This window comes from Wyeomyia smithii, chromosome 3, assembly GCF_029784165.1.
Source record: "Wyeomyia smithii strain HCP4-BCI-WySm-NY-G18 chromosome 3, ASM2978416v1, whole genome shotgun sequence".
Taxonomy (NCBI): domain Eukaryota; kingdom Metazoa; phylum Arthropoda; class Insecta; order Diptera; family Culicidae; genus Wyeomyia; species Wyeomyia smithii.
Window position 1 is genome coordinate 227249636 of NC_073696.1, and position 1153433 is coordinate 228403068.

At 38.3% G+C, this 1153433-nt stretch overlaps 8 protein-coding genes across 21 annotated transcripts; 3 read left to right on the forward strand and 5 right to left on the reverse strand.

Annotated features, from left to right (window-relative positions):
- Window positions 1-21437: 21437 nt before the first annotated feature.
- On the reverse strand, window positions 21438-67309 carry LOC129727250 (transcription factor E2f1). 11 transcript variants are annotated; one of them, XM_055684860.1, is made up of 9 exons: window positions 41043-41180; window positions 40702-40865; window positions 39542-39773; window positions 25669-26450; window positions 25454-25605; window positions 24959-25388; window positions 24639-24894; window positions 24050-24583; window positions 21438-23486 (listed from the first exon to the last, which is right to left on the reverse strand). In XM_055684860.1, exons 4-9 carry the CDS (start codon window positions 26278-26280, stop codon window positions 23386-23388), a joined length of 2085 nt encoding a protein of 694 aa, XP_055540835.1. In that variant the 5' UTR covers window positions 26281-26450; window positions 39542-39773; window positions 40702-40865; window positions 41043-41180; the 3' UTR covers window positions 21438-23385. The 11 variants fall into 11 exon arrangements, with proteins under 11 accessions (XP_055540835.1, XP_055540837.1, XP_055540836.1 ...); XM_055684862.1 differs by having other exon boundaries at window positions 40702-40854; window positions 40929-41051; XM_055684861.1 differs by lacking the exon at window positions 41043-41180 and adding an exon at window positions 40929-41030.
- Window positions 67310-71926: 4617 nt separating this feature from the next.
- On the reverse strand, window positions 71927-72806 carry LOC129730062 (protein archease-like). Its single transcript, XM_055689082.1, has 3 exons — window positions 72552-72806; window positions 72462-72486; window positions 71927-72396 (listed from the first exon to the last, which is right to left on the reverse strand). Exons 1-3 carry the CDS (start codon window positions 72604-72606, stop codon window positions 72003-72005), a joined length of 474 nt encoding a protein of 157 aa, XP_055545057.1. The 5' UTR covers window positions 72607-72806; the 3' UTR covers window positions 71927-72002.
- A 23281-nt stretch (window positions 72807-96087) lies between these two features.
- LOC129727767 (protein SYS1 homolog) lies at window positions 96088-97032 on the forward strand. Its single transcript, XM_055685911.1, has 2 exons — window positions 96088-96392; window positions 96457-97032. The coding sequence occupies exons 1-2, from the start codon at window positions 96222-96224 to the stop codon at window positions 96772-96774; spliced, it is 489 nt and encodes a 162-aa protein (XP_055541886.1). The 5' UTR covers window positions 96088-96221; the 3' UTR covers window positions 96775-97032.
- A 35-nt stretch (window positions 97033-97067) lies between these two features.
- Window positions 97068-98491, reverse strand: LOC129727769 (V-type proton ATPase subunit G-like). Its single transcript, XM_055685912.1, has 3 exons — window positions 98234-98491; window positions 97974-98074; window positions 97068-97474 (listed from the first exon to the last, which is right to left on the reverse strand). Exons 1-3 carry the CDS (start codon window positions 98313-98315, stop codon window positions 97307-97309), a joined length of 351 nt encoding a protein of 116 aa, XP_055541887.1. The 5' UTR covers window positions 98316-98491; the 3' UTR covers window positions 97068-97306.
- A 3194-nt stretch (window positions 98492-101685) lies between these two features.
- LOC129730057 (uncharacterized) lies at window positions 101686-102988 on the reverse strand. The gene is made up of 2 exons (XM_055689076.1): window positions 102657-102988; window positions 101686-102564 (listed from the first exon to the last, which is right to left on the reverse strand). The coding sequence occupies exon 2, from the start codon at window positions 102526-102528 to the stop codon at window positions 101707-101709; it is 822 nt and encodes a 273-aa protein (XP_055545051.1). The 5' UTR covers window positions 102529-102564; window positions 102657-102988; the 3' UTR covers window positions 101686-101706.
- A 2164-nt stretch (window positions 102989-105152) lies between these two features.
- On the forward strand, window positions 105153-111927 carry LOC129732408 (uncharacterized). 3 transcript variants are annotated; one of them, XR_008729251.1, is made up of 4 exons: window positions 105153-105975; window positions 106065-106295; window positions 106417-106699; window positions 106987-111927. XR_008729251.1 is itself a non-coding variant. In XM_055693273.1 (3 exons), exons 1-3 carry the CDS (start codon window positions 106366-106368, stop codon window positions 109195-109197), a joined length of 639 nt encoding a protein of 212 aa, XP_055549248.1. In that variant the 5' UTR covers window positions 105153-106365; the 3' UTR covers window positions 109198-111927. The 3 variants fall into 3 exon arrangements, 1 of the variants encoding a protein (XP_055549248.1); XR_008729250.1 differs by having other exon boundaries at window positions 105153-106295; XM_055693273.1 differs by having other exon boundaries at window positions 105153-106721; window positions 106987-107239; window positions 109168-111927.
- A 6403-nt stretch (window positions 111928-118330) lies between these two features.
- LOC129731141 (synaptogenesis protein syg-2) lies at window positions 118331-946234 on the reverse strand. Of its 2 annotated transcripts, none has more exons than XM_055690922.1 (17): window positions 945099-946234; window positions 873933-875058; window positions 599845-599974; window positions 562123-562252; window positions 556900-556984; window positions 545604-545714; window positions 514887-515090; window positions 514662-514813; window positions 489206-489350; window positions 433658-433788; window positions 361052-361211; window positions 307352-307560; window positions 264177-264339; window positions 228022-228243; window positions 180681-180950; window positions 173718-173845; window positions 118331-129340 (listed from the first exon to the last, which is right to left on the reverse strand). In XM_055690922.1, the coding sequence occupies exons 2-17, from the start codon at window positions 874030-874032 to the stop codon at window positions 128813-128815; spliced, it is 2868 nt and encodes a 955-aa protein (XP_055546897.1). In that variant the 5' UTR covers window positions 874033-875058; window positions 945099-946234; the 3' UTR covers window positions 118331-128812. The 2 variants fall into 2 exon arrangements, with proteins under 2 accessions (XP_055546897.1, XP_055546896.1); XM_055690921.1 differs by having other exon boundaries at window positions 118331-129343.
- A 123915-nt stretch (window positions 946235-1070149) lies between these two features.
- LOC129730902 (elongation of very long chain fatty acids protein AAEL008004-like) lies at window positions 1070150-1071702 on the forward strand. Its single transcript, XM_055690507.1, has 4 exons — window positions 1070150-1070459; window positions 1070517-1070707; window positions 1070778-1070915; window positions 1070972-1071702. Exons 1-4 carry the CDS (start codon window positions 1070399-1070401, stop codon window positions 1071383-1071385), a joined length of 804 nt encoding a protein of 267 aa, XP_055546482.1. The 5' UTR covers window positions 1070150-1070398; the 3' UTR covers window positions 1071386-1071702.
- The last annotated feature ends 81731 nt before the right edge of the window (window positions 1071703-1153433 follow it).

Sequence of the window (1153433 nt, forward strand, 5' to 3'; positions counted from 1 at the left end):
CGCCGGAAAAATCGACTCGACGATCTTATTCAGCCGCTGACTCTGCGTCATTGCCTGCAGTTCCGAGACCAATAGACTAGAATTTTTTTTCTCGCTGTTTGGCGCAGAACGTTCGGTCCATATCAGTCTGAAGTTCATGTTCACCAGGTACTTTTCCACTGTTTGGCCGGTTGCACCGACCTCCAGATCAAGCATACACAGCGATGTAGCCACTTTTCCCTCGGTTTTCCTCTTCAGCATTCTTTGGAGTTTCTTGTCGCTTGTAGTCCAACAGTGCCAAGATTTTGTAGATACCGGAACAAGCATAACCATTGTCCCTTTTCCGTACGATATCCGTTTTCGACGCGGCGGGTTCTTTGACCGCGTACACTTCTCAACGGATTAGTTTCACTGTTTTCACCATTCCTGTTAGAGCTCGAGTCAATTATTTTCTGCTAGCTCATGGGTTTATTATGATTGATGCTGCATGGGTAGTTTCGTCAGTGCGTGTTAAGGTAAACCCATGAAAAATCGGCATTTTTGGAGTATGTTTTTTATGCAAACGTTAGGGTCCAACAATTTTGTCTTCTCGAAAAAAGTCTCTACATCCCGAAGTCCGATTGAGCTCAAATTTGGCATGGGAAATTTTTACGAGAAAACATTGTTAATCTTAAGAACTCTATCGTAAATGAAATTTAGAACTCTATCGTATATAAAATTCTCTATCGTAAGTAAAAAAATTGAAAAAATAAGCCTTTTCCCTGAGGAACTTCACAACTGTACATAAATATGTAGATTAATAACCTCTCGCTCAAAAATATCCATCGAAAAATCTGTTGCTCGCAACATCACTTTTTTGTAGTTTTGTCCGATAGTTCCGTGTGGGTAAGTACCCACATTGATATTTTCCGAGTGGGTACTACTACCCATACTACCCACATGAAACGCCGGCCCTGTATTTGGTGGTATCAGGTCCGTATTATAAATGTTTGAAATAAAACGAAATCATTACTGTGATATCGATATCGGTATCCTCTTCAATTGATGCAGTTTTGTCGAGCACTGCGCCAAAATACGGGCAGGGACACGGGAAAGTAATTCTACTGCATGACAACACTCGGCCTCATACCGCCAAAATCGTTAAAGCTTACATAGAAACGCTCTAATGGGAAGTTCTACCTGAAATGAATTGCTCAGTGAACGACAGAGAATTGCATTACTGTTCTCATCGTTTTCGGGTGCGACGTAAAGTCGCACGTTCTGCAGAACATTTCTACGTCTGAATTTTGTTCTATACAGGGTGGCGACTCAATTTCCAAAAATAAATTCCCTGATATTTCTTGATTTTTCCTGATGTTCCAAATTTTTTCCCTGACCATTCAAATTTATTTTTTTTTTAAACTGATTCAAGTTACGATTATCATAGGTTTTTCCACCTAAATCTCAAAACTAAAAAGGATCAGACTGAAACTAGTTTCTGCTAAAATTCTCACCAGTAATTGAAACAGTTAAGATTTGCTTTTGCTAACTTGAAGCTTTAACAAAAATATATTTTTGTTGAGAAACACGGCCAGTTTGATAAAATTGAAAATAAAAATCACACTGGTCGACAAAAGTGGAAAAAAGTTGTCCTTAAGCTCAAATAAGTACCCTAGAAATATTACAGCTTTTTAACCTGTTTATTTTGGTGCCCCTGGTAAATGCAGAAGCGCGTCAAAAGGCCGCAGAGTAATTGTTCGCCGTATTCGTCGTTTTTCCGTTTGCCTACGTGAAAATTTTATTGAAGTCTTTGAAGACTTGCGACATTTCCGAAACGTCTGGGTTCAATAAAATTCACAGGAACAGTGTTATCAAATAACTATTTTGAGACACACATGCTTTGAAAAAAAATCAATCAGATTTGAAATTCTGATCGAATAATTGTTTTAAAATCTTGACTGTAAAAAGTAGAGAATTAGAAATTAACAATTTCGCAATCAAACCCTTATGCTAAACACTATCGAATGCTTTTTCTATATATAGAAGAGCAGCTCCAGTTGAAAAACCTTCAGATTCATTAGCTCGTATCATCATAAATTGATTGGTAGACAACTTGAAATCTCACCTGGTTTCTTATCCGGATTAAAAATTCGAGTATTTTTGGCGTTTTTCATTAATTTTGAAACAATTTCTGAGAATTTCTCAAGAACTTTAATTAAAATGTTTGAAATCCCATCGTCACGAGGTGCTTTTATACTTTTGAAAATTTTAATGATAGCTTTAATCACATTTAAGTTAGTTTCAATAGAATTCTGCTGGTAAAAATTTCGGGGTAGAAATTTGATAACATTAACGTGTGACTTCGTCTTTAATTGGACTCACTATATTTCGAGTTATGAACACACTCAAACTACTAAGCAAGTCTTTGAGTCTTCTGTTAATTGGTTGCAAGAAAGTAATCACCCTTTTTGATTACTGGAATATGACAATGGCGATAGTGAAGCTTGCTCAGGTGATGTTAGAAGGTGCGTCAATAGTTTGGAAGCAATTGCAAGAAACCGATGAAAAAAATCTCGTCTAACCACTGTTTTTTTTTTTTTAAAGCGTAATAATTAGCATAAAATGCGCACACTACTTGATGACTTGTTAAGTTAGTACCTATTTGGATTCTTTTCAGAAAATGTAGTCACTATTTCTTGATATTTTGGTCAAGGTACAAGGTTTCATCAGTTCCCTGCAATTCATTCTCAGAAAGTTTTACTGTACAACAAAAAGTTCCTGTGCTACAATGCTCTAATCCATTACCGCGGGAATTCAACTGAAATTTAAGCTTTAATTGCGGTTTCACAAATATACTTGAAATTTTTAACGATGGAACTATTTAAAACGGTTGGAGAACAGATCAATCTTTAATTTACAATATAGTTTCTGCAAATTGTACATGTGGTTGCTGAGTAAGAAGAGTTTGAAGGTCATTTATCGAGGAAAACCCTGTCACTCCGCGGGGATAAGGTTAAATAAAGTCTGGGCTAAAATGGATACGATCTTCTAGAAAATTACTTTTCAGCAAAATTTTTCTACCTGGAGCAAATACTTAGTTTGCTGCGTCAAGTACGAGTGCATAGTTCCAGTCAATTTGAAAATGATCGATTATTTTACGCATTTTTGAAGTAGAATACTTCTCTCAGGAAGTTCGGCTACATAGGGATGTGAAATGAAAATCTAAAACCGAAAAAAGTGAAAAATATGTCCAATTTCAAATGCTAATAAATCGGTTAGTATTCGATGGATTTCCTTCGTTCTTGCAGCAATAGATTGGAAAATCTTCTAAGATTCTTCCCAAAATAAGATAATTGTAATTTTATTATTCACACTATTGTATTATTGAAAATAGTCAAGCCTTGTCAAAACGAAAAATTCGACTTCTGATTGGTCGTTATATGCTTGCTTCCCAAGCACGGTCGACAGGATCATATACCTTGCAATTGAAAACATGCTATTTGGCCTATATAAGAGCCTGTTTCAGCCGGAGCCGCTCATAATAGTTCTAGACAGCGACAACAGCAGTCGTCCTTCCTTAGCAGCAGCACTAGCCCTGTGGTTGGTCACCACGTTTCAGGAGCAGCGCGGTTTTTCTCAGCGTGTGTCGCCAGTCAGCCATTATTCCCCCCGTGATGGGGCAGCATGAAGATTGCCATCAGGAAATCCAATTTCGGAAATCAAAATGCTTTTTTCAAGGCAAATAAACAAGTCATTGAAAGTTAATAATTTTTTTCAACGCAAACAAGCATTCTGTTTTGCATCCTAGCAATTTAAATTTGTCGCACCCGTCTAATTTACTGAATGTGAAATAGCTTCCACAGTGCATGTTGTCCGTGTATCTTATTTCCCCCCATGTTAGGGCAGCTTAAAGGTTGTAATTAGCAACCGATTTTGAACCACAACATGCTTTTTTCAAGGCAAATAAAAAAATAATTGAAGGTTAATAATTTTCTGGCATCAACACAAGCAGACATTCTGTGCTGCATGCAATCAAATTCTGTTGTAGTTGTCTAATTTTCACTTTATTTAGTAAACCCCCCACTGTAGGGGCAGCGCAAAGGCTGCGATCAGCATAACCGACATTGAATAATAAACTGCCCTGTTAGAACGCATTCACAAAAGCAGTTAGTTCGACTATGCAGAGCTAATATGAAGTCGATTCAATCAATCAGCATAAACAGAATTTCGTCGTCTCCCAACTGCCAAGTTGCAACATGATGCAACACGCAACAGCGAGCAAACGAAATCGCTTGATGTTACAAACCGCAATAAGATACGGGTTAAAACCGTTGCGTGTGTGAGAGCACCATCGGTGTTTATTCGCTGGATACACTATCTACTGTCTACTGAACGCAATAATCTGCTTACATGCGACACGGGGACGGGAACATTTTCTTCAACCAAGCTGCACAACACGACACAAAACATGTTATTTTGTTGCTTCAATGAGAGTGCTATCGGTCCGGCTCGACAGAATGTTCACAAGAAATCATTTTTGTGCATCCGTGCTAAGAAACTGAGGAAAAACTTTAGAAACTGAAAAAAGAGGTGGAGCTTATCAAATGATCGCTCTGAGCCAGAATGAAGTCACACATATTTTTCAAGTTATATCATTCCACCACGTACTTAAAATAATTCATTCCTATTTTCATCCCTATATAAGAGCCTGTTTTAGTCGAAGCCGCTCATAATAGTTCTGAACAGCGACAACAGCAGTCCTACCTTAGCAGCAGCGGGAGCAGTGCAGTGGGTACCATCGATAGCGGATAGCGGCCACAACTGTGGCATGGCTGCGGATAGCGTTGCAGTTGCTAAGCAGTTGGGCCAGCGTATAGCGGCCACAACTGTGGCATGGCTATGCATAGCATAACTGTTGCAGCGGGTATATCAGCATCGATAGTAGCAGGGTAAGCTGATGCAACGACACTCCCTTCACTAAAATGCTGTTTGAGTGTGGTAGCGGGAAGCATCAGCAGCAGGCTTGCATGAAGTGAATACATCAGCAAGCAACTTTCTCTAAGGCCTCTGCCATAGTAGACGCGAAAAGCGGCGCGAAACGATTCGCTCGGCCGTAGGTTAATGTACAGCTCTACTGATGGCTGTACATTAACCTACAGCCGAGCGAATCGGTTCGCGTCGCTTTTCGCGTCTATTATGGCAGAGGCCTAATGGAAAAGTTGAATCATTTTGTTCAGAAGAATATTATTGTCGGTAATATTACAGAGATGCGATTGCGTAAATCCGATTTTGAATTGAACAATTGTTCTTTTGAGAACAAATAAAACACTTATTTGAAGAGTCAATAGCTTTTGGTACCAATAGCAGTATAGTGACAGCCTCAGCGGTAGATGCAGATGCAGCCACCGATGGAAAAAAATCGCTTCTAGCGACTAATGAATACGTATAAACCAAACCTATGATGCGTTGACATCGTCGTCAGTGTGCGAGTTATTCTTATTCTTCGCACATTTGCAAACAGACCTCCATGGTAGGTGAATAAAAAAATCGTTACTGGTGCACTCTCTCCGCCTTCCTTCTTGCGATGTACTTTTCATCGTGGGAGCACGCAATATATGTTATTCTCTATGTGCACAGCTGAGAATATAAAGTTAGTCGCGTTATGAACAAGTAATGAATAAGAGAAATTGGATCGTAAATATTTACTCAATGATGGGGATTTTTTTTTTTCAAGAAAGAGAGTTCGTGTTTTCCTACTCTCACTCAACTCAACAGGGTTTTTTTTTTTGTGGTAGCTGGTAGGTGCAAGCGCAAGTGCAAATTGCTAGTTGGTTAGAAGCTTTTGTCGGTATAAGGCGTCAAGATGGACAAAGGGCTAAGAAAAAATAATGTATCCGAAAAAGTTCGGCAAATGTTTGTGGCGGAGAATGGCAATTTCCGATGCACGGCGGTGGAAAATTGTAGCTATCGGCCAAAAGTCATTAACGTTACGAACTGCCACCGTAACTTTTTCTCTCTCAGTTTGCCATGATCAGACAACAAATATTTAGCTAACCGTTTATAGTGTTTTCATAACAAAAAATGAGATTTCGGAAATATTAACTTAAACAACTTTTTTAACAATTTTAAATTTTGTGTATTGATAATGTAAAGCAATGCCTTGGTGCTACATTCCGTCTTGAAATTTGAACTTCTGTTTATTATACACAGACTTCGCAGCCAACTGTTGAGTGTACAGGACAATTGCGGGGCTAGAGCTACGATCCTTTTGACACTATTAGTTTTCCCCGAGCTGGAGAGAGAGAGAAAGACTTTTTTATTTCAAATAAAGTTGTTCCTTGATCATTGACAAAATTGATTTTTTTGACGTAGAATACGTCTTACAGCAACATATATAGGGGTTCAACTTCGATACAGGGATCCAATTTCGAAAACCGAAAACATGGAGAGCGTCACGAAAATTGTCCAATTTCAAACGTTCTAAACTCAGTCAGTTTTCAACCGATTTCCGTCATTTTTGCAGCAATCGATTGGAAAATCATTTAAGCAACCGTCCAAATGCAGAAAATTGTAATCTGACTGTTCGAACTATTGTACTTTTGAAAATTGTTGAACCTTGTCGAAACGTAAATGTAGACCTTTGATTGGTTGCTTGCTGCCTTTCTCTAAAAAGGACGACAGAATGGAGTACCTAGTTAGCCAGGAATGCACTCGTTGGGCTATATAAGAGACTGCTTCTCCTCAAGCAATCTCAGTTTACTAGCAGCAGGTAGCAGCGGCGGACAGTAGCAGCGATGGCAGTGGGCAAACGCGGCGTGGAGCAGCAGCGGGCAACAGCGGCGGCGGTAGTGGTTAGCTGCAGAACCTAACTTTTTCAGTTCGGCTCCCTTTTGATCTGAGTTGGACCCCACCAGTGGTAATTCAATTCAGATATCGTTGGGTGAATACAGCCAGAAATTAAATGAGACTCGCACCGCCAGGTGGTTTGAGAAGCCACCATCTTCCAGGGTGTATATATAGGGTGTGTGCACATATATAACGTGTGTGAATATTTATAGCGTGTGTCGCTAGCGTGCGTGGCTAGCTATATAGCGCGTGCATGTCTATAGCGTGCGTGGCTTGCGTGTGCATGGTTATATAGTTTCTGTGCTTGTCTATAGCGTGTCTGTGCATGTCTATAGCATGTCTGTGCATGTTTATAGCGTGCGTGGCTAGCTATATAGCGTGTGTGCATATCTACAGCGTGCGTGGCTAGCTATATAGCGTGCGTGACTAGCAGTATAGCGATAAAAATTATCATATATAGTTTCAAATAAATCATCTCATGTTGATTTTACACAGTAAATCATTCAGAACTAAATCAAAAATTTGCCATGTCAAAAAACAATATTCAGTTGTCAATAAATGGCATTGGCAAACATTATTAACCTCTTTTGACTTCAGCTAAGCCTCAAAGTTTACTGAGTGTATTTTAACATTTATTTGAAGAATGTTTGCGCCAGTGAACTTGAATCACATAATTTTTCGCTCAAGTCCTACTATTTGCAGCGATCAGTTTTAAATTTATCTACGCTACTGCAAACTGCAGAAAATTGTATGTTCGTATTAAACCTAGGTTACCGGGAATGCACTATTGGTCCTCATCGTAGCCACTGCCTAAATTAAGCTTTCTCAGTGCAACTTGATACAAAAGACAGCCACAAAACAATACAATTCCATTCTTGTTTTGGATATGGCGTCAAGTGAAACTGCTTAGCTGCACATAGCTTCTGCTCTTGTTCTTTGTCGTTACCGTTGCCGTCTGTAGAGGTAAACGTCATCTGGAACAGAGAGACCATTAAATTGATTAACCCCATTGAGTGTATTCCCAAACCTATTGCAAGAAATACATTGACTTAAGACAGGCTGTCGTATTCTAGGTTAACTCTGCGGTCGTGTCTAATAAACAACCTCTTCAACTTTTTCACGATGGGTAATTCCTTACATATAATTAGTTGGTGTTAAGTCAGATTAACATTTTAATATAAACAAATTCTAGATTTACTACTCTTTGAATTTCGGAGTTTTCAAGCTTTTGTGCAATTTTGATGTTACGGGCCCGTTTGATTTATCACTAACAGCATGTTTCTCCTACTTGACCCATTATGGCCAAACAACATCTGTCGTTACAAACCCAACCAACTTTTCAGAAACAAACCCCCTGTGGTCAATGAAAGCAAATAAATATGTTACCAAAATCGAACCATCGAACCACACTGTGTCAACAGGGTGTGTTACAACTGATTCAATTGTGACGTACGGAGAACTTACAAAACAAATTTCTTCTAAATATGTATTAAGAATTTTTTCCTTACTGTTACAAGTGTATACAAATTTTAATAACAGTTCGAATATTTACAAAACAAATAAAAACAAAGGTTCAAACTGTAACTGTTTTCAGTACAGAGCATATAGCTCTGAAACTAACCTTATAATCGTTGTGGCTATGCTTTTCGGTCGGAGGGTTGTGGAATGAGCGCGAAGCCTTTTAAGACCACTATTGTTGGCCCTAACTAGTGTTTCTTGAACTGGTATTCGAACTAATTGCGAACATTCGACTAATTGAAATCAGACCAATCAGGAAAAAAGCTTCGATGAGCTTTTTATCATACCAATTGTTTCTCCTCTATGTTTTTCGAACTGTTGTGAAAAATAGAAAAAGTTTTAATGATTTGCAAAATATTGCAGATTTTATCAGGTATTAATCAGGCATAAGACGTAAAAAACACTTGCCATATTTTGTTTGGATTTAAGTTGCATAACATTTTTACTAGGGTAAATATGTTTGTTAAATTAGCCGTTACAAATTTGATCTGTAAATGGTTTATGTCATTTGTACTCAGAAATATAGAAAATTGAAAAGGAAGGGAAAAAAAGATCTGAGTTGTTATGCTTATATTCCAAGTTCCTTGCTGAATTTAGTATGAATAAACAAGTCCAGTGATAATAAAAATGTCGTTGCCAGCATATGTTTAATAAGAATGATAATTCTACAAACCTCTACAAATTTTTGCTAAAGATTTTGCTAAAGAAGCCTTATTTTACCTCTCGGTGTTATTTCTGTACTTCTGTACAAATATATTCGGTTCAACACAATTGGCATACAGCACTAAAACCTGAAAATCGCAGCACTGAAACGTGAAAATGCAGTATCAAAATCTGCAATAATGCATCCAAAACCAGTTCAAAAGCAAGTCAAGCATTATTCAAAGATTTTCAAAACTCCATCCCCTCTCACTCTTCCATAACGTTACTACCCAAATTAGTATGAGGAAAATATTCCATTCACTAATCATAACAAAAACAAGTGAGTAATGTCATTGACGAAATCGCAACGCAATACAACAAACGTATGATTTCTCGGTAACAAACATAGCACATTTTGGTATCTATTTGGCTGCTATAGAAAACCTGCTGAAAAAAATACCTTCCGAACTCCTAACTACTTACCATCATCACCGCACCGCATCATCGCTGCTGCGTCACTGCGATGCCAGATGCAATCCAACCAACATTTATGGGACTCTCAATTATTATTTTGCTTGTTGCTATCGTTTTTTTCCTACGATGCGCCACGTACGAAGAGAGAATTACAACGGAGCAACGCGCATCACTCTATTCTCAGAGTTGTATGTAGTCAACTGTTGTATTTGTCATCTCCGAGTGACCAAGGCACCAACATTTTATTACGTATTGAGAGGATACAATTTTAGTCATGAACTGTGCACTTCATGATGTGCACAACTCAAGATGAAAAAACAATCAGCTCAAAATCATTTCATTTCCTTCACTGGATGCAGCCGGTATTTCCCTGAGGCCGATGTAAAGGTAAATGGGAGCAGCACGGCAAAACAGTTCGGATTATGCTTAGATCCGCGTCATTTTTCGTTGTTGATATTCCCCACATGAAACGACGCGCTTTCGTATGATAGCGGTGGTATTAGCGGTAGATGCATTTGCCAACACTTTCTCCAGTAAAGCCGTGTCTAGTTTTCAATGTGAAAACACCTTTCTTATTGTGTTTGACCGTGCGCCTTAGTCCTCACTGTCAAGGTAACACAGAGATGTAAGATAAACACTACATCCTGAGCGGGGGCCTAGTGTGGTTGGTAACGTCTCCGCCAACCACGCTCGACGCCTGGGTTCGAGTCCCACCGCCGACATAGGTGTCGATGGTTGTGAGGTGGCGTGATCCACTCACAACCAACCCAACTGGTCTAGATTCAATCCTAGCCGACACCGGGAGATTTTCTGAGGCGAAAAATCTCTGGGATCACGCCTTCCATCGCATGAGGAAGTAAAGCCGTTGGCGCCGGTCCATTAATAAACGGGTCGTGAGTTAGGGTCCTGGGTGTGGAGTCGCCTCCCTGGGCGTCGGTAATTGGCCACAACAGTGGCGGAACTAGACCGACGGAAAATAAGCGAGAATAAAAAAAAAAAAACACTACATCCTATAATAAATTGAACAATTGTCCTTATAAGGACAACAAATGAATTAATGAAGATTTAATTTTGAATTAGAATACTTCTCTCAGGAAGTTCGGCTATATAGGGATGTGAAATGAAAATCTGAAACTGAAAAAAGTGAGAAAAATTTCAAATGCTAATAGATCGGTTAGTTTTCGATGGATTTCCTTCGTTTTTGCAGCAATCGATTAGAAAATATTCTAAGATTCCTACCAAATGCATGAAATTGCAATTTTATCATTCGAACTATTGTACTATTGAAAACTCTTAAGCCTTGTCAAAACACAAAATTCGACATCTGATTGGTCGTTATACCGCGCTTTCCCAAGCACGGTCGGCAGAGTTATGGACCTAGTAAATTGGGAATGCATCATTTGGCCTATATAAGAGCTTCATCAGATAATAAACAAACATTTCATCGGATATTAAATTGAAAAACTGAAATTTGAAGAACACAAATTGAAGAGTTAATTTTTTCTCGTTTTGCGCTATAATCCAAAGTTGATTAGCTTCATCTACATGCATACTCTGACAATTATTACGTGTTTGCGTCGCTTAGTGTTTGGCTACGGTCATGCAGAACGCAAATAACGGCGCGATGCGATTCGGCAAGACGAAATCTGTTGAAATGTATAGTTCTACTTCGCCTTAACAAGAGCTGTACATTTCACCACGGTAAGGCGAATCGCATCGCGCCGGCATTCGCGTTCTGCATAACCGTAGCCTTTGTTCCGTTCCCGTTTATTGATGTCGTATTAAATGTGCATATTACAATTCGGCAGCACTTCAACTTCTCATTTGCACAAAATTTAAAAATATTCAATGAACTTCATTCAAAATATCAGACAAAAAGAAATTACAATACTGCCAATGAACGGTCAACGTTTATTTACTAGAAAAAATGACTGACACGCAAGCAGCCGGGTTATCTTTCTTGTAAAAGTATTCTACTTCAACCTTGCGGTCGTGGCTTTGCATACAACCTTCTTGTGATTTTTTAAATATTTATGCACGTAAAAAAACTGCATAAATGTCGGAGTTCAGTAAGAAAAAACCGCGTGAATTCCGAAATCCGCGTAGAAAAAAACTTCATTTGCTAAAGGTTTTAAAAAAAAAATTTAAAAAACAACTTTTCTGCGGAATCCACGAAAGAAAAACCGCGTTAATCCCAAAGTTCGCGTAAAAAAAGACTTCAGTGTGCACATTTTGTACAAGTACACGTGTACACGTCAAATCCCATAAAAATCCAAAACACTTGTAAACAGTAAACATGTCAAATATGCGATTGCTGTTACATGCCAGCCTTGTTGTTTGTTTGTTGTTTTCAACTGGTAGAGCAATGTTATTAGATAAACCGATATAAACATCATTTAATTTTTCACATCCCCGAAGGGGTAATCAGTGTTAATCAAGGGGATAACCAACACAACAAGGTAGGCGTTGTTTGACATTCCCATTTGTTAAGTGGCAAGAATATATACTCTTTCAAATATATATAGCGTTATTGATTTCCTAAACATTTTTGAAGGGAATTTTCCCATGACTCAGATGGTGTTACATTTATGTCTTTTCGGGAATCTATGAGTAGTAAGGAAATGAACTACATTGATATATTTATAGTTTTTCTCTTTGACGAAAATCAATGAACAATTATTCTACGTGAATCCCTGGAAACTGATGACGGTTTTTGCTATAAACTAATTATGAGCGCAAAATCTCCTCGCTCAGTTTATTCTCAGGGTCTGTTTAAACTACTTAAACTGTATAGATTGAGAGATAAAAAAACATCAATTTTAGGAACATATTCCAAGTGCCAATATCAATAACGAATATGATGAACAATTCTATCAAGATCAGTAGAACAGAAACAAAAAAAAGAGCTGGTAACAGGAGTCACCTCTAAACATGATGTCAGGCGTGTAGCGCAAGCATCATTAACGACGCAAATCGGCAGCTATCGCGAAACAACAACAAAAATAGATTTTGTAGTATAAACAAGTCAGTTTAGCAACTGAAATGGTACACGATTTGCTCCACTGCCACAGATTGCGGGTAAGCGTGATAAAATGATCATTTCTCACCGGCGGCTGTCCGAATTGGTGACAGTGCCAGTGCACACAATATAGGCATTAGTTGGACTAAACGTGATAAAAAGCGTCAGAAAACAACACACAGGTCTCGCGCCGGTGGAAACTGAACCAGCAGTGTTCAAAACACCGCAGAGTTGCGTTTCCTAAGGAATCAATAGCCAACGCAAAAATGTTCGGGGTCAACGTTATACCTCGCTGCGATGCGTGGACTGCGGCCGGATGCTGCGCACGATTGGAGTAATTCTACATACTAATAGGTCCTTGAGAGGCGCATAGAGTAAATTGACCAATCGTGGACTTCCCAAGCGTTGAATTTGTCATCATAACCACGCAAAGCAAAGCGTCTGATAGTTACAGTTTACAGTTAATGATGGGTTCACTATTCCTATTTAGTGGACTAATGTTTTGAGCAATGCAGGGAAAATAGATATGACCTACAGAAATTCTCTAAAACCTATGACTCTGCTCTCACAGTCTCTCGTTTAACCGAAAGTCAATTTGTTTCCATTGAGATGAATGAAAAAAGCGATGTATTTGCTATGCAAGCATTATGTAAGAAACCGTGGAATGCTTGAAATCACTGAAAAATGTTTAATTCGATGTAATTTGTTGAAGGATGTTTTTCTAATAAAATTTCAAATTCATTCACAATTATCGAACGGGTGACCAAAATTGAACAAAGGAACAAAAAATCTTTAAAGGATCTTTATTAAAAAGGGGTCCACCATGAGACATTGGGGCTTATCACGGGAGTCACTTCACGGTGAAGTGACAACCGTAATAGGCATGGTGAAAGTGATTCCCATTTGATTTGCACGCGTCTTTTTTCACCGTGAGATTTTTTCACTTCGTTCTCACCGTGAAGTGACTCCCGTAATAAGCCCCATTATACCCTACTATCGACAGAAGTTGACGCAGATTGCATTGTGCGAGTATGCAGTAATGATTGCGTATACCAATTAAATGATGGAATTAGACACGTAAGTAATCCTGCTCATTTGAGTTTCATTATATTTTTATGTATAAAGTCTTCTACAATGTAAAGCATAAGATTTAATTATTAAAACATGTTTGTTCTGCCGATGAGTGCATTTCGAGGTTTGGCCAGTATTTAATCCGTAGGTTGACGAATAGTAATCAATTCGCAAAACACAGTTTTCTACGATGGAGTAATGTCAATACTACTCCCATGTTTGAAGCCAGTAAAGGTTTCTAGTTCTCAGTCAGCTAAGCTGAATGGATTTTCTACAACTCGTATCGACTACCCAGAGATATACGTTCTAACAAATCTAAAAGGCGTTACTTGATCGAGCATCTCCATCCGATAGAGCATGTACACCTCAAATTTCAATCTCTACCCGATCAGAAGAACATAACTAAAAAGTTACAAAATTCTATCAACACGAGATACAAATAACAAATTTTGATACGATTCTGTATTTTACCATATGCTTTTGATAACGAAATTAAATTTGAATGAGTTATTATAACAAAACCTGGAATGAAGCTGCCCTGAAACAAATCTAACAAATTTGTCGTCTCTATCAAAGGTTGTCATTGCTGTTCTGTATGCTATCTGATTTTGTTAGAAAGCCGATACGTTAGTAACAAAGTTTAAAATGGGTTTGATACTAGTAAAATCATTTTTGCTATAATTTCTCTTATTTTAACACCTAACAGGATCTAATTGAATACACAACCTGAAAGGTTTTTTTCTATAATAAACTAATAGCACAGACTAACAGACATAACACTTTGAACAAATTTCCAACAAAATCATCGTTTGAATGATTGCAGTACTTTACGCAAGTAACACTAGCACCATCTGCTGCCGTGTTCGCGCTGCGACTTGTTTTTCGACATCAGCGCCAGCGTACGTGCAGGTGTCAATTTGTGAACTATGAAATATGTATGAGATAGCATGGCAGCGCCTTAAACGGCGTTATCGCGCGATGACTGTTTTTCGATTATAAATTTGAAATGATCGTTTTTTTGCGACGATGGAGCTGGGTTCCAGTGTTACGTCTGGTAGTCTGTGCTAATAGCTTCTGTTAAATTTTTGTCTTGTCTCTCTGATCGGGTACTTCTCCCTATTCTTGTTTTGCGTTGGGTACCAAATTTTTCGGCTGGTAAATGTTGGTGATAGCCTCTGCCCAACTACTCCTATCTTAAGCTCCAAACTAAAGAAGTTTGTGAGTCAGCTACAGGCGGGCTTTTAGAGAGCTTGAGGTACCACGTATCGAACATGTCTTTCTGACAGATTCTACAAAAATCTTATAAAAATACGTCCCCACTTCATTCGATCTTGGATTAGTCTTCTGCAATCGCCTCTAAAACCTGCCGATCGGATCCTTTCCTCCACATCACACATCCAGTGAGTACGAGGTCCACTACGGAGTCCGGCTTTCTACACTGATTATTTTCTGCATTAGTTGCTCCTCAGACATTCTTGTCAGTGTAGCCCACTCTCTGGGATGTCGGTATACTTGGTTAACCTCGTGGTCCATGCGCCTGTGCCACACTTCATTCTCCAATTTTCCGGCAAATATTATCTATCACAATCTCTGTATCAAGACTCGATGAGCTTTTACGCTCTCTACCTGCCACCAAGAACTTCGTTTTGGCAGAATTGAAGATCAGGCTTATTTCCCTTGAAAAACGAATGCATCCTCCACTACCCTATCGTCCCCAAAACAAAGGAGGATATGAAGCTTCTAGATAATGCAACCGCTCCTTTGCTTGCCTGCTCTCCCAACTATATCTTCCAAAGCATTGTTTTCACAGTAGGCGGGTAGAAGAGTCCGACACCTTACTTCAAACCATCCAACACCACGAACGGGTCCTCAATTATGCCCGCAAATCTGACACATGATTTAAAACCGTTCAAGGGTGTCACGAAACAGCTTAATCGTTTTCTTTGGTGTTCAAGCGGAAAATGGAAACTCGTTACCTGGAACTGCAAGTCGGCAAATTTTGTTGGTAGACACAGAGTGCTGCTTGAGCAGTAAGAGCTCCGCAAGTTCGGCATCGTGGCTCTGCAGGAGATCTGTCGCTAAGAAGGTTGAGGAGAGTCTGTGGTGGCAACAGAGCGGTTGAGCAACCAACAAGCTGGGAACGGGTTTTTGTGGGGCAGAATAAAGGATCGCGTGATCAACTGGACGACGATCAACGAGAGAATTTATTTCTTGAGAATTAAAGGTCTTTTCTTCAACTACAGCACCATCACCCCGCGAAGGTAGGCCTGACGACGAGAATAAAATTATTCTACGCGCAGTTGGAGACAACATACGATAGCTGCAAGCCACGGGACACACCGACACGAACGACAATGACCAACCATGCATCAACTTCGCCGCTTTCCGAGGTTTGGTGATGAGAGGCACCTCGGGGATCACCTGATCACCGAACAAGAAATGAAACTGACCACGTTCTTATTAATGGTCGGTTTTTCTCGAACATCACAAACATACCAGAAAATGCCGAACTAGAAAATGAGCCCAAATTAGGCTCAGGATGGCCGAAAACCCCATCCAAGGCCAGAAAAAGCCAAAACAGGAAATGATCACAAATTGAGCTTAGAATGGCCGAAAACCCCTTTTAAAGGCCACAAAAAGCCAAAATTGAAAATTATCCAAAATTAAAACGGCTAAATAGATAATGATCTCAAATTTAGCTCAGAATGGACGTAAACGGTTGTGTCACATTTCCCCGAAGGTCATTTTCCCGAAACACAACTTCCCGAATGATATTTTCCCGAATGTTGTATCCCCGAATGTACTGTTTCCCACTTCCCCGAAATTCATGTCCCCGAATGTATCATTTCCCCGAATTCTGATTCCCCGAATGTACCGTTTCCCCGAGTTTCGATCTCCCGAATGTACCGTTTCCCAGAAATTTGATTCTCCGAGTGTGATATTTTCTCGAAATTTATTCCCTGTAAGCGCGTTCTAAGCAATACTAGGATTTTCCCCCCAAAAAATGCGGTTCATTGTTTCACGATGCAGGTGCGAAATGATGTGTAACTAATCAATCACGCTTTCTTGTAGGTCATAAAATTTTCGTAATACACTAAGGTCGCTTTTCACGCAGGTTTTTTTACGCGGCTATTTTTACGCGTATTCCGGATTTTGTGCGGTTTTTCACGTATTTTTCACGCGGGCTCTTTTGGCGCGGCACATATTCCCCGCGTAAAAAGCGACTTTGGTATATGAGACATTTGCGCGATTCTATCGATGCGAGAGCACCGCGTGACCTTCTACCCAACCAAAACCATACAACATATGTTAACGAATTAATTCATGACGAAACCGCGCAGCGAAGGTCGCGCGTCCCCAGAGTTAATTTATGAGTATGAGAGTATGAGAGACATACAAATGATAATGATGAGTATATGTATCGCGATTTTATCGATGCGAGAGCAACGCGTCCAATCATGAGAAAGCAAATTATTTTGGACCAAGCGAAGTGGTGGGTGGGGTGGTGAGGAGCTGAAATATTAGAAAGTCATCTATTTTACAAAAGCTCAAGGCAAAAATTCATGTATGTATTTACTTGAAATTTTTAAGCGTTTTGTATGCTCAAAAGAATTTGAATTTTTTAACTACAAAAAAAAACGAAAGTTCATCTTGTGTTTTTTAATAAAATTATCCAAAGATTAACAAAAAATAAACCAGAGCGAAAATTGGTGTTCGATTTACTTAAGACTCTTCAGCGCTTTGTTTATTTTGTTGACAGTTTGAGATAAATCATCGAACTATTGTCAAGATTCAACTAGGCAATTTACCGTTTCGTATGTCCCTATTCATAGGTATGCTCGTACCCATAGGTGTATACCTGATGCGGCTCTGCCGCATAATGGAGGGCAAGGGACTGTGGCGGCCCCCAAGGCCGGCACTGCTCCCGCAGCCCGAGCCGGCCGCCGACCCGCCGTCGGAAGCGGCGGCCACTTAAACAACTGATCTGTTGGATTTCCTAGGTCTATTCCAAACATAGGGGTGATCCCCTAGTTTACGTCCAAACGAGCGGTAGCGAGTGAGGACAGCATTCACTCCGGACAATCGAGTTGGCCAAAGGCCACGAGTGTGTTGCATCATATGTAGTTTCTACTGTAAACTTATTTAAATGCAGAAATTGAGCTATTGAAAGTTCTCATAGACCGGAGGATGAAAATACGGTCAGAATTCGTGAAACGGATCACTAAAAATCGCGATGTCTCATTTTTTCAAATGAGTATCAGAAACTTCAAGACTTTCGCTCGGGAAGTTGATTTTTCAATTTTTACTGGATTTGAGTAAGTTTTAAAGTTGTTATTGTCTTTGAAATTTAGGCCAACATGTTTTTAAATAAACATATTTTTAAGAATATTGCATCGATTTTAATGAAATTTTCACAGCAGATGCATCCTAAGTTGCAGTTTCTAAACCCATCTTTCTTCAGTTTTCGTATCAAAATATGCAGCATATTTACCAAAAGCAGTAGTATGGGCGCTCTTAATCCGCTGGTGCGTTTTGTACGGTAGTCCTTTAACTAAATTTTGTATTGTTTTTTAGTAAAGTGTGTAGATAGACTTGCGAGTTGTTTGGGCCATAAAGTTTATTGTCTTCGTCTTTAAAACGGGTAACAGACTAAGCATATTTTGACCGTTCTGCGGCTTGAAATCATTTCCATCAAACTTAGTTTACAAACCTTACAGAAGGAATACATAAATTACAGTAGAACGTTTCTGTTGTGGTTTCCGGAAAAATAGTACATAGGCGTCGTACACAAACTACGTAACGCTATAAATCTAGATTTCAGACCCCCTTCTCCCCCTATGTAACGATAGGTAACGTTCGACATGACTCCCCCGATCTAAAATTACGTAGCGCTGGTCAGGCTAACCCCCCTCTGAAATTTTGAATTTCGAACAAACATTACAATTACGTAACTATTTTTACTACCCCCCTCCCCCCTACGTAACAATGAGTAACGCAGACTCAACCCATCTCCCCCCCTTCATGCGTTACGTAATTTGTGTACGACGTCATACATACTTAGATTTTATTGCCGAGAACTCAACAGCTGATAAACTCAGCGAAATGTTCTACAAGTTCTCGACAGAATTTTTAAGAACTTCGGCAAACGAAACGTCAATACTTGCTGGTTTACGTAAATCGATATATTTGTTGCATGTTCTTCGAAACATATTGCTGACATTCGTTAAAAACTTCGCCGAGCTCAATCAGCGGTTGGGAAGTTTGCCGAAATAAATTAAGAGTGTATGAAAAACATCCTCTGGGAAAATGATACATTCGGATAATGATACATTATTATTACATTCGGGGAATCGTTTTTCGGGGAAGAGTTACATTCGGGGAAATATTTTGCGGGGAAGTGTTACATTCGGGAAAATAATTTTCGGGGAATTTGTACATTCGGGAAAAAATCTTTCGGGGAAATGATCTTCGGGGAAATATCTTTCGGGATAGTGGGTTTCGGGATAATGGTTTTCGGGGAATTGTTATACAATCGACGTAAACCCCTTCTGAAGCCAGAAAAGACCGAAGCAGAAAATGATCTCAAATTAAGCTCAGAATGGCCGAAAGCCCCTTCCGAAGGCCAGGAAAAGCCAACAAAATTGAAAATGATCCCAAAATAAGCTCAGAATGGTCGAAACCCCCTTTTCTAAAGGCCAAAAAAAGCATGAGGACAGAGATCATGAAGAGCCGAAGCAACCACTTCGGAGTAATAACACGCGCAACTTTTACGAGAAGGTCAACCAATGCCGGGCTACACATTAAATCCAGTTATAAATAGGGAAGCGGAAGGGAAGTTATCATCGGAAAGCCTACAAACGATAAGTGTTTCAGCATCCCGAAGAACAAACGGGAAATTGGGTCACTAGAGAACAAACGAGCCGTAAGTAGGGACAGACTCCCGGTAAAGCTCTATAAAAACGGTAAAGAGGCCCTAACAACGGCACTCTACTGTGTAGTTTCCAGGATTTGGGAGGAAGAGAGACTACCGAACGAACAGATCCCAATCTATAATTAGGGCGATCGGCTTACGTTGATCAACGAAGCCTACAAAGTCCTCTCCCGCTTCTGCTCCGCCGTCTTTCTCCTTCATCAAAAGGATTCGTAGGCCAGAACCAAGTGGGCTTCACGCAAGCACGCGCTACTACGGATAAAATCTTCACAGATCCTGCAAAAATGCCTGGAGTACCACAAACCCGTCTTGGTGGAAGCAATTTACGCCATACTAAAAGTGGAGGATAGGAGAGCTGAGCTAGATATTAATGCGTCCAAACCAAGTGTATGAGAGGAAGAGGCTCGAGATGCACCAACATTCGCCTATCACGGACGGTGATAATGGACGGCGATGACCTCGAGGTGATAGAAGAGTTCGCATACTTGGGATCTCTGGTAACCGCCGACAATAACACAAGGAGATCCACCAACGTATTTAAGTTCGAAATCGGGCCTACTTTGGCCTTTGCAGGACAGCTGTACAGCTGTAGTTCTCTATGGACTTGAAAACGTGGCGTAGTTTACGGAGGACATACGCGCACTGGCCGTAATTCAACAAAAACTGTTGCGGACAATATTTGGTGGAGTACAAACCGAAAGAGGAGAGCGGCGCAGGCGTATGAATCACGGGCTGCAGGCACTTCTTGGAGAGATTCGCATTGTGCAGCTGACGGGCTGCAGGCACTTCTTGGAGAGATTCGCATTGTGCAGCTGACGATGGTCGGGAGGCTGCGATGGGCCGGACATGTTGCGAGGATGCCGGACGACAGTGTGGTAAAATCGGTTCTCTTCAAGGACCCCATTGGCACCAGAAACGGATCTGCGAGTGTCGAGACGAGAATCCCAGGACCGAGGAGAGTGGAGGAACACTCTTGATACGACACGAGCCCCCATGGCTTTAGGCTGCTGAAGTAAGTAAGTGGAGTTCAAGTATATTTTGCCACGACTATTTACGCTTAACTAAACCGTACGCCGTCTTATAGCCTATATTACCACAACCGCATTGGTAATCTCTAACAAAGGCTTCCTGCAACGGCCTCAATTTATGAAACAGAATGCGGGAGATTTTGTACGCAGAACTACGCAGCGTCAACTCAACGTCCCAACACTCTTCCTTCACATCTTCGGGTTTGTCGTTTGTCGCACGTTGATTAGGCTGTAATTGAAGAATCTGCCCTCGGTTCTCAACACTTGCTGCTAAATGACTGCGACTTCCTCCTCCACTTTTCGCAGCTTCCTGGCTAAGGTGCCCAAGCGCGCTGATTTGAATACAGTTCATACGTTTGAAGTACCGAGTTTTCAATCATTGACATCATTTGTTCGCTCAGGTCACAACCGATATAGTACTCCGATTTCAATTTATATTTAATTGTTCGTATTAGGGTACGTTCGGCATCTTACTATACTAGCTCAGTTGTCAGCTTCGGATCAGACGCTGTTAAATGCCGCCCGAAATGGAAAAAGAGATGCGTACAGAAACTTCTCTCAGTTATCGAACGATCAGAGCCCCAACCGGGGTTAGAACCTGATCTTCCCTAAAGTTCTCGTAACAGTAGAAACCACGGAGAGGTTGAGATAACGATGTTCTTGGTATACAGATGAAAGGTCGCAATGGTTCCTGGAATTTCACTAGGATGCTTACACCAGCTGAAAGCTGAAAGAATCGGGCTGCGCGTTGGAAACGCATCGCTAGCGAGAACATTTACCTGTTATCTCGGTTTATCGTAGACGGCGATGGGACTACTAGCGTCTGCCGACAACAACACTGACATAGATTTTTTCTAAATTGGCAACTCGACTTCGAGAATTTTTCAGCAATTCAAGCTAAACCAAAATGATTTCTTTCACAGATTAAAAACTACCTACGACTGTCAACTATGTTTCCGTTGATCTCTATTTGCATTTCATTCATATTTCGTTTGTTATATTGTTATAAGTGGAAATACACTTAACAGAAATTCTACTTTTAGTCGGCCCATTGGTGTTGTTTGTTCGTGTTCTATGTGTGGAAAGAAAGTATGTGGTAATTGTGGTAATTATTTTCAGTATTTTTTTTCTTTTCCTTCCTCACAACATAGTATTTTCACACTTTAGTACTTTATTATCGCACACCCACTGATATTTACAAACCCCACCAGTGTTGCGGCATGATATACGAACAGAGTAACAAAAATTTGAACGACACTTGCGTAAATTTAAACAAGAGAAATCTTTTGCACTGTTCGTACATAAATTGCTTGGCTGCAAGCAAAGACGAATAAAAATAATAGCACGAAATATTTCTGTTCACTTCTTACTTGGTATTGATTAAAACTAGTTTTAACAGAAAACGAATGCGCTCTAATTCCAGATGGCATATTCTTTAGATTACCAAATAGAGACGTAAACAACGTTTTTTTTTTTTGAACAATTTCTGAATCAATATTCTTGTAGAATATATACAGAAATACCCTTTTTTGTTTCGTTGCAATACGTTTGATATATTAGATTTGTGTATGGTCTCTATCTCTCTCTGTACCTTTCCACTCCACAGTAAATAATCAATTGGCAACGGGGGGGAAACTAACAAGCGTATTACAGTTCTCTTAGAATATGTGAAACGATCATCGCATAAAAAAGTAATAAATAAATCAAAACTGAATCATCGAATTGGCTTCTTTCTTTTGCACACCTTTTCCTTCCACTACAAAAGGCTAATTTCGCTCGGGGATCCCCGTTTGCTTTCAATCTTTACACTCGCCTTGTGTCAGTGTATTTATTGTTTAATGTACCCTATTAAAAATATAAGTATAAATTAGGAATTTCTGCTTAAAATCTAGAGAATTGTTTGCATTTCTCTGACGTAACATTTCTTCATATTGTGTGCAGTTAGTACGACAGTACTTGTGTTGTAAGATTGTTTTACTGTTGTTTATTGGATTTCGTTTTTTGTTTTGTTTGTTTTGTTTTGCTAAATATATTACATCGTTTTTTAGTGTTTTTTTTTTTGTTCCACGGTGCAAATTGGAGGGTTCTGATACGCTCTAGCAACTCCAAATTACTTCACGCGTACGTTGATGGCATACAAAAAGTGAGGAATAAAATGACGCATAGTAAGTAGACCTCTTTTGCAATCAAGATTATTTCTAGTATGATTGGAAATTATCTTTTTTTTTCTCTTTCATCATAAGCGCTTTAGGTTTTGTTCCACATGAAGGATCAGTTGCTGATTTCTGAGAAGCAGTTGTCAGGTCGCTTTAGAATCTTCTCTCAAAATGAATTCGGCGGCATTCTCAAATTTTTGCTTTCTGTTTTCTATTTTCCGTTCCTTTGTTTAATAATTTACATATTATTATGTACAAAAAAATACCACTAAATATCAATAGATAGAAATATTAAAACAATCCTAAATTAGCATTTTTCTTGACTTTTCCCTCTAAAAGAATATTCTACTAAACATTGAGATGCTTTCCATGGGCATTTTACCTTCCGTTCGGTTGTTCCCTGTCGAACCTCGCTACACAAAAATAATATTACCTCTGCGAAGGGGGAAGAAGCTTTCAAAATAGCAAAAGACTGTAACTCAAAAAGGGTAGTTACACAAAACTTTCAATTGCTGGTGCCTCCCTAAACTAATCGACGATTTGTTAATGTCTTAGATTGCTGAAAAACTGTTCTAAATAGACGGAAAACAATGTACACTAGGCTGGTTTCCTGGCCCCACCCTGTCGCTGTCGACAGCTTGGTGGGATAGCCGAAGTTTTCGCTAGTACTAGTAGCAATATTAATAGAAAATAAAAGCGTATATATACGGCATTACGTGTACATACCCACATTAATTTGAACTAAAAATTAAAATCGAACAAATCAAACACACCTTCCGTATGTTCCAGGCAGAAGTTATAATCATTTTCGAGTGGCTCCAGCTGTTGAAACACGTCCAGTACTGCAACGAAATTCCAATGAAAAAGGAAAAAAACAGGTAAGAATGTTGCTTGGGTGTTACGAAAAATATCACAATTTTACTTCGCGGAAAAAAATGTATGGTACAAAGTATACCGTGCAATACAGTGTTAGATAAATAAAAAGTCGGTGCGTATAAATCATGTGAACCAAGACTAACACCAGAGCTGAATCTCATGGTGCTACAGGATGAACAAAACTGCAGATCCACGAGAGTTCAGTTCCTGTATTAATCAAACAACTGCCACCTATAAGATAGTATACAACCGTACACCAACCAAGTGAAATAGACCATTGTATTGTACACTGTTAGTAGTAGCACACTTACAGGCTGCCGATTAATCCGTCGTTTCGCAAACGACCAAGCAAGAACTCAGACTGTGATGTGACTTGTAAAATATTACACAGGTCACAGTTTGAAGTTCTTGCGTGGTCGAATTTGCACGTTCTGGTGTGCCGCACGTACTGGTAATTTGATCAAGCTCTCATATCTAATGGTTAAAATTGCACCCATAGAGTCTAACAAGTTATTTTTGCTGAGCTTACCTTCAGGTAGATCAAACGGACTGTAGTTGCCAAATCCATCGATCATGACATTTTTCTCGCGCGTATTACTTGGAGTAGATTTGGCACTGAGACCCTCTTTCGTATCGCTTGAGTCTGACGGCGGCTGAGGAAGTAGCGTCTCTGGACTCAGTTTACTGTCATTTAAAGAAGCATTCCTATTCGTAATTTCCGCCGGAAGTTCTTTTGGGTCCAGTAGCAGGCTATCACTGTTATAATCTATATAATCAGAATCTAAACGTTCCTTTTTAACTACACTAGTACTAAAGCACAGGTTGTCAGTTGTTGTTGCTGGAGTTCTTAGGCTGGCATCACTTCCACTCAGCAAATTCAAATCTTTTTGCACGAGAATCGGTTGCCTGGAAATAGGAATGGGTTCGCTGCTAGTTGTCTGTCCTGTCGACATTGAATTTAGTACGGCTGATCCAGGCTCCACTTTAACTTCCACAGGGAGATTGCTGAAAAACGCCCTGTTGAGGTTCCGTTGCGCTGAACCAAAAGGTTTCGTGAAACATCCTGTGGAAAAAGGACGTTAATACCGTTTACCCTTCAGAGAATTTTTATCACTCACTCAGTTTATTTTTGGGGCTGAACAACTTTTCACTGTATGGCGATATCAGCGGGTCGATGTCTTCAAGTAAAGGATCAGGCCCAGACCTGCTGCTGCCGTAGCCTCCCCCAGTTGTACTGCTTCCCCCATTGAAGCTTTCACTACTGCTGCCAGCCCCACCGAATCCTCCGTTTGGTGAGCCGGGGCATACAAAGACATCGATTTCGCCCTTTTCGGATTTGATAAAGATTTCCCACGGCTGTTGCACGTCGGGTAGCTGAAGAAATTATTTTAAAAATTATCGAGTATTCAACCGAAATCAAACGGCGCAGACTACTTACCACAATCTTCGCCTCCGGCGGTGTCTTCATCACCAGCAGCGTTTGCTCTTTGAGTGTGTCGATTGACTTCAGATCTTGACAGGTAACGTACGCATATCTAGGCGTTTGCATGTTATCCGCCGTAGTTTGGCGCATTTCAACGATCATCCGGTCCAGCATGTTTTCCTTCTGCTCCAGCAGATACCGTTCGCGCTGTATCCGATTGTTTTTCTCGATATTGCACAGCGAGTTGCCACACTTCCACTGGATGTTGTTTTTCGACTTTTTCTCGAGAATACCGATTCCCTCCAGCACGTTGGTGATGTCGTAGATTCGCCGCTTTTGCACGTTTAGCTTCGTGGAGGCAATGTTCAAGTCGACCACACCGTCGCGAGAATCCTTCAACAGATCGATAAACTTTTTCGTCAGCAAGCCAAGAGAGGTGTCGTACCTGATGAAGAAATTAACCATGTTATGAAGAAATTAGAATGTATCAGAGGCTTGTTTGCTACCCACCTGGTTCCTTCCGAGTACCGTTTTTTCGACGACGAAGACGACACGGATGACGTTGGCGTTGAGCATGTAGAACTCGGTGTTTTACTGCTGGACTGCTTGGCAATTTTGCTCGGGGGTGGCGACAGGCTGCCTTGCGGCCGACGTTTTACCGCCTACGATTACAGCTAGTAAGAAAACCAGAGAGCAGTGGAATGGCTAATTATTTGTACTCTCACCTTGAAGTAGTTGGTAATTTGCGGATCACCGCTCGCACTTTTGTGCGACTGCTGAAGTCCCGTCCGGCTGGGTGTCGTTGGCTTGGCATGTTGATAATGCACAGTGCTAGATGCCGATGACCCAGAGGTAGACGCTGTAGGACTGTGATGATAGTGATAACCACTATGATGTTGACTACTATTATGATTATTGCTACTAGTACTACTGCTACTGCTATGAAGGTGATGATGGCTCTGTTGCTGCTGTTGTGGTTGTGGGTGATATTGCGGCGTTACGCCATATCCATACCCATGGTCCAGGAGGTGCGAGCTGACTTTGATATCCGGCTTCACCTCTTCATAATCTTCGCTAGATTGGTCACTACCACTACCAATCGAAGCTTTCCTGCTACCAGCAACGCTGCTGCCATAAGCCATCGATCTATTTGTACTTCCGCTTCCGCCGCTGCTAGTGCTGCTGCTACTGCTGCCGCCGCCGACGCCGCTCAGTCCATATGAATCGCCAGTCTTTTTGTTGTTTGTTTCCATATTAGTTATCCTAACTCTGCTCCCACTAGACGCTACATAGTACTGCTGATTTTGCGCTTTTTGCTTGGACTGCACCGTGTACATACTTTCAGCGAGAAAGTATGGAATCTTCGGTTAATTTTGCGTTGTAAGCCCCCGGCTGTTTTGATAAGACTTAGCACTGCTTTTTAGAGGGCAATTGATTTTCATCTGCACCGTTGGTTTATTGAAGTGAACCAAAACAGTACTTTGCACGGTGTCGACTCAGAGCAGGTCTGAAACAATGTAAGATAGAGCAGAATGAAAAAAAAAAACGATTAGTTATTATTAGAAACGTCGTACACAAGCTACGCGGCTACATGATGCGACATATTTGCACAAGCCCAACAACAGCGTAGGCAGGATGTTGAATTTTTATATATGTGAACGGATGGAACACCGCAATAAATTAGCACACTTTAATTCAACAAATTTAAGTACGTTTCTTACGCCCTCATGGGATAGATTTTTGAATAAAACTTATGCTAACGCATTGTGTTTTTGAATCGGGGTTATTGATACAACAATTATGATAAGCTTTACTATTGTGACAAGAGGAAATCGGAACACACCTTTCGTTAGATATTTGAGAACGTGACACAACTTTTCTAAGACGCGATTATTGAGAAATCATCCACACTTGTTCAAGTGACCGATAAATGAGATAGCAGCATGTATTATCAACCCTTCATATCAGCCATAATTGGGGAGTTCCATAACGCCACGTGTTGACTCAGATGTTGACATCATGAAAAAGGTAAATTACTTGGGTATAATTTTCAACATCCAGTTTCGACCCATCAAATGAATGTTCAGCCATATTGTTTCATTAGTGTTTACTGCCGTAATATAAATTGGGCAGTATACTTGCACCGTAATTCAAGTTGAAACCCTTGTAATCCCAGGTGGACCTTAGGTTGGGGAAAGTAAAAAGAAATTCTAGATAGGGTAAGGAACATATTCTAAGCAGCTTTAGGAACCGCCTGTGTATTCAGACGAAATACTCAAAATGTGTTGGGTGAAACTCAAACAGTAGTATGTATATTAATCTGTTCTCTATCGTTTTCTCTGTCAGAATTTGTTTTCGGAATGTAAAACTAAGTTAGCAAACTTTGACAATCATCAATCAAAGTTACCAATCGAGAGACACTATTCCATTCACCCCGAACCTATTTTAAGCAGTTTCCATCTGTTTTGCAGGCGTTTTATTTCAGCACCCGAAGTGGCTCCTGAATGGCTGCGATATAGGTCGATTTGTTTCAATTGCAATTGTTCACAGATTTCTTTGTGATTAACGGTATTTCTTATATTCGTAGGACAGCTAGACAATCAAAGTTTTCGTTTCCATTATTGAAATTGTCGATATTGATCAAAATGCAGGAATTTGAGGCCTGTTTTCTTCGACTGATTAAAATAGGCGCTACTGCTTAAGTTGTACCCTACCCTATATATCGCCTCAGCAATACGAAATCATACGATAACTCGGCAATTTTATTACATAGCTACACTATAAAGGTTCTTGTTCTATCCTTCTAAACCTTGGTGCTACACAGGCTTCAGCTGCTAGTGTACAGGACAATTGCAGGACTAACGCTACGATCCTACTGACACTAACAGTCTCTCCCAAGCCGAGATTCGATCATACGACAGCAGGCTTGTTAGGCTAGGCTCGTACTTCGAAACCAGCTGGGAGGCCAGCAATCCACAACAATCAACCCTAATTTGTATGGACTTTCCATTGTAGATTATGTAGTGCTTTCCACAACAGAAAACTGAAAAAAATCGAGCTCTCGAGTTAGTGGCACAAGTTTTGAAGTATAGAAAAGGGGATAGTAGTATAAATCGAAAGGTTCCTCTGGCCCTTATTTACAAGGACCGACAATTGGACTGCTACATTACTCCAACACTCGTTGCACACAAAACAACATTGAGAGACCCCTCGTTGCTTTATTTACATTATGGGTATTTATATCGAGCTCGGATACAAATACCCAGCCGTAAAAATACTCACTTCCTCTGACGTGTAATGGACAATAAATAGACGTGAAGACCCCTGTTGTGAGGAAATGCTTCCCCAACCTGAGCGTCTGTTCACCAAGATGGTGCGGCTCAAAACAGCGTCTGTTCTCCATGCTGGGGGCGGCTGATCGACGTCTTGGTTTCAGCGTGGGACTCTGAACAGTGCTGACACGATGGTCCTCCGGCGAGACAGGGGGTTGGTGCGGGCCTTACAAGCCAGCCGTAAAAATCATCAGTACAGGAAGCAAACAATGTGAAGTCGGACCGGAACATTCGGCATAGACCCAGGCAACGAAAACGGACTAACGAATGGAAACTCGGATCATGGAACTGCAACTCCCTTAATTTTTTGGGAAGTACCCGCATTCTTTCCGACTTATTGAGGGTCAACATGTTCGACATTGTAGTGCTGCAAGAGGTATTCTGGAAGGGAGTATCGGTACATACGTACTAAGATACCATCTACTAGAGCTGCGGCAACACACACGAGCTGGGCACAGCTTTTATTATGATTGGTGAAATACAGAAGCTCATGATTGGGTGGTACCCAATCGACAACAGAATGTTCAAGTTGGGGATTAGAGGCCGTTTCTTCAACGTGAGCATAATCAACGTGCACAGCCCTCACCCAGGAAGTAACGATGACGATAGGTACGCCTTTTCGCGCAGCTGGAGCGTGCATACAATAGCTGCCCAAAATATTACGACAAAATCGTTACCGGAGATCTTAACACTCAGGTGGGCCAGGAGGAGGAACAGCATAATCTTCCATATCGGTACACCTGGAGAACACTACAACAGACCGAATCACAAATCGATCACGTTTTGATTGGTGGAAGGCACATCTCGGATATCATCGATGTCCGAACCTACCATGGCGCAAACGTCGTTTCTGACCACTATCTTCTGATGCGCCAAAGACTTTCGATTGTCAACAACATCCGCTACCGTCGCCCGCCACGGTATGACCTGGAACGACTCAAATTTCCCGAAGTCGTTACTGAATACGTGCAAAGTCTTGAGGCAACACTGCCGAAAAAGGGTGAACTCATCGAAGCCCCTCTAGAGTACTGCTGGAGTAATGTAAAAGCAGCCATTAACAGCGCAGTGGAAGGTGCCATAGGGTTCGTCAAGAGGCTGGTTCGACGATTCTAGACGAGAATAATGCAGCGCGGTTATTGATGCTGCAGCAAGGGACCCGTCAAAACGTGATGCGATATAAACTGAAGCGAAGACAGCAGACCCATCTGTTCCGGGACAAAAAGCGCCACCTGGAAGAGATGGACTGTGAGGAAATAGAGCAGCTCGTTCTCAAGAAACACGTAAGTTTTACAAGAAACTGAACGCATCCCGCGCCGGCTTTGTGCCGCGAGCCGAAATGTGTCGGGATAAGGATGGAGGAATCGTGAGGTGATCGGCAGGTGGAAGCAGCACTACAACACCTGAAAGGCGCAGAGGCAGAGGACCAAGACGGCAGGAGGAACGACTTCGTCAGCACAGCGGATGAGGGGGACATTCCGACCCCTACGATAGGTGAAGTTAAAGATGCCATTAAGCAGCTCAAGAACAACAAATCAGCTGGAAAAGATGGCATCGCAGCGGAGCTTATCCAACTGGGTTCGGATAGGTTGGCTTCCTGTCTGCACCAGCTGGTAGTCAGGATCTGGAATACAGAAAAGCTACCGGAGGAGTAAAAGGATGGAGCCCAATATACAAGAAGGGCGACAAGTTGGAATGTGAGAACTATCGAATGATCACGATTCTCAACGCAGCCTACAAAAAGCTCTCCCAGATCGTTTTTCGCCGTCTCTCGCCGCTAGCAGAGAGGTTTGTTGGAAGTTATCAAGCCGGTTTTGTGGGTGGGCGAGCGACAACGGACCAAATCTTCACGCTGCGGCAAAGTTTCGGCAAAGTGGCGACCAAGAGTGTCGCGAATACCAAGCTCCCACGCACCACCTATTAATGGATTTCAAGGCCGTCTACGATACTATCGACCGTGTAGAGCTATGGAAAATCAAGGACGAAAATGGTTTCCCTGCGAAACTAACAAGACTGATCAAGGACACGATGGATGGTGTACAGTGCTGTGTGGAGATTTCGGGTGCGTTATCAAGCCCGTTTGAAACACGCAAGGGACTTCAGCAAGGAGACGGTCTTTCCTGCTTTCTGTTCAATATTGCGCTTGAAAGTGTGAGGAAACGTGCGGCCTTTAACATGCGGAACACGATTATCAATAAATCCAGCCAGTTCATCTGCTTCGCTGACGACGTGGACTTTGTCGAAAGGACGTTTCAGGCGGTTGCTGAACAGTACCCTTACTAACACGCAGAGAATCCTGAGTTAGAATGCCCAGGATACCTTTAACTCGGTGACGGAATCGTGAAAGGAATCGCAAACACGATTCGGAGGATTCCCACTCAGAATTCTTATTCAAGAATCCTAGAACCATATACAGGGCATTCCTGAGGATTCTTTTTTCAGGAATCCTTTTCAAGGACGCTCACGAATCCAATGTGAGGAATCCTAGAGAATCTATGCGAATCGTATGTGTTCGTCTTTGGTAACGTCAGACAACAACTGCAGCAGAGAAATCCGTAGACGTATTCTGCCGCTCCAAGCATAACTGTCCCATATTCTGTGCAAACCTTATGGACGCTGGGACAGCTATGCTTGGAGCGGCAGTATTGTAGCTGGAAGTGGTGCCTACTACGGACTCCACAAGACGTTGAGGTCTGGTAAACTTCGCCCTCGTACCAAGTGCACCATGTTCAAGACGCTTGTATAACCAGTAGTCCTCTACGGGTACCAGACATGGACAATACTCGAGGAGAGCTTGCAAGCACTGGCCGTTTTCGAACGAGGAGTGCTTAGGACTATCTTCGGCGGAGTATGTGAGGAGGGCGTATGGAGGCGAAGCATGAACCCCGAGTTGGCGCAACTCTGCGGCGAACCCAGTATCCAAGAAATCGCAAAAGCTGGAAGGGCACAATAGGCAGAAGATATTGTAAGAATGCCGGACAACAATCCCGCAAAAATGGTGGTATACTCGAATCCGGCCGGTACAAGACGTAGAGGTGCACAACGAGCTAAATGGTTAGATCAAGTGGAGCAAGATCTTGGAAGTATGGGACTGAAGACAAGAAACTGAAGACAAGCTGCTATGGACCGAGGACGTTAGCGCAACATTGTGACGCATCCTGAGGAATGTTTCACCAGGAAAGTGAGTACCCCGCAAAAAGGGATCTCGAATAGAAACGTAGTGCTGTGGTTGCCTTGTTCCGAGATGGAAAACGACAGAAGAACATAGTCATAGGCAGATCGAAGTCTCGGTCGGATCTTGAAAGATAAATTCCAGGCCAAGCTATATATGATCCAGCAGGTTCAAGACAATTGAGTGGGAAAAAAACAAGAGCGAGTAAAAAGAGTGGAGGCATTGGTAGAGAGGGCCGCGGAAATTTGGAGAATATCGTGGTTATTTACGAGAAACTCTTAACTGTATAACAGTTCGTAAAAAAGCAGCACGACAGAGTTTGGTTGCCAGAAAGATCATGAACCTATGCCGATATGCTGTCGGCCACCAGACGATAGAAACCAGCATCGAACCGCACGCACGTCCTCTCTTGGTACCAGGGATTGGAGTTTCCAACAGGAATCAGTACCGGCTCACAAATCGTAAAAACCTAGCTCTGGATTACGAAATATTTCACAGGATTAAATGAAGAGCTCGGAATGACAGGCTAGTTAACCGGACCTGAACCCTATGGACTTCATCATCTCTGGCATGTTGGAAACCGAAGTCTGCTTTAAAAACAAAAAGGTGTGGAAGTCCTAAAGTGACATCTGGCGGCAGCATGGAATAAAAAAAACACAAAAGCACCAGTGGAACTTGTGCGATGCGTTGCTCAATTGTAGTTAAACTCAAGGGTGAACAAATTAAACTTTACCAGTGAGTTTCGAAACACGACAAGTGCAACTGAAAGAATTTGAATTAAAAGGTTTTCGTTTTAATTAATTGATCTGTTTGTTTCATGTAGCACTTCAATCGCCGGACCCTGTAAACTTGTACTTAACGTAGACGACTTCCATTCCAGGTTTTAACATCAGATATAATTATTATTATTTTCAGTGAGGAAAAACTCAATAACTCATTGAAGCATTTGAAGGATTATACCATGAAAACGAGCTCCATTTGATGAAGAAAAAGAGTTGAAAAAACAAAGGACAGAAAAATCGTTCAAGTGATGATCGACCAACAACAAACGCATTCAATAATTTTATAAAAATACCAGGTTAAAACTCACCACTTACGATTGCATGTATTCATTCATTTTGTGTCGCATATTAGATTTTTTTTTAACATGTATGTATCTGTGCAACACTCTTACACTAAATAGGTAGCTGACTTTTCTTTTCGAAAGAAAGCATAAAAATTCGAGATAAAATTTCAAATTGTGTGATTTTTTTACATTCTTGGTCAAGGCCATTCCGGTAAAACATCCATTGCGCTCTATGAAATGTAGTATCAAAAGATTTTTATGACAGACTTAGCCCTATCGGATAATTTTCTGTTCCCAAGCTTTAGAAAATATCGACCAAATCGACATACCATTATTGCTCTTCAAGCTGCAAAAAATTGGTTTGGTATTTTTGTGTTGGCTCCAGTAATATCTAACTAATCTCGTAAGCAAATAGTACGCTTTCAAAAGATACTTTCAAAACCCAATGCAGTTACCCTTTGAAGTGCCCCAGGGTTCGCATTTAGGTCCACTTCTTTTCATTTTGTATGTACACAAAATTTTCTTCATGAAAATCAGGGTGGCGAAAAAGTTTTCAACAATCGAATTCCTTGATTTTTCCTGATATTCCCTGATATATAACATTAAATTCCCTGATATTTTCCAGCGTTCAGCACAACAAAGTGAATGTAGATGAACGCAGCTCTGAAATCCCAGTGAAAAAAGTGTTCAATCGGTCATGAAACCGAACCGTAGAGGTTCCCGAATCAGCCTTTATATGATAAAAAAAATCTGTTTTTGCATTAAAAAGTCGTTTAAAATAGAATCGCGTCTCGGTTAAAAAATTTTCGCTGAATATTTTTCTGTTTTCCCTGTACATTCTTTGATTTTCCAGGTTTTCGTCACCCTGGAACGTTGTATCCCGGAATCGGGAAAATCAATTACCGAAAAATTGTCACGCTACAATACTGAATGTTTCAGGAAAATCAGGACAAATGCTAAAATATGAAAATTAAATCAGGACATATCCTGATAAATCTGGTCGAATGGTAAGCCCACCAACGCTGTTTGTATTAAAAAATGTCTTTTTGGTGATTCATGATGGAAAATCCTGAAGATAGAGGTGTCACACGCTTTATTTCTATGCAAAAACGTTAATGACTACAGGATCCTCTGGGCACTTCCGGATGAAAAATAGCCATTTCTAGCGGAGTTCTTGGCCGATTTTTGATCTTGATGAACCATTCGCTTTAGAAATCAAATTTTATCATCTATGCCAATGATGCAAATAAGCATTTTCATAAGGTAACCCATAACTAGATCCATCCAAAAATAAGCAGGTTTGACATGCCTACTGGAACTCAGGAATATTTCCTTCATCCGGAGACCTAGGCCACATTTGTGAAATGCAACTTTAAAAGTTTTGCAGTTGAATGGTGTTCGAATTATTAAAATCGAACAATATTTGGCAAAGCATTTCAAAGTTGATCAAAATTTTACCTATCGTACTTATTTTGACTGTCTCCTGTAGGCGAAAAACCAACTTTGAGAGAACGAATTAGAACAAATTTTTAATTCTGTGTGGACTCATCACTGCGATTTTTGTGATGCCCATGTGAATGTGGTGATATGAAATGTGAAAATAGGTGATATGAAATATTATAAATCGTGCTTGTGTGTATGCCTTTCCATTTTAAGCTTACTATTCGGAGCCTCACTGCCTCCGGCCAATGTTATCGCCAATAACAATTCCCTGGAGAGGTCCAACTGAATGGCCCTCTGACCGGTTTTAGGGCATCTTCAGGCCCAAATCGTTGTTTTGTTCTATTTTTTTTGGAACAAACTCAAATTCACTGCTGCACCGGTGGTGTAAATTTTGTTTTATACCAGATCTAACTTGAAAAAAATTGAAACTGGTATACGTTTTGGTCTATTTTTGTCACTTTTTGGAACAAGAAATAGATCGTTCTAAAACCCTTTGTACGCTGCCAATAGGTGGGTGATGTGTCATATTTTTATTGAATACCTCATTTTTAGCTATTTCCATATAAGCGTTTTGCTAGTGTTGGGGAATAAACAAAACAAAGATTTTTTATGACAATTCACAATTCATTTTTGTGGCTTTTCTGAAGAAGAATATGAACAGGTTTGTCGTTTTTGGATTCAAGGAAACCGACCAGCAAAAGAGGGAATTCTGAAAGACCATAACCGTAGGTTCAACTACTTGGTTTGCAACCATCAGCCACCAGGATGACAAATATGTTGGCTATTTGTTAGTCGCCTTAATTATAGTGGGACTAGAGGAGACCTTGAGAGGCCAGAGAAATGTTCCTCGAAGACACTGATTTGAAAACGTTCAAAATGCTGGGATGACATTGCGCATTTTGTTTCGAGCAACTCGAACAAACTAAATGATCGCTGGGGGCGTTATGTTTCGTTTTTCGTATTTTTTCGACTTTGCGGGTTAGATGAGCTGCAGGACAAATGACAATGACAGCTCCTTTTAAACTTGAAGCATATCTGGCAGTATGTGACCTACTCGAAAATAGCGAAAATCGTTCGAATCGAGCTGCGCAATGCCACCCAATATCCTCAAAACCCAACCCAAGTTTGAAGAACTGCAAAATTTTGAAAGATTGATGAGACGAAAACGAAAGATGAACATCTACGCGATCAAATATTTTTCGCTATCCTCCGAAGCCCTACTTGTAGCAGAACAGCAGTTTTCGATCATACCAATCCATCCTGAGAAATGTCACTGACGCTCGGGTCAAACCGTCAAATCCATAAAGTCTTGTGGATATAAAGTGTCTTGCCAAAGCAATCGTTTAATGTGCGGAAAAATTAGCGAATTTCCGTTTGTTAAATATTAAGTGCTTTTTATTATAACAAGTTTCATTAATTGATAGCATGGGGTATTGAATTGTTGACAGTGTGACTGGTTAAAACCTCGTTAATTTAATAAATAATAATAAATAATAATAATACAGTGTGACAGATGTCAGCGGTTTAAAACAACAAGATATACAACACCGGTGCGGATAACGAAAAGTTGGTCTATATTAGCTGGTTTTATTCAGGTTTCGCTGGTGTAAATCTAGTATAAAGTTGTTTCAAAAATAGACCACCGCTGAAGATGCCCTTATTGTGAGGAATTTTATTTTGACAAGAGGTCTTTGTGAGGAGACTGAGAATAAACGTCTGCCTGAGAGTCCGTTGACATTGCAGGGCCCTGGTTCTACTAAGATTCGAACCCACGGCCACCCACTTGTCGAAGTGGACTCTTGAACCTTGCGGCTACGAGGCTCCCCCTTTAACAGATTTGCTCGAGAATGAAATTGAACGCACAAAACATGGCGAAATATCGAATTCTCGGCAGGGTGGCGAAACTGGACCTAAAATCTTCTACCTTTTTACCAATTGCGGCAGGCTCGGAGCTTCAACTGGATTGATAAAATCGCTCAATTGTTATCTACGCAACCGATTGATTGCTGTTAAGTTGAGAACGTCGCAATCCGCCCGCTTTAGCAACAATTCTGGTGTTCCTAAAGGCAGTATTCTTAGGCCGCTGCTCATTTGTATGGTAAGGTGGGAAAGTGATTATTATTTGTTTTCAGTAAATCACGTGTTTTTTCGCTTAGTACCTTAGGCGATTCACACTGTCGACAAACCGTGGTCTCTCGTCGTAGAGTATATAATTTGAAATGAACTTTAATTGCAGAACCAGTTTTGGTCATGATATACATACTACATATGGTTTCAGCATAAATAAATGTAATATTCACATAAATAAAACAATCTTGCAGTGAATTATTCATTGGGGCAGGTTGGGTCACCAAAGATGTTTTATTGTTCACGTTTGAGTTTTATGGTTAGACTCAAAAAGATTTGCGTGAAGGATTCCTTTAACATCATCCGAGATTGGCACTCCGCATTCCGGAAAGAACTTCCATTGCTTAATAAGCCAACATTAAAAAAGTTCTTAAAAATGCTGCTAAAGAGGTATTATTACCATGAAGCAATGATCCCTTATTTACTATCCTTACAAAGTATACTGAGATTCAAACATGGTTTTGTGCTGCGTCAGTTGATCTCAAGGTACGATGCTGGCCTAATAAGCCAGTCGTCGTAGGTTTAAGCTCAACTTATGAGAAACTGTTAGTGCCAGTAGGGTTGTAAAGGTTGCTCTGCAAGCGTCCTGTACACCAAAAAGTTAGTTGGCTGCGAAGTCTGGTAATAATAAACAGAAGGTCAAGTTCCAAATCAGACTGTATCACCAAGGCATTGCTATGCTTTCAATGATTGTGATAGGCTTTCAACGATACTCTTCATCCATAAGGTTATCAATGATTATTGCTGACGAACGCGAATTTTGTCCTGATTGTTTTTCGGTTTTCCCTTAAATTCCCTGATTTTCCAGGTTTTCGACAATATTTTTTTAAGAGTATCAATTTGTTTTCTTTTCGACAATCGTAAATGAAGAATTACCAGGCTATATTTCTTGGGTAATGGAGTCAAATCTTCTAAGCATATCACAATCGATCGCTATAAACTGCTATATGAATATATAGTAAATCTTTTGAATAAGATCGAAAAAAACTAAAAATAAATTTAAAGAAAAATATTTAATAATCGAATGCATAAAAAGCGAAATTAAATCCTCAAGACAACAGCAAGAATACCCTGATTGTTTTTAAAATTTCCCTCACTTCACAGAGTATTTCCAGATTGAAATGAAGATTCCCTAATAATTCCAGGTTTTCGAGATGTTTCCATGCACTAGAAACCCTGGTTGGTGTACTGAGAATTTTGGAGTTTTATTACTACCCCTCGAGCCTTACGGAGGTATGCAATGATGTTATGTACTATGACTCCATGACTATCACCAAATGACTTGAGATCGCCTTGTTAGGCGACAGAGCTGGGATTCGAAAATTTTCAAACTTTCCATCAACTAGCAGCATTATGGCTAATAAAATAATCTTATACTCACTTGGCTATGAGTGAATGGCTATGCTTATAGTGATAAAATAGGATCTTTCACCAGTGCAGTCACCGCGCAGTGCAGTCTCGGTTTTCAAGTTACCAACAACTAACTTTATAGAAATGAATATTCTGTAAAATTAGTGGCGTGAACCATATGAGAAAAAATAGGTTTGCTGTGGTACCGCCGTGAAAAACTACATTACAGCTCGACTTATGTGAGACCCGATATCGGCGAAAGTCGTGTCAGAATTTCCTAATCGAATTAATCCTCGCCCTGTACGTGGATTATACCATGGTGCCATTCCACTACTACGAAAACAAACTAAATTTTCCTATCTGGACGTCGAAGTGTTAATGATATTGATGACTTTCGCAGACCATTGGATTCCCAGTTATGGCAACTCATATAAATATTTCCAATGCTCAAAATGTTCTTTGGTAAGAACTCGAAACAGACCCCACTGGCTTTTTTCCGTTCTCAGTTTTTTTGGTAATCTAACAAGCAAATTTCGTTAATGTACCCTGAGCATTATTTGCTCAAAATCGTTGCCTCAATTAGTTAAATTTATTTCAAATCAGCACATTACTGTAGCAGCATCAAAAAGCACACGAGGCGCGATAAATTCCACGTCAAATATTCGGCACCTACCGAACATGTCTCTGTTTGTGTCAGCGCGCATACACAATTTTCGACCATTTAAACTTTGCAGCTTGCACTTTTTCCATTTTGCTCCTGCCGAGTTTCAATCATAATGTTACACTCATTGAACACATATACACACATTGCCGCTAAAATGACCTCTCCCGTGGTGGTTCGGTTGGCGCTCCCTCTTCCAACCAAGGCTGTTCAAACGCCGCCAGAACAGTTCACTGTCACATACTTCACAAAATCGATAAACCATCGACAAATTTCGGTACACCGCGTACATCCGCACTTCCCCAGAAGGCTTCAGTGCGCATACGAATCGTATTGCTGCTGCACGCACCAACACTTTTGATTACGTTATCCACTGATTTCGCCCCATCGGCCGTAAATTTATCCACTTTCTGAGTATTTTCAGAAAGGCAGACTCACCATTGCTAGCAAATATTGTTTCCGTTCTGTCACGTACCAACATAGCCGCTAGCTGGCGGCTGATTGTCTGTGTGCGTAAAACTGGATAGTCCAATTTAAGTCTTCCAATCAACACACACATCGCAACTTACGCCAGTGTCGCGTTTTTGTTGTTGTTTGCACTGCTTTCTGGCTTTACCTGAAGCGAACAGGCTTCTTATTTTTTCTGATACACGTTCCACTCTTTTCTCGCCTCGGTGACGTTTATTCTTACATTCTACCACTTTTTATTTGTGGAATGCAAGTAATAAAACAAGTGCTGTAATCAAATGGTTTCCCTGAGGTTTCATTAAACCAATATTTAACGGACCTATCCCCATTATGAGCATGAATCGTCAGTTACCAGCTTACAAATTAATATTTTTCTAAGCCATTATTCCAGTTTTAGCTCTCCACGCAGGTCCTTTTTCCGCCTGTTTAGATATCTCTCTTTCACCGGTAGCATCTGCAATACATGATGACTCCCCATTGACTAATTTGCATCCATATTGTTGTTCTTATTCATACACATTTTTCAAACGCGTAATTTTTTTCTCTTTTGCTTTCGCTTGCCGTTCGAACCCCGCAGCTTCTGGTAATTATGGTTTACTTTTTTCACCCCTCTCAAGGATGCCATCTTTAGACCTGCAGCTCGATACTTTGCAGGAGGTCGAAGGCGCATCTGTGAATTTAGCAGCATGTTTTCTGCAGCCGGTTCCATACCAGAAAATAGCGGATAGCTATTACTTCCACAGCATACTAAACACATCCGCGCGCGATTTTCATCTGTTACCGATTTGCCACACAAATGACAGTTATCAGCCATTTGCCGGATAGTCTCCATCTTTTTTCGATACTGCCGTCCCGTCCCGATGAGACAGAAAGCTGAAAAGTGCGAACGCTGATGATGAGACGCAGTTCGCAATTGCTCCGCTCCAAGGCTGGAAAAAATAAACTTTCGGAGAAATATTTACACTCCACCATGCGATCTTACCATCGAAAACATTCTCACGGTGCGTTGAGGTCCATTATCCAACTTCCTAGACCGGCAATGATTATACGGTATGAATTAGGCTTTTAGACACACAAAAAATGTAGCCTCCGTCTAACTACTGCCGATGTTCTTGTTCACTTTCGTAAAACTGATGCAGCTAGGAGTGTGCGTGAGAATGTGTCCGATTATCGCGCCGATGCTATGAATTTACGGAGGAACGTTGCAGCGATTCCTAGCAGTAGAGAGCATGAGAGGGAGAGAAAGAAAAAACAAGGAAAGAGTGTAGCGTAATCCCACCGGTCTCGTCAGTGTTGCCACTCAGTTTATGCACGTTATTGAATTATAACGAGAATTGTTTGAGAACAAACTGCTATTCAAGTGATAACAAATTGTTACTCAACTTGCAACAAACTAGCAACAAAATCATAGTGAAGCAACATTATAAAACTCGTTCAAGAACCTCGGACTAAGACTGATCGGATGTCTGAATTCAGCTTAGAACTAGAGCTAAGGGCCGCTCTGGCAACCCAGCACTACACACGCACGCAAGCAAACACACGGCAGAGATCGAATAAAAACAAATGTTGATGTTCCGTCTCGGTCCGACAAGAACCGCAAACTAAGCCAAAGAACTCTTTCGATGCCATACACGATGGTGCTCTTGCTAACACGGATACATACACGAGATAAAAATAGGGTGGTGCAGATACGGAAACAGAATAACTATATGTTTACTAGACGTTGTACTAGCTGATGTAGCAATCTTTTTTGACAGCTACTGTCATAGTGTTCTTCTGAGGTAACGTTTTTTTTGCGTAAAATCGATAAGTCGAAGAACGCCGCCTAACGTACAGCCGGCTGGTGAAAATATCCTTCACCGCCCTGGCTTTTTCCTCAAATTAAATGTACACCGTCGTCTACGAGGGGGATTAGTAGAGGGAAGCCTTTTGAAAAAAATACGGCGCATAAGAATTACTTGAACAAGAAGAAATTAAAAATATAAAGGGGAGAGAAGCAAATTGTTCGGCTGAAATGCACCGGGGGAGAAGGAAACCTTTTGGAACTGCACGGCAATGCACACGGGGTTAACGCGGGCATTGCCAGACAAAACCAGGAAATTGACTAACGCTGGAACTAGCGACAGAACAACAAGTTCATACCCACGTTATTGATTTTCCTCATTGGTGAAACACGATTCCAATTATCGCCTATCCGTTTGCTGCTGCTGCTGTGGTGGCGGAAATCTTCTCGGTCATCTTTTTTTTCGCTGTCCAATCGTCGACCGTGGCGCTCCTTTTTCCTACTGCAACAGCCTGAGCGCAAACTAGAGAGAAAGTCATCACTATTCGATTCCAGCCCATTAAACTCGATGTAACTGATAAATCACCCAACAGGGAATCCTCTAAGCCCATTTTTTGAGCAAACAACCGCGTAAAAACTACATTTTTTCGCACTTTGATATTAACAACGCAAAAATGTCCGCCGCAAAGTGAGGTCTTACCTTCAATTTGAGCCTGCTCCGCGTTTCTGTGGTGTCTGTATCTCACGAACTCGATTCTGTGTGCTTCTTCTTTGGACGGCACATCACTTCTGGCGAGCTCTGGGGCCCCTTTTTGCGCAATAGTATTGGTGCCACCGGCTAGGCGTTCGAAAAAGACATCTCCGTTGTACGCGTCCAGTTGTGCATTACGGATACGACGATGGCTTGGTTTGACACATGAATGAGAGGATGTGCGTTCCACACCACGAATAGCGCACACGGTGGGATCTTTCAAAGTAGCTTCCACTGACAGTTGTTGTTTTTGGAACAACAACAATGTAAGGCGAAGCGTTTGGTTTTACACGTTCCGTGACTATCAATCGCAGAGGAAAACGAAAAACGCACCGGAGGGCAGTAATCCATACGATCGAGGGCTCCGCTCCGCTGTGAGTGCAGAGGGAACCCAACGTTCGAGGATGTAATTGAATCTACGTGTGCATAAAATTGCTCAAGGGAAGTTGAGATGCATTTTTTGAAGCACGAAGTAGAGCACCCTTACTTTATTACGGTTTTCTAGAGTATTGAGAATATGTCCACGCAAAACAGACTTTTGGTTGCACAATATAATCTATACCATTGTTATGTTATAGAGCTTATTGAAATTACATTACATTATCAATAAAACAATATTACGAAATTTGTATGTTTGCAAAAAAAAACTAACCAGCCAAACAGCACATGTGAAAAATATGTAATTATGTAAATAAGTCCAGAACAGCATCTTGGATTCTGGAGATGATACTTGTCAGTAATTGTTTTTAGGTTTAGTCGAACATGGAAAGCGTAAGGTTTCACATTCCCTGTTAATTTTTGGTTGATTCACAGTTCACAGTGAATTTTTGGGGCTCTTCCGAAGAAGAAAAAGAAGTTTCGTTATTTTAGGTTGACAACAACTAAAGACTCCATCAAAAGAACCAACCACCAAAAAAGATAATTCTAGAAGGCCGCAAAACATCACGCCCAGGTTCAACTATCGTCCTTTGCAAATTGACCGACGGATGGTAACGGTTTGCAACAATCAACCATCATCCATCAAGTAGTCGAATACGTTGGCTATCTAGCCTTCATTAACTACTTCAATTGTAGTGGAGCCAGTGGCGTTTCTCCCGTGGAAAACCAGGTGTCTAGTACCAGCACTTTATCCTGGCGAAGGTATAGAATGTCATGACTATACCTCTGGGCATGCTTGGTTTCGCTCTTTGAATGCTCATTAGGCTGTATTTTGTCAAGTCGGCAGAATTCGAACAAGTTATGTATGAAGCACTATTGTCCAAACATGGACACTGTGGAAATTATTTGATAATTTTTCCTTTCGTGTTCACATATTACTCACTTGAAATAATGACAAGGGCGTGAAAAACCTAGCATGTTTACTTCCAGTTTCCAATTTACCACTAAAGATTACACTGAGGTCTTTTTTACGCGGGGGATGCGTTCCAATTTAGTATGGGCCCGCGTAAAAAAGACTGTTTTGAGTTGCAAATATACCCAAGAAAATCCAAATGCAATATTTTAAATTTTGAATAAATGTTTGTAAATTTTAAGCATTTACACCAAAAATTGTGATTTTTTTTAGCTAATATAAGATCACTCGTGGCCTAAAACGGGAAACGTGATTGAAATGAGGTCGATGTCTTGTACCGTTTTTGAGTAATGGAGGAAAGCAAACCGCGTAATAAAAGACCTCACTGTACTTGCGCATGTGGCAAATGACATTCACCTTGAACCCTAACTTTCAATTAAAATATGTAGTCTTTTGTCTCTGTCTTTAAAACTGACACTCGTGATTCAATGACATTCAGAGGAAAGATAGTCTCTAAGAAATGTCTTTTCAGAACGAAAAGTCTCAGAAGTCTCTATTTTCACCTAAACTGGTGTCTATTTCACCTGAAAGTCTCTTTTTCCATTTGTCATTCAAATTTTCGTTTGAAATTTATGATGCAATTTGATAAATTAAACATTCAAATAATTTGGGAATACCAGGGTGGCCACTCATTTTACATGTTCGAGTTCCCGCATTTTTCCCGACTTTTCCCGCATGATTGCAAGAAATTCCCGATTGTCAAAAACGGTAACTAGGGTATATTGAACGTCAATATTTGAACCTGGAAGTAATAGCGTATATCACTTCTACCGAATTTGATTAGTTACATAAAATGCAACTTTGGCCTCTCCATGGTAAACAGGTTAAATATAATTTTTGCGATTTTCTCAAATTTGCAAATCTCCATTAAGCAGTCAATAATCGTGTTAGCTATTTTGTGCATTCATTATGTTTGTCTATCTGTCTTCTTAAAATATGATATAAGCACCGTTTTCATTCAACGCATAACAACCTATTAGGGGAACAACAACAAACAAAACAGCACTTTGCGTACAAATTTTTGTCCGTTGTTAAAATCGTCGGAAAAGTCATGGGAAGTTAAGGGTGAACATAAAACTACTTACCCTAAGAGTAAAAAATATTTTGATTGAATTGATTATTTAGGGAACAAAACTTGTGACATGGATTTGCGTTTTTTTTTCTTGCGAATTAAAGATAATGTTATTTTTCGTTCAGGAAAAATACTGAGATTTAACTGTATTTCGTTTATCACGCGTTACATAGATTCAAAACTTTTCAGAAGTGAATTCACAACTTTTTCAGCACTTTGATTCACTAGTCAATTAAAGTTGCATCTCTCTGGTCATCTGCCAACATCTTCAACTTGTTTGCATCCAGCGCTCAAAATGGTCAAGCTGATAAAAAAATGGTATTGGAGACTAACATTTCGGAATAAGTGATTTCAAAACTTAAAAAAATAACCTGGAAATCAGAAAAAAGATCTTGAATTTTTTCAAAAATCAGCACCTTGAAACGTTTAATTTAGAATATTTTTAATACTCAACAACTGCCAACAACTTTGCCGAAAACATCGCACCAATCAAACAAATCGTTCTGGTTTCGAAAAAAAAAAATCTTTAGAAATTTTAACTTCTTCCGTGTTCAAATAATCAACGTTGAAACATTTGGCAACTTAGAATTTAAAAAATAAGCTTTTTGAGATATTCAATCAATTTTTCAAATAGAACTACCATCTACAGCTTTGCCGGAAATATCACACCAATCAAGCTAATTATAATTAAAATTAAATAATAAATAATAAAATAATATATAATAATTAAATAATAATTTTTGCTTTTAGAATATTCAAAGTGTTTTTGTTTATTAGCTACAGATTTAGCAGCCAACTGTTTAGTGCACGGGGCGATTGCAGGGCTAGCGCTACGATCCTGCAGACACTAACAGTCTCTCTCGAGCCGAGACACGAACCTACGACGACTGACTAGTTAGGCCAGCATCGTACTTGCAAAACAAAAAGCATGTAAAAAGTTGTATGCAGCAACAAATGAAATAAATATAATGTTTTCTTGAAAAACCTCGCAAACGATTATGCTGTTTTCTAAGAACATTTTTGATTGTGTTTACATCAAAAATAGTTTTTTTACAATCAAATTTTGTAATTTACAGAAAAAATATGAATTTGAAATATGTACAAAAATTAGTTTTTCAAAAAATTCCAAAATAATGTTTGCTCTATTTTGTGGCAAGTTTGTAATGTTTTTTCAATTAACTGCTTCGCATAGCAAGTTCGTCCCAAACCCAAAATTTCACCAGCATTGAGTTTCTAAGCGGAAATGGTAGCTAGTTTCGCTAGAGTTCACCAAATATTTTTTCAAAAAGACTAGCTGAAATAAAAAATCTATTTGAAATACTTGAGAATCAGAACTGTGTGCCACTTATTTCATCCTCAATTTGTTTATTCAAATAACTACTAATAACTCGTAATGTTAGTAAGATTGTACAGTGGAACTTATTTTGCATTGCTCTTAGAAAATGAAACAGTTTCTATTGTACATATGAGAATTTATGATTGATTCTCTCACTAAAACGTTTTCTCGATAAACTGGCAACTTCTATTCCCAGAATCCGGACCGGTTTTTGACCCCGGTTTCAATTCGCTTTACCATCTTGAGAAGTCCTACAGAGTTCATTCAATTTTTGTAGATAACACCAGATTTCGACGTTTTATGCTATTCTAAAACATTTGGTGTCAAAATTTATTTCATTTGAAAAGCTGGACCGATAAAAGTAGTCAGCTGGTCAGCGGGTCAAAAAAAGTAAGTTCAGTGACTTTTTGGTTAAAAAATTGACTACTGAAGAAAAATGGGATCAACTTGCACTTTCAACTTCTTCATCATTTGTAATTGCATCATACACAAAACTTTGAAAAAATCTTGGTAACAAAATCCCGATTAAATAAAAAAAATTCCCGACTTTTTCCCGCATTTTTCCCGATGTAATCCATTTCCCGACTTTTTCCCGCATTTCCCGATTTCCCGATTGAGTAGCCACCCTGGAATACAGTAGTAATCATGCAACAAAAGTTATACCACAGACGCAACACTGGAACCTAGTTCCATCGCACCAAAAAAACGATTCATTTTAAATTTCAAGTTCGGTTTTTCAGAAACCGGAAGTCGCCATCATGGATTTCGAAGAGGGAATTGGGAAAAAAGTTAAAGGGTATGTGCTTGAGTGCACAAACAAAGGCTTGACGTGGGACTATTGTGGGTGTAAAGATTTAATTCTGCCATAGCCATAGTATATAATACACACCAAATGTACAAATACCATACACAACAATCCATGAACAAAAAAAAACACATACACCTGTCATAAACCATAGCATACAAACTAATAGGAAAAATAATTAACTTGTTGCCTATAAAAGTATTCTGTCATAAATAAATTTACCTCGGATGAATGCATTTCTGCATTATACGTTATACACACATACATGTTTTACACACACACTTCTCACAAGCACACGCTCCTCAGACACACCCACGCTACTTACACACAAACACATACACACACCCACACACCACTTACATACAGTCGCCACTTACACACATACACGCACACACGCCGCTCACACATACACACACGTTACTCACACACACGTCACTCACACACACACATTAACACACACACATATTGACACACACACATTGACACACACACATTAACACACACACACACAAACGCGCGCTGCTCACACACACGCTACTCACACACACACTACTCTCACACACACACACTACTCTCACACACACACGTGCTACTCACACACACATACGCTACTCACACACACACACACGCTACTCTCACACACACACGCTACTCACACACACACGCTACTCACACACACCCACACACCACTTACATACACTCGCCACTTACACACACACGCCGCTCACACATACACACACGTTACTCACACACACGTCACACACACACATTAACACACACACACACACATTAACACACACACACTCACACACACACACACACACATTAACACACACACACTCACACACACACACACACTCACACACACACTCACACACACACTCACACACACACTCACACACACACTCACACACACACACTCACACACACTCACACACACACACTCACACACACACACACACTCACACACACACACGCTACTCACACACACACACACACACGCTACTCACACACACACACACACGCTACTCACACACACACACACGCTACTCACACACACACACACACACGCTACTCACACACACACACACACGCTACTCACACACACACACACACGCTACTCACACACACACACACACACACGCTACTCACACACACACACACACGCTACTCACACACACACACACGCTACTCACACACACACACACACACGCTACTCACACACACACACACACGCTACTCACACACACACACACACACGCTACTCACACACACACACACACGCTACTCACACACACACACACACGCTACTCACACACACACACACACGCTACTCACACACACACACACACACACACACACACACACACACACACACGCTACTCACACACACACACACACACACGCTACTCACACACACACACACACGCTACTCACACACACACACACACGCTACTCACACACACACACACGCTACTCACACACACACACACGCTACTCACACACACACACACGCTACTCACACACACACGCTACTCACACACACACACGCTACTCACACACACACACACACACACACACACACACACACACAGGCTACTCACACACACGCTACTCACACACACACACACACACACACGCAACTCACACACACACACGCTACTTACACACACACGCTACTTACACACACACACATACACACGCTACTTACACACACACATACACACGCTACTTACACACACACATACACACGCTACTCACACACACACATACACAAGCTACACACACATACACACGCCACTCACACAAACACACGCTACTCACACACACATACACACGCTTGGTATACGACACACTATACCTACACAAATTACTATCAGCAGCATCCAAACGGCTTCCAAGTTTTCAATGGTCCCTTCCAGGGTTGCCAATGTTCCAGTTTAAACTGGATTCCTCCAGTTTTTTTCAAGTGATCCAGTCAAACAGTTTAATCCCAAAATCTTCCAGTTTTTTCAGATAATCGCCAGTTTTATCCAGTTTTTTATTCACTGAAGCTGCGATTGATTTTCGGAAATATTTTTAAAACGTAATTTTTGCAGATTGATGAGTTATTTTGACAATTCTTAACACCATTTTCAGTATTCTATCTTTCCGCACGAAACACGGTCAAATTAAAGACTGCATGACATGGTTGAGATAAAACCAAACCAATAGAATTTACCAGGCCATGAAAAAAAATTCTATTTAAGTAGCAGTTGAAAAATTGTTAGAAGAATTAGATACCAAAAGATAGCGAAGTCAGAAATAATTGAAATTTAAACTCACATCCCTGTCACGAACGTCATCCCCATACATTTTGCTAGAAGCCGTTTTTCTCTGGCTCTCTGGCTCGATTATACGTCAAAAGGCTGTCAATACTTGCAAAATAGCCGAATAAGCTCTGTCCATGCTAGATCAACTCTTGTTGCAAGTGGTGTGTGAAAATGCAAAAAGCGAAGAACGACTGTTTCGTTTTGAACGTTTTATGGATTTTGTGTAGGACATAAATGGTCACGTTCAAACATGTTTTAACACGTTCTGGAGAGCCCTACATTCAATATACTTAGAAGCACGCAAATATCAGGAATTCAGGAAATAGTTGTCATGACATCGGTCTGTTTAAAGTTCACTGATGTAACGGTTCAGTCCATAATTTAGCCAAAATGTAAGCCCGAAACAAAACAGTTCTGATTAAAATGAGTAATTTTTTGCGAAGAGTTATCTCTTTAGTTGCTGTATAAAAAACTGACACTGGATTCAGTCCCCATAACAGAAAAGCATTCTCACAAAAATTTTTTTGCTTTTTTCAAAACAAAGATTTGCGATCGCTGAGCGGATGGTTGAAATTCAAACAGCTAAAATTGAATACCAACAAAACAAAATTCATGATTATTTCGCGAAACCGTGTAAATGAAAATGTCTCAGTTGAAATTGATGGTGAGACAATCGATCGCGTGAGTTAGATCAAATATCTTGGAGTGATTATTGATGACAAGCTAAAGTTCAATGTTCACATTGATAATGTCATCAAGAAAATTGCCAAGAAATATGGAATCCTCTGTCGTTTGAAAAAGGAGTTGAATACTTTCAGCAAGATTCATCTCTATAAATCAATCATCTCTCCTCATTTAGACTTTTGCACTTCCATTTTATTTTTGGCAAATGAAACACAAATATCGAGATTGCAGCGTTTGCAAAATAAAATAATGCGGTTGATTTTGAGATGCAATAGATACACTTCCTCGTCCTTGATGCTTGACGCTTTGCAATGGCTATCGGTGAAGCAACGAATTGTTTTTCTGACAATGGTGTTCATTTTTAAAGTAGCTAATGGATTGCTGCCCCGATATTTGTGTGATCGAATTGTTAGAGGAAGTGACATCCATAGATATAACACAAGAAATGCGGGAGAAATTAGAACACCACATTTTTTAACTAGTGCTTCACAAAATTCATTGTTCTTTAAAGGAATAAATTTATACAATTCGATGCCTAGACACATCAGACGTACGGCGACGCTATCAGAATTCAAGAGACTATGCATTTCACACGTCAAAGCTGAATTTTAAGCAGTTATTTAATTTTTTTTAATTTAGCTAAACTGTAATTGACGAAGTTCTTGTAACGGATGATCTCTGTGGACTCTGCTTATATAGCTTTTTAAAGGAATATGGTAGCACTGAAAAACTATTATGTTCGTCACGAGGGTGATGATGGATTTTGTAATTATTGATGTAGTATAAAATAAAAAAGAGTAGTCTACGAAGGTTTGAAAATCGCGCGCGATGATCAGATATGAAGGACTGAATTTAGAAATTTAATCATTTGAGATGGAGAATACCTTTATTATTTTATTTTGACATTATCAAGATACTCGTCAGAGTAATCGGAACGATTTTAGTTCTGTTGGTTGTCATTGGACATTGGTTTCCTAGCCGGTCTAGGATATTTTCGAGTTGGAAATATTTTCGACTTCCCTAGGTGGGGGCTCTCTTATAAATCACATCGAAGTTGACAGCTGGACTTGTGCTTTGCTTGCTGATCACGGCAGGAATGGCCTCGTCGGGATTGTATCGACTTTGTGGATGATTACACTGGATGTTGGCTTAACTCAGATGCAATTAATGTCTTTTGGCTGACAGTTGCAAATAAATTGATACCGACAACGCTTTGTCGATGAATTACTTGATTTTTGACGAATATTTTCTCTATTTGAATCGCTGCAAAGCATTGGATCAATTGTGAAGAAATTTATATCTGTGATGAAAACCAGTTCGTTTTGTTTGCTTATCTGGTTTAATTGTTTTATAATAATTATCTTGTAGATAAATCGTCTTTCTCAAACCTTTGTAGGGGTAAGAGGTGGGACCATCATCATCATCATCATCAATTTATTTGGAATCCAGTTTTTTCTTCAGCCTTTTTCCAGTTAAATCGAAAATTTCATTGGCAACTCTGGTCCCTTCTAACGGCTTCCAATGGTCCCCAGTGCCGATCACGTCCAGTTTCGGGCTGTATTCCAACAACGATATCTGAATTAGATTACCACTGGTGGGGTCCAGCTCAGATCGAAGGGAAGCCGAACTGTTCGCTTTGACGGTCGACCAGGGAATGAGCTTCTCTCAACACGGAATGTCCTTTTATAGCGTCACTCAGTGTGAGGAACTTGGGTGATTGGTGGAAGAACCAATCACGTGGAAGCATTTTCGCTTTCTTTCTTCGTCGCTTACGTTGGGTGATGAAAGCGATGCCAATTGGCTGGCATTGCTAGCCAATGACTGAATGCGTGAAATCATTTCGTCTATGTTTTTGAAGTCTGCGTTAGGGAAATATACCAATCGTATGAAAAATGTATGTGGATATTCGACCTTCAAACTTTCCCGCAATTTTCACGGAGTAATAAGAAAATGGTATCTAAAATTATCATGTTGTACAAATCTTGTATGTTTTAGCTTTCCAACGGTATATTAACTATTGAAATCGGAACAGTTGTTTGAGCGCTATTAGCATCTAAAATCTTCCTTTCCGCCAACCAAAAACGTTACATGTTCAATCCAGTTTTCCCAGAATGTACCTTAGTATAGTGAAGAAAGACGTAGTCCCATGTCAAAATTCTAACCTCTGATCGTCATTCTTGTTTAAGAAACATTTATATTGGGTTGTATTTCGTAATTTTCGGCTGTTTTCCAGAAACCAGAAAGTTGCCATCTTACAATTCGAAATGTTGTCTGAGGTCGATTTGTGGCTTCAGTGGATCATTACGATCCCGAAAATACCCATATTGGGTGGTATCTGGTCACTTTTCGTTGTTTATCAGAAGCCGGAAGTTGCCATCTTGGATTTCAAAACGGCATTTGGAGACATTTTCTGGCCTCTAGGCGTCATTCTGTTGCCCGGAAACACCTGTATTAGAAACCGAAAGTTTCCATATTAAATTTAAAAAATGGCTCCTGTGCATCATCCCGATCATTTTAGGCTGTTTTTCGGAAAAACTGGTTGAAATATCTCTACCCTTCCAAAGTTCGAACCCCATTTTGCTCCCAAAAACCTCCACATGTCAGATTTTGTTCCATTTACATGATCTGTTCTTGAGTTATTGAGAAACTGGTATTTCATTTGTATGAGGCCTCTCTTCCAAAAGAGGGACTGCTCCCAGATACCTTACCATATAAAATTTGGTTCCATTTACTTATTTCTCGAAAAGTGCAGAAATTTGTGTTTCATTTGTTTGGTTCCCTTCCAGAAGAGGGAGGGGTGCCGAACCAGTATAGACTTGTTTGTTACCCCTAAAACATCCACATGCCTAATTTGGTTGTATTTGCTCGATTGGTTCTCTAGTTGTGCAAAATTCGTGTTTCATTTGGGACCCTTACAGTAGAGGGAGGAGTGTCGAAACATTTTGGTCATTTGGTTTACTCTTAAAAACATTCACCTGCAAAATTTGGTTCTTTTTACTTGGTTATTTCTCAAGATGTGCAGAAATTTGTGTTTTATTTGTATAGAACCCCTCCTTTCCAGAAGAGGGAGGGATATTGAACCATTATGAACACATTTGTTACCTCTAAAATCCTCATTTGTATGGGACCCCTCTTTCCAGAAGTGAGAGGGATCTCAAACCATCATAGAAACCTTTACCGGTCCAAAAAATCCCTACATACAAATTTTCGCGTTTATCGATTCAGTAGTTTCCATGTCTATATGAATCAGACAGACAGGACTACATTTTTATTTGTTTGGATTTGCTCAAAGTGTTATGTCTGTTAAACCTTCCAGCTGGTCTTGAGGTACGATGCTGCCCTAACAAGCCAGTCGTCGTAGGCTCGAGTTCCGGCTCGGGAGAGACTGTTAATGTCAGTAGGATCGTAGCGCTAGCCCCGCAATTGTCCTGTACACTAACACAATTGGCTGCGATTTCATTTGTAAATAAAACAAAAGGTACGAATTCTGAATCGGAATGTAGCACCAAGACTTTGCTTTGTTATGTCTGTTTTTCTGTGGTTACACATTTATACTATTTTTTTATACAATCCTCTCATGTCCCGAGTTTACAAGCCTTTTTACAAATCAATAATTTTTGTTCACTTCTTAGTCTGAATTCCCCCATAAATTTTCTTTATGACCTATTTATGGTTCCTTTTTCCGAGATCTACTATATAAAAATGGAATTCCGTAACGCTTGGTCTTATTGATATTATTCCCTCAGTCTCTGAGGTGTACAGTAATCATCATAATTTTGAATCGTTCTAAACCAAAAATCATAAGCGGTGACATGTAGGTTTTTTAACATGAAAATGTTCGCTGATGTTCAGGAAAGACATTTAAGAAAAATAATAGGTATCTAATTACTAAAACTTGAGATATTATTCACAAAACTACGTAAAACATGTAAAATTTGGACTTTCTGTGCTGAATTTGCCTCTAAATCAAAATTCAAAGCGATGACATATGGTTCTTTTTTGAATAAAATGTTTGTTAATGTTCAGGAAAGACATTTGAGGAAAAATAATTAGTATCTGATCACTAAAACTTGATATATGATTCACAAAACTACGTAAAACATGCTAAATTATGACTTTTTATACTTAATTCGTCTCCAAATCAAAATTCAAAGCGATGACATGTGATTCTTTTTTCATTAAAATGTTCGTTGATGTTTAAAAAAGACATTTGAGAAAAAATAACAGGTATCTGATTACTAAAACTCAGATATTAATCACAAAACTACGTGAAACATGCAAAATCATGACTTTTACGCTGAATTTGCCTCTAAATCAAAACTCGAAGCAGTGATCTGTGATTTTTACTATAATAAAATGTCCGTTGTGTTTAGGAAAGATATTTGAGGGAAAAATAACAGGTTCTGATTATTTTAAATTTAAATATTTTCCACAAAACCACATGAAAAATGCAAAACCATATTTTTTACGCTCAATTTGGCTCTAAATCAGAATTCAAAGCGATGACACGTGATTTTTTTTTCAATAAAATGTTCGTTGATATTTAGGAATGACATTCGAGAAGAAATAATAGTTATTTGATAGCTGAAAATTGAGATATTATTCACAACACTACGTTAAACAAGCAAAATCATGAATATTTGAACTCAATTTGCCTCTAAATCGAAATTCAAAGCTATGATATGTAATTGTTCTTCATTAAACTGTGTGTTAATGTTCAGGAAAGACATTTGAGGAAAAATAATAAGTATCTTATTGCTAAAAGTTGAGATATTACTTTAAAAACTACGTATGTTTGAAGATGATTTATTGCATACAGAAAAACACATTAAAATACTCTTTTTTAAATTTATATATATTATAAATATAATACATGCAAAATTTTGACTTTTTGAGCATGAGCTCAATTCGCCTGTAAATTAAATGTTTTTTTCAATAAAATGTTCGTTGTTCCTTCAACATCTGCAAATATTTTCTTGCAGAAGAATTTATGTTTTAATTTGGTGCGAGTCGAATAGTTTTGTGAATAGTAACACATTACGGGATTCGAAATACTTTTTTAATTTTACCAAAACTAGATCTTGGGACATTTGGCTGGAGGAAAGGCCGCATTTCATTGGTTTAATCTTTTTTTTTGCAATTTCTAGGTAGTTATGTGGATTAAAACGTTAACTTCTTCTCAGACGTGTTCCTTGGTCACCAACAAACATTTTCGTTATAAAAATTCACATGTTATCTCTTTAGATATGATTATAGAGGTGAACTAAGCATGAATGGTCACGCTAAATTCTTCTTTCTTTGATTTCTTTCTTCTAAAAGTTACAAAAAGTTCTAGAAGGTTTTACTGTGAACGATTGACGAATATCCGGTTATCACCCGAGTGTGGTATATTCGGAACTGGGATGACCCCACATAACATTTTCCAAAATAACGACTTCTGGTTTCAGGAAAATAATCTAAAGTGGTGTTTGGTCAACCATTTTAATACTTCCGAAACTTCTGAACTCCATACGTCATTTTGAAATCCGAAATGGCGACTTCCAGTTTCTATAAAACATCCCCAAATCACAAAATGCAATCCAATATGGGTATTTCCGTTCTGTGCGATCTCAGAATGTTAAAGTACTTAACCCTTTATAAGGCAGTGGCAACTATATTGCCACCAATAACAATATCGCACGCTAGCCTGGGGGCTAATGCGGTCTCGATCAACTAGATTAGTTGAGAGAATTAGTTATCGATATTGTTTTCGGCACATTTTGTATGTTGTAGGATAAGTACAACGATACACCGTGCCCCAGTGCTGAGTCGAGAAAATTTCCAGCTCGAAAAGTTCCTCGACCTGATCGGGAATCGAGCCCGATATCACAACAGTGTGGGAGAGCTAGCCAACCGACATCGCTAACCACAGAACCACGGGGACCACTATATTGCCACCAACAAAATTTATTTTTTTCGCTGCACTTAGAATATTGTTTTCAAATTTGACTTGACCAAAGACTTCTACAGGTGTCTTAGAACACTTCAGTATTTTTCTAGGACTGCTAGAAGTGTACAATATTGATTTTGGGATCATTTTTATATTAATACGTTTGGAGCCTTTGTCTGTCCGTAGAGACACGGCCAGGGCGTTGTTTATCACAGACCTTTTGCAAGGCCGCATCGACTGCCCCGCTCTTTTGTAACAAGTTAATATAAACGTGCAACCTCGTGCTCTGCGAAACAACTCGATGCTGCGATTACCTGCTCAACGAACTAACTACAGCATTTTTGACGCAATAGTTGGTCTCCAAAGATTATTTAACAAAGTATCCGCTCTATTCGCCTTTAATTTATCTCGAACGCTTCTTCGTCGGCGATATCGTTTATATTTTTTAAGATCTGACTAGTTGTAATGTCATATTGTTGTATTCCCGTTTCGTTACATGTATTGACTCTTTAAAGATATTTTTTTATTGTTAGCTTTAAGTTACACCATTGGGGCACTTGCTTGCCTGTTGGTGAATAGACCAAATAAACAAATGCGTTTCTCTGGCAAATAAATACTTTTGAAGTGAGTTGTGCTAATATTGCAATGAGTTATAAAGAATGATTCCGAATTTTGAAACTTTTGATCCCGAGCATCGCCGGGAACGTTCAACTAGTCGTTAATAATTATCAAGAATAGCAAGGGGGGGCATGTTGCTCCCTTGAGGGACACCAATATCAATCCGTCGTAAATTGCTTTTAACATCATTAATAATAATTAATGGTTACTGATCAGGCAAATAACTTTTTATTAAATCGTTGACAATACCTCTTTTTATTCATAGTCTAAGGCGTCAATTTTTTTTGGTTCGATAAATAAACCTCAATTTCTAAGATCAGCTCATCGATAAGCTCGGTAATAGCAGTTGTAGTCCCAAAGCCTGCCCTAAACCCATATTATATAAAACATTATTAGCGCTCAAGAAATGTGCTAGTCGACTGGTCAGAAGCTTTTCAGAACATTCTGATAACATCCAGTTTGAATAGTTTTACAGAGAAAAAATGAACATAAAAAGTGGGCCTACACTAGCTTTCATTAGATCTGCTGGAAAATTATCTTGTCCATTGCTTTTTTAACGTCAAGCTTAATTCTCTGTTCACTTTCAGATATTAGAATAAAACGAGCTAACCTAAAAAACTTGTAAGTTGCTGATTCCCAGCACTATGAGAAAAAAAATTCCGTGCATTGAGGTGTCTTATTTCTCGCATCGGAAAAATCCAGGTTAAACGTATTTATGCCACAGTATATTCTATTTCTAAAAAATCTATTGTTAAACACAAGATTGTTCCCAAAAGGTATTTTGGAACGTTGTTATTAAACAAATTTCCGCTAGTACAATTAGGTGTGAATGTGTGTAAATGAGTGTGAATGATGTCTCTTTGTCCGTTAAACGATTCAAATCTTGTCCACGTTAAATAGTTTCCTAATTCGTTCGCCCTTGAAACAGATCAATAAGTGGGTCGAAATGTAGAAAAAATATGAGATGTCCAAATTGTATGCAAGAATCTCTCACAGGATGGCGAAAAAGTTTGCAAAATCGAATTCCCTGATTTTCCCTGAAATATAACATTAAATTCCCGATATTTTTCAGTATTAGGCACAAAAAAGTGCAACGTAGATGAACGCAGCTCTGAAACCCCAGTGGAAAAAGTATTCCATCGGATATAAAACCGAAGAGATAGAGGTCCGGAATTAGACTTTTATACTGAAAAGTAGGAGGGTGGTATTCAAGACACGACCGCATGACGTTGGACTACGGTATTCTTATATTCCATTAAAACAAATAATAGAGAGAATTGCAACTCTAGTATTTGCTGCAATTTTATCTAACAGTGCATTTCTAGATGCTGAGACGTTAAAACGTTATAAATAATAATATATACTAAAGAATGGATATCTTTTATTTAATCGCTGTCATTTCATACATATTCGAATCAACCCTTTGTTTGCTGCACTACCAAGACAATCATTTAATTGAGCGAATTGGTAAAATTTTCCTATCTAAGCAAAAAGCAAACTTTACGAAACTATCTGAAATTGGAGCCCAGAACCGAAAATTTTAAATTTGAAAATTGTTTGACATTTAATCGATAAAACTCATGCTAGGTTAGTTCCAGCCCAGCATATAACTTCATGTATTTGAAAAAAAAAAACGTTTGGTTCAATAACTCAATATAGCAAGAGCTCAATCTCACGTTTTTCGGTAGTTGTTATCAAGGTTTGGGCGAGACAGGAAAATATCTTAACGATCGTAACTTCTTCAGTTGTGATTTAGAGCATTTCTAATTGTTTTTTTATTTTTCACGATAGCGACAAGTTTGTTTCTTTCTCTGTGTGCGAGAAACAAAATCAAAACCGCGCACCGAGAAACAAAAACGAAAATTTAATGAATGCTGGAGAAAACTTGCAACTCTTTTTACCAATAATTTATGATACTCAAAAGAACCCGTTTTGATCTAAATCAAATTTCTAGTAAATAAGTGTTGATCATTCATAGGTAGTAATTTTTCCTCGATGAATAAAGACTGGCTGAAGAAGTTAAAATCGATGCTGTAAAATCAAATTCACAACTGTGTTCGTTAAGACGTTTTAATCTTTTCAATGACAATAACAATCTTCGATAAACTCCCGCTATAGTTATTCACACACATGCTATAACTATCTAAACACGCGTTAAAACTATTCATACACACGCTGTAGCTATAGCTATCCATACACACGCTATTCCTTTCCATACATTCGATACAACTATCTATACACACGCATAAGCTATCCAACCATGTGCTATTACTATCCATACATACGCTATGACTAATCATTACACACGCAGCAGCTATCCACACACAAGCTATAACTATCCGTACACACGCTGAAGATATACACGCAATAGCCATAATATGCTACACATGCTAGAGTCTTACACATGCTATAGCTAGCCATACACACGCAACAGCGCCATCCCTATCATCGCAAATGTCATAGCAATACAGATGCACATACGCTATATGTGCACACTGCACACACACTAAATGGCGGTAGCTTTCCTAGTGGCGGTGCTGGCTCGTGCAGTTTCTGGCTGTTTTCACCAACGATATCTGAATTGGATTACCGCTGGTGGGGTCCAACTCAGATCGAAGGTGAACCGAACTGAATGAAGAAATGCAGCTTCCCACTACCTCCGCCGCTGCTGCCTGATACCACCGCTCTGGTTCTGCTGCAGCTCAGTTTGGCCGCTGGAATCAGCCACCGCTGCTGATTATACAAGACCGGCCTGGTGGCCTTTCACTTGTTAACTGATGACTGCTATGAGACGACACAGGCTATTATATAGCCCAAAGCAAAAATCCATCCGCGAGCAAACAAGAAGCGAGCTTGTGATTGGTTGAATGTGCACGACTTTTAACACAACTTTTAACTAGTTTAGTATCGAAAACATATTTAAATTATTATATGTCAGTCTTGCGCAATATTTCCCCTATCAATCAAGCCATTGGTGTTTAGAATCTGTTCAGTGGTAATGATAAAAGAAGCATTTTAAAACGGTGTTGAAATACCTGTTGCAGCTACCGAAAGCGAGCTCGTTATTGGTTGAAAGCTGTGAGACTGTTTACAAAGTCAGATCGGTTGTATCCGTTAGTGTCGACTGTGCTTGTGAAGAGAGGTGGTGATTGGTTGCTCGGTATGATTTAGACAATCGATGTGATTTATCAATTTTTCAATAGTGTATCTCGAACAATAGGTTATTTTTGTTACATAAATTCAACCGTAAAAGAATTTCTGATCGGTTGATGCCAAAACCTCGAAATTCTGAAAGAAATGACTGATGTATAAGCGCTCAAAACCTGACCACTTTTCCCTGGTTTTCCCCGGTTGAATTACTAGATTTTCAAATTCAGGTGCCTAACTTCGATATAGACGTTAGTCCAACGTCAAAAAATCAGTTTTTGCGCTTAAGAGTCGTCTAAAGAAAGAATCGTGTCTCGGTTAAAACATTTTCCCTGAATATTTTTTTGTTTCCCCTGATATTCCCTGATTTCCCTGAGCGAAAAATGAATTCCCTGATTTTCCAGGTTTTCGACACCCTGCAGACGAGAGATAAGTGCAAATATTGTAAAATGACTTCACGCTCCGCTGGAAGGTGTTTTCCTATCTGTCATGCCTTCGAGTGTTGGTCGCATGTCTGGTCTAGGGCTACGAGGGCTCGGTGCATTTGCTCCCGTTATCCCCCTCCCCTAAAAACCTCCTCAAATCCGGGACTGGTCTTGCTCATTTGATTGACGTGGTTAGTGTGCATACTTTAGGGTGTCATTTTTAAAATTATTTATTTCAAATACATATTTACAATTTCAGCTGGATTACTGTTTATTCTGTCTAAAATCCTTTATGAAACAGTTAAAAACTTGACGTTCTTCCAATTTTTTTTTCGATTCTATTTGAGATTCCAAACAATCCCAAACTTACCAAAAGTCGATTGGCGCATAGCATATTTAATTCATATGATAATTAGTATGGGCGACCTTCTTACGTGCATTTTCTTTTCAAGAGAGCTAGCTTCACCCTATATTTCATGGCGTCAAAATGTAGGTGCTTTATGCCTACTTTACCGAAGACCAGGGTTGCAAACCTTCAGTCAGATTTTCAGTGGAAATTGAAAACTAGGAATTTTCAACGAGTAAACTGAAAAAGAAAATGGTTCACAGCTCCTATCGGTTGATAGTGATTCTAGGCTAGCATTCGCACACGCTGTGTTGCTTTAGTGATGTTTATGCGGTTCATAATGTGAATGCTTATCTCATAAGTTAAGTGTACAGGACAATTGCGGGCTGGCCCCGCTACGATCCTACTGACACTAACTGTCTCTCCCGAGCCGGGACTCGAACATACGACGACTGGCTTATTAGGCAAGCATCGTACCTCGAGACCAGCTGGGAGGTTCAGTACAATCTTCTATTGCCATAGTTTAAGCATACATATATTTTTTCCCGTGATGATTCTACTACGATGTTATACGAACTATAGCGCAACAGTGTGTAACATGTATTGCGAATAAATTTTGCATTATATGGGTCATTTTTTTTTTGACAAACAAATCATTTTTCATGTTTTGGAAAAACATCATATCTCAGAGACCGTAAGAGCTACAGACAATATTAGACACTCTTTTTAAAGGTTATTAAATTTACACTTGAATGGCATCATCAGATTTTGCAAACAGTGTTACCAATATTGATATTCTTAAGTTTAAAAACAAAAACTTCGTTTAACTCGAAACACCAATTTTTTTTTCAAATCTGATGTCACCAATGTGTTCAGCGAAAATTTTACATACGAATTACCTATCCACAAAATGTAATATGCGCTGTTGCGGAGATATTCAACTTTCAAGATAACGAGTTCGTGAATTCAAACAACACGCCTACAAATGTGATGAGCCTTATTCAATCGCATCCCAAACTATATCACCGCTTCGAATCTCAAAAACTGGTTTCTCATATTCTTTTTGATGGTACCTGAATTAACAGCCATTAAAGTACAACGTGCGTTTCATAAATTACATCTATTTAACAAGTTTGTTAGAAATTAACGTTTGATTTTAGTACGTGACGAAATTCGTTTAACTTTTGGAGTTAAATTGAAATAGGTACCCGATTTAGAGCTTGACAATGTCTTCATCAAAATGGTAGCGTCAGCTTGAGGTGTCGCCGAATGCATTCATCGGATCCCTGGAACAGATTTAACTGAACCGAACCTGGCTTCTAGAGTCCTTTTTATCTTCGTACATTCTTCAGCGGTTACAAATTGAACATTCAATTTGCTACAAGTGCAACGCGCCCAAGCGAAGAGATCTCTAGGGTTTTGAATTGTGGCACTCTGCAAACTGGATCGCGTTGCCAACCGCTTGAGAGTACCACCCAATCCATCACTTGGACCCTTACCGTGGGTCGTAGCGAAGAATTGCCATTCAGCAGGAATTTGAAAATCGTTCTAGTGGTACTGTGAATTCATCATATTGAACCGATTTTTATATTGCGAAACTGCACCATCGGAGAAGTAGATAATCTTAACCAACTTTGAGAGTTGATGTTTTAAGAAATCAATAAACCTTTACCGAAAAGCGTGGAAAGTTGTCGTATTATGGTCATGGCAATCGGAAATTAAAACACAGTACAATGGAACGGCCTTGCCATTTTCCACAATATAGGCGGCAAAAGGATGAACGGTTGCTTGTAGGTTGTTGTAATGAACTCCCTGTACACTGTCTTGGTAAACAAAAGAATAATTTTTCGAGAAGTCAACCACAGCCAGGACTTCTCCTTCTGTCTTGTGTTAATGTGAAAAATTCAGCTTGTTTTGCTGCAACGAAATCATGTTTGCGCACATTTGGGATGGTTTCTAGAAACTGCTCAATGAATGTTTCCGCGTAACGTACCACCGTTTGCAAGCTTCAGCGTTCTTACTGAGTCCATTGCTTGCACGTAATCTCATCAACTGAATTATTTTCAAAATAAGAACAAAACATAGCTCTTATGGAATCCATGTTGCCACATACTGCGTCCGCACATTTGTTCAGGAAACACATCTCCGTGAGTGGATCGCACAGGTTTCGCTTCAAAACGTCTCGATACGAATTAAACATATTTACACTTCTCCTAATTTAATTTGGTTCAGCTTTGCACCCGAAAAATTTAATTTGAAGTTCTGGTGAATCGAACAAACACACACTCTGTGGGTTCCAGCAGCTCCTGCCACGCACATTCAGGTGGCCATAGTTCCACAAACTTTGAAAACCGACTTTGATTTCGGGAAACTTTTCCTTGAAGAACCTGTGATTAATATTTTTACTTTTATTATTAACTAGTTTGGAGTTCGTTTCAGACAAAAAAAAACCTGTAATTTTTTTTAAGATTGCATTGATGCGGAGTTTCCAATTCTTCGGCTAAATGTTCCAACTCACCAGTATCTATAACAAGGAAATAATGAATGTTGACTATAATGCTTGTAACATTACTTGTGCTGAGGTATACTATTTTTACCGATTGCTACACGAGTTTCCTGATCAATCATTCTATCTTGCGAAGTAATCCTTACAACCTCCGCTCTCAGTGCTGCGTCACATTGAATGCATATCTTTCGACCTTCTACTATTTTCTGATTGTACTCATGAAACCTGTCATGAAAACGTGACGAAATGATTTTTAAATTTTTTTTACGAGCACCATGGCAATTCAGCGGATTGCAGCATTGTTTCTGTCTAGCTGCGAAATATTGGCCAAACTGTTTATAATGGCTTCCGCATATAGTTTGCAAACGTTGAACACCAGGCCGCAGTTTGAACAAAATCCATTCTCGCGATGTGAAGTGCGATCGATTGTGATTTTCAGCTGTACATATACTTTTTAAACTCAAAACACATCATATTTTTCACTGTCGTAAAGACTCAAATCAAACCAAACTTGAGATGTGAAATAGTGCTTTTGTATCGGGTGCGTTACAACATTTGGTCACATTTGTTGTATAAATTTAACGAACTTGTTATCATAAAAGTTGAATATCTTCACAACGGCGCATATTGCCTTTTGTGGATAGGTGATTTTTGCTGAGTACATTGGTGAAATCAGATTTTTAAAAAAATGGGGGTGTTTCGAGATAAACGAAGTTTAAGTTTCTAAACGTAAAAATATCAATATTGGTTACGCTGTTTGCGAAATCTGATTATGCCATTTGATTGTAAATTCAATAACCTTTAAAAAGAGTGTCTAATATTGTCTGTAGCTCTTACGGTCGAGATATGATGTTTTTCCAAAACATGGAAAATGATTTTTTGTCAAAAGACAAAAAATGGACGGCCCCGCAATTGGAGGGGGGTTGTCCGATTGACCCAAAACTCTGGATGTTTCAGTTTCGAGCGAATCGGGGAGGGTGGTTGCATTTGCCTGATCACTTGACATGGAATGACCCATATACAACCTACTGTTTCCAAAAAATAAAGAAGATAAAATTGAGTAGCAACAATATCATTTAAATTTTTTTAATAAGAAGTCTGTGTATCATTTACTTAATACAGTCCTTGGTACGTATTAACTATTGGTTGGATGCGGCATTTTCCTTTATTATGTTTTACAAAGCTTTGTTCAGCCTCGAACCCCCAACGTTCCGATCACTACTCCTATTCTCTATCCTCAGAGTCATTTTACGATGCTGCGTGTCAACGAATTTTATCTAGTACACTGGGGTCTTTTTTTACGCGGATTGTTTTCATGCGTTTTTTCAAACGCGATTAATTTACTATAACGCGGATTATTTTTACACGATTTAAAGAATTATTTGCAGGCGGTGTCAAATAAATTTAATATCAGTAAATTTGATCTAATCTAATCTAATCTAATCGGTACAACCAACCGCGTAAAAAACGACCCCAGGGAACTGTTGAACGCTTAAAATCGTATGAACCTGTAAATCGTATATAATTATACTTATTGTCTTCAATGTTGACCCAAATCTATCTATAGACACTGGTGCTTATTACGGGAGTCACTTCACGGTGAAATATATTCCACTATCACGCTCACTTCACTTTTTTAGACCTATTCCCGATTCCACCTCAAGTGAAGTGACAAAAATCACCTCCGTGGAGTGAGATTGACAGTGAAGTGAAATTGAGAATAGGACAAGTGAAATAAGATTGTTTCCCAGCTCAAAAATGTCTAAGTCCCAGACAGTCGTTTTTTCCCGTTTTTCTAGATAACACCAGATCTCGACGTGTTCTGCATTTCTAAGACATTCGACATAAAAAAAAGTGTTTTTTCGGTATCGAAAATTTCCTGAACTAGTTTGCATTTTTTTCATTGGGCAAAAAAATGAAAAATTTACCGCTTCAAGGCACGGATCAAACTTTGATCCGCTTCGTTACTGAAGAATAAATCCAATATTTACCATTAGATCACAAATCAATCAACTTTAAGACTTATGGCATCTTCGTGGAATCATTTCACCGTTCGAAATGGTCGTGAAATAATTTCACGCGAAACGTCGCTTTTTCCGTTCTCACTTCACTGATATGACACTCATAATAACCCAGGTTCCACGCCAGATGTCACTTCGCGACGTTTTTCTCACTTACGTGAGTCCCGTAATAGGATTTTGTTAACGTGACTCCCGTAATAAGCACCACTGATGTAAATATGTAACTCAATATTACCTCATATACGAAGGAATAATAACATGCGATCTGCATTGATCTTCTTTTCAACTATTAAGCGATTTAAGCAACTGCAATCAACAAATATCATAATCTTTCAAGGCGTTGTCCGTGTTTTCGTAAAAGCAGTCTGTATGTGCCACTTTTTTCCGATGAGCAATTTCACAAAAAATGTCCCAGTTTTAATATTTTTTTAAACTTATCATTTTTGATTTGGCTAAAACTTTGCATAGACGTTTCTATAGGCAAAAGATATCATTTTGTGCTATTGGTTTAATTTTTTGGAACACGACTCTTTTTTAAGAAGCTATTGAAAAATGCTATTTTGGTAAGGTATTGATGATTACGAATATTTTTAGGGCCAAACGGTTTGTATGACCGGTGTGACGTCTTCGACAAAGTTGTAGATTTCATCTTAGTAGAGTGTACTTTTCTGTGCATTTATACGAGGAACAATATGCAGTCTAATATCACGGCCTATACGACCAATATATGATAAAAAATAACTTGAACAGGTTATAACATGAACTTTATACAATTTCAATTAAAACTGGATGTTCATACGGTTTTATATTGCCATTTTTATACGATTTCTACATATAATTTGAGTTCGTCTTGATTGAAATGGTACATATAGAGGTCTTTCCGTGACAAGAAATCCCACCCAAACCAGGAGTGTTCGCCTCCAAAGTTCCGGTTCAGTTTAACCTCGGGTTCTACTCAAATCATGCGAGTAGTAGTATTTTTGCTGCAATTACACATGCTTTGCTAGTTTTCCTCGATATTACTCCAGTAGTTCGTAGTATGTTGCGTCTAGTAAACTTTTCAAGCTAAAACAAACAGTTAGTGTGTAGTTAAAACTAGAAATACTCAAGGCCCAAACACAATTGATACGCTGCGGCTGCGTTTATGGCAATTTGACAGTTAGACCATACATTTTCTGTCAAATTAACATCAACGCAATGCAAACGTATCCATTGCGCTTTGCCCTCAGAGAGAAAGATAGGCGACGAAAAATATCGCCACTTTGGCAACTGGGTTTCACGTGTCAGAGGTGCCAGATGTCTTCTCAAAGCACAATTTTGACTAACTTTTTCATTCGACTCGTATAATCGGTGGTGACGATGAAAGCTCCGGAGAATAATAAAGTCCTACATCGCGAAAACCGCGAAGGTGTTAAATTGTATGTTTATGTTTAATTTTATGCTTTTCCAAAACAGTTGATCACTATTTTGTTAACCATCCAAAATGTTAGTGAACCTCCGTTTGAAAATCACTGATAATGCACTTTTTGAGCAGTCTTCGTTCATTGTTTAGTAAAAGAACAAGAAAACCGTATAAAAATAAACACGTCCTTTGGTGCCTGATTGCAATACCTTTCTTGTTCGTTTGGCTCACAACATTCTGTTCGCCTGTCTCTGAATATTGCTAGTTTAAACTATAATGAAAAAAAAAACTTTCAACTCAAAGCAAAACAACCGCAAAATCACAATAGAAAGCAGTTTGTATGTGTGATGTTTGTGCAAGAATGCTTACATGTTGAGAACAAGTAGAAAACCAACACACGTTATAATTCTTTTTAGTTACGCTGGGATCGATTTTACGTGTCTCGTAAAAGTCGCAAAAATCATGAAATCCGTCTCCCGAATACTTCCGAATCAAGATAAAAATCGAGAAAACAAAATCTGTACAAGACAACGTAAATCCCAAAACATGCGTGAATTCAAAATAAAAACTGTTAATTTTAAAATCCGTATATAAATCGCTTTAAAATCAGTGGAAAGCAACTTGAGTGTTAAAATACAAAATAAAGAGTACCAACATACCACAAATAGAATGGGTAGTTTATTTTCTAAAATACTGACAACTAAATTCATTCCAATGTTATCAAGAACAACCTATTCGATAAAACTTTTGTTAATATGAATTGTTAACACAACTTTATAATCGTTGTTTCACCGAAACGATAGTGCTTTTTGAACACTTCCTCAATGCAAACCGTCATTTGTAAGAGGGTTAAAAAGTTCTCAAAATTATTAACCAACACATGCATATTCCTCGCTTTCGCCATTGCGCGACTGAACCTTGGACGGGGTTAACTTTTGAGTGCGGCGTGTATTAAAAAAAATATATATATCGCTTTTTATCTTACTTGTCCGACAAGGCAACAATTCAATATTATTGAATGATAATTTGGCATGAGTTAAACTATTTTTTAAATTTATACCGAGCAATGGGAGCAGGAATTACACGCGGCACTTCCTTTGCCCACACCAGAATTTTTCGACGTTGCAAGCAAAACCGCCTGTTTACATCAGGGCGCTTACGTCTTTATAAGAACAATGTCCGAGAAACTTTCATACATGTGTTGATGTGTTTGCGTGAAAACAAGAAAGCATAGGAGAGTGAAAAGGACGCACCAGCTGTTGTATCAAACCTGGCAGTGCTTCCATCAGGAATCGGTATATCCAAAACGTGTATATTGTAGAGTTAAATATAAGGAGTTAATTAGTTTTAAAAATGCAACTAACGACAAATACAATCAGTTTTCAACCATGATCAATTTATCCAAAGTAAACATAACTTCGAATAGGTAAACCGTTATTGATTGTACATTTTTCACAATCCTTAGCAATCGAATTATACGTTTGTTTATTAAAATGTGCATTATTTTTTGATTACTTAAAGATGAAACAAAATTAAATGATAAAGATTTTCTTTTCGCTCGACCAAAAAGCTACCTTGTCATCCCACTGGGAATAACAGCTGATTAGCACAAAAAACAGCAGTTGTATGGGCAACACTGCTCAAAATGTACATATGCACGATACTACCACACAGCTGCTGCTCAATTTTCTTCACCAGTAGAGGTGTCAGTGAATAAAACCAAAACGGGGCGGAAGCGTAATAACTGAAAAGCAGCAGAGACGGAGCAGTAGCAGGTAACTGAAGGAATGAAAGAGGGGCGCATCGAGGTTTTCGCTCACCTTTTGTGGGGTCCGTTTTCCCGGTTCTGTTGGAGCACCGGCACAAGAAAAAAATGTCACTTCCACTACTCACACGAAACCGCCGGACATTTTCGAGCGAATTCTTTCGTATCTAATTTAACGATAGAAAAGAAAACTACTGTGCCTATTGCCGCATTTTACCTACCCCACAATATTCGATTTTCTGTAACTTGGCACTTTGTTGGCCATACAGCGCCATGCCAATGTCTTTTTTGTTAACCTAGCAGTCTATTACAATTAATTTTCGAACTTGTTTTTCCTCGGCACGATTCATTTGTGTCTAGTTGCGCTATCCACTGTTTGACAAAATAGGTATCACTATTTTCAATTTTGTACAAAATGGACAATCTTTGCCCCTCAGCTCTAGAAAGGAAAACCGACTCTTCTTTTCGGCGGTAGTTCGCGCTTTGAAAGCTTCATTTTTCTACACTAAAGAAAAAAAACCGTATCTCACGACGACTTCGACAAACAACCGACTTTACCCACACCAGCTTAGCCGTGACCTTAGCGCGATGATGCAAAATTTTATGCTGCAACCAACCGCAGCATAACTTTTGGCACTGTGCACTACACCACAGAACGTTTGAATGAACGACGTTTTCGAGTAACAGGGCGTCCATCAACATTTATCGTTTAAAGCTGAAGTTTAATATCCAGATTGCTGCAGAATAGAATAACTGTTAAATATCCAAATTTTGAACACAGTATTCAAGAGATATCAACAAAATGAGAATATAAATTATATATAAATTATAAAATCAAGCAAAAGTTCACTTCATTTTTTTAAAAATAACTCAAGTTTTACTTATAATACCTCTGGGTGATCATGTCAAATTTTCTCGGAAACACTAAGTAATTCTAAAAACAAAATGTTCTCTAATGCTCAGAAAAGCAATTAAACATCAAAAAGATATTGATTCATAGATAAATCGTACACTGTTTCTTAAAAATACAGTAACTTGAGTTTCGCCCATAATACTTCGGAGTGATAAATGTTTTCCGTGTAAAATTTTCTCACACATACGATAAGATTGTCAAAAGTAAAATCAAAATGTACTCTTTTGCTAAATAATACAATTTAATTTTTAAAATATGCTTAAAAACATATTTGGTAACACTGTCGCTCAGAATTGATGTATTTTTGGATTAATTTACTAAATTTCTTGAACAATAATGAATCAACTGAACCGGAACTGGAAGCCATTCGTTCACATGGTATACAAGTAGTATTACCTATAAGACATTGCGTCTATGGACGGTTCAAGTAGAACTGTCACATACTGATGAGTCGAAAACGAAACGTATCGGATAATCAATAATGAATCAGTTTGTTTCGTTACATTACGCTTAAATACATAAATAAAAGAAAATGACGGTTTTTGACAAAAAATGGCACTTTTGTCAAAAGGGGGGAATGTCTCAGGGGAATGTGAACGTCAAAAGTTTGCCTACAAATCATTAATTCATCATGGGGTAAAAATTTCTTTAACCCTGAAAAGATAATCACATTTCGATGTGCGTAAAAAGATGATCATGAATCAAATTGACTCCTGACTTTCAAATGATTGAAAATGTAACATTTTCTTTAAATAATCAAAGAATGGTCATTACGGTGTTAACACATCGATAAATAACAAAATCCAGAATTGGGTTGTTTAGCTATATCGGTTTTTATATCATTTGAAAGAGCTGCGTTTTCTAGGCAAACGTGATTTTCAAAAAAATTCTATATATTCAAAAAAATTCTATCGAAATCGCTACAACGACAATTCGCCCAACTGTCATTGTAGCGATTTAAAGCGATTTTTTAATCTTCATTTAAAAATCGAAGCACAATGATATAAAATTTGCAAAAAATCACGTTTTGTTCAGAAAATTACATTCTTTTAGCTGATATATAAAAATAAGAAATCTGTGGATAGCTAAACAACCCAATTGAGGTTCAAATATTTCTTTATAGATCATTGCACACGAAAAATAACCTCACTTTTCTGACACTTCTCACGGGTTTGTTTACAAGGTGTTCTATTCACTTTTTATGTGATCGGAGTGAAAATGAATGAGACGAGTACGATAAAGATGAGAAACTTCCTCGCCTATGCGAATTCGTTACTGTGATTTTTTTTGTTTATTCTTGGAAACGTTATTTTTAACAAGAAACTTCCGCTTTTTCATTCGAGCCGAAATTTTTTCTATATAAACAAACCCGCGACAAATGTCAAATCTATTTCTTCTTCTTGTTTTGTGACGTCTTCGTGCAATGATCTATTGATTAAAAAAAACGAGAGAAAACTGACGCACTGTAAGAAGAAAAGGTTGCAATATTGCTGAAATCATGTAGTGAAATTGACACAGACTATCTTTCCGATCTTTCCAGGGTTATAAATACTTGTATATGGCAATTATGGAACGTGAACTCTATATTTTAGGGGCGCATTTCGTTTCGAGTAACTCGAACAAAAATAAATGATCGCTGATGGGCGTTATCCCAACAAACAATTTTGTTAGATAACGGCTTGTTAAGCTAAAGTTCAGCCAAAATCCACTGAATAATAGCTTAATAAGCTGTAAATCAACAAAATTGTTTGTTGGGATGTTTCGTTTTTCATATTTTTTTCCGACATTGCGGGTTAGATGAGCACATCCCTGTCACGAATGTCATTCCCATACATTTTGCTTGAAGCCGTTTTTCTCTGGTTCTCTGGCCCGATTATACGTCAAAAGGCTGTCAGTGCTCGCGAAACAGCCGGTTAAGCTCCGTCCATGCGAGATCCACTGTTGCTGCAAGTGGTGTGTAGAAATGCGAAGCGCGAAGAGCGTTTGTTTTGTTTCGAAAGTTTTATGGATTTTGTGCAGGACATAAATGGTCACGTTCAAACATGTTCTAACACGTTCCGGATTACCCTACATTCAATATACTTAGAAGCATTAAAAAAATCCGCGTGTTACTGATGTGGCACAATGAACGGATCTTAAGACCATATTTTCAACACTAGCGCCATCATCATCAGCGGCGGCTTCAGGAAGCAGTTGCCATGACATAGATATGTAGATGAGCCGAAGGACAAATGACAGTGACAGCTCCTTTTGGGGTTAAAGCAAATTTGGGAGTATGTGACGTACTCGAAAATAGCGAAAATCGCTCGAATCGAGCTGCGCAATGCCACCCCAGTTGTTTTAGGGCCTAAGGGCGAACCTAAAAGAAAAGTGGCCAAGATGATACCCCGGTTTTCTCCAGGTTTTTTGCTCCAAACGTGATTGGCTGATTATGACAGCACGCGTGTGTGACAATCGTGACAATATTCAAAAACGGTTCAGCTTGCCGTGTTGCTAAACAGCTGGTGTTTGAGTAAGTGAAAGTGAAATATTGTGGACACAATTTTGTTTCGGTTACGGCAAACAAAAGCAAAAAAGAATTTGAATGAAAAGCCAAGCGTTTGGTTGTAAAAACTACTGTGGTTCCGGTCTGAGTATTGAATTTTATCGATTTCCCAAGGATACAGAAACTTATCGACAGTGGCTAAAAATATGCGAGAAATTTGAAAAAGATATTCCAAATTTGAAAACCTCACGCAACAGTGGAATATGCAGTGTAGGTATTTCTTTTTATTATCATGTTGTTTATTTAGTTGTTCGTTGTAACGTGAAATCAAGGTTTCCTTCAGTGTTTTGCCGAGTATTTTTCATTGTGTTCTTTTATTTTGTTTCGATTGAAGTCCGGGGAAGTGAGGAAAACAAGAAAAAAAAGTTTGACAGTAGAAGTATGATGATATAAATGTAGAGGAAATTTGGTTGTATTGTTTTATATGTTGTTTGTAATATAATTTTCATTGTTGTTTTAATAAAAAATAAAAATAATAATAAACACATAATTTTTTCTGGTTGCACTGGATTCTGCGTAGGGCAGACGAAAATAATGTTCAACCGTTGTTTCATAGCAAAGAAGAAGAGAAAGAAGCCACTTGGCCACTTTATAGACCATTTTACGAGACGTTCCTGAACATAATTCATGAATGAAATTTTGACAGAAACCTCGGAACCGCTGACATAACGCACGTAAAAGCAGTATCAATATCTGCAGGATCCGTGACACCTGTCAGTTCGTAAAATGGTCTCTTCTCTAAGGGGCAAACCACGGGATCGCTGTCAGCTACCATACATTTGACGCGTTATACCAACATCACTGGCACTGGCACCCGAAAAATGGGCAGTTTACCCTTATCTTATGTTGATTCGGGCAAACCGGCTAAATGTTGACTGCAATTATTAATAGCATATCAGACAGTTTTGAGCAATTTCTTAAGGTTTCCACATGGTATGCGATATTCTAAGTGATATTTAGTACATAAATAGTGTCCCAAAGCAAAGTGAAGCAAACTGTGACAGCAGAAAAAGTAGCTTTGGGACAAACGGTACAGAAATAGAGGCTACCATACCACTACCTTGGGGCAAACCAACCGAAAAGTGGTTGCCAGAATCGATGAGAAATGTAAGCAGTTTAAGAGCCAGGGGGGATTTACTGCTGTCAAATTTCATATATGTGTGCGTTATCGCAGATCAACTCTGGTCCATGAAGCTTGTTGGTGACGTTTGATAAATAACCTGTGTGTCGATTAAACTTCATCACTTTTCACCAAATACAGGTTGCTACCACAAAATTTCACATTCATTCATGAAAATTTTTCGCGATTTCTCGAGTTCTGCCAAAAAAAACGTTCCAATTACATTAAATTTTAGTTCGACCAAAACAAACAGACGGCTTGTTGCCTTATAAGTTGGTCACGGTTACACGATATTTGACAGATAGACTCCCCTTGTTAAGAGCCACACTAGTTTACTGAAAAGTCTCACCGTTCGATGTGACATTCACCATAACGGTGTGCGCTCTGTCGTCTCTCTATCATGCAATCTCTCTATATTTGACGCGTTGCCAACATCGCTGGTACCAGCACCAATTTATATTGACGATTGAGGAGTTCGATTTGATTTGTATATAATTTCTTCATGTTTAGAAAAATCAACAATCACATCAAGGATCTATTATGTTATGTAAAAATCATTTATCTTTTATAGTTATATAAGTCAATTATTTTTTACAAACAATTCAATAGTTCTTAAATGTCTATGATAACAAACACTTCACTTCTGTTCGGCTCAATGTTCTGATAAATCTTCATAGCCGAGTAGGTGATCGCTTTCACTTCCGTCCCCTGAGGATGTTTACTGAGGTCGAATTCCTCCCCGTAGCAGCGGCATTCGATGTAGAAATTTTCCGTGTCAAACTTGGTGATCTCTAATTTTTTACAAATCAGAAATGGTTCTGCCGAAAATAGAAACAGCAACTCGTCCAGAAAGCGAAATAGTAGATTTTCTAAATCATCTGTAGGCTCGGTTTTGATTTCGTAGCATGTTTTAATGTCCACCGTCGGTAGTTCCGTCATGTAGCCAAACATGGCCATCCCGCATTGCTCGAAAGCTTCTTTCAGTGTTTCGCCCCATGCGTGTAATCTGGTGGGTTGCAACATGAATTGAATTTTAAATGGAAAACAAAGTTCGAAGGATTTAGTACTTACTGAACATCTGCGGTGTGATCCAAATCTGTAATGTATATAAGGATCAAAGTAAGACTTAGTTAACTGCACGGAAATATGACACAAACTTACATTCATACTTGATTTCAGGAATTTCTTGTTCTTGCGAGTCCAAAGGCACTTCCATGGCAGTTTAGATCCAGAAATTAAATAATTAATGAGTTGAAGATGTTTTTTCTACACCGGCTCGCAATGGAAATAATTACTTTTACTTATATTTTATTTCAAAATATTTTTGATCACCTAAACTTAACGTTTTCATCAGTAACACGCCGAATATAGTTAAATCAAAACAAAAAAGTGACTCACTTCTTCTGTCATGTGTGCTCTTGTAACAAAATATACGCGATTGAGGTGTTCAAATTTTAGATCTCGATTCTTTCGATATTACGAATCGAAGTTATCGATACTGTAAAACAACGGTACATAACAGGGGAGTGCTACCGTCAAAATTTTGCCTACCAATCATAAATTCATCATGGCATAAAAATTTTACACTGTTCGTTCGCTAACTGGGCTTTGGGCACAGAACAGAAGGTCAACTTCAGGTATATGATCGAACAGAAAGTGCACACAAAAAGAACTGAAAAATGACAATTGAATTTTCTGTGCTCTCGGGCAATATATATTTGTCGTGTACGTTTATGCCGCTTTGCCAGTGGTATAATGTGGCATAATTTATTCGATGTTTTGAATTGACGGTTATTTCAACAGTTTAACCCGTTTAATACAATCTATTACGTTCGATGCAAAAACGTTATGGGAAAAATTCGAAATTATTCACATTTGTGGAGTTTCATATTACAATAGTTTAACGAAGGTCTTGTAATCGACAAATGTTGATCTGAAACACGAACAACAATCAATGTTATTGAAAAATCGTGCGTTTCGAACCGTTAATGTTGCAATTCTTCCATTTACAATTGTACCATGTATTATCGACGGTTATTTTTGAAAATTGTTAACATATAAAATGCAGCTCGTGAGTTCTACAATTATCTATGCCGGTATCTGAGTCAGCTGTTTTGAAGGATGCTAGGGGCAAGACACTGCGTAACCCAATAGGTGATTAGTAATCCTAACAAAAGAAACAACCGGTGTCATCTTGCAACCTGGATAGCTCAATCCAACGAGTGAAAGTCTTTCACTAGTTGGGCTACGAATTTAGTGCAACGAGCAAAATTTTATTGTATTCATTGTTACTAAGTGTTTATCGTTGCATTTTCAGACACTCCTCTAGTTACATCAAAACTCTTTGGAGTCATATTATCGTCGTTGTGATGTTGGTGTATAGAAACATAGTAAAACGGTATGTCAAAAGTAACCTGCTATATTGAAAAAAAATGCCAAAAACTAAAGTTGTTTATTAAAATAACCGATGACCAAAATTCATCGCATCTTATAATATACTATTTCGATGCATTCAAATTATAAATCCGGTAAAGCTACATACCTTGCTACTGATATTCATTCATTTTAGAAGCAATTCACAACTTGAAACATATGAATTTGCGATTTTCATTTGCTTAGTTAGTAAGAATCTATTAACAAGTAGAAAAAGTTATTTGCTGTCGCTCCAATCGTACAAAACAAAAAAACGCTTCCCCGCTCGTGCCTACTTGTTGATCAAACCGTTTCACCATGTCCAAACGCTATGGTTGGGAAGTTAATGTGATAAATAAATGATAGATATTAATATATATATATATATATATATATATATATATATATATATATATATATATATATATATATATATATATATATATATATATATATATATATACATATATATACATATATATATATATATATATATATATATATATATATATATATATATATATATATATATGTATATATATATATATATATATATATATATATATATATATATATATATATATATATATATATATATATATATATATATATATATATATATATATATATATATATATATATATATATACTTATTCATTTTCTGTCATTTTTCATGATTTATGTGACAAACATAACACCTACGTGAAAATCACATGCATACTATGTTTTATCACGTAGTATCTACGTGAACTTAGCAACGTCAAACAGAATGAACTCTCCGTGCGAAAATATACAAGAATCAAAATGGCGAAGCTGTTGTGTATATATATATATATATATATATATATATATATATATATATATATATATATATATATATATATATATATATATATATATATATATATATATATATATATATATATATATATATATATATATATCAACCAGTATCGTGTAATATTACCGAAATATTTCGGTTGTCAAGCCCCTAGAAATAATGTGTTTTCCTTCTTACAGATGCTTAGCAGGGTTAACCTGTAGTGTTTTCGCCGACAGATTCATACCATTGTGTTTTATTGATTTCGATAAAAGTAGTATAAATTCTGTTTGTTTTCCGTGTAAAAAGCGTTCTTTCTACCCCTAGGGAGCGCTGCAAAATTCACTGAGCACTTAGCAGTTTTCGTATCACAGATGACCTTCCGTTCTGTGCTTTGGGCCTAGCCCAGCAGGGGCCTATAAACGTCAACATTTTGCCTACACTCAAAATAATTTTCACGTTATGATTACCGGAAAAGTTATGTGAATATTTTCCACTGTCATTTTCCCGTCGATTTTACGTGATTGTCATTTGAGTTCATCATGATCTGTTGAGATGATTTATCCTGTGAATATTATTCAGTACACATATGCGTTTCATGTGATTTTCACGTAGAATTTAACTACCGGTAAAGTGAAAAGCATAACGGATAGCTACTACGTTTTACAAAACGTATAAATTTCGATTGTAAATTCTTAAGAGAGAAATTAGATTTCAGAATTTTTTGAAATATGTTGCTAGATAAATCGCACGGGCATGCAAAATTTCCAATTGGATTGACAAATATAAAGACATTCACCGTCGATAATTACTGTTAGCTGCTACTGTTTATGTTCAGGTAACTCATGGATCTTTGAACTAAATCTGTGCAAAATCTGTAAGCTAAAGATTCCATGTCGAATTCTTATGGTTTTTCTAAATCTCACTCATTGGCAAGCCATCCATGAAATCAATTTGAATCAGACCGAATTACACAACAGCTTCGCCATTTTGATTCTTGTATATTTTCGCACGGAGAGTTCATTCTGTTTGACGTTGCTAAGTTCACGTAGATACTACGTGATAAAACATAGTATGCATGTGATTTTCACGTAGATGTTATGTTTGTCACATAAATCATGAAAAATGACAGAAAATGAATAAGTACAGGAAATTTCACGTAACAATAACGTGAAAAATATTTTGAGTGTACCAATCATATATTCATCACGGCGGTGATATTTCATTTCAAATACTTACAAAACTTATCTTATTCATTGAAAGTGCACATTTTACTGAAAACAAATGTCGAGCTCTTGTTTTTTCCATCTAAAACGACATTTACTCGAGAATAAGTCTACCGAAAATATGGGACGTTTACTCTATTTCACTTGTTTTAGGGTAAACCAACCAAAAATTGGGTACCAGAAACGCTGGTACCAGAATCAATGAGTGGTAGATGGAAAATGTATGGAGTTTGACAGCCACAAGAGCCCCCTGTAGCCCAGTTAACGAATGTCGTTCGCTAACTGGGCTGACATTTCAAATGTCGTCAAAAATCGAGGGGGATTTCGATGCAATGGCGCTAGGCAAAACTCTCAGCGAAAATTGGAAGATGTTTTAAACAAATACACTAAAAATCCTGATTGATGAACGTATAATGAGAAAAAAAATTGTTAGCCTAGCGTGTGCTTTATTTGCACTAACCGTTGCCTGGAAACATGTTATTTTCATAAAACATTTATTTCACCTGGAAACGAATAGATGAATATCTAGTGGATCGCATGTGTGATGACAACCAAAATCCATTGAACTGAAAAAATCAAGCTCAATTTACTATTCATGTGCCCCTATCTCGTTTTGACAGCAACATGCCAAACGCTGATTTTTGACGTTCATCTGCTTTTTAACTGGGCGTTTGCTAACTGGGCTGTAGCCCAGTTAGCGAACAGTTACTGTATTATTTTTTTTACAATATCTTATTCATTAAAAGTTTTGTACTGAAAACGAACGTTAAGTTTTGGTTTTTTTTTTTTTTTTTTTTTTTTTTTTTTTTTTAATTTATAAACATGAGTAATCGAAAATAAGTCAATGGCAATTAATTTCAATAATGAGCTTGATTTGCAAAACGAAGTGAATATTGATTCCGCTTTGGAAGCATTAAAATGTGCAATTGTTGATGCCAGGAATTATTCTGTTCCAAAGGCTCAAGTGAAATTTGATTCACCAATAATTGACGAAAATCTTCAACTTCTAATTCGTTTGAAAAATGTCCGCAGACGTCAATATCAACGTTCTCGTGACCCTGTTTTTAAAACTATTTATAAAGATTTACAGAAAGAGATTAAACATAGATTTACTCTTCTGAGAAATCAAAATTTTGAGACTAAAGTTGAAAAATTGAAACCATATTCAAAACCATTTTGGAAGCTGTCGAAGATTCTTAAGAAACCTTCAAAGCCTGTTCCGGTTTTAAAAGATGGTGAACGTTTTCTTATATCCAATGAACAAAAGGCTCAAAGACTTGCTCAGCAGTTTGAGAGTGTTCATAACTCAAATTTGAATTTTGTGAGTCCAATTGAAAATGAAGTCACACGTCAATTTGATTTAATTTCTTCCCAGAATTTTTTACCTGCAGAAATAATTGAAACTAACTTGAATGAGATTAAATCAATTATTAAAAATTTCAAAAATATGAAAGCACCTGGTGACGATGGAATCTTTAATATACTAATCAAACATCTCCCTGAGAGCACAATGGATTTTTTGGTGAAAATTTTCAATTGCTGCTTCAAAATTGCATATTTTCCCAAATTATGGAAAAATGCAAAAATTACTCCCATTTTAAAACCGGATAAGAACCCAGCTGAAGTTTCAAGTTATCGACCAATCAGTTTGCTTTCTTCAATAAGTAAACTGTTTGAGAGAGTTATTCTTAACAGAATGATGTCACACATCAACGAAAATTCAATTTTTGCAAATGAACAGTTTGGATTTCGCCATGGGCATTCCACAACTCATCAATTGCTCAGAGTTACTAATATGATACGAGCTAACAAATCTGAAGGTTATTCCACTGGAGCTGCTCTTTTAGACATAGAAAAAGCATTCGACAGTGTTTGGCATAAAGGTTTGATTGCGAAATTGCAAACTTTTAATTTTCCAATTTTCCTAATCAAAATTTTAAAAAATTATCTTACTGATCGAACTCTGCAGGTTGTCTATCAGAATTCAAAATCTGATAGATTTCCTGTCAGAGCAGGTGTGCCTCAAGGTTCAGTCTTGGGTCCAGTCCTGTACAACATATTCACTTCAGATCTTCCTGATTTGCCTCCAGGATGCACAAAGTCATTGTTCTGCGATGACACAAGCATTTCCGTAAAAGGAAAAAGTCTTCGTGTCATATGCAGTCGATTGCAGAAAAGTTTAGATATTTTTTCTTCCTACTTGCAAAAGTGGAAAATCTCTCCCAATGCTTCTAAAACTCAAATGATAATTTTTCCGCATAAGCCTAGGGCTTCTTTCCTCAAGCCAAACAATAATCACGTTGTCAAGATGAATGGGGTTATTTTAAGTTGGTCCGACAAGGTTAAGTACTTGGGACTTATTTATGATAAAAAACTTATTTTCAAAGAGCACATTGAGAGTATACAAGCCAAGTGCATCAAATATACGAGATGTTTATATCCTCTCATTAACAGGAATTCTAAACTTTGTTTAAAGAACAAACTTTTGATTTACAAACAAATTTTTAGACCAGCAATGCTTTATGCTGTACCGATCTGGTCAAGTTGCTGTTCAACAAGGAAGAAAACGCTCCAAAGGATTCAGAATAAAATTCTGAAAATGATTTTGAAGCGTCCTCCTTGGTTTGGTTCACTCGAATTACATAGACTTACTGGTGTTGAACCATTAGAAACTATGTCAAATAAAATTATTAACAATTTTCGACAAAAATCGTTGCAATCCTCAATTGCTACGATAAGCTCTCTTTATAGCCAATAAGTTAGCAATTAAGTTAGTTGTAAGTTTACTTCCCCTTTTCTGACAAGTAGGTTTAAATCCCTACGAATGATAAGTCCTAATTGCGAAAGCAAACAAATCCTAACAATTAAAATTACAAATTTCTAACAGTGTTGAGAAGTCACCATTTGTGATTGGACACACATACTCATTATTTACTGATATTTATCATAAATACTTAAGCTACTAACAAATCCCCCCTTAAAAAAAAAAAAAAAAAAAAAGTCAATGGCAATTATGGGATATTCACTCTATTTCAGTTGTTTAGGGAAAAACCTAGCAATACTCAGAGTATCTTTAGGCAAACCAGCCGAAAAATGGGTACCAGAATTAATGAGGGGTAGATGGAAAATGTAAGCAGTTTGACAACCATGTTATTGTAGATTACAATGCTGATAAAAAAATATTTTCACTTTCGAAAATCTTGAAATCCTTGTAACGAGCTGTCATACTCTTAAGAAATATTTCCGTGCATCGTTCACGGTCACGTACCAAAACAAAATGCGAAATTGTCCAAAAACGACCTTTGCAAAGCCTGTTTTGTTCGGAGAAGTATTTTTCCCATCCATGACTAGTCGTGCAATACCACTGTACAGTACACAAACTAAATTTATAAAATCAAAGTTCACACAACTAAACATGAAACAAATTTCCAGAAAATATGAAACGGTGAATCTAACGTTTATGGCGAGTTTATGCTGGCTTTCTTCCACTTCCATGCGAAAGGGCTGACAATTATTTATTACCCCACGGTAGAATCCAAGTGAGATTTTTTTGGTTAACCAATCCTAAAAACTTGAGTAAAAATTGCCGCTGTTTTATTTACGTGTTACGGATCTCTCGAGTAAAAAATACTTTAGTGTATTGCCCATTTTTTTCTTTTTCATACAACGCAAAAAGAGTTTGAAAATAATAGCGTAGCGTAGCGTACACGTAGCGAGCACGGATTTTGTAGATTGCAGACTGTTGACTAAAGGCTGTATTCCACTCTTAGACCAAGCGCCAAATATTTTTCAGTTTTTGACAGATAAAAATTTGGTCAAAGTCACTCTCCAATTGTTTAATGTGGCAAACAACAATCATGATGTCAAATAAATATTTGACCATTGGTCAAGGAGTGTAATACAGGCTAAACGCTTCCACTCAGATTATATGAGTACGGGTTTGGGAGTAACATTTAAGCCAATCTGAGATGAAGTAGGCCATCATTGCTGGCCACGCCCATCTTTACCGTAGCTTGGGGATATCAGAAAGGATATTGATGGTGTAATACTTGCTTAAATACGACTCAGTGACACTCCCGTAAGTTCTACAGAGTTGGATTGAGGGGGTTAGACAGGAACATGTTGACGCAAAAACTATCTATTAAAATTGAAAAACTGGCAAAATTTCATGCATCCAAAGCTTAAAAAAATCATAAAAATGCAAACACGCACCTGAGCCTAAACGCTTTCCTAAATTCGATCTCAAACCACCAAACTTATCGTATACAGTTGTCGTGAATTCATGTCATGCTGCCACAAAGTTGATTCATAATTATTTAAACTATTTAGCTGCAACATTTAAACAAAAGCTTGAAAATTCGAAACACAAAAGCTCAAAGAAATTATAGTGTTTATTTGATTTTATTGATATTTTCTGTGAGTATATATAGTATTTATCCAGCTTTTTACGCACCATAATGGCGGGTGCTATAACGCGCGTTCGTAATTTGTGAACCTCTTTGCTTACGTCAGATTCGTGATTTCTGCAGTTTTGGCAACATTGATGTTTCCAGATTTATTGGTTTTCGTGCTAAATACCAGAGTGAATAGATAGAGTGACGCAGAGTCTGAAACCAGAAAAACCAAACGAACCGTCAAACGCTGTACCTAACGAGCAAAGTAAACAAACATTGCTATTCGCTAGATTCGTTGGAAAAATTATTGTAATCATTAAAAAAAAGTTTTTCATTAATTGAATTTTTTTTCATTTTGTTTATTTGATTGAATCGTTACCTGGTAACATTTAGACAAAAGTACGAAAAAAATAACAGTTTATTTGCCTTGAAATTGAGGCAAATAAACTGTTATTTTTTTCGTACAAGTAACAAATCGTTCAATTAATTTTCTCTGGATGTCGTGGCAACTTTCAAAAATGTTTAAACTGAGAGTTTTCATCATATCACCCAATTTAGCTTCGATTTTTTCATTGGATGATATGGCTTGTGGTACATGGTCACGGAATATTCTTTCTAACGCAACGAAGAACATGTATACAGACAACAAAAATCCATCCACTGTTTCCTCACAATCGGATTCTTCGGGAACCGAAAAAAACTCACATTCCTTACTGTTTTTTGTTTTTGTGTAATACAAAACGCACTTCATTTTATCTATCTCTATCAAACTTTATCAAACGAACTTGTTTTAAATTTAAATACGATAACTATCTATTCACTCTGACAATAAAAACACACCGTTGAAGTCAACTGAAACTTGCGCAAAAAGGGGCTGCCAGAAAAATATTTTGTTGGATACATAAAAAACCGTGTTGCTGTTTTGACTGAATTTCTCTCTGCGCCACTCTATCTATTCACTCTGCTAAATACTAGAGAACCTCAGAGGGAGAGATAAGCAATGAAAAAAACCGCTGAATTGGCAACTAGGTTTCACATATCAGAGGTGCCAGATCTCTTCTCAAAGCGCAATGTTCACTAACTTTTTTATTCGGCTTGTTAACTGCTGGTGACGGTGGAAGTCCTGGGGAATAATAAAGTGCATCACAAAAACCGTGAAGGTGTTAAATTTTATGTTTATGTTTAATTTTTATACTTTCATCTTTATTCTGTAGACCATACAAAGGGTTTGTGAACCACCAGTTAAAAATCACTGTGATGGAGTAACTTTGGAGCATTCTCAATTCATGTTTAAGCAATAAAACATGAGAAACGTGTAAAAATAGATATATTCTTTATTGAACCTTATTGTAATACCTTTCAATGCAATGTGTTACCTTTCTTGTTCGTTTGGCTCGAATTTTGACATGTTCGTTTGGCTCACAACACTCTCTTCGCATATCTCTTCCTCTGAGTATTGCTACTAAATACATGAAGAGTCAAACCACAGAACGGAAGGTCATCTGTGATACGAAAACTGCTAAGTGCTCAGTGAATTTTGCAGCGCTCCCTAGGGGTAGAAAGAACGCTTTTTACACGGAAAACAAACAGAATTTATACTACTTTTATCGAAATCAATAAAACACAATGGTATGAATCTGTCGGCGAAAACACTACAGGTTAACCCTGCTAAGCATCTGTAAGAAGGAAAACACATTATTTCTAGGGGCTTGACAACCGAAATATTTCGGTAATATTACACGATACTGGTTGATATATATATATATATATATATATATATATATATATATATATATATATATATATATATATATATATATATATATATATATATACACAACAGCTTCGCCATTTTGATTCTTGTATATTTTCGCACGGAGAGTTCATTCTGTTTGACGTTGCTAAGTTCACGTAGATACTACGTGATAAAACATAGTATGCATGTGATTTTCACGTAGATGTTATGTTTGTCACATAAATCATGAAAAATGACAGAAAATGAATAAGTATATATATATATATATATATATATATATATATATATATATATATATATATATATATATATATATATATATATATATATATATATATATATATATATATATATATATATATATATATATATATATATATATATATATATATATATACATATATATATATATATATATATATATATATATATATATATATATATATATATATATATATGTATAATATATATATATATATATATATATATATATATATATATATATATATATATATATATATATATATATATATATATATATATATATATATATATATATATATATATATTAATATCTATCATTTAATTATCACATTAACTTCCCAACCATAGCGTTTGGACATGGTGAAACGGTTTGATCAACAAGTAGGCACGAGCGGGGAAGCGTTTTTTTGTTTTGTACGATTGGAGCGACAGCAAATAACTTTTTCTACTTGTTAATAGATTCTTACTAACTAAGCAAATGAAAATCGCAAATTCATATGTTTCAAGTTGTGAATTGCTTCTAAATAAATGAATATCAGTAGCAAGGTATGTAGCTTTACCGGATTTATAATTTGAATGCATCGAAATAGTATATTATAAGATGCGATGAATTTTGGTCATCGGTTATTTTAATAAACAACTTTAGTTTTTGGCATTTTTTTTCAATATAGCAGGTTACTTTTGACATACCGTTTTACTATGTTTCTATACACCAACATCACAACGACGATAATATGACTCCAAAGAGTTTTGATGTAACTAGAGGAGTGTCTGAAAATGCAACGATAAACACTTAGTAACAATGAATACAATAAAATTTTGCTCGTTGCACTAAATTCGTAGCCAAACTAGTGAAAGACTTTCACTCGTTGGATTGAGCTATCCAGGTTGCAAGATGACACCGGTTGTTTCTTTTGTTAGGATTACTAATCACCTATTGGGTTACGCAGTGTCTTGCCCCTAGCATCCTTCAAAACAGCTGACTCAGATACCGGCATAGATAATTGTAGAACTCACGAGCTGCATTTTATATGTTAACAATTTTCAAAAATAACCGTCGATAACACATGGTACAATTGTAAATGGAAGAATTGCAACATTAACGGTTTGAAACGCACGATTTTTCAATAACATTGATTGTTGTTCGTGTTTCAGATCAACATTTGTCGATTACAAGACCTTCGTTAAACTATTGTAATATGACAAACTCCACAAATGTGAATAATTTCGAATTTTTCCCATAACGTTTTTGCATCGAACGTAATAGATTGTATTAAACGGGTTAAACTGTTGAAATAACCGTCAATTCAAAACATCGAATAAATTATGCCACATTATACCACTGGCAAAGCGGCATAAACGTACACGACAAATATATATTGCCCGAGAGCACAGAAAATTCAATTGTCATTTTTCAGTTCTTTTTGTGTGCACTTTCTGTTCGATCATATACCTGAAGTTGACCTTCTGTTCTGTGGTCAAACTGAAGTAAGCAGAGTTGTCAAAAGGGTAGGTAACATATTACGAATTTTTCATTATAGCGTCCGCCATTAAGGTGCGTAAAAAGCTGGATATATCAATATTAAAAAAATTGACTTACTCCTCGTAAAACTCTCAAAGTTTTAGTTTAGAATTCTTCACTGAAGAAAATAAAACACTAAACCGTTAAAAATAGCAACTACGAGAGAGATGCAAAAAGTGCTTGAAAATAATAGGATAAAATTTGAACAAACGATATCAAAGACCAGACACCTACACTTAAATGTGTTGGTGTCTGGTCCTTGATATCGTTTGTCATATGTAGCTCTTCCGGTAGCACGGAACAAGTTTGAAGTGAAGTAAAACTTGAATTGAACATTATTTACAGGTAAGGTCGAACTAAAAGATAAGCAGGCTGAGAAGTTTCTGAAGCCCAATATTGATCTGGACAAGGTATATTCCATTACTTGGGATAATGGCACAAACATGAGCGGTAAAAGAACTGCGTCGCGAAACACAAAAGTTGGAAGAATGCTAAACATCATTAGATAAAGACGATGCTGACGACAGCATTCTGCACAACATCATGCACGAGTTAAAAGTTTTTGTGAAGCTGATCAGATGCGCTGTTCATACGCTACAGTTTGCTGTTAACGATGTAATAAAGCGCTATGACAAAATCCGCATGGGCACAACGGTGACAGAAAAAAACGCTGAAAATTTAACTCCAAAGGATACAAGAACAACCTAAAACATTTTTGCCTTTGTATGCAAAAACGTGTTAGGTTGGAACATTCTGAATGATGACACATTTCAAAAGAAGTGAGAAGTATTATACAACTTTGGGTGCGAAACATGGTTGACGAACAAAAAAATGATTTTGAATTTGAATGAAAAAAACAGGATCTGATTTTTTCTACAGATTTTAACGATAGGAGAGAATTTATTGACAGTTTCGTACAAAATTTAAAATTAGTTCAAGATTGTATCATTTCAATGCAGCACAAACACATAGATTGTAGATGACTTTTACATTGCTTGATCCTCGCTTTAACATCAATAACTCCACTGTTTACTCCAGATGAAAATACGAGTATGTATCATTTAATTTGCCTGCCTTTAGTGACCGGGCTCTGTCCGATCACCGAATTTCACTCGACGAAAGAACCCTCGAAGATCTGCTTATTTTTAAGTTCAATTTAATAGTGCTTAAGCCAGTGAACAGTAACTCATTAAACTAATTTAAAATAATCTACTCGATTTAGCTGATCTCTAATTTTTCTGCAAATGTGAAAACCAAAAAGCATTAAATAGAGTGAAAAAGATGGATTTTGCGAGGAAGACGCAAGGGTACATCGTATCCTAAAAAACTAATGTTTTTTAAGTTGCGCTACTATTAAATAGCAAAACTTTTACGAAAAGTACACCAACATAGTTTTCATATGAAGATTGTTGAAAAGTCCGTGGCTGCGTTGGTCAAATAAACTTCTAAATGTAACAAGTATGTTCCAAATTGGCTTCGAACCACGGTGTTGGAGGTTATTGCGAAATTTTACAAGGTATACAGCCCTAGAGTTGTATGAAATGGTGACATGTGGCTAAACACTGCAATTACTGTAATTACAGATAGAATTAATTCGTTTGTTCAGTGATTTACGTATTTTAATTCACAGCCTCCCCTTCATTTTTTCAGAAATATGTTTAATAATGCTCGAAAGAACTTTATTCACACTTGGTGATATTGTGCCTGTTATGTTTATTTGGTGTGCGAACAACATTTAACAATTACAACGATGTTAAAATTTTGCTTCACAAGTTTGTTTCATTTGCCAACAATTACATTCACTGTATTACGAAGACAGATAATATAAGTATAAAATATTATTATTTTTAGAGTTAAAAATAAAAGAATATCATCTAACAATGTTGAAATGTAAAAAAAAGATTCTGAACGAATCTTAGTAAATGGACAAAAAATTCATAAGCATCCGCCGGCTTCTACTCTTCTATAATTTAGTATTTTTAGGAACTTACTCGTTCGATTTTGTATTGGTCACGTTTATTTAGTGAATATCGAAGATAAAAAATAAATAAAAATAACTTATAACCGTTGCAAAAATGTTTTTGAGTAATTTATGGTTTTTATGGTAATCATTCATTCTCCCCAGATGGTCTCGAGATACGATGCTGGCCTAACAAGCCAGTTGTCGTAGGTTCGAGTCTCGAGTCTTGTCCTGTATACTCAACAGTTGGCTGCGAAGTCTGTGTATAGTAAAACAGAAGGTCAAGTTCCGAATCGGAATGTAGCACCAAGGCTTTGCTTTGCTTTTTATGGTAATCATATTCATGAGATAAACTTTTAATCACCATCAGTAGCAGCATTGCAGCTTTGATTGCATGCGAATAGAAGTCGTGCCCGCTGCAATGATAGACGACCAGAAACTAGCTGCGTTTTTACTCCACATATACTCTATCTACGGTACTGTTGCTTTTACCAGTATATTTTCTTTCAAGACATCAGTTTTTATTACGCTCTTACAGCAGGTAAATTTGCTTTGTTCAAGAAAAGGGTTGTTTCAAGCTTTTCGAAGAATCTTTAGCTTCGAGACATCAAATTAGTCTAGGTTCACAGAAGTAAACATAAATTGACCTATTGGGACGGGGAGACTGTCATTTTTTTTGATATTTATACAAAGAATATCACAGGGAATGGTTGGTGTCTATTCATGTCGTCTGTGCTAGGAATGCTCGCATGTGATTGGTTCATTGTTCGCGTAAATTTGTCCTTGACACTTTTTATCGATTTTCACCGCTTTGCAATGAAAAAATAATGATGACTAGCGTATTACAAAATTGTTAAACATTTTATCTATCCAATAACATATTGGGCATTGTAATCCATCATGTGGTTTTGCTGTATTTATCGTCTGAAATCTGACGCAACATTTGCCAGTTTCATTTCCAATTTTACAGAATGCATACCAGTATAGAAAACAAAGACGTAGTCCCACGTTAAAATGTTTGGTTTTCAATTTAGATTATAATGCTGCAGACAACTGAGTTAAAATTTAAAATTTTATTCAAATAATGTTTTTTATTCAAGTTTAGCGATAATGTCAAAAAAAAAATCAAACCACACCAAATGATTCGCTGTTTAACTTAGCAAATAAAACATTTGATAAGTTCTTCTCGCTTGGGCGTGAACGTTGATTGGGTAATATTATTCCTTATGCGCAGAATGAACGTTCGGCAGAGACTTGAGTGCACTGTACAGCCAGGGCGACATGAGCCAGAAATCTAGCTTTCATCTAGCTCTATCATACAGTTCAACCATATCAAATAAAAATCTCCCATGTTTCGTTTTGTAAACGAACTGTTGCATAATATACCGGTGGAATGTTCGTACGAATTTGAGCACGAATTGCCAGTCTTTCGATTGTTGAACAATTTTTAGGTTACGGTGTTGAAATTTTTATGGTAATCGACCTTCAAAGATCATCAAAAACTCAATAAATGTTTAGTCGTAACAGTTCCGATATGGGAAAATTTCGGAGAATATCAGAAAAAATTAACCTTTTTTGAGAGTGAATATAATAAAATCATTATTTTTTTTTTTTTTTTCTTCACATAACATTTATTTGACACGGCACAAATACAATTTAATGTTTAACGGCGCCAATTATATCTGATGACTTAAAAACTAAAGCAAATTTTTTATCCTCGCTGCCGACTACGAGCTGAAATTAAGTCTAACTTAAAACTAGCATGGGATTTCCAATCAGTGTTTTGTTGTTCAATGGTCGTCTGATAATCGTCGAATGGCATGTATGGATTCGTTCTGCTGAGCCACGATGTCGTGAGTTGGGACAGAGGCTCGTAGTCCTTGGGTCCTGGTTCTGTTGTGCGGGGTCTGGTTGCTGGTTTTGTGCTTAAGGTTCAAACGTGTTCTTGTCGTTTTGTTGGGTGTAGACGGAGGGGAACGGGACTAGACTGGGGCGTGGATGGATTTCAGGAAAACGTATATAAGGGACATGTAGGATAGGTCACGGCTCGCCAAGACATCACGAACAGGAACAGCCGGCTGTCTACCCTCGGCCTGCAGGGAAGCTATTAATTTAGACCTGGCGTCACGGTGTACAGGGCATGACCAAACCACATGCTCTATGTCGTGATAACCTTCACCACAGGCACAGATACCACTTTCCCCGAGCCCAACACGACGGAGGAGCGCGTCAAATCTATAGTGATTGGACATAAGCCGGGACATCACGCAAATGAAATCCCGACCTACATCCAACCCCTTGAACCACGGGTTCGTCGATACTTTGGGGATTATGGAATGTAACCACCTTCCCAATTCCCCTCTGGTCCAAGCATTTTGCCAACTGATGATCGTATTCTGACGTACAAGTGCGAAAAATTCATTAAAGGCAATTGGTCTTTCATAAATATCACCGTTTGTTGCGCCCACCTTAGCCAAAGAGTCCGCTTTCTCATTACCCGGTATCGAGCAGTGAGAAGGGACCCACGCTAAGGTAATCTGAGTAGATTTTTCGGATAAAGCACTCAGATGTTCCCGTATTTTCCCCAGGAAATACGGAGAGTGCTTAACATCTTTCATCGATCGGAGAGCCTCAATGGAACTGAGACTGTCCGTAAAGATGAAATAATGGTCCGTGGGCATTTTTTCGATAATCCCTAGGGTGTACTGAATTGCAGCTAATTCTGCGACGTAAACAGAAGCAGGATTCTCGAGCTTATGGGAGACGGTTAAATTGTTATTGAAGATACCGAAGCCAGTGGACCCATCAAGAAGTGATCCGTCAGTGTAGTACATATTGTCGCAGTTGATGTTTCGATATTTATTGGAAAAAATTTTAGGGATCTGCTGCACGCGTAAATGATCCGGGATTCCACGAGTTTCTTCTATCATGGATGTATCGAAAAACACAGTAGAATCAGAAGTATTTGATAAGTCGACACGATTTGGAATATTCGAAGAAGGGTTAATATTTTGGGACATGTGATTGAAATACAATGTCACAAAACGGGTTTAAGAATTAAGTTCGATTAACCTTTCAAAATTTTCAATCACGGGACGGTTCAAGACCTCACATTTGATAAGAATACGAGAAGACAGGCTCCAGAAGCGGTTTTTCAATGGTAGTACTCCAGCTAAGACCTCCAAACTCATCGTATGGGTCGACTGCATGCAACCTAAGGCGATACGCAAACAACGATATTGTATTCGCTCCAGTTTGATCAAATGTGTGTTTGCTGCGGAGCGGAAGCAGAAACACCCGTATTCAATAACAGACAATATCGTTATTTGGTAAAGCCTTATAAGGTCTCCTGGATGGGCTCCCCACCATTGTCCGGTTATTGTACGAAGAAAATTCACTCTTTGTTGACATTTTTTCATCAGATACCTCACGTGACAACCCCAGGTGCCTTTAGAGTCGAACCAGACACCAAGATATTTGTGTACCAAAACCTGAGAAATCGTTTTACCCATTAATTGTGTTTGAAGCTGAGCAGGTTCATGCTTCCTAGAAAAAACTACTATCTCAGTCTTCTCCGGAGAGAATTCGATACCTAGCTGTAAAGCCCAAGCAGACAAATTGTCCAAGGTATCTTGCAATGGTCCTTGCAAATCGGCAGCTTTGGCTCCTGTAACAGAGATTACACTGTCGTCTGCAAGTTGTCTTATCGTGCATGAATTTGCCAGACATTCGTCGATGTCATTTACATAAAAGTTGTAAAGAAGGGGGCTTAAACATGAGCCCTGGGGAAGACCCATGTAGCTAATGCGAAAAGTTGCCAAATCGCCATGCGTAAAATGCATGTGCTTTTCGGACAACAAATTGTGCAAAAAATTGTTCAAAATTGGAGAAAATCCTTGTCGGTGAAGTTTACCCGAAAGAATGTCAATAGAAACGGAATCAAAAGCCCCCTTAATGTCCAAGAACGCAGACGCCATTTGTTCTTTACGAGCATACGCCAGCTGAATATCTGTTGAAAGCAACGCAAGACAATCATTCGTCCCTTTGGCACGGCGGAAGCCAAATTGAGTTTCTGATAGTAGACCATTTGATTCGACCCAGTGGTCTAAACGACGGAGTATCATTTTTTCCATCAATTTCCGGATACAGGATAGCATTGCAATCGGCCTATAAGAGTTGTGATTAGAAGCTGGTTTCCCTGGTTTTTGGATGGCGATCACCTTCACTTGCCTCCAATCCTGCGGTACAATGTTTTGCTCCAGGAACTTATTGAACAAGTTCAACAAGCGCCTCTTGGCATTGCCGGGTAGATTCTTCAACAAGTTGAATTTGATTCTATCTAATCCAGGCGCGTTATTGTTACAGGACAGGAGGGCAACTGAAAGTTCTGCCATCGTAAAAGGTGATTCTATCGCGTCGTGGCCCGGAGACGCATCGCGAACAATATTTTGCTCAGGAACAGAGTCCGGACATACTTTCCTGGCAAAATCAAATATCCACCTACTTGAAGACTCCTCGCTTTCGTTGACCGTTACGCGATTCCGCATTCTTCGGGCTGTGTTCCAAAGAGTGCTCATCGATGTCTCCCTCGACGTCTCGTTCACGAACCGACGCCAATATCCACGTTTCTTTGCTTTAGCCAAGCTTTTAAGCTTGGTATCAAGCTCCGAATACCGTAAATAGTCGCCAGGTATACCTCCCGTCTGGTAGGCCTTAAACGCGTCGGATCTTTGCGTGTAGACATCGGAGCACTCTTGGTCCCACCACGGAGTGGGAGGCCGTTCTTTGATCGTTACGCCGGGATATTTCTTCGTTTGGGCTTGCAACGCGGCGTCGAGAATCAAGCCCGCGAGGAGGTTGTATTCTTCAAGTGGTGAATGATGTTGAATCGACTCGACCGCTTTTGAAATCATTTCCTCGTATGACTTCCAATCGACATTTCGTGTGAGGTCATACGGAATGTCAATTGGTCGCATGCGAGTTGACCCGTTAGTAATTGAAATAAGAATAGGCAGATGGTCGCTACCGTGAGGATCGAGGATTACCTTCCATGTGCAATCCAACCGTAGCGACGTCGAACATAAGGATAGATCCAAAGCGCTTGGGCGCGCTGGAGGTTTCGGGATACGTGTCATTTCACCGTTGTTTAAAATAGTCATGTCGAAGTCATCGCAAAGGTTATAGATTAAAGAGGAGCGGTTATCATTGTATGGGGAACCCCAAGCCACGCCATGAGAGTTGAAGTCTCCCAAAATCAAACGTGGCGAGGAAAGAAGTTCTATTAAATCAAAGAGCAGCCGTTGCCCAACCTGTGCTCTGGGAGGAATATATATTGAGGCAATACAAAGCTCTTTACCTTGTATTGTCATTTGACATGCGACAACTTCGATGCCTGGAATCGAGGGGAGGTTAATACGATAGAAAGAATAGCACTTTTTAATCCCTAAAAGTACTCCTCCATATGGGGTGTCTCGATCAAGGCGAATAATATTAAAATCATGGAAGTTGAGATCAATATTTGAAGTAAGCCAAGTTTCACAAAGGGAAAATGCATCGCATTTGTTTTTATTTATCAAAACTTTAAACGAATCAATTTTTGGTAAAATACTTCTACAATTCCACTGTAAGACAGAGATAGAATCCTTCATATACGCAGTTGAATTAGGCATCGAAGGATACAATCGCTGCAAGGAGAGGCCATTGGGCAGTCAACTGCTTCAAAAATGATCTAACTGTTGGGAGGAATGCTGTAAGAAAAATTTTAATTGGATCGGGTACATTGAAAGTTTCAAAAATCCAGTCCACAATGTCAGAAAATTTCACTAATCCAGAGTTTGTTTCATCAACTGGGAGTGTAAAAGGAGCAACTGGGGTTTTAGATGTTCCTGGCAGTGCTGGGAACTCCTTCTGGGACTTTAAATTTGCCAGCCCAGGAGGAGTTTGCTTCGGTTTTTCCGCAGCACTGTTTGGTTTGTTTGTATCTTTCATTTCACTTTGAGAAATCTTAGGACCTTTTCTGGGAAGTTTAGGAGAGGAAATATTTTTCCTCTTTCTAGACTCCCCAGGATTGGCGTAAGATGCTCCCGCTGGTGAATCGTCAGAATCGGTTTCCTCAGAGGGCAACAGATCGAAGGGGTTCGAAGTAACGGGAGAAGTGGTAACGGTCTTCTTCAGCATGTCAGCGTAGGAACGCTTTGAACGCTCTTTGAGAGACCGTTTTATTTTATCCCTGCGCTGCATGTACACCGCACATGTCGAGAGCTCATGCAGATTTTCTCCGCAGTGAATACACTTTTCAGCGTTAACACTGCAAGAATCTTCCGCATGAGACTCCCCACACTTGCCACAACGTGCCTTATTGCAGCAGTAGGCGGCTGTATGGCCTAACTGCTTGCAATTCAGGCAGTTCATGACGCGGGGCACGTAGAGCCTCACAGGGAGACGAACCCGGTGGATCGAGACGTGGCTTGGTAGTGCAGACCCGGCGAACGTAACTCGAAACGAGTCTGACGGAGTGTATACTGTTTTGCCACCGATGATCGATGCTGACCGCAATTGCTTGCAGTCGAGCACCTTTACTTCGGGACACGTTTTGTTCTTAAAGCACCCTTTGGCACTTTGCAGTATACACTCGACGGACAGACTCGAATCGGTTATGACACCGTCGATCTCCACGTCTCGTGCGGGTATGTAAACGCGATACTCGCGTGTGAAGAGCTCAGAGCAAGCTATATCGTTGGCCTCTTTCAGGTTACCGACCACGACACGGAGCTTGTTAGGCCGGACCTTGGAAATTTCGGTCACGCCCTTGTACTCCTTCGTCAGGTCTTTAGAAATCTGCAAGAGGTTCAACTGTTTCGATTTCGGTCCCGCCTTTGGCCGAAAATAGACAGTATAGCTGCCCTGGGCTCCGTCTGGGTAAAGCCTGGGGCGAGGGGGGACTGAAGAATGAACAGGGGAGGGGGTAACAGAAGGGTCAGGGTCAGAGGGGTTCGGGGATGGTGGCGCGGGAGGCGAGGGATCTACATCCATCGCGCTATGTTTAGCGCACTAGCGCTGACAAGAACACGTACCTTTTTATTTCTCCCTTCCAGTAAGGTTGGTTGTCCGATCGTTCGAAGTAGCAGCCGTTACAGCCAGCAGCACCAATACAGCAGCACCAAACAGCCACCAGCAGCGAGCCAGGTGTGAGATCACTCCACACAGCGATACGACTCGCTGACACTGATGGCTTCTTCTTTTTCCTCGTTTGTGTCTCGTCCACTGCTGTAGCACAATCCAGCCAGCAGCCAAATAGGCTTACGCACCAGCTGGCAGTCACGATGCGAAACAGTTGCACAAAGGAACGACCTTGAACCCGGATTTATTTCACTCGACCAGGCAAACAATGCCAACACTTGTTCACACGTCTTTTGTTTTATACTCTATCGGACCGATCACCAAACACGTCCAGTACTGATGCGTGTTCGGCACAGAATGTATAAAATCATTATCTAAAAAAAAAAAAATTCGGTTACAATACTTTGTAATGCACCGCTGCACTTCGCGGGAAAACTGGACCGCATATTTCCATCTTGGAAGCTGAAACTTTCTCTTCAAAATCAGCCGGAATAGTCTTTCGGGTGATGCTGGGTGCCTTTTCTTGCCTTAGGAAGTCTACCAAGGAGATCGGCTAGCCCCGGTTGACCAAGTGCGTTGAATGAAAGACCGCCTATTGTTACCATTTTTACACTGCACTCGGTCAGCATTTCATGGTCAATTGGGACAGACACCTGGAATTTTTCCTCGTCGGACCGCTTCAGTTCACCCGTTATTGGCAATCCTTCTCTTCTATGTGTCGGCGTGGCTTTTAGGTGTCTTTTCAAATTATAAAATTTATCCACCTTAGATGCTCTTCTGCCAAAGGAACATTTAGATGATCCATTCTCTCTCACAAAAGCATCAGCGAATATCTTCGCCGCTAGGGCATCAAATCAGCCCGTGCTAGGACAAGCAAGCGAGCGTGTTGTCGAGGTGCTCTTTCGAAGTTGAAACTCTCGGCTTTGATGCCTTTACTCCAACACCCAGTGGCAGTTGCGATACACACCGTGTCGTGTTTCATTGGAAAATCGGCAACCGGGCAACACAGTTCGGTGTTTCGACCATGGCTGGTAGCAGCGTTAGCGGTAGCCACACCGAAATTTCCCTTAGTGAATAACAGAAAGGCTGAGTGCAAAGCCACGTCCGCAAGTTGACGTGAAATTACATAAGGCTGTTTGTTACATTATTTGCATTGTTGCATTTTATAATGATCAATAACAATAACTTTTATCCAACACTAATGAAATAACTCTGGAAATGATGAGATGAAACTGATATGAGTACTTTTGGAACCGGGAGGATGCCTAGAAGTCGGAACTTGACTCCAGATACCATTTTTAAAACCTAAAGAGGCAGCTATAAATAATTTTCGGATTCGGGATGCATTGATAGGCCGTAGGTCGAGCCTAGTTGCCGTTTTGAAACATTTTAGGGTCACAATATTATTTTCAGAGAGTCATTATCTAAAAAAAAAATTCGATTACAATACTCATTGAATGAAGTGTTCTAAAAAATAAATTTGCTTCGAACTTATCACTTGCGGTCGCTTTCGAATGCAAGAATGCAAGTATTGTAACAAATGGTTGTATGTAATTCTACGTCATCTCTACGGTCATGGCTTTGCACATACTTCTTGTGATTTTTTGATTTTTATTGTGAAAAAGTTGTCTGCTTAATGAACTTGAGTGTTCTGCCAATTGTATGGTTAGTAAAATACAGTGACTTTAGACGCCATCAGTTCCGTGTGCTCCAAAGCAAATTAACACTAGTGATGTTTTTTTCTGTATATTTGTTAGAAACACAATTGTCCCTTGTTTGGCATACGTTGTCGTTTAGCAAAAGTAATCGAAACATTTGGGCAGTGCGTACAATTTGAAATCTAAACCTGATTACAATGGTGCTCATTACGGGAGTCACTTCACGGTGAAATCAGAGTGAAGTGAATAAAGTCCTATTACGGGACTCACGTAACTGAGAAAAACGTCGCTAAGTGACATCTGCCGCGGAATCTGGGTTATTATGAGTGTCATATCAGTGAAGTGAGAACGGAATTAGCGACGATTCGCGTGGAATTATTTCACGACCATTTTGAACGGTGAAATGGTTCCACGAAGATGCCATAAGTCTTAAAGTTGATTGATTTGTGATCTAATGGTGAATATTGGATTTGTTCTTCAGTAACGAAACGAATCAGAATTTGATCCGTGCCTCAAAGCGGTCAAATTTTCATTTTTTTTTGTCCGATAAAAAATGCAAACTAGTTCAGGAAATTTTCGATACCGAAAAAAACATTTTTTTTATGCCGAATGTTTTAGAAATGCAGAACACGTCAAGATCTGGTGTTATCTAAAAAAAACGGGAAAAAACGACTTTCTGGAACTTAGACATTTTTGAGCTGGGAAACAATCTCATTTCACTTGTCCTATTCTCAATTTCACTTCACTGTCAATCTCACTCCACGGAGGTGATTTTTGTCACCTCACTTGAGGTGGAATCGGGAATAGGTCTAAAAAAGTGAAGTGAGCGTGAGAGTGAAATATATTTCACCGCGAAGTGACTCCCGTAATAGGCACCAATATCTATTTGATTTATAACGTGATATCTTTGTGTATGAATTGAATACACAAACAGCAATATTATATTTTGAAATTCAAATATCAAAAAATGATTTTATATGGCATGAACTCTAATTAATAAAGGATACGTCGCATTTTGAAAAAATGCGAGAAAAAAAATGAGTGAAAAAAGATGTACCCTTCTATTCTGGCAACAAAAACACCATCAACATGCTATGACACAGAAAATCCTGTTTTTTTTCGGTGCTAAATTTTGTTCTGGTATTTATCCCTTAGCTTTTAATTGTAAGTGTTCAAATTGCATGCGTTATTTGCCTCCGCTAGTGCGATGGAACTGGGGTTATTTGGAGGCGATCAAATGTATATTTCAAAATTGCATTATCTCAGTGATTTGTAGCCGGAGGATCACAAATCTTTTGTATGGTTATCAAAATAATGATCACTTGTGGTGAAAGTGTATGTTTATTTTATGTTTATGTTTAACATAAACATAAAGTTTAACACCTCCGCGGTTTTCGCGATGCACTTTTTTATCTCCAGAACATCTATCGTCATCACCGATTTCACGTTCGAATGAAAAAAAAAATTGGTTCGTTACGTAGTTAGTGAATGTCGCAACTGACAAAAGAATCGATATGAATAAATTAATATCATATCGACAAAGCAACATGAACGTCCCAATCAAAATGACAGTTTGGCTGAACGTAAAAGTGAAATCAAAACATTTTATGTTCCAATGATGTGATGAAATTGTGTTGTTTTGTTAAATATTATCGTAGAAAATGCAGTAAGCTTTAATTCACCAGTGGACCGTCAGCAAGATGAAAAAGTTAACCGGAACCTTTCGAAATACTCAGTGGGATCCGTATTTGCTGATCGCACAGATCATTGCAATGCAGGCCCTCCTGTACGCTAGTCTTGGCTTGATAATGATCGCAATGGACATTCTGGCGGAAGCGAATCACACACTGGACCATCTGTTCGAGTATCACGTACGTGTTTTCTCCCATATCTTTTAGTAAACGCTAATAGGCTAACACACTGCTTATCCTACAGGAAATCCACGTCACTGATCTCGGTGGACGGTTGGTGATTTTCGCGTTCGTCATCAACTCTCTCGTGGGTTCGGGGCTGCTTTGGTTTGTGGTGCGGCGTACAAAGCTTTGCCTGGATTTCAGTGTCACTTTCCACTTCATTCATTTGGTGGTTTGCTGGTGGTACAACAGTGCCTTCCCGGCGACCATCAGCTGGTGGCTGCTGAATGCCGTCTGTACTGCGCTCATGTGCGTAGGTGGTGAGTTTCTTTGTCTCAAGACGGAGCTGCGGGAAATTCCGGTCGGCTATTCCGCTTTGAACAACAAAGTTGATCTGTAGAACTGTAGCGACCGAATGAGTGCGAAACGAGAAGTGAGTGAACTGTTAAGGATACGTTCTAAGGTGCGGTGTGCTTATGTGTTGCTTGTAAATATAATTCAGTACTCTAGAAACCATTTTTCGTTCAGTGTGATTGTGAATACAGTGTTAGCAATATCTTCTTTATCTTACCATCCATAGGCAACTTCCTTATTATTTTAATTATTGAAAACATTGCTTTGATGAAAACATTCATTCATTAAAATAATTAAAGAAAAATCCTGCAGTCTTTATATGTATAAAAAAGAAAAAAGTGTTGTTTCTTACGTTTATTGTTAACCTACAGCGTTTCCTTTTAACATGTTCTTATTTACAATAAAACTAAGAGAAATGATCGATTTTCTGATCATTTAAAATTCTCAGCAATTCTCGAAAAGTATAAGTAACAAACAAAATTATTTGATTACCGCATAGTACAACGGGATATGCAGAAAACGAAACAGAGAAATGTAGACTTCAGGCAGATGCGAACGGACAAATAAACCCCCGAAGATTACTGGCGGAAGTTCTTGTGCAGATCCAGCTGGATGGCGTACACGTGCTCCAGCACGTTGACAATGACGGTCTCCTTGTGTGTAGTAAGGGCTCGGTTCATTTCTTCGATGCGAACTCGAGTGTCGGCGTCGATCTTGTTGGAGACACCCTCGCGAGATCCGATGTGCTAAAATATAAGGAAAAGCAAATTTCAAATATTAATAGACACACTAAATGTACACATTTCTACTCTTGAATTATTTTTGGTCACTTTCTGTTGGTGCAAAGTGATTCAATTTACTTTTTGCGTAACAACGTGGAAAAGTATTTCGCACCTTTATATTTCATATCTATTTTGGCTGTGTCTAGATAAGATAACCCTAACGCTAGTATACTTTTTTTGCGAACACAAAGTTTAGTTTACGGAAAACTAGAAATTAATTTGTGAAACGAAACTTTAGGCTTTTACAGCATTTGCTTCATTATATCTGATGCTTCAACCGGTAACGGGAATATGAACATCCACCTAGCGACGCAAGTTTCAGTTTGAAAATATGTAGTTCAAAAACTATGCTATTTAATTATCACGATATCACGTGCCAGAATATTCACGGTGGAATTTTCACATTTAGACTAGCTTTCGAACGGGAAATTTAAACCAATCCGGATCGGCTCGTGGTGCATACCTTAATTTCCTCATCCTTGAATTGCTTCTCGCGCTCGGCACGGTATTTCTCGATTTCCTCGGTAGCTTCATCTTTGGCTTGCTTCAGACGGCGTGCCTTGCCTGAAAAACAAATTTAAACTTTTGAATCACCCCCAAAACTTGGTTGTTGTAACGCAAAATTTCATTTTTATCAAAATTATTATTCCATCACCAGATGAGCATAGGTCATGTGACTACCGTGTTGCGTTTTCAGCTCATATTTGCTTAATCGCTACTTACGCTTGCGGGCATCTCCAACCTTTTCGGCGGCCTTCTTCTCGGCAGCCAGCAGCTGCTGGATTCCCTGGGTATTGCTGGCCATCGCGGAAACCAAAAATACGAATGTGAAAATCAAAGGAACACACCGAACTGAAAATCAAACTGCCCTGGGTGCTGCTGACTGCTGCCTGAGGGACCTGAGGAGAGAACCGTTCGAACTGAAGTCACGAGTTGATTTGTCGTAGAATAGATGTAATACGTTTATGAGAGAATTGTCAGACCTGATATCTTCTTGAATTGATCTGGTAGTGGTATCCGCGTTTGTACTAGTGACTTAACTAGTAATATCATATGACTGACACTTGTTGGGTGGCGAAAGCTTCGTCGGTGGTACACGATATGAAGCGAGCCATGTAGCAAGCCTTTGAGCTTTAAATATGACTGCTGAAGCTTTTCTGATAGACAATGGGCCCAAGCAAATATGGTTTATAAATAATCTGAAAAACATACAAATAGCAATTTCTGCCTTCATCAAGTGAAACAAATTATTTAAAGCATTGTGAACCTTAGCTCCAAATGGTGAAGTGAAGTTTTTGAAGTGACAAAAAAAAAACGACACCAATTATCTTCATAACGAATGAATATTGTACAAACAGAAGCATTTTGCGGTGTGACATTGTTAATAAGTCCGCCATTTTCATAGTTTTTTTTATTAATTTTTTTTACATACAATACACTAAGGTCGCTTTTTACGCGGATTTCGGAATTTACGCGTTTTTTTTACGTGGATTCCGGAATTTACGCGGTTTTTTTTTACGCGGATCCCGGAATTTACGCGGTTTTTTTTACGCGTATTCCGGAATTTACGCGGTATTTTTTTGCCCGGATTTCGGTTTCCCTTCACTCGGAATGCAGAATTAACGATGTTTTTTTTACGCGGATTCCGGAATTTACGCGGTTTTTTACGCGGATTCCGGAATTTACGCGTTTTTTTACGCGGTTTCCGGAATTTACGCGGTTTTTTTTACGCGGCACGTATCCCACGCGTAAAAAGCGACTTTAGTGTATTTACATTTACATACATACAAATGCAATAAATTATTTCTTTGTGTCACTTTTTCGATCTAGAGGAAAAAAATGCGAAAAACATCTCCGACTGATGAGGAAACCACTTTAAATTACACCCTTTTCTGAAAAGACCAACAAAGATTGAATAAATCCCGAACAAAACTTAAAATCATCGCGAACGTTCTGGTAACGATCCCGAATTCGACTTTAAATCTGATTTGGGTTGAGTTAGTTTTTCAAAATATGTCGAAAAAGATTAAAATATTATAACATTTGCTCAATATTATTGTAAAATGCTTTTAAAAGCCAAGTTAAAATCGAAACAATCCTGATACAAAGTTAGAAAAGGCCATATATTATGACAAGGTTAGTCTGTAAAAGCTGAAAAGCGTTGAAAAATCTTTTCGGTACATTAAATAGGGGCCCTGGGTGAAATCGCCTTCCCGGGTGTCGATGATTGGCACAATAGTGATGGTATTAAGCCGACGAAAAGTAAACGAAAGAAGTAAAAAACGAATAGGTAAATTAAACTTTACCTACATTCGCTTAAAATCCCTTCGAAAGGTCAGCAAAAATTAAAAAAGAAAACAATTTTATATTATTAAACTTTTCGAAATCGATCGAACCAAAAAAAGCGGAAAAATAACTAAAAACCACTTAATTAGGTTGAGGTGGGTGGTGAAGGCAAATGAATTTCGAAAAAAAAAAGATTTATCTGATTCCAGCAATATATTGCTCCTCGTTTGGCTCCCCCTCTGAGTATTGCTACTCTTGGGCTACTATGATTGATGTTACATGGGTAGTTTCGTCAGAGCGTGGCAATGTAAACCCATGAAAAATCGGCAATTGTTGTCCACGTTTTTAATGCAAACGTTATCTCCAAGACCCTGAAGTCTTTTATAATTCCGGTTGTTAAAGATAGCGGAAAAATGCGACTATGTGTTGACATGTGCTGTGCCAATATAGAGGTCGTTAGAGAATCGCACCAGTTGCCTATAACTAAGGAGCTCTAGGGGGAATGAATATAGCCGTGAGTTTCTCAAAGTTGGACTTAACTGAGCTGTTTTATCATATCTAATGTCATAAGCCTGTCGTCGTATGTTCGAGTTCCTACTCGGGAGAGATTGTTAGTGTCAGTAGGATCGTAGCGCCAGCCCCGCAATTGTCTTGTACACTCAACAATCGGCTGCGAAGTCTGTGTATAGTAAAACAGGAGGTCGAATTCCGATACGGAATATAGCACCAAGGTGTTGCTTTGTTATTTATCAAAATGTGAAAATCACAAAAGTTCATTATCTCAGAAACTACACAACCGATTTTAACAAAATGGATTTTAAATGAACGAGCTACCTAAAAAACCCTTAACTTTTGAATTTTATAAGTTTGGACATGTGGTTCAAAAGTAATGGAAAGAAACGTGTTATGGAGGCTATTTAATCTCACTCATGTTTCTCAAAAATGGCTGGACCGATTTTCATGAAAGCTGTACATAAGACCTTAGGGGCCGTTCCTAAATCACGTGGTCATGTGATCTCCTTTTATTCCCCCCGTACCCCCCGTGGTCTTTCGTTGTCTTTTGGTCAACCCCTCCTCCCTTGCGATTTTAACCACGTGGTCTTTCATTTGTCAAGTGCCAAAAATTCACTTAAGTTTTTGATATATTATCGACTGATTTATAATCAAGTCTATATTTAATTTTATTAGGTCTATATATAATAAAGTCCAACCTAAATATGAGTACAGTGACGTCGCGTCATATAATTGAAACATATTTATTTCATGTTATTTGCATTGCTTAATAAAAATGCTCGTTTTGAAAGAGTCTCTCCAGCGATTTTTTGTTACGCAACTCACCAACCCCCCTCCTTTGTATAACCAATAGTAACGCTCAAGGATAAACCCCCTTCCCCCTATGAGCGTTACGTAATTTATGGATGCCGCCTAATGTATGTTCATTAGGCTGGGTCGATTTAAAAATCGCTTAGGCACATATGATTTTCGGATTTTAGGGATCAAAATAAGATACTTTTCTCAAGAAACCATACCTCTAAAATGAATTCTGATGTCCCTTGTACTAACGTGTAGGTACCCAAAAGGTCAAATTTCAAAAAATCCTGTTTTGACCCATTTAGAGTGACCCAATCGAGTCCAAATGTATGACCGACCCCCACTAACTTTGGAGGGCTGACCCACCCATGCTAGTGTTACCCCTCTGGGACCCCCCTAGGGGGTCTCCCATACAAAAATATAAAAAAATATCAAAAAATCACCACTTTTGGCACTTTATATGACAAAAATCAGTGAAATGGCTATTATTTTTCCGCACAAATGAAGTTTCTAGGAAAAAAATGTTTTTTTTTGTTTTTGGATTTTTGTTTTCTCTTTAAAAATTTATTCGATCGGAACATAGGAAAGAAACTAAAAAATTATTGTTTGAAGTCTTTTTTGGTTTCAACACTGGGCAATTTCGCACGGCTCTCTAATGTCGCCCCCATAACAGCCTCTACATTTTCCGATATTACTCGTTTGGAAACGCTAGCTAGCAGTTGAACGTGTTGTTCCGTTCCTTGTATATGTAATGGAATATGCGGATCAGTAAATGGTGAATCATCTTCATTTAAATATGCTATCAATGTTTCATACGGAATGATTCGCGTGAATGGTGGTTCAAATACGTTATTTTTATCAGTCAAATCGATCATTTTCGTGTAATTGAAGCAATGGAAGTTTATATCTGGTTTTTTATATTCTCTAAGTTCCGATGGGTCTTCAACATTGTCTCGATATCGTAAAATTTTCTTGATAGCAGAGTCGCGCACCTCTTTCCTATCATCAAACAACATTGATAGCAAGATATTTTCCGAATGTGCAAAATATGGATTATTTTTAATTACATGATTGACAACAGTGCGTAAGTTTGGCTCCAGAAATTGTGCCCAAGTAATGTACTTGAAAAATAATACACTACCGTACACGACAGAGCTGTAATACTTGATATTAAAATACATTGGCACATAAACCTTAATTATAAATTCAACCAGAATTCTTAAATTTTTAGGTGGTTTTTTCATTGTCACATATAATCGCAATAATCTAGCGGCCTTGGTGAGCCAGCGAGAATGTACAATTTTCCCTGGTTTTATGTTAGCCAGATCCACAGAAACCACGCCACTAGAAATTGCATGTGCCATGTCGTATAAGTACTGCGAATCGGTGGAATATTCGTGCTGTTCTGCAACAGGAGGCATATTTTCCAACGCAATTCTCTGAAAGTCGCTCACCACCTAACAATATATAATAATTAAATAAATTCATTATGATTTCACTATTCAAAATGTTAGAAAATTATAATAAATGAGTGATAGCAATGACTTACCGGAAGAGCTTCAGAATTTTCAATTTGCTTGCTTAGTTTCCCGGTTGTTGATGTTGGTCCAGTGGTGGATGATTTATCCAAAACCCCAAACAAATGTCGAAACGGAAGTTCGTTGAAGTGTAGAAGGCAATCAAACCAATGCAATGGTCTTTTTAGCAGCAATTCGAATCTTCGTATAATTCCAGTGTGCCAGTGTTTGTTGGCTCACCGTCAGTGCATATGCCAATCAATGCATCCAGAGATATGTTTTTATCGTTGAAAAATTCATTCAATTTTGTTGTTTTGTATTCAGCACTTTCCTCTACCAGTCTTGCGTAACCAATCAATCGAGAATTCGGTTTTCTCAAAATAAGAAGGTGAGGTTCTTTTACCATCCTACTATGATACTTACCATCAATTTTTTCTCTCGTATAAGTATCATCTTTTCTGCCGTCGAATGAAAACGCTATTAAACTGGAATCATCAAACCTTTTGCGGAGCACTATTCGTCTGCATTTCTCTCTTTCTCTACGAACTTTCGATTTATCCATGATGAGAGGTTCGCCATGCTGATCTTTCATTTCAAAATCTTTGAAAAGACTGGTTGCCAATGCTGACGCTACTCTATCAGACACACCAAATCTGTCACACATCAAGGCAAAGTTAAAACAATCGTATCTTTCTGTGTATTGTGAACTTGTGCTTCTATTCATAACATCTTCATCAACCGTCATCGGTACGTCTACGTATGTTGTATCATCGGGATCTTCGTATGTTGGCATTGATGACGATGTCCCTTGCTCTTCAATTTCCATCAGAAATGCATCAATTGTTAGTCTTCTCTGTTTATGTTGATCGTGCATAAACTCTTTGAGGCGTTCTGGAACCAAACCGCAGTTACATTGAGCTGCCGTCAAATCGCATTTACATGCTCCAATATAAAAAATTTCGTTCAGAGTACCGGTAAACACTAAAAGCCTCTATTCGTCTTCTCAATTTCGGCTTGGTATTTGTCAACCAATCTATTCAATTTAACAGCAACATATTTTTTTGAAATTATTCCCATACCAAGTTTTTCCCAAATTCCAACCAACCTATCTGTTACGTGATTAGAGAATTGTTTATAAGAAAACTTTTTTTGTTCTGTTTTTGCACGTTCGCTTAAGTAAAAATAATATCTCAAGATATCCAGATCGGTTGGTAAATTAATATCATTCAAATCAGAAGACACACCAAAAACAGCAACATCATGCTTGGGTATATGACTCATTGGGTTTTCGATAGCTGATGATGTTGATGCTATTTCATCTTGCGGGTTCATTGTAAACTAAAAAAAATATATTTTGACTTTAACAATTTTCACTTTCACTTTCAGGTTTTTATTTTAGGTGTTGACTCTTTGACGGACGATGTAGAATGATTTATGTTGACGTTTCTATCCTATACGAAACCTACACTAGTTCTACACAGAGTGAATAGATAGAGTGACGCAGAGAGAAATTCAGTCAAAACAGCAACACGGTTTTTTTATGTATCCACCAAAATATTTTTCTGGCAGCCCCTTTTTGCTCAAGTTCCAGTTGACTCAACGGAGTGTTGTTATTGTCAGAGTGAAAAGATAGTTATTGTATTTAAATTTAAAACAAGTTCGTTTGATAAAGTTTGATAGAGATATATAAAATGAAGTGCGTTTTGTGTAATAACAAAAAACAGTAAGGAATGTGAGTTTTTTTCGGTTCCCGAAGAATCCGATTGTGAGAAAACAGTGGATGGATTTTTGTTGCCTCCCAGCAGACTATTTCATTGACGAAAACACCCGACTTTGCAGTGTTCGTTTGGTTTTTCTGGTTTCAGACTCTGCGTCACTCTATTTATTCACTCTGGTTCTACAGTGTGCGTGGGAACAGTGGAAACGGAGCGTCCGTGCGTGGTAGCCGTTGTGGTAGCATACCAGCGGTGCTCGCCTGACTGGTCGAAATAAAAATATTACATATGATGTAACAGAGTGATATACGATTTTATGTTCAAAAGGACGCCAACTGCAAACGCCATCTGCAATGAGAATGGCTCAGAAATATGTGGAATTGTGTATGTATGCGCTGAAGACTCAGGACCGAATCCCATGCGAAGCAGGAGAAAACAAAAATCCAAAAACAAAAAAAAAACATTTTTTTCCTAGAAACTTCATTTGTGCGGAAAAATAATAGCCATTTCACTGATTTTTTGATATTTTTGTATGGGAGATCCCCTAGGGGGGTCCCAGGGGGGTGACACTAGCATGGGTGGGTCGGCCCTCCAAAGTTAGTGGGGGTCGGTCATACATTTGGACTCGATTGGGTCACTCTAAATGGGTCAAAACAGGATTTTTTGAAATTTGACCTTTTGGGTACCTACACGTTAGTACAAGGGACATCAGAATTCATTTTAGAGGTATGGTTTTTTGAGCAAAGTATCTTATTTTGATCCCTAGAATCCGAAAATCATATGTGCCTAAGCGATTTTTTGATCCCCTACAAATCGAACCGCCCTAATGTTCATATATGTTTGAATGTTATTTTTAAAATTTTTGGTATAGTTTCAGTAAACGTCGATTGTAAACTTCGATTGTAAACGATCGAAGCCATATGCCTGAATAAAACACTGAGTATTATTCAGAAAGTCCCTCGCTCGACTCGCGTTCGCGTAATACTGCCGTTTTCGAAGTCTGCTTTTGAGAGGAGTTAGGCTGGTGATTCTATTAGGGATGGGAAACCTATCGATAATTATCGATTATTTCGATAGTTGCCCGCTATCGATAGAATCGTTAAGCTTTTAGCGTTACCGATAGTTATCGATAATCATCTCGCATGCACCCTACGGACCCATCCGCAGCGATGCCAAAACAGCTAAGCAAATTAACCTTACCAGCGCTGAAAACGATTCTGATGCCTGTTCGCAATTACACGTAATCCCCTTCAAAACTGCACGAATATTTCAATTTTACTTTATCTCACGCAAAACCCAAACAAATATCAACAACGATGACAGGACAATTCGGGACTACGAAGCTGCTGATATTTGTTTGGTTTTTCGCATAAGAGAGTAAAGGAAAGAAATATTTTTGCTTTTGTCAACACGCATACTCTGACAATCTATACGAGAGTTTACGGGAGTGTGAGCAGTCTCTAAAATCTTTTTGAGTCTAGTCGCGAATTGTTTGAAAATTAAGAAATATTCATGTTCGCTCACTTTAACTCGTAATTTCGCGGTGATTCTAATCTTCTTAAAGTTGGCAGCAGTACGACAAAGTTGTTGTATGTAACGAAAGCAACTTTTTTCTTTGAAAAATGTCGCAGAATACGTAAGTTTTATAATTAAATGTTTTATTAAATTGAATTAATATTATAGTAAATACCACAACGTTATGATGGTGAATATTTTTTTTCGCAGAGCCCAAAAAAGAACGAAGAGGTCATTTGTATGGGGCTTCTTCGAAAAAATTAACAAAGGTAATAGTAATGTATTTCGTTGCAAAGTTGCTGGATGTAAAACAGAGCTCTCATGTAGTGGAAACACTACTAACCGACGATATCATTTGCAATCGCATCACCCGGTTGAATTACGTGAAGCACAATCTGGAAATCGAATGTCATCTGATTCAAGTTTTAACGATGATGAGGGGTAAGTAATCGTTACTTGTAGTATTTTTATCACTTGTTTTTATTTCAGTTCATAAAAGCTTATAGATCTCATGTTTGGTAGAAGTCTTAAGAGTGAAATTATCAACTCCATTCATTTTCAGAGACAATGCGGAAGGAATGCATCACCAAAAACAAACATCGATGACAAAATAAATCAAGCAAAGCGGCATTTCGTACAATCCAGCTTCTCAAAAAAAAAAAATGAATTGGACAAAGCATTAGTTCGCTTTATAGTGAAAGATATACAACCGTTGGCCGTAGTTGATGACGACGGGTTCGCCGAGTTCGTTCATGCTCTCGATCCGCGGTGTTGTTTACCGAGCAGGAGACATCTACGAGACGTTTTGTTAGAGCAAGCGTATCAGAAAACTGTACAACATATAGGTGAGATCTTAAAACCTATCAAGTAAGTTTTTTTTTGATTCGCTTAGTTTCACATTATTTGTTGGAAGTAAATCAGGAACAATTTTCTTGTTTCTACTTCCAATGATAAAATATATGTGTTAAATACCACACACATTTATTTTTGCGGAAAACCAGAAAAATTTCGCTGGATTTTGCCAAGCTGTAAGACCAGCAATTCAGCCAGCGAAATAAATTTTGATGTTTATCCAGCAAAGCAATGTTTCCCTCGCATGCATTTCATTTTTTCTGTATTATGTTTATTGCAGATTTATTGCCCTAACATACGATGGCTGGACTAGCCGTACAACACAAGGATACTTGGTGGTAACTGGACATTTTATTTTCGAGGAAAAGCTTTCAACTGCGACATTAGGTGTGATACCAATACCTTCGCGTTCGACGAGTAAAAATTTGAAGGAATTGATTTTCTCAGTGCTCAAGCGGTTTCCGAGTGTAAGCGTCGTATGCGCCGTAACAGACAGCGGCAGTAACATGATTTCCGCATGTGATTTAATGAAGGTAAAAAATTTTTTTGACAAAAATACAAATCTGAATTAGTTGATGTTAAGGGCGAATCGTTGTCTTGCTTTTCTATCTAGTTTCGCCCTAATAACGAAGTAATCCGGAATTGTTTAGTTCATGTTTTGAGGAAATTCGAGGTAAAAATGTTTCGTCAGAGCTGGGAACGTGCCGTCACTCATACTAGCACTGAAGTATTATTTAACAATATTAGCATTACACACTAGTATACTATTTTATTCTGAGTTCTAATTTTCACCTCGGTATTAGTAATGAATTCTTATTTTGAATTGCAATTTAGTTTAATTGGTGTTATATTGCTTTTATTTATTAGTATTAGTATTTTTGTTTTTATTAGCGGCGAGCTCCGAGATAAATACTCTTCAGAATCGCTCTCAACCCGGACCGTAACAGATATTTTTGAATGTCATATATTCAGATGTTGAAATCACAGTTGGTTGGTATTTTGTAATTTCACAATGTAAGGCTACGGCCACAGTGAGGTTTGACAAATCACGTAATGCCGCGTTACCAACCTCCGTACATTTGAGCAAACTCAGTATGCCCCAGTAAACGCGATCATCCCTGTCACGTTTACTGTGGTATGCTTGGTTACTGTAGTATACTTAGGTTACCCCGAGGACGAGACCGTTTCTGAAATATCTCTCGAATCTGACTTGCTTTAAGTTTTTCCGACACAAGTTCACTGGAGAGAAAGAGATTCCGATAGGGCCCACTTCCGCGGGAAAACGCGGTATTCAGAATGGGTCCAGGATAAATGAATTTACCACATGGACCTCCAATGAACTTTTTCAAATAATCTTGAAGTTGGACACGTCGCAACCGAGGTTTTGAAAACCAAAGATAAGTATCCGCTTTCCCGGAAAATTATTCACCAGCCAAGTTTCACTCGCGTTTTCTAATACAACATTTTGCTCGCCTTGTCTTCTGTAATAGAGGCTATTATAGTTGTTATTGAAATAGTGACTCTACTTTTTATTGACTACATGAACAATTCCAGATGAGACACATGCCTTGTGCCGCCCACAAAATTCAGAGAATTGTAATGGTTGGAATATCGAAAACAGAACGATCCTTTTCTTCAAAAGAAACTGAGGATTTTGTTGAAAATTTTTTCTGCGATGATAACGATAATGTTCAAAACTGCGATGTCTCCGTTTATAATGTTATTGTCAAATGCAAGCGAATCGCAACATTTTTCCATCATAACTCCTCAGCAAACCGAAGCCTTTAGCAAGAATTGCATAACGCCAAGCGTCAGCTAGCCAAAATTAGTCAGCCGAACAACACACGTTGGAATTCCGTATACTATATGCTTGAGAGCATATGGAAAATCGGAGAAGCACTATTTGCCGTTCTATCGAAATGTGGCAAGTGGGAGTTGGACCTTACACCTGCCGAAAAACACCTTATACCACAAACTCTAGCCATATTAAAACCATTCGTCAAGGCCACCACCAAGTTAAGCGGTGATTCTTATCCTACTGTAAACCTTATTATAACCACAACCAAACAAATTCTTATGGAACTGAACAGTTTACTAAGTTTGTCAGACAATGAGGTAGTAGAAGGAGAAACGACAGTATTTGAAGTATCAGAGAACAACGAAGACGCTAAGATAGTCATCGACAGCCAGGAGGCAATTTGTTTTCTAAAGCAACTGGTTAGTTCAACGAGAGAAAAAATGCTGGAGTATGAAACTCGAACAGCATCAGAGTAAGTTTGCGAGGTTTTGGTAACGTTTTAGGTCACGTAGGCAAACTAATTATTAATTAAATCATTTAATTAGTTCTTAATTAGGTTAAGTTGTTTTATGTTATTTATTTTTTAAGTGTTGAGTATTTGTAATAATTGTTTTTGAATGTTTAATCAATATGCCAATCCTATTTTTTTTTCTTTTTACACAGATTAAGTACAAGACTAGATCCGCGCTTTAAAAAACATGGATTTATATCTGAATCTAACTACCGCATGATGGCTGAGAAATTAAAAGAAGAACTAAAAACAGTAATGGCTACACAAAATAGAACACACATTGAATGTTCATCATCAATTGAACCCGTGCCGTGTGTCTCAAAAAGAGGCAAAAACTTGTTACGTACAGACTAAGTGTTATTTCAATGTTTTACTTGTTCATAGCAGAGTACACTTTTTTGAATAACATTACGTTCACAAGACAAGATCGCTCGATCCACTCAATAGCACAGGCAATCGTTCATTTAAATAAATACCTGGAAGATCCCATAACAAATGAAACCACCGATGTGCTCTCCTTTTGGACCAATTATACACCCAACGCAAACGGGGAATATTTTATAACTTTTGGGCAATTTTTTATTACTTTTTGTGTCTTATGACTGCGCATTATACACAAAAAGTAACAAACAAAAAGTAATAAAAATTATGACGGCCACACGCTTGTATGTGTTTCTGCAGGAGAACATACAGCCAAGCACCGCAATGCATGTGTTGGCAAGACTTCACTCGCTGCATTTGTATTGATGCAACGATCTGGTTCATTTTTGTCTCCCTTCATCCACACATAATCAGAATCTCAACCGTCAACCTCAAATGTCCAATTAGAAACACTTTCGTTTCGTCCCCCAGTGTTTACTTGAAATGGAAATATGTAATACCGTCTGACCAGAGTTGCCGAAGTTGCGAATATTGTTCTGGATGGGCACGAGTTTTGTATATTCAAACAGGTCCAAATGAGTTTCCATGAACCAATGATTATGTGCTGTAAATAGCTGGCAAGAAAGCGAATGTTTTTATTTTTCTCTAACGCAGTTTACAGATCGTGATGTCATTTTAAGGCGCATTTCAAGTCTTTGAAATCATCAACGTTTGCATACTCTATGACGGGAAAAATGTTGCTTGGCAGCTCTTGTCATATTTTTCCGCTACTCCGTATGCATACAACAAGCGAACTAATACACGCCCACCGGATGAATTGGAGATTGAAAAAACTTGTAACATGTGCAACTTATGCGACGGTGTGTGATTTTTTTTTTGACTTGAGGTGGAAAGGGAGCATTTTTCGACAGAAAAAACGTTGCATGTGGTTGAAACGACCATTATAAGATAGTCGTACTCTCATAAAAAGCAAAGCCTTGGTGCTACATTCCGATTCGGAACTTGACCTTCTGTTTACTATACACAGACTTCGCAGCCAACCGTTAAGTGTACAGGACAATTGCGGGGCTAGCGCTACGATCCTACTGACACTAACAGTCTCTCCCGAGTCAAGACTCGAACCTGCGATGACTGGCTTGTTAGGCCAGCATCGTACCTCGAGACCAGCTGGGGAGACAGTCGTACTCTCATAACACGTGCTAAATATATGACAGTATGTGTTGTTACTTGACTGGGGAAGAATTTTGTTGCTTTTTAAGTAATGGATTTGTTACCTAAAAGGTAATTTTGCGCTATTGCTTCTAAAGTAATAAGGAAAAGTTTTGCGTGTACAGCTTGCGAAGCACTGCAATTGCTCTACGTTTCATGATAATACCCGCATTGTCCGTTCCCTCCGAGAGGGTAAATTCGACCGCAGGTAACACAATTACTGATAAAAGAGCGAGATTGACTCCAACTCTTGCAGAACAGCTAGTTTTTCTTAATGAAAACTTCAAATTTTTGCAAATGTAGTGCACTGTAATAAGAAATTTTATAAATAACACACTCACACTGACACATACATACACACGCATACATACATACACGCCTACACACTGACACACACCGACATTTCTGACACACACACACACACACCGACACTTCTGACACACTCACACACACCGACACTTCTGACACACTCACACACACCGACACTTCTGACACACTCACACACACCGACACACACACGAGAAATTGAATACATCATATGTAATGTAATTTAGTACATTATATGTAGTTAGAGGGAGAGTTGTTTTATAACTGTTTTAATGAATAGATTACTTATTAATCTTACTTACTTATTACTTATTAATCTCACTTATGTCTTATAATTATGAGTTAAAAAGTTGTACTTGTGTACGTTGAGACGAATCCCAAACTACGAAATATACATGTTAAACTGTTATTCAAAGTATTCTCTTAATATTTGATTACATTAACTTCTCAATACTTTAGGTTCACGCTTTAAACTCCAGTTTTATACAAGACAGTGACAAATCCATTCACCAAGTTGAAAAAAGCTATTAAAACACAAATCGCAATGAAACAAATGGAACGTTCTGCGTATCGGATTACTGTTGAGAATTTTTTATCCAATAAACTTTGAAATCGTCTCCTCTTGCTTTGGAAGTCATCATTGTTGCCACAATCTTTGTTTATCCAGTTGAAATTATTTGCGATGCCACTAAAAGCATTGTCCTGTTGCTGTGGTCCACCGCCGCTTTCTATTTGTTGGATGATCTGTTGTTGTGCCTCGGCGACTCTAATCCTAATGCATTCCGCCCAAATTGTTTTTCCTCCACCATTGTCATTTCACGTTCTACAATATTCTGCTTGTAAAGTCCATGCATCGAGGCATACTTTGGCCATTTTACGCTTAAAAGAACCAATTTCTGCAAGACGTAAACCTTTTTCGGTTTCTGAAAGACCAGCGTACACATATTATGTTTATACTGAACGTTTGTTTTTTTTTCTGCAACTGTTTCTAGCTGTCAAACTATCGATATTTATCGATAATTATCGATTGCGGTCGCAAAATTATCGATAACTATCGATAGGCAATTTTTTCGATATTTCCCATCCCTGTTCTATTCGGGTTATTCGCGTTGAAAGAGATTTTGAAGGCTGTTCGCACCTACGTGAACACTCATATGTAATTGTCAAAATGTGCGTGATGACAAAAGCAAAAATATTTCCTTCCTTGTTTTTCGCATGCAAAAACCAAACAAATATCAGCAACACCGTCAACGCGAATAGACACTAAGGACATAATAGTTTGAAAAAAATAACAGGAGGGTTGTGTGCAAAGCTACGACCGCAAAGTTGCAGCAGAATACTTTTACAAGAAAGATAACCCGGTTGCTTGCGTGTCAGTCATTTTTTCTAGTAAATAAACGTTGCCTAATCAGATCAATCGAATTTTGCGCTTCAACAAGGATTGACCATTTCCAATAATATACTTATAATATAAGTTGCTTGTCATGGTTGGGGCTGGACAATTTTTAAACTTTGAGATGAAATTTTTTCGGTGCTCATGACTGAAGGAAAAGACAATTCAGTACGTTTTGAGACACGGAGATGAGGAAAAATTATTAACTTTTACACATTTTAAAATGTGGAATAACTCACTAGAAAATATTAACTCTTCAATCAAGTTTTTATTTCATCATGAAAAGGACAATTTGTTGTTCATTTTAGTATCGGATTAGATGCCGATCACATCTTTGCGTTATTACTGACAGGGCGAATAAAGTATTCCTTGTGATAAAGTAAACAATGAAATGCTGATATAACACTCAAAACTAGACGGCTCACGTGTTGTCAAAATGAGTCAACTTTTCATTGAATACATTTACTAGTGCCCACTATCGCACAGAGGCTGCATTTCACTAAAGTGCCTCACTGCATCAGCCGCTATCGTTGCTGGAATCCGCTGCAACTAGTGCGCTATCAATTGCTACGCAACAGTTGTGTCCGCTTTCTGCCATCACTGGTATCCACTGCACTGCTAGTGCTGCTGCTAAGGGAGGACGACTGCTGTTGTCGCTGTCTAGAGCTATTATGAGCGGCTTCGGCTGAAACAGGCTCTTATATAGGCCAAATAGCATATTTTAAATTGCAAGGTATATGATTCTGTCGACCGTGCTTGGGAAGCAATCATATAACGACCAATCAGAGGTCGAAATTTTCGTTTTGACAAGGCTCGACTATTTTCAATAGTACAATAGTATGAATAATAAAATTACAATTATCTTCTTTTGGGAAGAATCTTAGAAGATTTTCCAATCTATTGCTGCAAGAACGAAGGGAATCCATCGAATACTAACCGATTTATTAGCATTTGAAATTGGACATATTTTTCACTTTTTTCGGTATTAGATTTTCATTTCACATCCCCATGTAGCCGAACTTCCTGAGAGAAGTATTCTACTTCAAAACCCATGAATCCCATCAGGGAATGGTAGCCATGAATGGGAGACTTCGTCAAAAGGTGTGGTCCTCTAACCCTCTAGAACTTCTGAACCGCACCAAAATTCTGGAAAAAGCCTCGGCCGATCTCGCAATTGATTTTGTAGGACCGACATCATCAATCTTGGTGTTCGATAGGAAAATTAAGGAAAGCCACCAGGCTTATTAACAAAGGAAACTCAAGTATTGGATGAGATCTGTGACCGAAACTATGTACAGAAGACAAAAGGAGCGGTATACGCTGATAACCGGCGTAGGGCTAAACATAGGTGAGTTATTTCAAGACGATGCCGTTGTCACAAGGAGCAAACAAAAATAAAACAAACTATTAAAGACATTCGAGTTGAACTGACGAACCCGGCGAGCAATTACTAAGCGAACTCTCACGTAAGTTGACGCATTTTAGTAATGGCTAGCTAGGGGCACCAAAATTCACAGGAATGAGTAAAAAGCTATAATCTTACTAAGGCAGCTTCACGCTTCAGGGCAGCATTTTTCGTCGACCAGTGTAACTAATTTTAATTTTTTAAAACTTTTTTTCCTAGAAAACTTTTTTTTGAGAGTGTATGTCTGTATATTCCAGAAAGACAAAATATTATCTACAACTTTGTCGAAATTTCTTCTACATAGCATTTTTACATAGGTAGCTTCTCAAAAACGAGTCGTGATTCGAAAAAAATAGCCAATAGTACAAAATTGCATCTCTAGCCCATAGAAACATCTATGCAAAGATTCAGTTAAATGTCATTCGAAATATAATATTAGAACTGGGACGTTTTTCGCTTGTTAGTGTTCCTACGGTCAGAACTCGCAATTAGACGGGTAATAGCTCAGTGCTTTGAGATGCGAAACTTTACAACGAACTGCTGTACTATTAATGTTTATATTGCTAAAAATTTGACGTTCCACACAATTCGACTCGTCGGTCTAACTGTTACTGTAACCATCAATATAAAATTTGAGAGAAAAATCCTCGTCCTAATAGAATGTAATTGAATATCAAAAGGTTTCCGAAAAAATCTGTTATTTTATTTAAAAGTGATTGCAATGACAGTCGGGCCGACAAACCAGGATCGCTATTTCAGGATGGCGTAAAGTAGTAAGCAAGAAGATATATATATTGTATGCAATGTTTCATGCTCAGCAAAGCTTTTGACATGATATTATTACCTATTTACAAAGCTAGATAAATTTAAGATAAAGTTTCTTATAAGGATTTTGAATCCGTTTTTCCAATTCCAGGAAATTTTTATTTTTCGCGACATTCTACCTGATTTGGTTAACAAGGATTTATATCAAATGTGAACTTCGAATTAAAGGTCGAATACACCTTTTACACAGTTCGACGTAGACCAGCTTATTAACCCTATCCCCGCGGAGAGAAATCAGTTTTTACATTGAAAAATGACATTCAAACTCTTATTACTCAGCAACCGCATGCATAATTAGCTCAAACTACATTGCATGTTGAAGATCAATCTGTTTTCTAATTGCTTAGAATATTTTCATCGTTAGAAGTTTCGAGTATAGTTGTTAAACTGATTTCAAAGTTGATATGTCAGGTGATGCCATATGGCACCACCCGCGGGGAATGGGTTAATATCAATTCAATTATAATCAATTGTTCAACAAAAGTTTTTATATGTATCCTTTTACCCAACCGCTAGATGACTTAGTTTCTTTGGCAATTTTATTAAGATGGATAAGAAAAACAGAAGTTTATGGAAAAAAACTGATTTATTCTTAAGAAAGCATCAAAATGTACTTATGATTAGTTACATATTGATTGATATTTTTGTGCTTTGTATTCGGCAGATATTGCTGCGAACATTGAATAGTCGATAGTTTGTGCAAATTTTTGTTGTTGCAAACATTAAAAGGCCAATAATATGCTGGTTTAATCAGTCATAGTATTAGTTATTAGGCATAAATAAATGCCACCTTAAATTCGCCATACAGAAAACAGTTCAGCTATTGGAAACATTTTGAGCTCAGAAAAATCTCGGAGTTTAGAAAATGCTTGAACTGCTACAACACAGGTTTTGCCGTAGAGCTCAAGCTGGAAAAATGGAAGATTATAGCTTGATGACCATTTCTATGAATTTTGGTGCCCCTAGAAGAGATAACTTTTTCAGAGACTTAAATGAGTTCTACCGTGAGACGACGTAAAAACGACGAACTTGACGGGCAATTACTCTGCGTCAGACTTCTTAAGAAACCTTCAAAGCCTATTCCAGTTTTAAAAGATGGTGAACGTTTTCTTGTATCCAATGAACAAAAGGCTTTTAATTTTCCAATTTTCCTAATCAAAATTTTAAAAAATTATCTTACTGATCGAACTCTGCAGGTTGTCTATCAGAATTCAAAATCTGATAGATTTCCTGTCAGAGCAGGTGTACCTCAAGGTTCAGTCTTGGGTCCAGTCCTGTACAACATATTCACTTCAGATCTTCCTGATTTGCCTCAAGGATGCACAAAGTCATTGTTCTGCGATGACACAAGCATTTCCGTAAAAGGAAAAAGTCTTCGTGTCATATGCAGTCGATTGCAGAAAAGTTTAGATATTTTTTCTTCCTACTTGCAAAAGTGGAAAATCTCTCCCAATGCTTCTAAAACTCAAATGATAATTTTTCCGCATAAGCCTAGGGCTTCTTTCCTCAAGCCAAACAATAATCACGTTGTCAAGATGAATGGGGTTATTTTAAGTTGGTCTGACAAGGTTAAGTACTTGGGACTAATTTATGATAATAAACTTATTTTCAAAGAGCACATTGAGAGTATACAAGCCAAGTGCATCAAATATACGAGATGTTTATATCCTCTCATTAACAGGAATTCTAAACTTAGTTTAAAGAACAAACTTTTGATTTACAAACAAATTTTTAGACCAGCAATGCTTTATGCTGTACCGATCTGGTCAAGTTGCTGTTCAACAAGGAAGAAAACGCTCCAAAGGATTCAGAATAAAATTCTGAAAATGATTTTGAAGCGTCCTCCTTGGTTTGGTACAATCGAATTACATAGACTTACTGGTGTTGAACCTTTAGAAGCTATGTCAAATAAAATTATTAACAATTTTCGACAAAAATCGTTGCAATCCTCAATTGCTTCGATAAGCTCTCTTTATAGCCAATAAGTTAGCAATTAAGTTAGTTGTAAGTTTGCTTCCCCTTTTTTGACAAGTAGGTTTAAATCCCTACGAATGATAAGTCCTAATTGCGAAAGCAAACGAATCCTAACAATTGAAATTACAAATTTCTAACAGTGTTGAGAAGTCACCATTTGTGATTGGACACACATACTCATTATTTACTAATATTTATCATAAATACTTAAGCTACTAACAAATCCCCCCTTAAAAAAAAAAAAAAAAAAAAAAAAAAACTCTGCGTCAGACAAAAGCACTTTTAACCAAGCCGAAATTCACAGAAATGGTTAAAAAGCTATAATCTTTCTAGGGCAACCTAGTTGACATGCGGAATGAAAATTGCCAACGATGAAAAATCATTCTGCATTCTCATAAAAATCATTTAGAGTAATCTTTTTTTTTTATTACTTTATTAAGGTGGCTTTCAGCCACAGGCTGGTTCGCCACCATATTTAGAGTAATCAACACAAACGATCAGCAACGGGAAAGTAATTTAATATCAGTGAAACTTATATTTAAATAAGTTTTATGTATTCAACTTCAGCGTTCCACTTGTTGTTCACAGAGTAATCAGCTATAATGTTAAATAGTAGTGAATGGGCTAATCTTTTTGTAGTCTGCTAGTGTATTTCTATGACAATATCAATTAATTTCTGATCGACAAATGTATGTTTTCCAGGGGGTTAAAATAAATCGAACATTATTTAATTTTTATCGTGTCCGGAATCATCGCATTACCTGGAAAAATTTCCTGTAATCTCCGTCGACCGGGGGATAATCCATTTACGAGCTGGTGGTGTGCTACCATCGAGTCCACCCTCCGACACACTCGCAGGACAGAAAAGAGTAAATATTTTATTTAGTTAAGCCTTTCGTAAATAAAACTTTCCAGGAAAAAAACTGCTCCTGTGCTCCTCCGGTGCAACACATGATTTGTTTCGCAAGTTCAAACGGTGGGCTTTAATGTTTAAGGTTATGATTACGATAATGATGATAATGAAAACGAAAACTGAAAAATGGCTGATGAATATCTACTTTTTTTCTATGTAGGTGTGTGGATTGTTTGTGTGCTCGCATCATAACCATAACCATTGCACCATTACAGCAGTAATAATTACCGTCTGGCATTTTATACACCGTTAATTGCAGTGGTTTTAATTTAGCTTCAAGTTCGAACGTGAAAAGCAAACGAGCTTCAATTACTTTACGAACTAATTTCATTTTTGTCTTATGACTGCATTTCTAGTGTCTCTGGAATGGTATTTTGGCCAATTAAAAAAAGAAAAGAGTAATACAATTGAGGAACTTTCTCAGAGTCTCTTTCTAGAAAATCAATTAATTTTATTAGAGAATATATTTTTTGGTTACATGCAGAAATATTCATTTGTCAAAATTATTCCATTTAAACATTTGAATATTTTTTTCAATGTCATTTAACCATGAACATTTTCTATTTTATGTATTTTAATATGATGAAAACTTGTTACTAAATAAGTAAAATGTCTAACAACTCCTGCTGCAGCAATAGTAAGAATAATGAAAATAACGTGGTTCGCTTTTAACCCATCCATGATTTTTGTGGTCTTTTGGTAAGCATCTTCGTCCTTCTTCAAGTGACCACGTGGCTTGAGAAAGGCCTCTTAGTAAACTGACTAAATGTTATTTAGGATATACTTACCTAATTTGAAGAAATGTAATCAGACGAATTATTGTTGAAACATAAATAGGTAGGCAGGCTTTCTTTTTCCTGAAAAACCACGATGAAAACGACGGTAAAATATAGAAAAAATTTCGCTTTTATTGAAACTGATTAAAACTAATTCAGTAACATCTTTACTTGCTATGTAGATTCCTTTGTTTTTTTTACTTCTTTATCTGTCGTAGAAAATTAAATTCTTTATAAAATGATAACTAGTAAAACGTTTGCGCTCCCGCTCGCATCCTGAACTTCGTCTCTGAATACAATCGATATAAAAATCGTCCGTAATCCTGTTTTCCCTAGAATAGTTAATGATTAACTTACCACAAGTAGCTGTGATGCCGTTGTATGTACAGAATCGTGTCGTTGATTTTATTCCTTATAATCATTTAATATAAATTACGGAAACAAACGGGAAAGAACTTTTTTCTCTTCTCATAGATTCTTTTTCATTACAATAATAAACAATGTACTTTTTTTTCTTAATTTGATTTGTATTACCATGAGACAGCGCGATCTTTGCTGTTGGATTCACAAAGTTGTAGTCTTAGAACCGATTCGAGCTATCCTAAATTCTATGGAGTTTCACAGATTTGTGTATTGTGTGTGTGTTGTTTTTTCTTATTACATGTTCGACTTCTCTCTACTTATTGACTAGGTTGATCAATGCCACCGGTTACAGTACACATCATCATCGTGGAAACAACTTCAGTTTGGGGAAAGAGTCACCAGATTTTCCTCTGAAGGTGCTGCTAGTGGATGATTTCAAAGTTGTGATTTTTCATATGTACAGAATTTCCCTAAACTAACTAACCTATAAAACTGTCAATTACTGGCTTCTTTGCTTGCTTGTTTCCGTCCCTCTTCTAGGTGTTTTTGTTTGTTTGCTGTACAACGCGAGAGGATTCAGGTATGTTTTGGTTCATTTGTTTGTCGTTGATGGCAAGTGCTTCAAATTATGTTTTTTTTCAGATAGAATTGTTAGCGAATTGAATAATTCGTGGACTTGAAATACACACACATATGTCGAAAAATTACTACACATGAATCTGGCTTTGAATGGTTTCAATATGTGGAATTCATTTCCGTTAGCTATACGAACAAATAGAGCGAGTGCTTTTTTCCGGAGTGACGTAAAATGAAACAAAAAGTTCCGAAGAATAAACTATATTTATATGGTCGAAGACTGCGTTTTGCTTCACTGTGTTAGTGTTCGTTTCGATTAAACCATGAAGTGGCATTTAATTATTGGTTTACATTTCACTTTGTTAGTGTCTCCGCCTCTGTCAATTTCCATTATTTCTGTTTTTCTTGAGTGTTTTTCAATCAATTCGGTTTTGTTTGCATTTTTTATGTTTATCTAAAAGTTGTTTTTTTTTTACAATCGTAGAAGGGAAACGTTTCGCTGAACTTTCGTTGCATTGAGCGAGGATGTAGGAACCAGTTGAAAGTCAGTTAGGAATACTCTTTCACGCTTAGAATTTATGAATTGGAATCACCAAGTATTTTGAATAAAGAGGTTGCAAATTGCAGCATTAGTTGCAAATAAAACCATAGTAGAAATGCACGAGTTTTTTTGACTCCGATTTTTGACACCATCTTCCCTTGTTTCAGTTTCTGTCCTAGAGAATGTAAGCTCAGCAAAACAGAGCTTTTCCGTCCAACGCATTCGGTGGGGGTTCGCCACCAACTGAGCGTCTCGAGTGTTCCCAAGCCGTGGATATAGTGAGTTGCTATGTGAAGCATGTAAAGAGACATAATCTCTCAGTTACAAAAATAACTCTCTCAAGATAGTGTGTGTGGTTGATTGTGACATGCTAGGAACGGGACACAATAGTAGAGGGTGATTGGATATAGGTCTTTGGTAAAATAACCTTCCCAGTAATTTAATTGATGGAAACCTCACGCCAGAGAGCTTGATTTCGAAAACTGACCAGAATGACAAGGTACACTCAATGCTCATCTAATGTTTTGAATGTGTCTTAAAGCATTTTTTCTCAGCTTTCCAATGGTGATCTCAAATTTAAAATCGGTGGTTGCAAACTTGCTCAAAAACAAGTTTTTCTGATGAAATCCAAGATGGCGGCCAATTATTTTCTATTTCAAATGAAAGCTCTATCATTCCTCTTTAAATCGATGTGTTGGTTGCGGGGGTTTCAATGACAAATTCAAGAGAAATAAATCAATAAAAAGATCAAGAACTGCTCAAAAATCAATTTTTCTAAAAACCGTTTAACCGATTTGTGCCCGAGGAGTCCATCAATATGAACTAACCAAAGTGGTTTGCTCATTTTTTCACTACTTTCAATCATTTAGACACAAAAACATCCTTTTTTTAAAGACCTCATGTCACCAGTGGGACGGTTTCAGCGAGAGTTGCTCAGCTGCTTAATGAACTGTAAATCAACAAAATTGTTTTTTGGAAGTCAAACGAATTGTTTTTTTGGCTAATGCGTGAGCATGAGAGTTAATTCTATTACACTGGGGTCGCTTTTTACGCGGGTTGTTTTTATGCGTTTTTTTAAACGGGATATTTTTACAATAAACCGGATTATTTTCACTCGATTCGGAAGATTATTTGTACGCGGTATCAAATAAGTTTAATATAGGTATATCTAATCTAATCTTTTAAATGCGGTACAACCAACCGCGTAAAAAGCGACCCCAGTGTACGCCAGAAAATTGTTACTGTTTTTTTATCCTGAAAAAAAGCTAAACTAAATGGGTTGAATACCCCTATAGTTTTGTAAATTTGAAAATTCTCATCGTTCGCTCTTCAGATGTACACAGGCTTTCATTTTATTCGCTTCGTTAGTGTGCGCCGCAGTAGGCTTTCGCTCGTAAATGTAGAACGACCGTCGACTCTCGCACATAGACAAAAAAATGGTCGAATGACACTCCTGCATCGAAGAGACTGTCATTCGTTTTGCGATGTTAATTTATAGCGAATTTCTTTATTCCACTGTGTGCGGGCAAAACTACCGAGGAATAATGAAACGTCATCGCCATTTAAGACACAAGTAAGAAAGAGATGCCAGATAATTGTTTACGAACTTAGCACGTGCGGTGGTGGGTTGAAGCTGTCAAATTTTACAGTGCGCTTCGGGCAGCACGCCAGGTCAAAACTCGGTCAATATCGAGCGAATAAAGAAGGGTTTTGACAGCAGTTAGTGCGCTTTCAGGTCAAAACGAGGTGAGCTGGTGGAATAAAGAAATTCGCTATTAGTTTATATCTGTCTACCTCATTCCATTTCTGTTGAGAAATATTATTACTAAAATAATGATATAAGTAATTTACAAAATATACGCACTCAACGTGCGTAATTCTCATTTCTAGAAAAAAAGTCAAAATACGTTTAAAGAACAATGCGTCGTGGTGGCCTTGCCACCGTCAGAAGCAAAAGAAGACGATTATCGCAGTGAAAAGTTGTTCAACCGTGGCCATTTACAAGCTTGGATGAACTTGAAATTTTCCTTCCCTTGAAAAATGTTGTCCACCGGTAACACGTAAAATAGTTGAAGAGGCTGTATAGGAGACAAGACCGCAAGTTAACGTAGAATTACCCCAGCCTCTCTTATGGCAAGTGTTTATTTGCAATTGGTTTGAAAAACACACTCGACTGAGCTTAATCAATTTGATAACGTGAATGGTAAATTTCAGTACACTAAGGTCTGATTTTACGCGGTTTATTTTTCACCATTACTCGAAAACGGTACAAAATATCGGCCTCATTTCAATTACGTCTTCCGCTTTAGACCAAAATTAATCATATATCCGTTTCAAAAAATCACAATTTTTCGTGTAAATACTGAAAATTTAGAACCACTGACCACTATTATAGTCAAACAATGTTCAATAATTAAGGAAGGTTTTCTTCGTTTTATTTTCACCTAAGTCTATTTTTACGTCCTTATAAATTTGAAATGCTTTCCCGCGTGAAAAGGCCGTAATTCTCTTTCAGCTCTCTTTTTTAAATTATTGGTAACATCGAAGAGGATCGTTGTTTCATTGACTTGAAGACATTCGAAAATTTTGTTGAAGGTTGCTGGAACATGGTTGAAGGTAGAACATCACTTCACCATAAAAAAGAGCCGTAAACTGAAGTCGATTTGGATACCTTCCAAATTTTGGAAAACATGTTATTAAAAGCAATCCGCAAACTGAAAACCTCATTCTCGTTTGGGCCAGGTGATATTCCACCTATTTTCATGAAAAGGTGCATGCCATTGAAGCCCCTTTTTTGAAGACTCTGAACCTGTCGATGCAGCAAGCTCAGTTTCCTTCTGAATTGAAAAAAAAAATCGATAATGTTACCGGTGTTCAGGCAGCAGTTAGTGGAAAACTATGGAGGAATAACGTCCCTTTGTGCTATGCTGTGCTCGACCTGATAGTTAGCGATTCCTTCATGTTTAATTGTCGTAGATACATTTCAACACAGCAACATCGATTTATTTATGTGTTTTGGCGAAATATCCCGGGTTTACCAGGTTTATGTAACTTATACCGGTCTAAAGGCTGCTTTTGATCGTATCGACAACCACATAGCTTTCAAAAAGTTCAAACAGCTTGGATTCTCTGCTCGCCTCTGTGGTTGGCTGGAATCTTACGTAAAACAGAGAACATTGCAAGTCAAAATTGGCACATATTTGTCCCAGGAATTTACTAACTAATCCGGTATGCCTCAGGGATGCAATCTCTGGCCAATCATGTCTATTTCATTCTTAAACGATGCTACGAACTGGTTCTACGGAAGTTGCATGCTCGTATGTCCCAATAATTTCAAAATGTATTCCGAAGTGACAAGTTTGGCTGATTGCGACATTCTACAGTATCGTCTGACCCAATTTGTTACGTGGTGTGATGTCAACCGAATGACCCTTAGTGTTGAGTAGTGCATACTAGAGATGGTCGAAACCTGACTATATATATATATAAAAAAAAAAAATGTTGTCTATTTCACGCAACAGTAAAAATCACTAACATTCCAATACCATTCGAAGCTTTAAGCTTCATGGCAGCCTCAAATTGGTACAAAAAATCAACCCCCGAAAAAATCTCGGGTTCGGGTTTTAGAGTTTCGGGTTCGGGTTCCTCACAAATAAAATTTTCGGGTTCGGGTTTGATCGAAGAAAAAGTTTCGGGTTCGGGTCGGGCTCGGGTTCCAACCGAAAGAAAAATTCGGGTACGGGTCGGGTACGGGTTTGAAAAAAGCCAAACCCGACCATCTCTAGTGCATACCCATCTTGTTTCACCATAAATCTAGCCGCGAAGCGTTTATTGGCGTTTATCTTGACTTTGAACTATCTTTCCGGCAGCATCAGCAATTTGTAATGTGTGTTGTTGTTTTACGACGTTGGAAAAAAACGGAAAAATTCGAAAGCTGTATTTGTTGCTAAACTCCATTTATCTGAGACTGACTGTAGTTCACTGTTGGAGCAGCTTAACGTTAGTGCCCAAGCCAGGCTTTCGAGATCTAAAGCCGATGTTCTCCGTCGTTCGTAAGCTAGAACTGAGCATCTTCCAAATTTATCTCTACATTCAACCAGTATTTTCATTTCTTTGAATTTGGAGAGCGAGCTGAACTACTCATACTTATTTATTTATAATTTATTTTACATTTAAACCTTGACTGCTTCATAAGTTTTGGTTAAGAATTAAGACTGTCACTGACTGTAATAAGATTTGTTATGTGTTAGTACTAAGTTTTGAATGTCTTATGTTTAAGAAGTAAGGTTGTCAAAAAGATATGGGGTTTTTATGCGTAATTGTTGGCTTTTTAACCGTCAAGTAGACTTCAAACTCAGATGGTTCCAGTGTTGCGTCTGTTAGTCTGTGACGATAGTTTCATACTTTATCAGGAAAACTAGCAAACGGAGTTGTAGCAATTTATTATTTCTACAATCTCGGGGTGAATACTAAATACAAACATGTTTATTGAATAAATGGATAAAATTATTAGGTATTAGGTTCCTATTAATACTAGCGCTACAACTTGGTAAATATTCGATTTGCCGTTCTCGACAGCCGTATTAGCGTGATCAAAAAATAGTGGACGAAGTTGTTTGTAAGACAGGATCGCAAGGTTAACGTAGAATTACGACAGTCCGGTTCAGGTCAATGAAGTTTTAGCAGCGTTGGAAATACACTTGATTTGAGTTGATTAATTTAATGGTGTGAAGCGTTAGCTTTCAGTTGTAATTATACTTCAATTCTCTTTATTCATTATTTGATTGGTAACCATGAATCAGCTGCTGCTCTGTCGGTTGCGAATTAAGCCAGTTTCCACTATAAGTGAAGCGACTTCTTACTGTAGTAATCGGTTATACAATGAAGACTAAATTTCTGTATTAGTATGCTTTTATGTATGAAACAGAGAATAAAACTTCCGATAATCGAGTCTTTGTGAATTATAGCGAGAAAAACTCAGCTGTACTGAGGAAGAAGGTCTTGTTTCAGCCCTGATTGTACCCCAAATATTTGTTGCCTTAAGACGTGATTCTACGTCAAAATAAACTCTAAGAAGAAAACTGAGAATACAACAATACGTTAGTGACAAAAAATACTAACTACTTTACAATCAAAAGAGAAAATGAAAAAATATGCTTACGTAATTATTAAACCAGGCTTGCGCGAAAAAGTCACAGTGGAGGAGTGGCTTCGTAGACAGGAGAATGACATTTTTATAGCGCTGTTTTTGATGTATTGGCTTTAAACTTTAAAAAAATCAGGATTGTTACTAGGGCCGTGATTGGTTGGTTTAGACTGAGAATGAGAGCAGCGCCTGATATTTGGCCTCGCTCTCAGCTCTGACTGGTTAAAACATGCATTTAGCAAGGCAAGTTTTTCAATAGTACCTAGCTATTGTACTATTGAAAAGCTTGCCTTGTTAAATGCATGTTTTGACCAGTCAGAGCTGAAAGTGAGGCCAAATATCAGGCGTTGTTTTTCATCACAAAATCAATTTTTTACGCATTTTTGTGGACGCAAATCTAATTTTTCAATCGATTGCTGCAAGAAATAAGGAAATCATTTTTCAGTTTGCACCCCCTGTGTTGTTGCCGTAAGACGGAATTCTACGTCAAATGAGATTTCCAGCTAGATGACGTTTGCATTGGAAAAAATGGACAAAAATTGCCTATTTTTCATGGGTTTACCTTCACACGCACTGACGAAACTACCCATGCAGCATCAATCAAAGTAACCCATGGGTGTGCAGAAAAATCGACAGCTTTATCTGTCGAACTCTAACCGTGATGGTGAGAACAGTGAAGCTATTCCGTACAGAAGAGAGCGCGTTCAAATAACGGTACCCCGCAATATCAGAGCATCGAAAGAAAGCCCGGTTCCGGACGGCTGACGACCCAGAGCGACAAGAAGCCTAAGCCTAAGGATGCTAAATTGGAAGATCGAGGGAAAAATGGCTACATCGCTGCGTGCGTGTGCGAGGTCGGTGCAACCGAGCAAACAGTGAGAAAGTACCTGCCGGACATGAACGCAGCGTGCAGAAAATGACGAATCGTGACGTGGCGGTGATGATGAACGACGAGACCTAACTCACCATGAATGGCAACGACTGGTAGGGCTCTTCGTATTTTACTTCCCCATGAAAGAAGTGAGCTTCGAGGTGAAGTTTATTTCACACACGAAGTTCCTCAAGAAGGTACTACTGTGGCTGACAATCGGGGATGTCAAAACCGCTCTTCTTTCGCTCCGGACTGGCCGTGAACGGGAAAATTTATGGTACGAAGTGCCTGCCGGAAGTTGCGTCGTTCATCAAGAAATACCATAAGGGTGAAGACGCGGTGTCCGTTCGAGGAGTCGAAGCTGCTGAACCCGCCCAACGGCCTCCTGCGGCGTCTCATCGAGAATTTCTGGGCAAACCTGAAGCGTAAGATCTACTCCAACAATTTTGTCGCAAAAACTGAGAAGAAATTGATAAATGAAACGAAGAAAGAACTCAAAAACATGGCTTCACGAATGTTTTCGTCCGCTAGCTTGACTACCTTCCATGGGAAATTTATCAAACTCAATTACTTGTCTCAGTATTTTTTATCATCCGAAAAAGTCATTTTTTTTGCAAACGTTAGAAATCTTAAGGAATATAAACATTTCGCGTCAAATTAACAGTGTCTCGCCCACAGCTATCGCCCATTATTTCAAATTATAATGGTCATGAATATAATCCACCAAGTATTCAAAAGTAAAGGCAAATAACTGTACATAAACTGGTTAAAATCGCATCAGAGCCAACTGCCTAGCACTAGCTTATCGCGTTAATGCCAAATCGATATCGAGCTGTCAAATGATGAATGTTTTTCGATATTCATCGTTCGTTATCGTTGTTCTCGCTCCTTGCACAAATTCAGCTCCGAAGAGTTTCAATGAGAAGGTTCACCCAAAGCTGCATCAACTGAATATTGTGAAATATTGTCTAAATTCTTGGTACGTATCTATATACTTTTTTTCATCTCCCGGTGACACTGAAGTAAGTGTCGACGCAACGGAAATGTTGCGTTCGTGTAAAATGAAAACAATATTTCGTCATTGAAATAATATTAGAAGTAACATTACGAACAATTTTATATTACTTTGCATGCGTTAGAAAATTGTGATAACAGAATGTAACTACGAAAGTTTTATGCCCTCTCGCCTATTGAGAATCCCCAATTCTGCAGTATTTTTTCGACCGTTAAGCAGTTGGGCAATGGTTAATTGACTCTGCGTGGAATTGCTCTGTATTTTTATTGTCCCATGTGAACATATTTATTAAGCAATGCTTTACAATTCTCTACGACTGGCTGTGCGATAAAATAAAATTCACTTTCGTAGCTTTTGGCATTTTTTAATTTACCCGAAACTTTCGCAAGGATTTGACCGTTTTTTCGTTGCTCCTCTGTTTTTATCAACCTATCATCGAAAGGGTCATCGGTAAAGTCTAGTTGCACTGATGATGTTATTTCCTCGTATCATGATCATTACTTCGTCGAACGTGCCGGGTGTAGGGGTTCGTTCGGCGCATCATTTGACACCCCAGATGAGCTTTTGCGGTGTCATAAAACCCCCCGTGCGTATTTTCGCAAAGTTATTCGCTTGAATTGTTTGGAATGAATTTGAAAACCAGATTGATTGGAAATGAAGCCTATACTTTGCGGCAACAGAAACGGCCCCAACAGATATCGCTTTTCATCGCGTGAGCGCGATAGGAATAGGGGAAAAAATATACGCGTGTTATACAGCAGCGAATGGATCGTATAAATTTCCATTTGATAGGGGATTTTCCTAAAAATATGTCAGTTGGCTGCCTTGCATAATATTTGCACCTGAAGTAGCAGAATTTACGGCAACATCGTAAACACTTGCGGAAGCGGCAAATATTCCACTTCGGGGCATACATTTAGGACATCCGCTCTGACGTTTAATAATTATCGGAGCATCAGTGAGTGGTAGGGGGGAAGGTGGCGGCAGCGTTGACAGTGCGACAATGACTCACCCAAATGGTTGATAAATTTCCCTCATATCGAGTGGCGCGGGTTGAGCACCGGAATGGGTCACTAGAACGGGTCGGCATATAGGGGAAAACTAGTTAAACATTCGCTTACCGCTTTGGCTTCGCTGGCCACGTACGGTTCATCGTGGGAGGAGAGCGTTTATTTGAGCTTCAGTAATCATTCAGCTTTTCGCTGAGCTTTCCGATTGATGTGTGCGTGTTTTTGTGTACGTTGAAAAAACAAGAGCATGTGCTATCGTGGTACATTTCCCAAATTATTGCTGTTTGATCTACCCGTTTAATTTCACTATTCTTTGCGATGACTGTTTTCTCATTCGCTTTTGATGCTGGTTGGAACCAAAATGAACGTTTGGTTTGGTATATAATAACGAACGATAGGCTGTCTGCTTGCCAAAATTATTGAAATTTGGATTTTCTTTTCTAGAGTTTTTGAATAATGCACTAAATAAAGTTTTCTAGGTGCTGGTCAAATAACAAATAATAACAAATTTTATCATGTAAATGTCTTTGTTGTCATTAAAGTGGCATTGCTTGCCACTTCGGCTGACTTTCACCTAGATTCAAAACATGTTGCGCGAGAGAGACTGATATGATTATTTGCAATAAGAACCTAATCTGACTGTAAAAGTGCCTCTACTGAGACGAAAAAACCGTACATTTTTTGTCAATTGGAATAACACTGAAAATCGATATTCGTAATCAAGCGCAAAACAAACAGAAAATAGAAGTTACTTGACGACTAACTTCACAGTCATTTTATGAAATATGTTAAATCAATTGGAAACATGTTACTAACTGTAAATCTCCCCTCTACTGCAAAGCAGCGGGAAACACTCAAATTTTCACACGATACCTAACAACACTCTCAGATGGGTCGGGTGCGGCCTCTTCGTTCTGCCGGATGTGCGTCAGCGTCAGCTAACGTTTCCCTTCGGTGCACGAGTGGTTTGTTTTTTTCAAATAACCTACATTCTGGTGCGTGTACATATACACATATACATTACATACAGGTGGTGGCCAACCGTTTCTGGTCGTTTGGAAGTAAATTTTAATTAAACACAACTCTCTTGCTGTGAGAACGCCAGTGGCGTCCGTACTGTCACTATTTCACGCAGGTATTGTTTATTATTATTAGGCAGTTGTTGTTGTTGTTGCTGCTGCTGTGGCTGCTGCTGCTGTTGTTGCTGCTGTTGGTGGTGCAACTGATGCAGTTGCTGCAACGAGGTCGGTGTAGTCTGCTGGTGATGGTTCGGCAGCGACGCCGGGGTATGTTGCTGCTGCTGCTGCTGCTGCTGTTGACTTTGATGATCCTGGTGCTGCAGCTGTAACGTTAATTGTGACTGATTTAGGACCGGCTGAGCTGGCACCTGGGACGCCGGCGATATCAGCGGAAATGCCGACGTGGATGTCGTTTTGAAGCCACTGCCGTGGTCTATCTGGGCGTAGATCGTCGGCTCGTCGAAATAGTTGTACGCCGGAGGGGGCGGTAGCTTTTTCAGATGATTGAGATGATTTTTATTGCTATTGTCATCGTGAGGTATGGCCAGTGCTAATTCAGCATAGTGAACTTCGTTAGAGGACTGCTTCGGGGCGTGCCAGCGAATCACGTTTTACGTTTTTGTGTGCCGGTGTCCACACGGGTTGATTAAGTCCGGTCAGGTTCAGCGTGGGGAATAGAGCATGGAAAAAAGAGAGAATGTCATTAGTTTAATGCGGATGATGTGGAAGAGAATTGAAGTTTTTTCCGCAGTAGTTCAGATTTTTACACAACTTATGTTTTATATTTTTTTGGTGCCATACAAAACACTGGTAGGTTTATTTTGATTCCCAAACTCGTAAAGCTTGATGGTTCTATTATATACAAGCCTTGGTTTTTAGTGATACCAATCATTTAAGAACACAAAACAAAAACTAATTACGTTTTCTGTAGCATCTGCTCAGGCTTTGTTTTGCCCATCTTCATCTTGAAGAGAAAACAGTTTTCTTCCCTCATAACAACTGTGAGCTTACATATAATGAAAATAAATAAATTGCTCGGCGATCAACTGAGCATTGCTCTGGGGTGCGCCAAAAACAGTATAAAATCGAACTTTCTGCAGAATACGCACCCATGGTGAATTGTGAATCTTCGTATAATATTAAATTCAAAAACGGTTAGGATGTGAACCTAAATGTTTTGATATTTGGCCAACTTCTCTTCTAGTGAAGGAGAAGATAACGAAAACTGCTCCCTCTTAAACTGAGAGAGCAAACAAATGTTTACCCCTAACATGCGATGATTAAGAGTGAAAAGGAACTCTGCGACTGAAATACTCTACGCCTAAATGTAAATAATTACTCACTCTGTGTGAGAGAAAGTCTAGTTCTCCAAGGGGTTTGACAGGTAGAGAGGAAAGTTTGAGCAAAAATCAAGAGAACGGAAGAAGCCTGCAATTGCTGCCAAATCAGTCATCTGAATCATTTACTCAGAGAAGTCAGGTAAACATGATTTAACCTAGTCGTGTGAATAGAAGGGCTTTCGGGGTTCGAAGCCATCCCAAAGAATAAAAAATAAGTTTATATGCTGTAGTTTTGTCTCTCTAGTTACTTAAACAGTGTGTTACGCGGATATTTGCACAGATTCTGTAAATTTCGCGGATTCAGATATTGCCTTGGTTTTACGCAAACTTTTCAGAAAGGTTGGGTTTTTCATCGTATGTTTTCAACGATTATTTTTTAATTCGTTTATTCAGAGTGTCAACAACTGGATGTTCAACAACTTATCGATAGATGTGCATCAGCCTGTCGTAGCTGGCGGCCTGGGATTGAATTACAACGTCGAGATTACCCCGAGGAAGCGTGATCTTCTTAACATTCGATTGATCAGGGCTCCAGCTTGACAGATAGCGAAATAATTTATAGTAGTTTTGATCATCTTGGTAATCGTTTTCTGTAAGTCTGAAAGTCAAAAAACTGAATGCGATGCTGGACTAAAGCAAGCAATATATTCAAAAATAACCCTACAAAAACATAAAAATATACGAAAAAATGTGGGAATCAAACGGAATTTCAAAAAGTGCAAAAAGGTAGTTTTCATACTCGGCAAAAGTCATAAAAACACCATAAATAGCATTTTTTTGAAATTTCGGGTTGAGCACCCTAATTTTTGTGACATCGATTTTTTGGGACACCCTGCTGAATTCCTTCCAATATGAGTATTAGGATGCGACAAAAAATAAATGTTAGCTCCCATGCAATTTTTTTTTTTCCTTATGGGTCCTATAACAGTTGTGTAAATTTTCAAATCGATCGGTTGAACTGTATTTTGCGCCCGATTTTCAAAGTTTCCATATAATTTGATATGGGTAAATCCGCTTTTTCAAAACTTATTCTCTAGAAATGTCCAGTTGGCTTCTAAAAATATATCGATACATGATATTTGCAGGAAATTTTCCTGGGAAAAACATTTCTTAAGGACATAAGGCGCTACGATGCTTGTAGAAAAAGTTATTCACCCCAAATTGATTGAATGTCTAACGAACGGCTCACCATTGATTTTTTCAAGCAACACTGCTACAGCATGCTGCTATTGCAAACTTGCTTGAGGATGAGAAATAATTTCGCGTGGCATTACGCATGAAAGTGTGATTTTTTCTCGCAGTATCGTCGGAGAAGCCTCCGAAATTTTACGCTATATCATTTCTTTTCTCATGGTTGAATTTGAAACAGCAGCAGCCTGCACTGCCGTGGGGTGGCGTTTTGACGTAAGCGCCAGAAACACAAAATTGCTCCAGAAGCATCGCAGCACTCCTATCTCATCGTCATTTCTATATAAAATGGCGCTAACGTCACTTCTTGTATTTGATATTTCTCAGCTATTTTTCAATATTTTTGAAAACGGCAACTAGAATTTTGAAGTGGGCTATTTGTTTGTTTATTACCAGTAGCGTAAAGGAACTCCTTTTTAAATTGCTACCTTTGATGTCGTACAGGATCACATACAATGTCAACTTATTAATATCTACTTAAACATACACATCTTATTGACTATTGATTTTTCATATAATAATAAAACTTCTAATCATTCATATACTATCATCGATTCCAAAACTCTAGGCAGCCCCTCTTAAAAACTACTTCTGAGGTTGAACGTTTGGTTGCAATAGGTAATGTATTCCAATTGACTAGACCTCGAACGAACAGTGAGTTAGAGTAACAGGTTGTGTTGTTTGGTGGAACTATTAGATTTTGAAGACGTCGTCCTTGCAGCGGCAGTAATTTCTGGAACAGTAATTGAGGAGAACGTGTTGAGAGCAGCTTGCGTAGGAACATGCATGAGCGGTAAGCGTAGAAGGTGGTCAAAGGACATCCGATCAAGCTCTTTTGCAGGTGTGTCACGTGAGCGTAGCGGTTCAGGCCATATACGAAAAGTACACAACAATTTAAGGCGATACGTAGTCTTTCCATGTCGCTGGAACGTGCGTTGATCAAAAGTGAGTCACCGAACATAAAGTGCGGCAGTATAAGAGCCTTAAAAAGCTTCAGACGTGTATCGATAGGAGCAAATGAGGCGCCGCAGTAGAGCGAGCGAAGGCTAGCGTATATTTTACCGCATTGCTGACTGATCAGGCTGTCCCATTGAAGATCAGATAGAAAAATGAAGCCGAGATTTTTGGCACTATCCACCCATTCTATTGTCTGTCTGTCCAATTTGACTGGTGGCAACGGATTAGGTGGAGCAGTTCTACGTCTTCCCTTGATTAATAGTGCCTTACTTTTGGAAGGATTGACGAACAGTTGATTGCGCTGTGACCACTCAGCAATTCTTTCAAGATCGGCGTTGATCATCCTGATAAGATCTTGTATGGGTATTCCAGAATGGCTAATATACGTCGTCGGCATACAGCTGTATCGAGCAGTACTTTAGGACGGTTGGTAAATCATTCACATGACAGCAGAATAGTAGAGGTCCAAGTACAGAGCCTTGCGGAACGCTGGAAGTAGTATTGGTTTCATCAGACTGTCGATCGACGCTGAATACAATTTGGGTTCGTTTTTCCAGATACGATTTCAGCAGGAAAACAGCAGAGTTAGCAAAATTGAATTGTGTTTTAAGTTTAGAGCAGAGCTTACGGTGGGATATGGTATCAAATGCCTTTGAGAAATCCAAGAGTAACAGTACAGCAGTGCCTTTCTTATCAATGTTTGCAGCCAAATCATCGTACACTCGAAGCGCTGCAGTTTGAATACTCTGTCCTTTGCGGAAACCGGCTTGGTATTCAGTGAGCAGGTTTTGCTCTGCAATGTAGGACAACATCTGTTGCTCGAGCAGTTTTTCGAGGGCCTTCGATAAAGCGCACAAGATACTAATTGGCCTGAGATTCGACAAAGAATTCAGATGCGGTTTTTTTCTCAGAGGCAAAACTTTGGCACGTTTCCAGCATGTGGGGAATTTTGATGTTGCTATAACTCTATTGAAAATGTGCGTTATTTGGTGTATAACGAATGGCAAAATTATTTTAATAAATTTAATCGGCAGCCCGTCCAGTCCTGTTGCATTCGATTTGATGTTCCATATAACGTTGACGACTTCCCAGCAATGTACAGGCCGGAATGAAAAACTATATGGTGATTCAGGCGATTGCCAAAAACCGCTCCGGGGTTCGCTGGGCTGGCAGCTTGAAAGAAACATGCGGTTTACGTCATCCGGGTTAAAGTCGCATGTGGCTGGTACTTTAACTTTGCCAATTCCGATATCTTTAAACCTTTTCCATAAAGTCTTTTGGGGGATTTTAATGTCTAGGAAATCATTCATATACCGCTTTCTTGCAGACGCTATCATAGAATTAGTTATGTTCCTCAATCTATTATAACGGCGTCGCGCTGTTTCTTTAACTTCTCCCGGTGCTCGGAGCCAACTGTTGTAGGCTAGATCGCGCTCAAGCATGGCTTTCCGTATTCGATTGTTGAACCGAACGTTAGATGACTTGGATTTACTTGTACGGAGTGGAATGACGCTATCATGAATCTGCTTTACATGTGTATTAAAAATAGCTCACTTTTCATCAGGATCCTGGATCGCGAAAACCTAGCCCCATGGAATAGACAGAATAGCATTCTGCAATGTGTTTGCATCAAAATTCACGTAGTCTCGGTAGGTGTCAAGTTTCGGCCTAAACGTCATGTCAAAATCGAGTGTACCAAAAATAAGATCATGGTGCAAAAGTGCGTGGAAGCTAACCTGATTAAACCGTATTACTTTGTGCCGGCAGCTAGTAATAAATAAATCTAACTGCGAACAGCCGTCACGGTGGAAAAACGTTGGTTCTTCGCCTATCGATGCCAGTGCAAAGGAACTTAGCATGGTTTTACATCTAGATCGCCTTCCACTTGGTATGGAGAAGTCAGTATTGAAATCTCCGAGCAAAACAATATTTTCGTAGCGTGATGCAAAATACGTCAATTTGTCTACCAGGAATTGTGTGCAGTCATTATTTGGAGGGCTATAGATAACAATGAGCAATAATTTTTCGTCGCCGGGTCGAATTTCCAATGCGAGACACTCGGTTTTGTTGTCCGGCTCGTGGGACAGTTCTGTGTTGTAGACTTTGGTATGGGCAATGTGATCCTTGCAGTAAATTACTATACCACCACCACGGCAATAGCCTCGATCATTTCGAATAACTGAATATCCTGGAATGGCGATGCTTTGATTGTTGTTTCGCTTTGTAAGCCAAGATTCCGTGAATCAAGCAATGTTAACTTTGGAGTTGTTAAGAAGCGACTTGACTTCATCGAGTTTCACCAAATTTCTCGCGCACAGACTCTGCGCGTTTCCGTGACAGATATTAAGCTTTCCAGAGCAGAGAACAGCGTTCATCACTGCACCAGTAATGCTCGTCGAGGTGTAGTTATTTGTTGAGGACATTATGTGTAAAAAGGAAAGCAGTTTTTAGGGGGCTGAAAACTAAGCAAAGCAAAGTTGAACATATTATAATTTCACATTTAACATTACAAAATATATAAATACAGACGACACAATAGTACAAAAATACAAAAATAAAAACATACTTCAAAAAATTCTCTCTAGTGGATAGCGTCTAGTACTCAACTAAGAATAGTGAATGAGCTGATCCTCAGTACGAATGATTTCAGGTTGTTGGTCCACCGTGCGCTTAACAAAGACGGTCCCCAGCTTAGTGTATACGGATGATAATTTTCCAGCTTTCTTCAGACGTACAGCCGCTGCCTTAATTCTTCTTGCCTCCAGAGACAGGTTTTCGTTTATATAAATTCGTCGCGTAGAATCAATCCCAAGATAACATAACTGTAAGTCGCGCAGTCGTAGATATTTACTGTAAAAGTCGTCACGGTTGTTTTTCAGGGCGAACTGAATTACAATTAAGCCATCGGATTTCGTGCTCGAATGTAAACGCCTAATGTCGACAGAAGGAGTGTTCTCTTCGTGCAAGCCAACTTGCTTCCACATAGCCTTGAAATAAGCACTTAACTTTTCGTCTTTCAAGTACGGTATTCCACTGACAATCAATTCATTGCGGTTTTCCAAACTACCGATTTCACGCGAGATTTCATTGACTTTTCCATTCAGCACAAGGGGCCATCCACATAGCACGTGGACAGCTTTGGGGGGGGGGGGGTAGTTTGGTCAATGTCCACGGTCCATACAATTTTTTTAGAATTTATATGGGCAGTTGTCCACGGAGGTGGAGGGGGGGGGGTCAAAATCGTTAAAAATCTGTCCACGTGGTATGTGGATGGCCCTTAAGCAGCTCGTCATCGTTACGTTGGAATTTCTCGGCACATTCTGATTTAAAAGAGCTTATATCTCGCGAAACAGATTCTAATTTTTCGTCAAGCTCAGCTTTCACCAAATCAATTTTCGCGCTAATGCCGTTGTTCATCTTTTCGATCCGCGCTAGTGTTTTTTCGAACTGGCAGTTCATCATTTCTATAACAGCCTCCAGCGTTATTGCAGTAGAGGTTTCATCAGCATCATAGTCCGATCGCACTCTCTTGGTGATATTTGTTTTGTTTTTGTTATTCGGAGGTGTGCGATGCAGATTCGACATTTCGATTACGAAGTATGTATAGCAAGCAATGAGTTGAACGAAGTGTGTATGCGTAAGACTGCGTACTTATCGTTTCCTATCAGCTACAAATTTATCGTTTTGCCGGTAATCGGTGTCTATTCAGATGATCACAGCATCAGTTTTCTGTTTCAAAATTCACACTGGAAAATGCTACAGATAAACTGCAAACGCGTACACGGTCGCAGGCGCTTTTTATTAATTCACTCGGATGGTTTCTCGGGAGGGCACGATCGAATTTTATCCACTATTAGGAATTTGTTTAACAACTTCTATTCGCAACACTTACTGAAGCCAGTGCGACCAGACTTTTTTGTACTATAGTATTACGTAAAAAATGAAATTTGAAAATTTGACGCTTACGTCAAAAAGCCAGCCCACGGCAGTGCAGCAGTATTGCTAGAAAAATTCAATGGTGAGCCGTTCGATAGATATTCAATCAGTTTGAGGGAAATAACTTTTTCTACAAGCATCGTAGCGCCAAAAAAAAACATCATCGCTCTTTTCCCATATAACTGTGTTCCAGTCTAATTAGTATTTCCGGAATCGGGGTGATGCCCAAAGCCCGGTAGTTCACTTTAGACTTTATTTTCAAATCCAAGATGACGATTTCAGGTTCCTTGAAAATAGCTGTATGTGTATTTAGGGAATCCGAGTGAAGTCCAGGCGCTCGAATTCGACCCAAGACACCATTTTACTATTTTAAATTCAGTGATGGCACCGTATGGTTTCTGGAAAACAGCCTAAAGTAACCAAATATCATCTAGTATGGGTATTTGTAGCATTGGATGATGCTCAGAGGCCGGAATATTTCAAAATTCACGATGACGACTTTCCCAGTCATATTTACGGCAAAACATTCTTGATCACTTCAAGACTGCCCATAAATTCAAAACCATGTGAATTTTCATCACTTTTGAGATAAACCTCAGAAACTTCTTTATATTGTGTGCTCTCAAAAAATCCCAAGAATAGCTATGTTTATTGCTAAAATGATTAAAAAAATATATAAATTCAATTCAGTCCCATGTTACAAATAAACGCAAAACAAGCTCAGAGCGGTAAATAATTAGTAGAAAATTATAATGACTTTTATTAAAAGACCAATTGAAGTGTACTAATCGAGACAATGATAACCTTTTTGCGTATAAAGGCATTTTGCAATATATATCTACCTCGGATGAAGTGATTCAACCATGCGAACGAGAATACTTCAAGGTAGATTGAAGATAAATTATGTTCAGTTCCTAAATGAAATAGAAGCAGCAAAGAGAATCAAACTGAACGAGTCGATTACACATGCGACCTGACAAGGTTATCAGCGGAAACTTGAAGCTATGATAAAAAGAATAAAGAATTGTATGGTAAAGGAATAGCTATAATCTTTATTCGCGCCTGCCGAAATGCATTTTTCGAGGGTACCTACTCAGGAAATTTAGATTATAGATAAATATTTAACAACTTGGATGCTTCCGGTGGTAAAATGCATTCGCGCGCGTCGCTCGTATAGGCCCGCGGGGTCTGATACTCATCATTCGTCTTCGCAATGAGTTAACTTCATGCGCAACACAGTCACTTACCAAGGTGACATAACCCTTCCTTTCTGTCGCAGTCGTGGAAATGTAGAGGTAAACTCGGTTTCCAACGACTGTTACATCTCCTTGCCTACCCTAACGATCGTAAGGACGTGGATGGCGCCGTTATCGATCCATACAAAGCGGCAGCTACTGAATTGTTGTACACTGAAGATGGCAAACTAATCCCAAGTAGCCATACACGTGGTTCTTTGTTCAATTTCACGGAAGAGCAACTACGAAATATGCGGTCGTCAAGTTCAAGTCCAGGATAAAGAATTGTACGGCTAATGTTTGCTTGAAAATTGAGTTCTTGAGCATGTCTTTATTACTTCCTAAACAGTTCTTGGGTATAATTTTGAATAATCGAATCTCGATTGTGTTGAATAATTCCATTTTGATTCAAATCAAAAAGCATGTTTTAAATTGTAAAGAGAGCTTAGCTTAGCTTAACTGATTGCACATATCAATCGTTGCTACTCCGTGATTGATTCAAATCAGCAATATTGCACAGTGAATCAGCTGAATGGGGCTGAGAGTGACCGATCTTTCTCATTGTATAAGTTTTAGTGACTCAATACTTTAACCACCGTTAGAACCATACGGTATTGGGGGGTATTTTTTTATATGTATTCGTTTATTTAAGGGTTTTTTGGGTATAAAACGAATGGAAATCTTCAGAAAATTACTTTCATATGTTAAGTTTTGCTGGAATTTTATGAAGAGTATTTTTCCCATTGGTCAATAAACGTAACATTTGTATTGTGGGTAAGTTTTTTAACTTATTAACTTTTTTGTGGATAAGGTTTTAAAAAATTAACAAAGAAATATTTAGTTGTGATTATGATAATATGTAAAGCCATTTTTATCTATTTTTTGACAGTTCAATTATTTTTTGTCATCTCTCTCTAAAACGCAATTGTATTCAGTACACGTTCTATTTTGACATTTTATAAAAAATCACAAGGGTTGTATGCAAAGCCACGACCGCAAGACAGCGTTTTAAAACGTTTGCTTGTTGTCAAAATACGGCAACTTTTTATCAGAAGAAGTGCCAGCTAATGTACCTACTACTGTTCCTGCCCGCCATTACACAAAGGCAGTTTTTTACTAGAGGAAGTGTCACTGCATCAGCTGGCTCTACCACTATCGTAGCTGATACCTGCTGCAACTGCTTCTAACAGGTTCTAATATAGGCAAAATAGTACATCCCGAATTACTAGGTCTATGATTCTGTCGACCATGCTTGGGAAAGCAATCATATAACGACCAATCAGAGGTCAAATTTTGCGTTTTGACAAAGCTTGACAATTTTTAATAGTTCGAATGATAAAATTACAATTTTTTGCATTTGGTAGGATTCTCAGAAGATTTTCCAATCTGTTGCTGCAAGAACGATGGAAATCCATCGAAAACTTAGCATTTGAAATTAGACATATTTTTAACTTTTTCCAGTTTTAGATTTTCATTCCCTATGTAGCCAAACTTCCTGAGAGACGTAGTTCTACGTCAAAATACACAAAATATTGAAGTAAGATAAGAAAATACGGGGAGGTGCGTAGTCGCAAGGTTACAGAGTCCGCTTTGTCAAGCGGATGGTCGTGGGTTCGAATCTAAGTAGAATCAGGCCATTCGATGTCAAATAGGACTTTAAGGTATGAGTTTATTCTCAGGCTCCCCACCACTTCCCTTCCTTTACGCTGAATTCTATAATACCTTTGCGTGACTTCCTCTTAACAAAAAAACAAGTCCCTCTTATCAATAAAACTGGCCAGAAGGACGCACGACGAAACTTCTCCAGGGAATTATAATTGGCTATATTTGGCAGGAGGAAGGAGGCTCGGTATAAAAGAACAGCAAGCGTGTAAAACGAGGGGAAGTAGGTACATTACACACAAGCACTGATCAAAAATAATAATAAGCATGCCACTTCTCAATAGCAGTATTGCTAAAAATAGAAGTGCGGGATACAGCAGACTCACATAGGGCATATCTCACAATAGATCAACGATTCTGGTCGCAGTGAGGAAGTCCATACAGGAAAAAAAAAAAGATAAGAAAATCATCAATTCAAAATTTGAGAAGCCCGCTTCTCTTGGTCCTTGAGAGGTGAAGGAGCAATAATGGCCCTGACTACGCCCTTGCGAACAGGTGGGAAGAGAGAAGGAATAATAGTATGCCTTTGCTGTTTGGAAACAGTGTGAACCGCTGCATCTCCTCAATGGTCATAGATAGGAGATTTCTGTTAGTAGGGAAGGGTACGTTGGATCAGGATTCATCTTGATCAGTGATGTGATTATACATAAAACTCCAACTCGCCTTTATTTAAGGTTCAAAATCGTTAAAAATCTCTCCACGTGGTATGTGGATGGCACCTTAGGTGTTATTATTCTTTTTGGGTGGTGACATCCTCTGACAGCCATCCAGTTGACTGTCACACACTGTTCTTCCCAGTATTAAAGTTCCATTTTTATTGTACAATTTGAGATTCCACAGAAGGGTTTCCGTCCAACAAAGTGCGAGCTTATGCTTTGTTTAGCCTTATCATTGCCTTCGACGCCAACAGAATTCATAGACACCATATAAGCAATAAAAGACGCAGTCCCAGACGATTTTGACATGCATTGGCAGGCATAGTAGCCTTTAGTACCACTTGACTATCAAAGAACAACATTCTGATCATGTTTTTGTTTCGTCTCCACGCCAACGTGCACACCGCACAGTGGTCGGGGGCTGAAAAAAACCTCGATTTTTCATGTCCATATTTTTGATGTTTTGCATTTTTCAGAAGATTCTCAAGGTGTAAATGACCTTTTCCCAAAGTTTGATGACAATCGGTTGAGATATCAATTTTATTTCGCACTTTGAATGTTGTTATATCAGGCAATTTCAATGATTTTCATGTTTGAAATCACAATTTTTTAGCTTAACTTCAAACACCTGTAGCTCCCTCAGTTTTGATCCGATTTTGATTCAACAAGTTTCATTTTGAAGAGAAATTTATGTACATTTTGGTTGATTTTCAAGACTTTCAAAAAATATAACCAATTTCTCAATCGAGGTAAAACATATTGCAGGGAAGCCAAAAAAACATGTATTTCTAATTTAATTTCTACCGTACAATCTTGTGAAACAGTTCGGAACGGTCGGATAGCCAACAATCAACGGGAAATTTATTGCACTTTTCAGTCCCGTTTGGGTCCCGTTTTGCACATCGTTGCTCATAGGGAGATATTTTGAAAATAAAACTATGGAGACGTATGGTGGTCAGTTGTAAAATATTCATTTTCGTATATTTAAACAAACCTAATTGACTGGAACTGGGTTTCCAGTAATCTCAAGCATTTTTCTATAAACTTGTAAACCGCTTTCAGTACTGCAAGATGTATAAAGAGAGAATAAATTGAATTCATGAAAAAAAATATATAGTCTTTTATATTTCCCATGACGTTAAAATAAACTACCATACGATCCCATAATTTTCCCTAAAAGACCTCTAACTTGTTGCAGCAAGATCTTGAAATGGTCAAACGGTCTAAAAGCTAAAAAATTTTCAAAATAAAATAAGTTTAATTATGACGATTCTTGCACCACCCTAATTCAAAAAGGAGTGCCCTAAGAACCAAACAAAAAAAATGCATTTCTAAAGTTTTTCGATTAAGAACAAGTGTGGGAACCACCCCATTATTCATCTTAGCACCTTTGTTCTTCCCGTCGCTTTGATTACGCTCTTAACTTTCGACTACTCGACTGAATCAAGAGGTAAAATGAAACTACTTTTACTTAAAAAAATAGTAAAATTTTACAGTAAATAGAACAAATAAGAGAAATCAGATGAATAAAGGTGTTAAGATGAATATAAATGCGATTCTCCTATCAAAATTTTGAGCAAGATTGAACCAAAAAAAATCTGATCATGAGAAAGGTCTAACGCCACTTTTCGTGCGTAAATTGCTATTTTCAACATTTTCTGACATCAGAAATGAGTTCATCGCACCAAAATTGTAATAATATGTAATTTCCAATCATATAAAAAAGACTTTTAGGTTTTTTCCGACTTTTGTATAGAGACCTGCCACTGTGCACCGAAGAGACTGATTCAGACGAACGGACATTATTACCTAGAAGAACTAAAGACCCGAGCCTTCACTATTTTTTTATATTTGGCGCTTCTTATCGATATACGATAAAACCCACCAGTTAAGTTTTCACGCAAATTGAAATGCTTCTAATCATTTTATGGGACATTAAACGTGTAGGATTCTACGATACTCGCTTTCGATGTTATTCTTGATAGAAATGATTATTACTATCAAACATACTCTGGGTTAATAGGACCAAGTTCGTGGCCAAGACGTACTACAACAAAAGCTAATATGCTCTAATGCAGAAGGGTTATTTATATAGGGTTATACAAGGCAGTAATCAGCACGCAAAATGTGGAGCGCTGGAAGTCTCAGAAGTAAAATTCAAAGCAAGCAGTTCTAAATTGTCAAGCATTTTTCTGTAGCGCTTAATAGCACCTTCTAATTTTGATCGTTTTTAGGTGAAATTTAAAGAAAGTTAGTAAAATTAATTGAAATATTCATAGGGTTATAAATTCCAAAAGTGTGAGAGTTAGAGTAACTACAGTTTTTTTTTTGTATTTTAGTCATTATGGCGCTCTGTTTTTATATGAGAAATGTGGGAAAGCTGGGTTTATATGGGAAAAAGAAGAAATTCATCATTTGAAGCAATATTTGAAAGGCAGCGGCTTTTGACATTCATTTCAGCGCTATCTTCTAACTAGCTCAGCATTTATTCGTAGATCTCACATTTGTCTTAGCTTCGCAATAGGAATGTATGAAAAATCGGATCGATGGAGATGTCACAAACTTAACAATATAACGCGTATCGTGTCATGTTGTGGCTTGGAAGGAAGACAATCAAATTGTTATCGTGTCGGATGGAAGCAGATACCAACAGTGCAACTGTTGCGTGTTGCATATTGCCGATGTGCGACTGGGGGAAAAATTTGTTCGTGCTAATGTAAGCTGGTGGCAGACGTCAAACTATAAATGTCTTTTTTACACATTCAATCCTTTTTAATGAAATGTTGCGAATTTTTGAAAATGGATTTAGCATCGTTAGCAGAACAAGTCGAACTTTCCTGTTTGAAATCGTATTAGTTTCGTATATACCGTTGGTTATGTACTATATCATCGAGATGTGGTGAACATCAGACTACTGCGAAATTGTAGCGGCTTCTAATCACAATTGCAGTTAAATAAAAAAAAAAAGTATAAAAAAAAATTCACTTCGGATAATCGAATCCCAAAAGGTTCACGCAAAAGTTGGATGGTGCGAAACCAGTACAAAATTGTGCGTTTTTAGCGCAATTGTTGATGTAATTCGGAACCAGTACAATGGTTGCGTGTTGGGCATAACGCAATTAATGCTCTAGCGTTTCTCCAATGTATTTGGCAGCTCCAAACTACTACACCTAAACAGTTTCAACTGGTATCAATCAGCATTGCAAAGCGAGCGAGAAGCAAAACCATTCTCCTCCTTTCTGCTTGAGGACGAGACATATGCTACACTTTTCAAGTCTTTTGCACACACGCTTTCGAGATACTTTTTCTTCTTCATGCATTCCTCTGAATAGCAGCAAGCACGCACCGACAGTATGAGTGAGACTAACAACACTATGGTATCAAGTATGTACAGCACGGGTGTCTCGCTCATTTCGTGAAGCAACGAAATATCGCCTTGCGCGTCGCAATCCGAACCGAAAGAGAAGCGAAAGAGCAACCTGCAAATTGTATGTGATGTGTCTAGTCTAGTCACTAATACACTCGACGTGAGAAATAAAGTGTCGGTATATGATACATATTCTGATTTCATTCTATGTGAATGTATTCGCAGTACAACTGTTGCGTCATGCGTTTCACACATTTATTGTGCGATTTCTGTGCAACATTTGTGCGAATCGGGAAGACACAATGATTGTACAAGACTTAAACTTTTGCGTGTTCATTCAAGTTTGTAATCAATTCAAATCTCAAATCACTTTTTCTTGAATGATGCAGCGGCGTAGCCAGAAATTACTTCTGTGGGAAAAGGGGATAAATTCTTGAGAAGCAAAAAAAATTAGACACTGATTGGTCTCATTTAACTTCGACATGCCTCAAGCATGCCGGAAGTGCCAACAATGGTTACAAATATGCCGAATGGGATTTGCAATTTGAAAAACCTTACTACTACTTAGACCGTCGGAAAATATTGAAATACCTGAATCTAAACTAGTATAAGTTGAGAGTATGAATAAATAGCCTCAAAAGTTTCTGTCGTCATTCTTGTAAAACCTTATGGGTTGTTAATTTAATTTCGAACCACATTAGAGAAATATTCTTTACCAAGAAAAGTAAAAAGCAACTGAGAGATAATTAGAAAAAAGGAATTCTCACCAGTTATATTGAACAAAGTTTATAAAAACTGAAGTTTATAAAAAGGTCACTAGTCATCAATACAAAACTGAATCAGTAAAAATGTGCAAAACTATTACTAAAAAAATTTAAAAATCCATTGGTCTGCAATGGTCCCAATCTGCTTTAGTTTAGTTGTCACCATGACTGATTTCACTCAGTAATTATGATGCAGCGTGAATAGACCTTTCCAGTATTAATCTGTAGTCATCGCATACTGGACTCAAGTGAACAAGCCACTTCTCAGAAAATGGTGTTAATCATGTTTGAATGGCATTGAACATGTGCAGATTACAGGCGTGCCAATCCGCGGAAATACTGACTGTACTACTACGCAATAGCAGACCTAATGTAAATCGAAAGAAGCATTGATTCCAGTAGTAGTACAAATATAGTCCGTTTTACCCAGAAGAGCTCCCCGATGCTCTCGATACAGATCAGCCTGGTTATGATGCTAATTTGCTCGTTAATCTCGACGATATCGTGCCACGTTTAGAATCCGTGCTTTTGCCCGCGAGTATGCCCGGGGCTACCGGCGGCGGCCGGGGTGTGATAACATGAATGGAATGGAAACGATTCAGCCTTCTGGAACTCGGCTGCTAAGTCACAAAATGCGCGCCGCAAACATTTCGAGCAAACTGCGAACCAGATCAAATGCATTTGTGTTGGCGAGGAAGATGATAACGATGGCGCTAATTGCAGCGGATGCATCCATAGACGGTATGCTTCGAAACGGCATCGCATTACGCTGATTTTCCGAGTTTTGGTCGATTCGGCAGCTGGTCTCTGTAGATGGGAATGGGAAGTCAAAGGAAAGTGACAATTTTGCTTTCTTTGAAATTTGTCGCTTTTTTCACGAGATCATGAGTTATAATCTCGTTTCAGTTTACCCATCCTCTCGAAATACGTTCGATTTGGTTGCTGGAACGAATCCCTCATTGTGTGATGTGTTCGCTGGAAGCTTTCAACCTGAAGAGAATCAGCTTTCACCCGTTTGCTCATTGTACATCAAGAGAATCGTAGCGCATTCCGAATTTACAGTTGATAAATGGACAGACAATGCCGTCCATTTCAAGATGGTTTGCAGTTCCGTACCACACCATTGGAAAACATCGGCAATCGAGAGGAGATGCAACAATGTCAACAAACATTGCTCGAGCACACACCGGAGCCCTCATGTCTCTCTTTTTGAGATATAGAAACGACACACGAGAATACACGCCGGCTCCGCCATCCGAACATCCGATAAGTGGTGCGCCGTTCGTTCTGGCCGTTCGGGCGGTCGGTGAGCAAATCCATTTCCAGCATGTTGACTTTCCACTCGAAAATGTGTAATATGTATGCATAGCATCCTTTACCGGCCCCCACCTAAGCACAAGTGGATACCTATTTGAACAAAGACAAACGCGCTTCCTCTGCACGGCAGGATGCCCGGTTCCGTTCCCATGGCCATATCATGTGTCCGACAAGTGCTCGGTACCTTCGTCGTGATATGGGAACAATGGCGTGCGCAGCGAGGGCCGTAATAAATCGCAAATTGAGCATCACTATCATATCTTGATCTGTGGGAAAAGCCTTTTTGTTAGACTAGTAATCTTTCGTTTACCCCTATGACGGCCTGGTGCCGCTTAATCCTTCGGGATCCTATCAGTAACTTATTTCGAGTGATCAGCATAACTTGATTGCTTGTCAGTTGTGCCTCCTTGTGGGTGAAATTAATGTTGCACTCTTCAAGAGTTTACTTCGAGTAGGTGCTTGATCCTTGCTAGGATAGTTGTAATATTGACACTGAGCATTAACAAATATTACGTGCTGTCTCGGGAATTCAACTTTGGTACTATCTGTTTCTACACTTTTTTTCAAATCGTTTTTATTTCTTTAAGTTGTTGCTTTAGAGAGTGTTTTAGTTGAACTTAGTTTTTTATGAACATTGTTGGCCCATGACGATAACTTTATTATTATTCGCTTCGACTGTGGCATTGGCGTTCTATCTAATTGAATAAATTCGCTTTTTTATCAACAGTTATCCTTATTTTTTTCTTCGTGAAATTGCTCATTCAGAAATGAATTATATTTACAAAGATAAATAGATTTTGAAGGTATTCCAGAAGTTTTAAAGGAGCTTTAGCCAGGCGTTTTTTTATAACTTATTTCACTGAAGACTGCCTAAGCTAGAAATGAATATTTTTCTTTGTAGGGCAAAACTACTTTCTACAACTATAAATACCGTTTTAACACAACCCTTCTCAAAAATTTGTCACGATTGAAAAACTTAAATATCAATGGTATCTATGTCTACAGGAATGCTTGTGCAACGTTTCAGCCAACTCAAAAACGACCTTTTATGCAAATATTCAAATGGCTACTTTTTACTTGAGATTGCTCTTAAGTATTAAGCCCAAAATTAAAGAAAAAGATTCTTGTACCTTCAATAATAATCTGAGGTATCAATTGACACTTTTTAGTAAAGATTTTCTCAACGTGAAGATCCCGAATACCTCCGCAAATTTAGCTCAGAATATGATAATTGCTTCTGAAGAGCAGATAAGGCCAACAACGGGGATTATTTCAAATTCAGCTCAGTTTGGCGAAGAAATTCTTTTGAAGGCCAAAGAAGGCAAAAAAATGACAAAACCTACAACTTGCTGCTCTGTGTTGCATTTTGCGGGTGTGGTCTACAATTTCATGTCGTGTTGGTAGCCGAGAGGTGCTAGAGCCAGTGCAGAGAACGCCCAAAAGTGCTGCTTTAGATTCTACAACAAAACCGTTTTTATTAAGACGATTTAATATTTTGATATTTAGGCCGATACTGACTATCGTGTTAAGGAAAAGAATGAAGCAGTCTTTTATATCGAGTTGAGCGTAGGTTTTTGCATTGAAGGCGTGGCCGCGCAGTTTTGAGAAAGAAAAACGAAACAAAACACCTTCGATATTACTGAGAGGTTTTTATAAGCACCAAAAGAAAGTTTGTGCTTTCCCGATGCGAAAATTACTCTGGTTCTTAGGTTAACTAATTTGCGTTATTGATATTTGACCGATAACGGTGTTTGAGTCGGCACAAAGGAACAATGGAACCGAAAAATCACTCAATTTAGCAGGGAAACTTCTTGAAATGAGGGCAGAGCCGGATTTACGATTGTGGGGGCCCGGGGCCCAGTTTACAGTGGGGGCCCTAGAATAAAACAAACCCGTGTTTTTATCGTACGAGTTAAAAACACTTATTTCTCATTGAAAAGTTACCAAAAATTTGCTAGAATTTTTTCTTACGAGTTTTTTTTTGCAGAGAACTTATTGATTGAATAATCAACATTCAGCTCCTTCAGAATATTGTACTCTCAACTTAACAATGCTAAGTTTGACAGCCTTTCACTCTTCATAGTCGTACGCAACCTATTTTCAATCAGTTTCATCTTCGATAAAGACCTTTCTCCAGTTGCGTTCGAGATCATTAGGCTCAAATAAATAAATGTATGCAACTGCTCGAAATCCGGAATTTTTTTCTTAATATCTGAAAAATAAAAACCTACCGCAATTCGAAAAAAATGCGATCCGCAAGCAAAAATTTGCACACAATTTGAGAAAGACTGCGCAAATATAAGGCTACGCTGGCAATAATCTTCAGAACCTAGGAAAAAACTAGGGGTAAGCGGGGTAAGACCGCCCCCTTAAGCAATTCTGTTTATAGAAATAAAGTTGCGGCTGCAATTTCATTTTTCTTCGCTAAGAGGTTCTTCTATTCAATACCCGCATTTGAAAAATAAGAACTGAAATATTTCTGTATATTTTCCAGTTTTTTTTAAATTTTTAAAAATTCATTGAAAATGTGCAGATCTTTTTCATGCGGGGTAAGCCCGCCCACCAGCGGGGTAAGATCGCCCATCATTTTTTGAGGATAAACAATATTTTTAGGGCCAAAACGGTTGATTTTATCGGTATAGTGTCTCTGACAAAGTTGTGGATGGTATTTTTTTTTCTTTTTAAATAAAATATACACTGCGAAAAATCAGAAAAAAAAATTTCTAAGTTTCAACTTATTTTATTTTCTGATTATTCAAGTGCAGATCAATGTTTAGGTAACTTTTTTGGTTTTCAAACTAAATAGATTTTTCAGAATTGGGGGTTTTCAAGATATTGAATTCATAATATACCTATCTACAAGCTAAAAATTAAAAATCATTAAACCTGTCTGTATGATTCTTTTGAAGACTTATTATGTATAGAAAAATACTAATAATTATTCTTTCGTTTATTTATATTTTCAATTTTCTATGTTTTTTTTTGAAGAACAAAATTATCAACGACTCTATACACCAAACAAACCGTCCAAAAAAAAAAAATTCTTCACAAAAATTTAGCTATTAATATTTCTATTACTCCATGATCCAACAACCATAAAATTTTAGCTTACCTTTTGTAGATTTTACAGGCAAAAACATATTTTTTCAAATAAATTTGAAAAAAAAAATATATTCCTAATTCTATTTTTATATCTTTTCTTTAAATTTTTTTAGAGTGTGTATTTTTTTCGGAAGTAAAAAACTACTATTTTCAATTCTGCCGGAGACGTCATACCAATCAAACAAACCATCATGGCTCTAAAATTATTTTGGTTCATTAACACCATTTTCACACAGGTTTACTTCTTTCAAAAATAAGTCTTGTTAAAAGATATTACTAGAAAAGCTTCAACCAAATCGAAAATGGTCGATTAACATCGATGTCTTATGTGGCTTGAAGTTGCTTTACTGATCCTGTAAATATTCCCTTTGTAGTGTCGAGGCATTTGGGTCTTGAAGTAAAACAACAAGCAGTTGGATACGTGGCGGTTTTACCCCTTGTATAGTGGGCGACTTTACCCCCAGTGGAACATTTTCATATTTGACCGAAAAAGTTGTCAAAATTACAAGATTACTCACGGCCTTCGATATTCCCGAAAGAAGAGAGATTCAGGCAAGCGATTAAACGTATATTCACGAACAAAACAATAGATTTTTAGACTGAAAAACCTAAAGTCCCGTTGCCGCAAAACAATAGCGCATTGACTGGTTGCCAGCTGAAAGGTTGTTTTTGATTATTTCTGCGACCGTTCGCGCACTATCAAAACAGAAAAACGTGCAAAATGTTATGTAATTATACTGTGATAGACACGTTAAAGAAATTTTTCAATTATTCTATAACTTGGTAGCAAACTACAGTGGGCGGTCTTACCCCGCAGGGCGGTCTTACCCTGTTTACCCCTACACACTTCTGCAGGTCAATAAAATCTGCACACGGACTCTGAAAATCTGCATTTTGCAACGCAAATCTAGTATCCCTGATTCGGACAGGTAAACTTATTTTCGGAATCAACAGCAATGTATTAAAAAAAACTTGTGGATTATCTTCTTTCCTGCTTGATCTCCCATGCGCGCTGGTTCGATTCGAATGGTGTGTTAATGTGTGTCATTCCAAGAGAATCGAAGGTAAAATCTTATGGGTGTGGTTGTGATATTGGCGCTCGCGAAAAAATAACACTGAAGGAAAGTTTCAGATTGAAATGGTCTGTTCAAATTTTCTTACTGTAAATTGAACTTTTGATTGAATCTCATTTTTGATAGAGAAAAGAACTTTTTCTCGTTTTGTGGGGGCCCCAAAAATGTGGGGGCCCGGGGCCCGGGCCCCCTGGGCCCCCCCTTAAATCCGGCTCTGAATGAGGGTTATATCTTGCTGCGATTAACTGTTCATAGACCTCTTCAATCGTGTATGTATTGATGCACTTTACACTATGTAAGACGGATCGGAAATGAGACAAACAAATCCCTGCATTGATTGCGAAATGTTTATTTTCTTTCGCTGGCTTGAAAGTTAATTTAATTCTACGCAGATTGTGAGATTTGCTTATGGATAGTATTTTTGTTCAACCCCGGTAGAGTGAAGCAAGAGTCAATTATGAGGCAAACAAACCGAATTTAGTGTGCGTGACTGAGCTGTCAGAAAGCTTCATAGACAACACTACCACCCTGGTGGTTATTGTAAAAATGATTATTGAGAAATACATGAATACATGAAAATTTCACACTAGTAGTAGTTGCGAAAATTCTCATAACTCTTATCTTCAAGCATTTATAGTTCTGAAAAGAACCGATTCCATAATCTTTAGCTAGAAATGTGTGCTACAGAAGGCTGATGATCGCATGACCAGCATTGAATATTTTGCTTGACCGCGCATAATAAAGTTGCTCCCTGCTCTGCCCTCTGGTAGCTGAGTCAGCAAAATGTCATGCAGTATACGATGGTGCCTGTTGCTGCTGTATGCAAAATAAAGGTAAGGTGTTCCGCAGTGCCTGGAAGTTGACTCGTATGCAGCTCTCGTTTCCTAATGTCGCGTACTTCTAACAGCTATTGTGTGACAATCTAGAATGAAGCTGAATTTTCTACACGCAGTCTTTTGAATCGAGTTGAGCGTAGATTTTTGCATTGAATGCGTGGTCACACAGTCTCGAGAAAAAGAAACGAAACAAAGCACTTTGTTGAATCAGAATATATAGACAGTGGAATTTATTCCGTCCATGGATTTGTTATCCGGGCTCGGGAAGCAAGACAATAGCGCGGAAAATATATGGGTAAGTTTGACCTTGGAACTTTTCACCTTTTTCCACCATTAAGCAGTAAAGAAACAATGTTAAACATTATATCAAACAATTGTCACACATTTTATCTATCCACCGACATATAAATGACTAAAATGCATTAAGTCGTTCGCTTGCTATAATCATTTGAAATCTGACGCAACATTTGCTAGTTCCATTTTCAATTTTACAAAATGTAATTTAGTATAGAAAACAAAGACGTTGCCCTACGTCAAAAACAATATCAGTTTTATGATGCACTAGAAATAGTTTTGATTGCTTTCCTTCAAAACCGGTCATAAATTTTTTCATTCTCCAAAACAGCATAAGATCAAGGAAGCGCCTGTTAGAAAGACTCCAAGGTTCGCCTAAAAACTTTATATTTTTATCAATATGAACTCATAAGCTTTTCCACCGTTTCTGTGAATCGGTGCTTCTAGTTGAGTCGGAAACGCGTAAAACCTAGAAAAAAAGTAGAACATAGAAGCGACGAACACGGTGAGTAATTACTCCGCGGCCTTTAGACGCACTTCCGAACTCGTTAGAGGCATCAACATTAGGGGCCATCCACATACCACGTGGACAGCTTGGGGGGGGGGGTATTCAAAATCGTTAAAAATCTGTCCACGTGGTATGTGGATGGCCCCTTAACAAAAATGGTTAAAAAGCTATATAGTATTGGCTCCGTAAAACATTAGTTTGTATTGTGCCGTGTCAAACAAATGTTGTGTGAACAAAGAAAAAACGAAAGGTATTCTTTCATTCACTCCAGTTTGCGATCTAGGGCATTTTTTTCATTCTTTGTTTAGGGTTATTTTTTGGGTAGAGGCACCGGTTTTGGCCATAGTATGTTATGTATGAGAGATATGTGTCCTGTTTCCTTCGAAAAATTAAGTAATTGAATCAGTTCAACGGGGAAATCGGATGAATTCGCTTATATTCTGCACTAACATTGAATTTTAATAATTAAACTATGTTATTTCGTTTACATATTTTTCAACTAAAAACCTTCTCTAGGCTCCTATTTTAGCCATAGCATTTCTAAATTGGCTACATCTAGATAAATTTTATCAGCAGAAAATCATCGTCATTGAGTTATGAATAATGGAATCGCATTGATATGTGGCCAAGAATGGATCAGTGAACGTTTTTGGAAGCTTTTGGTATTTTTAATATTGCAGAGAAAAATCAATACCAAAATGTATTTTTTTATCCATGTGCTGTAGTAAGTTAGCCCGGATGCTGGTAACAGAATTTGTTATAAAAATGGACAAACTCAATCAAAATAATGCTCTATGAAAAATAGCTTGATAATTACCTAAACGTTAGACTGTATAGGTAATTTGGGGATTAGTTACTATATTGAGAATAGAATACGCATATTTATTTGCTACAGTTTGTAATGATTTTGTCGAATTATATCAGCAGTTTTAACAGGAGATTTCGAAATAGGAGTAATTTGAGATACTTTTTCCCAATTATCAATTTTATTCTATCATGGCCAAAAGTGGTGCTTCTACCCTAATCGGACAAACAAGCGTATAACTGTATAAAATTTGGCTTGATTTCTGGAAAACATTTACGCAACCTGTGCACACTATTTCTAGAGCTGCGTCATCGAAATTGTTTTGACCTAAGAAAAAAATTTAGAGCTATAGTGTCTTTCGTACAGTTTTTCCACTAATTGTTCTCCATTTTATAGAAGTAAAAATTTTGTGATTAATTCACTTACCAGTAAGAAACGAAATTTACTTTTCTCATTTTCGCATATAAAAATCCACTTTGTTCGGCAAAGTATTAGTAAATTTCATATGAAACAGCTGTGCTGAAGACACAATACATCTATAAGCCTATTTCATTGAGCTTTTGTGGAGTTTTCTATAGAATGCTCCTTAAAATCGACTTTTTTAATATAACTTGCTATGATGATTTTCTACAATTGTTCAATGTTCTACAATGTTGTTTACTATAGCGAAATACACAATTCCATTAGAGTAAGTTAAGTTTTATCCCTTATATTTCTTTGATTATTTAAGATTTTAAATAAAGTATTGCACTAATGTACTTCCAAATACCTACAAAAACTGCAAATATCCACAGACAGAACAATTCTATATAAAAGTGTAATTCAAATAATATTAAATCCAGATATAGGCATTTGTTTGTGCTATATAGGTAGATAGTAGATTTGTGCATAATTTTAATAACAACAATGACTGTTGCAGTAAATCAACGTGATAACTTGTAAAAATAGAATTTTGCGACCATAACAAGGTTGATTGGGGGTGGTTTAAATCTTACAAAAACGTGTACCACCGCACCTTAATTTTCGTAGCTTGATTTCGAAAAGTGATCTGGATGACAAGGTTAATTCATTGCTCAGCCGATTTTATAAAAGTATCTTGTAGCATTTTTTCTCAGTAGGTGTGAAAAACAAGTGGTTACGCCCAAAAACATTTTTTTCTGATAAAATCCAAGATGATGGAAAATTTTTTTCTGTTTCAAATTAAAGCTTAATAGTTCCTCTTTAAAACGACGTTCTGTTTGTTGAGGGTTTAACGGAAAATTTTCGAGATATGAATCAATAGAAGGGTCAAGAATTGTTAAACTGCTATTTAAGATTGAAAAATTCGAAATACGAACTAAAACTTACAAACTAAAAATCCTAAGTTTTATTTACTTTAATATGATATTAACTGAATTGGGTACTTAACTTGTTTGGTTTTTTTTCTTTATGAACACGCTATATGTAAAGAAATGTTTCGTCTCCAAAAACAAATTTTTCAATTAGATTTATAAGAGGGAAGGGATTAATGCAAAATCTCACTAAGCCTTATGACGGGTGAATAGGGGTCGAAAATTTCAAAAAAGTCCTCACGTAATTTGCGGATGACGCCTCAACTCGTTTTTTTTCAGTACCTTCAATCGTGGATAAATTTTGAAAGACCAGTGATATCGTTTCAGCTAGAGCTGCTCAATATAAAATAATATAATACACCCGATTTCTTTTTTGCACGGGGGATGCATTTCAAATTTGGATGGACCCGTGTAAAAAAAGACTTCTTTGAGTTGCAATCAGGGGAACTGTTCCATTATTCATCTCATCAAGCCGATATTCATGAGGAATGCACGGATTAAACACCAAATTTTCACGAACTCATTGAACAAATAAACTAAATATGCTTACGTGCTCTTATGGAATCATTCAGCATTGTATATTTAGTAAAATTAGCTAGATTTATTTTGAATTTGTGTAAAACAAGCCATTTATCACATCGCTTCCATATCCATCTCAAAACTTGAATCACTGCTCAATTATTCATCTCACGACGCCCCCATATTCATCACACTGTAATCATGAATGAAACACATTATCATTATTGGCGCAGACCGTCGTAGTAGGTTACCTAGATATCCGCTGTAGTTGTTTACTTGCAAAAATGGTAACCTAGGTAACCACTGCAGTGCTGTCTGTTTATGTCAATTATGTCGGAATAATTCAACATTTTCAATATGATTTTTTCGTATTAACAGAAACTGATTTGGCAACTTTTGATTTTCTTCAACGCAGTGAAAACAGATGAGAATACATAGAGTTGAAATTTAGGAATTGTAGAAATTCATCTCATATATTTCTGTTAATTCAAGCTTGTTTTGGGAAACTTGGGGTGAACATTTGAAAGATTAAAGTATTCTTAGATTAGTGAGTAATTTTGTTTAGTGATTGAAATAAAATGTGGTCCGCTAGTAATGAATGGTTGGTTGCTGAACGAGTCCCATTGTAGCCGTATAGAACAATGCGCGGGTTTTGTTTTCTGAGGCAGGTGATTTAATTAATTGAGTTTTCGAGTGCAGATGCCCGATTATAACATCAAATTCAGAGCTTTTAAGTGAGTTTTTGGGGATTATACTTTATGAGGAATCTAAAGTGAACTAAGAAGAGTCCATTCCAAATATGCGTTTTTCCTGTTTTCAGTTGTGTTTTCATGTTGTATGAGATGAATATATGGGCTGAGATGAATAATGGAGCAGTTCCCCTATATGAAGCAAATCGTCCTAAAATGTTTGATTATGATAGTGGTCAATCTATGATTTTTTTTCAAAAACTGATATATGATCACTCGTGGTATTAAACGAAAAACGTGATTGGAATGAGGACGATATCTTGTACCGTTTTCAAGTAATGGAGGAAAGCAATCCATGTAAAAAAAGACCGTGCCAAAGAAAATCCGGTGTATGTTAAAATATATTTTAATATATAAAAACTCGGTTCTCTCTGTCTGTTCGTCTGATCCTCATAGGCTCGGAAACTACTGACTCGATCGATATGAGAATTTGTATGCAGAGATTTTTGGGGCCGGGAAAGGTGATCAGAGTATTTTGGGGCCCTTCTCACTTCTGGAAAGGAGGGCTCTCATACAGATAAAATACAAACTTATCTGAATGACTCGGGAATTCGACAAACAAATCGAGCAAATTGATCTAAATTTGGCATGTGGAGGTTTTTGAAGACAAGAAATATTTTTATGATGGTTTAACACCCTTTTCTACTCTACAAATGAAACACATATTTTAATAATTTCTTCCGGAACAATGATGTACCGAAGCTAACAAACGACACCAGACGCCATTCTTAAATCCAAGGTTGCGATTCCCGATTACAGGAAAACGGCCCTAAAAGGGCGAATACCTATGAATGATGCCAAAGGTCGGATATGGACTCCAGGCACCATTTAAAAATCCTAGATGACGACTTCCGGTTTCTGGAAAAGACCCAAAGTGACCAAATACCATCCAATATGGGTATTTTCGTAATCAGGATAATGCACAGAAACCAAATATCGACCCCACACTCAATATCGGCTTCGGAACTAGAATGATGCTCATAGGCCAGAAATTGACTCAACATGTCATTTTGGAATCTAAGATGACGACTTCCGGTTACTGGAAAACATCTGAAAATGACAGAATTTCACCCTACATAGGTATTTCCGCAATGAGGATGAGACTAAAAGTCGACTTTAGACACTATTTTGAATGCTAAGATGACGACAGCCGAGAATGACTAAATACCACACAATATGAATATTTCCAGAATCGAGATGATGCTGAGAGGGCGAAAATCAACTCCAGCTCCGCTTTGTAATCAACCTAAAAGTTCCAAATACAGGTCGGACTCAATTTCACTGGTCGACAAAGAGAAAAAAAGGGAATTTTAAAAGCTCAAACCGGAAAAAAGATAGATTATAGCTATTCAACCATTCCTATGAATTTTGGTGCCCCTAGCCATTACCAAAACGCGTCAACTTACGTGGGAGTGTCACAGTTTGCATCGAAATTTCTCTAAAACTAAAGCAGATAGAGAGTTGATGTAAAAAAAAAAAGAATTGTAGGGCGGTCAAGAACGTTCAATTTAAGCTTAAAAATAATAACGTCAACCACGTTTTTTTTGTGAGAAATCATCGATATTCATTCAAAATAGCACTACTTTTTAACAGACATCACCCTTTAATTTGTAAGCCCGAGGGTGGGCATCGACATGGGGGGCACTATTTTCACAAGGTCTGTTTAGCTGAAAGCCATAGCCGGACGGATCGGACTGCGTATAAATGCGTCGAAAACGAAACACATGCGAGCGAGAGGCTCCAAGGAAAGCACCATCAGCCCCCCAACTCAAGACTCTGTATACGGCAATGAGCTTCAGGTGGTCGACGAGTTCGTGTATTTGGGGTCACTGGTGACCGCCCCAGTTTACAAGTTTGATCTTGATTGAATGATAACACTATTTTATAATATTGATGAGCATTCAATTTGGGAAAAGGGGCAGTAAGGTTTCCACCATGGGAATTCGACTACTGATCAGTTATTCAGAGTAACTAATATGATTCAAACTAATAAATCTGGAGACTATTCCACTGGAGCTGCTTTTCTAGATGCAGAGAAGACATTCGGCAGTGTTTGGCGTGAAAGTTCATTAGCTAAAATGTCAAATTTCTCTTTCTTAGCTGACCGCACTCTTTTGGTTGACTAATAAATGATCTGAATAAATCTATTGATTGCCTGTTAGAGTTGGTGTACCTCAAGGAAGTGTCTTGGGCCCAATGTTATATAATATTTTTACCTCATATCTTTTTGATTTACCACCAGGATGTGAGAAATCTCTGTTTTGTGACGTTACAAGCATTTTCGTAGAGGTTCAGTTTCATCATGAATGGAGAAGAAATGGAAGATTTCATCTAACGCTAATTTATGGTCAGAATCTTACTTTCAAACCAAAGTGCATGTCAATACACTAAAAATATAAAAATATGAATTGTGTATTTTAATGTGCAAACTTTATACAAAGCAGGTATGAAAACGCAATGGATTCGAATAGGATCGCACTGCAAACGGACTTCAACATTTTTTGTGGTGCAATCTTTTCTAGTTGGAACAGTTGTGTCAGAACAGTTTTCGATAGCAAAATTATTACAATCCCGAAAGTGTCCTTCCAGCTGCCAACACAATTTCCTAGCGACGCTAGCGCACCCCGGAGAACATTGACTCGAAACTACAACCATCCAACGGCGCCAATCCAGAGCGAGAGCAGAGCCGTCAGTCGGCGTTGTTCCTGCGGCGAAGGACACACGTCACTTTTGTTTATGGGATGCTGAGCACGATAACGAAATACTTTCGCCAATCAGGACGAAGCTGCGATAATGCTTACTGCACCAAACTAGAAAGGTAGACAGAGCGAATTCCATGTGAACATTCCTGATGGCCCGGGAGGGACTCGTTAAACATTTCTAATTGAGCTGACCGTCATCCTTGCTGGTGCGTTGTTAGTGCCCGGACGACGGACGGCCTGATTGCGTTGACTGGACGCGAGGCAACCTGTTATCGGATTACTATTTCCGGATTGGGTGGGTCATCACCCGAATATGGGATGCCGCTGAGCCTGGCGTTCGCAATCATTCACGCGCTGCCGTTGCCGCTGATGGTGAGATGAATTACTCCTGGATGGAATTTTCACAGGGCAACCGATTGTGGTCATCACTCGATAGCGAGGCTCGAAAGCATTTGCATTAGAGTCGATCATGTTTTGAGCTCGCGCTTTGTTTAGAATTATTTTTATTATCTTTCACAAACTGACTGTACACCATGCAAATAAGAAATATTTGATAAATACACAGAAAATTTCGAGGTAAGAATTGATTTGTGAACCAATCTAATATTGGACATGGGGTTGCGTTGCAGCAGTCGCGTTGCTGATGCATCCAAACCAATATTCCGAGGTTAAGCTATGTTGTGATGATTGTGGTGGCGATTGGAGATAAACTTTAATGCAATCGATATTAGTTGCCTACCGATAAACTAAATCTAGCACGTGTGCATGTAGTTTCTGATGCATCAGGATGGTTTTTGGGTCTGTATTCTGGTTTCATAGCTGCAGGTTTTTTGCGCATTGCGCAACAACAAAGTTTGAACAGTGATTCACTGACTTTCCGTCCAGTAGCAGTTGATATCAACCAACCGGAAATTGCTTTACTAATCAAGCGCCACTTCATCACAAACGATATGTTTGTGAATAATTTGAGTTTAGTCTATCGCGAATATTTCGAAGCGTTCACCAAATTGCCTTATTTCAAGATGATATTACCATGGGCACGATAGCTGGCCCCGACGAATTCGTCAAGGCTCTTGTAATTTTCCAGTCGAAAGATCAACGCAATCGATATCGTGCAAAGCCGCGCTCGAAATACTTCCTCATGGAGAGGCAAATTTTATGCTGATTTACGATTTTTCAGTTTCGCGCATTTTACTTCATTATAGATTGCCGCCATCAATTTGTAATGAAGGTCCAAATGGAAGCCCTGAAAGTTTTGGTAAAACCGGTAGAATCTGCTGCGTAATAGTATATTAATGAAATTGAACTTTTCGAATAAAGCAAAACCTTTTTTTTTCGGTTCCCCGGAATCGAACGATAAAGCAGCTGGTATGAGAACAGGCGGTTGCGAAAATGCCATTTACCACTCTTTCCTTTTCTAGCGGCCACCAGTGGCGTCGTGGTCGTCGATGTCTACCGTCCTTGTCGTGGACGTCGAGAGAGCAACAAATTACTCAATTTAAAGGAATTTTAATTAAGCTTAATCATCCGCTATTTGCCATCACAATCTCCGGATGTAATGGAAATGATGATGATGATAGCGTGGAAATTTGTTGCCGCGGCAGAACTTCCGGATTGTCGATTCCAGCAATTTGCGTTGGACGAAGAAAGGAATCTGCCTTAAGAAATCATGTAGACTGAGGGTAGCGCAATTGTTGAAAATGATTTGATGTATGTATGCATGGAGTTTTTTTGCAAGATGTACTTTCTCTCGAATACCTAAAATTTTTAATAAATAAAACCTTAATAGAGCTACTCAAACAAACTGCTTTGGCGAAATCTTTTGATCCAACGAAAAAATAAATTCACTAGCTAACATTAACTAAGCGAAGTGATTGCCTACGTTTTGACTAACTTCTGTACGACACTAGCTGCACTTAGCACAGTTGGTGACGCCGCTAACCACCCATCTTGGGCAATTGCTTTTTTATCGCTTGCTCAAATCTTGCTTTTCTGTCGATATGAAAAGATTTCGCCATTCAGCGTAGGCAAAGATACACGAGAACCTAGCTTTTGTGCGAAAGCCGTTGGCATTCATTTCGTACGCCTTGGAGAAATTATCACTCACTCCGTACTTCGTACGTGGTTTCATTTTGTTGGTGTGTTTTTTTGTTGTTAGAATATTCAAGAACGTGGAAAGTATTTCTGTCCTTCTGTCATTACTATGAACCGATAGAGATTTGAACTAGCATTAGGAAAGATTTGATGGTAATAAATATTTTTGCATTTCTTTGAGGAATTGAATTAGTTCTTACAGATTATTTTTCAAACATCAAATTTTTCAGATTCCGAATTTCAAACTAGAACTGGAACTTAAACTGGAATTGACAACGTTGTTCAATTGCAATTCATTTGAATCATTGTTTGAGACGTAAAATTACCTGATATCGTGCCAAAAGCTTGGTAATTTTTATTTCATTTTTTTATCGCGATATGACTGTGTTATAAGACGAAGAGCAACCATGCGTCCCCTTTCAGTTTGAAATCGATGGAGACGCTTCGTTCATTACAATTGTTTGGGAAGACACGGTTCGGGCACATTTGAATTTTTCAAATTGTCGTTTCAACTGGGCCACCCGATTATTGTTCTGCCATTAGATATTTGAATATTTTTTTGTATTTTGACTGATATATAAATAATAGCAATAATTTTGTAATGTTGATGGACCAACATAGCCCACAAACGGAGACAACGGAAAGCTCCGATATGAATAAATAAAGATAAATTCACCGGAGTCCCCACACGCCACTAATGGTCAGAAAATGGTACCCCCATTCATCACCATCCATTTTAGAGCTGCTACTTCCTTGCCTTGGTGTCTTGCCTTGGTCGCACTATCGAAAGCGGTATCCGGTGTAACGGTGGTTAGAGAATTGAATGAGCAGTGATGCGAAAAGGACGCGATAAAACGTCGCAGATAGAACGGGTGGTCTTTTCTTTCTTTTCACTCGCCGTATCTGAAAAAGGGCGAAATGGAATCTCATCCGCTCGTGGGATGAAATGTGACCGAACCGAACGACGACAACGACGACGATGCTGCGAAACGGTGTACGGATTTCAAAGTACACTCTTTATGCCTTGGCTACCAACGACGGTGTTCGCAAACATACTTGCACATCACATACACGTGCGCACATCGATACACGCTGCTGATGGGAGAGAATCGTCCTTTTCGGCTTCTGCTAAGCAATCGTATATCGCTGATGACCCATTTTTTTCCCAGAGTACAGTTTCCTTCCCACGACTACTCTGCAGGGGAAATGCGTGAAACCGGAAAACACTTGCCGACGTTTTTTTATCTCTCTCTCTACTCCACCGTCTGCAACGGATTCCTATGACGTAATAGTAGTTGTATATGAAGATGAAATATGAATTACTCTAGTGTGGAAGCTGCCGGCCACTACGAAAACCACCAACTGGCACCGTGGAAATTCGACGCTAGCTTGGTGCTGTTTTGCTATGCAGAGATAGTTTTGGACTGAAATGTTATGGGCAGATGTTTATCTAAAAGATTACCTCGAGCTTAGCTGACGTGACGTGTGTTCGGGTGCGCTCTAAAACGGTGCCGAATGTGTGAATATTTTTTCAGGACGAACTTGTGTGAGGTGTAGGGTAGCAGTAATACTGAAGTAAAGTTATTTTCCCCTTTTCAATGGGTGCTCCCGCGAACTCATCCATAATAAGCATTTCATTATATGGTACACTTTTGGTGAAAGCCATGTTTAGTGACTTTTCATCGAGGGAAAGTTTGGTTTTGACTTTGGGCTGTTCTTTGAATTTTTATTTACTATTTACTTGGGAAACCTATTGATAGTTGAAATTCGGTTCGGTTCTCAAACAGAAGGGAAAAATTTTGATTATAAAAGGTGTAAATAAAGTGTTGTGCCGTGTTAAAATAATAAATTTAATGTCCCAAAATTCAGGAACAAGTTAAAAAAGACTTAGACTTGGACTTGGATTTGGACTTGGACTTGGACTTGGACTTGGACTTGGACTTGGACTTGGACTTGGACTTGGACTTGGACTTGGACTTGGACTTGGACTTGGACTTGGACTTGGACTTGGACTTGGACTTGGACTTGGACTTGGACTTGGACTTGGACTTGGACTTGGACTTGGACTTGGACTTGGACTTGGACTTGGACTTGGACTTGGACTTGGACTTGGACTTGGACTTGGACTTGGACTTGGACTTGGACTTGGACTTGGACTTGGACTTGGACTTGGACTTGGACTTGGACTTGGACTTGGACTTGGACTTGGACTTGGACTTGAACTTGAACTTGAATTTGAACTTGAATTTAAACTTAAACTTCCACTTGAATATGAACTTCAACTTCAACTTAAGAGCCAAATGATGGTTAAAAACATGTTATAGAAAAATTGGATTTTCTCACGCATCTTTACCTATAACGGCGCATTTTTAAAATATATCAAATAAAAGCGCTTGAGTGGCCCTACAAAACGTATTATTTGGATTTTTATCGTAGTTCTGTTGGCAAGGGAAAAACTGCTGTAAAAATCACCTTCATTTTTTAGAAAAAATGCGCATATCTCATCATGTATGCTCAATAGCAACTTCCAATAACCCTCATTTTGTTCCCTTCATAGAGTAGAATAAACATGCCAATTTTCATGAAAATCGATTCAGTTTACACAAAGTTATGACAATTTTATGTTTTTAGCAGTTTTCGGACATCAATTTTTGACGTGCCTTTTTACCCCACTTAACTCTGATATTATGCAAAACATTGTACAATTATATAGATAAACAAACCCTGAAAGTTTCAGTCCAATCGGAGAACCTCGAAACAAGACCTAGTTGCGGTCTTCGCGAACTGACTCTTAAGCTTCAACTTCAACTTGAACTTGAATTTTTAGATGCACTTAGACAAAATTTTGGATTTGGACCGAAATTTTCGATTTCTCTTCTTGTTTCGGATATACTCACATTCGGTGGTATAGGGCCATTTTGGGCCGAGGTGCCATCTTGTAAATCAAAATTGTATCCTTGGTCGATTTTAGACATCTCTGCATCATCCCCATTTCCCAAGTAACCGCACGGTGCTTCCACAGACCGTTATTATAAAAAAATGTACCAAAGAATCTGAGTACACCATTCGATTCGTTATGACGTCCAGAATCTCTGGTCAAAATTTCAAAATCATCGTGCGGTACATTTTTGAGTAATGCCCTTTGGAAGTACAAAAACGTGATATAAAAACGACGGAATACACAATGTAAACCATTTTTAACCACCATTTTAAGATAACTTCCAAAATAGTTTCTACACATTCCAAGAAATATATTTCAAGACATAAGCAATAGGTGAGCAGAATCATTTCAAATCGCCTGGAAATACGCGAAAATTTAATCGACCATTTTTGATTGGAATGAAACTTTGCATACGTATTTGGCTTAGCAAACTGAGCATTTTTCACAGGTGGAGAGATTTTTTACACCCATGAGTTACATTCTAAAAGGGCGTACGCCTTTTGGCATAGGTTTTATTCGAAGCATTGTGGCCCAGAAACCGTTGGTTGTATAGAAAAACTGTCCGAGAATGAGTTGTAGGGAATTAAAAATTCACCATAAAAAAAAATACACTGTACAACAAATTTTTTTTGACCAAAAAAAAAAATAAAAATAAACATTAAATTTCAATTTAAAACAAAGAGTTTTTTTTTTATTTTTTTTAAGAAACTTGACGTTAATACGCAACTTTAAAAAAAAGTCCAGGATGGAGAAATGAAAAATAACTTTTTATAGTAGATTAATTTTTTTATGAAAATTCTAATTCAAACATTTTTCAAAATATTTGTATTCTGATGATTTTAAAAGATGCAGAGAGTCATTTTTAATCAAAAAGCTCTTGGTAGTAAACATTCTAAAGCATTGGTTTTCGAGTTATTTCTAATTTAAGCTCGAACAATTACAATTATTTAGAAAATACTCGTTTTTCTTAATTTGTCCATGGTTCTCCAGCAAAAACCATACGTTCATTGGAATGTTTGATCAAAAATATACAATTCTTTCTTTGACAACAAAACGATTGGGCGAACGGTTCTCAAGAAAAGAGTTAAGTGTTCTAAGTGATATAAATATATATAAGAATCAAATACTTATTTTCGAGTTTTATTATCTTAAGAACATATTTTTTTATGACATAGATACTTTACAGAACTAGTTTCACCTTATATTTCATATACATCATAAGTAAATGATTCGTCATCTTTTAAAAACAGCTTCGTTTGTATCTTATTTTCTGAAATCGGAACAAAAGAGTAATACTTTTGTGTGGCAGCTATTATTATAGATTTTTTGAAAATATTGCTCCATTCTGGTACTCCTTGTTCATATTCTTCATATGATACCCAACTAAATGACATGTCTGATGAATTTTTATTACATCATACAATTCTTTTGCGCTTGTAATGGGATGTTCATGTTCTTTAGCTGAACTTGCATTTCCTGCCATTCGTTTTAATATGCCACCAATTGCATCGCATGGGCCTTTACCATGAGAAGTCGCAAAAAAATGCCACTCTACATCGACGTTATATTTTGTGTCGAACTTGCAAAGACTTGCAAAGTTTTTTCTATTTTTATATTGTGAGGCAGCTCCATCAGACATTATTATCGCTTTTTTCAACTCTGTTGTTGTTTTCAAAAAACTCATTAATTTGGCAATCGTATCATGATGGAGTACTTCCGATATTATGATGAAGCTGATATTCTTAAGTGTTCCAGATTCTGAATAGTAAACAAAGAAGGGATGAATAGTGGCTTGACTATCATTCCAATAACTACACGAATCACAAATTGATAAAGACGTATTAAAATGGGCTTGACCGTTCAATATTTTTAATTTTGCAATAACGTTTTCGTTTAGTTTGCGTAAGCTTGATGAGCACCGATGATCAGGAAAGGGTTTACAGCATTTGGGCTTGGTGTATACCATTTTCACTTTATTCATCTTCACAAAATGCAAACTGTTACTAACACATCTGGAGTAGTGCAATCGTATTAATAAACGAAAACAGATATTATAGGTAACCCAGTAGTTATTAGTTGCGTACTTTACAAACAGTTATTATTAGTAAACAAGTAGGTAGTGTTGCACGACAAACATATTTGTTTATAAAACATTCGGCAAGGGGGAACGTGTAGGTAGGCTAAGGTTTAGCGCTTGAGTTATTTATCCAATCGTTTTGTTGTCAAAGAGTGAATTGTATATTTTTGATCAAGCATTCCAATGAATGTATGGTTTTTGCAGGAGAACCATGGACAAATTAAAAAAACGTGTATTTTCCGAAATATTAATAATTTATTGAGCTTAAATTTAAAATAAATCGAAAACCGATGGCTTTAGAATGTTTACTATCAAGAGCTTTTTGATTTTAAATGACTTTCTGCATCTTTTAAAATCATCAGAATACAAATATTTTGAAAAATGTTTGAATTAGAATTTTCATAAAAAAAATTAATCTTCCATAAAAAAGTTATTTTTCATTTCTCCATCCTTGACTTTTCTTTAAAAGTTGCGTATTAACGCCAAGTTTCTTTAAAAAAAAAATAAAAAAAATTCAACTTTTTTTTTTAAATTGAAATTTAATGTTTATTTTCAATTTATTTTGTACAGTGTATATTTTTTTTATGGTGCATTTTTAATTCCCTACAACTCATTCTCAGACAGTTTTTCTATACAACCAACGATTTCTGGGCTACAATGCTTCGAATAAAACCTATGCCAAAAGGCATACGCCCTTTTAGAATGTAACTCATGGGTGTAAAAAATCTCTCCATCTGTGAAAAATGCTCAGTTTGCTAAGCCAAATACGTGAGCAAAGTTTCATTCAAATCAAAAATGGTCGATATTCGACCATAGGTCATTTCGCGCGATCTTGCTCAGGTGAAAAGAGTTATTTGAAAATCCCACAGTGCACACTGGTCTAAATTCGAAAAATCGTGATCGCTTTGAATTTGACTGTAAAAATTTGATTTTATATACTCAATGTCTTCAGCATAATTGTTTCATGGAATAAGGCCTCACTTTTGGCTTTTTTGGTTTTTCGATCCATCCACCTAACAGTTAGATAAAAAAAATATTTTTTTAAATTTTCAATATACCAGGTTGCTTTCTTCAGCAAAGTTGTTGAGAAGTCTAAAAGTAAAATAATTGCTGAATGCTAAGATGTCCTATCTGTGAGTTGGACACGACAAAATAGAGTTTTTTGTGGAACACCTCTTCTTAAAACCAATTTTTCATCTTTTCCGGACATCGCAGTATTCAGCAATTGATTTTCTTTTAAAATTTTCAACAACTTTGCTGAAGGAAGCAATCCGGTATATTGAAAATTAGAAAAAAAATTTTCTTATCGAAAACCAAAAACGCCAGAAGTAAGGCCTAGTTCTATGAAACAATTTTGCTGAAGACATTGAATACATAAAATCAGATTTTCATAGTCAAATCTAGAAAGATCACCGTTTTTCGAATTTAGACCATTGTGCACTGTGGGCTTTTTAAAAAAAAATTTCCACCAATTGTAAATGTCTTGAAATATAATACTTAGAATGTGTAGAAACTATTTTGAAAGTTGTTTTATAAAATTGTGGCTGAAAAACGTGCTTTACATTGAGAATTTCGTCGTTTTAATATCACTTTTTTGTACTTTACGACCTTCCAAAATGGCATTACTCAAAAATGTACCGTACGATGATTTTGAAATTTTGACCAGAAATTCTGGACGTCATAACGAATCGAATGGTGTACTCAGATCCTTTAGTGCATTTTTTTATAATAACGGTCTGTGGGAGCACCGTGGATCGTTTTGTACTGCTTTCCAGAAACCGGAAGTCGTCATATTGGATTTCAGAATGGCATCAATTTCTGACCTCGGAGTATTATTACAGTTCCAGAAATACTAATATTGAGTAGAATTCGCCCATTTTGAACTGTTTTCCAGAAGCCGGAAGTCGCCATCTTGGAGATTAAAATGGTACGCGGGGTCAATTTTTAGCTTCTGTGAATCATCCCGTTCGTTTTGGGCTGTTGTCCGGGAAAAAATAATTGAAATATGTGTTTTTGCTAGATTAGTTCTCGAATTATTCAGATATTTGTGTCTAGTGGATGGGGGGTAACAAACCATCATAAGAACCTTCTCCAGCCCCCTGAATACAAATTTTCACGTCGATCGGCTCAGTAGTTTTCAAGTCTCTATGGATCAGAAAGACAGACCTAACTTTATATGTATTTAGTTTTATCGTTTTAATTTGTACATTTCACGCTTTATATGTATGAATTTTTGCTCTATTTTTTGTTAATTTATTTCGTTCTGTTTTATTTTGTTTAAATTTCTTTAAATTTTTTGAAAAAATATTTTTTTTAATTTTCATTGTTTAAATTTACATATTTCACGCTTTGTTGCGGATTTCAACTTTGATGCACCCATTCTGGTATTTATGGTCTGAATTAATTTTTTATTCTCACTATTTTCTCTTACTCTCTTTGTGTTCTTCATTTTAATCTTCGGTTTCAAAATTGTTGTACTTGATTGTCGTTTGTTCCTGATTTCGTACTCCTTTTTCCATTTTTTTCCTGTTTGTGGTACAGGTCGGACTCGATTATCCGGAGTTTTGAAAAACATTTCGCTCCGGATAATCGAATCCTCCGAATAATCGAGCCATTTTCTATTTTTTAATTTTTAATGTCTCTCATTCAGAACAGTGAGTTTTCTATTATAGTATGTTGTACACAATACATGTGCCGACGAAATAAATTAAAAATTGTCTTTAAGCTGTTTGTCGGCGTTTGTTATAAATATATACGGAATAATAAATTATGTTATATTAATTATCTCGAAGATGTTAAAACCGAACAAAAAAAATCAAAACTACCATAAGAAAGATAGCTTTTACTTCGAGAGATTAAAGAAAATATTTTCTAGAAAAAATAATAGAATTTGATTTGATTTAGGTATTTATATGTTTTAATATCTTAAATATTAAGAAGAATTTTCGCTTGATGAGTTTTGGTTCAATAATCCAGGAGTATCTGAAACACCACCGAAACAGGCCAGCTGGGGGGCTAAGCACTGCATTGATCATGGCCATTTATATTTCTGTAATAATAGGTTCCGGCCATAAATTCGAAACCGGTTGACCAATTGTGGTTGTGCTCATCGGCAACTAAAAACCATAATGCAAGGTTTTGGAGGTTGTTTAGTAAGAATTGGTTAAAGGAACGACGAGAGAACTACTAAAAACGAACTACCTAACCAGAACGGGGCATTTTTGTTACAATTCTGAACAACGCCGAAACTCCCAATGACCCGAAAGACAAAAGTACATTATAGAAATACAGAATTAAGAAAATACTCCGGATAATCGAGCCATTTTCTCCGGATAATCGAGCCCCCGATATTCGGGCCCCGGATAATCGAGTCCGATCTGTTTGTTTTATTTCGCTATTTTTTTTTAATTCTCGATGCGTTTTTCTTACTATTTATTATCATTTAAATACTTCTTTTTGTTGTTTTCGAAAATTCTTTTTGCATTTTTTTTAAGATCTCCCTTATTTCAGTCTATTTTCCTTTACTCTCATCATTGTTTTTCAATATGTTATTTCACTGTTCTAGATTCATCGTAATTTTTACTTCTTTAATCCATTTTTCTGCGGTTCTTTTCATTTTCACTCGCTTTTGCCTCTTTATCTCATGATGAAATGATTTACTCTAATTTTTACTTCATTTCTCTTTATATTCATTTATATTCATTTATTTTCGATTTTTACATTTTTATGGATTACATTTCTTTTTAGTTTCTATGTTTAGCATGCAGTAACATTATTTTTTCAAATCTAAGTCCGTTTTTACTACATTTTTTCCATTCTTTTTGTGTTATTCATTTTAATCGCTGGTTTCAAGATTGTTTTTATTTTATTGTAGTTTGTTTCTGTTTTTGTGCTTCTTTTTCCATTTTTTTCTGTTTGTGGTGTGTAGTTTTCCTTTATGTCCGTTATGTTTTCTTATCCTTATACAATTTTTCTATGTTGTCGACACGGTTTTCTGACAGTTCATTATGTTTTTTAAAATTGTTTGTTTGCCAAATTCTTTTTGTTTAATCCATTTTGAAAATTTCTATAATCTTAGTCTAGATTTTTTTGTTCTCATCATTGGATTCGTTTACCTTTGCACTTTACTGTTTCTCTCTGCTTGATTTATCGTAATTTTGACGTTTTTAATCCATTTTTCTATGTTTTCCGTCATTTTCACTTGCTCTGTTCGTCTCATGATGTAAAGGTTTACTTTTATTTTCACTTCATTTTTCATTTGAGTCACGTATTTTTGGTTTTCACATTTTTCTAGATTTCACTTTTTATGGTCTCATCTCAGTCATTGCATTATTTTTTCTAATCTAAGTCAGGTTTTTTCTACTGTTTTTCCGTTCTCTTTGTGTAATTCATTTCAACCGCTGGTTTCATTATTGTTTTCACTTTATTGTCGTTTGTTTCTGCTTTTGTGCTTCTTTTTTTTATTTTGTTGTTCATGGTGTGTATGTTTCCTCTGTTTGCGCTTTGTTTTCTCTGTTCGTACAATTTTGTTGGTTTCTCGATGCGCTTTTCTTACTACTTATTATGTTTTTGTAAAATATTTTTTCTTTTGTTTTCGAAATTTCTCTTTTCGAATCCTTTTTGAAAATCTCTCTAATCTTAGTCTAGTTTCTTATGTTCTCGTCAAACATTTACGTTTGCACTATATTGTTCTTCTAATCTTCATTTACGAATTTTTTTCGTTTTCCACATTTTCTATTTCCCACTCTATTTTTCCAATATAATGTTTCTTGGTTCCGCTTGATTGGCTTTACTTTTTTAAGTTTTTGTAAGTGATTTTTGTGCGATATTTTCTTATATTTTTGTTAAGTTTAAATATTTTTATCACTTATGTTCTCGCACTGAACTTCTCTACTTCTTTTATTTTTGTAATCATTTCAAATTTTACTGAGATTAGAAAATCAAATCTTCGTTCTAGTTTTGTTTCTGTTCATTTTCGTTATTTATTATTTATCTCACTCTATTTTTTCCGTTCGTCATCATTTTTATTTTCTTTTGTTATCCTTTATAATGGTTGTTCTTTGCTTTGATACTACAATGTTTCTCACTGTATCTGCTTTGTTCTTTCCTTGTTATCGATATTTTTTTATGTTCTTGCTTTTTTAATTTATCCTATAGTTTTTTCTTTTGATTTTTTTTCCGCCAAGGTTTGCTTGAATCTCAATTTACCATACTATCTTATTTTTTCATTAACTTTGTTCTTGCTTTTGTTTTCTCTGTCTTCATTTCCTTAGGGGCTTAGAGCTCTAAAGCAAAGTATTCGAGAAAAACTTTCTTCTGTAAAGTTGTTACCATATGTAACAGCGCTTATTAAAAATCATCAAAAATTAGGGTAACCAAATTTGTCGATGACAACAAGTACCCAACTTTTTTTTGTGGATAAAAGAAATAGAGATTCTTCAATGTTATAGCTCCGTTTATTCTAAGCAACTTTGTAGAAAAGAGTTTTTCTTTATCTTTGAAAACAACCGCTTTAGATTTTTTTGCTCTAACTTATTTATTTCTATTTTCACATTAACCCTTAAATGCGAAATGTTGTTTTGAAACAACACTACTAAAAACGTTTTAAAGTATACGTATTTTAGTATTTTTTAAAAATATAACTCATTAGAACAGCTCTCTAGACTCTAACGAAGAAAACCTAACAGCTGGACGCACTGTATTTGAATGTTCTGTTTTCATTTTTGCTGTCAAAATCTCGGAAACAAAGAAAAACATGGCGAGATTCTCTACTGGTGTCGACTGTCTTTGAAAATAAATTTTAAAATGAAGTTAGTGGTTAGTGAAAATGTCTGAATTATTAAAAATTATACTAACAAATGGTCAATTTTAAAGTCACTGTTAACAAAAGTTATTGTTTAGACTTTACTCTGCGATAAAGTCACAGTGTTGTTTAAAAACAACATGGTAATATTTGCACATTAAAAAGTAAATTTTTCAATTTTTTTTAGCATATTGGTTAGTTTTAGAGCAGTAAACCTGTAAAACAAAGATTTAATGTTTTCAGATGATTTTTTAACGTCGTGCGCATTTAAAGGTAAAACTGTCTTTGAACGACTTTTAGGGCTTTTTGAGAGAAATAATTTGCAATGCTGATATTGTGAATAGCTTAATTCTACCTAAACTTATTATTGTTTTTCATCGAAATATGTGCCTTTTTCATTTGTTTCTAATTCTATTTAGGGGAAACACAAAAAATATCTTTTAATCTCAATATGCCCTTGAACATATTAAAAAAATTATGGAAAATATTTCAAAACATGACAAAAATTTCAATAATTCTATATATTTTAATGTAACAGGACAAAAATTTATTTTTTGGTATTTTCTTTTTACATTAAAGATCATCACCTTTAATTTGATCCTAAAAAATTGGTTCACTGGGTCAAAAGTTATTAATTTTTGAAAATAAAATACATCGAAATAAGCCGTTTTTTATAGACCCTATTTCGTAGCTGGTCGCCCCAACGCCGCAACGCAAAAATTACGGACATGATTATTTTCGGCAAAGATCCATTTCTGCTATTTTGAGCACAATTGAAGCTCTTTGCGTGACTAGTTCCGAAATTGGGTGACCATAAAAAACGGCTTTTTTCGATGTACTTTTTTCCAAAAATTCTCAACTTTTGAACTAGTTGGTCGAGTTTTGAACTGTTTGGATTAAATTAAAGGTAATTATTTAAAAAAATACCTAGAGCATAAATCATGCAAAATAAATAAAATAATTTAAAAAAAAATTACGGATCTATAACATTGTAGAACAGTTTTTTTATCTATAAAGATAAAACAGTTAGTTACTTGATTGAATGAACTTTGTAGAAGAAATTTTTCTTTAAAATATTGCTAACGGGCTCGTGACCCAAATTTCCCCCTAAATTTGGTTTCTGGACCATTGTGCAATGTATTAATTCCTATCATAGAGTTTTTTTGTTTCTTCACAGTTCTGCTTTTTTGTGCTTGTTCTGGTATCGCTTTTTTGTGTTCTCTAATCTTTCTTTTCAATTCATCATTTTGACTTATCCTGTCTTCAATGATACAAGTTTATGATTTAAAGCACCGTCAGTTACTGGAGATGGTTGTCAATGTGTAGGTTAGGCACGTGTTTTAGTTTTTATTGACTTTTCAGGCTTCAAAGCTGCCAATCAAATACATTCACCACAAGAAGTACCTGTTTTTCCATTCATCTAGACGTTTCGCATAGTAAAAATCACAATGTTTTCCACAAAAACCGGTTTGAAACAAAATTTGTTGCATTTTTGCACGTGCCAACTTCGTTAGCTATGAAGCTATTACTTCGTCATCAATAAAGTTGCCTTGTATTTTGTACTCAATTTGAAAATTGTACGTAAGTAAATAATATGGCTGATAACTTTATCAAACTGAGCTGATTAATTAATAAAAAACATGTACTTCCAAATTTTAGTTCAACGATAAAAAATAATGATTGATGTAATTACGAGTTTTAAGGTTTGCTGCAGGCGAGTTTCTTTCATTACACAAACTATCAGTGTCTTGCACATGGTAATGACTATGTATGAATGTGCTTGAAATAGTGTGCATGATGTCTCTTTGCCTCATAATAGTGCGTTAAATTATGATTTTAAAGAAATAAATTAAACCAAAAAAAATGCCTGTGTGATTGGCTTCCACACCATCATGGTGGCAGCATATTAACTGTGTAGTACACAAGATGACAAATAATTTTCGTTAAAAAAGCCGCACACAACCGTACGGGAATATTTGTACTTTAAAAATGATTTTATATTAATTTCACGGTTACGCAGCTGGAACAGATCACACTTATATTTATAGTATTTTTGCCACAAGATTTGTTTGATTGCCGCGGCAATTGGTTATTGTTACTACTGATTTTGTATCGATCGTCTCTATAAATTTATTCATCAAAGTTTAAACATTATTCTTTTTTATTAGAAAAATGTAGTAAATGTGGAAAATAAATAAGTTTTTAAGCAACATTCTAAACTTTTCCACCGTTCAACCGATTTCTATGAAATCTGTGATTTGGAACATCACCATTTTGTTCTTTTCAAAGACTCTCTTTTTTGTTCTATCAAAATATTGCGTACTAAACATAACATAAATTCAAACACAGTCCAAAATTGATTAGGCTGTAGAAGTTCAAAGTCGATAGACCAAGCTGGTATAGAAATCTCAGAAAATGGGAACCACAAAACTACCAGGATTCGCAAAAAAGAGCCCATCACTTTTTCACCGTGCCAACACGATGTGATACGGTATTCAGAGCTTTCAAACGCTTGTCGTAATTACTTTCTCTGGCATTAAATAGGCTTCCTACGCATTTTTGCACGCAGTGTGTCATATAGATCCATAACACATACTACACTAGCTTAAAAAATTTTTTTTTAAATAAATTGATTCTTTCTATTGCAACACTGTTGCTGTTCATTAGTCCGCGCTTTTTTTATTCTCAAGCAAACAACACCAAAAAGGGGAACAAGTCAGCACAGCAGCGACATTTGTGCGCATTCATATCCTGCCAGTGCTGTTACACCTGACTGAATGTCAGCAAATAGCTGTGGAATGCAATTTTGCAAATGAGCATCACATACACGTATGAAACTGGTCTGTAATGGGACGGAAAGGGGGAAACTGGCTTACGATGCACCCAAACCCAGCAATGCGTTACTGCTGAGTTCTGATGACTGACGGTAGAATGGCCGCGTCGCACTGTTTGGACAGCAAAAACTAATCACCATTGATTGACCTATTCAATCAGTGTTGCTCTTTATTAATACGTGCGTTTCCGAGTCCGAAAGGCCTGCCTGTCTGCTCAGAGCGACCCTCCGCCGGTGGTTTCGTCAAAGGGGCGCCTGTGTTTCTGTACAACAGTGCGTTACTCAAACAGGTATTTTATGATGGTTGATGAATAATGATGAGACGTGATGAATGGATTCCGGTTTCATGCCGTTTCAATCTTCAATGCAAAACCAGAGCAGACATCGCGAAACAGGAACATTTCGAGGGAAGAATGTGGCGGTCAGTCATGACAGCAATCCACGGTTGCAACAGTATGCTCGAGGGGGTTTTAACTATGGGAAAATTTAAATTCAAAAATTAAAGCTAAAAAAAGAGGTTGAATATTGAGTTTAATTTTAATTCAATCATTGGAATAAAAGAAGACCCAACAGCTATTTTCGGAAATTCAAAACGATTTTTAAATTACAAAAACCAAACAATTGATCTGTTGCTTTCGACTAAAACTGATAATCCAACAGGCTACAGGTGAGCACTATATATTACGAACGTTATTGGTCCAGCCCACAGGCCCAACCCAGCAATGTATGTACGTACATAGCAGTTGCAGTGAATCATAACGATCGAACTTTTTCTGTCTGCGTACCCCGTGAAATGATAATGATGATAATAGCAATAATGAATGGCTGTAAAAGGTACGAGTAACAAAAAATAAAATAAAAGAACCTACCCCGGTCAGATACGATTTCCGGCTATCGTCCAATATCGTGCGCCCGATAATGTCATGTTTGCTGTTGCATAATGAATTATGCAGCGCCGTCGGGGTCTGGTTGGCGGATATCAGTTTGTAATCGGGATCTGTGAAAAGGCAAAATGAATGATTAGGTTTTTGCTTTCGGGTTATTATGTAATGTTTTTTTTCTTCATCTGGTCTATCGCTTCCCGTTCCTAGTGAAACGACAATTTGATCAGTGTTCGACGAGGTTTTCGATTGCCAGTGTCTGACCCGTGTGAAATGATAGATAGTTCGAACGCTCTCGGAACGGTTGTTTGCAGATTTATTTCTAGTTTGATTCTTGCTCAACATGAATAAAAAGATTGTACATGGAGGAGAGGCAACTAGAATACTGCTGGTTCTGATTGATTTTCCATATTAACATATTCGACTGTTTTGCTTCAAGATACAAAATCTTCTTAATAATGAAAAGTTCGGTATTTGGTCCAGTACCTTCGGTGATTGATGAATAACTGGTGAATAAACGAATTCGAAAATCTTGAAACTTGTCGTTAATTCTACATCAGACTTGAAAAACAAGAAGACCATTTAAATAAATATCAATCGGATCAAAATGTATTCTTCGATAGAGCTGTTGTTCACGTAATGAATCATACAGAAATAATATTTCTTAAATCCGAAAGAACATTCTGAAGATTCAAACATTTTTGACATGACTATCATTTTGACAACTTTGACATATCAAAATTTTCGATGCCTGTCACGTTTTTGACATCATACCATTTCTTACCTGTTGACACATTTTAATATTTTCCAATTTTTTTTCTATTTTTGTAATGTGAATTTTCACGTTTTCGAAAATTGGCTATTTGTGAATTATTCGAATAATATTGACATTTTTAGGATTGCTAACATAAGAATTTCCCCATCTGGTCTCGAGGTACGATGCTGGCCTAACAAGCCGGTCGTCGTAGGTTCGAGTCTCGACTCGGGAGAGACTGTTAGTGTCAGTAGGATCGTAGCGCTAGCCCCGCAATTGTCCTGTACACTTAACGGTTGGCTGCGAAGTCTGTGTATAGTAAACAGAAGGTCAAGTTCCGAATCGGAATGTAGCACCAAGGCTTTGCTTTGCTTTTAACATAAGAATTTTAACATAATGACATTTTTAATTTTTAACATTTCTAACATTTTTAAAAATTTAAAAAATTTAAAGATTTTACATTTCTAACATTTTCCCATCTTCAACATTCCGTAATACTTTTTCAAGTTGTAACAATTTTAACATTTTCAAGTTTTTTAACATTTTTAACATTTTTAACATTTTAAACATTTTAAACATTTTTACCATTTTTAACATTTTTAGCATTTTTAACATTTTTAACATTTTTAACATTTTAAACATTTTTAACATTTTTAACATTTTTAACATTTTTAACATTTTTAACATTTTTAACATTTTAACCATTTTAACCATTTTTAACATTTTTAACATTTTTAACATTTTTAACATTTTTAACATTTTTAACATTTTTAACATTTTTAACATTTTTAACATTTTTAACATTTTTAACATTTTTAACATTTTTAACATTTTTAACATTTTTAACATTTTTAACATTTTTAACATTTTTAACATTTTTAACATTTTTAACATTTTTAACATTTTTAACATTTTTAACATTTTTAACATTTTTAACATTTTAAACATTTTTAACATTTTTAACATTTTTAACATTTTTAACATTTTTAACATTTTTAACATTTTTAACATTTTTAACATTTTTAACATTTTTAACATTTTTAACATTTTTAACATTTTTAACATTTTTAACATTTTTAACATTTTTAACATTTTTAACATTTTTAACATTTTTAACATTTTTAGCATTTTTAACATTTTTAACATTTTTAACATTTTTAACATTTTTAACATTTTCAACATTTTTAACATTTTTAACATTTTTAACATTTTCAACATTTTTAACATTTTTAACATTTTTAACATTTTTAACATTTTTAACATTTTTAACATTTTTAACATATTTAACATTTTTAACATTTTTAACATTTTTAACATTTTTAACATTTTTAACATTTTTAACATTTTTAACATTTTTAACATTTTTAACATTTTTAACATTTTTAACATTTTTAACATTTTTAACATTTTTAACATTTTTAACATTTTTAACATTTTTAACATTTTTAACATTTTTAACATTTTTAACATTTTTAACATTTTTAACATTTTTAACATTTTTAACATTTTTAACATTTTTAACATTTTTAACATTTTTAACATTTTTAACATTTTCAACATTTTTAACATTTTTAACATTTTTAACATTTTTAACATTTTTAACATTTTTAACATTTTTAACATTTTTAACATTTTTAACATTTTTAACATTTTTAACATTTTTAACATTTTTAACATTTTTAACATTTTTAACATTTTTAACATTTTTAACATTTTTAACATTTTTAACATTTTTAACATTTTTAACATTTTTAACATTTTTAACATTTTTAACATTTTTAACGTTTTTAACGTTTTTAACATTTTCAACATTTTTAACATTTTAACATTTTTAACATTTTTAACATTTTTAACATTTTTAACATTTTTAACATTTTTAACATTTTTAACATTTTTAACATTTTTAACATTTTTAACATTTTTAACATTTTTAACATTTCTAACATTTTTAACATTTTTAACATTTTTAACATTTTTAACATTTTTAACATTTTTAACATTTTTAACATTTTTAACATTTTTAACATTTTTAACATTTTTAACATTTTTAACATTTTTAACATTTTTAACATTTTTAACATTTTTAACATTTTTAACATTTTTAACATTTTTAACATTTTTAACATTTTTAACATTTTTAATATTTTTAACATTTTTAACATTTTTAACATTTTTAACATTTTTAACATTTTAAACATGTTTAGCATTTTTAACATTCTTAACCTTTTCAACATTTTTAACATTGTTGACATTTTTAAATTTTTTTTCATTTTTAACATATCTAACATTTTTAACATTTTTAACTTTTTACCATTTTTACCATTTTTAACATTTTAACCATTTTAACCATTTTCAGCATTTTTACCATTTTTAACATTTTCAACATTTTTAACATTTTTAACATTTTTAACATTTTTAACATTTTTAACATTTTTAACATTTTTAACATTTTTAACATTTTAAACATTTTTAACATTTTTAACATTTTTAACATTTTTAACATTTTCAACATTTTTAACATTTTTAACATTTTTACCATTTTTAACATTTTTAACATTTTTAACATTTTTAACATTTTTAACATTTTAACATTTTTAACATTTTTAACATTTTTAACATTTTTAACATTTTTAACATTTTTAACATTTTTAACATTTTTAACATTTTTAACATTTTTAACATTTTTAACATTTTTAACATTTTTAACATTTTTAACATTTTTAACATTTTTAACATTTTTAACATTTTTAACATTTTTAACATTTTTAACATTTTTAACATTTTTAACATTTTTAACATTTTTAACATTTTTAACATTTTTAATATTTTTAACATTTTTAACATTTTTAACATTTTTAACATTTTTAACATTTTTAACATGTTTTGCATTTTTAACATTCTTAACCTTTTCAACATTTTTAACATTGTTGACATTTTTAATTTTTTTTTCATTTTTAACATATCTAAAATTTTTAACATTTTTAACTTTTTACCATTTTTACCATTTTTAACATTTTAACCATTTTAACCATTTTCAGCATTTTTACCATTTTTAACATTTTCAACATTTTTAACATTTTTAACATTTTTAACATTTTTAACATTTTTAACATTTTTAACATTTTTAACATTTTTAACATTTTTAACATTTTTAACATTTTTAACATTTTCAACATTTTTAACATTTTAACATTTTTAACATTTTTAACATTTTTAACATTTTTAACATTTTTAACATTTTTAACATTTTAAACATTTTTAACATTTTCAACATTTTTAACATTTTTAACATTTTCAACATTTTTAACATTTTTAACATTTTTAACATTTTTAACATTTTTAACATTTTTAACATTTTTAACATTTTTAACATTTTAACATTTTTAACATTTTTAACATTTTTAACATTTTTAACATTTTTAACATTTTTAACATTTTTAACATTTTTAACATTTTTAACATTTTTAACATTTTTAACATTTTTAACATTTTTAACATTTTTAACATTTTTAACATTTTTAACATTTTTAACATTTTTAACATTTTTAACATTTTTAACATTTTTAACATTTTTAAATTTTTTAACATATCTTACATTTTTAACATTTTTACCATTTTAAACATTTTAACCATTTTAACCATTTTCAACATTTTTAACATTTTTAACATTTTTAACATTTTTCACATTTTAACATTTTTAACATATCTAACATTTTTAACATTTTTAACCTTTTTAATTTTTTTACCATTTTCACCAATTTCAAAATTTTGAACAATTTTAACATTTTTAACATTGTTAACATTTCTAACATTTTTAAAATTTTCAACGATTTCAACATTTTTAACAGTTTTAACATTTTTAACATTTTTAACATTTTAACCATATTCAAAAATTTTAACATTTCTAACATTTCCAGCGCTTTTGTTAGTTTTTACATTTTCCCGCGCCATTTCGGTAATGTTGAAGCGCGAGTCAGAGTCAAACAATCAATAGTTGACTCAAAAAGTCTACCAGTCAAAAAGCTAAAAAAGTCAGCAAATCAAAGTAAAAAAAGTCAAATATTTAAAAAAAATAAGTAACCAAAAAGTTAAAATAAAGCAAAAATTTCAAAAGAGAAAGAGTCTAAAAATTCAAGATGTCAGAAGACCACAGAATCGAGAAACCTAACAGTCAAAAAGTCAAACAATCAAAAAATCTTTAAGTCGAATTGTCAATATGTCATAAAGCAATTAAAAAATTAAATTATGGAGAGTTGAAAAGAGTCAAAAATTTAATAAAATCAGAAGTCAACAAGTCAAACATTCACAATGTCAAAAAATTAAAAGCCCAAAAGTCTAAAACTCAAAGCTTCAAAAAGTTACATTGGTCAAAAGTCCAAAAATCAATAAGTCGATAGTCGAAAAGTCAGAAATCAACAAATTGAAAAATCATAGAATCAAAAAGTCAATGATTCAATGAGTCTGAATATCAAAAAATCAAAAAGTCAAAATGTCAGAATCAAAAATTCCAAAAATCAATAAATAAAAAACTAAAAAAATAAACAGTAGGAAAGAAAAAGCATCGTTCAGTTAAAAAGTCAATGATTTGAAAAAAAAAACTATAAGTCAAAAAAACAGAAAATGGTAAAAATTCAAAAAAATAAGAAAAAAAGCAGTTGAAATGTCAAAAAATCAAAAACTCAAAAGTCCAAAACTCAGAGTTTCATAAAGTCACATTAGACAAATGTCCGAAAAATCAGAAAGTCAAAAATCAAATAAGAGAGAGTCAAAGAGCCAATGAAACGTTCAGAAGCAAAAAACTTCAAGAAGAAAAGTTCAAAATGCAAAACATAGCAAAAGCAAAACAAATTAAGAGGTCAAAATGTCAGAATAAAAAATTCAAAAAATGAGAAAGAAAATGTATCCAAAGGTTAAAAACTAAGGAATTGAAAATTCTTTGTAACAAAAAGTCAGGAAATGTTAAAATAAAAAATAAGTAAATAAGAAGTTGTAAATTGAAAAAATCAATTATATAAAACTGACAAACTTGAAAAAAGGGAATAGAAATAGTTCCTTACGAGTCATCAAGAAATCAAAAAGTCTATAAGTCAAAAACCAGAAAATTGAGAAAAATTGAAAAAATAAGAAGATAAGTAGCCAAAAGTTTGAAAAACCAATAAGAAAAAAAGTAAAAAGTATTAATTCGAAAACCAAAACAATGCATGTGTCAACAAGGTAATTTAATTAGTTTAAATAGTTCGAAAGTTAGCATAACATAGCATAGCATGTCTGATTTTAAATGATTCCAAAGTTAGAAATTCAAAAACTCAAAGTAACAGATTAATTGAAAATTCCAAAAGTCAAATGAGAAGAAATTCAAAACATCAACAATTCATAAAGTCTCAATGGCAAAGAGACTGACATTAATAAATTGAAAAGTTTATTATTGTGCAACTCAATATGAAAAAATCAGAAAATCATATGTCCGGAACGTCAAATAGGTTTTAAAAGGAAGAATCTGAATGTCGTATAAGCTCTAAACCACAAAAATTACAATAAATCAACAAGTAAGAAAAAATACGAATGTTCTGTAAACAAAAAACGAACAAAAAATTAATGCACAATTAAGACAACTTTTCCCCATGCTTATTTCGATATGTTATTATTTTACAAAGAAGAAAGTCCCATAAGTTGAATTGAATCATACAAAAATTAATTAACAATTCAATCTTTTGACAAGTGCATTTTTTTGTTCTAGAAAACATAATCAAAATTAAAGTCATAGAATCGTAAGTAACCCAATCCAGCAATAGTTTCAAGATGAACCTTCCCGATAACACCCTTATTAGGCTTAGTGCTTATTAGAAAAAACGAATCTTGCCTTTTCATAAAGAGCTTATCCCAGCGTTTCGCACCAAAATTCAATTTGCAACTGGTATGTTTCAACGGCTTAATAAACGAGATTAGTAAGCATTGTGCATTCATGGATCGAAAATGATTGTCAAGTAACGCGCAACAATGGCTTTTTCTCTTTCTATCCAACGGGTAAGTGCTATCTACTGATAGAAACTGTTTTTTTTGCTCTTTCCTCTTCCACTGGTTTACTCCATACAAAGCTGATCAATATGCAATTAGTTGGCCACAGCACCGGCGGTGCTACGATATCCTCCGAGCTTGGCGTTGTTGCGTTTCCCAGCCCAACCCCCGCTTCTACTTACCCTCGTTGGTGGGAACCACGTCCGGATTTTTCTCGTCGTACATGTCCTCCGACTGACTAAGCGGTAACGAGATTTTCTCCTTAATTGGCAGATTACCGGGCCGCTTTCCGAGTACGCCACCGCTGCCCGTGTGGTGAGCCTTGGACGCCTGACTGGTGCGGAGTTTAACGGCCGCGGCCACCGCGATTACTATGCAGATTATCGCCGTTAGAATGCCAATAAATATTGCGATCGATAGCACCGGCGACAGTTCAAACTCGGCGTGCGGACCTGGGGGAAAAGTAAAAGATGGTGATAAGATTCATAACGTCCATTATCGGGTTTAGGTACGCTGAGCTGGCTGGTTCCTTCGTGGAAAATCTCTTTGATGAAGCCATTCTGAAATGTTTGATGCGAACTTTGGTGTCGTTCTTGCGAGGTGTCATGGATATTTGCTCTAGATGTGAATATTAAAGCTATGCATCAGTAACTAAGAGTTGTTTGTTCTACAATCGGAAACATTCCAATGCTTTACACCGCAGTTTGGATCACAGTGCAAGGGGCGAATCAAATTATGCCTATGCGGAGGACAGTCCGCGTCCGTCTGCGGGTATCTGCAGCGTCCCGGCGGATGGCACTCGCAGGGAACGCCGGTAAGTCGCAATATAAATTAACTGACCGCGTCCCATTGAAAATAGGAATAATAATTGCATCACGTCGGCGTTATTTATTTGCACACTCGATTTTAATTGAATGTGTACATTCGTTCATTAAATATTTTCAATTAAATTGAACGGCGACGATAAGCTACGTTGATGGTTAATTCTTTGGTTTTATTGAACACGGCATCGCCATCGGGTTTGATGGACGGTTTTATTTCAATTCAATTGGTTGTAATAATAGCATAACAATATCATTACCGACGGGGACCTGGCGGGTTTACGTTAATCAATTGCGCGATTTTCGAATCCAAATTGCAAGACGCCCATAAGGTTATTGCATTGCTTTCCCAATCAAACCGAACGTTATCGGAAATGGTATGGAGAACTAGGTCACAGTCACTCTGCAATGCAGTGATAAATCAATCCAGCTGCCATAGATTTATCGATATTACATGATCTTAAATACATTCTGCATATGAATCTCCGCGTGTGCCGTGCCTGCTCAGCACCTGGTCCAGGACCGGGTGTTCATTCTGCCGGTCAGAAATATTTTCGCATTTGGTTGAGTTGAAGCCACTGCACAAAGGAAAGCGAAATATGAAATATAATTGCCGAATGAAAGAGCTATATTTTAAGAATGATTCTCGGTATGACATTTTTATATGCGCATCGGTTGAGGAGTTACAAGCGATGTTGAAAAAACATTCGTGAATTTAAAGACTTTTCGCTTCTGATACTAGAGATAATCCTTCCAGCTACTTTTGAGGTACAATGCTGTTGTAATAAACCAATCGTCGTATGTTCGAATCCCGGCTCAGAAAGACGATTAGTGTTAGTAGGATCGTAGCGCTAGCCACGCAATTGTCCTGTACAATAAATAGTTGGCTGCGAAGTATGTGTATAATAAACAGAAGGCCAAGATCCGAGAGCGAAATGTAAAAGGATATTTTTTTTACTAGACGAAAACCATACAAAAAGACTTAAAAATACGCACAAATAAAAAAAAGTTTTTTTATGTTGAAATATGAATTTATCCCTAAACTTTTTGTTAAAAGCTCAGGATAGAAATACGTACAACTTTTTTTGAACGCATTCTAGAAAAGACCTTCGGACCCTCACTCTGCCGGAACGAATAGAGCTAACACACTCTCATGGGATCAGTCCAACACGGCCGCACGTAACAGGCAAGACTAGAGAGATGACTCTGAAGAAGGACTTCAACCTCGACAGCGAATCCTTGCACGGAGAGTTCACCTAACGAAAAGAGGAAAATGTCTTCTCGATTCGAAGACGTAGCCGAATGACAAGGAGCGCGATTAGCAAAAAGTCTCAGCACCTGTCATCAGGGGTGTCTTATAGGGAAATGTTAAGGCTACAAGCCAGTCAATCCGGAGACCACGGTGTCTTCTCTCAAACCGTGGGAAGGAGCACAGCTTCGTGTCTTTCACGTAGAGGACCTGTCAAAGGCCCTAAAGATTACAGGGTACTTCCAGGACAGTGTGTATACCCTAAATAAGAGGATTCTTTGTCTGCTCAAAAACCATAACGACGGTTTTTCCAAACGTGCGTGGTGAGTATGCTTTCGCAACGTTACTGGAAAGCCTTCGAACTGATGATGGAGCTGGTTCAACAATTTGCTAATCTTGTAGCGGCACAGAGCTTCCTTCTGATCTATAAGTACGGTAAGGAACGTATGCGGCAGGTTGCTAGAAAGTCATCTAACATAGTCTTGAAAGAATCCAAGGCAGGAAAGGTCCTCAGACAATGCATCGCTATCACTTGTGCAGTGCAATCCAGCAATAGCGAAGAAGGTGCATGAGCTATCTTCAGAGCAGCAATCTATCGAAACGTGCGAGTCTTGCTTCAAGGCCTCCCGTCTCCTGCAATGGGCGCCTGTTGCTGGGGTGAACATGCAGTCTAATTCATCATTACCGCTGATGGTAACAATTATTCGAAACCCCACTAGACCCAACAAAGGAATCTTCATCTCACAAAAGGTGCTTCTAGTGTGCTTTGCCGGAGGTTCACCAAAGACCAGTTATTCGTCGCGCTGGTCCAAGAACTATGAGTAGTTACAGGACAACAAGATACTTGGTTTTGCCTACACAAAGGGTAAGATGATCTATAGCCACCAACAGTACTGCAAATCTATTGAATAGAAATATTGAATGTGTTCCCAATACACTACAAAATCTGCGGTAGCTCGGATGTGACCACATGAGCTGCTAGAATACCTCACTTCTAACACTTCTAACAACAAAGTTTAATTATACTTGAAAATTTGCATGATGAAGCTATTCAATATGGTTAGTGAACAGATTGATCGTTAATATGCAAAAGAGTTTGTGTCATTTATGCATATAGTTGATGAGTAATAAAATATTGAAGTAACTTTTTTGTGGTTAAAACTGATTTCTCTCCGCCGGGGTTGGGTTAACCCTTTCCGACCGGGCCCATATAATTGCGTAGGCAGAAGGCGATTTAAACAAAACTTTCTCTCTCGCGTTTTGAACGTTCCTATTCATTGTTTTATTGCTCACAACGCTAGTGTCAACATTCCTCTTTCCGGATCCTGGCCGCTCTTCGCTTAGACCAGCTTCAATCAATTTGTTGGATGGCTATTGTACAGCAGGACTCAAACAGGTCAATGAGATATTAAATAGTAACAGACGTACGCTTGATCTCTGCTTCGTTAGCGAGGAAATAGGTTCGGATTGTTCAATCTCTCGCGCTCCTGCACCTCTCGTAAAGGATTGCAGACACCATCCTCCTCTCTTAAGAACTATGCCAGTGAATTTGGAAAATTGTTTTAATGACGTGATTGATAATGTGTTGTACGATTTTGGCAAAGGTAATTTCAACGACATGAACGCGTTCCTTGCAAGTATCGATTGGGAGGAGACATTCCGTGATCTTGATGCTGATTGCGCGGCATCTACTTTGTCTAGCATCCTGTTGTATGCCATCGATCAATTTGTGCCACGTAAACATTGCCTGAAAACTGCAAAACCTGCCTGGTCTAATTCGCAATTAAGGTTGCTGAAGTGAAAGAAGAGATCCGCACTCAGATCACATAGCAAGCACCGCACGGACCAAACCAAAGCTCGTTACGTCCACGCGAACATTGAATACAGAGAGCCGAACAACCACTTGTACAATTCCCATCTTAGCCGACTTTAGCAACGCCTTAAGTCCAACCCGAAAAACTTCTGGTATCATGTTAACGAGCAAAGGAAAGAAACCGGATTGCCCTCGTATATGACCAATGGTACAGACGAAGCGGATTTAATCCCTGGTGTCGCAAACCTCTTCCGCTCTCAGTTTAGCAGCGTGTTTACTAGTGAGATCCTTAGCACCGAAGAAATCATGACCGCCGCTAGCAATGTACCTAGAACTTCTGCCCCAACATACAAATGTCAATCACTAGTGATATGGTGACTAAAGCAGGAAAACAGCTCAAATTCTCTACAGGGTGCGGCCCAGACGGAATTCCTTCGTTAGTCTTGAAACGTTGCCTTGAACCGCTCGCAATACCGCTAACAACTGTGTTCAATCTGTCTTTATCATCTGGTGTTTTTTCTACTTCTTGGAAAGATTCTTTTGTTTTTCCCGTTTACAAAAAAGGATGCAAGCGAACGGTTCCGAACTATCGCGGTATAGCTGCTTTAAGTGCTACCTCTAAGCTTTTTGAAATTATTGTTCTTGAAACGTTATTCCAAAGGTACTCGCATTGCATTTCGCCGGAACAGCATGGCTTTATGCCTAAGAGGTCAACTACGACAAATTTAGCCACCTTCACGTCGTTTATCATACGAGAGATAGAAAATGGACATCAGGTAGACGCTATATATACTGATCTCTCCGCTGCATTTGATAAGATGAACCACGAAATTGCACTGGCGAAGTTTGACCGTATGGGCATCGACAATAACTTGCTGGCCTGGCTACGATCTTACCTCATCGGCCGGAATATGTCGTTGAAGATCGGTGATTTTGTCTCATCGCCAATTGATGTCTCGTCTGGAGTCCCTCGAGGCAGCCATCTCGGTCCTTTCCTTTTCCTGCTATATATGAACGATGTTCACAGCACCATCAAATGCTTCAAGCTATCGTACGCTGACGACCTTAAGCTATACTTCGTCAAAAAGGACCACGCTGACGCTTCCTTCCTCCATCAGAAACTGGAGCTGTTTGGAACTTGGTGCTGCATCAACCGGATGTCCCTGAACGTGTCTAAATGCTCAGCAATCTCATTTGGCCGTAAGCGTGCTCTATATCATCACAACTACTCGCTTTTTGGTACTGAGTTGAAGCGTGAAACGACAGTAAAAGATCTAGGATTGCTACTTGATTCGAAGCTAAACTTTAAAGAACACGTTTCATTCATCGTTTCGAAGGCTTCTTCCCAGTTAGGGTTTATCTTAAGATTTTTTAAGAAATTCCGCGACATTTATTCCCTAAAAGCTCTATTCTGTGCTCTGGTACGCCCAATACTGGAGTATGCTGCAATAATTTGGTGTCCTTTTTATCAAAAAGACACACAGAGGATTGAAGCCGTTCAGCGGAAGGTTGTTCGCTTTGCCCTGCGTAGGCTTCCATGGCGAGACCCCCTCAACTTACCTGGGTATGCCGATCGGTGCAAACTTATCAATTTAGAGTTGCTAGAAGCGAGGCGATATGTGGCTAAAGCTTGCTTTGTAAGCGATCTGTTGTAAGGAAACATTGACTGCTATGCTCTACTAGGTCTTCTTGACATAAACACACGACGTCGCAATACTCGCTCTCATACCTTCCTTCACATCCAGCCTTCGAGAACCAATTACGGGTTAAATGAACCGATGCGTAGTATGTCTCGTGTGTTCAATCGCTGCTTTATTATGTTTGATTTTAATGTCACTCATGTTAGGAATAAGAATAGCTTTAAAAGGAATTTCTGTTAATTAATCTTTAGTAAACTTAATTTTAATCTGTCATTGGGGTAGTTATTTTATCTGTTGACATATAAATAAATAATAAGAATAATAATAATAACATTGCAGCTGCAACACAATTGTGAGGGCTCTGTCGGAAAGGTTTAAGGGAGAATATTTTAGGAATTCGAAAAAAACCACTTCAAACTGTCCGTTAACGAAACTAACAGTCTACCGTGATATGCCAAAACACCTAGCAACCTGCGCCGTGAAGCTTCGCAGGTCTAAAATCACGATAAACTGAAATACATATAGAGCGCCCCTCACTAAAGGCAACGCTTAGCTAGTCAATGCCAATAGAAGACCCAGAACTCGATTCTATGAGAGAATTTTAACTCTGCTGCAGTAACACGATTGCAGAAAGTGATGACCAAACATTTTACGAAGAGGCTAGAAAAACGATTGACCTTTTAACTGACCGAAAAGCGAATAAAAGGCGACAAAAACGAGAAACGTCGAAATCATTCAAGGAAGTCGTGGAAGACGAATACAAGGAGCAAGGGCGACGCCATTATACTCAAGACCGACGGGTCCAAGTAATGAACTCCGTAAAGAGGCGAAGAGAAAGGGAGATACCTACAAAGAGGTAGCTTATCCGTTGCAGTTGCACCACTAAAAAGCTTCCATAAATACTTTGAAAAATGTTAATAAAGATCATAGTGATTTTACCGTGGTCCGTCTGAAAAACAACTTGGGGTAAAAGTGCTAGGCAAGAGCGTGCAAGTTGGCCCTCACTTCGGAGGTAACTCTACAGCTTAAAAACCTAGATGATATCACCGAAAAGTGTGACATTGAACAAGCGTTGAAATAGGAGCGTGGAGTGGTAGTGACCACCGAGGCAGTTTGCCTTCGAAAGTGCCCGGTAGGCACCCAGATCCCTACAATTGAGATCCCGGCTGTAGATGAAAACAAAGCCCGGAAGAAAGCAGAGCTGAAGGTCGGTTAGTCGGTTTGCCTTCCTACAGCCTGACTATGCTTCAGGTGCTTTGAGAGGGGGCAGAAATCTTGGTTGCGTGAAGGGCCCGATGGGTCTAAGTCATACCAGCGTTGCGATAGTGCAGGCCACACGAGACTGCGAGGCGCTTTTCAAGTGCTTGAAATGCTTAGATTACTGCCTGCTTGAGAGGATAATCCTCAACAGACTTGTGAGATTCATAAGGGGGAAAACGGTCCGTCAAGCAAATAGTTTGGCTTCCGGAAAGATGGGTCTGCGGTGGATGCTATTCTCTCCGTCCTCAAGTCGGCGGTGGTACACCAGCGTAAAAGAAGGGGCATCCGCTATTGCGCAATCGTCACGCTAGTCGTACGAAACGCGTTTAATAGTATCACCTGCAACTCTAGAGTTAATGCGCTTCGAAGTTTCTGCGGGCCGGTGCCATTGTACAAGATTCTTGAACAATACCTTTAAAATCGAGTGCTAGTCTACAATACGCAAGAGGGTAATAAATGCGGCCCAATCACCACAGGTCTTCCATTCTGGTTCCGGTATTGTGGAATGCCATGTATAACGGGCGGTGTGTTGACAGTAAAGCGCCCTCCGGGGGCGGTGATTATTGACTTCGCAAACGACGTAACTCTAAAGGTCTACGGCGAGTCAACCAAAAAGGTCGAGCTGAAAGCCGCTTAAGGGATTGGACAGTCTCCAGCAGGCTAGAAATAGCGCATCATGGAACAGAGGTTATTGTTAGAAACAATCGCAACTCGGGCACAGGAGGCGGTGACTAGTGCTAGTTTATGCCATAAAGTGATCTTTGAAGCTTCTTGGGGTGAAGATCTACTAATAACTAATAAGCTCTGTAGAACCAGTTCTTCTGAGAGCGATAAAAAGATTTCGTTCTTTCAAAGAACTGACTCTTCTGATCAGTCTCGAGCGGATTGCCTGCATCTATATAGATTCAGAAGACCAGTGAACCAGTTCTTTCGCTCTTTTCGTTCCACTTTTTTCTTCAGTTCGTTTACGTTATACTAATATTGTATTAGTTATTAGTTATTAGTTATTAGTTATTAGTTATTAGTTATTAGTTATGAGTTTTTAGTTATTAGTTATTAGTTATTAGTTATTAGTTATTAGTTATTAGCTATTAGTTATTAGTTATTAGTTATTAGTTATTAGTTATTAGTTATTAGTTATTAGTTATTAGTTATTAGTTATTAGTTATTAGTTATTAGTAATTAGTAATTAGTTATTAGTTATTAGTTATTAGTTATTAGTTATTGGTTATTAGTTATTAGTTATTAGTTATTAGTTATTAGTTATTAGTTATTAGTTATTAGTTATTAGTTATTAGTTATTAGTTATTAGTTGTTAGTTATTAGTTATTAGTTATTAGTTATTAGTTATTAGTTATTAGTTATTAGTTATTAGTTATTAGTTATTAGTTATTAGTTATTAGTTATTAGTTATTAGTTATTAGTTATTAGTTATTAGTTATTAGTTATTAGTTATTAGTTATTAGTTATTAGTTATTAGTTATTAGTTATTAGTTATTAGTTATTAGTTATTAGTTATTAGTTATTAGTTATTAGTTATTAGTTATTAGTTATTAGTTATTAGTTATTAGTTATTAGTTATTAGTTATTAGTTATTAGTTATTAGTTATTAGTTATTAGTTATTAGTTATTAGTTATTAGTTATTAGTTATTAGTTATTAGTTATTAGTTATTAGTTATTAGTTATTAGTTATTAGCTATTAGTTATTAGTTATTAGTTATTAGTTATTAGTTATTAGTTATTAGTTATTAGTTATCAGTTATTAGTTATTAGTTATAAGTTATTAGTTATTAGTTATTAGTTATTAGTTATTAGTTATACGTTATTAGTTATTAGTTATTAGTTATTAGTAATAAGTTATTAGTTATTAGTTATTAGTTATTAGTTATTAGTTATTAGTTATTAGTTATTAGTTATTAGTCATTAGTTATTAGTTATTAGTTATTAGTTATTAGTTATTAGTTATTAGTTATTAGTTATTAGTTATTAGTTATTAGTTATTAGTTATTAGTTATTAGTTATTAGTTATTAGTTATTAGTTATTAGTTATTAGTTATTAGTTATTAGTTATTAGTTATTAGTTATTAGTTATAAGTTATTAGTTATCAGTTATTAGTTATTAGTTATTAGTTATTAGTTATTAGTTATTAGTTATTAGTTATTAGTTATTAGTTATTAGTAATAAGTTATTAATTATTAGTTATTAGTTATTAGTTATTAGTTATTAGTTATTAGTTATTAGTTATTAGTTATTAGTTATTAGTTATTAGTTATTAGTTATTAGTTATTAGTTATTAGATATTAGTTATTAGTTATTAGTTATTAGTTATTAGTTATTAGTTATTAGTTATTAGTTATTAGTTATAAGTTATTAGTTATTAGTTATTAGTTACTAGTTATTAGTTACTAGTAATTAGTTATAAGTTATTAGTTATTGATTATTAGTTATTAGTTATTAGTTATTAGTTATTAGTTATTAGTTATTAGTTATTAGTTATTAGTTATTAGTTATAAGTTATTAGTTATTGGTTATTAGTTATTAGCTATTAGTTATTATTTATTAGTTATTAGTTATTAGTTATTAGTTATTAGTTATTAGTTATTAGTTATTAGTTATTAGTTATTAAATATTAGTTATTAGTTATAAGTTATTAGTTATTAGTTATTAGTTATTAGTTATTAGTTATTAGTTATTAGTTATTAGTTATTAGTTATTAGTTATTAGTTATTAGTTATTAGTTATTAGTTATTAGTTATTAGTTATTAGTTATTAGTTATTAGTTATTAGTTATTAGTTATTAGTTATTAGTTATTAGTTATTAGTTATTAGTTATTAGTTATTAGTTATTAGTTATTAGTTATTAGTTATTAGTTATTAGTTATTAGTTATTAGTTATTAGTTATTAGTTATTAGTTATTAGTTATTAGTTATTAGTTATTAGTTATTAGTTATTAGTTATTATTAATTAGTTATTAGTTATTAGTTATTAGTTATTACTTATTAGTTATTAGTTATTAGTTATTAGTTATTAGTTATTAGTTATTAGTTATTAGTTATTAGTTATTAGTTATTAGTTATTAGTTATTAGTTATTAGTTATTAGTTATTAGTTATTAGCTATTAGTTATTAGTTATTAGTTATTTGTTATTAGTTATTAGTTATTAGTTATTAGTTATTAGTTATTAGTTATTAGTTATTAGTTATTAGTTATTAGTTATTAGTTATTAGTTATTAGTTATTAGTTATTAGTTATTAGTTATTAGTTATTAGTTATTGGTTATTAGTTATTAGTTATTAGTTATTAGTTATTAGTTATTATTTATTAGTTATTAGTTATTAGTTATTAGTTATTAGTTATTAGTTATTGATTATTAGTTATTAGTTATTAGTTATTAGTTATTAGTTATGAGTTATAAGTTATCAGTTATTAGTTATTAGTTATTAGTTATTAGTTATTAGTTATTAGTTATTAGTTATTAGTTATTAGTTATTAGTTATTAGTTATTAGTTATTAGTTATTAGTTATTAGTTATTAGTTACTAGTTATTAGTTATTAGTAATTAGTTATAAGTTATTAGTTATTGATTATTAGTTATTAGTTATTAGTTATTAGTTATTAGTTATTAGTTATAAGTTATTAGTTATTAGTTATTAGTTATTAGTTATACGTTATTAGTTATTAGCTATTAGTTATTAGTTATTAGTTATTAGTTATTAGTTATTAGTTATTAGTTATTAGTTATTAGTTATTAGTTATTAGTTATTAGTTATTAGTTATTAGTTATTAGTTATTAGTTATTAGTTATTAGTTATTAGTTATTAGTTATTAGTTATTAGTTATTAGTTATAAGTTATTAGTTATCAGTTATTAGTTATTAGTTATTAGTTATTAGTTATTAGTTATTAGTTATTAGTTATTAGTTACTAGTTATTAGTTACTAGTAATTAGTTATAAGTTATTAGTTATTGATTATTAGTTATTAGTTATTAGTTATTAGTTATTAGTTATTAGTTATTAGTTATTAGTTATTAGTTATTAGTTATTAGTTATTAGTTATTAGTTATTAGCTATTAGTTATTATTTATTAGTTATTAGTTATTAGTTATTAGTTATTAGTTATTAGTTATTAGTTATTAGTTATTAGTTATTAGTTATTAGTTATTAGTTATTAGTTATTAGTTATTAGTTATTAGTTATTAGTTATTAGTTATTAGTTATTAGTTATAAGTTATTAGTTATTAGTTATTAGTTATTAGTTATTAGTTATTAGTTATTAGTTATTAGTTAATAGTTATTAGTTATTAGTTATTAGTTATTAGTTATTAGTTATTAGTTATTAGTTATAAGTTAGTAGTTATTAGTTATCAGTTATTAGTTATTAGTTATTAGTTATTAGTTATTAGTTATTAGTTATTAGTTATTAGTTATTAGTTATAAGTTATTAGTTATTAGTTATTAGTTATCAGTTATTAGTTATTAGTAATTAGTTATTAGTTATTAGTTATTAGTTATTAGTTATTAGTTATTTGTTATTAGTTATTAGTTATTAGTTACTAGTTATTAGTTACTAGTAATTAGTTATAAGTTATTAGTTATTGATTATTAGTTATTAGTTATTAGTTATTAGTTATTAGTTATAAGTTATTAGTTATTAGTTATTAGTTATTAGTTATTAGTTATTAGTTATTAGTTATTAGCTATTAGTTATTATTTATTAGTTATTAGTTATTAGTTATTAGTTATTAGTTATTAGTTATTAGTTATTAGTTATTAGTTATTAGTTATTAGTTATTAGTTATTAGCTATTAGTTATAAGTTATTAGTTATTAGTTATTAGTTATTAGTTATTAGTTATTAGTTATTAGTTATTAGTTAATAGTTAATAGTTATAAGTTATTAGTTATCAGTTATTAGTTATTAGTTATTAGTTATTAGTTATTAGTTATTAGTTATTAGTTATTAGTTTTTAGTTATTAGTTACTAGTTATTAGTTATTAGTTATTAGTTATTAGTTATTAGTTATTAGTTATTAGTTATTAGTTATTAGTTATTAGTTATTAGTTATAAGTTATTAGTTATTAGTTATTAGTTATTAGTTATTAGTTATTAGTTATTAGTTATTAGTTATTAGTTATTAGTTATTAGTTATTAGTTATTAGTTATCAGTTATTAGTTATTAGTTATTAGTTATTAGTTATTAGTTATTAGTTATTAGTTATTAGTTATTAGTTATTAGTTATTAGTTATTAGTTATTAGTTATTAGTTATTAGTTATTAGTTATTAGTTATTAGTTATCAGCTATTAGTTATTAGTTATTGGTTATTAGTTATTAGTTATTAGTTATTAGTTATTAGTTATTAGTTATTAGTTATTAGTTATTAGTACATTCTGTGCCGAACACGCATCAGTACTGGACGTGTTTGGTGATCGGTCCGATAGAGTATAAAACAAAAGACGTGTGAACAAGTGTTGGCATTGTTTGCCTGGTCGAGTGAAATAAATCCGGGTTCAAGGTCGTTCCTTTGTGCAACTGTTTCGCATCGTGACTGCCAGCTGGTGCGTAAGCCGATTTGGCTGCTGGCTGGATTGTGCTACAGCAGTGGACGAGACACAAACGAGGAAAAAGAAGAAGCCATCAGTGTCAGCGAGTCGTATCGCTGTGTGGAGTGATCTCACACCTGGCTCGCTGCTGGTGGCTGTTTGGTGCTGCTGTATTGGTGCTGCTGGCTGTAACGGCTGCTACTTCGAACGATCGGACAACCAACCTTACTGGAAGGGAGAAATAAAAAGGTACGTGTTCTTGTCAGCGCTAGTGCGCTAAACATAGCGCGATGGATGTAGATCCCTCGCCTCCCGCGCCACCATCCCCGAACCCCTCTGACCCTGACCCTTCTGTTACCCCCTCCCCTGTTCATTCTTCAGTCCCCCCTCGCCCCAGGCTTTACCCAGACGGAGCCCAGGGCAGCTATACTGTTTATTTTCGGCCAAAGGCAGGACCGAAATCGAAAAAGTTGAACCTCTTGCAGATTTCTAAAGACCTGACGAAGGAGTACAAGGGCGTGACCGAAATTTCCAAGGTCCGGCCTAACAAGCTCCGTGTCGTGGTCGGTAACCTGAAAGAGGCCAACGATATAGCTTGCTCTGAGCTCTTCACACGCGAGTATCGCGTTTACATACCCGCACGAGACGTGGAGATCGACGGTGTCATAACCGATTCGAGTCTGTCCGTCGAGTGTATACTGCAAAGTGCCAAAGGGTGCTTTAAGAACAAAACGTGTCCCGAAGTAAAGGTGCTCGACTGCAAGCAATTGCGGTCAGCATCGATCATCGGTGGCAAAACAGTATACACTCCGTCAGACTCGTTTCGAGTTACGTTCGCCGGGTCTGCACTACCAAGCCACGTCTCGATCCACCGGGTTCGTCTCCCTGTGAGGCTCTACGTGCCCCGCGTCATGAACTGCCTGAATTGCAAGCAGTTAGGCCATACAGCCGCCTACTGCTGCAATAAGGCACGTTGTGGCAAGTGTGGGGAGTCTCATGCGGAAGATTCTTGCAGTGTTAACGCTGAAAAGTGTATTCACTGCGGAGAAAATCTGCATGAGCTCTCGACATGTGCGGTGTACATGCAGCGCAGGGATAAAATAAAACGGTCTCTCAAAGAGCGTTCAAAGCGTTCCTACGCTGACCGTTACCACTTCTCCCGTTACTTCGATTCCCTTCGATCTGTTGCCCTCTGAGGAAACCGATTCTGACGATTCACCAGCGGGAGCATCTTACGCCAATCCTGGGGAGTCTAGAAAGAGGAAAAATATTTCCTCTCCTAAACTTCCCAGAAAAGGTCCTAAGATTTCTCAAAGTGAAATGAAAGTTACAAACAAACCAAACAGTGCTGCGGAAAAACCGAAGCAAACTCCTCCTGGGCTGGCAAATTTAAAGTCCCAGAAGGAGTTCCCAGCACTGCCAGGAACATCTAAAACCCCAGTTGATCCTTTTACACTCCCAGTTGATGAAACAAACTCTGGATTAGTGAAATTTTCTGACATTGTGGACTGGATTTTTGAAACTTTCAATGTACCCGATCCAATTAAAATTTTTCTTACAGCATTCCTCCCAACAGTTAGATCATTTTTGAAGCAGTTGACTGCCCAATGGCCTCTCCTTGCAGCGATTGTATCCTTCGATGCCTAATTCAACTGCGTATATGAAGGATTCTATCTCTGTCTTACAGTGGAATTGTAGAAGTATTTTACCAACAATTGATTCGTTTAAAGTTTTGATAAATAAAAACAAATGCGATGCATTTTCCCTTTGTGAAACTTGGCTTACTTCAAATATTGATCTCAACTTCCATGATTTTAATATTATTCGCCTTGATCGAGACACCCCATATGGAGGAGTACTTTTAGGGATTAAAAAGTGCTATTCTTTCTATCGTATTAACCTCCCCTCGATTCCAGGCATCGAAGTTGTCGCATGTCAAATGACAATACAAGGTAAAGAGCTTTGTATTGCCTCAATATATATTCCCCCCAGAGCACAGGTTGGGCAACGGCTGCTCTTTGATTTAATAGAACTTCTTCCCTCGCCACGTTTGATTTTGGGAGACTTCAACTCTCATGGCGTGGCTTGGGGTTCCCCATACAATGATAACCGCTCCTCTTTAATCTATAACCTTTGCGATGACTTCGACATGACTATTTTAAACAACGGTGAAATGACACGTATCCCGAAACCTCCAGCGCGCCCAAGCGCTTTGGATCTATCCTTATGTTCGACGTCGCTACGGTTGGATTGCACATGGAAGGTAATCCTCGATCCTCACGGTAGCGACCATCTGCCTATTCTTATTTCAATTACTAACGGGTCAACTCGCATGCGACCAATTGACATTCCGTATGACCTCACACGAAATGTCGATTGGAAGTTATACGAGGAAATGATTTCAAAAGCGGTCGAGTCGATTCAACATCATTCACCACTTGAAGAATACAACCTCCTCGCGGGCTTGATTCTCGACGCCGCGTTGCAAGCCCAAACGAAGAAATATTCCGGCGTAACGATCAAAGAACGGCCTCCCACTCCGTGGTGGGACCAAGAGTGCTCCGATGTCTACACGCAAAGATCCGACGCGTTTAAGGCCTACCAGACGGGAGGTATACCTGGCGACTATTTACGGTATTCGGAGCTTGATACCAAGCTTAAAAGCTTGGCTAAAGCAAAGAAACGTGGATATTGGCGTCGGTTCGTGAACGAGACGTCGAGGGAGACATCGATGAGCACTCTTTGGAACACAGCCCGAAGAATGCGGAATCGCGTAACGGTCAACGAAAGCGAGGAGTCTTCAAGTAGGTGGATATTTGATTTTGCCAGGAAAGTATGTCCGGACTCTGTTCCTGAGCAAAATATTGTTCGCGATGCGTCTCCGGGCCACGACGCGATAGAATCACCTTTTACGATGGCAGAACTTTCAGTTGCCCTCCTGTCCTGTAACAATAACGCGCCTGGATTAGATAGAATCAAATTCAACTTGTTGAAGAATCTACCCGGCAATGCCAAGAGGCGCTTGTTGAACTTGTTCAATAAGTTCCTGGAGCAAAACATTGTACCGCAGGATTGGAGGCAAGTGAAGGTGATCGCCATCCAAAAACCAGGGAAACCAGCTTCTAATCACAACTCTTATAGGCCGATTGCAATGCTATCCTGTATCCGGAAATTGATGGAAAAAATGATACTCCGTCGTTTAGACCACTGGGTCGAATCAAATGGTCTACTATCAGAAACTCAATTTGGCTTCCGCCGTGCCAAAGGGACGAATGATTGTCTTGCGTTGCTTTCAACAGATATTCAGCTGGCGTATGCTCGTAAAGAACAAATGGCGTCTGCGTTCTTGGACATTAAGGGGGCTTTTGATTCCGTTTCTATTGACATTCTTTCGGGTAAACTTCACCGACAAGGATTTTCTCCAATTTTGAACAATTTTTTGCACAATTTGTTGTCCGAAAAGCACATGCATTTTACGCATGGCGATTTGGCAACTTTTCGCATTAGCTACATGGGTCTTCCCCAGGGCTCATGTTTAAGCCCCCTTCTTTACAACTTTTATGTAAATGACATCGACGAATGTCTGGCAAATTCATGCACGATAAGACAACTTGCAGACGACAGTGTAATCTCTGTTACAGGAGCCAAAGCTGCCGATTTGCAAGGACCATTGCAAGATACCTTGGACAATTTGTCTGCTTGGGCTTTACAGCTAGGTATCGAATTCTCTCCGGAGAAGACTGAGATAGTAGTTTTTTCTAGGAAGCATGAACCTGCTCAGCTTCAAACACAATTAATGGGTAAAACGATTTCTCAGGTTTTGGTACACAAATATCTTGGTGTCTGGTTCGACTCTAAAGGCACCTGGGGTTGTCACGTGAGGTATCTGATGAAAAAATGTCAACAAAGAGTGAATTTTCTTCGTACAATAACCGGACAATGGTGGGGAGCCCATCCAGGAGACCTTATAAGGCTTTACCAAACAACGATATTGTCTGTTATTGAATACGGGTGTTTCTGCTTCCGCTCCGCAGCAAACACACATTTGATCAAACTGGAGCGAATACAATATCGTTGTTTGCGTATCGCCTTAGGTTGCATGCAGTCGACCCATACGATGAGTTTGGAGGTTTTAGCTGGAGTTCTACCATTGAAAAACCGCTTCTGGAGCCTGTCTTCTCGTATTCTAATCAAATGTGAGGTCTTGAACCGTCCCGTGATTGAAAATTTTGAAAGGTTAATCGAACTTAATTCTCAAACCCGTTTTATGACATTGTATTTCAATCACATGTCCCAAAATATTAACCCTTCTTCGAATATTCCAAATCGTGTCGACTTATCAAATACTTCTGATTCTACTGTGTTTTTCGATACATCCATGATAGAAGAAACTCGTGGAATCCCGGATCATTTACGCGTGCAGCAGATCCCTAAAATTTTTTCCAATAAATATCGAAACATCAACTGCGACAATATGTACTACACTGACGGATCACTTCTTGATGGGTCCACTGGCTTCGGTATCTTCAATAACAATTTAACCGTCTCTCATAAGCTCGATAATCCTGCTTCTGTTTACGTCGCAGAATTAGCTGCAATTCAGTACACCCTAGGGATTATCGAAAAAATGCCCACGGACCATTATTTCATCTTTACGGACAGTCTCAGTTCCATTGAGGCTCTCCGATCGATGAAAGATGTTAAGCACTCTCCGTATTTCCTGGGGAAAATACGGGAACATCTGAGTGCTTTATCCGAAAAATCTACTCAGATTACCTTAGCGTGGGTCCCTTCTCACTGCTCGATACCGGGTAATGAGAAAGCGGACTCTTTGGCTAAGGTGGGCGCAACAAACGGTGATATTTATGAAAGACCAATTGCCTTTAATGAATTTTTCGCACTTGTACGTCAGAATACGATCATCAGTTGGCAAAATGCTTGGACCAGAGGGGAATTGGGAAGGTGGTTACATTCCATAATCCCCAAAGTATCGACGAACCCGTGGTTCAAGGGGTTGGATGTAGGTCGGGATTTCATTTGCGTGATGTCCCGGCTTATGTCCAATCACTATAGATTTGACGCGCTCCTCCGTCGTGTTGGGCTCGGGGAAAGTGGTATCTGTGCCTGTGGTGAAGGTTATCACGACATAGAGCATGTGGTTTGGTCATGCCCTGTACACCGTGACGCCAGGTCTAAATTGATAGCTTCCCTGCAGGCCGAGGGTAGACAGCCGGCTGTTCCTGTTCGTGATGTCTTGGCGAGCCGTGACCTATCCTACATGTCCCTTATATACGTTTTCCTGAAATCCATCCATGCCCCAGTCTAGTCCCGTTCCCCTCCGTCTACACCCAACAAAACGACAAGAACACGTTTGAACCTTAAGCACAAAACCAGCAACCAGACCCCGCACAATAGAACCAGGACCCAAGGACTACGAGCCTCTGTCCCAACTCACGACATCGTGGCTCAGCAGAACGAATCCATACATGCCATTCGACGATTATCAGACGACCATTGAACAACAAAACACTGATTGGAAATCCCATGCTAGTTTTAAGTTAGACTTAATTTCAGCTCGTAGTCGGCAGCGAGGATAAAAAATTTGCTTTAGTTTTTAAGTCATCAGATATAATTGGCGCCGTTAAACATTAAATTGTATTTGTGCCGTGTCAAATAAATGTTATGTGAAGAAAAAAAAAATTAGTTATTAGTTATTAGTTATTAGTTATTAGTTATTAGTTATTAGTTATTAGTTATTAGTTATTAGTTATTAGTTATTAGTTATTAGTTATTAGTTATTAGTTATTAGTTATTAGTTATTAGTTATTAGTTATTAGTTATTAGTTATTAGTTATTAGTTATTAGTTATAAGTTATTAGTTATTAGTTATTAGTTATTAGTTATTAGTTATTAGTTATTAGTTATTAGTTATTAGTTATTAGTTATTAGTTATTAGTTATTAGTTATTAGTTATTAGTTATTAGTTACTAATTATCAGTTATTGGTTAATAATGAAAGCATGTGACAAAGAGTAGAGGTCCTTAGAGCCCGCGATGGGACACGAATATCTCGGACAGTCAACTTCGTTGTTCGGAAGCTTAGCAACAAATGTTAGCTGCTGAACTTTCTGTCGTCGAGCTATGGTGTCAAGATTAATAAGTATGCATCGATCACCTTATGGAGGCAAGTTCTGTAGGTCACGCCATGGCCATTTTCGTGAAGCAGTTCGGGCAAATTGTTTCTGAGCTTTTCCGATTCGCAAATTCCAGGTCAGTTGAAGAGGAAGCCAAACTAGTGAAGCATTCTCTAAGAAGAGTTACACTAAAGAGCAACACAGCTTTCAAGCAATATGGATCATAAAGTTTTTTGACTATTTTGTTTATATACCTCCACTGACGATTAGTGATAGCGAAGACTGGCAAAGGAGAGTTTTTTTATCCAGTATCACAACCAAGTATTCATTTTTCAACCCTGTTGAGCACGACTATATCGATATGGTAGTAAAGTATAGGCTGGAAGTTTCGATGAAACGTCATTACAGAGCATTTAGAAATGTTGACAATCAGGTTATATATTTTGCCGTGCCAAATAAATGTTTTTCGATTAAAAAAATCAGGTTATGGACCCTTCTACAAATATATCCAGTAACTGCACTTTACGACGAAATATAGTTTAAGGTCATCCGCGTATTAGAGTTTATTTCCATAACCAAGCAAAGTCCTCACATCATTTAAATATATATAGTAAAAAGCGACGTCCCCAAGTTACTTTCTTGAGGTACACCATTCACGCTTTCAATTCAACACGAAGTGATCGGTCACACAGGTGTGAAGCCATGCAACTAAACTGTTAGAGGCACCAAGAAGGTTTATTTTGGATATTATTCGATTCTGTCTGATGCAATTCAGCCTGAAGGGCTTTTGCCAAAGCCCTGGCCGATCCGCTGCCCAAGCAACAAAACTGGTTATCAAAGCTTTATAGCGCTGTTTTAGCTGTATTAAGCGCTATAAAACTTTGATAAACCCAATAATGTTACTAGAGTGGGGACTGTTTTAGGTTGGATTCCCGAGGTATTGGGATTTCTCTACTACCTGTCTGCCGTCGTCGGTGACTTAAAGGTCTTCAGGGACCGCTACGGGGTCTATTTTGCAATCAAGAATTCAATTCACTGTTAACTTTAACTGTTTTTATTTTAAACAAACACTTTGCACTGCTCTGGCGGTACCACCGCACGATGATTTCCATCGATGGTCGTGTTTAGTTCGTACCTGACTTATTTTTCTTTAAGCAGCCGTCAAATTTTACTCTGTCAATAGCCTTAACTTCTAAAGCGTCTTATAATTTTAAGTCTTTATTTAACAGGTCTAAACTCGTCGCCGATCAGATTAAGAGACTGTATCCAGCTCCCAAGCGTCTCTATCATCAATCTGTATTCTTACGTCCATTGATCTCAGTTTTTTTTTAATATATTAATACAATTAATTTTAATATTTATTTTGTTTCAGTCTACTGCAGTATCCTATTTTTCTATCCATTTGATTTTTCTGTGTGCAATTATTGGGGCCAGTTACGAAAGACAACCGTTTTCTGTCACAATGACGCTTCTGCCCAATGCCCCTCAGGTATGAAACTAGTGTGGCATCACGCGATCGTTATTTTGTATTCTTTTAGTTTTGCCATTCTGTAAGATCATTAAGTACAATATTATCTAAATTGTTCGCAGCGATAAGAACCAGTAAATTCTTCTAGTCAGAAAAAAGATACAAAAAAGGTAGAAAACATTTCATTTGCCTAATATTTAAAAACCGCATCTATAATAAATGCGGTCTAAAGTACACTTATCCAAGGGTTTCCGTAAGTGCGATAATCAGCTGGATATCCGACCCCAATCAAAGCAAATTAATGCACCGAATTTTCCTGAGCTTCTTCCGGGCCCTTTGTCGGTTTCATATACCCTGAAAGTCCCTCAACAACGTACATCGTTCTAAGCTTCAATTATTCAAATGTCTCCGCTGCAAATTCAATCCGTTATATTTATCCCATTTGTATCTGTATACATTTCATGTTTATTAACATTTCAAAAGAGTAATGGAACATAATTAATGGAAATACACACATCGATGCTTTTTCGAAACGCCCCTCTCATCCTGCAACGGTACCGTAGAATGCAATTCGGGGACGCGTGACAATACGGAGCGTTGTTATGGTCCTGACCTGCGAGGCCAGGACCACTCCTGGGCCGTCAATGTTGCAATAATTATCTCCGCTGCAACAAGAGTATCGGTCACGATGTATCTATGGATGATTTTGTATGCGCTTGTAGGTGTTCAATATCGATTGCATCGAGGTTCGGTGCCACACATCGCATCGTGTACACTAATCAAACAATACCGGCTAATGATAATTGTGCAAATATTTGTAATATATTCGCTGCACACAATTGAGGTCTCGGATGAATCGGCTTGTAACTGCCTCCTCCCTCTAGCAGTGCGCTGCTGTCCCCAAATTGCTGCAGCCAGAATAGCAACCGGACAGCATTTCCGGCCGATTTGCGCTGCCACAGCAAAGCGAGCCGCTCTGGACTCGAAACACGAAACTATCAGCAAAAAGAATGAAGCATTCAAAATGAATAATTTATTATTGCCCCTCCCTATTAATTATTCATCTGGGATCACACCAGACGAAGCGGAGCCGGTGAAAATAATGGGCTCTTCCAGGGAACTTGTTATTTGCAGAGCGACAAAAAAATGAACGCACCTACATTTGTTTTGCCAATAATATTTATCTACAATGCAATCCAATCTGTTTTGTTACTGCAATGACCAGCCCCTATAGGTGGATTGTTAAATATTACGAAAAAAAAACAATCGGAAAAAAATTGCTTCCACTATTCTGCAGCTATCTAACATCCGCATGGGAACAATTTAAGCTGCAAAAACACTTCAATCGTATTTATTATAAGGTATAGAGTACAATATGTGCCATAAATTAATTGTGCCGCAACTAAATTATTGATGAAGCTAACAGGAAAACTTCCAACCTATCGCAACCCATACATAAATATAGTGGATATGCAGACAATTTCCGTATTGTCCTACACGAAAAAAGACCATGTTCCGAGATAGATAGACAGATACAGAAACCAGTGCCACTGCTGTAATAAAAAGTTACATCCACTCTCATAAATCATTAGTCCGGTAAACAGTCGAACAGTCCCGGCTCCACTCAATGCGGCAGGATTATTAGCTATGGACGGATTAAATATTAGCAGCATTAGAATGTTCGCTAATGCTGATGTTGCTGAACCGTGTTTGAAGTAAGTTTGATCATCTTTTAGGTTTGGATATGAAGTTTTTATCTTCTCTTGAATGAAATCTTGCAGTGTTTGAGTTGGTAACAATATTTACAAAATTTTAGTGATGGGAATTGTTTGGAAAGCAAGTTCAATTGTTACTTCACGAATGGTCAAAGATACCCCATTTAACACGTACGGCACTCTCGGAAGCCTGGACTCTATTCCGGGCCGACAGGCTCTTCACGAGCTAACAAAGTAGTGCATTATGCGGGTTGGTACTAAGTAATAATTCAAATTGGACGAACGTTCACGGTACTGTGAATTCGTCGGATCTGCTCCGGAAAGCTCTCCGGCACTCGCTGCAAAGTTTAATCGAAGCTTAATCACTATTATGACTGAGTAAACAGCAAGTAGCAATGTACACCGACCGACAGCAGGATGTCAGCAAACTTGGGCGGCTGCACAAAGTGCGCTTTGCAGAGTTTGCGCACACATGTGTGCCGTACCCCGGTTGAAATGGAATGTCGGAGATCCGTTGCGAATGCTACTTTTGCATACATATTTCTAAATTTATCAAGCAAATATTTGAACTTATGACTATGAGCTGCCAGGCCGACAACGCTGTCGACGCTGCTAGAACGGCAGGCACCTGCAGCCAGGCCGACCAGAATTCTTCAACAACTCTCTCTACGTTTGGCAGCTGGGGCCAGCCGGAAGTGGCAAGCTATTGAGTAGTTAAGCTCGACATGAAGTGGTCCAGTAGTCGAGACCGGTGGAGCTTTACTTGTTGCGAGTTGATTCTCTTCGATATAACATGCAGTTCTACCCGTTTATTCGAAGATTAAATTGAAATTCTAGCATAACATTGATAAATCCTCAGTGATTCGGTTTTGAGTCAGCCTAATCTCAGGGATGCTGTGCATATCAAATAAGAAGCTGTACAAATTAAAAACGGGTTTGATTTAGGCTAGTTTTGTTCTGTTTCGTAAATCTTATTCTCCAGTAATATGCATAGTTGCTGGAAATTGTTTCAAAATTATCATTATAAATGCAAAGTTCTTCAAGTATCGTTCACAATTCGAAAGGGATGAGTAAAAGTTTTGTCCTAACCATCGGTGTAAAGTGTGCTACTAATATTTTAACTGTTCTAGAAATTAAAAAAAAGATCGCTTTAGTGTTTATACAACAGACAGTTTTGAGAATATGTATCAATATTCTATGATTTGGAATCATATTACTTTTTCAACATTTGTTTATATTTTCACCTATTTATGGGGTTGGAATCAAGTGAATATTCAGAAGCTTTATTCATAGTCTGTAACTCTTTTCGAATTTAATTAAACTCAAAAAAAAAGATTTAAGTTAGACACGGAAAAACATATTAATCACACCAAAAGCTGAAGGTGTCTGCAGAAACATAATCAAATATGTAATCTTATTAAATAACTTATTAATCACCTGTGTAATCTATGACATACATTTGTAAGATACTAGGAAATGATTTCTATCATATTGAAACTTTGATTTAAATCCGTTGTAGATTCGCGTTCCCTAATAAACATTTTGCTGGCCTCGTCAGCCAATGGTTTAAATTTTGTTTCAAAAGATAATCGACTATTGATATTTTTCCAATATTACATAAGAATGTTGTACATAGATAGACCATAGAATGAAATCCGCATTTCACCAAGGTTCGAAAAGGATCTCGAACGTATAAGATTGTTCGCATACCGAGTGTGATTTGTGATCGGCGAAATAAGGTTACGATGCGTCTTCTGGTTTTGAATCGCATCATATACATATAAGCAAGACTGCAAAATTCAAAGATGATAATACAAGATACGTGACTCTTGCAGTATGCAGCGGACCCGAATGTCGCTGCGCGTGAACGAAAATCGAACTAGTGTTTACACTGTTAATATGATGATGACGCCAAAGTCATAATATGGGCGGTGTAAGGTGAAAATGAAAGTACGGTTCTGCCTTCAATTTTCAATATCCTCGTATGGTGTTGCCATCTATCTTTCATTTTCATCTGGCGGATGATGCACGATCAATCGATTTTGCCAATAATCACAGTTTGGTACGCATTTGAGTCATCAGATGGCAGCACTAACCATCATAAAAGTGTCGCGTCTGAAATTTATGAAAGAACTGGAAGTCACGTATCTTGTTCTCAAATAAAAACAACTGTCTTTGAAGTACTTTCGTATAGGTAAAATATTGTGTGATGCATTCGTATTTAGTTGTAGAGCGAGATAGAGATTATTATTTTTCTTAGTTTAGTCTTGCAAGCGTGGCTCCAAACAATATTCAAATATTGAAAAAGAGAAAGTTTACAACCATGACATGATACATAATTCCACGTAAGAATATAACTTTACCTTGGATATATTAATTATGCTCTCCCAAAGATAACGTGGAATCCGACACTAGTCCTAAATACTTAAATTTGGATACACTTTCAATGGATTCAGACCCCAATGACGAACTGATTCGCGCGATTTTCCTTGGTGAATGGAACACCATGTATTAGGTCTTTGATAAGTTCAGTGAATGTTAATTCACGGTGCTCCCACAGACCGTTATTATAAAACAAAATGCACTAACGAATCTGAGTACACCATTCTTCATCTCTGGTTGAAATTTCAAAATTACCGTACGGTACATTTTTGAGTAATGCCATTTTGAAGGTTGTGAAGTACAAAAAAGTGGTATAAAACCGACGAAATACTTATTGTAAAGTACTTTTTCCGACTACATTTTATGAAATAACTTCCAAAATAGTTTCTACATATTCCAAGGGTTATTTCTCAAGACATTAACAATTGGAGGAAAGATTTATTTGAAAATCCCACAGTGCACAGTGGTCCAAACTCGAAAAATCGTGATCGTTCTAGATTTGACTGTGAAAGATTAGTTTTATGTACTCAATGTCTTCAGCAAAATTGTTTCATAGAACAAGACCTTACTTCTGACGTTTTCGGTTTTTCGATCAATCCACCTAACAGTTAGATAAAAATTATATTTTTTTCTGATTTTCAATATGCCAGATTATTTCCTTCAGTAAAGTTGTGGAAACTTTTTGAAGAAAAACAATTGCTGAACCTTGCGATACCCTATCTATACGTTGGACACGACAAAATAGAGTTTTTTGTGAAACACCCTTCCCCAAAATCAGTTTATTGTCTATAACTTTATTTCATAAAATGGTGGTTGAAAAACGTGCTTTACAATAAGTATTTCGATTTTTTTCATATCCCTTTTTTTCTACTTTACGACTTCAAAAGAGCAATATTCAAAAATGTACCGTACGATGATTTTGAAATTTTGACCAGAGATACTGGGCGTTATAACAAATCGAATGGTGTACTCAGATTCTTTGGTGCATTTTGTTTTATAATAACGGTCTGTGGGAGCACCGTGAAATTCTTATCAAATAATTTTACCTGGATTTGCACTCGCCACTTGTTATGCTTCAGATCACAGATGGTACATCTCAATTAGGGTAATGTAGTGCTGCATCATCTGCAAATAATCTTGGTATTCCTACGAGGGTCAGATTATCTACGTCATTTATATGGAGAAGAAATAGAGGAGGTTCAATATTGCTCCCTTGGGGAACTTCTACATTTATGGAACGGAAAGTACTCCGTGCCTCCTTCATCGCCACAAACTGTTGCCTTTCTCTTAAATAGCTGTGTATTATTTTATTAGGTTATCCACGCTTTCCAAAACATTCTTTTTTTTTTTTAAGAGAATTTTATGGGTTAAGTTGTCGAGAGACTTTATTAAGTTTATAAGAAGACCACCAACGAAAAATTGCTAATTTCACAACTAATAATCTTTCAAAATTTTTGTTTAGTACCGACCATGTGGAAATCGCTCCGTAGTTCCATGGGTCAGGGCATCACCCGATTTTAATACTGGAATGACTTTTGCTACTATTGAACATTCCCCATTTCTCGGCACTTTACTGAAAATCTATGTACACTGAATTCTGTTTTGACGCGACTCTTTTCACGTGATTTTATTTTACATGATTTTTTTACGTGATTTTCTCGAAATTACGCGTTTTTTTACGCGATTTTCTTGAAATTACGTGATATGTGACACGGGAAATATTGTTTATGAGACAAAATGTAACACACACACAAACATACACACACATACACATACATACACATACATACACATACATACACATATATACACATACATACATATTCATACACACATAAACATACATACTAACATACACACACTCTTACCACATAGCGAAAGATTTTGTAACGACGCGATCTTTTTTACGCGATTTGCTCCAAATTACGCGATTTGTTCAAAATTACGCGATTTATTCAAAATTACGCGATTCTTTTTTTGTGCGCACACATCAATCGCGTAAAAAGAGAATTCAGTGTAAAAATTTTTGCTAAGCCATAAAAATGGTTTTGTATGAAACTTGCTGGAAGGTTACCGGGCCCACAACTTTTTTAAGTATTTTGATCATTACTTCCATTTGAAGGCTTAAGAAATTCGGTTTGAACCACGGCAATTACAGTGCTTTAAAGAATACTTTATCTAGATTTTTCGCCAATGCTAGAAAAGCATTCGTTGAGAATTTGACTCATTTCTAAGTTATTTGATGTTTTATTTCCATTTTTTTTAAGTTAAATATTGCGGTATTTATTCTTCCTAACCAATATTTTCTTTAGATTTTTCCATATTTTAGCGCTAAAAGTATCCTCAAACAATTTTCCAAAATATTCCTTCATACACAGTTTAATCAGAACTTTGTAATTATTGAAATACATATGTTAAAGTATAATAGAAAATATATGTTTTGAAAGCCTGATGATTTCGAACATGGGTCGAAACGTTGACGTAATAGTCGAAAAACACTCCCATTATTTCGAATATTGAGGTTACTAAATATAAAATATATTGGGCTGTTTTTCTCTCTTCCATAGAAATCTAATCTCTCCGTCCAAATGAATTTCAATAAAACCACTGTTCAGGAGTTTTTGAGCGTCTGGGTTATTTCTGTTTGTGAATTCATTATTTTTTACACAGTAGCTTGGTGAACATTGCTTTCTAACGCAGAGCTTTTGCGCCCTGATGTTTAAATTTAAGTTCGTTTACTAACAGACATACTAACATTTGTTATTGACTTTTCGTGTCCATAAGGTACTAGAAAGCAACGTGATTTTTAAATAACACTGGTAGACAAAAGCGAAAAAACTTGTTGCCCTAAAGCTCAAAATAGTTGCTCTAAAAAGATCATAGATTTTTAACCATTGCATGCTGGAGTGCGGCAGAGAAATTGCTCGCCGGGTTCGTGACTTATGGGAAAACTCAATTGAGTCTCTGAAAAAGGTATCTTCACTGTAGGGCATAAGGCAGCAATAAAAATAATAATAATAATAATAAAACTAAGCAAGTTTATTTGTGGCAACGTATCAAAGGAATCCAATGTTATATCTTCTAAGTAACATAGGGGAACTGCTCCATTATTTATCTCAGCCCATATATTCATCTCATACAACAAGAAAACACAATCGAAAACAGAAAAAAATGCAGTATTTTTCATCACTAGCGGAGCACTTTTTATTTTAATCACTAAAAAAATCACTCACTACACTAACAATACTTTAATCTTTGAAATGTTCACCTCAAATTTCTAAAAACAAGCTTGAATTAGCAGAAATATAGAAGATGAATTTCTACAATTCCCAAATTTCAACTGTATATATTTTCATCTGTTTTCACTGCGTCGAAGAAAATCAAAAGTTGCCAAATCAGTTTCTGTTCATACGAAAAAATCATACCGAAAATGTTGAATTATTCCGACATAATCGACATCAATCGACAGCACTGCAGTGGTTATCTAGGACACCAATTTTGCACGTAAACAACTACAGCTGATATCTAGGTAACCTACTACGACGGGCTGCGGCTCCGTTTATTCATGATAATGTGATTCATTTATGATTAACAGTGTGATGAGTATGGGGGCGTCGTGAGACAAATAATTGAGCAGTGATTCAAGTTTTGAGATGGATATGGAAGCGTTGTGAAAAATGGTTTGTTTTACGAAATTCCTAATAAATCAAGCTAATTTTACTAAATATACAATGCTAAACGATTCCATAAGAGCACGTAAGCATATTTAGTTTATTTGTTCAATTATTTCGTGAAAATTTGGTGTTTAATCCGTGCATTCTTCGTGAATATTGACTTAATGAGATGAACAATGGAGCAGTTTCCCTATTTCCTTAGATACTCAAGTTGCTATGTATATTTGTTAACATGAAAAATATAAAAAAATTGAAAAATATAAAATATTTGAAAATATTTGAAAAAAAAAAAATCGAATTCCGGAAAATTGGTAAATGGAAGAAAAAACAAATTGAATAAAATGGATAAGGGAAACGACATTCACTATTCAAAAACTCACAGGAATGGTTAAAAGTTATTATCTTGTATTTCTAGATTGAGCTCTAGAACAAAACCTGTGTTTACCAGTGTAATATATTCAATACACTTAGGCGAGGGATACGCAGCGAGTTTATTGAAAAATCAGCATAGAGAACCGCATTAACTCTAAAATCCACGTGAAAAAAACTTCATTTGCTAAAATTTTTTAGTCATTTCTGCTAAATACTTTCGGAAACGAATCAATATCTGTGTTATTTCCACCTATGAATCGAGTTAAAAATCAAGAAAAAAGAAAGTTAATGCTCAGTAATATGATTGAGTAAACTCATCGGACACTCTAAATAAACGATTAGAAAATGAAAAACCATTGAAAACATGCCGCGTTAAAAAGGACTTTTCTGAGAAATCCGCATGAAAAACGTGTTAAAAAGAGTTCAGGATACGTGAATTTTCAGCTTCTACTTTTAGAAGATTCAGGGTGGATTTTGCGCAAACTCAACTGACGAGCTTGTAGCATCCTCTTTGAATTCAATGAAAGTTTGTGAGTGTGCATACTCCATTTTCCAAAAATTTATTCGGATTAACATTTGAAAAGGGCTGAAGTTTTCAAGCGTTTTTCTATAAATCGATGTATCTGAAAAATGGCACGAGGGATGAAGAGAAGCTGAATTTGTATTGGAAGATATCGGAAATTATGTTTGGAATGCTTCAGAGAAAAACAATTGTTTCTAAAAACAAATTAATAACAGCCACAAAACTGCATTTGAATGAATAAAGTGTGTGTAATGAGTAATTTGAAAAATATTATTAAAAATTATTGATAAACCCAGTTCTGTATTAGCGCAAACCTAGTCTTGTTCTAGTTCCAATCTGACTGTTGTCTAAACGTTCTTTTATTCGCATGGCTTCGACCCAGTATGGCATTGGTGGCACCCCAAAACGCACACCGTAAACTTAGTTTCGGTTTACCAACGCATGGGTTTTAATTGGTAATCGATATTATTTTATTAAAAAGCCACCTTAGTGTATTGATTTTATGTACCCAGTTTCTTGAGGAAGTTAATTACATAACATTACATAACGTTTTCGATACCATGATTAATCCCCCTAACAGTTAGATATAAAAATTATTTTTTCTAATTTTCAAAATACCAGATTACTTTCTTCAGCAAAGTTGTAGAAAAATCTATAAAAAAAAATAGCTGAACACTGTAATCTTCTATCTGTACGTCTGATATGACAAAATAGAGTTTTTCGAGGAACACCCCTCAAAATTTGTTTTTTGTTTATAACTTTTTCTGTAATCGTCGAAGCGAATCGTTCTCAAACTTTTTTTAATTTCGCTAAGCCTGGCAACTTTGTAGAATATATTGCTTTAACATTTTCATTTGTTGACAAGATATTTCTAGTTTTTCGTTGAAAATAGCCATATTTTGAGTTGCAAATCAGACTATATGCAATTGTAAGTTTTTTGTAAGCACTGCGTTACTCATAAAGGTTCAACAGTTTCTAGTTGTATCCAACCGAACACTAAATGAAAAAAAAAAAACAGTAATATTCCTATGGTATTAAGTTATAAAGAGTAATTTTATCCTCAAAAAAAAAAAAAACTAACACAAAAAAACCGTTGAATTTTTTTTCGTTCTGTCTCTTAAAATACCAAAGCCGTTTATCTGATTGGTAAAGTGTCTTAGGCAAAGTTGTAGATAATAATTTTTCGTTCCCATATTTTTACTATCTAAAACTATTTGCTAGAAAACCTTTTTTTCTCATACCATAGAGACTACCATCTCTATTCAGCTGACCTTGAAGTTTTCATAAATGATGGAAAATTGGCTTTTTGAGGTATTTTTTTAACATTTTTCTTTTAATTTTTGTTTCAAATTTTTATATAGCGTATAACAGCGGAGAAATGAAATTTTGGAATTTTTTCGAAGTACTCTTTCTCAACAAGAAACTGCTTGCTTTCGCTTCTCCATGCCAGTTTTTTCTGTTTTGTTTATGCTTGCTCAGTTCTGTTCAAAACGGCGTCAAGCCGAAATGGCTCGCGCAAACGCATTGTACAGTCCTAACTGAATTGCTAAGAAATCCGGCAGAAAAATTTAGATTTCAAAACTGAAAATGTTCAGGTTTCGACTGCATATAATTCCTTGAAATGCTCAACAACAATTCGCCAGCAAGATAGTGGAAGACCGATCATAGTAATGAATAAAAAAGGTCGTTTTTATTGCCAAATTCATGGTTCAATTCCAGTAGTTTGGCTATCACTCGTCATAAATACCAGAACGAATGTTCGAAGAAAATTTTGATTCCATTGTTTTAAAAACAATATGCCATCATCATATCGCGCCAAAAAAATATAAAAGTTGCTGTTACAAAAATACGCATCCTAACGAACATGCTTAATTGTCGCCCAGTTGAGGTGTTGAGCTCTTGGTGTACAAAAAGAACTACAAAGTAGTACAAACAGTTGATTGGTAGAATCAAGAGATGCATTCGAAAAGTCGACGTGAAGGCCGTACACCACTCTTGTTCTGGCACCATGAAAAGGTTTTATCTTCATGAGAAATAAATCTTTTTTCATCAGGTAGATAACTTAGAACATTCATGACACGACGTTCAGTTCAAAATGGATCGCTCATAAAGTTTCGTATGTATTCATATTCCTATCAGACGTAGCTTAAACTTTTGTTCAGGTGCTGAACAATGATGACAACAATCAATTAAATTTTAGACTCCTTCATGGAACATGTTTATATGCATAACGAAATTTCTATACGGTATTTCCATCATTACTTCCTGTTTGTCATTCCAAAGATTTACCACTCCGCCCAAAACCTGTGATAAGTTCATACAATTCTTAGGGAAAAAAGAAAACTCACAACAATACCGGCATCATTACAGTACAATTGTGTGCGCATGAATGTGCGTGTATTAAATTTTCTTGTTCAAGTTACCGACACTGCCAAATCGAAAACGATACGATACCAGCTCAGTTCCTTTGTCTGGCGCCGTCCTGTGATTATAAACCTGCCCTCGTCTCTCCTGTTTTGTGTAGGCATTTATACAACGCGGCAAATGTTACGCGGGAAAGCTTTTGAAAACAAGCTCCCTTACATGTGCACGGTTTTCTATTGTGATGAATACATTTCGTCACCGGTACCGTATTTAGCCTAATGTACCAACCAGCCATGAAAATTGCCGGCTTTCGCGACATTGGCAGTGCTCACGCACGCACTTTAACCCGGTCCCAGGGTGAACAATACCGTGCGCACCCGTTCACGTGTTTCGCTCGGGATGAAGGTCATGGAATGGATGATCAGAATGGAAACTTTTGGCGTGCCGGGCTGTCGGCCAGGGCCAACCGGTAGGCACCTAAAGAGTTCGATCCTAGTTGTGTGTGCGTGTGTGCTAGGAGGCACTTCAACTATTTTTTCCAGCTAGGGTGATTCATTGGGACGAACAAGACCCGATGGTAATTTTTGGGGGTGGGTCTAAGTTGTATACGTGGCCATTATCGGAGGAATATATGAATGCAAAATTGTGCTGCGAACAGCATATATTTGAATTAAACTTGCGATATTTCGAAACCAGGATCGAAAGTGTGTCTATGTTACTGGCATGTTATGATTAATACACATTATGTAGCGCTTGTGAGGGCTATTCGAATGAAATGCACCTATAAGTACTGAAATGGGAGATAGGATTGAGAAATATTGTACGATGCGTCCAACGATATGAACTTTCATTTGATATTGAGATCCTTTATATAGAAGAGTGAAATACACCTGACACTAAGGTTATGCGAAATCAAAGTTGTGAGAGTCGAAACATAAGTTTTAATAATTAAACGAGAACGGAACGAAATCAGAAAATATCAAAGGAATTGTTTTGTGAGGAAACAATATTTCCGTTTGAGAGTTTAGTTTTCTCTGTTCAGTTATCTCAAAATTTAACATTTTTTCGTGCAATGATTTTTTTTCGACAGCCCTGAACATGAAAGAAACAATAAATGAACGATATAGGTAATTGTTCATTATTAAATCGATTGGAAGTTGAAATTAAGATGAAATGTCCGTATAGGGAGAAGAAGAAATAAGTGGTTTTTCACCAAGACAACGCTTTTGCTCATTTTGTTCGCGATATGCCCAATATGAAAATAAAAATTGCTACGAAAGAATTACACTGATTTACTGATCTCTCTACCCATCTCTAATTATGTTGAAAAGTCGGTTCGGTGTTGCTTATGAAAATATCCTTGTGTTTAACTGACGATAATAGCGTAGTTATCATGCTGATCAAGTTTTTATCGAAAAAGATTTTTATAAAAACTGAAAAACAACAAAACGTGCTGAAAGCGTTGATTAAAAATTTGAATAAACATGTCTCCCTCCACTTTTCAACACTGTTTCTCTGCCCTTAGCAAAATGATTGAAGCCCGCTTTTCAGCAGCCTAAGCTGGGGAACACTTCCGGTGAATTTCACTTGATGAGTGGCCGGATTGAGTGTCGGCAATGTTATCCGAAGCTCATGGGATCGGGTACATCATCTGTATTTACGCAGATGGAAGATCACACGAAACGACTACCACGGGAGTTAGCATGTTTTATTAGCCTAATGGGTGTCGCCCATGTGCGTTTGCGATACGCGAAGCTGCGACAGCTCCCCGTGTAATGCGGGGGGGGGGAAGGAAGGCGAAAGGCTGCGAGGTGCCACTGATCTTTTCGGTGATGTTTTTCGACGACTGCGACTGATTCGAATCGAATGCCACTTTTGGCGCATAAAGTACCGATGCTATAATTTCGGGGGAAGGCATTATTAGCCTTTATAGCCTCGCCAATGTGCAAATGTGTATTTTTATGATTACGAGTGGAGTAATTTATTTTTACGATCGTTTTATGCGCACCAGCGTTTCGTCCGCGTGTATCGACGGGGTGAAGAGGAGGTGTAGAATTATCAGCAGCGGTCGTGGTCGGGAAAACGGTTTGTTTTGTTTTCAACCACTTCCCCATAACAGTCCTTTGTACTTGATGATAGGATAATTGCTGCGGCACGGCGCGGTACCCGTTTGAGCGTTGTGGCATAGATGGCGTGCCATGCTCGCTTTTCGAACAATCTCATCAAATGATTTCCAGTAAGGGGTGTGTATGTGGAGAAGGGGCTATCGACAACGGTTGGTGGCAACAGAGCGGGAGAATCAGTTTTCAATTAAACGCTGTTCTATCGTGAATGGAAGGGGAGTTCGTGGGAGAGGCAATTTAGTGCGCACGTGGATGAAAAGGTGATTCGATGGAAAATTTTTTCGCACATATTGGTATAATTGTTCCGAGAAGAGATATAATATGTTGAACCTTGACTTGTTAATTGGGCTTTTTTTTTAATGAATTAGGTAATGTTTTTTTCACTTAATGAGATATGGGCCATCCACATGACACGTGGGCGCCCATATTAATTCTTAAAATTTTGTTTGAACCACGGACATTTCACAACCGCCCCCTTCCCTTTCCAAAACTGTCCACGTAGAATGTGGATGGCTCCTATCTTTTTTCTGAATTTTCATGAGAAAAATAATTTTACAACAGAATGCTTGATTTTCCACAGAAACGCATTAAAAATTCAGACGACAAAGCGAAGGTTCCACAGAAAAGGGTTGATTTTTAAAGTGAATTGAGCGATTCAACTTTCAGTTTTGCTGTCAAGGATAACATTTCCAGCACGGTGTGTCGCCCTAGTGCATGCCGGGTTCACGGGGATCACAATCGAATCAAGCGGTGACAATTGACTAAACAGGAACTGTAACCGCATTCAAATGGGTTAGAATTACAATTGCAGCGAAGCGTTTTAGTGTAGCAAAAAGCGGGGCAGTTTTTTTCCTTCGTTTCACGGTGGACCGGTTTTCTCGTTTTCCGTATCGGCGCCATTGTTGCATGCACCGGATGGTCCCGTTGGGTGTGGTATGGACAGACCACCGGGTCGCAATAGCAATAGTTTCCGTATTAACGGCGCTTGGCGCCGATATCTCATGCTATTTTTCCGACCGATGCGTATCCTAACGACGATGGCCGCCACATCATGGCACAGTCGGTGGGACTTCCTCTCATTTCCATAATGCTTGCTACCGGAATTGGTTTTACATTCTGCGCTATGGGTCAAAGTGGCGATTCCCAGTCCGCATACATTCAATTAGTGCTTACTTCATTATCGGCCATTAGATGCAATGCGGGAAGATAAACTTAAATTGAGATTATATGTTGCTGTCACGGGCTGCAAAAGCCACAACGCGGTAGCTTTACGGGTCACACTGGGCTTGGCTTTGCGCACCGGGATGGGTGGTGCGGTCCGAGCCAGGAAGTCGGGACTGATTGTACGGCGGCGATTAATAGGCAATTTTCAGAACCGGAAGATTACGGCCAATGTTGCAGTTGCCGTAGCTATCGTTTACCGGTTATTAAGACCTGTCACCGGTTAAATGTACTGGAAAGGTTATTAGTGAACTAATATAACTGTAATCAGATAGTCGGTGTGAGATGCTCACTGGGTGTATGCTTTATGTTGTTGCACTTCGATTCGCTTCGTGCGATTGACTTCTTTGATAATACGTTTGCATTGCGCATTTGGCGAAACAGTAACTGACAGCATAGAAAGAACAATTATTTTACATCCTCTATAACGCAAGTGCTAGCCAATGGTAGCTTGCGAACATGTGACATAAAGTATTTATTGAATTTTAAGTTATAAAGTAGGCAATGTGATTTTTTCGAGAATGCGAATAATGAACACGGGCTGAGGATGTGATTTAAGCTAAGAAAAAAAATCCCATACATAGCCTACTCTATAACTTAAAACGTAAGTCACAGGACAAAAAAATATAATTAGTTCATGAAGTAATTCATTGAGTTGCCATTAAAATTTCACTTGCAGTTACAGAATTTGCAAGATGAATCTGTCATTGATTTGTACGCAATTTGTCATTGGTTCTAACGTTTATGAACTCTTCACACCTAGTCAAATAATTTCCAATCATATTCGATGTAAAGGGTACCCGATCAGAAAGACAAAACAAATATGTAACAGAACCTGTTAGTTTGTTACGCGAAAATCCTTTCAGGTTGTGTTCTTATTTCAATCCCGTTAGGTGTTGAAATAACAGAAATTAAAACAAAAATGATTCTGCAAGTATCAAACTTTGTTACTAACATATCAGCTTTCTAACGAAATAAGATAGCCTATAGAACAGGTTAATAACAACCATTGTTAGGTACAATGTGCTTTGATAGAGACGAAGTTTTTATTCGATTTGGTTCAGAACATCTTCGTTTTAGAATTTGTTATACTATCTCGTTCAGATTAGTTTTTGTTATCAAAAGCATATGAGAAAATACAAAATCGAATCAAAGTATGTTATTTGTATCTCGTGTAGATAGAACTTTGAAATTCCTTCGTTATGCTCTTCTGATCGGGTATCCACTTAAAAATGAGAAACATTTACAGGAAAAAAAATTCACTCTAACATGTTCAGTCGTCTTCAAAATGTCGCCGAAACATTAGGAACTGTGCACCCGTATTGTACAATTCTTCCAAGCAAATGAAGATCGTGAAAAAAACACACTGTGAACATCTTTACGAGTGAAAAGCACCGATATCCACCGATATTATACCGTATCCTGGCTACCATGGCAGTAATGCGGAAGACCTCCGCTGTTTACAAGTATTACGACAACGTATAGACCGTTCCGATAATTATAAATACACTTACGATCAACCGTCATTTCAAATAACGTGCAGTATTTAACCAAACGTTGGCTGCGTCCTGTTGTTTACATCCAAAAGAAATAGATGCTGTCATTTTTTCTAACATTTAGTGCGAAATTTTGAAAATGCGTGGCCTTTCTCCCGAGCAAAGAAAGCGAATTGTGCACAAATGGGGCACCGTGAGTGGTCTTTCTATAAAAAAATTAGCCAGAGAAGAAGATATAAGTGTCGGAGCAGTTCAAACCGCATTGCGGAAGTATTGTGAAGAGTGCACATTTACTGATGCCCCAAGACGTGGTAGAAAACCCAGGCCTGTTGATCCCACAATGGACAAAGTGGTTAAGGAATACTACAAGCGGCATCCTTCAGTATCAGTACGAGATGGGGCGAGAAAGCTTGGAACCTCGGCGAGTAACGTTATGCGTGCCAAGGGAAGAATGGGTCTGCAGACCCGTTGGAAGCAGAAGCAGCCAAAACGAAATCCAAAACAAGCTGAATCTGTGAAACCGAGAGCTCGGAAGCTTTATGACAAACTTCTGACCAGAAAAATGGGGTGTGTTATCATGGATGACGAAACGTACATAAAACTGGACTATAAGACTCTGCCAGGACCGCAATTTTATACATCACCGAAGGGAAAGGATGTCCCTGGACCAGTGAAAGCCATTTACACCGAAAAATTCGGCAAGAAGGTAATGGTTTGGCAGGCCATTTGTGAATGTGGGAAAATATCTCGTCCATTCATTACGAATGACACAATGAATGGTAAAATTTACGTGAAAGAGTGTTTTCAGAAAAGGTTGTTACCCATGGCTAAGCAGCATAACAATCCTCCAATCTTTTGGCCCGATCTTGCTTCCTGCCATTACTCTAAGGATGCACTAGGGTAGTATAAAACAAACAAAGTCACATGTGTCCCAAAGGAGATAAATCCTCCAAACTGCCCTGAAATTCGTCCTATTGAAACTCTTTGGGCTTTGACCAAGGCAAAGCTGAGGAAATATGTCAAACCAGCGGACAATGTTGAAAAATTTAAAAAAAGATTGGCTTAAAGTGGTTAAAATGGTCGGAGAACACACTGTGCAAAGCTTATGAGTAGTGTTAAGAGAAAAGTTAGAGAACTCGCGTATCCTACGAAAAATAATCCCAACTTGAATTGAAACTGGAAAGAAAACACTTGTTATCTATATTTCAGAATAAAATGACCCGGAAAATCCTGTACTTTTTGTTTTATTCAAGAAAGAAGATGTATTTATAATTTTCGGAACAGTCTATAATTTGGCTCGACTCGCATATTAAACCTCATATTTTCAAGTGATACGGATATGAAAAATGGTGTAGCAAACGCTGCTCAAGAACAAATTGTTCCTCTTGATCGATATCACCCAGTTCTAGGTACTCCGTATGCAGTCTACCATCTCCATTATACGAAGGCAATACGAAGGAGATTACCATCACGACGCTCTTGTTTTCCGGCGAAGTGAATATGCTGCTCTAAATATCCTACTTGAGCAGGTTGAGTGTATCACTGCTCGCTTCAATCGAATTGTATCACTCAAACGGTTCCGCGCAACAGACCTCCAAGAAAATCAGTCTAATCTGGTCTAATCTCCGTCTTATTAAACGTGGTCGAAACCGCTCCAAGTTATTGAAACTTTAAACCTTCGAAAGAGTACTGTGGATACGATCGCTTTCTGTATAAACATTGTGTAATGTTAAAACATGATGATCTCCGAAATAAACCTAGGAGGTTCTGAAGTTTTGTGAACTTAAACCGCAAGGAGAGTGGCCTTCCCACAATTTCATGCATTCAGGAGAAGTATCAGCTAACACTACACGAATCAAGTGCGATCTTCTTTTGCTACATTTCAAAGATATTTCCCAAGGACGTCATCGATTCCACCATTTTCGAAATCTCAGATTTGATGGTTGAGTCTGCAATACAAAAACTCAAGTCATCATTCAAACCAGGCCCGGATATTGTACCCTCATGTGTAAGAGAAGTTGCGCCTCTCCGGCTCCGCCTCGGTCTCTAAAATTGGTGTACCAATTCTCTTCTGTTTGGAAATTTTCCTGGAATAACTTTTCCTGGAATCATTGTCAGCAGATTCAAAGTGTTTCGAATTCATTGTTCGTGCAGAAATTACATCAGTCCATCACAACACGGATTTTCCCCGAAGCGATTAATAGAAAGCAAGTTTTGCGAACTCTCATCGAATTGTATCGGAGCTACGCAGTGTACACCAATATTAGGGCTGCATTCGACGCAGTAAATTATGACATACGTTTTGCTTGCTTTTTTCGACTAGGGATGTGCAACTGGCCTTGTCCATATCTGAGCAACAGATTTCTCTGCATAAAAATTGGTTTACAAGAATCAGCTACTTTTTGTTGTTGTTCTGGCGTGCCCCAAGGAAGCAACTTAGGACTTCTGTTGTTTACATACTTTGTTTTTAACCAACATTGAATTTCTTCTGCTAGATGATGTATACTCATCTACGCTGACGATTCGAAAATATATCTTGTGGTAGAAGTTGAAGCTGACTAGAGAACTGCAGAAACTAATAGATCGTTTGAATTTTGATGCACTAAATACGCATGTTAAGGTTGTCGGGAGCAAAAAAATATTTCCGTGGTGGTTCGACACCCCTCCTTCTTTTCAAAGGAAGGGTACAAATCGAACATAAATTTCTAGGGAGGTTTGGCACTCCTCCGTACTCTGGAAAGGGGAAAGGTGTATCAGACAATTTAAACAGATATTTCAACCAGTTTTTTCGGTATACAGCCTAAAATGATCGGAATGATGCACAGGAGCCAAAAATCTACTCTAAACGCCATTTTTAAATTTAAGATGGAGCTTCCGGTTTATGAAAAACAGCTCAACATGACCGAATAGCACCCAAGTTGGGTGCTTCCGGAACCAAAATGACGCTCAGAGGCCGAAAATTGTCTACCAATGCCATTCTGAAATCCAAGGTGACGACTCCCGGTTTCTGGGAAACAGTCTAAAGTAACCGAACTCAATATGGATTGTGTTGATGCACAGAAGCCTAAAATCAACCCCAGCTACCATTTGAAAAGCTAAGATAGCGATTTCCGGTTTTTAAAAAACAGCCGAAAATTACTGAATACTATTCAATATGGATATTTCACGAATTGAGGTGATGTTCAGAATATGTTGTCATTCCGATGAAAACAATCATTTCAAACGATTTTTCTTTTGACTTTGATCGTATCCAATATTCGATTCGTCCTGCATTTGCAGATTATATACAAATTGCAATGAATTAATCAATTTGGAATGTTCAAAATTATTTTGATAAAGGAAAAAATGGGCCGGACGAAGCTTGCCGGGCTAGCTAGTCAATAATAAAAAGTGCCGAAGATTTCAACGATCCCACGTGTTTGCGAGTTTTATTTTGCTCTATAGTAAGACCAATTCTGGCTGGTTATTTTCTACGCGGCACGTATCCCCCGCGTAAAAACCGACTTTAGTGTACACAATACAAAATCAACAACAAGGATTCGGTAAGTCAGCGAAAAAACACATTTTGCGCTCTAACTTTTCTATTTAAAGTTTTATCTCAGAACTGTCTTTGAACGACTTCTAGAGCTTCTTACGAGAAACAATTTGCAATGCTGACATCGTATATATCTCAATTTTAGTCAAAGTTATTAATATTTTTCATAATAAAATATGCGTTTTTCATTTGTATGTCATTCTTTTTGGGGCAAACATAAAAAATATTTCTTTCTCTCAGTTTGCTACCTCTCTTAAAATCAGTTTTTTGTCTATAACTTTTTCTATGATTGTCAAAACAATAAATTTTATAAAGTCTTGAGAAAATCTTAGCTGAATGAACAAAATCTTAGAACATAAAATCAATTTTTCACAGTCAAATCTAGAACGATCACGATTTTTCGAGTTTAGACCCCTGTGCACTGTGGGATGTTCAAATAAATCTTTCCACCAATTGTTACTGCCTTGAAATAAAACCCTTGGAATGCGTAGAAACTATTTTGGAAGTTATTTCATAAAATGGTGGTTGAAAAACGTGCTTTACAATCAGTATGTCGTCGATTTTATATCACTGTTTTGTACTTTACGACCTTCAAAAGGGCATTACTCAAAAATGTACCGTACGATGATTTTGAAATTTTGACCAGAGATTCTGGACGTCATAACGAATCGAATGGTGTACTCAGATTCTTTGGTGCATTTTTTTTATAATAACGGTCTGTGGGAGCACCGTGAGGGTGTTTCGTAGTACCTGAAAGTTGACTCGTATGCAGCTCTCGTTTCCTAATGCCGCGTACCTCTAATAGCTTTACTTCACTCGCTACCGTGTGACGAACAAGAATGAAACTGAATTTTCTACACGCAGTCTTTTGTATCGAGTTGAGCGTAGATTTTTGCATTGAAGGCGTGGCCACGCAGTCTCGAGAAAGAGAAACGAAACAAAACACCTCCGGTACTACTGAGTGATATAGATAAGCACAAAAAGAAAGTTTGTGCTTTCCCGATGCGAGATTACATATTGCTGCGATAAACTGTTTATAGGCCACACTACCGTTTATCTTTGGTGCCCTGGTCGTTATTGTAAAAATGATTATTGATAATTACATGAACATTTCACACTAGTAGTAGTTGTGAAAATTGTCTAAACTCTTATCTTCAAGCATTCATAGTTCTGAAAAGAACTGATTCGATATTTTTCTACTAGAAATGTGTGCTACAGAACGCTGATGATCGCACCACCGGTAGTATCGAATATTTTGCTTGGCCGCACATAATAAATATGCTCTCCGCTCTATCCTCCGGTAGCTGTGCCAGCAAATAAAGGTAAGGTGTTCCGCAGTGCCTGAAAGTTGACTCGTGCGCAGCTCTCGTTTCCTAATTTCGCGTACTTCTAACAGCCATGCTCCACTCGCTACCGTGTGATGAACAAGAATGAAGCTGAAGATTCTACACGCAGTCTTTTGTATCGAGTTGAGCGTAGATTTTTGCGTTGAAATCGTGGCCACGCAGTCTCGACAAAGAAAAACGAAACAAAATACTTTGTTGAGCCAGAATATGTAGGCAGTGGAATTTATTCCGTCCATGTTTTTGTTATCCGTGCAAGGAAAGCAAGGCAATAGCGAGGGAAATGTATCTTTTCACCTATTTTCACCATTAGCCAGTAAAGCAACAATGTTAAACAATATATCTAACAATTGTCACACATTTTATCTATCCACCGACAAATAAATAACTAAGATGAATTAGGTCGTTCGCTTGGCTATAATCGATTGAAATCTGACGCAGTTCATCTGCCAGTTTCATTTTCAATTTTACTAAATGTAGTCTAGCATAGAAAACAAAGACGTAGTCCTACGTCAAAATGATGTAACGTCTCTGGAAAGACGATTATAGTTCGACGTCACAGCAGAATTTTGAACTTCTCATGTCTTTTATAAGTTAACGCTTGCACGAACAAAATTTTTCCTCAGTCGCACATCGGCAATATGCAACACGCAACAGTTACACTCTTGCCATTCAACACGAGAAAAACTTGATGGTCTTTCTTCCAAGCACACTCGGCAATCTTGTTTAATTTCTTATCGTTGCAAATTGTCACTTGCATGATTCGCGTTCCGTTGTTATCTCGGTAGCATTTCTTCTCATTTTCAGGCCAACAATCCAAGCCAATTTCAGTCGAAAAATAAATGAAAATCTTATCATATCGTCAATCAATTACCAGTCTTGGACTATACGTCGTTAAGAGCATTTTAATGCATAGATCTTAAAAATTTTGGCAAATCATCCAACTTCATAGTTTGCTATCTGTCAAATAAAACTCGTGATTTTCCTTTATTCCATGCGTTTGATCGAAACCAAAAAAATCGTATCTAGTAAAATGAACAGCATGAAAAGACATAATTGACAGTTGTTGAATCTACTCAAATCGATAGTGCCAGCTGAGTTATACAGCATATAGAATAGACTTTCTAGTCCATCATCGCACTAACGTTCAATCAGCCAATTTAAGCCCGCTATCAAAGCTGCTGGCAGCCTCACAGCTAGTTTGCCTTTTGCGAGTAGCTTTCGAACACATAAACCCCTCTGTGGCGTACACTGTTAACTAATCAAACTTTTGACTATAAATTAATGCAGTTCATTGAATTTGCTGCCATTAGGCGCGCTCATATCTCAGCATCCAAGCCCGAAAGTCACACTGACACTATTCGTCACATACAGTCGCATACACAAAGCGCATATTATACCAGGGTTGGAACATACACCAGATAATACGTACCTATTCACATGCAACGAAGGCCCTACCAAGCCGACAACCGAGCGAACCAAGTTTCAAATCTAATTATCCTAAGCGGCACAGATGTCATCTCGAATTCTCTCCATTACGATACCATCGGAGGCTGCTTCAGGTCCGCACGTATACGCTGCGCACAAGCCGGGACGATGCGGAAATCTACAGCTACACTCCATGTCCATGTCATTTTGTCTCAAACGTCGTCATCTTGGTGATGGGAAGTAACTCGACCCAATGTCCTCGTTACTGTAGCTGTAAGTGTGTGTGTATGCGTTGCTTTGCACCAAATTATGTTCGAGGCGATTATCAAACTGCAATTCTTTTGAATTCATTTTATGAAGTAATGGAAAATTGCTTGTTACAGACTTTTGCAAATTAGTTTTTTTTAATTAATTCTATTCACCAAATGTACTTCACAAAATGCGTGGATTCTGTTTTCGAAATTATATAATTGGAAAAACTGACCAACATTGCCTATTTTAGAATGTCCGGCTGGGCCAAGCGAGTACCGTGACGACACTATAGTGCAGATGAGACTTGCTGGCCCTCGCTAAGCTCCGAACGTGCTGGGTAAAAAGCTGTATAATCTTAATTAATACCATTATACTGTATTAGATTTAATCCGTGGTAGGATTCAAAAGGTATAAATTTCTGAACACTCAGTGGGAACCCGATGCGAAGCCGGACGGACGGTGTTACTGCTAATGCCCAGCGCGCCATTGTGACCAGTTTATCGATTTGAAAGCCATTGAAAAAAAAAACTGATTCGTTTAATAATTTGCCGAGTTACAAGATCGATGTGGTTGAATCAATTAAAGGGAGGCCAAATAGTTGAATCCTTTGGAAGGCGAACTAAAAGCATAAAGTATTTCGGTCTTAATGTACAACACTGCTGCTTTTAATAAGCTCAGGGTGGAAGCTGTGGTTTGCAGTAGGCAAACTTAATCACAGCACCAGTGGGTTGCGGCAATCCAAACAGTTTCATCCCAAAGCAGGAATGTTGGGATTGGATTAGGTCGAAGACAGCGGTAAATAGTTTTACTGCCTATCCGGATACTGTAGGGGCGCTTTTCAAATGCAAAACGAAAATAGTGGACAGAGCAATAATAAAGTATTAGACTAAGCTTTAGAAGGCCTTGAACTGGGATTGGATTACAACTCCGAAACTCATTTAACGAAACATTCTAAAGGACCTTTTCACTTCAGGAAATGTCCTTCGGTTTGAACGCTAAACAAAAAGTGATAGGTTATACTTGAAATAGAAAGCTTTTTGGTTTGAGCTTGCAAGGCATCGTTACTCTCAAGATAATTCAAAATAATTTTTTATGCACTTCTTGTTTCGAACACAAACAATGTAATTGAATAAACAAAATCGTTTGTGGATTTAAACCTAAGAGTTTTTAATGCAATTTGTTATTGGACGAGTAGATGGTTATTCAAATTTTGATACGAATTAGAGAAATTACAAATAGTTATAATAACGATCCACAATCTAATTCGATAGCCAGAACAAATCGTTTTTTAAATTCTCAGCACGAATTCTAAGACCAAGTTCACAAACGAAGTTCTCAGTGATGGCTCTTAAACTGAAGTTTCCAAAACCTTATTTCTAGACTATGGAGCCTGATCAAGTTCTGAGACGAAGAACGCGAACGAATATCCCAGGCCAAGTGCTCAAAACTTGTTCTTAGACCACGTTCAGAGATTAAGCTCTCAGACTATGCTCTCAGTCTAAGTTCTTAGCCCGAGTTTGCTCTCAGAACAAGTTTTTCGGACCAAGTTCTCAAAGCAACTTCTCAGACTAAGTTCTCGAACCATGTTTCAAGCCAAGTTTCGGATGATGTTCTCAGACACAAAGACGCAAACACTCAGTTCTTCTAGTTGTCGGACCAAGTTATCGGTCTAAGTTATCGGACCAAGTTTTCATACTAAGTTATCGGACCAAGTTATTAAATCAGGTTATCGGATCAAGTTGTCGGACCAAGTTACCGGAACGAGTTATCGGACCAAGTTATCAGATCAAGCTGTTCGACAAAGTGTTCAGACCATGTTGCCGGACAAAGTTGCCGCTCCAAGTAATCGGACCAAATTATTAAGCTAAGTTAACAGACCAAGTAATCGGACCAAGATATCGGACCAAGTTATCGGACCAAGTTATCGGACCAAGTTATCGGACCAAGTTATCGTTACGTTCAAGTTACGGACGAAGTTATCAGACCAAGTTATCGGACCAAGTTATCGGACCAAGTTATCGGACCAAGTTATCGGACCAAGTTATCGGACCAAGTTATCGGACCAAGTTATCGGACCAAATTATCGGACCAAGTTATCGGACCAAATTATCGGACCAAGTTATCGGACCAAGTTATCGGACCAAGTTATCGGACCAAGTTATCGGACCAAGTTATCGGACCAAGTTATCGGACCAAGTTATCGGACCAAGTTATCGGACCAAGTTATCGGACCAAGTTATCGGACCAAGTTATAGGACCAAGCTATCGGACCAAGTTATCGGACCAAGTTATCGGACCAAGTCAACGGACCAAGTTATCGGACCAAGTTATCGGACCAAGTTATCGGACCAAGTTAACGGACCAAGTTATCGTTACGTTCAAGTTACGGACGAAGTTATCAGACCATGTTATTGGACCAAGTTATCGGACCAAGTTATCGGACCAAGTTATCGGACCAAGTTATCGGACCAAGTTATAGGACCAAGTTATCGGACCAAGTTATCGGACCAAGTTATCGGACCAAGTCAACGGACCAAGTTATCGGACCAAGTTATCGGACCAAGTTATCGGACCAAGTTAACGAACCAAGTTATCGAACCAAGTATTCGGACCAAGTTATCGGACCAAGTTATCGAATCAAGTATTCGGACCAAATTACCGGGCTAAGTCATCGGTTCAACTTATTGGGTGAAGTTATCGGACCAAGTTGTCAAAGCAAGATGTCAAACCATGTTCAGGGCAAGGGACCATGCTCATAGACCAAATTGTTAAACTAACTTATTTACATATTCAAGGCCAATATCTGAGACCACGTTCACAGACTAAACTCTCAGACCAAGTTCTCAGATTAGGTTTTTAGGATAAGTTCTGTGGCCAAATTTTCAGTCCAGGTTCTCAGACCACGTTCTTAGGTGAAGCTTTCAGACTAAGTTCTCAGACAGTTTCTCAAAAAAACGTGCTTAGACCATGCTCTCAATTCGAATTTCTAGGCATAGTTCTCAGACTAAGTAACCAGAGGAAGTTTTCGGACCAAATTTTCAAGCTCATTTCTCAGACTAATATTACAAACCTAGTTTCGGACCGAGATCTAAGACAACTTTCTCAGACCTCTCACTCTCAGATCAAGTTCTCAGACTAAGTTCTCAAACCGAGTTCAGACACAGTTTTTAGACCAGGTTCTTAGTTTAAGTTTTTAGTCCAAGCTCTCAGATTAAGATCGCAGATCAAGTTTATAGACCAAGTTCTCAAATTAGCTTATCAGATCAACTTCTCAACTTGAGTTCTCAAAGCAAGTTCTCAGATCATATTCTCAGGCCAAGATCTGAGACCATGTTCTCAGACCAAACTCTAGTCCAAGTCCAAGTCCAACCCAAGTAACAATCAAAATGCTTCAAGAATTTATTCTGGTTTTGTTTTTGTTTCAAGTTAGCTTGCATTGAAGCCTTCGATTGTAAGTAGATTTTATTTGATAGTCATGAAATATGTTCTGCAAATGGGCTTTACAACCCTTAATATGTCTTTCGTAACACAACTTAGCTTCACAGTTTTAAAATGGTCATAAATTTGTTTTATATTGAGTTTTATAACAACTAAATAAAACCAGAAATATAAAACCCGTGAAGTTGTATATAAGTCCCTCTTAAAGCTAAGATAAATTTCTAAGCTGTAATTTCATTTCGAACAGCATTTGTTATGGCAACCCCGCCATGTAGGTTATAATTGTGGCTTGTATAAAACTTGATGATCGGAACATAACCAGACGAATGCTATGATAGGTTTACTTGAATTATGATATGCTATGTTCTGATCAAATTATGAGAATTAGCTATGACGAAGATTTTGAATACGTCCGAGGTTTTATTCTAAATTAACATGTCGTATTGAGTGGAAAAATTGCAAACTTTTGTAATTAAATTTGAAATCAGCATTTTTTTACGAGAATAACGAAACCACACCAAAAATCTAATGATAGATAGCGGCATACATTTAACAAAATACTCCAAATCAGGGCATTTATTTAATCATCACCTTAGTTCAGAGGAATTAAATTTTAATTTTATATTGATTTCCTGCAGAATTCCTGCGGCTCGTATAATTTGCGATAAAATTCGTGGCCGGTTTCACCATAAATATTTCATGGCATGTGTTTTCACATGCACGAAAACAATTCAAAGGCAATAATATATTTATTAATCAATCAAGATGGAAATAAAAATTTACACAATTTTGTTTTCACGACACTGTTGGAAAAAACCGCTGTCATAGAGAAACAAACTCAAAATAAAATTTTACGATTTCAATTATTACGATGCCTCAAATGCGACACTAATAGGCATTTTAATTCTACATTGATGTTAATCCGGGGCAAACAAGCGAGCTATATCATCGAATTCCTCATGCAAACGCAAACATGAACCACTAAATCGAAACCATTGTTTTTAAAATGGCAAATTGGTTTGTCATTTATTTCATTTGCTAAATAATTCACCAATTGACTCAAGCAGATGAATGCCAGCTTTGTCTGGCAATCATTGCGTATTCTGTGTGCCACAACAAAGACCGCTTGTTACCTCTCTGCTAGTTGACAAAATTTAACTCCCCCCTCTCGCCGCAGCGCTCCACCATTAAGTTGAGAATTTTCCCCGGAGAGGCAAGCCTGCTCGGGGTTCGTCGTCATTCAATTACCGGTCCGAAATGAAAGTGCGCTTTGGTGCATAATTAATTACCTCGCCCGCCATGCATTCCCTCCCTTTCCAGAGTGTTGCTGTTTCTCGTTTGTGGTGCGCCCGGGTCTGTCGGGTTCGGGGGTTCTAAATTAAGTGTACTCTGTTCCCGCATGCGTTTCCCCTCCCGCTGCGGACATTGTAATTAAAAGTTTTCAAGTCCAGCACAAATTTATATTCTGCTTCGCATATGTTTCAACCGGAACAATTGTGTCAGTTGTTACCCGCAGATCGATTTCTATTGCGGGTGACTGCACTTTGGCTAACCCGCGGATAACACCCAGGCTCTGGCACTTGCATGTGGTCAAATCCTGAGCCAGGGCCCGCGTATCCTGGTTGGAATCAATTTCAAACGATTTCAAAATGGCTTTTGAGTTAGGAAGATGCGCAGCCAGCAATTCGGCCCCACCCGCGGTTTCGTCCCTCAACAGATCTTCCTTACCTGTTTGCTTTTCCGCCGGCTTCAACGTGTAGGCATGCATCAGGATCGGCTCACTGCGGCCACGCATATTGGTTGCATAAATGACGATTTTCAGCAACCGGCCCGAATCCAGCCCACCGACGGTAAACGTCGGTATCCGGGATGACACGTTGGCCAGCAGCATGTGCGACTGCTGGTCATAGATCTCCATCACGAACCACTGCCGCTGACCTCCGTCGAAACCTGTAAAGGTAGAAAGATAGAAAATTATTACATTGCTGTGAGTAGTGCATCGGTGCGCTTTCCGAATTCCGAGTACGGTTTAAACATGTAGCCAGAACGATGACCAAAATCTGTTATTTTCTATGAACTGTTGATGTAAGCGGGAAATTTGGCGAATTCAACCAAAGATGATGTTGAATAGTTAATCTTCCCGCACCCACTGTGCGATGCATGAGCGAAACCGAAAAAAAACTGGAATTTCACAAATTCGGTCTACGGGTCGTAAATTGGGATTTGGTTTATGCGGTATGCAATAAACATAGCAAACTAACCAACGAGGCACTTGTCTGTGCGTGAATTGAGGGTTGGCTGGTTTCCGTACCGTACGGTGGTAATTCAATGGAACAATTACTTTCTGATTTGCAGGCAATGGTTTTGTCTAATTCGCAAAACACATTTCCATCAATTGCTACCCTCGAGGGCGAAACGATTATTGGCGATCCATAATTAGCTGCGGGATGATGTATCAATTGGTTTCGATTGTATTTTTCGAATTTCGAGCCCATTAACGGGCAACATTCGATTTACAATTGCGTAATCATTTCCGATCAGGTAACCTTTTTTTTGACCGCCTAAAAATTATTGTTGATTTACAGCGGTTGGAGATAATTTAGCAATGAAATTAGAGTTCGAGGGAAAACCATGAATAAAATAAATTAACTGTTGAGCAATATGTTCTGATGCAATTAACATTTGGAACATAAATTTCATTAGGAAAGGGGATTAGGGGCATGATGAGTACCCTAGTTTGGCATTAATTTTAGAACATTGCTCGTATACTATATACAATTTAAATGCAATGAATACATTACTTATTTTTAATGAATAAAAACAATTTCTACAGTTATGTCCAGTTAACTCATGACAATATATCGGTATATGATAATTGCAGGAGCTACGATGCTTGTAGAATAAGTTATATCAGTCAATGTTGAGTCTGTCGTCAGATATTCAATCAATTTGAGATAAGAAACTCGTTCTCAAAGCATCGCTGCGCCCCACGGTCTTTAGAATATGTATTGACATATTTTTAAGAGTCGGATGGATATCTCTGGAGAATAAGTCTTAAAAAGTAATTTTCTCATATGAAATCGTATGAAAACATAAAAAATTAATAAATTCTCGCAGTTGATAGGATCCATAAAAAACACGAAAGGTGCATTGGAGCTGACATTTATTTTTTGTTCCACCCTAATATCTCCTTCTAGTTTCTAGATTTCAAAATGGTTTCTGAAATATCGATATTGAAGGGTTTTAAACAGTTTCCTCAATTTTAACAAGCTTCCTCTTGCTTTTTGTCATCCGAATTCCGAAAATACCCACTTTTCGTTGGTTTTCAGACCCCGAAAGTTGTCATCTTGGTTTCGGAAATACCAATAATGGGGATGAACGTTTTCCACAGTTTCAATCAGCTCACAGAAAAACGGAAGTCACCATTTGGGATTTAACAATGGTGTCTAATATCATTTTTCATTCTCATGACATCAGCTTTCGGCCTCCAGTTATGGCAAAAGCGAAGCAAAGCCTTGGTGCAACATTCAGATTCGGAACTTGACCTTCTGTTTATTTATACACAGACTTCGCAGCCGACTGTTTAGTGTAAAGGACAATTGTGGGGCTAGTGCTACGAGCCTTCTGACACTAACAGTCTCTCCCGAGCCGAGATTCGAACCTACGTCGATTGGCTTGCTAGGCCAGCATCATACCTCGGGACCATCTGGGGGATCCAGTTATGGCAGAAGCCCTCAAATTCGTCGAATTCATCCAAACAGTTTCCATCATGCTTGAAAAATCTCGACGTTATTTTTAATTAAGATACTTTTCTTCCTCATGGTTTGTACCTCCCTATTTTCAGTTTTTTATGACAATGAAATAACACATGTTTGTTCAATGAAAGAATACGTATGCCAGGTTTGGTAAAAATTGATGATACGATTAGGCCGTAAATCAACCCCAGTTGCCGGTTTCAGGCCCTTTTCAGGGTCATCATATCATTTCCAGAGATTAACATATTTATTAGTAGTGTTGGATAAAATCTTTTAACATTTATATAAGATAAGCACTGGCCAATGCACATGCTGATGCTGCCGCTACCGCACCAAGGCTGCTTTTAAATAAAGGAAGGAAGGCTGTCGCTAATGCAGCTACCTGTTGCTGCCTAGTTAGGACCGTTCTAGTCGCCATCCACTAATAAAACAGATGGTTTGAGCAGAAACCGTCTCTTATATAGCTTGAATATTACATTTCTGGTTAACTAGGAATGTAATTTTGTCGACCATGTTAGAGGAGACAATCATTGAGCGACCAATCAAATCAATCGAAATCTGCGTTCCAACAAGGCTGGAAATTTGACCGCCCACAGGTTTGGTAAAAATTGCCAGCATCTTTTTCATTGGAGAAAGTGCAGTCGCCGTAAAATAATTGGTTTGAGCAAAGAGGGCTCTTATATAGCCCCTAAAGTGCATGCTTAATAGTTCGAATAATCAAATTACACTTTTTCTGCATTTGACGGATGCATAGATGATTTAACACTCGATTGCCGCTAGAATGAAGGCAATCCATTGAAAAATAACTGACTTATTAACATTTGAAATGGACATATTTTTCCATTTTCCGTTTTTAGATTTACATTTTACATCCCTATGTAGCCGAACTACCCGAGAGACGTAGTTCTACGTCAAACAAATTCTCAGTGAAAATTATTTTGCGAACGAGGTATGGAAATAATAATAACATTAGTAAAACTTGCATTTTTAGCGTTTCTGTGTAAGTCGAAATAACTTCAGCAGTATGAAGTCGAGCGTTGTCATGCAGTAATATCACTTTTTCGTACCTCTGCTCGTATTGTGGCCATTTTCAGAAGAGTGCTTGGCTTATACGCATCAATTGAAGACGATACCGTTCACCTGGTTTTGTGCGATTTCAACAGTTCATAATATGACTCACTCGTCAGAGGACCGTTGCTGGTGATAATTTTGTTCAACCTAGAGATGTAGGAAATGACGCGACCTGCTCTGCTCTGGTAAACACTTCTGTTAATAATGACTCTCATTCTTTAGCTTCTACACCCGAACACCCCACCACTACCGAGATCTCTGTATATTGCCAAAATTTTAACCGCATGCGAGGCGCTCACAAAATTAACGAAATTAAAAAAATGTACTATCCTGTTCATTTTCTGTTATTTTAGCAACCGAAACCAGCTGGGATGAGGGTGTTCGCAGCGAAGAAGTCTTCGGTTGCCGATATAATGTCTATAGAAATGACCGTAACTCTGATCAATTATCTGAAATGAAATCCGGTGGTGGTGTTTTGATTGCGGTGTCAGTAGACTTTAATTCAGCGCTTATCGACACTATTCAGTTTAAAGAGTTCGAACATGTTTGGGTGAAAGCAGAACTAGCAGGAGAAACACACGTATTTGTCTCTGTCTATTTCCCTCCAAATAATGCGCGGAAAGAAATCTTTGAAAAGTTTTTTTATGTTGTTGAAAATATTGCATCTGAGCTGTTACCTGAAGTAAAATTCCACATATACGGTGATTTCAACCAACGCAACATTGATTTTATTCCGGACATCGATAACCATAGCATTTTACTTCCAATTATTGGCGAAAATGAAACGCGGCAGCTTCTTTTTGATAAAACCTCTAGTCTTGGCCTTAATCAAATAAATCATGTGAAAAATGGACAAAATTGTTATCTAGATCTGTTAATGTGCAACATTAGTGAAGACTTTTTTGTGACGAATTCATTACAACCATTATGGAAAAACGAAGTTTATCATACAGCAATAGAGTTTTCTTTATTTGTGCATGTGAATAAAAGACCTGACGAATATGAATTCGAAGATGTTTCCGACTTTCAGTCAGCAAACTATGAGGAATTAAAACATAAACTAAATAGTATCAACTGGCAAGATGTATTGTTTGAAGACGGAAACGTCGATTCGGCTATAGAAAATTTTTATAAAATATTATCTGATTTATTTATTAGCGAAATACCATTGAAAAGAAGAAGACGTCATGGCAATTCCAAATACCCAGTCTGGTACAATAGACAAATTAAAAATTAAAAAATCGCAAACAAAAAGCATACAAAAAATACAAAACTCATAATAATCGTGATGCTTTAACAACTTATCTTAACATTTGTGGCGAATTAAACGATGCCATTAGTAACGCGTTTGAAGAGTTCACACTAAAAACTGAGCTTGAAATTAAATCCTGTCCAAAAAATTTTTTCAAATATGTTAAATCAAAATTCAAATCTGAAAATTTTCCTTCAAAAATACAACTGCATGACAAAGTTGAAGAGAACCCGGCATACATCTCTGATCTATTTGCTGATTTTTTCAACAAAATTATACAACTTTCTCAGAATCTGATCGTGACTATACATTCTTCACCAACTTTCCTGAGTTTCCCAACTATTTCAATATTGAACATGTCAGCGCACGCGAAATTGAAGATACTTTAAAAGCTCTGGATGCGTCTAAAGGTCCGGGACCAGACGGAATACCGCCAGCATTCATGAAACATTTAGCTAAAGAGCTAACTTCCCCAGTGCTCTTGATTTTAAATATGTCGCTGGAATCCGGTTGCTTCCCGAAATTCTGGAAAAACTCATATCTAGTGCCTGTGTTCAAATCTGGTAAAAAATCCGACATTGGCAACTATCGAGGCATAGCCATTCTTTCCTGTATACCAAAGCTTTTTGAAGCAATAATAAACAAAAAGTTATTCCACCAAAAAATAGAATTACCCCAACGCAACACGATTTTTTCAAAGGGCGCTCAACAACAACTAACTTACTCGAGTTTATCAACTTCTCTTTGAACGCAATGGATAAAGGTAATTATGTTGAAACCTTATATACTGACTTCAGTAAAGCTTTTGATCGCATTGACATACCCCTGCTTCTCTTCAAGTTACGAAAAATTGGAATTCATCCACAATTACTCAAGTGGATTGAATCTTATTTGACAGATCGTAAGCAAACAGTCAAATTTAAAGGTAGACTATCGAAACCTATTCAGGTAACCTCAGGAGTTCCTCAAGGCTCTCACTTGGGCCCTCTACTATTTATATTATTTGTAAACGACATTTCCTTTATTCTAAAACATGTAAAAACTCTTATTTATGCCGACGATATAAAACTTTTCATTAAAATTAAAAACGCTGATGATGTGAACATTTTTCGTAACGAGATAAAATATTTTTACATTTGGCGTAAAAAAAGCCTTCTTCAGCTAAACGTAAAAAAATGTAGTTCGATGGCTTTTGGTAGAAAAAGAAACATGCCAAGCAATATTATTTCCTTAGGAGATCAGGTAGTAGAGAAATGTGAACGAGTTAGGGACTTAGGAGTCATACTCGACTCAAAATTAACATTCTCTGATCACTACAATACAATTATTAATAAGGCTAGTAACATGCTTAGTTTTATAAAACGTTTCTGCTATAATTTCCAAGATCCATACACAATAAAAACACTTTATAATTTCTATGTCAGGTCACTTTTAGAATACTGTAGCATTGTATGGTCTCCGTTTTGTGCAACACATGTAAACAGAATAGAATCAGTGCAAAAACAATTTCTATTATATGCACTTCGTAATCTACGACGGACGTCATTTCCCCTACCATCATATGACGAACGCTGCAGACTTATTGACATCCAATCATTAAAAGCACGTCGTGAATTCGCAATGGTTTCATTTGTTAACGATATCGTATCTCAACGTGTCGATTCACCCGAAATATTATCAAAACTCAATTTTTATGTACCTTCTAGAAATTTGCGAACTCGGACTTTGTTTTCTTTAAATCATCAACGAAACAATTATGCTTAATACGGACCTATTAATCAAATGATGTTAGTGTATAACCAACTCTGTGAAGCAAATGACTTTTCTATGTCGAGAACTCAATTAAAACAATATTTCAATTCAACGCGCAATTTAAATCGATAGAAAACATTCATTGTAATAATCCGTCAAGTAGAGAAATTATTATTCAATTATGTATAAACTCTTTTTTTGCTTCCACTAGTATAAATAGCATATAGCATGTAAGTTAGTTTAAAACATATGTAGTCTACTTTTGTTTGACGAAAATAAATAAATAAATAAATAGAATCGACCTGATCCCACGAAATACGCAGCATTACATTTGCAGCGATGTGATCTGACATCGATAATGTCCGAGAAGTGCCGACCATCTATCAAAACGTGGTCGATTTGTGTTTCTGTTCTATTCGGTGATCTCCAGGTGAGTCTATGGTGGAGGCTATGCTGAAAGAAGGTGCTACGTATGGCCATGTTCTTGGAGGTGGCGAAGTCGATTAGTCTGAGGCCATTTTCATTCGTCAGCTGGTGTGCACTGAATCGTCCAATCACCGGTCTGTACTCCTCCTCCTGGCCAACCTTGTAATCACCGCGTTGTAATCACCGATGATGATCTTGACATCATGTTTTGGGCAGCGGTCATATTCACTCTCCAACTGCGCGTAGAATTCGTCCTTGTCGTCATCGGTACTTCCGAGGTGTGGGCTATGCACGTTGATAATACTAATGTTGAAGAAACGGCCTTTGATCCTCAACCCGCACATTCTAGGGCTGATTGGCCACCACCCGATCACCCACTTCTGCATCTCTCCCATCACTATAAAAGCTGTTCCCAGCTCATGTGTGCTTCCACAACTCTGGTAGATGGCCCTGGAAGATATGCCAAAAACTATCCGTTGTGAATAACATACGGTACCGTCGCCCGCCACGGTATAATCTCGTGCGACTGAAGCAACACGACATCGCAACACAGTACGCGTCATCGCTCGAAGCTGCACTGCCAGAAGAGGGAGAGCTTGAAGAAGCCCCTCTAGGGGATCGCTGGAATGCCGTGAAAACAGCTATCAGCAGTGCTGCGGAGGAAGTCCTGGGACACGTGCAACCGAATCGACGTAATGAGTGGTTTGACGAAGAATGTCGGCAGATTTTGGACGAGAAGAACGCAGCGCGGGCAACAATGCTGCGTAGAGCCACCCGTCAGAATGTGGAGCGATATAGACTGAAACGGAGGCAGCAAGTCCAACTCTTCAAGGAAAAAAAGCGTCGCCAGGAAGAGGAGAAATGTGAAGAACTCGAGCAGCTGCACCGCACACACGAAACACGAAAGTTCTACCAAAAACTCAACGGATCCCGCAGAGGCTTCGTCCCACGAGCCGAAATGTGTAGGGATAAGAATTGAGGCATTTTGACGGATGAACGTGGGGTGATCGAAAGGTGGAAGCAGCACTACGATGAACACCTGAATGGCGTGCAAGCAGGAGACCACAACAGGAGCGGAGAAGACGTGGTCGGTGCAACGAACGACGAAGATGTGCCACCCCCCACAATAAGCGAAGTTAAGGATGCGATCCGGCAGCTCAAGAACAACAAAGCGGCCGGAAAAGACGGCATCGGAGCTGAGCTTATTAAGACGGGCCCCTACAAACTGGCTAGCTCGCTGCATCGGCTGATCGTCGAGATCTGGGAAACAGAACAGCTACCGGAGGAGTGGAAAGAAGGGGTTATCTGCCCCATATACAAAAAGGGCGACCAACTAGACTGCGAGAACTATCGAGCGATCACAGTCCTGAATGCCGCCTACAAAGTGTTTTCCCAGGTCATTTTCCAACGCCTGTCACCATTAGCCAGCAGGTTTGTAGGAAGCTATCAGGCCGGATTCTTGGAAGGACGGTCTACAACTGACCAAATCTTTACACTGCGGCAGATCCTCCAAAAGTGCCGTGAGTTTAGAGTCCCTACACATCATCTTTTCGTCAATTTTAAAGCCGCATACGATTCAATAAACCGACAAGAGCTATGGAAAATTCTAGACGAAAACGGCTTCCCGGGGAAGCTGACAAGACTGATTAAGGCTACGATGGAGGATGTGAAGTGTTGTGTGAGAATTTCGGGTGGAACGTCGGACCCATTCGAGTCTCACAGGGGGCTCCGACAAGGTGATGGTCTCTCCTGCTTATTGTTTAACGTCGCGCTAGAGGGTGTTATGAGACGAGCGGGGTTTGACATGCGGGGCACGATTTTCAACAGATCGGGTCAATTTATTTGCTTTGCGGATGACGTGGATATTGTCGGCAGAAAATTTGAGACGGTGGCAGACCAGTATACCCGACTGAAACGTGAAGCAGATAGGATCGGACTGAAGATTAATACGTCAAAAACTAAGTATATGCTTGCAGGTGGGTCCGAGGACGACAGGGCACGCCTAGGTAATACGGTAACAATAGACGGGGATGAGTTCGAGGTGGTCGACGAGTTTGTGTACCTCGGCTCTCTGGTAACTGAGAATAACGATACCAGCCGGGAGATAAGGAGACGTATTGTCAGTGAAAGCCGTGCCTACTATGGGCTCCATAAAAAACTACGGTCGCATAATCTGAGTCTTCGCATCAAGTGTATCCTGTACAAAACGCTAATAAGACCGGTCGTTCTCTGCGGGCATGAGACGTGGACAATTCTCGAGGAGGACTTGCGAGCACTCGGAGTTTTTGAACGTCGGGTGCTAAGAACCATCTTTGGTGGTGTGCAGAAGAACGGAGTGTGGAGGCGTAGGATGAACCACGAGCTTGCGCGCCTCTACGGTGAACCCAGTATTAAGAAAGTGGCTAAAGCTGGAAGGATACGCTGGGCAGGGCATGTAGCTAGAATGCCGGATAGCTACCCTGCAAAATTGGTGTTCGCTTCAAATCCGGCGGGAACGAGAAGGCGAGGGGCGCAACTAGCGAGATGGGTGGACCAGATGGAGCACGATCTGCAAAGTACCGGGTGCCCGCGGAACTGGAGGCAGGCAGCCATGGACCGAGTGAATTGGCGGAACCACGTTATGCAGACCATGTCTTAGGACGTACGGCCATCTAAGTAAGTAAGTAAGTACATTTGCAGCATGTACATTCGGTCGGAGCCGATGACGTGCTTAACTGGCGGTTCCATTACATTTTACTTATTTGGATTGCTGCCCTTCTTGACGCAGCAAGAAAACCTTTTCCATTTTGCCGCTGTTTAATGAGTTTTTCATTAATCTGCTCATAGGTGAAAAAACTTTCAAAGTTCCTTGTTTTTGAACCATTTACAAAGTATGCAACCTCTCGGAAATGGCTTGGCAGGCAACCTCTAATACCGACGCAAGCTGTTCCTGCGTTTGGCATTGATCGTAAACATTTTTCAGCCACCGTTCTTTTAATGAAATGAGGAAAGTGACACTTCCTGCACTTTCTTCCTGACCTTTTCCTATTTAAATATCAAATCATGTTTCTTTGTTAATTTAAATTCATACAGAATGAAGGAAAAATATTGAATCAAACTTCGTTTTCAGCAAATGCGAATTGGCGACCTTTCTTATGACTCCTTCCGTCAAGTTTTGTACGGCCTTCTTGGTCACTTTGTTTGCCGCAAAAACGCCAGTTAGCCTTGAACTGCATCTTGTTGACAACGGTTTTTCGTGTCTACTTGAGATTCCGCTTGACGTTATCCCAGAATTTTTCTACAGGGTGAAGTGTTGGGAGGGTTCATGTCCTTTGGCACCATAGTCTTTTTTTCTGTAACGGCGAGATGCCAGATCCGGCACACTAAAGAGCAAATCAACGCTCATGCTATAAGAGAGCGACAAACGATTTTTATCTGTTGAGCTACCTGAACGCACTGCGGTGAAATCTGATATCTCTCTCTTGCGAGACAATGAACTATGGTGTACTTTCTCACACGTGTGGACATCACGCACAATAATTACACTGCAGAGCTTTCTGCGGTGCGTTTCACAGTTGGTTTCTTGAGCATGGCAGAAGAGGAAAAGAGATTGGGAGAAAAAAAAAAAGACTGCGTTGCTCGTGTTGCTCGTGCCGGTCGAATTTACTCTGGTGGAATACTTTTTCGCAGTGTAGCTACACGAGGACTATACTTTCGCCCGGTAGGTTTTTTTTTCACCTTCCGGACTACTCGCCAGTGGACACTGTTGTGTACTTCTGCGATTTCTCTGTAGAGTGATTCTCCCCTCTTGTTTCTATCAGATGTGGGGTGAGCTGGAAGTGTGTTTGTCTCTCTGTAAGTTGGTCGAGACACTTCGGAGTGGAGGAAGAAGCAGTGTGGTGAAAGCATTTGCTACACGCAGGCACATACTGGAAGGGTACGCGCGGTGAATTTTTTCTCCTCTCCTTTCACATACTAAGGAGAATGACAAGCATGTAGAACGGAACAACTGTGTTTCTTGAGAAAAGGCCTGACGTGTTTTTGAGCACCCCTGCACATAAATTTCCCGGTTGACGGAGCCTTCGCAAAGAAAAAGTTGCTCTTCAACACGAGATATTTTTTGCTAACTTCGACAGCTTAATGTGTTTGAAAATATCTGCCACCTTTCCTTCTTCAGTTTCCGTATAATATTCATGTCCAGGAAGCTGTTTAAAGTCTGCCTTGGCGTAAGTTTCATCATCCTGTACCACGCATTCAAACGTCGTCAGCAGCTTCACGTACAGCTTTCGAGATGGTTGTCTGGCCGACTTGTCATGATGTAGAAATCGACAGTCCGGTTCGTTTTTTGACTCGATCCACAGTTGTAGACGACACTCCCAATTGCTTGCGACATCTCGAATGGAAAGGTTGAAACTGCTGGCTACTCTTTTAGTAATTTTTGCAGCCTTCGGATTTCGGCTGGCTCCAGATCATGTCTTTTTCTTGCTAGTCGATAAACGTTCCCAAGCACTTTCAATACGTTGGTCTTGATTTGGCCACATTCAACAATTTTGTCAACTTAGTATGCGAGTAGTTTGGATTTCCGCGATGTGCGAGCAAAGTTTATAAAACATAAGACATGATAATCTACACACACACATCATAAAAATGAGGGGTGTTTAGGTTTACGTTCACGTTGAAAATATTACGCCAATTTAACGTTGGCCACTTTTAGATCAGTTTTTATGCTTTGAATTGTCATCCTGCATTGGTGAGTGGTCGAATTTCATTTATAAAATAATCTATAAATAAGCTATTTCTCATTCTTTCTCGCTGTCTTTCTTGCTCGTATTCGCGAGATCATATGCACACACACACACACGCAGGGTCGGATTTAGGCGCTGGGGGCCCTGGGCAAATTTGTTTATGAGGCCTTCTTTTTTTAAAACATTTAGAGGCAACGTTCTGGAATGTGACGAGCAAAAAAAAGGTCGTTCCAGGACTAGGTGTGCCCCTTGAATCGGAAGGCCCTGGGCATTTGCTCCCTTTGCCCCCCTCAAATCCGGGCCTGTCACACTCACAACTCTTTTACTCGCGTATTCTCGCGAGCACAACCAATCGAGTACAACAGTTTCAAGATGCATTACAATAGTTGCGGATGGGCAAAAAAAATATATCAAATAGGGTAACGGACTACTTCGGTAGCGGTTTGCTTCGGCTGGTTTTGCATTAGACTGCTATAAAAAACTTACCAAAGCAGTCCGATACTCTACATGTTCCAGTATGCGATACTTTACAGATTTCTCTCCCACGTTCGGCTGTCGGTTCACGAAGCAAAACTGGGTAGATGAAGAAAGTATATTCGTTTTCGAGCTCAGTTTTTAGAGCAATGTTAGTCGAGTACTCCTACTCGCTAGCAGGAACTCGCGTACTTTTTTTCAGTCGCTAAGTAGCAATGCAAAAAAGTTTTTGCGTGTCGGTGCGTGCTTGCTGCTACTCAGGGGAATGCATCAAGAAGAAGAAAGACTATCTCGAAAGCGTGCGTGCAAAAGACTCGAGAAGCGTAGCATGTGTCTCGTTCTCAAGCAGGTGAAAGGTCAATAGATTAGTGCATTATTTTTATTAAAAATCTTCAATAACTAAATAAATATATGAGATGAAAATAAACTGTTTTTGGTGAAATTTCGTGCTTTATAAAAGCGAACAACGTTGTAAAACACTGAAATTCAGCAAACTTGTTTTTCATGAAATGTGCCACAACTTTACCAAACAGAGTGAATTTTTATATGTACAAATGGGAAAAGTTTATTTCTTTTCTTATTGTCAGGTAGATTAAACAAAATATTGCAATTCCTATACAATGAAAAATAATAAGGGAAACAGCTTCGCTGAATACACTGCGGCTTAAAAATAATTTTTTTCTAGTCAAAATAATGTCGATCGCGGTTTTGTAGCTTTGGTGTGCGCTGTTCAAACTATGAGTGAAGTCCTGACGGCATTGGCTCTGCATGCTCCACGACAAATTAATACTAATTTCGTTTTTGTAGGTGTGTAAGATGCGTGTTTGTACACATGGTCAAAGTTGATAGCCAGATTTGATATTCAAACTTCCAGATTTTTCATAAGTAAACCCAAATTTTATTTTTCTGTCTCGCAAAGAGGTCATAACTCCAAATTTTATACAAAATATTGCAAATTTGTTACCTCAAATGTTGCGTATTTCAAGAATTTTATCAGAAAAAGACCCTTTGTCTCACGAAATGAGTGCCAGATTTTTTCCACATTTTTTGATCTGCCTAGTTATCGTTTGATCTGATTTGACAACGCTGTACATGATGACATTGATCAACTCGGGTGCAACCCTCCTGTGAATTTTGGTGCCCCTAGCCATTTCAAAAATACATCAGAAGCTCCCACTAACTCTAACGCGAACGATAACCGTGCGCCTCCTTCCACTGTTAAATCGGTGGAGACCCTAGGGCAATCGTTCGACTGCGTTCGGAAGAACGAGTTTAGGGGGAAATTTGGATCTAGGGCTCAATTTTAGAGAATTCTAGAGAAAAACTTTTTTCTACAAAATTGCATAATATGATGGAGCTCACATTCTCTTGTAACCACAAATTAAGGTAGCCCAAATTTTCGATGAAACCCAACATCTAACATTCTTATCTTTGCAGATAGAGTTAAACGATATTCTACGAGATTGTAGTTCCCTCTTAAACTTGCTTCTACAAAGCTGCGCAAAATTGTAACTTTGTAGAAGAAAGGTCTTTGTCTATCTTTCTAAATAACTGATTTAGAGCTATTGTACTAAATCACAAAACGAAAACTATAGGTGTAGCTTCAATGCTCAAACTGGAAAAAATTACATATTATAGCTATTTACCCGTTGATGTGAATGCCCTTAACCGTTTCAAAAACGCGTCAAAAGTTCATACCCACTTCAATGCGAATGTTGACCGTGCGCCTCCTTCCACTGTTAAATCGATGGAGACGCTAGGTTAACCATTCGTCGACGTTCTAGGGAACGAACTTAGAGGAAATTTTGATCTAGAGCTCGATAGCAAAATTCTAGAAAACTTTCTTCTGCAAAGCTGTTACATATGATGAGGGGTTTTTTATGTTATGACAAATTAGGATCACCAAAATTTTCTACACAGTAAAAAATATTTACATTACTTTAAATGCACATAAATGGAGCATTGGAAACCATGTAATATTCCGTGTGGTATTAAATTCACATGCAATGTAAATGAATATATTGTGAATTTGCATACAAATTTATATTCGAAGCTTTAAGTTTATATCAATTAACGTACAAATTTACATGGCGTAAAACGATTCTGTATTGTGCATTATCACCGGTGTGAAATTGTATATGTTTTTCACTTTATGTTATGTGCTTTCATTTGTATTAGTTGTAAATTTCATTTTTTGGTGCAGTGTATGAAATCGGTTGTCTAACTTTCGTTGATTTGTAGATATAATTGAAGATTGTTAAAAAAGTTTTTTCTATCTTTCAATACAGCCGATTTGGAGTTATATTATAATTCAAAGATCAAAATAAAGAGACAATGAAACAATTTTTCTGTTATTAGTTTTAAGTACGGAGATGTCATTGTTTTATTAAAAAAAACATTCTTGTGTTACTATCTATTTTGTTCTACGTTTTTTGAAAAACTTATACAAAACAAGATTCATAGAATGTGCGTTTCGATCTTCACAAGTATGCAGCTTGCGAGTTTGTATGAAGTTATGTTCATTATGCTCATATCTTGCGTCCCATGTGATGGAACTTGGTCACTTTTGAAAGAAATGATGAATGAATGATAGACCGACCATCTGTCTACAGTAGCTGTGAGCAAGGTATGTTCACATTTTTAATTTTTCTTCTGGCCGTTTGATAGTTGGTTTTGAGGTATCTGTTACTTAACATCTTGTATCCTTATATTGATAAAATCAAAAAATGTCCTATTTTGTTTAATTTTGAATTTTGAATTTTCTATGCCGAATTATTTCTGCACCTTTTGATTTATTCAGGAAAATCCACATAGCGTGCCAACAAAGTTTACCAATTAATTATGCTATGTTAACTGAAGTTTTGATTATATTCTTTTTCTCATCGCTGCGTGCTATGACCATACCTGTTACAAATAATAAACTTTTTAACTAATTTTACTTCCTATTGAAAATTCACAGCTGTTCTGGAAACCTAAACAGTAACCAATTAAAATAGTTTCAGCGCTGTTTTCACATTACACAATGCCCCCTACTAACAATTGCTAATCAGACGCGGTGACCGTCATAAAATATAACCCCTACTTCTGTGTGCGGTGAACTACGCGTCCATCGGAACGCAATCAGCGTGGCCGTAATTGAACGAAACTGACCGCAATGAATTAGATTGGAAACTTTGTCCTTTCGTAGTTATTCTCTTTTGTTCTATCGCTACAGCTGCGGAGTGGCGTTTCGAGTGTTTCAGTGGACCCCTCGATGGGTGCAGTTAGAATGCCTCGAGACGTTAAACGGAATAAAAAACTTTTGCGTCTGATCCCTTGGCTCTAGATTTTAGTGGCACTCTCGGACCCGGAATTAGATAGTAAATATATGAAGCCAGCAAGTTATCACTACAGTTTAGGCAGTAAATTAAACTTTACAAATACGAACAGACGGCGCCGGTGCTTGCTTTATCTCGTCAGGGAACAGCTTGGACGAAAACTTCCTACCGCATGCGATTCAGTCTTCGGTCGGGGTGCTATCTCCTTCTTGCAGCGGTAAACATAAAATATATGAGTCCAATTGGCACCGGGGTCCTCGAGCACACCGATCTGCTCTACTCGATGCAGTTGCAGCCGGGCGCGAACATCGCCGTTTCGGGAGGCGACACTTGAGACAACGCCCTACGAATAACGTGCGAATGCGGAGGGAAAACCTGAAACGGGCACCTCGAGTAAATTATGGCGGCACATCATTAAAGTGGTAAAGTTCTTGGCACTTCTCTTCGCTCGGATCGGCGCCGGTGGGTGCTATTATTTGTTTTAATGCGAACCACCTTGTCGGGCTGGAAGACGGGCTCAGCCCACATTCCCCCCGGGGACATGGCTGCACGCGCGTTCTGCTGTTTGTGTTTCGTGGGTAGGGCCCTGCTAATGTCAGCACACTGCAGTCCGGACTGTTTGCGCAAATCGGGCTCTGTGCACAGGGTTGATAAAGGAGAACTAAATTTTGTGAGTGGTGCCTTCCGAGAACTGACCAGAACTAGTTTCTATTGCAACAGATTGTGGTGTATGGAAGCGAACAACAAATGTAATTAACTACTCTACTGAAACGTGGAAACACGTTTAAAGTATTTGACGTTAAATGTGCAGACAATGAAAAACATTTCATTCAAAATAAGTTTTGATGTCCACTGTAAATTTAATAGTCAACATTAGGTTAATGTTTCCATGTTTGTAGTATAGCAGATGGCATCAAATGAATTGCTTTTAGCAAAATAAAATGCCGCTAGTTTTAGTGCTCAAATTTTTCACCATGGTTTTAATTTTGAGCAGAACTCGAAATTGAATAATTCGCTTTTAATAATATAAAACCCGAAGACAAAATATGCCGCACGTTTCAATGGCTTCTCTGTGCTCATCAGCGAAACGTCTGACAGAAACCCTGCGTGTGCTGGTAATAGATAACTTGAGGCAGTTTAATTTTCCGCGTGTGGGAAAAACTTTCCGCTGTTTTTATTTCTTCGGCTTGATGCGCGCAAATGCTGAATAAAAGAAAAACAATAACAACTTCTTTTGTGGGTAAAATGATGAATATACTTTGCTTCGCTATGCTCAAGGATTGCCTCATACTAGTGTAAAGTTATCACCGCTCGAGTAGCAGCGGTGTTGGGTTTAGTGAGGCTGTTTTTCACCATTGGAGTCACGAGTTTCGCACAACAGCAATCGTTTTGTTTTCTAAGGCCATTCAATGTAATGTTAACCGGTGCAAGCGGGAAATACAATAGCAAGCATCTTGTTAGAGTATCGAACAAAAGAATTATTGTTCTCGTTTTTTTCTGCTGCCGAATAGATTATATCGCATGCTCATTACGTCAGAGAGAGTTAAAAAGATGTACTGCTTGGCGTCTATTTCCGTCTATTATGTTGGCTAGACTTTTCCAAATTTGGCAAGAATGTCTTGTAATAGTATTTTGTTGTCAAATAAAAATCATTCTCGACTACTCCTATATCCTAACTGTTAATAATATCAATTAAATTCGAAAATGTCAGCCAATAGGTAAATATAATTGGAATAAGGTTTAGTCTTAGGTTTACCTCATCGTCTAGGCGGCTGAAAAGTTTTATTCCAATCAGTGATGGCTTTTCTATGTAGAACAAGTAAATTACTAAGCACTTCCATTATTCCGTTAGATGGAAACGCCTAGTTATTTGTTTCTCTTGAAACAATAAACAAATTACATTCTGTTTAAAGCCAAATAAAAGTAGGGGAACTGCTCCATTATTCATCTCAGCCCATATATTCATCTCATACAACATGAAAACACAATTGAAAACAGGAAAAAAAAACATATTTTCCAACAATACCAATCTGCTAATCCATGGAATGGATTCTTCTTAGTTCACTTCAGATTTCTCATGAAGTAGAATCCTCAAAATCTCACTTAAAAGCTCTAAATTTGATATAATATTCAGGCATCTGCACTCGAAAACTCATTTAATTCAATTACCTACCTCAGAAAACAAAATCCGCGCATCGTTCTATACGGCTACAACGGGACTCTTTCAGCAGCCAACCTAAGTTTTTTCCTCACTAGCGGACCACTTTTTATTTTAATCACTAAACAAAATCACTCACTACACTAAGAATATTTTAATCTTTGAAATGTTCACCTCAAATTTCTAAAAACAAACTTGAATTAGCAGAAATATATGAGATGAATTTCTACAATTCCTAAATTTCAACTGTATGTATTTTCATTTGTTTTGACTGCGTTGAAGAAAATCAAGAGTTGCCAAATCAGTTTCTGTTAATACGAAAAAATCATACTGAAAATGTTGAATTATTCCGACATAATTGACATAAATCGATAGCACTGCAGTGGTTGCCTAGGTTACCAACTTGCACGTAAACAACTACAGTGGATATCTAGCTAACCTACTACGACAGGCTGCGGCCACGTTCATTCATGAAAATGTGATTTATTTATGATTAACAGTGTGATGAGTATGGGGGCGTCGTGAGAAGAATAATTGAGCAGTGATTCAAGTTTTGAGATGGATATGAAGGGTTGTGAAAAATGGTTTGTTTTACAAAATACAGGATAAATCTAGCTAAGTTTACTGAATATACAATGCTGAACGATTCCATAAGAGCACGTAAGCGTATTTTGTTAATTTGTTCAATGATTTCGTGAAAATTTGGTGTTTAATCCGTGCATTCTTCGTGAATATCGGCTTAATGAGATGAATAATGGAGCAGTTCCCCTATGTTTTGTCAAAACAGGGATTGCATTTTTGCCGAAAACAATGCATTTCTTCAACCGCAAAATCGATCGCTCATGTTGTTAGTTTTCATCTTTAGCAGACAACATAATTACAGTGTAAATACCTGTTACCTCATCCGAACCAGGCCATCCTCACGGCGTATCGCGTTTGTATCACAAGTTCAGCCCTGACCTCTCGCTAAATCGAGTACACACGGAGCGTAGATGAAGAAAAGAAAACGAGAAAAAAAGAACGGCACATTGCGCCTGGGTTTGACTCGGCATATCTCGTGACATTTTTAATTTACTGTAAAGTCGCTGAAGTATGTACTTCCTCTCGTCAGCCGGCGGAGCAAGCAGCCGACCGGCGGACCGCTTGCCGGTGCATTCCTTTTGCAACCGCAACGGATTCACAGGAAGCCTAGGCTGGGTTGGACTCGTAAGCAGCCTCGCCATGGTGGTACAGCAATATGAGCATTCCCATAATGTGTGCGGTAATGGTAAATAACATTAGTCGATTTTTTCCTCGTTATAAGGCAACCTTAAGCGGCAACAGTGTGCAGTGGAATCAGGTCTGGGTCCCGGGTGCCATTCGTCTGCAATTGCATCAGTCGCTCGGTCGGGTCGGGTTGAGTTATTCAGCTCAGCTCTGCTGCCGCCTTCTGTTGAGCTGCTGCTTCCGGTGCTGTTGCTGTTGCCGTGGTAAGTGGGATTTTTAGCTGCAGGATTTTTCCCCCACCGTTACGTTGTCCCGTGTTGCACTTTGGGAATTATTTCCACGCTTAGGTCTCATTTAATGCTGTGTCGGTTTGCCGATCGAGAGAGGACGAAGATGCAGAAGAATCTAGAATGGCATTCGCTGGCCGAAGGAAGGAAAGATTTGCTACATTTCCTTCCCGAGTGTTGAATCCGAGCCATAAAGTTCCAGCTTTATGGGCTCTTTAAGAGCATCGCTGGGCTCGACCCCGAAATGGGAATGTTCTGCAACACGGTGGCTACTGTTTGTTAAACGGGCAAATTGTGTTTAAAAGGCTATTTCATGTTGTGGTAAGTGGGATTGATGCGTTAATAAAATAGATTTTTTCCGGCTGGCAAACAAGTTGTAAAATAATAAGTGGTTCATAAACCGGGTTTTGGGACTTTTTTTATAACAGAGTGATTAGTTGTTTGGCGGGTTTGATTTTTGGCTCCACCAAATCAGGGTTAATCCAATTAGGATGCCACAGCTTGCGAAGTACTTTCCAGCAAAGTGTGCATGTTATAAAATTTAGCTATTTGAAGTACATAATTTTTAATGGAAAGAGGTTTAATATTCGGTGTTCTAGAGCGCACCTTTACTCGAATTTTTTATTGAGTAACTTTTTAAGTGCAATTTTAAGTATCTGGTCGCCTACGGCCTATCTACGTTGCATCTCACCGCGTTTTATTTTTACTTCAATCGAGAAGTTCACTTCACTGTTTGATAATTTCAACCATTGTTTCCACTTGTGGGCGTAAAAACTAGGAAATCACATCAAAATACACAAATACATATATATTTGATCATGCATTTATTCCACAGCCTTAGGAACGTGGGTGATTTTTGGAGATCAAGCTCATCCTCAGAAACGGAAATAAATCTTTTCGTTGAGAGAGTGTATATGCCAATGTCATGGAGTGTGTCAATAGGACAGTACAGTAAGGTTTTTTTTTACACGAGGGATGCGTTCCTAATTTGTATGGGATCGCGTAAAAGCAGAATTTTTCGTGTTGCGAATATAACGAAGAATAGCATTTTAAAATGTTCGAAACTTTGAATATTATAGTGGTCAATCTAGAGACCATAATTCAATATTTTCAATTTTCAGTATTTACACGAAAAATTGTGAATTTTTTTGAAAACTGATATATGGTACCTCGTGGCATGAAACGACAAACGTGATTGAAATGATATCTTATCTTATACCGTTTTTGAGTAAAAAACCGTAAAAAAACGTGTAAAAAAGACCTTACGGTATTGCAAAACTGTATCTGCATGTCTGATACTTTTAAACACGCTTTAAATCTAAATTAAGTTTCATTCCATTTTAAACCATGAGTCATCTAGAAATCACGGATCTTTGAATAATTACAAAAAAAAAACATGAAGATAGCCTATGAGCAGTTCTCGCTAAAGCCGTCTCAGATGACGGCCAATTTTTTTCAACTTCATATGGAAACTCTATCATTCCCATGACCCGCATAATCGCAAATTGTGAAAACTTATGAGAAGCTAACTATGATAAAAATAAAACAAAAAATCTTTTTTGTTCTAAGAGATAGAGGAATAGTTTATCCAGAATAGTTGTAGGAGGTTCAAAAATACGAAACTTTGTTGAACAAATGAAAATCCTTTCTTTATTGGGTACAGAGTTACAGAGTATTTTATATAAAAGTTACTTGAAAGTTAGTTTTTTGTACATAACTTTTGTTAGTTGCATTTAACACGAAAATGTTTGGAGGAATTGTTAATACGCACAAAATACATATTTTTGCCAAAGACTATACATCCCCAGGACTTTTCTTTACAATGTTATATCATATTTTAGCTCATTTTTTCAAAATATTCAATAACGTATAGGTTTAAAAGGGGCAAGTGTAATTATGAAGTCAATACTTTTCCTTGAAGTAAGGCTGAAGTAAAATAAGCTCTTGTAGGTTCCATTTGTCACGATCCACCCATATTAGAGTACGGCGAGCATATGTTACCGTAGTTTTTCATATATTAGGAATACTTTTTTGTGTAAAGAGGTGCAGGAATAGTTTACTTGACAAGGTTTTAGCACGTGCAAGTATATAAAAGATTTTTAGAAGTTAGTTTTTTGTTTTTAACTATAGTTAGTTACATTTCACAAAAAAAAAGTTGTTCTAAACAAGCATTTGGGCATACAAAACACACGTTTTTGTTGAAGACCACGTATCTCCTGGACTTCTCCTTACAAAGTTATAGCGTATTTTAGCTTATTTTTTTTTTCTCTGGATAACATCCCGGTTCCGGAAATACTCATACTAAATGGTATTCGGTCATGTTGGACTGTTTTCCAGAAAACGAAAATCACCTCCTTAGATATTGAAATGGCATCTGAGGTCTATTTCTGGCCTCTAAACTAATTTTCAGCTCAGATTGATCAATATCTGCGTAAAAAACAAGGCTCTAAAAATTTTCAACACTACAAAAGTTGGTGTCGTAACACCACGATTTTTTGCATTGTAGTAGACGCCTAGCTAATTTTTCAATCGGTTGCTGCATGAATGAAGGAATTCCGTGCGAAACTGACTGAGTTATTAGCTTTTGAAATTAGACTATTTTTGCCGTAAAACGTTATTCCACGTTAAAAAATATTGTGGATGGTAATTCAGGACAAGCAGTACAATTAAGCACAGAAAAGTCATGACGGTTATCAGTCATGAATTCAAAAGCGGTAATAAAAAGCTTGAGCTCTGTTGAATAGTTATAATAAAATCAAAAATAATAAAAATAATAACAGTCGAAAACAGAATAAGATTAGGATGCTAAAATTAGTACCTATATTCATCTCATCACGCCTTTTTGATCAATTTATCGTCAAATTTTACCATATTTTCAACGTAAAACTTTCAACCACTTGACAAAATCGAGAAGAGAATAGATTTACTTTAAAAAGTTTGTAGGATTTTGACGGTAAATTGGACAAATGAGAGAAATAAGATGAATAAAGGTGCACCTGGCTGTTGAGATGAATAATGGAGCGATTACCCAATTTATATTGTGGAGTGTTCAAATATCTTCATCAGCTTTTCGCAGTTTTTCAGGAACCGAAAACCGCCACCTTAGAGTTCAAAACAACATTACACTTCTAGAAACATGAATTTTTCTGGATATTAGAACCCTTCTTTCACTTTAACACAGCTTTGCTGGAACCGGAAGTCGTGATTTGGATTTCAAAAGGGCGTTAGACATCAAATTACTGTTGCTCGTCGTTATATCCGGAAATACAAACATTGGAAGTGTTTGAACATTTTCATCAATTTTACTTAGTTTTTTTAAGGAAACGGCAGACGCCATCTTGAACTAAAAAATGACCCCATTTTATTGATTTTTGATCTCCGAAAAGACCAATATCGAATCATCCTCTACTATTTCGTCGCGTTACTAACACACCTCGATCAACTACATACCTGGCCTTGGGAGTTATTTTTGTAACTGGGAGAGTGTGTCTCTACCACGTTGTAGAGAAACTGCTCCATTATTCATCTCATTAAGCCGATATTCATGAAGAATGCGCGGATTAAACACAAAGCTTTCACGAAACCATTGAACAAATAAACAGAATACGCTTACGTGCTCTTATGGAATCGTTCAGCATTGTATATTAAGTAAACTTAGCTAGATTCATCCTGAATTTTGTAAAACAAACCATTTTTCACAACGCTCCCATATTCATCTCAAAACTTAAATCACTGCTCAATTATTATTAATCTCTATTATTATTAATCTCTATTATTTTTCTCACGACGCCCCCATATTCATCACACTGTTAATTAGAGATGCACCGAAGAGCACCATTGGCCTTCGGCCGAATACCGAATAACCTTTTTTCCATTATTCGGTTGAACACAACGTTGATCGTATGATAACAAAATAACCAAATGGTCATTGTTTGAAGTTCAAATTGTTTCTTTCGCTTTCCAATTGTTCAATTGTTCAAACGATTGAAAACTGTCCGAACTATTGCACAAGAAATATTTAATTTTGCGCCTATGGGATAAGGCACGCTAATCCGTGGCGCACCTACTTTTGTTCTGATTTGAGTTGTCGTTTAAAAATAATGTTTTTGACGATTATGGTTAACACAATTTAAAAGTTTGTGTTACGACTTCATTTTGAGTGTTTTTGAAAAAAAAAATCAATAAAATGCGAGAACTGACGATGTGACTTTGACTCAGAAAAAATATACCTCATGAAGACAAGACATGAAACATTGTGTGGAGATTGCGGTTCGTGTTCCGTTTTAATGAGATATATTCCTCTCTAAGCCCAAGTTACATCTTCAGTTTTCGTTTTCCCCCGTTCATAAAACTTTGCACTATACTTTTATATTATTTTCTGATAATCATTGGCCACTATTCGGCTTATTCGGCATATTCGGCCGAATAATAAACTTGCTATTCGGCGAGCCGAATATTCGGCAAAATCCAATTTTTGCTGATATTCGGCCCGAATATTCGGCGACCGAATATTCGGTGCATCTCTACTGTTAATCATGAATTAATCGGATTATCATGAATGAACGTAGCCGCAGCTCGTCGTAGTAGGTTACCTAGATATCCGCTGTAGTTGTTTACGTTCAAAATTGGTAACCTAGGCAACCACTGCAGTGCTATCGATTTATGTCAATTATGTCGGAATAATTCAACATTTTCAGTATGATTTTTTTCTATTAACAGAAACTGATTTGGCAACTTTTGATTTTTTTCAACGCAGTGAAAACAGATGAAAATACATACAGTTGAAATTTAGGAATTGTAGGAATTCATCTCACATATTTCTGCTAATTTAAGCTTGTTTTTGGAAATTTGAGGTGAACATGTCAAAGATTAAAGTATTCTTAGTGAAGTGACTAATTTTGTTAAGTGATTAAAATAAAAAGTGGTCCGCTAGTGATGGAAAAAACTTTAGTTGGCTTCATTAGAGAGACTGTTAGTGTCAGTAGGATCGTAGCGCTAGCTCCGCAATTATTCTGAACACTAAACAGTCGGCTGCGAAGCCTGTGTATAAATAAACAGAAGGTCGAGTTCCGAATCGAAATATAGCACAAAGGTTTTGCTTTTTTACACATATTGTTTACGGCCTTCTCGATTGCTGACATGAATTATGGTGAACATCGAAAAAATTTTTTTTTCCACTTTTTTCTGCTCCCGACTATGATCCATCTTGTTTCAATTACATGTATAATCTCTTAGATACCATCGATGAGTTGCAAAAGCTGCGGCGCAATGCGCCATAATAAAAACAAACAGTTTAGCAGACTTGAATTAAAATCCAATTTGCGTGTTCTTAACCCATTTTGAATGATTTGTGCTCAAGTGAGGTGCTTTCGATCGATACTACCACGTTGCACATCGATAGCGATTCCATTATTGCGTTAGCACGTGTGTGACATCTTTAGCAGCTGCGAAAAGCTTTGTGTGTGCCGAGTTGAGCATATTTCATTCGACCACCCGTTTGCAATCACAGCAGCGGGCAAAGACTTTGGCTAGGTGTGGCTTGACTTCACTAGCGGACATGTTTATTTCATGAGATCCATTGACTTGACCGTAATTCCTGGTTTTCTCTTCCGTCCGTCGACATAATAATGGCTAGCGTATCGAGTGAAGGTTTCTTGAGCCAGCAGCCAAAACGTGTTAGGATCAGTTGCGTGCTTGAAAGGTTCTTAAAAAGGTAGTACGTGAAAATTATGTTTTCATAGAGTTTTTTTTACTATTTCAAACTTCTTTCGAAGCGATTCGACTGTTATATACCGTACTGACCCTGTTTATTACTTTACCTTGAAAAGTCAATTTCACTATTTTTTGCCAGTGATGTGCAGTTGCTTATACCGCTCATGCTTGCGTGTTCCTATAGTTGCACACAGCCTCTAACCGATATCACCGGTGGCAACGGCGATCGAAACCATCGGAGGCTACGAAAGTACTCCACTATTTCCTCATAACAACAACGATGATTTATTACCTAGGAATCACGAGAATCGTAGGAGCATCGCTCGTATGAGAAACAGCCCCGAGAAAGAAATGTGCCGCGAGCGTAGGGCTCGTAAATTTAATAAGCGGTAGCGTTGTATTGCACTGCTCTGGCACGGTTGGGTCCGTCGGGTGGACCGATGTTTCGTGTGTTTTCTCGTAACTGCGCACGTACCGGTAATACCATTGCGTTCGATATCGATGTGCCGAGTGATAAATGGCAATCACGGCTGTAATCGAATGTGTTGGTGTGTTGGCCCCGGCAGGTTCTGGTTCCGTTGGGCGATCGGCCGGACGCTGGCCGTAAGGTATGAAACTAATTTTATGCTGCCACTCCACAAAGCCGTGGTTTTGTGATCGAAAAGTCAATAGATTTTGAAGCATGGCGCGTTCCGCTGATTTGTGCCGCATAAAAGAGGCTTTGTGGGGCTGAACTATCCTGATTGCCCTGCCTTTCATATTGTTCGGATGCAATTCTGGGGAAATAGCAGATTATTTCGTCACTTCGTGACGAGCTCAACTGGGTGAAAAAAAGGACATAATAATGTGATGTTTGGCTTTCTTCCATTGTTTATTGTGGTTGCAAAGTTAATAGCACATCAGAATACTGTAAATTTATACTTTTTACTGCTATACTACTGTTATTATACTGTTACTACGGTGGATTTTCTTTTCAGAGCAGAGTCCATTTCCTGTCGCTTTAAATAGTACAAACAAACTTTGTCTCGATTTTCTACCGTCCTCATCTAACTCCCCCCAGGCGTTTCAGACATGCTTGCGGCTTTAATGGAGACGCATGATGATTGCCATTTCATTTGACAGCCCAAATTCGTAACTCGTTATCGCTCGCTCGCGCTGGCACTTTCAAGTGACGGGTCATGCAATGGCAGTACCGACACGGTACTTCAACTGTCGTGCGAACGACTTTCACGTGCGACGGAAAATATTGCTTGCAGGGTAATTTTCCTCGGTGACCTTGCGTGTGTGCTGGGGTGGCAGGTGAGTTTGTTTTTAGTACCCCTGCTGCCGTTGTTCAGTAGGTACCAAAGAAAAGTGGTTAATGGCTCTTTGGGGCTGTGACGTTCGGTTTAGGTTTGAAATAAAAAGCGTCACTTGAAGCAAGAGCGATGTATGAGGCGATTTTTGCCATGGTAGCAAAGAACAGTTGAATGTGATTTTTGGATTCAATTTTTTCACCACTGGTTTTCAAAATCACCTTGAGAAACAATACCCAAACGTTTTTGCCTATACATAGCTAGATATGAGCTTGAACTCCTATTTAAAAAGACACTCATTAAAAAAATATGCTACATTGAAGCAGTTCCCTGATATGGGATACCACAGCACAAAACAATATTAGTGGTTGGAGTTTCAGAAAATATTATTCTTTTTGACTGACTGCGATATGAAAGAAGCTTTTTTGAAATGTTGGATTGCACATCTTTTTCACAAAAAAACAATTGTTCGCCTTGAAAGAGAAATTACAAAATTCGCTTGGTAGGTTTGACAATCACAAAAAAAGTCATAGACATAAAAACTAATTTTAAGGAGGGGTGTTCCACAAAAAACTCTATTTTGTCTTGTCCAACGTGAAGATAGGATATCGCAGTATTCAGCAATTGATTTTCTTTTAAATTTTTCCACAACTTTGCTGAAGGGAGACTGTAGTGTTGTGGGTAATATTTTTTTTTTGAGTATTGTTTATTTAGAGATCGCACACACCGAACACGGAAAATCACCGCCGACAAATTAGCCTGCAGCGGTGGCCTCTAGCGATTAAACGAGTAAGGTACCTAATAGAATTTTTCCTGAGAAGATACGGCTTCAACGTGGTATGTGATTAATTTAACGAATATTGCGTACGTGTTTGATGATTGATATCACGCACGCGTGAAGGATTTATACGGAGGATCGCCTTCAGTTGCGGAAGACGAAGAACGAAGATGAGGAAATAAGCTTTCACCAATTGTTTTTCAGCTGTACTTCACACTCCAAATTATCATTTTTTTCTGGTTTATTGTACTATCTCAAATCTTATCTTGTTATAAAACATGATGTATTTTATGAAACTTTCTTGCAGTTAATAATCATGGAGAGGAACGGCTACATCTAAGCAAACGCTGTCATGCTGTTTCTCATAAAACTGATATTACAAGAGCAGAAGCTTTAAATAGTAGTTCAATAGCAGAAAAAGTCTAAAATGGAGAAACACAAGATGAACGTTTTGAAGCAAAATTACCTTTTTGAAAAAATGAACCCAAACATTTCTAATTGAGAAGCTTATAATAATTAACATCTATTTTTAAATTATTTCGAATTCAAGTTGAGAAAGTTAGAAATTTAACGCTAAATTATTATTTTTCAATTATGAAATGGGTTGAAGTTTCCTTGAAAGTTAATTTTCGTTGAAAATTGATATTATTTTAAAACCTTTAGTGAATGTTTGGGATTGAGGAATGTAAGACGAATTTCCATAAAAATATAACGTTTTAAAGAATTTTACAATTTTAAATTTGATAAAAATAATCAAATGCTAATAATATGATTTCAAATCATAAAGCTCTTGGTGACTGACTTTCGAAATGCATTCGTGTCAGAGATATTTCAAAATTAGTTTTGGAAAATTTTAGTTTAGCATGAAAATACGCCTTCTCGTCGTTCGTAGTTCTCCATAAAACAAACATTGATTCACTGAAAACTACGAGCAATAAAACACAATTCGTTCCCTGACAGCAAAGTGATTGGATCGCCTGGCAAGAGTCGTTCGAAGCACCCAAAAAAGCAATAATCAGGCAGTAAAGTATTGGTTGGTATTTTTTATTCACACGACATAATATTCATTGACTATTTTGAACATGTTAAAACAATTAAAAATAAATATTATTGTACATTTTTAGATCGATTTATCATTAAAATCATAGCAAAGTTGAAATCATAGCAAAATTACCGCAAATAGAGAAAAAAATTCTCTTTCACCAAGTCAACGCTCCCGCTCATTCTCATGATGATAAATTGAAGGAATCGTGCTACGAACTAAATCCACATCCTCCGTTTTCACAAGATTGAGCCCCGAACGACTGTTTCCTGTAGCTTTTAATTGAAAAAGTTGCTCTCTGGCAAGCAATTACATTATTGAATTTTTACAAACAATTCCACTATTGAAAACTGTCTCATGCTGAAAACTTGAAATCACCAAAAGGCTTACTAATCAAAAAGGTCTGGTCCTGACGGTATTGATTCCGTGTTCTAGAAAAATATTTCTGAAGGATTTACAGTAACTTTAGATGGCCTTTCCCAATTTTCTCTGGGAAAAATTAATATTTTCTATTGGAACTTGAAATATTATATTTGGAAATATTGTTAATTGTTGCCTATTTTTAAATCAGGTGCAAAATCTGACATCCGCAACTATCGTGGAATTGTCGTTATCTCTTGAATTCCAAAACTTTTTGAATTGCTTGAAATTGATGAAAATTTTTAACAAATAAAATACTATATCATTAGCGATCAGCTTGGATTTTTGAAGATCGCTCAACATCTTTGATTCTCTTTTGAACCTTTTGACATATATTCTTAACGCAATGGATAATAGTAGCCACGTAAAAGCCCTGTACACTGACTTCAGTGAAGCATTTGACCGACTATCAATACCAAGCATACCAATATTACACTTTAATCTGCAAAAAAATGGATTAGCGTCTCAACTTCCGTGTTGATTCCAGTCATATCGAATAAATCGCAAACAGTCACTTCTGGGGTGCCCCAGGGTTCGCATTTGAGTCCGATTCCTTTTTATTTTGTGACTGAAAATTTCGGTGATTTGTCTGCTAGCACAGCTTCTTCTAAATGCGAATTGTTTGCTGAGCATTTTAAAGCCGCTTTTCCGTCTTCAGTTGCTATGTCAGATCCGATTGACGCTGCAATACGCAGGAGAGTTTCGATTGTGGAGTTTTCCAAGTGACAGAAGCGCACGTTTTGAGTGCAATTCGAAAGCTGAAAAATTCCACTTGTCCTCGGCCAGACGGGATCCCGCCATCTTTGTTGAAAAACTGCTCGAACGAGCTGGGGGCGCCTCTTGCTGTTTATTCTTTCTCTGCAACAAGGATTGTGTCCTATTAGTTGGAAAAATTCATTGCTCACACCGATACACAAAAAAAGGGGACAAGTGCAACATAGCGTATTACCGAGGAATTACATCATTATGTGCTTGTTCCAAAGTTTTCGAAATAGTCGTCAGGACAGTGCTGTTTTCATCGTGCAACAACTATATTTCTAGTGACCAACATGGTTCGTTGTGTTCTCGTTCAATGGACGCAGGAATGCAAGTGGATGCTGTGTACACGGACATCAAAGCTGCGTTCGATCGTGTTAATCACGACATCCTTCTACGAAAGTTGTATGTGTCAGTCTTGGGTCGTCACATTCCGAGCCATTTACAACGTCTTCTGGAGTGCCGCAAGGAAGCAATCTGGGTCCACTTGTATTCTCACTGTTTATTAACGACGTTGCTACAATTTCTTCGGATTATAGCCTGCCTTGGAGACTGTTTGGAACTACAAAAATTGCTTGATGCTTTCAGTGATTGGAGCAACCGTAATCTTCTTACCCTGTGTGTAGATGTCATGTGCTTACCTTCAGCAGAAAGTTTCAATCAATTAGCTTTCCATACAGCTTGTCTGGGCAAGCTCTTCAGCGGGTAAGCCAAGTTAAAGATCTTGGCGTAATTATGGATAGTCAGCTTACATTCCGGGCACACTACAAAGATGTCATTTCAAGAGCTAACAAGCAACTAGGATTTATTTTTAGAATTGCCGATGGATTCCGCGATCCACTGTGCATGAAAGCTTTATACTGCGCCCTGGTACGATCAATGCTCGAATCAGCGGTTGTCGCTTGGTGTCCGTTGAACAAGGTCTGGATTGATCGCATGGAAGCTTGGCTTCCTTGGCATGACGCTACGAGGCTGCCCCTCTATGAGCACCGCTGCATGTTATTGGGGATTGAGACCAGCGTCGCAAGAACTATTTCGTTAAAATCCGTTCTACGAATTTCTACGGATTTCCCCTGATTTCCCCTCTTTTCTACGGATTTCCCATATAAATGTTTTTCCGTAGAAGTGAACAAATCCGTAGATCTACGGATAACTCCATAGATCTGGCGAGCCTGATTGAGACGTTGGAGAGAAGAAGATCTAACGCACAAATTATCTTTGTTGCGAAGGTCCTGAAAAATGAAATTGATTCACCCGCTATTCTCGCATAATTGAATCTCTACACTCCAGAAAGGAATCTGTGGAGACGTCAGCTTTTGAACTTGGATGCAAGGTATAGTCGATACGGCCAGTATGATGCGATTAGGTTTATGTCTACGAGGTTCAACGAGGTTGCTGAACTGTTCGACTCCAACGAACCCATCAACACTTTTTAACGTCGCCTGTGGATTAGCTTATAATTTATTATTAATCATCTCTAGTTGTTAATTTTATTCGTTAAGACAAAAATTATCAGATGTAATTTTCAAACATAACATAACATAGCATAACATAACAAAATAATGTTTGGTCCTTAAGAAAAAACAATCTAATCTTTTGAGTAATCTTTTGAGTGAAAATTGCAAAGAAATATTAATTTATACTCTACATTTGCTCAACGAACTAAACAAACAAATAAATAGATAAATGAATGAGTAAATAAATAAATAAATAAATAAATAAATAAATAAATAAATAACTAAATAACTAAATAAATAATTAAATAATTGAATAAATAAATAAATAAATAAATAAATAAATAAATAAATAAATAAATAAATAAATAAATAAATAAATAAATCAATAAATAAATGAATGAATGAATGAATATATATAAATAAATAAATAGGTATACAGCCCTAGGGTTGTATGGAATGGTGACGTAGAAAAAAACACTGTAATTAGAGGGGTTTTTGTTACAAAAGTTACAGATCCCGCAGACAGAATCAATTCGTGTGCTCAGTGACTCTCGTATTTTTATTCTCAGCCTCTGCCTAAAATCTATCTTAAAAAACATATCTAACAACACTCTAAAGAATTTCGTTTACATTAGGCAATGTTGTGCCTGTAGTATTTTGTTGTGCAAACAATATTTTTTTTACAAGGCACAAGCATATCATTGTTGTTACTTCTTTACCAAGAATTTCTCGTAATGTGTCAAAACGAGAATTAACCCTATTTCCTCAAAAGCCAAATCCGTTATCATAATGAACGTTATCAAATGAATAATTTTGTCTTATTTGCAAAAATGTACAATTCTAGTTGGGTAATTTATGGTAATCATATTCATGATACAAGCTTTTAATCACCATCAGCAGCAGTAATGCAGTTTTTCCACGATTGCACACGTAAAAAAATTGTACGAATAGAACTGTACTGCTGCAACACGAATAGTACCGCAGCAGTACGAAGAGAAGTGTATCGCTGAAATGTACGAATAGAAGTGTACCGCTGCAATCATATAGCGAATTTCTTTATTCAACTGTGTCAGGGCAAATCTGCCGAGCAATAAAAAAACGCCATCGCCAAGTAAAAAGCAAGTAAAAAAGAGATGCCAGATAATTGTTTACGAACTATGCACGTGCGGTGGTGGGTCGAAGCTGACAAATTTTACAGTGCGCTTCGGGCAGCACGCCAGGTCAAAACTGGGTCAAAATCGAGCGAATAAAGAAGGGTTTTGACAGCAATTAGTGCGCTTCCAGGTCAAAACGAGGTGGAATAAAGGAATTCGCTAATAGACGACGAGAAACCTGCGGCTCTCTGCTACACATACACTACACTACGGTACTGTTGCTTTTGTCATGTTGCATGTTTTCTTTCAAAACATCAGTTTTTATTATGTTATAACAGCAGAGTTAGAAATTGTTCAAGAAAAAAAGGTGGTTTCAAACCTTTCAAAAAATCTTTACCTTCAAGACATCAAATTAGTCTTTGCTCATGAAGACAAACATAAATTGACCTATTGGGACGGGGAGACTCTGTAAATTTTTGTTTTGATATTGATAAGGGGATCAGAGGTAATGGTTGGTGTCCATTCATATTGTCTGTGCTAGGAACGCTCGCATGTGATTGGCTCTTGTTTGCCTAAATTTGTTCTTGAATATTTTTATCAATTTCCAGCGCTGTGCAATGATATAATAGGAATAACTAGCGTATTACAAAATAGTCCAACATTTTATCTATCCAACAACATGGTCGTTGTTATCCTTCATGTGATAAAGCTGTTATTATCATTTGAAATCTGACGCAACATTTGCCAGTTTCATATCTTTTTTACAGAATAGAAGTATAGAAAACAAAGACGTAGTACCACGTCAAAATAAATAAATAGATAAATAGATAAATACATGAATAAATGAACAAATAAATAAATTTGGTTAAAAAAAAAACTTTTAGTAATGATTGCAATGTGCAGGTTATTTACTTTGTCCCCTTTTCATGACTGCCCAGTAATCCTGTATGTCTCAATAGGGCGGAACTGGAGGCAATTGTGTGAGTTAAGGTCTTTCGCAACAAACTGCACTCCTTTCTCTGCATACCATTCATGAACGACTTTGCTGTAATGACAGCTCACTAAATCTGGCCAGAACATCACGGGATGATTTTTTTTAAGGGGGGGATTTGTTAGTAGCTTAAGTATTCATGATAAATATTAGTAAGTGATGAGTATGTGTGTCCAATCACAAATGGTGACTTCTCAACACTGTTAAAAATTTGTAATTTTATTTGTTAGGATTTGTTTGCTTTCGCAATTAGGACTTATCGTTCGTAGGGATTTAACCTACTTGTCAGAAAAGGGGAAGTAAACTTACAACTAACTTAATTGCTAACTTATTGGTAGAGACAGTGGTAATTCGCGGCAAAAAAGTTGAAAATTCGCGGGTGGCAAAATAGAAAATATTCAAAATTCACGGTTTTTTCACGGCAACCTTTTCTTTAGAAAAGACCAAATAAAGTGCTCTTGGTAATATAATAAAAAAACTGTTTTATTTAATTCAATGTAGGTGCTGTAATTTAACCGTACGGTTCATGATTTCTTTGCAATGAGGACTACTGTGTTGAATTGTCTTCAATCATATTTTGGTGTCGGCAGGCACGTATTATTCAAGTTATTCTGACAAACGTTGCATTTCGCATCTACTGAGTTTCCGGGAATCGATAATTTTTTCTGCAAACCGGAAAACTGCAAGAATATATACCAACATTATAATATCAATCTCACTGTTGCGTATTTAAAAAAAATGCTTAGGGGCCATCCACCCACCACGTGGACAGATTTTCTCCGATTTTGACCCCTCCCTCCCCCTCCGTGGACAACTGCCCATATAAATTCTAAAAAAATTGTATAGACCGTGGACATTAGCCAACCCCCCCCCCCCAAACCTGTCCACGTGGTATGTGGATGGCCCCTTACTACTTGAACTACGTTGGTACATCTTGCAACTTCGATTTTGCGCACTCTGGGCTATCATGCAGGGCCCCAATCACCAAAATCTTTGCTCGAAGAGGATCTAGTAACTGAGCCGGCCGAAAACAATTCAACCCAGGCTGACAAAATCTCGTTGGAAGAAAGCAGTAGTACTATTCCATCAAATTGGTTGGGTAAAAAATAGCCTCCCGTTGTCATCGAGGTGCCCATTAATCTTTAGATTTGTCCGTGTTGCTGGTTTTCGCGGCATTTCGCGTTTTTTTGTTAATTTCGCGGCCGATGCTGGATTTCGCGGAATTCGCGGCTTCCGCGAAATCGCGATCTACCACTGTCCCTACTTATTTGCTATAAAGAAAGCTTATCGTAGCAATTGAGGATTGCAACGATTTTTGTCGAAAATTGTTAATAATTTTATTTGACATAGCTTCTAATGGTTCAACACCAGTAAGTCTATGTAATTCGAGTGTACCAAACCAAGGAGGACGCTTCAAAATCATTTTCAGAATTTTATTCTGAATCCTTTGGAGCGTTTCCTTCCTTGTTGAACAGCAACTTGACCAGATCGGTACAGCATAAAGCATTGCTGGTCTAAAAATTTGTTTGTAAATCAAAAGTTTGTTCTTTAAACAAAGTTTAGAATTCCTGTTAATGAGAGGATATAAACATCTCGTATATTTGATGCACTTGGCTTGTATACTCTCAATGTGCTCTTTGAAAATAAGTTTATTATCATAAATTAGTCCCAAGTACTTAACCTTGTCAGACCAACTTAAAATAACCCCATTCATCTTGACAACGTGATTACTGTTTGCCTTGAGGAAAAAAGCATTGGGAGAGATTTTCCACTTTTGCAAGTAGGAAGAAAAAATATCTAAACTTTTCTGCAATCGACTGCATATGAAACGAAGACTTTTTCCTTTTACGGAAATGCTTGTGTCATCACAGAACAATGACTTTGTGCATCCTGAAGGCAAATAAGAAAGATCTGAAGTGAATATGTTGTACAGGACTGGGCCCAAGACTGAACCTTGAGGTACACCTGCTCTGACAGGAAATCTATCAGATTTTGAATTCTGATAGACAACCTGCAGAGTTCGATCAGTAAGATAATTCTTTAAAATTTTGATTAGGAAAATTGGAAAATTTAAAGTTTGCAATTTCGCAATCAAACCTTTATGCCAAACACTGTCGAATGCTTTTTCTATGTCTAAAAGAGCAGCTCCAGTGGAATAACCTTCAGATTTGTTAGCTCGTATCATATTAGTAACTCTGAGCAATTGATGAGTTGTGGAATGCCCATGGCGAAATCCAAACTGTTCATCTGCAAAAATTGAATTTTCGTTGATGTGTGACATCATTCTGTTAAGAATAATTCTCTCAAACAGTTTACTTATTGAAGAAAGCAAACTGATTGGTCGATAACTTGAAACTTCAGCTGGATTCTTATCCGGTTTTAAAATTGGAGTAATTTTTGCATTATCCCATAATTTGGGAAACTATGCAATTTTGAAGCAGCAATTGAAAATTTTCACTAAAAATTCCATTGTGCTTCAGGGAGATGTTTGATTAGTATATTAAAGATTCCATCGTCACCAGGTGCTTTCAAATTTTTGAAATTTTTATTAATTGATTTAATCTCATTCAAGTTAGTTACATCACGGGATGATTATTTTCCGTCGACATTGTCTTATTTGTAACGAAAACTTTCGTTTTTTCTGTTATAGCAGCAAATGCCCTGCTAAATCATAAATTTTCGTGCAAATTTGTAGGCAAACCAAGTAGTAGCTGCCAAGTAAAATTTTCGACCTGAAATTTGCCCGGAGTCAGCCTCGACATAGGTTTTATCGTCCAGCAGAAGAAAATCCGTCAAACTTGGTCAGCACCTAGTCGTATAGCTTCCGAGCATGAATTCCACACTATTCTGATTTATGGTCCGGTTTGGCCGGTCGAATTCTTCTTACGGTACTATGGGCAGCACCAAGTTTTCTGACCAAATCGCGGTTCGACGGATTGGGATTTCTCTTGATGGTCGTCAAAATTTTACCACGCAGTTTCCGGTCGACAGTTTTCTCCGATGATTGGTTTGAGGTTTCCGAATTGTCGTCAGTGTTGCCTCATACCGTTTGATAACGTGCCATACGGCATTTCTAACCAATTTCAGCTATCTAGCTGAAATAGCCTAGACCACGATGAGTTTTACAAAGAGTTGTGTTCAATTTTTTCCCTTCTTTCGGTTTTCATGTTGATTGTTAACAAAATACAGTCGTTCTGAGAAATGTTAAAAATACATAGGTGAAGCTTACAAAATTCCCGACATGTGGGCGCCAAGAACTTGCAAATCCGTCCACCAGAAGCACCACAATATCAGCAAAAGTTTGATCCAATTCTAAATGAAGCAAGCTTAAGCAATACTGTCTGAGTTTACTACAGTTTTTTTAGGAATTACGCCAGCGTGCTTGAATAGAACAAAAACTTTGAAAGATCTCTTTTAAAAATATTACAGAAACTTTCTCTTTTTTTTAAGTATTCCATTTTTATCCGTTTTATTATGATTGATAAATTCACTATCTCCAGCTCCAGCAAAAGCACAATCAAAATATCGAATGGATTTCCACTGCAAACACTAGAATTGTCCTCCTTTGACAAACTCAAAATCGAAAGAAAAACTTTCATGATCATCCCCTGAAAGTTGAGCAATCCATAACAAAGTTGACCTACTTCGTGTTCTACGACCGATCTCTCCTCTATTAGTCTTCATTTAACGCCCTCCCCGAATGAGTCCAAATCCCTGAACACACATCATAATTGACAAACTGCACCGTATTCGAATTATTCGGAATAAGCTCTTGAAACATCCAGGCTCTTGTGTTCGAGCACACCCGTTCCCGCAGTTATCCCAATTCAACGGGCCATAACTAATCTTCGATCGTGTTCACACTTTGGTATATTTTGATACCCACCCCCGGGAAGATAAATGACCATCTAATTACCTTCGGTGCAGTCCACCTCCAGCGATTCGGACGTCTGGTTGACTAGCGAACAGTTGTACGGCATCTCTGGCTTTCCGGCGGCAATCAAATGGAATACGCACGGCTCCCGCTGCTGTCCGACGGCGTTGTCCGCCCAGCACATGATGGTACCATAGTCCAGCTCCTGGTTGCGGAAAAGGGAGAAAGAGAGAGATAGACAGCATTAGGAAGACATTTGAGAAAGTGGGGTTAGGCCTCCTCAATGGGGAGCAATCAGCTTGACATGTCGTTTCTCCACGCAGCGGGGTGCATGTGTGGGGGGAGCGACATTGTGACAAAGGGATGGTTGTTTTGTTCTATGATTTGGTTTGGTGATGATGGGTGGCAGGAAGATGATGATTCGGTAACTAGGGTCAAAGTGTGAATGGCACGATTAGCTGACAGATAATGAAATAATGAATATCTGATTAACGTTTGCACTATTGTCATCTAATAAGTACGCAGTAGACGGAATGAGATGGATTTATTGTAGTGGAAAAGAGCAATTTCCTCATCGTGTGATTTCGAGATGTTTGTTCTTTTGTTTAACTGTAGTTACCCAATCGGATCATTATTGGTAGACAACAGTTAAACCGACCAGAAAATTGACCTCATCATCATAATCATATCAGCTTGAAGGAAGATGAGTAGATATAATAAGTGATGTTGTAATAGTTTATTGGGTTAAAATAATGAACAAAAGTAGAAATGATGACTCATTTCGTAGAAATTTACAAATTGTAACCGTGTAAAACGTGTTACGGATAATGATACTACAGCCCAGATCAATTTACTAGGTGGTGATGATCCTGAGGGAAATATGCTTGTGCATGTATTAGAATGTGTAATTTTTTTCCTTCCTCTACATTTTACACGCATTATGCAGCTAGCGGGTTTTCTGTGCAATATGCTGCAAGTGCGCTCTAAATAATCCTCACGAGAGGACTGTTGCGTGATAGAACCGAGCGTACGCACCGGCTGGGTTACGAACGTGACTGCAGCTTAACGGGCATCCGCTTCTCTTGCGGTACTGCTGCGAAGCGGTATTAAGTTGATAACATTAATAATTTTATATTATATTTACAATATTATGAATAGCACATAATAAATTGATGATGCCTAGCCTGGGGAGAAAGCACGCTACGTGTGGTGGCCATTCGAACGTTTCCAAATCGAATAAAATAAATTCTGCACCTCTTTCCCCCTTCCATAATTCGCATCTCATCCCGTTCAACAGCGGTTCGAGGGAAAGATGAATACAATAAATAACAGTATTTATTGTGTTAACAAACTGTGCACCGGATTGGTGAATTGGATTATATAGTAGGATTAAGCGGAGGAAAATATGTTATGACGATGGAAAATTTATGAGCTTGTTCGGCTTCAAATTTCCCAACACGCTCGAGCAGAGCCGGTGGTGGACGTGCCAAACCGATAGCGTGCAGTGTGCCACCGGGATTCCTCCACCTCTGGCCGGCGATGCTGGATTGGCTTAGCCAATTATTTCGAAACATTCCCGAACCGGACGTACGTGGACGAGGCTGCTCTCGAACCGCTGCACTTCGCAGCGCAACGGGAAATCCATCAATCTGAGCGGGTATTAATCAGCTTAAAAAGTGTGCGAATTAACGTGTTCCATAATCTGCGGATTCAGCGCTTTTATCGGACACCTGACAGTAGTCGTCGTACTGCAGCCTGCAGTTGTTAAAAATGTTTCAGATCTGATAAAAAACAATGTTAATGACACTCCGTTTCCTTCCAGGGTCAGATCTGTAAATCCCCGCTCGAGCAAATGAGTCGGACATCGGCTATTGCGAGTTTGAATTCAATTTAAATTTGTTCAATATTAACCATGCTAAAGTTACATTTTCTTTCATACATCTATTGAAAATATTTTTAGATTTTTTTAGAAATACATTTTGCAGTTTTTAGCGATTGATTTTTTGGTATGGAAACAATACATTTTAATCGCAAATAACGATACCTCAACAAATGTATGCCAGAAATGCTTTCAGATTACACATCTCTGAGTGCAACTGTTTTCGAGATATGCTTAGAGCACATTTATTTTTTCAGTTTTTCTGTGTTGTGCCAAGTTCAAAGTTTCATAAATTGAATTGATTTCTCTACAGCCTGAACGAATCCATCTTAATGATTCTGAATAGTTTAGCTTGACTGATTCACATATCAATGGTTTGATCAATAATTGATCAGAATCAGTGAAATTGCACAGTGAATCAAAGGAATGAGGTTAAAAGTGACCCATCGTTTTATTTGTACAAGTTTTAGTGACTCAATACTTCAAGGATCAATAACGGCACTGGCCCACTTCTCACTATTAGAAGTAAAAGGAAGTTATTGTTACCTTTGCTGTTTGTAGATCGTGTTGCATCTCCACAAAGGTCACAGGAACGAGAGTGTTGCTTATAGGGAAGAGTACGTTAGGTAAGGCTTCACCACGATAAGTAATGCGATCATACGTATAATTTATGCCCGTCTAAATTTTCGATTTACACTCTGTTCAACCGACTGAGATGCATAATAAGCTGAATTATCTTTGGTATCGCTTTAGGTCAAAAGATTGTAAGCATTCTGTTGGAGCCTCGCACAAGTTTGTGTGGTTTATTTCAATGGGGCAAAAAATTGTTCAAATTCCCGATTCCGATCATTGGGGCCACATATAGGAGCATCTCAAAGAATACTTCACGATGTGGGTCCAATTCAAATCAATACCCATAAGGAGGCTGTTGGGGTCATGCACAAATATGTGTGGTTTGATGGCGAGAAATACACAAGTTATTATATTCCCATTTTTAGAACCGCGTTAAACCAACAAACAATAATATTTTTTTAGATCACACGCAAAAACCCACAGTGTTCAATATGAAACACCATTTCAACAATTTCGGTAAGGCTCTCTTGTCCTACTTGTCTTTACCACCCTTCTTCCTTAACTTTTTTGGTCTTTGTACAAAGTTTTAAAAAGGATACACAAGACTGTAAACTGAATGTCATTATATAACACATGAAATAGTAAAAAACAAGAAGCTGAGAGCATATCAGCACTTCCACGAGAAACTGCAGGAATATTGGAGAATGTTATGGGTTGATATATATTTCATGATGGCACCGCCGATGGTGAAAGCAACAAAACAACCCAATTTTTTTAAAAACAGTTCCTAAATTTTTCGATTCTAGCTATAATAGGAAATATGACGAAACATTATATATATCAGGTTTGGATTAAGGTAAAACTGTGTTGAAGCTAAAAATGGCCGACTTCGAGCCACAACTTCGAACTTTCAAAAGCGCATGAACCGACTCGGAAACAGTTTTTATTTTATTTTTCATTTTTATTTTATTCACAATAATTTATCTGACAGTAGTCCTAATAAATAGTGTAAAGAGTCAACTTATTTAGAAACTTCCGGGGGCTATTTTTGCAAAAAATCCAAGTTGTCGAGTCACTTTTGATATTAGGCTGGCATTATGTAGGTGGAAGGTGAGCTTAGTGTCAAGTAGAATATCAAGGTCATAAACACAGTCAACTCTTCCTCAAGGCACCAATCGACGGAAACATTCGACATATCTTGTTCTTCCCGGTACTGGTATAGCGAGGGTGCCTTTTCATGATAATCGTACAGTACCACCCGCATACGTGCAACGGTTTTTATGTAGATATATTTTTAATGAATTTCATTGGTGCCCAAGTTGAAAACTGAATAACTTGACTAACGACAATCATTTTTTTACATTGTACCTAATGTCGTAAGCAGTGCTGTGTATAGCGCGTCTGATATGCATTACTTGCAATGTTAGGTATAAAGGTTAGGTACGAAAAAAAAATATTGTCGTTGGTCGAGAATTTTAGTTTCCAAGTCCAACGAAAATATTGAAGTAAATCAACTAAAAGGTTAAATAAGTTTCAACAGTCGCGAGGTGTACGATCCAAGAAAATTCATTAAACAATGTTTGAATGGTTGAAAGGTTTTTAGTTTAATTTGGTCTATTGACGTTGATTGTGAATTGTTACTGAATTTCCGCTTCAAAAATCTCTTGAATGCGGTCCTGTCTTAACTTGATTTTGATAGATTCAACTATTCAAGATTACCATTTTGCCTGGTCGTTGAAGCAAAAAATAATAATTTTTTGGTGCATGTTCAAACTATTGGAGCGAACTGTTCGAACGATGCACTGTAAAATCAATGTAGGATGGAACAGCCAAAAATGAATACGAAAACTTGGGCATCGATTAGCTGCAGAGTTATGTTCGAAGTTGCATATCTGTTCTGTGATAGTAGTATTGAAGAATAGCGTGAAAAGTAAAGGCCCCATATTACTACTCTGCGGAACTCCAGATTCACATGTGGATTACGATTAATCACAAGAACGAAGCTTCACATGTAATATATTTCCACATGAATACGACCTCAACCAATCAACCAACGGATGGAATGTACCTAGATGTGAAATTTAACGCAATAATAGGTCATGGTTAATTCGATCGAAAGCTGCCTTCGAATCGGTGTAGATAACGTCAATTTGCGCTTTTTATTCGATATGTGAAATGTATACAACGCATTGAATTGAAGTAAGTTAGTACAAACTGAGCGGTTCGGCATAAATTCATGCTGCACGGTGTAAATGTGGTTCTTAGTGGAATGAAGCATAACGTCATCAACTATAATCTCGAATATTTTCAAATCTAGCAGAAAGATTTGTGATGCCCCGATGATTCCTGACATTTTGTCGATCGCCAAACTTTAGCACCGCAAACATAATAGATTATAGCAGAGATGCCGTCGGGCCCCGGAGTGTTAGATGGTTTAAGTTTCTTTGCGGCATCCAGTATCAAGCTTATCAAATCAGCCGGAACGTCAGCAGCTGCTATATCCGCATTAACATGGGAGGCTCTACCAGCGAACACAGATATGAAATTTGTTGCGGAAAGCTGGTTTCGCTTCAGGATTCGAATCTAAATCATTTAGGCAAAACTCGCTGGCACTCATGAACATTTTCTTTTGGTATTAACGTTTTCTTTCTCCTCCGGTCGGTTTTTTATGTTCAGTTTAGGCAACATCAGTTCTGTTCAAAACGGCGTCGAAACAAGGAGTCTTGTGCAAGCGCATTTTACGGTTCTAGCAGAAATGAACACAAATTTTGACAATAAACACGGCAAACCATTTTAAAAGCGAAACTCTTCTGGTCTATACTGTGTATACTTTCCTGCTAACCTCAACAACAATTTGTCAATAAGGTTTTGGAAGACCGGCCAAAGTAATGGACAAAACATCAAATTTGATTCCATTCTATTACAAACACCCTACCGATGGAAATTATGCATCTTAGCCAGATAAAGCGTCGTCACATTACGGCAAAAACCCAAATTAATCCACCTAGCGGTGAGACCCAGCCTTTCTCATTCGAACTTATTATTTGTTAAAATAGATTTACACGAACACTTCAATTTTTAGAAAAAAAAATACACCTTGAAAATTTCGCTGGATTTATTTTCCACTTTAAATAATGAATTTCTGGTAGCCAACAGCACAACTATACCGAATATTTAAAACATAAAATTTACACATATATGAGCATACATACATACACATGCAAGTACCTTAAAAGAAATATGTTTCAAATACATCACGCGGAAAATCCAGATGACTACTCTTGGTTACCGTAATAAATCCTAAAATGGCCTAATTTTGACTATTTTGGGAATTTCGATGGCGAAGATGCCGACTTTTAGTTTCTGGAAAACATTTTAAAGTGACCAAATATCATCCATTATGTGTATTGCGGACGCTTTATACCCAGAGGCCAGAAATCAATTTAGGACACAATTTTAAATTTCTAGATAGTAGCTTCCGATTTATGGAAAACAACCTAAAAGCGACAAATATTACCCAATGTTTTTCAGGAACCGGGATAATGCTCGGAAGCCGAGGTGAACTTCATACTTCACTTTGAAACCCAATTTTGCAGCTTCCGGTTTCTAGAAAACTTCCTAAAATTGTCAAATACAATCCAATGAAGGAATATCCACTCTTTGAGTTCTGGAAGATTGATGTTATATATAAAGTAATACTTTAAGTATGTTTGAGACTAATGTTGTGAAAATCGGTTCAACCATTCTGAAAAAACTGAGTGAGCTTGAGCAGTCTTTGGAATATGTTTCTCATCAAAAGGTGATTTCTTTCTTCTATGCATAACGGACAAAGTTATATTCCAGTTACAAGTATAATTCAATAGGTCCTTGTGGGGTAACTAGAGTGAGTTTCAAAGCCTCCGGAACACGTTTTTTTAAAAACTTTCGAACCACATGTTTAATCATTAGTGAGGGATTTTCAAGACAGCTCGTTCATTTGACACCACTCTTGTTTAAATTGGTTGTGTAGTTTCAGAGATAATGGAGTTTCGTGATATTTACATTTTAAAACACGGTGACTAAACTAAAAATCCGATCACAATGAAATTCAATAAGGCCACTAAGCCTTCCATTCGCAACTGAATTCGTGAAATTAAGTCTAACCATCGCTGAGGAAAGTGAGCGAGTTTAAGCAGGCTTTGGTATAAGCTTTGCTTTTATAACGTGATTTCACATTTTTATAAATAACGGACAAAGTTACCAACCGATTACAATGAAATTCAATAGCAACCTATGGAACAACTAGACCTTTTGTCCTAGACTAATTTTGTGAAAATCGGTCCAGCCATCTCTGAGAAAAATGAGTGAGTTTAAACAGCCTCTGGAAAACATTTCTTTACATAACTTTTGAACCATATGTTTAATCATTACGAAATTTATACGTTAAGAGTTTTGAAGATAGCCCTTTCATTTGACACCAATTTAATTGAAATCGGTTCAGTGGTTTCTGAGATATTGATGTTTCGTGATTTTCACATTTTGAAACATAACCTCTAAACTAAACATCCGATAACAATGAAATTCAATGGCAACCTATGGGGCAACTAGACCTTTCATTTGCAATTAATTTCATGGGAATCGGTCCAGCCATCTCTGAGAAAAGTGAGTGAGAAAAAAAAGTTGCACATACACACACATACACACATACACACATACATACATACGTACAGAAAATGCTCAGCTCGTCAAACTGAGTCGAGTGATATACGACATTTGGCCCTCCAGAGCACTTTCATACCTTTAGTTTTTGCAGTGATTGCTATACCTTTCTAGGAGAAAGACAAAACATAAACATTCCTGAATAACTCTATTGATCAGACATTGAGAAAGCTGCTGGGGCAACGCACAAGTGTGCGTGGGTTAGTGCTATGGGGCACACAATTGTGTAACTTCCTGATTTGTGGATTGATGTTGTATGTGGTATATCTCAGTGTACACTACACGATGCGAATCCGATTGAAATCAGCATACCATAAGGGAGCATACTTACGTTTTTTTGCAGAAAAAAGCCTTTTTATTTGTGGCATTCAGCAATCTTCTTAAAGCTCTTGCAGCACATAAATAATCGGTTGCATTCTCAACGCATGCCATTTAATACTGGAAATTACAAGATACTCGTTTGTTTTCAAAGCTGCTAAGTGCAGCAATTGATGTTAAGCACTCTCCGTATTTCCTGGGGAAAATACGGGAACATCTGAGTGCTTTATCCGAAAAATCGTTTCAGATTACCTTAGCGTGGGTCCCTTCTCACTGCTCGATACCGGGCAATGAGAAAGCGAACTCTTTGGCTAAGGTGGGCGCAACAAACGGTGATATTTATGAAAAACCAATTGCCTTTAATGAATTTTTCGCACTTGTACGTCAGAATACGATCATCAGTTGGCAAAATTCTTGGACCAGAGGGGAACTGGGAAGGTGGTTACATTCCATAATCCCCAAGGTGTCGACGAACCCGTGGTTCAAGGGGTTGGATGTAGGTCGGGATTTCATTCGCGTGATGTCCCGGCTTATGTCCAATCACTATAGATTTGACGCGCATCTCCGTCGTGTTGGGCTCGGGGGGAGTGGTATCTGTGCCTGTGGTGAGGGTTATCACGACATAGAGCATGTGGTTTGGTCATGCTCTGTACACCGTGACGCCAGGTCTAAATTAATAGCTTCCCTGCAGGCCGAAGGTAGGCAGCCGGCTGTTCCTGTTCGTGATGTCTTGGCGAGCCGTGACCTATCCTACATGTCCCTTATATACGTTTTCCTGAAATCCAACAACGCCCCAGTTTAATCCTATTCCCTTCCGCTTACATCCAACCAAACGACATGAACACGTTAAGACCCCGGATCCGGAAACAGCAACTAGACCCGCACGATACTCTCAGGTCCCGAGGGAGACAACCCAATATGCCAGTCCGTAATATCTTGGCCCAGCAGCGGAACAAATTTAATATGCTGCTGACCTATGGCGATGGAAAACCATCAAACAACAAATCAGTGCTTTTAATGCAAAACATTCTAGCTTTAAGTTAGATTTAGTTTCAGCTCGTAGTCGGCAGCGAGGATAAAAAATTTGCTTTTAGTTATTAAGATACTTCAGAAAGTAAGCTACCAGATATAATTGGCGCCGTTAAACATCAAATTGTATTTGTGACGTGTCAAATAAATTATAGATGAAGAAAAAAAAAAGTGCAGCAATTAATTTTTTCGCGAATTCGTGAATATTTTCTGTGTTTTCTACAGACATGGACCGTATGAAGTTGTATAAAAAACTTTCCTCCTCATACCAAAAGACAAATTCTGCAAAGCAGAAGACAATTATGTAGAGCTCAGTCAACATCTCAATAAAATCTTGTCTCAAATGTATGAGATATACATGGATTGAATTTGACACGGTATTTTTTTTTTTCAAATAATTTTTTTCTCTAAATGTTACAGCTTGGTTTTTCGTACATTTTTCTTAAAACGGGAGGATGGCGGGGGAGAAGGGTAGTAATCTAATGCTACTTTTTTAAGGTGGGAGGTTCTGACCAAATGCTACAGGGGGGAGGATGGGCGGTTGTGAAAATCATGAAAAAAATCCTACGTTATTCAAGTATGTTCCTAAGAAGACTGTTGGGGCCACGCATAAATAGTTATGTTTAAAGCACAGCCTTGGTGCTACATTCTGTATCGAAATTCGACCTTCTGTTTATTATACACAGACTTCGCAGCCAACTGTTAGGTGTACAGGACAATTGCGGGGCTAGCGCTACGATCCTGCTGACACTAACAGTATTCTCCCGAGGCCAGCATCGTACCTCGAGACCAGCTGGGAGATAGTTATGTTTATTCAAGATAAATCGAAAAGTTATCATATTTAAATTTTTGGGGCCGAGTTAAACGAACAAACAATAAAAATTTGCTTGGACTACGCATAGGTGTATGTGTGGTTTGTCTACTAAATATTTCAACACTGTATCTAAATTTTACGAACTGAAACAGGTTTGAACCAACAGTAAAGATTCTGTGTGGGTGAGGCACTCGTATGCGTGGTTAGTACTAGGCAGCCTGACAGGTACCTTAAAAATGAAGCACGGAGACATTTTTTTAAGCCAAAGTCGATTTTTTTAACATTCTCTCTTTTTAGGTCGATACAGCGAGTCCAACGATTTTCTAACTTTTTGATACTGTACGAAAAGTACTCGATCGAAAGGTCTCCAAAATACGCCTCAGTGTCAGCCATGAGCTCCTCCTTTACCGGTAAGTCATCTCTTCAGGTTAGGTAACAAGTAATAGTCGCTAGGTTTTCAAACGGTCCAATAATGGTGAATAGAAGATTTTACCATTTTCAAGATAGTCCACGAATATTATGCCATGTGCATCCCAAAATACGGAAGCCACAACCTTTCCGGCCCATTGGTGCGTTTTTGGACGCTTCGGAGAACTTTGGCCCGGTAAAACCCACTGTTTTGCTTTGACGCGTTGACTGAGGACTGTAGTAATGGTTCCAGGTTTCATCTGTGAATATGAATCGGCGCAAAAACTCGGTCTGTTCTCGCGAATATAATGCCAAATTCTGCTGGGAAGTCGTCACACGAATTGGTCCATCGCGCGCAGAACTTTTTTATGCCCAAAAATGAATGCACGATATTGCTCACGCGTTCTAATAATATGCTTACAGCATTAACTACCATTCAATTTCACTTTGGGATCATTCAACGACGTTTTTTGACGTTTTCAGGTGTAGTGACCTATTTTCAGCATCAACTGTGCTCGTACGGCCAGAACGATACTCGTTAAACCACTTATGAATCGTTCCAATCGACGGTGCAGAGTCCTGGTAATACTTATCCAACTTGATCTGGTCTCGGATATCGTTTTCTTGCGTTGATAGTTGTGTTTGATCAAAACTTGAAACTCGGATTTTTCCATTAAAAAAAGACTCGGAGGTTAATGCTGTAACTTGGTAATGCGTGAACATAAATGGCTGAAAATTTGACAGACGTCATTTGAAGGATAGTGCTCGACAAAAATAGATTAATGCCATCTCTTTGAATTTACTTAGGTACTTATAAGACTGCCTAGTATCATAAGATTCCTCTTGTATTTTTCCCCCTATTTGAAAGTCTTAGACAATTCATGCAAACGGTGGAAAGAATGCAGAAGACTGTGAACCTACTATAACACATTAATAATGAAAAGAAGAAACCGAGAGCATCTCTGTACTTCAATGAGAAATCACTGGAACGTAGAAGAAAGCGTTAGGTTGTTATGACAACAACAGTCACATTTTTTATTGAAAAACTAAGCCGTGGAAAACGGAACGGAGGTGGTAAACAAAAACGGAGTAGATTCAAACTCATTTTATTTATTTTTAAGAAATATCCTCCTTCAAATAAAACGAAAAGATAATGTTTCATTTGCTCCATTGGAGATACAATCTCACCGAAAATACAACATTTTTCCGCAGCCAAAAATTTTATTTATATTGATTCGGTGATTTTGAGATCACTCTAATTTTCACTTCAATTTAAATGTAGACCTACTAATAGGAAGTAATTTCTCCATAGAAAGTTTGATCTGAAATCTCAAAAAAAAAAAAAAAATCGATAACTCCGTTTCCACCTTAATTGAAGGACAAACGTTCTATTTTAATAATTTGTTGAAATGGAATTGTAATTATATGACACCGAATTCTGATATCTATTCTTTTATATAAACCAAGAAAAATCCCTTTCAAACAACATAATAATACCTACTTAGTTTTTCCTGATATCTGTTTCCAACATCAAATTGATATTAGGAAGCTCGTTGCCTCAAGGTTACAGAATCCACTTTGACAAGCGATTGGTTATGAGTGAAAATCTGAGTAGAATTTGACTGTTCGTTGTCAGAGGGACTTTTGCACATGGGTTTATTCTCATTCCCCCCATCTCCTTACTTTGACTTTTCCTGCACACTGAATTCCAGAAGAAAAAAGAATGTCACTACACAGACCACAGCCATAGTGAAACACCTGCAAGCCGATTTTCCGCACCAAAAAATTACACAAAAACCTATTAAAACAGTATCTAACATAGTCAAAACCATGAAAGATCCCATCGAACCGCTGCTGCAACCAAATGTTGTTTATAGTTTGCCCTGCAATGACTGCCATATGCGATATATAGCCATGACACGCAACCAACTGAAAACCCGACTGTACGGACATAAATCCAACATCAACCAATACAAACGGTTGATAGAGGATGGTGCTAACAGTCGTGATAATTCGATGGTTAACCTCGGGGGCAAAACAGCCATGATGGAACACATCATCAAACACCAACACATGTTCGACCTCACCAAGGTAGAAATAATAGACAGAAGCAGGCACACATGGGCACTACCAATGCTAGAAATGTGTCATATCGCCAATACAGACAACACAGTTAACCATCGAACTGATATCGATGGCATCAACACTGCTTACGCTGGAATCCTACACACGATCAAAAACTACACCCGCCGCAAAAGAAATACTCAACACCAACAAACCACCCCTAGTAGCTCACCGTAACGATCAATACCCGCCCAATCTGAGCACCATTTCAAATCAAACGTTAATGCACTATACAGCCAATTTTCAAGTGACCAAAGTTCGCAGTTACCCGATGAATAAAACTAGAAAAAGTTCATCGCAACCGAAGCAAAGACTAAACTACCGCAATACAAGACTTCCGACCGTTGGAAACCAACGTTTAAGACTAATACGACAGAACTAAAGTGAGTGATTATTCATGTTTCAAACTCTATTATTAACTTTTAACGTTAAATACAGTTTCCCTTGAAAAAGGCCACCAAAACGGCCGAAACGTCGGGCAATTTTGCTAAATTGTCGTGTTTTTCCTCCATAAAGACTGAGAAAGCCAAAAGACAGACCAACCTTTGCATTACCAGTACCAGTCGTTAACATAAAAATAAATTTTCACTACACATAATTATGTAATTGCCGATCCTTGGCAGTACTAATAACGAGGCTCGGTAAAGAAACCAGTGGTGATTCCATTACTATGAGGGGGAAGGGTAAAAGTTTAAAAATCCGTCCCTTACCACGGTGATGAAGTTTTCTTCCTTTTCCGTAACAGTCGTCAGAGATGCACCAATTTTACATTCTCCGGCCACAACGATTGTAATACTTCCAACTTTCTTTTTCTAACCGACCGTAAGAACGTAGCCGGTGCAGTTATCGATCTATACAGAACGAAAACTGCTGAATTGCTGTACATTGAAAATGGTGAATTAAACCCAAATTAGCCATCTCAAGATGTTAACATTTGTACAACTTCGCTAAGCTCTGATCCATCACGGTCACGTGTCTCGAAAATGCATCAACACTTCAGAAAAGTGTTAACATTACCATGTAAAGTAAATCAATACAATAACTAATATGTTCGCGAAAATATCAATAGGCAGTAAAAATAGAAACTTGGTACTACACTCTGATGCTATTCTAGTTGGCCAAGACTATTGTCTTAATCTTTGATATAGTATGGGTTATGAGCTTCAAATTCTTAAATTGAGCTATGGATTTACTTTCCTAGTTTTGTCGAGAAATGGGACAACCTGATGTTTAAAATAATTCTGTTTAGGCGACATCCATAAATTACGTAACGTAAAAAAACTATTTTTGGATCCCCACCCCCATATGTGACGAAACGTAATGCCAACACCTATCCCCCATAAAAATTACGTTACGCTGTAGAAGAATTTGCTAAACAAAAACGCTCGATTTTGGAGAGTCTTTTCAGAGATTTTTTGTCACGTTACGCTGATCTCACCTTTCCCCTCTCCTATGTGACAAATCGTAACGCTCAAGGATACCCCCTCCTCCCTATGAGCGTTACGTAATTTATTACTAAATTCGCTACATTTTTCAAATGAATTTTCCGTTTAATTGGCCCTTCGAATGATAAAAAAATAATGGCATATTTATCTTATCAAATTCTGAACCACAATACGTAGCCCTGCATTCACTAGCTAGGAAACAAAGGGCGAAAATTATTTCCCAACAAATTTTCAACGCAACCACGGCGAGTGAACCAAGCGATCAAAGGTGGGATTAATTTTCCAGTGAAAATTCACCTACCTACTCGATTGGGCGTTATTATCGACCGTTGTTCAACCGGACAGCAGGTCAAGTGCTTATCGGCTGGCAATCGAACGATAAGCCGCTGCAGTTTGAGGCTGCAGGAAGTGAACTGAACTGCGCCGTGCGAGCTTGAGATGATTCATTCATTGTCGCTGAACGGCAATTAATCCGCACTCGTGCTGTTGTTATGAATTCATATCGCACATCGAGACCGTGTGTAGGTTATAACCTACCAGGGAATTCTTCTACTAAATATCCCTGTACGCGCCTTTGGCGCGGAATTAATACACAAGATAACGGTGTACTAACTGACTTTATTTTCGTACATCACTACTTAAATATACCCTACCGGTAACTCAGAGAGAGAGACTTTCTCCACTCTCTGTTTACCTTACTAATCTCTTAACCTAATCTAGTACTGCTAAAGTACAGGCGGCGTTTTGTTTATAACACAAAACTTGTTTATTTTGGTCGAGTTTGTTTGCCGGTGGCACAGCAGAAGGCTGCGCGAAGTTCTTTGCCACCTATGGCATAATCTGTTGATACATAGAGTGTTGACAGAGCCGTTCGCGGTCCTCTGTCAAGGGAACCAAATGTCTCGCCTGACTAAAGCATAGCAGAAGGCTATGCCCTCCTAGGAACAAAATTAAACTTTAATTATAAGGCTCGTGACGGAGCATTGGGTTCTTCGCAGGGTGTGACGTCACATCTGCCACCCCGCCTAGTTGGCCATTATCTAGAAGAGACAATGGTCACACGGTCCGTCCTGACGGCCGATAGGTGTGTTTTTCTTTTTTTTATTACAATTATTCTCGCGTTTTTATGCAACTATATACACCGTTGTTTTTTTATAATATGTTTTTTTTTTTCTCTGGCAAATGAAATTCTGTTATTCAAAACTGTAGCACCGTTTTGAGTTTACATTATCATACATGACATTTTCCTTATTTAAAATTAACAATTGCTTGCTCGCCTGATGCGCAGCGTCGTGAAGATACCTGCTGTTTAGCTGTCGTGTTCAAGCGCCGGGTTACAGGGGGTTTGAAACGGAAGGGTGCGTCTGGCAGTAGAGGTTCTAATCGGTTGTTTGTGATGTCATCCTCGCGAACTCATCTTTAAGTCTTCATCGGGTTATTTGCAATGGTTCAATGGTTATCATTGCACTTTAATTTAAGGCTGCAGTTCAGCTGGTTGTTTTCCGATTGTTCAGAGTGTGTTGTTGAACTTCAATGTTGGGTTAGCCGTGCCCCTTTGGCATAGATCGGCCGTATTTTTGTTTGGCTTATAGTATTGTTATGCGCCGTGTGGCGAAAAGATTTGCGATTGCCACTGGCTCTGCGGTCACTTGGTTTATCATCTTTAACTGTCTGCGCGGGGTGTCCAATTACCCGCTAGCATGTGTGCACATTTTCAAAGCGTAGTGCGTAAAGACCATAGTTGATTAAACACGAGCAAAATTTTATAGCGTCATTTTGCTTGTTTGGCTTTGACCTCGAATCCTCATTTGTGGAAGTCAATAACTCTCAATGAGTAATATATATTTGGAGCAAATTATTACTCCCTTCTTTGCATAGTTTGATGTATTCGTCTTCGCGCTGAAGTCTCGATTCAGGTTCGACCATGAGCCGCTTTGATTGAATTCTGTTGCACATCTGGCCTCTTCAAAAACTGGATACTGCTCGTCTCCTCTTGGTAATATCGTTTGGCTTTACCTCCATCTCGACCATAGACACCCGCCGTTCAACTCCCCTCGCAACCGTCTGCTTTCCTTTTCGCGCTGTACTGGGCATTATGGTATGCCCCCATCTCAGTATCCGTTGTAATCACCTCGGTCGTCTTCGAGGATCGGGAACTCGTCTCATTGTCAATTCTTAGATGCTAGCTGCCCTACTTAGCAAGTGGTGCATATATTTTTTTGCCATTCTTTCATCAATTTTTTTTTTTCGTTAATTTTTTCCACTTGCTGTTTAAAATTAATTTCACACGCGTACGGGCTCTTATGTTCTATTATATCTTCTAATCTTCTACTTAAACACTATGCCCGTTTTTCTTTTTCTTCGGTTAACATAATTTTTCTTTTCCTACTAAATTGTACATCATTTGTATTAGATTTGATTTAGTATTTCAGTATTTGATTCATCTGATTTTACAAATATAACATTCAATTGTGCATTGATTACTTCTTTTCCATTATGCACTCTCTAACTTTGTTATTTGATGTTTTTTTTTTTTACATTTGAAATCATTTCGACACATAATTATCCATTTATCTGTATTAGGCTTTTACTTTCCGCTTTAAAATATCAGTTTAACTTGTCTTGTGGCCCATTATTAACGCTTTTGTTTTTCATCAAAAAGAGTTCAAATAACTTTCTTCAATTTAAAAAAAAATAGCATCAATTCGTTGCTTTGGTTACATATTTTCTTCATTTTGCGTTCTTTCCAAATATTTTCCTCCTTCTTCTTATAACAGTTTTCAATAAAATAAATCTGTTTCCGCACAATGTATTATTTTTTCATTTCTCTATTTTTGTTTCATCATGTTTTCATCGAACAAACCGCATTGGTTCAATCTTTTCTTTTCCTTTGTCAAGTATTTCCTGTCTGATTCATAAATAACTCTTTTCATTGTACAAACCGCGTTGATTAAATATTTAGCGTTTTCTTCTGTCTTCGTTTACAATGTTCATCTAATAACTGGCGTGTTCTTAACACCTCATATCATCTTCTATTTGCACCTAAAATGACCCGTCACTTTCTCATCTGCTTTATTCTTTAATTTTTTTTGCATCTCTTTATGAATCTGTAATTATTTAATTTTCGATTTGTCTCTTGCTACTGTCATACTTACACTACTTACACTTCTCCTGGTATGCAGTAGTCTGCATATTTCCTCTCCCCCTTCCGTCCGAAGGTGCGACCGCCCGCTTTAGAGATTCCTGAAAGATAAGAAGGTTAGGAAATAAACGAAAACTCGCACACTCAATCATCCTGGGCCGGTTATTCCCTTGTTTTTCTTTCACCCAATTTGCACTCCCGCCAATCATTCTGGGTAACCACCCCGTTGTCTACATTCGCTCGTCCTTAACTAAAATTAGAATAGTCTGAATCTCCTAAAGTCAGCAGTCTCCTTGTTCGGTAGGTTTTGCCTTCTTGTCCAAAGTCTCTCCTAGTTCTATTGTTTTCCGTCATTTAAGTTATCTCCATCACACAAAATTTCCCAATACATCATCAATCGATTTTCTTCTTCTATTTCTTATTGGGCCATTAGCTATTTTAAATTAATCAAACCTCGTTTTCATGAGGTCTTTGTTCACTATATAATTTTCCCATGTTTACATTTGCATTTTACAAAAAACAAACAAATGCTGTTTCAATTTCTATTAACTCTTTAATTTTCCATCACCACATTCCAGGTCATTCTAGTCATTCAAATTCCCCAAGTTTTCTATTTATTTAACTGTTATCGGCTGGGTTACTCGTCCCTCACGCCTCCATTCGTATTTTAATTTTTTCAATTGTGTTATGCCATTTGACCGGTATCCTCAAAGGCTGTATATCTCTATCGGCGACTTTTCGTATTTTTTCACGTCATTTCCTTTTTTAAACCTTGTTACGCCTTTTGATTCCTGTCATTGAAAGGCTCTTGATATTTTCGGCGACTTTTTCTATTTCTTCACGCCTTAACTTCAGTATATTTTTTTCGTTTGGTTCTGCTTCTTCAATAAAATCATTCATCTTTCTCGGCGACTTTTCGTATTTTTTCACGCCTATATTTTACTTCCACCTTACTTTTTCATACAGTTTTAGGTGCTTGCTATTATAACTCATGCCCTCCAATATCGTATTTCATTAAATATATTCTGTCCGTTAACCTTGAAAGCATAGTTTAAGTTCATATATTCAGTCATAATAACGCTTAAGCCGGTTATTATGAACTTTTTCTAAACGATTTCCGTTTCTAATTACTGTGGTCATTTCGCTTGGAATGTCCACTACTTCATATGGTCCTCTCCATATGTTCTGAAGCTTTTGACCTGATCCTGTCGGGACTGATTTCACTAAAACTAAATCGCCATACATGGGCTGCCATTCATTTGCCTTTCTGTCATAAACTTGCTTGCGCTTTTCTTTTGAATCCTTTAGGTTGGCCTTCGCGTTCGCGTGGAGGTCAAAAAATATTTTTTTCATCTCTTGTGTATATGTTTCATATGTCAAATTGTCCACTCCATTCCGCTTGTAAATGGAGGTGGGAATGCGTGCTGTACGTCCATACAACAATTCGAAAGGGGTGTACCCCGTTGATGAGTTTACTGAAGTATTATACTGAAACGTAAAAAATGGGAGTAAGTTATCCCACGTGTGCGGTTTTCCGCCAATAAATTGCCTTAGGTAAGTTTTTAACTCCCGATTAGATCTTTCCACCAAATTTGCTTGTGGGTGGTACGGACTCGTCGTTATTTTCTTAATTTTCAAAATTTTGCACACATCTTTCATGAGTGTGCTTACAAAATTCGCACCGTTATCTGTAACTAACTCCAACGGTACGCCAAATTTGCAAATATAATTCTCTACAAAAGTCCTCGCTACCGTCTGGCTTTCTTGGTTTTCCATAGGTGCGACAGTTAAATATCTAGTTAGGTCGTCTTGCATGACCAGACCATAACGATTTCCTAAGTCGGATTCGGGTAACACTACTATATCCATGTATAATTTCTCGAATGGCTCCGATGCGGTTGTGGTGATCTGCATCGGTATCTTGTTTGATCTTCCAATTTTGTTCTTTTGGCAGGAATCACACTGCCGAACGTAGTTCTCGATATCCCGTTTCATCGTAGCCCACGTAAAAAGTGTGCCAAGTCTTTGGCGCATTCGTCGCGCTCCTACGTGCCCTCCTAAGGGTGCATCGTGAAATTCCTTTAAAATTGTTTCCACTTGATCTGGCGCAATTACTGTACGCTCGCTATTAGCATTATATAATACTATTTGTTTTTCTAGCTTACCCGCTAGGAACTGAATCATCTGCAGAACTTCCTGTTGCTTGATTTTTCTGAATGATATTAGGTGAATGACCCCGGCTGCCTTTACTGCCGTGGGGCTCTTATTGAAGCTATCTAAAAATTGTGAAAAAAATTTTCGGCAATCGATTAATGAACTTTCGCTGCCGTCTACTATGAAACCGCCCACCTTCTTGTCTTTAAATTTGAGTACACCATCCTCTACGTAGTCTTTCAATCCTTGTGACAGCTGATACAGTGTCTGAAGTTCTCTGTACGCCGTCCGACTGTTCAAAATGACAAGACGAGCTTCGATATTCCTCTCGTCCAATATTCTCTTCGAGACTTCCACCGTCTCACTTGGTATCAGGTCATTTGATAATGCCTGTGAAAAGTCATCATATGAAATGTTGACGAGTTGTTGCTCATCCTCGTCCTCAGCGATGTCCGCAATGTCTATGGCACTCAAATCTTGTATTGTGCCGTTCAAATCATCCGAAGCGTTCTTCTGCTGCTCTAGCAGGCGTTTCTGCTGGCGCGTAATCATGGCTATCTGCCTGTGGGGTGAACTTTCCTGCCCCTGACACGTCCCATCTGATAAACGTGACAAAAAATCGGCGACTATATTTTCGCTACCCTGTTTATACCTGATGCTGCATTCCAAACCCTGCAACTTTAGTCTCAATCTTGTCAGCGTTGGAGATGTCTCTTTGAGCCTCCAAATCGCTATAAGTGGTCTGTGGTCTGTGTAAACGATAAACCTTTGACCAAAAATGTAATGTTTGAAATATTCTATGGCCCATACAATCGCCAATAGTTCCTTTTCTATGATATGATATCTGGTCTCTGCACCTACAAGTGCACGACTCGCGAACGCGATCGGCCGGTGCATGGATTTTTCATTCGACAGGACGGCTCCAATAGCATAATTGCTAGCGTCTGTCGTAATAACAAAAGTGTCTTGATAATCTGGCCGGACTAAAACTGGCTCTGTAATCAGCGCGTTTCTAAGGAATTCGAACGCTTCCTGACATTCTTTTCCCCACACAAATTTAGCGTCTTTCTTCAACAAATGATTCAGCGGCTTGCGCTTTTCCGCGATGTTGGGGATAAACTTCCCGTAAAAATTTACTGTTCCCAGAAATGACCTTATACCTTTTACGTTTGTGGGTGGCTTAAGGCTTTGAATGGCCTTAATATTTGCATTGGTAGGTTTTATGCCTTCTTCATTAACGACATGACCCAAATACTCCAGTTCCTTTTTCAAAAACTGACACTTAGATGGTTCTATTTTTAAGTTATGTTTGCGCAAAGCTTGTAATACTTTTCGCAAGTTATCATTATGGTCGGTGATAGTGTCACCGAAAACTATAATGTCATCGAGGTAGACAAAAGCTTTCACGTCCCCTATCTCAAAGAGAACAGTATTCATAAGTTTTTGGAATGTTGAGGGGCTGTTCTTTAGCCCCATCGGCATCCGTGTAAATTCGAAGTGGCCTTTGGGAGTGGAAAACGCCGTCTTAGCCGCATCTCGGCGGTCTATCGGGACTTGATAGAACCCCGATTTTAAATCAATTGAGGAGAAATATTTTGCTCCTCCAACATTATCCAATATCTCATTTATAAGAGGTATTGGGTATACAAACGGCTTGGTAACTTCGTTCAATGATCTAAAGTCTACCACAATTCTGTATCTTTTATTACCGTCAGCATCCGGTTTCTTTGGTACACATAACACCGGTGCATTCCAGGGACTAGTGCTGGGTCTAATAATACCCTGCGCCCTCATTTCATCGATTTCCTTATTAATGTGCCGTTTCGTGGCCTCCGGAAATCTATATTGCCGCTTATTGATAGGCACCTCCAATGAAGTTTCTATCGTGTGTACGGCGGCGTCAGTAATAGTTAACTTGTCGCCCTCGAAAAAGAAAATATCTGCATAGCTTTCAACTATATTCTTCACTGTCCTGAATTCTCTATCAGGCAAGTGCGCCAAATTCAGCACTTGCCGTAGTTTTTCAATTCTTGCATTTCCTTTTGACTCTGGTGTTAGTTTATGTTCTAATAGGTCATAATCTAGCCTAGAGTTAAGATCTAACTCGGTCATTATAGTATTCTTCGAGTCAAGAAAATTGTTCTTCGGCTCTTCATTTCGATATGTTTGGTGCTCTCTATTTATTTCGTTTTTGTCTACGTCAGCCTCATTGCGGGCTGTGTTGCTAGTATCTCGCAACTCGTTCTGCACCATAACTCTATTTCTGGCTGCCACATAAACATGTCGACTGAGGACTTCGTCTTTGGGCATACTCCACGGACTCAAGTCGTCCGGACTTCTGTTTCCGTGTTTTTTGAACACTATGTAATCAAAATTATTTCCTATTTGAAGCGTATGCTTCTTTAAGAATTCTGCTCCGATTAATCCGTCGCTTGGCAAATTTTCTAATATATGAAATTGCGTCGGGATCAAAAAGTCTCCGACTATTAAATCCAACATAATTGTACCTGAGGTTCGCACAATGTCTTGGCCGATACCTCCAAAAGTGGTTACATCCTGTGTATTTACCGGTACATTCAAAAGATTCATAATGCGTGCATTAATTATATTCGCACATGCACCTGTATCTAAGATCAGGTTCAACGTAAATTTGACATTCTGCTTAGCCAGTAGGGTTAACATTAAGTGCCCTCTGACATCGTAATATACTCGCTTAGCCACACAAGCACTGTTGTCTCTTATGTGATTGCATGCGGTCCTCCAATCGGCTATTTCTATATTGCTGGGCTCATCGGTACATCTCCGCCAGTCAACATCTTCGCAAATTTCTGCTAAATCCTCGTTAAAATATTCCTGTGCAACAGGATCCAAAATACCTTCTTTTTGCGAATTATTACTTCTTTCATTAATGTTGGCTACCATAAGCATTTTCTGAGGCATCCGGGTATACGAATTCCTGTACCTCCTATCAGTTGGTCCATTTTGACCATAATAATTATATTTCCAACCATGGGCGTAGTTCCCTTGGCTCCGTCGGTATGATCGCGCTGTGCGATAATTGTATTTGGATCGATTACCGTCGCTAGATCCACATATATTGTTAAAATTGTTTTGTCTGTAAATTATTCTATCTCTATTTTTGTAATTATAATATTCATTTCTTCCAAGACGGCTGTTGCTATAATCAGCGTCTTTGTGATTTATTGTAAAAATATTTCTGCTACTATTAAATTGTCTAAGCGCATCGCGCTGTCTTTCGACCAATTCTAGGCCCTGTATTCTATGTTCTATTTCCAGAATGTGATTACGCTCATGGTAGTAATCCTCCAAGTCGTCTAGCAGCTCTTCTAACTTCAATGTTCGTTTACCTTGAGCAGCTTCTTTCAATGCGGTGTCACACAAACCCGCCATAAAGTGTAATCGAAGACTAACTATCATGCATGACTTCGTACAATTAGTTTCGTAGGAGTCGATTTGCTTCTTAATTTTCAATATCCTCTTTTTATAATCAGGAAAGGTCTCATTCGCTTCCTGTTTCAATGTTTCTACTTGATTTATAACTGCCTCGATGCGTATAATATCCCCAAATTCCTTTACTAAATTCTGCTTAACCTGTGGCCAAGCATTTGCGTTAATTCTATGTATTGCGGCAGCAGCTCTGCCTTTTAGTTTTAATAGAATGATATAAACCAGTGGAGCGTGTGATACTCCTTCTGGTATCTCCCGAGCAAAATGGTCGATATGATAAACGAACGCTTCTAGTTCGTCTAGCGATCCATCAAATTCTGGGATGCACTGCATGGCATCTGCTTTTGGGAACGTGTACTCCATTATAAATATAAAATTTTATATATATTTCATAAAAACAATAAAAGGTACTGCGGACTAAATACTATAAGACTATATAAGGCTTATGTAGCCTTCTTCTTTTTTTTTTCTAGGTATCACTAACGATTCTGTTGACCAGATGTGATAACGTAGCGTGACCGACTCTAATTTCTTCGTCGCGCCATCAAAAAATCTGAACACCAAGTTTCGAACCATTTAGTGTCAACGGTTCAACGTTTATCTTCATTAATTAAATAAATAACTTTAGGTTTTCATAGTAATTAAATGATTTTTTAAAAAAAATCATTTCTATTTAGTGTAATTAAATTAATCAAAGATTGTTAATGGTTACATTAGATGGCGTAAGGTGCCATTCCTTATTCATGAAATAATATTTTAACGTAAACTTCCAACATTATATATCTCTGCCGTCGGTTACTATTTACTCTTCCGGTGGATATGTCACCATCGCTGCGCGCGTTGCGCTTATAGATGTATCAATTTTTTTTTACCCTCTTAGCAATTCACCGCTACTGGTAAGCCATGTATGGTAGCAAAACGTTCTTACCATTGGCCATCAAAATTGATGCTTACAAAATACGACCTTGGCCGTGGCTGGCACAGCTGATCGCAATAACACTGCAAAATTCATAAACAGAGACAGCGTACCCGACAATTAGTACAACTGACTAACTTTTGTATGCAACGTGTGAGCGCGCAATTCGTAGTTACCGCTCTCACGCTCTTTATTGGGCATTAATGAAATGCGACTTTGCCCCTTTATATTTGCTAACGATGACGTAGCCACCCGTGTGCTAAAACTCTCTCTTAGAATAATTAAGGTGAGTCCCATGTGCGCAACTTCTGCGAGTATCTGTTTGCGTTCTTAAATTCGATTTGCTAGCGCCCGTTTGCTTCCCGCTCTGCCACTTTAATTATTTTGTTGGGCAAATGAACGAAAATCGCTTGCGTGCACTTGTCGTGCCGAGAGTTTTATTGCTAGCCGTTTGAGAAATAAAATCACCCGCGCAGCAGCGGCGCGAATTGATTGTTTATACAAATTGGCCTCTCGACCCAAGTAGATGTGATAATCGTTATAATTACGAACCACTGAAGAATTGTTACGATTGTAGTTCGCCTAATGTAGTCTCCAAGGTCATTTATGTCTCCTAATGTGTATCTCTCCGTCGTTCTCTTCTATCGTCAATAGCTCCTGAATGGTTTTATATTTGGTAATTTTTTGTTCTATCAGTTTTAAAAAAAAGATTCAATAGATGTTAATTCACTGTGTGCTTCTCACCCCTTGATTCCTGAGTTTCTACAAGGGTCGATGAAAACGGGGATCTTCAAAAATCACCGATCGCTCTAAGTTCGCCAACTGATCTTCTGCAAGATCTGATGTCTCAAACTCAAGACAATTTTCTGATAATCTTCTATTTCTGTTTGGCTCAGGAACAATCGCCGAGTTATTTAAGATTTTCAATGCCAGACACACTTTCGATTGAACAAGTGTGTACTGATCTGTTAATCTATTCCAATGTTCTGGCGTTAAATTCGAATTTTCATACTCTTTTAAAATTTCCGAAAAGTCGTTTAAAGCGTCGCTTAATAATTTTCTTCTATTAGCGACTGCCGCCCGCATTCTCGGCCTGTTTATGTTATTGCTCAGATTATGGTACTCCTGGTAGACATAATCCTTAAGCTCTTTTAATCTTGACTTTTATGGTCATAACCGTCTAACACCTATTCTGTTTTTGCAATATGCCGCATAATAAAAAAGGAAATGACTCACTCACCCGAGTATCCTTGACACAGGGCCGGTCATCGTTGTTGACTTCAATTTCCACTACGTAACTTCGGCACCTTCTTAATACGACAATTCACTATATCGAATATCTGCCAACGTCGAAACTGACACTTACATGAAAAAAAACGATCGCACTTTACAAGTCGTCTTCAGCAGCAAAACACAGCACCTTTTCCCCGCATACGAATGTCACTCGCTTGGGTTTGCCACCAACTCAGTTCACTTCCATGCCAAAAAGCGAGAAAAGAGAACACTTTTTGTCAACGTCTTTTCTCGATTTTCGTTTCTCTATTTTTTTTTTCTCTTTCACTAGCAGCACTACTTTCCAAGCTGCTGACCTCGATAAATCGTTAAGTACTTTTTCTTCAGTTCTCTTTTTTTTCCTCTTTAAATAACACACTCTTTTTCCTCCGCGAGCACTACTTGGATTAAAACTCCGAAAAACTATTTCATTTTTCACTGAACCACAGATATTTAAACCACTACTTTTTCTTTTTGCTCCCTTAGCGTGATTACTACGACCGAGTTTACGACCGCGTCTGACTTCCGAGATACGTCCGATTACAGAAAAGATTCAATGGCGCGGAAAAGACCACGCGCTGTCACTAGATGTGTAGGTTATAACCTACCAGGGAATTCTTCTACTAAATATCCCTGTACGCGCCTTTGGCGCGGAATTAATACACAAGATAACGGTGTACTAACTGACTTTATTTTCGTACATCACTACTTAAATATACCCTACCGGTAACTCAGAGAGAGAGACTTTCTCCACTCTCTGTTTACCTTACTAATCTCTTAACCTAATCTAGTACTGCTAAAGTACAGGCGGCGTTTTGTTTATAACACAAAACTTGTTTATTTTGGTCGAGTTTGTTTGCCGGTGGCACAGCAGAAGGCTGCGCGAAGTTCTTTGCCACCTATGGCATAATCTGTTGATACATAGAGTGTTGACAGAGCCGTTCGCGGTCCTCTGTCAAGGGAACCAAATGTCTCGCCTGACTAAAGCATAGCAGAAGGCTATGCCCTCCTAGGAACAAAATTAAACTTTAATTATAAGGCTCGTGACGGAGCATTGGGTTCTTCGCAGGGTGTGACGTCACAACCGCACAAATGACGACAAGCATTTTCATCAACGCGCCCGTACCGCTTCGCTCCGCCCCACCCTTGTAGGACAGTTGAAAATCAATTGGCTCCACAATGGTATTCGAATGAGGGTGGAATGGGTGGAATTATTGGCTGTAAAACATGCGCGGCAATTTCTCACCGGTTGTTCGCCACTTTTTTTTCATGCTACAACAACGGTACGACAAGCAGTCTATTGCCAGGATATTATCAACCATGGATCCGCATAACATCTGGAGTGTATCTCAGACCAAATTAGCTGAACGCATGGATAATATCGTTTATCAGAGCACTGGACAGAGTACATTAATAATTCAGATCATAAATGCTGCATTGATGCTGCACGGCAGCACACGGTACTGGATCTTCATGCGTCATCATGATTGCAAGATCGGTGATTTACCGTTTGTTGGTTTGGTTGGGCACCACGTCACATTCCCGGGGGCCATGGTGCAATACATAACAGCGCCGTTCGTGACGCTCTGCGAAAGCAACCGGATACTAATAATAGTCGTTTCGATCATTATGTAAATTATTTCAAATGTGTGGTTTTACCAGTTCAGCTCACATTCAGTGATAGAAGTGTACTGAACCGTGAGTCACATTGACCGTTTACATCCTCTGGGTGGAATCCCGGTTGGGCTCGAGCGAAGTGCGATTGTTGATGGCATGTAGCCTCTGGCATGTACACCCGCGAAGGGCGGCGGCTGCTGCAGTGATGCTGGATTTTTTTTGCACAATAATGAAGCAAAATTGCCTTCCATGGAGCGCACAAGGACGTCCGCGAATCCGCTCTGCAAATTATGAAATTCCATAATTTCATTTAAATATCGACCCATCGTCGATCCTCTACGGTGTGATTTCAACCGGTGACTGTAGATTTGCATTTAATGGAAGTGAATTTTTTTTCTGGTGGACCGAATCCCATTTGGCATTTGAAATGATTTGCGTATTTTTTTATCGCTGCATCGTTTGTTCTTATTTCCGACTGGGGCCCGAATTTTTTATGCAGAAAATTCGTTGAAAAATATTTCGTTTACCGGAGGCAAACACGTGAACGTCAGATTACTCCGAAATCGTAACAGCCACGATGGTGAAGGATTATATGCTCTCTGTGATGTTGAGTATCGTTGATATCATTTAATGGATAGGCTATAACGATTGAAAATCACTTAACTTGCTGTAAAATTAACATGCTGCTATTGATTAGGGTTAGGTGCAAAATCTGCTTCGAGCAGCTAGCCATCAATCGTGAACTGTTTTGAATTGAGTGCTTGTAGCGAGCGTTGGATCATTATTACCAATTATTTCTCGTGTTTGCAACAGGTAATTACCGGTACTATCATTACTAAAGTGGATCTAAACTCAAAGTTGATACTCCTCAACTGTATGGTGGATAATCAATTCTCACGGAAATGGTTTACAAACAAACCTATGCATGTGGTAACCGTGGCGGCAAGGCTCAATAGTTTCTATTGATTCTAGTAATCTTGATTAAGTGGATTTTGAATGTTACCGTTAGTTGATTAAATTTCTTAAAATTCTTTTTTTTAGAAGGCCGTTGACATTATACATAACTTAGGGGGGTAAATGAAAGTCCACGCCTGTCCGCAAAACGATAGTTATTTTCTTAAAAAATGGAAATCTGCCAAAAACTAACACATGATTTTATAACAAAACTTCTAGTTAAGAAAGTCGTTGTCAAGTTTTTAAGGTTAATGAGAGAAACATTTTGGATAGTAACCCGATCAAACGATTATAACAAACGGGTATCACAAATATATCTGAACTTGATAGAAATAACAAAGCCTGCAATATTCTTGATATGCCAGAATGATAAAAAGTACAGAATTATATCAAATTCTGTTATCATACACTCGAATGTTCAAAAGTGTGTTTTTCTGAAGCATACTTATAACAGAATTTATTATTCATTTAACGGAATGTTGTACATTCTAACTAGTTCTGATCTTTTTCTGCCAAAAACCTTACAAAACTTGCTATAATTTGTTATGATCAGTAAGTTATTTTGATAGAAATTTTGATATTTTAACCATTTACGAGACCAAGTTTAGAACACAACTTGATGCAAAAAGTACGTAACAATATATCAAGATTTGTTATAATCCTGATATTTTTGACTGATCGGGTAACTTTCGGTCTTTTTCTGACACCCAATTTCTTGGATGTAAGAGAACTCTTGAGAACTTATTGAACTCTAATTGAAATAATAGTTCGAGTTCAATTTGGTGTATTTGTTTTTTTTTTTATTTCTCTAAATTGTAGACAAGTTTTTATCTTTTCATCTTCTACAGAAGCTTTCAGCCATATTGAACTAACTGTTGAACTTTTTTTGCTTTTGCTCTCTTATTTGATTTCTTCGAGCGGTTTACAACTTCAATAAAAATCAATTTTTGCTTTCATGGTTCGAGCTTGGTTTTGATTTTTTTCTGATTGGCCTCCAATTTTGTTTGCATAACTTGTAATTACATTTCTCCCAGTTCACTCTAGACTTTAAATTGGTTCGCATGTATTTGGATATCTTTGCTGCTTTGAAGAGTAGTAATTGATTTTTATGAAACAACCAATAAGCCTTCAACATTTTAGCTCTTTTTTGAAAGAAAATTTCAAAATTATTTTTGTTATCACTGTCTTTTCTAACTTCAATTTAGAAATTTACAATCAATTTTGATTTTCCCTTTGCTGATCATTTGGTACGTTCCTCAGCCCTCTCAAGCTGAATTTTGATAGGGACAAAATAGCAAATCCTTTGGAGGCTACTCATCCCGATTAAGAATACAGTCAAAAACTTGCTTCCTAAATTTCTTGTAAGAAAAAGCTTGCCTTTAAATCTTGTAATACGAATCTCTAAATGGGTCATTCCATACGAAGTGACTACGGAAAAGCACAAACTTGGCATCGACCATCATGAATTTGGCTCAAAGTTAGGAGAATTATTCATTTAGGTTATCTTTGAAAAAATCCCAATTTTGGTGTCGATTGAAATACCCCTCGCTCTGTGGGAATTTATAAATAATTTATTTTTGACCGAAAGTGTTGTCAGATAGATAATTTGTATTTTGGAACTATAGTTACACTTTTCTGCATAGGCAGCCGTTTTCATGTTAAATTTGATAATTTTATCGTGTTTCATGGACAATTTCACGTGAGAAACAACTATCACCCTGAGGTAATATGAGTTAAGCTCGTTAATCACCATTTTTACGAAATAAGTTCCTAATTTCCCTATTTTATATTAAACAATAATATTCATTGGAGAATATCTTTTAAGTTTTTAACTCAACGAACAACCCAACAAGTGATTTTTAGGATTTTTCAACTTATCAAAGAATCCAAATATACCTGTCTGTTTTTCGCAGGAGTGTTGCCACTTTTTTTCTCTCAATTATTTCCCAACGTTTTAATTTTTCAATAAAAGTTATGAGTTTATATCTTTTTCTTTTTATCTTTTCCTTTTTCTCTCTTCATTGCATATTCGTCGCTATTTTGTTTTATATTGTTTTATACTAAGCTAATTTGAATTAGAAATAATGTTATTTCAATTTTCTCGTCATAATGAGATGAACAAATATGAAAAAAAAGAAAACAACATAGGTAGGGTAACCGCTCCTATATTCATCTCGATCGCGCCTTTTTGATCATTTTATCGTCAAATTTTATCATATTTACAACGTAAAACTTTCAGCCACTTGAGAAAAAAGAGAAGCAAAGAGATTTACTTTCAAAAATTTGTAGAAGTTTGACGGTAAATTGGACAAATGAAAGAAATAAGATGAATATAGATGCACCAAGTTGTTGAGATGAATAATGGAGCGATTACCCTACATAACATCAATTTGCTTACTTTTGAGCAGATCCACAAAAAAGGTCCCAGTTTTATTATTTTTTTTTCGCCATTTTTTATTTGGCTGAAAATTTGCATAGATGTTTCTATAGGCAAAATATGTCATATTGTGCTATTGGTTTATTTTTTGGAACACGACTCATTTTTGAAAAGCTATTGAAAAATGCTATTTTGGGTGTTTTTAACACCAAGGCTTTGCTTGTTTGCAAGGCTTAAAAATCATTGATTGAATAAAGGCAGACACCTGGAAATACTGCTGCAAAAAAACTATTTTGGATTCCCTAATAACCATAAAAATCTTAAAAATCATTTAGATTGTTGTTCCAAAAAATATGATTAAACATGATATGGAGAAAATCAAAACTGGTTATCTCGAGATTGACCCATATTAGGCGTCGAACACAAATAACGTAACGCTAAAATCCAGATTTTAGACCCCCTTCTCCCCTATGTAACGATAAGTAACGTTCAATGAGACTCCCCCCCTTAAATTACGTAACGCTAAGCCCCCCGAAATTTTCGAATTTGTATAGGAATATCTAATGCATGAAAAATTACTACAAGGTATACAGCCCTAGGGTTGTATAAAATGGTGACGTGGGACTAAACACTGTGATTGGGGGATTTTTTGTTACAAAATAAACAGAGTCCGCAGACAGAATGAGTTTGTTTGCTCAGTGATCTAAGTATTTTTTCAGCCTTTCCTGGAAATCTATTCTTAGAAATATATTTAACAACACTCGAAAGAATATCGTTTATAATTGGCGATAATATGCCTGTAGTATTGCAAACAACATGTATTTGACAAGGCACAAACATATCGTTCTTGTTGAAGATGCACCTTGTAATGCGTCAAAATCAGAATTAAATCAATATCTCTAAAAACCAAAACTAATAATACTTACGTTATCGTAATGAATGGTTTTGTCTTATTTAGTTCTAATTAAATCAAACTTATAATATGGATCTTACTTTCAATATAATATGGAAGCCCTTACATAGCATCATTAATTGGCAAACATAGGAATATATGTTAAACAATTACTAACAATTCCAACAAAAAATCGTAGCAATCACCAATTCTATTTTTGTTTTTTGCTTGACAATTTTTTTCATTTGACTACAATTTAATTCGCTGTATTACGAAGACAGCTTGTATACCTAATAATATGGTAAAGTTTAAAGAAATAATATATCATCTGACAATTTTGAAATGCGAAAAAAGGATTCCTAATAAATCTTAGTAAATGGACCAAAAATTCACAAGCATTCAACGGCTCTTACTCTTCTATAAATTTGTATATTTGGGAGTTCACTCTTTCGAAACTATCCGAATATCGAAGATGAAATTTAATAAATAATACTCATAACCGTTGCAGGAATGTACAATTCTTGTTGAGTAATTTATGGCAATCCTATTTATGAGATTAACTTTCGATCAGCATCAGCAGCAGCATTGCAGTTTTTCTTCGTTTGCACACGAATAGAAATGTACGACTCGAAGTGTACCACTGCAATACGAATAGTACCGCTGCAGTACCAACAGTACCGCTGCAGTACGAATAGCAGTGTACCGCTGAAATGTACGAATAGAAGTGTACCTCTGCAATCATAGACGACGAGAGGCCTGCGGCTCTCTACTCCACTAGAACTGTTCCTTCTACCAGCATGTTTTCTTTCGAGACATCAGTTTTTTTTACGTTCTAACCGCTGGTTTAGGAATTGTTCAAGAATGGGGATTGTTTCAAACTTTTCGAAAAGCTTTTACCTTCGAGACATAAAATTAGTCTAAGCTCATGAAAGAGAAAACAAATTGACCTATAAGGACGGAGAGACTCTGTCAATTTTTTTTAATATTGATACAGAGAATATCACAGGAAACGGTTGGTGTCCATTTACGTCATCTATGCTAGGAATGCTCGCATGTGATTGGTTCATTGTTCGGGTAAATTGGTTATTGAAATTTATTATCTATTTTACCGCTTAGCAATGAAATTAGCTTATCACAAAATTGTTCAACATTTTATCTATCCAACAACATATTGGTTATTGTTATCCATCATGTGGTTATGCTGTTATTAACGTTTAAAATCTGACGGAACTTTTGCCAGTTTCATTTCCAATTTTACAGAATGCATCTCAGTATAGTAAACAAAGACGTAGTCCCACGTCAAAAAATATTTTGCCCAATTTTAATAATATTGTGAAGTAGAAAGTCGTTGTCATAACCATTACAGGCAAACTTCGATATAAGGTACATTTCGATTTTCAAGTTGTACTTTATATCAAATTGTACCTTATATCGAATCATGAAACATTTTCAACATTAGGGCTTAAAATACTCCATTTTCTTGTCATTTGTCTACGTATAGTTTATTTTGGAAATAGAATCCAACTATAAGTGTGAACCAACTTGTTTCAAGTACAATTTGAAACACATAATTTTTTTGGCTCTCTAATAAAGACCTTTAGCCGCGTGTGATAGTTTGTTTCCAAAACGTTTGTCACCCAGAAAAAAAGAAAAAATCGAGCCGTTTCGTTATTATCACTAATTTTTTTCAACATTTATTTACATTCATACAGTCTTTTTATTAAAACTGCTTCATATTCCTTCTCGTTGTTATATATTTTTTGGTCCGATGTATAAAAACCAAGAATATCTGCTCACTCGTTGACAACTTTTTCAATAATTTCCTCGTCCTTCAGGATTTCAGAATCTGCATTTTCTTCATTGCATTTAAATATGACCGTTTGAACTAACTTATTTTACACATAAGGGTAGCCTAAAGTTGCACTTTGCACACTGGTTTAAAAGGTGAAAAACGTGATCGTCAACCATTTGACAGTGAAAATGCTTTTGAAATGCTATAGTGTATTCGACAAAGTTTTTGTTTATTTTAAGGGAAAACTTTTAATGCAAATAGATTTTTGATCAATATGCCTAAAAGTGAAATGAAATTTTTTTTAAATTACTTATCAAATCAAAGTGAAGTTTTTAGCAAAGTTGTAGGTAATTTTATGCAGAAAAACTTTGCTGAAGACGCTTCGGTTCTATCTCATGAATATTGACCACTTACAGGTAGTTTCATAGACACATTAAAAATTAAAAAAATACCAATCAACTTTTTTGGGTGTGATTTCAGAGGCCTACTATATTGTGAACGTTTTTTCATATTTGAGAAATACACCATTTTGCCGAACATACGTTAAGGCGTCGTACACAAATTACGTAACACTAAAAATCTTGATTTTAGACACGCTCCCTCCCCCCTATGTAACGATAGGTAACGTTCGGCATGACTCCTCCTGTAAAATAACGTAACGCTAATCAGCTTGACCCCCCTCCGAAATTTTCAATTTCGAGCAAACATCACAGTTACGTAACTGTCTCTACTACCCCCCCCTCCCCCCTACGTAACAATAAGTAACGCAAATTCAACCCCCCTACCCCCCTTTTATGCGTTACGTAATTTGTGTACGACGCCTAAGCATATTTCCAACTTTTTCATGGGTTTTATAATGTTTTTGATGAAAAAATGCACTTTTTTAAACATTTCTAGCAATTCGAGTTTTAATAAAATTTTGTCTTTCAAAATTTCAAACAAATCTTTAGGGATCAAATTTTAAGTTAATTTTTTTATCAGCTCCTCCATTCCTATCCATGTTAAACCACGCTATAACATGTTTTTTGGGCAACAATAATTTTTTCGGACGGATTTTCAAGCTTCCGCTGAGGGTGGAGTATTTTATGGACACTCCCCAAATGATCAATAGTAAACAGAGACGTTGACAAGATAACCAATATATTATTTATAGAAGTTTCCATACCAATTTCGGAGTTATTTGTAACATAATAAAAATTTGTACCTTATATCGAGGTAAAATGTACCTTATATCGAGTGACGCTATATCGAAGGTACTTTATTAATTAATTTGAGATTGAAACTGCGATGAAGGTTAGAACAAGGATTTGCAATGAAATAAGAATTGTGCCGAAAATAGGAATAGAAACTGAAATTTTAATGAATAATAGGATTTGAATCCGAATTAGCATTGGAATTGGTATTGACATTGGAACTGGATTTGGAATCGAAATTGAGTTTGGAATCAGCATTGGGATTGGCATTAGAATTGGGATTGAAATTGGAAATAAGACTAGCATTCGCTCCTACAGCTCAACACAATCTCGTAGGCCATGTATAATTTTGAATATTTTTGCATCACCCGCACAAAATAGTCGACATTCGGGTGGCAGCAAAAGAGAAGCGAAGATAGCGAAGAGTTGCGGGCTTAAGTTACTACCTTGAGGAACTCCTGACAGGTTTGAAAAGAGTCTTGAAACAACTGAACCATTTTTCACACATACACTTCAACTAGTCAAGTAAAATTCAAACCAGCGTACGGATGCTGAACCGAGACGTTCCTGTTGACTAAGTAGTATTTCGTGATCTATCCGATCAAACGCTGCTTTCAGATCCAGCTAAATTGCATCGGTTTGTAAGTTAGAATTCATATTTTGCAAACATCGGGAAACAAACTGCATGAGATCAGTGGCTACAGTTGAGGGAAAACCCCCTGCTGCTCGGTGGATCAAGATCAGGATTAGGATTGGGATCGTGATCGGGATTCGGCATTGATTTTGAGTGTGATTGACATTAGGATGGGAGTCCGAATTAGGGTTGGGATAGAGATTGATTGATTTATAGTGACATTGAGATTAACGGATGACGACTAAAATTTTGGAAATTTTTGACTGCTGCCAACAAAACAATAACATTAGATGTAGATGTACTTAAAGGAAAACTAATCTATTTTCTTGAAGATACATTTATAATGAACGAAAAAAAATTAATAAATACTTGAGAAAGGCCCGTAAGCGGCCTTCCCTCGATGCTTCATTATGATGCCGGAACAAAGGGATGCATCTGTTGATTCTACCAATCAACTGTTTGCAGTTCGTTGATCTCCAGTTATTTTTGCACCAAAGGAACCTAAAATCCCGAAGAAAATTTTGGTTCAACGACACTGAAGAAGATTCGTTGGATTGCGGATTTAGGGTACAAATAGAGTCGAGTTGTTCAGGAACGTTTGAGTTTTTCTACGTAATGTGAAGCTGTTTCAATAGAACTGGCAGCACAGTTAACTAGTAAAATGTGTTCTGAAACCTCTCCGCTGGAGTTATTGATTTTTATGTGAATTTTAGAGCTAAATATGTTGTAAAGTGTAAAGATGTGTCGTGTGATGCTATATTTAAGTGAGAAAAGTGAAGATTCAGTGTTTTGGTGAACAAAAGTGAAAAATTTATCATGGTTTTGAAACCACAAAACCGCAAGGCCAGCAAAATGGTGTATGTGTTAGTGTAAACTCTGTGCGTCGCGCAAGCGTGCCGTGTGTCAGGCGAATATGCATGGTGATGTGAGCGAAAAAATGGCGAGACAATACTTGAAGAGATGTGCTGTGATGTGTCGCTTGGTGCTGGTCGGCGTCTGTTTTGTCGGATTCACCCAAATGGTTCAGATGAGTACTAGTTTTCTTTTTGCCAAACATTTGATATGTGATGTGTGCCCCATAAAGTAACAGCAGAGGCGAATGCTCATGACGAATTCGTTTTCACGAGTTTTTGCAACGATGCTACATCGTCCCGTACTACACTTTGCAGCTTAAAAACAAACAGCCAAACGAAATGTCATTTTTTTTCGTACGGCATTTGATAGCATTTGTTTTTGTTGTTGATGTTTTCAGACTACACCCTGTTGCTCCCGGGTGTGATTCAGGACAGGAAAGTTGTAGTTTGGTGTAGTGAAACGGGAAAAGCAAAGATAATTTTTGTTCAGGGTACAATGGCCAGTAGTACATATTTGGTTGACAGTATTTGCTTGTCTGAAGGCCTTGCTTTTTTATCGATACGACACAAAACAGCATATGTCATGCTATGATAATAAAAGTTGTACATAAAATTTAATGATTTTACTAGCTTTTGGAGAAGTATTGCTATACATGGGCTTTTTTAATAGAGCATTCTGGAGTCTGGTTGGTCAACTTGAGATGAGTCCTTGACGACTTTATTCCGATTTTGGCATTTTGTTAATAAACTTGGGGCTTTTTTTTGTTTCATATTCATTTTTGGTATTTTAATTTTTAAAGCTTTGAATGCATGGAACTTTGCCAATTTTTATATTACGTAGGTAGCTCTCTCAGCTTAATCATAATATTAGATAATTCATTTAGGCGTATTTTAGTTTACTCAAGGCATTTTACCAGATATTTCGCGCGCGCTATTGTATTTAGACCTAGGTTAATCATTTCAAAAACATTGATATTGCGTGGCCGCGAAAAAAAATGTATATCTCATCATACAAACCACGCACACGTGTGCCTAGCCTAACAACATCTTTCAATGTTGGTTTTAACCGGATTTGAATCACAAAACACAATGCAATTCTGATGTCTACTAGACTAACTACGCTAAGATGTAATGTTTGTTAGTTCAGCTCGATTGTAAAAATGAATATATGATAACTTCTATCTCTCTCAAATAAACTCCACAAATTTATGAATAACCCCAACAAACTTCCTATGGTATGTCGGTAAAAATAAGATTCACTTTGTGTAGTATAGCATTTTACAGTTCGCTGAAATATACCACTTACCGTCGTTTGTGATTTAAGTTAGTCTCAAATCAGTAAACTGAACAATTTTTTGCTCTATAGAAATAAATAAATTTAAAGCTATTAAATAAAAATAAGTTGGTGTCTGTATAACGGCGTTTCACTCCAAATAGAATCAACGGATTTGAGTGATTCTTTTTGTGTTTGTTTGGTCTTAATCTTCGACGTGTTAATAAGCCATAAAAATAACAATAATCAACTGATCAAATTAAAAAAAAAACTGAAATTCATTTTCGTTTTTTCCCGCCTTTTACTCCAAAAACAACGTCATTAGATTACTATGATTGCAGGCTATGAGCGGTGGACAAGCTGTTGTAGCGTCGTTATTGAGGCGTCGTCGTAAACAAGCACCTGTTAATGATTCACATATAAATTGATATTCGTTTTCGCTGCCTACTACACCTTTTCTATGCAAAAGCGCTATAGCGTGGTAGCAGCAAACTCGACATGCATGTGGATACTCTCAACGTGGTTTTGATTTTATTCAAGGGCATATACTTGATAATGTAAATTAAATTTCTGGCTTATTTGAGCAAAGTTGCATATAATCGTTTTATTTATCTGATAAATAAAAAGAAAGAACAAGAATAACACTGCATGTGCGATGATTTAATTTACCGTTGCTCGGATCTAATCAATTTTATCAATTTTCTCTAAAATGCACACTGACTTAGATCATTGACATTTGCCCATGCTGCAATGATTCTGTTAGCTGGTAAAAGAAACGTGTAGATTTTGCTTCTGAAAAAATATTGATTTCTGTTCATGTTTCGTAAAATAGGCACTATTGAATTCCTACAAATCTCTGGATTTATAATTAATTGTTGAATGTTGAATTGAAAACTATAATGTTGCGAAGTGTCAATTGCACTGTGCCTCAAATAGCTGATGAAATATTAATGTCATTGAAGCGAAAATTTCGAAGCTCCGTGTACCTACCAATTTACCATTTAATTTCAAACGTCTGTATGTACCTTCGCGCTCCGCAGTTGGGTGATATTCGATAATGCCCAAAGCCCTAATAACTGATGGCATCAAACCTAAAACATGCATATTCTCGCATAAACTGCTTTAAGTCACATGGTCACGTGAAAAACAATTGGTATCATGTATGTTTGAAAAAAAAAAAAGATACCCGAAAAATGGTTGGCCATTAGGTTTTGCGAGAATTTTTGTTCAGGACAAAACCATATTGTCACTATGCCATGGCAATAACGAAAATCAACTGGAAAAGTTATAAAACATTAAAAACCAACCCTTGATATTTCCCGCCCTTCTGAGATTCTGAGAGGTTTTCTGTGAGTTTTAGTGGGTAACGATTTATTGTTGCCTTTGATCGGAAAAATTCGAAACATGTTTTCATCACCGGAGCGTACTTAAACGATAGCCTTCATTTTTTTTAATATTTCATGGAATAGTTCTATGCGACTTTCATATTGGTTTCTGTTGATGCCACTTAAATTCAACGTCGGTTTCTGTTAATTTGTGCTGTGACTGTTTTTCAAGAAAGAAGAAGACACTGTCGGTACGTATTAAACATAATAGATTAAAAACAATAATGTGTTTTTGCAAGAATTATAAGGAGTGTTCATACTGGTTTCAGTTGGTTTCGATTAATTTTCTTCGACATGTAGTAGGAATGCTTCCTAACGAAGATGCCGCTAAGGGTATTTTATAAAAGGAATGTTCTCTAACCTACATGATCAAACTGATTCTTGCATATCTTCCAGTTGACTTTGACAAATTTCTGCTGTGGTCGAAGTGTTTTTTGTTCAGATGAAGTTGTTGTAAGTGGAATGTTCAAATACTTAACATGCCGTTGAATTAAAATTGAATTCGTTGTTTTTGTTCCAGTTTCGCGAGTTAAGACACGAGTAGTAGCAGGTCAATAAAAGTGTCAGGCTTCGCAACACTGATGATAGAATATTAGAAAGTTGATCGGTTAAGAACAAGACGAGCTCGTAATGCACGACGTTCGACACCCCATATATCTCAAAATCGTCAGTTACACACTTAGTTTTCATAGTCTTCAAACGAGTCTTGAACAAAAGAAAAATAAAGTATAGTAACTTAAACACTCAATTGAGAGAAAAATGCTAATCAAATATTTTCAAAAACAACTACTTTATAGATTCAAGGTCAAATTTACCACCGAACAGATGCATTGCTGCCACTACCCGATGGCAAATGTCCTTGAGCGACAATTCTAACAGGAAACTACAAAGGAGAAGTCGTAATAATCCCGCGAATCTCGATTACTCCTACACGTCTGCAATTTCCCGTGCGTCGCCCATTCGCGATGACTATTGATAAAACCCAAGGCAGTCACTGAAAATTTGTGGCATAAACTCCGAGTATTCATGCTTCTCACATGGACAGCTCTATGTCGCATATTCACGTGACCCTGACCCCGACATTGTGGAATATATAGAATTTAGTAGCTAGGATCGCCTTGACCACTTACACATGTTTCGTATATTCCGAATTTTAAGCTTGAATTATTTAGAATTCTGAAGTTTTTTATAAAATCTGTTCCAGTGAGAATGGCCAGGCAGAAGTATAATACTATATTTGCATGAAACCAAGCTTTTGATTAATTGAAAAAATAATGTAATAATTTCCTTCAGAATATTTAAAAAAATAACTGTTTATTTTCAGAAATGTATTGAAATGGTTTGATTATGGTTGAAAGGTGCTTCATAATGTTCAATGAAATAAAAACGTAGAATTTTACGAGCGCAGGATAGAAAAAAAATTAAAAACAAATCAGAGCCGAAACATATTGTAGGTATGTTTTTTATCAGCAGTTAGATATTTTAGTTTTTGCAATACAACAGTCAATGAAACTCAAGGCGGCGGTACGAAGTTTGCCGGGTCAGCTAGTTTATATAATAATTAATGCGTGGTCCCTACAGCATTATTGATGTCTGCTTGTTTAAACAGTACCAAATATAAATAAACTGAGCGCGCCTCTCTAATCAGCCAATCGAACGAAAAAAAGCTTAATAGAGTCGGGTATAAAATATATGTATGATCACATCACTTAACAAAAACCTCCTTCCTGTGACCTTTGTGAAGATGCAGAGGTAAACACGGTCTTCAAATAGCAAGGGTCACACTAACATTTCTCCCCTCTTCCTACCTGATTGCAAGGACGTGGCCGGCGTCGTTATTGACTCTTCAAAGTATTGAGTCACTAAAACTTGTACAATGGGAATGGTCGGTTACTCCCAGCCCCATTCAGTCGATTCACTGTGCAATTTTACTGATTCGGATCAATCACGGTGTGCAACCATTGATATGTGCAGTCAGTCAAGCTAAGCTAAGCTAAGCAAAGTAATGTGAAGCTGTTTCAATAGGCCAAAACACATACCTTTCATCGGTATGGTGTTTTCATTCTGGTATAAATCTTGATGGATAGTCAGACCACTAGGCTTGCACCATGATTATTAGATAAGAAGGAAAAAGTCAGGCTGGTCTTCTATGTATTACCTTCCTGGCGGATTAATGTTGGAGTTTCCAGAAAATGGAATGCTCTTGATGGATAGTCAGACTACTGGGCTTGCACCATGATTTAGACAAGAAGGAAAAAGTTAGGCTCGTCTTCTATGTATTACCTTCCTGGCGGATCAATGTTGGAGTTTCCAGAAAATTATTCACAGGTGAAACCGGAAGCTTTGTGCCTTCAAAAAGGTTTACCTTGAACTTTTTGCCAAAATGTTCGTGCAGTTTAATTGGAACTGTACAATGCACTTGCGGAAAGCTTTCTGTTTGGACGCCATTTTGAACAGAACAGTTTCGGCATAAATAGGAGAGAGAGCTTACTTATTATACATATTCTCATTTCTCTTTAAGCCTGTTTGTTGTGGAGTGAGAATGCCTCAAAAAAATTTCAAAATTTTAGTTGACACCTGTTGAAATCGGGACTGAAACTGGGAATAGGGTTAGCATTGGAATTGGGATTGGGATCATGATTAGGATTAGCACTGGGATTGGGATTTTGTTTGAGGCTGGTATTGGTTTTAGTATTTAGATTGGGCTTTAATTTTGATTGAGATTGAAAACAGGAATGGAATCCGAATTAGGATTGGGATTGATATTTACACTGAATTTGGAATAGTTATTGAAATTTAGTTGGGAATTAAAAATGGCATTAATAATGGGATTGAAATTTGTAATTGCATTAAGATTAAAACTGGGATTGAGATTGGGATTAGGATTAGGATTGGTATTAGAAAGGGATTGAGATTAGGTTTAAATTTTGATTGAGATAGAAATCAGGATTGGAATCTAAGTAAGGAAGGATTTCAATAAAGACAGATATTTGAACTCAATTTAGAATCGGTGTTGTAATTGGGTTTGGAAATAAATTTGGGATTGGTAAAAAATGGGATTAGAATGATTTGGGGTTAGGAATAGGGCTGGAATCGGGATTAGGTTCGGGTTTGGGGATTGGAATTAGGGTTTGGTTTGGGATTTGGACTGTGATTGAGGTTGGGATTGGGATTTGGCTTAGATTTTGATTGTGATTGAAATTGGGATAGGAATCCGAATTCGGGATTCGGATTGAAATTGAGATTTAAACTGGATTTGGAACTGGTTTCACCTCTGGTTTGGGTTTGGAAATTAAATTAGCATCGGGATTCAAATTAGGAATAAGATAGGATTAGGGTTTGAATTGAGAATGAGATTGGTATTGAGATTAAGATTGGGGTTGGCATTGAGATTGGGGTAAGATTAAGATTACACGGTGTCTCTGATGGATGAACTTATACCAAAAAACTAACATCCCTTTAACCCATTCCCGGTAGAGAGATTTTACCCATTTACCCTGAAAAATGACTATCAAACTCGTATTACTTAGCTACTACATGCACAATCGACACTAACTTTATTGCATATTGTAGATCGATCTTTTCTCTAACCGTATTAAATAGTTTCGCTGTTCAAAGCTGCTAGTATAATTGTTAAGTAACAATTAGAGCTTAGATGTTAGGTGATGTCATACGGCATCACCCACCGGAAATGGGTTAATATTCGTTATTCGAAGGCTCAAGGCTTTAAATGAAAATGTATCTCTCATATCTGAAACAGCGTATTTTTGAATACGTTCACTTTCGTCGCTTTTTTCATAATATAACCTCGCAGCAACTTTCAATGGCCGATTAATTATTCTTTTTATAGGATTGAATTACCATGTTGATTTTCAGAGAAATCGACCAAAAAAGTTATAATAGCAAATTTGAGGCGTTTTTTTTCATTTTCATCTGATTCTGGACTCGAAATTTTCGAGGGTCTTTTCAACCCACTCAACCCTTTTGAAAAAATCTGAGAACACTGAAAGTTTCAGTACGGTCGGAGATTATCGATAACTTTTCATAGTTTATCAATGACAAAACATGTATGAAAAAAATTGCGTTAGGCCCACCGATAGAACATTTCATTTTGGTAGCATGTTAAAGAGATTACCCTAAGCTGTAGAATGAGTATTAGAGTGATACTTTTTTTGACGTATATATCTTCTACCAGAGACACCGTGATTAAGATAGAGGTTGACACTGAGATTAGGATTTGGATTAGGATTAAGATTTGGACTTGGACTTGCACATAGATCTGGAATTGGAGTGGGAATTGAAATGAAATCAAGTCTAAAACCGAAGGAAATGAAAAAAAAATAAAAAAAACAATCATATAAAATACGGATCAAGGTTGGGATTATGATTTGAGTTAGAATTTGATAATTTGTAAATGAGAAGTTGCAGAACTTGTTTATTTTTCTGGTTGCGTGTTGCAGTGTTCTAGTTCAGTGTTCTTTGGTAAATAACAACAAGCAAAAGTATAAAAAGTCTTTTTCATATGAACTTTTGTTGACGTTTCGAAAGAATGAATAAAATTGTTTTAAATATTCAAGAACATGCATAAACAAGACATTTTGACATTATTTTCTTATTCAAGACTCTAATTCTAATTGATTTTAATGCGAATCAATGAGTAACACATTTTAACACCAGATACCGTTCAGTAAGAGATTCGTAAAACTCGTGAACAAAATGCTAGATTTTCATAATTTACGAACCATCACCACTCGGGCGGATCCGATCCGATTTCATTCTAGCGCTCTGGAGCGCGAATCCATCGCTTCATCCTGGGGCTTTGACTAGTGCTAAATATTATATCCTGCCGTGCCGTGCCTTGAGCTCCGAGCAAGTATCACCGAAATAACCGGTGAGTAACGCGCGAACCCGCGCTCGGACAAAAGCTTTCGAACGGGGGCCTTTTTTCTGCGTTTGCTACCCCGTTCGTGGAGTTCGCCCGATTTTATAGGTCAAATGATTTAAATATTTAATTAAAAGTTGAATGAATTTTGCAGTGTGCTTCTAGCTGGGTCGTTGCCGTGGGATGGAATACTTGATGTTGTTTGGTGGTGGCATTTATCAGAGCACGGAAGATTGAATGCCATGTGGCAATGTGCAGCCGTGCGATTGACCGGACCGCACAGTGCTGCCGCCACTATGATGGACATCACTGCGGTATGTACCGTTTTGACTCAAACTTAGAACAGTCTCAAACTTCGAACACTTCGGAATAAAAGTTACATTATTATAGCTAGAGTAACCAAAGATATGATTATTATATACCATGTCGTTCCTCGGAATGTCCTTTACCCAGTGATGTATAGCTCTTCACTGTAGGACCACTACCAGGGAACCAGCAGGCGTTGAAAAAAGTGACAGTCAGTGTTGAGATGGTTTGCCTATCTATCTCTTAGTATTTACATTGAAGTGTTCGGAATTTGAATCAAAGCCGAGTTCTAAATTCTCGTTAATTTAATTAACAAAACATGTTTGAATTTATATAAATAGCACCTGATTGCAACACAAATAAAATAACCAACATGTTAAACCTTTAAGATCGACGAGAAAATTCATTTTTAGTTGTTTTTCTAGTGCAAGAAGATACATCATTGCTTAAGTGTTCGAAATTTGATGCAGTACGGTACATTATGGCAGATGGAGCAGAAAACATGATCGACTAAACCCTGATGTGGAATTGCTTCTCCCCATAGTCATGGAGAAATGATTCTCTTTCTGATGTAAAAGTCGTGATGGAATACCGTCGGGATGATTTGCCTCCGGTATCTAGGACGGCAATAATTTCGAACGGTATTTCGAATATGTCCGTGAGGGTACTGATAAATTATTATTGCAAGCTGCTTTTCACTTCAGTAAACTCGAGCTATGAATCTGAATTCTGTGAAGCACTTGTGAAACAACGACTCACAATGTTATTGAGGGGATTTTTTTTCGGGTTGATATGAGATTTTCATTCACTGAACTTACCTTCACCGGTGTGTACGTTAGAGAGGAGGCCTGTTCGGTATGTACCCGGTATCCACTTTGCGGCATGTCGATGGTTTCTGCCGTGTTATTGAAGGACCACTTGAACGATTCCGGAGGCGGATATGCATCGACATGGCAGAGAATTTCCGCTGCCTCGTTGCGTGCCACACCGTAGATTTTCTTTTGATCCGGCAGGCAGATGGGTTTGTCTAGAAAAGTAAAGAAAGAGTGATATTAGTGAAGGGAAGTTAATATCGTTAGAATACAGAAAATTGGCAATAAAATATGTACTAGTTATAATAATATGCAATCAAACCACAATCAATTGAAATTATGTGCAGCCATAGGAATTGTGTTCCGCACCGAATTTCGTTCCGCAGAAACCGCAACCACATTTCTTTCCCCTGTCACGCTTTTCGATATTTCAGATCGATACGCAGTTCGAAAGTCATAAACTACAATTGAATCACATTTCTCTGATTTATGGTTTTCCCCATTTTGTCTGCAGTAGTTTTCGGTTGCTGGTGCGAAGAGATTCATGTGGTCGTGACTTTCTGCCGCTAGGAGTACAGTATCGGCAGAAGCAGTAGCACAGTAGTCGTACTGATGAAAAGACGACGGGAGTCCCTGTTATTGGGCTGCACAGTGCTGTGGTGCTGAATCGGAAATGGTGAACCGTCAGTCTGGTGCTTCTGATTATTGAATCTGCACTGGCACTCGTAGATATGTAAAATACTTCCCACCAGTCAGTGTAGTGCACAACAAGCGAGGATGGCAATAAATTTGAATTATCAGTGAGTAATTTTTTCAGATGCTATGGATTGTTGATTTAAGCGATTTGCTCAGATTTATAAAGCAGCTAACATTGTCATTTGGTTTTTGCATTTTGAAGACTCAACAAATTTTTAAAATTAAACATCCTCAAGACCTGATATGCTGATATTGAAGATAATACAGAGTTAAGAGATTTCAAAGATTTGCCAGATAAATAGGTATAGTAATACTTAATTCATTTGACATAAGATGAACTCGCACCAACTCGACCAGATGTTGGCACCCCGCTCTTAGAACTCAGCCAATTTCTACTTAGATATGCTAAATTTGACGCAGTATTCTGCGCTATAGGCTGCGTAGTTAACTCAAATCATCAAAAGGGGATGCACAGTGAAGCACTTCAAACCTGATCAAAATTATTTTAATGGATTTTTTGACTGGAAACGTATCATAGATCGAAATTATAGTATAATAAGTAGTTGTGACTGAAATTTTCATGGAATAACCCAATTTTTAATAATTTGTTACTTTTCTGATGATGTAGCTCAGATTCAATGGTAGTTTCTGTTCCACAATAAATGGCTGAGCCTTTATGAATGAAACATAACTATTAATTCAGATCAATGAGGTTCAGGGTTAACACTGTTTTCTTTAATAATCAATCCGAGCACTCAGAATAATCTGAAGAGTAACTAGTATTATCATCATTGTCCGCGTACGAACATTTCCCTCGCAATATTACTTCCGACGAAAAAGTTTGAACTTTTTATGCATTTTGGCCTAGGGGTCGTAGTCAAAGGATCCGAATTCAATAGCAACCTGTTGAGAATATCTCAGAAGCTCATCCATTATATGACAGAGGTATGTTCTTGGAACTAAGACAACAACTCTACCATAGAAGCTGAAATTTTTCGATGATTTCCACAATGATGTAACTCATGAGTTCGGGTTGGTTCGGATTATCTAATACCACCAGTTTGACCAGAAACATAAGGTTTTCATTTGCAGTTGACTGTTTTCGTTGAAACTCATTGATGCTTAACTTACTTCATATAATATGACATTAAAAAAATCACATTCAAAGCTTTTTTGTGTTTTTTAAAAAGTTCCCTGGCAATATCGAGACTTTTTAAAGGTCTTCTAAGTTCACAGATTGATTAAATGAACCTTCTTTGACAATCTTCATAGTTGGTTTGATGATAAATCACTACGTTACAAAAACAGTGAACGGTACGGTAGCATCGATTGCACCATCAGAAAGCTGAAATTTTATCGATTTCAACCAGCACAAAGGTTAACAATACTTCTTGACGCCCATAAGCTGTCAAAAGATTCAGTAGGCATCGCGCTTCAAAATGAGACTATGCAGAACATGGTTTATAAACTTTTAAATTTTCTATATTTGGAAAATATCGTCATACAGTAGCTAGATATTTTTAACTTCTTATGTTGGTATATTTACCGAGTACAATATTTTTTATCCAACAAAGAGCCTGTGAAAAAATATCCCGTTAAAAGTAAGTTTTTAAGTGTAAATTGTTTGTAATTGATCATTTATAGTATACTAGCTGACCCGGCAAACTTCGTCCCGCCTATTTTTGTGTTGAATTTAATAATTTTCAACATTCAAAATTCATTGGTTTCTTGCGATTTGTTTATATCGTTTGAATTTATTGGTTTTATCGGAATGACAACATCCTCGTCTTTGGCCTTTAGTACATCACCTCTATTCCGGATATACTCATTAGAGATGAGTATATGAGTATTTTTACCTGAAACCCGTACCCGACCCATACCCGACGGGTTCGGGTCGGGTTTCGGGTAACGCCAAAAAATATTCTACGGGTTCGGGTCGGGTACGGGTAATTAAAAAACCAAGGCTTCGGGTTCGGGTCGGGTACGGGTTTGAAAAATTCTCAATTGGTCGGGTACGGGTCGGGTACGGGTAATTCAATTTTCGTGCATTGTGAGAATTTAATTTTTATCATTTCAAGCCTGGGTGTTTTCTTGATGTCGATAATCGGTAAGATCGGAGAGAAAATCGCCCATCATCACTCAACGAGAGATCGCCCAATACCTAATCTGACAGTTGTCGGCAGTCTTTGCACCAAGGGAATGACATCATGCTATCGCTTTCTAATGTTAGATTGAATAGTTCTTCCTGCAACGGTTTTGATTTAAATGGAATTTTTGTCGGGCTTTTTTCATAACTGTCAGGAAAATCGCGGAGCATTGCACAGTGGGGCGACTTAATACAAATGCTTGCCAGGTAAAAAAAAAAGTGTCGATAAATACGACAAAAATATGGTACATACTTAATTTTGGGGTGCTGAACACGAATGGCCATTCCACTTTTTATTTGGAGACGTTCATAAAGCACGTGACTTAATTTTTCATGATTTTTTAGCACTTCTCCCCTCACTTTTTTATAAAACAGAATTATATGATCTTTAACCACAAGCAACGCCACAGGGCGTCCTCTTTACAAAAACAGCTTACGTAGTTTTTGCACAACTCCACAAATCAACCAAATTTCGCAAAAAAAATTGTTTTTATAAAAATTAAAACAATATTATATATAATTTTTTTTTTCTAAGGGTTGTTAGTAGCTTAAGTATTCATGATAAATATTAGTAAATAATGAGTATGTGTGTCCAATCACAAATGGTGACTTCTCAACACTGCTAGAAATTTGTAATTTTAATTGCTAGGATTTGTTTGCTTTCGCAATTTGGACTTATCATTCGTAGGGATTTAAACCTACTTGTCAGAAAAGGGGAAGTAAACTTACAACTAACTTAATTGCTAACATGTTGGCTATACAGAGAGCTTATCGTAGCAATTGAGGATTGCAACGATTTTGTCGAAAATTGTTAATAATTTTATTTGACATAGCTTCTAATGGTTCAACACCAGTAAGTCTATGTAATTCGAGTGTACCAAACCAAGGAGGACGCATCAAAATCATTTTCAGAATTTTATTCTGAATCCTTTGGAGCGTTTTCTTCCTTGTTGAACAGCAACTTGACCAGATCGGTACAGCATAAAGCATTGCTGGTCTAAAAATTTGTTTGTAAATCAAAAGTTTGTTCTTTAAACAAAGTTTAGAATTCCTGTTAATGAGAGGATATAAACATCTCGTATATTTGATGCACTTGGCTTGTATACTCTCAATGTGCTCTTTGAAAATAAGTTTTTTATCATAAATTAGTCCCAAGTACTTAACCATGTCAGACCAACTTAAAATAACCCCATTCATCTTGACAACGTGATTATTGTTTGGCTTGAAGAAAGAAGCCCTAGGCTGATGCGGAAAAATTATCATGTGAGTTTTTGAAGCATTGGGAGAGATTTTCCACTTTTGCAAGTAGGAAGAAAAAATATCTAAACTTTTCTGCAATCGACTGCATATGACACGAAGACTTTTTCCTTTTACGGAAATGCTTGTGTCATCGCAGAACAATGACTTTGTGCATCCGGGAGGCAAATCAGGAAGATCTGAAGTGAATATGTTGTACAGGACTGGACCCAAGACTGAACCTTGAGGTACACCTGCTCTGACAGGAAATCTATCAGCTTTTAAATTCTGATAGACAACCTGCAGAGTTCGATCAGTAAGATATTTTTTTAAAATTTTGATTAGGAAAATTGGAAATTTAAAAGTTTGCAATTTCTCAATCAAACCTTTATGCCAAACACTGTCGAATGTATTTTCTATGTCTAACAGAGCAGCTCCAGTGGAATAACCTTCAGATTTGTTAGCTCGTATCATATTAGTAACTCTGAGCGATTGATGAGTTGTGGAATGCCCATGGTGAAATCCAAACTGTTCATTTGCAAAAATTGAATTTTCGTTGATGTGTGACATCATTCTGTTAAGAATAATTCTCTCAAACAGTTTACTTATTGAAGAAAGCAAACTGATTGGTCGATAACTTGAAACTTCAGCTGGGTTCTTATCCGGTTTTAAAATTGGAGTAATTTCATTTTTCCATAATTTGGGAAAATATGCAACTTTGAAGCAGCAAATGAAAATTTTCACTTAAAATTCCATTGTGCTCTCAGGGAGATGTTTGGTTAGTATATTAAAGATTCCATCGTCACCAGGTGCATTCATATTTTTGAAATTTTTAATAATTGATTTAATCTCATTCAAGTTAGTTTCAATTATTTCTGCAGGTAAAAAATTCTGGGAAGAAATTGAATCAAATTGACGAGTGACTTCATTTTCAATTGGACTCACAAAATTCAAATTTGAGTTATGGACACTCTCAAACTGCTGAGCAAGTCTTTGAGCCTTTTGTTCATTGGATACAAGAAAACGTTCACCATCTTTTAAAACTGGAATAGGCTTTGAAGGTTTCTTAAGAATCTTCGACAGCTTCCAAAAAGGTTTTAAATATGGTTTCAATTTTTCAACTTTAGTCTCAAAATTTTGATTTCTCAGAAGAGTAAATCTATGTTTGATCTCTTTCTGTAAATCTTTATAAATAGTTTTAAAAACAGGGTCACGAGAACGTTGATATTGACGTCTGCGGACATTTTTCAAACGAATTAGAAGTTGGAGATTCTCGTCAATTATTGGTGAATCAAATTTCACTTGAGCCTTTGGAACAGAATAATTTCTGGCATCAGCAATTTTAAAGCTTCCAAAGCGGAATCAATATTCACTTCGTTTTGCAAATCAAGCTCATTATCGAAATTTCTCTCAATATGAGTTTTGTATCTTTCCCAATTAGCCTTGTTACAATTAAAAACAGAGTTCATAGGGTTCAAAACTGATTCATGTGATAAAGAAAAAGTTATTGGAAGATGGTCAGAATCAAAGTCAGCATGTGTGATCAAATCACTACACACATGACTTTGATCTGTTAGCTTATAATAGGTAATAAAAACTACAGGTAATAAAAACAACTTTTTCTTCGAGGCCAAAACAAAAATCAAGCTATCATTGAAGCTGCAGAGCGTTTCAATGTAATGATATATTTTTTTTAAATATGTCAAAAACGTCAGTATGCCGAGTTTTGAAAACCCAAATTTTGGACTTAAGCACTTAAATGTTTATTTATTTATTTTTTTATTTATTTAATATCTGTTTTTTACAGATTTTTAGAATTTATCAATGACACCGAATCTATACTCAAAATTACAGGTTTTTGGCAAATGCAGTGAATTATCAAATTTTTCTCAAGTTATAAACTATATTAATTTTGACCTTTTAAAATTCGTTTGACCCTTTAATGTTTTTATAAAACTCGTCGTTTATTTTAAACTTTACCAGACATGCACTTTTCATAGTGGACCGATTCCTCATAGTTCTAGCCTGGCTCCGGCCATCAGTGCATAAAATGTACGAGGTACCCGGGCATGTTGAAATAAAAAATTAAAAAAAAAACCAGGACGGGTCGGGTACCGGCAATTTCGGCGTTTTTTTCTATCGGGTACGGGTCGGGTACGGGGAGTTAGAATAGATATTTTTCGGGTTCAGGTCGGGTATGGGTATTTTAAACAAACCAGACTTCGGGTTCGGGTCGGGTACGGGTTTGAAAATTTTCGATGAGTCGGGTACGGGTAAAAAATTTCCCATACCCGACCATCTCTAATACTCATATTGGGTGGAATTCAATTATTTTCGTTGTTTTTCAGAAACTTAAAGTGGTCATCTTCGAATTCAAGATGGTGTCCAGGGTCAATGCTTGGCTTCTAAACATTATTTCGATCACGGAAATATCCATATGTAGTAGTATTCGGCTGTTTCCCAGAAGTTGCCATCTAACAATTCAAAATGGTGTCTGAGGTCAATTTTTAGCTTCATGCATCATTCTGGGTCAAGAAACACCCATAATAGGTGTTATTTAGTCATTTTCGGCTGTTTTCCAGAAACCGGAAGTCACCATCTTAGAATTAAAAAAGTAGGAGGTTGTATCCAAGACACGACCGCATAAATGACGTAGAACTACGTACACTATTAACAAATGCATTGAGTGTTTCATTGCCCTAGTAACACAACTGGGTTTATCAAAGATTTATAGCGCTATAAAACTTTGATAAAACCGATATTTTTACTTGGGTAATGAGTTACAATGTCTAATAATGAAGGGTTGTGAATTTCGTGAACCGGATTCAGCAGTTAGCAGAACGTGCCGAGTTAAGGTGGTAGTGTGTAGAAGCCACCACGTGGTCAACAACGAATTTTCAGCTTAACTAGACTCGGGAATAGTTAATGCGTTATCTATGTAAACACTATCATATGTTTTTATCACCATAACAAACATGATGATATGTTTTTACAAGTGATGCAATAACTATTACCCAGTTGGTGAGCATTTGAAAATTCGAAGTTGACCACGTGGTGTCTTAAAGTCGGCCATTTATGGCTTCGACGCACTTCCACCTTAAAAACCATACACACACACATCATACCATATCATACAGACACATACACATCATACCATATCATACAGACACACACACACACATCATACCATATCATACAGACACACGCACTCACACACACATATCATATCATACACACACACATCATACCATATCATCATACAATGCACACATCAGACCATATCATACACACACAGCAAGCAAGCGACCAATCAGAGGACGTTATTTTTATTTCAACAAGGCTTGACAATTTTCAATAGTGCAATAGTATTTTATTTCTGTTGAATTAAGCCGTGATGAATCCAACGAAACATATCAATAAGCAATAGTTCGTAGAATCAAACAACATTTTTCTGCATTTGGGCAGATGCGTGTATGATTTTCCAATCGATTGCTGCAAGAATGAAGAAAATCGGTTGAAGACCAACCGACCTATAACCATTTTGCTGTTCAAAATCGGTTGCTGATCGCAACCTTTGTGCTGCCCCAACAGTGGAGGAGTTAAGATACACGGACAACATGCACTGTGGAAGCTATTTCACCTTCTGTAAATTAGACGGCCGCGACAGATGTATGAAGCTAGAATCCGCACAGAATGCTTGCTTACGTTGTCAAAAATTATTAGCTTTCAATGACTTGTTTATTTGCCTTGAAAAAAGGCATTTTGCTGTTCAAAATTGGATTTGGTGATGACGATCTTTAAGCTGCCCCAACAGTGGGGAAATGATGGCAGTCTGGCGAGGCACGCTGAGAAGAACCGCGCTGCTACTGAGACATGGTGACCAACCACAGCGCAAGAGATTTATTTAATTTGAAGGCAGCCACAGGCGCAACCCGCTGTTACTTCTGAGTGCTGCATCTGCTTATACTGCTGTCAACGTTGTGGACGGTCCATCCAGCTCACCTTCCGACTAATGAATGTAGCTAGTTTTCCCAGAAACACGCTTTTATAGCCGGATTTCGATTGCTCGTTGTTGCGTGTTGCATCATGTTGCAACTTGGCAGCTGGGAGACGACGAAATTCTGTTAATGCTGATTGATTGAATCGACTTCATATTAGCTCTGCATATTCGAATTAACTGCCTTTGTGAATGCGTTCTAACAGAGCAGTTTGTTATTCAAAATCGGTTATGTTGATCGCAGCCTTTGTGCTGTCCCAACAGTGGGGGTATCAACTAAATAAACTACAACAGAATTTGATTGCTAGGATCCCGCGAAGAATGTTTGTTTGTGTTGATGCTAGGAAATTTTCACCCTTCAATTACTTGTTTATTTGCCTTGAAAAAAGGCATTTTGCTGTTCAAAATTGGGTTTGGTGATGACGATCTTCAAGCTGCCCTAACACGGGGGAATAATGGCAGTCTGGCGACACACGCTGAGAAGAACCGCGCTGCTCCTGAGACGTGGTGACCAACCACAGGGCTAGTGCTACTGCTAAGGAAGGACGACTGCTGTTGACAACTTGTCGCTGTCCAGAACTATTATGAGCGGCTTCGGCTGAAACAGGCTCTTATATAGGCAATCAATTGCAAATTCAGTTGCAAGGTATATGATTCTGTCGACCGTGCTTGGGAAGCAATCATATAACGACCAATCAGAGGACGTAATTTTCGTTTAAACAAGGCTTGACAATTATCAATAGTACAATAGTTTGCATAATCAATCAGCAATTTTCTACATTTGGGTGGATGCGTGTGTAATTTTCCAAACAATTCCTGCAAAAATGAAGGAAATCGGTTGAAAACAAACCGATTTCTAAGCATTTAAAAAGGGACATATTTCGTCCCCTTTTCGTTAATAGTTTTCCTATTTACATCCCTATGTGGTAGGCTAAAGAAAAACGTAGTTCTACGTTTAAATGGTGTCTGTGGTCGATTCTAGCTTCTGTGTATCATTCTGGTATCGGAGCATCTCATATTGGATGGAAATCGGCCGTTTTTGGCTTTTTCAAAAAGCGTTAAGTTTTAAAAAAAAGCGGAAGTCGCCATCTTGGATTTCAAAATGGTATTTGGAGTCGATTTCTGGCCTCTGAGCGTCATTCTGGTTGAAGAAACACCCATATTGGGTGGTATTTGGTCATTTTCGGCAGTTTCCCATTCACCGGAAGTCGTCATCTTACAATTCATAATGTTGTCTGAGGTCGATTTGTGGTTTCAATGCATCATCATGATTTCGGAAATACCCATATTCATATACCGCTGTTTTCCAGAAACCGAAAGTCGCCATCTTGGATTTTGAAATGATATTTGAAGACATTTTCCGGATAGAAACCGGAAGTTTCCATCTTAAATTTAACAATGGCGTCTGGAGTCGAAAATTTTTCTTGCTCTCAGAAACCTCAACATATCAAATTTGGTTCCATTTGCTTGATTATTTCTCTAGATGTGCAGAAATTTGTGTGGAACCCCTCCTTTCAGAAGAAGAAGGGGTGTCGAAACATTATAGACATCTTTGTTACCCCTTAAAATATTCACTTGCCGAATTTGGTTCCATTTATTTGGTTAGTTCTCGAGAAGTGCAGAAATTTGTGTTTCATTTGCTTGGTTAGTTTTTGAGATGTGCATGAATTTGTGTTTCATTTGTATAGGATCCCTCCCTTCCAGAAGAGGGAGGGGTGTCAAACCATTATGGATGATTTTGTTACCCCTAGAAACATCCACCTGTCAAATTTGGTTCCATTTGCTTGGTTAGTTTTCGAGATGTGCATGAGTTTGTGTTTAATTTGTATGAGACCCCTCCCTTCCAGAAGAGGGAAGGGTGGCAAACTACTATGGATATTTTTGTTACCCTTAAAAATATCCACCTGTCAAATTTGGTTCCATTTGCTTGGTTAATTTTCGTGATGTGCATGAATTTGTGTTTCATTTTAAGGGATTCCTCCCTTCCAGAAGAGGGAGGGGTCTCAAACTATCTTAGTCACCCTTCTCGGCCCCTGATACGAAATTTCACGCCGATCGGTTCAGTAGTTTCCAAGCCTGAACAACAGACAGAAAGACAGACAGAGCTGCATTTTTATATGTATAGATTTAGTTAGGCATTTAGTGTTCAATAACTTGAAAATATCTGAATCGGTAATTTTTGTGATTTTCAATGTGAATTGTTGGTTTGTTATTGAAATATCAAGCTATGCTATGTCTTGGAGAAACAATATTTTGGTATTATTTTATGTTATTTTACCAACTTTGTAAACCATATTAAGATTAAAAGGAGGTGTGTTTCCATTATCCCGTTGCTATATCAAAATGATATTTTTTTTATGCTCGGCAGGCGATCATTTTATGTTTGTATGGTTTTTGCAACACGCGCTTATTTGATTGCAGCATTCCGTAGCGGACAGCGCTTGGTTTTTCGGGAACCAAAATTATTCAATTGAAGTACATAGTTACTGGTTTTTTCTGCTTTTTTCTTAGTGTTCATTTTTCGACCGCATACGGTAAAAGCAACGATCGAAAAAGTTTTAATTTCCCATTTCTATCTTTATACTGTATCATTTTTATACTATGACACACCAAAGGTCAATTTTTAAACTTATTTATCATATGATTTTTCCGAGTTGTTTAATTTGTATCACACATACTGAACAGCTCAATAGCAACAACAAACAAATTTCAAACATAATTGAAACTGGAAAATTTAGAATTGTAAATTTCATAATTTGTAAGGTAAAAAATTCAGCATTGCTTCAAGAACGTGTTAGTGGCCTTGAGAAAGCCCAATTGTAAGAGAAACGAAACAATCAACTTTGGGTTAGTGAATCTCGTAATAGCTTCGAATCCAGCGTACTCGGTTAGCTTTCCTGGTAACAGCAAAAGTACAGAAGGCTAAACTTGGCTTGATCTACCGCTTGTGTCCTCGGTGCCATCTTGATGACGATTTTGTTGACGGTTCGCGCGCAACGTTAGTCTTTACTTCAAACCTAAAAACTAACGCCATGCAGACTAACCTTTTTCCAATTTCTACCGTAATACCGTGTGCGTGGCCCCGCACACTTGTCACGTTAGTTCTTAGCGTTGTTATTCAAGACACCTGATTACAAGCGAGCTGGTTTCCCAGCCGGTTTCGAGACACGATGCTGGCCTAACAAGCCAGTCGTCGTAGGTTTAAGTCTCGGCTCGGGAGAGACTGTTACTGTTAGTAGGATCGTAGCCCCGCAATTGTGTTGTACACTCAAAAGTATATAATAAACAGAAGGTCGAGTTCCGAATCGGAATGTAGCACCAAGGCTTTGCTTTGCTTTGATCACAAGCAAGCGTGAGATGGTCGACAGGTGGAAGCTTTTTTTTTAAAGGGAGGAATTTGTTAGTAGCTTAAGTATTTATGATAAATATTAGTAAATAATGAGTATGTGTGTCCAATCACAAATGGTGACTTCTCAACACTGTTAAGAATTTGTAATTTTAATAGTTAGGATTTGTTTGCTTTCTCAATTAGGACTTATCGTTCGTAAAGATTTAAACCTACTTGTCAGAAAAGGGGAAGTAAACTTATAACTAAATTAATTGCTAACTTATTGGCTATAAAAAGAGCTTGTCGTAGCAATTGAGGATTGCAACGATTTTTGTCGAAAGTTGTTAATAATTTAATTTGACATAGCTTCTAATGGTTCAACACCAGTAAGTCTATGTAATTCGAGTGTACCGAACCAAGAAGGACGCCTCAAAATCATTTTCAGAATTTTTTTCTGAATCCTTTGGAGCGTTTTCTTCCTTGTTGAACAGCAACTTGACCAGATCGGTACAGCATAAAGCAATGCTGGTCTAAAAGTTTGTTTGTAAATCAAAAGTTTGTTCTTTAAACAAAGTTTAGGATTCCTGTTAATGAGAGGATATGAACAACTCGTATATTTCATGCACTTGACTTGTATACCCGCAATGTGCTCTTTAAAAATAAATTTTGACAGGTGGAAGCAGTTTTTCGATAAGCACCTCAATAGCGGAGCAATGGAATGAGGAAAGAGGTAGGAGGGCTCCGTAGCTGCAAGGTTACAGAGTCCGCTTTGGCAAGCCGGTAGATGTGGGTTCGTATCTTGGTTGAATTCAGGCCATTCGATGTCAACGGACTTTAAGCATGGGTTTGTTCTCAGGTTCCCCACTTACCCTTTCTTTACTTTAAACTCTGCAAAGCCTCAACAAATACCTCTTGACAAAAATATATCCCTATTACAATTAAACTGGCCAGAAGGGTATTTAATTGAAACCTTTCCAGGGAATTGTAGTTGACGATAGTATTGTCCAGAGGCAGCGAAGCTCGGAGTAGTAAGCGAAGAAAAAGCCGGGTGTTAAAAACCACACAAATGCACGAATTATGATAATCATGTCACTTGCGCACTTGTGTGCGAATGCTAATAATAACGGGTGTTAAATAAAAAATGAGAATTTTTTCAATCACATAGAAAAAAATTTTTTTTTTCATCGATTTCAGTATTTTTTATTAATAACATAATGTATTTTCTTCAAAAATATATCAGTAAATGTTTGAGTAAGGGCCGTGGTCTGCTGTTCGACGCAACTTTGTTGCGATGCTCTCACAAGAACGTTGTACGGCACTTACGTCCATTTTCCGGATACAATTCCGGATTCTTGTAGTCAGTTGCTCCGTATCCTTGGCCCTCCAATTGTTTTTATATACTAGGGCACTGAGTGAGCCAAAGAAATCCTCTATTGGGCGGCACTGGGGCACGTTTGTTGGGTTACGATCTTTCGGCACGAACGGTATCTTTTTCTCCTCAAGATACGCCAGCGTCTTCTTGGCGTAATGGGAAGACGCCTTGTCTGGCCAGAAGACGTACTTCCCATCCGCGTGATGCTTGTTCAGGAACGGCAGCAGGATTTTATCGAGGCATTCTTCTTGATAGATTTGTTGGTTGATTGCCAGACCGCTCGGCTTAAACCAAGGCTTTGAAATGCCCCGGTCGGAAATGGCGATGTACAACATAACCTTTTTTTTCAAACTTGTGCTTGAACTTGTATTTCACTTCAGGCGGTGTGGATGACTTGTCGCTGGAGTAGTAATTATTATTTCCTGGAATATGCGTTTTGGACAGCGGAAAATAGCTTTCGTCATCCAGAACGAAAAACGTCCCGCGGTATTTTTTGGTCATCCACCGACACTGTGTTTTAACCGTCACAATCTGCTCCTCCGTGTACTCCGGCGACCTCGTTTTCTTCCTGCAGACGATTCCTTCCATCTTGAGGGTCCGATGGACCAATACGTGGGAGCAGCCATATTTCCGACCGGCGTCACGCAGGCTGGTTGCGCCCTTGTTGTCAAACAGCTTCTTTAACGATGTCTTCCTCTGCTTCGTCATTATCGTCACCGGACGACCACGTCCGACCTTCCGCTCTACGTTCAAGGATACGATATACCGTACTGACAGGTACATTTTCTTCCTTAAAATGTGTCACCGTGAACTTTTTTCCTTGCTGGAAATGCGTTTCGTAGAACCGTACAATGCGTTCGCGGAGCACGTGCTGTTTCGACGCCATCTTTGCTTTGACTAAATTCAAACTAGCAAAACCAAACACGCCTACTGTTTCTAGGGAGCCCAAAGAGCAGTTTTCTTGGAGAAAGAAAATTTTACGCTCTGTATTTGAGTTACTGAAAGGTATTGAAAAAATTCTCATTTTTTATTTAACACCCGTTAGAAGTTTAGAATACAGAAAACACCCGGGCTATATCACAACAGATCAGAAGTTTCTGGTCGCAGACTACCGGTGGGGCTCTTTAAACATGGCAAAGAGGTTCTAGCAACGGCATTCCACTGTATAATTTTCAGGATTTGGGAGGAATTGATGGAAGCAGTTGTATGCGTCATCTATAAAAAGGGCGATCGGCTGCAGCAACAACCGTGGCATAACGTTGTTCAACGCTGCCTACACATTTCTTGAATTCTGCTCCACCTTCTTTCTTCTCCAGCAAACTGATTTTTAGGGCAGTACCAGCGGGCTATGGATCAAATCTTAACTCTCCGGTAGATCCTTAAGAAGTGCCGGGAGTACAACGTGTTCGCATATCACGTCTTCGCAGACTTCAAAGCAGCGTATGATACAGTCGATCGAGACCTACTATGATAAATGATTGTCGACTACGGTTTTCCGGATAAACTGATACGATTTTTTCAAATGAGCTATGTGTGCGTACCGGGGACACTCTTTAATCCTTTTGAAGCGCGCAGAGGGTTTCGACAACATTGCTCTTGATGGTGTAATCCGATGAGTCGGCATCGAAACGAGAGACATGATTCAAAGGCAAAGCTAGTCAACTAATAAGCTTCGCAGACGACCTTGACTTTATTACGAGAAACTTTGCGATGGCGGAGGCAATCTACACCAGACTAAAAGTGGAGGCTATGAGAGTTGGGCAAGAATTAATGCCTCAAAAACAAGTGCAAGAAAGGAAAATGCTCGAGAGAAACAAACATTCGCCTCCCACGGACGGTGATCATGGGCGGCAATGAACTAAAAGTGGTAGATGAGTTCGTATACTTGCGATCTCTGGTAACCGCCGACAATAATTCAAGCCTTCTTTGGCCTTTGCAAAAAGCTTTGATCCAGGAACATACGGCACCGTACGAAACTGAACATACAAACACGTGCAAACTTCTAATTAGGCCAGTAATTCTCTATAAGCTGTTCACAGAACAAATTGAACAAAAAGTGTTGCGGATAATATTTGGTGGAGTACAAACCGAAAGTGAAGAATAGCGCAGGCGTATTTACCGCATGTTGCACTACTTAGAAAGATTTCCTTTGTGCACCACGAGAGGCTGCGATGGGCCGGATATGTCGCGAGGATGCCGGACGACAGAGTGGTAAAATCGGTTCTCTTCAAGTACCACACCGACCTCAAAAACAAATGGGCACAGCATGCTAAGTGGCTCGACCAGTTTGGAGCAGACCTTCGAGTGTCGAGACGCCTAGGAAATTGGCGACAAGTAGCCCAGGCCCAGAAGTAAGTATGGGTAGACCCAGTCTTACTATTCTTTTCATGTATAAAAACAGAATAAGACCGTTGTCAACGTTTACTATAAATTTGGTTCCCGTAGCACTGGTTAAGGCAGAAGGCAACCGATGTATGATGGAAGTGAGGAAGGGTAGTGATATCTCATGTACTGGCATACTATGCTTTTCAGGACAAGAAGTAAGTGAACTAGCCTTATCACACCAAAATATACCAAAGCCTGTAATTAACAGGAACCTGTTGATTATGTTACCGAAAAATGTTCACGGGGATTTTTTTCTTGTAACATATGGCTGTAATAGCATTCACGATCTAAAGTATTTTTAATATAACTACAACTACAACTTCACTTATTTTATATCAAGGGAGATGACTGTCACCTATGTTTCTGATTTCATTTGCTTTGATGGTATTTAAGAGTCAGCATTGAAACAGAAAATTTATCAATATCATATCGCTGCTGTCCTTTTCATCATGATTAAGACATCTGACTTTACCTACCAAATCTTGTTAACTGAATCATTTCAATAAATCTTATGGCGTTTTGATTAAAGCATTTTCCATTATAAAAAAATAAAAGTTATTGAAACGCTCTCTACTGCAAGGAAAAAACAAATGGGGAGCTGAATCAAATCTCCCTAGCGCAATTGACAAGCCCTTTCAAGCACCAGTACATGCAAAACAGACCATTCATAGCTTGGCAGGAGGGAGGCCAACCTTCACCCCGCCTGGCTGCGGAGAAAGATACTTTATCGCAAATATATTTATCGTATTTGACTTTGATATGAATATGTTAACACTCTATGCAGACGTAATAAAACTAAGCACTTTGCCAGCTCAAGAACACATGTCAAGTTGAGAGCATCACATGTGTACATCCGTGCCCTGGTGACGGGTGAAAGTATCTCTCCTTTCTTGGCACCGAGCGTGAAGCTGTACCGAGTGAAACAGAGGGGATTTGCCGGAGCTTGCTACGAGAGTCTGACATTTTGTGGGTTTCCGTTCCTGCTTCGGTGCCAACCGAGCCACACCGGTGGTGGTGGTATCACATGGCAGGCCTTGCGGTTGGTATGTGCGTGGTCCAGACAGAACTTTTATTGTTTCACCGCAGATATCCAGTGGACAAGGCAGGCAAACCTTACCGACCAGGGGATAAACACCGCTCCAAACCAACATGGTTTGACTTATCGATTAAAGTGTGCATGCCGGTGAATTCATTCGCAGTATTTGTCGACATCGGGCTGGAGGGATAATTGAATAGAAAGCTTTCGTTTTCGTTACTGAGTTTGATAGCATTTGCGCAAGACACGCCTTGTGAAGTAAAAATATCGCTCTAAATTCGAACATCATCCGACGCAAACGATGAACGTTGAGCATCTACTTGGCAGCGCAAATTTGTAAATTTGTTTCGTTACCAACTTTTTCCTACAACAGCACACCAAACCAGGTCCAAGTTTGCCTTCGGGAAGCTCCATCAGTGACCGTCGTCGTCGTCGTCGTCGTCGTCGCAGTCGTCAAGCTTCATCTTTATTCACAGCATGCAGTTTCAGCTGGACAAACTCGACTGGAATAGCAAAATTAACTATTTACAAGTTTTCGTTTCAAGCTGCGCTGTACCTAGGTTTCTGCCATTCCCTGCTAAGTGCCACCCCTTTTGTGGGTGGGATTCTTCTCAATGGTGTAATCTTGTAAACTTTGACTCGCCTGCATCACGCGCTGTGTCTAGGTAAAATAAAGTTTGAAGTTGATCGATCAAGCGCGCCAAAATTGATTGTGGATTGATACCAAGAGTTACGTCTTTGAACCGTTCAAACTGCTGGAAAGTGTACCTAGTGGAATGATTGGTTTCACTGGTACTGGGGGTACTGGGGGTAAGCCCGGCCCCCTAAGGAAAATGATTCTTTAGTAGCACTTGATGGCGAATATTGTTATATTTCTTTCCCAGAATCATTGCCCAGATGGTTTTCTACAAGATATGAAGGTTTTCAGTACTTTCGAACTGTTATTTTACAAGAAATAGTGAAGTTTTGAAACTAAGATAAAAACGACGTTTAGCAATCAGTGCGGGTGAAACCGACACCCCTTGGGGGTAACACCGGCACCTAAGTTTGTTCATGAATTAACTCGAATTAACTGAACCAATTTGAATTCGGAAACCGCCGAATGAGAGATCTTGCATTTCTGTATGTTACTGTTGAATTTGGTTGTTGTCGGTTAGCTGGTTCTGGGCAGATTGCCGGAACAAGTTCCGGTGAACATTATGTATAAACAATGAAAGAATTTGATACTCGGCAAGCCTATCATGTGGCACGTTAAATCATATTATTAACTAGTTTCATTGAAGCCAGGAACACATTGACCACACCGGAACATATTTCAAATACCACCAGAAAAACCGTCAGTTTTGTGACTTGATTCAGTACATTTGACAGCTCTAATAACTCTTGGAATCATTCATAAATCACAGAAGGGCTTGAGAGCATGGTTCTAAGTCGATTAATTAATTTATTTATCAGCGAGACATCGGTAATAGATGAGAAATATGCGTCAGTAACATCCAACTAGCCTCAGCCCATGTCGGGCTTACCCCACTCACTGGGTGTTACCCCGACAGCACACATTTTTTTAAAAAGAGTAAACAATTTATCGCTTCAATTTACCTCAGATCGAATTCCTGTGATTGCTAACAATACAGGCAATAAACTGTAGAACAACGAAAAATTATTTTAGTCTTTTCAAATGAATAAAAGCTTTAGTTCCACTCACGAAAAATTACATCTGTTTACGCATCAGCTGCAGTAGCGTATGTTTTGTCTATTATTTTGACGTTTGACGTTTCAAGGTGGCTTCAAGGTGGTTTCAAGGTGTCTTAAAATGTTTAAAATATTAAATACCAACACTTCACATATTCCAAAACACAGTTAATTAGCGTTTTCTAGTAAAATCCTAGGGGTGACGGTCTTACCCTCAGTGCCGGACCCCCAGTACACCTACTACAAAAAAGTTAGTGGAAATAAAGAATATTTTTCTAGGTTAAAGTTGCCTCGATCAACTGCGTATCCTTTCTACTTGTGTGAAAGTGTTAGAACCAAATTTTCTTTAACTCACAGTGGCGACTTTTCAAGCTCCCCTCAAGCAGCCGCTATAGTTTCGTGTAGATCAAACAATAGAAATACCTTCTCCAGATTAAACAACTTGATTCCAACAAGGCTACCGGTTAACTGGTTATGTACCACTGTGCTGAATCAGAGTGGAATTTGTAAACTTTTCAACCCTGTAGCACACCACAAACCGCTAACGGTACCATCACCCACACTACCACCCCTCTCGGACCGTGCACTATACAAAGTATAATATACGACTATCAGTGGCGATATAGTACAGACAACAGAAAACAACAACTAAAAATTCCCCGGAGAAAGCTCATTAGTCAAAAAAGTTTTCTGCACTTGCAAAAATATTTTCGTTTACTTTACTATTTTGTTGCTCGCGACTGCCACACCCACACCATCTTTATCTCCTCTTCCTCCTTCAACATCGCAATAACTTGGCCCTTCATTTTGCCGGTTACTGGCTCGGTCCATCGGACCACTTTCAAGGAAGCAAAGGGGCTAGAGAATGGTATCTTCGGCTTGCAGTTCTTTCTGTGCTTTTTACTTTTTTTCCCTCTAGCCCAAACCGACCCGGGGCCAATTTCAGGGAAGCGGCCCTCCCAAGATATTACAACACAATACGAAAGTTCGCAGCAAAGAGGCGAAACCTTCAGATCCATCCAGCGGAGAGTTCGAGCTTGTGTCAAATTTCAAACACCGAAATTTGGCTTTTGTTAAAAGTTATCATAAACTGACCTACTCGTGAGTGCTTACGACGAGATCTGCCACTCGAAACTACCCAGGGCTCAGGAGGACGCCAACCCATTGCAGGAAACTTCCACCACGCGAATAGTAAACTTTACAAAACGACTGAAAAAAACGAGCTCCGCGCAAATTCGGTGTGCACTATTTCGACAGAAACGCAAATATAATTTGGAATGTAAATTATTTTGTTTTGCTTAAAATTCGAACTCGTTGCTGTAGCTTTCCGTTCGCGTTTTCCGCCCACAGGGGCCAAACGGATGGGTTTCTTGTCAGTTGCGATGGATTGCGCTTATTGAAGAAGTTTTACGGCAACATCGACTTGGTGGGCCCAAAATGGGGTTGAAGTCACGAATGTACAGAGCTTTTCAATAGAGGGGGGAGTGTAGCTGTCGGTTATGCAAGTCAAACTACAGTATATAGAAAAGTTTCTGTATGCCTCTAGCTGTTGTGGAGAGGGTATAAATTACATACTAGTGTCAACACTGTATTAAATAAAAAATGTTCGAACATTACTCGATAATTAACATGATATTGACTAACGTCGATTACGTTAAAAAAGATTTTTTGAGGGACAGTGAGCAACCCCTTTTATTATTCGGATTCATAAATCCGAACGGTAACAACTGTATAATTGGAACATTCAATTTTTTTTAAATTCGTCATCCAGTTCGTTTTCTTCTCTTTCGTCATCCTTCACTGAATTGTTTCCTAGAATCATTCTCACAATGTCATATCAGACAGGGGCAGGGATCAGACATGATTTTGAGGTCTATTGTTATGCGCATGATAATTGTTTTGTTTCTTCCCCTGTTTCTCTTATCTTGCATTGTAATTATTTGAATTGATTTCGTTTTTAGCGTATTTCTTAAATATTTGAACATTTTATTTTAAAAACAATTTAATTGATTGCATTGATCTATATTTCAATAATAATAACAGTGAAAACTTTCGTGTTTTTAGGATTGCATAATTATTTTGTACTTTATGCTATGATGATTTTTTTTCTTTGCTCAAGTTTTTATATCTTTTTTCCACCTCTAAATAGTTTCCGATTTATCGTCCATTTCTTTTTCATAATCCACATTTTTTACTGTTTCGTTTATTTTTTTTTACATTCTCTGCCGAAATTCGCTGTAATTTTTCATTCACTTTTGTGTGTGTTTACTCACGACGATAATTTGTTTGGTTTTAACCTCCGTTTAATTCCCGTTTTAAATAGTGAAATCTTTATCGTTTCTATGTGAATTCAATTACCAGTTATTTGTCTCATTTTGGACTACTACAGAACATAAAAGTTTGTGCAAATTAGAAGTGTGATAGCTCTTTTGTAGCGATTTTTATTTTACTGTCATACGTTACCGCCGGTTGTGTTGAACTCATCTAGGAGACAATAGACAATAGCAGTGATGGATACGAAGCAGTGTGGTGCATGTCAGCTGTCGGTTAACGATTTAGAGCCAGTCCGCTGCGGGTTTTGTGAAACTTATTTCCATATCAGTCAAAAGTGCTGTGGATTTAATAATCGCTCGCATAAGGAGCTGTTTGCTACTGGGCAAGCTATGTTTTTGTGTTTAACATGCATCTTCCATGTTTCTGGGTGATTGCGTTGCTAACAATGAGCGCGAGAAATGTGATCTATTTGCCGAGCAGTTTCAGCAGATTTTCAATGATTTCGTTGCCTCTCCTGGACAAGTCAACAATGCCAGCAATGCAGCTCCCCGGGATGTTTTCTCATTTAGACTACCGCTCATAACGCCAGATATTGTTACCGCTGGACTTAGTAAGCTTAAAGCTTCCTATATCGTTGGACCAGATGGTATTCCTTCCGCGGTTCTTAAGCAATGTGGAGAAGTCCTCTGCTCGCCAATCGCTAAGCTTTTCAATTTATCTGTGCAACAATGTAAATTCCCTGACCACTGGAATTCTCGTATCTTTTTCCTGTTCACAAAAAAGGTGATAAGCGCAACGTTACCAACTATCGAGTGATCACATCCTTGTGTGCTTGCTCCAAGCTGTTTGAAATAATTGTGAACGACGCTTTGTTTGCTAGCTGTAAACATTATATTGACACCGAGCAGCACGGGTTTTTTCCAAAAAGATCAGTAACCAAAAATTTAATGCAGTTCGTCTCACGATGTGTGCAGACCATGGACTGTGGCTTCCAAACCGATGCCATTTACTTAGACCTGAAAGCTGCGTTCGATAGAGTGGACCATGGGATACTGCTAGATAAAATGCAAAGGCTTGGTATGACTTCAGAACCGTAAGCTGGTTCAAATCATACTTGACTGATCGTAAAGTTTGTGTAAAAGTAGGATCAGCCGTCTCGGACTGCTTTTCCAATATGTCAGGTGTTCCACAAGGCAGCAATTTGGGCCCGCTACTTTTCACAATCTTCATCAACGATGCTGCTCTACAGTTGCCTCCTAACTGTCGGCTGTTCTATGCTGATGATACCAAACTGTTCAAAGTAATAAAATGTTAACGCAATTGCATGGAGCTTCAGGAACATTTGGATACGTTTGCGAATTGATGCGAAACGAACTGCTTAACGTTAAGTATAGAAAAGTGCAACTCAATTTCTTTTAGTAAAAAACGTTCGCAAATCGTGCATGAATATACCATAGCAAACCACCGTCTTCTCCGTGTAGGATGTATAAAAGATCTAGGTGTCATTTTGGATAATGAATTGACCTTCAAGATTCATTACGACAGCATTATTGCTAATGCTAATCGGCAGTTAGGATTTATATTCAAGATTGCCGATGAATTTCGTGATCCGTTATGCCTCAAATCACTTTACTGTTCCTTCGTGAGATCGATTCTAGAGGGCAGTTCTATAGTATGGAGTCCTTTCCACGCAAATTGGGCACACAGAATAGAAACGGTACAGAAGAAATTCATCCGCTATGCGCTTCGCTTTCTCCCATGGCGGGATCTACTGAGCTTACCACCGTATGAAAATCGTTGCCGACTTCTTGGCATCCAGCCATTGGAACATCGACGAAAAACCGCTCAGGCCGTCTTTATAGCGAAGTTACTGACTGGCCACATCGATTGCCCAAGTATTCTGGCGAAAGACCACTACGTCAAAGAAATTTTATTCATTTGGCACCACGCAGGCGACTTTATGGTTCTAACGACCCGATTCGTGCCGTATGCCACCGCTTCAATGAATTCTACCAACTTTTCGACTTCAATTTGCCGATCAACGCCTTTCGTCAGCGAATTTTAGATGTTACCACCAGATGTTGTACTTTAATTTAATTTAATTATTCATTAAGATTAATCATTGTCAGATGAATGTTGAGTGTTAAATAAATAAATAATTTATTTCAACTTTAATTTTACCTTAGTCCACTTTTTCCAATATTTTTTCAATGTTTTTCGTCATTCATGAGATTTTCTTCTCACATTAACTTCGCCAAAGTTTTACAGTTTTTGAGACTTCATATCGAATGCTCTAACTACATCCGCATTTTCCTTATAATTTTTTTTTTTTTACCGAACGAAATTTTCTTTTTTGACACTTGTCGTTGAAAGCGAAATAAAAATTGCCACAAGGCTCAAAACAATTGCCATAGAAAGATTACGCTGGTGCGGTTCTATAGCTCGAACGGGGAAAAATTCAAGCTTATAGCTATTTAACCATTCCTGTGAATTTTGGAGCCTTGGAAAACGCGTCAAAAGCTCTCACCCACTTCAACGCGAACGTTAACCATGCGCCTCCTCTCATTGTTAAATCAGTGGTGACGCTAGGTTATTCATTCGAAAGCGTTCTAGAGAACTACTCCAGGAGGAAATTTGGATCTAGAGCTCGATATTAATATTCAAGCGAAAAACTTTCTTCTACAAAATTATGAAATATAATTAGGCGCATATTTTCCAGTAATCATAAATTAGGGTGACCCAAATTTTAGATGAAATACAGCACCTCACTATTGCCTTTCTCCTAAAAAAGGAAAGCTATAGCAATCACTGGTAAAACCGAAGGTATAAAAGTGCTCCAAAGGGCCGAATGGCATATATCACTCGACTCAGTTTGACGAGCTGAGCATTTACTGTATGTGTGTGTGTGTATGTGCAACTTTTCAAGCTCACTCAATTTTCTCAGAGATGGCTGGACCGTTATTCATAAAATTATTCCCAAATGAAAGGTCTAGTTGCCCCATGAAACACTATCAAGTTTTATTGTATTCGGATTTTTAGTTTGTATGTTATTTATGAAAGTGTGAAAATCACGAAAGTTCTTCATCTCGAAAAATACACAACCGCTTTGAACAAAATTGATTTTAAGTTAACGGGCTAGCTGAAAAACCTTCAAATTTTTAATTTTATAAAGATTGGACATGTGGTTCAAAAGTTATGGAGAGAAACGTGTTATAGAGACTACCTTAACTCACTCATGTTTCTCAGAGATGGCTTAACCGATTTCCACAAAATTAGTGTCAAATGGAAGGTCTAGTTGTCTAGTAAGGTATATTGAATTTTACTGTAATCGGACTGTAACTTCGTCTGTAATGTATCAAAATGTGAAAATCACGAAACTTCATCATCTCAGAAACTACACAACCGATTTGAACAATACTGATATGAGATAAACGGTAGTTAAGGGTCAACTAATGAATTTTATAATGATTGAACACGTGGTTCAAAAGTTGTATAAAGAAAGTCATATGTGAAATAGAAAAAAAATCCTACTCTGAATAATCGAGTCTAAATTGATATTTAATCGAATGAAGTTTAATCGAGCCCAACCTAAATATGAGTACATTGACGTTTCGATTATATCACGATTAAAAAAAATCGTGTCATGTAATTTAAACATATTTATTTCATGTTATTTGCATGTGTTAATGTATGTTCTGATGTGTTTGAATGTTATGTCTTAAATGTTCGGTATAATTTCACTGTTGGCTGCTAAAAATTTTTTGTTCAGAGTGTAAAACAAATCCAGCAAATATTATCAGGGTGTTTTCCTGAAAATTAAAGTGTTCGTATAAATCTATTTAAGCAAATAATAATTCCGAATGAGAAAGGCTGGGTCTCACTGCTAGGTGGTTTAATTTGGGTTTTTAACTTTGCATAAATGGTTTGAGCAATTTTGGCAGGCTTGTCGTTTCTCCTCGAAGAATTACTAGCGTGTAGGAGAACATCTTTCACTGCGAAAACAGCTGCTCTCACACTGGTGGGCAGAGCGATGCACTTGCTTGGAGAGGGCCGTGAATCGTGTACATATGAGGAGCATGCAAAAAAACACCGGGGTAGATTTTCAAATTTCTGTCCAGAGAGATAATAAATTGGTGTGAGCTTTCTCATACGAAAGGACATTACACTCAATAACTACACAACAGATGTCACTGCAGTCCTTTTACTGTCTGTCTCTAAGCATGTATCAAATAAGGAGGACATCTAGATTCGAAAGTAGATTGCATTGTTTGCTTTGCATCTCGGAACTGAAAACAAAAAGATTCACCACTCTTGTTTCGCTCAGCTGTGCTTTAACGTGTTATTTTTCTGCGAGCAACAGAAACACAACACGAAGCAGAAGCAAAATTCGTGGTGCGAAATTGCCACAGGCTGCGCAATAGGTGAGCGGTGAATGTTCACTTTACTCTTTCCAAAAATTGAGGAAAATATGAATTCTGATTGCAGGGCTTCCATTCAGATTTTTCTAAATTAATCATATATTTTTAGTTTTCCTCAATTAATTATTTTTGCATTGCTTTGTTGTTGTAAACTTTAATTTTTTTTTAAATTTTTTTTACAACATTAAATTTGGTATTCAAAGTTCGTTAGAATAGCATCAATAAATTGATTAATAAAATGATTACGGAGTTATTTTCGGTAAAAAGGAACAATTTACAATACTGTTTGTTCTACGAGAGCTTACATTTTTGGTGTTGATAGCAATGTACAAATCATTCCATATCCGTAAAAACTTCTACCTGACCCACTTTTATGATTTTACCCTACTAAATATTGGAACTAAAAATAATTAAGGTCTTTGAGGAATAGTTAAAAACAAGGCGATTGAAGTGATGAATAATAAATTTTGGCACATGAAAAGAACAGTCGTATGAAAATAATTGACAGGGTGTATGTTGAAAAAAGTAGGCCAAAATGTGTACGGGTAGGGGAACTGCTCCATTATTCATCTCATTAAGCCGATATTCACGAAGAATGCACGGATTAAACACCAAATATCCACGAAATCATTGAACAAATAAACTAAATATGCTTACGTGCTCTTACAGATTCGTTTAGCATTGTATATTTAGTAAAATTTGCTAGATTTATCCTGAATTTTGTGAAACAAACCATTTTTCACAACGCTTCCATATCCATCTCAAGACTTAAATCACTGCTCAATTAATCATCTCACGACCCCCTCTTATATTCATCACACTGTTATTCATAAATAAATCACATTATCATGAATGAACGTAGCCGCAGCCCGTCGTAGTAGGATACCTAGATATCCGCTGTAGTTGTTTACGTTCAAAATTAGTAACATAGGCAACCACTGCAGTACTACCATATTATGTCAATTATGTCGAAACAATTTAACAATTACAGTATGATTTTTTCCTATTAACAGAAATTGATTTGGCAACTTTTGATTTTCTTCAACGCAGTGAAAACAGATGAAAATACATACAGTTGAGATTTAGGAATTGTAAAAATTCGTTTCATATATTTCTACTTATTCAAGCTTGTTTTTGGAAATTTGAGGTGAACATTTCAAAGAATCAAGTATTCTTAGTGTAGTGAGTGATTTTGTTCAGTGATTTAAATAAAAAGTGGTCCGCTAGTGACAAAAAAAACATTGGTTGGCTGCTGAACGAGTCCCGTTGTAGCCGTATAGAACAATGCGCGGATTTAAATTGAACTAAGAAGAATCCATTCCATGGATCAGCAGCTGTTTTAAATTGTGTTTTCATATTTTATGAGATAAAATATGGGCTGAGATGAATAATGGAGCAGTTCCCTTAATTGTACTTTTGATGTTTAATATTATCAAAAATCGTAAGGTCGCTAATATTAAAAGTAGTGTAAGGTAGTATCTAATACCAGAGCCTGACAAAGTCATTTTCAATTGACAATTATCAGGTTTAGTGACGCTTTGACCCGCCGCTTTCAATTGAAAAGCTTTTGTATCATTTTCGAGCACTTCGTGAGTCACATGACACCCAGTCGAAAGCTCTTGCTGTGATTCTGACAACTGAAGGGCATGAAATTGATACAAACGCTTTTCAATTGAAAGCGGAGATTATCACCATCACTCTCACACGACGATTCTCAATTGAAAATGACAATGAGCGCTGACGGAGACAGAAGGCTACAGTACTTCACGCATATATATGGAGGATCGGAACTTGCATAAAGTATTTATTGGACCGTTTAACTACGGCTTGCGGTATCAGAAAAATTCCATCAAACGATGCGATGCGGTGCTAATTTCAATTGAAACGCTGAAGGAAAGGAAAGAGTCTCGCTCTCCGTCACTCTCTCCGTCGATTGAAATAGTCATTAGTTTCATTTGAAACGATCCGATGAACAACAGACGGAAAAGTGACAAACAAGTGATTCGTTGACAGTAGCCGAAAGAAATCAAGTGAAAATGAAACTGTTCGAATCGAAATGACAGCGCAAGTATATCAATTCAATTGTTTTGTTTCGAAAATGTAGAGCCCTGTCTAATACACGACTGCTTGATTGACGTAGGATTACGTAAATTACACTGGTCGACAAAGTAAAATGCATTCCAAAAGCTCAAACCAGTGAGAAAATGAAAAATTATAGCTATTCAACCATTCCTTTGATTTTTGGTGCCCCTAGCCATTATCACAACGCGTCAACTTACGTGAGAGTATCGTGAAGAAATTTCTCGTCGGGTTGCCGGTAATGGCTAGGGACACCAAAATTTACAGGAACGGTTGAAAAAGCCATAATCTTTGATTTTTTTCCGGTTTGAGCTTTTGGAGTGCACCTGTGTTGACCAGTGTTATCATCAAACTGTGTTTCTTTTTGCGTGGCTGAGAGTTCTATCGGTTTGTTTCTGTTTAGTTACATAGAAAGAGATTTTTTGTTCGTACATTCGTATTACATACAAAAAAAAAATCGCTTTGCGTTTTGTGAAACAAGGAAAATGACATAACTTGCAAAAAGAAGGAGGGCGGAGACACTTACAACCTGGATCTAGAACTAACATCTTGAACAGAAAGTGAGCTCGTGATTGGTTAGTTGCTGCTTTTCTTATCGATTTTAATAAATTTAAAAACTAGTTCGTGATTGAAAAGATGTATTAGTTATTATACCTAAAGTTTGAGAAAAACTTCACTTATAGTTTAGGACATTAGTGTTAAACTTTTGTTTAGTGAAAGTCACAAAGCGGCACATGGCACGTAAATTCTACACCTTAATTATTCAAGTGAGTTGAATGCTGTGTAACTAAACCAAAAATAATTAATTTTCGACTCCACTCTTCAAATGAGTCCACTGTTACAGTATAAGACTAGGGACCAATTCTAAGTAACGTAGACGAAGCTTTTTTAAAGACCATGTTTGATCTGGTTGAAACTTTGCACAGATGTCTTTATTGGCTAGAAATGTCATTTTGTGCTAAGAGTTTTTCGAATCACAACTCGTTTTTGAAAATGACCTATGTAAAAAGCTGTCGAGGATTACACATATTTTTAGAGACAGAACGGTTGGTTTGATCGGTGTGACGTCTTGGGCAAAGTTGTAGACAATTATTTTTATTTTGGGGAAGCAAACTGCACCGTGTAATTTAGAAAAAATCATAATTTTAGAAAGTGAGGTTTTTGAGATAACTGTTTGAAATTATTTTAGAGCCATTTATGTTGCAAGAAGAATTTTTTTTCTTGCAGTGTATACTTTTCTGGAACGGCAAAAATACTACCTACAACTTTAGTGAAGACATCATATATATCAAACAATCCATTCTGGATCAGATAAACAAATTAGTTATTTTGAAACCTATACCTTATTTTTTCATATCTTCTTGATTGAACAACCATCAATAATTGGCTAACTTTTTGTAGTTTTCCAAAAAAAAGGATTATTAATGAATATTTTTTGTGATAACTCTATTTTTTATTTACCAAAACAATTAAATTTTCCTCAAAAAAAAAAAAAAAATTCGCAGTATATATATTTTTGGAGAGACAAAATTGTTATCTACAACTTTGCCGAAAACATCACACCGAACAAACCGTTCTGGCTCTAAGAATAATTGGGGTCTTTGATACCTTTTTCACGTAAGCATTTTTCAAAAAGGTAAAAATTGCTCAAAACGACATCTCTATTTCATTGGAAAAATAATGCAAAGTATCAGCCAGTCAAATATGACATTTAAAAAAAATTATAAAATTGCCCTATGTCGCATGGAGTTGCGCTCGAGTAACTTTCACTTTTCGATCAAGACATCAGTGCAATTCTACAAAAATGACCCAGTTTCAATATTTATTTTAAATTGTCATTTTTGATTTGGCTGAAACTTTGCATAGTCGTTTCTATAGGCAAAAGATGGCATTTTGTGCTATTGGTTTAATTTTTTGGAACACGACTCATTTTTGATGGTTGCAAATATTTTTAGGGCCAAAGTGGTTTGTTTGATCGGTGTGACGACTTCGGCAAATTTGTAGCAAATAGTTTTGTCTTTGCGAAAAAAATATACACTCTGATAAAAAATCATTTATTTTTTGAAAAGAAGTTGAAAACCTAAAAATTAATTATCTAAAAAAGCTCATTTTTCGAAAATCTATTTTTTTTTTCATAAGAACTACAAAAGATTACCCAAACGATGCAATCGTGCGATCATGGTGAAATCAGGAAAAAAAGATATGATTTTTTGAAAAAAAAAATTTTATTTTTTCATATGATACATTTTTGTTGCAGGACAAAATTATTAACTCTACAATTTTGCCAAAGTTGTTATGCCAATCAAACAAACTGTTTTCACTGTAAAAATAGTTTTAATTTCCCATAGAGTGCTCTAATTAACAATATTTCTACAGCCAAAACGGGTTGAATGATTAGCATAGTGTTTTCGGCAAAGTTGTAGATAACAACTTTGTACTTACAAAAAAATATGCCCCAGGAAAAAAAAATATTATTTTTTTTAAGTCAAAATTACATTCTGCAATTTTGCTGGAGCGCATGTGTGTAGTTACGATAACTACCAGAAAATTTAAATTAAAAAAATTAAAAACAACTACCATTAAATTAAAAATTGATCGTTAAATATCAATCAATGTTCTACGGAGCCAATTATATCTTATACCTCATTGTCTGAGGAATCTTATAAACTACGGCCACATTTTTTGTCCTCGCTGTAGACTATGATGTAAAACTAGATATAAAACTAAAACTAACATATCGGTGGTTCTAATTGATGAGGCTCTAAAATGGGCACTCTGATGCTTTCCAAATGGTTATAAATCTGCACGGCATAATATGGAACTGGTCCAGAATATCACGAGCCAAAATAGCACCAACCAGAATATAGGGTTGTATCCCTCGGACCCTGAGTTATCCAAAGGTAGGTATAAGTCACGGAATCATAAACCAGAAAGCAGATTTCGACAGTTACCACGTTACTGAAGTCACCAAATCTTTTTTTAATAATCTCAAACTCATGGTTTGAGTACCGTAGAACTTTCATTCATGCGAGAAGTTTTGACTCAAAACCATCAATTGGATCAAAAATTTAGTTAAGGGGTTAATGAATAGGCAGTTGGGAAGCTTAAATTTTTTGGTAATTCGGAAGTTTATTCATTTTTCTTTTAATTTGTAACGTTTATTTAGCCCCAATTGGCATTTACCATCACAGAGCCGTGTATCATGTTACAAAAATCGCAGTTCGATCTCATCGTTCGTTGAGTGCGGTTCGATTTTATCTTGTCTCTACGAGCGAACATTCTCTTCGATTTGATTAGATCAATACAAAAAGCCCAGTGCCCTATTGTTCTCTAATATCAGGTCATTGCACCTAAGTAGGCTCAGCGTTCGTGGTTTCTTATCCAGCAGTGTTTTTCAAAGTGAACTGTGCTATTAAAATTAAAATTGTTTTTGGTGCGTGGGGGGTTTACAGTCAGCGGTCCGTTGAGCTTGCTCCGGACCGTCAGTGAATAGTTTGGGTAGTCGCTGAACTTGATTGGAATTGGATTTTAACTGACAGCAAAAAGTGAGGTTTTCACGAAACAGCTGTTGGTGAATAGTGGAAACAGAGTTTGGTACCACATGCTTTAATTCATGCAATCCGCACAAATTGCTTCGGAAGCATCAAGCAACGTCCACCATCTTTGAACGAAGCTTTTGTCTGTAAATGCTCAGCTTTACAAGCCCAATTCGTTGTGAGTACTATCGATTCGCTGGTGAGTGACTCATCGCTTATTTATATTCTCTCAGCCGATAAGGTGAGTAGCATTCTCCTCATTAATTATCACTAAACTACCAACCTACAAGCTACTCAACCTTTTCCCTCATTACGTGGTCGGCCTTCACCGATCATGGCTTCCGGGTCGCAAAACTTCCACGACCCCGGTGGGGGAATTGAAACTATGATCGACAACTCGTTTACGGGTCGAACCATTCCTAGTTAGATGGACCCAAAAAACATAAACGGAGCTCTCACAGTTCTTCGTCTTGAACCTGAGAGCAGCTCACTGCCACAGAATCCATTTTTGATAAGAGCTTCGGTTGAACAAGCTATCAGTGGCAAAATTGTTGGTGCATTTATAGAGAATCGTGGGGCATCTTACGCTCTCAAGGTTCGAAACACATGCCAAATCGAACGTCTCCTCGAACTTAGGTCTCTCTTAGATGGAAAGAAAATCAAAATCAGCCGCCATCCTAATCTTAACCGAGTAAGATGCGTTGTTAACTGTCGCGAAGTCTCTGATCTTACAGAAAACGAACTTGCGGAATATCTTAAACCCTATGGTGTCCAAGAAGTTAGAAAGATAACTCGAAAAAGTAGCAACGGAATCGAACCTACTAACACAATGATTTTAACGATTGAAGGGACAGTCGTTCCGGAATATATTGAATTTGGTTGGGTTCGGTGTAAAACCAGGCCCTATTATCCCTCGCCAATGGTTTGTTACAAATGTTGGTCGTTCGGCCACACCCGTCTTCGCTGCCAACAGGCTGACTCCATATGTGGAAATTGCTCTGAAAAACATACTATAAGTCCTGAAAATACGTGCATCGCCCCAGCCTTCTGTTCTCGATGCAAATCGGCGTCCCATTCGTTGTCGAGTAAGAAATGTCCTTGCTATGTCAAAGAAAATGAAATACAACACCTCAGAATAGATTCTGGCATCTCTTACCCGGCAGCAAGAAAGCTCTACGAAAGCCGTTACTCCTCTCGTTCTTTCGCTAGTGTCACAAACTTTGGTAAAGATGAAGAAATCCGCGGCCTTATCTCTGAACTGGAAAAAATGCGAAATGAGTTGGCTGACAAAGACCTTCGAATCAGACAACTCGAATCTGCCTCTATCCGAACAAGGCTGGGTACCGTCCAAAAGCACGGTACCATTGAAGACCTTGTAGCGGAAGTCAGATCGCTAAAAGACGCCTCTGCAGTCAAGGATAAGGAAATTGCAATCCTGCGAAAAATTCTCTCGAGCAATACTGAAACTTCCAAACAAACAAACACCCAAGATCAACCCCTTAGTCTTTCCAAAAGTAACTCAACGGCTCCAGAACAGCAAAGAAAGTCAAAAAAATCCGAAGCTCCAATCCACAATACCCCCAATACTCGAAGCCAAAAGCCTGACAGAACATCAAAGAACGAGTTTCCGCAGAATTCCTCAAATCTTGAACAATACAAAAATAAAAGAATCGCTGACACCGACACCAAGCCAAACAAAATGAAAATATCCCGCCCGTTGAGTGGATCTTTTTCACCCGACATCTTCTCCGATACATCAGAAGACAATTCAAAACAACGAAAATGAGCCCATGGAAGATATATCTGATTAATCTTTGGTCGATTCATCCTCACGTGGAAGATTTTTATTACATTTCTGAGTCACAACATCAAAATCCCTCCCCATCTTATCTTCAATGGATATAACACCTTTCAAACCTCCCTGTTCTTCAAACGCAGAAGCTTCCACTTCTTCCCATCCCCGTCGAAATAACAGAGAACAACCAACACTGTTACGCAGGTCCATTACCCTCTCTGCCCGCTGAGAGGTCTTCACCAAGCCTGTCCACGGGTGGAGCTCTGGTGGGCTCTGCAACAAGCCAATCATCGATTATGAACTCTGAAGACCCATCAACCTTATACTTATTTCCAAATAGACATGACATTGCAGGCAATAGACACTTAATTTCGACAAACCACTCGAAGACTCTCTCCGATGACTCCCTTAGCAACATATTTATTGACGATCAAATTTTTGCTTTACAATGGAATATAAACGGTTTGACCAACCAATGGAACGATTTGCAGTTCCTAACGGCAAACATCCCTACTGTACTTGCTATTCAGGAAACACATCTTAAAAGAAATCAGGACCCAACAATTTGGGCTGGCAGCCGATATAAATGGTTGCACAAATTTGGTCAAAACTGCTACCAATCAGTGGCATTGGCCATTCATAATGACGAACCACATGACGTTATCACGATAGACAGCACACTGTTGGCTGTTGCAGCTCGACTTAAAGGCTCTTTTACTGTTACCGTTGTAAGTATCTACCTACCCAATAGAGGTATCAATAATCTTCAAAGGCAACTAACCGATCTGATTAAACAGCTTCCCAAACCGTATGTGATTCTCGGTGACTTTAACGCACACCATAGTATTTGGGGTTCTAACAGGGACAATGGGAGAGGAATCATAATTAAAGAGTTCGTTGAGGACAACGGTTGCGTCATTCTTAATGATGGATCCAATACTTTTCTCAGGGGGTCGATAAGGTCCGCCATTGACCTATCGATTTCATCCGCTGAAATTATATCAAAAATCACCTGGGAATCTAACAATGACACTTACGGTAGTGACCATTTTCCCATAATCTTGAAACTCAAAAGTCCCCCTCCCACAACAACGCGCCGTCAACGATGGAGGTATGAAAATGCTGATTGGGATAATTTTGCCATCAGCATTGACAATGTCATCACACCAGGCGAAGTATTATCTCATGAAAAGTTAACGGCAATAATATTGCAAGCTGCCAACGAACACATACCCCGTACCTCGAAAATACCAGGTAAAAAAGCTGTTCATTGGTGGAACCCTCAGGTAGAAAAAGCTATTCGAAACAGAAGGAAAAAATTACGCAAACTCAAGAAAACCCCCTCCAATCATCCACTTTTGACTGAGAGAGTAACAGCATTCAAAAATGCTCGTAATGAGTGTAGATCTGTAATTAAAAATGCCAAAATCACAAGCTGGGAAAATTTTCTCGATGGCATCGACACAAGTGTTTCAATTTCTGACACTTGGCGTCATATTAACTCGCTAGCTGGTAAAAGGCGACAGAAGGGATGTCCCTTACTAGAGAAGATGGATCTTTCACTAGTTCGCCAGTTGAAGTTGCCGATATCTTAGCGAATTATTTCGACGATAATTATTCCCTTAACTTTTTAAGGAAAAAAGCTTCCACAGAAACTCATATAATTGATTTCAATGAGAATGATAACAATGATAGAGATTACACACAGTTGTATGTGAAAAAAGCGTTGGTGTATTTTTTTTGCTCCTATGCACTTTTCGTGTTCCTTATGAGACCTGTAACAACTGTGTAACTTTTCAGATCGATCGGTGGAACCCCTGATTTGCGCCCGATTTTTAAAGTTTCCACTTTTTCAAAACTTATCCTCTAGAAATTTCCAGTTGGCTCCTAAAAATATACCAATACATGATATTTGTAGAAAATTTTCCTGGGGATAATTCTTCTGGAAACTGTAAGGCGCAACAAAATTTGTAAAAAAAGTTATTCACCTTAAACTGATCGAATGTCTGACGAACGGCTCAACATTAAATTTTTCCAGCAACACTGCTGCAGCATGCTGCTGTTGCAAACTCAACAACGTGATAAGAAACAGTTTCGCGTAGAATTAAGCTTGAAAGCGTGATTTTTTGCTCATAGTCTTCGGAGAAAATGCTGAGAATATCAATCCCTATATTTTGATAGTATTCGTTGTGTGATTTATGCCCCTAAAAGTGAGAAATCAGCTTTCTAAACACCCCTACGTAGTGAAAAACATTTTCGTGTAGGGTTAAGCTTGAAGGTTTGATATTTTGCTCACGTTATCTTCATTACCGGAGAGCTTGCTTAAAATATTAACTATCAAGTTTTAATGTAGATTGATTACTCCCCCTAAAAGAGGGAAATAAGCTTTCTAAACACCCACGTCGGATGACAATTTGGGTTCTGGTGCCAATTTATTAGATACTATGATCAAAAAATTCACGCTTTCAAGCTTAATTCTACGCGATACTGTTTCTCATCACGTTGTTGAGTTTGCAACAGCAGTATGCTGCAGCAGTGTTGCTGGAAAATTCAATGTTGAGCCGTTCGTCAGACTTTCTATCAGTTTTGTAGCGCCTTACAGTCTTCAGAAGAATTATTCCCAGGAAACTTTCCTACAAATATCATGTATTGGTATATTTTTAGGAGTCAACTGGAAATTTCTAGAGGATAAGTTTGAAAAAGTGGATTTTCCCATATAAAATCGTATGGAAACTTTAAAAATCGGGCGCAGATCAGGGGTTCCACCGATCGATCTGAAAAGTTACACAGTTGTTACAGGACCCGAAAGGAACACGAAAAGTGCATGGGAGCTAATATTTATTTTTTGTCCCACCCTAGTATCCATTCATGACTATGTGATCCTTTCTTACCATCGGAGACAAAAGTGTTACGTAGTCTCTTCGCGAGAGTCCACAATGTTTTCAAAGTGGTGTTTTTGTCGGAAGCACCAACTAGGTTCCTCCAATACTCTCTTATTTTGTGTTTGAAGAGTTTTTTTAATTGGGTTTCAAGTTTCTTGTACCCTAAATAATTTTCCTTTGTGCCTTTTTCTTTGTACAAAACATATTCCTCAGATCGTTCTTTTTTTATTTTTGAACAATCGGCATCCCACCATAGTGTAGGTGCCCTTCTACGACTGGGTGAGTGAAGTGATTTTGTTTGTGAGCCAACAGCAGATTGTTTAATGTTTAATACAAGACGATCGTACTGTTCCAACCATCCCATTGTTTGGTCAAAGTCTCTCATTTTAGTATCCATTGCAGATGAAAAGCTATTCCAATCAATATTCCTACAAAGATCAGCAGGCATATTTACAAACTCAATGTTATTAGATCGATAAGTCAGTTTGAAAGCAGTCTCAGCTAAAAACAAGTACAGAACACAGTGAGGACATGCTTTTAAATATTTTGAACAAATTTTTCTTTCAGTAGAACCTTATACATAATTATGAAGTACGTAGCATACATAGTACTATTGATTCCCTTCGTTTCTGACGTGTATTCGAATGTAGAATGACCAAATACCGTAGAAACAACCCCAGATACATTTCGTAAATCCAAAAGAGCGGCCTTCGGCTTCTAGGAAACAGTCTAAAGTAACCAAATATCATCAAATCCAAAACAGCTACCAAATATCATCAATGCCAAAACAGCCAACCATAGCCGAATACCAAATCGATCCCAGATGTCTTTTTAAATTCCAAGACGGCGACTTCCGTTTTTTTGAAGATTCCATACCCACGTTGTGAATAGCCCCGCCTTTTTTCAAGTTAGGGTTAGGAACGGCTCAATCAGTGGTGCCTACTTTAATCAGTCGGAGAAAACAGGCCTCATTATCTTTAATTATGATCAATATTGACAATTCTATGACAGGAACGAAAACTCTGATTATCTAGCTGTCTTACGAATATGAAAAATACTGTTCATCATTTTTTTTTTGTAAGATTTGGACCACTGCGACCATTATTTTGATCTTTTGTGGTATACCTCTTCTTTAGTCTAGGTACTCGTGGCAGACATATCACTATTGATGGAAGTGATCGTCGTTGTCCTATCGCACCCTTTCTCCCGATTAGGCACTGTATTTCGTATGAAATGTATTACCTCATTAGGATTCGCAGACCAGACCTCAAAAGGCTCCAAAGTTCCTTTTCCAAAGGCTCTTATTCTGCGCTGTATTAGTGCACTGCAGTGGCAGAGCAAATGTTCTGCGGTTTCACATTCGAACCCGCAGAGACGACAAATTTCGTCATCTGACTGACCAATTTGTTTCAGGTGATGCTTACTTGGACAGTGTCCTGTAAACAGTCCGGTAATTGTCCTTAGTCCCTTTTTATTTAAACTAAGCAATTGCTGGCTTTTCTTAACGCTTGGTTTTATAAAGCGTTTAGACTGGCGTAGCCCTACTGAGCATCTACAGTTCTTTTGTATTGTCCTATGTTCCCAGGTTTTCAATTCTGCTTTCAAGGCGCTTGATGACACCCCACAGAACGGTTCTGGGCCAATGAAATCGGTACATGACCCCTGTCTAGCTAACGTATCGGCTTTTTCATTGCCTTCCACTCCGCAGTGACCAGGAACCCAGTATAAACATACTTGGTTCCTTTCTGCCAGTTGTTTCAGTGAAAGGATGCACTCCCATACTAGCTTAGAGGTACATGTGAAGGCTTTTAGTGCTTTAAGTGCTGCTTGGCTATCAGAAAAAATGCATATGTTAGTATGCCTGTATTTCCTAGCCAAACAGACTTGTGCACATTCATAAATTGCAAATATTTCGGCCTGGAACACTGTTAGTCTCAATGCACTTTTTTCCGCCTCTAGTTGTACTACCTGGTGGAGTGGTAATAGATGCAGAATTGCATCTAAGGCTTTCGACGGAGCACTTTCCATTACTCCTGTAATTGCATTACAAATTAGCCTTTGCAACTTGCCAAGCTTGTTCTGCGTTGACCTTTCTTTTGTTTTAGGCCACCACACTAGCGAGGCATACGTTATTCTTGGTCTTATTATTGCCTGGTACAACCAATAGATCATACTTGGCCTTAGACCCCATGTTCTGCCAATAGCTTTGCTACATGCCCAGAGGGCACTCGTAGCTTTACCGATGACATATTCAATATGTGCATTTCAGCTGAGTTTCTGATCTAAAACTACTCCAAGATGTTTAGTCTCAGTGGAAAGCTGCAGTGTAGTCTCGCCCAGCTTCAGGCTCTCCAAGTTGTACCTTCTTTTCCGGGTGAAGGGAATAATGGTTGTTTTAGAGGGGTTAATGGTCAGCCCCTCCTGTCTGCACCATTCTAAAGTATATACTGTTCATCATAGCCAAAAAACCAAAATTGTAAAACCAAAACAGATACAACCTGTTTAAATAAGGTTCGAGGTGATTGAAATAGTATCCCTCGATTGGGAACTTCAAGTTTATTGATAAAGTTTACTATATAAGTTTTATAGGCCCCTATTACCGAAGACGAGGCAAGCGGTGAGTTACTCGTCTGACCAATTCTAGTATTACTGATGGCGAGTCGGCTGGATTTTTGATGAGTAGTTCGTCTGTCACTCAGCTGTCACCAATCAAGTTTCACTCGCGTTCCCTAATAGAACACTTTGCTCGCCAAGTCAGTGACTGCGGACGGGGCGAGTTGCTCATCTTTTGTACTGATAAGATGATGTACTTTAGTACCTTGGAACGGGGTGAAATTGATCAATTTTTATAACAATTTCCAATTAACTAGCTTCGTGTACATTCTTCCCGAAATAGTATAAATTTAAAACAAGGACTGGTATGTGCTCCTGTAAACCTCTATGGCTATTGGTGAAATTTCTATCGTCTACTTCATGAAATAAATTCAATAATTTTATAAGGTACTATGAGGTAAATTGGGGTGAAATTGATCACTATTTTTTTTTTATTCTCGCTTATTTTCCGTCGGTCTAGTTCCGCCACTGTTGTGGCCAATCACCGACGCCCAGGGAGGCGACTCCTCACCCAGGACCCTAACTCACGACCCGTTTTTATTAACGGACCGGCGCCAACGGCTTTACTTCCTCATGCGATGGAAGGCGTGATCCCAGAGATTTTTCGCCTCAGAAAATCTCCCGGTGTCGGCTAGGATTGAATCTAGACCAGTTGGGTTGGTTGTGAGTGGATACGCCACCTCACAACCATCGACACCTATGTCGGCGGTGGGATTCGAGCCCAGGCGTCGAGCGTGGTTGGCGGAGACGTTACCAACCACACTAAGCCCCCGCTCTAAATTGATCACTATTGAAATCCATACATTCTTTTGGCAATGTGCTTTTTCGAAATGCTCAAGATAAATGATGATTTCTGTACTGAAAAATATCATTTACAGCTAGTTTGGAAACGAAAATAACGATATTTCAGATTAAAATTTGTTTATTTTGGTTCACGAGCTGCTTGTTGCTAAATTTGCTCTTATTTGATCGTCATTGGACCGATTTAATTCGGTTTGTTGCAAAAGCTCAAGAACTAGCTCTTAAATTAAAATCTTTATGGTTTCCTGAGAATCCATCAGTATTTCTTCAATGGTATGAAATGATCATTTTTGAAAATTACATTTTTTTAGCTTTTATCAAACTTTACTAACTTCTCCAAATTTAACGTAATTAACCCTCAACTAAGATTACTTTAAGTAAATTCAATACTTTTTTTTGTTAATTGAAAACATGTTTGATCAAATTTGATTGAGTTTTGACTGAGCTAGAAGAATTTTTCGAAAATATGAAAAATTGCACCGAGCATGCAAGGGTTAACTTTGACAGGTATGTGAATCATGCAAAAGTTGCGTTTAAGGACACGTCAACATTGCCTAGTGTTGTAAGAGCAATAACTTTTGATTAGTATTTTTTATCACGAATTTTCAGGTGATCAATTTCACCCCATTCCACGGTATATGCCGATTCAAAATTAATAAGTTTAGATTTTTTTTTAAAGAACCTGAATTAAATTTCGATGAAATCATTTCAAAAGCTTCCGTTCGAGAAGTTAACTAATCCTAGTTTCACTGCATTACGAGGATATCGAGACACATTTTCATTCACGTTTTTGTGAACAATTAAAACCATCCAGCGTAAACCACTCTTCAGCACGGAATTCGCTCGAACCTTCAGTAAGACACACAGCGAATGTAGCCGCTTAAACTGTGCTTCCGTGACGACGAGCAAATCTTCGATTGTTCAAACAGCGCTTCGTACGTTTCTGCGATTCACCTGCCACATGACCTACATACCGTTTCACTATCGTCGAAGCAGCCAGCCAGTCTGAATGCGGTTGCACATCTCTCGTCACAATTTCATATCGTTTTGGGAATTTCAAATCATTTCCATCGCAGTCGAAACAAACGGACGGGAGCCCGTTTGCACAGCAGAGCGTAGCGCTAGATATGGCGCACTTGTTCTCGCGCTAGATAAGAACGAAAGTTTTCCCGTGAAAACATCAGTGCCGGGAATATGTTGGCAATTTAAACATTCATCTAATAAAATTTATGCGTCCCGAGCAAAAAGTGAACAAGTTGCCCTTCTGCGCTTTCCAATTCTGAACGAGGAGCACACTTGTAGGGTGGCCACCGTTCAACCCAGCTAGTTATAAAGTTACCGACTGTACCGTACTGTGGACCGCCTAGGCAAAGGCGACATATCCTACAGTCAGGTGCTTTCCGTATGAAGTAAAATTCGTTCAAATATTGCACTTTCCGGAGGGTAAATATATTTCCCCAGATCAGTAACTCTCTCACCAAATACCACACCTATGCATGAAAGCCCAAGGCAGTCCAGATATGTAGCAGACTGGCAGAGGGTATTGCTTTTTTCTACACTATCGCATACGGCTGGGGACCAGGACCACCCTGTGTGGACGAGTACCAGCATAAATTTCTCCTCAATCTATGTGTGTCCAGCAGTGGCAGCAGCAGCAGCAGCAGGGAGTAAGCAGCTAGCGCAGTGACACATATTGCGGAGATTGTTTATTCTGGACCCCCAACCGGGGTATGTAAGTGCGCAATGAGGATGAGATCCTAACGGGTGGTTGGCCCTTTGCTTATTTTCTCCTTCTCGTTGCTCTCACTCCTAGGTATGCACAGATAGAGTAACGGCAGAACGGTATAGTATGTCACATTGTTTCATGATATGTCCTTGTGCCAGTTTTCGTCTGCTGTTTTTAGATTAAACAATATCGCCCAACTTCGTACGCTGAGTAGTTGTAATATGTGTTCGAATTATGCAGACCAATTTTCGAGCGCTTGAGAAAAGGTACACGGTGGGAGATGGTGCGATAGTTTGCTTGGAGTTGCAGTGCAGGCAAGTTAAACGCAAATATTGAGGTGTTTAACCGAGGAAGATATTGTTGGCGTTATCATTGGATGGTTTTTACCTAATTCAATAGTTGTCGAAAAAACTAGTTTAAGTTCACATTGAGACTAGTTTGGATTCTACTTTGACACACAACGTTCAGAGTATGTGGTCGAAACTATGGCAAAGTTTCAGCCAGATTAACAATAGTTGTTAAATACTTGCCCAAATTTTGTGGGATTGCACTATAAAAGAAATCATCCATGAATCACCATGCGTCTGCATTGGCCATCCTCAATGCTTGATGTTACTACAATTTTTTGCTACTCTTTTACAGTACGCTACCCTTCTAAAGTAAGACCAATTTCTAATGGAAAAGTGTTTATTTTTTACTATATAAAATAAGTATTTAAAAGATCTCTTTCTTTTAGATACTATTAAAACACATGAAATTTAGTATTCTATTTCATTGCCACTTGATTCTCTTCACTGGTCAGATATTAGTAAAAAATCGTGTTTGGGTAAGACACCTTTTTATTGAGCTTACAAAATCATAACATGAAAACCACATATTCTTCAAACCGGATTGCATTCGATTGGATTAGCATCATTTACCGCATGCTGTTAGATGTGAAATCACGCCTAATCCCAATTTGCCCGGCAAACAACAGGGCGGCAAGCCAAATACCAGTGCCGGTACAAACCGCTAGCCTAATTGTGCAACGTGCCTTCGAGTGGGTTGTCAGGACTAAAGAAATTGGAAACAGGTCCTTGGAGAAACATATTTCAACAATCTCATCACACTGTGGTGTGATTTCGCGCCGGTTAGGAGGGCTGGTGGAAGAGGCAAGCCCGCCGGTGTTTTTCTTTCTCACCTTGAACTTCCACAGCAAAAGGTCGAATTTGCTCCGGATGGGCGGAAAGAAGACGACCGGAGATCGCACTAGGTACTTTGGGTGCCGTTCAAACAAACCGTTTCGCGTCCCTCTTCCTCTCTCTGCTTCACCCAGCACCAGAACCGGTAAGACATGGGAAGACGCTTCGCAGCACCGGCACCTGATTTACTGGTATCGATTGTTATCAACCGCCGGCCCCAGGAACAATCGGTTTTCTTTTCCTGTGCGGTCGGTGATGTTTCTTTTGTCGGTCGGATGTGCTTTGAGCTTGATTCGATTGTGTATAAATAGTCCCCAGGGAAAGAAACTGGCTGGATTTGTGGTATTTGATGGAAGTGCTCCACAGGCGAGGGCGGTATTTTAGCAGCAGTTTGATTTGAGGTAAATTGTGATCTATATTAAATTAAGCAAAATCGATTGTGGTGGGAAGGAATTTTCACGAGCAGATGCTGAATGGCTCCCTGAACATTTTATCATTGCGTTGGCACTGATAAATGATTAATGGCAATATTACTGAGTTTCAGTATGATTTGCGTTTCTCCAATCACAGCTAGTCTGAAGTGCCATTCAAAATATGAGGCGGAATGTGAGTTTACGGAGCATAAAATAAAACAAATCAGTCAAAAGCTTTTTTTCTCAACCTTTTGCAGCCGAATCTTTAAGAAACGGCACCAGCGAATCATAATATCGTCCGTTCCATTGGCGTCAGTCTGTTACAGTTACCGACACGCTACCAAGGCAGGAAGCGGATTTGCGTCTGTCAAGTGTGAGAGACAGCAATCGCCTGGTAAAACATAAAAAATACGTTGTAATCCATTTCACAAATTGCTACTATTACAATCATCGTCAGCATCTTCAGTCAGTGCCAGATGGGCCGTTCTTATTGCTCGTTGACAGTGTTCCGCCGCCGTTCGGGTTCCCAAAGTCGTTGTCAGCAGCAGCAGCAGCAGTCGTTTTCCTAGCGTTTGTCCGCTTTAATATTTTTCTCCTTCTCTCGATTTTTTTTTCTCATTCTCTATGCCATATGACCTCTGCATCTCACCCGGATCCCGACACTGCATACTGATTCGTAACAAATAGTATCATCTGAATCTCTACAAATTCTACCATACGATCTGGCATTCTCACTGTGAACTCGTGTGTTTGTATTCCCCAGGAGCTGGGGGCCTTCAACTGCCACTTCTACCGCACAGCGGCTGAAGTGAGCGAAACATAAGCAAATTCATATTTCCCTCCCATGTATTTTTTTTCCTACTTCTCTGCTACAGGTCGACACCGTAGTTGTAGAGAGCTACAAAGTCGACACTTTGCCTCAACTGTTCGGAGGCCTCAAGCCAGAAATGGCAACGCGATGTGACAAAACCGCACGGAACAACGACGAACAGCTTCTTTTTTCTTGCTTTCTGCTGTACGTCTTACACTTTTGCGCTGGATGTTGGCTGGAAGAGGGCTTGCTCCTTGTCTCGATGCTGCCGTCAGCGAAAAGTGTCGCACTATTGCTTTCCACTTTATGGAAATGAAGAGACGCTGCCGTGCCGAATGTGGATGTAAATGGAGACTGCATGTGTGTAACACACTGGGAATTGGAAGGTGGTAAAAATAGTCTCAAATTGTTCTTGAATGGTAGCTATTTTCATACAATAATTCAAACCAGTAAATGTAGTAATGGGGATTGAAAATGAGTTAACTGGAAGAAATAGTATTGATTTCGTGAATTTTCGTGCATAGGAGAATTTCTTGAAAAACATAGGTATTTTCAGGCTTTCGGCCATGCCTGGAGATAATTTTCAATCCCAACTTGGTGATTTTAAGTTTATATGAAGCTGTATAAATTGTGAGAAAAATTAAAACCTTCCACCTCTGGTAACCTTGGAATTAGGATGAAGCAAAGAAATTGAAAATTAGAAATCGGCTATGTAAAACTAAGAAACATGTTTAACCATATCCCACATTATCATTTACAGTTTAGAGACTGCTCAGAAATTATTCGGCGGAACTAAATGAATCTTGCCAATTTTGTATCCATGATGCCGACATCTGGGATTTTGAAAGCTGTGAAAATATCTCGAAAAACTGCTTCTGAAAAATTTGATTTGTTTGTATAAAATACACACTGTGGATTTTTTTTTTTGAAAGTTTTACGTACTTTTCAATTTACTTAACCATTTTCGCAGAAAAAGAAAAAAAATTGAAACGAGAGGGTTTTGAAATATTTATAATAATATATTTATATTTTGTTTCATGAAAAAGTTTTTGTTCTTCCAACAGTTTTTCTCTTCTGAGGCAAAATTACTGCCTACGACATTGCCGAAGACATTACATCGGTCAAACAAACTATTCTGGTTTCAAATTTATTTATTTATTTCAGAGAATTTCAGCCATCCAAGTCAACCATCAATGTTTAGCTAGTATTTTGTAGTTTTCATAAAAATCATAAAAATATCTGTAAAAATGTCGCGGTCAGTCCGGAATGCAACAATGCAGGTATAGCAACGACCAGCTTATATGGTTCTTTGTCAACTTTGCGGTCGTGGCTTTGCGTAAAGCTTCTCTGTTATTTCAGTTTCCATTGCTCAAGAACAAAGGAGATTTCTTGATAAATAACTGACTTCGAAGCATTTGAAATTTGACATATTTCTTTCGAGACTGAATGCAGCGTGAACAAGTTTAACAAAAAAAAAAAAACAATACAACAATAAAACGTTCTGAAAAGGACCATTTAAATTTGAATAGGATTTACTGATCATATTTCTGTGTTGTACTGAAAAAACACAATAGTAAACTAGTTTCAAAATAAAAATTCAACAGCTGACAGATTTTCACTGGAGAGACTGTCCATCCCATCATTAGAAAAGAAAATGAATTGAGTCGAAAGCCGACTCGGAGAGTCTGTCACTGCCATTACCGCTACCGCTGCGGATGCCACTACTGTTAAAATAAATTCCACGGTGAAACCACCCGATGGTAAAATGATTGGTTTGAGCAGAAGCAGGCATTCTCGGTTAACTAGGTATAAAATTCTGTTAACCGTGCTAGGAGAAGCACTCATCAGTGGTCATAATCTGGGTTTTATCAAGGCTTGACAATTTTTAGAACAGGTCGGACTCGATTATCCAGATAATCGAATCACAGAAAACTTATTTGAATTTGTGATTTACGAACATAAAATAAATATCCCTTTTTGTTATTTTTCTTGTATAATGCAGTGGCGTAACCAGAAATTATTTCTGAGGCGAAAAGGGGTGAAATCTTGAGAAGCAAAAAAAAATTGGACCTTGATTATTTTCACTTAATTCAAACATGTCCAAAATATGCCGGAAGTGACATAGATGGTAACAAATATGCCAAAATGAATAGTAAAGGTAAGAATTAGGAATAAAACTTAAAACAAACATCGAAAAAATGAAATTTCGGATAATCGGGTCTAACATTCCGGATAATCGAATCCCGGATAATTGAGTCTCCGGATAATCGAGTTTTCGGATTGTCGAGTCCGACCAGTTCGAATTACGATTTTCTAGATTCTCTGGATTAGTAGATAACACTGGTCGACAAAAAGTAGCCCTGAAGTTTAAAACAGTTGCCCCAAAAAGATTATAGCTTTTTGCCATTACTGTAAATTTTGGTGCCCTTAGCCAGCTCTGAAGTGCGTTAAAAGTAATTGCTCGCCAGGTTTGTCGCATCTGAGTTTGCTTAGAGAAATTCCGTTCAAATCACTGAAAAAAATGTCTTTGTTAGTGGCACCAACATTCACAAGAAAGGTCAGGCGTCTATAATCGTTTATTTTCTCTCGAGAAAAAACTTTGATTTTCCAATCGCGACTGCTGCAAAAACGAAAGAAATCCGTTGTAAAATGACCGACTTATAACCTCTTAAAAAGGGGCAAATTTCGTTCCCATTTCTAGATTTTCATTTTATAGATTTTCATTTTACACCGTTATGTAGCCGTACTTCCCAAGAGACGTAGTTCTACGTCGAAACGAAATTCTTTATGAAAAAAATAAGCGAAAAAGTAATTACAAATAAAATATCTCGAGAAACTCACTTTGTAAAAAAGAATTTTTTTTTACGAAAACTACACATTTTCTGTTACATATTATTATTCTTCTTACTTAAAAAATAATTTTTTTTGATTTTTAAGGAAAAACAATTTTTTATGCAGGTGAGCATTAGCATGACCATGGTCATTGACGACAGCACACATCACGCTCTTTTTTCAATTCTCTTACAGCGAATATTTTTTTTGGAAGATCAAAACTATTGTCTACAACTTTGCTGAAGACATTACATAAATCAAGCAAAGCATTTTAGCTCAGATAATACTTTTTTTTAAATTTTGATGTTTTCCACATTTCTCAATAATTAAACAACCTTTAATTTTTGGCCAGCCTTGTGTAGTTTTCATTAGAACAGTAAGATTTTTGAAAAAATGACTCTTGAAGACAAACAATTTAAACTTTTTGACGTATAGCTGCGTCTTTCTGTAGTGTACTATAAAGGGGTGTAAAATGAAAATCTATTAAAGGAAATTTGTCCCATTTTGAATGCTTTTAACGACGATCTGTTTTCAGCCGATTCCCTTCACTGCAGCAGTAATGTATTAAAAAACTATTCATGCATCCGCCAAAATACAGAAAACTGTTGTTTGATTACGCGAACGATTGTGCTATTGAAAATTGTCGAGTCTTGTTGAAACGAAAATTACTTTTTCAGATTGGTCGTTTGCTTGACTTCCGTGTACCTAGTTAGCCGGGAATGCATTTTCTGGGCTATAAAAGAGCCAGTTGCAATATAATTACATTCTTGTGGTAGATGGTGGAACAATCGGACGGTCCTATATTAGCAGTAGTGTAGCGAGTTGCGCCTGTATCAGCTGGCTTTCCGAATTTGCTTTCGGCTTAAACAAATCACTTGCCGGTTGGTCACATATCTCAGCAGCAGTGTGGTACCAGCAAAAGTTTCGATTTAACCGTTAAGGACTTCGGCCTTTTTTTCTCCGCGATGAAGCTCTGCTTTATTTTGGCAACAACACAAACTATGTTGGATTATTCCATTAAAAATCCGCTCTGTCGGACTAATTTTCAAAAAGTGTAGACAGCTTTTTTGAAGTGTGCTGCCAGAGTGTCTTATTCACACACTGTCTGGGCAGCACGAATTCCATAAATTACGCTCATAGAGAGGAGGGGGGGGGGTATTCTTGAGCGTTACGTTTTGTTACATGGGGGAGGGTGAGGTAAGATCAGCGTTACGTAACAAAAGTCTCTGGAACTCTCCAAAAACGAGCATTTTTTTTAAGCAAATTCATCTACAGCGTAACGTAATTTTTATGGAGGGTAGGTGTGGGCGTTACGTTTCATTACATATGGGGGGTGGGAGTCCAAAAATTGGGTTTTTTGCGTAACGTAATATATGGATGTCATCTGATTAAAGAACGTTCATTTTTTCGAAAGGTCTCAAACGCTAGACTTCGGAAGTAAATGCTTAGGCATAATAATCGGACTGGGCCCAAGACTTAACCTTGAGGCACACATGCCCTGGCAGGAATACTATCAGATTTTGAATTTTGGTAGACAACCTACAAAGTTCGATCGGTTAGATAATTTTTTAAATTTTAAAATGATTATAAAAATTGGAAAATTTAAAGTTAACAATTTTGCTATAAAACCTTTATGCCAAACACTGCCAAATGTTTTTCTATGTCTAAAAGAGCAGCTCCAGTAGAAAAACCTGTAGATTTGTTAGCTCGTATCATATTGGAAACTCTGAGTAATTGATAAGTAGTGGAATGCCCATGGCGGAATCCAAACTATTCATCTGCCAAAATTGGATTTTCAATGATGTGGGATATCATTCTGTTAAGAATAATTCTCTCAAACAGTTTACTTATCAAAGAAAGCAAACTGATTGGACGATAACTTGAAACCTCAGCTAGATTCTTATCCGGCTTTAAAATTGGAGTAATGTTTACATTTTTCCATGATTATTGAAAATATGTAATTTTGAAACTGCAGTTGAAAATATTTACGTAAAGTTCCATTGTGCACTCAGTAAGATGTTTTCTTAATTTGTTAAAGATCCCATCGTCACCATGTGCTTTCATATATTTGAAATTTTTAATAATTTATTTAATGTCATTCAAGTTAGTTTCAATTATTTCTTCAGGTGTAAAATCCTAGGAAGAAATTAAATCAAATCGACGTGTGAATTCATACTTAATTGGACTCACAAAATTAAAATATGAATTTTGATCACTCCCAAACTGCTGAGTAAGTTGTTGAACCTTTTGTTCATTGGATACATTATTGGATGTTCATCCGTTGTTATTTTCATTGATGTTCAGCTGGCAACATTTAGTACAGCAGTAACTAGAAACTCAGTTACTCAATTACGAAAGCTGATATTGATTCCCAAGTAAGATCGGGTACTCAGCTAGTACAATTATATTCGACTAAATATTTATTCTGCAATTCCGTCTGAAATTATGGATTCGTGAACGAAGTGCGTAAATCGTGTAAATCGTGTGTATCTGAGTAGCTTGCAAAAACCACCGTGGTGGAATCGGAAATATCTCTCATGTGAGATAGTAAACTGGTGCGAGCTTTCTCACACGAACGGACATTACGCCAAATAACTACACAACAGAGCTCACTGCAGTGCTTTTATTGTTTGTCTCTTAAGCAACGGTAGCATCTAGGTAAAAAAGTAGATTGCGTTGTTTGTTTTAAATCTCGAAACTAAAAAAAAATCCAGCCGCCCGCCACAGATGTTTGCTCTTCGAATGCTAGCGAATCTATCTCAGCAGTACGAACCGCAGTGTACTTCTGTGTATTCTCACTAGAGTGATTCACCACTCTTGTTTTGCTCAGCTATGGTGTAAGCAGTAAGTGTGTTAATTTTTCTGCGAGCGGCAGAAACACAGCAAAAGCAAAATAAAGACTATTGGTGCAAAAAATTGCTACACGCGCTGTAGCTCATATGTAATTGTGATTTTTTTTTTGACTACGTTGTCTTCCTTCGAGTTTATGAAAGATTTTATCATCAAAACTTAAAGTTGAAGTCGTTTTGACTAAAATGGTTAAAAACCATAAAAAGTATTACAATAATCAATCAATTGCCCTCGAGCCGATTTGACTCAATCATACTCAATTAAAAAATTTAACAGCCTAAAATAAAAATGTTTCTGAAAAATTTCATTTCAGTTTATTTTCATAAAAGTATGTCTATTTTATTTGTTAGAATTTTTATTGATATTAATGATATTTGATTATAGAAGTTCATATAAATAAACACCGAAAAGCGTTAGTTTTCGGAATATTGTAAATTTAATTTCAGCATAAGGAACATCGAATGATCAGAGAAATTGCACCCTGGTATGATATAACACATTCTCTAAAACAGTTCCACAAAAAATGTCCCAGTTTCAATTTTCTTAATTGTCATTTTTGATGTGGCTTTTAATAGACGTTTTTATGGGCAAAGGATGCTATTTCCCAATCCGCACGAGACTCATAAATGAAAAAGTGCTTTTTTGTTACAATTGTCACCTGGATGTTTTTTAAAATAATATGGAAACAGTTTTTGTAATCGAGTAACCATTACTTTCTATAGAAAAAAGTTTTGCGAATTTTCTCATGAAAGACACGAATGCAATGATTTAAAAACAAAATTTCATTTTTATTGTCTCTGTGATAATTGAACTAAAATATATTTATTTTTTCCTGAAGAGTCACAGACGAAATTATTTTTCTTTGGAAACAAAAGTGTTCTCCCCACTAAGTAGTCACGGTGATAATTCAAAGTACGAGTGGCATTTTGTCTCAGAATAGTCACCAAGTCATTAAGAGGTACGGGTAAATTTTTCTGGTAAATTCATGGTGACTTTTCATAGCAATAGTTTCCTTAATTAGGCACTGTGACTCTCATAAGAAAAATATATATCAGAAGTTTTGTTAAAAAGAATATGCGACCTTTTTAGAAAAAAGTTATTAACATTGTCACAGTGATTTTGGTAGTCGTTTTTTCTGATTTAAAGAAATATCAGTAAAAGTAAACATCGAGCTTTGTCGGACGAATGTTACAATTTAGTCACAGTGAATTTTTTAAGGAAATATATGTCAAATGTTGTTAGAAAAGAATATGTGATGTTTTTAAAAATTTCGGCGGGGTTTGAGTAATCATCTCTTTTCGATCCAGTAGCAAAGAAAGGATTACACAGTCACATATGTATTAAACACATATGTATTAAACTAACGTTCGATTGAATTTTCTCACTAGAGACCTCATAGGAATTGATTTTTTGACGAATCCAGATAGGATCTACAATCGTTATCAAAAAGAATGCATGTTTTTTCACGGAAGTCACCAAGAATAATTGGTGACGAACACCTAGAACTCGTTGGTTCACTTAAATGGAGACGATGATTGCTAAAATCAAAAAAAGTATATATTATAAAATTAAACCGTAATATGATTAGGACGTTTTCATCGAAAATGTTCATATATTTTCTAGCTAGAATCTAACAAGACACACATATGAACAGACATTTGCGCAAAAAAAGCAACAAATGTAATTTTTCGTGTTTCTAATATATTTAAAATTTTACGAATGCTATCTAAAACCTTATTTTTCTGAGGGCGCATGAAAATTTTAAGGGGTAGGCGATTTACTTTCACAACGGAAATGGGATTGCGTGTGAGAATATCTCTTGGCATTTATCACAATTTCAACTTGTTTTGTGTTATTGTTTATATCTACACAGGTAATTATTTCATCGGCGAAATAAAAATAAATACAATTGCAATGTTCGGGAGTAAGTCACGAATGAATAATTTTATTTTGGAGCTTCGTCACGGAAAATATTTATGAATGTATTGATGAAAATACCACTCGCGGTGACAATTTAGAAAAATAGAAACGTTTCTAGTTTCTCCTATAAATATCACCAAGTTGAAAACATTTAAATGTAGAATATATCTGACAAACCACTTAGTGACAATTGCCAAAAGTTTGTATAAGGCTCTAAGCCCCGCCTTTCCGACGCTTTTTCAGCATTCCTGACCATTTACAGAACATATTCTTCATACAAAAAAGAATCTTCTCTTAAAGGTCACCAACATGTCATTTGTGCGGACTGGGTTTGTGCTATTTAATTTTCTGAAACACGACTAATTTTTGAAAAGTTATTTAAAAATGCTATTTTGGAAAGCATGATTACAAAAATATTTTTAGAATCAGAACGGTTTGTTTGATCGGTGCGACGCCTTCATACATTCATACAAAATATACATTAAAAAAGATTTTTTTTTTGAAAAAGAGATAAAACTAAAATATAATTGATTATTTCAAATATACTCATCATTTCGTATAACGTTTTCGACGCGTAAAAATGTCTGAATTTTTGTCGTCCTCCGCATTCGGTATGATAACACTGGTCGACAGAAGAGAGAAGAAGATGCGGCCCTAAAGCTCAAACTTACGTGACAAAAGCTCCCACTCCCACTCTAATGCGAACGTTAACCGTGCGCCTCCCTTCACTGTTGAATCGGTGGAGACGCCAAGCTAATTGTTCGATAGCATTCTTGAGAACGAGCTAAGGGCGAAATTTCTAGAACTCGTTAGTAATATTCTAGAGAAAAACCTTCTTCTACAAAATTGTTATATATGATGGAGCGCTCATTTTCCTGTAATCATAAATAAGAACGATCCAAATTTTCGAAGAAATCCAGCATCTAACTTTTTATCTTTACGGATAGAGTTAAGGGGTTATATACCTTTTTGTTCGAGAAAAATGAGGGAAGTTTGAATCTATTTTTAAGTGCATAGCACCATTTTCATTGCGTCAAAGGGGTATTTTTCTGAAAGTACAGTTTATCAACAACAAAAAAATATGTTTGGTTTTGAGATATACCAATTATTACTGGAGTAATGGCCGATCCTGATAGAGACTCAGCGGGTCAACCGAAATCAAAGAACTCATATTGTTTTATTAGTTTAGAAGTGTGCCGGGTCCTTGAACGATCGCTTTTATGAGTATTTTGTTTCAGTGCAAACGGGAACGTTTTTTCCCAAAAAAATGCACGTTTTGAGCGCTAAAAATTGCATTAAAATTTTTTTTGCGGCAAAATGTAACTGTATGTTTCAAAAAGCGATCGTTCAAGGACCGGCGAATTTAATAAGGAAAATTTAAAAAAAAGATGAATGAAATCGGTTCAGTACACTACACTATTCCGAGATAATCGCGTGTAAAGCTCCCACTTCCTCCAACGCGAACGTTAATCATGCGCCTCCTTTATTGTTGAATCGATGGAGACGCCAAGAACATCGTTCTAGGAAACGAGGTTAGGGGGAAATTTGGATCAGGAGTTCGTTAGTGATATTTTAGAGAAAAACTTCCTTCTACAAAATTGTTGCATATGATGATGCGGGTATCTTTATGGTATCATAAATTAGAGTGACCAAAATTGTCTATCAAATCAGAAGTCTAACTTCCGTATCTTTGTAGATGAAATTGAAAATCATTCTACAATGTTGCTGTTCCGTTAATTTAAGGGTACCCTGTATTTTTTTCCTATCTCTCAAAACAACCGACTTAGAGATACTTTATAATTCATCAATCATGGTAAGGTGACGATGAAACAATTTATACCATTATTTAAAGTACGAAAACGACATTGTTAAATTTAAAAAGGAATAATCTATTTCTTCTATCTATTTTTTTCACGTTTCTAGAAATACTTGTTTAAATAAAATTTGTAGATAGATCAAGTTAGAACCTACAATTTAACTAAAGAATGTGTGGATGTTCGTTTCGCACTTCACAAGCGCAGCTCATCATGTTTAAATATCGCGTCCCATGTGATGGAACTTGGTCACTTTTCTGATAGAAGATAGACTGACTATTATTCTTTTTTCTAATTTTCTCACATTCGTCGAATTCAAATCGTTCGAATATTCGGGCAATCGTGGCACACAGCTTCTGAAGAAAAATAGTCAGTCTGTCTTCCATCGAAAAATTAACCAAGTTCTGATGAGAGATAGACTGACCATTTTTCTTCTGTAAGTTCTTCCGATGTCAATTATACCACGTTGTATACGTTGAGTCGACTGCACGAATGTTCTAGGCAATGGTGGCACACAGCTTCTGATGCTTCAAATTCCCCCCTAACCTCATTGCCTAGAACGATGTACTTGGCGTCTCCATCGGTTTCACTGTGACAGGAGGCGCACGGTTACGTTCGCGTTGAAGTAGGTGGGAGCTCTTCTCGCGTAACTGAAATGGCTAGAGGTATCAAAATTCACAGAAGTGGATAAATAGCTATAATTTTTCATTTTCCAGTTTGAGCTTTAGGGCATAACCTGAGTTGACCAGTGTAATAATTTCTTGTGCTCCAACAAATCTTGCTATACTTTATATTCCAAGTAAGTATGCACTTTTAAATACTTTTAAGACAGATTTCTTAGTTTTAACTAGAGTGGATCACTATGGATAGTTTTAACTAGAGTGGATCACTAAACAATAAACATATAATGGTTGTTTTGATAACCATTATATCTGATTTTTAGTTTTATTTTAACGTGTGTTTAATGAGTGTAAAAAAACAAAGCTCATTATCAAATTTTAAAACTCTCCTTCTGAGTATGACATTTCAACCTAAATCAGGAAATATGAGAACGGCAAAAGAATGATTTCAATGTACATCGCTTCGTGAAGGTACTAACCTTTTTATAAACAGACTATATTTCTAGAAGCTTACTCAGTACATTTAAAATATTAAAACCAGCATGACGCGTGTAGGAAACAGTACAGAAATATCAAATTTTTTCGATTCTCCCACTCCTCCTAACCCAGTGTGAATTGGTCCCGCTTTACATCACGCGGTAAGTGCGGTACCGAATGGGCCGGGGATTGGAATTCGTACATCTTATCGAGCATGCATACGAGCTTGTTGAAAGTCAATTTGCAGTCATCGAGCAATGTGCTTGATGATGCTGTGTGTATACATTTTTAATATGAAATAACAGAATACCTCCCGGGATCAAGCAAGCCGAAGCGCGCTGGGTGGAAAAGGGAAACCCAAATAGCACACGACTTTCTGTCGCATCGTCTCCGGCGGAGGAAGTAAAACTCCCACCCTTCCCCGCCGGCAGTGAGTGGATTCGTTGTTTGGCTCCTCCCCACTCCAACCCCGTCGCTCCCATGGGTTGTCTGGATTCGTTCGGCAGAGGACCCAGATACACAGCAGGTAAGTTGGAAAATAAGATGTCAATTTGTATACCCGTTCAAAGAAAGCGAACGGTAATCAGATTGAGCGTTTTCGTAACAATAGTGCATAATAACGGTTTATGGCTTACACGAGGGGCTGGGGCTTGTATGCGCACTGTCACATGGAGCCATGGAGGAACGGTTCATGATTGCCTCATCATGGCTGCCATTGAAAAGGAAGCTTTCGCTTGTAGGTATCTGCATGCCAGCAACGAAGCAACGATACTTACACATAACTTTCAGATCCACGGTGTTACTTTCGCCGTCACCTTCGACGTTGGACGCAATACAGGTGTAGTTGCCGGCCTGGTGCCTGGTGACGGCCTGCAGCGCCAGGGCCGTGCTGCTCATTATCACACCGGTCTTGGAGTTGTGCTGCACCACTTGGTCCTGCCGGGGAAAAACAATGGGAATTCATTAGTTTTCAGTGATTCGCTTTGGGAGGGCGATACTCGAGAGTGGCCGACGTGGAACGCGATGTTAGGCAGTACATTTGGGTTGATTTTATTATTAAAGCTATATTAAATCGATACAAATCATGTTGAATTTAGATTTAAGCGCTTGGTGATTACTCAGTGCTACAAATTTAATTGGAAATTCTGTTTGATTGAAAACATTTTTGAGTAAATGAGTGAGAACACTTCAGTCTGTGAGGTGTTTGGAAATCCAACTTTTGTCGTATTTTGTCATCTAATTTGCTGTATTCCAATTCATTTTTCATCAATCAATGTTTAAATACACGTCAATATCTACCGGAGACAATGCGTCTCCACTCGTTCAGTCCAACAAATAGGCAACTCCATTCAAATATTTTTTTCACAACCGTCCCGGCTCAAATTTAATGAGATCCACCACCATCGATATCAGGTTGCAGTTTCTGAAAAACGCCTACGGCGCCCGGCTTCCCAATAACACCAGATAAATTCAACTTTCATTCCAACCAGTGTGCCCCAAAGCGTTACGAACAAATGTCTCCCTGCGAATTCCGAGTTGACAGGTAGTATCGCTAACGTGTTGTTGTCTGCAGTACGTAAATACGATCCTGCCATACGGGCTGCAGAGAGATTGCGAGCGGAACAGAAAGCGGTCAGTCAGCAGTAAGCAGTGTGCAGGGTGAAAAGAATGAGCGCTCCATCCCAACCCAATCCCCTCGGTTGGTTGGTGGCGAAGGACGAACGCACCATTTTTCACCATTTAATTCACCAAACAGGCCGGTTCCCGCGAGGCACATACACGCATTGTCAAAAGACCTATAAAAGTGGCATCGTTATTTTTTCCCTCTGATGACGCTTTGTTTGTCTCCCCAAAATGTCGCAGTAGCTAAATTCCCGAGCACAATCGGAGCTCAAACGAACGACGGAATTTAATTTACTGTCAACATAGTTTGAAATAGATGAAAGGCGATTTTTTTAGTATCTGATAATTGATAGGTTTAACTCTCAGAATTCAAAACCCAACAGATTGAGAGTGAGATTCGCGTTTTTATTCGCGATCGGGTCAACTGCGTCGAAAAAAATTAAACGGAGCGTGAGGGTTTGTTTGGAAAAAGCTGAAAACAAAAAAAAAAAAAAAACGAGCTCCCCAGCTTCACCGAATGAACACATTTTCTGGTAGAATTTAATTTTCTTTTATTACTTTATTGTTTTTGTAATCATCGCTGTTGTCGCTTATCAAAGCAAGCAAAGCAAGGCCTCGCTCCGGTAGCCGGGGGGTAGTACCAACAGTAGATGTCCCGCTTGGGGTGGGTGGCAGGGACCATCGGATCGCTTTTTGTGTTACCGCTTGTGGAATATTGAAAGCGAAGTGGTGTTCAGAATGTTTAGTTATTATACGTTCGTTAAAGTTGTTTTTTTTTATACCGAAAGAGAGAAACCCGCTTGGGAAATTGAATGGCTGTTGGTTGCCAATAAACGGTTTAAAATAAATAATATTAAAATTTGTTTTGTCTGTTGTTGATGGATTCAAAATTGAGCAGTGCCTTTTTTTATAGAAACACCAGAATAATTGCGAGGCTAATTGAGATTGTAAATATATATGCCTAGAAATAAGTCGAAACAGCATAATATATTAGTTTTTTTTACTCAAAGAAAGAGAGAGAAATGAAAAAACAATTCGAGAAATTTGTTGAGAGGAACTCTGAATCAATTTCTACTGCTAGAAATATTTACAGGTTTCGAATGAGGTAATAAGTTAATTAAATAAAAGAAATGTAAAATAATGCTAGACGCTAAAGAGTAATGTCATAAACTATGTCCGACTTTTGATATTTTTTAGAGTCAGGACAGTTTGATTGATAGATAATTTTGTCTTCCGAAAAAAATATCGCAATGTGAGAAAAAAATATTTTTCATCAGCTCAGAAAATACTCCTTAAGGGGTAACACCCACAAAAAAAATGCTTAAATCATGCTATCCTAGAATCAAAAGCTGCTTAGCCCTCTGATCTAAACTTAAAACTCTTTTAAATCAATTTTTACTGAACAACTTTTATACTACAAAATAATATTTTTAGTTTATTTTGACGGTGCACTTTTTGAAAGTAAAAAGTAGTATGCATTAAGGGTAAAAATTCATAGCTTAGTTAAGAAGAATGAAAAAAAAAGGCAAAACAATTCAGAGATATAAAAATAAACAAAACAGAAAATAAATTGGTAAGGTGAAACGCTTAAAGAGGTAAAGAATTGACATACATAGATAAAGAGACAACAAATTAATATACAAAAAAGGGGAATGTCAAAAGACAAGAAAATATATCAATGAATATATCAGAAAAAATACAAAACGGTGAAAGGGTCACAAAGAAATAAAGTAAAAAGATGAAAATGCAGAAAAGTAAATGGTAAAAAGAGATAAAAAAGGTTAAGAGGTGAAAATATAAAAAAAATGAAATAGTAGGAAGGTAAAGAGTTAAAAGGTTCAAATGATTTTTTTTTCGCTTGTAGAAGACTGAACCACTGCGACCATTGTTTGATCTATTGTGGTAAAGGTTCAAATGATAAACGAATGACTGGTAAGTTAAAAAGATATAAAAAAAGTAAAAAGGTAAATAGGGTAAAAGGAAGCGAGGGTAGAACGGTAATAAGGTAAAGAGATGAAAAGATAAAGAGGAAAAAAGGTGTGGGGGTAAAACGGTAAATGGGCAACAAGAAAAGATTAAAAAGGTGTGAACGGTAAACGAAAAATGAGTAAACTAAGAAGATATAAGTAAAAAGATGAAGAGTTGAAAGAAAAACGGCTAAATGTAGAAAGATAAAGAGGTAAAATGCTAAAAAATTGGAAAGGTAAAAAAGTTAAAAGGTAAAAAGTAAAAAGGTATATAGGTGTGAAAAAGGAAAGAGGTAAAATGGTAGAAAAGTTTAAAGATAACAAGTGTTTAAAGTTAAGAAGGTAGAAAGAAACAAAGCTGAGGGCAAAAATATAAAAAATTTAAAACGATAAAATAAGAATAAGGTGAAAAGGTTAATAGACAAATAAGGAAAAAGTTTGATAAATAATAAGATGAAATGAAGGAGAGGTAAATAAGTAAAATAGTAAAAATAGTGAAGAGTCAAAAAATAGTGAAGTGAAGCAAAGTTAGAAGACAAGGAGAGGTAAAGAGGTGAAAAGGTAAAAAGTTAAAAGTTGAAAAGGTAGAAAGAAGGTTTACCTTGAACGGGTGGAAGGAATTAATGCAAAAAAAATTAAATAGGTGAAAAGATAAAAGTTGGGATAGCAACAAAATAAAAATGGACGGAGACAAAAAGAAGCAAAATTAAGAGAGGAAAGGGTAAAACGCGTAATCGCTACTAAAATATAAAATATAGAGGAAGATAAACAGTTAAGAGATACAAAACGTAAGAAAATAGAAAAGTAAATTTGAAAAAGATAGGATGGTAAAACGGTTAAAGAGCAAGAAAATAAAAATTAAGAAAAGGTTAAAAGAGATGAATGAAAAAGATGAAAAGGTTAAAAAAGATGAATGAATGAATAACACTGAATATATAAACAAATGCAAAATAATAAGCAAAAAGAGAGGAAAGCAAATTAAAAAGTAAAAGAGGAAAAAAGCGCAAACGTTAAAGATGAAAAAGTTTACAAAAGAAGAGGTTAAAAGTGAGGAGGTAAAAATGTTAAAAAGTAAAAAGGTGAAAAGGTAAAAAGGTCAAAAGGTAAAAAGGTGAAAAGGTAAAAAGGTAAAAAAGTAAAAAGGTAAAAAGGTAAAAAGGTAAAAAGTTAAAAAGGTAAAAAGGCAAAAAGTTAAAAAGGTAAAAAGGTAAAAAGGTAAAAAGGTAAAAAGGTAGAAAGGTAAAAAGGTAAAAAGGTAAAAAGGTAAAAAGGTAAAAAGGTAAAAAGGTGAAAAGGTAAAAAGGTAAAAAGGTGAAAAGGTAAAAAGGTAAAAAGGTAAAAAGGTAAAAAGGTAAAAAGGTAAAAAGGTAAAAAGGTAAAAAGGTAAAAAGGTAAAAAGGTAAAAAGGTAAAAAGGTAAAAAGGTAAAAAGGTAAAATGGTAAGAAGTAAAAAGGTATAAAGGTAAAAAGGTAAAAAGGTAAAAAGGTAAAAAGGTAAAAAGGTAAAAAGGTAAAAAGGTAAAAAGGTAAAAAGGTAAAAAGGTAAAAAGGTAAAAAGGTAAAAAGGTAAAAAGGTGAAAAGGTAAAAAGGTAAAAAGGTAAAAAGGTAAAAAGGTAAAAAGGTAAAAAGGTAAAAAGGTAAAAAGGTAAAAAGGTAAAAAGGTAAAAAGGTAAAAAGGTAAAAAGGTAAAAAGGTAAAAAGGTAAAAAGGTAAAAAGGTGAAAAGGTAAAAAGGTAAAAAGGTGAAAAGGTAAAAAGGTAAAAAGGTAAAAAGGTAAAAAGGTAAAAAGGTAAAAAGGTAAAAAGGTAAAAAGGTAAAAAGGTAAAAAGGTAAAAAGGTAAAAAGGTAAAAAGGTAAAAAGGTAAAAAGGTAAAAAGGTAAAAAGGTAAAAAGGTAAAAAGGTAAAAAGGTAAAAAGGTAAAAAGGTAAAAAGGTAAAAAGGTAAAAAGGTAAAAAAGTAAAAAGGTAAAAGGTAAAAGGTAACAGGTAAAAGGTAAAAGGTAAAAAGGTAAAAAGGTAAAAAGGTAAAAAGGTAAAAAGGTAAAAAGGTAAAAAGGTAAAAAGGTAAAAAGGTAAAAAGGTAAAAAGGTAAAAAGGTAAAAAGGTAAAAAGGTAAAAAGTAAAAAGGTAAAAAGGTAAAAAGGTAAAAAGGTAAAAGGTAAAAGGTAAAAGGTAAAAGGTAAAAGGTAAAAGGTAAAAGGTAAAAGGTAAAAGGTAAAAGGTAAAAGGTAAAAGGTAAAAGGTAAAAGGTAAAAGGTAAAAGGTAAAAGGTAAAAGGTAAAAGGTAAAAGGTAAAAGGTAAAAGGTAAAAGGTAAAAGGTAAAAGGTAAAAGGTAAAAGGTAAAAGGTAAAAGGTAAAAGGTAAAAGGTAAAAGGTAAAAGGTAAAAGGTAAAAGGTAAAAGGTAAAAGGTAAAAGGTGAAAGGTAAAAGGTAAAAGGTAAAACGTAAAAGGTAAAAGGTAAAAGGTAAAAGGTAAAAGGTAAAAGGTAAAAGGTAAAAGGTAAAAGGTGAAAGGTAAAAGGTAAAAGGTAAAAGGTAAAAGGTAAAAGGTAAAAGGTAAAAGGTAAAAGGTAAAAGGTAAAAGGTAAAAGGTAAAAGGTAAAAGGTAAAAGGTAAAAGGTAAAAGGTAAAAGGTAAAAGGTAAAAGGTAAAAGGTAAAAGGTAAAAGGTAAAAGGTAAAAGGTAAAAGGTAAAAGGTAAAAGGTAAAAGGTAAAAGGTAAAATGTAAAAGGTAAAAGGTAAAAGGTAAAAGGTAAAAGGTAAAAGGTAAATGGTAAAAGGTAAAAGGTAAAAGGTAAAAGGTAAAAGGTAAAAGGTAAAAGGTAATAGGTAAAAGGTAAAAGGTAAAAGGTATAAGGTAAAAGGTAAAAGGTAAAAGGTAAAAGGTAAAAGGTAAAAGGTAAAAGGTAAAAGGTAAAAGGTAAAAGGTAAAAGGTAAAAGGTAAAAGGTAAAAGGTAAAAGGTAAAAGGTAAAAGGTAAAAGGTAAAAGGTGAAAGGTAAAAGGTAAAAGGTAAAAGGTAAAAGGTAAAAGGTAAAAGGTAAGAGGTAAAAGGTAAAAGGTAAAAGGTAAAAGGTAAAAGGTAAAAGGTAAAAGGTAAAAGGTAAAAGGTAAAAGGTAAAAGGTAAAAGGTAAAAGGTAAAAGGTAAAATGTAAAAGGTAAAAGGTAAAAGGTAAAAGGTAAAAGGTAAAAGGTAAAAGGTAAAAGGTAAATGGTAAAAGGTAAAAGGTAAAAGGTAAAAGGTAAAAGGTAAGAGGTAAAAGGTAAAAGGTAAAAGGTGAAAGGAAAAAGGTAAAAGGTAAAAGGTAAAAGGTAAAAGGTAAAAGGTGAAAGGTAAAAGGTAAAAGGTAAAAGGTAAAAAGTAAAAGGTAAAAGGTAAAAGGTAAAAGGTAAAAGGTAAAAGGTAAAAGGTAAAAGGTAAAAGGTAAAAGGTAAAAGGTAAAAGGTAAAATGTAAAAGGTAAAAGGTAAAAGGTAAAAGGTAAAAGGTAAATGGTAAAAGGTAAAAGGTAAAAGGTAAAAGGTAAAAGGTAAAAGGTAAAAGGTAAAAGGTAAAAGGTAAAAGGTAAATGGTAAAAGGTAAAAGGTAAAAGGTAAAAGGTAAAAGGTAAGAGGTAAAAGGTAAAAGGTAAAAGGTGAAAGGAAAAAGGTAAAAGGTAAAAGGTAAAAGGTAAAAGGTAAAAGGTGAAAGGTAAAAGGTAAAAGGTAAAAGGTAAAAAGTAAAAGGTAAAAGGTAAAAGGTAAAAGGTAAAAGGTAAAAGGTAAAAGGTAAAAGGTAAAAGGTAAAAGGTAAAAGGTAAAAGGTAAAAGGTAAAAGGTAAAAGGTAAAAGGTTAAAGGTTAAAGGTAAAAGGTAAAAGGTAAAAGGTAAAAGGTAAAAGGTAAAAGGTAAAAGGTAAAAGGTAAAAGGTAAAAGGTAAAAGGTAAAAGGTAAAAGGTAAAAGGTAAAAGGTAAAAGGTAAAATGTAAAAGGTAAAAGGTAAAAGGTAAAAGGTAAAAGGTAAATGGTAAAAGGTAAAAGGTAAAAGGTAAAAGGTAAAAGGTGAAAGGAAAAAGGTAAAAGGTAAAAGGTAAAAGGTAAAAGGTAAAAGGTAAAAGGTAAAAAGTAAAAGGTAAAAGGTAAAAGGTAAAAGGTAAAAGGTAAAAGGTAAAAGGTAAAAGGTAAAAGGCAAAAGATAAAAGGTAAAAGGTAAAAGGTAAAAGGTAAAAGGTAAATGGTAAAAGGTAAAAGGTAAATGGCAAAGTCAAAGTGTTAACAAAGGTGAAGTTGAAAAGATCAAAAGTTAAACAAAAAAATAAAGAGATAAAAAGGCTGTTAATAAAGTGAAAATGTGAAATATTCACATGTCATCGCTTTGAACTTTGATTCTAGGACAATTTCATAAGAAAGAATTTTGCATGTTTTACGCAGTTTTGAGAATACATATTACCTAAATTTTTAGTAATCAGTTACTTATTATTTTCCTTGGATGTCTCTCGTGAAAATCAACGAGCTTTTTCATGTGAAAAACCTACATGACACCGCTAACATTTTTGATTCAGCATGATTAAATATGATAGTGGCTTTTGTACAGCTCAGAAACGGTGGGAATAATATCAATAAGATCTGCGTTACGGAAAAATGAGAAGTGGGTAATTGAAATACTAATACAAAACAAACATGATTCATTATAAATCCAATTTTAAGTCAATATACATCAACAATTAATTTAACAACTTGAATTTTATTATTCCAGCCATATGGAATTTTCGTTCGTTATACAATCATTTTTTAATTTGAATTATGAATTCTTAGATTCTCATAATTTTTGTTCTCAGCTTCGAATTTTTATTTATTTATTTATTTATTTTATTAAACTTTATACTGGCCTAAACAAAATATGTTATGTAATTTTCTTTGGTACTATCCTATGTTTTTATTTCTTCAATCACTAACAGCAAACACTTTAAGTTTTGGTACTTCTAATTCGAATTTTCAGTTTCATGATCATCTTCTTGGTTCAGCCATAGTGCACATATTCAAATTTAAAAACGACTGTAACATGAAGTTCCAAGAGAAATCCGGCTTTTTTCAGTCTTAACGGTGGTTCAACAGGCTACTATGTTTCCGACGTTTCGATCTTTGGACTCGGGCTTCTTCAGGGGATATACAGTTTTACCATTTTTCGTTCAGTGTACAAAGCAATACGAAAAGTTGTAATAGCTATCAATAGGTTCTTCTTTAAAGTATCACATCAAAAAGCACGATTACAGGGTACAGAACTTAATGTCGTTTAAACTATTGATTCATTAAAGCGACGAATTCGAAATATTCGAATTGCAAGTAATAATTGAAAGTGAATGAAATTTTGCAAAATAGAGAAATAATATATCAGAATGTTGAAAAGTACTAGGGTAGGTCCAGATTTATTGTACTATGTAAGTATGTAAACTAACAAACTTTGAAATGCTCAGAACTGGAATCCAAGGTTCAACGTAATTGTTTTTACCCATCAGGTGGAAAAAATCTAATTTTGTTACGCGACAAATTCGTTAAAGGGAGAGAAAAAAAGTGGACAACCAGTATCTTTCCGTTGTCATACCACATCGTTTGCGCTCGTTAAACTACTCGCTCAAGTGATTTGCATTTGAATTATGATTATCTAAATTTAAATTTCATTTCCCGAGATGCGCAACACACTAGCCGGCTAATCGCACAAACGGTGAGCAAAGGATTTCGCTCCTCACTTTTCATTATGCGCGCTGTGAAAAAATGACCACAGTTTGCTCTTGGCTATCTAGCGGCGTCCTCGCTTTTCTAGGAAAGCTACCGTACTACACGGCCAGCGTTGGAAAATTCAAGCGAATAGAAAATTTAATTCTTGTCCATCAGCATAATACCGCCGACATCAACATCTTCATGCGCTGCCATCCCACGAAGATACCCAAAGGCCATTGATTTTTTTCCTGTCTCTCTCTCTCTCTGCGTGGAACTCACAGCTAGTTTTTAGTAGCTAGATGCGCTACTGGGAAAAGTTCCTCCCACTGAGCGGGTCAGACGGAAAGTTTTAACCCATTCAATATATGCTCTGGCGCTGAGCTGGCTGCCGTTTTCATCAAAACTTTTCCTGCTGAACTCCGCTCAGGCGAACGTTCGCCGGTTGTTAACGCTTGTTAGCGAGCGTAATTTATAATTATGAATTCTGCCCGGTCTCCAACTAGCGCGCACCAGTGGGATTCGTTGTACGGGTCATTGTGTCCTGATACGATACTCGGAACCCGAAATGTGCGTTGCCAGATGAACGACGGTCGAGTTCAACTTTGGGTGGGGTGGCTTTGTGACGAGCAGCAGTTGATTAAGCCGTTCATCCGTTATGCCTGAAGCAGCTCGAGTCGGGAGTTGCTGTGCACTGCTCTGCTCGGAAGTGGATGTAAACAACTTTCCGCTATTAAATGATCTTTACGAGTGCCATTGTTTCTGTCCGGCTGTCTCGTTAGGTTGGACAAAATACGGAGTTCTTCTTTTTAACATAATCGATTTAAGAGTTGCTGCAAGTTGAAATTATTTTCGAAATGTAGGCAAAATTATTGCAATGTTTGGAATGGAATAAAATTGAAATTTCTTCCGCATAACCATTTGTCAAGTGCTGGCAGATAAGACATTTTACGACGGTCCGAATGTCCTGATCTAAGGATTTTGATGCGCCACTTGACAACAAATCCTTGGATTGTAAATGTTACGATCCAGCAGCGCTGCGGCAGCAGTCAAATCAAATACATTTTGTTGTCCTGATTGATCCTTAACAGCTATCAAAGCTCCATTTTATGTCGTACGCTACAAGACAAATTCTGCCAGCCAAGCAGCGGTTCTATAAAACAAAAAAGAAATAGCGCAATAAAATTTTCCCCCCAAAATCACTAAGCCATGAATTGTTTCTCGTCCGAAATTAGCCTTTGCCTTTATGACCTCGTCTACGAAGGGACAGATTCACAGCTTCCGCTGAAAACAGAAAAAATAACGTCGCTTTTACGAGTGTACTGGACAGACCACATACCACTTTGTGTTGTCGAAAAAAAAAGCGAGTGAATAGTGAAAGTGTGGGTGGGTGTGGGTCGAATGTCAGAAGCATATAGTCGTTTCGGCCGTAGTTCCTAATGTAAGGCATGCTCCGCAATGTGTCTAACAGGGAAAACATCTTTAACCTACATGAAAATTCTCGTATTGCGCGAATAGCTTTGCACCGGATGGCAAAGACGGGCATCGTTGCGGGCTAGGATCGCAGATATTGCTCTGATGTGCCATTGGTAGAGAGCGCAACACCCCCGAGAGGGAACGACGATGGCCGACAGCAAGAGGCCGGATCCGATTGAAGCTTTAATAACATTCAGACTCACGCCGCGTTCGTTGGTTTGACTCCGAGTTGGTTTGCTGGACGGAAGCCAAAAGTTACCATATTGTGTCACCACTCCCTAGTACCAGCAATTGCTAGCAAAATCCCATAGCAGATCTCCAGTTTTGGTACCCGATCTCCAGTTGTGATTCCGTCTAGATGCCTCCCACATTGATCGGGTGCACCGACTAACGAGTGGCGAATTTTAAAGGACAGCTCGTATCTAGCCGTCACCGGTTTTATTACGCTGTTGGGGAATGCTCGAAACTGTGGTACACGTACACTATTGAGTGGGAATGGCACTTGCAGATAGTCATGATTTGTACCGAATGCGTTACGGTTGGGGGGGGGGGGGGGGGTAACTCGAGATTTAATCGATTGAACGTTGGATAAATAGCTAAACATAAACGGTGTTTCAAGGTGACAATGAAACTTTATCAAATACTGTTCTTGTTTTTATCTTATTTTTTTAATTTTTTTATAACATTAAATCGAAACATTAAATCGAAACATCGAATTATCCTATTAATCCATGATTACGAAGAGCGCGTGATAGAACGTTCACAACCAAAGCACTCGGCTTAGACCAAAACAAAAACGTGCCGGAATTTTGAAACAATCGCACTTTTTACCACGAAACAAAATGCTTTTATTCTCTCACTCATTAAAACAATCCCACTGGCAAGCCTCCACACAGCATCCACGTTGCGGTTAGTTTTGAACTAAATTTCCCAGTGGATTGACGTGTTCGATGATTCGACAATAACCGAAATGAGCACAGTGGTAATGTAAAATAAACGTATGGCTCGTATGCATCAAATGCAAATATAAATTATTGTCAAAGCCAACGATTTTAATTGGCAGTTTGGCCTGTTAAAATCGTTTCGAATGTGTGTGCCTACGATATTACGACATCGTTTAGTAATCAGTTGGAAAATTCCTATCAATTATTGGAATAATATCTAGTGGAAAACATAGGTTTAATTTTGCCGATAAATAAACGTGATGGACGTACTTGCCAAAACCAAAGTTGTAACGCATGGAAACTGAAAAAACACGTTTCATTTCTATCAAATATGTATGGATTTCTTTTGACTGAAATTGACTGTAATGATTGAGAGGTTAATGGTTTAAATCGAGAGGTTCGATCAATCTATGCTTTTCATGTCTCGAACACCATCTTCTAAAACTTTTAATTCAAATTTATCAACACTTATTTATATCCATTAAATTTGTTTAATTTTCAATATTATCCCATTGGTTTAAGCAGAAAAACAATAAGTAGGTAACATTTAAAAGCTCAAACAAAAAAAAAAAAACAGTGAAACATATTAGGCGGTTCAAGAAGAGCTCAAATACCTAATCGTAGAAATACTAACCTACATTGAAGAGTAATGGAAGATACATAGTTTACGGCTGGGTATTTATATACGAGCTCTACATGCAGGATAGTATTCTACCAATGAGTATTAAAGAGAGGTGAGGAGGAAACTCACTAACACTTGCACGCGCCCCTCTGCTCGCCCTCCTCTGTCCAGATTTGATGCGAAATAGTAACGTAGCTATTTGGGTTTACCATTGAGTTCGTCTAGCTGTTTACATTTGAAGCATTTACTAATACTAGAAAAATGCACTCTCCTCCTCACCTCTCTTTTATGCTCATTGGTATTCTACAACGATGATTTTTGGTGACTCGTTAGTAACATATGTCAAAAACTGTACTGAAGGTTTTTTCTACAATTGAAAACCTTGTGCATGTAAAAACTTCACATGAAAATCTACAGCAAGAATTATAGCTATTTATTTTTGGTTGGATATTCTACCGGAGGTATTCGACGTCGAAAACCTGACAAAAACTATAAGAAATTTGCGATATGAAATAATATGCAAAAGCCCATGGTACTAAATTCAAGCAAGATTGATCCGTTAGACTCCACTAGAAATTTAGGAAATAAATATTGAATTCAGCCCGTGCAAATACGTATTTCGACTGCGACATATAGTCATCATCAGTGCTTATGTGGACTGGTACAGTCATCATCAGTGCTTATGAACCAGTCTAAATGATGATGACTGTATGCCGCAATACGTATTTACACGGACTAAATTCAATATTTATTTCCCAAATTACTAGTAGAGTCTAACTGAAAACTTATAATTCTTTTTTCTGATTTCTTAAATCACTCTACTAAGACGCTCAATATAGATTTTTCAAAGATTGATCCATTCTTTGTCAGAATTGGAATTCTCTAATTTCTACGACTAGTCTGATTTTTTCATTTTTCTTGCTTTTTGATCATTCACAATATTATTTTCTCTGCTAACCTAAACGTTTTCTGCTTATATTTTGACATAACAATTTCATAGACTAAGAAGTCTTTTTAAACTCCTTGAACTTGACTCCTTGAACTTTGAAATTTTTTTTTTCAGAATTGAATTTCTTTTTTCAGAACTGTTGCTTTTTTTCTAAATTATTTTGAATTTTTTGTACTCTCTCGTTTTTTTAACTTTTTGTACTCTTTAGTTTTTTTCTTTTTTCTAACACATTTTATAATCTGAGCTTTTCAACAAGTTTTTTTATTTGAAATTTCTTGTCTTCAATTACTTTTGTGACACTTTTGACTTAATTATATATCATTTCATACTTTCGAATCTATTTTTCAAAATGAATATTTCTTTATTTTTTTTTAAATTCAACTTTTCAAATTCTTGCGAATATTTTGGAATATATCAATTCGTGACTTCTTCTTTGGTATTTTTTTAACCAAAAAAAAAAAAACAACACTGGTCTTTCAGCTCTTGGGGTTTTTAACTTGTTGACTTTTTGGTTTCAACTTGTCTTCCAATATTATATTCACCGATTTACTCTTTTAAGTTTATGGATTTTTCAGCTTTTTTATAACTTTATATACTTATAGAAATCATATAACTACTGTAATTTTTTTTGGAATTCTTAGATTTAATTGACAATTTTTATAAATTATTTGACTTCCTTATCTGACATTTTTGCGCTTAGATCTATTTTGATGTATACGAATTTCTTGTCTTATTTGATTCTCATTTCATTTGTCATTTGTCTTTTTAACTAGTTTTTAAATGTTTTGACTATTACAGGTCGGACTCGATTATCCGGAGACTCGATTATCCGGGGGCCCGAGTATCCGGGGCTCGATTATCCGGAGAAAACGGCTCGATTATCCGGAGTATTTTTTTTCTTCTGTATTTCTATAATGTACTTTTGTCTTCGGGGGGTCATTGGGAGTTTCGGGGTTGTTCAAAATTGTAACAATAATGCCCCAGAACTGTTCAGGTAGTTCGTTTCCAGCCGTTTTCTCGTCGTTCCTTCAACCAATTCTTACTCAACAACCTCCAAAAGCAAGGTATTATGGTTTTTAGTTGCCGATGAGGACAAACACTATTAGTCAACCGGTTTCGAATTTATGGCCGGAACATATTTCTGTAATATAATGGCCATGATCAATGCAATACTTAGAACCACAAGCTAGCCTGTTTCTTTTGTGTTCCGGATTCTCCTGGATTGTTGAACCAAAACTCATCAAGCGAAATCAGTAACGATTTGAAATCCGCAAAGTAGCCCATTAGTGGTCATATCGAGCGTCTAGGTCGTTATAGGTCACTTAGGAACTAGGCAAAAAAAAAATCATGAGTGTTGTCAAAATTGAACAGGGTCTGTCTAATTCTTCTTAATATTTAAGATAATAAAACAGATAAATACCTAAATCAAATCAAATTCTATCATATTTTCTGAAAAATATTTCCTTTAATCTCACGAAGCAAAAGCTGTCATTCTAATTTTTTTTCTTCCCAAATCATTTATTTGACACGGCACAAATACAATTCAATGTTTAACGGCGCCAATTATATCGGATGACTTAAAATCTATAAGCAAATTTTTTATCCTCGCTGCCGACTACGAGCTGAAATTAAGTCTATCTTAAAACTAGCATGTATTATTCAATCAGTGTTTTGTAGTTGAATGGTCGTCTGATGATCATCGAATGAATATGCAGCATGTATGGATTTGTTCTGCTAAGCCACGATGTCATGAGCTGGGACAGGGGCTTGTAATCCTCGGGTTCTGAGGGTATTGTGCGGGGTCTAGTTGCTGGTTTTGGTTCGTTGTTGTTGTTCGCTGGTGTTCAAGTTGCCATATGGTGTGTGCCGCTGAGCCAAGATATAAAGAAAGGCCTCGGGTTTTCCTGGCGAGTTCGTGTGGGGTTCTATTGCTGGTTCCAAAATCGAGGTCTACGACGTGTTCTTGCCGTTTTGTTGAATGTGGGTGGAAAGGAATGGGACTAAACTTGGGCATGGATGGATTTCAGGAAAATGTATATAAGGGACATGTAGGGTAGGTCGCGACTCGCCAAAACATCACGAACAGGGACAGCTGGTTCTCTACCCTCGGCCCGGAGGGAAGTTATTAATTTTGACCTGGCGTCACGGTGTACAGGGCATGACCAAACAACGTGCTCTATGCCGTGATAACCTTCACCACAGGCACAGATACCACTCTCCCCGAGCCCAATACGACGGAGATGCGCATCAAATCTATAGTGATTGGACATAAGCCGGGACATCACGCAAATGAAATCCCGACCTACATCCAACCCCTTGAACCACGGATTCGTCGATACCTTGGGTATAATGGAATGTAACCACCTTCCCAGTTCCCCTCTGGTCCAAGAATTTTGCCAACTGATGATCGTATTCTGACGTACAAATGCGAAAAATTCATTAAAAGCAACTGGTCTTTTATAAATTTCACCGTTTGATGCGCCCACCTTAGCCAAAAAGTCCGCTTTCTCATTGCCCGGTATCGAGCAGTGAGAAGGGACCCACGCTAAGGTAATCTGAAACGATTTTTCGGACAAAGCACTCAGATGTTCCCGTATTTTCCCCAGGAAATACGGAGAGTGCTTAACATCTTTCATCGATCGGAGAGCCTCAATGGAACTGAGACTGTCCGTAAAGATGAAATAATGGTCCGTGGGCATTTTTTCGATAATCCCTAGGGTGTACTGAATAGCAGCTTATTCTGCGACGTAAACAGAAGCAGGATTATCGAGCTTATGGGAGACGGTTAAATTGTTATTGAAGACACCGAAGCCAGTGGACCCATCGAGAAGTGATCCGTCAGTGTAGAACATATTGTTGCAGTTGATGTTTCGATATTTATTGGAAAAAAATTTAGGGATCTGCTGCACGCGTAAATGATCCGGGATTCCACGAGTTCCATCTATCATGGATGTATCAAAAAACACAGTAGAATCAGAAGTATTTGATAAGTTGACACGATTTGGAATATCCAAAGAAGGGTTAATATTTTGGGCCATGTGATTGAAATACAATGTCATAAAACGGGTTTGAGAATTGAGTTCGATTAACCTTTCAAAATTTTCAATCACAGGACGGTTCAAGACCTCACATTTGATAAGAATACGAGAAGACAGGCTCTAGAAGCGGTTTTTCAACGGTAGAACTCCGGCTAAGACCTCCAAACTCATCGTATGGGTCGATTGCATGCAACCTAAGGCGATACGCAAACAACGATATTGTATTCGCTCCAGTTTGATCAAATGTGTGTTTGCTGCGGAGCGGAAGCAGAAACACCCGTACTCAATTACAGACAATATCGTTGTTTGGTAAAGCCTTATAAGGTCTCCTGGGTGGGCTCTCCAACATGATCCCGTTATTGTACGAAGAAAATTTACTCTTTGCTGACTTTTCTTCATCAGATACCTCACATGGCAACCCCAGGTGCCCTGAGAGTCGAACCAGACACCAAGATACTTATGCACCAAAACCTGAGAGATCGTTTTACCCATTAATTGTGCTTGGAGCTGAGCAGGTTCATGCTTCCTAGAAAAAACTACTATCTCAGTCTTCTCCGGAGAGAATTCGATACCTAGCTGTAGAGCCCAAGCAGACAAATTGTCCAAGGTATCTTGCAAATCGGCAGCTTTGGCTCCTGTAACAGAGACCACGCTGTCGTCGGCAAGTTGTCTTATCGTGCATGAATTTGCCAGACATTCGTCGATGTCATTTACATAAAAATTGTAAAGAAGGGGGCTTAAACATGAGCCCTGGGGAAGACCCATGTAGCTAATTCGAAAAGTTGTCGAATCACCATGCGTAAAATGCATGTGCTTTTCGGACAACGAATTGTGCAAAAAATTGTTCAAAATTGGAGAAAATCCTTGTCGGTGAAGTTTACCCGAAAGAATGTCAATAGAAACGGAATCAAAAGCCCCCTTGAAGTTCAAGAACGCAGACGCCATTTGTTCTTTACGAGCATACGCCAGCTGAATATCTGTTGAAAGCAACGCAAGACAATCATTCGTCCCTTTGGCACGGCGGAAGCCAAATTGAGTATCTGATAGTAGAACCATTTAATTCGACCCAGTGGTCTAAACGACGGAGTATCATTTTTTCCATCAATTTCCGGATACAGGATAGCATTGCAATCGGCCTATAAGAGTTGTGATCAGAAGCTGGTTTCCCTGGTTTTTGGATGGCGATCACTTTCACTTGCCTTCAATCCTGCGGTACAATGTTTTGCTCCAGGAGCTTATTGAACAAATTTAACAAGCGCCTCTTGGCATTGCCGTGTAGATTCTTCAACAAGTTGAATTTGATTCTATCTAACCCAGGCGCGTTATTGTTACAGGACAGGAGGGCAACTGAAAATTCTGCCATCGTAAAAGGTGATTCTATCGCGTCGTGGCCCGGAGACGTATCGCGAACAAGGTTTTGCGCAGGAACAGAGTCCGGACATACTTTCCTGGCAAAATCAAATATCCACCTACTTGAAGACTCCTCGCTTTCGTTGACCGTTACGCGATTCCGTATTCTTCGGGCTGTGTTCCAAAGAGTGCTCATTGATGTCTCCCTCGACGTCTCGTTTACGAACCGACGCCAATATCCGCGTTTCTTTGCCTTAGTCAAGCTTTTAAACTTGGTATCAAGCTCCGAATAACGTTTAAAGTCGTCGGCATCGTATGTATCCCGGAAGGTCAGATACGCGTCAGATCTTTGCGTGTAGGCATCGGAGCACTATTTGTCCCACCACGGAGCGGGAGGCGGTTCTTTGATCGTTACGCCAGGGTATTTCTTCGTTTGGGCTTGCAACGCGGCGTCGAGAATCAAGCCCGCGAGGAGGTTGTATTCTTCAAGCGGTGGATGATGTTGAATCGAATCGACCGTTTTTGAAATCATTTCCTCGTATAACTTCCAATCGACATTCCGTGTGAGGTCATACGGAATATCAATTGGTCGCATGCGAGTTGAACCGTTAGTAACTGAAATAAGAATAGACAAATGGTCGCTACCGTGAGGATCGAGGATTACCTTCCATGTGCAATCCAACCGTAGCGACGTCGAACATAAGGATAGATCCAAAGCGCTTGGGCGCGCTGGAGGTTTCGGGATACGTGTCATTTCACCGTTGTTCAAAATAGTCATGTCGAAGTCATCGCAAAGGTTATAGATCAAAGAGGAGCGGTTATCATTGTAAGGGGAACCCCAAGCCACACCATGAGAGTTGAAGTCTTCCAAAATCAAACGTGGCGAGGGAAGAAGTTCTATTAAATCAAAGAGCAGCCGTTGCCCAACCTGTGCTATGGGAGGAATATATATTGAGGCAATACAAAGCTCTTTACCTTGTATTGTCATTTGACATGCGACAACTTTGATGCCTGGAATCGAGGGGAGGTTAATACGATAGAAAGAATAGCACTTTTTAATCCCTAGAAGTACTCCTCCATATGGGGTGTCTCGATCAAGGCGAATAATATTAAAATCATGGAAGTTAAGATCAATATTTGAAGTAAGCCAAGTTTCACAAAGGGAAAATGCATCGCATTGGTTTTTATTTATCAAAACTTTAGGTGAATCAATTTTTGGTAAAATACTTCTACAATTCCACTGTAAGACAGAGATAGGATCCTTCATATTCGCAGATGAATTAGGCATCGAAGGATACAATCGCTGCAAGGAGGGGCCATTGGGCAGTCAACTGCTTCAAAAATGTTGTAACTGTTGGGAGAAGTACTGTGAGGAAATTTTCAATTGGATCAGGTATATTGAAGTTTTCAAAAATCCAGTCCACGATGTTAGAAAAATTCACCAATCCAGAGTTTATTTGATTATCTGGGTGTGCAAAAGGAACAACTGGGGTTTTAGATGTTCCAGGAAGTGCTGGGAACTCCTTCTGGGACTTTAAATTTGCAAGCCCAGGAGGAGTTTGCTTCGGCTGTTCCGCAGAACTTTTAGATTTGTTCGTATTATTCATTCCATCTTGAGAAACCTTAGGTCCTTTCCTGGGAAGCTTAGGAGAGGAAAGATTTTTCCTCTTTCTAGTCTCCCCAAGACAGGCAAAAGAAGTTCCCTCTAATGGTTCGTCAGAGTCGGTTTCATCTGAAGACAACAGATCAAAGGGGTTCGATGTTATGGTAGAAGTGGTCACGGTCTTCTTAAGAATCTCAGCGTAAGAACGCTTTGAGCGCTCCTTAAGAGCCCGTTTAATTTTATCTGCGTTGCATGTACACCGGGCATGCGGAAAGCTCATGCAGATTTTCCCCGCAGTGAATACACTTTTCAGCGTTTACACTGCAAGAATCTTCCGCATGAGTCTCCCCACACTTGCCACACCGTGCCTTATTGCAGCAGTAGGCAGCTGTATGGCCTAACTGCTTGCAATTGGTGCAATTCATAACACGGGGCACATACAAACGCACAGGCAGACGAACCTGGTTGATAGAAACGTGGCTAGGGAGTGCAGATCCGGCAAACGTAACGCGAAACGAGTCTGACGGAGTGTATACTTTTTTACCGGAGACGAGCGACATGGACCGTAAATGCTTAACATCCAATACTTTCGCCTCGCCGACGCCGCTTCCCAGAATTCACTCAACAGTCAGACTCGAATCGGTTATTACACCGTCGATCTCCACGTCTCGTGCACACGCGATACTCGCGTGTGAAGAGCTCAGAACGAGCTATATCGTTGGCCTGATCCAGATCATTGACCACGACACGGAGCTTGTTTGGTCTGACTTTTGCGATTTAGGTCACGGCCTTGTATCATGACGTCAGATCTTTCGCGATTTGTAACGTGTTCAGTGATTTTCCTCCTGGTTTGGGCCTCATGTAGAGAACCAGTGGACCCGTTGATCCGTCTGGGTAGAGCCTGGGACGAGGATTGACTAAAGCAGGGACAGAGGGGGGGTGAACAGGAGGGACAGGGTCGGGTGGGTTTGGAGACGGGGGATCGGGGGCTAAGGGATCCACATCCATTGCGCTCAAACTAGCGCAACAGTACAGTGGCAAAGAATCACGTACCTCTTTTTTGTTGTCTTCAATAGCACAATCACCGAGTCTTTCGGTGCTGGAACGGGCAGCTTCGCAGCGGCACAGCTATAGCACAATAGCAGGATGACCTTCGAATTATCAGTTTGTCTTTACACCGCACTTCGCACTCTATGAAACACGACCGAGTAAGCAATGCTTCTTTTCTTCTTCACACAGTAGCGACTTTATAGCGAGACAATCACTTCATGCGTCCGTTTTCGTCGAGCGTTCGGGACGGAATGATGTCATTCTAATAGTAGTTTTGATTTATTTCATTTGGTTTTTACATCTTCGAGATAATCAATATAACATAATTTATTACACGTATATATGTATAACAAACGCCGACAACCAATCTAAAGACAATTTTTACTTTATCTCATCGGCACATGTATTGTGTACAACATACTAAAATAGAAAACTCACTGTTTTAAATGAGAGATATTAAAAATTAAAAAATTAAAAAAGGCTCGATTATCCGGAGCGAAATGTTTTCAAAACTCCGGATAATCGAGTCCGACCTGTATAACAGTTTTTCGAACTTCCGGATATTTTTTTTTGAGTTTTCTAACCATTTTGACTCGTTTTCTTAACGATGTCACTTTTTGACCGTTTCCGACTTTTTACAGCTCTTTGACTTTTAATATTTCCAACTTTTTTGTTTCTTCAGCCCAATTAATTTTTTGAATGGTTGAAAATTTTCAAAACAATATCATGTTAAATAACTCTGTTGTCATTTATTTTTGAAACTCTTTTGACTCTCTTCAATTTTTTCAACTTTTCGGACTTTTTTAACTATTTTTTTATTTCTTTGATGTTTAAAACTCCTTTGTCAGTTTTTAACATTTTCAAATTTTCAAATTTATTAACTTTATTCAATAAACTTATTAATTATTTCGAATGATTTGATATTCGTTCACCCTTTTCGACTGTATCGATTATCTTTTATTTTTCATACTGTCGGAACTTTTTCCTAAAGTTTTCTTATGTTTTCTAAGAATTTTTCCTCAGCTTGGTTTGTTTTTGACTTTTTGTCATTTATGCTTTAGATTTCTTTCATCTATGATGACATTTTCAACATTTTGGTTGGTTCAACACATTCACTTTTTTCTCGATTTCATTTATCTTTTTTCCCAATTGTTTCATCTTTATTCAATTCTAGAATTTTTACCTTCCAAACTTTTTTGATTGCTTTTCTCAACTTTTATAATTTTTTACTATTCAACGTTTTTGAATTTTTTATGCGTTTTTGGCATTTTACGTATCCGCAATTCACAGTTTGATTATTTTTGCTATCGAAAAAATCGCCTTAGTTTCTTCTTCAACTATTTTTTTTCAGGTTTCGACTATTTCGAACCTTTTCAACTCTGCTACTTCATTTCAACTTTTTTTACCCTCTCTAATTTTTTTAAAACTTTTCTTTAAACAGTTAAAAATTCCTGGAATTAATTAACATTGATGGCTGTTCATGAGTTGTTTCTTTTAAATGATTTTAGATTTTGAAAATATGAGCTTTTCAAGACATCTCTCAGCAGCTTGAGATACGATGTTGGCCCAGCAAGCCAGTTGTTATCTGTTCGAGTCCCAGCTCGGGAGAGATTGTTAGTGTTAGTAGCGCTTGCCCCGTAATTATTATGTACAGTAAACAGTTAACTTCGAAGTCTGTGCATAAAAATAGAAGGTCATGTTCCGAATCGAAATGTAGCAACATGGCTTTGCTTTCCTTTGTTCTTCTAGATAATTGATTTTGAATTTTTTTCAACTTTTTTTCTTAAATTTTTCAATGTTAAGAATGTCAAAAATGTCAAAAATGTCAAAAATGTCAAAAATGTCAAAAATGTCAAAAATGTCAAAAATGTCAAAAATGTCAGAAATGTCAAAAAAGTCAAAAATGTCAAAAATGTCAAAAATGTTAAAAATGTCAAAAATGTCAAAAATGTCAAAAATGTCAAAAATGTCAAAAATGTCAAAAATGTCAAAAATGTCAAAAATGTCAAAAATGTCAAAAATGTCAAAAATGTCAAAAATGTCAAAAATGTCAAAAATGTCAAAAATGTCAAAAATGTCAAAAATGTCAAAAATGTCAAAAATGTCAAAAATGTCAAAAATGTCAAAAATGTCAAAAATGTCAAAAATGTCAAAAATGTCAAAAATGTCAAAAATGTCAAAAATGTCAAAAATGTCAAAAATGTCAAAAATGTCAAAAATGTCAAAAATGTCAAATATGTCAAAAATGTCAAAAATGTCAAAAATGTCGAAAATGTCAAAAACGTCAAATATGTCAAAAATGTCAAAAATGTCAAAAATGTCAAAAATGTCAAAAATGACAAAAATGTCAAAAATGACAAAAATGTCAAAAATGACAAAAATGACAAAAATGACAAACATGTCAAAAATGTCAAATACAGGTCGAACTCGATTATCCGGAACAGCAAAAAAAAATTCATTCCGGAAAAAATACTGAAATTTGAAGCCAAAGCCAAAAAATGAAGCCTGAAGCCAAAAAATAAACAAAATATCATAAGAGCCATAAATTAACAAAATTGCAAGTATTTCAAAAATGTTGAAAATGTAAAAAAATGTCAAAAATGTTAGAAGTGTCAAAATGTGAAAAATGACAAAAATTAACAATATGTCAAAAATGTTAAATATGTTAAAAATGTCAAAAATATCAAAGATGTCATAAATGTCGGATATGTCAAGAATGTCAGAGATGTCAAAGATGTCAAAGAAACAACAGAAAATTTATAGTCAATGGCATACATTATGCACGCTTTAACTGGGAAATGAGAGCCACACTTTTTAACATAAAGCTATAGTTACAACGTGTAATATATACCATTTTAATAGACGTTTCGGGATTTAATTCATGAATTAAATTTGGTAGCCAGCAATTGACGCACGTAAAAGCAACATTATTATCCGTAAGTACTTAATAAGTTCGTTAAACTGTCCATAGCAAACAAAAATCAGAATACAAGAGGGCGACATAAAGCAAAGAAACGCAAACAAACAATGACATAAAACCAGAGACCAGAAAAATGTTCAAAAATTCATATTTTACTGATAAATCTTAATATGTGTCATCCCTGCCATGAAAGAGATATTCGCTGGGTGGTGCTGTTCTCGATACGTTGCGTGCCTAGCCGAAGACGAGCATCAAGCATCGAGTGCGTGTTAGGTAGGCGGAAAAAGCTGCGTGTTGGGCTTTGCCAAATTTGCTATTGCCTGTACCAGGATGTTTTCCTTCAAGACAACAGTTTTTTAAATCATTCTCACAGCAGATCATTAAATTGTTTGGTAAGTGTCTATTGTTGGCATCGGTGCTAGGCGCACTATTGTTAATCTCGTTCATAAAAAAGCATGCAACACCTCAAGTGAGGTTCTCGTTGTTACAGATATTACACACTGGATTATTCTCTATTCAAGCTGTTTCTCGTTCATTCCCGCTATGGGGATTTGCCCATTCGCTCCCAAAATCATATGCACTTACTCGCGTCTACTCTTAAGCAATCCCACAAAAACGGGCAACCAATTTAATCGACCATTTTTGATGCAGCTGAAACACTGAATAGATGTTTCTATGAGCCATTTGTGCTATTGGTTTGATTTTTTGGAACACGACTCACTTCTGAGAAGCAATTTAGAAATGCTATTTTGGGAAGGTATTGATGATTACAAATGTTTTTAGAGCCAAAACGTTTTGTTAGATCAGTGTGACGTCTTCAGCAAAGCTGTAAATAACAAGTTTGTCTTTCAATTATTGAAACAATTATTAAAAATAATTGTTTAAAAAAGCTCATTTTTTTAAAATCTGATTTTTCCAAAACTACAAAAGATTACCTAAACAATGAAAGCAGTCCGATCGTGGAGAAAATAAAAAAAAGAGTTATGATATTTTGAAAAAAAAAAAAAAATTTATTTTTTTTGGAAGGTCAAAATTGTTATTTACAACTTTGCTGAAAACACTATGCCAAACGAAAAAAATCGTTTTGGCTGTAGAAATATTTTTAATATGTAACAGAACACTCTATGGGGTTTTAAAAATATTTTTACAGTCAAAACGATTTGTTCGATTGCCATAGCGTCTTCGGAAAAGTTGTTGATAGTAAATTTGTCCTTCCATAAAAAGTGTCCTGCAAAAAAAATTGGAACGGTTTTATTGTTTAGGAAACCTTCAAAAATGAAGTTTTAGATATATTTCTAATTTTTCTTTTAATTTTTTTCCAAAAACAAAATTTCTTGAGTTCTTATTTCTTTCCGAAAGACAAAATTATTATCTACAACTTTGCCGAAGACGTCACAGCGATCCAACGAACCGTTTTGGCTCTAAAAATATTTGTTATCACCAATACCTTTCCAAAATAGCTTTTCTAAATATATGCTCGTAAATGAGTCGTGTTCCAAAAAATTGAAGCAATAGCACAAAATTAAATCTTTTGCCTATCCCCAGTAACAATATTCGTTTTATCAAAGTTTTATAGTACTTAATACAGCCAAAACAGCACTGTAAAACTTTGATAATACCAGTTTTGTTTCTTGGGTATAGAAACGTATACGCAAAGTTTCAGGCAAATCAAAAATGAAAATAAAAAAAAAAATAAAACTGGGACATTTTTCGTGAAACTGCTCTCTTCTACTCGCGTCTACTCGCGAGCACGATCATCCGGAGACAATGAGCGATTATTGTTCAACATTCATTGTGATGATTCCGGAGGGACAATAAAATACTTCAAATAGGGTATCGGACTATTCTGGCTGCTGTTTTGTTCGGCTGATTTTGCATTAGACTGCTATAGAAAACTTGCCAAAGCTGTACGATACCGTACACGTTTCATTTTGCGCTACTTTACAGATTCTCCACGCCACTCTCGGCTGACGGTATACAAAGTAAAACCGGGTAGATGAAGAGAGCATTTTCGTTTCCGAGCACATATTTTCAAGCACTCCTGGTCAAGCAATTTTAGTCGAACACTCCTACTCGCAAGCAGGAACTCGCGCACCTTTTTACAGTCACAGAGTAGGAAGACAAAAAAGTTTTTGCGTGCCGGTGTTAGTTAGCTGCTGCTCCGGCGAGTGTGTGAAGCATGAAGAGTACAGGTTTGATTCGATTATATATAGTCTCCGATTTTTTTCACTATTTATAATCGAATATACATAATTTTTGTTCTGAAGTCCACGTAAACTAACTTTATTCGTAATCAGTGTTTGATCAAATCAATGCTAAATACTTGTGAATAGACTGAAAAGCATATTTAAACACGTGTAAATAATCATCAATTTAATCAATGGAAATACATGTTATAGTGCCTGAAACTGACGCTTCTAAGAAATTCATTTAAAAAACGGCTTTTAAAAATCTAAAAAACTTAGAAATGTGAGGACAATTGAAAATGTCGATAATGAAAAAAAAAACATCAAAACTCTCTTCGAATATTTTTTTGCACTATGTACAATGTTTTCGAACATAATTTAAGTTTTCTCTTGAAAAAATGATCTATATTCGAAACTACTGATTGATGATTTTTATCCTGATTCTGCTAAGCGTTCTACAACTATCTCTCTTTAGAGTTATATTGAGCGAACTGAGAGAGTTCCTTTGGAACATGAAATTTTGAAATCAACCCGGAACCAGAAAGAAACTAAACCTGGACATTTGATAAATATTTAAATCTCCTTTCCAAGTGACTATTCAATGATATTTATTAAAAATAATTGCTGTAAGAATGGCTGAGCTACCAAAAACATTTGGAAGAGTGGTTAGTAGGTAGGAAATAAGCTGAAACGGTGGTGTTGAGACATTTACTAGAATTGAGTACGTTGGTTGTGCAAGATTTTATCTAGGAGTCTGTCTGTTAGTCTGCAACTATATAAACTACTGTATTTGCAACCGCAAAAACATTTTGTGAACAAACTAACAGAACAATTTTGTTCTGTCGATTCTCCTTCGCAGGTACCTATTTATTAATTTGAGCTTGAGTTGACTGAGATCAGTCGTAAATCCACCATGAAAATTTTATCCTATTTTTATTCTAGCATAAACGACGAAATTACTACTGCTCAACTCAGTACATAAAAGCTAGATATCAATTGCAGCTAGCAGCCAGCCAGTTTGTCTGTGTGTGTGCGCGCGCGCTCATTTCGCAAACAACAGACTCATAAAACTCTAGCACTCGCATTCTTCGCTCATCAATTGCTCTCCAATGCTACTTTCCATACCGACAGAGCGGCAGGGCGAAAACAATAACACTCCAACAGGGTGGCACAACAATGGCGGCCCGCAACATGAGTTCTGTAGACACCGTCGTCGTCGTCGTCGTCATCGGCTCATAATAGCCGCGAGTGAGGAATTTTCCTTTTGTTCGATATCTGTCAAGCATATACACGCACGTACGCAGATTGTATGCAAGAAACTGCCACCAGCCGTGGAAAACATCGGGATGGATGCCGACAATGCTTTTTGTAACGACTTTGTAGAGCTTTGGCTTGTAAATGTCCTCCTTGTTTGATGCTGTCAGAGTAGCTCCCCTCCTGGTGACGAAGTCGTCGCGTCAGTTCGTCATCCACCAACGACTGTCATCCGTGGATGGAAGCCCAGGAGCACGAAAAACAAAAAAAGCCGAACAAAAGTGCTCCATTAAAAACGATAGCGGAGCGGTAATTGAAAGAAAATCATCTTTTTTCTTGTTTCGCTATCGGAAAAAAGATGGTCGCTCCTCGCAGCTGTCTAGGGGTGGATTGGTTGTTAGTAATTTTTTATCGCCTCTTGAGTCTTGGATTGACATAAAATTTGTTCGGTAGCGTGGGAAAGGTGGAGCATAACGCCATAAAGTACGGATTATAAGAGCGAAGGTTGGTGAATATCCTTCTCAGAAAACTGCTTGTAATTTATTTTTGACCAACATGCTGGAGGGTCCAATGTTCATTATCCATCTATTTAAACTTGAGTTACTTATTACGCGGGGATGCGTGCAGCTTAAAAAAAATGTTGGTGTAGAACAATCGAGAAAGAAATCGTATACAAACCATATCAATTCAGAATGTCTGCACATTTGTTGCTGACGATAAATCATAAATTAAAGGTCTTTCTGCTCGAAATGCTTAGGTTTACGACCAAATTGGTTAGATTATGTGTCTGATTTCTGCGGTTAGGAATGAGAATTCCTGGTGCTTCGAGCCGAGAAGTTCTCCTCAAGCCGGAACGGCAACAACGCATCCGACCATAATGCACATTCCTTTTCGAATGCATTCCGTTTCGGCGTTTACTCCTCCGTCTACACGAGACACATATCTAGAGAGTAAATCTCACCAAGTGGCATCACTTTTACGGGTTATCGTTTCAAAAGGTCGTCCCTTGTTCCACGGGAGAGTTTTCATAGCGCTTAGCTCAAACCTTCAAGGGTCGTAAAAGTTCACAGATCTCCGGAAGTGCTGGTGCAAAACGTGGAATGCAAGCACAAAGAGATTCCTTCGCTATCAGAAATTAATCCGCTTAGTTTCGGACTATCATCGGTTGCCATCTTTCAAAGCTTTGATTACAGGAACCGTAAAGGGGGGAGAAGCAAAAAAAAAACTATTTTCACCACTGCCCAGATTGCCACAAAATATTATCGATAAATCGCTCGCACGGTTAGGCGAACGGGATTGAACGGAGGACGGTTGAAGCGCACCGTGGACGTAAAAAATCGATCAATTAAAAAACTATCGTCTAACAGTTTGATTGGAAAAGTTTTACGCCATCGATTGTCGAGTAGTTTTTCAATTAAATTTAATTTAGCGCCCCTGGAAAGTCTTCCGAGTGTAAGACAGCCCTTAGGTTGTATTGGCTGAAGCGTTTCCCAGTTCACCAGTGGCGGCTACATCAGCAAAGGCTGACGGTTTGGAGGTAAGACAAAAACCATTGTTTGCCAGAGATTGCACCATCTTTGGCGCTAGGTTGCGCCAACAACAAGTGCTATTTACTTTTTGCCCCATTGCCAGTTAGCTGGTAGTAGAACACTGCGACGGATTCCAATGAGCGCCCGGTCGGCCGGGGTCCGATGTTGCTTGCTCGGTTTTCCCGGACAAATCTTGAAAGTCATCATCGGGAAATTAAAACTGCAAAGTCATTATTTTAATGGAACAAAGCCTGGCCGCTGTTGCTGTTTGGCTTGCTCTTGACTCCCGCAGCTAGTCATCACTGCGGGAAAGTTGCTGAAAGTGGGTTTTTAGTTGCCTGATTTATATCGTGCGGAAATGTAGATCCACTCGGTGTGCACATGTGTTGTTTGGTTATGAGCTTAATTACAATTAGCGGAAAAAGTGGGAGAAAGCATAATGACCGGTTACTATTTTTATTCAGAGGTTTCTAGTGCAAGTCAGTGTAGAGGTGGCAAAAATCTAACAGATTTTGAAACACAACAAAGTTTAATCAAGAAAGAAGCAAGGCTCTCAAGAGGAGCCGTAAAAGATCGGAATAAATCCGAATGCACTAAAATGGGCCTAATTAAGTTGAATAGCAGCAGAATGCCGGGCGCTGGCAAACTTATGGCCGACCGCCGCCGCTGGTGAAGTGGATTCCTTTGACGTTAGGTAGAAAAAGGCAGAAATATCCTCGGGGAAAATTTATATAAAGCGAATACCAGCAGGAAAAATGTTCGTTTAATGGCGCGGGTACGGGGAAGAATGGCATCGCTGCTAAAATGGCGCCAATTACACGGAGCGCATAACTTGTTTCCGGTCGGATAGAGAATCACGGTTTCCGTGTTTGACGTGGTCGTTACCGGCAGTCGGAGGTTACGTTTTCAAATGAATCGTGTTTTCACGCAGGTTGAGTTTTTTTTACTACTAAATTTAATTACGACGAAGAGCAACTACTTTTATCGTGCGTACTAAAAGTGAGCTTTAATCCGGCGAATCACCGCGGTGTTAACAACTTTCTTCAACTAATTATTGATTTATAAACTTTGTGAACTTATTTCATTTTTTGTCTCACGACTACATTTTAGGTTAAAGTATATAGTTTTACGGGAATGCGAAAAATTAACTAGAACTGAAAGAATGACTTTGGCTTAGGAAATATTATCATCATCCCGACGGGATTCGAACTCGCAATCTCCGATGTCTCCGTGTTTTATCTAATTAAAGTGCTTCGTCTACTACGACCAATATCCTGTCACCCTCTACTATTGTGTCTCGTTCTAAGCACACCTCGATGAACTACACATTGCGAAAGTAAATTTTTTGGCAGAGAGAGAGAGAGAGATTGTCACCTCACATGTAGAGAACATTTAGATTGGGCTAATTTGGGGATAACTTAAGCTTTTTTTCAAGTCTGAGCTTGTAAAATGTCCACGGTCTATACATGTTTTTCAGAATTTATAAGGTCGGTTATCCACGGACGGGGAGGAAGGGAGAATCAAAATTGTCATAAATTGTTCAACGTGGAATGTGATGTGCACGGTCTCTTACTGAATTTGAATTAATAATCTTTCTAAAATAGAGTAAATCGATCATAATCCATTTTACTGGCCTTAATTTCAAATAATTATGAATTATTTTGTTTCGAGTTTTCCTGTCTTAGTTATCAGAAAAACCTTCGCACGATTATAAACTAAAAATCTGGGTTATTCTGGCTAACCGAAGGTATGTGATCTCTACTGATCCTTAGCTAAGGTTTAATCACATTCTTGCATAAATTTTTGAGTTATGGTCATATTGCTATAATATTCAAACAGCTAATTAGGTTGTTTCATAATTTTGAGTTGATTGTATCGCAGCGATATTGTGTTAAATATTTCTTTCTGTAGATTTTCACTGTTCTTTAAACTATTTTTACGGCCTTTAAGCTTCATTAAGGATTATATTTATGACGCAGGACTACATCTTAGTTTCGTAAGGGGCATGCTGTAGAAAGTGTAACGAAGATGTGTCCTTTTAATATCAGTGTGTTAGTCTCATTCATAAACAGCATGCAACACCTCAAGTGAGGTTCTCGTTGCTGCCGATATCACACACTGGAGTATTCTCCATTCAAGCTATTGCTCGTGGGCGATGTTGAACAGTAAGTTAGAGAGCGCATCCCCCTGCTTTAGTCCATCTAACGTTACGAACGCGGCTGATGTCTCGCCAGCTATCCGCACGCATGATTTCGATCCCTCCAGCGTCATACGAATCAGCCTACATAGTTTCGTCGGGAAACAGTGTTCCAGCATTATCTGCCACAGCTCGTTTCTTTTTACTGAATCGTATGTCGCCTTGAAATCAACAAACAGATGGTGAGTATGTACGTTGTACTCCCGGAACTAATCGAGAATCTGTCGCAGGGTGAAAATTTGATCCGTCGTGGAACGCCCCTGACGACAACCATCCTGGTATTCGCCAACAAAGGATTCCATTAACGGTTTGAATCTGAAGAACAGGATACGTGAGAGCACTTTATATGAGAAGTTGAGCAACGTAATGCGGTTTTGTTTTAGAATGCTATAAAAAAGTTTGCCAAAGCAGTCCAGTACTTTACACGTTCCAGTATGAAATACTTTACAGATTCTTCCCCCGCGTTCGGCCGTCGGTGCACGAAGCAAAACTGGGTAGATGAAGAAATCATTTTCGTTTAAGAGCACGATTTTTCAAGCGGTCCGTCTAGTTGAGCAATTTTAGTCGAGTCGAGCTAGCAGGAACTCGCGTACTTTTCTACAGTCCCTGAGTAGCAATAAGAAGAGTTTTTGCGTGTCGGGGGAGTTTGCTGCTACTCAAGGGGATGCATGTAGAAGAAAGAGTATCTCGAAAGGGTGTGTGCAAAAGACTTAAGAAGCGCAGCATATGTCTCGTTCTCAAGCAGAAAGGAGGAGAAAGGTTTTTCTTTGCAACGCTGTTTAATAATTATTTAAATAAAATTAAATAAACTTTTGGTGTAACATTGCATAGTATATCTTTTTAATAGTAAATTATTGAAAAGTTGAATTGAAAACCAATCGGTTTTAATTTAGATTTACAGCATTCAACCAATCAGCAGCTTGCTCCTAGGACAGAATATTATAGAGTAGAATCTCACATGTCAATTGCCGTTTTGTATATATACATTTTACCTTCACTAAACAGATCTTGAACATTAAGGTTTAATCGATAGATGTAGTTTTCCCTAATTATTTCAATTACAAACCAGTAAAAATGGATTAACAGTCAATATGGGATCGCAGTCTGTTCATAATGTTTATCTTAGATTCCCTGTAGTGAGTGGCTCCACCTTATTTCAAGTTTTGTCATTTTCCCCTGCTTCGCATGACCCTGATTCTAGTGCTCTCAGTCACGCTACAAAATAACTCGTTGTAACTCGTCGGATGGCAGCAATTAGCCAGAGTGCAGCACTATGAGCCACGCAACAGATAATTACGCTGTTGCGTGTCGCGTATTTCAGCTGTGCGGCTGGGAAACATTAAAATTCTTTACGTGCTGACGTTGAATGATGGCAGACATGAAAATGACGTTCAGAATGCTGGTGTGAAGTCCAATTAACCGCCTTTTTCACGACATTCTCACATTTCGAATAAAGTGTAATGAATATTCTGACCCGATTTTCAGCATTTTGAGTAGAACACGCAAACTTTTGATTTAAATTTCATATTTTTTGCATACCGTTTTTTTAGTATTTTCGAGTTTGGTGAGCGTCAAACTACTGCATAACTGTAGCTGATTTTGATCACAGTTGCTATTCGATTAATATTGTTCACTAGCGACTTCCAAATATGTTTAATATGAAGTTGAGTTGGCTAGCATGACTTAAAATCGCTAGTTATGAGAAAATGTGTTCGAAATGCAGTGTGGAAAATTTCTTTCTCCATTTTCAGGAAAACCTTAAGCTCAAAATTTATCTTTCCGTTCTCATTGAACTCATTTGAATCGATTATATGCATATTGTGAGCAAGTTGTACTAGGTGAAATCTCGTATTTTCGTCTTTTTAGGATATTATGAATTCAAATTACGAAGGCATATCTACCTAAAATTTTGTTTTTTTTTTATTGTGAATTTTGGAACGGGTTTTTGAGCGATGAAACTTTATAGTGATTAGCATTATTTTCCATTTGAAACTCGAAACTGCAAGTATTCGAGACCCATGAACAGTGTTTTATTTTGCTGCTTTTTGTTTTTATTTATTTATTTATTTATGTCGTCAAACATATATGTAGACTGGTAACATTAATTTCTTAACTGTACATAAATAAAAAACAAATTAATTTTGTGTCCTCAGCTTCAAGGACTTGAAATACTGTTTCAGTTTATACCGGGACATCGTAAAGTCAATGGCTTCGCAGTGTTGATTATAAGAATTCATCATACTATTTATAGGTCAATTTTTTGCGTATTCTATACGATAATGGTTAAGAGCAAATAAACTACGGTGTCGAAGTTGTCGAATGGGTGCATAAAAGTTCAATTTAGAAAGTAGTACTGCTGAGTCAACGTTCTGAGAAACGATATCGTTTACAAATGAAGCCATCGCGTAATCTCGCCGTTCTTTTAATGTTTGCATGTCAATCAACATGCAACGTGTTTCATATGACGGAAAACGATGTGCGGTCCAACCTAGCTTACGAAGAGCATATAGTAGAAATTGCTTTTGTACTAATTCTATTCTTTCTTCATGTACGCCAGGACGAGGAGACCACACAATGCTACAGTATTCCAGTATTGACCTCACATAGGCAATATACAAAGTTTTGATAGTGTACGGGTCTTGAAAAATGTAGCAGAAGCGTTTGATAAACCCTAACATATTATTTGCCTTGTGTATGATAGTGTTATAGTGGTCGATGAAATTAAGTTTAGAATCTAAGATTATTCCTAAATCCCTTATTTTATCACATTTCTCTATATTCTGATTCCCTAATGCAATTACAATTTTGGGCGTTGTAAATTTTATGCTAAAGGATTTTACATTGTATTTTTTCAAGTAGGCTTCTCTTACACCAAAATGTGTGGATTTCATTCTGAAATACATTGAAGTCTTCTTGATTTTTTATGGCCAAAAACAGTTTCATGTCGTCGGCATTTATGAGAACGTTAATATTTTTGTGGATGAAGGAAAAGTCGTTTACGTACAAAATAAAAGAAGTGGTCCTAAGTGGGCACCTTGGGGAACAGAGTTGGAGCCTTGGGGAACTTATCGACTGTCCTAGAAAAATAAATTCGTTTTAGTACTTCTAGGTGGATTAATCACTGAATCGTCTGTATGAGCCTCCCAACTGGTCTCGAGGTACGATGCTGGCCTAACAAGCCAGTCGTCGTAGTTCGAGCCTCGACTCGGGAGAGACTATTATTGTCAGTAGGACCGTACACTTAACGGTTGGCTGCGAAGTCTGTGTATAACAAACAAAAGGCCTTCATCGTCATTTTTCAGGTTGTGAATAATACCGAGCTCGTTGCGGAGGGTTGAACACTCTTGGCATTTTTAGCGTAACCGTATTGCTATTAAGGTGCAGGGATGTTACGGATGTGATTTTTTAGACATCTGCAGATGCGGATGTGGATGCAGATGCGGATAAGTGATTGTGGATGCAGATGTAGTTGCGGATGTCCATTTTCATGCGGATGTTCCGCATTTACGGATGCGGATGCGGATATCCGTAGCATCCTTTGTGTTTCATTTTGCCTATTTCGCATGACCATGTCACTCCCCAGTGCAAAAGTTATTTAAGCGAGCAGCAAATACACCAAGGAAAATTTTTCTACAAAACTTCATGAAGCTATATTTTTTCTCAACATCCGCATGGTATGATGCGGATGCGGATGCGAATGCGGATGTCGATTTTCATGCGGATGTTCCGCATGTGCGGATGCGGATATCCGTAACATCCCTATTAAGGTGTATTCGAGCTGAGAAGGTTCGACTATCAGTCCGTCCTGCTAATACATTGGTGAAATAGACAATGTCAGCAATCAAATTTTATCCTTGTGTACCGAGTTTCAGTGATTGTTGGAAAACATATGGAAAGATTTAAGTTTTCTGACTTATGGCATAATTTTCGATTGATATTATTTTAAATTAAATGTTTAGGCCCTTTGGAGAAGATTCACTGCGATTCAGAGTTACGAGCTAAAGCTTAGCTAAATTAAATATATTTTCGCTCTCAATTCTTAGCTTGATTTGCTGTCAGATACTTTTTTTGCTTAATCCGGACAATTAGAAGTTGAGCAGTCGGAATTGTTTTCTTCTTTGATCTGGGTTTTTGAGTTAAATTGAAAAATGCCGGAGGTGAAACTGTTTTAAAGTAGAAACTCTCGAAAACAGCAAAAAATCAGCATTATCGAACATTCAAAATCTTTGAAAATTATTTTCAACGAAAATTTGCAGAAAAACAATTTTAAGTTTAGTTAAGAAAAATCACGGTGAAACGGTTAAGAAACCACAAATGGTCGATTTCGAGCCACCACTTTGAATTATTCAAAGGCACAAGACTCGGTAATAACGGGTGACAACAAAAAATTTGGAATTTTGCTCTACTGCTGTCGAGAAATGGTGGATGAACTTAAAGAAAAACTGATTTATTACCCATGGAGATATATTTCTAATGAATGAAAAAAAAAATTGTTTTGACCATAGGTCCGTTCCCGGCCTTCCGACCAAACTTTCTTATGATGCAGGAGCATGAGCGTTGTACGGTCTTCACGTCGACTTTTTGAATGCATCTCTTGATTTTATCAATCAACTCCTTGCAATTCGTTGATCTCCTATAGTTTTTGTACTGAAGGAACTTAAAATACCACAGATTGGACGACACAGAGGTACGTTCGGTTGCGTATTTGGGGTACAAATGGAGTCGAGGGAGTGTTCAGGAACGTTTGTGTTTTTTTGACGTAATGTGATGATCTTTCATTTAGCTAAAATACATATTCATCTTTCATTGAAAATCAGAATCAAAATATTGTTCAATCATTCGTTCTGGTATACTTATTGATTGATAGCTTAACCATTAGGCTTGAACCACGATTTCGACAAGAAAAAAACCTCTTTTTTGGCCATTATTCTGGTCGGTTTTCCACTACATTCCTGACGGATTGTTGTTGAACTTTGTAGAAAATTATACACAGTCGAAACCGAAAAAAAATCATTTAAAAATGGAATATGTACCTCGAACTTTTTGTCAAAATTATTGTGCAGTTCATAGCGAATTGTATAATACGCGTACGGAATGCTCCTTGTTTCGACACCGTTTTCAACAATATTAGACATGCATAGACAAAACAAAAAATACTGGTATAAAGAGGAGAGAGCTTACATTATATTTGTTGTGGAGTAAGAGAGCCTTATAAAAATATAAATTCGTCACCCGTTAGTTAATACGTCACCTATAAAAACGCTATTGTATGCTGGCTGTGGCGAAGCAATTATTCAAAAGCGTTTTCACAGGAAACGCAATAACTGTTACTGAGCCTTGTCAAATAAATTTCTTTTTGAGCATCTTAGTAGAATGGAATTGAATATTGAGAATAGGTTATGTTTACATTTAATTCTACTACAAAAAATCGAATACCCTTTAATCGAATACCGTCCGCAGATGCGTATTTCGGTTGCTATATGCAACTATCATCAGTGCTTATGTGGACTGTTGAAGAGCATAATTGAGTAGCCCCCTTTTTATATGCGTGTAGGTAGAAGTAGGTAGACGAACAATTCCTAAATTGAAGTAAGGTAGTCATATGTTGTGGTTCTTTTTGTCCTGTACTGGATCTAGGGTTTGTAGGTAGGATTTTGAAAGGCCATGAAAAATGATTACCTACGTCTTTATTGAGTAGTGTGGTTGGATGTTGTTTGTAGATTTCTAAACTTTCAGATACGTCCAATTTCCATAAATTATTAACGGGGCGAAGCAGGTGAATGTTATTCGAAGTTAGTGAATGTCCCTCATTAAAGACATGTTCAGCCACTTTTGATTTGAAAAGGTGTGGTGGATCATTTTTGGAAACTTTGCATGCTTTGGTGACTTCTGCCATATGCTCTTTAAAACGGATTCCCAAGTTTCTTTTGGTTTGCCCAATATAAACCTTGTTGCAGTGGCAACAAGGTACTGTATAAACCCCTGCTTTCTTTAATTCATCAATTGAGTCCTTTGTGGAGTCCATTATTGTTTTGAGTTGGGTATTCCTACTAGTGTAGACGATATCCTTGCCAAATCTTTTAAATTTTGAGTGAAGTTGACGTGTTAAGGCCCCATTATTATTCCACAGCTATTATTTTCAGGACTCCTGTAATTGGGGTGAGTGTTATAAAAGATTCTCTAAATTGAATTCGCTTCTTTTTGTTTATAGCGGCTTGAATGGTGCTCTTATTATTATAACCATTTACTCTTGTAACTTCGAAAATGTATTCCAATTCCTTTTTCCTGGCTATTCTACTGAGTGGAAGGGTTTTTGTGTTCGTGGACTTCCTAAAAATCTCAATTTCTAAGTCCTTAGACTTTCTAACAACAACAACGTCTAGAAAGGGAAGACTATTGTTTTGTTCCTTTTCAATCGTAAATTTTATATCTCTGTGAATATTATTAAGGGATGTGAAAAAACGTTTCAAGTTCCGTCTCTTTCAAAATACAAAAAATATCATCCACATATCTCCACCACCGGATTGGTAAAAGGTTATTGGTTTCTAATTTGTATTCTATTTTTGCCATGAATAGCTCATATAAGAAGGGAGAAAGAGGATTTCCCATTGGAGCTCCTTTTGTTTGTTTGTAAAATTTACTTCGAAGAGTGAAATAATTTTCTTTTATACAAAGGCGGGTTAGTTTCATGAAACTCGCGACTTTCTTTTCCCAAGTGCTATCAGTATATTGGGGAATTAGCCAATCCTCAAGAAGATTCAATATTTCATTCACTGGAACACTCGGAAACAAAGCCGTCACGTCAAACGAAACCATTATCTCATCCGCTTCAATGTTACCCGAAGATTTCAAATTATCAACGAAAGCTTCCGTACTCTTAACCGATCGACTTGGGAATTTACTGGGCATAGCTTGACACTCTTTTACTAACCACTTTGATATTTTTTCTGTTGGAACCCCTACAGCTGAAATAATTTCCCTCATTTCGTTTCCTGGATTATGGATTTTTGGTAGGCCTATTATTCTTGGAAGAACTGGATTTGAAACTCGAAAATGTTGTAATGTATCGCCCAAAGTAGGTTTGCAGTCTTTAATTGTGTTCTCAACTCGTTTCACTATCTCAGCCTGAGCCTTTGAAAAATCGATGAGGTGGCTCGAAATCGACAATTTGTGGTTTCTTAACCGTTTCACCGTAATTTATCTTAACAAAACTTAAAATTGTTTTTCCGCAAATTTTCGTTGAAAATAATTTTCAAAGATTTTGAATGTTCGATAATTATGATTTTTGCTGTTTTGAAGAGTTTCTACTTTTATGAGCTCAATTTAGGATTGTAATTTTGACGAATTGGCTGCCCTTCAGAATTTAATTTAGTATTTGTGGTCAGTGTTGTTAGTCTCGCTCGTAAGCAGCATACAACACCTCATGTGAGGTTCTCGGTGTCGTCGCTTTCACACAGTAGAGAATTCTCCATTCAAGCTATTTCTCGTTCTTTCCTGCTTTCTTTCTTACTCCCGAGATCATATGCACACACTCCCGTCTACTCTTCTCGTGTGTACTCGTGTATACCTACTCCCCAACTCGCGAGAACGACCTGCCGAAGACAGTTGATTCAAGATGCTTTACGATGGTTGCAGAGGGAAAAAAATGATAGGGTATCGCACTATGTCGGCAGCGGTTCGCTTCGGCTGGTTTTGCATTAGACTGCTGTAAAAAACTTACCGAAGCAGTCCGATACCCTAACGTTGCCCCACTGTCGGCTGTCGATGCATGTCGGGAAGAAAGCATTTTCGTTTTCGAGCACAGTTTTTCAAGCACTCCTCCTAGTCAAGCAATTTTAGTCGAGTACTCCTACTCACTAGCAGGAACTCGCGTACTCTTTTACGGTAGCTGAGAAGCAATACGAAAGAGTTTGTTCGTGTCGGTGCGTGCTTGCTGCCACTCAGGGGAATGCATGAAGAAGAAAGCGTATCTCCAAAGCGTGTGTGCAAAAGACTTGAGAAGCGTAGCATATGTCTCGTTCTCAAGCAGAAAGGAGAAAAAAGGTTTTGCTTCTCGCTCGATTTGCAACGCTGTTTGTGGTTTCGATGGATTTCGAATTTTAAATTCAGAGTATTATTTTTTTGTCAATTCAGAGTAAATTTGTGGATTTTCCTGTGTACACATTTCTTAAACAATTTTTTATTGATGACTCTGGTCGACAAAAGCGAAAAAAAAATTGTCCTAGAGCTAAAACTAGAAGCGAGTAATTGTTTATTTACAGAAAAACTTCATTTATGTCTCTGAAGGCTCTGAAGACGCACTTCCGAATTAGTTGGTTGGTGCCAATACACAGAAATGGTTTGGAAGGTATAATCTATATCCGACTGCTCCTAGTTTTTAGATAGATCGATTCTTGGACCGTTCAATTGAATCAATCCTGAAGACCGATTTTTTCCTCAAGATCGCCCATCCCGCCCATTCAGCTTGACTCGTAATATTCGGCTGCTCTGAATACCAATAAATGAGCTCCCTCTATCTATTGCATTATATTTTACTAAATTATTGCTGGTGATAAAACGTAAAACATAAATATTCACTAGGATGTCATTGCAGCAAGATTAATTTGTAGATTTAATTATTTACATCCCAATATGTACAAATAATTGAAGTAACGCTATAGCTATTTTGATAAACTAAACAGTCACGTTTTGCAAACAAAACTCGCTAAAACCAGTTGACTGTTGTTGATTACAACCAACATAAATAGTTTATACTGAGTTGGTTTATCAATGCAGTTTTAGAACGAAACTTCAACTTTTCCCGTGCAGAAAAAGCAAAAGCAAAACGATTTACATTCAAATCCTCGCAACTATCAAGAGTATAAATGAGATTTTCAGCACTCCACTGTTATAACACGCTTTCGTTCCTTCGAGAAATGTACAGAAATGAACAAACGACCACTATTGGCGAGCATTCGTGTGTCTGTGGGGCTGTCCGCCACAGAGCCAGTGCGCTACCAGCACCAGTGTTAATTGTTGACATACCTTTTTCGCTAGTAGCTCACTTTAACACTTTGCCAAGCGGAAAATTGAATGCAATCGTGGCAATGCAGCCGGCGAAGGTATCTTCCTTTCCCGGCTGCTTCGGGGTATTTGCTGATGGAGAAATTACACAAAAAAAATCCATTAGCGATGTAGTCTCCAGTGCGGTAAAGTGCAAAAAAGAAATGTACTGGCAGCTTACTTGCTCTTGTCCAGTGCTGCGCTCGCTTACAAGAAAGCTGTATCTGACGGTTGAGAGGTGCAGAAACATTTTAAAGATTTACAATTACCAGCTCGGAAGCAGTTTTCTTTTCAGATCATCACCGAGCAAAACTTGTTTGTGAATCAAACAAATAACATATTTCAGATTACACAATTCAGCATGCCGTGATTGTCAAATCGATGCAATTTAAGAGCAACAGCAAACTTTAAAGCTTACAATCGGTGCTATGTTATATTCAATAGCAGTGACACCAAATTGTCCAATTTTACAGTCCCATTTGTCTGCCAGAGCGTTCCAATCGCGGAAGTGAGTGCAAGGGGTTCAGTAGGAGAAAAAAAACGGGCTCAACCCGGAAGGAAGTCCGGAATGCTATCGTAACTCGAATGTTTGGAGAAGTTGCACAGCAATTGCTTCGAAAGCTTCGAAATTCTACTGCTGCTAGTGAAAGCTGGTGTAAAATTTTATTACTGCCATCTTTATTCGGTACGGTATTTGCCCGGCTAAAATTGAAGCGGACGATCGAGTCGTTCGCCTAAACGTAGTGAAACGACCGCCCCTACCACCTTTCTCCACATTTGCTGCAACTGAAGGATAATAGGACGGATGGCTTCGGAAACACGCTATAACGGGGTGGGTATTTTGGCGTTCGCCACTCTTGGAGAGAGGCAAGAAAGGCATTCGCGTTACAAACGTTTAAAGTTGCCATATTAAATTTAATTTTTCACGAAAACAAATTACCAGCGGGAATGCGGAAAGCATAAAACTATATTTAAGAACTGCATTTTCCATCTCATTTTGGTGGCTCAAAGCTTGTAAGGGTAAGTACCCAACCGGTAGTTTGCGTTCGATGGTTAGCAAAAGTGGCTTACTGATGGAACATAAATATAGTTTTAACATCGTTAGTAGAAATGCGATATCCTTTGCATGGATCAAAGTTAGATATAGTTTTTTTTTTCTGGGTGGCTCTATGAGTGCAACTTTCAGTTATTACACCGCAAGAATGAAAAGCATCTTATACAAAACTGCGACGTAATTTTTTCCAAAATTTTAATATATCGTATCTAGTTCAACTAATGCATAAAGCAGTCATGAATTATAACTTTGTAAGCTCAATAATTTGCCAAATATAGTTTTCTTAGAAGAAATCAATCCGATTTTGTTCAATAATCTTGTAACGAAACATTAAAATTGAATTAATTGTTTTGCGTTCCAGTTATGGTTTAATCATGAATTGTTTTACCACAAAAAGAAACTTAAAACTACGACCATCAGAGAAAAAAAAATTTCTACAATTTTATATGATCACAGAAAGCTTGATACGAAACCGATAAGAATCGACGACCCGAGCTGTAAATTATCGTTTTTCCTTTACTTTATTATCAGAACGTTTGGAAAATTTATCAAAAAAAAAAAAAAATCTTCCATGCGCATTCCAGAAAACCGATTTCATGATATTACCTATTATTTCGAGCAATTACATCGCCCGAGTGTAAAGTAGTTGAATTTAGTTTTGCCCATGGTTCCAATTCGATGCAACAGTTCGACCATTTTGCTAGCTCCAATTTATTATTTTGAATATTTGAACATATTTTGGACCAAATCTGTATATTTTGAGTAGAGCCCACATCATAAACGCAATTCAACAGGGTATTTTTAGCAGACATCAAACCGTGACAGGTGACATAAAGCAGTTCTTCGATTCAAATAGCACATATAAATGCACCGGCGCCAACACCCACACAAATCGAGTGGTGAACATGTGAACGCCGATAGCAACCAACATAAACGCTCTTTGCTCCCCAATGTCAAACCATCAATCGCTACTGGATTGGAAAATGTGTTCTCAGTTGAAATTGTACGGATGATTACTTATCAGTTCAGTGATTCCGAAAATTGTGTCTTACAAATTCAGGCTACACAGAACTCTTCCATCTTGGATCCCCCTGGAAACGTAGTAAAACGGCGAATTGGAGCATTTTTACCGACGGCTGCACATATCGTTCCGGTTTTATATAAATATTCGATCGCCATGCGCCATTTGAAAGATAAAGTTGCAAATGTATATATAAAAATGATCAATATAACGACAAATCGTTTAGCGATTAAAACCGCCTAGGAAGGGATGCAAACTCAATAGTTATTATTGCAAGCATCGTATAACACAGTTGCGGTAACCTCTTCAGTCTACTTTATGATCTACTAACAGCCCCATAAAACAAAATCCGTTCGGATTTTTAAATAAAATGTACTCTTTTGTAGTGTCTAGTAGTGCCGGTTGATTACACAGCACTGACAAATTTCATTGCACTCGCAACAAATGTTCAGTCATTCCCGGGTTTCTCTCTCGCTCTAAGTGCCGGCCATTACGTGTGCAGCAATCTGACCGAAGTACATTTGAACAGGCAAACGCAGAGCAATCAATAAAATTACACCAAATCAATACGACCCGGCGGCACCAACCTACATACTGATGCACGGTCTCGTGTGGCAATAAAACTCGAATAAACGAGTGTCGCATATGTTCCATAAAATGAAAAATGGAACTCGGGCTGGCGAAAATGTAGCGACTTGCAAAAAAAAAAAAATGTATCGCAAGCCAAAGCGCACAGCAGAATCCCCCCGAAATCTTCCATCCAACTCTGCAAGCGCCCCGAAAAGGGTTGGTCGATGGGCGAGGGCAAAGATGGGTGCCATAACGATCGACGTAATTCTTTTCTTTTTTTATTTCCGCATCTGACAAGAATTTTGAAATGTTCTATGCCCATTCAACATCCGCATGGTAGCAGACTCGTAATCTAGTCATGCACGAGGAAAAATAAACAAGCAAATTACATTTTTGTTGCTGCTAGCAGGTTGGGTTACGGATGAAATATATTTGAATAGAATTTTCAGTCGTGGTTAAGCATGATAATGTAAGCTTGTACTAATGAAAGCTTTACGAGAGATTTTTTTCCGTTCGAAGCGTCCTTCCGTGTATAGTGTAAAGTTAAAACGTGTCTTTTGAAGTCATCCATTTAGACCACTCGCTTCCAGCCTGCTACTGAGGGGGAGGCTCACCCTCGAAGCTGAATTCGGATGCCACACTAGCCTGCAGTGGCGCTGCTTGCGCCAAAGCGATGGGTGTATGTGCAAATTTATGCATTTATTATTATCCCACTTTTTATGATCGTTCCACATTTTACTGTAGGCTCTGCAGCAGTGGAACGTCTGAATAATACATGTTTCGATACTATGGAAGCGTCCATCCGGTGAGGAATAAAAAATCACCATCAACAACAGTGGTAGTGTACAGACGAAACGGTCAATACACAGGCATACTCGCGCTGAGCCTCGCCCGTCTGTGCGGCGAAAAGTGGTGCTGCTCTTTTTTTTGAGAAAAATTGGCCTAAACTCGTTCATCCGGTTGAGTTCAGTCGTTCTCGTCATTCGTCGTCAGTATCGCTTGCGCGCCGGCTGCTGCTGGCATAAGTTTGTTGCGGTATGGCGGAAATAAAAAATTTACATAACATTTACGAGCTTCTTTCCGGTTGCCCCGGTCCGGGCGACTGTCTTCTCCCAAGTTCTCGGAGAGGGACAAGCGGGAGGCAAAGAGGAAGAAATCGGTTTATATTCAGATGAATTGCGGGCAAGAGTTGTCAGTTCGTATGAATTTAATTGGATGAATGTAATATTGTGTAAACTGGATTTTGATCCCATTGGTTTCGGCCTTGTTGATATTCTGAATTTTTTTAAAAATGGTGGATTGTATTAGGTATACAAATTGAAAACCGCGATTTTTTCCAATTAGAGACTTTATTGCGGAAAAAAATAATCACATTTATATTTATGGAAATATTATCCATCGCTACACACATCTTTCCCCAATCTCTCTGGCGGCATATGAATCCTCTGTTGGAACAACTGCCCGTTTTCGACGCTATTTTTAAATACACCCAATTATCGGTCCCTGAAAGAACAGTAAGTCAGATAGGCCACGTTTGAACAAAATAATTGGAAGAGTTGCTGATCGGAAAGGTAGGATGTCCCATTTCAGTCTTTCCCAAATACATATTGGAAATGTTAGCAATATGTGGTCAAGCAATGTCGTGAAAAAAAAAAATCACTTTGTCATGTCTTTTCTAGTAACGTTTTGCCTTTCTCCTAGAAAGGTATAGCAATCACTTACAAAACCGAGAGTATAAAAGTGCTCCAAAGGGCCGAATGGCATATATCACTTGACTCAGCTCGACGAGCTGAGCATTTTCTGTATGTATGTGTGTGTGTATGTGTGTGTATGTGCAGATTTTTATTCTCACTTACTTTTCTCAGAGATGGCTGGACCGATTTTCATGAAATTAATTGCAAATGAAAGGCCTCGTTGTCTCATAAGACCCTATTAAATTTCATTGTAATCGGATTTTTAGTTTAGAGGTTATGGTTCAAAATGTAAAAATCATGAAACATCATTATCTCGAAAACTACACAACCGATTTGAACAAAATTGATTTTAAATGAACGGGCTACCTGAAAAACCCTTAACTTTTGAATTTCATAATAATTGAACTTGTGATTCAAAAGTTATAACAAGAAACGTGTTTTGAAGACTACTTAATCTCACTCATGTTTCTCAGAGATGGCTGAACCGATTTCATAAAATCAGTGTCAAATGGAAGGTCTAATTACCCCATAAGACCCTATTGATTTGTTTTGCAATCAGATTATTACTTTTCCTGTTATGTTTAAAAATGTGAAATCCAGCATTGAAAAGGAACATATTTCGAAGACTACTTGAACTCACTCACTTTTCTCCGTGATGGCTGATCCAATTTCTACAAAATAAGTGTCAACTAATAAGTCTAGCTGCCTCGTAACACCCTATTGAATTTTGTTGTAATCAAACTGTAACTTCGTCTGTAATGTATCGAAATGTGAAAATCACGAAACTTCATTATCTTAGAAACTACAAAACCGATTTGAACAATATTGATATCAGATGAACGGGCTAGTTAAGGGTTAACTGATGAATTATGATTGAACACGTGGTTTCAAAGTTTGGCTGGCCTATACGTTTTTTTCATTTAATTGTAATCAAACTTAAGCAACCGTTATGTTTTAATTTGTAAATCAACGAAAGTCAATTATCTCAAGTATTACACGACTTTTTTTAACATAACTAGTGTCATACAAACGAGTCATCTAACAAACTTACAAATAACAAACTTCATAACAATTTGATATGCTGTTCAAAAGTTTTGAAAAGAAAAGAAATTCAAAAACTATTCGACCTATACCTGCTTTGATATATATGGCCTCAACATGATTAGCCTCCCCAGCTGGTCTCGAGATACGATGCTGGCCTAACAAGCCAGTCGTCGTAGGTTCGAGTCTTGACTCGGGAGAGGCTGTTAGTGTCAGTAGGATCGTAGCGCTAGCACCGCAATTGTCCTGTACACTTAACAGTTGGCTGCGAAGTCTGTGTATAGTAAACAGAAGGTCAAGTTCCGAATCGGAATGTAGCACCAAGGCTTTGCTTGCTCTTCTTAACATGATTTAAATGTGGTATCGTACTATTCGTACTATCGCTCGTGATTAAATTGTTCGAGTCATTTCTTTTATTTCGCTATTTCTTAAGCACTAACATTACGTGGAATTTCATATTCTATTTTTTAATTACAACATCAATATTTTAGAATCCAAATAGTGAATATACCTTTATTGGATTTAAGCATTCATGTAAATCTATTTTTACAAATAATAAGTTTGAATGAGAAAGGCTGAGTCTGACCGCTAGGTGGATTAATTTAGGTTTTCAAATTTGATTTCATACTATACCCAGATTAGGTAGAATTTGGCCATTTCAGGATGTATTCCGGCAACCAGTGAAGTAGTCAGGGAGGCTGTGGGTTCAAGTCCCGTCTGGACGCGGTATATTTTTCCAAATCTGTATCTTATTTTAGTTCGCTTATTTTTCGCTTCCCCGGCTGTACACACTGTCTGCCTTTAATTAACCTGAATGTTAACGGGTAAAAGCCGTTGTTAAAGATAGAAATTAGTTCGAAAAAATTAGGCCCCACGAAGAACCTTCCGTTGTTTTGTCGCACTCGCAGGCATGACTCAGACTGGCTTTGGTCTCGATCACACATGTCTATAAGAATTATCGGCGTCAGCTGACTCTCCTGTGTGTTATGAGACATTTCTTTCAGTCGCATAAACAACGCCTGCACAGCAGTGTGTGTGTAGTGGATTTTTCGCGTGATGTATTTGAAACATATTAATTTCATGGTATTTGCATGTGTAAGTGTTAATGTATGCTCATATGTGTGTGAATGCTAGGTTTTGAATGTTCGTTACAGTTGTGCTGTTGGCTACCAGAAATTCGTTATTTAAAGTGGAGAATAAATCCAGCAGAAATTTTCAAGGTGTATTTTTTTTTTAAATTTGAGTGTTGTGTAAGTCTGTTATAACAAATGATAAGTTCGAATGAGAGCAAAAATTACTCCAATTTTAAAACCGGATAAGAACCCAGCTGAAGTTTCAAGTTATCGACCAATCAGTTTGCTTTCTTCAATAAGTAAACTGTTTGAGAGAATTATTCTTAACAGAATGATGTCACACATCAACGAAAATTCAATTTTTGCAAATGAACAGTTTGGATTTCGCCATGGGCATTCCACAACTCATCAATTGCTCAGAGTTACTAATATGATACGAGCTAACAAATCTGAAGGTTATTCCACTGGAGCTGCTCTTTTAGACATAGAAAAAGCATTCGACAGTGTTTGGCATAAATGTTTGATTGCGAAATTGCAAACATTTAATTTTCCAATTTTCCTGATCAAAATTTTAAAAAATTATCTTACTGATCGAACTCTGCAGGTTGTCTATCAGAATTCAAAATCTGATAGATTTCCTGTCAGAGCAGGTGTGCCTCAAGGTTCAGTCTTGGGTCCAGTCCTGTACAACATATTCACTTCAGATCTTCCTGATTTGCCTCCAGGATGCACAAAGTCATTATTCTGCGGTGACACAAGCATTTCCGTAAAAGGAAAAAGTCTTCGTGTCATATGCAGTCGATTGCAGAAAAGTTTAGATATTTTTTCTTCCTACTTGCAAAAGTGGAAAATCTCTCCCAATGCTTCTAAAACTCAAATGATAATTTTTCCGCATAAGCCTAGGGCTTCTTTCCTCAAGCCAAACAATAATCACGTTGTCAAGATGAATGGGGTAATTTTAAGTTGGTCTGACAACGTTAAGTACTTGGGACTAATTTATGATAATAAACTTATTTTCAAAGAGCACATTGAGAGTATACAAGCCAAGTGCATCAAATATACGAGATGTTTATATCCTCTCATTAACAGGAATTCTAAACTTTGTTTAAAGAACAAACTTTTGATTCACAAACAAATTTCTAGACCAGCAATGCTTTATGCTGTACCGATCTGGTCAAGTTGTTGTTTAACAAGGAAGAAAACGCTCCAAAGGATTCAAAATAAAATTCTGAAAATGATTTTGAAGCATCCTCCTTGGTTTGGTACACTCGAATTACATAGACTTACTGGTGTTGAACCATTAGAGGCTATGTCAAATAAAATTATTAACAATTTTCGACAAAAATTGTTGCAATCCTCAATTGTTTCGATAAGCTCTCTTTATAGCCAATAAGTTAGCAATTAAGTTAGTTGTAAGTTTGCTTCCCCTTTTCTGACAAGTAGGTTTAAATCCCTACGAATGATAAGTCCTAATTGCGAAAGCAAACAAATCCTAACAATTGAAATTACAAATTCTAAATCTAACAGTGTTGAGAAGTCACCATTTGTGATTGGACACACATACTCATTATTTACTAATATTTATCATAAATACTTAAGCTACTAACAAATCCCCCCCTTAAAAAAAAGTTCGATTAGGAAAGGCTTGGTCTCACCGCTAGGTGGATTAATTGGGGTTTTTCATAGCTCCAGGACGTTCCATGTCTTCTACGTCAAAACCATAGCATTAAAACCATTCACGACAAGCTCTTTTACTTAAGCAGTCTTTACCATAAGTTTCAATAAGTCTTCCCGTAAATGACGCTTACGCGGTTTGAATTCCTACATTTTCACACAACAAAACAAAAAAAAAGCTAATCGAAATTTGACAAGTGCGATGACTGGTAGTTGTTGCCTCAGCTTTCAATTAGACGTTTCTGATATGACATTTTTATCGAGTGTCAATGCTGGCACCAACGACGGAAAACGACGGTTTACAATTTGTACACTAGGGTGGGACAAAAAATAAATATTAGCTCCCATGCACTTTTCGTGATCCTTATGGGTCCCATAACAACCTTGCGGTCTTCAGAAGAGTTGTTTCCAGGAAAATTTTCTATAAATATCATGTATAGCTATTTTTTTAGGAGCCAACTGGACATCTCTATAGAAAAAGTTTTGAAAGTGGTTTTTCCCAGATAAAACTGTATTGAAGCTTTAAAAATCGGGCGCAAATCGGGCGTTTCACCGATCGATCTGAAAAGTTACACAGTTGTTATAGGACCCATAAGGAACACGAAAAGTGCATGGGAGCGAAAAAACAACACCATCGCTTTTTTCCCATATAACCGTGTCCCAGTCTACTGTACACCTGTTGTCATAAAACTCAACTTTGAATTAAGGTTAAATATGGCTGCATTCACAGTTTACTAATTTAATGTTCAGTATTTGAACATAATAACGAACGACTCGCAGTCTACTTATTCAAACAATTAAAAAATATCCATAGAACACTAACAGACTGTTTCAAAAAGGCATCACGGTCTTAGAATCTTATTTAACAAGTAAATTGAAAATTTGAAAAAAGTTATACAGACGAAGCGAAGTAATATAAGTTACATCATCCAAGAGGTAGTCAGGTCATATTCATAAAGTGTTATTCAAGAACAAAGCCTCTGCGTGACCTTTTTAGGAGACGAGGCTTTTTCGATGATATTTATATAAAAAAATAAGCAGACTTGAAATTATGTTTACCAAGCATGCTTTTTGAGTAATTTCCAGCTTTCAAGTAAAGTATTATCAACTTTTCAACTTGAAGAACGCCAGTATTATCTGAAAATGCGAAAAATTCAATTAAAGATTTTTGATTTGTATGGAACTTGGCACGTAGATGTGGTCAAACAAGAAGAGTATTTTTTTCAACTACTCCTCAGTTTTCAGGACAAAATTGTTGGAATAGATCTTATGATTCGGGTTTGCCCAGAAATTTTCGATGGAATGCAGCTGGGGGATGTTGGGGTACCACTTCGATATTCAGCCGCTCCATCTCCTCCAGCGATCGTTTCGAGTAGTAGGCCGACGTCAGATCAGGCCAGAACACCGCGTCTTCGCCCTTATAGTATTTCTTGATGAACGACGCAACTTCCGGCAGGCACTTCGTACTATGTATAAATTTCCCCGTTCACGGCCAGTCCGGAGCGAAAGAAAAGCAGCTTTAACATGCCATTCTCGCTGATTGTCAGCCACAGCAGCACTTTCTTGGGGAGCTTTTTTTGTGAAATAAACTTCACCGCGGAGCTCACTTTTTTCGTGGGGGAAGTAAAATACGAAGTGCCCTGTCAGTCGTTGTCATCCGGTATGCTCACGTTCGCTATGTAATTTTCGTCACCAGAAAACCGAGTTCCTTTTCAGTATCCTTTGGAGTTGTCTCGTCGGCTGTTCAGAACCGGTCTTTCGACCCAGTCAACATTTTTATACGTATGTTTTGATTCCAATATCCGCACTCATATATATCATAAAAACTCACATTTGATGCACAAAAACAGCATATACGTACTATTTTGGAGGCGATATACGTACTGAGGAATAATGGTATGCAATTCATTGATATACGTATTAATATACGATTATATTCGATAGAAAGTGATTTGTTTCACACTTTCTTACAACTCTAAGCCTACAATCGTAAATCGGTAAGACTCCACCATGATATACAATTAAAGATGAATTTCTGCGCATGATAAAAAGCGTGTTATACGATTTCGACTTCGTCGAGATTTATTTGCGATAATTTTCATACATTGATATACGATTTGTGGTTGACTGGGGACGCTCTGAATGTTGTCCAAAATGTTGCAGTTGCCGGAACGGGCGTACCCGGCGTCCACAAAGTGCCGTACGGTGTCCGTTTTCGAAGCGGCGGGGTACCTTTCTTTGAGCGCGCACATTTCTGAACGGAGTAGCTTCACTGTTTTCGCCATCACAGTTAGCGTTCGACTGATATAGCTGTCATTTTTTTTCTGTTGACTCATGGGTTACTATCATTGATGCTGCAAGAGTAGTTTCGTCAGTGCATAGGAAGGTAAACCCATGATAAATCAACAATTTTTTTGTGAAGTGTCACCGAGTGCGATAAAAGCAAAATTAAAAAATCGATTATCGAAGATAAATGGGTTGTCATAGGTAAGCAGATTACAATGAGAAGAGTTATGCGCTAATAAACTCCATGTGAAGTGCGTTGCTCAACTTGGATAAATGTGCAATCTAGCAAGGACATCGACTCTATCAATAGTGATAAGTCTGCCACGAGTACCTATTCTAAAGAAGAGGTATACCGCAAAAAAATCAAAACAATGGTTACAGTGGACCAAATGTTACGAATGAAAGGACATCAAATAATGGTCGAATAATGGTCGCAAAAAAAAGTTTCCATCCATGAGCATGACTTGGTCGATTTTTGAGAAAAATGCTGGAGAAAGTGGAAAAATGTAACAAAAAATGTATAACTTCTAGGTTTGTTATCATGCATTGATATTTGCTAGATATGAAACATTTCGGAAAATAGAAATTTAGAAAAACTCCGCGTTCATCACGCTGACCTAGAGTTTAAACTGGAAAAAATGAGAGATTATGGCTTTTTTAGCGTTCCTGTGAATTGTGGTGCTTTCAACCAGCTCAAAAGTGCGTAAAATCATTGGAGATTTAAATGAAGTTTTGTCGTAGACAAATATAAATGCGAAGAGCCTGGCGGGCAATTACTGAGATTTTTTTTTCTCTTTTTAGGAGATTCTTATTTCTGCCAGGGGCACCAAAATTCACAGGAATGGTTAAAAAGCTGTAATCTTTCCAGTGTAATTCTTTGTCAGAGTTAAGAAAATAATTGAACAAAATACTCTATTCTAATTCATAAAAAAAGGAAGGCTCGGTGCTACATCCCGATTCCGAATTTGACCTTCTGTTTTTTTATACACAGACTTCGCAGCCGACTGTTTAGTGGACCGGACAATTGCGGTGCTAGCGCTACGATCCTAATGACACTAACAGTCTCTCCCAGACTGAGACTCGTACCTACGACGACTGGCTTTTTAGGCCAGCATCGTTCCTTGACACCATCTGGGAGATCAATTCATTCTAATTCATGTTTTTCATAATTTTGTGAAGATTTTTGTAATCCAGTGCTGTTTTTTTCTCGAAATTAAATCATCGTCTACGACAAACTAAAGTTTCATTGGAAAAAACCCTATTTAAGTATTTATTGAAAAATTGAATTTGAATTAAACTGTCTATTTCACGAAAAAACTAAGGTAAGACAGAAGGATTTTTCTTTGTCAGAGAATTAGATGGACAAAAAAATAAGCTGTTCATATTTTTTTTAGCGTAATCGTTCAATAAATTGTGCTATTGATAAATCAAAAGAGATAAAAAATATATTCCCTGAAAACAAGTTCATATTTTGCTACAAAAAGAACTCTAATGAAGAAGGAAGATTTTGAGATAATCCTATTTTTTTTTAAATTTTAGTGTTGCTTTTCTATTTTTCTACATAATTTTAATGTTGCTGGCCTTAAAATTTTGAGTATGAAAAAATTGAAAATCTTTCTTCTACACATAGAAACATATTATCGTTATGTTAGAAAGTTGAATAAAAAATGTCAGATAGCCAAGCAAAGCCTTGGGTGCTACATTCCGATTCGGAACTTGACCTTCTGTTTGTTATTTTACAGACTTCGCAGCCAACTGTTTAAGTGTACAGGACAATTGCGAGGCTAGCGCTACGATCCTATTGACACTAACAGCCTCTACCGAGCCGAGACACAAACCTACGACGACTGGCTTGCTAGGCCAGCATCGTACCTCGAGACCAGCTGGGAGGGAAATATCCATGGGAATACGTAACTTAAAAGAAACAAGAATGTCAGTTGTTTGTTATATGCACATAATTTTTCTGATGTTTTTTCGACCGTAGTTTGAGAGTAACTTTTACGTGGACGTTATTTTCATTATCGAAAAGTTATTCCCAACAATCAATTGAACACAATTTTTACGAAAATATACTTCATCCTGTTCAATAAAAAATACTACTTAGCATTCCAGCAAAATTTCATTTCAAAAGGGTCGTGTCTGACAACCCGTAACAAACAGAAAAATTTAGAAGTCAAATACCGAACTCCGTGCTAGTCACGACTTTTATTGAAGTTCAATTTTCGTCATTTTCGTCTTGACATTTTGATAGTTTTACTTATAGTTTCGACAAGTACATGAAAGAGAAACGTTTCATGTTTAGCATGAAAAAAAGACGTGGAAACATTATAAGTAACAACTGTAACACTGTGCTACAGCGATTTAGAACTTCTGAAGTGATCTAGTGTAGGTTGTAGGTCTTGTTGCGTATAACATTCGCTCATACTAGAAATTTTCCAAACATCCCCGAAATCTGAAGTTATGGTCAAAATACGGTTTTTTGAACCTTAGCGCATATAATATTTTTTAACTCAGTCATTTATCAACCGATTTTCAATATTTTAGCAGTTTTGGAAATAAGACAAATAAAGCTTTCAAAATATATTCATCACAATTAGGTAAATTTTTTAGACATATTTATATGTTTCAAATGCTCTATTTTTTGCCTTTCCAAAACAGCCAAAATATGAAAAATCGGTTTAAAAACAACCGAATTAAACATAAAAATGTGAGCTAAGGTAAAAAACAGGGTTTTGAACATAACTTATAATTTTCAGGGTATTTGAAAAACTTCAAGTAAACGCGCAAGTAACACTTTACTAATGTTACAACCCACACTAAGTCACATCAAGAGTTCTTGCCTTTTTGACGTGGGACTACGTCTTTGTTTACTATACTGGGATGCATTTTGTAAAATTGGAAATGAAACTGGCAAATGTTGCGTCAGATTTCAAACGTTAATAACAGCATAACCACATGATGGATAACAATAACCAATATGTTGTTGGATAGATAAAATGTATAACAATTTTGTAAGCTAGTTATCAGGTTATCACGCTAATTTCATTGCTAAGCGGTAAACTGATAAAAAGTTTCAATGACAAATTTACGCGAATAATGAACCAATTACATACAAGCATTCCTAGCACAGACGACATGAATAGACACCATCCGTTTCCTGCGATATTCTCTGTATCAATGTCGAAATAAAAATTGACAGAGTGTCCCCGTCCCAATAGGTCAATTTATTTTTACTTTCATGAGCTTAGACTAATATGATGTCTCGAAGGTAAAAGTATTTCGAAAAGTTTGAAACAATCCCCATTCTTGAACAACTTCTAAACCTGCTTTCAGAACCTAATAAAAACTGATGTCTTGAAAGAAAACATGCCGGTGAAAGCAACAGTACCAGTGGAATAAAGAACCGCAGGTCTCTCACCGTCTATGATTGCAGCGGTACTCTTCTATTCGTACATTTCAGCGGTACACTTCTATTCGTACTGCAGCGGTACTATTTATATTGCAGTGGTACACTTTCGTTGGTACATTTCTATTCGTGTGCAATCGAGGAAAAACTGCAATGCTGCTGTTGATGGTGATTGATAGTTTATCTTATTGGTAGTTTGTCAGTTATTTATTTAATTTTATCTTCGATATTCACTAAATAATCGTCACCGGGTAGTATCGAAAGAGTAAATTTCCAAATATGTATACACATTTATAAAAGAGTAAGAGCCTGCGAATGCTTGTGAATTTTTGGTTTATTTACTATGATTCATTCAGAATCCCTTTTTACATTAGATTCTTCAGATTCATTAGATTCACAATTCTTAGATGATATGTTATTATTCTAAGCTTTACCATAATAAAAGTATATTAACTGTCTTCGTAATACAGCGAGTGTAGTTGTAGGTAAATGAAAAACATTGTCAAGCAAAAAACAAAAATGGAATTGTTGATTGCTACGTTTTTTTGTTGGAACTTGTTAATAATTTTGTTTAACATATCTTCTTATGTTTGCCAATTTTTGAACCTCTGTAAGGGCTTCCATATTATTTTGAAACTAAGATTATAGATTTGATTTAATCAGAGTTAAATAAGACAAAACTATTCATTATAACGTAAGTATTATTGGATTTGGTTTTTGAGGATATAGAGTTATTTCTGACTTTGACGCATTACGAGAAATTCTTGGTGCTTCTTCAACACGCACGATATGCTTGTGCCTTGTCAAATACATGTTGTTTGAATAAAAAAGTACTACAGGCAGAATTTCACCAAATATAAACGATCTTCTTTCGAGCGTTGTTGAATATATTTCAAAAATTGATTTCCAGGGGAGGCTGAAAATAAAAATACGTACAGTCGCTAAGCAAACACATTGATTCTGTCAGCAGACTCTGTATATTTTGTAACAAAAAATCCCCAAATTACAGTGTTTAGTCCCACGTCACCATGTCATACAACCCTGGGGCTGTATACCTTGTAGTATTTCATCATTTGTAGCCCCGTGAAATAATTGTACGATAGAAGCCAAAAATTCTGGTTTTCTTAAAAAATATATAACTTAGCCAAATATCAACCGATTTTCACAAAATTACTTTCATTTGATTCGGAATTGAATATATTTTCAAAATTATAGTATATTTGTGGTATGTTTCTCACAACAATAGACGGCAAATTTAAAATTAAATTGAAAAATTTCGTGAGAAAGTCTAAAAAATTAGATTTAAACTCAAATAACTTAACATGTTTTATTGGTATTAGTAAAAACCTGTATCATTTTTTTAAATATACAATACAATAAGGAATCAGGATGTCTTGACTGCTGATCATCGTATTAACGAACGTAGACATACTTTTGCAACAACGTCCTTATCCATTTGATTACTTCTACATTTTATCAGCTATTGCGGCTAAATCAGCAGAAACAAAAGCGATCAGAATGTTTCTTAATCGTGGTTACTACAAATAACATAAATTTAGATGAGCAATGCAAACCTTATTTGTTAACTTAAGATCGACTGCATTTCAATAATAATATACCTCACATTTCCGTAGAAATTTAACAACGCATTTTCACACATTTGTTGTAGATAAAACGAGCTTGTCTTCGCAGGGAATAAATTTAAAAAACTATCCATTATTTTTCTGACCAAAGAGGACAGCTTACTTTGTGAGTTTTTCTTGATGTGTTCGGCATCGACAGCAGTTTATAATCCTCCCCTTCCGTTTGGTTACTGTTTGCTAAACATTGGCCGAGGCTAGTCGTAAAGAAATAAACATCAAACCCGTCTCCGTTTTGGCCCCACTGCCATAAGTCACCAACCACACTTGCGGACAGAGGGGATAAAAAACCAAATGTCCCTCGGCAGCAGAAGTGACAGCTGACGGGCACGCTCCTAGCACTAGGACCGGCTCGGTTTCTGCCCCTTTTTCGCTATAGTCGTCATTGTTCGGTTCACCACCAGATTGCAAAATTTAACGACCTGGATCATGTCAAATTAATGCCGATGAACCGGCTCCGGACTGTGAGGGGGATGGGGGGAGAGGTAAGCAGCCGGTTGGAAGGGCCGATACGTACTCGTAAGTGGGCCACGTCATGACCTTTATACACATTAAAAGACCATCATCATCAAAAGCCGATTTTGGCTCTTTACACGGGAGTGCGGTAAATCTTTGTGATGCTGCCCGGTGCTCAAATTTATGAGCTACAGGGAAGCAGATCTTGCAGTTGAAAGAGGTTGGTTGGGGGGATCGAGGTGGGCATCGGATTCGAGGTATTATTTTTTGCAATATTTAGTACCGTGACTTACAGGGAAATGGTCCTACGATGGAGGCTGAAGTCAATATTGACTTCCTTTTGGGTCGTTGCTCTTGGTTGATTACACAAGTACTGAAAATCCCTAATCCTAAAACGGCCCCTTTTCAAGCATCCTTAGAGAGTAGCAGAAATTTTACAAGGTTCGGTAAACTTGTGTGCAGTGAACATTTCCGATTATTCCTTTGATTATTTTCTCACAGAACTGCTTTTATGTGCTTTTAACAGTCTCTTTTCGTACACTTTCTGTGTGCGTATGTGTCTGATAGTGAGATGATCTCAATTTTGTTTACTATCTGAATAACAAATTAAATTCATCGTTGATAACATGGTACAAATATTCTTCATTGGTAGAGTGGTACAGACTATTTTAGAGTTATCATTGAGTCTACCAAGGTATTACTGAATTAGGATTAGTGAGTTCCAATTATTTGTACATAATAGTTTCCTCCAAAAAGCGGGAGCGAATGTTTTCCCTTCTTTCATAGTAATTTTCAGTGATTTGTAACATTATTCTGTTAAGAATAATTCTTCCAAACATTTTGCTAATCGAAGAAAGTGAACTTTCAAACGTGTGGGGGTAAAAAATGTCACTTAACATGTAGGTTAAAACTTCAAAATATGATTTGTCATAATTGCGAACTCAAACAAATCGTTAAAATAAAACAGCCCTCCTATCTGAAGCCGTGATCGGCAACACAGTTGATATTAATTAGAAATACAAACAATTCCCCACTGTCTCCCATAATAAAACAAAATCCTATCGTGATGGCCACGCTCGTTCTCATCAGCGCAAAGCAAAGCAAAGTGAACGCGTGGTTGGTCCCGTTCGGTAGGTTATACTGTGTCTATCACTAACGACCTATTACGTGTTTATAATTGCTCTAATTGTTCTTGGTACAGCTTCCTTCCAGCCGGGAGCGCTGCCAGGGCGGCCATTACCGGGTTACCAAAACGATTTGTTTGCAGTTCACCGATTTCCTGACAGGGTGTGTGCAGCTGACGCAAAACATTTGTTCTTGCTCCGGTGTTAACGTTAACACCCCCGTGGGGTTGTTTGAAAAAGTGTTCATTTTGATACTGAGGTGTGTTTCACACACACGCGCACATACACATACACACGTGTAGGTACACTTGGCTAAAGGGCTAAATGCTCCGCACGTTTTATGGGCTCCCTCACCCAAACCCGAGCAACCTTGGGGGAGGGCGGAATACTTTATCATAAATATGCTCACTCAGCCCGTGCTCGCTGCTGGCGTCGGCGGGATGCTGGACACGGTACCGGTGCGATGATTTGACGAGGGTTAATTTAATCTTGTAAGAACTCATTCATTTTTCAATTAGTATTCCTAATGAGTCGGCATTTTCCGTAGGTTCGGAACCGTTGATTTGGCTTCTCGCTAGAAGAAACTCAAAGTTACAGCGTAATGTTTGCTCATTTCTACCGAAATGACGGTGATTGAACATGTAATGCATAAATTTCATCTGCTGGATATTCTTTCAGCTCGCAGCAGAACCCTGGTTCCATATTAGATTGCGCTGGAATCTTTTTCAGTTTCTCTTGCAAGAGTGTGAAGTAATGTTATCGAAGAAGGAGGAACACTTTTGAAAAGACATATGTAAATAAGATATCAACGGGAATGAAAACCGCAGCGAACTGACGGCGGAAAAGTGGAAAACTATTCGGGTTGAAAGAAAATTAAAGTTCGGAGAAAAAAGTGCATCCCCTCCGTACCTTTGGCTTACTTGGTCGATGCGGCGCTGAAGTGCAGCAGAGGAGAGAAATGTGTCATTCGCTAGCAAAATCGGACGTTCTCCTATTGAATCTTGTGCATTTTTCTTTCTAACGGTTCTTCGCTCCAGTGCAACCGCATTCCAAGGAACAGCGGTAAAGTAGCTTCTTACGAGAATCGGAACTGATATCTACATTGAACGGACGCGGTGAAACGGTAAGCTTCAGCAGCATGTAGCAAGGAGGGGTGGTTGGAGCAGAAGGGTATGTGGCACAGCAAAGGATTGGAGAGGATCAGATTTCCGCTAGGGAAGACACCATGGAAGTCGAGGCGAATACTTTGAGATTTTTTCCTGTGACAGAACCGCCACTACGCTTATCGCTAATGCATATATCCATGCTGCAGAGCAGGGAGAAGCTTTTTGAAATTTTCATTTCGTTCCGGTGACAGTCTTTGGATCCACAAATTCGTTATGCTGTAAAGTTGCAGTGCTTACGTGGGAGGAAATGTAGTACGACATAAAGTGCAACCAGGGAAAAAAGACAAAGAACAAATAGAAAAGCTCTAGTGACCTTCATACGGTGCTGCTAGTGGAGTATATTGGTTGTTTTCTTGAATTGGCTGTTCTCATATGGGAACGTATGGATTGGTTATATTATTTGGTTCATATGTTGTTTTGTATTTACTACTGTTGTTCGTATACTGACTACAACAAAAGAGAATCAAAATTAATAAGATAATTCGCAGTATGCTTATGCATGTGTTTTGGCTTGAAGAAGGAATATACTTCACGGTTTGCCTTTTATTTTGACTTTAGAATCCCTTTTTTCGTTTAAATCTGATTTTACCAAATCAAACCGATATAATAAAGTTTTTTTTTGTATTTATAAGCGAATCTATGCCAAATAAACTATTGTCAAATTTCGACTGACTACCGAATAAAACACCATGCTAGTTTTAAACTAGATTCGATTGTAGCTCGTAGTCAGTATCGAGGATAAAATTTGTTCAAAGTACCTATACTTTATGAAGTACGAAAACAAAATTCGAAAGAAAAATTCTACATTGGTTGCCTCCCAATTAGCCAAATATATCCGGAGAGTAACAATACCAAGATTATTTTTGTTAGGTTTATGACGGAAAAAGAATAGGCTTATTAGAATATTTCTTTCAAATTTTGATATTAATATGCTATAACATTATTGTTACTTTTGCTTAAATCTTTTATTCAAAATTATTTCTTACTTTTGCATCAAAAGACATTCGTGTGTCTAAACAAACTTTTCCCAAAATGCATAAAGCTTATTTCTACTTTATAACAAATTATCCAGATATATCCAGAATATTCACGATGCACGTGGACACAAAAATCGTCATTTTGGATCCCCCTAGTGGATATTGACTAAACTCTACAAAAAATACAAAAATACTAAACAAAATACAAATAAACGCACCAGAAAAAAAAAAACCTAAACACACTTTAACATGACTTCTAGCAAAACAAAACTGGAGGAACTTTCCAAAACTTAGCTCAAAATTCCTGAAAAGAGTACCTGAAAATACATAGATGGCCGAAACAAACATTGATTTCTAAGATAGTTGTAAGCCGCTCGAAGAAACCAAAAAAGAGATCAAAATAAAAAGGATTCTAAAGTTAGTTCAATATGCCTGAAAGTTTTTGTAGAGACAGAAGAGATTTAATCTAATCTACAAGTCAAGTTTATATAAATCTACAAGAAAAGATATAAACAAACACGCCAAGTTTAAACTAAAATATATGAAAACGTTCCGAGCAGCAAACTGACTGAAAACAATTTGAACATAGAGTAAAAAAAAAGTCATTTCAATTTACCAAGTTCTTAAGAAAAAAAAATTTAAATTACTCTCAAAAAATGTGAAATATATCTAAAGACTAGGAAGAAAGCATATAAAAGTTTTTTTTTGCAGAAATACATCCCTAAATGCTAAAAAAAAGACAAAAAGACCAGGAAATTATGTGATCAAAATTCAGTCAAAAGGCCTGATAGATGTAGAACACCGAAACAGAAAGAAATTCCAAATCGAAAAAACGCTTCGACCAGAAAAAAAATCTCAAATTAGAATTTGAACACTTTTTACAGACAACTAGAAGTCAGAAAAAATACCAAACTAGCGAAATATCTATATCGAGTTAAATATTAAATACATAATAACATTCGAACATCTGAAAACACTTAGTAAGGCTTGGAAGAATAAAGAAGGATAAACTCTGGAAAAAGTCTCCAATGAAAATAATGGATTAAGACGCTTTAATAAGACAGAAAATGTCAAAATAAAATATAATATGATTACCTAGAAAGGGCTGAAAAACGGTTCTTAGGTACAGAAGAAAATTGAAATTGATTCAAAATTATACAAAAAGAATCTCTGAAGAAAGTTTGCTTTAGACTTTTTGGCATTTCTAGGAAAAATACTACAAGGTATACAGCCCTAGGGTTGTATGAAATGGTGACGTGGGACTAAACACTGGGTTTACTGTAATTACAGACACAATAAATTCGTTTTACGTATTTTAATTCTCAGCCCCCCCATTCATTTTTTCAAAACTATATTTAATTACACTTGAAAGAACTTCATTTACACATGGTGATGTTGTGCCTGTAGTGTTTTTTTTGTGCAAACAACATTTAACAATCACAACGAAATTAAACAACGAAATTAAAATTTAAAAAGATACATTTTTGTTTTTTGCCTTACAAGTTTGTTTCATTTGCCAACAATTACAATCACTGTACTACGAAGACAGCTAATATAAGTATATTATTTTATTTGTAAAGGTTAAAAATAAAAAAATATCTTTCAATGTTGAAAAGAGATTCTGAATAGGTAAATGGACAAAAAAATTCACAAGCACTCACCGGCTCTTACTGTTCTATAAATTAGTATTTTTAGAAACTTACTTACTAAAACTTACTAAAACTTTAGAAACTTTCGAAACTTATCGAAGATAAAAAATAAATAAAAATAACTTATCACCGTTGCAAAAATGTTAAATTCTTGTTGAAAACTTTATGGTTTTTATGGTAGTCATATTCATGAGATAAACTTTCAATCACCATCAGTAGCAGCATTGCAGTTTTGATTGAACGCGAACAGAAGTCGTGTCCACTGCAATGAAACTAGCGGGGCTCTTCTCCACATATGCTTTGTTCAAAAAGAGGGGTTGTTTCATACTTTTTGAAAAACCTTTACCTTCGAGACATCAAATTAGTCTAAGTTCAGGGAAGCAAACATAAATTGACCTATTGGAACGGGGAGACTCTGTCAGTTTTTTTTGAATATTGATACAGATGTACAGGTATACAGCCCTAGGGTTGTATGAAATGGTGACGTGGGACTAAACACTGGGTTTACTGTAATTACAGACACAATAAATTCGTTTTACGTATTTTAATTCTCAGCCCCCCCATTCATTTTTTCAAAATTATATTTAATTACACTTGAAAGAACTTCATTTACACATGGTGATGTTGTGCCTGTAGTGTTTTTTTTGTGCAAACAACATTTAACAATCACAACGAAATTAAACAACGAAATTAAAATTTAAAAAGATACATTTTTGTTTTTTGCCTTACAAGTTTGTTTCATTTGCCAACAATTACAATCACTGTACTACGAAGACAGCTAATATAAGTATATTATTTTATTTGTAAAGGTTAAAAATAAAAAAATATCTTTCAATGTTGAAAAGAGATTCTGAATAGGTAAATGGACAAAAAAATTCACAAGCACTCACCGGCTCTTACTGTTCTATAAATTAGTATTTTTAGAAACTTACTTACTAAAACTTACTAAAACTTTAGAAACTTTCGAAACTTATCGAAGATAAAAAATAAATAAAAATAACTTATCACCGTTGCAAAAATGTTAAATTCTTGTTGAAAACTTTATGGTTTTTATGGTAGTCATATTCATGAGATAAACTTTCAATCACCATCAGTAGCAGCATTGCAGTTTTGATTGAACGCGAACAGAAGTCGTGTCCACTGCAATGAAACTAGCGGGGCTCTTCTCCACATATGCTTTGTTCAAAAAGAGGGGTTGTTTCATACTTTTTGAAAAACCTTTACCTTCGAGACATCAAATTAGTCTAAGTTCAGGGAAGCAAACATAAATTGACCTATTGGAACGGGGAGACTCTGTCAGTTTTTTTTAAATATTGATACAGAGCGTATCACAGGGAATGGTTGGTGTGTATTCATGTCGTCTGTGCTAGGAATTCTTGCATGAGATTGCGTCATTGTTCGCGTAAATTTGTCCTTGACGCTTTTTATCAATTTTACCGCTTTGCAATAAAAAATGATGATATCTAGCGTAATACAATGTTATTCATCATGTGGTTATGCTGTTATTACCGTTTGAAATCTGACGCAACATTCGCCAGTTTCATTGCCAATTTTACAGAACGCATACTAGTATAGAAAATGAAGACGTAGTCCTACGTCAAAAAACAAAAATAAAGAAAGTGATCTTAAATTTTGTTAAAAGAATAAAATAATTCTAATGAGAGGAAAAGTCCGAACGATAATAATTCAAATTCAGTTCAATGTTTGAATAATAAAAGCGTTCTTGGATGAGAAGGGCAAAGTGAAATCTGATTCCAAATTTAGCTAAAAATGGTTCCTCAGATGGATGTGACTGAAAACAATCCAAATTGAGCTCACACATATTAGTTGTAAGTGCCATATAGAGTTAACACAAGGTTTATGAGAAATGATTTCGAGTTAGCCTTTAAAACTCATAAGTACATCTGCTCACGAGATAGAAAAAAGAGTTGTCTTATTATATCTGACATTTTTGAAAGATTCTCAACCTCTGCTTAATATGCTTAAAGAACCTTTCCAAAAAAAAAAAAAAAACCAAAAGGCCAAACCAAAAATGATTCCAAATTGGGGAACCAAAATGAATGGGGAATCGTTATATGGAAAAAACGAAACTTGATAGCAGAAAGCCAAAACCAAGTTTTTTTTGTTCTATTCGGGGCCCCAAACAATCCTAAATTTATTGGAAGTCGGTTGGTTTTTTCTCCTTTCTAAAGGGCTCAAAATGGCTCAAACCATAGGTTTCATGACTTCAAATGGTATGTTTTTTTACAACTTGACCGAAGACACTAAAGAGCTAGGGTGTCCCAGTAAAATACTAGAGCTGTTCAAAGTTGAGTATGTCGAAATTTATTTCGCAAATCATTTTTTCTGTCAACACTGCCAGTGTACCGACGTCAGTCAGATTTCCATCAAGGTAACCTCCGAAACACGTTGTAGATTCTACGTACGCCTAGAATATTGACCTCAATTTGTTTGCTTGGTCCAGCTGTGTGTATAAACTCGTTACGACAGGTTACTTCTGATGGGAAATCTACTGACGCCGGTACATTGGTAATGTTGGCCGAAAACAAGATTTGCTGCATTTAAATCGACATACTCAACTTTGAACAGCTATAACTTTTCTTAGGGACATTCTAGCTCTTTATTGTCTTCTGCAAAGATGTTCGACTTTTAAAATACTATACTTCAACATAATGTAGTGCATTATTAAGCTCTCTCGAAAGGTAAATACAAAAAAGTAGGTTTTCTTTTATAAATTTTCGTACAAATTTGAAATGCAATGCGCCAAGCGGAGATAAAACCAATCGACTTCAGGTAGGTTAAGGGTTGTTTGGGGCTCCAAAATAACCAAATAAACTTGGTTCTGGAAAACCAATCACTTTACCCCACCATAATGGGTATAGTAGAGCAGTGAGCTTGAAACAGAAGGGCTAAACTACAGAATACGTGAAAAGTGTATAACTCACTTCAATAGTGATACTGTCAATGATATGAATAGCGGAGTACAGAAAGCACCTGGGCAATATATCAATAGATCAAAAATGTCTCTGGTCGCAGTGATGTGTCCACACTCGAATATTGCTGCCATCGACCTTATAACCGGAACAACTGAAGATTTTTTGCTATAGGACAATACAGTTTTTTTGGGAGTGTTAGTACAAAAGATCATGAAAAATATAAAAATGGTAAGAGCGGGGGCCTAGTGTGGTTGGTAACGTCTCCGCCAACCACGCTCGACGCCTGGGTTCGAATCCCACCGCCAATATAGGTGTCGATGGTTGTGAGGTGGCGTGATCCACTCACAACCAACCCAAACTGGTCTAGATTCAATCCTAGCCGACACCGGGAGATTTTCTGAGGCGAAAAATCTCTGGGATCACGCTTTCCATCGCATGAGGAAGTAAAGCCGTTGGCACCGGTCCGTTAATAAACGGGTCGTGAGTTAGGGTCCTGGGTGTGGAGTCGCCTCCCTGGGCGTCGGTGATTGGCCACAACAGTGGCGGAACTAGACCGACGGAAAATAAGCAGGAATAAAAAAAAAAAAAAATGGTAAATAAGCTTTCATATCAAAAGCTTTTCAAATTCCGATTCACAATTTAGTAATAGGGGAACTGCTCCATTATTCATCTCATCCCGTATATTCATCTCATTCAACATGTAAACACAATTGGAAACAGGAAAAAACGCATAATTTCTTCTTAAACCAATCTGCTAATCCATGGAATGGATTCTTCTTAGTTCACTTTAGATTCCATATAAAGTATAATCCCCAAAAACACTTAAAAGCACTAAATTTGATATTTTAGTCGGGCATCTGCACTCGAAAACTCATTTAATTCAATCACCTACCTCAGAAAACAATATCCGCGCATTGTTCTATACGGCTACAACGGGACTCGTTCAGCAGCCAACCAAAGTTTTTTCATCACTAGCGGACCACTTTTTATTTCAATCACTAAACAAAATCACTCACTACACTAGGAATACTTAAATCTTTGAAATGTTCACCTCAAATTTCCTAAAACAAGCTTGAATTAGCAGAAATATATGAGATGAATTTCTACAATTCCTGAATTTCAACTGTATGCATTTTTATCTGTTTTCACTGCGTTGAAGAAAATCAAGAGTTGCCAAATCAGTTCTTGTTAATACGAAAAAATCATTCTGAAAATATTGAATTATTCCGACATAATTGATATAAATTTACAGCACTGTAGTGGTTACCTAGGTTACCAGTTTTGCACGTTAACAACTGCAGCGGATATCTAGGTAACTACTACGATGGGCGGTGGCTACGTTAATTCATGATAATGTGTTTCATTCATGGTTAACAGTGTGATGAATATGGGGGCGTCGTGAGATGAATAATTGAGCAGTGATTCAAGTTTTGAGATGGATTCGAAGCGTTGTGAAAAATGGTTTTGTTTTACAAAATTCAGGAGAAATCTAGCTAATTTTACTAAATATACAGTGCTAAACGATTCCATAAGAGTACGTAAGCATATTTAGTTTATTTGTTCAAAGATTCCGTGAAAATTTGGTGTTTAATCCGTGCATTTTTCGTGAATATCGGCTTAATGAGATGAATAATGGAGCAGTTTCCCTAATTTGAATTGGAAAAATTTAAAATTTTCATTTTTGAATTTTGGATTCTTATTTTCAACATCATGAAAGCTTAGGTGTTTTTGCTGAATTTCCGAGAATATTTAGGGGCAACTGCCCTTTTTATATTATTTTTGCTTTGGTTTATTTACAGCTCGTCTCAATAGGCGGAATAAGCGAAGTAAAACACCAGAGATGTTTATTCGCTTCCGCTGTAGAATATTCATATCCGCATCTGCAGATGTCCAAAAACATCACATACGTTATATCACTAAGTACAAATTTTTCCAAGGGAGGTGCGCTTTTTCCAGATTAATTTTCATGAGGTTAATTTTTTTTTAATTTGTGCCTTTAGGATGATGTCGATTCTGACCACTACCTCCTGATGATCAAAATGCGATAGAGACTTTCGGTTGGCTTTGTGTCGGGATAAAGATGGAGTAATCTTGACGGATGAACGTGAGGTGATTGACAGGTGGAATCATCACTATAATTAACACCTGAAGGAAGATGACCAAGACACTAGAAAGAACGACTTCGTCAGCACAGCGGATGAAGGGGACTTACCGCCCCCCACGATAGGAGACCTTATCTCAAAAATGTAGAGCTTAAATTTTGAAGAACGATTTTGTTATTTGAATTTTTATAAAAAAAACGTAGTTTTGTGCTTTTGTACTGAAATATATTAGAAACTCCAAAATTCACACTTACATACCATATTTCATATACCTGACATGATTTGATACATGGAGCAACCTGTTTGAAAAGTTAGAAAAAAAAAAACACAGATATATTTGCGTCTCACGAAAACGGGGAGGAGTCCAGAGGGGTGGCACCTTTACCAAAACTTAGAGCAACTATTCCCCTTGGATAGAATTACAAGTTTTTCCAAATCAGCCGTTCCAGTGCTGAGAACGAGCATTTTCAAAACACAAGTTCCGTCCTGGGTCTTTACGGGTTAAGGACGCTATCAAGCAACTCCAGAACAGCAAATCAACTGGAAAAGGTGGCATCGCAGCGGAGCTTATCAAGATGGGCCCGGATAGGTTGGCTTCCTGTCTGCACCAGCTGATAGTGAGGATCTGGAATACAGAACAGCTACCGGAGAAGTGGAAGGAGGGAGTAATATGCCAATATACAAGAAGGGTACTAAGTTGGAATGTGGGAACCGAGTGATCACGATTCTCAAATCAGACTACAAAGTGTCCTCCAGATCATCGTTTACCGTCTTTCGCCGCTAGCTGGAGGGTTTTTAGGAGGTTATTAAACCGGTTTTGAGGATGGGTGATCGGCAACGGTGTCGCGAATACCAAATCTTCCAAAAGTGTCGCGAACCTATTCATCCATTTTAAAGCCGCTTACGACATTATGACCGTGTAGAGCTTTGGAAAGTTATGGACGAAAATGGCTTATTTACGAAACTAACAAGACTGATTAAGGCCACAATGGATGATGTACAGTGCCGTGCGAAGATCTCGTGCGGTATCAAGTTCGTTTGAAACACGCAAGGGATGTTTGAAACATGCAAGGGGCAATGGTCTTTTCTGCCTTCTGTTCAACATTGCACTTGAATGTGTTATGAAACGTGCGGACTTTAACATGCGGGGCACGATCATCAATAAGTCCAGCCAGTTCGACTGCTTCGCGGACGACGCAGACCCTGTCGGAAGGGCGTTAAAGCGGCTGCTGAGCAGTAAACCAAGCTGAAACGTGAATAAGTCGAAGACCAAGTATCTGCTAGCACGAGGAACCGAGCGCGACAGGGCTTGCATAGGCAGTAGCGTAGTTGTCGACGGAGATGAGTTCGAGGTGGTTGACGAATGTAAATCGGATCATTAGTAACGTCAGGCTTCAACTGCAGTAGAGAAATCTGCAGTTGTACTGTAGCTGGAAGTCGTGGCCTACTCTGGACTCCGCAAGACCAAGCATGTAGCGCCTTTACTCGCTTCAACTGCTACGGTTGGAACTTGAGTACTAACTCTAGTCCTAGCATTTTTAGCTTATGGTTATAGCGCCATAACTCGCTCTTTCAAAGGAATATGGATTAGTAAATAATAATAAAGGTAATATTTCTTGTTATTGAAAAAGGTAAAACTGTCACACCAACATTCAAAGTGCTGCTAAATCGAAAAGGATGTTAGGAGTGTAAGAAATTTCGGATCGTCAAGAAATGACATAAAAATTTCAAGTTTTTCCAGCCTCCAGCTGAGCGCCTAGACTAGGGTGGGGAATCGTTATATGGAAATGCAAAAAAGTAGGTTTTCCCATATAAATTTTCATACAAATTTGAAATGCAATGCGCCAAGCGGAGACAAAACCAATCGACTTCCGGTAAGTTTAGGGTTGTTTGGGGCCCCAAAAGGAACCAAAAAACTTGGTTCTGGAAAATCGATTACTTTTCCCCACCCTAGCCTAAACATTTCATACACAGTTCCCCTACTTGTTGACGCAAAAACTATATGCAAATGACGCAAAAACTAATAGTATATGCGAGAACAAAAACTTAAAACTAACTTTACCCTCTCGAACATCAATCCGAAACCTTTTTTCCGCAATCTTATTCCCTCCACATGGTCAGAGCGGTCAAAATTTTCCTGGCTCATTTTCACAACAAAATTGGATTTCTCTGATATAAATTCACATTTGGTACTCACCATATAATTGACTAAATAAATAATCTATACATTGTCGATATTTAGTCGCTTTGTCTGCCAGAACTTATTTTTTTCTTTAAAAACGCGAACGGAAAACAAAAAGACAAGTTCGTTTGAACGAAAAACAAAATCCTAAATTTGGTTCTACTAAATGTTAATGAAGTTATTGTAGCGAGAGAAAAAGGCCAAAAAGAAAAATCTAATAAAATATACAAGGAAAGCTCTCACCTATGTCATCCGGTTGAGGACATGTTCAGACTGTTGCATGCAGGCTAGATACCTACCCAAGCAACCAGAAGTTCGAATTTCACTTAACACACGAACTTAGAAGTTCACATAAGGTTCAGATTTAGTTCCGTGGAACTTTCTTGCTGAACAACAGGACACATTACTCACAAACCGAAATTCATTCTAAATAAAGTACCGTCAACACCTGAAAGCAACTTGAAAGTTCATGAGAAGCTGCTCGTTCCCCTTTATTGGAACCTTAAAGTTCACATAAAGTTCACACGTGAACTTCAAAACCTTCGGAAATTAAAGTTCGGTTAGCATTTTATCCGTACTTTTAATCAGCACGAAAGTTCAGGAGAAGTCTATGTCGTACTTTATTTCCACTTTAAAGTTTATGATAAGTTCCACCTCGGCTTTGGCGAAAGTGAAGTTTGCTCCAGGATTAGTGATGAAAAATGAGTTTTTCAAAAACAATAAAGAAAGGTGGTTTGTTTATTATCATCGGGTTTTTTTTATCTAAATAAACGGCAGAAGGAAAACAAAGCTACAATTCCAATAGGTAATATTAGGGTGTTTAAAGGCTTTCTCTATCTAAACACTTTCTTTTGTTACCTAATAGGAAAACAACTATGAATTCTGATTCGCACGAATGTGCAGATCAAAAGAAAAAATAAACCTAGTGTTAGCTGTGAATTCCCGTTAGACACTCGTTTGCGCGTGATGCTTTTATCCCTGAGCAATTTGTCGAAATCTTGAGTGTTTTTTACGTTCAGCCACAGCATGGTTGACGGTTGCCGGTTCTGGAGGTCCGAATCCATTTCTCGGACGCCACCGAGAGTTTTCTATGTCACCAACGTCTCGTTTCGACTACGGCAAACAGCATATCTATCAATCTAAAAAGTTTTTAACGATTTTGATCATTTATCATATTTTGTATATAGGTATTGTTTACCAGAATAAATTTTCAATAAACGTTTAAAAGGAAAATATTGCGTACATAACCTTTTACAATTACATTACCAAAACACCAGTAGAATCAAAACAAACCAGAGAACTTTCAGACTTAAAGTTCAAATTAAAGTTCAGAATAAAGTTCCGCGTCAGCCTTTTCTGAACTTCCTAGTTCGCATGAGGTTCCGCCTGTACTCTATCTGAATCTTCAAGCTGAAAGAAAGACCCGGTATGTTTCTAGCTATGAACGTGTAGGTAATGAAGAGAAATCAGCACATCGAGTAAAATCGATGCTGATCTCATATAGCGGAAACGGAGCCCCCCCCCCCTCCCTAAATGTTGACATAGGTGCAAAATTTTGTTTTCAATAACTCTAATAACACTAAACGACATCTTTAGCCCATAGAAACATCTGTGTAAACTATCAGCCAGATCAAAAATAATTGATTGAAATGCTTGCGCTATGTTGCGTGTAATTGCACAGGTTTTTCAGTTGACTCACCAAGGATATTGCAGCGGCAAAAGTACCGGGCAAATCCACCTGCATCAACTGGCTTGGAGTATTGGAACCGAGCTGTGACAATTCCTTACCTTGATTCTATTGTAACCTCACTGGAAACAAGGTTCGATGAAGATAGTGCACCTGCCTACGCGTTGCCCTTGCCGCATCCCGCTAACGTAATACGCATGTAGTTGGAAGAGTTCAAGCGCAAAACTGAAAACTTCTTAATTTTTTAAGAAGTTGAAAATTTTGTTGGAGAGGTGGAAGCTTTGTATTAACATTGCAGCAGTATGAGAGCAGACCGTAAGAATTTGGAAGAGTTGGATCTTATAGATCTGCTAGCTAAAACCCGTTCTTTCTTCCCTGCGACTGAGAAAGCAGTTAAAATTGCACTTACTCTACCATGGAAACATGCACGATTGAACGCTCGTTCAGCACATTACGTCGGGTGAAAACCTGGCTGAGGTCAACAATATTTGAACAGCGGTTGAGTGGTCTCTGCTTGCTGAGTGTTCATCGGCAGATGGGCAACAACAATCTTGAAAAGACACATGAACGGCTTCCGGGACGTTTGTCGTTCGATGCCCGAAGATTTTATTAAGAATCTTGACTGTGTATTCAATTTTCACGTCCTTGGGAAACTTTGACAGGATGTAGTTGAGATAGCGGCTGTGCGAATGGGTGTCCAGCTTCCGGAGAAGTAAACGTACCTTCGCCGCATTATTCAGCTGGCCTGCATCGTCCTCGAAGAGGTCCTGGTAGCGGTTAAACAACAACGTCCGAACGTAACTCCGTTTTCTTCGTCGAAGACAAACTCGATAATGTTTGAAAAGAGGGACTCCAAAATCTGCTCCGGGGTTTGATACTGACGCTGCTGCTGCTGGACCGCTATCCGCTGTAGAATTTGGGTCATCTTGTGAATCTTGAATTCCCGGTTGCAGCTGTTGATCAATTCTATCTTCTGCCATGTTCGTGGATTCTTGAGATCCTCGTCGCCAAAATAATATGTCCGAAGGTTTGAATGAACTTAAGAGTTTTTGTAAAGAACATCTATTTATATTCACGGTTGGACAAAGAATAATCAAATTTTCCACTCTGATGTCAAGGACAACTGGTTGCCTTGATGTAACAATCACTAAAGACTAGTATTTGTTTCTATTTTTCAAAACACACTACAGTCGCTTTTACGCGGGGGATACGTGCCGCGTAAAAAACGCGTAAGTTACAGAATCCGCGTAGTAAATTTCGAAATCCGCGTAAAAACCGCGTAAATTCCAAAATCCACGCAAAAAAGCCGCGTAAAAAGCGACCTTAGGGTACCATTTTTTTACTTCTGAAATTTTGAAGAGCTTGCCCCCCCCTTTTTTTAATTTTGGCTACGCCCATGGTAGCGATTATTTTAGTGTCTGCCTGCTAGCGCGTACAGTAGTGTACGGGTTTCGTAGCGAATATAGCTATTGAAGAGTTGATTAGCTTGCACGAAAGCCGGTATAACATCGGTAATACCATCCCGGGTATGGTATCGAACACCTTCGTATTACGCAAATCTCTATGTCTGGTATAAAGTCCGGGAAGAATAGATGGTCTAAAGTCCGGGAAGAAATGTGCTATTTCGCGAATAAAAACAAAGTCTTGAACGAATAATAGGAAACGTCGGCATATATTACAGCAATTGACTTATTTTCACTATTACTTTTTCATTGTGGACTTTTTTCATCTCGACTATTGCATGGAATATTCATTCATTCTTAGTACAATTCTCTGGTACTTTCATTCATTTTTTTGCTTTGTGGAATTTTAATAAATTTTTGTTTTAGCGTATATTTAGTTCCGAATTGTAGAGAATCTTTCCCTGCAAAATAGATGCAAACTGCTTAAAGTACGTTCCGGAGTATTGAATTAGTCTCCCTCGATTGAGAACTTTAATTGATTATTGGTAAAGTCTACTAAATTAGTTTTACAAGCTGAAGGCAAGTGCTGACGAAGGAAAAGACAGTGCACAAATTGATATACTTATGTTTGTATTTCACCTCGCACGTTTAGAGTATTTCGTTTCAAGGCATAGGAGGCTGCATAAGCTACACAATATTGGTTTCTTACTCGTCTGCCCATAAAAGCATAAGAGTCCCATATGACTTTTTGGCAAATTTTAGTTTTTGCTGTCAATGTGTCTAATTTTGTTCGAATTTTCGTATGCCTTGATGAAATTTTAAAGTTTGTTCTGAAAAATACTGAAAAAATACCAAACCTTGTCTGTCCCATATTGAAAATAAAGGCATACGAGTCCCATCCTTAGTATATATTCGGTTGTGCTTAAAAAAACATTTCACATTTGTTATCAATTAAAAGAAAAGTGTTCACATAAAAACATCATTGACTTAAATAAATTAAAACACAGTTTGCAAAGTACAATTGAAAATGAGCTAGAGATATGAAACCTCATTAAAACTAATGTGTGTTTTAAAAAAAAATCGAAAGTTATTATGAAGTTTTTCCAACTGTTTCCGGAAATCCTTCTTATCATGTGGGATGAGTGAAATTCAAGTGTTCAGTATTGTGGCCTTACCGTCTGCCTCGATTCCTCGTGGACTCTAGAAAAAAATCATTGTAGACTCTTTGTCGAACGAACTTTCATCTATTAGCTTAAGTTGCTTTTTGGTGAAAAACATGCCCCGGTTCTTGTTGCAATCCATTGAAACTGAATCGCTGTATTGCAATTCGTATGATCCTAAAACGTTGGACTGAAATAAACTTTGCACATGACAGATACAATAAGGAATGATAATAAATGCCTTGGCTGTCTTAGAATGCGTGGAGACTGATATGCGTTCATTCTTTGTACACAGAGAAAAAATAAAGGCAAACGAGTCTCATCATTTATTTCCAACCTGGAATTCATACAAAAGTTCTTAGAATTCATGGAAATATATAATGTTCCACCTCATGAACATACAGATGAGTAAAACATACTTTCAGTTAAGTCAAAGTTATTTGTCTTCAATCCAAGGTTGGAGCTTCATTCGCAATTTTCTCTATTGTGAGAATTTCCATATGGGATGCTTATGCTTTTATGGGCAGTCATATACTACTTTATTGTCGATATTTTTTTATAAATGTCATTCAGATTATATTTGACAGAAAATTTATGAATAGTTCTTAATCACGCGCTGTATAATACAAATAAGTCATATTGTTTTGAGGTGGCTGACGTCTAACCTCAAAATATTGCAATGAATGTCACCTAAAAATGTGCACAGCAGCGCAACTGTTACACTGCCAACCAAATTGATTCATTTTGGGACGCAAAATTAAATTCTGATATCGATTTTAAATTAAAAAGTGAAATATTACTTCGACATGCAACTGCATATGAAGGCCCAAACAGGACAGACAACCAAAGTTTAGATTGTACAATTGAGAACGCCCACGCCCACACTCTTCGTTGGGTGGAAAGCAGGCCTTCCTTGTGAGGCATAGAGGGAAAAATATGCATTTTGGTCACGTAACAAGACATCACAACTCGACAAACGAACAGAAAAGACAGTCAAATCAGCAGCATCGGCAACAGCCCGGTTGCATATACGGTGTATGCATGTACGGGGCACAGGAAATGTTGAATTCGTTCGACATGGGCGACGTGCATTTCGCATTGCATGCATAGATAGATTTTCGTGTTGTAAACAGATGTTACCAGCGGCAATGTGTTTACATATCGGTGTCACTAATTGTTTACTCCGTTGAATGTCTCGTGTTGATTTGATTTTTTTTTTTCGTGTTGATATAGGTACTTTCCCACCAGTTTATGAGAGCTAGACATGCTTCGTTTACTTCACTTGTTGCTTCATACAGGCGACTTTTCTAACTCAATTGCTACTGAAAATTTCTAATTCTCGAAATGTAATGAACAAAATAAAAAGCGATTCATTTAAACGTGGCATTTTAAATCGCGCTACAAATCTCTCGAAGTAGGACATAATTGCATCCCCTGGAGTTGGCTCAAGCCTGGCAAAGCAATCTACACCTTTTGCCCGCTGAAGTGATGCGTTGCCATTCTGGGAGCACTTGAAAAAAAAACCCTAGCACTATATCGCCTTCCAAATCCAAATCCCTCTCCCTATAGTCGGCACTCGAGAAAAGCAGAAGGGTCGAACATTCTGCCAAAGGTATCGTTTTGCAATGGTACTCACATTATGCTTCCACACCACTTTGTATGCAGACGGATTTGCATTCACTTTACATTCAAAGTACACGTCATCTCCTTCCTCGATGTCTTCCGGGTTCATATTCGTCCCCAGTTCCAGTTTGAGCGTGGGCAGATCTGCAATGAAACACAAGAAAAAAACAGCAACGAAGTTAGTCTACAAGGAGCAATATGGAAAGTGCAAGTGAAAAACAATCGGTTGCCTGGCAGCGCCTGGCTGCAGCACGAAAGCCCGGAAAAAGGTAAACCGAAACCGGAAAATATCCATATCATTTTCATGGGATAATGCGAATCTTGAATCCGGTGGGAAAACTGTTCTGACGAGGACCGCTCGGTTAGTGGCGTTTTTTCCGGTACGGATCGCAAGCGAAAAACTTATTCGCATTAAAATTAAATGCTAAAAGGAATCTTCCGGTTTCTTCTCCCGGTGCTGCTGCAATCCAGCGGATCTGTCCGGGGGAAAGGCTATACTATCTTTCGTTCGAAAGTATTTCGTTTTAGGTGTTCTGATGTTTTTTTTCTCGCTCCTACACGGAATGGCACTTTGAAAAGCGCATCGGGTCTAGCGGCGCGGAAAATGGATTTTTTCGATACTGTTATCCTGATGTTCCGATCCACTTTTTTCGCCAGGCTCAATTGCTTGTTCCACCTGTTTTCTTCAAAAGGTTTGGGAAAAGAAAAAGACGGTTACTCGGTGGTATATTTTCGATTTCCTTAATTTTGAAGATCTTTATTCACTCGAACGAATGCGAGTTTCTAGCTTGTGCACGACGTTCCAAGACCATTAAGATTTTTTTTTTCGAGTTTATCGGTGTATTTATGAGTAGCATACTTAAGAGCTATACTTTTTCCGCTCCACATAACCACAAACGGCTGTCTGTTCGTTTGCTATATTCTCAGCTGTTTATTTTCTCGGAGCTTGCACCAGATTTAGCGCAGGTAGAGTCCGGCAACCGTAAAGCAATTCCAATGAATAGATCGACCGTCTGACCGACCAAGCACTGGCATTGGTCTGCGCTTCTCGGGTTGGAATTGGACTCATTTTTCCTAGCCCCAGACTCGAGCGGTAATAAATTTAAATATTTATATTTCCACGATGCATGCAATTGATGTTTTAGATTGCGTCGGTATTTTCCGACTCGGACGGCGCAATTCAGCATCCGTGCCTTGAAAGGCGAACTAATGACAGAAAGTTTTGCTTGGAAACTTTTTCCTAATGTTGACGGTTAAATTTGTGGTGCTTTTCAATCTTTTTTGGGTGTGATTCTCCAACTATCTTTATTTTTAGCGTTAATTCAAGATCACTTTTTCGTGATACTAAATATAAGAATTGCCCAAAGCTTTTGTGAAAAGGTCCATATAGAATTTTTTTTTGATCTGCATAGTTTGTGTACGCCTGTATTCAATCAATACCCGATGTAATTTAAATTCACAAACAAGCATGGAATTTCTACGTGCTCTACAAAAGCTAACACTGTATCTTATGCCTTTCCAAACGCACACATGATGTTACATGATTGGCTCTGCTCTGCTAGGAGGCAACATACACTGACTATAACTGCTTTTGGACTGAACTGGAGTTGAATATAAACATAAGGAATATTTGCCGTCAGCTACTTCTCATAGTTCTATTCTATAGGATTTACAATAAATAGAGAATCAAAAGTTTCACTTATAATCGGCTTACTAGCCAAGAAAAACCTTGTTTCTACATTCGGGTTTGTGTTCATAATTTGGATTGCTAAACCAAAATTTAAAGTTCATATTTTGTGGATAATTCTCTTACTTATTGTATATGCCATGATTTTCTGCCGAAATAATAAAATCTGAAACATTTTTAATTCCATTAAAAATTTTACATTCACAGAAAGAAGTTGCTTTTGAAAGTAACTTTTGATGTAGAAAGAAGTATGCAAGCAATATCAAGCTATAAGAATCTTCTTATATATAAAATAATCTTATATATAAAATAAAGTTACATATATGTGCGACCGCTCATAACTTTACAACGGAGCGTCTGATTTGAGCTGGCTTTGTTTTGTTGTGTTCGTCTTGTCCAAGGCAAAATTTTACGTCGAGATGACTAGGAAAATTCAAAGGAAAATGGTAAAAATCACGAAAATAGAATTTCCATACAATGAAGATATGAGATCGCAGAAGGCGCAATGAACAACAATAATATGACAGCAATTAAAAACAGGTGACTCTCGGCAATTATTTTGAAATTTTCGTTTAAAAGCTGCAACCGAAAATTTAATGCAAATATAAGTGCGCTCGATTGGTCGCTACCGTCACGGTAATCGGTTGAACTATCAAGTGATAAAACATCAGTGATTGCAGTGTGTATTGATAAAACTAAGAGAGGTAAACTGCCCTGCCCCTAATCAGGAGATCGAACATAGGTTCACGCAGTCGAAACGCAAGAAGATTGACGATCCGCCGCGAAAATCAAACACCTAAGCAACGCTCCGAAGCGAATGAACAACTACGAGAACGAATGTCGCAAATTCGGGCAGAACGATATCAGCAGGAACGAGATATACATGCAGCAGGAAAACGGCTTAAAGAGCAGCATAACCACGGTATGCATCGTCGAACTTCATCAAACTCCAACCGTAGAGCTAGAAGAAATGCCATAAATATACGATTGAAACGTGAAGCTTTCAAATACGACTGCACGATTGACTACAGCGAATTATCATGTGTTACGATAGGACCAATGGATGTGGTATGCCAGTATTGCAAAGCACAAAAATTTAAACAGGAACTGGACTGTGTTGTGCAGGTGGCAAGGTCAAGTTACCACCGTTGATCCAAACACCAGCGCGTTCTTTGCTTTACGGAGATTTACCAGAATCAAGAAATTTTCTAACGAATGCCAAAAAATACAACTGTTGCTTCCAAATGGCGTCATTCGATGGGTTAGGTTTAAGGTAAATAGTTTTTTTAGTTTTAAAGTTGTTTATTTTCTAGCTCATCTGCGGTAGCTTAACGGAGCAGTGTTTACAATCAATTTTGCTTTAAAAAAAGAACAAACTTTGTTAGTGAGAGTGATAGTTACGCCCGATTTACTGGGGTTAGTATGTATACAATTTTTCTGGTGAGGGATATTTGGGTTGGAAGTTGAGTTTGTTTATAACTTAATTATTGTTATCGACTGATATCTTATTGCTAGTAACTATTATTTCTTTTAATATTATTGCTACTAGTATTGCTAGCTAGTAAACTATTATTTCTTTTATTATTATTGCACTGCGTATTCCGTTTGTTTGAATCTGGAAATTTTTCCTCTACGGGTACCGCTAAAGTCGAATCAGGTTGTCGTTTTTGTGTCTTCAGTATAAGGTATGGCCATAAATTTTCGTGTAGTGGGATGATAAATCTAACAATTAGATAAAAGAGTTTAAATTTTGATGTCGGCGTTTTTCAGAAAGCTGTAAAGCTCTGACATATACTGGAAATCTCCGCTTGCCAGGATGTCTCTAACGGGAACGTTTAGCTGTCTTCCTCGGGCCCGAAGGGAATCTGTTAGCTTGGACCTAACATCACAGAATTCGGGACACGACCAAACAACATGCTCAATGTCGTGGTAGCCATCACCACAAACACAGTGATTACTGTCTACAAGCCCTATACGAAAGAGATGCGTGTTTAACGTATGATTGGACATAAGTCTGGACATCACGCGAATGAAGTCGCGACCTACATCCAACCCCTTGAACCATGCTTTCGTCGATACCTTAGGAAAAATGGAATGTAGCCACCGTCCCAGTTCATCTGAGTTCCATAATGATTGCCAGCTATTGAGTGTTCTCTGACGCAAATTGCTGTAAAATTCATCGTAAGCAATTGGTCTTTCATAAATATCGCCATCAATAGCACCCACCTTAGCTAAAGAGTCAGCCTTCTCATTGCCCGGAATGGAACAATGAGAAGGGACCCACGCTAAGGTAACCCGGTAATTTTTATCTGTTAAAGCACTTAAGAACCGTCGTGTTTTCCCCAGGAAATACGGGGTGTGCTTCACAGTCTTCATCGATCGCAGAGCCTCTATGGCACTGAGACTGTCTGTGAAAATGAAGTAGTGGTCTATGGGTAGGGTTTCGATGATCCCAAGGGAGTACTGAATAGCAGCAAGTTCTGCGGTGTACACGGAAGCAGGAGCATCGAGTTTGTAGGAGGCGGTAAAATTTTCGTGGAAAACACCGAAGCCAGTGGACTCATCTAGATTAGATCTGTCAGTGAAAAACCTTTTATCACAACTAACATGTTTGAACTTATTGGAAAAAATCTTAGGGATCTCTTGCGGTCGTAATTGATCCGGGATACCAATAATGTCTTCTTTCATGGTGGAGTCGAAGAATATAGCATTATTTGAAGTATTTAAAGGTGCGACATTAGAGGAATCGTATGAAGAAGGATTAATATTTTGAGCCATATAGTCAAAATATAAAGTCATAAATCTGGATTGAGATTGAAGGTCGACCAACCTCTCGAAATTTTCAATTACTAATGGGTTCATGATCGTGCATCGAATAAGTAACCGGTAAGAGAGATTTCAAAAGCGATGTTTCAACGGAAGAATACCCGCTAGCACTTCAAGACTCATCGTATGGGTCGACTGCATGCAGCCCAAGGCAATACGCAAACAACGATATTGTATTCTTTCTAGTTTTATAATGTGTGTTTTCGCAGCGGAGCGAAAGCAGAAACAACCGTATTCAAGAACTGACAGTATCGTTGTTTGGTATAACCTTAGAAGGTCTCCTGGGTGGGCACCCCACCAGGTTCCGGTAATCGTACGAAGAAAATTAATCCTCTGTTGGCATTTTTGTGTCAGATACCTAATATGACAAGCCCAGGTGCATTTAGAGTCGAACCAGACCCCGAGATATTTAGCGACTAAAACCTGAGAGATCGTTTTACCCGTTAGTAGGAGCTGCAGCTGAGCTGGGTTATGCTTCCTAGAAAAAACGACCAGCTCAGTTTTCTCCGGAGAAAATTCGATACCCAGCTTGAGAGCCCATTCAGACAAATTGTCTAAGGTATCTTGCAATGGTCCTTGCAGATCGCTAGCCTCGCTACCAGTAATGGATACAACGCTATCGTCCGCAAGTTGCCGTAGCGTGCATGAATTGGCAATACATTCATCGATGTCATTAACGTAAAAATTATATAAGAGAGGGCTTAAACATGAGCCCTGGGGAAGACCCATGTAACTAATTCGGGAAGTTGTCGAATCACCATGTGAGAAATACATATGCTTTTCTGACAACAAATTGAGCAAAAAATTATTTAAATTTGGTGAAAGTCCCTGCGAATGAAGTTTCTCGGTTAAAACTTCTACAGAGACAGAGTCAAAAGCCCCCTTAATGTCCAAGAATGCAGAAGCCATTTGCTCTTTTCGAGCAAAGGCGAGTTGAATTTCAGTAGAAAGCAACGCTAGGCAATCATTCGTTCCTTTGCCCCGGCAAAAGCCAAATTGAGTATCTGAAAGTGAACCGTTTGTTTCGACCCATTTGTCTAACCGTAAGAGGATCATTTTCTCCATTAATTTCCGGAGGCAAGAGAGCATAGCAATCGGCCTATAAGAATTGTGATCAGAGGCAGGTTTTCCGGGTTTTTGAATAGCAATGACTTTTATCTCCCTCCAGTCGTGCGGAACAATGTTTAGCTCAAGAAACTTGTTGAACAAGTTCAACAAGCGTCTTTTTGCAGAATCGGGTAGATTCTTCAACAAGTTGAATTTTATTCTATCCAACCCTGGAGCTTTATTGTTGCACGAAAGGAGAGCCATCGAAAATTCCAACATCGAAAATGGGGGCTCTTCCGTAGTTACTGAAAACGCGTCGCGAAAAATCTTCTGTTCCGGAACAGAGTCCGGGCAGACCTTTTTGGCAAAATCGAGTATCCAGCGATCTGAATACTCCTCGCTCTCATTCGAAACGTTACGATTCCGCATGCGCCTGGCGGTATCCCAAAGAGTGCTCATCGCTGTTTCCCTCGATAACGCGTTTACGAACCGCCGCCAGTATCCGCGTTTTTTCGCTTTCATTAAGCTCTTCATCTGCCTGTCCAGTATCTCGTACCTTCGAAGCAGCTTGACCGAGCCATACTTTCGGTAGTCCTTATATGCCGAGGACCTTCGCGCGTACAGTTCAGAGCACTCTTTGTCCCACCACTTGGTAGGAGGACGCCGTCTAATTGTTATCCCGGGTATTGGTTTCGTCTGAGCTTGAGTCGCGGCGTCGATGATCAAGCCAGAAAGGAACGCGTATTCTTCCTCCGGGTGAAGTTCCTCGTGAGACTCGAGATTTTCCGCTATGAAAGTCTCATAACGCTTCCAATCAATGTTACGTGTGAGGTCGTATGACATATTGATTGGATTCGCGGGAGTTGAACCATTAGCAATTGAAATAACGATTGGAAGATGATCACTACCGTGAGGATCATTGATTACTTTCCACTGGCAATCTAACGCTAGTGATGTCGAGCAAAGGGATAGGTCTAGCACGCTTTCACGTGCTGGAGGATTAGGTACACGTGTCGCTTCCCCAGTATTTAAAAGTGTCATATTGAAGTCGTCGATCAAGTTACAAATTAAAGAAGATCGGGCGTCGTCGTATTGCGATCCCCATTGCAGACAATGGGAGTTAAAATCTCCCAAAATCAAAAAAGGTGCGGGAAGCAATTCTGCTATGTCAGAAAGTTGCCTCTGTTCAATCCGCACGGATGGAGGAATATATATCGAAGCAATGCAAAGGTCTTTTCCATTCATATTTGTTTGAATGGCAACGACTTCAATGTTCGAGATCCGAGGGAGGTTGATTCTAAAAAAGGAGTAGCACTTTCTGATCCCTAAAAGTACCCCTCCACCATGTGAGTCTCGGTCTCGACGGATTATGTTAAAATCGTGGAAATTGGGTTGATTATTTGAATTTAGGAAAGTTTCACAAAGCGCAAAAGCGTCACAATTATAAGTGTTTAATAAATGAGAAAATAAATCGAGTTTGGGGATGATACTTCTGCAATTCCACTGTAATACAGTGATAAAACTTCTAACCTCTTTCGCCGTCTTAGTCATCGAAAGATATGATAGCTGAAATGAGGGGCCAAGTTGCTGCTAGTTGTTTCAAAAATGTTTTCACTGTAGGGAGAAGGGCAAGAAGAATGTTTCTAAGGGGATCTGTTATGTTGAATGTTTTGAGTATCCAGTCCACAATATCAGAGAAATTTATAAACCCTGTTTCTTTTTTATCCTCTGATCGAGAAATGGGTGCACGAGGGGTTTTTGGTGTCCCAGGAAGCGGTGGGTACTCCTGGTTAGATTTGAAATTAAAACCGGGAGGTACTTGCTTCGGTTTTTCTTCACCGCTTCTTTTTTGCGTAGGTATATTGGTCATTCCGCTAGGGGTTATCTTACGACCTTTGCGAGAAAGATTAGGAGAGTTTACTATTCTCCTCTTCCTAGATCCTTCTGGCATGGCATAAGAACACCCTTCGACGGGATCGTCAGATGTACCCTCATCGGTTGGCAAAAAGGAAAAGATGTTTCCTGTCGAGGGTGGCTCAGCCCTCTTAAGCATTTTTGCAAAAGAGCGCTTTGATCGTTCCTTAAGGGAACGCTTTATTTTCTCCTCGCGCTGTTTGTACGCGGGACATGCCGAAAGGTCATGCCGAGTTCCCTCGCAGTAAAGACACTTTTCAGTATCCTCACTGCAAGTGGTCTCAGCATGATTGCCTCCGCACTTGCTGCAGCGTGCCTTGTTGCAACAGTAGGTGGCTGTGTGACCTAACTGCTTGCAGTTATGGCAGTGCATGACCCGCGGTACAAACAGGCGTACAGGTAGACGAACCTTATGCAAAAGGATGTAGTTCGGCAGTGCAGATCCGGCAAATGTTACCCGAAAGGAATCCGAAGGAAAGAATTTCTTCTTTCCTTCATCGATGGACACTGAATGCAATTGCTTGACATCCAATATCTTTACATCTTGCATCATTGGGTTCTTGAAACAGCCAACCCCATGACGCAAAATGTCATCGACAGTGAGATTCCCTTCGGTCACAACACCGTCGATCTCTACATCCTTGGCAGGGATGTACACGCGATACTCTCTCGTGAAGAGCTCGCAGCAAGCAATTGCGTTTGCTTGCTTCAAGCTATTCACGACAACTCGCAGTTTGTTCGGCCTCACCTTGGTGATTTCGGTTACGTCCGAAAACCATTCTGTCAGGTCCTTGCCAATGCGCAAAACATTCAATGGTTTCTTTATGGGCCGGAAGTAGACAGCGTACGGGCCCTTAAATTCATCCGGGTAAGCTTTTATACGAACGTTAGCTAACACGTTCGGATTTGGTGGACTAGGTGCAGGGGATGGCAGTGGAGATGGAAGCAGGGAGCTGCGGGGTGATATTTCAATCACATCTCCATTCGTTTCAACTTCTAGGAACAATTCCACCTGCATGTTGTCCATATCGTTCATGTTTGCGGGAGCAATATGCTCTACCGCTCACTAACGGTAAACAACCGTGTATAAATGGGGTACCAAGTTGAAGTGATTAAATGAAAAAACAATTTGTCCAAGTAAGATGAATTAAAATTTAAAAAAAGTCACTCGTATAAATGGGCAAAGAATAAATGAATAAAAATAATAAAAACAGAATACTTCACCGAATATCCAGGTCGGTTTTATTTTTCAGCTGCCGTGTCCTACACGCAACCTTGTGGATGTCAGAGGATGATCACTATCCAGTAGCTGATCCGTACTGCTAGCGGGGTATCCAGATCCCGGCGGTGAGGAGAGGGGATTTGCTTCTGCTGCTATCGGTGTCAGCAGCTGCTTCTCGGTGCTGGTATCGGGGTATCCAGCACCCGCCGCTGCGGGGAAGTTGAACTGCTTCTAATGTGCAGGCTATTGTCACCACAGCACAAAACGAACCGAAAAAAAGCACCGTACAGTATTTCGTGTGGTTTATTGTTAAGTGCGAGTCGTAGCTGACTGGAAAAACAACGTCTATTCGCCACGAAAGCAGAAACGGCACTGTTTAAGGTAAATAAATCTAAACATATAAAAATGCAGCTTTGTCTGTCTGTCTGTCAGATCCATATAGGCTTGGAAACTACTAAACCAATCGGCGTGAAACTTTGTATATAGAGGTATTAGGAGCCGAGAAAAGTGACTAAAATAGTTCGAGACCCCTCTCTCTTCTGGAAGGGAGGGGTATCATACAAATGAAATACAAATTGCTGCACATCTCGAAAACTAACCAAGTAACTGGAACCAGATTTGGCAGGTGAATATTTTTTAGGGTAACAAATAAGGTAATAATGGCCTATTAGGGAGGGGTCCCATGCAAATGAAACACAAATTTCTGCACAGCTCGAGAACCAATCAAGTGAATACAACCAAATGTTCATAATGGTTCGACAACCCTCCCTCTTCTGGAAGGAGGGGTTCCATACAAACGAAACACAAATTTCTGCACATCTCACAAACTAATCAAGTAAATGGAACTAAATTTGGCAAGTGAATGTTTTTAGGGGTAAAAAATATGTCTATAATAGTTTGACATCCGTCTCTCTTCTGAAAGAGGGCCCAACCAAATTTGATATGTTGAGGTTTTTGAGAGCATTTTCTTGCTTTCAGGATGAGAGAGGCCAGAAATTTTCTCCAAATGCTATCCTAAAATCCAAGATGGCGACTTTCGGTTTCTGAAAAACAGCTGAAAGTGACCAAATACCAAAAAAATGGGTATTTCCGGAATCGTAATGATGCACTGGAGCCACAAATCGACCTCCGACACCATTTTGAATTGTAAGATAGCAACTTCCGGTTCCTGGAAAACAACCTAAAATGGCCGACTTCTATTGAATATGAGTATCTCGCGAACCAGAATGATGCACAGAAGCTAAAAATTTATCACAGAAGCCATTTTGAATTTAAAGATGGCGACTTCCGGTGTCTGGCAAACAGCCGAAAATGACCAAATACCATTCAATATGAAATTTCCGGAACCAGAATGACGCCCAGAGGACAGAAATTAATTTCACATGCCATTTTGAAGTTCAAGTTGACGACTTTCGGTTTCTTGAAAACAGCCTAAAGTGACCAAATACCACCCAAAATAAGTATCTCCGGAACCATAATGATGCAAGGAGCTGAAAATTGACCTCAGACACCATTAGGAATTGTTAGATGGTAACTTCTGAGAACCAGCCGAAAATGACCGAATAATACTCAATATGGATATTTCCATGATCGAAATGATGCATAGAAATCAAACATTGACCCTGGACACCATTTTGAATTCAAAGATGACCACTCTCAGTTGAGCTTGAGCTTGAGCTTGAACGACCGTACATTTCGTAGTTGCTCCTCCGTGATGGATCTGAGCTAGTGAAGTTGCACAGGGAACCACGTTCATGGCAACTTGGGATTAGTTTACCATCTTCAATGTACAACAATTCAGTAGCTTCCGCTTTGATTAGATCCATAACGGCGCCGGCCACGTCCTAACGATCGGGTAAGAAACGATGTTGTAAGGAAGGAATTGTAGCAGTCGTTGTTGTCGGAGACCGAGTTTACCTCTGTACCTCCACGACTGCGACGGAGAGGAAGGGTTGCATTACCGTGGTAAGTGACGAAATCGAACGATGTGGCGCGCGGAGTTAACTCACTACGAAGGCGAACGAAGTATCTTTAATGTCAAATACCGCGGAAATATACAAGCGGCGCGCGCGTAAATTATCCGCTACCCGAAGAATCCAAATGTTTAAACATTTGTTCATGTTAAATTTCGAATGCTCTAGAGAAAGCAAACACACTTCGGAAACCGCGATTCTTTGATAAGTATACATTGCATAGTTATTAGATCAATCACGATATTTATCAACCGAACTCGATATGCGAGTTAGGAGAGAAAAGTTTGTGTTATTATGTCTCCGTGGGAAGTGATGGAATCGAATGATGATGCGCACGGACTCGCATATTACGAATACGAACGATATGTATCTTTTTAGTCAACCCCGCAATCCTATGCCAATGACGCGCGCGAAATCATTAACTATACAAAGCATCTGCGTATTCGAATAAATGTTTATTACCAAACCCGAATTCCTGTAAAACAGCAAACGCACTTCAGTAAATGCGGTTCTTGAAAAGATATACGTCGCGTATAATCCTGATGTTTATTGTGAATAATTACGATGATATGTCGCGATTAATTACGTTTTATGTCGCGGGTTTTCAATTTATTATGATATTTATCGAACGAACGAAACCTACTCCGAATCCCAACTTGCTGGAATAGAACCAACGGGCGGGTAGTCTTCGAATAAATGATTTGGTACACGACGGAAGTTCCAACACACCGAAAATTCTGAGATGAGTAAAGCTCACTCGGTCGAAGAGCATTATGCACGACCGCTCTATTTCCTTTACCGACGCATACGCACAGGGACACGGTGTTTCGCGCTGGGTAGTTCTTACTTCTGCCATTCAAACAGAAAAAATAAATGAATGCAAACTATCCTCAATACTAGTAGGTACTTATCTTTTGCTGCGTCTCGTCTCTTCTCAGAACTTTGGTGTTAGTGCGAAAAACGTCGCATGGGTGACCTGCACACGCTCTTCTTGCACACGCTCTCCTTGCTACTTAAGTTCACCTTGCGCACACTAACACAAACTCATGGCAAGCGTTTGCGAGAAACGCGTTCCGCCACCGAAAAAAGGAGGATTTTAGCATTGGTATCACTTTCACCAGCTCTACGAAACTGCCTTATTTCGTAGAACTTTTTCTCCACCCTTTGCACTTATTAGGGCATCTTCAGCGGTGGTCTATTTTTGAAACAACTTTATACTAGATTTACACCAGCGAAACCTGAATAGAACCAGCTAATATAGACCAACTTTTCATTCTCCGCACCGGTGTTGTATATCTTGTTGTTTTGAACCGCTGACATCTGTCACACTGTTAACAATTTAATACCCCATGCTATCAGTTAATGAGACTCGTTATAATAAAAAACACTCAATATTTAATAAACGGAAATTCAATAATTTTTACGCACATTAAACGATTACTTTGGCAAGACACTTTATATCCACAAGACTTTATGGATTAGACGGTTTGACCCGAGCGTCAATGATATTTCTCAGGATGGATTGGTATGCTCTAAAATTTTTGCTCCGAAACCCTACTTGGTTTCGGAGGATAGCGAAAAATATTTGATCGCGTAGATGTTCATTTTCCGTTTTCGTCTCATCAATCTTTTAAAATCTTGCAGCTCTTCAAACTTGGTTTGGGTTTTGAGGATATTGGGTGGCATTGCGCAGCTCGATTCGAACGATTTTAGCTATTTTCGAGTAGGTCACACACTGCCAGTTATGCTTCAAGCTTAAAAGGAGCAGTCATTGTCATTTGTCCTGCGGCTCAACTAACCCGCAAAGTCGAAAAATACGAAAAACGAAACATAACGCCCCCCAGCGATCATTTAGTTTTGTTCGAGTTGCTCGAAACGAAATGCAAAATTTCACCCCAGTATTTTGAACGTTTTCAGTTCAGTGTCTTCAAGGACCATTTTTCTGGCCTCTTAAGTTCTCCTCTAGTCACAATACAATTAAGGCGACAGTTAGGGCATCTTCAGCGGTGGTCCAAATCGTTGTTTTGTTCTCTATTTTTGGAACAAACTCAAATTTACTGCTGCACCGGTGGTGTAAATTTAGTTTTCTACCAGATCTAACTTGAAAAAAATTGAAACTGGTATACATTTTGGTCTATTTTTGTCACTTTTTGGAACAAGAAATAGATCGTTCTAAAACCCTTTGTACGCTGCCAATAGGTGGGTGGAATGTCATATTTTTATTGAATACCTCATTTTTAGCTATTTCCATATAAGCGTTTTGCTAGTGTTGGGAAATAAACAAAACAAAGATTTTTTATGACAATTCACAATTCATTTTTGTGGCTTTTCTGAAGAAGAATATGAACAGGTTTGTCGTTTTTGGCTTCAAGGAAACCGACCAGCAAAAGGGGGAATTCTGAAAGACCATAACCGTAGGTTCAACTACTTGGTTTGCAACCATCAGCCACCAGGATGACAAATATGTTGGCTATTTGTTAGTCGCCTTAATTATAGTGAGACTAGAGGAGACCTTGAGAGACCAGAGAAATGTTCCTCGAAGACACTGAACTGAAAACGTTCAAAATGCTGGGATGACATTGCGCATTTTGTTTCGAGCAACTCGAACAAACTAAATGATCGCTGGGGGGCGTTATGTTTCGTTTTTCTTTTTTTTTTCGACTTTGCGGGTTAGATGAGCTGCAGGACAAATAACAATGACAGCTCCTTTTAAGCTTGAAGCATATCTGGCAGTATGTGACCTACTCGAAAATAGTGAAAATCATTCGAATCGAGCTGCGCAATGCCACCCAATATCCTCAAAACCCAACCCAAGTTTGAGAACTGCAAGACTTTTAAGGATTGATGAGACGAAAACGGAAGATGAACATCTACGCGATCAAATATTTTTCGCTATCCTCCGAAGCCCTACTTGTAGCAGAAATTTTTCGATCATACCAATCCATCCTGAGAAATGTCTCTGACGCTCGGGTCAAACCGTCAAATCCATAAAGTCTTGCCAAAGTAATCGTTTAATGTGCGGAAAAATTAGCGAATTTCCGTTTGTTAAATATTAAGTGCTTTTTATTATAACAAGCCTCATTAAATGATAGCATGGGGTATTGAATTGTTGACAGTGTGACAGATGTCAGCGGTTTAAAACAACAAGATATACAACACCGGTGCGGAGAACGAAAAGTTGGTCTATATTAGCTGGTTTTATTCAGGTTTCGCTGGTGTAAATCTAGTATAAAGTTGTTTCAAAAATAGACCACTGCTGAAGATGCCCTTATTATTCAATTATGTATAAACTTATAAACTATGTACAGTCGTCGTTCGCTAACTGCAACATGTTTACATTGCAGCTATCGAATGCCGTTCGATAACTGCAACACTTGCACATGCCAAAATTTAGAGGGGGGTCCGTCACTAACATTTTTGTTTTCAATGCTGTCGAAATGTATTTTTTTTAATGAAGTACATAGTAGCAAAAAATAGCAGAAAATTAAAATAGGTAAGTTTTTTGATTAATCAATTTGATAGTCATATTTCCGTATCATAATATATCGCGTTTTAGTAGCTACTTTACATAACCAATATGTAGGCGAAGATAAAGTTCATCACTACAGAAGACCATTTTACGAGACGTTTCTGAACTCAATTCATGAATGAAATTTTGACAGAAGGCTCGGAACCGCTGACGTAACGCAAGTAAAAGCAACATCAATGTCAGCAGGATCCGTGACGTGAAAGCTAGCCAAACAATGCACAAGGAATTTTTTTTCTCTTATAATAATTACGGAAAGTGAACCACATAACATGGTGATTTGGCTTCATTGATTAATAGTGGAGATCTATAATCTCCCATCTAGAATGAAGAGACAACAAGAAAACGGAATCGAAAAAAATCGAGAAAAATGAAAAGTCCTTTTGAAATGTTTCTAGAGATTCAACAATTTTTTATTTTCGAATGCATTTAGAATCCCCCCGCGAGATTTGTCACTTCAATTGCAAATATGACTTTGACTTCAGATATGACGGATTGCGGTCCGATAACTGCAAAGTTGTTGCAGTTATCGGTCTTGCAGTTAAAAAGCGTTGCAGTTAAAAGACTTGCAGTTATCGAACGGCGACTGTATTATGTATAAACTTTATAAATAGCATATAGCATGTAAGTTAGTTTTAAACATATGTAGTCTACTTTTGTTTGACGAAATAAATAAATAAATAAATAAATAGATACCCTTCGTTGGTGACGATAAATAACATTTAATGCGACTGCACTGCCGCGCACAGCAAGTCAATCTGGTCTTTCAGAATTCCCCTTTTTGCTGGTCGGTTTCCTTGATGCCAAAAACGACAAACCTGTTCATATTCTGCTTCAGAAAAGCCACAAAAATGAATTGTGAGTTGTCATAAAAAATCTTTGTTTTGTTTATTCCCCAACACTCGCAAAACGCTTATATGGAAATAGCCAAAAATGAGGCATTCAATTGCAATATGACATTTTACCTACCTATTGGGTTTTAGAACGATCTATTTCTTGTTCCAAAAAGTGACAAAAATAGACCAAAACGTATACCAGTTTCAAATTTTTTCAAGTTAGATCTGGTATAAAACAAAATTTACACCACCGGTGCAGCAGTGAATTTCAGTTTGTTCCAAAAAAATAGAACAAAACAACGGTTTGGACCACCGCTGAAGATGCCCTTAAAATTGTAACTACACCACAGGAACACTAACGGAAATGCGGTTATGGCACTTTCACTATTTTGCTGGGCGCTGTAGAGCAATCAAGAACTTAATTAATTAATCGGCGTGGAGCAATCGGAAAAACGAACAAAAAGTAATAAAAATTATGACGGTCACACGCTTGTATGTGTTTCTGCAGGAGAACATACAGCCATGCACCGCAATGCATGTGTTAGCAAGACTTCACTCGCTGCATTTGTATTGATGCAACGATCTGGTTCATTTTTGTCCCCTCCATCCACACATATTCAGAATCTAAAACGTCAACCTCAAATGTCTAATTAGAAACACTTTCGTTTCGTCCCCCAGTGTTAACTTGAAATGGAAATATATAATACTGTCTGACCAGAGTTGCCGAAGTTGCGAATATTGTTCTGAATGGGCACAAGTTTTGTATTTTCAAACAGGTCCAAATGAGTTTCCATGAACCAATGATTATGTGCTGTAAATAGCTTACAAGAAAGCGAATGTTTTTATTTTTCTCTGACGCAGTTTACAGATCGTGATGTCATTTTAAGGCGCATTTCAAGTCTTTGAAATCATCAACGTTTGCATACTCTATGACGGGGAAAATGTTGCTTGGCAGCTCTTGTCATATTTTTTCGCTACTCCGTATGCATACAACGAGCGAACTAATACACGCCCACCGGATGAATTGAAGATTGAAAAAACTTGTAACATGTGCAACTTATGCGACGGTGTGTGATTTTTTTTTGACTTGAGGTGGAAAGTGAGCATTTTTCGGCAGAAAAAACGTTGCATGTGGTTGAAACGACCATTATTTATCTAATAATGTGTCGTACTCTCATAACACGTGCTAAATATATGACAGTATGTGTTGTTACTTGACTGGGGAAGAATTTTATTGCTTTTTTAGTAATGGAATTGTTACCTAAAAGGTAATTTTGCGCTATTGCTTCTAAAGTAATAAGGAAAAGTTTTGCGTGTACCAATAAGAGACGTTGTAATTTTAGTTTTCTTAGTTCTCTTGCTCACTGTGTCGTTGCGCTACGTCAATAATGCGGTTGTGTGTCAGATTTGACCTTCTACTTTTTATTTCAATTATCACATCAAAACTTTCTTCGAACGAATTTTGGTGCTATTAGAAACGAATGTTTTACAATACTGAAGTCATAAATAACTCAATTTTATTCAAAATTATATATTTTGTATTTGGGTCATTCCATACGAAGTGTACACTTGGACACGACCATCACAGATTTTGTTCAAAGTTGGGGGAAATATTCATCTACCGTCTCTTTGGAAAAATTCCAATTTTGGTGTTGATTGGAATACCCCCCGCTCTCCAGGATCCCCATCTTTATTGCAAAGTCGCGTAATTTTTGTCAAAAATCTCTTTTTTCTTATTCTTACAATTCATAGACGTAAGATGTCCGAAAAATACTGATAGATGATTTTTAAAGAAAATAAACCAAGGAATCCAGAAAAAATATAAGTTTTGACCGGAAGTGTTGCCAGATAAACTATTTTTGTATTTGAAAACTAAATTGACATTTTTCGGAAAATACAACCATTAATATTGTATATTTGATAATTTCATTGTGTTCCTTGAAAAATTTCACATAAGACACAAATCCCTCATCCCGAGTTAATATGAGTCAATCTCGAGATATAACATTTTTACGAAAAAAATTGTAAATTTCGTAATTATTTTATTTTACAATTTATAGACGTAAGACACCCGAAAAATAGTGATAGGTGAATTTTGAGGAAAATAAACCAAGGAATCCAGAAAAAATATTGTTTTTGCCCGAAAGTGTTACCAGATAGATTATTTTTGTATTTTAAAATTAAATTTGCATTTTTCGGCCAATGCAGCTAATTTGATTTTTAATTTGATGGTTTCATCGTGTTTCTCAGAAAATTTCACGCAAGAAGCATTTACCACTCCGTGGTAATATGAACAATACTTGAGATATAACATTTTTCCAAAAAATTGATTACGAAATTCAGAACTTTGGCTCATATTACCTCGGGATGATAGTTGTTTCTTATGTGAAATTTTCCAAGAAACACGATGAAATTATCAAATGTAAAATAAAAATGGCTGCATTTTTTATCTGGCAACTCTTCCGCTCTAAACTTATATTTTTTCTGAATTCCTTGGTTTATTTTCTTCAAAAATCATCTATCAGTATTTTTCGGACTTCTTACGTCTATGAATTGTTAGAAAAAGAAAAAAGAGATTTTGAACAAAATATGCGTGACTTTGCAATAAACAAGGGGGTCCCACAGAGCGGGAAATATTCCAATCGACATCAAATTTGGTATTTTTCCAAAGTGACAGTAGATGAATAATTCTCCCAACTTTGAGTGAAATATGTGATGATCGTGTCCAAGTTTACTATTTTTTTTTACTAAGTTTGCAACCTTAAATTATTTTTTACTACTATCTCTAAGCATCATTCCGAAAACGAAGATACTCATACTACATATATGGGCTTCTATGTTGACAACTCTAATAGATCAATATCAAAAATATCAATTAGGATAGCGAACGGCTTCGGCCGAAGAAGCAGGTTTTCTGCAGCCATCTTCTCCAGAAACCTACCGAAGAAAACCACTGCCGAGGCCGTTCGCTACCCTACGTTACGAAATTCCACATTTCCGTTTGACAGTAACCGCAGGTCGCCGATTTGGATTTTAATACAACATCTGAAGCTCAATCCCGACTTCGTAAAGTGTTAACCCAAATCCTGGAATACTGTGATTACGTTAGGCTGCTTTCCAAAAACCAAAAATTCAAAGATGGCGATCTTAAATTTAAAAAAAACTCATTGAGTTGATGAGGGACCATCTGCATACTACGTGGACAGAATTTTAACGATTTTGACCCCCCCCCCCCTTGGACAAATGTTCATATAAATTTTTTTTTTTGGCCCCTTATTGGTGTTTAGGCATTATCGTGATTCATAGTAGTCCTCGTGTAGCTACACCGCGAAAACGAATTCGAACAGAGTAAACTCGGCCGGCACGAGCAACGCAGTCCATTTTTTTTCTCCCAATCTCTTTTCCTCTTCTGCCATGCTTAACAAAAAAGCTGTAAAACGCACCGCAGATAGCTCTGCTATGTAATTATTGTGCGTGATGTCCATACGTGTGAGAAAGTACACCATAGTTTATTGTCTCTTAAGAGAGAGATTTTAGATTTTACCGCGGTGCTTTCAGAAAGCTCACCAGATAAAAATCGTCCGTCGTTCTTTCTAGCATGTGCGTTGATTTGCTCTTTAGTGTGAGAGCAGTTGTTTTCGCAGTGCAAGATGTTCTCCTACACTCTAGCGGTTTTCTGAGAAGAAAAGACAAGCATCTTGGGTTTGGGTTGGATTCTGACCCTCAGGTATAATTTAATGAATGGTATTTGGACATTCTACAGTCCCTCAGAAACGAAGGAAAAAGATTGCTGAGGATCGAAATTTAGAATATCCGTGAAAATTAGAGAATACTGACAATTTAATCACAAACCAACTTTTTGCTCACACCGATATCTGCTTTAAAAACGAAAAAGTTTGATTATAGCGCTATAAATCACATAGAAAAGCAGTTGTCATTAACACAGTGCACGTCAAACTCACACTGTATATCAACCAGTTCCTTTGAAATTATCATGCAACCAACCATTATTTATTCGCTCTAATTTTGCGCTTGTATGATATTCTACGAGCAAATCGCCAGTTCTTAACCGTCTTCACTATCTGCCCCTTAAAAACCACCCACTGTTTCCAGTAAAAAAAAAAAACAAACAAGCAAAATGAAATAAAACCGAGACCATCAATCAGTCCCGCAGCAATAATGCTCCGGCATTCTCCGGAAACAGTGAAATAATTACACTCAGCGGACCGTCGACGTCAAAATGGGGAAGCAATCCAACGGAAAATGAAGAGAAAACCAACAGCAACCCTTTGTCGATGAGTTCAAAGAAAAACTTTCAGGTCGGCTGTCGGATGTAAGAAATGAGATTCCGAGCCAAGATAGTTCGGAACCGGGAAAAGTTTCCTTTCGGTGTTATAATACCATTGTGGCTATTTGGCTTTCTACCATTCGCAGCAACCCGGCAACTGCCCGGCAAATCAACTTTTACCCACTTGAAAGTTCAATTTCAAGCCACCGCTCTGGCGGCAAGCAGCGAGGGGGTGGGAAGAGGAAACCCACGTTTTAAAAAAATATTTCCTCAAACAACAAACACATGCCACGGTGGAAGATGATCCGACAAAGTGCAGTATATTCCGGTGAAGCTTAGATTGCAAAAAGGAAACGTCACTGATGGAATACTTCGTTCTTGTGCCAGATAGAGTGCCTCAGGCTGTTGTGGATTCTGTTTAGAAATAATACTTTTCTTGATAAAAATATTTAAAAAATGAGACCTCCTAATACCCATCCCTGCAGAAGAAAGCAAATTAGATTTGGGATATATCGAACAATCCATAGCGAACACTTGACAATCAGTGCAGCGGAGATAACCTGAGCAGGATTTTACGAGAAGCATACAGAACAAGCATGTAAGCAGTCACTCGAAGAATGTACCAGTCAATGAAATCCGTGTAATGTTGGTTATTCCAGATTCCCATACGTTTTATCCATCACTACGAGTACGAATATGTGGTCTCCGGAGGATTCCCATTGCTTCAGTTAGCTTGTGATTATATGATCACAACTCAGGCATCGATTGAAAATAAAAAGAGAAAGGAATCTCGTTTTCAACTTTTTGTTTCTCTTCAGAAAATCTAATCTACGTTTATCCTTACTATTTCAGCAGCATTCTCGGCTCCATTGGAAGAGTATTTAGCAGATGTAAAAAGTGTCACTCAATTGGAAGTTTTTAGCTTTTCAATAATCGTTTTTATTTTGTTATTTTGATGACAAAATACTGTAGGTTTGACATCCTGGTTTATGACATTAAACGGTATAGGTCGTGCTCGATAATCTGAAATTATGAAAACCATTCTACTTCAGAGAACTCTCCGGATAATCGAAATAAATTTTTTTTATTTAATTCTATTCTAATATGTCACGATTTTCAACTTTTCTACACATGTTCGATAACAACTTTTCATTATCAAGCTTTGTATATTATAATAAAAAAAATCAGTGAGACTTTTTGGTGCGTTGAACCATTTGGTTCACGCTCTGGCTTGAAAATCAGGAGTCATTATGAGATAAACTGGAATAAATTGTTTGCACAGGGGCGCTAAAACAGTTGTCATTACTTTACCTGACAGTTATGAAACCAAAATACGGCGAATTTAGCTCAAACATTATTTGACAAAAAAACTTTTTCACGGCCCGTATCACCCTAACGTGTTTCCAAGTACGGCAGCGAACTTGAAGGGCCATAAAAATGTAGGATTATTATATCGTGCTTTTTTTTGTCCTCCATTCCGTTCGCTTCACCAACCCAAAATGTAGTAAACAGAGCCCTGCATAGCGCAAGATTACGACGACGCTTTCGGTCTCGCCCCGACCGACGGCTGATTTAATTGCGGACTCATCGAAGTGATTGTTCGTTTGCTTTGCAGCGTCGTTCGGCCATGTGAAACACTTTCCCCCCGAGCGGACACAGTCGGGGAAAATTGAATAACGAAATAGGATAGAAAGAAAGCAACGGATGGAATTTGCTTTTCGCATTAGAAGAGACACAACAAGAAGGGACACTCGCGAGGGATACACTCGAACGCAAATCCCGACCAGACGCAACCCGGCCGCCGGAGTGACGAAATTCGGTGGAAAATCTTTCAAACTAACTGACATTCCAATTACATTAGGATGATTGGCATCAATTAGGGGATCACTGCAATGGAACCGAAAAGCCATATCGCCACTGAAGCGGATACGATCATCGGATTCGACTTTGATTAGGGACTGACACTGTCGATTGGAGGGTGGTGGCACTGTGCATGATTGGACGTTTTCGCTTGTTGAAAAAGTTTGTGTTTAGATTTCCACTTCATTAGGAACGCGCTGTCGGTCGGACGTATGTACGTACAAACTATCATCTGTCTGCTCCGAGTTGATCGGGTTTTGTCCATGTCTGTGAGCACTGTTGCGCTGCAGACACTGTTTGTTGAGCGTAATTGCATTCATGTTCTAATTTATCGGAATTGGATAACTGATTGTTGGTTTTGTTTTAATGTAACACAGCGCAAGCGAAACAATTTCAAACAATTTCGGAGAAACAATCAATTTGATTGCACAAGTATGGAATATTTTCTCATTAATCTCAAATATTGAGCGATGATTTGATTGCCGCATTCATCTAATGATTATTTGATACTTTACACATATAAACTAAACGCGTTCAGGTGTTAGGTATAGTTTCATATGCTTGTGTTTCAGGTATTTTAATTTCACGTTTCATAATTGCCGTGAAAAATTCCATCATGTCAAAGGGCCATCCACATCCCACGTGGACAGGAAAAAATCGTCATTTTAAACCCCCTATCCGTCCTCTTCCATCCCCCTCCGTGGACAACCTTGGACATTGACTCTTTCCTCCCCCTTTTGGACATTTTCCACAAAGAACAAAAAATAACAATAATAATTTCAGATTCAGCCAAAACCACCTAGACCAAAAAAAAACCTCAAAGGGAAAGAATCCCGTCAAAATACAGCCCAAAAGGCTTAAGAAACGCCCAAAGGATCAGGGATGGATAAATCAGAAATCGATTGGAAGAGATTTGAAACAAAAATGATTAAAAATATTGCTAAATATTTTTGTTAAAAAGAGCTGCAATGTTGATATCATACTGGTTGTCGTAAAAAATTCTGCAGTTTCTCTTAAAACTAGCGAAGAAATCCTAATACTTACAAACGCCTTCATAGTCCAGAAAAAATCGATAGATCACAAATTATGCTTTTAATTTTGAACAAGACGGTTAGAATACACTAGAATTCGCAAATGTTGTTTGGTGTCCTCACGAGACAATGTGGTCAAACAGAATTGAAAGTGTTCAACGTAAATTCGTCCGTTATGCGCTAAGGCAGCTTCCTTGGAGAGAGCAACAGTTTTTAACACCGTATGAAGATCGCTGTCGGTTACTGGGCATAGATACGCTTGACAAACGGAGGCATGTGTCCCAGGTCAGTTTTATCTCCAAATTACTGACTGGCGAGTACGATGCACCAGATCTACTGTCACAGATTGGTTTTTATGCTCCCACGCGAGCTTTGCGACCGAGAATGATGTTGCAGGAAGGAAATTATTCGACACAATATGCTGCCAACTCGCCTTTAGCTTCGATGGTTCGCCAGTTTAACCGACATGCAAATTTATTTAGTTTTAACGAGCCGTCCTATTTGTTCCGACAACGTGTAACTGCATCTGCCAACCAAATTATGTTTAGTTAATTAATTTTAAGCATTCATTCAGACACATTCAGTCCGATGAATAAATAAATAAACAAACAAACAATACATTCTAAATTACCATAAATATATTGCTAAATGAAAAAATTAACCAAAGCAGATATGAACTAAATTTAGTTGAAAATTGTTTTTCAATTAGTTTCAAAAAAATATCAAAAGAAAAACACTCTATATAATAAACCAAAAAAACATGAAAATTTAACTAAAGCCCCCACAAAAGCTACAAAACCCTGAAATAACACGAAGTACTTTAAAAGCTTAAGAATAACACTCCTGACGCTGCTTGAAAATCATGAAAATATAATAATCTAAAACATATCTCCAATTTTTAGAAGACAGAACGACCAGACAATTACCTGTTCAAACTTTAGCCAGATTTGTGAGAACGAAAAAAATATCAACTTAAATGACTGAAACTCGTAAAATAGCGAAAAGGCGATAAAAGAAATTAAAAACATTGAAAAAAAAAACCGTTCGAAGAAGAAGAGAAACATCCCTAAAACCAGGAAAAAAAGGCGCTGAAAAATTTATCAGTATCTAATAACTTCAGTATCAAAGGTTATCAAATTTGTCGAAAATGCAAAATAGATGAAAAAACCAGAGGACCGAGTGTTATACGCAAGGACTTGATCAAAGAAATGTTTGACGTAGAATATTTATATTTTGTGAACATTAATGGAGCCAATAAGGAGGAAATATCTCCCTTTATTTTTCCTTTTCTCTCTCTTTCCACTTTTCTATCTCTCTCTTTTTTTCTTTTTTTCTTTCTCTTTCTCTTTTTCTTTCTCTTTCTTTTTAATTATCTCTTTTTTTTCTCTCTTTTTCTTTTACTCTCTTTTTCACTTTCTTTCTCTTTCTCTCTCTCTCTTTTTTTCTCTCTCCCTCTTTTTCACCATTTCGCTTTTTTATATCTATTCTTTTATTCTTCTTTGTGTCTTTCTCATTCCGTCTATTTATTTTCCTCTCTCTCTTCTCGTCCATCTTTTTAATTTGAATTTTTCTCTTTCTTTTTCACCTTTGCTTTCTTTTCTTTTATTTTCTTTCCCTTTTTATTGTTTTTTTTATTCGTTATAGTTGTGATATGTAAGCTAGGGTGCCAATCATCGTATGGAAAAAAGTGACCAGAAAATTTCAAAAAGAAACCCTTCACAACATGTTCACCTGCTCGGAAAAACTCCTATGCAAAATTTCAGCCCAATCGGACTTAAAATGGGGTGGCGCAAAGCGATTGAAGATTGGCCTTTTTGAAAACCGAAAAATCACCCAAATGAAATTTCGGGTTTTGAAATTATTTTTTGATGCCAAATGACTTAAAAACGCATGTAACGTCGAGAAGTGGTGTCATCTGAATTTTTTTTTTTTTTGCAAAAATCGACTCTCTGGGACTTAGTCGTTTTTTCAATTGTGTAAGGCGGAGTTCAAAACATTTAGAATTTATTTAATTAAATTGATCGCTAGTCTCTCGAAATAGCCTGTATAATGATATACACTATAACTAGCATCGAATACACTATGTTTGATTAGGGTGGTTCATTTATTTGACATAGGGTGGTTCATAATATTGTGAAAAGTCGGGAGCGAACAGCTGTATCGGGCCATCCATCGGATCATGCTGAGAGGGTGGTCTGATGAAGAATTGCCCTCGGACTGGTTGGAGGGTCTCATATGCCCGATCTACAAAAAAGGTCATCGCCTGGACGGTAGCAATTATCGGAGCACAGCTCTTCTCAATACCGTGTACGAAATTCTCTCCCGCATCCTGCTCCACAGACTGAGGCCGTTGCAGGAGACCTTTGTTGGCGAGTACCAATGCGGTTTTCGAGGGGGACGCTTCACGACGGACCAAATGTTAACCTTGCGACAAATCCTCGATAAATTTCGAGAATTCAACTTGCAGACGCACCATCTGTTCATAGACTTCAGGGCATTGTACGATTCAGTTAAGAGAAATGAGTTATGGCAGATTATGATCGAACATGGCTTCCCAACAAAGCTGATTAGGCTGATACGTGCCACCCTTGAAGGTTCTACATCAAGCGTCAGGATAGCCGGTGAGATATCGGACTCGTTCGTGACGTTAGATGGTTTGAAGCAGGGTGACTTATTGTTCAACATCGTATTGGAAGGTGCTATACGGAGGGCTGGTGTGCAGAGAAGCGGCACCATCATTACGAAGTCGCACATGCTTCTCGGTTTTGCGGACGATATCGACATCATTGGTATCAACCGTAGAGCTGTGGAAGAGGCCTTCGGACCTCTCAGGAGGGAAGCTGCGAGATTAGGGCTCGTCATAAACTCTGCCAAAACGAAATACATGGTGGCTGGCAGAGTGCGTGGTAGTCCGTCGGAGGTTGGTGCTGCGGTGGTGCTAGATGGGGAAACATTTGAAGTAGTCGACGAATTTATTTACCTGGGAACATTAGTGACATGTGACAACGAGGTTAGCCGTGAGATAAAGAGGCGGATAGCAGCCGCAAACAGGGCCTTTTACGAACTACGTAACCAGCTAAGGTCCCGCAGTCTGCAAATCCGTACTAAAATTGCACTCTACAAAATACTGATTCTTCCGGTGGCTCTCTACGGCCATGAATCATGGACGCTGAAAAAGGCTGATCGGCGAGCTCTTGGTCTTTTTGAGCGTAGGATTTTGCGCTCAATCCTTGGAGGCAAACTAGAAAATGGTGTTTGGCGCAGACGCATGAACCATGAAGTGTACCAGGCATACAAATCGGCGGATATAGTCAAGCGAATAAAACACGGTAGGCTTCAGTGGGCTGGGCATGTAGCGAGAATGCCGGATGAGCGTCAAGCGAAGGCTATATTTAGCAGGAATCGCGATAGAGATCGTCGACTTTGGGGTAGACCCCGCACTTGTTGCATGTGTGCTGTCGAGGAGGATGCACGCGAAATAGGTGTAAGGGGCGATTCAAGGATAATAGCCCAAGACCGAGGGACATGGCGACTTATTCTGGATTCGGCACTGGATCGATAATCGGTCTGTCGCCTTAAAAGTAAAGTATGTAATCAATTCAGAACAAACTGATATTTTGATTTTGAGAAATAGATGTTCGATTTAAAAATTTTAATTGCTCATAAATTATCAAAAGATTCTCTGGTCGACAAAATGAAAAAAGTGCACTCCAAAAGCTTAAATCGGAAAAAGTCGAAAGATTACAGCTTTTCAATCATTACTATGAATTTTGGTGCTCCTTGTCATGGCCGAAACGCGTTCACTTACGTGAGAGTTCGCATATCAATTAATCGCTGGATTCGTCGCTTCAACGTTATTTATTTATAATAAATCTAGTCGCCCTAACGACTCAATGAAAAAATAAGGGTTTGATTAATTTTTACAAAGATCAATCCCTGCAATTTTGAGCACAGTTGCAGCACTTTGCGTAAACAATTCCGAAAAAGGGTGACCACAAAAATAGCTCTATTTGATGTATTTTATTTTCAAAATTTCATAACTTTTGAACCAGTTGATCGATATTTTTTTTTTGGATCAAATTAAAAGGCAATTACTTCTAGTTTTAGAAAATAATTCCTAAAATTTAATCTGTGTACTAAAACATACATATTATATAAAATTTTTGAAATTTTTAACATGTTTTTTGATTTCATCGAAAATTTGCATCACCCCAATTTGATAAATTTTCAATAAGCGCTTAAATGACAATTTTATAGAAGAATGTTTTTCTCTAAAATATTGCTTTAGAGCTCTAGACGCAAATTTTTCACATTCGCACCATTAATCACATGAAACATTCAACTTGCCTTTTCTTTCAATCGCTCTTTTTCTTCCTATCACTTTGTAATGATATCATTGTCTTACCCTCCTAAACCTTTTTTATCTCTCGTTTTCCTTTTTCCCCTGTCTCATTTTATCTCCTCATTTTCTCTCTTCACTTATCTATCACTTGCTCCCCCTTTCACTAACTCTCTGTTTTAGTATCTTCATTCAATCTCTTTTTATGTTACTCTTTACAACCAATCCAATCTGAATCATAATGATGTCATTTATATATTTATTATGTTATATATTTCAGAAGTTCACTATTGAATTGTCGTTATTGGTAGTTTTCTTCATGAGAAAAAAATCGTTTGCGGTAGAAAAATGGACAAAAATTGCCGATTTTTCATGGGTTTACCTCTAATCGCACTGACGAAACTACTCATGCACCCTCAATCATAGTAATCCATGTGTTAGCAAATAAAAATTTGACAGCTCTATCAGTCACACTCTAACTGTAATGGCGAAAACAGTGAAGCTCCTTCGTTCAGAAGTGTGCGCGGTCAAAAAACGGTACCCCGCCGCGTTAAAATCGGACATCGTGCGGCACTTTGTGGACGCCGAGTATGCCCGTTCAGGCATCTACAACATCTTGACACTATTGGACAACGATCAGAGCATCGAAAGAAAGCCCGGTTCCGGACGGCCAACGACCCAGAGCGACAAGAAGCTTCAAAGGATGCTGAAGAGGAAGACCGAGGGAAAAGTGGCTAAATCGCTGCGTTGGTGCATACGGTAAAACAGTGAAAAAAGTATCTGGAGAACATGGACATACATGTCAGGAAGCGGCAGTTCCGTCCACATGTCTCGGAGCTGCAGGCAATGATGCAGCGACAGCGGTTGAATAAGATGGTCAAGTCGATTTTCCCGGCGAATCGCGACGTGGCAGTGGAGATGGACGACGAGACCTATCTCACCCCGGATGACAACGACTGGCAGGGTACTTCGTATTTCACTTTCCCTACGAAGGAAGTGAGCTCCGAGGTGAAGTATATTTCACAGACCAAGCTCTCCAAGAAGGTGCGGCTGTGGCTGACAATCAGCGAGAAAGGGGTGTCGAAGTTGCTCTTCTTTCGCTCCGGGCTGGCCATGAACGAGGAAACTTATAGTACGAAGTGTCTGCCAGAAGTTGCGTCGTTCATCAAGAAATACCATAAGGGCGAAGACACGGTGTTCTGGACAGGTTTGGTGTCGGCCCACTACTCGAATCGGTAGCTCGATCGGTGGAGGAGATGGAGCAACTGAATATCGATGTGGTACCGAAGTCGGCGAATCCGCCCAACGTCCTCCAGCTGCGTCCCATTGAAAATTTCTGGGCAAACTTGAAGCGCAAGATCGATGAAGCGATGACCCGATCAGAAAGAAAAAACAAAAATGTAGCAGGAGCTGTTAGTTTGTTACGGTAAAAACCTTACAGGCTGTGTTTTCAATTTAATCCCGTTAGGTGTTAAAATAACAGAAATTATAACAGAAATGATTCTACTACTATCAAACACATATCAAAATTTATTATTTATGTATCAGCTTTTTAACAAAATAAGATAGTATATATAAGATAGTATATATATATATATATATATATATATATATATATATATATATATATATATATATATATATATATATATATATATATATATATATATTTATATATATATATATATATATATATATATATATATATATATATATATATATATATATATATATATATATATATATATATATATATATATATATATATATATATATATATATATATATATATATATATATATATATATATATATATATATATATAGAACAATATAATAACAAACATTGTTAGAAACAACAGGTTTTGATAAAAACGAAAAATTAGTTCGATTTGTTTCAGAACTACTTTATTTCAGGTTTTGTTATTATAACTCATTCAGATTCAATTTTGTTATCAAAATTATATGGAAAAATACAAAATTGTATCAAAATATGTTATTTATATTTCGCGTTGATGGAATTTTGTAATTTTTTAGTTATGCTCTTCTGATCGGGGAGTGTGTGTTTTCACCATGTCTTGCTTCCGCTAGCTAGAAAGGAAACGCTTGTGTTTTTCTCAAACGTAGTTTTCAAATCGTGCTTTGATTGTAGGACGCAAATAAAGTCTTTGGGATTATCAACGTTTCCTAACTATATGACGGAGAAAAAAAATGTCATCTGGCAGCTCTCGTCATATTTTTTCTCTACTCCGTGTGCGTATGACGAGTGCAAATGTGCAATAGTATGTGTTTTTTGTTGACTGGCGGTGAATGTTATTACCTTTTTCAGTAATAAATTAAATAGAAATAGGAGAATGTTTCGTTGTTGCTTACGAAGAAACAAGTGACAATTTGGTTGCGTGTGGTTGTAACGGCCATACTCATGATCTTGTACCATGTGCAAAACACATGACAATGTGCGTTGTTAATTGACGGGAGAAGTATGTTATTACTTTTCAAGTAACAAATCTATTACAAAACGGAGAAGTTTTGATAATTGCTTTTAAAGTAACAAGGAAAAACTCTGGGTGTGGTGTTTCTTATTAGACATTTGAGGTTGACGGGTGAGATGCTTATTATGTGTGAATATAAGGGGACAGAAATGAACCTGATCGTTACATCAATACAAATGCAACAAGTGAAGTTTTGCTAACACATGCATTGCGGCTCTTGGCTGTATGTTCTCCTGCAAAAACACATACAAGCGTGTGGCCGTCATAATTTTTGTTACTTTTTGGTTATTACTCTTTGTGTATAATGCGCGGTATATACACAATAAGTAAAAAAAAGTTGCACCAAAGTAACAAAATGTTCCCCGTTTGTGTTGGGTGTACGCGCATGCTTTCATCCGCCATGGTGAATGTTCTGGTTAACTGCCGGTAGGCTGCTCGGAAGGGCGTAGAATGTTTTTGCAAATAAGATAATATATTTACCATTAATGGGAAATATATCCAACTCAGTTATCTGTCCTAATTTTTTTTTCATCACCATCTGAAAAAAAGTCCATTTTTTACCGCAAACGTTATTATCATGTGTGATATTAAATTATTCCACTTATTTGAATACTACTAGGGGAATCGCTTCTACAATAGACTCAATAGACTTGAAATCAGCAGAATAAAACACTGTGGTCTGTCAGCATCAACAAAATTTCGTTAACCTCCAGCCGCATAACTGCAATATGCAACACGCGACAGCGTAAACAAACTGTTGCATTACTGAGAGCGCGCTGCATCTTCTGCTATTTGGAAAAGGAAAGAAATTACAGATGGGCTGTCTGCAAAGCCACGACCGTAAAGTTGACGTAGAACTATATTATTTCTAGAGAGCTATTTTATCATTGTTTGACAAAAGTTATATTTGTTCATCACTTTCAACTACAACAATGCAAGTAATGTAACAAGCAGTCTAACGTAGTTCTACGTCAACTTTACGGTCGTGGCTTTGCACACTTTGCACCCTTCTGTTATTATCTGAGACGCAGGCTTTTGGTTCTACATCAATTGAATGACGTTTTGGTTAGCATTTGTCCTCCCACTCTATGAGAAAAAAATGGGATGGAATCCAGCGGTGCAATCGTTAAAGAGTATTTCTTTTATAGGAATTATTACATTGGACAACATTCCAACATGCAGGATTTGGACTGTTTGAATAGAAAGTTGAAGAATATATCCGTTTTCGCTTTTAAGCAGCATTCCAGTATAAGAAAGCATTCCAATATAAGAAATTGGCAGTACTATTTTCAACCGTCTCCGATGGGATACGCAGAACAACTGTAATAAATTTTCTAAATTCCGTTCGAATACCTACCGTTGTCTTCGTTGGACAATTTAAAGAATTTGATTTATGTTATCTCTTTCGCAGAACAAGCTTTAAAATCAGTAACGGTAACCACGGTCTTCATAACAGCGTTATGCTCTCCTAAGGAGGAAAGAATATCAAATTTATTACTGGAAATTTTCATTTCACTGAGAGGAGAAGCCATCTGTTCTTTTGAAGACGCTTCAAAGCGTGCGTCCTAGCGACACACTTTACTTTCATTTCACTGCAAATTTCACAAAAAAATAAATAAAACAGATTCGCAAACTTTTACAAAGACTGATTTGTTACTTTGATATTCCGTTAATTTTCGATTTCTTTAGGTAGCCTCGACCGTACAGTAGAAAAGTTCGACTCGTACTAGTTTACATACACTCTCATAAAAATAGGCACTAAGCACAATAAAATCCAGCCCAACATTTCTCACGGTAGCTTGTGCTGGCAATTATCACGACTCGAGCATTCAATCGCTCAAACCATTTGACCCTGACGTAGGACGATGACGATGACGACGACGGCGACGACGCCGTTCGCGTCGCGTCGCACCAGTCGGTGGGCAATTTATAATCAGTAGTGCGTTAGGCCACCATATCGCAGCACTCCCATCAACACATATCATTAATTTTGAATCACGGCTCCTCGGTGACACATCGGATAAGCGGTGTGACAAAAAGTGCCAACCGTAGTGAAAAAAGGGTACATTTTTATATTTCGTTTCAACATATGTGACTGGGCGGTACCGCCCTTCCTTCGCTGACCCGTCGCGTCGTCCCGTACGCTGCTTGCACCTTTTCCCGCACGTTTGAACCACAGAACAGTATTTACGTGGCGACGGTACAGCAACACAACAAACGCAGGAAGGACGCCGACGAAATGCCGAGAATACCGAGGAAGGGCCGGAATCATATCGTCGTCGTTGTCGTGCGGACAGCCGGGCGGAAACAAGATTAATTTCAATTTCACGCCCCACAAACCCAAACGAATCGTGACATAATTCGAGTTTTCTCCGTGTGTTGCCCGGTGAAATATTCCCGGCCGGAGTGCCATCTTGTCCCGACAACGATGTGTGGGCCGCAGAGCGCGACAGTGATACGAGTAAGTGTAGTGTGTGGGGTTGACTGTCTGACTACGATTTCGTGCCGGTTAGGGTTAGTTCAATTATAAGGGAATTTTTTTGGGTAATCCTTTGGGTGTGTCATGGCGGAAATACAACTAGACCGAATGCACTTGGAGCAATACGGTGGTCATTCGTTTTTTTTTTATTGGACACGGAAGTCCTAGCACTTGGAATAGAGCTTGATTTCCGAGTTGATGATCCGAGTTACTTATTCGTACAAGCTTCCGAATACAAAAAGACACAAAAAATCTTCAAATTCAGAGAATTCATGTGTGTGAATGGCTAAATCCTCATCTATAAAACTGATTGCGAGAATAAATTTGCGTAGGTAAGCGCATTAACAATAAACTCGCATATCATAACGAACATTTAAATCTATCAGCAGCAACCAGTTCACATGGTAAAATAGACGCGCTGGAAAAGAAAGATCAACATTCATTGGTTGTCGAAAATATATTACCCATAGGATAATGAGAGTGGGTGTCATTTTCGTTAAGCAGACATAATGAGATTCATAATGCAAAAAACATGTTTTCCTCCTCCTTTATCTTATATAACTTCTTTATTATTCTGTTTCTGTCTGTATCACTTAATGCTCAATGTTAACCAGTGTAATCGAGACAAACCAGTTTGTTGTTGGGGCTGGCAATGTGCTATACAGGCACAAAGGATTTCCGGCAACCGGAAAGGGTTCAAACATGACGATTTGAAAGTGAAGCTTGTAACATTTCTTCACACCTTTCAACCCATCCAATAACATAATTGTCTTTGTAATGAAATGTAGAACAAATAACCGCGTAGATTTGTAGCTTTTACTGCTAATGAAGAAAGTTACTATATTTTCGGGTAATAAAACTACATCTCGAATGTGAAACCATTTTCCTTGAATAGTTTTCTTTTTCGCACATAAACCTGGCTAGCAGTACCTATCGACTTAAGATACAGAACACTCAGTGGCACCTCGTACGTAGCTGCCAACAAGTGTGAAACAAAGGTGCACTTTGCACTGCTGCATCAATAGAGCTTGCCTGCTCTTTCGTGAAATTCATTCGCGTACGTACGCTTATCATTGTAGGTGCTTTGCTTTCGGAGGAACAAAACACCGGACGGAAACCCGCATGGTTGTTTCGAGCAATGAAAGAGGTATTTCTCAAGCGAAAAGTACCACCCCTACCCACCGACATTCTCTTCTGCTGCTGCTGCTTTTGACAAGGGGTAACAGGGAAATTCATTCGTGAGGTATTTTTCCGCTCAAAGTTTTAGGTGTACCGCTTCCGGGCTCGCCTGCGCCAGTTCAAGAGATTTTTCTTCCCCGGCTGGTAACGCGGAACTTCCCTCCTCTTCGTAACTGGAGTAGAGCGGAGTAAATAGTATCACACCCCGAAAATAAACGGAACAACTTAGGTTTCACACAGTTACGCAACCGTAATATTTTTTTTCCACGGATTACCGGTGTGCTGCTGATTCTCTTTTCAACCCACTTGAACAGCAAAGTGCATTTGTACCCCGTTTTTATTCCATCCGTCCGGTACACCTGCACTACAATGGGGTGCAGCATTCTGTTTAGTCTATATTCGGTGTTAAATGGAAAACCCGGTCGGGATTCGCGCGACGGTAAAACTGTGCACTGTGTATGTGCTGCCGTGGCATCGCTTTCCATTGCCAACATGGCGTTCGCTTTTTTTTGTCGAAGCTGTAGTATAAAATAACTTTTGAATCGCTGTGATCACTCAACAATGGTAAAAAAACACTTGAAATTGTTTGGCACTGTGTTTTCTTTACCTACATATATGCTGCAGCGGGTGTTTTTATTTCTGTACTGCCAATTCCGGAAGGAATATGGTATGCCGTTACCTGCCGGTACTATGCAAAGAGTTTTCCGGAAGCCACTTGTTCGTTCGGTGGAGCGCCTCATGGGTGAAAAGATGGCCCGGACCATGAAAGTGCTCTGTAACTACAGATACACGCTAAGCTGCGAAAAAACAAAAGTGGGATCATGAACTGCCACAATGAGCAGATTGTTGAAAAGGATTGCTTGAGAGTGATGGTATCGGATTATTTTGTGTACCTTCGAACTTCGAAGAAATAATTTTCTGTTGTAAGCTAACCAGCGGGTGTTTTATGATGGTGAAATACCCTTGAAATGGTGGAGGCTTGGTAGGTAAGAATGTCTGTAAGAAATTTTGAAGAATATTCTTCAAAATTTGGTGCTTAAAAGGGTGCCGGTGTTTTGAATTTTATCCAAAGCTGTTCGCTAAATCAAGAGTCTGATCAGAGTAAAGTGGACGCTGATAATTCTGTAAATAAAATATCTGTGGTTTTAAAATATGCTTATAGAGAGCAATTACCAATTTTCATGATAAATTGATACAGGCGTTGAGAGTAGCCTAAAACAAGGTTTTAGTGAACGTTCGCTACCAATAATCCTTCTCTGATGGAGTACTAACATTAATACTGTAACATACAAATTAACCTATAACCTTTGACGACTACCTTAAATTGCATTTTTTAAATTGTTATCATAAGAATTAAAATAACATCTTCACAAATTAATCGGCACCGGCGTGTCTCAAAAAAAATCTTGTTTTGATTCTTTGATTGTTATCAGATAAACATGAACCAGAGCTTGTCAAAATAAAATATTTTAAAGTTATTTAGTTAATAACGACTTGTATAAAGTCTTAACAGGGTGGACCATAAATACCTATGAAAAATTCTGGAAAATCAAAACTTTCCTCTAGTTTCTAGAATTTGTTGTTGAATCTTGAATTGTTTTAAATTACTCGATCGATGCACCAATGCCATTTAAAAATAGCAGTGTTTTTATTATTTTCGACCTTTGATTGAAAATTTTTGAATGCTATTACAAATAAGCTAGGATTAAAAGAAACTATGAAAAATCTGGATTCATGCCTCACAATCAAATGTAGGTAGGACCACAGCTAACAAAAGAAAGAGAAGATTACTTACAAATTTTGGAAAAGGAGTTCAGTACTCACAGTAAAAACGAACCATAATTCAAATATCACAGTAAGTTTAAACCTGTACAAGTTTAAACCTGATCAGTTGAAACAAATTAAATTTTATTATTCTTTATTACGTCCACATGGTCAACTGACATGATATTCCTCTGTAGAGGAAAACACCCTATTTTCATACGGATATTGCTGAGTATGTTTTAAGAGCACACACTTCCAGTTATCAATTATCCGAAAAATGGTTTTTGTGTTAGGTACGCAACTTAGTTCTCGCTATTTATCTGTCACTAGATGGCACCAACAGTAAGTGGTAAACGATTTCTACTTATCAGAAACGGGATTAACCATGCTGAGACAAACAAACCGCTTTGACACATAAGTGACGTTATTGTGGCGTCATATACCTGCTTTCAGTTTTGTGAAGATAATCGTCATTTGCGGTAAGTGTTACTTTTATCATTTCACTAGCTCACCCGGCAAACTTCGTCCCGCCTATTTTAGTGTTTAATTTAATAATTTTTAACATTTCAAATTCATTGATTCCTTGCGATTTGTTCATATCGTTTGAAATGATTGGTTTTATCGGAATGACAACATCCTCGAATTTTGGCTTTTGTACATCACCTCTATTCCGGAAATATATTGGGTGCATTTCAGTTATTTTCGTTGTTTTCCAGAAACTGAAAGTGGTCATCTTCGAATTCAAAATGGTGTCCAGGGTCAATGCTTGGCTTCTTTACATCATTTCGATAACGGACATATCCACATGCAGTAGTATTCGGTTATTTTCGGCCATTTTACAATTCAAACTGGTGTCAAAGATCAATTTTTAGCTCCTTGCATTGTTCTGGATCCGGTGATACTCATATTGGGTGGTATTTGGTAACTTCAGGCTATTTTTCAGAAACCGTAATTCGCCATCGTGAATTTTAAAATGGCATTTGAAGACAATTTCTGGCCCCTGAGCGTCATTCTGGTTTAAGAAACACCCGTATTGGGTGTTATTTGGTCCTTTTTGGCAGATTTTCAGAAACCGGATGTCACCATCTTCGAATTCAAAATGTTGTCTGTGGTCGATTCTAGCTCCTGTGTATCATTCTATTTCCGAAGATACTCATATTGTATGGAAATCGGCCATTTTTGGCCGTTTTTTAGAAACCGGAAGTTGCCATCATACAATTCATAATGGTGTCTGAGGTAAATTTTTTTGGTTTTTTTTTAAATTTGAAGTATAGAGGTAGCTGCATCAAGTTTCGACCGTTGCAGCGTCTCCACAGCACGTGATTACCCACAATTTCCCTTTGTTTAGTTTATCAGCCGTTCTCGTTGTGCACGTTCTTTGTTTCAGTTTTGTTATGCTTTTAAACTGTGAATTATATTCGAAAGTTCTTAGATATGAGTGACAAGTTTAAGTTTTGCGTGGGTCGGACGTCAACCGCGCCAAAGTCGCTTAGCATCGCATGTCTGATATCGCGAAAGAGGCTAGGCAGAGTCTTACATCTGATAACAAAAAAGAAGAAGAAGAAAATGAAGCCCAGGAAGAACAACTTTAAGGCGCAGGGATAGCTGACTGAAGGCAAAACAATTATTAGGGGCTTTATTATTGCGATTCTTCAGATTTATAGCATTTTGAAACTTGAAACGCGTTTCCTCAAAAGCATGTTTTCAAAATCGGCGAGCAGTAGAACTGGAAACGTTTACATCCGATCGACTTGAAATTTTAACTGTAGCTTCTTCATTGGATAATAAAAGATTAAGAAATATTAAATTAATTTCTTAAAATTCCCAAAACAGTTAGTCAATAGAGGCAAAACAAAAGTAAAATTATACCTACTTTACTAATAGATTATGAGAAAGTTGTGGATAGAAGAAAGACAAAGTGGAGCCTAACCTAACAGGCCTAACAGGCCTAACAAAAAAAAAAAAAAACAAACAGAAAACAGAAAACAGAGGAGAAAGGGAAAAGGAATCCGGAAAAAGTGAACAATGAGATAAAATGAAGGTAAAAAAACAGCGAAAGATAAAAGGAAAAAGGGAAAAGAAAAAACTAAATAGGAGAAAGTCTCTTTTTTATTAATTGACTGGTAGCTTTTATTTATTTATTTATTATTAGACTAGTCGGCAGAGCCGCTTGCCACCGCGGGGCAACGTGTGGCGATCGTCGAGGGCACACAATACAGGTGTGACCACTGGCAGCAGCTAACAGTCCCGGACCAGCAGCGGGAGGTCACCTAGTGATGGTGAACTGGTCGAACCAGGGACAGTCGACTCCTCACAAAAGGCACAAGTATCCGGAAGCACCTATGACGGAGCGAATAGAGCCGATCCCATCACCCAAAAGCACTAACCCGCCCATTGGTCCCAATTATGGCAACTGGTAGCGCAGTGAACGGATATGAGTTGAAATTTGTAATGGTACCGTGTCCTCGGGCTGGCACCTGCACCGAGCTCCCTTAGTGCAGTCGTGTGACAACGGCTTGAAATGGCGAGGTGGTACCCGGTCCAGGGGTCTCCGTCCCATAAAACCTGGCAGGTCTTCCAGTACGTTCCGCGTCCATTGCCTGGTGGGAATCAGGCAGGAGTAGGATCAGATGGTCGTTCCTGACTTGCGCCGGTCGGTGGAGTCATAGTTGCCCATAAGGCGCTATGACTGCTTACCCTAGCCAGGACCTCACTGCTTCGGCATAGAACACCCTGAGACCGCCACATAGGCGACTACACCACCATGGACAAGGATAGTGGCTGGAAGGGGGGCCCAATAAAATCAAGATGAACTTAGGAAAAACAAAAAAGGTAGGTGCGGAGGGAGTACCAAATTCCTTCGCACGAGGTGGCATCCAGCGATTTCCGGAGAAGAAGGCGGAGACGGATGTAGCGAAGCCTGGAGGTGAAAAAATGGCGAATCCGTCCGTGTCCACACCAGACATCTCTGTAGACGGTCCGTTGCTAGTCAAGGCCGTCGAAAGGTGTAGGACACGCGCCCTAGAGTGGCGGCGTTGTCCAAACAAGTCGACGCCATAATCGAGTTCTTGGTGAACAGGCGGAATATCGCGCGTTGGCGACCTGAAGCAGAGCCTCCTCCTGCCTCGGAGCACCATTGGTGAAGCCAGGAAAGAGTACGAAGAATTCGTAGCCGAGAAAGCGCCCAGGACCTGAAGGGCGACTGCATCCAAAGAGGTGCAAACAGACGCCCCCTCGTTCGCGGCGGTTTGCTCTACGGGGCAGGTCGCTAAGCGAACGAGGCAGTCCCCGCCAAACACTTCATGGAAGACCCCAGGTGCCCAGCCGGTAAGCCGGTTGCGAAACCACGGGCGTAAGGGTGACGCAACTGAACCTGAACCATTGCTTCGCGGCTCAGCAGCTACTACACCGAGCAGCCACTGAGTCGTTGTCGGACATCGCCATCATTCCGGACCCCTACCGCATCCAGTATGGCGGCCATATGTACGACGAGCAAGTTCCCGGTTCATGAGGTTGTCTCAACCTAAGAAAAAGAATAAGTAGTTGCCAAGGTGCAGGGTCAGATCTTGTTGGAGGCTTCGGCAAAGCTCAACCTAGATCTGGCCAACGTTGGGAACAGAAGTACATACAGCATAAATGGTGCTGAGTCGACCATTGATGTAACGTTCTCCAGCCCAGGACTGATCAAGAACTTGAGGGTAGCCTATGGCTACACTAATAGCGACCACCAGTCGGTCTGCTATAGTGTAGACAACAACAAGACGCGGCAAGCGACTGGTAGAGCCAACACCGTTCGGGGGTGGAAGACATCGCACTTCGATGCCGAGGAATTCGACGAGGCAATGAGAAGAGAGCGCGAGGGGGGCAGTTGGCTCCGCTCGACTGCTGACCAACTAGTTGCATTGCTATCGCGGGCGTGTGACGCCACCACGCCTAGGACTCGCCAACCTAGGAATGGAAGGCCACCGGTTTACTGTTGGACGGACGCGATAGTCGATAGTTATTTTTCCCAGTGTGCGAGGTTTGATGTCGGTGAACAAAACTGTCGAACACGTAACTAGTCAAGCAAAGCAAGTTTGTAGCACAGGAGCGCTTGTGAAGAAATCAGTGTTGATCGTCCGAAATAGCGCTTTGACAATGTGAAAAAAGCCTTGAAGAGAAGCTTTGATTTTGGATTGCCATTTGCTGATGACACGGGATGATTCTGTTTCTTCTGCTATTCTCCGTTTCGCACACACTGAAAGCAGGCAAATGAGATATAACGATCATACACACACGTTACCGGCATATTCACAGCCATTAGCAGAGGCCAAATGGCTGAAAGTGAACGCGACGTGACAGATCCAGACAAAATTATTAACGTATCCGGACATGATCAGCAATGCTGTGCAGTGCAGCGGTCCGCCAGTTGGTCCGTTTGCTGTGGAATACTGCTGTAGAATGAGTCGCCTGCTCAGCCTTTCTGTGCTAAAATCAGCTGCCGCTCTGTCGGCTGCGGGTCAAGTCAGTTTTCAATAAGAATCGACCGGCCTCTTACTGCAATAATCGGTTATGCAATGAAGACTGAATTTCTGCATGCTAGCTATTACACGTGACTATTGAGATTTAAACTTCCATTTGGCATGTCGTTGTGGACTAGAGCGAATAAAACAACAACAAATCGGTTATAAAGTCACATATTTCTCTGGTTATTGACGATTTTTACTTAATAATGCACTAATTTACACTAGTTACTTTTCACTCAAAAAAAAAATTATTTTGGAGTCTTCAGCAAAGTTAATTTGTTTATTATTCTTAATTTTATAAAAGTTAGAGTTTTTTGATTCATCCAGAGAGGCGAATTTCCTTTTTTCTCATTTTTGCATATAAAAATCCACTTTTTTGAGTAAAGCTGAAGCACATTTTATAAGCAACAACTTTGTCGAAGATTGTTTTTTATTGCCTTTCTCCTAGTTAACTATAATAAAACAGAAAAATTCACCAAAGAAAGTTTATTTTTATCTTTTATATTTATTCAGTTATTGAAGATTCATTTCAAAATAATGCACTAATTTACTTACAGATATCTACACAGGAGACAGCGAGAGACAAATGCCTATATGTGAATTGAATGATGTTCTATTTATACTTCAACATAGAAAAGGTTAAGTTTGCAGATATTTGGAGGTTTTGAAGATATCTGTTAATAAATTAGTACATTGTTCTAATAAAAATTCTCAATAATAAGATGAAAATTAACTTTCTCTGATGATATTGTTTTTTTTTCATTCTAGCAATTGTAGAACATTGAAAAATTGTAAAAATCACTACGAAATGTTATATTGAAAATCATTTACAGTGGCCATCTGTAGAAAACTCTACAAAAGTCCAATAAAATATGCAGGTAGAAGTATGGTGCGTTTGACGAAGTTGTTTATTATAAAATGTGCTACTGCTATGCCGAACAAACTGAATTTTTATTTGCAAAAATAAAAAAAGGGAAAATTCGTTTCTCACTGTTTAGTGGATTTATTAACAAATTGTAACCTCTATAAGATGGGAAATAAATTATGGATCGACTTTGCTGAAGGCACTTAGGCTCTAAAATAAATTTCGTTGGGTCAAGACAATTTCCATCACATTTTTTCAACTTTGGAAACAGTGTGCATTGATCGAAAACAACAACGTGTTGATGATTCGGAGCAGTGTTTAAAGCTGTGTAAAGTTCAGTTTTTAGCGTCAATATGTGACAATGGATGAAACATAGCTCCATTACAGCGCAAGTAACGAGCAGAATCCAAAGCGTGAAAAGACACACCAGTCGCCTGACAAGGTTAAAGCCTCTGTATTTTGGGATGCCCATGGAATAATTTTCATTATTCGAATAGCTTCCGCATTCACCGTACTCTCCAGATTTGGCCCTCAACGACTGTTTTCTGTTCGCAGACCTGAAGAGAATGCTCGTTGGCAAGATATTCAAGACCCATGATGAATTTGATAGTCTCTTCAATTATAAATTTTTAAAAAATGTGAAATAATTTTTCAAATTTAACTCCAACTCCAACTTTTCCCAGTCCAGTTGACCGCAAAAATATTCATCCCTAATCAAAAGTTGCCAGCAATATTAATTGCAAGCTTTGTTCCCACCGGTGCCGGTCCTGAACAATCAAACCAGTTACTATCTCGGCCTGTGACTGTATTAAAACTCTTTGAAAAGTTGCTGCTGACGCTGAAAATACTTTAGCCTCGCTGCGCAGCTCGTCCTCATAACTTTTTTTGCCCCAACCTAACCAACTCCACAACCGCTCTGCATAGTTCATAAAACATAGCTGATGCTGTAACTTCATACCCGAGCAACTCTTCCGGATGGTGTGCTCTATCCCCGTTCGACTGACTGCTGACAATTTCATCCCCGCTTTCCCTCCTGCGTTCACTACGAGCAGCGCGAAACGCGACTAAACATGGATCAACTTGTGTTGCGAACACAATAGAGTGCTCGTACGCGGTTGATGGTGAATTCTTTATGTTAGCATGTAAATCATAATAAATTTTTTTGAAAGAATCTCATATTTGTGAGGAACGTGAAAGGCGACCGTATGAATGCATGTGTGGGTGGGAGTAACTGGCATCCACGTCCGCCAAATATCAAAAAATATATAATATCAAAAAATATGTGAGCAGCCCGTTTGAAGCGGAATGCGTAGGAGAAGGGCGGACGGGGGTAGGAGAATCACCTCTCGCGGGTTTTCTGCAGAACAAGGAAAATGTTTCAACGGGAATGACGAAAAACATTAAGTGGCTTTTGCAAAGTGGTGCTCGCAAATAGAGTACGCGATTGCATGTAAGGCTGAGAGAGGTGGATAGGTAAACCGGGAGACGAAGAACGGTGCGAGCGCATCCTTTTGTTGTTGTTTGCGTTCCACATGCACACGCACGTTCGCTATCACCATATGTACACTCTCACACAATCAGAAAATGTTCCGCGCCGGTCTGCCTTCGCTCGTCATTGTTTTCGGGAAATTGAAGGAAAAGTTTCACAGGCGGAATTGTGATTTCGTTGTTTCGTTGGCAAGCATTCTGTGAAACGTAATTCTAACCATTTCTTTTCCCTACAGAGCGCGACAGAATCGCGATAAGGATGACAGATTGGTTTTACGACGTTGCTAGGCGTAAATGAAAGTTCGCAGTCAATCCCACTAGTAGCAACTAGTTTATGGCAGAATTACGAGGCGCATACTGGCTGCCAGATCAGCACCTGGATTATGTTTCACGCTGTTCGTAACTATAGCCCGAAAAGCTGATTGATTTTTGTAGCATTCGATGGAAATCTTTTCTGATAATGTTTTGTGAAACCATTTGACGTTAAGGCTAGATATTGGTACCCTAAAATTTCATTCCACTTCGATGATGAGAAACCGTGCGCAAAGATACGCTTAAAATATACTTTACATATCACGTACATAGTTGTACAAAATACAATCAGACCCATTCCACTGTCTTTCCGAACGACAGCGACAAACGTTTGGATTCCCGCAAATTTGCTCCCATTTATCATGGGCAGAGTTTATACGTACCCTGTGTAGACTTTAGCCTCGCAGCAGGGGTAGGAAAGCGAAGCCCAAAATTCACGCAAAGTCAGAGGGCAAAAATATTCAACGCATATGTTAGCTTGCTTTCTCTTCTGCCTCCCACTCCAACCCCGGCTGAGAAGCGCCAGGGCATCGGACGTGGCAACGATTCGAAGTCGCATCGCGCGCCGTCTTGAGGAAAGACAAATTTATGGTTTGTACTTAACATCAGCCGGAGCACACCCGCAGTATGCGATTTATTACCGTTTGTTTCTAATAATAACGCATATATTTTGACTCTTGCCTGCGACACCGACCGGATGGGAAGAGACATGATTATCCCATCCCGGGTTCGGTGAAACGACGAGGCACGACTCCGCCTACGACCATGGATACGATGAGTTCTTTATTTGCAGGCAATCAAATTAGAAAAATGTCAGAGTTAATGAATATGAAGTGTGCTGTGTGTAGGCCAATGTTGTTTGCTGGGAAATTCGAAAAGCTACCAAGCGAAGCCGAGTAAGCTCACTTTGCTATACGAAGCATCTGTTTATTTTCCTATAATAATAATAATTTATTTGATATGGCTTAAACGCAACCGCAAGGCGTCACCTCTGTAGCTTGAGTTGCGTTATTTTACTGAAAAGGTTAGAGTGAATTATAATAATTCGAGCATGTGAAGTATTCACTCAGAAGTAATTTGAAAATTACCACACAATAAAATATCAAGTTACTACCAGACAGCGTCTCAATGACTTTGCTTTTTTGGATTGCTGTCCTATTTCAACTCAAGAGTATTTTTTTAAATATTTCAATTTAGCAAAAAGCTTGGTGATACACTGGGGTCTTTTGTTACGCGGTTGATTGTGCCGCGTTTGAAAGATTAGATTAGATTTATTTATACTAAATTTATTTGATACCGCGTGTACATAATCTTCCAAATCGCGTAGAAATAATCCGCGTTGTTGTAAAAATAATCGCGTTAGAAAAATGCATAAAATAACCCGCGTAAAAAAAGGCCCCAGTGTAATTGGTTGACATCTTAGTTTGATTGCAAGTCGATTTCTTTGATATGGGACTACACCTTACTTTGGGAATGTTGTGGAAAAAGTAACAAAAATGTATCCTCATGCGAAAGGTGAAGGTTGCCCCATACTTGTGGTCTAATACAGGTCACCTCTTTTCAATAGTAGATCGAGTTGACAATCAATTTTGGTTTAGTTTCAACAAATCATCAGCTTGCTTTTATAGTTGAGAACAGGATGGTATGGCGTACAATTGTCAGGTTTCTTCCGTTCTCTTGATTTTTGCCCAAATTTCCTTTTCTACCTGCCAAATCCCTTGGAGAACTAAACTTTCTCTCACACAGAGTGAGTAATTATCCACATTTAGGCGTAGAGTATTTCAGTCGCAGAGTTCCTTTTCACTCTTTATCATCATGTGTTAGGGATAAACATTTGCTCTCTCAGTTTAAGAGGGAGTAGTTGTCGTTAGCTTCTCCTTTACTAAAAGAGAAGTTGGCCAAATATCAAAACATTTAGGTTCACATTGAAGCCAAATCCCAACCGTTTTCGAATTAAATATTATAGGAAGATTCACAACTCACCATGGGTGCGTATTCTGCAGAAAGTTCGATTTAATACTGTTTTTGCCGCACCCCAGAGCGATGAGAACGGTAACGCAATGCTCAGTTGGTCGCCGAGCAATTTATTTCATTTTTGTTGCGAGCGCGGAAGAGCAATTTACAAGAGTTTCACTGGATTTTTGCTCTGTCGAATTAGGAGCGTTTTTTTCGTCAGAGAAACTATTACTCTGCGCTCTCTCTACAGCAGATGGTGGGATGCACATTGAATGTAAGCTCGCAGTTGTTAAGAGGGAAGAAAACTCTTTCTCTTTAAGATGAAGATGAGGAAAACAAAGCCTGACAATTGTACACTTGCGTTTTGAATGCATGTAGGTGCAATGTAACTATTACTAAACAGATCTTGAACACAAATGTCTTAATCGATTGGTGAAGTTTTCCCTAAACTTTTTGTATAATAATTGTCGGAATATTTTTCGAATTGCGAACCAGTGACCAAATTAGATTAAAAATCAATTGAAAAGGCAGCGATTGTCTAATCACGTGCTGGTTTTCGGTTCCTTATGTTTATTTTGGAGCTATCTTCTAATTAGTACCGCCTTTATTTTGAATTCTAGCAGTTTGTCCCAGTTTCGCAATACGAATGTTCGGAAAATGAATCTCATTTCGTCTTGGCATCCAGGAGATCACCCGCAACAATATAACACGTATCGTGTCGTGTTACGTTTTGTAACGAAGACAATGTCGGAAGAAAGCAGATAGCAGACCAAGATTGCAACTGCTGTGTGTTGCATATTGCCGATGGGCGACTGGGGGAAAATTATGTTCGTGCTGACGTTAACAGGTAGCCAGGCTTGAATTTCAGAAGAGGAGGACAACGGTGGAATACGCCCCGGGTCTCCCTTGTCCTAGGCTGGACATGCAACCACCACTAGAAGGCATGATAGATTGGTAGACAAAATAAAGACCTTTTTTTGCTCGAAATCTTTCTGCGGAGCATCACGTCATTTCACAATTGACAATTATCTTACATTTTAAATATTCTGAAGAAAGTTTCACAAGGTTTCACGAAAATATTTGCCACGATCGATATCGAGATTGATATTGTATCGATATATTTTTAGCAGCCAACTAGACATCTATGGAGAATAAGTTTTAAAAAAGTGTATTTTCCCATATAACCTTGTATGGAACTTTGAAAAAACCGTGCGCGAAAATATAGTTCCACCGGTCGATTTGAAAAATTACACAGTTGTTGTAAGACCTATAAGAAACACGAAAAATGCATGGGAGCAAACATCCATTTTTTGTCCTGCCCCAATAACAAATATAAGCGAAGAGTTTACTAAAAAATAATTTACGTAGTCTACAACCACCGTGTCGTGTCTTAGATACCATCTTCTTACTATTTTCGATAGAACCCTTGTTTTAATTTGAACTCAGTCCTATTGAAACTTTTATGAATTGAGTTGAAAGAGGAGACTTTCCTGGCCAACACATCGAAGCGAAATGAGAAACGCAATGCGACTCGAGTCAGTGTGCAAACTTTTCGTACTCATTCCAGTGTTGATGATGGAAATATCGGAACCATTTCTTTCCGCAGACTGCAATGTGTAGCTATGTCAATTCGGTGTAGTATAGAGTATTCTCTTCACTCTCAGCATGTACGCGCGTGTGTGAAATTTCACGCAAAGAAAAGAAAATAGCAAACTCTGCATAACACACGCTCACACAACTACTCATGCCTCATGCCTCAGCTGCGCTCAACACTCATCGAGTGCTTTGAACATTGAATGTTGTCTGCGTTTTCGCTGGGTTAATGTGTAATTGTCATCGTGAGACTATATTTTTTGTCCAATTGTAAGAATGAACCCATTTTTTAGTGACTATAGTTTATCCAAACTCGAAAAAATGTGATGTCTTGGAAAAAAAATAGATGTTAAGAAAAATTGGTCAGATGAAACTGAACGAATAATGAAACATGAATCAACAACACGTTATTTAACATTTCCAGTTCGATTATTTTTCGCTCTCTTTACTTTACATACTGACTGCCAGTGCTGAGAATATTCACTGTCATGATATTCAAAAGCAGCGATTTTCAGCCGTCTTTATATTGATATTTATACTACCCATGCGACCGTTGATATTCATGATACCAAACAACCGATGAACACCGACAAGATAAACTTTAACACTCGTGTTGATATTTTGATCGTCAAAAATGAAAATCATATCAAAATAGTGAAAATCAAAATTAACCTTATTCGATTATTTATACTGTACTGGGCAGTGTACAGCGTCTGAACAGATTTGCACTACTTGGATTGATAATCTCCAAAGCTTCTTTGAATATCATTACGAGGCCTTTGATATTCATTCCACTGTTCTGTCATTGAATATGAGAAACGATATTCATGTATCGTGGCAATGAACATAGGTTACTGAGTTGCATCAGAGAGTAAATGTACTGACACTGAGATTAATTCAATTCATCTTCTCATTAATAAACATTGATATTCTATGGCACTGCTGTCTGCTTAATGAACTTGCGTGTTAACGGGAATAAGCCGTTGTTAAAAATATAAATTTAGCTCGAAAAATTAAGCCGTACGGATTGTATTTTTCTCTATAAATATTAAAGTACGAGACTTGCTCTTCCGAATGACAGCAGAAGATTGTTACAGTTCAAATACTTTGCCCTATTAACATTGCTAAGAGCGTGCAGAGCCGAAGCAGAGAGATTACGGCATACTAGAGATCGTGATGAATCACCATGAGATACGTGCTATAATTCAGGGGAAGGTGAATTATTAAAAGAATTCCCCCCCCCCCCCCCCTCACACCGGAGTAAACGATTCACCACAATGAATATAGAATTGAAGATATAAATAATAATTTAGAAATTAATAAGTTAGTAGATTTAGGAGAACAGATTACAATAGGATTAAGAGGATGATTGGCGGCTAACGGTCAAATTGAAAATTGTACCAACATAACACTTAGAATCAGGGTTCACACAAAACACTCACACCGTATAGATCTGCCGGAAAAAGGGGATAAAGAATACGGGAGGACAAAATGTAAAGAGAAATAAGGGAAGTTGGCTTGAGAGGAGGGCTGGAGCGACTAAAAGGAGAGAAGGCTCGATCACTCCATTCTAATCCAGCAAGTGGACGAGTATAGTAAAGTTAAAGCCTGTGAATATAACCTGTGCATTGGTAAAAAAATAAAAAAAAGTACAGCGCATCTTGCGCTTACCAGCGGCAGTCAGGTAAATCTTGCTTCCTATTAGAAAACTGCCAGATCGAGCCTTGCGGAAGAATTTTGAGCCCAGCCATTTCCCTCCCCTCACCTAGACCCATTCAGTATTGGCTCGAAAGAAGCGGATAGCACGCGGTGCCTGATATAGAACGGCAGACTCACGTTAACTGTCCGGAATTCCCACGGGGACCAGCAACCACCCACACGTGGGCAGCATCATCGAAGGACGAAGGAACCACATGGTAGTGCACGAGTAACATCTACCGTTACCTTCCCGAAAACAGCATATCCCGTGAACGACAGCCACCGTAGCCTACCCCGAAAGCAGCAGCCGTTCCACCCCCGAGAGTACCGCCAAGCAACACAGTAGCTGTGCGGCGAGAGCAAACGAGTGAACTTCACCCACCGTTCACCCGATAGATTCAGCCCATCCAGTCACCCGAGTCACCCGAAGTAGATCACCCGTCAGAAAAAGCATCCCGTGTCATCATCCGAGGCAGATTCAGCAGCCGGCCGGCCCCCTACACACCCACACATTGTAAGATAGTAAGTAATAAAAACTTAGAGTGGTTTTTATAGAGCCGTCTGCATCCCTGATCGGTGTCACAAAGCCGCCCTCGAGAAGGAGAGTTTCTCCCTCGAGATCGAGCTAGCCTTGGCAAAAGAGGTCGTGAGAGCCCACCCCGCTAGTCCCCAGAGAAACGACCAGGGACTTGGGGAAATTAGACGTGACCCTTCCGGTAACGTACCACAGTAACAAGATATATTTTTCACTTACCCTATTCAAAGATATCAACATTTAAAAAGGGTGTTTTTAAAAAATTGAAAACTTTTTACTCGCAAAATTTAGATTATTATCAAATTTTCATGTACCTCTGATTTTTTTTCGCAAAAATGTTGCCAACTAGATAAGAATCAAGGATCGGGAAGTTAAGAAATATTTCATCGGCGATTTTTTGAAAAACTTGGATTTTAATTTTTTTAGCGCAAATCTTCAAAAAAATTCCCACTAACTTCACTAATGTCAGTCATATTAATATAGAGAGCAACCAGTGCATTTGAGAGTAGTGCAGTGTCATTTAATTTCAAAAATTTAACAATTAGTTCAGTCAGTTTACCACAGACAAACAGACGTACCACTCCATACAAAATTCTAAAAAAAATGTGGTTCCGATTAATTTGTGTGACACGTACTGGACATATTCCGCAAATGATAAACTTTCAGCCTTTCTGCTGTTTCTGGCAGCACGGCACGCGACTGTCTACTGAGTTCAAAGGTAAAAGGGCTGATGTGCACCACCGCTGAGGCGGGAATATTCCGCGAAATTGAAACTCTCTTGAATTGACCGTTATTTTGATCCATGAATATAAATTTCAAGGTACCTCTGTTTGTCTGTGATTTAATCATAGGAAATCACAGCAACCAATGCATTTGAGGATAGTGCAATCACTTCATTTCGAAAATTTTACGAATAAACCTTGAAGCTAGACCACGAGAAGTGTAGAAATTTGGTTTGCGCCTCGTGCTCCAAAAAAAAAAAAAAAACAAATCTACGAAGGGAATAGGCGAGCAGTAGAAGAAAATGCTCTTTTCTCACTCACTGTATAACGAAAATGATAAAAAGTATCCTAGAGTTTTGTGCGGAACGTCTTTTAAATAAATAAATAAATTCAGTTTTTCAAAAAAATCCCCGATGAAATATTTTTAAACTTTCCGGTCCTTGATTCTTATCCAGTTGGCAAAAAAATTAGAGGTACATGAAAATTCGATAATAATCGAAACTTTGACACCGTGACCCGTAGAAGATATTTTGAAAGTTTAAACACCAAAACTCGCGTCTTTTAAAGTTATGGAAGTCATCTGAACGTAACTTTACCTAGAAATTTCAATTTAATAAAATTGAGCAAAAACTTCCTAATGTCCCTGATATCCTTATAGACCCTGATATCCCTTATGTCCCTAATGTCTCTAATGTTCCTAACATCACTAAAGTTCCTACTGTCTCGAAAGTCCCTAATATCATCAATCTCCATAATGTCTTTGATCTCCCTAATGTCCCTAATGTCCCTAACGTGCCTAATGTTCCTAATGTTCCTAATTTCCCTAATACCCCTAATGTCCTTTATGTCCCTAATGTCCCTAATGTATTTAATGTCCCTAATGCCCCTAATGTCCCTAATGTCTCTAATGTCCCTGATGTCCCTAATGTCCCTAATATCCCTGATGCCCCTAATGCACCTAATGACTCTAATGTGCCTAATGTTCCCAATGTCCCTAATTTTCCTAATGCCCCTAATGTCCCTAATGTCCCTAATGTCCCTAATGTCCCTGATGTCCCTAATGTTCAAATGTCCCTAATGTGCCTAATGTTCCTAATGTCCCTGATTTCCCTAATACCCCTAATGTCCTTAATGTCCTTAATGTCGTTGATGTCCCTGATGTATTTTATGTCCCTAATGTCCCTAATATCCCTAGTGTCCCAAGGGTCGCTAATGCCCCTGAGGTCCCTAGTGTCCTTAATATCTCTAATGTCTCTAGTGTTCCTAATGTTCCTAGTGTCCCTAATGTCGCTAATGTCCCTGATGTCTCTAATGTCCTTAATGTCCTTAATGTCGCTAATGTCCCTGATGTCCCTAATGTCCTTTATGTCCCTAGCGTCCCTAATGTACCTAATGTTCCCAACGTTTGTTATACCTATGGTCCCTAAAATCCCTTCAAAATGTCAAAGTGTCAAGAAATCTTAACATTCGAACGTTAAAATATAAAAATTTCAATTATATATTAAAAAGTCGAAAATTCGCAAAGTTGAGAAGCTCAAATGGTAATAAGCAGAATAGTAGAAATACTAAACAGACTACTATGGTGACAGCGGTGGGATCTATACCCACGCCAGACAGTAAGTAAAATAAATCATTAGGTCAAGAAGTTAGAATTAGGAAATCAAAACATAGAAAGCTAGAAAGTTGAATAAAATATTAGAGTCAAAAATCAGAAAAATACTTGTTGAAAAATGTCAAACAAGAAAATATTCAGAAAGTCAACAAACCAGAAACTAAATAAGGTAAACCGTGAAAATGATGATAAATTAGAAAGACAAAAAATCGAACAGTAAACAGTAAAAAAAATCACAAACTCTCTAAAATTTAAAACCACAAAAAAAATGATAATGTTACAAGATGAAAAAATCAAGAGTTGATAAGTCAAAATATTAAAGTGTTAACAAATAAAAATTCAAATCGTCGATCGATAGTGCCGACCACGTCCTTACTTTCGTTATGATAAGGAAGGGTGTTGTAAGGAAGGAGGTGTGATAGCCGTTGACCGAGTTTACCTCTGCATCTCCACTACTGCGGCGGATTGGAAAGGTCGTATCGTCGTGGTAAGTGACGGAATCGAACAATGTTGCGCGCGAAGTTAGCTGATTACGAAGGCGAACGGCCAGGACGCGGACGATAAATTTCTATTTCAATTCCATCTATAGCCAGCCAGCGTGTTCAAAGGTTCAAAACATCCCATCTTTTTCGGGCAATTCAGTCCATTCGAGTATGGACTTTAGCAAATGGAACGACGCCACAAAACCACCCTATAGCAAATCTTCATATACTGTAAGTGATGCACCCAGATATACATTTACCAAAACAAAAAATAGGCCAATTGATTTCGAAACGGATAAACGACAATGCAGGCAGGGTGTATAAAGTATTCCTACTGAAGTCAGTCTATTGCGCACACGAGAAAACTCGATGCAACGCATGAAAAATAAACATTAAACATTAACCCTCTAGTGCCCAAGTTAATTTGTAGACGGGCTTCGATAAAATCACTATGAATCATTATAAACACTTTTGAAGTATTTACTGAAGATTTTAGAGGTTTGACTGAAGCCCGCCAAAAGGCGGCATTGGGCACTAGAGGGTTAAACAGATAAACAAGTCCGAGCGCCTAACACACTGCTAGCGATTGCGCGAGAGAACTTCAAAATCGGCCTATTTGAAGCTGCAAAAAGAACAAAACTCTCTCTAGTTTGACCACCGCCGTTCAAATTGAACGAAAAAAGGATGTGTGTGTTAACATACGATTGCAAATAGAAAGAAAAACGAAGACAAAAGAAATCACATACTCGCGACAATCTGACAGGTGTAAGCGCACGCTGAGAAACACGTTCCGCCTACGAAAAAAATGGGAATTTGAAAGTTGGCGTCACCTTCACCGGTACTTCGAAACCACCCAATTTCGTATCACCTTTTCTCCACCTCTTGCATATGAGAAAAAATGTAATTACGCCACGGGAAGACTAAGTAAAATGCGATATTTTTGTGTGGCCTTATTTTCTTATAATATGTAGAGGTAAGTAAATTTCGAATTGTGAAAAGACTCCACGCTCCGCTGGAAGGTGACGAGCAAAAAAGAGGTCTTCACTCTGTAATGTCTGGCTTAGGACTAGTGGAGGAGAGTCGGGGGACCGGGGCAGTTACCCCGTTACTCCTCCTCTGCCGGTACCCGGATAACTGTCCCATAATGAAAAACAACATGTTGAGAAAACGGCGATTTTATATTATCCGTAAATTTTCTGATTTGCAGCTATTACATCCAAAACCAATGACCAGAACAGTTTCATGGCACCACAAGTTTAACTTTGAGAACAAAAAACCATGAGTGGAATTGGCTTTACGTTATATAACCTGAAAAAAAAAAACAATATGGGACAAAATATGCGGGTACATTTCAAAAGTACTCGCATATTTGTCTCATCCCATATAAATTCAACCAGCAACCAGCAGTATCACCGGCAACGTAGATTGTACTACAAAAAAAAACAACATTAGTCTAGTTAATTAAATGATACTTCTATATGTCTAAAGTTATCCGATATACACTAATCTAGAACAAGATTATATGTTCTCAGTGTGTATCACTATGCAGTGGGACTGTAATGCGGGTACTTTCAATATGGGACAAACACAACTTGGTATTTTTCCCTTGTTTTTCCATACAAAAGTATCAGCTTTAGATTTTTTTCGGAAAATATTATAACAATTAAGTCGATCCTCGATGATAACTCAAAAGTGACAAAAATCAGTATGGAACAGTCATGCGGGTACCGGCAGTGACCTCCCCTTTTTAAATCATGGTTGTAAATTTATCATTGTGTTGCATAACACTCATTAAAAAGTGTTTTATGTACTTCAAAAAGACATAGAAATCGCCATTATATGTATCATTTAAAAACAATAAAGCGTTCCATAGTACAGAAACAGAAATTTCCACAGTTTTACTATTCAATATTGCCTAGCCTTATTCAATAAACACTTAAGATTTTTTTCGATCCACCATCCACCAAAATTCAGCAGTAGAGCCAAAGTAAGCTGAATTGTAACATGGAATACAAATTTATTCGTCACCGTTTCGCAATTTCACATGCTACAGTTGACTCCGATTGTCGGCCTGGAACGGTAGAACAAAACCTTGCAGAAACGATGTCAAGCCCACATCACTCAACGCAAGACAGACAGCTGTACTCCGAAAACTTTCCGGAAAGCTTTTTTTTCTGTTGTCGTTCGTATTACCTTTAATGTGTGTGCCGTAGTGTGGCATCTTGGCCACAATATGTAGCGGAAACTTTTACATCCAATTAAATGTTTTCCCAGTTTTGTCATCCTAATCTGTCGACTGGAATTTGTGGGAAGCAGAAGCGGAATCGCCTGACTTAGCCGGCTCGTGACCGTTGTCGTTGTACGCCAGCACCACTCAAACTAATCGAAATGGCATTATTTATCAACTATTCATTCCAAAAATAAAAGATAGGAAACAAGGAAGAAGGAAAACGTGGAACAATCTGGGTAATTTATCGGTTTAAAAATGGAACGATTGTTCGGTAAAGCTTGGATGAGACAGGAATGTGAAAGAAAATAGAAAAAAGAACTTGTATCTCCCTCTAATACGGTTGACATGGCAAGGTACAAAGAGAAGGTTGAGCTTCACCTCTTTCTACTTTTAACAAGCGCGCAGACACTGTCCGACCGTCCTCGCAACAGCCGTCAGGAGTGGCATTCAGGCCCGATTCCGCTCCAGCATTCCATGCCCTTATCTTGCCATACCTTCGCTGTTGTTGATTCACTCGACTGCGGCAACTTGCCATCCTTTGATTTGCTCCCTTGTGAGCAAAAAGTGTGCACCAAAATCCCATCTGCAGTTCATAGTGCAGCAAGCAGTACGGTACACCACCACCGTTTGTCCGGGTCCTCTAGGATAAAACTCCTCCGGCAACAATTCAGCAACATGATCACCTTAGTGGCTTCTCCGCCAGTTGCGTTCTGAGCTTTCAGAGCTGCTATCAGGATGTCAGACGGCACATGAGCCCTTTGATGATGTTCACCCCTTCCGGCAGGAGACAGGAAACAGAATGTCATTTCTAGCGGTTCCTACGCGGGCGTCTTTCTTTACTTTCTTCTCCGGCAAAAGCACTACACAACAACATAACTCTTTATGTGAAACAGTTCCGTCAACCCGCACACAGACACATCCGTTTACGAACCAGCGACTTACTTTGAGTCGCTTTATTTTTTTTCACTTGTTTACTCGTGCCGAGGAACAAATGCAGATGTGCAACGAAGGCCAAGGCAATTTTCGTTTCGTTTAGAAGCGAACTATTTCAGCGTAGCTCACGGAATGATTTATACATTTAATGTGAAAAGACAAATGCGATTAGTTAGTCTTCATACAGCCACTCTACTCGTAAAATCTTGTTCTGTGTTGTAATTTGGTTTGCATTGCAGTTTATCACAGCATGGCACAGTACTAGCTTCAACGATTTACGTCGAAAGTTAATCCGGCAACACAAATTTTATTGTACTACCGATTTTTTGTTTAATTTTAATGGTAACATTCGCAAAAATATTTTTTTTTTCAAATGCTTCAAGTAGTATGAATCTATTTATCACCTGTCAACCTTATTAAGTTTTCTCGAAGTTTATTATGAAAAAGGAAACGAGAAGGACGTTTGAAACTTCGAATACTGTCAACCCCGTAACCTGTTGACGATGCTAATCGTTGGGTGTATGAAGACGAAACCCAGCTCAGTTCCAAGTTAACATGGATTACGTCTGAGTCAAGAGGCTGAACAGTGGGAGGCGTGTCTGCAGGCGGTCCCAGTCAAAGGTCGTGTCGAAAAATTGTAACTCGTTCCCCAGATATTAACTTTTGACAGTGTCAATCACACGAAGTTAATCTTTCCTGTCCTCTGTCTAGCTGGGAACCAGACTCTAGGGAGAGGATTTTAACTCCGTCGACTGAGAGGAAAACTTTGTCATTTGTGTACAGAGGAGGCGTTCGGTTATTTATTGATGTGCGGTTGTGACAGCAGTCCTGTGAACGAACGTATAACACTCAGTTGCTTACTGGGAAGCAGCTGGGCGTTTAGATTGGTTATGCAAATTTTGCCAAAGAGGCACAATGGGACCGGTCAACACACATTCCGAAAGGTAGAAAAATTGAATTGGTCATCGTCAATTTGCGTTACGGTGGAACGCCCGACTAAACACCAAAGTGGAGCCTGAAATGGGGCTTGTTCACCTTTTTTGCATGCCGCTGGCGATTGACTGACGAGGTCAGTTTGGAGGGGGGTGCGTTCCTGTTTCTTTTTCCGGATGTAGAAAAAAAATCGAGCAAAACAATCAGTTGTGTGTTTTATTCAATTTGCCAGTACCCTTTTTAAACTTGGTTGATTGGCTACGGGAGAGTTACCTACAAGTGGCACTTATGGTTGGCCTTTTGATAGCGTATAGTGTGGAAAACGGAAAATTCCCATTAACTGGAACGGGATAGGATACTAAACCTCTTATTGAGTGAATGACGGATGCTAAGTGGCTGTAAATGGTCAAAAGATATTCGAATCATCCGTATAGGGTGTTGTGAGGAAAATTCGACCTGTACTAATTTTTTGTTTGTTTTCCACCAAAAGCTGGCGAATCGTAAAAAAATCATTGGGACCTTTTGAAGTCAGCAAATCTTGAAATATATTTCTTATAGCCACCAGCCCAGTTCTTCCCGCAGTGTGACTTCCCATTGATTGTATCCAAACATTACATCAACCGGAAGGTAAAATGCAAATTCACCCCGCTTTTCACCGGAAAACGACAACAAATGGCCCATCGACAGCAAAACGATGACCGGCGACAACTGTTGTTGTTGTTGTTGGATGGCGGACCGAGTGAAATGTTCGATTGGTGAAAAGGCACCGGAAGAAAGGGCAATAAAAATTCGCTCCATCTGGTGCACCGTTTGCTAACAAACGCTAGCCTTGCTGGAGGTGAAAGAGGGGAGGGGCAGATGAACAAGCAATAAAATTCAGTCATCACATTCCGGCGGAACGAAACTAAAGGGCAGTTTTTGATAAAAAAAGATAACGCATAAAATTAAACGATTCATTTACATTTGAAAGCGTACCTTTTTCAGGCAAAATGGCCCGTAACCGCTTTTTCTTTTCTGGTTTCGGTGCTTCGATTGATGGTGGTAAAGCTATTCATATAAAGGGAAATAACTTTTCTCGAGAGGCCCCTCAAGTGTTATGTTGAGAAAAATTGTTCTCATGTATAAGCAAGATTTATTCATGGCTTACGGGGCAAATATATCGAATTCTTTTACCACCAAGCACGAAAATCACGTTATTAACCTTGACAATACTGGTAGTAAATATAGGTACTCACAGAAAACGTTCAGCTTGGTGGAGGCTTCCTTCGTCCCCCGTTTGACGAGTTCATTGGTGGCCCGACAGATGAGAGCCTTCCCGTGGTCGTCGCGTGTTGGCGTGAAACTTAAGGACGACAGGGTGATGTTTCCATCGTCGGACGTCTGAAAGTAGAAAAATGCCAATAGTTGTTAGTTGGATGCAATTAATGGGTAAAATGTTTGTTATTTTAATATTGAGCGTTTAATTTGGCAATTATTCATGTGAGATTGTGAAGAGAATGCTCTTCTCTAAAACTATGGAAGTTAAATCCTTGATGCAACAGTTTTATGACTCAGAAAAAATAATCCTGGATCAGTTAACATCTGAAGAAAGGCTTTTTTCAATCTAAAACTTTCTCGAAGATACTATTGCTCGGAAATGTAACGTTCGTGAGAAAACGACTTTAGACCACCTTCGTAGGGGTACTGGGGGTAAGCCCGACCCCCTAAGGAAAATGATTCTTTAGTAGCACGTGGGGGTAACACCGGTACCTAAGTTTGTTCATGAATTAACTCGAATTAACTGAACCAATTTGAATTCGGAAACCGCCGAATGAGAGATCTTACATTTCTGTATGTTACTGTTGAATTTGGTTGTTGTCGGTTAGCTGGTTCTGGGCAGATCAACGGGCAACTAGTTTTATTATCGATGACGAAAATGAATCTCTTTTGATACCAATCATAGGTGACAACGAAACGCTTCATTCCCTGTTTGACAAAAGTGCGGTGATAGGACTTAATCAAGTAAATCCTGTTAGAAATCATAACAATTGTTATCTAGATTTGCTATTTACAAACATGACTGATGATTTCTGCGTTACTGAGGCACCAGCTCCCCTTTGGAAAAATGAAGCGTTTCACACTGCCATTGAATATTCCATATTTATACATAATAACACCACACTGCTAGACAGCGAAATGTCGGAATCATACTTTGACTTCAAACAAGCCAACTATGAGCTTATCAAAAGCAAACTGAACTGTATTGATTGGCAAACCAAGATTTATAATTTGAATATAGAACAAGCAGTGGATAAGTTTTACGAAATTATATACGACACATTAGAAAAGACAGTCCCAAAGCGAAAACGAAAACATACAAGCACATCAAAAAACCCAGTGTGGTTCAACAGAAAAATAATCAATATCAAAAACAGAAAACAAAAAGCCCATAAAGTTTACAAAAGTGATATTAACCTTTCATCCTATCTCTCAGTATGTGACGAATTGAACATGGAAATCAAAAGTGCCTATGATGGTTACAACACTAAGCTAGAAAACAATATAAAGTCAGATCCTAAGCCATTTTTTAATTTTGCCAGAGATAAACAAAAGTCGAGCAACTTTCCATCCAAAATGCGTCTAGAAAATAAGAATGGTCAAACTAATAGTGAAATCAGTAATTTATTTGTTGAGTTTTTCCAGGATGTTTACACCACTCATGACGACTAGGATCGTGATTATCAGTTTATCTCATACCTACCAGAGCCATTGAGAGATGTCACAGTTGATTATATAGCTCTTGACGAAGTTTTAGCTTCCTTAAATATGCTGGATGTATCAAAAGGTGCGGGACCAGATGGGCTACCGCCAGTATTTTTAAAATCAGTTTCGAAGGAACTTGCACAGCCTCTGTTGTGGTTGTTCAATTCTTCCTTAAGCGCAGCACAATACCACCAATTTGGAAAGAGCCATTTTTAATCCCAATTTTCAAAAGCGGCAAGAAATCAAATGTTAAAAACTATCGTGGAGTTGCTATAATATCGTGCATTCCTAAACTATTTGAATCAATCATCAATCAACTCATTTTTGCACAAGTTAAAAATTTGATTTCTAGCAAACAACACGGTTTCATCAAAGGCCGTTCAACGGCCACAAACTTGTTGAATCCTGTAACTTTCACTATAAACGCAATGGATAAAGGAAATCAAGTTGAAACATTATATACTGACTTCAGTAAGGCATTCGATAGAGTTGACATCCCTCTACTGCTTTTCAGATTATCTAAAATAGGGTTTGATCCGAGACTTTTGAAATGGATTCAGTCACACTTGACCGACAGAATACAAAAAGTAAGGTTTAAAAGCAGCTTATCATCAGTGGTGAATGTGACATCCGGTGTGCCACAAGGTTCTCATCTAGGTCCGCTACTATTTATCTTATTTGTAAACGATGTAGAACATGTCTTGAAGGTGCTGAACGTTTTGATATACGCAGATGACATGAAACTTTTTCTTGAAATACGTGAAGATTCTGATCTCGAACTATTTCAACGTGAAGTTGATAGTTTTCACACATGGTGCATGAAAAGCCTGTTGAAACTTAACGTGAAAAAATGTAATTCCATTTCGTTTACCAGGAAACATTGCATAAGACAAAGAACAATTACTATAGACATGAAAACAGTTGAAAGGAGCAGTCTTGTAAGAGATATAGGAATCACGCTCGACTCCAAATTAATCTTGTTGACCATTATAATAACATCACATATAAGGCAAGTAATATGCTCGGATTTATTAAAAGATTCCGTTTGCACTTCAAAGATCCATACACCATCAAAACATTGTATGTTGCACACGTCAGGCCCCTGCTGGAATATTGTAGCATAGTCTGGTAGCCATATCATGATATACATATGAACCGTATAGAATCAGTACAAAGGCAATTTTTGTTGTATGCTCTACGAAAGCTAGGTTGGACCACTTTACCTATACCCTCCTATGAGTCGCGTTGTATGTTAATAAATCTTGATGGACTTAAAAAGCGACGAGAGTTCGCAATGGTAGCTTCTATAAACGATGTAATTACACAAAGAATAAACAGCCCAGAAATCTTGGCGAATTTGAACTTATATGCTCCTACTCGTTCTCTAAGAAATAGAAACTTGTTTTATATCAGTAATCAACGAACAAACTATGGAAAAAACGAACCTCTTAATAGAATGATGTCATGTTATAACCAATATTGTGAATCAATCGATGTAACAATGAATAAAACTACACTTAAGAAAATATTTTTTTTGAGGTTAGTAAGATAAGAGTGAAATGTAATTAATAAGGTCTACTTATGATTGACGACAAATAAATAAATAAATAGATTGCCGGGACAAGTTCCGGTGAACACTATGTATAAACAATGAAAGAATTTGATACTCGGCAAGCCTATCATGTGGCACTTTAAATCATATTATCAACTAGTTTCATTGAAGCCAGGATCACATTGACCACAACGGAGCATATTTCAAATACCACCGGGAAAGCCGTCAGTTTTGTGACTTGATTCAGTACATTTGACACCTCTAATAACCCTTGGAATCATTAATAAATCACAGAAGAGCTTGAGTGCATGGTTCTAAGTCGATTAATTAATTAATTTATCAGCGAGACACCGGTAATAGATGAGAAATATGTGTCAGTAAAATCCAACTAGCCTCAGACCATGTCTGGCTTGGGGACGGGACACGAGGCATATGGACGCTAGGCATATGGATGTTAGGCATAGTATGCTAGGCATACAGACGCGAGGCATAATGGATGTGAGGCATAATGGATACGAGGCATATTGCCACAAGGCATAACGGACGCGAGGCCGAATGGACACAAGGCCGAATGGACGCGAGGCCGAATGGACGCGAGGCCGAATGGACGCGAGGCCGAATGGACGCGAGGCCGAATGGACGCGAGGCCGAATGGACCAAAGGCCGAATGAACGCGAGGCCGAATGCGATGTTGTACGATCGCATGAGATCCAATTATGTAGTTCAGGTGTAAATATATTCCTAAAGAGTTTAAGTTGGGTATAATACTTTTCTTGAAATCATGCGGCGAAGACGCATAATCAAGGGCAAGGAAACAAGGCGGCACTAAGCCGCCGTGGTTTCCGCAGTCCGAGCCGGCCGCCGACCCGCCGTCGGAAGCGGCGGCCTCTCGCACCCAAACGACTGATCTACTGGTTTGCTAGGTCTACTCAAACAGAGTTTTCTTCCCTTAGTTAAGTCCGAACGAGCGGTAGCGAGTAAGGACAGCATTCGCTCGAACAGCGAGTCGGCCGAAGGCCGCGAGTGTATTGCTTTCCAAATGTCACTTTAAAACGAAATACATGTTATTGAAGGTCTGTGATGATGATGACGATAATAAAATATTTCGCATGTCTTCCCCTTAGCCTTGTGTCCATTCGGCCTTGTATCCATTCGGCCATGTATCCATTCGGCCTCGCATCCATTCGGCCTCGCGTCCATTCGGCCTCGCGTCCATTCGGCCTCGCGTCCATTCGGCCTCGCGTCCATTCGGCCTCGCGTCCATTCGGCCTCGCGTCCATTCGGCCTCGCGTCCATTCGGCCTCGCATCCATTCGGCCTCGCGTCCATATGCCTCGTGTCCGTATGCCTGCCGTCCATTATGCCTAGGGTACTATGCCTCGCGTCCGTATGCCTCGTGTCTGTATGCTTAACGGGGTGTCATCGTCTGGCTTACCCCACTCACTGGGTGACGGTGTTACCCCGACAGCACACATTTTTTTTAAAAAGAGTATTTCTACAAATTTATAGCTTCAATTTACCTCAGATCGAATTCCTGTGATTGCTTACAATACAGGCAATAAATTGTAGAGCAACGAAAAATTATTTCAGACTTTTCAAATGAATAAAAGCTTAAGTTCAACTCACGAAAAATTACATCCGTTTGCGCATCAGCTGCAGTAGGGTATATTATGTCTATTATTTTGACGTTTGACGTTTCACGGTGGCTTCGATGTGTCTTAAATGTCTAAAATATCAAATACAAACACTTCACATATTCCAAAACACAGTTAATTAGCGTTTTCTAGAAAAATCCTAGGGGTGACGGTCTTAGTAGTGTGAGAGAATATAGTAAAATATCAAGTGTTTTCCTGGTATCATTAGCGATACCGCTAACCGTGCAACATACATAATGTCTAAATCACCCGAGTTTAGGGAAAAAATTAGATCTAGAGCTCGATAGCAATATTCTGAAGAACAATTTTCTTCTACAAAATTGGTCTAAATGGATAACGCGCTTATTTAAAAATAATAAAAATTTACGATTAAACCAAGTATCTGACTTTTTTTTACCTTTGCCAATAGAAAAAAAAGTCCGTAATCTCGGATGCAGGTTATGAATATAAACAAAAATACAATATGAGTATCAAATAACATCTTCAATTCTATTTAATTCAGAGAGTGTCCGAAACATTTGTACTGTTCGTCATAATACACTTAAGTCGCTTTTTACGCGGGGGATACGTGCCGCGTAAAAAAACGCGTAACAAAACCGCGTAAATTCCGGAATCCGCGTAAAAAAACCTGCATAATTCTGCAATCCGATTGAAGAGAATCTGAATTCGGCGCAAAAAAATACCGCGTAAATTCCGGAATCCGTGTAAAAAAACGCGTAAAAAGCGACCTTAGTGTATATGACAAATATGATAACAGTTCATTTTTTGTAATATTTCAATATCCTAATAATGTATTTTGACGAAAAAAAAAAACTCCTGTATGCTCTGAGTTTAGTTGTTCAATAAAACGTTGATTTCCTTCAGGGAAATAAACGGAGAAGACGGGAAACATTTCTTTGATAACTTTGTTCTTTAACGACTGAAGAATTTGTGAGAAACTGGAATAGATTTGAAGATTCCGAATTGTGATTAAAATATTTTTTAGAAGCTAGAAAAGTCAAAATGAATTTCAAATTGAGAAAAAACCGTAAAGCAAAAAGAGAAGTAAAAACATTTCCAAGCAGACCTAACATATATGAGGAGTAGCGTAGCCGCAAGGTTACAGAGTACGCTTTGTCAAGCGCATGGTCGTGGGTTTTAATCTTAGTAGAATCAGGCCTTTCAATGTCAAAAAGGACTGAAGCATGGGTTCATTCTCAGGCTCCTCACACACGGGCATATCACACAATAGACCAACGATTCTGGCCGCAGTGAGGACGTCCATACAAAAAAAACCTAACATATTCGTAGAGACCATTTGAAAGACGAGGTGAGGTAAAATATATAATTATATCAAAGATTATAACAAAGCAAAACCTTGGTGCTACATTCCGATTTGGAATTTGACCTTCTGTTTGTTATACACAGACTTCGCAGCCAACTGTTTAGTGTACAGGACAATTGCGGGGCTAGCGCTACGATCCTACTGACACTAACAGTCTCTCCCGAGCCGAGACTCGAACCTACGCCGACTGTTAGCCCAGCATCGTAACTCTAGATCATCTGGGAGATGCAATGATTATAACACGGGTCAAAAAAAGCGAAAAAAAGGGTGCCATAATGCTCGAATACGTTACCCTAAAAATGTTATTTTTAGAGTCAATTTTAGAGCCCCTAGTACATGCAGAGGTGCGTCATAATACCGCACAGTAAGGGCTCGCCGGGTTCGTCGCTTCTACGTGAGGTTACGGGAAAACTCAATTAGGTCTCTAGAAAAGTTAGCTTTGTTAGGAGCACGAAAGTTTAGTTTGATCTCTAGGGCAAAAATCTATGTTTACCAGCGTAATCATTTGGAATTGAAGGCAAAAGTAGCTATATCTAGTAATACCCCGAAAGACTATTTGAAAGACGACAAACTGCAAACAAATAATTTCAACGCAGCCCACTACGACTGAACCCAATTTTAAAACTGAAAATATTCCAAATTATGCTTCAAATTTGCTATCTCCTAAACATATAAAAATGCAGCTCTGTCTGTCTGTCTGATTCATATAGCCTTGGAAACTACTGAACCGATCGGCGTGAAATTTTGTATATGGGGGTTTTAAGGGGCCAAGAAAGGTGACTAAGATAGTTCAAGATCCCTCCCTCTTCTGGAAGGGAGGGGTCCCATACAAATGAAACACAAATTCTGCACATCTCGAGAACCAACCAAGTAAATGGAGCCAAATTTGGCAGGTGGATGTTTTTAGGGGCAACAAACATATTCCTAACGGTTTGACATCCCTCCCTCTTTTATAAAGGAGGGGTCCCATACAAATGAAACACAAATTTCGCACAGCTCGAGAACCAATCAACCAAATACAACCAAATTGAGCATGTGAATGTTTTTAAAGGTAACAAATATGTCCATAATGGTTCGACATCCCTCTCTCTTCTGTGAGGGAGGGGTTCCAAACAAATGAAACAAAAATTTCTGCATATCTCGAAAACTAACCAAATAAATCGAATCAAATTTGGCAGATGAATATTTTTAGGGGTTTTATTGTGGTCCCCGTGGTTCTGTGGTTAGCGCAGTCGGTCGGCTAGCTCTCTCACACGGTTGTGGTATCGGGTTCGATTCTCGATCAAGTCGAGGATCTTTTTGAGGTGGGAATTTTCTCGACTCAGCACTGGGGTACGGTGTATCGTTGTACTTATCCTACAATGATGGTTTGCCACTCCCCCGGAAAGGGAGGTAACAGAGGCTGTTTTTCGGGGAACCTGGTTGAAATAGATATTTCAACCAGGTTTCCCGAAAAACAATCTAAAATGATCGGCTCGATGCACAGAAGCCAAAACTCGACTCCAGACGCCATTGTTATATTTAAGATGAAAACTTGCGGTTTCTATCCGGAAAATGTCTCCAAATACCATTTTGCAATCCAAGATGGCGACTTTCGGTGTCTGGGAAACAGCCGAAAATGACCAAATACCACCCAATATGAGTGTTTCTTTAACCAGAATGACGCTCAGAGGTCTTCCAATGTCACTTTTAAATCCAAGATTGCGACTTCCGGTTTCTGAAAAACAGCGGAAAGTGACCAAATACCTCCCAATGTATTTTCGGTATTTTAGGAATCGTAATGATGCACTGAAGCCACAAGTCGATCTCAGACAACATTTTGAATTGTAAGATGGCAATTTCCGGTTTCTAGAGAACAGCCGAAAATGGCTGATTCCCACCCAACATGATTATAACGGAACCAAAATGATACACAGGAGCTAAAATCGACAACAGACACCATTTTGAATGTTAAGATGACGACTTCCGGTTTCTGGTAAACAGCCGAAAGAGACCAACTAACACTCAATATGGATGTTTCCGGCACCAGAATGACGCTCAGGGGCCAGAAATTGTCTTCTAATGCCCTTTTGACATCCAAGATGGAGACTTCCGGTTTCTGAAAAACAGTGGAAAATGATCAAATACCAACCAATATGGGTATTTTCAGAATCGTAAAGATGCGCTGAATTGTAAGATGGCAACTTCCGGTTTCTGTAAAACAGCCAAAAATGGCCGATTTCCATCCAATATTCCGGAACCGGAATGATGCACACAAGCTGAAAATCGGTGTCTGGAAACAGCCGACACCGAACCAGAATGACGCCCAGAGGTCAGAAATTTATTTCACGGGTCTCCTACGAAAGGCAGGAAATCAAAAGGCAGAATCACGAAAAGCAGAATTACGAAAGGCAGAATATTTTATAAGGCAGAATAACAAATGGCAGAATCAAAAAATACTCCATTTTCTTTTTGACAATACACACTCGCGGTCTTTGGCTGACTCTATTGTCCAAGTGTATGCTGTCCTTACTCGCTACCGCTCGTTCGGACTTAACTAAGGGAAAGAAAACCTGTTTGAGAAATCCTAAAAAACCAGTAGATCAGTCGTTTGTATGCGAGAGGTCGCCGCTTCTGATGGCGGGTCGGCGGCCGGCTCGGACCACGGAAACCACGGCGGCTTTGTGCCGCCTTGGTTCCTTGCCTTCGATTATGCGTCTTCGCCGCATGAATTGTTTTATATTAATTATAACCAACTAGACTAGTGTAAGTTATACCTAACATCGAAAAATTATTCTCCGCGATGCCATGAGAGTCTTGAGGACCTGAGCCAAACCAGTTTGCGCGTTTCAGATCTAATAATTAGGCCTGATCCCATTGTTTTGATGGGTCATTGCTTGCGACCAGTTATAATGTCTGGTCACCAAATAATATTTGTTATATTGTTATATTGTAATTATTAAATAATAAATGTGGAGTAGCAGCTTTGATACCGTGACCAGGATTCGCACCAATTTACCATCACGCACTTGGCTATCGTGAGTCAGGTTTTGCTACCAGTGATTCTGCCTTTCGTGCTCTTCGAAATTCTGCCTTTTGAAATATTCTGCCTTGTGTGTACGGTCATAGTGTTCTGCCTTTCATGATTCTGCCTTTCGTGCTTCTGCCTTTTGTGATTCTGCCTTCTGTGGCGAACCCGGTTTCACATGTCATTTTGAAGTCCAAGATAACTACTTTCGGTTTCTGGAAAACACCCTAAGGTGACCAAATACCACCAATGAGTATCCCTGAAACCAGAATGATATGATGCAAGGAATTAAAAATTGACCTCAAACACCATTTTGAATTGTAACTTCTTGGAAGCAGCCCGACCCTAGACAACATTTTGAATTCAAAGACTGAATACCACTCAATACGGGTATGTACAGAATCCGAAAGTCGAGGATGTAGTCATTCCGATAAAACCAATCTTTTTAAATGATCTGGCCTTCCACTTTGATCATATTCTATAACCGATTCGTCGTGCATTTGCAGACTATAAGCAAATCGCAAGGATACAATGAATTTGGAATGTTTAAAATTATTTAATTAAACACAAAAACAGGCGGGACGAAGTTTGCCGGGTCAGCCACTAATATAATAAAACCTCAACAAAGGGCATGAAAAGAATTAAATACTCATAATTTTTATCTGGAGTTGATTTTCGTCCCCTGAGCATCATTCAGGTTTCGTCCATTAAATAATGATTTCGATGACAATTTAATTTAACCAAGAAAACCTAGACACTACAAAAACTTGAAACAATTTTTATTTCTGCTTCTGCAACTTCCTACAAGAAATATTGAATGCCTTGTATATAAAACACTTGGACAATTCAATTGGTGATAATGTTGCCGTGGTATGTAATGAGGAACAGCAGAAAATCTAGAAACTCAATTTTCATAAAATCAAGCCTGCTGTAACATATACAAAATAAAGGCATAATATTGTTCTAAGAGCTCAGTGAAAATATCAACCTCTTAAAAAAAAAAAAAAAAAATAATTGGAAATAATAAATAGCTCATTATTATTACGGATTAGGTAGGTACTTAGTGTTTCCTGGCATATGAAAAAAGGCTTGACAAAGTAATTTTATAAAAAAAATTTTCATCACCAATATTTAGTGGTTAATTTGTGAGTTCGAAATCCAATTTGTGGTAATTTGTGGTTAAGTGCTTTCCGAAAAAATTTACAGAAAACTGAGTCAAGCCATCTTGATACATGATTTTTCTTCTAATAAATCGGACAACGATGATATATACAGCAATCGAAAGCTCTTAATTTGTGGTTCACGAAAATGTAATTTTTAAAGTCAGCCATATACTTGAGTGTGACATCACATTTCAACTGAAAAAAAATAAATAAAAAAGTCACATACCTAAACACAGAGATCGACTCAGAATTATTTATAATATTTTCATTATTCATTTATAGTTCTACGATCCCTTTTTTGCTTAAGATTTGCTTTAGATAAAATAAATGACAATTTTTTCTCGCTAAAAAAGCATAATGTTCCTTAATTCTGTTTTACCGTGCATGTTCATTTATGAATGACGGCGCAATTTCATTAATTTTTAGTGTCTCTCAGTCCAATCGATACAAAACTGTGACAAAATGTAAATAAAAATGCTTGGTTATTGTAACATGTGAAGAAGATTTGGATTGCGAATTGATTGAAGAAGAGGAATTAAATATTGATGGTTTTTCAAAAATCAGCAATGATGCTGCAATTAATGTCTCGGCTTTCTATGTCGTCGATATGCGACTCCATCAGCAGCATTTTTGGACTAAGAACTAAACGCCTTTTCTAGTTATCTTCTATAATCTTCTTTTTCTTTTAGTTTCAGTTTTTATTTCAGTAAAATCGTTCTTATTGAGAAAAAATACATTCCTAACAAATTTCTCGATTTTCAATCAATAATCACTAAAGAAGGGGGAGGGGGATATAAAAACGTGACGTAATTAAGGGGGGGGGGGTCAAGGAAGTTGTGAGAACTTGTGACAAGGGGGAGGGGGGGGGGAGTTAATTTTTTCCAAATTTTGCGTGACATCATTAATGGATCGTCCCTTACAGGTAGCCCAACAGGCGCAGAATGGATGTGTAAATTTGTTGTCAAAAGGATATCGGTAACGAAAATGTACTCTCAAAGGAATGCAATCCAAATTCGACTGAATATTTTTCAGAACCTATAAATGGTTCGATTCCCAAAAAAATGCTTGAAAATTTGTCAATGTTTACAGCGCTCCCAGCATATGATAATACCGTTCAACGTTAATCGAGTGATGGTATTTTGTGAAGCATTTATTTAAGCTGCAGAAAAAAATATTGCGGCACCAAAAAGAGACAAAAAACTTTTTTCTTATTTTAGTCAGATTTTGGTTCTAGGTACTCCTCTGTGCGACGATGCCACTAGTAGCTTAACAGACCCGCGGACAGCAGACATCTTCTTTATTACTTTGCTCATAAGTTAGCACATATGCATGGAAAAATAACAGAAGAGCACAATTAAGTTTGATCCCGGCAGCTTATTTGAGCATTTGTTTCCGAAAGGCGACATCCATGATTTACGTAAAGCAAAAACTCGATCTTCAGACCCCCACCCCCCATATGTAACAAAACGTAACGCCAACACCTCCCCCCATAAAAATTACGTAACGCTGCAGAAGGATTACCTTGTTTAAAATGCTTGTTTTTGGAGAATCTCTCCAGAGATTTTTGGTTACGTAACGTTTAACTCACCTACCCCTCCCCCGTGTAACAAATCGTAACGCTCAAGGATACCCCCTCTCCCATATGAGCGTTATGTAATTTATGTATGCCGCTAAACATTTCTCAGAATCTAGGTGATGAAAAAGTGATAATTATTGTATGCAATACTTACTGGTTCTGGAAAATAATCCGTCGAATTTGGATTGCTTTCCTTTAAAAGTACATTTTCGTTACCGGTCAGAGATGCCAGATGTTTTCGAAAAATGTCTGTAACTGCTCGAAAAACCGGGAAAATTTGCTCGAAATCTGAGAAAAATCTATCCGTGATTTGAAAAAATTTCGCTTGCGCAGGCAAAAGTCTACAAAAATCTGCTCACATTTTAAGAAAATCTGCGCAAATATAAGAAAACTCGAACAAAAATCTGCAGAAACAAAAGGAAAACTGCAAATATCTGCGAATCAATAAAAATCTGCACTCGGACTATAAAAATCTGCGTTTTGCAGACAAATCTGCACATTTGGTACCCCTGTTACCGGTTTCCTTTTGACAACAAATTTTCACATACACATTTGGTTTCCTTTTTGACAACCAATTTACACATCCATTCTGCGCCTGTTGGGCTACCTGTAATCCAAGTATGATGACAGTTCTACAAGGTATGCTACATTTTTGTCTATCCACGCACGCACTCGTTATGAAAAATTTCGCGTTTTGTATGGAATTCAGAACTTTTTTGGAAATTTCGCGTTTTATGTTGTTTTATATCTGATTTTTGTGGTTGGAGAGTGAATCTCCAGTTGAAACACAGTAGAAATTGATATTAATTTAGATTTAGTGTGAAAAATTGCGACAATATGTCGAAATAAAATATATAAAAATGCTATATTTCTAATAACTGGAGCATAATCTTAGTCATTGTCATAGCTCATGACTTTTGTTACTGTATGAAACATAAGCGACTCTATTTAGAAGCGCTATTAGAGTACAAGAAAAAAACGAAAAGTGCAAAAAGGTTACCGGCAAATTGATGGAAAACAGCATGTTTTACCTAAACCGCAGCATGTTTATGTATTCCCCACAAATAAAACATGTTTCAACATCATTTCTATAACTTTTCAGGAAAGTAAGTTTTATAAGTTTAGTTTAAAATGCAGAATCATTTCAAATTTCATACAAAATTGGAAAAAGTTCATAACGATCACTAATACTAATGCATCGACGTGAATAGCATACCTTTTAGAACTGTCATCTATACTTGGACCTGTAATAGCCTAAGAGAAGAGTGGCCAAGATGATACCTCGGTTTGCTCCAGGTTTTTTGCTCCAAACATGATTGGTTGATTTTGACAGCACGCGTGTGTGACAATATTCAAAAGGGGTTCAGCTTGCCGTGTTGCTAAACAGTTGGTGTTCGACCCAATCATTGAGTAAGTAAAAGTGAAATATTGTGGACAAAATTTTGTTTTCGTTGCGACGAAAAAAGCAAAAAAGAATTTGAATGAAGTGCCAAGAGTTTGGTCGTAATTTTTTTTTGATTTCCCGAGAATGCAGAACCTGGCTAAAAATATGCGAAAAATCTGAAAAAGATATTCCAAATTTTAAAATCTTACGCAATAGTCGAAAATGCAGTGAAGGTATTTCTTTTTATTATTATGTTGTTTATTTAGTTGTTCGTGGTAACGTGAAATCAAGCTTTTCTTGAAAACAAGCAATTTTTCCCTTGCTTTTGCAAGAGGAAATAAGTGTTTCGCCAAATATTTGTCATTCTGCTCTCTATAAAAAGTCCGGAGAAGTCAGAATAAAAAAAAAAAGTTTGGCAGTGGTAGTATGATGATATAAATATGGACGAAGTTTTGTTGTTTTGTTTTATATGTTGTTTGTAATCCAATTTTCATTGTTGTGTTTTTTGTTAAATAAAAATATCAAATAAATAAATTTTTCTGGTTGCACTGGATTTTGCGTAAGGCAGACGAAAATACCGTTCAACCGAGGATATATTTCATAGCAAAGAAAAAGAGAAAGAAGCTCTTAGGTAATAGCATGGACTAAAGCATAGACTAAAGAGACATAGATATCCAAGTTGGGCTTCGCTGCATATAATCTCAAGGCAACACTATGAACTTGCCATCTGTAGGCCGTTGGGTGAACTAAAGCATATCCACTCGGAAAAATATCTTCGCACTCCTTATCATTTCAGTGGTGAGCTTGACCAGACACTCACACCCAGAAAAATATCATGTTACTTTCAATCAGATTTGTACGGCGGTTTTCAATCGACTTTACAATATATTCTTGATGATTTGCAATTTCAATTTATTACAATGCAATGAACTGCAATGAAACCTCGCGTAATTTTACAAATTAGCATGAGCCACACAATGTAAACATCTCATAGATACTCTCATCGAATTGTCGAAGGTGACGAAAAGAAAAAAACAGCTTCATATTCACTTAAATTATTTTAACGTTGTTTATGTTGGTGTTAACGTTGGTGAATTTTGACGAAATAAGTTATGCTAGGCTCTACTACTCCTTGTAAGTGAATTAAGAGGATATTAAGAGACGTATATAAAAACGATTTTCACACAGTAATGTAAAACCTTAGTTAAAAATAGCGTTTAGCGGTATTCACCAAAATAAATATTGCATCGTTTTTAAATAGAACTTAAAAGGATGAGTGAAAATTTACAAATTTGATTTTCTCCGTTCTTTTTTTTTTTTTTTTTTCACATAACATTTATTTGACACGGCACAAATACAATTCAATGTTTAACGGCGCCAATTATATCTGATGACTTAAAAACTAAAGCAAATTTTTTATCCTCGCTGCCGACTACGAGCTGAAATTAAGTCTAACTTAAAACTAGCATGGGATTTCCAATCAGTGTTTTGTTGTTCAATGGTCGTCTGATAATCGTCGAATGGCATGTATGGATTCGTTCTGCTGAGCCACGATGTCGTGAGTTGGGACAGAGGCTCGTAGTCCTTGGGTCCTGGTTCTATTGTGCGGGGTCTGGTTGCTGGTTTTGTGCTTAAGGTTCAAACGTGTTCTTGTCGTTTTGTTGGGTGTAGACGGAGGGGAACGGGACTAGACTGGGGCGTGGATGGATTTCAGGAAAACGTATATAAGGGACATGTAGGATAGGTCACGGCTCGCCAAGACATCACGAACAGGAACAGCCGGCTGTCTACCCTCGGCCTGCAGGGAAGCTATTAAGTTAGACCTGGCGTCACGGTGTACAGGGCATGACCAAACCACATGCTCTATGTCGTGATAACCTTCACCACAGGCACAGATACCACTTTCCCCGAGCCCAACACGACGGAGGAGCGCGTCAAATCTATAGTGATTGGACATAAGCCGGGACATCACGCAAATGAAATCCCGACCTACATCCAACCCCTTGAACCACGGGTTCGTCGATACTTTGGGGATTATGGAATGTAACCACCTTCCCAATTCCCCTCTGGTCCAAGCATTTTGCCAACTGATGATCGTATTCTGACGTACAAGTGCGAAAAATTCATTAAAGGCAATTGGTCTTTTATAAATATCACCGTTTGTTGCGCCCACCTTAGCCAAAGAGTCCGCTTTCTCATTACCCGGTATCGAGCAGTGAGAAGGGACCCACGCTAAGGTAATCTGAGTAGATTTTTCGGATAAAGCACTCAGATGTTCCCGTATTTTCCCCAGGAAATACGGAGAGTGCTTAACATCTTTCATCGATCGGAGAGCCTCAATGGAACTGAGACTGTCCGTAAAGATGAAATAATGGTCCGTGGGCATTTTTTCGATAATCCCTAGGGTGTACTGAATTGCAGCTAATTCTGCGACGTAAACAGAAGCAGGATTATCGAGCTTATGGGAGACGGTTAAATTGTTATTGAAGATACCGAAGCCAGTGGACCCATCAAGAAGTGATCCGTCAGTGTAGTACATATTGTCGCAGTTGATGTTTCGATATTTATTGGAAAAAATTTTAGGGATCTGCTGCACGCGTAAATGATCCGGGATTCCACGAGTTTCTTCTATCATGGATGTATCGAAAAACACAGTAGAATCAGAAGTATTTGATAAGTCGACACGATTTGGAATATTCGAAGAAGGGTTAATATTTTGGGACATGTGATTGAAATACAATGTCATAAAACGGGTTTGAGAATTAAGTTCGATTAACCTTTCAAAATTTTCAATCACGGGACGGTTCAAGACCTCACATTTGATTAGAATACGAGAAGACAGGCTCCAGAAGCGGTTTTTCAATGGTAGTACTCCAGCTAAAACCTCCAAACTCATCGTATGGGTCGACTGCATGCAACCTAAGGCGATACGCAAACAACGATATTGTATTCGCTCCAGTTTGATCAAATGTGTGTTTGCTGCGGAGCGGAAGCAGAAACACCCGTATTCAATAACAGACAATATCGTTGTTTGGTAAAGCCTTATAAGGTCTCCTGGATGGGCTCCCCACCATTGTCCGGTTATTGTACGAAGAAAATTCACTCTTTGTTGACATTTTTTCATCAGATACCTCACGTGACAACCCCAGGTGCCTTTAGAGTCGAACCAGACACCAAGATATTTGTGTACCAAAACCTGAGAAATCGTTTTACCCATTAATTGTGTTTGAAGCTGAGCAGGTTCATGCTTCCTAGAAAAAACTACTATCTCAGTCTTCTCCGGAGAGAATTCGATACCTAGCTGTAAAGCCCAAGCAGACAAATTGTCCAAGGTATCTTGCAATGGTCCTTGCAAATCGGCAGCTTTGGCTCCTGTAACAGAGATTACACTGTCGTCTGCAAGTTGTCTTATCGTGCATGAATTTGCCAGACATTCGTCGATGTCATTTACATAAAAGTTGTAAAGAAGGGGGCTTAAACATGAGCCCTGGGGAAGACCCATGTAGCTAATGCGAAAAGTTGCCAAATCGCCATGCGTAAAATGCATGTGCTTTTCGGACAACAAATTGTGCAAAAAATTGTTCAAAATTGGAGAAAATCCTTGTCGGTGAAGTTTACCCGAAAGAATGTCAATAGAAACGGAATCAAAAGCCCCCTTAATGTCCAAGAACGCAGACGCCATTTGTTCTTTACGAGCATACGCCAGCTGAATATCTGTTGAAAGCAACGCAAGACAATCATTCGTCCCTTTGGCACGGCGGAAGCCAAATTGAGTTTCTGATAGTAGACCATTTGATTCGACCCAGTGGTCTAAACGACGGAGTATCATTTTTTCCATCAATTTCCGGATACAGGATAGCATTGCAATCGGCCTATAAGAGTTGTGATTAGAAGCTGGTTTCCCTGGTTTTTGGATGGCGATCACCTTCACTTGCCTCCAATCCTGCGGTACAATGTTTTGCTCCAGGAACTTATTGAACAAGTTCAACAAGCGCCTCTTGGCATTGCCGGGTAGATTCTTCAACAAGTTGAATTTGATTCTATCTAATCCAGGCGCGTTATTGTTTTCTCCGTTCTTTGCAAATATTAATAAACCGATTTAAACATTCAACCAAGGAATATCGAAATTGATAATGAATGAGATCACAAACAATAATCTGCAACGGAAGCTACAAACCGAATAGAAGAACATTCTACAGCATTATTTGACGGCTGAGGCAGAATTATTAACCCAACCAGTTCCGCAAAGGGATTAAAGCTGTATAGTGGTTCGCAATCGACTATTAAAATTGGTACAAACAACAAACGAGTTATGCTAATGATGACTAGAGCAAGATATCTGACTTCATACATTTTGCTCGCAACACCTTTATAACGGTGCCATCTGATAACCTTAAAACTGTGATTGTTAGCAAAATCGATTTATCATGCTCAATCCGCTAGATGAAAACGAAAACAAGATGGCAATACTGTATGAGGATATTGAAAATTAATGACAGGACCATATAATGATATTGAAAAACATGCTTCACCATTCACCACCTTGTCGTCGTCACCAAATTAACAGTATACAAATTAGTTCAAATTTCGTTCACGCGCAGCAAAAATCGTGTCCGCTGCATACTGCAAGAGTGACGTATTGTGTACTAGTCATCTTTGGTTATGCTTAAAAACATGTTGTTGAAACGGCTATGAACGATTAGTCATACTATCATCGAAATAAATAATTCATATCATGGTCATCTCAGACATTGACATTTATTTTCCTCCTGTTGTAATAAATTATTATTATTATCTAGACCATATAGATTAGTTTGTTAAAAACACCGCACAAATCTGACCCAGCCTAAAAAGATAGCAATTACCTTAATATTTTTCTGTGTGTGCTCATTAAATGTAGTTCACCCAACCGCCATCATACTCGGAGGGGCGCCATATTTTTGTTGCCCGTATTGTTGGTTGAGTTGGATATCTATGTTTCAATAATCTAAGGTAATAGCAAGTGTGTTGGCTAAGTTCCCCGAATCTTGATATTTACCATATTCCCCACAAGCACGCTCAGTATAGCAGTGACAAACACCGCAAACAGCCAACGCCACTAGCGGCCAGTAGCATCATCAATCAATAAACAAAAAGTAAAACTACGTGAACAATGAAACACAACTTTCTGTACACACATTGTAGTAATTATGAATGTAGTAATTATGACTTAAAAAATTACATTTTCGTGAACCACAAATTAAGAGCTTTCGATTTCGATATATCATCGTTGTCCGAGAAAAATCATCAAGATGGCTTGACTCAGTTTTTTTAAAATTTCTCGGAAACCACTTAACCACAAATTACCACAAATTGGATTTCGAACTCACAAATTAACCACTAAATATTGGTGATAAAAGAATTAAAAAAATTACTTTGTCAAGTCATCTTGATTTATGCAAAAATGAAGTATTTTCCTGCTATCATCAGTGATTCTGCTTACCGAATAACGTACATGCTGTTCGAATCAGCCGTCGCAAAGTGTAGTCAATGGTCAATTCGAGAACAACTTTCGAATTGCTGTTTATCACATGACAGAAACAGGGGTAGGGTGTCAATGAAATTCGTTTAGCGGTAGGGTTCAAAAATTTCATCTTCTCGAAAAAAGTCCCCATGCAAACCTTCTGTTGCATTTTTAGAAATAGTGTATAGTTACAAAAGAAGAATGAAAACTACAGAAAAAAAAATACAATATTTTTCTCTCCAGGTTTTTAGTAGGTTAGGTTTCACTAGAATTTGTTTAATGAAATCACTCTAGCAACAGACCTGGATCCAGGCGGCCGTTTTTTCAGTAGGGAGATCAGAGGGGGGATTCAGAGTTTATATTGTGTGCTCTGCCACAAACGGTGACATATCAACACTATTACATATATTTTAAATTATATTTTATCAAAAGATTGTAGTTGCTCCCGCAGTTATGTGAATATAATTGTAGAAAAATTGTAAACCTTCTTGTCAGACAAAAAAAATGAATTTAAAATTAAAACCTTAATCTTATCTTACACCTATCTTACTGACTATAAAGTAAGCTAAACGTTGTAATTGAGGATTGCAACGATTTCAACGGGACTTATTGGTAATTTGGTTCAACATATTTTCTAATACTTCCACATTAGTAAGCCTGTGTAGTTCATTCGTACAAAACCAGCGAGGACCCTTCAATATCATTTTCAAAAGTTTATTTTGAACCATTCTTCTTTCTGGTTGTACAACAACATGTCTAAATAAGGACTGCATATAACATTGCTGGTCTTAATATTTGTTTGTAAATTAACAGTTTATTCTTAAGACAAAGTACAATGGAAATTTCTACAAGTAGTGTCCCAGCTCGTGATTCATACGCATGCGCAACTCTCTGCTTTCGGTTTGTACTCCACCCAAAATTGCTGCCCAAAATTTTCAATTCAAATACGGCCGGTGCGCATATGTCCTCCATAAGCAGCGTCACGTTTTCGAAATTATAGAGAATTACTGGTATAACTCCACAAAGAACTACTGGTCTAATTATGGTTTTGTGCTTCCTTAGTTTCGTGTGGCGCCGTATACTCCTGGATCAAAGCGTCCTGCGAAGGCCAAAGAAGGCCCGAGTTTTCAGCTGGAATACGTCGGTGGATCTCCTTACTTGTGTTATTGTCGGTGGTTACCAGAGATCCCAAATATACAAACTCATCTATCACTTCGATTTCATCGCCGTCCATTGTCACCATTCGTGCGAGGCGATTTTTGTTTTTTTTTATTTTCACGCATTGATTGCTAGCACAAGCCTCCTAGCCTCCACTTCTGGTCTGGCGTAGATTTCTTCCGCCGTCGCAAAGTGTTTCGTAATAACGTCGAAGCCTATGAGTTGACTACCTTTGCTGAAAACCGTGCCTTTCGTTTTGATGGCCGCTCGTCGAATTATATCCTCTGCGAGCTTTGAAGAGATTCGGGAGTGTCCCCGATAAGCACACATAACACATTACTCGATACACGGTAGCTTTAATAAGTTGTGTCAGAGTATCTGGAAAACCGTAGTCGTGCATTATTTGCCATAGCTGGTCTCGATCGACTGTGTTATACGCTGCCTTGAAGTCCAAAAAGACGTAATGTTTAGGCATATCGTACTCCCGGCTTTTTTGAAGGATCTGCCGGTGAGTGAGGATTTAATCCGTGGTAGCGCGTCTTATTTGTGTGAAGTCCGCTTAATTCTGCCCTAAGAATCGTTTTTCTAGAGGCGAAAGAGGCGGAGTGGAATTTGGAAGAGGACTTTATAGGTGGCGTTGATCAACGTTATGCCACGGTACTTTCTGCATTGTGGCCGTTTGCTTTAATTATACATGGGGCATACAACTCCTTCCATCCATTCCTCCGGTAGTCTCTCTTCCTTCAAAGTCTCGGAAATTACATAGTAGAGTTTCGTTGCTAGTGCCTCTTGGCCGTGTTTATAGGGCTCTGCCAGTAGTCTGTCTTTACCTGCGGCTTGATTGTTACTTAGTGACCCAATTTCACGTTTGATCTTCAATATATCGCGAACTTGGACACTGTTATCGTTTGTAGGCACTTGAAGTTTAACCTCCCTCACGCCTTCTTCCATGCTATTGATCTTAAGCAGACTTGTTCAAAAGCTCAAGGGCTCCTGGATGATGAGCAGTGTAGTACGGAATTCCACCGCTACGTGGCGCCAATGAGCACACAGTTCTTCTTATTGAGATCTTCCCTTAACTAGTGATTCCGACTTCCTAGAAAGTTGTGGTTTTCAGCAAACTTTAAGCTTCTGCTTGATGAATAGCTTAGTTCAGGATTCTGCCGTTGTGAGGCGCTATTTTAACCTAAACTTTTCTCACGATCCCGACCTACAAGAAAGATGCGAACTTCGGCAAAGCTTAAGGGTTTTTGGATGGTGGACGAGTTAGTGTAAAATTCTACCTATACGTGGCACTTGTGTGCACGCTATTTCTCACGTTTTGACCTTGACTTACGCAGCAATTCTTTTAAAAATTTGTCGTCTTCGGCAATGCCAGCAGAACATTTCATTCAAGAATTTGTATCGCACATCTACCGCAACTGTTTTCATACCGTGGAGTTCAAGTTTTCCCTATTCCTATCTAATAAATTATGCAAAGAATGCTTTAATTTCTTTTAAGAAATTGTGTTGAAAGAGTTGCTGAATAATTTAATTTTCTAAGTTTTTGATTTATCGAGATAAATTCATTTTGATTTTTATAAAACTAAACGTATACTATAGCTAGTTAGTGGACTCTTAAATTCTATTGTCTACTCCATTGTGTCGTTTTTCCGGCGTTTCAATTGAATCATTCAAAACATAATTTTTGATTATATTTCTTTTGGTTTCGTAAGAACTTTTCTGTTCTTGTGGTGAGTTTCTCAGCACGCTAAGGTTGAATTCTTTTCATTTATGGCTTTCTGGATTAGGTGTTTATGGGTTGATTTAATTATTAAATAAACCACAGAAATAAACATTTTTTAATTTTTCCTTGTAAAAAAATGTTCACGTGGTCAAGAACAGGGAGGGGGGAAGGTGGTTTGGTCAATGTTTACACTTGTCCAGGAGAGGGGACGGTGGAGTCTAAAATGACGAGTTTTGAATCCACGTGGAAAGTGGACGGCTCCATATCAAACTGTCACTCATGCCATTGAAGTTCAATAATGAGCTAAATACGGAACACTTCTGATTCGGTTAATTGTACCAGATTTGTCTTTCAAATTAAAGATAATTTAAATCTATTTAGAACCCACATTTTACTTTTGATTTCGTCATAATTTATTATCAAAATACTCACTGACACCGATCACATGTAGCTACTCCAAACTCTCAACTTCAACTCTTTTGGACAATGTCGAAAAAGTTTTCATTAGAAACATGTAAAACTTTTTAGTTTTGTACTTAGTTTGACACTCAAACGGAAAGCTCAGACAGCTTGAAAACCCCTTGTTAGTCTGTTGTCTTCCTTCGGCGTTGGCGGAAGCGCATTGTACGCCCACTTTAACCAGCTGAGACAGTTCGAGAGTCTGATTTATTGGCTACAAATGTGTCCCTTGATCGCACCCAACCCGGCAGTAAGACACCCGCAATATAAGCCTTCACAGCAGGACGTCACTGGCGCTAAAGAGGCGACAGTCCGAAGAAGTTTCCACCGGGAGTAATTATAATTCTTCGAACGGATAAAGAAGTTACGACGTTCCAAATTGGATTGCCGACGCAGGACAGCAACGGAACCCGGGGCTTGGTATATTTGAATTCAAAGTTTGTCGCAGAATCACTCCCAGGATGGCGTTTGGCCTGGCCAATGACCGAAAGAAGCCATCTTGAACCGACAGGGGTGACCTTTTTCTGCTAAATTTGAAATGGGATAATTTTAGTCTAAAAGAACAATTAATTGCACCTTTCAGCGGATTCGGGCCGACCTTTCTTTGGAAGGGATGACAGTGGATGGATCGTTCTCGTCCACTTTACGACAATTAATCCACTGCAGGGATGATTAAAAAATGGCACTTTCAGGGTAGGGTACTAAATTAGCTTCTATTACCGAACGAAAGCACATCTTGATGTGCTGCACTGTACTCCGACGAAGGTTTTCAAGCGAACAGGTGTTAGTTACGAATTCAAGGTAATTAAGCGCTACGTGATAATGTGACATACGTAATCGTTTTGTGTAGATAATACAGTGTTTTAAAATAAAAATTTCAAGGAAATGGCTGTGTCAGTAAACAGCATAAGCGATTTAAAAATTTCCCTTCATTTGCATATATCCATGTGTGACCTACATACTCTGGATCCCCACGGTGCCAAGGATTACACAAGAAAAAAAATCACCCTCTCTGGGAAGCGTTGACCACAAATACCCTCTAGCTATTCGTGGCTGCCGCTTCCCACCGCTAATGATTCCGAGCGAATTTACGGCACGAAAATACCCTGTTCCATTAGCATAAACATCTATTAAATATTTCCCATTATGAGCCAGCGTAAAGTAAAAGTTTTTTCTCGCACTCGCATGTTCTGTGTGCTGGGCAGAGCACAATTGGCTTACATACACAAATACATACGCAGTTCGTTCGTATGAACAAAGCCAAACTGGTACGTTTTATGTCCCGTGGGGAACGGACACAAAGCTCGCGCATTTCGCAGAATCGCAACACCGACCGTTGGCGGCTACTTTCAACGTTGATAACCGGACGCGTGTTAGGATAGGAGAGATTGCATGAGAAGCGAGAAGGGATTCATATATCCAGAGAAAAAGTATAATGACGAGAAGGAATTGCGCTTCTAGTCGATTTGGTTCGGTGTGGAGGACCACTAAAGTGTAGTAGTAAATATGGATTGCTGTTGGTTTTCCCTGGAAATAATTATGTAGGGAATTAATGCTAGGTGGGGTTTTTTCCAATCGCCACTTTGGTTAGTTTCTATGTTCTATTACAGCCGCTTTGAGTATTACAATCTTATTTGCATGTACTAACAAACAACTTTTCGCTATAAGCTTCACGAACTTTTTCTAAAGAGTTAAACTCGTCATTAAAAAATTACGCATATGATTTATTTAGGTGTCAACTTTTTAAGTCGATTTTAAAGTTTACTTGATTTCAATGATTATAAAAAAATCCCTGGAAGTTGGATCCGTTATTCAATGAGTTATTTAACTTGTTAATTAAGGAGAACATTTTTCTTGTCGAAATTAAAACCTCAGCTTTATTTCTTATCTCTCAACGACTTTTAAAAAGATATCTTAGTACAAGTTGTATTCTACAGAAAATTTCATTCCCACCACGGTTGCTTATATTTCCAAGAACGTTTTTTATAACTCAATATAACTGAACATTCTTTCCCAACGGACTATCCTTCTAACAGCGATTTATTCGCTCGGAGGAAAATCATTTCTATCCCATTATTCCTGGGCGGTAATCTGCGGAGATAACATGTGCCTCCGAGCGGCAATGATCGTTAGGCTGTTGTTACGGGCTTTGAAGTTGGAAATTTGTTTGTCGCGCACATCAGCAAACCCTGCCTGCCCGGTAGGCGCGTCTCGGAGCCCAGGCCGAGCAGCATTTTCAATTCTATTATTCGCAATTTCCATGTAATAACAAATCTCTCCTACCGGTAACGACATTTTACAATCAACAAGATCAATAAAAGCCTACCGGCGAAAAGATGTGTCATCACTACCGAGCCAAGCCAAACCAGGCAGTCAGGAGGTTCGTGTCAGGTTGTTCCTCCGTATCAGCAACAATAACAATAATATTTTCCTCCCCGAGTGGCGGGCGGCGTCTGACACTTAACCTGGCCGATAGAATAGTGCGCTGTTGTGTAGCAAGCAAAAGGGTGCAAAAGGTTAAGAAATGTTGCCAGTGTCAATATCTTGCGAGCCTGCCGGATAACTTCGAAGTGATGGAAAAGTCGTCGTCGTTATCAACGCCTCTACAGGAACCGACACCCTCGCGATCAATTGTTGGAAACTGTCGGAAAAAGGTTTCCCCTAATAGCTGCTATCTAGGGGTGGCATGTTAAACGGTACGTAGGCCGGGACATTATTATGTTCTCTAATGACATAAGTCTATTCAAATACGGGCCTGAAAAGGCTCGAATATCCCCTTTTCCTAATTCCTTGAAATTCTCACCAATTTGCTGCACACTCCCGATGAGTTTTCCTGTCGTCACTGGGATGGGACAAATGCCCGGACTATTTCGCAAAAGGCAACACCAGAAAGGCTCGGAGCCAGTGGATGATTGTCATTTCGATGCGGAGATATTAACTATTCAACATAACGTCTAATACTCGTTTCTGTAAGTCTTGAAGATTATGTATGTGTGTGTATGTATGTTTGTGTTCATTTTCGGTCTAAGCGTTGCTGAGTTTGGCTGTACTGTTTTTATGTGTCGCATCCTTTCCGATAGGACAATCTCTAATCGTCTTCGAGCAGCTCACAGTTTTGAACCATTTAATGAAGGAAAATCAATTAGTACAACCCCAGCATGGTTCCACTTGGGGAATAGGTTGTACGATAGGACAGTATGATGCGTCAGAGGAAATTGGAATGAATTTAACCCAAGGACCGAAAATTTCTGGTGTTTATAACCGTGATAAAAGTTTACGGCCACCAACTGTGCTGTCGAGCGGGAAAAAGGAATCGCCTCAAGATTGTAGCAGAAGAAAGTGCCCAAAATTAAACTTTCGATGTTGTTATAAAACCTCCTCCGTTTCGAGAGGACGTACAAAGAGAGATTTTAGCTTCGATGATAAAGAAATTCAATACTTACCGTTTGGTTTGTCGCAGTCAGCTGCTCCCCTTCCTTCCACCAGGTAATTTTAGCCGGTGGTCTCGAACCACTAGATTGGCACTGGATAATGTACCGACGGTCTGACGATAGAGGCGTGCTGCCGTTGATGATTTCCACCGCCAGGGGACGCACTGCGTTCAAAAGAACAAAAAAAAAACGTTTTTAAACCATCTTCCTAAACTGATACTTAAGTAAACAACTTACATCGCAGCTCAATCGTAACGTTGCTGGTGACGTTACGTTTGAAGAAGTTGCTCGCCTGACAGCTGTACACACTGTGCTGATGATCGCGCGATAAGTTCCGCACTACCAGCTTGCTGCTAAGCGTCGCCTCGTGCCCGTGTTCCATCATCGTGCTGGGCAAGATTTTGCCGTTACTCGACCAGACGATCTTGGGTGTTGGGATTCCTGTGAGAAGAAGGGATAAGATTCGTTACCAACCTTGGTGTTTTTGAAATCAAGAAGGAGTATTACTTTTTGAATTAAAAAAAAACTTAGTTCGATTTCGAGGTTTAAATTTTGAACTTATGTCGTTAGTATCGTGATTCATAGCTTCAGAGTTGAACTAAGGGCTAATTTCTGATATTTGACATCACGTTTTGGTCATATAGGATCATTTTTGAAATATTCCCATCAGTTTTTATGTTTTATGATTTTAATTTTTGATTTTAGATTTCGGATTGAATTCTTAAATTAAACTTTCATAGTTCTTATTTCAATTTCGGTACTCAGAATCAATTTTAGTGTTCTAATTTTGGATTCGAGGTTGAGAATTTTGAATTTTGAATATTAAGGAGTGTTGAATTTTGGAGTGTTTGGGACCTGAAATTCCGTCTTAACTTGCAATTCGATACTACGATTTCAAATTTAAATATTAAATTCAAAAATTCTAGGCTGCAGAAACTCGATTTTTAGATGTCCGACTTTGGGTAGTGCATTGTAACATCAGGTTTTAACTAAAATTTTCTGAAAAGCTTTCTAAATTTTTCTGCTTGAATCCAGTTTGAATCTCGGATTTCGCTGTCGCTGTTTCTTTTTAGGATTTCTGAGTTCGGATTGAAAAATTTAGTTTAAAAGCTTGAAATTTGAATTTCGTGATTGAAATTCTGGACAAAAAGTTTTAGTGCTCCGTAGTTCGGGGTCAGATATTGTATTTGTCAGAATTGTAATATTCTGACTTTTTGAATATTGGCTTCAAGGTTCAGAATCCTAAAAGATCTTTATTTCGTTTTCTTCAATTTCAACTTCCAGATTCCGTTTTTTTCTAAATCAAACATCATAATTTATTTCATATTCGTTATTCGTACCTCAGTATTTTTTTTATTTTCAAAATAAGTTCATTCCAATTTTATTTTTTTTTATTCTCGCTTATTTTCCGTCGGTCTAGTTCCGCCACTGTTGTGGCCAATCACCGACGCCCAGGGAGGCGACTCCACACCCAGGACCCTAACTCACGACCCGTTTATTTACGGACCGGCGCCAACGGCTTTACTTCCTCATGCGATGGAAGGCGTGATCCCAGAGATTTTTCGCCTCAGAAAATCTCCCGGTGTCGGCTAAGATTGAATCTAGCCCAGTTGGGTTGGTTGGCGGAGACGTTACCAACCACACTAGGCCCCCGCTCTATTCCAATTTTAGTTCACTTAAACTTTTGATAATGAGATTCTTAGCAAAACACATCCTCTACACTTGTCACTACTTTTTTCCTTAAAAAAATATGGCAAAGGCTCTTTGAATACTCACTAGTAATAAATGGTATGGAAGATATTCACTGTTTCAAATTTTCTGATTTTTTTTCTCTAAGTTTCATTGTGTGAACTGTTCTGTACAGTAGCGTTATGCGACTAGTTATGGATAAGAAAAATACTGCTTCAAAAGAAATTTTAGGGTGTCATCATGATAACGACAGCAAGCGTCTCGTTGATAACGTCATTTTCGCTTTACCTAGTGGACCTGTATACCGTGCTGGATCGAAACCCGTACAGTATCGAAATCCGTACACCTTGATGTTTTTCTTCAGTTTTAAGCATTATACAATTGAAAATTCATATGATAGTTACATGTACATATACGATGAGTTGTTGGCCTTCTGTTAAATTAAACTATGCGCCAGTAGGCCATGAAATAAAAATATTAAAAATGAAAAATCAATCGTGTATCGGTTTCAGTTGTCATTTCGTTGTATCGTTAGAGAATTTACTAAGGAAACGTTCTTCAGATAAAAACGATTTTCAAGTGGGATATAAGTGTTTTACTCTGTGAATCTTTTTAAAATTGATGGAAAAGGTAAGTCTTAGTCATTTTCGAGCTGTATATTGTCTAATAAATAGTGTAAGTTGTATTTATTCAACAAAAACTGTGCCGTACGGATTTTGATTCTTTTTATTTGCTTGAAGCAAAATCCGTACAGCGTGTGTATCATGCATATATTGTTGAACTTTCTTCTTGTTTTCAGCATATAATGGAAGAAAACAAGGGTAAATATACGGCAAACAATTTTAAACGAGCTGTGACTGAGGTGCGCAAGGGAAAGTCGTACCGGGAAGCTTCGAGAGGTTCCGGCGTTCCGGTTACTACGAAACGCTATGAAAATTGCACTATTTCAGCTGATATCAAAAATTAGAAAACCGTGTGAAATTTTAGGAGCCAGTTGATCCTCAAAATATACTTATTCGGTAATTTAAAGATAAATTAAAAATAAAAGATGTTCATTTTTGTACTTCTTCATCTATACGGAGTTTGATTTATTGTTGTATGGACTTTGATCCAGTCTATATCGCGTGTGTGCGGATTCCGATTCAGAAGTGTATGGGTTATGATTCAGACAAAAAACTGTGTACGGATTTTGATTCAAAACATGTTCTATTTAAACATGATTTTTTCGAGTTTCGGAGTGATTACAATCATTTTGCTGGAAAATAGTGATAAAATATAAGTAGACCTATAACTAAACATGTCAGTTTAAAGCAATATGTGATTTCTTGATTTTACATTGACCGTCGAAGATTATCATGTGCTTAGGTGTACGGATTTCGATCCAGCACGGTATTAGAGAAATGACAAGGCACTCACTGTTAGGGCAAATGTCACACCCAATTTTGACGTTGACAGTTGCCTTAATGGTGAGTGCCTTGTCATTTCTCTAATATACAGGTTCACTAACTTTACCAAAGGAACGGTGAGTATCATTTAGTTGGTTTTTCAGAAGATTTTATTTCGTGACCGTGAACGATGAGCATGAATTATTTCACCGGAATATGATAGCTCGTTTCAAGGATAAAATTCTAGGATTATATTCTTTCGGAATAAACCCGAAATTGCCTTGCCGCAAATCCGCTAAAGTTGCATTAGCATAGTGTGACAATGCAAGGTCTGGCCAAAACACTACTTTGTCATTTTGATGGTACTTATATTCTAAGTTTTAAACCCATTTTATGCAGATACTTATTCACCGTTTTTGGATCAATCTGATATTTATTGCCTAGCTCACGATATGATTTCGCCGACCGACCAAGCGTTTCCGTCCTCAATTTCGCTGGAACTATGCTCTCTTGAAAAGTGTGTTTTCGTCTGGAACCAGATTTTCTTTTGAAGGTATTTCCATTCTCGAAGAATTTAACAATAATGTATATAGATGTTTTTTTTTTTATATTCAAGATCTTTGGTGAAACACTTCACTTTTAGATTTTTCTTTATTTCGCTCACAAAAACTAAAAAGTAAATTACGACGGTCATCTTCCGAAAACGCCTTTTTCTGGAAAGTGGAAAAGGATTTTTCGATTTGGGCAGCACTTCGAGATCGTAGACCAATTTTAAAGTTGATCGAATTTTTTTTCCTCACAAGTTACAAATCGGAACAATCGGCATGGACCTTGGTAATGAAATGAGGACTACGGGACATGGCACTGCAAATCACTCCACTTTTCAGGACGCGACAGGATAGTCTACGACGAGCAACTTCAAAGTCGTAGCGCTGCAGGAGCTTTGTTGGACTGGACAGAATGTATGGAAAAGCGTACTACTTTCTACCAGAGCTGTGGAACTACCGCCATGTGCACTGCCCACATGGAGCTTTAGCAGGTCTACGATAGCTGCTCGCGATGAGACGTGGATTACGGCATTAGTGACATGAATGCTCAGATAGGACGGGAGGTAATGTACCGGCATGCCGTGTCTAATGATAACAGCCATCGATGCGTAAACTTTGCGGCCTCCCGTGGTATGGTAGTCCGTAGTACCTTCTTCCCAATAAGGAGTGGCAGATACGATTTCAATATGCGATCAGAGGTGGCGAGTAAAAAGTTGTGACGTCACAACAATCGTTTACGTTCGGCATTCAGTGTGGATATTCGACAAATTGTTCTTTTTTAGAGTTTTTAACGTTCTACGGTTACCAAAAAAACGCGAATGCCATCGTGTTCAGTTAAACTTGGTGGTGTTTCGGTTTCGGGAGCCAAATAATCCCGATGATAAGAAACGCTGGCGTTTGTTCTGTTGGGTACCGAATCTTCCTGCAAACTTTTATGTTTGCTCACAACATTTCCGCGCGGAGGATTTTGAACATAGATTCCAGGCTGATTCCCGGCGCATTTTAGCATCGGAAGGTAATGTATCAGAAGGTAATGTATCAATCTGTCCAAAAGTAATTATTTACGTTTCAGTCGTTCCAACAATTTTTACATTTCCGATCGGTGAATCTATCATCACGGACGGTGTAAGCCAGATTCGCGTTGTTAGCAGGCAACACGGAACAAATGCACCAGCTGAAGAATGCGCTCCTTCGGTCGAGCAGGTCAAAGCACCGGCGAGAACGTTTTTTCGACTGGGGCCGGCGGTGGCTTGCTGGATGAAGAGAGTCAACCAATGACTGAGCGCTCTACTTACGACGATATTCAACCACATATCAATTGTCAAAAAGAAACTTAAAAACTCAAAGACCTACGATCCATCGTTGATTGCAAGAGGTTGAAAATACGAAATATTCAGGCATAGACATTAAAAGTTATTTACAAGAGAATACGTTATCGTTTACGTCGGTCAATTTTAAAAGATTTCGTAATCTGTGACAATATCTGGGAGACACATGTTGTTTCTGATATTATCATAGAACAAAAATGTAATGCATTCCATACGATTTACGATCCATATTTCAAACAAAATTCATACATGTCAGGACGCGAAAAATGTTACTATCTAACACTTGCAACCACGCTCATCCGCCGCTCCTTCGTATATACCTTATTGCCTTCTTCCCCCGCAAAGATAACTACAAATCCACCTGAAGATCACCCGACCAACAGACAGAGAATCAAATCGACTACGTTCTAATCGACGGCAGGTTCTTCTCCGACATTATCAAAGTTCGCACTTACCGCAGTGCGAATATAAATTTGGACCAATACCTGGTAGCTATGTGCATGCGCTCAAAACTATCGACGGTGTATAACACCCGCCGAAGTCGAACGCCGCGACCAAATATCGAGCAACTGTGGGATGCAGCTACTCTTGAAAATGGCTGGGGAGCATCCGAACCGCACTACTAGGTACCAGGGCTCCGAATTAGAAAAAAGGCTGGTTTGACGGCGAAGAGTCGTTAGTCGAGGAGAAGAACGCAGTACAGGCGAAACTGCTGCAACACCGTACGAGAGTGAACGGACACGGAACAGCAAACACTCAGTCCTTTGAAGGAAAAAGCGCCAGCAAGAGGACCGAGATCGCGTAGCGATGGAAGAGCTGTACCAAGGTAACAGCACTCGGGAGTTCTACGAAAAGCTGAATAGCTCCTGTAACGGCTACGTGCCGCAAGCCGATATGTGTACGGTAACCTTCTTACGGCGGGTGTGAGGTGATTGAAACATGGAAGTAAAGGGTGTCCACGATGAAATTGCCACACCATGAAATTGCTCTAGCTTTTTAACTATTGGGTAGAATTTAATGAAAATCTGGGTGGATTTAGTTCATGGTGCATTATTTACATCCAGCAAGTTTTGAAGTCCTATGATCAAAACTCGCGGGAATAGAGTCGAAAGAACAGCTCGTGCGTGATAAAATCTCGTGCCTTCATCACGAGAACAAGGATCTCTCGCATCGTTCCATCGCTAAAACGTTGGGAATCGCCACGGTGTCGTGAGTGATTAAGCGGTTCGAGGAACGATTGACCACCGATTGGAAGCCCAGAAGTGAAGGAAAAAGTATTTCGTACAATACTAAAACTCACAACCGCGTAGTTAAAGCCTTCAACCGAAACCCGAACGCCTCCGTTCGGGATGTGGCTGAGAAGCTGCACCTAAGCCGAAGTTTTGTCCAGAAGGCCAAAACTAATGCTGGGCTTCGAACGTTCAAGGTACAACAGGCCCCTAATCGCGACGAGAAGCAGAACAAGTCCGCCAAAACCCGTGCCAGGAAGTTGTGCCTCAACATGCTGACGAAAGTTGAATGCTGCATCATCGACGACGAAACATATGTGAAGGCCGACTTCAAACAGATTCCAAACCTGTTTTTCACGGCTAAGGATAAGTTCAGCGTTCCCGAGCATGTCCGCACTCAGAAGATGTCCAAATTTGCGAAGAAATTCTTGGTTTGGCAAGCCATCTGCAGGTGCGGGAAGCGGAGTGCACCTTTCGTGACCCAGGACACGATGAACGGACAGGTGTACACTACTCCAAGGACGTGCTGAAGTGGTATGCGGACAATAAGGTCAATTTCGTGGATTGGATTTTATTTATTTTATTTTGTTATTTTGTCATTTTCAGTAAATTGGCAAATTTTTCGTACAGTAGCACAAACGCGACAAAAAGACAATGGCGATAATGACCAAAACAAAAGTGACAGCTAACTCTGGTATTACGCACACCATTGCAACTGCTCAGAAAGTGTTTTTTTTTAGCTGCAAATTGTAGTCCGGGACGGTATAATCCTGCCGTAAAAACGAATTCGACATTAGAAAAAATCGGAAGTCCCCAGTTTTTTTGGACTACAGTTATGTTAATGACAAATCAAACAGAGTCTGATATGCATGTTAGAATCAGATCGATGAAGTGAGAGGAATGCAAAACAAGTTTTGTTGTAAAATTTTACTAGACTACTTAAAAACGGTTTTTTAGGGTAAGTGCCCCAAAACTCCGGCAGCGGTTTCTCCGTCAGGTTGTTTACAGCATTGTAATGCAAAACCTGCCAAAAAGCGACCGCTATCGATGTAGTGCGATTCCTTACCAGATAGAAAATCGCATCACCTCGGCAGCGGTGACAATATTCGCATTAGCATGCTATAGGAAACCTGACTGAGAAACCGCAGCCGGAATAGCTCCCTCCACACAGTACCGAAAAATGAAATTTATAACTAATACAAATGCAGGGGACTATTACAAAAACAGTTTCTAGCACATAGAGTGAAAAACATATGGGTCATTCCGAAGTGTACATGCCACTTGGACACGACCATCACAGATTTTGCTCAAAGTTGAGGGAATTATTCATCTACTGTCTCTTTGGAAAAATCCCAATTTTGGTATCGATTGGAACACCCCCCGCTCTGTGAGACCCCCCTCTTTGTTGCAAAGTCACGCATTTTTTGTTCAAAATCTCTTTTTTCTTTTTCTTACAATTCATAGACGTAAAATGTCCGAAAAATACTGATAGATGATTTTTGAAGAAAATAAACCAAGGAATCAGATCTCCCAGATGGTCTCGAGGTACGATGCTGGTCTAACAAGCCAGTCGTCGTAGGTTCGAGTCTCGGTTCGGGAGAGACTGTTAGTGTCAGTAGGATCGTAGCGTTAGCCCCGCAATTGTCCTGTACACTAAACAGTCGGCTGCGAAGTCTGTGTATAAAAATCAGAAGGTCAAGTTCCGAATCGGGATGTAGTACCAAGGCTTTGCTTTTAAACCAAGGAATCCAGAAAAAATATAAGTTTTGAACGGAAGTGTTGCCAGAAAAATTATTTTTGTATTTGAAAACTAAATTTACATTTTTCGTCAAATGCAGCCATTTTTATTTTAAATTTGATAATTTCAACGTATTCCTTGGAAAATTTCACATAAGAAACAACTACCATCCCGAGGTAATCAATATTATTATATTACACCCAAAATTTGGCATTATACGTCATTTTCAAGCATTTAGAAAAAAAAAATAGGTTTTCCCAACTTTTGTTCAGAAACCCGCCACTCTGCGGGGCATTGAAAACACTTTTTGTACAGATAAATCATCCCAGATTGCCTGCAACACTTTTTACAGTTCATTGTTTGTACACCGCCGTCTATCCGTTCGTTTTTATATGCCCGCGGCATCAGTCCGACAAAAGAATTTACTTCAAACTCGCCTGACCATTTCACCCCAAAAAACTGTCCAATTTACCCCAAACAGGACGCCTTTCTAAAAACTCAATTCCTTTCACTATTTTCGATCAAACTTATCGCAATCTTTTATTAAAATGTACTCTTTTACTAGACAAACACAGCTGCAAAGCTCATTAGACTGAAAACATCGAAGAAGTTCTCAAAAAACCTTAAATACACAAGCTTAATCAGCTTTTGATGTTTCCTTTGTTTACATTGGCTCTGCGGTGCACCTGTCACAGCAAACCATGAAATTTTTAGATTAGTTAGGGTTGAGTAGTTCAAGGAAAGATGAAGTAGTACATGGAACCCAAAAATGTAATACTTTCCAAGATAAAACACCTGTCCATTTCACCCCAGGGGTCCAAATTACCCCAAACTACCCTACTATTAAGTTCTATCCCTCCAAATTCGTCGGAGTGCGAGACGGCCGGAGTGGCTGCTATGATGCTCCACGCGCGCGCGGAGCATAAGAAAATGAAATCCAGCGTGTGCATGGGTTGCTTGGAGTAAGCTCCACTGTGTGTTTAGCTGATAATACGCACTCAGGAGGGCCCGCCAAGCAGCTGGAGCGAGTGTGCTTTGCAACACTGGATATCATCGGTATCAACCGTAAGGAGGCCTTCGTACCTTTCAAGAGGGAAGCAGCGAGATTGGGACTTGTCATTAACTCTGCCAAAACGAAGCACATGGTAGCTGGCAGAGAGCGTGGGAGTTCCGTGGCGTTGGTGCTGAGGTGGAGATAGATGGGGAACGAGTTGAAGTGGTTGGGGAATTCGTTTATCTTGGTACGCTTGTGACATGTGACAACGATATGAGCCATGAAGTGAAACGACGAGTTGCAGCTGCGAACAGGGCCTTCTACGGACTACGTTACCAGCTAAGGTCCCGTAGTTTGCAAACTCGCACAAAACTAGCGCTGTATAGGACGCTGACACCCCCGGTGGCCCTGAAGCATGGACGCTGAAGAAAGCTGATCGACGTGCGCTCGGAGTTTTTGAGCGTAAAGTTCTGCGATCGATACTTGGCGGTAAACTGGAAGATGGAGTGTGGCGCAGACGCATGAATCACGAGTTGTACCAGGTACACAAACATGCTGATATAGTGAAGGTAATGCAGCATGGCAGGCTTCAGTGGGCTGGACAGGTAGCCAGAATGCCTGACGAGAGAGCCGCCAAAACTATCTTCAGTAGAGAACCAGGAAGAGGCCGTCGACTCCGTGGTAGGCCTCGCACGCGGTGGATGTGCGCGATGGAAGAAGATGCACGATCTGCTGGTGTACGAGGAGACTGGAGAACGGCTGCCCAAGACAGAAGAAGCTGGACATCTCTAATTCGTTTGGCCCTAGACCGGTGAACGGTTAGCCAACAAGCTAAAGTAAAGTAAAGTTTCTTTGAGAACTTGGTTAAAAAAATTGGACGTAAGCCGTGATTTCATTCGTGTAATGTCTCAGCTTATGTCCAATCATTATTGGTTTAATGCTCACCTTCGTCGTATAGGGCTCACAGAGGATAACCTCTGCGCCTGTGGTGAGGGTTACTATGATATTGAACATGTTGTTTGGTCATGATCCTTTCGTTTTTTTATTTCAGATTCTACTCATATATCTACTCAAATATATATTTTGACGAACTTATCTTGGACTATCGAAGCTGCACAAATTATCAAGAATTCTTCGGGATCAATATTCTTTCCTAGTTTTGAATATTTTGATTAGTAATTCATCTATTATTGTATTTATTAGTATGAAAAGATGACAGGGTTTTTATGCCTATTTGAGGAGGAATAACTATATTTATTCTACTCAAGTAGGCTTTTCCCTACTCCAAAAGAATCTTCGGCCCGTTATGCTATTATTATTATCAATATTATCAAGAATAAAAAAATACTAACCAGCAATGAGCTAACTTATATCGATGGATTTTACGTTGCAGTATTCTAAGGTACAAAAGAATCTTCCCAAATAAAAATTTACAATAGAAATATTCACTCAGTCAACATTGTGAAATACATAATAATGGTAATTATTAATAATGAACATAAACATGATTGAACATACCAATGGCTCAAAATTTCCTACATTCGAATTTCCTATGATTTGAATTTAGCGTTTTGAAAAAGCGTGAGAATCGGAATGATCACCGCGTTAAAATCGAGTATAGATTTGGCGAGTAATGAGATGAATTAATAAATTTGATCACTAATAATTTATTTAAACACTAAATTTATTATTTTATTCATTGTTGTCAGTTGTCGTTTCCCTAATTTTTATTATATTTGTCAATTTTGGCTCTTTTGTTACTTATGCCATTTAGATCATTTTGGTAAATGTTTCAATTTTGTCATTTGTACTTATGTCATTATTGTCATTTCTATTATTTTGATCGTTCTTTATATTTTTTTTATCAATTTTGCTATTATTATTATTGTGTCATTTCTGTCATTATTGTCATTGCTGTCTATTTTAGTCCCTCAGGAAACATCATTTATCGGAAGTCATATCATGACAGCAGAATGTAAAACGGTATTGCATAAACTGCATCCCATTGATCCGTCGTTGATCTCGTAGACTTTTCGGATCAGCTTTCAGGAATGCAATTGTTATCTTCGGGACTACCCCAAGATCACCGGTTGACCTATAATGGATTCAATTTTAAATCCCAACGTCTCCTGCAACAATTCTTCGCTCGACAAATGAACGTTGACATTGGCCAGATAGGTAAGGAGATACGGCACGGACACACTCGACAGGCAGGTCTATCTTTGTTACCTTCATTGTCCGCCTAGGAACATCCGGCATTCATCGGCAGTAAAGCGACTGAAATTGATAGTAGGTATGCCATCTGTGGTCGACTGTGAGGTGAGAAGCGGTCCGAGGACGGATGTTCTCCCAGCTGGGGACCTTTTGCATTTTGTAGCGTTGTGGCTGATAAATGAGATGATTTGCCGATACGAGTGGCAGCGTACATATATCTGTATGGATTGAATGCATACGAAACTGGAGGTGATCTTCAAAGGCCATGAGAGAAAAAGGGCTCTGCGGTTACAGGACACACACACGTGGATCGAGAGGAGAAAAGTGAATGGAAGGAGTGAATAATTGATTGAGGTTTTCCGAGCGAGCGGTACTGAATGGGGTGTGAAGTTTTCGGTTTTAGAAAGTTCTATTTCTCTGTGGACATCATCGGTTAGATAGAGCTCTGTTCCATGTTTTGGTGACCAACGGATGCCAGGAATCAGCATTATAGTTTTATTTTTTAAGCCACTTTATTACTGTCGCCATTGTGGATCCGTTCAAAATATCATAAATATTCTTCTCTAAAGTGCAAAATTTCTCATTTACAGTCTAAAAATGGAAGCTCTTGGTTTAATTTTTAATTCTGCCCCATTCAATATAAATTTTGAAACAAACTGCAATAACAATACACTTTACAAGTCAGAAAAATCCCTGCTCAATCCATCAACGCCAAAACACTGCACATGTCTACTGTCTCGAATGTCTCTTAGCTCCCAGAACTTTAGAACAAGTTCCATAATAGCGAGCATATTCTGCCTCCGAATGCTGCTGGCATCAGCCCCATCCATAACCGTACTCGACGATAATGTGAACGTTCGATGCGCCACACGACTCCTTCGCATGAATATTGTAACGAGAAAACTTCCAAGGCCTGATGGAATATCCAGCGGCATGACCCGTGCTGCTGCTGCAGGAAACAATCGGGCAGAAGGAAAACCCATACATTTTTAAACGCGCCTGCTAAAAGTTTGACACCGCCCGAATCCGGTTCGGTTGTAAGTCAACCGTTCGATACGACGACGACGATGCCTGCTGAAGGCGTTTCGAAGCGAACAAGTCCTTCACAAACGAGAAATCAGAATTTCTCCACAAAGCGGGGTCGTGTCGTGGGCTGGGGAACTTTCTAGAGCTGTTGATGAAGTGCTCGCTGTTGGTAAGTTCGGCATGCCGCTGTTTTTTCGCTGTCATCGACAGCAGCCATCTCAAATGGAAACAGGTACTGCTGGTGTGGTGCTGATGGTTGCTGCACACGTGTGAATCATTTTGCCATATTGGTTGCCAATCGATGTTGTACGACTGGGTGGCGGGGACGCCTTTTACTAGCTGTCGGGTAAGCAAACCTTGTTGTAAGGTGCGGTGCATTGTTGAAAATATTTTCTGCTAACAAAAAACTTCAAAATGAATTTTGAAACATTCCGATCTCATTAAAAAGTAATTCAATAACCAGTTCAAACAATTCGAGCTTAAGTGCTCAACCGACTGATGTTTGACGATTTGTGGAACCTGCTCGGATGTTCAACCCACCGTACGGTGCGGGGCGGCGTGCCAGAAAGAAAATGTGTTATGCTTGCGTGGAGCTTCTTTAGTGCCGAGCTTATTTACGACATAATTGCGAATACGTGCTCGGTTTGCAGCACTTGTTGAAAGGATGTGCGAATTTCGATCATCAGTTTAATGGCTTCATCTGATGGTTTGGTAATATCGAAAATGAGAGCGGTAATGGTTAGCGGTTTATATACGCTCCTGTTTTGACGGCAAGGGCGGAACAGAAAACGATATACACATTTATGCGCACCACGAAGGATTCCAGCGCTAACCTCATCACATAAAGTGATGCTTGTGTCTTTTTTTTTGTTGTGTCGTCGTTCTGGAAGTATATATACTAGACCTGTGCGCCGACCATATCTTCGGCGGCGGCGGCGTAGAAATCATTTTATCTCGGCAGCGATCGGCGCGCCGGCGTGACGCCGTTGGTATTTGTCAGCGGCGGCGGCGGCGGCGGCGGCGGCGTTTACCGGCGTGAAACTAATTACCACTTCTAAAATATTGCGTAGAATGAGTTCTTATGTTCGGTTTTTTATTTCAACATAAATAAATAAAAATATGTTCATCCGAGTTGACAGGATGTTAAAAAAAGAAATAAGAATGGTTAGAAATCAAGTAGACAAACAATTTAGCAAACAGCAAAGAAATGAATATCGGCGCGATGAAAATTTCTTCAGCGGCGCGCCGACTCAAAATCATCGGCGGCGGCGGCGTATGTGAAAGTGTCGGCGGCGGCGGCGCGGCGTGGCGGCGCACAGGACTAATATATACGCAGAGTTTATTACTATATCATCAAATGTCTGCACATTTTGAAAGGCACAACATTCTCCATGCCTAACAGCTTAGGAAAAATTTACTCCAGAAGATTAACTTATTTCATTGTGCCGAATACTTGTGTTCAAACAGAGGAGACTCAGCTATTAAATTCAGTAAAACTGAAATTTCCTACCAGTTACAGCAAATGCACAAATATTAGCAATGGGTATTCCATAGTGGAGACATTTTGACGTAAAACTTTGTCTTCAAGGAAAATCAATAGGGGTGTAAAATAGAAATCTGAAATCGGAACCTATAATAAAATTTATCCAATTCCAAAAATTAAAAAAACTTTAAAAACGGTTAGTTTTTAGCAGTCTTTCTTCGTTGTTTTAGTAATCGATTGGAAAATTAGCTGCGCGTCCAGCGTTTAGAATGCTAAAGTAATTGTAAATAACTTTTGTTAAGGTAATGGAACTCACAAACTGCAGTTGTAAGGATACTATTAGCATTCGAAATTATCTGTTTTTAACATTGAATGCTCATTTCAGTCACTGAATGAAAATCAGTGCAGAACTTTTACTTTGTGCCAGTTCTTAGATTCAGCAACACTTTTAGTACACGAATCAAATTTGATTTACTTTCAAGGATTAGAGGTTATTGGGATTATTTGTTCGACTGCTGTCTTAAAGTAAAAGCAGATAAAAAATAATAATACTAGAAATACTGTGTTAATGAGACTAGCAACTTGTCGACTGTCACAATTTTCAAAGTACAATCTATTACGCTATCTACGCGTGCACCACAAGGCGGTCCCGCTTGATTGAAGAAGCCAAATAATCGGGTAGCGAAACATCATCGTTCGCAACCATTAGCGGTCGCTAATTTCAGTGATTGTCTTCGGAATGCGATTTACAAGTTAAATCATTAACCAAAATGGTTGCGGCTTTGTACCGGTCACCACTGCCGTACACGATCACTAATGAGACCATTAATTTGTACGTTTCAATAATCAGTCTTGGCCGGGCAACGAGCGCGTTTCTGCGTTGCTCTGCGAAGTTCAAATATCTCCGTAATTGTACCCATTAATTCAATTAGCAACCGCAGCGACACAGCGGAATTTTGTCCGCTGCGACACGAGTCTAGCCTAGTCTAGTACAACACCCCGAAAACCAACGAGCCGTTCGTTTTCGTCAACTCGAACGGCAACATTAATTCGAGCAATTTGTGAATGAAACGAAAATTATATCGTAAAAGGCAAATTTATTGGATTATCTTGTCGCTTTGAACGCCACCGTACCACTGCAAGCTAGCTACCGCAACGCGTGCCATGGGTTAACCGGAGGCCGGAACAGTATTCCTAAACAAGCGGAGGAACGAATTCATGTTTCCCATCAAAAGCCGATTTTGACCGAATTGTACCACTATTCACCTCGATGTGATAAAATAAACAGAAGACAGCGTAACCATCGAAGGATCTAATCGTGATTAGAGAGGGACGATGTTAACCGGTAGCCGGCAATATCAAAAGTGATTGGAACAGTTCAGCGAAGATAGAAAGGGACTGCGGGCTCTGGTTGTCGCAATAATCAAACCTGAAGCGAGATGCTCTCTCTCTCTCTCTCTCTTAGTTGCCGGACAGCCGTGGCAGGTAAAGCGCTATATTTGCTGTTGCTGATTTAGACTAATTCTGAACACTGCTGTTAATGGTGTTGCCGGCTTGTTTTGGTTTCCAGGTGCTGATTGCAGCGCAATTGGCGTGAAATCAGCACCGATCAAAGGTCTCAGCCAACAACAACAATTTCAAGTTAAACTTGATTTAGTGTGTTTCCCCAGAAGGCAGTGATAATTTCAAATCAATTAGAGTGAAGGAAAATTTTACCCTTGATTTGATTTTGAAAAATAATAATTCCACCAATGTAAGCCTTGAAAATAACCACATTGTTTTTGCCACCATACCCGGTGTGACAAAGCCATAGGTAAGCCGCACACGTTCGGGGTCATTTTTCACACATAGGGTAGATGATCCAATAGTTGTGGTAGCACCAATAGTTGCGGCATCGCTTTTAAATTCATCGTTTAAACTAATTAGAACCGAATTGCCTATGCTACATGTTGAAGAAATAATAGATTAAACATAAGTACATATGTTACTACAACAATATATACTGAAAATATCCAAATTACTGAAGAATACTGTATTTTTCAGAAACTTACCCGGAAGGCACCACTCACTACCCATTTTCTTATTTTGTCCACGATTGTTTTAAGATATGTGTGTGGTTTTAGTACGATTTTTACTCATATAATTATTTTCCCAGATAACAGTTTATTATGGAAACTGTTGCACAGGTGAAGTTCGTTTATAGATGATCATATTATTTATAAATTACTTCCTCCACTATTGGATCACAGGATACACTATGCTCTTATAGTTGCGGTATGTTCCGCAATTCTGTTTTACGTTTATCAGAACATATGTATGTGGGACTACTTGTGTATATTGGGGACAAGCAGGTACTAGGGGACATACCTAAATGATGTAACTTATTACTATTCAATTTTTGAACCCCACCTTCCCCTTCCACCGTGTGTTTACCGATACTTCATACATGATCGGCCACAAAAGCTATCGCTCTCACTCCTAAAATGCTGTATTATGCATCTATGACCTCTTAATCGATGCTTACCCACTGCTTTTGGTCTTGTAATTCTTTTAACGAGCCTTTCACAGCTTCAGTCGCTCTTTTAGTAAACACTATCGTCAAAAATGTAAGTGCAAACATGGTACGAAGCAGAGGTAATAGACTCTAACTTCCAGTGTTCCAGTGTCACCATTTGTGAAAAAAATAATTCTTCTGAATATTTCAAAATGAGCGCCATTGGTCTTTCTCTTCAGCCAATTTCAGCCCTTTTCAAATGTTAGTCTAAAGACATTTTATAAAAAGTATGCAAATTTTGTTTTATTTTAATAAAACCTACATACCCTCACTGAATTTTGCCAACATCTGACCAAATTGGCGCAAAATCCGTCTCTTAGTTAACTTCGTGCATTTTTGTATTTACTTACAAACCGACTTGTCAACCTATTGAAAACAATATGATAAATAGTAAAACAATCAAAAACCACTTCAAGCGAGGCAAATACCTTCATTTAACCAAGCAAACACGAATGTTTCATATACCGCAACTACAGGAACACCCATTCACAACTATAGGAACTCTACCGCAACTATTGGAACAAAAGCGTGCAACTTATTTTAGGTAATTTGAACCCTCAAAGCGGGTTCAAAGTCAATTTTAAGGTGCAAAATTATCAAATAGAACCCATTTCAACAGAAAATAGTGAAACGGACCAGCTAGATTCGTTTTCTTAGCCAAAACATGGCTAAACATGCATAACTCGTGCTTAGCTCCTCCACTATTGGGTCATTTACCCTACTCAGCCTTGCTGGCGGAAAAAACTCGACTCGGCTGCAAGGTTACATTTCAGTAACATTTGCCAAAGGCTCTGGCAGCCGAAGGACCACGTCGCTACGACAAGCGATATCAGAAAATGTGCACAGAGGGTAGGTTTGTGTGCGAGTCAACCACCGGAAAATATATGTTCGGCTAGGGTCTACTGTGGGGGATGGAGGTTGCTGCTGGCGAATCTTTGGAAACTAATGGCGCGTTCATATGCCTGTTGATATACACATTAGCTGGTTAGGATTCCTGGAAACACCAAAGTCGTTTGCTTTCAATTTGCAGCTTAGAATAATGGGTTGGAGGTATGAAAAAAGTTATTCGCCTACATGGAGTCGTTCACTGTCGATAAATTGGCAAGACTGAGCTTGAGTTCGCAGCATATATTATACATCAATTTCTTTAATCAGAATTAAAATTACAAATCAGATGCAGCAGCGTATTTATTTTTACAGACCCAGATAAAAATAATGATTTTTCCAAACAAAAAAGCTGAGGCTTACCTATCAATCTAGGTAACAAACATTTCATGAAATAATGAATTAAATGCTAATGGGTCATTCCATGCGATGTGACCAGCACAAAGCACAATTTTGGAATCGGCCATTACGGATTTGCCTCAAAGCTGTAGGAATTATTTATCTAGGTTCACTTTGATAAAATTCCAATTTCGGTGTCGATTGGATTACCCCCCGCGCTGCCAAATAACGCATTTTTTGGTTGAAACCTCTTTGTTCTCTTTTTTACATTTTATAAAGGTAAGACGGCCGAAAAATACTGATGAGTGGTTTTTAAAGGAAATAAACTAAAGAATCATGATAAAAATATTATTTTCGACAGGACGTGTTGCAAGATAGATTATTTTCATATTTGAGAAATAAGTTTGCCATTTTCGACAAATATAGTCACTTCCATTTTCAATTTGATAATTTCATCCTATTTCTCGGAAAATTTTACCTAAGAAACACTTATCATCCCGAGGCAATATAAGCCAATCTAGAGTGATAACATTTTTTACGAAAAAAAACCCAATGAATCAAAAAAATTTTTTTTTAACCGGAAGTGTTGTCAGATAGATTGTTTTTGTATTTAAAAACTAAATTTGTAATTTCTGGCAAATTTAGATAATTTAATTTTGAATTTGATAGTTTCGTCCTGTTCTTCGAAAAATTTAACGTGAGAAACACATCACCCCGAAAAAATGTGATATAAAGCCACCTTGAAACGTCAAACGTCAAAATAATAGACAAAACACACGCTACTGCAGCTGATGCGTAAACGGATGTAATTTTTCGTAAGTGGAACTAAAGCTTTTATTCATTTGAAAACACTAAAATAATTTTTTGTTGCTCTACAATTTATTGCCTGTATTGTTAGCAATCAGAGGAATTCGATCTGAGGTAAATTGAAGCGATAAATTAGTAGAAATACTCTTTTTAAAAAAGTAGGAGGGTGGTATTCAAGACACGACCGCATGACGTTGACTACCGTATTCTTAAAAAAAGAAATATTCCATTGAAGCAAATAGTAGAGGGAATTGCAACGCTTCTTTTACAAAACTTCTGTAACAAAATTTCGAGGCTCCAAAAGGTACCAGTTTCCGATTATTCTCGTCCAGAATTCCAGCCATTTTAGTATTTTGCAGTAGCCATTTATAACTAACAGCCACCAGCATAACGGGTGAAACCGGCACGAGATGACCGGTACTATTTTGTCTTTCCTCCTTTCAGCTGCTAACACCTAGCGCTGTCGTGAAATTAACATCAACATAAACATGCATTTTTGCAAGGTTTTTTTCCGCTAGCAACAGCAGTTGTAAAACATAAAATTCAACTAACCGCTTCTATTATAAAACTGCGAGGCACCAAAAGGTGCCAGTTGCCGATTTCTTGTTTACTGGTTTCCGTCCAGAATTCCAGCCATTTTAGTATTTTGCAGTAGCCACTAGCATCACGGGTCAAACCGGCACGAGATGACCGGTACTATTTTGTTTTTCCTCCTTTTAGCTGCTAACACCGAGCGTCCGTATGTACCCGGTACGGTTTAATAATGAAACTGATGGGGTGAAATGTTCGATCGATACGTTTTATACCAAGGCTTCGTCAGATAATTAGAAAGAGGGAGGGGCTACATAGGTGATGGAATGGTAGAGACAAATGTTTCTTGAAAGCTGCGCCGGCCGCTGTCATAATTTTAACACCAACACAAACATGCATTTTTGCAAGGTTTTTTCCGCTAGCAGCAGCATTTGGTAAAACAGAAAATTCAATTTGCCGCTTCTGTAACAAAATTTATAGTCACCAAAAGGTGCCAGTTGCCGATTACAATGTTGTTTTCTGGTTAATCTACTAAAAGCCACCAGCATAACGGGTGAAACCGGCACGAGATGACCGGTACTATTTTGTCTTTCCTCCTTTCAGCTGCTAACACCTAGCGCTGTCGTGAAATTAACATCAACATAAACATGCATTTTTGCAAGGTTTTTTTCCGCTAGCAACAGCAATTGTAAAACATAAAATTCAACTAACCGCTTCTATTATAAAACTGCGAGGCACCAAAAGGTGCCAGTTGCCGATTTCTTGTTTACTGGTTTCCGTCCAGGATTCCAGCCATTTTAGTACTTTGCAGTAGCCACCAGCATCACGGGTCAAACCGGCACGAGATGACCGGTACTATTTTGTTTTTCCTCCTTTTAGCGGCTAACACCGAGCGTCCGTATGTATCCGGTACGGTTTAATAATGAAACTGATGGGGTGAAATGTTCGAACGATACGTTTTATACCAAGGCTTCGTCAGATAAATAGAAAGAGGGATGGGCTACATAGATGATGGAATGGTAGAGACAAATGTTTCTTGAAAGCTGCGCCGGCCGCTGTTATAATATTAACACCAACACAAACATGCATTTTTGCAAGGTTTTTTCCGCTAGCAGCAGCATTTGGTAAAACAGAAAATTCAATTAGCCGCTTCTGTACCAAAATTTCGAGGCACCAAAAGGTGCCAGTTGCCGATTATAGTTTCCTGGTTAGTCCGTCCAGAATTCCAGCCATTTAAGTGTTTTGCAGTAGCCATTTACTACTAAAGCCACCAGCATTACGGGTGAAACCGGCACGAGATGACCGGTACTATTTTGTATTTCCTCCTTTCAGCTGCTATCACCTAGCGTCCGCATGTCACTGGTGCGGTTTTGGAATCAGAATGATGGGGCGCCGGCCGCTGTCGTAAAATTAACACCAACAAAAAGATGCATATTTGCAAGGTTTTTTTCCGCTAGCAGCAGCATAAGCATCGGAAACAGAAAGTGACAACAACAATAACAACAAAGTCAGATCGATTGTATCCGTTAGTGTCGACTGTGCTTGGGAAGAGAGGTAGTGATTGGCTGCGCGGTATGATTTAGACAATCGATATTAATTACCAATTTTTCAATAGTGTATCTCAAACAATAGTTTGTTTTTGTTACATAAATTTAACCGTTAAAGAATTTCTGATCGATTGATGCCAAAACCTCGAAAACCTGATTATAGATGACTGCAAAATAAGCGCTCAAAACCTGACCACTTTTCTCTGGTTTTCCCTGGTTGAATTACTAGATTTTTAAATTCAGGGGCCTAACTTCGATATAGACGTTAGTCAACGTCAAAAATGTGTGCTATCGGGGTAACACCGTCACCCAGTGAGTGGGGTAAGCCCGGTAAGCCCGACATGGTCTGAGGTTAGTGAGATGTTACTGACATATATTTCTCATCTATTACCGATGTCTCGCAGCTAAATAAATTAATTAATCGACTTAGAACCATGCACTCAAGCTCTTCTGTGATTTATGAATGATTCCAAGGGTTATTAGAGGTGTCAAATGTACTGAATTAGGGCACAAAACTGACCGCTTTCCCGATGGTATTCGGAATATGCTCCGTTGGGGTCAAGGTGATCCTGGCTTCTATGAAACTAGTTATTTAAAGTGTCACGTGATAGGCTTGCCGAGTATTGAATTGTTTCATTGTTTATACATAATGTTCACCGGAACTTGTTCCGGCAATCTCCCCAGAACCAGCTAACCGACAATAACCAAATTCAACAATAACATACAGAAACGCAAGATCTCTCATTCGGTGGTTTCCGAATTCAAATTGGTTCAGCTAATTCGAGTAAATTCATGAACAAACTTAGGTGTCTGTGTTACCCCCAAGGGGTGCCGGTTTCACCCGCACTGGTTGCTAAACGTCATTTTTATCCTAGTTTCAAAACTTCACTATTCCTTGTAGAATAACAGTTTGAAAGTACGGAAGTCTTCATATCTTGTTGAAAACAATCTGTGCAATGATTCTGTGAAATAAATATAACAATATTTGCCATCAAGTCCAACTAAAGAATAATTTTCCTTAGGGGGCCGGGCTTACCCCCGGACCCCTACCTCTGATTTTTTTTTCGCAAAAATGTTGCCAACTGGATAACAATCAAGGATCGGGAAGTTAAAAAATATTTCATCGGCGATTTTTTGATAAATTTGAATTTTATTTTTTTTAGCGCAAATCTACAAAAAGAAATTCCCTCTAACTTTTCTAATGTCATTCATATTAACATAGTCATTTGAGGGTAGTGCAGTGTCATTTAATTTCAAAAATTTAACAATTAAGTCAGTCATTTTACCACAGCCAAACAGACGTACCACTCCATACAAAGTTCTAAAAAACTGTGGTTCCGATTATTTTGTGCGACACGTACTGGACATATTCCGCAAATGACAAACTTTCAGCCTTTCTGCTGTTTCTGGCAGCACGGTACGCGACTGTCTACTGAGTTCAAAGGTAAAAGGGCTGATGTGCACCACCGCTGCGGCGGGAATATTCCGCGTAATTGAAACTCATTTGAATTGACCGTTATTTTGATCCATGAATATGAATTTCAAGGTACCTCTGTTTGTCTGTGATTTAACCATAGGAAATCACAGCAACCAATGCATTTGAGGATAGTGCAATGTCACTTCATTTCGAAAATTTTACGTAAGCTAGACCACGAGAAATGTAGAAATTTGGTTTGCGGCTTGTGCTTCAAAAAAACTAAATCTACGAAAAGAATAGGCGAGCAGTGGAAGAAAATGCTCTTTTCTCACTTTCTGCATATGTATAACGAAAATGATAAAAAGTATCCTAAAGTTTTGTGCGGAAGTTGTTATCTGGGGGTGTACTGAAAGTCCAAAGTTAAGTCGAATGTGATCTAATTATTGTCAAATTACTTATTGCTGACGCACCTTTTCGAACAAGGTCTGAAGCATCGAGATATGCATGTCCACAACTCTAATAAAGATATTTAAATATAAATAACTTTGAATTTTTCAAAGAAAAAAGGTTTTTAAAGAATTTGTTTACCTAATCCGACAAAGATTGAACATTAAATTTTCTCTACAAAAACATAAAGACAAACTGGTTTGCTTGATTCCCGTACGTTTTTCCTGCATCCCACAAAAATTGTTACATCTTAATTTTTTGCGCTGAACGTCTTTTAAAAAAATATATTTAATTTTTCAAAAAAATCGCCGATGAAATAGGGAAGGGAACGACTTAAGCAGTAGCGCCTGTTTTAATCAGTCGAAGAAAACAGGCCTCAAACTCCTTCATTTTGATCAATATCAATATCAATTTCAATGATGAAAACGAAAACTTTGATTGTCTAGCTGTCTTTTATTTGTAAGATTTGGACCACTGCGACCATTATTTTGATCTTTTGTGGTATACCTCTTTTTTTGTCTAGGCACTCGTGGCAGACTTATCACTATTGATGGAAGTGATCGTCGTTGTCATATCGCACCCTTTCTCCCAATTAGGCACTGAATTTCGTATGAAATGTATAACCTCATTAGGATTCGCAGACCAGACCTCAAAAGGCTCCAAAGTTCCTTTTCCAAAGGCTCTTATTCTGCGCTGTATTAGTGCACTGCAGTGTCAGAGCAAATGTTCTGCGGTGTCACATTCGAACCCACAGAGGCGACAAATTTCGTCATCTGACTGACCAATTTGTTTCAGGTGATGCTTACCTGGACATCTAGCTGTCTTACGAATATAAGAAATACCGTTAATCACAAAGAAATCTGTGAACAATTGCAATTGAAACAAATCGATCTAAATTGCAGTCATTCAGGAGCCACTTCGGGTGCTGAAAAAAAAAACTCTTGCAAAACAGATGGAAACTGCTTAAAATAGGTTTGGAATAGTGTCCCTCGATTGGTGACTTTGATTGATGATTGTTAAAGTTTGCTAACTTAGTTTTACAATCCGAAAACAAGTTCTGACAGAGAAAACGATAGAGAATAGATTGATATACTACTGTTTGAGTTTTACCCAACACATTTCGAGTATTTCGTCTGAATACACAGGCGGTTCCTAAAGCTGCTTAGAATATGTTCCCTACCCTATTTTTTAACTTTCCGATCCTTGATTCTTATCCAGTTGGCAACATTTCTGCGAAAAAAAATAGAGGTACATGAAAATTCGTTAACAATCAAAATTCTGACACCGTGAGGTACCTTGAAATTCATATTCATGGATCAAAATAACAGTCAATTCAAATGAGTTTCAATTACGCGGAATATTGCCGCCGCCGCGGTGGTGCACATCAGCCCTTTTACCTTTGAGCTCAGTAGACAGTCGCATGCCGTGCTGCCAGAAACAGCAGAAAGGCTGAAAGTTTATCATTTGCGGAATATGTCAAGTACTTGTCGCACACAATAATCGGAACCACAGTTTTTTAGAATTTTGTATGGAGTGGTACGTCTGTTTGGCTGTGGTAAAATGACTGACTTAATTGTTAAATATTTTAAATGACACTGCACTATCCTCAAATGACTATGTTAATATGACTGACATTAGTGAAGTTACAGGGTATTTTTGTAGATTTGCGCTAAAAAAATTAAAATCCAAATTTTTCAAAAAACCGCCGATGAAATATTTTTCAACTTCCCGATCCTTGATTCTTAATCAGTTGGCAACATTTTTGCGAAAAAAAATCAGAGGTACATGAAAATTCGATAATAATCGAAATTTTGACACCGTGCAACATTTCCAGTCAAAACTTGTATTTTTTATTGGATTCCCTAGATTATTTTCATTAAAAATCATCCGTCATTGTTTTTCGGACATCTTACGAGTACGAATTTTATGAAAACAGAAAAAGTAGATTTTGAACAGAAAATAAGTGACTTTGCTACAAGGCGGAGGGTCAGACAGAGCGGGGGGTATTTCGATCGATTGGTTTTGTCTTCGATATTATTATGCATCTCAATTTTGTCCTTTTCATAATTTTTAGACTAACACGTTTGTGTTTACCTCTTATGTGTTTACTACATATTTTATTCCTTACTTTTTACTCTTTTCATTTTAATTTTTACTTTCCACTTTTTCATAATCTACTTTTCACTTTTTACCTTTTACTTTTTACTTGTTACTCCATACATTTTACCTCTTACTTATTACCTTCTACTTTTTATCTTCAACTTTTCACTTTTCAATTTTTACTTTTTACTTTATACTTTTACGTTTTACATTTAGCTTTTGACATCAGATTTTAGACTTTGAACTTTAAACTTTAGACTTGAGACTTCAGATTTTGGACTTTGAACTTTAGACTTTAAACTTTAGACTTTAGATTTCAGACTTTAGAATACTTTAGACTTGAGACTTTGAACTTTAAACTTTAGACTTGAGGCTTTAGATTTTGAACTTTGAACTTAAGACTTTAGACTGTAGACTTTAGATTCGAGGCTTTAGACTTTAGACTTTAGACTTTGAACTGTAGACTTAAGACTTTAGACTTTTGACTTTAGAATTTAGACTTCAGACTTTAGACTTAGGACTTTAGATTTTAGACTTTAGACTTAAGACTTTAAATTTTGTACTTTAGACTTAAGACTGAAGACTTTATACTTTAGACTTTATACTTCAGACTTAAGACTTTGAACTTGAGACTTTAGACTTTAGAGTTTAGACTTGAGACTTAAGACTTTAGATTGTAGACTTAAGATTTTAGAATTAGGTTTTTGGACTTTAGACTTTGAAATTTAGATTTATGACTTTAGATTTAAGACTTTAGACTTTAGACATCAAACTTTAGACTTTGAACTTTAGACTTTAGACTTTAGACTTAAGACTTAAGACTTAAGCCTTAAGACTTTAGACTTAAGACTTAAGACTTAAGTCTTTAGACTTTAGACTTCAGTATTTAGACTTAAGACTTAAGACTTTAGACTTGAGACTTAAGACATAAGACTTTAAACTTTAGAGTTTAGATTTTAAACTTTAGACTTAGGACATAAGACTTTAGACTTTAAATTTTGAACTTTAGACTTTAGACTTAAGACTAAAGACTTTAGACTTTTGACTTTAGAATTTAGACTTCAGACTTTAGACTTAGGACTTTAGATTTTAGACTTTAGACTTAAGACTTTAAATTTTGTACTTTAGACTTAAGACTGAAGACTTTATACTTAAGACTTTATACTTTAGCCTTAAGACTTTGACCTTGAGACTTTAGACTTTAGAGTTTAGACTTGAGACTCAAGACTTTAGATTGTAGACTTAAGATTTTAGAATTAGGTTTTTGGACTTTAGACTTTGAACTTTAGATTTTAGACCTTAGACTCTAAACTTTCGACTTTAGACTTTAGACTTTGAACTTCAGATTTTAGACTCTAAACTTTAAACTTTAGACTTTAGACTTTGAGCTTTTGAACTTAGACTTGTAACTTGTGACTTTTGATTTTAACTTTTTACTTTTTACTTTTTACTTTTTACTTTTTACTTTTTACTTTTTACTCTTAACTTTTTACTTTTTACTTTTTACTTTTTACTTTTTACTTTTTACTTTTTACTTTTTACTTTTTACTTTTTACTTTTTACTTTTTACTTTTTACTTTTTACTTTTTACTTTTTACTTTTTACTTTTTACTTTTTACTTTTTACTTTTTACTTTTTACTTTTTACTTTTTACTTTTTACTTTTTACTTTTTACTTTTTACTTTTTACTTTTTACTTTTTACTTTTTACTTTTTACTTTTTACTTTTTACTTTTTACTTTTTACTTTTTACTTTTTGCTTTTTGCTTTTTACTTTTTACTTTTTACTTTTTACTTTTTACTTTTTACTTTTTACTTTTTACTTTTTACTTTTTACTTTTTACTTTTTACTTTTTACTTTTTACTTTTGACTTTTGACTTTTTACTTTTTACTTTTTACTTTTTACTTTTTACTTTTTACTTTTTACTTTTTACTTTTTACTTTTTACTTTTTACTTTTTACTTTTTACTTTTTACTTTTTACTTTTTACTTTTTACTTTTTACTTTTTACTTTTTACTTTTTACTTTTTACTTTTTACTTTTTACTTTTTACTTTTTACTTTTTACTTTTTACTTTTTACTTTTTACTTTTTACTTTTTACTTTTTACTTTTTACTTTTTGCTTTTTACTTTTTACTTTTTACTTTTTACTTTTTACTTTTTACTTTTTACTTTTTACTTTTTACTTTTTACTTTTTACTTTTTAATTTTTACTTTTTACTTTTTACTTTTTACTTTTTACTTTTTACTTTTACTTTTTACTTTTTACTTTTAACTTTTAACTTTTTACTTTTTACTTTTTACTTTTTACTTTTTACTTTTTACTTTTTACTTTTTACTTTTTACTTTTTACTTTTTACTTTTTACTTTTTACTTTTTACTTTTTACTTTTTACTTTTTACTTTTTACTTTTTACTTTTTACTTTTTACTTTTTACTTTTTACTTTTTACTTTTTACTTTTTACTTTTTACTTTTTACTTTTTACTTTTTACTTTTTACCTTTTACTTTTTACTTTTTACTTTTTACTTTTTACTTTTTACTTTTTACTTTTTACTTTTTACTTTTTACTTTTTACTTTTTACTTTTTACTTTTTACTTTTTACTTTTTACTCTTTACTTTTTACTCTTTACTATTAACTTTTTACTTTTTACTTTTTACTTTTTACTTTTTACTTTTTACTTTTTACTTTTTACTTTTTACTTTTTACTTTTTCCTTTTTCCTTTTTACTTTTTACTTGTTACTTTTTACTTTTTACTTTTTACTTTTTACTTTTTACTTTTTACTTTTTACTTTTTACTCTTTACTTTTTACTTTTTACTTTTTACTTTTTACTTTTTACTTTTTACTTTTCACTAATTACTTTTTACTTTTTTACTTTTTACTTTTTACTTTTTACTTTTTACTTTTTACTTTTTACTTTTTACTTTTTACTTCTTACTTTTTTCTTTTTACTCTTTACTTTTTACTTTTTACTTTTTACTTTTTATTTTTACTTTTTACTTTTTACTTTTTACTTTTTACTTTTTATTTTTTACTTTTTACTTTTTTCTTTTTACTTTTTACTTTTTACTTTTTACATTTTACTTTTTACTTTTTACTTTTTACTTTTTACTTTTACTTTTTACTTTTTACTTTTTACTTTTTACTTTTTACTTTTTACTTTTTACTTTTTACTTTTTACTTTTTACTTTTTACTTTTTACTTTTTACTTTTTACTTTTTACTTTTTACTTTTTACTTTTTACTTTTTACTTTTTACTTTTTACTTTTTACTTTTTACTTTTTACTTTTTACTTTTTACTTTTTACTTTTTACTTTTTACTTTTTACTTTTTACTTTTTACATTTTACTTTTTACTTTTTACTCTACTTTTTACTTTTTACTTTTTACTTTTTACTTTTTACTTTTTACTTTTTACTTTTTACTTTTTACTTTTTACTTATTACTTTTTACTTTTTATTTTTTACTATTTAGTTTTTATTTTTTATTTCTTATTTTGTGTTTTTTGTTTTTAACTCTTATTAAATTCGTGTTTTGACTTTTGAATGTTGATGTTAGAGTTTTGTTTTGGGATAGATTCAACTTGTACTTCTTGTCAGGTTGTTTTTTCGTCTTTTCAAGTTTTTGATTTTTGTAATTTTTTATCTTTGACTCATTAGTTATTCAAATACTGGTCGGACTCGATTATCCGGAAACTCGATTATCCGGAATTTTATATATTTGTTGCCCGTTTTGAATTTTTATTCCGAAATTTTGTCTTTACCATCCCTTCTGGCATATTTCTTATCATTTAAGTCACTTCCAGCATGTTTGGGACATGTTCGGATTAAGTGACAATAATCAATGTCTTATTTTTTTTTTGCTTCTCAAGATTTTACCACTTTTCGCCTCAGAATTAACTTCTGGTTACGCCACTGCATCATACAAGTAAATAAAGAAAAGAAATATTTATTTCATGTTCGTTAATCGCAAAATTTCAGTATTTTTTGTGTGATTCGATTATCCGGAAAACTCGATTATCCGGAATGAAAAATTGTTTTGCTGTTACAGATAATCGAGTCCAACCTGTATTGGGATTTTTTAGTTTTTTGGTATTATGACTGATTCGACATTCTACTTTTGTCTTAAAAGTATGTCTCTCATACTTGTACTTATTGTTTTCGATTCAACTTTGACTTTTTGCCTTGTACGTATTTTTTATATGTATAGATTTATTGACCTATTGTCATAATTCAATAGGTCAATAAATCTTTTGTTGACTTTTTATGACTTCAAACATGAAGTTTGTTTGAACGATTTTTGAAATTATTTTATCATTCTTAAATTTAAATGCCTTAATTTGAAGCAGTTTGGCTGTTTGAATTTCCTAAATTTTTATTCTCATAAATTAGTACAGATTGACGCAATAACATATTGGCATATTGACACCTGAATTATTCAATAGTTTAACGCTTTATAAAACACTTCGTTACAAACTCATCACAATATCCCATGTTGTCACATTACATTGTTGCATATGCAGTGATTATTCATTATAGAAAATCCACTCGTAATCGATCGAAGTTAACTTCCTGCTTAGCGTTTGCACCACTTTCAAGTGCTCACCAGTAACAACTTTTCTCTCAAACAGCCAAGTAATGGCGACTGCTCCCGTACTGCCGGAAAAGGGTTCGACTGATTCGGCTCGTAAATTGTAGCGCACATTGACAAGCTCGGGGCAAAATTGACGTTCCAGGAACGGACGTAGATCCCTCTGGCAGCGAGTGTGCCAATTTCCTTCGAATAAACAACGCCTCCGAATCCAACCGACCTCCCTCGGGTTGCAACCCAATAAAAAGTGTGACAAGGGTAGCAGAACCATCGAGACATTAGCGCTACCCGATTGAAAGCCAGTTGTGTCCGGTCCGCTTCGCAGTTACTGTAGGTTCACGGGAAATGAAGATGGCATAAATTTTGACTATTACTTTAAGGGCGGACGTCGGTTTATATTTCGATATAAATTAAGTAACTGAACTAAGAAAAATTTTTGCTCATTTTTGATCAACCGATACATTTACTGTTTATTAGCTTTCGGTTTAAAATAGATTTTGTCACCCATATGACAAAACGAACCTTTCGATTAGACTTAATTGAACCCTACAGTACAAATTGACTTTTTCCAGCAAAAACGAGAACGAAAGCGATTGAACTTCAAAAAGTATCAACCATCCAACAAACTGCTGTCAATCTGCTGTAATTGAGTGAATGAAGAGACATCGTATGTGCTCGAAGCAAATGGTCCCTCCTTTTTTGTGATATGTTTCTTCATACGTTTGGAAGAACGAACAGACGGAAGCAATCGCACTCTTAGTGGTCAATAAAACCGAGAGTAGAATGTTTAATGTGCTGGACAAAAAGTCATCTGCGTCAACAACGGCCCAAATAGTTCCATTACCGACGAATAATTAGTCCTGTCGTCGTCCGTATTGCTGCCCAGCTGTGTCGGTCACCACAGAACGGCCCGAATAGTTAATCTTTAGTCAAACAACAATCGTAAAAGTGTCATGCTCTGTTGTCATGATGAACCGCCCCGTTCAAGGTTCGTCCCAGATTGCGGTTAATCTTTTTGTATTAGCTTTGTAGGGAAGAACTGAAACAAGTTAAGTTCAATTATTTTTACTCTAATATATTGAGGTTCTGAAATAAATTGACAAACATTTTCTTGAATTGTATTAGAATATATTCAAACAAATAATCAGTTCGACTCGATATAACCCTACAAATCCGACTAATTGATGCTATAAATAACTTGTACATTTATTCTATGATGTTGTCTAGTTCTAGCTCCGAGGGAATTACATAAGCAGTACAAAACAAGTATGAGAATTTATTTTCCGCTTTAGTAAGAAAAAATTCACAACAGACAGAGGTCTGATGCGTTTGGAGATTAGACCACTGTTCCACTGTTGTGTGTACGTTTATGATAAAAGTTTCGTTTTTGCTCCTCCCGTTGGAAATTCGTCTGTATTTACAATTCAAGGCTGGTTTAGATCCAGTGAGTCTCGGTGCCAGCAAGCCAGCAGTCGTTGCAAATGTGTCCGGAGTGTTTCAAGTTAAATATGCATTCATCATTTAAAAGAATATGCCTGAATGGCAACACAGAGACCGCCCCCCCTAGCGCCCTACCCAAAGCAGACAACGTTTTATTGGGGTGCAAAGCCCAAGTGACATGGCTATAAAATCGCTCTGCATGCATGTCCAAAACGTGGTCATTTCATCTCCGCACTGTTCCACCCCTCAGCAAAATGGTCCCCCTTGGCGCCGCGGACGGAGCAACTAAATATTGGCCATATTCGGCGCAGGCAGGCAGACAGGCAGCCCCAATTTATTTATTTTTCCTTATCGCATCCTTGGGGAGTTTATGGAAAAACAAATTTCGGAACGAAAATAAAACATTTGGCTGTGGAACAAACAAACAAACCCCGGTCGGTGCTTTGGCGCTGCAGTGACACATTTTAGTAACTGGATATAACATTCACTCTCTCTCTCGCATACAGACACATACATAAGCATTAAACACAACACTTCGGGGAGTTTTGCAGACGAATTGACACTTCACTGCGGCAAATTTCGGTTGTTCACATTGTTACCCGTCCGAAAATTCTAGTCGGCTAATCATCGTTAACATGTTCTATATATGGTGACACTTACCTCCCGTCACGATGCAGGTAAGCTCCAGGATGCCTCCTTCTTCATACGGGCCGGCGTGAGCGGACAGCTCAAATCCGTTAGAGTCGTGGATTTTTGGCACCTCCGGAGGCACTGTGGGTAAAAGGATGCAAAGTTTTATTAATCGGTTTGGTGATTGGTCGCAAATATTGGTTTTTATTTTCAAAACTATTCAAAATTAGAATGGAATATTTGAATGATCTAAACAATATTTCAATGCATCAATTAGGGTTCGTAATATAACACAGTGCAACAATTTTTTTGCCTTTGCCTCTATATATGATTTTTTGATGAAGTTTGATGCGAAAATAAATTTCCCCGAGTTTTAACATATTTCAACTTAAGGGGCAACAACAGCGCCATTTTGAAGTTTTAGGAAATAGGAGATTTTCTATGTTTTTTCGAAGCCATTTTGTTTTAAGGCCAAATATATAAAAATTATCGTGCCAAATATATAAAAATTAGGATCGGACAAAAACTGAGCTCAAAACGGTGATACTACGAAACCGGTTTTGGCATGGTTTTAGTATATTTCACAGAGCAAAATAATATCGAGTATGTATGAGCATTAATGGTAATGCGCAAATATCTAAAAGTGGTAGTCAAACTAATTCTTATATTGAGTAAAAAAGTCTCAGAAATCGATTGGTAGGTGTCTGATCTACTTAGAATGTCTGCAACATGTCGATTTTGCCCCAATTCCCCTACAATACTTAGATAGGTTTATCTCGACATTAAATTAATTTATTTAAAAACTGTTTAATGTAATATCAAGAATGCAAGCGATACTCAAAGATACAATAACAATTCGTCTTCATATGATCCTCCCCCTTTTTTTTAAAGATGGGTAAGAAGATACTTATATGTGGACAAACTCAAAGAATTTTGATATTTAGTCTTAAAATAAAATAGCGTCTAAAAACATCAAAAATTTTCGATTGCTCAAAAATTCAAAATGGCGCTGTTGTTGCCCCTTATGTTGAAATATGTTTAAACTCGGGAAAATTTGGTTTTGCATCAAAATTTAAAAAAATCATATATAGAAACCAAGGCAGAAAAAAGTCAATTTTTGGTGCACTGTGTAATTATAAAACTCAATCTTGTGCAGGCTTCGGAAATGTACTGCGGTGCGATACTATACGTTGACTGAGCTCTCTTTTCACTGTTACAGTCTCATGAATAAGCTATGCATGAGAGCTTATATACAACTAAAGCTACCACACAGGTAACGAAGCTGTCTTGTGTTGCACACGATAGCTCATTCTTACGCATCTAATTTGTTCGTTCGGACATGACAGCCTGGTTAGTTATTTTGAGGATGTCCTGTTGGTTTGGCCTGTGCTGTTGAGAGTCTGCTTATCAACTGCGGCTGCCATCGATTTCATTGAACTCGCACTTTGAAAGACTTTACTTTCCAGAAGGCTGATATTTTTGGACTATAGATTTAAACTATTTTAGGTCAAAGTGGATACTCTGATTTTATTTTGGTTACCACAATTTGATTCATTTTTATCAAATTTATTCTACATTTAAAATAATTTTCTTATATGTTTAGCTTATGAACATTTTATTTCTCTCTCTTTCTGATTTTCGATGCTCTATTGAATTCTCTTCGTTATGTTGCTTTCATAATGGTTCGTTAATTCCTTAATGCACATATCCTGTCAATTTTTTTTGAAGTAGAATACTTCTCTCAGGAAGTTCGGCTACATAGGGATGTGAAATGAAAATCTAAAACCGAAAAAAGTGAAAAATATGTCCAATTTCAAATGCTAATAAATCGGTTAGTATTCAATGGATTTCCTTCGTTCTTGCAGCAATAGATTGGAAAATCTTCTAAGATTCTTCCCAAAATAAGATAATTGTGATTTTATTATTCACGCTATTGTACTATTGAAAATAGTCAAGCCTTGTCAAAACGAAAAATTCAACCCCTGATTGGTCGTTATATGCTTGCTTCCCAAGCACGGTCGACAGAATCATATACCTTGCAATTGAAAACATGCTATTTGGCCTATATAAGTGCCTGTTTCAGCCGGAGCCGCTCATAATAGTTCTGAACAGCGACGACAGCAGTCCTCCCTTAGCAGCAGCGGGAGCCAGCAGTGGGTACCATCGATAGCGGAAAGCGGCCACAACTGTGGCATGGCTGTGGATAGGCGTAGCAGTTCCAGCGGATCTCAGCATCGATAGCAGCAAGGCCAGCAGATGCAGGTACAGTGGATACCAATGGCGGCCACAACTGTGGCATGGCTACGGATAGTGTTGCAGTTGCTCAGCAGTTAGGCCAGCGTATAGCGGCCACAACTGTGGCATGGCTATGCATAGCGTAGCATCAGACAGCGACAACAGCAGTCGTCCTTCCTCAGCAGCAGCACTAGCCCTGTGGTTGGTCACCACGTCTCAGGAGCAGCGCGGTTTTTCTCAGCGTGTGTCGCCAGACAGTCATTATTCCCCCCGTGTTGAGGCAGCATGAAGATTGCCATCAGGAAATCCAATTTTGGAAATCAAAATGCCTTTTTGAAGGCAAATAAACAAGTCTTTGAAAGTTAATAATTTTTGTCAACGCAAGCAAGCATTCTGTGTTGCATCCTAGCAATTCAAATTTGTCGCAACCGTCTAATTTACTGAATGTGAAATAGCTTCCACAGTGCATGTTGTCCGTGTATCTTAATTCCCCCAATGTTAGGGCAGCTCAAAGGTTGTAATTAGCAACCGATTTTGAACAGCAAAATGCTTTTTTGAAGGCAAATAAAAAATAATTGAAGGTTAATTATTTTCTGGCATCAACACAAGCAGACATTCTGTGCGGGATGCAATCAAATTCTATTGTAGTTGTCTAATTTTTACTTTATTTAGTAAACTCCCCACTGTAGGGGCAGCGCAAACGCTGCGATCAGCATAACCGACATTAAATAATAAATTGCCCTGTTAGTACGCATTCACAAAAGCAGTCAGTTCGACTATGCAGAGCTAATATGAAGACGATTCAATCAATCAGCGTAAACAGAATTTCGTCGTCTCCCAGCTGCCAAGTTGCAACATGATGCAACACGCAACAGCGAGCAAACGAAATCGCTTGATGTTACAAACCGCAATAAGATACGGGTTAAAACCGTTGCGTGTGTGAGAGCACCATCGGTGTTTATTCGCTGGATACACTATCTACTGAGCGCAATAATCTGCTTACATGCGACACGGGGACGGGAACATTTTCTTCAACCAAGCTGCACAACACGACACAAAACATGTTATTTTGTTGCTGTAATGAGAGTGCTATCGGTCCGGCTCGACAGAATGTTCACAAGAAATCATTTTTGTGCATCCGTGCTACGAAACTGAGGAAAAACTTTAGAAACTGAAAAAAGAGGTGGAGCTTATCAAATGATCGCTCTGAGCCATGAGCTATATCATTCCACCACGTACGTAAAATAATTCATTCCCATTTTCATCCCTATATAAGAGCCTGTTTTAGTCGAAGCCGCTCATAATAGTTCTGAACAGCGACAACAGCAGTCTTCCCTTAGCAGCAGCGGGAGCAGAGCAATGGGTACCATCGATAGCGGATAGCGGCCACAACTGTGGCATGGCTGTGGATAAGCGTAGCAGTTTCTGCGGATCTCAGCATCGCATCGATAGCAGCTGGGCCAGCAAAAGCAGGTACAGCGGAAACCAATGGCAGCGTTTAGCGGCCACAACTGTGGCGTGGCTACGGATAGCGTTGCAGTTGCTCAGCAGTTGGGCCAGCGTATAGCGGCCACAACTGTGCCATGGCTATGCATAGCGTAGCTGTTACAGCGGGTATATCAGCATCGATAATAGCAGGGTCAGCTGATGCAACGACACTCCCTTCACTAAAATGCTGTTTCAATGTGATAGCGGGAAGCATCAGCAGCAGGCTTGCATGAAGTGAATACATCAGCCAGCAACTGTCTCTAAGGCCTCTGCCATAATAGACGCGAAAAGCGGTGCGAACCGATTCGCTCGGCCGTAGGTTAATGTACAGCTCTACTGATGGCTGTACATTAACCTACAGCCGAGCGAATCGGTTCGCGTCGCTTTTCGCGTCTATTATGGCAGAGGCCTAATGGGAAAGTTGTATCATTTTGTTCAGAAGAATATTATTATCGGTTATATTACAGAGATGCGATTGCGTAAATCCGATTTTGAATTAAAAAATTGTTCTTTTGAGAACAAATAAAACACTTATTTGAAGAGTTAATAGCTTTTGGTACCAATAGCAGTATAGTGACAGCCTCAACGGTAGATGCAGATGCAGCCGGTACTTCCCTGAGGCCGATGTAAAGGTAAATGGGAGCAGCACGGCGAAACAGTTCGGGTTATGCTTAGACGCGCGTCATTTTTCGTTGTTGATATTCTCCACATGAAACGACGCGCTTTCGTATGATAGCGGTGGTATTAGCGGTAGATGCATTTGCCAACACTTCCTCCAGTAAAGCCGTGTCTAGTTTTCAATGTGAAAACACCTTTCTCATTGTGTTGACCGTGCGCCTTAGTCCTCACTATCAAGGTAACACAGAGATGTAAGATAAACACTACATCCTATGATAAATTGAACAATTGTCCTTATAAGGACAACAAATGAATTAATGAAGATTTAATTTTGAATTAGAATACTTCTCTCAGGAAGTTCGGCTACATAGGGATGTGAAATGAAAATCTAAAACTGAAAAAAGTGAGAAAAATTTCAAATGCTAATAAATCGGTTAGTTTCCGATGGATTTCCTTCGTTTTTGCAGCAATCGATTAGAAAATCTTCCAAGATTCCTACCAAATGCATGAAATTGCAATTTTATCATTCGAACTATTGTACTATTGAAAACTCTTAAGCCTTGTCAAAACACAAAATTCGACCTCTGATTGGTCGTTTACCGCGCATTCCCAAGCACGGTCGGCAGAGTTATGGACCTAGTAAATTGGGAATGCATCATTCGGCCATATAGGAGCTTCATCAGATAATGAACAAACATTTCATCGGATATTAAATTGAACAACTGAAATTTGAAGAACACAAATGATTATTTGAAGAGTTAATATTTTCTCGTTTTGCGCTATAATTCAAAGTTAATTATCTTCCTCTACATGCATACTCTGATTATTATTACGTGTTTGCGTCGCTTAGTGTTTGGCTACGGTCATGCAGAACGCAAATAACGGCGCGATGCGATTCGGCAAGACGAAATCTGTTGAAATGTATAGCTCTACTTCGCTTAAAAAAGAGCTGTAAATTTCACCACGGTAAGGCGAATCGCATCGCGCCGGCATTCGCGTTCTGCATAACCGTAGCCTTTGTTCCGTTCCCGTTTAATGATGTCGTATTAAATGTGCATATTACAATTCGGCAGCACTTCAACGTCTCATTTGCACAAAATTTAAAAATATTCAATGAACTTCATTCAAAATATCAGACAAAAAGAAATTACTATACTGCCAATTAACCGTCAACGTTTATTTACTAGAAAAAATGACTGACACGCAAGCAGCCGGGTTATCTTTCTTGTAAAAGTATTCTACTTCAACCTTGCGGTCGTGGCTTTGCATACAACCTTCTTGTGATTTTTTCATCAAGGTTTCATTAAATAACATTTAGAAATCTGCCATATGCCATGTCAATTGCTACTTCTAATTTCATTACTCCACTCTTATTTTCTTCTTATTTATCTATACTTCTTTTTCTTCTTCTATTACATTTTGCAACTTAATTTAAATTTAAAATTCTGTTTTCTGTTTTGCTTCACTACGCAGTCTCTTTTTAATTTTTGTGTTGTTTCCAGAATTCACGTTTCACGTAGGTACATTTTTCTTCCTCATTTTTGTGAAGAGGTTTATCTTTTCAAACCGCATTTATATTTTCCATTGTCGAACAAATTTTCTTCCATTGTTTTCTACTATATTTTTTCACCTTCTATCCCATTTTGTTTGCTATTTCTCTCTTTCTCTCTTAAATTTATATCTCACACATGTAATTTTTCTGTTTTTTTTCTTATCGGTGTTCATCCTTCCTTTAGACGATTTGTTTTATATTTCCTTTCTTAACATTCCCATTCTCATTAAATCTAACATTTTTCCTCCTTCTTCCTTCTGCAAACAATTCCCTCATTCTTTTTTCCTATTCCACTTTTAACATATTTTCACATTTACCATTTTCCTCTTTTATTTTCTCGTTTTTCTTTTTTAATAGTTTTGTTTTTCTTATTTTTCTTTATCATTTCATTTTCATGTTTCATTTTCGATTTGTCATTCCTTTTTCATATTTGTTTTTTCTTCTTATTTCTATGGCACTTATTCACCATCCTTCTTCTTTATTTATTTTCTGCTATTTCTTCATTTTGGGTTTTCATTCGTCCTTTTTGTTCCACATATAAGTTTTAATTTTTTCTTCTACATTTCGCTTTTTCAAATCTCTATTATACTCCTTTTAATATTTGCCCATTCCATTTTGATTCCATGATTTATTTGTTAGCAATATGCTATCAGATTGATTTTTTTTTAATTTTTTCTAACCATGATATTTTAGTTTTGAAATGTCATGGACTTGGACTTGGACTTGGACTTGGACTTGGACTTGGACTTGGACTTGGACTTGGACTTGGAATTGGACTTGGACTTGGACTTGGACTTGGACTTGGACTTGGACTTGGACTTGGACTTGGACTTGGACTTGGACTTGGACTTGGACTTGGACTTGGACTTGGACTTGGACTTGGACTTGGACTTGGACTTGGACTTGGACTTGGACTTGGACTTGGACTTGGACTTGGACTTGGACTTGGACTTGGACTTGGACTTGGACTTGGACTTGGACTTGGACTTGGACTTGGACTTGGACTTGGACTTGGACTTGGACTTGGACTTGGACTTGGACTTGGACTTGGACTTGGACTTGGACTTGGACTTGGACTTGGACTTGGACTTGGACTTGGACTTGGACTTGGACTTGGACTTGGACTTGGACTTGGACTTGGACTTGGACTTGGACTTGGACTTGGACTTGGACTTGGACTTGGACTTGGACTTGGACTTGGACTTGGACTTGGACTTGGACTTGGACTTGGACTTGGACTTGGACTTGGACTTGGACTTGGACTTGGACTTGGACTTGGACTTGGACTTGGACTTGGACTTGGACTTGGACTTGGACTTGGACTTGGACTTGGACTTGGACTTGGACTTGGACTTGGACTTGGACTTGGACTTGGACTTGGACTTGGACTTGGACTTGGACTTGGACTTGGACTTGGACTTGGACTTGGACTTGGACTTGGACTTGAACTTGGACTTGGACTTGGACTTGGACTTGGACTTGGACTTGGACTTGGACTTGGACTTGGACTTGGACTTGGACTTGGACTTGGACTTGGACTTGGACTTGGACTTGGACTTGGACTTGGACTTGGACTTGGACTTGGACTTGGACTTGGACTTGGACTTGGACTTGGACTTGGACTTGGACTTGGACTTGGACTTGTACTTGGACTTGGACTTAAATTCTTAGACTTTTGAACTAGTGTACTCCTCGACTCACGGACTATTGGACTTCTGGACTTGTAATCTTGAACTCTCGGACTCTTGGTCTCTTAGACTCTTGGATTCTCGGACTTTTGGTATCTAATGTTAGGCTCAGAGAATCTTAAGCACTTGGGATCTTGGTCTCTTGGTCTCTTGGAATCTTGGGCTACTGAATTCTTGGAATCTCGAATTCTTGGACTCTCGCAATGATGGACTTTCGCATTGCTGAACTCAAGAATTTTTCATCTCCTGAATTTTTGGATTCCCCAATTATTGCACTTTAGAAGTCTCAAATTCTTGAGCTCTCGAATTCTTGAATTTTGGAATTCTTGGAATCTCAAATGCTTGAACTCTAATATTATTGGATTCTCGAGTTGTTGGACTCTTGGACTTTCGAGTTTTTGTATGCTCAGTTTCTTGGACACACGAATTCCTGGATTCTTCAGTTCTTGATTTCTCGAATTTTCGTACCCTCAAATTTTTGAATTCTCGAATTCGAAGACCCTAGGACTTTGAACTCTTGGACTTTAGAATTCTTAGACTCTCGAAATCTTGGACTCCCGTATACTTAGACTCCCGAATTCTTGAACTCTTGAATCCTTGGACTTACGAATTCTTGATGTCTCAGATTTGTAGACTTTAAAATCTTTAAACTCACGAATTCTTTGACTTTCAAATTTTTGCACTTTCGAATTCTTGGACACTCGAATTTATTGCCTACCAAATTTTTGGACTCGAACTCTTGGATTGTTGGATTCTTACTTTTGAATTTTTGGATTGGACACTTGGACTCTCGAATTTATGGACTCCCGGATTCTTAGACACCCAAATTTTCGAGCTCCCGAATCCCTGGACTCACGAGTTCCCGGACACTCAAATTACTGGAATCTCAGGTTCTTAGACACTCAAATTCTTGGGCTCTCAAATTCTTGGACTTTTGAGTTTTTGGACCAATCTTTGAATTCTCGAATTCTTGGATTCTCGAATTCTTGGACGCTAGAATTTTTGGACACTCGAGCTCTCGGACACTCAAATGTATACCGAATTCCTGGACTCTCGAATTTCCGCATTCCCAAATTTTTTGGCTTACGAATTCTCAGTTTTCCGAGTTCTTGATGTCCCAAATTCTTGAACTCTCGAATTTTTGGAATCTAGAATTTTAGGACTCTTGAAATCTTGATTTCTCAAACTCTCGAGCTCTTGGACTCCTGAATTCTTGGATTCTCGAATTCTTATACACCCAGATTTAGATTCCCGAACTTTTGAACTCCCGAAACCTTGGACTCTCGAATTACTGTAGTCTCAGATTCTTAGAAACTCAAATTCTTGGGCTAACGAATTCTTGGACTTTCGAATTTTCGAACCAATCCTTGAACGCTCGCATTCTTGGATTCTCGAATGTTGGACACTCAAATTCATTGACTGCCTTTTGCTTGGACTCTCGAATTTTTGAATTCTATGTTTGTTGGAATCTCAAATTGTTGGACTCCCGAATTCCTGAGCGCCCGAATTCTTGAACTCCCAATTTTTTTGATTGATAATTTTTCGGACTCTAGAATTCTTGAAGTCTCAAGTTCTTGAAGACTCGAATTTTTGGAATCTCGAATTTTCGGACTCTTGGATTTTTGATTTTTTAGACTCTCGAGTTCTTGGGTTCCCGGATTCTTTAACTCACGAATTCTTGGAGTCTCGAATTTTTGTACTCCCGAATTTTTAAACTCTCGAATCCTTGGACTCACGAGCTCTTGGACTCTCAAATTACTGGAGTCTCAGATTCTTAGACACTTAAATTCTTGGGCTCATGAACTCTTGAACTTTCGAAGTTTTGGAATCTCAAATTCTTAGACTCTTGGACTTTTTTTTATAGACTGTTGAGTTTTTCAACTCCTGGATTCTTGGATTCTCGAATTCTTGTACTTTAGGATTTAGATTCTCGAATTTTTGAACTCCCGAATCCTTGGACTCACGAATTTTTGGACTGTCAAATTACTGGAGTCTTGCATTGATGGACTCTCGTATTGTTGAACCCAAAAGTTTTTTATCTCTCCAATTCTTGGATTCTCAAATTATTGCACTTTTGGAGTCTCAAATTCTTGGACTCTCGAATTCTTTGAGTCTCGAATTCTTGTACTACCGGATTCTTAGACTACCGAATTTTTAAACTCCCGAATCCTTGGACTCCCGAATTCTTGAACTGCCAATTTTTTTTAACTGATGATTTCTCGGACTCTAGAAGTCTTGAAGTCTCAAGTTCTTGAACTCTCGAATTCTCGAATTTTTGGACTCTTGGACTTTTGATTTTTCAGACTCTCGAGTTCTTGGATTCCCGGATTCTTGATTTTCGAGTTCTTGGAGTCTCGAATTCTTGTACTCCCGGATTCTTAGACTCCCGATTTTTTTAACTAACGAATCCTTGGACTCGCGAGTTCTTGGACTCTCGAATTACTGTAGTCTCAGATTCTTAGACACTCAAATTCTTGGGCTCACGAATTCTTTGACTTTCGAATTTTTGAACCAATCCTTGAACTCTCGGATTCTTGGATTCTCGAATCCTTGGACAATCAAATTCATTTACAGCCGAAATCTTGAACTCTCGATATTTTGTGCACTAGAATCCTTGGAATCTCAAATTCTTGAACTAACGAATTCTTGAACTCTCGATTTTCTGTAATCTCAACCTTTGAACTTTTGAAATTTCAGGCTCTCGAGCTCTTAGATTCCCGAATTTTTGAACTCTCGAATTCTTGGCCTCTCGAATTATTGAATTCTTGGACTCTTGAATTCCTGCAGTCTCAGATTCCAGGTTTCTCGAATTCTTGAAGTTTAAGTTCTTAAACTCTCGAATCCTTGGAGTCTCATATTGTTGGACTCCCGAATTCTTGGATTCCAGGATTCCTGGAGTCTTAGATTCTTGGAGTCCAGAATTATTATATTCTCGAATTCTTGGAATCTCAAGTTTTTGGACTCACGGATTTCTAAATTTTTTTAATTTTTATACTGTCGAATTCATGGACAGTCGAATTCTTGAACTCTCAATTTCCGTGATTCTCGAGTTTTTGGACTTTCGAATGTATGGACCATCGAGTTTTTTGATCTTGGTCTTGGTCTTGGTCATTTTTAATCGCTTGAAAAAAGTTCTAAAGTATAATCATTTGAAGCGTATTTTTAAATAAAATAGAATAGACCAGAATAGAATGGAATTCATTCTCCAGTAGAAAAAATTCATAAAGCAGAGCTAAAACCATGTAATGGCGAGATGTTCACCAAAGAATGAGGCAAGATATTTGCATCTGTCTGCTCAAACCACTTTCTTCCGGTTGACAAATGCACCTCCACTAGAGTTTGAGTACGTAATCGTCTTTCCGGCGATTCCGTTCTTCCATTGTTTGCTTCCGTTGCCGTTTTGTGTTCATTTCTTAGACGATTCGTTTAAAAAGAAGTACACAAGTAAACTATTACGTTTTTTCTTACTTTAGGCAGAACAGTGCACCAGAGTTAACGGTGTGCACAAATTTCTCAGAACTCTAGATATCATATACAAAAGGAAGTTTGCTATACTTTTTCTACTGGTTGTTCCGCTTCGAAAGATTTTGTATGTGCACACTTCAAGTTGAAGTTGTCCGATTCTGGAGTGCACACTTCCGAATGCTCGTATAAAATTGTTTCTCTCATAACTGTGATGTTGCAGACGATGACGAATATGATGATGAAAAATGTTCGAAAAGGTCAGTTAATTTTCAATACTTACCCACTATTTCTAGGTTAACATTGCTATTTTTTGTTGGTGATAGTAAAAAATCTACTCTACATCGGAACACTCCGGCGTCTTTTTTCTGAAATACGAGATGAAAAAAACTGTATTAGAAATATACACCTAACCATCTTTTCAGTTTTAATCAACACAAATTTAGAGAGTTTACAGGCTAGTTATAAACAGTATTCAAGCTCAGCTTAAAACTATATACATACACGAAAAAAAATCGAATCCCAAACAAAGCAAACCACCCCGACCAGCGGCAAAAGTAATTCAAATCGTGCAATAAATTAGTTTTACATTCGATTTACGACCGGCCGCCATGTTGGGAACCCAATCATTATGATGGCGAGCCGTTTTTTTATTTTGTTTTTCTAAATTCCCGGAACCCATTTTGCAGCAGCTTCTGCCAAGCCAAACAGAGAGAGAAAAAAATTCGTGGGGTGAAACGAAAAATTTTCAGCCCTCGTTTCCACCCCGGACAGTTGCAAAACAAAACCCCTCCATAAAGTTGGTCACGAGCATTCTGGTGCTGGTGCCGCTGATTAAGTGGATCCGGCAAAGCTGCTGCGGATGTTTGAGCGAAAGCTTTCACACGGATCGAAAATAAGGAATCTAATTTGTGTGAAAGTATTTTCCGGAAGTTTCCTTCGATCCGCGCTCGGTTGTTGGGCCTTCTCCCAAAGCGTCCTGCGATTTGAATGTTCGCTGTGTGTTTTTGACGTAGAACTACGTTTTTCTTTAGCCTACCACATAGGGATGTAAATAGGAAAACTATTAACGAGAAGGGGACGAAATATAATAATTGGTTTGTTTCCAACCGATTTCCTTCATTCATGCAGTAATTGTTTGGAAAATTATACACGCATCCACCCAAATGTAGAAAATTGTTGATTGATTAAGCAAACTATTGTACTATTGATAATTTTCAAGCCTTGTTAGAACGAAAATTACGTCCTCTAATTGGTCGTTATATGATTGCTTCCCAAGGACGGTCGACAGAATCATATACCTTGCAATTGAAAACATGCTGTTTGGCCTATATAAGAGCCTGCTTCAGCCGAAGCCGCTCATAATAGTTCTGGACAGCGACAAGTTGTCAACAGCAGTCGTCCTTTCTTAGCAGCAGCACTAGCCCTGTGGTTGGTCACCACGTCTCAGGAGCAGCGCGGTTCTTCTCAGCGTGTGTCGCTAGACTGCCATTATTCTCCCGTGTTAGGGCAGCATGAAGATCGTCATCACCAAATCCAATTTTGAACAGCAAAATGCCTTTTTTCAAGGCAAATAAACAAGTAATTGAAGGGTGAAAATTTCCTAGCATCAACACAAGCAAACATTCTTCGCGGGATCCTAGCAATCAAATTCTGTTGTAGTTTATTTAGTTTAAGTTTACCCCCACTGTTGGGACAACACAAAGGCTGCGATCAACATAACCGATTTTGAATAACAAACTGCCCTGTTAGAACGCATTCACAAAGGCAGTTAATTCGAATATGCAGTACTGATATAAAGTCGATTCTATCAATCAGCATTAACAGAATTTCGTCGTCTCCCAGCTGCCAAGTTGCAACATGATGCAACACGCAACAACGAGCAAACGAAATCGCTTGATGTTACAAACCGCAATAAAATACGGGTTAAAACCGTTGCGTGTGTGAGAGCACCATCGGTGTTTATTCGCTGGAAACAAATATCGAATGCGAATTGTGGAATAATTCGTCTAAAGAATATTAGAGAATTAAACAACTGAAAAGAAGGGCGTGGTCTATTACGTAGCACCCTTTGGCTATAAAAGCGTGTTTCTGGGAAAACTAGCTACATTCATTAGTCAGAAGGTGAGCTGGATGGACCGGACCGTCGACAACGTTGACAGCAGTAGAAGCAGATACAGCACTCAGAAGTAACAGCGGGTTACGCCTGTGGCTGCCTTCAAATTAAATAAACCACTTGCGCTGTGGTTGGTCACCATGTCTCAGTTGCAGCGCGGTTCTTCTCAGCGTGCCTCGCCAGACTGCCATCATTCCCCCACTGTAGGGGCAGCATAAAGATCGTCATCACCAAATCCAATTTTGAACAGCAAAATGCCTTTTTTTCAAGGCAAATAAACAAGTCATTGAGAGTTAATAATTTTTGACAACGTAAGCAAGCATTCTGTGCGGATTCTAGCAGTTACATCTGTCGCGGCCGTCTAATTTACAGAAGGTGAAACAGCTTCCACAGTGCATGTTGTCCGTGTATCTTAACTTCCCCACTGTTGGGGCAGCACAAAGGTTGCGATCAGCAACCGATTTTGAACAGTAAAATGCTTTTTTCAAGGCAAAAAAAAAAAAACAAAAAATATTGTGAATACTATGGGGATTTATGCCGTGGTGACGATTTATGATATTGCTTAGTTGAAATGATGGGATAATAGATAAATGGGTTGATGGATTTGGGATTTCCCATAACCACGTGAAGGTTCCCGACCACAGACATAAGTTTCGTACTCAGCACGGCACAAAATGTGAAAATTGTCTTTTACTCCAAGTAGTGCAGTATTACTTTGTAGTGTTGTATTATTCTCGTACGATAGACTCCCAGCCTTTATTGAGAAATCAATCGAAAGTTTAGTACTGAAGTAAGATGTCAAAGTATACGAACACCAAAAACAAGCGTGATGCTCGGAAACGCGCGAAGAACCTGCAAGGGGGAAGTGCGTCGAAGAAACCAAGAACCAGTACTGAGCGTTCTCGGTCCCTGCGAGCCAGAGTGGCAGCAGACGGCGGTGAAGCGAGTTCAACCACTGGTTGGCACGCCGGTGAAGGGCCTTCTACTCGAGGTAGGAGGAATTTAACAATTTTTATAAAGCATCAACTTTTATCGAATACTTTTGTGTACTTATACTTGGAAGAACCAAAAAAAAAAAATATCGAATCTGAAAAATCACTTCATTTCCGCATCTTTGTTAAAGTAAAAAATGGTGACGTTTAATATCAGTGGGAGAGAGTAGTGTTAGCTTTTTGTAATCTACGAATGGCATACCATAAATTAATGTCAGGCTTGGCACATTGATTTGATTGCGTTCAACTGTGTTAACCTTAATAATATCAATAACCTTAAACAAAAAGGCACATTGTGGTTTGGATTTAAGTCGTATAATATACATACAAAAAAATATATGGAATATATTTTTTGGAATATATGTAATGCAATCGTATGGTTCTGAAGAAATATGGACCTACAGAATTTTTCAATTTTCAATAAACAATAAATATACTGTTTCAATATATTTATGAATGAAGAGATCTTGGCGTACACATTAGGGCTGATCTTGCAGTATCATCTTCAATATTGGATTGAGGGAGTAACTTTAAATGTTAACAAAACTAGTGGGAGTTTGTTCTGCTGCACTAGTTTAGTAAATGATAATTCTAACAGTGTTTGTTAACTTTTGCAGTTAAGCTCTTTTATGATTATCATATTGAAATTTTTAAGTAAACAAAAGTGGAATTAAATAAATATTTATAATAATAATTATAATAATAAATATTGATAATGATGAAATAACGGAATATTATTTTTGACGTAGAACTACGTTTTACTTTAGCATACCGGGATGCAAACTGATAAACTGGGACGAAATTTGTCCCTTTTCAAATGCTTATAGGTCGGTTGGTTTTCAACCGATTTTTTTCATTCTTGCCGCAATCGATTGGAAAATTATACATGCACCTGCCCAAATTCAGAAAAATATTTGAATCTACGAACTATTGCACTATTGAAAATTGTCAAGCCACGTTGAAATAAAAATAACGTCCTCTGATTGGTCGCTTGCTTGCTGTGTGTATGATATGGTATGATGTGTGTATGGTATGATGATATAGTATGATGTGTGTGTGTGTGTATGATATGATATGATGTGTGTGTGTGTGTCTCTATGATATGATATGATGTGTATGCGTCTGTATGATATGGTATGATGTGTGTGTGTGTGTGTGTCTATGATATGGTATGATTTGTGTGTGTGTGTGTGTGTGTAACAGCAACAATATCGCACGCTTAGCCTGGGAGCTAATAGCTGTCTCGATCAACTCGATTTTAGTTGAGAGAATTCGTTATCGATATTGTTTTCGGCACATTTTGTATGTGTAGGATGAGTACAACGATACACCGTGCCCCAGTGCTGAGTCGAGAAAATTTCCAGCTCGAAAAGATCCTCGACTTGATCGGGAATCGAACCCGATATCACAACCGTGTTGAAGAGCTAGCCGACCGACATCGCTAACCACAGAGCCACGGGGACCACACTGTATGTGCTGTGTATGGTTTTTAACTCGGCACGTTCTGCTAACTTCTGAATCCGGTTCACGAAATTCACAACCCTTCATTAGTAGACATTATAACTCATTACCCAAGTAAAAATATAGGTTTTATCAAAGTTTTATAGCGCTCAATACAGCCAAAAAAGCGCTATTAAACTTTGATAAAACCAGTTGTGTTACTAGGGTAATGAAACACTCAATGCATTTGTTAATAGTGTACGTAGTTCTACGTCATTTATGCGGTCGTGTCTTGGATACAACCTCCTACTTTTTTATTTTCTTTTTTTTCTTACTTTCTGCTGGCATGGGCAACATCCGATTTGCACTTTGCGCCGTGGATCGGCGCTGGGGAAAAAGGAACAATTTATTACGAATGGGAAAGTAATAATCTCCTTGGATTTGCTTGTTTGACTTCGGTAGATCAAAAAAGCCTTCCATTTTTTTCGCGCCTTTTACGTGCTTCGTTACGAGCGCCCGTCTCGTTTGAGAAAATCAATTCCGAACCAGCTCATCACTGGTGAGTTGTTATCTGTGCAGTTAGTTAATTGATTCAAGTTTATTTGGAGGTAGTATTTCCATTACTAATACAGGTTTTAAGGTGGTTGTTTTGAAGTATTGTCATGAAGTATTTGAAAGTATTTTAACCAAAAAAAAAAAAAAACTGAAAGCTACAGACCCATTGTTAATTGTAGCATAAACAACAGTAAAATGAGTATAAAAATTCAAAAATGTAATATTAAAAGTTTCATAATTGTCCAAAATGTGAAAATTACCAGAAATGCGCATCTAAGACATAATTTTATCCAGTTTTACATCGATTTTTACTAGAGCTGTACCTTTTAGTTCAGTTTTGCTTTGTTTTCGATTCTACTGTTAAATAAAATCACTCCATTACACTATTAATGCAAATACTCACCAGCACCGGACTGATGACCAACTCCGCCCGACTCTTGTCCCGCAACGGTTTGAAGTTGGCACGATCCTCCAGTATGGAGCCGTCCCTCCAGTGTGACGGTAGTTCGCTTTTTTTTACTCGCGTATCGTAACTGAAAGTAGAGTAGCGAAAAACACGCAAAATAGCGCCGTTAGTAAACAATTTCCACCAACGAATATCTAGTTTATTTATTCCTCATCCTACGCGCACTTGAACTTGGCAGTCAATGATACAGAAGTGGAGCAGCACACCCCTTGCTACGAATGAGGTCATATAAATGTGTTTATAAATAACATACATGCGATGTGAATATGTTTTTCTTACCGAGCGGTAAAAAAGATGGAAAATTCAATATTTCAGTGCTTTTCTTTGCACAATTCATTATGCCCAAATATATATCGTCTCACTTTTGAAATGTTGCCGAATTTTATCAGCCACCCTTGGCCACCCCCCGAGACACGTGGGCAGCCCGACCGGACTCCGTTATGGTTTCGTGAAACGGTGTCGTTCAAAGAGCCACAAACATTTAACAAAAAGCCGTATAATTTTATTTCCAGTTCTCTCCAGCCTACGGCCGAGACGGCTGCCGATTCGAGAAACGTTCCTCCCGAAACAGCACGTTTCGCCCGTCCCTCATCGTGTCAGGGAATTTTATTTAATTTGCTGACATGACATGGCTTCTTCCGACGAAGGAAATTTCCAGCCGTTGTGGGCTAGTGCGGGGGCGCTCGTGTGTTTGTGTGTGTGGGGTGGGATTGCAGATTTTGATATGGGCCACCGGAGCCAGAGGCGGCACATCTGAATGAAGAACTGATGGTTCCCCATTTATGTTTACATTTTGCCGAACTACGAGATTTTCTTTTTTATTTTATTCCTGTTTATACAAAAGTGAAAAATAAAACTCACATATTCGGAGTTTCGCAGTAGACTGGAGGGGTAAATCTGTTTCACCATGACCGAGCTTAAATATTCAGCCTGTTGAATGATAACAAATCAGGTTTGAGGATTGTACACGGACCGAGTGCGGTACGGGGGCTTGGGAATGGGTTGAAGATTTTGGACTGATTTAGGATGCGGACAGTTCCAGTTTCTTTAATTAATGTCTATCGTAAAGAGGGTATAAAACGATGAAGTTTTTTGTTAAATGTTAAATTAATCAGTAGATCACAAAAATACCAAACGGAGCTCAATTTTTCGTTTTTAAAAAATCATCCTTTTTATGAAAACGTATGAAACTGTAGTGCGAAATAATAAAAGTCTTATATTGCAAATTTTCCAAATTAGTAAAACACAGCCTTGCGCACGAGAAAAATTTTTGGAAGAAAAATCCTCATCAGACCGGGAGAAAAATCTCTTTTTGATGAGATAGTTTTGAATAATCGAAATAAAGCCGGTGGTTGACGTGGATAGTATGCTCGGAAAATATCTCTGTAGGTTATGTAAAAATTATCGAACAAAACCTAAATTCTAATATCTCCCCTCTTCTTTCTTCTATTTCTCATGCACATTGCGAGCTGAGATGCCAGACTTATATGAAAAAAAATCCATAGATTTGTGCATTAAATCCGAGCTCTGATCGCGACGTATGTGAACAAAAGCGAATCAGTTGCCACATTTGACAAGTTGCAGAAACATAATAACTTAAATAATTTCGGGCCGCTTAAAAGTGCCATGTGCCGTCACAATAGTGACATCGACAAGTTTGTTTAATTTATTGTCATTGCAGATTTGCATTTGTCAATTCCACGAGATGATCCTAGCACTCATAATATTTCTTCACACTGCAAGCAACTAAAAAACACATATTACAAATAATACACGCTACCCGCATACGCGCAACTAACTATTACCAATGGCCAAACGGCTGAAAGCAAACGCGCCAGATCCGGATAGAATCACAAACATTTTCTGTAGTGTTATATACATACTTGTATGGCGGTGCTTTCCACACAAACGAGAGATCCAAAATCTAGCGCTATGGAAGGTGATATCTAACCACCAGTGCAGTTCGTCCGCTATAGAAGGCTAACGGCGAACGAGCAAGTATTGCAGGGACTGGGCATTATCTCAGCGAATCCTCTTGCTACAGTGATAGGTTTAACAATGAAAACTAAATTTCTGCATACTAGCTTTTATATGGGTCATTCCATGTCAAGTGTCCGAGGAAATGCATCAACCATCTCCGATTTCGACCAAAATTTCTGGGTCGATGTATTTTGGGCCGGAACTTATAAGTTCAAAGTGTTGTACCGATTGGTGGACCCCTCGGCCAATGGGACTGCCTCCATTTTTTGCGAATTTAGCAAAACACCTTTTTTGTTTTGTGAATATCTCGGGACTCTGGAGAGCTACAGGTGATATTAACATTTCGATAACACAAACGCCTGCTAGGATACCATTAAGATAGCAGCCATTTATGTAGAAGCGCTTACGTGCGCAGACAAATTCCAAAATCTTGCAATTTTGAAAATGCTGTATCTCTGGAACGCTACATTTTTTTTTTTGCTGATAAGTGATTCCTATGTAAAATCGTCTGCTAAACACATTGGCGTAGTCAAAATTAAAATCGAAGAGGGGTATTTCAAAGAAATTGCAAATTAAGTTTTGAATCAAAAAAAAAATGTAATGTTGTCAACACTGCAGAAAAAACTGACAACGCAGTTCGATTCTACGTCTCAAACCTTTCAAAATGATATGTCAATATCACCTGTTGCCTTCAGGGTTCCGAGATATTCACAAAAAAGTTGTTTTGCTAAATTCGCAAAAAGTGAAAGCAGTCCCATTGGCCGAGGGGGCCACCAATCGGTACAACACTTTTTACTTATAAGTTCCGACCCAAAATACATCGACTCACAAATTTTGGTCGAAATCGGAGATGGTCGATGCATTTTCTCGGACATTTGAAATGGAATGACCCATATGTGACTACTGAGAGTTATTCATCATTGTGCACTTGAGCGAGCAGAACAACAACTACAACAAATCGCTTAGAAATTCAAATCGTTTATATACTTTGAAGTCGGCTGTGCTGGGGAAAAAAGTAATAATAAGTTGTTTAGTTTGACTTAGACAGGGGGGTAAGAGTTTTGTCTGGCCTGAGTTTCGCCGGCACTTCAATCAACTCTAATAGATAACAGAATGTTATCATGGGCACGTAAAAATAAAAACCGTAAAATCGAAACCTCGAACACTCGCCTGGGTGTTTACGGTAAAAAACCTGAACGATTATTATTCATCAAAATAAATTACGGTTTAAATTGTTATGTTATATCCAACTTAATCAACAGGGCTTTAATCGCCACTGCAAATAAATGTTCACACTGAATTTTCTTTGTAATCTAATGTAACAGTGTACATTTAATAAGTTTTGGCTATAGTAATCCAATGATTGAAAATACTACAAGGTATACATCCCCAGGGGTTGTATGAAATGGTGACGTAGGACTAAATGTAAACTGTAAACTAAACTGTAAACTAAACGCTAAACTGTTCATAGGCAACACTACCGCTTATTTTTGATGGTCGTTATTGTAAAACTAACGATGGATGAATACATGAAAATTTTATACTAGTAGTAGTTGCGAAAATTCTCATAACTCTTATCTTCAAGCATCTATAGTTCTGAAAAGAACCGATTGGTAATGGTGACGTAGGACTTAATGTAAACTGTAAACTAAACTGTAAACTAAACGCTAAACTGTTCATAGGCAACACTACCGCTTATTTTTGATGGTCGTTATTGTAAAACTAACGATGGATGAATACATGAAAATTTTATACTAGTAGTAGTTGCGAAAATTCTCATAACTCTTATCTTCAAGCATCTATAGTTCTGAAAAGAACCGATTCCATAATCTTCAGTTAGAAATTCGTGCTACTGAACGCTGATAATCGCACCACCACCGGTAGCACTGAATATTTTGCTTGACCGCGCATAATAAAGTTCGCTCTCCACTGTGCCCTCCGGTAGCTGTGCCAGCAAAGTATTCTGCAGCGTACGATGGTAACTGTTGCTGCCGTATGCAAAATAAAGGTAACATGCGCCGCAGTGCCTGGAAGTTGACTCGTATGCAGCTCTCATTTTTCAATGTCGCGTACCTTTCACAGCTGCACTGCACTCGCTATTGTGTAACGAACTAAACTGAAGCTGAATTTTCTACACGCAGTCTTTTGTATTGGGTTCAGCGTAGATTTTTGCCATTAGGGCGTGAACACGCAGCTTGGAGAAAGACAAACAAACCAAAAAACTTCCGATACTACTGAATGATTTTCATAAGCATCAAAAGAAAGTTTTTGCTTTCTGCGGTTTTGCGACTTTGGTTCTTGGATTAACTAATTTTCGTTTCTAATATTTGACTGATAACGGTGTTCGAGTGGGCACATACAAACAATTAAACTGGAAAATTACTCAATTTAGCAGTGAAAATTCTTGAAATGAGGGTTATATCTTGTTGTGATAAAGTGTTCATAGGCAACACTACCGTGTATCTTTGGTGCGCCCTGGTTGTTATTTTAAAAATGATTATTTCAACAAAATCAAACATTCTGCCGATGCCGCTTTTCTTCAGGAACAACTCAACATATTCGCTTCCTGGTGCGAGATTAATCGTATGGTACTAAACCCGTCCAAATGCTCCGTTATAACATTTACGAGAAAACACAGGCCGCTGCAAGTTGATTACTTCCTAAACGGTTCTCCAGTACAGCGAGTCGTCTTCATTAAGGATCTCGGAGTACTTCTGGACGAGAAACTCACCTTCAGGCAACACTTATCTTTCATCGTGGCGAAGGCTTCTAGACAACTAGGACTCATTTTCCGAATGACACGTGATCTCAAAAACATCCACTGCCTTGTCACGCTTTACTGTTCGCTTGTTCGGTCTTCATTGGAGTACTGTTCTACAGTCTGGGTGCCTCATTATAATAATGCTATCTACCGAATCGAAAATATCCAGCGCCGGTTTGTACGTTATGCCCTTCGAATGCTTCCCTGGCAACAGCCCATGCCTAATACCAGGTATGAGGACCGATGCCAGCTGCTCCAGATCGATACTCTTCAACTACGTCGGGAAACAGCACGCGCTATGCTCGTCTCCGATATTCTAACATCACGGGTCGACTGTCCTGCCATTCTGCGGCAAATCAACCTGCATGCTCCAACTAGAACCCTGCGAAGCATGCCAGCTTTGCACTTGCCCTTTCGCCGAACCAACTATAGCTCAAACAGTGCTATCACAGGTATTCAACGCGTTTTCAACAGAGTGTCGCTAGTTTTCGACTTCCATTTATCATACCGAGTTATACATTCTAAATTTTTGTCAATGTTCCGGAGATTTTTGTATTAGTATTAGTAGCCATTAGGACAATTTATTTTATGTCTGTAAATAAATAAATAAATAAATAAATATTGAGAAATAGATGAACATTTCACACTAGTAGTAGCTGTGAAAATTCTTATAACTCTTATCTTCAAGTATTTATAGTTCTGAAAAGAACCGATTCCATAATCCTCAGCTCGAAGTGTGTGGTACAGAATGCTGACGATCGCATCACCACCGGTAGCATTGAATATTTTGTTGGCCGTGCATGAAATTTGCTCTCCGCTGTTCCCCTCAAAATATCATGCAGTGTACGATGGTGCCTGTTGCTGCCATTTGTAAAATAAAACCGATCCGACTGCACTCGCTATTGTGTAACAAACTAAACTGAAGCTGAATTTTCTACACGCAGTCTTTTGTATCGAGTTCAGAGAAGATTTTTACCATAAGGGCGTGGCCACGCAGCTTAGAGAAAGACAAACAAACCAAAACACTTTGTTGAGACAAAATATGTAGGCAGTGGAATTTATTTCGTCCATGTTATTGTTATCTGTGCTGGGGAAGCAAGCCAATAACGAGGGAAATATATTGGAACTTTTCACCTTTTTCCACCATTAAGCAGTGAAGCAACAATGTTGAACATTATATCAAACAATTGTTACACATTTTATCTATCCACCGACATATAAATGACTAAGATGCATTAAGTCGTTCGCTTGCAACATTTGCCAGTTTTATTTTCAATTTCACAAAGTGTAATCTAGTATAGAAAACAAAGACGTAGTTCTGCGTCAAAAAATCATTCACCTCTCACGGTGTATTTTGTTTATTATAAGCAGGCTCCGTGCTCTTGACTTTTATTCAAATATTCTCCTCTACCTGTCAAACGCCTTGGAGAAGTAGACTAGTATTGGATAGTGTTGAATCGGGTTGTCCGAGATCGCGCCATCTTTGGTGGTTCCACGGATGAAGTGCTTCGGTAATAGAGCTTCTTCGTCGGGTGACTCCTGTGGAATGTAAGTCAACGGTCGGATATTGATCAAATTCTCAGCTTCTGCCAAGGCAGTGACGAGGATCTTATCTGTATACCTCCACCTATCGTCCAGGACCCGCATAGCCTATTTGATGCACCGAACCATCTACTCCCAGACACCGTGCATGAGTGGGATACTAAGAGAGTTGAAATGCCACGCTGTGAAGGATTAGGTGACCCTTTCCGCACACTCTCTTTAGATGGAAATACCTACCATTGTCCGAAAAAAAGCCTCGGAGAACTGTTTGATGACCAACAGGCAGGATTGTATTTTTTCCGTTCTCGGAGCTATGGCTAACTTTACTGGTTGCAAATAGTAACGGTGTACGGGTAACGGTGCTATCATGGGAGCAGCTGGGATACATCGATTCACCTTGCACCACACATATGTCTCGGTCGCTCTTCGTCTCGCTGTTCGGGCGATCTGGATCCAAAACTTCTGACGAAGCTTGTTGAACACCGTCTCACGGTTAGCATGGCCAAACTTCTCGTGGTAATGCAGGATCAGTTACGGTGTTGTCTCGTGTCTTCAACAACAAACCTTCAGTATCCAATATTGGAGAACGTTCCCCTTCGATTCTTTTCGGTGGTTGACGGCGACTACTTCCAAAGAATGATCTCTGCCTGTCTAAGCTCTTCTTGTTGAAGTGTTTGCTGAGCCGTCGAAAGCGTTGTCTTGATTAGTGGACGATTAGTGGTCCTTAGCCTGGGAAGTTACGACAGGTTTGCCGATTTTTTTACGGCGACAATTGACGACATAGCGGACCATTGTTGCGGGCACTCGTACCACCACATCATGAAACATCACTAGACCTCTTGCCTCCTCTCTGGTTTCTTTGATCGGGTCAATTACCGGCCTTTGGTTGTTCGGTTGATACAGCATCGTCGGAATTTTTATCATTTAATCATCATGTTCTGTTGAATATTCGGCAATCCGTTCGGCCTAATATTCGGCTGAACAGACGGCCGAATACTCAACGAAACATAATGATAAGATGAGAAAAATTAAAAACTAAATTCTTCTTGACTCGATGAGACTTACCCTAGACAAGCTCAAGTTAAAACCATTATTCTGTAAACTGAAAATTCCACAAAAAAAAAACTTTTTCCAGTCCTATTGTTCGGTGCAACGCTAGTTCATTCGACATCTAGTGAAATGGTTTCCAGAAAAGTTTGGCTCATTCGAGCACTGAGGACGACAGCTATCAGTTCCAGTCTAGGAATCGACTAAAGCTTAAGCGGCACTACCTTTGCACAACCAGCCTGTAGTTCACTTCTCCATCAACGATCGACCGTAGATATGCCACGCAACCATAAGGGTGTTTGCTCACGCCCGAAAAGGCACATATGTAGCTCGAGAGCTTTACCGACGAAAATTAAGCTCCACTCAGATAACATCATGGAATTTGCAATACCTCAACTTCCGGAAGCCATTCAATCCACTGCTGTTATAGGTTCCAGCAACAATCGTCGATTTCTTGGCCCCACATGCAACCGCTCCGCGAGAGATGTTGAACGCGCGTTTTCCCACGGATCGTAAAAGGGGACAGTAGCCCCTAAGGGCATCTTCAGCGGTGGTCTATTTTTGAAACAACTTTATATTAGATTTACACCAGCGAAATCTGAACAAAACCAGCTTATATAGACCAACTTTTCGTTCACCGCACCTGTGTTGCATATCTTCTTGTTTTAAACCGCTGACATATGTCACACTGACAACAATTTAATACCCCATGCTATCAGTTTATGAGACTTGTTATAATGAAAAGCATTTAATACACTAAAGTCGCTTATTACGCGGGGGATACATGCCGCGTAAAAAAAAAAACCGAGTAAATTCCGGAATCCGCGTAAAAAAACGCGTAAATTCTGGAATCCGCGTGAAAAAACGCGTAAAAAGCGACCTTAGTGTATTTAACAAACGGAATTTCGATAAGTTTCACGCACATTTAACGATTACTTTGGCAATACACTTTAAATCCACAAGATTTTATAAATTTGACGGTTTGACCCGAGCGTCAGTGACATTTTTCAGGATGGATTGGTATGATCTAAAAATTTCTGCTACAAGCAGGGCTTCGGAGGATAGCGAAAAATGTTTGATCGCGTAGATGTTCATCTTCCGTTTTCATCAATCTTTCAGAATCTTGCAGTTCTTTAAACTTGGGTTCGGTGTTGAGGATACACAAGCCTGGGGTGACATTGCGCATTTAGTTTCGAGTAACTCGAACAAAACTAAATGATCGCTGGTGGGTGTTATGTTTCGTTTTCCGTATTTTTTTTCGACTTTGCGGGTTAGATGAGTTGAATAACAAATGACATTGACAGCTCCTTTCGAGCTTAGAGCAAAACTGGCAGTATGTGACGTGCTCGAAAATAGCGATCGATTCGAGCTGCACAATGCCACTCCTGCATTTTGAACGTTTTCAGTTCAGTGTCTTCGAAGAACATTTTTCTTGCCTTTTGAGGCCTCCTCTAGTCCCACTACAATTAGGGCGATTAACGAATAGCCAACATATTTGGCTTCCTGGTGGCTGATGGTTGCAAACCAAGTAGTTGAACCTACGGTTATGGTCTTCCAGAATTCTCCCTTTTGTTAGTCAGTTTCCTTGAAGTCAATAACGACAAACATGTTCATTTTCTTCTTCAGAAAAACCACAAAAATGAATTGTGAATAATCATGAAAAATCTTTGTTTTATTCATCCCCAACTCAGGCAAAATGCTTATATGTAAATAGCTGAAAATGAGGTATTCAATTAATATATGACATTTTACCCACCTATTGGTAGCGTACAAAGGGTTTTGGAACGATCTATTTCTTGTTCCAAAAAGTGACAAAAATAGATCATAACGTATACCAGTTTCAATTTTTTTCAATTTAGATCTGGTATAAAACAAAATTTACATCACCGGTGCAGCAATGAATTTGAGTTTGTTCCAAAATAATAGAACAAAACAACGATTTGGACCACCGCTGAAGATGCCCTAAGGGTAAAATAACCATAACGCAGCTAAGGATGCTTCGTAGGCCACTTTTCACCTCTAAAATACCTTGGATTTTCGGCCGGGAGTCGAGTACCCGTTCGTTATAATATTGCTTATATTGGATGAGAACGAGGGGTTCTTCAGGTTTGGCGTTCTCCAACGCAGTCAGGACTTCTGGTGAATTCGACACCCAGTTTCTAATGTCAAGCCCGGCTTTCCCCTTGTATAAGCTTCACCTGTTTCGCTCGTTCTACCACTTCTTCAACCGTGTCGGCAGTGTCGAAGTAGTCATCGAAATAATGCCGTTTAATGATGGCCGCTTCTGCTTCCGAAAACTACCCGACTTGCTCCAGTACTTTACGTATGGATGAGATGAGTTAGATTTTTTCCGGTTTCTTCGGGTTCAGGACCATATTTAGCAAGAGAAACTTCGTCTTCTTAGGGTACGCAGTGCACAGGTGGTTTTTACTGGCGTATCCTTTAGCTTGGTATTCCTAGAACTGGTTCCGAACGATTCAATACAACTTTGGCGACGTTTCCAGCTTTCTCTCCAACTGCTGAAGCCGCTTCAGCGCCTTAGGGTTCGCTGTTCGGGAACCTTACGTCGTCCTTGGTCCAGATGAGTCCCGTCTCGAAATGATTCCCTACGCGTTTCGTGGTTTGCTTCAGTATCGACCGAGCCCTTTTGTCCTACAGATTCTTGAGTGCGTAATGGTTTTGCTCATGATAGCTTAGATAATTGCCTTGCGACTCAGAAGATGTTCAGCCGAGTTGGCACCGTAATGCCAATCTTCGCTTCCAGAGGAGCAAAGGCATGAATGTTGCTAAGTCCTTTCAGAATTCCTGTTCGACCTTCATACGAACTGATCGGCAAACCACACAGTCTTGGGAAGCTCGGATGTGAACACACTAGGTGAGTACCTGCTTGAATACCTTACTTCTAACAACGTTAATGTATGCAATATAGGTAACGAACTAACTTTTAGTAATGCCATCAGACAAGAGGTCTTAGATCTCACTCTGTGTAGCGCCCTAATAACGGAGAAGCACAAAAACTGGCATGTCTTTGATGAACCTAGTTTATCAGACCATAGACATATCAGATTTGACTCCTCTTAGAGAAACTCTTAGCAACCTTCGTCGGGAAGCTAGACGCCTGTTCAACAGGGCCAAAATCACATCTAATTGGGATGCCTTTAAAGCATTCCTTACAAAATTTAACGTCGAGCTACGCAAAGCCAAAAGGAGATCCAAAGTCCAATTCTGTGAGGACATTCAGACTCTGCCTGAGGCTACGCGACTGCAAAAAGCGATGTCCAAAGATCCCTCTAATGGTCTTGGGTGATTAAAAGGGGAGACGGAAGTATGACTTTCCCTACCGAAGAAACGTTGGATGTTCTTATGAACACACACTTTTCTGGCTCGACAGTGACCACCGGGTTGAGCATAGAGAAGCAACAAAGCCTCGGATCGAGACGCATGATGTCACGTAACTGCGCAGTGCTTGTTCGTCGACTTTTATCAATCGGGCACTAAGCTTTTTTTAACCTATGAAGTCACCGGGACCGGATGGCATGCTACCAATCTTCACGCAAAAATCGGACGAAATCATCTCGTCCGAACTCATCAACCTTTTTCGAGCCAGCTGTACTCTGGGACACATGCCGGTCAGCTGGTGGAACATTAAGGTAGTGTTTATTCCAAAGCTGGGCAAAAACGATATAACATTACCAAAGGCTTTCAGACTTATACGTCAACGCTTCTACAGTTGATGGAGAAAATTATGGATAACCGAATCCACAGCGAGTTTCTGAAGGATCACGTCCTTTGCATCAATTTACACGGCTCTATAAAATAAAGGAGTCTATAATACTACGATTAGCTGGATTCAAGCAAAGCTTTCGAGCAGGAAGATCATAGCTGCATTGGGAGATACGTCTATCACAGTTGAGACAGTTGAAGGGTGTCCCCAGGGAGGAGTACTCTCTCCACTGCTATGGTAACTGGTGGTAGACGCTCTTCTCACTTAGTTATCGCAGCTAGGCTACGAAATTATTGGGTATGCTGATGGCGTAGTCCATATTGTTAGGGAAAAATGAGATGTAACTTTTTCTAGTCGAATACAAACGGTTTATAACACCACCTCCCAAAACAGTCATTTTACCCTTTACCAAGCGAAGGGTGAATTCAATCACTCCTTCACTATTGCATGAGGTAAGACCGAGCTCAGCAATGAGACCTTGGAATCATTCTGGATAAAAAGCTGCATTGGACTGCACAACTAGATTACGCTTTCAAGAAGGTGACTTCCGCGATCAGGGTTTGCAGTACATTGTTCGGCAAAACCTGGGGCCAAGACCACAATTAGCACTCAGGTTTTACATCACCATTGCTCGGCCACGTAGAACCCACGCAGCCCTAGTATGGTAGCCCAAGGTAAATGAAACGACAGCCCAGGCAAAACTTAACAAAGTTTCAACGACTGGCCTGTCTTTTAGTTACCAGTGCCCCGCGCACAACGCCGATTACAGCCATGAGAGCCATGCTCTGCCTACTGCCTCTACATCTGCATGTGAAGAAGGAGGCAGAGCTTGGTGCCCTTAGGCTACGAAGAAACACAATGATGCTCGAAGGACCTAACGGGTTACCTAGGAATCCTTGAAGAGTTCAAGCTAACACCTTTAGTAACAACAGTCGCAGGCTGGATAAAGGTTAACCCAACATGGACGTCCCGTATAGGGTGATTGACACATACCGTTCGGTGTGGAACAATGGAGGGCCGAGTCTTCCATCGGGCTTCATCCGATTCTACACGGATGGCTCAAAAATCAGGTTCCAGGCTGGATCAGGGATCTACGGACCAGGTATAAAGTCTACCTATTATGAACTACCTATTTTGGAAAGTAGCCAACCGTCTTTCAAGTATGTGTTTCATGTGTTCACAGACTAGCCTAGGTGTGTATTGCAACATTCAAGGATCTTTACCGCCTCAACAAAGTTATGCTACTCTGGGTACCCGGACAATGTGGAATCGAGGAAAATGAACATGCCAACAGCCTAGCAAGACAAGGATCTACTCAGCAATTCATTGGACCGCAACTGTTTCTGGGTACCTCCATATCCGCCATTAAAGGCTAACTGAGTACATGGGAAAAGCTAGAAATTGTATCTCATTGGAAACGTGCTCAGGGTTATAGACAAGCTAAGCAGTTTATCTACCCCAACCTTGCGGTTACCGAAAGGTTACTTAGTTTAACTCGTAGTGAACTACGCAACTACGTTAAAAGAAAATCGGCAAAGTCCCAACCGACAATCGCCGCTTCTGCAACGCTGAACCTGAGAACTCAGCGCATTTGCTCTGCTTTTGCGGAGCTTTTGCTTCATCGAGGTTCAACTTCTTCGGAAGTTACCTCTTTACTTCATACCAGGCATGGAGCACCAATCCCAAAACAGTTACTGGTTTCATCAACCATATTGTTCTGAATTGGGGCACAGGCTTACAACCAACTAGCTCAACTCCATCAATGAGTTCGAGCATCCTGTAATATGTGTAAAGCAATCGAGACCAGTCACAAAAGACAATCATTCCTGTTGCAGTGGAACTTCTGCCCAATGCCTTTCAGGCATACAAAAAAATATGTACACACCGCGATTGGTGCGTACGTTGGTAATTTTTAAGAAAAACCAGCCGTCGATGAAAAAATTGATCCACTTGATTTGATACATTGGTACATTGGTTAAATCATTTCCAAGTGGTTTTAAAAAATGAAGGTATTTCGGACTACCAGAACTCGGTTAGCTACAAAGTTAACGCATCGCTAGTGAACACTTGTTTGTACATTTTTTCCATTCTGATCTGAGCGTTCATATCCCCGATGACAATCTTTATGTTTCGACGAAAGCAGCCGTCGCTCTGGTGGTGCTGGTACTAATAACTCAAGCCGAACAAGTAATAATATTTAAAATTTATTACAAAATAAAGCAGAAACGTATTAATAACCGAAAGCAGAAAAGAGCATCAACAGACTACAGCATCTATTTTGCATACGTTACGATTTGGACGCGATTTGTATAGACGCATTCAATTGAATTCAATGAACCTGTCACTCATCGGCATAAGCCGATACTTTCTCTAACGACTAAAGCTTCTTAGGTTTTTTTTCTCTTTCTTCAAAAGAAATTTAAATATCGTTGTGCACAACAAACACAACCAACAGTTCTGTCGTAGCAGCGGTAGCCGAACAATCAACCATAGAGTCAAACGTTTGTATTTCTTCTTCAAATCGTACGCCAAGCGGTATTGGAATTTATTATTGAAGCAACGGGGGAATTGTAGATTGTGAGCCAAACATCTTATTTCTTCATCGTGTCATTCCTGGAAATTTAAACGTGGGCTATTTCGTCATCTTCCTCTCATCATCTCAATTCGGTTGCTTTGCCACACCATCCGTTGGTTAGTCGTTTGATGGTTTTCATCTGAGAGTTTTTATTATTATTTTTATCAGCTCAAAATACCAAAATACCAAATATGGATACGGGAACAAACAGTACTAAAATTCATTTCTCCTCTGAGGTGGTGACTCTTTTCAAATCGATAAAGCCCAAGCAGGTGAATCTGTGTCTCGCTTTTGCGAATATCGCACCCAATGTTAAATACAACCGTACACTACGAATCGAATTACGATTTCGAACGGTGATTTGATTCAATTAAGGTTTATGCCTTGTGTTCTATCTCTCCAGCATTGAATGGATAAGGGAAGAAAGGTCATCTCCGGCAGTTTTCTATCCCGTTTCCACTAACGTACCGGAGGTTCACCGATTGTCCACACCGCATCGCCTCGATACCAGCAAGCAAACGGAAAACTGCTCGGGAAGCGCTGCGGTGGGTGTTTTCTGCATTGCAGCAAACACGTAATACCCACAACCCACCCACCGAGACTGTGAGCATCATCATTTTTCCCCGAACCAAAACCCAACCGACGACGGAGAAAGTCTGAAGCGGTGAGGCCAAAGGTAGCTTTTTGTTTGAGTACCACTCGTGCGGATTTTGATGTTTCATCGTTCGAATGCAAAGCTAACAGGAGGGGACTTTGTTTTAGTCCCACTCGGTCGAGTGTAGCCTGACGGACAGACGGAGGGCGCCACGGTGAGTGACATCCGGTGAGGAGCGACGGAGCCGGGCGAAGAATGCGAAAGAGTAAAGGCTGCTTTCCAAGAACAAGATATTTTATTCACCGTTTCTTCTGCTGCACTTGCCGGTGCAGACGGTTTCGGGGATACAGTGTCGTAGTCAGGGGCGGATCCGAAGGAATGCAGGGGGTGTTATCTTGCGGTTAAGCGCGGCAATCACTTTGATATTTACTAAAGTGAAAAGCCAGTGTATTTCTTCGGGTACGAAATAGTAAACCTTTTTTTTTCTAGGGGAATAGAGTTATGTTGTTCAACGGTTTGAACTTTTGTAATAGGTTCTTGTTTATTATATGTGCCCCCTTGCAAAATATAATGATCATGATCACTATATTGGAGTGATCAGGCACCTACATCGACACGCTGCTAGTCAGATAAGATATGGTTGAAAAGGCCAATCACCTTTCCAAACCAAATACCAAATCCATTTGGACTGTAAACATCCACTGTCAGGAAAACCTTAGTCTCTTCTTAGAATTTATTAACCTTTAGCTTTGTCATTTACATTTCACGGTACCTATTCATATTAATTAGATGTAATAATGTCATCATAAATTTACGACCTTAGGGGAATAGGTACGCAGAGGCAAAGGCGGCATTCGTGAATTACGTAATGCACCTTGAAGGAGTGGGGGTACGAAAGAAGACAATTACTACAAGTTAACTGAAGCGAAGCGCTTTTTGATCCACCAATAATTTTTTAAATTGTTTTTGTGAACGGAAGTCTGAAAGTGATGGTCACTCACTGTAAAAAACGCTGGCTTCGTCTAGAAAAATTCATTACACTTCATACAAAATTTTTGAAAGTTTTAAATAAGACAGTTATTGTTTCGCAGCATTTCGTACTCAGAACAGAATTTTGTTATCTTTTCGCCGCAGACACAATGCCCAACAGCGTATATGCTGTTGAGTGGCTGAAAGTGCTGTACACTTGGTAGACTGCGATGTGACACTATACTGAAAACTGTTCTTTCTTTTTACTCTAACAGCCTCATGAATAAGCTTTTCATGAAAGCTCACATACAGCAAAATTTAGCTTTTATTTAGTGAAGCTGTCTTGTGTTGCACAGCCCATTCTTGTGGATGTACTTCGTTTGTTCATACATCACGACAGCTCAGTTCAAGCCATTTTTAGAATGTCCTCTGTCTATAAAAGCATAAGATCCATAAAAGCATCCCATATGGAAATGCTCACAATTGAGAAAATTGCAAATGACGTTCTAATCTTGAATTGAAGACAAATAACCATAATTTAATTTAAAGTATGGTTTATTCGACTGAATGCTCATGAGGTGGAACACAATATATTTCCATGGTTCCTAAGGGCTCTTGCTTGAATTTTGAGCTTGGAAATAAATGATGAGACTCGTTTGCCTTCATTTTTTCTTGACATACAAAAAACTCAAAGCAGTCTCCACGCATTATAAGACGGCCAAGGCATTTATTATCAGTCCTAATTGTGTCTGCCATGTGATCAGTTTATTCAATCCAACTTTTTTTGAAATGACTGCATTGGATCATACGAATTGCCATATAGCGATACGGTTACGGATTGCAACATGGACTGGCGCATGTTGTTTATCAAAAAAAAAGCAACTAGAGCTGACATACGAAAGCTCGTTCGACATAGAGATTACAAGTAATTCCTAAAGAGTTCACGAGGATTCTATGCAGACCGTAAGGCCAGACTCTTGAACACTTTAGTTCCAGTTATCCCAGATGCTTAAAAAGATATACCTAGGATGGGACTCGTATGCCTTCATTTTCAATATGGGACAGACAAAGCTTGGTATTTTTCCAGTATTTTTTAGAACAAACTTTCAAATTATTGAGGGATACGAAGTTTCAAACAAAATTAGATACATCGCCAGCATGTATATACATGAATTTGCCTAAAAGTCATATGGGATTCTTCCCAGGTGGTCTCGAGGTACGATGCTGGCCTAACAAGCCAGTTGTCGTAGGTTCGAGTCTCGGCTCGGGAGAGACTGTTAGTGTTAGTAGGATCGTAGCGCTGGCCCCGCAATTGTCCTGTACACTTAACAGTTGGCTGCGAAGTTTGTGTATAATAAACAGAAGGTTGAGTTCCGAATCGGAATGTAGCACCAAGGCTTTGCTTTGCTTTTGCATATGGGATTCTTATGCTTTTATGGGATGACGTATGGATTTAGCAATAATGTTCAAGCAACTCAAATTGAAAAAGAGTTTCGAAACTTATAAAACTGCAAGTTCGTTGATATGATCTACTGTCTCAAGTTCCTAAGCATCGATGTGATGGTCAAAGACTATTGGATTTAACTTACGATAAAAAGTTATAACGCGGCATTTGGAAATATTCAGAAACCAATAATTTTCACGGCACCAGCCTACAAGTATGTGCAAGAGCTTTTGCAAACGGCGACAATCATCAACAGTACGAATTTCAACATACATCAGTTTTACACTGCCACCTAACAGTAAGGTCACATTATTGGAAATCAATGTAAATAATAGAGGGCCCATATTGCTTCCCTGTGGGACACCACGGGTTTACCGTGTAGATAGGAGCTCCATCATATAGTAAATTTTTGAGAGGCTCTGAGTCACGAAATTGTCTTCAGCAGTCAATGGTCAAACACAACCTTCAGGTCCGAGTATATTGTATGAAGTTGAGATTTTCGTTCTGTGTTGGAAATGCTTGTCGATATAAAATTAAAAATATTGGTGTTAACGTAACGCCCGGGCAGAAATCCATGCTGGTCATGGTTTTCAACACGAGACAAAATTTAAACGTACTCACGATCAGGCATTCCACACTGGGAAAAAATGAATCCAATTTCCTACTAATTAGAAGCCGCTGGGCTGGCAACCTGAAATATAGCATTTCTTATGTAAAATTGGTCAATAAATCGATTGGTGATAGTTTCACCCTGTGCAGGGCATGGGAGAAGGTCTATACTTCCAAAAATACATAAAAATAGGGTAAAAAGGGGCAAAATAGATCATTTCCCGTGCCCTGCTCAAAATGAAACCATCACCAATCGATTTCTTGACCCGTTTTACATACGAAATGCTATATTTCAAGTTGCCAGTCTAGCGGCGATTATTTAGTGAAAAACCCGGAGTCCACTTTTCCCACGTTTTCGTATCTTCGATGTTATACTCTGTCAAATGTACAGCGAGGGATAGGAAAAGGCATTCCCTCGGATGGATGTCGTGTGACGGCTGTTAAAAAGAAGTGTAAGAAGTAAAATACAGATTGCTCGGCACATTACCGACAGTCTTCGTGCAAAAAAACCATCTCGGAAATAGAGCGGCTGCCTACTGAAGAATTAAAAAATTGTCATCGCTTAGTACAATTGATTCCCCTGTGCAGGATACTTTGGTACCTTTTAAGAAATCACTCCAGAAATTGAATTTCGTTCATTTTGAGTCAAGACAACTCATCGTCCTTGACATGACCATTCCGGAGCAGATTTCCGGTTCCGGGGATCCAGATCTACGGACACGATATGGGGACCATCGGGTTTCTAGGTTCGGTATACTAAAATAAGCAAATTTTACAATCTTTTGATGGGTCAGCATTTCATTTTGGTGGGTACTTGGATACCCTGCCGACAGTTACGGGTGGTAAAATTATCGAGTATATAACGGTTGAGAAGCATCGATGGCTCTGAGGAACGTCGAATTCGAGCTTTTGATTTATAATTTAATAATACGTTAGGTTTTCAAGTTTTTGAGAATAAAAAAAAGTTCATTAAACAGACAATGTGTGCAGCAGGGTAAGCGAAAAATAAGCGAACTGGAAATAAGATACGGATTTGGAAAAATATACCGCATTCCGACGGGACTTGAACTCGCAATCTCTCTGTCTCCGGCATGGCGTTTTGATCAATTAAACTACTGGGACGGTGGTACTGTTCCACAATCTATATGCGTATCACCTCCCACTACCGATTTATTCTATTGCTCATCCCTAACTACACACACTGTTGTGGAATGTTTCATCACACACAGAAGAGTCAGCTGATGCTGATAACTCTAATAGACCTGTGTGATCGAGACCAAAGCCAGACTTGCGAGTGCGACACAACAACGGAAGGTGCTCCTTCCTAGGGCTAAATTTTTTCAAACTAAATTACATTCAAGTTCATTGAGCAGACAATGCACAGTGGTCCAAGTATGCAATCTAGCGGAACAAAATTATTAACTCCGGATCGTGTTGGTTTTTTTAACAATGTTCATGAGAATCATCAAGGAATATTTTTGTATCAAAATATTTGTACTAAACGTGTACTAAACTAGTACTAAATTTTTTCTTCTTAATTTTTTCAATTTAGAAGGATGGTTTCTTCTACAAAGTTGTTCATTAGCCAATAATATGAAACTCTTCCAAAGTCACAACTATTGAAGTAGCCATAGTGTATGAGATATTGGTTTTTTTTTTGGACAAAATGGACAAAAAACATTAATTTTTATTTTTTTTTAATTTTTTGAGTGTACTAACGAACTCTATGAGTTTCTAATTGTAAATCTTTTGAACTTTGAACTTTTTCGCAGAAATAGGATGGCTATGACCTTGTAGTTTTTGAGATATTTAAAAAAAAAGAAAATTTCGATGATTTTTTTCAAATGTCATATCTTCATTAGTGCACAAAAGTGCAACCTGAAACTCTCAGGGCTAAAAGAATATTAAACTAAGTGTATGTAGACAAAATTTCAGCCCGGAACTCCTTGGAGCTTTTATTCTGTGAGTAATTTCGTAAAATCATAAAAAATTAGAAATAAACGTGCTATTTTTTAACCAATATTATGCCAAATGTCTACGGAGATGTTAAAGAGAATGAAACATGAACTCTTTTAGTCTAAAAATATTTAGTTCAATATTTACAATGAACTATGAAAGTCTTATGAAATGCATTTTTTCAAATAGGATACTTTTTGAGATGCTAATCAATAACGCATAATTGAGTTGTATTCTTTTTACCAGTTTTCACCAACAATTCACAGATCATTAATGTACGGTCCATCAATCATCCGGCATTGTATTATGCCAATTGATATGATGTCAGAAGAAGTTCAAGAGGCACGGAATAAATCCGTCAAAAATTATCGAGATATTCACTCAAGAAAATTCAACCGCCTATGTAGTACGAAAACTACCAATTTTTGAGTTCGCCTAAGTGAACTGCGATTTAGAGTAACTTTGATTAAGTGAAATTATTGGGGAGCTCCGTAGCCGCAAGGTTACAAAGTCCGCTTTGGTAAGCGGGTGGTCGTGGGTTCGAATCTTAGTAGAATCAGGCCATTTGGTTGTCAAAGGACTTTAAGCATTGGTTTATTCTCAGGCTCCCCACCACGTACCCTTCCTTCAATCTGGATTCTACAGTACCCCTGTTGACTCTCCTCCTAACAAAAATAAGTCCCTATTATAATAAAACTGGTGTGAGTAACATATGAAAGTTCTCTCCAGGGAATTGTAACTAGGCGATATTGTTAGGATGGACAGAGGCTTGGTGTAGTAGAGCAGTAAGCATGAAACGGAAAGGTAATTATACACAAGCACTGATATGCATGATAAGCGTATCACTTACTTCAATAGTGTTACTACTAATAATATGAAGTGCGGAGTACAGAAAACACCTGGGCAATATCACAATAGATCTAAGCTCTGGTCGCAGTGATGAGTCCACACAAAAAAAAAGTGAAATTGTTAGAAAAATCTCATATGATGGATCAATACAGCATACCTTTTTTAATGAAATGTTTTAGGTTGTATTTAATATGTAATTGTTAGTTTCCTTCGATCCCTTCCATCAAGAATTTTCGCTGCTCGAAAAGTTTTGATAAGCAACTATCGGGTGTTGAAGGGAAAATAAACAATGTTATAAATATTATCTTTAGTGTTTTGAGTTGTATTTGTATTGAAAAACCAAAATTTTCAATTTTTGCTGCAGGAATTCTCAATGCTTAATTTGAATAGTTTGAGCATAATTTTGGGTAGTTTTATCGATCGTTGAGTAATTTTTACCCAATTTGTATTTCATACCGGATTACCTACTTTTGGGTACCTAATACTATCGAATTGAGTAAAAAGAACTTCATTTTGGGTTGAAATTACTTATTTTTGTAGAAATATATCATTAGGAGCTACTTAGTTTTGGGTGAAGTTAACTCACTGATATGTTAAAACTACCCACTTTTCATTACCAATGATCTGTAAAACAAACTAGTTGTGGGTTGAATTGACGAACTTAATCGTTGAAACTACCAATTTTGTTGATAATCATGAAATTAAACATCCCAATATGCGTTAAAACAAGTTATTTTTGTATCTATGTTACCAATTTTTAGGTATATTTCGTTATTAAAGGTATGATCACACAACTCAAAAGTAGGTACAACCTCTCTACTCAAATTTTGAGTTTGTGCGCTTTAAGGGGATTTTGAGTGATTTCTACTTATGTATAGGTTTTTCATGGGAAGCGTGGATGTCAAAGGGACTTTCATCTTCGACTTGATACTTCCCTCGCGCTAATTTCCAGAAAAAAAGTCACACAGTTGAAAGTAATTACGGAAATCTTGCAGGGTAATTACAGAATGGCCAAAGAAGAACAGTGAAGTCGTGTATAAATAAGTGTGCTGAGGGAAGTGTAAAAGTTGGGACAGGACGTGACAAATGGGGACTGTAACATAGAACCAATACCGACCAGGCTGCTGATTGGCTGAATGTCACATGGCGACCGTTACGTAGAAAATACAACGAGGTTACTTTTTTGCTGCAACGCAGTGTTGATGGAGACTCAAAATTTATATAAAATAAATGATATGCAGGAGTATTTAAGACACATACCTAAAGGTTGGTTTCGTGTGTTCGGCAAAGTTTTCTCCGTGAGTTTAGCGCACGGTCAGGTTTTTTTCACGCGGATTTTCTAATTAACGCGGTTTTCTACGCGTTATCGCGCTAATTTAAAATAATCGTAAATTTTCGAATCAACGCGGGTTGGCAACCGAAAACGTTTAATTGCTCATGGAGTGAAAGAATTGAAAGAATTAGAGGACAGTTTCTAATACTGTTCGCAAAACATCTCGGGTTTTTTCTAAAGCTTTACTTGGTTTACTTGGCAAATTTTTAATTAACGCGATTTCTTTTCACGCGGATTTTCGAATTAACGCGACTTTTTCTACGGGGTATGTATCACCCACGTAAAAAAAACATGACTGTATTAATATTTTTAGCTTGACAATGAATTTAATTTCAAATCCGTTATTTTTTCCTTGATTGTTGCAAGTTGTTAAAAACAATTAAACTGGCAATAACGCACTGGAACGTTTCAAACAATTTCGACAGAAATGGTAACCTTTACAGAAAGAAAAATAAGAAGCCAGTTGTCGCGTACCTATTGTCTTAGAGTAAAAATGTAAAAATCCGTAACTGACCACGGTGATAAAATAACCTTCCTTGGCATTATAGTCGTTAGAGATGCAGAGGTAAACTCGGTCTCTAGCAATGGGGCGTCCTACACAAATTACGTAATGTATGAAGACGGGAGGAAGAGCACGGTTGAGTTTGCGTTACTCATTCTTACATGTGGAGGAGGGTGGGTAGTTGAGAGAGTTACGTAGCTGTTTCTGTCACTGTCCGGGATATTCTGCGAAGAGTAGGCCCGCAATCTGTCATTTTGGACATTGTGAGACTGTTGCACAACAAATAATTTTTCATCTGAGAAGATGAATTCTTTTCCGGCGTGCCGCGATAATAGGAGAGTAGTTCTTTCGTACCTTTTTGTCTTCGAAGCTGCTGATACTCCGTGTACTTTACGTTTCTTGAAAGCTTGGCATCTCAGGTCTTGTTTCAGCACGTTGTGTATGGTTGGTTTGGACACATTAAGATCAGCGGCCATTTTACGTACAGAGCGGTGCGATTTTCGTCGAATTCGTTCTCTTGCGATCTTAACCACTCGCTTAGTCCTAGCTGAACGTGGCCGACCGGATCTCTTCCGGTCGGCCAGTGAGGGAGTGTCACGGTACCTTCTAATGGTCCGATAGACATAATCACGCTTTACTCCCAGGTTTTTCAAGCTTTTGAAAATATGGCCTGGGCGCTCACCTTCCAAAAACCATTTTATCACTTCGGCACGAAATTGTTTCATCGTCGATAAACAATGGATACTTAATGAAAGGGAACAAACTGCATCCTGAATAGTCTGTGTGAACATGGTACAAAATTACACCAATTTGTGCATATGTGCTACCAATTTATCACAACAATGATATAAAAAAATGTATGAGAATATATTGGACACGGTGTACAGTCAATGTTTTTCCAGACGAGTAATATAGCTTAAGTCTAAAGTTTTAAATATTTTGGCATTCTGTGTTTAGGTTTTTAACTGTTGTCAAGATCAGACCTCAACATTTTCGAAACAAAACAATGAAACTGATTATTCCGCGCTGTCACTTCGATTCGAACAGTTTCATTTTCACTTGATTCCTTCCGGCTGCTGTCATCGAATCACTTCTCTCTCTCTTTCCCGTCTGTTCACTAAAAACATTTTTCACGTTATTGTTACGTGAAATTTCCTGTACTTATTCATTTTCTATCATTTTGCATGATTTATGTGACAAACATAACATCTACGTGAAAATCATATGCATACTATGTTTTATCACGTAGCATCTACGTCAACTTGGCAACGTCAAACAGAATGAAGTATCGCGTGAACTCTCCGTGAAAAAATACAAAGAAATCAAAATGGCGAAGCTGTTGTCTGATTCAGTCTTTGAACATGAAAGGAATTCCTCGATGACTTCCAAATAAGTGAGCTTTAGAAAAACCATAAGAATCCGGCATCGAGATTTCATACAGATTCAGTTCAAATTGCGAGGATTTTCCTGAACATAAACAGTTGCAGCTAACAGTGATGCTCGCTAGCGAATGTCTCAATATCATTTTGCCATTTTGTATGTCGTTTACGAATTGGCGATTTTGCGTGCCCGTGCGACTTATCAAGCAACCTACTTGGATAATTTCTAAAAACTATCCCTAGTCTCTCAAAAATTTGGGAAACCACAATTGAAAATTATACGTTGTATAAACGTAGAAATGCATATGTCTACTGAATAAGATTCACAGAATAAATCAACTCACCAGTTCATGATGAACTCAAATGACAATCACGTAAAATCTACATGAAAATGACAGTGGAAAATATTCACATAACTTTTCCGATAATTATAACGTGAAAAATATTTAGAGTGTTATTCATCGGATCGTTTTTAAATGAAACTGATGACTATTTCAGTTGACGGAGAGAGAGACTCTTTCCTTTCCTTCAGTGTCTCAATTGAAACTAGCACAGCATCCAAATATAGATGACAGTTCTTAAAGGTATGCTATTCACGTCGATGCATTAGTATTAGGGAGCGTTATGATCTTTTTCCAATTTTGTATGAAATTTAAAATGATTATGCATTTTAAACTAAACTTATAAAATATACTCTCCTGAAAAGTTTATATTTATATTTATTGAATTAATTTCATGAATTAAATATTTATATTTATTGAAATATTTATATTTATTGAATTAATTTCAACCAACTCAAGGTCTAAATGATATATTAAAGCTATGTGCTATGTTATAGAAATGATGTTGAAACATGTTTTATTTGTGAGAAATACATGAACATGCTGGGGTTTAGGTAAAATATGCCTTTTTTTTCATCATTTTGCCGGTAACCTTTTTGCACTTTTCGTTTTTTTCTTGTACTCTAATAGCGCTTCTAAATAGGGTCGCTACATACAGTAACAAAAGTCATGAGCTATGACAATGACTAAGATTATGCTCCAACTATTAGATATATAGCATTTTTATATATTTTATTTCGACATATTTTCGCAATTTTTCACACTAAATCTAAATTAATATCAATTTCTAGTGTGTTTCAACTGGAGATTCACTCTCCAACCAAGAAAATCAAATATATAACAACATAAAACGAGAAATTTCCAAAAATGTTCCGAATTCCATATAAAACGCGAAAATGATCATAACTAGATTTGTTTGTGTGCGTGGATAGACAAAAATGTAGCATACCTTGTAGAACTGTCATCTATAGTTGGGCAACGCATCGCGTCGTTTGATGATATAGTTTTCTAATACAACAAGCCGGAGTTAAAACGACAATGGCATCCAAAAAATACGTCACGCAAATTCCGATCGAAATTTTGGAATTTTTTTCGCTGTTGATCACTGGCGCTGCGTAACCACTTCGGATTGTGAAAATGGTTTTGGTGTTCTCCGTTTCATATCGTCACGGTTTTCTTTTCTCCCTCGTCCATATATTTGTGCGAAGTACTGTGTGGAAGCCCCCTGTCTCCGTTAGCGTTCATTGTCAATTTCGATTGAGAATCGTCATGTGAGAGTGACGGTGATAATATTTTCTTTCAATTGAAACGCATTTGTTTCAGTTTCTAGCCCTTCAGTTGTCAAACTCAAAGCAAGAGCTTCGGAGTAGTTTTCATGTGACTCACGTAGAACTTGAGAATGATACAATAGCTTTTCAATTGAAAGCGACGGGTCAAAGCGTCACTATAACCTGATAACTGAATCGACTGAATCGAGAGGCATAGTTGAAATTACTTTTATTTTGAAAAGTTGTAAATTTGACGGTAAGTTGAACAAATAGAAGAATATAGGTGTTGAGGTGAATATAGGAGTGGCTCTCCTATAATAATAAAATTGTGTTTTACATTCTATTCACTTGGCAATCCACATGAATGGTGATTTCCTCACTCCAATTTCGGTAATTTGCTTTCTCTGTAATCAGTTCTTTCAATCAACAACCAAACTTCTCGGAAATCTGGCCACCTCGCCACTCTTAACTCTACACTTTATTTGGTGGAATATGAAACTGACCTTTTAAATTTCTTTTCCTTCGAATTCAGTTCCGTTTGTCTAAGGTATTAAAATAAACAACACATCCTGGCTACAGCCCCGTGCACACTACCGGTACTTTACTTTCTCTCTTTCTCTTTGGCGCACTTGGAGCCGAGACCGGGCTTGTTTACAGCGTTGAGTCAAGTGTTGGAGAAAACTTTCTGCCGTTGCTGTGTGCACCGTTTTGTAGGTACCGAACCTCCAGCCTGCCAAAAAGGCTCAAGATGAGCTGTTTTGTCGATAACAGTTTCACATCAACACCGAATGGGAAGGCAGCTAAAAGAATGTGCATACACAGTTGGATCGGGTTCCAGGTCCGGTAAGGAAGCAAATTGAAGCTTGTCAAGGATCAGGCCCCACCACCTCCTTCCCCAACTGTGGTGCGGCTACAGAGTGGTGGAAACCTGTATCGGCTTGCTTGACCCTGTTTGTATGAAATACGTTTCAAGTTTGCAGTCGAGCACCCACATCGGAACAGATTGGAATAGAGTTTCTAGTGGTTTGCAATTTGATCTGGCTGATAGATTCGTGTGATAGGGGTTTGCACTGTGCATGTGGGATTTATTTTTCAAAGGTTGTTGGCATTGAAGAATTTGGGTACTTTCTGAAATAATTCGTTTGCTTTACACATAAAGATTTTTCGATAGTATAGAACTGAGTCCTCCCGGAAGAGAATATTTCATTCGAATATGTATCGTGCTTTGTTTTTCTAACAAATTTTTCCTGCCAATATGGGTTGCATGATTTATCCCAACAAAAAGATGTAGAATCGTTCAATATAAAGTACATAACCGTAAATCTGTCGTTTTGCACAGATGAATGTGTGTCCATAAAACATTAAGTTCCACTTCATAAACGATAAACACACAAAAAAAAACACTTTATTCGCACAAAATCTCATTATACTAACGAATCTCAGCGGGCGGCTCGAGGGAAAAATATATGACACGTCAAACGTAAAATATTCAAAGCATCAATCTTCGGACTTTTTGCACCATTTCAACACCCATTCAGCTTTGCTCGAGTATATCCATGCAAAGCATCCGGGAAAGGGCAAAAATAATTTACATATCGATAACTTCATCGCTGAATATTTTGCACCCGAACCGGAAGGGATCAGATTCGAGGGTGGCGAGAGGGAGCAAAAAAAAAACGGAAGCCGTGATGAAGAAATAACGGAAGTGTACTAGAATATATACTGTTGTTGGGATGCTCTTTTGCACCTTCCTACTGTCAGTGATTCTCGACGATTCTTTCTTCTGAATCTCATGCGATAACTCAACTACTTTCGAAAATTGAGATCTTCTCCGATAATTTTAATTCAATTCTGCATCGAACAATACAGAATTTGTCCGACCGCCTCCTTCTTGTGGAACAGTGGAGATATGTGTTGCACGGTTTGTAGTTTTTGTGGGTCCTCTTGGATCCACTTCGGAAGTACTTCGTCTCTGTTTTCTGCACCGCATTGACAGTCCCGAATACAAAGCATCACTCTGGTAGCGCAGGGACAAGAGTGTGGAAAAAAATTGATTTCACGGCAGCCGCGAAACCGACGGACGAGTTACGAACCAATTATGGCTTATTCAACAACGGTTGTGTGTCAGACTGAAATTGATTTTTCCAGCGCAAAATTTACCAACATTGTTGACGACTTGTGTGTGGGTATGTGTGTGCTTAACTTTCATTTTGCGCTTGTTTATGATTGAGTTAAACGATACATGCTGTGCTCCTGGGAAGCAGCTATACATCATGAGATTTTATCGTAGAACGCTTTCATCTGAGGAGTTCCCTGGATGGCGTCTGCTGGTATGCGCATAATTTACATGTTCGACGGGTACCATATTCTTCTTTAACATATCGTCTACTTTTCATTTGGAATGATATCCGATAAATATATCAGGTTAGAAGGAATCATCCACACGTTCCTTAGGGGTTTACTGTTGCTGTTGCTGCTACACGTAGCTGCGAATTGATGACATAGCGCACCGACACAGTATCGATTCGAAATTTTCGTGAAAGGTGACAGGTTCTTCAAAAAGATTTTTTGAAGATGTTTCACTTTACGCGAACAATAGATAGACATTCAAAATAAGTTGACGCTTCGGGCGTTTGATGTATGCTTATATTAAAATCAGCCAACCAAGCGCACAGAGCGAGCATAATTATTTTTAACCTTTTGGCCTTATTTTACGATAGCGTCACACAAAAATAATAGATCTAATAACTTAGGCATTGACAAGTTCATTTCAATTTTTTTAACGCAATTTTTTTTAAAAAGCATTTAGCAATCATGTACTCATGTCTTCGTAATCATCATTCTTCAAATTTTCTAACTGACTTACTTCATAAATAACTATATTGTGTCGAGCGTTCTAGTACATAATTCGACATTTCGAATATCCGGTGGTCGTTTTTTGATTTTCCATCCTACTATAAAATCCAATTTTTGAAAATGAAAATTAAATATTGAGAATAGGTTATGTTTCCATTTAGCTCTACTACCATTATTAGTAGTGGTAGCAGAATTCGATTCCATTCTACTTGAACGCCCAATTTTTTTGTTGAAATGTACGTTGAAATGTAACTTGAAAAAACTTTTTTCACTTCTACAATTGAAAAAAAGACGTTGTAGTAAAGGTAACTGAAAATTGCTTTTGATGGAAAATAGTGAAGTTTTGCTAATAATTTCCAAAAGATTGGGACCCCGTTTTGAACAACTTTATTAAAAATACTTAAACGAGCGTTTTTTTCTCTGTCAGAGTCTCGAACATTTGCGAAGTCCCATGAAACCAATCAATCAATCAAAAAAATTGAAACATCAACCGCTCTGAGGCTCTATTTTTAATTTTCCATTGTAAGTTACAGTTTTGCATGAGGATTTGTTCCAGAAGACGAAATTTTTTAGCTCTGCCGCTGAAAAATTTTTGAGGTAAATTTTTTTTTACATTTTATAGCCATTTCTTAGAACAAAAGCAAACTTCGAAATCCCGGGAAATTTGGGAAAAAGCTGGCCGGAATATTCGCCAAGGCTCAAAAATGAATAGTTAATTCAGGCAGGTTTAAACCGGAGCAGGTATAAAAGGTAACTGCATGCTAACATATGCATTTTTCTGATGGCTAAGCAGCACTTAAAGCACTGAAAGCCTTTACATGTACCTATAAGCTAGTATGGAAGTGTATCATTTACTGAGACAACTGGCAAAAAGAAACCAAGTTCGGTTATACTGGGTTCCTGGTCAATGCGGAGTGGAAGGTAATGAAAAAGCCGATACATTAGCCAGACAAGGATCATGTACCGATTTTATTGTCTTAGAGCCGTTTTGTGGGGATTCATTAAGCGCCCTGAAAGTCGAATGGAAAACCTGGGAATATCGGACAATACAAGAGAACTGGATATGCTCAGTAAAGCTACACCAGTCGAGACGCCTCATAAAACCAAATTTTAGTTTAAACAAAAAGAAACTAAGGAAAATTGCAGGACTGTTAACAGGACATTGTCCATGCAAGCCTCACCTGAAATAAATTAGTCAGTCGCGAAACGAAATTTGTCGCATCAGCGGGTTCGAATGTGTAACCACAGAACATTTACAAATTACAGTGAATAGCGAACTGTCGCTTTTCAAATGATTCACATATTCTGAAAAATATATTTTTTAAACGTTTTTTATGGTGTTTCTTTCCATAACGAGGAACAATTTTTGAAGAAGAATCGGCTCCTAATTGATAAGAAAGTTAAAAATTTCCGTTATTAGAGACCAGAACATAATATTCGACGCCATTTTTCATTCCAGGATATCTGGAAACTAGTGCTATAATATACGTTGCAAAATGGGTTAGGAATCGGGATGACGTCCAGAGAACAAAAGGCAATATTTAAACCCAAAATGATGATTTCTGGTTTCAGAAAAGATCGAAGACTTTAGGGAATGTTTTCAGAATTTTTGAATATTAGAATCTCCAACTTTGCTGAAGGAAACAATCTGGTATATTGAAAATCAGAGAAAATGTATCTTATACAGTGACATGGTTCGTTCAGACGCACCATGTTTTTCATAGATTTTTCTTTCAAAACTATTTGAGTTTTGAATGTCATCACTTATTTTTATTTGTTATCATGAACTCAAACAAACAGCATCATTTCTTTAGAAAAAGTGCACTTGATAGAATTAAAACAGCGAAAAATTAAAATAAGCCGATGCATTCGTTTAGACGCACCTTAAGTAAACGTAGTAAAAGCTTAAATTTTCTGAGTCAATCAATTGGCTAATAGTTTGTAGCTCCTCCCTTATTCCTAATAACTTCAAATACTATTCTGGGCATTGAATTGACAAGGTTATGCAGAGTATTTACAGAGATTTATTGCCAGCATGTACGTGAGCATGATTTAAGGTCGTTTACTGTGTTGAGCTGGCATCCATTGGCGTAAACTCTTGCAGCCAATATACCCCAGAGGTTCTCGATCGGGTTGCAATCCGAATTACATGTTGAACAAACAAGAACGGTCATGTCTTTTTCAGAAAACTAGGCCTTGGTTTGTAGGGAAACATGAACAGAAGCGTTGTCTTGCTGAAATACAACAGGTATTTTCATATGATCTCCTAGTATGGAACCAAAACGTCTTTCAGAAGCTCGCAGTAGTTGCTGGAATGCATTTTGGTGGTGATCCAGCAGATAGGAATCTCTTCGTCATAAGAAAATCCTCCCCATGCCATAACCGTTCCTCCCCCAAAATTTCGCTCGGATCGAGTGACATTAAAATCCACCAAATCGTGCCAGTATTGACTGTAAGAGTCAGGGCCATCTTTTTTCTGATGAGAAATGGCCTATTACTTTTTGTTTTAGTTCATGATAACAAATAAAAATAAGTGATGACATTCAAAATCCAAATACTTTTGAAAGAAAAATCTATGAAAAATATGGTGCGTCTAAACGAACGCATGTCACTGTATATAACTGTTAGGGGGGTTGATCGAAAAACCGAAAACGTCAAAAGTAAGCTCTGTTTTATAAAACAAACAAGCGTAAGACACTGAATACAAAAAAGTCAAATCGAGCACGATTTTCGAGCTTATACCTCTGCGTGCCTTCTAGATTTTCAGATAAATCTTTCCATTAATTGTAATAAAATATAACACTTGGGATGTGTAGAATACATTCTGAAAGTTATTTCATGGAATGGTGGTTGAAAACCTACTTTACAATGACAACAATCGTCGTTATTATATCGATTTTTGTACTTATGACCTTCAAAAGGGCCTTATTGATAAATGTATCGTGACACACATTCGAAACTTTGATCTGGGATGGAATATGACCCAACGAATCAAATGGTGTACTCAGATGTTTTGGTGCATTTTTCTTCATAATATCGGCTCACTATGCAGGGATATCGAGTATCGGGATTATCTCCTGCGACGTCTAATGATGATAGAATATATTTTAATGTTTAAGCGGTTTGTTTTATTGGTGTGACGTTTTCGGCAAAGTTGTAGGTAGTAATTTTGTCCTTAAAAAAATTATATGCACTGTACACCCAACACAAACAGGGATGATTTTGTTACTTTTGAGTAACAGTTTATTACTTGTTGTGTCTTATGACCGCGCATTATACACAAAGAGTAATAACCAAAAAGTAACAAAATATACGACGGCCACACGCTTGTATGTGTTTCTGCAGGAGAACAACCGCCATGCATGTGTTAGCAAGACTTCATTTGCTGCATTTGTATTGATGCAACGATCAGATTCATTTCTGTCCCCTTCATTCACACATAATCAGAATCACACCCGTCAACTCCAAATGTCTAATTAGAAACATCACTGTTTCGTTCCCCAGTGTTCACTTGAAATGGAAATATGTAATACCGTGTGACCAGAGTTGTCGGAGTTGCGAATATTGTTTAGATGGACACGAGATTTGTATCTACAAACAGGTCCAAAGGAGTTTCCACGAAGCGATGAGTGTGTATATAAGATAGCTTGAAAGAAAGCAAATGTTAGTGTTTTTCTCTAACCTAGTTCACAGATCGTGATGTGATTTCAAGACGCATTTGAAGTCTTTGAAATTATCAACGTTTGTATACTGTATGACGGTGCTCCTGTCATATTATTTTTCTACTCCGTATGCGTACAACAAACTAATACACGCACACTGAATGAACTGGATATGAAAGGAACTAGTTAGACCGAGCACATACTAGCGCGACTTGCGTTGCGATGACAGTTCGCCTTTGCGTGTACAGATAGACCATATTGCTATATGGGTCATTCCATACGAAGTGTCTACGAAAAAGCACAAACTTGGCATCGATCATTACGATTTTGCCCCAAAGTTGGGGGAATAATTCATCTAGATTCAATTTGGAATGATCCCAATTTTGGTGTCAATTGGATTACCCCCCACTCTGTGGGATTCACACAATTACAATTAAATACATAAACAGTTTTGTCGTGTGAATAAAATTGTGCTCCTAACCCTTGAGTTGCTGTCTGGAACCTATTTCTGACAATAGACTCCAACTGCCGACGTTTCAGTTTGTTTTTGAACACCTGTACTGATATAGTGTAATCGAATAGCACGTGGACTACGTTGAATTGACGACATATCGAAATTATCGGTTCATTTCTTCCGTATTCGGTTCTCCGGAACTCCAACTTCAGCGGGTCTCTCCGGCGTAGGGGAATTGATGGCACATACAAATTTAATTGGTCCAGTATTATAGAAGCGTCAACAACACCTAGTAACAGTTTTGCCACAAATATTGCTCTGATGAAGTGACGCCTGCTGTAAAGTGTTTCCATTCCAAGAAGCTTGCACCGGATGTCGTAATGCGTTATGCTGGCTGCATTGTTCCACGGAAGCAGTCTGAGAGCAAACCTCGTGAATTTCTTCTGGACAGCTTCGAAGCGGGCGATCCAAAGATCCGTGTAAGGACTCTATACTACACATGCAGTCTCGAGGGATGATCGTACAAGTGAATAGTACAGTGATCGTAAACTGTATGGGTCGGTAAAATCTTTCGTAGTCCGCATGATAAATCCCAGATTGCGGTTTGCTTTTGCAATTACGTTTGCATAATGATCGCGAAAAGTGAGACTTGTGTCCAGGATGACCTTCAGATCCTTTACTGAATCTACACGCTCAAGTTGAGTGCCACAGATTTGGTAATTACATATGATTGGTGCAGTTTTACGGGTAAACTATATAATACAACATTTTTGGGCGTTGATAGTCATGCGGTTTCTCAGGCACCAGTCTTAAAAGAGATCGATCATCCGCTGAAGTTCCTTGCAGTCTTCAATGTTCCGTATTATTAGATATATTTTCAAGTCGTCAGCATACACTAAACTAGCTCCATGTGGAAGCAAGCGGGATATGTCGTTGAAAAATAACAAGAATAATAATGGACCAAGGTTGCTACCTTGGGGAACGCCAGAGCTGTTTGTGAAATACTCGGATTTCGCCGCAGCAAGCTTTACGCAATGGCGACGATTAACCAGGTATGATTCTAGCCAACGTGTGAGAAATGATGGGGCTCCTAAACGGTTCAATTTTTCAATCAGTATCCGATGGTCAACACGGTCAAAAGCGGCCTTTAAATCAGTATATACTGTGTCTATTTGATAACCATTTTCAATGTTCTTCAGGATATATGCAGAAGCAGAAAATATAATGTTTCCTACCAGAATCTCTAGGAGTTTGGAACCTGCGCAAAGCGATGTAATTCCGCAGTAATTAGCCACATTACCTTTGTCTCCTTTTTCGTGGACAGGAAACATGAACGACTCTTTCCACAGTGCACTTCATAAGCACTGTTAAAAAATTTGAAAAATAAATTACTTTATTTAAGGAATTTTAGATATTTTCAGCTTTGATTTTACCAATTTTGATCAAGCATCATTTGTTAGCTAATAGTGTGTAGTTTTTGTAAGAAAATTTCAGATCATTAAAAAGTGATTGAAATAATTATTAATTATTTTTCTTTTGTTTTCAAGCATAAATTTTTCTCCATAAGATGAATATTTTTTCTGGAACAACAAAAATGCTATCTAAAACTTTGCTGAAGACATCGCATAATTGAGTTTCTCCTGAAGGCGGTAAATCTCTCGTCTCAAGGTTATTGCAAAATCGAATCGAATTCATTGGTGATAATGGTAAGTTTATTGAAATTGACTTAGTGGCTGCTTCAAAAAAGAGTTGTTAATCCTCTGCGTAATAATTTGTAATGCTCGAAGGTGTTCCCACATATGAGCGTTATGTAATTTGTGGACTATCAACTTTCGAATTTCTTTCAGTTGGTGAATCTACTCGAAACAAGTGGCAACGATGACAGCAGGTTTAGGAGACTCTGACCATTTTGGCCAAAATGTAATTTTTCTTTCTTCTGAAGATTGTAACCTTTTTTAACATTTCGACATGATAAAACAACCAATAAAGTGTAGCTAACATTTTGTAGTTTTGATGAAAATAAGAATTATAATTCGAAAAAATAATAAACTTCTTAATAAAAAACGATTTTAATTTGTTTTTTTTTTCAAAAATAGTATGTCTTTTTCGCGTTCTTTTAGCTGAAGAAATTATTATGTACAACTTTACCGAGGACGTCACACCGATTAAGCAAATCGACCTGTTTTTAAAATATTCGTGATCATCAATATTTTTTTTACACGAACTCTTATTAAAAATGAATCGTTATTTAGAAAAAAATATTTATAGCACAAACGACATTTAAGTCCTATAGTAATATCTGAAAATATTTCAGTCAAATAAAATATGACATTAAAAAACGGAGAGGAAGGCTTTTTTTACGTAACGTTGATCTTATCTCCTACCACTCCCTGTGTTACGTTCGAGGGTACTCCCGCTCTCACCTATGAGCGTTACGTAATTTATGGATACCGCCTAATAACATTCGAATTTCTTACAATTAAACTACACACATTTGTGCGTGGCCCCAGCAGCTTTTTTTAACATTCTAGTTTGAATCAATTCAAATCGTGTAGTACAGTAACTTGCAGTGCACCGAAATATACCAAATACACACCATTCTTATTGTCTGTGGGCTTAAATCTGTCTCAAATCAGGAAGTTAACGCATAAGTCCGTAGACAAGTTATACACGACCTACATGTGTACTTTCCCGGGCCGTCAGACAGGTGAATAGTGCGATCCAGCGTTTTATCTGGCTACGCCCAATCTGAATACCACCGGACTAAAATAATCCATCCCGCGTACGTGAAAGAGCAGATGAGTGGTTACAATCTTTTTTCGGAATGGGATGCCATGAGCGGTGCTGCAGCTCCGATACGGTTCCGTATCCGTTCATACATGTACGGCCAGGTTTTATTGATGGAATTGGACTTCGATACAGTAGGATTTTTGGGGTTCCTCGAGTCGACTTCAGTATATTTCGCTAGTCTGGAAACGCTTTTTCTTGCGCCATCCTCCATAACAGGCTTTATGCCATTTTTAACTCGACTTGGAAAAGCACTTTTGCACGAACTTGTTGCTCCACGTTCCTTTCCCGACAAATGTGAATGAAGCGTATTAAGTAAGTCGTTGTTCGCTGCAACTACCTCCAAAGGCTAAATCTCGAGTAATCTTTAGTCTTCAGAGTTGCCACTTTGCACTTTGTTTCAACCAAAATCAATTGAGTACTCTCTGTACTGAGCGGAGTATCCGAAAACGGGGAGAAGTAGCAGCGTTGAATCATTAGCCGGTCCAGATTCGAAAAAAAAAACGATCAATTGACACTATTTCTGATGGAGCTTCTCGTTAAAAGGTTTGTTTTATTCTGTTCCTTACGCCTAGGTTCCTGGGTTTATCACTTTTCTGTGCACGAGAAGCGGAAGATGACCCCCAGAGGGTCAAAGACACTCATGACGATCCATAACATTTTTCCATTTGTCAGTAGGTGCGCTGCCATCGACGATTATTCGGAGATCTTTCCGTAGGTTTACCGTGTAGGTTAGGTAGCCCTTCTCAGGAAGCCTTCGTACCTTTAGGTCGTGCGCTGGAGTTTCACCAGTTTTCCGCAGAAGTAGAATTGGAGCAAAACATGCAGATTACGAATCCTCCTTTTGCGTGGACCAATATCACTTCTTTGAAAGCTTCAACCGTCTCTTCAACGGTCATAAGGCTGCCCAAATAATCAGTAGTTTCTCACTATAGCTGTTGTTGCCCGTGAACTCAGTTTGACGAACTCCTGCGTCTTAATATTTTTAACGTATTGTACAAAAGCTGATGAACTGATGGCGCCGGAGAGGGCTTCGTCCATGATGAAGACCTGAATCGGATCGAAATGACATCTCGTCACATGAAGCACTGTGCCAGTCGAACACATGAATGAGCTAGAGAAAATGAATACTTACAACTTTACTGAGGACGTCACACCGATCAAGCTAACCTTTCTTTCTTCAAAAATATCTGTGATCATCAATATTTTTTCACATAGGCTCTTTTTGAAAATGAGTCATGATTTAAAAAATAAAAAAAATATACATGGCACAGAATTATATTTTAAGCCCATAGAAACATCAGCGAAATTTTCGTCCAAAATAAAAATGACAGTTAAAATGACTATAACGTAAAATTTTTCTTTAGGGGTAAACGAATTTTAAGGTCTTATGAATATGTAAATCAAAACGCTGCTATGTTTTACGTACGTCGTTTCGGCTATTGGACTTGGCTTTCTTCAGGGGATCTACAAATTCATTAAAACATTTTTTTGTTTAAATATAAAAAACATTTTAAACTCAAACATCCCATGAGAAAGGCTTAGTCCAAAGATCTAAACGTCGGACATTGAACAGTGTTGCGTTTCGATCGATCGTTATGACTAAAAACCCTTATCACCCTAGCGAGAAACTCAAAACAGTAAAATAAAATGGGTCATTTTTCATGGAATTGTTCTTTTATTCAAAAAAAGTGAAAGTTGTGAAAGTGTATGTTGTGTTGTGAGACTTCGATTATTTGAAGTGATTATTGAGGTAAATATATGACGTGAAATGCGACGTGATATTTGACAGGTGAGTTGTGCTAAACAAACAATAATATATGAGAGTCATTCTATATCAAGTGAAGAATCAAATGCAGCGACCTTCTTCGATTGGCTTTAAAATGAGTGAAATGACTATACTAAATAGTACATGTTGCGATTGGAACTCCAAGAAAAAAATATATTGCTCAATTTTCCCCAAACACAAGCCTGATGACTCTGTTCATCAAGACTTTAATTAAGCAATCATAATTGCGTCTCAGTCAATGGATGTGCGCATGAATGAAAATTTTCGCGTGATGTATGTACTAAAAAAAATCCCTAAATATATCACTATATCATCGAAGCCCGGCTGAAACCCATCCCCGTAACCAAATTGGATTGCCGGTGACGGAGGATCAAGGAGATAGATGAAATTCATATGATACTTTCACCCCGGCGGTGACATCAACCCACCCACCGAATGCCTGGCGTCATCAAAGGCAAACCGTCGCATCATCTTCGGCGATTGGACCCCTCCGGTGGGGGCGGCTCACGAAGGATACTCGTGAATTCATAAGTACTTCGTCGCAGCCGCTACTACCTTCGTCACGGACTTCACCGCACGGCAGGAACCGATGCGGGCGGGTTGGAGAGGTAAAGGTTGGCTAGAATTTCCCACAGAGTTCCCTGGGTGCTGCCCGCTGGCGTACAAACGCTAACGCGCGAGAGACTGGTGCGAAATGCGCGTCTTGGTGGGAGACAGTTTACATACTGCGCCACTGGCTGATGGTTGTTATTTATGCACAGCGCATACTTAGCATAAAAATACAAGACATTTTCTTCGTTGCTCGTGGGCAACCATTTATCCCCGGTGGAGCTCGGGCAAATGGAGGGGCCAGATGAGGGATTGATGTGGATATAGGTTTGAACTTTGGAAAAAATACGTGGAGCGGGACGTGCCGAGAAAGGCGATTTGGCGGAAAGTCTTTGAAGTTAAAGCCATCGCGATAAGGGGAGATGCTGTTTTTTTGCTCATATCCATGTAAGGAAATTGCCCCATTAGTCTAGCTTAACTTAAACCGGGATCCGTTGGAAATCCTGCAGCGAATAAGTTACCGCTCCAGGGTATGTTTCGGACGCTTCCGGATCGGTGGGAATATGATGAAAAAAAAAAAAAAACCATTACCGCTCGGGTCTGTGAACAGGCCGGCATTGATGTGGTTAAGATACATCGAACTTCAGGAAACAGCTTCCGTTAATGATAACCCTATACTGTTACTCACCTGTAGATGGGCACGTTGTCCTTGTACCACACGACCAGGAGTATTCGGTCGTTTGGCAGATTGGACGATACGTCACACTTGATTTGGGCGGTATCATTCACCAGCACTTTCTCCACGTGCACTGGAACATCTGGAATTGCAACAGACAAAGACGATAATCAGTATCGTAATCGGAAAAAAATTGAATTTCTAAATAAAATATAAGAGAAAACATCAAAACCAACAACGCAATTGATTAGTATTTAATTTGCAATTGGTTAGTTATCATATTCTATTCACAATCTATTTGAAAGCAAATTTTTTCGGCGGGAATCACTCAAACGGGAAACCGCAACCCGGCACCGGCCGGAAACCAAAAGGGAAACGTGTTAAAGTAGCGCACACACACGCAACAGGAATATTAATTTGTGTTTTCCATTAAAGTGGAATAATAATGCATCATAAATATTTTGATTATCAATTCGAGCTTGGATGCTAAGTGGTATCCTTTCTGTGCGCGTACGGCCAAAACTACAACCCCGATTACGATTGCGGGGGGCGCGCTTATTTCTACAGGTTTTGTGTGATAGTGATTTTGTTTTTTTTTTCCTTTCTTTGTTATTTATTATTCATGCTCAGCTGCTCCGGCAAAATATGTTGTCATGCGGGGGCTTCGAACAAATTTCAATTTATTTTCCGCGCCCAATTGAGCATTGGCTTTTTTATCGTTATTTTTATGCTCGCAACGTTGAATAATCAACAGCGAGAAACCGAAAGGACAAATTATGGAGCAAGTGGAAACCAGAACTCAACTAGGTTGAAATTTAGCGTAAATGCACTGCTGATTGACACAGGTGAAATAGTGTGCAGTTTAAAGTTCAGACTTTAGGCTGGAAGGGGAATATGTTCCGATTCGCTAGTGTTTAAACTAACAGGTGGCAAAACAAAGAGCATATTCCTGTAGGTTCTGCTTGTGTTTGTATGTGCTTCATAAAGTTAGATTTTAAAAGACTTGTTTTATTTTCATGATTGTTGCACGCATGAGTCAACAATTTAGGTAATTTATGAAGCTATTAAACTGCATTGGATAATATTCCTGCCCTGCCAGTCTGTTCCTAGCGATAGCTTTGCTAACTTGTTTGTCTAAAAGGGTGACATGAAATTGCTTCGATAGTTCTGCAACCAACATACGTGTGAACTCACTGTCCTCCGAGTTCTCAAATGCGACAGCGGTAAATCGCTCCGACTGACGAACGATGAATTAGAATGTTTGATCCTGGAGCTAGGATGATGAGCCGGAGGATTTACGGAAAACATGCAATTTATCATCTTGTACGGAAATATAGGTTAGTGAACGAATTGCGCAAGGGTAATTGCGGCCGATGATGGGTGGCTGCTGATGGAAATCTTTCGTTAGAGCTTTTAATCTTCATGTTCATCTGGGCGAACTTTGTCGGTGACGAAGGAGAACGAACGTGAAAGACAGCACCTTTTCTTAGCCCTCTCCGGGACTGCCTCGGCCGGGGAGGTTGAACTTGGGCCGTCGGTTCGTCTTGTCAAACCACAAAGCGTACGAGATGGCGAGAGGGGAGGAACGCAAGCGGTGGAACTTTTTGTGAGGTTTATTGTGGTGAAACTGATGTGCGACGATAACGTTCGGCAAATAGTACGTCTAGAATCAGGCTCCTCACCAGCGAGACGGTGCGAGACGACCTTTCATCACTCCGTTCGAAGACACGCTCCGCTTTGGATGCTGTTGACATTTAATTTATTTGCTACGATTTATCTTATTATCATGGGCGACTTTCTTTCCTGGCAATGAGTCGCATCGATGCGAACACAAGATGATGACAGCGAGCTTCATAGCTGGTGCGAATGATTACGACCGGAGCTATTTTGCTGTGAAATAGTTGTGATTTAGAAAAATATTTGCCATCCATTTAGCCGGTGTTTACCTGCTGCTTCGAACTGGTTGAACTAATTAATTAGCATTCCTAAAGCTTACAAATATTGCGTGAGCGCTTGATGTACAGTTCAAGCAAAATCGAATATTTCTGGCATAAATTGTTTATGATAATACATTCAGGGTAAAACATGTTTCTGTTATTGATTAAAAAATGAAAACACGAAAAAAGATTGAGAATAATGAATAAAAGATAATTAAAATCGAAATTTGAAGAAAAAACATTGGTCAAATGCAACTCATTTGCGGATAGTGAAGCAAGCCAGGAATCAAGTTCAAGTTTCATTTGATAGCAGACTGGCGAACTGGTGCAAAACGGGAAGACTTCCCCCACTGCTGGTGGTGGCAGCAAAGCAGCAACACCAATGCATGCAACATAAAGTCCGATCAATTCCACATTCAATTAATTTTGCTCAACGATGTGTTAAATAATGTACTTTCCTCCGGCGTAAATGTAAAGCTTGGAGCCGCCCAGGCATCCGAAGCGAGCTGGCAAATTAAAGGCGCCACGCCGCACATTCCGGCTCGGTTCGGCTGGCTTAATGATGCCCCGTGGGTTAAATGGGTTCCCATGCCAATAAACATTCGATCTGGGCTGCTGGGCGGAAGCGAACTGGAAAAACAGTTGCTGCTGGCGGTATTAATTGCATCATATTTCAACATTTTGAGGATATCGAAGTGCCCCCGGAAGCTGGGTTGTTTGCCTGCAAGCGCTCTAGCTTTACGACGGCGAAGGTGAATCGAACGGTCAGTAATCTCTCACTGATTATGTCTCACTCCAACCCACCCGGATTACGGTCACCTGATGTTTTTCTGTTTTGTTCAAATTATTGCCCCGAGAAGCTTACCTAACTGGCGTGTGTTTTATCATAGCCGACCTTAGGATAATCTTATTGTAGCCACGTTTCTTGAAAATGAGCTACAACTAAAATTTTGGAATTTTTTGAGGAACTCTTACTGCTCAGAAAGAGATGAGAATGTTTATGCATTTTTTTTGTTTTGTTTATGCATGCTCAGATCTGTTCATAATGGCGTTGAAACAAGAAGCACTGTGCGAACGCATTTAGCTGGAAGTGGCAGGTAGTTTAGCTTGTAATGAATAAAACAGGATTTCCTTCTTCTTGTTTAGATCAATGTTCAATCTTCAAGTGGTTTTGCTAGAATTCAAGACGTGTACCCAGAACACGCAACCAAAATTCACAGAAATGGATAGAAAGCTATATTTTTTTTCGCTTTTGTGTACCACTCTATACCATAGTCAACGCCTCTATAGCATAGTTAAGAGAGTCTAATGCTTGTTTGTTTTTTTATTGCGAGAAGAGGTAAAAATGTCTGTTGATAAAATCTAAACAGTACTGTATCATCTTTTTCAAAAGAATCTATGAAAAGAGCTATGATCCGGATATTTTTTAATTTACATCATACAAAAATAGTAAAATCTTTTATGAAACACTTTTCCCAATATATAAGATTTTATAATTCGAAATCAAAATCGAAATCAAGACAAAACTTATTTTTACCAGTGTCATTTCTGAAGCATTCCCATAAAAGTACTAGTTTAAAATATATTTTTGATGAAACAATAGTATCCAGAGTAGCACCTCTTATCAAAAGAAGTCCCGCACAACGGTATATTTCATACTAAATAATCAAACAGTTGAGACGCTCGAAGTATTTTTAACATACACTCACATTAAGTGGTGCTTAACAATTTAAAGCTGTTTTATAAACATCGGAAGTGCATTTTTCTGGAAAACTATCCTGGATTCCTAGTATTGCCTAAAATCTTGACGTGACCAATGGACACCGGAAATGTTCCGGGTTTTGGGTGTATGTATCAAAATGTGCATTTTCGCAACGCGTAGAGCTTTACCTGCCCAAGTAACACTCAAAACATGTAAGAAAAGAATTAGCAATGACAGTAGTCATATAAAAGTACTATAAGCGCAATTGAAAACTTGTGTTGTTATATTCTTGTTCTCGAGATGTTCTTTTATAGCATAATTTTGTCTCATAGGTTATTGAAAATTAACTGCCGCTGCTTGTCCGTAACTTGTGTTTATGATGTTATCAAAACTGCACATAAAACAACTTGTTTTTCATCAGTGATTCAACCACATTTCAAAAAGGAGCTCGTTTTTTCCTGGTTTTGGAGTTGTTTTTCAATAGCATGGGTTAAACGAACAATAACTATTACATGAATGGCACTTGTTTTAAAGTTGTCTTCCAGATGTTTGCACCATTAGCAAAACTGTGTATGAAATGCCCAGCCGGGGCAGCCGCACCTGTTCAATATTACACCTAATAACAATACTACGTACAAAGTGCTTTTCTTATGGTTGGTCGTAGTATTCAGCAGCCAACGCTAAATTACTTGATCAAATAGTTATTAAAATTATTTGAACGATTCCAAAAATACTATTCGAGGTGGGTCAAAATATGCCATGGAAAGATAAACAAACCCTTTTGTTTAATTAAATTTTTTGTTACCGTAGATTTAAGACTGTTTCCTAGCTTTGTTATATTTTAAGTCTAGATAACGTTGAAACTATGCGAAAACAAATTTAAATATTCAAGCTACAGAAACAATCCATTTTGAAAGGTTGTACATTGCTTTTTTTAATCAATTTATAATTAATTGAAAGTGCCATTGACGAGACGATTGTCGATCTAGTTGCACTGCACATAACAACACATTTGCGCATGCGCTGGCTAAATGTTGTCATAGCAACGCATTTGCGCATGCGCTTTGTTGTGGTGAATTCTGACCCACGAATGCGTGAATTTCTTTATTCTACTGGGTAAGTGCAGATCTACCCAAGAAAAAAGAAACGACATTGCGCTTTACTACGCATGCAAGAAAGAGATGCCATATAGTTGTTTACGAACTAAGCCCATGCGGTGGTGGTAAAATAAATCAGCGAACATTCTGTAATGCATAATCTATTTTCCACTGATTGACAAATAGAAAACGGTATCCAATAGTGGCGCATGCTTTTTTCAGAAGTAAAACACAATGTTTCACCATTAAATTTGACGCGCACCTAGAACTTTGTATTACAAGCATCGAAAGTTTGATCTAATATTGTTACTTATTTTTCGGTGATTATTCGCAACGCTATACAGTGCGTTGAATGTAGGGTAAGACGGGACAAAAATCAAAACTACACGATTTCGTCGATAAAACATGTAGATGTAACAAGGAAAGTTGTTCGTTACCTCCAGAGCTACTTAATGCATATAGGTCTTATGTGATTCACTAAATCACAAAACTGTCCCAAAAGCCAACGCACTCATCGTATACCAGAAACCGTTAATCTCTTTGTAAAAGTTCTACATTGTAACGGAAACTGCGGTTTCTATGTTTTAGTTACTTCTACATAATTGCAAAAGTGACTTAAGCGCAATTATAACAAAAAAAAGTTATTTTGGGTATTATTTTAGATATTTTTCTATGTACTACTTTTGTTATTTTTTATATATTTAATTACCATAGTTATAAACAATTCTAAAATTCTTCATGATGCATATAATATTATCAAGTCAAATTTTAGGTCATCTTCAGACGAATTGGAATAGCTGTTCGAAACGGTAGCAGCAAATACTAGTTCTTCTGGGGAGTTATTTTCAACGAGCTCTGCAACTCGGGGATCTTTAATTCTGGTGAGCACCTTTTAAAAAAGTTTCTGAGGATGCCCACGAGAAGAAATATGGTTTTATTCATAATCATTATTCTCACGGAATCGAGGAAGAGCAAGCGGTGACTTTCCATGAAATACTTTTTTATTCTATTACATTTCTCCCATTTCGAGTTCAATTTCGAATAATATACAGCAGAAAACTTGTGCATTATTTTTATTAACATGCTGAACTGTGTTTTTTGGTAGAGACGATGTCAAATATTAAAATACACATGATGTTCTTTCGCTTACATAGCAGTTAAACCACTTCTAAAAAATCTGCCGGTTCACGAGCGATTGGCATTGACATACGAAAAATAAAAAAAAGTTCGCAGAGTTGCAGGAAGTTGCAGCTAATTTTTATTTATTTTGTAGAGGACACTTCATGCAAACTTTTGATATATGTCTCAGAGAGGAACACGGTGGAACTTTTTTTTAAAACGCTAACGAAAGTTTGAGTTCGCGTTTTTTCAAGGATTAATACCTTCACCAACTCATCATACCGACTAATCATACACGCAATCGAAACCAAGTCTCTCTACCGATGAAATATATTACACTAACCTTGATTGTTATTTTCCATTTCATTTTATTGGAATACACGAAGTAATTAAGTTTTACCAACGTTTAGATAACGCGCAACAATTTAGCACGAAATGTGAAACTAATGATTGCTCTGGACGCTGACGCTTGCTATGCTTGTATTAGTATTTGTGATGCTTTCCAAATCTCACCAATACTTGTTCACAACCTAAGAGATATCTGTGAACACTTCTGGGTACTTGGTGCATCCGAATAAAAAAAAATAAAAACGATTTTTGTCTATGGTTCAACGCACTGTGCGCCATAATCACTATATTTTTATTGTTCCTAATATAAATCAGCGCCGTTCTGCAATATTTCTATTTTGAAGTTTTATGCTTGCGTCAACGATGTTTTGATTAGTTAGCAATTACAACTTGAAAATAACCTGTTTTGAACGTTTTCTTACCGTATTGATACTCGAGATGTATTTGGCACCCTAAGTCTAACAAGTTGGCTTGCTTTCATGAAGTTATATAATACTTCATATAGCACCAGTACTTGTTATAGTAGCCTTCAATTTTTGCGCTTTTCTGATGATAGAGATGTCATGGAAAAGGTAATGTCAACTGAAATCTATAACTGAAGGTTGTATTAGAGGAGGTATCTCAACTGTTCTATAACAACATGTGTTACTTGGGTGACATCTTGTTTCTTTTTGGTTTAGGTATATGTTTCCAATAAAATAAAATTCATTCCGAGTTCATTCCCGATCAAAAGATTATAACGAACGGGTAACACAAATATATCTAAATTTGATAGAAATAACAAAGCCTGTAATGCATATGCCAGGATGATAAAAAGTACAGAATTATATCAAATTCTGTTATCATACACTTGGATGTTCAAAACTGTGTTTTTTAAAAGTTTTTTTTTATTAAAGCTCGTGCCGACCGGGAAACGAGTAATCTTAGCGGGGATCACGAAAACTATGGTCGTATGCTGACTGGGAAGGGGGATCGTACGCGGTTGAATCCCCATGTTAGGGGTGGCGTACAATACCGTCTGACCCGGAGCGGGCGGCTGAATTACGAAACGCGGTGCCTTGCCAGCTATACCTAAGACGGCAGCCCCGTCGCGAGACAAGGTATTGCAGCCCTAGTAAGGCAGCATACCGAAGGTGAAATACTACGAACAATCCAGATATAAATACGGAACGGAATAATCGGCATGGACCTAGGCGAATGAAAAAGGACAACGATTATTGGAAACTCGGTACTTGGAATGTAAGGACTCTACTCGAACCGGGACGTGCAGGTATCCTGGTTAGAGAGCTGCAGAAGGTGAATGTGGAGGTTGCTGCCATACAGGAGAAGAGGTGGCTGAAACATTGGCGTAACTAAGGAAAAATCCTAGGGGGGAATACTTCTCTATATTTTTCATGCTTAAACAGTGGGATCCGGATTCAGCACTACAGTAGTAGCTGGAGAAAGTCAACAACAAATTTGCTGAATATCTGCTCTACTGTTCTAATTTTTTTTTCATTTCTTGAAAATATTTGATTTGTGATGATATGAACTGAACAAAATCGGCGATTCCTCTAATTGCCATCAGGAGAACAAAATTTCAAACGGTTTGGGAAAATGTCCGCTTTTAATAGCTGTTTGTTGATAAAATCAAAACGCGCGTCAATGAATGCAGAGAAAGAGATAGAGAGGTAGGGCAAAACAGAATAAATGCGTGTCCAATGACCTCATTATTTTTCTCAAATTGTTGCCTTGTTGAAGTAGGTTCACAACTATTTTGGTGTGGTCGATGAAAGAAATTATTATTATTTAGAGTAGATCCTATTGCAGGCACTTCATTTATATACCACATCTACTACAGTGCCGGCGTGAAAGCAGAAAGAGGAGTTAGTTTCGTGCTAATAGACAAATAGCTGAAGCGTGTCATTAGATGGAGGCCGATCAGTGACCGAATATACGTGTCGTGAATTAAGGGCAAATTTTTCTACTACAGCCTGATGAATGTGTACGCACCGACCAACGATAATCCCGATGGCAGAAGAACTTCTTCCGCCCCGTGGTTGGTAGAAAAAGCCTCTACTCTACTACGAACGACAACGGCCTGAGGCTTGTAAATTTCGCTGCAGCCAGAGGTATGGCTATCTGTAGCACTTTTTTTGCACACCGGAATATACGTAAGCACACCTGGAGGCACTCTAATGGAGAGGCCTGCTCTCAGATCGACCATGTTGTGATTGATGGTCGACTCTTTTCAGACGTTACAGACGTGAGGTCGTTTAGAAAGTCAGACGTTGACTCGGATCATTATCTCGTGGTATCCAAGATTCGCACCCGCTTGACCAAAGTGCTTCAACTGGCTTCAACTCGCCTTTCACCACGGCCGTGGTTTTCAACGGCGCGCCAAAACTTAGCGTACAAAATGGCCTTCCAATTTGGCCACAAAGAGTTCACATAAGGCGTTATTCCACCAAAACTTCGAAACGCCAAATCTTCAACGCGCGACTATACTCCTCCGGGTTATAATCAAAAATTCTCCCGCATATTTGCTATCCGATCTTTTTATTTACAACCTGTCCGCTTTCCATCGAAGACCATCCCTGCCGCGTAGCGCACCACTCCGCTGTTTGTACCCGACGACTCGAAGTTTTTATAAACTTATCGTTTAGTTTGGTGCCAGGGTTTTATTTATCATTATTTGATTTATTTTGAACAATTTATTGATTTGACCTAATCTACGACTTGTTTTCTCTTAAATTTAAATTTTATATACATGCAAAATACAACAAAATATTTTAAATAAATAATTCATATAAACAAACAACAGAAATAATTTATATACAAAAACAAAGCAAAATGGCACCAAACGAGGCGATTAAATAAAAATTTAACAAGACTCAAACATAACAATGGAGTATGTATATGCGTAATTTTTGCTTAGACATTTACTGACAATTATTTATACGTGTAAATAAACAATAGGCATCGTCAAACACAAATTGTGGACATCGCTCTGCGGTTTGTTAACACTTAAAAATGACAATATAATTAGGAGTAAAGATCAAGCTGGCTCAGTGACCAAAGGATTTTGTTGTGACCGTCAAAGATTTTGATCACAACCACTAAAAGTAGTTCTTTTGTCTGAATTTGAAAGTAGAGAAAATATACAACTATTTAGTTACAGCTTTTACTTGTAAAACATAACATTCTAATAACAAAAATTTTCAAAAAAGTACTGTTCCACGCGTTTTTTAATTTTTTTTTCTTACAAAAAAAAAACGTAATTAGCATTGTGATTTTTAGCCAAAGTTGAACATTTCAAACCGCTCTACATTTCAATTCTTGACAGTAACTCTCTATCCGCTTTCGTTTTCGAGAAATTACAATTGTAATACAGCATATTAGTGAACAGAGATAAAAACATCTGAAATTTAAGCAACATTAAAAAAGTTAAGAGAAAAAGAAAAACAGAAAACAGAAATTTAGAAAATGAAAATTTAGAGAAACGATTAGCGAATGGGGAATGGTTGACCAATAAGCAATTACGAGTTATAAATAACGAATAATGAACGACGAGTAATGAATCGCGAAAAATTTTTTTTTTCGTATGGACTAACCACCAGAGAAAATTTGATCTATTGTGATATTGCCTTTACTGTACTCCGCACTATTGAGAGTGAGTGACATACTTGTCATCTCCTTACTTGTGCGTAAGTTTCTACGGCTGGAGAGGATTAATGTTCCTCCAATCATTTTAATATAGGTAGAACTTATAGGGAAGGGGTAGAGTGTCCTATCAAAACCTCGTTCTTTCTGCTAATACCGCGATAAAATCTCAATTCAGTTCAGGTCGGTTTCATTTCAGGGATTTATATTTTGTCAAGATAAAGGATTCTTATAGAAACTTTCTCTCCCTTACGTTGCTTACGCGATATTGTTCGCGTCAAATTTACAATTCCCTGAAGAGATAAGTTTTATAAGGCCAATTTCTCTGGACAGTTTTATTGAAAGAGGGAATTATTATCTCAAGAGAAAAGACCACTTTAACACACACTCATATGAAATCAGAATGGGCCTAGTTGACAAAAATATCAAATCATAATAATAATGCCAAATTACGTATCTTTTCACTTATCCAAAACTCATTTGACCGAACGTAATGTATGAGACATGGAACAATTCAAAAAACCTACACGTGATCATCCGAACATGAGCCACAACCGTCAGCTTCCATCTTTCGAATTTCCGCTGAAATTTGATAACCGAAAACATAAATTTCCCACACTGCACTACCCGATCTACTGGAGCAGTCTTTTCCAACGCAGCACAGGCTCAGCAGCATGTCATGTGGTTATATTTTGTTATCAGATTAGCAAGGAACCCACAAACAGAGCATACAAGAGAGAGAGACAGAGTAAAACAAGAACAAAGGTAGCGCTACCGAAAATAATAGTATCGAACTGAAGCCTCAAGGCATTTAGAAGTCAAATCTATCAAACCGGTACCGGGTACTAGCTTCGCTCACATTCGGCCAAAATGGGTCAATTTGAATTTAATTAACTTCATATCTAGTAGGAAACTCGATCCAATCCCTTGCCTGAAGGTTGTGCTTCGATGCTAGAACGTGAAGAGTTTCCCGGTAGGCCTAATATGGACCCACTATTGACCTCTTATTTAGCTACTCGTTTGCCAACTCAATCGATGTCATAATTTTTCATCCAATCGCTCCTCATGTCCAAATAGATTCCACTTATGTGTGGTTGAGTGAAAGCAGCATGGACGAGGGTTGCTATCTGCTCTAAAGCTCATCAAACCTGAAACCACTGGCACCGCACACTCTCGTATCTGAGGCCATCTGTTTCAATCAGAATGATCAAAGAGCATCGCACAGGCACAGGGGTTCGGTCGGTCCTTCTGCCGCCACCGCCGATATTTGTCTCCCTCGGCACCACGGTTCCCTAGCTTGATATGCGGCGAGTGGCGACCGAAGAGTGTCTGCGTTGCCCCGGGGAACGGCCGAGCTCCAATGTTGAAGAACCAAACAAACACACATTCGATGCCCGCTGTCGGCGTTTGTTTGCCATCGGGTCTGGTTCACTTTACTATCTGGAACTGGAACTCGTCCAAGGACTTGTGGATTGGCTACAAAGTGACAGCTTATACTCGATGAAGCTGTGGGAGTCGGTTCAGGTGAGGAGAGGTTCATTGACAAGCTGAATGTGGAATCTCTTCCGTACGGTGTTTTGCGTAGAATTTTGAAATTCCACTCAAATAACAAAAACCTGCTGCATTCCGGAGAAATGATTCCATTCCAGAGCAGATAACGCAGTAATTAAAATTGTTTAATAAACAACTAAGAACTACGAGTTAAGAGCGGAGAATTTGGATACGTATTAATACCATGTGTCACTTATACTAAGTTGCAAAAAAAATGTACCTCGAGTAGCGAGTTGAGTTGAGAATTCGATGGATTGGATTTGAATTTCGCTTAAACTATTTATTTGAATTTTAGGTTTCGTTGATTTGAGTTTCGGCATGTGAAAGTTTATAATATCTACTTCAATAAAATCAAATAGCGATTTAAAGTACAATAAATTACGCTATTTAAAAGAGATGATAGATAATAGCACACTTATTTCCGAGCTGCTTGAATAGATTATTCGCCACACCTAGTCTCACGGACCACTTAGTACGGTGTTAGTGCCATCCATCATCGACAAAGGAGCCACTTGAGCTCGGACCCGCCAGCCGGAAGACCGTCCGTTCATGGTTCTCCGTACCACCAACGCTTAACGTTTACTCGTGATAAGAGCAAACATTCGAGCCAGATGAGCACCTCAAGTGCACACAGTGCACATAGCAAAATAGTTTGTGTAAATTTTACGATCTAAGCTATCGCAAAAGAAGTTGCAACTTCAGTACACTTTAAAGTACTTTCAAGTCTAGCAAAGCGTAGCTACTTTAGTATTTCATGCGAATTTTTACCGTGCTAACCAGAATCTGTTTTATTACCGGAAAACATTTTATTTTAATTTATTATTCTACTGAGGGGACCATGCTTCACTATATTTGGAGGGGTGCAAAGTCCAACCGGTTGAGTATCGGGGAATCGCTTTTGTGTTGGTCACCATCAGCCGAGTGGATGATTACAAACTTTGCTCCAATCACACGAGCGGTTGATCAAATAAACGTTAGCTGACCCCCAATTTTCGTTCGATGATCCATCATCGATTCCCGCCGCGCAGTAATGGCCGAACTTCATGTTGACCCACCGTACAAACCTAGGGAGGGTGAATGGACAGAGGGATGATAGCGGGTACAGCGAAAATGGAATACCCAGTCCCGGAGGAACAAAACCGAGCACGAGCTGGCCTCGGGACCGATCGATACCGAATGCGAACATTAATCCTCTAATTTACTTACAAATTATCAAATTTGATGCTTGATTTATTGTTCGATTTCGTGACTGGCTGGGGCAGGGCTTTGCTTGTGGGAGCTAGTGGCAGTGAATGTGTTGGTGGCAATCCTCCGGATAAATTGGGAATAAAGGACTGCCAGTAGGATAGCAGTAAGGGGCGAACGATTTTGGTTTCCTTTTTATGGAAGCGCGTGGGAGTTGTAAGGGTTTCGTTAAAGTTTTTGTTTGCTTTTAATATGAAATTAAGCCGAAATCGAGAGTTTCGCCGCCCTGTGTCGCACGATTCGTGGACGGCACTTTGCTATTGACAGGTGATCGAAACGGACGATTCCTCCGTATCTTAGTAAATGTCGTTGTTTCATTGATGATGAAGAGCATACCTCCTGTCTTCCCGGCCTCTTAACCACGCTTCTTTCATGGTACGCTTCCAATCTATATTCTTCAGCTCCAACGACATTGACAGCATCGACATCGACGACGACGGTTAGCTGATTGCGGTGGAATTGATGGATGACATAGAATTACTTGCGGTGGTGACATTTTCGCTGAAGCGCATGAGCTCGGCCCGGACGGCAACGGATATACTCATGTAGTTTGCAGGTGGTCATCTGTGAAAGGCAATCTATGCGGGTAACGGACGAACGGACGGCCAGTGTCACACACAGACAAGCCAAGCGAGCGTATTGTTTATTTCCCCGAAAGGGCTATAATCAGTTTTGACGCGCCATTGACGGAGCTATTATTTGCGGCGGCATGACATGCAACGTTCGATTTTTCGGGAAGTATCTGACGGGGCGAAGATGGGCGGGGCTACTGACTGCTGTTACCGAAGGACATCCAGGGAAGTGACGACAATGTCAAGTGCGGCAGGTACCAGAACGCTCATTTGTCAGTGGTTGAAGCTCTGGTCGGAAAAAACGTGTTGTGTACACTTGTACACTCATATACCCTGGTAAATTGGACAATTGACGATACGTTTTGTGGTGGGTGTCGGACAAATTGATTCCGAGTTGCTTTTATTGTTACGAACTTTGACACTCGGGGTATCAAACAATGTCGGTCAGCTCCCGATAAACGATTATAATAGTTATTCCACGCGTTAATCTGCTTTATAGCTTCGAAAACAAAGGCGTCAAATAAGCATTTCCTGGCAGATTGGCATACAAAATTTTGGTCTAGGGAATCAATAATAATAGCTACTGCAGAGTAGATGATGCGCTTTGTCGAAAACATTGCTCTAAATACTGAATACGCTAGCTTTGTCACATGGTTCTGGCGGAGCTCGAATATCATCACGATAAAAGTGTCCGTCTTTTGAGGCTATCCATGCATAAAGCCCTCTTTTGATATGTTCATATGAGGGGAACTTCTGATCAGCCAGACCATGTGCCATCGAACAGAGCAAGTATTCGAAATATCTAGTGAATATAACGACTGATGTTGAAGCATTTCTATGTCAGTTTCGATTGTATGAGGCCGAGCGTTGTAATGCTGTACAATCACTTTTTCGTGTATCTGCAATACAAACTACACAACAATACAAATTGTGAATGTTTCTCGCGCAGTGTCACATCAATTGGGCCTTATTTTTTCTTTTCTTTTTTTCTTGACCCACTTATGCCGTGTTAATATTTCGTTAAACCCTGAAAAGATAATCATGTTTTGATACGCGTGAAAGGATAATCATGCGTCAAATTGACTCCCGATTTTCAATTGATTGAAAGTGCAACTTTCTCTAAATAAATTATCAATGAATGGTCATTACACTGTTAACACATCAATAAATAACAAAAACCAGAATAAAGGTTTCAATATTTTTTATTGATTAAGAAAAAAAAAAAGAAAAAACTGACGCACCGTTAGAAAAAAAGAGCTCAACATTGATGAAAGCGATTAGTCAAATTGATGCAGACTATCTTTCCAGGGTTAATTCAGTCAAACGTAAAGAAACTGATTTGTTTTGTTTTTAATTTTTTATATTTTCTATGTATTTTTCAATTTCTGTTTATATTTTTTGTTAGTTGCTTTACTGTCTTGAAAAAAAAAAATAAATTGAATAAAAAAGTTATTCAATTTCTTTTTTTTAATTTTCTTTCAATTTAAATTGTTTTTTTTTTAAATTAAATTTTTTTTTTATAAATTTCCATTTTTTTCCAACTTTTTTCAGTACAATTTATTTTTTTAATAAATTAGCGAACGCCCATTTATTACACAGCGCAAAAATATTTTTTTTCGAAACCCTCTTCTTTTGCATCGATTCTCAAAATTTGCTGCATTTGTTACTACGCTTTGTTAGATAAGCCCCCCTTTCTTCTCCTCAAGCATTACTGTTTCTATGGACGTTCTCTTACGATATTTTAGCTTAAGATGAGTCAAATTTGAAAAAGGAAAAAAATCCTTCTACACACATTGGGTAAGGAAGGGTATTTTTGGCAGTGATTGAAATAGAATCTCTAAAGTTAGGAACGAAGCTAATTACTCTAATCGAATCTAAAATTATATATAATCGAGTCCGACCTGTATATGGTTGCCTGGTTTTTTGATAACGGCTTTCAATTGATTGTTTATTTAAATTTATGTATTCGTATGTATTTATGTATTCGTATTGGTTGATACCTAAATTTTTATGAATACAAAAAAATAAGTTGTGTTTCAAATAAAAATTTTCTTGATTTCTATTGTATTGATTACTGTACGCCCATGAATTTTCTCTCTGGATAACATTCAAGTGTCTAAATCCAAATTTTGAGTGCAATATCATGAAATCTGAATTTTTTATGACCTTTCAAAGCTTGGCGAACTGACGTTTTTTGTCTTTTTTTTTTTTGAAAAAAGTACATTACTATGAAACGCTCTGTAGCTTCAATGATAGCTTGTATTTTTTTGACGTCAAAGGAAAAGTTGTTGTAAATATTGTGCAAGACAAACCCTTTTCATTAGATATTGTAAAATTTGGTCATAGTAGGCCTGACACTAGAAAAAATGTGAAAAAACGTGATTTTTTGTAGAAAAGTAGCTTAAAAGTTTAGTTGCCGCAGTTTACCACGGTTGTGACTACATTCAAAATGTAGGTGAAAACGTAAGCTTTCAAATGCATACTGTCCGCTGTAGCGCAAAACTGCGCAAATTGTCACTTTAGCGAAGAAAGCGATGGCAGATTTTTTTAGTTTTTATTTTCTAAGTTGAAATTTCATCCAGGATTAATTTTAATCATAATCATGATACCCTATTAATGAAGATGTTCGATATCGTACTCAATCCATAAGGATAAAATATAAATTTGGGCAAAAATCACAAAATTTATCAATGAAAAGTTATAAAATAAGTGTTAAGCAAGAAAACAGTAAACAAATCTTTATAAATTTTTAATTATGTCAAACTTTTCACTTTCTGCAAATTTAAGACAGTATAAAAAACATTCAGCTCTTTTCAGTTTATGATCATGAAATTCACTAAACTGATTGAAGTGTCAAATACTTGCAGCAAATCCATACAATGAAACTCCGGCTAACCATAGCCCGTTTGCTTTTGCTTCGCACTCGTTTGCATACAAAAGTAAAGCACACATGTTGCTTTATGAGAAAAAAAAACTAAAAACAGTCGTCGCCCTCCGCATCTTTTCGTATTCATTAACAACGTTTTGTGATTTCAGTGTCTTGGTTTTCAAATTCATAAATTCGTTGAATATTATTATGGAGCCTTCAACTTCAGCGGCACCACCTAATTCAATGTCTAGTAAGTTGTTAATTCGTGGTGTTGTTCTACATGTATTTAAATGTCTTCTTTCAATCATAGAAACCGGATTAGGAAGATAACATATATATGAAACAATGAAACATCGAAGATTACTACAAGAAATGAAAATTGCAGCAAAAGACATTTTTTCTGCTGACAGTATAATGAACTTTAAATTTTCTGGAAACAATTCAACACGAGATTTAAGCGATCACAGCGGAAGATAATGATACTGATGATGATTTTTACTTTTTGTAATTAGTTTGTATTACTTCTGTTGTTTTAGTTTATTAAAAAAAATATACATATATTTAGGAAAAATTTGTTTAGTTCGAGGGGTCGTTCATAAAATACGTATTATTTCAATGGGGAGGACGCCCGGTGGTACTACTTGTGGTTAAAGATCATATAATTCTATAAAAAAGGAAAAAAGTGTCAAAAAATAATAAAAATTGGATTTTGTGCTTTATGGACGGTTCGAAACAAAAAATGGATGCCAATTTCGTGTTCAGCGCCCCAAAATTATGTAATTACCAAGTTTTTGTCGCATTTATCGACACTTTTTTTGCTTGGCCAGCCTTTGTATGGAGTCGCCCCACTGTGCTATGGTGAGATATACCCGGGTATCTGTTGTACCCCGCACTTCTATCAGGCGACATCCATTATTGACCTAACAAATCAGTCGTTGTAAGTTGGAATCTCGCGCTAGCCTCTCGATTATCTTGTGGCTATGAAGTTTGTATCAAATAAACATATGACACATTCTACCGTGACGTTACAACGTTTTGACTATTCTGTAGGCATCATTTTAATTCTAACTTGTATTTTTTTCATGAAACCCTTTGATATTATTACAGATTCGAAAAGTAGACAAAACTTCCTATAAGAATGATGCATAAGATATTTGTTTACTTTGTTTATATTACCTTGGGGAGTAAAAATGTAGCGTGACGTTACAACGCGCGAGAAATTGAGGTGTCGGGACTTTCCTTACAAAAGTCAAAAACTCTGCTCTGTTTGGAATTTTATAACAATTTCTTCTTCCACGATTTGATAACAAATAATTCTCAAAAGTGTCTTATATGATATTATGTGTAAAACATATTAAATTTATTTTATTGTAGGTTTTTTCACAATGTCTGAGTACGTTAGCAGTTAATTTAGCATTTATACTAAAAACAAGTTTACAAATGTGTCCTTAATTCCGATAAATACAAGAAACCTTTCAAAAATTATAATAATAACACAAAAATGCCGCTTTTTAGCTTTTTTCGCTCCCATAATATTTCCTTGATTTTTTGAAACTCACACTACTTATTCAAAAAAATTCGAGTGCATTTTTGCCGCTGAAGATTTTTTCATCTAGACATGCCCCAAAAATAAATAGCTGGCTTATTCTACGATATGGTGTTAGTCGTTCAAAAATGTTCTTCTCATCGTTAAATGTGGTCATGTCACGTCTCGTAATTGCGATAACCATCACGTTCGGAAGATTGGCTTGAGCGATGCGGACGAAGTATTAATTTCATTGATACGGTTACATTGCGTCCAAGGTTGTTAATCGATAATTTATCGTAAACGCCGATAACGATACCGTCTGTTATCGTTATCGACGATGACACTTACGTCTTCAGACATTATCGTCATTGTCAATGACGATAGCTACTGGACGGTAGCGAATCAATAACGTTTGTTTATTACCAACCACTGCAATATAATTTTTTGCTTTATTAGATATATCATTTAGATGCATTTTAAATGTCAATATGACAATGCTACATACCTTACTATTTGAATTTGTGCTTTAAAAATCGCCTCATAAGATAAAACAATCAAAACTGAGAAATTTATTTTCCTGATGAGAAGCGAAACATAAACAAATAAGGAAAAGTTTCTTCCTGTTGCCTAGTGATGTTTCGTCTCCAATCCTCCGAAGTGAAAAAACGTTGCCTCATCCCGTGCCTGCTTTTTGATCAAATCGTACACCATTCGCTACCACAGCAGTCAAAACTGGCATAAGACGTTAGTGAGCTGATAACGTCTAGTGACTATCGTTACCGCCGATATCGTTAAGGTTGGAAGACGGTATCGTCATCGTCAATAACGATATCATACGTTATCGGTAACGGCGATGACGATTATCGACGGTAATCTATCGTATTAACAACCTTGATTGCGTCAATAGTTTTTCTTTTAGGAAACATTCGCATGTTACGTAACGCGGAAGTTGACAATTTTCAATCCCCCCTCACGCAATGCATTGTAATATAATATAATAGAATAATATCAGATTTTTTTAGAATGTAACGTTACTCACGGATGTCCCACAGTTTAATAATTAAAAACATTAATCCATTTTACAAAATTTATTCTCTGTTATATGACATATGCAACGTGAACTAATTGAGACGCATCAAGTATGTTTTTAAACATAGACGAATATTATATAAGGGGAGAAAAAAACATCGTGACGTTACAACACAAATTAAACCCGGTTGTAACTCAAGTTGTATTCAACCTAGCTGCGATCTTTTGGTATCAAATTAAAGGTATTTTTGAGTATAAAGAGAAAACGAAATATTACTTTGATTAAATGTAAGGTGTTTCCATGAAGTTAAAAAACTGTACTGTTTTCGTGACGTTACAACGCTAAATAACCCCTGTTTTCATATTGGCCTAAGATCAACATATTTGAAATTTCACTTCAAAACCCTTTAGGCATCGAATAAAGCACTTATTTCACAGTCATATAACATAAAAAATGTATTATAAATACATACTCCTGATCATTTGTAACCATTTAAAAAATATGTAACCAAAAACGCTTGTTTTTTCTTAATTTTGCTTGAACTTTGCAATTAGTTTTCTACAGTTTCTTAAACACTATAAATTTGACATTATGGTAAATCTAGGAAAAATATTTACATTGCTGAAATATGCATTTCAAAAATTGGTTTGTTGGTGTAGCTTCGCAGAGAATGTGTCATATGGTCAAATTACGACTCGGAGTGCTTTACCTAATGTACCAAGAAAAATTAACAAAAATAGAAAAAAAAACATCTTCGGATACGGATCTTCGGATAGCCTTAGATATGTCAATGGGCGCTTCTTTCATATGCATGTAATTTGTATGCTTCAACTCAAGCTCGTCAGATCGTTGTTGCAAATTCTACAAATTTTTCAGGAAACAGATTTTTTTCGTTTTTTTTTGTTACAGATTCTGTAGTGTAAAGTTTTTGTGAAAAAGTACGGATAAGTACAGATTTTTCAAATGGCTAGAAAAGATTAAACTAAACTTTGTAACAGACTTAGTGTAGTATGAATAAATACGATCAATCATTAGCGCAATGGTAAAACCGATAAACAACAACAAACGGTGCCGTGTCAAATATACGTTTTGATAAAAAAAACAACAAACGGAACAAATGAATAAAATGTGGCATCACTGCGTCAGACCCATTTGGAAAATCAGGACTTACTGCTGATGCCTTGAAGCAACCAGTTTCAGAAGAATTCTCTCTGCTATTATTGTTTTGTTTAATTAGTTTAATTTCGATTATTAATCAAAAGGTTGTGAATGAAAAGGAGGTAAACTAAATAATTTTTCCAGTCAATTATTTAATTTTTAATTATTTTTCATGTGACGTCATATAACGTTATACCCTCCCCCTACGTCACAAATCGACAAAATTTGCTTAACCCCCTCTCCCCTCTATATGCGTGACGTACTTTATGGATGCCACCTTTTTAGCAATACCGCTTTTGAGAAGTGACATGCTTATTATTTATCTGTGCTTGTGATTTTACTCTTCCTGTTACACGCCTACTGCTCTACTACACCGAGGCTTGTTTCTCCTGCCAATTGTCGCCAATTTATAATCCCTGGAGAAATTTCGGTCCTTCTGGCTAGTTTTATCATATAAGGGATTTATTTTGTTAAGAGGAAGTCATACTAAAAGATTATAAGATTCAGCGTGGAGGAGCCTAAGATTTAACCTCATGCATAAAAATCCTTTTAGACATCGAATGGCCTGATCTCCTAAGATTCGAACTCATGGCCATCCGCTTGACAAAGTGGACTCTGTAACCTTGCGGCTACGCAGCTTCCTATTCTTATTAATTTGTATCTGTATTTTTTTTTAATTTGTGTAAACTTGATTTATATAATTATTGCTTATATTTTCTTGTTTTCTGTTTTCTTTATTATTGTTTATTTTTTGCAATTTCCTTGTTTTTTCTTTTGATAATTCGTTTTCGCTTTGGGTTTTTTGTGTTGTTTTATTATATGTTACTGTGTTTTATTTTATTAAATTAGTCAATTCCATAATATTTGTTGTTTTTTGTTACTTTATTTTATTGATTTTAACTTTTAATTTTTTTACTTTCTTCATTTAACAAGCTCCTGTTTTTTGCCAATATTAATTGCTTATATTTTCTTGATATCTGTTTTCCTTATTATTGTTTTTCTTGCGATTTCCATGTTTTTTTTTTTGTTCTTTTTATATTTCGTTTTCGCTTTGGGTTTTTTGTGTTGTTTTATTATATGTTACTGTGTTTTATTTCATATATCTTTCAAATTTCTGTTCTCTTCACTTCTGCTCAATGGAAGACTGTTATCTGGATTTCCAATTTTGGATTACGGTTTTTGATTTCTGTTTTTTTTGTCAAAGCTTTCCTCATTTGATTTCTTGATTTATGATTTTTTGACTTCTGATTATATTACACCTTCATTTTTCATTGATTTCTATAGTACTAATTTTTGTACTCTTCATGGTTGTTTTGAGAATTTTTTACCTTGATTCTCGTTTTCGGGATAGCTGTGTTCTCGATTGTTGATCATTTGACCAATGTTTGTTTGATCTTTGTTTTCGCGTCTTCTGTTTTCTATCACTTTCTTGATTTTATTTTTATTTGCTTGACTATGAATATATGTATAACTATATGCATTGCAATTTTTTGAAATTCGTTGCATCATTATTCGTTCATAATCTGTTTTCTGATCTGAGCAGTTTCACAAAATATGTCCCAGTTTAAGTAATGAACATGAGTTAAAATAAAAATAAAAAATTATCTGAAAACATGGATTTATAAAAAATGCGTTTATTCGGATAATTATGTTTTTACTTTTATTTTAACTTTAAAAAAACAATTTTTCTTAGAGTGTATATATTTTTCGGAAAGATAAAATCGTTATCGACAACTTCGCCGAAGACGACATACCGAGCAAACAAACCGTTTTGGCTCTTAAAATATTTTTAATCATCAATATCTTCCCAATACAGCATTTCTAAATAGCTTCCCAAAAATGAGTCAAGTAAATTAAACCAATAGCACAAAATCGTATCTTTCGACAATAGAAACATCTATGAAAATTTTCAGCCAAATCAAAAATGGTCGATTAAATTTGTTGTGATGTTGAATTACTCATCTCCTAATTGATTTATATTTGTTTTTTTTTTGTTTTTTTTTTGATATTTTTTTATTTTTTTTAATTTTTTTTTGATTTTTTTTTTTGTTTTTTTTTTTGTATTCATAGTTTATTGTTTCCGTCGTTTATTTATGCCTATTTTCGGGTCACTTGATTTTTCTGCAGTTCCATTATATGATTTTCTGATGTACTTTCGGCTGGGAAGTTTTTTCTTACTGTCCAACGTTTTGTGTCTGATCAAGATTTATTTTCCCCTGAAAATAACACTGATCAGTGACGAAACGTCGCACAGTTAAAAAACAAAATTTGTTTAATTTTTTCTCGATTTCTCAGCCGAAGATGCACCTGACGCTCAAATAACTCTATTATATTTTATTTTTAATCATTTGAGCCGTTGAGAGCAAAAGTGGTAACTGTGCCATCAAGTAAATTGTTTAGAAGACGCAATTAATATAAACACCCGAATAGTAAATTATTTCGAACACATTTTCCCTACAAAACTGCTCCAAATCTAAAAAAATCAAAAAATGTTAAAATGGCACATATTATCTTGGTTTCTATTTCTTGATATCTGTTTGCTCACTAACTTTTCCCAGATATATTTTTTTGGTCTATTTCCTTGATTCATGTTTTTTTTATTTATTTTTTTTTGTGTATCTATTTCCTGGTTTCTCTTCTGGGGGAAAGCTGATAACAACCAACTAGATGCTGGATGCGTTTTGGATCTAAGTAAAATTTTATTAATAACGGCTATTTCCCGCAAAATAGTAATGGTGATGTTGGTGAAATCGCAAAATTCGGGTTCCTTTATTTTCTGGAACAGCATAAGTATCGTTTTAGTTTTCGTAGTTGCCAGAAGTGTTGCCAGATAAATTATTTTTGTGTTTGAAAACTAAATTTACATTTTTCGGCAAATGCAGCCATTTTTATTTTAAATTAGATAACTTCATCGTGTTCCTTGGAAAATTTCACATAAGAAACAACTATTATTCCGAGGTAATATGAGCCAATCTCGAGATATAACATTTTTACGAAAAAAGTTGTAAACTTCGTAATTAATTTTTTCCCAATTTATAGACATAAGACACCCGGAAAATAGTGATAGGTGAATTTTGAAGAAAATAAACCAAGGAATCCAGAAAAAATATTATTTTTGACCGGAAGTGTTGCCAGATAGGTTATTTTTGTAGTTTAAAACTAAATTTGCATTTTTCAGCAAATGCAGTTAATTTTATGCCAAATTTGTTGGTTTCAACGTATTTCTTGGAAAATTTTAAGTAAGAAACACTAATCACTCCGTGGTAATATGAGCCAATCTCGAGATATAGCAATTTTACGAAAATAGTTTTAAATTTCGTAATTGATTTTTCGTAAAAATGTTATATCTCTAGATTGGCTCATATTACCATGGAGTCGTTAGTGCTTCTTACGTAAAATTTTCTGAGAAACGCGATGAAACCATCAAATTTAAAATAAAATTGGCTGCATTTGCCGAAAAATGTAAATTTAGTTTTCAAATACAAACATATTTTATCTGGCAACACTTCCGGTCAAAACTTATATTTTTTCTGCATTCCTTGGTTTATTTTCTTCAAGAATCATCTATCTGTATTTTTCGGACATCTTACGTCTATGAATTATAAGAAAAAGAAAAAAGAGATTTTTGACAAAAATTGCGTGACTTTGCAATAAAGGGGGTCCTGGAGAGCGGGGGGTATTCCAATCGACACAAAAATTGGGATTTTTCCAAAGAGACAGATGAATGATTCCCCCAACTTTGAACAAAATTTGTGAGGTTGTGTCCAAGTGGCATGTGCACTTCATATGGAATGACCCATATCTCATTCCGATTTTAACCTTTTTGAATACAGTTTTCCTTAAAGTCAAGGGGATGCAAGTAGTTTATGCAAAGCTAGCACTCCGCACCCTTCACTCTTCGACTGGCAAACAAAACTAGCTGTATCTTTATGAAACATTGGGCCCTTTTACTGAAGCCTCGGCGAGCAACTCGTCTGGTTTGGATTTTTCTGCTACAAGCAAGCAAGCAAAGCCTTGATGTTACATTTCGATTCGGAACTTGACCTTCTGTTTGTGATACACAGACTTCGCAGCCAACCGTTACGTGTACAGGACAATTGCGGGGCTAGCGCTACGATCCTACTGACACTAACAGTCTCTCCCGAGTCAAGACTCTGTTAGGTCAGCATCGTACCTCGAGTCCAGCTGGGGAGACTCTGCTACAATCTTACTCAAAATTGCACTCAAATTGCAAATTTTTTGAAGTTTCCAAGAAAAAATATAAAAATGTACTTGAAGTAAGAAAAGATATGTGAAAAAGGGGCCATCCACATACCACGTGGACAGCTCTGGGAGGGGGGGCTTGTGTAATGTCCACGGTCCATACATATTTTTTAGAATTTATATGGGCATTGGTCCAAGGAGGGGGAGGGGGGGGACAAAATCGTTAAAAATCTGTCCACGTGGTATGTGGATGGCCTCAAACATGAATGAATCCGTTTTTTGGGGTTAGTTGTGGCTTGTGTGCTGGATTATTAGGTAGGGTCGTAACCAACAGGTATTGAGTGAGTTTGGTAGGAATATTGTTAATTTATAATATATCTTGTGTTTGTTTGATGAGTTTGAATGAGTGTTGGAAAGTTTTTTTTGCTTTATTAGGGTGGCTGTCAGCCACAGGCTAGTTCGCCAGTTGGTTGTTCAAAGCAGTATTTATGCCAAAAGGCAAAGAAAAAAAAAGCGCAGAGGTATTTTTACATTTTTAATGTTATCCGAAAACCATTCTAGTAATTTCTCATGGGTTTCCATTGGAATTAAATCTTATTCCAGTGAAAAGCAAACTCCTCACTTCTAGGTGGATTTAATTTGATGCAAAGACTGTTATTCATCATGATTCCATGTTGTATTATTAATATACACTGACAAAAGCTTAAAAACTCGTTTTTGGCAACTTTATAAAAACACGTAGAATTTTCGTAAGGCGACACCATAACTTTGACCCTATTGTAACTTTGAGTAGAATGCACCAATTTCACATACCAGCATATGCTAAGAAAGGTCTCATCGAGTACTAAAAAAATCCTGAATACTACTTTTCTACAGTTTGTAACATTTGCATAATATGAAAAAAGTACTATTTTTGTAACGAGACACCATAATAAAGGACCTTTTTTTCAATGACCTACCAATTGAATCTACAAAATAGCAGCAACAGCTGCATATAGGCCATGAATACGTCCATAAAAACCCTCTTCTTTCTGGTGTATCACATGCCATTAGCTTCAAAATAGTATCATTTAAGCATATTTTTTAAAAATAGTGTCAAAACTATGATTTTATTAATCTTTTATGAGTGTTTCAATTCAATCATTTAGTCAAGTTTTGCATGTAAATTCAAATGAAACAAACGTTTTCCGTGAAGTTCAATTTATCCTCTTTCACATACATAACAGTTCTGGGTCAAATATGCAGTTTGAAATTTTGTTGTCTTGGCGTAGAAGAGTGAGGGATGTGTCATATTATTAAATTTGTATAAATTTGGCAACATAATTACACTCCTTTACAGTTATGTCACTTTTTTATTTTTAATAGGTACCAGCAATATGACTGCAGTTACTGTAGTCTTGAAATGCCACTTTGAATATCAAACAGAACAAAGCTAAGCCCTTGCGTGTTACAAATGAACCAAACCGTGTTGCGTAGCTCACTTCTAATTGCCAGGATTCGTGCACTGGGACAGCATTCGCATCTTACACCAGGCTGCCGAAGGTAGTTTTCAATGAGTCGTGCCTCAGACAAGTCTAACTCCGGTTCCGCCGGCCGGGTTAGGATGCGGAAGCTGAAATAGATTGCGCGTACATTGGGGACACCGGACGGGATCATGCGGAAACGGAAGCATAATTACCACCCACTACACAATCGACCGACCGAACGACCGACCGACCCGTTGCTTGGTCGGTTGGTTGGCTGGTTGATTGTTAAGTCAGCAGCCAAGAGCCCGGGCTTCGACTAATGTGCAATGTTTGCTAAACCTCAAAGCCTTTAACGAACCTCAGCTGGTTCGCTATCGCTTGATGAAAGCAAAGCCACGTTCTGTGGGTGTGTAGGAACATGGCGTATACATATACGCGACAGTACTGCCAGCGGCTCAGCCTAATCTGGCTCGGCATTATTGCGGCAATGAGATTATATGCTAATTCGAAATAATTAAATTTGAATCTTATTTGTTTTCCGTAAAACCTCGTCGACCATAGTAATTATGCGCACAGACAATACTCCCATTTACTCCTGTCCTGGTACCGACGACAGAGCAGTGCGCTAGGCTAGGCAGTTGATGATGGCCTTTCTTGGATGGACGGACGGACGGACGGCAGGCACCGTACAGGCAAACGAATGCCTCCAGGGCCGGTAGATGTTCGGTCCTTTGGCGACAAAATGTGATACCATTATGGCTGTATCCATTCGCCAGCCCAGCACACCGTTACCGGCAAAGTCGGGTGCAATTTGCTAAGAATTGAGGTTACGTAATTTTACACATTTTAAATGGACCACAGGACAATGAGGAATTGTGAAACAGCAGCAGCAGCAGTAGGTCGGTTCAGGAGGGAAAGTTGACTAAGAATGGGGTTTCCAGGTCTCATTAAAACTGTGTGGTTCAGGCCTCACGTTGCATGTGGGTAGCAAAAAGCAAAAGCAAAGTAGCAAAAAGCCATACGCCCTGACACTGTTGTTGCAAAATGCCTAATTTAGGCCAAATTTGCAGAACAAAAAAAAAAGTGATATCGGGTTCGATTCCCGATCAGGTCGAGAATCTTTTCGGGCTGGAAATTTTCTCAACTCAGCGGTGAGGCACGGTGTATCGTTGTATTTATCCTACACATGTAAAATGTGCCAAAAACAATATCGATAACGAATTCTCTCAACTAATCTTAGTTGATGGAGACCACTGTTAGCCCCACAAGCTAGCGTGCGATATGATTTGTTGGGTGAGAGAAAAAACTATAGTCAAACACAAATTGTAGGTAAAAGTAAAAAATTCAACTGAAGTGGTCAAATCGTTCTCTAAAGTCTAAAAAATACCAGAACGTTTTGTACATATGGAATCAGTTTCCAGATATCATATTCATTGAAGATTGAAGTTTCAATTTGAAACTTTAGTAGATAAGGAAAGAAAATAAATCTGTGTATTATTATGGATTATTTGATTAGATATATGTAATATAGCACTCGTTTTTTCGACTCAATATCCAACCCGCTCACGTTTAAAGTGCTCGAAACCTCAAAAAAAAATTCACCAACATTCGTTTAGGGGAAACATCTTTTAGTAGCAAAAAAATCCGTCTGTTACGAATCTGGCTGCTGCTGTTGACATAACAACCTCGAGTCACCTCTCGACACAGAATTTTGGTCCAGCAGCAAACAGTTGACATGCCCGGGCAATCAAATTCCACCGCACCACCGGTCGGTGCCGACAGGGTGGTCCTTTTTTGCAGCAGCCCTGGCCCGAGAGTGGAGATTTTTTTTTGCGTTGGGCGCAACCCAATCTCAAGTCATCGCATAGAAATCGGAGAAGAAATCACAGCCGTACTTGTTTGGCATCAATCAACGTCGACGACGGAACCGAGATGCTATCGGGCAAACCGGATACCATGACAGCAACGTCCACCGCTTGACTCCCATTGCTCAGCTCGCTACACATCCATTGCCGAAGTACTGTCTCTAGCAGAGGCCTTAGGCAATGTCGAGGCGAGCTTCAATTTTCGACCTCACAACCGAAAGACAGCCAATTTTGGTGATGCACGAAACAAAGCAGAAAGATTGAGAAACTGGAGCCGTCCTTCGCCGTGCCCTTAGCTGTGCCTTCAGCTTCGTATTGTTGTATTTTTATTGTCCTTAAATTAGTCCCGCGAAAACGAAAGTTAGCTGGTGGATGAAAATCAGAAGGAAGCACTATCAAACGACCAAAAATAGTCTCGAATTTGTTTGGAAATTTGGATAAGCAACTTCTTTATTATCTCAAACGATCATTTCGCCTAATGCAATAGTGCTGCTGAAATTAAAGATTTATAAAACATACCTTCGTCCGCTTTCGGTGTTCTAGCACAGAAGAAAGTTTACCGAGGGTCTAACGGAACAAATGCTACGCACGAACGAATATCCGCTTTTACTTAGTTTCTCGTGATTAACTTCCGAACGTCACGCTAGCCCAACTGAAAGAGGCTCGTGGTAGCGTGATACGTAGTAGCAAGCGACTGTACAGCATCCTCGGAGAAATTTGTTGATTACACGTGGCGATATAAAATGTTGTTGTTTGGCACATGAACGGGAGTTTTATCTGCTCGAACCATTATTTGTTCTTGTTTCGCCGTTCAGGATCCATTTCAGGACATCAACGGAAGTGTGTCTCGCTTGTTTAAAATTCTATCAGAGTAGATAGTTAATATGAGGTGAATGTTGTCTACTTTTTCCACACTCACTTTTATACTCAAATTCCAACACTTTTCTTTTTATATCAGTAACCAGACACAAAAAAGTGCGCATAGGAAATAGAGGTCTCAAACCTTCCTCTTCCCAGATGCAAAGGAAAAAAAGGGGATGAGAGAGAACAAAGATGGATTTGCCTTCATGAATAAACATGGCAGTAAACTGAGCTTGATTATGTAAATTTCTTTTAATGAAATTTCAATAAACATAAGCTTAAGTCTGGCTCAAGTTTAACAACAAATATTTGAGCACTGGAAATATAAACATACACAAAATGAAAACCAACGCTAATTTACCGGGAACTAAGGATCAGAAACTTTCCGAAATGTCAAACGGTTGTGAAAAAGGTAAAACTGAAACTAAAAGTTGAGTGAACATTTATTAAATTTCATCAAGTTTCTAAGTTAATAGAAATTGTTGTATATTTCATTTAAATGTTTTTCAATTGAAAGCGACGAGACCACGCGTCACTATAACCTGATAATTGTCAATTGAAATTGATTTTGTCAGGCTATGGTAGCATTGTCGTCAACCAAGTACTTAAACCTTATTTTCGGTACTTTTGAGTAATGTAACAAGCATGAGCATGCATAAGCATGATTGACCGCCCGCGGTTGCTATTCCGTTATTGCCAGATCAGCTGTAACTACACATAGTACCAACGGATGATGCTTGGGACTAACATTCATCCTCAATGTGTAAGAACTGGTGACCTTAATCTTTATATCAGGCAATACCAGCGCCGGCCGCATCCGAATGCAGGTCAAAGAAGGAGTGTGTATAGGAATACGTTGACGTGATACTCGCTTTGTTGGAAACCGAGAACACCTCTGCACTTCCACGTGAAATCACTGGGATGTTGGAGAAAAGGGAAGGGTTTGCAGCAGGTTTCGTTTTGGTAAACGATGCGCTGAATTCGAGTACCGGGTTCATAAAAACAAATATCGCGCCTTTAAGTTCATTGTAACCTCCGCGAAAATTATTACGTGATCAGAACTCATTCTGTTTGATATACCACCGTAAAAACAAGCGCGAGTGAGGATTTCGGACATGCGACTGAATTAAGACATACTAAAATATTCGAACATCTCCCATTGATTTATCTCAGCCGACTACACAATGTTACGAAAGCTACGAAAGTTCTATCCACGTTAACGTCTCGCCTTTAATTTTGTTTTCTCGGTGAGGTTATACCGAAAACTACATCGCGTTGATAATCTATCTGTAGAAAACACGAACTCATGAAGGTATCGACGCGAAGTCTCTAGACATTCGGTTATCCGAACAGATCGACTAACGACGTTCGGCTGTTCTCAAATAACGATTTTCTGATTTGAGACCAATTCATGCACGACCACTCTATTCCTACCTATCGAAGTGGACGCGTGGGGACGCGGCGTTTCATGTCGACTCTCTTTTATTTGTCTACGCAAGAGTCGCCTATTAAATACAAAAATTGACAGAGTTCCATGCATCCAAAGCCCCAAAAATTAAAAAAATGTAGGTACACATATTTGCCAAAACGTAGTTCCAAATTTGCGGACAAAACGCCAAACTAGCCATAATTTTGAAATAGTTTTTAAAACGATTACTCAAAAGCTAGAATAATCGAGAAATAGAGCATAAGATTCTGGTCAGCAGTAAAACTTACTTTTCAAAATCTTTTAAACCACAACAATAGATGCAAACAGCTCTTATAATTGAAGCCACGTAAAGCCAGACCGCGCACAATCATGATAAGTGGCTGAATCGAATAGTTATATGCGTTAATTTAGCTCATTACTATGACAAGGAATGACTATTTTTTTTCTAGAGACCGTTTTCTTGGTGAGTGGTGCGTGTGAAATCCATCCACCACCAGAATCATTCTAATATTTTCCTGATTAAAATCCCCCTCCCCCTCGAAAAAGAAGACACACTTCGACATACGCGGACTTTGAAAGGAATACATCACGTAATAATTAGATCAATCGCGATATTTATCGACCGAGCTGAAGTTATTCATGTGGGTTGGTATTTCGTAAAAGAGAAATGAAAAAATTCAGCAGATCTGGAATCGCTGCTGGTATTCCCGAATGACTGATCTATGCCACACTAATATTAAATAAAGCAAACTTCGTTGCTATGTTGTCCGTGCCCACGTGGGAAAAGGAGAGACTGCACTAGTTCCTCTTTCACTGCGTCACTTAAATAATACAGTCTTCTCATTCTTGAATAGACATCGCGTGAGAGTTGGATAAAAAATATGATCTTATTGGAATATTCGCGGCGTTGGATCTTATTGGAAAACGCTAGCATCCGTTACGTTGGAAATTAAGCAGTAATGATTTCGCGAGGTCGATAACATTATAATAAAACATATACAATATTATATGATATCTAAGTAAATGAAGGATGATAAAATCTCCTTTGGTGGGGGAAAAATAGCATTTTTCTGTACTGCGTAAGATATAGTTTTACTTATCTGTCGTTTCCGCCGCCATTGCATCTTGCTGCCTTGTACCTGATTAAAACAGTATAACATTTTCTTCACTTTATTGCAAAAGCTTTATCAAGTACTTCAACTTCCTGAGTAAACTTCATCACTAATCCTCACTTTGACCACAATTATTTTTCTTAACTCGCTCTGCAACTAATTGAAAAATAGTTTAAAATATTTCAAACACGCACGGTTAAAGAACAAACACCGTTTTTTCGGTACTTTTGAGTAATGTAACAAATTGAATAACTAAATCATCACAAAGCAAAACAAAGCCTTGGTGCTACATTCCGATTCGGAACTCGACCTTCTGTTTATTTATACACAGACTTCGCAGCCAACCGTTCAGTGTACAGGACAATTGCGGGGCTAGCGCTACGATCCTACTGACACTAACAGTTTCTCCCGAGCCGAGACTCGAACTCACGGCGACTGGCTTGTTAGGCCAGCGTCGTACCTCGAGACCGTCTGGGAGATCTGATATACTGACATAAATCATCACAGACGGTTGCATTAATAACTTGAGCTTGAAACTGGAGGCCAGCGGGAATTTGCAGATTCTGAAATTATTGGTCATTAAATAAATTTAAATTATACTAGATTAGCTACAGATTGTAGTCCTATAGGTAATTTCACGTATTTGAAAAAAGAAATTGTTTCGAAAATTCCTTATTTTCTATTATTATTCGCAATGTTTCGGCGAGTAACAGAAAAATAATAACTACTTAAATTAAATGATTTTGGGACGCTGAAAAGTGTCACTTGTGTGACACAATAGTAACACCGGCAAGTTTGATATATCGCCATTGTGATTTGCCTTTTTTCTATGACACGGAATGTTTCGAGTTCTTTTATTATTCCTTCACACACACTGGAAGCAAATAAAGAACACATATCACGAGTAAATACAGACTACCAGCACACACGCAACTAATTATTACCAGTAGCTGAACGGCTGAAATCGAACACGCCAGATCTGCACAGCATCATTAACATATCCGGACTTGTTCAGCGCCTGTATGTCAGTGCTTCCCACAAAGACGGTAGATCTAGAATCTAGCGCTGTGGAAGGTGATCTGTGCGGTCCATCGGTTTCCACTGTTAGTCCGTCCAATATGAAGGCAACGATCGAATGAGTGCGAAATGCAAAGACAATCATAGGAACATATTATATTTGAAATCGCCGCCTGCTGCGCAGCGACTTGCCGCAGCTCTGCTTCGTACTCTTGCATATGTGCACGTGAGACGGTCTCTATACAGAATAGCGGCCAAATCTACTAAAATGCTAACTTCATATTCAGAGAGTTTCGAGCACATCATTTTGTAGTCTTTGACCTATATATTTTCATAGTTTATGAATGAAATTTTGATTTGGATTTTAACGCCACAGACATGCGAAAATCGGTATTATTCTCGAACAGTCAAGCAGCACTACTGGCACTTAAGTTCGTCAAATGCGCTTCCAAACTTGGGTAATGACCCGAACCCTGGAACCGCCAGAAAGTTACTTAGTCTTAGTAAACTACTGATAATCACGGGACTCTTTACCGGACACTGTCTCGCTTTTTATCATGTAAAGTAAATCGGTGTAGTGTTGAACGACACCTGCCGATTCTGTAAATCTGAACCAGAGATTTCAGAGCATTTGGTTTGCTTTTGCGGAGCTCTTGTTTCCTCTAGGTACAACTTCTTAGGAAGTTACCTGTTAACTCCATACTATGGAACTCAAATCACAACCAGGTCATTAGTTTCATCCACTATTTTGTACCTAATTGGGGTACAGGTTTTTTAACAAAACAGTTCTACTACATCAATGAGTACAAGCAATCCGTAACTTGTGCAAGGCAATCGGGGCCCGTCACAAAAGACAATCAGCAAGAATGTCGCAGTGGTATTTCAGAACCCAGTGCTCTTCAGGCATACAGAAAAAAAACGCAACAGAGTCTGCCATACTACTTAAGTAATGCTACTTAATAAGTGGAATTTTCCTAAATTTGACATAACAAAACCATGAAAGGTAAGCATAGTTCCTGAAAGTGAGCCTGAGAGCCCTACGCATTTTGGTTTACTGTCAAAATTTCAATTGCATGAAGGGCCCAGCCAAAATGAAACAGATTTACAGCAATCTTTTAAGCTCATCTTTTTCAGTCATATTGGTGACTGAAACAAACTGGAATGAAAGCGCAAAAAGTGAAGAAATTTTTGGAAACATGTTTAATTTATTCAGGAATGACAGGAATCTTCAAGAGTCCGAAAAGAAATCAGGCGAAGGAGTCCTCATAGCGGTCTCTGTGAATTTTAACTCAGAAACTGTTGCTGCACCTAAACTCAAAGAATTCGAGCACATTCGGATAAAATCGCACATAGCAGGTGAAACACACGTATTCGCCTCTGTGTACTTTCCTCCACACAACGCTAATAAAATTACATAGGAAAAGTTTTTTAATTGCGCAGAAAAATTTTTATCTGAACTTCCTCCAGAAGTGAAGGTTCACATCCATGGGGACTTCAATCAAAACACCGCTGACTTCATCTTGAACCCTGAAAACGAAAGCATCCTTCCCAGTCGTTGGAGATAACATCACTTTGCACTTCATGTTTGACGAAATTGCTAAACCAGGTTTGAACCAGGTTAACCATGTAAGAAACCGTGCAAATTGCTATTTGGACCTACTCTTAACGAATATCCATGAAGATTTCTGTGTGACCGAATCATTTAACCTACTGTGGAAAAACGAAAAGTTTCACACAGCAATTGAATATTCTTTATTTTTACATGAATATCAAAGACCCAACGACTGCGAGTATGAGAAAGTCCTTGATTTCAAACTCGCGAACTATGCAAATATTAAAAACAAATTAAACAGTGTCAATTGGCAACAAATTTTTAGAGATGAGGGAAATGTCGAATCATCTGTTAGAGTCTTTTACAAAATTCTGTACAACATTATCTCTCAAGTGGTTCCATTGAAGAAAAACGACACCACGCTAACACTAAACATCCAGTCTGGTTTAACAGACAAAAAAAAATTCAAAAAACCGCAAACAAAAAGCCCACCAAATTTTCAAAAAACACAATAGCAGTGAAAATCTAGCAATTTACTTGGAAATATGTGTTCAACTGAACTTTGCAATTAGTAATGCATTTGAAAAATTCAATGCAAAAGCTGAGCTAGAAATTAAGTCTTGTCCAAAGAACTTCTTCAATTACGTCAAAACAAAACTGAAATCAGACAATTTTTCATCAATAATGAAACTCGATGAACATGTTGGTGATAACTCGGAGAAAAATTGCAGAACTTTTCCAGGAAATCTATACCACATTTTCGAAGAAAATCGCGATCGCGATTATTTTGCGTTTTATCCAGAATATCCAAGAAACGTTGGTGTCAACCAACTTCAGATACAGGATATTTTGCAGGGTCTAAGAAATTTAGACCCTTTCAAAGAACCTGGACCTGACGGAATTTCTACAGCACTCATGAAAAATCTTTCATCTTACATCTACTTTGTTCTGGCTGTTCAATATGTCGTTGAAAACTGGAGTCTTCCCAAATATATGGAAAAGCTCATTTTCGGTGCCTATTTTCAAATCTGACATACCGTAAACAGGGGTGACTTTGATCACTTTTTTGAATATATCTTAAATATTTTGAGAATGTACTGAAAACCAAATTGTTTGAAATTTTTAAAATGAGTACTGGCACGCATTGAGCAAGATCATTGCACTACCTCAAAAGTTTAGCAACAGTTCTGCTTCAAAACAGTTTTTGAAGGTGCCCAACAATTTCCACATCGATCATCATTCCGGGGTGACTTTGATCACTTCATTGTTTGGGTGAATCTGAAGTGAAACTATACTGCTTTACCAAGTTTGAATAATTGAAAACGACTTGAATGAGTTTATTTATATGAAAAAGCAATTCAGGGGTTATTTACATTCCACGTCAACAGTCTGTTAGGTGAACGTCCAAAATTTGTACAAAATTATAGGATATATATATATATATATATGAACGACTATCCACGGAGAGAAAAGGGGGTCTAAAATCACTAAAAAACTAGTCCACGTGGAATATGGCTTACCCAATAGTCCAAAAATGCATGTTAAGTGATGCTTGGGTTGTCGTGAGAAAAAAACATATAATGTACTATTGAGTTTATTAGGACTCAACATTGCCTTTAAGGACAAAATTAGAAAAGCAATTATGAAAATCGTAGTATTAATATTTTTTTAGCTTTAAAACTAGTCTGGGTACAAAATAAACAAACTTTACGTAACGCAGCTTATTGTTTTGTATCTGCTTGAACCGATTGTTTGTATGCAATAAAAATCGCTCAAAATCCACTTCATTGTAAAATCAATATTCTAGCATGAAAAACACTCTTTTAATAGCTGGAAATGCATGGATAGTAGCAATTCAGACATATCTAAACAGAATTAGTGAAGATTACGACAAATATCAAGCTTTTCGAGCGCTTTTTATCACAAATTCAAAAAAGGGGTAGAGTGATCAAAGTCACCCCAGTTTACGGTACGTAATTATCGTGGAATCGCTATTATCTCTTGCATTCCTAAACTCTTTGAGGCAATTGTCAATGAAAAAATATTTGCTCAAGTCAAAAATCGAATAACAGGCAAACAACACGGCTACATCCACAAATTTACTTGAATTCGTAGATTACTCATTGAATGCAATGGATAATGAGAACCATGTTGAAGCTCTCTCTACAGGCTTTTGCAAAGCATTTGATCGTATTGACATACCCAGAGCCGGATTTACGATTGTGGGGGCCCGGGGCCCAGTTTACAGTGGAGGCCCCAAAATAAAACAAACCCGTTTTTTCATCGTACGAGTAAAACATTTATTTGTTATTGAAAAGCTACCAAAAATTTGATAGATTTTTTTTACGAGTTTTTTTTGCAGAGAACTTATTGATTGAATAATCAACATTCTGCTCCTTCAGAATATTGTACTCTCAACTTAACAATGCTAAGTTTGACAGCCTTTCACTCTTCATAGTCGTACGCAACCTATTTTCAATCATCTTCGAAAAAAACCTTTCTCCAGTTGCGTTCGAGATCATTAGGCACAAATAAATCCTTAAATAAAATGATTTTTGCAAGGCACTAACGAGTTTTTGTTTTTTTTCTTCATGTAATCATCTTTTTTGAGCTCCACTTTGATATACGCGGGGTTTTGTGGTGACAGCTCATTTTGAATAAATGTAATAATAAATTCGGTTCTTGCTCACTGTTTATAGACAGATCTAACTGTTGAATGATTTGGACCAGAGGTGCCAGATGTTTTCGAAAGATGTCTGCAACTGCTCGAAATCCGGAAATTTTTTCTTGATATCTGAAAAAAACCTACCGCAATTTGAAAAATAAATGCGATCCGTAGGCAAAAATTTGCACACAATTTGAGTAAGACTGCGCAAATATAAGGCTACGCTGGCAATAATCTACAGAAACTAGGAAAAAACTACAAACATCTGCAGGTCGATAAAATCTGCACACGGACTCTGAAAATCTGCATTTTACAACGCAAATTTGGTATCCCTGATTCGGACAAGTAAACTTATTTTCGGAATCAACAGCAATGCAATGGATTATGTATTTTCTTTCCTGCTTGATCTCCCATGCGCGCTGGTTCGATACAAATGGTGTGTTAATGTGTGTCATTCCAAGAGAATTGAAAGATCTTATGGATGTAGTTGTGATATTGGCGCTCGCGAAAAAATAACACTGAAGAAAAGTTTCAAATTGAAATGGTCTGTTCAAATTTTTGATTGCATCTCATTTTTGATAGAGAAAAGTAGTTTTCTCGTTTTGTGGGGGCCCTGAAAATGTGGGGGCCCGGGGCCTGGCCCCCTGGGCTCCCCCTTAAATCCGGCTCTGGACATACCAATGCTATTTTTCAAACTACAAAAAATTGGAATTGAGTCTGGTCTCCTGAAGTGGCTTGAATCATATTTAACAAACAGGCAACAAATAATGAAATTTAATGGCAAAAAGTCAAATCCCATTCAAGTTACTTCTGATGTTCCCCAAGGCTCCCACTTAGGACCACTTTTTTTTATTTTGTACGTGAACGACATTTCCTTCATCCTCAAAAATATCAAAGTTCTAATATATGCCGACGACATGAAGCTGTTTTTGGAAATAAAAAATCAAGAAGACATCAACGTATTTCAGAATGAAATCCACACATTTTACATCTGGTGTAAGAAAAGCCTACTTGAATTAAATGTGAAAAAATGCAATATAATATCCTTCAGCAGAAAGTTAACAACGCCCAAAATTGTAATTGTATTAGGGAATCAGAATGTGAAGAAATGTGTTAAAGTTAGGGATTTAGGAATAATCTTAGATCCTAAACCTTATTTCATCGACCACTATAACACTATCATACACAAGGCAAACAACATGTTACGGTTCATCAAACGCTTCTGCTACAATTTTCAAGACCCGTACACTATCAAAACTTTGTATATTGCCTATGTGAGGTCAATACAGGAGTACTGTAGCATTGTGTGGTCTCCTCGTCCTGGCATACATGAAGAAAGAATAGAATCAGTACAAAAGCAATTTCTACTATATGCTCTTCGTAAGCTAGGTTGGACCTCACATCGTCTTCCGTCATATGAAGCACGTTGCATGTTGATTGACATTCAAACATTAAAGTAACGGCGAGAGTACGCGATGGCTTCATTTGTAAACGATATCGTTTCGCGGAACGTTGACTCAGCAGTACTACTTTCTAAATTGAACTTTTATGCACCCATTCGACAACTTAGACACCGTAGTTTATTTGCTCTTAACCATCATCGTACGGAATACGCAAAAAATGGATCTATTAATAGTATGATGAATTCTTGTAATCAACACTGCGAAGCCATTGACTTTATAATGTCCCGGTATAATCTGAAACAGTATTTCAAGTCCTTGAGGCTTAGGATACAAAATTAATTTGTTTTATGTTTATGTATAGTTTAAAAATTAATGTAACCAATCTACATGAATGATTGACGATTTTAATAAATAAACTTGTGCTCTTCAAGAATCGGTGTTGAAAGTTTGCGGATGTCATAGGAAAAGATGATTGAAATTATTTATTTTTGACATTTTCGTTAAAATTGAGTCAATACGCGAAAATGGTAGCTAACTATGCATAGTCTCGTAACAATAAATGGACTCAACAACTTTGTTCCGAAAAATTTCGGGAAAACCTCCAGACATATTGTCCCATTTCATAAGAAGCAATGGTATGAAATCACACAAAAACGCGTTTTTCTCGGCTTGCTGAAAATGCAAATGGGACTGACATGCTATGCGCGGCAGTACATATCCCAGAAAGTCGGTTAGGTTTCAATGGATTTCCTTCGTTCTTGCAGCAATCGATTGGAAAATTTTCGATGCATCCGCCTAAATACAGAAAATTGTAATTTGATTGTTCGAGCTTTCGTTTTATTGGAAATTATTAAGCCTTGATGAAACGAAAAATTAGACCTCTAATTGGTCGTTGAATGCTTACTTCCCCCAGCACGTTCGACAGGATTATAGACCTAATAAATCGGGAATATACTAATTGGCCTATATAAGAGCCTGCTTCAGTCTGAACTAGTCATATTAGTTCTCGACAACGACTACGACAGTCCTTACTTAGCAGCAGTAGCAGTGGTAACGGAGAGCATATATAGTATAGTGGCAGTCAGCTGATGCAAAATTTGCTTCGAGCTTATCACCTGCGGTCACTTTCGAATACAAAAATGCAATTATTGTAACGAATGTATGTAGGTCAACTTTGCGGTCGTGGTTTTGCACACCACCTTTGTGATTTATGTTTCCTGCAAGTTTTGAGTTTCTGGTTTGAGTTTTGAGTTTCAACAAATTTCGTCGAACATCATAGCAGTTTGGTCCAGACACATTGAGATAACGTAGAATTAGTATGATTATTCTTTTGCGTACACTGACGAGTTATTTTTGTTTTATGAACATAAATTAGATTTGCTTTATTTACGTGGTATATGAACTGCCCCTTGTCACTACATCAATTTATGACAAAATCATGTACAGCAGAAAACAAACAATTTAACACCAAAAAATAATTTTGGACGCAAATCTCAATATTCCGTCCATTGTGCAGTGATTGGACAACGTAGGCTAGATTTCTGCATGCTAGCTTTTATACGTGACCACTGAGAGTTTTACCTCCGGTAAGTATGTCGTTGTGCACTCGAGCGAGCAAAAAAAAAAAACAATCACAACAACGTCGGCCTAGCGTAGTTGGTAACGTCTCCACCAACCACGCTCGCGGCCTAGGTTCGACTTTCAGCACCGACGTAGGTGTTGAAGGTCACAACCAACCCAACTAGTCTAGATACAATCCTAGCCGACACCACTGGAAGATTTTCTGAGACGAATAATCTTTGGGATCACGTCTTCCATCGCACGAGGAAGTGAAGCTTGCATTCAACAAGGCTCTAAATTTTTCAAATCACATTTTTCCGCAGTTTGGTTTGGTAATTATCCAATCAATTATTGTGAAAATGAAGGAACACGTTGCCGTAAAACGTAACTCTGCATAAGAAACAAAAAACCACGATCGTATTGATGAATCATTGTTCAATTTGATATGTTACGAACTATTCAGTGATTATCTAGCGTTGATACTGTGCACAAAAATATTATGTACGAAATTTGAATTTAATTTCTTTCGAATAAATTATGTTCTGCTGGAAATACAGAACTCCCGTAGGAAAAATTATTCAACTTCACTGTCAAGACAAACAATAATTTAGCGAATTTGGTATAATTTTCCTTTCTCAACAAACAACTATCTAAACGAAACTATTTGTAATTGGGTTGTTTAGCTATATTAGTTTTTTATAACATCTGAAAGAATTGCATTTTCTAAGCAAAACGTAATTTTCAAAAATTTTCTATCGTTGTCATTCAATTTTTAAATCACGAATTCAAACTGCTCGAAATCTGTTCGAAATCGCTATAATGAGAGTTCGCCCATATACCAACTGTCATTGTAGCGATTTAAAACTATTTTTATTTTTCATTTAAAAATCAAAACACAATGATATAAAATTTAAAAAAAAAATCATGTTTTGCTCAGAAAATTACACTCTTTTACCTGATATAGGGTAATCGCTCCATTATTCATCTCAACAACTTGGTGCACCTATGTTCATCTTATTTCTCTCATTTGTGTTCAACCGTCAAATTTCTACAAATTTTTGAAAGTTAATCTATTTGCTTCTCGATTTTGTCAAGTAGTTGAAAGTTTTACGTTGAAAATATAGTAAAATTTGACGTTAAATTGATCAAAAAGACGTGATGAGATGAAAATAGTTACTGAGATGAATAAAAGAGCGATAAAAATCAGAAATCCGTGAGTAGCTAAACAACCCAATTGAACACCAGAACGATTCGAGCGGAAATACTCAAATTGGAAATTGTTCGACATTGAACGAAAATAAAACTCATGCTAGGGTATAACTGCCTTTGATGGATTACTTAGTAGCGTAGCTGCAAATTTTGCAAGAAGAAGTGTGAATATCTAAACTGAATTAATGTCGAATTCGTTTTTACGGCAGGACTATCCCGTCCCGGACTACGCTTTGCTGTTAAAAAAAAAAACACGTCCCGAGCAGTTGCAATGGTGTGCGTAATACCAAAGGTAGCTGTCACTTTTGTTTTGGTCGCCATTGTCTTTTATCGCGTTTGTGCTACTGTACGAAAAATTTGCCAATTTACTGAAAAATCACAAAATAAAAAAATAAAATAAATAAAATTCAACCTGATGTTTGACACGCGAAGAACAATAATCAAAGCAAACCGATTTTGACACTTTTTTTTTATTTTGACACATACGTGTGAATGTGTTGGTGTCTTCAAAACTGCACTCTGTTTCTAGCGCGGACTGTCCGGGACAGAAAAAGGGTAGTCCGGGATAGTCCGGAAAATGTAAAAAAAAACAGTGATAGGACAAAGTGTAGTCCGCGGGGTATCTACACCGCAAAAACGAAAACGACATAAGTATTTCATTATTTATAAACATGAAGTAACATGTTTATCATCTTTTCTGCATGATAAACAAAAAGATAATACCTATATTTTCTTATAATAAAAAAAAAATAAATCATCGCTTCAGTTTCATTTAATGGGCCACCGTTTCCTTATTTGGACCACAACAGTTTCCTAATTTGGGCCAGGTCTGAATAATATATCTCTTCAACCATAGCTGCCGCTGATGAAACTAACTCTGGCTTACGCACTGAGAGTATTGGATGGCGGTTCATGAATCCACAGTACCATTACGGGAGTCACTTCACGGTGAAAACAGAGTGAAGTGAATGAAGTTCTATTACGGGACTCACGTTAGTGAGAAAAATGTCGCAAGGAATATTGCAATAGCATTGAATAACATGAAAGTTTACTATTGTATCAACATATCGGCTTTCATCTTGCTGTCCGAATGACGAGGGTTTTCTAAGATGAATCTTGTAGACTTCGTAATAGGGAATCCTTTACGTGCCATCCGAGTTATCCAACGAACAATTGAATCCTCTTCCGTGGCAGTCAATGCAGTTGGTTTACCTCTTCGTGGTTTTCCTGACCACTTGCTGCTTGCACGGAACATTACGGTGGATCGTGGAACATTGTAGCGCCTGCAAACTTTTCTAGTCGAAACACTGCTTGAAGACACTCAGTAACAGCTGCTTCATTATATTTTTTACCAATTTTCGGCGTTTTTCCCATTTAAGCAGCAATTTTGTACAATAACACGATCATAACAAAATTTATGGTTACTATGGTAACTATGATTTGCGGCGTTATATCGATGATAGCTCTTGTTCGAAATGAAGCATGTCGGAATAAGGAAAACAATATTATTTCCACCCTTATTTGGGCCACTATTTTTTCAATTTTTTTTCTTCATCTATAATTTATTTGACACGGCACAAATACAATTCAATGTTTAACGGCGCCAATTATATCTGGTAGCTTACTTTCTAAAGTATCTTAATAACTAAAAGCAAATTTTTTATCCTCGCTGCCGACTACGAGCTGAAACTAAATCTAACTTAAAGCTAGAATGTTTTGCATTAAAAGCACTGATTTGTTGTTTGATGGTTTTCCATCGCCATAGGTAAGTAGCATATTGAATATGTTCCGCTGCTGGGCCAAGATATTACGGACTGGCATATTGGGTTGTCTCCCTCGGGGCCTGAGAGTATCGTGCGGGTCTAGGTATTTTTTCAATATTTTAAGTGTTTTTTCTAGTAAAATTTATTGCTTATCTTTTAAAGACACTATTATCCTGCACGTTCATCGAAAACATGATTAGTTTCGCTAGGAAAGTGTGATGCAAGTACAGTTTTTGGGAAAGCCCTTTCCTATGAAAACGTTACCAGACCATGGCAAACCAGCTGGCTGTTATTAAAAGACATTTTTTACAGCTTTAATGAAGAATATTATAGTAAACGTCTGTTGCAACATTTCTAATGAAGAACATTATTGAAGTTGTCAAAGCACAAATCATAATAAGTATATTTATAATGTGTCATTTGGTGTAAGAAGTTTAGGTAATCCACTAAAGGAAGTGGTCTATATTAAGCAGATCTACCCTAGGTTAGTAAACTACATATATTTAAAAAAATATGTTAATATCATAAATTTCCGGAAAAAGCAAGAACTCAATTAGGATACGCTATTTGCATAGTTGTTATTCAAGGTTCTGGTAAGTGACGGAAAACTTCTTCAAATATGACTTAGAGCATTTCAAAATGCTTTGGTCTCACAACAGAGACAAATTTGTTTGACTTAGCTTCATTTTTGGTTGCGATTTACTGATGACACGGGATGATTTCCGTTCTTTGGTTATTGTCCACACACACACAAACTGCAAGCAACCAAACAAAACAATAATAATCTCAGTGGATAAATGGCTAAAATCAGTGCTACCATGTTGGTTGGTCCGTCTGCTGTAGAATACTGCGATGGAATGAGTCGCCTACTCAGTTTCCAGTAAGAGTTAACCATACTTTTTGCTACAGTAATCGGTTATACAATGAAGACTAAATTTCTGCGTGCTAGAGTTTCTATACGTAACTACTGACAAAATTTATTTAAATTAGAAATGGTCGACTTTGCCGTGGTTTGTTGCTACAGACTGTTAGAGGTTCACGGTAACTTTGTTTGTTCTACAGTTATCAACTTAATGTTAAAATAGCACTTTCATTGTTTTTGATTGGGAACCTTCGAGGTGAACCATAACAAGCATATGCAATTTCCATGTTCTGAAATACTTAAACCACGCTTGGTGGGATGGTTACCATAGATACCAACTTATTACGTGGTATCTCAGTTTACAATATTAGTATTTTACCTGGTTAAATAATTAAAGAGGGTAAAAACGAGGTTTTTTGTTATGAACATAACTCATCAACAAAAAGTCGTAGACTAGCGAAACTTTCAGCGTTTGAAAGCTCTATTGTTGTACTTTCATATGCTGATTATCGAACCTGCATCTATTTGCCCCTAAGAAAGATACAGAGATTTGAATTATGGCATTTCAAAATCAAAATGGCCCCTTCGTCTACTAGAAAACAGCTTTAAATGATACCAAATACGTTCCAATAAGGATATTGTCGAAACCAAGACGATGAACACGGTCCAAATCCGACCCAAGCGGCCATTTTTATATCGTATATAGCGACTTCCGTTTCGAGAAATACCGCCACAAATGGCCCAATACCACCCAATATGAGTGTTCACGGAACCGGAACGATTCGTATTATTTTGAAACCCAACATGGAATTTTCTCGATTCTAGAAAACAGTATAAAACGGTTAAATACCATACAATATGAGTATGACCAGAGCCCAACCCCAGCCGGCACTTTTGAATCCAAAATGGCGACTTCCGGTTTCTGAGAAACAGCCCGAAATTACCAAATGTAATCTAGTATGGAAATTCCAAAACAAGAATAACCTTCAGATGGCAAAAATTGATTCTAAACACCATTTTGAAACTCAAGATCCCTGATTTTAATACAATCACCAATGATCCTGAGTTGACTTATATTCCCTCCGGCTGTTCTGAATATGCGTAACCAGCAATTTCCTCATCGAATCAGGTTTATTCGAAAGTATATGTTTAAATGCTTATGTTTGCCACTTCGCCTCAGTTTCCGATGGATTGAATTTTTAGATCAATGCGCTGATGGTAATATCTTCTGATTCGGTATCAATTGCTTGAATTTATGAAAACTAGTTGTGTAGCTTCCTCAGTTGACTTAGTATTTCTTCAAAACGAGATATTCAATGATGGATCAACAATCTGGATCTAGCAATGAACAACGGACATACATTGAATATTCTCGCTCTATCGTTTTGCTAGACTGCATTGCATTTTAATAGGCAAACGATTCCTCCATCGAGTTGCTTGAGGCAAGAAATATCTAAACAGTAAACACACACTGGAATGATGCTGTTCGCTCAGCAGTGAAGGACCTTCACTGAAGGCTAGGAAATAATTGTTGTAACATGTCAGCCGGATCCTACCAGATGAACACCATGTGGTAAAGGTGGTGTGGGTGCGTCACTACTGCTACTTACACTGGTATCAAATTGCAGTAGCGCAGAGCAGATGACAATGGTTTCACAAAAGCCATTCATATCAGCAAAAGGATATAGATATATGCTCCTCACGTTATTGGTTTAATTGCAATACGGAATGCCGTTTGCCTGTTAGCCATAAGCTGCCAGTGGAAATACTGCAGAATTTTAAGTACCGATTTACCACGTTACATGCTGTTAAATATTATCCTTTGCCTATCGTATTACAGTGTTCGTAAGAGAGTCCATTGAATACTTGGTTTGCTTTCAAAGTTTTTCTGTAATCTTACAGTTATGCTTATTAGTTTCTTCATTCAACTTTCAGATAAAAATTTAAAAATATATCTTACTAACTAGCAAAAGAGCACCGTCCATCCACACGAAGCCAAACGGAAACCCAAATCACTAATCTGCGTGAAAACGAACCCTAGCTCTCATTCGCAAAAATGAAAACTTTCAACATTGTTCGCAAAGTTATTCCACCGTTTTATTCGCGTCGTTTTTTTTTTCACTCTTAGCTTTTCATGTTTTTTTTCGCAATCTTTCCCACTGACTGATAGAGCACGAAAAAGTTCGCATCCACTCACTAACAAGCTCGACAAAACTCAAACAAATTCATAACAATCCAGAGTTTGCATTCTCCAGAAAGCGATTTCCCCGAAGCCATTTCCACTGGTCTGCCTGCTACTGCTGGTAAGGTTCATTCTAACGCACGATGCTCCCTTCCTCCTTACGCTGGACACTCCTGACAGACAGACAGACAGTCAGACAAAAGTCGCACCTCGGGTAACATGACAAAAATAAATGAAGGTAGATCATAATGTCACTCAAGTCGCTTGGCCGCATTCCGTGATTTACACCCGTGCTCCCATACTTCTCCGGCGGGGACGGATAATGGAACGACCGCAATTTCGGTGCCGGGCGCTAAGAAATATAAGCTTCTGTTTTGTCGGTCAGCGGCGCGCGGTGCGAGTGCTCTTTTTGTGTGCGAATAGCTTGTCTGTCACAAGCTAATATTCAACAGGCTGAGAAATGGATTTCGAAAGAAGTTTGGAAAAGGTCTGACCTGTGGTTTTTTTTTTCTCTTCTCGATGTGCTACATGATGACGGTGGTTGCTGGAAAAGACACCCAAAGGCATACTTCGAGAGGATCAAAAGAACTGCGACAGATTGTCATTTGGTACTGTTTGAGTAGCTAATTTGATAGGATTATATATCGGCGCAGTTTGATAGATAGTGGCAAAGATTGTCGGAGATTTTTCGACTATTTAAGGAATAGTGGCAAATTTTCACTTTTAAAAGTTTATTTTCCTTTCTATTGAATTTTGAATATAAAGTTTGAATATTTAGAAGAGGAACGATAGCAGTGCATTGAAAAATGTACATATTTCTGACTATGAAAACCAGTTGATTAGTTTCGACTATTTCTGGCCGGTACAAAATTGTATTGATATGTTGGGTTACAAGTAACTTTCCCAAAGAGACGAGATTGTGTTCCAACTGTTTTAGATTTTTCGATCAAAATGACGTCGAAAACGTTGCAGAAATTTTTTAGGAAACTATGAAGTTCATAGTATGAACTGAAAGAAATTTCGCAGCAGAAACACGAATGTGATTTTTCTAAAGTCCATTCTGATTTAGTTATTTTTTACAGGGAACATTATTTGCGTTCTCAAAGCTGGTATACAATATGCGGCAAAACAAAATACGAAAATGTTCAATCGTTAGTATTGGCTTAGTTTGTATATCTAATGACCTGTTTTGTTAGACAGTGTATTATTTACGTTTAGTGCTGCAACAGAACATCGAAATCGGTTTACTGCAAACAAGTGAAAATGTACGCCAGTGAAGTGATTACATTTTTACTGTACACCCAAAAGACGCCGAAAGAGATTGTTGAGGCCGTTGAATGTCATTTGGTCACAATTTATCACATCAAATAGTCTATACAGGATGGCCCTAAGCAGCGAAAGCCTGGGAGTCCTCGGTTTCCTCGTACGCAAACCGTAATCATATCGGCCCGTGCAAAGATTGCTTGTAACCCGGTGCGTTCTACAAGGAAACTTGCCAGGGATACCAACATTTCTGAGAAATCCATGCGAAGATTCATCGAAGGAGACGCACGCATCTTTTAGAGCAAGAGTGAAACGCCACTTGATCACAGAGTGGATGAAAGAACTACGAGTAGTTCGTTCGAAGAAATTGTTCTCTTTGCTGAAAATGGAAAAAAATGATAATCTTGTTCCCCGACGTAAGGCTGTTCAGCATCGATGCTGTGTCCAACAGACTCACAGACCGGCTCTTTCCACTGAAGAAAATTGAGGATGTTCCTGGAAAAGTAATGTTTAAATGTGCTTCCCTAGGTGAATGCCAACTTCTCTAAGTGCCAATACATTGTGCTGCAACAGAAATTGAAAACTCTACAACATCTTGGCACTATTGGACAACCATCACCGCATCGAAAGAAAGCCCGCGATGGCAACGACTGGCAGGGCACCTCGTATTTTACTTTCCCCACAAAGGAACTGAGCACCGAGGTGAAGTTCATTTCATACACCGAGTTCCCCAAGAGGGTGCGGCTGTGGCTGACAATCAGCTGGAAGAGGATGTCAAAGACGCTTTTCTTTCGCTCCAGACTGGCCGTGAACGGGGAAATTTATAGTACGAAGTACCTGCCAGAAGTTGCGTCGATCATCAAAAAATATCATAAGGACGGAAACGCAGTGTTTCGGCCGGATCTGACCTATTACTTGAAGCGATCGTTGGAGGAGATGATAAAACACCCAATATGGGTATATCTGGTATTGTTATGATGACCAAAGAACGGTGATTGACTCCAGACGCTATTTTGAAATTCGAAGTATGTGAAAAAAAGGCCTAAAATGACCAAATAAAAGTCCATATGGCGCTTTTCGGATCCATAATGATACTTAGTGGCCGAAACTTGATTCCATATGCCAATTTGAAATCCAAGATGGCGACTTTCGATATCGACACGATGAAACACGGAGACGTTATTTTTTTGGCCCTAGTGAGTTTTATTTTTCAACATGCTCGACCGATACAGCGAGTCAAACGACTTTTTGATACCGTCCGAAAAGTACTCGATCGGAAGGTCTCCAAAATACGCCCCAGTTTCAGCTTAGAGCTTTTCGTTTGAGTAAAAACGCTAACCGGTGAGCTATCTCTTCAGGTTAGGGGATAAGTAATAGGCCTGGTGAATACGGTGGCTGAGAAATCAATTCGAAGCCGATTTCAGGCAATTTTGCTTGTGCAACCAAGCATGAATGAACAGGTGCATTGTCATGATGATAGAGCGGCTTTCTTTCCTTCAAATGCGGTCGTTTTTCGGTGATTTCGATTTTCAAGCGGTCCAATAATGATGAATATAATGCTCCGGTTATGGTTTTACCTTTTCAACATAGTCCACGAATATTATGCCATGTGCATCCCAAAATACGGATGCCATAACCTTTTCGGCCCATTGTTGTTTTTGGACGCTTCGGAGCACTTTGGCCCGGTATAACCCACTGTTTTGTCTGTTGCGTTAACTCAGGAGTGTAGTAATGGATCCAGTTTTCATCCATGGTTATGAATCGGCGCAAAAACTCGGTCGGCTTACGCAAAATAATGCCAAATTCTGCTGGGAAGTCGTCAAACGAATTCGTTTTTGGTCTACTGTGAGCAAACGCGGCACCCATCGCGCTCAAAGCTTCTTCATGCCCAAAACACTATCATATCATGGATTTTTTTGACGTTTTTGGTGTAGTGACCTTTTTTAGGCGCCCAGATCGTTCAGCATCAACTGTTCTCGTACGGCCACAACGAAACTCGGTAAACCACTTATGAATTGTTCCAATCGACGGGGCAGAGTCCGGGTAAAACTTATCTAGCTTGGCTCTGGTCTCGGCAATCATGTTCTTGCGTAGATAGTAGTGTTTGATCAAAACTCGAAACTCAGATTTTTCTATATCAAAATAACTCGAAGGCTAGCCGCTTCTCAGTGCTGTAAGTCATAAATGCGTGCTCTCTCTCTCTCTCTCACTCACTCTCTCTCACTCTCTCTCACTCTCTCTCTCACTCTCTCTCTCTCACTCTCTCTCTGTCTCTCTACCTCTCTCTTTCTTTTTTATCTCTCTCTCTTTCTCTTTCTGTCGTTCTCTCACTCTTTCTCTAGTTCTCTCTCTCGTTCTCCCTCACCTTCTATTTCTCTCTTTTCCCCCTTTTCTCACTTCTTCTCTCTTGTTCTCCTTTTCTCACTCCCTCACTCACACACTTTCTCTTTCTTTCCCTCTCTAATTTTTTTCTTTCTTTCTTTCTTCTTTTTTTCTTTCCCTCTCTCTCTTTCTATCTTACTCTCTTTCTTTCTTTATTTCTTTTTCTTTCCTTCTTTCCTTTTTTTTCTTTTTATTCCTCCTTTCTTACTATTTTTCTCTTTTTCTTGTTTTCTTTTTATTTCATTCTTTTCTCTCTTTCTCCCTGTCTCTTTCTTCCTCTTCTTCTTTCTCTCTCACTTTATCTTTCTGTCCTCCTTTCCTTCTTTCTTTCTTCCTTTTTTTCTTTCTTTCTCTCTATTTCTTTCTTTCTCTCTCTTTCTTCTTCCTTTCTCTCAGTCTTCTTTTCTCTCTTTGTTTCTTTTTTTTTGCTCTCTCTTTCTTTCTTTCTCTTTTCTTCTTCTCTTTCTTTCTTTCATTCTATTTTTCTCTCTCTCTCATTTTCTCTCTTTCTTCTTGCCTCTCTTCCTCTCGTTATCTCTCTCTATCTTTCTCATCATTTCTCGCTTTCTCTCTCCCTCTCTCTCTTTATCTCTCTCTCTTTCTCTCTCTCTCTCCCCCTCTCTCTTACCCTCCCTCCGCCTTCATCTCTCTCTCATATCCCCCTTTCCCACTCCCTCTCTCCATTTTTACTCCTTTCACGCTTCCTCCTTCTATCTTTCTCTCTCCCCCATTTCACTCTCACTTTCTCTATCTTTCTCTCTTTCTTTTTTTTCCTTCCTTTCTCTCTCTCTCTCTTTTATTCTTTCATTTTCTTCTTATTTTCTTATTTTTATCTTTCTTTCTTTTCTTTCTTTCTCCCTTTTTTCTTTCTTTCTTTCTTTTGTTTTTCTCTTTCTTGAATTCTATTTCTTTCTTTCTCTCTGTCTTTCTCGCTCTTCTTCACTCTCTTTTAGTTTCTCTATCTCTTTCTTTCAATTTCTCTTGATCTCTCTTTCTTTTTCTTTGTTCTGATTTCTCTCTCTCTCTCTTTCTGTTTCTCTTTCTCTTTCTTTTTATCTATCGCTTTCTCTCTTTTTCTTTTTTTTAATCTTTCTCTTTCTCTTTCTTTTTCTCTTTATCTCTCTCTCTCTCTTTCTTTTTTCTCTCTCTGTTTCTTTTCTTTTTCTCTCTTTCTCTTTCTCTCTCCCTCTTATGTATATCAAAATGTGAAAATCACGAAACTCGATTTTCTCTGAGATTACCTTTATTTTTTTATTACTTCTTTCTTACTTTTTCTCTTTTTTCCTTTTTTTCCTTTCTTTCTATTTCTTTCGAATTCTTTCGTTCTCTTACTTTCTCTCTCTCTTTTTCTCCCTCTCCCTCGCTCTCTCTCTTAGTTTCTTTATCTTTATCTTTCTTTATCTCTCCCTCTCTCTCTACCTTTATTTTTTTATTACTTCTTTCTTACTTTTTCTCTCTCTTTCTCTCTTTTCCTTTTTTCCTTTCTTTCTATTTCTTGCTTTCTATTTCTTTCTGTCTCCTACTTTCTCTCTCTCTCTCTCTTTCTCCCTCTCCCTCGCTCTCTCTCTTTTTTTTATCTTTATCTTTCTTTGTCTCTCTCTCTCTCACACTTTCTCTCTCTGTCTTTCTCTCTCTCTTTTTCTTTCTCTTTTTCTCTCTCTTTATCTCTCTCTATTTCTCTTGATTTCACTTTCTCTCTTTATCTCTCTCTCTGTTTCTCTTGATCTCTCTCCCTCTCTCTTTCTCTTGATCTCTCTCTCTCTTTCTCTTGATCTCTCTTTTTCTATCTTTTTCTATCTTTCTCTTGATTTCTGTTTTTCTTTCTCTCTCTCTTTCTCTTTTCCTCTTTTGCACATCAAAATGTGAAAACCACGAAACTCAATTTTCTAAGAGATTGCGTAACCAGCTCAAACTGAATTATTGTCTTAAAAACGGGCTGCCTGTCAAACTATTAAAAAATGAAATTTATAAAATGATAATTGAGATCCAGAAGTTCCGAAGAAAAATCAGTTTTTTCTTTATCTCAAAGAAAAATCATTTAAAAAACATGATTTTATGATATTTAAATCATTCAAAAAGTGACAATATTCTATCTTCTGCAATTCAAAAATTTCTATAATACCTGTTGAATGCAGTCAAATTTATCATAATTTGATGTTACTATCAAAAGTAATTAACCTAAGCAAATGGAAATAAATTATAAATCATCGAATAAAAAATATCAATTTCAACATTTGTTTGAATGTATTCGTGTATGAGAATGCGAAGTGGTATGTTTGAATGTGTGATTGTAAGCTGGTATGTATGTATGTATGTGCGTGTGTATCACAGGTTTGGCAATTTTAGTTATGAAATAGTTGAACGTACTTGGCATGAATAAAAGGTTCTAAAATTTAGAATCATTTTTAAAATTTAATTGCTCTTCTGGCGCAACTTACCTATCAACTATTAAATCACAACTTAAATTTTAAAATTCGATTATCACTATCGCTATACAGTACCAGTTTACTTGGATCGGAATTTAAAATGGTGTCTGAAATAGATTTCCGTCTTTTGCGCCTCCTTACGGTTTCCAAGATACACATTTCAAAAGGTATTTGGCTGTTTCAGTCTGTGTTAGAAAAACTGGAAGCCACCATCTTGAGGTTCAAAATGGCCATTTTGGGTATTATGAGACAGTTGATACAATTCGTAGTTTGGCAAGAAATGATTAGGAAAAAAAAATTATCAAGCTCTGATTTGTTTTAGTTAGAAATACATCATATGTGCTAATCTATTTTTAAAAAATAAAAGGTTTCGCATTTAAGAGATTACTGCGGTAGGTGGATTAAATCGTGTTATTTATTTATATCATCAAAATTATAATAAATTCAATTAATCGACAAAATTAACGAAAGGAATATAACAAAATTGAGTCAGTCATTGCGTCGTAAATACAAAATATCAAATTTAACAAAAAAATCTCATGTTTCTATGAAAATATTATTTCTCTTCTATATTTTCCGTATTGTGGTCAATATTGGAATCCCGACAGACGAATAAAGAAATGCTATGTTCAAAATGTCACAAAATATCAAAAAATTGGTCGCAGTGACGAAAATACCCAACACGGAAAAAAATGGTCAAAATAGAATCATAATAAAATAATAAGAATCTTTAGACAAATAGTAAATAAGTAGGTACGCGAAGAACAGAGTGTAAAATTTCGACACAATAATGAACGAATAACGAACCACAAATTCTCATGGAATGGAAGGGTAAAACAGTTTCTCAATTATAGAACACATCTGCATTCTGCAATCGCTAGGTCTGACAGCCTGATGCAACCTTTTTAACATTTAGATTGATTCTAATCCACCCTTTTTGGGTGCGCATTTCCATTTCCGTATTGAAGTCGATTAGTCAATGCGACCGTCTGGTTATAAATTTGAAACTAATACATTTAGGTACCAGAGAATGGTTTCAACCATACTGCTGCGCTCACATGCATGTCCCGTATGTCAATTTCCGTATAAATCCCAATCTCGACAGGCAGAGTAAGTGCATCCGTATTGGGTCGTTCCGAAGTTGTACTATTGGCAATATTTGATTTTTCTCTTTGCCAAAAAAAAAGAACAAATAAAGGTATCCACTGTCAGAATAAAAATCTAATATAAGACTTTCCGGTTGCAGTTCCGATAAAACAAAATATTAAACTGCCGGACGGAGCGGGAGCGGGAAGCCACGAAAAAGAAACTAAATTAATCTTTTCACTGGAAGTTTCAATTTCCTGCTTCGACTATGGCCTGCCTAGTCGGGAGCTGGTCACAAGTGCATATCCGTCGGATTCGAATCACCGCGAGCAGTAGCTTTCGTTCGCGAAATTGAATATGGATTGAAAAGCCAGCCGCAAATCTGCCGTGCAGGTTCCGATTCGTACGCGCCATTCGACGTAATCAAACTCGCGGATAACCGTTTGTCGAAGCGGGATTAGATTGTACCAGGTGCCGGTACGCTCCGGTCGATCCTCCGGGTTGAGCGGATATTTTACGATACTTCAAATTGATTGAACTTGAACTGAGATTTTAGTGGGAACCAAACTCGCAACTATACAGCTACAAATTGGAATGACTTGAGCTTATTTAATTATATCCGCTACTGTCAGGATGCTCGAGAATGGCGAATCTGAAAAACAGTTGCTGCAGCGACTCTTCCGCGGGGGATCGGGCGGGCAAAAGTCAGTGGCAAGCACAAATGACACAATGCAAACTGCAGCGCATTTGATAAACTTTTCTGTGCAACTATCGACTAACAACCGCCGGCTGGTCGATTTCCGAGTCAACACATGTTTTTGTCTGCTCTCTGTGGCCAAACGTTTTTGCCGGTGATTTTTGCGCAGGATACATAACCGGCTGAAGCTGGTTTTGTTATCGTTAGTGGTTCGTTTTGTATATTGCAGGTTTTGTGGCTTCACACCGGTTGGTAGTCGTGGTTTTGTGTGCACTTTTTACTGATGCAATCCGGGTTTCAGACAGTGAAATGAGAAATTCAATTTATAGTTTTACCGCACCAGCTCTATTCACATAGATACTAGAATGCATTCGAGGCTGAAGCAATGTGAAACGTCCGAAAATGAGGTGTTTAGAGAGAGCTTGATTTATGACGAATATCTATTGTAAACAGCATCGTATGCAGCAACTATGTTTTAATTTTCAAAAGCGAAGATTTCTTTTGAACTATAACATAACAAATAATAAATCTGTAATGCCAGTAAACCACTACAGCTTGAGCTAAACGGTGAAATTAATAACCCAAGCAAAGACCAAACCAACAGCGGCGAAAAACTTGTTCGTCGTTCACAGTCACTCTGCTGGAGCATAATTTGTTTATTAATTAGGTAATAGTTAGTGATTAGTCTTGCTATTTATAGTGATTTTCAGACCAATAATCTTTGACGGAGCCAGACTGAGGCGATTCGGGTCGTGACATCAAGCAATAAGTTTCACGAAAAATGTTATTTTGATTTATTTCCATGGTCAAGATAAATTAAAGAATAGTAAAATCCAAAATTACAAAACTACAACTTAGAGCACAAATTTGAAAACTTTTAGAATAGTGTGTTACTCTGGAGCTTAAACAGGGAAAAAAATACAGATTATCGCTTTTTTACCATTCCTGTGAATTTTGGCGCCCCCAAAGCATCACTTGATTTGCAACTTTCAATCTAAAAACTCACAATTCAATTCGTTGTTCTACCGAAGCAAAACCGGTACAACATCACGTAAAGTCAACCAAATAATCCCTCGTAAATTTCCCAGGAAACCCCTAACAAGCAATGTAGCAGCACTCATTAAAATGGCATCACTTAGAAGACAATGCGTGCAAACCTGTAACACCGACTGTAGTTAGGTGTTCATTGCCCGTACGCAAGTGAGGAAAAAAACGCTGCAACTCGTTGCGGGCAAGCTTGTCGTCAATATTGTTGTCAGACTTCCTGAAATCTCGCTCGTACAAAAAAGAGACAATGCGCTTTGCGCTACAAGTCTCGTTTCTCATTCAGTCGTTTTGTGCTGTGCGCCACATGCGAGCGAGAGAACTTGCAATACGTACGAGCCATATCTCGTCGCATGGGATTTCTTTTGCGACGTACACGAAGATATCTCGTCTCTCAACGTAACGAGCGCGGTGCATGGGCGTTGCGCACACGAGACAGCTTGCGCGCGAATTCTCGTGAGCTCGTCTCGCGAGCTAGTTTCACATATTGCTTTGCGCTGATGGCGCAAGGAAGAAATTGATTTTGCCCAGAGGGATGAAGGCAGGAGATTTTATGTGATTTATTATTTACGGTGTTATAGGAGCTTGCGTCAGAGCACCGTTTGAATAATGAATGGTGTGTAAACTAATTCATTTGTTTATCAATTCATATGCTGATTAATCCGATTTTTGTTAACAATAATGAAGAACGTTTTGTTACCATATTTATATATTATTATTTTCTTTGCGAACGGTATAAAAATGCATGGTATTTTTAACTGAAACAAATATATTAGATGCAGAGTGTTATGTTGGTTAACGTGGAGATGCTGTGAGTTTCTGTCGTCGTTTAAGATGTCATTGACTATTATATAATAGAAACCATTCCAAAGAAAATCATATTCAGTTTTGTACTTATAAGATGAGATGTGATTTTTAATTCGAGTACAAGCCTTTCGGGAGTTGAAAATAACAGAACCACTAAACCAATATAATCAATTTTATATTTTTCAATACATGTTGGGGGTAAAGGTGTTGGATAGAATTTTCAAATAAGGTATAGATATTGCAAATCAGATATATGATTCTGAAGCCACATTAACTCTAGTGCGACTATATATACTCGTATTTATAGTAATCTGATCTTTTTTTGCTGTTAGGGGAATATTACCTTGTGCAACGATGTGAACTTTTGTAATAATCTTAGTAACATTGTTTTATGAAATTTTCCAACTAATGCACCTCCAGAAGGGCCTGAGGGCTCATACTGTATCGAAGACACAAATCTTTGAGTAACTGTGGGAGACGCGTTGCTCGAATCATGTCGCTGATACATGATGCTTTCGATACCGGAGACGAAAATGCAATTCAATGCTACGGTGTTATATTATCTAGTAAATATATGTTTTATAATGTGCAACATGGAATTTATGAATGAATTTCAACCATTTCAACGTTCGATTCGTCAAATGCGGAGTGTTAATCCTAGAAAGATAGTCTGCGTTAATTTGAGTCCTGAGTGTTATCATGCCAAATGTCGTATAATCATCGAATATCTACCATTTATGATTTGGCTGAATCTCAGCACACGTACCTGACTTAACAAACTGAATATTTTCCGCGGGCGGGCAATTTTTTCAGACTCAAGAGAATTTTTTTAAAAGAACATAAGTATTTTGGTATATGTTTGATTCAAAGCATTGTAGCTCAGAATCCTTCAGTTGTACAAAATAAACTGTCAGAGAATGAATTGCAGGGAACTAATAATGCTTACAAAAAAAATACACCGGTTTTTTGGTCAAAATAAATTATAAATAAACGCCTTATCTTAATTGACAAACAAAAATTAAGAGTTAATTTTTTTTCTCATTTTCTTTTCGAAGAAATCCGAAGTTATAACAAAATTTCTGGTTTAAATTTCAGGATGGTGGAATGAAATGTAAATATTTTTATTGAAGGTAAAGTTTTATAAAAAAAAATCAAATTAAACATTTTGCAAACCATTCATGCTCTCATGATTTTGGGTGGAGGCGGGCATCGCACTTTTTGGACTAAAATGTCTATCTAAATAACTTATTTTGAGAAATAAAGAACTGAGAAATCCGATTTTGTAACCCTTTCCCGTTCACATGATTTAAAAATACTTAGGGGTTAATTTATACTTTGTACTTTGTAGACCAATTAAAGTGAGTGTAAAATATTGCATTTTGAAGAAAAAAGTTAAATTTGAAATGGTGCTTCAGATCATCTTTAAGCACAGCAGGGAAAATTTTATCCCTAATATTTAACTATTTGAAGATTTAAAAACGGAAGAAAACCAGATGTAATTTTGCAAGAAAAAAATAATGTTTATGATTTTAAGAGGTTTAAGTAAACATTTTCAATCAAAAGGTTCGACTAGCTTTTGTTGTCAAAGCATTTGTTTATAAGGTTTAGCAGAATGAACAAAATCTTAGAACATCTTAGAACCGTCGAAACATTACAGAAAAAGTTATGGACAAAAAACTAATTTTGAGGGGTGTTTTCCTTTCATTCAGTACTCGGTTGGATACAACTAGAAACAGTTGAACTCTTATGAGTAATACATTTCTTTTGACAAACTTTCAAATGCATACAGTCTGGTTTGCTACTATCTGCAACCTTCGCAGAAATATGGACTCAAAATATGGTTATTTTCAGCAAAAAAAACTAGAAATATCTTTACAACAAATAAAAATAGCAAACCAATATATTCTACAAAAATGCAAAGTTTAGCAGAATGAACAAAATCTTAGAACATTTTGAATTGTTTCGACGATCACAGAAAAAGTTATGGTCGAAAAAATAATTTCGAGGAGTGTTTCTCGTAAAACTCTGCTTCGTCATATCAGACGTACAGTTAGAAGATTACAGTGTTCAGCAATTTTTTTTTTCTTATATATTTTCCTACAACTTTGCTGAAGAAAGCAATCTGGTATTTTGAAAATTAGAAAAAGTAGTTTTTATATCTAACTACTAGGGGGATTGATAAAAAAACCGAAAATGCCAAAAGAAAGGTCTTGTTATATGGAATAAACTTGCTGAAGACACTGGGTACAATACAATCAATATTTCACAGTCGAATCTAAAACGATTACGGTTTTTCGAGTTTAGGCCAATGTGGGTTGCTTTGAAAAAGATTTACTATTTAACTTTATTTTTTGCTAACCAAGATCTAGTGTTCATTAACAATTCACTCTGGCCCAAAAAGTTTAAAAAAATACACAGTTTGCCAAGTCAAACACGAGTGCAAAGTTCCATTTAAATCGAATAAAATTGACTTTCCCTAACAGAACAGCACAAAATAATCATTACTTTGAGCCTGGTACACGAGAAAGTCTCACGAGCTCTGGCGCTCGAGCTGTATCTTGTATGTACATACAGGCGTCTCGCTCAATTCGTAGTGCGACGAAACATCGCTTGCGCATCGCAATCCGAACCGAAAGAGAAGCGAAAGAGCAACCTGCAAATCGCATGCGACGTTGTCTCGTCTCGTCGCACGTACATGGAAATTCTGCGAGCGAGAGAAAGATTTCTCTCGTCGCTTGAGAAAAAAGCACGTGCACAGGAAGTCTGATTGTTGTTTAGAAAACAGGACAACACGCAGTGAATGAGTATTTGTTTTTTTTTTCCTGAATGAGCATAGAAACGAGCCTACGGTGATGGCCCTACGGGGCGCTGGTCGTGAAACGTACGCTATCAAAAGGCACTTCATCACTGTCCGTGTAAATAGATAACGGTGTGAAAGGATGTTTTTGGTACCGCATCCGATCGCTCCTTTCGGTTGTTTTTGTTTTCGTTTTCCGCTTTTCCGTGGACCGATGCTCTCGCTCTAAATGGAGCGGAAAATAGACAGCAGGTCTTGGAATTAGCATTCGGAATGTGTTTATTGCGCGATATCCGATGTAGATGTTTTCCGCTGATTGCGTGGCCGATGCTCAAGCTCCGGACTGGATTAGTGGCATACGAACCTGCAAAGAGGAAAGAAAACAGAAAAAGTGACGGTAAACATTGGGTACTGTTCTGCATAATGTTTCTGGTTCAAGAGTAGTTAATTTCTAAACATCAGTTGCAGCATGTTTTCAACCACAGACAGAATGGATCGATGGAATCCCCAGCAGTATAAATTTTCAACCGTATCGGTCGTAAATATTTTATTAGCCGCTCGATTTAGTTTCTAATACTCGGAAATACCCCATAAATGCCCGCTCAGAAACAATAAAACTGTGCCTCTTTCTGCAGGGGTAAAAGGTACAAACGATTTGACTCGGATAACCGTTTCGGGGAAGGCTAAACACCTTTCATCTTAGCTGTTTAAAATACTTTGTCCGATCAGATACTAGATCTAAAACCGTTACGGCGTTCAGGTCAAAACAATCAACCTTGCGGTGCTTAGCAGCCGTTAGAACGGCCAAAAGAGGCGGGTCATGCGGTTGAGGTTACAAAAAGTTGTTCTCGGTTTCGAATTCGATTTCGATTTTCGCTCCATGGTGCCTCCGCAAAATCTTTCACGCCGTTAGGCCCTAGAGGTCGTGGTTGACTGCTCGATCGATTCATCTGCTCCAGTCTGAGCCGGACGCTCGGCTGTTTTACCGAGAAACCCACATTTGCGGGTTTTAGGTTTTGCCCGGAATGCTTTACTCTGCATGAACTGAATTCCTGTGGAGCACCGAGCGGCGAATGGACTCTATTGCTTTAGAGAAAGTTGTTCGAAAAGAAATACTCAGTGCTCGTACAATTCCAAGTCGAAATTCAATTTTGCGGTGAAGGTTGTCAGTAAAACACGGTGGAATGAGCAGCTTATAGTATTTTGAAAGTTTTGTTTTAAATATCGTTTGCCGCGTTGCCACCGACTTTTTTTTTCAGGGATGATAGCTGTTCTTGTTTTGGTGGAACACTTTTGTAGATGCTCGACTATTAGGATATAGATTCTAGATTATCAATTTGTCATGTGGAATCTATTATAGGTTTAGCATCCAGGCATTTTTTGAGCAAAATGAAAATGGTTTGGAATACTAAAGTTGCCAAACAAAAAATCATTGTTATTAGGCAGTGAGCGTACAACTTCCGTACTGAACACACGCGTTTTCGCTACCGTGCTGTGAAAGTCAAACGCAAGCTATCGATATCAGTGTCTCCAACTGTGTCTATTTGATCTCTCTTCTTGCTCATCGTCGAGCCGTTCAGTGTCGCTGTGCGTCCAAACGACTTTGCGATGGGCCGTCGAGAGGATACCTAACGCATAGATTTTGCAAACGTGCCGAAAAAGCCGGACAATGCCAAAATACATCGTTTTTGTGCGACCGTATTGGGTCTAAAGCAAGGTGAAGTGTTGAGGATCCAGAACAGTAGAACCCTCGGTGTCTCCTTCGTGAAAGTCGTAGATTTAACGTTGGCGCAGCGAATATGTGAAGAACATGACAATAAACACGAGATTACAGTCGATGGTAAAAAATATCCGGTGAGAATCACCCTAGAGGACGGAGCAGTAGAGGTGAGACTTTACGATCTGTCTGAAGATGTGACGGACCAGAAAATTGCTGAATTTTTGGGCAGATACGGTGATGTCATCGCAATTCGAGAACAGCAATACGGGACCGATGTCGACTTTCCTGGCATTTCAACGGGTATTCGAATTGCTAAGATGGTCGTAAAACAAAACATAGAATCGTGGGTGACCATAGACGGGGAACTAGCTCAAGTCGCGTACTATAGGCAGCGCCAGACGTGTCGACATTGCCGCGAGTACATCCATATTGGAGCTACCTGTGTGCAAAATAAAAAATTGCTTGTGCAAAAGTCCTATGCCGATGCCGCCAAACAGATGAGCCCAGCCTCCATCGCTGTGCAAAAAATTGAGCAACTCGCTCCAGCAGTGAAACAAGCCACCCCGAACTCAATCCATGCCTCGCCCGGTACTAAACCAACCTCTACAAACTCGGTGCCGTCGGAAAGAATGCCGCCACCGAAACAAATTCCCCACCGGCATCAGCAGAAAGCAGTGCATCCACCAATCCTCACTGAACAAAATTTCCCCACGTTAGCTTCGGCTACGAACCCATCTCATACCCCAGTCGGCGGGTCATTGACTTCTCCTACAGGTCAACAATCTCACGCTGGTGGAGGAATTTTACGTGAGACGTATGGTGATAAAACTGACGGAAGCGAAACTGATTCGTCCGTCGGTTCGTCCAACTCAAGAAGACAGCTTCGTACTCGAAACATAGGTAAAAAACCTCGCGTAGGAGACGGAGAGGACGATAACTCGAGAGATGGGAGCATTATTTTGTCTTAATGGCTGAGTTCTCAAGCTACAATCTTGCTTCCATCAACATAAACAACATCACGAATGCAACGAAAATCGACGCACTTTGGAATTTCGTACGAACACAAGAACTAGATATCGTCTTTCTACAGGAGGTGGAGAATGAGCAGCTTTCGTTTCCTGGTTTCAACGTCATCTCAAACGTGGATCATGCGAGACGAGGAACAGCAATCGTGCTTAAAGGGCTATTCCCACTGCTTCCGTTCAGGGACCGGGCCGGGACCGGGCTCGTCCGGGTGCCCGCGCTGCGCTCTGGCTGAGAAATGTTGATGTGTGTATGTGAAAGAACGTCTTTCTCTTTTTTTCATACCGCAGCTCACTCCGCGCGAAATATGTCACTACAACATACACGCATCCACCCGAGTGCCTTCCGTGCACTCTCCGGCCAACAAAAAGTATCGTCGGCAACGATAGTTTCCCTCTCGCACTGCGGCAGCACGACGGCAACTCAACGCTGCCCCGGTCTGGGCACGGCGCGTCGGTGTGAATGCGTTCATAAGAACGCATGCAATCAATCTCAAACGAGCCCGGACGACACGCGGAACAGCCACGGCCCGATCCCGGCCCGGTCCCGGAACGGAAGCAGTGGGAATAGCCCTTAAAGACCACATACATTTTTCACATGTAGAGAAGAGCCTAGACGGCCGACTCATCGCTCTCCGGGCTTCGGGCGGAGAGAGAAAGATTTTTCAACGGCACCATCGCATACTATCTCCGACACAACACGGAACATGTTATCCTTGCTGGTGACTTTAACTGCGTTCTTCGTCCATGCGACTCTACGAGTGCAAACTCGAGCCCAGCTCTCCAAGCCACCATACGCCAAGTACAGCTGCACGATCTGTGGATAAAACTGTACCCTACAATTCATGCTCCAACCTACATATCTCATCACGCGGCATCTAGACTCGATCGTATCTACGTTAGTACTGGCCTATGCGAGCAGCTGCGAAACGCTGCCACGCACGTATGCTCTTTTTCAGATCATAAAGCGCTATCGGCTCGAATATGCCTTCCCAACCTCGGCCGCGAACAAGGCCGCGGGTATTGGTCCCTGCGCCCTCATCTGTTGACTGCTGAAAATATCGATCAATTCCAACACCGGTGGCAGTTTTGGACTCGCCAGCGAAGAAATTTTCCTAGCTGGATGGCGTGGTGGATTTCTTTTGCAAAACCAAAAATTAAAACCTTTTTCCGCTGGAAGTCGAATGAGGCCTTCAGAATGTTCCACACAGAGCACCAACGACTGTACACACAATTAAGACTTGCGTATGATGGATAATATCTAAATCTATCTAAAGTGCCGTCCAAATGTCACAAAAACGCAAGTCGCCAGGCATCGATGGACTGCCAATAGAGTTCTATCAACGAACTTTCGACATCATCTATCGAGAACTCTACTTCGTGATTAACGAAGCAATGACTAATGAGCTGCCCACTGAGTTCGCCGACGGAACAATCGTGTTAGCAAAAAAGAAATGCGACGATGGAACGGCATGAGCGTATCGTCCAATCAGCTTGCTGAACGTAGATTTCAAAATACTGTCCCGCGTAATGAAAAGACGTCTAGAGCACGTGCTGCGTACGAATCGAGTATTGAGTGACGCACAAAAGTGCTCAAATCACGATCGGTCAATTTTTCAGGCAACACTCTCGCTTAAAGATCGTATCGCCAAATTAAATGCAAGGAGACAGAAAGGAAAGATGATATCGTTCGATCTCGATCATGCTTTCGATCGGGTCTCTCACAGTTTCCTACATCAAACTTTAATTTCTCTTGTAATCAACCAGAGCTTCGCAGACTGGCTTTCTCGAATCAACAATGCTTCGTCTTCACGGCTACTGGTAAACGGACGCCTCTCGCAATCGTTTCGGATTGAGCGATCTGTTCGTCAGGGAGATCCGTTGTCGATGCTGCTTTTTGTGCTTTATCTCAACCCTCTCCTTGAACGAGTGGAGCGTGCATGTGATGGTGACCTGTGTGTCGCATATGCCGATGATATTACATTGATCGCTACCTCAACACAAGTAATCGAACGTATATATCAGCTGTTTGACAGCTTTGAATTGGTAGCAGGAGCAAAATTAAATCGACAAAAAACAGTAGCTATTGATGTCGGGTTTATCAATGGAAACCCGTTAATGATTCCAGGGTTACAGACTAACGACAAAGTAAAAGTCTTGGGAGTTTTCTTCGCAAACTCAATGCGACAGATGGTGAAGCTGAACTGGGACTCTTTACTGTCCAAAGTTTCCCAACTGATTTGGCTGCATAGCATGCGCACGTTGAACCTACAACAGAAGGTTATTCTACTGAACACGTTCATCACGGCAAAGGTCTGGTACCTTGCATCCATAATTTCACCGCAATGTATGCATACGGCAAAACTGACAGCGTTAATGGGAAGATTTCTGTTTCGTGGTTTACCTGCTCGTATACCAATGCAGCAGCTGGCGCGCAACAGAGAAAACGGAGGTCTAAAGTTGCAGCTACCAGGTATCAAATGCAAAGCACTACTTATAAATCGCCACCTACAGGAAAAAGATTCGCTTCCCTCCTATCAATCTTTCCTCTCCCAAAACATACCTCCTCCTACCGAACTCCCTTGTCTCAAAATCTTGGCTCAGCAAACTCAGTTACTACCAAACCACATCAAAGAAAACCCCTCTAGCCTTCTCATTCATAACTTCTACCTGGAACAAACCGAGCTTCCAAGAGTAGAACGTAATCTCCCAGGCATCAACTGGAAAAAATATGGAGAAACATTTCGTCAAATCGGCTAACATCGAGCCAACGCAGTGACCTTTATTTACTCGTGAACGAGAAGACGGAACACCGAAGACTAATGCACGTTATCGGGCGAGCAAGCAACTCTAACCGTCAACACTGTGCGGTTGGTTTCGAAGATCTGAAGCATAAATTCTGCGAAAGCCCACGAGTAACCATAGTGTGGGATAAGTTGCAGCGGAAAATATCGGCGACCCTTGGCGGATGGCAGAGACTCTCGTTTGAAGAATTAATTCGACCAACCTTGGAAAACGTGCCAACGACGACCAGAAATGACGTTTTGAAAACTTTTGTAAAGTATGTAAACTTTGTAAATGAAAATGAGAGAATTGATGCGACTGCGCTAGACTTTGCATTGAGTTTAGAAGAATAACTCATATTTTAATGTTAAAAATTACAAACCCCTATGACCAGAGCCGGATTTACGATTGTGGGGGCCCGGGGCCCAGTTTACAGTGGGGGCCCCAGAATAAAACAAACCCGTTTTTTTATCGTACGAGTTAAAAACATTTATTTGTTATTGAAAAGTTACCAAAAATTTGCTAGAATTTTTTCTTACGAGTTTTTTTTTGCAGAGAACTTATTGATTGAATAATCAACATTCAGCTCCTTCAGAATATTGTACTCTCAACCTAACAATGCTAAGTTTGACAGCCTTTCACTCTTCATAGTCGTACGCAACCTATTTTCAATCAGTTTCATCTTCGATAAAGACCTTTCTCCAGTTGCGTTCGAGATCATTAGGCTCAAATAAATAAATGTATGCAACTTCTTGAAATCCGGAATTTTTTTCTTGATATCTGAAAAATTAAAACCTACCGCAATTTGAAAAAAATGCGATCCGCAAGCAAAAATTTGCACACAATTTGAGAAAGACTGCGCAAACATAAGGCTACGCTGGCAATAATCTACAGAAGCTAGAAAAAACTACACACTTCTGCAGGTCAATAAAATCTGCACACGGACTCTGAAAATCTGCATTTTGCAACGCAAATCTAGTATCCCTGATTCGGACAGGTAAACTTATTTTCGGAATCAACAGCAATGCATTAAAAAAACTTGTGGATTATTTTCTTTCCTGCTTGATCTCCCATGCGCGCTGGTTCGATTCAAATGGTGTGTTAATGTGTGTCATTCCAAGAGAATCGAAGGTTAACTCTTATGGATGTAGTTGTGATATTGGCGCTCGCGAAAAAATAACACTGAAGGAAAGTTTCAGATTGAAATGGTCTGTTCAAATTTTCTTACTGTAAATTGAACTTTTGATTGAATCTTGTTTTTGATAGAGAAAAGAACTTTTTCTCGTTTTGTGGGGGCCCCAAAAATGTGGGGGCCCAGGGCCCGGGCCCCCTGGGCCCCCCCTTAAATCCGGCTTTGCCTATGACTAAATAAACAATATTTTATATAATAAAAAAAAAAATTAGGCAATATAAAAATTTTTTCACGAATCTTTCTTGGATTTTAAATCATTTGGGTCTCTGACCTACTCATAAACATAAATTGCTATTAAAAACAGTGATATATTGAACCATCAGTTCTCTAGTACTGCTCATCAAGTCCTTAAAAACAGTCGGTTTACAACACTTCCTTTTATCCGCATAGAAACGCTTGCCAGAGAGCCATTTTTTTTAACAGGGGAAACAAAAAATTATATAATATAAATCTTGCGAATAAGAAGAGTGAAAGATCTTCGTAACGGAGGCTACCGACTTATTTGTTGAAAAAGATTTACACCAACACTTAAAAAATACACCTTGATAATTTATGCTGGATTTGTTATTCATTCTAAACAACAAATTTTCGTTAGCCAACAGCACAACTATACCCAACATTTAAAATATAACATTCACACACATATGAACATACATTAACACATATACATGCAAATACCAATAAATTCTTTCAAATATATGATGCGATTTTGTTTTTGATCGTGGTATAATCGATTTGTACTCATATACTGCGTATAAATATTTAGATTGTTTATGTCAACTTTAGTCAGTAGATTTCAAATAATGTATAATTGAATGTTGTTCCAAATACATAAATTTGAATGATCTTATCAGTAAAAATGAAATTCTTTAACGCAGTTTGAATTACAGTGCTTTTTCGATTTTATCACGGTCAAAAAAAAATTTTACCGTGAATTTGGTAAAACCGTGAATTTAGCGAAATGATAAAAAGTAATTTTTTTTTTGTGTTGGATTTAATTGAAATTTATGATATTTTGAGTAAAACGATGCACTTGCATAGTTGAATGGAACATAAGTTTAAGATACAAATGAATAAACAAGAAAAGGTTATTTTTGATATTTTTCTCCATTAAATTTTCGCGGACTTTCTCACGGCTATTATACATGCAATATCAATATGATTTGTACTGCTCATTCTTAAGCATAGCTAGCAGAGACTAATGCTTGTTTATGTGAAATTGTGGAACCGCTAGATTTTATAATTTTTAAAATCACGCTCTATGAGAACTAAACTGTAGGGATTTGTAAGTTGTTGACAGATCTTCTTTCTCAACTGTCCGAATAATACGTGATTTTTGCTTCAAAGTCAATGAAATACGTATTTCACGGTTCATTTTTCTCAAAATTATGACACAAATTATTTGCAACAGATATTGTTGGAGTACGGTCATACCCTTGCAACGAGGCGCTACCAATAAAGCACTCACCAAATAGCAATCGAATCGATAAATAGATCACTAACAGAATCGATCGGATAGATCGTCTTCCACTTCATCATCGATGATCAGTCGTCTCCAGCCTTGCAACAAGAACACACTTATTTTGAGCCAAGGCAGCAAATTGTGATACGTCGATTAATATTAAATATAACTAATTATCGTTAAGTAATTAATAAACGTGTTTAAAGTTAATTGATAAAGTGTTTCAGAAAAAGGGAATTAGCGTCACGCGTTGCTCAGTGCTTTTATTTGCTGTCCGTTAGGCTTCAGAAGAACATTCACACTTTCCCAAATCGGGTGATTTCGACCGATATTCCTACATCCAACAGCTGGTCCTTCGAGCCGGATCGGTTGAGGACCCCGATCAAAAGGACGGATTTGGAGAATTTGGCGCCGACGCTACTTATCATTGTTGCGCGATCGAACAATAGGCAACCGCCATTGGGAGGCTTGGCGGACAAGGGATCGCCATTGCAGTAGATCGCCATAGCATTTTCGCGCGCATTGGACGCTTGGTCTGGTTGCTTGGAGAGCAACTATTTTCGGGGAGACGACGTTTGGCTCCAGTTTCAAATTTATACAAGGCATTTTTTATTCGGAAAGCATGTGAGTAGTACTCCAAGCTGCTTACGGAATGCACTGGTGTTTCTCTTTGGCTTTTCCCTTTTCGACCAGATTTGGATTACTGCAGGATTTTCTACGCTCAGTGGTTGAGCGACCACACGGATATAGAACTCGTTGGTTTGCGGGTTTTCAGCTTGGCGTCCATCGTTACAAACCGCCATTTTGGAGGGCCATTGTTGGAATTTTCATCACCCATAGGAACACTAGCAAGGGAGCCTGGCAATATTTCACCATATTCAGGCGCACACATTAATCCCATTGTTTGGAGGCATATTCCGATCGCGGAGAATCGCGTATTGTTGCAGATTCCCAAATTAATTCAAGGCACGAATTATTTGGGAGCAGGTTAGTACAGCTCCAAATTTACACACACCCCGTAGGGTGCTCCTTATTTTCTCGATTGCCGTCTACTGCTCCTGCGAGATGTCAAAACTTAGGGCGAAACAGACACGTTTGCGCAACCTAATGACGTCATTCAACGTTATATACAGTTTCATGGATCAGAATGAGCGAAGTCATCAATCTAATGAGCTGGCTTCGCCGTTGGAGATGTTAGAGCCTCTGTGGGAGAAGATAAACGAATGTATGACGGAGGCTGAGCTGGTCGATAGTGAAGAGGGGGCGGTAGGCGAGAGGTATGTAAAGGAATGTGTGGAGTTCCAGAATAAATTTTACATTTTGGAGGGATTCTTGGTTTCTAAACTTCGGGACAACCCTGAACAAAATGCAGCCTTGCATACGTCTCAGGTTTTAGAGTCCACCCTTGCACCCCCACACCCACATGTGAAATTACCGCTGATTAGTTTACCGAAGATTTCTGGTAATGTGGAGGAGTGGCTAGCATTTAGAGATTTGTTCGTTTCACTAATTCATCTCTCAACGGAGTTGTCAGATATCGAAAAATTTCACTATCTTCGAAGTCAGTTGGAAGGTGAAGCTTTGGCAGTGATTGCTTTATTGCCATTAACACAAGCGAATTATACTGTGACATGGGAGTTGTTGGTTAAGCGATTTTCAAACAGCAAGTGTTTGAAAAAGAAACAGGTGCAAACGCTCTTCGATCACTCTAGTATGACAAAAGAGTCGGCTGCAGAATTACATAAGTTGGTTGAGGGTTTCGAAAAGGCAACCAAAATATTGGACCAGGTTGTCCAACCAGCGGATTACAGAGATCTGCTGTAAAACGCGTCGTGGCTGCGAGGAACATTCATCGACGCTGGAGGTGGAGAGCTTTAAGGGCATGATGGAATTTTTACTTCGCCGCATTCGAGTGCTAGAATCTTTACCAAACAAACAGGCAGTAGCAGATTTACCACCAACAATGGTTCGGAAGTTTCAGCCATCTAAGGTAGCTAGTAACGGGTTATCTCAAGCCAATCATTATAAGTGCATATCCTGTTCAGCCTCTCATCCACTTCACACATGTCCGGTTTTCGATAGGTTATCCGTGGGCGAGAGAGAACGTTTATTACGTCAGTATTCTTTATGCAGGAATTGTCTTCGGAAGGGGCATATGGCAAGGGAATGTACATCCAAATTCTCTTGTCGACGATGTAAGGAAAGGCATCATACGCTAGTCTGCTACAAATCAGAAAAAGGAAACACGGAGCAGGAAGCTAACTTTAATTGCAAGGATACGAAGTCGGAATCACATACAACAACCGAACGCGTAGCTACGGCCTTAGCTACGGATGGTCAAACCGTGAGCAGTAACGTTGGCAGGTTAGGTTCCCAAATACTTTTAGCTATTGCGGTAGTACGAGTAATTGATGATTATGGTCAAGAGGTTTTCGCTAGAGCTCTGCTAGATTCGGGTTCTGAGTGCAATATTATCTCTACTAAACTTTCACAAAAATTACACGTGAAGAGATTCAAGACGGAAATGCAAATATCTGGTGTTGGCCAGCAGCCAGCAAAAACACGTGAGAAACTTGTGGCAACAGTGAGGTCCAGGGTTAACGATTACGCCCAGTGTATGGAATTTCTGGTCTTGGTGAAATTAACAGAGGATTTGCCAACGTCTGTTGTTAAAGGTGGATGGGATATACCGATGGGAGTTGAGTTGGCGGATCCCGAATTTTTTAAAACGAATACCGTCGATTTGTTACTTGGTGGTGAATTTTTCTTTGACTTTTTCCCAATGAAGCAAAGAGTATCCCTAGGAAAGGAAATGCCCATGCTCGTGGAATCCGTTTTTGGTTGGTTGGTTACTGGACGTTGTGGTTGGAGCCAGGTGGCAGTCACGACTTTTTGTAAGCTTTCAGTTGTTCCGGACACAATTGAGCAGCTGATAAGCAAGTTCTGGGAATGCGAGGAAGGTCATTCATTCTCAAACTATTCGGTGGAAGAGACACGATGCGAACAGTATTTTGTGGAGACAGTCAAGAGAGAAAAGGATGGTCGTTACACGGTTGCGTTGTCAAAATCCCACGATTATTTGACTCAACTTGGCGAGTCTAGATCAACAGCTCTTAGACGTTTTATGCTACTGGAAAGGAGACTTACACGAGATGAAACACTGAGAGAGGAATACCATTCTTTTATGAAGGAGTACATGGATCGAGGACACATGAGAAAAATACAGATCAACCCTGATGAAACTACTGCGAGCTATTATCTCCCTCACCATCCCGTTGTGAAGGAAACGAGCACTACAACCTGCGTTAGAGTGGTCTTTGACGCATCCAGTAAGACGTCCACCGGTATATCTTTAAACGATGTTTTATTAAACGGCCCCACCATACAGGATGACCTCCGCTCGATTATTTTGCGAAGTCGACTATATCCCATTGTTTTAATAGCGGACGTCGAAAAGATGTTTCGGCAGATTAAGATGGATTCTAATGATTTACCGTTACAACGGATCCTTTGGCGATTTTCTCCGGAACAACCAATAGATACATACGAGCTTCTTACCGTTACCTATGGCACAAAACCTGCGCCATTCTTGGCCACTCGTACTTTGAAGCAGTTATCACTGGATGAAGCTGTTAATTTTTCCACTTGCAACTGAGAGAATGGCCAAGGACGTTTATATGGATGACGTTATAACTGGCGCGAAAGATGTACAACAGGCAAGGGTTATTCGAACCGAGCTGGACGACATGTTGATGAAAGGAGGTTTTCGCTTACGTGAATGGGTCACTAACAACACCGAGGCGCTTATTGGAATCGCCGAGGAAAACTTGGCACTGCCTAGGGCAGCAAGTATCGACCTCGATGGAGAACGCACGGTGAAAACTCTTGGGCTAGTGTGGGAGCCAGATTCGGACAAATTCAGGTTCAAGATTTCCTACGTGAAAATATCGGATACTGAGTTAACTAAACGGAAAGTCTTGTCATGCATTGCGAAGGTGTTTGACCCCTTAGGATTGGTCGGCCCAGTAGTGACGAAAGCCAAACGGTTTATGCAGCAAATTTGGCAACTGAAGGATAAAGAAGGCGTTCCTCTAGGTTGCGACGATCTATTGCCTTTTGACTTTGTATCCCATTGGAAAATATTTTATCAACAATTACCTAAACTGGATGATATTCGCATTCCCCGATATGTATCTCGTTCGGATGCAACATTGTACCAGTTGCACACCTTTTGCGATGCCTCGGAGAAGGCTTACGGAGCCTATATATATTCGCGGTCTCAGAATTGTGAAAACCAGGTCACAGTAGCTCTTCTTTCGTCTAGATCTCGAGTTGCACCACTGGAACGCCAAACAATTCCCCGGTTAGAACTATGCGGAGCACGCCTAGCAACAGAATTGCATCGAAAGGTTATCGGATCGCTAGCTATCAGCTGTGAATCATTTTTTTGGACGGATTCGAAAACGGTGCTGCAGTGGTTAGCCCAGCCACCTAATACATGGACGACATTCGTTGCACATAGAGTTTCCTTTATTCAGCATAACACCCAAAACTGCCATTGGAACCACGTACCAGGAATACAAAATCCATCCGATCAGTTATCCAGGGGTTTGGATCCAGAACAAATTATTACAGAGCTCAGCTGGTGGCATGGACCAACATGGTTAGTGGATAATCAAGACGATTGGCCAAGATTGCTCTATACCTCATTTAGGAGATACAGAAAAAGAACGTAACAGGACCCATGTTACGATGATAGCTACAGTAGAACCCTTTAACGGCTGGTTTTTCTCTTTGTTTTCCGTGTATAATACCCTTATCCGAGTCACTGTTTACTGCAAAAGATTCGCACGCAATTTACGCGTACCAGAATCGGAGAGGCTTCGCTCTATTCCTTTAACAACTTCTGAACTACGGAATGCTGAAAATAGTATCGTTCGACTAGTACAGCAAGAGATGTTTCCCAAGGAAGTGAGGGGTCTTTTCAAAAACGAACCTGTTCACCGTGGCTCGCGTCTTCGTTGATTCAACCCGATGTTAAGACCGGATGGTATTATTCGTGTAGGAGGAAGGCTAGACAAGTCAGATCTCTCAGATGAAACTAAACACCCAATGACCATTGATGGCAATCATAAATTTTCTAGACTTCTTGCTGAAAGTTATCATAAAAGGTTGTTACATGCCGCTCCACAGTTTCTCCTAAGCTCCATACGACTTCGATTTTGGCCGTTAGGCGGACGTAATTTATGTCGAGTAACAACCCATCGCTGTCTTACATGCTACCGCATGAAACCAAGGCTTCCGGCACCGAGAATTAAAGCCGCTCGCCCATTCACGACAACTGGAGCAGCATACTTTGGTCCAGTGTACATACGCCAAGGATATCGGAGAGGGACTACGAAAGCCTATGTAGCAGTTTTTCAACAGCTAAATTTATTTATTTATTTATTTATAAATTAAATTTCAACAGCTAAATTTATTCGGGCACTTCGTCGTTTTACCGGTCGCAGAGAAGAATGCCACGATATTTATTCCGACAATTGCACAAATTTTGTCGGTGCGAGAAACACATTGACTGAACTAATACGATCCCTAAAAAACAGCGCACATTATGAGGAAATTCAGAAAGAGTGCAGTACCGAAGGTATGAACTGGCACTTCAACCCCCCTGCCGCCCCCCAATTTGGCGGCCTTTGGGAAGCCGCTGTGCGATCTAGCAAAAAACATTTGCTTAGAGTTTTGGGCAACTCCCCCGTCTCTTACGAAGATTTCACAACTCTCCTCGTACAGGTAGAAGGCTGTCTCAATTCTAGGCCCCTTACACAGCTTTCGGACGACCCCACAGATCTCCAGTTGCTCACGCCAGCTCACTTCCTCGTCGGGTCATCGCTTCAGGCTCTTCCCGATAACGATTACTACAGCATCTCTATAAATCGGCTCACACACTGGCAGCAACTTCAGCACTTCTGGTGACGATGGCACACCAAATACTTGGCGCAGCTTCAAGCACGAGTGAAAAATTGGAAACCAGCAATCAAATTCGAACCAGGCAGACTTGTCATCATCGTTGACGAAAACCAACCGTCGATGAAATGGAAAATGGCCCGTATTCACCAAGTGCATCCGTCGGATGACGACATTGTGCGTGTTGTGACCCTACGCACCACTACAGGCTACTTGAGGAGACCAGTCACCAAAATCTGTTTGATCCCACAACCTACCGAAGATGCACCAATAGCTCACAATCAACCGTAGCAATCGACTGAAATTGCGTAATTTCAGGGTGGGTCGGAATGTTGGAGTACGGTCATACCCTTGCAACGAGGCGCTACCAATAAAGCACTCACCGCTATATTCAACACTTTTGATAGCAATCGAATTGATAAATAGATCGTCTTCCACTTCATCATCGATGATCAGTCGTCTCCAGCCTTGCAACAAGAACACACTTATTTTAAGCCACGGCAGCAAATTGTGATACGTCGATTAATATTAAATATAACTAATTATCGTTAAGTAATTAATAAACGTGTTTAAAGTTAATAAATAAAGTGTTTTAGAAAAAGGGAATTAGCGTCGCGCGTTGCTCAGTGCTTTTATTTGCTGTCCGTTAGGCTTCGGAAGAACATTCACACTTTCCCAGATCGGGTGATTTCGACCGATATTCCTACATCCAACAGATATGACACTTGGTTGCCTCAGAAAATTGATCAAATAAATTGAGTTCATATAACCACACACATGCAAGGACGCAAGGCACAAATGAAAATGATGTTTCGAATACATTTTCTGCAACTGGAAGAATATAATTCTTGATTTGAAGTTTTTTTTAAAAAGCGTGATAAAAACGAAAAAAAACCGTGAGAAAATCGAGCGTGAATTTGGCGAGTAGTGATAAAAGCGACTGTTGATAAAAGCGAAAAAGCACTGTACTGATAGTTTCTGAGGAACATTCAATGAATGCCAAATACCATTCAATATGGGTTCTTGAAACCTGGATTATACCCAGTGGTCAGAATCCGACCTCAAACCCCATTTCAAATCCATATGACCACATAAAATCATAAAATTGCCGAACTGCCTAATCTGGGTATTTTGATGGCGAAGATGGCGATAGTTCCCGATCAACAGCCTAAAGTGACAAATATCATCTAATACGATTTGGGGAAGCGGTATGATACCCGAAGGCCAGAAATCATCTTCAGACGCCATTTTAAATTTCTAGACAGTAGGTTCCGGTTTCTGGTAACCAGTCCAAAAAAAAGGACAAACATTATGCAATGTGAGTTTTGACGTTGACTAACGTCTATATCGAAGTTAGGCCCCTGAATTTGAAAATCTAGTAATTCAACCAGGGAAAACCAGGGAAAAGTGGTCAGGTTTTGAGCGCTTATTTTGCGGTCATCTATAATCAGGTTTTCGATGTTTTGGCATCAATCGATTAGAAATTCTTTTACGGTTAAATTTATGTAACAAAAACAAACTATTTTTTGAGATAAACTATTGAAAAATTGGTTATCAATATCGATTGTCTAAATCGTACCGCGCAGCCAATCACTACCTCTCTTCCCAAGCACAGTCGACACTAACGGATACAATCGATCTGACTTTGTTGTTATTGTTGTTGTCACTTTCTGTTTCCGATGTTTATGCTGCTGCTAGCGGAAAAAGCCTTGCAAATATGCATCTTTTTGTTGGTGTTAATTTTACGACAGCGGCCGGCGCCCCATTATTTTGATTCCAAAACTGCACCCGTGACATGCGGACGCTAGGTGATAGCAGCTGAAAGGAGGAAAGACAAGAGAGTACCGGTCATCTCGTGCCGGTTCTACCCGTTATGCTGGTGGCTGTTAGTAATAAATGGCACTGCAAAATACTAAAATGGCTGGAATTCTGAACGGACTACCAGTAAACGAGAATAATCGGCAACTGGTACCTTTTGGTGCCTCGAAATTTTGTAATAGAAGCGTTGCAATTCCCTCCACTATTTGTTTCAATGGAATATAAGAATACGGTAGTCAACATCATGCGGTCGTGTCTTGAATATCACCCTCCTCTTATTTTTTTCAGTACCCGGGATGATGCTCAGAGGCCAGGAATCAACTTCATACTTCATTTTGAAATCCGAATTTGCGACTTCGGGTTTCTGGTAAACATCCTTCAATTGCCAAATACAATCCAATAAAGGTTTAAAACAGACTTTGGGTTTTGTTTCTTTGTAAGAGTCTGTTCGTTTGATACCTATATTGTTCAAATCGGTTGTGTAGTTTCTAAAATAATGGAGTTTCATAACTTTTACATTTTAATACATAATAGACAAAGTTACAGCCTGATTATAATAAAATCCAATAGGGTCTTATCAGGTAACTACACCTTTCCTTTCAACATATTTCATGAAATTCGGTCCATCCATCTCTGGGAAAAGTGGGTGAGTTCAAACAGTCTTAGATACATGTTTCTCTTCGAAGCCTGATTTCACATTATTATACATAACGGACAGTTGAAGTCCAATAACAATAAAATTCAGTAGGGTCTTATGGGGCAACAAGATCTTCCATATGACACTAATTTTGTGAAAATCGGTCCAGCCATCTCTGAGAAAAGTGAGTGAGTTTAAACAGTTTTTGAAACACGTTTCTTTGCATAACTTTTGAACCACATATCCGATCCTTATAAAGTTATTTTACAAATGGTTCAAGAAACAAGCCCGTTCTTTTTAAACCGATTTTGTTCAAATCGGTTGTGTAGTTTCTGAGATAATGAAGTTTTGTGATTCTCACATTTTATACATAACCTCGAAACTAAAAATCCAATTGCAATAAAATTCAATAGGGTCTTATGGGGCAACAAGACCTTTAATTTGCAGTTAGTTTCATTAAAATCGGCCCAGCCATCCCTGAGAAAATTGAGTGAGATTGGGAGACCGTTACCTACATACACATACACACACACCACACATACAGAAAATGCTCAGCTCGTCGGACTAAGTCGATTGATATACGAGATTCGACCCTTTGGAGCACTTTTATACCTTTGGTTTTTTCAGTGATTGCTATACCTTTCTAGGAGAAAGGCAAAAACTGACTCTAATCAAATTTCGTGATTTTTACATTTTGATACATTACACATAAGTTACAGTCCGAATACAATGAAATTCAATAAGGTGTTTTGAGGCAGCTATACCTTTCTTTTGACACTAATTTTGTGGAAATCGGTTAAGCCATCTCTGAAAAAAATGAGTGAGTTTAAGAAGTCTTAGGAACATGTTTCTTTAAATGGCTGGATTTTACAATTTTAAACATAACAGGCAAAGTAATGACCCAATTGCAAAAAACCAAAAGGGTCTTATGGAGACTTTCAATATGACAATGATTTCATGAAAATCGGTCCAGCCATCGTTGAGTAACATGAGTGAGATTACATAGTCTCCAGAACAAGTTTTTTCCAACAACTTTTGAACCACATGTTCAATTTTTATAAAATTTTAAAATTAAGGGTTTCTTATGTAGCCTGTTCATTTGAAACTAATTTTCTTCAAATCGGTTTCTGAGAAAATGATGATTCGTGATTTAACTTCCAAACTTAAAATTCGATTACAATAAAATTCAATAGGGTTTGATGATGCAACTAGGAATTTTATTTGCAATTAATTTTATGAAAATCGTTCCGGCCATCTCTGAGAAAATCGAGTGAGATTGGGAGAGCGTTACACACACACTACAGAAAATGCTCATTCCGTCGAACTGAGTCGAAGTTCAAAACATAATTGCTAGCTAAACATGGATGCTTGTTTGAACATGGTAGAATGAAAAATTTCAATATTATTATTTTTTGAATGAACCAACATTTTTGTATTATATATTGTTTGGAAAGACAAAATTATGTTCTACAACTTTGCGCAATCGGATTCAAATGGTGAGTTGGCTACAACTTTGCAGAATGGGTCAAACTTAGCTTCGGTCCTCACTAATTCCTATCTCCCACCTTCACGAACACAATAGACTGCCAGCTGAAACATGGACATAACTATTTGGTGTATCCTGGAAAATGAAATAACTAAGTGAAAAGGTGCGACGCGAGCATTGGCGCGTAAACCATGCGATAGAGGAAATGTTCACCAAGTGTTGCCGTTTCGAACCATTACCCTATAATACCCATGTAGGCAGATTGCGTTTCATGCACTGAGGCGCAGTATAGTAGCGTTCGAGATGAATTTAATGCCGAAATAGGTTGGGTGTGCTATTGAATTCATAGTTATTCATTATCACCTATGTTTTGAATGTATTATTAAAAATGTTAAATTTATTAAAGTAAGATGTAATAACAAAATTAAATATACCAACTCCTAGGATAAGGTCAGCAAGTTCCAGTTGGCTCCGTTAAACACTATATGTATAGTGCCGTGTCAAATATACGTTTTGATAAAAAAAAGGTCAGCAAGAATAAATAAAAGAAGAAGATAGAAAATAAAAAAAAGTCGGCTCGTCCTTCCTGCAAGATTGCAGCAATGTCGACTTCAGACAAGTACGTCGAACTGAAAAGTATACCGGAGAGAAAAAGTTAACGTATATAAATACGCTAGAGTAGCGTGCAGTAGTTAGAAATAATTTAAGTGATTCCATATACGCTGTGGAGTACGAACGAGTCAGGTATGGGAAATTAGAATCGGTAATCCTAACCCTCATATGCACGACTCTAAGAGAGCTTTTGTGTGTCCACGTGCTAGGACCCGTTGGTATAACCTTCGTGCCATTGGTGTCAAGGAAGGACCAGCCCCGCTAACCTCGCGCTAGTGTCGCAGATTACTTTGACGCCGAGTGCAGCCGGCAAGAAAACCGTCCCGCGGTTGAGCCCCCGCCTTTGAGGTCGCACGCGCTCTATCCTGAGGCTGTGACGGGCCGGGGAGAGGCACCCGCAACAAAATCACACTGGAGAAAGCTACTAGCACCGCCAGACGCCAGGTGTGACGCCGCTAGTGCGCCGAAAGTCAGCCGAAATACTCGATCAGCCGATAATACCGCCCCGCGGTTGGTACCACGCCTTCGAGGTCATACGCGCTCTGACTAGAGGCTGTGACGAGCCGGGAGGAACACCTCCTAGTTCTCCCAATAGGATAGCAGCAGAACGCGCGCAGCAGCAGAACGGTCGGCCGACCTGTATCCAGATTACACCGTGAGTGATAGAAATAAGGAACATTGTGAGTAGAAACTGTCAGTTTTCGAATAATTTGATCTGAAAGTAGACCCGGAGCCGACCCTGAGTGCCTTTGTGCGTCTCATAGTCGAGCAGGCGGAAAAGAGGTCGTGAGCACCCACCCCGGACGTCCCCAGAGGAACGACCAGGGACTTGAGGCTTTCTTTTAACAGCCTGCCCTTCTGGCAGGTTGAGAGATAACACAAGATGGTGCTCAAGTGTTTTGTTTGCCGATTGCACCCCCATGGCATCGCTCCATGTTTCAAGGTATATGCAAATGAGATAGCATATCACCGCCACTTTTGATATACCTTCATCAGACAGCTGACAGTGGGCACAAGAAAATTTGAGCCCAGGAAATGAGTTCATTGTCATTCACTGTTACTCGGTATTGGGATGTCAATGGCTCGGCAGGTTGTTAGACATATTTTTCGCAGTTCCAGCAGGCTCGAATATCGGCGTCTGTATATGTAAAAATTAATTTTTGTCTTTCTGATCTTTAAAGATTTGAAAATGGCTGAACCGTTCGGCGTGAAAATATGTATGTAGGTTTTTGTTTTTGGGGGCCGGAAACGTTTCATGTGAAGGTTCAAGATCACCCCCCCCTCTCCTCTGTACGAAAGGGCTTCTGTACAATTGAAACACATTTTTGCATAGCTCGAGATGATTTTTCGACCTTCAAAAAACTACCAAGGAGGAGTAATAATTCAAATCTGGTCTGGAACAAGCTGTAAGTCATTTGAGAAACCCGTTTTATGCAATCAGAAAAAAAAAATATTGCTTATAATTCTTTCCCGTTGAACTCTACTAGAAATTTGGGTAATAAATATTGAATTCAGTCCGTGTAAATACGTATTTCGACTGCGACATACAGTCATCATCAGTGCTTATATGGTCTGGTAAAGAGCAAAGCGTAAATCCTGTTTTTTATTTGTAGTAGGTAAAATAAAAATTTTGCCCTCTTAATTGGAGTTAGGTAGAGAATTATGAGAAAGGTAGAGGTAGAGAAGGTGAAACCTCATTGAATCCAAAAATGGCCGACTTCGAGTCACCACTTCGAATTTTCGAAAGCACAAGACTCGGAAACAGTTAATGCGTTCCCCGTGAAAATACTTTTTTATGTTTGCTGTGGTGAAGCAAACATAAAATAGAATTTTCATAGAGAACGCAATGAGTATTTCCGAGTCTTGTGCTTTTGAAAATTCGAAGTGGTGACTCGAAGTCGGCCATTTTTGGATACAATGAGGTTTTACCTTAAAACTCACTTGGATACGAGTGAAAAGTCACACCGCCTACCCAGCTTTTCTGTACTACACGATCTTCAAAAGAGCATTACTCAAAAATGTACCGTACGACGATTTTGAAACTTTGACCAGAGATTCAGAACGTCATAACGAATCAAAGGGTGTACTCAGATCCTTTGGTGCCTTTTTTTTATAATAACGGTCTGTGGGAGCACCGTGACTAGCCATTTTAAAACGACATGTGCTTGGGACCATCTTAGGCGAAGGATAGCGCTAAGGCTGACAACAATCCCGCCAAAATGGTGTTTGTCTCGAATCCGGCCGGTACAAGCCGCAGAGACGCTCAACAAGACAGGTGGTTAGAACATGTGTAGCAAGATCTCGGAAATGTAGGACGCTCAAGAAACTGGAGACAAATTGTCATGGACCGCAGATGAAATCCTGAGGGATGTTTCATCAGGAAAGTAAGTAAGTAGGCCACAAAAAAATACTGTACGGACGAGTTTTCCCAACCATCCCGTATGGACAGGAATGTCTCGCGCATATGTGTTCTAAAATACAATTGTTTAGTATTTTTTTAAAAATAAAAAATAGATTGATATATTGTAGTAGTTGATAGATGCTTTTTTTTCAATATTTTACAAGCATTACAACACGCGCGCCATTTGGTCGAAAATGACTGTTCGTTTAATCGAGAAACAGTGATCCAATACGTGTTCACTAGGGCGTCATGAGAAGTGACTTTTATCGCGTTGAGGCACGACTTTTCGAAGCCCGCTTGAGTTGAAGTTTTGCACGAGGATTTCTTTCGAGACGACAAAACTTTTGAGTACTACCGGTAAACGAAATCCGAAGGTCAAGTTATTCCCATAGTTGCACACCCACAGTATTCATTTGTAAGAAATGTAATGTTCATGTAAATCCCGAATCTTATGAACCTCTTGTTCCATATGAAAAATAAATTTCAATAAAATCAGATTTTCTGGGATTCTCCACACTGATTTTTTTATCTACTTGAACCACTGTTCGAAAAACAAACAGCAGAAATTTCGGTTGTGGAAAACATGAAAAAATTGCTTCTTTTTCCGTGGTAGGGCAATTAAAAGCCCGTGTCGTGAAAGTTGCGTTGCATAAAAATCGGGATATAGATCCGGTTCATAATAAATTATATATTAGACTTATTAGGAAATCATTTTACGTATAAGGTGCGCAACAAAGTGCTCGCTGTTTTGTTATACATAAAATTGCAACTTTTTTCTTCTAATAGGAGCAATTCATCCAATTCAGCGTCTTCTAAGGTTTTTCGCCTTCTTTGACGCGAACATCGAAATTACCGTCTTTAAAGCAACATAACCAATCACGGCATGTTGTTTGTCCCATAGTAGCATATCTGTCAATTTTTTTGACGTAGGACTACGTCTAACCGCACTATATCGAGATACATTCCGCGAAAACTAAAACCATGATGTAACGTCGGAATGAAAGATTTCAAACGGTTATACTGATGTAACCTCATGATGGATCACAATAATCAATATGTCGTTGGATTGATAAAATGATGGAAAATTTTGTGATTCTTCAATTTTCATTATCACTTCATTGTTGAACAGTGAAAATTGAATAAAAGTTTCGAGGTCGAATTTTCACCAACAATTTACCAATCATATGCGAGCACGCCTGGCACAGACTTCATGTATAGACACCAATTGCCTGCTGAGATATCCTGTATAGCAGTGGCAAAAAAAAAATTGACCCAATAGGTCAACTAATGTTAGCTTTCATGAGCCTAGACTATTTTGATGTCTTGAAGGTGAAGCTTTTTCGGAAAGTTCGTAACCACCTCCACATGTTAATAAAACTGATGTCTTGAAGGAGAATTTGATGGCACAGGCAACAGTACTGCACCGAGCAATGTATGAACATAGCGCTGGTTACTCGTCGTCTATCAGTGCAGAAAAGCCAAGTCAAGCCAAGTGAAAACTACATTGCCGCTGTTGACGCACAGTGGGGCGTGGAACACAATCGAATTGCCGTTTGAATTGTCTTATTCTTCTTCTTCTTCTTGTTTCGCATACCAGCAAATATCGGAATACAATATGATTTTTCGAGTGCCGCAAAATATGCTGCGCCGCCGGAGATAACAAAATGCGTTGTTTATTTTTGAACTCTACACTCTGCTTTCTTCAGATTTATTTAAATAACTGAATATAGGGTATTAAAAAGACAATAGAAAACCAAAATGCTCCGTACAGATATTTGAATAGGTAGTTAAACGAGCTGTACTGATAGCTGATAGCTGATAACTAAATGAATTTAGTCCAATATGACAATACTAGTTGCATCCCGCGGTGGCGGTATAGAGGAAAACCAAGTTCATTTCATCTTGATATTAGAGTTCCGACATTAGTATTTGTATTTTTCAATTGAATTTTTGCCTTTATCCTAGAAAGGTATAGCAATCACTTGCAAAACCGAAAGTATAAAAGTGCTCCAAAGTGCCGAATGGCATATATCACTCGACTCAGCTCGACGAGCTGAGCATTTTCTGTATGTGTGTGTGTATGTGTGTGTGTGTGTGTGTGTATGTGCAGATTTTTATTCTCACTTACTTTTCTCAGAGATGGTTGGACCGATTTTCATGAAATTAATTGCAAATGAAAGGTCTTGTTGTCCCATAAGACCCTATTCAATTTCATTGTAATCGGATTTTTAGTTTCGAGGTTATGTATCAAATAGTGAAAATCATAAAACATCATTATCTCGAAAACTACACAACCGATTTGAACTAAACTGGTCTTAAAAGAACCAAGTAGTCCGGAAAACCCTTAAGTTTTAAATTTAATAAAGATTGAACATGTTGTTCAAAAGTTATGAAAAGAAAAGTGTTCTGGAGACTGTTTAATCTCACTCAAGTTTCTCAGAGATGGCTGAACCGATATTAATAAAATTAGTGTCAAATGGAAGGTCTTGTTGCCCAATAAGACCCTATTGATTTGTTTTGCAATCGGACTATTAGATTGCCTGTTATGTTTAAAAATGTGAAATCCAGCTATGCAAAGGAACATATTCCGATGACTACTTGGACTCACTCACTTTTCTCAGAGATGGCTAACCCGATTTCCACAAAATTAGTATCAAATGAATGTTCTAGCTGCCTCAGAAGACCCTATTGAATTTTACTGTAGTCGAACTGTAACTTCATCTGTAAAAATCACGAAACTTTATTATCTCAGAAACTACACAACCGGTTTGATCAATATTGATATCAGATGAGCGGGCTAGTTAAGGGTTAACTGATGAATTATGATTGAACACGTGGTTTCAAAGTTTGGCGACCTATACGTTCCCATTTCATTTGATTATAATCGAACTTAAGCAACTGTTATGTATTGAATTGTTAACAATACAACGAAAGTCTACTATCTCAAAGAGTACATGACTTATTCGAATATTACTAGTGTCATACGAACGAGTCATCTCTCAAACTCACAAATAACAAACTTCATAACAATTTGATATGTGGCTCAAAAGTTATGGTAAGAAAACAAATTCAAAGACTATTCAAAACTATACCTGCTTTGATCGATATATGTGGCCTTAACATAATTTAAGTGTGATATTGTACTATTTGAACGTTTCAAATTCATTGATTCCTTGCGATGTGTTTAAAGTCTGCAAATGCTTAACCAATCGGCCATAGGATATGATCAAAGTCAAATAACAACTCGTTTGAAATGATTGGTTTTAATCGAAATGACAACATCCTCGACTGTTGGCTTGAGTACATCGCTTTAACTCTAAATATAATTATATTGAGTGGTATTCGGTCAATTTCAGCAGATTTTATGGCATCAATTTGACACCGGAAATACCCATATTGGGAGGTATATAGTAATTCAGGTTGTTTTCCAAAAATTAAAGTTGTTGTCTTTGAATTCAAAATGGTGTCCAGGGTCAATGTTTGGTATCTATGCATCATCACGTTTACGGGAATATCCATATTGAGTATTGTTCGGTCATTTCCCACTGTTGCCTAGAAGTTGCCATTTAGCAAATCAAAATGGTGCCTGAGGACAATTGTTAGCTCCTTGCATCATTCTGGTTCCAGAGATACTCATATTGGATAGTATTTTAGGCTGTTTTTCACAAACCGGTAGTCGCCATCTTGTATTTCAAAATGGTATTTAGGATACTGGTTAAAGAAAAACTCATATTGGGTGATATTTGGTCACTTTGGACTGTTTTTCAGGAGCCGAAAGTCGTCATTTTGGACTTTAAAATTGCCTAGGAAATCAATTTCTGTCATCTGGGCGTAATTCTGGTTCCGAAAACATTCATATTGAATGGTATTTGGTCATTTCCGGCTGTTTGCCAGACACCGGAAGTCACCATCTTGAAATTCAAGACTGTGTCTGTGATCAATTTTTAGCTTCTGTGCATCTTTCTGGTTCCAGAAATACTCATATTTAATGGGAATCGTCCATTTCAGGCTGTTTTCCAGAAACCGGAAGTTGCCATCTTACAATTCAAAATGCTGTCTGAAGTCGATTTGTGGCTCCAGTGCATAGTTACGGTTCCGGAAATACCCATATTGGGTGGTATTTGGTCGTTTGCGCTGTTTTTCCGACACCGGAAGTCGCCATTTTGGATTTCATAATGGCATTTGGAGACAATTTCTGAATTTTGAACGGCATACTGGTTAAAGAAAAACTCATATTGGGTGGTATTTGGTTATTTTCAGCTGTTTTTAGAAACCGGAAGACGCCATCTTAGAATTTAAAATGCTATCTGTGGTCGATTTTAGCTCCTGTGTATTATTCTAGCTCCGGATATTGTTATATTGGGTGGAAATCGGCCATTTTTGGCTGTTTTCCAGAAACCGGAAGTTGCCATCTTACAATCCAAAATGTTGTCTGAGGTCGATTATGTAACATATTTGTTACCACTAAAAACATTCACATGCCAATATGGTTCCATTTAGTTGATTAGTTCGCGAGATGTGCAGAAATTTGTGAAGAAACATGTACTTCCAGAAGAGGGAGGGGCGTCAAACCATTATGGACACATTTGTTACCTCTAAAAACATTCACATACCAAATTTGGTTGTATTTTCTTGATTTGTTCTTGAACTGTGCGAAATTTGTGTTTCATTTTTATGGGACCCCTCCCTTATAGAAGAGGGATTCGGGTGTCAAACCATTATGTACATATTTGTTACCACTAAAAACATTTACCTGCCAAATTTTGTTCCATTTGGTTGATTAGTTTTCGAGATGTGCACAAATTTGTGTTTCATCTAACTATTATGGACATATTAGTTACCCCTTAAAACATCCACATGCCAGATTCGGTTTCATTTGCTTGATTTGTTCTTGAGTTGTGCAGAAATTTATGTTTCATTTGTATGAAACCCCTTCCTTCCAGAATAGGGAGGGGTCTCAAACTATCATAGGAACCTTTATTGGCACCAAAAACCCCTACATACAAATTTTCACGTCGATCGGTTCGGTAGTTTACGAGCCTATATGGATCAGACAGACAGACAGACCGGACTGCAATTTTATATGTATAGATTACAGCATCAATATTTTAGAACCTAAAGAGTGAATATACATTTATTGGATTGAAGCGTTCATGTAAATCTGTTTTTACAAATAAAAAACTGAATGAGAAGGCTGGGTCTGACCGCTAGGTGGATTAATTTAGGTTTTTTAACTTCTTATCAAATGAAATGAGAGAAGCAACACTTGTCGCAAATGACGATTATTTGGCACAAAATCAGATATTTTCACACAACTTAACGTATTTGACACCCTAAAGTGCCGAAGTTGTTGGTTTACTTGGTTCATCACGTTTTGGTTATGTCAAAATCGACCTAAGTACTGCTGGCGCCATATATTGACAGACAGCAAGAATTAAAAGTTACAGGAAATACAAACGTATTTTACTAAACAATGCTCTTAAATTTCATAAACTTTGTTTGTATTTGCTTTTGGTAACAAGAAAATCAAAGATATGCATTATCGAAAAAAAATTGTTAATTGTGTTTTAAGCTTATAAATTATACCGTACAGAACACACAAAAAAATAATGTTGCAAAGATGCTTCTAAAACTTCTAGTGCCACCTTAATAACATCGACCGAGTCCAAGCCAACTCGGTGAAAACCCTGAAGGCAATTCATTCATTCACCGCAACTAAAGCGACGAATAAATCGCTTTTTTAAGCAACCTTATTCAAAACAACTCCCATAGTTGATAAATCTAATCTCGAAAAACCGCCATCATATTGATCCAAGCTTCCGGCAAAACCTCAACCGATATAAAGAACGGTAACATAAAGACTACGATTCCGGGGGATAACTTGCATCATTCAAAATGTTCTCGTATGTTCGGACGAACCGATTCCTTGTGGCACAAAACTATATCAATCGTTTCCTGCTGTCACATCGCCACGGGCGGTTCCACAGGACGTGGGATCCAGGCAAGAAATCTCACTTCGGTCGATTGGCAGTTTCGGTTGGCTGGTTAGTGCATGAGCTCATCCTGCGGGGTAAGTCGAAGGCAGACAGGCGGGCGGGCGGTAAAGCTTACCGGAACTCACTCGTGCAACGAGAGACGATGCGAAAAGCAAGGTTATATTTATTCTTGGGGCAGTCGATTCCGAGACTGTCCGAAACAAGCAGCAGCAGCAGCAGCGGGATGCAAGAAGTGGATCGAAATTGATTGCTTGTGACGAAGGGATTGAAATCAATCAAGTTTTCCTTCTGTTGAACCCTCGCCCGTTGTTGGATCTGACGGATCCGGGGCAGTTTTCCAATTGATTACATATTGTCTCTGCCGAGGATGAATCCGGCGAACGGCGGCGGTACTAAGTAATGAGCAACTCGGCCAAGGCGGGATTTTTATTTCCGCTCGCGTCACTTCAGACCGGGCACGATTAATGACGATAGGTCAGGGCTTTGATTGATATTCGATGGACTCTGTCGATTGAACCCTAGATTGGGGGACAATCCATTTCCAGTTCTCTATGAGTTGTAACTCAGGATAGATTATTGGATTTGTGTGATTGAGTCTGAGCTGGAGTTAGAGAGTCTGAAGTTTTCATTAATTGAATAAAGTTTTCACCTACATAATAAACTGTAAGAGCAATGTCAGGAAAGCTGAACTACTACATTGGCCATACAGCGCAAGCAAACACAAGGTAGACGTAAATATTTTTACAACTTTCAAGCAGTTGTATATTGCGGTGAAAAATAACCGAACTTTTCAAGCCTATTCCACCAACACACAGGTTTGGGTAGATAACTTAACATTTGCTTCGCACGTCGTACCTAGCGAATCTAAAAGGAGAATCTGGTTGTGGTCTCCACCGTCTGGCAACCGAAATAGGGGTGTTTGGACATGTGGCGAAAAGTCGTAGAGTAGAAATACTGACAACGAAAGATTTGTAAACTTTCGGGCCCATTCAACTACTGTTTTTCCATCTTGCTTTTAGGGTTTCACTGTTTCCGTGTAGTGAACCGAAGTTCTGCTTTACTGCGATGGCTGGCAAAGAAAGCTTGGGGTATACTTTCAGCATATTGCGGCCAGCTCGCTTCGAGATGGACAGTACCGGGGAACCAAAAGGCACAGAAACTGTTACTCCGTGAAAGGCATAATAGAAAACCCCGGTAACAGCTTCCCACCGGAATGGGAACATTCTTTTTCGTGTTTATGATTTGCACGAAACACCCTGCGCTGCGATGTTGGTTGAAACGGAAAAGTTCACCATCGTCGGGTTACTGGATGTTATAAACGCATCGGATCCTTGATAATCTACTTTCGACTGAATCCCTGCTTAGCACACCGGGGATAGCCAGGGCTAGCCCATTGTGAGTTATTCTGTTTCGCTTTCGGTTTCTTTTTTTTTTTGTTCGGACGAAAATACTATTTACGAACTTTGATCCTTTCTGGAATGGGTTCCGATGGAATGGGTGATTCATGTTAAAGTGATATTAATTCTGGAAGCGCCGCGCATTTCTAATTTGCGTTCAGAAATGGTCTGGAAGAATTTCAAAAGGTGTGCTGCTCAAGTCACTGAATCATCTTAGAGATTTTAGATTAGGGAAAAAACCTTTCATCTAGTTATACAAAACACTGGTAAACAGCCGTTTTTGTGCGAAGTTTTACGTTTCCGGGTATATACGGATCGGTGATTCCAAAAATAGGCAAAACACAACCGTGCGTAGAATTACCATTTGCGAGAGATTTAACCTGAACGAATATTTTGGAACAAAATTCGTTTTCACTACTCAACAGTAAAGTAATAATGATAATTAACGCATCACAAAATTTTCGTATGTGTTATCTGCTCAACAACTATAAATGATTCCATTTAAATTATATTTAAACTCAAATAACTCAACATGTTTTAGTGATATTGTTACAAACCTGTAGATGTTTTGAAAGCTCTGTTTAACTTCTTTCCAAAACTGCCTAAATATTGAAAATCGGTTGAGAAATGACTGAGTCAAAAAAATGAGGTCCAAAAAACCGTATTTTGACCATAACTTCAGATTTTGGGGGTGTTTGGAAAATTTCTAGTATGAGCGAATGTTACACTCAACAAGACCTACAACCTCCACTAGATCACTTCAAAAGTTCTTTTGTTTTTTCACCATTTGTAGCACCGCGAAATAATTGTGGTATAGAAGCCAAAAATTCCTGTTTTCTTAAAAAAGATATAACTCAGTCAACTATTCACCGATTTTCACAAAACTACTTTTGTTTGATTCATCATTGAATATAATTTCAAAAGTTTAGTGTACTTGTAGTATCTTTCTCACAAAAACAGGTGGCAAATTTAAAATTAAATTGAAAAATTGCGTGAAAAAAAACTAAAAAAATATATTTAAACTCAAATAACTCAACATGTTTTAGTGATATTAGTACAAGCCAGTAAATTTTTGAAAGCTTTGTTTATCTTCTTTCCAAAACTGCCTCAATATTGAAAATCGGTTGAGAAATGACTGAGTTAAAAAAAATTGTATGCACTGAGGTTCAAAAAACCGTATTTTGACCATAACTTCAGATTTTGGGGGTGTTTGGAAAATTTCTAGTATGAGCGAATGTTACACTCAACAAGACCTACAACCTACGCTAGGTCACTTCAGAAGTTCTAAATCGCTGTAGCACAGTGTAATCTAATTGATTTATCAATTATCCTCCTTCTGAAAACTATTCAATACCTTGTAAACTTTTGGTCATGCGGGATTCCAGGATTCCATAACCCACGCCAGGATGATGTAGAAATAAATCAAACATCGAAGTAGAACTTACAATTGTACGAAATGCTAGTACCATTTAGCCGACAAAAACTTTCCCGCGAAATTGAGTTGTAACACCGAGCACCAACACGCATTTTCCCCAGACATTGGCAATAACATTGCGAGAAAATTCAATGAAGCGTCATCAGTTCGCAGCACTGAGTTTTGCCATCATTTCACTGGCACGGTTTCGTAACCCGCTCGTCCGGGACGCCAGCTGTCTGTCCCGCTGTACGAAGAAGCGAACATTTTCTCCGCAATCCTGCTTCCCTGGAGGACCCTTGACATACAAAACAAAAATCAACGGTACCTTCAGAAAGCGATAGCCTGCAGGGCGGAAAGGGGCGCCATGAGTCGAAAATTCTCACTCTCAATGTCAAACAAGTTCATCAGTGCTCGAGTTGCTGGCCCATCCTGGGAAAAGCACGCGCCTTCGTCAAAGCTCTAGGTATCGGTAACTAAATTTTCAAACAATAGGCGAGAAAATAGACGTTTATTTACCGCTACCGCCACGCGTGTGGTGCTTTTCCGGCTTGTTTCTTACTTTTCACTGCCGCCGCCGCTCCGGGCTGAATGGATCTGAGAAATTTCCCCTCTCCACATGTGCGACAGAAGGCGAAAACCGATTGATCGGAAAACGACATCCGCCGCAGTAGGAAAGGCCGAATAAAAAAACCATGCTAATGGGGTCCAAATTTGTTACTCGTCGGTTTCCGCCGGCTGCTTCTCATGGTCTGCCTAAAGCCGCTTCTGTCGAGTAGCAGCTGCTGTTGTTATGTTTTCGCTTTACATATGGAAATCTAGCATCAAGCCATTATGGAAATTCGAAGGTATCCGTACCGCACTGTGTTTTCCTGGTAAAGGTTGCTGAGGAACGATACTGAAAGCTGTACTCGCCAACGTAAGATATTATTCTCGAAAACAATTACTTGGCCTCCGGGGTTCAACCATTAGCTACATCACAGTATCACACTTCGCAGTGACCTGGTTCTTTTTTCTTTTTTACGAAGACGAGTGGATTTACTGCTATTTCTTGTTACACCGTGTTTCTTTTCGGAAAACCGAAACGGCTTAGCAATGTTTTGCCTCAGTCATTCGATCGAGATCAATCGGGTAACGGATGCGGTGGACCGCAAAAAATGCGCTTTATTGAAATAATCCGTGTGGAAGTAATATGTCCATTTCTTGTCTACCACCCATCGTGAGAAAGGTAGGTACACCCTCAAAAGGTAAACGGGAGGTTTTCTTTGTTCCGGTGTTCAAAAAACAACACTATTGAAGTAAATGGTAGCCACGCAAGATGTGTAAAGGGATCGGTAACGGCGAGGAAAGGGGAGGGTGGGTGTTTTAACGACATATTGATGAATATTTTATTGGACGCAGGGTTAGATTAAAGGATACGCAGTTGGCACGGTTGCTTACCTGAGGATTATGTCTGCTTCGGGATACGGTCGTTCGGAGCCAGGTGCTTCCGGTTGATTGATGTATTTTTCAACGGTTTATGAGTGATGGTTATCATCAAGAAGTTGGTATTTACTCGGGTGTATGTATGTTAAAAATGTGAAAAATTGTTGTAGCTTATTTCATTTCTATAAGTAACAGTTGTTAGGATTTACTGCACAGTTGAACATCCTTGTCATGTTGTAAATAAGATTTTCAAAAAAAAGTATGATTGAAAAGTAATTTTTCTGCATTTTTGAGTGTGATACATACTTTTACCTAGCAATATCCACTGCGGGTTTTATGTGTATTTCTTAGGGATACCATCCGTCCTGATTTAGTCCTGATTTTTAAGTCCTATTTGAGCGTCCTGATTTATTTTTTATATTTTTGCATTTGTCCTGATTTTCTTCAGATATTTGACTTTGTTGTGTGGCAATAAGCAGAATTTTGCAGAATTGCTCAGTAAGTGTTTTCAATTTCAGGTCGCAACGCTCACTGCGATCGAAATTTTTCATTGGTTGAATCTCACTATAGTAATAAAAAGAATCTCTCACGCGTTGACCGTTACCATTAAGCATCTGGCATTTGTTAAGTTTAAGTTGAAATAGTTTACGTGTGTTGAATTTTCAAAGTATCTACTAATGCGTAATAATTCAAAGTGGTTCGATGAAAGTAGATCGTCAGAGATACACTCAGATTTTTTACTAGATATTTTTCTACACGGATTTTCGAATTAACGGTTTTTTCACGCGGATTTTTAAATCGAAGGATTTTCAAATTACACGTTTTTATACGCGGATTTCTTTATTAACGCGTTTTTCCACGAGGTACGTATCCCTGCGTAAAATAACTGAGTAAATCAAATATTACGTGTTATATTTGCTCATACTTCGAAGAATAGAATGACTTAGTCAAATTTCTGCCCAGAAAAGGTGTCCTGATTTCTAACTTCGACCTGATGGTATCCCTAGTATTTCTATACAAAAATGGAAAATCATTTTACTCGACCATTTGTGATCAGGCTGAAACTTTGCAGAGATTTTCTTATAGGCTGAAGATATTATTTTGTGCTATTAAATTCTATTTTTCATTCTGTGCCGAACACGCATCAGTATCGGACGTGTGATCGGTGATCGCTCCGATAGAATATAAAACAAAAGACGTGTGAACAAGTGTTGGCATTGTTTGCCTGGTCGAGTGAAATAAATCCGGGTTCAAGGTCGCGCCTTTGTGCAACTGTTTCGCATCGTGACTACCAGCTGGTGCGTAAGCCGATTTGGCTGCTGGCTGAATTTTGCTACAGCAGTGGACGAAACACAAAAGAGGAAAAAGAAATAGCCATCAGTTGACAGTGAGTTGTATCGCTGTGTGGAGTGATCTCACACCTGGCTCGCTGCTGGTGGCTGTTTGGTGCTGCTGTATTGGTGCTGCTGGCTGTAACGGCTGCAACTTCGAACGATCGGACAACCAACCTTACTGGAAGGGAGAAGTAAAAAGGTACGTGCTCTTGTCGGCGCTAGTGCGCTAGACTTAGCGGGATGGATGTAGATCCCTCGCCTCCCGCGCCACCATCCCCGAACCCCTCTGACCCTGACCCTTCTGTTACCCCCTCCCCTGTTCATTTTTCAGTCCCCCCTCGCCCCAGGCTTTACCCAGACGGAGCCCAGGGCAGCTATACTGTCTATTTTCGGCCAAAGGCGTGACCGAAATCGAAACAGTTGAACCTCTTGCAGATTTCCAAAGACCTGACGAAGGAGTACAAGGGCGTGACCGAAATTTTCAAGGTCCGGCCTAACAAGCTCCGTGCCGTGGTCAGTAACCTGAAAGAGGCCAACGATATAGCTTGCTCTGAGCTCTTCACACGCGAGTATCGCGTTTACATACCCGCACGAGACGTGGAGATCGACGGTGTCATAACCGATTCGAGTCTGTCCGTCGAGTGTATACTGGCAAGTGCCAAAGGGTGCTTTAAAAACAAAACCTGTCCCGATGTAAAGGTGCTCGACTGCGAGCAATTGCGGTCAGCATCGATCATCGGTGGCAAAACAGTATACAACCCGTCAGACTCGTTTCGTGTTACGTTCGCCGGGTCAGCGCTACCAAGCCACGTCTCGATTAACCGGGTTCGTATCCCTGTGCGATTATATGTGCCTCGCGTCATGAACTGCCTGAATTGTAAGCAGTTAGGCCGCACCGCCACCTACTGCTGCAATAAGGCACGTTGTGGCAAGTGTGGGGAGAATCATGCGGATGATTCCTGCAGTAAAAATGCTGAAAAATGCATTCACTGTGGGGAGAGTCAGCATGAGCTCTCGACATGTGCGGTGTACATGCAGCGCAGGGATAAAATAAAGAGGTCTCTCAAAGAGCGTTCGAAGCGTTCTTACGCTAAGATGCTGAAGAAGACCGTTACCACTTCTCCCATTACATCAAACCCTTATGATCTGTTGTCCTCTGATGAAACCGATTCTGACGATTCACCAGCGGGAACATCTTACGCCAATCCTGGGGAGTCTAGAAAGAGGAAAAATATTTCCTCTCCTAAACTTCCCAGAAAAGGTCCTAAGATTTCTCAAAGTGAAGTGAAAGTTACAAGCAAACCAAACAGTGCTGCGGAAAAACCGAAGCAAACTCCTCCTGGCCTTGCAAATTTAAAGTCCCAGAAGGAGTTCCCAGCACTGCCAGGAACATCTAAAACCCCAGTTTTTCCTTTTGCACATCCAGTTGATGAAACAAACTCTGGATTAGTGAAATTTTCTGACATTGTGGACTGGATTTTTGAAACTTTCAATGTACCCGATCCAATTAAAATTTTTCTTACAGCATTTCTCCCAACAGTTAGATCATTTTGAAGCAGTTGACTGCCCAACGGCCCCTCCTTGCAGCGATTGTATCCATCGATGCCTAATTCAACTGCATATATGAAGGATTCTATCTCTGTCTTACAGTGGAATTGTAGAAGTATTTTACCAAAAAATGATTCGTTTAAGTTTTGATAAATAAAAACAAATGCGATGCATTTTCCCTTTGTGAAACTTGGCTTACTTCAAATATTGATCTCAACTTCCATGATTTTAATATTATTCGCCTTGATCGAGACACCCCATATGGAGGAGTACTTTTAGGGATTAAAAAGTGCTATTTTTTCTATCGTATTAACCTCCCCTCGATTCCAGGCATCGAAGTTGTCGCATGTCAAATGACAATACAAGGTAAAGAGCTTTGTATTGCCTCAATATATATTCCTCCCAGAGCACAGGTTGGGCAACGGCTGCTCTTTGATTTAATAGAACTCCTTCCCTCGCCACGTTTGATTTTGGGAGACTTCAACTCTCATGGCGTGGCTTGGGGTTCCCCTTACAATGATAACCGCTCCTCTTTAATCTATAACCTTTGCGATGACTTCGACATGACTATTTTAAACAACGGCGAAATGACACGTATCCCGAAACCTCCAGCGCGCCCAAGCGCTTTGGATCTATCCTTATGTTCGACGTCGCTACGGTTGGATTGCACATGGAAGGTAATCCTCGATCCTCACGGTAGCGACCATTTGCCTATTCTTATTTCAATTAATAACGGGTCAACTCGCATGCGACCAGTTGACATTCCGTATGACCTCACACGGAATGGCGATTGGAAGTTATACGAGGAAATGATTTCAAAAGCGGGCGATTCAATTCAACATCATCCACCACTTGAAGAATACAACCTCCTCGCGGGCTTGATTCTCGACGCCGCGTTGCAAGCCCAAACGAAGAAATATCCCGGCGTAACGATTAAAGAACGGCCTCCCACTCCGTGGTGGGACCAAGAGTGCTCCGATGTCTACACGCAAAGATCCGACGCGTTTTTGGCCTACCAGAAGGAAGGTATACCTGGCGACTATTTACGGTATTCGGAGCTTGATACCAAGCTTAAAAGCTTGGCTAAAGCAAAGAAACGCGGATATTGGCGTCGGTTCGTGAACGAGACGTCGAGGGAGACATCGATGAGCACTTTTTGGAACACAGCCCAAAGAATGCGGAATCGCGTAACGGTCAACAAAAGCGAGGAGTCTTCAAGTAGGTGGATATTTGATTTTGCCAGGAAAGTATGTCCGGACTCTGTTCCTGAGCAAAATATTGTTCGTGATGCGTCTCCGGGCCACGACGCGATAGAATCACCTTTTACGATGGCAGAATTTTCAGTTGCCCTCCTGTCCTGTAACAATAACGCGCCTGGGTTAGATAGAATCAAATTCAACTTGTTGAAGAATCTACCCGGCAATGCCAAGAGGCGCTTGTTGAACTTGTTCAATAAGTTCCTGGAGCAAAACATTGTACCGCAGGATTGGAGGCAAGTGAAGGTGATCGCCATCCAAAAACCAGGGAAACCAGCTTCTGATCACAACTCTTATAGGCCGATTGCAATGCTATCCTGTATCCGGAAATTGATGGAAAAAATGATACTCCGTCGTTTAGACCACTGGGTCGAATTAAATGGTCTACTATCAGATACTCAATTTGGCTTCCGCCGTGCCAAAGGGACGAATGATTGTCTTGCGTTGCTTTCAACAGATATTCAGCTGGCGTATGCTCGCAAAGAACAAATGGTGTCTGTGTTCTTGGACATTAAGGGGGCTTTTGATTCCGTTTCTATTGACATTCTTTCGGGCAAACTTCACCGACAAGGATTTTCTTCAATTTTAAACAATTTTTTGCACAATTTGTTGTCCGAAAAGCACATGCATTTTACGCACGGCGATTTGGCAACTTTTCGCATTAGCACATGGGTCTTCCCCAGGGCTCATGCTTAAGCCCCCTTCTTTACAACTTTTATGTAAATGACATCGACGAATGTCTGGCAAATTCATGCACGATAAGACAACTTGCAGACGACAGTGTAATCTCTGTTACAGGAGCCAAAGCTGCCGATTTGCAAGGACCATTGCAAGATACCTTGGACAATTTGTCTGCTTGGGCTTTACAGCTAGGTATCGAATTCTCTCCGGAGAAGACTGAGATAGTAGTTTTTTCTAGGAAGCATGAGCCTGCTCAGCTTCAAACACAATTAATGGGTAAAACGATTTCTCAGGTTTTGGTACACAAATATCTTGGTATCTGGTTCGACTCTAAAGGCACCTGGGGTTGTCACGTGAGGTATCTGATGAAAAAATGTCAACAAAGAGTAAATTTTCTTCGTACAATAACCGGACAATGGTGGGGAGCCCATCCAGGAGACCTTATAAGGCTTTACCAAACAACGATATTGTCTGTCATTGAGTACGGGTGTTTCTGCTTCCGCTCCGCAGCAAACACACATCTGATCAAACTGGAGCGAATACAATATCGTTGTTTGCGTATCGCCTTAGGTTGCATGCAGTTGACCCATACGATGAGTTTGGAGGTCTTAGCCGGAGTACTACCATTGAAAACCCGCTTCTGGAGCCTGTCTTCTCGCATTCTTATCAAATGTGAGGTCTTGAACCGTCCCGTGATTGAAAATTTTGAAAGGTTAATCGAACTTAATTCTCAAACCCGTTTTATGACATTGTATTTCCATCACATGTCCCAAAATATAAACCCTTCTTCGAATATTCCAAATCGTGTCGACTTATCAAATACTTCTGATTCTACTGTGTTTTTCGATACATCCATGATAGAAGAAACTCGTGGAATCCCGGATCATTTACGCGTGCAGCAGATCCCCAAAATTTTTTCCAATAAATATCGAAACATCAACTGCAACAATATGTTCTACACTGACGGATCACTTCTTGATGGGTCCACTGGCTTCGGTATTTTCAATAACAATTTAACCGTCTCCCATAAGCTTGATAATCCTGCTTCTGTTTACGTCGCAGAATTGGCTGCAATTCAGTACACCCTAGGGATTATCGAAAAAATGCCCACGGACCATTATTTCATCTTTACGGACAGTCTCAGTTCCATTGAGGCTCTCCGATCGATGAAAGATGTTAAGCACTCTCCGTATTTCCTGGGGAAAATACGGGAACATCTGAGTGCTTTATCCGAAAAATCTACTCAGATTACCTTAGCGTGGGTCCCTTCGCACTGCTCGATACCGGGCAATGAGAAAGCGGACTCTTTGGCTAAGGTGGGCGCAACATACGGTGATATTTATGAAAGACCAATTGCTTTTAATGAATTTTTCGCACTTGTACGTCAGAATACGATCATCAGTTGGCGAAATGCTTGGACCAGAGGGGAATTGGGAAGGTGGTTACATTCCATAATCCCCAAAGTATCGACGAACCCGTGGTTCAAGGGGTTGGATGTAGGTCGGGATTTCATTTGCGTGATGTCCCGGCTTATGTCCAATCACTATAGATTTGACGCGCATCGCCGTCGTGTAGGGCTCGGGGAGAGTGGTATCTGTGCCTGTGGTGAAGGTTATCACGACATAGAGCACGTTGTTTGGTCATGCCCTGTACACCGTGACGCCAGGTCTAGATTAATAGCTTCCCTGCAGGCCGAAGGTAGGCAGCCGGCTGTTCCTGTACGTGATGTCTTGGCGAGCCGTGACCTATCCTACATGTCCCTTATATACGTTTTCCTGAAATCCATCCACGCCCCAGTTTAATCCTATTCCCTTCCGCCTACATCCAACCAAACGACAAGAACACGTTAAGACCCCGGATCCGGAAACAGCAACTAGACCCGCACGATACTCTCAGGTCCCGAGGGAGACAACCCAATATGCCAGTCCGTAATATCTTGGCCCAGCAGCGGAACATATTCAATATGCTGCTTACCTATGGCGATGGAAAACCATCAAACAACAAATCAGTGCTTTTAATGCAAAACATTCTAGCTTTAAGTTAGATTTAGTTTCAGCTCGTAGTCGGCAGCGAGGATAAAAAATTTGCTTTTAGTTATTAAGATACTTTAGAAAGTAAGCTACCAGATATAATTGGCGCCGTTAAACATTAACTTGTATTTGTGCCGTGTCAAATAAATTATACATGAAGAAAAAAAAAATTCTATTTATTTTTATCACGACTAATTTTTTAAACGGGCTTTTATAAATATGGTATTGATGATTACAAATAATTTTAAAGCCAGAACGGTTTGCTTGATCAGTGTGATTTTATTTTTGCGAAAAAGGTATACACCGTAAAAACATTTTTTTCTTTATGGAAGAAATCAATTTTTACCTGGTCCTCATCTATAAAAAAACTTTTTTTGGGTAAAGTATCAGTAAGATAAAACATGATCAATTTAATTGAATGCTCAATTTTGCTCATTGACAGCTCTATCGATCCGGTCCCACTGGATGCTAACAAAAAATTCATTTTAGGTTCGTTCGTACGTGACGTTTCGGTTTTATCACGAATAAAAAAAATCGGGAATATATATGAAACATATTTGATTAAAGGGAGGGAAAAAAGTTTTCTTCATGTGTAAACGATTAAAACATGCATGAAACATGTACATTCTCAACGGTTCATATTAGTTTAACAGAATTACTTATCAGAGCCCTTATCAAAGTTATTGTTATGGAGCAAAAACTACGAGGCAAAACCAGTCACAAACCTGGAAATTTCCTTTGTGAATTTTTATTTTCGCAAAAAATAAAATTCTGCGTTGATTCTTGTTATACAGATTTAAATACGAAAATCACAAAGGTAACATGAAATGGTGCAAATATACCACTAACATGGTCAGGTTGTAATCATAACCATTCGACTCCTAGGAAACTTTTACATAGGATAAATCTATTTTTGGTAAGTACATTCAGCAAAAATTGTGATTGCATGAATTTTAAAATGTAAATCGTAAAAATAAGGTGAGCGGGGTAGAACATATTACTTTCATGGCCAGATATCAATGAAACGAACACCATGTGATTCTCCGATGCTTTGTATAATAGATAAGTTCGTATTTGCGCAGAAAAAATTCACGTGGATCAATGTTGTATGGATTTTATAATCGAAATTACAAGAATAAGGTGAATTGGGGTAAAATGTACCGCTTATAGGACCTGTATCTACATTAAACCTCTACCAATCCCTTTTCATATGGGATGAGTTCACTATAAAACAGTAAGCTGAACGACATTTTATGAAAATCACAAAAATTGTATAAAATGAAAAAAAAAATCATTTTCAGGGCAGGAAACTAATAGCCATCTTTTTTAGTCACCGGGAAGTAGTTTGTTGGTTCTATTCATTCAGGGTGAACTGAATTCAATTCTGCAGTCTTCTCCTAATGGTTCCCAACTCATTGTTTCGCCTACGACTCTTAGTCTGGTTCAAAAGGGGGTGATGCTATCAAAGATTCATTAATTTGAGCAGAAATTATCAAACTATTTTTTTTTTTTCATAAACTGAAGTGTTTGCTTCAGCAAATTATAAGGTTCGCATGACAGAGGCTATATCTACTGCTAGGTGGTTTAGTTTGGGAACATACAAAAATGATGTAGCATTCGAGAGAGAAGGGGGATTTGCAGTTATGTGGGGGTGGAGTGTGAGAGGTCAAACCAAGCTACGTTGCAAATATAAAACTAAGAAAAAAATTAGAACTTTTCTAATTGTACTTTTTTATTACTTCATTTTTATTACTTTATTGTCTTTCTTGTTTATTCATGATACAAGGTATGCTTTTGATATTAAAATCTACAAAAAAAATATCATGGGGGATGGGAGTTGTTATTAAGGTTCGTAATTATCTAGAGGGAGGTCTAACTTTGTGACGACATGCTACGAAAACTGAAATGCTTTGCGTTATAAATTCTTGAGTGAGTAGAATGAAACGCGAAAAAAACGAACCGGGAGGAAATCGACAAGTCACTGGATTGCGAAACTAAGACAAACTGTGAGAACCTGAAACAAAAGCGGAGCTAGTTAGAAGATAGCTCTAAAATATACATCAAGAACAGAAAGCAAGCTCGTGATTTGATAGTCGCAGTTTTCTGAATCTGTGTAGTGAAAAAAGTATTGTATGCATTCAAAACGGTAAATGGCAAAAACAATTCTACACTATACAAATACCTGCTCTCAGCTATTAAAGCGAACTGGTGATTTGTCGTCAACTTGTTGAGAAATGACTATAAGAAAAATGCTTGAATGGAATAAACTAAAATTTGAGATTCTACACTAAAAAAATCATCTTGTTAAGAAAAAGTATTTTTTTTCTTTTTTAAAATAAGTTTGGGCATATAATAAGGGCACTCTTAAGAAAAAACAAACTAGCCTAACAAAACAAAAATGTCATAAATTAGGGAATAATTGTCAAGGGATATTTCGTTTTAAATTGTCCAAATTTTATAAAAATGTATAAATGTATATGTATTTCCAAAAACAAAAAACGATGTAAAAAATCGGTCAGTTCAATTTTTTCTCTACATAGGTTTTATAGATAGACAATTTTGTTGCCTAAAACACTTTGGAACAAACTGAAGAGGGCATTCTTGAAAAAAAGAAAAGTTTTAACCAAAATTTTTCTAACGGTTCCCAATCCATCATGCCTGAAGCCGTTTTGATTTTTTTTTTTTTTTTGAAAATTTCCTCAAGACTGCCTTCTATTACACTGTGCTACTGCGATTTAAAACTTCTGAAGTGACCTAGTGTCGGTTGTAGGTCTTGTTGAGTATAATGTTCGCTCATACTAGAAATTTTCCAAGCACCCCCAAAATCTGAAGTTATGGTCGAAATACGGTTTTTTGAACCTCAGCGCATATAATATTTTTTAACTCAGTCATTTATCAACCGATTTTCAATATTTTAGCAGTTTTAGAAAGAGGACAAATAAAGCTTTAAAAAAATTTACAGAATTTTACTAATATCAATAAAACATGTTGAGCTTTTCAATTAAATTTTAAATTTGCCGTCTAATTTTGTGAGGAACATACCACAAATATACAATAATTTTAAAAGTATATTCGATTCCGAATCAAATGAAAGTAGTTTTGTGGAAATCGGTTGATATTTGGCTAAGTTATAATTTTTTTTAAGAAAACCAGAATTTTTGGCTTCTATCGCACAATTATTTCACGGAGCTACAAATGATGAAAAAATGCAAGAAATTTTGATGAGACTTAGTGTGGGTTGTAGGTTTAGTCAAATGTTACTCGCGCGTTTACTTGAAATTTTTCAAATACCCCAAAAAATTATATGCTATGTTTAAAACCCTGTTTTTTACCTCGGCTCACATTTTTATGTTTAATTCGGTTATTTTTCACCCAATTTTTTGTAATTTGGCTGTTTTGGAAAGGCGAAAAGTAGAACTCTTGAAACATATAAATATGCTTAAAGAGTTTACCTATATGTGATGAATAATTTTAAATAAAATAAGATGTTCTATGTTAAATAAAATAAGATGATTTTTTTTCAAATTTTTCCTATATGCAAACGAAAACAGTAAGAGATTTGGCTGAGATATGACTTGATGTTTCCCACCATATATGTACTTAGATTTCGTCAAATCATTTTTCTGCCAAATTATAACAGTTTTTCATCATCAACACCTCTTGTTTTCGTTTGGTACCAGAAAGAACTTTCCAAATTTTACAGCAATTGAAGCTGCATCATTACAAAAATGTGTGAAAAATTTCGAATAAATTTGGAAAAATTTGAAAATAACATAAACCATCTTATTTATTTTAAAACTATTCATCACATAGGTAAACTTTTTAGACATATTTATATGTTTCAAATGCTCTATTTTACGCCTTTCTAAAACAACCAAAATATAAAAAATCGGTTGAAAAATATCCGTATTAAACACAAAAATGTGAGCTAAGGTAAAAAACAGGGTTTCGAACAGAACTTATAATTTTCGGGGTATTTGAAAAACTTCAAGCAAACGCGCAAGTAACACTTGACTAAAGTTACAACCCACACTTAGTAACATCAAAAGTTCTTGCATTTTTTCATCATTTGTAGCCCCATAAAATAATAGTGCGATAGAAGCCAAAAATTCTGGTTTTCTTAAAAAATATATAACTCAGCCAAATATCAACCGATTTTCACAAAACTACTTTCGTTTTATTAGGAATTGAAAATACTTTCAAAATTATAATATATTTGTGGTATATTTCTTACAAAAATAAACGGCAAATTTCAAATTAAATTGATAAATTTTGTGAAAAAGTCTAAAAAATTAGATTTAAACTCAAATAACTCAACATGTTTTATTGGTATTAGTAAAAACCTGTATATATTTTGAAAGCTCTATTTATCCTCTTTTTAAAACTGCTAAAATATTGAAAATCGGTTGATAAATGACAGAGTTAAAAAATATTATATGCGCTGAGGTTAAAAAAACCGTATTTTCATCATAACTTAAGATTTTGGGGGTGTTCGGAAAATTTCTAGTATGAGCGAATATTACACTCAACAAGCCCTACAATTTTTTTTTCATTTGTAGCACAGTGTTATTTATTTAGAAAATTATTAGGCAACAAAATTTTCTATCTGAAAAATTTATTTTTAAAAAAGCAATTAAGAGGAACGTTTTTTTTTAAATCTCTTTTTGATTTTGAAATGAATTTTATGTCAGTGTAGTTGAGAGGGGTTTGACAATAAAATCAACCAGGTGCTGTGAGCGTTCTGCCTCTACATAAAGTAACGGGTGACACTAAAAATTTGGATTTTTTTTTCAAATGCCATCAAAACAGGGAGATTAATTCAAAGAAAAACTGATTTTTTTTCTCATGAGATACATTGCACAATGGATGTTGAGAAAGGTCAGTTACCAGCCTTCCGACGAGGCTTCTTATTTTACCATACTGTTAGCAAATCGTTGATCTCCAGTTATTTTTACACCAGTGAACCCAGAATTCTGAAGAAATCTTCGGTTAAACGACACTGAGCTCGTTTCGTTGTGTTTGGGGTACAATGGGAGTGGTTGTTCAGAAACGTTTGTGTTTTTTATATAATGTGATGATATTTTATCTGATCAAAACACATATTTTTCATCGGACCAAAACATCATGTTTTGGAAGAAATGGAATCATGATTTTGTTCAAACAGTCGTTCTGGTATACATTTTGATTGAGAGCCGAGCTTTCAGGTTTGAACCACGGTTTAGACAAAAAGGAAAAAGTCTTTTTCTGTCCGCTACTCTGGCCGGTTTTCGACTACCTTTCTGGTGGATCATTGTTTGAGGTTTGCAGGAAATTATAAAAACCGGAAGATTTTTGCTGCCAAAGTTGTTGTGCAGTTGATAACAAACTGTACAATGCGCTTGCGAAATGGGATGGCAAGAAAGAAACTTTCGTTTCCGTAATAAGTGAGCTACGTGCGCCACACTGTTTGATTTCCACATTTACCACGTTGATACATACCTTCCTTCCCACCGCAGACGCGGAGATGCAAAGATGAATTTGATCTTGAGCTGATGGTGTAGCGAATCGGAACAGTTTCGCTTGGTCAATAAACATTGTGATTAATCTGATGATACTTTTCTAATATTTGTGCTTCGGTAGGCATTTGTTTTCTCGATGATACTCGAGAAACATTTTAATGGATTTAGCGCGCCACTGGCATAAACTCGCGAGGTTTAACAAAAAGATACGCATCGTTTGTCGTCGCAATGAGTTAACTTTGTGCGCGATATTGTCCGATTCAGTCACTTACCACGGTGATATGACTCTTCCTTTCCGTCGCAGTCGAGGATATGCAGAGGTAAACTCAGTCTCCAACAATAATGACTATTACACTTACTGCCTTACCTAAACCATCGTAAGGACGTATCCAGCGCTGTTATCGATCCTTACAAACCGATAGCCAGTGGATTGTTGTACACTGAATATGGTAAACTTATTCCAAATCGTTATGTATGTGACTCTTTGTGCAACTTTACCAGCTCAAATCAATCACGGAGAAGCAACTACAAAATGTGCGGTCGTCAAGCTTAAGTTGAAGCTCAAAATGAATTTTGTTTTAATGTAGGATCTCAACTTAATTTTTTTTAATATTTTTGAAAGTAAGTCCAAATAATTTCCAAGAAGTCATCCATTGACAACTTTTCTCTTTCTCCTGTCATCCGTACATCAAGGAGGATACAAAAAAAAAATTGTTAGAAAATTTAGATTTAGAATGAAGAACGAAAAACTTAATATGTGCGGTACTTCAAATCCGTTTGGTTTCCGAAAGCGTTTTTTTAACGATTCGTTGCCATGATGAAAAAAATATAGCTGGCAGTTTTTGACATATTTTTGCTCTACGACGGATGTGTACGACGAAAGAACTAATTCTCGTGCATCGGATGAATCAATGATGGAAGAAACCAGAAAATATACGACAGTATGTGTTGTTACTTCACTAAAAAAGAATGTTATTGCTTTGCTGGTTACAAGTTTGCTACAAAAAGCAGAATTTTTCGTTAATGCGTTTGAAGTAACAAACAAAATGTTTAGTGACGTAAATGTTTTTGTCTTTAAACCTCCCAGTTTCTCGTCCTTTAATTTGCTTCTAAAAACAATTTTTCACCCGAACACTTTACTTTACTCTAAGCATCCGAAAAAACAACAAAAATTCATCATTTTTTCGACTTTCTAGAGTAGACGCCCCCCCTTCCTCAACGACATATATGTTAAAATACGGAAACGATCTAGCATTTGGATGCATTTAGTAATCAGAACCCATGATGATACATCGTTGAATTGTATCGTCGAATGCACTGCCTATAATCGCATATCAGTCCCATCTGGAAAACCATCCAGTTGAGCAAACAGTGCTTGAAGATATTTTTCTTGTTTTGGGTATTTCACCTTAATCATAACTTCTTCGTTAAAGAATTGCCTTTTTCGTGAAAACTGCAATGAAAAATAAGGAAGATACTGATATGCGATTATTCAGGCCATCGAGTAGCAAAATAATCGCAAACCAGTCTCACTTTCAATCGCTCTATGTAGGAGTAGTCATATTTTTCTTAAGTATTTTGAATATGGCCATTCGTTTATGACCGCAGACAGCTTCTATGCTGCATGGAGAATGGCGGAAACGTCCACTCATCACTTATTCCGACTTTAAGGTCGTCGTTGAAAAAGCAATATATAAGGTTGAAGTCTTGGATATGCTACTAAATAATTTCCTTTCTTACGTCTTCTGTGTTTTGCAATACGTGTCTAGTCTAGTCTAGTCCAGTCTAGTCTAGTGTACACTAACACAGCCAGTACTTGAAAGGATCCTGGAAAATGATATCCACCATTTTTTTTTTTAAATTATTTCCATACATTTTTCTTGTCAACGGCCAGGCCTGCTGTGTAACGTAATATTATATAATATAATATAATCTAAGATCGGGGACAATCCGTACCAACCGATCCGTATGTAAGAAGTAATAAACCTAATTCGTTGGGAGTGATAGTGCTAAGAAAGTACACTCCTTTGTTGACCAATCTGCTGGGATGGAACATAGGTATTTCCTCCTTATGTTCGGGTTTCAAAACCAAGGATATAGCGCCTTTACTCGCTTCAACTGTTACGGTTGGAACCTGAGTACTAACTCTAGTCCTAGCATTTTAAGCTTATGGTTATAGCGCCATTACTCGCTCTCTGAAAGGAATATGGATGAGTAAATAATAATGAAGGTTATGTTTTGACAGGAAAAGACTAAACACCTAAGATACAAACAAAGTTTGATCGAGTAATTATAACCATTTTCCAGATCGAATAGTTATTTGTGTTTAAAATAACTTTCTTATTGTTTTTTAGGAAAATGCACATATGTATATGGAACAGAACAGAGTTCGAAGTTTATTTACAAAATGCCAAAATCAAGATTTAGTTGTCATGGACTTTCTCAAGCCGACCAACAAGTAGAATAAAATGAAACTGTTTATGTGCAGGGACAAGCGTCCAAAAGCCAGGAAAATCATAGAATAAGAGCCTAAAATCGGGTAAAATGTGCGTAAAAACTTTCAATAGATATTTGCTGATCTCACGCCCCGAATGATGAATTCAAAACCATATTGAAAAACTATACTATACAAAAGCTGAGCGGCATATTAAGCTTTAAGGTTTCGGCCAGTTTTGTCTTGTAAGTGTAAACGTGTTTAAAAATTTACGGTGCCCTACAGATTTTTTACAAAAAGCTGCAGATTTTTATACTTAAAATCTGTGAAATTGTTTTTGGAATACAAAATGAAGCTTTGAATTTGTCAACCCTGCTCACAAGCCAAAAATAAATCGTCGAAAGCTAGAGAGAATAAAGATGTTTTCTTCCGGTTGATCCGGTTGATAAAATCAAAGAAAAAGCTCTCAAGAAAATGTCAAATACTTATCTTTTGATTAACTTCTTTCCTTTGACCAATGGTATTAGTGCGAAGAGCGTCTCCCTGCACTCCCGCTTTTGCTGCTTTTTGAGTTCACCTTGCACTCACAAGGATTCATGGTAAGCACTCGCGGAAAAACGCGCTCCGCCACCGAAATAAAAGGCTACTCCCAGGAATCATCACTGACCAGAGAAACAAAAATTAACGCACCAAACTTTGTTTCTCTATTTATGATCTTGATTAACCACAACTCCGTTGCCCGTAGGGCAGGAACAAACTCAACAATCCACCAATGAAAATGGCATTTATCACTTTTTTCCGAAAAAATTTTCAATATCCAAACTGACAGGGAAAAACGATCCGTTCGCGTCCATGGTTTACTTCGATCTCTCTTCAGTGTTTTGCAATACGTGTTGAATAAAAGTATTCCGCATTAGCCCGTGCCTTTAGAATATTGGAAAAGTAGTATTGAGAAAGGGAAGTTTCCAATTTCATTACAACAGTGACTTGACGGAAGACAACAGCGATGAAAACAAGTACAAGCTGTTTTCAGCTAAGCAACTAAACACGATTTCCTCTGGATTCTGACAATTTCAACTTGAAATATCTGAAGTGAGCAGACCATCCATAGGAAATCAACCACTTACAGAAAGCAGCATTGCTCAAGGCTATTATCCCTCTAATTGACAAAACCAATAACCTTTCGGGAATGAACTTTCAGAAAAAGTTGCAGTTTCAGTGTTTACATAAAATTAACTTTTATGTGGAATTTATTTAAAACAACCTTGCATTTATTAATTATTTGAAGATTTTTAACAGTAAAAAGCTTGAAAAACAGCATCAAATATTTGTTATATGGATTGGAGAAAAAAATAGGGTCATACTCAAGAAAAACATTTGGTGGGACTGATATGCGATTATTTTCAAGACGGGACAATTTTACCTCACATTTTTCTGACATTTTCAAATAAAACATACTTTTTTGTTTCCTTAATCGATAGTAAAGCAAGAAATAGTTGGAATCTGATATTCAACTCAAAAAAGATTAAAGTCTATTTGGGACTGGTATGCGATTATAGGCCGGCTGCAGCGATGTCAAAAAATGCTAAAGAGTCTGTGGAGGGGAATAATAGCTGCCAATACAGACACATTAAAATGTGGTTGATTTAAGAAAATTACCGTACAGTCCCAGAAGGAGAGTAGGAGGAATCATTAACTCATGTTTTCTTTATATAAAAGGGCCAGGAGCAAGTCAATCTTTTTAAATAAAAGTTTTCGTTTTTTTTTCGGTTTGGAACAAAAATGGAAGGAAAATAATGGTTAATCAGACAAATAGGCTTACCAGATTTTCAAATTGAAAACAAATTTTATGCGTGATAGACAGAGCCGGATTTAAGGGGGGGCCCAGGGGGCCCGGGCCCCCACAAAACGAGAAAAAGTTCTTTTCTCTATCAAAAATGAGATTCAATCAAAAGTTCAATTTACAGTAAGAAAATTTGAACAGACCATTTCAATCTGGAACTTTCCTTCAGTGTTATTTTTTCGCGAGCGCCAATATCACAACTACATCCATAAGAGTTAACCTTCGATTCTCTTGGAATGACACACATTAACACACCATTTGAATCGAACCAGCGCGCATGGGAGATCAAGCAGGAAAGAAAATAATCCACAAGTTTTTTTAATGCATTGCTGTTGATTCCGAAAATAAGTTTACCTGTCCGAATCAGGGATACTAGATTTGCGTTGCAAAATGCAGATTTTCAGAGTCCGTGTGCAGATTTTATTGACCTGCAGAAGTGTGTAGTTTTTTCTAGCTTCTGTAGATTATTGCCAGCGTAGCCTTATGTTTGCGCAGTCTTTCTCAAATTGTGTGCAAATTTTTGCTTGCGGATCGCATTTTTTTCAAATTGCGGTAGGTTTTATTTTTTCAGATATCAAGAAAAAAAAATCCGGATTTCAAGCAGTTGCATACATTTATTTATTTGAGCCTAATGATCTCGAACGCAACTGGAGAAAGGTCTTTATCGAAGATGAAACTGATTGAAAATAGGTTGCGTACGACTATGAAGAGTGAAAGGCTGTCAAACTTAGCATTGTTAAGTTGAGAGTACAATATTCTGAAGGAGCTGAATGTTGATTATTCAATCAATAAGTTCTCTGCAAAAAAAAAACTCGTAAGAAAAAATTCTAGCAAATTTTTGATAACTTTTCAATAACAAATAAATGTTTTTAACTCGTACGATAAAAAAACGGGTTTGTTTTATTCTGGGGCCCCCACTGTAAACTGGGCCCCGGGCCCCCACAATCGTAAATCCGGCTCTGGTGATAGAGAAAAAATAATTTTGGGACATTTTTACTCATACTGAGAAGAGTTTTGTGAATTTCGATTTTCTAGAACATATTATTGCTCAATTGCCAAAAATATTTAGCAGATAATGCACCTGGTTGTAATAGGCCTGGTAATATCTTTTTTTCTTTTTCTTCAGATTTATAGCGATTAATAAAAGTAGTTTCATGGTTATTCAAGCTGTTTGAATCTCGTGAACTACCAAGCTGTTTGCCTACCGGTGGTATAATTGACAGCCAAAGATAACTCCGTCCTGAAGCGGGTGTTATCTCCGGAACGAGTGGGTCAGAATTGCAACATGGCAGACAACTGACAACATACTGAACGGAGATTGTAGTATCGCTCACATGTGTGTTGGATTTGCGGAAGATAGATTTGTTTTGATTGAAAATAAAACTGAATTATTTATCCTGCGGGAAGAAACATACTGTGACCTGAATGTTCACTCCTGTGACGTTTGAACGTCGGAACGTGCTGTACGTGGAATAAATTATTCAGCTCACCATTTCCAGGAATAGGTAATCTCAAAAGCTCAACAGCAGCAGACAAACGTAGTTTCGGAAAGTAAAAGAAAAACTGCTCAACCAGCAAAAACAGTCTAAATGGGATCAATTTCTAGTGGCTTGTCCTTAATTAACTGTCGTGAATTTCTGTCTGCGGTTAACGCCGAAGTATTTATTCTCACTCGGATTCGTAATGGTCTGTGTTGAGTGGAGCAAGTCGCTAGCACTTGGCGTACGTGCACCCACATCAGACTAGCGAGTTCCTAGTAGCATCAACACCTGACTGCCGCGCCAAAAGCAGGAGCAACTTTCCGGTGATTAAATATTTACTTTCGTCAAACTTGGAAGCAAAAAGTTTTTTCCCTCACGGTCCGTCATTGCTAGCGCTGTGGCTGCAGCAGCCATCGCCGTCATCGCCGCCAATGCTAAGTCCCTTCTCTACGCCGCTGTCTGGCAATTATCCGGACTCGTTTAAAATGGAAATACTTTGTCAGGCAATAAGAAAATGTTTAACTCTAACACTGTTGTGAAAACTTGTTAGCACAGTGTTATTGCCAAGTTAGATTGACGTACTTATTTTGTTATCTTTTTTTTCGGGCCGAACCGCTTGTGCTGCTTGAACGAAAGTAGGTACGCTTGGGGCTGCACCTGGAAGACGCCATTTTTTCATTAACTTCGCAATCAACTGCTAACAAGAACAGTTTAATAGAGCGGTTAGGCTTGATGGTAGAACTCATTACTTTTTGATCAAACATCTCTATTCTGGGTAACTTGATGGAGGCGTTTAGTCATCCATCAATATCATGATTAAGCTTTCGGTTTTCACAATGTGGCGGGAAAGATGGTAATCATATCTATTGGACAGACCACCGCAGTATTTCCACCAGGAAATCAAGATGTGGCTCGTTAAACAACGTTAATTAAATCAAACGCCAGCCCACTCATCCAAGCTGTGTTGCCAGCACCGGAATCTTCCGGCCGCAAATTGCAACCCACAACGAATCGAAATAATTAGATCTAATTCGGTTTGACTCAGGCATCGCGACCGCCCGGCTGTCGCTGCTGAAAAGGGAGGAAATAATTATAACGCAATTGCGTTGGCCTTTTGTCGTTCGGATCCTGCATACACACACACTATGCCTCCAAGCCGTTTCTCGCAATCGAAAGATGAAACCTTACTTGTTAGGGTAACAAAGAGTACGCTGGATAGTGCGCCAACCTCCAACTGGCGGGTTTGAAATCATTTTTGCTTTTGACCAAACAAATGAAACTTTTCTCCCTCTCTCAACAGAGTTGCTTTTCGTTACTTTGATAGAGATATCCTACTGTAAACCCTATCCCCAGCTCGACCAACAATACTGCGGTATTGCCAACCATGTGACGCTTCCTGGCAGGCAGAGATTTCCATTCACTGACGAACAAATCCAACTGCCTCCGCTGGCTGCCTCTTTCTGCTGCTGGTGAATGCAAACCGACCTAACGGAAGCGACTTTTCACACTATATAAACTTGAATAAATAATGGCCGCAGGCTCGAAGCATTTTCCCTGGTGCGTTGATTTGCTCTAATTTAAGTCCCGAACCTTGCGCAACGGAAAATGGGGGAAACCAGGGGAGTGCCGGTGGAATCGGACCGCGTACGGCAGATGCTCCCTCGCTCGGATAAAAAGTGCAATCAGCTAAATGAGCTGGGCGACCCTCCGTCGTTTCCTGGCGAATGCGGGCGCACATTTGTTGCGGAGGCTTCCCCGAAAATTGGACTGCTCGAGTGCAGCCAGCTGCGGTGTATGTGATTTTTAATTAAATTAGTCTGATTGGTCGGATAAATGTCTTCCGCTGTTAATATTAAGTAGCGAAAATCGACTCAGTAGCATTTAATTATTTAAGCTCTATTAAATGTGTTGCGTTTTGGTTGGTAACTTTTTAATTGATATCCAGCGCTTACTGTATGATAACGGCGCTCATCATCGATTCATCCATTACCTGAAAAAAGAAAGTTACGAATAGTTAATTAGTACCTAACTGACATCCAGTAGAACGCTAGCAACACATATGGCGGGGATTGCTCAAACTAATGAATCGCGCCAACAAAAACAAAACACTAATTTGGCAATTGTGAGAGGCCCCGAAGCTACTTACTGCCAATAGTCTACTAAAGCATGTTCGTACATCTGTTACAAATTGACCCGCAGGGAAAACAGCTTGGCCGGAGCACTCGGACTGCCCACAGTCAAGTGCACACAGTCCGTTCGGACGGAAACAGGTTTTTGGCTCGCTTGAAGTGCAAACAAGTAAAATAAACTTCTCCCATTAAACACCTTTTCGCCTTTTTCTTCTGCTCTCTTGGACTCGTTTCAACCTCCTACACACATGAAGAAACACAAATATATTCACTCGTTCAGATCGACCTACTCGAATGTGCTGCTCCATTTCCATCGAGAAAAGTGGATGATTTTCCCCCCGGTTTGTTTATCGTCGGAAGAGTTGCTTTTTGCGTACCGTTCCGAGCGCCGATTGTGGTCCCGTGTTGGGGTAATAGGGGGGCGAGCAAATGAGAAGGAAAAACCGAAATGACTGATTGATTGTTTCCAGCGAAGAAAATCTGCCCCCGATTCGTACCGAAGCGGCGCTGCTGGCTGACTAAGATTCGTTTGCTGTGGGTGTTTTTTTTTTTCAGAAATCAGTCGTGTGAAACAATGAATCCCCGGTTTTCGTCTTTTTTAGTGTTTGCTGAGTTGGTTGAAATTTAAGGTTGTATGAGCAACTGGGTGAGCTACAGCATTCATAACACTTTTTGGTTTTGTCGTTAGGAATATAAGAACAAAAAGGTATGCTATGAAGATATAGATATTTAAACCGAAAAGCGAATATAAATTTTTGGCGATAGCGCTACACCTCGCTAATATTACCTTGTCATGCTCCTGATTATGTAAAAAGAGCGGAATTGAAACTCACCGCATAGAGTGCTTCTCCGGCAAGAGCACTGCGTGTAGCAATTTTTACAACACACTTCTCTGTCCTGTTTTGAGTTGTGCTCATGCCGCTCACAGAAAAAAACAACTCACTTGCTGCTTACACCACAGTCGAGCGAAAATACACAGAAGTACACCGTAGAGCGCACTGCTGAGATAATACAATAGCGACCAACTAGAGTTTCCTCGTAAAAGAATGTGATGCGGAGTGGCGCCTGGTTTTTTGTTTCAATTCCGAGATGCAAAGCATGCTCGATAAAAACGCAATCTACTTTCCTACCTAGATGTTCTCCTCATTTGATATATGCTCAAGAGATTCACCGTAAAAGCACAGCAGTGAGCTCTATTATGTAGTTATTGTGCATAATGTACTTCCGTATGAGAAATCTCACTTCAATGTATTAATAGGTCAGGAGAGATATATCAGATTCCACCACGGTGTTATTTTGCATGCTCCTCAGGTACACACGATTCACTGTTCTCTTCAAAAATGTGTAACTATTTTTGACTCACTTACTTGTTGCTTAAATATAATAATTTAAACACTAAAACTTTGATTTGAATCAAACATTCACTAAAAACCGGATGGGACAGACAAAATTACAGATAATTTAATATTCTTTTAGTAAAACCAACACTTAAAAGAAGCACTGATTTTTTTCCCAGTTTTACAGAGTTTTCAAATTCACTCTAACTCGTTCCTTTTCTAGTTTAGATTTTTCTATTATTTTTGCGTGGAAAAATATAGAAAAAAAGCATTAAACCTTGTGAATAGTGCGTCAATTTTGTTTTAAAATATTTCAATTTTTTAAAAAAAAATAGTTTGCTAAAAATTTGTAGTATCATGTTGCATATAAATATACTACAAATGAGTTTCAATTTGACTTTTTTATTATTAATCATAAAAAAATTCAAATTTATTGCCCACTAATTTCTATTTATTTTATTATTTAGAAAACTACAACGATTTATTGAAAAAATTGATGAAGAGTGTGTAGGAGGTACTGGAGGGAGTCATATTTAAAATCTCTAAACATTTCGATACTGTCTCAGCATCATCAGGATGCTGACATGACTTTTATAAAAAAACCTGAATTAATCCACCTAACAGTGCAGAAACCTTTGTTATACTAACTATTACTACATATAAATTTATACTAACTATTACTACATATAAATTTGCTATGCCATTAAACCATAAATTGTTTAAAATTAAATTCAAAACATAGTTTTCCAGAGGGTGAACCAAATAACATCACTGAATCTAACCTCGATGAGGTTCTCACATACATTCTCAATACCACAACGGCTTCGTTTTCAAAAATCGCGAGACCCAAAAAAGAACATAATGATTATAGATTATGGATTAGCATCGAATATATCCCACGAATTGCAGCAAAGTCCTTCAAACATGCTCTCAAGAAATTAGAGCTTCGAATTATACAGCGCGTTAAATGCTTTGTTACCATAGAAAAGTTGCTTGAATCATACGTGTGATTATTTCAAGAAATCAACAAGAAATTTGATAAAATCTGTGAGGATCAAGTGCTAAAAAGATTTCATTGGAACTCCTATTACTGCTGTTGAAATGTCAATTCCCAGTACACATCAGATGCTGTTGAGAGTTGTTAAATTAATTCTATTTCAAATGCTTTTTTATGGAATATTAAAGTTTTTCGCAAGACTTAAGAATTTTGACTGTTTAAAGTGTACTCGGGAACGTAACTCTTATTGGAGACCTAGGCTGTATGGTTAAACCTGAAACACTTTCAGAACTTTATAAAACTTGCTGCCAAAACGAGGATCGGGATAACATGGATACTCTGTTTGCACTGACCTTAAAATAAATTTTAAATATATTAAGAAAACAATATTTATATTACACAAAAGTGAAGTGTATCAAGTGAACGAGAACCGGACTTGAATAAACATTGCAGTTTCCTCTGAAATCTATTAAATATTGTTAGTAAAAAGCTATTAAAATAAAAGGTTCACATATTACACAAGTTAGAACGAACTACACAGAGTATGAAAATTATGCACAGATGTCTTTTACTCTTAGTTTCTTCTGAGAAATTAATAGTAGTTAAAAAAATAGAGAGATAGTGATATAAAAAAAGATAGAGAGAGAAATGATCCAAAAAGTAAAATACTTGTTTAAAAATTCTTTGGTAAATATTTTAAAAATCAAGCAACCAATAAAAATAAAAAAAAAACTCGCTCAGTATGATTTTCGGAAGGGTTTGGAGCTTCCATATGCACTTGTAAACACTTAAATCGAATAATGCATTCTGTGAAAGGTTTGATGTTTGTTTGTTTTTTTTTTTTTTTGTTCGATTTTGATATACTACACATATTAACAACATATTTACAAACACTAACGTTCATACACACATACACATGTTTATAGGCAATGTTCATTTAGACGAACTGAGTAGATTGGTATACGGCACTTGGGCCTCAACAGATTTATTTTATGTTTGAAGTTAAACACTCTATGTAAAAAAATACTCTTTGATCAAGCCAATAATCAAAAATCCACTCGGAAGCATTCTGGGGGAGCACAGTAGCTTTCATTTGCATATAAAATCATCAAAATAGGATATTGCGCTCTATAAGAAAGGTGCGTTGGTATTTTGCGTCACATACATTCAGACAACATACATACACACACACACACACACACACACACACACACACACACACACACACGAACAGACATTGCTCAGTTCGTCGAACTGAGTCGAATGGTATATACCACTCGGCCCTCTGGTCTTCGGATCTATTTTGCGTTTTTTGACCGATTTTATAATCTTTGTTTAGTATAACAAAGGTAAAAAGAATTCATACATAAAAACTTTGAAAAAATTTCAAGATTTCCAGCATAGAACGTTTTAAACACAAATGATAGAGTTTATTTGTAAAAATAAATCGCAGACCTCTCCTATGAAAAGCAAACAGCGTAACATTTTAGTAAGGCCGATACAAATTTCATTTTCATTTTATGTAGCCCCCCCTTCAAAAATGTTGAAATTTGGAAGGAGAAGAAAAAAAACTTAAGCAGTTTTGTTAATAGCATTGACTTTCCGACAGTGTATATGCTTAATTTAGCATAAAATAAGTCCAGTGACAGTGAAAGTGTCATCAAAAGGCAAACCAAATGTTTAATATAGTGTGATATTTTTCAACACCCGTTTGCGTGCAAGTTACAAACGTCGTAACTTGCACACAATTTTTTATGAAAGCTATTCCTTTTTTTCTTCTCAGTGTTATTCATTTTTTGCCCTCCCCTCAGCTAACTTTGATAACCGTGGACATAAAAACTATTCAAAATTTGTATCAGCCTAAGCAAGAATTTTATATTACTTGAAAAAGTATAAGTGACAGACAACCGCATTGTTGACGTACAGCGAGGGTTTATTATTGACGCACAACATAGTGATTAAGAGGATAGAAAACTAAAATTACCACGTTAAGAGAGTGATATATGCTAATGTTATTGGTTTTATTTCATTACCGCTCCAATAGCCAACGCAAGTTTTTTTTCAACAGGTGCAGGAATAATTCCTTGCTCCCGACAACGCTTATGGCAGTCACGAACGTATTTCGCACGGATCTTCTTCGACATTTCAAAATAAAATTTTATATTCACCTTCCGTTTCCCCATTCTTTTCATTAACTTTAAACGTATTGAATGAGCTGCTAAACCGCTGCGTGTTCACTTCAAATACCAAGAAACATTATCCGATTTCAGTCACAATTTGGCGTATTTTGCTAAAATTAAAAGCTTAAAAAATTGATTGGTTTCGTACAAATGAAAATGAAAAAGGAAATTTACAATTTTAATTTTCCACTTCTATGTTTATTCATAAGGCGAAAAATCATAAACTATTCAATTTCAGATTTGTTTGTCCTGATAAGTACAGTGTTTGCATTGGAGCAATTACCCCCTATCTTTAAGGGGTTATAAACCTTTTTTGTCGAGAAAAATAAGGGAAGTTTGATTTATTTATAAGTGCATAGCACCATTTTTATTGCATCAAAGCGGTATTTTTCTGAAAGTACAGTTTATCAACAACAAAAAAATACGTTTAATTTTGAAATATATCAATTATCACTAGAGTAATACCCGTTTCCCCGAAACGCTTTTTTGCAGAGGCTTGCGGTGATCCTGATAGAGACTCAGAGAGTCAACTGAAATCCAAAAACTCATATTATTTCATTAGTTTAGGAGTGTGCCATGGCCTTGAACGATCGCATTAATGAGTATTTTGTTTTCAGTGCAAACGGGAACGTTTTTCCCAAAAAATGCACGTTTTGAGCGCTAAAAATTGCATTAAAAAATTTTTAGCGGCAAAATGTTACTGTATGTTTCAGAAAGCGATCGTCCAAACCAGCGAATTTAATAACGAAAATTAAAAAAAAACCTTAATTAATCCACCTAGCGGTGAGACCCAGCCTTTCTCCTTCGAACTTATAATTTGTTTAAATAGATTTACTCCAACACTTAAAAAATACATCTTGATTATTCCTGTTGGGTTTGTTATTCATTCTAAACAACAAATTTTTGGTAGCCAACAGCACAACTATACCGAACATTTAAAATTTAACATATTATCGGCTTCGTGCAACACTGGCACAACTCAGAATTTTGCCTTTTTAAGTTTTTGATAGCAAACGATGCCAAATACTGTTAAGTTTCATCACACGAAATCCCATTTCAAAAATCACAAAAATTCCAGAGTTATGAGTAGAAGTGCCTTTGCTGCACAAATCGAAATTTCTCTATAAAGTTAGTAAAAATAAGGTTATAACTTGGACAACGTGAGCACGTAATATGTGCATAATAGACCCAAAGGTGTTTAATAAGGATTGGTAATCTTAAACTTCAAAGTATTCTTGAAAATCGAAAAATAAATTTTTGACGCAAATTTTTAAACGCGTTTTTCTCGAAACTATGTTTTTTGAGTTGTGCCAGTGTTACACGAAACCGACGATATGAATATAGATTAACACATATACATGAAAATAACATTAAATTCTTTCAACTATATGAAACGATTTTGTTAAATATTCAGATTCCTTAAGTCAACCTTAGTCAGTAGATTTCAAATAATGTATAATTAAATGTTGTTCCTTATACATTAATTTGAATGATCCTATCAGTGAAATTGAAATTCTTTAACGCAGTTGATATTACTGATCGTTTCTGAGAGGCATCTAATGAATGGCCAAATACCAATCAATACGGGTTCTTGAAACCTGGATTATACCCAGTGGCCAGAATCCGACCTAAAACCCAATTTTCAATCCAGATGACCACTTCTGGTTGCCTGATAATCATAAAATCCATCATAAAATTGTCGAACTGCCTAATCTGGGTATTTCTATGGCGTAGATGGCGACAGTTTCCGATCAACAGCCTAAAGTGACAAATATCATCCAATACAATTTGGGGAAGCAGTATGATACCCTGAGGCCAGAAATCATCTTAAGACGCCATTTTGAATTTCTAGACAGTAGCTTCCGGTTTCTACCAGTCTAAAAGGGACAAACATTACCCAATGTGAGTTTTTTCAGTACCCGGGATGATGCTCAAAGACCAGGAATCAACTTCATACTTCATTTTGAAATCCGAATTTGCGACACCTGTTTTCTTTAAACAAGTCGTGTAACCTTTGAAAGAAGAGATTTTCAATATTTCTACAATTTAACACATAATGGATAAAATAAAAGTCCGATTACACTGGTCAACACAAATGTTGCCCCGAAGGTCAAACTAAGAAAAAATGAAAAATTATAGCTTTTCTTGTGAATTTTTTACATTCTAGGGCAACTATTATGAGCTTTAGAGCAGCATTTTTTCGATTTTGTCAACTTGTCATAAAGCAACTAAACCTTCAATTTAAAACTAAGATTGTTGAAATCAGTGATGCCATCTTTGGCAAAACGAGTGAATTTGATAAAGTTTTCTGAACACATTTCTTTTCAAAACCTTCAAACTACATGTCCAATCATCATAAAATTCGTTATTTGGAGGTTTTAAAGACAGCCCGTTCATCTGATACCTATTTTGTTCAAATCGGTTGTGTAGTTTCTGAGATAATGGAGTTTCATAACTTTTACATTTTGATACATAACAAACAAATTTACAGTCCGATTATAATAAAATTCAATTGGGTTTTATCAAGCAACTAGACCTTTCTATTGCAACTTATTTTGTGAAAATCGGTCCATCCATCTCTGAGAAAAGTGGGTGAGTTCAAACAGTCTTAGAAACATGTTTCTTGTCATAGCCTGATTTCACATTATTATACATAACGGACAAAGTTAAAGTCCAATAACAATAAAATTCAATAGGATCTTATGGGGCAACAAGACTTTCCATTTGACACTAATTTAGTGAAAATCGGTCCAGCCATCTCTGAGAAAAGTGAGTGAGTTTAAACAATGTTTGAAACACGTCATTATAAAATTATTTCACAAATGGTTCAAAAACAAGCTCGTTCTTTTGATACCAATTTTGTTCAAATCGGTTGTGTAATTTTCGAGATAATGAAGTTTTGTTATTTTCACATTTCGATACATAACTTCGAAACTAAAAATCCGATTACAATAAAATTCAATAGGGTCTTATTGGGCAACTAGACCTTTCATTTGCAGTTAGTTTCATTAAAATCGGTCCAGCCATCTCTGAGAAAATCGAGTGAGATTGGGAGACCGTTACATACATACACACACACACACATACAGCAAATGCTCAGCTCGTCGAACTAAGTCGATTGATATACGTGATTCGACCCTTTGGAGCACTTTTATACCTTTGGTTTTTTCAGTGATTGCTATACCTTTCTAGGAGAAAGGCAAAAAGATGGATGAAATCGGTTCAGTAGTTTTCTCGCAATCAGGATTACGACAAAGTCATTTTTTGAGAAACACCATTCCGAGATAAACGCGTATGAAGGTTCAAGTTTAGCTTATGCGGCCGTGGCGAGGCGCGCTGCAAATCACTCTAACTTTCTCCTTATTGCTCATATCTTCATAGAAATTTGTGAAAATGTTCGCAAGATGTTGTACTTCAAGATAATGTAATAAAAAAAAATCTATTTTTTGCAAACTAAGAAGGTATATAACCCCTTAACTTCGTTACCTTCGCGCGCAATATTATTCGATTCGTTAATTACCAAGGTGACCAAACCTTTCCGTCGCAGTCGTGGAGATGCAGAGGTAAACTCGGTCTCTGGTAACAACGACAGTGACACCTCCTTCCTTACAAATTTTTGTTCGCGAATTCAAAAACTCAAACTAATGGATCGCAAAAATGACTATTACTTTAGAAATAACTTTGATGTGACATAGATTTACGTCTTATAGCAACATAGAGGTACAAGTTGAAAAACCGAAAACATCGAGGGTGTCACGAAATTTTCCACTTTCAAAAGCTGTAAATTCAGTTAGCTTCCAACGGATTACAGTAAGCCTTGGTGCTACATTCCGAACCGGAAGTCGAACGAATTACAGTATTCGGTTATAAAATTAGCTCTGCGTCCACCAAAATGCGGAAAACTTTGAGAATGTTACATTACTGATCTGCCCATAATTCAAAAATTGGCTAATATGACATTTTTACCAAAATCGAGAAAATAGTTTCTCGTGATGGTACACACCCTAAACAAGGTCCCTACGGAGGCCGATTGTCAAAAAATGCATTTGAAACGGCAGCAAACGTGAAACAACTTTGGCTAATATCCAAAATAATTGAGAATTTCGCTAATATCCAATATCCAATATGAACCTGTGGCATGTTCACGAACCAGTGTTTTATTACTGAACTGTGTTTCTTCTAACTTTCAAAAGTGTGTTGTAGCTTGGTGGTTCCTGGCGTCAGGTGAGCGATCGTAAGGCTCTTGCATCAAATTTGACTTTTTCCAAAGAATATTTGATGCTACAAGAATTTATTTGTTGTACTGCGAAACCCAATGGTCAAAACGTGTGACTGTTTCCTTCTGTCATAAATCTTTACATTTAAAAAAACGATATTTAGCACTTTGATTAGGACTAATATTATTAAGGATAAGATTCAGATTTCATTTTGGATTTGATGAGAAAAAATAGGAAAGTGGATTGTGAGATTACCATGAATAATAATATTTTCGTTATATCATTATATTGTTGCACGTAACAATTGTCTCGTCGTCCTTTTCATCCTCACTTGTGCTTCCGTGTTGTTTTATTAAATTTAAAACCATTCTCATCACCAACGAGTACGATATAATTCACATCGTATGGATATCAGCCAAATTACACACCGTTTTGATAACTGACCCTCGTTTATAATTGAAAAAACGGCTACTGTGTTAAAAATACGAGGCGGATGGAATTTTTCTACAGATTTCTCTGTTTCAACTCAACGGCAAGATTCCAGCATATATGAAGGGTGATATACTCAATAAAAAAGTTGTCATGAACAGTCAAAACATGTTGTACCGACGAAAAACTTTCAAATGGGTCTTTCTCGATTTGATGCCTTTGGCATATTAGCCAATTTTTGAATTATGGGCAGTGATGTAGGGCCTAGTTAAATGCATATTTCGACCAATCAAAGATGGAAACGAAAACAAGACCAACTATCAAACGAAACTCTCGGTGCTAGTCTAAATCAAACTAAACAACCAATTACTATCTTTCTTTAAGCCGGCACTCAAGTATACAAACGATTTGACTTTCCAAACGATTCATTGTTGTTGTTGTAATTTTGCTCGCTCGAGTGCAAACGACTCGTCTACCGGAAGTATAACTCTCAGTAGTCACGTAAAAAAGCTCGCACGCAGAAATTAAGTCTTAATCATAATGATCATCATTCACTGTTGAACCGTTATGCGGTACAAACACTTTTTGAGCTCTCGAAATTTTCTTATATTTAGTTTTCAATTTAGTGCTCGTCACGAAGTATCTTGCGCTAACTGACATTGAGTGGTCAGCTCTCTTTCCTCCGGAGAAGGAAAAGCAGTGTGAACAAGTCGTCCAGTCTATCTCCACACAACTAGCCAATAATCAGATGGTGATGGGTCGCAAATATTAGGACTCGGATGCATCCGCATCCCAAAACAGAAAGCTCCAGACGTGCTCGAAAGTAAGCATTCCAACAAAAATGCTGCTGCAAAGCAATCCATTCTCTGTTTTCCCCGTTTCTGAGCAAACCGAAGCAGCTCCTGTAGTAAATCGGGGGAAAATGCCTACACTAGGGTGGCAGCGAAAATGGTCATGTCACCGACCATGTACATTTTGTTTATTGACCTAAAAAATGATCTGTGAAAAATTTCAGCCTATTCGGACATGATTTACGGGTGCCTCAAAGTGTTCAACGTTTTCATTTTTTGATCCTCGAAAACGGGCATCTCCAATAAAAAATCTAGTTCAAAATGCCTAATAAACAATGTTTATTAGGCGCCTTAAACATAATTTTCTATTAGGAATGTAAATTTTCATGGGTCAAAACACTGCAATTTTAAGCGCTTTGAGGCAACTCTAAATCATGTCTGATTAAGCTGGAATTTTGCACAGGTTATTATTATTATTATGGGCAAATAAACAAAATGTAAATGGTTGGTACTTTGAATTCGATTTTTCCATACATCGCATTGCCTCCCTAGCCTTCACTGTACGCTAAGACGACTGAAATCGGCGTCTACCCGCTGTTTAAGCTCTGCAGTACGAGCATCAAGATTCGACCAGCGTTAACTGTGGGCAAATCCCAATTCTACACCCACGACATCCCCAGTAGTAGTAAACTGCTCAAAGTCCGTGGTCTCAACTGCCTGCTAGAATCCGAGCTCTGGAAGAAACTGGAATGTCTCCAGTTTTATCCCCAGCAAATGTTCACCATTGTGAGTGAAGACCTACTTTGGAAGCATTTCGTCAAATTCGAGCCCCTTTCAACCTCGTCGTCGAGTGAGAACCTTACCGCCCACGTCATCGTGATGTCACTTAGTGCATGAAAAGGTTTACGTTTGGACATGGAACAAGAAAATGCAACATGAGCGCCCGTTGGAACAAATCACTATGTCACCACCGAGTGCGCGTCGGTTAAACATGCAAATTGTGGGAAGCGGCATCAGGGTAGCGATTGGACTTGCCAAAAGCGACCGGACAAGATCCGGAGGGACAAAAAGAAAAGCAAATTGGAAGAACAGGGCTCCTGCTCATAAGCTTCCGCAGAACGACAAACCACCGTCTGATCTCTCGTCGGTTCATGATTCCACCGTCCTCGTCGTCCTAAAATTCTTATATTGGAACGCTCGATTCATCAAGAGCTAAATCTACCCATCTGAAGTCCAAGGTTTCGAGCTTCTTGCAAAACGACCAACTACTTCGTCTAGACCGCACTGACTTTTTGGATGGTGGAGTGGCCATTGCCGTAAGGAATGGCATCCAGTTCAAGCAGCTACCATCCTTTCACCTCAGCCTCACCGAAGCAATCGGCACTGAAATCACCGCCAATAGTGGCCATTTCACCTGCATCATGGTATACTGTCCGAAGCAAATCTGTGTCCGGGATGGTTCTGTATATGGAAATAAACGCCGTAACCGGAACGGAATTGACCTGAACGACGCCTTCTAACATGATCATTACAACATCCTGGATCCTACAAGCCTCACATACTCCAGTAAACGGAGTTTTTCGACCCTTGACATCATTATTACTAGTGCGTTCAACAAAATCGGCCATCCAACCGTAGTCGAGGCGGTGAGTACCGACTGTTGTCCGGTATTGTTAAGTACACTAAGGTCGCTTTTTACGCGGTTTTTTAGGCGGTTTTTTTTACACGGCTTTTTTTACGCGGATTCCGGAATTTACGCGGTTTTTTTTTTGCCCGGATTTCGGTTTCCCTTCACTCGGAATGCAAAATCAACGATGGTTTTTTTTACGCGGATTCCGGAATTTACGCGGTTTTTTTACGCGAATTCCGGAATTTACGCGGTTTTTTACGCGGCACGTATCCCCCGCGTAAAATGCGACTTTAGTGTGACGGTCCTGGATTTAAGGTTCACCATCAGACTACCGTAGACATTGGTCGGGCTGTCGAGAAGATCCAATTTGCCGCTCATCTGGCCCAGGAAGAAAACATCGGACAGATTACGGTTAACGGTAAGTCCTTTGATTGTGATCCAACTACTAACAAAAAATAATCAGACTTCGTGATGTCTTCCTGCGGCAATACCAGAGAATTGGTCTTCGTGAAAAAAAAATTTTGATTACTAACATCTGCTAGAAAGTCAAAGGTTTTTGGAAACCACTTCATAAGTTCTCATTAATTGAATAACAGGGTTATAGATCCTCTCGAAGATTTGGTGTCTAACACCATACACACAGTTCAAAAGTCATTTAACATATTTCTGGGGGATCTGCGAAGAATAAACGAGAGAACTTGAATCGTCCAGTGTCATCGGCAGATGGCAATCCAAAATAATAATGAACCAAACAATCTTGTTATTATTGTTAATTACCTATAACCGATTTTTTTTTCTGCCACTCGTCAAAATTTAGCATCTGAATGGTTTGTTTGATTAGTATAGTGTCTTCGGCAAAGTTGTAGACAATATTTTTGACGTAGAGCTACGTTCCTCAGGAAGTTCGGTAGCGGACTACATAGGGATGAAAAATTAAAAAACCGGAAAAAGTGGAAAAATATGTCCAATTTCAAATTCTAATAAAACGGCTAGTTTTCGATGAATTTTCTTCGTCCTTGCAGCAATAGATTGGAAAATTTTTTAAGATTCTTCCCAAATGCAGAAAATGATAATTTTATTATTCAAACTATTTTACTATTGAAATTTGTCAAGCCTTGTCAAAACGAAAAATTCGACCTCTGATTGGTCGTTATATGATTGCTTCCCAGGCACGGTCGACAGAATTATAGAACTAGTAACTCAGAATGTACACTATGGTCTATATAAGAGCCTGTTCCAGCCAAAATTGCTCATATTATTTCCAGACAGCGACAACAGCAGTCCTTCCTTAGCAGCAGCAGCAGCAGCAGCAAGAGTGCAGGGGATAGCGTCCACAGCTGTGGCATGGCAACGGATAGTGCAGCAGTTGCAGCGGGTATCAGCATCGATAGTAGCAGGGCCAGCTGATGCAGTGCAGGGCATTTCCTTTAGTGAAATGCTGTCTGTGCGATAGCGGGCACTCGTAAATGCATTCAATGAAAAGTTGCCTCATTTTGACAATACACCAACGTTCTGGAAAGCTGGCGTTCAAAAACATGAGCCGAGTGTTTAAACAGCTTATGCTTGTGTTATCTATCACAAAAAATATCTTATTTGCGCTGTCAGTGAGAACGCAAAGATGCGATCGGCATCTTATCCGATATTGAGTTAAACAACAAACTGTTCTTTTCAGGATGAAATAAATACCTAGTTGAAGAGTTAATATTTTTCTTCAATTAATTTACATCTTCCAATTTGAAACAGTCATGAATTCAACTTCATTTGGAACAGTCATGAACTCAACTTCATCTCCATGTCTCAGAACGTACTGAATTATCTTTTCCTCCAGTAATAAGCACAACACCCGAACAGCTTTTATTATCTGCATAAAAATTAGGTTGTCGCAAAATCAAACCCTAACAATCGTCAAGCCAAATATGACAAGCAACTATATTATTGAAAATTGTCAATCCTCGTTGGAACGCAAATTCCGATTGATCTGATTGGCCGTTATATGATTGCTTTCCCAAGCACGGTCAACAAAATTATAGACCGAGTAATTCGGAATGTACTATTTGTCCTATATAAGAGCCTGTTTCAGTCAAAACTGCTCATAAAGTTCTAGACAGCGACTACAACAATCCTTACTCAACAGCGGCATATTTTCTTGTTTGCTCTCTTTTGTTCTCGTTTTGCGCTGAAAATAAAAATGAAATGTCTAATCTGCATGCACTTTCACTGTTGAAACTTGTTTGCGTTGTATAGTGTAGTTTCATTCCTGTTCAGTGTTGTATGTGCAAACTAAAATTCGGTAGCACTTCTACTTCTCTTTTGCACAAAATTTTAAACATATTCAATTCAAGTAATGCAACAAACAACCTTATGTAGTTCTACGTCAACCTTACAGTCGTGGCTTTGCATACAACCTTTGTGATTTTTTCCTCTCAAAAAATATACACTGAGATAAGAAGTTTGAAATTGAATTCTGTTTTCTTTTGAAAAATTTCATTTTTTTTATTTTTTCAGGTTTAGTGAACTACTTTTGGTTTGTGTAGTTTTCGTCGTAAAACACTCAGGTTCATAAAAGTGAGTTTTTTGTGGTATTCAGTTTATATTTTCAATAATTTTAACTTTTTTGTTTCTCATTTCTTCACGATCAGACAGCCATCAATGTTTAGCTAATCATTGCAGTTTTTTTGTAAACACAATTGATATTTGATAATTGAGTCGTGATTCGAAAAAAAAAAACAATAGCACAAAATAGCGTTTTTTTGCCTATGGAACTTTATACACAAAGTTTCATCCAAATCAAAAATGATCGATTGAAAAAAAAATGAAGAGGTTGTGTATGAAACACGACCGCAAGGTTAACGTAGAACTCTGACAGCCTGTATATATTTTTGCGATAGGTTAGGGAATAGCCCCAGACTGGAATTATTGATTAAATTCGATGGTCCGAAGCGATAAGTTTCAGTGATTATTCTTTCTTTAACGCTAGTATTACGATGGACTATTTGGTTTCAATATGTTTACGTCAGCAACCTATCCAACACTTATGAAATAACTCTGTAAAAATAATGTAGCGGCCCTAAACAGATTACCATTCCAAACTGGGTTCCATTTACGGCCTCTGAATATCATCCAGGCCGCAAAAAAAAATCATATTAGGTGGTATTTGGTTTGGATTTCAAAATGGTATCTGAGGTCGATTTGAGCATTTTCGTCTGTTTTACACGCCGAAAGTCACCACCTTGAGTATAGAAATGTTGTCTAGGGATGATTTCCGGTTTCTGGGTACCATTATGATTCTGGACATATCCATATTGGATGGTTTTTGACCTTCCTATCGCCCTTCCCATCGTTCAAAATCAAAGTTCAAATTAATTTTATTATTTTCAATTGTACAATAGTTATTATTATGAAATCAAAAATATCCGCATTTTGGTGGACGCATAGCTAATTTTCTAATTAATTGCTGCAATAATCAAGGAAATACGTCGAAACAAGACTGAGTTATTAACATATGAATTTGGACAATTTTCATGACGATCTCGATTCATTCGGTATTTCAATTTGCGCCTCTATTCCAGCATGTTGCCGTGAGACGTAATTTTACGTCAATATTAACACTGATACATTTTTATAGAAGCGCTCAATAAAAAACATCTGTGCAAAGTTTCAGCCAAATTATTATGAGAATTAATATAAAATGCTAAAATTGGCACAATATGCTTGGAATCGTTCAGTAACAGAGTTAATTTTATATTTTAATCATAACATCGCGGTGGGATTCATAAACCATGTGGGAACATCCATAAATGACCTAGTTTTTGTAGGTTTTTTGACCCCCTCCTCCCCCATTGTTGTATTTCGTCACATACTCAGACCCCCCTCTACATAATTATGTAGCTTTATAACAACCTCCCCCCTTACAATTTCATTTTGCAAATTTTATTATCAAAAACATATCTTGTATTATGAATAAACAACAAATGACAAGAAAGTAATAAAAGTGACCTTAAACGGACATACTCAGACCCCTTTCTACATAATTATGTAGCTTTATAACAACCTCCCCCCTTACAATTTCATTTTGCAAATTTCATTATCAAAAACATATCTCGTATTATGAATAAACAACAAAAGACAAGAAAGTAATAAAAATGACCTTAAACGGACAAAACAGTGAGAAAAAACAATTAGAAAAACAACAAATTTTGACGTAGAATACACAAGCATTTTGCGTTATTCTACTATCCACATCGTGCTTTTTGTTTCAATCAATAATACATAGTTGATCAAGAAGCTGATGAAACCAATTTATCTAACATACAGGTTTTAATTCTGTGTGAAGGAATCAAACATTAACATTAGAGAATAAAACATATTAGATAAATATATTAAATATATCCATTCGTTATTCCATCGAAATCAATTCAACTCTCGGTGTCGACAAACTCCACCCTACTTATAAGCTCAGTCAGTTTCGTGGGAACTTCCGACAGTAAACCAAACATCCCTGGCAAGAGATTAGCAGCCACCAGTTCACTGTTCGTAATACACTGTACAGCCCAGCTTGCTTTCAACTTCAAACACACTCGCGCCCACACTCTATGGAGCCGCCAAACACGAATGATGTCGCGCAAATATTGAACGACTGCATAGCTCTGGGCCCGTAAAATGCCCTCTGCAGCGGCAAATTTGATTCATTTTGCGCTGGCCGAACCAACAGTCGAGTCCTTCTATCGTCGCTCGCAACAGATCGGGGAAAAGGGCGGTGCCGCTGCTAACCGTTTCAGACATGCGATAAATTATATAGAAACAACCTGCAGCGCGCACTTCTTGCTGTTTGTTCGTCCAGAAGAAAGCACTTTCACTATAAAACATGGCGCCATGCGCTGGCTTAACAAAGTGCTTTCTCTACTTGGAGGGCGGCATTGTTTTGCTCAAGAAATCGGATACTCTATCTCATGTGCACAGCGAAAAAAGCAAAAGTAGCAGAAAAGAAACGAAAGAAATGAAATACAAAAAAGAATAGATACACCTTCCGCGGTAGCTTTCCATCCTTTCCCACCTACACCACAACAGCAGTGCCAGCATATTATAACAGGATAGAGCGGTGCAATTATATGACTTCACTTTTCATCCTTTTATAAATCCCGTAGCTGCAGGGAGCTGAAGTCACGAGATGAAGGGTGCGGAATTATAGTTTATATTAATAATGGCTTTACCATCAGCAGTCATCTTGGAAGTAGTATAATATCGTTGCCCTAGCTGGCAGTTAGCGTGGTGCAATGTTGCCACTAACCCTCGGCTGTCCCTGGTGCCACACAATACAGTTGATTATGACTGGAAAAGCGACTGGCAGTTAGAAGCTTCTCAACAACGATTGATTATGTGGCACTAAGCTTTACGTAATTGCACAGAATGCATCATAGTAATTCATCGACTGTAATATAATGGTGACTAATTAAGAGTTGAAGATAAAAGCAAACGGCTGGAAGTCCGACATAGAGCGGTTTGCACTCTAGTAGCGTAACAAAGCAGTTTTCCACGCAAAATAAAAAAAAATCCCTAAGCATACACGGATCGACGACGTTGTTGGGGAGAGGGAAAATAAATTGCAACCGTTCTTAATGGAGGCGCTGGGTGCATTATGTGCGAAAATGTTTGAAATAGTAATGTGCAACCATTTTCCCTCGTCTTTCCTGAGCAGGGAGCTGTGCGCGATGTGTGCGATGAGGTTTTCCCTTGAGTTGCACGGTTGGACGGGTGGTATAATTTTTCTGCTTTGTATTCTCTGCTTACCCCTGCCCCTGGATGCAATCTGCGTTGGGTGAAGTTTATGGTGTTCCGTACACCCGGGTGGCAATTAGGGCGACACGTTGATGAATAGTGGTGGCGTTGGTTGGTTGTCAGGTGGAGGGGTTGCGCTGGGGGTGTCAAAAGTGTATGTTTTGTTAAGTTCGGGATAAAGTAATCGATGAGCTGGATGTGAGTTTTGCCGACAGCGAAAGGCGCTTATATTGGAAACTTTTAGCTCTCTCAAGATTTGAGTATGTTTTTAGGCTAATGGAAATATCACAGTCAGAATGGGTATTCTTTTACGACCGCAATCGTATAGCTGCTAATGAAACTGACTCTGTCGATATTTTTTCTGACATTCCTGACTAAGTCCTTCAATTTGAACTATTGTTCCTTCCTTTGTAGAGCAATTACGTCCATAATTTCGTCACTTCTTCGCTTTACCACTGTTCTCATCAGCTAGATCACGTTTGAAGCAATTGACTGTTCAAGCAGTTTAAAAACTTGAGCTTACCAAAATACATTACATAATAAAACCAAATCGAAAAAAACAGCTCCATATCATGCTATTCTGTATTCGAATATGACATAAGAATGGCTATCCTTCGTCTATACTCTTGCATCGCAACGGATGGTTCACTATCAGAGATCCAATTTATTTTCTTCGGATTCGAAGACATCATCAAGCGTTGCTGTATTCAGAAATTCAGCTTTCAAAGAATAACTGACATCTTTGTTCTTGGATGTTGAGAGAGCATATGATTTCGAATCTATTACCTTCTAACAGTATTATTGATTCTTGATTTTTGGAAACGACCGAAGAGATCAAAATTATGGACTTTGGAGGACAGAACATCCACTAATCACAAACATCATTCATTCATTATCATTGGAAAGTGGTTGCTTGGGTTGGTGCTTGCGCCAAAATCAAATTGGGCCTTTATCTTCTTTAAGGAATAAGAAACAGCTAAGGGAAGCCAGTATCGGTGGATTTTGGTTAATTTAATTAATCCACGAAAGAGTGCGGAAGATTTAGTTGCTTATTGGTTTCGACTGGATGGTGCTCAGTTAAAATTCTCGGGAAATATGAAGCCAAACCTGAAAATTTATAGCGCTGATTGCCATCGAGGAAAAAATCTGTAAATATGTTCGAAACTAAAAACTTAAACCTCAGTTCTAACCGGAAACTTATTGCTTTCATAGATGGAATGCTAAATCAATTTGAATATCAGATGACGCAAGCCTAACTTCACACCAAAGTTACAGTATGCGAATAGTTCTTTTTATTCATGCACTCACTACACGATTTTTTTACTACACAACTGCTGTTTATTTAGCTCAAAGATGATTTCACACTCTTACAACTTTTTATTAGACTATTTAAACTAGTTAGTGTAATAAAACTACTTGAATTATCAATCAAAGAAATAGTTATCGGTTTTCGTTATACTCTACTAAATTTTTTGGAAATAAATATTGAAATTCAGTCCGCAAATATATATTTCGACTGTGACATACAGTCTTCCTCAGTGCTTATGTGGACTGGTAAAGAGCAAAGCGTAAATCCTGTTTTTTGTTTGTAGTAGGTAAAAATGAAAATTTAGCACCCTTAATTGGAGTTAGGTAGGGAATTACGCGGTCGATTGTTTACCGTACCATGTCTGGGGTTTTTGGGAAGCAAATTGAATAGCCATGAGGGGTGATTACCTGCGTCTTTATTGAGAAGCGTGCATGAGTGTTGTTTTTAAATTTCTAAACTTTCAGCTACGTCTAATTTCCATAAATTATTAACGGGGCGGAGGAGGTGAATGTTATCCGAAGTTAGTGGATGTTCCTCGTTAAAAATATGTTCAGCCACTTTTGATTTGAAAAGGTGTGGTGATTTTTTACTACACAACTGCTGTTTATTTAGCTCAAAGATGATTTCACACTCTTACAACTTTTTATTAGACTATTTAAACTAGTTAGTGTAATAAAACTACTTGAATTATTTTAACTACTTTGATAATCGATTTGGTGACCGGCCGTGACACTTGCTATTGGGTTGATCGAAACTGAGTAAGAGGAAACTATGATGGTCGAATGCCCTTTTATAACGGGACAAGAAGCTGTACTGAAAGAGATCGGTTAGTTTGCATGTGATCGTGTCTTTGGCTATGCTCTTGATAGATATGGTAGGCGATGTGTCTCGGCTAAACTATGCCTACCCTACAATTGCTACCAATGGTTATCAACAGTAACGATAACTACAGTAGCCCTTTCCATACCGTGAATCTACAAGGTATTGAAGATTTTTGTTTAAATTATGTACACTAATAATTCAACAGATATCTACAAAATGAGACAAATTTCTATATCGGGATTTAATGACATAATTTAGAGTTGTAAATTATCAAGTTCCAAATTTGAACCATTAACAGGTTAACGTTATTTTTTAATAGGCAGAAAACGATCGATCTTACCTGATTTATTAAGTATACTACTTGGTTTTTCACGAAAGAGATTTTGAATATATCTACATTGACTACAATGGACAAAAATTCGCAAGCATTCGCCGACTCTTCTATAAATTTGTCTATTTAGGAATTTACTTTTACGATATTATCCAGTCACGAATATTTAGTGGATAATGAAATAAAAATAACTTATAACCTATAACCGTTGCGAAAATATACAATTCTTGTTGGGTAATTTATGGTAATCATATTCATGAGACAAACACCGCTAAAATGTACGAATAGAAGTGTACCGCTGCAATGATTGGCGACGAGAGACCAGCGGCGCTGTGCTCCACAAATAGTTTATGGTACTGTTGCTTTTACCAGCATGTTTTCTTTCAAGACATCAGTTTTCAGATCAGACATCAAGACATCAAATAAGTCTAAGTTCATGGAAGCAAACATAAATATACCTATTGGGACGAGCAGAATCTGTCAATTTTTCTTTTGATATTGATAAAAAGAATATCAGAGAGAATGGCTGGTGTCTATTCATGTTGTCTGAATGCTAACATGTAATTGGTTCTTGTTCGTTTATCAATTTTCAGTGCTGAACAATGAAATAATAGTGATAACTTGCATATTACAAAATTGTCCAAAATTTTATCTTTCCAACAACATATTGGTTATTGTTATTCTTCATGTCGTTATTCTGTAATTATTGTTTGAAATATGACGCAACATTTGCCAGCTTCATTTCCTTTTCTACAGAACAAATACGTAGTCCCACGTCAAAAATATTCATTCAACTTCAGCGAATACGAGTTATTTCAACAAACTTTGGTGGCAAGTCAGTTGGTGTAGAAAAAACACGCAAGTAATACTCAACATGCGAATCCATAAAGCGCTTGAAGTCTCAGAAGTAAACTGGTTCTGTCCATCATGAAAAACTCCATACCGAATGATCTATCATCGAATATCGACTATTTTCAATTTGAATGAAACTACACGCGTTTGACGTAGTAAACTAACTATTTCTGACGGTTGGTGAATTTTTAGTAATTTTAGTAATATTCAAAGTATTTTAGCTCAATAATATTTGATCGTAAGGAAACATCGCAAAAAAAAACATTTCTGACTGATTTTTATTTAATAAACACAAAAAAACTATGAATCTGAAAATTAAGATGTTTTTTCCTTTTGTTTTTGTTTTTGTTTTACAAAACAAGCTGACGACTTCATAAAACTTCTGATGAAAAATCATCGTGGGAAAAAAGCGAGACAACGTTTTCATTGCAATTTATTGTTTATTTTTTCAAGAAAAATGATCAATTTCAACGTTTTTAATAATAATAACTCTTGGTGACTAACTTTCTAAATGCATTCGATTTTTGAAGTATTTATTTTAAAACTAGGTTTGAAAATTTTGAAGTTTAATGTACAATCAAATTTTTTTTGAACGTTTGTTTATATTCCTGGTTCAATTCATTCCTTCCAGAGATTTTAACCGCCAACGTATTACACTGGTCGACAAAAGCGAGAAAAATGCTGTCCTAAAGTTCAAGCTAGTTGCAAAGGAAGAAATAAGCTTTTTAGCCATTTTGGTGAAATTTTGTGATTTTAGCCAGTGTAGAAATGTGTTATTTTACGTTAAAGTATCACATAGTAATTGCTCGTCGGGTTCGTCGCTTTATCGTTATGTTTACGTGAAAAGTCACTGAGGTCTCTGAAAAAATGCTGGTAGCTAAGGGCACCAAAATTCATGGGAATGGTTAAAAAGCTATAATCTTTCAATGTTTTCCACTTTGAGCTCTACGGCCATGTCTGTGTTGACCAGCGTTATAGAAAGGTGAAGGTTACCTTTTTTTCTCGTATAATAGTTGAACCGTGTTTTCAGTAGTAAATTAGTAAAAAGTACAATCAAAAATAAATAATTTTTGGTTTAGTTTCGCAGGATTCAACCAATCACCCGCTCGGTTCCATAGCTGAGAAAAGGATGGTAAAATCGAACGTGCCTTATGTCGTATCAAATGCTTGTACTGTATTGTGGTTACTTGCTCTAAACAAATGTTGAACACAAATATCTCAATTGATAGCTGGAGTTTTCCCCAACTTCTTTGGTACATTATTATACTACATCTTTTTATTTACAAACCAGTGAAAAAGTAAACCGGAAATCAATTAGATAAGCGGCAGCTTACCTATCGCAAGTTTTAAGTGGCTCCTTCTTTTTTTCAAGTTATGTCATTCTTCCAATTTCGCAAGACGCGTTTCCACACCAAACTCTCGGGAATTAGCGAAAATTTATTCGACCATTTTTAATTTGAATGAAACTTTGCACATGTGTTTGGCTTAGAAAACTGCGTATTTTTTGCAGGTAGGGAAACTTTATAGACTCGAAAGTAATTTTCTAGAAGGGCGTAGCATTTTGGCATAGGTTACACTGGTCATTCAAAATAAAAACAAAGGTGCAAGCTCTAACCGGAAAAAATAAAAGATTATAGCTATTCAATCATTCCCATGAATTTTGGTGCCCCTAGCTATTACCAGAACACGTCACCTTACTTGAGATTGTCACATAGTAATTGCTCGCCGGGTTCGCCGCTTCAAGGTTATATTTAAAGAGGAAACTCATTTAAGTCTCTAAAAAAAAATAGTTGCTAGGGACACCAAAATTCAAGAGAATGGTTAAATAGCTATAATCGCTTATTTTTCTCGATTTGAGCTTTTGGAGTGCACCTGTGTTATCATTTCAAAACATTTAAAATACCGGAGTGCAGAAACCTTGGATTGTACAGAAAAACTGCATGAGAGAGAATTGTAGAGAACAAATGTAATATTGAAAGTAAGATGCACGCTGAAAAAAATTTTTTCAAGTGATCACGAAATTTTGCTTAACATAAAAAAGACTTAAATTGTTTCCTATTTTTTCTAAAAAAAACCCGAATTTATGACAAAAATGATAAACGATGTTTCTATCGAAGTTTTTTTCCTTATGGGTTTCCTCACTGCGACCAGAAACGTTAATCTACTGTGAGATATGCCAGGGTGTCTGCTGTATTATTATATTATAATTGGCAATGCCTCTATCGAGAGGTGGCATGCTCATTATTTATTCGTGCTTGTGTGTGATATGTGTTCTTTGTTGCCCTACTATACCGAGATTCGTTCCTCCTGCCAAATATCGCCGCCTATAATTCCCTGGAGAAGTTTCGTTGTGCGTCTTTCTGGCCAGTTTCATTTTTGAGAGGGATTTTTGAAGAGGCATTCATAACAAGGTATCATAAAATTCAGTTTAAAGGGAAAGTAAGAGGTTAGAGAGCTTTAGGATAAACGCATGCTTAAGTCCGTTGACATCGAGTCTCCCTGATTCTAACTAAGATTCGAGCCCAAGACCATCCGTTGGACAAAGCGGACTCTGTAACCTTGCGGCTACGCAGCTCCCAGAGTTTGAGTTTTAAAAAGAAATGTTAAGGGGGGACCCTACTCTGGTTGGTCGAAAAATAATGAATTTTTGTAATTTTTTTTTCAGATCATTAGAATAAAGTAATGTGTTCGGGTATTTTGGCAATTGATGAAATGGGTTTGAAATTTTCTTTTCAATTTTTTTCTCTTAAAACTTGACATCATTCCAGAACTTTTGATAAAAAAAAACCTAGACGGAGAAACTTAAATAACAAATTTTAATTTTTAACAAATAGAGAAAAATTAAGCAGTACCTATGATTCAAATAGTAATTTCAAATCATAAGCTCTTGATAATAAAATCCGTTTTTGAGGTATGTGTTTGTTTGTTCCCACAACATTTATTTGACACGGCGCAATACAAATTAATGTTTTACAAAGCCAACTATATCTAATGCCTTATAGTCTAAAATATCTTATAAGCTAAAGGAAAATTTTTTATCCTCGCTGCCGACTACGAGATAAAACTATATCTAATACTAAAACTAACATGGTTTTTTTTTCATCCGAAATTCGTTTCGCTGTAAAATGGGCACCTTAATGCTTTTCAAATAGCTATAAACGAGATATGTTATAGGTACTTAAGCTTTGAAATTTCAATTTTTTTTAATGAAAATACGCTTCTTTGTGAATTATTTGTGGTTCTCGAATATCAAACTGGAATTTATTGACAAGTACGGTTTATATACCACAATTGATTCTATGACTATGAGGTTCGGATGAACAATTTGAAATTATTTTCGTGCTTTGAATTACACTAGTCAACACAAATGTGGGCCTAAAGCTCAAGAAAAAGAAAAATTATAGCTATTTAACCGTTTCAGTGAATCTTCGTGCCCCTAGCTATTTCGAAAACGCGTCAAAAGCTCTTTCTCACTCCAATGAGAAAGATAATTGTGCGCCTCCTTTCTCTCTTGAACAGGTGGAGACGCTAGGTTAATTATTCGACAGCGTTCTAGGGATCGAGGTTATTGGGAAATTTCGATTCAGAGCTCAAGTATTAGATTAGGGTGACGAAAATTGTCTCTGAAATCAGATATCTACCTAACTTTCGCGTTTTGTAGATAAAATGGGAAATTGTTTTACAATGTTGCTGTTCCGTTAATTTTAAGCAACTTGTAATTTTTTTTTCTAGAGTAACTTTATAATTAATAATTCACAATGAGGTGACAAAGGAACAATTTTCGTCGTTATGAATTCAAAGTACGAAATCAACATTGTTTCATTTAAAAAGGAACAATCTTTTGAAGTAGAATACTTCTCTCAGGAAGTTCGGCTACATAGGGATGTGAAATGAAAATCTAAAACCGGAAAAAGTGAAAAATATGTCCAATTTCAAATGCTAATAAATCGGTTAGTATTCGATGGATTTCCTTCGTTCTGGCAGCAATAGATTGGAAAATCTTCCAAGATTCTTCCCAAATGAAGAGAATTGTAATTTTATTATTCAAACTATTGTACTATTGAAAATAGTCAAGCCTTGTCTAAACGAAAAATTCGACCTCTGGTTGGTCGTTATATGATTGCTTCTCAAGCACGGTCGACAGAATCATATACCTTCCAATTGAAAATATGCTATTCGGCCTATATAAGAGCCTGTTTTAGCCGAAGCCGCTCATAATAGTTCTAGACAGCGACAACAGCAGTCATCCCTTAGCAGCAGCAGTAGCAGAGCAGTGGATATCAGCGTTAGCGGATAGCGACCACAGCACAGCTGTGGAGTAGCAATGGATAGCGCACTAGTTGCAGCGGATCTCAGCATCGATAGCAGCTGGACCAGCTGATGCAGGGACAGCGGATACCAATGGCAGCGTATAGCGGCCACAACTGTGGCATGGCTACGAATAGCGTAGCAGTTGCAGCGGGTATATCTGACCATGAAGCATTTATGCAATAATTGAATGAAAATTGCAATTGCAGCAATCGGCCTTTTTCAAGGCTACTAAATGTTTTTGGAAGAGCATAGTGAATGGTTATTAATAAACTGCAACTGAGGTTTGATGCTGCCAAATGCACAACAATGTGATGTTTATTACGATTTGTTGATACTGTGCATAACAAGCGGTATATACGAAACAAATCCGATTTCAAACAGAAAATTTCGGTACGTTCTGCTCACGATGCTGAGTCTGTTTTAGAAAATTCACAACACTTCATTAACAAGGATGTAGCGCCTTGAAGAAGACGGTTATGGTTAGACATCACAGCAGAATTTCGACCTTTATACTCATGTCTACCATCGGCAATATCAAACACGCAACAATTTACTTCCATGCGACACGGGGACGGGAACATTTTCTTCTTCCAAGCCGCACAAAACGACACAATACATATTATAGCTTAATGAATTGCCTTAATGAGAGCTCTATCGGTCCGGCTCGAAATAATGTCCACAAGAAATCGTTTTTGTATATCTGTGTTGCGAAACTGAGAAAATCTGTAGGAACTGAAAATAAACTGAAATGAATGAGATGTATTTTTCGTACATGAGTATTACGCCATAGGAAATAAAATTTTTCGAACGTTGTAGAATGGTATAACTGGAAACAATTTAGCCACACCTATTTTTCCAGTTATATCATGCAACTGAAGTTTGATGCTGCTGCAAATGCACAGCAGTGTGATGTTTATTACGATTTGTTGATACTGTGCTTAACAAGCGGTATATACGAAACAAATCCGATTTCGAAATGACTGACACGCAAGCAGCCAAGTTATCTTTCTTGTAAAAGTATTCTACTTCAACCTTGCGGTCGTGGCTTAGCACACAACCCTCCTGTGATTTTTTTCTTCTTCTGTTTTGTTTTACATCTTTTAAACAACTCATATAAAAACACTTATAGACCAAGTTAAAACCTACAAACAAACTAGGGAAGGTGTGAAGGTATGTTTTGAACTCCTCCAGTATACAGCGAGTTTGAATGAAAAATATTACGTAGTACTCGGTTCAAAAAGTCTGAACATTCAAGGGAGTTTTTTCAAATGTTGTCTAGACTGCGGTTTTTCGAACGAAGATCCTGCGAACTGGAATTTACTTTCGTAAATTACACTGGTCAACACAGGTGCACTTCAAAGGCACAAACCGGAAAAATGAAAGATTATATCTATTCAGCCATTCCTGTGAATGTTGGTGTCCCAAGCCGCTAACTTTTTAACAGAGACTTAAAAAAGTTTTCTCAGCGAGCAATTACTATGCCAACTATCACGTAAGATGACGCGTTTGAGTAAAAGCGAAGGGCGCCAAAATTCATAGGAATGGTTGAATAGCTATAATCTTTTTTTTCGGTTTTTTTTTGTCGATCAGTGAATTAAGTGCTGCCAGAAATAACAACAGAACGAGAATCATCACTCACCACGCGCCATAAAACTGGCAATTTGCAATGAATTGAAATTCTTTGCGCCCAAGAATTATTTGATTGTGCAGTGGGTGAAATATTTCTGCTGCTCACCCATTATACAAAAACGGCAAACAAATGTTTCGTTTTATCTTCCACAATTTGTCGCTTACGTAATCACTCCTTCTCTAAGTGTTTCTGACCAAAGCCTGGTACAAAAGGTAACAAACAGGAATTCCAACTTCATTTCTATGTACACTAAGGTCGCATTTTACGCGGCTTTTTTACGCGGATTCCGGAATTTACGCGGTATTTTTTTACGCGGATTCCGGAATTTACGCGGTATTTTTTTTGCCGGATTTCGGTTTCCCGTCACTCAGAATGCAAAATTAACGATAGTTTTTTTTTATGCGGATTCCGGAATTTACGCAGTTTTTTTACGCGGATTCCGGAATTTACGCGGTATTTTTTTGCCCGGATTTCGGTTTCCCTTCACTCAGAATGCAAAATTCACGATGGTTTTTTTTACGCGGATTCCGGAATTTACGCGGTTTTTTTTACGCGGATTCCGGAATTTACGCGGTATTTTTTTTTGCCCGGATTTCGGTTTCCCTTCACTCAGAATGCAAAATTAACGATGGTTTTTTTACGCGGATTCCGGAATTTACGCGGATTTTTTTTAAGCGGCACGTATCCCCCGCGTAAAAAGCGACTTTAGTGTATTCCTGAAACAATACCAATCGGCCAGTAAGGTCTGGCGAAATCCGGTGCTATAAATATTGCTTTGATGCTTGAGCACACACCTATCTATGTTATGATATTCTTAGTAGCTGATAAAGTTCTTAGAAAGGTAGAAAGTGCTGCCGACATAACAACCGAACGAGAACCTCGCACACGTCATGCAAATGGCAATCTATAATGAAGAGATATGAGCTTCTTAGCGCCCTACCTAAGTTACTACGATTTCTATATGTAGTACTCAGATGTCCCGCATCTTTACTACTTTTTTGAAAATACGTGGTAGTGTTTAGAAGGACGAATGATTTTAGTTTTCACAAAACTATGCATGTGAGACGGTGCTTCCCACACAGATGGGAGATCCAAAGTCTGGCACTGTGGAAGGTGATCCACTCTCACCAATGCACGATCCGCTGTTCTCTCCTGTTGGTCGGTTCACTATGGAAGGCTGCGCGATATTCAAAATCGCTGCTTGATCCAGTTCCCAGTCAATCATCTTCTCGCTGCAGCGATTGGTTATATCATGAGTAGTCTTCTGCATGCTAGATTTAATATGTGACTACTGAGAGTTATACATCCGTCGTCGAACATTCAAGTGAGCAAAATAACAACAATAAACCGTTTGTATACTTTAGTGTCGGCTGTACTGGAGAAGAAAGGTAGGGATTGGTTGTTTAGTTTAATATAGACTCACATATGCTGGATTTAGACTCATATATGCGTTTGTTTGTTTGTTTGATTTCAACACAGATATGTGTTTAACAAGGCACTCAATTTTTTCAATAGGACAATGGTTAGCGTGACAACCACATTTTTAGCGTTTTGATGGAGGCATGGCTAATTGTAAGTGCTGTAAAAATGAAGAAAATCCGCTGGAAACCCACCGTGTTTTGAGCATTTGAAAATGACACTTTGAATGTTTCCGGTTTTTTAATTTGCACCCCTACCGGCAACGTAAAACACCAGAATTAACCCACCCATCTGTGAAACAGTTCCGCTGATTCCAAGAACATATGCGTTACTATATTGTAAACATTTATCATCAGTTCTATTGATAATTCACAAATAAAGAATTTTAAAACTCAGTCGTTATTGGAAAAAGTTGACGAGGTTGTTTATAAGACACGACCGCAGAGTTAACGTAGAATACGACAGCCTGTCTTATGTCAATGTATTTCTTGGTACAGGTTTGGAAACACACTCAATTGGGGTTGATTAATTTGATGGTCTCTCTGCTCTAGTTGACGTTTACCTCTATAGCCGGTACCGGTAACGACAATGAACAACAGCAGAACTTATGTACAGCTATGCGGTTTCACTTGCTGCCGTATCCAAAACAAAAATGAAATTGAATTGTTTTGAGGCTGTCTTTTGTATCAAATTGCACAAAAATATCTTAATTTAGGCAGTGACTACGAAGATGCTATAGACGAGGGCAAATAGTGCATTCCCCATCTATAGTATAACTGTTCAAATAACAGTTTTCTGCAGTTAACGATTGCTGCAAATAGTAAGACTTGAGCGGAAAATGTGATTCAGGTTCACTAGCCTAAAAATTCATCAGATAAGCTTTGAGGCTTAGCTGAAGTCGAAAAAAGGTAATTGTGTTTGTCAATGCCATTCATTGACAACTGAATAATTTTTTTAAACATGGTAAATTTTTTATTCAGTTCTGAATGATTTACAGTGATAATCAAATTCAAAATGAAGTGATTTATTTGCAATTATAAATGGAAATTTTAATCGCTATACTAATAGCCACACAGGCTATATAGCAATCCACGCACGCTATATAGCAAGCCACCATGCTATAAACATGCACAGACACGCTATAGACATGCACACGCTATATAGCTAGCCACGCACGCTATATAGCAAGCCACGCACACGATTTATAGCAAGCCACACACGCTATAGACATGCACAGACACGCTAGACATGCACACGCACAACGCACGCTATATAGCAAGCCACGCACGCTAGCTACACACGCTATATAGCAAGCCATGTACGCTATATAACAAGCCACACACACTATATAGTAAGCCACACACGCTAGCCACACACCTTATATAGCTAGCGACACACGCTATAGATATTCACACACGTTATGTGCACACACCCTATATATACATACGCTGGATGATGGTGGCTTACCAAACCACCTGGCGGTGCGAGTCTCTTTCAGTTTCGGGTTGTATTCACCAAACGATATCTGAATTGGATTACCGCTGTAAGGGTCCAACTCAAATCGATGGGAAGCCGAACTGAGAGAAGTAGGAACTGCAGCTAACCACTACCACCGCCGCTGTTGTCCGCTGATCCACGCTGCTTTCGCCTACTGCCATCGGTGTTGATGTCCGCTGCTGCCATCTGCTGCTAGTAAACTGATTTGCTTGAGGAGAAACAGTCTCTTATATAGTTCAAAGAGTGCATTCCCGGCTAACTAGGTACTCCATTTTGCCGACCTTTTTGGGGAAAGGCAGCAAGCGACCAATCGAAAGTCAGCATTTGTGTTTCGACAATGTTCAACAATGTTCAATAGTACACTAGTTCGAACAATCAGATTACAATTTTCTGCATTTGGACGGATGCTTAAAAGATTTTCCAATCGATTGCTGCAAAAATGACAGAAGTTGGTTGGAAAATGACTAAGTTAAAAGGTTTGAAATTGGACAATTTTCATGACGCTCTTCTGCTTTGGGTTTTGAAATTGGACCCCTGTATTGAAGTTAGGTCCCTGTATATGTTGCCGTAAGACGTATTCTACGTCAAAAACCACGGGAGGGTTGTTTGCAAAGCCACGACCGCAAGGTTGAAGTAGAATACTTTTACAGGAAAGATAACCCGGCTGCTTGCGTGTCAGTCATTTTGAAATCGGATTTGTTTTGTATATACCGCTTGTTATGTAAGTATCAACAAATCGTAATAAACATCACACTGCTGTGCATTTGCAGCAGCATAAAACCTCAGTTGCAGTTTATTAATAACCATTCATTATGCTCTTCCAAAAACATTTTGTAGCCTTGAAAAACGCCGATTGCTGCAATTGCAATTTTCTTTCAATTATTGGATAAATGCTTCATGGTCAGATATACCCGCTACAACTGCTACGCTATTGGTAGCCATGCCACAGTTGTGGCCGCTATACGCTGCCATTGGTATCCGCTGTCCCTGCATCAGCTGGACAAGCTGCTATCGATGCTGAGATCCGCTGCAACTAGTACGCTACCATTGCTACCCCACAGCTGTGGCCGCTATCCGCTATCGCTGGTATCCACTGCACTGCTACTGCTGCTGCTAAGAGATGACTACTGTTGTCGCTGTCTAGAACTGTTATGAGCGGCTTCGGCTGAAACAGGCTCTTATATACGCCAAAAAGCATATTTTCAATTGCAAGGTATATGATTCTGTCGACCGTGCTTGGGAAGCAATCATATAACGACCAATCAGAGGTCGAATTTTTCGTTTTTACAAAGCTTGACTATTTTCAATAGTACAATAGTGTGAATAATAAAATTACAATTATCTTCATTTGGGAAGAACGAAGGAAATCCATCGAATACTAACCGATTTATTAGCATTTGAAATTGGACTTATTTTTCACTTTTTTCGGTTTTAGATTTTCATTTCACATCCATATGTAGCCGAACTTCCTGAGAGATGTATTCTACTTCAAAAAATACTCTGCAATCAGTGTTGTTAATCTCGCTGATAATCAGCATGCAACACCTCAAGGAAGGTTTTCGTTGCTACCGGTGCACGTTAGCTGCTGCTCCAGCGAGTATCTAAAGTCTAAAGAGTATCTCGAAAGCATGTGTGCAAAAAACTTGAGATGCGTAGCATATGTCTCGTTCTCGAGTGGAAAAGAGGAGAAAGGTTTTTCTTTTCGCTCACTTTGCTTCCTTTCTTTCTAAAATAATGTAACTGTGAGTAGTTCTCTATTGATTTACTCTTTACATCTTGTAAATGAAATTTCTTCAGTATATTGGATCCTGTTTCCTCATTTAACATTGTAAATAAATTTTAAATATTCATGGAAACTGAAGAATGTATGAAATTGACACGAGCTTATATTCAGTTGTGAGTTCGTTGGAATCGTAGCGCTGCTCAAAAATAGGAATTATTATATGTTGTATTATATATCCTCGAGGAACAAACTTTCATAGATTTTGCTATTTTCATAAAAATATGTTATAATATATAACAATTACTTTTTTTCTCAAAGGAAACTATTGCTGACGGTCATATTCAATAGAAAACTACTAAGTTATGAAACCTTTCAAAGGAGACCACTAGCCTTCTTGTTGGTCCAGGTATATCCGAGAAACTTTTATTTGTTTGTCACACACATAACAAAAGTTCGAAATGAACGGATAACGAGACAGGAAGAGGAAGAGAAAGAAACTGAGAGAAAAAAGTGAGAAAAAGGAAAGAAAAGGGTGAAAAGAATTTCAAAAGAGAGAAAATAAGAAAAAAGAAAATAATTTAAGTTAGTGACTGCGTTCTGGTTGGGAAGCTTGAAAAAATGTTTTGCTAACTTCTCGATATGTTTTCACTGATTGGTAATACATTATCTATTAAATATTAAAACCTGTAATTCTGAGTTCGACGGTTTTTTTTTTTTTTTTAATCAAAATTAGTTTCGACTGAATATATGTAACCGACTCCTTATTGACATATTATTTTATAATTTTAGAGCATTATGAAGATAGAGAAAAAAGACAAACGGGAAAAGAACAAACGAGAAAATGAAGTAAGAAGAGAGAAAATCAGAAACAGAAAAAAGTAAAAAACGCACACTAAACAAGAGTGAAAGAAATATTATGATTCGATAGGTAAAAAATTCCAAATTGTAACAACCTTAGAAAGCTACCAATTCAAATTAAAAAAACACAGTGCATGGCAAGTTTTTGCAAATTCAACTTTCAATTTATACTGATTTTAAATAAAAAGTTTTTGATGGGTAGTTTCTCAAGTTTAGAAGTTTTCTAAAACTTCGTAAGCAATATTTTTTACAGATCACAGAATTTAGGATATAATTTCCAAATTTTCTACTACTATACAGATACGTCCTTGAATAACGCCCGAGTTCAAACGTTCTAAACATTTATAAAATAACTGGATTCAATTACTGTACCCCAATATGTTTATTACTGAAATCCTCATACTCATTGAAAATCTTGGCAAAATCCCTCCGTAGTTTCTATTACCGTTTATAACAATGTAATCGTTCGACAGAGCTTTTGCTTGCATCTTCAATAAAATTGATAAGCAAGAGTTAAAAAACAAACAAACTCGTAACCCGCAAGCTACTTTATTAGTCTATCCAAACGCTCGCTGGTGCAAAATTCAGGGAATACCGTTTTCGGTTTGGGAACGCTGTTTGAACCGGATTCCTGGTAGGCACCCGGTTTACCAAGAATGAAGTGCAATTTTTGTAGTACACTTTTTTTTGCTCTAACCCGCGCTGCTGTGCTTTCATGCCGTGTTGCCTGTCTGCCCTAAGTGGGAAATGGGAAGAACGCTGGTGGCAAGCAAGGCGGGACGATCTCCTTCTGCCGCATTCGTGACTATGATTTAGAAGCGCTAACAATTTTCCGTGAAGTGGTTGATAATCCAACGGTTCGGCAGGGCTCGAACATCGCCGGAAGCACGCCAACCAGCAGAAACCGTGGCAGGACGGAGCATTCATCCCCCCATACGAGCTAACCTTGCGCCCTCTCACTGTAGAGAATTGTAGCCATGTGAGTGTGCGTATGTGTACGTGTATGTGTGCTTTGTTTGCTCGTTGGCGTAGATTGGCAGTAATGCCTTGTGGAGAATTTCAAAGTGGAGCCCTACTTCAAAGTCTCGTTAGTGTTCCTGGCCTTTCCATTCAACTCACTGCTGCGGGGCCGTCCGCCAGTTCGACTCGCTTCAGTTTAGTTCCGGTAGGCAACCGTGGTGGCCTTTTCGAGCCTGTATTTAAACTGTCATCGCGCTTAAGAAGTGCCTGAGAACGGCTTAATTACCCACTGTTAAGCCAAATGACTAACTAATGGCTGAAAAGAAGCGGATGAGAACTGTTCGGCACTGTTGTGGTGGCGCTAAGAGGATTTGCTTGCAACACATAAATTTTAGTTAGGCTAATTTGGTCCTGCTGGATCAGATGTCGGGAGTGAATGATTTGTTATTGAAATTGGGGAGAGAAGCTGTATAGCCGACTGCTTAGTTTGTCTGGGGAATAAAATGGGTTTTGTTTACTTTCACAAAGCGCGCCACAGCACGCAGTTTTTCTGATAAACAATAAAATGTAAATACAAGTACGAGTAAGTTTGCTTGTAAAGTATAAAATAACTTGTAAACATGGCTCATTTACCAATGCAAATTACTGCCATGCCAACGAAGCTAAATGAATCCAACAAGATGTCATACGTCATGAATAAATGTCATGATAATTCCGACCACGACTAGCAAAAACTTTGCTGCCAAGTTGCAGAGGCTTAAAACTTTCACCAAGCGCTGTGTAGCATGTGAAAAGTCACACAAGCTTAAGTTCAATCTACCTCCAGAGCTCATGCAGTATACTGCTCACAATTCCCCTCTGCGCCATGTCGAGCAACTTAACTTTAATTCCCAAAATGCTCTGCCAAAAAACATCCCGCATTTACTATCCCCCGCGGGAACTATGATCAACCCAATAAAACGCACCTGCAAGCACATGTTCTGGCCCAACATAGGAAAGCACCACCAGAACACGCATGAGTCTTCATTATCAGTCCATGCGGCATGATTCAGTCGAAAAACAAAGCCTAAATATGTTTGTTTTGCGAGTTTGGCATTCGAAATGAGCTCCCCAAACAGCTTCCATCGGAGTTCGCACCGAATCGCGCGACAAGGCAAGGAAAGAGAATCCCACGAAATAAATCAAACAACTTGAAACATTACTCGCTCCTCGCTCCGTTGCTCTACGAGGCGAGGTTTTGTTTCACTTTGCAGCGAACACGGAGAACAATCATTCGGAATCAAAAGGACTTAGAGGATTTGCTCCGGTTACAAAGCTCCCGTGGACCTCTGCGCCAACCGTTCTCGCGAACGTCCAACGAAAGAACCCCTTTTCCTGTTTAACTAATCCCGCTTGGATCCGTACATCAATTTCCGCACTAGTGAAGTTTGCTGAAGGTTTTAATCTTTTCAGCGAATAACTCTTCCATCAGAAGGAAAAAACTCTATCCACGCTGCGTCAAAGTATAGCATTTCGTTAACTCGCCGGTAACCGGTAGCAAACGGAGGAGTTTTGTTTTGTTGATCTTGGAACAAGCTTCAGCCCCGCCGTGCTCCGTCCCGATGTTCCGCTGCTGTGCGAAATGCAGAGATTCGCTCGAAACATCGTCGCAGCGCAGCCCTAGCGAGTCAAGTGAAACTTCTCGGCAGATTATGCATAATTAAACTGTGTAGTCTGCGGGAAAGTTTCATCAGCAGATTTGCGTCCCGAGCGGGGCGTGTTCGACAGGATAGCACCGATATCGGCAGGATTCGGAAGTCTTGCAAACGTCAAACGTAAAAGGTCAAACGGAGGCAAAACTTAAGAAACGAAACTAGCTGTAATCCAGTTATAAGCGAAGTGACTCGGGAGAATTGAAAATTAAAGCTTCGCTTTCTTGGTGGGTTAAAGGAATCGCTGGTAAACGGTTGATAACAACCGATAATCAGGTTGAGGTTGTTAGGAAATTCTAAACGAATATTTTGAAGCATCTCGTACACAGGAGGAATTTTGGAGGTACACATAGTACCCACAGCTAAAAATTGCAGAACTCAAAACAAACACACAAAGCTTTGGAAATAACAACAATATGGTATTGAATAGATAACACAAAAACTAAGCAAGTATAAATCGAACAATCAAAAACGTAAAAAACAATTGCTGGGTTGAGAACACTTAAATCAAGAATATGCAAAACGCCGAATTTGATACTATCGAAATTTCATCAGGCTGCAGAATACGACTTTGTTTAAATTATGATTAGTTTCAATAATGAAATTGAGAGTTGAATTTTGTCAGCCTTTGTATGAACATTTTTTCGTTTTTGTTCACATAACATTTATTTGACACGGCACAATACAAATTATTGTTAAACAGAGCCAGTTATATCCAGTGTCTTACTTAATTATGTATCTTATAAACTAAAAGCACATTTTTTATCCACCCAAAACTAGCGTCTTATGAACAACAAAACCAATATTTTAATAGCTGTGGTGTATTAGTAGCATGTTTTTATAATCTCTTTGAGGGATGTAATTTTGCATCAGTAGATTTCTGTAATCCGGTACGCAAATCTAGCATGATCCACCATTGACAAATCCACCTTTTTTTTTTTCAACCAACAAAAGGAGTTTTTCATGACCAAATTTAAATTTGAATAACGAACGCTTATATCTCTGTGTCGCTTTTTTCACCTGAACAGGAACTACCATCCCAGTCTTCTCGTGGTACTAACCGGAACACGAGTAATCAAGTGGGGGCTTCAAATGGTGAGTTGACAACCTGGAAGGAGCGTCAAACATAGCTACGCCCCTCACAAGTTCCTATCTCACACCTTCACGAGTCATCTGATAACACTGGACTGTCGGTTCAAACATGGACACAACTGGTTGGTGTTGCCCGGGCAATGTTGTCATCCGACAATAGCTAAGTAAGAAGGTCCCGATCAGAAAGAAAAAACAAAAATGTAACAGAAGTTGTTGTTTTGTTACGGGAAAAACCTTACAGGCTGTGTTTTCAATTTGGTCCCGCTAGGTGTTAAAATAACAGAAATTATAACAGAAATGATTCTACAAGTATCAAACACATATCAAAATTTGTTGCTAATGTATCAGCTTTCTAACAAAATAAGATAGTATTTAGAACAATATAATAACAAACATTGTTAGAAACAACAGGTTTTGATGAAAACGAAAAGTTAGTCAGAACTACTTCATTTCAGGTTTTGTTATTATAACTCATTCAGATTAAATTTTGATACCAAAATTATATGGAAAAATACAAAATTGTATCAAAATATGTTATTAGTATCTCACGTTGATAGAATTTTGTAATTTTTAGTTATGCTCTTCTGATAGGGGTGCGACGCGATTATTGGCGCGTAAACCATACTCCGTTAGTAGAGGAAATGCTTCGGCGACCAGAGCGTTAGTAGGGGCTGATCAACGTCCTGGTGTCTGCGTGAGACTCTAAACAGAGCTGACACAATGGTCCCCCGGTGAGACAGGGGTTTGGATAAGGCCCACCGGAAAACAATATGTTACAAACAACGTAAGAGATAATACGGATCGGAACAATCGACATGAACCTAGGCAAAGAAATAAGGACCACGATTCGAAACTTGGGACATGGAACTGCAATCGACAGGATTATCTAGTTCGGAGTCGTAGCGCTCAGGAACTTTGTTGGACAAGACAGAAGGTATGGAGAAGCGAACACGGGCTACTTTCTACCAGAGTTGTGGCACCACCCGGCGATCTGGGAACCAGCTTCATAGTTCAGGGCAAGATGCGCCTACGCTGCCTACCAACGCGAGAATGTGCAAGTTGAGAATAAAGGGCAGGTTCTTCAACTACTGCACCATTAACGTGCACTGCCCACATGAAGGAAAACCCGATGACGAAAAGAAAGCGTTCTACGCGCACCTGCTCTATGGTGGCTGCCCGCGACATGACGTGAAAGCAGTCATTGAAGACATGATTGCTCAGGTGGGACAGGGGGCAATGTACAGATCGGTGGTTGGGGCGAACAGCCTTCGCGCCGTATCGAACGGTAACCGTTAACGGTGCGTAAACTTTGCAGCTTCACGAACGATACCGACAGGCACGGAACAGCCAAAACCCAGTCCTCCAAAGAAAGAAGCGTCAGCAAGAGGACCGAGATCATGTGGCGACGGAAGAGCCAAGCTAACGACACTCGGTAGTTTTACGAGAAGCTAAACAGCTCCCGTGAAGGCTTCGTGCCGCAAGCCGATATGTGCAGGAGCCTGGACGGTAACCTCCTTACGGACGAGTAAGAGGTGATCGAAAGATGGATGCAGCACTTCGATGAGCATCTGAACTGCGATGTAGTAGAGCGCGAAAACGTGTGGCAACTTGGTGCACGAGCTGAAGACAAGCCCCCGAGGAGATTGGCCGGCTGAAAAACAACAAAGCTGCTGAAGTTGACCAACTTCCCAGCGAGTTGCTGAAATACGGTGGAGAAACACTGGGTAGAGCTGAGCACAGGGTCACCGGATAAGTAGATGGAAGGTATTGCAGAAGTTATATCTACAAAAAGGGCGAGAAGCTGGAGTGCTGCAATTACCGGGTTATCACTATGCTGAACACCGCCTACAAGGTACTCTACCTACTGTTTAACATTGCCCTGGAAGGTGTCATTTTTGTTTTTTTTTATGAAAGTTCGGTTTATTATTGTGAAGTTGTTAAAATTCATTACAATCCACAATTAGCTACACTTCATTCATCATGTGAAATTTCAACTCATTTGTATCTATCGCTTTATTAATCTCGTTAATGTAATTGATAGATACTAAACATTTTTAATATTTTAGCCATATTTTAGCCATGTAAAATGACCGCAATTTTGCTTTGCAGTGTTCTCCATGCTGCTGCGACACGAATACATTCACTGAACTTATGTTGTTGTCACGGCACAATGTAAGCACCTAGGGTCGTCAGTACGCCCAATCCTTCTCATCAGGTTGCGGTGGTCCGTTTTTTCGTTGATGATCATATAGGGACTGCTTCGGTGGAAGTTGCCGAGCGCCTTCATTTCGACATTTCGATGTCAATTTTTGACGAATTTGAAAGGGGTACCGTAAGCCGGGGTAAGATTGTGCCAGTGAGGGTGAGATTGTGCCATACAAACTCATTGTTTATCAGCCATCCCATGGCGATCAGAAGATCAATCTTTCTTGAATAAGTTTCCTCGAATACTTAACCAAGATAGACTAGTCTTCTGATCCGGAAGAGGTAGCTGATAAGTCCCGGGTTGAATGGCTCAATCTTACCCCCACTGGCACAATCTCACCCTGGCTGACGGTAGTTGAGACCCGTTGCATCGCATGGTCGTAAAACACAGTTGAAGTCTCCTCCCAATACAACATAGTCAGTACAGTGTCGGAGGTAATACGTTACAGTATTGTTAAGAAAAAGCTCACGCTCAGCACGGGCTACAGAGCCAGACGGAGCGTAGACGTTTGCTAAGGTTGTGTTGTTTACGCGAAGTGCTATAAGACGGCCGTCCAAGCTTCTCTCCACGGAATCGAATTGTATATGCTCTTTCAGAGCAATCGCTGTCCCTCTGCGTGTGTTATCTACATTGCTAACGACGTTGTAGCCTGGCAAGATGATTTGGTCGTTTTCAACCTCTTGTAAAAGAGCAATATCTATGTCTAAGGTATGTAGAAATGTGCGTAGGGCATTCAATTTTGTGGTGTTAGTAATTGTGTTAATGTTGATTGTTGCAATATTGTAGCTTGCAAAATCCATTTTACTTTTTGTAGTTTTTGTGTGTCAATTTGTTGGTTGCAGTGTCATTGTCGTGTCGCATTTTCTTACTTCGTCGTGACCTTCTGATGCTAGTCGAACTTGCGGATTCATCAGTCTCTTCTTCTTCCGATCCCGGCGAGCTTCCTGGGTTAGTAGTGCGCTGTGCTGGTATTTTAAAGGTGTCCGTTTGCGGCTCCTAAAATGTTCATCATCATCCGTTTGTGTTGAAGTCAGCGTGGACAGCGGTAGTTTTAGCAACAATGACATTCCCTGTGGACAGCGGGGGTTTTGGCAACAGTGACGTTCCTGGCGTTGGTGAAGATTGCGGAATGGCTGTAGACCCTCGTTGTGATTGTGTCTTTTTTTGCTTCGTTTTATTGAGGTTAGTTGTTGGTTTTGGTTTCGATCCAGCATTTGCAGCAAGCACCGAGGCATATGATGCATCAGCCGCCATCTTTTGTAGCGAGAGCTTCTTATTCTGGTTGCATGAGAGTCCACTATGTCCAAATTCGCCACAGTGGCGGCATGTTTGGCGTTGACCATGATAGGAAACGGCAGTTTGTTCACCATCGATGATGACATTCGAAGGAATGTTGTGCTTTACTATCATTCGGGCAATCCGCACACCACTCGAAATTGATCCGAAACGATATTTTTCTCCCCAGTTCTGCTCTTTAGAGATCGAGATAACGTGCCCGTAGGATTGGAGAAACTTGACAATTTCGTTAACCGAGACATCCTCGGATGAGTCATACAGTTTCACCTCTTTCGTTTCATCCTCCACGCGAAGACGCAATCTGTATAATTTTCCATCTACAGTCAGGTCATGTTTGATATCGTGCTCGTCTACAATGCGTTGTGCTGTTTCGAGGTCGATCGTCTTAACGAAAGCACACCCTAGACTCCGACTGCACTGGAGGCGCTTGATTTCGTCCTGTTTCATCTCAAGAACGGTTGCCACAAATTCGTGGACATCATCGAATGATGGTTTTCGCGGTACATTCGCGTAATCGATACGGAACGTGTTTTCGCGTCGGTTCATCCCGCAACACGAGACGCGACGCGTGTAATCTCTATCAAACTTGAAGACAAAGTTATTTGTAAACGCTATGCGTGATTCGCAAAGACGTGTGCTCAGCTCGGTGACAGAGCGCTAACTGTCATTGGAAGAGCAGGGATCAATACGAGTGGCACGATATTCCAAAAGTCTGTTCAACTGTTTGGCTTCGTCGACGATATCGACATTGTGGCTCGGACCTCTGTAAAGATGGCGGATACGTACATCGGACTAAAGGCCGAAGCCCAACGAATTGGACTGATCATCAATGCATCGAAGACGAAGTACATGAAAGGAGGGGGTTCACGAGAAGACAGTGCTAACCTCCCACTGAGAGTTTAAGTTGGTGGTGATGAAATCGAGGTGGTCGATGAGCTCGTATACCTGGGCTCACTGGTAACTGCCGAAAATGATATCAGCAAAGAAATACATCGGCGCATTATGGCAGGAAATCGTGCATAATTTGGTTTCAGGAGCGCGCTCCGATCGAGTAGAATTCCTCGCCGCGCCAAATTAACCATCTACAAGACGCTGATCAGCCCTGTAGTCCTCTACCGCAATGAGACACGGACACGGATGCTTGGATCAACGCGCCCTTGCGGTCTTCGAGCGGAAGGTGTTGCGTACCATCATCGGTGGACTGCTTGGAGAGTCATCTATCGTCCTAAGCTATCCTAAGTCTTCTATCGTCCTAATCTAAGATTGGCAGCTTGTGGTGGGCTGGGCATGTCGTAAGGATGTCGAAACGACAGCCCTGTGAAGAGGGCTCGTGAGACCGATCCATCAGAGATGAAACCGAGAGGTGCACAGCGAACAAGGTGGATCGATCAGGTGGAAAACGACCTACGGACCCTACGTAGATTGCAGAGCTGGCGAACTGCAGCCATGGAGACAACTCTTACTTACAGCAGAGGTCACACCACGGCATGGGACTGTTTGGTAAGATAAGAGTAACCAAGCGGATATTATGGTAATCAATCCGCGATGGGAGCTCTGTCGTATGCTGAAGGGAAGAGGAGAAGGGGCTCACTCAGCTTTTCTAAGTGTCTTTTTCCCAGGTTGGGGCCACTCATAACAGCGTCTAACCCATAGCGGGCGGCTGAATTAAGAAACCTGTTGTACTGAATGCTGTAGATCTGTGACAAAGGTAAAATGGTGTAGAAAGTCCGTGGCAGCAAGGTCCAATTCTACCAGAGCGGTGGAACAACCAACCTGCTGGCAACGAGTTTTGTATCATGGGCAGAATGCCGGATCGCGTGATCAATTGGTGGGCAATCAATGAAAGGATGTGTTATTTGAGTATTCTCATGTGTAGGCAACTTAACCTATTGACTTAAGGAAAGACTATTGGGCTCTGATTCGGGATTGCGGACAGTTCTTTCACTAGCGAGGGCTGGTTGGGGAAACCTAGTCAGGTCGCATTAATTTGACTTAGTTTGGGAGTAATCGGATGGCCATTTGGACTAGGCCGTAGGCGTCGGCTTCGAAAGTAAGAAGCCAACTGACTTGGCCTTCTTTATTGTACTTTCTTCTACTCGGTTGTTTACACATCGATTTTTCTCAAGCATCATGAGGTGTAGATATCGATTCAGACCACCACCTAGTAGTAGTACAAGTGCGCTCAAAATAATCAACGGTATTTCACATCCGACAGAACCGTGGCCAAATATCTAGCAGTTGAATGAGGCAAGACGATGAATGTGAAAAGCTACGCTTGGCCAACGGGGAGATCCCGTAGCCGCGGCATTAGGCGAGGTAACGTCGAACCGACAAAACGACTGGTTTGACGGAGAATGCCAGTAATTGTTGGGGAGGAAAAATAGAGCTTCGAAAAGCTATCTAAGCATCGCCACAAGAGAGTCAGTAAGTTTTAAGAGAGACTGAACCAATTTCGAAAGAACTACGACAGGTGAAAGCAATTCTTCGATAAGCACCTTATTAGTTGAGTAACGGAAGAAGATTGAGAGGATGTAAACCTTAGAGTGCCAAAGAACAGAAGCAGTGCAGAAGTTTCCGATATCAGGTGAGTGAATTTGGTTACCAAAGAACAATAGAGTCGCGGAAAAAGCCAGACTGCTCGTACAACTCAATAAACACTTCATTGGGTAATTTCCAGGATTTGAGAGAGAGAATACCGGTTGAATAGATGGAAGGAGTTGTATGTCCAATCTATAAAAAGGGTGATATGTTATAATGCAGCAACTAACGTACGCGGTAAAAAATTGGCTTTTTATGAATGGTGATAATGAATAACTAAGACAGATAATTGAGTTTGATAAATTTCCCATACGCGGTAATCATGTTAGCTTCCTCGCAAAAAAATTACGTCTTTGCATGCGGCCTTCCGGCAGTTAACCGGAACATTCGCCATGGCGGACGAAAACATGCGGGTAGGCATGTTTTTTATTCTTTCGTCATTATATTTATCAATCCCTTCTCAGTTTTCGAAACAAAATTGTTGGATTAGATCTTTAGCTTCAGGCTTGGTCAGAAATCCTTGATGGGACGCAACTTGAGGACGTAGAGCGGGTTCGCCAACTTGGGTACAACATCGATATTCAGCCGCTCCATCTCCTCTAACGATCGCTTCGAGTAGTGGTTCGACGCCAGATCCGGCCAAAACACCGCGTCTTCGACCTTTTAGTATTCATGATGAACGACGCAACTTCCGGCAGGCACTTCGTATTGCAAACTTCCTCGTTCACGGCCAGACCGGAGCGAAATAAGAGCAACTTTGACATCACATTTCTCTGATTGTCACCCACCGCAGCACCTTCTTGGGGAACTTGTTGTGTGAAATAAACTTTAGCTCGGTGCTCACTTTCTTCGTGGGGGAGGTAAAATACGAAGTGCCCTGCCAGTGGTTGCCATCCAGGGTGAGACAAGTCTCGTCGTCCATCACTACCGCCACGCAGTGATTTGCCGGGAAAATCGACTTGACTATCTTATTCGGGCGCTGCCGCTGCGTCGCCTGCAGCTCCAAGACTAGTGGACGGAACTGCTGCTTCCTGATATGTATATCAATGTTCGCCTGGTACTTTTTCACTGTTTGGCTGGTTGCATCGACCTCCTGGCCAAGCGCGAGATGCGATGTAGCCACTTTTTCCTTGGTCTTCCTCTTCAGCATCTTTTGGAGCTTCTTGCCGCTCAGGGTCATCGGCCGTCCGGAACCGGGCTTTTTTTCAATGGTCTAATTGTTTTCTAATAGTGCCAAGAATGTGTAGATGCCGGAACGGGCGTATCCGGTGTCCAAGAACTGCCGCACGATGTCCTTTTTCGACGCGAAAGGATACCGTTCATTGAACGTGCATACTTGTGAACGGAGTAGCTTCACTGTTTCCGCCATCACGGTTAGAGCTCGACTGATAGAGCTGTCAAACTTTTTCTGCTGACTCATGGGTTGATATGATTCATGCTGCATGCGTAGTTTCGTCAGTGCGTGTAAAGGTAAACCCTTGAACAATCGTCAAATTTTGTCCTTTTTTTAACGCAAACATTACCGTAGCATGACATCCATCAACACCGCCTACAACGTTTTTCTTCAGAACTTAAAAGTATAAGCGGGCTTTACGTAAGAACACTCTTCTACGGATCAAATTTTCATACATTCAGCCTTCATGGATTTCAAGGCAGCGTATGATACAGTCCATCGAGACTAGAAAATCGTGCATTAGACTACAACATGACATGATTCATCAAAGTTACCTTGGATCGAGTGATATGTTATGTGTGCATACCAGGGACACTTTCGAATCCCTTCGAAGCGTGAAGATGGTTAAGCCGCAGAAATGGACTATCCTGCACGTTGTTTAACATTGCTTTTGAGGCTGTAATCCGACGAGCAGATATCGAAACAAGATTTTGAGTAAAGGTAGTCAACTCAATGTGGTAGATGAGTTCGTATACGTGGGATCCCGACAAAAACACAAGTGAGGAGATCCAACGACGTTTTCAAACTGGAAATTAGACCTACTTTCCCTTTCGCACGACGCTTCGATTATATGCAGCCGCGCGAAACTGACACAAACCCCTACTTGGACTAATAGTTTTCTATAAACTTAAAATCGTGACGCTACAAGTAGAGAGTGGTGCAAGCGTATAAACCGCGAGTTGAAGGTCAGAAAAATTCCCATCGTTCACCTGACGATGGTCGGGAAACTACGATGGGCCGAACATGTCGCGAGGATGCCGAACGACAGTGCGGTAAATTCTATCGGCACAAGATACGAGCTAAATGGCTTGACTAGGTGTAATCGGAAATTTAATGTAGATACCTTAACCACAGCCCCCTTCAACGCTTCACGGTATCTGAACTTTCCCGACCGTGTCCCTCTAACTCACTCCTATCCTGTCACTGTTTTAATCATATCTCATACCAGGCTTTATCCAGACAGAACAGCAGGCTCCTTGGTTGTGTTCCTCCGGCCCATACAGGACTGATACCAAAATTATTTAACATTTTGCAAATCTCGACAGATGCATGGCACATCACGTTACAGCTTGATGACCGAAATTTCGAAGGTTAGACTGTACAAGCTTCCAAACAAGACACCGTTACGCTTGTTCCGACTTTTTTAATCGAGAGTTGCGCTGAAGTGTTGCTGAAAAAAATCAATGTTCAGCCGTTCTTAAAACATTCAATCTGTTTGGGGTGAACAACTTTATTATAAACATCGTAGCGCTTTACGGTCTTCAGAAGAGTTTTTTCCAGGAATGTATATTTTCAGGAGCCAGCCGGACCTTCCTAGAAAATCAGATTTGGAAAAATGGATTTTTCCATATAAAATCGCATGGAAATTTAAAAAAGCGGGCACAAAAACATAGTTGCACCGATCGATCTCAAAAGTTACACAATTGTTCTAGGACCCATAAGGAACACGAAAAGTATAATACTATTTCCAAATAGGTCTAAGTCCGTCTAATGGACATAACCTATTTGGAAATAGCAAAACATCAAGGAATTGAGAACGTAAATAATTCCCAGTAACTCGGAAAAACTAGACTTTGGATGATGCAAAATTTGAGGTACTAAAATATTCAAGATGAACTTTTTCGTTCTCGGACATCTAACATTATCCTACAAAAAGTTTTTTACTTTTCATTTAACCCTCTAATGCCCAAGTTTATTTCTGGACGGGCTTTGGTAAAATCACTTCGAATCTTTATAAACATTTTTTAGGTATCTATCGAAGCTTTTTGGAGGTTTGACTGAAGCCCGCCAAATGGCGGCATTGGGCACTAGAAGGTTAAATTTTCTTTTGCTTTTTTTTAGCATTTGAGAGAAAATATGCGAACTTGGATGTTCTAAAACATTATTTTCGTTCATTGATCAGTAAACTCTGGTAATACATCAAATGTCCTCTAGTGTTGATGACTCCCCGTTTAAATAATTTAATGTTTCGAAACCAACCTTCAGATCAACTTACACTCATCAATCCTATGTGGCTGCTCATCGATGTTCGCTCTGCATTCCTCGCAGATTTGCTGACTTCCAATCTGACAGAATAAGTGACGAATTTACCCACCGAATACTGACTTCAACAGCGACGGCAAATACGTTAGCAACGAGGACACTGATGACGACGACGACGACGACGCGAACTACAATGACGACACCAGTGAACCGGTATTTGCTAAAGTATTAAAAGATTTAGTCCAGTTGACGTGACTTTTCGTTCGAGCGCCTTGTTCACAGCATCCCCGCTTGCAGGCATCACCCGCCCGTTTCTCCTGTCGTTTCGTCCTGTCCAGTTGGGCAGTGCAATCCCTCGCAGTGCGCCATTGCAGCTGCTCAGAGAGTCGTCGTCCCTGCTGCCGGGTTGATTCGAAAATTGATGATTTGTTCCGCGGTGGTCGTCTCTGCAATCGGATGATGTTTCGCTCGGATAAAACCGCGTCGTCGTTGCCATACGCCAACCGTGATGCGGTGTGACATTTATCGGTCACACTACTTGAGGGGCGAATAGTTGCGCTGGTTGATGAGTGATTTGGTTGAGGTTTCGCTCGGTGCAAATATGTCAATATTTTCAATTTATTTTGTGGTTGGCTACTGGCTTTGGTAAGTTAGCCGAATGTGGAAACTACCTAACAACGAACAACAATATCGCACGCAAGCCTGGGAGGCTTATGCGGTCTCGATCAACTAGATTAGTTGAGAGAATTCGTTATCGATATTGTTTTTGGCACATTTTGCATGTGTAGGATAAGTACAACGATACACCGTGCCCCAGTGCTGAGTCGAGAAAATTTCCAGCTCGAAAAGATCCTCGACCTGATCGGGAATCGAACCCGATATCACAACCGTGTGGGAGAGCTAGCCGATCGACATCGCTAACCACAGAACCACGGGGACCACAAAAAAGAAACTACCTACACATAAGCTAATCTGAAATAGAACGTGACGGGGTTGCATTGGACATCCAATTGGCATGTTTTATTACCGGGAACAGACTTTTCTATTCTTTTCAGTTTGAGACAGTCTGAAGTGATCGTTGAAACTTTAAATCTAGGAACGGAAGTTATCAATAATAAAGCTCCAGTCCTGGAATTTCCGGTTTTTATCCTGCAGCAGATTTGCCTTATTTTTTGTGGAGCATCTAATCACCGGATTATAAATTTTTGAGTTGAACATTATTATTCAATGATTAAAACCATGTAAGCGAATATTGTTCACCTATATTTCCAACTTTTTTTTTCTATTGCTGTGGAAAATGTTCACGAAACGACCCTTCGACCCAAATCTGCACATTAATGAAAAAAGACCTACTTGTGTGAGAGCGTTAATACCAACCTTTTTGTGATTTTCACCATGATCAGTTTTACTGTCGATAGTTGAATCGGACTTTTCCGGACCCCGGATGCATTATCCGGTCCATTACCCGTTCCGGAACGTTCCATTCCGGTTTCGACCGGAAATAAAATCGGACTTTGGACGCCGGCCCGACGTCGATCACTGGCCGTGATTAATGATTTCAAGCGTTAGACGTAAGACCAACCGGCGATAGGTGAATTGCTCACCGTTTCCCACAGAAGAACAACCAGACACGATACCTCCTGACTCGTTTCTCACAGACAGCCGGCCGACCCGGAGGCAATAGTGTGTAAAATCATTACGCAGAGAATGAAAAATGATTCAACGGAAGAAAGCACGCTTGCTCAAAGAGTTGCAGCTTTTTGTTCCGATTCAGCCCTCGCACGAAACACAAAAAGCTTTGCCGAGCGATATGTTCAAGTTGCGCATTTACTACTACCCACATGACCGTCTCGGCGATCGCAAGCCTGGGGAAGGTGTTTTCAAAGAACCTCCTGCTCAAGATTAATGTACATTCTGAAAGAAACAGCAACATGCCCAGCTGCACGAAATTATGGAAACTTTCCGCTTTTTTTTTATAATGCGCTATGTGAACTGAGTCGGCCGGCTTTCCTCTGGGTCGGTCAAACCAAGTTTTCTAGGAAAACTGCACGAGTCTAAGAATCGATTTCTCAAATTCTGATGCAGTCGGACGTCCTGAACGACTCTTGAACAGCATGTTGCTACAATAATAATTTTTTTACAACATTCCTTCGGTTACGGTGTTTGCTTCGTGACCACCATCCCGGGCTGCCTGGTCGACCCGAAGAGTGGAAGATTATCTCGCCTGACAGCTCCGCTGCACACAATCTTTCAACAATGCTGAAAGGTAGCTGTATTATTATCAGCACAGGAAATCTTACCCTCACGTCACAAACCCAGCGCACGAAACGTAACTTTCCACTCAACCCTTCGAGTGTTTTTTTTCCTCGGCGAAAAATTTTGATTCGTTCTGACGGCGCTCGAAAATTAATCTTTCGAGTTGATCCTCCCCGAGCAACAACACCTACCCAAACCTTGAACTCACCTCTCTGTCACTCTCTTTCTTTCTTCCTCTTACATACCGGTAAACTCATACAGCTAACAATGAGTACGGCATACAATCCTGGCGGCATGAAACGAACCGCAAGCCAAAAGTAGACAGCCTGACGGGGTTTTAGTTTAAGCCGAATTGAAATGTACTTCACACTTGATGCCCGTACCGATTCGTGCCATCCTGTGTGCACGGAACGGTGCGGACCATTACGATGATGAACAGAAGCGTTTCTTGCGAGCCACTCACCGGAAAGGACTAGGGAATTTCGGGGTCGAGAGGGCTCGCGATTGGATGAGTTGTTGCGGTTGAGCTGAATCCTATAACAATGATGCTCTGGATGGCGTACAACATGAGGTGAAAGTAAACTGTTGAACAAAACTACTTAAAGAAACTTGTTTCGATTAGAGGTATAAGTGAAACAAGTGCGATTTATTTCACTTTATGTCGGATAAATTTATCGGTGCTTTGTTCGCTTTAACCCGGCCAACCGCTATTCGCTAGCAGGTACAAACTGGCACCCATCAAGCGATGCAGCTAATCATTGCAACTAGGCACGTACCCTGCTGCCAACGTCACTCGAATACGGCTCAGCTGCAGACGTTTATGAATGCACTTGAAAGTGCTGCAGAGCGAGCGAGCGCGACAGCACCGGAGCAATGTACCTCCTGAGTGTGCCAGAAACGCTGTAGATTTAGATGAGATTTTTCATATAGCCGACTAAATAAGGTACTGCATACTAATGTTTGAAAGGGGTAGCACAGTTTGTGTGAAATTAGCAAAAATTTTGGTTGATTAATTAATAATGTCTTGGCTGTGAGGCAAATTGAGGTAAATTTATATTATTGTCTTCCAGAGAATCCTTTTTAAACACTGGCTTGTTTCATGAACCGGACAAGTCCAAGGCCAGGTTAATTTTTTTACCGTAAGTGATATTACCAAAGGCCAAAGCTGGAGCGACGGGTGGAAAATATAATTTTCTCTACAGTTGCTGCAAGGAATACCTATTTGTTTCAACTCTGCAATTCTAAAATATTATTGAGTATTTCAAAGCCAATGGACCTATCAAGAAGTCATTCATCATCCGATATTATTTAATACATGTTTTAGGAACATACCCCACGCGTAAATAATCCGAGATACCACGAACTGAGTTCCTTTTATCATGGATGTCGACAACGTTCACCCTTCGCAGAATTGAACCATTCTCGCTGCTGTCTAATCTTCAAGGATGATCTTTTGGTTCCTCGTATGCCTCTTGTGTCATGTTGGTCGAAGCATTCCTCTTTCCCAGCTCAAAAAAAAAATATTTTTTCGAAATATTTTCCAGCTTTGGTCATTGTAAATAACACCAGATCTCCACGTTCTAAGACATTTGGCATCCAAAAATTGTTTCCAAAATCGAAGATTTCATGATCCATTGTCCTTTTCTTTCATCGAGCAAATTGGTGAAATTTTGGCTGAACATATTTTTGCGTATTTTAATATCCTTTGACATGGAAACGCTCATTTAGTAAACCAACCATTTCGCTGCCCCTCGTACTTAAACAAACATAAGCAAATCCTTGTCGCTTCCTCGGTTTCTGCTTCTTAGTAGGTCGTGTTGTCGGTGATGAACATAAAGCGCAACAGAAAAGGAAAGGTTTCACTCCTATACCACACTGCGATGTGCTTTCAGATACACTGTTCCTGCTCTCCGCGAGCATACTACCTTGTCTCATAAATAATAAAAATAAAAGGCCGGTTCTACAACTAGATGCTGATCTTCAACGTGCGTTTTACGCGTCGCTGAAAAAACTCTACGATAGCTTTTCGCGTCGAGACATCAAGATCGTCATCGGGAATGAGGAGCCTCAGATCGAAAGCGAACAAATGTAAAATCCAGTGATCGCATCGCCCAGCCTGCACACTGAGACGGCGATGCGTTAACATTGTAGCTTCCTGAGGACTGGTACTCCGAAATACTTTAATTCGACAGCAGTTTTATCGACGGCAGGACATTACTAAGGTACGCACCAATTGCGGTGTGGATAATTACTCGGAAAACTACCTAGTTGCGATATGCTTGCGCTGGACCATGTCACATACGATATAGCGAAGCCCCTTGACTCAATATCAGGTAGCTCCGGGAATCAGGCGGCTCGTAGCGGTACTACCCACGGCGGACGGACTTGACGCATTGCCTTGACGGGGAATGCGAAACAATGGTGAATGAGAAGAGCCGAACCTGGCGACATACCTGGGTAAATCAGCGAGAGAGAAAAAGGCCAAGTACAAACGGGCACGGAGCGACTTGATTACGAGTCTGCAATGGAAGAAGTACCAGCTAGAAGACCGTGAACATAAGGAGCTCGAGCGGCTGTCCCGTGCCAGCAATACGCAGAAACTCTATGGTAAAGTTAACCAGTTTTGCAGAGGCTACGTGCTGTAAGCCGACTTGTGCAACGACGCTGATGGAAACCTAAATGGCGATTCAGCGAGCAGAAGCGAAACAGGAACTATCCTAGGAGCACCAGCAGCAGCTGACCGAGTACCAACCCTTGATGTTCATGAGATGCGGTGTTAGTTTGCGAAGCTGAAGAAAAACGAAACCGCTGGTGAAAACGGACTACTGAGCAAGCTCTTTAAGCAAAGTACACAGGCGCTGGCTAGTGCGCTGCACTGGCCAGTATTTGGAAAGTGAAAAAGCTGCCAGACGACAAAGTCGTCTGCCCAATCTACAAAAAGCAACTAGTTGGAGTATCGCAACTACCGCGGCATTTCGCTTATCAATGTCCCCTACAAAATACTATCCCGGATTTTGCTCCGTCATCTATCACCTTTAACCAGAAGGTTCGTGGGTCAGTACCAAGTGGGGGGTTTTATGACAGCTCGCGCCACCAGGTCTTTTCACTCCGTCCGATCTTGAAAAAAGTCGCGAATTCACATATTCACTTACTTCACAGTGGGGATACAGTCGATCTAGAACAGCTATGGTAGATCATGCACGGCAGTGGATTTTCTGGATAACCTGAAGCAGGTCCAAGTGACGTGCGTTTTTCAGGAATAGGTATTATCGAGTCTATTCAAAACACAGACAAGGTGATGAGCTTTTCTCTTTCCTGTCAATATCGCCTTTGATGGTGTGATTCGGACGGCGAGCATCGACACGAGGGGCGCGTTTTTCATAAGGTCGGTTTAGATTCTGGGCTAAGCGGATGACTTTAATTTGTTAAATCGAACTGAAATACATACAAACGAAAGACTTCGAAGAAACCAACATCTGCTTTCCATTTCAAGTCTCTGTATACGGCGATGAGCTTCAGGTGAATTTGAAGTATTTACCGACTGTCGACAATATCATCAGCAAAGCGATCCAGCGACGCACCCAGACTGGGAATCATGCTTACTTTCCACGTGGGAAAATACTACGATTGACATTGCTTTACAAAACCTTTATAAAAATGGTAGTCCTCTAGGGTATCGAGACAAGAACGCCTCTCACAGAGAACTTGAAGGTCCTTGGAATTTTCCAAATGGAAGATACTGCGGATACTGCGGACAAGCGCTGTTTGGAGAGAACCCCATTGCACACCTAGAGAAAGACAACAATCTGCGGTGGACTAGCAATCCTACCTACACCAGAAAAGGAAGGGGCGCAGCGTGCACGATGACTTGCGGGTGATGAGACGCCTGGGAAACTGGCGAAACACAACCTAGAACCGAGCAACACGCAAATAACTTCTCGACACTGCACTGTCCATAACGGCTCTCATCTGATCGAGAAAGAAGAGCAAATTGTATTGTGTTTTTCTATGAAAATTAAAATAATTTACTGAAAGTTATCTGTTCATTCCTTCTTTCTATCTGTTGTGCTGAAAAAGGAAGTATGGAAAGTTGTTTAGTTTATTCAGGCCCACAGACCTATCTAGTGTATAACTTTCTAGTATATAATAAACAAAATTGTTCCTCTTTAAAGCAACATTAAAAAACCGAAATTAATCCACCTAGCGGTCAGACTCAGCCTTTCTCGTTCAAACATATTATTTGTAGAAATAGATTTACATGAGTGCTTAAATCCAATAAAGGTATATTCACCCTTTGGGTTCTAAAATATTGATGTTGTAATTGAAGTATAAAATATGAAATTTGATGTGGTGTTAGTGCTTAAAAAATAGCGAAATAGAAGAAATGACTTAATTTCGAACAATTTAATCACGAGCGATACCGGGAACGTTCAAATAGTACGATACCACATTTAAATCATGTTGAGGCCATATACATTGATCAAAGCAGGTATGGTTTTGGATAGTCTGAATTTCTTTTCTTTTCAAAACTTTTGAACCACATATCAAATTGTTATGAAGTTTGTTATTTGTAAATTTGAGAAATGACTCGTTCGTATGACACTAGTTATGTTCAAATAAGTCGTGTAATACTTGAGATAATAAACTTTCGTTGTTTTAACAATTTAATACATAATGATTGCTTAAGTTTGATTACAATCAAATGAAAAGGGAACGTAAAGGGCAGCCAAACTTTGAAACCACGTGTTCAATCATCATTCATCAGTTAACCCTTAACCAGCCTGTTCATCTGATATCAATATTGTTCAAATCGTATGTGTAGCTCTATGATAATGAAGTTTCAGTGATATTAAATAGTCTCCAGAACACGTTTCTTCCCATAACTTCTGAACCACAAGTTCAATCTTCATAAAATTCAAAAGATAAGGGTTTTTTAGGTAACCCGTTAATTTGAAATTAATTTTGTTTAAATCGGTTGTGTAGTTTTTGAGACATTGATGTTTCGTGATTTTTTCATTTTGATACATAACCTCTAAACTAGAAATCCGAGAAAAGCAAAAATTGAGTGAGCTCAAGCAGTCTTTGGAACACGTTTCTTTTCAAAACGTGATTTCCTTCTTTTATTCATAATTATGAACCACATGTTAAATCATTAGTTAAGGATTTTCAAGACAGGCCGTTAATTTGGCACCAGTTTGGTTAAAATCGGTTGTGTAGTTTCTGAGATATTGATGTTTCGTGATTTTTACATTTTGATACATAACCTCGAAACCAAAAATCCGATTACAATGAAATTCTGTAGCAACCTATGGGGTAACTACAGCTCTCATTTGCAATTAATTTCACGGAAATCGGTCCAGCCAACTCTGAGAAAAGTGAGTGAGAAAAAAAAGTTGCACATACACATATACATACATACATACAGAAAATGCTCAGCTCGTCGAACTAAGTCTTGTGATATACGACATTCGGTCCTCTGGAGCACTTTAATACCTTTAGTTTTTCCAGTGATTGCTATACCTTTCTAGGAGAAAGGCAAAAAGGTGCACATACACACGTACACACCCACACTCACACACACATATACACCTATACATGCATACATGCAGAAAATGCTCGATTTGTCGAACTGAGTCAAGTAGTATATGACATTCGGCCATTTGGATCACTTTTCTACCTTTTAATTAGCCAGTGATCGTTAGGAGAAAGTCTATATGTTTACTTTCATTATGTGATTTCACATTTTTATGAACAACGGACAAAGTTACAATCCGATTACAATGAAATTCAATGGCAACCTATGGGGCAACTAGACCTTTCATTTGACACTAATTTTGTGAAAATCGGTTCAGCCATCTCTGAGAAAAATGAGTGAGTTTAAACAACCTCAGGATAACTTTTCTATACATAACTTTTGAACCATATATTCAATCATAACGAAACTTGAAAGTAAAGGGTTTTGGAGACAGCTCGATCATTTGAAACCAGTTTTATTGAAATCGGTTATGTGGTTTCTGAGATATTGATGTTTCGTGATTTTTACATTTTGATACATAACCTCTAAATTAAAAATCCGATTACAATGAAATTCAATAGCAACCTATGGCGCAACTAGACCTTTCATTTGCAATTGATTTTATGAAAATCGGTTCAGCCATCTCTGAGAAAAGTGAGTGAGAAAATAAAGTTGCACATACACACACACACACACACACACACACACACACACACACACACACATACACACATACATACAGAAAATGCTCAGTTTGTCAAAAGGGGTCGAGTGGTATATGACATTCGGCCATTGGGACCACTTTTATACCTTTGGATTTTCCAGTGATTGCTATACATTTCTAGGAGAAAGGCAAAACATGTTCAAAAATTTACCGATTTTTTCATTGAAAACAATAAAAACAGTTTGAAAATTTCAAGTTTCATTGCACGTACAGGGTGAGGAATAATTATCTGTGTTTTTTGTTTCAGTGCATAACTAAGATTTGACAGATGTTGAAATGAGCTTACCTATGCAATTTTTACCTTTCCATACTTAGGTATGGTGGGCCAGTGTGGTCCAGAGCGCTAGGTACTAACAGTTACCGTGGCAAACTGGAAAGTACCTACAGGCTCATGTGCCTGAGAGTTGCGAGTGCGTATCGTACGGTGTCATACGATGCAATATGTGTCTTGTCCGGCATGATGCCTATCAGCATCGCCATCAAGGAGGACAGAGAGTGTTTCGACCAACGTGACACAAGGGGCATACGAGGTACCAGAAGGTCATTCTCGATGCTCCGTTGGCAGAGGGAATGGTCTAATTCCACAAAGGGCAGATGGACGCACCGACTCATACCGGAGATATCCGGCTGGGTCGGGAGACGACATGGCGAAGTGAACTTCCACCTGACACAAATCCTGTCAGGCCATGGTTGTTTCAGGCAATATCTGCACAGGTTCGGACACGCGGTGTCCCCCATGTGTCCCGAGTGCGTGGAGGAGGAGGAGACTGCTGAGCACGTCTTCTTCGTATGCCCCCGTTTCGTAAGAGCGAGGAGCAACATGGTGGCTGTGAGCGGGCCTGGCACTACTCCGGACAATCTAGTCCGGAGGATGTGCGACGACCCGGACATCTGGAACGCGGTCTGTGTGGCCGCCTCTCAGATTGTTCTGGAGCTGCAACGTGTGTGGCGGGTCAACCACCAACACGCCAGTGGTAGCTAATTACCAGTCTCCAGGTAGTTAGCTAGGAGGTTATAAGAGTAAAGAGGGTGCATCACGCACAAAAGCCACTTCCCGACGTAATACTTAACCGTCGTTCCGGGAAGACCAGGGCTGGAGACTGGAGGGGTTTTAGTGGGTCGGGACAGGGATAAGTAGGTGTCTGGGGGAGTGTAACTACCCCAGCATCTCTCCCCTAGTCTCATCCCCACACCCTGAGTTCTCTTCTCAGGTGTCTGTTTGCAGATTTCCCCGCCACCTTTAAAAAAAAAAAAAAAAAAAAAAAAAAAAAATGCAATTTTTACCTTGGCTATGTGTAATAGGGTGGGGAAAAGTGTTTGATTTTCCAGAACCAGGTTTTTTTGGTTCGATTTGGGGCCCCAAACAATCCTAAACTTACCGGAGGCTGATTGGTTTTGTCTCCGCTTGGCGCATTGCATTTCAAATTTGTGTGGAAATTTTCGCATTTCCCTTTCGGGAGAGCTCGGCGATGCATTACGTAAAACTATAGTATTTTAGATGCCCAACAACTTCGCCGAAGAAACTAAAGAGCTAGGATGTCCTGAAAAAATGTTATAGCCGTTCAAAGTTGAGCACATCGAATTAAATGCTGAAAATCTTGTTTTCTGCCAACACTACCAATGACTGGTACATCAGCGGGATTCCCATCAGAAGTAACCTGCCGTAAAGAGTATATACACTCAACTGGATCGAGCAAAAAAAATAGGTTAATTTTCTGGGCGTAGGTAGGATCTACAGCATGTTTTAGAGATTACTTCTGAAGAAAATCTGCCTATCGCCGCTAATAATTTTCAGCATATGATTCGACATACTGAACTTTGAACGGCTATATCATTTTTAAGGAACATCCTAGCTCTTTAGTGTCTTTTGCAAATTTGGTTTGAGCACCAACAAACCTACATTTTGAAATTGTAAAACGTATGGTTCAAGCCTTTCTGAGCTCTCTAGAGAGCCATATTCAAAAAAGTGGGTTTTCCCATACAAATTTTCATGCAAATTTGAAATGCAATGCGCCAAGCGGAGACAAAACCAGTCGACTTCCGATAAATTTAGGATTGTTTGGGGCCCCAAATTGAACCAAAAAACTTGGTTTTGTGTTATCAAGTTTCATTTGTTCCATGTAACGATTCTCCACCCTAATGTGTAAACAAAAATGGGAACTGGATAATTATTCGTCACAGGATTAACCGTGATTCTAGAAGGTCAATCCGTAAAATGGAAAAATCATTAAAAATTGACCCGAAATCTGTACGAACAATTTTTTACAAAGATTTAGGATTACGTTGTTACAAATTTTCAAAAAACCATTACTTAAATGACAGGATGAAAGAAAACCGGTACCGAAAATCGAAGATTCATCGCACAATTTTACTCACCGATGAGAAAATTTTCACTGTAGATCAATTTCATAACCACCAAAATTACCGTCAGCTTTTGGCTAAAGGCTCTTCTAAGCGTATGAACGTATCTCGATCACATCATCCAATTTCGGTGATGATTTGGGCGGGAAATACGGCTACCGGTAAAACCCACTTAATATTCATTGAAAAGGGTGTAAAAATCAATCAATTTGTTTACCAAAAGCTTTCTACCTACACAGTGGCACCTTGGGCACATGTACATCTTGGTAAAACTAAATGGACATTACAACAAGATTGGGCTCCATCGCATGGAGCGAAAAAAAGACTGGAACTCTGTAGCAGACTTTTTCCGAGATATTCAACTAAAGATGAATGACCTTCAAACTCTTCTGAGTTGGTCTATTCTTGAATCCAGAGCCTGTACAAATCATTGGATCATTTGAAAGCTAGTTTTACCAAAGCCTGGAATGTCATATCTGTGGAAGAAATATCGTCTATCGTCAATAATTACCCTAAACGATTGAAGGCGTGCGTTGAAGCCAAGGGTGAACATTTTTAATCCGTGATTACATTATTACTAACCATGCTAATGTGTCTACATTTTGTGTAAATATGTTATTGTTTAATATTGAACGAATAGAGTTATGGCTAAAACATTGAACACGGATAATTTTTCCTCACCCTGTACATCATATACAACCTCACATATACTCGAGTGTGCTGCTAGGAAAGAACCCCTGAAAGAAGAAACTCAACAAAGAGAAATCAGGAACTGCTTTATGGGTTGTATGCAGGGTTGCCATGTTTAAATTTGTATTTTCCTTCGAAAAATTCTAAGCATCTGTATCTGCATCAAAAATATCTGTAAAAAAAATCTGTATGGTCTAAAAATAAAGAACATTACTTTTTTTAAGTTTTAATGGTACATATAGAAAATCCATTTCTGAGCTGAAACGTGCGAGGAATTGAAAGTATATTTAATTGCTCAATATTGAATGCATTCAATTTGGAGTGTCCATAGAAATTAATGTCAATTTAATAAAATCTGTAAATTTGTACTTTTTGACGAAAATCTGTATATCAGTATGTGCAGATTCTGTAACGTTACTTCGGCTTAAAAAACTGTAAAATACAGATTAATATGTATATGTGGCATCCCTGGGTGTATGAAATGGTGACGTGGGACTAAACACTGTACTTAGAGGAATTTTTAGTTACTAAAGTTACAGAGTCCGCAGACAGAATCTCCTAATGCGGCTTATCAGAATTAATTCTATTTCCTCAAAACTTAAATCCATCAAGACTTACTTTCTCATATTGAATGGTTTTGTTTTATTTAACTCTTATTAAATCAAATTTATCATATAAATCTTACGCTGAAAATAAGTATCGTGTACCGCTGCAACGATAGACTAGCGGCGCTCTGCTTCACCTGTACTGAACGGTACTGTTGCCTTTACCAGCATGTTTTCTTTCAAGAAATCAGTTTTTATTGGGTTCTACCAGTAAGTTAACAAATTTCTCTAGAAGAAGGGGTTGTTTAAAACTTTTCGAAAAATCTTTACCATTGGGACATCAAATTAGTCTAAGACCCGAATGACAATTGTGAATGACAAAAAACAATGACAATAATAAATAAAAATAAAAATTAGCTTAAGTTCATGGAAGCAAACATTAATGGACCTGTTGGAATGAGGACAAAGCCATTTTTTTTGATACTGATTTAGAGAATGTCGCAGTAAATAGTTGGTGTCTACTCATGTCGTCTATGCTAGCTATGGTTTCATGTGATTGATCAATTGCTATTGAAAACAAAGATGTAAACCTACATCAAAAAAATACGCAGACATTTTTTGGTTTGGATATTTCAATTTTTTTAAGATGTATATTGTTTGGAATTAAAGGGATTATGGGTATGTAGGTTGAACCAGCGACGTAACCAAGTGGGGGTTCCGGCAGGCCCGGATTTGAGGGGGGGGGGGGGGGGCAAAGGGGCAAATGCCCCGGGCCTCCCGATTCAAGAGGCCCCCCTAATCCTGGGGCGATCTTTTTTTTGCTCGTCACCTTCCAGAACGTTACCTCTAAATGTTTTAAGAAAAGAGGGCCTCAAAAAAATTTTTTTTAGAGACAACAGCAGATCTCGACGGTTCATAGATTTCTCAGACAACTGACATTAAAATAGCTTTCAATATCGAAAACTTCATGCTCAACCGTTAAAAGACACCCTTTCAATTCTTGGCTTTGTATCTGTCACCTATAGTTACCAGGAAAGGTAGACAATATCACCATTTTTTTAGCGGTTCCACAAAAAATGTCCCAGTTTTAATATATATTTTTTTTAATTTTCATTTTTTTTTGACTGAAACTTTGCATAGACGTTTCTATAGGCAAAAAATGTCATTTTGTGCTATTTGTATAATATTTTGAACCACGGCTCATTTTTGAGAAGCTATTGAAAAATGCTATTTTGGGAAGGTATTGATGATTACGAATATTTGTAGGACCAAAACAGTATGTTTGATCGGTATGGCGTCTTGAGCAAAGTTGTAGATAACAATTTAGTCTTTCTGAAAAAAATTTTTGGGAAAAAAGTTAAAATAAAAATGACAAATTGATTATCTCGGAAAGTTCATTTTTTAAAACTCTAACTTTTTTTTATAAAAACTACTGAAGATTACCTAAATAATTAAACTAGCCCGATCATGAAGAAATCAAGAAAAAAAGTTATAAAATTTGGAAAAATCTTTTGTTATTTTTTTCACAGGATGTATTTTTTATGGAAGGACAAAATTATTATCTACAACTTTGTCAAAGACACTATGCCAATCAAACAAACCGTTGTGACTCTAAACATATTTTTAATTCCTCATAGAGGGAGAATTGAAATATTTCTACAGCCAAAACGATTTGTTTGATTGACATAATATCTTCGGCAAAACTATATTTGAAATATGCCCCACAAAAAAATTTAAATATTATTTTTGACATTGACTAACGTCTATATCGAAGTTATGCCCCTGAATTTGAAAATCTAGTAATTTAACCAGGGAAAACCAGGAAAAAGTGGTCAGGTTTTGAGCGCTTATTTTGCAGTCATCTATAATCAGGTTTTCGAGGTTTTGGCATCAATCGATCAGCAATTATTTTACGGTTAAATTTATGTAACAAAAACAAACTATTGTTTGAGATACACTATTGAAAAATTGGTAATTAATATCGATTGTCTAAATCATACCGCGCCGCCAATCACTACCTCTCTTCCCAAGCACAGTCGAAACTAACGGATACAATCGATCTGACTTTGTTGTTATTGTTGCTGTCACTTTCTGTTTCCGATGTTTATTTGCGTTCCTTGTCAATCCATTCTCTATGTAGCCCCTCCTTCTTTCTTACTAACTGACAAAGCCTTGGTATAAAACGTACCGTTCGAACATTTCACCCCATCAGTTTCATTACTAAACCGTACCGATTTCATACGGACGCTAGGTGTTAGCAGCTGAAAGGAGGAAAGACAAATGAGTACCGGTCATCTCGTGCCGGTTTCAACCGTAATGCTGGTGGCTTTAGTAGTAAATGGCTACTGCAAAATACTAAAATGGCTGGAATTCTGGACGGACTAACCAGAAAACAAGAATATAATCGGCAACTGGAACCTTTTGGTGCCTCCAAGTTTTGTAATAGAAGCGTTGCAATTCCCTCTACTATTTGTTTCAATGGAATATAAGAACACGGTAGTCAACGTCATGCGGTCGTGTCTTGAATACCACCCTCCTACTATTTTCTCAAAAAATCATAACTTTTTTGTTCTTGATTCTCCATGATCGGACCGGTTTCATTGTTTAGGTAATTGTTTGGACTTTTTATAGAATATAAAACAGAATTTTAAAAAATGAGCTTTTTTATACAATCAATTTTTAATTTTTCTCTTAACTTTTTTTAACAAAAATTATTTTTTTTTTAAGATTGTATATGTTTTTCGGAAAGACGAAATTGTTATTAACAACTTTGCAAAAGACATCATACCGATCAAACAAACCTAAAAAAATATATGTAATCTTAAATACCTTCCCAAAATGGCATTTTTCAATAGCTTTTCAAAAATAAGCCGTGTTCCAAAGAATTAAACAAACAGCACAAAATGACATCTTTTGTCTATAGAAACATCTATGCCAAGTTTCAGCCAAATCAAAAATGGTCTATTAAATTAGGTGCCCGTTTTTTGTGGAATTGCTCTTTTGTTGCATACCTATTTCACTGTCATGCGGAAGTCGTTGTTTCCCATGGGAAACAAGGTGTCTGGTATCCGCACTTTATTCCAGTGAAAAAATGTTGAAAAAATATACTATTTCAGACTATGCAACGGAAGGTTGCATTGAATATCTGTCTATTTATGGCAACGGAATCTATAACTTGTTCTAAGAAAGAGGCTACGGCACGATTGGGCTAGAGGCTTAAAGACTCTTTTCAAGAAGACGAAATTTTTGAGACCTTCCACTAACCGAAATTCGAAAAGTCGATAGTGAAATGTTAGTATCACAGCTCTGCTTTTTCGCAGAAAATACACAACAAAAATTCGGTAATAATAGAAGTTGAAAAGTAATTTAAGAATTGTGGTTCAGATGATTTCAAACATAAAAAGTTATAAACCGATTAAATATGCTTAATGACAAAAATTGATCCCTTTAGGTAGTTTAATGAAGTAAATTCCAGAAAACAATTTTGAACCCTTTGATGGAAATGAGGCAATCGTTGAGTTTAAATGATTTCGGGGAAAAGATTCATCTAACTAAGAAACTGATTGTCAATCTAACAACGGTTGGATTATGTAAACCATCAAGATGTTGGGACTGACTGACACATATATAATCAGCTGGACATTTTTCTACGCACCATAAATAATAAGCAGTTTTTGGGACGGAACAAGTTTTGCAAAAATAAACATATTTTCATCACATTAGCAATAAACTTCATCTTCCATCAAGTCAATTCAAACTAAGGTGTATGAACGCGGTTTCTAATTCACGCTACATCACTTGTACCAACTGCGGTTTAAATATTTCAACGGTCGCCATTCAGTCAAAAGCTCCAACCAGCCACATTCGGAGTTCTTCTCGTAAAGTAAGAGCTGTTGCACAAACTACCGGACGGTGCGATGCGATGCGGTCCAGTGCCTACGATATCGGTGCCTTCAAGCGTTGCGGTCACTATTCTGTCGCTGCTAACAAATGCGCTCGCTCCGTCGTTCGTGTTGTTTGGACTCTCACTTCGGAGTCCAGAGGAAGTACCATCCTGGCAACGATGAAGTTATGCAAGCTAGGTACGATTCGCGCGCTTCCGATGATCGCATTCACTTACGGACCGATAGACGGATAATATCGTTGCAACCAAGTGCACTGCAATGGTGAACACGAAGCAAACATGGGTGATTCAGCTAGCTGCTGTATTATTCATTTCAATCGCTCGGCAAAGAAGGGTTGAAGGAAGATAAAAAAAATCGCTCCCACTAGCGTTGGTTCAACAGTAGTTGTACGGTAATGGTGTAAAGTCCACATTGCGAAAAGGTTAGAGCAGCAGAAAAAAAAAACAAGCTAAATCCAACTAAAGTCATGCAGCATGTGAACATGCTGCAATTAGATGATTTTATGCTTCAAAAGATTAATCTCCGACCAGTACTAATGACCATGATGGTAAATATGCTACCATTAATGGGGGTTCGTTCTGCGTTACACTAATCTTGCAGCGTCAGAGTTAGTGAATTTTATACAGGGAGAGGATGAAATATTAATTCAAGACAGACTTTTGAGAGTTTCAACATTCATTACTCTTTTTGCAGTAAATTTCTACATCACTATTGCCAAAAAACATGTATGCAATTTTATTTAAGTAGGTAAGTGAACATATCATTTTAAACTTTCAAAATTTCATTGCGCAATATGTATCTTGTAGTTTTTATCGAATGCAAGACAATTTTCCCAAGAGCTATTCCAATATATTTGTCCGAACTCCTGTTAATACATTTTTCGTTTTTATTATTTCATCATCTTTTCCATGCCTTTTTTGATTTATGCCTTGAGAAAATTTTTGCTCTATTGTTGTGTCATTTTATAATAATAACACTTTTGCGATATATAATTGCATTGTATTTTTCGAGTGTCATTTTTGTTTAAAATAAAATTCTAGAAATCATATAATGAATTTATTATAAACATTTGAATACGATCGGTATTATTGATCAGATCAATATTCTTCTCTAATTTGCTTCAAAATAACCTACTACTAAGGTTATCTAATTTCCTCTCAATTATTTCAATAACATTAACACTATACCACAAACTTTCGTCCTTATATAACCAAATTCCCCATCGGCCAATCATCATATTGATTTCGAAACTGTGGTTTGCCCGCACGGGCAACAATTAGGAAAATGCACTCGCCGGGCCGTGAAATGTTCGGTTAATGGATTTCTAATCATCTCAAGAGAAACGCCAGCAATCGGATGTCAATCACTTCTAGAATTCAATAACTGCAGTAATGGCAGCAGCAGCAACTCTCGGCGCGAATCATGATTTAGCAGATTCCGACACTTCCGGCACGGCAAAATCAAACCAATTACGCACGGGGATGATGAAGAGCGGGGCTTCGCCGGCAGACAGCAAATCAACCATCATTGTCTTCATTTCAGTCAAGCGAATCATCTCGACGAAAGGACGACCATCACATCGCATCGCATCGCATCGCATCACGCGTCCCAGCCGATCCACACTAATGAAAAGCTTCAATTTTCCCTTCTCTTCAGCTGCTGTGTTCTCCGGGCGACCCATCGTACCCGATCCGTAGATTTCTTCGCCCACAAACGTTAGATCGGCCGGACTCTCGTCACGGCTCTTAATCCCTTCCTGCTCTGATACACGTCAATTTCCTGTCTCCGGAAAATATCAACAAAGCCAACGAACGCTCGCTCCTTTCCCCAACTACAAAATCTCTCTTTTCAATCAACTTCAGCGGAAATGTTTCCGAAAGTTACAACGGATCCTTGCTAACGAAACGATTCAGAGCCGTGCGAAAGAGAGAGAGAAAGCGAAAATAAAATGAGAAAAAAAAAACGAGTTCCGATTGTTCGGTGTTTAAATTTTTTATCATCAACAGTATCAACCACAGTGGAAGGGCTGGCAGCAGCCGCGTGGCTCATCAGGCTGAAATCACATCGGGAAAGCATTAAGGGCATTAAGGCAAACAGGAAACCCGGCAAATGCCGGGAAAGAGGGAAGCTCCGAGAGAAAAGATTAAAAAAATGTATCATTAGTTCTGAACCGGTCAGTCTGCTCTAGGACTAGGAGATTGAGCTTTCTTTCCATCGCATTCGCTATTCATCCGTCCTACACTAACCGCTCATCAATCGCTCAGCTTAACTTGGTTCAGTGGCGTGACGGCGCTGCTGGTTCTGGTAATACTTCATCTTCATTATCGGACCCATCGGACGAGTCTAGCCGCTAAGGGGTTGCATGTGAGGGGTAGCAATAACTTTTTTTTACGTTTTTCAACCCAGCTTGGATCGTTCAACAGCTTTAAGTACCTGACAACGGCCGTGAGCCAGTTGGGTTTAATGCTGAATACTAGACCGTAGCCCTGGCTAATTATTGTGGTTGGATCAAATTAAGGCTATTTAATTACCCTATTATCCTTATGATTTAGTACACTCTTTAGTAATCAATCGAATCTGTTTCCGGTTTCAGTAATTTATTAGAAGTTAGTATTCATTAGTATCTACCCACTTGATGTTTATCTTCGCAAAAAAAAAGCACTGCGAAACCATTATGGTTTTACAAATCGTTTCGTGTTGCAGTCTATTCAAAAATGTAAACCAAAGTTAGTGTTATTAATCTTAATGATTTGAAAAAATCATGTTTTTCACGTTTGTTATTCACAATTCTTTTCCAGTATTATCCATTCGTTAAATTGTGAAATTATATGAAAAACCTAAATTAATCCACCTAGTGGTGCAGAAACCTATGTTATACTAACTATTACTTTATACATATTTGGCCAGTCACTTACAAATCGTATACCATCATAAGTCCAATTTCAATAATGAATGAAATGAATTTGAAAGATAGTTTTCAGAGAGTTAACCAAAGACGATCATTGAATTAAAGCTTGACGTGGTTTTTGCAAATAATATGAATGTTATCACTGGAGTACATGAGTCTTAGTTTTTCGATCACAAACCAATTTTTGAATGCTGGCTAGAAGTAATTGATTTTTCTTTTGAGATAATCGAACGTGGGGAAACAGTAATAGATAACAATGATGCTGATTTCACACTAGAACAGCAAACATGTATGTTAGTTGAATGCGGTTCTACTTATTCGTTTTATTTTCAAAAATCGCAGGACCTAGATTTATGAATCTTCTATCTACAAACCTGCTCTCGAAATATAGTTTAGAATTATACAGGTAAAAAATATACCTATTGATGAAAGTTGTCAATTTAATTCTATCTCAAATGCATTATCTGAAAATGAAGGTTCTCCACGATCTTTGAGAATTTAAGATTTTCAGAGTGTAGGCAAGAACATTATTCTTTTCGAAGGCCTAGGCTGTATGAAAAAATCCGAAATAAAGACTTTTTAAATCTTGCTGCGATAACGAGAAGTGGAATAACATGGATACTCTGTTTGCACTAAGTCTTAAATAAGAAAGCAATATTTATATCTTAAATGAGCATAGTGTATCATATCATATAAATAAGTAACTTTTCACCTGCGCACACTAGTAAACGTGTATAGCCATGTAGAGTTGCTTCAACACTTTTTCCTAATTTTGCCGATTACGTTCACCAGCTACTTTAGATTCCTGGTTACAAATTCAATACATAAAATAAGTATACAACTGAAAAAATTTTCAGCTGTTCAAAACGTAGCATTGCAAACAAAACAGCGATTTATTTGTGTTTTTCTCAACGGGTGGCACTAACACATTCGTACGTAAATAGGTCTTTACTCTTTGGTAAAGCATTTCAAAATATCTGCATCGCATGCTTTTATTTGAGCATGCGAACTGTGGGATCAGATTTTGCTACAATGCTTGACTCCCGAAAGCTGTAAATGTTTCTTACTCTTCGCAAATCTAGGTTCAACGTTAACGTACAATTTAGTATATATTTAATAAGAAGTGAGGACGGGAGCTTCGGATGAAAAGGAGCTGAGTAAGCATTGCAGTTTCTTCTAAAATCTGGCTTAAATTTCCAAGAAAAAAGTTTAAGGGTAATTTATTTACACCAGTTAAGACGCACTACGAAAAGTGTAAAGATTATGAGAAGTTGTCCATGATTGTTGATTTCCTTTGAGAAATAAATAGCGATACGAAAAAAGAGGGATAGAGAAGAGGAAAGAGCAGTGAGAGAGAATAATTATCCAGAAAGTAAAATATCCCATGTCTTAAATATACTTTGGTCAAAGCTCTACAGTTCAAGCAACCAATAAAAGATCGCACTCAGCATGATTTTCGAAGATCTCTCGGGCTTTCATTTGAGCATGCGAACATCAAATTTGGAATAAGCGTTTTGTAAAGAGAGTTTTTTTTTTGTTATTTTTCTTTTTTGGTCGATTTTGATATACTACACATATAAACAACATATTTACACATACATACGTACAGGCACACATACACAAACATACATAAATTGTTCAATTCGTCGATCTGAGTGAATTGGTATACAACACATGGCTTTCCGTGCCATTAATTTTGCCTCAAAAGTTAAATTTCTTATATAAAAAATACTCTTTGATCAATATTTTAAAATCTAAGCCACTAATCAAAAATCCACTCGGTAGCATTCTGGGGGAGCGCAGTAGCTTTCGTTTGCGTATAAGATCATTCAAATCGGATATTGCGTTCTGTAAGAAAGGTGCGTTAATATTTTGCGGCACATACATACAGACAACATACAGACAACATACATACACACACACACACACACACACACATACACAAACATAAAAAAGAAAAGACATTGCTCAGCTCGTCGAGCTGAGTCGAATGGTATATACGATTCGACCCTCCGGATCATGGATCTATTTTGCGTTTTTCGACCGATTTTATAACCTTTGTTTAGTATAACAAAGGTAAAAACATGTTTATTTACCCAAATGATCATTGAATCCCATTAAGCAGTTATTTTCCTGAAATTACTTCAAACAAACTGTCATCAATTTTTGTTTAGTTTTCACCATAAATAAGAACATACTGAAGAGAATCTGAAATTAGTAAGCAAAAAACACAGTAATAAAACATAAAAAGTATGTTACATCTACTTTTTCCATCTAAAGTAGGGAGGCAGATTAATGTCCATTGAGTATCCCAGAGTAAATTGATCTTTGTGATAGAAGCTAGCTTCTAGTGTTATAGACAAGTGGCAAGACCAGACAAGCTTCTAGGTCTGTTCGAATGTAGCTCGAACAACAGTCGAAATATTTGTTCAAAAGAAAGAATAACACACATCGCAGCGTAATGATATCGTGAGCAAGGATTGAGTACTTTTTAGTCGCATTTATTCTTAATTCCAAATGAAAATTTTCTCAGGTATATCGTGATTTTTCTTCACTAAAACCGGGAAACAATCATGTTGCTCCCAGGATTATTATAAAATGAATGTTGCTCATATTAAATAGTAAATTGATACTTTCAACTTCTTTAAAGTTCGCATACTTTTAAAAGCTTATTTCAGCTGTTAGATCAAGCTTGATTTCGGTCATATTACAACCATAAAAACAATCTTATTTTGACGTAGAAGTACGTCTTTAAGCAGGGGTGTTATAGAAAGGTTAAATGAAAATCTAAAATCGAAACCGGGGACGAAATCATAACCAATTTCAAATACTTGTTACACAGTTAATTTTAAACGAATTTTATTAGTACTTGCAGCGATCGATTCGAGAATCAGCTACTATTTTACTATTGCAAATTTTCAAGCTTTGTTGAAACGTAGATTTCGACCAATAATGCTTTTCCTAGCACGGTCAACAGAATATTATTTTTGAGTAACTGAGAATGCACTCTTATTATTTATTCTCATTTATTCATTGTTTGAATTATTATTGTTTGAAAAATGGGAGGGTACACAAAATACACATTTTCGCCAAAGACCATAAAACTTTAGGGCTTTTCTCTACAAAGTTTTGTTATAGGGTAATCGCTCCACTATTCATTTCCACAGCTTCGTGTACCTACATTCATTTTATTTCTCTCATTTGTCCAATTCACCGTCAAATTTCAATAAATTTTTGAAAGTAAATCTATTTGATTCTCTATTTTGTGGCTGGAAGTTGTACGTTGAAAATATGGTAAAGTTTGACGATAAATGGATCAAAAAGGCGTGATGAGATGAAAAAGCTACTGAGATGAATATAGGAGCGGTTACCCTATTTTAGCTTATTACCTTTGCTATACTGAACAAAGGTTATAAAATCGGTCGAAAAACGCAAAATAGATCCGAAACCCAGAGGTCCGAGTGGTATATACCATTCGACTCAGTTCGACAAACTGAGCAATGTCTGTTCGTGTGTATGTGTGTGTGTATGTGTGTGTGTATGTATGTTGTCTGTATGTATGTGCCGCAAAATACTAACGCACCTTTCTTATAGAACGCAATATCCGATTTTGAAGATTTTATATGCAAATGGAAGCTACTGTGCTCCCCCAGAATGCTACCGAATGGATTTTTGATTAGTGGCTTAGATTTCGAGATATTAATCAAAGAGTATTTTTTTACATAGGATATTTAACTTTAAACACAAAATGAATCTGTTGAGGGCCAAGTGTTGTATACCAATCGACTTAGTTCAACTGAATCAACATTGCCTGTATATATGTGTATGTGTGTATGTAAGTGTGTAGGTGTAAATATGTTGTTTATCTGTGTGGTATATCAAAATCGAACAAAGAAAAACAAGAAAAAATCCCACCTTTCTTACAGAACGCATTATCCGATTTTGGTGTATACAAGTGCAAATGTAAGCTCCAAAGCTCTTCAAAAATCATACTGAGCAAAATTTTATCAGTTGCTTGAATGTTAAAATATTTAAAAAAAAATGTTTAAACATGAATTATTTTACATTTTTGATCATTTCTCTCTCTATCTCTCTTTTTTTTTTCTTTCTATATCCCTTTCTCTCTTTTTCTCTCGCTCTCTCTTTTTTCAACAACTATTTATTTCTCAAAAGAAACGAAGAGTAAAAGACATCTGTGCTGTGTTTCATACTCTGTGTAGTGCGTCCTAACTGGTGTAAATTAATGAACCTTTTGTTTTTAATAGCTCTTTACTAACAGTTTTCAATATATTTCAGAGGGAACCGGAATGCTTATTTAAGTCCGCTTCTCACTCACCTGATACACTACGCTTTTGTGTATTATAAATATTGCTTTCTAATTTTAAAGTCAGTGCAAACAGAGTATCCATGTTATCCCACTTCTCGTTGTCGCAGCTAGTTTTATGAGTTCTGAAATTGTTTTGGATTTTACCATACAGCCTAGGCCTCAAAAAGAGTAACATTCTCGAATACACTTCAAAAAACCAAAATCCTTAAGTCTCGCGAAAAATCTTCATTTTCAAATCATGCATTTGAAATAGAATTATACTAATAACTTACAACAGCAGTTATATAAATTTCAATGAAATCTTTTAGTATTTGATTTTCTTAATTTCTTGAGAGCAAGTTTCTAGAGCTTTGCTGCAATTCGTAGGAAATATTCGATGCTAATTCATAATCTACAATCATTATGATGTTTTCCAGATTTGGCGATTTTTGAAAACAAAGCCATTGTGGTATTCAAGCTTGAATTACAAGGAATTATATCAATAGTATTGCAATAAACTGACAAACATATTTGCTGTTTTAGAGTGAAATCTGCATCATTTATATTTATTGTTTCTGTACGTTCGATTATGTCAAAATTCATAAATTGTTTCCATCCTAGACAGCTTAAAACAAATGGTCTGGGGTCGAAATAATATAACCTCTACTCCAGTGATGTCATTTACAATATGTGTGTAAACCACATCAAGGTTAGATTTAGTAATCGTATTTGGTTCATTCTCTGGAAAACTATCTTTTAAATTTAATTTTAAACGGTTTATGGTTTACTGACATAACAAGTTTATGTGTAGTAATAGTTAGTATAACAATGGTTTCTGCACTGCTAGGTGGAATAATTCAGGTTTTTTTTAGATAATTTCAAGAACGTACAACTTAAAAAGGGGCAATTGAAATCATGATGTCAACACTTTTCCTTGAAGTAAAACTGAAGTATTTAAAACTTTTGTAGCTTATATTTGTCCTCATCCACCAATATTAGTGTACGGCGAGCATATGTTACAGTAGTTTTTCATATATTAAAAATAATAACTTTTTTGTGTTAACAGATAGAGGAATGGTTTATTTGGCAAACTTTTTGAAACGTGCAAACTTTGCTGAACATACAAAAATTCCTATCTTCATTGGGTAGAGTGTTACAGAGTATTTTATATAAAAATTACTCAAAAGTAAGTTTCTTGTACTTAACTTTTGTTAGTTACATTTTACAAGAAAACGTTGTTCTAGAAAAGCCTTTGGGCATACAAAACACACGTTTTTGTTGAAGACCACACATCTCCAGGACTTTTCGTTACAAAGTTATAGCATATTATAGCTAATTTTTTCGATAACTTTGACAACGTGTAGTATGAAGAGTGGGTGGATTGGGACGGATGGAACTTTAAGTATTCTAGCTAAACTCTGAGATAAAAATATTGACAGAATGATTCCACACGCCCCTTTTTACCTTATACGTTTATAAAATTATCGAGAAAAATAGCTAAATATGAAAGTATGAAGAAAGTGTATCTAGACATAACCGACAACATATGGCACGAAGGAAATACTTATATTTATTGTCACGAAACGGAGATTTCTTACATCCTGGTGGTATTACAGAAAGATCAGTAGAAATATTATGTAGAATTGGGCCAAAGACGCTTCCTTGAGATACACTAGCTATGTAGTTAATCTGGAGAGAGCGGTCAATCATGTAACTTTTATTTTAGTTATTAAACCTTTGAGTCAAACACTGTCGATTACCTTTTCCTTGTCTACTCTCTACTCTCTACTCTCTACTCTCTACTCTCTACTCTCTACTTTCTACTCTCTACTCTCTACTCTCTACTCTCTACTCTCTACTCTCTACTCTCTACTCTCTACTCTCTACTCTCTACTCTCTACTCTCTACTCTCTACTCTCTACTCTCTACTCTCTACTCTCTACTCTTTACTCTCTACTCTCTACTCTCTACTCTCTACTCTCTACTCTCTACTCTCTACTCTCTACTCTCTACTCTCTACTCTCTACTCTCTACTCTCTACTCTCTACTCTCTACTCTCTACTCTCTACTCTCTACTCTCTACTCTCTACTCTCTACTCTCTACTCTCTACTCTCTACTCTCTACTCTCTACTCTCTACTCTCTACTCTCTACTCTCTACTCTCTACTTTCTACTCTCTACTCCCTACTTTCTACTCTCTACTCTCTACTCTCTACTCTCTACTCTCTACTCTCTACTCTACCAAAATTCCAACTTTGGTACCAATTGAACCACCTGTCGAGTTACAGCATTTTTGAATATAAAGTCAAATTTACTGTGATTTGGTTACTATTTCTATTCTTGTTGTGCGTGGTCCCCGTGGCTCTGTGGTTAGCGATGTCGGTCGGCTAGCTCTCCCATACGGTTGTGATAACGGGTTCGATTCCCGATCGAGTCGAGGATCTTTTCGATTTGGAAATTTTCTCGACCCAGCACTGGGGCACGATGTATCGTTGTACTTATCCTACAAAATACAAAATGTGCCAAAAACAATATCGATAACGAATTCTCTCAACTAATCTAGTTGATCGAGACCGCTATTTGTTCCAAGGCTAAGCGTACGATATATTTGTTCTATTCTTGTTTGCTAATATCTACGGATTTTTTTGGTTATATATGTTCCAGATGATGCAATTTGAAGAAAATTATTGAAGGAACTAAAAAAAATAAGTGATGAGTGATGAGTTTTTTTCGAGTAAAATTTTCTCTTAAACACGATTAAACTATTTAAATTGAGATCAGAATACAGTGACGTATCCATTGTACCACGACAAAATATTTGATTGTAGAGGACGTAATCTTGAAGAGAAGCGTTGACTTTCTATTGTCTTTTAACGGTGATACGGAATGATTCTAGTTCTCTTGTTATTCCTCGCTCCGCACATACTGAAAGCAAGAAAACAAGATATAACGATCCTACACAGACGCCACGAAATAAAGTAAATGCGACGCGACAAATCCAGACTTGTACATCAATGCTGTGCAGTGCTGCGGTCCGCTGGTTGGTTCATCTGCTGTGGAACACTGCCATCGAATTAGTTGCCTGTTCAGCAATGCTGGTCTAAAATCAGCTGCTGCTCTGTCGGATGCGAGTCAACCGTCCGCTTGCTGCAGTAATCGGCTATACAGTGAAAACAACATTTCTGCAAACTAGCTGTTATACGTGACTACTGAGAGTTAAACTGCCTGATAGTAGTGTCTTTGTGGACTAGACAACATCCAATCAGTATGAAGTCAAATCGTTTTTATCAGTGACGTAGCCAGGATTTCCTCCTCTTAGAAAAAAGTAATTTTAAGAATACTGATGAGAGCTTCAGGTTGATAGAGAGTAACCTAAATCAGTGACTATCATATAGCCGAACAGGACTAAAAAAAGTTGTTTACCACGACCACGTCACTCGCCCTCATTACGGGTTGCCTTGTAGTAGGGATAGGAGTACAGGAGATGATGGAAGAGATAGAAAATGGAAAACAACCAAATTTATGGACTGTTTTCCTGCTATCTTTAGTGATACCGCTCACTGTGCAACGCACATGCTGTTTAAGTTAAAAAAATCAGTTAAATTGTGCAGCATCCTCTTTGCAAAAAGCAGGTATAGTCACAATATTTCATTTCACAGAGAGACAGATCTTGCGTTGTATAATCTGAAATAGTATATTTTCTCGATATTTCTTCGCTGCAGTGCTGATACTAGACACCATGTTTCCCATGGGAATTTAATAGACAGGAAACAAAAGAGAAACGAGGAGGTTTTCTTTCTTGGTAACGATAGGTGACAGGGACATAGCTAATAACTAAGGGGAGCAGTGTCCGCTTTGTCAAGCGAATGATCGTGGGTTCGAATCTTAGTAGAATCAGGTCATTCGATATCGAAACTGGACTTCAAGCATGGGCTCATTTCTCAGGCTCCCCACCACTTACCCTTCCTTTACGCTCAATTCTATAACACCCCTTACTAAAACGCAGAGAATCCTGAGTAAGAATCCCCAGGATACCTTTAACTCGGTGACGGAATCGTTGAACGAATCGCAAACACGATTCGAAGGATTCCCACAAAATAAAACCATCTTCAATCGATTTGTTGACCAATTTTACATAAGAAATGCTATATTTTAGGTTGTCAGCCCAGCGGCGATTATTTAGTGTAAATGTGGATTCCGGGTTTTTCACTAAATAATCGTCACTAGACTGGAAACCTGAAATATAGCATTTCTTATGTAAAATTGGTCAAAAAATCGATTGGTTGTGGTTTCGTTTTGGGTAGGGCACAGGAAATGGTCTATTTTGTCCCTTTTCACCCTGTTTTTGCGTATTTTTGGAAATATAGACCCTTTCCCGTACCCTGCACAGAATGAAAGTATCATCAATCGATTTATTGACCAATTTTACAATGCTATATTTCAGGTTGCCATCCCAGCGGCTTCTAATTAGTGGGAATTTGAGTTCATTTTTTCTCAGTGTGCGCTGGTATAAGTAATATGATCGTAAAATTTGTGTGAAAGTAAGATCTGTCATTTCTGACCTCTTTACCAATATGTCAGAAGTTCCTTAAGGTAGTAACCTGGGTCCGTTACTCTTCTCTATCTTCATCAACGATACAGCTCTCCTGCTACCACCTAGCTGCCGGCTGTTGTATGCTGACGTTATAAAATTATTTAAAAAAAATGAAGTGTTGTGCGTCATTGCATGGAGTAATAAATTGAATTAATAAATTAATTAAACAGCAATTATCAATTTATTTTTACTTATTATGAAAAAGAACACACTTTGACGCATTTAGGATTTGTTCAATATGTGAAGTCTCAAGTCATAAAGCCATATTTTCTGTTAAATTTATTACTTGGTCGGTGCAATACCTACCAAAACTCAGGGTCGGCTCTGACCTCGAAGGGCTGATCGAGGAATTGGATGTTCGGATAATGAAAGTACAATGCGTCAATTTAACTATATATTATTTTTCTGTCCACTTATACGAATGCCGGCCGGGCTTTCGCTGCTGCTTCTGTTGTTTCGGGTGCTGACGATGCTCGTTGCTGCTGGACTTTTTTGCTGCTTGGCTCGTTTACGCAGCGGTGAACGCTGCCGCTGCGTCTGCTGCCGTTGATCGGACTCTGCTGCTGTGGCTGGATACTTGGGGAACGGTTTATTCTAGCTCTAATGGGTTAGAGGTTTACGCTGTCCCATCTCCAGTGCGTTTCCTGGGGGGAAGGGGGGATAAGGCTCTTGAGGCCTAATCAGCTCAAGTCGTCCCATGACACTGGACCAAGGGAGTATTTGCCGCCAAGTCGGCTGCTGGTAACCGCTTACTTCCGATCCGTTTCTAAGATACAATTCCGGGTCCTGGTTGTGCAAATACGTGGAATAATATTTGGAGTTAGACATTGTAGGGTTAGGGCTACTGGGTTTTTAATTTTTACGGTCCGTTGGCATACCTGATTCGAAAATTCTCCGAAAATTAGCACAATTTTCTGCACTGCCGTCATTGAAGAGGAGTAGCTTATTTTTTTTTGGTAAACTAAATTGAACTTTGTTTTATGGCCACTTAACTATTGGCATATTCGACCTTTCTTTGATGGTAGCACAAGTATAAAAGGACTCTACTATTCGTTGGACCCAGTAGCTTGCCCAAATTTCCCCTTTTTTCCTTAGTATAAATTTCCCATTATATCGCCGGGAGCATTTCTTCTGACAGCCTACCCAGATAACCAGAAATCGTAAAAAAATGGCAATACAAAATCGTATAAACATTCAGTTTCAATTGACATTGTATAAAGTTCATGTTATAACCAGTTCAAGTTATCTTTCATCATATATGGGTCATACAGACCGTGATATATTACTGCATATTGTTCCTCGTATAAATGCACACAAAAAATCAGGTTTGATCGCAGTAGAGTTGTCTACAGTGCTAAACTTAATTGCAGTGCAAAATTGTAGGATTTCTAATTTATGTGATCCACGTTGACATTCATATTCCTTGAAAACTCCTATAACAGTTGTAAGAGGATTACATAATGAATTTTATACAATTTACTTTTTCGTGACAGTTTAAATCGTCTATTATGAAACACGAAATCGTTGAATAGTAAAGAATGATACCATTTTTATGTCGAATTTAATTAAAACTAGAATGTCTCTCTCGGCAACTAGGGTTTTTAAAAATCTAGTTCCTAAAAGATGTAAAGAATTGGGTATAAATTATGAACGCAGTTTTGACTAAAAGCAAAATCACCCAAAAAAATGGCACATATAGTCGGGTTTCACATAAACATGGGCAACGCTCTGAAAGATATTTAATGTTTGTTGATTGCAATTGCTTGAATCGCCTAACAGTTGAAAAGAAGATCAATGCAGATCGCATGTTATTATTTCTTCGTATATGAGGCAATATTGAGTTACATATTGACATCAGAGTCTATAAATAGATTTGGGTCAACATTGAAGACAAGAAGTGACATTATATATAATTTACAGGATCATACGATTGAGGCGTTCAACGGTACTAGATAGAATTCGTTGACACGCAGCATCGTACAATGACTCTGAGGTTAGGGAATAAGAGCAGTGATCGGAACGTTGGGGGTTCGAGGCTGAACACAGCCTTGGAAAATATAATAGAGAAAAATGCCGCATCCAACCTCACTAAATAATACATACCAAAGAATGTACTAAGTTAATGGTACGCGTACTTCTCATTGAAAAAAATATAAATGAAATTGTTGCTACTCAATTTTATGTTTTTTTTATTATTTGGAAAAATTAGGTTGTATATAATGCAAAATTTATTCGCAGTACAGGTTACACACTGCTGCGTTTTAGTTCGTAGAGCATCGTAGTAGAATCATAATACTGGTGAAACGGAATTGTATGTATGCTTGAATTTTAGCAATAGAAAATTGTACTAAGTAGCAAAAAGAGTTGTTCATATCTCAGATTTTATGCGAAAGGTAATTGTTATGGAATTGTAAAAAATGGAATAAAAAGGTACGTATATTGCCTCTACTTTGGTACTTATAAGCTCATATAGAACGTTATATACAACTTTATTAGATTGTACAAAAGTGCTTATATCTCAACAGCAACTGAAATATACGGACCAAATTATTGGCTGGGTACTTGGGTGGTGCATTTTATTCAGCAGCATCAGGGTTGCGTATCGAGTGGATTAGTTTCTAACTGTTCTACGGGAGTGTATATTCAATTTTAAACTATCCCATTTTTAGCATTTAAGTTTCTAATAACTACTTTACAAATACGTTTTAGACAAGCAAAACGAGCAAAGCGCCTCAACGGAAACAAATTATTGAAATGTTTTGGAAAATAATGCTTGTTTCCAAATGGTTTAAATACCTGTGAAATGGTTATGTATGACTCCACCTTTACAATTTGCAACCAGAATGGGATAAATCTGCTGAATATTTTTGTACGAGGGTGTCGTTCGTGCTTTAATTTGTTTACTTGTGACGATACCATAACGCATGAGTTAATAAACCAACAACTACTGATTTACGAAATGCAGCAATTTTTTTTTAAATTTGCTATTTAAATGTTCCAGTTACTTCCGATAGCACTCGCCGTTTACTGTATTTTGTTTGGAAAAATGGTTCATAAAATTATCCTGCACGCATCTCAGAAAACTGATGTCACGACTTTGAAAGTAAATGGAAAAATCTTCAACAGTTGCCGAAATGGCTCTTCACATTAAATATGTTGTTTCGATTGTTGTTCTTTTATCGTTTGTGTAAAGCACAAAATATAAGCTTTGTTAAAAAATTTATTAATCGGCTCTACTGTTTTCGTTGACAAGTTGTGAACGGGTAAATTCACGTTAAAAAGTTTCTATTATGAAAAGAGTATGACAATTTCTTCAAACGTAGCTTTAACAAGTTGAATCCAATCGATATCTTAATACTGTTCCTATTCTATCCCTGATAGAACCTACTTGTTCAACGCCTATCTTTCGTAAATCTCAGTAACAAGTTTAACAACGTCATTAAAAACTTACCGAACGGAAACGGCCCTAACCCATTGTGTCCCTTCGCCCTTAACTAAACTTCTACGTCCGGTTCCACCGTTAAATCATTTGCCAACGATAACCGGAATGAAAGAAAAGTGGAAGGATCATGTTCCTCCAGTCTCTGCAACAATAATCCTTTACCGTACGTTTCGTCACATTCTACCTTCCTTCGCCACTATCAACGCTGCCTCCCCTGGTGCCGATTTAAAGTGATCCATTTTCACAGTAAAGAGAGAGGTGCAAAAAACGGCTCCAGAAAAAAAGTAACTGCCACGAAGTGAGGAAGAAAAATGATTCATAAACAAAAGCTATAATCCCACCTCATCCCCCGTCCTGCGAGTGTAATGCTGGAAAAACTTGCGCTTGAAAAATTGGTACACCGGACGGGAAGCGACGAATCCTAAATCCGGATATTTTGCTGTTCAACACATTTCTCAATCCCCTTGTTGTACAAATAGACTCGGTTTTCTATGGTTTTGCTGTTTTCCAGAAAGAAATGAAACATATCGCTAACAATCATGATTACCTAAGAGACAACAAGACGGGAGACTCAGTCCCCGTTTTTCAAACATTTTTCTTCGCGTATTGCCTCCTGCAACGCAGAACAATAATGTAAATGAAAGAGTAGATTAAATTTTCCAGACGAGTAAATCTGTTAAATATTAATCGTGAACATCATTATCCACTTCACTTTCGGTGCTCCGTTCGCGAGCGAGCGACAAGCGCAGGGGGACTATTTGGGCCGGAATTGAATCTGATTTCCGCGAGTTGACGTAGCTGTCAGCCAAACTGGAGGGGCGAATCAAAGAAGCTGCGGTCGAACGGGTAGACCGGGAAAGCAGAAAATGATTGAATATTAATCCCCTCGTAAAGACGTTGACGAACCCGAGGACGGAAGGAAACGCCGATTTCTGGCAATTTATGGCAGAATTAGATCGAAAATTTAACAGAATACCGGCAGGCGGAAGCTCAGGAGGCATAATGAAAGCCATGCATAATTTACCTTACAATTCAAATGGAACATTTCATTTGTCAATGGAAGCAAAACTTTTTTCTTTTATCTTTATATTGCATTCTGTCAATTCAAACGTTCAAATGTTGTTCCATTCGGATTGCCAACATTCAGCGTACCGTATTAAATCTACGATTTCATACACCTGTCAACTCCGAAGATTCACCGAAAACCCACCTAACGACGTGAGTAATACGAACCCGTTCGTGTCACGGAACGCCCGCTACACAGCCTCAAACCAGGCGAGAAACATTTCCGCTTGTTTGGTACGAAAATTCATTAAGCCAAAAGTCGGTTCGGATTCTTGTTTCACGCACCGTTGGTGAAGGGAATTCCCAAACTGCCCACCATGCCCAGATTTCATGCGGTCACCCTGCCTAAGCCTCAACTCGGTACGACGACGGGTGTGTGTGTGCTTGTATGTGGGTTGCAAGGTAAAACCAGCATGGGACGGACTGCTTGACCATGCATTAAATTTTCTGAGGTTTTGACCGCACCCTACTGATGGAGGATCCGAAGTACATACACACAGTTGGGAAAATATCCCTACACAGATGTGACAAGAGCTTCGGCCCGTCTCGACAGGTTAGTAGCGTGGTCCAGAAAGAAGATTGCACGTATGAACTTGGACATCGGTACGACAGCACTGCCAAGATGATTATCTTACTGCTTTTTTTTTTGAAAATGGAAAATATGTGCTCGCTGTATTGGAAAAATTTGTAATGCAATGATTCGGTACGACGGGAAAAGATTACGAGCAAAAATCGAATTCGGTTCGCTGGGAATCGAGTCGATTAGCATGCAAGAGGTCGCTATTGTGCTTTGTCTTCCCGCTAACGGAAAATCGGGTGTACGTTGCGTCGAGAAAAGCTTGCATCGATACAACGTCTTCACAGTCGATTAGCTCCCGGCAGGAGGGCGAACGTAGGAACAAGGCTAAAGAGAATATTTAAATTCTGTTTCCGAAAAGCATTGGCTTGGCCTTCCGGCATGCTTTCCGGTGTCGCAGCCAATTTAAAGTTGATTTTCTTTGCACCTAAATATGTTGATCAGCAGAAGAAAGGTCAGTGGGACTTTATTTTAGCGTGGAATTTGCTAGAAGATGAAATTGAAATTCTGCTTCGAGAAAATAGACATTTACCTACCATTGTTTACCAGTGGCGTAATACGGATAAAAGTAGAGCGTTTATGTTCGAGCAGAGGTTTAAAAGCGACTGAAAGGATTTTTGTATAAATATTTGAGTTGGCTTCATAATCGGATATAAAGTGACATTTCCGATTCCGCTGAAACCTTGTACAGTGATTTCTCTTCAATAAAGAGGTCATTTTATGATATCAGTTCTTCATGTTCACTTACGCTTACGGTTGCTTCTGACAAACTAAGCATCAGGTGGGTTAAAGCTGGTGCAGTGGAATTGATTATTACACCAATCAAATATCCTATGCTCCTGGAATGTGTGCAAGTGCTTCCGCTTGCAGGTTTACACAGCCCATTTTACCCCTCAAAAACAGCGTTAGTTTGAAAGTCTAACGTCATCTTCATATGTTTTTTTATAAAGAACAAGCACTATAATTAACGACAGATCCAAATTAATTTTACTGACTATCAAGTCGCTTTCTCATGGTTAAATACTGCGCATTTTCACATTGTTGTATTCTCAAACCAGGTTCACTTGACATCATGCACACCAATTTTTCTTACTTCACGTGTAGTAAAAATTGGATACTATTTTTGTGTTAAATGACTCAACATTAGGTAACACTCAACGTTCAAAGCATATTGAAACGATCGATGTAAATTCGTGCTTGTGAGTTATAACTAATAATTTAAAAAAAAAACCGTTATATTTTAATCAGCGAACCTATCATTTCCAAAAGTCCAGCTGTGTGATTACCCTCTCCAGCTCACTTGGTATGCACTACAGAAGCTCGTCCTCCTGGCAAACCAAAATGTGTCCCCCTAACAACCCCCCAAAACGTGCCTCCCGCTTCGATTAAACCAGCTTTCCGTTCGTTGTATTTTCTGGAAGCTTCCCCACTTGGTTTTTTGACCGGCGACGACGACGAGCGACGTCGACAGAGAAGTGTTTATCCAAACAACTTTCTGGCCACACATTCATTGCCGCGGTTTCGCCCAGACTAACCGTAATAAGTGATTTTTCGCGTACTCAAATATACCTTCTCTCCCATTATACACCATCCAGCCCCTCTTATATTGCTTCGCTATTCATGCTCTCAAGAGCTAGTGGGTGGGTCGAGATCTTGTTTTGTCGTATCTTCACCGGAAAAACATCGTGCATCTCGAACGTGGTCAATCGGGACACAGAACCATGTGGCAGAGCATGGCAAACGGTGTTACGCCCAACCTGTCTCGTCTTGTATCTGCATACCGTGTGTACTCAACCGGCCACCGAACGACACAAGGCGCAAGGATACAAACAACTGTGCATGCATGTGCATGGCAAACGTGGGAAGCTAAGCGCATCCAGCCAGTACGAACTTCCGGCCACCACCGGTAGACGGGTGCGGCCACATGATGGCGGTCTTCGTGGCTTTACCGTCCTACGTAATCTCAACGGAGTAGCAATTGGGCAGCACATACACACACAAACGAAACGAGAACGCGCGCTTATCTATGAGATCGGTTATGGGTCGTAGTTTGTTACCTTTTTTTTCCCCATTCTACTTGTGTGGAGATAACTAAAGTTGTATCCTTTGGTATTGACATTGACATACCTGTGAATAAAAAAAAATTGAAAAAAATCAGTATTTTGTTGTTTATAATACTGGAAAAAATAAATTTATACGTGCTGTAAACTTCTTCACTAGAAAACATAATGATGAAGAGTTGACAATTTCTATCAAAAAAATCTGACAAAATCTGACATTCACCTTCTTAAACTTTTCAAAGCACTTGTGCAATTAATTGAAAATGATTCTACGAAAAAGAACCATAGCTAGTGGGAAGGAATAGTGTTTACTGTCTAAAAAATGTACTTGTCGCGGAGATCAGGTAAAAATGAGTGATTTATTAAAGAAATTTAAAAAAAAAACACAACTTAGTTTAATTCACGAGTTACAACCTTAAATTGTAAAGCGGCTAGAGGCGACATTTTCCAAAATATACAACACACATCTCTCTGGTTTTCGATCTCCTACAGGGCGCTGGGGATGAAAAGGACTATAGGCTCTATCTTTGAAGGGGTTATATGACTTTTTGTTCTGATAAAATGAAAAAAGTTTCGATTTTTTTGACGTCTTCCTTCGCTGTACTGGGCGATATTCTGTGAAAACCAAAACGAACTTGTTACCTTTTGGGGGTGAAAGTTTCAGTCAAAAAAGTCGATCGACCAGCAGCAAGCAGAGCTTCGAAAACTCGCAGCGTAGCAGGGGGCGATTTCAAATATATGTTTGTATGGATTTTGCTTCAAAACGTACTCATTCGATTGCAACCTTACTTAGCGGACAGAGGAAGCACACAGAGGTATTTAACTGACCGCACTGCTGGTCTGAGATCACCTTCTACAGCACTAGATTTTGGATCTCCCATCTATGGGAAGCACCATTATTAAAGCGTCCTAAAATTGAATCTAGTCTGGAATCCTGAGGGCTCACCCTCCTGATGATAGGAAATGATGCGACAAACAAACTATTCTTCGGTGGCAGCTCTAGCAAATAATGTTTTCAACCGATGACTTAAAAAAAAGAAATCGGTTTTTATTATGTTAAATCCAAAAAATTTTAATTTTTAGTGAAACCTAATCCTTTTATATTTTTTGCAGATTCCTTAAGGTCCAAACAAAGAGAAAAACCTAAATTAATCCACCTAGCGGTCAGACTCAGCTTTTCTCATTCAAACTTATTATTTGTAAAAATAGATTTACATGAATGCTTAAATCCAATGAAGGTATATTCACTCTTTGGGTTCTAAAATATTGATGTTGTAATTAAAGCATAAAATATGAAATTTGACGTAATGTTAGTGCTTAAGAAATAGCGAAATATAAGAATTGACTCTTAATTTCGAACAATTTAATCACGAGCGATACCGGGAACGTTCAAATAGTACGATACCACATTTAAATCATGTTGAGACCATATATATTGATCAAAGCAGGTATAGTGTTGAATAATTTTTGAATTTCTTTTCTTTCCAAAACTTTTGAACCACATATTAAATTGTTATGAAGTTTGTTATTTGTAAGATTGAGAGATGACTCGTTTGTTTGACACTAGTTATGTTCGTGTGATACTTGAGATAATAGACTTACGTTGTTTTAACAATTTAATACATAACGGTTGCATAAGTTTGATTACAATCAAATGAAAAGGGGCAGCCAAACTTTGAAACCACTTCTTCAATCATAATTCATCAGTTAACCCTTAACTAGCCCGTTCATCTGATATTAATATTGTTCGAATCGGTTGTGTAGTTTCTAAGATAATGAAGTTTCGTGATTTTCACATTTCGATACATTACAGACGAAGTTACAGTTCGATTACAGCAAAATTCAATAGGGTGTTATGAGGCAGCTAGACCTTTCATTTGACACTAATTTTGTGGAAATCGGTTCAACCATCTCTAAGAAAAGTGAGTGAGTCCAAGTAGTCTTCGAAATATGTTTCTTTTTATAGCTGGATTTCACATTTTTAAAAATAACAGGCAAATTAACAATCCGTTTGCAAAAAAAAATCAATTGGGTTTTATGGGGTAACAAAAACTTCCATATGACACTGATTTTATGAAAATCGGTCCAGCCATCTCTGAGAAACATGAGTGAGATTAAACAGTCTCCAGAACACGTTTCTTTCCATAACTTCTGAACCACATGTTCAATCTTCATAAAATTCAAAAGTTAAGGGTTTTTAAGGTAGCCCGTTTATTTGAAACTAATTTTGTTTAAATCGATTGTGTATTTTCTGAGATATTGAGGTTTCGTAATTTATATATTTTGACACATAATCTCTAAACTAGAAAGAAGACTAGGCCTTTCATTTGCAATGGGTTTCATTGAAATCGGTCTAGAAAATGCTCGATTCGTCGAACTGAGTCGAGTAGTATATGACATTCGGCCATTTGAATCACTTTTCTACCTTCTAATTAGCCAGTGATCGTTAGGAGAAAGTCAATATCTTCACTTTCATTATGTGATTTAACATTTTTATGAACAACGGACAAAGTTACAATCCGATTACAATGAAATTCAATAGCAACCTATGGGGCAACTAGACCTTTCATTTGACACTTATTTTGTGAAAATCGGTTCAGCCATCTCTGAGAAAAATGAGTGAGTTTAAACAACCTCAGGATAACTTTTCTTTACATAACTTTTGAACCATATGTTTAATCATAACGAAACTTGAAAGTTAAAAGTTTTGGAGACAGCCCGATCTTTTGCAACCAGTTTTATTGAAATCGGTTGTGTGGTTTTTGAGATATTGATGTTTTGTGATTTTTACATTTTGATACATAACCTCTAAACTAAAAATCCGATTACAATGAAATTCAATAGCAACCTATGACGCAACTAGACCTTTCATTTTCAATTAATTTTATGAAAATCGGTCCAGCCATCTTTGAGAAAAGTGAGTGAGAAAAAAAAAGTTGCACATACACACACACACACACACACACACACACACACACACACACACACACACACACACACACACACACACATACACACATACATACAGAAAATGCTCAGTTCGTCGAAAGGGGTCGAGTGGTATATGACATTCGGCCATTGGGACCACTTTTATACCTTTGGGTTTTCCAGTGATTGCTATACCTTTCTAGGAGAAAGGCAAAAACTTGTATTGACTTGTTTGACAACAATTTTTTCCTAAGAAAAATGATATCCTTTGGATGGAGATTTTTGAAGTACATTTTGCCATTCAATCATCGAAAGTGGGTATCAAGCTTAATGCTATAACCAACTGAAGACCGGCAAGTGATGGGAAGACGATAAATTTCATAAACTTGGAGGTGTCGCTTTTGAGACACTCCAATGGTACTTTTCAGCGCCTCGAAATTATTCAATTGAAGTAGTTATTTCCTCCCACCACTCGCCAAAATGTTTCTAATGGTGATAAAAAGGTGGTTTTGAAACAATATTCTTTTCTAAAGCAAAACTTTGGTAAAAGTTTAAGGCAAAACTGCTTTACAACTTCAAAAACCTAAATTAATCCACCTAGCGGTCAGACCCAGCCTTTCTCATTCAAACTTATTATTTGTAAAAATAGATATACATGAACGCTTCAATCCAATGAATGTGTATTCACTTTTTGGGTTCTAAAATAATGATGTTGTAATAGAAGTATAAAATATGAAATTTGACGTAATGTAAATGCTCAAGAAATAGCGAAATAAAAGAAATGACTCTTAATTTCGAACAATTCAATCACGAGCGATACCGGGAACATTCAAATGGTACGATACCACATTTAAATTATATTGTGGCCACATATATTGATCAAAGCAGGTATAGTTTTAAATAGCCTTTGAATTTCTTTTCTTTCCATAACATTTGAGCCACATATCGAATTGTTATGAAGTTTGTTATTTGTAAGTTTGATAGATGACTCCTTTGTATGACACTAGCTAGGTTCAAATAAGTCATGTAATCTTTGAGATAATGGACTTACGTTGTTTAATTAACAATTTAATACATAACGGTTGCTTAGTTCGATTATAATCAAATGAAATGGGAACGTATAGGGCAGCCAAACTTTGAAACCACGTGTTAAATAATAATTCATCAGTTAACCCTTAACTAGCCCGTTCATCTGATAATACTATTGATCAAATCGGTTGTGTACTTTCTGAGATAATGAAGTTTCGTGATTTTCACAATTCGGTAAATTACAGACGAAGTTATAGTTCGATTACAGTAAAATTCAATAGAGTGTTATGAGGCAGCTAGACATTTAATTTGACACTAATGTCGTGAAAATCGGTTCAGCCATCTCTGAGAAAAGTGAGTGAGTTTATTAAGTGTGAAATTAAACAGTGAAATTAAACAGTCTTCAGAAGACGTTTCTTTCCATAACTTTTGAACCACATGTTCAATCTATATAAAATTCAAAAGTTAAGGGTTTTTAAGATAGCTCGTTCAATTGTTCAAGTCGGTTGTGTGGTTTGAGATATTAATGTTTCGTGATTATTACATTTTTAAACATAACCTCTAAAATAAAAATCCAATTACAATGAAATTTAATAGGTTCTTATGGGGCAACTAGAACTTTCATTTGCATGTAATTCAATTAAAATCGGTCTAGCCATCTCTGAGAAAAGTGAGTGAAAATTAAAATCTGCACATACACATACACACATACACACACACACATACACACACATACATACAGAAAATGCTCTGCTCGTCGAACTGAGTCGAGTGATATATGCCATTCGTCCCTTTGGAGCACTTTCATATCTTCGGTTTTGCAAGTGATTGCTATACCTTTCTAGGAGAAAGGCAAAAAGTTAAAAAAAATATTCATTAGGAGTAAAATATTCGTGCTGAAGAAATAGCGAAATAAAAGAAATGTCTTTGAATTTCGTACACTTCAATCACGAGCAATACCGGGAACGTACGAATAGCACAATACCAAATTTAAATTTTGTTGAGGCCATACGTTTTGATCAAAGCAGTTACAGTTCTAAAGAGTCTTTGAATTTCGTTTCTTTTCATAATTTTTGAACCACATATCAAATTGCTATGAAATTTCTTACTTGTGAGTTTGAGAGACAACCCGTTCAAATGACACTAGATATGTTCAAATAAGTCGTGTGATCTTTGAGGTAATAGACTTTCGTTGTTTTTTATAATTTAATACATAACGGTTGGAATAAAAATACGTTTCTAGTCAAATAGAATGGGAACCTCTTGGAAAGCCAAACTTTTCTTTTGACACTAAGATTGTTGAATTTAGTCCAGCCATTTTTGGGAAAACGAGTGAATTTGAAAAGTCACCGGAATATGGCCTTTTCACAATTTTTGAACCACGTGTTTAATCACTTTAAAATTTATCAGTTAACCTTTAACTTGCCCGTTCATTTGATACCAATACTGTTCAAATCGGTTGTGTACTTTCTGAGCAAATCAAGTTTCGTGATTTTCATATTTTAATACATTACAGACAAAGTAACGGACCGAATACATTGAAATTCAATAGGGTGTGATGAGGCAGCTAGACCTTTCATTTGACACTAATTTCGTGGAAATCGGTTCAGCCATCTCTGAGAAAAGTGAGTGAGTTTAAGTAGTCTTCGGAATATGTTTCTTTTCATAGCTAGATTTCACATTTTTAAACATAACAGGCAAAGTAATAGTCCGATTGCAAAAAAAATCAATTGGGTCTTATTAAGTAATTAGACCTTCCAAATGACACTAATTTTGTGGAAATCGGTTCAGCCATCTCTGAGAAACATGAGTGAGATTAAACACTCTTCAGAACACGTTTCTTTAAATAACTTTTGAATACACGTTCAATCTCAATGAAACTCAAAAGCTAAGGGTTTTTTAAGTAGCTCGTTCATTTAAAACCAATTTTGTTGAAATCGGTTGAGTAGTTTCTGAGATAATGATGTTTCGTGAACTTCACATTTTTAAACATAACCTCTAAACTAAAAATCTGATTGCAATGAAATTCAATAGGGTCTTATGGGGCAACTGGACCTCTCATTTGCAATTAATTTCATGAAGATCGGTCCAGCCATCTCTGAGAAAATCGAGTGAGATTGGGAGAGCGTTACACACACACACATACACACACATACGCACACACACACATACAGAAAATGCTCAGCTCGTCAAACTAAGTCGATTGATATACGAGATTCGTCCCTTGGGAGCACTTTCATACCTTTGGTTTTTCCAGTGATTGCTATACCTTTCTAGGAGAAAGGCAAAAATGTAAAAAATATAAATAAGCAAATCCAAATAAACGGTTTAATCTATATTACTTATCTATAAATGGTTCTATCCCAGATTTCTAAATTAATTAGCTCGATATATGATCGCATTTAGTGAGAAGGAATTTTATCCCAAAGCGCACCTTTATTTTAATTACTTGCAATAAATAATAAGCAAGGTATGAAAATTCAACGTTGTTACAAGAACTTGGTTGTAACCCTGAGAGGTACCGATTGTAAATTTTACTTGGTAGGAATGAAACAGTTTATTGCATGCTGGTCGTGACAGCTTGAATTTAGCTTGAGCTTAGAACCCAGCATTCATGACTGGCTCTCCTGGCAGCAGCGAACGTACGAAAGTCTAAACTTGGCAGCTTTACCGCTTGTCTTTGGTGTTATCTTAACGATACCCTTTTTGATGGTTATAAAGGTGATAAAAAACGTATGTACTTTGGGTTCGCGCGCAACGTTTGTCTGTATATCTACGAACAATGTCTTACGCAGTGCGTCCCTTTTTGCACATTTCTTCATTCCATCACTTACGGTGTATTGTCTATTTTTCGCGTTAGTCGCGTAAGTATTGCACTGGTCAACGCAGATTTTGCTCTAGAGCTCAAACTGAAAAGGAAATGAAAAAATAGAAGAAACTTATCCGTTTTACAATATATCAGATGCCAGGCAAATAACAACCCAAAAAGGCAAATTATATTCTGTAGAAGAGTGTTCAGAAGATCGAATGAGAACAAGATATTAAAAGCGTGTTAACTGAACTTTTTTATTTTTCGACAGAGACCGTGACATTTTGGAAGAAAATGGTGTTCCATCACTCCCAAAAGGCAAAAGCTGGTAGAATAGAAAAAAATCAAAAAGGGTTGTGTGCAGAGATACGACCGCAAGTTTGACGTAGAGCTACATAAAAATGTTTACTACATTTAATGTAATTTGCTTGTGTTAATTCGATATTAAAGAGGAAATAAAGTGCTACCGAATTTCAATCTGCACAAGTAAACAGAACATCACGACACAGAAATGGAACAAACACTATGCCAGCACTATCACACAAAGACAGCTTTTTACTGAAGTCGTTGCTATGGGTAACCGAAGATTAATTTTTTAATTAAGTGTTCAATTTTCCCTTAAAAGGACAATTAGTTGTTTAGTTTAATATCGGATATGATCGCTTCTCTGTGCTATCTCCGACAGTGGGAATAAGACATTTTTCTGATAACACAGTTGAAAGCTATTTTCGCACTGAAAACTGAAGTTTCCACTAGAGGCCCACTGCACAAATGCAACTTTGAACTAGAGGAAGTGCCGCTGCACCTACCGCTATACCTTTGCTACCACTACCACTGCAGCTGGTCCTGTTACTACGGTTACCGCTTCTGCACAAAGGCTAAAAATAAAGGAAGTGTTGCTGCACCTACTCCAGTTGGATCTGCCACTATCGATGGTGATACCCGCTGCCGCAGATGCTGCTCACTTAGGACCGTTCTATCGCCATCCCCTAGTAATGTGATTGTTTTGAGTATAAGCTGGCTCTTATCCAGCTTACATTCGTGGTTTGCTAGGTGTATAATTCTTTCGACCGTACTAGGGAAAGCGACCAATAAGAGATCCAAATCTACGTTTCAAGAAGGCTGTACAATTTTCAATAGTTCAATATTTCGAATAATCACATTAGAATTTTCGGACGGATTCATAGATAATTTTTCAATCTATTGCTGCAAGGACGAAGGAAACCTTTCAAAAATAATCAACTTATTAGCATTTGAATTTGGCCATATATTTTTTTCATTGTTCGTTGTTTGATTTCATTTTATATTCGTACTGAACTCTCCTGTGAGACATAGTTCTACGCCAAAAGAAAAAAAATCGACAAATGTTCATTGTTTTAAACTACATGTGACAAAGTGTACATCAAAAACGAAGCCAGAAAAATCAGAAGCATATCAACTCTAACTTTATACAGTGATACATACAACCCAATTATGATGAAAAACACATGACATCATTAAAACAATGAAAATCCATATAAACAAAATTAACAGAACATAATGTTGGATTAAGTAGTGACTACCCGAGCCTAACAGAAAACAAAGGAGCAGATAAAATAGTGGCGGAAAAACATTTGCTAGGAATAACTTGATTTCATTACACTATTCTCCAAAAGAGGGAAGATGAAGTATTACTATCAATTAGTTTGCTGCTTTGATCACCTTTTGATTCATTTGTTCGGATATCGATTGACTTCCGATGAGCTTTTCTTTATTATTCAAACAATTTGTTACGTTTCGGTCTACTTTTTCTTTCGACCATTTTAAGACTCTTTTTAATACATAAAAATACAACAAAAATATAGAATACAAAATACAATTAATATCACAAGATAAATACGTTTAGTCATAATTTTAAAAGAAAAACAAACAAACTTACAAACAAATAAGTGTTCCCTTCGATGGGTTCTTCATATTTAATCTTCATTTTAACTAAATATTATGACTGAACGTATTTATTTTGTGATAATAGTTGTATATTGTATTCTGTATTTTTATTGTATTTTTATGTAGCGTTTTGATTCAAACTTAGAACAGTCTCATACTTTGAACACTTTACAACAAACATCGGATTATCATAGCTAGTGTAATAGAAAAACCGAATACTAGGGTAGGGAACATATTCTAAGCAGCTTTAGGAACCGCCTGTGTATTGAGACGAAATACTCGAAATGTGTTGGGTGAAATTCAAACAGAAGTATATCAATCTGTTCTCTATCTTTTTCTTTCTCAGAACTTGTTTTCAGATTGTAAAACTAAGTTAGCAAACTATACCAATAATCAATTAAAGTTACCAACCGAAGGACACCCCGAACCTATTTTGAGCAGTCCCCATCTATTTTGCAGGCGTTTTTTTCAGCACCCGAAATGGCTCCTGAATTTCTGCAATATAGGTCGATTTGTTTCGATTGTGTTTGTTCATAGATTTCTTTGTGATTAACGGTATTTCTTATATTCGTAAGACATCTAGACAATCAAATTTTTCGTTTCCATCATTGAAATTGTCGATATTGATCAAAATTCAGGAGTTTGAGGCCTGTTTTCTTCGACTGCGGGGCGTGACACCCATTAGAAAAATTTTCATACCTCTCTCCTTCAAAATGGTGACATCCGTGAAATTAATTATTAATTAGGTGGTGGTCGAGATGAAACCCTCGAACATTTTAAAATTCCTAAGAGTATAGTTTTTAACCAATTTTTCAAAAATGGGTAGATTAAGTGCAATTGAAAATGAGCACAAATTTTTGATAGTAAGATAATTTCGCTGCAACCTTTTCCGCCCCACGTGTCACCCGGTCACGCTACGCCACTGGTTACATCATAGCTTAAGTGTTCTATATTTGATGCAGTACGGTATTAAAAAACAGTCTGAAGATGGTTAAAAGAATAAGTAGACCGAAACGTACAAATGAAAGCTCACCGAAAGTCAATCGAGATCCAACCAAAAAAGACTAATAATTTAATATGTAAAAAAACATATGAACAGTGTCGATACCGTGTTACGCAACACACAGCTTTTTGCAATTTAGCAAGATCCTTTTGTACTTTCGCTTTGAGCCTACCCCACAGTGTGAGGCCCAAGTTTAAGTATGACTGCAAGAGTTGTCGAATTCAAACGTATTCAAACAATTCAAAGTGCAGAAAATGCACATTATCTCTTTTAATCGCTCCAATAGCTTCGGCAATTAATTTCTGTCGTTAACACATCAATTTTATGAAGTCAATTTGTGGACTTCAAATTTTAGATGCATTTGAAGAAGGTATTAAGAGGTTCAACAAATGGCTTCTAGCTATAAATGCGACCCAACTGGTATTCTCTGGTTGGAGCATCAGACAGTCGGAACCAAACAGTCGTATATAGACTTTCTAATAATATTGTCATATCGTGTTGCATAAAATTTCGAAGACTTAAGCTATGATGTACTTTCTTGCACAAAAAAAAACGAAAAATTATTTTCTATTTTAACGTGTTGGTTATTTTATTATTGTTGTAATCAGGTTTGATTAATGGTTAATTTATAAAATTGACGAGAATTCAGAAGTCGGCATTAATTTAAGTTCCGAACATTTCAATGTAATCACTGAGAGATAGATAGGCAAACCGTCTCAACACTGACTGTCACTTTTTTCAACGCCTGCTGGTTCCCTGGAAGTGGCCCTACAGTAAAGTGCTATGCTTCACTGGGTTAAGGACATTCCGAGAAACGGAAAGGTAGGGTAATCACTCCATTGTTCATCTCAACTGCTAGCTGCACCTATATTCATCTTATTTCTTCCATTTTTTCATTTATCGTTGAATTTCCACAATTTTTTGGAAGTAAATCTACATTTGCTTTTCAATTTTGTCAAGTAGTTAAAAGTTTTTCGTTGAAAATATGGTAAAATTTGACGATAAATTGATCAAAAAGGCATGATGAGATGAATATAGGTACTGAGATGAATATAGGAGCGATTCCCCTATATAGTAACCATACTTTTGATTACTCAAGCTTTGATAATGCAATTTTTATAGTGTTTATAGTGAAATGTTCGAAGTTTGAGACTGTTCGAAGTTTGAGTCAAAGTTGGGGTTGTTCTTCTTCGAAACATGATAAACATTTCAAAAGGTCCTATCTGCTTCCATCGTTTTCCCGAAGCGTCTCTTCATTTTGATAATGGTTCAGCTTTAGTAACTCTCTCAAGCGTAGTTTTCGTTCAGATGGCTAGAGTGATGCCTCCCTTATCAACTTGTGCAAATAACGTGTCATAAAAGTTGTGGCGATTGAATAAAAGTGATCGATCAAAAAATCGGTCAAAGCAGATTGGACCTTTCGAAATGTTTCTCTAGATTAGGTTAAATTTTTTAAATTCAGCTCTAGTAAGCTTTCTACACCATGTGTATATTTGTATTCCATTGTGGAATGCATTGATGTCTTCTTCATTTCTTATTTCCAAAAAATTTCATATTTGCAACATAGTTTTTTAAGAATAGAGAAAATAACGTTAACGTACAAGATGAAATGAGGTCCTAAGTTAACGCCATGGGGGACACCAGAAGTGACTAGAATCGGATTTGAGTTTTGACCGTTAAATTTAAATATTTGTTGGTGGTTAGTTAAATGGATTAATCCCATTTTTTGCAATTTGAAGAGTAGCTTTGGTATGTCAACGCGACTTTGCTGAAGTAAGTACAAAAAGCTTCTGCGTGGTTTCGAATATCCGTTGCATTAAATGAACATTTTATAAATTTAAATAAATACTGTACATAGGATCTCTTATAATAAAACAGATTCTAGTATTCAGTATTTATGTTGTTTTTGAATTATTTTATAACTTGGCTGAAAAAGGCAATCTGTAATATAGAAGAGTATAAAAATATAATATCTGATTGTTAAAAGGATTCATGAAAAAAAGGAAAACGTCCAAAGGCTTTATTTTATAAAACAAACGCACTGAAAATAATAGGTACAAAAAATCAATTTCTAACAGTCTTATATAAAACGAACAACGTTTTTTACCTGGTATACCACTGTGCAATGATTTAATTTTAAATAGAGAAAAAAAAATTATCTTATCGTATTCATTCTTCTAAACAGGAATTGCGATGGAATGAAGAGAAAAAATGTTCGAGAAATATTCGAAAAATAATCGTTCCTTGATAACTTGGTAGTTTATTGAATTTGCTGTCAGTCAAGATTCTCTAAACTGAAAAATACAGACAAATGTTCAGTTCTATGAAGTTATTGTTTCGTAACAAACACCCCGGTGTGAATGAAGGAAGGTCAATTTTCTCTTCGATATGTGATCGATTCGTCATGCTGTATTTATGTTGTATTTATTAATAAATTTATTCCGACACACTTTTTTGTATTCTCGTATACCTACCATGATTAATTTAATATTTAAAATTATTAACATAGTTTGAATATAAGCAACCACAATAAGAGATTGGCACTTTTAAATTAGAAACAAGGCGTCTCCATCGACTCTGTTGAAAAGTGTACGCATGGTTATCAATATCAGACTCATCGACATTTTTAACAAAAGACGAATCGATTCTTGGTCTTAAATGCCCTTATGCTAAGAAAATCTTGTCTCCGTTATGTTTCTTCTAACGAATTTCTACAGCAAAAGTTTGTCTATAATTTGTCATATTTGTCATTGATTGAAACGCAATTAATTTTCGCTTCAAAATTTCCTTTCCGTTGTCAGATTAATAAAAAAAATACATCGAAGCGTATAATTCATCAACAGTTTCTGTATTCACAAAAATGTGTAGTACGCCGTAATAAGGCGTTGAGCATGATCTCGATGCTCAAAAAGTACGAAATCATTTTTGCTTGGAAACTTTTCAAACAAGGTTCGCAGTGGAATTATAGTAGAAATAACTTGAAAATTTCATGATAGTAAGTTTGAACATAATATTTGATTCGCTTTTTATTTAACACCTTTTACTGTGTTGAGAGAAATAAGAGATTTCACAACCGGAAATGTCTATTTTCAAACATTTTAGGTTACTTATAGATAGAGTGTCACAACATTTGAAATTTCGTATCATCAGGTTTTCAATCAGAGACTGTATTCCGAACGTCTTTACATATTTCATACGACGAAAAATTACGATAACGACCATGAGATCTACTTTAGTTTTTTTTTTCAATTTACTGGAAAAAAACGCAAGGTTATTTTCATATAATCTTTAATCTTGACTATTTTCCGAAATAATGTTTAAGACAATTTGCCTCGATTCAATTGTCTACAATGCAGCAGTTTCGTAAAACGAATATATTTGTTTGAGCTCTTCTGCATTCGAGCCGGAATTATAAACATTGTAAATCTTTTCTAACGCACTACTTTCACCCCTGCTTGGTTCATCCCAGAAACCAGAACACTCGACGGTAGCGGTAAATTGGTCGATTCTGAGACCACCCATGAACGAGAAGAAACTGGCTAACTGTGCATCCGTAAAGGATCCACATATCGTGAGCCCCGGTTACTGTACTGCTAGTTTCTGTGATATACGGCAGCATCGTAGCGTGAATACCTAAACCAATACCGGCGAGTAGAGTAGCCGCGTGCATGGTTTGCAGATCATGTCGGGAGGTCAAGCCAAAACATCCACATACACACACATAGCCACTGGTTGTAGGTACCGAAACTTGCCAAATTTATGTGCTGCACCACTGTATCAGTCCAGGCGAAAAATTGTGCATGCTCTGCTTCCGTATCTCTGCTCGGTTGCTTTTCACGTACCGGCCTAAACAAACATGGATACGATTGGGAAAAAATATCTACGTACCTTGTGGGAGAATCATAGTTATCCTGTCTAACAGAAGCTTATTTTTGGAATATACCGAACGGCTTTTATGGCGGCAAGTCGGAAGTTGAGAAGCGGAAAGAGCAAATATGGAAAAGCTTATCTCCTCTGTTTGTCAAAAAATACGAATTATTTTCGATCATGAAAAATCCGGACAAGTCAAAGGTAGCAACATCATTTTGAATGAATTGAGCATCAATTAAACGATAATAGTAGCGAATAGAAAGATAAAATTACCCGATTAACATTACCCAGCCCGATATGATGAAAAAATTGCATCTTCTCCTGTGTTCCAAGTCCTAATTTCCACCGGAACGATAAACTTCCTAAAAGCGAGTGAAAACTTTTAACGACTTTTCGAAAAGGTATGCAATTAGAAAAAAAAATTCTTTTCGATAAAAAAAACCTCCTCCACATCCGCCTTGCCAGGTTAAACGATTTAACCTTGTTTTTCTCCTTCTCTGAAAATAAAGCGAATCAGCTCCCCGACCGTCAAAAAATTTACCAAGTCGTCATTCTTGCTGCATCCAACCATATTTCCGGCCGCCGCCGTCGTCGTCGTCGTCACGCCGAATGCCCTCCGGTATCATCCGTGTAATCGACACTTATTATCTTGTTTCCCGCCCCTTTATTCTAAGGAGTGGTGGATAATGGTTACAGCACACAGCACGGATGAACGCATCTGCTTAACTCGCTCAAGAAACGCCTCGCGCGGCCAGGCGTGTAACATTTCATTTTTGGCTCCGATTGTTATGTGCGCCAGTTTCCTTTCTCGCTTTTCGGTGGCCGTGTGCTTGCGCGTTCGAAAGAAAATGCGAAAAATGCAAATGATTGCGAATTGCCAACAGTAACGTAAAGTTTTATTCGTCAACGATTTTCGCAGCCATCCTTATACTCTCGGCGGTGTTTCGTTGCATGTTTCCCGAGGAAGGCCATAAAAAAATCTCTTCTTATGCTCCCCAGTGGGAATCTTTACCGGGTTTAATGGAAGCAATAGAATAATTCTTTCGTTTCGTTTGTGTGTTACTGTTGCCTTTTTCTGTGATGTACTTTCGAAAATTTAAATAATGGCAATTCAAGCGTACTGAACCTAGTGACTCGCCTTAAAAGTGGCTCCAAAATTTCGAGTTTCTTTTGTTGATAACAAATCGTGCAAATCGGTACTTGTATATTACTTGTTTGAAAATTGATAATGTTGTTAACTGCAACTGTGTACATGAAGACAAAATTGCAAGGTCAGAGACAGATTTTTTTTTATAATTCGATCCAGGATTAAAAGTTGAGACACGCTTGATTAATAATGAAATCCAGACAGACAACCTGCAAAAATCGGTTTGCCAACAATTTGGTAGTGACGAAACCAAGTTAGGTTTTTGAAGTAGAACTACGTTTCTCAGGAAATTCAGCTGCATAGGAGTGTAAAATGAAAATATACAATCGGAAAGAGGGAAGAATATGTTTAATTTTAAATGCTAATAAGTCGGTTAGCTTTCAATGGATTTCCATCGTTCTTGCAGCATTATATTGGAAAATCACGTATGCATCCCTCCAAATGCCGAAAATTGTACTATTGAAAATTGTCAAGTCTTGTTGAAACGCAAATTTCGACCTTTGATTGGTCACTTGATGTTCGTTTCCCAAGCACGGTCGACAGAATTATACCTGGAATGCACTCTTCGGGCTATATAAAAGACTGTTTCTGCTCAAACCAATCAGTTTACTAGTTGATGGCCACTAGGAAGGTCCTTACTAAGCAGCAGCGGGTAGCAGCATTAGTGGTCCGTTGCAACACTTGTATTATTGCATTCGGTAGTGATCACGAATTCTTTGAATGATATACGCTAAGATCTTTTCAATGTTGATAACGTTTATTCAGAACCATTACTGTTCCAACTGAAAATTGTAAAGAAATAACTCGTGACATTTTATTGTTGTTACCTTATCTACAATGCGCTTAATGTTGCATCTAGTGCGTTGTATATCACGTATATTGTGCACGTATACATCGCACTAAGTGCGACATTATGCTCATCGAAAATAAGATAAATCAAAAGGCACACAAATTCATTTCTATTTTCAATTAGAAAATTTAGTAGTGTTAATCTCTGTAAAAAATGTGGTGGCCTCATTTAAGCTGGTGTTTTGCCATCTTCGCCAATTTTCCAAGAACATTTTTTCCAGAGAATTATTTTATTTATGTTGGATAAAAGATATTTTGATTGATCACTCTTGAATACAACAATGAGAGTAATTTAACAAACAACCTTATGTAGTTCTACGTCAACCTCTTGGTTTGTATACAACCCTTCTGTTTCCTTCTCTGAAACTATTTGATGCAATCTTTCGAGTTTTAGCATAATATTGCAGGCACTTTATTTTCTACTTTATTTTCACCACATCTCGTATAAAAACAAGAATTTCATTCCAAAACATATCAGGGTAAAGATTTTTTTTCTTATTTTAATGATCAATTTCATATCGTCCGCATATTATAAAAGCATAAGATGATTTAAAATTTAAATTGCATCAGTAACATATGAAATAAAAAGTATTGATCTTAAACACGAACCTTGCGGAACATACACATTTGCTGGTCTTCGATTGAATAAACTAGTTAAGGACTAATTGAGGAAGCACATCTCAATACCCGTTCTCAGGCACGAAATAGAACATCACACGTATATTAAACATTTTACTGGAAAAAGTATTTAGAGTATAATTTGTCTATTACCAAAGTAGCAATCTCAGACAAACATTTCAAAAGGTTCGAAGTTTTATAATTTTCATTTTATAAATCGATATCTTAAAAAATAGCTAAAGACAAGTTGTTGAGGAACACAACGGATTCAGAATAATTTAAAAATATTGTTCTTTTGATTTTATAATTTCAATTCGTGGCATTCACGAACAAATGTTTATTTAACAATTGTACTATATGAAAATTACAACTTTTATACAAAAAAACAAAACCGTTACACACCTATGACAAGTCCTAACTTTTCTTTTTTCTAAGTAGAATACTTCTCTCAGGAAGCTCGGCTACATAGGGATGTGAAATGAAAATCTAAAACCGAAAAAAATGAAAAAATATGTCCAATTTCAAATGCTAATAAATCGGTTAGTATCCGATGGATTTTCTTCGTTCTTTCAGCAATAGATTGGAAAATCTTCTAAGATTCTTCCCAAAATAAGATAAATGTAATTTTATTATTCACACTATTGTACTATTGAAAATAGTCGAGCCTTGTCAAAACGAAAAATGCGACCTCTGATTGGTCGTTATATGATTGCTTCCCAAGCACGGTCGACAGAATCATATACCTTGCAATTGAAAACATGCTATTTGGCCTATATAAGAGCCTGCTTCAGCCGAAGCCGCTCATAATAGTTCTAGACAGCGACAACAGCAGTCGTCCTTCCTTAGCAGCAGCACTAGCCCTGTGGTTGGTTACCACGTCTCAGGAGAAGCGCGGTTTTTCTCAGCGTGTGTCGCCAGACTGCCATTATTCCCCCCGTGTTGGGGCAGCATGAAGATTGCCATCAGGAAATCCAATCTTGGAAATCAAAATACCTTTTTCAAGGCAAATAAACAAGTCATTGAAAGTTAATAATTTTTGACAACGCAAGCAAGATTCTGTGTTGGATCCTAGCAATTTTAATTTGTCGCACCCGTCTAATTTACTGAATGTGAAATAGCTTCCACAGTGCATGTTGTCCGTGTATCTTAATTCCCCCATTGTTAGGGCAGCTCAAAAGTTGTAAGCAGCAACCGATTTTGAACCGCAAAATGCCTTTTTCAAGGCAAATAAACAAATAATTGAAGGTTAATAATTTTCTTGCATCAACACAAGCAAACATTCTGTGCGGGATGCAATCAAATTCTGTTGTAGTTGTCTAATTTTTTCTTTATTTAGTAAACCCTTCACTGTAGGGGCAGCGCAAAGGCTGCGATCAGCATGACCGACTTTGAATAACAAACTGCCCTGTTGGAACGCATTCACGAAGACAGTTAGTTCGACTATCAGAGCTAATATAAAGTCAATTCAATCAATCAGCATTAACAGAATTTCGTCGTCTCCCAGCTGCCAAGTTTCAACATGATGCAACACGCAACAGCGAGCAAACGAAATCGCTTGATGTTACAAATCGCAATAAGATACGGGTTAAAACCGTTGCGTGTGTGAGAGCACCATCGGTGTTTATTCGCTGGATACAAAAATCAAATGTAAATTATGGAATAATTCGTCTAAAGAACATTAGGAAATGGTAAAACTGAACAGAAAGGCGTGGCCTATTACGTAGCGCCCTTCGGCTATAAAAGACTGTTTCTGCGAAAACTAGCTACATTCATTAGTCGGAAGGTGAGCTGGATGGACCGTCCACAACGTTGACAGCCGTAGCAGCAGATATCAGCACTCAGCAGTAACAGACAATAGCAGCGTAGACAATGTGAAAACACCTTTCTATTGTGTTGGCCGTGCGCATTGATCCTCTGCCAGGCTTAACGCGAAAAGCGGCGCGAATCGATTCGCCCGGCCGTAGGTTAATCGGCTATCGGCATAACACAAAGATGCAATCAGCGTCATATCTGATTTTAAATTCAACAACAAACTGTCCTTTTTAGGACAACCAAACAAATGAATTGAAGATTTAATTTTTCTTGTTCTGAGCTTTAACCAAAAGCTAATTATCTTAATTTGAATTCACATGTTTATATACTCTGACTGTTGAAACTTGTTTGCGCCGCAAAGAGTTTGTACTTTTTCTGTTCAGTGAGGTCGTATTTATATGTGCAAACTGAAATTGAGTAGTACTTCAACTTCATTTGCACAGAATTTTCAATACTGCCAAAGAGCGGTCAACATTTATTTACTAGGAAAAATGACTGACACGCAAGCAGCCGGGTTATCTCTCTTGTAAAAGTATTCTACCTCAACCTTGCGGTCGTGGCTTTGCACACAACCCTCCTGTAATTTGTTTTCGAACAAAAATGTTTATAACACTTTACTTTATTACTGCTGCTTCCGTTATTATCTTCTTGTTTGAATTATTTAAAAGAAGAAGTGAAAGCAGAAGCTTAAACGCATATTTGCACACCTATAGTTATTGGATGCACAGCTAAGTTCTTGCTATTCGTGGATAGATAGCGCCTGTAGTAGGTGCTTGTCCATTTTGACATATCTAAAATGCGATGAACCTAGTTTAGTCATATGGTAAACAAACCGCTCTGACACGTTAGTTGTTTGTTTATGGTGTTATATACTTTTTGTAGTATGAAACAGTCAGATTTTGTATAAAATAGTCGCCATTTGCGGAAAGTGTTACTTTTCTCATTTCTTTCAAGGAAGGCTGAAGCGCATCAAGAGTTACAAAAAGTTAACGGAAATGCTGTTTCAAGTGAGATAACGTGTCGTGGTGGGTTCCGTCGCTTCAAAGACGGTAATTTCGATGTTTATTTCGTTTTATTACGTTTATACGTATTTGCTTCAGCCTCATCTCATCATCATTTTACAATCTTAATGAGGAGCGATAAGGAAAAGCCTTTACGTATAAACCTGGAGTTAACTGATTCACTTACAAAGGCGGTAAAACTCAAATATTGTCATTCAATATTACATAGTTACTGTTACACATTTACAATCGGATACATAAACAGTTTTTTCAGTTTCTCTCCGTAAACTTAATAGATTACACCAGTTGACAAAAGCGAAAAAAATGCTGCCCTAAAGTTCAAAACAGATGTTTATCTGAGCGTTTATTCCTCAGGTAAGGGGCAGCTTAAACAGCGACTGATCCGAAGCGGATTGCTGAGCTATGAATGGACTATGGAACAATCGGTATAGACCTAGGCAAATGAGAAAGGAAAACGATTGGAAACTTAGCACTTGGAATGTTAGGACTCTGCTGGAATCCACACACGCGGGCTCTTGGCCAGAGAGCTACAGAAGGCAAAAGTGGAGGTGGCAGCCTAACAAGCAGTGCATTGGCCAAAAACCGCAGAACGTGAATTCCGGGCGGTTGATCCGACCGCGAGCACTTCTTTCAAGTTCCACATCTACTACAGTGGTGACAGAGCGGAACAGGGCGTCAGTTTCGTGCTACTAGGAAACCAAATAAGTGTGTCATCATCGTGTACGCACTTGGCATAAAGATCGTCATCGGAATAATGAACGCACAAGTCGGACGAGAGGAGTTCTTTCGTCCCGTTATTGGTAGGAAAGCCTCCACTCCACCACCAACGACAACGGCTTGGAGTTGGTTCGTCTGTAGTACCCATTTTGCACGTCATTTTGCTCCCACATCGACCACATACTGATCGACGGCCGGCACTTTTCAGATGTCATAGATGTGCGGTCCTTTCGTGAGCCAAACATCGACTTGGATCACTATCTCGTGGTAGGTAAGATTCGCACCCGGCAGTCCAACGTATCTAATCGAGATCGTGATTTAAATCGAGAGGAAGATAGGTGTGGACGTCCAGAGGATACCAGCGGAAGGAGTTGTTGCAGACTCGGAAAGCTGATAGACGGATCGGTGAACCAGCTGGAGTGGACCTCAGCGAGTAGTGGAAGCACATCCATAATGCGATCAGCAAAACAGCGCGAGAAGTTATAAGCATGACAACGGGAATCGAGTGTCTAGAAGTGACGGTCAGATGCGCGAAAGTTACCGGGAGGCAAGAGCTGCCGAAAGAGACTTCACCGCCGTAAGAAACGTGAGCACTACGATCGTGGAGGCGGAAAATTGCTTCACCAGGCATGACACGAGAAGCTTCTGTAAAACGATTAACGGAATCAGGAACCGGGTAACTTGATTACCGACAAATCGCAGGTGGCCAGGCGTTGGAAGTAACGTTTTGAAGTGTTGTTGAACGGTGAAAAAGGTGGAAGAGTCGTCGAAGGGAATAGAATAGGAATTGGGGAAGACGGACAAGCTGTGGACCCATTAACATTGGACGAGGTGAAGAATGCTTGCAAAGAGCTAAACAACCACAAAACCGCTAGGAAGGACGGCTTACCGGCCGAACTTTCCAAAGTCGGGAGCGAGCGGCTGTGTAGTGCAATTCATTAGATTATCCTAAAGGTATGGTCTGAGAAACAGCTATCTACGGACTGGTTGGAAGGACTCATATGCCCTATCTACAAGGAGGGGCATAGACTCGACTGTAGTAATTATCGAGGTATAAACCTAATCAATTCCGCTTACAAAATTCTGTCCCGTATCCTGTTCCAGCGACTGAGGCTGTTGAAGGAAGCCTTTGTTGGAGAATTAAAATGCGGTTTTCGTGCGGGACGATCTACAACGGACCATATGTTCACTTTGAGACAGATCCTCGACAAGTTTCGAGAGCACAACTTGCGGACACATCATCTGTCAAGCGTCAGGACAGCAGGCGAATTTTCGGACGCGTTTGGGACGGTAGATGGTCTGAAGCAAGGTGAAGGGCTTTCGGACTCTCTCAAAAGGGAAGCTGCGAGTATTGGACTCACCATTGACATTGCCAAAACGAAGTACATAGTGACTGTCAGAGAGCGTGGTAGTTCCGCGGGTGTTGGTGCTGCGGTGGAGATGGATGGAGATACTTTTGAGGTGGTCGACGAATTTATTTCTCTAGGTACTCTCGTGACATGTGACAACGAGGTGAAGTGAAGGATTGTGGCAGCGAATAGGGCTTATTACGGATCGCGTAGCCACCTTAGGTCTCGTAGCCTACAGAGCCGTACGAAATTCGCGCTCTATAGGACCCTGATCCTCCCGGTGGCGCTCCTGGGTCTTCGAACGTAGAATTCTGCGATCAATACTTGGAGGCAAACAAAAAATGAGATGTGGCGCAGGCGCATGAATCACGAACTGTACGAAGCATACAAATACACTGATATTGTCAAACAGATGAAACACGGCAGGTTACAGTGGGCTGGCCATGTAGCACTGATGTGTTTGTGGCACCACCACAAGTGGTGCAGCGTTGGTAGCATGCAAGCGGTTTTCTCTCAACTGGTCAAAAAGTGAGACTTGCGTCCAGGAAGACTTCCGGGTTTTTCTCTAAAACTACACGCTCGAATTGAGTACCACAGGTTTGGTAATTCCAAATAATTAGTGTGGTTTTACGATTAAACGGCTTAATACAACATTTATGTGATTTCTCAGACACCAATTTTAACCATCCGCCTATTTCAATATTCCGTATCTTGATATATATTTAAAAGTCATCAGAATACACTAATCATACTCCATATGAAAGCAAGTCGGATATGTCGTTAACAAATATTGAGAATAATAGTGGACCACGGCTGCTGCCTTGAGGAACTCCAGAGCTGTTTGTAAATTAATCGGCTTTCGCCACATAAAGCTCGACGCAAAGACGACTATTCACCAGGTACGATTTTAGTCAACGTGTGAAAAATGATGGGACTGTTAATCGTGTTGAATCGGTGAAATGAAAGATTTGGAAGCAGAAAAAAATTATATCTCCTACCAAAATCTCAAAAAGTTTGAAAAACGCACAAAGCGATGTAATCCTGCAGCAATTGGCCACATAACGTTTGTCTCCTTTTTTGTGGACATAAAACATAAACAATTCTTTCCATAGTGCAGAAATTGTAGACTCTTCTATGGAGCGGTGAGTGGAAAACTTAGCAAATCGGCGCGTTTTATTATAATCAGAGGCTGAACACCAACTAGACCAACAGCATTTAAGGGTTTCATTTGTGTGGATTGCCATCAAGATGTTTCGCTGAGAGAGCCTGGATGCCAATGTCCAAGACATCACGAGGGACATCTAGCAAGTCAGTATTGATCAGCTGAACGAAAATCGATTCTAGGAAAAAGACGTCGGCAAATGCTTTGCGAATAACTTGCACATTCTTCTATGTGTATTGGTTTCTGACATTTGATTTTTATAAGCTTAGTGTACCTTACAAAAAGTAATTTGTTATACGACATATATCTGTGGCACGCGATATTAAATATACATTTTGTATTGGTAGTTCTCATATTAGCATACGGTTTCAGTGCATTGGTTGGAACGTAGGTGTGGATTAGCTCGTTGAGAATATCGACGAACAACTCAACAACGCATCGATGTTTTGACGTTTCCAATCAGTATTGGTTAAGTTATAATCGAGAACTGCAAAGTCTGCCCTGATGGAGTAGAATTAATGATAAAGTCAGCTTCTCCATACCGCAAAGGTTTGTTACATGCTATAGACAGAGAATCGTCCACTGGAAAGACTGTGCACTTTGAGGTGGCGGCCTCTCCAGTTATGGCGCTTTCCGGCAACGAGAAGGCTTAAAACTTCGCTTGCTCCTTGCTCGAATGGAATTCCGGCAGTAGTGTTCTGTTGGTGCTCACCTGCCTTAGCTGATCCTATAGCAGCCATTGAAAAATCTTTTGAACAAGGTAAATTCCCAGCACTATGGAAGGAGTCATTTATGTTCCCTGTCTTCAAGGCTGGGGACAAGCGGTAAACTAGAAACGATCGTGGTATTGCTAGTCTTTCGGCGGTGTCCATATTATTCGAGATTTCCTGAGTGAAGTTATCTTAACTCGCTCTAAAAACTACATCTAAACTAACCAGTTGGAATTATTCCCGGACGATCGGTAACTACTAACTTTCTAAGAACCCTTCAGGTGCGACTCGGCTCATGCGTTTCTTCGGCTTCCATCAGTACTGCCAGGGTTCCACAAGGAAGCGACTTGGCCCCACTTCTGTTCACGTTAAACCTCGCCGATGAGACAGCTCTGTAGGGAGTGAATTGCAAGTTCATTTATGCAAATGGCCTTAAACTTTATGTTATAGTTCACTCGATCGGGTATTGCCGTCGTCTTCAGGCTTTGCAGAATGCCATCGTAATAAATTTATTATTAGTGTTCTTAAGTATGCGGTGATGACGGTCCCAGCTCTTTAAACTCAACTATATACAATTACTCCATTGAAAATTTTACGCTTCGCAGAGTAGATCGTACTACTGATCTTGGTGTTCGAACTTCAACCTCCACTATTCCTCGATAGTATCAAACCGACAACTGGGATTTATCCTCAAGATAGTTCGCAATTTCAACGACCTGCAATGTTTAAATGCGATGTATTGTTCACTAACGAGACCTCTCCTAGAACATGCTTCTATCGTCTTGTCCTAATATGATCTTATTTTGAAACATCGGATCGAGTGTGTCCAAGAAAGGTTTGTTAGAAAAGTTTTGCGTAATCTACCGCGGCGTGAATCACTTAATTCACCTATCCACAGTGATGCATGCTGTTGACCTTGAACACGTTTAAAGTTAGAAGGAATCGGTAGGTATTCGTAGTGAAGCTTCTTCTAAACCACGTGGTCATAAAGAGGGGGCGGGGGGGTTTGTCAAAAGACCACGAAAGACCACACGCAAAACTTTTCCTTATTACTTTAGAAGCAATAGCGAAAAATTGCCTTTAAGGTATCAAACCTATTACTTAAAAGGAAATAAAATTCTTCCCCAGTCAAGTAACAACACATACTGTCATATATTTAGCACGTGTTACGGGAGTACGACTATCTAATAATGGACGTTTCAATCACATCCACGATTTTTTCTGTCGAAAACTGCTCCCTTTCCATCTCAAGAAAAAAAATCACACACCGTCGCATATGTTGCACATGTTACAAGTTTCTTCAATCTCCAATTCATCCGGTGAGCGTGTATTAGTTCGCTCGTTGTATGCATACGGAGTAGAGAAAGAATATGACAAGAGCTGCCAAGCAACATTTTCCTCGTCATAGAGTATGCAAACGTTGATGATTTCAAAGACTTGGAATGCGTCTTCAATTGACATCACGATCTGTAAACTGCGTTAGAGAAAAACAAAAACATTCGCTTTCTTGCAAGCTATCCAAAACACATACTCATTGGTTCATGGAAACTCATTTGCACCTGTTTGAAAATACAAAATTCGTGCCCATCCAGAACAATATTCGCAACTTCGGCAACTCTGTTCAGACAGAATAACATATTTTCATTTCAAATAAACACTGCGGGACGAAACGAAAGTGTTTCTAATTAGACATTTGAGGTTGACGGGTGAGATTCTCATTATGTGTGGATGAAGAGGACAAAAATTAATCTGATCAATACAAATGCAGCGAGTGAAGTTTTGCTAACACATGCATTGCGGTGCTTGGCTGTATGTTCTCCTGCAGAAACACATACAAGCGTATGGCCGTCATAATTTTTATTACTTTTCGGTTATTACTATTTGTGTATAATGCGCTGTCATAAGACACAATAAGTAATAAAAAATTGCCCCAAAGTAATAAAATGTTCCCCGTTTGTGTTGGGTGCACGTACGGGGGAGATGGGTTAACGAAATGACCACGTGGTTTTTTTCCTGACCTATAAGAATTATATTCAATGTAAAATTTACATTTCTTAAATACGATCACGGCAGTTGTAATTAATTTACGGACGGTAAAGTTGGTAACGGAGGTATAGTTGCTTCCTCGAAGGGTCTTATCAGTAAAGCTGTCTGAGTGGAATTAGTTACCGCTCCCCTCGGTGGTATTTGGTCAATCAAATCTTGAAGACGTTGAATTAAAGAAATTGCTCGATGAAGCTCCTTGCCAAACGCAGGAACAGTTTGCTACCGTACTAGGAGTTTCTCGCCAAACCATATCGAAGCGGAACTTGGGTTTCCAATGATTCGAAGCCAAAGAGCATGGAACGTCGGCTTTCCGCCCGTGAACAGCTGCTCCAGTGGTGAAAAAGGGCGGTTTTTTTTTCATCGCATCGTGACGGGTGATGAAAATGGATTCATTACAGCAACTCAACAGAATAAAGTCACTGACCGGTCATGCTTCTACGTCGTTGACCTAGCCGAATTTACAAACTGTGAAGGTCATGCTGCGTATTTGGTAGAACAAGTTTGGTGCATGGGGAACGAAATTGACATTAATTGACGCGAATTAGTCACAATACGAGCATAGGCACGAAAAAGTGTTTCTCCTGCATGACAACGCTCGGCCTCGTACTGTCAAAGTCATTAAAACATACTTAGACACGTTCAAATAACCTCACTCCCCATATTTCCTAGATATCCGATTATTAGCTCTTTCCTTCGATGGCACATGATCTACCTAATCATCAGTTCTACTCATATGAATACATCAAAGAATGACTAGACTCGCGAATAGCCTTAAAAGACAGATACTTTTATCGTAGCTTTATTTAAGTTCTGCCGAAAAGATTGGGCAAAGTAGTGGCTGGGTGATACTTTCACTGGTTTACGCACCTAATATTCTAAACGGCCAAGCAAAATACGAAACGTTTCGATACAATATTTGAATAACTATTTCCTGACTCAGTGAATCACTTACTGAAGAATTATTGTGTAGAGTCCTATTATTTTGGGAAAATGTTTCACGCAATAGTACTACAATAGTACAACTTATTTTTCTCCTACAGTAACTGATATTAAAATACAAATGAAAAAAAAAATGTATTATATTAAGCATTGGGAATTCAACTACATGCTATCTTGGCGTTTGTTTAGCTACAGCTCTGTTTTTCATTTGTGTAAACTGGTGTTTATGTTTCTGATGATATCACACACGTTTCTGATAAAACATTGATTGACTTAAGAGACAAAGCAGATAGATATCTTTCGATTGCCTAGCTGTACTTTCTAGTGAATATAGTATCAATTTTCTCTGAAAATATTCTCAATCAAATTAAACATAAGAATTAATTGGCAATACAATGTTGTCCAATTAAATGTGTCACAACCATAGGGAAACATGATATCCCCTACTCTCAACTAAGATTAATCTTGTTACTTTAATTACCTTAACATTTCGGATGTAAACTTACATCCCATCTCTTCTACAGCCGATAGCGACCAGCTAACATTTGGACCATTTGATTTTCCAACAAACGCAGCTTCCAAACTGCGTAAGCCGTACCTACCTCTTCACCAAAACTCGCTCCCTCTATCCGGAAAACGTTACCTCCCATCAATCAGCTGCGGGAGAAAATCAAAGTCGAATCACCTGGTGGAAGCGCGTCTGCTACAGGCATAACATCCCCATAAATTGCCAAGCTACAGTTATACAGTTTGCTGCCTTCCGGTAACCACAAGCAAAATGGCAGCTGGTTTCTGCGCCGAACAGCAGCCAGAAACATCCTTTCAGTGCAGAGCCGTCGGATGGTTGCGGTTGCCACCACAGGTATAGACATAAAAATCATCATAATTTATGAATCTTTATTATTTTTATTATCTTATCTCATCCATTGTTGCGCTGTACCGACGACTAGCAGAGTTTGGCTCCTGGTTTCCTCCAGTAGGGCGAGTCAATTTGGAAAGAAACCTGCTATCATCAGAATGTAAAATATATTACTCGCATAGGAAATGATTGCACCACCAGCGAGCTGAAAGTAATATACCGCCAACAGCCTAGAAATCCTTTTAAAAACAGGTGTTTGAAAAATTATTTGAAACCTGCTGAAACGTTCTACCAGCATACCCCCGACTGATATATGCATCTTGTTCTCATCCGACTCTAGGCTTTTATGTATGTTTGTGGATTTTTCTAATGGAGGCTATATGACCGGGCGCCCGCTATTTTATCATCCTCAGCTGCCATGTGGGGCGATATTAGTGCTTGAGGTCGGTACGACGGTCGCGTCGGTTTTCACCGTTGCGAAGGCGATCGGAAACGGTTGATATGGCGGTTGATTAGGGGATAATACTGCCGCACAATTTATATTATAATTAAATTTGGTTTATCTCTTTATCATTTCCAGACGGAGCCAGCAGCTGCCTGTGACTGTCGGCCACCGGTAAAATGGCAGATGTTTTAATGGCAATCGGTGCGGCAGTCAACTGGGAAGAATAATGGACCCCTTTTATTGTCGATTGTCTGCTAAGGGGTAACTTAGGCCGTGACAGTCAAATTGAATGACGATTCTATAGTAAAAGTATAATTAGTCGCATGATTGAGAGATAAACAGAGTATTACTTTTTATGAAACTTATCTAGCAGTTTAACTATAATTCCCGAAAATTAGTGCTTAATAATTGCTCAGGTTAGTACTCTAGAACCTTTTGAACTATGAAACGGAATCTTAAAAATCTGATTCCGTTACGAACCGGAACGGTGCTTTTCGTAACTGATAACGGTTCTGAAAAAGTCTGGTACAATTTCGACAGTGAAACTGATTATGACGAAGAGCAAAGACAAAAAAACTTCAACCTAGTATTCAGCTAATTTGCATATAATTTTCAGCAGAGCACAACTTTCACTAACCAAAGTAGCCCTATATCATTACTGTCATCTTTTATTCTCAGAAACATTTACCAATAAATGATAACAATAGCAAATGAAATGTACGAAATGCATAATTTTGCCATGAAATAAATTTGTATATAAAATTAAATTCATATTTATTTGAAACTTCCCGTACACCCACCGCCAGTTGCTTGAAACCGATCTGCTCATGGCGTGGCGTAATAGTTTATGGCACCTGCAGTCACCCGGTATCTCTTCCCGGGGGGGAAACGGGCGCCTGCAATGTAGTGTAATTTAATTTTTTAATTAACTTTTTCCTCACACTTTTTTTACATCATGTCCCTGTCATCTCAGGGCAAGCATAACAAGAATGCCACACGGTTCTGCACTGCATCATGCAGAGGCCGTCACCAGCACCACCACCACCTTCGCCACTGTTAGTGCCGCCGGCCCCGGTGTAGCTGCACTATGCAGCCAGCACTTGAGTGTTTTGCAACCGTACAGCTGACGTAATTGTTAACCTTCCGCTAGACATTGTGTGCGCTGGCAGAAGCCATTCTACGCTGTGCTGCTTGAACTCACCCGAGCGACCCCTATCTTTTGTTCTGCTGTTGCTGGTCCCCCGGGCGGCCCGATGGGGAAGCGTAGGGTGCGATGCATCGTTGTAGGTAGCATCGAACGTTGCATGATATACCCCACCTAACCGGTTACTGAACGATCCGGAAGGCTTGCCGTAGTGCGAAGTTTCATCATCATCGTCGGTGCCATCATTGCCACCATCAGATACCTATTATCTTTTCGTTTCTCGGCGTCCGTACCCCACCCCGATGGCTCTACGGAGGCTATTCACCGACACTAAATTTCTGACTGCAGTAAACCCTTTACCGGCTTTTGTCGGGACGTAAAAGTGTGAATGAACGATTCGCATACAGCTTCTTCTGTGCCCTCCCGCATTGGCTGATTTCTGTTAACGAACTATGATCAACATCTTGTGATGAAACGTGGCGATCGATGCGCCAACTGCTACGCACATACACTAGATTTCCTTTAAAAAATAATATAAAGGCTTAGCTTTTCGATATTAGTATTTTGGTCTAAGGATAAATGCTATTAAATCTGTAAAAACTAATGAGCAAAAAAATTTCCTTCTGACTGATATACTAAACACAAAAATTTTCTATCATTCTATCTATCCTCTCAAACTCAAGCTCTAGAGGTTAGTAAGGAAAAACTCAAACCAGTATAATTTTTAACAAAACAAAAACAGTATATAATAATTTTACATATAGCTCCCATAAATGATAACTGTGTGTGATCTCGAGAAATTATTCAAATTATAAACATTTCCTGAAATTATTGCAAGGCAAAATATTTTTCATTAAAAAAATACTTAATGCAAAAAAACACATGTTTGTAAAACTAATTTTCAAATTTTTCAGTCGCCGTTAGATGGAAAGGCTGAAATAGTGATGATGACCATGCGTCTCCTTTTTACGGATATCGATGGAGATTACGTGTTCCCGATGTTCAAATATGTACACAGTAACATTTTCCAACTCAACTGCAGGTGCAGCAATCTCAATCACTATTCCATATTTGCAGTGCCTTTAAAATAGAGCAATAAATCAGATTATCAAATTGAATCAAAATGAATTTTTATTAATTAGTCCCCCCAATTAATTAATCGAATGTTTCATTGATAGATTTTGTAATCTCCATGATTTTTTTATCTCGCTAAGACGTTCCAAGGTCAAGAGCAATTCACGGTTTAAAAATGAAATCGAGCTTACTATTATTGATCGGAATTTGGCCTATCGAGATTGGAAAAGAAATGAATGCCCTGCTAATGATTTAAAATAAAAGCGCTGTCGAAATAAAGTTAATTCTTCGATTCGTAAAGCGAAAGACAACTATGAAAAACGTACTATCAACTTGAATACTCCACCGAAAATGCTATGGAACAACATTAAGAGACTCGGGGCTGGTAAATCGAGATCGTCAGATGACTGTGAAAATTTTAGTGCTGATGATATAAATAGCTACTTCTGTTCGAACTTTATTCCCGAATCAAGAAGTGTCCGTATGTTGCAATCAAAGTCTAGTGGTTTTTATTTTCTGTTGATTGAGGATAATGAAATTATAAATGCAATGTTTTCTGTTAAATTAAATGCTATAGGATTAGACAATATCTCTATCAGATTCTTGAAAATTATGTTACCCCTGGCTTTACCGATATACAAATATGTTTTTAACTCTATTCTAAACACTGCAATATATTCAAACATATGGAAGCGTGTTAAAGTTATTCCTATCAAAAAAAAAGCAACTCTCTTTCCATGTCAAATCTTCGCCCAATTAGTCTTCTCTGCTCATTCTCAAAAGTTTTCGAGAAACTTATCTCTACTCAGATCTCAAGCTTCATCGATGAAATGAACTTTTTGACTCCTTATCAGTCGGGTTTTCGAAAAAATCATAGTACAAGTACTGCACTGCTTAAAGTGCATGATGATATCTCTTAAACAATAGATAAGAAAGGTTTTGCTGTTCTTCCACAGATTGATTTCGCCAAGGCGTTCGATAGGGTATCCCATCCAAAATTGATACATAAACAGACTAATTTTTTCCAGTTCTCTAACTCTGCCGCAAACCTAATAAGATCATATCAAGAAAATCGCTTTCAGGCTGTGTTCTGTCATAGCTCTCTGTCATCGTTTGAACCAATTAAATCTGGTGTACCTCAAGGTTCTTTTCTTGACCCACTTCTTTTTACAATCTTTATCAATGATTTGCCATCCGTATTGAAGTACTGTTCTGTACATATGTTTGCTGACGATGTTCATCTTTACTTGTGCGTTTCCAAATACACTAGTCACTCAGAAATTGCTAGAAGAATTGATCGCGACATGCACAATGTCTATGAATGGTCTTGCAGAAATATGCTGTCAATAAATTCTTCTAAAACTAAGGCTCTCTTGATGAATAAATCCAGAGAATCCATTGATGATATTATTATCCATATAAATGGTGAAGTCATTGAATTTGTGGATCAGGCTAAAAATCTGGGAGTCATTTTTGAAAACAATTTCAATTGGGATTGTCAAATGAATTCTCAAAGAAGAAAAATTTATGGGGCATTAAAACGGTTTAATCTTGTTACTAGACACCTAGATTCGCCAACTAAAATCAGGCTCTTTAAAACACTTGTGCTTCCTCACTTCTCTTTTTGCGACTTTCCTTACAACAATGCCAGTTGCATTTCTATGAACAAACTTCGCGTCGCTTTCAATGCGTGTGTACGGTATGTGTGCAATCTCTCACGTTACTCTAGTGTTTCTTATCTGCATAGTAACCTAATTGGTTGCTCTTTTTCTCAATTTTACAAACTTCGTTCTTGTCTTTTAATGTTTCGATTGAAAAACATGACTAGTCCCGAATATTTACGTGATAAATTAATTCCAATCAGACATAGCCGGCTTCTTGATCCCGCAACATCGCTCTTCTTATTATGGCCAATCATTTTTTGTTACAAGTATTGGTAACTGGAATCGGCTACCTAATGAAATTAAATTAACTCGTCCGTTGAAAACTTTCAAACAGGATTTACTACTTCACCTCAACAATGTACTTTAATCCCTTGTAAACTTCCAATGCCTTTAGCAATTAAAATGTTTAGTTTTTAAGTAAACGGTCGATAGCATAAATAAATTCTTTTTGTGATAATCAAAAAAGGCAAAAGCCTTACATCACATAATTGTAAAATAAATAAATAAATAAATAAAAATATTACATTGTTTTCGCAACGCGAAGTCAAGAACAAAATTTCTGAAAAAGTATTGTTATGTTACAGATTGTTTTAGCGAAAATTGAAACTTTGGTGCGCCGTTTATTGAACATCAAAAAGCACATTTTTTGAATCCGGGTTTTTCTATCGGATGACAAAACAGCTTGAAGGGATTTCTATTTTTCCCCATTCTTAATCCAAATTAATTAAATTATGATTAAAAACTAAAATGGAATTGTTTGATGTATTTGATTTGTTCGCTTAAACACGAAATAATTCATTAAACCGTAACAATGGATTAGCACAGACACCCAAATTTTCAGAACACTTCTTTTTCAGAAATAAGCGTAATTTGAGAATTTGTATTATTTAATTTAAACAGAAAAGGAAAAATGACGCTTCAAATGATCTATACTAACATTAGCAATCATCTTAATTTTTTCTTGAATGGATAGATTTCACCTTCACAGTTTTCCTTACGTAACCTTTCATTGTTCTCTCTCTTTAAACTTCCGAGCACAGGGTCCTAACCTTTTTGGCTTTGTGACCCATTTCTTTAATATTGTTGTTTTACTATGAAAAATATGCTTACTTCTTTTTTATGGCGACAGATTGTAGAGATCTTATGCCGAATACGGAATACGCCCTCACGAAACATAATGTTGACCTCTCCAGTTAACCTTTATACCCGCTGCTCGAGCATCTTGATAGACAAAACACTTGCAACGCGTTCAAGGTCTGCCTTGAAGTCGTCAGCCTCTACAGGGGTCTCTACTGAATATTTTCTTTGCTGGTCGCGCATCCGCCATACGTGCTTCGTGGCCAGCCCACTTTAACCTATTGAATATCATCAGTTTTACAATATTAGCATGTTTGTATAGTTCATACAGTCCGTTTTCTAGTTAACGATATAGTATTGATCGTAGGATTCTACGTTCGAATACCCCACTCGTTAATCGGCCTCCTTTCACATTCACAATTCTTGTTCATAAAGCGCCACCGGGAGGATCAGCGTTCTGTATAGTGCAAGTTTCGTGCGAATCTGTAAGCTGCGGGACCTAAGCTCGCTACGAAATCGAAATAATAAGTCCTGTTCGCAGCCGCAATTTGTAATTTCATCTCACGGTTCACCTCGTTATCATACAATGCGGGTGTACCTAGATAAAAAAATCCACCTACAATTCGAAAGAATCCCCACCCCATCTATCACTAACGCCCATAGAACGACACGCTCTCTGCCAGCCACCTCGTACTTTGTTTTGTCTGTGTTCATGGTGAGTCCAACTCTCGCAACTTTCCTTCTAAGAGCAGTTAAGGCCTCCCCTGCGGCTCTACGATTTACACCGATGATCTCGATGTCGTCCGCGAAGTTTAAAAGCATGTTAAGCTTCGTGATAATGGTCGTCTGAGCATCTACCTCTCGTTTAGCACCTTCAAGCGTATCAGCTCAATCGGTTTTGTTGGAAAACCATGTTCAAACCTAATCTGCCACAACTCGTCGCGTTTCACTGAATCGTACGCCGTCTTGAAGTCTATAAACAGATGATGCGTCTGTGAGCGCATCTCAAGTTGAACATTTGATGTGTCATATATCGTTCAACTCGAAAATCGCACCACGAAGGCTTCCTGCAACGGCCTTAAAATATTTACTTATTTATTTATTTATTCAGGTATTTATTTATTTATTTAAGAATTTATTTATTTATTTATTTGACATCACCGTCTTTCACAAAAAATTCGCACAGACTGTATACTAGAGTGCTCAAAAGAAAATCATTGTTGAAAAAGTCAAGGTGCTCAGCCCCAAATTGAAAAATAATGTTATTTATAGCATTTTTGTAGAACATTTCGACTTTCTAAAAAATTGTTTTCAGGTTGCTCAAACGTGATTTATGAAAAAATGACTTTTTCTAGCTACAAACCTATTTTTTTTTTACTTTTTTCAATTCTGTTCGATTCCTAAATTTTTCCATGTATTTTTTTTATTTTTGTGGGGTTGTTTCTAAATATTTTCCATGGTTCAGTACAGCACTGCATTCAGTTATTTGGCTCCCAGAGCCCACTAAACATCACAGAAAAAATATTTTTTCCCTTAATTTTCAGATAAAACCCTTCAGAACACAAATAAAAAATTTTTTTGATCCACAACTGAAATTTTCATTGCAAAGCGGGATATATGACAAAAATTTAAATGAAAAATGATTCTTGATATTTTATCGGGGGGCTGAGATATTGGCATTTTTAAATATAATGGAAAACTATGCGTGTTTTTTGCCGTTTATGTTACAATCGGGTGTGCCCCAGGGAAGCCATCTTAGAGCTCTATTGTTCATTCTTTTTGTCAACGACTTATGTTCAATACAATACAATCTCCAAAATACATGTTTGCTGACGATCTCAAATTATTTCGAGTAGTTACATCTACTCTAGACTGCTGTGCTATCCAAGCAGATATTGACACCTTGTTAAGCAGGTGCATTCTTAATGGTATGGAAGTGAACGTGCGAAAGTGTAACGTGGTTTCGTATTGCAGAAAAAGGCATGTCACGTTGTTCGACTACAGGATGTCACAAGCTAGTATCAACCGAGTCAACACTGCGAAGGATTTAGGCATTTTTCTTGATGCCAAGCTAAATTTTGCTCAGCACATTGCAGCTACAACCGCAAAGGCCTATGCTGTACTTGGGTTCATCAAGAGAAAAACGCAACAATTTAATAATATATATATTGTTTGAAATCACTGTACTGTGCCCTTGTGCGCAGTATTCTTGAGTATGGGGCGCTTGTATGGGCACCTTATCATGCTGTGCATATCAACCAAATCGAACGTATTCAGCGCCAGTTTCTTCGATTCGCTTTGCGTATGCTGCCCTGGAATGATCCAGTACGACTGCCACGCTATGAACATCGCTGCTCTATTATACGAATAAAAACTCTGACAAGCAGGAGAATAATGCTACAACGTCCCTTTATTTTCGATCTTTTAGAAAACAACGTAGACAGCTCAGAATTGCTCAGCAAAGTCCAGTTCAACGTACCACAAAGGCTTACTCGACGACGTGATTTTTTCCAGATTTCCAGATACCGCTCTGTTTTTGCCCAAAACAATCCATTTGCAGTGGGTTGTTGTAATTTTAAGATTGTTTCTGACGTGTACGATTTTAACATGACCAAATCGATGTTTAGATGAATAAGTAGTTTCTAGAAATGTCTATACGATTTTATTTCGAAGACTTATAAATAAATATACATCAGCCTCCCAATAAGAAATCCAGGATCTTTTTTCATGTCAATTTTCGTTTTGAATCCCGCTTTGCAATAAAAAGTTCAGTTCTTGCTAAAAAAAACTAATATGTGTTTTGAAGGGTTTTATCTAAAAATTATGAGAAAAATTTACTTTTTTGTGATGTTCAATGAGCTCTGTGAATCAAATATTCGAATGCGATGCTGAACTAAATCATGCAAAATATTCAAAAAGTTGAAGAGGTTGTTTATAATACACGACCGCAGAGGTAACGTAGAATACGACAGCCTGTCTTATGTCAATGTCTTTCTTGGGATAGGTTTGGGAATACACTCAATTGGGGTTAATCAATTTAATAGTCTCTTTGCTCCAGATGACGTTTACCTCTGCGGTTTCACTTGCTGCCGTATCCAAAACAAGAATGAAATTGAATTGTTTTGTGGCTGTCTTTTGTATCAAATTGCACTAAGATATCTTAATTTAGGCAGTGGCTACGAAGAGGCTATAAACAAGGGCAAATAGTGAATTCTCCATCTATGATATAACAGTTCAAATAACAATTTTCTGCATTTTACGATAGCGTAGATAATTTTACAACTGATTGGTGCAATTAGTAAGACTTGCGCGAAAAATTATGTGATTCAGGCTCACTACCTCAGAAATTCTTCAGATAAACTTTGAGGTTAATTGTGTTTGTCAATGCCATTTTTAACCAAGCGAATATTTTTTCAACATGGCAAATTTTTTATTTAGTTTTAGTTGCTATAAACTATATAGCATATATAGCAAGCCACGCACTCTAGCCGCACGTTATATAGCAAGCCACACACGCTATATAGCAAGCCACGTACGCTGTATAGCAAGCCACACAAGCTATAGACATGCACATACACGCTATAAACATACACACACGCTTTACAGCTAGCCACGCACGCTATATAGCAAGCAACGCACTCTAGCCACACGCTCTATAGAAAGCCACACACGCTATATAGCAAGCCACGCACGCTAAATAGCAAGCCACACAAACTATAGACATGCACAGACACGCTAGACATGCATACACGCTATAAAAATACACACACGCTATATAGCAAGCCACGCACGCTAGCCACACACCATATATATTAGGGACATACGCTACAGATGTTCACACACGTTATGTGCACACACCCTATATTTACATACGCTGGATTATGGTGGCTTCTCAAACCACCTGGTGGTGCGAGTCTCTTTCAGTTTCGGGTTTTTTTTCACCCAACGATATCTGAATTGGAGTACCGCTGGTGGGGTCCAACTCAGATCGAAGAGAAGCCGAACTGAAAGAGGTAAGAACTGCAGCTAACCACTACCACCGCCACTGTTGCCCGGTGCTAATCCACTTCGCCTACTGCCATCGGTGTTGATGTTCCCTGCTGTTGCCTGCTGCTAGTAAACCCGAAGAGTGCATTCCCGGCTAACTAGGTACTCCATTCTGTCGTCTTTTCTAGGGAAAGGCAGCAAGCGACCAATCAAAAGTCGACATTTGCGTTTCGACAATGTTCAACAATTTTTAATATTACAATAGTTTGAACAATCAGATTACAATTTTCTGCATTTAGACGGGTGCTTAAATGATTTTCCTATCGATTGCTGCAAAAATGACAGAAATCGGTTTGAAACTGGCTGGGTTTAAAACGTTTGAAATTGGACAATTTTTGTGACGCTCTCGATGTTTTCGGTTTTGAAATTGGATCTCTGTATTGAAATTGGGTCCCTGTAATTGTTGCCGTAAGACGTATTCTACGTCAAAACAATCCCACGAAAATACAAAATTATATGGAAAAATGTAGGAATCGAACAGATGTGAAAATAAAGTAAAACCCAAGTAACACCTGCAACATCTTTCACGAAAAAAATGAAAGGAAAGAGTTATAAATGAGTCATAAATAAGTTACAGGGAAAACATTGAGCTTTAATTCACTCGCATTGATGTTTAAAATTGGAATGATGTTTTAAATCGAAATAATAAGTTGAAGTTGCAAATACATTACGAATTGCTGTAAAAACTGATTTATAACATGTTTATAACAAGCTTTTTTCTTGAATGTAAGAGAGACAACAGTGGTGAATATGTGTTTGACAGCAAAACTTACAGTGGAGACAATATTGAAAAATGGCCGCAAAAGTGGTAGTTTAGTTTTAAATCAGTTGTAAATGTGATTTGATGGGGTGAACTATTTCTTTTTCATCAAATACAGTGCAGTTCAAAAATACTGTTATAATAATCAAAATTTATTATAAAATATTTTAGCTCCTGGAGAATGTATGTTTTAATAAACATAAATAATAAATTTGACAGTATATAATAATGAATAAATTTATCATTCAATGCACATAAAACAATAAAATCGTTTGATCTGATCGGCCATGATTTGTTTCAATTCTCTTTTTGTTTTGCACAACGATTTTCGGTTTTATTATCATTTTGATCATCGTTAATAACCTCAGGTCAACGTTTTAATATTTATGTTTTACTTAAATTTCAAAATAGATTACTCAATGCGTTGTTTAGTTTGGAGAATTTTTATTTTTTATTTTCTCTACTACAATAATCAAGATGGTGACGCCCTTTTTTTTAGATTGTAGTAGCTTTATATAGCTTTGCTTAATTGGTTTCACGATTCCATCTCCAAATTGTGGCAGAATTTACTCCTCGTTTTGTTTGCCAAAAGAGTAAGAAAGTTCAAATAATTAGTACACAGTGCCTGACTTCTTAGTTCACCTTTTACTTGTATGGGTGATGTTTTAATGTTCTTTTTTTTTTCAATTATTTTGTGATGTATTTCCCGAAATAAACATTAAAGACAGTGGTTATAAAACGGACAAAATATTTGGGCAATTGGTGTACCCATTAAGCGAAAGATAATAATCAACATGGCTGCTTCGTTAGCGCAAGCGGAGCGCTAGAATAATATTCAACACCATTCTCTGTGTTAAAGGCACGTTTCATAATATAATCCTATCGAAAATATATACCTGAGGCTCATTGCTCTAGAGTTCATCTGTTACTTTTTTCTTTATTCCAACTTAAAAAAAATGATATTGATTACTATCACATTGTGGTATTTGCAAAGCGCGTAAATTTCAACGAAGTACAAGGCAAATATTCACGACAAATCTGAAATCGCACGTAGATTCATTGTATTTAATCACTATACCAACACCCTATTCTATCAATAAATTGTCTTGATAATTTCTCAAATGAGGAGCCATAATTATTTTCGTGGGTCATCTGTTTTGTATGTATTAGAAACAATCAGCAGCGAGTGAAATTTCAACTCATTTGTGCAATTTATTTATGACCTATTAATAACAGGCCGCCATTTGTTGGCACTAGAAATGTATGAGTGGTGGTTATAGTCGTTATAAAGTTGTTTTATATCAGTCGTGAGAACAATTCATTCAAAATTGAATATATGTGTTATATTGGCTCCGCCCCTTGCGCCCCTTTTTGAGTTGTTTACAAGTTGTATATAAGTTTATACGTTATTGTGCCAGTGACGAGAAATGTTATATATCAATTACCTGAACTTATTAAAGACTAATCGTGTTACTTGGGAAGAGTGGTTTTGTAGCTTGGAAAAGTTTTTTTTTTCGTGAATCACGTTTGGGCACCTTATGTGGTTTTTAAAATCACTTCTAACCATGTTAAAATCGAACTTGTCGTGAACATCGTTGAATAAGCGAGTACATTTCTCTAAGGGATTGTTGTATTTATAGTTGGTTCAGTACTAGCGGGTAGCTATTAAAGTATAGCTCCGAAAACGGCGTGGAGTGTATTAGTGGTATTTGCTCCTGTAACGTTAGAAAAGACGCTGCGTTTTATCACGTCTGGTTGACAACGACTCTAAACATATAAGTTGACATCTATAAGGAGAAGGGGGAAGCCCGAGTGGGTCGTTTCAAGGGAGTGACCGTTACGCAAACCATACAAATTGTCTCTGCTAGCGTTCAACTGCGAGGTTTTGCCCCAAACAGTGCGGGGACCAAACAGCAGAGCGTACTCCAGGATGCTGCGCACCAACGTGCAATAGAGTGACTCCGGCGCAAGAATGTCCGTGAATTAAGAAGTGTGACGGCGGATAAATCCCAGTACAGAGAAGGCTTTGGCAGTAATAGACCCAATATGGTCGTTGAAGTTGAGCTTTTCTTCACATGTTGTGTGTGGATATTTTGGAAATTACTCATATGATTGATCTTGTAATAATATTTCTCAAAAAAAAAAAATAATGAAGTAGACAAAGATAAACCAATGCAAAACGATTGAAAGCGTTCATCTCTTCAATGCGCGAGTGTCAATCGACCATTTTTTCTAAGTACGAGATCCGACGATCGCTCCACATTTACGAGCCTACTACGATGCACACTTACGAAGCGATTCAAATGAAAGCGTTGACCGTTTACAAGCCTGGTTGCTACAGTCGAGTCTGTCCCTACTCGGGCTGAAAAATTTCAGCGCTTCTGCATGAATATAAAAAATAGCCACCATAAACGTTAGTGCCTTTTTTCTACCATCACAAGGAAATATTTCGCTTCCATGCATTCTTAATTCAGTATTCGTCAAAAAAATGAAAACCAAGCCATCCGTGTTTGTTTGATATTCATTGTTCCAAATTTTCTGAAAATTTATTATTCTGAGTACATGAGTGATGGATAAAATAAATGTTGCTACGAAAGGAAATTTTAACGTTTCATTATGATAACGACAGCAAGCGTCGACAACGACATTTTCGTTTTACCAAAGGAACGGTGAATATCAGTTGGTTGGATTTTCAGAAGATTTTATTGCGTGACCATGAACGATGCGCGTGAAGTATTTCATCGGAGTGGGGCAGCTCGTTTCAAGGATGAAATTCTAGTATTCTAGCGCTGCGTTCATTGGAAGTGAAAATTGAAACAGATTGGCTGTAATTTTCGCAGAATCCCGGTAGTGAACATGATTTTTATCAGCCCTGATCCCAACAAACAGTTTTGTTAATTTACAGCTTGTTAAGCTGCTATTCGCGGACTTCGACTGAACTAAAGCTAAATAAGCATAAGGGTCATTCCATACGAAGTGACCACGAAAAAGCACAAACTTGGACACGACCATCACAGATTTTGTTCAAAGTTGGGAGAATTATTCATCTACTGTCACTTTGGAAAAATCCCAAATTTGGTGTCGATTGGAATACCACCCGCTCTGTGGGACCCCCCTGTTTATTGCAAAGTCACGCATTTTTTGTTCAAAATCTCATTTTTATTTTTCTTACAATTCATAGACGTCCGAAAAATACTGATAAATGATTTTTGAAGAAAATAAACCAAGGAATCCAGAAAAAATATAACTTTTGACCGGAAGTGTTGCCAGATAGATAATTTTTGTATTTCAAAACAAAATTTACATTTTTCGGCAACTGCAGCTAATTTTATCTTAAATTTGATGGTTTCATCGTATTTCTCGAAGTTTTTTTCGTGAGAAACACTTATAACTCAGTGGTGATATAAGCCAATCTTGAGATATTGCATTTTTACGAAAATAGTTTTAAATTTCGTAATTAATTTTGAAATCTGACCAATTAAATCATACAATGATCAAAGCCAGCAAACCTTTACAAAGATAGTTAATTCGTCTTTACAGTAGCATCTAGAACCCCATTCTTTTGTCTGCAACCAGTCAGCACGAACTGAATTTGATTGTCCCCCAGCCACACAGCTACTAAATTCAACACACAACAGCATAATAATCGGTTGCATGGCTGAGAGTGCGCTGCTTTTTCTGCTATCTGCTTCCACCGACATGAGAAGAATTGGGTATTAAGAGGCTAAGAGCTCAATCAATCTGGTTCCACTGGTTGCTGATACGAAATGAGGTTAAGTTTTCGTACATTCATATTACATACGGGAAAAAATCTGCTTACGTTTTGTGAAATGGAGAAAACGACGTAATTTGCGAAAAAGGTGGAACCTCTCACAACATGGTTGAAAAAAAAAATTTTGAGTTTGCTTTCGGCTCAGAGGAATCATTTTACTAACGGATGGTACGACGAACGGTAAAACTCAGTAACAATTTTCTATTGAAATATTAGATTTTAGATGAAGCAACCAACTGTTTTTTTTAGAACGCATTGCAATGCTCTGAAAAAGTTGTGGTTATTTTCTGTTAGATAGTTTGGGGATTTTTCGGTTGCTGCGTACGAATAGTATAACGCGTGTGCTCTCGTTAGTAGGTAGTTTAATACTAATTATATTTTACATATGTACATGAGATGGTTTGAGTGTCGTGTATCTGTCGATCGATTGTCGAAGATCGAGAGATCGAGAGATCGTATGAGGTTACCGTGGACGGGCATTTTTAGTGTGGAGACTGAGTTACGATGTGATGTCGAGAATGAGTTACCTGGTCGGTGATTATAACGAGGCGAGTTGGTAGGGTTACCAATCTAGATCGCCACAATAGATTTAATAGTGGGTAATGATTTATTATATCCATCTTGTTGCCGTACGAATGCAACAATGATTCACTGAGTCATTGTTGCCATATACGGTGTTCCTCCGTTCTGGCAGAATAAGCTGTTCTGGACGCAGTACTCGTTCAGGGGCTCTCGTGCACTCTAGCAAGCTGGAACAGGACACTCCGATGTTCGTAGGGAGACAGGTCGTTGGGATTATGCCGCATACGACGCACGCCGGATAAACATGTGCTGGAAGGATTCGATCCTGGATTTCATAAGGTGACTAAACGAACGATGTAAATTCAATCGAACTAGGAAGAAATGAAAGGCACGTTAGCCACGGTGGACCACCCCAAGTAACACGGTTAGTCTTTAATATGTTTAGGTAATTGATATATAACAATTCTCGTCACTGGCACAATAACGTATAAACTTATATACAACTTGTTAACAACTCAAAAAGCGCAAGGGGCGGAGCCAATATAAAACATATATTCAACTTCAAATGAATTGTTCACACGACTGATATAAAACAACTTTATAACGACTATAACCACCACTCTTACATTTATAGTACCAACAAATGGTGGCCTGTTATTAATAGGTCATCAACAAATTGCACAAATGAGTTGAAATTTCACTCGCTGATGATTGTTTCTAATACATACAAAACAGATGACCCACGAAAATAATCATGGCTCTTCATTTGAGAAATTATCAAGACAATCCATTGATAGAATAGGGTGTTGGTATAGTGATTAAATACAATAAATTTACGTGCGATTTCAGATTTGTCGTGAATATTTGCCTTGTACTTCGTGAAAATTTACGCACTTCGAAAATACCACAATATGATAGTAATCAATATCATTTTTTTTTTATTTGAAATAAAGAAAAAAGTAACAGATAAACTCAAGAGGAATGAGCCTCAGGTGTATATTTTCGATAGGATTATAATATGAAACGTGCCTTTAGCACAGAAAAATGGTGTTGAATTTTATTTTAGCACGCCGCTTGCGCTAACGAGGCAGCCATGTTGATTATCAGCATTCGTTGAATGGGTACACCAATTGCCCAAAGATTTTGTCCGTTATATGACCACTATCTATAAAGTTTATTTCGGTAAAAATATCGCAAAATAATTGAAAAAAAATGTACATTGAAATACCAAGGTGAACTAAGATGTCATGCACTAAGTACTAATTAGTTGAACTTACTCTTTTAGCAAACCAAACGAGGAGTAATTTCTGCCACAATTTGGGTATGGAATCGTGGAACCAATTAAGCAAGGCTATATAAAGCTACTACAATCTATAAAAAAAATCGCCGTCACCATCTTGATTATTGTAGTTGAGAAAATAATATAAAAATTCTCCTAACGCTCTCCACGCATTAAGTAATATATTTTGAAATTTAAGTAAAACATAAATATTAAAACGTTGATCTGAGTGTTATTAACGATGATCGAAATAATAATAATAAAACCGAAGATCGTTGAGCATGACAAAAAAGAGAATTGAAACAAATAATGGCCGATCAAATCAAACGATTTTCTTGTTTAAAGTAAATTGAAGGATAAATTTATTGATTATAATTACTGTCAAATTTATTATTTATGTTTAATCAAACATAAATTCTCTGGGTGTTTAAATATTTTATATAAATTTGAATATTATGACAATATTTTTGATCTGCACTGTATTTGATGAAGAAGAAATAATTCACCCCATCAAATCACATTTACCACTGATTTAAAACTGAACTACAACTATACGTTTTGCTGTCAAACACATGTTCCTCACTGTTGTCTCTCTTGCATTCTCAAGAAAAAAAAAATAGTTATAAACATGTTATAAATCTGTTTTTACAGCAATTCGTAATGTATTTACAACTTCAACTTGTTATTTCGATTTAAAACATCATTCCGATTTAAAACATCAATGCGAGTGAAATAAAACCAATGTTTTCCCTGTAACTTATTTATGACTTATTTATAACTTTTTCCTTTCAATTTTTCGTAAAAGATGAAAATGAAGTCATTTGCCATTTTCAAAACAAATCTTAGCTGACGATTGACTTTGTCGATGATAGTAGAATAATTTAGCTTGAATGACAGTTAGTAGTCCAGCAACCTCATTTTTTGTAACTAATGGAGACGCTTTATCCGTTATTGTATTGTTGCGTTAAAAATAACTGCAAACTCAAAGTAAAAAAATATCTGAGTTTCCAATATCAGATTATTGTACGTAATGGTAATGCTTTTAGTGAGCTTATTGTTCATACATTTCAATTTATATCGATATTCCAATTTCCAGAAGTCGAACGAACGAACCTTTGTATGGGCATTTACTCGCCTATTTGATATCCCAAATAGTGGACCTCATTACAGCCGCTTCGAAAGTTCAGCACTTTCGGATAGGACAGGATGACTTCATTCAAATCCACCCTCTGTAAATTTTCCTTTTGCTTTGCTAGAATTTTTCTCCTTCCGCACTCAAACCATTGAATCTGCATCTTTTGATAAGCTTTGTTTTCCTTTTTTTTCGTCTGCAGTATGTACCTCAATCGAATTCGCTGCGCAAAAATCGTTATGATCATTATAGATTCAGGTTTAGATCCTGTCCATCGGCTGCTTTTACTGCTGCTGCTGCTCTTCGCAATTGCCAGCCACATTAGGAAACGGTAGCGAACTCATGAAAACACCCACACCTAAAAATAAATTGCCATCATTTTGCAGCAAAAAATGTTATTTTTCTCCTGACGCTGGATTACCGGGAATGATGCGGAGAGGTGCTCCGTTAAAGGACCAGGTCAAGTGGAAAACCTTCCGAGTGGATGGAAAAAAAAAAAATTTTTTTAATATCGTTCTGATCGTCACAGTTGGTTTGCGGAGCTGTCGTGGTGGAAGGAGGGGAGCACCCCATCGGCATTGAACCAGCCTATAGTGGAATGTATCCACCGCCAACCCACTTGACGCTCATAATGATGATGCCACTGCTTGTGATGATGATTTTGACGATGATGATGATGGTGATGAGGATGATGACGAGAATACCGTCGTCGGTGGAGAGAAACGTCGATACGGACGGATGGTTTTACCTTTCAATTTCAATCAGCGGAATGAATGTGCGCTCGTCACACTGTCGATTTTCAACGGGTGCGTAAGGCTGACTTAAATCTTTGCATGTGATGTGAATGGTGTAGAGTTCATGGAACGGTAATTTTTTTGAAAAACCAATATTTTACAAATTATGAACTCACACCGCAATTGTAGAGGAAAGAAATACGAATGTGATTTTTGTAGGACACTTGCTGCTGCCACAAAGTACAACGATTTTAACGGACCACTCTACCGTACCCGACACCATTCCGCACTAGAGCAGAGTGTGATTGGTGCGAGAAAAATCCCCTTTTATCGGTTCAGTTATATACATCTAAATTAGATTTATTTTTTCATCTCATTTCCTTCAACCTCGGTGAATACGACGGTATAAGCCTTTCTGAATGGCTGCCGGCAGTAGCGCTGTCGACCGAAGAAGGTGACGGAAAAATCCATCAGCGAGCAGGCGAATTGACTCCCGACCGCTAAAGACCGGCCGGTGGAGTGAAGTGGGGTTAGGTTGGCTTTGCGGTGGGATTGCAGAGCGGTGAAGAAGTAACGGAACAATGACGGAGCACTCGATTGCGGTGGGAAGGAGGAGAAGCGCAAACTGACAACTTCAACCGACAGCGCCCCGGGAGGAACCGAGCGAGCGCTTCAGCTAAAATCGATCTAAAGCAGTTGTGAATATTTGTAGCGGATCGATCCCGACAGGTACCCGGTAAATGGATTGGTTTTACGCATTGCGGAGTATAATTTTTTTATATGTGCACCAATTGCTGCAGGCTTGTAGGCGGCTTGCCTCACCGTCGGTCGTAATAACGATATTGGTGAACGTATAAAAACACCAATGTGCGGGTTTGCTGCAGTGCTGCGAATCTTTCCGACAGTCAGCTGCTGCTGTCAGCCGCATTTGCCCGGAACTGTTCATGAGTGGAAAAAGGTGGAAAATGCTTTTTATTTCTTCGGATTCCACTGCGTTTGAATTCTATCTGCTTCAGCATTTTCTAAGCCTCTTCATATTTGTACTAGACTATTTTACGGTATGGATGTCTCGAAAACTCTTTTCTCAAGAATCAAGTGAGCAAAAATGTATCGAATTTCTGAGCATGTGATTTAGGTGGAAACTTTTAGGTGAGTAACTATTGTTTTGTTCTAAGTATGTTTATTCGAGGGTGCCATATAAATGACTCGTGTTCGTGATTTTTCGCATTACTTCTATTGTTTTCAAATAGTTTTGGAATGAACTTTCTGATAAAAAGTTTTTTAATCATTTGTCGAGATTCTGGATTGCAGTTTTGCGGATGCTTGGTTTTCGATTGTGCAATCTCAGTTGTGGACTTTTCAAAGTTGAATCTTGGTTTTAGACGTTGGTAACTAAATTATGAGTTCTCAAAATACATACTTATTTTCATCAAAGCTGTATACTTAACCTTTTAAAATATCATTGCCATTATTACGTGCAAATAAATGCTTCTTTTTTCGAAATTTACCCTCTAAATTTACTCGTACCAAGATACGTTTCTCCAGAATTGTTTCATTACGTTTCAAGCTTCGCTGAACATACCGGTTGTAATTACCAAATCATGTTTCCCTATCCCTCCCTGCGCAACTCAACAAGGGTTCTCTTTTCCGTTACCTTTCTTGTACTAGATCCCATACAAACATTCCGGGGCAAATTGTCTTTCGTCCAGATTATCGGTACTCTGCCGACGAGGGGACGGAGAACAGCAGGGAGGGAAAAGCAAACGAACATCAGCAGCAGCTTCAACGACCAATCGAGCTCTAAAGTGGGTTAAACTCGAGCCGGTCTTGTAACCCTCTCCCCGTTAACTGCTCCAAAACCCTTCTCCTGTCACACGGACGGAAATGAGAATCTGCTGCCTGTAGAGTAATTAGACTTCAGCGAAGCGGATTCCCTCCGGCGGAAAAAGGACCAGAAGCGGTGAAGCATCCGGTAACGAGAGTGTAGATTTGTCACGTATCCCATATAAAATAATTAACTTTTTATAACCTTTCATTGCGGAGTCAACCGGATAGTCGTGTCGTTCTGCTGAAAGTGCCTGGTATCGAAGAGACACAACGACGACGACGTCGACGATGACGATGACGGTGTGCATGAGAACTCACACTATGGGACGAAATGTCGACCAGGTGTGAACCATCACTCGACCGTTCGTTTGTAGCGAGCAAGCGGCGCGGTGCTTTTTCGAAGACAAGACAAAACTTTGCCATAACAATCGCTTCTACAATGGCGCTGCGGAATGTTAGATTGGTCCCGCCAGCGACGAAGGATTCTGTTTTGCGGCAATTACAACCAGGCGAACAACACGTACAAAGGATTTGCTTCGTTTGCTGTGCCTCGAAACAAGCGTTCGTGTCCCGAGCGCTGCGCTCGCTGGTGGGACGGTTCTGGCCAAAGGCGGTCCTTCTGATGCTTGGAAGAATAGTAGCGGAGCAAAGAAAAAATAATAAAAAAAAAAACGCAATGACGTGACAAAACGCATTTAGCGGGAAAATGACAATGTTACAGTTTCATTATCTGGCACTGAGGTTTCTCGAATAGCGAGAACAAATGTAGATTATCTGCTTATCGCATTGTGATGTCAAGTTTTCGGAGGTTTTAGTTAACTGTCAACTGACTCAGGAATTAAGTGGTTTTGAAAAAGGAGCTCGATATGGATCCGTTCACCTTAAAGATAACGTTAAAGATAACGAAAAAATCAATGTTATTATTCTCAATTTGTTAACTGCTTTGCTCTTCACTTTCATCAGCTAACCTGAATGAAACTCTAATCCCCCCAAACACCAAACTCTATTCCCTAATGGTTTCACCCCACAAGAGGCTTGTATTGTCATTCAATTGCTTGTGTTCGAGATAGATCGGTTCTGGTAAATAATGAATTGATTTGAGATTCATCCGATTTTGCTATGTAACAATCTTGTTGAACTGAAGTAACCTATAATAGAAACAATTTGTTCACTAAGAGTTTTTCCGAAAGGTTGTTGAAATCATTGTGCCTCCACAAGCAATTAATATCCAAAAGTTGTAGTCTTTTCCGTATTCCATGCACACATACACTTGAATACGAACCGATTGAGGAGATGGATGGATGGCAGGTTAAGCATGATGGAAAATATTAACAACACTTTCGGTGTGCTCCTTCGAGCTTTTGAACTGGAGAATTATCCAAACCGGGGGCCAGGGACCGTCCCGAAAGGTTGCTAACGTGAAAGACCATTAACACACAAACACACGCTGCAAGCAAACAGGGTGGCTCCAGTGTTCATCACTGGCCGAAAAACTTTTTCCCAACGATATGCAATGTAATGTACTCCCTAGCCCCTTTGGGCACGCACCGATGAAGCATATATGTTTATTTAGTGGGAAACGCCAAAGCATCGATGGGGAACCTCTCTGTCTCGCTCTTGCTCGCTTTTTTTTCTAAATTTTACCGTTGACCCGGTGCCTTTAAGCCGTAGGTAGGTGCAGAAGAATAAATAGAATTTTTCGTCAGCTATCAAATCGTCACAGCAAGGACATGAGCCGCCCCTTTGGAAGGGAGAGTGAAAAATTAATGGATTGGAAGTTTGAAATTTCTCTACAGGGGAATTGCTTCTTGGGATGTTACAGAATGTATTTAGATGACAGATTTCGCTGTGTGTGAAGGGTTGTTTGGTCATTTAAGATGTTTGACTCTCGGCTACGGGTGGGTAAAACTCGTCATACATATACCGGAGTTCAAACGAATCGTGTCCGGGGTAGAATGGGAGAGATTGTGTCTATTGATGTTTCGAAACTAGAAAACTATTTTTTATAATTTGATTATCATTAAGTAATCATTTTCAATCACATTTTTTTTTTTTGTTCAGCACGTGAGTAAACCTTTCGTGCAATTATTCCTAAAAACGTTGAAATTAGGAGAATGCTTTAAAACCTAAACTCCAAGGAAAATTTGTTTGACATTTCTTCATCTTGAAATTCCAATATCATCTTGAAAATTTGACCTTTAAACTCCTTAAGCCGCGAATACAAGATTTCTACCAAAATTCTTGCGAACGGCATTTGTAAGGTTGTGTAACGGCACGCTTATTGGTGACAGCGGTGGGCGATAAAGGCAATTTTGTGGCAGAATTCCTTCTCTTTTTTTTTGGGTACATAAAATGGCCAGAAAAAAATGTATGTTCAAAAAATCTAAGAAGAAAGATTACTTTAATTAAAACGAAGGAAAATATGTAGAAGACAGAAATGTAGGGTAAAAATATAATGATTGACGGTAAGACTGACAGACAATATTTAAGAATAATTTTACAGAACCGACCGCCAGCTGACCAAACTCGAGGCCGAAATTAAGAATAAATAAACATGAGAAAAATCAAACGGCCTCGTTGACAACAGTCAAACGGCATTACAAAACTACTACTAGAAAATAAAGGGATGAAGAAAATAGAAAAAGTCGCCGGAAATATCAAGAGTCTTTTAATGACAAGAGTCAAAATCTGAACCCAAATTAAACGGGAAGATGGGATAATAAAAATAAAATGGCGTGTCTTCACGAAACAGAAAAAGTCGCCGATAAGAAATAGTGAAGAATTCAGATGACAGAAATGACATGAAATGGGGAAAGATGAATTATGACAGTAGGAGCGATTTTTTTTGAAAAAGTGAGTCGAATTTCCAGACGAGGAGGCGACTTACACGAAGGGATAATATTATTCTATAGCTAGTTAAGGTTGAGTGGTTGCATAGAACGGGAGTAATTAACCCAGAACGAGTAAAATGAATGCAAATCGGACGAAAGGACAAGGGAGTGGTTAACCCGGTATGAATGGAAGCGCGAGAATTTCCTCTTATTTCCTAACCTTCTTATCTTTCTGAAATCACTATAACAGGCGGTCGCACTTTGGACGGAAGCGGGAGAGGACGTTTCCATAAAAGGAGAAGTGTAAGTAGTGCGTAAGCATGACGCAGGACAAGAGACGGACAGACAAAAGTTGTTAAATGAGATATAGAAACAAGGAGAGGTTGGAATCCAATAAAATAGAAGGATTATAAAACGGATACAGAAATTGTAAATCCGTTGATTAAATATCGAATTACATATTAGAGAATCTTAGAAGAAAATTGGCGCGAGGACACTCGCGAAATTCGGGTTTTATGTCTGAAGCGATTTGTAATGTGAATGAATAGGAAGCAAAACGAACTTTTCAAAATGTATAAAAAGGCGGGGGCCTACTGTGGTTGCTAACGTCTCCGCCAACCACGCTCGACGCCTGGGTTCGAATCCCACCGCCGACATAGGTGTCGATGGTTGTGAGGTGGCGTGATCCACTCACAACCAACCCAACTGGTCTAGATTCAATCCTAGCCGGCACCGGGAGATTTTCTGAGGCGAAAAATCGCTGGGATCACGCCTTCCATCGTATGAGGAAGTAAAGCCGTTGGCGCCGGTCCGTTAATAAACGGGTCGTAATTTAGGGTCCTGGGTGGAGTCGCCTCCCTGGGCGTCGGTGATTGGCACAACAACAGTGGCGGAACTAGACCGACGGAAAATAAGCGAGAATAAAAAAAAATGTATAAAATGGTGAAAACAGATTTTTTTCGAAAATGTATTGAAAGATGTAATAGACAGATTGTTTTTTTTTTTTGATTCACCTTAAGTAAAATCAAATCTTTTGTAAGGTGCATAAGAAAATGAAACGTATTTGTCTACACTTTCAGTAGGGGGATGATAACTTTGTCAAATCGAAAGAATAAACGGGAATAGATGTTTAAGTAGCAGCCTAGGAAATTATTTATATAGTATAATAGCCAGATCGCGTGTCAAGTTAGTTTTACACAGCAAGTGGAAAAAGTAACGAAACAAAAAAAAAAAAAAGAATTGATAAAAAGATAGCAGTTGCTTAGTAGGGTTACCTTTAAAGATCAGCCACAACGCAACAGAAGACGTGGCTGTGATGCATATCGATCATATCCTTGATGAGCTACCATGATGGCGCCGACAAGGAGGATGCAGAGAGGGTTACAGCATAGAACCCCAGTATATCACAGAGAAGGATGACTCGGTTGAGGTGGAGTTGGACGGTCGGGTGTCGATGGCTGTGACGGGGTTTAGGGAGGTATAGTCTCTATGGTACTGAGAGAGGAAGACCAGCGTCTAGTTTTGACACCAAAAAGGCCAGAAGTTTGGCGAGACCAACTCGAAGTGGCTCACAGTCGAGCCAGAACACAACTTTGACGTCAAGATAAGTACCGAAAACTACAAGCGATGGGCGTAACAATTTGCGCCAGATACAGGTTATTCAATGTGAATTACCATTTTCCACAAGCAAGGACTCGAGGACAAAATCAAACAAGCAAAATGTCACTATATGATTTTGCTTTTGTTTAATACACAATATTTTTTCCGCACTATGATTTGAAAACGCGCGCACACAAGTAAGCGGGTGATTGGATACCACGCTCAGGCGGTCAAGAAAGTTGAACAAAGCGACTGCATTAAGTAAAAGAGCCGGTGGCAAACGCAGACACAGGGTACGTAAGGATTCGGGATGTTACGGATATCCGCATCCGCATCCGCAAATGCGGAATATCCGCATAAAAATTGACATCCGCATCCGCATTCGCATCATGCATCGTGAGATATCATGCGGACGTTCTGGAACCAATGCGGATGTTGGTAAAAATATCGATTAATAAAATTTTGTGTCAAAATTTTCCTCGGTGTATTCCTGAACTCTTTAATAGCTTTTGCACTAGGATTCGATACGTTATACGAAGTAAAACACGCACTGTAGTATGTCTCTCTCGCTCAGTCAATCTCCGCTGTATTAGAGATAACAGATGTGTATGCGAAAGCAACAGAACACATGTTCAATTCAAAGATGTTTCTTTTTCTCTTTTTCTCCAGAGAAATGACAGAAGCAATGTTTGAACATGAGCAGTAGTACCGTTGGAAACAATATTTTTCTGCTTCGATTGTCGCGTCGATATCGGTTGTGAAAAAAGTAATTTGTATTGTGTTTTGTTGTGAAATCTGTTTATTTGGCCATGCCTCCTCCAACAAGAAGTAACATATGGAAATATTTTGAATCAATTGACGTTAATAACGCAAAGTGCAAAATATGTGCGAAAGTGTATTCTCGGAAAGGACGCACAACATCATCTTTGAAAAACCACCTTACGATGCACCCGAAGGAATATCAATCGTTCCAGAAAATCGACAGTGGAAAAGTTATCGTAAAAGAAACAACCGTTTTGACGCCGATTCAACAGACTACAAACCAGTTAACATTGGCAGAATCCCTCACAAAATCGATTAAATGGAGCCAAAGCGATCCCAAATCTAAGGAAATTGACAAATATGTTGGTGAAATGATTGCTGTTCAGGATCTTCCTTTTAATTTTGTTGAGGGAATTGGGTTTCGGAGATTGATTCAACGCCTAGCGCAAAAATACCATTTAAGCAGTAGAGTGCATTTCTCAGATTTGGTTTGTAATTTATTGTATGGAAAGCTAGCTGATAAAATTCGAAAGATTATTGATGAAATGTTGTATAAGTCATTTACAACCGATATTTGGTCCGATCCCAGCAAAGGAATTTCTCTTTTAAGTTTAACCTGCCATGGCATCACAGAGAAATTCGATAGGATTATGGTCGTATTGAAATATGAAACTTTTGATGAAAGGCACACAGGTAAGCAATAATTTCTATTTTTTTTAGCATTTTTTATGTAATTTTTAACGTTCAAAAACAAAATAAATTATTTTAAACATTATCAGGAATTTAAATAGGGCATAACAAAACAGGTTAGGTAAAGAACAAATTAGTAACTGAAATTAAAAATTTAATCTGCTCGTTGTCTGTTTAGCTAGCAACTTAGAGTTGATATTGGAAATATCAATCCATATTGCTTTCAGTTATTTTCGAATTTTCAATTATTTACCATTGGAACATGTTTTTGATAACTTTCAGGTGACGTAATATCCGAAAAATTTAAAATAATGTTAGATGAATGGAATATTCCAAAAGAGCAAGTACATTGCATGATTCGCGATGAAGGGTCTAATATGAAGCGAGCCATGAGGCTTTCGGCATACGAGGACGTTGATTGTACCGCACATAAACTACAAATTTCTATTCGGAGCGGATTAAAATCGGATCAGGATCTGACTTCATTGATCGAGAAATGCAAAAAGATTGGAACTCATTTCAATCATTCAACAATTGCTCAAGACGATTTGAAACAGATACAAGAAAGATTAGATCAACCGGTTTGTAAATATTCGCATGGGTTTATTTTTCATTCCCCTAATTTCTTATTATTCTTCACTAGGTACTGAAAGTGTTCCAGGGTTAGTACTTTTTTCATGTTTGAAAGGTTTATTAAGATTAAAGATTCGCTTTGTCTATACTCGAGTCAGAAGGCAGTACCGATTATATCAGCTGAAGAGTGGCAAATGATTAAAACGTGCACACACATTTTAAGTCCATTCGAGGAAGCTACACGGGCTCTGAGTAGTTCCTGCGCTTCTATTTCATCTGTCATCCCCACTGTTTATGCCTTGTCAATGCATTTGGAGGAACTTATTGACAAATCTAACGAAGATGAGCTCACGTTTAAAGTAGCTTCTACGATCTTGCAAAATTTGAACAAAAAATTTGGAGATATTCAAGACAATTTTATTTTCACTATCGCAACTTATTTGGACCCGCGTTATAAGCACAAATTTTTTAAGGCTGGTATAAAGGCGAAAGTGGAAGCGCAAATAATTAGAATGTGCTGTACGAGCGTTAGTGAACCCGATTACAAGAAGCGCAAACTTCTAACGAACTGCGACACACAAGACCACACTCAAAGCCCGAACCAAAATTCAAGCAGTAGATCTAACTTTCAGCAACACGTGGCTTCGTGTCTCGAATCTTCGAGCGATGAAGAAGACGATGTTCCAAATGTAAATGAGCAGAGCATGTAAGATTTTTTGGCAATTTACATAAAAGAGAAACGGATCATTCTAACAGAAAATCACCTCCTATGGTGGAAAGGAAAGCTTGGCGTTAGTAATTACCTTCGTGACCTAATCAGACGATATTTGTCTCTACCTCCAACAAGTGTCCCCAGTGAGCAACTGTTCAGCAGTGCTGGCCAGATTTACGACCCTCTTCGTAGCCGGCTTGCTGGCGAGAAAGCAGCCAAACTGATGTTCATGAAGTATAATTTGCCATTGGTTAATTTTGATTATTAAATTTGTTTTATTGTTTTTTTGGTTAATAAACATGTTTTTAAGACAATTCATAAGGCCCCATACTCAAGTATCCGCATTGCGACCATTTTAATATCCTTTTTTCAAATCAAGATATCGATTTCTGTGTTCTGGTTTCAACATCCGCATCCGCATCGGTAGCAATGACATCCGCATCCGCAAACTCACATCCGCATCCGCATCCGCATCTGCAGATATTTAAAAAACCACATCCGTAACATCCCTGGTAAGGATTATATAAGCCAATCAAGAATCTTGCCGGTTTAGGCTAAAGGAATACGCTGATCCAATATTGAAGCTCAACGACAAACACTGCACTTATGATAAACAACCAGATGAATTGCAGCCATAATGATGACGCGAGGATAACAACACCACTGATAAGAACCCCAAATGGCCAGACGCACACTACCTGTTTGAAACTATCCGTAATCCAAAAATACAAATACGATAGCCAAGCAGCAATTACATTATTTGCTGTCTACGAGAAGCAACGCACCAGATTGGCGTACGTGGTGAAGAAGTTAATCTAATATGAAATAACATGAAATATTGCATAATATTTAATGGAGAAAAAACGATAATTAGCCCCTTTTTCCTAAGTAACTCCATTATACGTACATTATACACACAAAAAAGTATGAAAGCAGACATCGTAAAGAATATAAGACACACCAAGTAGTCATCATTACGGGCCATCTGATCGACGTCTCTTCTAGATTACGATCAGCAATTTGGGGTGGTAGTGCGTGTAACGGTACCACCCTCCTATCGAGAAGAATAACCTACAGGGCTCCGTCACTTTGACGTAGCTAGAACCCGGAATAGAACAAATCTTCTACCGGGTGATAAAATGCAAACAAATAGTAAGCTAACTAGTACACAGCCTTCTGATGTGTTTGACTAGGGTGGAAACGAAGAACCGCGAAAGCCTGCACATTAGGCTGTTCCAAAAAAAATCGATGTTGAAAAAGTCAATAATGCTCAGCCCTAAATTGAAATATAATGTTATTTATAGCATTTTTGTAGAGCATTTCGACTTTCTAAAAAATCGTTTTCAGGCTGCCCAAACGTGATTTATGAAAAAATGACTTTTTCAAGCTACAAAACCACTCTTTCGCACTTTTTCCAAATCTGTTCGCTTCCTAAATTTTTCCAAATATTTTTTCATTTTTGTGCGGTTGTTTTTGAATATTTTGCATGGTTTGGTTCAGCATCGCATTCAATTATTTGATGAACAGCACAAAAAAGTGAATTTTTCTAATAATTATTAAATAAAACCCTTCCAAACACATATAAAAAATTTTTGTGATCAAGAACTGCAATTTTTCAAGACGAACATTCACATGAAAAAAGATCCTTGATATCTTATTGGGGGGCTGAGATATTGGCGTTTTTACAAGTGATGGAAAACTATGCATTTTGTCAATACTGCCACTAAAGCTCAATTTCTCCATTGCACAGTGTTTTATTTTGCCGATTGTGCGAATAATTTCTTAAATAGTGATTCAAATGTTGATTATAGCCATAAGATATGTTCGGAGAAGTTTCAGGATATTCAAAAATGCATCTTTACTGTAGAAAGATGGGTGATCAATCCACCTATGAGTGAGATAAAAAAATTACTTTTTAATCAGAATAAGATAGATGCAAGGTGTCTTCGACAAAGTTTATGGTTATCTTAAAACAAGAAACTTTACCGAAGACACCATGTTTCTACCACTAACATATTACGAGTAACATTGAGTTTTCTATTAGAAGGTACTAAAAATCACAATTCCCGTTCTAACTTTTTTCGCAGATTTTTCCGAATTTTCAAACCTTCTACTATATTATCAACCATTCAAAAATGCATTTGTTTTATGAAAATTTTTATGTATTATCTCTTAAAATAAAACAGTTACTTAACATATTTGTTAAAATGCATAGTTATCCATCACATAGAAAAATGCCAAAATCTCAGCTCCCCGATAAGATATCAAGTATCTTTTTTCATGCAAATTTTTGTCATAAGTCCCGCTTTGCAATAAAAATTTCAGTTCTTGATCAAAAAATTTTTCATATGTGTTTTGAAGGGTTTTATCTTAAAATTATGAGAAAAAATATATTTTTTATGATGTTTAATGGGCTCTGGGAGTCAAAAAACTGAATGCAATGCTGAACTGAACCATGCAAAATATTCAAAAACAACCCCACAAAAATATAAAAATATATGAAAAAATTTAGGAATCGAACAGAATTGGAAGAAGTGCAAAAGAGTGAGTTTGTAGCTGAAAAAAGTCATTTTTTCATAAATCACGTTTGGGCAACCTGAAAACAAATTTTTAGAAAGTCGAAATGTTCTACAAAAATGCAATAAATAAAATTATCTTTCTATTTAGGGCTGAGCACCTTGACTTTTTCAACATCGATTTTTTTGGGACACCCTACTGCACATGCTTGTTCAGGTAAAATAACAAACATTTAAAAGTTGGACAGTTAGTGCGATAACGCGGCGCACTCAGCGGCGCATGAGTGACCCAGGTTAGTTCAGAGATCGAAAGCACTAATTATTAGCCTCTCTTAGCAGATAGGACCTATTGAAATGTTTATCTAGAGTTAAATTACAATTAATAAATTTAATATTGTTCAATCAAGCATTCCGCGTACAGAAATATTTGTGGCGATTTATCGAAGAATATCACGAGTTTCTGGTGGAGCAGCAGAAGTTGCCCTACATTTGTAGAAAGGGAAAAAAATGTATGCATTGACAAAAACTGGTAAAGTAAGTGATCAAAACGATTCAAAACCTCTGATTTAATTTTACAAATTCAAGACATCTCCTCAATCATTCAGAAATGGGTTCACAAAAAATAGTACTACAGATGTCAAACAGTCAAAGGTATTAGAAATAATAGCCATTTCTATATGGACACAAATATTTGAGGAAAATTAACCCTCTAGTGCCCATATTAATTTTTAGACGGACTTCGAAAAAATCACTATGAAGCTTTAAAAACATGTTTTTAAGTTCTTATTAAAGCTCTTTAGAGGTTCAACTCTAGACCGTCTAAAGGCGGCACTGGGCTCTAGTGCTAGTTAAGATTGATAAATATTCGTATATGAACGACTGTTTATTACCACAAGGAAAGCGTCATTTGAAAGAACTCGATTTCCAAGTAAAATAAACAAGTGTTATTCACAAGTGCATTTCCTAAAATGTAGTTTACAATACGAAAGAAATAGGGGGATAAAGTGAAGTGAGTCACACAACACAATCCGTGATAGTAGGGGAGAACCGTACAAGACGCACCAGTTGGGTAAGATGGCCCATGCTATTAATTCCCCAAAATACTTACACATGCGGTTTTTTATGACGATATTCTTCGCTTTTCTCATAAAAACCCAGCTTCTCTACAGTTCTCATATAAAAAAGTGTGCCATAATGACCAAAATACTCAAAAAACTGTGCAATTGGCTGTGGCTTTGTCCAGCATGTAATTATTCATGAATTTCGTTTAAGCTTTTATGATTAACTGACTTGTAAATAATACGAAAAACTATGGTTCCCCTAACCTTTACACTTTTGGAGTTTATAATACTATGAGTGTTTTAAATTATTTCACTAACATTCGTCAGCTTTTACCTAAAAACAATCAAAATTAAAATTGGGGCAGAATGCACTATGAAGAGCTTGCTGTAGATTGCTTGACAATTTAGAGCATGTTCCATTATTTTTATTTTACTTTCGAGACTTCAAGCGCTTCTCACTTCGCGTGCTGATTTCTGCTAGTGGCATATTAGCCTACTGCTTTGGAGCATACTGACCTTTGTTGTGGTGCGTTTTGTCCACGGGCTTGTTTGGCGGCAATGATAATTTTTACCAAAAAAGGCATTGAAATTGAGTATTTTATAATAAACTTCGTCATAAACATATGATAAATAGATCCTACAATCATCCTACACGTTCAATGTCTCTTTGAAATGATTTGAAGCGCTGTGAATCGCGCAAATGCTTAACTGGTGCGTTTTGTACAATCCTCCCCTAAGTCTAGCATAAGGGCATCTTCAGCGGTGGTCCAAATCGTTGTTTTGTTCTATTTTTTTGGAACAAACTCAAATTCACTGCTGCACCGGTGGTGTAAATTTTGTTTTATACCAGATCTAAATTGAAAAAAATTGAAACTGGTATACGTTTTGATCTATTTTTGTCACTTTTTGGAACAAGAAATAGATCGTTCTTAAACCCTTTGTACGCTACCAACAGATGGGTAAAATGTCATATTTTAATTGAATACCTCATTTTTAGCTATTTCCATATAAACATTTTGCGAGTGTTGAGAAATAAACAAAACAAATATTTTTCATGACAATACACAATATGTTTTTGTGGTTTTTCTGAAGAAGAAAAAGAACAGGTTTGTCGTTTTTGGCTTCAAGAAAACCGACCAGCAAAAGGGGGAATTCTGGAAGACCATAACCGCAGGTTCAACTAGTTGGATTGCAACCATCAGCTACCAGGATGATAAATATGTTGGCTATTTGTTAATGGCCTTAATTGTAGTGGGACTAGAGGAGACCTTGAAAGGCCAGAAAAATGTTCCTCGAAGACACTGAACTGAAACGTTCAAAAATCTGGGGTGACATTGCGCATTTCATTTCGAGCAACTCGAACAAAACTAAATGATCGCTGAGGGCGTTATGTTTCATTTTCGTATTTTTTCGACTTTGCGGGTTAGATGAGCCGCAGGACAAATGACAATGACAGCTCCGTTTGAGCTTGAAGCATAACTGGCAGTATGTGATCTATTCGAAAATAGCGAAAATCGTTCGAATCAAGCTGCGCAATGCCACCCCAAGCTTGTTTCAATATCCTCAAAACCCAACCAACGTTTGAAGAACTGCAAGATTTTGAAATATTGATGAGACGAAAACGGTAGATGAACATCTACGCGATCAAATATTTATCGCTATCCTCCGAAGCCCTATTTGTAGCAGAAATTTTTCGATCCTACCAATCCATCCTAAGAAATGTCTCAAACGCTCGGGGCAAACCGTCAAATCCATAAAGTCTTGTGGATATAAAGTGTCTTGCCAAAGTAATCGTTTAATGTGCGTAAAAATTATCGAATTTCCGTTTGTTAAATATTGAGTGCTTTTCAATTCAAGTCTCATAAACTGATAACATGGGGTATTGAATTGTTGACAGTGTGACAGATGTCAGCGGTTTAAAACAACAAGATATACAACACCGGTGCGGGGAACGAAAAGTTGGTCTATATTAGCTGATTCTATTCAGGTTTCGCTGGTGTAAATCTAGTATAAATTTGTTTCAAAAATAGACTACCGCTGAAGATGCCCTAATGAAGCGATACAAAAGTAATCATACAGAGCAGACTAACATCTGTCAAAGGAGCAAACGTTTCACACAACGCATAGATTGATCATAGCATACAAGTCATCTTGCATGCAATCTCGAAAGCACAAGTATAACAGTTCCACACAAAATGTCGCAGTTTTAATATTATTTTTTTGAATTGTTGTTGGCTGAAACTTTGCACAGACATAGGCAAAATATGCCATTTTGTGCTATTAGTTCATTTTTTTTGGAACACGACTTATTTTTGAGAAGTTATTGAAAAATGCTATTTCGGGAAGGTATTGATGATTGCAAATATTTTGAGAGACAAAACGGTTTGTTTAATCGATGTGACGTCTTCGGCAAAGTTGTAGATAATTATTTTGTCTTTCCGAAAAAAATATACACCCTAGAAAAATAATTTATTTTTTTGAAAAATGTTGAAAGAAAAATTGAGAACTTTTTTTCTAAAAAAGCTCATTTTTTATAAATCTAATTTTTTAAATAAACTACAAAAAAAACTTAAACAATGAAACCGGTCCGATCATGTAGAATCAGTGGAAAAAAATGGTATAGTTTTCGATAAAATTGGTTACCCGTTTTTTGTGAAATTGTTAAGCCGTATTAAATTTATATAATAAATTCAATCCACGCCTGTCACCACCAAAAGGCAGTACTACTAGGGACAGAGGGGGATTGTTGGTGTGATACTCGTTTTGTTCAGAGACCTCGAGTCCCACTGCATTTTCAAGCTCATCGAGACGGTTGAAGATTGCCGTAGGCTTCAATCGCTAATTGACTTATTTAATGACTGGTGTCAACGCAATTACATGATGCTAAGCATTTCGAAATGTACTGTGATTAGTTTTCAGCGCAAAAAGCAGCCGCTATTGTTCAACTATCACATTGCTGGTACTTGTTTAAAACGTACCGATATTGTCACTGATTTGGGTGTTCTGTTGGACACGCAAATAACTTTCAGGGAGCATTTTTCGATGATCGTCTCTAAGGCTAATCGTCAACTTGGGTTAATATTCAGAATCGGAAATGAGTTCGTTGATTATGGCACCTTGCGGACTCTTTACTGCTCCTTGGTTCGCTCAATTTTGAAAACTGCGTGCGCTGTATGGAACCCGCATTATGAGCTCTGGAATCAGCCAATTGAGCGCGTTCAGAAAACCTTCATTGAAAGAATCTGTCCCACACTACCATGGAATAGATCCCGATCACTGATAGACAAGGCTCGGAGTTTTTTTAGCGTAAAGTCCTGCGATCGATACTTGGCGGTAAACTAGAAGATGGAGTGTGCCACAGGCGCATGAATCACGAGTTGTATCAGGTATACAAACATGCTGATATAGTGACTGTAATACAGCGGGGTAGGCTTCAGTGGGCTGGACATGTAGCCAGAATGCCTGACGAGAGAGCCGCCAAAACTATTTTCAGTAAAGAACCAGGAAGAGGCCGTTGACTCCGTGGTAGGCCTTGCACGCGGTACATGTGCGCGGTGGAAGAAGATGCACGATCTGCTGGTGAGACTGGAGAACGGCTGCCAAAGACAGAAGAAGCTGGACATCTCTAATTCGTTCGACCCTAGACCGGTGACGGTTCGTTAGCCAACAAAGTAAAAGTAAGTTTAACATACGGGATCTAAAGAGCCATTGGCTCCATATGGTGACCGTGAATCGGGATCTCCGGGACCATGTTTATGACCGGTAATATGCTTCGGAGAGGCCATTTCAGAGACAACTCATCAGATGGACTCAAAATAAATGAAAATCAACTCCTGGAATGATTTCATGAAGTTTGGTACCAATGTTGTTCTGTGTTACTGAAAATTGTACTTAATTGTCTCACCGGAACATGATCCCGAAGATCCGGATTTGAAGGAGCCAGATGTGGCACCAGGTTTCTGGCGGTCTCAGATGCTAAAGATAAACAATTTTTTTGACGGATCAAGATCCAAAATCCATCAGTAACTGAAAAAGTTAGAAGCATTTCATTTGGGTGGGTACCCGGGTAACCAGCCAAGCAGTTATGAGGTAAAAATATTTAGAGCCCCTTTCTTCGACCCCCTCCTCTGCTTCTATAAACAGTCCGATGATGTAGAATGGTTTATTCCAACTAGTCATGAGCTTTTTTTGAGTTTTAGCTGGCTTGTTTTATAAAACAATAAAGTCTGAAAAGGTACTCTGCTGAGCTCAAAACGGATTATTCACGGTAGGTCATCTGCTGCGTAATGAAAACTATGTACGTTGGCGCTCTGGTGGCTGTGATGGAGTATCTTGCTGCAGAACTGCTTCAGATTATCGAATTGATAAACCCCAATTGAGTATTTTATACACAACCTTCTTAAACTTTTTCTTTCGCTTAAAATAAAAATAAAATAAGCAGCAGCACTTCACTGTTTTGAAGAAAACGGTGGCAAACCAGCCTGTAACTGAAAGCCACCTTGATAGAGATATAAAAAAGAAAATTTGAAGAATTTGGATTGAGGGTTTATTAGACTAAAGAAAAACTGCTTGAAACGTCAACCAATTTCCACATTCCACGTGAACAGTTTGCGTTGGAGAAGGTCCACGGTCAATATGAAATTTTTGAAGTATATATATAGACGATTATCTACGGAGTAGGTCCCCTATCTAAAATTGTTGGAAACTTGTTCACGTGGGATGTGACTTTCCCAATTTAGCCAAGAGTTGCATGTCAGGTGTTATTCCAATAAATTTAAAAAATGTGAATAGTAAACCCACCTCCTTTCGGTTTGCTGGCGACCCAAAATCTCTGTTTGCATGTAGGTTACATCGAAACTCCGGTATGCCTAGATCGACTTCCACCGAATTTGATGTGGGACGTGCTCTTCGATATTAGAACATGGAGATATAAATTCTTTATTTGAAACCATAAAAAATGTACTTCTTTACTGCAATGAATTGTATAAATTAAACGTTCAATTTGATAGTTGAAAGTTATTCTCTCACGCATTTTTTTTTGCTTTCACTTAGGGAATCAAACGAAAAACATCGACAATGCAAAAACGAAACAAAGTGCGAGTACAAGGTTATAAGGGCAAACGCATTTGATGATTAAAATCAAAGTGAACAGTCAAAAATAAGTGAAAAAAAATTGAAGCAGCAACTTTACAAAAACTGTGAGCTGAAATTTATCTTTTGAGTTTATTTCAATCATTGGCTTTATTTCGATTATAATAAGAATTCTCATACTAACCATTTGTCTAGTAACATTCTGTTACCTTCTAGAATAAATTTTATGAATTCATATTGCTGTCCAACGTGTAATATCTTTTTACATACAACATGAGGTATGCAAATAAATATAAACTCCAGCATCCTTCCAACCACAAACCTTTTGAACGACCCTCAAACGGTGGGAAGCTGGGCAACGAGCATGCATATAAATTTATAGCCCACGAGGGAATCATTTTTTTGCCGCTGACGACGGATGCAGTTTTCGTCCTGGTAATATGGTATGCCCTTTTGACCCACACGCCTTCACCCGGACCGAATTTTCATTTCAATCCGACGACACCGACCGTTGAATATGCAGTAGGCAGACAGCAAATGGCCGGGAGGAAACCGATGTGGGGTCCACATAAAAAGTGGTCCAATTTGTCGATACATGCCCGTGTTGTCTTGCTGTCCACTCCACGGCACAGTGGGCAGTACAATCGATTTCATTGTTAATATTACTTTTGTACTTTTGGTTAAAAATGTACGAGTTTATTTAGGTTACACCCTAATTTAGGATTTTTTTGTTAAAAGTATAACCGTCCAACCATACTTCTCCTGTGTTATGTAAGCTTCGGAACAAAACTTACCAAAACATGTCAGCTTCACGCTGTGACTGGTAAAATTGGGAAAGTACTCTGGATTAAGTAAATACGAAGACACTTTAGAGTGGGAATTAACCAACCAAGTGACAACGTGACAGAATAGTTCGAAACCACGGTCCGTTCCAGGGCTACCGTATCTACCGTAGCCGCATTGTCCGAGAGGTAGACTCTTGTTCATCCCGCAACACAGAAAGTCACTCTGTATTCGAACGGTGCCTGTCCGCTGGGAACATGGAAACTAGGACTGTCCTAGCCCCGGCCCGAAGGCAGGCTGATGAAAAGTAAATAGAGCGGTAGCGCTTTACTGGTGGATAAGAGGGGGCAACACGGGTGATTGTAGTGCAGGTAGTGTTAAGCCAGGAAGTGAATTATCGATTTTCTCCCCAGGGCAGGATCCATACTTAGGGGCCAGGTGCTGCGGGATTTACTGGAGGTGAAATTTTATGAGCCATAATTTTGCGGGTTTCGTGCGGAGAATAATAGAGCGGCTGTAATATCACTTGAGGCGGTTAAGAACGAAACACTTACGAATTCTATTGGAGCTTTCGAAAAAAATATATATAATAGAAACCCATAACAGGCTGATCGATACACAACATTATGTAGCGCATAGAACATCTGGTAAAAAATGAAACATTATGTGATTTTGCGCTGCAAAAACGAAACTGAAGAATCTTTCAGAGCCAGCAATATTTTATTTGCCTCCGTAATTCTTCAATTTCACGATAATATCAAAACGATGCTAATCATCTTGCCGCATGAATAGCTAATATCCTCTTCTGTGACGATGACTTTCGACTTCATCAATCCTACCTATCATGGTAGCATTTGAAAGCAATCAGGAAAGTCTTCATGAGCAACAAATTGATATATGGAGAGGCTAATTTGAAAATGTGACTCATCAAACGGCGGAGTTACTGCTGGAGACGCATGCATGATCGGTTGAATATTGGCAATTTTCTTCGAATGATGAAGCAGCTTTCCCTTTGGCCCTTGGAGTTTTTGTTACTTTCGCTAGTGCGCTTTGATACATCGCGACTGGCAGGTAGATATGACCGCAGTTATAGGGCATTTGTTACCCTTGAGCGAGTTTGCCGTTCTTGCCGTCGTGAAGTGTTCTGTACGTGTCTATTAAGTCAGCCAATGTTGAAGCCCGATAGAATCGAAATAATCCATCTAAAATTGACTGCAGATGACTGGGCAACAATCAGCTGCTGGCCTGAACTTGAAGCTCCGTTCATAAATCATGTAATTTCGTTCTGGATTACCGCAACCATCGCCCCCGAGCGTCGCGAGCAGCAGCCATTCTTCGGATGTCAGCCGTCACTGTAAGCAGAAGAACTGATGACATTTCGGAAGTACGTACGTCGACTACCTACCTAGATATTCTCTCCGGGCAGAAGTTTAGAGCTGCTTGCTACACGTCACTCAGAATTACTTCACCAAAGAGAGCGGTGAATAATAGCGAAAGACATTGCCATGTCATGCGTCTTTTGTTCCGTGGAGGATGGGAAAAGTTTTGCCCCTTCAAACTCGGAAACGAACTAGGACAGAAGCATCAACGATGCTGGTTGTAAGGGGGTGGGAAGAGGAGTGGTGATCACCATGTGTCACACGATTCTGTGCTTTGCAAAAAATCACCGAAGCAAATATCGGTAGGTAAATTAAAAATTTGGTTTTCACGAATTCAATACATGGCCGATGACGAATTGTAACAAATTATTTTGAATAGGTAAAGCGGTTCGAGAAACTTGCGGAATCTATCAAGTTTATAATCTCGAGTCTCCACATCCAAACTATCGCGATTTGCTTCCGACTTTACATTCACGATAAATCCAGGTTAGACTCTATATTTTCGACCAGAGATTGGTAATTTCGGACTGTCACCTTTCACTTATTCCCCAATTTCGAAGTATTCGGTTTTCAAGACTCGACATCGAACTGTTGGATTTCGACTAAAGACTTTCGGCAGGCGAGATTTCATTGGTGATTTTCGAGATCCTATTTTCCCCGAATTTTTTTTTTTGTTTAGAAATATAAAGCGGTACTCTTATTACTTTCAATTCTTCCAAAACTGATTTCGTAAGGTCTACAAAGTTTTGACTCTACAGTTGAAAATCGGTTGTTACCTTTGTATGTTTTTTAGATTCATTTTTTTCTGACCACCCAAGATGCTTTGCCCCTCATAATTAAAGATGTATGTAATCAAAACAATATTTTTTATTTTTTCAAAGAAATCTCTGAAATATTCCAATTAATTCAGGTTATTTCCACGTTTCGCAAGTATTTCTTAGAAAATATGTCTATTTTATACACAAATTATGGATCCCTTTAAGGAGCTCTCCCATCCCAATTATGACACAACATGTATCATATTTACATACAAATTCTCGATGGTAACAGTGTACGCGGATAAAAAAGATGTTTTTTGGTGTTTGACATGACATGACATGTTTTGTTGCAAAAATGCTAATACCTTCAAACAGTTCATTTTACGGAGGTATTAAAGATGAAATACAAAGGGATCATTCTGTGCCGAACACGCATCAGTACTGGACGTGTTTGGTGATCGGTCCGATAGAGTATAAAACAAAAGACGTGCGAACAAGTGTTGGCATTGTTTGCCTGGTCGAGTGAAATAAATCCGGGTTCAAGGTCGTTCCTTTGTGCAACTGTTTCGCATCGTGACTGCCAGCTGGTGTGTAAGCCGATTTGGCTGCTGGCTGGATTGTGCTACAGCAGTGGACGAGACACAAACGAGGAAAAAGAAGAAGCCATCAGTGTCAGCGAGTCGTATCGCTGTGTGGAGTGATCTCACACCTGGCTCGCTGCTGGTGGCTGTTTGGTGCTGCTGTATTGGTGCTGCTGGCTGTAACGGCTGCTACTTCGAACGATCGGACAACCAATCTTACTGGAAGGGAGAAATAAAAAGGTACGTGTTCTTGTCAGCGCTAGTGCGCTAAACATAGCGCGATGGATGTAGATCCCTCGCCTCCCGCGCCACCATCCCCGAACCCCTCTGACCCTGACCCTTCTGTTACCCCCTCCCCTGTTCATTCTTCAGTCCCCCCTCGCCCCAGGCTTTACCCAGACGGAGCCCAGGGCAGCTATACTGTTTATTTTCGGCCAAAGGCAGGACCGAAATCGAAAAAGTTGAACCTCTTGCAGATTTCTAAAGACCTGACGAAGGAGTACAAGGGCGTGACCGAAATTTCCAAGGTCCGGCCTAACAAGCTCCGTGTCGTGGTCGGTAACCTGAAAGAGGCCAACGATATAGCTTGCTCTGAGCTCTTCACACGCGAGTATCGCGTTTACATACCCGCACGAGACGTGGAGATCGACGGTGTCATAACCGATTCGAGTCTGTCCGTCGAGTGTATACTGCAAAGTGCCAAAGGGTGCTTTAAGAACAAAACGTGTCCCGAAGTAAAGGTGCTCGACTGCAAGCAATTGCGGTCAGCATCGATCATCGGTGGCAAAACAGTATAAACTCCGTCAGACTCGTTTCGAGTTACGTTCGCCGGGTCTGCACTACCAAGCCACGTCTCGATCCACCGGGTTCGTCTCCCTGTGAGGCTCTACGTGCCCCGCGTCATGAACTGCCTGAATTGCAAGCAGTTAGGCCATACAGCCGCCTACTGCTGCAATAAGGCACGTTGTGGCAAGTGTGGGGAGTCTCATGCGGAAGATTCTTGCAGTGTTAACGCTGAAAAGTGTATTCACTGCGGAGAAAATCTGCATGAGCTCTCGACATGTGCGGTGTACATGCAGCGCAGGGATAAAATAAAACGGTCTCTCAAAGAGCGTTCAAAGCGTTCCTACGCTGACATGCTGAAGAAGACCGTTACCACTTCTCCCGTTACTTCGAACCCCTTCGATCTGTTGCCCTCTGAGGAAACCGATTCTGACGATTCACCAGCGGGAGCATCTTACGCCAATCCTGGGGAGTCTAGAAAGAGGAAAAGTGTTTCCTCTCCTAAACTTCCCAGAAAAGGTCCTAAGATTTCTCAAAGTGAAATGAAGGTTACAAACAAACCAAACAGTGCTGCGGAAAAACCGAAGCAAACTCCTCCTGGGCTGGCAAATTTAAAGTCCCAGAAGGAGTTCCCAGCACTGCCAGGAACATCTAAAACCCCAGTTGCTCCTTTTACACTCCCAGTTGATGAAACAAACTCTGGATTAGTGAAATTTTCTGACATTGTGGACTGGATTTTTGAAACTTTCAATGTACCCGATCCAATTAAAATTTTTCTTACAGCATTCCTCCCAACAGTTAGATCATTTTTGAAGCAGTTGACTGCCCAATGGCCTCTCCTTGCAGCGATTGTATCCTTCGATGCCTAATTCAACTGCGTATATGAAGGATTCTATCTCTGTCTTACAGTGGAATTGTAGAAGTATTTTACCAAAAATTGATTCGTTTAAAGTTTTGATAAATAAAAACAAATGCGATGCATTTTCCCTTTGTGAAACTTGGCTTACTTCAAATATTGATCTCAACTTCCATGATTTTAATATTATTCGCCTTGATCGAGACACCCCATATGGAGGAGTACTTTTAGGGATTAAAAAGTGCTATTCTTTCTATCGTATTAACCTCCCCTCGATTCCAGGCATCGAAGTTGTCGCATGTCAAATGACAATACAAGGTAAAGAGCTTTGTATTGCCTCAATATATATTCCCCCCAGAGCACAGGTTGGGCAACGGCTGCTCTTTGATTTAATAGAACTTCTTCCCTCGCCACGTTTGATTTTGGGAGACTTCAACTCTCATGGCGTGGCTTGGGGTTCCCCATACAATGATAACCGCTCCTCTTTAATCTATAACCTTTGCGATGACTTCGACATGACTATTTTAAACAACGGTGAAATGACACGTATCCCGAAACCTCCAGCGCGCCCAAGCGCTTTGGATCTATCCTTATGTTCGACGTCGCTACGGTTGGATTGCACATGGAAGGTAATCCTCGATCCTCACGGTAGCGACCATCTGCCTATTCTTATTTCAATTACTAACGGGTCAACTCGCATGCGACCAATTGACATTCCGTATGACCTCACACGAAATGTCGATTGGAAGTTATACGAGGAAATGATTTCAAAAGCGGTCGAGTCGATTCAACATCATTCACCACTTGAAGAATACAACCTCCTCGCGGGCTTGATTCTCGACGCCGCGTTGCAAGCCCAAACGAAGAAATATCCCGGCGTAACGATCAAAGAACGGCCTCCCACTCCGTGGTGGGACCAAGAGTGCTCCGATGTCTACACGCAAAGATCCGACGCGTTTAAGGCCTACCAGACGGGAGGTATACCTGGCGACTATTTACGGTATTCGGAGCTTGATACCAAGCTTAAAAGCTTGGCTAAAGCAAAGAAACGTGGATATTGGCGTCGGTTCGTGAACGAGACGTCGAGGGAGACATCGATGAGCACTCTTTGGAACACAGCCCGAAGAATGCGGAATCGCGTAACGGTCAACGAAAGCGAGGAGTCTTCAAGTAGGTGGATATTTGATTTTGCCAGGAAAGTATGTCCGGACTCTGTTCCTGAGCAAAATATTGTTCGCGATGCGTCTCCGGGCCACGACGCGATAGAATCACCTTTTACGATGGCAGAACTTTCAGTTGCCCTCCTGTCCTGTAACAATAACGCGCCTGGATTAGATAGAATCAAATTCAACTTGTTGAAGAATCTACCCGGCAATGCCAAGAGGCGCTTGTTGAACTTGTTCAATAAGTTCCTGGAGCAAAACATTGTACCGCAGGATTGGAGGCAAGTGAAGGTGATCGCCATCCAAAAACCAGGGAAACCAGCTTCTAATCACAACTCTTATAGGCCGATTGCAATGCTATCCTGTATCCGGAAATTGATGGAAAAAATGATACTCCGTCGTTTAGACCACTGGGTCGAATCAAATGGTCTACTATCAGAAACTCAATTTGGCTTCCGCCGTGCCAAAGGGACGAATGATTGTCTTGCGTTGCTTTCAACAGATATTCAGCTGGCGTATGCTCGTAAAGAACAAATGGCATCTGCGTTCTTGGACATTAAGGGGGCTTTTGATTCCGTTTCTATTGACATTCTTTCGGGTAAACTTCACCGACAAGGATTTTCTCCAATTTTGAACAATTTTTTGCACAACTTGTTGTCCGAAAAGCACATGCATTTTACGCATGGCGATTTGGCAACTTTTCGCATTAGCTACATGGGTCTTCCCCAGGGCTCATGTTTAAGCCCCCTTCTTTACAACTTTTATGTAAATGACATCGACGAATGTCTGGCAAATTCATGCACGATAAGACAACTTGCAGACGACAGTGTAATCTCTGTTACAGGAGCCAAAGCTGCCGATTTGCAAGGACCATTGCAAGATACCTTGGACAATTTGTCTGCTTGGGCTTTACAGCTAGGTATCGAATTCTCTCCGGAGAAGACTGAGATAGTAGTTTTTTCTAGGAAGCATGAACCTGCTCAGCTTCAAACACAATTAATGGGTAAAACGATTTCTCAGGTTTTGGTACACAAATATCTTGGTGTCTGGTTCGACTCTAAAGGCACCTGGGGTTGTCACGTGAGGTATCTGATGAAAAAATGTCAACAAAGAGTGAATTTTCTTCGTACAATAACCGGACAATGGTGGGGAGCCCATCCAGGAGACCTTATAAGGCTTTACCAAACAACGATATTGTCTGTTATTGAATACGGGTGTTTCTGCTTCCGCTCCGCAGCAAACACACATTTGATCAAACTGGAGCGAATACAATATCGTTGTTTGCGTATCGCCTTAGGTTGCATGCAGTCGACCCATACGATGAGTTTGGAGGTTTTAGCTGGAGTACTACCATTGAAAAACCGCTTCTGGAGCCTGTCTTCTCGTATTCTAATCAAATGTGAGGTCTTGAACCGTCCCGTGATTGAAAATTTTGAAAGGTTAATCGAACTTAATTCTCAAACCCGTTTTATGACATTGTATTTCAATCACATGTCCCAAAATATTAACCCTTCTTCGAATATTCCAAATCGTGTCGACTTATCAAATACTTCTGATTCTACTGTGTTTTTCGATACATCCATGATAGAAGAAACTCGTGGAATCCCGGATCATTTACGCGTGCAGCAGATCCCTAAAATTTTTTCCAATAAATATCGAAACATCAACTGCGACAATATGTACTACACTGACGGATCACTTCTTGATGGGTCCACTGGCTTCGGTATCTTCAATAACAATTTAACCGTCTCCCATAAGCTCGATAATCCTGCTTCTGTTTACGTCGCAGAATTAGCTGCAATTCAGTACACCCTAGGGATTATCGAAAAAATGCCCACGGACCATTATTTCATCTTTACGGACAGTCTCAGTTCCATTGAGGCTCTCCGATCGATGAAAGATGTTAAGAACTCTCCGTATTTCCTGGGGAAAATACGGGAACATCTGAGTGCTTTATCCGAAAAATCTACTCAGATTACCTTAGCGTGGGTCCCTTCTCACTGCTCGATACCGGGTAATGAGAAAGCGGACTCTTTGGCTAAGGTGGGCGCAACAAACGGTGATATTTATGAAAGACCAATTGCCTTTAATGAATTTTTCGCACTTGTACGTCAGAATACGATCATCAGTTGGCAAAATGCTTGGACCAGAGGGGAATTGGGAAGGTGGTTACATTCCATAATCCCCAAAGTATCGACGAACCCGTGGTTCAAGGGGTTGGATGTAGGTCGGGATTTCATTTGCGTGATGTCCCGGCTTATGTCCAATCACTATAGATTTGACGCGCTCCTCCGTCGTGTTGGGCTCGGGGAAAGTGGTATCTGTGCCTGTGGTGAAGGTTATCACGACATAGAGCATGTGGTTTGGTCATGCCCTGTACACCGTGACGCCAGGTCTAAATTAATAGCTTCCCTGCAGGCCGAGGGTAGACAGCCGGCTGTTCCTGTTCGTGATGTCTTGGCGAGCCGTGACCTATCCTACATGTCCCTTATATACGTTTTCCTGAAATCCATCCACGCCCCAGTCTAGTCCCGTTCCCCTCCGTCTACACCCAACAAAACGACAAGAACACGTTTGAACCTTAAGCACAAAACCAGCAACCAGACCCCGCACAACAGAACCAGGACCCAAGGACTACGAGCCTCTGTCCCAACTCACGACATCGTGGCTCAGCAGAACGAATCCATACATGCCATTCGACGATTATCAGACGACCATTGAACAACAAAACACTGATTGGAAATCCCATGCTAGTTTTAAGTTAGACTTAATTTCAGCTCGTAGTCGGCAGCGAGGATAAAAAATTTGCTTTAGTTTTTAAGTCATCAGATATAATTGGCGCCGTTAAACATTAAATTGTATTTGTGCCGTGTCAAATAAATGTTATGTGAAGAAAAAAAAAAAAAAAGAAATACAAAGGGAAGACAGTAATTGAGATAGACCTTTTGTGGAAATATTAACCAGGATATCGTCACATAACTCAGATTACAGCTGCGAATCACTAAAGATTACAGAGTTGATTGTGTTAATAGCTAAACAATTCACTTTACATGTTCATTTTTGTTTTTATTTTATTTTTATTTATGTAGCGCTTGTATTTTTCAGGTTCTAATGGCATACTGCTCACTGAATGTCTACATACTTGATTTGTCTCGGTAAACTTTCCAACAGCTGGTCAAGCTCGTCGAAGTTTTTAACGAATGTCAGCACTATATTTCAACGAACATTCAGCAAATATATTGATTCACCGTCAACCAGCAAGTATTGACATTTTTTTTGCTGAAGTTTTTGAAAATTCTGTCAAAAAATGAAGAACATTTCGCTGAATTTATCAGCTGTTGAGTTCTGGGCAATAAAATCTAAATGTGTACAGTTTCTGTTTAACCTTATTTATTTCTACAAGTATCTTATTTTATTTTGGACAGCGCTCTAATTATGTAAAGAAATATCTTATGGTTTACATTAATTTATTTTTACTGGATTAATCGATAGTAAACATGGATTTTAGCTTTCGAGATGCTTGGATTTCAGAGCATCTTTTATTGTTGCTCTCTGGATATCTATGATTTCCACAAATTAAAGAAAAATCTAAATAAATGAATTTGTAACTTATTTGGCATTGAGAGTTTCAAAATATCAGGGTTTATAAGCTACATCATCTATAATTTTCAAAAGGATTCTAAGGAAACCATTGTGTCGTATAGGCCATACCATTTCGCTTTTCCATTTCCGGTACAATACTGAAAACATTTCTAGTCTCAATGAAAAAAAAAATAACCTTACTGTATGTTGCTTGCAAGTGATTCTGATGCTCTTTTGCCATCGCAAAGAAGAGCTTTAACACTGTTCCTCCAACAAGAGAGTTGCCGCCATCATGAAGTTCTTTAACCCCCAAATGCACACGACGTAAAAAAAAAACATCTAAAACATAAAATCATTGTTTAACAGGTTTAATACTCTAAAACTAACCAATATGCATAAAAATTGAAAGATTTACTTTGTAATGTACAAATACGAACATGTTGTTTAAAAACAACACTGCGACTTTGTCGCAGAGTATCTGAACAATTGCTTTTGTTAACAGTAACTTCAAAATTAAACTTTGTCAGTATAATTTTTGATACTTCAGACATTTTCACGTACCACCAAAATTTTTTCAAATTTATTTTCAAAGACAGTCAGCACCAGTCGGAAATTTCGCAATTTTTCTTCGTTTCCGATATTTCGACAGAAAAATATGGGAACAAAACTTTCGAATACAGTACATCCAACTATTAAGTTTTCTTGGTTAGAGCCTAGAGAGCTGTTTTGATGAAATATATTTCCAAAATAAACTAAAACATATAGAAAAGGGTTGAAAAATGATAATATAAAAACTAAACAAAGCAAAAATATGTCCAATTTCAAACGCTTATAGGTCGATTAGTTTTCAACAGATTTTCTTCATACTTGCAGCAATCGATCGGAAAATTATTTATGCATCCGCAGCAAATGCAGCGAATATCATTCTGATTATTTGAACTATTGTACTATTGAGAATTTTCAAGCCTTGTAAAAACGCATGTTTTAACCTCTGATTAGTCGCTTAATGCTTACTTTCCCCAACACTGAACCTGCTTAACTTGAAATGCATTCCTTAGGCTACATTGAAGTCTGCTTCTACTCAGTCCAATCATTTCACTAGTGGATGGTGGGAAGGACGGTCCTAGCTCAGTAGCAGCGACAACGGCAACGGCAGCGCATGTCGAGTCGGTTTTCGGTTTAAACAAATCAATATACTATCGTGAAAAGCGAAGCAAAGCCTTGGTGCTATATTCTTGTTCTGTTTGTTATACACAGAATTCGCAGCCAACTGTTTAGTGTACAGGACAATTGCGGGGCCAGCGCTACGATCCTACTAACACTAACAGTCTCTCCCGAGCCAAGACTCGAACATACGACGACTGGCTTGTTAGGCCAGCATCGTACCTCGAGACCATCTGGGAGGACTATCGTGCACAAGTCCAATTTTCAGTGTAAAAACAGCTTTTCACTGCGTTATCAGAGTACCTTACTTTCCAATATCGGGATAATACAGATCGTATTTTCACATCAGACATCAACTGTCCTTTCGAGGACAAAATAAATGAATGATCAAAGATTTAATTTCCCGTTTTGCACTAGAATTTTAATCTGAACGCACTATGACTGTTAAAACCCGCTATTGTCCCGCATAGTGTTTGTTACATTCCTGTTAAGTTATCAATACACTTCATTCAAAATATCAAATGAGGAAAAATTGGAATATTGCCAATGGACGCTCAGCGCTTATTCGCTGGAAAATTCTTTCAGTTCAAAACAGGTTTTTAAAAGTACCACAATATTTTCAAAATGCTTTAAATTTTTCAGGTTAATCTGAAACGCTTTTCTCGAGTCGTGCTGCTACACGAAACACTGCCGGTTTAATCTCGCTTCGCGCTCGCTTCTAAATGCCCACTCATTTTGTTTCCAGTTCTTGGAAAATAAACGAAGATGGCCAAATACATGCTCATATGAGTATTGTTGGAACTGGGATGATATACATAGGCCGTATGTTGACTGCAGTTACCATTTTTTTATCTCTCTCGTTCTCTCACCCTCGTTCTCTCTCTCTCTCGTTCTCTCCCTCGTTTTCTCCCTCTCCCTCTTTCTCTCTCTCTAGTTCTCTCCCGTTTTCTCTCGTTCTCTTTCTTTCTGTCTTTCTCTCGCTCCCTCGTTTCCTCTCGCTCCCTCGTTCTCTCTCTCCCTCGTTCTCTCTTTATCTCTCTTACTCTCTTTTTTCTCTCTTTTTCTCTCTTTCTCTCTCTTTCTCACTCTTTCTCTCCCTTTCTAACTCATTCTCTTGCTCTTTCTTTCTTTTTCCTTTTCTCTCTTTTTTTCTCTCCCTATCTTTCTTTCTCTCGCTCTTTCTCTATTTCTCTCTCGCTCTCATTCTTCCTCTCACTTCTCTCTCTCTCTCTCTCTCTCTCTCTCTTTCATTCTCTCTCTCTTTCTCTCTGTCGCCCTTTTTATCTCTCTCTTTATCTCTCTTTCTCTCTCTCTCTTTTTCTCTCTCTCTGTTTCTCTCTCTTTCTCTCACTCTTCCTCTTTCTCTTTCCCTCTCTCTTTCTCTCGCTCTTTCTCTCGCTCTTTCTCTCTCTTCCTTGCTCTTTCTCTCTCTTTCTCTCTCATTCTCTCTCTCTTACTCTCTCTTTCTCTCTATTTCTCTCTCGTTTACTCTCTTCCTCTCTCTTTCTCTGAAGCCGTAAAGTTTAGTATTGATTTCCTAAATTTTTCTATTTTTTCAATGGGCCCCTAACAACCCAACGAAACAATACGGATTTGATTTTTTTCAACAAAGATGCATCCCTGCGATTTTGAGCACAATTGAAGCACTTTGCGTGACCAACTTCGAAATAGGGTGACCGTAAAAAACGACTGTTTTCGATGTACTTAATTTTAAAAAAATTCATAACTTTTGAACCAGTTGATCGATTTTCGATCTTTTTATTTTTTTCAATACCAAAAAATAAATCTGGGTGCTTTTATATGCATAATGTATAAAATTATTGAAATTTTCGTCTTGTTTTTAAATTGAATTTACTCAAATTTAAAAAATAACATATTTCTAAAAGTTCCTCCATTTATAGAGTAAAGTGTGCACTTTAAAATGAGACCAAGAGATGTTTTTTATGTTTGCCCGAAAAAGAATGACATACAAATAAAAAACGCGTATTTTTCGAAGAAAAATATTCATAACTTTGAGTAAAATTGAGATATTTACGATGGCAGCATTGCAAATTGTTTCTCTTAAAAAGCTCTGAAAGTCGTTCAAAGACAGTTTTGAGATAAAACTTGAAATAAAAAAGTTAGAGCGTAAAATATGTATTTTCAATATAAATCGGTTGTTTACAAAGATAGAGAAAAACTTTTTTTACAAAGTTACTTAAAATTAATGGAGCTATAACATTGTAGAACAAATTTTTCTTCTATCTACACGAAAAAGTTGGAGTGTGCGTAACCAGATCATTTATGAGCGAATTAGCGCATTTACTGATTAAAATTGGTAAAAATTGGAACCAGTACAACGCATGTGCGTTGGGCATAACGCATTTGATGCTCTAGCGTATTTTGAATGTATTGCGCAGCTTCAAACCACTACACTTATAAAGCATCAGCCGATGTTCAGAAGGTTAGCATCGTTTAAACAGTGCAACCAGCAATCAATACTGATATGTTGGGTACTGACTCCATTGAAGAAATTATTGTCTGATCGATTCACTTTCATGAATCAGGTCATTTGAAAACATCATTCAATCATTAACAATAAACAAAAACATGAGATTAGTCCAAAACATTTTGCATTTAATTATGACTCTGGTTTCATTCACATGCATTCGGATCTGCGATACTGGCACCAGCGTCAATAACTTCCGCGGCAACAAGGCTCGCTATAGGCTGTTTCGGTTGCTGGCGATTTTCAGGGATGCACGAGCCGTTGATACGCACCGGCTCGCGAAAGTAAAGAACGGTTTTTTGAGCGCCTCGAAACTGATCGTTCGCCCGAAGCCGAAGTTTACCGAGACATTACGATTTTTGTGTATATGATACATATTTTGATTTTGATCTCTGTCAATGTATTCCTTGTACATCTTTTGCGTTATGCGTATCACGCATTGGTTGTGCGAAGTCAGAGCAAATTCTGTGCGAATTGAAAGGACACATTGGATGACTAAAGCTTGAACTTTTTCGTGTACAAAGATAAAAAAATTAGATACTTGATTGCATCGAAAACCTAATTTCTGATAATTTTTTTAGTTTTAGGTTTTAAGTTTTTCTCTAAAATGTTGCTATAGAGCTCTGGACCCAAATTTCCCCTTAAATTTGGTTTATGGACCATTGTGGATTGGTCACAGTTTTGGATGATATTCGGCCATTTTTTAAGTTGTTTTCCAGAAATTTGGAAGCTGCCATCTCGGATTTCAAATTTGCATCTGAAGTCGATTTTTGGCTTCTGTGTTTAGTTACGAATACAGAATTACCTATGCTGTAATATTCGGTTAATTTAGGTAGTTTCCCAGAAACCGAAGGTCACCTTCTTGAACCTCAAAATTACGTCTAGAGTCGGTTCCCTGTTTCTGAGCATCATCTCACTAACGAAAATACCCATATTGCACGATAATTAGCGTTTTCATTTTTAGCGTTCTGTTTGCATTCGTTTAACGTTCGTTTTGACTAATCGGTCGAAATCTGCGCACAAAACAAGGCAGCTTAAAATCACAATTATCCTCATTTTGGTAAGCATTAGAAATTCGTTGAGAACTGACGAAAAGCCTAAACAGAATGGATACGTTGCGGCAATTTGACAGTTAGCCTATACATTATCTGTCAAATAAACGTCAACGCAACGCAAACGTATCCACTGTGTTTGGGCCTTAAGTTTTAAGCATTTGAAATTGATAAATTTTCGTGTCGCTCTCAATGTTTAATGCCGGAATGTTGCCGATAGACGTAATTCCACATTAAAAACCATCGAATGAAAAATACGCATGATTTGAAACTTATTTAAGTAATTATCAATGATTACCGTCTGTATAACAAAAAATTCTCTCTTTTGTAACAAATTTGCTACTCAAATAGCAAAAAAAAATCTTCTCCAGTCAAGTAACGACTGTCATATATTTTGCACGTGTTACGTAACATAACGACTATCTAATAGTGACCGTTACAACCACATTTCCAAATTTTCAATTGTTTCTTTGAATGCAATAACAAAAATTTCTCCCTTTTGTAACCAATTTGTAGCTTAGAAAGTAATAACCTTAATCTCTAATGAAAAAACATGTATTTGTTGTTTCACATGTTACTGGTTTTTTCCATCTCTAATTCATCCGTTGTGCATTAGTATGGAGTAAAGAAGTTGTGCATTAGTATGGAGTAAAGAAAAATATATGACAGGGGCTGGTTTTTTAATTTTTTCCTCCGTTCTACAGTATGCAGACGTTGATGATTTCAAAAGCTTCATGTGCTTCTTAAAATCACATCACGATCTGTAAAGTGGGTTAGAGAAAAAACCTACACATTTACTATCTTGCAAGCAGATGCCATGTTGAGAAGACACACTCATCGTTTCAAGAAAATTCATTTGAACCTGTTTGATGCAAACTGCCCTAAACATTGTTTCCTCGTGGTGCGATAGGGAAGGTCTAAATGTAAATCCTGCAAAAACTACAATCGTTCCATTTACACGAAGGAGAAAAGTTATGCTAAATAATATAAACTTGAAAGGTGAGCTCTTGAAACTCTCAGACAACGTCAAATATCTCGGGGTACTCCTTGACAAAAAACTTAACTGGAATACACATCTAGAGCAAGTTATAGGCAAGCCACAAATACTCTATGGATATGTAATAAAACTTTGGTAAACAATGGGGACTAAACCCGAAAATGATCCATTGGATTTATTCGGCTATCGTGAGACCCAAAATTATATACGCTTCACTGGTCTGGTGGCCAAAAACAAAAAAAAAGAGGTGCTCAAGATAAGTTGGAAAACTTCAACGGCTAGCTACTCTCTCAATAACGGATGCAATGAGAAGTACACCAACCAAGGCATTGGAAGCTTTACTCTTTATGCTTCCACTGCATCAGTTTATACAATTAGAAGCAGAGAAGAGTGCTTTAAGGATTAAAAGACTTTTGAAACTCTTTGAAGGTGACCTAACAGGTCATCTAAATATTCTAAAAACTATTAGTATCAATCCCCTAGTAACCAACAATGAAGACTGGATGGAGAAAAGATACAACTTTGGAAGAAGATATCAAATAGTTAAACCTGAGCGCGATATTTGGAAACGCGGGGGTCCCGAACTGCGTCCGGGATCAATTGTTTTTTACACAGATGGTTCAAAAATGAGCGATCGAGTGGGAGCAGGAGTAGATCTATCAATTCCGATGGGTCGATGGCCAACCGTTTTCCAAGCCGAAGTCCAAGCTATACTAGAATGTTCTGTTATATGCCTACGCAGGAAATACAGACACTCAAACATTTGCATCATGTCCGACAGTCAAGCAGCTTTAAATGCTCTGAAGTCTGCAACATGCACATCAAAACTTGTTTGGGAGTGTTTTCAATCACTTCAAACACTGGGTTGCAATAATCAAGTAAATTTATATTGGGTTCCTGGTCACTGTGGAATCGATGGGAACGAAAAAGCCGATGAACTTTCAAGACTTGGATCCTCTCATCAGTTCATAGGACCAGAAACTTTCTGTGGCTTATGCGCTTCTTCACTTAAAATGGAGCTGAAAGCATGGGAAATTCCGAAGGTGGAGTCCAACTGGACAAATACTGCCATTGGTAGGCAGTCAAAGAGGTTTATAACACCGAACGGTCCTATGACTCGCAAAATACTGGAGCTTTCAAAGAAAGATCTAAGCACATATACTGGTCTAATAACAGGGCATTGTCCGAGCCGTTATCACTTGAAGCTTATGAAAAAACTTCAAGATGATACGTGTCGCTTATGTGGCATGGAAAAAGAAGACTAAGAACACCTGTTATGCCGATGTCCGGCAAATATTAATAAAGGACATAAGTTCTCCAATAGGGGGCTGTTAGAACCCTCTGAAATCTGGAGAACAACTCCCAGTACGGTTATTCGCTTCATGCGAAGTGTAATACCAGACTGGACTAATGCTATTGGTCATATCATGACGGCCACTTCCAATAGTGGTACGTTATCCTGACTTAGCAAAATTCAAAAGGGCATATGTCACAAAAGATCAAAAAATTGGTCGCAGTGATAAAATACCCAGCACGGAAAAAAAACCTGTTTGATGATACCAAACTCATGTGGGTCGCTCCATACGAAGTGTCCATACCACTTGGACACGACCATCACGGATTTGGTCTAAAATTTGGGGAATTATTCATCTAGTTTAAATTTGAAAAAATCTCATTCCCCGCCTTGTGGGACACCTCTCTTTATCATAGAATAACGCATTTTTTGTTCAAAATCTCTATTTTCTTTTCTGATCAAAATCTTTTTTTTTTTTCTTTATTAATAATCTCTCAGTAAATTTCCAGCATATTATGTCTGTGAATTGCAAGAAAAAGCAAACAGAGGTTTTGAATAAAAAATGCGTTATTTTATACCAAAGATGGGGGTCCAATAGAGCAGAGAGTATTCCAATCGATACCAAAATTTTAATTTTTCTGCTCTAACCACTACACTTAAAAAAGTATTACCTAATGTTCAACAGGCTTCTATCGTAGAAGCAGTGCAACAGAATAATATTAATGATTTTGGTACAGACTAGATTATTGTAAAATTTCCATCTTTAATTGTATCCTCATGAATATTTACGCAATTATCAAAAGGCTTCATTAATTGCGTAATTTTATATATTATATTAATATATTATATTAATATATTAATATATTTATTAATTCGTAATGCGTAATTTGAGATTGCGTTTATTTTTTTATTTTTCTCGTTCTTGAAGCAAGGCTAAATTTTCATACCTTGCATATGAGGAAATATGTAGTTCTACGTTTATTTTATAATAAAAATAGCCACTTCCTTAAAACATCCTTAAAAAGAATTATTTTTCCCTAAGTACGATCATATTGTGAATATCGATACAGTGCGAATTACGTAATTTGAAAAATTATTTGTTGTTGTGATTGAGTCATATAGTAACTTTGAACATAGCTTAATCCGTCAGATAGATGCAACTACACAACCGTCGTAGCGCTCTGATGTACTTTATTTAAAGTAGTGATTATTACCACTTGCTAAAAATTGCGGATGTTTCATTTCATCTTCCCATCTATTGTCCACATGGCTCCTCCCTTATTGAGAGTTTCTTATATGTATAACATTCTATCGTCATGCGTGGTTTGTGTTTGGATTGCATCATTGCGGGCCTGCTATTGATCATCCAGTCAATGGTAAAAAATTTATAAACAATTGAAATCTTTCATTCTGCCGTTTCATTTTTTTCTCGACCCTTCGGTCTGCCAGTAGGACTAACATTAAAAACTAAACAAATTCTTGAAACAGTTAAAAAAAATCTCGTTAAGATTTCAACAGACGAACCCTAGACAAGAAGTGAACGCACCCCAGCTGAATGAACGTTTAGTTTGTTTATTTATTTAACCTTTTATTGATTTTAACAGGTTATGAACCATTTCGGTTGTTTTAATTATTTTAATATTAGGGGAACTGCTCCATTATTCATCTCATTAAGCCGATATTCACGAAAAATGCACGGATTAGACATCAAAATTTCACGCAATCATGCTTACTTGCTCTTATCGTTCAGCATTGTATATTTAGTGAAATTAGCTGGATTTATCCTGAATTTTGTAAAACAAACCATTTTTCATAACGCTTTCATATCCATCTCAAAACTTGAATCACTGCTCAATTATTTATCTCAAGACGCCCCCATATTCATCACACTGTTAATCATGAATGAATCACATTATCATGAATGAACGTAGCCAAAGCCCGTCGTAGTAGGTTACCTAGATATCCGCTGCAGTTGTTTACGTGCAAAATTGGAAACCTATTTAACCACTACAGTGCTGACGATTTATGTCAATTATGTCGAAATAATTCAACATTTTCAGTATGTTTTTTTTCATACCAACAGAAACTGATTTGGCAACTTTTGATTTTCTTCAACGCAGTGAAAACAGATGAAAATACATACAGTTAAAATTTAAGAATTGTAGAAATTCATCCCATATATTTCTGCTAATTCAAGCTTGTTTTAGGAAATTTGTGGTGAACATTTCAAAGATTAAAGTATTCTTAGGGTGGTGAGTAATTTTGTTTAGTGATTTAAATAAACAGTGGTCCGTTAGTGATGAAAAAAACTAAGTTGGCTGCTGTTTTGGCTGAGTTTTTGAGGATTTTACTTTGTGAGGAATCTAAAGTGAACTAAGAAGAATTCATTCCTTGGATTAGTAGATTGGTTTAAGAAGAAAATATCTTTTTTACTGTTTTCAATTGTGTTTTCATGTTGTATGAGATGAATATATGGGCTGAGATGAAGAATGGAGCAGTTCTATTTAAATTTATTTAAAATAACAATAAAAATAATGTGTTTTTGAATTAATCCAATTTTCTTAGAAAATTTGTTATGCATAAGATTTTGGAAGGGGGTTGGAGGAGATGGGGAATGAGAAATCTTACGATGCTTTATTTCCGAAACTAATCCTAGCATAATTTGTGAATTATGCGCATAACTTTTTGATTTTTTATATTAGCATATTTTTTTCAATTTTTGATTTGGTTGAAACCTTGCACAGATGTTACTATTGACTATAGATATTTTGTGGTATTTGTATTTTTTTTTAAATTTAAACCAATTTTCAACAAGGGTTTATTTAAAAATGGCAGTCATGATCACAAATATTTTTAAAGCCATAACGGTTTATTTGATTGGTTTGTCGTCTGTTAGTGTTAGTGTTAAGGTTGTTATTGAAAAACTAATTGTTTTATTTTAGGAGCCATCCATATACCACGTGGACAATTTTAGGAAAGGGTTGTGAAATTTCGACGGTCCATACAATTTTTTTTCTACTATTTCTTTTCCGCAAATAATGGTTAATTTTCAAATATTTTACATTATGATTTTTTGCAATCATTAATTTTGTATCAACGTTCATTTAAAATCATTGTTGAAAACACCACGATGAAAATAAATCAAATTATTTTTAAGGATGGCTTTTTATACTTGTTTTTCTTATTCGATCATATCCACGATAATGAACTCGTTATAAATATCCAACTGAAATCTATAAAAACCCCGGCCAGCGATTGGAATGGCGCTCTGAGTTGTTGATGGTTCGCAAGTGACACCGCTAATAACAACTATATTTTCGGCCCAGTAAGTCGAACGGAAGCGATAATGATTTCGCCCGTCGCTCGGTCTGCTCGGCTCAGCAGCTTTGAGCATCGACCACCACCGTGCCAACATCCATCACCGGCTCCGCTCGCGGAAACATGAAATCGATTGAACCTGGATGAATTTGCAGAAAAACCGAAAAAGTTTTCGCGAGTAATCACACAAAAGCAACAATTTATTCAATGCTATCGCTCGGTATATTGGCGCTAGCAAATCCGGTAATCCCCTTTAAATCGCGATACAACTGATGGCTACCGACCGGAGCTCCTCGGCTCCTATCTGTCGTTTCGTCGAGGGTTCCCTTCGGCTTACGTCAACCGTGACGAAATGTCTCCATCCGGTTGCTAGCGAATGTACGAATTTAGAATGCGACACAGCAAACTTCTCCGATAATTGATTGCGATAAAGAAGATTGATAGATTGGTAAATGGAGACCGGCAGGCGGCAAAAAGCAATAATCGAGTAGATGGTCTGTTTGTTTCCACTATGAAACTGTAGCAAGTTCACTACACGTCTCAAAAGCAGGCATTCGTTCGAATGAAATGTAAAGCAATCGAATACTTCGAAGAGTTTCTGAAAATATAAATTTTCTAATCACATGTAGTGAAACTAAGTGTGTCTTCAAAGAACCAGGGTTCTGCTGCTTGCAGCAGAGGGCTGAAGTGTTGTTGCCGTAACTATTCAAGCCAATTCATCAGCACTAATAATTAAGCTGCAGTCTAGTCTACAGTGCATCGTTGCAAAAACAAGGCAGCGCAGCAGCAAGAGCAAGTTTGAAGCCACTTCAGCTCCAGTTAGGTATTACAGGCAAACAATGTGCTTACATTTATACCACTATAGAACGTATTGGAAATCATACGAACTAATTCGAACTCCAACAAGCCAGATCGTCGTCCCTCACAGTCTGACAAAACCATATAGGAGGCATAGAGACCCGGGGAAAATTTCCATCAAAGCCGAAACGCCAGTTGCTGGAAACTGTACTTCGGGGGGAAAGTTTTTCCCATATTTGCTTCACGGTACAAGCGATTATGATCATGATGATGATGATGATGATGGTTGAATGCGGCAGATTGCCAGTGTAAGCATGGGAGCCACACTTGTACTGCAATAAGCTCTTTATTCGAAGGCAGCAATTTTTCAAACGGTTATGTTTTATCAAATTGAGAAACCGAGTTAGATGCTTCGCACGAGAAATGCAAAGACTTTGCACAACAATTATTTCTGCGGTTTTGAAAATGACTGGTAATTTTCATAATTTTCTAAATTCTGATCCTTTGGAATTGTGCAACTGTTCACAACGGTTCATGGATATCAGAGCATCGGAGATTCTGGATGTGGTTTTAGAAAATATCAGCAACCTAGAAGAGGTTACTAAAAAATCGAAATCCCGAATAGAATAATAATTGTCTTGATCAGCAGGACAAAGCCTTGCTCATAGACCTTTTTTCAGTCATCATTTCGGCGTCGGCTTAACTCTCAACCCGATTAGTCCTACCGCAATCCTGATCATAGTAAACATTTTTTTGCTGTGACCATTCCCACTCTCGTTCATTCCATTGCTTGAACAAAAAATCCCTCCACGGCCTCAGCGGGAGGTTCATTGGTTTTCCCTTGTCGAAGTGCCCACACTTTGCGCAGGACGGCTTTCGATTGGGCTGAAATTGTTTGCTGGATGGTTACAATTCGGTCAGAAGGCAAACAAAATCGATCAATTTTATTAAAATGAATATTTAAACCACCCCCCATGTTCGCCCCATCGACAAAGTCATCCTTTGGCTCGAAAGTCGGTCCTTTTCGGTGCCCGCCGGCTGGTTGAAGCAGAAAAAAAAACCCGAGCGAAAGAAGGAAGAAAGAAGCCGAAAGCACGAAGGACGACGATGCGCGAAAAAAGTTTGTCCAAAATGCCAATTGGAATATGTTAATTTGATTGGAAAACTGTTCTTCTTAGGGATTACGTCTTCCTGTTGGATGACGGTGAATTTAGATTTCGTTTCATTTTGTGCCGGATGATTGAGCGGTCACCGGCAAGCGCGGCCACCATGCTGCTGCCGGCGCGGGCACGATTGGAAAGCGAGTTTCTCAAGCGATTGAATCAATTACGGGTTTGGTCAGGGAGGGTAGGGTAGAGTTTGTCGGGAGGAGGGCGAGATCATTCGTTTCCAGTTTGGTGAACAATTTGCAACTCGATGGCTGTTTAATTAGGACAAAGTAAACGGAGAGGTTTTCGCACGTCGCCATTGTTGAGGATAAAGTGAAGGGAAAAAATCCGGGTTAACTAATTCAATGGGAAAATCGGAAAAAGTGGTAAATGTTTTTATGGGAAAAATCCTCAAGTAAGCGGATTTTTCATGCAATTTAAATTCTGATAACTTTTCTCATCTATGCATAAAGAGATAATTTATTAAAAAAAAACGGAAAGGCCACCGGAGAAAGTTATAATTAGTTGACAATAAATGATGAAATTCGTCTATAATCATACCTGATTTAAAAGCCTCGCTGTTTACCGGCCGCGTCCCGCCACCAAGAAGTAGTAGTAGCGGCAGCAGCAGCGACACCACGAAACATTTCCGGAACTCCATCCTGTTTTACTTGATGGCAGACAGCGTCATAAACTCACTGACAAAGTTTACAGAGACATCAATACACAGTCGAAAATCTTCTCCACATATTTTATTTTGATTGAGCGAGTGGTTATAATACACTGGTTTAACACAAACACTGTGACCGGCAGAAACGTGCGGATGAAATTATTTAATATTTGCTTGATTATATTTTTCCACCGGATTAATCAGCTCAGTACAAACAGCCGTTCATTATATCGCAGGTCGAGTAAAAGTTTATTTTTTCCCTCCAACAGTATCCCCGCTTCACCGCATCCGGAGATATTTGCCGGAGCCTCTCGATGAGGGGTGATATTTTCTTTGCCCGCTCGTTGATCACATGGGCACGAACAGACACAGACGAATATATCAATACACTGACACACACGCACACGAAGAGAGAAACAGAGTGAAATAGGCTGCACTGCACTGCCTTTCTGCAAGTACAACGACAATAAGGACGACGACGACAACCACACTGATGAGAATTGCTACAATGAATTAACGAGTATTACCAATATTATTTTAACAGGCGGTGAACACTTGCAGCAACACTCATGATAATAATATTTACTTTTTATGTTTATGACCGGAGCGGATACGGAACGACTGCGGGCGGATGTGCTTTCTAGTGAACTTCGAGAGGTGCTAATTAAGCGGCTGACGTGCATCGATTTCACGTTTCGACGAATTTCCCGCGCGGGTAGTTTTCACGTCACCGCTTTAACCCCACCTATCGCGAGGAGGGGTGGGCTTTATTTTTAAACAAATACTTGCTGACTGGTTTGATGGCTGGAAACTCTATATTTCCCGCAGGTGTCAAATGTGATAATCACCGGTACCACAGCATTCCGTGTCAATCAAGCGGCCGCTGTCGTTCGGTAGGGGTTTTCCGTGCTCCACTTGGGCACGCTCGGGTTCCGCTATTGCATCGGTCCTATTGAAATGTATACTTGTTTTTCGATTGCAAATCGGTGTTCGACACTATCTTTTCGTGAACTGAATCTGGAAAAAAGGAAAAAGATGTTTAAACAAATTAATCGACGAAATATTTTTTCGAAGTAACTGTTTACAAATAACATTTTATAAGCGAATTCAATTTGTTACTGCAACAACTCAAAGTAGCTTTTGATAGATTTTTGTGTGAATAAATTTAAGACTTCTTTACGAAGTTTAAGCAGAATCTAGTGTAAACCCCTCATTAACATTTGAACAGAATAAGAATAGGAAAATACCAAAAAAACACAATGAAAGAAGTGATACAAACAGATGAGTAATACAATCATAATAGAAATAACGAAAATCAACAAATAGAAATATTTTGAGAACATACAGAAAAAATACAGCAAAACTAAAAAAAAAACGACAAAAAAATACGAAAATTACAAAAGTGACAGATATAATCAATAATAAAACTATTTGTTTGGCTTGACCACGCTAATAATACATACGAGAGTCTTTTTTAAATCGGTTGATTGTACCGCGTTAAAAAATGTGTAAAAACCGCGCAACTTGAATAAAAAATGCGTAAAAACTACATTTAAACAATGGATCCGATTAAAAATAATAATACAAAAGTAAATATATGCTTAACGATTACATGAAAAGTTGAAGAGGTTATTCATAAGACACGACCGCAGAGTTAGCGTAGAATACGACAGCCTGTCTTAAGTCAATAGGAGTCTTCACATCGAGCTCGTATACGAATACCCAGCCGTAAACCGTGTATCTTCCATTACTCGTCAATGGAGGTGGGTATTTTTACGGCTGGGTATTTGTTTACGAGCTCGACATGAATACCCATAATGTATTTCTCGCAATGGTCTCTCTGCTCCAGATGACGTTTACCTCTACAGACGCCACCGGTAACGGCATTGAACAACAGCAGAAGCTATGTGCAGCTATGTAGTTTCACTTGCTGCCGTATCCAGAACAAGAATGAAATTGAATTGTTTTGAGGCTGTCTTTTGTATCAAGTTGCACTGAGATAGCTTAATTTAGGCAGTGACTACGAAGAGGTTTAAGAAGAGGGCCAACAGTGCATTCCCGGTAGGGTTTGCAATCCCGGAAAATAACTTTTCCCGGGAACAGAATTCTTGATTTCCGGGATCCCAGGATTCTCGAGTCGCTTGAAAAATTTTGCAAAGTTTAATGCAGTTTTCTATGCAAAAGTGCTTTCTAATGTTGTTCTTTGCTAGTTAATGAGCGAGTTTTTAAATTGATAATAAAATATACCTGTAAATTGATAAACAATTTTGAAATCCATAGAAAACCAGGAAATGGTGAAATAACGTTCCAGTTAATCAATCCAAATTTTCAAATGGAATCCTACTCTCAAATCAAGGGTGAGAGCAACTTCAAAAAAGTTTGAATGTGCGAAGAGGCTTTGCTACTGTTTAGGCAAACAGAGTTTTGAGCAAATGTTTGTAACAGTGTAATAGTATTGAAAATATTATCCCGAAGAAATATTTTGCCCAAAAAATGCCGTACCAAATATAGCGAATATTTACCCCAGCTGCCTGCCTGCCTAACACTAAGTTTTCTCTTCAACAAAGTGAAAGAATTGGACACTTCAGCTTTTAAAAAAGGTAGCAAGAGCGTAAATCAGTGATTTGGAAGTATTCCAGGATTCAAACACCAGTGCTGATTTGGGTTTATGGGTTTGGGGGGAAGTTTTCAGGATTTTTATATCATCAAACAATCGCTTTAGATCCGCTGACGCTTCTACGTTAGACCAAGATAATGTAACTTCTTCTGTTTGGGTTTATGCAAAGTTTTACAGAAGAAGTTACATTATCTTGGTCTAACGTGGAAGCGTCAGCGGATCTAAAGCGATTGTTTGACGATATGAAAATCCTGAAAACTCTTCTTCTGCAAATATTTGCAACAAAAGTTGGTCGAAAAGTTCTGAACTTGAATATGCTTTGTTTTTTTTCCAATTCGTTTTCTATGCGAATTGGTAATGAAATTTTAAATGATTATTTATTTGTTACCTTTTATGAATAAACTGTATTATAAATCCCTTTGTGCTAAGATTTTCTTTTATTCCCGGTTTCTGGGAATTCCTGGGAAATGAGAGTTTTCATTCCCGTTTCCCGGGAAATCAATATCCGGGAATATTGCAAACCCTAATACCCAGTTAACTAGATTTAATACGAACAATTTTCTGCAGTTTGCGGTAGCGTAGACAATTTACAACTGATTGCTGCAACTGACTGATTTGCTGACTTGAGCGGAAAATTATGTGATTCAGGTTCACTGACTCAAACGTTTTTCAAATAAATGTTAAAATACACTCAGTAAACTTTGAGGCTTAGCTGAAGTCAAAAGAGGTTAATAATGTATATCAATGCCATTTATTAACAACTGAATTTCTTTTTTCAATATGACAATTTTTTTATTCAATTCTGAATGATTTACTGTGATACACTGTACTGTGTACACGCAAGCCATGCACGCTCTATAGCAAGCCACACACGCTACATGGCAAGTCACGCACGCTATAGACATGAACACGCAAGCCACGCACGCTATACAGCTAGCTATGCACACTATATAGCAAACCACACACGCTACAGACATGCACAGACACGCTAAAGAAATCACAGACACGCTAAAGACATGCACACGCTATATAGCTAGCCACGCGCGCTATATAGCAAGTCACGCACGCTATATAGCAAGCCATACACGCTATATAGCAAGCCACACACGCTATATAGCTGGCCATGCACGCTAGCGACACACGCTATAGATATTCACACACGTTATATATGTACACACACCCTATATATACATACACGCTGGATGATGGTGGCTTCGCAAACCACCTGGTGGTGCGAGTCTCATTCAGTTTCTGGCTGTATTTACCCAACGATATCTGAATTGAATTACCGCTGGTGGGGTCCAGTTCAGATCGAAGGGGAGCCGAACTGAAAAAGGTAGGAATTGCAGCTAACCACTACCACCACCGCTGTTGCTCGCTGCTGCTTCATGCCGCCTTTGCCCATTGCCATCGCTGCTACTGTCCGCCGCTGCTGCCCGCTGCTAGTAAATTGAGCTTGCTTGAGGAGAAGCAGTCTCTTATATAGCCCAGCAAGTGCATTCCTGGCTAACTAGGTACTCCATTCTGTCGTCCTTTTCAGGGAAAGGCAGCATGCGACCAATCAAAGGTCGATATTTACGTTTCGACAAGGTTCAACAATTTTCAATAGTACAATAGTTCGAACAATCAGATTACAATTTTCTACATTTGGAAGGGTGCTTAGATGATTTTCCAATCGATTGCTGCAGAAATGACGGAAATCGGTTGGAAACTGACTGAGTTTAAAACGTTTGAAATTGGATAATTTTCGAGACGCTCTCGATGTTTTCGGTTTTCGAAATTGGATCCCTGTATTGAAGTTAGACCCCTGTAAATGTAAGACGTATTCTATGTTAAAACGGGAACAAAACACACAAAACGCGTTTCTAGTGTATTCAAATTGAAAATTCATTGAAAAGCATTACAATAACTTTTTATTAATGATTTTGCTATATGTTTAGGCTTTAGCATTCGTACCTTAATCGGAAGGTAATCGCAACGACCTTTACTCGTATCGGTAAACAATAATGAATATTTTTTGTTCATATTTCTCGAATCAATCAAAAATTGCCTATTGTTTGATTATAACAATATTATAAAAATATTGAAAATCTCCTTGCTTCAAACCATCTGACGTCACAAAATCTCGCCAGCTACCCTGACGTTTGATGCGGAATTGTCTAGGGTGGCACGTACCAGTCAAATCAGTTTTGTAAGAGAGCCGTGTTCGAGCATAATCCGCTATGACTTATTTGTCTAAACTGAATCGTACGCTGCCCTGAAATCTATGTGAATCTGCAAGTCGAATTTGCGAAATTCATCGAGAATTTGTCGCAAGGTGGTTTGTTACTTCAGGTAGATAATATTGAAATAGTATCAAGACATTAAACACGTGGTTTGGGTGTGTGCTGAATTACGCGGCGCCAGATCTCTACTTTTGGATACCCTCAGGGCCCGAGGAATACTTGTTTGAAGCTATTTGAAGAGCATCAAGGTGCCCATTTAACAGCGAAACGAATCTCGGATAAAAAAATATGTTAGTTTTAGTAATAGATTTAGTTTCAGTTCGTAGTCGGCAGCGAGGATAAAAAATTTGCCTTTAGCTTATAAGATATTTTAGACCATAAGGCATTAGACTTAAATGGCTCCGTAAAACATTAATTTGTATTGTGCCGTGTCAAATAAATGTTGAGTGAAAAAAAATGTTGAAATTGACAGATGAATCGACCAAAATACAAGTAGTGCAGAGTCCCCGTCGAAAACCACATTGGGTTTCCTGAAAAAGCCTATTGAAAAAAGCAGAAGGTTGTATGCAAGGCACGTCCGTGTGACTGACGTTGAATAGCGCACGTTTGGCGTTGACAAATGCATATTTGAGAAATGATACTACAAATGCAGAACTACTTCTGTATTTTAATAAATTAACCACATGGTCAACACTTTATCGCGGGACATCAAAAAATGACAGTTCAACCAATATGAACCCGTATTCTGCTGCTCCAGAAGGAATGAGAAATTCAATTCGATGAGGTGCGCTTTTACAAGCGACTAATATTTGCCACCACCCGCTTTCTGCTGCTCCGCCGGTCGATGCGTGTGGTGCAGCAAAAACCATACAAACACGAAATCATCGCCTGCTGCGCTGTGGCACTGGCAAGTCTGCTTGCTACTGGTCGATTCGGTTTCCAGTAAAGCATCCTTTTACTACAATGATCGGATAATGAATGAAGAATACATTCTTGCATACTAACTTTTATGTGTGACTAATGACAGTTATACTTCCGGTGGGCATGTCGTGCACTCGAGCGAACAAAGCGATAACAGCAACTATGAATCGTTTACAAAGTCAAATTGTTTGTATGCTATAGTGTCGGCTGTGCTGGGGAAGTACTAGGATTGCAACATTGCGGGTACGCGATTGGTTGGATTATAATCAAGTTTGTTATGTATATTGACCACTTTACCATGAAAAAATGTTAGTTAAAATGATTTCATAAACTAGAGCAATTTGTTTACTATACAACGAGATTTCAATGACTAAAATGCGTTCAGTGGTAACAAAGTAATAAGCGTTTGAAATCTTTCATTCTGTCATTTCAATAAATTCTCTATTTTTTAGAATGTCACCCTACTGTAAAGCAAGACGTTATTCAGCGTCAAAAGTTAGACCTCGACAATTACTCCAGTGGATGTCTTTTTGTAAATCAGGCATACGGACCATTCTAACCAGATATGCCAGAGCTATTTCGTTAAGTTTTGCAGATTCTTCGAATTTCTACGGATTGCCATCGAATTATCCGTATACTGTACATCCGTAAAAGTGGAACAAATCCAAAAATTCACGGAGAAATCCCTAGATCTGCTTCCAAGCATTACGATGACATATCTTCTCCTAACCACACTCTCAGCATGATCCGATAGATGGTACGATATAACTATTTGCTCTCGGCTATTAAGATTTCAGCGAAAACGCCGTCTTTCTCAGTAACGTTGCAGTTTCTTAGCTCATTCACTGCTTTTTTACCTCGCACATGTACGGTGGATCCACAGCTTATCCATCATTCTCTATATTCATTCTGATATATTTACGACGCCATTGTTTTACTCATCAATGAACAACCAACCTACTAAAATGTTGTTTTCAATGCCTGGTCACCTCAGCTCAGAATTATCGGTAATCAGATGACAGGGGGGAACGTCGTCATCGCACATGCCAGTAACTGACACGTTTCGGTCCTTGGTTTCGTTGATCTTCTTGTAAAAAATCCTCGCGTCGTTTCTGGAGTAACATTTTTTTCATCCGTCGCTTGCATTCACCATTAACCATTAATTGGACGTGGCTGTGCACACGCTGTGATGCAACCACTTCTTCAATTGATAGCTGCCAGATGTCCAACAGTATCTTCCTTCTTGTCCTGTATTCAAATACGTTGGATAACCAGGCATACTTGGATCTTGCATACCACGAGATAGTAATCCGTCCTTCTCCCGACCTTACTCCTGTAACAACTGGCAAGTACTGACCATCAATCGGAACATGGTCGATCAAAAAGCAGGACTCTCCATTTTGGGGCATCTGGGTGTGCTTTAAATTTTCTGGCGTGCAAAATAAGTGATATAAATAGTCATGCTTCTGGCTGCAGCGAAATCGATAAGCCTCAGGTCACTATCGTTCGTAGTGGTTCTCTACCAATTGCGCACTAACTGTTCGTCGCGTCGTAGAGCTTCCCCTTCTCGCTACGAGTTTGTCATAGTTCGATACGTAGGGTAGTTTGGGTTTTTTTTTACCCCTCTGGGGTGGAATAAGCAGGTGTTTTATTTTTGACAGTATAACTTTTTTGGGTTTAATGCGTTACTAGAAAGGTATCCTGTTTGAGGTAATATGGACAGTTTTTAGGGGCGATATGGTCAGGTGAGTTTGAAGTAAAATCTTTTGTCGGACTGATTACAGATGCCGCGGGCTTACGAAATCGAACGGACTGTACAAAGGATGAACTGAAAACATTGCAGCACAGAACAGATATGCAACTTCGAACAAAACTCTGTTGCAAATCCTAGCCCACGCTTTCGCAATTTGTTTTTCGCCTTTCCATCCTACATTGATTTTACAGTGCATCGTTGAAACAGCTCGCTCCAATAGTTTGAACATGCAACAAACATCTATTCTTTATTTGCTTCAATGGCCAAACAAAGAGGTGATCATGAATCTATCACAATCAAGTTAAGGCAAAACCGCATTCAAGAGATTTTGAAGCAGAAATTTAGTAACCATTCACAATTAACATGATTAGAGAAAATTAAACTAAAAATCTCTCAACCATTCAAACATTGCCTAACAAATTATCTTGGATCGTACACCCCGCGACTGTTGAAACCGTTTTAACCAGTTAGTTTAATTACTGAAATATTTTTGTTGGAGTTGGAATCCGAATTTCTCGACTAACGGCAATAATATTTCTCTCGCACCGTTTATTAGACCTAACATTGCGAGTAGTGCATATCGCGCTTTATACTGCAATGCTTGCGACATTAGGTACTATGTAAAAAAAACGATTGTCGTTAGTCAAAATATTCAGTTTGCAACTCGGGCAGCAATGAAATTCATCAAAAAAAAATGAACAAAAAACCTTGCACGTATGCGGGTGTTACTGTACGATTATCATGAGAAGGCACCCTCGCTGTACCAGTACCGGAGAGAACAAAGAATTCTCCCGACGAAAGAACGGCGCGAGGTCGCACGGTTTTTTTTTTGCTTTAGGTTTTGTATGAGGACAAAAGTGACCGAAATAACTCTTCACCACGAGCAGGTATGAATGAAATAAGTGTATTAATATTTTGAGTGTAAAATGCATTCTCTCCACCGCTAGATGTCGATACTTAAATTGAAGAGATTTTGTCTCGTTTTTGGTTCTTTAGTTGAACAGATGTGATTGCAGGCAATCCGGGAAGGTTTATCTGTACACAAAGCATCGAAAAAGCCTTCAATCTCCGGTCAACATTGATTCGTTACAAAAAGACCCAGCAATTTATCACCCAACTGTCAAAAGACTCACACACAGTGACAATCACACACTGGTACGAACTGCATGCCACCACAGGGCGGCGCGTAGCGATCGCCGAGGTAATGCAATATCTGTGTGACCATTGACAGCCCGGCAGTCCTGGATAAAAGCGGGAGATCGTCTAGAGGTGGTGAGGGTCGAACACTGAGCAGTCGACTCCTCGCAAAAGCCACAGATACCCAGAACCATCTCCGACGGAGCGAGTAGTACGGGTCCTATAATCCAAAATGCACCAATTCGCCCATTAGGGCCGATGCTCGTAAAGTCCCAATTATGGCAACTAGTAGCGTTGAAAGCGGTCTTGAGTCGGACTTCGTTGTGGTACCACGCCTCCGGGCTGGCACCTGCATTGAGCTTCCCTAGTGAAGTCGTGTGATAGCGGCTTGAAACGACGAGGTGGTACCCGGTGCAGGGGCCTCCGTTCCGTGAAAGCTGGCAGGTCGTCTAGTACGTTCCGGGTCTACTGCCTGGTGGGAACCAGGCAGGAGTGGTTGTTCCTGACTTACGCCGGTCAGGGGCGTCTTCGATCACCATGGGACCACATAGGCTACTCCATCATGGAATAGCGGCTGGGAAATGGTCCCTCCTTTCAATTTAATATGAGCAACAATAGAGGGGTACCAAACCCCTTTGCACGTAAATATAAAATTTTTACACCGGATATAACGTTCAGCGATGCCTTCCTAGTTAAGGCCGTCTAAAAGAGTATGGACACGCGACCAAGAGTGGCTGCGCTGTTCGAACGACTCGATGCCATAATCGAGTTCCTGGCGAACAGACGGAACATTGCCGGTGACCTGAAGCAGATCCTCCTCCTGCTCCGAAACACCATTGATGAGACCATAAAAGTGCACGAGGAACTCGTAGCTCGAGTAGAGGCGGCCGATTAAAAAGGGCCAGGAGAGAGACTGCATCTAAAGAGGTGCAGTCAGACGCCCGCTCATATGCAGCGACCTGCTTCGCGGAGTAGGTTGCCAAGAGAACGGGGCAGTCCCCGGAGGAAGCGGCCTCCGGGAACACAAAGAAACGGTTGGTTGTGCTACTTCCGTGAGAAAGCACACCAATTGGTTCAAAATCCCTCGAAAATTCGGCCGAAGTGGAGGCCGCGGAGAACCCTTGAGTTACCTTGATAGGTAGAAAGCGTCAGGAAAGTGTGACCCGCTAAGATGACGAAGTAGCCAAACGACCAAGGACAGTCAGGAAGGCACGAAGTAGGGGGATACCCTCATACTCAAGACGGACGGGTTTAAGTACTCTGAACTCTTGAAGAAAATGGGGAGCGAAACCCAGCTCAAGAATCTAGTGGATTTGCGGCGTATCCGTCGATCTCGCACTGACGAGATGATTCTTGAGTTCAGCAAGGTGCTACCTACGAGACGGTAACCGAGTAGGTTCTATTTAAAGTGTTGCCAGTTCGGATACTCACCGTAGAGGTGACCCTCCAGCTTAAAACCTGGGCGTCGTTGCACAAGCCCTCAAGAGGAAATTTGAGGTGGAAGTGGCCATTGAGTTAATTCGCCTGCGAGGCCGCTTTTCGACTAGCATCAGCAGATGCAATCCTGGCCCTGGAGACAACTAAATTTAAGGTTGACTGGTCAGTTTATGCACTGGGAAAACTCCAGCAACCAAACATTAGCTTCAGGTGCTTTGAAAGAAAGCTTATGGCCTGGACCTGTTAGGGGCGTAACAGGAGCCAATTGTGCAGGCGTTACGGTGATGCAGCCCATTAAGCGAAGGACAGGAAGAAACCTCTCAAGTGCTTGGTATGTTTCAGGACCCCAAGCACTTATGGGAGGCCCGAGTTGCTCAACACTTAAACCATTTCTACGTTACTCAGCAGCTGCTATACAAATCAATTTCTGAGTCGTTGTCGGACATAGCAATCGTATTGGATCCCTGGTAATGGTAACTGGGTCGCGGATAAGTCCAGTATGGCGGCCATATGGACGACGAGCAATCGGGAGGTTGTGTCTAGCTTCAACGAAGGATACGCAGTTTTTACGCTCCGCTGGTCAACCTCGTAAATATGGAGCGGACGGGCCTAACGCCGTTGATACTGGTGGGCGACTTCAACGCTTGAGCTTTTGAGTGGAAAAGTCGCCTTACAAACCAGAAGGGTCAGATCTTGTTGAGAGTTCTGTCAAAGCTCATTCTAGATCTGGCTCGTTAGGTCCAAAAAAATACTTAGCAGAAATGGTGCGAAGTCCATCATCGACGTGACGTTCTCCAGCTCAGGAGTGACCATGGGATGGATGATGACTACACCAATAGCGATCATCAATGGTTTTGTTATGGTGTAGATCACAAAAGATGACGGTACGCAACGGGTAGAGTCAACACTTCAACCATCCGCGGGTGGAAAACACCGCATTTCGAGCCGATGTATTGGAGGACTCAATAACAATGACTTGGTATCGCTCACGATCATAGAATGTTGGGAAGATATCAAACTAAATACATACATTAACCTTGACTTGTTTTTCGAGATAACAATGTTTTGTATTGGATGTAGTTACTTCTCTTACCGTGGTCACTACTACCAACAAGTCTCGGGCACCGCGATGGGCAACCCTTTAACTCCCACTGTTGCCGATCTGGTCATGGAAGTTCTTCTGAAAAATGTTTTATCGGAGATTAACTTTCCCGTGCCGGTTATCAAAAAGTACGTAGATGATCTGATTTTAGCGGTACCGGAAGACAAGGTGGATGAAACATTGCAAAATTTCAACAAGTACAACACGAACATACAATTTACACACGAAAGAGAGGAGGACAACCGCATACCATATTTGGACATGGTTTTGGTACGCCAGCCAGATCAATCTATTAAAACGGAATGGTACTGCAAACCCATTTCGTTTGGACGTTTCTTGGATTTCCTATCCAGACATCCAATGTACATGAATATAAATATGGCCACTAATTTTATTAGCCGTGTTCGCAAACTCAGCACGAATTAACCAACATCGTCGCTGAGCAACATTATTGAGAAAAGCTTACGAATCAACCAATATCCTGTCTCTCTTCGGCACCGTATGATCAACCGATCCAGTCAAAGGAGCATTGAAGTAAGTTAGAATCAACAACAGGATGTAACATAAAAACCAATGGTCCACGCAAACAACCTGTCGAATCGACTAGCGAAGGCCATTAATGAGGATTTCCCAAATATCAGACTAGCGATGAGGAACGAGTATACGGTTTATTTACACAAACGAAAGATTGCATACCAAAAAAATTGCGAAGCAACGTAATCTATCGGATTCCCTGTGCCGATTGCGATGCTAGTTACGTTGGACTTACAACTACAACTCTGAAGATGAGAGTCGGTCATCATAAGAGCGATGTGAAGAAACTAAATGCTCTGACGAATGACAACAATAATATGGACGATAATAACAGCTATGAAGCTTTGAGAGCTTCGTAGCCGCAAGGTTACAGAGTCCGCTTTGATAAGCGAGTGGTCGTGGGTTCGAATCTTAGTAGAATCAGGCCATTTGGTTGTCAAAGGACTTTAACATGGGTTCATTCTCAGGCTCTCCACTACATACCCTTCCTTCAAGCTGAATTCTATAGTACCCTTGCTGACTTGCATCCTAACAAAAAAGTCCCTCTTATAATAAAACTGTACTAAGTAACGTAAAATAGTTCTCTTCAGGGAATTGTAATTATGACGCGGTCTTGGCTGGAGGAATGAGGTTTCGATAAGACTCGTTCCTCCTGACAAAAATATAAGTCCTACTTATAATAAACCTGACCAGAGGTGAAGCATTGAGTGCCTCTTCAGGGAATTGTGATTGTGACGCGGTGTTGGTAGGAGGAACGAGGTTCGATAAGACTCCTTCCTCTTGACAAAAAAGTCCTTCTTATAATAAAACTGATTTCAGAAATATTCACTCTCTACAGGGAATTGTAATTGGCGATATTGGCACGAGGAACGAGGTTTCGATAAGACTCCTTTCTCTTGACATAATAAGTCCCTCTTAGAATAAACCTGGCCAGAGTGGAACGTTAGGTGTAGCCTCAGTTCAGGGAGTTGTAATTTGGTGATATTGATAGGATAGAAAAGAGGCTCGGTATAGTAGAGCAGTAAGCTTGAAATGAAAGGGTAAACTCTCACACACAAGCATGGATATATATATATATATATATATATATATATAGATATATATATATATATATATATATATATATATATATATATATATATATATATATATATATATATATATATATATATATATATATATATATAAAAGCGTATCATTCACTTCAATAGTGATACTGCCAATAATATGAAGTGCGGAGTACAGAAAACACCTGGGCAATATCACAATAGATCAATATGTCTCTGGTCGCAGTGATGAGTCCACACAGAGGAAAAAAAACAGCTATGAACTCGGACGACTTATAGAGAAAACAGCTCTCTTGCATCATTCGGCCGACAATAAACATCGTTTCGCAATAGAGAACACAGAGATTCTGGATTGCCATCGACGACGCTCAGCACCTGCCGTGCTTGAGGTTTGCCACATCATAAACACTGAGAGAGCGGTAAACAAACGGAGCGATTGTGACAGGCTTAGTATAACTTATGCGGGGATACTACACACACTCAAAAATTCAAACATGAGACAGACATTAACACAATATCAGACAAATACCATCCCAATACAGCCTAATAGATAGACCCACAAGAATACCTCCCAAACTTTATTAAGAAAAGAGAAAATGACCGTTGATATAGCCAGCAGTAGTACCGGTAGCATAGAAGTATTTTTGACAAATAATGTGTGTTTGTTCTAACTGTAATTCGTGACTAATGACTATTTTTTTTAGATTAATTGATGCAAGAATATAATATTGTGACGATTGTGACTGTTAATAATAGACCACTAGACAAAAAAACGGCATTTTCTGTAAGCCTGTGATTTTTCTGTAATTATGTAATTATGCAAGTATAACCGAAGTCGTTTTGTAAAACCCTTGATAAAGATGCAATAAGGCATTGAAACGTTGGACATTGAAAAAATAAAACCCTTTTGATCGCTAAATGACTGTAAAGCCGAGAAAAAAACCCCTTTGTAAAAAAAGAGCTCGAGTGCTGATCATTCACGCCATCATGCCTAGAACTCGTTAGCTTAGAAAAAGAAAGTTACTGGTTAACTGACGTGAGAGCGGACCTACGCTGTGCGTGCTTTCGTGACAGAACCGTGACGCCGTGCAGCATTCGAATCTGCAAGATCGGTGCTTAGGAGTGCGATAAGCGCGAGCAAGCGAGTTTGGTTCGAGAGGCTATGCGCGAATGCCAATACGAGCCCACGAGGTAACGCCTACAGAATCGTAATGGCCAAGACCGAAGGCGTATCAGTGCCTATAGAGCGATCATTAGCGGTGTTGGAGCGTAATATTATCAAGGGACTGTTCCACACCATGATCCAAGTCCTTCAGCTGTAGAGTCTTACGTCCGACGTTCCATCTACCACACATTTATGACGAGGCTGAGGGAGAGGCAAGGGCTACGAATTAGTTACTAATCGTGATTGCCAGCTCCTGGAAGGTGACCAAGACACAGGTACTGGATGTAATCCTGAACATGTTCATCAAGACGACCCCAAAGCTGTCTCGGGCAGTTATGTAGAAAGACTTGGATGACTGCCTCTTTCCGGAACGGCACATAGACCCATCTGTCTGCTGGACACTTCTGGCAAGGTGCTTGAGTGATTATCCCCAACAAACTGGTGAGATACAAAGAGGGGCTCTGGCAAGTAACCAGCTTAACACGAAGGAGGGTCGGAGTGCGTCCCAATTACCGCAGTACCGCAAGGTTCCATCCTGGGCCCGTTGCAGTGAAATGTTATGTACACCGGATTGTTAAAATTAGAGTTCCCTGTGGGGGTTGTGATCGTCGGTTTTGCGAAAGACATAACGGGGGAACGATGGAGGTCTACGGCGAGTCGATCGGAGAAGTCAAGCTGACGACCGCGCTACATACGCAAGGTTCTAAGACTGGATGCACTTCAGGAAATTAGAGTTAGCGCGCCATAAAACGTAGGCCATGGTTTCATCACCGTGAATCAGTAAAACAGGTGGGAGTCAGAGTCGGAGACTGTACCATTACTTCAAAGCGATCTTTGAAACTCTTGGGGGTTATTGACGTTCAAAAGCCCCGTCATCTATACTTGTGGGAGGGCTTCAATGGCTTTTGCAACATTATTTCGATAATATCGATTAGCTCATCGGTGTTGGGCTGCAAGCGCGGTTCAGTCTATACTTAGGTATGATGGGCCAGTGTGGTTCAAAGCGTTAAGTACTAACAGTACCCAAAGTAAACTGGAAAGTACCTATAAGCTGATGTGTCTGATGGTAGCCAGTGCATATCGTACAGTGTCATATAGCGCAATCTGCGTCTTATTCGGCATGATGCCATTCAGCATCACCATTAAGGAGGATGTGGAGTGCTTCGATTAACGTGACACAAGTGGCATGCCAGAAGGTCATTTTCAATGATCAGATGGCAGCCAAAATGATCCAATTCCGCGAAGAGTAGATGAACACACTGACTTATTCCGGAGGTATCCGGATGGGTCGGAACACGCTATGAAGGTGTGAACTTTCTGACAAAGATTCTGTCAGGCCATGGTTGTTTTAGACAGTATCTTCCTAGGTTCGGGCACGCGGAGTGTCCCGAGTGCGTAGATTTGGAAGAGATTATTTTGCGTGTCTTTTTCGTATGCCCTTGCTTTGTACGTGCGAGGAGCGACATGATGGTAGTAAACGGGACACTCTCCGGACAACTGGAGAGCGGCTTCATGGACATATTTATTTTTTAATATTTTGCATTTTAGTTTAGTTCAGTATAGCATTCACTTATCTGACTCACAGAGCCCAATAAACCTCGCAAAAAGTGTTTTTTTTTCATCATTTTTAGATAACATGAACATCAATCAACGTTCGGGATAATTTACTAGCAAACTCATTTGATACCTAGAAAACGTTCAGTTGTACGCAAACCTTTCATATGTTGGACTCATCCTACGTTTATCGTGCATCAGGTAGTAGTGAGACATGTTTTTCCTAAGATCAAAGTGAAAAAACCATTACTCCAACGCTGACCAATTAAAATCCACCGGAGTAGCATAACACATGCCAGCTGCGATATACTCTAGGAATCTATCGGGTTTTCACCTTTCCATAAGCAAAACTCAAGAAATAATCAAGGAGAAACACAAACATTGTAGCTCTCGGTTCGGTCGACTTCATGAGCGAATCAAATTTATATACAGTCTAGCTTTCTTTTTCTTTCCCTGGGTAGCAAAAGCAATCCACATCCTCCGGCTTCCCTACTAACTGACCTTCGCCAACCGTCCAATTCACGCTCTCAGCTTTACCATTCGTTTTTCCGTTCGTCGTTTGCCAGGATCCGCATAGACACGTATGTATGTAGTGTGCTGTAAACACCCGACTCGCAACGTTCCATCGCAAGTTTGGCGCGCTAAAGTGCCAGCAGCAGCGAAAAAAGCTCATAAATTATACAAATTAATTCCGAGTGAAACATGGCAAACGTCGACGGCGACGTCCTCAGCCTGGGCAACAGAGGAAAGAAGCTTGACCTGGCCGAAGCAACAGAAATCAACAGCAGAAATCATAATCTTTCATAAAAATCTCTTTGGCAATCATTACAAGCTCATTTGCCTCTAAATTGCCTGCGCCCTTCTCGCCACAACGCGACGAGGGCACGTTTTTTTTTGTTCACTGTTTTTCCATGCTTTTCGCCAAGTGGTATTCTCCTTGACCGGTCGATTTTCAACTTGGCAACCTGGTAGACCAAATCGGTCGGCGGTCGCTTTTAGCTTCCCCGGAAAGTTCAACACACGCACGTGGACGTAGGTTCGACTACTCGACCTCTAGAGGTAATTCTTGCTTAATTTCTTGACCTTCTTAAGTTTTTAATTTTCCACCTCCGGGCGCCTCCAACTTGCTGCCTAGCTTCAGGTGAAACGCTTAGTGCGGCTTTTGTTTTTCCTTTATTTTCCTGGTCAAGTGGATCAAACCGACAGGTGGAAGTTGGCGATGGTTTGTTGTTTTGTTTCTCCGACTGTGTTCTTTTGATCGCTATCTCTCTTTCTCCCCGTCCCCTGGAAGAGTTTTTCCGAGAGGAGCTGTTTTTGAGAAGTTGCTTCAGAAGTTGTTTATCATCAATCGAACAAACTTTAACAGAATGTAGGTTACGTATAACTAAGTGAATAGAATTGTTTTCATTCTCCTACGATGTAGGTGCAGTTAAAACGTAAGCCAATGCAGACCTAGTTAAACTGAGGAACATCAAGCATCATGAAAGAAATGTTTTGATAAATGGCTGATGAATTAGCTCGCTTTAGCATTTTGTTAGGATAATAAATGCTCCGAATTTCGTATTTAAGGTTCGCAGTGCTAAGCAGTAACCCGTAGTAATTTCACACAAAAACTGTGTGGGCGTCACTTCATGGTAGAACCTCTTGAAAAAGCTCATTATGCGGAAAGAGCCATCAGCATAAAAGGCAGAAATTATCCCGTCTGCAGTTCCATCGTAGCGGCAATTTTTCCGCTGTAATTAAATGCATTTAAACAGTTTTTTTCAGCCGGTTCTACCCGCTTGAACTTCCCCCAGCACAGTCACACATTCACCCAACCATCCAGACATAGCGGGGTAGTAACTGATGGTCGCCGTCTGGTTCCTTTTCATCTCCGAAAAGCCATGCAACCTACACCGAGTTTCAGCCGGCATTTCGCATGGTAATTTCTGGTTTTCCATCGGTGTCACCTTATCCTTCCCTTCTCATCTCCCCTTTTCGACCAAGTGCGAGAGCTTGTAATTCTTTCCGCTGAGATAAGGGAAAAAGCTGCCACTTTTTCGGTTCCCCTTCTCTGACAAAGTGCAAAGCTTTGGCGTTTGAAGATTTTCATCTGGAACACAGCTTAAACATGCTCTCTTTTAGCCACTTTCATGCTGGACCCTTTTCTTGGCGCTACCACTGCACCCATTATAATTCCGCTGTAACCGCACCGCGCTGCGACTTGTAAAGAGCTGTTCACAGTGAAAATCATTGTTTAATTCATTAAGGAGAAAAAGCGCGACGAATGGGAGATTTATTTCAACCATCCGTAGGGGTAAACAAGGTAAGACCGCCCTGCGGGGTGAGACCGCCCACCGTCGTTTTACTACCAAGTTATAAAATAATTGAAAAATTTCTTTAACGTGTCTATTACAGTATAATTACATAACATTTTGCACGTTTTTCTGTTTTGATAGTGCACGAACGGTTGCAGAAATAATCAAAAACAACCTATCAGCTGGCAACCAGTCAATGCGCTATTGTCTTGCGGCAACGGGACTTAAGGTTTTTCAGTCTAAAAATCTATTGTTTTGTTCGTGAATATACGTTTAATGGCTTGCCTGAACCTATCTTCTTTCGAAAATATCGAAGGCCGTGAGTAATCTTGTAATTTTGACTACTTTTTCGGTCAAATATGAAAACGTTCCACTGGGGGTAAAGTCGCCCACTATACAAGGGGTAAAACCGCCACGAATCCAACTGCTTGTTGTTTTACTTCAAGACCCAAATGCCTCGACACTACAAAGGGAATATTTACAGGATCAGTAAAGCAACTTCAAGCCACATAAGACATCGATGTTAATCGACCATTTTCGATTTGGTTTAAGCTTTTCTAGTAATATATTTTAAGAAGACTTATTTTTGAAAAAAAGTAAACCTGTGTGAAAATGATGTTAATGAACCAAAATAATTTTAGAGCCAGAACGGTGTGTTTGATAGGTATGACGTCTCCGGCAGAATTGAAAATAGTACACCCAACGCAAACAGGGAACATTTTATTACTTTGGGGCAATTTTTTATTACTTATTGTGTCTTATGACTGCGCATTACACACAATTAGTAACAACTAAAAAGTAACAAAAAAAATGACGGCCACACGCTTGTATGTGTTTCTGCAGGAGAACATACAGCCAAGCACCGAAATGCATGTGTTAGCAAAACTTCACTCGCTGCATTTGTATTGATGCAACGTTCAGATTAATTTTTGTCCTATTCCCAAGTATGATGACAGTTCTACAAGGTATGCTATTCACGTCGATGCATTAGTATTAGTAATCGTTATGAACTTTTTCCAATTTTGTATGAAATTTGAAATGATTTTGCGTTTTGAATTAAACTTCTAAAACATACTTTCCTGAAAAGTTATAGAAATGATGTTGAAACATGTTTTATTTGTGGGGAATACATAAACATGCTGCGGTTTAGGTAAAATATGCTGTTTTTCATCAATTTGCCGGTAACCTTTTTGCACTTTTCGTTTTTTTTTTGTACTCTAATAGCGCTTCTAAAAAGAGTCGCTTATGTTTCATACAGTAACAAAAGTCATGAGCTATGACAATGACTAAGATAATGCTCCAACTATTAGAAATATAGCATTTATATATATTTTATTTCGACATATTGTCGCAATTTTTCACACTAAGTCTAAATTAATATCAATTTCTAGTGTGTTTCAACTGGAGATTCACTCTCCAAAAAAAATCAAATATAAAACAACATAAAACGAGAAATTTCCAAAAATGTTCTGAATTCCATACAAAACGCGAAATTTTTCATAACGAGATTTGTTTGTGTGCGTGGATAGACAAAAATGTAGCATACCTTGTAGAACTGTCATAATAATTGGGTCCTATTCATCCACACATAATGAGAATCTCACCCGTCAACCACAAATGTCTAATTAGAAACACTTTCGTTTCGTCCCCCAGTGTTTACTTGAAATGGAAATATGTAATACTGTCTGACCAGAGTTGCCGAAGTTGCGAATATTGTTCTGGATGGGCACGAATTTTGTATTTTCAAACAGGTGCAAATGAGTTTCCATGAACCAATGAGTATGTTTTTTGGAGAGCTTGCAAGAAAGCGAATGTTTTTGTTTTTCTCTAACGCAGTTTACAGATCGTGATGTCATTTGAAGACGCATTTCAAGTCTTTGAAATCATCAACGTTTGCATACTCTATGACGGGGAAAATGCTGCTTGGCAGCTCTTGTCATATTCTTTCTCTACTCCGTATGCATACAACGAGCGAACTAATACACGCTCACCGGATGAATTGGAGATTGAAGAAACTTGAAATATGTGCACCATATGCGACGGTGTGTGATTTTTTTTTACGTTGACTAACGTCTATATCGAAGTTAGGCCCCTGAATTTGAAAATCTAGTAATTCAACCAGGGAAAACCAGGGAAAAGTGGTCAGGTTTTGAGCGCTTATTTTGCAGTCATCTATAATCAAGTTTTCGAGGTTTTGGCATCAATCGATCAGAAATTCTTTTACGGTTAAATTTATGTAACAAAAACAAACTATTTTTTGAGATACACTATTGAAAAATTGGTAATCAATATCGATTGTCTAAATCATACCGCGCAGCCAATCACTACCTCTCTTCCCAAGCACAGTCGACACTAACGGATACAATCGATCTGACTTTGTTGTTATTGTTGTTGTAACTTTCTGTTTCCGATGTTTATGCTGCTGCTAGCGGAAAAAACCTTGCAAATATGCATCTTTTTGTTGGTGTTAATTTTACGACAGCGGCCGGCGCCCCATCATTTTTATTCCAAAACTGCACCAGCGACATGCGGACGCTAGGTGATAGCAGCTGAAAGGAGGAAAGACAAGAGAGTACCGGTCATCTCGTGCCGGTTTTACCCGTTATGCTGGTGGCTGTTAGTAATAAATGGCACTGCAAAATACTAAAATGGCTGGAATTCTGAACGGACTACCAGTAAACGATAATAATCGGCAACTGGTACCTTTTGGTGCCTCGAAATTTTGTTACAGAAGCGGCTAATTGAATTTTCTGTTTTACCAAATGCTGCTGATAGCGGAAAAAACCATGCAAAAATGCATGTTTGTGTTGGTGTTAATATTACGACAGCGGCCGGCGCAGCTTTCAAGAAACATTTGTCTCTACCATTTCATCATCTATGTAACCCCTCCTTCTTTCTAATTATCTGATAAAGCCTTGGTATAAAACGTATCGTTCGAACATTTCACCCCATCAGTTTCATTACTAAACCGTACCGGTTACATACGGACGCAAAAATTGAATTTTCTGTTTTACAAAATGCTGCTGCTGGCGGATAAAACTTTGCAAATATGCATCTTTTTGTTGGTGTTAATTTTACGACAGCGGCCAGCGCTCCATCATTTTGATTCCAAAACCGCACCAGTGACATGTGGACGCTAGGTGTTAGCAGCTGAAAGGAGGAAAGACATAAGAGTACCGGTCATCTTGTGCCGGTGTCACCCGTTATGCTGGTGGATGTTAGTAATAAACGGCACTGCAAAATACTAAAATGGCTGGAATTCTGGACGGACTACCAGTAAACGAGAATAATCGAATTTGTTAATTCTAATGTTTGTCTTGTCATTTCAAACTACGAACAAATGCTTTTCTAATTCGAATACCTGGGAAGCGGGGATGCCAATATAAATAAGGTTTCATCCATATATGTCATTCATATTATTTATTAATTATTGTTCAAAGCGCTCTAATGTCAGCGAATAAGAAAGCACTGTTAGATGAAAAATGTAGAGTCCTACGTCATGCGGTCGGGTCTTTAATACCACCCTCCTACTATTTTAAATACATGAAGTTATATGCTGGGCTGGAGCTAACCTAGCATGAGCTTTATCTATTTAATGTCAAACAATTTTTAAATTTAAAATTTTTGCTTGAATCGTTCTGGTCTCCAATTTCAGAGAGTTTCGTTGAGTTTGCTTTTTGCTTAGATAGGAAAATTTTACCCAATTCGCTAAATTAAATGATTGTCTTGGTAGTGCAGTTACGAACAAAGGTTTGATTCGAATATGTATGAAATGAGAGCGATTAAATAAGAGAGATCCATTCTTCTAGTATATATTATTATTTATAACGTTTTAACGTCTCAGCATTTAGAAATGCACTGTTAGATAAAATTGCAACAAATACTGGAGTTGCAATTCCCTCTACTATTTGTTTTAATGGAATTTAAGAATACGGTAGTCAACGTCATGCGGTCGTGTCTTGAATACCACCCTCCTACTTTTTTCTTGCGATGGAAAGGGAGCAGTTTTTGACAGAAAAAAATCGTGCATGTGGTTGAAACGACCATCATTAGATAGTCGTACTCCCGTAACACGTGCTAAATATATGACAGTATGTGTTGTTACTTGACTGGGGAAGAATTTTATTGCCTTTTAAGTAATAGGTTTGTTACCTTTAAGGCAATTTTGCGCTATTGCTTCTAAAGTAACAAGGAAAAGTTTTGCGTGTAGTTTTTTACTTTCGAAAAAAGTACACACTCTAAAAAAATTTAAAAAAAATATAGAAATAAAATTAAAAATATATTTTTTTTTTCAAATTTTTTTGAAAAAAAACCATGTTTTTGCCGGTAAAATCTACAAAAGGTAAGCTAAAATTTTATGGTTGTTGGATCATGGAGTAATAGAAATATGAATAGCTCAATTTTTGTGAAGAATTTTTTTTTGGACGGTTTATTTGGTGTATAGAGTCGTTGGAAATTTTGTTCTTCAAAAAAAAAACATAGAAAATTGAAAATATAGATAAAAGAAATAATAATTACTAGTATTTGTCTATACATAATAAGTCTACTAAAGAATCATACAGATAGGTTTAATGAGTTATAATTTTTAGCTTAAAGATAGGTATATTATGAATTCAATATCTTGAAAAACCCCAATTCTGAAAAATATATTTATTTTGAAAACCAAAAAAGTTACCAAAACATTGATTTGAACTTGAATAATCAGAAAACAAAATAAGTTGAAACTTAGAAAAAAAATTTTTTTTCAGATTTTTCACAGTGTATATATTATTTAAAAAAAAATACCATCTACAACTTTGTCAGAGACACTATACCGATAGAATCAACCGTTTCGGCCCTAAAAATATTGTTTATCCTCAAAAAATGGTGGGCGGGCTTACCCCGCATGAAAAAGATCTGCACATTTTCAATGAATTTTTAAAATTTAAAAAAAAAGCTGGAAAATAAACAAAAATATTTCAGTTCTTATTTTTTAAATGCGAGTATTGAATAGAAGAACCTCTTAGCGAAGAAAAAATGAAATTACAGCCGCAACTTTTTTTTCTATAAACAGAATTGCTTAAGGGGGCGGTCTTACCCCGCTTACCCCTACGGATTTGCTTGCCGGAATGTTTTGCTTTGTTTTCGCTCCCCTGTTCGGGGCCCCTCGGGTGAAGGTTTCCACAAAAGCAAGAAAACAGATGAAAAAGATTTATCCACTCTGATATGATGGTACGACAAACACAGAGAGAAAAAAATGAAAGCTTGCAATAGCGTGTAAATGACGTTCCGCTTTGTTGGGTGGTATTAAGCTTTTTTAACGGATGATTGTTTAGAATGGTATGGGATGATGATCATTCCCAAGTTGCGAGGTATGCGAGGTATTAACATTGTTGTTAGGCGCTTGCTTTTAATTTATTTGTCGTTTCACAGCTTTTTTGTTTTAGTTAATAAATTAAAAAAATCTGTCTGTCAACAAAAATAATGGAAAATATACACAGAAAATTATTTTTTTGTCTCGAAGTATTAACAATTTCTGATGCTAAAAATTGCAATAATTCGATAACAGATGGAGATGTCATACTGACAAAAGCATTTTCATAGAAACAACTTATATTTTAATTTTTTCTACCTTATAATTCGCCAGTTGGCTAAGGTACAGTCATTCTTGAAAATCTGTGAATTAATTCTAGTCCTACACCCATGACATTTTTAAATGCTGACCGAAAGAATGAATTTAATATTCCACGTTTGATTAAATTTATTGATCTGTCAAGTTCTAAGGTTTAACTTTAAATTGTCAAAACCATTTTACAAAGGTTAAAACTTAATTGCAAGGTGAACATAAAACTTTTGTGATAAAATTGTTTTTTATGCATCTTTGCGAGCTTTGCTACCAAAAATGATGCTGCAGAAAGGAGAGCATTCGACACGATATGCTGCAAACTCGCCTTTGGACTCGATGGTTCGCCAGTTTAACCGACATGCACATTTATTTAGTTTTAACGAGTCGTCCTTTTTGTTCCGACAACGTGTTATTGCATCTGCTATCCAAATTATGTATAGTTATATAATTTCAAGCATTCATTTAGACAAATTCTGTCCGATGGATAAATGATAATGGTTGTTTGATCGGTGTGACGTCTCCGAAAAAGTTGTCAAAGTTTTAATCGCCCTATAAGATTATAACTTTTAGCCATTTCTGTGAATTTTGATGCCCCATTTGTATGCAGGAGTGCATCAAAGTGCGACAGAGTAATTGCTCGTCGAGTTCGTCGCCCCTACGTTGGCTTATAGAAAAATTTATTCAAGTCTCTGAAAAAAGTATCTTCACTAGGGGCACCAAAATTCACAGGAATGATTAAAAAGCAATAATCTTTCATTTTTCCCAGTTTGAGCTCTAGGGCAAAATCTATTATACAAAGGTCAAGTTTTCCATGTAAAAGTAAAAAAAAAATGAAATTAGAACGGGTTTTGTATAATTGGTAAGATATCTTCGGCAAAGTTGTAGACAGTAGTTTTGTCCTTCCAAAAATATATTCACCGTGAGACAAACAATAAATAGGAAAAGTACATAAATGTGTTTTTTAATACCCTTCACTGACCACCACACCAAAAAACAAACACAGAGACCGCCCCCAATGGACACTTTCTAAAACAAATAAACTATCTAGAAAAAAAACGAAAAGGGGGAGCTAACAGCTTTAAAACAAAGTGAAATTCCAGTGGAACGTTGTGGTCCTTTTAAAGGGAATCACGGGAAAAGCATTCAATTCAATTTAATTTCATTATATAGTAGTGATAACGCTTGTGGCAGAGGAAACAATCTAACACGAGTGACGAGTGAAAACCTAGATATATATTTTTTGCTGAGGTTCATAGAAAGATTATTGCCTTTAAATTACTCTATGAGTTTTCCCAAATAAGACTCTATGTCTTTTACAACGGAATGTATATTGGAACGAGGATAAAACTACACCGTATCATCTGCAAAAATTTCTAGTGTCCCAAGAAGTTTTATATTTCCCAAATCGTTGATATATCAAAAATAGCAAGGGGCCTATGCTGCATCCTTGAGGGACACCAATATCAATCGGCCGTAAATTGCTTCCAACGCCATTAAATACAACAAGTTGTTTCCGATCAGACATTTCATCAAATCATTGGCTGACCAGATTTTCTCGAGAGGAAAATGGGACAAAGACGTTCAAAATCGGGACACTTGGGAAAATAGGTTTCTGAAAATTTTGATTGATCGAAGCATTGATTGTTTTGCTGAACCTGCCTTATTAGGTATAAGGAAATAGCTGATATTAAAGTGCAATTTTTGGAAAAATGGCCGTGAAATTTGTCACAAAAATAATCAAAGGTTTGCGTTAGCCTGATCTCAACTTGCAATCGTAACTTTTTTTCAATCCATATACCGTTTGCGATAGAGAATAGGCGTCCAGCAAGACCAGAAAGGCACAAAGGATATGCAATAACTTTGACAAATTCTTGGCAACTTAGAAATATATTTTTCATTTCGAAAAATATTGGAACCCAACGGCTTTCAGAGAGTATCCTTAAAACGGTACAAAATGGAAAAAAGACGGGACGGTTAAAATGGTCGAAAATTGGTACAGTTCCGTTCAAAACGGTACGTCTAGTCTAGCAATACCTCTTATCTCATATCGGTCATGTTTTTGAAGCTAGATGTTATGGTCTATGGTGTAAAATTGTCTTTTTCAAAGCGATAAATAAGCCTTCCACGATTTTTTTACTGTCAATTCACTGTCTAGGATCAGATCATCGATAAGCTGGGTAATAGTAGTTGTGGTCCCATAGCCTTCTCGAAACCCATATTGGTAAACTCAAAATAATTTTCACTTTATAATTACCGGAAAAGTTATGTGAATATTTTCCACTGTCATTTTCACGTAGATTTTAAATGATTGTCATTTGAGTTCATCATGATCTTGTGAGATGATTTATCCTGTGAATGCAATATGCGTTTCATGTGAGTTTTACGTAGAATTCATCTACCGATAAAGTGAAAGGCATTTGATTAACTGACAGCCACTACGTTTCATAAAACGTATGGTTTTCAATGGTGGTTCCTCAAATTCTTAAAAGAGAGAAAATAGTTTTCAGAATTTATCGGAATATGTTGCTTAATAAATCGCACTGGCAGGCAAAATCGCCATTTCGGAAATGAATTGAACGACATAAAAACTGACAAATATTAAGATATTCACCAAGTAGCTACTGAATATACTAGTACAACAACAAAATCCATCAGTGTTGTTTCAACTATGCTAGTAACTTTTCTTTGTAATTAGTGATTAGTTCTTCGCTTGCGGATAAATTTGATAATACTGAAATAATAAAACTGACAGGTTTCAATTTTAATGTATTATGCATAGTATTGAGCTGAAGTTTTGTCGGTCAATCCCCAAGCCAAATTAAATTTTTGTCCATACAAACTTCAAGCATAAATTATCATAGGACCCATTTTTTTGGGTGCGTCTGAGCAACCAAGTTCTCGCTGTTTCTCGTTTATAAAAATATAGTGGCGTCCCGTGGCTGTGTATATTGATTCACAAACACCTTCCACCTCTCCAGTGGCCATCACCATAAATGTGTAAAATAAAATACAATTTTGCTTCTATCTGTGGTTATTTAGTATTTATTTTTCTTGTGTGGTTTTAAAAATCTGTCATTAACTATGTCATATGAAGAATCAAATTTATTTAAACATCATCCTCGATCACCTGATATCGCCAGATAACCTCGGATATCACTTTGGGTGAGCACACTACAGTGAGGTGATATGGTTTGACATTTGCTTTATTTCGTTTGGTAATTGAAAAAAGAAGAAAACCAAAGACAGGTCAAGGCAAAAACAAAACACATCATCATGACAGCAGATTGGAATTCGCGTTGACGGCGTTGAAAGAAATTATGAAGGCTGCTCGCACGTACGCGAACTATCACATGTAATTGTCAAGATGAGTGGGATGACAGAAGCAAAAAAAAATCCTTCCTTGTTTTTTGCCGTCAAATGTCATTTACTTCAGTTGATCGTATGGCTAACTGCTGTAAATCAGGTTTTAATTGGTTTTCGAACATGGCATCAGCGATATCATGTAGCCGAGGTGATATGTGATGATGGATGGTGATAAGGCTTCCATAGCACGAATCGCCTGATATCAGCTGATATGCGGTGTAGTGTGAACGAGGTATTAGACAAATTCCCAGCCGCTAACGTAGCCTGCGGCGCGCTTCCACAGTATTTTAGCCTTCTGCGTTAGACTACCGTAACACTCAGAGAACCCCCTTCTTTCGTGGTGAACTCATGGGATCGAAACAGCGTTCTAACAGAACAAACAGCAAATTTTATCCCCGGGCCTCGACAATTTTACTCTGCCGGAGCAGTAATGGAACTGGAGCAGGACTTCAACCTCGACCGCTGGATGGAGGACCTTCGGTTATGTCACTAATCTTTGATTCGCCTAGCGGGAAAGAAGAGAGCCCGACAGACTTTCTCCCGATCAGGGGACGTAGTCGAATGACAGAGGGAAACCTAAGCCATCTCGTGCTCCTGTCGAACACCTCTCCCATACGCAACGGCAGCGCCTGAAGAGACTGCTAAGCCAAGCGGACGACTGAAAAAGCGTCGCCGAACACGAGGACGCCAGGACTAGGCATGCGCGGAGCCCTCTGCATTGCGACTGCCGTCAGGGGTAACTCAAAGGGAGATGCTGAAAGCCAGAAGCATATCTATAACACCGATCTACTATCATCTAACAGTTAAAAACTGTTCGCGACGCCATTCCGGCCTGCATGCGGACCAGGGATAACTTGCTGTCAGGCCGAAGTTTGGGAGCTGCCATCTAAAAACGGTATCCTTCAACTTGACTGTGCTGACAAGGACAGAGACTACGGCTTCTTCTCTCAAACCGTGGAAGACAGCACACCTTCGTGTCTTGTACACGAAGCACCTGCCAAAGACTCAAAATTCATGGAGTACTTCCAGTACAGTTAGGACACCACAAATGAGAGAGTTTTTCGAAAGACGGTTTCACACGTGCATGTTGAGTATATCGATGGTGGAGCTGGACCAACAGTCTGCTAACCTCACAGCGGCGCAGAGCTTCCTGCTAAACTACAAGTACGGCAGAGTACGCATGCGGCAGGTTGGCAGATAGTCCTCTAGCACAGACGCGAAGGTTCTGGTTCAAAGGTAGGAAAGGTATGTTTGGAGACTCCCTCAGGGAGTATACGACTACCGATGCATTCCCGCGATATCGAAGTAGGTTCCGCCGAAAAATGGAAAGAGGAGTAAGCGTGAGAATTGACCAGTCGCGACCCCCAGAGCCGCTTTCCGCCACCTAAACGTGAGAGTTTCCCTTCTGTCGCCTACTGTCTGCTGCAACGAGTGCCTGTTGTTGAGGGTACGCAGACAACCTAGCGTTACCGCTGATGCCAACCGTCCGCCTAATGCAATGCAGGTAAGGAAAAGTCCTGGAGACGTATGGTCTTCAACACAAATAACGTTTTCCTGTAAAGTGTAACTAACAAAGTACAAAAAACTAACTTTTATATAAGATACTCTGTAACTCTGTACCCAATAAAGATAGGCACTTTATTTAATGAGCAAAGTTTCATATTTTTGCACGTTCTAAAACTTTGCCAAATAAACCATTTATCTATCTCCTAACATAAAACAGTTAGTATTCTTAATATATGAGAACCTACTATAACATATGCTCGCCATACTCTAACATGGGTGGATTGGGACAAATGGAACCTTTATAACTTGAGGATAGGGTTTTCAATAGTTCAACAAAGTTTCATATTTTTGAATCCTTTACAATTTTCCTGAATAAACCATTCCTCTATCTCTTAACACTTTTGTAATACGGAACGCGAGACATCGGAACATCTGCTTTGCAGTTGTGGTGCATTATTTGAACGCAGATCAAGGCTTCTTGGCAGTGGCTGTTTACAGCCCAAAGAGATTTGGTCTTTGAATCCTGGGAAGGTGATTGGCTTCATAAACCATATTTTACCTGACTGGGAGCGTGTCGGTGCAGGTACCTGATCACTGACAACAATAGTGATCATTGTATTTTGCAAAGGGACACGTATAGCAATTGACTGGGATATATTACAAAAGTTCACATCAATGGACAACGTAATCCTAATTCCCTAACGAAAATACTACAAGGTATACAGCACTAGGGTTGTATGAAATGGTGACGTGGGACTAAACACTGTAATTAGGGGATTTTTGTTACATAATATACAGAGCCTGCAGCCAGAATCAAGGTGTTTGCTCAGCGACTGTACGTATTTTTATTTTCAGCCTCACCTGGAAATCAATTTTTTTAAATATATTCAACAACACTCGAAAGAATATCGTATATATTTGGCGATATTAGTATTAGCCTGTAGTATTTTTATGTGAAAACAACATGTATTTGACAAGGCACAAGCATATCATTCTTGTTGAAAAAGCACCAAGAATTTCTCGTAATGCGTCAAAGTCAGAATTAACTCTATATCTTCTAAAACCAAATCCAATAATACTTACGTTATTATAATAAATGGTTTAGTCTTATTTAACTCTGATTAAATCAAATCTATAATATGGTTCTTACTTTCAAAATAATATAGAAGCCCTTACAAAGGTTCATTAATTGGCAAACATAAGAAGATATGTCTAACAAAATTATTAAGTTCCAGCAAAAAACCGTAACAATCAACAATTCCATTTTTGTTTTTTGCTTGACAATTTTTTTCATTTACCTACGAATGTAGTCGCTGTATTACGAAGACTGCTAATATACATACGTTTATTATGGTAAAGCTTTGAATAAAAATATATCATCTAACAATTTTAAAATGTAAAAAGAGATTCTAATGAATCTAAGTAAATGAACCAAAAATTCACAAGCATTCGCAGGCTCTTACTCTTCTATAAATGTGTATCTGTGGAATTTACTCTTTCGATACTATCCGGTCACGATTATTTAGTAAATATCGAAGATAAAATTGAATAAATTTCCGTTGCAAAAATTTACAATTCTTGTTGAATAGTTTATGGTAATCATATTTATGAGATAAACTTTCAATCACCATCAACAGCAGCATTGCAGTTTTTCCTCGATTGCATACGAATAGAAATGTACGAACAAAAGTGTACCACTGCCATACGAATAGTACCGCTGCAGTATGAATAGAAGTGTACCGCTGAAATGTACTAATAGAAGAGTACCGATGCAATCATAGACGACGAGAGACCTGCGGTTCTTTACTCCACTGGTACTGGTACTGCTTTTACCGGCATGTTTTCTTTCAAGACATCAGTTTTTATTAGGTTTTGAAAGCAGGTTTAGAAATTGTTCAAGAATGGGGATTGTTTCAAACTTTTCGGAAAACTTACCTTTGAGACATCATTTAAGTCTAAGCTCATGGAAGCAAAAATAAATTGACCTATTGGGACGGGGAGACTCTGTCAATTTTTATATCGATATCGATACAGAGAATAACACGGGGAACGGATGGTGTCCATTCACGTCGTCTGTGCTAGGAATGCTCGCATGTAAATGGTTCATTGTTCGCGTAAGCAGTGAAATAATAATGATAACTAGCGTGTTATGAAATTTGATACACATTTTATCTATCCAACAACATATTGGTTATTGTTATCCATCATGTAGTTATGCTGTTATTAACGTTTGAAATCTGACGCAACATTTGCCAGTTTCATTTCCAATTTTACAGAATGCATCCCAGTATAGTAAACAAAGACGTAGTCCCACGTCAAAAAATCTCTTAACACAAAAAACTTAGTTTTTTTTTTTATTTTTGGTATATTAAACTTTTCATAATTTTTGACAATTTGCTGTTATGCGGGTCATTCATACAAACAATTGTTCCGAAGACACTATTGAGCTAGGTTGAAGGTGGAAGGCGCTATAGAATTTATTTCCACTTTTTGCCTTACTGGACCACTGTGAATGTAAGGAACGAACCAACTTTTACTAACGCTATTAGACAAGAGGTCTTTGACCTCACTCTATGTAGCACCTCGTTAACGGAGAGGGTCAAAAACTGGCATGTTCCTGATCAACCTAGTATACCAGACCATAAACATATCCGATTTGACATTGAGGCTATTCCTCTTAGAGAACTTTAGGCTATTCCCCTTAGCAACTTTCGTCGAGAAGCTAGACGCTCGTTCAACAGGGCTAAAATCGTATCCAACTGGAATGCCTTATAGAGCATCCCTAACAACATACAACGCTGGGGTATGCAAAGCCAAAAGGAGATCCAGAGTTCGAATCTGCGAAGACATTCAAACTCCGCCTGAGAAAACGCGACTGCAAAAAGCACTGTCCAAAAACCATACTAATGGTCTTGAGCAATTGGAAGAAGGAGATGGAAATATAACTGTCACTACCAAAGAAATGCCTGATGTTTTCATAATCATTCACTTTTCTAGCTCGACAGTGACCTCCGGGTCGAACGCTAAAGGGCTACAGAGCCTCGGATCTAGACTCATAACGTCGGGTGAGTTTCTGAAGGACTTGCCCTTGAATAAGCATCAATATGCTTATCAACAGGTTAAATCTACTGTTATAGACTGTTCCGAAAATTATAAATACATCTTCTTTCTTGAATAAACCGCTTTCATCTTCTTTCTTGAATAATACCGCTTTGCATTGCCTAGTGACGAAGATCGAGAAATATAAAGAGACAGCGTTCGCGCTTCTCTTGATATTGAGGAAGCTTTCGATAACACGTCTCTTGCATTATTTATACTGCTGTGCAAAACAAAGGAATCAACAATAGTGCAATGAGCTGTATACAAGCAATGCTGTCGAGCAGGAAGGTCACAGCTGCAATGGGAGATATATTTGTCACAGTAGGAGCAGTGGAAGGGTGTCATCAGAGAGGAGTTCTTTCTCCACCGTTATAGTCACTGGTGATAGACGTTCTCCTAACCAAGCTATCGTCGCTAGGCTACGAAGTCATTGGTTATGCTGATGTCGTAGTCCTCATTGTCTAATGTGATGCAACTTTATCTGGAAACGATTCTTAACACCACCTCTCAGTGTGGCTTAGATGACCCAACATCAACCCAGCTAAAACAGTCTTTATACCCTTTTTTACCAAGCGAAGGATGCATTCAGTCATTCCCTCGCTATTGGATGAGGTAAGACTGAGTTCCAGTAATAAGACCATATATGTTGGAATCATTCGGGATAAGAAGCTGAACTGGAATGCTCAACTAGACTAGGCTATCAAGAAGGCAATTTCGCGTTGCTCAGCAATTCATTGGACCTGAACCGGCTCTGGGTACATCCACACTTACCGTTAGAGACGAACTAAGACAAAAGCTGGAAATAGCATCTTATTGACAACATGCGCAGGGTTGCAGACAAGCTAAACAGTTTATCTACCCCAACTCTGCGGTTACCAAAAGGCTACTTAGTTCACCTCGCAGTGAACTACGCATCATTCGGGACTCTCTATTGGACACTGTCCTGCTCTTTATTATTTAAAAAAATCGGAATAGTCCCAACCGACAATTGCCGCTTTTACAACGCTGAACCTGAGAGTTCAGCACATTTGCTTCGCTTTTGCGGGGCTCTTGCTTCATCTTGGTCCAACTTCTTCGGAAAATACCTCTCAACTATTTTTTTTTCCTGTAGGAGACTGAACCACTGCGACCATTGTTAGTAGATCTATTGTGGTACCTCTCAACTATACTAACTATCTATACCAGGTGTGGCGAGTATCAATCCCAAAACGGTCATTGCGATCAGCCTCAAAATACCAACATTTCTGTCGCAATGGCACTTCTGCCGAATGCCTTTCAAGCATATAAAAAAAATATCCCTCTCAATTTTATTTTTGCTTTCAAAAAATTTATCCCGGTATAGAAAATAAAACATAACCCAGTATCAAAATTATGAAAAATAGTTATTTATTCTGTTGGATCTGGTTACTAACGAGTTTTGAAATATTCCTGAACTTCTGATATAACCCACTGTTCTGTAATTTTCACTATAACTAATATTATTATTACGAATACCTAACACGCTGTTCGCGTTTCGACGAACCATAATAACTTTCCTTTGTTGTTGATCGATCAACCTCTGAGAAATCGCTTTAATTCTTTAATTAGTGAGCTCTGATTTTATTTTTTTGTGTTGTTTGGAAGTACGTTTGGAGCCTTGGTTTATACCCCTTCAAAGGTTATTCACATTAGACTGTTGTAGAAAATCCGGAAAACCGTTAAATTAAAACAATGCAATACGACAGTCAATTTAGTTCAGAATAGAATCTCTTACTGGCAAAACATTAGTGATACTGTTGAATAAAAAAGCCGCAATATGACTGTACTCAATTTATTTCACATCACTTAACTTAGAACAAATCTAAGGGTTCTGCTTAGATGGTTTCCGAGTTTTCAACTGTTCCTGTTTGAAAATTACTTTCATTTGTCTTCTTCTCAATCACCACTGCAAATTAAAGTCCCCAAACGATACGATCAATTATGTTTCCAATCGACCGACCGACCAGTTTACAGAATAATTTGTCGTATGCCAATCAATTACCCAGTAAACCATTATTCGATTATATCGCTTGTCTAGATTTGCTTGTTCGTCTGCAATATCGAATTGCTTTCTTGCATACGATTGACACACCAAGCGAAGCGAAAATAAAAAAAAAGTCATATTTTATGCATCCCAATTCGATTACTTTCGTACAAATTATATACGTGACTGTGATGGGAGCAAAATGTACGGCCAAAATCGATGAAATGATCAGTAAATATATGTGTACGGGCAGAACGGGAAATCGGAAACAATTTCAATTTTTTCGTTTGCCTGGGGCGTATTTTACGAGCAGCTTGTTTTGCATATCGTAATTAATAATTGATTTTTCACTATTCTTATACCGGCTATCGGTTTTTTGCCTACGGTTTTATGTTTTCGGACGCTCAGCAAAAACAGGCCTTGTGAACATTGAATTGAGGGAAATTCCTTTGCTCACTGCTATAAAACAAAATTGCGTACATAATCCAAATAATACAATCACCACTGCCCCAGATTTAGGTTTACTTTCGCTCCCCCAAAACATTACGCATATGCCCTCAGACAATTACACCTGTAAATTTAATGTCCCGCTCCCCTTTTGGCAAAGCAAGCACGCGATGTAATTCTATTACTCCCTGCATACAACCTGAGGTAATTCAATGTCCATTTTCCCATGAAATATTGCTGCCCCGGACAGTGAATGGGCGAAAAAAGTGGCACCTTCCTTTGGAATGATAATAAATTTAACTTCATTTTCCTGTGTACGCTCCGCTCCGTGTGCTGCTCGCAGCAAGTGCAGACGGAAAGTAGAAAAAAGTCGACAACGAACACGGAGGTTTATATCTAGGTGGGAAGACGACAACGTTGTTGAAATCATTATTTCGTTCTGTGATTTATGTTCGACTTGGTTGGTCATGAGCGACTTTTCCGAGCTGAAAATGAGCTTGTCCCGGACTGTGTCTTCTCTCGCTTCGTTCGGCTATTTTTTTTGCGACTCACTATGGCTTCGTCCGTTGATGTCGTGAAAATCGTCCCCGCTAGGGAGCAGCAAACTGTCGAGATGTCGTCTCGGCCAAGCCGGGAGGACAATCGGAAAGCTCGGAAGAAAAATGGTGAAAAATCGTGCCGAGGGTCATTATTAGCGAAGATGTGGCTCCGACTGCGGAAGTTCACTGTCCAGTGACGGCAGCCAACAGCGAACGAGAGAAGTGGCCGATAATGAGAGTTGTAGGTATAAACTCGGCACTACTGGATGGAGGCGACACTGAAAACATGTTTCTGGACGCTCATTCGGAATGGAGAATGAAATACGCAGGCAGAGGGTCTATGCTGTGATATTGTATATTGTTCGGTTTTGAAATATAAATGTTTTGTTGAAGGCCGAGGAAATATTGCTAGCTGAGAGTCAAAAACAATTACCGGTCGGTAGAGACGATAATTAGGCTGCGGTGATACCCTAAGATGAGGTTAAGGAATGAAAGATTTGTTTGTCAAATGATGAATTCTTGTGAATTTTGGGGCCCCTAGTGTAGTTAGCGGAGATATTCACTATTAAGTATTCCATCGATAGGTGATTTGGCACAAAACATTTTGGTAACAAAACGGTTTAATATATATGGAAGTTAATCAATAACTTCCTACGAAATGGAATCCCAAAAATCATACCAAAGTTTAAATTATTTCCAGCTTGAAAAGCTATTTCTATAAACTTTTAACACACGCACCTTCTCCTGATGCAAACTCGTACATTTATAACAACGTCCGTTTCGTACTAACAGTATCAGCATTATTTTCAACAGCAAAATATAACCGCCTCCTCCGTCCCACTGAAAACCATACTCCCAGTTAATCCAGATAAGATAAGGTGATATATGTCCAAATAAAATTACTGCTGCTGACAAGCCAAACGTCTGTTCGTATTATGCGGCTGTATTATGGGCGCCCCCCTCAGAAACATGCCTCACTCTCGGGCGTAAAACCGCAGCATCAGAATCCGGCAACAATGTCGCACGCATTGCCCTGTCCGTGCGCCGTTCCGAGCAGGAGGGGTAGGGTGTATGAACGAAAAATTAGAAATGCTTTGTCAGAGCTTTTGGCCACCACCCGTCCCTCTGCAGACCGTGTTCGACTCAACTCCGCAAGCTTCTGGTGAACTTAGAATGGTGCCGAGATGAACCGTGCGACTGGAATCGAGGTCGCCGCAGACGTAATAAAAATGATCCTACCTCAACGGAGGACGGAATACATGTGACTGAAATGTGCACAATAGGCGAAAGCTTTATGGTTTTGTGCTTTAGCCCTTCTGTAGGCTCGGCAACGGGTGGCCTTCCGTTGTTCCAAGGCTGGGCTTTCCCGAAAGGAAAATTTGGTTTTAATTTGGCTTCTGTTGACAAGAAGAAAGAGTCTCTCGGCATCGGATCCGTTGCCGGATTGCAAAGCTGGTAAGTGGAAGCTGCAGTGCAACGACGAGTAAGCCCGATTCTTGTTGACAAATTTTAATTCGCCTCGACAACGAAAAAAAGAACCGCACAGCAACTGTGAGGATTATAGAGGTGTCCTTCAGTTGAGAGGTTCTTATTTCGGTTGTTCAATTGTATGGCTTCAAATGGATGCTGGTTAACGGATGGGGCGAGCATGACGTTTTGCATTTAGAAAATTAAATAAACCGCTCCTCGTTTCATGGCGGTTTTGAGCATCACCATTCTCAAATAACAATTAAGTATGATGGAATATTTTTTGTTTATACTGCAATCCGATGAAATCACTGCTTTTGGTATACACTTTGCCAAATGTACCGTTTCAGCTATGTTTCTCGACTGATAATGGAAAACTGTTAACAAGAATATGTATGATATGTAAATCACTGCTGTTACTTATATCATAGCAGTACGCAAGAGTTTCGTACGTTTATTTGAAGAAATTTGACTTTTTATCACTTCCAAAAAAAAGCTGATAAATGCTGAATAGGAAAATTAACATAACGCGTGGCTTATCTTTACCGCCAGTTCCTCCTATCCGCAATCGAAGCAAATAATATTTAAATTCATTCATTTCAATTAGTTGAACATTGCTGAAAAGCTTTTGAAAAATCGAAAAAAAAATATTGGTCACAGATTAAGATAAGCGATGCTCGAAAACGCTCAACTAGAATTACGATTCCAAAGATCACTAATGGTCAAATCAATAATTGACTTCAAATATAAACTCATAATTACGAAAAATCTCTTAGCCATCGCCTCAATAGCAAAAATTAACGCCTTAAATAATTATAAAAATGAGAAAAAAATCTAAGTAGATTGAAGATTCATTCTTAAAATCCGAAGAACACTGTTCTAAATTAAGCTCAGAATCACTGATAACGTTAAAAAAATGCTGCTATGTAATAGGGATTTGCAACGATAACACTAAAACTTCTTTTTACATTTACTGATTAAAACACAAATTAGCTTAGCCTAGCATGATTGATTGCACATATCGATGGCTGCTACTCCATGATTGATCCGACTCAGTAAAGTTACACAGCGAATCAATCGAGGTTCGAGCACTGCGATCATCCTCTTTGTACAAGTTCTCAATAGATCAGGGATTAATAACAGTGCCGGCCATGTCACTGAAATCAGCTGAAAGAAGGAAGGGATGTTAGCGGGACCCTGGCTGTTAGGAAATTTCTGCTTCTCCACAAAGGTCACAGGAAAGATATTTTTGTAAGTAAGGAAGGGTACGATCACAGTTTACCTTGATAAATGATGCGATCATAACTCGTACATGTCTCTATTCAGTTATTCCAGATTTATTCTCTGTTAAGCAGGCCGGTTTAGAACAACAGACAGTAAGAATGCTGTTGGGGCCGCGCACGATTATGTATACCAAACAATTCCGATAGAGCACAAATATGTTTAACTTCATGATTTGAGACCGACTCAAACCAACAACGTTATTTTATCTATTGGGGTCAGACACAAGTGTGTGTGGTATATCTCAGATAAATGTGAGGATGATCCGATTTCAACCAACACACCGTAGGACAGCTGTTGGGACCATGCATGAATATTCGTGGTTTACTTACTTTCACTTTTGCAGCGCAAATCGATTGTCCATCCACTCGTTCTTGGGTTACTATCCTCCAGCCGCCTCTAACATCTATTATGCTACAGCACACATCCAACAAGTGCTTGGCTGTATTCGCCGATTTGAATGTCTGGTACACTTCATGGGTCATGCGTCTGTGCCAAAAATGAAATTTTCTACGCACAAAAACACCAAGAGCTCACCGATAAGCATCTTTCGATGTCCATGCTTCATGGCCCTAAAGAGCCACCGGGAGAATCAATGTTTTATAAAGTGCTAATTTTGTACGAACCTGCAGGCTGCGAAAACGCTGCTGGTTCCTTGATCGGTAAAATGTCCTATTCGCAGTCGCTATCTGCTACTTCATCTCACGGCTAGCCTCAAGTTAGTCAAATCAAGTGCAAACCTGATCAAAAGTCTCTTTTTTAAGTGTGATACATGTTGAAACATTCGACAGCTTGAGAGCATTATGTTAACCTTTGATACAGCTTATTGAAATCGATCAAATTTCGTTTCTTTGTTGTTGCATTTGATTCTCCCGTTTACTGTTCATTAAAACCGTTTACTGTTTTATAAAAAATCAAGTGTAACAAAGTGATTTCTTATCGACCCATGATGAATGATCAAAGAAGGCTAAGTTATTTACTTTGTAAATATAGTGGGCTTATAAACAGTCTCGATATTAGGGTGCTGCGTACCCGCAAGGTTATAGAGTTCGCTTTGTCAAACGGATGGTCGCTGGTTCGAATCTCAGTAGAATCAAAGCATTCAATGTCGAAAAAGACTTAAGCATGGTTTTATTCTCAGGCTCTCTCACCACTTACACTACCTTTACGCTGAATTCTTAATACCTTTGCGTAACTTTCTCTTAACAGAAATAAGTCCCTCTTATCAATAAAACTGGCCAGAAGGACGCACGACGAAACTTCTCCAGGGAATTATAATTGGCGTTATTTGGAAGAAGGAAGGTGGCTAGGTAGAGCCGATAGCGTGTAAAAAGGAAGGGTAAAATAACATTACACACAAGCACGAATAGAACAATGTTAATTAGCATGCCACTTCTCAATTGCGGTATTGCGAATAATAGAAGTGGGGACACAACAGACACACGAGCATATCTCACAATAGATCCAGGATTTTGGTCGCAATAAGGAAGTCCATACAAAAAAATTGTCTCGATTTCCCCAGTGAACATGTTGATAAACGCAAAAATACTGTGAATGATAGTTTCTATTTGTCATTTTATAGTAAGTTATGTATCAATGAACTCCACTGTAAACAGTGCATGGAACATGAAAATGTTTATGTTTCTGGTTAAACTGGTGGTGTTAGACCATCAGAACTAATCTGAATTTACGAGTTTCATCATTTTAAAAATTATCGAAAAATCATAACTTTTCAGCTTCCGACAGTATTGTTGGGTTCGAGAATATACCTCTGTCATGTGACGAAGGAGTGTTCTAACAGCGTATTGGAAACAAATTCAAGTATTTAAATAAAAAAATGAAGGCCATATTGTGTTATCCAGTGGACAAAGAGCGTCCAGTGGATGAAATATTGAGCCTTGGAGCCGCTGTAAACACTTGTTGGGCTTCTTTCAGGTGATACTGCAGAAGCGAGAAAAAAGTTTTTTAGTCTGTATCGATGAAATTTTTCACGGAATATTATAGGGTAGCCCGTAACCGCGACATTCTCAATAGGCTGCAATTGAGTTCGAATCCTTTTGATTTCAAACTCTACACCAAAATTTATGAAAAAGGGTCAGATGTTTACGTTTGTACCAATGCAAAGATTCTTCGGATTCATTCATAAAGGTTCAGCTATTTAGTGTTGGAAGGTAACAACTACGAAATAAAACGTTTTTTATTACTAACAATTGGTTCCGAGCTACATCATAAGAAAAGGCAATATATCACTCTACTGTCGGTTGTTTCTTTAAAATTTCAAATCCAACTATTGATTATACTATGATTTTTATTCATAATACGTTTTCAGTCCAAAAACTCTTCAAAACAATTTTCGTTTTGAGTAACTCGAACAAAACTGAATGATCTCTGGTGGGCGTTATGTTTAATATTTCGTATTTTTTTCGACTTTGCGGGTTAGATGAGCCCAAGGACAAATAACAATGACAGCTCCTTTTGAGCTTAAAGCAAAACTGGCAGTATGTGACGTACTCGAAAATAACGAAAATCGCCTAAATCGAGCTGCACTACACTGTGCAATGTACCCAAGCAAATTAATTCGTCGACTGTTTTAAATGATTCCCCATCCAACAGTCGATGGGCTGTCACATTCTCTACACGCAAATTTTCTGTGTTACCGTAAATTGGGGTGACTTTGATCACTTTTTTTATTGTATCTCAAATATTTTCAGAATATACTGAAAACAATATTCTTTGATATTTTTAAAATAAGTACTGGCATGCATTTAAAAAGATTCAGTCACTACTTCAAAAGTTTAGCAACAATTTTGCTGTTTTTGAATATGCTCTAAAAATTTTACACCAATAATCATTCCGGGGTGACTTTGATCACTTTATTGTTTTGATGAATTTGGAGTAACACTTTGCTACTTTCACTAAATTGAACAGCCTTAAACGACTTAAACGAGTTTATAAATATGGAAAGCAATTTGAGGGCCATTCACATTCTACGTGAACAGTTTATAATATTTTGGCATGAAAAACACTCTTTAAATAGCAGGAAATGCATGAATAGTAGCAATGCGAACATATATCCACACAATCAGTGAAGATTACGACAAATCCCAAGTACTACGAGCGCTTTTTTACCATATTTTCAGAAAAGAGGTATAGTGATCAAAGTCACCCCGGTGATCAAAGTCACCCCAGTTTACGGTACTTAAAAAGCATTAACGAAAAATTCTCGTTTTGGTAACAAATTTGTTACCTAAATAACAATAATTTTTTTCTTCATTCAAGTAACAGCACATATTGTGATATATTTTGCACAGGATACAGCAGTACTATGTATTGGTCGTTACGATCACACGTGAAATTTTTACTTGTCCCTTAATAGGCAATAACAAAAAATTACTCTTTTCCATCTCCAGTCAAGAAATTTTTTGTATGGACCGTGGACATCACACAGACCCCACTCCCCGAAGTTGTCCACGTGGAATGTGGATGGCCCAATGCCTGTGTGACTTTGGGTTTGTTTACAAATTACGTAAAGCAAAAAATCGTATCTTTGACCCCTTTTTCACTGCATTCGCATTGTTTATTTCTTCACTCCCTCGCTCCTCCTTGAGTGTAACGTAATTTGTGAACAAACTTTTCTACAATTTCTTTTTGCTGGAACAAAGTTTGGTTTCCTGTACGGAGGACAGTTTTCGCGTGTTTAGTAATTAAACAAATTAATGTTAGATGTTGTTTTTGCTACTGTTATATACCGTTGTTTTCATGCATTAAACTACTATGAACAAACTTAGTTATGGTATACCAAAGTATAGTATGCATCAAGTATATCCCGAGTAATCTGTAGAAGATTTGCGTAGCCCAGAGTAAATTAAGTGAGAGTAGAATCATTACTTTTTTAATCTTAAAGCATTTTTTCTCAGTTTTCCAACGGTGATTTCAAATTTTAAATCGGTGGTTGCGAACATGCTCAAAAATACGGTTTTTCTGATGAAATCTAAGATGGCGGCGAGATCTAAAATGGCGGCTAATTTTTTTTATTTCAAATGAAAGCTCTATCATTCCTCTTCAAAACTATGTGTTGGTTGCAGGGAGTTCAATGTCAAATTCGAGAGAAATAAATCAATACAAAGATCAAAAATTGCTCAAAAATCATTTTTTGTGTATGTGTATGTGTGTGTATCTCAGTGGAACATAACGTTTTATACTTCAAGATGTGGTTCCGATTTGAATAATAAAACGGCTGTTGAAGCCACGCACCAAGGTGTACGGTTTACGGAACCGAGTTGTACAAACAAAGAATAAGTTTATTGTTATGACCACGCATAAGAGAGGGTGGTTTGTCTAGTAAGTATCAAAAGTGTATTTAATATTATGATTTGAAACCGGTTTAAGCCAGCAATGATGGTGTTTTCGGGACCAAGCACACGTGAACGTGGTTAGAATAGTAAAATTGACAAACTTTTATATATTGTATTTGCATAGGTCATTCGCATTTAAGGAAACGCAATAAGTATTTTACTCGCTGGAAAAACTATATACTGCATGTGAGTAGCATGATACAAAATTTATTTTGCCACTTTGGAAGGTTCATAAACAATGAGACCCCATCATTTGAAATTTTTGCTTTGCTGAACTCTTTCTAATGGAGACGCATGGTGCTTATGGTGGACATAAAAGATCTATCTCCGAAATTTAAAAAAAAATAAAAACTTGATAGTTTATGTAAAATTATTTGAGGAATCCCAAAACATATCCAACGATGCGGTCTCCTTGGTCGCAAACCCACCAAAGTGGCAAAAGACGGTTTTTATCATAAATTTCGTATGGTTATCTATCTATCTACATATAAATCTATCTATTTAAATATGTTTAAAAAAAAGTTGATGCCTTGAGACCAAAGTATGATGTTGCTCTCCGTTTTAAAATCCAAAATGGTGACCAGCGACGGAAATAAAATCAGCTCTAACGATTTTGAATATGGTTGGTTAATGACTGGACCAAAGGCGCGTAACAGTTCCCACTGGTGAACATCAGCCTTCCAGCTACCGTACCCCTACCTTCTCGTGGTACCAACTGATGTGCGAGTAACCAGTGGAAAGATCGGGTAACCAACCCTGGTGGGACTGCTGGTCGCATGCTGACAGGGGGCGGGGCTTCCTTCCTCGGAAGGGAGTTTCCTGGGATCGACACCAACAGAAGCGTTCTAAGTAACGCAGTGTCCCTCCCAAGTCCTGGTAGTGCCCGGGACTCTAAACAATGGCACTACGATGGCCCTCCTGCGACATAGTGGGGTTGGTCGCTGGCCTTGCAAGCCCGCACCATTAAAAAACAACAGCAACGAACGCAATAACGTTAAGTACGGACCGGAACAATCGGCTAGGACCTAGGCAACGAATACGAACTAATGATTGGATTCTCGGAACATGGAACTGCCGATCTCTCAACTTCCTAGGAAGTACCCGCGTGCTTTCCGAGGAATTGAAGACCCGCAAGTTCAACATCGTAGCGCTGCAGGAGGTATGCTGGAAGGGGACGATGGTGCGTACGTACAGGGATGGTCACACCATCTACCAGAGTTGTGGAAGCACACATGAGCTGGGAACAGCTTTTATAGTGATGGGAGAGATGCAAAAGCGGGTGATCGGGTGGTGGCCAATCAGCCCTAGAATGTGCAGGTTGAGGATCAAAGGCCGTTTCTTCAACATTAGTATTATCAACGTGCATAGCCCACACCTCGGAAGTATCGATGACGACAAGGACGAATTCTACGCGCAGTTGGAGAGTGAATATGACCGCTGCCCAAAACATGATATCAAGATCATCATCGGGGATTACAACGCTCAGGTCGGCCAGGAGGAGGAGTACAGACCGGTGATTGGACGATTCAGTGCACACCAGCTGACGAATGAAAATGGCCTCAGACTAATCGACTTTGCCACCTCCAAGAACATGTCCATACGTAGCACCTTCTTCCAACATAGCCTCCACCATAGACTCACCTAGAGATCACCGAATGGAACAGAAACACAAATCGGCCACGTTTTGATAGATGGTCGGCACTTCTCGGACATTATCGATGTCAGATCACATCGAGGTGCTAACATCGATTCGGATCACTACCTAGTGATGGTTAAGATACGCCAAAAACTATCCGTTGTGAATAACATACGGTACCGTCGCCCTCCACAGTATAATCTCGCGCGACTGAAGCAACACGACATCGCAACACAGTACGCGTCATCGCTCGAAGCTGCACTGCCAGAAGAGGGAGAGCTTGAAGAAGCCCCTCTAGGGGATCGCTGGAATGCCGTGAAAACAGCTATCAGCAGCGCTGCAGAGGAAGTCCTGGGACACGTGCAACTGAATCGACGTAACGAGTGGTTTGACGAAGAATGTCGGCAGATTTTGGACGAGAAGAACGCAGCTCGGGCAACAATGCTGCGTAGGCCGTCAGAATGTGAAGCGATATAGACTGAAACGGAGGCAGCAAGTCCAACTCTTCAAGGAAAAAAAGCGTCGCCAGGAAGAGGAGGAATGTGAAGAACTCGAGCAGCTGCACCGCACACACGAAACACGAAAGTTCTACCAAAAACTCAACGGATCCCGCAGAGGCTTTGTCCCACGAGCCGAAATGTGTAGTGATAAGAATGGAGGAATTTTGACGGATGATCGTGAGGTGATCGAAAGGTGGAAGCAGCACTACGATGAATACCTGAATGGCGTGCAAGCAGGAGACCACAACAGGAGCGGAGAAGACGTGGTCGGTGCAACGAACGACGAAGATGTGCCACCCCCAACAATAAGCGAAGTTAAGCGCAAAGCGGCCGGAAAAGACGGCATCGGAGCTGAGCTTATTAATATGGGCCCCGACAAACTGGCTAGCTCGCTGCATCGGCTGATCGTCGAGATCTGGGAAACAGAACAGCTACCGGAGGAGTGGAAAGAAGGGGTTATCTGCCCCATATACAAAAAGGGCGACAAGCTAGACTGCGAGAACTATCGAGCGATCACAGTCCTGAATGCCGCCTACAAAGTGTTTTCTCAGGTCATCTTCCAACGCCTGTCACCATTAGCCAGCAGGTTTGTAGGAAGCTATCAGGCCGGCTTCATGGAAGGACGGTCTACGACTGACCAAATCTTTACACTGCGGCAGATCCTCCAAAAGTGCCGTGAGTTTAGAGTCCCTACACACCATCTTTTCGTCGATTTTAATGCCGCATACGATTCAATAAACCGACAAGAGCTATGGAAAATTCTAGACGAAAACGGCTTCCCGGGGAAGCTGACAAGACGATGGAGGATGTGAAGTGTTGTGTGAGAATTTCGGGTGGAACGTCGGACCCATTCGAGTCTCACAGGGGGCTCCGACAAGGTGATGGTCTCTCCTGCTTATTGTTTAACGTCGCGCTAGAGGGTGTTATGAGACGAGCGGGGTTTGACATGCGGGGCACGATTTTCAACAGATCGGGTCAATTTATTTGCTTTGCGGATGACGTGGATATTGTCGGCAGAAAATTTGAGACGGTGGCAGACCAGTATACTCGACTGAAACGTGAAGCAGATAGGATCGGACTGAAGATTAATACGTCAAAAACTAAGTATATGCTTGCAGGTGGGTCCGAGCACGACAGGGCACGCCTAGGCAATACGGTAACAATCGACGGGGATGAGTTCGAGGTGGTCGACGAGTTTGTGTACCTCGGCTCCCTGGTAACTGAGAATAATGATACCAGCCGGGAGATAAGGAGACGTATTATCAGTGGAAGTCGTGCCTACTATGGGCAACATAAAAAACTACGGTCGCATAATCTGAGTCTTCGCACCAAGTGTATCCTGTACAAAACGCTAATAAGACCGGTCGTTCTCTACGGGTATGAGACGTGGACAATGCTCGAGGAGGACTTGCGAGCACTCGGAGTTTTTGAACGTCGGGTACTAAGAACCATCTTTGGCGGTGTGCAGGAGAACGGAAGGTGGAGGCGTTGGATGAACCACGAGCTTGCGCGCCTCTACGGTGAACCCAGTATTCAGAAAGTGGCTAAAGCTGGAAGGATACGCTGGGCAGGGCATGTAGCTAGAATGCCGGATAGCTACCCTGCAAAATTGGTGTTCGCTTCAAATCCGGCGGGAACGAGAAGGCGAGGGGCGCAACGAGCGAGATGGGTGGACCAGATGGAGCACGATCTGCAAAGTACCGGGTGCCCGCGGAACTGGAGGCAGGCAGCCATGGACCGAGTGAATTGGCGGAACCACGTTATGCAGGCCATGTCTTAGGACGTACGGCCATCCAAGTAAGTAAGTAAGTAAGTAAGTAAGATTTTGAATACATATAAAGCAAGTCTAAGATGCGTTGACATCGTCGTCAGTATGCGAAAAACAAACTACTGGTGCTGGTGCACTCTCTTCGCCTTCACGATATATTTCTATTCATTAGTGTACACCACAACACGTGGTTCTCAATGTGCACAACTCGGTATATGAAGTTATTCGTCTCTGTTGCTCAGAGCGATCAGATCTTATTATATTCCCGATCAGTCAAAAATATTAGGATTATAACAAATCTTGATATATTTGTACGCACTGTGTTGCATCAGCTTGTGTTCTAAACATGGTCTCGTTAATAGTTAAAATATCAAAATTTCTATCAAAATAACTTACTGATTATAACAAATTATAGCAAGTTTTGTAAGGTTTTTGGCAGAAAAAGATCAGAATTAGTTAGAATGTACACTATTTTGTCAATTTAATAATAAATTCTGTTATAAATACGCTTTAGAAAAACACACTTTTGAACATTCAAGTTTATGATAACAGAATTTGATATAATTCTGTACTTTTTATCATACTGGCATATCAAGAATATTGCAGGCTTTGTCATTTCTATCAAGTTCAGATATATTTGTGATACCCGTTTGTCATAATTGATTGATCGGGTTCTTATTCATTTGACTCATGAATATGATTTTTTGTCAGAAAAAGACGATTGCATCATATTTTTTTTCTGTATGGGCTTCCTTATTGCGACCACAATCGTAGATCTATTGTAAGATATGCCCGGGTGTCTGCTTTATCCCGCACTTCTATTATTAGCAACACCGCTATTGAGAAGTGGCATGCTTATTACAATTGTTTATCAGTGCTTGTCTGTAATGGGATACTCTTCCTTTTACCCGCTTACTGTTCTTCTTAACCGATGCTTGTTCCTCTTGCCAAATATCACCAATTATAATTCGCTGGAGAAGTGTCGTAGTCAGGGTTGCAAATTTTCACTGTCAGTGATAGATTCTCTGTTGACACTGAGAGCTACAAATATCAGTATCAACACGAACGAGTTGAAAGTGATAATTGCTTTCAGCTCCAATCAGTTGACAGTGGTAATGCTGACTAGCAGCATTTCTGTGATTTCGCACACGCTATGTTGCTATAGCGATTTTTCTGCGGTGTAGGATGAAGGTGCCTATTTGCTTCATTGAATTCAAGCAATGGATTGGCTCAGATCAAATAATTTCGATATTAATTAAGATAAATCGACATGATTATTGACTGATAATTGACACGGGTGGCACTCAATATCAGTTTGAAGAGAGTGAGAGTGAAACTGCTGTTGTATCATTTTCATTTTTCTGTGTCGAAATTCCGCAACACTGGCTCGTAGTGCGTCCTTCTTGCCAGTTTTAATAATAAGAGGGACTTATGCATTGTTAAGAGAAAGTCACACAATGGTGTTATAGATTCCAGCGTAACGGAAGGGTAAGTGGTGGGGAGCCTGAGAATGAACCCATACTTCAAGTCCAGTTTTGACACATCAAATGGCCTGATTCTACTAAGATTCGAACCCACGACCATTCGCTTGACAAAGCGGACTCGGTAACCTTGCGGCTACGCAGCTCCAACATGAAGCAAAATGTGAAGATATGATTCCCCTATCCCCAAATTGTTGTATAATACATCTCAACCCCACGTTCACTGTTGTACCTCACGACTGTTTCGCTATCAGATGTTTTGAGAATATATAAAGTGGCTTCCAGTGATTTTTGATTTTTCTTGCAAATATTTCTAGTGAAGCGTTTTAAAACGTCAATCAATTTTTCGATCGATCTTTTTTTTACTTGGCACAACTACATATAAAAACAGTGTTTGCTAAAGCTCAAACTGGAAAAAATAAGGGATTATAAATTTTTAACAATTTCTGTGAATTTGGGTGTCTTTAGCAAATGTAACTTTTTTCGAGGTATAAATGAGTTTTTCTGTAAGCCAAGCACTTATGTGCGGCACTTTGACGTATTTCTTCATACACTAGACGATCCAAAATTCACAGGAATGGTTAAAAATCTATAATCTTTCTAGGGCAACTATTTTGAGCTTTAGGGTAACATTTGTTTCCAATTTTATAGACCAGAGTCATCATTTCATAGCGGAGAGTCCAAAATACGTTAAAATTCAATTTAAAATTTGATCAAAAACATCGATCGAACACGATAAAACCTTTTAAAATCTATCTATAGTAAAGTTGAAGCCTATTTGAATATATGGCCCATCATCACTCCGTAACAGTTAGGCCTGACTCTACCTACTCAGCTAGTTGTTATTGAAGTACAATTTAATATTTTTCCTTGAAAGGTCCAAAATTACTGTCCATTTAATGCCAAATGTTTAAAAATCGATTAAACCGCTCGAAAGTTACACCTTTTTTAGAAATTAAAACTTCGAAAAAAGTTATGTATGAAATAATGGGTCACCCTATGGTCAAACAAACTAATATGGGTCCAGAATTTTTTGATTTTTGATGATAAAGAACAACTAACGTTGGCGTAAAAGAAATGGACGAAATTTGACGATTTTTCATGAATTTACATGCACTGAAGAAACTACGCAATCAATCATAGTAACCCATGAGTTAGCAAAAAAAAATTGATAGCTCCAACAGTCGAACTCTAACCGTGATGGCGAAAACAGTGAAGCTGCTCCGTTCAGAAGTATGCGCGTTCAAAGAAGGGTACCCCATCGCGTCGAATAAGGACATCGTGTGGCAGCTCCTTGACACCGGATACGGTTCCGGCATCTATAACATCTTGGCACTATTGGACAACAATCAGAGCAATTGAAGAAAGCCCGGTTCCGGACGGCCAACGACCCTGAGCGACAAGAAGCTCCAAAGGATGCGGAAGAGGAAGACCGAGGAAAAAGTGGCTACATCGCTGCGTGTGCTCGGCCGGGAGGTCGGTTCAATCGGCTAAACAGTGAAAAAGTACCTGGCGATCATGTACATACATGTCAAGAAGCAGCAGTCCCGTCTACTAGTCTCGGAGCTGCAGGCAATGACGCAGCGACAGCGCCTGAATAAGATGGTCAAGTCGATTTTCCCAGCAAATCACGACGTGGCGTTGGTGATGGACGACGAGACCTATCTCACCCTGGAGGGCAACGACTGGCAGGGCACTTCGTATTTAACCTCCTCCACGAAGGAACTGAGCACCGAGGTGAAGTTTATTTCACACACCAAGTTCCCCGAGAAGGAGCTGCTGTGGTTGACAATCAGCGACAAAGGAATGTCAAAATTGCTCTTCTTTCGCTCCAGACTGGCCGTGAACGGGGAAATTTATAGTACTAAGTGTTTGTCGGAAGTTGCGTCAAGAAATACCAAAAGGTCGAAGACACGGTGTTTTGGCCGGATCTAGCGTCGGCTTACTACTCGAAGCGATCGTTGGAGAAGAAGAAGCTGCTGAATATCGATGTGGTACCTAAGTTCGCGAAGCTAACATCTCATGGGAAATTTATCAAACTCAATTACCTGTCTGAGTTATTTTTATATCACGATCCGAAAAAAGTCCATTTTTTAAAGCATACGTTCTAATCGTAGATTCCAGCAAAGCTGGTGTGGCATCCAAACAAGGTTTACGTTTTCGAGAATAGGACAGCCAAAAGCACGATACAACGATTTGAGACAGTGAGGGTCTTTTAAATCACGTTCGATTTTCGAAATAAATCCAAGTTGGAGGGTAGCTTTAGTGATAATTATCGCGCGGAACGATCGAAATTTAATTTAATTTCAAATCGAAGGTTACGCCAAGATCATTCAGGTATTCAACTCTTTTCAATACTTGACCATCTATTTGGTAGTTTAACATTACCATGGAAAGTCATTACGTCGCGTCAATTCCAAGTGCAGCAGCAGCCTCATTAAAAAATAAAATAAATAGCAGTGAACCCAAATTACAGCCTTGAGGTACACCAGATTTGTTTGTGCATGGAGGCGATAAATGTGATCCAAATTTTACACGCATTACTCTGTCGCATAGATATGAGCACAGCCATATCACGAATTGCTGTGAGACAACCAAACGTAAAATCTTGTACAGCGGTATTCGGTGATTTACGATGTCAAAAGCAGCTTTTGAATCGGTATATATCACGTCCACTTGTGCTTTGCGTTCCAGTTCATTATTGCAACTAGATGTGAAATCTAGCAGATTCGTAATCACTGAGCGGCCAAACATGAAACAGAGGATGTGAGTTTAAAGGTGCGAAATGGTTTCATTGCAACATCACACTGTGAAGACTTTTGTGATGCATTTAGAGGAACAACTGAACGAGTGGTTACAAGAGCTAGTTCAGCTAGACTGCATGAACGCCCAATTACCTGTTCATAAATAATATTTGGCTAGCTTTGGGAAGCAACAGGAAGAACGTGATGAGGGCGCAAAAGAGTTGAATATAATGTATGATAAAATAAAGCTAATGCAGAGCTTAAAAATGTCATTTCAGTCTATATTCAGTAATGAAGTAATAGTTGTATTTTAATAACGACGAAACAATTAATCTGATTGTATAAAAGATTAGAAATACAAAACTGTTAGCCTAGGAAAAATACATATTGTTTGGAAAAAATTAAAAATGTCAAGTGTTCTAACTATGTCTTTTAAGAGCCAGTTCGCAAGAACCGCAACCGCCTTTCTGAGGGACGTTGTTTTGATGTTCTCCGATTGGGCTGAAATTTTCAGCGTTTGTTTGTCTATTCAAGGTAGGAAGTTTTGCAAAATTTCAGTTTTTTTCAATGAGGTTATGTGGGGTAAACGGTCGGTTTTTTTACGCAGATTCCGGAATTTACGCGGATTTTTACGCGGATTCCGGAATATACGCGTTTTTTACGTTACGTTACGTTACGTTTTTTTTACGAAAGTAAATCAAAATCAAAAGATGAACATGAAACTCAAACAATAACTTACTTCATTTGCCTAAATAAAACTTGAAATATTGCAGTCTTTCAGCAACCGTCTTATCGATAATGTCATTTACCAGGTTTGATGCTTTTCTTGGACATATCATTTTCATGGGCCTTTTTACCCCATTTAACCTCAATGAAAAAAAATGATATTTTGAAAAACTTCCTACCTTGAATAGACGAACAAACGCTGAAAATTTCAGCCCAATCGAAGAACATCAAAAAAACATGCGGTACTCGCGAACTGGCTCTTAATCCGAAACGAGCGATTATAATGATGCACTTGTACAAGTTTTCATAAATTAAAATCTGTTTTAAAATTCTCAAGATACTGCTGCAGGAACATCACGAAAAACATGTGGAAAGCGTTTGTAATATAAGAAAATATAAAGAAAACGAAATGTTTTCATTTTGTAATATTTCGAATTCGTCTGCTGGAGATTTGTTGACTAAGTGATTCTCTAAATTAAATTAAACCAAAGATTGTAATTTGAGAACTATGTTGTAATACTTTTCAATGTTGTGCCAGTGTCAACGCATTTTATAGTTAAATTGGTTCCTGCACGTTTATTTCCCAACTCTCCCATTAAAAGCTACATTTCCTTCCACCTCTGCGGAATGCGAAGGTTCAACCCCCAAACTCTTCCCTTCACCCGTGCACACTTCTATGTCATACATAATCAAACCAAATTTTGCACAGGAAGGAAGTCCCACTTACCGAGAATGAGGAATTAATTGGCCGAAAAAAAATTGCAATCCCATTCCCATTAAACAATTAACATTAACTACAATCGTTAAGAAACCATACGACGATTACCATCGGGTTGCTCTCCGATAACACTCGATTGCGAATGTTCATTGGCCATTAATTTCACTCGGCTTGCCGTTACCCCCACTGGGGCCCCCAGAAAAAGTAAAGCCATCGAAATAAACGATTTTGAATCGATACGGCCCCGACCGGCCGGAGAAAAAACCTTCTAAAGCGCATAAAATTAGCAGGATCTGAAAAACACTTTTGCACTTTTTATCGTTCCGAACGGATCGCAGACAGGCACGCATAAAAACGTACAACCTGGTTTTATCCGTTCTCGGTTGAACCCTAAGGGGAGTAAGGGTACGCACGGAAGCCTGGTCGCGGCAGAAGAAAATAAGTTCTTTTTCCTCTCCATGGTTCGCCATGTAATTAACTGTTTTCGAGAGAGCGAGTAAATGGATATCGAATGGATTTCGTGATAAAAAATTTACCGATTTATCTTGCTACCGAAACACATGCAACCTTTTACCAATATGGGCTCGTTTGGGAAGTTTCACCGAATAAATAACGCAACAAAGTGCTTCCGAAGGCTGACCGGGAATGGATTTTGCTCGCTATAGTGTAGTGTGATGGACGATTGGTGGACAATGTGGGTCCGAATTTAATTTGATTGGACGGGTCGCGCGCGTGTTTTCGGTTAACGAATATTATCTATGCCAAATTGATACTCCGTTATAAATAATTATGAAGGAAATTTAATAAAGCCTGATATGCGATGCTGATGTTCATTTCGCCACAGTTTCACTTAAACATCAACCGCATTAAACTTGGAGAAAGTCGTGATCAGTATAATTTAAGTACACACTTATTAGTTCGGTGGTCGTACGACGGAGCCAGCGTTGAAAGCTTTCCCGGCGTAAGCTATCCGCATCAGTGGAAACCGGTACCTATAAATGATGCAAACGGTGTCTTTTGCCAAATTGAAACGCTGTAAATAGAGTTAGACATCCTACGGAATGTGTTATCACATTCTCTTGAGCGGTTGGCAGGAGACAGCTAAAGGCAAACATTAGTCCGACTTTTCCTAGCGGGGAATTCTGGTACGAAAGTACTGTTTCCTGTCGGAAAGACAGGATAAACAGATGAAAGTAGATCTTTAAAATATTCAAACGCACACAAAAAAGGAGAGGGAGCGAGCGAGAGACGAAGAAAACCCCACATGCAAGCAGCCCAAATACCGCAAACATTAAAACGCTTTTCATGTTTATCATCACCCAAGCCCAAACCGAACACACACACCCAGGAACTTGGACTTGGGCGGCGGGGTGAAGATTTCCGCAGAAAAAAAAATTCTTGCGGAACATGACAAAATGCTCTGGCGATTGCCTTGAACTTTTGCGGAACAAATTTCTCAGCTGTTTCGGCGTCACGAAGAGATTCCTTCGAATGCCAGGATCTTTGCTTCTCTGCTTTCTCACACCCGGACTCGGTATCGGTTTCCCGGAGTTTTGTATGCCGGCGACGGTAAAGAAAGTTATACAAAAAGTGCCCAAGCAGCGGCATACGGGAGAAAGCAGCGGGGCCAAATCTGGCACTGGAATGTCCCTGTGTGTGGGCCAGGCTTCAATTGGAAAATAAGCGAAAAAGTTTCGCATTGCCAACGGGAAGGAAGCAACAATAGAATGTGGGAAACTATTTCGCCGTGGGGCGAAATCAACCGGCAGATTTACCACTGGCGCATTAAAGGCGGTATTAGGGGGAGGATCCAAATATACGAAGTTCAAATTAAATGAAACCGGTGCGAGAGGAAAAAAAACTTTTACAACCCTTCGGCGCGAAATCAAATCTCCGGGCTGGAGTAATAAACAAGCATGAGCAATTCTGACGAAGTTTATCTTGTTTGATCGGATAGTTGAACCCACGATGAACGCTCGATGAATGTTTTTAAAATACTATTACAAAATCAATGTTTCTGACCCAGTTGGACAAACACCGAAAACAATTACGCTAGTTAACAGATACGAAGTTCTACCTATTTTTTCGGATATAAATAGTAAATCAACTATTATTCTAAATCTAAAATCAGTTTTTGAGATGTTACGAATCCATCCACATTTACTCAATCGTTCATTAATATTTTTTGTGACAGAGTTCTAGAATAAAATATTTCATTCGTTACCAACTTCCTTTACTGTTTTAGATTCTTTTTATTTCGCTGGTGGAAATAAGAAATGACTGAACGTGTACATATAAAGTGAAAACACACAAGAAGTTGGAATTGCGATGAATGCCAAAGTGTTTTTTAAATACAATTCCATTTTTATGGTAAAAGTATATCGCCTACCCTTTAAAATTTTCATGCGCCTTCAGAATTATTAGGTTTCGAATAATATTCGGAAAATTTTAGTTATATCAGAAACACAAAAATATTACATTCATTCCTCTTTCTAATCATATGGCTGTTCTAATGCAACCCCTGTTAGAATATTGTTACAAAATATATGAGGTTTACGAGGAAAATGTATTAATTATTTTATGCTACATTTTTATTATATATATATTTTTACCGCTTTTAGTTTATATCACTTCCATCTTGATAAACCAAAAAACTATAGGAATTCGTCATCAGTTATTTTCGGTGACCTTTGTAAAAAAAGATTAATTCTTTTCGATAATGATTATAGATTATTTAAAAACGATCAATTGATACGGAGACCCTTGTGAGACGAAACCAATCGAACGTTGGATGGAGGGAATATGTGATATTGAAGAAATATTTTCTTTGTTATTTAGTCGAAAAGAGACAATTACATTTACATAAATTCATGTGACAATGTTATTAAGATAAATTGTTTAAAGGATCACATATTCTTAAACAACATTTGACATATATTTCCTGGCAAAATTCGCGGTGATCAAACAGTGACATTTGTCGGTCAAAGCTTGATATTTACTTTTCCTGATATCAGCTCAAACCAAAAGAGATAATTACCAAAATCACTGTGACAATGCTAACAACTTATAAGTTTTTTAAAATGTCGCACCTTCCTTCAAACTAAACTGTTGTTGTATATTTCCTCTCGAGAATCACAGTGACTAACTGGAAAAACTATTTTTCTGGACAAAATGTATTCTGTTCTTTAAATTATCACCGTGACTACTTAATGAAAAAATACCTTTGCTTCCAAATTTAAGTAATTTGGTTTGTGATTCTTCAGAAAAAAACTTCTAAATTCTAGTTCAATTGTCACAGAGACAAAAATTAAAAAAATTTGTTTTTCAATGAAAACTTCAGTGACTTTGTCCCATTTTTTTCACATGATATTTGCAGGAAATTTTTCTGGATAAAAACCTCAGGTGGTACGATCCTTACAGAAAAAGTTATTTACCTCATGCTGATTAAATATTTACTGAACGGTTTTTCATGTCTGGCGAGATTTCATTTCGTTTGTTACGTTCCTCAAAAACAGAGTTGTTTTACTATCTTCAAGAATAATACTTCATCAGAGCAATACCAACTCAATTCCTATCGATAGTTTTCTGGTTATAGGGTAACGGGAGCATTTTCGCCCTATTAAGTGACTGCACAATTTATTTAAAAAAAAAAATATTTCGACATCAACACCGGCTATATCGTACCATTGCACAGTGGTCCAATAAAGCAAAAAGTGGAACCTAATTCCACAGCGCCTTTTACATTTAACCTAGCTTAATAGTGTTTTTGGAACAATTGTTTGTATAAATGACCCGCATAATTGCAAATTGTCAAAAATTATGAATTATGAAAAATTTACCATACTAAAAATAAAAAAACTAACTTTTTCGAGTAAAGAGATAGAGGAATGATTTATTCATGGAAGCTATAGAAGATTCGAAAATATGAAGCTTTGTTAAACAAATGAAAATCCTATCTTCATTAGGTAAAAAGTTATAAGGTACATTATATGGAACTCACTTAAAATTTATTTTTGTACCTAACTTTTGTTAGGTGCGTTTTACACGAAAGTGTTGTTCAGAACAATTGCTAGGGCACACAAAACCAGCGTTGTTAAACTCGCTCGCAAAAAGCATGCGATACTCCAAGTGGCGTTCTCGCCGCTACCAAAATCTCACACTAGAGATACTCCTGTCGTACTGTTTCTCGTTCTCTTTTACTTTTTTCTTTTCACACTACCGAGCGTTGATGCTTGCGAGTTTTCTCACACACACTCTCGCTCGTGTACTTTCCCACTCGCGAGTACCTCCCTTTCTCGCGAGCACAACCAGCGGAGGTGATTGTTAAGACCGTCAAGACGCATTATGACGATACGGAGTGACAAGGCACGACGAAGCGGGGTGGCAAAAAGAATATTTCGACGAGTAGGCAGGGATGCCACATATACAGATTTATCAGTACTTATACAGATTTTTTGTGTATTTTTCATACCGATATCTGTATATACAAATTACAGATTTTCTAGAAATAGTACAGAACTATACAGTTTTTTTTTGGTTTTCATGAAGTCGCGAAATTAATTTTTCGATATAGTTGAAAATCGAAAATGAACTCAAATGCTATTGAGCGTGTTGGAGTTTTCATTATATTTATATGTTACGCGTAAACGTGTGCGTATATGAGTCAATGAACAAACTATGTTGCGTTTTTTTCTTCTAAGGGATATGTTGAGTAAATATGCAGATTTTTATATAGATTGAAATATCACCAAGGAGATTTCCTGAGATTCGAAATACAGATAAAAATGTGGCATCAGTGCGAGTAGGTATTCCGATACCCTACACGTTTAAGCATGCGATTCTATATAGATTCATCACCCCACTTTCGGCTGTCGGTGCACGATGCAAAACTGCTTGGCATCAGTTCAGCGATTGACAAACCGCATGCGTGAGTCGGTGAACGAAGCATTTTCGTTTTCGGGCACATTTTTTCAAGCACTCCTAGTCAAGTACTCTTATCGAGTACTCGCGTACTCGGCGTGAGTAAAAAGATAGAAGAGAATTTGCGAGCGATTGTATGCTGGCTGCTGCTCTGGCAAGTGCGTGAATAATAAAGAGTGTCTCGAAGGTGTGTGTGCGAACGACTGGAGAAGCGTAGCACACATCTGATTCTCAAGCAGAAAGGAGTGGATATGTTATGCTTCTCGCTCGTTTAGCAACGCTGCACAAAACACATATTTTTGCCAAAGACCATCCATCTGTAGGACTTTTCCTTACAAAGTTATATCAGATTTAAGATTATTTTTTCGATAACTTCAAGAACGTATTAGTTGAAAAGGGGCAAGTGGAATCATGATGTCAATACTTTTCCTTGAAGTTAAGCTCAAGTACTATAAACTCTTGAAAGTTCCATTTGTCCCAATCCACCCATATTAGAGTACGGCGAGCATATGTTACAGTAGGTTTTCATATATTAATAATACTAACTTTTTTGTGTTAAGAGTTAGAGGCATGATTTATTTGGCAAAGTTTTAGAACTTGCAAAAATATGAAACTTTGCTAAACAAATAAAAATTTTATCTTCATTAGGAATTTTGTTAGTTTTATTAAAATTCGATGAGTATTAGAAAACTATGTATGCACCATTGAAATAACATACCTGAGAATCCAGAATACACTATAGATTGTTGGTGAAATACGGACTTTCGGCAGCATTATTTTGGAATTAGTTCATACATATTCATAATTATACCTGAGTCGACGACAAGTCAAGAGTAAGTGGCAATATTAAAGTCAACTTTTGAAAGCAATTGCAACAAATATGTATGCTTTTGAAACAATTCATTGTTGTAGTAATATCAATAAAATACCATAAAACAATTTGCATGCTCAACAAGAAAAAAAAGTTGAAATAGTATTTAAAGCATGGCCGAATATGTTTATCCTCGTCCAACGCGAATATATTTCGGTTATTCCACTTAACGAAGCTTTGGCAGCTCTTTGTTTACCATTCGGTCGTTAAGCGATGAACAAGTTAGCAGTTTTCCAGGCAATTATTTCTTAATTTATAACGTTTGACGATATGAACCTGGCTGGAAATACATACAAAGCAGCTATGAGCCCATTTTTTTCATTTTCGGTTGCCTAGAATTGCGAAAACTCAATGGCAGAAGGATGTTCCTCACAAATCCACTATTTCTACTCTAAAACGATCGATGATGATTCACAATATGATAATCCGAAGTATTTCCACAAACGGTTCTTAATATATTGGTGGTCCAAAATATTTTTTCAGTACTTCCTAGATTTTTTTATGTTTCTAGGATATTTTCCAATAAATTGCACTGTTTAATGATGCACGTCAAATAAAAGTTATCTTTTAACAATGCAGAGTCCAATAAGGCAAAAAGTGGAGCTTAATTCCATAGCGCCTTTCACATTCATTCTAGCTTAATGTTAAGAGATAGAAGAATGGTTTATTCATAAAAGTTAAAGGAACTTACTTAAAAGAACTTACCTAAAAATTAGTTTTTCGTACCAAAGCAATCGCTAGAGTTCACAAAACACACATTATTGCCAAAGACTATACACATGTAGGACTTTTCCTTACAAATATCATATTTAAGATTATTTTTTCGATAACTTCAAGAACGTATATGTTAAAATGGGACAAGTGTAATCATGGTGTCAATACTTTTTCTTGAAATTAGGCTCAAGTACTAGAAAACTCTTAAAGGTTCCATTGGTCCCAATCCACTCATACTAGAGTACGGCTAGCATATGTTGCAGTAGGTTTTCATATATTGAAAATAATAACTTTTTTGTGTTAAGAAATAGAGGCATGATTTATTTGGCAAAGTTTTAGAACTTGCAAAAATATGAAACTTTTCCAAACAAATAAATTTTGTATCTTCATTGGGAACAGAGTATTTTATGTAAAAGTTACTTAAAAGTTATTTTAAATAAATAAATTGTTTGCAAACATTATTTAAAAACATTTGGTATATACAATGGAAGTGAAAACTTGGTGAATAATCCACACAATATGATATTGGATTATCATTTTTATTTTAAGTATTCCAAGATTGAATACAAATCTGTTTTTTATGATGACAAGTAGAAGTGCTGTGCAAAAACAATCAAAATCCATCTTTTCTTATTCCTTTTGAAAAAAAAAACATCATTGGATTGGTTTAAGTGGTGTAGGATGAAAACAAACGTGACTAACATTACTGCAATCGGTCAATAGCGAGCACAATTATCAATGGATTGCAATCGAGCTTGCAGCTGAGTTTCCGTTAAATTTGTACTCGAAAATTGTTGCAGTAAAAGATGCTCAACAAGGTTCGAAAAGTTCTTTGAAATGGAAACGTAAAAAGCTTCCGAATACAATTATGTCTTCTCAAATTTTGTTCTTGCTCTGAGCATACGTTAATGTGATCTTTGTAATGGCGAACATCATAGTTTGTTTATTGCGTGCTGTGAAATTTTCAAACTAATTTACGTGTGAAATTGTGTGTATACAGTGGAAATTGTGATTCCAAAGTGTACCTATTAAGGATCTCAATCAGGATAAGTAGAAGTGCAGTAGTAACTACCTGTTTTGATATAAATTTGTTATTTCTTTCCGCCACTCACTGCGGTGTGAGCTGGTTTGTTTGGTGCTGTTTTTTTTCTCTATTGTCTCTGTTGCCTGTGCGACGCCGTACGTAGCGTCCACTGTGTAAGGCTGAAATGGAATGTGTAAAGTGTAAACGTATTGTCTTGATTAACGATCTCGTTTGCTGTTTTCGCTGCGGAGGGAGATTTCACTCTCGCTGCGGTGGAATAAGTGGACCCTCAGTGAAATTAATCAATGCAAGCGATAATGTTCTGTTTAAATGCAACGACTGTCTATCAGTTCAGAGTTGTGACGAGCAGAATGTTTCAGTTTTGGATGTTGATGCACTATGACAGTAGATCAAACAGATTTCAAGTTTGGTTGCAGATATCCAAAACAACATTACTGCTCAGATAGGCAACGCGTTAAAGAGCGGGATGGAAAAAATGAGCTTAAATATAATCAGTACTCTAAAGCAAAGAGGCGATGATTTTGATAAATTTATTAGTGGAAAAATGGATATTATGACTAGTTCATTTTTAGAAAATAAACGTAGACAGGAGTTAGTTGAAATTGGCAATAATGTGTCGGATTCTGATAGTTTGAATCGGAATGTGGCAAAAAAGACTAAAAAACGTAAATTAAATGATGATGGTAATTGCGCGAATAACGAAACAGAAGTTTTAACTTTTGCGAGTGTAGTTCGTGGTAATATAAAAAAACGTAAGGCTGGTCCAGTCATTGTGATCAAGCCAAAAGAGTCCTCCCAGAGTAGTGAAGCTACAAGGGAATTTTTAAAGTCGAATTTAGATCCGAAGACCCACAAAATAAGTAACTTTAGAAACGGGAAAGATGGCTCAGTTATTGTTGAGTGTGCAACAAATGATAACATAGAGATCGTGAAAAGTGGTATTGAAAACAACCTTGGTGAAAGCTACACAGCTGTTGTACCCGTTCCCCCGGTGCCAAGATTAAAAGTAATGGGTATGAGTGATCAGTATTCTCCTGACGCCTTCATTGACCTTTTAAAGAGTCAAAACGAGGCGGTTTCTATCGATAGTATCAAGGTTATTTGTATGTACGATAAATCCACGTTTCAAATATAACAAGTTCAACGTGGTAATTGAAGTCGATAAAAAGTCGTATAATAGTTTGTTGACCGCGAAAAAAGTGAATGTTGGGTGGGATCGGTGCCACATCATTCCAGCGATTAACATTTTGAGATGCTTCAAATGTGGAGAATTTGGGCACAAGAGCACAGAATGTAAAAACGATGAAAAGTGCTCCTTGTGTAGCGGGCAACACAAGACATCTGAATGTTCTTCCACTGTATCGAAATGCATTAACTGTTTAAAATTTAATAAAGAACGCAAAATGAATTTGGACGTTAACCACGCAGCATCTAGCTCGGAATGCTCAGTTTACAAGAAATTGTATGAGCAAAAAAAAAGCAGCCTGCGTTTCGATAAATAGCAACCAAGTTCCAAGTGGAATGTGAATCAATTCGATATGATGTATTTGAATATTGCAGGGTTATCTACAAACTACGTTGCTTTGCGACAGATTGTAGAGGAAAAGCGTCCATTTTTGGTATTTTTATCAGAAACTCACATTGTAGATATTGATGCGTTCGACCAATACTCTATACCGGGATGCAAAATAGCTGCTTGTTGCTCGCATTCCAGACAGACTGGCGGTGTTGCTATTTATGCACAGGAATCAATTCGATTCAATCTTCGCCACAACGAAGCAATTGATGGAAACTGGTTCTTGGGCATTACGGTGGAAGGTGGCATGAAGATGGGTAATTATGGTGTTGTTTATCATTCTCCCAGTTCAAGTGACCAGCGTTTTATGGAGATTTTGGAAACTTGGTTCGAAGTTTTTGTGGATTGTAGTAAATTTAACCTTATTACCGGAGATTTTAACATGAATTGGCGCGATAACCTCAATTCAAATCATTTGAAGCGCTTAGCCGAATTTTGCAATTTGAAACAAATAATCAATGAGTATACCCGTATTTCCAGACATAGTAGGACTTTGATTGACCACGTTTATACTAATTTTGACTCCGTTTCTGCAATGGTGAGTCCCAATTTAAAAGTTACCGATCATGAAACGATTGTTATATATAATTGTGGTACGGGAAGTAAAATAAATCAAGTGAAATTTAAGTGCTGGAAAAATTACTCGAAACAAAAGGTTTCGGAGCTTGTTGCAAGAAACTTGGACTTTTCCCTATCTCGTAGCCTTGATGATAAAGCAACTATTTTGAACAATGTTTTAAAAAACTGTACTAATCAGTTAGTCAAACAAAAGAATGTTGTTGTTAGGAACTCGAACAACTGGTACAATCTAAATCTTTTGCGCCTCAGGCGAAAAAGAGACAAATTGTACAAGAAGTTTTGTAGAACAACAAATGATAATGATTGGTACAATTATACAGTTGCTAGGAATATATATTCACAATCTCTGAACAAAACACGGAGCGAATATATACAGGGGAAAATTGATCAACATAAAAACAACAGCAAAGAGTTATGGAGAATACTGAAGTCATTACTGAAACCTTGCAATTTTAATCCGCGGTCCATAACTTTTGATGGCATTGAAGAACATTCTGAAGCAACAATTGCAAGTAAGTTCAATGATTATTTCATCGAAAGTGTTTCATTGATCAATAAATCAATTGAATTGGTTAATGAACCGAATGAAATAAAACGGCCGTATAATGTTAATTGTAGTTTTGAAAGCTTTCACCAACTTACACTAGAACAACTCAAAAACATATGTTTTTCTCTTCATAAAACGGCTGGAATTGATAACGTTAATGCTAGCGTTATTCAAGATTGTTTTCATGTTATTGGGCACGATCTACTTGACCTTATAAACGAATCATTACAAACGGGGCACGTGCCACAAATTTGGAAGGAGTCGTTAGTGATTCCAATACAAAAAGTTGCTGGGACGATTAAAGCCGAAGAGTTTCGTCCTATCAATATGTTGCACACTTTAAAGAAAATCTTAGAACTTGCTGTAAAAGGCCAACTGTTACAATATTTGAACTCTAACGGTTTGCTGATACCAGAACAATCAGGATATCGGGAAGGCCATTCTTGTGAAACTGCATTGAATTTGGTGTTAGCAAAATGGAAAGAAAACATTGAGCGTCCTTATGTGAAGAAAAAAAACATTGAGCGTAAGGATACTATTGTTGCGGTGTTTTTGGATCTTAAACGCGCTTTTGAAACGATTTCTAGGCCCTTATTGTTACAAACTATAAAGCGCTTTGGAATTACGAGTACTGCATACAAATGGTTTGAAAACTACTTGTGTGACAGAACTCAAAGGACTATTTTCAATGATTTTACCTCTGATCCCATAAGGAACACTCTTGGTGTACCTCAGGGAAGTGTATTAGGGCCTATTTTGTTTATTATGTACATTAATGATATGAGAAGAGTCTTACGTTTTTGTGACATAAATCTTTTTGCTGATGACACAGTATTGTTCATTGCAGCTAAAAATCTCGAAGAAGCCATATTGCATTTAAACAAAGATTTGCGATCGCTGAGCGGATGGTTGAAATTCAAACAGCTAAAATTGAATACCAACAAAACAAAATTCATGATTATTTCGCGAAACCGTGTAAATGAAAATGTCTCAGTTGAAATTGATGGTGAGACAATCGATCGCGTGAGTGAGATCAAATATCTTGGCGTGATTATTGATGACAAGCTAAAGTTCAATGTTCACATTGATAATGTCATCAAGAAAATTGCCAAGAAATAGGGAATCCTCTGTCGTTTGAAAAAGGAGTTGAATACTTTCAGCAAGATTCATCTCTATAAATCAATCATCTCTCCTCATTTAGACTTTTGCACTTCCATTTTATTTTTGGCAAATGAAACACAAATATCGAGATTGCAGCGTTTGCAAAATAGAATAATGCGGTTGATTTTGAGATGCAATAGATACACTTCCTCGTCCTTGATGCTTGACGCTTTGCAATGGCTATCGGCGAAGCAACGAATTGTTTTTCTGACAATGGTGTTCATTTTTAAAGTAGCTAATGGATTGCTGCCCCGATATTTGTGTGATCGAATTGTTAGAGGAAGTGACATCCATAGATATAACACAAGAAATGCGGGAGAAATTAGAACACCACATTTTTGAACTAGTGCTTCACAAAATTCATTGTTCTTTAAAGGAATAAATGTATACAATTCGATGCCTAGACACATCAGACGTACGGCGACGCTATCAGAATTCAAGAGACTATGCATTTCACACGTCAAAGCTGAATTTTAAGCAGTTATTTAATTTTTTTTAATTTAGCTAAACTGTAATTGACGAAGTTCTTGTAACGGATGATCTCTGTGGACTCTGCTTATATAGCTTTTTAAAGGAATATGGTAGCACTGAAAAACTATTATGTTCGTCACGAGGGTGATGATGGATTTTGTAATTATTGATGTAGTATAAAATAAAAAAGAGTAGTCTACGAAGGTTTGAAAATCGCGCGCGATGATCAGATATGAAGGACTGAATTTAGAAATTTAATCATTTGAGATGGAGAATACCTTTATTATTTTATTTTGACATTATCAAGATACTCGTCAGAGTAATCGGAACGATTTTAGTTCTGTTGGTTGTTATTGGAAATTGGTTTCCTAGCCGGTCTAGGATATTTTCGAGTTGGAAATATTTTCGACTTCCCTAGGTGGGGGCTCTCTTATAAATCACATCGAAGTTGACAGCTGGACTTGTGCTTTGCTTGCTGATGAGAATTTGAAATTGTGTTGCATAATCAAAGCAGCAGTATCTGAAGAACCTAATAGACAATTTGTTTGATTTTTTTAAATTTAGTTTTTCAGATAGTTCTAGACTTAATATTCCCGCATCCTGCGATTGAATCTGGATAACTTCAGATTTTAATGATTCAATATGAAAATAGTTTAATTCTTTACACCAGAATTTGTGCATTGATCGATGTATACACTTTTATTATGTTTTCAAAATTGAATGTATTTTTATTTTCTTCAATTTGGCTTTACATAGTATATGTTAATAGTTTCTAATACTTTTTTATTGAAAGATAATTCAGTATTCGATATCAAGCAGAGAGTTTTTAAAATTTCAATTGAAGGATTTTCAATTATTTCTGTTTGCCAAAAAATCAATGTTTTATCAGTCATTTGTATTCACATTTCCGATTTTTTTTTGTTAGTAGCTTAGGTATTTATGATAAATATTAGTGAATAATGAGTATGTGTGTCCAATCACAAATGGTGACTTCTCAACACTGTTAGAAATTTGTAATTTTAATTGTGAGGATTTGTTTGCTTTCGCAATTAGGACTTATCGTTCGTAGGCATTTAAACCAAATTGTCAAGAAAGGAAAGTAAACTTTCAACTAACTTGAATGCTAACTTATTGGCTATAAAGAGAGCTTATCGTAGCAATTGAGGATTGCAACGATTTTTGTCGAAAATTGTTAATAATTTTATTTGACATAGCTTCTAATGGTTCAACACCAGTAAGTCTATGTAATTCGAGTGTACCAAACCAAGGAGGACGCTTCAAAATCATTTTCAGAATTTTATTCTATATATTTGATGCTCTTGGCTTGTATACTCTCAATGTGCTCTTTGAAAATAAGTTTTTTATCATAAATTAGTCCCAAGTACTTAACCTTGTCAGACCAACTTAAAATAACCCCATTCATCTTGACAACGTGATTATTGTTTGGCCCTAGTCTTACGAGGAAAAATATCATTTGAGTTTTAGAAGCATTGGCAGAGATTTTCCACTTTTGCAAGTAGGAAGAAAAAATATCTAAACTTTTCTGCAATCGACTGCATATGACACGAAGGCTTTTTCCTTTTACGGAAATGCTTGTGTCATCGCAGAACAATGACTTTGTGCATCCTGGAGGCAAATCAGGAAGATCTGAAGTGAATATGTTGTACAGGACTGGGCCCAATACTGAACCTTGGGGCACACCTGCTCTGACAGGAAATCTATCAGATTTTCAATTCTGATAGACAACCTGCAGAGTTCGATCAGTAAGATAATTTTTTAAAATTTTGATTAGGTAAATTGGAAAATTAAAAGTTTGCAATTTCGCAATCAAACCTTTATGCCAAACACTATCGAATGCTTTTTCTATGTCTAAGAGAGCAGCTCCAGTGGAATAACCTTCAGATTTGTTAGCTCGTATCATATTAGTAACTCTGAGCAATTGATGAGTTGTGGAATGCCCATGGCGAAATCCAAACTGTTCATTTGCAAAAATTGAGTTTTCGTTGATGTGTGACATCATTCTGTTAAGAATAACTCTCTCAAACAGTTTACTTATTGAAGAAAGCAAACTGATTGGTCGGTAACTTGAAACTTCAGCTGGGTTCTTATTCGGTTTTAAAATTGGAGTAATTTTTGCATTTTTCCATAATTTGGGAAAATATGCAATTTTGAAGCAGCAATTGAAAATTTTCACTAAAAATTCCATTGTGCTCTCAGGGAGATGTTTGATTAGTATATTAAAGATTCCATCGTCACCAGGTGCTTTCATATTTTTGAAATTTTTAATAATTGATTTAATCTCATTCAAGTTAGTTTCAATTATTTCTGCAGGTAAAAAATTCTGGGAAGAAATTGAATCAAATTGACGAGTGACTTCATTTTCAATTGGACTCACAAAATTCAAATTTGAGTTATGGACACTCTCAAACTGCTGAGCAAGTCTTTGAGCCTTTTGTTCATTGGATACAAGAAAACGTTCACCATCTTTTAAAACTGGAATAGGCTTTGAAGGTTTCTTAAGAATCTTCGACAGCTTCCAAAAGGGTTTTGAATATAGTTTCAGTTTTTCAACTTTAGTCTCAAAATTTTGATTTCTCAGAAGAGTAAATCTATGTTTAATCTCTTTCTGTAAATCTTTATAAATAGTTTTAAAAACAGGGTCACGAGAATGTTGATATTGACGTCTACGAACATTTTTCAAACGAATTAGAATGTGAAGATTTTCGTCAATTATTGGTGAATCAAATTTCACTTGAGCCTTTGGAACAGAATAATCTCTGGCATCAATAATGGCACATTTCAATGCTTCTAAAGCGGAATCAATATTCACTTCGTTTTGCAAGTCAAGCTCATTATTGAAATTATTTTCAATATGAGTTTTGTATCTTTCCCAATTAGCCTTGTTATAATTAAAAACAGAGCTCATAGGGTTTAAAACTGATTCTTGTGATAAAGAAAAAGTTATTGGAAGATGGTCAAAATCAAAGATAGCATGTGTGATCAAATCACTACATACATGACTTTGATCTGTTAGCACCAAATCAATTGTTGATGGGTTTCTTACAGAAGAAAAGCATGTAGGACTATTCGGAGACAAAATAGAATAGTATCCAGAAGAACAATCATTGAATAAAATTTTGCCATTGGAATTACTCTGAGAATTATTCCATGATCGATGTTTAGCGTTAAAATCGCCGAATATAAAAAATTTCGAACGATTTCTGGTGAGTTTTTGTAAATCACCTTTAAAATAATTTTTGTACTCGCGTGTGCATTGGAGTGGTAAATATGCTGCGGCAATAAATAAAATCCAAAGATCTGTGTGGACTTCAATTCCCAAAGTTTCAATAACTTTCGTCTCACTATGGGGAAGAGCACAATGTTTAATTCGGCGATGAATAACAATTGCAACTCCACCGCCGGAACCCTGAATCCTATCATATCTATGAACCACGTAATTGGGATCATATTTTAATTTAATGTTAGGTTTCAAAAATGTTTCAGTAATAATTGCAATATGCACATTATTTACTGTTAAAAAATTGAAAAGCTCATTCTTGTTGGCCTTCAATGAACGAGCATTCCAATTTAAAATTTTGATTGTTTTATTTAAAATTATTGCTAAATTTCAATTTAGAAACAATTTTAATTGTAAAATTTTTACCTATTTGGATGGCTTCAAACATTGATTTTGGGCATTGATAAAAATTTGACATATGGATGCCGTTACAATTCGCACAGCGAAAAATTTAACTCTCTTTTACAGGACATGTGTCCTTTTGTGAGAAGAGTCTCCTTAAATAAGACATTTTTGGTCCTTGTTACAGAATTTTGAACCATGGCCATAACGTTGGCAAGTACGGCATTGGGTGATATGCTTTTCACCTCCGCCAAACTTTCGATACGTTTCCCATTTTACTCGTACATTATAAATAGCATTTGCTTCGTCAAAAAATTTCAAATTTTTAACCTCACTACGGTTGAAATGAATTAAATTATTAACAAGGAGAATTCCAGTTCGCTGACTGCTTTCGCCTCGTGATTTTGTTTCATTAGAATTACTTGGGTAGGGGCCATGCCAAGTATATCTGTTAAAGTAAGTTTGATCTCATCAACGGTTTGATCATTGGTGAGACCTTTCAATACGATCTATAACGGCTTGGCGCTCTTAGTGTCATATGTAAAAAATTTATACATCTTTTCAGTTAAATACTGAATAAGACGATTACGACCCTTTATAGAGTCGGCTAATAAGCGGCATTCGCCTCTACGACCAATTTGATAGGTCACTTTAACGTCAGAAACAAACGTTGAAAGCTCCTTTTTGAAAATATTGAATTCAGAAGAAATAGTTACCACAATAGGTGGAACTTTTTCCTTTTTAAAAGAATTTACATTTTGTATAGTTTCATTACTAATATTTTCCATTTCACCAGCTTCTTGCTCAGGCAAAATATCAAAAGGATTGTCATTACAGACACTCAAAGTGTCAGAAAGAGATGCCTCTCTTTTCCTCCCCGTAGCGATGCGAGGTTTCTTTTTCCGTCCTGCCATTTCAGGTGATACGAAAAAAGTTAAAACAAATGTTAAATTCAAAAGTAGGTAGTCTTCAGAAAGACTGATGGGAAATAGCTTTCAGGTAGTCTTTAAAAGACACACTGACAAAACACAAACTTTGAAGCTATGGGCAGTCAAAGACCAGTCCACAAGCAACCGAAAACACGTCTGATCTGTAGGACACTTCAAGACGCATTATTCACATTTTCAATTATTTGTGGTTTTATTTGAGCACATCGTGTGGACAAACTTTCGCAAAAACGAGTAGTATGAGCTTCAAAATTTATATTTTTCCATGAAGAAATATATTTGTTTAAGATTGTTCTATTCTATTTCCTGTTAAATCATCATAAATCTCCGCTTCTATGATTTAGCATTAATAACTACTTTGTTTTCGGAGACACCAACAAACCATAAAATTAGATACGTCATCCGACCGCGAAGCTTTTGAGTCTACTAAATTCAGGAATAGTGCAGAAATGGAACTGTATCATCAATTTTTTCGGAACTGCATACAGCTGACTAAAATCAGAACATAATTTCATGATAAAGTTTTCTTTCTAAAGGGCAAATTCGATATGAGTAAAAGTTCGTAGAATGAGTGTCCAATTTTTTTACTAAGTTGATAAACGGTGCGAATCGGACAAAAGTTTAATATAAACGGCTAAAGATTTTTCACACAAAAAGAAACTGGAAATATTTTTTTTCATTGTAGGCATTTCAATTACTAGGCAGTTATTCGCGTCGTAACTCAAATTTACATCTCAATCTACTGACCTTATACCACAAATACACTGATATTTACTCTCTTATACTATATTTCGTAAAAAATAATTATGTCTTCAAGGTAGTTTGATATGTATCATCACCTAGTGTGTCCTCCATTATGGGGTTCCAGGTTTTTCTCTTTTCTTTATACTTTATACAGTCGATAAGAATGCGTTGTACCAATAATGGAATATCGCATTCCTTACAAATTGGATTGTTAGTTCCTCCCATTAAATGACCGTGTGTGACCTATTCGGAGACGAGTAACCACAACCTCTTCAAAGTGTTTCAGTCGATTAGATGAAATCCATCTGGTTGCGGAAGTTTTTTTGTACGTATTTTCTGTTCACTTTTCGGCCAATCTGTTCCCCAATTTGTAGAGAATTTACGTTTTATATGTTTGTACAAATCTTGCTGTGTAATTTCCACGTTTAAGACATCATCGACTGCAGCAGCATTTTTTGCTTCTTGATCAGCAATTTTGTTCCCGGTTATTCCCGTATGTGCGGGCACCCAGCCTAACGATATTCCACCGGAAAATGCAATATTTTTAATTATGGGGTATTCTGGTCCTTTCCATTCTGTACAGCCTGTAATACGTTCATTGAATCAGAAAATACTACAGATTTCAAGTTGCACTCATTTGCTTTTCTGTTGCTTTTGTTGAATAGGCTTCCGCTGAAAAAACTGAAAACTCCTCAGGCAATTTAGACCTTTTGCACCACGTGGACGATACCACCCTGCAACCCATCCCTTCTCTTGATTTTGAAGCAGGGGAGAAGGCTTTAATATTTAACCAGTCATACTGGGAACAATCATAGAAGCGCGACGAAATTTCTAATAAATTATTCACTATGAGAGTAAACTAGAATGCGCTTGAACGAGTCCACTGAAATGATGGATACGCTATGTCTCCTATTAAATATAAACACTGCCAAAGTTCCATGCATTGAAAGCCTAAAAAGCTTCAAAACTGATTTTAGGAGCACATAGGGTATCGGCTCTATTATCGTCAGGTTTTACCTATTATCGTCCGGGATGTAAATGATGTCCTAGAGCACTAATGTGTTGCATGATGGCTCTTCACAATGCAGAGCATCTTCCTGCAAAAGATTAGTTTTCTTTGACTTCATTAACCCCCGGAAGACAAACCTGACAATAATAGAGCTGATACCCTAGAACAATTTTTTTACATTTCTTTTTTTTACATACAGTTGACCTATTCGTGTATTGGCACTTATTTGTCTTATTTATTTTTCTTATTTTGTATCGATATTATGTGTAAGTGAAGTGTACTTTCAGAGCTAAAATCAAATATACCTTTGAACAGCAGATCACCACGGGACTCTAACCATAACATCGAGTAATTAATAAAACCAAGGTCGACAATGGTTAAGCTGATATTCAATTATCAATATATTCAATAATCATACTGGGCACAATCATAATAGCGCGATACCGTCGGTAATCTAGATATACTATGCGATATCCAGGTAATTTGTTATTGGATGAATGGGGCTTGCTGCCAGTCTTTACAAATAGGAGAAAAAGGTTAAAGTTTAAAACTGCAATAAAAATAAAGCGTTCAAAGATTTTTTCACTGTCAATTTTCTATCCTCTTTCAATTTTCGATTTTGGGTATCCAATTGTTATAGTCGTTGCAAAAGTTGTACTTTGATACAAATACATTTTTTGAGACCATGTTGCCGATTATTATATTAATACGGGGAATATTCCAGCTATCGAAGAAGAAATTTGAAATTCAATACCCTTTTCGCAATATGGCACCCTACTCAAGTAAGAGGAACACAACATGGAAAGCAAATTTTCGAAACGAAAATATTTTCATCAACTGAAAAAAAATGTATTTGTGATAAAAAAATAAAAAATATTCATATTTTGCGGTTTCATCGAGCAAAACTAGTATTTTCTCCAATGCTATACGCGTTGCTCGAGCGAAAAGTTCAAATTTGGGAATAATGCTGTTTTTTTTTTGCTGATTCTTAGAAACTGCATACAGCTGCACAAAAAAATTGATGTCATGACACGTATTCTCTTCAACTAAATGGGGGCGAGCGAACAAATGTCCCAACAAATCAAATTTCTCTGTAAAACTCATTTTTGTGCTAAATTTAAACAGTACTAATTGCATAGAATTCTTGATAATCGGAGAAAGGTTTTAAAACAAGATAACAATGTATTTTTGTGATTTTTTATACGAGAAGGATTATTAAAATTGAAGTTTGAAAAATGCGATCGAACTTGATCATAAAGAAATAAGCGTATATTTTCGGGCAAAACTTCGAATATTTCTAGATGTGATAAATCATCGTGGATACGTTTGAATGATGGCGTTCAAACAGAAGATTGATATAATTTTGGCTGGTTTTAAGTGTAGTAGATGTTGTATTTGGTAAATATTTTGTTTTAACTGGTTAAAAGCTCTTTGTCTTGAAAATCACTAATATTACTCTAAACAGAAAATATACTGAAAACCACCACAAATCAAAGCTGCCTTGGCAATTAGCGTATCCTTCTTTCTTTATAATGTTTTCAAACGGTTTATCTTCGACACCATATAAAACTATTCAAATGTCAACAAGACCTATTGGCTCGATCTTGAAATTGAGTTCATTTTTTTCTGATCAACTTTTAGAGAACACTTTCAGATTCGTCAGATAAGGACACAATGTTATTGATTTAAAAAAGTTTCTTCAAAATTATTTTATCGGTTGTTACTAAATTTTCACCATAGTTTGTTAGAATCACACTGCAACAAAAGAAATTCTCCCAAATCATTACCTGTCTAGAAACGCGGCCGATCCTGTCCAGCTGCAAGGTAAACACACAAACTCACACCCGATGAATCCCTATCAATTTGCCAGCGATACGATAAGCCCGGCTCAGGGGGAATCGGAATCACTGTGTGCGCACTCTTTCACTCATTCGATTGATTCCCGTGTCTAATTGGCGCGCATTAGGAGGCGAACTCGTCGCCTGCTACTCGATCGTGGCTTTACACTGCTTTTGCACCTTTCGCACGTTTGGATAATCACGTCGGATCAGAATCACTTGGGTTTTCGTTACGGAACCTCTATACCGTTAACACTCACTGACTTATCACCCACGTTGTCTGTGATGTGAATCATTGCAGGTTGGCAATATTTTTATCCAATTAACACCACTGAGCAAGTTAATTAGGCTCAACAAACCGGACGGCGTACAATTATGTAAGCCGCTGTAATCCTACGCTAACCGTGGACTTTCGGAGTACATGGATACACTGCGGGGTGCCGGCCGCGATGCAACGCGTGTTTTGTTTTTTTAATCTGGGATTATGATTGATAGCTTTTCTTATTTCACTTCCGCTGAGCCGGACGTGGCGGATTGATTCTACGGAAATAATACTGAATAACGAGTATTTCTTCCCTCCACACGCGACAACTTTCGACCTTTCCCAATTCACTGCTAGTCACGCACGCACAAATTTCGGATGGTCACTTTCAGCGGTACCAGCACTCACTACCAGCAGCACTAACAATACAGCAATTCAAATTCCCACGCGACCGGTGGAAAACCCCGTCGTCACACATTGGTTTCTCCGGATGTCGCTTTCTACCCCTAATGTGCAATTGCAGTGTGGAATTCCATCGGTCCAGAAAGGAATCCACCCCTGGACACCACTTTCAGCCGTGCTTAATCCGAGTCACTATCACACAACCTTTGGCCTGTGGGTAATTCTATCTGTCTTTTCGTAGCACTTTCCCTTCACCATTCCTTGATTGCCTGTAGGGTGGTGAGCCTACGCCAAAAAATGCTTACACTCCACCGTATGTAGCTTTAGTAGCGACCGCAGGGAAGCGAGAGACAGCTTTTCTAGGGTACAGAAAAAAAACACACGCGCGTACACGTACGATATTACATTGTTTCCTCGACGGTATTCAAAACACTACTGACATCTATCCGCACAATTCCAGTGCGCCACGGGACGACCCGAACGGCTTTTCCAAGCGTTCGGGTGGTTCTCCTTCTGCGGAACCGGTTCGGAAGCGAACCGGTACAATTTCCTTTGCGCTCTCGCACTCCAACAACGCGTGGAAAATAATCCGGAAAAGTCTCTCCGCTTTAATCTTTGAACTCTCTGAGACCGGTCTCTTTCGCAGGGGAAGTAGCCGCAAGGAATCTATCTCTCGTAGCAGCAGACAGCATCGGGCGTATGCCTTACAAGTTGCACTTTTTGCTCGCAACTAAAAGGCGCGCCCAACTCTCTCACCCACATTCTCCGGTGCTCTCGTTCTAACGGCAGTCCAGGGGGTGGTGTTCGGGAATCCTTTTGCGAGAAGGCGGAAGTCATGGCAGCTTCGCTGACGGAAAGTTGTTTTGATGATGACGAAGGTGACTTTTTCTGCTTGCTGCAGCATTGACTGTATCGTAATGCGCTGCTGACACATTGATGATGATTTGCTGTGGTGGCAGGGGAGAAACCGGGCAGTATTTAGCGGAGAATGTTGAAGAGATTTGTTTTCTCACGGATGTCGTGCGTGCGAAGCAGTGTTGACCGTGGTCAAGATTCTTCTTTTTTAATCGGCGACCGCTCCGTTTGATGTATTGGTTCAAAAGGGAACAGATCTCTGTTCTGAATCCCATTCATTAGAAAATATAAATCGTAAGAAATCTACTTAGTGTTGATCCAGGAAGGTTTTTGTGTATGATTTAGGTCTACAAATCGAATCGTCATATATTTAAATTTTGAAGGAGGCATAATACAATGCATTAACTTAAGAAATATTTAAACCTCTTGAATGTATAATACATCCAAATATCTCCTGGAAAGTTCCCGATTTCCAAGCATATAACGTAGTAACTTTTTGTTCTTTTGTAATCATTGCGATTTAGAGTACTTACTACCGAACAATTTGTGATTGAATTCAGCTTATGATAAACGATATGATACACTTAACAGTATTATATTTCTTGTAATTTAAAAAAAAAATCAAAATTAGTATACAGAGAAAATATAAAATAAACGAAAAACGGAAGAAATAAGTGACAAAAAAGTTTAATCATTGTTTTTTTTTTTCATTTTTACGCTCATTAATTTATGCAAAACTATTAGACGACAAGAATATATGAAATGAATTAAACAGAACACTTGAATAAATGGAAGTGTTATTCCAAATAATAAAACAGACTAAAAGTAACACAAGTACAGCGGGAAAATGGATATAAATGGATATGAACAACTACAAAAACAGTAGAGAGTTTTTAAAGAAAACAAAAATAAATAGATTCAAAATAATATATATAAATACGTGAAAACTGATCAAAAATTTATAAAACTTAATTCATCTGAACGAAAAGAAAAACGGAGAAAAGATACCAACCAAGATGTTCAATAGCAATACTAACATAGAAATTATAAAAAACTTAAGATAAGTAAAATAATGAGAAAAGCAAAAAAAACTAAGAACAGAATTAGTATAAACAAGATGGAACGAGTTGAAAATAGAAAAAACAACAAATGGAGAAAAGTTTTTAAAACTGAAGCAAACAAAACAACTCATCAATCTGTACTCCAGGTAAGGGGCGATTACCGTTGTCGTGCCAACGTGGGACTCTAAACAGTGTTGTGCACGATGGCCCCTTTGGCGAGACAGGGGGTTGGTGTGCAGGCCTTACAAGCCGCCACCGTAAAACACTGACAAGTAATGGACGAGCAACAAAATAATTCGGACTGAAACAATCGACACAGACCCACGCAACAAAAACCGACTAACGATTGGAAACTCGAGACGTGGAACTGCAAATCTCTCAATTTTCAAGGGAGCACACGAGAATAAAGGGCAGATTCTTCAATATCAGGATCATAAACGTGCACAGCCTTCACCTCGGAGGTACCGAAGACGTCAAGAATGAATTTAACACGCAGTTGTCGCTGCTCAAAATATGAAACCAAGATCGTCATCGGGGGTTTCAACGTTCAGGTCAACCAAGAGGAGGAATACAAACCGGTGATTGGAAGGTTCAGCGCGCATCAGCTGACTAACAAAATGGGTCTAAGACTAATCAACTTTGTCACCTCCAAAAACATGGCCGTACGTAGTACCTGCTTCCAGAACAACTTCTTACACAAGTACACCTGGTGGTCACCAAATCAGACGGATACACAGATCGACTACGTTCTAATTGATTGTCGGCACTTCTCAGACATCATCGACGTCAGATCGTATAGGAGCGCTAACGTCGACTCGGACCACTACCACTACCTGGTTATGGTTAAGCTGCGCCCAAAACTCTCCGTTGTTAATAGCATTCAGTACCGACGCCCGTCCTGGTTAGATCTCGCGCGACTGAAGCAGCCTACCCAAGTAACAAAATAGGTTATATCTGTGTTTTTTAGAGCTAGATAGAACCAAAACATAAAACCTTCAATGCCGACCACGCGACTATAACAACCTATTAACAACAGCTATATACATGTGTCATGGCTAGTTGGCCCAGGTTTAATGCAGTCATCAAAACTTCATATGCGCTTCATCATAGGACCAGATGTTTTTAACAGGCCGATTTGCCTGCCATAGAATGGCCTCGAAATTTCAACTGAGATACATTCTCCAAATTAAATGTGAAGCAACAAATTTTATCTTGGTTACATTTCTCAATGCCAACAATATATTCCGACAGTGTCGTGAAAACAGAAATGTGTTAGTTCTTTTTATAATGATTGAATATTAGTGTCATTTGAATCGTTTTCGTGCAAGTAAAAACACATGCCGTGAAATATTTATGGTGAAACAAGCCACAAATTTTATCGTAATTACCGCTCGCCGCCGTAATACTGTAGAAAATGACTATTCAATCAAAATCTTATTCCTCTGAACTAGAATAATGATTGAATAAATGCCATGATTTGTCATATTTTGTTAAATGTATGACTTTATCTATCATTCGAATTTCAAAACTACTCTGTGGTATCGGTAATATTGTAAAATAAAATGCTGATTTAGGATTGAATTTCATAATTCCACATTTTTTCATTCAAGGCGACATGTTGTTTTCGGATAAACCATCGAACGCTCTCAAAATCCTTCATCATAACTGATTCTCTCAATTTGATCAGAACATAGCGTATATTAAATCCAATACGCTTATCACGGTATTCATCTGCCTAAGTTACGATCATCAAGTTTTATTTTAGCCACAATTATAGTCTGCAGGTTTTTAGTTTCATTTGGTCATCAGAGGGACTATCGTACAACTTCATGCATATGACGGTTGGCATAGGATGGCTGTGAAGAATACTTGCGAATCATATTTTGTGGCTATCAAATAAAACCAAATTATAATCAAAGCCTTGATGTAAGTTAACATAAAACGAAAACAAAACAATCCTAAGTCTTTGAAGCAAGTTGATTGTTACTTGGGTAACGTCGCCAAAAACTACGCGCATTTCCTCGAACCTGCGCTGCCAGAAGAGGACCAACTGAAGGAAGCTCCTCTCGAGGACTGTTGGAACACCATCGAAATAGCCATCAACAGCGTAGCGGAGTACGTCATCGGGCATGTGGGACGAACCTAACGAAAAGAGTGGTACGACGATGAATATAGGAGGGTGATGGAATAGGAGAACACACAGACACAGACAGAAGAAGATGCAGCGAACAAAAATCTTCCGGGATGAGAAGTGCCGCCAGGAGGAGGAGAAGTACACGGAAATGGAACAGTTGCATCATTCTCAGGAAACACGAAAGTTCTACCAGAAACTTAACGCATCCCGCAGAGGCTTTGTGCCGCGAGTCGAAATGCGTCGGGATGAAGATGGTAGTATATGAAAGGACAATCGTGAGGTGACCGAAAGGTGGAAGCAGCACTTCGACGAACACCTGAATGGCGCCCAGGCAGAGGACCATGGCGGCGGAGAGAGCGATCCCGTCGGTGCGACAAACGTAGAACGTAGAGGATGCCATCAAGCAGCTGAAAAACGATGAAGATGAGCCCGGGAAAGCAGGCCACCTGTTGTCACTGTTTAATTGCAATGATTTGGGATACAGAACAATGGAAGGATGGGGTTATCTGCTCTATCTATAAGCAAGGCAACAAATTGGACTGTAGGAACTATCGAGCAATCACCGTCCTGAATGCCGTCTAGAAAGTGCTTTGTCAAATCATTTTCCGCCGACCATACGGCAGATCCTCCAGAAATGCCGTGGATACATAACCCCCACGCACCACCTATTCATCGACTTCAAAGCCGCGTATGACACTATCGATCAAAAAGAGCTTTGAAAGGTCATGGACGAAAACGACTCTCCGGGGAAGCTGATTAGACTTATAAAGGCTACGGTGGATGGGACGCAGTGCTGTGCGCGGATTTCGGGTAGGTTGTCGGGTCTATTTGAATCCCGCAAGGGGATTCGACATGGTGATGGTCTTTCCTGCCCGCTTTTCAACATTGCGCAACAGGGTGTAATGAATCGAGGGGACGCCAACACGCGGGGTACGATTTTCAACAAATCCAGTCAGTTCGTTTACTTTGCTGATGCCATGGACACTCACGCTCATGAGACCGGTTGTTCTCTACGGGCATGGAATGTGGACAATGCTCGAGAAGGACCTACGAGTGCTCGGAGTTTTCTAACGATAGGTACTGAGGACGAGCTTTGGCGCATGCAGGAGAACGGAATATGGAGCCGGAGGATGAACTATGAGCTCGCGCAACTCTTCGACGAACCATATATTCAAAAGGTGACTAAAGCTGGACGGATATGCTGGGATTGGCTTGTTGCAAGAATGCCGGACAATTACCCTGTGGAGATGGTGTTTGACTCGAAACTGGTAGGAAGAAAATGACCAGGAGCGTAGCGGGTAAGATGCGTAGACCAGGACCGAGAGTATACGGTATCCCAAGGATTGGAGAGCAGCAGCCAGAAACCGACTGGATTAAAATAAACTTTGTTAAGCAGGCCATGTCATTATGACGGAATGCCAGGTACATAAAAATAAATAAGACAGAAGAAACGGAACAACATGAAAAAGATGTGAAGAAGAATTAAAAAACAGTGAAATAATTCGGGCGTCTTCCAAAAATTACGTAACGCTAAAAATCTAGATTTCTGACCCCCTCCCCCGTATGTAAAGATATGCAACGTTAGATATGACTCCCTACCTGAAATTACGCAACACTGAACAACCTGACCTGTTTCGAGCAAACATCACAGTTACGTAACTGTCTCTACTAGCACACCCCTCCCCCCTATGTAAAAATAAGTAACGCAGACTCAACTCCCTCTCCCTCCCTCTTCATGCCTTACGTAATTTGTGTAAGACAACTAACATAAAAAAATGATTTAAAACGACAAAAACCAAAAAAAAATTACAACATTTCGAAAACTCAGAAAAAAAAACCAAACAGAATAAAAGAAGAAAACATAAAACAAAACAAAAGTATTTATCAAAAGATAAACAAATCGAAAAAAAAAGAAACAAGAGTAATGACGACGGTAAAACTTTGATAAAAAGATCACTCTTCTTGAACTTGGTGTCCGTTTTATTGAAAATATAATCAATGGATAGAAAGCTAAGAAGAGTTACACAGAAAAAATTTAACAGGAGAGAAAAATGTAAGAAATGTTAAGTTAACGCGAACGAAAAATATTGAAAAACATTAAAACAGTGTAATAACAAAACATAAGACTATTTCTACGAAAGGATAAAACAAAAAAAAACACAATTAATCATTTTGAAACAGTTGAAAAATAGATTCAAGTAAATAAAAAGGAACAAAAATGACAAAAATAAAATTTAAAATAAATACAAACAATAATAATCCTTTTATTCGTAATTCATAACATAATAAAAATGAGAAAAAAAAGGCAATGAGGAGATGAAAAACAACAAAAAAAAAACATTGAAACAAGATAATAACCAAAATTTTGAAAGAATATTTAACCAAAACCAAATTAAATTTCATTTTTTTAATAGTATTCAAATAAGGGAAAATTATTAGAATATGTTTTATATGAATTATTCAAAGAAAAAAAAATGATAAAATAAAAATAAAAGAATAAACGATTGAACAGATGAAATCTACCGAACAGGTAGACAATACACCCAATATATCGATAAAACTAGATATCAATAATTAAAAAAAACTTAATTTAAACGAAAAATTTCATATAAGAGGTACGAATAATATACGAAAACACAGAATGAATTGACCATAGCAAATCAGATTAGTGTAAAAACAATAATGTATACAAAAAAATATAAAAACAAAAGCAAACAATCGTTTTGCAAACAAAGCAAATAAAAAAACTAAAAAACCCTCAAAAGCAGACAAAAAAATTAGAGAAAAAAGAGTGCAATAAAATCTGTCAAACTTATAGTGTTAAAAACAAGATAAAAATCGGAACTTCATATTACATTTTCAGTACCTTTCATTTAGCACTTTTCGCAATACGCAATACGAATTTCAACTCCGACATGGAGCCTTCATCAGTGCTTAGATGGACAGTGCTTAGACGGCTCAGTAAAAAGTAACAAACTTCAAAGTTTAGATTAAAAGTCACAGAAAAGAGATTTAAAGAATTGTCATCTCGTGTCGTGTCATCTAGAACGGAAATCATAACCAGAAGGAAAAATAAATAAAAATGGGACAATTGCTGAACAAACAAGAAAAAATAAAATGAAAAATAAACACCATCCCATTCTGTGCCGAACACGCATCAGTATCGGACGTGTTTGGTGATCGCTCTGGTAGAATATAAAACAAAAGACGTGTGAACAAGTGTTGGCATTGTTTGCCTGGTCGAGTGAAATAAATCCGGGTTCAAGGTCGCGCCTTTGTGCAACTGTTTCGCATCGTGACTGCCAGCTGGTGCGTAAGCCGATTTGGCTGCTGGCTGAATTGTGCTACAGCAGTGGACGAGACACAAAAGAGGAAAAAGAAGAAGCCATCAGTTGACAGTTGAGTTGTATCGCTGTGTGGAGTGATCCCACACCTGGCTCGCTGCTGGTGGCTGTTTGGTGCTGCTGTATTGGTGCTGCTGGCTGTAACGGCTGCAACTTCGAACGATCGGACAACCAACCTTACTGGAAGGGAGAAGTAAAAAGGTACGTGCTCTTGTCGGCGCTAGTGCGCTAGACTTAGTGGGATGGATGTAGGTCCCTCGCCTCCCGCGCCACCATCCCCGAACCCCTCTGACCCTGACTCTTCTGTTACCCCCTCCCCTGTTCATTCTTCAGTCCCCCCTCGCCCCAGGCTTTACCCAGACGGAGCCCAGGGCAGCTATACTATCTATTTTCGGCCAAAGGCGGGACCGAAATCGAAACAGTTGAACCTCTGGCAGATTTCTAAAGACCTGACGAAGGAGTATAAGGGCGTGACCGAAATTTCCAAGGTCCGGCCTAACAAGCTCCGTGTCGTGGTCAGTAACCTGAAAGAGGCCAACGATATAACTTGCTCTGAGCTCTTCACACGCGAGTATCGCGTTTACATACCCGCACGAGACGTGGAGATCGACGGTGTCATAACCGATTCGAGTCTGTCCTTCGAGTGTATACTGAAAAATGCCAAAGGGTGCTTTAAGAACAAAACCTGTCCCGATGTAAAGGTGCTCGACTGCAAGCAATTGCGGTCAGCATCGATCATCGGCGGCAAAACAGTATACACTCCGTCAGACTCGTTTCGAGTTACGTTCGCCGGGTCAGCGCTACCAAGCCACGTCTCGATCCACCGGGTTCGTCTCCCTGTGCGATTATATGTGCCTCGCGTCATGAACTGCCTGAGTTGTAAGCAATTAGGCCACACCGCCGCCTACTGCTGCAATAAGGCACGTTGTGGCAAGTGTGGGGAGAATCATGCGGATGATTCCTGCAGTAAAAATGATGAAAAATGCATTCACTGGGAGAGTCAGCATGAGCTCTCGACATGTGCGGTGTACATGCAGCGCAGGGATAAAAAAAGAGGTCTCTCAAAGAGCGTTCGAAGCGTTCTTACGCTGAGATGCTGAAGAAAACCGTTACCACTTCTTCCATTACATCAAACCCTTTTGATCTGTTGTCCTCTGATGAAACCGATTCTGACGATTCACCAGCGGAAACATCTTACGCCAATCCTGGGGAGTCTAGAAAGAGGAAAAATATTTCCTCTCTTAAACTTCCCAGAAAAGGTCCTAAGATTTCTAAAAGTGAAATGAAAGTTACAAACAAACCGAACAGTGCTGCGGAAAAACCGAAGCAAACTCCTCCTGGGCTTGCAAATTCAAAGTCCCAGAAGGAGTTCCCAGCACTGCCAGGAACATCTAAAACCCCAGTTGTTCCTTTTGCACTCCCAGTTGATGAAACAAACTCTGGATTAGTGAAATTTTCTGACATTGTGGACTGGATTTTTGAAACTTTCAATGTACCCGATCCAATTAAAATTTTTCTTACAGCATTCCTCCCAACAGTTGGATGATTTTTGAAGCAGTTGACTGCCCAATGGCCCCTCCTTGCAGCGATTGTATCCTTCGATGCCTAATTCAACTGCGTATATGAAGGATTCTATCTCTGTCTTACAGTGGAATTGTAAAAGTATTCTACCAAAAATTGATTCGTTTAAAGTTTTGATAAATAAAAACAAATGCGATGCATTTTCCCTTTGTGAAACTTGGCTTACTTCAAATGATGACACCCCGTTAAGCATACAGACGCGAGGCGTACGGACGCGAGGCATAGTACGCTAGGCATAATGGACGGCAGGCATACGGACACGAGGCATATGGACGCGAGGCCGAATGGACGCGAGGCCGAATGGACGCGAGGCCGAATGGACGCGAGGCCGAATGGACGCGAGGCCGAATGGACGCAAGGCCGAACGGACGCGAGGCCGAATAAACGCTAGGCCGAAAGGACACAAGGCCAAGGGGAAGTGATATGGAATGTGTTATTATCGTCATCATCAACACAGCATTCGATAACATGTATTTCGCTTCAAAGTGTTATTTGAAAAGCAATACACTCGCGGCCTTCGGCCGACTCGCTGTCCGAGCGAATGCTGTCCTTACTCGCTACCGCCCGTTCGGACTTAACTAAGGGAAGAAAACTCTGTTTGAGTAGACCTAGCAAACCAGTAGATCAGTCGATTGGGTGCGAGAGGCCGCCGCCGGCTCGGACTGCGGAAACCACGGCGGCTTAGTGCCGCCTCGTTTCCTTGCCTTCGATTATGCGTCTTCGCCGCATGATTTCAAGAAAGGTATTATACCCAACTTAAACTCTTTAGGAATATAATAACACCTGAACTACATAATTGGATCTCATGCGATCGTACAACATCGCATTCGGCCTCGCGTCCATTCGGCCTAGCGTCCATTCGGCCTCGCGTCCAATCGGCCTCGCGTCCATTCGGCCTCGTGTCTATTCGGCCTCGCGTCCGTTATGCCTTGTGGCAGTATGCCTCGTATCCATTATGCCTCACATCCATTATGCCTCGCGTCTGTATGCCTAGCATACTATGCCTAACATCCATATGCCTAGCGTCCATATGCCTCGTGTCCCGTCCCCACTTCAAATATTGATATCAACTTCCATGATTTTAATATTATTCGCCTTGATCGAGACACCCCATATGGAGGAGTACTTTTAGGGATTAAAAAGTGCTATTCTTTCTATCGTATTAACCTCCCCTCGATTCCAGGCATCGAAGTTGTCGCATGTCAAATGACAATACAAGGTAAAGAGCTTTGTATTGCATCAATATATATTCCTCCCAGAGCACAGGTTGGGCAACGGCTGCTCTTTGATTTAATAGAACTTCTTCCCTCGCCACGTTTGATTTTGAGAGACTTCAACTCTCATGGTGTGGCTTGGGGTTTCCCTTACAATGATAACCGCTCCTCTTTAATCTATAACCTTTGCGATGACTTCGACATGACTATTTTAAACAACGGCGAAATGACACGTATCCCGAAACCTCCAGCGCGCCCAAGCGCTTTGGATCTATCCTTATGTTCGACGTCGCTACGGTTGGATTGCACATGGAAGGTAATCCTCGATCCTCACGGTAGCGACCATCTGCCTATTCTTATTTCAATTACTAACGGTTCAACTCGCATGCGAACAATTGACATTCCGTATGACCTCACACGGAATGTCGATTGGAAGTTATACGAGGAAATGATTTCAAAAGCGGTCGAGTCGATTCAACATCATCCACCACTTGAAGAATACAACCTCCTCGCGGGCTTGATTCTCGACGCTGCGTTGCAAGCCCAAACATAGAAATATCCCGGCGTAACGATTAAAGAACGGCCTCCCACTCCGTGGTGGGACCAAGAGTGCTCCGATGTCTACACGCAAAGATCCGACGCGTTTTTGGCCTACCAGAAGGGAGGTATACCTGGCGACTATTTACGGTACTCGGAGCTTGATACCAAGTTTAAAAGCTTGGCTAAAGCAAAGAAACGCGGATATTGGCGTCGGTTCGTGAACGAGACGTCGAGGGAGACATCGATGAGCACTCTTTGGAACACAGCCCGAAGAATGCGGAATCGCGTAACGGTCAACGAAAGCGAGGAGTCTTCAAGTAGGTGGATATTTGATTTTGCCAGGAAAGTATGTCCGGACTCTGTTCCTGCGCAAAACCTTGTTCGCGATACGTCTCCGGGCCACGACGCGATAGAATCACCTTTACGATGGCAGAATTTTCAGTTGCCCTCCTGTCCTGTAACAGATCACAACTCTTATAGGCCGATTGCAATGCTATCCTGTATCCGGAAATTGATGGAAAAAATGATACTCCGTCGTCTACTATCAGATACTCAATTTGGCTTCCGCCGTGCCAAAGGGACGAATGATTGTCTTGCGTTGCTTTCAACAGATATTCAGCTGGCGTATGCTCGCAAAGAACAAATGGCGTCTGCGTTCTTGGACATTAAGGGGGCTTTTGATTCCGTTTCTATCGACATTCTTTCGGGTAAACTTCACCGACAAGGATTTTCTCCAATTTTGAACAATTTTTTACACAATTTGTTGTCCGAAAAGCACATGCATTTTACGCACGGCGATTTGGTAACTTTTCGCATTAGCTACATGGGTCTTCCCCAGGGCTCATGTTTAAGCCCCCTTCTTTACAACTTTCTTGTAAATGACATCGACGAATGTCTTGCAAATTCATGCACGATAAGACAACTTGCAGACGACAGTGTAATCTCTGTTACAGGAGCCAAAGCTGCCGATTTGCAAGGACCATTGCAAGATACCTTGGACAATTTGTCTGCTTGGGCTTTACAGCTAGGTATCGAATTCTCTCCGGAGAAGACTGAGATAGTAGTTTTTTCTAGGAAGCATGAACCTGCTCAGCTTCAAACACAATTAATGGGTAAAACGATTTCTCAGGTTTTGGTACACAAATATCTTGGTGTCTGGTTCGACTCTAAAGGCACCTGGGGTTGTCATGTGAGGTATCTGATGAAAAAATGTCAACAAAGAGTGAATTTTCTTCGTACAATAACCGGACAATGGTGGGGAGCCCATCCAGGAGACCTTATAAGGCTTTACCAAACAACGATATTGTCTATTATTGGATACGGGTGTTTCTGCTTCCGCTTCGCAGCAAACACACATCTGATCAAACTGGAGCGAATACAATATCGTTGTTTGCGTATCGCCTTAGGTTGCATGCAGTCGGCCCATACGATGAGTTTGGAGGTCTTAGCTGGAGTACTACCATTGAAAAACCGCTTCTGGAGCCTGTCTTCTCGTATTCTTATCGAATGTGAGGTCTTGAACCGTCCCGTGATTGAAAATTTTGAAAGGTTAATCGAACTTAATTCTCAAACCCGTTTTATGACATTGTATTTCAATCACATGTCCCAAAATATTAACCCTTCTTCGAATATTCCAAATCGTGTCGACTTATCAAATACTTCTGATTCTACTGTGTTTTTCGATACATCCATGATAGAAGAAACTCGTAGAATCCCGGATCATTTACGCGTGCAGCAGATCCCCAAATTTTTTTCCAATAAATATCGAAACATCAACTGCAACAATATGTTCTACACTGACGGATCACTTCTTGATGGGTCCACTGGCTTCAGTATTTTCAATAACAATTTAACCGTCTCCCATAAACTCGATAATCCTGCTTCTGTTTACGTAGCAGAATTAGCTGTAATTCAGTACACCCTAGGGATTATCGAAAAAATGCTCAAGGACCATTATTTCATCTTTACGGACAGTCTCAGTTCCATTGAGGCTCTCCGATCGATGAAAGATGTTAAGCACTCTCCGTATTTCCTGGGGAAAATACGGGAACATCTGAGTGCTTTATCCGAAAAATCGTTCCAGATTACCTTAGCGTGGGTCCCTTCTCACTGCTCGATACCGGGCAATGAGAAAGCGGACTCTTTGGCTAAGGTGGGCGCAACAAACGGTGATATTTATGAAAGACCAATTGCCTTTAATGAGTTTTTCGCACTTGTACGTCAGAATACGATCATCAGTTGGCAAAATTCTTGGACCAGAGGGAAACTGGGAAGGTGGTTACATTCCATAATCCCCAAGGTGTCGACGAACCCGTGGTTCAAGGGGTTGGATGTAGGTCGGGATTTCATTTGCGTGATGTCCCGGCTTATGTCCAATCACTATAGATTTGACGCGCATCTCCGTCGTGTAGGGCTCGGGGAAAGTGGTATCTGTGCCTGTGGTGAGGGATATCACGACATAGAGCATGTGGTTTGGTCATGCCCTGTACACCGTGACGCCAGGTCTAAATTAATAGCTTCCCTGCAGGCCGAAAGTAGGCAGCCGGCTGTTCCTGTTCGTGATGTCTTGGCGAGCCGTGACTTATCCTACATGTCCCTTATATACGTTTTCCTGAAATCCATCCACGCCCCAGTTTAATCTTATTCCCTTCCGCCTACATCCAACCAAACGACAAGAACACGTTAAGACCCCGGATCCGAAAACAGCAACTAGACCCGCACGATACTCTCAGGTCCCGAGGGAGACAACCCAATATGCCAGTCCGTAATATCTGGGCCCAGCAACGGAACATAGTCAATATGCTGCTTACCTATGGCGATGGAAAACAATCAAACAACAAACCAGTGCTTTTAATGCAAAACATTCTAGCTTTAAGTTTGATTTAGTTTCAGCTCGTAGTCGGCAGCGAGGATAAAAAATTTGCTTTTAGTTATTAAGATACTTTAGAAAGTAAGCTACCAGATATAATTGTCGCCGTTAAACAATAAATTGTATTTGTGCCGTGTCAAATAAATTATAGATGAAGGAAAAAAAAACACCATCCAAATTCCACGCGGACAGATTTTTGACAATTTTGACCCCCTCCGTGGACAGTCACCCTTAGGTATAAAATATAAAAATGGACCGTGAATATTTTATAAACACCTCCCCCCGTAGGGTGTCCACATGAAAAGTGAGTGGAATCTAAAATAATTAAAAATACATAACTGAGAGCTAGGAGAATGAAACACAGTGAGAAAGCTTCTTCCTTCCGATTTACTATGTGTGTATTTATTTTATAAAAAATATACAGTAAAAAAGTATGAAAATAAAGATACTGCAAACTATTCAATATTTGAGTTATACTGTAACATGGTATATGAAGTAATCAAACAGAGAAAAATGTTTAAATATTAGTAAAAAATATCCTTATTTTTAATAGATAGGGTGAGTGAACTAGTCTTGGTACCAGTTATGCTCATATCACATAAGCGTAACGTTACTAAAAATAGCACCATTTCATACAAACTACATAGGCCATAAGTTGCATAAGTTGCAGCTACATCTCAGTTTCTTATACATTGACAAAAAAGCGCAGGGGGTGGAGCCAATTGCAACATTTTGGTTGTTTCAACACAAGTTCCATGAATGAAACCGCAATGTGTATGAACTTATGCATGGAATTTGATAACAACATGATAAATGCTGCATGGTGAAATGTCAGTTACGAAGATACATCGAACTAGGGCGCAATAGAAACTACATGACGTTGGGTAAAATTTTCAAATGGCAAATGGTCAGAATGGAAAAAGATTGTCTGTATAGCGATTTATATTTGATTATTTCCAGAAATTTGATGAGGATCCAACTCCAGTTTCTCCAGTTCATTTCTATTCAATTTTCTCGTTTTACTATTTACGTCATTTGCTGTAGAAACACTTGCAAGTTTATGGCTCAGTTTCCAATTTTGCTTCTCTTATCATGCCAATGGTCATTATCAGTTTTTAATTTTGCTTCTTTAATTCATCAGCTCCTCAGCATGATAATGAAATTCAAAGAAATTTATCTCATTACGTTTTAGAGACCCACACTTTTTGGACGACTTCTAGTCCAAGTACGCAAAAGTTACAACGCAGTAAATAACCTCATCTCAAAAACAAATATATATGTCTGAGCGGGGGCCTAGTGTGGTTGGTAACGTCTCCGCCAACCACGCTTGACGCCTGGGTTCGAATCCCACCGCCGACATAGGTGTCGATGGTTGTGAGGTGGCGTGATCCACTCACAACCAACCAAACTGGTCTAGATTCAATCCTAGCCGACACCGGGAGATTTTCTGAGGCGAAAAATCTCTGGGATCACGCCTTCCATCGCATGAGGAAGTAAAGCCGTTGGCGCCGGTCCGTTAACAAACGGGTCGTGAGTTAGGGACCTGGGTGTGGAGTTCACCTCCCTGGGCGTCGGTAATTGGTCACAACAGTGGCGGAAATAGACCGACGGAAAATAAGCGAGAATAAAAAAGAAAAAACAAATATCGGCGAACGATCGAGCAAAAGTTGCTGTTACATGGCTTCAGAACATGACAGAAACTTTTAGAAGTATTTTTGTGTGTCTCGCAAGCATCACGTTGGCAACCTATATGCTCCACCCACTAGATCTGTTCAGTGAAGGTTGGGTTGGGTTTATACGTTTCAACAACAAATCCAACCACGCGAATGACGTTGTTGGTGTAAAGTTTTTTGAAGCAGCGATGCAACTTTAGCTGTTGCTTGTTTCTTTACAATATCATCGTAGTAACAAAAAATGTTTCTTAACTCCTCTTGTTTTGGAATTCTAACGTTTTGTATCACACTCGTCCTAATTTTTGACGTAGGACTACCTATTTGAATTCTATACAAGATTACATTTTGCAAACTTGAAAACGAAACTAGCAAATGTTGCGTCAGATTTCAAATGATAATAGCAAGCGAACGACTCAATGCAGCCTAGTCATTTATATGTCGATGAATCAAAAAAATGTGTGACAATTGTGTCATATAATGTTTAACATTGTTGCTTTACTGCTTTATGGTGAAAAAAAGTGAAAAGTTCCAAAGTGTTTTGATTTGTTTCTCTTTCTCGAGACTGCGTGGCCGTGCCTTTAATGCAAAAATCTCCGCTCAACTAGATACAATAGACTACGTGTAGAAAATTCAGCTTCATTATAGTTTGCCACACAATAGCGAGGCACTGCGATACCTTACCTTTATTTTGCATATGGCAGCAACAGGCACCATCGGAGAGCAAATTTTATTATGCGCGGCCAAGCAAAATATTCAATGCTACCGGTGGTGCGTTGTGTAGCACGCATGCTGCGTTATGTAGCACGCATTTCTAGTTGAAGATTATGGAATCGGTTCTTTCGAATACACCGGCTCGTCTATCATTTTCCCTTAATGAAATAATATGCCAGAGCGATCAAGTTAGCCGATGAAAAAATCACAATCGTTCGTTGGGGAATCCTGCTTTGTGCTCAACGTCCTACTGTACTGTTTCGCAGCATTAATCCTAGGTTCGCTATTAACTAGATATATGCTTTTTTGAACGGAGGTAGAAAGGATTGATCAGAGTAACATCTGATTAACAATTTGTGCCCATCGAGTGGATTTTCTCTGCTCACAAGTGTGCCTAGTGTCATTTCTTGCTACTGTTCCATGAGGCAATGTAATCTGTTTTTCGATATTCGCGTTGACGGCGTTGCTGACATTTGTTTGGTTTTTGCAAGCGAACAAGAAAAAACCTAAATTAATCCACCTAGCGGTCAGACCCAGCCTCTCTCATTAAAAATTTTATTTGTAAAAATAGATTTACATGAACGCTTCAATCCAATAAAGGTATATTCACTCTTTAGGTTCTAAAATATTGATGTTGTAATCAATACATATAAAATCCGGTCTGTCTGTTTGATCCATATAGGCTCGAAAACTACCGAGCCGATCGACGTGAAAATTTGTATGTAGGGGTTTTTGGTCTCGATGAAGGTTCCTATGATAGTTTGAGACCCCTCCCTCTTCTGGATAGGAGGGGTCCAATACAAATGAAACATAAATTTCTGCACAACTCAAGAACGAACCAAGAAAATGAAACCGAATTTGGCATGTGGATGTTTTAAAGGGTAAAAAATATGTCCATAATGGTTCGACGCCCCTCCCTCTTCTGGAAGCACATGTTTCTGCACAAAGTTCTGCACATCTCATGAAATAATCAACTATATGGAACCATATTTGGCAGGTGAATGTTTTTAGTGGTAACAAATTTGTTTGACCAAATAATACTCAATATGGATATTTCCGTAATCGAGATGATGCATAGAAACCACACATTGACCCTGAACACCATTTCGAATTTAAAGACGACTACTTTTAGTTTATGGAAAACAACCAAAATAACTAAGTACCTCCCAATATGAGTATTTCCGAGGTCAGATTGACGCCAGAAAATTTGCTAGAAATGACCGAATACCACCCAATACTAATGTATTCAGAAATAAGGTGATGTACAAAAGCCGAGGATGTTGTCATTTCGACAAAACCAATCATTTCAAACGATTTGTTATTTGGCTTTGATCATATCCTATGGCCGATTCGTCGTGCATTTTCAGACTTTAAACAAATCGCAAGGAAACAATGAATTTGGAACGTTCAGATAGTACGATACCGCATTTAATTTATGTTGAGGCCACATATATCGATCAAAGCAGGTATAGTTTTAAATAGTCTTTGAATTCTTTTCTTTCCATAACTTTTGAGCCACATATCAAATTGTTATGAAGTTTGTTATTTGTAAGCTTAAGAGATGACTCGTTCGTATGACACTAGTGATGTTCAAATAAGTCATGTAATCTTTGAGATAATAGACTTTCGTTGTTTTATTAACAATTTAATACATAACGGTTTAATACATAATGAAATGAAATAAAATAAAATGGGAACGTATAGGGCAGCCAAACTTTGAAACCACGTGTTCAATCATAATTCATTAGTTAACTCTTAACTAGCCCGCTCATCTCATAATAATATTGATCAAATCGGTTGTGTGGTTACTGAGATAATGAAGTTTCGTCATTTTCACATTTCGGTACTTTACAAACGAAGTTACAGTCCAATTGCAGTAAAATTCAATAGGGTGTTCCGAGGCAGCTAGACTTATTAGTTGACACTAATTTTGTGAAAATCGGGTCCGCCATCTCTGAGAAAAGTGAGTGGGTCCAAGTTGTCTTCGGAATAAGTTCCTTTTCATAGCTGGAATTCACATTTTTAAACATAACAGGCAAAGTAATAGTCCGATTGCAAAACAAATCAATCGGGTCTTATGGGGCAACTATACCTTCCATTTGACACTGATTTTATGAAAATCGATCCAGCCATCTCTGAGAAACATGAGTGAGATTAAACAGTCTCTAGAACACGTTTCTTTCCATAACTTTTGAACCACAAGTTCAATCTTTATGAAATTCAAAAGTTAAGGGTTTTTTTAGGTAGCCCATTCATTCGAGACCAATTTTGTTCAAATCGGTTGTGTAGTTTCTGAGATAATGATGTTTCATGATTTTTACATTTTGATATATAACCTCTAAACCAAAAATCCGATTACAATGAAATTTAATAGGGTCTTATGGGACAACAAGACCTATCATTTGCAATTAATTTCATGAAAATCGATTTAGCCATCTCTGAGAAAAGTGAGTGAAAATATAAATCTGCACATACACACACACACATACATACAGAAAATGCTCAGCTCGTCGAGCTGAGTCGAGTGATATATGCCATTCGGTCCTTTGGAGCACTTTTCTACTTCCGGTTTTGCAAGTGATTGCTATACCTTTCTAGGAGAAAGGCAAAAATATTTTTACTTTTATCATCAAGCACATTTTGATAACTACATATAGATGCGAACAGTTTTTAAAAAATCTTTTAATACCATCAACGCGAAACGCTGTAATATCAATGTTTACTAGTAGCCAAGTCAGCTGCATTATTTAGGCAAAGCAAAGAAAATCCCACAACACGCGAGAGCAATTTAATTCTATAATTTTTTTTTTTGCACCATTAATCACAGTACTCTTTCTTGCATTGAGTTCATAATAGTTCGTGGTTGTGAAAATGGCTATCTTTGATGTTTTTTTCTTAAGAGCTGGATTTAATCAAGCAAAACAATGATTTGAATGCATAGCAGCAGTGTTTGCTACCTAATGGTATCAAGAACAATATTTTACATCCACGCTTCTCAACGAAAAGGAGTATTAAGGAGCCTGACTATAAATGCAACTTCTTAAGGAGCCTGACTATAAATGAAAATTTTCGCAACTTCTACTAATGTGAAATTTTTATGTATCCATGTATTTTCCAATAAGCATTTTTACAATAACGACCAGGGCATCAAAGGGGCCGTCCACATACCACGTGGCCAGTTTGGGGGAGGGGGTCGGTTGATATCCACATTCCATACAATTTTTTTAGAATTTATATAGCCAGGTGTCCACGGAGAGGGAGGGGGGGGTTCAAAATCGTTAAAAATCTGTCCACGTGGTTTGTGGATGTCCCCAAAGATAAACGGTAGTGTTGCCTATGAAGAGTTTATCGCAGCAAGATATAACCCTCATTTCAAGAAGTTTCACTGCAAAATTGAGTGATTTTCCGGTTCAATTGTTCCTTTATGCCCACTCGAACACCACCGCTATCGGTCAAATATCAATAACGCAAATTAGTTAATCTAAGAACCAGAGTAATTTTCGCATCGGGAAAGCACAAACTTTCTTCTGGGGCTTACGAAAATCACTCAGTAATATCGAAGGTGTTTTGTTTCGTTTCTCTCTCTCAAAACTGCGTGGCCACGACTTCGAAGCAAAAATCTACGAACAACTGCAAGAATACACGCTCGACTGCGTGTAGAAAATTCAAGTTCATTCTTTTCCTTAACACGATAGCAAGTGGAACCCGAGATACACGGTGTATAACAGGCGTAGTGAAATATGTAAAACGAGAGTTAAAATCAATACTCATATTTGTCCTCCGTCACCGTTTCATACAACCCCTAGGGCTATACACCCTGTAGTATTTTTAAATATCTGAAAAACTGTAGCAAATAGAAGGCAACAATGTTCAGCTTATATTCGTATATCAATGAAACACACAGCTCTGTAGAGTACACAAAAAGATATCTTTTACACAGACCGAGATACAGCCAAAAAAATTGGAAACATGTATAAGGGTCATTCCACCTCAAGTGTGCGAAAAAAGAAACAAACGTGTTGCCGGCCTTCTCAGATTTGGCTGAAATTTTGTGGAATGATTGATTTAGGGTTATTATGCAAAAACCTCAATTTAGGTGCCGAACGGTCCACCCCTCGCCCTGTGAGACCCACCCCTTTTTTAAAAAAAGTCAAATTTTTCGTAAAACAATAAATTGAGCACTCCGAAAAATATAAATTTTGAGAGACAGTGTTGCCAGATATATTGCTTTTACAGTTATAAAATGAAACTGCATTTTTCGGCAAATGGGTACATTTTAATTCCAAACTAAACAATTCCATCATGTTCCTGAGAAAGTATTACATAAAAACACTTATCACCCTTGGTATAATGGGCAAAACTCGAGCTATAGCATTTCTTATTATTGTTCTGCTGATATCTTCGAAACTGGCTTCATTATGAACATTTTGAACAATGCAATTTGAAGAAAATTATTCAAAAAATTTTTTAAAAACAATTTTGACCGGCAGTGTTGCCAGATATGTTATTTTTACAGTTAAATTTTCCAGAATTAAACGGTTTTAAAATAATCGATATTCAGCCAATTTTGTTGGTGGGCAATTCAAAACGAAATGTCTTTTGAATTCAATTATTATGACTGGTCGTAAATATTGTTAAAATAAAATAATTCATTTATAAAATATTTTGAAATGGTCGTTTCACTACAGCTATCCCAACTCTTTTTCCCTACGGAGCATGACACAGAAAGAAAAAATGTTTTTATGTCGAAAGCGCCATGTCAAAATTGACCAATTTAATGCATGTATCAGATTAATATAAATTTCCAAAAACTTAGCATGTATGAACGTTCATAAATGCACAATTAAAATGCGAAGTCGATAAGATATCTATTCGTCTTTCAAAATTATAGGATATGGAATTTCCCGCAGACTCGGTAAAACGTGGCCAAAGTTGATTCCTGTTAAGCCATCAACCAGCATAGGCTTAGCCTGAAGTAAAATCTCCAATTCCACATGGTTTAAGACACAAAACCAGACAACAATTTCTCCATCCACCTTTATCCGACAACAATAGAATAGATTTAATTGGCTTTTATTTATCGACATGCATTGAAAAATGGATCACGTAGTTGTCTTGTCCCACCGCGTTCAACTTCCGGCGAAAAGTTTAGTACAATCCGAGCTCCTGACCATGTCGAAGCTACCACCCAAGGCGAAGCAGAATGACAACAATCAACCGGTAAACCGAATTCATGCGATTTGTCATTATTGTCGAAATCGGAGCGAAATAAGTAGGAGCCAGTAAACCAGGAATAAAAGGGAGTCAGATTAAAAGTTACACGCTGGCAAGCATGATTAGCTTCATACAGCGAAGGACAGAGTTTTCCCTACACGGATCGGGCGCTTCGGGTGGGTTGAGAGAGAGCGTGGAACTACGGCGGCAACAGCAGATGCTGTGTGCCTTTTGATTGTTATTACAGACTGTGTGGACGTGACGTTGATCGATCGAGTTGGCTTCTGCGTGGTTTCGTTCGAGCTCCATTGAGCTAAAATGGAACAGCGAACTTTGATTATATTGATGAATACTTGTTTATGGGCTCCCGAGTTCGGTGTGAAGAAGAAATTCCGGTAACTGAATCGAGAACTTCATCATTCTTACGTGCCGGGTTGTTTTATGAGCATTATTTGTGCAGCTGATAATCCACAGGGACGAAAAGTTAAAGTTTTCCCGAGGTCGATCGGCGATATTAGCCCAGGATGTTGGCCTTCTGATGAATGCTACGAATTAAACGAGTTTACTGCTGAAGAACTTGCTAAATTAATTCTTTACTTCTATTATTTTTTATCTTTGTTATCAATCTAGATAGTTTATTAAGTGGCTTCCGGCAGACTTGTGGGTCACTTGAATGAGTTAGTTGTCTCTGTTTGTATGTATCAGTGTGCTAATCGTTTCGTTGCTATGTACTCTAATTACAAAGTTTAAGTAAAACTTTGTAATTCTTAAAATATCCTTCCTGATTGTTTTTTTTTTTTAATAATACAAAATTACGACAACATCCGAAAAAAAAACATTGATTCAAATAGATCCCAACGTCCGCCCATTTCGGAGACAAAATACCGTAGCTTTATATTAATAAGAGCTGGTTTTATTCACAATCAAGTCAAACTCGCTCCCAATCACCGATTCCTGTTTAAAAGCAAATAGTAATGAAATTAAATTATCGTGGACTTTTCCATCAATTAGAGTAATGTGGCTCACTCTCCGCTGTTTTTTGCTCAAAGATTTGAACATTAATTTACTTCGTTTTGCACAGTTAACATAACCCGGTGCAGTAGGAAAATACATCAATATTTCAGCCCGCTATCTGCCGGTAATGGCTAAACTTTTCATATTATGAACGCACCATACCTGTATTGAATAAAATGACTCACTCTAATGAACATCCATTCCTGTGGTTGGGCTATTGTCTGCCGCGAAGTAAATCCAATGAAGGATAATTTTCGGCAATCAGCGCTATTTGCTATTCAATCACGAACGCTCCGGTCGGAAACGACTATCGAGTAGCGGGGTTCGATTCGACCGTATATTTTCTTAGTGAAGGCAGCGCCGTTTCCCGGTTGAATATCGATAGGTATGCTAGCAATTGATGGCAATGTTCGTTTATTACAGGTGTTTGATTCCTCTTTTAATCGTTTATAATTTTCGACGTTCAGTAAGCTTTCTTGTATATATCGTCGACGGAGAGCTGTTCAGCAACTATTCGCCCCGTCCTCCGTTTGTACCTGGAAGAAACTGAATCAATTAACTTCAACTATAATACATCACCGCCGCTCGGACCGAGCGGGTGCAAAACAATTATCTCTCAACAAAACCACTTATCGAAGCTGCCTTTGTGCGCTTCATCGCGGCTTACTTCATCCAGCTTCTAGACTGTTAATGCGCTACCAGCACCCCGCAGTGTTTCCAGTTTTGAGGATAGTTTGTGTGGAACTTGTTTGTCAAATAGGGGTGGATTGTTGGCAGTTTATATATTTTTTAATAAACTATCAAGCAATTATTTTTGCTGTCAATCACAAATTGTGAAAAATAATAATGTTGCCTGAGTTTACCACCGTATTCGATTTACGAAGGCGTTAGAATAGACCATGAACAGCAGTACAAAATGCAGGCGGTGCAAATAGCTGAGAAAGCACTACATATATGATTTGATTTCAAAATTTGTTCACCATGTTTCTACTTCAAAAGGTAGGAATTCTACCAAACAATTGTTTTAATGTTATTTTATTGACGGTTTAATCGTCACTAAGCTCTTTCAACACATCCTTAAACGGCTTTGCGTTTGAATGCTCCGCATATTGAACGCCGCTCGTCGCTTCATACGTTCTACCATAATATTGAACAGCAGGCGGTTTACTGAAGTCTCCTGCAGGATTCGAATGAATTTGATAATGCACCCAATATCCTCACATAGCATTGGTTTCCATCCAGCCTTGATTCCTGGAAAGTCGTTTTCGTCCATGATCGTCCATAGCTCTTTCCAGTCAATTATATCACATGCGGCTTCGAAATCAGAGAGTAGATGATGGTAGGGACGATGTATACAATGCACTTTTGAAGGCTCTTCTGCAAAGTGAAGATTTGGCCCCTTTCTACGAAGCTCGCTTGCTAACTCCCGACAAACGATTTCACTTTGTTAACTTTTTATTATTGTTGTTTTACTCGATCGATTGCACAACGACACGCCCACCTGAAGTATAACTCTCAGTAGTCACGTCCAAGAGCCAGCATGCAGAAACTTAGTCTTAATTTTCTATCCGATCACTGTTGCAAGAAAATTATTCACTGGGAACTGGATCAACCAGCAGCAAGCAGAGCAACGAAAAGTCACAGCGCAGCAAGCGGCGATTTCTAATATCTCACAGCTATTTATGACTGACGGACCAACAGATAAAAAAACTAGCGGACCGCGTTTTGTGATTGTAGATCACCTTCTAAAGCGCTAGATTTCGAATCTTCCATCTGTGTAGGAAGCGCCGTCACACGGGCATGTCCCTAGCATTATGAAAAATAAAACCAACCGTTCTTTTTAAGACGACCACATATTTTTAATTGAAGTAGCAAAAAGGAGTTTTCCACATATCACTACAACAGCACCCGTGAGTTTACTATCAAGAAACGAGGTTCTTTATTTAAAAAGTGTTAGCGTTAGAGTAACGAAATATAGAGCCCGTGATTGGTTCGCATCTACTTCACAAAACAAATAACGAACAAAATTAGCATTGGTCGCTTTAGGCCAAAACCGACACGAGTTATTATTCATAGTTTTGAAAACAACGGGTTTAAACATTGATGTTGCAAATTACCATGTTGTTCTAACAAAAAAATGTTAAAAAAATATTTTTCCGTCTTTCCACAATCTAGTTTTTGACTGGTCGATTTAAACTACAATGGGCCCAAGCGTGAAAAAAAATGATGCTTGCAGAACTTTGATAAATTGTACAAACCGATGTCATCTGTTAGCTACTGGAATATATTGTTATCAATAGTTTCTATTGTTTTTAAGCTTTAAAACAATAATAGAAAAATTGTGTTTTTGAACACATTTGCGCTAAACGCTCCCCTCTCCACCGGAATTGAAGGGGAAGGGTGCCCGGTAGGTTTTTTTTTGTGCCCAACATTCCCAACATGCTATCATATACAGAAATCGGAATATGTTTATTTCATCTCAGTTATGCTAAAAAAAATCTGAAGTACTGTTCGATAAATCGAACACCTGATCCGTAATGGGTTAAGCATTAGCACTTTCGAAGATACGTAAAAGGTAAACCAAAAATCATGCAATAAGCAAACCAAAATCAAATTTCTAAAGCAGGTATTAGACGAAGCAAATATTAGCTATTTTTGGTACGGATTTCATTTTGTGCAAATAAAATTCGTACCAAAAATAGCACATGTTTGCTTCGTCTAATACCTGCTTAACAAATATTCTAGTAATATCTGTTTGCAGTACTGGGGATAAAATTGTGTTTTATCACAGAAAAATTTCAGCTTCTTCACAATCAAATGGTTTTGAGGCACTCAGAAGCAATGGTGACACCCTGTAATTTTGTTGAATTTCACATTACTGAATATTCCCATTTGCCTGATAGTGGGATGATTCTCATTCTGTTTTCTCGTCAGCATATGCCACCATTTTCAGACCTTTATCAGCTACTAATTGTTCCATACCAGTCAGCAAATAGACGAGTGCTCTAGCATCAGAGCAATTTTCTGCACTGCAGACGACAGCCTATCGGGAAATGCAGCCCGGCACGAGAAAATTGCCTATCGTTTCATTGGGACGACCAGACCTTACCGTTCAGATGGTACTGTCTTAGGAATAGGAATTAGCTTGAAATTTCTATATGCAACCTTTTATACCAAACTAATAGAGAAGGAGGAGCCACGTAAATGACAGAATGAAAAAGAAAACGAAACATTTGTTTGCAGTATTCAATATCTGTACTGGACACAATCGAAAGTAAAACTGAAGCCATACGCGATTTTCAGAAAAAAAAATTTCTCTATCAAATGGATTTCTCCTCATTGCAGATTGCCGTTTGAATGACATGTGGGATGATTCTCGTTCTGTCGTCATCTCGGCAGCATTTTCTACCATTTTCAGAACTTTATCAGTTAATTTGTCCAAAGCAGCCAGCAGATAGGCACAGAATATACTAATACGCGTGAGTGGCAGCAAAATGCCAACTATTTCAAAATCAAATAATTTTAGGATGCTTAGAAGCGCCAGTGGTATTGTCACAATAGTGACACCCGGCAGGTCTGTTAATATGATCGTCGTTGCAAATTACCACACATAGGATGGTTCTTGTTTTCGTGCTATTTCTGACAGCATTGCATTGCTTTTATTTTGATTATACAGTTCTATGTATGATTGACGCAAAAACTCTCGAGTTTGAACACATTTCTCTTTAAGGAGCAAAGGTGGCACCAATTTGAACTTTTGAGAAATCGGAAATTTTCGATGTTTTTTCGACGCCATATTGTTTCGAAGCCAAATATCAAAATTCTAAGAGTTTGTCCACATATTCGCATTTTCTTACCCATCTTTTTAAATAAACAGATCTTAAATCGGACTAAAACTGAGATCAAAACGGTGATTCTACGAAAGTGGTTTTGGCATGATTTTAGTAGATTCCACAAAGCGAAAGCGAAAATGGCGCCACTGTTGCCACTTAAGGTGAATTGTGTTCTAACTCGGGGGAATTTGCTTTTGCGTCAAAATACATGAAAAAATCATACATAGACGCCAAGGCAAAAGAATTGTTGCACTGTGTTATTCAGTTCAAAATTACTTCAAGAACGTACATGTGGCCCTGATAAGGGCAGATTGTAACATGTAGTTGGCAGGAGGAATGAAAAAATTACTTCGAGCTAGTGTATTGCGTAACAGCTTTTGACTTCGAACACAACGGGCTTGGTTAGATCTCCAGGCAACAGCAATTGTACGAAAGTGTGAACATAATTGTTTTGTCGCTTCTCTATGGTGCCTCTTTTTCGAATTTCCTCATTTTTCCACCTACACTGCCCCGCCTAGTTTTTACAAAAGTCCTCCCCGCAGGTAATGAAGACAATCACATGGAATTTTTCATCACACAGGTAGCAGTTTTGTTCATTGTCACATCGCTATTTCGTTCAATCGAGTTCACAAATTGGATAATGGAAATTATGCGTGTTGGTGCTGGAGTATCTCGCTGCTGTAATGGGGTACATTACAGTGGAAATGTTGGAATTGGTGGGGAACGCTGCTAGAGATAATAAAACGAAAATCATCCCGCAACATCTGCAGTTGGCAATACAAAATAAGGAGAAATTACATAACACTGGTTGACAAAATAAAAAAAAGGGCATTACAAAAGCTAAAACCATTCCTATGTATTTTGGTGCTACTTGAATAGCTTACTTCGAACGATATCAATGTATGTAATGTAGAGAATAACCCCACTTTTATCAACGCTATTAGACAGGAGGTCCTTGATCTCACTCTGTGTAGCGCCTCTATTTCCGAAAGGATTTGAAATTGGCATGTCTCCAATGAACCTAGTTTGTCGGTTCACAGACACATTGATTTAACATAAAGGCTAACCCTCTGAAAAGAGAGCTGTTTTTGACTCCTAGGAATACAAATTGGGAATCCCATGTACAACGCCGAGCTACGCAAGGCTAAACGGAAATCAAAAGTTAGTTTCTGTGAAAGAATCCAAACTCTGCCGGAAGCTACGCGGCTCCGAAAGGCGATGTCGAAAGAACATACTAACGGTTTAGGACAAGTAAGGAAAGATGATGGATGCCTCCCTGTCACTACCAAGGAAACGTAGGAGGTTCTTATGAACACCCACTTCCCTGGATCCACAGAGACCGAAGAACTGGCTAGTAATGGATCGCGGCAGGACAATTCAAGACATATGGATTCTCGGGAGTCCATCCTGCTGGCCCGTCGACTGTTCCCGAAAGCTTCAATAGGTTGAGCTCTAAGCTCATTCGACCCTATGAAGTCTCTAGGTCCAGATGGCGTCCCATCTTGCTATAAAAATCGGACGCAGCTATTATGTCAGAACTCATCAACCTCCTCAGAGTCAGCTTTATCCTGGGCCATATTCCGGATAACTGACTGAAGGTGGATATAGTGTTTATCCTCAAAGTTGGAAGAAAGGACAAAACCCTACCTGAGCCTTTCAGACCCACAAGTCTGACTTCATCACTTCTCAAGTTGATGGACAAAATAATGGATAAATATATCCGTGACGAGTCTTGATATTGAAGGGGCCTTCGATAGCACGTCCTTTGCATCAATTAATACGGCTCTCTCCAATAAGGAAATCGACCACACTTCAAGGAGCTGGATACAAGCAATGCTCTCTAGCAGAGTGACCCCAGCAACCTTGGGAAATTCGTCTGTTACAATGTCGGTGATCAAGGAATGCCCGCAAGGAGGGGTTCTCTCGCCCTTGTTATAGTCACTAGTTGTCGACGCACTTCTTAATAAGCTTTCACAGCTTTGTTACGACGAGGTCGTCGGATACGCTGATGACATCATCCTCATCGTCAGAGGTAAACACGACGCAACTCTGTCGAGCCGAATGCAAGTGGCTCTGAATGCCACCATGTCATGGTGTCTACAGGAGGGTCTAAACAGTAAACGGAGGAAGATCTCCATCACTTCTCCAACACTGAAGGAAGTTAGACTGAGCTTCAGCAATAAAGTCAAATACCTCGGAATTATTCTGGATACGAAAATGTACTGGTCTGCACAACTGGATCATGCCGCTAGAAAGCGACCTCGGTGATCTAGGCCAGCAGAACTCTGTTCGGTAAGACCTGGGGACTGAAACCAGACTTGGCACTCTGGTCTCACTAGACCATTGCCCGCCCAAGAATCACCTATGCTGCCCTTGTCTGGTGGCCTAAGGTGAACGAGGTGACTGCCCAAGCCAAACTCAAAAAAGTTCAACAAAAAAAGCAAAAAGCAAAACCTTGGTGCTACATTTCGATTCTAAACTCGACCTTCTGTTCATTATACACAGACTTCGCAGCCAACTGTTTAGTGTACAGGACAATATCGGGGCTAGCGCTAGGATTCTACTGACACTAACAGAGTCTCCCGAGTCGAGATTCTAACCTACGACGATTGGCTTGTCAGGCCAGCATCGTACCTCGAGACTAACTGGGGTTCGATCTCCATACGTTTCGTGAATTTGCAAAAGCAGCCCCAGCCTTCTTGTTTCGTGAACCTACTCTGCGTATCGCCGTCTGACGCTATCTGGATACTGGAAACTTTCGACTTTCTCCACTAATTACTCTGATACTGTAGAGTTGGAAGAATTGCTACGTTTACATTCAACGATTTGGTTTTGTTGATGTTGAAGTTGAGCTAATAATGCAACGTCATCAGCCAAATCGAAGTCGTTGATATACATCCTTACCTCATACAGAATCCTGCCTGCTGCTGTCGGAGAGTCGCGTCGATTTGAGAACACGTTGAGAACAATGGACCATGATACATCGCCAATTGTCGCATACAGTCAAATCCCCCGTCTTGGGGATCTTCATTAAGACGCCTTGCATTCAATCGGCCGGGAATGTCGCGGTGTTTTAGATATTGCAGAATACTTGATGAAGTATTCTTGTGGATATCATGGCATCTCTGCTGATATGGGATCGACCCCGAGAGTTTTGTTGGATTTCATATATCGGATAGCTGCTTCGTTTCCCTGAAGTGAAAGGGCCTCGGAGTTGAATTGACTGATACATAGCACCCTTGGCAGATCCTGCCGAGACGTTGATGGTTGGTCGGCTGTCGAAGAAGTTGTTCGAAGTGCTCAAACCAGCATTTCAACAGGTCAATTGGATCGGTAAGTAGGTCCAGTGGTGTCTTATCAGAGCCGAATACCGTTGACGGGCTTTGTTCTAGGCTCCTCGAGTTCTCGCTCTCTCTATCACGGCTCTTGCTCCTTTCCAGTTCTCTATCCTCCGCCAGGTTCCATGTGTAATCCATTCTTTCCCTTGGGTGCGGAGCTGACCCAGATCGTTCTCGCTATTCTCGATAAAGGTCATTCTAGATGGTCCATTATTCTACATTGCAACCGTCCAGAATATCCGCTACTCTGATCCCCAGTTTGTCAAAAAACGGTCTATTCACAGCTGAATCTTCTAGTCAGTGTGTTTTATATCTTCGTCCGAGCCTCTCCTCCCGGCGCTAAATACGTGCAATGTAAAGGCGGATCTCGCCAATCAGAAGGTCGGTGCAACGTTTATTCCGGACGCCAAGTAGGTTCCGTCTCCATTTTTGGTTAATGCAGATGTAGTCGATCTGATTCTCGGTTTGTCCATCACGGGACACTCACGAGTAAACCCCTTATAACCATGTCGTTGTTGCCACAGCTCGTAAATTTCTCCATGACCATGACGTCCCATGACGCGTTGATAGTCTATGTTATCGGAACCGATCCTCGTATTGATGTCGCCAATGTAGATCTTGTAGATCAATGTGATCTTAAAGTCCTCCTTGTCCTGTAGCTCGGTGGCATCGGTTGGCGCATAACATTGGATTATGGTTAGGTACCCGTGTTCTGAATCTGGCCACGATTAATCTCTTATTGATGGGTTCCCACTTAATAAACGCAGCCTGTGCATGGGCGATCGGCAGGAAACCAACTCCATAGTGGCGGGAAGCATTTTCACCTCGTATGCCAGAATACAACAGTACCTGTCCCGGTGGCAGCATGTGTTCTCCAAAGTTTGACAAACAGACTTCGCTCAGCCTCAGGATTACGAGCTTCATGTATTGAGCCTTGCTGCAAGTTGTGGCAGATTTATCTGCTCAACTAACGTCAGTACTTTCAATTCTGGTCATTTGTTTTGCGCGACTTTTAAGTCATTGCTGTAAATTCACTCCGTGTTTCGGTAATGCTCTCGAATCTCAAAAAAGTGATGGAATTTTCTGTATGTTGTCCATCATCTGGGTCTGGACGGCGGGCATCGACACGGAGACACTTCAATCGAATCGATTGCGACGACACACGGAGTTGGCGCTGTACAAAACCCTCTTAAGACCGGTGGTCCTATACGGAATCGAGACATCCACGCTTCTCGCGGAGGACTTGAATGCTCTGTACGGTAGAGTACAGACGGCCGACGTAGAAAGGCAAAGGCGCATGAATTATGAGCAGCACGGGCTACTTGGACAAAACCTCTGGCGAAAGTCACTAGACAGCGGTTGGCCGGTCACTTCGTGAGGTTGCTGGACGACAACCCTGTGGAATCGCTTCTCTTTAGCAACCCTACTGGCACCAGGAATAGAGGGACGTTTCATGTGAATAGAACTCCATTTTCAACTAAAAAATGCATCGAATCTTTTTGTTTCGCGTTGTTTCGAGTTGAAAACCAAACTGTATACCAAACTCTCGTAACATGTGAAGGGTTCAATATTTTATTTAGGTACGATTATTAATTTAGAAGCAAAGTTTTTTACACTAAATAGGGTAGTTCAATCCTAGATATCTGAAGCCTTATCTAACTATTTTTCGTTTAAAAGTTTTCGTTATAAAATTAAAGGTTAAAACGTGCCTTATTCGAACCAAAAACTTGATAATACAATTCTTTACATGATTGTAAAAGATATTTTTTTAATTTGTGCAAGTATTCTTCAACAACCTTCGCAAGTATTTCAGAATAATTTCTAATCTAAATATAACTGGGTTTTATAAGAAACTGTTTACAAACGAGTTGCTGGGAACTTTGCAAGGAGCCATGTAAGGAGAAGTCAATCGTTTGAGGTTTTCTGGTAGAATGAATTTTTATTTTCCTGAATATTGTTACATGTCTCCTGCTAGAGACGCCTGAAGCCACCGTTCTATGTATTTGTAATCTATGTGCTATGTACATCGATCATTTATCCATGATCGATGTGCATGCGAAAGGGACAGAGATAGCAACTCGAAAAGCCATCGCTGTACGTATGGTAACAGCGAGGTTCAGTCGTTTGTAATGCGACACTTTCTTTCGTCGCGGCAAACGCTGACAATTTTGAGCAGGCATTGACCTGAAGGTTCAATGCCGGTCGACAATAAATTACTCAGCATGTTCCCAAACTGAGGAGGTACTGTTTTGGAAGTATGAAAAATGACATGTGGAATGCACATGTCACACCACTCCCCTACGGGTCAGAAGTTTTAAGTTTAGATTTTGTTTGGTTTCAAACGTCTCTCACAATTGTTATAATTTACGCAAATTGTATGTATTACATAATGAATTTTTGATATCATGAAAATTTTATTATGATGGTGTTAATTGAATAACTCACTCCTTTCCTCTAATGGAAATAGGAGGTGGCTTTGTAGTCTATTTTATTAGCCTCGATATGTGAACTTCCTGTTGTTTTTTTCTGCATCTACTATTGTTACGTTTGGCGTGTTTAATTTTGAAATCAAGAAAGGTCCGTTGTAAACGGGGTCTAATCTGTGTCTCTTTTCCTTTTTTAAGTAAACTACGTCGCCTTTTTGTTAATCTGTAGGTATGATTGTGTAGTTGGTTATTTTGGTTCTGTTTTCTTTTTCTCTTAATATTGTTTGTATGACGTTTGCGTGTGTTGTTTGTAACCTAAATTTAAGTTCTTTTTGGTAAGAATCTAAGTTATACAGCGGGTCTACTTGCAGATTTTTACAGAATTCGAAAGTATTGAGCTTTTTGCCGAACACGAGCTCGAACGGGGTATAGTTATGGTCGGTACTCGGTGTTGTATTGTATACGAAGCAATAAAAGTAAAGCCACTCATCCCAATCGTTTATGCGTTGGCTTGAAAATATCCTTAGATATTCGTTTAGACATTTGTGGTTACGTTCTAACGCACCAATCGTTTGAGGGTGGTAAGCTGTTGAGCAGGTGTGTTTTAATTGTAACAAATTACATATTTCGTCAAATACTCCTTTATATTCGGTTCCCTGGTCTGTTTTGATACATTGCATTGGACCATATATAAGAATGCATTTGTCTACTACTGCTTTAGCTATTGTAACGGCTGATTTGTCTGAAATGGGGACCGCAATCACGTACTTGGAGAGATCGCATTGCAATGTTACGGCATGGCGGTTTCCTTTTTCAGTGAGAGGGAACAGTCCGACGGTGTCAATGGACACGACGTCGAATGTTTTATTTGGTGTAGTAGTAACGATAGCTGACGTTTTTGCTGCTATCGCATGTTTATTAATTTTACAAAGTTTACATACCTTGACGTAATCTGAAATCGTCTGCTTCATGTTTGGCCAGGAGTAGAGTGACTTTAATTTTTTATATAATCTATTTATGCCTGGATGACCTCCCGTCGGAGAGTCATGATATTGTAGCAGAATTCTTTTGATTTCTTCCGCTGATTTTATTTCAACGGGTTTCTCGTAAATTAATATGGTAGCGTTCCTAAGAACAGCATTACCGAAGTTTTTGGATGCATTTAAATCGATATACTTGAATATAATGTCGCTTGCTTGTATTGCAAGCTTTCTTGGAAATCTTCCTTACATAATTGCATTATCGGCAGGCCTGCCATCGATTGTTTGGAATACTTTTTCTAATTCAGATTTCAAGTTTTCGGGATTTTGTATTACGAGTGCTAACACTGGTGTTAACCTCTTCCGAAATTTTTTATCGTATATACTCATATTTAAACGTGTTGTTTCTTTATTGTATGAGAACGATAATTTTGGTAGATTGAATGCCTCCAAATTTCTGACGACTTCGTACACATGGAGTTGATCAGTCTCTAGCGTGGGAGTGTCAGGTGTTTTAGTAGTAGTTTTCTTTGTCATCGATCTCGTTACCACATATGCTTGTTTTAGTGTTTCAGATGTGATTTGTATTCGTGACAATGCATCTGATAACACGTTTTCTTTACCTTTGATATATTCCACTTCGAAATTATATTCCTCTAAATCCCATCTCATTCGAGTTAATTTAGAGGATGGATTTTTAAGTGAAAATAAATATATCAATGGTCTGTGGTAGGTTCGAATTTTAAATTTTCGGCCATATAGGTAGGGTCGGAAATGTGTTACTGCCCAGTGTATGGCAGTTAATTCTTGTTCTATAGTGGAATTGTTTGCCTCACCTTTTGTAAAGGCTTTACTGGCGAATGAAATAGGTAATTCGGCACCGTCATGTACTTGAGCAAGTACCGCACCACATGCTATTTTCGAAGCATCGGTGGTTAAAATGAATTCCTTTTTAAAGTCAGGATACTTTAGTATGGTTGGTGATAATAAGTATGATTTTAATGTTTTAAACGCTTTTTGGCAATCTTCATCCCAGTTAAACTTTATATCTTTTCTGAGTAATTTGTTCAATGGGTTGCAAATTTTCGCAAAGTTTGGGATAAAGCGTCGATAGTAGTTACAGAAAGCTACAAATCGACGTGTTTCGTCCGCACTCTGTGGTTCCGGGTAGTTTAGGATTGAAGTATGCTTACTTTTGTCAGGTTGTATACCTATGTCGGAGATATGGTGTCCTGGGTACGTGACCTCATTTCTGAAAAATTGACACTTACTAGGGTTGAGTTTAAGGTTACATTCTCTTAAGCGTTGAAACACCTTTTTTAAGTTTGCAATATGGTGACTAATTGAACACCCGATGACAATGATGTCATCTATGTATAGGAAAGCTATCTCAGGAGGAAGACTGCTGTTTGTGCTAATGTTTAACCCAAACGGTAGCCTGTTAAATTCATAATGTCCCGAGGTTGACGAGAAAGCTGTATATTTTTTGCTTTCTTCACTCAGAGGGATCTGATGAAAACCAGACTGTCACAGACATCAAGGGTAATAAGAAAGGCTAATGTAAACGTGTGTATGTCTCCTATCGATCACGACACATTCAAAGAAGGTTGAGTAAGCAAGATCAGGCAAATTAGTTAAAAACGGAATACTGCACACTCCAGTTGCAATGCTCAACAATTAATAAATTCCCTTAAATCTGTATACTTTCATTCTAGCTAGTCTACGTTCTCAACTCTTGATCATAACCGTCAAAAGCGTTTTACTCCCCGATTACAATACCTTAGTGCAGTGGTTATATTAAAACATAAAACATTTCTTCGTCATTATCGTACTTTCTGAAGTGAGAATTAATCCCATTTGAAAGCTAGTTTCGCTAGATAATTATTTACAGCTCCTAAACAACCTTCAAAGCTGCTGTCAGGTTTTTTTGGATTACAACAATCAAATCCGGCATCCATGCCACCAGCACCAGAACAACCAGCTGCCCGCCGTCATCGCTGCGTTCGTTTGCTTGCCAGGTGCGAGATAATATTACATGTTGAGCTCGTAAAACTCTACCGCCCCACTGCCGGTTCTGGTGCGGCTAGGACCTCACGCAGCCTCGTCCCCTTGCTACCGAGCGCTTTCCATCATCAGTCGCTCAGGTACGTAAGACCGATTATGGCCCCCGGCCAAATAATCTATAATTACTATAATGGTGGCGTTGGTTGTCGAGTGGTGCAGCAGCAGCTCCGCCCTACTCGTCGCACGACCTCACCCGAACAGTTTCTCATTAAGATATTTCACTTTTAAGGTTTTGTTTAAAACTTAAACATTAAGACGAAAATTAGTTTTCACATCGTGCTGTTGATTGTTACCGTTTTCTTCATTCTTATTCGCTCACGCTATCCCCCGGTGCGGTGCTCCAGTGCTTGAAGCCTCAATTACTGCGAGTTATAACGAAATGCCACTTGCCTGAGTATACTACCGAGAGCCACATCAGTTTTCAGTGCTAAATACTTAACCTGGATAACAGAGTTTACTCCCTCCAGGTTTGGATATCTGAACAAAACTGTGGTGCCGTTTATGTATGTGTCTGTAGTTCACACGGAGATGAGCGCTAAAAGAGTTTTTTTCACGTGTTCTGAATGTCGGGATACAAGAATCTATTATAACAGAACAGAACATCGTGCGCCTCCATCAGCAAAATTTATTTATAGATAAGTTGTACCGGATAACCTTGTTTCTTGAGTTTATTTCATGACACGCCATCAGTACAAGCACAAAGGATTTTACTCTACGGCCGTGCGATGGTTAAATATTAATGGAATCCCTGCGGGCGAAACCGGAGAGTTGTCATTTATTTCGCATCGATTTCTAATCAAAACGTAGGTTAAATTAATGAATCCCGACGAGAAACGAGGAAATAACAGAAAACGGACGCTCTGTGACATAAAGATTTTCTATGCGATTTCTATCGGTAACCCGGAACAGCAGGATTGCTCTTTATAACTGATGATTTATTTGCCGCTCTTTCATTTAACGCCATTAAAACTGCCACCGAGAGCGTTCAATCAATCATCCGAAAAACGTAGGGGGTGTGGGGAGTTTCTCGAAGGTTTGTGATACCGACAGGTCTTATAACATAGAATCTGAGTGCTACGTGGTTACGTTGCGGTATGCCAGCCTGATGCCAGCTACAAAACTTAATCTTTTTTACAGTAAAGAGCTGCAAATTACGCTATGTCGTATTCATTAAAATGCCGTTGACACCCTTAGCTTCAGGTACACTCACTGGAGGCATCTTCCGCACACAAACCCAGCAACTTAGCTAACCGCACTGCAAAATGAACTCCCACTGCTTTGATGTTTCATAACAGTCAGCTTTCCTACATCTAATTTACTTTCCAAAGCAATCACAAATTCCCCAACAGCTTTCGGTTTTTATATCCCCTTCGATCGTTCCACGGTGGCAACCCGGGAAAAAAATGCTTTCAATCTTCGATTCAGAGCAATTGCCGAGCGGAGCAGAGTGAACTCTTAGGGTGAATCTTAAACATTATTACAATTGTGAAGTTTTAAATTTCTTAGTTTTGTCTGCTGGTATATTTAATTTTTTATTCGATTAGAATTTCTCGAATATTCGAAGCATCGAATTTTCATTATTTCATTTCAGAAACGTTGTCAATATTTGTGTTTTTAGTTCTGAAACTTTTTCAACCCTCAAACAATATTTCTGGTTACACAAGGCAATGTTTCTGGTTTTAATCGCAATGAGAATAAAAATATATCACATTACCTATGGTCATTATACAAGAGTATCGTTCAAGATATAATTTTTGCATCTGATATTCCGCTGAAATGAAATTACGCTTCCACGAAAAATGATATGTTTTTTCCCCGGAATATTTTACATAATTTAATGAGTTTTAAACTTTGGAATTGAAAAATAGATTCAAAAACACTTTACGAAAGGTGCGTAAATACAAACGAAGTAAAAACCTTTTTTGTACAATAGGATTTCAATCACAGGAAGAATAACATATCAGAAGTGTGGGCATAGTGGAATTTCCATTGAAAATTCTTCAGGCGAGCAGATCTTTAACCATTTCTGCAATTTCGCGGCACCAACACCGAAGAGCAATGAGAGTATACATAATATAATTTTGTTTGTTTCTTCAAAGCTACTTCAGATTTCTTCAACGGTTATTGATGCATGATGGTGTTTCCCGAATCATCATCTTAGCAGCATGTAAGCACCACTCTTGCGCTGTTTAGTTACATTTAAGGCCAAACGGTGTTGAAGCCAAAAATGGCCGACTTTGAGCCGCCACTTCGGATTTTCAAAGGTACAAGACTCGGTAACATTAAATGCGTCACCTGTGATAACGATAATTAATGTTTGCTGCGGTAGAGGAAACAAGAAATAGAGTATTCTCTGGAAACACATTATCTATTTCCGAGTCTTGTGTTTCTAAAAATTCGAAGTGGTGGCTCGATATCGGCTGCTTGGGGTTTCAATACCGTTTCATTTTAAGTTAATAATAAACGAGGGATAAGAACTATTAATATTGTAAAAATTGGTTTCTTGTTCTACACTCAATTTATTATTTCTTTGATTTTGCAATCTCTCTATTTTTCCATTTTTTCCATCTTTCTATATATTTTTTCTATCTTGCTATCATTCTTTCTATTTTTCTATCTTTTAAATTTTCAATCATTTTATCTTTGTGTCTAACTATCTCTTTTATTCTATGTTTCTTTTTTATTTAATCATTCTATTTTTCTACCTCTTGACCATTGTACCTTTCTATATGTTGATTTTTCTAACTTTCAATCTTTTTAATCCCCCTTTCTTTTTCCTGTCATTATATTTACCTATCTATTTGTTATTCTGTCTTACTATCGTTTGTCTTACTTACCTACTTTACTTTACTTGTTTGGTTGACGGACCGTTCACCGGTCTAGGGCCGAATGAATTAGAGATGTCCAGCTTCTTCTGTCTAGGGCAGCCGTTCTCCAGTCTCCTCGTACACCAGCGGACCGTACATCTTCTCCTACCACGGCAATCCAGTCTCTTGAAAATTGCTTACTGGGTAAATTCTAATACTGAAGCAAGCTGTTCCTGCGTTTATCATGGACCATCATTGAGCAATCCCTCGAATTCAGTGTCTTCGAAAATTTTTCAATATAAATTTTATTATAAATTTTCAAAAAAAAAAAAAAACCTGGAAAAAGAACTTATATTTAGAACGTTAAAACCATTTTGCATACTCAAGCAGTTGGTTGGTAAATGGCTAGACAGTGTGTACCACCAGTACTTCGTGTTCTTGCAGGCATAACATAAACCCCATTGTGCTCCGTAGCATCTTACCCAGCCACTTTTATCCCTACCTCCTCGCGGTACGAGCCAGGATACGAGTAATCAAGCGAGGATCATGGTAACCAACCCATGGGGGGACTTCGGTCAAATGCTGACAGGAAAAAGAACGGAGGCTGACCTTCTCGGAGGAAAGCCCACTCTTCCCGGCCGTCTATCACCTAGGTAAGGGGCGGCGCACACTAGTGTCTAATCCGGAGCGAGCGGCTGATTAAGAGACGTGTTGTTTTGGACGCTTAGCAGCCTTATCATGAGACTCGGTAGTATGTCCCTAGCAACGCAATCTTCCTAAACAATTACACTATGAACAATCAAGAAAATGCAACTCTGACCATTCGGCATAGACATAGGCATTGAAAAACGGGATCTCGGTACCTGAAACTGCGAGTCGCTAAATTTAAGGTAACGTCTAAAAACCTTTGAAACAATAAATCATAAAATGCTTGTTGATAAACTGGCAGTTTACGGAATAGGAGGAATAGCTAAATTACCCATAAGGAACTATCTCTCACTCAGATTCCAGTTTGTACCAATAGGAGAATCACAGTCTCGCTTTAGGCTGTTACGACTGGTGAGCCCCAAGGTAGTAACTTAGGACCAATTCTTTTTTTTTCTTATAAATTAATGATTTGGCTAAGTTAAATTCAGTGCACAAGATATAAAGTGCACTGCTATCCAGCTCCAAATCGGAAAGGACCTTTTACTACTACATGATTATAATAATTTAATAATTTAATGTCGATAAATTAAATTTAAAAATAAATAAATAAATTTAATGTCGATGAACTTATCGAAGATCAAGTTTATACCCATTCATAGGTTCCACAGACAAGTTCATGAGCCAATTACAATTCACTGCCAATCGTGTCATCGAAGAAGCATATGAATTTCCCTTTCTCGGATTTACACTAGACTGTAAAGATGGGCCTTCCATCATCTCACGTCTCATAGCTCGAGGTTAGCATCGCTTTGTGGTATGCTAGGGCTTTTTTTTATTTTTGCCACTAACAACCATGAAAACACTATTCCGCGTCGAACACTCGTCGGAAACGGACGTGCAAAGTGGTCGTTCTATTACAATCCGGTCCGTGTGTACGAATAGCCAAACAAAAGAGTGTATTATTCAAGGCCATCAGTTGACAGTCGAGTCCGTGTCGCTGTGCTGAGTGATCTCACACCCGGCTCACTGCTGGTGGCTGTATTGGTGCTGCTGTACTGGTGCTGCTGGCTGCTTTGGGTGCAGCTTCGAACGATCGGACAACCACTGCTGGAAGGATGAAGTAAAGAGGTACGTGTTCTTGTCGGCGCTAGTTCGCTAGTGCGCTACATTTAGCGCGATGGATATAGATCCCTCGCCTCCCGTGTCACCATCCCCGAACCCCCCTGACCCTGACCCTTCTTCCCTAGCCACGTCTCGATCGACCGGGTTCGTCTGCCTGTGCGATTGTATGTACCCCGTGTTATGAATTGCACCAATTGCAAGCAGTTAGGCCACACAGCCGCCTACTGCTGCAATAAGGCACGATGTAGCAAGTGTGGGGAGACTCATGCGGAAGATTCTTGCAGTGTTAATGCTGAAAAATGTATTCACTGTGGGGAAAACCAGCATGAGCTCTCCACATGCCCGGTGTACATGCAGCGCAGAGATAAAATCAAGCGGTCACTTAACCCGTAAAGACCCGGGACGGAACTTTTTTTTAGAAAATGGCCGTTCTCAGCGATACTGCGGCCGATTTGAGTAAACTCGGAATATTATTTAAGGGGAACAGTTGCTCTAAGTATTAGTAAGGGTGCCACCCCTCTGAACCCCTCCAAGTTTATGTGAGACCCAAATATGTCTGTGCTTTTTTTTTATTTTTTCCTACTGATTGAACAAACGCATGGATTTATCATACGTATCAAATGTCCTTTGCATCAAATCATGTCGAGTAGATGAAATACGATTAACAAAAGTAAATTTTGAAGTTACCAAATTATTTCAGTGCAAAATCACATAACTACGTATTTTCATAGAAAGTCAAAAAAGATGTTCTACTGAGGGAGATTTTAGCTGTGTCCTTCAAGTTTTCTACTCTACATTTTTAGAATTAGGTCTTCTAAGTCCAAATATGTTAAAAGATCCATTCTAGCATATACAGATTTTGAGAAAAACAAGTTTGAATTCACTAAAGTACGAATTTTCATGGAAATTCGATTTTCTCAGTCTCTCACAGTAGGTTTCTATTTTGTTTTTCCATTTTTCAACTTTGCATTTTTAGAAAAAGGTCTCCTGAATTCAAATATGGCGAAAGATTTATTCTAGCATGAACAAATTTTGAGAAAAACAAGTTTGAATTCACTAAAGTACGAATTTTCATGGAAATTCGATTTTCTCAGTCTCTCACAGTAGGTTTCTATTTTGTTTTTCCATTTTTCAACTTTACATCATTAGAAAAAGGTCTCCTGAATTCAAATATGGCGAAAGATTTATTCTAGCATGAACAGATTTTGAGAAAAACAAGTTTGAATTCACTAAAGTTCACAAAATATTTAGTGAATTCAAACTTGTTTTTCTCAAAATCTGTTCATGCTAGAATAAATCTTTCGCCATATTCGAATTCAGGAGACCTTTTTCTAAAAATGTCAAGTTGAAAAATGGAAAAACAAAATAGAAACCTACTGTGAGAGACTGAGAAAATCGAATTTCCATGAAAATTCGTACTTTAGTGAATTCAAACTTGTTTTTCTCAAAATCTGTTCATGCTAGAATAAATCTTTCGCCATATTCGAATTCAGGAGACCTTTTTCTAAAAATGTAAAGTTGAAAAATGGAAAAACAAAATAGAAACCTACTGTGAGAGACTGAGAAAATCGAATTTCCATGAAAATTCGTACTTTAGTGAATTCAAACTTGTTTTTCTCAAAATCTGTTTATGCTAGAATAAATCTTTCGCCATATTTGAATTCAGGAGACCTTTTTCTAAAAATGTAAAGTTGAAAAATGGAAAAACAAAATAGAAACCTACTGTGAGAGACTGAGAAAATCGAATTTCCATGAAAATTCGTACTTTAGTGAATTCAAACTTGTTTTTCTCAAAATCTGTTCATGCTAGAATAAATCTTTCGCCATATTTGAATTCAGGAGACCTTTTTCTAAAAATGCAAAGTTGAAAAATGGAAAAACAAAATAGAAACCTACTGTGAGAGACTGAGAAAATCGAATTTCCATGAAAATTCGTACTTTAGTGAATTCAAACTTGTTTTTCTCAAAATCTGTATATGCTAGAATGAATCTTTTAACATATTTGGACTAAGAAGACCTTATTCTAAAATTGTAGAGTAGAAAACTTGAAGGACACAGCTACAATCTCCCTCAGTAGAACATCTTTTTTGACTTTCTATGAAAATACGTAGTTATGTGATTTTGCACTTAAATAATTTGGTCACTTCAAAATTTACTTTTGTTAATCGTATTTCATCTACTCGACATGATTTGATGCAAAGGACATTTGATACGTATGATAAATCCATGCGTTTGTTCAATCAGTAGGAAAAAATAAAAAAAGGCACAGACATATTTGGGTCTCACATAAACTGGGAGGGGTTCAGAGGGGTGGCACCCTTACTAAAACTTAGAGCAACTATTCCCCTTGAATAATATTCCGAGTTTACTCAAATCGGCCGCAGCATCGCTGAGAACGACCATTTTCTAAAAAAAAGTTCCGTCCCTGGTCTTTACGGGTTAAGGAGCGTTCAAAGCGTTCTTACGCTGAGATGCTGAAGAAGACCGTGACCACTTCTACCATAACATCGAAACCCTTTGATCTGTTGCCCTCCGATGAAACCGATTCTGACGATTCATCAGCGGGAACATCTTATGCCAATCCTGGGGAGTCTAGGAAGAGGAAAAATGTTTCTTCTCCTAAACTTCCCCGTAAAGGTCCTAAGATTTCCCAAAGTGTAATGAAAAGTACGAACAAACCAAACAGTGCTGCGGAAAAACCGAAGCAAACTCCTCCTGGGCTTGCAAATTTAAAGTCCCAGAAGGAGTTCCCAGCACTGCCAGGAACAGCTAAAACCCCAGTTGTTCCTTTTGCACATCCAGTTGATGAAACAAACTCTGGATTAGTGAAATTTTCTGACATTGTGGACTGGATTTTTGAAAATTTCAATGTACCCGATCCAATTAAAATTTTTCTTACAGCATTCCTCCCAACAGTTAGATCATTTTTGAAGCAGTTGACTGCCCAATGGCCCCTCCTTGCAGCGATTGTATCCTTCGATGCCTAATTCAACTGCGTATATGAAGGATTCTATCTCTGTCTTACAGTGGAATTGTAGAAGTATTTTACCAAAAATTGATTCGTTTAAAGTTTTGATAAATAAAAACAAATGCGATGCATTTTCCCTTTGTGAAACTTGGCTTACTTCAAATATTGATCTCAACTTCCATGATTTAAATATTATTCGCCTTGATCGAGACACCCCATATGGAGGAGTACTTTTAGGGATTAAAAAGTGCTATTCTTTCTATCGTATTAACCTCCCCTCGATTCCAGGCATCGAAGTTGTCGCATGTCAAATGACAATACAAGGTAAAGAGCTTTGTATTGCCTCAATATATATTCCTCCCAGAGCACAGGTTGGGCAACGGCTGCTCTTTGATTTAATAGAACTTCTTCCCTCGCCACGTTTGATTTTGGGAGACTTCAACTCTCATGGCGTGGCTTGGGGTTCCCCATACAATGATAACCGCTCCTCTTTAATCTATAACCTTTGCGATGACTTCGACATGACTATTTTAAACAACGGTGAAATGACACGTATCCCGAAACCTCCAGCGCGCCTAAGCGCTTTAGATCTATCCTTATGTTCGACGTCGCTACGGTTGGATTGCACGTGGAAGGTAATCCTTGATCCTCACGGTAGCGACCATTTGCCTATTCTTATTTCAATTAATAACGGGTCGACTCGCATGCGACCAATTGACATTCCGTATGACCTCACATGGAATGTCGATTGGAAGTTATACGAGGAAATGATTTCAAAAGCGGTCGAGTCGATACAAAATCATCCACCACTTGAAGAATACAACCTCTTCGCGGGCTTGATTCTCGACGCCGCGTTGCAAGCCCAAACGAAGAAATATCCCGGCGTAACGATCAAAGAACGACCTCCCACTCCGTGGTGGGACCAAGAGTGCTCCGATATCTACACGCAAAGATCCGACGCGTTTTTGGCCTTCCAGAAGGGAGGTATACCTGGCGACTATTTACGGTATTCGGAGCTTGATACCAAGCTTAAAAGTTTGGCTAAAGCAAAGAAACGCGGATATTGGCGTCGGTTCGTGAACGAGACGTCGAGGGAGACATCGATGAGCACTCTTTGGAACACAGCCCGAAGAATGCGGAATCGCGTAACGGTCAACGAAAGCGAGGAGTCTTCAAGTCGGTGGATATTTGATTTTGCCAGGAAAGTATGTCCGGACTCTGTTCCTGAGCAAAACATTGTTCGCGATGCGTCTCCGGGCCACGACGCGATAGAATCACCTTTTACGATGGCAGAATTTTCAGTTGCCCTCCTGTCCTGTAACAATAACGCGCCTGGGTTTGATAGAATCAAATTCAACTTGTTGAAGAATCTACCCGGCAATGCCAAGAGGCGCTTGTTGAACTTGTTCAATAAGTTCCTGGAGCAAAACATTGTACCGCAGGATTGGAGTCAAGTGAAGGTGATCGCCATCCAAAAACCAGGGAAACCAGCTTCTGATCACAACTCTTATAGGCCGATTGCAATGCTATCCTGTATCCGGAAATTGATGGAAAAAATGATACTCCGTCGTTTAGACCATTGGGTCGAATCAAATGGTCTACTATCAGATACTCAATTTGGCTTCCGCCGTGCCAAAGGGACGAATGATTGTCTTGCGTTGCTTTCAACAGATATTCAGCTGGCGTATGCTCGCAAAGAACAAATGGCGTCTGCGTTCTTGGACATTAAGGGGGCTTTTGATTCCATTTCTATTGACATTCTTTCGGGTAAACTTCACCGACAAGGATTTTCTCCAATTTTGAACAATTTTTTGCACAATTTGTTGTCCGAAAAGCACATGCATTTTACGCACGGCGATTTGGCAACTTTTCGCATTAGCTACATGAATCTTCCCCAGGGCTCATGTTTAAGCCCCCTTCTTTACAACTTTTATGTAAATGACATCGACGAATGTCTGGCAAATTCATGCACGATAAGACAACTTGCAGACGACAGTGTAATCTCTGTTACAGGAGCCAAAGCTACCGATTTTCAAGGACCATTGCAAGATACCTTGGACAATTTGTCTGCTTGGGCTTTACAGCTAGGTATGGAATTCTCTCCGGAGAAGACTGAGATAGTAGTTTTTTCTAGGAAGCCTGAACCTGCTCAGCTTCAAACACAATTAATGGGTAAAACGATTTCTCAGGTTTTGGTACACAAATATCTTGGTGTCTGGTTCGACTCTAAATGCACCTGGGGTTGTCACGTTAGGTATCTGATGAAAAAATGTCAACAAAGAGTGAATTTTCTTCGTACAATAACCGGACAATGGTGGGGAGCCCACCCAGGAGACCTTATAAGGCTTTACCCAACAACGATACTGTCTGTTATTGAGTACGGGTGTTTCTGCTTCCGCTCCGCAGCAAACACACATTTGATCAAACTGGAGCGAATACAATATCGTTGTTTGCGTATCGCCTTGGGTTGCATGCAATCGACCCATACGATGAGTTTGGAGATCTTAGCTGGAGTACTACCATTGAAAACCCGCTTCTGGAGCCTGTCTTCTCATATTCTAATCAAATGTGAGGTCTTGAACCGTCCCGTGATTTAAAATTTTGAAAGGTTAATCGAACTTAATTCTCAAACCCGTTTTATGACATTGTATTTCCATCACATGTCCCAAAATATTAACCCTTCTTCGAATATTCCAAATCGTGTCGACTTATCAAATACTTCTGGTTCTACTGTGTTTTTCGATACATTCATGATAGAAGAAACTCGTGGAATCCCGGATCATTTACGCGTGCAGCAGATCCCTAAAATTTTTTCCAATAAATATCGAAACATCAACTGCGACAATATGTACTACACTGACGGATCACTTCTTGATGGGTCCACTGGCTTCGGTATCTTCAATAACAATTTAACCGTCTCCCATAAGCTCGATAATCCTGCTTCTGTTTACGTCGCAGAATTAGCTGCAATTCAGTACACCCTAGGGATTATCGAAAAAATGCCCACGGACCATTATTTCATCTTTACGGACAGTCTCAGTTCCATTGAGGCTCTCCGATCGATGAAAGATGTTAAGCACTCTCCGTATTTCCTGGGGAAAATACGGGAACATCTGAGTGCTTTATTCGAAAAATCTACTCAGATTACCTTAGCGTGGGTCCCTTCTCATTGCTCGATACCGGGTAATGAGAAAGCGGACTCTTTGGCTAAGGTGGGCGCAACAAACGGTGATATTTATGTAAGACCAATTGCCTTTAATGAATTTTTCGCATTTGTACGTCAGAATACGATCACCAGTTGGCAAAATTCTTGGACCAAGGGGGAACTGGGAAGGTGGTTACATTCCATAATCCCCAAGGTATCGACGAACCCGTGGTTCAAGGGGTTGGATGTAGGTCGGGATTTCATTTGCGTGATGTCCCGGCTTATGTCCAATCACTATAGATTTGACGCGCATCTCCGTCGTGTTGGGCTCGGGGAGAGTGGTATCTGTGCCTGTGGTGAAGGTTATCACGACATAGAGCACGTTGTTTGGTCATGCCCTGTACACCGTAACGCCAGGTCTAGATTAATAGCTTCACTGCAGGCCGAAGGTAGGCAGCCGGCTGTTCCTGTTCGTGATGTCTTGGCGAGCCGTGACCTATCCTACATGTCCCTTATATACGTTTTCCTGAAATCCATCCAAGCCCCAGTTTAGTCCTATCCCCTTCCGCCTACATCCAACCTAACGACAAGAACACGTTAAGACCCCGGATCCGGAAACAGCAATCAGACCCGCACGATACTCTCAAGGCCCGATGGAAACAACCCAATATGCCAGTCCGTAATATCTTGGCCCAGCAGCGGAACAAATTTAATATGCTGCTTACCTATGGCAATGAAAACCATCAAACAGCAAACCTGTGCTTTTAATGCAAAATATTCTAGCTTTAAGTTAGATTTAGTTTCAGCTCGTAGTCGGCAGCGAGGATAAAAAATTTGCTTTTAGTTTTTAAGATACTTTGGAAAGTAAGCTACCAGATAAAATTGGCGCCGTTAAACATTGAATTGTATTTGTGCCGTGTCAAATAAACTATAGATGAAGAAAAAAAACCATGAAAACACTGTACTTCTCATTAATCCCCTTACGACTCCAGTATCTAGTTGAAATTTGGGGGGCCGCTTGCAAATCCTCTCTACGAGAGCTGCAGGTGTTAAAAAAAGTAGGAGGGTGTTATCTACGACACGTCCGCATGATGACCGCATGAAAAATAATAATATATACTAAAAGAATGGATCTCCTATATTGGTGCTGTCGCTTCAGAATTTAATTTGGCGAATTGAGTAAAACTTTCCTATCTAAGAAAAAACAAACACAACGAAACACTCTGAAATTGGATACCAGAACGATTCAAGCGGAAATTCTAAGATCAATCAAAGAAATAGTTATCGGTTTCCGTTATACTCTACTAAATTTTTTGGAAATAAATATTGAAATTCAGTCCGCAAATATATATTTCGACTGTGACGTACAGTCTTCCTCAGTGCTTATGTGGACTGGTTCCACATGGACCAGTCCACATAAGCACTGAGGAAGACTGTACGTTACAGTCGAAATATATATTTGCGGACTGAATTTCAATATTTATTTCCAAAAAATTTAGTAGAGTATAACGGAAACCGATAACTATTTCTTTGGTTGATCTCAATCACTCTGCTAAAAAAAAAATTAAAAAAAATAAAACAGAATTTTAAATTAAAAAAAAGCTATGACGCTTAATAATGTAATGTGTGAAGAAAACAAATATGTATGTGTACACTACTTGTTAAAGGTTTAAAACCATTTCACTGAGTATTGCAACACCTAATTCGAATACTGTAGCCATGCTTGGTATTCTCCTCAATATTTGTTGTTTGCGCAGTGAAAGATAATCTCCTACACGATAGGAGAAAAGATTGGCCTGAGCTTACCGAAAAGTTTAGCACTAGAATGAGTAGATTTATGTAACTTGATTGCGTGAGTCCGGCAACCTAACGAGTTAAGGTCTTTAGCAAAGTCATTCAAGAGGTCAGAAGCTTGTGGCCGGCGAACAGTATGGTTCAAAATACAACCAAAACGCGGTGTTAGTTTGCATGTTGTTTTCAGTATTTCGAACTTAAACTTTTTGAAGAATCTCACCAATTAGAGAGTTACGATCTTCAGCAAACGTTTTTCAAAGGGTCCGAGGCTTTAAAATGGTGCAAATTTTGATTTGAAATTCGGCCGCAACATGATACGCTGAAGTTTGTTTGGGGTTGAGTATATTTTTGGTTTTATGGAAGTTTTGCCGAAATTGGCATCCGCCTCTGTTTATTGATGAAGTTTTTTAGTTAGGGGTCTCAATTTTTTCTATTCTCTGTATGTTCGTTTTTACATGATGGAGGTAGAGCGTTAAACAGTTTGATGTCAATGTATGATTTTTTTTTTGCGATCGTACTCCGTGTTGAGTCGTGGCAAATACAGATGATCTGTTTTTCTGCTTGAGCGATTTTCGAGCGTTCTTTTGTATCAAAGACGGACGGAGCAATATTGTCTCACGAATTGATAGAATGAAGTCTCTGGGATTTTCTTACGTAAATAAGTGGGGATACATATGAGGCTTCCGGAATGCGGTTTTGACGTTGGACTACCGTCATTATCGAAATTAGGCGCCTGAGTTTGAAAATCTGGTAATTCAACCATGGAAAAGTGATCAGGTTTTGAGCGATTATATATCATTCATTTCTTTTCTAGAATATTAAGGTTTTGGCACCAACTGATCTGTAATTCTTTTACGGTTAAATTTATGTAACAAAATCAACCTATTGTTTGAGATACACTATTTGAATAATGGTAAATAACTGAGAGAGAGGCGCCAGCTGGCTTTGTTTTTATGCTCACGAATGTCATCGTGAACCAGGCAAGATATGTCATTGGAAACCGGTAGGCCTGCTGAAATGAAATATGGAGAGTATCGTAGTCGATGTAAATTAATCCAGCAATTATTTTTTCAAGATCATTTTTGAAATAAATATTTCTAAAACATAAATTATTTCTGTTCTATTTTTCGCCTTGGTTTATTTGCAGTTCAATTTACTTGTAAATGTGCTCATTTTTTCGCTATGGTGATCTAAGCGTATTTACGAAAGCTCTCCTCTCACTTTATCAAAACCCTGCATATCAATATTTTAAGCAACGTCGCTCAACCATAAAATTAGAATTAAAATACTGTATAGTTTTTTTTTCATTTACAGGTGAATATGAACTTTCACTGTGTAATCAATATGAACTGTTTTCCTATTTATTATTTGAAATTAATATTAATATTAATATTAATATCTCTTCACATATATAGTAAATTATTTTCATTAGTAAAATAATATATAACCATCTCCTAACATGATGTAGAAATTGGAATAAGCCCAAAGCAAGAACAATAATAATAATGACACCCACAGCATAGATGTAAAACTTATATACGCGGGAACTTACTAGGCAATGATGGCACAGTTGATATCGGAAACAATCAGCCTAAACTTTTATTTTTACCTTGAAGGCACTGCTTAAAAGCACTTGCATCATCCCTCCAAAACAATAACGCATTGCTGGTGCCTGTGACTGTGAAATTGAAATTCTTTTGAATTCGTAACATTTATTTGCCTGAAGAGCATTGCGCGGAGACGACACATCGACTGGATTGGTTATTATTTTGAGCTGGTTAACATGCGTTGCATACCTTCAATGCATTTGTCCGTTTCCAACCGCCTCTCACGTCGCTGAATTATATCCACCGCGTTAAAAATAATGGATCAATCGAATGTCGATGAAAAAAAAGTAGACAAATCCCATTACTACTAAATCTTAATTGCACGGACGGGAACTGAATCCATGAATCTACTTTCGCTACATCAAAAATATATTATAATATTCAACCGATATGACAATCATCTCAAGTTTGAACATGTTTTTGAATAATATCATCATCAAAACGAGAGACAGATGGGCACGCTGACTTGATTGAAACTATTGTGAGATATTTTTCTTGCACAAAAACGAAAACGAAGTAGACGAAAACAAAATTGAACTGTCATTGAGCTGGCGCCTCTCTTTCAGGTAAAAAACATCGATTGCCTAAATCATACCGAGCCACCAATCACTACCTTTCTTCCCAAGCACAGCCGACACTATCGGATATAACCGATCTGACTTTGTAAACGATTTGTTGTTGTTTTACTCCAGGTCCTTTTCTGTTCCCGGTGCTTTTTTATTTTCCTTGCCATTCTCTATTTTTCTACGCTCCACCCTCTTTCCAAATAACTGACGAAACCTTGATATAAAAGGTACCATTCGAATTTTCACCCCATCATTTTCATTCCAAAGCTGTACCGGTACCATACGCTCGCCATCGAATTGATTTTCTCATTCGTTCATTGACCGGTAAAGCGGACGGTTCTTTCAAGAGCAGCAGAAAGCGGGTGGTGGCAAATATTGGTCGCTTATAAAAGCGCACACGTGTGTGGGTAGCTATAGCGGGTATATTGAAACGTATAAGCGAACACGGTTGTAACTAAATTCGACTTTACAGCAGCGATTTAAACTTTCTCAGCTAGTCTTTATTTATCGAGGAAAATTACTGCCAATGAATGATTAACACTTATTCGCTAGAAATTCCATTCAGATCAAAACAGGTTCTTTCAAGCGCCGTAAACTGGGGTGACTTTGATCACGTTTTTGAATATATTTCAAATATTTTAAAATCATACTGAATACAAAATTGTTTGATATTTTTAAAATTAGTACTGGTATGTATTGAGCAAGATGCAGTTACTACTTCAAAAATTTAACAACAACTCGGCTGTTTTTAAATATGCTCAAAAAAATGTTTATCAATCATCATTCCGGGGTGACTTTGATCACTTCATTTTTTCAATGAATTTGGAGTGAAACTTTGCGGCTTTAACAAATTGAACAGTCTGAAACGACTTATATATGTTTTTCAATGAGAAGCAATTTGAGAGCCATTCACATACCACATGAACAGTTTATGTTGGCGAATATTCAAGATTCATACAAAATTTTTAGAATATATATGAACGATCGTTCACGGAGAAGGAGTGTAGTCTAAAACCACCTAAAACTAGTCCACGTAAAATTTGCTGTATATAACAGTCCAAAGTTGCAAGTTACGTGACGTCTTGGGTAGACGTTGAGATAAAAACATCCATATATTACGTAACGCAAAAAATATAATTTTTGGACCCCCATTTCCCATATGTAACGAAACGTAACGCCAACGCCTACCCTCCATAAAAATTACGTGATGCTATAAAGGAATTTTCCCAATGGAAATGCCAGTTTTTGGAGGGACTCCTCAGAGATTTTTCGTTACCCAACGTTCATCTTACCTCCCCCTCTTCCCTATGTAACAAATCGTAACGCTCAGGAATACCCCTCTCAAACCTACGAGAGTTACGAAATTTATGGATGCCGCCTAATACGCAGCTAAGATTATTGGGACTCAGCATTGCCTTTGAGGAAAAAAATGCAAAAATAGTTATGAAAATCGTTGTGATGATATTTTTTTATCTCGAGAACTAATCTGTATGCAGTAAAAATCGCTTAAAATACACTTTATTTTCATTTTATATTTTAGCATAAGAAACACACTTTAAATAGAAGGAAATGCATTAATAGTGGCAATATACACATATCTAAACACAATCCGTGAAGATTACGACAAATCCCAAGCTCTACGAGCGGTTTTTATCACAAACTCAAAAAGAACTAAAGTTATCAAAGTTACCCCGCTGATCAAAGTCACCGCAAGGATCTCTCGCATCGTTCCATCGCTAAAAAGTTGGGAATCGCGAATTCCACGGTGTCGCGAGTGATTAAGCGGTTCCAGGAACGATTGACCACCGATCGGAAGCCCAGAATTGAAGGAAAAAGTATTCCGTACAACACCAAAAATCACACCCGCGTAGTTGGGGCCTTCAACCGAAACCTGAACGCCTCCGTTCGGGATGTGGCTAAGAAGCTGCACCTAAGCCGAAGTTTTGTCCAGAAGGCCAAAACTAAGGCTAGGCTTCGAACGTTCAAGGTACAAAAGGCCCCTAATCGCGACGAGAAGCAGAACAAGTCCGCCAAAACCCGTGCCAGGAAGTTGTACCTCAACATGCTGACGAAAGTTGAATGCTGCATCATGGACGACGAAACATATGTGAAGGCCGACTTCAAACAGATCTCCGGCAACCTGTTTTTCACGGCCAAGGATAAGTTCAGCGTTCCGGAGCATGTCCGCACTCAGAAGATGTCAAAAATTCGCGAAGAAATTCCTGGTTTGGCAAGCCATCTGCACGTGCGGGAAGCGGAGTGCACCTTTCGTGACCCAGGACACGATGAACGGACAGGTGTACATGAAAGAGTGCCTTCAGAAGCGGCTACTTCCTCTCCTGAAGGCCCAACACGTCCCAACAATCTTCTGGCCGGATTTGGCTTCATACCACTGCTCCAAGGACGTGCTGAAGTGGTATGCGGACAATAAGGTCAATTTCGTGCCGAAAATGTTCAGCCCTTCCGAAACTCCGTAGCTCCGCCCCATCGAAAAGCACTGGGCGATTATGAAACAGCACCTTCTTAAACAACCTAAGGTAGTGAAGACAGTCGAGGAACTGAAGAAAGTATGGGTTTACATGCAAAAAACGGTTGATTCACAGGTTGTGTACAATCTTATGGCCGGGGTTAAGGCCAAGGTGCGGGCATTTGCGTATAGACTGTAAATAAAATACGAGTAAAATGGTAAAATGAAGTTCAATAGTTATTTTTCAATCCCTGAAAATTTGATGGCTATCGGATGAAAACTCGAATTTTGCGAATCAATTTTGTGTGTGGCAATTTCATCGTGGACACCCTTTACCTAGCATGAGTTTTATCGATTTAAAGTCAAACAATTTCCAATCTTAGAATTTCCAAATCTAGAAAATCTATAACGAGCGTCTTAGCAGAGTGATTGAGATCAATCAAAGAAATAGTTATCGGTTTCCGTTATACTCTACTAAATTTTTTGGAAATAAATATTGAAATTCAGTCCGCAAATATATATTTCGACTGTAACGTACAGTCTTCCTCAGTGCTTATGTGGATGAAATAATGAAACTGAAAAAAAAGTATTAATCCGGCCGCCCGTCATGCATGTTTACCCTTCGAATTCTATCGAATTGATATCAGCAGTGTATTTGTGGCGTTCTTTTGTGTATTCTCTCTAGAGACATTCACCTTTCTTCATCACTTCACCACTTTTGCTCAGCAATTAGTGTGTTAGTTTTTTGCGAGCAACAGAGGCACAGCACAAAACTGAGAGAAAAGTGTAGTGCAAAACATTGTAGTGTAGTGTAGTGCAAGACAAGAAGTAAACGGTGAATATTCACTCTGCACTTTTCACATATTGAGGAGAATACCAAGCATGGCTACAGTATTCGAACTAGGTGTTGCAATACTCAGTGAAATGGTTTTAAACCTTTAACAAGTAGTGTACACATACATATTTGTTTTCTTCACATATTACATTATTAAGCGTCATAGCTTTTTTTTAATTTAAAATTCTGCATTATTTTTTTTAATTTTTTTTTTTTAAGTGGGACTACGTCACTATATTAACGAGGGACTACGTCACTATATAAAGGTACATTCTGTGAAAACTGGATTGAACATGTAACGTTTTTGGTTGGCGGAATGGAAGATTTTAGATGCTAATAGCGCTCAAACAACTGTTCCGATTTCAATAGTTAATATACCGTTGGAAAGCTAAAATATACAAGATTTGTATAACATGACATTTTTAGTTACCATTTTCTTATTACTCCGTAAAAATTGCGGAAAAGTTTCAAGGTCGAATATCCACATACATTTTTCATACGATTGGTATATTTCCCTAACGCAGACTTCTAAAACAAAGACGAAATGATTTCACGCATTCAGTCATTAGCTAGCAATGCCAGCCAATTGGCATCGCATTCATCACCCAACGTAAGCGACGAAGAAAGAAAGCAGAGATGCTTTCACGTGATTGGTTCTTCCCCCAATCACCCAAGTTCCCCACACTGAGTGACGCTATAAAAGGAAATTCCGTGTTGAGAAAAGATCATTCCCTGGTCGACCGTCAAGGCGAGCAGTTCGGCTTCCCTTCGATCTGAGTTGGACCCCACCAGTGGTAATCTAATTTAGATATCGTTGTTGGAATACAGCCCGAATTTGGACGGGAATGGCACTGAGGACCATTAGAAGCCGTTGGAAGGGACTATTGGAAGACTTGGAAGCCGTTGGGTGCTGCCGACAGTTTAAGTATAGTGTGTCGTATATCAAACGTGTGTGTCTGAGTAGCGTGTGGGTGTGTGAATAGCGTGTGTGTGTATGTGTGAGGGGCGTGTGCGTGTATGTGTGTGTATGTGTAAGTAACGTGTGCGCGTGTGTGTGTGTGTGTGTGTGAGTAGTGTGTGTGTGTGAGTAGTGCGTGTGTGTGAGTAGTGTGTGTGTGCGAGTAATGTGTGTGTGTGAGTGATGTGTGTGTATGAGTAGTGTGTGTGTGTGAGTAGTGTGTGTGTGTGTGTGTGTGTGTATGTGAGTAATGTGTGTGTGTGTGAGTAGTGTGTGTGAGTAGTGTGTGTGAGTAGTGTGTGTGAGTAGTGTGTGTGAGTAGTGTGTGTGAGTAATGTGTGTGTGAGTAGTGTGTGTGTGTGTGTGTGTGTGTGTGAGTAGTGTGTGTGTGTGTGAGTAGTGTGTGTGTGTGAGTAGTGTATGTGTGTGAGTAGTGTGTGTGTGAGTAGTGTGTGTGTGTGTGAGTAGTGTGTGTGTGTGAGTAGTGTGTTTGTGTGTATGTGTGTGAGTAGTGTGTATATGTGTGTGAGTAGTCTGTGTTTGTGTGTGTATTACGTGTGTATGTGTGTATAACATGTGTGTGCAAAAATGCATTTATCCGAGGTAAATATATTTATGACAGAATACTTCCATAGACAACAAGTTAATTATTTTTCCTATTCAATTACTTACTGCAATTGGTATTTCTATGATAGTGACCATAATTTTATGCTAGTTATTCTCAGCACTGAGCTTGTTTTACGTTTATTTGTAACAATGGCCGAAATTCATATTTTTCTAATCAATTTAGCAACAAACAGCAGTGTCTTGCGATTTTTCGAGAGCACCGGGTGTGTGAAGAAGTTTTTGATTAGAAATTAAATCTTTATACCCACTGTAGTCCCACGGCAAGCCTACTTTTGTGCACTCGAGCACATACCCTTCAACTTTTTTAATTGAGAGACTATCTAGTGATATTGCTACTTTGGTGTTGTTGTATCTATTAAAATTTCAAACTTACAAAAAATTTCTCGGAAACAACTCTTTGCAAGTGACTGTAACCAAAAAATTACATTGAAAAAATATTGGTTACATCATTTTATAGTCAAAACCTCTTTTTTTTTCAAAAACATAAGGGTTATCAAATTTCTAGGCATTTAGGGCTGTGGCAGTAGCGATTTTAGTGCTTGTAGTGGCATATAAAAAGTAACAAGCCGAAAAAAATTGAATACCTCTTTCAAACCAGAGACTCACTTTTAAAATTGTGCAGAAAAATGTATTTTATTCAAAGGAGTCAATTGAACAAATCGTTTATTTTGGACGGTTCAGGGAATTGAATGCTTCGAAATATTTTTACTCAGTCATGCAAAACTTAGCTCGAAAACTATGTATAAAAAAATTTTCAAACACTAGATCCTTCGCAAACTTTCAATCTACATTTATTATACAATTTTTCTTACCTTCAATTGTTCCTTCCGAAGCACCCTAACGCGCTGTCGTATGCACCGGTAGCCAGCACGTAAATTTCCGCCTCGTTGCATCCGGTCGAGCCACGATTGGCAGAGAAACAAAGCAGCAATAGTAGTAGTAGCGGTAATAGTAATAGTAACAGCACAAAAGAAAACAGTTCGATGGCGATGGCGACTTGAGCAAGTGACAACATGACGACGGAACGCTGGGAAATTGAGCATGTTCCCGCTCGGAAAGCGTGTCCCCTTCTGGCTGGCGCTGCTGGTCGTGTGCCGGGCGTTTTCCCGGCTGTCATCGTTGCAAGTTTTCTTTACTTTAGCATAATCACATTCTAGCATCGTGGGAAAATTAGCAAGTACTGTAACGATGGTAATTAATTTATGCCATTTTCCGGTGGAGTTTTCCTACCGGGTGGAAAGAAACAGTTCAATTGAGTTTGGCGTTTGCCAGTGTATTGGGTTGCAGAGTTCGCCTGCTTGCCGGGGAAAAGCACTTCGATGGCTATTTCGAGTCAGTAAGCTGTGGGTTAAGTAAACTTTTTTCTACAGTAAGCGCTTTGCGTCCACAAACTAGTTAGAGATTATAATTCCAACTAGTTGAACGACTAACTGGTGAGGAAGTCCACAATTCATGGTCCAAATTGTTTTCAATTTACTTTTTTAAATCTAATGAAAAAGTAATTATAGTAGATTCTGAAAGGGCAAACTTGTCCGGAACTGGGACAAGTTAAAACCGTGTTTTCTCTGACGATAATTCTGTATTGATTACATTTGGTGAACCATGCAATAATAATTTAATTCACTTACCAAAAAAGACAACATTCAACGGTCGACCCAATCAGTTAATTTTCATGATTTGCCTCCAGTGATTAATATAGCAGTTGGAAAGTAACTTTCGCAAACATGTAGGAGTATGATAGAATATCCCTGCTGCTACTTTTCATCTGTTCCAATACTTAATAAACTCAAATGAACAACCCCAAACATTCCACGTTCATTTCTAATTGGTAGGCCAGCCTGAAAGTCGAACTGCCAGCCGGCGCGTTTCGGCCCACCAGAAGTCAAAAATGATGACGAAGACTAATTTCGGAAGATAGCGAACCACCGAATTCAAAGGCAACCTTTTGCCTTTGCCGGAAAGGGTTGTCGCCGAAATTGATATTGATTTATGAGATATAATTCAAACAGCGGCATCTTTTCCGCTCCCAGTGCAGCAGGGCGGAACAATGTGGCAGATAAATTATTCAAATAAATTCGACACAAGCCAATTAATTTACAAATTCTCCGCCTACCAGGCCTCAGTTTGGCCAATAAGCGACACGCTGACAAATTTATCGAATGCAGCCCATTTCCCCTCTGCCACCGTTCCACACGGGCATTGGAAGGAACGGTTCAAAAAACGAAGAAAAAAAAATAGGACGATAGTAACTGAACAGCGAAGCAGTGAAGCCTTGGAAATAATCGATAGCCAAACTGGTCCTACTAGTCTTCACCAATCGGAGTGTGATCACTCGCGTCCCACGCCCCCTGCCTGGCACAATAGGAACGATTTCCAAAAATGACGAATGGTCCAACGGGTTTCTCTCATTAGTTTCATTTCGCATCAGATGGCAGCCGCCCTTGTTCGATGGCTCTCTGCTGGTGAATCGGATGCGACAGGATGGATTAAATGAATTATGCTTCGCAGAGTTGCTGATGCTTAACTTTTGATTAATTAATTGCAAAAGATAGCAACGGATTGAACAGTTGAGCGGTCCATCGTTCGGGAATCGTTCCGTTATTAGGTCGTGTCGTTACGGCGAATATGAGAGAAGGCAATCTTGAGCATTTTTGCAATATTCAACGAAACGAATAGATGCCGTATTGAATCGTGATTTTGATTGTTATTTCTGCGAGGAAGCTCCTGGTGACACTTAAATTGTTAACGAGTTGTATTGTTTAAACGTTTCCAATTAGGTAGGCGTTTATCATTTGCTGCTGAGGCCACAAACGCTCAAGACAATTCAAGGAGTTATATTTCTCAAGGTCTTTTCTTATTCAGAAGCCAACTCTTTGAATGTTGTTTTTACATTACGTTACAGAACATTCCAAATCAAAAAATTCAAATAAATCGTGTCGGGGTGCATATGTAGTGTTTGAAAAAAACCTTTTTTGCGATAAAACTCATTCAACTCAATACAAAACGAAATGGTTATTAACCGTTATGTGCTCAGCAATTTTGACACCCGTAAGAGTTCAGTAGAGCACCCGGGTACCATTAAAATAAAATGCCTTTAGCTTTAACTGCCAGAAGATTGAAAAATTAGCTCTCCCGTAAATCAAGATCTCCACGACCAAGTACAAGATCGGGAATCCTCTCCGGAATGGCAATTTCGGACAACTCATCAGACGGTCTCAAAATGAATAAAAATCAACTCCTGGAAAGATTTCATGAGTTTTGGCACCAATGATAAAAAAAATCGAAGCTCCCCTTTCGACTTTGACGTTGAGGTTGACCATGTTTTTCAAAGCAATTAACTCTGAAAGGGAATCCAAGTACCCTGCAGTACCACAAAAAACCAAAATAATGGTCGCAGTGGTTCAAGTCTTACAAAAAAAGTACCCTGCCGAGTACAATAGGGTTAAAGAAGATTACAATATTACATTGGTCAACAAGAGCGAAAAAAAATGCTCCAAAGCCCAAACTGGAGAAAACGAAAGACCATAGCTTTTTAACCATTGTCGTGAATTTTGATGCCCCTTGTAAAGATAGAAGTGCCTCGAAAGGCCGAGAAATAATTGCACACCGGGTTCGACACCTCTACGTTTGCTTATGGGAAAACTTCATTTGAATCTCTGAAAACTTTACGCCCTTCCGACTTGGCTAGGAGCACCACAATTCACAGGAATGGTTAAAAAGCTATAAATTTTTTTCTATGGGACCCGTCTTTTTGTTGCAAAAAAAACGAGTTTCTTGTTCAAAATATTTCCTTTCTTCTTCGTATGATTTATAGACGTAAGACGTCTGAAAATTACTGATAGGTGATATTAGAAGGAAACATACCAAGAATCTTTATCGTTATCGATTTTTTTTAATTAATTTTTTTTTTTTCATTTTTGTTATTACACTTCCGTTGCTGTTTTGTTTTATACTGTTATAGGGTCAGAATTTGTAAAACGGGTCACATGCATTTGAGTAAGTTTTAAAGTTGGTATTTTCATTTGAAATTTAGGTCAAAATTTTCATAAAATAGGCAGATCTTTATAAATGTTGAGCCGAAAATAAAGTTTTAAAAACTTTTGGGTATATTTATGAACCAATAAAATCAACACTAACAAAGTATAAAATAAACACTTGCCGCCACCCTAAACAGTTCACTTGTTTATAACTAATATACTACAGGTCGGACACGATTATCCGGAACATCAAAAAAAAATCATTCCGGATAATCGAGTTTTCCGGATAATCGAATCACACAAAAAATACTGAAATTTTGGACATTGATTATTTTCACCTAATTTGAACATGTCCTAAACATGCCGGAAGTGACTTAAATGGTATCAAATATGCCATAACGGATGGCAAAGGCAAAATTTCGGAATAAAAATTGAAAACGGTCACCAAAAACATAAAATTCCGGATAATCGAGTCTAATATTCCGGATAATCGAATTCCGGGTAATCGAGTTTCCGGATAATCGAGTCTGACCTGTATTAATAAATTATTTTGTGAGGCAAATCACGAATGGTGACTTCTCAACACTGATGAATATGTGTAATTATAATTGTTGGGATTGATTTGCTCTCGCAATTATGCCTAATCATTCGTAGGGGCTAATCCACTTGTGAAGAAAGGAGAAATAACACAAATAAACACATGTTTAACCTTAGAGTTCCAACTGGAAAAAATGAAAGAATTTAGCTTTGTAACTAGTCTTATGAAATTTGTTGCCCCTAGTAAAGCTACCTAACTTTTTCAGATACTTGAATGAGTTTTCTCGTGGGCAAACATATAAGCGGTGAGCATTTACTCTGCGGCCTTTAGACGCACTTCTGCATTCACCGAGTGCACCAAAATTCACAGGGATGTTTGAAAAGCTATAATCAGCGATGCCAACCTTTTTAAAAAAGCTGGAAGAAACTGGAGAAAACTGGATATATAAATTTGAAGCTTTTACACAAATTTATTTGATTTTCGGTTCAAAAATGCTGCACCGTATTATTACATGTAACCAAAAAGGCTGAGAGAAAATTGTTTACACATGGAGATTATAGTCTCTGGCGTACCTGAAATCGAGTAGATTTCGAATAAATTCTTACAACCGAGGCGCATGAATGCACAAAATACTGAATAGACCATACATGTAATGGGATTGAGTTCAAAAAACCAGGTGATGAACAGAAAACTGGATAAAACTGGAACAATTTTCAAAAAACTGGAAATATTCAACCTTCAGCTGTTTCGCTGACGATCTTCAGAAAAAAACTGGTGATATCCAGGAAAAACTGTAGGGTTGGCAACGGTGGTCATGGGTTCGAATTTAGATAGAAAAAAGCCATAAAACATCAAAGGGCTTTAAGAGCCAGTTCGCGAGAACCGCAACCACCTTTACAAGGGAGGTTGTATCGAGGTCCTCCGATCGGACTGAAACTTTCGTGGTTTGTTTATCTATATAATAGAATAATGTTTTGCATAATGTAAGATTTTGAAAAAAGGGGTACGTGGGGTAAAAAAGCACGTCCAAAATTGATGTCCAAAAATTGCTAAAAACGTAAAATTGTTATAACTTTGTGTGAACTGAATCGGTTGTCATGAAAATTGGCATGTTTATTCTACTCTATAAAGGCAATAAAATGAGGATTATTGTAATTTTCTATCGAGAATACATGATGAGATATTCGCATTTTGAAGTAGAATACTTCTCTCAGGAAGTTCGGCTACATGGGGATGTGAAATGAAAATCTAAAACCGAAAAAAGTGAAAAATATGTCCAATTTCAAATGCTAATAAATCGGTTAGTATTCGATGGATTTCCTTAGTTCTTGTAGCAATAGATTGGAAAATCTTCTAAGATTCTTCCCAAAAGAAGATATTTGTAATTTTATTATTCACACTATTGTACTATTGAAAATAGTCAAGCCTTGTCAAAACGAAAAATTCGACCTCTGATTGGTCGTTATATGATTGCTTCCCAAGCACGGTCGACAGAATCATATACCTTGCAATTGAAAACATGCTATTTGGCCTATATAAGAGCCTGTTTTAGCCGAAGCCGGTCATAATAGTTCTATACAGCGACAACAGCTGTCGTCCTTCCTTAGCAGCAGCACTAGCCCTGTGGTTGGTCACCACGTCTCAGGAGCAGCGCGGTTCTTCTCAGCGTGTGTCGCCAGACTGCCATTATTCCCCCGTGTTGGGGCAGCATGAAGATTGCAATCAGGAAATCCAATTTTGAAAATCAAAATGCCTTTTCCAAGGCAAATAAACAAGTCATTGAAAGTCAATAATTTTTGACAACGCAAGCAAGCATTCTGTGTTGGATCCTAACAATTTTAGTCTGTCGCGCCCGTCTAATTCACTTAATGTGAAATAGCTTCCACAGTGCATGTTGTCCGTGTATCTCAATTCCCCCACTGTTAGGGCAGCTCAAAGGTTGCAATCAGCAACCGATTTTGAACCGCGAAATGCCTTTTTCAAGCCAAATAAACAAATAACTGAAGGTTAATAATTTTCTGGCATCAACACAAACAGACATTTTTTGCGGGATGCAATCAAATTCTGTTGTAGTTGTCTAATTTTTACCTTATTGAAGTAACCCCCCACTGTTGGGGCAGCGCAAAGGCTGTGATCATCATAACCGATTTTGAATAACAAACTGCCCTGTTAGAACGCATTCACAAAAGCAGTTAGTTCGACTATGCAGAGCTAATATGAAGTCGATTCAAGCAATCAGCATTACCAGAATTTCGTCGTCTCCCTGCTGCCGAGTTGCAACAGCGAGCAAACGTAATCACTTGATGTTACAAGCCGCAATACGGTTAGAGATAAATCGTTGCGTGTGTGAGAGCACCATCGGTGTTTATTCGCTTGATACAAAAATCAAATGCAAATTGTGGAATAATTCGTCTGAAGAACATTAGAGAATGGAAAAACTGAACTGAAAGGCGTGGCCTATTTCGTAGCACCCTTCGACTATAAAAAAGTGTTTTTGGGAAATCTAGCTACATCCATTAGTCGGAAGGTGAGCTGGATGGACCGTCCACAACGTTGACAGCAGTAACAGAGGATAGCAGCGGGTTGCGCCTGTGGCTGCCTTCAAATTAAACAAATCACTTGCCCTGCGGTTGGTTACCAGGTTTCAGGCCTCTGCCAGGCTGAACGCTCAATAATAATAAAATTGCATTATATCCGATATGTAATTCAACAATTGTTCTTTTGAGGACAAACAAAACACTTAATTTGAAGAGTTAATTGCTTTGGGTAGAGAGCAATATGGTAACAGCCTCAGCGGTAGGTGCAGCCGGTACTTCCCTGAGGCCGATGTTATAAGGAGTAAATGGAAGCGGTACGGCGAAACAGTTCGGGTGTGCTTAGACGCGCGTCATTTTTCGTTGTTGATATTATTCCCCACATGAAACGACGCGCTTTCGTACGATAGCGGCTAATACCGGTAGATACATTTGCCAACACTTACTTCAGTAAAGCCGTGTCTAATTTTCAATGTGAAAACACCTTTCTATTGTGTTGGCCGTGCGCATTAGGCCTCTGCCAGGCTAAACGCGAAAAGCGGCGCGAACCGATTCGCCTGGCCGTAGGTTAATGTACAGCCGTAAGTAGAGCTGTGTAAAAGTATTCTACTTGAACCTTGCGGTCGTGGCTTTGCACACAACCCTCCTGTGATTTTTTATAAAAAATTAAGGTGATTTTCACAGCAGTTTTTCTCTTGCCAACAGATCTAGGATTGAAAACCAAATATTACGTTTTGTAGAGCAACTCAAGAGCTTTGATTAGATATATTCAAAAAATGCGCCGTTATGAAGATGCCTGAGAAAATCCATTTTTTCTATAACATGTTATTGACCATCATTTCGAACCCATTGTGCGATTCACGTCAATCGTGACGATTGCGCAATAGTGAATGCCCCAACTCTTACGCTGAAGTGCTACCTCTGCCATCTTGGTGAACAGCACCAACCTCTGTCGCTTCCACCTCTCTGGAAAGAGGCAGTCATCCAGGCGCTTCTGCATGACTGCTCGAAATAAGTCTGAGGCCACTTTTACGGCTGTCTTGATGGTCAAGTTCGGGATTCCATCCGGTCCCGGTACTTTGCTCACCTTTAGGGAGTTGGCGATCGCGATGAGTTCCTCATTCGTAACCCATAACACCTCCTCAGCCTCGGCACGGCTGGAGGTCGGAGGTCCGCTATCGCGTCAGTCCACCAGTATACCGGTGACTTACCATTCCTAGGCTGGCGAGTCCTAGGCATGGTGACGTCGCACGCCCGCGGTAATGTGGCAACTAATTGGAGCCAACTGCCACCGTCGCGCTCTCTTCCTATTGCCTCTTCGAATACCGTGGCATCGAAATGCGATGTCTTCCACCCGCGGACGGTGTTGGCTCTACCCGTCGCATGCCTCCTCGCGTTATGGACTACACTATAGCAGACCGACTGGTGGTCACTATAAATGTAGCCATCGTCTACCTTTCAGTTCACGATCAGTCCTGGGCTGGAGAACGTCAGGCTGGATGATTTACTCCGCCCCATTTCTGCTGAAAGTTCACTTGGTCCCAACGTTGGTCAGATCTAGGTTGAGCTTTGCCAAAGCTTCCAACCAGATATGACCCGTCCGGTTCGTGCAGCGGCTTCCCACTCAACAGCCCAAGCGCTGAAGTCGCCCGCCACCACCAACGGCGTTAGTCCCGTCAGCTTCATGGATCGACCATCTGGGTGAACCTTTCGATAGCCCAACGCGGCGGAGCATAACGACTGCAGTACCCTGGTAACAATATTGGTTTTATCGAAGTTTTATGGCGCTTAATACAGCCAAAATAGCGCAACAAAACTTTGATAAAACCAATTTTGTTACTTGGGTAGAACACTCCGTCCATCTTGGCAGCCGCGTATCCTTCGTTTGAGGTTGACACAACCTCTTGAACCGGGAACTTGTTCGTCGTACATATGTCCGCCGTATTGGACTTATCTGCAACCCAGTTACCGTTTCCGGGAGGAATGCGATAAGGGTTCGATACAATGGTAATGTTTGACAGCCACTTAGACGCTGCTTGGTATAGCAGCATAGCAGTAATTCAGGTTCAATTGTGTCACCCTTACGCCCGTGGCTTAGTGACCGGCTTACTGGCAGGGCACCTTGAGCCTTCCATAAAGTGTTTGGCGTCCCGTTTTCCAGTTCATACCAAAGGACCTGCTCGGCTACCGTCTTGTAGGCAGCGCCCTTGTTTCTAGCATCCTTGTGGAGCTCAAGGATCATCTTACCAGTGCGAGAACGGCGCATGGTCCGCACATCTGCTCCCAGGTCCTTGAGCTGGGTTTCGCTTTTCATTTTCTTTAAAACTTCAGAGTACTTGAACCCATCCGTCTTGAGTATGAGGGCATCCCCCCTGCTCCAAGCCTTCTTGACCTCCTTTGGACGTTTTTTCGTCTCCTCGTTATTGCGCTTGCTGCCTCCTTGGCGCTTCCTACCTACCACGGTAAACCAAGGAATTGCCCGATGGTGTGCTATCTCACGGACTTAGCACAACCAACCGTTTTTTTATGTTCTCGAGGGCTTCCCTCGGAGACTGCCTCATTCTTTTTGCGGCTGGCCCGGAGGCGCAGACCGCTGCAAACGTGCTGGTGTCCGACTTTGTCGTTGCTCTATCCTTTACAGCCACCGCTTTTGCCTTGAGCTCGGCATGCTCCTTCTTCGCAGCATCAACGGAGAACCGAAACATGTAGAGAGCCGGCTTCAGGTATTTCGTCGTGGTAGTGGGACTTTTTGCAAACTCGGTCATAGCATCGAGCTGCTCCACAGGGCTACTACCTTCGGTTACGTGTCTCGCTGTCTGAAAACCGCCTTTATCAACAGTGGACCAGTACAGCGGGGGCCTAGTGTGGTTGGTAACGTCTCCGCCAACCACGCTCGACGCCTGGGTTCGAATCCCACCGCCGACATAGGTGTCGATGGTTGTGGGGTGGCGTGATCCACTCACAACCAACCCAACTGGTCTAGATTCAATCCTAGCCGACACCGGGAGATTTTCTGAGGCGAAAAATCTCTAGGATCACGCCTTCCATCGCATGAGGAAGTAAAGCCGTTGGTGCCGGTCCGTTAATAAACGGGTCGTGAGTTAGGGTCCTGGGTGTGGAGTCGCCTCCCTGGGCGTCGGTGATTGGCCACAACAGTGGCGGAACTAGACCGACGGAAAATAAACGAGAATAAAAAAAAAAAAAAAAAAAACAGTGGACCAGTAACCGCGATGTCTAGCATCGATCCGGAAGGCGTACTGCCTTTGTCGTCTTCGCAGGCGATGAAGGACCCGCATCTGTCTCCACCTTTCTCGGCGAAAACCTTTGGATGCCTCCTCGTGCAAATGTATTTTTCAACCCTTCTGCGCCCATTTGTAGATTTTTATTCGTATTCATGGTCAGTTAAATGGTTGCCTCCTCCAATTGCTATCCTCCCATGGTAATCTGTGCTGGAGCAGTGAGGCCATGGCAAGGGGCGGCTGCCATAGCGCCTTATGAGCAACTATGACACCCCCAGCCGACGAAAGGCAGGGTTCCCACCGGGCAATAAATTTGGATCGTACTGGGGGCCTGCCAGGTTTTACGGGACGATTTGATGTCATAAAGGGTTTGATCGATGGTTAAACCTCTCAAGACAACCTTAAACGCCTTGGCGTTTTTGATATAGTAAGTATAAAAATTATGTTCCTTGTCAGTTAAATACTGAATAAGACGATGTTGTTTTATTGTCAGCATTTTGCTCAAGCAGAGTATCTAACAAAATTTTCGCAACAAACGCTAGAAGTGTCAGAGAGAGAAAAAGCTCCCTTTTTTTCCTCGTAGCGATGTATAGTTTCTTTTTTCGTCCTGTTATTTCAGGCAATACGGGAAATGTCGAAAACTAGTAGGTAGTCTAAAAAGGACTGTTGTAAAAAGTCACAAACCACAAACTTTCACCTTATACTTAGTCAAAGTCAAACCTGTTGAACAGCTCAAGCCCCAGTCTTTTATCTCCTATCACGTTTTGTTTTTCTTCGATATTATTTATTCGATATTTATCTTTCCTTTTTATTTTTCTCGGTTTTGTACGATCTCGCGTTCGCACTAATAAAAAAATTAAAAATATATGATATGACAAATATTTTAAAATAAAAAAAAGTAAATGTAAATAAGATATTAGTAAAAAACATGTTGAAAAATATCACAAAAAGTGAGGCTACTACGGAAAAATTGCAATCAACAGCTGCAAAAAAACAAAAAGTACAACAAGGTATACAGCCCTAGGGTTGTATGAAATGGTGACGTGGGACTAAATACTGTAATTTTTGTCATTCCAGACAGAATAAATTCGTTTGTTCAGTGATTTACGTATTTTAATTCTCACCCTCCCTCCATTTTTTCAAAAATATATTTCCAGTTCCAGTAGCGTTTTTTTGTGCAAACAACATTTAACAATTTCAACGAAGTTAAACTTTAAAAAGATTCATTTTTTTCGCGTCACAAGTTTGTTACACTTGCCAACAATTACATTCACTGTATTACGGAGACAGCTAATATAAGTATATTATTTTATTCGTAAAGTTAAAAATAAAAAATATTTAACAATGTTGATATGTAAAAAAAACGATTCTGAAGAAATCGATTGTTTGGCGATAATCGAAGATGAAAAATAAAAAAAAATAACTTCTAATCGTTGCAAAAATGTTCCATTCTTGTTGAAAAATTTATGGGTTTTATGGCAATCACATTCATGACATAAACTTTCAATCCCCATCAGTAGCAGCATTGCAGTTTTGATTGCACGCGAATAGGAGAAAAGAGGTTGTTCCAAACTTTTCTAAAAACCTTTACCTTCGAGACATCAAATTAGTCTAGGTTCATGAAAGCAAACATGAATTTACCTATTGGAACGGGGAGACTGTCATTTTTTTCGATATTGATACAAAGAATATCACAGGGAATGGTTGGTGTCTATTCATGTCGTCTATGCTAGAAATGCTCGTATGTGATTGGTTCATTGTCCGCGTTAATTTTTCTTTGACACTTTTTATCAGTTTTTACCGCTTTGCAATGAAAAAATAATGTTAACTAGTGTATTACAAAATTGTTCTACATTGTTGGTTGTGCTGTTATTATCGTTTGAAATCTGACGCAACGTTTGCCAGTTTCATTTCCATTCCAGTAAAGTTCCAGTTTTCCAGAATGCATTCCAGTAAAGAAAACAAAGACGTAGTCCCACGTCAAAAATAAAAGTAAAATGCAAGAAAAGAAGAACTTAAAAAAATACAACGAACGAAGAACAGAGAAATTGGAGATGAATGAATGAAATAGTCAAAGAGGATAAATGCAAAAAAAGATAAAGAGCTCAATGAACTGAAAAACAATAAAAGAACCAAAAAAGAAAACTAAAACAAAATAAAACTAGCAAACTAACATGAAAGTAAACAGCAGAGTGAGTAAATATAGAGTATCAAAAGTTTCGGGAACGATATCAACGAAAAATAATCAATATTTAAAAACTCAGCATTCACAATCATTACTGGCATGCAACAATTGAAAAAGAAAGATATTTCTGGAAGGGAATGCTATTTTTCCAATAATAATACGAGATAAACTGTAAACTAGAGCTAGTCATGCGAATCAATCCCGCGGGCTGACTTTACAAAGGTACATCTTCAACTGCCGCATTGCTTAAAGGCTTCTCTCCGCACCTGGTGAGCTCGCCCAAATCATCAACGAAACTTGCATTATTTTTTAGAGGTTTGGCAAAGTATTTCTGGCAATTTAGAATGTGAAAATTGTAGTTTAACTAAGCAAATTAATGATGTCGTCCTAAGGTGTATTAATTTTTATGCCTTGAGAAGAAGTATGGATTGAATGTATAGGATACAACCATTCTGTAGAAAATATTGGGTGGTTTGTATAACCCCACCCCCACCCCTCAAGGCTATAAACATTTGAAACTTTCTTTCGATTGTTTCCCCGTCGTGGATATTAGCCGTAATAATAGTTGTCCACATTACATGTTTTTTTTTTAAATACACTTTTTTGTCTTCGTAGAAGTAATACTTTTTTTTTTTCTTCACATAACATTTATTTGACTCGGCACAAATACAATTTAATGTTTAACGGCGCCAATTATATCTGATGACTTAAAAACTAAAGCAAATTTTTTATCCTCGCTGCCGACTACGAGCTGAAATTAAGTCTAACTTAAAACTAGCATGGGATTTCCAATCAGTGTTTTGTTGTTCAATGGTCGTCTGATAATCGTCGAATGGCATGTATGGATTCGTTCTGCTGAGCCACGATGTCGTGAGTTGGGACAGAGGCTCGTAGTCCTTGGGTCCTGGTTCTATTGTGCGGGGTCTGGTTGCTGGTTTTGTGCTTAAGGTTCAAACGTGTTCTTGTCGTTTTGTTGGGTGTAGACGGAGGGGAACGGGACTAGACTGGGGCATGGATGGATTTCAGTAAAACGTATATAAGGGACATGTAGGATAGGTCACGGCTCGCCAAGACATCACGAACAGGAACAGCCGGCTGTCTACCCTCGGCCTGCAGGGAAGCTATCAATTTAGACCTGGCGTCACGGTGTACAGGGCATGACCAAACCACATGCTCTATGTCGTGATAACCTTCACCACAGGCACAGATACCACTTTCCCCGAGCCCAACACGACGGAGGAGCGCGTCAAATCTATAGTGATTGGACATAAGCCGGGACATCACGCAAATGAAATCCCGACCTACATCCAACCCCTTGAACCACGGGTTCGTCGATACTTTGGGGATTATGGAATGTAACCACCTTCCCAATTCCCCTCTGGTCCAAGCATTTTGCCAACTGATGATCGTATTCTGACGTACAAGTGCGAAAAATTCATTAAAGGCAATTGGTCTTTCATAAATATCACCGTTTGTTGCGCCCACCTTTGAAGAAGTAATACTTGTTGTCATAAAATATCAATATAATGTTCTGTTTAAAATTATTCTATGAAATGATGTTACAACCAGTAATAAAAGCATATCTTTGTCTGTCCTTGCTAGCGGGGAAAAATCCATATATAAATAGAGTAGAAGCTCAAGCTGCAACTTGTCTGAACGAGCGATAGCAACAGACGAAAACTAAACATAGAATTTCATGAGCACCCAACACCAATTGGAGAAAATCGTTTCGGGGTTGGTGAATAATCGTTTGATATTTAACTCTGATCGTAAAGAACAGAAATAATACACGCAACAAACGAACTTCGCAACAAAACCATACTATCCGGTGACAGATGGCGTGTTTGGTTTTCGAGTTTTTACCGAACAAAAGTGTTTCATAGTTAAGATTGCTTTCGTTTCTTTTTTAGAGGTAGGTAACAGAGTATTGCTACTCTGGTGAAAATTTGTAAAAATGATTTGAAAATAACGAGCACAATACGTGAATAAATAATTCAAACCAGCAGAGTTTGAACCGAGGAAATATCCAATTCCTCTGTACTTTGTATATTATACCATACACAAGTCACATGCCTGCCTGTGTTACAAGTTGAAGAAGTCGCATAATTCTCTTCCCGTGACTTCTGGATCGCGTATTGCTTGTTTTATAGTTCCCGCTGCAGGGACCTCTGCTCATGTGTTAGTTGCTACAACTGCAACCTGATTTATGATAATCTACTTTGTACGAATCGAACGGAACTCGGCACGACAAAAATGGGGTTACATTGTCGCAAACAATGTGGCCAGCATGCACAGGTTAATCTGCAAACCCTATCAAATCCGTTGAACGAAGACATTTTCACACTACGTTTATCCACTAATGACGCGCCCGAATTGCAATCCAACATGCGGATCAATTACGCTTTCACGAGGGAAAAAACAGCAATCAAGGAAAAGGGAGTATATTTCAGCGTTCAACACGTCGACAATTTGTACCACAACTTGGTCTGTGCTCCTAATTGCTCGGAACAACCCGAAATTGAAATTGCTTACTACCGCCATAAACGGTGCCGCGTTCTCGGAGGCAAACGAGCAGTCCAACGATTGTGGCTAGATGCAAAGAGGAAGCGAGCAAAAAAAAAGAAAAAAACTTCCGCACAAAAACTGCACACGCGAAGGAAATGCAATTTTCAGCAAGGTTAAAGATTTTCCGCTTTTCCCGCTGATGGATCCTGGCTCGGGAAGTGTGCAAGTGCGCAGCAGTCATCAACCGTGGCGAAAAAAGACAAAAGACATTGTAATAGCAGTCATTAGAGCAACAATTGCAAACTGTGCACTGGCCCATCCACCACTCGCTGAGCTGAGCGTTCTTGGTGGCAGAAAAACATTTAAAATTTCGCATAAAACGAGACAATTTCCTTCTGTCGGCGAGCGCACCAGTACCAGCGACTACTGCCGCCCTGCGAAAATGAAATTTTCGGTGTCGTCACCTCCCGAGTCCTCCAACATGCCGTTCCGAGGGGTGGTGCTAGAGTGCGCCGAGAACCAGTTGGATTGCAGAATTGCGTGATTCCGGCCCAGAAAAGCTTCTTTTTCTGCACCCAGCGCAAATGCAGCAGAATGCTTTCAGCTTGCTCGACAATTTGGCCGGGTGTAATGACAATAATAATTTAATCCGCCGGTACACAGCAAGTGACAACCAGCAATCCACCGAGAATGGGAGAGACCGCCCTCGGTGTAAGAGTGTCGTCGCCCGGGAGAATTCCAACGACACGCCGTCGTACATCAAGTGCTCGTGGGGAATCCTTCTCGCCCGACAGCGCCCACGCAACGGAAGGAAGCGGTAATTTGCAGTTGAAAACGTCCACCTACTAAAGCCATTCTGAATGTCATTTTAAATGCTTCCTTGATCGGAAATGGCTTCACGCATGTATGAAGTTAGAGTGAATTGGGAACGGATTTCTAGTTTATGTCAACCGGAAAATTTCGTAATAAGTGCTAAAAAATGGTATCTGAGAATACCATAAAAATTAATCCATTCGAGATAAGGTTGATAAGAATAATTTGCGATTAATCTGTAAGTTAGTCAATTTTCTTTACTTGTATACCCGTATTGAAATATAGATTATGAATTGGTTTCAATATTTACCGGTGGTCAGATGCCCGAAAACCATAAAGAACCCGTGCAGACATTGGTGTAATTGAGATCGCACCATCAATCTCAGTGGATTCAAATCAGTACCTTCCTACTGAAACTAAACTATAAACTTGCTTCCTAGGTAACAGGCACCTAAGCTGGGTGCTTTGGTCGACGATTCGGCACGCAACAAATACAGAACAGCACCACACAGCGAATATCTTTTTGTTGGTGTCTTTTCTTAAATTACATGGAGCGTACGGGGTGACTCCGAGTCATTTTTACTTGCCTTCTTTTGCTTTGTGGTGTCTCCGTCTTCTTGTACTCTAATTTTCCTCTATCCCTATTCATCAATCCACACATAGCAGAATGGGCGCGATGGGCCGGGTGCAGACAGGTCAAAACAAAAAAAAAATGCTCGTAGTGCTTCCCGGTGACAAACCGAAGACTATCGCACTGCATACGTAACTTCTTTATCTTTTTTACCGACCTGGTGCTTGCTAAGAATGTTCCAAGAAAAAAAAATTCGCTCGTTGTGCATATAATTTAACGATGCCACCAAGCGGCTATATTTGCAGATATTCGAACTGTTGTACTATTGAAAACTGTCAAACCTTGTTTAAACGCAGATTTTGACCTCTGATTTGTCGCTAAAGGCTTGCTTTCTCTAGCACAGTCGACAGAATTATATTCCCTTTAAATCAAGAATACACGCTTTGGGCTATATAAGAACCTGCTTCGCCCAAACCAATTAGTTTACTAGTGGATGTTCCCTAGGACTGTATTAACTAAGCAGCAGCGAGTTGCAGCAACATCGCTAGTGAAAAGTAACAGCTGTAACGGGTACCAGTAGTGGTATAATGTCGAAACGTCTTGACAAAGACGGTTCTAAATTAGACATCATCTTTATGTCTGAGCCCAAACTGAATTTTCTTTTCCTTCAACAATAAACCCAAAAACTGTGCAATAAAATGTTGCGTTTATGATTGTGCAACCTGCCAAAAAAGATCAATCTTCAAGATCGATTTAGGTAAACAATTCTAGGATCAATTCACCTAAAAGACCTGAGCCGCGGGATCGTTCTTTATTGGATCGATCATTTTCAATCTCTATTACAGCGCTGTGAATTTCATATTATCCTAAAATTCAGCATCAACATATGTTTGATTTCTGTAAGCTGAAGTGTGTTGTAGCGTGTCAAAACGTCATTCAAACTACATTGCATTTCATAAAAAGGCATTGATTTCGACCATTCTCATCGGGAAGCGTGACAGTTTAATTTGAACACAGTTTCTGACTGATTTAATCGCGTTTTCTTATGCTACATAGACTGATTCAAATTTCAAACTCTTTCTAGGTTCAAGGTTATCAAAACTAGTTAAGGGGAGGGCGAAAAATATATAACACCGAGACGAAAAATAGGAACATCTTTGATAAAAGTTTGTATACAAGTTACAACTTTTGTAACTTGCACTGAAATAAATGTTGGAAAATAAAACTTACTTATTATTGTTAAGCAAACTGTTTGCCTTTTGACGACACTCTCGCTGTCATTGGACTTGTTTGTTGTTAAATTTAACATATGCGCTGTCGAGGAACCAATGATATTGAAAAAAACAGCTTGAACTTTTGTTTTCTTCCCCATCCAATTTTCAAGTTTTTGAAAGGGGGAGGGGGGAAGAAATAACATTAAACACAATCGATCAATCTCTTGCAATACTGTTACCCCTGCGGCTTGACATAGTCCAGGCTGTTTTCGCTATGGGAACCTACAAACCCAACAGCTTAATCTGAACTCAGACTGCAAAGTTGTCAGTTCATCTAATACTCTTTGAAAATTACATTTAGAATTCGTGTAACTGTGAACAACCTTTAGATCCTCTTTTAACTTTGTCGAAGTGAATTACTTAAAATTGAAACGAAAAAAATTATACACAAAAAAATAGAAGTTTTCGAAAGATCGAAAAAAACTATATCAAAAAGTAAACTTGATCTTTTCCATATTTTAGGGCTGATGTGACTTAGACTTTCTTGATTTTCGCTTCCTCGAAAAAAATACATACATTGCCTTTTTTACAACTTAAAAAAATTATATGTCATAGGACAAAAATGTAGTTCGTTTATGACGGAAAAGATCGATTTAAAAGAGATCGACCCACCCTAATTGCGTAACTGAGTGTGCATATTCTGGTATCTGCTTCCATACAACACCTGAATGAATAATCATGCAATTATGTAAACACTGTATTATTGAAAACGGCCAAACCTTTTAAAAACGCAGATTTCGATTAATCTGACTGGACGTCTAATGCTAGCTTCTCCTAGCATAGTCGACAGAATTTTATACCTAGTAAAGCGGGACTTTTTTGGTTATATAAAACCTGTCTCTGCTCAATCCAATCAGTTTACTACGAGATGGCCACTAAGACGCACAGGTCTCTGAAAAAAAGTCTGAAAAACCTAAAAGTCCTTTTTAAAAGATTGAAATTACATATTTTTCAATATGAACTCATTTCTGATGTCAGAATTTTTTTTAAAATATCAATTTACGCAGCTAAAGCGCCGATAGGCATTATTCATGATCAGATTTTTTTGTTGCTCCAACCATGCTTAAATTTTTTATTGGGGAACCGCTTTTATATCCATCTCAACACCTATATCCATCTCATTGCTTTCAGTTGTCCAATTTACTGTAAAATTTTACTTTTTTTCAAAGTGAAAGTAGTTTTATTTACCTTTCGATTGAGCCGAGTAGTCGGAAGTTAAGAGCGATGAGAAGAATAAAAGTGACGAGAAGAATATAGGTGCTAATATGAATATTAGGGTGGTTCCCTTACTTGTTCTCCTTCGAAAAACTTTAGAATCGTATTTTTCGTTTGGTTCTTAGGGTACTCCTTCGGGAATTAGGGTGGTGCAAAACTCGTCATAATTCAATTTATTTAATTTTGGAAATTTTTCAGTTTTTGAGCCGTTTTACTTTCGTCTTTTAAGGAAAATTATGAGATCGTATGGCGGTTTACGTTAAACGTCATTGTAAATACAAAAGACGATATATTTTTTTCTCGTCAATTCAATTTATCCTCTCTTTACACATCTTGTAGTACTGAAAGCTTTACACATCTTGTAGTACTGAAATGCTTGAGACTACTGAAAAAAATTTCATGTATACTTCCCAGTCAATCATTTTGTTTAAATATACGAAACTGAATATTTTACAACTGACCAACGCACGTCTCCATAGTTTTGTTTTCAAAATATCTCCTTATGAGCAACGATGTGCAAAACGGGACCCAAAAATCTGAAAAGTACAATAAGTTTCCCATTGATTGTTGGTTACCCGATCGTTCCGAACTGTTTCACAAGATTGTCCGGTAGAAATGAAATTGAAAATACATGCTCTTTTGGCTTCCCTGCAATGTGTTTTAACTCGATTGAGAAATTGGTTGTATTTGTGGCAAGTCTTGAAAATCATTCAGAAACTACATAAATTTCCCTTCAAAATGAAACTTGTTGAATCAAAATCGGATCAAAACTGAAGAAGTTACAGGTGTTTGAAGTTAAGCTAAAAATTGTGATTTCAAATATGAAAATCATCGTAATTGCTTCATATAGCAACATTCGAAGTGCGATTAAAAATCGATATCTCAATCGATTGTCATGAAACTTTGGGAGAAGATCAGTTTGAAAATCTTCTGAAAAATGCAAAACATCAGGAAAATATATATCAGTTTTTTTTCAGTCTCTGACCACTGTGAAACGGTTCTGACTAAGTAGTAGCGGATAGCAGCAGCGATAGCCGGTGCCAATAGCAGTAGTGATAGCAGCGTTAGCGGTAGGTGTGGCGGCAATACACTTCGTCCAATGAAAGGTCCTGCCGTATTTTGGCAACACAAATGTTTTATCAGAAGAGTGCCTTATTCCCACTGTCGGGGATAGCACAGAGATGTAATCAACATCATATTCATTTGAGAACAAATTAAATACTTAATTGAAGAGGTAATATTTTCGGGTAGCAGTAGCGGTAGCTGCAGCGGGTACCCATAGCAGTAGCAGCGTCAGCGGTAGGTGCAGCGTGGTTCTTTAGTGAAAAACTGTCTTTGTGCGATACGGTAGCATCAGCTGTAGGTGCATTGGCCAGCACTTGCTACAATGACATAACAGAAGGATAGAGAAAAGAAATTCTGACATTGGAAAAATGGCGGGTTATGGCATTAGTTTTCTGGGGTGAGTTGATTTTCATTGATTACATCAAAGAAGATTGACCCTGAAGCTCAAACCGGAAAAAGGAAAGATTTTCCCATAAGAAGACGACGAACCCAGCGAGTAATTACTATGTAACTTTTTGACACACTTCCGAGGCGGCTGGGAGCACTCAAATTTATAGGAAATGTTGAAAAGCTAAAACATTGATTTCCGTTCAAACTGAAAATAGAAACCTGTATTGACCAATATCTACTACCATTTTATAAACGTGGTATGGATGCTTTTGACATCGCTGGAAAGTTTATCGAGTTCAGTGCGATCGTAGTCATATGCGAATTTGGTTTAACGAACCAAGTAGTTTTTCACAAAATTATTTGAGAATCAGTTGAAGAGAATTAACTATTTTAAAATATTCAAGTTATTTATTCAATACGTTTTTTGTGAATTATTTGTGGTTCTCCAACAAAAAGTAAAAATTATTTGAAATATACGATCGATATAACACAATTCCTCCTCTTTTTTGTAAATTATAATTTGGTGTTAATTTTCTATTATTTCAAGTGAACAAAATAGTTTAAGGAGTTGTTTATAAAGGGTGATTTTTTGAGAATTTGTTTTCTCTATAAAAAAAACACATAAAAATTACAAAACTGTATGAAATCTTTATTTGAGCCGATAAATGGTTTATGCCATTTACTTTTTGAAGATAATTTCATTCAAATGTTGGCCACGGCTACGTTTTGAATGGTCCATACGAAAAGTCCAATTTTGGGTCACTTTTTCGAGCATTTCGTATCTCGCGAATAACGCATGTAATCTTGTTTTCCAAGGCTGGAACTGTTGTTGGCTTATCCGCATAGACAAGAGACTTAACGTAGCCCCACAAAAAAATCTAGCGGTGTTAAATCGCATGATCTAGGCGGCCAATTCACTTGTTCATTTCATGAGATGAATTGCTCACCGAACTCATTCCGCAATGTGTCCATTGATTCGCGCGATGTGTGGCACGTTGCTCCGTCTTACTGAAACCACATGTCAACAAGACCCGGCTCTTCCATTTCCGGCAAAAAAATCAGAAATTATCGCGCGATAGCGAGCGCCATTGACCGTAACGTTGCGATTTTGATCATCTTTGAAGAAGTACGGACCAATGATGCCTCCAGCGTGTGAACCGCACCAAACCGTACATTTTTCTGGGTGTATTGGCGAAAAAGTGGATTTTCGGCAAGTTGTTCTAAGGCACAAAAGTTCGATTATTTGTAAGCGTTGTTCAGGCGTAAGTCTTTTCATGGTGAAATGGCAAACCAAACTGAGTACCTACATTAGATTTTGACAGCTGTCAGAATTCCCGCATGAACTGTCAAAACTGAATACACGAAAACCCAAATAGCAAAAAAATCACCCTTTAAGACACGACCGCAAGGTTAACGTAGAATGACGTCAGCCTGTCTTATGTCAATAATTTTTTTGTCATACGGTTGGAAATACACTCGATTGGGGTTTTTCAATTTTAAAATGTGAAATTTAATATTGTAAATTTCCGTCATGATTCTCTTTAAACTCTCATATTTTATTATTTGATTGAAAGCCTTGAATAGAAACGTTGTTCAATTGACTTGAATCATTCTAAATCAATATTTGCTGTTATCAAGAGAACTCAAGCTTCATTTGGTCCTTCTCAGATCCTCAATTATGTTTCTGAAGTAATATTGAATTTTTTTACTTTGCAAACTATGAGATGTTCAGTTCTACATTTATTCCTAGCGATTTAAAAGTGGCGCTAAAATCCTTGAAAGCTATAATCATTGAAAATCGACAATTTTCGTGACGCTCTCGATGATTTCGGTTTTTCAATTTGTTCCCCATATTGTTATTGGACGTAAGTCTACGTCAAAATCGTAAACTAGGGAATGGCAAGCAAGAGAAGTAAAACATTATCGATAGCTGCACTGATTGCGGTCGAAGAGAGAACTCAAAGAAAAGCAAGAACTCGATTATACACTTGTTGCGCAGTTGTTAGCGCTGTCATCAAGGTTTCGGCGAGTGACAAACATATATATTTAGGGCATCTTCAGCGGTGGTCTGTTTTTTAAACAACTTTATACTAGATTTGCACCAGTGAAACCTGAATAGAACCAGCTAGTATAAACCAACTTTTCGTTCTCCGCACCGGTAATGTATATCTTGTTGTTTTCAACCGCTGATATCTCACACTGCCAACAATTCTATCAGTTTATGAGACTTGTCATAATAAAATGCACTTAATATTTAACAAACGGAAATTCGATAATTTTAATGCACATTGAACAAGAGACACTTTATATCTACAAGACATTATGGATTCGACGGTTTGACCCGAGCGTCAGTGACATTTTTTAGGATGAATTGATATAATCGAAAAATTTCTGCCACAAGTAGGGCTTCGGAGGATAGCGAAAAATATTTCATCGTGTGAATTTTTATGTTCCGTTTTTGTCTCATCAATCTTTTAGAATCTTTCAGCCCTTCAAACTTGGGTTTGGTTTTGAGGATATTGAAACAAGTCGCATTTTGAACGTTTTCAGTTCAGTGTCTTCGAGGAACATTTTTCTGGCCTCTTAATCTCCTCTAGTCCCACTACAATTAAGGCGATTAACAAATAGGCAACATATTTGTCATCCTGGTGGCTGATGGTAGCAAACCAAGTTGTTGAACCTACGGTTATGGTCTTCCAGAATTCCCCCTTTTGCTGGTCGGTTTCCTTGAAGCCAAAAAAGACAAACCTGTTCATTTTCTTCTCCCGTAAAGCCACAAAAATGAATTGTGAATTGTCATAAAAAAATCTTTGTTTTGTTTATTCCCCAACACTCGCAAAACGCTTATATGGAAATAGCTTAAAATGAAGTACTCAATTAAAATATGACATTTTACCCACCTATTGGTAGCGTACAAAGGGTTTTAGAACGATCTATTTCTTGTTCCAAAGAGTGACGAAAGTAGACCAAAACGTATACCAGTTTCAAATTTTTTCAATTTTGACTGGTATAAAACAAAATTTACACCACCGGTGCAGCAGTGAATTTGAGTTTGCTCCAAAAAAAATATAACAAAACAACGATTTAGACCACCGCTGAAGATGCCCTTCTTCAAGTATGATTTAGAGCATTCAAAAATGTTTTGATATCTTTCACAATAGTGACAAGTTCGTTTGATTTAGCATTATTTTGGATTGCCATTCACGGTAACACGCGATGATTCTGGTTCTCTTGGTATGATTCGCTCCACACATACATGTGCGGATATGTTCAGAATTGCTGGGCAGTGCTACTATCCGTCGATTGCTTCGTCTGCTGTAAAAGGTTGCGATCGAATGAGTTGCCGGTAACGAGTCGAGCCAGTTTCCAGTTAATCAACCGTCATCCGGTTGCAGTAATCGGTTTTACAATGAAGACTGAATTTCTGTATGCTAGATTTCATACGTGACTACTGAGAGTTAAACTTCTGATAGGCGTATCTTTGTGAACTAGAGCGAGTAAAACAATAACAACATCAACAAATAGGTTATGAAGTCGTTTGTATATCTTAGCGTCGGCTGTCCTGGGGAAGAAGGTCTTGTTTAATCTATGATTGGACGAAACATGCGTTCAACTAGTTTCTACATTTTGCAATAGTACAATAGTTAGCATCATTAAATCACAATTTTCCGCATTATAGTGAACGCATAGCTAATTTTCCAATTGACTACTGCAAGAATTAAGGAAATCCATTGGAATCTAACTGAGTTTTAAGCATTGAAAGTAGACAATTTTCATGACACCCTCGATGTTCTCGGTTTTTGATTTGTTACCCCTATATGAGTTGCCGTAAGACGTAACTCTACGTCAAAAACAATTTTTTTTCTATGTTTGTCACTCTTACAAGGCATTTTCAATTCTCTACAACTTATTCTCAGGCAGTTTTTCTATACATTCAACAGTTTCTGAGCTGCAATGCTTCGAATAAAGCCTATGAAAAAATTGTATATGGCTTTTTAGAAAATTTACTTTTTCCATCTGTGAAAAATACTTAGTTCGCTAAACCGTGTTCAAAATGTTTTTCTAAACAAAAATGGTCAACATTCGACCACAGGTCATTTGGCACGATTTTGCTCAAATACACTTTAAAACCGACCACTCCAACAGATTCCTTTATTCGGTTTTAACTCGCCACCGAAACCAAAATAAGTACATTGATTTATTGAAAAATATGCTTGCCTCATCGTAAATATATTCAGCTGCTCATCGTCACCCGCCGTGCTTCCGCTAGAATCGTGCTGCCCTTTGAGGCCACGTACAGCACAAATCAGGTCCTCGGAAAGTTGTGCGAATTCCCTGCGAAGTTCGCTTTCTGCTGCTGGTTCGACACTCCCGGAGGTCTTGGCCAAGTAAATTAGCGATGCTGTGAAACACATCCCTGCTCGTTTCGATGGAACCGCACGTGACGCTGCGTATCACGTTGATGGTAAACTTCCCCATACACTTCTGCTTTACCGCTGGACCTTCGTCTTTGCTTGCTTTGGGGAAGTTCCATAATTTCGGCTTTTGTGTTATTATCTTCTTACCAACTTAGGTTAAGGCAAAATAAACCGATCTGCTAGCCACTACCCTGAACGCGCAGAAACCGATAGCCTTGGACGTGGCCAGACTTGCATACGTGACGAACGTCGGTCTCACCCTAATCGTTCAGCATCTGGAGGGATAACAAAAAAAAGCTGGTATAAAAAGGGAAAGCTCTCTGAAGTACTTCCCAACAGTCGAATATCTTATTATGACGAAAAGTTGGTGTACCTGCGTCGAACTGCAATGAAAGTGGCCAATTAAATTACCATACAAATCGAAAGGAGCAACGCCGTTCTACCTACTAAATCGAGCAATACATCTTAAACTTTGTTCTTGAAGGTGTAGCCCACTGTGGGCGTGAATTGTGCGCGTCGCTGGATAATAAGCTCCTCTCCCTTCGAATGCGGCAGGGTAAAACCAACTGTTTGTTCTGATCGGTCGAACCGGGCGGCGGCGGTTTCCTCAGGGACCAACCACATTATACAGGCTGCTCATTTTCGTAAGTATTTTTGTTGTTGCTAGAATGTTCCATCAACATCATCTCTCTCCACCTGTTTCGTTTTGTGAAGATTAATTCATGTTATCGCAAAGTTGTTCCTTGCACGGAATCGCTTTCTTCTGCTGAATGGAGATGATCGTTTCCCGGCTAAATTAACATATTTTTCGTTGCCCATTCCAGCCTCTATTTAGCTGGTAAGCGCGAAGAAAATTACCTCCTGTTCATTCTATATCAGCTGTGTGAAAATGTTGCAAAAGTAGCAGCTACCTGTAAGCACGCTCGAACAGTTTAGAACAGGAGGAAACTGCAGGCCAGGAGAAGAGTGGCTCGTGGAGCAGCACGCCGCCTCTGCTATCTGTTCTGAGGCTTCATAAAAGTGGACACTAAAAGACGATGTACAACAGAGCGCATCAAAAGAGAAAATTGATTACTCTGGGGAGCACGTGGTGGGGAAAGAATTTCCCTCTGTCCGGCCATACCCGTACGCAGCTAGTGATTCAGTTTATGCTTCTTCTGGACTGCAAAGTGAAATAAAAGTTTTTCCTGTGAATTTCTTCATCCTCTTCGGTGAGGTTCAAACAGCGTGTGCGGTAAACGGTCGTCCGTCTCTGTCCGTCCTCCATCCGGGGAGATTCTTATTTCCCACCAGAATCAGCGGCGGCGACGACGATGACGACGACGACAACGACGACGACGTTGGTGGCGACAGGCAAACTTTGATGAGCTGGGAGTTTTGTAGTTTGCGGGATTGTGTAATTTGCTCGTGTTACATAAATATTGGACGAGTATTTCGGGGGCTTTTTGAATTACAGTGGCTAACAGTTCGTACGAGAATGCGATTCAGATATGGCTCCGTTTCTAATGATTGTTTGAGTGCTAAGATTAAAAATATTGGGAAACTTGAATGAATTCGTGTCGGTGAGAATATAGGTGCTCTATCACTTAATCAGGTCATTTTTGATTCTTTATATTAAATGACCGTAAGACGTATTTGTACCTCAAAAAATTTAGAGCGAACCGTTTTATATCATTTTTAAAAGTCCAACTTTTATCCAGAATAATCATATTCTATATAACTGATTTCATGCCAGCTCGACTGAGGGATGGTAGCACCCTCTCAGAATTCAATGAAACTTCGTAGATGTGTAGCTTACACTGCACAGTGCACAGTGGTTTAAAACACGAAAAACGTGATCGTCAGTCTTTTGAGTATGGAAATGCCATTTAAACACTGAAGTGTATTCGACAAACTTTTTGTAGATCTTACGAGGCATCTTTTGATGCAAATAAATGTTTGATTATTTCACCTAAAAGTGAGATGAAAAATTTATTTTTTTATTCACTCATCAAACCAAAACGAAGTCTTCAGCAAAATTGTAGACAATTTTATGAAGAAAAACTTTGCTGAAGACACTTTGGTTCTACCTCTTGAAAATCGACCACATACAGGCAGTTTGATACCGAACATTCTGTAAGTTTCTAAAAATCGAAAAATACTAAATTACTCCTTCTTTTTTTTCATATTTAAAAAACAGATCATTCTGCTGAACATACCTTGGGCAAATTTTCAACTTTCAACATTTTAGATAAAAAAATGCACTTTTCCAACATGAAATTTCTCTAAAAGCTGCAAAAACAACAGTCTTCACTCGAAAGATGGGGATTAGTACTAGCTTCCTCAGGTGGTTTCACTTGTTTCTTGTAGTCTCTTAAGGACTTGGGCGTGGGTGAAAAAAATTAGTTTTTTTTGGTTTTTCGGCGTTTTTTATGTTTTTTTCTTCAAAGATGTACAGAATCGAAACGATTTTTAATTTTCATTAAAAAGTACGCAAAGCATTAATATTTACGGTACCGTACATTATTTGGAAACATAAAGATAGAAAAATATAATTTTTTTGTGTTATTATCTTCTTACCAACTTAGGTTAAGGCAAAATAAACCGATCTGCTAGCCACTACCCTGAACGCGCAGAAACCGATAGCCTTGGACGAGGCCAGACTTGCATACGTGACGAACGTCGCTCTCACCCTAATCGTTCAGCATCTGGAGGAATAACAAAAAAAAGCTGGTATAAAAAGGGAAAGCTCTCTGAAGTACTTCCCAACAGTCGAATATCTTATTATGACGAAAAGTTGGTGTACATGCGTCGAACTGCAATGAAAGTGGCCAATTAAATTACCATACAAATCGAAAGGAGCAACGCCGTTCTACCTACTAAATCGAGCAATACATCTTGAACTTTGTTCTTGAAAGTGTAGCCCACTGTCTTCAACAACAGTCTTCACTCGAAAGATGGGGATTAGTACTAGCTTCCTCAGGTGGTTTCATTTGTTTCTTCTAGTCTCTTAAGGACTTGGGCGTGGGTGAAAAAAATGGTTTTTTTTTTGTTTTCGGCGTTTTTTTATGTTTTTTTCTTCAAAGATGTACAGAATCGAAACGATTTTTAATTTTCATTAAAAAGTACGAAAAGCAGTAATATTTACGGTACCGTACATTATTTGGAAACATAAAGATAGAAAAATATATTTTTTTTCCGAAAAAAATTGTTATTTTTTAATTTTCAACAATTTTTCTGAATAAACCATTCCCCTATCACCTAACACAAAAATAGTTTGTTTTTTGTATAGTAAACTTTTCAAATTTTTTGATAATTTGCGATTATGAGGGTCAAACATACAAACAATTGCTTCGAAGACACTATAAAGTTAGGATGAAGGTGAAAGGCGCTATGGCATTAAGTTCCAGTTTTTGCCTTATTGGACCACTGTGCACTGTAGGCCTGTTCTAAATGTTCGTCTAAGGGATATTTTCAAAACGCAGTATTTTTCAACAATGTTCTGCCGATATCGCAAATCTATTGCCTTTCATCATGTTTCTTACATCTCCGGCACTGAAATGCAATCACGAGAAGTCCCATAACTGTGGAATTGAGTGAAACGAGGTTCAATCTCAAAAAGTCATTCTTGGAAGTACCGAAAATTCTATTTGCTATTTTGAAAACTCCTTATTCATCAGTTTGCTGTCTAATTATTTGACTTTGTAAAATTCGTCATCAATGTTACAAAGCGAAAATTTGTATGTTTCAGTGGATACGATTTAATGATTCCCGTCTCTAGTCATAGTGACTTAATTTCAAATTGCTTACGTAATAGAGGAAAACATTCCATTTTAACATCTCATATTATCTCGGCTAAGGCTAGGACCACCTGAGAACATGTACAATCTTCATTTTGGTTTAATTTATATAGGTCATGTGCAACCAAAATGAAGTGACACCAACTCCGGTACCGTATTGATATTTCCATTACTGGGGAATGGGGATATCAACTGTACAGGTTACAATTTTACGACATGTTTGCTCGTTTCTGCCGCTCGGTCAACTCTTGACAACAGAATAAGACTGAATTGCAACCAGATCCGTGCAGTTTCGTATGAAAACCATGTCACCCTATTTTCTGGTAGATGGAGCCAAAAATATTTTTTCAAGAAAACAGACAATAGAATGGGATGACACACAAGAGTTCGACCTAGATTATGTATTTACTACGAGCTGGTGCACAATACGGCTCCTACAAGATGCTCGAGTTACATAGTAGAAACTCACTAGCTTCTTCCTGTGGCATTGACAAACTTACACAGAAGGAAAAATATAATTGAGCTACGAGACAGAATGTCATTGACTATTCAGTTTTAGGATGTAAGCGAATAAAATCTCCCCTGAAACTACTAGTTTCTGTTGAAATTGATGCTTTAATCGATTATTACCGTCAGTGTAGAAACTTTTTCTTCTCATTCTTTCATCTCTCCGGGCGAAAAATGCTGGTGAAATGAACCATATAATTAGAAGTGCCACAAGTCTCGCCAAACATGTGAAAAGGGTCCATGTGCCATATGTAAACAAGCCAAATTTTCTCGTTTTTTGATCAATACAAGCGAAATCTGCTCTTACCAACAAGATTTATTGATAAAAGAATTCACTCTTTATCAAAAAATCTTATTTGTACGAGTAGAGTAAGCTTGTATTCATTGAAAAACGTGAAATTGTGGCTTGTTTACATATGGCACCTGGGCCCTTTTCACATGTTTAGCGAGAAGTTTGCAACAATGTAACCAGCCAGATTCTTCCATCCTCCACATCCAGAACATTTTTTCTTTCCACTTTTATGTCAGTATGTGTGTGTGTGAATTGTTCCGAACTCAGTCAAGGTAAGTAACTGACTGCACTGACTGCGAGCGGCAGCCAGGCGGTGAGGAACGGAAAATGTAACAAGTGCCACTTTGCCTTGACAGGCAGGCAGTGATTGACGGGAATTTCTTCTCTGACAACCCGAAACGGAACCAGTTGCAGTGGGTGGAATGCTGATTGAAAACGTTGGTCAACCGAGAATGTGAACTGGTGCATCGATGATTTCCGGCTGGACATTAGGAGAAAACGAGAAATCGTCACCCTGATTCATCCAGAAATAACTGTGGCTTCTATCTGAAAGTTTAGTTTGGGAAATCGCTATCCACAGCTTCAACTACTTGTTTCACTGGACTATTTATTGAGTGGCGGTGAATTCCTGTAGGGCATTCGCTGACCTCAAAAGGTATCTGAGTGCTGTTAGAACTTACCAGAATAAGTTTTTCGTTGTGAGTAACTTTAATTCCCTTCATAAAAATCACCTGGAAAAGGTACTTCCACTCTTAAGTAATAATTTAGATCATTATAATTGACTTTCTCTGTTACATTCCACGGAATGAGTGAAATCCATCGACGCAGAATGCCACTTCACAAAACTTTCCAGAGTTTCATAACTACCAATCATTGAAACGCTCGGCAGTAATAGAAACATTAGAGAGGCGAAAATTACATTTTTATTCATGGCTATTGTACCATTTTTTTTTCATCTTTATTGCGAGAATGTGAACTTTAACTAAACAAATTCTGAAACCAGCGAAAAATATTTCTCAGTTTTGAATGAGAAAACCTGTCAACATGTATTGAGAGCAACAATGAGCCCTGATCACTTCCATGGGGTACACGGTCATGATCACCAATCCACCGGTAGAACTGCTTGCCAACTAGATAATTTCTTATTTACATTTGTTATTAAAATTATCTAATTTTTACTTCGCTCCGAAATGCGTTAAAATGCTTTGTGACAAAAATCAGTACTGCCAGATTTCGTTTTTTCTCATATTGTAAAGATGGAAGAAGTTGTACGTAATCTTCAAAGCAGATATTTGCATAATTGTATCGCGATATTTCCATAATCATAAGATGTCTCAAAGACCAACTTTGCTGTTCCGCAACAGAAAACCATTCCCGCTTTTGAAATGTTGATATCAATGAGATGGGAAGTCTCTCGCATATATTATACAAAACTACACTAGTGACCATTCAAGTTAGGGTCTGGGTTTTCCTGAAAGATGCTTGATATGTTCATAATGCTCGATGTTGAATTTAAAGCAATTAATATCAATTCTGTTCGTGTTATATTCTAACACAACTGCAGGAAATAACAGGAAAATTTCAATTTTATTTGAATTTTAAGACGAAGCTCAATGGAGCAATGGAGTGTTTCCTTCCCAAGTAACAATTAAAATGCTTCGAAGATTTCGAATTGTACTGTTTTTGTTTCATTGTGACTTGCATTAAAGTCTTCGATTATGCTTTGGTTTTATCTGATAGCAATAATATCAACAAGCATTCTTTACAGCCACCCTTTGCCAACCGTTATACGCATGAAGTTGTATGATAGTCCCTCTGATGACCAAATAAAACTAAAATCCTGCAGGCTATTATTGTGGCTAAAATATAACTTGATAATCGTAACTTAGGCAGATGAATACCATGTTAGGCTTGTTTGATTTAAGATATGTTCTGTTCAAAATTCTGTTATGATAGAGGATTTTGGATGCGTTCGAGGGTTTATCCGAAGACAACATTTCGTCTTGAATTGTAGAAATGCAAAATTATGAAATTCAATCCAAAATCAGTATTTTATTTTACAATATTATCGATAGCACATGGTAGTTCTGATAATTTTCGAAAATATTTACTTACAATTAGCATTACTTGTTATAAAACATTTAAAGAAATTTTATCATTATTTGTCGACATTGTATCCAGATCGACAGTCTCAATCCCTTTCCAGAAACTTCCTGCAATTGTGCGGAAAAATTACTACATTTTATTTTGCTCAATGATGTTTCACTCTTTCTGAACCGGTTTATGAAACACGACAAAGTAATGGCTCGGTAAAGCTATTCAGCTCTAATCTATCGTAACTAGAATGATGCAATTCACGATGGTTCTTGCAACATCCCAACTTCGTTAAATTAGAGCTGTTAGTTTTACCGAGTCATTATTATGTTGTTTTCATATATCGGCCAGATAACAACTTATGAATTTTGTATCAAAGACGATGCCGTCCCGAAAAAAAATTACACACTTTCGCAAACAGCACCAGTAGTCTTTCAAGACTATGTTGTCCCGTGTCAAACAAACAATCCAAAATCCCGAAAACAATTTGAAATAGGTATGCGTTTACTAACAGTGTATCTGAATTATAAAAACTGACTTCAAAAATTTGTAAGCATTTGTTCTTTCTAAAAATTTAAAAAAAGTTTTTGTTGCATCTTCGCACAAGTTTTACAAATTTCTGGTTAAAATGGTTAAAATTTTATAGCCAAAAAGGATAGGGAGTATAAAAACTTTTTCCAAATGCTTGCGAGAGATGAGAGCTGGACTGTAACTAATTCCACATGAGATTTAAAAAAAAATTAAAATAATCAGAAGCTTACAACATGACACGATATGAAGTATATTGGTTAACTTATTCTATTTTTTTGAGAACAATCATTTTCATTTCCTGCATTCCTTGGGCGACATCCATAAATTCCTTCATTTTTCTTGCTTCGGCGACATTCAAAAATTACGTGAAGCTAAAAAGCTTGTTTTTTTTGGAAGACTGCCCGTTTGGCAGACTAGCATCGTTATTCGAAACCACCAGGATGTGAGTGGTGAGTCTTGGTACATGAAAATACTCGTTTCAGAGTGGAATTTTTCTAAAAAATGTGGAAATGTGTCTCTTGAGGAAAGCAAAAAAGGTTATGTAGCGTTGATCTTACCTCCCCACCCCCTTCTACTATGTACCAAATCGTAACGCTCAAGAGTTTTGACAAAAAAATCAAAGAAAAAGTTGAAATCAATTGTCTCAAGAATTTTTATTTTGAAAATTCCAACTAAAAAAACTAGTTTTTTTATCTCCAAAATGGTATGCTTGATTTATGTGATGTCTTCAGCAAAGTTGTGGATAATATTTCCAGACAAAAGATACACCGTAAGAAAAACCTTGTACTCCCTGAAAAAAACTAAAAAGAAATGACTGACATATAAGCGCTCAAAACCTGACCACTTTTCCCTGGTTGAATTACTAGATTTCCAAATTCAGGCGCCTAACTTCGATATAGACGTTAGTAAACTTTTTCTAAAAATTATGAATAATAATCTCGAAAGAATCAATTCATCAATAAATGCATTTTTTATTACAAAAACATTTAATTTTTCATATTTGTTTAACAAATAACTTTCTTTTGAAGCATAAAAACATTACAATAGTAAACGCAGGTTTGGCCGTAGAGCTCAAACTGGAAACATATATTTTAGAAAAAAAGTTAGGGATATAATTATAAAAGAAAATGAACTAAACATGATCAGTTTCCAAAATCTAATTTTGACGTTGGACAAATGTCTATCTCGAAGTTAGGCACTTGAATTTGAAAATCTAGTGATTCGAGCAGGAAAAAGTGGCCAGGTTTTGAGCGCTTATATATCAGTCATTTCTTTTCAGAATATCGAGGTTTTGGTATCAACCGATCAGAAATTCTTTTACGGTTAAATTTATGCAACAAAAACAACCTATTAGATACACTATTGAGAAACATTATTGAAAAATTGGAAAATAACATCGATTGTCTACATCATACCAAGTAACTAATCACTACCTCTCTTCCCAAGCACAGCCGACACTAACGGATACAATTGATCTGACTTTGTAAACGATTCATTGTTTTTGTTGTTTTACTCGAGGCCACTGTTACCGATACTTTTTCACTTTCCTTACCATTCCCTATTCTCCTAAACTCCTTCCTCTTTTCAAATAACTGACGATACCTTGATATATAAAGTACCATTCGAACATTTCACCCCATCATTTTCATTCCAAAGCTGTACCGGTATTATACGCACGCCATTGAATTGAATTTCTCATTTGTTCATGGACCGGCAAAGCGGACGGTTCTTTCTGGAGCAGCAGAAAGCGGGTGGTGGCAAATATTGATCGCTTATAAAAGCGCACACCATCGAATTAAATTTTACATTCGTTCGTATGTATGGATTACTATTGTATATGTGTGGGTAGCTATAGCGGGTGTTTATCTAAGATTTAGTATTTTCTCGTTTTATTCTGTTCTTTGTTCCCCTGATTTTATTGGCAGCTTGTTGATAACTTTTTAGTGGTTTATTAAGATTATTTTTACTTAAACCTATATCAAAGTACACCACAGTGTCTTTTTACGCGGATTTCAAAATTTACGTGTTGCGGATTTCAGAATTTAAGCGGTTTTTTACGCGGATTTTGAAATTCACGCGGATTTTCTCGTGCTATGTATTCTCTGCAATAAAGGCTTTAGTGTGTTCATGCAGATCTTAGAGTTTTTATAGGTATACTCAAATTGTACGTGTATGTACATTCTACAAATTTCCCAAATTTTCTGAATATTTTGATTGGGAACAATCTACACCTATTAGAAACGGAATCATACAGTACATCAGTTAGCCTTAAAGAAACAGGAACACCAATTTAATAAAATCAATATACGAGAAACTGCAACAAAGTCCTGCTATAAGCTCATCAAACTTACATGTCCAACTGTCCGGAGAGAAGTGCACATATATTTACGGGCGCAGATTTCATAGGAAACCGACAGCTAAACATCTCCGATTTTCCATTTGGCATGGCATGCGCATCGATCCGAGTGTGATTGATTTTTCAATTCAATCATCGGTGAGCTGCTATTGAATATTCCCAGGGACATCTTGCCTGTGCCGGCGTCACTCTCTGTCTGCACCGGTACTGTGCTGTTACCGATCCTGGGCAGCGTGATGTACATAGTACAGCTTTCTACGATTTATTGCCCATCTTGCGGCAGCCAGACACACAGTTGGACCCTGGACAAGGTTCTGTTGAAAATAGTGTGCTTGAATATTTCCGTTCTTGATTGGAAACTTTCTTGTTGGTGAATGGAAAAGCGAAATGTGTATCCAGGTAGCGACGCAGGTTATGGTCAACCCTTGTCCTCTGTTCCCTTTGTTTTGTTTTCCTGGCTCCCACTAGGTTCTGGTCTAAGACGACTGAACATGACAAGTACATTCAGTGACATGACAATCCAATGCGAAGCCAATTTTGCCGTGTGTCAGATGAATGGAGCACACCCGATCAGAGACACATAGCAACATTTTATTAACTTCTGTTCTGGGTTGTGAGCAATTTACTACTGTTCGATCTGCTTTGCTTGCCATACATAGTAGCATAACGCAGATGCGCACATAATGATTGAACATGATGCATAACAACTTCTACCATACGGGCAGCGAAAGTTATAATGATGTTATTAGTTTGATATTCCGTTATGAACGGGTGCTTGAAAAGCATTCCGCATTGCGACTTGTGATGTGAAACGACATCCACCTAGACCATTTCTGTTCTTATTGATTATCATTCACAGAAAACACAAACCGTCGATTCGGTTCAGTGAAAAACAAAACGAGTATATTCCGTTTTTCCTCTGCGAGAAATAATTTTATTTTATGATTGGCTGCAAACACGAGACCGACCGTTCCGACCGGCGGGTGGCGCGAACCGTTTTACAATATCCTTCACAGTTCTAATTAACAAAGCTCATTATAACGGATATGGCACTTGGAGAAGTCATTTCGGTCGCGCTCGCTTTTACTTGCGTTCATAATTATTGCCTCGGCAGAGCTTCGCGTTTCGGCAGCGACTGATAATCCTCCTCGTAAACAAATTTAATCCCCCACTTGGAATAAGAAGAGCTGCTCCCCTTCTCGGATGACGATCTGTTTGTGTTCGCTTTTCCGTGCTTCGTCTCCCAGCATACATCGCACCTAGGACCAACTTGGGAAAAGAAAACTGTTTGGTTCCCGCATGGAAGTTTTCCACGGTGTTAGGGTGACCACCAATCGTTAATTAGAGAAGTTGTTTTCTTTCTAAGAGCAGATCGTTTAGACTAATTTATTGCAGGGCTTTATTCCTCGATTAGTGCTATTTGTTCCTATTAAAATCGATTCTCCTCAGTCCTCGGATATTGACATATCGTTTAATTCTTTTATTAAGCGAAAACTCTTTAACCCGCTGTTCAACTATGACAAATTTTGTTACAGAAAATGTTTCAATGAATGAGCCATCACTCTTTATCGCAACAAATTACGATTAACAAAAGCTCGGTTAAAATATAAGAAATAAAATTAGCCTCTTTTAAAAATAATCCTCTGTTAAGTTTTTGTTTCGGTTTAGCATATCATTTATGACAAAATCAACACTCCCTTTTTAAGTTGTTACAAAACTCACGTCAATCTTTTGACGTAGAACTACTTCTCTCAGGAAGTTCGGCTACATACTCGGCTACATAGGGAGGTAAAATGAAATCAAGTGAAAAATATGTCCAATTTCAAATGTTAATAAATCGGTTAGTTTCGATGGATTTCCTTCGTTCTTGCAGCAATAGATTGGAAAATCTTCTAAGATTCTTCCCAAATGCAGAAAGTTGTAAATTTATTATTCAAACTATTGTACTATTGAAAATTGTCTAGCCTTGTCAAAACGCAAATTTCGACCTCTGATTGGTACTTATATGATTGCTTCCCAAGCACGGTCGACAGAATCATAACCTTGCATTTTGAAATGTGCTATTTGGCCTATATGAGAGCCTGTTTCAGACCAATCCGCTCTTATTAGTTCTAGACAGCGACAACACCAGTTCTCCCTTGGTAGCAGCAGCAGTGCAGCGGATAGCGGCCATAGCTGTGGCATGGCAACGGATAGCGCAGCAGTAGCAGGGCCAGCTGATGCAGGAGCATGGATGCAGGGGCAGCGGCCACAGCTGTAAGTCGTCATGAGTCTAGTGTTGAGTGTTAAAACAGCTTTTCTCTGAGTTATTCTATCACAAAAAAATACCTTATACACACTGTCAGTGATAACGCAAAGGGCGATCGGCATTTTATCCCATATTGAGTTAAACAGCAAATTGTCCTTTTTAGGATGAAACAAATAGGTAACTTATTAATGAGTTAATATTTTGTCTTAAATTAATTTACACCTTCAAATTTGGAACAGTTATAAATTTGACCATGCCTCAGTACGTACTGAATTACTTTTTCCTTCAATAATAAGCATAACACCCGAACAGCTTTAATAATGTGCATAAATATTAAGTTTTCGCATAATAAAACCTTAAAAATTATCAAGCCCCAATTATAACGAGCAACTATATTTTTGAAAACAGTCAATCCTTGTTGAAACGCAAAATTCGATTGATCTGATTGATCGTAAATATGATAGCTTCCCAAGCACGGTCAACAGAATCATAGACCTTGAAATTTGAAATGTGCTATTTGGCTTATATAGGAGCTTGTTTCAGCCGAAGCCGCTCATGATCCCGTGAAGCACAGTCAACCAAACAAATGAATTGAAGATTTAATACTTTCTCGTTCTGTGCAATAATCAAAAGTTAATTATCTTATTTTGCATGCCCATGCACGCTCTGACTGTTGAAACTTGTTTGCGCCGCGCAGTGTCTGTTCTTTGCCTGATCAGTGGGGTCGTATTTATATGTGCAAATTTGAATTCGGTAGTAGGTACTTTAACTCATCGTTTGCACAGAATTTTAAAAATATTCAATACAAATAATGTATCAAACAACCTTACGTAGTTCTACGTCAACCTTGCGGTAGTGGCTTTGCATACAACCCTTGTGTTTCTTTTAACAGATACTTCTAACTAATACACTTAAGTAACTGTTGCAAAAATTGACCTTGTTGATATTTTTATATTTATATTAATTTATTTATTAGTTGAAACATGCTTTGTAAATATAATCAATGGCTTGTAGCTTTAATAATTAAATATTTTTTTGCAGTGGAGGACATGAATTTTTTTTGCTGTCCAGCCAATTTTTTAAAAGACACATAGGGTATCGGCTCCATTATCGTCAGCATTGCCTTTTTACCGTCAGGGGGTGAATGATGTCCTACAGTGTTTATTTCCTGCATGATGGGGCATTATATTGTAGGGCAGTTTCTTGCAAAAGATTAGTTCTCTTCATAGAGCTAATAAAACCTATACCCTAGTTGTTGGATTCCGAGAAAATACTGCCAATTATTATTTCTTTTTTTTTTCAAATTAATAAACATTTGCGTCTTAGATTGATTTGTTCTCCTGTTTGTCAATTTTAAGTTTAGCAAAATCACGTTTGATGAACTGGAGATACCCAAAAATTTATTCAACAATATTTGATTCGAAAAAAATTTTGATTTTTGATTCAACAAACTAAACATTTTTCATGCGTCTTGAGCTGCCTGACAGGTCAGATGTGTTTTCGGTTGCTTGTGGACTGGTCTTCGATTGCCTATAGCTTCAAAGTTTGTGTTTTGTCAGTGCGTTTTTAAAAGATTACCTTAAAGTTAACTTACATCATCTTTCTGAAGACTACCTATTTCTTTCTTTCTAAATACTTGCAAATTGATATTATTTTTTAACTTTTTTCGTATCACCTCAAATGGCAGGACGAAAAAAGAAACCACGCATCGCTACGGGGAGGAAAAGAGAGGCATCTCTTTCTTACACTAACTTATGCAATTAAAATTTATTTGATATTCTGCGTGAGCAAGAAGCCGGCGAAATTGAAATGTTCGAAAGTAAACTATTCAAAGTGAAATTTCTTTAAAAAAGGAGAAAGTTCCACCTATTGTGGTAACGTTTCTCTCCGACGTAAAAGATGCTTATCAAATTAGCCGAAGAGGCGAATGCCGTTTTAGGCATCAAATGTTGAGTTGACAACCTGGAAGGAGCGTCAAACATAGCTTCGGCCCTCACAAGTCCCTATCTCACACCTCCACGAGGCATATGATTACACTAGACTGCCGGTTGAAACATGGATACAACTGGTTGGTGTTGCCTGGGCAATGTTGTCATCCGACAATAGCTAAGTGAGAAGATGCGACACGATCATTGGCGCGTAAACCATATTCCGACGGTAGAGGAAATGCTTCGCCAACCCGAGCGTCTGTTCACCAAGATGGTGCGGCTCAAAACAGCGTCTGATCTCCATGTTAGGAGCGGCTGATCAACGTCCTGGTGGCAGCGTGGGACTCTAAACAGAGCTGACACGATGGTCCCCCGGCGAGACAAGGAGTTGAGGAAGGCCCAACGAGCCGCCCCGGAAAACAACATGTTACAAACAACGTAAGAGATAATACGGATCGGAACAATCGGCATGGACCTAGGCAACGAAATAAGGACTACGATTGGAAACTTGGGACATGGAACTGCAAATCGCTCTGCTTTCCAGGATGCGACAGGATAATCTATGATGAGCTACATCCACGCAACTTCGAAGTGGTAGCGCTGCAGGAACTTTGTTGGGCAGGACAGAAGGTATGGAAAAGCGGGCACCGGGCGGCTACTTTCTACCAGAGTTGTGGTACCACCAGCGAGCTGGGAACCGGCTTCATAGTACTGGGTAAGATGCGCCAACGCGTGATAGGGTGGCACCCGATCAACGCAAGGATGTGCAAGTTGAGGATAAAGGGCCGGTTCTTCAACTACAGTATCATCAACGTGAACTGCCCACATGAAGGAAGACCCGACGACGAGAAGGAAGCGTTCTACGCGCAGCTGGAGCAGGTCTACGATAGCTGCCCACGACGGGACGTGAAGATCGTTATTGGGGACATGAATGCTAAGGTAGGACGGGAGACAATGTACAGACCGGTAATCGGACCAGATAGCCTGCATGCCGTGTCTAATGATAACGGCCATCGGTGCGTAAACTTTGCGGCCTCCCGTGGTATGGTAGTCCGAAGTACCTTCTTCCCCGCTAAGGTATCCACAAATCCACCTGGAGATCACCCGACCAACAGACAGAGAACCAAATCGACCACGTTCTAATCGACGGCAGGTTTTTCTCCGACACCATCAACGTTCGCACCTACCGCAGTGCGAATATAGATTCGGACCACTACCAAGTAGCTGTGTGCATGCGCTCAAAACTATCGACGGTGTATAACACCCGCCGAAGTCGAACGCCGCGACCAAATATTGGGCAACTGCGGGACGCCGAGGCTGCACAGGAATACGCGCAGCAGCTGGAGGCAGTGCTACCCACGGAAGAGCAGCTTGGCGCAGCTACCCTTGAAGATGGCTGGAGCAGCATCCGATCCGCCATAGGTAGCACTGCTGTAGCGCTACTAGGTACAAGGCTCCGAATCATAGAAATGACTGGTTTGACGGTGAATGCAAACAGTTAGTCGAGGAGAAGAATGCAGCACGGGCGAGAATGCTGCAACACCGTACGAGAGCGAACGTGGGACGATACCGACAGGCACGGAACAGCCAAAACTCAGTCCTCCGAAGGAAGAAGCGCCAGCAAGAGAACCGAGATCGCGTAGCGATGGAGCGCGCCACCACGGATCAGATATTCGCGGTTCGGCAGGTTATGCAGAAATGCCGCGAATATAACGTGCCCACACATCATCTGTTCATCGATTTTAAATCGGCGTACAACACATTCGATCGGGGCAAGCTATGGAAAATTATGCCCGACTACGGATTTCCGGACAAACTGACGCGGTTGGTCAAAGCGACGATGGATCGAGTGATGTGTGTAGTTCGAGTTTCGGGGGCACTCTCGAGCCCCTTCGAAACCCGAAGAGGTCTAAGGCAAGGTGATGGTCTCTCGTGCCTACTATTCAACATTGCCTTGGAAGGTGTCATTAGAAGAGCGGGGATTAACACGAGTGGCACGATATTCCAAAAGTCAGTTCAACTGTTTGGTTTCGCCGACGATATCGACATTGTGGCTCGGACCTTTGTGAAGATGGCGGATACGTACATCGGACCAAAGGCTGAAGCCAAACGGATTGGACTGGTCATCAATGCATCGAAGACGAAGTACAAGAAAGGAAGGAGTTCACGAGAAGACAGTGCTAACCTCCCACCTCGAGTTCAAATTGGTGGTGATGAAATCGAGGTGGTTGATGAGTTCGTGTATCTGGGCTCACTGGTAACTGCCGACAACAATACCAGCAGAGAAATTCAACGGCGCATTATGGCAGGAAATCGTGCATACTTTGGTCTCCGGAGGACGCTCCGATCGAGTATAATTCGTCGCCGCACCAATTAAGCTTCTACAAGACGCTGATCAGACCGGTAGTCCTCTACGGGCATGAGAAATGGACTATGCTTGTGGAGGACCAACGCGCCCTTGCGGTTTTCGAGCGGAAGGTGTTGCGGACCATCTTCGGTGGACTGCAAATGGAAAACGGAGTGTGGAGAAGGCGAATGAAACACGAACTGCAGGAGCTGCTTGGGGAGCCATCTATCGTCCACACCGCTAAGATAGGCAGGTTGCGGTGGGCTGGGCATGTTGTAAGAATGTCAGAAGACAGCCCGGTAAAGATGGTTCTTGAAACCAATCCGTCAGAGACGAGACGGAGAGGTGCACAGCGGGCAAGGTGGATCGATCAGGTGGAAGACGACCTGCGGACCCTACGCAGACTGCAGAGCTGGCGAACTGCAGACTGAGACGACTCTTACGTACAGCAAAGGCCACACCGCGGCTTGGGACTGTTTGGTAAGGTAAATAAGGCGAATGCCGCTTACTGGCCTAAACATTGAAAGATTGGAATCGTCTTATTCAGTATTTAAATGAAAAGATGTATATTTTTTTACAAATGACACAAGAGACCCACAAGAGGCCCCAAGCCGTTCAAGGTCGTACTGAAAGGTCTCACCAACGATCAAACCGTTGATGAGATTAAACTTACTTAAACAGAATTACTTGGCATAGCCCCTACCCAAGTTTCTGATGAAACAAAAATCACGAGGCGAAAACAGTCAGGAAGCTGTAATTTCCCTTGTTAATTATTTAATTCATTTTCACCGCACTGAGGTTACCAATTTGACAAAGCACATGCTACCTATAATGTCCGAGTGAAATGGGAATTATATCGAAAGTTTGGCGGAGGTGAAAAGCATATCACCCAATGCCATATTTGCTAACGTTATGGCCATGGTTCAAAATTCTGTAACATGAACCAAAAATGCCTTATTTGTAGAGACTCTTCTCACAAAAAGGACACATGTACTGTGAAAGAGAGTGAAAATTTTCGCTGTGCGAATTGTAACGGCAACCATATGTCAAATTTTTATCAATGTCAAGACCGTTTAGCAATTGTTAAGGCGAGGCAAGGAAAACAAAATACAATTTCCCAATCAAATTAAACTTCAAAACAAAATTCTCCAAGCGTACCAACACCGCCCACTTTTTTTACTCCTTTCATACTCGTTTAACATATGCACAGGTTACAGATAGTTCGAACATTCTACCGCCTAATGTTGGTAGTTCGAAAATGACCGTTAATACGGGAGGTAAGCAAAACACGGTAGAACATAAAAATACACCTGTTACCCCAGCTATATTGCTACCGAAAATATTTTTTCTAATGTCAACTACCTGAGGCCTATTACGGCAGGTAAATTTTCTTTTCTGCTACAGGCAATGTTCAATCTTATGAACGCCATGTTGCAAGCAAAATCCATGTTTGAAGCTATTAAAATTGGAACAAATTTTACAATTAAAATTGTTTCTAATTTAAAATTTAGCAATGATTTTAAATTAATTTAAATTGGAATGCTCGCTCATTGAAGGCCAATGAGAATGAGCTTTTTAATTTTTTAACAGTAAATAATGAGCACATTGCCATTATTTCTGAAACATTTTTGAAACCTAACATCAAATCAAAATATGATCCCAATAACGTGGCTCATAGATATGATAGGATTCAGGGTTTCGGCGGTGGAGTTTCAATTGTTATTCATCGCCGAATCAAACATCGTGCTCTTCCCCATCTTGAGACGAAAGTTATTGAAACTTTGGGAATTAAAGTTCAAAGTGAACTTGGGATTTTATTTATTGCCGCAGCATATTTACCATTCCAATGCACGAGCGAGCACAAAAATTATTTTAAAGGTGATTTACAAAAACTCACCAGAAATCTTTCAAAATTTTTTATATTCGGCGATTTTAATGCTAAATATCGGAATAATTCTCAAAGTTATTTCAATGGCAACATTTAATTCAATGATTGTTCCTCAGGATATTATTCTATTTTGTCTCCGAATAGTCTTACATGTTTGTCTTCTGTAAAAAATCCATCAACAATCTCACGTATGTAGTGAATTGATCACACATGCTGATTTTGATTCTGACCTTCTCCCAATAACTTTTTCCATATCACATGAATCTATTCTATGCCCTATAAGCTCTGGTTTTAATTAACACAAGGCTAATTGGGAAAGATATAAAACTCATATTGAAAATAATTTCAATAATGAACTAGATTTGCAAAACGAAGTGAATATTGATTCCGCTTTGGAAGCATTGAAATGTGCAATTGTTGATGCCAGAAATTATTCTGTTCAAGAGGCACAAGTGAAATTTGATTCACCAATAATTGACGAAAATTTTCAACTTCTAATTCGTTTGAAAAATGTCCGCAGACATCAATATCAACGTTCTCGTGACCCTGTTTTTAAAACTATTTATAAAGATTTACAGAAAGAGATTAAACATAGATTTACTCTTCTGAAAAATCAAAATTTTGAGACTAAAGTTGAAAAATTGAAACCATATTCAAAACCCTTTTGGAAGCTGTCGCAAATTATGGAAAAATACAAAAATAACTCCAATTTCGAAACCGGATAAGAATCAAGTTGAGGTTTCAAGTTATCGACCAATCAGTTTGCTTTCTTCAATAAGTAAACTGTTTGAGAGAATTATTCTCAACAGAATGATGTCACACATCAATGAAAATTAAATTTTCGCAGATGAACAGTTTGGTTTTCGCCATGGGCATTCCCTACTCATCAATTGCTCAGAGTTACTAATATGATACGAGCTGACAAATCTGAAGGTTATTCCACTGGAGCTGCTCTTTTAGACATAGAAAAAGCATTCGACAGTGTTTGGCATAAAGGTTTGATTGCGAAATTTCAAACTTTTAATTTTCTAATTTTCCTAATCAAAATTTTGAAAAATTATCTTACTGATCAAACTCTGCAGGTTGTCTATCAGAATTCAAAATCTGATAGATTTCCTGACAGAGCAGGTGTACCTCAAGGTTCAGTCTTGGGTCCAGTCCTGTACAACATATTCACTTCAGATCTTCCTGATTTGCCTGCAGGATGCACAAAGTCATTGTTCTGCGATGACACAAGCATTTCCGTAAAAGGAAAAAGTCTTCGTGTCATATGCAGTCGATTGCAGAAAAGTTTAAATATTTTTTCTTCCTACTTGCAAAAGTGGAAAATTTCTCCCAATGCTTCTAAAACTCAATTGATAATTGTTCCCCATAAGAATAGGGCTTTTTCCCTTAAGCCAAACAATAATAAAATATACGAGATATTTATATTCTCTAGATAGATTTTTCAAACTTTGTTTAAAGAATAAACTTTTGATTTACAAACAAATTTTTAGACCCGCAATGCTTTTTGCTGTACCGATCTAGTCAAGTTGTTGTTCAACAAGGAAGAAACGCTTCAAAGGATTCATAATAAAATTCTGAAAATGATTTTGAAGCGTCCTCCTTGGTTTGGTACACTCGAATTACATAGAATTACTGGTGTTGAAACATTACAAGCTATGTCAAATAAAATTATTAACAATTTTCGACAAAAACCGTTGCAATCCTCAATTGCTCTTTATAGCCAATAAGTTAGTAATTAAGTTAGTTGTAAGTTCACTTCCCTTTCTTGACAAGTAGGTTTAAATCCCTACGAATGATAAGTCCTAATTGCGAAAGCAAACAAATCGTAACAATTAAAATTACAATTTTTCTAACAGTGTTGAGAAGTCACCATTTGTGATTGGACACACGTACTCATTATTTACTGATATTTATCATAGATACTTAAACTACTAACAACCCCCCTTATATCAAAAAAAAGGTGGGAGTGTGATCTTTGGAGTTACTCTTAAATAAAATACTCGAACCAGCCACTTCCATTTCTCACTCAAATATTATTAAAAAAAAATGCGAAAAAGCAGTGAAAATAATTTTGGCCAGGTTTTCACTCGAGTTACTCCTCTGTGCGCTGTCCAGAACGGAAGCATCCATGCAAAATCATACAGCACTCCCGTTTTGATGAGACATTTACACTCACGTCCACTCACAATGAGCACCACGTTGTTTCTCTAGTTTACAGTTTCTCTACTAGGACAGTGTTGCGCTGTGGCACATCAGCATCTTCACCGTCAAAGCAAATCACAATCAAAATTATTCAGATGAATATTAGTTTTTGTGTCTGATTTATATAATGCACTCTATGTTTTAAATTCAAAGTTATGGAGGAATGTCAACCGAGATCTTCCACAAATGTTCTAATATAATATTGCTTTTTTCTAGGGACTATGACGATTGCGAGTAAGGCATTTTTCATCATTAAACCGGTCACAATGTGTCTCGGAGTATCTTCACCAATTTTACCATATGAGAAGTCAATATCTCAATGAGTATGAACAATTTTCAATCGATTGCCGATTTAACAATGGTTAATGCGTATAAATTACCGCGTGAAGTTGTTTAATAATGCCTTTTTAAGATTATTCTAGTCTCTAATTCTAATTCATATGAATGATTGTAGAATTGAACATCCGGGCAAACGCTGCAATGTTGTTTCTCATAACCACCGAATAAAGTTGATGTTTCAAGCCTACCGCTTGTTCAGTTTGAATAACTTAACACTGAACTACGCGAAACAATAGATATTTTAGGGGATAAATTCAATGAGCAATTTGTCTCTCGTTTTGGCTATCAAAACCATGCGATTTATCGCCACTGGACTAGTTTTAGCTACGTAAAATAGTTGGTAAATTTTGGACAAGGTCAACCCTGTTGAGGCCTTATTTACCTGTTTTTTTTTTGGTAGAACTCAAAGGCCAAAATGATGGAATAAGTGCCGCAAAACTTGACCTTAAAGGACGCATCAAAATATGCATAAAACCATTCATAAAACAATAATGGATTTGCATAGACTGAGAGCTTTATTTATGATACGATCTATTGATGATAGAAGAAAAGTTTCCAGTAGTTTTTACGACCTGCTCGTTGGTATGTCAATAAACGTCGTAAAATCATGAGCAACAATTATTGCTGTCATAAAATCATCATAAACTCAAATCAAACCTAGCGAGCAGGAGCTGATGTAATTTACTCATGAAAGGCAAGGTATTCTTTTTAACTAAAAACTTTTCATTAACACATATGAAATGATTATTACAAACTATCAGCTCTCCATAACAGATATTCAGCAAAAATTGCAGGTCACCCTATTTCCTTTCCCTTTTATAGTTCACTAAGCCGCTTACCCGGTACCACGCAAACCAAACTGGGACTGATGGCTCTCATGTGAGGCCCCTATTATATGCTATCCTAGTTCAATTCAATAGCGCGACCCATTTTTTCCATCCAGCGGTCGTGAAATCTGTCCCGAATGCGAGCGAACATCAAGCATAACGACGAGATAAGCTAATTAATCTGCCTTCGCCAAATTATTTTCCATTCACTCAAAATGGTGGCCGCTTTTCTGGCGGGGCGGGGACGGTAAACACACAGCCTAGTAACACCGCTGCGGTGGAAGATTCCATTAATTGTGCCAGTTAATTCGCGATCTGATGAGTGCTTTGTGGGATTTACTCGCCTTCATTATATCGCCATGTTTATTTCTGCGATTTACGACTAATGAAACAGCATAACTTATTTGACTCAAGAGTCGCTGGTTTGCTTAGAAAGAATTAATGGCTGGCAACGATGCTATTTGACGTAATCCGTTTGAGTAAATTATCGCGAGCATAACTTTTCGTGATATTATTTCATAGTATTAATTTCATAAATCTGCAATTTAGAAAGCATAACTTAACGTAACGCTACAACAGTGTTGTATCGATGGGTAAAAACTGTTGACACAAATCATGTCAATTTTCTTTTCATAATATTTACTCCGGGGGAATGGAACGACATCGCAACTCCAGTAAACCTCGCACAAAACCACATGATAACAATTGGGAACCGGCGGCTCATTGTCGAAAACTCATTAAGCTAGGCCCAAACCAACGACAAATCCCCCGGAGGCATCCCACGGTCAATTAGTTTTCCGTAATGGGAACCAATCAATGCAACCCGACTGATATAATGCCGGAAATTGCCCTGCGGTGGTCGAGTTCCGAGGGATTCCTTGTTTCATCGGAGGGCTTCGGCATGCGCACGGCAAGCCGTTCCAACTGATTTCGTCTTATTTTTTACCGCCCAAGCATGCAGCCAGCAAAGCCCAGCGGCAGCACGAAAGTATATTTAAATTAAGGGGAAAGACGTGGATTGCTTTCTCCTTTTTTATAAACCGTGACCGTCTGGTCAAATTGAGTTCAATTATCGCAGCGCTTAGTTAGTCAAGCACGAGGGTTCCCAAGACGGTGGCAGCGGGCGGTGGGGACGCAAGCCAGCGTAGAAAGCAGAAGAAAAACTTCTTGCTTTTAATTGTTGAAGTAAATGGACGAAATATTTAGCGGATGCTGATGAAATGGAGTTTGAAAGTGTTCTACTTTTTTGTTATGAATGTCGTTGAACTAAATTGCTTCCTGATTGAAGCGTTGTTGTTATAGTGGAAGTTTTTGTAACAACTTTTGAACCATTTACTGCCTTTTCTTTACCTTGTTTTACTGCAATTGTCGCTGGCGTTGTTTCCTGCAATTTAATATGTAACTTAAATCTTGAACCAGTTTATAGATATTTTTGAATCTGCATTTTTCATTTTTGTATGACTTCAGAAAGCAATTTCTTCAGAACTCTTTCCGAAATTGTGGTAAAGACAGATAATATATTGCCTCTCTTGTAACACAAATTTGACCTGAACTTATTTCCTTTTTTATTGGTGTCAGTTACACATTTTCATTTCTCGGCCATCCTTCCAGCCAGGTATCGCACCTTATGGCAAGCGTCTTGCAAGTGGACAGAAGATCAAAGCGAGCAATTGCTTCGCTGCTAGGAATGTGTAATCAGATCTTAATAATTAACTCTGCGTTGGCTCGTATATTGACAAGACTAGACGGAGTTTTCCAAGTTGTCCTCCATCTACACAACGATATACCGGTAGAGGAAGATCAAAGGATTTTTTTTCGACGTGAAGCCTGAGAAAAGCTCACAACAGTGAGTGTGTGCGTCGATAAATTTTGTCAGTCAGGAAATTCGTTCGTTTTCATTTTCTCATCGGATAAAACATGTCATTTTGAATGATTATCTACTTGATGATCAGATTTATTTTTAGCAACGTGCATGGAGCCCCGGTAGTCGAAAAATGCTGTAGAATGAAGGGTATGGGAGCACGTGCCAGGTTTAAAAGCTTCCGGCAGAAATATGTTCTGCTCATTTCATCGGGATTGCAAGATAAAATTTGGAGTATGGGAACGAGGCGGCGAGATCCGAAAACCAACAAATTTATTCCAAGTGTACCAGCGATTGCTTGGTATATGGCAAAGCAAGTAACATTAATATGACAATCGTACAAATTAGTCACCAGGAAAATCCACTTCATTTCTCGTGTTGTAATCGTGACACATTTCGTTCCGGCAGATCAAACATACGCATAGTGAATATTTGAAGAGACGAGCAATCCGTGCCACTAAACACCGCTCTTGCGATGATAAATGACGGCCTTGTGGCGAAGTGGATGGAATAATTTCGATGCGGTTTAAGTAAGCAGTCATACGAGAGCAGAGTCACGGAAAGCTGACAGAACGGTGCTGTAGAGATTTCTTCAGGTAAATCTGTTGAAGCAGCTTGTATCCTAATCCATAATATTGACTGTCTTATTTTAGCAACTTGGTATTTTGATCTCTATTCTTTTAAATCTGCAACCTCAGTTTAAAACTTTTCAAAAATTTTGACTGTTTATATTTTCGTTTAAATTCCCGAAGGGCACCTTTCTGACATTTAGAGATTTACCCGAGAAATCGTTCAAATTATCAACCCACTCGTAGATCACACAGCTCACATCATAGAGCAGAACAGTAGTAAACATCGAAGAACTGTGCAATATTCATCCACAAAATTAGTGACCAAACGAAATGTTGTCTATAAGTCCTACTTGATACAGCCAGCAGAATACAGAATCAATACTCTGTCCAGATAGCGTGGTGGTGCATAAATACTGCTTCATTTTGTTTCCTCTGCCGTCAAAGAAGCGTAGCACAGACAGAGTGGCTATCGCATTCCGGTCTTGAATCCCTCCGTGGAGGTTTTGATTGCAACTCCAAATCACCGGCCGGCCGGCCGGTTGATGCTGGTCCGTAGATTCCAGACTGATGGTTGACTGATGCGGACCGATTTGATGAGATGTGAGCTGAATTTTTTGTGTAACCGTGTTGCATTTCAATGAGCCCCGTCGAACGGACAGCAGACAGCCTCAGACACACGTACACGCACACGCACACCCATGCCGCAATACTACCTACACCCTGCGCTCCAATATAAATGTTTATGCTTTGCTCCGTCTATGGACGCGAGTGGGTCGCAATCGATTATTTCTTCTACCCAAAATCGAATTGGCGTGGCGGAACCGGTAACTATCGGTACTATGAATTATTCATCGGGAAGTTGCTCGACTCTAATGAAACATGATAGGCGGCTGTTATTTATCGAGTGACACCGAAGCGACAGGATTACCAGATGAAGCCCGTTCCATTTTAATCAGTTGCTGGAAATCGGAACGCTTCGGAACGTGGAAGTGGATTTTTTTATTTTTCAATTTCACAGACTAAAACTATTCAAGGGATGTGCAGATGAACCTTGATAAGATCATTTGTGAAACTCTATGGAGAGTAAGCTGCATTGAAATAGTACAATATCAGTGTGATCACAGGGTGCATGGAATCAATTTCAATGTTCCTGTTAAAAGTCAAAATTACAGCTGTTGAAAATCTCTAACATCAATCAAGAATTCTAAAATCGAGAATATAAAAAAAATTGTAACTGTTTTCTAAGTGCTGCTCAGTGTTCAAGAAAACCTCCTGCATAACAGATGCAACTGCATTGAATACGTTCAGGGAAGTGAAATAGTCTCCCTCGACTGGGAACTTTGATCGAACATTATAAATTCCTGCCAAATTATTTTATAATTTAAAGATAAGTAATGACGGAAGAAAAGATTATTCACAAATTGATTCACTAATCAGGCTAGTCATTTCACCTCAGAGCATCACTAACGTGTAGGAGAATATCTTTCACTGCGAAAACAACTGCTCTCACACTTGTGGACACACACTTGTTTGAAGAGACCTTCGAATCCTGTGTATGCAAGTAGCTTCACCACGGTGAATTCTGAAATATCTCTCCAGAGAGATAATAAACTGGTGTAATTTTCTCGCACAAAACGGCATTACGCTCAATAACTACACGAAACATTTGTATGAGCAACTATTAACCATACTTCGCAATGTTGTTCCTCTGAAACGACTCAGTGGATTGCGGACTAAACGACAACCTTGGTGGAATAACGAGCTGCAGCGTCTACGAAACCGCCGCCATAGGACTAGAAAGTCACTTGCATTACCTGCAAGGATAATTTTCAACAGGTAAATATCCGAAGGAAGTTTCCCCAGTGCCTGGAAATCAACCCGTTCATAAAGTAGGCAGCATTCATATCGTGAAAAACTACCGGGCTATCACCATCCTGTGTTACTTACCGAAAGTGTTCGAAAGCTTGGTGCACGATTCGCTCACGCAGTGGCTGTCGTCGTATCTGAACAAACGCAGCACATGCGTAGGTATCGGCGGAACGCGTTCTCCACCGTTTGCGTTGCATTCAGGGGTACCCCAGGGTAGCCACCTTAGCCCACTTTTATTCATTTTTTTCGTCAACGATTTGTGTTCAACCATACGGTCTCCCTAGTACATGTTTGCTGACGATCTCAAATTTTTTCGAGTGATTACATCTACTTTAGACTGCTGTGCAATTCAAGCTGATATCGCCACGTTGTTGAACTGGTGTACACTTAACGGAATGGAAGTAAACGTACGAAAGTGTAACGTTATCACATTCTACAGAAAGAGACAAGTTATGATGTTCGACTAAAGGATGCCCACTGTCAGCATCAACCGAGTCAACACTGTGGAGGATTTGAGCATTCTCCTTGATGCCAAGTTGAATTTTGCTCAGCATATCTCAGCTACAACCGCACAAGCGTATGCTATATTGGGGTTCATCAGAAGGAGCACTTGTTACACTTTGAGATTACGCCGACAAAAATACCGCAACAAATTTTCCCGTGCACAACATAACGCTTAAGGTTGCTAAGAATGCAGCCAGTCTAGAGCCCAGAAGCTCATTCTCTCGCTTGAAAATAATCAAAGCAGCAAACTGCTTCCGCTCTCGTACCACAAGGGCACTCCTCGGCCGCAAACACAATTGCGAGCAGTCAGTCGCTCAGTATAGTTGATCCAGAGTGGTCGTTGTGTCGTTGGAATCAAGGCACATATAGTGAATACAGCAATCGGATAATTACGCAAGCTCGCTACAGAAAGGATCACCGCAAAATTAAACAAATCAACCGCTTAAAGGTAAAAGCATGAAAACGGGCAAGCATAATCCCATGAAGACTAATTTGGCCTTCCCATAGAGCTTCATATTGCGACACGACAACCACGTGATCACCAGGAACGATTCCGACATTACGGTGCAAAACGGGATCATCTTGGGGACTTGGACTCATACGCCAGACAAATCACAGGCTCAACTTGAATCCCTTTTGATCACTACGGTCACAGGATCAGCTCGTAGGGCCTTAGCCCAAGCAAATTGTTCGCACACCCACAAGCACACAGAGAAGGCCTTCATAAAGGTACATGTGCTTTACAATGAAGACCTCATGGATGCTAAGTAAACAATGTATCGCCTCGATAGAGGGCCTTTTATTTACAGGCCAAAGCGTGGTTCATCATGGGGCAACAATCCCCACTCATCAACTGAGTCAACTGCTAGAGGACGCTGGAAAGGCGACACCTTGAACCACCTCACCAGGTTCCAGCGAACAAATTCAGTGGCAGTTCTGTCAGCTGGTGAACAGGCGCTAGTCCTCCCGCCTTGAGAGGTCTGTGTTTGACACTCTAGGACTGTAGAGCACAAACTGCTGATGCGGCAGCGCAGTGGTGCGAGGTCGTGCCACCTACGGCAAAGCGTGCCGGCGCGATCGTGCATGGCGTGACAGGAAATCGACGGTAGCGGACAGCGTGCGGCAGACGCAGCATCACGGGGCCCCCAACGATCGTTTGAGTCAGCTGAAGTTCTCAGATTATACTAGAATACTGTATGTATAACCAATAGATTTTTATTATTATTATTTATTTACACTCATCGGACATATTTGTCTACATGAACACTTACGTACTAAAAATGGTTAGAAGGTAAAATTTGTTACACGATCATGAAACACTCTAACACTAACATTGAAGTCAAACAAATGATAACATGAATTAAACAGAAAACACATATGTCTTATTGGTTCGTGCTGTGCATAGTCAGTCCGATGTTGTTGGAGTCGCAGGAAGCTTCGCTGTCTCAGTGGTCGAGGAATAATGTTCAAATTAATCTGAGCAAGAATCCATGGTGCACTTACGTCTCCTGAGAGGACCTTGGCCAAAAAGATGGTCCCCAGGATTTTTCGCCTCTTTTGCAGCGTATCCATACCCAGCAAGCGGCAACGGCTTTCGTAAGATGGAAGATCGCTAGTGTTTTGCCAGGGTAAAAATCGCAGGGCGTACCTCACGAACTTCGCTTGAATTCTCTCGATTCTGCTGATCCAGACGTTGTGAAAAGGTGTCCAGACTATAGCTGTTGTTTCAAGTATGGATCGCACTAAACTAAAGTAGAGTGAGCGTAAACAATAGGGATCACGGAATTCAGAGGCTAATCGGAAAATAAATCCCAAATTTCTGCTGGCTTTACTGATAATGTCGGCGTAGTGTTCACGAAAGCTCATCTCGGAATCCAACAAGACACCAAGATCCTTCACGACCTTAGCTCTTTCCAGCCCCTCAGTTCCAATGTGATAGTCCCAGTGGACAGGTATTCTTTTCCTAGTGAACGATATAACCAAACACTTCTTCACGCTTATGGTTAAAAAGTTTCGCTCACACCAGTCTGCGAAGATATCGATGACCTGCTGCAGCTTTCGGCAATCGTCTAGTGTCTTTACCAGCCAATAAATTTTGAAGTCATCGGCGTAGACTAACCTGCAACCTTGAGTAACAGCATGACAGACGTCGTTGAAGAATAATGAGGATAGCAATGGCTCCAGGTTGCTTTCTTGGGGGACACCGGAGTTGTTGCTGAAGGGAGCTGACTCGGAAGTTCCTATTTTGACTCTCAGTTGTCGATTAGTCAATTACGACTCTATCCATTTAGTGACATTCGTTGCCACGCCTAGACGGTCCAGTTTTGCTAACAGAATTCGATGGTTAACTTTGTCGAATGCTGACTTTAGGTCGGTGTAGACTGTATCGATCTGAGATCCCTGTTCCATTGACTTTAGACACAAAGAAGTAAACTGCACCAAATTTGTCGCTGTCGATCTCCTCGGAAAAAAACCCATGTTGGTCTTGGGAAATATATGATTTTGCTGACCGAAACAATTCATCGCCAACAAGGATCTCAAACAGTTTGGATCCTGCACTTAGCGAAGTCACACCACGGTAGTCCCCCTTTCTGAACGCCGGAAAAATAATGTCATAATGATTTTTTCCACCTCTCCGGAAATACCGCCTGTGCAAGCGACTTATTGAAAATGGAGCGCAGCGGACCGCAGATGGCCCGGGCGCATTTGATAAGAACTATCGCAGGAATTCCATCCGGTCCGGGTCTGGTAGATGATTTCAGTTTTCTGACACCATTCATGACATCCTCGTCCGAGAACTCACTGATGTTCATACTTAGAGCTCCTCTTGGTACGTCCCTAATGGCCAAATCAGTCTGATCCTGACTAACTGTCGTTTCATCGAATGCTCTGGAGAATTGTTTAGCGAATAGGTTGCATATGCCGTCTGCGTCTGTCGAATTTTCATCTCCCAAAAACATGCTTGACGGTAAAGCTGCTTCTTTCCGCTTTTCGCTTACAAAAGTCCAAAAGCGCTTGGGAAACTTTTTCAGTGCACTCTGCTTTCGTGTTACATAACGAGCACATAGCCCGCGGTTATAACTTTTGTACTTAGAGCTGGCGTAGTGAAACCTTCTTTTGGTGACCAGGTTACGATTGTTGGAAAACTTTTTAAGAGCGTTGGCGCGTTTACGTTTCAGGTATCTAAGATAGTTATTAGACCAGGGCGGGCTTGGGCGAGGGCGACAGACGGGAACATGCTCTGTAAAAAGTTGCGTGAGAGTGGTAGTGAAGCACTGAACTGCTTCATCGATGTCATGCATGTTGTACAACGTTGCCCAGTCAACAGTTAAAAGTGCTTCGTTCAGCTGCGCGTAGTTCGCTCTCGAAAAATCCAGCCGTCTGTGATCGTTGAGTTCTGTGAAAACCATACGGGGCAGGCATTTCAAAGTCGCTAGAATTGGAGGATGCAATGGATCAACTGGTACTAGAGCTTCATGCGTTTCAACGAGAGTACACATTGTAACAAATCTTCGCTCACGAACAGTAAATCAAGCGTACGGTTTAAACAGTTTCTCGCTACGTTCAGCTGCTTAAGATTTAGCACAGATATGCTGTCAATAAAGGTAATGCTAGGAGAAGTCGATTCAGAGGGTTCGGAGTAAGCGTAACCTGTGCCTGTTGTACGCCAGCATAGATCAGACAGATTGAAATCGCCAAACAAAAGATGATCGGTACGGAGATCGTTCGTCGTGACAACATTAGATATGGAGGCAGTAACATTCTCCATGATCGAAGTAATCCTGGACTGGTCCGGGGGTATGTATATTACACCCAAACAGATTAATCTGTCATTACATTCGATGTTTACCCACAACTGTTCGAGGTCGAAGTCGGCCAAATTTGCGCACAAAGTAAAACTAAGCGTATTTTTCAGTGCTATAAGTACACCGCCTCCCCAGGATTTCCCCGTTGCGCCTGGGTCTCGGTCTTTGCGATACACGGTATATTCTTGTCCAAATAGTTGAGAAGAGTTGATGGTGTCGTTAAGCCACGTTTCTGTAAATATTACGACGTCATATTCCTGGTCCGATGCAGCGACAAACAGGTCATCTATCTTCGTTCTTAAGCCTCTCACGTTCTGGTAAAAAATACTGAGCGGCTCGCCTGGTGCAGGACGGGTTGCAGCTTGAGCTATCTCCTCCGGTAGCGAATCGTTGGGTTGAACGTCGCCCAAGAAGAGCTGGAAAAGTTGGGTTCCACTGAGAACGGGTGCAGTATCTTTTTTTGCTTCGGGTGGACATATACTGGTCAATAATTTACCTGGACCAGCCGGGTTATCGAGCTGGGTATAAACATCCCTCGTTGATGACGAGCTATAACTGTGAATTGATTGCTAACTCGAGAAATCGATCCTTTGCTTCGCTCTCGCCAGACGCTCCCGATAAATTGGACAGTCGTTGCTCCATGCAGCATGCGCAACGTCGCGCAGTTCATCACTAATACAGACACGTTTTGCATTTTCTAATTGGCAGTTGACACACTTTTCAAATTCAGCATCACAGTCCACCGCCTTATGATTACCAGCACACTTCGGACAGCAAGCTGGTTTCGTACAAACCGCTGCCTTGTGTCGATACTCCGAGCAGTTGAAGCAACGGAGGGCATCAGTTGCATCAACTATTCTACATCGTTTCAAGCCAAGGTTGACACGCTGGAGCTTCATGAGTATCTTAAACCCACAGGCATCTGTCTCGATAACAGCCGACATCTGATTAAATGTACGCTTTTCGTTTTTTATAACTCGAATCACTTTTAGATCAAATGTATCGATCAAATTATTTTGTTTTTTTCAGGTTTGCCAGCAAACATTCTTCATTCATGCTCTTCGAGAAGCCGATAATTTTGACCCGGGGCTTCAAAGGTTTTTGCACCTCTATGTTGTTAGTGGTTCTTGTACGGGGCGTTATAATACGTCGTTTGCCTGAGCGCAACAGTCCACCTGTATCCGGAGAGGTAACAGTGATAGCGTTTGAATTAGAGATGACCGGTGCGCGATCAATCACAGCATCATTTCCCTTCCTAAGTGACGAGCTTCCCGAGTTGCGTGTAACCTGAGCGTATGAAGCATTTCTGGTGGCTGCATTCGCAGAACTGCATTTTTGTGAAGTCTCATCATCATTAGCAATATTATTTACTTGCGAATTGCTTTTATACTCCTTTTGGATAGCAGACAAAATACTAGGCAGAATCGTAGTTTCGATCTTTTTGAGATCAGCAGAAGATAAACCAGTTAGCATCGATTCATGTTTGTTTACAATCTCGCATAAACTATCTACCTTGGCCACCAGCTGAGAGCACTGCTTCTGAATGTCATTCAAAGTAGTTTGTTTTTTTTTCCGCAACCAAAGCAAATATAACGCAACGAGTTGTTTTCTCGGAGAGCAGTAGCAGGCAACGGAGATCATTGTGTGCCTCTCGTCTCCAGGGATACCAAATGTGCAGATTTGTCTGCAAACGCAGATTTTTGGAGTCCGTGTGCAGATATTTATTGATTTGCAGATATTTGCAGTTTTCTCGCGGTTTCTGCAGATTTTTGTCAGAGTCTCCTTATATTTGCGCAGATTTTCTGAAAATGTGTGCAGATTTTTACAGACTTTTGCCTACGCAAGCGAATTTTTTTCGGAAAACGGATAGATTTTTTTTCAGATTTCGAGCACATTTTTCCGGTTTTTCGAGCAGTTGCAGACATTTTTCAAAAACATCTGGCATCTCTGCTCGTCTCCCTACCGGCGCTGCTAACAGCTAGGTGCGGGAGAGGCGCAAACGACAAAATAATCTAATTTCGATTCGCAGTGAGCAGAATTATTTCACCGAAAATGGAACTAAATATTGCATATAAGTGCGATGCAATATAACTGTGCAGTAGCGTGTTCCACAGGTTACACAGTTGGCAAACATATGACTTTCGACAAGTTAGTTTTCACTGGCGAAACGTTTATAATTTGCAGAGACGATAGAATAACCATTCACTTGTATGACTCACACACATTTACGTACACAATGATCCTAGTGTTTATTTCTTAAGACGCCCACTCCCGTTAAGTTTATCTTGAGTTGCGTTTTGTTCCAACTTACATTAACAAAGAGTCCTTAGTGTTTGGTGCGTGTTGCGCCTTGATTGCGAACTCCACTTGTATCGAGACGGACGATTTCTCCCAGCGAGAAAGGGAAATTGGAACACACTCAACAATTTGATGACGTATACTGTAAAATCACTCTAATGTTCTCTTGTGCGTAGCATCCTAGAATATGGAGTGCTTGTATGGGCACCTTATAATGCTGTAAAAACCAACCTAATCAAACAAGTGCAGCGTCAGTTCCTTCGTTATGCCCTCCGATTGCTGCCGTGGAATGATCCAGTGTGACTACCAGACTATGAACAACGCTGCTCGCATATACGTCCACCAACTCTGTCAAGTAGGAGGACCATGCTACAACGTCTCCTAATCTTTGACCTCCTGGAAAACAATGTAGATAGTTCAGAATTACTTAGCCACATTCGATTTAACGTACCATCAAGGCTCACCAGACGAAGTGATTTTCTCCGGATCGCTAGACATCGCACTCTTTTTACACAAAACAACCTTTTTGATGTTTATTCTCGTAATTTTAATAATTTTTCGAACAATATGATTCTAACTTGTTCAAATCTACCATCAAACTTAGAATAAGTAGCCATGAGAACAGTTTGTACGAGTATTTTTAAAAATAAATAAATATATAAATTAATAAAAAATGAGGAAAAAGTTTAGGTAAGTTTAGATTGCGATGTTTGCTTTGCATCTCAAAACTTAAATAATATAAGCCCAGCCGCTCGTCACGCTTATTTGCTCCGTGGCGTACTTTTGTATATTCTCATAAAAGTGATTCCCCACTATTGTTTCGCTCTGCTGTGGTGCAAGCAACAAATTCATCATTTTTCTAAAAGCGGCAGAAACACAGCGCAAATCAGAATGAAGGAGTTTGGTGCAGAAAATTCAAATCACTCTACTCTTTTCACATATTGAAGCGAAAAACAAGCCTGATACAAATGTTCGTAGTTCACCTTGAATATTTCCAGTACAACGTTTCAATGCGGATGCATAAGCTGCCTTAAGGGGTAACATCCACCAAAAAAAAAAATCATGTCATTTTTTTTATTGGCTTAAATCATGCTAAAACTATCCTAGAATAAAAATCTACATCGCACAAATACTGATCTAAACTCAAAATTCGTTTAATCCAATTCTTACCGAACAAATTGTACGCTCCAAAATAACATTTTTCGTTAATTTTGGCGATGCTCGTTTTTTTTATTTCGAGGCTTTGTAAACTAGCAGAAGTTACCTATGATCGTTATCTTGTTTCAAATTTTAAGTATAGAGGTCGCTGCATCAAGTTTCGACCGTTATAGCGTCTCTACAGAACGTGTTTACTCACAATTTCCCTTTGTTTAGTCGATCAGCCGTTCTCGTTGTGTACGTTCTATGTTTGAGTTGTTCTATACTTTTTTACTGTGAGTTTTATTCAAAAGTACTTAAATATGAAAGACAAGTTTGAGTTTTGCGTGGGATCGGACACCAACCGCGTCAAAGTTGCTGAGCATCGCAAGTCTGATATCGCGAAAGAGTCTAGGCGTACCCAAGTAACCAAAAGTTCGGATAAAAGTAAAATTCATAGACTAATCAGCCAATCTAACGATCATGAATAGAATTCTATTCAGCTCAATTTTTAAGTAACTAACCGTACTCTCAAGTTCGCATTTGTTGAATAAACTTCGAGCAGCATGCAAAGCAGCTTCTAAACCGAACTAGAAAGTTCACATTAAGTTCGGTTAGGTCGCTGAACAGACCGCTATTCAGCTTGAAAAGAAAACTTCAAAATACTTAAAATAAAAATCAAGTTGCAATATTCCAATTTTCTCACTCCTCATTCATGTTGCTTCAATCCCATGATAATCATTTACTGAAGAAATTTAGATCAGAAGAATAATGGTCTGGCTTCATTTATTATTAAATTTCATAATTTTTATTGCAACTTACTACACAAACTTCGAACTCGAGTCCTCCCTCTTTGAAAGCCTAGATTCATACCACTGCTCCGTTCCCGCTATATGATATCTGCATCGATTTTACTCGATGTGCAGAATTCTCTTCATTACCTACACGTTCATAGCTAGAAACATACCGGGTCTCTCTTGCAGCTTGAAAGTTCAGATAAAGTACAAGCGGAACCTCATGCGAACTAGGAAGTTCAGAAAAGGCTGACGCGGAACTTTTTCTGAATTTTCAAGTTCAGAAAAAGTACACGCAGAGCGCAATGTGAACTTAAGTTTGACAGTTCTCTAGTTTGTTTTGATTTTGTTGCAGTTCGTTGGTAATGTAATTGAAAAAGGTTGTGTACGCAATGTTTTCCTTCCAAACGTTTATTAAGAATTTATTCAGGTAAGCAGTATACACATAATATGATAGATATTCAAAATCGATAAAAACTTTTTCGGTCAATAGATATGCTGTGTGCCGCAGTTGAAACGTCCAACGAGAAATGGATTCGGACCTCCAAAACCAGCAACATCATGTAGTGGTCTCACATAAAAACAGGAAAGATTTGGGCAAATTGCTCAGGGATGAAAGAAAGCATCACGCGCAAACAAGTGTCTAATGGGAGTTCATAGCTTACATCCGGTTTATTTTTTCTTTTGCCCTGCAAACTCCTGGGTATCTGAATTCATTATTGATTTCCTGTAAGGTAACAAAAGAAAGTGTTTAGATAGTGACGGCCTTTAAGCACTCTACTATTACCTATTGGAATCATAGCTTTGTTTTCTTTTTGCCATTAATTTAGATAATAAAGTTCCGATGACAATAAAATAAACCATGTTTCTTCATTGTTTTTGAACAACTTATTTTTTATCACTAATCCTGAAGCAAACTTCTTTTTCGCCAAAATAGAGTAAAGCATCAGTCAGAACTTAACATGAACTTTGAAGTGGAAATGAAGTACGACATAGACTTCTCCTGAACTTTCGTGCTGATTAAAGGTACGGATAAAATGCTAACCGAAACTTAATTTCCGGCGGCTTTGAGGTTGACGTGTGAACTTTATGTGAAATTCAAGGTTCCAATGAAGGGGAGTAAGCAGCTTCTCCTGAACCTTCGTGCTGATTAGAAGTACGGATAAAATGTTAACCGAACTTTAATTTCCGGGTGTTTTGAAGTTCACGTGTGTACTTTGTGTGAACTTTAATCTTTCAATAAAGAGGAACAAGCAGATTCTCATAAACTTTCAGGTTGCTTCCAGGTGTTGACGGTAATTTATTTAGAATGAAGTTCGGTTTGTGAGTAATGTGTCTTGTTGTTCAGCAAGAAAGTTCCGCCAAATCCGAACCTTATGTGAACTTCTAAGTTCATTTGTTAGGTGAAATTCGAACTTCTGGTTGCTTGGGTAGTCTTACATCAAATAACAAAAAGGAATAAAAGGAAAATAAAGCTCAGGAAGGAAAACTTTACGGCGCAGGGATTGCTGACTGAAGGTTAAAAAAATTTGTAGCATTTTGAAACTTTAAACGCGTTTTTCTCAAAACCATGTTTTCAAAATCGGCGAGCAGTGGAACTGAAAAAGTTTACATCCGATTGACTTGAAATTTTAACTGTAGCTTCTTCATTGTATTATCTAGTAAAGTACACACGATTCTAGCGATAGATTAACAACAACAAAAGTTATAAACATTTGAAGTTGATTTTTTTTGTCGAAAAAGATTTTTTTCCAAACCGTTGCCATTTTACGAAAAAAAATTTTAAAATTATAATCATGTGTATTTCACTACCGACACTTATGTAGATAATGAATTTTTTTTTTTGTTTTGGTGATAGGTGGAGTTGGGCACGGCTTCTACTGCTCGCCGCGGAACAACTTTAAAAAAGCGGTTCACGGCAATCGCTGCACAGCCGCCATTTTGTAACAAAAATAGCATTTTTTTTCTGCTCTGCAAGAGTTGCTCAATCCAATGATATATTATTTATATACCTTACACCTCAAATGTCCCTTAAAAAAATAATGAAAAAAGCCTTGTTTTGTGATCATTTGGTAGATATTACCCCTTAACGAATTTACACAAATCAGCTGCAGTGAAACTAATATTGTCGATCGAAAGTATACATCAGAACCAAGAAATAGATAGTGAAATATTGGTGCCGTCTGTCGGAGTAAGATTAAGCCACGAGGGCGAGATTGAGCCAAAACGGAAAATGTTTGTTTGTTAAATTACTTGAGATTTCTAGAACCTAATGCCTCAATACTGTATGAAATATAAGCAATTTATTTACAACTTGAAATAGAATATAGATAATATTAGTGAACTGTTTTACTTAAATAATGTTTCAAAGTACCGGCTGAAAAACACGCGCAAATAACGTTACCAAAAGAGGTCCCATGCAAACCAACCCGATCAAGAAATTACATCAACTTACTGCTCAGATGGTACGTTAGGATGTCGTCTCCAATGTGTTGAGGGAATATTACGCATTAAACCTGTGATGGCTCAGAAAATAATGTTTTTCAAACTGTGCACTATTCGAGCCCTTTTGGGGTGAGATTGTGCCAAGCCATAATGAACGGTACAGTGTGCGGAAACCACATTTAGAACAAAATTATATCAGTATACGCAGAAAAAATTTGCATTGTTTACATAGGGTATGTTGTCTAGCTATAGTATTATTTGAAATAATGACTAAATGCTTGAGAACAGTAAGCTAACAACTGTTAGATGGAAATTTAAAATGACTGAAATTACTTATGGAATGTAACAAAATTTTGTACACCTATTCTATATAACTAATTACTTTTAAAACAAGGAAGAAGGGTTGTTGGTACGTTTCCAGCGGTTTTGAGATCTCCAATGGAATATACAGTGGTCAATGACACATAATAATTAAAACGAAAAGTCTTCTCAGGCTTTATGTCCTAACGTTTCCCCTTTCTAAGCTACCTGGAGACGCTACTATGTGTAAAGGGACTGTCTATAAGCCACGTTCTTATAACTGGTTACTCCAGATATCGATTTGATACAGTCATACATTTTTTTATAATTCATATGAAACGTAGTTAATGGGTTCAATGATGGCAATTTCGGTCACGGGTTACTTTAAAACACGTGTTATTATGTCAAAGCCGACGTTTCAAGGATATATTTCCTCGTCCTCAGGGCAACTACGATTAACAGTTTATAATTTACATAGATTAGTCACACGAATTAAGTTATTACATACACAACTTACAAACAAAACAAACAAGTTCTCGTCAAAATATGGTGCATTGGTGTTAAATTGCTGTTGGTTAACTACACTACACTGTGGATGTCAAATATGTAAAATAATTATTGGTTTGCAAATTTTCAAAATTTAAAAATGCAAACGGATGAGCTACACTTACACAGTATCTTCCAACACACGTCACACACGATTAAAGCCGTCGGGAAATGTTGCGTCAAAACGGAGAGAAATAATGTTGCAAGACAGAGATAGAGAGTGCTAGAGCCTGTAGTAGTCTGCATCAACATGTGAGAGATCGCAGCGTGCCGTGTACATCGATCTTCGCAAGCACATCATCAAGTAATGTAGTCATTACAAGATATGGTTCTTATTAGAACCAACGAAAAAAAAATCGTGACCGAATGGTATAAGAAACCTGTCGCTTCCGGGAGAATTCTTAATTTTCTCTCGATGCACCCGCTGGAAATTTAATACGGCAACCGGTTTAATTGGGAGAGTGTTTCGATTATCGACGAACAAATCGCTCACGGAAAATAAGCAGATAGTGCGCGAGCACTTGCTTACCAACAACTATCCGAGCTCACTGATAAATCGGATAATCAACAGATTTATCAACCGAAGCACGAATAACGTTGTTGAGGAAGTAAACTCGGAACCGAAAGTATATCGATCTTTTCACCATGTTGACGGCCTTACACCCGCACTGGCACGCAGTATCAAAAAGAACCATGAAAATATCAGTCTGAGTTTCAAATGCGTCAAAACCAACAGACTACTTTTCACGAAACTCAAAGACTCTTCTTCGCATCTTTCAAAAAGAAACGTCATATACCGTATCCCGTGTGCAGACTGCGATAGCTCATACATTGGGATGACTACACAGCAACTGAAGAACCGTCTTGCCGCGCACCGTTCTCTCATGAAACGCTACGAACAGTATAGAGATTCTAGCACTGAGAGGGAGGGAAGGGAAGATGAGTTTAAAAAGACGGCGTTGATGAAGCATGCGATAGAAAAGAATCACAGTTTCAATATAGCCAACACTAGAATTTTAACTTCAGATGACAGGATTCAAGCATAACAGGTGTTATAAATGTGTTACATTGCATGTGACAGATCCGCAATAAATTATAGAACGGACACGAACAACTTAAGCATCGCTTACTCCGGCACGCTGCGATCTCTCACATGTTGATGCAGACTACTACAGTCTCTAGCACTCTCTATCTCTGTCTTGCAACATTATTTCTCTCCGTTTTGACGCAACATTTCCCGACGGCTTTAATCGTGTGTGATGTGTGTTGGAAGATACTGTGTAAGTATAGCTCATCCGTTTGCATTTTTAAATTTTGAAAAGTCACAAACCAATAATTATTTTGCATATTTGACATCCACAGTGTAGTGTAGTTAACCAACAGCAATTTAACACCAATGCACCATATTTTGACGAGAACTTGTTTGTTTTGTTGTAAGTTGTGTATGTAATAACTTAACCCTCTCCCGCTCACAAGGTTTATCATTAAAATTTATAGCTTCACGAGAAAATTCAAGCTAAACACTTTGTAGACTAACTAAAATTATTATCAACTGTAGTATTTTGAAGAAAATGCCCAGTGATGCTCTAAGGCAGCATACAAAAGTTTATGGAACAATCGTAAGCACAACAAACTATTTTATGTCAAGAAATGATGATTATAATTCTTGGTGCTCTAGAGTCACCATGAGCAGGAAAGGGTTAATTCGTGTGACTAATCTATGTAAATTGTAAACTGTTAATCGTAGTTGCCCTGAGGACGAGGAAATATATCCTTGAAACGTCGGCTTTGACATAATAAAACGTGTTTCAAAGTAACCCGTGACCGAAATTGCCATCATTGAAACCATTAACTATTTATTGGTCAAACAACGCTTAATATGAAACGTAGTTTCTGGTCAACCCCCTACAGCCCCTCAATAGTCCACGTTGTTTATGGTCGTCCTTATACTTACTGTTTTATCATATTATTCATGTGAATTATTCGTAGATACACTACTATTCATTAAACAGGTATTAAATTCAATTTTTTGTTTTTGGCACAATCTCACCCCACAGAAGGGGTGAGATTAGGCCAAAGTTCATTCAATTTTAGCAAAATTATAGTTTATTGTAACTTGATCATATTCGCGGCAGTCGTTAACTTAACATTTAAGTGTGCATTGACGTGATTTGGATCAAACTCATTGCCTTAATGTGTGCATTACAAGCTAAGGAACAAAAACGTGTTTTTGACACAATCTCACCCCGGCAGACGGTATCATATTATTCGGTCATTTTCGACTGTTTCCTATAAGTTGCCATTTAGCGATTCAAAATGGTGCCTGAGGTCAATTGTTAGCTCATTGCATCATTCTGGTTCCAGAAATACTCATATTGGATGGTATTTTGTTATTTTAGACTGTTTTTCACAAACCGGAAGTCGCCATTTTGGATTTCAAAATGGTATTTAAGATAATTTCTGGCCTCTGAGCGTCATTCTAGTTGAAGAAACACCCATATTGGGTGTAATTCGATCATTTTCCGCTGTTTCCCAGGAACCGGAAGTCGCCAACCTAGAATCCAAAATGGGGTCTGTGGTCGATTTCAGCTGCTGTCTATCATTCTAGATCCGGAGATACTCATGTTAGAAGGATATCGGCTATTTTTGGCTGTTTTCCAGAAACCACAAGCTGCCATTCTACAATTAATAATGGTGTCTGAAGTCGATTTGTGGCTCCAGTGCATCATTACGATTCCGAAAATATCATATTGGGTTGAATTTGGTCGTTTGCCGCTGTTTTTTTCCGAAACCGGAAGTCGCCATCTTAAAATTAAAAATCCAAAATGTTGCATGACGTCGATTATGGAACATATTTGTTACCACTAAAAACATTCACCTGCCAAATATGGTTTAATTTAGTTGATTAGTTCTCGGGATGTGCAGAAATTTGTGCAGAAACATGTGCTTCCATAAGGGAGGGAGGGGCGTCGAACCGTTATGGACATATTTATTACACTTTAAAACATCCACATGCCAAATTCGGTTTCATTTGCTTGGTTTGTTCTTGAGTTGTGCAGAAATGTATGTTTCATTTGTATGGGACCCCTTCTTTCCAGAAGAGGGGGGGGTCTCAAACTATCATAGGAACCTTCATCGGGACCAAAAACCCCTACATACAAATTTTCACGTCGATCGGTATAGATTACAACATTAATATTTTAGAACCTAAAGAGTGAATATACATTTATTGGATTGAAGCGTTCATGTAAATCTAGTTTTACAAATAAAAGTTTGAATGAGAAAGGCTGGGTCATCGCGTATTCTTTAGTTTAAGGATAATCTGCGTAGCTGCAAGCTTAAAGAGTCCACTTCTAAGTGGATTGTAGTGGGTTCAAATCTGAGTAAAATCAGGCCATTCGACACAATAATAGTAGGCATGCCACTTCTCAATAGCAGTATTGCTAATAATAAATACAGGATACAGGAGACACACGGGCTCACAATAGATCAACGATTCTGGTCGTAGTGGAAAATTCCACTGGAAATAAACAAAATAGAGTTCTTAATTTATTGAAAAAATGCCAAACCAATCACAATCAAAGTAAATTTCAACATAATTGTTTGAAAAATAGTTCATTTACAATAATATTCATCCAAAAGCTAGAAAAATCATAAAATGAAATCAGGATTCACCATGGTAAGCGATGCTATGAGACAATTTCCAGTATCATGTGCCAAAAGTAAATTGTGTAGTATTTTGTATGCTGAAACTATTGGAGTAAAAGCAAAGAGGCGTATTCAACTGTCAGATTAGAAATTAAAGTGTACCTATTACGTGTCACCTGTCATGAGAGTGTCAGTACGTTCAAAAATTTCTAGCACACGACTCAATAGTGAAAGAATTAAAAAAATGAAATCCATTTGTTACGTAATATGTTTATTTTGTACATTTCGACCAGTTAAGCGAATACCGCCTGCATGCTACCAACGCGGCTACCCCGCACGGCGGTGACACAAACACAGTTTCAGCTAATTTAGCTATAAAGAGGCAAGCGCAAATATAGGAAAACTGTGAGTACCGCAAAATCAGTGAGTGTTGTTATTACGTGCAAGCGCGAAGAGCTAAAAGTGTATTAATAAAGTTTAACATACCGACAAGTGTTGTAATACTCACCTGTGATCCTCCTCAACGAGCGTACCTGTAAAAAAGCGCGTGAAAAACCCTTACCCCTGAACTTGTGGCCGTGTGAAACGGATAGTGACGCCGGTGAGAAATTTTCTTTTAGTGAATCCAGTCTAAAAAACAACACTACTCCACATAACCACGCCATACAAGTCTCCAAAAAAGCACGCCAATTGAACTCTTCTCCTATTAAGTCAATCAATACAATTATACAATCATTTCGGGCATAATTAAAACAGCGCGCTACGTCGTTGCTTAAACTGGCAACTATTCGGTTTATTCGCGTTGAAAGAGATTTCGAAGGCTGTTCGCACCTACGTGAACTCTCGTATATAATTGTCAAAATGTGCGTGATGACAAAAGCAAAAATATTTCCTTCTTTCTTTTTCGCACGCAGAAACCAAACAAATATCAGCAACACCGTCAACGCCAATGAGGCGGCTTGTCACATATAAACCATACTCGAACACGGACCATTTAGAGAAAAATATATTTCCAAACTCAGACCGTGTATGTCGTATCGACCGCACTGATAAGTTAGCCTGCCTTACTATTCTCAGTTGCTTTTACTTGTGGGAGAAAAAAAACATGTCGAGACTCATCGCACAATTCTCTACTATTTTGTGATAAGGTCGTATGTCTAAACGTAAACAAAACTAGAGAGAGAAGATTTATGCTTGTGAAGTACAAGGAATATAACTCTCACTCGTTTTGTTTACGTTTAGACATACGACCTTAACACAAAGTAGTCGAGAATTCAGCTTACAAATAAAAAGAGCACCGAAAAGCTACCAGAGTGCACCCATCTGATCACTAGACTGGGACACGGTTATATGAGAATAAAGTGATGATGTTATTTTTTCGCTCCGATGCACTTTCCGTGTTTCTTATGGATCCTACAACAACTGTGTAAATTTTCAGATCGTTCGGTGGAACTATATTTTTGCGCCCGATTTTTAAAGTTTCCATACATTTTTTTATGGGAAAATCCACTTTTTCAAAACTTATTCTCTAGAGATGTCCGGTTGGCTTCTAAAAATATATGGATACAAGATATTTGTAGGATATTTTCCTGGGAAAACCCCTTCTGAAGACCGTAAGGCGCTGCGATGCTTGTAGAAAAAGTTATTTCCCTCCAACTGATTGAATATCTGACGTACGGCTCCCCATTGAAATTTTTCTAGCAATACTGCTGCATATGGAATATGGCGCAAAAATATAGTTCCATCGATCGATCTGAGAAGTTACACAGTTGTTTTAGGACCAATAAGGAACACGAAAAGTGCATAAGAGTTAACATTTATTTTTTGTCCCACCCTACTGATCACACGTTCACACTTTTGCCAAAGTCCAAAGCCCACCGAAAACCACTACACACAAAGCCTATGCATTCTCGGAATGATTGACACAATAAACATGTACTCATCTATATTATTTTGATTAGAAATACTCAGAGGAAGAGATATGCGAAGAGAATGTTGTGAGCCAAACGCACAAGAAAGGTAAGACATTGAAAGGTATTGCAATCAGGTGCAATAAAGGATATTCTTATTTTCACACGTTTTTCGTGTTCTATTACTAGACAATGAATTGAGAATGCTCCAATATTGCTTTATCACAGTGATTTTTACCTGGTAGTTCACAAACCTTTCGTATGGTCAACAAAATAATGATTAATTATGGTGCAAATCTATAAAATTAAACATAAATATAAAATTGAACACCTTCACGGTTTTTGTGATGCACTTTATTATTCCTCAGGACTTCCACCGTCACCATCAGTTATACGAGTCAAACGAAAAAGTTAGTCAACATTGCGCTTTGAGAAGAGATCTGGCACCTCTGACATGTCAAACCTAGTTGCCAAATTGGCGGTTTTTTTCTTCGCTTATCTCTCTCTCTCTGAGTATCTCTAATTTTGATGATGCCTATGCCAGCAAAGCAAACGCCGAGCAGCCCGCAGTGTCACACCAGACACCACAGCGCAACGCTACTCTTTCCGCTTTCCAAGTATTGCCATCTTCAATCTTCATGCAGTTTATTTGGCATGTCCATAATGAACCGCTCTGATGAACTTACAATTTTCAATTTAAATGCGTGGATGAATAATCGGTCCCACCCAAGAGATACCACACATCTTCACACTTTTCAACAAATTTGGACACATTAATCACTTAAAAATCCATAACTTAACAGAGAGCATTCAGAACACGTGTTATCAACTAGCCGTGATGCCAGCTTCTCACGAAACGGTTCCATATGGTGAAGAGAAAATGTGCTCTTTCACCAAGACAACGCTTCTGGACATTCTGCTCGCGATTCGACCGATAAATTAATGGTATTGCGCTACGAACTGGTTCCCGCATTCATATCGGCAAATTTAGGCTGACCTGACGTACCGTTTTGAACGGGATAAACCCGTTTTTCGACTGTTTTAACCGTCCCGTCTTTTTGCCATTTTGTACCGTTTTCGGATACTCCTTGAAAAAATCTTAAATAGAGCTTTTTTACATTGAACTTTTCCTAAATGGAAAATAAGTTTTCAAACAGCCAGTTTTTTTTAGTTAATATCACTGAGTACGTTTTGTGCCTTCCTGACAGTACCGCGCCAATGGAAGGACAGCCCCTATGTGAATTGACGAAAAAGTCGCGGTAGAAAGTTGAGACCATGATAATTGTTAATCAAAATCTCGATCATCATGTGAAAAATTTCAGGAACTCATTGCGAAAAATCACACTCTTCAGGATCGGGTAAGTTCATCAAAGCAATGAATAATTGTTTGCATGCTTTGGTTGGTAAAAATCTTCAAAAATCTATTTTATCATGTGTCCCGTTTTTTGAACCCATTTGTCTCGTTTTTATCCCGAGAAAATCTGGTCAGCCTAGCCAGACTTAGCCCCAAGCGACTGTTTCCTGGCTTCCCTTTTGGAAATTTGGTAAATGTTGAATATTCTAATGAAGAAGTAGATAAGGAATCAAACAACTAATTTGATGGACGCAGCACTGCAACACTGCTTCACGCTACCAATCAGTGTTTGTACAATCATTTCCGGAACATTTTTTCAGTCAATTCTTTTCGTTCTCCGTCTCTCCTTAAGTTGTACGTTTTCAATCTGGATCGTTTTTTTGGCACTCTGAACGAAACTTAGTAGAACATCAAATTTTTTTACCAATTCCCTTGTCAAAATGTATGGATCTCGCGGTATTACAGGCTTTAGTCCGTATTCTGGCTTGATGTTTACTGTCAGTCCTTACTGGAGCCTTTGGAAACCCCTTGAGATAGTTGAATCATATTTTTTTCCAAGTCACGATGCGACAACCCAGGATTTTTCATGTGAGTGAACAAAAACCCTTTGCAAACGGATTACTAATTTTTTTCTTTCTCGATCGGAATCTCACCGAAAAATGCAAAACTGAGCAGATATACCTTTTAACAGAACTTTTTATTATTAATGCTTAGGCGATTAATTTTACTTCACTGAAAACAAAAGAACAATCACATACTACAAATGAGCAATTTACCAAAACTTTCAAGCCTCCCATAAATTGAAATGTATTCACACCAAAACGCTTCAGCTCAAATTCAGATTGGTTCAATACCGAATATCCAAAGGTCGGTTTCGTAAAGAAAGCAAAAAAATTTAATTAACCATGACACCGATCCATTCACACGCTTCACTACGCGTTACTACAATTAATACATTATGCAACATATCAGTTTGATTTGAATTAATTTGCATCGATTGACCGACAAGCCGCTGGCACGCGTACTGGCCGAGCCATCTGCCCAAGCTCAGTCTAATCGCACCAGCCAGGTGAAGAAGATGGCCGTTGTGCTGAGGTCGCTAATTTGTGGATATAAGCGGTACTTTCACGAGTTTCAAGGTTAGTTGCTAGCTCGGCGAGTATTAAAAACAAATGATATATTGTATATTTTTCTAGATCCCCGAACCGTAAACTTCCCGTTGGTGAATCCACCATGGCTGCCGTTTGCGTTGCTTGGTGCATACTTGTACTTTGTTCTGCATCTAGGACCCAAATTGATGGCCAAAAAAAGTCCATTTAATCTGAGAGCACTTATTTTGGTTTACAATTTGATACAAGTGATAGCCAATGCGATGCTCTGTATTATGGTAAAAAAATATAGCAAGCCAATGCTAGGTTACTATTGAAATATTAAAACATTGCGAGTGTTTTTTATAGGCGTTAAAAACAGCTTTCGATCAGCGGATATCTTTCAAATGCCAACCAGTTAATCGTTCCGATACACCAGAAGGCATACGAGAGCTTCGATTGATACACTATTACTACTTGCTAAAAGTGGCCGATTTGATCGATACAGTAAGTTTCTGAAACGGTCAAACATCACTTCAAGCCTAAACCTATCTTCCTCGCAGGTATTTTTTGTGCTACGCAAAAAGCAAAGCCACGTTTCGTTTTTGCACGTGTACCACCATACCGGAGTTCTGCTGGGTGCCTACGTGTACTTCCGCTTCGTCGGTGGCGGTCACCCGTCCATGTTGGGCCTCTGGAATACGTTCGTCCACGCGGTCATGTACTTTTACTTCTTCCTCACGATATACCGACCGGAGCTTACGAGAAACGCCGATTGGAAAAAATACATCACCATGCTGCAGATGGTCCAGTTTGCCTATCTGGTAGTCCACTTCGCGTGGCCCGTGCTGTTCAACCTGGACTGCGGAATCGCCAAGTTTTGGTTCTGGCTGCCGATGATTCAAAACGTTTTCATGCTGGCACTATTCTCGGACTTTTACCGCCGGACCTACGGGAGACAGAAGCAACTGCAGTAACTGGCTCAGAAGGGACTAATTAGTTTAAAATAGAGTAGTTATATGCAATAAATATGTTGTTGTTAATTGTTACACAATCTACAACCTGATGAAATTGCCATAAAGTTTCAGCCAAATCAAAAATGACAAATAAAATAAATTTAAACTGGTTATTTTTCGTAGGATCGCTCATATTGTACATATTTTTGCAAAATAATGTTAAAAACTGAATCAAGCTGTGTTCAAAAATTCTCAAAAAAAAACGAAGATAAAAAAGGCCGTTCTTGACATTTTATTGTATGTGAATATTGTATGTGAATAACAAATAAAATCACTAATGTATAAGTAATAATTGTCTTTCGAAAATCCCTTCAGTTTTTATTCCGTTATATGATTGAAAAGAGACTCACTTTTGGATTAAAAAATTATAACTAATGAAAAATGCACGCCGACCAAATTTGGCATTCAAATATAACAAAAATAACTCTCGCGACCTTTAACCATATTTTCACTTCAGGGATTGTTACAGTAAAACTCGCATAAATCAACGCTAATTTTGAAGTTTATATTTTATTAAATACTATATGCAATGCCCACCATTAACCACACAATATGCGAACTATTGTAGACTCCCGCAAGCTGTACTATCGCATCAGGCTTCCTGCAACGGCAAACACTAACAACTTTATTCATCAAAGTTGCATGTCTGTTGCGCGGCATCGGCTGCAATGGGTACCATTGCAACTGCATGTTTACGAACAATTTATATGTCAAGTACTGTTGTGGATTGTACCGGTTATTATCGCCTGCAGTTACCCATTCAACAAGTCTAGCGCCTCGAACATTTCTAGTTGCCCGCGCATGCATTACGCTAATGGTTTCCCGCTCCGGATGTACAAAATATACATTGTAGATACCATTACACCACCCTAGCAGCAGCACCAACCCTAACCCCACCCCCGCGTCGGGCAATCAAATCAATTATTTTGTCCCGCAGTTGTTCAGGGGTTGCAATTATAATTGAACCTGTGCCCCACCTTGGTGTTTGCCTTGAACGCAAAATCGTTCATTATCCGCGAAGGATAGCGCAGGTGGAAAACAGCTCCTAAAATATAGATATATCTTCATCAACTCGGGCGGGAGCGCTTCCCTGGGTTGACGCTGGTATTAACTTGAATCGGTAGGTTATAGTCATATACCTACTCGCACGTATCATTGTCTGTAGTATTATCGCGTCTCGCGTGATGACACGATAAAAGCTGCGACTTGCAACGCTCTTGTCGGCGAAAAAAGGCAAACAACAAAAACCTGATGAGGAGCCGGGAAACCCAGGAATAGTGGGCCAGGTGAGAAGTGGGAACGAATTGGCGATGGTGGCATAAATTCTTTCCGCAGAACCCGACTACTGTTACCGGATCGGTACTCCAAAAATAGCGACGGAAAATTTATGATTACTTGAAGAGAATAATAAATTTCCCTATGAAAAGGGAGCTGCTGCAAATGGGGTTATTGCTAACGATTTAGGACAAACGGAAAGCTGTTAGCTTCTTGTGCAACCGCAAGGCTTCCACTTAGGGCTCAATTAGGCTACTGCTTTTAGAACCACCCCTTGGGGAGTCTTTTTGGTTTCGCATTCTTTACATTACATAACTAATAACTCGGTCTGATTGGTGGGTTATCCAAAGAAGAAAAATGAATGTTATGCTAAAGTGATCTCCTGATTCGCAGAAGATTGGATTACACTTCACACTCCGCCCGTTTTGCTAGTTGTATCATCCAGCAAGCATGAATTCACCCCTGTGCCTTGTAACCTTGATCGACAAAACAAGCAAAGCCACAGTCTAACCTGATCAGGCCCATAAATTACCATCCGAATTGGCCATTAACTGCAACGGTGTAACAGTTTGCCATCCTCCGCATATTTGTCCTATGAGCATGCGAGAAGCACGCATGAAACGGTAATTTATTATTCGTTGAAATGTTTCTGAATGGATAATTAATTAGGACACGTTCAACAAAAGCACTGTAGCTCGGAAGCTCCTCCGGGTTAATGTGTCACTTGAAAAAAACCTATCGGTTTACTATCTGTGTTTTACCCGTACGTTACATTATTGTTTTACTGCTTCGATTCGCACCATAGTTTCACGGCGACAGCGGCGGTTTCCACTAATAGCATGTAAATTGATTCGCCTTGTAAAGTTGGATTAGTCAACTAGCATCGAGGCAACAGCCCTCTGGGTATTGCTTGTCTCGTGCCAAAACAGTAACCAACGCTGGGAAATTCTCCAACTGGTTCCGCGAATTGGATTTTCGGAAGGCAAACATCAAACTGAATGCGGCATAATGGCGTTAAATGAATAAATTAATAAATTCTACATATTTATCTTAAACATTGATCCACTCGCGTGGTTGAAGAATATGGTGAGAGCGCATATTTTGAATGTAGAATTAATTGCAGGATTGATTTATACATTTAGGTACAGTCTGCGTGTATAACAATTGATGTAAGAGTGTAATTTCGGAAATTAGGCTAAACAAAATTATTTCTAGTGTAAACATAAATTAGAATTCTCTTTGGTTGTATTCTTGGCTCAATGCTCCTAATGCTGAATAAAACGAAATATTTCGACATTATATTTTGTCTTTTTCAAGATGTCTGTAAAGCAAAAAGTAAAAGATTTTACTCCTAGCAGCAGTCAGAGTAACTTCGAAACGATTGCGACGCGGTTCGCGAGCTTGATAACGGTTGGTGCAGTTAAGCTATTAAACTAAACGGGTTGCTTTTTTCTGCAACATTTGCGGTATATTTAAGTCGTACGTGTTTAGATTGTGTTGACATTGATAAGAAAATGTTTTTTGTCCTTCATCTGATACAGAAAATTAGTGTTCTTGTAGAACATTTTCGTAGAAAAGTGTCCATTCAGAATATTGACTCATCAGTTCGAGGTTATCTGTTGGGCCATCTAGAAACAAAACTGAAAAATTACTGATATGTATTAATGAATACAATTTATTGAGTGACTCGTTTGTCTCAGCTGTGAAGTGAATTAAGGATGGTTCGGTTAATAACCCTTTTCCTTACTTATAGTTTACCTTCATTGGATACAAATGCAATAGTCAAGAAGTGAACTATAGAACGTCTAGTGACTATCGTCGAATTTTGTCGAACACGACTAACCGATAATACGTGCCCCGAAAGCAATCCGTTAAAGTTATTGATTTATAAGTGAAATGAGGGGCCAAACTTGCTAAAATGTGTACAGTTGTGATCTGTGATGCTTTGTTTAAGTGAGAAAAGTGGAGGTTTTGTGAAAAACACAGTGTTCTATGCGTGGAAGTTATAATTTATCCACGAAATCAAATTGAAAATTGTTAGGCCAGTTAGGTTGCGTGAGTGTGAGTGCCTATTTCGTGCGTCGCGCTAACAAGCGGTTCATTATTAACGTGCGATAATGGAGTGCATATGGTGGTGTGAACGAAGAGAACGGCACTTCCTGAAGAGCGGAGAGAATAGCGTTGCGCTGTGCTAGTCGGCGTTTGTTTCGCTGGCATAGGCATAACCAAACTAAAACAGATGAGTATATGTTTTTTGTATAAAACATTTCATGAATGTAAGGCTATGTGTGTAGTGGTTTTTAGCGGGCTTTGGACTTTGGCAGAAGCGTCAATGTGTGATCTGTTGGGTGCACGAGGTGGTAGCTTTTCGGCTGCGAGTAGGGTTTTTTTGTTTGCGCGATGAGTCTTGAAATGTTTTACTTTTTTTCTCCCACAAGTAAAAGCAATGAGAATCGTCAGGTGAGATAGGTTAACTTATCAACGGGCTCGATACGACATACACGATTTGCTTTTGGATTTTTTTTTCCTAATTGGTCCGCGTTCGAATATGGTTTACATCATGTGATGATCCACCGGATACCACGTAGTTGCCAGTTTGAGGAACGACGTAGCGTGCCGTTTTGATTGTGGCCGTTTTTGTTTAACATTCAATGTTTAACTGTTACAGTTTCGATTGTCCAAATAGAAAACAGAGTGCAATTAAGATGTTTTTCTGGAGACTTTTTTCGTGTGGTTTTGTGTAATAGTGTTGTTTATTAGAATTTATGGTAGAATAGATTAATTAAGTTGTATCAGTAAATGTCGTGTGCCATGAGTTTTATTAGCAAACATGTTCTCACCTCGAGAGCAATGGTGTGGTTTATGGAAGCTGGGAGTATGGTGCAGTGATAATACATGAAATCTTATGCTTCACTTTTCCGATTTTTCTAGCTTTTGGGCTGTTTATGTTTTGTATACAATGTTCCAAACATGACTAGGTCGGCATTTTGCTAACAAACTTAAGACCATATATTGGTCAATATGGAAATTTGCATTTTTAAATTATTAAAGCTTTGCATGCATGAAACTTTGCCAATTTTTTTTTTATTTAATAGGCAACATTCGCATCGACAACTAAGATAGAATCGGCGTGAAAAGTCGTGTCCCCGAGTTTCTGCGTCGGTAGGAGGGAATACAGCGGTCGTGCAAAGTGCTTCGATGTAAACTGCGTTTCCGGCTCGGGAGCATTTTACTTATATGAACGTTTTTAGAATATAGTGATTTCGAGGGCTATACCCAGATACTTGTTCATGTCTCACTGTGACTGTTTAACCGAAGATTTCGTCCGGTCGATAAATATCGCGATTAACGAAAACACAATGTATACCCTCTAAAGAATCGCGTCGGCCGACGTGCAGTCGTTTCTTCGAAAGTACTCGGGATTGACAAATAGCTGATGGCTATGAGTAGCAAAGGCTACATCGCGGACCGTTTGGCAAGAAATATACTCATGGTTCGTTTTCGTAATGAGCGCGCATCATTGTTATATTCTGTTTTTCAGGTGTGTTTTTCGCGGGATAGTATCGTTTTTTTTAGAGCAGACAAACTGTATACGAGAAACGTCGTTGGTCGATTTGTTAGGTAGAAATGTCCGGTTGAACGAACCCCTAGACTCCGCGTCGATACATTCATGAGGTCGAATTATCTAAAGATAGATCAACAACGCGCCCTTGATTTCGGTGTAAAGAGGAAAAGAGGATCACCTTACGAGGAGATACCATATCATTTGAAGTTGTCCCAATTTGATCAAAGGTCTAGTATTCTCGCGTACGATTTATTGTTGCGGTGTTACATTGTCAAACTGAATAAGTTCGAATCGCATTATGAATATCGTGGCGGATATAATGAACTTGTTCGCGCGATACTTGTTCTAAAGAACCCGACACTCGCAACCAGCGCATCGTTTACCAAAACGAACCCTGCTGTGTACCTTGCCCTTTCTCCAACACCCCAGTGATTTCTCGTGGAAGTGCAGAGGTGTTCTCGGCTTCCAATAAGCGAGTATCACGTCAACATTTTCCTATACAAATTCCTTCTTTGACCTGCATTCGGATGCGGCCGGCGCTGGTATTGCCTAATACAAAGATTAAGGTCACCAGTTTTTACACATTGAGGATGCATGTTGATCCCAAGCATCATCTGTTGGTTCTCTGTGTAATTACAGCTGATCTGGCAATAACGGAGTAGTAACCGCGGGCGGTCAATCATGCTCATGCTCATGCTCATGCTCATGTCTGTAAAGCAAAAAGTAAAATAGTGTTTTTCATTCATTTTTTAATAAGTTATCCCACGAGTCTATAGTTATTCGTTGTGTTGTCATATGCCTTCTATGTTGTACATATTAACTGTCGTCTGATTGTGCCTTTTTGTAAATATATTGTCTTTAATTTGAGAATTCGGTTACTATTTGTCTGGAGTTTATATTTATTATTGCGTTCACAATTCTGGAGTACTTTGTGATGGGGTCGTATGTCCAAACGTAAACAAAACGAGTGAGAGATGATTTGTGCTTGTAAAGTACAAGGGATATAACTCTCACTCGTTTTGTTTACGTTTAAACATACGACCTTATCACAAAGAAGTCGAGAATTGTTCATCTTCTATGTACAAGCGTATCGTCGAAAAAGTTCATTTAGATCAGTTCAACTGAATGCGCCTGTGCTGAGTTTGCGTTGTCTGTTGCATGACGTTTATGATTTTTATGTTGTTTGTTATTGTTTTTGACAGAGACCGGCATAAATTCAACCTATGCTGTCGGTATTACTTTTTTTGTTAACTGTATTCTCATTCGTTACTATGTGGTACTTTTCACTTAGTGCTATGAATTCTTTCGGTGTCAACTAGGTTTTGTAGTGCATTCAGGTTTGACCAATGACCACTAATTCGTGTTTTCAACTTGTTTGTTATCATACCTATGTACAGTGAGCTACAAACATTGCATGGAATACTATAAAATACATCGATGTGGTCATCTTTTGTCTTTTGTTTTTGTAGAATACTGTTGGTCCAAGTTTATTTTTTGTGTGGCTAACTTAGCTGTTTAGTTATTTCGTCGGTGAGGTAGAGGAAGTATGCTAGTATATTTCAGGTGTTCACTCTGCGATTGGTCAGTTGGGTTGCTTAATGCTCCTGCAGGGCCTCCGGTTGATGAGGCGATGTTTTGATGTTTTGGGATAATCTTTCAGTCTCGAATGCTAGTCCATAGTGTCCACAATCTCCGAAAGATCCAGTTTCCTGGATCCTCTACCGCGCGTATGCACCCACTGGCCGTCTACTCGACCTCTCCGATCGCCTCGCCGTAACTTTCAGCGTTGTATCGTCCGCAAAGTCGACGACAACAACCCCTAAAGGGAACTTGACATTCCACAACGTCGGACAAAGATGGAATATTGGGGTACTTCTGCGATGTTAAGGTCGTTCTTTTGACCCTCCTCCATATTGTAAACTAGCACTCGATTCCGAAATTTTCCAAAATCTTGCACTATTGAACACATTCTTCACGTCAAGCGTATTCGTAACACTTGCTTCCTCCTCAGCCTCGGCACGACTGCTGGCTGCTGGTCTGAGATACTAGAACGTCGGACGTGAGACTCAATAAAAGGTGGCCAGGATCTTGGCTCATGGTGATCGCTCTATCAATACACCTTTGGTCTTGATCATTTGAGTTCTGGCTTTTACCACGCTCTCAAGCGCTGGCCGGTGATCTTTCCTATTGTTCAACGGTTCGCGCACGTTACATCATTTTCATCTTGCATAGCGGCACGCACTGCGTTATCGCGTCAGCCCACGAGCATACCGGTGACTTTCAGTTCCTAGGCTGCGAGTTCTAGGCATGGTGGCGTCACACGCCCGCGATCACGTATCTTTCGTTTGAGGTTGACCAAACCTCCTGAACCAAGAAACTGCCCGCCGTCTATACAGCCATCATACCGTACTTATCCGCGACCCAGTTGCCGTGTTTAGGAATGATGCGGCAGGGGTCCGATACGATGGTGATGTCCGACAACGACTCAGAAACTGCGTGGTATAACAATTGCTGAGCCGTTTAGCAGAATGGTTCAAGTTCAGTTGTATCAGCCTTACGCCCGTGGCTTAGTTGCCGGCTGGGCACCTCGAAACTCTCATAATGTGCTTGATATTCTATTTTCCGGAGCATGCCAGGCACTTGAGAGGCACTCCCTCAAAACACTTCAAGCATCCGTTTGCTAGAGTATGCCCAGGTGGCATACTAACCAGCCAATCTTAAGTTTGGCTGTCTAGTTGAGGGTGAACCCTGAACCTTTTTGGAGGCGGATAAACTCTCTTTGAAGACTTGTGTAATATCGCACTCCTCGGTAATTTAATCCTGGTTTTTGAGCTGGAGAGTCACCCCTGAGGTGAGTGACAGAATTTTCACCTCTTCGTTAAGGCCTTGCTCAGCTACCGCTTTGTAGGAAGCGCCCTCGTTCTTCGTATCCTTTCGGAGCTCAAGAATCATAAGATCATAAGATCTTAAAGATGTCATAAGACTTAAATAGTTCATTTTGAATATTGAACTATATATTTTTAGACCAAAAGAGTTTATATTTAATTCTCTTTAACATCTCCGAAGACATTTGGCACTCCATACTTGACTGGATGATTCATGCACCTCAACACATGGCGAGGGATTTCTAGGACAACACTCATGTGCTGGATTGTCGAATGAAAGCTTCTCAAGTCGCAGTATATTACCGAAAAAAATGGCTCCTGGGAGAATTATTACTGACATCAGGCGGCAATCGAAAGGCTCGACAAATGTAGAAAGAGAAGACTATCATGTCATCATGGAGCCTTTGCTCGCTGTATCGTGAAACGTGCTCAGTCGGGTGTCATTCACACTGACTTGACAGCTGCCTTCGATAAACTGAACCATCGCATAGCCGTTGCGAAACTTGACAATCTTGGATTCAACGGGAATCTTTTACTATGGTTTCAATCGTACCTTACCGGTCACCGTCTAACCGTTGCTTTTAGGAATTGCCAATCCTCTTATTTTGATGCTACGTCTGGAATACCGCAGGGAAGTCAGTAAGGACCGCTTATCTTCCTACTCTATTTTAATGACGTGAACCTAGTTATCAAAGGATCACGGTTGTCTTACGCGGATGTTCTCAAACTCTATCTTTAAGTTCACACAATTGAAGACTGTCACTTTTTTCAACGTCAGCTAGGTATTTTTGTCGATTGGTGCCATCTGAACCGTATGGACGTTAATCCATCCAAATGCTCGATTATATCATTTTCGCGAAAAAAAAGACTATACATTACAAATACGTTTTGCTAGGAATTGAAATCGAGCGCGTAAACCAAGTGAAAGACTCGGGGGTAATTTTGGATTCCAAGCTCACTTTTAAGCCTCACATTTCGTTTACTGTCGACAAAGCCTCTAGAGCTCTGGGATTCATCTTCAGGTTCGCTAAAGACTTTACGGATATCTACTGCCTTAAATCATTGTATTGCGCATTATCTCGCTCTATACTGGAGTACTGCTCGGTCGTCTGGACTCCTCATTACAACAATGGCATGGAAAGAAGATAATCAGTTCAACGGCGCTTTTTGAGATTCGCTCTTCATAAACTACCATGGACGGATCGCTTCCGTCTACCAAGCTATGAAAGTCGCTGCTTATTAATACGTTTGGAGCTTCTGTCTGTCCGTAGAGACACGGCCAGGACATTGTTCACCACAGACCTTGTACAAGGCCGCATAGACTGTCCCGCTCTTTTGGAACAAGTGAATATAAACGTGCAACCTCGTGCTCTGCGAAACAATTCAATGCTACTATTGCCTGCTCAACGAACTATCTACGGCATTTTGAGCGCAATGGTTGGTCTCCAAAGGTTATTCGACAGAGTATCTGCTCTATTCGACTTTAATTTATCTCGAACACTTTTTCTTCGGCGATATCGTTATTTTTTTTTTTTCAAGATCTGACTAGTTCAAATGTAATATTGTTTGTAATATGTAATATTGTATTGAATCTCGGAAGATATTTTAATTGTTAGCTTTAAGTTACACCATTAGGGCACCGGCTCGCCTGTTGGTGAATATACCAAATAAGGAGGTGGTATCAAATATCTTAAAATAACAATATAGTTCACTCTCGAATATCCCATATATTTCCTTGAAGACAGACAGGGAACACCCCCTCTTGTGGTGAAAAAAGTAACTAAACTCATTGCACAGTGGTACAGTAAGGCAATTTTGGCGGACATGAGCTTTTCGTTGCGATTTTGGTTTGCGGTTTAAAGCCATAGTTTTTGTAAAAAGTTGTTTCTTATACATAGTCCACTATTTAGGTGCAAATGAAAATGAGGGTGGTCCTAAAATCAACGAAATAAAAACAAACTAACTTGTTTTTATTTGCAAATAATTGTAAACATTCTTTGGCAAAGTTGTAGATCAATTAATTCTAAGCCACTTTGTAAAAAAACTGTTTTGTAGTCATTAAATTTGGTTTCCAAAAACAGTCTTTTCGCTCTATTTTTTCAGTTCAAATTTAAAAACAAAGTTTTCTTCGGTAACTTTAATCAAAAATGCGCCAATTTTGAAGAAAAAACATTGTCGATATATTGTACAGATGAAGAGTTTTCACTATTTCTGTTTTAAAAATAAGCCCTTTTAAAATATTGATGTCTACGTTTAGGGCAAACATAAATAATATTTTTTGGTATCATTTGAAAGAACAAATATTGTATAAATATTGTGAAGAAATACCGAAAGTTGTTTAAAATTAGTTGATCTACAACTGTGCCGATGAATGTATACATTTATTTCTGCAAATAAAAAAGTTAGTTTTTTTATTTAGTCGATTTCAGGGCCACCCTAATTTTCATTTGCACATAAAAAATAGACTAAATATAAGAAACAAGTTCTTAGAAAAAAATATCACTCTAAAACCACAAAATCGCATCGAAAAACTCATGTCCGCCTACATTGCCTTACTGTACCACTGTGCATTGTTGTTGGATTTCTGTGAGCGTGTGACCGACATTCTCACACACGAAACTGAATTTATTCAATTTTAGATTTAGTTGACTCAATTTCATACTTTCACAGAAAAAAAAACTCAAATCATGTGAAAAAATTACTTGTTGCATATTTCGTACGTATATTGTTTGTATGTAAAACTAACGCCATTCCGGGAGTTAAATATTGATAATATAATAGATGTAGCTTATCGAGGCGCGATTAAGAAATATTCAAATAATCATGCCACGTCGTGTAAATGGTAAACTAATCCCAAGTTGCTATATACGTGGTTCCCTGTGTGACTTCACTAACTCAGATCCATCACGGGAAGCAACTACGAAATGTCAGCCGTCAAGCTCAAGCTCAATAATCAGGCCACGAAGTGTACAATTAAATGAATGTTTCAATTACCTCGTGGAAAAGATAAACGGAGAAACCGCACAATGGTTGTCAATAGTCGTATATGGTTGTTGTGCAACTTTTAGCTTAGATAACACTTGAATGTTTTATCAATTTAACAATTTAAGTATGGATATATATAATGTTGTACACTGGGGTCGCATTTTACGCGGTTGGTTGTACTGCATTTAAAAGATTAGATTAGATATACTTATACTAAACTTATTTGATACCGCGTACGCGTAATCATCCGAATCGAGTGAAAAGCGCCCCCAGTGTAATTGGTTTAAATGCTTTATTATATTATATATAAAAGATATTCAACAAAACAAACATAATTAGTTATAACAACTGTTATGAAAAAACTATTATTTAATGTTAAGTTTTCTTCGTTTTGAAAGTATTTTTTGTTTTTTTCATCCCTCCGAATTTTTTGCTCTCGAGTTCTAATCTTCGTATTCATCACTTGCAGCTTTGCTTTAACCAACATATTTATGTATTTACTAGCTGACCCGGCAAACTTCGTCCTACCTATTTTTGTGTTTAAGTTAATAATTATCAACATTCCAAATTCATTTATTTCTTGCGATTTGTTTATATCGTTTGAAATTATTGGTTTTATCGGAATGACAACATCCTCGACTTTTGCCTTTAGTACATCACCTCTATTCCGGAAACACTCATATTGAGTGGTATGTATTCAGTTATTGTCGTTGTTTTCCAGCAACTGAAAGTGGTCATCTTCGAATTCAAGATGGTGTCCAGGGTCAATGCTTGGCTTCTATACATTATTTCGATTACGGAATTATTCATATGCAATAGTATTCGGCTGTTTCCCAGAAGTTGCCATCTTAAATTCCAAATTGGTGTCTAAGGTCAATTTTTAGCTCCATGCATCATTCTGGTTGATGAAACACTCATATTGGGTGGTATTTGGTCATTTTCGGCAGTTTCCAATTCACTGGAAGTCGTCATCGTCGTCTGAGGTCGATTTGTAACTTTAGTGCATCATAACAATCCCGGAAATACCCATAATGAGTGTTATTTGGTCTTTTGCCACTGTTGTTTAGGAACCGGAGGTCGCCATATTGAATTTCAAAATGGCATTTGGAAACAATTTCTGGCCTCTGAACATCATTCTCGTTAAAGAAACACCCATATTTGGCTGTTTTTGGATTATTTTCGGCAGTTTTCCAGTCACCAAAAGTCGCCATTTTACAACTCAAAATGTTGTCTGAGGTCGATTTGTGGTTTCAGTGCATCATCACGATTTCGGATAACCCATAGTGGGTGGTATTTGGTCATATCTCGCTGTTTTTCACAAACCGGAAGTCGTCATCTTGGGTTTCAAAATGGTATTCAGAGACAATTTCTGGCCTCTGAGCGTCAATGGAAGTCGCCATCTTACAATTAAAAATGTTGTCTGAGGACGATTTGTGGCTTCAGTGCATCATAACAATCGCGGAAATACCCATATTTGGTCATTTGCCGCTGTTTTTCAGAAACCGGAAGTCGCCATCTTGGGTTTCAAACTGGTATTTGGAGACAATTTCTGGCCTCTGAGCGTCATTCTGGTTAAAAAAAAAAACACCCATATTAGGTGGTATTTGGTCATTTTCGGCAGTTTTCCAGTCACCGGATGTCGCCATTTTACAACTCAAAATGTTGTCGGAGGTCGACAAACGTACAAACCGTGGAACACCACCCATGGATTGCCTCATACATAGGCGAACTTTATTATTATAAAATATTCGGCCGAGTCTACTTCACAATAATATGTGCATTTGTTCCTGTGTACCCATTATGGTAATATTATTGTCAAAAGTTACTCTTTTTCGCATGTCGTGTAGAATAAAATCATAAGTGGCGCACCTAGCGGTCGAAAAGGTGACTAACGCTTCTGTCATTTTCAATTTGTCTTCATAACTTCACGTAAGTGAACTATATTGGTATTTAAGATATTTGGTGGTATACAAGTGAAAAAGCGTAAATTTTCGCTTGCGAAATCTGTCGTGAAAACCCGTTTGTGGTAAATATCGAAGAACGGGACTGTGCACTTTTCCTACTATTACTAGCGATACCGCTTACAGTGCAAGGCACGTACTGTTTCAGTTGTCATTGCGTAGTTTAGTCAATGGTTAATTCGAAAACAACATTCGAATTATTGTTCATCGCAAGACATAAACACTAGGATGCCAATGGAAATAGACTTTTCGTTTAGCGGTAGGGTTCAAAAGTTTCGTCTTCTCGAGAAGGAACCCTCATGCAAATTTTCAGCTCAGTCATTCAGCGTTTTCCCAGAAACAAGGATAGTCACAAAATATCAATGCAACCACGTTGAAAATATATTTTTCCATCAGTAGAATAAAGTACTAGACACCTTGTTTCCCATGGGAAACAACGACGGATCTATTGTAGCTAAATAAGTAGGCAAAAAAGAGCAGCTTTTCATTAATTAATTACTATAGGTGCCAGAAACGAAGCCAAAAAATAAAAAGTTTGAGAAGAATATGTTTACGAATATGTTTCGTCGAAAAAAAAATCGGGAAAGAAAAATGTTTCTATCCGGGATTTCAGTAGACTAGGTTTAAGCAGAATTTATTTAGAAACATCAATCTAACAACAGACTTGATTCCGAGTTCACACAGACAAGGAGTCGAAGTTTCACTTTTTTTACATATGGAGATATTCACATTCATAGAGATTTATTTCTTTTTTGGGTTGAATAATTCAAAGGGCAAAAATAACTTCTAAATTATCGATCCAGTCTCCTTGCTGTCAGAAAATAAATTGTGTTATTTTGATCATATATTACAATAAATCTATGTTTGCTGCTGGAGAACTACAAATAACATAAAAAACTGACATCTATTAAACTTGAAATTGAAATATCTCAAAAACCGATGCATGTAGGAAGTTTGTTAATAGTTTCTCGATGTGACAAATGAAGGCGCTGTTGTAAATAAAAAGATGCGGCCGAATACTAACTAATTCAGGCTTTAAATTCATAACTAACAAATAAGGGGCTATCCAAATTCTACGTGGACAGCTTAGTTGGGTGAAGAGGGAGGGGTTGTAAAATTTCAACGATCCATACAAAGTTTTCAAAATGTATATGGGTGTCCACAGAAGGGTAGTGGTAAAGGGTCAAAATTGTAAAAAAAAAACTGTCAACGTGAAATCATTAAGGAACTTCAATTTTTTGTTTTAACTGCTGACATTCCCTCTGTCGCGTTCTGCTCCATTAGAATATCGATAAAAACTAGTAGCGAGCAATAAATTTCAGGAACCACTCGATAAATGCCTGCACTCCAATAAATCATTATTACGACACTTTTAGCGGTAAACAAATTGCAATTTACTATTTGCAGTACACTAATTATGCAGTAAACCACTAGAGGTAACATTCGCATTCAAATACGGCTTGTTACCGGCATCGGTTATTGAACCGCTGCCAGTTTTTCTTTCGAGTTTAATTTGCACTCAAATCACGTAATGAATGGCACAATTGTGTCAAATAAACCATACTGGGAATGTAAGTGCATACTGTAGAATTTCCCAAATAGTAGTTACTCACCGATCATAAAAATAGTGATTACTGTATGAATCGAATGGTTCCACCGGGGCAACGGTTCGAGCGAGAGCGATAAGACATGGAATGGTGCAAAATATTGCTTTGAGCGTAGATTCAAGGCCATCGAAAAACCGGCGTACTTCGGAGGTCGTTGGTTGGTGTGAAAAGAGAGAGAAACATTCAGAAAAATGTGCCACACTCTACATAATGCATTCCCACCAAATGCACTTCGGTGTCACACAGGACCGATTGCATTGCGATATCTTTGCCTTTGCAGTTGTATTCGATTTTCAATAAATCAACGGCGGTTGTGGTACCGAGGAAGCAACAAGGAATCCATAAGAGCGTCTCATGTACCCATGGGAGGAGGGTTCGTATTGTTGGAGCAAACATCAACGAAAACTTGTTGTTCTCCTTTGGCACTCTAAGCGGATTATAGAGGGAGAATATGCACATGCATTCCGGGTTAGTTTCTCAGGTTCAAACAATAGAAGGATTACGTTGTTGAGTAACACCGAGACGAAAATCGGTTGGATTACGAGAGGATAGAGGAACATCACAGGGATCACAGTCTGTTTACTCGGATCATCGAAACATGGCAGTGGTATATTGAAATATCTGAAAGTTTGTAATGAATTCGTTTCAATTGCATTTACAGTTGCAATTATTTTTTAGAACACACATAATAAAGCTTAATTTTTTGTGGTTTTCAACATTTTCCAAATAATGAATTGAAAAAATACAAAAAAAATACTCCATTCGTTTTCCTTCGAAAACGTGCGTGAATACTTATTTGAATCTGGGCCACTTGAGATTGTCATGTGAGATCAATCGAACATTGCGCAAGTCATGTCGACTTACTAAATACCATACCGGATGTAATAACTATACCATCCTTATTCTAATTGCATCAAGTTTTCACTGCAGTAATAAACCCCCTACAAGTTAAGTGCCATTGCAAATCGAGTAAAAATATCCCCGATTAAATAAACATGCAATTACCGCACATAGCATTCTCAGGATCTTGCAATTTACGCACTCCAACGCTTCAGGTACGCTAGAACATACGGCACACCGGAAGTGACGACGTCTGATTGCAGAGTATAGTTTCCAAGCCTGCAAAACGATGAGCTGCCACTTAACCCGGCGGCACGGCACAGCATGGCACTAGACACAAGTGGTAAACAGTTCAACAACATTTTATTTATTCCGTACGGAACGACGACGGTAGTTTCTTTACTCACGCATTAGTCGCAAGGCAGTAGCAGCAAGCCGCTTCCTACGGATAAAACTTCTATCCGCAAAGACAAACACGGCTCCATTGCCTGCTGCACTGCACTACACTATCTAAAGGCAGTGCAAATATCTTTCCACCAACTGTACACACCATAAATCCTTTCTACTCCGTTACCACAGCCCCCCATTCGCATTTAAATTCATTAAACATTTCCAAATAATGATATATAAATACTCAAGAAAATATAATTATTTTGTACTACAATACCAAACCATCAGCAGCCAACCGGAGTCGCATACAGCAACAGTACACCATCGAGGATGCTCTCTTCCCGTTCCGGGTTTCTTCCGGTTCGATATGCAGCCGGTACCGGGAAACCGGAAGTGTTCCGGCAAGCTGTGTGGCAATGAGCAACTGGGGAAGAAAAAGCACACTAATTTGTGTTGGAACACGGAACACTTGCTTGAGAGACGAAGGGAAAGGCACCGTGTGTGTGTGTACTCTGGGGATCCTGCCGGATGGAAAGACAAGGGCCAACACTGCTCTGGGAAGGAACATGCCCAGCAGGTGGCAGTGCAGTGCAGCCCAACGCTGGTAAAGGGCATGAGAGTAAATCATTAAAATGTTCCAACATAAATATTTTCACAGTTGATAAAATACCTTACAGCTTGGTTCCTTTTGAGAATACTCAATGAGCCTGAGCAACGTGTGCGCAGTGGCGTCCAAGGTAGTGCAACTGCAACGAGATCATCACAGGCAGCGTTTCCCCTTTTGCCAGGCGACATTGCTCCGGTTTCCTATGCAAAGAGGGGCATGTTTTTCGTGCATACTCTGCTTGCGCCGCGCCGGGGGATCAGCAGTTCGGATGCTTTTAGTTTTGCCGCGCTAAAGTTTGAGTCTCAAAATAAGCAAAATTCTCTTGCCGGTGTGTCTTTAAATCTACGAAATACTCCGACTATTAGGCAAAAATGGTCTAAAGTGATCGCTGAGTCGAAAAATACGATTGCTAAAGTTTTTGCTGTATGTTGCTTCAAGAAGTTGCTGTATTTTACAATTGAACTTGCAGGGCTTGCAAATGAAAGCATTTGCCAATGCTAGAGAAGTTTTTGTTGACGTAGGACTACGTCTAACCGCACTATATCGAGATACATTCAGAGGAAACTAAAAACCAAGATGTAATGTCGGAATGAAAGATTTTAAATGGTAATACTGATGTAACCACATGATGGATCACAATAATCAATATGTCGTTGAATTGATAAAACGATGGACAATTTTGTGATTCTTCATATATCATTGTTACTTAATTTTTAAACAGTGAAAATTGATGAAATATTTCAAGGTCGTATTTTTACGAACAATGTACCAATCACATGCGAGCACTCCTGGCACAGACTTCATGAGTGGACACCAACTGCCTGCTATGACAACCTCTATTCAGTGGCAAAGAAAAAATTTTGACAGAATCTCCCCGTCCAGTCAACTAACATTTGCTTCTATGAACCTAGACTATTTTGATGTCTTGAAAGTAAAGCTTTTTCGGAAAGTTACAAATTAACAACCTCCTTTATCAGACAATTAAACGATCTGTTGTGAGAATGTTATTAAAACTGATTTAACTTGAAAGAAAACATGCTGACACAGGCAACAGTACTGCCCCGGCTATGTATGAGAAGACGGTCGCTCGTCGTCAGTGCAGTAGCACTCGATTGCCATTTGAGTGCAGTCAAGCCAAGTGGAAACAATGTAGCTGCTGTCGACGTACTGTGGTGCGTGTTCGCACACTACACTGTGCGACCGGGGATAAAATAATTTTGTACGCAACAGTATATCACGATGTTGGATGTTGCATCCAATATGTGATTACAACTGAACAGATTTTGACCACCAATGCTTTGATCGAACGACGACGGTTGCCAAAGCATGTGATACAATAATTGGCATATCATTGTTCGTTGTACATTGTACGATGAACAGTAAATTAGTGAAAAGTTCAGTTGAAATCCACTTCTTCTAGTTCAGTTTCGAAGCTTCCAACCAATCACGAGCTCGCTTTATATAGCTGCAACAGATGTTTTTTCATTGTTTTAAAGTGCTTATTGTATTACTATCCCTGAACAGATTTCAAACGCCGATGTCTTAATCGACAGGTAGAATATTGCGAAAGATTGTTATATAATAATTAAAATATCTCTTCAACAAAAGTTGTGTTAACATTCTACTAATCAGAAGTTTGCTACCCCGTTGCTCGTTTCCTTTTGGTTGTCGTGACGAGTAGATGGCATTTGAACTGCAACCGTAGTGATTTTCATATCCATGTTTAGTGATAAAAAATTCTTTCAAATTCCTAATATTAGAAGTTGCATTGGGTTGTTGTCTTTTCGAATTCTACACTCTGTTTTTCTCAGATTTATTTAAATGATCAACTATAGGCTATTTAAAAGACAATAGAAAACCAATATGCTTCGTAAAGATTTTTAAACAGATATTTCAGAAAGCTCGTTTAAGCTGTACTGATGGTTATATTTTTCCAGTTAAATAAATTTAATTCAATATGACAATCCTAGTTGCATTACGCGGTTGTGGTATAGAGAAAACCCAAATTATATGCATCTTGACGTTAGGTTTTAAACATTCATATTCATATTTTTTAATTACAAAAATATTACATCAGCATCTGCAGGAAAATATTACTAAACATATAAACACAACATGTCGCACAACACAACATATAAACACAACCGTGTAAAGATACTAAACATATGAACACAACCTGTCATTGCCAGACTTGTAATATGCAAACATCAGTTGGAGAGGTTAATGTTGTTTATCAAACCGAGCTAGGTTTATTAACTTATTGTTTATTGACTTTTAAATATGGCATTTTGTTGTTTGTTTTTTTCGTTGGTATCTTAAAATTGATTTTCTGGTTCTGCTTAATGAAAAAATGTTTCAATTGGCCTAAAATGAAAAAAAAATGACTGTTACATGTTACATCCTCATAAATTCCAATGTCAATTTCAAAATTTTTGTGAATATAGATTTTCCACTAAAAACTGCAACTCTTTATCGTCACTTTTCCAACGAACTTTTAAATACAGGATTTTTTTAAATGACTTCTTTGCTAAGCAGTTGTAAGAAACTGACAATGATACTGCTTTGAAATCGGTGAGTGAGCTATCTTTCACAAGCGCAATTGAAGATGAAAGGAAGTTTGCTTTCTACTGAATCGTTCTTAATTAGGACCTATATAAAAAATTGCCTTTTCGCGTGTTAAAGAAATTTGACTGCATTAGGATGAGAGGTATTCATCAATGTTAAAAACAGTATTTTTTTCTTCTTAAATCGATGTCTGCAAATAAATAATCTAAATTATTTTTAAAAATAAACGCTTTTCTTTCTATGACTTTCTGGTGGCATATGACCTTAACAATATGTGCCAATGAACCAATGAACTAGTTTTAGGATTGTAAGTTGTTATAATATAATCTGGAAGTATCCGGAACGCAACGTCCGCATGAAGCCCTCAACGACTTAGATACTTGATATGACCCTTCCGAGTAATTAGAAGTATAGCACGGTATTAAGTACTGCTTTGATCATGTCTATTTTGGTTTCGGTTTCGGCAACATAATGGACAAAATGCCTTTCTCTTGGTGGTTGTTGAGTTTGTAATGTTTAAAAGCAAAACAAGAAAACTATAAATTATGATTAAACATAACCGTTCGTTTTTGGCTCATGTGTGCCAAAGTCAAACCGTGTCGAAAGTGAAACGAGGTCAAATCGAACAAAGTCTGAATTCTTTAAATGAAATATAAAACTATCGTAGTCCAACGTCAAACATGCGGTCGTGTCTTGGATACCACCCTCGTACTATTTTTTGCTAATTTTAAATTCACACGTTTGAGAAAACTGTTAAGATTTTTATTAGTTTTACTTTTATTTTGATTGACATGTATTTTCTGTACATAAACGTATATTTATTTCTATGCAATTAAGATAGCGGAACATTACACTTGTTCAAATTGTGTTCTATGAAATTACCAAATTTCAGCCATGCCGTCCCAACAGCTTTTCTTAACACCTTATTGAGTTATCCTGAACGAGAATTCCTAAACGTGTAGAACAATATTACCTTTTTAGTAGTTGAATTGGCCAAAACACAATGCCGGAGATAACAGTGCGTCTTGAACTGTCCTACAGGTCAGACGTGTTTTCGGTTGCTTGTGGACTGGTCTTTGACTGCCTATAGCTTCAAAGTTTGTGTTTTGTCAGCGTGTCTTTTAAAGACTACCTGAAAGTTATTTCCCATCAGTCTTTCTCGAGACTACCTACTTTTGAATTTAACATTTGTTTCAACTTTTTTCGTATCACCTGAAATGGCAAGACGAAAAAAGAAACCACGCATCGCTGCGGGGAGGAAAAGAGAGGCATCTCTTTCTGACACTTGGAGTGTCTGTAGTGACAATCATTTTGATATTTTGCCTGAGCAAGGAGCTCGTGAAATGGAAGTAATTAGTAATGAAACTATACAAAATGTAAAATATTTAAAAGAGGAAAAAGTTCCACCTATTGTGGTAACTATTTCTTCTGAATTTAATATTTTCAAAAAGGAACTATCAACGTTTGTTTCTGACGTTAAAGTTACGTATCAAATTGGACGTAGAGGCGAATGCCGCTTATTAGCCGACTCTATAAAGGGTCGTAATCGTCTTATTCAGTATTTAACTGAAAAGATGCATATTTTTTTACATATGATACGGAGAGCGCCAAGCCGTTCAAGGTCGTATTGAAAGGTCTCACCAACGATCAAACCGTTGGAATTTCCCTTGTAAACTATTTAATTCATTTTAACCGCAGTGAGGTTAATAACTTAAAATTTTTTGGAAAAGCACATGCTTTATACAACGTGCGTGTAAAATGGGAAGCTTATAGGAAGTTTGGCGGAGGTGAAAAGCATATCACCCAATGCCGTATTTGCCAACGTTATGGCCATGGTTCAAAGTTCTGTAACATGGACCAAAAATGCCTGATTTGTGGAGACTCTTCTCACAAAAAGGACACATGTCCTGTGAAAGAGAGTAAAAATTTTCGCTGTGCGAATTGTAACGGCAACCATATGTCAAATTTTTACCAATGCCCAATCCGTTTAGCAATTTTTAAGGCAAGGCAAGGTAAACAAATATCAATTTCCCAATCACAACAAACTTCAAAACAAAATTCTCCAAGCGTACCACTAACGCCCACTTCTTCTACCCCTCGCATACTTGTTTAACATATGCACAGGTTACAGGTAATTCGAACATTATACCACCTAGTGTTGGTAGTTCGAAAATGACCGTTAATATGGGTAAGCAAAACACGCTAGAAAATAATTGTACACCTATTACCCCAGCTAATATTGCTACCGAAAATATTTTTTCTAATGTCAACTGCCTGGGCCTATTACGGCAGGTAAACTTTCTGCAACAAGCAATCGATCTTATGAACGCTATGTTGCAGGCAAAATCAATGTTTGAAGCCATACTAATAGGTACAAATTTTACAATTAAAATTGTTTCTAATTGAAAATTTAGCAATGATTTTAAATAAACCAATCAAAATTTTGAATTGGAATGCTCGCTCATTGAAGGCCAATGAGTATGAGCTTTTCATTTTTTTAACAGTAAATAATGTGCATATTGCAATTATTACTGAAACATTTTTGAAACCTAACATTAAATTAAAATATGATCCCAATTACGTGGTTCATGGATATGATAGGATTCAGGGTTCCAGCGGTAGAGTTGAAATTGTTTTTCATCGCCGAATCAAACATCGTGCTCTTCCCCATCTTGAGACGAAAGTTATTGAAACTTTGGGAATTGAAGTTCAAACTGAACTTGGGATTTTATTTATTGCCGCAGCATATTTACCATTTCAATGCACACGCGAGCACAAAAATTATTTTAAAGGTGATTTACAAAAACTCACCAGAAATCGTTCGATTTTTTTTATAATCGGCGATTTTAACGCTAAGCATCGTCCATGGAATAATTCTCAAAGTAATTCCAATGGCAAAATTCTATTCAATGTTTGTTCTTCAGGATACTATTCTATTTTGTCTTCGAATAGTCCTACATGCTTTTCTTCTGTAAGAAACCCTTCAACAATTGATTTGGTGCTAACAGATCAAAGTCATGTATGTAGTGATTTGATCACACATGCTGACTTTGATTCTGACCATCTTCCAATAACTTTTTCTTTATCACATGAATCAGTTTTGAACCCTATGAGCTCTGTTTTTAATTATAACAAGGCTAATTGGGAAAGATACAAAACTCATATTGAAAATAATTTCAATAATAGCTTGACTTGCAAAACGAAGTGAATATTGATTCCGCTTTGGAAGCATTAAAATGTGCAATTGTTGATGCCAGGAATTATTCTGTTCCAAAGGCTCAAGTGAAATTTGATTCACCAATAATTGACGAAAATCTTCAACTTCTAATTCGTTTGAAAAATGTCCGCAGACGTCAATATCAACGTTCTCGTGACCCTGTTTTTAAAACTATTTATAAAGATTTACAGAAAGAGATTAAACATAGATTTACTCTTCTGAGAAATCAAAATTTTGAGACTAAAGTTGAAAAATTAAAACCATATTCAAAACCTCTTGGCAGCCGACGAAGATTCTTAAGAAACCTTCAAAGCCTATTCCAGTTTTAAAAGATGGTGAACGTTTTCTTGTATCCAATGAACAAAAGGCTCAAAGACTTGCTCTTGAAAAAGCATTCGACAGTGTTTGGCATAAAGGTTTGATTGCGAAATTGCAAACTTTCAATTTTCCAATTTTCCTAATCAAAATTTTAAAAAAATATCTTACTGATCGAGCTCTGCAGGTTGTCTATCAGAATTCAAAATCTGATAGATTTCCTGTCAGAGCAGGTGTGCCTCAAGGTTCAGTCTTGGGGCCAGTCCTGTACAACATATTCACTTCAGATCTTCCTGATTTGCCTCCAGGATGCACAAAGTCATTGTTCTGCGATGACACAAGCATTTCCGTAAAAGGAAAATGTCATCGTGTCATATGCAGTCGATTGCAGAAAAGTTTAGATATTTTTTCTTCCTACTTGCAAAAGTGGAAAACTCTCCAAATGCTTCTAAAACTCAAATGATAATTTTTCCTCATAAGCCTAGGGCTTCTTTCCTCAAGCCAAACAATAATCACGTTGTCAAGATGAATGGGGTTATTTTAAGTTGGTCTGACAAGGTTAAGTACTTGGGACTAATTTATGATAAAAAACTTATTTTCAAAGAGCACATTGAGAGTATACAAGCCAAGTGCATCAAATATACGAGATGTTTATATCCTCTCATTAACAGGAATTCTAAACTTTGTTTAAAGAACGAACTTTTGATTTACCAACAAATTTTTAGGCCAGCAATATATTATGCTGTACCGATCTGATCAAGTTGCTGTTCAACAAGGAAGAAAACGCTCCAAAGGATTCAAAATAAAAATCTGAAAATGATTTTGAAGCGTCCTCCTTGGTTTGGTACACTCGAATTACATAGACTTACTGGTGTTGAACCATCAGAAGCTATGTCAAATAAAATTATTAACAATTTTCGACAAAAATCGTTGTAATCCTCAATTGCTACGATTAGCTCTCTTTATAGCCAATAAGTTAGCAATTAAGTTAGTTGTAAGTTTACTTCCCCTTTTCTGACAAGCAGGTTTAAATCCCTACGAATGATAAGTCCTAATTGCGAAAGCAAACAAATCCTAACAATTAAAATTACAAATTTCTAACAGTGTTGAGAAGTCACCATTTGTGATTGGACACACATACTCATTATTTACTAATGTTTATCATAAATACTCAAGCTACTAACAAATCCCCCCCCCCCTTAAAAAATGCCGGAGACAACAATGATGGATGAAGAAAATGGGAAAATTCCAAGTTTCTAAATCACACCTTCTATCTCAAGTAGCCGTGAAGTGATAGAACAACTAGTTTTGAAGTACCAAAAAGGACTGATAAGTACTTTTTTCGACTGATAAGTACTGAAAAAAATATCGACTTATTTGGATACTATTTCTAGAATCATCTTGCAAAAATATTGCAGTTATCGACTGCAGACAGATTGAAAAAATTCACAAAAGGAGAAAACCGAAACGTAGAAAGATGGGAAAACCTCTATTTTATTTCTTAAGGGGGACCTACTCTGAAGGGTCAAAAAATAATAAATTTTCGTGATTTTTTTCCGGATGTTTAGCTTGAAGGTAAGTGTTCGAGTATTTCGGCTATTCATTAGGGTATATTTGAAAATGTATTTTGCATGTCGTGGATGCAAATATAGTGAGGTTTACGCTGTTGGCAGCTGGGAACGTGGATGCTCTCTCTAAATTAGCACCTAACTGGTGATAAGTTTTTCTCAGCTGAAATTTTGTTAAGCATGTGAAAACATCTAACTTGTTACATAGCTGTTTTTGGAAATTACGAAAATGGCGGCCATCTTAGTACAAAATTATTTCTTCAATAAGAAAAAACTGTGTAAATAATACAAAATTTCAGCCAAATCGGTTCAGTAGATGCAGAGAAGAAATAACACCAGTTGAAAAAACCTTGGTTTCGAACAAATCGCTGTTAACGGCGTAATACTCACTATATTTGCACACACGACATGCAAATACATCTTAAAATATAACCTTATCATAAGCCAAAGTAGCCGAACATCTTATCTTACTCTGAACATCCGAAAAATGGATCACGAAAATTTAGTATTTTTCAACCTTCCAGAGTAGCGACCTCCCTGAAGAACTGAAGATCGTAAGCTAAACTATTAAAAAAAAAAAAACAGTAATCAAAACAGTCAAGCAAAAATCAAGTTGGAAAATAAATAATCCAGACCAGGCTTATAAACGGTCAACACTTTCATTAGATTTCGCTTCGTTAGTGTGCGTCACAGTAGGCTTTCACTCGTGAATGTAGGATGACCGTCGGCTCTCGTACAAAGAACAGATGGTCAATTATCATTCGCGCGTCGAAGAAATGCACACTGTTATTCGTTTGACGATGTTATTTTGTTTCCATTTCTGTCTACTCAATCCTATTTAGGAAAAATTTTTCGCTCGCATGTTATATCGGAAGAAAAATTGTAATTTAGTTGTGCATGTTCGTTAGAGATGTAATCGCGGAGTGAGTTTATTTTCTAAACTTAAAATTGTTTTTTCTTGGAAAAGTTCGCGGATGGTTGTGATCAAGATTGGCCAGCTGGTTCCTGCTTTGAAATCATCACATTGTTTGGTGATTTTCGATTATTTTACACCTAAAGAATTGTTAAACATATATACAGGTGTTCTATTGAAATGTGCTGAGTGCGAAAAGTGTGAAGTTCCACAAAAAAAAGTGAATTTAATTGTGAAAATTGATTATTATTGCGTTGCTTTTCAGATTCACCAAAGTGTTTATTTTTTCTTGTTTTTTTTTTCTTTCTATCGCTGTCTTGGCGACGGTTTGAAAGTGTGGAGTGTGTGGTGTTATTACATACAATAAGGAGAGTGTTTTTCGAGCAGCTGCTCCACATAGTTTTATAGTGATTGAATGCTCATTAGGGATTTATTCATTGGCATAGTGCAAATTATATTTGGCTTGTATCTAGTTAAACTTGAAGTGAAAATTTGCCAATAAGATCAAAACCATGCATCGCCGTTTACAGTGTTTATGTGCTATCTCTTTTCAACGAATGAAATGTTGTATGGATTAAACGAGTGTGTGAAGGCATACATGCATGTTGCCACTGTACTTCTATTTAAAGAAAAGTCCAAAAACGATGAAAACAACTGGAAAATGCAGAGTTGAAAGCTAAGTATACGTTTTGTCTTGTCTGTATTGTAAAGTGATATTTTGATGCTTGTTTCTAGTTTTACTTTATGTGAGAAAACAGATACAGAGAGATTTTGATTTCATCGTTTAAATTGTGTGCGCGGTATTTTTTTCCGCAGGGTTTCAGTAACAAGTTTTATTTTTGTCCACAAAGTGTTAGTGTGGTTTGTGGAGTTTGGAGTATGTGTTTCTCAGGAATCATATGCTTTGATTTTTTTATTGTTCTAGCTTTTGACCAGTTGTTTTACATAATTTGTTATATATATGACTAGTTCGGCACTTTATCAATAAATTTAAAAATATATTCAGGCTTATATGTATATTTGCTTTTATTAAATTGTTGAGGCTTTGGATGCATGGAACATTGCCAATTTTCATATTTATTAGGCGTATTAGGCGTACATTGTTAAGAGATAATCGACGTAAACGCCGAGTTCCTGCGCGTATGTGTCGGCCGGGGGGATTTAAGCGGTTGTTCGTAACGCTTCGGTGTAAACGCGTATTCAGCCCGGGCGAGTTTTGCTGATATATGGACTTCCGGCGTGTGGTGATTTCGCGAAGTGAACCCAGATATTTCATCATATCTTTCTTATCTTCATCAACGTTAAGTCGGAGACTGCTCGCGCGTTGCATCTAAATTATTACATCGGAAATCGAAGTAGATTTCGTTGAGTCGATAAATATCATTTCAACCCCCGCGTCGGTACCTTCCATGAGGTCGTATTATCTTCAGATGGATCAACAACGCGCAATAGTTTTAGGTATAAAGAGCATCACCTTACGAGAAGATATACGGTAATTTGAGGTTGTCTCGGTTTAGTCAAAAATCCTGTATCCTCGCGTACGTTTTTATTGTTGCGGTGTTACATTGTCAAACTAAATAAGTTCGAATCACATTATGAATATCGTGGCGGATGTAATAAACTTGTAGACGCGGCACTTGTTCTGAAGAACCCGACATTAGCGCATCGTTTACCAGAACGAACCCTGCTGTATACCTTCCCCTTTATCCAACATCCCAGTGATTTCTCGTGGAAGTGCAGAGGTGTTCTCGGCTTCCAATAAAGCGAGTATCACGTCAACATATTCCTATACAAACTCCTTCTTTGACCTGCATTCGGATGCGGCCGGCGCTGGTATTGCCTAATATAAAGATTTAGGTCACCTGTTTTAACACATTGAGGATGCATGTTGGTCCCAAACATCATCTGTTGGTTCTTTGTGTAATTACAGCTGATCTGGCAATAACGGAGTAGCAACCGCGGGCGGTCAATCATGCTCATGCTCATGCTCATTTCTGTCTACTCAATCCTATTTAGATTGAAAAATATTATTACAAACACAATGAAAGAAGTAATTTCGAAAATCTCTACACACAAAATAAAGGAATAAATTAAATGGATGTTAGGAGCACGCAAAAAAACATTTATGAAAACTGAAACCAGAACACTAAAAGAGGTTTTATAAAACAAAATTAAGTAAGATAGTGAGCAACAACTGAAAGTATTCGATTTATCTGAAAACTGGAACAAAAAAAATAATACAATAATAAATAATTTCTACAAAATATTCGAAAAAGAATGTGACAATACAACTTGTATAAGAAAAGTGGAAACAGAATTCACAAAAAGTGTGATTCAATTTTTGTAATATCTGATATATTAATATTAAAAGAAATAGGATATAGAGGAAGAAAAATGAAAAAAGTGTACAGAAATAAATTAAATAAACAAGATATTTAGGAAGTGGATGCAAAAGACGTGGATTGATAACACAATGCAGCAGAAATTTAGATTTTCTTCTGCTTCTGCTTCTTCATATAATCTTTAGATGTATTTCACAAAGCAAAATAATATCTAGAATGTAGAGCATCAATGGGTCCGCCCCGATGTTTCCCGTTTTAAAATCCGGCGACCGGCAAAACGTTAGAAATTATCGTGGCATCACTATCCTTTCTGCTGAGTCTAAGCTATTCGAGATCATAGTGAGCGGTTATATGCTCTCCTGCACTAGGCACTATATTTTAACCACTCAGCATGGATTTATGCCGGGCCGCTCTGTCTGTACCAATTTGTTGGAGTTCACTTCGTCGTGCATCTCACAGATAGAACAAAAAGCTCAAGTTGATGCGATATACACGACCTCAAAACGGCTTTCGATCGTTTGGACCACTCAATACTTCTGCGTAAAATCTCACGCCCAGGTGCCTCCCACCAGCTCGTTGCACGATTGAGCTCGTATTTACGAGGAAGAGTTCTACGCGTAAAACTTGGTTCTAGTAATTCATCGCAATTTACTAACAAGTCAGGAGTTCCCCAAGGAAGTAATATGGGGCCCTTGCTATTTGCACTTTTTTTCAATGACGTGACACTGCTGCTGGGTGATGGCTGCAAGCTGGTGTATGCAGATGATTTGAAGTTGTTTCTAGAAGTTCGAACTATCGAAGACTGTCGTCGTCTACAAAATTTCTTGAATGTATTTACCAGCTGGTGTCGAAAAAACCGGCTTGTGGTTAGTATAACCAAATGCGAAGTTATAACCTTCCATCGTATTTTAAACCCGGTTATCTTCAACTATCGCATCGACGAATTGGAACTGAAAAGGGGTTGATCATGTAAGGGATTTAGGTGTTCTTCTTGACACTAAACTTACATTCCACCTACATCACGCAACGATAATTTCGAAAGCTACACGCCAGCTTGGTTTCATATCAAAACTCGCCCGTGATTTTAATGATCCGCACTGCCTAAGAGCGCTTTACTGTTCATTAGTACGTCCACTAGTCGAGAACTGCAATCTGGTTTGGTTTCCTTACCAACTTACTTGGAACTTGCGAATTGAGCGTATCCAAAAACGCTTCGTCCGTATTGCATTACGTGAGCTCCCCTGGCGTGATCCTGCTAACTTACCTACGTGTCCAGATCGCTGCCGCTAGATCGGAATTGATACACTTGAGCACCGTCGCCGATTGCATCAAGCTGTGTTTATAGCCAAATTACTCCATGGAGAAATCGACTCTCCGAAGCTTTTGTCTCTCGTGAACTTTCGTGCATCACAACGCGCTCTGCGTTCATCTGGATTTCTGCAGACCCCTTTTCATCGCACATCGTAAGGTTATAATGAGCCCGTCACCGCCTGTGTAAGAGCTTTTGCTTGTGTTGAGCACTTGTTTGACTTCAACGAATCCGTGAATAAATTCGTGCAGAAGATTAAGAGAACGAACATTTTATGAACTTAACTCTAATATTGTAATATTTATTAAGACATTGGTCAGATAAATCATAGAAATAAATAATAATAATAATAATAATAATGATTATATCTAACTGGAGTGGGTTCATTTTGTCTTATACTGAGGAAAAAAGTTTCAAAAGTCGATTGGTATGTGTATGATCCACGTAAAATGTCAGTAACATGTCAAATTTGCCTCAATTCCTCTACAATACTGAAATAAGTTTATCTCGACGTAAGAATAACTTATTTGAAAGGTATTCAAAATAGTGCTCAGAGTGTAAGTGATACAACAATTTGTCTTCACAGATAACTTGCTCCAAAAAAGGAAGTGCTAAAAACGAACTCATAATTTCACAACGGTTTTCATTTAGTTTTTAACTTTTTAAAGTTTTGCCTTTCTCCTAGAAAGGTATAGCAATCACTGGAAAAACCAAAGGTATAAAAGTGGTCCCAATGGCCGAATGTCATATACCACTCGACCCCTTTCGACGAACTGAGAATTTTCTGTATGTATGTATGCATGTGTGTATGTGTGTGTGTGTATGTATGTGCAACTTTTTTTTCTCACTCACTTTTCTTAGAGATGGCTGAACCGATTTTCATAAAATTAATTGCAAATGAAAGGTCTAGTTGCGCCATAGGTTGCTATTGAATTTCATTGTAATCGGATTTTTAGTTTAGAGGTTATGTATCAAAATGTAAAAATCACGAAACATCAATATCTCAGAAACCACACAACCGATTTTAATAAAATTAGTTTCAAATGATCGGGCTGTCTTCAGAACCCTTAACTTTTGAATTTCGTAATGATTTAACATATGGTTCAAAAGTTATGTAAAGAAAAGTTATCCTGAGGTTGTTTAAGCTCACTCATTTTTCTCAGAGATGGCTGAACCGATTTTCACAAAATTAGTGTCAAATGAAAGGTCTAGTTGCCCCATAGGTTGCTATTGAATTTCATTGCAATCGGATTGTAACTTTGTCCGTTGTTCATGAAAATGTGAAATCACATAATGAAAGTAAACATATTGACTTCCTCCTAACGATCACTGGCTAATTAAAAGGCAGAAAAGTGATCCAAATGGCCGAATGTCATATACTACTCGACTCAGTTAGAATAATCGAGCATTTTCTGCATATAAGCATGTATAGGTGTATATGTTTGTGTGTGGGTGTGTACGTGTGTATGTGCACCTATTTTCGCACTCACTATTCTCAGAGATGGTCTGACCGAACAGATTTCAATGAAATTAATTGCAAATGAAAGGTCTAGTTGCCCTATAAGACCCTATTGAATTTTATTGTAATCTGATTTCTAGTTTAGAGGTTATGTATCAAAGTGTAAAAATCACGAAACATCAATATCTCAGAAACCACACATCTGATTTGATTAAAATTAGTTTCAAATGAACGGGCTACCTAAAAAACCCATAACTTTTGAATTTTATGAAGATTGAACATGTGGTTCAGAAGCTATGGAAAGAAACGTGTTCTGGAGACTATTTAATCTCACTCATGTTTCTCAGATGGCTGGCCCGATTTTTATAAAATTAGTGTCATATGGAAGGTCTTGTTGCCCCATAAGACCCTAATGATTTTTTTTTACAAACGGATTATTACTTTGCCTGTTATGTTTGAAAATGTGAAATCCAGCTATGAAAAGAAACATATTCCAAGACAACTTACTTGGACTCACTCATATTTCTCAGAGATGGTTGACCCGATTTCCACAGAATTAGTATCAAATAAAAGGTCTACCTACCTCATAACACCCTATTGAATTTTGCTGTAATCGGTCTGTAACTTCGTCTGTAATGTATCGAAATGTGAAAATCACGAAACTTCATTATCTTAGAAACTACACAACCGATTTGAGCAATATTGGTATCAGATGAACGGGCTAGTTAAGGGTTAACTGATGAATTATGATTGAACACGTGGTTTCAAAGTTTGGCTGCCCCATACGTTACCTTTTCATTTGATTGTAATCAAACTCAAGCAAGCGTTATGTTTTAATTTGTGAAACAACGAAAGTCTATTATCTCAAGTATTACACGACTTATTTGAATATAACTAGTGTCATACAAATGAGTCATCTCTCAAACTTACAAATAACAAACTTCATAACAATTTGATATGCTGTTTAAAAGTTTTAGAAAGAAAAGAAATTCAAAGACTATTCAACACTTTACCTGCTTCGATCAATATATATGGCCTCAACATGATTTAAATGTGGTATCGTACTATCTGAACGTTCCCGGCATCGCTCGTGATTGAATTGTTCGAAATTAAGAGTCAATGCTTTTATTTCGCTATTTCTTAAGTACTAACATTACGTCAAATTTCGTATTTTATGCTTTAATTACAACATCAATATTTTAGAACCCAAAGAGTGAATATACCCCTTGATTGGATTTAAGCATTCATGTAAATCTATTTTTACAAATAATAAGTTTGAATGAGAAAGGCTGAGTCTGACCGCTAGGTGGATTAATTTAGGTTTTTACAAACGTTGACTAGATTCCGAGTGACTTTATGGTGGGCATTTACATTCTATTTAGACGAGTTTTTCGTGTTTGCATGGGAGCTCCTCCGTGAACAATCGTCTGTGAACCGGAAACATTTGTCTACTCTCCTATTGGTTGCGTTCCTCGTGTACTGGCTCTTAAGAAGACTGAAGGTATGTTTCAAACTTCAAAAGTTTACAGCTTGCGATTTGGATGAAAGATGTGCTCGGCTCATAAAGGTCAGAAAATTCAACGAAGTTGAATTGCGGTGATAAACGATACAGCGGAGTGAGCACTCGAGACAGCTGGACTGCATATGGTTTCAGTCAAAAGTCTGATGAAAAAAAAGTAAAATGCACCAGTGATATTGACACTTAACCTAGCGCCTCCATTGATTCAACAGTGAAAGGAGGCGCATGGCTAACGATTAGAAAAAAATATGCGCTTCGTAATATTGCACAATTTTGTAGAAGAAAGTTTTTTGCTAGAGGATTACTATCGGGCTCTAGACCCAAATGTCCCCATAAACTCGTTCCCTAGAACGCTATCGACTGGTTACCCTAGCGTCTCCACAGATTGAAAAGTGAAAGGAGGCGCACGGCTGACGTTCTCGTTGGAGTGGATGAAAGCTTTTGAAGCGTTTTCTAAATCGCTAGAGGCTTAAAATTTACAGTAATGGTTGAAAAACTATGATCTTCCATTTTTTACCAGTATGAGCTTTTGTACTGCATATTTTTCTCTTTTGTTGACCAGTTCTAAAAAAAATTTGTATATTTTAGTTATCGGTATACTTGTTTGAGAGCTATTTAACGCAACACTCAGAATTTCAGTTTTCATAGAAAGTAATACCGGTACAGAAAGGTATAATCCAATGTCAAAAGAAGGAATAAAAACTGATTTATAGAAATAAATTAAAATAAGTGAAATTACGAAGAAACAAACAAAACTGAAACTTATTCAGGAAACAGAAAAAGTAAAGTAAATTGGATTTGATGTTCATTAAACAAACACCAATAAAACAAATAAAAAATAGACCATTAAACGGATGAACCCATTAATACCAAATTTAGCAAAACTTTGAGGAAAATGGTGAAAGTAAAGTTCACTTGGAAATTTTATTCTATGTATCAAACGAAAACAATGAATACGGAGCTCTAAGGAAAAAAAGAGAACACGAAATTTTAGAAAAAAAAAGAAATATAAAATGGAAATAGAACTAAACAAAATAAAATATATGAAAGGAATGAAGTGAAGTAGATAAGACGAATTGGAAGCATATTGAAGTAGGAATGAATAAAAGGATAGGAAAGGCAAAAAGAAACAGAGCAAAAAAATGAAAAACAGAGAATTAAAAAAAGATGAGAATAAGAAATGCAGAAAACTAAAATTTAAAAAAAATGGTGATTGCATCGAGGAAAATTTGTGACGAGTGATAAGAAAAGTAAAGGGGACTCGAAAAAATCAGTTGGTGGATATGAAAAAGGGAAAAAAGGAAATTGAAAGAGAAATAGTAAGCAGATAAGAAGACAAATTACGGAATTTAAAAAAAAACAATGTATGTATATATATGTATATATATATATATATATATATATATATATATATATATATATATATATATATATATATATATATATATATATATATATATATATATATATATATATATATATATATATATATATATATATATATATATATATATATATATATATATATATATATATATATATATATATATATATATATATATATATATATATATATATATACTCTGTTTAATCAATACCCTTTTTACATAGAACCTTTTTACAAATTGAACGTGATAAAAATAGTACGAGGGTGGTATCCAAGACACGACTGCATGTTTGACGTTGGACTACGATAGTTTTATATTTCATTTAAAGAATTCAGACTTTGTTCGATTTGACCTCGTTTCACTTTCGACACGGTGTGACTTTGGCACACATGAGCCAAAAACGAACGGTTATGTTTAATCATAATTTATAGTTTTCTTGTTTTGCTTTTAAACAATACAAACTCAACAACCACCAAGAGAAAGGCATTTTGTCCATTATGTTGCCGAAACCGAAACCAAAATAGACATGATCAAAGCAGTACTTAATACCGTGCTATACTTCTAATTACTCGGAAGGGTCATATCAAGTGTCTAAGTCGTTGAGGGCTTCATGCGGACGTTGCGTTCCGGATACTTCCAGATTATATTATAACAACTTACAATCCTAAAACTAGTTCATTGGTTCATTGGCACATATTGTTAAGGTCATATGCCACCAAAAAGTCATAGAAAGAAAAGCGTTTATTCTTAAAAATAATTTAGATTATTTATTTGCAGACATCGATTTAAGAAGAAAAAAATACTGTTTTTAACATTGATGAATACCTCTCATCCTAATGCAGTCAAATTTCTTTAACACGCGAAAAGGCAATTTTTTATATAGGTCCTAATTAAGAACGATTCAGTAGAAAGCAAACTTCCTTTCATCTTCAATTGCGCTTGTGAAAGATAGCTCACTCACCGATTTCAAAGCAGTATCATTGTCAGTTTCTTACAACTGCTTAGCAAAGAAGTCATTTAAAAAAATCCTGTATTTAAAAGTTCGTTGGAAAAGTGACGATAAAGAGTTGCAGTTTTTAGTGGAAAATCTATATTCACAAAAATTTTGAAATTGACATTGGAATTTATGAGGATGTAACATGTAACAGTCATTTTTTTTTTCATTTTAGGCCAATTGAAACATTTTTTCACTAAGCAGAACCAGAAAATCAATTTTAAGATACCAACGAAAAAAACAAACAACAAAATGCCATATTTGAAAGTCAATAAACAATAAGTTAATAAACCTAGCTCGGTTTGATAAACAACATTAACCTCTCCAACTGATGTTTGCATATTACAAGTCTGGCAATGACAGGTTGTGTTCATATGTTTAGTATCTTTACACGGTTGTGTTTATATGTTGTGTTGTGCGACATGTTGTGTTTATATGTTTAGTAATATTTTCCTGCAGATGCTGATGTAATATTTTTGTAATTAAAAAATATCAATATGAATGTTTAAAACCTAACGTCAAGATGCATATAATTTGGGTTTTCTCTATACCACAACCGCGTAATGCAACTAGGATTGTCATATTGAATTAAATTTATTTAACTGGAAAAATATAACCATCAGTACAGCTTAAACGAGCTATCTGAAATATCTGTTTAAAAATCTTTACGAAGCATATTGGTTTTCTATTGTCTTTTAAAAAGCCTATAGTTGATCATTTGAATAAATCTGAGAAAAACAGAGTGTAGAATTCGAAAAGACAACAACCCAATGCAACTTCTAATTTTAGGAGTTTGAAAGAATTTTTTATCACTAAACATGGATATGAAAATCACTACGGTTGCAGTTCAAATGCCATCTACTCGTCACGACAACCAAAAGGAAACGAGCAACGGGGTAGCAAACTTCTGATTAGTAGAATGTTAACACAACTTTTGTTGAAGAGATATTTTAATTATTATATAACAATCTTTCGCAATATTCTACCTGTCGATTAAGACATCGGCGTTTGAAATCTGTTCAGGGATAGTAATACAATAAGCACTTTGAAACAATGAAAAAACATCTGTTGCAGCTATATAAAGCGAGCTCGTGATTGGTTGGAAGCTTCGAAACTGAACTAGAAGAAGTGGATTTCAACTGAACTTTTTACTAATTTACTGTTCATCGTACAATGTACAACGAACAATGATATGCCAATTATTGTATCACATGCTTTGGCAACCGTCGTCGTTCGATCAAAGCATTGGTGGTCAAAATCTGTTCAGTTGTAATCACATATTGGATGCAACAACCAACATCGTGATATACTGTTGCGTACAAAATTATTTTATCCCCGGTCGCACAGTGTAGTGTGCGAACACGCACCACAGTACGTCGACAGCAGCTACATTGTTTCCACTTGGCTTGACTGCACTCAAATGGCAATCGAGTGCTACTGCACTGACCACGAGCGACCGTCTTCGCATACATAGCCTGGGCAGTACTGTTGCCTGTGTCAGCATGTTTTCTTTCAAGTTAAATCAGTTTTAATAACATTCTCACAACAGATCGTTTAATTGTCTGATAAAGGAGGTTGTTACTTTGTAACTTTCCGAAAAAGCTTTACTTTCAAGACATCAAAATAGTCTAGGTTCATAGAAGCAAATGTTAGTTGACTGGACGGGGAGATTCTGTCAAAATTTTTTTATTTGCCACTGAATAGAGGTTGTCATAGCAGGCAGTTGGTGTCCACTCATGAAGTCTGTGCCAGGAGTGCTCGCATGTGATTGGTACATTGTTCGTAAAAATACGACCTTGAAATATTTCATCAATTTTCACTGTTTAAAAATTAAGTAACAATGATATATGAAGAATCACAAAATTGTCCATCGTTTTATCAATCCAACGACATATTGATTATTGTGATCCATCATGTGGTTACATCAGTATTACCATTTAAAATCTTTCATTCCGACGTTACATCTTGGTTTTTAGTTTCCTCAGAATGTATCTCGATATAGTGCGGTTAGACGTAGTCCTACGTCAAAAAAAAACAAAAGGAAAAAGTGACAGCTTGAGCCCAGAAATTACCGAAAATTAATTGAATTTAAGCAAAAGGGGGAAGCCGATATGACACGTGAGATAGGCTAATATCACTCGCGCGAGAAATGTTAAAATTAGAACATAACCAACGCAATTCAACCTTTTATCAAGATTAAAAAGTCAGATAAATTTGACTCGTGACGCTGCCCGAATGGTGAACGGTAAACACTTGTAGCACGTCTTATGAGGGAAATCTTTTTTTCCAACGACAAAAGTCTTCCCGGAAAGGAAGCATTGTTTGCTAGGCTGTCGTGTTTTGTTTCGCTTTCATAGCTATCGGCTACTTGCCACTCGACATAGAAAGTGGAGCCAGAGTGCGCTGGATAGAAATCTGACCTCGGCATGCTTGGGTACACAGCGACCGAGTGGACTTTCTTAGACTACCAATAGGCAGCGTGAATGGAATGAGGCAACGTAAGCCGTTTGTTTGTGTGTCCACACTTTGTAACAGTTGTACCTTCTATGTTCCTCACTAGGCTCCGATTGTTGAGTTATGCTGGAAACTTTACGTGCTGTAACTGTGATATAAATATCTTCCGAATGAAGAAAAACAACTCGGAAAAGTATTTTATTTTAGGTTTATTTTGAAAAAATCGTTAAATTATCAGCAAAAATCCGAGCAAATTTATATTGTATTCACTAGGGTATCGAACGTCTTCGTCAGTGGTTTTCTTCGGCCCCTTTTGCATAAGATTGCTGCAAAAAACTGCCGAAGAAAACCACTGACGAAGACGTTCGATACCCTATTAGATGTGTAGCTCGGCAACGGTCCGTCGCGTCGAACTACTACGTGGAATATACCATGCTCCGTTACAGATTTAAAAACAGCTTAGAAAGAACATGAGTGTGAAAATTCTCCGTTACTTACAGTTCCATTTCACTGCTGCAGTACACAAACATACTCATACTGCATGTAAAGACAGCTTATTTGTACCCTACTGCTGTCAGCCACCATCCCAGGATGGTTTTCACACTGAGGATGATGTGGCCGGAGCGGCCGGAGACGGCTGTAGCGTATCCGACACATTGGTTGGTTTGCCAATTAATGCTTAAGAGGATTGCCGTTTTTGCGATTGTGAGAACAACATGCATCAAGAAGTCAGATGCTGTGGTTGGCTTCCAGTGCTGGGAAAATGATAATCTTTTGGAATCGGACAGACCGCAGGAATGGTTCATTGAACCGAAAGCCGTTGCAAAACTAATTTGATATGAACTAATATGAGGTGAGTTCGGAGAAACTTCGCCTCCAGTTTGGCATGTCTGCTTACGACCGTTGAGTAGGTGCGAAAGGTGAATAATAGAAATAGTTACTAATGATGCATGCAGGGATCTGTTTCTGACGTAGGGAAAAATAGAGCTATAGTTAACTATTGATTACATTGGATTGTAATTTTAGAAATAGTAAAAATTTTGAGAATATCGAATGTAATAAACAGTTCAGTTTTACCCGTTTTTATTTGTACACACGTTTCGTTCGTAGGTATGTAGGGGTAGGATCCAACATTCACGATTACTGTTTCCGCGAGGTCACAGTGAAGGTGAAGGGTGAATAGACCACATTTGCGGTAATCGGTTACAACACCCATCATTGTGATTGCTGTCTGCAGGCGCGGCCCTAAATGGCACTCTCGTGCACAGGTGTTTCGTGACAGGGTAAAAAAGATAACCGGAGTGGATAGATTGGAGATGATGGAGTGAGCGAAGTTTGAGTGACGTGCACATTGCGGGTTACACTGGGAAAAACCAACGGGTGAAAGCGCTAGAGCATACATTTTTTGTCGGTGAAAATTCAAAACCAAAACAGAAAGTAATGGAAACGAAAAAAGGTTGAATTATCGATAGTGGAAACCGACGTATCTCACTATAATATTAATTAGGTAAATTATTTTCCATTCTGAGACTAAAACAAAACATAGAAACAAATAATATCAGACAACTATTACGTTTTGTTCAGCAACCTTATTTCATATTCTATCTATAAAAATGACGTCACTAGTACAGATTTTGTCAAGGTTCCGCACATTGTTTGAAAGACGTGAATAATAGAGTTCGTTTTATTTCCATTTCTAGGATTAGAAGTGGTTAAAACGACTGAATGAATTTTTATTAGCTTTCTCTCTCTCCTTCGTATGGACTAAGGAAACCCGAATAGTGACGAGAATGAAAATAAAATGACCGAGACACAACTCAGGTGACAACTTGTCACAATTATATCTAAGAGTAACGTTAAACTTTTTGACATCAACAGTAGGAAAATATGTTAAAAATTATCGACCGTTTTAGATGAAAATTAACGAAAACATTTTCTTAACAATCGTTACAAAGTTTTTACCTCGAAAATTCTATCGTTGTGATATCAATTAGTTGAGATTCTGTAAGGCCATTCTAGATTTATTAGAAATCACATGATGCCTCTAATTATTAGCTAAAATTTGAAGAAAGTCATACATACGAGAAGTACACAGTAAAAAATTCTGAATATTACACGTCACGTACATTATTTTCTCGTTTAAATTTCAGTAGCCTCTAACGTTAACCAGGCTTTGTTAAATTTTGTTTGAAAATTATTTGCTATATCATTGGAATGTTATGTATTTTTCTATCCTAAGCAATTCTTTGTATGCTGTTCGACATAAATTTTGGCACTTTTTTCTAACTGTGTAGTAAAATGCGTAGTAGTAATAGTTGTAAGATACGGCTAAATGATTATTTAGATAATTTCATTTCAAGTTGTGAATGAATAGGGTAGAAGCACCGGTTTTGGCCATAGCACCAGTTTTGGCCATGATAGAATAAAATTGATAATTGTGGAAAGTATTTTAAATTACTCCTATTTCGACAAAATTATAACAAACTGTAGCAATTTTACTTTTAATAAAAGAACTAAGTATATTTTCCCCAGTTTACTATACAGTCTCACGTTTAGGTAATTTTAAGCTATTTTTCATAGAGCATAACTTTGTTTAGGTTTGTTCGTTTATATAACAAATTTTGTTACCAACATCAGGCACAACTTACTTCAGCACATGGATAAAAAAAATAAATGTTTTTCTAAGGTTTTCCTCTGCAATATCGAAATTTCCAACAGCTTCCAAAAACGTTCACAGACCCATTCTTGGCCACATATCAATGCAATTCCACAATTCATAATCCTGATACTGGCCGCATGTAAACAACACCATGGTAACGTATTAAGAGCCAGTTCGCGAGAACCGCAACCACCTTTGCAAGGGAGGTTGTTTCGTGGTTCTCCGATCGGACTGAAACTTTCAGGGTTTGTTTATCTATATAATAGTACAATGTTTTGCATAATATCAATTGTTGTCCAAAAACTGCTAAAAACATAAAATTGTTATAACTTTGTGTAAACTGAATCGATTTTCATGAAAATTGGCATGTTTATTCTACTCTATCGCACGCTTAGCCTGGGGGCTAATAGCGGCTTCGATCAACTAAATTATTAAGTTAAGAGAATTCGTTATCGTTATTGTTTTTGGCACATTTTGCATGTGTAAGATAAGACAACGTTATGTTTTCAACAGTTTTTGGACATCAATTTTTGACGTGCTTAAAAAGCAAGGGTAAAAACCCCACTTAACCCTTTTCAAAAAATCTGATATTATGCAAAACATTGTACTATTATATAAATAAACAAATCCTTAAAGAGAACCTCGAAACAAGACCTAGTTGCGGTCTTCGCGAACTGGCTCTTAACGTTGATGCAAAACATGAAAAGCACGAAGTTTTTCGGGCTGTTATGAGATATCGCATGAGATATGTGAAAACACAAAACAGGTTCTGGATAAGAAAGTAAGTACTACTACAGTACCGCTTTTTGATATGGCTATGAGAATGGTATTCTGTCTCACTCTTTCTCAAAAACATCCGTTCTTCATTTATTCAGATTATTTCCAAAACTGTAACTTCAGTTGTATTTAACAAAACAAACGCTTCGGCGTCTTAACCTGGTGATCTGGTAACCAAGGTTGATGCTAGCAAATAATACGAATAAGTTTCTATGAGAAAAAAGCAAACCGCGGAAGCTTATATTGATCAAAGACAGACGAAAAAAATAGATCAATGATGGGATGTCAGTGTTATTAAACATCCCGCTCAATTTAAAATAAAATAAATCGAAGTACTTTAGCTACGTGTGAATATAATATTATTATTTAGTTTGATTAATAAATATACTGGCCTTTTAGTGAGTTCAATAATGAGGATTTTCTGCTGATAATTATAGTTAGATGGTAAAGTCGCATTATAATATAAAGTCGTGTGACTCCAACTGTTTTCGCGAATCGGCCAAAATAGGAGCCCCAAGTGGCCAATTTAGAAATGATATGGCCAATATGAGAGCTTAGATAAGTTTTTTGGTTGGAAAACATGTGAACAAAATAACATAGGGGACTTCTCCATTATTCATCTCAGCCCATATATTCATCTCATGCAACATGAAAACACAATTGAAAACAGAAAAAAACGCATATTTTCCAACTAAATCGATCTGCTAATCCATGGAATGGATTCTTCTTATTTCACTTTAGACTTCTCATAAAGTAGAATCCTCAAAAACTCACTTAAAAGCTCTAAATTTGATATAATAGTCAGGCATCTGCACTCGAAAACTTATTTATTTCAATCACCTATCTCAGAAAACAAAATCCGCGCATTGTTCTGTACGGCTACAACGGGACTCGTTCAGCAGCCAACTAAAGTTTTTCTCATCACTAGCGTACCATTTTTTATATTAATCACTTAACAAAATCACTCACTACACTAAGAATACTTTAATCTTTGAAATGTTCACCTCAAATTTCCAAAAACCAGCTTGAATTAGCAGAAATATATGAGATGAAATTCTACAATTCCCAAATTTCAACTGAATGTATTTTCATCTGTTTTCACTGCCTTGAAAAAAATCAAAAATTGCCAACATGAGGTGAACCAGCCGCCGGCTGAAAGCCTCAAATATATAGACAAAAAAAATTGCCAAATCGGTTTCTGTTAATACGAACAAATCATACTGAAAATATTGAATTATTCCGACATGATTGACATAACTGCAGTGTTTACCTAGGTTACCATATTTGCACGTAAACAACTACAGCGGATATCTAGGTAACCTACTACGACGGGCTGCGGCTACGTTCATTCATGGTAATGTGATTCATTCATGATTAACAGTGCACTGCAGTGTGATGAATATGGGGGCGTCGTGAGATGAATAATTTAGCAGTGATTTAGGTTTTGAGATGGATATGGAAGCGTTGTGCAAAATGATTTGTTTTACAAAATTCAGGCTAAATCTAGCTAAGTTTACTAAATATACAATAATGAATGATTCTATAAGAGCACGTTAGCGTATTTTGTTTAATTGTTCAATGATTTAATGCAATATGCTGTTTATTCCGTGCATTCTTAGTGAATATCGGCTTAATGAGATGAATAATGGAGCAGTTCCCCTAATTTAATTATTCAAACTCAACATTAGTGCATAATATAGCCGAATTCATCCGATATTCCCGTTGAACTAATTCAATTATATATTTTCCGAAAGAAGAAGGACAAATATCTCTCATGTATAACATACTATGGCTAAAACCGGAGCTTTTACCCAATGTCGTGTTTCGTATAGTATTGCATTTCAGGCATTAGGTTTTACAAATCTCCAATGATTTCACATACAAACATTTCCCGTTTTGGCTCAATCTCATCCCCGTGGCCTAATGTCACCCCACCAGATGGTATTCAAATATTGCTATTGTCGAAGATGTGTTCTGTGTATGGTTAAGTTAAAATGCATTTTTGCGTTGCGCAAAAAACAATACACATGTTTAGTTTTAAATGAAGTGATTCATGCAAATAAGAAACTTCAATCTCTGGATTAGAAATGTTGATTCCCGCAATCAATGTAAATACCCGATCGAAACTCAAAGCTGGCTTTATCGAACTGTATAGCATAACTATAGCGGACAGTTTACGAAGCAAATATTTGCTTGAAATTTTACTTGTGTAATATCAAACTAGTTGCTTCAATTATTTGCACTTTTATTGAGCAGATTTTCACTTGATTTTTTTTGTTCATACTGAAATTTGGTATAAGCTGTAATGTTTAAAAAAGTTACAGTGATCAATCAGATGTTCAAAAATGTTCTCATAGGTATTTTCTAAATCAGAATCATCGAGTTTTCAGTTGGTTTGAACTGAGATTTTTTTTATGCGGTCCCTAACTATGCTGCACGTGAATTTTTCAAATGATTTTTTTATGCGATTTATTTTGTGCGGTCCCTATCCCTCGCACAAAAACGAGTTGACTGTACAGTGAATGGATTCCAATGTATTCCAATGTGAAACTGATATGTTTTCGATATAGTGAACGGTGTCTTGAAATCGTAAATGTTGGGCTGAAACCACCAACTCTATCGTTGCAAACACGTGTGTTATAGTGTGTTTGCTTCAAGCCACAGAAAGCTTTATTCAGGTGGATTTTACAAACTGATTCGTTTAGGTAATTATTTACGAATTTGCTGTAATTGTTCTGAAAGTGGTTTTAGCTTTCCTGTCCCACTATGCCTTTCTTTAGCTGTAGATATATAATTCAATTTTAGCAATAGGTTAATGAATTCTTACCCTCACCGTGCTCACAGGTGTAGAAAATATATTTTAGGAACTAGCATTTTAGCAAATTGTATGTAGGAAATTTGCGGTGCTTTACACCGGATAATGCTGAGAGTGTGGTCCGACGAAGAATTTCCCTCGGACTGGTTGGAGGGTCTTATATGTCCGATCTACAAGAACGGCCACCGCCTGGACTGCAGTAACTATTGGGGCATAACCCTTCTCAACACCGTTCACAATATTCTCTCCAGTATCCTGTTCCATAGACTGAGGCTGTTGTCGGAGTCCTTTGTTGGCGATTACCAATATGGTTTTTGAGGGAGACGCTCCACTACGGACCAAATGTTCACCATGCGACAGATCCTCGATAAATTTCGAGAATTCAACTTGCAGACGCACAATCTGTTCACTGACTTTAGGGTAGCGTATGATACAATAAGAAGAAATGAGTTATGGCAAATAATGCTCGAACATGGGTTCCCAACAAAACTAATTAGACTGTGACGTGCCACCCTTGAAGGCTCTAAATTATGCGTCAGGATAGACGGTGAGATATCGGACACCTTCGTGACGTTTGATACTTTGAAGCAGGGAGACAGGTTGCCAAAATTTTTGTTCAACACCGCATTGGAGGGTGCTTTACGGAGGGTTGGCGTGCAAAAAAGCGGCACCATCATTTCGAAGTCTCACATGCATCTAGGTTTTGCGGGCGATTCGACATTATTGGTATCAACCTTCGGACCTCTCAGGAGGGAAGCTGCGAGAATGGGGCTCATCATCCCACGACAGATTGCAGTAGGCTGGGCATGTAGCTAGAGTACCGGAAGAACGACCAGCGAAGATATTAGCAGAAATCCCGATAGAGACCGACGACTTCGAGGTAGGCCCCACACTCGTTGGATGTGTGCTGTCGACGGATGAGCTGAGGATAGCAGCCCAAGACCGAGTGACAAGGCGACGTATTCTGGATTCGGCATTGGATCGATAATCGGTCTGTCGCCGAAAAAGTAAAAGTAACAAGGACATTTAGTTTTAGGAGCTGTAGTAATTAAAGTCTAGTATTTATGTAATATTTTTTAATATTTTTCTTAAAATAATAAATTGAACTGCGTAGAAAATGAATTGCACGTCGTCACCTCATGAAGAATTATTTTTTGGTAACGTCTCCGCCAACCACGCTCGACGCCTGGGTTCGAATCCCAACGCCGACATAGGTGTCGATGGTTGTGAGGTGGCGTGATCCACTCACAACCAACCCAACTGGTCTAGATTCAGTCCTAGCCGACACCGGGAGGTTTTCTGAGGCGAAAAATCTCTGGGATCACGCCTTCCATCACATGAGGAAGTTAAGCCGTTGGCGCCGGTCCGTTAATCAACGGGTCTTGATTTAGGGTCCTGGGTGGAGTCGCAACCTCGGGCATCGGTGATTGGCACAATAACAGTGACGGAACTAGACCGACGGTAAATAAGCGAGAAAAAAAATGAATTATTTGTTTTTGATTTCTCCTATTTCCTTATGTGTTGACGTTCCGATGGGTTATGACAGTTGGTCTTCACGTCACTTTGTCAGTGGCGAATAATAAAGCGTTGCGTTGCGACAAGGGATCCGTCGTGACAGTAAAAAATATTTAAACGAAACTTGCTAGTCAATTTTCGTTTAACATTTATTGGAAGACTTTATAATTTCAATTCCCAAATCATCCCAAATTAGGCTCAGAATCGCTAAAATTCCGAATCACTGAAAATTCCAGTGTAAATGGTGTAATAGCAAAGCAAATATATTTGCCCAAAGAAAAATGTTATGCAAATAAATTCCGTGTAAAATATAGGGTAACGGGGGTATTTTGACCAGCTTTGGGAAGTGATCGCACAATGTATTAAAAACAAACACAATTTTTCAACATAAATACATACGGTCGCGATCTTTCATCGCTGCGCACTTCGGTCCAACCCTTTCAATGCGATACGCAGCGGTCAAAGTGACACACAGCCCTGTGCGTTGTCAATGCGAACTAAACGTCATTACATGCAAGTCAGAAAAGAGAGACTAAGCTGAAACACGCGGATCTTCAATCTTTACTACAAGTAATCTTAATCTAACTTTACTATCTTAAGTATTGAAAAATAAAACGTTCTAAATTATAATCACAAGTAATTACTAAACGAAAAGTGAAGGATAAACAAGAACATAAATTTACAAGCGAGGTTAGTTGTTTATTCGAATAAAAAAGACGGTCACGATAAAATATTAAAAATCTTACACAGCTACGAAAAAGAAAAGCTACAGGAAATAATTAAGGAGGATTAGTAAAAGGATTGATGAAAAGTATTACTAAAAACGGATTGATAGCTAAAAACAAGAAATTCACCGATTAAAGAACAGAATAAAATAAGAAGGAATTGGACACTAAACGTGAGTCATATTTAACCTAGATTTTTCTACATAACCTATTACACATTAAAACCTACATGGCAAAGCATAAAAAATGCAATTTTGTTGATTACTACAAGAAATATTCAATTGTAACCTATATTAATGATAACTGTTAATTCATTTGTCGGCAGGATTTTTTTAACGCTGGCCGACCGTAAATACACGTTAAAAAATTGTAAAACCGTACTTTTCTTTCGTTGCAATCGCCACACATACTCTATTATACCATTTTTTAGAGCTAAGTGTCTATCTTTCAACAATGCAATATATTGAAAAATATCCTAAAAATATCAAAATTTCTACGAAGTATTAAAAACATATTTTGGTCCACCACATTTTTATTTTGGCCCACCTCTATATTAAGAGCCGTGTATGGACATATTTCAGACTAATTATATTTAAGATCATCATCGGTATTTTAAAAGTAGAAATAGTAGGTTTGAGGAGAACATCCTTCTTCTGTGAGTTTTTGTAAATTTTAGGCATCTAAAAATGAAAAGATTGGGTTTGAATGCGGTTTGACAGGCATTCTCAGCAAACTGCATATCGTTGAATGTGATAAATTAAGGAGTACCTGTAAATTGTCACAAGCTGCTTCTTGTTTAGCGCGCAATGGCCGAATGGCTGTTAATACTTGGCATGGCCAAAATATGTTCGCTTTAGAAAAAGACAAACATATTTCGGCCATGCCTTAAACTACTATTTTACCTTTTTCCAACTTGTTAGAGTATACAAACTGTTTCTATGATATTTCATTGATGTTACTACAACAACGAATTGTTTCAAAAACATACATATTTGTTACAATTGCTTCCGGACGTTGACTTGTATATTACCACTTCCTCTTGACTTTGGGTTGACTCAGCCATGACTTAGAATATGTATGAACTAATTCCAAAATAAAGCTAACTTGAGTCAGTTTTTTGCGGAAAATTATAGTGTAGTATGATTACAAGGTGTGTTATTTCAATGATGCTTTCATAGTTTTCTTATATTCATTGAATTTTTCAATGAATATAAATGGGCCAAAATACCCCCGTTACCCTACCAAATATTCACTTCGTCTAATGCCCACTTAAGAAGTACTGTGAACACTTCGGTTTTGGATTGAATTTGGGTCCAGAAAACGACCAAAAAAGGTGTGGCTACGTTTTTTGGATACAAAAAAAAATTTGTTAAGGAGACTTATGTCATGAATACATGAATACAGTCATGAAATTATGAATACAGCTGATTATAAATCATAAATACATGAATCAGTATACAGTTAAAAAGTAGATTAAGTTCAGTTTCGCATTAGATTCGAATATTCTACCTATCTGTAATTTGAAAACCTAAATTAATTCACCTAGCGGTCGGACTCAGCCTTTCTCATTCAAACTTATTATTTGTAAAAATAGATTTACACGAAGGCTTAAATCCAAAGAAGTTATATTCACTCTTTGAGTTCTAAAATATTGATGTTGTAATTAAAGTATAAAATATGAAATTTGATGTAATGTTAGTGCTTCAGAAATAGCGAAATATAAGAAATGACTCTTAATTTCGAACAATTTAATCACGAGCGATACCGGGTTCAAATAGTACGATACCACATTTAAATCATGTTGAGGCCATATATATTAATCAACGCAGCTAAATATAACGGTGGCTTTAGTTTGATTACAATCAAATGAAAAGGGAACGTATGGGGGAGCCAAACTGTGAAATCACGTGTTCAATCATAATTCATCAGTTAACCCTAAACTATCCCGTTCATTCGATATCAATATTGTTCAAATCTATTGTGTAGTTACAGACGAAGTTACATTCCGATTACCGATTTGATACTAATTCCGTGGAAATCGGGTCAACCATCTCTGAGAGAGGTGAGTGAACCTAAGTAGTCATCAGAATATGTTTCTTTTCATAGCTGGATTTCACATTTTTAAACATAACAGGAAAAGTAATAATCCGTTCGCAAAAGAAAATCGTTAGGGTCTTATGGGGCCACAAGACTTTCCATATGACACTGATTTTATGAAAATCGGTCCAGCCATCTCTGAGAAACATGAGTGAGATTAAACAGTCTCCAGAACACGTTTCTTTCTGTAACTTCTGAACCATAAGTTCAATCTTCATAAAATTCAAAAGTTGAGGGTTTTTAGGTAGCCCGTTCATTTGAAACCAGTTTTGTTCAAATCGATTGTGTAGTTTCTGAGATATTGATGTTTCGTGATTTTCACATTTTGATACATAATCTCTAAACTAGGAATCAGATTACAATAAAATTCAATAGGGTCTTATAGGGCAACTAGACCTTTTATTTGCAATTGATTTCATTGAAATCGATTCAGCCATCTCTGAGAAAATCGAGTGAGATTGGGAGAGCATTACACACACACACACACACACACACACACACACACACACACACATGCAGAAAATGCTCAGCTCGTCGAACTGAGTCGAGTGATATACGACATTCGGCCCTTTGAGCACTTTTATACCTTTAGTTTTTGCAGTGATTGCTATACCTTTCTAGGAGAAGTGAAATGATAGAAATGACTTTTTTTATTTCAACTGCAATCCCGAGCAAGGCCGCAAACATTGAAGTAGTACAATATCAAATTTTAATGATGTTGAAGCCACATATTTTGATTGTGGCTATAGTTTTAAACAGTCTGCGGGTTACGTTTCTTTCTATAACTTTCAAACCACATGTTTAAACATTGTGTAATTCATTGTTTAAGGGTTTAAAAGCTCATTATTTGAATTCAACTATGTTCATAGCTTCTGAGATATAAGAGCGTTTTTCACATTCTGACGCAGCGCCAAAACTAAAAGTTTGATTACAATGAAATTCAATAGCAACCTAAGCGGCAAATAGACCCTTCATTTGACACCAAGATAGAAAGAATCGGTCAGACCATCTCTGAGAAAAGTGAGTGCGAAAAAAAGGTGCACATACACACGTACACACCCACACACAAACATATACACCTATACATGCATATATGCAGAAAATGCTCGATTCGTCGAACTGAGTTGAGTTGTATATGACATTCGGCCATTTCAATCATTTTTCTACCTTTTAGTTAGCCAGTGATCGTTAGGAGAAAGTCAATATGTTTACTTCATTTATGAACAACGGACACAGTTACAATCCGATTGCAATTAAATTCGATATCAATCTATGGGGCAACTAGACCTTTCATTTGACTCTAATTTTGTGAAAATCGGTTCAGCCATCACTGAGAAAAATGAGTGAGTTTAAACAACCTCAGGATAACTTTTCTTTATATAACTTTTGAACCATATGTTCAATCTTCATAAAATTCAAAAGTTAAGGGTTTTGGGGACAGCCCAATCATTTGAAACCAGTTTCATTGAAATCGGTTGTGTGGTTTCTGAGATATTGATGTTTCGTGATTTTTACATTTTGATACATAACCTCTAAACTAAAAATCCGGTTACAATGAAATTCAATGGCATCTTATGGCGCAACTAGACCTTTCATTTGCAATTAATTTTATGAAAATCAGTTCAGCCATCTCTGAGAAAAGTGAGTGAAAAAAAAAGTTGCACATACACACACACACACATACACACATACACACATACATACGTACATACAGAAAATGCTCAGTTCGTCGAAAGAAGTCGAGTGGTATATGACATTCGGCCATTGGGACCACTTTTATACCTTCGGTTTTTTCAGTGATTGCTATACCTTTCTAGGAGAAAGGCAAAAATGATTGATTCCTACAAGTTATTGTGCATACATTTGTAATCTGATCAAACGTAGTTAATTGAAAAACTGCATTGACTGGTCCAAATTAGATCAGTGGTAAGCAACGGTAAGGCCAGCCTAGCCAAACAAGACATTCCAAACCTTTTACCTCAAAACGATGCCCCCAGTTACAACTGCGAAAATACCACTCATCTATCGAGTTCAAACAAGACATTATTGCATTGGCTTTCTATTCACTGACTTTAAATACAGCAGTCAGCCAGCAAATGGAAGACGCATCGTAGCGATTTAATTGCTGGTACCTAGGAGCAGTTCGGAAAAACATCGGAAACCTTGCAGGCGCAACTGTGGAGAGCCTGTTGGTTGCTTCCGGAATAGTAACAAAACCTAGCTCATATCTGCCTGTAAGGACCGGACATTACAACGAAGAAGGGCAAATTCTGGTTAGGAACCAAACTGTGCATGATTTCTGTGCGCATTGGCTGCTCTCTAGCCTTGCATCCGATTTCCTGCATCCTGCTCGAACGTTGCCTGGGCCGGCTCGGGATGAGATATTTGAATGAACAATAAATTTTAATTAAATTATCCAAACGAAATGATACTTGAGCAAACAGAACCTCGGTTTCGGTCCGTCTGCTGGTACTATCTGCTGGTAGGCTGTGCCGACTTGTGCAAGAAGTTGAATAATGAGTTTTACTGATTTCCATAGAGTCTCTGGAGCGGCCGTAAGTGGAGAAACTCATTTCAATTTCGAGCGAATTTTACTGGTGCACTAACTTGGACAAAATCGCATCCCAATGAACCTGCCGGTTGAATGAGTCAATCCAGAAGAGCTGACGAGTGTGAGTGTGCACTCAAAGGGTCTGCATTTGATCGTAAATTATGTGTGCTGATGCTCCGATGCTTAAAAACCTATGTTTTCCGCACCGCATCGTCGTCGTCGGGGTAATCACGCTGGTCTGGCAGCGACTTTGATCTACTAGTTTTTCATCCATGCTCGTATGACAAATGTTTGGCCGCAGTTAAGTCCAGTTTTGGATAGTGGTTTATCAAAAGTGCTCGAAGCGTTTCGAGTATTGCTTGGAGAGCTTTCGACTGGTTGATGACAATCATCGTTTTGGAAACACGATATCCAGAGATTATAATTCATTTATTGGTCTGTGCCGTAAAATGTTTAATAAAAAGCGCTAAAAACCTCTCATTCAAAAGGATCGATAGAAAAATGCTTAAACAACTCTACTTCACACCACTGTCAGTCAAAATGGCAGTACGTAACAGTTTTGGTGTATGAAGTGTGTCAGAGAACAGTTTAGGTATAGGACAGAAGCCACGAACAGTACAACCGCGCGCGATGCACAGTGGAAAATCAGTGGCCAGAAATTCGAATACCACATCGATTATATTTTTCCATTATAAATTCAATATAAGAACCATGTATTTATTTCAGTTTAAAGACATTTCTTCACTTAGCCAGCATTTGTACGGAATTGCTTTCCTGTGCGAGGGCTGCCAAACCACGCCGTGCAACGCTGAGACGCTTTGGCGGAGTGACGCGGATGGCATCTGTAGCACCTACCAACCACGGGAAACATTTTCAAACATGCTCGAAAATCCCTTCAGTCGTTCGTGCCCACCCTTTCCGTGCGCTTTCCACTTCCTCAGTATGATGACAATTACCGAGGAACGATTTCGGATTGAGAAACCTGAAAACGCCCTTTTGCGATTCCGTTGCATTATTGGAGTTGAACAGTGGATATTTGCTTGTAGAGACTGGTTATGTTCGTAACCTTTACCCTTTATAAGGATTTGGTGATGTATATCTTACGAAATTCGACGAATTCGAAGACGTTACGGCTCCATATGAAACTGAAAACACCCGAGTGGAGTTTCTATAGCAAATTCAGTACTAAGTTCAATGTGAAAACGACACCAACACGATGTTCGCTTGTCACTGGATTTTCAAATCATGATTCACTTTAAAAAACGACCATCATTAGAGCTAGCAACAGCGTCTAAGCTTAATCCAAAGCATTAGCTCTGAGTCAAGTTTATTGATATTAAAGTCGAAAGGGACTTTTGTGCTAGGTGGTACACCCTTCACATCCACTCTGGCGAAAATCTTCACCGCGGTTTTGCGACAGGTTTTATTCTATTTGACTCGTCGAGTTCGGTTATGTTTACCGTACAGTGCAGATCGCGGGAGCAACAGTTTGAAACAGGGTCGCGTATACACTGTGAGGAAAGTTGAAGTGATAATTGATGCCAACAGTATATGGAAGTTGAACGGAAGTATGACATCCGCACGGTGGTTGTTGTTGCGCTCAGGCATGTATGATGTATATTAAAAAAGTTGAATACTTTTGTCTTTTGTTTGTTGAGATAGAAAATTGTGTTGTATAAACTGCCATAATTCCATCGTGAAATTAGGAACGAAAAAATCTTAATAATCTTTTTTCAAACACTTTCCAATATTATTTCACTCAATTAGGAGATGTTATTTCGATTTATTATATTGCATCATGACGCTTTTGATTTGATTTATACAAATGGAGACCAAAGAAACTTCAATCAACAATATTTCATAACAGCATATAGGGAAACTGCTCCATTATTCATCTCATTATGCCAATATTCACGAAGAAAACACGGATTAAAAATCAAATTTTCACGAAATCATTGAACAAATAATCCAAATATGAAATCGTTCAGCATTGTATATTTAGTAAAATTAACTAGATTTATCCTGAATTTTGTAAAACGAACCATTTTCCACAACGCTTCCATATCCATCTCAAAACTTGAATCACTGCTCAATTATTCATCTCACGACGCCCTCATATTCATCACACTGTTAATCATGAATGAATCACATTATCATGAATGAACCCAGTCAACAATTTCATACGTATAATAATGTTTTGATTCCAATATCCGCACTCATCCATATCATAAAAACTCACATTTGATGCACAAACACAGCATATACGTACTATTTTGGAGGCGATATACGTACTGAGGAATAATGGTATGCAATTCATTGTTATACGTATTTATATACGATTATATCCGATAGAAAGTGATTTGTTTCACACTGTCTTACAACTCTAAGCCTACAATCGCAAATCGGAAAGACTCCACCATGATATACAATGAAAGATGAATTTCTGCGCATGATAAAAAGCGTGTTATACGATTTCGACTTCGTTGAGATATATTTGCGATAATTTTCATACATTGATATACGATTTATGGTTGACTGGGAACGTAGCCGCAGCCCGTTGTAGTAGATTACCTAGATTCCCGCTGTAGTTGTTTACGTGCAAAATTGGTAACCTAGGTAAGCACTGCAGTGCTGTAGATTTATGTCAATTATGTCGGAATAATTCAATATTTTCAGTATGATTCAACGCAGTGAAAACAGATGAAAATACATACAGTTGAAATATAGGTATTGTAGAAATTTATCTCATATATTTCGGCTAATTCAAGCTTGTTTTGGGAAATTTGATGTGAACATTTCAAAAATTAAAGTATTCCTAGTGTAGTGAGTGATTTTGTTTAGTAACTAAAATAAAAAGTGTTAGTGAAATGCGCTAGTGATGAAAAAAACTTTGGTTGGCTGTTGAACGAGTCTCGTTGTAGCCATATAGAACAATGCGCGGATTTTGTTTTCTGAGGTAGGTAGTAATTTATCATTCCTATGTTACTCAAGACTGATCATAGTCACCCTAAATTGCACAAAGAGCCGCCAAAATGATGCTTGGGAGTAGCAAATCATCCTCGGTTTTGAATTCTTCAATGCAGATTAGTTACGGACAAGTTTTCATTAATGCAAATTTGATATACACATTACTACTAGAGACTAAAGAATCCTCTGCATCATTCACAAGTATGATTGGAAGGAGCTATTAATTGTGGAAAGGTACTGATCTGCATTTAATGATGTTCGTGTTATGTTTTTATTATAGAAACTCGAGTTTAATATTCGATGGTTTCCGGGAGTCCGGCCATCGTGAGACAGTACTTTTGGAATCGCGTTTTTAATTAAGAACATGTTTATTTATTTATCCACAAATTAATAAATAACTTCATTGCATGAAACCATTGTTTTACTCGTCGAATTAATTTATTCGTTATTGAGACGCGCAACGGCAATACTGGCACAATCATAATAGCCAGTTTGAAGCCACTGAGACAAGCTTAAACAGCTTTAAAATTTAGAAACTGGCAAACATTCATGCATTCAATATCTGATTTTTCTAATAAAATTTGTATATATGCACTCGAAACAGAACTAAATTCTGCGTTCATTTGCAAAATATCAAAACTAATTACAATCGGAATTAGGATGCGCTGTACTCGTGTCACGCCGACTTACAAGATTTCAACAAGATAAATTAAAAAGACGTTATCATATAAGTATCGTAAGACAAAGAAAATAATAGAGCGGGGGCCTAGTGTGGTTGGTAACGTCTCCGCCAACCACGCTCGACGCCTGGGTTCGAATCCCACCGCCGACATAGGTGTCGATGGTTGTGAGGTGGCGTGATCCACTCACAACCAACCCAACTGGTCTAGATTCAATCCTAGCCGACACCGGGAGATTTTCTGAGGCGAAAAATCTCTGGGATCACGCCTTCCATCGCATGAGGAAGTAAAGCCGTTGGCGCCGGTCCGTTAATAAACGGGTCGTGAGTTAGGGTTCTGGGTGTGGAGTCGCCTCCCTGGGCGTCGGTGATTGGCCACAACAGTGGCGGAACTAGACCGACGGAAAATAAGCGAGAATAAAAAAAAAAAACAAAGAAAATAATAAAATTAAAGTGTAAAACCGAACTTAATATTCGTAACCATCCGATCAAGATTCACCGCGAGGCAATCCGAGCATTTGTTTCCTAATATAATATAAGTTTGGAATAGGGTGGTTTACCGGTAAAACAAAAACCGGTAAAACCGATATTTTTTTCAATACCGAAATACCGGTATTGAACAGGCGAAAAAACCGGTATTTTCGGTATTTTTCTTTAAATTCAAAAAAACTTGTCACAATATTCATAAATCATTGTAAAGCTAATGAATGCTAACTACTTAGGTAGGTTTTATAAATCACATGACGGTGTATATAATAAATACATTTAGACAGAAGCAACATTGAAAATTAATTTGTTATTACCTATTCATCAATTTTATGTTTTTATTTTGTTTGTTCTGCTCTGAATTAGACGATCAGTTTGTGTGTATTGATAATATGTCAAAAAACTTCATATCAATCAAGCAGAACTTTTATTTTCTAATAGAACAGCTAATCTCTTTACATACTCATACATACAGAAACAACTCGTGGGTTTTGAACCTACCAGCTCAACTACAAATTCTGAAAATCATATAAAAATTTATTTTTTGTTCGGTGTCTCCGTATGCCACAGGTAACACCAAGTTAAGGACAAATTGCTCCTGATACCAATTGTTTATAGGATGAAATAATCAATCAATAAAGAATTTCATCCTAAAACTTACTGCTGCTTTTTTTGAAAAAGTGAAATTTAAATAGCTGCAGCATGGTTAAAGCTTCGTCGCCCAAACCGCAGCTGATTTCATTAGCAATAATTCTAGCTGAAAAGCTCAGGTTCTGAATTTGGACGAACTGCCTTAAGAGCATCGAACACAATAGGTAAGTTCTTCGATTCCTTTGGATTCGTAAAATGTAAATTCTTGCCTGATCGTCATTAAATTTTTTTCTTCATTCATTTACTTTGCTCAACAGTTTCAAATATTGTTTCTCTAAGAATTTTAAAGTTATTTAATAATTTAAAACTGAAAAAAAACTGCATGTTTGTTGTTTATATGAGTTTAGAACTTATGTTTTTCGTAATCATATCACTAGATCCATTCATTGAAGTTTTTCAAACACTGTTTAATTTATCCAGTGGTGTATGTGGATCGTATACCACAAGAGATCAAAACAATGGTCGCAGTGGCCAAACTCTTAAAAAGAAATCAGAACCGTAATGAAGCATAGGTACTCATAAATGCAAAAACATAATTATACAGCGATACGTCCATAGATGCAACCTGGGACGCTAGGTAATAAATAAATTTCAAATCCAAATTTATGTATATATTTAATTGTTTTTCGGTTTTATTTTTGAATAGTACAAAGAGAATGCGTGCGTTTATTCCGCGAACATGATTGTCATTATTTCTCCAAACTATGATTTCCAGAATTTTGTAGTTGAACAAGTAGGTTCAAAGATCACGAGTCGCCCCTGGTTTGTATTAATCCGAAAAAAATAAAAATACCGGTTTTTTACCGGTTTTACCGGTTTTTATTTTCATTAATACCGAAATACCGGTTTTTCGAAAAGTCGGTAATACCGACCACCCTAGTTTGGAAGTGTTTGCCGGAAGTGTTTGTAAACTGTCGGGATGGGTGAAATCCAAGTTTGACACTTAGGCTTCTATCATTTAGGTACGATAACAGCTATTGACCCAAGTCTCCAAAGACACCCTTTCTAGCGAGTTTATGGAGTAATATTCGATGGTCAATTTTATCAAATGCAGCTTCCAAATCTGTGCATACAGCATCAACCTGTTTTCCATATTCAATATGAGCGATGCAGTCCAAAGTGTAACACAGCAAGTTGATTGTCACAGAACGACCAAAATAAAAACCTTGTTGATCAGTAAAGATGATGTCTTTTTTGTGAAACAGAATCATATCAAATAATTTCATGCAGGCGTTTAGTGATGTTATACCACGATAGTTACGAACATCTTGTCTAATTTCTTTTTTATGCTTCGGAGGAATATGCAAGTTTTCCCTAAGAGCTGGGAATTTGCCTTGTTGTTAAACCTGTTAAGCGGTGGGTAAATGGCTGGGCAGTGCGTACCAGCAGTACACCCGTTTTAGTTGGCATTAAATAGACCCCAGTGTGGTTCAAAGCAGAATGCCTAGCAACTCCTATCCCTACTTTCACGTGGGATACTGGGATACGAGCAACCAAGGCAAAATCGGTGAACCGCGCACTGTGGGACGAAATCAAAAATAGTAGGACATTGGTGTTTGTGACGAAACGCATAGTTTTAGCGTTTCGATGTCTTCTAGAAAGTTTCACAGTTTTATGAGTACTTTATTTGGGTGGTAAATTTTTTTTTGTTTAAGGGGTATGTACACCAAAATAAAAAAAAACTTTTTTATTTCTTGATAAACTTGGTAACTTTTTTTCGACACATTGTAGAACTAGCTATTTCGAGCAAGTTTGTAAAAGATTGGAAAATTCTATTTCTTAACCTGACAAAATTATAAGGTATACTAGTAAAGCACCCCCTTAAAATGTGTTTTTGGGTGATAACGCTCTTATCTTAATTTTGCCATTGTTTATGTGTTCTACATGAGCATGAGCATGAGCATGATTGACCGCCCGCGGTTGCTACTCCGTTATTGCCAGATCAGCTGTAATTACACAAAGAACCAACAGATGATGTTTGGGACCAACGTGCATCCTCAATGTGTAAAAACAGGTGACCTAAATCTTTATATTAGGCAATACCAGCGCCGGCCGCATCCGAATGCAGGTCAAAGAAGGAGTTTTTATAGGAATATGTTGACGTGATACTCGCTTTATTGGAAGCCGAGAACACCTCTGCACTTCCACGAGAAATCACTGGGATGTTGGATTAAGGGGAAGGTATACAGCAGGGTTCGTTTTGGTAAACGATGCGCTAATGTCGGGTTCTTCAGAACAAGTGCCGCGTCTAAAAGTTCATTACATCCGCCACGATATTCATAATGTGATTCGAACTTATTTAGTTTGACAATGTAACACCGCAACAATAAAACGTACGCGAGGATACAGGACTAAACCGAGACAACTTAAAATTACCGTATATCTCCTCGTAAGGTGAAGCTCTTTATACCTAAAACAATTGCGCGTTGTTGATCCATCTGAAGATAATACGACCTCATGGAAGGTACCGACGCGGGGGTTGAAATGATATTTATCGACTCAACGAAATCTACTTCGATTTCCGATGTAATAATTTAGATGCAACGCGCGAGCAGTCTCCGACTTAACGTTGATGAAGATAAGAAAGATATGATGAAATATCTGGGTTCACTTCGCGAAATCACCACACGCCGGAAGTCCATATATCAGCAAAACTCGCCCGGGCTGAATACGCGTTTACACCGAAGCGTTACGAACAACCGCTTAAATCCCCCCGGCCGACACATACGCGCAGGAACTCGGCGTTTACGTCGATTATCTCTTAACAATGTACGCCTAATACGCCTAATAAATATGAAAATTGGCAATGTTCCATGCATCCAAAGCCTCAACAATTTAATAAAAGCAAATATACATATAAGCCTGAATATATTTTTAAATTTATTGACAAAGTGCCGAACTAGTCATAAATATAACAAATTATGTAAAACAACTGGTCAAAAGCTAGAACAATCAAAAAATCAAACCATATGATTCCTGAGAAACACATACTCCAAACTCCACAAACCACACTAACACTTTGTGGACAAAAATAAAACTTGTTACTGAAACCCTGCGGAAAAAAAAATACCGCGCACACAATTTCAACGATGAAATCAAAATCTCTCTGTATCTGTTTTCTCACATAAAGTAAAACTAGAAACAAGCATCATAATATCACTTTACAATACAGACAAGACAAAACGTATACTTAGCTTTCAGTTGCCAGAGAAAGTTTCTGAAGCCAAAAAAAACTGATTCCAAATTGGGCTCAGGATCGCCGGACACCGTTTCTGAAGTCCAGAATTGTCTTAAATTTAGTTCAGAATAGCTGCAAAACGTTTCTGAAGTCCAAAACGTTACCGAAGGCCAAAAATGCCAAACAATAGCGATCTCAAGCCAAGCTCAGAACCGCCGAATAATGTTTCTGAAGGCCAGGAAGGAAAATGATCCCTAATTCGAAGTCCAGAAACGCCGAAAATTGTTTCAGAAAGCCAAAAAGGCCAGAACAAAAAGCGATCTCAAATTGAATACAGAAAATTAGAAGAGGCCAATAAAGAAAATGATCCCAAAATAAGCTTAAAATCGCCGGAAACGTTTTTAAATACCAGAAAATGCTAATTTCAAATCTAGTCTAGTCTAGTCTAGTCTACACTAACACAGCCAGTACTTGAAAGGATCCTGGAAAATGATATCCATCATTTAAAAAAATGATTTCCATACATTTTTCTTGTCAACGGCCAGGCCTACTGTGTAGCACAATATAATACAATATAATCTAAGATCGGGGACAATCCGTACCAACCGATCCGTATGTAAGAAGTAATATACCTAATTCGTTGGGAGTGATAAAGCTAAGAAAGTACACTCCTTTGTTGACCAATCTCCTGGGATGGAACATAGGTATTTCCTCCTTATGTTCGGGTTTCAAAACCAAGGATATAGCGCCTTTACTCGCTTCAACTGTTACGGTTGGAACTTGAGTACTAACTCTAGTCCTAGTATTTTTGCTTATGGTTATAGCGCCATTACTCGCTCTCTGAAAGGAATATGAATTAATTAAAATCTCTGGAAGGAATATGAAACAAATTTGAGTTCCATTTATACTGAGAAACGGTTTATATCTCCTGTTTCTTTAACAAAATATCAAAAACATGGTAACATTCATCCATCCAAAGCCCAAATATTAGACAAAAGTGCATTAACACTATTTACAACATAAAATTCTTAATTTATCCTCGAAACGCCAAAGTAATCATGATTCGTATTATATTTTTGAACTTGAACATATAACATATTTGTCAAAAACTCTGTCTGGGAGCAGAGTAATTATTCAAAAGCTAGAAAAGTCATAAAAAGGTATGGAGTTCAACATCAAGTTCGGCATTATATTGCACACAGATTCATCAACGCGAATGCACACAATTTCATACGATAAATATAATGTACAGCTGTTTATTCTTCATTCTCTAATGCAAGAAAGCAAGTAAAAAAAACAGCAACTATGTGACCAAAAATAAAACGAAATTCGCCCGAACTTTCCATAACATCATAACAACTGACTCTCATCAATGACTCACCCAGGTACCGAAAATAAATTACTGCACTTTTCAAGATGAACTCGCGAAGATATCGTTAATCTAGGAAGGAACCCCAAGGAGTTATTTATTTGACCCTGCTTTCAGTCCTTTCCGAACACTGTGCTACGTCCACCTCCATCGCGTGGATCGTCCACCGAAGTTAGAAAAAACTCACACCAGAATAGAAGAATAAAAAAAAAACAACTTAGCTGTTCCAAGCACCGAGGCAGACCGATGTTTCTCCTTTACTTTCGGCCTCCCTAATCTCGTTGCAGCGAGTATCCACCGGAGCTGGTCTTCTGTTATGCACAGCACTCCAATATCAAAACGATGCGTCAACTGCCAGCGATGAACAGCAACAAAAGATCTTGAGCACAGGTTGTTCGACTCCAGGGCAGCAACAACGGGATCAGTTAACCAATTCCTATGCGTGACTCCAGTTCGTATTCGTATGAGTAATGCCAGTTGTATAAATATTTGTTTTTTCACAAAACACAATCGAAACTCTGTAAATTGTGACACGAAAAATTTTCGCGTCCGTTCGCTTTCGTAGCTTACTCTTTGCCATTGTTTATGTGTTCTACAAACTTTAAACTAAGATTAATTGTCACATTTTTTTTGAAAAAAAGTGCATCGCTATCTCTTAATTCGGAAGAGTTATGTCTGTTTTTGAAATTTTATGACACAATTTTTAAGAGAACATAACTTGCGGAAAGGCAGATATTGGCAACTACTCTTAGTTTCATTTTATTCGGATACCTATCCCCTTCAGTTGCATATATATATATATATATATATATATATATATATATATATATATATATATATATATATATATATATATATATATATATATATATATATATATATATATATATATATATATATATATATATATATATATATATATATATATATATATATATATATATATATATATATATATATATATATATATATATATATATATATATATATATATATATATATATATATATATATATATCGTACTTTTTGGAAATTAAGTTTCAACTTTTCTGGGGTTTGATGATTTTTTAATCCATGTTTTTTTAAATCGTGCAATCGGTGCCCGTCTATGAGTAAGCTTTGGATGTTTGGTGATTTGACAGGTGCTCGGAAATTTAAGAAAAGTGTTGAAATGTGTAACTTTAAAAAATCCGAGTTGTTTTACGTCTCATTTAAGTCAGATTCGCGAGTGCGAAAGGAAAATGTTATGAAATATGTACAGAACAAATAGGGGGAGAAAAATTTAATTCGAAGCGAAAACAGCTTATCGTGAAGTTATGTTACAACCAGACTTCCCGTGCACGCGTTTTTTTTTTAAGTGACGAGAGAAATCTTTCTCTCGCTCGTAGAATTTCCATGCATGTGCGACGAGACGAGACACGTCCCATGCAATTTGCAGGTTGCTCTTTCGCTTCTCTTTCGGTTCGGATTGCGAAGCGCAAGGCGATGTTTCATCGCACTACGAACTGAGCGAGACGCCCGTACTGTACATACTTGATACAGCTCGTGAGACTTTCTCGTGTACACAGATTTCCTGTACACGCGCTGAAACGACGAGAGGTTTCTTTTCTTTTTTTTTCTTCGGTAAGAGACTGCGGCGCACCACACGTTGTCTTATCGCTTTACGAACTGAGCGAGACGCCCGTACTGTACCTTAGTGAAACTGTATATTAGAGAAATGACAAAGCACTCACCGTTGAGGAAACTGTCAACATCAAAACGGGCTAGCTGTATAATTTTGCATTGCCGTTATCCGTTTTGATGTTGACAGTTGCCTTAACGGTGAGTGTCTCTGCGTCTCTCTGGTGTATAGGCTGCCTACCGTACCTACATACGATATATGCCGTCAGACCCTTCTGAAGGTGTATGTATCGGAAGAATTCATAAAACTATATTACTACGATCAGATTATCACGAACCTTCAGAACCTGATTTGCAATAGCTATACACTAAGGTCGCTTTTACGCGTTTTTTTTTACGTGGATTCCGGAATTTACGCGGTATTTTTTTTTTCTTGCGGATTTCGGTTCCTCTTCACTCGGATTGCAGAATTTACGCGGTTTTTTTTTACGCGGATTCCGGATTTTACGCGGTTTTTTACGCGGCATGTATCCCCCGCATAAAAAGCGACTTTAGTGTACTCAATTCGAAAATTCTATCCAACATCAACATGTACTAGAAAATATAAACAATTTCAATGGTTTTACTATTTTTAACTCCCGAAAAACTTATGTTGTAATTTCAAACCACATTTTTTATCCTTAGAACTACAAAACAGAGTTCTATCATAAGATAGTCAATGACATCTAAACCGACGAAAGGAACACTTCTGTTAACCAACGTAACATTATGCATCCGGTGCATTTTCGTACCGTTAGCATAATAAGTATAGTAACAAAACGTTCTTATTTCATGTTAACAAAAGTTTAATCATAGAACTTTGAATTGATAAATGAATGAACTAGGTTATATCATTGATAATTCTAACGGTGTTTTGATGCATGCTGCTATAACACCGTAAATGAAAAAAACATAAAATCCCCTGCCTGTTTTCTTCTGCGCAAAATCAATTTCCTTCTCGCACCATTAGCACAAAGCAACATGCGAGGCAAGCTCGCGAGACGAGCTCACGAGAATTTGCACGCAAGCTGTCTCAAGTACGCGACGCCCATGCACCGCACTCGTTAAGTTGAGAGACGAGATATCTTCGTGTACGTCGCAATAAAAATTCCCATGCGACGAGACATGGCTCGTACGAATGGTAAGTTTTCTCGCTCGCACGCTGCACACAGCACGAAGCGACTGAATGAGAAACGAGACTAGTAGCGCAAAGCACACTGTCTCTTCTTTGTGCGAGCGAGATTTCAGGAAGTCTGGTACAACAAGCAATTAAAATGGCTGTTTTACAAGCGGACTTACGCTGTGTTCGTAGATCACAATAAGCTTGGCTTGGAGAAAAAGTATTTTCTGAACCACGTTCTCCCCGAAAAAAAGCTTTTGATAGACTGACTGATTGGAGCAAGAGAAGGCGGGTTGCTGATCTCTGACAGGGAAGGACTGCTGCTGAGCTTTCATTTGCTGCTCAAATGAATGCGGCTTCTTGCGGAAGCTATGCAATCCTCTCCACTTGCACTCGCGAATTTGACTTAAACCAGACTTCAAACAATTTGGATTTTTTGAAGTTACACATTTCAACACTTCACTTAAATTTCCACAAGTTATGTTCTCTTTAAAAATCTAAAAAATGTGATCTTAGTTTAAAGTTTGTAGAACACATAAACAATGGCAAAATTAAGATAAGAGCGTCATCACCCAAAAACACATTTTAAGGGGGTGCTTTACTGTTATACCTTATAACTTTGTCAGGTTAAGAGATAGAATTTTCTAATCTTCTACTAACTTGCTCGAAATAGCTAGTTCTACAATGTGTCGATTACCAAGAAGAAAGTTACCAAGTTTAACAAGAAATAAAAAAGTTAATTTTTTTTTACACCCCTCTTAAACAAAAAATTTACCACCCAAATAAAGTACTCATAAAACTGTGAATCTTTCTAGAAGACATCGAAACTATGCGTTTCGTCACAAACACCAATGTCCTACTATTTTTGATTTCGTGCCACTGTGAACCGGTGGGAACTGGGGGGTCGGGTGCTGACAGAAAAGGGGGAGCTGTTCTCCACGAAGAGCAGCTTGCCTGAGCGTCTGTTCTCCATGTTAGGAGCGGTTCAAACAGCATCTGATCCGGAGCGGACGGCTGAATTAGGAAATGCGGTGTCTCGCCAGCTACACCCAAGACGACAGCCCCGTCGCGGGACTAAGCATCCGCAACCCTAGTAAGGCCGCATGCCGAAATTAAAATTCTACGAACAATCAAGAATTGAAAGACCTGGGCGACGAAAAAATGACGACGATTGGAAGCTTGGTACATGGAACTGTAGATCACTGAACACCCCGGGTGGCGACCGGATTCTGCTGGATCAGTTAGCTTTAGCGGAAAAGACTACTACCAGAGCGGCCGCACAACCAATGAGTTGGGTACTGGCTTTATAGTATTGGGCAGGGTGCAGAGTCGTGTGATCAAGTGGCAGGCTATCAGCGACAGGTTGTGTTTGTTGAGAACAGAAAGCCGGTTCTACAACTACACTGTCCTTAAGGTACACTGCTCTCACGTAGAAAGACCCGATGTAGAGAAAGAAGCGTTTTACGCACAGCTGACGAAACTTTAAGATAGCTGCCCGCGTAGAGACATCAAGTTCGTCATCGGGGACATGAACGCTCAGATAGGTAGGGAAGACATATACAAGCCGGTGATCGGCCCGCACAGACTGCACACCGTGACAAACGACAACGGCCAGCAATGCGTCAACTTTGCAGCTTCCCTAAGACTGACAGTCCGAAGTACCTTCTTTCCCCGAAAGGACATCACAAAACCCAACCTGGAAATCACCTGACCAACGTACAGCAAACCAAACTCTCATCGACGGCTGGTTCTTCTCAGACATTACAAACGTGCGAATATTGGCTCGGACCACTAAATATTGCGGGAACGTAGCGCTCAAAACTGTCGACGGTATACCACGCTCCGGGACACCCAGACTGCGGAGGAATACGCGCAACAGCTCGAAACGGTGCTACCCACGGCGGAGAGGCTTGGCGCATCGCCTCTCAAAGACGGTTGATACAGCATTCACACGGCTATCAGGGTGACCACAACGACGACACTAGGAGTGGGAGCACCAAGTGGCAGAAACGACTGGTATGACGGGAAGTGCGAGGCAGCGATGAATGTTAAGAATCGGTCCTGAACGATATACCTGAGCAGGTCAACGAGAGAGAACAAGGCCAATTATAAACGGGCACGGAACGACATGACCACGATTCTCGGACGAAAGAAACGCCAGCAAGAGGATCGTGAACACGAGGAGCTGGAGCAGCTGTACCGTGCCAGTGATACACAGAAGTTCTATAAGAAGGTAAACCAGTCTCGCAGAAGCTGTATGCCGCAAGCCGACATGTGCAACGACGCGGACGGGAACCTTCTCACGAATGCCAGCGAGGTGGTCGACAGGTGAAAGCAGTACTTCGATGGACACCTGAATGGTGATACAGTGAACAGAAGCGGAGCAGGAACTGACCTAGGAGCACCAGTAGCAAAAGACTGAGTACCAGCCCCCAATGTTCATGAAGTTCTTTGTGAGATGGGGAAGCTGAAAAACAACAAAGCAAGGAAAAAAAGGACTGCCGAGCCGACTGCCGAGGCTCTTAAAACATGGGAGAGAGGCGCTGGCTAGAGTGCGGCAATGGGTCGTTTCCAGAATTCAAGGGCAGGGAAAACTACCAGACGAGTGGATAGAGGGAGTTGTCGCGGTATCTCACTAATCAATACCGCCTACGGAATACTCTCACAGATCCTGTTCCTTCGTCTATCACTTTTAACCAGGAGGTTCGAAGGCCAGTACCAAACGGGTTTCATGGGAGCCTGTGCCTCCACGGACCAGATCTCGATCCGACAGACCTTACAGAAATGTCGCGAGTACAACGTGCCTACACATCACATCTTCATTGACTTCACGGCGGCCTATGCTACAGTCGATCGAGGACAGCTATGGCAGATCATGCACGGCAACGGCTTTCCGGATTAACTGACTCGACTGGTCAAGGCTACCATGACGCAAGTGATGTACTACGTGCGTGTTCGGGGGTACTCTCGAGCCCCTTTGAATCGCGCAGAAGGTTTAGACAAGGTGACAAGGACTTTCCTGTTTTATGTTTAACATCGCCCTTGAGGGCGTGATCCGAAGGGCGGACATCGACGTGAGGGGCACGATAAGGTCTTTTCAGCTTCTGGGATTCGCGGATAGCTTCGACATCATAACACGTAACATTGCGACAGCGGAGGAAACTTACGTCCGACTGAAAGCCGAAGCCGGTCGAATCGGACTGCGAATAAATGCGTCGAAAACGAAATATATGCGAGCGAGAGGCTCCAAGAAGATCAACATCAGCCTCCCAACTCAAGTCTCTGTAGACGTCGATGAGCTTGAGGTGGTCGACGAGTTCGTGTATTTGGGGTCACTGGTGACCGCCAACAACAACACCAGCAAAGAGATCCAGAGACGCATCCAGGCTGCAAATTGTGCCCACTTTTCACTTCGAAAGACACTTCGATCGAGTCGAGTGCGCCGACGCACGAAGTTAACGCTGTACATAATCCTGATAAGACCGGTAGTCCTCTGCGGAATCGAGACAATAACCTCAACGCCCTCAGAGTTTTCGAACGGAAGGTGCTGCGGACTATCTACGGTGGAGTACAGACGGACCACGGAAAATGGCGACGGCATATAAACCACGAGCTGCATGCGCTACTTGGAGAGAACCCTATTGCTCACCTGGCGAAAATCAATAGGTTGCGGTGGGCCGGTCACGTCGTAAGGATGCCGGACGACAACCCTGTGAAATCACTTCTCTTCAGCAACCCTGCCGGCACCAGAAATAGAGGGGCGCAACGTGCATGATGGCTCCCAGATCGAAGGAGACTTGAGGGTGATAAGACGCCTGGAGAACTGGTGAAACACAGCCTAAAACCAAGTAACATGGTGAAACTTGCTTTTCTAGAAGTTGTTGTTAAAATTGCCAAAGTCAATTTTCCGACTAATGTCGTACTTTGAAATTGGTTTTTTGAAGGAGAACACTTTGTTGTACTGGAAAAAACTTAACTTTATTGAACAAAAATTTACAAAAGTCATCTTAACACTACAAGTTACACACGCGATCTATAACTATTCTAAAAAATCCTTATCTATAACTATCCCTTAAGATGCCAGAGTTATCATTAAAATTAGAGAAAATTTATTTATTTTACTTCTGGCTCTAACGGGTCCTTTCATTGAACACATTACAAATGTTGTTCATTCGTCTATTAAGTCCTAACGTTAGAAAGAGAAAGTAAACTTCTAATGCGCCTTGGTCCCTTCACATGGGAGTGGCTTATCCTAAAGTCCTAACTAAACAAAACGTTTAAAATACACAATCTACGCGTGAGATCGTTTTCACGTTCCTTATCATAACTCCACTCTAGAGGTCTCGCGCAGATCTAGCATGCTCCTAGTCAGCTCGATCGTGTCTTATGGTCTGTTGCTATGCGATCTTATATTTTCTCTCGCTTCTAAGCGACACTAAATTATCCAATTGTAAAAATATCGCTTACGGAGCGACACATGGTGACAACTTCTTGATACAGCACGAGCCACCACGGCTCTCGTCTGATTGACGGGCGGATGGACGTTAAAACCTATTGAAAATTTTTGGTAGTGAATCTGCATCTATAAAATCCTTTGCTGGGATTGCATTATCATTCTTTCTCCTCGTTCTAGCGAATTGCCAAAATCTTTTTGTTTTCCGCCGCAGATGGCTTTGCATCTTAGTAACGTTCTGTCTATGAAATCTATTCAATCTATCCATTTTACCTTGTTATAAAAACTGATGCCTTGAAGGAAAATATGCTGGTACAAGCAACAACATACTCGATAAAGCACGCACAGAACTGAGAGCGGAGCGTACTTTACGAAACCGAGCCAAAGACGATCATCGATGTTTGATGCTCGTCTTCAGCTCGGCAAACAATGAATGAAGAAAAGCACCATAATCAGGGATGCTCAATTTTAATCTGTAGGTATAATGAATTTAAAACAAATCTTCAGCAGATTTTTATTACTAAAATATTAATTTTTTGAAAAATTTATAGGAATCTGTATGTTTTGGTAAAAATCTGCCATCTAAATACAACAAATTCTCCTTCTGCGCGGTCTTTTTACACGTTTTTTAAACGCCTATTTTGTTTCTCAATATAACACGATTTTTTCCACATGGGACGCATCCCCCGTGCAAAAAAGAACCGGATGTATTGAGATTAGGGTGACAGCGAGTAGGACCATGTTAAATTTATTTTTTTTTAATTTTGTTTATTGGCCCAAAAAATGATTTAGGTGTCCCTCAAAGCGTTCATTATTGTGAATTTTTGACCCTCGAAAATGTACCATGAAATTGGAAAAATCGAGTTTATTTTTTGTTTTATTTTTTGATGCCAAATGACATTGTTGGCCAACCCTATTTGGCCAGCGCGCTGACCTACTAATCTCTCCCAACCCTGCAGGTATGTCAGTGCAATGTCAAGGGCAGATCACGCACGATCACTAGATCATTAGAGAAGAATGAATCAACCGTTGCTGCGCGTTTCTATATACCGAGTGTCAAATTAATTTTCTTATGATCCTACTACTACTACAAATTATTATTATAAATTAAAGTGCTAGGTAATAGTTTCTTGATAATTATTTGTAAACCTATGCTTATTATGTAAACTTAATCTAGATCTTAACAGCTACACTAAATCAGAGGTTCAACCAATTTTATAACCTCTTTCTCCACGTGCTTATTGGTAAGAGAAATCGAAGGAAGTTATATGAAGTTTAAACTAATTTGTGCACCAATCTATTAGGCAAATACCTAAAAGGCGCTAAGACTTCCGCGAGAAGCAAAAGCAGAGTTAACAGTTACAGAACCAGATATAAACGAGATATTAAAAAGGAGACTAAACGTGAGTCACACAATTTTATACATTAATATATATATATATATATATATATATATATATATATATATATATATATATATATATATATATATATATATATATATATATATATATATATATATATATATAGAGGTATTTGCGGAAGCAATTAGACTAGAACACGAGGCAAGCAGAATTCGTAACCCGAGCGCTGATCAACTTGTTGCCATACTTTCGCGGGCGTGCGACGCCACTATGCCTAGGAACCGCCAGCCTAGGCATGGAAGGCCACCAGTCTACTGGTGGACCGACGCGATAGCGGACCTCCGCAGAGCGTGTCTTCAAGCGAGAAGAAGGATTCAACGTGCGCGAACCGACGAAGAAAGGGAAGATCGTCGAGGGGAATTCAGTTCCGCAAGAGCGGCGCTTAAGAGAGCAATAAAAGCTAGTAAACGTGCGTGCTTCGAAAGACTGTGCGCTAGTGCCAACACTAACCCGTGGGGTAACGCCTATAGGATGGTGATGGCCAAGACTAAGGGTGCGATGGCGCCCGCAGAAAAATCACCAGCGATGCTTGAGCGGATCATAGAGGGACTCTTTCCACGCCACGAGCCAAATCCTTGGCCTCCGGCTGGCGAGTCACTTCACCGACGTTCCAGTATCTCAAACTCAGACCAGAGGTGGTCGGCCAACCTGCCGAACACCCAATATATGAGTGACGGCGTTAGCCGTGCCGAGGCAGAGGAGGCGGAAACGGTTACGAATGAGGAACTCATCGCGATCGCCAACTCCCTGAAGGTGAGCAAGGCACCGGGATTGGATGGGATTCCGAATCTGGCTGTGAAGAAGGCCATCAAAGAGGCCCCCAGACTATTTCGGGAAGTCATGCAGAAGTGCCTGGATGACTGTACATTCCCAGACAGATGGAAGCGACAGAAGCTGGTCTTATTGCCGAAGACAGGGAAACCACCTGGTGACCCGTCGGCATACAGACCGATATGTCTGCTCGATACGGCGGGTAAGGTGCTCGAGAAGGTTATTCTCAATAGACTGGTTAGGTACACCGAATGTGCAAACGGTCTGTCGAGTAACCAGTTCGGCTTCCGAAAAGGCAAGTCTACGGTGGATGCTATTCTGTCCGTCACCAAAACAGCAGAGGTAGCACTCCAGCGTAAAAGATGGGGCATTCGCTATTGCGCAATCGTCACGTTGGACGTGAAAAATGCGTTCAATAGTGTTAGCTGGGATTCCATAGCCCACTCGCTTCGGAAACTAGACATTCCGGTGTCTTTGTACAGGATTCTGGAAAATTATTTCCAGAATCGTGTGCTAGTTTACAGCACAGACGAGGGTCAAAAATGTGTCCCAATTACCGCAGGGGTTCCACAAGGTTCCATCCTGGGCCCGGTACTGTGGAATATCATGTACGATGAAGTGCTGAAACTAAAGCTCCCCCAAGGGGTTGTGATCGTTGGATTTGCGGACGACATCACACTTGAGGTCTACGGCGAGTCGATCGAGGAGGTTGAGTTGACGGCTTCGCACTCTATAAGCGTCGTCGAGGACTGGATGCGCTCCAAAAAACTGGAGCTGGCGCATCATAAGACGGAGATTTCAGTTGTCAATAACCGCAAGTCGAAGCAACAGGCGTTGATCAGTGTCGGGAATTGCACCATCGCCTCTAAGCGCTCCCTGAAGCTGCTGGGGGTGATGATCGATGACAAGCTCGCCTTCGGGAGCCATGTCGAATATGCCTGCAAGAAGGCTTCAATGGCTATTGCAGCATTATCTCGCATGATGTCCAATAGCTCAGCAGTGTACGGCAGCAAGCGGAAACTTCTAGCTAGCGTGACTTCGTCCATACTGAGATATGGCGGGCCAGTGTGGTCCAAAGCATTAGGTACTAGTAAACATCGGAGTAAGTTGGAAAGTACCTACAGGCTCATGTGCCTGAGGGTTGCGAGCGCGTATCGAACTGTGTCATACGACGCAATCTGCGTCCTGTCCGGCATGTTGCCTATCAGCATAGCCATTAAGGAGGACGTAGAATGCTTCGATCAACGTGACACAAGGGGCATACGAGGTACCAGAAGATCATTCTCGATGATCAGATGGCAGCAGGAGTGGTCCAATTCCGCGAAGGGTAGATGGACGCATCGACTTATTCCGGATGTATCCGGATGGGTCGGGAGGCGCCATGGAGAAGTGAACTTCCATCTGACACAGATTCTGTCAGGCCATGGTTGCTTTAGGCAGTATCTACACAGATTCGGGCATGCGGGGTCCCCCATGTGTCCCGAGTGCGCGGATGCGGAAGAGACTGCTGAGCATGTCTTCTTCGTGTGCCCTCGTTTTGTGCATGCGCGGAGCGACATGATGGTAGTGAGCGGGCCAGACACCACTCCGGACAACCTAGTTCGGAGGATGTGTAAAGACCCAAACATTTGGAGGGCGGTTTGTACAGCCGCCTCTCAAATAGTTTTAGAATTGCAAAACAGGCGACAGGTTGACCACCGACACGCCAGTGTTAGCTAACGGCCAGTCTCCAGGTTAGTTAGCTAAGTTAGCAAAAAGACCTAAAGAACCAAGAGGGTGCACAGAGCACAAAAGCCGCTCCCCGAAGCAATACCTAGCGGTGGTCCCGGGGAGTATTATGGGCTGGAGACTGAAGGGGTTTTAGTGGGTCCGGTCACTGATTCAAACCAACCCCACACTCCCTGAGGTTGGTCACCTCAGGGGTTTGGATGCAAATTTCCCCTTCACCTGAAACAAAAAAAAAAAAAAAAAAAAAAAATATATATATATATATATATATATATATATATATATATATATATATATATATATATATATATATATATATATATATATATATATATATATATATATATATATATATATATATATATATATATATATATATATATATATATATATATATATAACCTAAAAATTGTTATACCTAGAATTTAAGAGTCTAAACTAGAGCTTAACATCATTTATATTTCTAATTATTAGGAAAATTTAATTCTCCCATTCTAACGGATTACGTGTTTCATTTCCGTACCGGAGAATCATAATTTCGGAAATCCCGGTTGAATTAAATTCAACAGACATAAAAGTGCATAAAACGTCGAGATCTGGTGTTCTTTGTAAAAGCCTTTAACCACTGCATAGTGGTCTAAACTCGAAAAATCGTGATCGTTTTAGATTTGACTGTGAAATATTGATTTTATGTACCCAGTGTCTTCAGCAAGTTTATTCAATATAACAAGGCCTTTCTTTTGGTGTTTTTGGTTTTTTTTTATCAATCCCCCTAGTAGTTAGATATAAAAACTATTTTTTCAAATTTTCAAAATACCAGATTGCTTTCTTCAGCTTCAGCAGATTACTTTTTCTGTGATCGTCGAAACAATTCAAAATGTTCTAAGATTTTGTTCATTCTGCTAAACCTCGCATGTTTGCAGAATATATTAGTTTCATGTTTTTATTTGTTGTAAAGATATTTCTAATTTTTTGCTGAAAATAACCATATTTTGAGTCCATATTTCTCCGAAGGTTGCAGATAGTAGCAAACCAGACTGTATGCATTTTAAATTTTGTCAAAAGAACTGCATTACTCAAAAGAGTTCAACTGTTTCTAGTTGTATCCAACCGAGTACTGAATGGAAGGAAAACACCCCTCAAAATGAGTTTTTTGTCTATAACTTTTTGTGTAATCGTCGAAACTATTCAAGATGTTCTAAGATTTTGTTCATTCTGCTTAACCTCGCGTTTTTGTAGAATATATTGGTTCGATATTTTCATTTCTTGTAAAGATATTTCTAGTTATTTGCTGAAAATAGCCATATTTTGATGTTCACGTGTTTCCCGTATAATTTTGTTCAATGCTTCCTGTACTTCTTCCGAAAGCTGTTCTATCGGAACCCAACATTGGTCAGCAACCTGTGCACCGTGAATTAGTATTTTGTGTACTGACGCAGGTGGCAGGTGGTACCATGGATATAACTCCACTAATTTTCGCGCCGTGTCGATGCAATATCTATCGGATTTTTCTGTGCTCAACTTTCCACCAGAAGCAACGGCTTGAAGGATGGCTCCACAACGCTTCAGTACATTTATATAAAGTCCTGTGTAAAAAATACAGGATTTTAAATGCAAGCAAATAATCTGCAATCTCCGGAGAAATATGGACTCGAAATATAGCTATTTTCAGCAAAAAACTAGAAATATCTTTATAACAAATGAAAATATCAAACCAATATATTCTACAAAAATACGAGGTTTAGCAGAATGAACAAAATCTTAGAACATCTTGAATAGTTTCGACGATTACACAAAAAGTTATAGACAAAAAACTCATTTTGAGGGGTGTTTTCCTTCCATTCAGTACTCGGTTGGATACAACTAGAAACAGTTGAACTCTTATGAGTAATGCAGTTCTTTTGTTAACTTTCAAATGCATACAGTTTAGTTTGCTACTATCTGCAACCTTCGGAGAAATATGGACTCGAAATATGGTTATTTTCAGCAAAAAACTAGAAATATCCTTACAACAAATAAAAACATCAAACCAATATATTCTACAAAAATGCGAGCTTTAGCAGAATAAACAAAATTTTAGAACATTTTCAATTGTTTCAAAGATCACAGAGAAAGTTATGGATGAAAACCGAATTTTGAGGAGTGTTCCTCGTAAAACTATATTTCGTCATATCAGACGTACAGATAGAAGATTACAGTGTTCAGCAATTCTTTTTCTTGTAGATTTTTCTACAACTTTGCTGAAGAAAGCAATCTGGTATTTTGAAAATTTAAAAAACAAAATTTTATATATAACTACTAGGAGGATTGATCAAAAAACCGAAAACGCCAAAAGAAAGGCCTTGTTATATGGAATAAACTTGCTGAAGACTCTGGGTGCATAAAATCAATATTTCACAGTCAAATAAAACGATCACGATTTTTACGAGTTACCACTGTGCACTGTTACCATAAGTTAGATATATTGTCGTATGAGTCTGGTGTTATCTCGGAAACATTTTTTGGCCGAGAATCGACCTCCTGGAACTAAGCCGTTTTCTGGAAAGCCTAGGGCTTAATTTTTCGAACTAAATTCCTATTTTTAACAACGGATTTTACCCGTTAACATTCAAGTTCATTAAGCAGACAATGTGTGCAATAGAGAAAGCGAAAATTAAGCGAACTGGAAATATGATACAGATTTGGAAAAATATACCGCATTGGGACCCGTCCTGTCGGGATGCGGTATATTTTTCCAAATCTGTATCATATACCTAGGGCTTAATTTTTTTTTTTTTTTTTGAGATAGCATCGAATCTTGACGTTTTATGCACTTTTCCCAATTTCACGTAGTTCACTCTCGGTAGATTTTGGAGTGTGAAAAGTAAAAGTGCCTTTCCTACAGTAAAATTGAGCACCCGATGGGGCTCTTAATTTTATTTGTGCCTGTATTCTGATTCTCGTGTCGTAACTCTATGTAAAAAAGTTTGGTAGTCTTTTCGCAATATAGTCGTTGACAACGTATGCCAACAATTTATATATTTTGTTTTGTTTCTGAGATTCCAGCAATTAAAGCTGCTGTTCGTTTAAAACTTAGCTAAGGTTGTTCGTCGGACTGTTTTTTGTTTATTAATTTTGCTCGATATTTCATCTAATGTATCCATATAGTAAGCATGTGGATGCTTCGAAATCATTTTCAAATTATGATTTATATAATACATGAGTACTAAATATATGACTTGATCAGACCAATATAAGACCACCTTGGTTGGTTTACCTTGGTGGATTCAAAAAGTTAGTTAGGAAATATAATTAGTTTTACCTTTGTTGCATTAGGTAAAATTCTTAGTGCTCATTTAACAACCACGACATGCACAATATCGACAAATGGCATTAAAATTAATTCGGTTGTTGTAGAATATATCATGAGGAAAGAATTTATATATGAAACTTGATGTACCAGATTTTGTTCTGACATTAAGAATGGTTCACTAAAAGGGTTGTCCTTTTTTACGTGGAAATGCCCAGCTATACACGGGATGCATCCCCCGTGCAAAAAAAAAAGAATCGAGTGTGCAACAACAGCTTGGCGAATAATAAAATACAACAAAAATGGATAAAAATGATCCCTTGTTTAAAAGTCGTCCACCTGCAGACTCATCATTTGTATAATTCGTGGAACAGATTCCAAATTTCACAGTTGTTAATGTTGATTGAAAATGAAGCAACGAATTCGAATTATATTTTCAAACTTAAGCAGGATCACCCCGATACAGATGAAAAAAGGCATGTGGAAGAACTCGGAAACGAAGCGGGAAACGAAAAAGATATCATTTGCATTATGATTCTCATTATGTCTGCTCAACAGAAATCGAATCCAGTGTGGAAAAATAAACAGCTCAAGAGGTCTCATTATCATGGATAATGTATCATCATCAACCAATGAGTGTTTATCTTTCTTCTCCAAAATATGTATGTTGCAATGTTTGGTGACCAATTTTCTGCGAAGCTGTGAGATCGTTAGTGCTGATAGATTTAATTGATCGTTATCTGAGTTTATTATTATTCCATACTCAAATTTATTCTCACAATTAATTTCCCTTTAGAATTAACGGTAAACGGATCGAAAATATTGTCGACTAGGTGGATAACTTATAATTTGGATACTTCTGTTCTATTCTATATCTTGTTGGCTGTCATATTCACTGTAAACTTTGTTCGTAGTTTGTGTACAATTGCAATTACAAAATATAAATCGTCAGGTAAGCAGGAGGGTTAAACCCAGCCTTTTTTTAATATTCTCACTATTCGTCACAATCTGCATGTCCGATTTCCAACTCTCCCATGACAGTAATGTGTGTTCTTCCTCTGGTAGGTTTTGCCTACTTTCCATCGTTTGTTGTTTGCAACAAATTAACCCATTAATTCGGCTAATGACAGGTGAGTTAAACGACCCAAAATATCATCAGCCCGTCGCTCGTCCCGGGGAACCCGTAAAATCCAATGACCCGCCATTAAGGGGGTCATCATCTTCCGCAGAGCGCCAAGGTAGGAAAAATCAAGCTCAACTACATCACGTAGCGCAGTCAAATAATTGAATAAACGATACCGGTATGGTGGACATAAAACGGAATGAGCCATCTTTGGAGTGCGCCACTTTCCGGCCTCAATTGCTCTCCTGTGCGCCAGCTTCTGGGGTGTGTCGATATTTGACGGCGGAATACCAATCGTGCCAAGTCACTTCCCAGCACCTTCAGGGGAGGAAGAAATTAGAACTGCTGCTGCACGGCGCATAAAAGCCTCCTCTGAAGCAGCCTAGCAACTGGGACGTGCCCCAAAGGTGATTTAATTGGACATTACTCCACCGAGCGAGTGGCCAGCAGCTGGACCTGGACTAGCGTTTGTTTTAGAACTGAACGCGCAGTTCGGCTGGTAATTGGCTCTTCTCCTTTCCCGGAGGAGACATTTTCGAAAGGGGACGGGCATTGAATCGATTTTTTAATGGTATAATTCTCCAAACTTCAATCAATTTGGGGATAATGTGATCCTTATATTTGTTTCCCTTCTGCCGGCTCGATATTCAGCTGGTTCCGGCCGGGGGCCAGTTAGTTGAAAAATCTATCCGGGGTGAAAAAATTGAAAAACATTTTTAATAAAAAGAGATTCGATACTTACTGGCAGTTTGTCCGTATATTTTCGCTTTGCTTGCCTTCCCTCCTGCCAGGCCATGTGCCACCGCTCCTCAGGCCCCGTCGGACCCAATATCGACCGATCTACCCGGTTATTGCTGCAGTGGAACCATCAGCTTGCGGATTATATCCTGCCAACGTGAGCATGTCCCTCTAATGTCCTGCGGGTGGTCTGATGCTAGCGGCCGCCGAGAAGAGGCGAAGCTGCTGACTTTTTGCTCCGCTTGAAACGAACCCATTTCAGTCGGTGTGTCCCTTTCATCCATTTTGCGGTCTCATCTATCGGGGGTATATGTGGAGGCTCGGTAGAAGCACTAGATGTACACATAGTGGGAGCCCCGGTGAAAGAAAATGGAAGAGAGAAAAAGCATAATGCCGCGGTTGGTGGTGAATAGGACGAAAAAAAGCTCACTGCTCCATTGTGCAGTTTATAGAAAGAATAACGTTTTCTTTGCTCAACAGGAGCCCTTTTTAGGATGAAGGGGGGCAGGGGCGTTGATGATGCTGTTAGGGATGCTGCTACTGCTGTTGCCGATGATGATGATGATGGTCATGATGGTGACGATAGTATTGTGGTTGGAATAGTGAGCAAAATTCCTAACGAAATTCTTGAAGCAGATATTGATGGCACGGCTGGGAAAATGCCCGTGATACAGAACGAGTGCGGTTGTTGCATTATCTTCTTTTACAAAGAATTTAATATGGTCGAATCTCTTTTATCTCTGCTGAAAATTGTGCCCGGTTGTCCGGTCGAGAAAAAAACGATACCCAAACTTCTTCTATGAGGCAAAATTTGAGAATTTCGTTCCATTTTTGGTATGCGTATAACTCAGCAAATACATTTCTCTACACATTGGACGAAAATCATTCCGGATATCGTGGTCCACATTGTTCAACGAATCAATTAGAATTTCGAAACATCAAACAACCTAACCGGCCTAAAATCTTATGCCGTCACCAAGAACATCTTGAACCGTGTGCCAGTTATGAAGCAAATGGTTTGCCCTTGCTTCACTACAGTAGGGATGTGGTGCGGTGCCAACGTACGAACGTGTGTCCGGGCCCCGATGTTTTTTCGAAGTGGGATGCGGTTTCACGAGTGGCACCACCTGGAAATAATGTAACCATTATATTAAACACATCGTACGCGGTGCAACATTAAATGAGAAAATCTAGATAATAATCGAACCAATAACCCAACAGTTTTTCGCCAGCGGGACGTGCATGAATGTTGCGGTCGTCTACCTCTTACCCCTCTCGCGGTCTGTCGTCCTGCTGTATTATGTAGGTTTCAGTTCAACAGTCTCAAGGCTTTACTCTTGTTGTAAAAGAAAGATGATACCGAACCCTGCATCCCGTCGCACATACGGCAGTAACAGGAGTGAACCACTTTTGCGTCATCATCGATAAAATAGTCCAACTCTTGTCAGACACGCGGTGACAATGATTCAAGCCCATCCACCTCCCTTAGCCTGGTATCGGCCGCCGGGAACTGCTTTGCGGTGTATGGAAGAATGGCAGACATAAATTCCACCTAAGGCCAAGCATGAACCGAATTGATACCGCCTATGCTACATTTATTATTGGTTTTCCATGTGAAGTAGAGAACATGTTACCGATGGGTTCTAAAATTTTATACTTTTTCTCACGGACTCTGAGCGTAGAAAATACCGTTCAATGTTTTAACTAGTTTTTAATTTTGTGCCTAAATTATTGAACTTTAAACTATGTTAAAATCTCTAATTGTATCGCGATTATTCAACAAATTTAGTAAGACCGGAATACTTCAACTTTTTAGTCATGAAAGTAAATAAACATAGACCTTCTAGCAGCGTCAAAATTAAACATTAACAAATTAAACATGTCGGTATTGGAACGAATCCATCATGATGGTCCATTATATTAAATTAGAATGCTTTAGCAATAATTTTTGAAAAAGATTTTTTTAGACGTTTTCGTTCACACACCATATATTTGACGAGGCACAATCAAAATAAATGTTTCTTAGGCCAGTTAAAACCAATTTAAACTCTGTACTCTGTTACTCTGTAAAATATCATCGACAAATGGCAATCCGCTATAACGAGAATTCAAACAAACTTGTCGAGTTCACTATTGTGACACATAAATGGCACTTTTTAGCACCTCCAAATTATTTCATTGAAGTTGTTTTTATTTATCTGCCACTCGCCCAGACGTTGTTTAAAGTGATAACGTATATTTGAATTTTCACCTGCCTTCTTAGTGACCATCTTTTGACCGCGGACGGTGCAACGATCAGAAACATTTTAATTTTCCATCATTTCCTCGTCTATATCTTTATATTTTATTTATGTTTATACTTATATTGTGACACACCAATGGCACTTTTAGCGCTCAAAAGTATTCAATTGTAGTAGTTATTGTTCTGCCGCTCACTAAAACGTTATATTGTGTAGTGACAGTGATAAAAATATTTTTAAAACAATCTTTTCTCCAAATTTATAAAATTTCATGCAAAACAAGTGCTGGAGGACTAGCGAAACCAAATGAGTTAAAGAGGGGGATGCAAAATATAAATCAGAGCATAGAAATCGTTATAAAAAATTCAAATGCTTAAAACTTAATCCAAATGCTTAGAACTTGGATTTTCCTCATTTTTTTCATCAATTGAATGAATTATGCTTTCACCAAAATGGCGAAAATTTTGATTTGTTATACTTGCTGTACAATTGAAAAATGTAGAGCCCGATTTATTTCAATAATCAACCATAGTTTCTGTCTTGACCTCCTTACGATGCAGGCTATTTCAAAAGAAACCGAGCTCATCACTTATTCTAGACTTCTATTCTAGTTTTCTCTTGAAATTGAACTGAAATTTTAAATTCAAAATAACATCTTTAACGGACAGCATTCAGTTCCACCCACGCTGTTTTACAACTTCGAATAAATTATTTCTTACACTAAAAAAGTGCCATTGATGTTATCACAATAATGAGACCGTGCAAGTCCGTTGATTTTCCAATCACGCGGTATGATTCTCGTTTCGTTCTCGTATTTGAATCATAATTGGTCGACAAAAGCAGGAAACAATATTTGCCCTAGAGCTCAAACAGGTAGAAATTTAAAATTATTACTTTTCAATCGTTTTTATGAATTTTGGTGCCCATAGCCAGCTCGGATGTGCATCAAATGGTCTTTTTTTAACTTAAAGTACCTTTATTTATATTTTTATATGGTTACATATGGTTTACATAATAAATGTTTAGCCTTTTAGGCTCTGTATCTTTGGTTTGAGGTTTTCTGGTTACTTGATTCTATAGATTTATTTATTTACTTATTTAATTATTTGTACAATTACATTCATCTGACAAAGATAAGTCTTAATGAATAATAAAAAAAAAACAGCAAAAACTTCACAATCTTCTACGAGCATCAAGTAGCCGTTGACGGAACGTATTCATTGGTAAGTCGAAGTCAAAAAACTCGAAAACATTATTAAAACGGTGGCAAATAACACGAAGTGGATCATGTCGATTCCGTGGTTCCAGATATAAGAAACTCCTTTGGCGCAGCGGTCTTTCAGGGGTGTATATGTTTAGTTGAGCCAATATAGCTGGACAGTCTATGGAGCCAGTCAGTAGTTTAGCAGCGAACACAGCTTGGGCTATTTGACGGCGAACCTCAAGTGGTTGAATACCAAGAAGACGACAACGGTCGTCGTATGATGGCAGGTTCAGTGGATCTTGCCATGGGAGATAACGAAGAGCATAGCGTACGATTTTTTTTCTGAACCATTTCCATTCTGTAGGACCAGTTTGCGTGATATGGGCTCCAGATTACAGAATTAGACTCGAGAATCGAGGGCACAGTAAAGTGCTTTGAAACATAACGGGTCACGGACTTCATCCACAATCTTGAAAATTTGGCGATAATGTTGTTATAATGGTTCTTGAATGTCAGCTCGCTATCTAAGTACACTCCAAGATCTTTCACGCACTGTACACGGAGAAGATGTTGTGACGATATGGTATAATCGTATTAGATAGGGACACGCTTTCTATTGAATGAAATTATGTTGCATTTTTCAAGACTCAATTTTAAGCAGTTTGTTGCACACCAGTTGACGAACGTATTTCGATGCTCCTGTAGCGCAACACAATCTCGTAGGCTGTGTATAATTTTGAATATTTTTGTATCATCCGCATAAAACAGTCAACATCCGAGTTGTAACAAAATAGAAGCGTCGTTTATAAAGATAGCGAAGAGTAGCGGGCCCTAGTTACTACCTTGAGGAACTCCTGAAACGTTTGAAAAACACCTCGAAACAGCTGAACCTATTTTCACGCATACACTTCGACTAGTCAAGTAAGATTTGAACCAGCGTACGGATTCTGATTGGACACCGAGTCGTTCAAGTTTACTAAGCAGTATCTCGTGGTCTACCCGATCAAACGCTGCTTTCAGATCCAGGTAAACTGCACCGGTTTGTAAGCTAGAATTCTAGCTTTGCAAACGGCGAGAAACAAACTGCATAACATTAGTGGCTACAGATCGTCGAGGGAAAAACCCGCGCTGGTCGGCGTCAATGTAGTGTTTAGAGCTGGCAGACAAGGCGTCATTTATAATAATCTCAAACAACTTTGAGCAAGCACACAGAGATATGATCCCTCGGTAATTGGAAATGTCACGTTTGTTTCCTTTTTTGTAGACGGGAAAAAGATATGAAAATTACCATCGGTCAGGGGGTCAGATTTACATTATTACTTGAACTACTTAACTACGAATAACTAACTTAAAATTAACTTAAAACTTAGGTACCAGCTCACGAATGATCTGATGAGGTGACCTGGCGCAGAACTCTCAGAACCTAGTCAAGGATATTGCTCTCAGTTCCTCCAGCACCTGAAGACCAGCCAGGCGATGGATCTCAGAGTTTCGTGTCCTCGAAGGGGTGTTTAGGATCATACGTAATATTTTATTCTGAATCATCTGAAGTTTAAGGGGGGTTTTAGCGCAGCCCTCCCAGACAGGCAAAGCGTACTCTATGACCGGTGAAATTATTTGCTTGTTGGTGAGGGAAAGAGTGGATTTTCTATTAATGAGAGGATAGAGGGATTTGGTCAGTATGATGTACTTGGTAACAGTTTTCTCTACGTGTGAACGAAATAGAAGTTTTTGGTCTAGGGAGAGACCACGATGGACAACCTCACTCGACCATTCAATGGGAGTGTTATCGAGATGGATTCTCACATTCGCAGGCGGAACAAGTCGAGTTGATTTTGAATGCGGCAATATAATAGCCTGGCATTGATGCAGATCTTCCAGCTGTTGAAATAGTCGGACAGATCATCTAGGCCCTCCTGTAGTCTACGTGTCAAAGCTCTAATCACTCGACCTTTGTAGATAATGGCAGTATCGTCTGCAAACATAGAAAGGATGCCATCACCCGGAAGGGGAGGAGCATCTGAGGTAAATATGTTGAACAGGATGGGACAAAGAAGGCTACCCTGTGGAACCCCAGCATCTACCCTAAACGTATCATAGGGAATGTGATTGGGGAAGACCTGGAATGATCTATCTATTCGACAGATAATTCTTGATGATCTTCACGAGAAAGATCGGGAAGTTGAATCGCTGCAGCTTAAGCACCAGGCCATCATGCCAGACATTATCGAACGCCTTTTCGATGTCCAACAATGCCATAGCAGATGTTTTACTAACGGACTTGTTCCGCCTTAGGATTTGAGTAACTCTAGTAAGTTGGTGAACGGTGGAGTGACCCTGCCTAAATCCGAACTGTTCTGAGAGGAAGATGTTATTCTGGTTAACGAATTCCAGTAAGCGACCAAGAATCAACTTTTCAAACAACTTCGAGATGCACGATAATAGGCTGCTGGAACGATAGTTTTTAGTGTTGATAGGGTTCCTATCAGGTTTGTGGATAAGGATCAATTTAGCTAACTTCCAGCAAGACGGAAAGTAGCTGAGCTCCAGACATTTATTGAAGATCGCTGCCAGATGTTCGAAAAATTCTCGACTCAAGTTTTTCAACTCAAGGTTGAGGACCTCATCGACACCGGCGGCCTTCATATTCTTGGTGCGCTTGATGGCAACTAACACCTCATCAGCAGATGTTTCAGATTCATCGGGAATGACTGAGGGAAGATCGGCGATTCTAGTTATTACTTCCTGGACGGCAAGCTCGTGTGAGCTAACCATGACATGACCCAAATTGTGAGAGTTGACAAAATGCTGATCAAGTGCATTGGCTTTTTCAGATGCTGTTAGAAGGAAATCACCGGGGATTGGTGTTGGGGGTGATAGAGGGGGAATAGGTCTCGGTTTGGTTTTCAAAATTTTGGTAAGTCCCCAGAACGGCTTTCCACGGACTGGGAGGGAGCGAAGATGTTGAGAAAAATGTTTGTTTCTTAGATCCACCAACCGGGCTTTGATGATTTTGTTGAGACGATTGGTTTTGGTCTTCAGGTAAGGCAGACCTGAGCACTGGTACTGGCGTCTTATAGTATTATGGAATTGGATATATCGTTTGGTTGTGCTGTCTAGGTTCAGAGAGCTACTCACCAGACTGGAAGCCGGCAAATGTAGATCCCGGGCCTGGGTTAACGCCTCATCGATGGACTGAAGACACTGGTCGATGTTCTCTGAAGACTCCAGCTGAACGCCGTAGTCAATTGCGTTGTCCACGCATCGCTGGAACCGCGTCCAAAAGACTCGATGGTAGCTACGCCGAGAGACTTGGAATCGATTAGCAGAAGATCCAACTTCGACTACCACTGAGTTCTTGGTGAACAACCGGATCGGTGATGTTGCCCGTATTGAAGATGAACAGGTCGATGGTTGCGTGTACTCCGGATCTGCTCAACCGGGTGGGAGCGGCCGGACCTAGGATGTTGTTGTGGCCTACTTGGTCACCCGCAATGATGAACTGCCCCTGCCTCCGAGTCAGTTGATGATGTCGCTTCTTTGGTTCGTTGCCGACCCGTCCCTTACGTTGACTTGCTTGGGACAGTACGCTGCGATGATGGTAATAGGACCGACTTCAGTGGTCACTTCCAA

What these genes read in the sequence shown, in the direction of transcription:
- LOC129730062 (XM_055689082.1), bottom strand. Translation starts at nt 72,606, where the DNA reads ATGGAAGTGCCTTTGGACTCGCAAGAACAAGAAATTCCTGAAATCAAG. An exon ending in TCCTGAAATCAAGTATGAAT is followed by an intron (nt 72,487 to 72,551) that starts GTAAGTTTGTGT and finishes TATACATTACAG; the next exon opens with ATTTGGATCACACCGCAGAT. An exon ending in GATCACACCGCAGATGTTCA is followed by an intron (nt 72,397 to 72,461) that starts GTAAGTACTAAA and finishes GCAACCCACCAG; the next exon opens with ATTACACGCATGGGGCGAAA.
- LOC129727250 (XM_055684864.1), bottom strand. Translation starts at nt 26,280, where the DNA reads ATGTACACGGTGCAGTCCAAGCAAAAAGCGCAAAATCAGCAGTACTAT. An exon ending in AAATTACCAACTACTTCAAG is followed by an intron (nt 25,606 to 25,668) that starts GTGAGAGTACAA and finishes CTGTAATCGTAG; the next exon opens with GCGGTAAAACGTCGGCCGCA. An exon ending in CGGTACTCGGAAGGAACCAG is followed by an intron (nt 25,389 to 25,453) that starts GTGGGTAGCAAA and finishes TTTCTTCATCAG; the next exon opens with GTACGACACCTCTCTTGGCT.
- LOC129731141 (XM_055690921.1), bottom strand. Translation starts at nt 874,032, where the DNA reads ATGGAGTTCCGGAAATGTTTCGTGGTGTCGCTGCTGCTGCCGCTACTA. An exon ending in GACAACGTGCCCATCTACAG is followed by an intron (nt 562,253 to 599,844) that starts GTGAGTAACAGT and finishes CTCTACTTTCAG; the next exon opens with TTACGATACGCGAGTAAAAA. An exon ending in GGAAATCGTATCTGACCGGG is followed by an intron (nt 129,344 to 173,717) that starts GTAGGTTCTTTT and finishes CACGCCCCGAAG; the next exon opens with CAGTCCTCTAACGAAGTTCA.
- LOC129730902 (XM_055690507.1), top strand. Translation starts at nt 1,070,399, where the DNA reads ATGGCCGTTGTGCTGAGGTCGCTAATTTGTGGATATAAGCGGTACTTT. An exon ending in GTACTTTCACGAGTTTCAAG is followed by an intron (nt 1,070,460 to 1,070,516) that starts GTTAGTTGCTAG and finishes ATATTTTTCTAG; the next exon opens with ATCCCCGAACCGTAAACTTC. An exon ending in ATGCGATGCTCTGTATTATG is followed by an intron (nt 1,070,708 to 1,070,777) that starts GTAAAAAAATAT and finishes TGTTTTTTATAG; the next exon opens with GCGTTAAAAACAGCTTTCGA.
- LOC129727769 (XM_055685912.1), bottom strand. Translation starts at nt 98,315, where the DNA reads ATGGCCAGCAATACCCAGGGAATCCAGCAGCTGCTGGCTGCCGAGAAG. An exon ending in GGTTGGAGATGCCCGCAAGC is followed by an intron (nt 98,075 to 98,233) that starts GTAAGTAGCGAT and finishes TTTGTTTTTCAG; the next exon opens with GCAAGGCACGCCGTCTGAAG. An exon ending in TCAAGGATGAGGAAATTAAG is followed by an intron (nt 97,475 to 97,973) that starts GTATGCACCACG and finishes CTTATATTTTAG; the next exon opens with CACATCGGATCTCGCGAGGG.
- LOC129727767 (XM_055685911.1), top strand. Translation starts at nt 96,222, where the DNA reads ATGAAAAAGTTAACCGGAACCTTTCGAAATACTCAGTGGGATCCGTAT. An exon ending in ACCATCTGTTCGAGTATCAC is followed by an intron (nt 96,393 to 96,456) that starts GTACGTGTTTTC and finishes CTTATCCTACAG; the next exon opens with GAAATCCACGTCACTGATCT.
- LOC129730057 (XM_055689076.1), bottom strand. Translation starts at nt 102,528, where the DNA reads ATGCCTCCTGTTGCAGAACAGCACGAATATTCCACCGATTCGCAGTAC.
- LOC129732408 (XM_055693273.1), top strand. Translation starts at nt 106,366, where the DNA reads ATGTTTGGTAGAAGTCTTAAGAGTGAAATTATCAACTCCATTCATTTT. An exon ending in GAGATCTTAAAACCTATCAA is followed by an intron (nt 106,722 to 106,986) that starts GTAAGTTTTTTT and finishes TGTTTATTGCAG; the next exon opens with ATTTATTGCCCTAACATACG. An exon ending in CCGCATGTGATTTAATGAAG is followed by an intron (nt 107,240 to 109,167) that starts GTAAAAAATTTT and finishes CTTTTTACACAG; the next exon opens with ATTAAGTACAAGACTAGATC.